The sequence below is a fragment of the Aotus nancymaae genome, unplaced genomic scaffold (assembly GCF_030222135.1).
Source record: "Aotus nancymaae isolate 86718 unplaced genomic scaffold, 86718_ANA_hifiasm-v0.15.2.pri h1tg000043l, whole genome shotgun sequence".
Taxonomy (NCBI): Eukaryota; Metazoa; Chordata; class Mammalia; order Primates; family Aotidae; genus Aotus; species Aotus nancymaae.
In genome coordinates this window covers 695626-1849058 of record NW_026988457.1, presented here as the reverse complement: position 1 = coordinate 1849058, position 1153433 = coordinate 695626, and the positions used below count along the sequence as shown (strand labels likewise).

Here is a 1153433-nt window from a genome sequence, read left to right as displayed (position 1 = left end):
TGCTCCGCCTGTCTTTGAACTGCACTTCACCCTTTTGTCTGCACACACCCTCAGCTCTTTTGTTCTGCTCCTGCTTTGCGTGTTGACAAAATCTGAAGCCTGATTAAATCCAACTCTTCACCTACTCTACATTTGCATCTGTGAAGCTAAGTAGGACTAAAGAAAAATACAAACTATACTGCATGGTCTAATTTGAAATACATGGGTAACAACCTCAAGAGAGCTTTTAGTGCTACCCAGCAATTATGCTATCTTCTCCTGGTCCATTCCCACTCACCTCACAGGATGACAGTTGCACCACTTCTCCCAAATGCCCAACACCTTCTCCCCCATCCTGCTTTCTAATTCAGAGTAAACAGAAGAAAACAGAAGAGAAACTTTCCAACTTCTTTCTTCCTCTGCCGTATGTACAACCTACCAGAATGTGTGAACATACGCTCTGCCTCCTCTCTGAGATGCTCCTGTCTGAGGCCAACCCTATTCCCTCTACCCCCTCAAAGACAGTTAGCAATTTTCTATCTCATATGTAGCTTCAAGTTTTTTCCATTCTACTCGATCATTTCCCTTAGCATATAAACAAATATATCATCTCTACAGATACATACGGACATAGGCACATACTACTCTCCACTTACATTTCTATTGCCACCTACATTCTCAAAATCAGTTTTATCGAGGTAAAATTTACATACAGTAAAACGCACCTGTTTTAAATATATGAGTCCATGCCTTTTGACAAATGTTTATGAGGGCCTTCTCTTCCCCGTCCACGAGGGGCGTGGTTTCAAAGGCAGGAGTTTCCCGGCTCCACGCCTCCATTTGGGAACCAGAGGGGTTTCAGATGTAAAGTTTTTTGTCTGATTTTCACCCATGCGGGCTAGGTAGGGAAAGCCAGGTGGGGCGCCTTTGTTCCAAAAATCCCGCCAAAAGCTCTGGGAGGAGGGGGCTCTGTAACTCAGGGCTGTGGACCAAGTAGCCAATCCGGTATCAGAGTCAAAGATCAATGACTCCAGAGGAAGTTTGAAAGAACTCCTCTCATTGGACGAGAACATGAATGGGGCGGGAATAACTCAAGTGTTAAAATTCAGCTGCTCCTTACCTGAACGGATTGCCTGCTCTGGGATCCCCTCCCACAACAGCATGGGAGCTATCTCTCTCTCTTTCTCTCTCTCTCTGTCTAATAAATCTCTCTCCTGCAAAACTCTTTGGGGCTACGATATTTATTTGAATGGTAAGCTCACTGCACCTCCAGGATCCCTTTCCCCATTCTTCCGGGTTAGCGAGGCTGAGAGCCTCTTCAGAACTGGGAGCTGGGGACGCTCCCTCGGTTACATTTACACTCTTGTAATCCCTATCACAAATCGCTATTCATATTTTCTATTTCGTCATGTTTTAATTTTAGTTATTAGTGTCTTTCGAGAAATGCGTGCATTTCATCCAAGTGTTAAACTAATTGACATAAAATTGTTAATAATCATTTACTTGTTAGACTTTTCATGCCATAGAATCTCTAACAATATCTTCTTTTTCATTCCTGATACAGGTAATTTTTGTCTTTTCTCCCTTTTTTTTTCAGTGTAGCTAGTGGCTTGTATATTTTATTGCTCTCAAAGAAACAGCATTTTATTTTCATTGTTTTTTGTTTTAGATTACTTGTTCATTTTCTATTGCATTGATCTCCACTGTTACTTTATTTTCTCTTTCTACTTTTTTTCTCTCTCTGCTTCTTAATGTGCTCTTACTTTTTCTGGATTCTTGAGATAGAAAGCTTAGATTAATTTTTTCCTTGGAAGTCCTACTTAAGCTGTATCCTACAAACCTTGCTATAGTGTGTTTTCATTTTCAATCCATTAAAAAAATTATAATTTCCCTTGTGATTTCTATTGATGGATTATTTATCAATATGTGTTTTCTTTCCAAGTAGGAATTTTAAAGATATTTTTTAATTATTGATTTTCAAATTAATTCCACTAGAGACTGAAAATATTCTCTCTATAATTTTAGTTAAGTGTACTGAAACTTGCTTCATGGCCCAGAACACAGGGTCTACTCTAGTAAAAATTCCGTGTGCCCTTTAATAGGATGTAAATTCTGGATAAAAGTGAATTCTGCTATTGTTGAATGTTATTTTCTATAAATCTCAATTAGGCCAAACTTTTTGATAGTATTGTTCAGGTCTTACTGATTTTCTGTCTGTTTGCTCTATCTATTACCAAGAGAACTGTTGAAATTTCCAACTATAAATCTGGATTTGTCTAATTATGCTTTCTATTTTATCAGTTTTTGCTTCATGCATTCGAAGCTGTGTAATTAGGTGCATACGCAATCAGAATTGCTATATCTCTTTGTTCCTTCTATCATTACATTTATCTTCATTTGTGATGATAATGCAGGGCAAGTGAGCCCCAAAATTGAGGCTTAATAGGGGAGGGTTTTGGTTTTGTCCAGGAAGAAACTTAACAGTGAGCCGGTGGTAACAGACAGCAACTTTTATTGAAGTAGCAGCAGAGGGGCTGCTCCTTCCAGAGCAGGGAGGGATATCCCATAGTCACTGTGTCCGGAGTAGTAGTTTAGAGGCAGTTTTGTAGACGCATTTACATTTATTTTTAATTATATGCAAATGATGGGGCGGATTATGCAGACTTTCAGTCGCTGAGTCATTGCCATGGAAAAGGGTGGCAAGTTCTAGGTGTTGCCATGGCAATGATAAACCAACAGGCATACTGGTGATCTTGATGGAAAGGTACTTCTGCCCTGTCCCTGTTTTAGCTGTCCTCTGTTTGGTCCAGTGTCTGAGCCCATCTCTTACTTCAATGTTACTTGTCCTAAATTCTATTTTTTCCTAATAGTAACATTGAAACTGCCTTTGCAAAATTATAACTAAGGAAATTATGACAGTGAAAGATATCAGACCTAACCAACTCTGTCTTGCTTCTAACCTCTAAACTGTCCTTGTCCATTCCTGGTTATAGGCCAAACTAGCCTTGGGGAGGAACTTAGTTTAGAGTTTAAATCGCCCTTCCGAAAAGCTAAACTGTTCTTGCAAAACAAATGAAATGCCATCAGCCACAAAGTAAGGATGAGAGGAACTGGAATTCTTAATATCACCAGCCGTTATTCTGGAGGTCATAAGATTTGCAACTTCTTCGGTTACTCCTGAAGATAACGTCTCCATTGTGAACCAAAGATTGATCTGTTGAGATGTCTTTTCAGGTTTCTGCATTTCTGACAATTGGGTGTCCCCAGCCTGGATCTGCCAACCAGTCCTGTGTACCCCATCCAGGAATGGACTCAGTGCAAGAGGACAGCTTTGACTCCCTATTTCATCCCCAAGCCAACCAATCAGCACTCCCAACCCACTGGCCCCTATCCACCAAATTATCCTTAAAAACTCTGATCCCTGAGTTTTCAGGGAGACCGATTTGAATAATAATAAAACTCCAGTCTCTCACACAGCCAGCTCTGCATAAATTACTCTTTCTCTGTTGCAATTCCTTGTCTTGATAAATCAGCTCTGTCTAGGCAGCAGGCAAGGTGAACCACTGGGCGGTTACAAAATCACCACTTTAGTTTTCTCATGACTAGAGCTTACATTGTTTATCTTGTTTCATTCTTTATTTTTAACCTATTTGTGTCTTTAAAGTGTATTTCTTACATACTGTGTATAGTAGGTTATTACATTTTTTTTTTACAAAAACTATTCAATCTCTACCTTTTAATTGGAGTGCTTTTACTATTTACTTTTTTTTTTTTTAAGGACAGTCTTGCTCTATCAGGCTGGAGGGCAGTGGCGCGGTCTTGGCTCACTGAAACCTCTGCCTCCTGGGTTCAAGTGGTTCTCCTGCTTCTGCCTCTCAAGTAGCTGATATTACAGACATGCGCCACCACACCCAGCTAATTTTTGTATTTTTAGTAGAGATGGGGTTTCACCAGGTTGTCTTGGCTGGTCTTGAACTCCTGGCCTCAAGCAATCCACCTGCCTTGGCCTCCCAAAGTGCTGGGATTGCAGGCGCCCAACCTTTTTACTACTTATATTTAATGTAATTATGGACATATCAGTTTAAAGTCTTGGCATTGTGAAAACCAGTTGTGACAAACTAAAGATTGTCTCATCTGTTCTTTGTTACATTACTTGTCTTTCCCTGACTTCTTCTAGATCAAGTATTTTTCTTTTTTTTTAATTTATAAATGGAAAGCTTATATCAAGGTATTTTTAATTCGAACTCTACAATTGGTTTAATAGCTGTACCATTTCCTTTCTTTTAGTGGCTGTTCTAGGGCTTACAATACACATTTTAAGTTTTCACAGTCTACCTTCAATAACATTATACTACTTCACATGTAATTCAAGACCCAAAAACAGATTACTTCCATTTCTCCACATCTGTCTTTTGTGCTATTGTGCCATACATTTTGCCTTTCTATGTTATAAATCTCAGAACATATAATGATTGTTTTAAATAGTCAGTTATCTTTTAAAGAAATAGAAAGATGGGTTTTAAAATGTTTTTATATTTGCTCACATATGTACCAGTTCTTAAACTCTACATTAGGTATGATTTTCCATCAGACACCATTTTCCTCCAATCTTTTGCCTTTTTAAAATATCCTTCCTTGGAACCCTTTTTTTTTCACACTGCTATGTCATTCTCAACATTTTTTAGTGTTGAAATAAAGTCCAAATAATCAGACAGCTCCTGGAATATATGATATGATCAGAAGACAGAGCAGTAATTTAAAACTGATTTTAGGCTCCGTGTGACCCAACATTGTTGAAGGGCTGCCAAAAAGCAAGTTCTATCTCAGACTTTATTAACAGAGCAGTGAGTCTCAGGATATGAGCAATGATGCTGTGCTCCAATTTCATCAATTACATAGAACGTTTGTGTTCAGTTCTAGGTTTCACATTTCAAGGTTATTGACACATCTGAAGTGTGTTCACAGATGACCAGGCAGGACCATGAAAGACCTAGAAATGGGCTGTCAGAGGAAGTGGAGATGTTTAACCCTAGCCAGAGAAAAGACACTTCAAATATTGGAAGGACTGCTATGTCAAAAGGCTTCATATCTATTGAGAGTTGCTGCAGTGGTAAGAACAGAGCTAATGGGCAGAATTTGCAAGTAGACAAAATTTGTTTCAGTTTGCCTCAGGACTCTGCAAAAAGGAAAGGAGCTATTTTTGATAGTGAGTTTCCATCGCAGGAGGTGTTCAAGCAGAAGCTGTCGGAAAGCAAAAATGCCTGGCCTTGTAGGAAGGATAGAGAAGAGATTCGTGTATTGGACGTAGGATGAATTAGTTTACATCCAAGCACCTTTTCAAATCTGATTCCATCCCTCCTTAATTTCTCCATTAGTTCCTGCCTTTCTTCCCTTTTTCAGTGTTATTTTCCCGCCTATACACACTGCTATTTTCATCTTTAGGCAGCCCATCCCTTCCCTGCCATCTCCCTTCTAGTATGTTTTTTCCTTGCCAAGTCAGGATGCTCTTGGGACTTGTACTTAATTACAAAAACTTCCTTACATCATCAGTTTCTCCAAAGAACCACTTTCATGTTTTAACTAAAATGTGACCATCCCTTAGTATATTCTCTAAACCAAGATTCCTACAGAATAGAGGCTTGGGCAATGCTTGGTGCTGCAAAGAAGCACTCGGGCAAAAGTTTTCTCAGCAAGGCAATTTACTTCTGCAGTAGTCTGCTGCCTGCATCAGTCATGATCACAAGAGCACAGCAGAAAAAGGAGAGAAGGGGTTTTTATCCCTAACGCAGTTCCTGTCCCTGTGTCCTTCCCCTGCTGGCTAGGGTTGGACAGCACAATCTAAGCTGATCCTGGTTGGCTAAGACTTAAACTCTTCTGAATATGGTAAGTGCTCGATTTGTAAGGGAAGGAGAGGGTAGGAGTGGTTTGTCTGTGATAGTACAAGGCATGTCTGGACATGTCCAGCCACAACTAGAGTGGGAGGGTGGTTTGCAGGCTGGAAACAAGAAAGTACAAGGAGGTTGGGCTTTTAAACAAAGGATAAGAACATTGCACAATTAAACTTTTTGGAGAGAACTTATTATTCCTAATACTTACATGCCAAGACTGGGGAAATATTGTGGAAAGAAATTGTATATGAACCAGGCTCCATACAGAAGGCTGGGCTCCTTGTATTCCACGGTCTTACTTTATTCTCATTTGTCTCCAGTTTTGCTTACTAACTTTAGAACATAGTCTTCTCAAAAAAAGATTTCAAAGTAGTAATCATGGCTTGGGGAACTTTGTTTCCTATTTTTATTTTTTTATTTTTTTTGAGACAGAGCCTTGCTCTGTCACCCAGGCTGGAGTACAATGGTGTGATCTTGGCTCACTGCAACCTCTGCCTCCTGGGTTCAAGTGATTCTCCTGCCTCAGCCTCCTGAGCAGCTGGGATTATAGCTGGGATTACAGGCACATGCCACCACGCCTGGTTAATTTTTGTATTTTTAGTAGAGACGGGGTTTCACCATGTTGGCCAGGCTGGTCTCAAACTCTTGACCTCAGGTGATTTGCCCACCTTAGCCTCCCAAAGTGCTGGGATTACTGGCATGCACTGCCCTACCTGGCCTGTTTCCTACTTTTAGATGTGTTTTCCTAGCCAGCTGTGCTCATTCATCCCCAGCCACTAAGTCTGATGATGGTGGCCTGTGTCCACAGCAATGAGTGTAGACTCCCTGGACCCATGCTTTCAAAGGCAGCTCCCTCCACCTCCTGGGACATAGGCTAGTTTCCCCTGTGAAAGGAAAATATCATGGGGCCCCCAAACCACTGAGCTAAAGAGAAGAATCAAGCTGAGAACTGCTTAGGGCAAATATGTTTCCCATTCTATTCAAAGTCACCCCTCTGCTCATGGAGATAAATACATATCTGATTGCCTCCTTTGGAGAGACTAATCAGAAACTCAAAAGAATGCAACTATTTGTCTCTTATCTACCTAGATCTGGAAGCCCCCTCCCTGCTTTCAGTTGTCCTTCTTTTCTAGATGGAATCAATGTTTATCTTACATATGTTGATTGATGTCTCAGGTCTCCCTAAAATGTAGAAAACCAAGCTGTGCCCCTTGGGCACATGTCGTCAGGACCTCCTGAGGCTGTCACAGGCATTAATCCTCAACCTTGGCAAAATAAACTTTCTAAATTAACTAAGACCTGTCTCAAATGTTTGGGGTTCCACACCCTCTTAATGTTATTTTCTGCCTCGTCCTCATGTTGGATCAGAAGAAGGCATGTGGATGACTTGAGAAGCTATGTGTGATGGTTAATTCTATGTTTGACTTGACTATGCTGCAGGATGCCCAGATGTTTGGTCAAACATTATGGCGGGTGCTTTTGTGAGGATGCTGTGGATGCAGTTAGTGTTGGAATCAGTGGACTAAGTAGAGCTGATTGTCCTTCCCATGCAGGTGCGCCTCATCCCATCAGTGGAAAGCTAGACTGGAACAAAAGGACTGATTCTCCATAGGATAAGAGAGGATTCTTCCTGCCTGACATCAGCGCTTTCCTGCCTTTGGACTTGAACTGACATGTTGGCTCTTTCTGGGTCTCAAGCCTGCCAGCATTTGGAACTGCACCGCTGGCTCTCTTGGGGCTCCAGCTGGCCAACTCCCCCTGCAGAGCTTGGGGCTTGCCAGCCTCCATAATTGTGCAAGCCAATGCTTTGTAATAAATCTCTTTCTCTCTATGTATGCGTCCCGTTGGTTTTGCTTCTCTGGAGAACCCTGACTAATGCACTGAGCAACTGAGAATTCTCAAGAAAGGTAAAACATTCAGCAACATGGGTGGGAGGCTCCTGCCATAATAGCTCCCAAGAATAGGACATCTTTGGAGATCTTGCCTCACTCTTCCTTGTTTATTTGGTTTTCTGGCTTTGTCTGAGGTATTCTTATTTTTCTTTTGAGACAGAATCTTGCTCTGTCACCCAGGCTGCAGTGCAGTGGTGTGATCACTGCTCACTGGAGTCCCAACCTCGCAGGCTCCAGCAATCCTCCCACCTCAGCCTCCCAAGTAGCTGGGATCACAGGCCTGCTCCACCACATCTGGCGAATTTTTAAAAAAAATTTTTGTAAGACGGGGTTTCTATGTTGCCCAGGCTGACCTTGAACTCTGTTTTAACCTCCCAAAGTACTGGGACTATAGGTATGAGCCACCATGTCTGTCTTGTGGGATTCTTGTGCTCTCTGACATCAGAGGCCCAGCTGTATTACTAGAACATGTTGCAAACCTGGACAGTAAAACCCTTTCTGCAATAGTATTGACTGTCGCCTGTGTTCTAAGCATTAGGTGAGCCAGTAAGAATTCTGAGTCAAATGAAGTAATCTCTACTCTCAAGAAGCCCATAGTCTAGTGGAGAAGAAGCAGAGCTTGCAAACCAGCAATTGTAGTATAACCTAACAAGACGGGGTATACACAAGACATCACAAGAACACAATGGGTAGGTACCCAACCTGAAACAAGGAAACCAGGAATGGCTTTCAGAAGAGGATATTCGACAGGAATCCTTACAAATGAGTAGGACGTGTGCATTCGTGTTTATAGCAGCATTGCTCACAACAGCCAAAGGGTGGAAATGACCCAAATGTTCATCAAGGGATATGCCAAATGTAGCATATACAAAATGCAAATGGATATACAAAATGTAGCATATACAATGGAATATTAGTCAGCCTTAACAAGGAAGGAAACTCTGATGTGCTATAAAATGTGTGAACCTAGAAAGCATTATGCTAAGTAAAATAAGCCAGTCATAGAGAGACAAATACTGTATGATCCCATTATGCTAAGTAAACCAGTCATAGAGAGAGAAATACTGTATGATCCCGCTTATGTGTGGTCCCAAAAATAGGTAAATTCATAGAGACAGAAAGTAGAATGGTGGTTATCAGGGGCTAAGAATAGGGCGTTGTTGTTTGCCAAGTAGAGAGTTACACTTTAGAGTGGTGAGAAGATTCTGGGAATTGAAAGTGGGGATGGATGCATAACGCTGTGAATGTACTTAATGCCTTTGAATTACACACTTAAAACTGGTTAAAATGGGGCTGGGTGAAATGGCTCATGCCTGTAATTCCAGCACTTTCGGAGGATTGTTTGAACCCAGCAGTTCACCACGTTGGCCAGGCTGGTCTCAAACTCCTGACCTTGTTTGAGCCCAGCAGCCTGGGCAACATAGTAAGATTCTGTCTCTACAAAAAAAACACAAAAATTAGCCAGGCATGGTGGTGCATGCCTGTAGTCCCAGATACTTAGGAGGCCGAGGCAGGAGGATCACTCGAGCCCAGGAGTTTGAGACTGTAGTGAGCCATGATCACACCACTGCACTCCAGCCTGGGTGACAGAGCAAGATCCCAGCTCTTAAAAAAGAAATGGTTGAAATGGTAAATTTTGTTATAAGCATTTTTCCACAATAAAAAATAAAATAAAATAAAATAAAATAAAAAGAGTAGGCATGAACCAGGAAAAGGAGCATGGTGTAGTGTCAGATGGAGGAGGCAAAAGGGTGGGGTAAGCAGATGGGCAGTGGCCTGGAGTCGGGGAGGGTGAAATGGCCAAAAAATTACAAGCAGCTCCACGTGGCTAGAGCATGGAAGGCATGATTTTGATGCGGAGGAATTAAGAAAGGGGAGGCTGGAAAAGTGAGCAAGAATATGACTGAGGAACCTTGGAAACCCTGCCAATGACTTTGAGGTTTGGGCTTTGTTCAAAGACGGTTGCACAAGTACCATCCACATTCACATCACGCGGAATGAACGCTGGTTGTCACCTTGGTGTATTTCCCTTCAGCTTTTATGTTGCAAGAAATTATACATTTTTGTTTAAAAAATCCTTACTATAAGGAATTTAAACAGTCTTAAACATGAAGAGATGAAAATGTTTCACATTACCCCAAGGCCCTCAGTCTTTTCTTTTTAAGGAGACAGGATCTCCCTATGTTGCCCAGGTTGGTCTCCAACTTCTGGCCTCAAGTGATTCTCCCATCTCGGCCTCCCATAGTGCTGGGATTATAGGCGTGAGCCACTGCACTTGGCCCATCACTCTTAAGTATGAATATTAACTGAATATTTTTCTTTCATATAGATAATTGAAATGATTAATAAACAAAATCACATTTATAAACTTGATATCATGTAATTAAAGCCATTTAAAAATTTTAGGTATTTAATTTTAGTTAAATTTAACAAAAGAAACTACAGTGAAACCAAAGTACTCACTGACTGTCACGTATAAATGTCTTCACTACCAGAGGATTATTTCCTTTTTTTTCTTTTCTTTTTTTTTTTTTGAGATGGAGTTTCACTCTTGTTACCCAGACTGGAGTGCAATGGTGCGATCTCAGCTCACAGCAACCTCCGCCTCCTGGGTTCAGGCAATTCTCCTGCCTCAGCCTCCTGAGTAGCTGGGATTACAGGCACGCGCCACCATGCCCAGCTAATTTTTTGTATTCTTAATAGAGACGGGGTTTCACCATGTTGATGAGGATGGTCTCGATCTCTTGACCTCGTGATCCACCCACCTGGGCCTCCCAAAGTGCTGGGATTACAGGCTTGAGCCACCGCACCCGGCTCCTTTTTTTTTTTTTTTTTTTTGAGACGAGTCTTGCTCTGTTGCCCAGGCTGGAGTGCAGTGGTGTGATCTCGGCTCACTGCAACCTATGCCTCCCAGCTTCAAGCAATTCTCCTGCCTTAGCCTCCCGAGTAGCCAGAATTATAGGTGTATGCCACCATGCCTGGCTATTTTAACTTTTTTAATAGAGATGGAATTTCACCACATTGACCAGGCTGGTCTCAAACTCCTGACCTTGTGATCTGACTGCCTTAGACTCCCAAAGTGCTGGGATTGCAGGCATGAGCCACCGTGCCCAACCCAAAGGATTATTTCTTAAAGATCTGTCCAGGATTAAGAAAAGAATAATTATGGGAGAAACAGAAGCGAAGAGGCTGGTGTTATTATTTGTATTATGCTTTACATATCAATGTCAGAAAGTACTGACTCCCTACTATGAAAGACGAAGATGTTGATACTTCTTCCACCTAACCCCCTTCATATTTTGTAGGTTACATGCTTATTTCAAAACGTTCCAGGTTTCCAACACTTGCACCATGCTCTATAATTATGTGTTCTCCTAATTGTTCAGTTTTAATTCAACATTTAAACGGATTCCACTTACTTGCCAGTCTTTTATCAGGGCTTCCCTACTGCTTGTAGTTTTTTTTTTTTTTTTTTTTTTTTTGAGACGGAGTTTCGCTCTTGTTACCCAGGCTGGAGTGCAATGGCGCAATCTCGGCTCACCGCAACCTCCGCCTCCTGGGTTCAGGCAATTCTCCTGCCTCAGCCTCCCGAGTAGCTGGGATTACAGGCAGGTGCAACCATGCCCAGCTAATTTTTTGTATTTTTAGTAGAGACAGGGTTTCACCATGTTGACCAGGATGGTCTCGATCTCTTGACCTTGTGATCCACCTGCCTCAGCCTCCCAAAGTGCTGGGATTACAGGCGTAAGCCATCACGCCCAGCTGTTTGTTTTAAAATAATGATTCACCTAAAGTTGGTAACTTTCTTGCTTGTTTTTTCTGTTTTTTGTTTTTGAGACAGAGTCTCACTCTGTCGCCCAGGCTGGAGGACAGTGCCGTGATCTTGCCTCCTATAACCTCCACCTCCTGGGTTCAAACAATTCTTGTGTCTCAGCCTCCTGAGTAGCTGGGATCACAGGCACGTGCCACCACGCCCAGCTAATTTTTGTCATTTTAGTAGAGATGGGGTTTTGCCATGTTGGCCCAACTGGTCTCAAACTCCTGACGTTTTATTGTAAACGTTTTTTCAAGAAGTTTCATGAGGTTGTGTGGAGATGTCTGCCTGTTGCTTTTCCATTTGGATGGCATTTTGACAAGGTTTGATAGCCTCAGGTCACATTTCCCTTCAGAACTCTGTCGACATTACTCCGTTGTTTTATGGCTTTGATTGCTGTGAAGAATTCGCAGGCTGGTCTAATTTGTGTCTGTTGTAGTTGATTTCTGTTGCAGTTGACTTGTGTTTTTCTGGATGCCTGGCAATTTTTTGGCACAGAACCTCCTGGAGTATCAAAATCTCCAAGAACATGGGGTGTACTTTTAATTTGCAGATTCATTCCTGCCTGGGAGAGCCCATGTAGATATCTTTGAGTAAACCTTCTCCACCCCTTGTCGATCCTCTGCTTCAGGAACACACGAGTGTTCTTATGTTGGTTTCTCCTCTGTACCATATCCACTCTCCTCTCTGTTTTAACATTTCTGTTGTCTTCATTTGTGTGCACTGAGATTACCGGAAACCTTTCTTCTATGTCAGTGTGCTTGCATTTTCAGCTATGTCTAGTCCTTTGATTTTTTTTTTTTTTTTTTTTTTTGAGACGGAGTCTTGCTCTGTCTCCAGGCTGGAATGCAGTGGCGCAGTCTCGGCTCACTGCAACCTCTGCCTGCTAGGTTCAAGTGATTCTTCCACCTCAGCCTCCCGAGTAGCTGGGACCACAGGTGCGCGCCACCACGCCCGGCTAATTTTTGTATTTTTAGCAGAGATGATTTCACCATGTTGTCCAGGATGGTCTCGATCTCTTGACCTCGTGATCCGCCCACCTCGGCCTCCCAAAGTGCTGGGATTACAGGCGTGAGCCACCGCGCCCGGCCTAGTCCTTTGATTTTTTAAAAAACTACACTTTTGTTGTCTAATTACAGTGTTGTGGAGTTTGAGGAAATGGGGTGGGGGAATAGGAGGAAAAGGCAGAAGGCTCCATTGTGGCCATGTGCAGCCTGTTGGAGAAGCTGCGAACCTCTCTCTGCTGCTGTGTCGTTGTGTGGAACCCGGGATCACTGCCTGGCTGCAGGGGAGGTGTGGGAATGGCAGGTGTCAACATGCCCACATGGGGCTTCACATTGTTCTCCCAGTTTAGGTGTAGTCCTGGAACTCTCCTTTCTGCTAGGGAGTCTGCTCTATGTTTCACTTTCACCCATTTCTTCCATTCCTCTGCCCCTCAGGATCCCGTCTCTCCCTTGACTCTTTGTAAAGTGCTCTATTTACTTCTCAGGCTGGTGGTCACAAAGAGGGGAAAATAGCAAAGTCTATTGACTCTCTCTGTGTTAAAAAATAGTTATTTTAAAACTTTCCTTTCGGTGATCACCCGCCATCTTTGACTTATCCTTCTCATTCATTTGCTAGGCATTCACTGGGCGTGTATCATATGTGATGCACTGGGAGAGATACTGGCAGTTAAAGGACAAGTGACATAGTCTCTGCTCGTGGGGTTTATGGTTCATTTTCCCATGTCATTAATCATGAGATCTTCTCAATTTGCTATTTGTCACTATCCTCTTCCTCTCTACTCTCGTCAGCCTGCTCCGAGCCTTCATTATCTCTCACCTATATTATGCAATCACCTCCTGTACATTCCTCTTTGACCGAGAATTCCTGGTGACAATTCTAGCCTGCGTAATATCTTTAGAGAAATCATTTCAAAATCACTTTCTTCATGACTCTCTTCTGGTCAAGAAATTATCAGGAACTCCTTGCTTCTGATCACACAAACCCAAGCTCTCCACTTGCAGTGAAAAGTGTGGAGTGATTTGTTCAGCATCCATTCCAAACCCTTCCAGCATTCCTTTCATAAGCCACTCGAATTGAGAGCTAAAAATTACATTTTTCTGACTCTACTGCAGCTAGAATCCCAGCCATGAGGAGATTCTGTCAGAGGCACTTGGTGAGATTTGATTTAAAACTGAGGTACGTGGAAGAGAGCTGGGGTTGAAGCATCCATTTTGCCGGCATGGGTTGCGGCAAGGGCAGGGGGTCTGGTTTGGAGGCAGTGGCCTCCTGGTCTGGAGACAGCTTCTTAATGTGGCAGCTGCCTGGTCAAGACAGAGCCCTCTGCTTTCTTGGTGACCACTTCTATTGTGTAGTTAAGAGTCATTCTTGGTTGGCCAGGCCTGGTGGCTCATGCCTGTAATCCCAGCACTTTGGGAGGCCAAGGTGAAGCACATTGCCGGAGGTCAGGAATTCGAGACCAGCCTGGCCAACATGATGAAACCCCATCTCTACTAAAAATACAAAAGTTAGCTGGGCTGCTGGTGCATGCCTGTAGTCCCAATTACTTGGGAGGCTGAGACAGGAGAATCACTTGAACCCAGGAGGTAGAGGTTTCAGTGAGCTGAGATTACACCATTGCACTCCAGCATGGGCAACAAGAGCGAAACTCCATCTCAAAAAATAAAATTTTTATTAAAAAAAGAGTTGTTCTTGGAAGCTTAACCTAGAGACTAGAGACTATTTGTTGCTTCTTATATTGTCCAATAACATATACTGCTAAATTCTTTCCGCTTTAACTATCTAGCCTGGCACCTGGTTCCTGTGATTATTGCCTCTGACCAATCGATTTATTCTGCTATCCAACTGTAATCCTCACTTTCCCAAAAAACTTATCAGGCTAGTCTCCTGTCTGGTTCCAGAAATATATGCTGTTCACTCCTGCCCCTGGGCCTTTGCTCCCTTTCTCATCTGTCCCCTCCCCTGTAGATCTCCACTGGGTCCTCTAATTCCAGATCTGGAGCCAGGTCTAGAGCCAGCTCTGCCTCCTGGAGCCTTCTTTGACCCCCGTGGTTCCCACTGACCATCTCTGAGGGACAGGAAGGCACAGTCTGAGAGTCGAGAGCAGGTTTATAGTCTCAGCTCTTCCATGGCCCAGTTGGGAAAACCTGGAAAAGCCAGGCCTCAGTTTCCTTTGCCATCCAACACGGAGGCTGGACCACATCATGAATACTGCATTCTCTTCCAATTCCAAAGTTGTTAAGACTCTTACAGTTCCAAGAAAAGCCACTTTCCAATTCAAGAGAGCCAGGCTGTTCTTACACACATTTTATTTCAAATTCTGTGACATCTTTATTTCCTGACACCTTTTTTCTGCAAGGTTGACTGTGCACATGTGGAATTGTTTATTTTAATTGCTGGAAAGAAAGCCCCCACAGCTGGCAGAGCCAGGCATTGAGTGATGAGGAACAGAATCATTTTTTTAACAAGGCAATTTCTCCTCTGAGTGTGGTCACTGCTTTATGGACAAAATAAACAACTTGCATATGTTCAATTACCCGGCTTGTCTACTGAGACCTCCTGGCTACAGCGAGGGCCTGATTGGTGAGGATCCAAAACAAGCTCTCAGTCCAGGTTCCAAGAAAGGCAGACGACCAGGCCCAGAGGACACGATGCTGGGCCGTGCTGGGCTTCATTAGAGGCTCCACGAAAGTCAGCACTGAGGAGCCAGTGCTTCGGAGCCTTGGGGGTGATTGACTTGGCAGAACAATTAGGTCTTGGTGTGAGATCATTTCCAGCCTTTTCCTTTGCAGTAAGAAAGAGAATGTGCTGATTTTCACACCACTGCAGAGGCTGTCACGGTCATCTGGTGGAAGGAGCACACCAGAAGTTTCTCTAGGCAGGTCTGCCACTCACCAGGTGTGGGAGACACTCAGCTAGTTTCTATGCCCATTTGTCCCAACTATTCTTAGCCTACTCTTTATCTAAGAGCTACATCCCTATATCACGACTTGAATCATATCAAGGAAGGCATTCATAGAACTTCACCACAGTGTTATATTTATTTATTTATTTATTTTGAGATACAGTTCTGTTCTCATTGCCCAGGTTGGAGGGCAGTGGTGCCCTCTTGGCTCACTGCAAACTCTGTCTCCCAGGTTCAAGCAATTCTCCTGCCTCAGCCTCTCAAGTAGCTAGTATTACAGGTGCCTGCCACCATGCCAGGCTAATTTTTTGTATTTTTAGTAGCAACAGGGTTTCACTATGTTGGCCAGGCTGGTCTCAAACTCCTGACCTCAGATGATCCACCCACCTCAGCCTCCCAAAGTGCTGGGATTACAGGCATGAGCCACTGTGCTCGGCCAGTGTTATCTTTTTTTTTTAATTATTATTTTGATTTTTCAGAAATCGGGCCTCTGTCACCCAGGCTGGAGTGCAGTGGTGCGATTGTGGCTCACTGCAGCCTCAAACCCCTGGGGTCAGGCAATTCTCTCACCTCAGCTTCCTGAGTAGCTGGGACATGTGTGCCACCATGCCCAGCTAACTTTTTTATTTTCAGTGGAGATGGAGTCTCACTATGTAGCCCAGGTTGTTCCCAAACTCCTAGGCTCAAGTCATCCTCCACTCTCTGCCTTCCAAAGTGCTAGAATTACCTTTGATCAAGGGACTATATAAAAAATAACCAGCTGGAAACTGCCGCCCCTGCTTCTTCATATGCACCTGACATATGCATCTCGGAAGCCATGGATGCTACTTTAACAAACAAACAAAGCACTTAAGTGGCCTCATTTGGGGTCAAGAATGACTCCAGACTTTTATCCTATTTCTATCTTCTTTGTTCTCTTCAGTGCATTGGGGCATTCACACACACACACACACACACAAAAAAAAAAAAAAAAAAAAAAAAAAAAAAAACTTGGTCCAGACTCATGTGTCTGGGAGGTCTGTGCTGGTTGTTTCTGACCCTGGCCTGGGATGGCCTTGGGTTTTTTTTTTTCTAGTAATTGCCACTCACCCCACATATTGCCCCTACTCCTGGACACCTCCTACAACCTGAACCTACATCATCTTGGCCCCACTTCCCAAGGGAGGGAGATTACATAGTTCCTGAATGGTAGAAAACATCAGACATAATTATACTCATCCCATAATTGCAAAAGATTTTTATAGAAATTTCTCAGAAAGTTTATTTATCTTCATGAACTGCTTTGACCTCTGACCCACCACAGCTATATGTTGCTTATGTGGTCATGAGTGCATTGCAGAGATGGGCAGGGTATCCACACCAAACAGGAAAATAAACATTAAAATTGGGGCTTTCTGTTGTCTGATCCACAGCTGCAAGAATGCCCAAATTTTAAGCAACAGGACAGGTAGAGCCTAGCCTTGCCGGATGGGGTGGGTGCACCAGCCACAGATGCAAATTTGATCCCTGGTCTCAGTTCCCCAAAACTGCTCTGGGGATTCCCAAGATGAACTCCCAAGTAAAAAGTAAGAACTGTAGCCGTAAATATTTAAGAATGGTTTCCAAGATCATAGACAAGAGTGAAAGCTAGAAACAAATGTTACTGCATAGCTTGTGCCTGACTCAGGAACAAATGCTGAGCCAGTTCAAAATACGCACCCACTTCCAGATAGGCTTATGCTGGTAAGCTTGAGTGTATCGATATAAAGCTTGCTGCTTCTGATCCAAACTCTTCTCACTGGTCTGCATTGCTTTAAGCAAATGACGATTTGTGTAGCACTCAAGAAGACATTTGATTCCTTGGAGGTAGAATGGGACATTCTGCAGTGCAAGAAACAGACTTTATTCCTGTCACCCAGATCCTACACATTCTTATCAGGAGGAGAGACAGCAAAAAAGGACAAGAAACTAAAGAGAATCAAATTCAGCAAATATTTGTAGGAAGGGGAGCCATATGTCCCAGTGATGTCTATGGCTTGAGTGTAGCTGTTAACGGTGCTCCTTTTCACTTATTTTTTATTTATTTAGAGGCAGAGTCTTGATCTGTCACCCAGGCTGGAGTGCAGTGGTGTGATCTCAGCTCACTGCAACCTCCGCTTTCCGGGTTCGAGCAATTCTGCTTTTAGCCTCTCCAGTAGCTGGGATTACAGGTGCCCACCACCATACTCAGCTAACCTTTGTATTTTTAGTAGGGACAGGGTTTCACCATGTTGGCCAGGCTGGTCTCGAACTCTTGACCTCAAGTGATCCACCTGCCTTGGCCTCCCAAAGCGCTGGGATTACAGGCATGAGCCACCACACCCAGTGTCTGGTGGCTGGCTGGCCATCTTGGCTTTCCTCGGCTTACAAACGTGTCACCCCAGTTTCTGATTTCATGTTCACATGGCATTCTCCCTGCCTGTGTCTCAGTCCAAATCTCCTCTCTTTTTTTTTAAATAAGAACACCATCATCTTGGATTAGGGCCCACCCTGTTCCAGCGTCACCTCGTTTTACCCAACGACTTCAGCAATGACCCTATTTCCAAATAAGGTCACATTCTGACGTCCTGGGGTTAGGACTTCTTCAGCATATGAAATTTGGTAGGACATGATTCAACCCATAATACCTACTATGTGGCAAACCCATGTGCATGTTGAGAGAAAGAGGAGGCACCCAGGACACGGTTGAGGCAGGGCAATGGAAATATGAATGAAGTTCCACGTGAGCACGGAGAGGCTTGGAGAAGTGGCACAACCTTCACATTGTATCCCAGTGACGCTGAGGGAGATTTCCATATCTAAGATTTAGCTTCTGAGAATACATTTTCAAAGTCAGGTGCCCACCTATAGTGCAAAACTGCACAGTTGTCATTAAAACCAATACACTGTGGAGCACAAACAGGTTAGAACTGAAAACAGAAACACTGTGTTAGGGGCCGAATTGTACTCCGGAGATTCCTATGCTGAGGTCTAGCCCCTAGTCCCTCAGAATGTAACCATGTTTGGAGACAAGGTCTTTTAAGTTAAAATACAGCGTGGGTCTTAATGGAATATGATTGTGTCTTTATAAGAAAAGGGGATGAGGACACACAGGGAAAAAGGAGACCCCAGGCTGCATATGTACAGAGGAAAGGCCATGTGAGGATGGAACTTACATGCAAACCAAATGTATTTCTGACTTTTTAGTGTTGAATTCCCTGAAATGTGGATAAAATGTGGCCTGCAAGGCTTGGTGGGACTCCGCATATTTTGTTTTATTTTTGAGACAGAGTCTTACTCTGTGGCCCAGGCTGGAGTACAGTGGTGCGATCTCGGCTCACTGCAACCTCCGCCTTCCAGGGTCAAGCAATTCTCCTGCCTCAGCCTCCCAAGTAGCTGGGATTATGAGCACATGCCACCACGCCTGGCTACTTTTTTTGCCTTTTTTTTTTTTTTAAGTAGACCAGCTGTGTTGGCCAGGCTGGTCTCAAACTCCTGACCTCAGGAGGTGATCTGCCAGCCTCAGCTTCCCAGAATGCTGGGATTACAGGCATGAGCCACCAGGCCTCGCCAACTCTGAGTTTTTAGTCTTTAGCTAGAATGCTTAGAATGTAGAAGGCCCAGTGGCTATTTGCATTTTATCGTAACCTAATATGGTTCCGAATTATTTTGAACAGAAATCAACCCTTGGGTTGAGAAAGGCTGATATAATTTATTTTGGGCTTTGAGTGACATACTAGATGTGACAACCCCTTGGATTTGCCTTTACCTTTGAGAGATCTGACTCTAAGTGTTTTACAATACTTTGGGTGCATACAATTGTTTTAATCTATTTCCAAAGCATTTTTACTTTATCTGTAAAGTCTTGGTCTCTTTATCTTGGTTTCCAAGATTATAGACAAGAGTGAAAGCCAGAAATAAATGTAACTGCACAACTTGTGCCTGACTCAGGAACAAATGCTGAGCCAGTTCAAAATATGTACCTACAGATGCGCTTGTGCTGGTAAGCTTGAGTGCGTCGTCATAAAGCACACTGCTATAGTCACGATTGCTTAGTCAATTAATACTTGGACATTTTACCCATCCAATTTAGCATGGAGCAGCTTTTATTTGAAGTCAAAAGCAAAGGCAAACAGCATAATCTGGTAGGATGTGTGCTAAATTAAAAAATCTAGGAATTTTATTTAAAAATCAATTTGAGACAAACAGCATACAAAATGTCCTAATGCAAGTTGATATTATTAATAAGTACCTAGATTGTAATTAGAATATACAACCTTCCTAAAAATAGTAATAATTGGCCAGGCTCACTGGCTCATGTCTGTAATTCCAGCACTTTGGGAGGGTGAGGCAGGGGGATCATTAGGTTAAGAGTTTGAGACCAGCCTGGCCAACATGGTGAAACCCTGTCTCTACTAAAAATACAAAATTAGCTGGGTATGGTGGTGCATGCCTGTAATCCCAGCTACTCAGGAGGCTGAGGCAGGAGAAACACTTGAACCCAAAAGGCGGAGGTTGTAGTGAGCCGAGATCATGCATAGCACTCCAGCCTTGGTGACAGAATGAGACTCCGTTTCAAAAAAAGAAGTAATAATTTAAAGATAATTCTTTCAAATATGTACAGCATCAATTAAAATGTGAACCTTGGGGTTCTGTGCACAAAAACAGTAAAAATTTATTTTCAATCCTCATTAACACTCCCCTCCCTCCCTCCAAAGCTTCATCAGGTTCTCCACAGATTATGAATTCTCTAAGAAGCGTCAGTTGAGGAGAGTCAAGTTAGGTATCTGAAAATGTTAACCAGTAGTAGTATTATTGATAGCAATAACAGGATAGTAATAACAGGAGTACTTATTATCTAATCTAATGAATGAGACAACTGCAATTAAAATTGTACAGAATTATTGGTGTTTACAGGGATTTGAACTTAGAGAAAGCCTCCATAGAAGTTCCCATCAAGAAAGTTCTCTTCTCTCCTCCTAGTGGGTCAAGTGCTCTTGGGGGCAAGAGCAAGGAAGAGACCACCCTTCTCCATTTTCTGTCCAGCCAGGAGCAAGCGACAGAAGGCAGGGCAGCTCTGCATGGTGCTCTCCTTGGTCCATTGTTGGGATCACTTTTTGCAACCCTGAACTTGGTTCTGAAATTCTATTCCAGGTCCAGTACAGCACAAAGCCGCCTGACCCCTCTCTCTTAGAGAGATTGGAGTTGGTTATTGCCAAAGTGCAGTTTCCAGTGGCTTCCGGCATCAGAAGGGAAGGCAGATTGGAAAGGCTTTGATGTCTGACTGGGCTCAACTCTTGGCTCCCACACTCACTAGCTGTGGGATCTGGGGAAATTATTTTACTTCTTTAAACCCTACGGTCCTCAATTGAAAAGAGTACCAATACTACCCACACGATAGGACGACTGTGGTGGTTAAAGTGATACACACCACGTGTCCCATGCAGGGTCCTCCTCTTTCCCTGGATGAGTAACCGCAGAACTTCAGCTTGGATCAGGCATATGTGGATCAGCCCAGTCCAGATTTGAGGAGATGAGCTGCAAACACCTTGATCCTCAAACCTTGATCAACAGGAAGCATCCTGTGATAGACAGGGTGCCCCATCCACTGTCGGCTGCAGGCGCCAGGCACGGGTGGCGATCGCAGCGCTGGAAAGTAACAATAAGGCTGTCATGTTGTCTGCTCTGTTTAGATTTGTAATAAAGTAGTAGCGCTGGCACTGACATTTTTATGCGTGTGCAATTTATTTTAATGATTAGTGAAAACAGCAGGGTGCAGTGGCTCACGCCTACAATCACAGCACTCTGAGAGGTTGAGGTGGGCAGATCGCTTAAGCCCAGGAGTTCAAAACCAGCCTGGGCAACATGGGGAAACCCCATCTCTAGAAAAAATACAAAAATCAGCTGGGCGTGGTGGAGCAGGCCTACTACAGTCCCAGCTACTCCAGAGGCTGAGCGGGGAGGATTGCTTGAGCCCAGTAGACAGAGGTTGCCACAAGCTGATACTATGCCAGTGCACTCCAGCCTGGGTGACAGCATGAGACCTTGTTTCAAAAAAAGAAAAGAAAAGAAAAGAAAATTCATGAAAGCAAATATTTAAGACTTTACACATCAGAGAAATTATAAACATGTTACAAACAGCAAGAACAACATTTATAATCGTTATATTTTGTCAAACACTAAATTATTAAAGACTAAAAATTAGATTAAAAATAAGCAAAAAACATAAAATTAAGAATATTTAATAAAAAATAATTGAAAATAATATAATTTGATCTTTTCTTAAAGTTCATCTGAAAAAAATTAATTTAGCTTAAAAAATAGAGTGTCTCAGTGGTATCATTGTTGAATAGTGAATATATTTTTGTTGAAAATGTTGCAACCATTGGAAAACTCTTTCTTCCCTTCCTCTAGAGACATTGAGAGGAAATAACTTGGAATATCCCCTTAGACTCCCGCTTCAAGGAATCGAATCTCCTGCTTGATAATTCTGAAGGATTCTTTTTAAATAACTCCTTGGGGTTTTTTTTGGCGGGGGAGGGTGGGATGGTCAGCAGGTCAGCAACAGAAACTTTTTGACAGTAAATTGTAGCTTTATTTCCAAAAAAGAATGTCAGTTTTATTTTCACTCTTTTCCTTTTTTCACATATAGGTACAGATTCCATGGCAGTTTCCTGTCCACCTCAATAATATTCTGCCTAGATCCTATTTGCTAGGAACTAAGAAATTTTCCTCCTCTAATACCTACCAAAGGAATGTAGCTTTGTTCTATTTGAATATTCATGCAGGCTGGGTGCCGTGGCTCATGCCTGGAATCCCAGCACTTTGGGAGGCCAAGACTGGCAGATCGCCTGAGGTCAGGAGTTCAAGACCAGCCTGGCCAACATGATGAAACCCTGTCTCTACTTAAAATACAAAAATTATTGGGGCATGGTGGCAGGTACCTGTAATCCCAGCTACTCAAGAGGCTGAGGCAGGAGATCACTTGAACTTGGAGGCAGAGATTGCACCATTGCACTCCAGTCTGGGCAACAGAGTGAGACGCTGTCTCAAAATAAATAAATAAATAAACAAATAAATGCAGCATGGAATTCTCCAAGTTCATCTTAAGACATAACATGATCTCAATTCTAGGTCATTTAAATATTTCAAAAAAAGTTTCACCCACAGAACATTTATAGTTCAGCGCTCAAAATTAGAGCCCTGACTGGCATACTATTAGTTATCTTGATGCTGTTTTTACTCATCATTCAAAAACCATTCCTTGAGCACATATTATCTGCCAGGTCTTGGGCTAGTCATTAATGAGAACTAGAGAACATGACAGATGTTTTGATTCCTGTCCTTGGAGTCTCTCTAATGTGAGACACAATAAACAATTAAACAAATAAATGCTTGCAAGTGATCATTTGTACTCGGAGAGAAATAGCTGAGTGCTAGAAAGCAATTGTGTTTCTGAGGAAGTGATATTTAGGCCGAATCATAAATGATCAGAAAAAATATAACAACAACTAAGCAATTAGAGAAAAGTGTTTCCAAGCAGGGGAAAGAGTGAGTGCAAAGGCCCCAGGGCAGGGAAGAGCTTTGTGTAGACCAGGAACACCGGGGCAGAGCAAAAGAGCAGGAGACGGTCATGGGATGAGGCTGTCAGGTTAAGATGAGCCAGAATAGACAGAGGCTTGCTGGCCTTTATCTTCAGGGCAATGGAACATCAGTGAAAGAGTTTCAGTAGGGAAGTGACATAATCTGCCTTTCAAAGAACACTTTGTGGAAAACGGTAGGAGGCGGCAAAAAAGGAAACAGGGAGACCAGTGAGGAGGCTGCTGCCATCGGCTGCATGAGACAGGACCATGACTTTGACCCAGATGGTTGCGGTGGAGGTTAAGAGAGATGGGCTTGTACCAAATAGATAATGTTTTAAAATGCAGCCAACAGAACTTGCCACTGGGAAGTTAGACAGAGGTTAGCTAGAGGAGAACAGACATGTGATGAGTCAGGGATGGTGTGAATTTGGAGCGTTAGTACCCAAGCGGATGGCAGTGCCTCTTACAGGGACAAGACGGTATGGGGAGGATCGGATTTGGACTGAGTGAAGGGCTTCAAAGGTCCTGTTTTCAAGTCTGAATTGGAGATGCCTATGAGACATCTAGATGGAAATTTGATAACTGAAACTACTTAAAGGGAGCAGAGACCAGAAGAGAACCCAGGACCAAGCCTTGATGATGCCCAACAGCTAGGGAGCAGGGGGAGAAGAAGTCCACAGAGGAGAATGAGAGCGGTCAGGTGGAAGGTGCAAACCAGGAGAGTGCAGGAGCTTAGAGGCCAAGAGAGAGGCCCAGATGCCCAAGAAAGAATCAGCTTTCAAGAGGAGTGGACGAGCACGTCCAATAGAGGAACTTAAGGACCGAAACGCCCCTTGGAGTTGGCGATATGGAGGCTCTTGGTGATCTAGTCCCACACAGCTTCAGTGGAGAGGTAGGCGTACCGGGTGGGTGAACGCTATACAGGAGCTCGCTGGTGACAGAGCACGCAACTTTTGCAGACAGCTCTTTGGAGAAGTTTTCCTTTTTGCCAGCAAGGGGGTGCAGAAGAGAGCTCCACACTACCAGGAAGAAAATACAATCACTTTTCCCAATTAACCACTTTCAACCCCTCAGCCTGGACACCTTTCCCCAATGGCAGAAGCCTCCCCTCCGCCTCCACCCCCGACTTTTCTCCTGATGGTCTGGATGTGGGTGGGAAGGGGAGGGAACTGCTTGCTTTTGGTCTCCACGTGGACACCTGTTCATCCTACTGCCCAGGATTCATCTCCTCTCCTTCTGCTAACGAGCCCCAACCCCTGCCCCGCCTCATTTATGACTCTGGCTAGCTCAAATTAAGTTTCTATCACTTAAAAGCAAGACACCCTAACAAATTCACCCCTTCCTCTCAAAAGGCTCGAGGCGGGCTTTTCTGGTCTTTCTCACTTAGCAAACAAGGAGGTAGGACATGACAAATTCAAGAAACGCTAAAGAGTAGAAAATTAAGGAGAACTTGTAAGAACACAGTCGTTCTCACAATGTTTAGTTTTCTCAAATTTTGTTTTGTTAAACTAACCGCATTATGGGAAATTGCCAATGGAAGAATATTGACTTTTCAAAGCACAGTAATGCTTTAGAAATAGATTATGTGGCTTTTATTGAAATTGCAGGATAGCTTTATTTTGTACATGCCCACTATAATGGCCTGGGGAGGGGGAGAATGTGTAATAAATGTGGGGAAAGAAAAGGAATTTTATTAAGGGTAGGATGCTAAGACAAGAGGATTCTAGCTGTTACATAACTGAAGAAGTGTAGAAATTGGATACAAGGAACAAAAAGAAATAAATAACATAAGATGACAAATTTAATGGATTTTAATATCACCAGCCAGTTAGACTCTCTTTTGCAAACCAACAGCTTTTCCCTATTTGCAGCAAAGCTTCAAAGCCTCAGGCTGGCACAGGCTGTCAGGATATTCAAACTTGAGTGAGGACATTCCTTGGAATCCAGCATCTAACTCACACCCCTCATCTCCCCGTGCCCTCTCACCAAAACTGAAACATGATGGGAAAAAGCGTATGCGTTTTCTTTTCACGCATACGCTTGCTATGCCTCCCAGCAATACACTATATTCCTCAACGTTTCCCAAGTCCCACATCCCATCATACTCGGGCTGTTCCGAGCCATCGGAGTCTGGGCAGGCACAGGAGAATGCATGCTTTTTTGTCTCAAAGCCTTCATGGGAAGTTCTACCGCATACAACTGTCTATCTTGTTCACTCTCTATTTCCAGAGGCTGCACAGTGCCTGGTACGTGGTAGACACTCAACAGCATTTCTAGAAGGAATAAGTGGATGAATCAATGAAGCTTTTCCAGAGGAGATATTCACATGCCAAACACCCTGTCTCCAGGTCCAGGTGCTTCCATTTACCTCTAAAGAAATTTATCCTGTTTGTTTTTGTATCTCTCTTCCTTGAAGTGGAAAAAAAAGTCAAGATGATGAAATGACATTTTTGTCAAATCATGAAGCGTTAAAGTAAAAGGACCAGAGTGTGGCAAATCTGCGAGAGTGACAGCCTCTGATGCCCGACTCCCCTGTCAGGGTCTCATCCGCAGTGCCTGCCTCCCCACCACCTCTCCATTTCTCTTTCTTCCCGCCTGACTCCTGCTTTCCCATCCCACTCCCCTGATCTCCAGGACTCAGCTGCCATTCAGCTGCCTAAAGTGTAGCCGATGAGGACTGAGCCCTCCTAGAATTATTCAAATTTAGTGGAAGATTCTTGAACAGCAGCCCACATTGGTAACATTTCCCACAGTGGTTATATTTCCAGAGGGGAGGAGCAGGTGACTTAGGAAGACTTTATTCTCCTACCTCAAATTATCCAGAGGTGGCTATATATTCCATCCATTCATAAGTCTGTGTCTGCCCACTGATCACGTTGATGAATAATAAAATTGGGTTCGGACCCAATGGACTCTCATATCACCAGCCAGTTAACCTCTGCTTTGCAGATCAAGATCTTTTCCCTATTTGTGGCAAAGCCTCAAAGACTTAGTCTGGCATCAAGCCACCAGAATATTGCAAACTTAAATATTGCAAGATTGTTTTCAGTGAGGAACTACAGTCCATTCACCCATTTAGTCCATTCATTCATTTGCAAAAGCCCAGTGGTGAGAAAGAGAAATACACGTCAGTTCTCCAGCAGCTTACGGAATCAGGGAGAGAGAGCCATAGTAACCAACCAACCCAAGAAGCGAAAGAAACACTTGAGACAAAGGGAGGCAGCATATGGGGGTTCACCTCGGAGGAACCACAGAAGCTGGGTGGGTTGAGAGGTGTCTTCCGGAGGAAGGAGAAGAGGGAGTTAGGGGTGGAGAAAGAGGAGAGGAGATTCCAGGGGGAGAGAGCATGGCTTACTTGAGGTAAAGAAAGCGGGCTGCAGTGGCTGCAGTGCAAATATCTACGTGGACAGAAAGGCAAAAACCGGAGCATTCGGGCTCTTTGGGGCCATATTGAGTATTTTTATCTTGAGCACAGTAGAAAGCCATGGACTATTTCAAGTGGGAGAGGTGCAGGGGTGCTGGCGTTCACCGAGATGTTTTAAAGCTATTCACGCATGACTGGGTTTTCTTCTGTTGCACTCTTAAGTCAGAGCATCTCTTGCTGGGGAGAGTTAAGATGGCACTTTCTTGAAAAGCAAAGACAGAGCCAGGTCAAGGTTTCACTGCTGACTTCCACTTCAGAGATCATAGAAATGGCCAAAGCTCTGATTTTTAAATGCAGAGCTTTTAGTGACTCAAAAGGCAAAGCCCTGACGAGAGCAGGGCAACAAAGTTCATTCAAAGGTGAACAGACAATGATCAGCTGGGGTAAATGCAGGAGGAGGGGAGTGGACTCGGAGGAGGAGAACAGAGGCCAGAGGGCCTTCTCGACCTGTATGAACAACATCGACGGCAGGGAAGAGCCTGCATGGAGAGACCGCTCACCCTCTGTCCCCAAAATCATCAGAGCGCCTGTGGGGACCCAGCCAGGGCTTTCCCCAACCCAGCCACAGACTGCCCACACTTGGGGGAAAGCACGCAGCCTGTCGGTGACCTGGGCTGAGGGTCCATCTTCCCAGGTGCCTGCATTCGCCCATCACTAACCCAGCAGAAGCAACAGCACTTTTTGCTCAGTCCATCCAAACTATTTGCAGTCAAACTTGACACCCAAGCTCTGGCGGGGCGTGGAGGGGCATAGTAAGACATAGAGATGCTCATGGTGGGCGCCAAGGGCCCCTACTCCCGGTCTCAGACATCCCCTTTCTCACAGCTGGAGACACGGCAAGGGTCAAGCCCCTCAGATCTGCTGTGCTGTGCTGGCCTTCCTGAACTTCCCAGTGGTGGCACAGATGCTGCCTCTCAGGTGGACCAGAAAGTGGCCACAACAGCACCACACAGGTATGTTAGGAGGTCAGTGACTCTGACCTGGACTCATTTCCGAAAGGTGTTGCCCTACTGCTGCTCTTGTGGATGACAAAGCGAGAGAAGGAGGTTAGGGTGAAAGAGCAAGGCTGTGAGTGCGGCTGCCAGGAGCTCAACTCCTCTGCTGGGGAAGCGAGGCCCACGCAGCGCACAGCAGGGATTTCTGCTGCCCTGAGGTTTCTGCCCTGAAGCCCAAGGCCTGGGGCCCACCTGAGCCCACTGTCTGCCTGGGCCCACAGTCCCCACCTTGTGCACTGAGCCTGCTCTGTGTGGAATCTGCTTCCATTCCTTCCAAGAGAGGCAGCACCTCAACCAGGCTGTGTCCACAGAGGGAAGTGCTCCGTGGCTGCTGGCCGAGGGACTGATTCTTGCAAGCAGGCATTTAGTGCTTAATGGAAATGGAGCCATGGTTAAGAAAGCGGACTTTAAGGTAAGCTAGCTGGCTGTGATCTTGGCTCTCCTATGTGCCAGCTACATGACCTTGGACAATCGCCCAACTCCCCAAACCTCAGTTTTGTCCTCTGCGAATTGGGGGTGCAGCTTGGTTGAAATGTTCCTGGCATACGGTGCTGTATTAAGGGAAATCATGGGAGCTGGATGCTTCCATGGGGCCTGGCCTGGAAGTGATTCTATGGGAAAAGACATCTTTCCCCCCTTCAGAGAAGTGCCACAGCTACCTCCTTACCCTCCTTGCTTTGGTCTGCTCCAGGATCCCGTGCATGGTAGGTATGTGGGACTCAGGCTCCTTCCCGATTGACTGGGTGCTAGACTGCCATGGGAGGCCACAGCAGAGTGAGCCAGCTCCGTGTGCGTGTCTTGCTGGAGGCTTATGGCTGTCACCCATGTCTCCTGGAGGGGGCAGCATTGGCCGGGGACTGAGCAGGACCTAGAGGCACCAGGTGGATCAGTGGGCGTTCAGGGGCAAGGACGGAAAGCTTGCAGCCTTCCTGGGGCATGTGGGCCTCTTCATGGCTTTGCACAGAGGGGCTTGGGAGAAGCCTGGGTTAAGGAGTAATACACTTAGCATTCTCCAACACACTTGATTTGGGGGCCACTGAATGGTGTGTATGTGTGTAACAGAAACATTGCTGATTCATCTGTTTCCAAAACACTTGTGACGTCCTTCCCAAACATTGTGACATTCTGAACCCCAGGTTAGGGGTTCAGAAATGATTCCCAGGCACTCTTGGCCTGGTAGTTAAACCACAGCATATTTATTCAAGTTCTTCAGCCTTTGAGATTTGGGTCTCCTCAACGCCTTTTCCTCCCTCCATCTGCAGAGACCATCTTGGGAAAGCGATATTTCTCTGGGTCTCAGCACACAGGGCTCTGCTTCTCTCTGGGACTTGAATAGTCGCAGAAATGAGGATACCTGTTCCCATCCTGCATCTGTCTGGGGCCCAGCAGAGCTGCTCGACACAGCACCGCACCCACACTGCTGCCCTTCACTGCGATCACATCTGTCCCCAGCTCCCCCGTGCTCAGGACATACAGGCACCATGCTCAGTCACCCAAAATACACCAAACACATCTCTTTGTCCCACCAGAGTGTGACAGTCATGATCTTTCTTTGTCATGTTTATTCAAATGTTTCACTTCCCACTCTACTGCAGGCAGTGGAAGGACAGCAGCCTATTCTCTGTGTCCCCAGAGCTCAGGTACCCTAGAGACATTTGTTGAATGAGCTTACATGAGGAAGCAGAGGGATATGGTAAAGGAGACAAGTGCATTCATTCAGATGATGTGAGTGCCAGCCCTGCTGCAGACCACCAATGCGACATTAGGAATCCCCTTTTCACAACTATCATATTCCCTGTCTCCCAAAAGCTATTGTATAGAAGAGTTGAGATCTATGTAAGAGTCCTTTCTAAACTGAATAAATACACACTCTAGCAATAGCCCCAAACTGGAAACAACCCTGACGTCCTTCAGTGGGCGAATGGTTAAACACAATGTGTTACATCCACACCACGGGATTCTACTCAGCAATGAAAGCTGCTGGTGCACACCAGAGTGCACGAACCTCATGCGAACTTCACTAAGTGAGGAAAGCCAATTCCAGAAGGTAATGACTGTATGATTCCACTGATTTAACATTACGGAAAGGACAAGATTACGGGAACGGAAAGCGGATTAGAGTTCCCCAGGGGTTAATGAGCGGGTAGGGGCTGTAAAAGCCAAACGTAAGAGATCCTTGTGGTGATGGAAATGTCCTGTCTTGACTGCATGGATGTCAGTATCCTGGTTGTGAGACTGTTCAATGGTTTTGCAAGATGATAGCTTGGAGGGGACTCAAGACTCCCTTTCTATTATTTCCTGCAACTTCATGTACAAATCTCAAAGTTAAAACTTTAAAAAGGTGTGTTCTAGTTATGTAATTGAATTACAAGTTTATAAGATAATAACTCTTTTTATTGATTGCTCCAATTATGCCAGCTACGTCATCCACTGTAGCTCACTTACTCTTATCCTGCACCTCTGTTGTCTTATTTTACAAATGATGATGTTGTAAAATATTACACTGGCAATGTTGAGGTCACAAAAATAGCAGAGCTGGGGTTCGGACTCCTAAACCACTGCATGGTCACCTCCTGTCAGGACAATGAGTCACAGTCGGGATTCGAGCCCAAGCAGCACTTAACACTCAAGCCACCTCTTAGTATATTTTATCAAGTTCAAAGATCACCAGCAATGACAAGACTAACTAAAAAGCCATTCCTCAGGGTTTCTTTTATAGACGATGAAAATCTGGAAACGGATAGTGGTGATGGTTGCATGTATCTCTGGATATACTGACAAACACTGAATTGCACACTTCAAAAAAGCAAATTTCACGATATGTGATTTATATCTTAATTTTTAAAATCTCTCCTTTCCACCAAAAAGTTATTACTGTGATCTGGAAGTCAGAGACTGACCTCAGAAGATAGTGGTAGTGTTAAGAAAACCACGAAGAAAGAACTAATTTATTAGATGAAAGTAGGGACAGTGGCAAAGACATTGACGATGCCTGAGATCTTGAGCCAAGTGACAAGAACAGGGAGGAAGGCGGCCCAGGAGAAGATTATAATGGATGTGCTGAATTTGAGATGACAGCAGGCTGTCCTAGGGACCTCAGTAGGTGATGTAGGGATCTGGCGTTTGGAAGAGAAGTCATGGCGGTTTGTGCTCCAGGAGCAGATGAACTATCCCAGCTAGACAGAATCAGACACAAGATCATTTATTACTAGGAGATAGGCTGGGAGGAATTAATCTCCACGAGGAAATAGAGCTCAGCGTGTGAAATCTGCCATCTCAACACACTGAATTCACAATTTTTCTTCTCTCCTTCAAAGGGGAAGCCAGGTTCAGTGAGAGAACACAACTCAGAGAAGCACTGTGAGAAAAACATTTTCCCCCAGGGACGTCTATTGCCTGGTTTCCTCTGGCTACCCTGGTTATTGTCGGGAGAGGAGACTTGGAATACAGAAAAGATGGCTTTGGTGTTAAGAATTATTATTCGGAGAGAGATCCAAGATGGCTGATCACTAGCAGCTCGGGATTGTAGCTTCCAGAGAAAGTGCACAGAATGAGAGGACGCCACACTTTCAGACGAATTTTTGTTACCCACGGACTGGAAGATTCCCAATGGAGGAGCCCCACGGGTCGCCAGGGCGACTCTTGTCACCGGCGTGGCGGTTTTGCCAGCACCCCGGCGCGGTGGTTCTTGGTGCAGAGTAAATGGGACTGGGTCCCCTTTTGGTCAATGTTTGGAGCTCCGGGAAGGCAGAGTCGCCCATTCACCTGATTGAAGAAGGGACTCAAGAGGGAAGCCAAACTGGAGATTTCTGGGCAGAAAAGTACCACGAATCTTAATGCTGCTGTTTTGGCCGGTGCAGTGGGTTGCTCAGATTTCGGCGCTGGGAATCAACAAGTTGGACGTCCACTCAGAGACCTAATTTGAAAGTAGGCAATTACAAAGACAACAGGTGGATGAACTTACAATGATGGGAAGAAACCAGCATAAAAAGGCTGAGAATACCCAAGATCAGAATGTCTCTCCTTCTACAGGGGATCACAGTTCCTCATCAACAAGAGAACAAGGCCTGATGGAGAATGAGTGCATTCCATTAACAGATTTAGGCTTCAGAAAGTGGATAATAAGGAACTTTAGTAAGCTAAAAGAACATGTTCTAGCCCAATGTAAAGAAATTAAGAACCTTGAAAAAAGGTTTGATGAAATGCTAACGAGAATAGACAACTTAGAGAGGAATATAAGTGAATTAATGGAACTGAAGAACACAATATGAGAACTTCGTGAAGTATGCACAGGTTTTAACAGTCAAATTGGTCAAGCAGAAGAAAGGATATCAGAGGTCGAAGACCAACTTAATGAAATGAAACGAGAAGACAAGACTAGAGAAGAAAGAGTAAAAAGGAATGAGCAAAGTCTCCAAGAAATATGGACTATGTGAAAAGACCTGATTTACAATTGATAGGTATACCTGAATGTCATGAAGAGAATGAATCCAAGTTGGAAAATATTCTTCAGGGTATTACTCAGGAAAACTTTCCTTATCTAGTAAGGCAGGACAATACTCAACTCCAGATAATCCACAGAACACCACAAAGATATTCCTCAAGTAGAGCAACTCCAAGACACATAATTGCTAGATTCACTAGGGTTGAAATAAAGGAGAAAATTCTAAGGGCAGCTAGAGAGAAAGGTCACGTTACCCATAAAGGGAAGCCTGTCAGACTCACAGCAGACCTCTCACCAGAAAACCTACAAACTAGAAGAGAGTGGGGGTCAATATTCAATATCCTCAAAGAAAAGAATTTTCAACCCAGAATCTCATATCCCGCCAAACTAAGCTTCATAAGCGAAGGAAAAATAAAATTTTTTGCGAACAAGCAAGCACTCAGAGATTTCATCACCACCAGGCCCGCTTTACAAGCGCTTCTGAAAGAAGCACTACAAACAGAAAGGAACAGCCAGTATCAGTCATCCCAAAAACTTACCAAAACGTAAAGAGTATCTCTATAATGAAGAATCTACATCAACTAATGGGTAAAATAGCCAGCTAGCATTAAATGACAATATTGAACTCACAAATATTAATATTAATTCTAAATTTAAATGGATTAAATGCCCCAATCAAAGACACAGACAGGTAAATTGAATAAAAAGTTAAAACCCATCGTATGCTGTATCCAGATCTATTTCACAAGCAATGACATACAAAGACTCAAAACAAAGGGATGGAGGAAGATTCACCAATTAAATGGAGAGCGGAAAAAAAAAAAAAACAGGAGTTGTAACTTTCGTCTCTCACAAAATAGACTTTAATAGTAACAAAGACTAAAAGAAACAAAGAAGGACATTACATAATGGTAAAAGGATCAATGCAACAACAGGAGTTAATGATTATAAATATATATGCACCCAATACAGGAACACCCAGATACATATGACAAGTTCTTAATGACTTATAAAGAGATCTGACTCCCGCACAATAATAGCGGGAGATTTTGACACCACATTGTTAATATTCGACGGAACAACGACATAGAAAATTAATAGAGACATCAATGATTTGAACTTAGACCTGGAATAGGTAAACTCAGTGAATATTTATAGAATTCTTCACCCCAGGTCCATAGAACATACATTTTTCTCAGTATCACATTACACCTATTTTGAAAGTGACCACATAATTGGAAGTAAATCACTCAGTATTTGCATAGCATTTCACAGACTTAAATGAAATATTGGTTAGCTGTTTGTTTGTTATTTTCTTCTCTTATTCCTTCCTGTCTCCGTTGTTAAGCACAATTATCGGCATAAAAGAGGTTTTTAATACCTATTTTTAGATTGCATTCCAGCCTGGGCAATAGAGCAAGAATCCTGTTCTCTCTCTTTTCTTTCTTTCTCTCAGAAAAAAAAAATAAAAAAAAGAATTATTATTCAATGTTTTAAAGCAACATATTCTAAAACCTAGGTTTTCTCAAGTTTTTAAGTTTTAAATAAAATTTGTTAAATCTTATTATTTTACTTATAAATCTATTAATTTTTTTTAGATGGAGATTCACTCTTGTTTCCCAAGCTGGAGTGCAGTGGCACAATCTCAGCTCACTGCAACCTCCACCTCCCGAGTTCAAGCGATTCTCCCGCCTCAGCCTCCAGAGTAGCTGGGATTACAAGTGCGGGCCACCACGCCCAGCTAATTTTTTGTATTTTTAGAAGAAACAGGATTTCACCATGTTGGCCAGGCTGGTCTCAAACTCCTGACCTCAGGTTATCTGCCCGCCTCAGCCTCCCAAAGTGCTGGGATTACAGGCATGAGCCACCACACCCAGCCTAAATCTATTAATTTTATATTGCTAGTTTACCAGAAGACTTCAGAACTTAATTAAATATCTTTGAACATTTTATAGTCCTTTTATAATCAAAATATACCTAATTTTCTTTGTAGGCACTTTGGTTGTCTAATAAATGACACTTTCCTAAATAAATAATGCTTGCAAGATGAATGGCAAGCCTTACACATATATCATGGGAATGAAATTATCTATCTTAAACAGTCACCACTAGCTCTGTCTGATAACCCCGCAGAGCCAAGCAGCCTTGGGAGTGGCTGGCCCTTTGGTACTCTGGGAGAGGATGGTCATGGGAAGACAGCTGTTCCCTATAAAAGCAGAAGAACCAAGGATGTAGTACTAACCTGACCATGAGAAAATTTCAAGTTGTCCACAGAGCTGGTCCTTCCTTAGACCATGTCTTCCAACAAGAAGACTAGCAGGGTGGCCTCCTATGTCTATCCATATGTTAAACTTGGGACATCTTCCCTCTTGCCCCCTCTGTCTATCCAGAGGTTGTCCACCACCCGAGATGGATTCAAGACCTCTGCTCTTGATTGCCCAGGTCTTCAGTAATGGCCCTATCTCTGAAGTTTGCTTTGCATACTCTCTCTCTCATTCTTCTGTTTCAGATGTATATATCTTTTCAACTAATTCATACATGACTTAAAGGCATATAATTCTTACTTTCCTTTTAAGTTCCATCATGCTTGTCATGGAGCTAGCCACAAAGTACAAATAGTCCTCAGTATTTCTATAGAATCCATCGTTCATCATGGGATCCTTCCTTTTGTTTTGGTATCTGTAATTAACATGAAAACACTCCAGAATAAACTCTATGAGATTATGCAGTTGCTAGTTAGTGAAAGCTTCAATTCTACAGAAGTCAGTTGCTAGTTTTGAGAATCCATACTCCAGAAATGACACTCTCCAGAAGCAGGTGCAACAAATGCTTCTGATATCCAATTCTTGAGCAATACTTGAGGCTTTATTAATAAATATGCAAATGTCTGAAAGAGTATTGATGAGTAAAATTAGTTGCCAATTGATTAATGTTATAAAAATTTAAAATGGGCCTCATGGATGAAAATAAAGGAATTCAGGAAGTGTGAGCTGTTGAAAATATTTTAAAGACACACCCTATCCTGCACAGAGAATAGAAATCTCGTGATATCTGTAGCCTGTACTGACACAGACGACATTCAGGCTTGATCCATAATCCGTCTAGCCATGGCTTTGGGAGCAGCTCTGTCAAAAGTCTCTGACACTGACTATGAAAGCAAGAGGCTTCCTCAGGGTAGTGGTGTGTGTGTCTTGGAGTCCTTCCACACAAGGCGGGGCCGCCTGAACTGCAGGGAGCTGAGACATCAGCAAACTTACAAAACAGATTCTATGAAGTCTTTTATGCCTCCTTTTAAATAAATGTTGGGTTTTTAAAAAACAAACATATGGCAGAATTTGATCTGAGATTTGCTAGTAGCAAAACCTGGTAGCAAGGCTGCGGGGAGTTCTAATCTGCTCCCAGCAACACCCACCAAAGAGACCCTAAGAGCTGTGCATGACCAATCGTTTGCCTTTTATCAGTTTACATGAGATTCAGACCTATTAAGGGGGTTCTGTGTTTAGAAAAAGCTTGGCAAGAAGGAATTTATATGGTTCCTTTTGAGTTTCCATGAGTGTCCTGCTGAATCTCTCCGAGGGAGGTCATGCTCTGCCTTACACAAGACTCTCCGGTAAAGACATCAGAACACACTCTCCTGTATAGGCATGAACACAATCACCCCTTGGGTCAAATGGCCTTCAAATGATATTGCCACGGAGCTCCAGGAAACCAGCCCTTGGGGACTGACCTCAAGATGGATCCTTCATTATCCATGTTCTACACAGTGATAAACAGCCAGATTCCAGATCCTACAAATATCTACCTAATGTGCATGAGGCAATGTCATTTATGTTTTCTCATTTATTCTTCACAAAAGCCCCGTGAGATGGTTACTATTGTCTTCCTGTTGTAGATGAAGAAGCGGAAGGCTGAGGACTTTGTCCAAGGATTCACACTAATAAAAGACGGAAGGCTGGGACTCAAGACCAGGCCTTCCAGGCTGACTTCCCACAACAGCAGGTTCTACACCTGACACTGATGGTTTTGTTGACGAGCCTCTTTCTTCCCTGTCACCTCCTGACAATGACCTACACTATTCCAAGAGTGCTCACAGTCAGAAGAAACCCAGACCCAGCAAGATTGTATTCAGACTGAAGGACATTCCTTAAAGCCACAGGAAGGTGTTTAAAATCCAGAGTCCAGAATAAGGAAGTTCACAAGTTTGTTCATTCTTTGGTAGGACACATGGGAAGGCCAGGAGGACAGCTGTGGACTGATGGTTGAGGCCTAACAGCTCCGGCTCTGAAGCTGATGTGAGGACTGCCCCATGTCACACTTCAACCAATCAATCACATTCAATGTGATTGTTCTTCAGGGAGACGGTAAAAACTCAGATATGCTTTCTTCTGGATGAAATATTGGGACACAAGTCTGGAAGACTGTCATCCTGTCACAGCTCAGCCGGTGGGTCCATCCTGGGCACTCACTCCCTAACAGCCTTGAGCAAGAGGTGCACAGACATGTAGAGCAGTGTACAGGGCTGGTTCTCCCCACAGAGGAGGCCCCCATCCATGATGTCAGTGAATACAGGCCTTACAGTTCTATGGCTGGGCATGCTGGTGGCTGCAGTTTAATAAGGGGATAGACTTGGCCATTTATAAAATGTGTTTCTAGCATTCTGTACATCATTGACTCCTGCCCCGAGTGACCAAGATGCGCCCTGCTCCGCATGGGCTTGCTACCAGAGGACAGAAGGCAGGAACGGTTGCTGCCTTCTCGCATTATCCCTGGTAAATCTGATAACTCTGGGTGCAAGGAGCTGAGGACAAAGAGCTTCAAGTACTCAGGAATAGGAGAGGCTGCTTCTGACTGGGCAGGTCAGGGAGGTGACCAGGAGGCCTTGGGGTTGGCATTGAAAATTATTCTGGGAACGAGCCCCTGAGGAGTCTCCTTGAGCTGCCTGAGCAGTCATCTTCACTTTAGCCAAGCCCAGGCAGTGGGGCCGAACCATTTTTCTTTTTTGTTTTTTTTTCTTTGAGATGGACTCTTACTCTGTCACCAGGCTGGAGTGCAGTAGTGGTGTGATCTCGGCTCACTGCAATCTCTGCCTCCTGTGTTCAAGCAATTCTCCTGCCTCAGCATCCCCAGTAGCTGGGACTACAGACATGCACCACCACTTTTGCTTTCTCACGTGGTCAAAGCCTGAAAATGCAGGTGTCATTCTCAAGTGGCTCTTGCTGTGGAGCTGAGGACCCTCAGTAGCAGAGGCTGATGGACCAGAGACATGCATATGCTCTCACAGATGGCAGGGACCAGAGAGAGCCAAATGCTTGTGCCCAAAGACTGCAGTAAGAAACATTGTGACTGTTCCTTCGGTCCAAAGTTAACACAGATCAGCAAGTAGCTGAGATCTTAAAGTCATTTTATTAACCCAAACACAGGTTAGAAATGAGGCATGAGAGGTATAAGAAGTGTGCTTATGATTTTTTTTTTAAGGAAGAAAGAAAGAAAGAAAAAAAAAGAATGAAGAAGAGGAAGAAGAAAGACGAGAAAGTGAGGGAGAGAATGGGAGTATTGCTTTCTTGCCCAGGCTAGAATGTAGTTTAGAAATGGGTATTGAAAACCTCTTTTATACCAATAATTATACTTAATGATGTAGACAGGAAGGAATAAGGGAAGAAAATAACAAACAAGCAGCCAACCAATATTTCATTTAAACCTATGAAATGCTATGCGATTATTGAGGAGTGATTTACTTCCAATTATGTAATCGCTTTTGGAATAGGTGTGAGGTGGTAATGTATGTTTTGTGTATTTGAAGTGGAGAGTTCTATAAATGTTTATTAAATTTACTTGTTCCGGGTCTGAGTTCAAGTCCTGGATGTCCTTGTTAATTTTCTGTCTCGTTGATGTATAGAATTGTTAGCTCTTCTTGTTACATTGATCCTTTTGCCATTATGTAATGTCCTTCTTTGCCTCTTTTGATCTTTGTTGCTTTAAAGTCTATTTTATCAGAGGCGAGAATTGCATCTCCTACTTTTTATTTATTTGTTTATTTTTACTCTCTGTTTGGTTGGTAAATCTTCCTCCATCCTTTTGTTGAGTCTTTATGTATCATTGCATGTGAGATGGGTCTGGATGCAGCATACCGATGGGTTTTGGCTTTTTATCCAATTTGAATATATATGAGTTTAATGCTGCCTTGATGCTAGCTGGCTGTTTTGCCCATTAGTTGGTGTAAATTTTTTATTGTGTTGATGCTCTTTGCTTTTTGATATATTTTTGGAAAGGCTGATATTGGTCGTTCCTTTATATGTATAGTGCTTCTTTCAGAAGCTCTTGTAAAGCAGGCCTGGTGGTGGTGAAGTCTCTAAGTACTTACTTGTTTGCAAAAGATTTAATTTTTCCTTCGCTTGTAAAGCTTAGTTTGGCTGGATAGGAAATTCTGGGTTGAAAATTCTTTTCTTTAAGGATGTTAAATATTGGTCCCCACTCTTTTCTGGCTTGTGGGGTTTCTGCTGAGAGATCTGCTGTAAGTCTGATAGGTTTCCCTTTGTGGGTAACCTGACCTTTCTCTCTGGCTGCCCTTATATTTTCTCCTTCATTTCAACCCTAATAAATCTGGCAATTATGTGCCTTGGGGTTGGTCTTCTTGAAGAATATCTTTGTGGTGTTCTCTGTATTACCTGGAGTTGAATATTACCCTGCTTTGCTAGGTTGGGAAAGTTTTCCTGAATGATATCCTGAAGAGTATTTTCCAACTTGGATTCATTCTCTTCGTCACATTCAGATACACCTATCAAATGTAAATTAGGTCTTTTCACATAGTCCCATATTTCCTGGAGACTTTGCTCATTCCTTTTTATGCTTTTTTCTCCAATCTTATCTTCTCATTTCATTTCACTAAGCTGTCCTCAACATCTGATATCCTTTCTTCTGCTTGATCAATTCAACTGTTTAAACTTTTGCATACTTCGCGAAGTTCTCGTGTTGTGTTTTTCAGCTCCATCAATTCACTTATATTCCTCTCTAAATTGTCCATTCTCATTAGCATTTCATCAAACCTTTTTTCAAGGTTCTTAGTTTCTTTGCATTGGGTTAGAACAAGTTCTTTTAATTCACAGAAGTTTCTTATCACCCACCTTTTGAAACCTGCTTCTGATAATGGAACACACTCATTCTCCATTAAGCCTTGTTCCGTTGCTGATGAGGAACTGCGATCCCCTGTAGAGGGAGAGGCATTCTGATTTTGAGTATTCTCTGCCTTTTTAGGCTGGTTTCTTCCCTTCATTATATATTTATCCCTCTGTCGTCTTTGTAATTACCGACTTTCTAACTAGGTCTCTGAGCGGACGTCCAACTTGTTGATTCCCAGCGCCGAAATCTGAGCAATCCACTGCGCCGGCCAGAACAGCGGTGTTAAGATTGATGGTGCTTTTCTGCCTGGGAATCTCTGGACTCTGCACCAAGAACTGCCGCGCTGAGGCACCAGCAAAACCGCCGCGCCGACCACAAGAGTCGCCCTGGCGACCCGTGGGGCTCCTCCGCTGGGAATCTCTTGGTCCGTGAGCAACAAAAATTCATCTGAAAGTGTGGCGTCCTCTCATTCTCTGCGCTTTCACTGGGAGCTATGATCCTGAGCTGTTAGTGATCAGCCATCTTGGATCGCTTATGATTTTTAAAGACTCCCTTGAGGAGTCCAGGAGCCTTGGCTAACAGGAGAATCCCTTCTGACTGGCATGGGTATCAGCATTTGCCTGCAATTCCAGCTCTTCCCCAACAGAGTGCAGCAGTGTACAGCCAGCTCTGGCTTTGGAAATCACTTTAATTTGGAATTCATTTATTAATAGAAATTTGTACTCTTGTCTTTACAAGTAAAAAAAGGCATGGGCTGAGGCACATGTATTATAAAGACAAAATCCAGAAGTATATTAGTTTAGGAAGCAAAGTTATGTAACCCTTTTGAGGGAACAAAGTTATGTAACCCTTTTGAAAGGAACAAAAGAGTGCCTTTCAATTTTTCATGCTTACATACAGTCATCTGGACATCTTGTTAAATGCAGATTCTGATTGGGGAGGTGAGGGCTGAGAATCTATATTTCTAACATGCTCTGGGTGATGCTGCTAGTCCATAGCCCCACAGACTTTGAGGAGCAAGTGATCAGAGCGCTGTCTTAATCAGGGTCTTCACACATGCAGTTGTCTCCCACAGGGAGGGTCCCACCATGCGGCACAGGGTAAAAGTTCATTAAGTAATATCAAATGCATATGATGTTCCTTGAGGTGTGGACGCACACTGTCAGAGGAAAGCCAAAGCAAAAGGCAAATCCAGGATTGGCAGAGCCAGACCAAAACCTTTCTATGTTTCCCTTGGGGAAAAAGAGGAGGAAATTGCACTTTTTATGAACGAGTTTAGCCTGGCTTCCTTTTGACTCTGCACTCATTATATACTACATGCAGTATGTAATATAGTTAATGTCATGTTGATCATCAGTAAAGCAGAGGGCGTTTTAGAAGGCTTCACGTTCAGGGTAAATTGTGGTGGGACAATTGTTGGTGACATCAGATCCCTCTCCTCCTCAGGTCTTCAAACCAATGGCTCCTCTGGGGTGACTTGGGTCAAGGTGAGACTGGGTTTGTCCTCTCTGCCTTCAGGTTGGACCAGGGGCTCTTCACGCTGCCCACAGGCTGCATGATGTTCCACCTAGTCCCGAGGTTTGATGGCTCCTCCCTCTGCTCTATCCCCTGGACTTTCACTGGACTCTTCATACCTGGGAACCAGGTGGAGCAGTCTGCATGCAACTGATGGGGCAGCATGAAGAGCACCTGTCTTTGGAGCCAAGAAGCCTGGCGATAAAGGGAGATCATGCCACCAGATGGCTAGCATTTTGCAGTTGGTGACTGACCTGGGTGCTTGTTTAAAATTGACTTTATGGGGCCCATTGAATTAAGACTCATGGTAGTGGATTAGAGAGTCTTTTTTGTTAATTTTTTTGTTTTGTTTTTGGTTTGTTTTGTTTAAGACAGAATCTCGCTCTGTTGCCCAGGCTGGAGTGCGATGGAGCGATATCAGCTCGCTGCAACCTCCCACCTCGCCGAGTTCAAGCAATTCTCCTGCCTCAGCCTCCCAAGTAGCTGGAATTACAGGCACCCACCACAACGCCTGGCTATTTTTTTGTATTTTTAGTAAAGACAGGGTTTCACCATGTTGACTAGGCTGGTCTCAAACTCCTGTCCTCAGGTGATCCACCTGCCTTGGCCTCCCAAAGTGCTAGGATTACAGGCATGAGCCACCATACCTTGCCTAGAGAGCCCTTTTGCACACTGAATTTTGAGACTTACTTCTCAGCAGAAAGCCAGGGATGCCTTTGGGGGAGCATGAATGGCAAAGAGGTGTCTGCCTGTGGCTCTGGAGGTGATGAGCAACTTTCCCATGAGCAAGGAAGCCTGGAGCACTTGCATTTCTGCCCCAGTGGCAAGAGCACCTGCTATGTAAGGACTCCACTAGAGTCCCAGCTAAGGTGCTGGTCTCCTTCCCTGGTGGGGTGAAGGGGGCAGCTTTTCCTCCTTAAAATGCCATACCTGTTTCATTGGTGCTGCTGTCTTTCCTAGACCTTTAAGATGAGACAGATAATGGCCTTAAACATGCTGCACATCTTGAAAATATGGAGGACTCTGAACAAATAGCACTCTGTAAACCAAAAATAAAATTCTAAGCTCCCCACCCTCACCCGCGGCAACTGACTCAATGGACCACTCCTCTCAGCCAATTGGATTCCAAAGTGAACCTGAAAATCTAGTTTGGGCCGCGATGGGAAGCGGGGCAGTGGTCAGATACGCTTCATTATACTCTTCTGCCTTTGGAATTCAGGAACAATGGACCAGCATTAAATTAAAACAGAGATCTTAAGATTAACAAAACAGACTCTTGGTAGCAATAAGGTACCAAATTCCAACCTTACTCTAGCATAACACACATGACAGACAGCAGGCCCTGAAAGAAATCAAAGTGTTTTACCTCTAAATGTATTTCTTTGACATATTTTGAAACAGCCCTGCAAAGCTGTCTTTTGGGGAAATGTACGTTCTTCCCTTCCCAGGTATTTTTCTGATCCTGAAGAGATTAGCGCCTTTGAAAAGTCTGAGTAGGAAACATTTGCCATCTACTGCCTCCAAAGGCAGTTACCTATGGACTTTATGAAATAAGAACTTTGGTCTCCACAACCCTTTATCTTAACCCAGATGCTCCTTTCTACTGATTTCAGGTCTTTAGATAATGACTTAATTCTCTTGATCAATTGCCAATCAGGAAAATCTTTGAATCTACCTATGACCTGTAAGCCCCTGCTCCAAGTTGTCCTGTCTTTCCAGACCGAACCAGTGTACGCCTTACATGTATTGATTGATGTTTGCCTGTAACTTCTCTCTCCCTGAAATGTATGAAATCAAGCTGGAGCCCAACCACCTCGGGCACATGTTCTTAGGACCTCCTGGAGCAGTGTCATGGGTCATGGTCCTCACACTTGACTCAGAGTAATCTCTTCATATTATTCTATAGAGTTTGGCTTTTTCATCATCAACTTGAACCAGCAAGAAAATGTGGAAAATAGTGCTGCTGAGAACAATTCCATTTTCCGGGCTAGAGGTGTGGGTCTGTCCAATTGCTGAGAGGCTTCTCCAACATGGCCCACCCTTCCTAGAAGTGGTACGTGGCCAAGCTTGTGCAGAATATCGTATCAGGACGCACCTGCACCAGTTAGTCTAGGTCAGATCTTCTGGCTGTGGGAGCGATTGTCTCCTCGGACCCACGTTTAAGTTGTTTTCCACACTGTTAGTAAACCAATGGCTTTTTTCCCCTGATGAATGAATTTGGGAATAGTGCCAGAATCAAAAAAGTTTCTGCGGATTTCTCCTGGAATTCCAAGTGTCTGTAAATCCTATGGCTGGCTGGGAGCCTACTTTGATGATCTTTAATGCAGAAGAGGATGTATTTGAGCATCTGGCCTGGAAATTGACTAAATCTGACTATGGCATAATTGGTTCAGAAAGAGCTGGGAGACAAATCGAGAATGGTGGGTGTAAACAGAAGAAAAGGTGGCAGAAGGGGAGCCAGATGGATGAGCTCAGACACAAAACACACACAAACAAAGGCTGCTTGGGGTACCAGCAGAGCACATTTGCATCTGGGGTCCGGAACAGGACTGTCACGAGGGAGCCTCCTTGGCTTGGAGATGTCTAGACCCAACATCCAGCTCCTAGGACACAGCCTGCCCCTAAACAGCAAGAACCCAACCACCTTCCACATGGAGCAATATAGCACATAGGCTAGCTGGTCCAAATTTGCTTTATTAGTGAATTCAGAGCACAAACAATTCATAGAAAAATCAGGGGATTTCTTAGAGAATTTAGGCTCAAGGCTGATGCAGGAGTCCAATCAGGGACAGACTAGGGGAAGACGATTTCTTGGTTACAATATATAAATATTCCCTTTGCACGGTCCCATTCCAAGGCAGCCTAAATATATTCTGTTTGCAGTTCTGACAGGATGTGGTAGAGTATCTTCCATGTGGTGGGCCCTCAATAGTATGTTTAGTGATAGAGAGATTTCCTTATTTGATCAAGCCTTACTGCAGCCAGGAGGGAATCAGTAGTTAAAAATGTCTGCTGCTGAATTGCGTCTCGTGCTCATTTGCTGGCAGTGAGTAACAGAGGGTGTTGCCAGGCAGCCTTCACTTCTATCTGCACCCAACAGATACCTATAATTAAAAAATAATCAATTTTGTATTTACTTGCAAACACTGAAGCAATTTTCAAAGAGTATCAAGAAGAGCCTGGGAGAGGCAGTCGCAGTGAGAGGTGACATTGAGCCAGGTGCATTTAACAGCACAACAATAAATAATTACGTTGCCCTTTTCAGAGCCACGATGCGTGACCCACCCAATTAAGCCTCCTGGAGTCTCATTCTGATGGCCCATAGTTCATGACATCCTTCCCACATTTGTCATAACAGCTTTGTTTTCTGCATCTGTTTTCTTTCACAGTTTGCACCCCATGCAGTCAAATTTCATGCTTCCAAAATGAAAAACTGACAGTTCTCATCTCTTTAGGGGAAATTAGTCTTATTTCTCCCGTAAATCATAAGCATCCTTCAGCTGTAAACAGAGCATTAGCCACTCTGGAAGTACATTAGCTTCCGTTATTAGCAAGACCTGAGGTTACTGAGAGTGATTTGGTGATTCTGACTTAGGGAGGGGAAGGCAGGTAGCCTCAGAGTGGGTGGGAGGTGTGGATGATTAATCATTTCAGTTGAAGGAAGGAAGTTACTGCCCATAAACTGGGCAGCCCCAGTTTAAGCTGGTTGTCATAGGACAAGTATTAAGAGCATCCCTGTCCCTCTAAAAGTGTCCCAGCTTGGATAATAAATTATATGGTCACTCTGATTAAAGTGCAAATAAAATAAGGAGCAAAAGCTTGTTTTGTGAACAAAGCCAGACACAAGAGGCCATGTGTCGTGTGATCTCATTTAGATGAAATGTCCAGAATAAGCAAATCCATGGAGGGAGAAAGTGGATTAGCGGTTGCCAGGTTCCTGAGGGAAATGGGAAATGATCGCTAATGGGTATGGGATTTCTTTTTGGGGTGAGGAAAATGTTCTAAAATTGATTGTGCTGGTGGCTTCTTGACTGTGAATATGCTAAAAACCATTGAGTTGTACATGTGAAGTGGGTAAACTGGATGTGGCATGTAGATTGTAGGTCAATAAAGCTGTTCTATTAAAACAAAAGTTAAAAAAAAATGTTAAGCTACATAAATCCCAGAAAGGGAAACAAACAAAGAGCCTGCATTCTGTCTTTCGGCTCAGGAGCACTCGGCCTTCTCAGGGCTGGTCCCTGTAAAAGAGCTGATTCATTTGAGGGGTGCGGAGGCACATGCCGAGGTCTGGAGGGCCGCCGCCTTGCACACAACTGTATTTTTATTACCTCGTTGGAGCAAGAAAAAAAAGTGTGAGTTTCCCAAAGTCATTGCTGAACATCAAGGTGTGTGCCTTAGCCTTTAAATGGCAGGGGAGCTGGTCTGGGGACCAGCAGGTGCATCAGGTACATAGAGAGCCCAGCAGTGATGGCATGGCTGGACGGAAGAAGACAGAGGATTCTGATAGGGACTCACCCTCGCCCAGTCATGCCCAATGCCAGCGTAAAGAGCCCAGCAGTGATGGCTTGGCTGGACGGAAGAAGGCAGAGGATTCTGATAGGGACTCACCCTCGCCCAGTCATGCCCAATGCCAGGGAGTTCCCATTTAGGGAGAAGAAGGGAGGAGTTATAGGATGAGGGTGAAGGTAGGCATGGGGGGAACAGGAGTTTCAGTCTCCCCAGAGGAATCGAGCCCCTGATTCCACAGGTAGCACAAGGCTGGGGCCAGATCTGCCCTCTGAGGTCAGGAACTCTCAGGAACAGAGGACAGACACTCAGGGGCCTCTTGATGCTTGGACCTCTCAGCCTAGTGCTTTGAAAGGGATTCTGGGACCTAGAATGAGCCCCGTTCCCGATCCATCTTCCAGCATTGGGATCCTCCTTCAAAAGAAGGGAGTTGAAACGTGTGAGGAGACTAAACATTTACCCCGCACGTTTGTGGATCCTCACCCCCTAGAACAGAGTCTGGCGCACAGCAGCATGTGCTTGGACAGACACACAACGCACAGGGTTCAGATGAGCTGATAAGGTTTCCTGGGGCAGCCTGTGTCCCAACCCAAGGCCCAGGGCATTTGGTCTGGGTCACCAACAGAGGGTGCTAGACACCTTCGGAACAAGGCTGGGCCTGGGGCCAGGGACTGTCTGGAGAAGGTGATGGAGTCTCTGCTCATTGCAGACAGAGGTGAAGCCGGGGCAGAAGTTGAGCCCCAGTATCCACACATTCAGGGAAGGGAAGAGACAAACCTGTTCCCTGCTTGGGCATTTCCCCAGCATTACAAAAGCAAAACCACCCCCTCGAGTGGATAGAGGATAGGATCCGTGTCGGGTTTGCTCACCGGTCTATCCCCAAAGCCCCCACACAGTGCCTGGACAGAGAGTGCAGGCAAGAGTAGGAGGGAATTTGGGAAAACCAGACTGGAGTGGGACCGCAGTGTTCTTAGGCTTTACCTCTGGCCTTTGCCTAGTGCGTCTTGGAAACCAGAGTTACGCATGAACTCCTGTGCACCACACGGTGAGCTCCGTGCCTGGGCTGGTCTTTCAGCTGGACAGAGCAAGGTACGGACAAGGCCCAAGCGGATCTTGGTAGCTTTGCAGAGAGGACAATTTCCAGGAGCTTGCACCTCTTCACACCACCCTCCCCACTCCCCAGACCAAGTCCGCAAACACAGGGGAGACAAAGCAAAGAAGGAACAGAGCAAAAATGAAATGAAAACCCTCCCACAGAGGACCAGCACTTTGGCCCACCATGTCTTCAGGTGAGGGTTTCCATTTGATATTTTGAGAGTTGGAGATGGGGCTGCTGGGCTCCCAGGTGAATCCAGGGATGGATGAGATGGAGCTGAATGCATCTGCTATTGGGCTGCTCATCATATTGTTTTCTGCGTTTCACATCCTTGTCTATTTTTCCCTTTATTGCAAGGAAATAGTCTTGTGTGCAAGGAAATCAGCAGGAAAAGGGGGTAGTCAGGAATCAGTGGAAGAGCCAGACAAATAAGGGGACACTCTTCTTCAGAGGATGAAGCCTGGCAAGTGTCACCCAGGGCTGGCGGTGAAACACTAACACGTCCGCAGCCATCCCCTTTGATGGGCAGCAGTCTTGCCGCCTGCAAGGTTGCTCAAGGACAAACGTAAGAACAAACCAGAAGAGCTTATGATGTTGTCCAGTGCGAGTTCCTCACAGCAGCACATTCTGCTGAGCGGGTCGGGTGTTATAACAGTGAATCGATGAGGAGAAGGAGTTGAAAGGTTTCCTCTTCCTGTGGGTTTAGAGTTCCCGCATATGCTTGAGCTGTTCAAAGTGCTTGTGAACTCCTTATTTTTTGTTTTAAATCCTCCCCGGGACATGTTCCATAGGATCTTAGGATTTTAGAACTAAGAGGAAAAAACAGTAAGACCTTCAAAGTCTCTTCCTTATGTTTTCACTTGGAGAAAGCCGAACACTGTGGTGGCCAGTGTCTGACCCACACCCCGATACACACTCACACCACACACACACACTCACACAGAGGAAAAAGAGTGAATCTTCCTGATATTAAATCCAACTAACGGCCATTCCTTTGCATCTTGTTTATGGCTTTGCAGCTCACGTTAGGGCCGCAGCAATCCCCGTGGCTGTGGACGTCCGTGAGCACCACCAGCCCCTTGCCAGTGAGTGTGAGTCTCGGCCATGGGTGCCTCCCCTGCTTCTCAAGGACTTGGAAAATGTTCTTCGAGTGAAACTAGAAAAATGTACCCATAAAGGATTAGCTGTCTGTGAGAATTAACTAAGAAGAATTATTGATAAACATGTCACCAAAGACGTTGGAAACGTCTCCAAAACACAAGCTAGCTTAAGGAAGAAATGTTGCCCATGGTGATAATAGAGTAAGTTTGGTCCTGGCCATGCCCTGTTTAGAGAAGGGCAGTGAGAATCCACAGAATGGCTCACTCTCTAGGCCAAAGGCGTGGAGAGAAGAAAGTCAGGGAATCCAGGCTCACCTCCCCTACTCCCCACACACAGGGAGCAGGGCTGCTGGTTAAACCTTCACCCAGCAAGGCCATCCCCAGGGTCAGGAAGGAGGTCCCTCCCAGCACCTGAGCCAGGAGAACATTCTGAATATCGACTAGCACTAGCATCTGATTTTCTGCCCTGTGACTGTCTGCAGAGGAAGACTGCCCTGAGCAGGTGGTGGCCTCCCCTTCTCAGTGAGTTTCTCACTGTAAGCGCATAACTTGTTACTCTGGGGTGGGGAAAGCATAAAGAATAAAATAGGCCCAAGACAAGAGCAATGTTCTCTTCATTAGTTTTCTGGGACTACTGTAATAAATGACCACAAATTGAGTGACTTAAAACAATAGAAATTTATTCTCTCACAGTTCTGGAAGTCAAGAGTTGGAAGTCAAGGTATCAGACAGGCCACGCTTCCTCTGAAGCTTCTAGGGAATAATCCCTGTTTGCCTCCTCCAGGTCCTGGTGGCTCCAGGCTCTCTGGTTTGTGGCTGCCTCACTCCAGTCTCTGCTTCCTTCTTCATGCAGCCTCCTCCCCTGTGCATCAGATCCCTCCCGCCTTCCTCTTAATAAGGACACCTGTCATTGGACTTAGGGCCCACCCTAAACCCAAGATGATTGCATCTCAAGATCCTTAACTTAATTACATCTGCAGAAGCACTTTTTCCAAATAAGGTCATGGTCACAGGTTCCAGAGGTTAGGACTTGGTCATATCTTTCTGGGGGCCATGATTAAACCCAGTACACTGACCCGCATCAGGGTCCCAGGCCTGCCATGCTGGGCCAGCCTCTGGGGGATGAACACTCACAGGGACAGCCAACCCGGGGAACTGTCTGGGGGCAAACTGCCTTCATCGAGGTTGCCCCTTGCTGTAGCATCATGCTCTTATTTTAAGCTGACCTCAGCTCTGTCATTGCATGTGAAAAGGCACCTGTGAAGGTGTCCCTAGCTGGTCCCCACCGCCTGCAAACCAAATGCTCAGCCTTGAGGAGCACGACTTTAAGAAAGTGTCTGGGAAATTTCCACCTCTGTAGTCAAGAAGCTTCTAGAGAAGATTGGGTATTCCTGGGTATGGAGTTAAAAAAGAGACTTGACTAAACTCATTTATTAACAAATGCAATTTCCTCATGTTTTTTTCCCAAGGGGAACATACAAAGGGTTTGTCCTGGCTCTGCCAATCCTGGATTTGCCTTCCCCTCTGGTTTTCCTTCTGACACTGCACGTTGGCCCCTCGAGGGACAGCAGCTGTGCACAGACAGGCTCAGCCTTAGAGCAGCTGCCAGGCCTGGAAGGAGCTCCAAGCGCTTCAGCCCATGCTGGGAGCGTCTGGCAACCAGGAACAAATAAGGAATGAGAACAGCCACTTTTAGGGAGGACACACAGGGGGTTAGGCCTTAGAATCTAGACTCAGACTGGGTTTGAACGCAGACCTGCACTGGCCAAGGATATGACAGTGGCCAGATTCTTTAATCTCTCTGAGCTTCATGTGAAAAGTGAGCAGTTATGAAGACTGAACAAGTTTCCCAGGTAAACTGCTAAACATTCTGTGCCTGGCTCTCAGTGTGTATTCAGTAAGTATTCATTGTTAAGACTATTCCAATTATTAAGAGGAAGGGAATTGGTCTATTCCACCCTTTTATCAGAGATATATATGGGACACACACACACCCCCAACAAATGATTTCAAAGTCATGAAATCATTTGGGCTAATGGATTGGAAACAGAACTGTGAAAGAATCGCCTCCACCCCAGGGACTCCTCTACTTCCTCACCTCTCTTGTCATTGCATATGCATTTTCAGTCACTCAGAGACACCGAGACTTTGTCTTGATCATCTAAGTCGTGTAAAATAATGCAAGGTTGGTTTTCTAGATCTAAGGAGCTGGGAGGAAAGAAGTTATGATGACGGGTTCTGCCATTGTCTCCTACCAGCAGTCCTGGAGGTCTGGAAGAGCTTCCGGCTACACGTTGCCTTCTCAATCTGCCACTGTCTTGTAGAGTGCTCTGAACAGGAACTATTAATAATTGCTTCCCGGCCGGGCGCAGTGGCTCACGCCTGTAATCCCAGCACTTTGGGAGGCCGAGGCGGGTGGATCACGAGGTCAAGAGATCGAGACCATCCTGGTCAACATGGTGAAACCCCGTCTCTACTAAAAATACAAAAAATTAGCTGGGTACGGTGGCGCATGCTTGTAATCCCAGCTACTCAGGAGGCTGAGGCAGGAGAATTGCCTGAACCCAGGAGGCGGAGGTTGCGGTGAGCCGAGATCGCGCCATTGCACTCCAGCCTGGGTAACAAGAGCGAAACTCCGTCTCAAAAAAAAAAAAAAATAATAATAATAATAATAATAATTGCTTCCCAATGAAAGAGCCCAGTGTGGCCCATGGAACATTTGACAGAAGGCCCAGCCAGTAGAGCTCAACCGAGGACTGGGGAAGAAAGGACCAAATGCTTCTCCCAAGTGACGTCCTGACTATTGCAGCCTAACAGGACCCAGCACAAGAGGCATTTGTCTAATCCTCACTCCACCAACAGGAAGCAATTGGGGTGGAACCTGCCTCTCATCAGCTCCCACTCAGTCCTGAATGAACCCTCTGGCCCTAACCCACTCACCCCTCAGGCACCTCCTCCCCCATCAGATGGCTTTTTTCCTCCTTTCCTCCAAAGTCAAGTTATTTCTACCCCAGGATCTTTGAACAACCTCTGCCTCCTGTCAGATACACTTTTCTTCAGACCTTTGCAAGGCTGGCTCCATCTCCTCACTCAGTCTCAACTCAATTCAAACGTCACCTCCTCCAAGGTTGTGTGGTCTAAATAAATACTCCTACTCCCACTGCAATGAGCCTTTTTTAAAATTTTCTTTCTTTCTTTCTTTTTTTTTTTTTTGAGATGGAGCCTCACTCTGTTGCCCAGGCTGGAGTGCAATGGCGTGATCTCAGCTCATTGCAACCTCCGCCTCCCAAGTTCAAGCAATTCTCCTGCCTCAGCTTCCTGAGTAGCTAGGACTACAGGCAACCGCCACCACGCCCAGCTATTTTTTTTTATTTTTTAGTAGAGATAGGGTTTCGCCATGTTGGTCAGGCTGGTCTTGGACTCCTGACCTCATGATCCGCCCTCCTCAGCCTCCCAAAACGCTGGGATTACAGGCATGAGCCACCATGCCTGGCTGTTTTGTTTTCTTCATAGCACGTCTCTGTATTTTATATGGCCTTATTCTATGTTTACAATTTGTTGTCTGTCTTCATTTCCCAGGAGGGAAAAGGGCTCATTTAAGCTACGCACCCTGTCAAGAAAAAGTCTGTAGGAGGTGGAAGAGGTGAGGGAGGATCCGGACGCAGAGGCTGGTGAATGACGTTCCTGGGGGAGCTGAGGAGGAGTGGGAAGAGATTCCAGGTGAGGGTTCCAGCAGAAAGCAGGCTCAGAGGCCGGCATGTTGGTGAGACTGTCAGTGCTGAGGAACTGCACCGGGCCTTGGCCAGGAGACTTGACTGCTACTGCTCTGGCAACTTCAAGTCCTGCCCAAGGGCAGATGGGAATGCAGATGAGGAATGAGCCCAGGAGGGTTTTGGTGGAGTCCTGGAAGCCTGTGGGAGGCCAGGAAACAACAATGGAGAAGGAGTGGAGACCCCGGGGTCATCGCTGCAAGCTACAGCACAAGCCCAGGAGCAGGAAATGAGTCACTGGAGGCTCCCACAGGCAGTCGGCAGGGCGAAACTTTTAAGCCAGAGCCCGCAGTAGAGCAAGCCCTGACTCTCCCTGAGAGGGAGGCATCATTTGGTAACTGTCCGCAGAGGGAGAGGCTGGGTGCATGCATCAGGAAGGGCGGAAGGACAGCTCTTACCTAATCGTAGTGCTGATGCGTTGCTCAACTGACAGATTGCATCTTGTGCATCCTCCTGGAGCTGAGAGTCGGGTTCTTGGCTCTGCCTCCAGCTGCAGCTCAGCGAAGGGCATTTTCTTGGTTTTCTCTTTTTACGGGGTTAGGCTGAACTGTTCACTCCCTCATCTGTCTCTTAAGAAAGCGGGGAAGATTATTTGATTAATATCTGTAAAGTTCTTTGGAGATCCGTTCAGAATGTACCAAAGATTGCTGGCAATTTGTGTATCTTCTTTTCAGGAATAGCGATTCTGTACTTTGAGTTTAGATGGCTGTTTTTTGAAAAACCTTAAAGAGCCTGGCTGATGATGGAGTGGATTTTCATATAGTATAGTTCAACCTTCATTATTTAGTCTCCAGAGACGTAAGTTGAACCTGAACCCAGGATCACAATGATGTTACTTATTCACTTACTGGGTTGTTGTTGTTTTTGAGATGGAGGTTCGCTCTTTTTGCCCAGGCTGGAATGCAATAGGGCAATCTTGGCTCACTGCAACCCCTGCCTCACCAGTTCAAGTGATTCTTCTGCCTCAGCCTCCCGAGTAGTTGGGATTACAGGCCCGCGCCACCATGCCCGGCTAATTTTGTATTTTTAGTACAGACAGGGTTTCTCCATGTTGGTCAGGCTGGTCTCGAACTCCCAACCTCAGGTGATCCGCCTGCTTCGGCCTCCCAAAATGCTGGGATTGCAGGTGTGAGCCACCATGCCTGGCCTGGCTTGTTAATAGTTTTAGTATTGAGTTGTAGAGTTCTTGATATGTTCCAAATATAAATCATTTGTCAGGGGTGTGTGTGTGTGTGTGTGTGTGTGTGTGTGTGTATGTGTGTGTGTGTGTCCCATATAAATCTCCAATTTATGGTTTATCTATTAATTTTCTTACCAGCACTTTTTGATGAGCAGAACTTTTAAATTTTTATATATGTATATATTTTTATTTCAATAGCTTTGGGATACAAATGGCTTTTGGTTACATGGATGAATTGCATAGTGGTGAAGTCTGATATTTTAGTGCACCTGTCACCCCAATAGTGTACATTGTACCTCATCCACTTCTGAGTCTCCAAAGTACATTATACTGCTCTGTATGCCTCTGTGTACCCACAGCTTAGATCCCACTTTTAAGTGAGAGCATAACATTTTTGGTTTCTCATTTCTGAGTTACTTCACTTAGAATAATGGCTTCCAGTTCTATTCAAGTTGCTGCAAAATACATTATTTTGTTCTTCTTATAGCTGAGTAATAATCCATGACATTGGCCAGTCACGATGGGTCATGCCTGTAATACCAGCACTTTGGGAGGTTGAGGTGGGCAGATCACCTGAGGTCAGGAGTTCAAGACCAGCTTGGACAACATGGTGAAACCATCTCTACTAAAAATACAAAATTAGCTGGGCATGGTGGTGTGCACCTGTGATCCCAGCTACTCAGAAGGCTGGGGCAGGAGAGTCACTTGAACTCAGAAGGCAGAGGTTGCTGTAAGCTGACAATCGTGCTATTGCCCAGCGTGGGCAAAAAGAGTGAAACTCCATCTCAAAAATAGAAAAATTAAAAATAGTCCATGGTATATATATGCCACATTTTCTTTATCAACTCATTGGTTGATGGGTACTTAGGTTGATTCCATATCATTGCTATTGTGAATTGTGCTGTGATAAATATCATGCAGATGTCTTTTTGATATAATGACTTCTTTTCCTTTGGATAGATATCCATTGTGGGGGTTGCTAGACTGAATGGTAGATCTACTTTTAGTTCTTTAAGAAATCTCCATCCTATTTTCCATAATGGTTGTGCTTATTTACATTCCCACCACCTGTATACAAGTTTTTCACCATATTCATATCAGCATCTATTGTTTTTTGATTTTTTAATAATGGCCATTCTGGCTGTGATAAGGTTGTATCTCACTGTGGTTTTAATTTGCATTTCCCTGATAATTAGTGATGTTGAGCATTTTTTCATATGTTTATTTGCAATTTGTATATCTTTTTTTCAGAAATGTCTATTCATGTCCTTTGCCCACTTCTTTATGGGATTATTTGTGTTTTTTTTCTTGTTGATTTGTTTGAATTCCTTGTAGATTCTAGGTATTAGTCCTTGGCAGATACTAAGTTTGCAAATATTTTCTCCCATTTAGTGGGTTGTCTGTTTACTCTGCTGATTAGTTCTTTTGCTGTGCAGAAGCTTTTTAGTTTAATTAGGTCTCATTTATTTATTTTTGTTTTTGTTGCATTTGCTTTTGGGGTTGTTGTCATAAATTGTTTGCCTAGGCCAATGTCCAGAAGAGTTTTTCTTAGGTTTTCTTCAAGAATTTTTAGGGGTTCAGGTCTTAAAGTCTCTGATCCATCTTGAGTTGATTTTTGTATAAAGCGATCTAGTTTTGTATATAGGGATCTAGTTTCATTCTTCTGCATGTGGCTATCCAGTTTTCCCAGCACCACTTATTGAATAGGATATCGTTTCTCTGATTTATGTCATTCTATGCTTTGTGGAAGATCAGTTCAACAAAGTATTTGCCTTCATTTCTGAGTTCTTTTTTCTGTTCCATTGGTGTATGTATCTATTCTTATACCAATACCATGCTGTTTGGGTAACTATAGCCTTGTAGTATAATCTGAAGTCAGGTAATGTGATGCTTCCAGATTTGTTCTTTTTTCTTAGGATCACTTTGGCTATTAGGATTGTTTTTTCTAATTCCATGAAAAAGAATATTGATATTTTGATAGGAATTGCATTGAATCTGTAGATTGCTTTGGGTAGTATGGTCATTTTCACAATATTGATTCTTCCAAGCCATGAGTGTGAGATATATTTCCATTTGTTTGCGTCATTTACTTTCAGCAGTGTTTTGTAGTTCTCTTTGTAGAGATATTTCACTTCCTTGATTAAGTATGCTCCAAGGTTTTGTTTTGTTTTTTTTTTTTTTTACAGCTATTGTAAAAGGGATTGAGTTCTTGATTTGATTCTCAACTTGACTATTGTTGGTGTACAGCAGCACTACTGCTACTGCTTTGCGTAGGTTGATTTTGGAATGTGAGACTTTACTGAATTCATTTATTAAATCCAGGAATTGTTTGGAGGAGTCCTTAGGGTTTTCTAGGTATAAGATCATATTATTAGGCAAACAGGGATAGTTTGATTTTCTCTTTTTCAACCTGGATGCCTTTCTTTCTTTCTTTCTTTTGCCTAATTGCTCTGGCTAGGACTTCCAGCACTATATCAAACTGAAGTGGTGAAAGTGGGCATCCTTGTCTTGTTTCAGTTCTTATGGGGAATGCTTTCGACTTTTCCCCATTTAGTATGATGTTGGCTGTGGGTTTGTCACATACAGCTTTCGTTATTTTGAGGTATGTTCCTTCTATGCCTAATTCGTTGAGAGTTTTTATCATAAACAGATGCTGGGTTTTATCAAATGTTTTTCTGCACTTACTGAAATGATTATATGGCTTTTGTTTTTAATTCTGCTTGTGTGATGTATCTCATTTATTGAGTCGTGTGTGTTAAATCATCCTGCATCCCTGGGCTGAAACCTGCTTGATGATTATGTATTGTCTTATTGGTTGCTCTTGGATGCATTTTGCTCGTATTTCGTTGAGGATTTTTGCATCTAAGTTCATTAGGGATGTTGGTCTGTAGTTTTCTTTTTTTGTTATGTCCTCTCCTTGTTTTGGTATTGGGTGATATTGGCTTCATAGAATGAGTTAGTGAGGAGTTCCTATTTCTCAATCTTTTGGAATCAGTAGGATTGTTACCAATTCTTTTTGAGGGTCTGGTAGAATTTGGCTGTGAATCCATCTGAACCTGAGCTTTTCTTTTGTTTGTTTGCAATTTTTAAAAAATTACTGATTCAGTCTCACTGCCTGACTGCTGGGATAAAATCACAGACTTTTCCCACTGAGCCCAGCACTGCGCCTGTGCCTCTACTAAAAGAAACTTTCGGCAAGTGGAAATTTCTGGGACTCAAGGCCTGCTGTCTGAATTATTTTGTCCCACAGGTAGCTCCTTTGATGTGGTACATTCCTTCTTCTTCCAGAAGTAGGAATCCCTGGGAGCCAGACTACTGTGAATGTTGCTACTCCTCTGGGTCTAGCTGCTCAGTGAGGCTGTCACACTCCTGGCTGGGGTTGGGGAATGCCTGCAAGGGATCCAGAGATGTGATCTGTCTTCAAGTCTCCCGACAGTGGGTACCAGCACCAGCTCTGATAGGGGTAGCAGGAGAGTGATGTAGACTCTGTGAGATTCCTTGGTTATAGTCTTAGTGTATTGGCTTTCTTGAATGCTGGTTGTGGTAGAAATGAACTGGTCACATGTACAGACTCAAGACTCCTGGTTAGTCAGGGTGACGCAGGCAATGGCGATAGTTGAGGTTACACACAAGTTTTGTCCTTCCTGGGTGCTGTGTTATTCTTCCTGCAGATGCTGGAATACACTGTGTCAGTTGGCCTGTAGCCAGGAGGTGGTGCTTGCAAAAGTGCTCCAGTTGTGGTGGTAGTGGTGGGATTTGTGCTTGCCTTAGGTTACCCAGGAGAGGTACTCTGGTGTCTCAGGCAGTGGGTGGAGCCATAAACCTCCTCAAGATTCATATCCTTTGTGTCAAGCTACCAGGGAAGGTGGAGGGACAAAGCCAGGTGAGAACTGGGTCAGGCAAGTGCATGGGTGAGCAAAACTTTTTAGCTTTATGAAGTCCAGTTTTTCAGTGCTTTCTTTTATGGCTAGTGTTCTCTGTATCTTTTTTTTCCCCTACTCTAAATTTACAAAGATATTCTCTTATGCATGCTTTTAGAAGCTTTATGGATTTAGCTTTTACTTGTAGGTTTATAATCTAGCCAGAATTGGGTGTATATGGTGTGAGGCAAGTATTAATATTTATTTAATTCTGTGTGGACATTCAGTTGTTCTAGCACTATTTGATGAAACATTTTTCCCCTATTAAATTGTCTTGGCAGCTGTATTAAATATAAATTAATTGTATAATTATGGGTCTGTTTCTAGGCTTTCTATTCCACTGCATTGATCTAAAGGGATATCTTTATACCAGTACCATTTTTGTTTATTAATGTACCTTTATAGTAACCCTTGACATTTTGTTAAAAATTGTTATTATTTTATAGTTTCAAGTTAACTTTAAATCTTGTTCCATTTGAGAGGCCAAGGTGGGTGGATCACAAGGTCAAGAGATCGAGACCATCCTGGTCAACAAGGTGAAATCCCATCTCTACTAAAAAATACAAAAATTAACTGGGCATGGTGGTGCACGCCTGTAGTCCCAGCTACTCGGGAGGCTGAGGCAGGAGAATTGTTTGAACCTGGGAGGCGGAGGTTGCAGTGAGCCGAGATCACACCATTGCACTCCAGCCTGGGTAACAAGCGCGAAACTCTGTCTCAAAAAAAAAAAAAAAAAAAAAAAAAAAAAAAAAAATCTTGTTCCAAAACGTTTGGCTTTTCTTTGCACTTCTTTATACATTTTAAAATGAACTTGCCAATTTTACAATAAAAGCCTTCTTGGACTGAATGGGATTACATTGAATCTATAGATGAAAATAAGGGGAAATGGCCTCTAGACTTTCAATCTGTGGGCATGGTATACCTTTTTATTTATTTGGATCTTTAATTTTTCTTAGAAATGTATGTACTTATACATACAATCTACATGTATGTAGAAGTCTTTTTTTTTTTAAGATGGAGTCTTGCTCTTGTTGCCCAGGCTGGAGTGCAATGGTGTGATTTTGGCTCACTGCAACCTCCACCTCCTGGGTTCAAGCGATTCTTCTGCCTCAGCCTCCCGAGTAGCTGGGATTACAGGCGTCTGCTACAACGCCCAGCTAATTTTTGTATTTTTAGTAGAGATGGAATTTCACCATGTTGGCCAGGCTGGTCTCGAACTCCTGACCTCAGGTGATCCACCCACCTTGGCCTCCCAAAGTGCTGGGATTACAGGTGTCAGCCACCTCACCCCACTGAAGTCTTGAACATATTTATCATATTTATCTCTCAATATTCTGGTTTTTGATGCAATTGCAAATTGTAGGGTTATTTTATTAAATTTTATTTTCCAACTGTTCCTTGTTGTTATATAAAAAGACATGTGATTGTTGTTTATTAGCTTTTTATTCTGCAACGTTACTACATTTGCTTGTTAGTTCCAGTAGACTTCTTTGGTCGATTTTTTGGGATTTTTTTCTGTGTGCAATCACATGCTAACTGAAGAAACACAGTGTTATTGCCTTCTTTCTACTCCTTATGTTGTCTCTTAGTGCACTGTCTAGGCCCTTTAGTACAATGTCAATAGAAGTAGTAGACTGGAATTTCTTGCCTAAGGCCCTCTATTGGGGAGAAGTATTCACTTTTACATCACTTAATATGATGATTACTGTAAGATTTCTGTTGATTCAACTTAAATCAACAAAATAGAAAAGAAATGCAAAATGTCTATTTATTTAGATCTTCTTTAATTTCTTTCAACAATGATTTGTAGTAGTTTTCAGTTTTGCATTTCTTTCTTTATTTTTATTTATTTATTTATTTATTTATAATTTTTTAGAGATGGGGTTTCACCATGTTGCCCAGGCTGGTCTTGAACTCCTGAGTTCAGGCAATCAGCCCCCTCTGCCTCCCAAAGTGCTAGGATTACAGGTGTGAGCCACCAAGCCCGGCCCCAAGTCTTGCATTTCTTCGGTTAAGATTTTTTTCCTAAGTATTCTATTGTTCTTTATGCTATTGTACATGCAATTATTTTTCTAATTTTACTTTTGCATTGTTCATTGCTAGCATATGGAAATACTAGCTGATTTTTGTATATTGGCTTCGTATTCTGCAACCTCAGTGAGCTCATTTATCAGCTCTGATAGTTTTATTGTAGATTCTTGAGGGTATTTTACATACGAGATTACGCCATCTGCAAATAGAGACAATTTTATTTCTTTCCTTCCAATCTGAGTGGTTTATATTTCTGTTTCTTGCCAAATGGCCCTGGCTAGCACCTCCACACAATGTTGACTAAAGGTGACAAGAACAGATATTCTTGTCTTATGCCTGATTTTATGGGAAAAGCATCTAGTATTTTATCACTAGGTATAATGTTAACTTTAGGTTTTATATATGCTCTTTATTAGATTGAAGAAGTTCCCTTCGATTCCCAGTTTGTTGAGTGCTTTGTTGGGAAAGGGTGATGGATTTTGTCAAATGCTTTTTTTTTTTTTTTTTTTTTTTTTCATTTATTAAGATGGTCCTATGGTTTTGTCATGTATTCTATTAACATGGTATATTACACTGACTGATTTTTTAAAAATGTTAAACTATAACATTGCAAGAATAAATTTTACAGGATCATGGCATATAATCCTTTTTATAGGTTGCCAGATTAGTTTGCTAGTACTTTGTTGAGTAATTTTTGCATTTACATTCAAAAGTGATCTTGGTCTGTCGTTTTCTTATAATGTATTTGTCTAGTTTTGATATCAGGATAATACTGGTCTCACAGAATAAGTTAGAAAATTTTCTCCCTCTTCTATTTTTTGAAAGAGTTTTTGAAAAATTGGCATTGATTCTTCTTGAAACGTTTGATAGAATTCATTTATAAAGCCATCTAGGCTTTTGTTATAGAATTTTTAATTATTAATTCAATCTCTCCAATTATTACAGATTTATTTGGATTTCTTATTTCTTCTTGAGTCCATTTCAGTAGTTTGTGCCTCTCTGTGAATTTGTTTGTTTCATCTAGGTTATCTAATTTGTTGGCATACAATTGTCCATAGTATTTCTTTTTTCTTTTTTTAAATGGAGATGGGTTTCACCATCTTAGCCAGGCTGGTCTTGAACTCCTGACCTTGTGATCCACCCATCTCGGTCTCTCAAAGTGCTGGGATTACAGGCATGAGCCACTGTGCCCGACCCAATTGTCCATAGTATTTCATTATATATTTTTAATTTCCAGAAGGTCAGTAGTAATATCACCTTTTTCATTTTTGATTTTAGTAATTTAACTCTTCCCTCTTTTTTTCTTGGTCATTCTATTGAAAGGTTTGTCAATTTTGCTGTCTTTTGAAGGAAGCAGCTTTTGGTTTTCTTGATATTCTCTATTGCTTTTTTATTGTCTAGTTTAGTAATTTCCACTGTAGTCTATTATTTCCTTTTTAAATTTTTTGCTTGTTTTGCATTTGTATCATTATTCTTTTTCCAGTTCTTAAGATGGGTGATCATTTTTAATATAGGTATTTATAGTTTCCTCTGAGTCCTGCTTTTGCTGCATCCTGTGAGTTTTGGTATGTTGCATATTTACTTTTTTCATCTCAAAGTATTTTTAAATTTTCCTTGTGATATCCCTTCTGACCCAGTGGTTGTTTAATAGTTATTTAGTATTATGTTGTTTGATTCCCACATATTTGTGAATTTCCCCAATTTCCTGTTATTGTTATTGATTTGTAATCTCATTTCCTTATGGTTAAAGAGCACACTCTGTATGACTTCAATACTCTTACATTTATTAAAATATGTTTTATGGACTAATATCGTTTATCCTGGAAAATTCTCCATACACACTTAAAAAGAATGCATATTTTGCATTTATTGTGTTTTGATCTGTCTAGTTGTTCTCTTTATCATTAAAAGTGGGCTATTTTAGTCTCCAGCTATTGTTGAACTGCCTATTTCTCCCTTCAATCCTGATATTTTCTATTCATGTATTTGAGGGCTCTGTTATGTACATAATATTTGTATAATTGTCATATCTTCTTGACGATTTGAGGAGGCTATAATTCTTCATATTTTCTTTTTTTATTTTTTTAAATTAATTTATTTACTTTAGGTGCATACTATATCTGGCATTTCTCCCCATGTTATCCCTCCCCACCCTCCCCTCCCTCCCCACCCCCCGCTGTCTCTCCCTACCCCCCTCAACTGCCCCCAGTGTGTGATGCTCCTCTCCCTGAGTCCACGTGTTCTCTATTCTTCTATCAGTTTTTGGTACTTAGCGTCTTTGAAGGAATTTGTCCATTTTGTCTGTCAAACTTATTGGAATAAAGTTCTTGATAAGATTGCCTTGTTATTCTTTCACTGTCTATAGGACCTGCAGTGTTACCTACTTTTCCTGACATTGGTAAATCTTGACTTTTCTTTTCCTTGTTAATCAGTGTAGCCAGGAACTTAACAATTTTATTAACATTTTCAAAGAACATGTCATTTTCGTTATTGTTCCCATTGACTTTTTTCTATTTAATTGATTTCTTCTTTTATATAAATTACTTCCATTCTTCTACTTTCTCTGAGGCTACTTTTTTCAGCCTTTTATCATATATACTTAGGTCACTGATTTTTCTACAATAAGCGTTTAAAGCTATATATTTCCTTCTGAGAATGAATATAGTCGCATCCCATAAATTTTGACATGTATATTATTTATGTTGCATATTCAGTTGAATATCGTTATTATTCAATTAAAATATTTTCTTAATTCCCATGATTTTTTCTTGATTCATGGTTTAAAAAAAATAAGGATGTCATTTAATTTCCAAATATTTGTGGAAATGTTTAGTTATTTTATTTGTAGTCCTTTAATTCTATTTTGATCAGGGAACAGACCCTATATGCCTCCTATGCATATTGACTCTATGGTGTCAATGCCTTTAAGTTTGTTGGAAGTTAGCTTTTGTTTGTTTGTTTGTTTTTCGAGATGGAGTCTAGCTCTTGTCGCCCAGGCTGGAGTGCAGTGGTGCAGTCTCGGCTCACTGCAACTTCTGCCTCCCAGGTTCAAGCAATTCTCCTGCCTCAGGCTCCCAAGTAGCTGGGATTATAGGTGCCCACCACCATGCCCCATGCCCAGCTAATGTTTTTGTATTTTTAGTAGAGCCGGGGTTTTGCCATGTTGGCTAGGCTGGTCTCCAACTCCTGACCTCAAATGATCCGCTCGCCTCGGCTTTCCAGCGTGTTACAGGCGTGAGCCCGGCTGGAGCTTCGTTTTTGTCTCAACGTACAGTGTGTCTTTGTGAACATTCCATGTACACTTGAAAATAATGCATCTTCTGAATGTTTTGAGGCAGAATGCCAAATAAATTTCAATTAGGTTGGTTGATGTTGATAGTGTTATTCAGATCCTTTCTATCTTTACTGATTTTCTGTATAAGACTTAAATCAGTTATGGAGAGAGGCATGTTAAAATCTCTGACTGTGTATTTGTCTGTTCTTCCTTTTGTCTATTTTTCTGTCTGATTTTTCCTCATACAATTTGCAATTCCAGGTTCAAATACATTTAGTATTATATAGCTACTTAATGAATTTTTCAATTTATTATTACTATGTATTTTTCTTTTCTTTTGTAAAATTATTTGTCTTGAAGTCTACTTTATCTGATAATATAGGCACTCCAGGTTTCCTATAATTGGTGTTTGTATGGTATATCTTTTCCTATAATTCTAGTTTAGCCTATTTGTGTTTTTATATTTAAAATATGTGTCTTCTAAATAGCATAAAGTTTGTGCTTGTTTCTTTCATTCAGGCTCACAGTTTCTATTAATTGAAACATTTAGTCCATTTAAATTTAATGTAATTATTGAAATCTTTTAGTTTCAGTCTAACATCTTCCTATTTTTTTATGTTAATCCCATTTAATTTCACTTTTTTTTTTTTTTTTTTTTTGCCTTGCTTGACTTCTTTGTATTCCCTGAGTGTTTCTTAGTGTTCAGTTTTGTTCTTTTATTGGCTTTTTAGCTATGCCTTTGTTTCACTTATTCATTTTATAATATGTTAATTGAATATTTGATTTATTCATTGGGAATCAGTTCCTCAGACCTCGTATCAGCCATGAGATGTCCTGAGGAGGTGGCATGTACAAAGTCAGTACAGGGAGAGTTGAGGACCTAACTCTAGGGAACTCTATTACAACATGGTGAGAAGCTTGGAGAAACCAGGGAAAGAATTTAGGAGGCATGCCCAGATGGGTGCAGGGAGAATCAGGGGAAATCAGGGTGTTGGGAGTAAAGGCAGATAAGAGTTTCAAGAAAATGGTAGTGATCAAGAGGTAACTTGAATAGACAATTCTCCCAGAAGTTACACAAATGGCCAATAAGCACATGAAATGATGCTCAACATCACTAATCATTAGAGAAATGCAAATCAAACCCCAGTAAGATACCACATTACATGAATTAGGATATTATAAAATTCTAATAATTTAGTTATTTAAAAATGAAAATAACAAGCCTTGGTGAGGATATGGAGAAATTGGGATCCTGTGCATTGCTGGTCAGAATGTGGAATGGTGCAACCAGTGTGGAAGACAGTATGATACCTCAAAAAATTAAATTAAACACACAAAATACCATATGATCCAATAATTCCACTTCTAAGTTTATACCCCAAAGAATTGAAAGCAGGGGCTTGAACAGGCATTTGTATATCAATGTTCATAGCATTATTCACAATAACCAAAAGGTGGGAACAATCCAGAGGTCCTATTGAATGCAAAATATATTTTATTTAACAGGCACAGAGTTTCAATTTGGGATGATGAAAGAGTTCTGATATGAATGGTGGTGATGGTTATACAACAATGAAAATGTACTTAATGCCGCTAAATTGTACACTAAAAAGGGTTAAAATGGTATGTAAATTTTACCACAAAAAATAATAAATGCCAGCAAGGGTACTGTATTCCTTATTTTATAGGAGAGGAAAACAAGGCACAGACACCAAGGAACTTGCTTGAAGCTGTAGAGCTAGGGAGGGCAGAATTAGAACACGCCTATACACAATGGGCTTCCAACCTATGCTCCCAACGTTTTGCTGTATTGTCTCTTTCAAAGGCATTTCTTGTGGTAATGTTTATAATAGCACAAATATGGAAACAATTTAAATGTCCAAAAATTTGGCTCAATTGTGGACCATCTATATAGTATATTATGGAGCCATTAAACTTATGTTTCTGAAGAATTTTCTAATGACATGGATGAATTATCTACAATTTATTTATACACTAAGTGGGGAAAAGTCAGTATATAAAAATGAACTTATATAATGATCCCAGTTTTATTTTTTTTAATTATGCGAAGGCATAGTTTAAGTACATTTAAGCATTAAAATAAGGGATTATATTCAAGTTATAATGAATTTATTTTGGAATTGTAAAATTTGAAGGCTTTTTTTGATACTTTACTGTTTCTGTATTCATCATCTAATTGCTGTGTAACAAATGATCCCCAAATTTAGTGACTTACATAACTAATATATATTTCTTTTCTGTCGCAGTTTCTGTCAGCCAGGACTTTGGAAACAGGTGGACTGATAGTTCTAGCTTGAGGTTTCTCATGAGGATCAGTCAGATGTGTCAGGGTTGCAGTCACTTGAAGGCTCAACTGGGGCTGGAAGATCTGCTTCCGGAAGTCTCATTCACGTGGCTGCAGGGAGGGTCCTCTCCACAGTTGTCTTGGAGTGTCTTCACAACACAGCAGCTGACTTCCCGAGAGCGAATGCTACCTGGGAAACCAAGGAGGAAGCTGCAATGCCTTCTAGGACCTGGCCTCATATGTCACACAATGTCAATTCCACAGTGTTCTGTGAGATCCACAGACTAATCCTAATTCCTGGGAGGGTACTGTACGTGGGATTGAGTTCCAAGAGGTGTGCATCATCTTAGAGTCTGCTTCAGCAGTGTCAAACTTTGTAAATGAACCAATGCAGGAAATGTAGCAACAGGATTACAGGTGTGAATTCTGGAGCCAGACTTCCTAATTCAAATCCTAGGTCATCCACTTACTACAGTTTTACCAAATATCAGGATTTACATAGTCCTGAATAACATGTTTAACTAATATATGTCTCATTCTCTTCATCTATAAAAGGAGGATGAAAATAGTAGCCACCTTGCAGAACTGGCAAGAGGAGTCAATGAATTAATATATGTGAAACCCTAAAATGTCACCTGGCCCACTAAAAACTGCTACTTAGGTACTAGCTACTATGATTTATTACTTCTAAAATCAGAGAACTCATTGGGTGCTGTGGCTCACACCTGTAATCCCAGCACTTTGGGAGGCCGAGGAGGATGGATCACCTGAGGTCAGGGGTTCAAACCCAGCCTGGCCAACATGGCAAAACCCCATCTCTACTAAGAGTACAAAATTGGTCAGGCTTGGTGGCATATGCCTGTAATCCCGACTACTTGGGAGGCTGAGGCAGGAGAGTCGCTTGAACCTGGGAGGCGGAGGTTGCAGTGAGCCAAGATTGAGCCATTCCACTCAAGCCTGGGCAACGAGAGTGAAACTCCATCTCAAAAAATAAATAAAAAAATAAAATCGGAGAACTGATTAATGGCACAACCATTTAAAAGTTAGTTATATGGTATGATTCCAGTTATGTAGAAAAATCTGAATATGCATACCAAAGAAGTTCATTATTATGTTAATGGTATTTATTTCTGAGTTGTGGTATTACAAGGCGTGACTTTTATTTTTTATTTATTTATTTATTTTGAGACAGAGTTTCACTCTTTCGCCCAGGCTAGAGTGAAGTGGCGTGATCTTGGCTCACTGCAGCCTCCACTCCCCGGACTCAAGCAATTCTCCTGCCTCAGCCTCCCAAGCTGGAATTATAGGTGACTGCCACCACTGCCTGGCTAATTTTGTATTTTTAGTAGAGATGGGGTTTTGCCGTGTTGACCAGGCTGGTCTCGAACTTCAAACATCAGGTAATCTAACCGCCTCAGCCTCCCAAAGTGCTGGGATTATAGGTGTGAACCACTACATCCAGCCTATTTTTATCTTTCTATTTTACAGTATAAATCTTTTCCACAGAGACCACTATTAATTTTATAATCACAAAAGTAACTTGCAAACACTCATTCTATAATATTTATATTCATTCAATTGTTTCATTTGTTTTCATCAATAAATATCAACAACTAGCTACACTGGATATGATCTAGTTAACAGGGAAATGTTAGTCTCCTCATTTCAGACTTAAAGACCCCAAAGTTAACATCAGCAAAAGCAGCTGAGCTTCATATCCACTTTGGTTGTGTATTTTTCCCATCAAGGGAAGCCTGGGCAGCTCTGTATGAAACGGGTTACAGTACCATGAAGTCCAGCAAACACTGATGGCACTCCAGTTACGTGCCAAGTACTGTGGTAGGCACTTGAACAAGAAAAGCCTTGATGTTTAATAAAAGAGAGGGTTTGATGCTGTGCTGTTGGCCATTCTCTATGCCGTTAGCTTTGCAGACTCAACCCTAAAGAGATAATTCCACTTTTCCAAAGCTGATTTCGCACTACAGCTAGCCATCCATTTGTTCAGCAAAGCCAGGTATCGTGATAGAAAGGCCAAGTTTTCACAGGCTCCTAGCAGAAAGCCTGGTAGGAACCAAGCAGTCCACATGGTCGGGGCAGGCCCAACCTGGACCTGAGCTTCCCAATGGCAGTGGTTCTCTTCTCTGCATGCCTCCTCTTTAAATTTTCTGCTTTCTTATCAAGAACAAGATTTCCCTTTACTTCTAAAATAAATCCAGTCGGTCAAATATTTGCTTTATTTTTAACTATATTTATTTTTTAAATAAACTTTTTACTTTGGAACAGTTTTAATTTTACAGAAAAGTTGCAAATATATTATACACAGTTCCCATAAACCTCCTATGCAGTTTCCCCTAATGTTAACACCTTCCATTACCGTGGTATATTTGTCAAAAACAAGAAATTAACATTGTTACAGTATCATCCACGAAACTCCAGGCATTATTTGTATTTCGCCAGTATTTCTACTAACGTCCTTTTTCTGTTCCAGTATTTCATCCAGAGTTCCACACTGCATTTAATCGTCACGCCTTCTTAGTCTCCTCAGCCTTCTCAGTCTTTCCTTATTTATCAGCACCTTGACAGTTTTCAGTGCTGGCCGGGTAGGTTGTAGAATATCTCTCAATTTGGATTTGCTTGATATTTTCTCATCATTAGACTATGATTATGGGTTTTGAGGAGGAATACCCAGAGACACAATTGAGAGGGATTTATTTCAAGGATTCCTCAATGCCTTTAAATGCGAATGTGATGATGTGCATTGTGAATTCTCAAAGGGAAAGCTATTTCTTACAGAATAAATTTCAATGAAAAGATATCAAAAGGAACTTTTCTCATGTATCCTTTGTTATCTTATATATTTTCAGCCTGATCGTTGATGGTTCTGATCAGATGTCTGAGTTTGTCCTCAACGTTTCAAAGCTTGGCTCAGCAATAAAGAGTCTTTGGCCTTCCATCTTTCAACGGTGCCCTGTTCTGTCAACAAGCACTTGCCAAGCACCTCCAGGGGGACCAGGGGCAGTGCCAGGGGCTAGTCACGACGGTGAGCAACACAGGCCCCTACTCTCCAGCTCACCTCTACTTAGATAAAAGAAACTGATCTAAACCAATTTGGTTCATGAGTGTCAGGTCTTTTTTGGTGGACGATGATGGCTTCCAGTGAACCCCAACTACGGGAACCCCACAGATGCCTCCGTCTGACCTCCTCCCTACAGAGTAATGCGTTAAAATGAGAGCAAATTATAGGCCCCATTCCAAAACATGAATCAACTTTCATTAACAAGCAGGTAAACAGCCAGCCACTCAACCTGCTCTGTAATTTTGGCGATGTCCTCAATCTCTGTTCTTTCAGTCCCTCCAACAAACACCCTGCAGGAAAGTTTCACTAGAGGCAAATGTGACTGTATCCTGATGATAGGTCAACTAAATCTAATCAGTGGCAGAAGCCTCTGGTAAGTGGAAGGCCCAAGGCCCAGGGATGAGCCAGGTTTAGACCTCAAGGGCTCTCTATTCTGCCCATGAAAGGGCATAGATGCCTGTATTAGTCTTTCTTGCCCACCATGTAAGTGGAAAACCCATTCTGTAAGTGGAAAATTACTTTCCGCATCCCTTACCCAAAGGACAGGTCCTCTGGTGCAGGTTCGGATAAGGATATCAAAGCTGCTGCAGCCCCTCTAGGCTGTGAACTCCTGCTAGGGCTTTTCCAACGTTCACTAACCACCCTTCATGTATGAGTTCCTGACTAAGAAACTTCAAATACTAACTAAAAGCTCCAGGTTGTGGATAAAAATTAATTTACACACACGTTATACTGTTGGAGAAGCATAACACAAACATTAAGATAATTCTAATATAATGATAGGAGCAAATGTCTGTAAAAAGCACTCTAAGAACCCAAATGTGGAGCTGGATGAGGAATTTGGTGAGGCTCACAGTAGTGGTGTGAGGGAAGTTTCTAGAGGAGCCAATCTTAAGCAAAACTACAAAGGATGGACAGATGTTTATCAGGGGCCAAGGGCAGAAAGGGATTCCAGGCACAGAGTGCCACTAAGGAAGGGCAGAGAGCAGGAGAGAGTTGGTTAGGCATGGCATGGGATCTGAGCGGGAGAGGTGGTGGGCATGGAGATTAGAATGGGAGCCAGGAGCCTGGAGTCCCAGCTATTTGGGAGGCTGAGGCAGGAGGATCGCTTAAGCCCAGGAGTTCCAGGCTGCAGTGAGCTGTGATTGCACTGCTGCACTCCAGCTTAGGTGACAGAATGAAACCCCATCTCTAAAAAAATTTTAAAGGGAGAGATTGAAAAGGGGAGGGAGTACAAGACTGAGAAGTGTGGATTTGATCCTGTGGGTAAGGGCCATTCAGAGATTTTGAGCAGCATTTAACGTACATAACTAGATTGATATTTTGTTTTATATTTTATTTTATTTTATTTTATTTTATTTTATTTATTTATTTTTTTAAAAAGGAAGAAAAAGAGAAAGAAAAAAGAAAAAAAAGAATGAAGAAGAGGAAGAAAAAGGAAGAGAAAGAGGGAGAGAGAACGGGAGTATTGCTTTATTGCCCAGGCTAGAATGCAGTCTAAAAATGGGAATTGAAAACCTCTTTTATGCCAATAATTGTGCTTAACAATGGAGACAGGAAGGAATAAGGGAAGAAAATAGCAAACAAGCAGCCAACCAATATTTCATTTAAACCTATGAAATGCTATGCAATTATTGAGGAGTGATTTACTTGCAATTATGTAGTCACTTTTGGAATAGGTGTGATATGGTACTGATAAGAATGTGTGTTTTGTGTATTTGAAGTGGAGAGTTCTATAAATGTTTATTAAGTTTACTTGTTCCGGGTCTGAATTCAAGTCCTGGATATCCTTGTTAATTTTCTATCTCGTTGATCAGTCTAATATTGACAATGTGATGTTACAGTCTCCCACTATTATTGTGTGGGAGGCTAAGTCTCTTTATAAGTCATTAAGAACTTGTCTTATGTATCTGTGTGCTCCTGTATTGGGTGCGTGTATATATAGGATCGTTAGCTCTTCTTGTTGCATTGATCCTTTTACTATTATGTAATGTCCTTCTTTGCCTCCTTTGATCTTTGTTGCTTTAAGGTCTATTTTATCAGAGGTGAGAATTGCAACTCCTGCTTTTTATTTATTTATTTATGTTTGCTCTCCTTTTGGTTGGTAAATCTTCCTCTGTCCCATTGAGTCTTTGTGTATCGTTGCATGTGAGATGGGTCTGGATACAGCGTACCGATGGGTTTTGGCTTTTTATCCAGTTAATAATATATATGAGTTTAATACTGCCATTTGATGCTAGCTGGATATATTTTTGGAAAGTTTGATACTGGTTGTTCGTTTATATTTGTAGTGCTTCTTTCAGAAGCTTCTGCAAAGCAGGCCTGGTGATGGTAAAATCTCTAAGTACTTGCTTGTTTGCAAAATATTTTATTTTTCCTTCGCTTTTGAAGCTCAGTTTGGCTGGATATGAAATTCTGGGTTGAAAGTTCTTTTCTTTAAGGATGTTGAATATTGGCCCCCACTCTCTTCTGGCTTGTAGGGTTTCTGCTGAGAGATCTGCTGTAAGTCTGATAGGCTTCCCTTTGTGGGTAACCTGACCTTTCTCTCTAGCTGCTTTTAGTATTTTCTCCTTCATTTCAACCCTAATGAATCTGACGATTATGTGCCTTGGGGTTGGTCTTCTTGAGGAATATCTTTGTGGTGTTCTCTGTATTACCTGGAGTTGAATATTGTCCTGTCTTACTAGGTTGGGAAAGTTTTCCTGAATAATCTCCTGAAGAATATTTTCCAACTTGGATTCATTCTCTTCATCACATTCAGGTACACCTATCAAACGTAGATTAGGTCTTTTCACATAGTCCCATATTTCTTGGAGACTTTGCTCATTCTTTTTTATCCTTTTTTCTCTAATCTCGACTTCTCGTTTTATTTCGTTAAGTTGGTCTTCGAACTCTGATATCCTTTTTTCTGCTTGATCAATTCGACTGTTAGAACTTGTGCATTCTTCACGAAGTTCTCGTGTTGTTTTTCAGCTCTATTAATTCACCTATATTCCTCTCCAAATTGTCTATTCTCGTTAGCATTTCATCAAACCTTTTTTCAAAGTTCTTAGTTTCTTTGCATTGGGTTAGAACAAGTTCTTTTAATTCACACAAGTTTCTTATCATCCACCTTCTGAAGCCTACTTCTGTTAATGGAACGCACTCGTTCTCCATCAGGGCTTGTTCCGTTGCTGATGAGGAACTGTGATCCCCTGTAGAGGGAGAGGCATTCTGATTTTGGGTATTCTCAGCCTTTTTACACTGGTTTCTTCCCATCATTATAAATTTATCTGCCTGTCATCTTTGTGATTTCCGATTTTCAAATTAGGTTTCTGAGTGGACGTCAAACTTGTTGATTCCCCGCACCGAAATCTGAGCAATCCACTGTGCCGGCCAAAACAGCGGCGTCAAGATTGATGGTGCTTTTCTACCCGGGAATCAGCCAAAAGGGGACCCAGTCCCGCTCACTCTGCACCAAGAACTGCTGCGCTGAGGTGCCAGCAATTTTTTTTTCTTTTTTGAGTCAGCGTTGTACTCTGTTGCCCAGGCTGGAGTGCAATGGTGTGATCTTGGCTCACTGCAACCTCCACCTCCCTGGTTCAAGCAATTCTTCTGCCTCAGCCTCCCTAATAGGATTACAGGTGCATGCCACCCCGCTCAGCCAATTCTTTGTAGTTTTGGTAGAGACAGGGTTTCACCATGTTGGTCAGGCTGGTCTTGAACTCCTGACCTCAGGTAATCCACCCTCCTTGGCCTCCGAACGTGCTGGGATTACTGGCATGAGCCACATCGCTCGGCCCAGATTGATCTTTTCAAATGTTGTCTCTGGCAGTCATGTGGAGAAGAAGTGAAAGGGAGGAGGAATTGCAACTAGGGTGAATAGTTAGAACTTGTAGTAACGATTCTGGCAACAGATGTCGACCGCAAGGTGAGGAAATGGTAGTAAAGTGACCTTTCTGAGCATGTTTTTGGTGCCATGCTCTATGTTGAGCACTTTACATCTGTAGAATCATTCCATCCTCACAACCTTAGGAGGTAGCTACTCTATCATGTCCATTTGAGACACGAAGAGAGTGAGGTCCAGATAAGCTTGCTAGATGAAATACAAGATATCTGGTTATATTTGAATTTCAGGCAAACCAGTAACACTTTTCTAGTATACATATGTTTCCTGCAATATTTCATTTTCTAAATCTGGCACCCGAAGGCCCAGAAAGGTGACGCAAGTTGCCCAAGATGTCATACCTGCCAAGTGGCGGCGCCAGGCTTGGACTCCAGGGCAGGTGAGAGCCTGTGCTTCGCTTCACCCTGCCTGGCTGTGCCGCCTCTCGCAGGTAGAGCTGGCTGGGCTCTCAGCCAACAGAGAGGGCTTGCAGGAGCAAAACCTCGGCCAGGCTGCTCGAATGCATCTTCAGGCAGCTTCACCTACCCTTTCTCTCTACCTGCTTTATTTATTTATTTATTTTTACTATTCTTACAGGTCTGCAAACCTCCTATAAGCCCCCTTAGTGCTGTCAGCAAAATCCTATCCTGTGACTAAGTCCCTACTAATACCCCCGGAACTCCAAAGGTTTCTCTGCCCTAGGGTTCAAAACATTTTTCCAGCTCTCCCCTCCCACTGAGCACTGTAATTAGGAACTTATTCAGACCTGATCTGCAGACAATATGCATTGACAGCTCTGCCTACCTGTTCCCACTGGCCTGGGATATAAAGCACAACTTAAGCAGAACTGTTTTAAGAGATTTAATAAGGTTTCACCCGAGGCGCAAAATACAATTGTACTTTCAACATCAGAATGTTTCAAACATTTGACAAATGAATATTGGGTGCTGGTAATACTGTGAGGTGCAGGGCAGGACTGCTACCCTTTGGAGTTACTGTCCTTACTAGTTTCATTAAAAAGACAGATATCGAAAACAGACCCAAAACAACACAATGAATGTTGCAAGGAGGGAATACAGAGCAGGGGGTGGGAGTCCAGAAAGAAGGTGAGGTCAGGAGAACCTGGCTGCTCACAGACCACCCCATCAGCTCTGCCAGAGAGCTCACTAGCAATGCAGAATCAGGGACCCCAACTAGGTCTACTGAATCAGACCCTGCATTTTTCTCTCTGTTTGTTTTTTGTTTTTCTGAGACAGGATCTCAATCTGTCACCCAGGCTGCTGTGCAGTGGTGCAATCATAGCTCACTGCAGCCTCAAACTCCTGGGCTTAAACAATCTTCCTGTTTGTAGCTGGGACTGCAGGCGCATGCCACCATGCTTGGCTAGTTTTATTTTTATTTTTGTAGAGACAGGCTCTTGCTATGTTGACAAAGCTGGTCTTGAACTTGTGGGTTCAAACAATCCTATCACCTTGACCTCCCAAAGTGCTGGGATTACAGGTGTAAGTCACCACAACCAGCCTTAATAAGATCTCCAGATGAGTCCTGTGCACATTCGAGACATGACATTGAAGAAAAAGCAGCTTTCACTTCAGAGATACATGAAATGAATCTAGAAGGAGGAAAAGGCTTCCAGGTGGGGTTTAGAGGGAGGAGAAGCAACAAGTAAGGGCATAAAGAAAAGGGGCACACTCAGGAAATGACCCAAAACTGTGGTATGTCCAGGCCCCAGTGGTACATGAGGAACAGTAGGCGGGAGTCTGCGAAGGTTGGCAAAGATGCCTTAGAGAGGGGAAGATAGTGAGTGGCTTTGTTGTCACATGGAAGGGTTAGAGTTTTTAAAATAAAATTGTTCAAGTGTACAAAAAAGTATCAGTACCAAGTACAAAATACAATAATGAATATCAAGTATAAACAAACCTCACACATCAGCCTCCTGTGTATTCCCACCCACCTTCAGTCCGTTCTCCTCCCTTCTTCCTGAACCTGACTTCTGTTCTGAGTTTGGTCTCACCATACTCACGGATGCGTTTTATAATCTTCACACGTGTTTGCACACATAAACAATATAGGATTGTTTTGAGTGCTATTTTACTAATATGTATTTCACTAAATAAACGATACATATTTTACTACAACTTTACTTTCTGATCAACTTTCTATGTTTTTTAAGACTTACTGTTAATTAAGGCTGGGCATGGTGGCTCACACCAGTAATCCTAGCACTTTGGGAGGCTGAGGTGGGTGGTTCGAGGTCAGGAGTTCGAGACCAGCCTGACCAACATGGTGAAATCCCTTCTCTACTAAAACTACAAAAATTAGCTGGGCATGGTGGTGTGCACCTGTAATCCCAGCTACTTGGGAGCTGAGGCAGGAGAATCGCTTGAGCCTGGGAGGTAGAGGTTGCAGTGAGCCTCTATCTCCCCTCTACCAACAAAAGACATGAGGCCTAGTTAATTCACTTTTGACTACCTTGTAGTACTTCTTTGGATGAATATATCACTGTTGATTCTCCTAATGATGCATAGTTTCTTGCTTCCCGTATAGATAATGCTGAAATGAGAGTAGGATGAGTCTCCTTGTACACATGCTTGAGTTTCTGTAGGGAACATTTCTAGGAGTGGAGTTGCTGAGTTGTAGAATACTCACCTCTTCAGCTTCTCTAGATACCATCATATTGTTTGCCAAAATGTTTGTACCAATTTACATTGCTACCAGGATAGTTTTGCTTTTCACATTTAGGTCTATTTTTATGCTTTTTCTTGTTGACAGTCAGTTTTCCCATTGCCATTTATTGACTAATTCACTCTTTACTTCTGAGCTATAATGGCACTTCTGTGCCATTGGCATAGATTAAGGTCACACAGGTGTGTAGTTTGTTGCTCTCTGTCCTGTGAGTCTATGTGTCTTTTCCTGCTTCTATGCCACACGGTCCTACTGACAGAGCCTTAGAATAAGGCAGACATCTGAAAGGACACTGCCTCCCATAGTGCTGGAAATTCTTCACCTTTCCTGGTCTGCATGGACTCTGGGATCATCTTGTTAAAGTACACACACACTCACACTCATTGAAGTAATGATTTCTACTGCACTGAACATATAGAATAATTTGGTGGGAGATTTGGCCTCTTCAAAATAATCATCCCATCCACAAACATGAACTTCCTTTTCATTTATTAGGTCTTGCCATGTCTTTCTGTAAAGCTTTCTTTATTTTAATTTTAGAGACAAGATTTCTCTGTCACCCAGACTGAAAGGCAGTGGCACAAACATGGCTCACTGCATCTGTACCTCCTGATCTCAAGCAATCCTCTCACCTTCACCTCCAGAGTACTTGGGACTACAGGTGTGTGCCACCAAGACTGGCTAACTTTCAGAAAGCTTTTCTGTAGAAAATGGGTCTCATCACGTTCCCCAGGCTGGTCTGAAACTCCTGGCCTCAAGCAACCATCCCACTTCAGCCTCCTGAAGTGCTGGGATTACAGATGTGAGCCACTGCACGTGGCCTCTATGAAATTTTATAATTTTCTAGGTAAAGGTCTTGGATATCTTTGGATTTGTTTCCTTAAGTACCTTATATTTTCTCTTGCTATTGTAAATTATTTCTTATTTTAAATTATATTTTCCGGTTTCGTTTTTCAGATGATTTGTGCTTTCAGAACAAGTGTACTTATAAATATGAATTGATCATTACACTTATAAATACGAGTGATCTTACAAGAAGCACATCATTACCAGATTGAGCTGCCTGTCCAGCGTTCAACAATAGATACGACTAGTTTTGTGCTAACTCATTTGCTCATCTGCCCCTTTTACTAATCACTCATCTCCTAGTTTCACTGCAGGTCTAATGACCCCTTCTACCTGGTAGCAGTTTCTTCTTTCACTTCTGTAAAAATTAGTAATGTTTGCTTTGTTTTGTGGGTTCTAGATGCAACCATCTGTGAGAGCTTTGCTGATTCAGTTCATTTCCTCAAGCAGCTAAAGCTAAGTAAAAAAAAAGAAACATGTAGGTGGTTCCTTTCATTTTCTAGATTACCTCACAGGTACTGCATATTCATCTAATTGCCCTGAGTCCAAACATTCATGTCACTAAAACAGTTTTAAAACAGACTTTTGTCCCCTTCTAAGTCTTCGATACTCATTTTAACTTCCCCAGGAATACAAAACTTGAAGGGAAGAAGCACCATGGTTTGTCTCGAGGCTGTGGTCCTTGACCTAAGAGAAGACTCGCACCCTACACCTCTCAAAAGAAGAAAGTCCTGCTGGAATATCAGGCCCCTTCTTCTCCATCCCTCCCACACTGACGCCACCTTCACCCGCTGTCTCCATCTCCCTCCATGTGTTAGTTTCATATTGCTACCATAACATATCACTGCAAACCTGAGTGCTTAAAGCAACACCTGTTTATCATCTCACAGCTCTGGAGGTCAGAAGTCTTGTGGATCTCACCGGGCTAAAACCAAGATGTTAGCAGGGCTGAGTTCCTTTTGGGGGCCTCCAGAGGAGAATCCGTTCCCTTACCTCTTCTGCCGTCTAGAGGTTGCTGGCCTTCCTCGGCTTCCGATCCCCTTCTGCTTCATCCAAGTCATCCTTTGCCCGCTGTGTCACTCGGACCCTGCTCGCTTCATCACATCTTCTCGTCTCTGACTCTCCTGGCTACCTCTGTCACCTATAAGAACCTTTGAGGTTACATTGGCCCTGCCTGGATAATCCAGGGTAACCTCCATGGCAAGGTCCCTAGCATCATCAGATCTGCTGAATCCCTTTGCCATATGAAGTAACATTTTCACTTATTAGGTCTTGCTATGTATATAAAACTCAATCATATACAGTTCAAATATTCCTAGGTTCCAAGAATTACGTCATGAACATCTTGTAGTAAGGGCATTATTCTGCTTATCGTACTACTTAGACCAGTGTTTCTTAAATCAAAAGCTCTGATTCACAGAATAATTCTGTGGTTTGGAACCAGCATTTTTTAAAGAAATCAGAACATTTTGCTTCTAATAAGGTTAAGTATTGTTTCACTGAGTAAGATTTATGTTGTTTCATAAACTTTGGGTTTCCTTGATATGTATGTATCTGTCACTGGTTACAGATACAAATATAAAACATATTTCTTACTGTGAGTTGTGATTTAAACAATAAATACTATAGAACATCATAATCGCCTCCTAACTGGTCTTTCTGCCTGCAGGCTCTCCAGTCCTTCCTCCACACTGCTGCCAAAAAGCTCTTTCAAAAAATAAATTGGACAGGTTATTCGCTTAAACATTTCTAATGGGCCTCTATGGTGGAGCTAGATCTCCCCAGCTTAGATGTGCTATTCACTCCCATCCGGCACCTAACCATCATAGACAGCGTCAATCAGGCTCCTCGATTCTAACTATTTCTCGGGGATGGGCAAAGGGAACCATTGGCAAAACTCAGAGGGCTGGAAGATAGAGTAGTGTAGGGTGTTTTTCCTCCAGCATCTTCCCTGGCAGGCAAGCCAGCTTCATGGGCGCTCAGTCTGTACCATTGCGTAGGTCCCCGTGCTCAGAAAGGCTCCACACTTGGTTTAACTACTGCTGTTGCCATCTTGGAATTCTGACTAAGTTTTGAACAAGGGACCTTCATTTTCATTTTGCACTGGGCCCTGCAAGTTATGTCACCAGTTCTGCTTTCAGGGCACATGTTGCAGTAACAATGTTGCTCTCCCAAAGGCACAGCTCTTATCTGAAGCCCATTTCCTACCACCACAGCTGCTGGGTTCCAGTAACTGCTTGCCCATGTGCCCCGAAAGTCCTGGCAGGGGTGGCAGCTTCCTGCTGTTGCTGGCCCTGGAGCACTTCACATCCTTTGCTCATTTTTCTCAATCCTGCCCACTTTTTAAATAGTCTCTTCATTAGACACATTTCACCCCTTTCAAGAGTGCCGTTTATTTCTCTCAAAACCTTGACTGATAAAAATAGTCCACAGGCACATATAAACCATGGAATACTATGCAACTGTAAGAAATGATGAGTTTGTGTCCTTTGTAGAGACATGGATGAACCTGGAAACCATCGTTCTCAGCAAATTGACACAAGAACACAAAATCAAACACCGCATGTTCTCACTCATAGGTGGGTGTTGAACAATGAGAACACATGGACACAGGGAGGGGAGCATCACACACTGGGGTCTGTTGGGGGGGAGCTAGGGGAGGGACAGCAGGGGCTGGGGAGTTGGGGAGGGATAACATGGGGAGAAATGCCAGATATAGGTGATGGGGAGGAAGGCAGCAAATCACACTGCCATGTGTGTACCTATGCAACAATCTTACATGTTCTTCACAGGTACCCCAAAACCTAAAACACAATAAAATACATATATGTATATATATATAAAAAGTAGTCCACTTAGGATAATATCCGAAGTCTAAGTTTTACTGTCTAAGATGCTCCAGTCTAGCCCCTCTCTCTCCTTTTGGTGAAGCTACCACGTTGCCTCCTTCCTGCTATGATCCCGCTCCATCACACTTCATGTTGTTTCCACAAGTGTGCTAAGTCTTTTCAGGGATTTAGTCTTCTCCATTTGCCAAGGATTTCCAGGAAATTGTTTCTCCTTCTTCTCATACAATTTAAGCAGGGCACATTGCTATCCAGACTAAGACAACACATTCCAGCTTCTCTCATAAGAAGTGTGGCCATGTGACTAAATTCTGGCTAATGATACCTAAGCTGAAGTGCTGTGCATGTGACAGAGTCCAGGAACCCTCCCTAACAGACTCCTGGAACATGACCTCTGCTGGTTCTTCATTCCTTCTTCCATCCTGTGGCTTCAGATATGGGCCATCTTACAGAATTATGTATACTCTAGGGATGGCAGAATAATAATTTAGAAGGAGCCTGTGTCTCTGAGGATTTATAGAACGAAACTCTGGACCAAATGCCTAGAGGCCAAAAGACTCTTATATAAGAAAGGGATAAATCACCTTTTTAAGCCACTGATATTTGGGTTTTCTTTCTTTCTTTTTTTTTTTTTTTAATCAGTTAACCTGATTCTAACTAATGCCATACCTATCACCATTAGTTAAGTAAATCTTTATTGTCCCAGCTATTCAGGAGGCTGAGGCAGGAGAATTGCTTGAACCCAAGGGGGCAGAGGTTGCAGTGAGCCTAGATTGTGCTACTGCACTCCAGTCTGGCGACAGAGCAAGACTCTGTCTCAAAAAAATAAAATAATGAAGTCGTTACTAAGACCCACCTGTGGGTTGGGCCCTGTTATAGGCTCTAAGATTAATTTAGAACAAGCTAGTAACAATGGGGTCATGTGCAGGTGGAGGTAATGGTAATTTGAGGTGGTCAGGGATAGAGAAGAAAAGACCACCAACTGAGAGTGCATGCTTGGAAGAACTAACACATCTGGAAAGACCATAGATGAGCCTTCAAGACAGAACTCAGACAATGACAGAGAAGCCAAAGTCCCAGAGAACACAAGAAGTTAAAACCTGCAAAAAATAAAATACAACCATATACTACCCAAAATGTACATGGTTAGACCAAGTGACTTGGGAAAGGTTTGAAGGAAAATGGCGGACAACATTTACTGTGCAAATATAAGCAACAACTGAGTAGGGGCTGAGTCCTTAATATCAAATGAAGACTACAAAGAGAAAGCATTGGAAAGACAAGACCCTCTACAAAAGCCATCCCCAGTCCTAGGTGACTTCTCTGATGAATACTACCAGATATGTAAGGAGGAAATAACACCAATTCTTCACAAGTCTTTATGAAAATAGAGGAAGAAGGAACTACTTCCCAATTCACATCATGAGGCCAATTCTCTGATACAAAAACATGACAAGGACATTACAAGAAAACTACAGATCAGCACCTCTCATGAACACTAAGACAAAATCCTTAACAAAATATTAGCAAATTAAATCCAGCAATAGAGAATATCTCACATTGCCAAAAGGCAGAAAGTGCTTAAAGACCGAAGGGAAAGTGTGGAAAGGACTCAAAAGCTGCCTTGAAGGAGCTCCCACTGGCCAAATTTGATGCAATTTGAGCATCAAAAAGAATAATGGATTAATAACAATGGATTATAGTAATGGGTTATAACTTTCTGAATAAAAGAGAACCCATGAGCTTTTACTTGTACTACAATAAGAAGTGCATGAGGAAATGCTCTTTTCAAAAGCACACTTAGCTGATTAATGTAGAAGGAATAATAGAAAAATCAGCAGTTTGCAATTCTCAATGTAATACTTAATTCAGACAGGGATCCTGCATAGCTGCTGAAATAATTGAATAAAATGTGAATGAATATACATAGTCTAGAAGTATCATCCTACATATTACTTATAAATTACAAAATGTAAAAAGAACTTTTCAAATGGAGAGATCTGGCAGATGACAAGAGGAAACAGTGACGCACCTAATGTATTTGCCATTGCCACAAAACTACTGCATCATGAACCTCCCCAAAGTTAATGACTTATAAATGGTGACCATTTATTTTTATAACTTACATATCTGTGAGTTGCCTGGAGTTTGGTGGATCAAGGTTGGGCTGGGCTGGGCTGTACTGGGCTGGGCTAGGTGGCTCTGCTGATCTTGACTGGCTTCACTCAATTATCTGCAGGTCAACTGAGGAGCTCTGCCCTGGCTTGGGCTGAGGAAGCTTTGCTGATAATACTGCTCATATGTCTCATTTATCCTCTCTGAAATCTATAGGCTAGCCCAGACACATTCTCCTCAGACTAGCGGAAGTACCAGAGAGCACTCCAATTGCATAAGCATTTCCCAAGATTCTCGTCACACGATATCTGTTAACATCCCATTGTCCAAAGCAGGTCATACAGCTGAACCCAGGAGCAGTAGACTGTGCCCTGCTTTACAGCAGGGGGATGCTGGAAAATGATGTGATTTGACTTTGGTTTAATTAAAAGTTGAGGGAAAGAGGGGAGATTGGATTCAGAGATGCTAAGAGCTCTTTGAGCTCTGACATTCTAGGATTTAGCCATATAACCCCTTCCCCGAGTATGGGACAAACAAGAAATGAGAAGGCAAAGAGTATGGGTATTTTGACTGTTGCAGGCCACTGGAGTGGTTAGAACTATCTGGATGTTAATGCATCTGAAATGCTCCTAACTTAGGCAGAGATTAGGCCTTAATTAATGCCATACCTTAGGCCTTAATCTCTGCCTATGTTATCAAAGAAAAATATAAATTACATTATTATAAATAAGTAATTCTTCCCAGCTTTCTCCATTCAATTTGTCATTTACAATTCAGAGTAATCATAGTAGCACATTTTAAATCAAGCAGAGGAATATGAATACATATATATGATAAATGCATATATTTCTGGAAGACTGCTTCAGTTTCAGGGGATAAAACAAACAGCCAAGGAAGGTGAGAAATTAGAAAAGCAGTAAAATTTATAGTCTGAGCCAGAAAACTTAATTCATTCTAATACGAATAAAAGAACAATGCAATGGTTGTGATTCATAGACTGAATCACTTCAGTGCGTTGCCAGTTACATAAAGGATCGATTCTGAGACAGTAAGGTGCTGCCATGTAAGATCAGAATGAACAGAATTCACCCCACAGGTTCGATTCTGAGGCTGCCAGCCTCTATGGAACTTTGTATGCAACCACGAAGGAGACATTTGGGGACAGGGAAGAGAGAGGCATCGTGCCTGGGATAGAGACTCACATGTCTGAAACAGAATATTATAGCCTCTAAAAATAGGTGCTCAGTTACCACTCTGCCAAGAAATAATATGCTGCAAAGTTATGCTTTCCGCTTAGGAAATGTGAAAGATCTTTTCTTTACTCTGCTGTGATGTATCGTAAGAGAGTAAAACAAACCAACCTTCAAAATCTGGAAATGCAAGGACTCAGAATTTGGACAGAGGGGAATTCTGTGCCTTCTCTGTCTCCATTTTTTTTAGTTCAAAAGAAACCTTGGCTAGTTCAAAAGAAATTTAACTGGCAAGAGTAATCAAATCCTTTAGGTAAGAGTTGAGTATCTTGGAGGGCTTGGGGGTCTAGCTTTCCACAAAGCCCAGGCCTTGAGCAAAATATACCCACCGTGTCCTCACCCTTACCTTCAATCAGAAGTCTTATGAAATAATTATCATAAAAGTATTCTTTTGAGTTAAAGATAATCATACATAAACTACTGCAGATGCCGATGGGAAAGGGACGGAGAATAGGAAAAGGGACAGGGTGAAGGAAAACGTTTTGGATGAAGTTGTGGCGCCCACAGTTCATAGGTTGAAGCTCTAACCCCCATGTGACTGTATTTGGAGACAGAGCCTTTAAGGAGAGGATTAACATTAAATGAGGTCCTAAGATGGGGCCCTAATACAATAAGACTGGTGCCCTTATAAGAAGAGGAAGAGACACAGGGCGTGGGCACAGAGAAAAGGCCTGTGAGGACACAGTGAGCAGGTGGCCATCTGCAAACCAAGGAGAGAGGTGTCAGGAGAAGCCAACCCTGCCAACTTCTTGATCCTGGACACCCAGCCTCCAGAGCTATGAGAAAATAAATTGTGTTTGTTTGAGGCACCTGTTCTGTAGTACTTTGTCACAGCAGTTAGTCCAAGCAGACTAATACAGGAGCTATGTTTATTAATCATCCACGAGGTGGCAAGCACTGAGATCAACACTTACTGCATCCATTAACTGAATCCTCACAATAGCCCTGCAACGTAGGTAATGTAGAGAAAACTAAAGCTCAGAGAGATGCAACTTGCTCAAGGTCACCCAAGGCAGGACGTAAATCTGAACTCACGACTACTTGATTTCAAATGTAAACGGTTTTCATTATATTCGAGGTTCTGAAATGCTGGTCTGTTGCAGAATCATCAGGGAGCTTGTGGAAATTTCAGAGGCTTCTATCCAACTCAAGACCTGCTGAATGAGCTTAGGATGGGACCCACCCTCTCTGCGTTTCCTAAGCTCCTGGAGGAAGGCGATTCACAGCACTGCTGTCCTTTACGAAGCTGTGTGAGCAAAGGTCTCCTGCCTGGTGGTTTTTCAGGGTTCCGTGGGTAGGCAAGCAGCTGTCTGAGACTAGTCGAGTTAATTTACCAACTTTCTTCACCTCTCAACTTTACTGGAATCCCAGGAGTCATAGTTTTCATTAGGTTTTATGGGGGGAGTCTCCAGCAACATCAATTTAAAATACAAATATCCACTCTGATCTGGCTAATAATCGTGGGTAATCACACAACCATATGGTCCTGAGTTTCTGAGGGTTCGTCCTACTCTACATTCTGAGGTATCCACAGTGCAGTGTAAAAATGATCAGCACGGAAATCTCTGCAGTCTCTGACCCCTTTGTTGTCAGCCACATCCAGTACAACAAAATTTCAGCAGCACAAAAATGCACCATTGATTTTGGAAAATGAATACTCCTTAATTCTTAATGTTTTGTGAGTTTAGAATTCTCTTTATTGTATTCTCATAAAGTTGTATGCATCCATAGTTATTTCTGGCCGTTGGATGATCATTTTGTGCAGTGAAATCAGACAAATATCAGATATGCCCTGGCTACGTCTCCTGAACTGTCTAGTCTCATGGAGAAAGATACTGACTTTTATGAGCCTGCCTATTATTTTCTTAACATCAGGGAATATCCTTTCTCAGTACATGTCGTATCCCTGAAGGTGTGGATTTGCCAGACTGCTTTACTATTGATAGAGACAGGAGATAGTCACGGTCTCCAGCGAAACTCTGCTTTCAAGCCTAAAACAGCCTGAAGGCTGTTTACTGTTTACTGTTGGTCCTGGATGAAGCCTGCCCTTTCCCAACTGATGCTCTCTGAGTAATGCCCACCTGCGCACTGGGGAAAGGAGGTGGAGTCAGGGAACGTTTGCCCTGTTTGCAGAGGGGGAGAAGGCTGGCCTCTTGGGTTCCTGGGTGGTGGCCTGGGTTCAATCTGTAAGGTGGGGGCCTGCTAGCAGGACTCTCACTTTGCTGAAAGTTCTTTTCTTTTTTCCTTTTCACCCAATAAACCCTGCCCTACTCATCCTACAAGGCATGCCTAAATTTTCCTGGTCGTGTAACAAGAACCCAGTTTCTTCTATAACACAATCAGACGGGAACATCGTTTGCTAGTATGTGGTTTTCTTGAGGCTCAGTTCTTGATTTTTTTTCCCCCACTATTTTAGGAATGCAATAAATTCAGAAACTCAGCTTGGCTTCAAGGACTGTTTGCTAGTTTTCCAACTGCATCTCTAGGGAAAAAGAGGGAGTAAGAGGAACTGAGAAGATGGCACAAATCAATGGAGTCTGTGTGAATTATTAGCACCCTCCCTCCATCAGATATCACGAGGCAGACTGGAGTGTGCTTTTAGCATATGGGGAGCCACTGGGCAGTCAGATGCCAATCAATGGCAGGACTGCAGGCAGGGGCATTCATGCCAACTCCAGGCGGGGACGGAGGTGGCCAGAGGGGAAAGCAGACCTCCTGCTTTATTCTAGTTCATCTCTGTCAGACGGAAACAAATGCAGGAAGAACACTGCACCCCAAAAGAGTCACAACAGAGAAGAGTCTGCTGCACTGAGAGGAAAAGTAGGCTCTGCTGAAGGAACGTGTCTACGCTAAGGTCACTGAAATATATACCTTTTCTCTTTTTTTGAGACAGAGTTTCATTCTTGTCGCCCAGGCTGGAGTGTAGTGGCGCGATCTCAGCTCACTGCAAGCTTCACCTCCCGGGTTCAAGCAATTCTCCTGCCTTAGCCTCCCAAGTAGCTAAAATTACAGGATCCTGCCACCATGCCCTGCTCATTTTACATTTTTAGTAGCAATGCAGTTTCACTATGTTGGTCAGGCTGGTCTCGAACTCCTGACCTCAGGTGATCCACCCACCTTGGCCTCCCAAAAGTACTGGGATTACAGGTATGAGCCAGCACACCCAGCCGAATTATTTACTTTAAACGGTGAATTTTATGGCATGCGAATTATTATCCCCAATTTTAAAAGAGTATAAGAGAAAAAAATCTACACAAAAGGATTTCATGTTAGATACACAAAGAAGGAAAAGAAAAGTGTGGAGGAAGAGTAAGGAGGCACCAAGTGATGGGAGATAATCACAGCCTGAGGAAGGCAGCCTGGCTCTCGGGGCGCTGTGTGCACACAGCAAGTGTCCATGCATGCAACGGGGCAGCTCATGAGTCCCACTTTATGTTGGAGATTCTCACTCCCAAGGAGTTGAAGGAAGAAGAGCTTTTGTCCCAAAACAGCCACAAAGTGGCAGGCTTGCCAAGATTTGATACTTATATCTTCCACCACTATCCAGGGGATAAAAAGGGACCCCTCTTTCGATCAGGGCCATAGGACTACAGCTCTGTTCCTCGTGTGTGATCCTGCTTCTGCTCAGCCGGGAATCACCCAACTCCTGAGGCTCTGAGATACATGGCCCTAAGAATAATCTACTTCATCTCAGTTATAAACAGACCACATGTGCAGCCTCTTTGCAGTCAGCTTAAATCATAAAACCAGCTCCCTTGCTTAGTTTTGACCCATTTGTGCCTGGCCCATTTAGGCTCCATGTCTCAGCAGTCAGCCCTCGAGCCCGAGAGTTGCTGGTTCTCCAGGCGAAACTAACAAAAATGTCCCAAAGGCCCAAGCTGGCCACTGTCGCGCTTCTGTTCTCGTACTTGGAATGTCTTGCACAAGTCTTTAGGCACATGATTCTAGGGCAAGTTTAACACGTCACAATTCCCATCAAAATTTTTCCATTAAGATCATAGTCGTCACTCTATTCATGGAAATTTTCCTTCCAAACATTCCTGTCCCTTCTAACCCAGGACATCAGTCCTTGCTTCTTGCCCACCTTAAGTGATCAATGGCCAGAAAAGATGAACAAGATGCATGAGTTAAAAACCGACATTGCATTGGAAAGTGCAATGTGGGGATGTATGTATGTATAGGTGTAGAAAATGGTCTGGAAGAAGATGCACTCAGCCAGAGAGATTGACTCTATTTGAGGGGAGGTTTGAAGCTGGAACAGGGACGTTCCCCCCACCCAACTCCCTGCAAATAGTGCTTTGCTCTACTATTTCTTTTTTGTGCATATCTTTATCATTTAAATAATAGCAAGAAATACTTCTGTGAGTGGAGAAAATTTTAATTGCATGAAATAATTCTTGTCTGGAGCAAAAAAGGGCATACGGACATAAATAATTTATGAGAATTGAATTAGTTCCCAAAGCCCTCATATTTGAGTCTACTTTTCTTAGAAATGATATGCTATGCTATATTTAAGATATGTAAGAAAAGGGCTAGGGAATGATGCTCATGTTCTCGTCACCCAGCTCAAGCTGTAAAACACCGCCACTACAGTGACAGTACCCTGCGCGCCCCTCCCTGGTGGAGGCTACTCCGTAATTCCGAGAGAAGTGAGAACTACTCCTCGTCATTCTGTCACCTGCCCAGTAACTAATGTAACACTTGTCCTGTGTGATGCAGATGGGAATTCCAGAAAATGCCTCTCAGGAAGTAGAGAGAAGGGATTTAAGGAAAGCCTCGGGCTGATTATTTACCATTTTGTGTTATCTGCGGCAACGCTTTCTTCCTTTGGCAAGAGGGTATTAGTTGAGAGGATGTCTGAAATAAAACCAGCCAAGTGCTCTGTGTGCAATAGACCTACACCAGCCATGCAATGATTGGCCCTACTTCCTGAGAACACGCTCACATGATCACCGGGTCTGCTGTGGCCGGGTGATGAGGAGTTGGCTGTCATCCACTCATTTACTGAATGTACGTCAGGGAAGGCCATCTAATCAGTGTTCCACCGGGAGGCAGCTCCGTGACCCTGTAGTTCAATGACACTGTTGCTTTCTGAAAACTGTAAATCAAAGGAAGCAGAGATTGCTGGTGAATGAAATCTTTTGTTTTCTTTTTATTAGCACTCGAAATTATGTTTTCTCTACTGCATTTTTATGTTTGGTACCTGACACAGCTCAAGAACGATGGCTGTGTCTTTGGACATTAATGATGTAATTAAAAAATCTGTCCCCACCAGATCTCTTGCTGGTGTTTCATCTTCTTTTTTCAGCAGAGTTGATGAAGCCCAAGCTGATTTTATGTAGATAAACTAAAGAATGCTCACAAAAAATGGATATACATGAGAAACACACTAAGATTTTTCCAAATGACAATGACCCATCATTCTAAAACACACCTCGCCACACACATGTACACACTTTTATTTTTGTTTTTGCTAATTGTTGTTTCAGGTTTTTGCTGTTATTGTTTTCTTGGAAAAATGCAATGTAAATAATGCACAATATGTTCATACAGCTGCACGTTGGTGCCAGGTGTGAAGGCACGTGAGTCCTTTCAGTTTATAGTCATACCTAGAATGGCATAGAAATTCTCTTTGCAAGGATGCAGCTCTCTGCTAACGGCTCCATCAGCTTTCTGCGTCCATTTGAAAAGGTTCACATGCAAAGGGATGGCTAACCCATGCCAGAATGATGCCTCTTATCTCCCCATGTACCTGCTCTTTGCCCCTGCTCCTCTCATTGAGGCACCGGGGTGGAGATTGGAAATGATTCATTAATCAAAAGATCAGAAGCAGACCCATTTATTTTGGGTTTTTCTCCTTAACACCATCCACAGAATTTCTCCAACTTGAAAATTTTTAAACGCAATAAAAGCATCAATTGAGAACAACTGAAACATATTCTTCATCCATCTAAAATCGTAACATATGGCATCTAGAATCATACATATCATAATATATTATGCTAGTTACTAAAAAGTCAACATAGATATAACCAAATATGCCATACATTTCAGCCACAGTTATGTCTTCAAAATGGCTCTACCACCAACCTCTGCTCCCTACCATGCTCCCCACCGGCTGGCTAGGAGAGCTGGGGGTGAGGTGTTTCTGCCCCAATTCCACTGATTCTCTTATTTCACCGTCCTGGTTAAGTGTTTCTGATGCACTTCTCAGTCTCAGTCTCAGCCACATTTCATGCCGATGTGATCATGACATTTGTCCTAAAAAATCAGATAATATAATATATGGGCCATAATTGTTTTGCCCCCATTTTATACACAGAAGAAATGAGGCCTGAGATGCTATGACTTGCCCAAGATTCTGTTAGTCAGCGCTGAAGTCAGAGCTAGAATTCTGAATTCCTTGCACCCGTGCACCTTCTCCTCGCTAGAGCACCCTTGTCTTCAAAGGAAGAATGCACGATGTTCTTTAAGGAAGGGCCAATTGACTAGCGCACGTAGGGGAACTCCCACCACTGCCTACAGACACAGAGTGTCAGGAGAAAACACCCACCTCATAGGCCTCAGCTTTGACATCGAACATTTCATTAAAGACAGTAAAACTATATTCTTGGAATGCTTTTACCAAGATTTGGGAATTGACACTTGCTTCAACAAATGTCTGTTTCACACAATCCCAGAAAACCTGGAGTCCTATGGATTTGCACCATGTTTCGATTTGTCATTGTTTCTCAGCCATTGTGTCAGCATTTCAGGCCAGCTGGGGATAGGCCAGAAAATGAAAACATTGGCCCAGAGAGCCTGATGCCCTTGATTTTAAACCTGCTTTCACAGAGTTAACATCAGGCGGTTTTTTTTTTTTTTTTTTTTGCCAGTGATGATTAATCTTTGTAATGATTCAGTTTTCTTTCTCCACAGCTTGTCTAAAATACTTTGCTTGCATAGTCCTCTGGTGAAAAAAAACAAAAAAACTAAGACAATAAATGAGTAGAAAAGGAATTTTTTTAGCCATTTCCATGGGATAAGGCTAAACTCAGGGCCCAGTTTCACCTTCCCCTTGAATTGGACTGGTGCCAACCAGACAAAACTCTACAAGCAAAACAGGGAGGTATTGCTGTACCAGATCGAAGCTGATTGTCCTTCTTCTGACAGAGGGCACTCTGGAAGTGGCTGCCACACGCTGTGCCTGCCATTGCTCCGGAGACAATGGGTTGGTTGCCCTTTCTAGCCTCACACATTGGTGAATTCTCTCAACACTGCATTTTGGAAGACAGTTCATGAGACAGAGCTACTACTCCTCTGCCTTAACATGAGAAGGTTTTTGATGGGAGAGAATGGGGTGTAGCCTCCTCTAGAACAGTCCTATTTCTCCTACGTCTGAAGCGTGTCCTGATGATCATACAGGGGAGTGGTCCACATACCAGGGAGTGTTTAGGGCAATGTTCTTTTTCTCTTGCAGGCTGACAGAGCTCTGGATAGCTTCTGAGAGGCTGAGTCCTGGGCAGTGCAGCTCCATCCCTGGAATGCCATGTGGACATATTATGGTGTTGGCAGTTTTATATCTACCTTCAAAAGACTGAAAGCTCCTGGAACGGAGGAGGCCTCCAGTTTACACGTCCGTCTTCCTACTCCAAGTCCATGGTCTTCGTGTAGATAAGAAGGTCCAAGTAGACAGCTTGCATAAGGCAGACCAGAGTGTCCTGTGGTATCAAAAAATAAGTTCAGCTTTTTTTTTTCTGAGACACTTTATCACCCAAGCTGGAGTGCAGGGGCATGATCTTGGCTCCCTGCAGCCTTGACCTCTCAGGTTCAAGAGCTGCCCCTGACTCAGCCTGCCAAATAGCTGGGACTACAGGTTCCCACCACCACACCTGGCTAATTTTTGTGGCTTTTTTTTTAGAGACAAGGTTTTGCCATATTTCCCAGGCTGATCTCAAACTCCGGAGCGCAAGGGATTCACCCAGTCAGCCTCCCAGTGTTCTGGGATTACAGGCGTGAGCCAACACACCCAGCCAGTCCAGCCATTTTCAACCAACAAACTCGATTTCTCATTCACGCTTCCTGTGCGTCAAAGTTCGGCTGCAGCTCTGTTGAATGCACCTGCCCTTTGGGCCCAGGCTGCCATCACAGCCTGTGTTGGGGGCATGCCTGGTTAACGCAGCAGAGAGGAAGGAGGACATGAAAATCATGGCCCGGCTTTTAAAACGTCTGCCTGGAATGGGCTCAAGGGACTCCTGGTCGTGGCTCCGTGGTCATTGCTCCAAAGCAACTCATATGGCCACTGTTAGGTGGGGGCTTTATAAGCCTCCCACAGGCAAGGATAGTGGATACTTGTAAATAACAAAACAAGTAGTAATGCTAATTAAATTCTTGGCCTTTAATATTCAACACTTCCAGTTCTCTGGCCATTCGGCAGACCACCAACCACCAAACCTGCCTGTTCTTAGCTGTCACCAAAATCACTATTTAGTTGGTACTTGGTCACCTTTGAACTACCTCTGTCTAGACTAATTTTTTTCCTTTACCCTTAATTACATAAATAATGCATGAATATATTTTTGTTTTAAAATATTCAAACAATAAAAATAAAATAAGAACAGTACGGTGGTTTCCATAAAATTAAAAATAGAACCGTCATATGATCCAGCAATCTCAGTACCGATTACACTGTAGTTTCCCCTTTTCTGCAGTTTCAGCTACCCGTGGTCAACCTTAGTCTGAACATGTTAAATGGGAAATTCCAGAAATAGACAATTTATAAATTTTAAATCGCTTGCCATTCTGAGTGGTGTGATGAGATCCCACTCAGTCAGTTGCATCCCACCCAGGACATAAATCCTCTCCTTGTCCAGTGTCTACACTCCCATTCATGAGTCACTTAGTAGCCATCTCAGTGGTGCTGTGTTTAAGTGATCCTTATTTTACTTAATAATGGCCCCAAAGTGCCGTGGTAGTAATACTAACATATTGGTTATAACTCTTCTGTTTTATTATAAGTTATAGTTGTTAACCACAAATTGTGCCTAATTTATAAATTAAACTTGATTATAAGTAGGTATGTATAGGGAAAAAAAACACAGTAGTGTTTGGTACTAGTTTCAGGCAGCCTCTGGGGATCTTGCAATTTGTCGTAAGGAATAAGCAAGCAGGGATTACTATAGATTCGAGAGAAGTGAAAGCAGGATCTCAAACTTACATTTGCACACCCATGTTCATAGCGGTATTACTCACAATAGCCAATGGGTGGTTATTGTATCCATTGACAGATGAATGAATAAATGAAATGTGGTGTATCCATATGATGAAATATTACTCAGCCTTCAAAAGGGAGGAAATCCTGACACATGCTACAACGTGGATGAATCTTGAAGACATTATGCTAAGTAAAATATGCCATTCAGAAAAACATAAATACTATGGGTTAGGAAGATTCAGGACGGGGTCTGGGTTTCACTATGTGATTCTATTTATATGAGATGTCTAAAACAGTCAAATGTATAGAATTCGAAAGTAGAATGGTGGTCACCAGGAGCTGGAGAAAGGGGGAAATTGGGGTTTGTTGTTTTTTATTTTTTATGATTTGTTTATTTAGAGACAGAGTTTTGCTCTGTGGCCTAGGCTGAAGTGCAGTGGCACGATCTTAGCTCACTGCAACCTTCACATCCAGGGTTCAAGCGATTCTCCTGCCTCAGCTTTCTGAGTAGCTGGGATTACAGGTGCCCACTACCATGCCTGGTTAATTTTTGTATTTTTAGTAGAGATGGGTTTTCACCATGCTGACCAGGCCTGTCTCAAACTCCTGACCTCAGGTGATCCCCCTGCTTCAGCCTCCCAAAGTGTTAGGATTACAGGGGTGAGCCACCGCAGTTGGCCTGGGTTTGTACGGGGGTGAGCTGCCGCGGCTGGCCTGGGTTTGTTGTCCAATGGGCACAGAGTTTCAGTTTTGCAAAATGAAAAATGTCTGGAGATCTGTTGTACAATAAAGTGAATACTCTAAAAACTACTGAACTGTACACTTGAAAATGATTAAGGTAGTAAATTTTATGTGTTTTTTACCATACTTTTTTTAAATTTAAAAATGAAAAATAAGGTAAGGGTTTCATGACCACCTTCCAATCGCCTTCACCTCCCCACAGGTAACGTCAGCTTACCACTTTGGAGTGTATTCCTTTTTTGTTTTGTTTTGTTTTTATACTTTAAATTTGATGCAATTTCTTCATAGTGTCAATGGTCTTAACATTCTGGTTTGTCTTTGCAGTGGCTGGTACTGGTTGTTCCTTTCCATATTTAGTGCTTCCTTCAGGAGCTCTTGTAAGGCAGACCTGGTAATGACAAAATCTCTCAGCATTTGCTTGTCTGCAAAGGATTTTATTTCTCCTTTTCTTATGAAGCTTAGTTTGGCTGGATATGAAATTCTGGATTGAAATTTGTTTTTTTTTTTTTTTTTTTTTTTAAGGATGTTGAATATCAGCCCCCACTCTCTTCTGGCTGGTAGGATTTTTGCAGAGAGATCCACTGTTATTCTGATGGGCTTCCCTTCATGGATAACCTGGCCTTTCTCTCTGGCTGCCTTTGACAGATTTTCCTTCATTTCAACCTTGGTGAACCTGACGATTATGTGTCTTGGGGTTGCTCTTTTCAAGGATTATCTTTGTAGTGTTCTCTGTATTTGCTGAATTTGAATGTTGATGTGTCTTGCTATGTTGGGGAAGTTCTCCTGGGTAATATCCTGAAGTATGCTTCCCAACTTGGTTCCATTCTTTCCATCACTTGCAGGTACACCTATCAAATGAAGGTTTGGTCTTTTCACATAGTCCCACGTTTCTTGGAAGCTTTGCTTATTCCTTTTCATTCTTTTTTCTCTAATCTTGTCTTCATGCTTTATTTCGTTAAGTTGATGTCTAATCTCTGATATCCTTTCTTCCACTTGATTGATTCAGCTACAGCTACTGACACTTGTGTATGCCTCACAAAGTTCTTGTGCTGTGTTTTTCATTTCCATCAGGTCATTTATGTTCTTCTCTAAACTGGTTATTCTAGTTAGCAATTCCTGTAATCTTTTATCAAGGTTCTTACTTCCTTGCATTGGGTTGAAACATGCTCCTTTAGCTTGGAGGAATTCGTCATTACCTTGCTTCTGAAGCCTACTTCTGTCAATTTGTCAGACTCATTCTCCATCCAGTTTTGTTCCCTTGCTGGCGAGGAGTTGTGATCCTTTGGAGGAGAAGAGGCGTTCTGATTTTTGGAATTTTCAGCCTTTTTGCACTGGTTTTTCCTCATCTTTGTGGATTTATCTACCTTTGGTCTTTGCTGTTGGCGACATTCAGATGGAGTTTTCACGTGTTCATTTTTTGTTGATGTTGATGCTATTGCTTTCTGTTTGCTGGTTTTTCTTCTAACAGTCAGGCCACCCTGCTGCAGGTCTGCTGGAGGTTGCTGAAGGTCCACTCCAGACCCTGTTTGCCTGGGCATTACGAGCAAAGTCTTCAGAATCACAAAGATTGCTGCTTGCACCTTCCTCTGGAAGCTTTGTCCCAGAGGGGCACCTGCCAGATGCCAGTGGGAGCACTCCTGTATAAAGTGTCTGTATACCCCTGTTGGGAGGTGACTCCCAGTCAGGAGGCACAGGAGGCAGGGACCTACTGGAGAAGGCAGTCTGTCCCTTAGCAGAGCTCAAGCTCTGTGCTGGGAGATCTGCTGCTCTATTCGGAGCCAGCAGGCAGGAACATTTAAGTCTGCTGAAGCTGCCCACAGCTGCCCCTTCCCCCAGGTGCTCTGTCTCAAGGAGATGGGAGTTTTATCTATAAGCCGCTGACCAGGACTGCTGCCTTTCTTTCAGAGATGCTCTGCCCAAAGAGGAAGAATCTAAAGAGGCAGTCTGGCTACAATGGCTTTGCCGAGCTGCCATGGGCTCCACCGGGTTTGAACTTCCCACCAGCTTTACACTGCAAGGGGAAAACTGCCTACTCAAGCCTCAGTAATGGCAGACACCCCTTCCCCCATCAAGCTCTAGCATCCCAGGTCGACTTCAGACTGCTGTGTGGGCAGCAAGAATTTCAAGCCAATGGATCTTAGCTTGCTGGGCTTTGTGGTGGTGGGATCTGCTGAGCTAGACCACTTGGCTCCCTGGCTACAGCCCCCTTGCCAGGGGAGTGAAGAGTTCTGTCTTGCTGATGTCCCAGGTGCCACTGTGGTACAAATAAAACCTGCAGTTAGCTTGGTGTCTGCCCAAACGGCCATCCAGATTTGTACTTGAAACCAAGGGCCCTTGTGGTTGGTGTAGGCACCCAAGGGAATCTCCTAGTCTGTGGCTTGTGAAGACTTGGGAAAGGCTTAGTATCTGGGCCAGATAGCACAGTCCCTCACAGCTTCCCCTGGCTTGGGGAGGGAGTTCCCCAACCCCATGTGCTTCCTGGGTGAGGCAATGCCCCACCCTCCTTCTGCTCAACCTCCGTGGGCTGCACGCACTGTCTAACCAGTCCCAATGAGATGAACCAGGTACCTCAGTTGGAAATGCAGAAATCACCTGCCTTCTGCATTAATCTCACTGGGAGCTGCAGACCAAAGCTGTTCCTATTCAGTCATCTTGCCCGGGAGTCTGGAGCATATTCTTACAGATATTTCAAAGTGTGTTTACATACACACCCACATAGGTAAAAATAGAAGTAAACAGTCTTGTGTAGATTTTTAAATTTAACATAGTATATTACATAACGTTGTATTTCCCAAAAATATGCTTTTTTATTTAACAGTATATATCCTAGATATATTTCAGTGCTCATATATACTGATCGAGCTTTTTAAAAATTGCCACAATGAGTCGTAGTATAAAAGCGTAACAGATTATTTGGCCATTCTTAATGGACATTTAAGTTGGTTTTCAATTCTTTTCACAGCTACAATTAGTATTTCGAGTTTATGTGCAAGTATTTCTCTATATTAGATAACTGGAAGTGGATTTTTGGACTATCTTGTATGTATATTTAACATTGTAATTTCTACTGCCATGTTGTACTCCAAAAGAACTGAACCACTTATAATGCAGGAAAATACCGCTTCCCCACTTCGGCATTAGCACCGCCTAAGATCAGTCTCTTCCATTTTTGCTAAACCAATGGTTGGAAATGATATCTCATTGCTGCTCTAATTTGCATTTCCCTGATTGCTGTTGAAATTGAGGATCCTTTCACTCAGTTGCTGGTCATTTGCATATTGTTCTCTAAATCGTCTTTTCACATTCTTTGTCCCCTTTTCTTTTGCATTTTCTTTTACTGATTTGTCGGAATTGCTTATATATTCTGTATCTTCACCCCTTGTCTCTTGTTATATATGTTGCAAATACTTTCTTTCAGCATTTATTTTCCAACACCATTTATTGAATTTTTTACTTACTGGTCCCAAGTGCAGCCTTTGTCATTTACAAAATTTCTATATATACATAGGTCTGTTTCTAGACTCTGAATTATGTTCCACTGACTTCTTTATTTCCTCCCTTATGTCACACACACATTTTAAATTGTTATAACTTATAGTGTACTTTGATAGCCTCCTTAGTCTCCTATTTCAAAATAGACTTTGCTGGTCTGGTACATATTCTCTTCCAAATAAAAATGTAAAAATATTTGGCATGTGGTGTAAGATTTGAGATGGGGAGGAGGTTTGGGGTGGTATTGCAAAGAATTTATATATTAATTTCAGGACAATTGACATTTTTAAAATATTAGTCACCAAACTAGAAATGTGGTGTAATTCTCTGTTTATTCAGACTATTTGTCTTCAATAAGTTTTTTTATGTTATATTTTGCTTACTATTCTTAGAAATTTTAGAGGTTTTACTGGTGGTGTAAATGCAATTATTTCTTCAATTTCTAATTGGTTTTGGTAAGCAAATTGAGAAGCTATTACTTTTCATGTGTTGAACTTACACAGTTTTGTGAAGATACACATTGATGAACTATGGTTAAATAGGGTTTCAATTAATTTTTTTGGACTGCATGGTGGATAATTATGTCATTCTAAATCAAAGACATTTTTGTTTTTTTCTCAATATTCATGTTTTATATTTTGTCTTATCACATTGGCTAAAGATGTCCAGCACAATGAATGATTCAGCAGCCTTTTCTTGTTATTTTAATACTAATGCTTCTAATTTTTCATCATTTATTATACTATTTGCAATAGGCTTCTGTCATATACCTATCAAATCAGACTCCCAATAAGAAATTGATAACATTTTGAAATAGCACAATCTGAGAAGAGTTTGTTTATGAGGAGTTGATCCTCATTTTTCATGACTCTATATTTGCACATTTATCTACTTGTTAAAATTTATTTGTAACCCTAAGACCAATAATTACCTTACTTTCTCAGTAATTCATGAGCAATCATACACAGAATGGTGAAAAAAGTATGTCACTAATGTGCATGTTTCCCGTTGATGTCAAACAAGGTGACGTCTGCCTTCTTGTTTGAGCTCTCGTAAGTAAGCGTGCATTTTTTTGTGGTTTATTTAGCGCCACATTTTTTGAATGTCTGTGCTTTTTCTTGTGATTTTTCTGTTTAAAATGGCACTGAAACAGATTGCTGGGATGCTGTCTATTTAGTGAAAGAAGGTGTTGATGAAAAGAGTTAAACCCTGTAAAATATTTTTAGAGGTTTATTCTGAGCCAAATATGAATGACCATGGCCTGTGACACAGCCCTCAAGAGTCCTGAGAACATGTGCTCAAAGGGGTCGGGGTACAGCTTGGTTTTATATATTTTAGGGAGGCAGGAGACATTAATCAAATACATTTAAGGAATACATTTGTTTGGTCCAGAAAGGTGGGACAACTCAAGGTGGGGGGCTTCCAGGCTATAGGTAAATTTAAACATTTTCTGACAATTGGTTGAGTTTATTTGAAGACCTGAAATCAATAGAAAAGAAATGTTTAGATTAAGATAAAGGAATGTGGAGACCAAGTTTTATTGTGCAGAGGAAGCTCTCAGATAGCAGACTTCAGAGAAAGCAGGTTGCAAAAGGTTTCTTATTGGACTAAAAAGGGTGTCTGGCCGTTGGTTGATTATCTCCTGGATTTGAAAAGGAAGGAAGGAAAACAAAGGGGAAAGGGAATTCTCTATAGAATGTGGATTTTCCCCACAAGAGACTTTGCAGGGCAATTTTAAGATATGGCAGAGAAACATGTTTTGGGGCAGAACATTTTGATTTTCTTCCTCGTTATGCCAGAGTTAGATTGGGAAGTAAGTCAGTCGCGATAAACAGGGTTAAAAAAACCCATCTGATGAGAACTTATGGTTTGTAGGGCATGATTTCCCAGACTCCTTAGATAGGAATTTGGACAAGATTAAAAAAAAAATCAGAGTTTAGTCTTCAAAGGCTATGATGTGCCTTACGGAGAAAATACGTGTGTTGGAGAAGCTTAATTCAGGCATGAGTTATAGTGTTGTTAGCTCTAAGTTCAATGTTAACAAGTCAACGAAATAGATTAGATATGTGTAAGAAACACACAGAAAACAAGGTTCTATATGGATTGGTTAATGAAAATATTTGACCAGAGGCTCGCAGGTACCTAACCTTATATTTCCTCTAGGAATGATGATTCATTATTTGTTAATTCAGTGTTTGTGGTGACTTTGTAGAACAGATCTACCTCCAGTAACAAGAATTTGCTGTATTGACAAAGGTTTGGGTAAAGCCTACCACAAGGAGTGGAGCAGCAACCCAGGGCTCAGGAGCAGCTGCACTTTCAGCACCTCTAAGGCAAAGGGATGAGGAGGGAGCAGGTGCCAGCACTCAGAGAGAAGAGTCCTGTGGAGTCTGCTGCCTTGAGAGCTCCAGCAACTACTTAGGTGACCTTGCAGGGAGGAGACCGAGAAACAAACACCCTGACCCACTCTCCTTTTTCCTCCAGCTTCTTGATGAGGTTCCTGTTAGTCAGTTTCAGGAGAAAAACCACAGGACACACCAGGAGAGTAGAAGTCTTTGCCAGAGTCTCTACAGATGAGTGAGAACTGGAACTTACGGACCCAGGGAATACAGCCAGCATGGTGCATCAGTTGAAGGAAAGGTCTCTATATTCCCAGATCACTAAAAGCCTTTATTTGTCTTTAAAAATAAAAAAGGAAGTATTGAATTTTATACAACTATTTTTCAGCATGTATAGTTTCTCTTTTAATCTGTTAAGCTTAGGATTATATTAATAGATTTTCTAATGTGAAGCTACCTTCTATTACTGGATAATTTAATTTGACCACCTCATCTTATCTTTTTAATAACCTGAGTCAATTTATTAATGTTTTATTCTGGATTTTTTGCAGGAACAGTCAATTGCAAGTGAAATAGGCCTCTAGTTTTCCTTTCTAGATTTAGTATCATGGTAAATCTAGCCTCCAAAAATTATGTTAGAAGATTTCCATTTTTTTCTACTCTGTAATAGTTTTTATAATGTTGAAATTATGTCTTCCTTGAAGATTTTTTTAGAACTCTTAATACTTTCTGGGCAATTTCTTCTTATAGTTTTATCAAATTTCATTTTCTTCCTTTACTTTTTTTATTATATTATTCTTTAGTTCCCCAAAATGCATGCAGTAATATGCATGACACTTTAAAATATACTAAAAAGAAAAGATGCTCTCTCCGTTCTTGCTGTGTTACCACCCACTAAGATGACCAGTATTGATATCTGGCGTGCATTCTTTCCCACCTCACCTTGCTCCATACTCACCCAAATGTACACAAGTAAGTAAAGTGTGTGTGTTTTTTAGTGGATCACATTATACACATCATTCTGCAATTTCTTTTATTCTCTGCAACTAGTATATAATTAATATCCCTCCATGTAATAGAGATAGTATAACTCACTGTGTATAACAGCTGCCTAATAACCATTGTATGAACATACCATCGGTTAATTGCACACCCACCATTCCTTTACAGATTCAGAGTTAGGTTTTCTTACTTTCTTTTCTTTTCTTTCTTTTTTTTTTTTTCCGAGAGGAAGTCTCACTGTCCCCCAGGATAGAGTGCAGTGGCTTGATCTTGGCTCACTACAATCTCTGCCTCCTGGGTTCAAGCAATTCTTCTGTCTCAGCCTCCCAAGTAGCTGGGACTACAGGTGCCCACCACCACACCTGGCTAATTTTGTGTTTTTAGTAAAGACAGGGTTCCACCATATTGGTCAGGCTGGTCTTGAACTCCTGACCTCAGTGATTTGCCTGCCTCAGCCTCCCGAACTGCTATTACAGGCATGAGCCACCACGCCCAGCCCTTTTGTTGTTGTTGTTACTACAAATATTGTCTCTGTAAATATCTTTGTATACAAGTACTTTTATTTCTATAAAATAAATTCTGAAAAAAGTGGGTTGGCTGAGTAAGGAGAATGTAAATTAACAAGATGCAAAATAAGTCTTAATTCTAGCCTGAGGTTCCAGGAGTCTGAGTAAAGAAGTTGTGTTTTTTTTCCCATTCCGCAGGATCCTGCAACAGAATATGCAACAGAACAGGCTTGCAAAGGAGGGGTCAAGGACTGGTTTGAAAAGCCAGAGGGCAACACCCACTTAAGAGTCCAAGGGTAGAAGAGGCTGGGGCTGAGGAAGGGTTTTTTCGAGAGTTCCTGGAGGGCTGTGGCAGTCTCCTTCTCATGGCCCCAAAGGGCAGGGAGGAGGGCCCTTTCCCCTCATCTCAAACTGGTAAGAGGAGCTTCAGACCACAGGGAGAACTACAGCTGTGTCCCCTGAAGTCAGGAGGTCACAATAAAGGGTTTCTAACTCTTGCCCCCAAAATAGTCCTCCAGGTGAGGGGCTGACTGCAGTCCCCTAAGGCAGCAAAGTGAAAAATTGCATTGACCTGCACTGTACTTCCACTGATGTAGGGGACGGGAGCTATGGGTGCTTCCTGTGGGCTAGAAGTGGTCTACGCAGGACAGAGGTAGTCTGGAGCAATTATGAATCTCACTCAAGAGGTTCCTCGTTTTTATACTGTTGGTGGGAGCGTAAATTAGTTCAACCATTGTGGAAGACAGTGTGGCAATTCCTCAAAGACCTAGAAGAAGCAATACCGTAAGACACAGTAATCCCATTACTAGTTATATACCCAAAGGAATAGAAATAATTCTATTATAAAGATACATGCAAGAGTATGTTCATTGCAGCACTATTCACAATAGCAAAGACATGGAATCAGCCCAAATGCCCATCAATGATAGACTGGACAAAGGAAATGTGGTACATATATACTATGGAATACTCTGCAGCCATAAAAAGGAGCGATATCACTTCCTTTGCAGGGACATGGTGGGAGCTGGAAGTCATTATCCTCAGCAAACTAACGCAGGAAGAGAAAACCAAACACCACATGTTCTCACTTATACGTGGGAGCTGAATGATGAGAACACATGTACACAAAGAAGGGAACAACACACACTGGGGCCTGGGAGGTGGGGGCTGGGGGAGGGAAAGCATCAGGAAGAATAGCTAATGGATACTGGGCTTAATACCCGGGTGATGAGTTGATCTGTGCAGTAAACCAGCATGGCACATGTTTACCTATGTAACAAACCTGCACATCCTGCACATGTACCTTTGAAACTTAAACTAAATGTTGGAAATTTAAAAAATATAAGTTCCTAGAGGGGGATGGATCCAAATACAGAGAGTGTTTCTGGAAAACACCACCTGTGCAGAAGAAATTAAAAGTGACCATGCAGGCAGCACTTGGCACATCCCAGAAATAGCAATTGGGGGTTCCTAGTGGTAAAATCCCAAGGAAAATGCATTTCTGGGGGTGGGGTGAAGCTGACTCTGAAGATACACAGAATCCAAAGTGTGCCTGCCCCCAGCTCATAACTGTCCCAGACAAGCAAATCCTTTCCTGTCTTCCTAATCCAGTGGCATCAGAAACCTGGGCCAGGCTGCAGGAGTGGAGAAGGCAGCCTACGCCCTCTCTCTTGGCAACACCAGCCTGGGCTGGGAGAGGCTGCAAGTAGAACCCAGAGTTTTGACATTTACACCAGGACTGGACTTTGCAAATGTCAACATGAGACTGTTTTGTGAAAAAAAGTGATGATTTTTAAAAACCTAAAAGTTATGGGAAAGGTTACATACACTGCCTAGGATTTTAGGTAGAGATGAAAAAGGAAACTATAAAAGAGCTTTGAAGTGCCCGTGGGAGGGGGCGCTTTCTGCTTGCACCTGCTGGTGTGCTGCTTCTTTGAGACATACGAGTTAATCAACGTAATAAATACTGTCAAACTGCTTTCCAAAAACACTTGTACAGTTCAAACATCTACCAGCAATACGTGAGAATGCTTCCAGAACTGAACTTTTGCTAGTATTACTTTTGATTGTCACAATTCTGTTGAATAAAATTGTGTTAATTTGCTATGCTCAGCTCACAAACAAGATAAAATTCATCCACAGCAGCTTCTTATGTAACTAACTTGTATCTTAAAGGCTTGCACCTTGGAGACCATTCTGTTCTCATGCTTATCTGTGAAATCTCAGAATTCACCACTACATAATTCATCCATGCAACCAAAAACCACTTGTATCCCAAAAGCTATTGAAATAAAAATTTTTAAAGCTGGAATGGACATTAGAAACGACTGAAGCCTAGAGATTCAGAGGACATGTCAAAGACTCAAAGTAAACTGTGATCATCTACTGGTAGAATAGTTTTCAGATTCCAGCCTTTCATAGAAGCAAAGTTCTACCTGAAAATCTACCTTCTAAAAGGAAAGATAGGCAAGGTGTGGTGGCTCATGCCTATAATCCCAGCACTTTGGGAGGCCAAAGAGTGCAGGTCGCTTGAATCCAGGAATTTGAGACCAAACTGGGCAACATGATAAAACCTCATCTTTACCAAAAATTACAAAAAACGTATCCTTGTGTGGCTGCCTGCACCTGTAGGTCCAGCTACTTGGGAGGATGAGGTGGGCTCAAGTCCCAGCTTGAGCCTGGGAGGCAGAGGTTGCCGTGAGCCAAGATCGTGCCACTGCACTGGGTTACAGAGTGAGACCCTGTCTCCACAAAAAAGGGGAAAAACAAGGAAGGATAATCTAGTATGACTCTAAAATTTTGGCCAATATAATGTATTCAATATCAAGGTGATATGATGTGGATTTATGTCACTGACCAAATCTCATGTCGAATTGGAGGAAAGGCCTGGTAGGAGGTGACTGGATCATGAGGGCGGATTTCCTCCTAGCTGTTTTCATGGTAGTGATTGAGTTCTCACGAGATCTTACAGTTTAAAAGTGTGTGGTACTTTCCTCCTTTATTCTCTCTCTCCTGCCGCCATGTGAAGTTCTTTGCTTCCTCTTTCACCTTTCGCCATGATTGTAAGTTTCCTGAGGCCTCTCAGTCATGCTTCCTATTAAGCCCACAGAACTGTGAGTCAATTAAACCTCTTTTCTTCATAAACTACCCAGTCTCAGGTAGTTCTTCATAGCAGTGTAAAAACAGATAATACACAAGATTATTAATTTTATGTGTTAGGTTTCTACAGGATACACTTCAAATATTTAGTGCTTCCATGTGCACTGACATCCAGATTTACTTAATGGAGACTCAGATTTCTTCTCATTGAAATTTGTTTAACTTTCCCATTTACTTTTGAGACAGAGATCTCATTTTGTTGTCTAGAGCAGTCTTAAACTCCTAAACTCAAGTGATCCTCCCACCTTGGTCTCCCAAGTAGCTAGGACTACAGGTGGATGCCACTTCGCCTGTATCTCCTTATTTTAGAACCTCAAATGTCCACTTTTTTAGAGAATCAAGTTAGGCCTATTTGTGGTTGAACAGATAAGCATGAGAACAGAATGGTCTCCAAGGTTATGGAGACCTGCAAGCCTTTAAGATACAAGTTAGTTACATAAGAAGCTGCTGTGACACACTTAACTTCCAAAAAATATATCTAGCTGAGTGGGTCTCATAACCTCATGGTGCATTCCTTCAAAAGCCCTTCACCTCTGCCCAGAGGCTGTAGGAGAGGAAGACTTCATCTCTGCTTCCTGTTCTTTCTATGGATCACAATATGCCAGCCAATGACACCAGAAAAATAATGAGAGAAGATTTTTGAAGATGAAAAAATGTGATCATTTTGTTCTTACTCAAAGGGAATAAGAAGCAAAACTCTGCGATGAACACCATGTGTGTCTCCTTCTGCAGGAGCCCAACTGTTCTTATGTTCCTTGGATAGTGTTTCACTTCTCAAATGCAAATTCATTCCAGTTTATTCTGGCTTAATTGGTTAAACTCGGCATGCAGTCTTAGGATTTCCTTATGCATCATGTCCAGGAAGACTATACAGATTTTGTGTGGAATTTAAGGATTTCTTACACGAATAGCATGCTTCCTCTGCAATTCTCTCAGGTCAATCTTCTCCAAATTGAAACTGTATGATTATCACTCTTACATTATCACTCTTAAGTTTCTCTTCTCTGTTATATTCTCCATTCTATGGCAAGGACTAACCCCAAGCCCTACTACAGAAAGATAAAATGATAAAGAGATTAAATTGCTTTGAAGGGTTATTCATTATGAAACACAGTAGCTGAGGTACAGGTGGCCTGTGTCTATAATTTAAAGCAGTGGTCCTAAACTTTTTGGCGCCAGGAACCTGTTTCGTGGAAGACAATTTTTCCATGGACAGGGCAGGGAGGATGGTTTCAGGATGATTCAAGTACATTACATTTATTGTGCACTTTAGTGCTATTATTATTACATTGTAATATATAATGAAATAACTATACAATTCACCATAATGTAGAATCAGTGGGAGCCCTGAGCTGGTTTTCCTGCAACTAGATAGTCTCATCTGGGGGTGACAGGAGACAGTGACAGATCATCAGGCATCAGAGTCTCATAAAGAGCAGGCAATCTAGATCCCTTGCATGCATAGTTCTCAACAGGGTTCATACTCCTTTGAGAATCTAATGCTGCTGCTGATGTGACAAGGGGTGGAGCTCAAAAGGTAATGTGAGCAATGGGGAGTGGCTATAGATACAGATGAAGCTTTACTCACTGGCCCGCCACTCATCTCCTGCTGTGTGGCCTGGTTCCTAACAGGCAAGGGACCCATACTGGTGGCTGGGGATTTAAAGAACATATTGCTAACTGAAAGAAGAAAAATTTGGTTTTCACAGAAATACCGTCACCAACAGAGATTAGGAGTACACATCTAAAATGAGAATGTCTTTAATTTCTTACGGTATTTAATCAATATCTTCTGCTCTTAGTAGCTGGTAACCAACTCTTGTCTGCTTTCTCATGGATAGCCTGTCTCAAAGTCATTATTTCTTCTCACTCTCAGTGCCCTACATCTCTCCTCCACTGTGCATTTGAGTCCATTCTCCTGCATCCGCTTGAAGGATGTGGCAGCATCGATTCCCTGCATTCTCCAGCACCATGAAGCCACTCCTTTTCTGTCTGCTCACACCACCCCAGCCAGCCTTGAAAACACCTCCTTTTCTCCCTTGTGAGTTTGAAAGCTACTGTGTTTCTCTCTCGTTCCCTTTATCGGCAAATGTCTATTCGTTTATTCATTTTATAAATTGCAAAATGTACTCCAAGCTTGTAACATCAAACAGAGCTGTAACCAATAAGTTAAAATCCCTCCATCTCCTCTCCTACCACTTCCAGGTGGTAGCCACTGTTCACAGTTCAGTGTGTATTTTTATTAGGCGTTTATAATATATAACAAATATGTAACTGTTTGTGTTGTAGACTTCTTTTACACAAATGAGACCATATTTCACAATTCTGCAGTCTGATTTTTTGTTGTTTTAAATGACTTGAAAAGTGACATAATATAGAAGTCTATGTTATAAAACATAAAAGTCCTTTTGTGGTATATTTACCCACAAAACCGAGCTGTTCTGTCATTGTGCTGGTGTCCTGTCACCAAAAAAGAAAGAAGAAAGGAAGAAAGGAAGAAAAGAAAGAAGAAAGAAAGGAAAAAAGAAAGAAGAAAGAAAGAGAAAGAAAGAAAAGAAAAGAGAGAAGGAGAAAGAGAAAGAGAAAGAAAAAAAGGTCACTGGCCAAATAATTGCAAAGCAATTTGAATCCAATTATTACAGTCTTCTCTTTTTCTCTCCGTCACTCTTTACACATACAATCTCTCTCTCTCTGTCTCTCTGTCTTTCTTTCTCTGTCTCTCTCTCTCTCTCCCCCTGCCCCCCACTCTTTCTATCTACTGATGGACATTCAGGTCCCTAGATTCTCATTCTCACAAGCAGTACCGCAATAAGCAGCATATACACTTTCGTGTGTGTACTTTTGTGTTCGTGAAAATATTCTGCAGCATGCATTTCTAGAAGTGAAAATGCTGCATTAGAATGGTGTGCATTTGAAATTGTGTTAGATCCTGATGGATTGCCTTCCAAACAGCCCTACCAATTTGTATTCTCATTAACAGTGAATGAGCGTGAGTATGTCTTCACAGCTACATTAATATTGTGTAGTATCAGGCCAGGCGTGGTGGCTCATGCCTGTAATCCAAGCACTTTGGGAAGCCAAGGCAGGTGGATCTCTGGAGGTTAGGAATTCTAGACCAGCCTGGCAAACATGATGAATCCCATTTCTACTAAAAATACAAAAATTAGCCTGGCGTGGTGGTGCACATCTGTGATCTCAGCTACTTGGAAGGCTGGGCAGGAGAATCACTTGAACCCAGGAGGCAGAGGTTGCAGTGAGCTGAGATCATGCAGCTGCACTCCAGTCTGGACAACAAAGTGAGACTCTGTCTGAAAAAAAAATGTGTAGTATCAACCTCTTAAAAGCTTTTACTTGCCAATCTAATCGGTTAAAAATAGAATACCATTATTTCATTGGAATTTTCTTATTCTGCCGCATATTTTATAAGAATTGCCTCTCAGCCTGTTGTTTGCCTTCAATTTCATTTGTGGTGATCTTCACTATGAGGAAGTTTTTAAGTTTAAAGATTTGCTTTGATGTTTTCTGGATTTCCTTTCATCTTGAAAAAGATTCCTCTCCTCTCCTCTCCTAAGCTTTTAAATATATTTATAATTTTGTTTTTTATGTATAGGTTTTAATTCAATTGAAATTTATTCTTGTGTAAGTAATGAGGTAAGGATCTATTTTTCTCCTAAATGGAGTGCCAGTCATTCCAATCTCTTTTTGGAAAAATTCATCCTTTCCACACTAATTTAAAATGTCACCTATATCATGTACAAAATGCATGTGTGTAACTAATTCTGCACTTTTTTCATCATGCTATATATTTCTGCAATCATGCCACCCTGTTATAGTTACTGTAGTTTTACGGTGTATTTTGATACCTGGCATAGAAAATTATGCTTTATTTTTCTTCTTGGCCAATTTCAGCTTGTCAAAGTCCATTTTTAAAGTCATAGAGATTTTTAATGAAGTCTCACTCAATAAGTAGATTATTTAGAAGGAAGTCCTTAGGGGGCACTGAAAAGCTCCTACATACTATGGAGACTTTGGAAGGCCACAAGCACACCCAGGTGTTCACCCATGTGAACACATGCCCAGGAAAGACCTGAGGGGACCGTGAGCTTTCACCCCCAGCTGACCTTGAGCTTCTGTGCCGTCAGGAAATGAAAGGTAAAGCAGAGTTGTGGACTGCTTCCGGAGCTTTGAAGTCTGGTGTCAACATGCACGCAGAGCCAGAGGATGAGAAATGCACCAGTTCAAGGCACACTTGCTTTTAAGGCATAAAGTTTTAAGCTTTCCCAGAAATCTAACCCAATGACTTCCACTTGCATCTCTGGGACCAAAACTAGTAATATGGCCACAAGTGTAAGGACATCTGGGAAAATGTGTTTTAGCTGGATGCATTCCCACTCTATAGGAAACCAGTGTTCTGTGCAGAAGAAAGGTGGCATAGGCAGAGCGCAGTGACTCATGCCTGTAATCCCAGCACTTGGTGAGGCTGAGGCAGGTGGATCGCCTGAGGTCAGGAGTTTGAGACCAACCTGGACAATATGGTGAAACCCTGTCTACTAAAAATACAAAAAAATTAGCCAGGCATGGTCGTGTGCACCTGTAATCCCAGCTACTAGGGAGACTGAGGCAGGAGAATCACTTGAACCCAGGAGGTGGAAGTTGCAGTGAGCTGAGATTGCACCACTGCACTCCAGCCTGGGTGACAGAGCAAGATGCTGTCTCAAAAAAAAAAAAAGAAAAGAAAAGACAGGTGGCGTAGACATTGGGAAAACAACAGCAGTGTTTGATTTTGATATCTGGGAATTATCTTGTGGACTAATAAACAGATTTTTGAAAAGCCTATATAGTTTTAGTTAATTTGATACAAAGATTTATATGACTCACTTAAAACAAGCTTGTTAATAATATTTTCATTTTGCCAGTCATCACTGTCAAAAGAGCTTTGTTAAAGTATCTTAACATGATTATATGTTTGTGTATTTTACCTTGCAATATAAGGACTTTAAAATGCTTTTATAAGAATCATAGCTAGCATTTTAAAGCAGTTTTTATGTTTAAGCACTGATCCAAGCCCTTGACACATATAAACCAATTTAATCATCACAATAACTTATGAGGTAAATGTTATAACTGTTCCCATATCAAGAGAAATAAAGACATAGAGAGATGGTAATTAACATCTTGCCCAAATTCACACAGATAATAAGGACCAGAGTCAAGATCAAGGCAATCAAGTTCTAGCATTCATTCTCTTAACCACTGAACACTTCAACTCTGATCACCTGACCAGCTTTTGTTCAGGAAATGGATTCTAGTCTATTACCTCCACCCATAAATTAGACATTACTTTCGTTATTTTATACCATGTGTATTGATTTATATTTACCAATATATTTGTTCACAATTTCCTCTTGTCTCTCAGACATTATATTTGAAGTGTATAGATATATAATTATTTTTGAGATGGAGTGTTGCTCTGTCACCCAGGCTGGAGTGTAGTGGTGCAATCTCGGCTCACTGCAACTTCCATTTCCCCGTTCAAGCAATTCTCCTGCCTTAGCCTCCTGAGTAACTGGAATTACAGACATGCACCCCTATGCCTGGCTAATGTTTGTATTTTTAGTAGAGACAAGGTTTCATCATATTGACCAGGCTGGTCTCGAACTCCTGACCTCAAGTGATCTGCCCGCTTCAGCCTCCCAAAGTACTGGGATTACAGGCGTGAGCCACCATGCCAGGCTTTTTTTTTTTTTTTAACTTCCTTAGTGAGCGTCTTTTGTGAGTGTCCTGTGTTTAAGTAAAACATGTTTTTACTTCATCCTTTCTTTTAAAGATGATCTCACTGGGTAGAGAATTGTAGTTACTTCTTTATGATTTCTTAGCACACTGAAAATAATTCGCTGACTCTATCAGGATTGCTGAAAAGTGAGATTTAACCCTCATTACCATTTCTTTGTGGAAAATCTGTCTTTTAAGACCTTCTTTTTGTCTTTCACGTCCTATAGTTTTCTATGTTACATCTAGTTGTAGATTTTTTTCCTATTTGAGGTTCATTTGCCTCCCTGTGATTGAGAATTGATATCTAGAAACATTTCTGGAAAACTCCCAGCCATATGTCTTTGAAAACAGTTTCTTCTCTATTTTCTCTATTACTCCTTTTTGTATATCCAATTAGATATATGCTAGACCTTCTTACTCTCACTTCCTTGTTACTCAGCATCTTTTATATTTTGCATCTCTGCCTTTTGGGTAGAATTTCAAATAATTCCTTCAGTTTATTAACTTTTTATTCAACTGTGTCTGACTTACTCTTTAATCTTACTGATTTGTGACAATTTTTGTCAGTCATATGTACTGCAAATACTTTCCACTCTTTGGCTTCTATTTTTATTCTTTTTACGGTGTCTTTGATAGATAGTAGTCCTTATTTTAGTCTAGTCATCAACCAAAAGACACTGCCAAAGCTTGGCAGAGATGATGCTCTCCCTTACCATGAATACAACTTCCAGAATGGTGGAATAAAGACCTCTAAAAATCTACTCCAGAAAAACAATGACAACACTCTTAAAAAATGTCAAAATCAACTTCTTCAGAACTTTGAAAATTAAACTCTTCAAAAATTTTATATGTGCAAACTCAAGAAAAACAGCTGAACCTAAGTTAGAGGAGTGAGCTTTGTGCATTTCAAGTTGTTCTAATGACATACACCTCTCCCTGGCTCGTCAGAATCTTAAAAGTCCAATAGAGTAGCTCTTAAAACCATCAGCCTAGCAGCCACTAGAGGAGGCAAAATGTGTGCAGAGCTCAGAAAAGGGCCAGCCCCAAAGAATTGACACTATTTTTGACCTGACTAACAACTTGCTGAAAAGTTCCATCCTTAAGCCTTTTCTTAACTGAACAGACTCAGGGCACCCTCTATGCAAATAGCACAACCCACATGGAATTTGCCAAAACAATCCACAGCAATTGTTTAACATACAGTTGCTAGAGGAAGCATTACCAGTTGGGGCTAAGAAAAGGCTGTCTAAAAACTTAAAAGTTAAATCTGGAAATATTAAGTCCATCAGGGACATTCAAATGTTCTTAGATATGCCTTGGAATCCAGAAGACTAAAAGTATGTGTAGGGTTGTTTGTATACCTAGTACTACATGTGTGCCCACAAAAGAACTGAGAATGCCCTAAACTTTCAACTCTAGCTGACCTTGAGGATCTGCTCAAGAAAGAAGTGAAGGGTAAGACAGTGTTGAAAGCTGCCTGCAGGAGTTTTGAAGGCATGCTCCTCATACACACACACACACACACACACACACACAAACACACACACAGCCCCAGATAAGGATAGAAGAATTATTGGTCCAAAACATAAAGAAAACTTTGTCTAGTCATTAGCTGACCACTAAGCTAACTAAAAGAGACACATGACAAAGAATACAGTCATTACAGAAGTAATCCAGGAAAGCCATTAAATACATAAGCAAACAGCAACAACAAAAACACTCTGTGAAGAGAATCTTACTTCCAGAATTGTCACATTGTATTATGTAAAATGTCCAGTTTTTAACAAAAAATTAGAAGACATTAAAAAGCAGGAAAAAAGTCTTATGTACAGGAAAAAGAACACTCAAAAGAAACTGTCCTTAATGAAAGCCACTGTTGGACTTATTAAACAAAAACTTCAAGTCAACAATATAGATAAAATTATGTGAAAAAAATTAAAGGAAAGTATGAAAATAATGACTTATAAAATATAAGATATATACTCCGGTTTCTCTTCAAATCATATAAATCTTTTGCTTTTTACTAAAGATTGTCATGGAGAGGAACAATAGTGAGTCTTAGTTCAATTTTTTGAGGCCCTGTTTCTGTGGGACTGATTAAATGATAAAATACAATAAAATAAATAATAATAACAAAATAAAATATAAGATATTAAAAAGACAGAAATTACTTTTGAAAATGAAAATTCTGAAGTCAGAAGTACAATTCCTATAATGAAAGATTCACCAAAGGAGCTCAAGAGAGAATTTCAACAGACAGAAGAAAGACTCAGAAGACTTGAAGACAGATTAATTGAGATTATGCAGTCTGAGAAATCAAATAAAATGTGAAGAAAAAGGAACAGAGCCTCAAAAACCTGTGGGACATCAACCAGCATACCAACATCCACAGAAGGCAAGTCCAGAAAAAGAAAAGAAAAGAAAGGAAGGGGAAGAAACAATAATTGGAGAAATAATGGACAAAACTTTTCAAGTTTGCTTAAAAAATATTCATTTACACATTCAGGAAGTGCAATGAATATCAGTTAGGATAAATTCAAAGAGATCCATACTTAAACACATCACTATCAAACTGTTGAAAGTCAAAGAAAAGGAGAGACTCATGAAAGCAGCAAAAGAAAAGCAATCCTCATGTATAAAGGATCTCAATAATTTGACTAACTTCTCAGCAGAAACTGTGGAAGCCAGCAGGCAGTGGGATGACATATTCAAATTGCTGAAGGAAAAACACGTTAACTTAGAATTTTATATCCAGAAAATTTGTCCTTCAAAAATGAAGGAGATAAAAAATGAGAAAATGCATCATTTGCAAATCTGACCTAGGAGAAATATGAGAGGGAGTTTCTCAGGATGAAATGATGGGACAGTAACTAATATCCAAATGAACAAATGAAGAACACCAGAGAGGGTCACTACATGGATAATGCAAAGACAGTATAAACATGTTTTGGTCTGAGGTTTTATCGCCTATCTGATTTAAAGATAAATGCACAAAGCCATAATTATAAAGCTATCTTGTTAGGCTTATAATTCACAAAGTTGTAATTTATATGACAACAAAAGTACAAAAGGTAGGAGGAAATGTAGCATAATGGGGCAAAATTTTTATAAACTACTAAAATTAGGTTGATATTAATCTAAATTAGATTCTTCTAAATTAAGATTTTTATTATAATCTTCAGGGCAAACACTAACAAAATAACTCAAAAACACTGGTGAAAAATAATAATTAAAATGGCATACTAGAAAATATATATTTAACACAAAAGAAGTTAGTGATAGAGAAATAGAAAAATTAAAAAGATGCAAAACACAAAGGAAATAATTTTAAAATGGCAGTCAAAAACTGTCTTACTAGTAATTACATTAAATATGAATGAACCAAATAGTCCAATCAAAAAGTAAAAATTAGAAGAATAGAGTTTTTTAAAAACCCAAATATGATTGTTTCTGTTGCTGTGCAGAAGCTCTGGAGTTTAATTAGATCCCATTTGTCTATTTTGGCTTTTGTTGCCATTGCTTTTGGTGTTTCAGTCATGAAGTCCTTGCCTATGCCTATGTTCTAAATGGTATTGCCACAACCAACAGAATGGGAAAAAATTTTTGAAGCTACCCATCTGAAAAAGGGCTAGTATCCAGAATCTACAAAGAACTAAAACAAATTTACAAGAAAAAAACAAACAACCCCATCAAAAAGTGGGTGAAGGATATTAACAGATACTTTTCAAAAGAAGACATTTATGCAGCCAACAAACATGAAAAAATGCTCATCATCACTGGTCATTAGAGAAATGCAAATCAAAACCACAGTGAAATACCATTCATGCCAGTTAGAATGGCGATCATTAAAAAGTCTGGAGACAACAGATGCTGGAGAGGATGTGGAGAAATAGAAACATTTTTACACTGTTGGTGAGAGTGTAAATTAGTTCAACCACTGTGGAAGACAGTGTGGCAATTCTCAAGGATCTACAAATAGAAATATCATTTGACTCAGCAATCCCAATCCTTGGTATATACCCAAAGAATTATAAATCGTTCTATTATAAAGACACATGCACATGTATGTTCATTGCAGCACAGTTTACAATAGGAAAGACTTGGAACCAACTCAAATGCCCATTGATAATAGACTGGACAAGGAAAATGTGGCATATATACACCATGGAATACTATGCAGCCATAAAAAGGATGAATTAATGTCCTTTGCAGGGACATGGATGAATCTGGAAACCATCATTCTCAGCAAACTGACATAAGAACAGAAAATCAAACACTGTATGTTCTCACTTATAAGTGGGTGTTGAACAATGAGAACACATGTACACAGGGAGGGGGACATCACACACTGAGGTCTGTTGTGGGGTGGGAGGCTAGGGGAGCAATAGCATGGGGTGGGGAGGTTGGGGAGGGATAACGTTAGGAGAAATGCCTAATGTAGGTGACGGGGGGATGGAGGCAGCAAACCACCATGGCATGTGTGTACCTATGTAACAAACCTGCAAGATCTGCACATTTACCCCAGAACTTAAAGTATATATTTAAAAAAGCACAAATATGATCCTAGTATATGCTGTTGATAAGAAACAAACTTCAGATTTAAAGACACAATAGGATGAAAGAAAAAGGATGGAAGAAAATATGCCGAGTTAATGATAACCAAAAGCGAGTGGGAGTGGCTGTATCAATATGAGGCAAAACAGACCTGTAAAACAAAATTTAGCACTAGAGATAACAAAAGACATTTTCTAATGTTAAAAGGGTCAATCCAACTGGATGTAGTGGTTCATGTCTGTAATCCCAACACCAGCATTTTGGGAAGCCAAGGCAGGAGGTTTGCTTGAGCCTAGGAGTTTGAGATCAGCCTAGGCAACACAGCAAGACCCCATCCCTACAAGACAAATTTTAAAACGGTGGTGGGCGTGCTGGTGTTTGCCTGTAGTCCTAGCTATTGGTATAGTCCTAGCTACTCAGGAGAATGAGGTGGAAGGATCACTTAAACCCAGGAGGTCAAGGCTGCAGTGAGCCATGATTGTGCCACTGAAGTCAAGCCTGGACAACAGAGCAAGACCCAAGACCCTGTCCCTCAACAAAAAGAGAGATCAATCCATCAAGAAGATACACCAATTAAAACATATGTATACCTGCTACAGTTTGAATGGTGGTGTCTCCTTCAAAATTCATGTTGAAACTTAATCTCCAATGTGACAGTATTAACAACTGTGACCTTTGGGAGGCGATTAAGTCACCTCCACCCTCGCAAGTGGGATTAGCACCATTATAAACGGGATCCAAGATAAAGAGAGTAATGTGAGCACACAGCATTCATTCCCTCCAGAGGATACAGCAATAAGGCGCTGTCATGGAAGCAGAAGCCGCTCTCGCCAGACATGCAGCCTTTCAGCACATTTATCTTAGATTTTTCCAGCTTCTGGGACTGTAAGAAATAAATTTCTATTGTTTGTAATTTATCTAATGTGTGGAACTTTGTTACAGCAGCGAAAACAAAGATAAAACCTGACAACAAAGCCTGAAAATGCATGAAGTAAAAACTGATTGATAGAATTGAATAGAGAAACAGACAATTCAACAATCACAGTTGGAGATTAGAATAACCCACTTTTCAATAATAGATAAAGCAACTAGGCTGAAGATCAACAAGAAAACGGAAGACTTGAACAACAGTAATGTAAGGTAAAAATGCAAACTGCATTTCCTCTGTTCCCATAAAACAATGTGTGAAGATTTTTCCCCACACACCAAGAAAGCAATCAGTCTACCGCAGACACCAGCTGGGTGTCCTTCAGTTCAATTCTCACACTATCTGCCTGGAGATAGCATCAGACCCCACAGGTTGAGGCCTCAGTTTTACAAGACACCCCTCCACTTCTAATGCCAATCACAGGTCCCAGGTTGTTTTTGACCTGTGCTTCTGGCCAACTAGCTATAAATCAGGGTTATCATAATTCCCTCCTTGGGTTTCATTAATTTGCTAAAGTGGTTCACAGAACTCAGGGAAACACTTATTTTCATTTACCAACTGATTATAAAGGATACAGATGAAGAGATGCATAGAGTGAGATATAGGAAGGGGTGTGGAGTTTCCATGCCCTCCCCCAGCATGCCACTCTCCAGGAACCTCCATGTGTTCAGCTATCTGGATGCTCCTCATACTCTGTCCCCTTTTATGGAGACTTCATTAGAAAGGCATAATTGAAGCACAGACAACCAGGTAGAAATGTGGTTGAACAAAAAGGTATGATCTAATACTAACAGACTGAGTGACGAAATCCAGCCAGGTCTGTCTGTTCAGATTCTTCTTGGCCGGTCTGTGCAGCATTCCTTCCCCCAGGGCATAGGGCAGGACCCTTTCTGAAATAAGGCTCTTATGACCCACAATCAGCCAAGGTAGATAAGCGAATTTCTTTGTGGTCAGCTACAAGACAGAAAGGTGGGGAATGATTACTCCCTTGAAGTAAAGTGAATAAAGGACAAATGAAAGGAAGGCAGGAGAAGGTTATAGAGAGATTCTGCTTTCTGAGGTCTTCCTCTGAGGCATAAAGCACCCTAACATTATAACAAAAGACTCTTTCACCTTTATTACTTGGAGGCACTTCAAAGTTGCTTAAGGAACGAAGGACAAGAGGCTGAATACCTTAACAAAAGGTATGGGTATTGTTTTAGTCACTTAGGAAGTAATAAGGGCTATGGGAATTATATACATAAATATATGCATAAAACTATTATATATTATATAAACTATGTGTGTGTGTGTGTGTGTGTGTGTATATATATATATATATATATATATTTTAGATGGAGTTTCACTCTTGTTGCCCAGGCTAGAGTGTAGTGGGGCCATCTCAGCTCACTACAACCTCTGCCTCTTGGGCTCAAGCAATTCTCCTGCCTCAGCCTCCTGAGTAGCTAGGATTACAGGAGCATGCCACCACATCCAACTAATTTTTGTATTTTGGTAGAGACGGGGTTTCGCCATGTTGGCCAGGCTCGTCTTGAACACCTGATCTCAAGTGTTCTGTGATCTGCCTACCTTGGCCTCCCAAAGTGCTGGGATTACAGGAGTGAGACAGTGCACCCAGCCATATATTTTATACACACACACATAGACCTAACTCACATGCAAAGACACATATAGGCTCAAAATAAAGGGATGGAGGAAGATTTACTAAGCACATGAAAAGCAAGAAAAGCAGGGGTTGCAACCTAGTCTCTGATAAAAACAGACTTTAAACCAACAAAGATCAAAAGAGACAAGGGCATTACATAATGGTAAAGGTGTCAATGCAACAAGAAGAGCTAACTATCCTAAATATATATGCACCCAATACAGAAACACTCAGATTCATAAAGGAGGTTCTTAGAGACCTACAAAAAGATTTAGACTCCTGCACAATATTGGTGGGCGGCTTTAACACCCCCTTCTCAATATTAGACAGATCAGTAAGACAGAAAAATTAAAATTAACCAGGATATTCAGGACTTGAACTCAGCTTTGGACCAAGCTGACCTAATAGACACCTACAGAACTCTCCACCCCAAATTAACAGAATATACATTGTTCTTAGCACCACATCGTACTTACTCTAAAATTGACCACATAATTGAAAGTAAAACATTCCTCAGCAAATGCAAAATAATGGAAATCATAAACAGTCTCAGACCACAGTGCAATCAAATTAGAGCTCAGGATTAAGAAACTCATTCAAAACTGCACACCTGCATGGAAACTGAACAATGCTCTTGAATGACTACTGGGTAAATAGCAAAATTAGGGCAGAAATACATAAGTTCTTTGAAACTAATGAGAACAAAGACACAAAGTACTAGAATCTCTGGGACACAGCTAAAACAGTGTTTACAGGGAAATATATAGGACTAAATGCACACAGGAGAATGCAGGAAAGATATAAAATCGACACCCTAACATCACAATTAAAAGAACTAGAGAAGCAAGAGCAAACAAATTCAAAAGCTAACAGAAGATAAGAAATAACTAAGATCAGAGCAGAACTGAAAGAAATAGAGACACAAAAACCCTTCAAAAAAAATCAGTGAATCCAGGAGCTGGTTTTTTGAAAAGATTAACAAAATAGATAGACCACTAGCCAGACTAATAAGGAAGAAAAGAGAGAAGAATCAAACAGACACAATACAAAAATGAAAAAAGGGGAGATAAAAAAAGGGGGGGAGATCACTACTGATCCCACAGAAATCAAAGTACCATCAGAGAATATTATAAGCACCTCTACACAATTAAACTAGAAAATCTAGAAGAAGTGGAGAAATTCTTGGATACATACACCCTCCCAAGACTAAACCAGGAAAAAGACAAATTCCTGAATAGACCAATAACAAGTTCTGAAATTGAGGCAGTAATTAATAGCCTACCAACCAACAAAAGCACAGGACCAGATGGATTCACAGCCAAATTCTACCAGAGGTACAAAGAGGAACTAGTACCATTTCTTCCGAAACTACTCCAAATAAGAGAAAAAGAGGGACTCCTCCCTAACTCATTTTATGAGACCACCATCATCCTGAGACCACCATCATCCTGATACCAAAACCTGGCAGAGACACAACAAAAAAGCAAAACTTCAGGCCAATATCCTTGATGAACATTGATGCAAAGATCCACAATAAAATACTGGCAAACCGAATTCAGCAGCACATCAAAAAGCTTATCGAGCACAATCAAGTCGACTTTATCCTTGGGATGCAAGGCTGGTTCAACATAGGCAAATCAATAAATGTAATCCATCACATAAACAGAACCAATGACAGAAAACACAGGATTATCTCAATAGAAGCAGAAAAGGCCCTTGATAAAATTCAACACCCCTTTATGTGAAAAACTCTCAATAAACTAGGTATTGATAGAATGTATCTCAAAATAATAAAAACTATTTATGACAAACCCCCAGCCAATATCATACTGAATGGGCAAAAGCTGGAAGTGTTCCCTTCGAAAATTGGCATAAGACAAGGATGCTCTCTCTCTCATCACTCCTATTCAGCATAGTATTGGAAGTTCTGGCCAGGGCAATCAGACAATAGAAAGAAATAAAGAGTATTCAAATAGGAAGAGAGGAAGTTAAATTGTCTCTGTTTGCAGATGATTGTATATTTAGAGAACCTCATTGTTTCAGCCCAAAATCTCCTTAAGATGATAAGCAACTTCAGCAAAGCCTTAGGATACAAAATCAATGTGCAAAAATCACAAGCATTCCTATACACCAATAATAGACAGAGAGCCAAATCATGAGCAAACTCCCATTCACAATGACTACAAAGAGAATAAAACACCTAAGAATACAACTTGCAAGGGATGTGAAGGACCTCTTCAAGGAGAACTGCAAACCACTACTCAAGGAAATAAGAGAGGACACAAACAAATGCAAAAACATTCCATGCTCATGGATAGGAAGAATCAATATTGTGAAAATAGCCATACCGCCCAAAGTAATTTATAGATTCTATCTTATTTCCATCAAGCTACCATTGTCTTTCTTCACAAAATTAGAAAAAAACTACGTTAAATTTCATATGGAACAAAAAAGAGCCTGTATAGCCAAGATAATCCTAAACAAAAAGAATAAAGCTGGAGGCATCACACTACCTGACTTCAAACTATACTGCAAGTCTGCATTAACCAAAACAGCATGGTACTGTTACAAAAACAGAGATACAGACCAATGGAACAGAACAGAGGTCTCAGAAATAATGCCACACATCTACAACCATCTGATCTTTGACAAACCTGATGAAAACAAGCAATGGGGAAAGGATTCCCTATTTCACAAATGGAAAACTGGCTAGCTATATGCAGAAAACTGAAACTAGACCACTTCCTGACACCTTATACAAAAATTAACTCAAGATGGATTAAATACTTAAATGTAAAACCTAAAACCATAAAAAACCTAGAAGAAAACCTAGGCAATATCATTCAGGACATAGGCCTGGGCAAAGACTTCATGACTGAAATACCAAGAGCAATGGCAACAAAAGCCAAAATTGACAAATGGGATCTAATTAAACTAAAACACGTCTGCACAGCAAAAGAAATTATCATCAGAGGGAACAGGCAACCTACAGAATGGGAGAAAATTTTTGCAATCTACCCATCTGACAAAGGGCTAATATCCAGAATCTACAAAGAACTTAAACAAATTTACAAGAACAATCAAATAACCCAATCAAAAAGTGGACAAAGGATATGAACAGACACTTCTCAAAAGAAGACATGTATGCAGGCTATAAATATATGAAAAAAAGCTCATCATCACTGATCATTAAAAAAATGCAAATCAAAACCACAATGAGACACCATCTCACATCAGTCAAAATGATGATCATTCCTTTCAGCCAGAACCACCATCTTCCAGTAATTCACCAAAATGACGAACACAAAGGGAAAGAGGAGAGGCACTCGATATATGTTCTAGGCCTTTTAGAAAACATGGAGTTGTTCCTTTGGTCATGTATATGTGAATCTATAAGAAAGGTGATATTGTAGACATCTAGGGAATGGGTACTGTTCAAAAAGGAATGCCCCACAAATGTTATCATGGCAAAACCGGAAATGTCTACAATGTTACCCAGTATGCAGTTGGCATTGTTGTAAACAAACAAGTTAAGGGCAAGATTCTTGCCAAGATAATTAATGTGTGTATTGAGCACATGAAGCACTCTAAGAGTCAAAACAGCTTCCTAAAACATGTGAAGGAAAATGATCAGAAATAGAAAGAAGCCAAAGAGAAAGCTACCTGGGTTCAACTGAAGCACCAGCCTGCTCCACCCAGAGAAACACACTTTGTGAGAACCAGTGGGAAGGAGACTGAGCTGCTGGAACCTATTCCCTATGAATTCATGGCATAATAGGTGTTAAAAAAATTAAAAACCTCTGGACTTAAAAAAAAAAAAAAAAGCATGTGATCATTAAAAAGCCAGGAAACAACAGATGCTGGAGAGGATATGGAAAATAGGAATGTGAATGGGAGTGTAAATTAGTTCAACCATTATGGAAGACAGTGTGGTGATTCCTCAAGGATCTAGAATCAGAAATACCATTTAATCCAGCAATCTCATTACTGGGTATATACTCAAAGAATTATAAATCATTCTACTAGAAAGACATATGCACACATATGTTTATTGCATCACTGTTCACAAGTAAAGACTTGGAATCAACCCAAGTGCCCATCAATGATAGACTGGATAAAGAAAATGTGGCACATATACACTATGGAATACTATGCAGCCATAAAAAAGGATGAGTTCATGTCCTTTGCAGGAAAATGGATTAAGCTGGAAACCATCATCCTCAGCAAATTAACACAGGATCAGGAAAGCAAACACTGCGTGTTCTCACTCATAAGTGGGAGTTGAACAATGAGAACACATGGACACAGGGAGGCGAACATCACACACCAGGGCTTGTTGGGGAGTGAGGGGCTACGGGAGGTATAGCATGAGGAGAAATAACTAATGTAGATGACAGGTTGTCGGGTGCAGCAAATCACCATGGCACTTGTATATCTATGTAACAAACCTGCACGTTCTGCACGTGTATCCCAGAACTTAAAGTATAATTTTTTTAAAAAAGTATCATAAATAAATTGTATTTCTCTCTTAAAAAAATCACCTCTCACTGGCAAGAGATGATATCTCATTGTAGTTTTGACTTGCATTTCTCTAACAATTCGTAATGTTGAGCTTTTTTTATATGTTTGTTGGCTGCATGAACGTCTTCTTTTTAGAAGTGTCTGTTCACGTTCTCTGCCCACTTTTCAATGGGGTTAGACCTTCGTCAGATGGATAGATGACAAAATTTTTCTCCCATTCTGTAGGTTGTCTGTTCACTCTGATGATAATTTCTTTAGTTGTGCAGAGCTCTTTATTTTAGTTACATCCCATTTGTCACTTTTTGCTTTATTTGCAATTGTTTTTTGGCATTTTTGGCATGAAATCTTTGCCTGTGTCTATGCCTTGAATGGTATTGCCTAGATTTTCTTCTAGAGTTTTTATAGTTTTGGGTTTTATATTTAAGTCTTTAATCCATCTTCAGTTAATGTTTGTATATGCTGTAAGGAGTTCAGTTTCTGCATAAGGCTAGCCAGCTCTTCCAGCACCATTTAATAAATAGTGAATCCTTTTCCCATTGCTTGTTTTTGTCAGGTTTCTCAAAGATCAGATGTGTGTGTGTGTGTGTGTGTGTGTGTGTGTGTGTGTGTGTGTTTTCTTATCTCTCAGTTCTCTATTCTGTTCCATTTGTCTACATGTCTGGTTTTGTACCAGTACCATTCTGTTTTGGTGACTATAGCTTTATAGTACAGTTTGAAGTCAGGTAATGTGATGCCTCCAGGTTTGTTCTCTTTGCTACTTGTCATGCTTTGGGTATGAGGGCTATTTTTTGTTTTCACGTGAATTTTAGGGTTGTTTTTTCCAGTTCTGTGAAGAATGATGGTGGTATTTTGATGCAAATTGCATTGAATTTGTAGATTGCTTTCGGCAGTATGGCCATTTTCACATTGATTCTACCCTTCCATGAGTAGGAGATGTGTTTCCATTTGTTTGTGTCATCTTATAATTTCTTTCAGCAGCATTTTGTAGTTTTCCTTGCAGGGGTCTTTCACCTCCTTGGTTAGAAATATTCCTAAGTATTTTATTTTATTTGCAGCTATTGTAAAAGAGGTTGAGTTTTTAAATTTGATTCTCAGTTTGATCACTGTTGGTGTATACCAGTGCTAGTGATTTGTGTACATTGATTTGTGTATCCTGAAACTTTACTGAATTCATTTATCAGATTTAGGAGCTTTTTGGATGAGTCTTTAGGGTTTTCTAGGTATATCGTCATATCACTGGCAAATAGCAACCCTTTAACTTCCTATTTACCAATTTGGATGCTCTTTATTTCTTTCTCTTATCTGATTGCTCTGGCTAGGATTTCCAGTACTATGTTTAATAGAAGTGGTAAAAGTGGGCATCCTTGACTTGTTCCAGTTCTCAGGGGGAATGCATTCAGCTCTCCCCCATTCAGTATAATGTTAGCTATAGGACTGTCATAGATGGTTTGTATTACCTTAAAGTATGTCCCTTCTATGCTAATTTTGCTGATGGTTTTAATCATGAAGTGATATTGGATTTTGTCAAATGCTTTTTCTGTGTCTATTGAGATGATCATGTAATTTTCTTTTAATTCTGTTTATATGTTGTATCACATGTATTAAGCTGCATATGTGAAGACATTCCTGCATCCCTTGTATGAAACCCACTTGATTATTCTGGATTATCTTTTTGATGTGCTGTTGAGTACAGTTAGCTAGTATTTTGTTAAGGATTTTTGCATCTATGTTCATCAGGGATATTGGTGTGTAATTTTCTTTTTTTGTTATGTCCTCTCCTGGTTTTTATATTATGGTGATACTGGTTTCATAGTATGATTTAAAGAAGATGCCCTCTTTCTCTATATTATAGAATAGTGCCAATGTTGCTACCAACTCTTCTTTGAATGTCTGATAGAATTCAGTTGTGAAGATTTCTTGTCCTAGAATTTTTTGTTGACAATTTTTTTATTACTATTTCGATTTTGCTGCTTGCTATTGGTCTGCTCAGAGTACTTATTTCTTTCTGGTTTAGTATAGGAGGGTTATATATTTCCAGGAATTTATCCATCTTCTCTAGGTTTTCTAGTTTGTCTGTGTAAAGGTGTTCATAGTAGCCTTGAAAGATCTTTTGTATTTCTGTGGTATCAGTTGTAATATCTCCTGTTTCATTTCTAATTGAGCTTATTTGGATCTTCTCTCTTCTTTTCTTGGTTAATTCTACTAAGGGTCTATCAATTTTGTTTATCTTTTCAAAGAACCAGCTTTTTGCTTAATTTATCTTTTGTATTGTTTTTTGTTGTTTCAATTTCATTTACTTCTGCTCTAATCTTTGTTGTTTCTTTTCTTCTGTTGGGTTTTGGTTTGGTTTGCTCCTGTTTCTCTAGTTCCTTGAGATGTAACCTAGATTGTCTATTTGGGCTGTTTCAGACTTTTTGATGTCAGCATTCAATGCTATGAACTTTCCTGTTAACATCACTTTTGCTGCATCATAGAGGTTCTGATAGGTTGTGTCACTATTGTCATTCAGTTCAAAGACATTTTTAAATTTCCATCTTGATTTTATTGTTGACCCAACAATCATTCAGGAGCAGGCTATTTAATTTTCACATATTTGCATGGTTTTGAGGGTTCCTTTTGGAGTTGATTTCCAATTTTATTCCACTGTAGTCTAAGAAATACTTGATATAATTTTGATCTTCTTAAATGTATTGAAACCTGTTTTGTGGTCTATCTAGGAAAATGTTCCATGTACTGATGAATAGACCATATATTCTGCAGTTGTTGAGCAGTAAGTTCTGTAAATATCTATTAAGTCAATTTGTTCTAGGGTATAGTTTAAGTCCATTGTTTCTTTGTTGACTTTCTGTCTTAATGGCCTGTCTAGTGCTATCAGTGGAGTATTGAAGTCAGCCACTATTATTGTGTTGCTGTCAATCTAATTTCTTAGGTCTAGTAGTAATTGTTTTATAAATTTGGTAGCTCCAGTGTTTGGTGCATATATATTTAGGATTGTGATACTTTCCTTTTGGACTAGTCCTTTTATTATTATATAACGTCCCTCTTTGTCTTTTTAAACTGTTGTTGCTTTAAAGTCAGTTTTGTCTGATATAAGAATAGCTACTCCTGATTGCCTTTGGTTTCCATTGGCATGGAATATCATTTTCCATCCCTCTACCTTAAGTTTATGTAAGTCCTTATGTGTTAGGTCAGTCTCCTGAAGACCACACAAACTTGGTTGGTCAATTCTTATCCATTCTGACATTCTGCCCCTAAGTGGAGCATTTAGGCCATTTACATTCAATGTTAGTATTGAGATGTGAGGTGCTAGTCTATTTATTGTGCTGTTTATTGCCTGAAGGTCTTGTTTTTTTCATCGTGTTAATGTTACAGAGGTCCTGTGATATTTAGGCTTTAAGGAGGTTCTATTTTGGTATATTTTGAAGATTTGTTTTAAGATTTAGAACTCCTTTTAGTTGTTCTTATAGCGTTGATTTGGCAGTGGGGAATTCTTTCAGCATTTGTTTGTCTGGAAAAGACTGTATCTCTCTTTCATTTATGATGCTTACTTTCTCTGTATACAAAATTCTTGGCTAATAATTGTTTTGTTTAAGGACGTCCTAAAGATAGGACCCCAATCTCTTCTGGCTTATAGGATTTCTGCTGAGAAATCTGCTGTTAATCTGATAGATTTTCCTTTATAGGTTACTTGATGCTTTTGCCTCACAACTCTTAAGATTCTGAGGATTGTGTGCCTAGGTGATGATATTTTCATGATGAATTTCCTAGGTGTTCTTTGAGCTTCTTGTGTTTGGATGTCTAGATCTCTAGCAAAACCAGGGATGTTTTCCTCAATTATTTCTTCAAAAATGTTTTCCAAACTTTTAGATTTCTCTTCTTTGAGAGCACCAATTTTTCTTAGGCTTGGTTATTTAACATAATCCCAAACTTCTTGGGGGCTTTGTTCATTTTTTAAAATTCTTTTTTATCTTTGTCAGATTGGGTTAATTAAAAAGTCTTGTCTTGGAGCTCTGAAATTCTTTCTTGTACTTAGTTGATTATATTTCTGTGATTTTCCAGTGTATTTTGCATTTGTCTAAGTATGTCTTTCATTTCCAAAAGTTGTAATTGTTCTTTATTTATGCTATCTATTTCTCTGTATATTTTTCTGTCCATATCATCTATCATTTTTTAAATTTATTTAAGTTGGTGTTCACTTTCTCTGGTGTCTCCTTTAGTAGCTTAATAATTGACCTTTTCAATTCTTTTTGTGGTAATTCAGAGATTTCTTGTTTGGATCCATTGCTAGTGAGCTGGTACGATCTCTTAGGGGTGTTAAAGAATCTTGTTTTCTTTTTTTTTTTTTTTTTTTTTTTTGAGACGGAGTTTCGCTCTTGATACCCAGGCTGGAGTGCAATGGCGCGATCTCGGCTCACCGCAACCTCCGCCTCCTGGGTTCAGGCAATTCTCCTGCCTCAGCCTCCTGAGTAGCTGGGATTACAGACACGCGCCACCGTGCCCAGCTAATTTTTTGTATTAGTAGAGACGGGGTTTCACCATGTTGACCAGGATGGTCTCGATCTCTTGACCTCGTGATCCACCCGCCTCGGCCTCCCAAAGTGCTGGGATTACAGGCTTGAGCCACCGCGCCCGGCCGAATCTTGTTTTCTTATATTACCAGAATTGTTTTACTGGCTCCTTCTGATTTGGGTAGACTATGACAGAGGGAAGATCTAAGGCTCAAGAACCGTTGTTCAGATTTTACTGTCTCATGGGGTATTTCCTTGACATAGTATTCTCTCCCTTTCTCCTAGGGATGGGGCTCCCACTTCAGGATAAATTCTGAACAATGTAATCAAAAGGGGGGAGCAAACACTCTCTCTGTCCTTATACCATATGATATTGCTTCATTACATCAAAATATTTTAGTTTATTCTTTTTAACCAAACTCTTTTATACAACCCTCAAAATGCTGCCTCCAAGTATCAGAAGCATGTCAGGTAACTGGACAAGCTTGAGGACATGATGCTTTTTTCTATTTCATGCAGATTCCAATTTTGATCTGTTACAATTTTCCTGTAGGCTACAGAACACCCTTTAGCATTTATCATAGTGCAAGACTGCTGGCAACAAATCTCTCAGTTCTCCTTTATTTGAAAATGACTTTATTTCTCTCTTAAGATATTTTTCTGGATATAGAATTCTGGGTTGATAATTTGCTTTTTTTTTTTTTAATGTCATCTCATTATGTTCTGGCCTTCACTGTTTCTGATGAAAATTCAGAAATCATTCTTAATGTTTTTTTCCCCCCAGTTATGACATGTGATGAAAATTCAGAAATCATTCTTAATGTTTTTCCCCCCAGTTATGACATGTCTTTTTTTCCCCTCTGCCTGCTTTCAAAAATATCTCTTTGGTGTTCTTCAGCTTGACTATGGCCCCTTAGATATGCTTCTCTTTCTATTTGTGCTGCTTCTTATTTGCTAAGCTTCTTGGATCTACAAGTAGATTTTTAAAGTCAAATTCAGAAAAATTTTGCTATTGTTTTTTCTTATTTGTTGTGTGTGATTTTCAGACAGAAATAAATTTATCCTTCTACAGCATAGTGTCCTGAAGTATCTGGGCTTTATAATGCCTCCCCTCTTATGGGCTAGAATGTTGTTTGATCAAATCATTTAATCATTCAGTACTTTCGTTTTCTCTTCTACAGGAGAGGAAATTAAAATCTTTAATAGGTCAATGCAATGGTGTTTATAAAAGACATAGAAGGTATAAGTAAATGGTGGGCATTCTTTTGTTTGAAGCATTTCTCCAAGAAACCTTGCTCAAAATGTACATATAATTAATTACCCTCTGTTTGTTAACAGATCGTAAGACTCATTTGCTGAATTACCTGACAAACAGCAAAGCCCCAAATAAATGTATATATTCTTTTGTTGGGTGTGAGGAATGAAGCACAGGAGAAGTTCCCAGTATGGGCCCCTGGGTTCTGGTAGAGTTGGCAAAGGCAAGTGGACACAGATATTCCAGCCAGTACTGATCAACAGCCTTCCTTTCTTGACCAGTGGGCATGAGAACCAGTTCATTAATCCTTATTATCAAATGTGTATTGCACACAAGAGAATGGGCAAAAATAGCAACTTCAATATTATAATATGTTCAGCTGCAGCAAAACAAAAAGGTAGAACAGATGTACTGTCATAATTAAAGTCTCCCAGTTCCCTCCACTCAATCGTCATTGGTTTAATCTGACAAATGTTTCCTCTAGGGCTCGGTCTTTGTCTATGCATAAATTCTAGCACCAAAACAACAGCAATGTCATAACTGCAAGGGATAAACAAGGTTTCTAAATTACCTGTTTCATTCCTTTATGTTGCTTGGAATGCTAATGTCAGTCTGATAAAGGCTGGCTCATTGTGAGGAAACAAGTGTCTCTGTTGGTGCAGATGGCTCCTGAGTTGTTCCCTGAGAGATTGTGTGTGATGGACAGATAGAAATCAATGTTGGAAATGAGTGGGACTGAATGAGGTGTACTGGGAGGAAAGATGTACAGATTAGGGGGTAGTGATGACATATACTAGAAGGCAGGAGACAAGGATGCATGCTAAGTGAGAGAATGAGAACCCATCCATAATATGAGTCTGCACGTTCATATGACTGAATGAGTCCAAGAAGATGTTGGAATGCTGCCCATGGTATCTGCCAACATCTATTGGCATATAGTGTTCCTTTTAATTGGCAATGTGTTTCATGAATGGGAAGAGATTTTTGGTATGAACAGAAGGTCAGGAACCACTACAAGCACACTTAGGTTACTATAGAGTCAATTAGGGTCTTTCTTCTTCAAGTTTTAAAATTCTACTCAGAATCAATCAGCAGGTCAGCAGTTACACTGACTATTACATCAATGCTTTATGTACAGACCTTTACAAATCTCAAGATTTCTCACATGAGAACAGGTAAGCAAATCAAAGCCTCCAAAGAAAGAATATACCAACCAGGAGGAGAAATTTGTATTTTTGGTCCTTACAATAGCCAATCAAAATTTTACTCAGCCAACCTGATGGATGGTTGATGGTGAAATGATATGCTGTTCAGGACAGCTGACAAACAGCTCTCTTTGGTCAAAACCTAAGCAGGACATCTAGTTAAGAGTAAAATAATCTCAGCTGGGCATGTCTGTAATCCCAGCACTTTGGGAGGCTGAGGCAGGCAGATCACTTAAGGTTAAGAGTTTGAGACCAGACTGGCCAACATGGTGAAACCCCATCTCTACTAAAAATACGAAAATTAGCCAGGTGTGGTGGCACTCACCTGTATAATCCCAGCTACTCGGGAGGCTGAGGCAGGAGAATCTCTGGAACCCAGGAGGTAGAGGTTGCAGTGAGCTGAGATCGCACCACTGCACTCCAGCCTGGGTGACAGAGTGAGACTCCGTTTCAAAAAAAAAAAAAAGAGTAAAATAATCTCCTAAAACAGGCATAGCAGTGATCCCAGCTCTGTGCCATGCTGAGTGATCGAGCCTGATCTAGTGAGCACATCTGCAGAGCATGGGGGTGGTCTGCCTGAAGCAGAAACTGAGGAACCTTTGGGAAGAAACTGCACCTTAGTGGAAAAAGTCCAAGTCCACAGTCGAGTTCAAGGCTAGCATCAAGGGGGAAGGGCATTTCTGATGATAGCCAGGTTGCTCATATTGTGTCCTTCAGCCTAGTTCCAAGGATTCATGGGGAGAGGAGACTAAAAAAATGAGAGAGAGTGAAGCATGACAAGTCTATGTAGGCAGTGAGGGCATAGGCAGCATGGATGTGTCGTGTTGTGTGGCTGTGCGACAGAACTGGCCACTCTGGACATCAAGCTTACCTTCCCTACCTGGAGTAACACCAGAGCACAGGACAGACATAGCTGGAGAGATGACTGGGGTTGAACTGTGGATGTGGTAAAGATCCCCTTGGGCCCTCCGGGAGTGCATTGGGAGATGTTTGAATGAATGAAGGTGTGGCATACCTAGTGGGTACCTGATAATTCCTTGTCTGCTCACATTTCTTCCTTTGGGAGTTGATTCTTCCTCTATCTCTGGTTGCTTATGGAGCTGCCAATCTCCCGCAGCCCCAGCAGCCCTCATATTCCACAGAGATAGGTATGTGACCAGGCTAACCAACAAGAGAATGCCATTCTTACCAGAATCATGACAGATGCATATACTTGGGCATAAGACCCTAGCAGAACCAATCGAAGGCCTTTTGCAGGGCTGAAATGATGGCTGCAAGGGGCCTCCATCTATGATGCAATCTGTAAAGACCATTCTTCCTACCAATGGAGAGATCTGACACAAAATCACTACAGTCACCAGGGAAACTGTGAGATGGAGAGAATGAGGCTGATTTTGAGGACCTGGCTCCGGCCATATATGCATGTGGTTCAAATCCTGAATATTTTAGTTACCTAACAGTGAAATTTCAAAATTTCTAAAATTCTTTTACATCTTGTTTAATCTTATGGATGAGTTACAATTGAGTAACTCCTGACTAACATAGAGGAAGGATCACTTGTTTCTGTTTTTCACTGTTTGAAATGATGGATAGCTGTGACCTGTGGAAACACATGTCTCAGAGGAAGAGGGCAGAACAAATCATCCCTTCCTCAGTCTCACACCTAATGTCTCCAATTGTTCTAGGGCAATTTTTCATATGTACATAAGTATTTGTCTGAAAATTCTTTTACAATGTGATGGTTTGATGGAATGATGACTGGTGAATCTCATGTGCCCAGGAGTTCTTTCTTCAAGTACTCGTACCTCTCTTCTCTGGAATGGAGCCTTGTAGTAGGGGATTCGGGACCCTGATGTCCAACAGCCTGAAAAGATCTCAGAGCATCCATTTACTTGAGAGATTAAGGGAATGGGACCAGGTGCAATGGCTAATGCCTTTTACTAGCACATTGGGAAGCTGATAACAGGCAGATCATCTGAGGTCAGGAGTTTGAGACCAGTCTGGCCAAGATGGTGAAACCCCATCTCTACTAAAAATACAAAAATTACCCAGGTGTGGTGGCGCATGCCTGTAGTCCCAGCTACATGAGAGGCTGAGGCAGGAGAATTGCTTGAACCCAGGAAGTGGAGGTTGCAGTAAGCTGAGACTGTGCCACTGGACTCCAGTCTGGGTGACAGAGAAAGACTCCAAAAGACAGAAAGAAAGAGAAAGAAGGAAAGAAAAAAGGAGAAAGGGAGGGAGGAAGGAAGGAAGGAAAGAGGAAGGAAGGAAGGAAGAAAGAAATGGGAGCTGTCTTTTGGGGATAATGAGATTTCCCATCTGTATCCAGTTGGGGAGGAGTTGGGGAGAAGACAGTAGGGCTTTATCCTTATATCACTGTTTCATGTAGAACCTATGATTTTCATTAGGCCATTCAACATCCACACATCCATGGAATGTACGAGTACCTGCCCCAGGCCGACATTCTGCATGGCACACTATGGTGGGCAGATAGAACACTGCCTTTATGGAATTTGTAGCCTAGATGGGGAAGATAGGCAAGCAATTAATGATGAAATGTGATATGTGTTATGAATGAGACAGTATAATGTATTAATCAACTCTTGGTAACAAGTGAGAGAATCTAAATTCAAACTAGCTTAAATAAAAAGAAGCTACTTACTGACTGCACAATATCCCTGGGTACAGATGTCTTCAGGTGTGGCTGGATCCAGCACACCAATGGTGTAATCCTGTCTCCCTCTGCCTCCATCTCTATGTCTCTCTGGCCCCTGCTTTCTTCTACATCTGCTTCATTCTCAGGCAGGCTTTCTTGCTGGCAAAGATAGCCCTTGGCAATCTGGAAATACATTATTCTAAGTATAATAAGATCCTGAGATCTCATAAAAAAAGAAATCCTCTCTCTCTCTCAGTCTCCATAACAATCCTTCAATTATTCAGTCGGTCCATGCCCACCACGGGATCAATAATTATGCCCAGAGATTAAAGGTTTTGTTTGCAGCTTGTCTGGTTTACAGGTGCAACCTGAGGCTGCACTGAGAATCTAGGAGGTGTATTCTTGAAGATGTGGGGGAATTCCCTAAAGATATTATGCATACCTTATACCATGTGCTATGGGAACACATAATAGCAAATGTCCTGCTGTAGGGCATCAGGAGAGGCTTATTTAGAGGAAGCTGATGTGAAGATTGAGTAATAATTCTTTTTTCTTTTTCTTTTTTCTTTTTTTTTTCACCTTTTAGAGACAGACTTTCATTTGCTGCCCAGGCTGGAATGCAGTGGTACAATCATAGTTCACTGCAGCCTCAAACTCCTGGGCTCAAGTGATCCTCCTGCCTCAGCCTCTGGAGTAGCTGGCACTACAGGTGCACTCTCCACCATGCCTGGCTTAATTCTGATAACAATAGCTAATATTTATTGAATGCTCGCTATGTGCCAGGCACTGTGCAAAGCACTTCACATATATTAACTCACTTAATCTTCACCACAACCTCTGAAGTAAGATCCAGTATTTTGTCCATTTTAGAGAAAACAAAATTGAGTCACAAAGAAGATAAAGAACATATTCAAAGCCCTACAGGTAGTAAATGAACAGGGTGTCGGGTAAAATAAGTGGGAAGAAAGAATGATCCAGGTGAGAACTAGCAAGTGGACAGACCCAGAGGAATCACTGAGGAGCTGACACAGCCTGGACTGTGGGAGGACAAGGAACTCTGCAAATTGGGGATGTCAGCAAGCCCATTTCCCCACTGCCTTGACAGTACATTCAGAGTATTGTTTTCAGAGACTTATATGCCCATGCAGTTTGCCAAGGATCCGGATGATTAGCAGCATTGAATTCCCAGCTCATTTCCAGAAACGTGACCCAATGCTCTGATCAAAAAGCATACCTTGATTAAAATTGATCTTTTGAAAAAGGCCTGCCCGGTGTGACCTATTAATCCCATGGCTTTAATGACATTGCAGTAATTGTGTTGTTGCTTGCTGCAGTTGGGTGACTCTGTTTGGCAAGTGGGCTAATTTTAGAGAGATCGCCCAACCTAATTTATCTGCCATCTTTCCCTTGGTCCTGAAATCACTGGTACTCCAGTCGCTTGAGTTTTTTTGTTTGTTTTGTTTGATCATTTTTTTCCTATTGGAGTGCTCTTCAGGGCATAGATCAAACCCAGTGGCTACACTTCTGGATGTCTTTCACTTTTATAACAGGTCACCACGGTCACTGTGAGTGCTCTGGGACCCAAAATCTGGAACCATGCTGTGGAGAAACACAGTATGCACGCACCACTCCAGAGCCTAAGGACACAGGATCAGCAGTGCTATATTTCTATTTGCAGAGACATTTGGAGGGAAAGCATCTCTTAAAACCTGCGCTGAGCTGGGCGCAGTGGCACACATCTGTGGTTCCAGTTCCTCAGGAGGCGGAACGGGGAAATGCTTGAGCTCAGGAGTTTGATCATCATTAGGGTCAAGCCATCTGAAATCTCATTCTGAAGTATGATTGGGAAAGATGGAGGAGGAGGTAACAATGGGTGAAAAGACCATATAGAGGCATTGTTGGACGCCGTCCGGGTATAGTAACAACCATCTGACTGCCTTCAGCCACCACGCGGCTCTTTGAGTGCACTTTGTCTTTGCTACATGAACAACTAAGATCTGCTTTAATCTTTACTTCCTTAAAGAGATGTCAACCGAAAGCTCATGACAATGCAGGATTTATATTAAGCATATTTAACCACCAATATGACACAGGCATCAACCAATCAAAACAGGTGCTGAGTTATAAGCAATGGTTCAGTTGAACTGGTGCTTACCAACTGACCAACTAACTCTCAGCCCTGCTGGTTGGGATCATGTATTCTCTTTTGACCCAAGACACAGCATCCAATATCTATTGCAAGATGACCAGATATTCCTCTGGGCCAGTGGCTCTCAGTGGAGGCTGATTTTGCCTTCCAGGGGACATTGGCGATGTCTGAAGACATTTTTGGTGATGGGGTCTGGTGGGTAGAGGCCAGGGATCCTGCAAATTATCCTACAAGTCTCGAGGCAACCACCTACAACAAAGAGTTATCTGGCCCAAATTTTCCTAGTAGTGAGGTTGAGAAGCTCTCCTCTTGGTGAAACCCTTAGCATAAGCAATAGCTTCCCGTGCTCTGAATCACAGAAAACCTTTGCAAGATGATCTTGATGGCAGGGTCCTATCAACTTGTCATCTTGGGGGTGTGCCATGAGTCCACAATAAAAAGCCATTTATAAATACCACTGCTCCTGTGGCTTCTTTCCACATTAAACTCTACTAGTCAAACAATAGAATAGCTAGGCACTGATCCCCCTCCCCCTCCCCTCCTCTCTTCCCCCTCCCCCTCCCCCTCCCTTCCTCTCTTCCCCTCTCCCCCTCCCCCTCCCCTCTTCCCCCTTCCCTCTCCTTCACTCCCCTCCCTTCCCTTCCCTTCCCTCCCCTCCCTCCCTTCCTTTTTTTGATGGAGTCTCACTCTATTGCCAGGTTGGAGTGCAGTGGTGTGATTTCAGCTCACTGCAACCTCCGCCTCCTGGGTTCAAGCGATTCTCCTGCCTCAGCCTCCTGAGTAGCTGGGACTATAGGCTCCTGCAACCACACCCGCTAATTTTTGTATTTTTAGTAAAGACAGGGTTGTACCTTGTTGGCCAGGATGGTCTCCCTCTCTTGACCTCGTCATCTACCTGCCTCAGCCTCCCAAAGTGCTGGGATTACAGGCATGGGCCACCGTACCTGGCCTTTATAATTCTGTATGAGCTACATGATGTGCAATTTCCCCCACAGCCTAGGGCTTGTTCCCCATTCTCCTAACAGTACATGTTATATTCTTAATTTTAACCAAGTTCAACTCATAATTTTTTTCTTTTATACACTCTGTTTTCAGTATTGTCTAAAAAATACTTTCATAACCCAAAGTCACAAAAATTTTTTCTTTCTTTTCTTCTTCTTCTAAAAGATATACATTTGTAGGTTTTACATTTAAGTCTATGATCCACTTGAGTTAATTTTTGTATATAATGTGAGATGTGGCTTGAATTTTTCTTTATTTTTTGCTTAAGGATATTCAACTGATTTCAATTTTTTTAAATAATAAAGACACTATTATTTAAAAGAAGAACAAATATTTACTATATAAACTGGGAAAATGGAGGATACGGCTGCCTCCTGTTCCAGGGAGAAGGCAGAAGTGGGTGGGCAGGGAAAGGGAAGGGTTTTGAGAGCAACAAGGTCTCTTCAGTGGGGGCTCCGCAGGCTAAGGAGAGGCGGGGCTGGGGCTGGCAGAGCAGTCAGCTGAAGCGGTGGGAAGTGCCCTGGTGGGCTCAGTGGCTCCTGTGGGGGTGAAACAGGGGTCAGTAGGGTGAAGGAGTCTGGAGGCTCAGGAGAAGGGCCCCTGACTCTGAGCCGGACTGCAGTCTGGGTGTGCTCAGAGGTGCATGGTCCCCACCCCGGGGCGGCTCCTTGCGGGGTAGGAAGGCCCAAGACACGGAGACATTGCTGCACCTGCTCCTAGAGCTCCCGCGGTGGCCGCTGCGACTGGGCTCTGGACGGCGTAGTTCCTGCGGTAGAGCGGGCGGCGGACTAAGGGAAGGCCGTATCTCCCCGAACACGCTGCTGCGGGAGAGCAGGGCCTTCTCAGCGGCCCAGGCCTGGGCACAAAGGGGCGGACCTCTCCATGTCTCCTGACAGGCTTGAAGGCAGAAGGCCTGGGTTCCGGGCTCTCCTTCCCCCGCTTGGCGTCCGGTTCCTCAAACCAGAGTGACTCGATGAATTTCCTTTTTCCGTTGTTGCACTGGCTGAGGGCCTTGAGCACGGTCTCCCTGGCACAGGGATCTGGGCGCTCCGGGGCAAGTGAGGCTTGTCGAGGCTCCTCTCTGTGCTCCGGCGGGGCGATTTTCACGGTCACCGGGCTGCGGACAAGCTGCGGGTGCCGGGCATGCCAAAGCCACCACTTCATGTAAGCCAGGCGAATGTCGGAAGAGCCCGGCTCAGTGAAGCTCTGGAGCGATGGCCTCTTGGAAAAGTACCTCCGGATGCGGGCACGGTCGCAGCCTGGAGGAGCCCTGGTGAGGGGCCGGGTGCGGACCCAGCGCGGCCTGTGGACCCAGCGCGGCCTGTGGGCATAGACGACTTCGCGGAGGACGGGTCTGGAGCGCAGGGCCCGGCGTTTCTGGGCTCGGGGCGGCAGCCTGGCCCGGGGCCAGCCCAGGAACCGGCTCAGATAGCTGCCCATGACAGCGGTGTAGCTGTCAGGACCTTTCCTTAGAAATTTGGCTTCCAGAAGTTCATGACGTCTGCGGCCGGTGCCAAGTGTGCAGAGCTTGGTGGCCGTGACCGTTGGTCTCAAGACGCCAGAAAGCGGACAAAGCATCACGCGCTGGGCACCCGCTGGCCATAGAGTCCGGCACGAGCCAGGTGGGCACCTGGGAACTCGGGGTCCTGCTTGGTCCCCTGTAGCTGTAAAACCAAAGGTTTGCTTGGGCCATTGTTAGCCCTGTCGCTTTCAGCTCTGACAATCTTCTGTTTAAATATGATTTCCACTATATTAGTCTGATCAGGCTTCCATAACGCAATACCACAGATTTGAAGGCTTTAAACGACAGTTACTATGTCATAATTGTGGAGAATAAAAGTCTAAGATTAACATGCCTGCAGGTTTGGTTTTTTGAGGCCTCTCTCTGACTTGCAGACAACTGTCTTCTTGTTGTGTTCTCACATGGTCTGTGAGTGAGCGTTCCTGGTGTCTGTCTTTGTATGTCCTAATCTCTTCTTCTCATAAGGAGTCAGATTGGATTAAGGCCCACCCTAATGACCTCATTTTAACTTTTTTTTTTTTATTTTTTAGATGGAGTCTCTTTCTGTTGCCCAGGCTGGAGTGCAGTGGCGCAATCTCGGCTCACTGCAACCTCCACCTCCTGGGTTCAAGTGATTCTCCGGCCTCAGCCTCCTGAGTAGCTGGGACTACAGGCACGTGCCACCACGCCCAGCTAATTTTTTGTATTTTTAGTAGAGACGAGTTTTCACCGTGTTAGCCAGGGTGGTCTGGATCTCCTGACCTCCTGATCTGGTGCTGGGATTACAGGCGTGAGCCACTGCGCCCGGCCAACTTGTCTGTCTCTTTAAATGTCCCATCCCCAAATACAATTACATTCAGAGACATTGGGGATTAGGACTTCAAGATACGATTTTGATGATGCAGTGCAGCCCACAACAGTATGTTCCAGAATGTTCTCATATGCTTTATAAATTTAAATGTCAATGGATATAACATTCATATGTTTAAAAACATTGCAAAGGTGTGGGAAATTAAATACTTGTTTCACAGCATACAAAAAAACTTTTGAACACTAAAGAAACTCCATGTCTTTGACCTTCAAATTGGAAAGACAGTTAAACTGGGAAGGTGAGTGAGGAAGCATCTTCTTGGTGATGATGGCGACCCAAGCTCAGGTTAGAGGTCACCATCAGGGCTCCAAGGCAAGCTGCCTGTGCCTAAATCTCCAGCTAAATAGGGGAACCTAAAGACATTGGTTGGAAAATGTGATGTGAAAGGAAAAAAGCACTGAAGGGAATCAGGGCCGCTTGGGGAGAAAAACAATTTGTTGGACTGTCTCACACTTATTTTAATATAGTTAACCCTGGAACAATGTGGGAGTTAGGGGTCCCACCTCCTCATACAGTCGAAGATTCATGTATGATCCCTTAAAACTTAACTGCTAAGATCATGCTGTTGACCAGAAGCCTTACTGACGACATAAACAGTTGGTTAACACATATTTTGTATGTTATCTGTATCTTAGGGTGTATTCTTACAATAGAGTAAGCTAAAGGAACAGAAAATACATTTACTAGTCTTTAAGTGAAAGTGGATCATCATCAAGGTCATCATCCTTGTCTTCACGTTGAGTAGGCTGAGAAGGAGGAAGAAGAGGAGGGGTTGGTCTTGCTCTCTCTGGGCTGGCAGAGGCTGAAGAAATGGAGGAGGTGGATGGGGAGGCAGGAGAGGCAGGCACCCTTGGTATAACTTTTATATTTAAAAATCCATGTACAAGTGGACATGCCCAGTTCAATCCTGTATTGTTCAAGGGTCAGCTGTATTTTTATTTTTAACTACTTATGGGGAGGACAGGCTATTATCCCCTTTTCAGAGCTTGTTACCCTGGTTACCTTGTTACCTAGTGCCAGTGACCTAAAAATCTTGTCAATAGTTGGATGCCAGGCCTGAGCCCTTTCCTAACAAACCACAAGGGACAGCAGGAGTTGAGAGGGGAGGGATGGCTATTCCTTGGCTTGTGTAGATTTGTTTGAGATGATAAGGCTGAAGAATTTTATTTTTTGGTAAAATTCTGATTTTTTAATAACATCTAATGAGCTTATTGTAAATTGTCAATGTAGAAAATTGAGATAAGTATACAAAAAAATTACAACTCCCTGTAGGGACAACATTTGTATGTTTCTGCCGTCATTATATATACTACATATATGTATAAATATAATGTAGGCTTATATTTGTGGATATGTACATATGAGTATGTATATATAAAAATTGGAAGTATATTACAGACAAAATATTTTACCCCATTCTCATAATATAGTCTGAGTACCTTCCACAATTTTAAATACTACTTGAAAACATATTAAATGGCTGTTTAATATTCCATTTTGTGAAGGTGGTAGGGAAACAGGAGCATAGGAGAGCCAGGGTGACAGCATTTTCAAATCAACTCTTAAAACTAGAAAGGCACATTCCTTGCCAGTCACAACCGATGGTCATAAGATGTTTACAACTAAGGAAGCAGCTTAATAATGCCCGCAAGGACAAACTCCTACGACAACGAAATGCCCAGATGTCCTAATATCACATAACAAAATATGCTATTAAAATAATTACAGTCATGCTTTGATGTACTTACGCACAAAAATACCAAAGATAACTTTTTAAAAATCAACAAATTACTAAAATGTGTCACACTGTCAGGCCATCTACAGGTAGACAGAACTCAGCTTTTACATAGATAAAACCTCTGTATAAGAAGAGTTTTAAAAAAAGACACTTTATGAGGATGCCCTATTCTGTAGCTGATTAGCCTTCAACAAGCTGCCTCTTCTCACTGCACTTTGTGACTTGTCTTCAATTCCTTCCTGTGCCAGATCCAATAACCCTCTCTTGGGGTTGGATCAGGACTCCTTTTCCAGCAACAAATGCATCTTGATGTATTTAACCAACCCTTTATTTGTGGGTATCTGAAATTTCCCCTTTTGCTATGACAAGTGACCCCATGACAGACAAACAGGTATCTAAATCTTTGTGAGCATCTCTCATCATTTTCCTATAGCTGTGTGTGATGGTTAATATTGTCAACTTGATTGGGTTAAAGGGTGCTTAGATAGCTGGTAAAGTATTGTTTCTAGGTGTGTCTGTGAGGGTGTTGCCAGGAGAGATTAACACCTGAGTCAGTGGAAAGGGAGAGGAAGACCCACTCTCAATCTGGGTGGGGGCACCATCCCATCGGCTGCCACTGCAGCTAGAACAAAAGCAGGCAGAAGGTGGGATAAGCTGGCTTGCTGAATCTTCTGGCCCTCATCTTCCTCCTGTGCTGGATGCTTCCTGCCCTCAAACATCAGACTCCATGTTCTTCAACCTTTGGACTCTTGGACTTACTCCAGTGGTTTGCCAGGGGCTCTTGGGCCTTCGGCCATGGCTTCCCCATTTTTAAGGCTTTGGGACTCAGACTGAGCCACTACTGGCTTCCTGGCTCCTCAGCTTGCAGATGGGTTATCAGCCTATCATAGGACTTCACCTTGTGATCGCGTGAGTCAATTCTCCTTAATAAACTCCCTTTCATATGTACATATATCCTATTAGTTCTCTCCCTCTGGAGAACCCTAAAAGATGTATATTGTGAGGCAGTCCCCTTCTCTTTTTTTTTTTTTTTGAGACAGAGTCTTGCTCTGTCACCCAGGCTGGAGTGCAGTGGTGCTATCTCGGCTCACCGCAACCTCTGCCTCCCAGATTCAAGCAATTCTCCTTCCTTAGTCTCCCGAGTAGCTGGCATTATAGGTGCCCACCACCGCGCTCGGCTAATTTTGGCATTTTTAGTAGAGATGGGATTTCACCAAGTTGACCAGGCTGGTCTCGATCTCCTGACCTTGTCATTCACCCGCCTTGGCCTCCCTAAGTGCTGGGATTACAGGCATGAGCCACCACAGAAGTCCCCTTCTCTTGAGAGTAGGCACATCATTTATGCTGGAGAGAAAGCACTTTCAACCATCCCACAGGCATGCATGCAGCTGGTTTCAAAGGTCTCCTGAGTTTTTGGCAGTATCAAATTTTATTCTGTACTAAATGACCAGTAGTCAAATCCTCTAAGTCCAATGGCTGCACTTTTTAAAATCCAAGTGTTTGTCAGGCATTGCTCTCTGCAATCTTTTGGGACACTCTTTTCTCAAGGTACTGCTAATTCGTCCTCTCTGAAACAGGGTAGAATGTTCCTAGCATGGAAAAGCTGTGTGAATCAGGACTCTTGGACATAAGTGACAGGAACCCAAGAAGAAGTGACTTCAGCAAAAAACAAATACCTAACTGGCTTGTATTTCTAGCAGGGGGTGCCCCAGTGAGCAGTGGAATAGGGATTGAGGGCTATTAATTCTCACTTTGTTGCTCTTCTTTGATTTCTCTGTCTGTGTCCACTTTATTCTCTCAGACTGGCTTATTCCATGAAGCCAGAACCGGAGACACTGACAGGACCTTGCCGACATCTGCCCAGCTCTGTCCACAGGAAGCAGAGACTTTAACCTTAGACTTCAACCTTAACCTTAGATGTTGCTTTCTAGTGCCTAAATTCTAGCATCTCCTCTTCTTAATGGTCACTGGACTCTTGGCCAGCTGCTTTTTGATTGTAATCAAGGCTGCCTGTCACTCATGGTTCCACTGAACCTGTAATATGAGTCCTGGCCTGCCTAAAAGTTGGCTTTGCTTAAAACATTCAGCCCATTTCATCAGCATCCTCTAATTTTTTTGCTGAAATCTTGTGCATTACTATTTTTTCCCTGTTTCACACTGAATCCTTTTTGCTGAGAAGTCACTTGCTCATGGGCCTTGTCTTACAGTCTTTTTGAAGACAGGACCTTGCTGAGTGGGACTGCTAAACTGAGCGCAGTGCTAAAAATCTCCTGGGTTAAATTTCACCCATACTCCCATCAGGGCCTGGAGCACTTGCTCTCAGAATTAGCAAACATTAACTTCATGTTGGCGCTCTGTGTTGCCCAAGGAAAACATCTCTACAATCTATGAAATTCTGTTTTACTTCCAGAAGTCAGCAAAGGGGAAAAGAAAGACAGATAGACAGAAAGAGAAAATTCCACAATCACATTTCAAATACCAAGGGCTAGTTTTTTTGGTAGGAATATAAGATTTAAAAGCTCCAAACAGAGGTGAAATAGTTTGCAGAAGCTCTCACAGCAAATAAACTGGTAGAGTTCAGATTCAAATCCTGACGTGGTGCCAAGGGCAAAGCAGGAGGTCTTTAAACCCACCAGGCTTCTCTCTGTGAGAAGGGGACATGCTTACTGTAGCCTCACAGGCAGAGTAGGCTTTGTGGGATCTGGGAGATCTCCTTCTGTGAGTGAAGGGCATCATTTCACCACTGCGCAACTGAACTAAGATTTGTTTTATTTATTTATTTATTTTTTGAGACAGAGTCACCAGGCTGGAGTGCAGTGGCACAATCTCAGCTCACTGCAAACTCCACCTCCTGTATTCAAGCGATTCTCCTGCCTCAGCCTCCCGAGTAGATGGGAATAAGGGTGCATGTCACTATGCCCAGCTAATTTTTGTATTTTTAATAGAGATGGGGTTTCACCATGTTGGCCAGGATGGTCTCGATCTCTTGATCTTGTGATCCACCTGCCTTGGCCTCCCAAAGTGCTAGGATTACAGGCATGAGCAACCGCGCCCAGCCAGACTTGTTGTTTTAAAACAAAGCATATATGGTGGCTTATTATGATGTCAAGCACTGTTCAAAGCACATTAGGAAGCTGGGCAGGGTGGTGCTCACCTATATTTCCAGCTACTGGAGAGGCTAAAGTGAGGGACGGGATCGCTTGAGCCTGGGAGTTCAAGGCTACAGTGAGCTATGATGTTACCACTGCCCTCCAACCTGGTGACAGATTGAGACCCAGTTGCTAAAGAAAACAAACAAACAAGCAAAAACAACTATGTATTTTACAACTGCTAAGCCATCTGAATGTGTTCATTAAAATTTTTTTGGGCTGGGCATAGTGGCTTATCCCTTTAGTCCCAGCTCCTAGGGGAGGTTGAGGCAAAGTGTTAGCTAGACAGCTGGTATTTGAGGCCAGCCTATGCAACATAGCAGTAACTACTGTCTGTCTGTCTGTCTGTCTGTCTGTCTGTCTGTCTGTCTGTCTCTCTCTCTCTCTATATATATATATATAAACTAGGTGTGATGACACAAGCCTGTAGTTCCATCTAGTTGAGAGGCTGAGGCGGAAGGCAGCTTCAGCCTGGGAATTTGAGGTTACAGTGAGCTATGATTGCGCCACTGCATTCCCGCCTGGGTGACGGAGTGAGACTCCTGTCTCTAAAAAACAAACACACGACAACAGCAACAACAACAAAACACTTTTTCTAATGCTAGCACCATGCAGTTACGTACTTTATAAATCGCTGGTCTAATTCCAAGGGAGTGTAACATCCAGCAGCTGACATTTGAGAAGGACCTGTAGAAAGGATTCGAAGGCCATGGACACTGTCCACTATTTTTCTGTTTTACTACAAGATGGAGGAAGGATGGCAGTATTAATTTATGCCCCGCTTACCTATCCCAAGTCCCAGATCACTAGATCTTTAAAGATTATGATTCTTGCTTGGTTTTCGGTGCAAAGGGAGACAAGGAGGGAGCTTAAGAGGTGAGCACGGTGTGATTCAGGACTGAAGTTTCTGCCACCTCCTGGAGGGTAACTGCAAAAGTAAGCCGCTTTGACTGGCCCTGTGTGCATTTGCCACTGCCAAGGGGCACAGGTAGATTCAAGCTTTGGGGCTCTTCTGACAACTGGCAAGGACAAGGTATTAGCAAGGGCAAGGGATTAGCAATAAAGTAATCCAATAACAAAGACATGAAGATTTACAATAATTTTTAGGCCGGTGCAGTGTTTCAGGCCTGTAATCCTGAAGGAGGCCCAGGCAGGAGGATCGCTTGAAGCCAGGATTTCCAGGTTGCGGTGAACTGCGCTCCAGTCTGGGCAACAGAGCAAGATCCTGCCTCTAAGAAGAAAAGGAAACAATTTAAACCCTTTAAGTGCATACTACGTCTTTTATTTTGGAGAAGTATAACTGGTCTCGAGCTCCGTGTGAGCTCGCTGGGGCCCGCAGGGACAGTTGGCACGGCGGGGCCTGCGGCACCAGTTCTGGCCTGGCGCTGTGAGAGCTGCAGGAGACCACAGGATGCTGTGGTGCGGTGGGCTCGGATTGGTGGAGAAACGGCCAAACGCCGGCGGGGCCACTGCGAAAGCGAGCGGAGGCGCAGCCCGCCAGCCAGTCCGGGGAATCCCAGGTTAGGGAGCCGAGCGCGCGAAGACTCAGACGTCCCGCCCCCCAAAGGCGCGTCGGTCCCGGCCGCCGCCTCTGGGCTGGCAGCTGCCGCCGCGCCGCGTTCCCATTGGTGCCCGGCTGTGACGCGGCCGAGCGGGGTCGTAGCTGCCTGGCCCAGGGGCGGGCGCGGAGCGCCAGGCGCGAGGGCGGGGGCCGGGCGCTTGGCTGATGAAACCTGGCGCCGGATCCCGCCCGCTCTCGGCGCCCATTCAGTCCGCGCGGGCAGGTGTGAGCGGCGAGTCAGCTGCCTGGCAGGCGCGCACGCGGCCGCCGGCTCCCGCTCACCGCAGCCTCCACTCCTCTCCCCGCGCGCGGCGCCCCCGCCCCGCCCCGTCTCTGTGGCCGAGCGTCCGTTGGTCCTTGAGCGCGTCCGACCGTCCGTCCGTCCTCCGCCCGCGGTCCTGCCCGAGTCCCGCCGCCGCCGACTCGGTGAGTGTCCGGCCCCCGCCAACGCTGGAGCAGCTCCTTGGGCCCGGGTCATCTCGGAGGGGGCCATGGCGCCGCATGGGGCCGCGGGAGGGCGGCGCGGGAGTGGCGAGGGCCCCTGCGCCGGGGAGGGCACGGCCAGGACCAGAGCCGGACAGGCCCCGGGGTGGGCGCGCGGCGCCGGTGCCCATGCAGCTGCCTCCTCCACGGAGTCCATTTTGGCTTCCTGAAGCTGCGGCGTGGTGCATGATGCAACACCAAGTGAGTAAGCGTGGACGACCTGGCGATGCCCGCCCCGCGCTCGTGTCCGGGGACCGGCGTTCCGCGACGCACGGGATGGTCAGGGTGGGTAGGCGGGCAGCTGGCGAGGGGGCCGGCCCGGGAGGCATCCGGAGCCCGCTAGCGGCGAGACCTTCCCTTACATGGCGCGGTGCATAGCACCCCGCCCCGCCACGAGGTCCGGGGATGTGTCATCAGCCGTGGGTGGGGACCCTGCCGGCTACCCGGAGTGTGGTCCGGCGGCAGGTGGCCAGCCCGGGGAGTGTGCTGCCACCCCTGTGCGGTGGTCGCCCTGACCTAGGGCGCCCAGCCCTCCGCTCTTCCACAGACCCCAGGACGTGCCGCCTGCACCTCTCGTCAGGGTCCCCAAGATTGCTTCTAGGAAGTTTCCCCTAGGTGGGTTTCCTTGTGACCCAGTGTGGCCTTTTCTGAAATGTCAGGGTTCCTCAAGCCCTCCACGTGGTCTGGAGTGAGAGGAATTTCTTCCACCTTTTTTAGAAAGGCACCCTATTCTCAGGGTGTTCCTTTCTGCGTAGTAGAAAACTTCCCGGGCACGGGCAGGTCAGTCATTGTAAAACCTGCGTGTTCACAGAGCGGCAGCTGCACTGTAGTACCGCAGCAGCCTGCTGGTTCATCTCCTGACTCTTTCTTTCTAGGGGATGCGGGAGCCAGAGAGCAGTTGTGTTTGACCTGTGTGACTAGGATAGTCAGACATGTGCCTTCAGGAAAAAAAAAAAATAACCTACATTTCCCAGTCCTCGCGTCATTGCCGCCATGCCCTCATGTGTTGGGTTTTAGTCTAGACATAGTTACCAGATGGTTGGGGTTTCAATCCCAGGTGTATCTCCCTAAAAAATGTTTATTTTAACTTACATTCGTCTAGTAGAATTGTGTCTGTTGGCCTCTGGCTGAATGCCTTAATTGTATTTAATTCGAATTATAATTTATTTGGTATTTATAACATTTCTTGTCCTTTATGTTTGGTGCAGATAATAGGAAACCATGATACATTTATTCCTCTGATATTTTTAGTTGGTCTCAGTGGAAATTATAATGATTTTTATATGAACACACCCTCCTGTTACTAAAATAAAAGATCTTATTTAAGTCACATGAACAGAATAGAAAGTTAGGGGAAAGGTCAACAATAGATTAAAATAGTTTTTAAAATAGGTTTAACATATTAAAATCATGTTTAATTATTATACAGGTAAAATTCAAAGGCTGTCAAAGGAGTTTTGCGTAAAGAGGACAGGGCTTAAAAAGTAGATCGGAAATGTACTCCCTTGTTTGGGTCTGGTTCTTAGAGCCACGTGCTCCTGTGCATATGATCATTTGCTTTAGGTGAAAAAAGACTTGAGATTGTTGACTTCAAGGAGTTTAAATTTTCTATTTGGTAGAAGAACTCACTCTTTGATGGAATTAAATACATGTTGATGGATTATTCTAGTCTGTAGTTTCTTTTAACCATAGTCCTTACAAATAGGTAATTATGTTGGAGGGCACAGAATTATGTCCAATTAAATTAATCCTTTCTCATTATCAACCATGTATTTGGAGTGATTGCTGTTAATCCTAGGGACAAATTTGAAAGGTGACTAAGTGCATCCTTGTTATGGAGAGAAATATTTCTTCCCTCTAACTGTGGAGATACTTGGGTCTCGGGGTTATCTCTCTCAGAGGCATCTCAGAGATGCCTGTCACTCCACATGGCTCTCCTCACTCCAAGCGAGACCTTCTGATGGGATGCTGGTGTTTTTCTGTATAGTTGCCCCCTGCAGACCCAGATAGATTTTAAAGGCAGATCCAATGGGGTTGGCGAGTGGATTCATGTGAGGGTAAGAAAGGGTCAAGCATGACTGCAAGTACTGAAGAGGTGCTGTATTAATGGGAGGGGAAGGGTGAGCAAAGAACATGTTGGATGAAAGAGGGACTTTTTGAAACTCACAACTGAGCGTTTTAGAACTCATCCCCAGGGTCAGGCTGGAAGACTTATCCTTTTGGGGCCCCTCTCAGGTGCCTGCCTGTGTGTTACAGCCAGCTTTATTGGCTCCTCCCACCAAACCTGGGGGTCTCTTCAGTCTCTGTCTCCTTGTTGCCCATGGCCTCGCTTTGCTCCCCTGCCACCCTCCAGTGGGCCACCTAGCGCTGACTTGTCCTGTGGGATGGGGACCCTTTAAACATGGAGTTCAAAGGTCCTGGGGTGTTCCTGGATCTTCAGGACATCTGCCTCTCCTAGGGTTTCCCAGGCCTCAGGCGAGGGGGCATCAGATCCCTGGCCAACCTGCTATCCACCCCAGGGTTTAGAGCTCTCCTCCAGTGAGGGAACGGAGTAGTAGCTTCATTTGTGGCAGATTATCTGCCTTGTGATAAACTTTAGTGGCCTCTCTGTTTCTCCATAATCTGCCTCCTCTCCCACCCCCGTACCCAACTACAATGCAGCCTTGAAAATAACCACGCCTGTGGTTCAGTGTGGGTCATGATCTGTCAAGCCAGGTTTGGTGGATTTGCCAAATGGAATTGCCGGAAGGATGGGCAGCAAATTGGGAAAATGATTTCGTGGCTTGCTAGCCTTGTTCATTTCTCTCCCAAAGCATTCGTTGAGATCTGCAGTGCTGGCAGACTCAGGGGATGCTGGCTGCTTGGCCCACTGGTCAGGATTTGGTCATCCCAGGAACACAGGGTGCGGAAAAGACATTTCTGGACTTTGGACTGGATTCTGACTGGTGTGCGGTTTGCCCCTCCTGCCACACCCAGCGGCTCTTTCCCTCTGACTATTGTCAGGAACAGTGGGGACTGGCAGGTATTCCATTTGATGAACACACTGGATAACTGGAGTCAGAGCCGTGTGACGGAGGGAAGAGGCCTTCACAGCTTCAGTGCGGAATGGGGTGATTATCTACCCCGAAAGGAAGGATGCTGCTTTGAGGAACCAAGGGGAGTTAGGACCAATACTGGGACAGCACTCCTCCTGGCTTCTGGAATCCTGGCTTTGCTTTTCTCTGAAGTAATTTAGACTTCCTGAACCTTACACACTGGCTCCATCCGTATATTGGGAGAGCCAGTCCCTCTCAGCCTTATAGTAGTAAAATTAGAAAGCATGGAGTCCATGTTGTTCTTTGAAAGAATAAAGGTACCAAGTCCATGCATTTAGTTTCTCTCTTGAGATCAGTCCTTTTGTTAGCAGCCTGCAATTCTGACCATGGCAACAAAAAAATCAAGTGCAAGGAAACCTAGGGGTTGATCTGGGGGTGGGAGAGAATGTCCCTTACCCGAGTAGGACTATGTCTGTCTACATTGTCTTTCCACTTTTTTTTCTGATTGTCCCCTTGTCCCTCCCTTTTCTGGGGGTACAAGGGCATAGCAGTTTTGTTTCCTAGATTTCCATGTTCCTACCACAGTTCTTTCTTCAGAATATTTGTTCAGATCAGGTTCTTGGCCATGAGGACAGCCAGCTGCTTTCCTGTTTCTTTAAAAGTGGATCCCACACTCCTGTGTCCTCCTGCACAGTGAGTTGTGCTTCCTAGAGACCATCTAGCATTGGTGACTCTGGGAGTGACCTCTGCTTGGTGTGGGGCCTCTGCAACTTGAGGTTGTGGGGCCTCTGCATTGTGGGGTCAAAGGAGACGTCGTGACCCCTACTGGCAGAAAGTGCAGAGCCCCAGAGTGGGTTCCACTTAAGGGACAAGTGGCTTTTCTGAGATATTTCTCCGAGCCACATTTAAATTGTTTTTCATATTGTTCGCATAGTAATTGGCTTCTAGTGCCTATCTTATAGGACTGAGAGGATTTAAATGAGATAATCGATGCTATGGATTTAACACAGCCTTTGGCACACACTAAATCTTGAATGTAAATGTTAGCTATTATACTGGAAAGAAGGCTCTGTTCCTTGATTTAGGTGCAGGAGAAAAATAGTTTTTTTTTTTCCTAGATAGGGTTGTGCTCTGTCACCCAGGCTGGAGTGCAGTGGTGCAGTCACAGCTTGTTGCAGCCTCCACCTCCTGGGATCAAGCAATCCTCCCACCTCAGCCTTCCGAGTAGCTGGAACCACAGGTGTGCACCCCCATGCCTGGCTCATTTTTATTTTTTATTTTTTGGTAGAGAAGGGATCTCATTATGTTGCCCAGGCTGGTCTCAAACTCCTGACTTCAAGTGATCCCCCCGTCTCGCCTCCCTAAAATGCTAGGTTTATGGTCGTGAGCCACTGAACCTGTCCCTGAGGAAAATAACTTTTATAACAATTTAATTTCACTCTCTTATTTTACCAAGGCATTAAAATGTTGTGCTCTTTCCTTGGGCTTGTGTCTAAATTAAAAGGGGCAGACATAGTCCCGGTGTGCTGGAGGAGGCCTGTGGGCCTCTGAGGCATCTGCTGACAGGTTCACCATCCCATCTGGTCCTAGGTCTGAGAGAGGAACAGTAGTCTCTGGGCTGTTTTGGCTCTGACTGCTTGGATGGACTTGAAGCCATCCCTCCTTGGGATCCTGGTGCCTCCCTGGGCGTGGGGTGCAGGTTTGCTTAGGTCTCAGACCCGCACACCTTGGGCTTGGTGACTCCTTGGACCCATGGGAAACAGAGCTCACAGCCCCTTTCTTAGTGTTTGCTCTGTGCGCGCGCGTGCGTGCGTGTGCGTGTGTGTGTGTGTGTGTGTGTGTGTGTTTGATAGGGGGCAGGATGGGAGTGACTGCCCTAGCTATAGTAATTCCTGTTTCCAAACATTTTGTTCAAATTACTCTGAAGTCCTTTGGTTTTTTGGAAAAAGCAAAGCTGAAACTCTGGGCCATGTGTTTCCCAGCTCACTTATCCCGTGCTTGGGTCAGTAGGATAGGATGCCGCCATACAGGGCGGGGTGGTGGGCGACACCCACCTGGGGGCAGCAGTGAGAAAGCAGGGGATCATCCTGCCCATAAAGTGGCTGGAGTTGGTCTGGTACGGTCTGCTTGGAAGTGTCCTTCTCTACATCGTCTGCCTACCGAGTGCCATTAGCCAAAGTCTGTTAGGCCAAGTAGGAAGGAAGGGAGGGGCTCCGGGGCTAGGTAAGATCAATCATTGCAAGCACTTACTTAGTGCTCACCATGTACTCTGTGCTTTATCTGTTTCCTTAGAATCCTCCCAACCACCCAATGAGGTCAGCCCTTCTGCTTTGACTGATGGGGAGAGGGAGGCAGGTAGCCCACGGGCTCACAGGTAGGCAGTCAGTGGCAGAGTGAAGATCGGACCCCAGATGTCTGCCTGCACCTGGGATCCAGCCTGTCTTGGGATGGGCCTGGCCTGGCCTTCCCTGTGCACCCTGAGTGGGAGGCAGACAGATCTGAAGCCTGTCTGCCTGTGCCCCTCTGTTTCTGGCTGAGTCCAAGTGGTTCTGGCTCCGGCCACCTGCCCCAATGCTGGTTGGCACCTGGCTTCCCCTCTTTGCCCTGATTTCCCTCTGCTGTCTCTGAATGCAGGTCTTTTCCCTCCAAGTCCCAGCCCCTGGCACAGCTGGAGCCCTGGGGTCCCTGGGGCAGCTGCGCTGGGACGTGGCCAGTGTGAGCAGCCGGTGTGTATGACAGAGGCTGGGCTGCATTTTTTCTGGGTCAGTAGTTTGGCATTTACATCACCAGCCTTTTGCTGGATGTAATGTCTCTTGCTCAGACCACAGGGGAGCCTTGTTTATCACCATCCAGCCATGCCCACACTCCACCACCATCTCCACCTGGGGAGACCCCTTCACAGGGGGTCTTGTGGGAAGCAGAAACTGTTCATAGGGGAAAGTCGGCTTCCTTTTCCGTATTCCATCCTTCTTAAGGCCAGTGGCTGCTGTTGTCCTGCCCTTGGCCTGGCTTTGCTGATTTTAACAGTATCTTGCGGAGGTGACCCCTTTCCTTAGAGGATGCTTCTTTAACACTCTCAGAAAGCCTGGGGCAGGAGCTGTCCACACGAGGGCCTGCAGCAAGGGCCCATCTCCCCCAGAGTGACTCCGGAGTGTCTTCTTGGCCTGCAGCTTTTCCACAGGGTCAGGGACACCTCCTGCTCTCCCTTGAGACGAGGCCTGGTCCAGGAGCTGGGGGCATTAGTGTGCACATCCTGAGACCCCATGAAGGCCCCCTGTCAAGTACTGCATAATAGAGTTAGGAAAACTCTTCCGTACTCCTTTTTGCCTTTCTCCTTTTCCCCTTTTCTTTTTCACCAGTTTTTGGATAACATTTCAAACTTAGAAGTTGCAGAGGCCAGGCGCTGTGGCTCATACCTGTAATCCCAGCACTTTGGGCGGCTGAGACAAACAGATCACTTTAGGCCAGAGTTTGAGACCAGCCTGGCCAATATGGTGAAACCTGTGTCTACTAAAAATACAAAAGTTAGCCAGGCGTTGGTGGCACACAGCTACTTAGGAGTAGGTAGTCACAGCTACTTGGGAGGCTGAGACACAAGAATCACTTGAACCCAGGAGGCAGAGGTTGGCCACTGCACTCCAGCCTGGGTGACAGAGTGAGACAGTGTCTCAAAAAAAAAAAAAAAAAAGAAAAACAAAAGTTGCAGGAGGGTAAGGAACTCCTGAGTACCCGCTTCTCAGATACACAAGTGGTTTATGTTTTGCCCCCTCCTATTCTCTCTCCACCCACACACAAACTCACACAGGCACACAGACACAGACATTTTTTCTGAACCATTTGAGAGTAAGCTGAAGACATCACACTGTTTTATTTGCTTTGTATACTTCAGTGTATATTTCCTAAGAACTAGGACCTTCTCTCACGTAACCACGGTACGATAGCAAAGTCAGGAAATTGAACATTGACACAACCGTGTGATTTAGCCCACAGTCCGTGTTCAACCTTCAGTCGTCCACATGATCTCCTTTATAGCTAAATGTTTTTTTGGGAAGGAGTTGTGCAGTGTGGGCTTCTTTCTAAAGGGCTGTAGTCTAATTTTCTACCTCATAAGCCTTTTTAAGAAAAAGTGTTTCTAAAAGTTAGAATGCTTATTGTGAAAATTTTGGAAACTACAGAAAATTAAAAGAAAGAAAAAATAAAAATCATTTGTAATTCCAGCTCAGACGCTGAGTGATTGACCAGGTAAACAGCTTGCAGAAAGGTGGTAGCAAGACTTTCTCAGCTCCTTCAGCTCTGGTGACCTGGCCACACAGACCTGTGGTCCCTCCACCACCCACACCAGGCAGGAGACCTGAAGCCGAGTCCTGGGGCTGTGGTAGGAGCCAGCCCCTGTCTGGAGCTGGCGGTCTTCCATGCTCCTGCCCACCCCTTGGGCAGGTGCCCACCAAGCAGGCAGACTTAACCAGCCTTGGTGGTGCCTTCGTGGTGCCTATCCTCCGGGTGGGGAAGGGTGGAGATCATTACTAAATATCCAGAACTTGTTGGAGACTTGAAATGTTGCAGGCCCACTCTTGTCTGGTTTATACCTCTTGCTTCCTGTACTTGGCAGAGGTTAAGGCTGGGGCCTGGAGCATGAGTGAGAGAAACAGCACTGGCCCCGAGTCAGTGACCTCTTGGCTGCTTCGGGCAGTTGTTAGACTTGCCTTTTAATGAGCCTCTTGGCTCCTACCAGTGGGCTACAGAAGAAATAAAATGTGAAATTCTACCATGTGAAGTTTGCTGTTTGCTAATGACTGTGCTTCTCAAAAGTTCCTAGGGAAAGGTTTTAGCACTGGTGCAGGTAGTGAAGTTTGGATCTCGCTTCTCGGCTTTGTCTGCTTAGATGGTCCTTTGGCCATAACAGCTGTAACTGAGAATGGGTCTCCCCTTTCCTGGCTCAGAATGGCTCTTTGCTAAGCCAATCTGGTTTCTGGAAGGATTTTGTTCTTAGAAGCTACTACGTTGTTGTCTTCAGCTCCCCATCATTTGTACCTCAGTTTCCCTGAGCTGTAAATCTACGTTATGTGTGAAAATGGGCCTCTGAAGGTCATGATCAAAAGCCTTGAGTATTTTTCCATTTTCCATGTGTTTGTTTTTTCTACTCCAGCCCCAGACCCTCTCCTTGAAGGAGCTGGCCTTGAGAGTGACTTCGGTGGGCAGCCGCCCAGACTCCACACACCCCGCTGAGTCCACGTAATGCCCAACCTGGACGGGCCAGGGCTGAAGGACTACTCTTCAAAGAAACCCTTTGAAGTGCAAACATTTCCTTTCCTGAAAAGAAGGGAAATTGAAATGAAAACGTATTGTTCTGTGTAGACAATGTTCTCTTCGATCAAAGAGGGAGTGGGGCTTATAAAGGGAGATGCACAAATTAGAGCTTGGTGTGGCCAGTGGTGTGGACGTGAATATTCATCCCTGTGGAGGAAAATAGTGGGGTCTCTGAGATTGGTAAGATTGTATTCTCCTTTTTTTTCTTCTTTTTCCTTAAGGTCCTGAATCTAGGTCTAATGTTCTATTTGATGATGTCTCTCCTTTGTGTTTTTATCTCCTGGTTAGCATTGGGAGTGTCTTTCAGTAAATCATGATCCTATTTCCATGTTAGAATATTATGTAGCCAGTAAGAACGATGTTGTCAAAGAACTTTGATTTTATGGCAGAAACTTCAATGTTAAAAGTGAAACCATCTGGGTGCAATTTTCCATATTTGGTCTTATCTTAATGAGATATATGTATTTGCACAGAAAGAAAAGACTGGTAAAATTGGACTTTGTTTTTCTCACTGCAGTGTTTGTGGCAACTAACATAGTGCTCAAGAAATATTTATTGAATGATTATTTTTATAATTAGTCAAACTACTTAAAGGAGGAATGTCTTTGAGCTAATGTTTTGGCAGGTGGACAGGACAATATATTACTTTAAGTTTCTGTTGTAATTTTGCCCTGGCAGCTCAGTTCTGGTTGATTTTGTTCTTTGTACACATATGTACCCCACTTTACACTTTGATACAAATTATACTGTGAATGGGTGACTTTAACATTTATATTTTTGGAAGAATCTGGTCTGATTGAAAAGAATGTTGCCTTTTTCCTAATGTTGGTGATTAGATAGCTTCCCAGATGGAGTAAAATTACAGCTTCCTCTTACCCTGTAGCTAAGGAACCTTTGGGCCAGCTTGTCCTGTCCTGTGGTTGAGAATTTTTGCCTGATTTACCCAAGATTTCTTATCCTTGAGCATCCAAGTCTACCAAGTTACACTATTTTCATATGTCATCCTGGTTTCTAATGTATAGTTGTCTAAAAACGCAGCTTTCCATTCTTACCTGTACTGTAGGTTAGCTTGGAAGATGTCCATCCCTGGTCTCAGTGGTCTTGTTTAGGGAGTCTGAACTCTCTGCAAGGACTGTCACAGCTGTCCTTCCCTCTCTGGTGAGATTGTTTCATTCCTCCTTCAGGCACTTGGGATTGAGAGCCCTGCTGGCTGCCTCTTCTGTACTGTCAGCCTAGCACAGGGTTTTGGAAGCCTGGTGTTGGGAAAGCCTTTCTCTGGGTTATTTGGGATAGGGCTCCTGGTTGCCCACACACACTGGTACTCACTGCGTGTTCATGAGGATGGCAGCTTTTAAACTTCTTTGACCACAATCTACAATAAGAACTAAATTTACATTGTGATCAAGCACATACACAGAGGTACACATATTGATAAATAGATTAAAATGAAAATTTTTATGAAACAGTACTCATTTTTACTATCTGTGGTACACTGAGATAATTTCTATTCTTTTCTATTTCATTACGAGAAAAATTCCTGGTAGCAACTTGGAGTTTGCAAAACACACTAGGTTTGGACATAACGAGCCACACCTCACCTGCAACTCCACCACAGTGTCCTGAGTTTCATGTTCACTGCTGACTCTATGGGATGGTGGTCAATTCTCCATCCAGACCAGTTTGGGCAAAGGAAGCTGGGGAGTCGAGGTTTCTTTTTGTGGTCATTTGAGAGTTTCTGACTGAAGGGGACATTATTTTCTGTGATAATGCCCAAGTAGGTGAGTAGGTTTTCAGGGCAGACCCGTGTGAATTCCCCAGTGTGGTTTGCCTATGCAAACTGGGGTATCTGTCCTTAGCTGACCTGACATGCTGGTGTCTCAAAGGTGGCCTGGTCAGATTGTATGTGAGTTTTTGGAATTGGCCATATATTTGTTAGTTTCAGTGCTCTGATTTTCTTTGAGTTTAATTTCTTCAGTGTGATGTGACAAAGAACCTATCTGAAAGAGTTAAGGATTTTGGGGAAGCAGAGTGAGAAGAGATACTCATAGAAATGTTATTATTATTATTTTTCACTACATCTGATGGGTTAAATTGAACAGTGTTGAAAATATGATATTAACAATAGCAGCCACACCATTAAATAGTTCTTCTTGAAAAGATTGGATGGATTTTTGCTTAAGAAATACTTGAATATTTTTCTTTTTTTTCTTAGAAAATAAATGTTCTTTAAGTAACAAGTCTGTGTATGTAATTCATAAAACAATTGTAAATCAAGGGAATTGACTCCGCCTAACAAGGGCATAGTGACATAACCGAACTAGAACAAGATAAATTGCCTCATTTAGTGAAACAATGTGCAAAGGTCTGTCTTTGTTCTTTTTAAGTTTCTTTTATTTATTATGGTTCTCAACAAAAATAAATTAGTTGTGAGAATTCAGAGTACTTAATTTACAATATGCTTAAAAATTCATATAGAAGTTACAAATATTGGCCAGATGCTGTGGCTCACCTGTAATCCCAGCACTTTGGGAGGCTGAGGTGGGCAGGTCACCTGAGGTCAGGAGTTCAAGACCAGCCTGGCCAACATGGTGAAACCCCATCTCTACCAAAAATACAAAAAAATAGCTGGGCATGGTGGCACATGCTGTAGTCCCAGCTACTCAGGAGGTTGAGGCAGGAGAATCGCTTGAGCCCAGGAGGTGGAGGTTGCAGTGAGACGAGATCGTGGCACTGCACTCCAGCCTGGGCAACATAGCAAGACTCCGTCTCAAAAAACAAACAAAAAAGAACTTACAAATACTACCATCACCATTGTTGGTATTTGAGAAGAAACCTCATGAACTTGATCCTACGCTATTATATATGTTAATGTTTGAAATAAGGGATGACTTTGTCTTTGCAAGTGTACTCCACTTCCCCCACAAATCTATAACCTCTCATATTTAGCAGTTAGTTTTTTTGTTTTTGTTTTTTTAACTTTTGTTGGAAGACATTTCTTTTTCAGATTGCTTTCTTTCCAGAGGGCAATCGTGGGAGAAATTAAGCAAGAGCATTTATTAGTTCCTTGAGTAATTTTATTGAACTGGAAAGAATGTCTGTCTTGCTGGTCTCAGAGTTTGATACAATTAGAATTTTAGAAAATTATCAGATCTAATTTGTGCTGGGATTCAGGCCTAATTACCCAAAGACTGTGTGGTCTGGTGAGTCAAGATGAGGGTACTGCCGTCTCATGTATCTTGGGAGATTTTGAGTAGGGCAGTGCTCAGGGCAGAAGAAAGCTCTCCACACAAATCCAAATCACTTTTCTGCAGCTCCTGGCTGTCTGTGAGCGGTCCTGTGTAGAGCATCTGCAAGGAAGGTCTTGCTGAGTCACCCTGCGTAGCCTTTGAGTTGCTGGAAGAGTTGAAGCCTACTAGGGGCTGCTGGCCTTGACCCACAGAGGTCCCAGCAAGGGTCTCTTTCCAGCAAATCGTCCTGCTATGTGAAGGAAGAAAGCACCACAGGGACAGAGGGAGAGCATGGGTTTCTCAACATGGATGCTTTGTGGGAGCAAGCAGTACTGCCCCGAATCCAAATGAACAGTGACTCAGACATCTGAGTTCTCTTCCCTTTTCCTGGAATTGCCCTTGTTGTTAGACTTCCTTGAAGGAACAGAACTGTATGGCACACTTTACTATGCATGCGGGCAGGGATATGGGCTCCTTCACAGTTCTGGGGTGGGGCCTGAGGGCCACATCCCTGCCGGGTCTAGACCTAACAAAGGGTCTGCACCTAACGATGCAAGCTGTGTAAAATAAAAAGTTAAACCTGGGGACAAGACTAATTAACTGCAGCATATTGTTTCTGGAAACGTAGCACACAAAGCAGGAAACATTTCCGTTGTAGTTGTGTACATTGGGTGCATTTTGTAGTATGCTTGCTCATTATGACTGTTACTCCTTCATTGCTGTCTAAATAGCATATAGGTAGGCAAGGCCACATGGGTTGGGCAGAAGTGGCAGTAGGGGCAGGCAGCAAGGATAGAGAGAAGGAATATGCATCTCAGCGAGCGTGCACGTTAAGAGTTCAGTACTTGGCATAATGTAATAGTGGGTTTCATATCCTAAAGTCACACTGTGGGTATCTTTAAACTGTCTAGACCAGCACGTGCATACAGATCCTCCCTTGGGGATCCCCTGAAATGCAGGTTCTGATTTGGTAGCTCAGGAAGGGGCTCTGAGAGATTTGCATTTTTAACCAGCTCTCAGGATCACTTGGAAGAGTAAGCACCTCCAAAACTGCTGGATCCTGGAATGACTGCAGGGAGACCCAGGCTGCCCAGGAGACCACATCTCACTGAGGGCCTGGGATGCTTGTATTTTTGTGCCTCCTGTACCCCGAGCAGTGCCTGGTATAAAGTAGATGCTCACAACGATCTTTTCAACTGAACTGAAGAAGTTGCTGCCCCAGAGCCCATTTACTTTAGTGACCTTGGAATGGCAGGAGTGTGATGGCCCAGTCATAGCCTGTGCACTCATTTCGGCCCAGCTTGGTTATCACTTTACAGCTGTCTGCAGATAGGAAGTGTGAATTTGGCGGCAGAGGTGGACTCCTGGCACTAGCAAGGAGTGATAGCCGAGGGCTTGGCGGTGAGGACAAGCACAGAACACCCACGTAAGAGAGGCAAGAACTCAGTAACCACCGCCATCTGGGATGATTTGCCAAGTGTCAAGCAGCCCTTCTCATTTCAGGAGGTCTGTGTTGTACACCCACATGCAACCCTGTGCCTCCGTTTTCTCATTTGAAAAATGGGGAAATTTACAGTCCCCCTCTTGTAGGTTATATTAAGGATTGAGGCTTTTAGAGCCTTGCCAGGCTCAGCATGAGAGTGCAATAAATGTGAGCTGTAATTAGGATTGTTGTGTAAAGGGTTAAGCCCCAGCCTTCAGGGAGGTTTCTCCCAGAAGAAAAATCCCACTCCTGAGGTTGCACAGAAATGTGTTGGTATTTTGCTGCTAAAGGAGTAGGTGTAAATTAACATGCAAAGTGATTCCTCCAGAAGGCTGGGGGTGGTGAAATGGGCAAAGGAGAGGTTGCTACTTGTTCCTCATCCTCAGGAAATTCTTAATGGAAGAGGTGGATGTCAGGAGCCTTCTAATTAATGGGCAGGCGAGGGGGAAGATGAACCCATCTCGGGGGTGCACTTCAGGGGCAGGCATGGCACTGCCAGAGCTGGTGCAGGGGTGAAGTTCCAGGGACCCTTGCCCGTAAGACCTTAAACCAGAGTGCCACTTAGAGGGGATGGCAAGCACTTGGAGATATGCTCTAGTGTTTAAGCCTCTTTACATCTTACTTATATTTGGTTCTTTAAAAGTCTTTAAAGTGGCTGGCTAAAGGTAATGGGGTGCTGGGGCATGGCTCCCACACATCTCTATCACCCCAAAGGTGCTGGGCACGAGTGTTCAGGGAAACCTTGGCTGGGTCTGACCTGTGTTTACTTCAGAGCTTTATGCCTAGCACATGGGTTTGCACGGGGACATTTAAAGTAAGAAAGAAGAGAGCAAAGCAGATCAGTCTCTGGGAAGGCTTTGAAGGGGGCCCAAGTTTCTGTATTTTACTGCAAATGCCTATGAAAACACCCAGAACATTCCTCGGTCTAATTGGTTTTCTTGTACCTTCTCACAGGGGGAGAAGCGGGGGTGGGGGGACGGGATGCCATGGAAATGGAGTGTTCTTGAGTTGAGTTGTATGTGATTTTTATTTTCCTCTGTTGCCTGGTTCATATAATTCATAAACTCCTTTAGAAGGCTAAAGAGTTCATTAGAAATATCCTATTTCTGTTAAATAGCATAGAAACATGTCATTTACATTTTTTAAAAACCTCAGAACTTGAGATCACTTGGATCACTTGTGTAAAATGTGAGCCAAGGCTGGCCCTTCTCTGGGAGGCTCTGGCGGTGGTGGGAATGGGGGCGGAGTCAGAGAATGGAGGGCACTTGCGGTTTGCCCTGTGACCTTTGGAAGCTTTTGAATTTTTGAGCCGTGTGTGTTGCCTTTTTGAAAATCCCATCATGGCATTGCTTCTTTAGGGAAATCTGATTTAGTTTTTATGGTACCTCTTGCAGGAATGTAGTGATTAGCTTTTAATCACCTTCTTAACACTATTCAGTCTCTAGAAACTTGCACATTATTCATTTGCCTCAGCAAGTGTTAAGATTGACAATATATTACATGGGTGAAACTTTGCAGTTGGGCCCGGGAATCATCTCTCTGCTTTTTAGTACTCATCACCTTGCTGGAGAGGGAATATCAATCAGCTAAGGAGACGTGTCTTGATTGTTTAGCAAAGCAGCTATGTGAGGAAATTAAGACTCGTTTCCAGGTGTGGAAAAGGCCTGCGAAGAATGCTCTGCCAGCCACTGAAGGTGTGTTCTCCGCATGTGTTTGGGTCTTGTCTGGGTATAAAAAGGGGTAACATGGGACAGATCTCAAAAAGGGGAGGCAGTTATGAAGGCATTGGGAATTAAAAGTAGAAAAGCAGAGAGGAAGCATGGTGTAGGAGTCCCAGACTTTTAACAGAGCTTGAAGTACCTTGGACCCTGAGAACACAGAGATGTCCCCTCTGCTGTCCCCTCCTGCCTGGCCTTGGAAGCCCTCTGGGGGGACTTATCACATTCTCCCTGCAAGGCAGTTCCAGGATGCACCACCCCCTCAGTACGCATGGCCTGGAGGTGGAGAGTCCTCCACAGGGTCCTCCTGGGGACTTATCACACTGTCCCTGCAAGGTGGTTCCCAGATGCACAGCCCCTCAGTTGCCATGGACTGGAGATAGAGAGCCCTCCACGAGGGTTCCCAGATGCACAGCCCCTCAGTACTCATGGCCTGGAGGTAGAGAGACTGCCGCACTACCGGCTCAGCCATGGACTTACCTGATCCCGGGTGAAAGGCAGGCACTTCAGGCCACGTTTTCTGCCTTGGGGTTCTGAAGAGCTTGTACTAGAATGCTACCCTCTGTGAAGTTTCTAGGCCTCAACAAAAAAGTCAGTGACATTCCATGATTATGGATCCACCAAAGAGCTCTGAGCAGTTTGGTGGCCATGCCTTGAATGTGGATGTTGAATGGGAACAGCAGGGAACAGATGTAGTAGGAACGAAGGGTCTGGTAGTAGGAGGACGACGACAAAGACCTCACTGAGAAGTGTCACTTTGCCTGTGTTAGCCCAGAAGCACTGAGCAGGGCACCGGTTCGACCAGAAGGAGCAGAATGAATGGCTCTTGTAAAAATAAAGAGCACTTGGTACCAGCATCCATGTGGTCCACCAGGTTTGTGCCCCGTCAGAGGAATACTCTGGAGGAACTTGGGCCCTGCCGTTCGAAATAGTGAATTTCCAGTGCCACTCTGGAAAGAGTGAGCAGTCGTGGACCAAACATTCATGGTCTGGTGAAAAGCTACTGGATGCTGGCCAGGTGCGGTGGCTCACGCCTGTAATCCCAACACTTGGGAGGCCGAGGCAGGTGGATCACCTGAGGCCAGGAGTTTGAGACCACCCTGGCCAACATGGCGAAATCCCGTCTCTGCTAAAAATACAAAAAAGTTAGCCACGCATGGTGGTGTGTACCTGTAGTCCCAGCTACTCAGGAGGCAGAGGAAAGAGAGTCACTTGAACCCGGGAGTCGGAGGTTGCAGTGAACCGAGATTGTGCCACTGCCCTCCAGCCTGGGGACAGAGCAAGACTCCATCTCAAAAAAAAAAAAAAAGAATTCTAGTGGATGCTTATCCATTCATGACAGGGGCAGTCATTTCCTGGTGTCAGATCCCGGTCGCGGTGTCCTGTTGTGCGGGGCGTCTCAGGTGGAGTTTGGAATGTCGGGATAGGCCATGAGAAGTTTCATTCCCACACTATCTCACCAGGGAGGAAGCCTGAGAGAAATTATTTTTCAAAAGGATTAGTGAGCCATACACATCAAAATATATACAGGCTTCATCAAAGGAAGGAGACCCAGCTTGAATTGAGGGTGAAGCATTTCAACAGCAGCAGCCTGGCCGAAGCTCTGTGTTGAGATATCTAGCCAGAGCTGTCTTCTGCCTGAAAGGTTTCTTTTAGAAAAACCCTTAACAGTGCCACCACTTGCATCTGTTTCTCTTCTGCCCTCCTGAGAAACATACTTTTCCCCAGCGGAATGAAGAAAAAGGCAATATTAAAAGATGTGTGAGAGCCAGAGTTCTTGCCTGCCTCCAGGTCCCACCTGCAGAGAGAGAAGGTCAGGGATGTGGAAAGAGGCCTCGAGTCTGAGAACAAGAGAACTCATTAAAGTCTGTGGCTTTTGACAGGTTATGACAGGGAGCCTGGGTATTGCCTTCAAGAAGGATCACTTCTCCAGCATTGGTGGATCCTTAGTGGGCTTGGAGCTCTCAGAGTACCCAGTGAAAAGGCACCGGGCAAGAGCTACGTGGGGTGCCCAGTTGACCTAGAAGCTCACTGTGTCCTCTCCAGGAAGAAATAGTTCAGAGTGGATTGTGCCAGCTTCGCGTTCCTCTCCGGCCCCGGCTGGACTCTGGGTAGACTCAGCTGGGGACGGACAGTGGACACCTGGCACCTTTCCTGGGCCTCACAACGTTTGCCCAAGGTCCTTTAGGTTTGCCTTAGCAGATGTGATCCTGCCGATGACGGGGTATTCTTATTTACACTTGCAGATGTGTGTGTATTAAAATAACACGCCCTTGGATTGAACAGAGCACTTTTAGCTGTGCCACTGAGTTCATGTAAGGTTCACAGTAGGACAAAGGATGGCAAAGAGTCCGATTTGCAAAAAAGACTTCAGTTGTGAAGCCCAAGTTCAGATGTCTTAAATATCTGTTCTCTGGACAGAAATCTGGTAAGGGTTGTGCTACAGAAGAGGGGACATCTCATTTGCCAGCCCCAAAGAAGCTTTGGCTTTTGTTTGGGGGTGGCAGGGACTTCCTAAGAGGGTTGGCTGAAAGATCCCGAAGATGAGGGTAAGAGACGCCATCAGTCTCAAATGGCCACAGGCCACGGCGAGGAGAACCACAGACTTTGTGACCAGCTCTGGAAGTCAGTGCGTGTTCCTTGTCAGAACTTGCAAATGTTTTAGAATAAATGAAAAACAAACAGGACTTTCCGCAGCTGGTGACACGCAGAGGGAGTGGAGGAGTGGAGGAAGAGAGGGTCGCGGGCTCTAGAAGAATGTGGTTCTTTGTGGTCACCCAGCATGTGGGCGCCAGTAGTGCATGGGGTGATCACAAATCTTTTGCAAATGCTATCATGGGACATGCTGGCCCACAAAGCCTGCTTTGCAAGCTCCTCCAAAGACAGAACCACTCTGCCGGAGATGACTAAGGTTGATCAAGATATTATTTCTTGTGATCTTGGCTCTCCAAATACAGGCTATGTGACATTTCAGTGAGGAGCAGGACAACTTGGTGGCCAAGAGGCCCATCAGAGCTGTCTGGTTTGCATTCTGCAGGTCATTGTAAAGCAAGTTGCAGCCCCAGGATGGACACAACCCTCTCGGAGCCAAATTTCAGATTTCTCTGCTCTCTCAAGTGTGTTTTCCACCTGTCCCCCTTTACTTGGGACTTCCCAGAGCCACACCCCAGGAGACACTGCCACCCTTCAGTTCGTGACACTTCTCCTGCACTGGGCACCCAACTTCCTCCACAGCCTCATTAACCCCCTGTCTCTCCAGCAACGAGGTGCTTGGAGCCGATTTGTGCATTTGGCTCCAACTGTGGGAGCCTGCTGAATCTGGCACCTGGCTCTGGCTAACCCTGACCCAGTTGGGTGGGAGTTCAGAGTCAGAACTGGGTGCCAGCCCAGCCACCAGCTTGAGGTATGGAGGAAAGCCCAAGACGTCCTTGGCAACAAAGTGGCTGGGATAGAAGGTGGCTGCCAAGGTGCAGGGAGAGGAAGCCTCTGCCCCATCCGACCATTGAGTTCATTGTACCTTTAGCCGATTCAGGCTACAGTAAAAGACAACTACCTTACGCCAAATTTCATTTGAATTTTAGAATTGATCTTGTGTTTTGCTCTGGGTAAAGCAGTTTGTAAAGTTCTGCATTGGCATTTAAATCTGGTCATTAAAAAAAGAAAGCCAGCGATGGAGGTGACAGGCTAGGGCCAGGGCCCCTCTGACCCAGAGCTACCTGAATGGGAGGTGAGAGGAGCAGAGGTGTTGGCGCTAGACAGACCTGGGTTCTAGCCTTGTCTCTGGTGCTGACTGGCTGTAGGAGCCAGCTCCAGGCCTTCCTGTGCCCACTCGTCAGGTGCCACCTTCCAGGGTGTCTGAGAACCGAGGCAGTGTCTGGCCAGTTCTCAGTATAGAGCAGTACATTTATCAGTTGGACAGCAGATATCAGTTTTCTTCTTTTTCCCTCCTCATTCTTTCATTTAGTTTTAAATGGTGCTAGAGATGGTGCATCTGCTGTCCTGGAAGCCCACAGGGCACTCATGGAACAGGGCTCCTCCTTAGCAAATGGACACACCAAGTGGACCATTGGGATGGCCCAGACATCCTGTCGCCTTCTTCTCTCACTTTCTGCAGCTCCACCAAGTATAGGTTTGATTTGAAGTTGGTACTATTGGTGTCAGCCTTTAGAATGTAGGGAGAGTGCATGACCCTAAGAAACAGTGATACAATGCAAGTAACTGATGCCCAATTTTAACACCATGTCAGTTGCATTACCTAGTTCTCTGCTGTTAGAAAATTGTTTAGTCTTATCTGCATATAGTTTGTGTGGTTCTTCCTATCTACAGGAAGCTTTAAATTTCTTTTGTTTTCTTAACTTTTTTTTTAGAGACAGGATCCCATACTGACGCCCAGGCTGAAGTGCAGTGGCGTGATCACAGCTCCCTGCAGCCTTGACATCCTGGGCTGAAGCAGTACTCCTGCCTCAGCCTCCTGAATAAGTGGGCCTGCAGGTGCATACCACCACACCTGGTTAATTTTTTAAAATAGTTTTTGTAGAGACCGTCTTGCTGTGTTTTCCAAGCTAGTCTCAAACTCCTGGCCTCAAGGCATCCTCCTATCTAAGCCTCTCAGAGTGCTGGGATTATAGGAATGAGCTACTGCACCTGCCCTAAATTTCTTGAGAATTCCACCAGTGCCGGGAGTTCATGTTCTTATTCATGTGAGCACTAGGCAACGTTAAACATTAATGATATTTGGTGGAAATTAATACAAAATGTATTTTCAGCTCTGAATGGAGAGCTCTGTATGCCTTTCCAGAAGTTGAAAGGCAGGGGCAAATGACCACAGTGGGCACTTATGTCCCTCAAGCAGGGACAGAAATCTGTTTCTTTGGGCCAATTTCGGAAAGATTTGTACCATATTGAAAACATAAGCCACATTTGGAATCTAAACTTTTTAGACATTGGTATGAAAAACCTTTGGTTTAATTTGTGCATAAACTTACTTTTAGGCTAACTCTTAATTGTGTCATAAAATACCTAGAAGTAGGTATTTTATGGGATTCAGGGGCAGAAGTATGACACATTTGTTTTATGACAAGTAATATTTAATAGCATATCCAAAAACTAAATACACCTTTTGTTCAGACTCTTATTTGTTTGTAAATTCTAAAGTTGGGTCCTTTAGCACAACAGAAAGTTTACAAAAGCAAAACAAGTAAAGGTTTCCTTTTAAAAATTCGGAATACACTGGGGATTTATCATAAGTTAGAAGCAGTATACAGTACTCAGCTTTCTTTTTTTTTTTTTTTTTTTGAGACGGAGTCTTACTCTGTTGCCCAGGCTGGAGGCAGTGGCATGATCTCGGCTCACTGCAACCTCTGCCTCCCGGGTTCTAGCGATTCTCCTGCCTCAGCCTCCTGAGTAGCTGAGAATACAGGCGCGCGCCACCATGCCCAGCTAATTTTTGTATTTTTAGTAGAGACGAAGTTTCACCCTGTTAGCCAGGATGGTTTCAATCTCCTGACCTCCTGATCCGCCTGCCTTGGCCTCCCAAAGTGCTGGGATTATAGGCGTGAGCCACTGCACCTGGCCCAGTACTCGGCTTTTTAAACTATATGTCTTCCTTTTTTTTGTTGTTTGAGTTTACTGTTTTGATAAGATCTCCCTGGGCATTTTTCCAGCACAGATCAAGAGAGACTGGCACTGGGTAGAATAATACTTTTATGTGTAAATAAGAAAAATCATGGTGTTTTCAGATGTTTGATTAAGTGCTCCTGTAACTAAAGAACATTTGCAATGGTTACCCAAAGGGGCACAGAAAAAGCGTATATTCTGAACAAGATTAGCTCGTGTTTAGACGGTGGCAGCTTTTCTTCTCTGCTTTAGTTGTGTGAATCTTAACATGTGCTTCATTAGGTGGAATGGCAGGTGTTTCTGTTCATTTGTTTGGTTTGTGCCCAGCACAGATACTTGTGATTTGTGCTGCAAATAATCCTCTGCTGACAGACTGGTTAAAGAGTAAAGAATATGGCCGGGTGCGGTGGCTCACGCCTGTAATCCCAGCACTTTGGGAGGCTGAGGTGGGCGGATCATGAGGTCAAGAGATCAAGACCATCCTGGCCAACATGATGAAACCCCGTCTCTACTAAAAAAAATACAAAAAAAAATTAGCTGGGCGTGGTGGCACGTACCTGTAGTCTCAGCTACTCTGGAGGCTGAGGCAGGAGAATTGCTTGAACCCGGGAGGCAGAGGTTGCAGTGAGCCGAGATTGCGCCACTGCACTCCAGCCTGGCGCCTGGTGACAGAGCAAGACTCTGTCTCAAAAAAAAAAAAAAGAGTATTAGCTGCCCCAGTGAATGCTATGAAATGTTAAGGTTTACCCTAGACCTTGGCTTTCTATTTTTATATGAGAGCTCAAATTTCAAAACAGGCTCTTTGAGAAGATTTCCTCCATTCATGTATTCATTTGTTTCATAGGTATCGGGTGAGCTCCTACAGGTGCTGGCATTGACTTTCCCAAGTTCTTGCCCTTATGGGTCATAACTCCCTGGCAACAGATAGAGTGATAACACAGGCTGTTGGCCAGGAACCCTGTTTTCTTATGATTAAGTGAGCTAGAGAGAATGTCACAGTCTTACTGTCTATCTTCATCCCTTTGTAAACTAAGCTCTTACTGTTCTACTTACAATTGCCTCTCTTGAAATAGACAATCTACTGATCTCTTCTCAGTCCTCACCCCCTGTGGTGTCTCTGAAACATTTAATACTGTTGGCCATTCCCTTCTTTTACAGATTCTCTCCTTTTGTTGGTCTGTGGAAGGAGGCCTTCTTCGTGTACAGCATATGAGAGAGCTTGTCAAAGAACGGAGTCATTGCTTGTTAGTAGCTGGGTGTGCAGCAAAGCCTGTGGGAGTCAGGGCTCATGGTCTGGGGCTAGAAAGGTGCTGGGCTTGGGGGAGGTGTTCAGGCCTGAGCTGTCAATACCAAACTAGGGTTACCAGGTTTAGCAATAAAAATATTGGGTGCCCAGTTAAATTTGAATTATAGATAAGCAATGGATACCTTTTTCAGTATAACCTTTTTATATTAAAAAATTGTTTGTTGGCAGTGTTTGGGACATCATTATGATATATTTGGGGCATCATTATTATATATTTGGGGCATACTTAAATTGATGAGTTTTTTGTTGTTCACTTGAAATTTAGACTTAACTGGGCAGTCTTGTATTGGATCTGACAGCTCTCTGCTAAGCCACCATCGAGTCACATTGTCTTTTGTGGCTCTGGAGCACTTTGAAAGGGGAGGATGTGAGCCTCAAAGCAGACACACGGAGTCAGACACTCCCTGGCTTTAGAGAAGTCCATCTGCCTTTGGACTCTAGAATTGCACCTCCCCTCATTTGTATGCCACTTCCTCCTTCGGCTCCCAGAGTGTGGTGTTCCCCACGATTCTGGTAATAGCTGCCTTCTTTTCTCCCAGGGATCTCACTCCTGGCAACACATGCCTTTGGGTGAGCCCCACATCCAAGGTCCTCATTTCAGATTCTCACATACCCAACAGCTTGCCAGATAGTTCTATCTGTTCTGCTGGACACAGGACATGTGACAAGACTGCTTTTTGATCCGAGGATATTTTGACTGTCATTTATAAATGAAAGTATTTTATCAGATATGTCATCACTGAAGAATTTTTGATGACAATATTGTCCTGAGTGAACTGCAGTTTAAATCACTGTGTTTTTAGAGCATAGATAAGCCATTTAAATTTTTCATGTTTCATGACATTATTCTCTCCAGGATAGGTTATTTGCTATCTGCATTTTCAAGAAAGGTTTCTTGTATTTACCAGCCACTCGTCTGTGGCAGATCAGATGGCTTTGAACTTCTGTCTCTGTTTCTTCTGGACCACTTATCCCTCCCAAGTGAAATTTTCCCCCACCAAATTGTGCAGCTTTAGATGTTAGTTACCATGTTGAGTCAGCTCTTGCGGTTCTGTGTTGGCTGCTTCTGGTGGTGTGGTTGGTGCGCTGAGAGCAGCCCCATGCAGGTTTCCCAGGGTCACCCTCCCTGCCCAGCGCCGGTCAACCGTAGTGCTCGGGCCCATGTTTTGTGAGCTTCCGATCACTATGTAGATTACAAACTGGGGCAGAGAGCGACTTGGGGAGTCGGAGGGGCAGGGCCACAGTGCCTTACTGAGGGCCACCCTCAGCTCAGATTTAGTGCTTTCAAATCCAAGTTTAGGATTTCAGAGTTGCCTTGGGCTCATTCCCCTCATATTGATGATAACTGGTGGCGTCTGGCCAGTCCTTCCTCCCCTACCACTCACATAGTCTTCTTTCTTTTTGTTCTAGTCCCTCACCCTGGTGCCGTGGGTCCTGAGTGTTTCTTCCCACTTCCCTACCTTTTGTCTTTCCAGCATCTTCCTGAGTGGCCTCTGTACCTTTTCTCCCCCATTAAATTACAGTGGCACCTGCCCCTTTGGGTGGCACCTGCCATTCCTAACAACATGTGCATGGAGTAGAAAACCCAGTGAGTGACTCTTGTGTGAAGCATCCTGGCGCTGCCCTGAGGGCTGGGGGAGCCCGCACTGGTCCAGTCCACTGGGCTTCTCTGGGCACAGGTGTAACTTGGCATGGGACCAGGAAGCCCAGACAGTGTGTCGCACTTGGAGGCATGCTTGGGACCCACAGGTGGCTGCTGCACCCTCACCACCTGTGTTTTGGGGCAATGTCATGCATGCCACAGGCAGCCTCAGACCTGGGCGTTGGTGCCTCCTTGGCCACTGGCCATCAGGCCTGCTTCCCTTGTGACATTTCACTTTGACCTTTCCTTTGAAGGTTTTTGAAGCAACGCTGTACACGCAAAGGTCAACAAAGAAGAGTGGATGATAGGTGGACAGAAATGTAAGTTAAAAGGCAGGAAGTGAGGCTGCTTAATACAAGCAGGTTGGAGGGGATGAGCAAAACAAAAAATGTCCTTGAAATGATTCTTTAATCATTTGTCTTTAGAGACGTAAAGCAGGACATGGAAAACAAACATTTCCATTCAATGTATACACAGTTTGCAAAACAAATAACTGGGCTTTGTGAGTGTCCAGACCTCCTGGAAGGAGGAAAGCGGTTCTGGACTGGGCAATCCTTTTCCGCCTGAGGTCAGAGTGGAAGAAACTGGAGAAGCAGCCCCTCTGGTGGAACAGGTAAAGCAAAAGCCTTTCATTTTCTTAATGAAACGTAATGCTTCCAAATTTGGCCCAAAAGCCAAACTGAGATGAAAAGGCCTCTGGGTGGAGCGGGACCATCCATGAGTGAGACCCCCAGCGGATGTGTGGTGGTCACTTCATTGTGATCTAGAAAGGCTACAGCCACGGCCTGCCTTCCACTACCCTGCATCCAGGCATCGCCAGGGGCTTTGCTTGTTGGTGCTGTAGAGACTGGGATCTATACATATTTGAATGTTTTAAAATTAAAATCAGCCATAAAATGTCATTATGTTATGCTTTTACAATTTTCCCATTTTGTTCATTTTTTTTTATATTCTTAAATATGGTTTAATACTCTTCTCCATTTCTGTACATCACAACACCAAGATTTTGCTGCTTAGGATCTCTCTGCAGAGGCTATAGAGAATGCAAAGGCTACGGTTTTCACCCCCTCTTATTTGTGTTTGTATGTGTAAGTGTAATACATATCAATATATATTGATACATCAATATATAATGCAATATATATCACCGAAGAGAACACATTGATTAAAGAAATACAAAAATTTGGCATCATTTCCAAACTTAAATAGTAAAATAAAAACTACAAAAGGAACTGCATACCCTAAATGTATCATGTGAAAGAACAAGCATATTCAAAAATGTAAATTTACGTCCAATTTCTCTGGTCTTGTCGTAGCACATCAGACCCATTTACAATGGCAAAACCCTAAGGTACTGCTGTGAAGAGAGCATGTTTGCTCGCCCTTGGGTGTTCTGCAAACAAATAGCAGAGCCCAAAGCAAAAAAGCCTGTTTCGGCGAAGTCTCCCACGTTGGTGAACACCAAAGAATCGACTCTTCTCACTGGGGGTTGAGACATCAGGTTACACATTCACAGACAGTATTTGGACCTCAGAGTATAGTGTGAGAACCAGAAACTTTACATTTAAGACATACTCCCTTCATTCAAGTGAAACAGGATTATTGGAACGATAGGCAGGTCTGTAACCTGGGAACAAGGAGCTGGTTCAGACCAATAAAGCTACAAGTGACTGAATCAAGTCAGTAAAGAACAGCAGTCAGGCACTAAAGTGTTAAAAGTACCCAATTTGAAAACCAAATGTACCCCACCACCCTAGTCAGTGTGGAGGTGATACCAATTGACTTTTAAAACCTTTGGTCCTTCAAAGTCCATTTGGTATACTTTTTTCCATTGCTACCACTGGGCACATACTATACACTTCGTTCACTGTCACCACCTCAGGCACGCCATGACCTTGCATATCAGCTGGGTTCAAGTCTGACTTACAGGCCAGCTGTGAAGCATAAGCTTCAGGGTTTCAGGCCAACTTTTGGATCCAACATGGTCTTAAAGTCCATGGTGCCAGAAGCTGTGTCCCATCCCTTCCCACCCGCCTCTAATTTCTCGTGTGAGAGGTGCTTGTAAGTCCCACATTTGAAACAGATGCTCCAACCCCACCAGGAGGTCAGGAGTTTATAATTACATGCAGTCATACACGTCTGTCCTTCCTGTGAAAAACCTTGTAGTTCATTTTAATAAATCAAAACATTCACATAATCTCATGCCATCCAACACAGGGAAAACAAGTCCACCTCCCTTTTAACAAGGATTGACCCAAGCAAAAGAAAATCCTCTTTAAATTTCTTCGCTTCCACTTAAATTGCATGTTTTATTTCTCCCAATCCCAGCAAGAGCACAGAAGCCCCATCATATCCATCCCAAACTGGTTTCGAGTAAGTTAAGGTTACAGGGACCCTTGTCAGAACATTGATACAAAGGGCTCCCAAACGCTGGGCACAAATGTGTCTGCAAACAGATGGAAGTAAACAGTGCACTGGCCCAAATGCTTCATGAGTCAGTTTGATTTTGCAATGCAATTTGCATCCTTGAAACTGCCAGTCTGGAGGGGGACGGGGTAGCGTGAGGGAGTGAAGTTGAAATTGCCTCCTATTAGCTCACCCTTTCAACATTAAACAGAGATCAAGAGAGAAATGGTTCCAACATTTCACCACATGTATTTCTTCTTATGCAGTCTAAGCTGAGAATGCCATGTAAATGGGTCACTGTGAAATGCAGCAATTTAATTTTTTCTCCAATCAAAATAAGAAACAAACCAGTATGATCTCACTTCTATTAACTTTTGAAGGTTTACAGCAGTTAAAGTATTTTTGCTTCTATGTATGAAGGTTAAAAAAAAATCTTTTTTTTTTTTTTTCATAAAATACAAAAGCAACCAATTTCACCATCAAGTAAAAGTAAAAACTGGGATTCTTTTTTAAATTAGTCCAAAGTGGCATTTAGGAACTTAGTCGTAGGCTGCTGTGCTGACATCATGACAAACCAAAGTGTAGGGTTGGGTCTGGTTTTGTTTCGGTTTCTTTTCAATATCCAATGCTCATGGATTAAGTTCTGGAAATGTTCCAATTGTAAGGCAGGGATCTGTTTGGATTCCACCATGGGTATGCTCCTTGGGTTGGATGCTGGAGGGTGAGGCACGTTTTGCCGGACCCATGTCAACTACCTAGTAGTCATCAAGGTCAAAAAATTCATCGTCTCCTCCTTGGTATTCCATTCCCTGGAATTCTATTCGGTACAGCAAGATACCTCCAATTCCACCAAAGCCTTTCACAAACTGAGACCCTTCTTGTGATTTATCTGTGACAATTTCCAACGTAGCTCCAAATTTTTTATAGTTGTTAGCAAACCATTCCAACAGGGGCATGCTCTCAATAAGCTTATGTTCCTGTCCGGTCTCTTTGTCTGTGAAATGAGATTTATCCTTTACTTGCTCTGGAATTAGATAGAGAATTTTCTCCTCTTCTGTGCCTTGGCAATGAAGTACATATCTCATTATATCCAGATTTTCATAGACTATTAGAATATCTACAGCTCCCATTTCCAAAGCCTTTAGTGTATCTTCAACGCCAAAACAGTACTTGCCCGTCTCCTGGCTCGTTTCATCAAAGTATCGTCCTATTAATTTCTTCTCTTGAATGAATTTCATGTTGGAGAGGACCTCAGTAGATAACTTAATAGCTTGGTTGAATCCATTTTCACCACCATAGGATATATCAACTAATTTTAAAACTTCCAATTGTAACCTCTGATCAAACTTATCCGATTGACTTAGTTCAGTTTCAGCAGATCCACCTAAAACTAGACCAGCCACATTCACTTTGTCCCCAGAAATAAACAGCTGCACAGCAGTTTCTGCTACTTTCCGAACATAGTTATGTCGCTTTTCCATTCTTAAATGGACAAAACGCAAGGCTGACTGACCTCCTCTACCGTGTTTGTTTGGGAGATCCACAGTGAATTTGTGCAGGACTTCTCTTGTGTTTCCTTGGAGTGTGCCAAAAAGTGCACCACTACCATCTATTACAATGAACCCAAACTTGCTATCATCTGAAAGTAGTGCTGTAGGAGCCTCTGTGTGGAATTTGTTGTCACACAAATACAGTGATGTATTAATTGATTTGAGAGGTTCAAAGTCAACGTTGACTTTCTTTTCCTTTCCTTCTTCTGTTATATTCCACAGTAAACAACCAGACCATTTGGAGGTACTTTGTTATAAAGTTTGAGTCTTTGTTGTACAGAGGTAATGGCTCCCAGGACTGAAAGGCGGTTTACTCGTGACTTAATGTTAGATGCAGATCCAAACTCATCTGCTAACATTTTTGCCACTCGTGAAATCTGGTCTTTGGGAGGAATGATCAAGGATATCATGCTGGTGCCATAGCCGCTGGCCGCCTCCAAGCTCTTAATGAGCTTCTTGATCTTCCAGATCTCCACGTTCCTGTCAGCAGCACTGGGGTCGTCCGCCATCTTCTCGCCTCCTCCTCCCTAAGGGCCCAGTCCTGGGCGGCAGCGGCTGCTCCTACCCGGCGGCGGCGATTCGGCGGCAGCTCTGACGTAGGACACCAGCTCCCTCTCTCCAGGCAGCTGCATGTGTTGCATTCCGCTCACATGGGGCCTGTGACCTTGTTCATGTTTTTAATAGTTTTAAGTCAACTTTAATATTTCTGGGCAACAGCCCTCAAGTCTTCCACTATCTGAATCAGGGCAGATGGAAATAAGTCAAACAATAACCTTATTTTATTTTTTAAACTGTATATTTGTATAGTATTCTGTTGATTACAAAATACAGTTTTTGCTGTTTTAATGGCAAAAACCACAATTATTTTTGCACCAACATAATACCTTCATTATGGTATGACAAAAACAATTATCATTTTGGGTACCTAATCTTCACAGCACTTTGTAAGTTGGCTACTAATGAGATATCTTACACATTAAGAAAGTAATAATAATAATATAGTTAAACATAGCACATACCATGCACCAGATGCTCTGCAATGCTTTACATACATAAATTCATTTAAACCTCTTCATCTTGCAAAGGAGAAAAGGGAAAGTCAAAGAAATTAAATAACTTATCCATCTTTATTTTTTTTTTTTTGAGACAAAGTCTCGCTTTGTTGCCCAGATCTGCCTGCAGTGGCATGGTCCTGGCCCACTGCTGCCTCAACCTCCCTAGGCTCCAGTGATCCTCTTCTCTCAGCCTCCTTGGTTGCTGGGGCTACAAGCACAAGCCGCCATGCCTGGTTAATTTTTTTTTCCTGTATTTTGTAGATACATGGTTTTGCTATGTTGCCCAGGCTGGTCTCCAACTCTGGGACTCAAGCCGTCCATCTGCCCGCCTTGGCCTCCCAAAGTGCTGGGATTGTAGACATGAGCCACCGTGCCTGGTCCCATCATTTTTTGAATCCAGTTTAACCTGAGAGTTTAACTTCTTTCTGTCTTGTCTCAGACTATCATTTGAGCCTTGCAGTAGGAACAAGGTGGAGATGGGGGGTGGGTATGGGTGACACTGTCATTATCCCAGTTTCAGATGCTAGAATGGAAATGGCGGCTCGGAGTACCTTGCTTAAGATCATACTGTAATCTCAGTACTTTGGGAGGCCGAGACAGGCGGATCGCCTGAGGTCAGGAGTTCAAGACCAGCCTGGCCAGCATGGTGAAACCCTGTCTTTAAAAAAAAAAAAAAAAAAAAAAAGATCACACTGTGAGGTCAGGCCTTCTGATTCCTCATCAGATTAGTGAGGAAATATAAAATGGGACATGGAAAGAATTTTCCTATTCAATGACAAGTCAATAACGTTGCTTGATGCAAGCTGCTAGGCCTTTGTATCCAGGCACATAGCAGGCCCTGGCCTCCTCCTCCATGCTGAGTTTGGGGTAGAGGAGGTTCAACAGAGGGACCAGTGCTCATAGCACAGCAGCCATTCATTTGATGCCAGAGGAACACGTGAATGAGCTTCCCCAGGATTCACAGGCAGGTGGGGAAGTGCTAGGTAATTTCACCTGGTGGCCCACCCAGGCAATGTGATTATGTGAATGTGGCCTTCAGGGAGCTTGTGTATTATGTTAGGAAACTTTTGTTTCTGGTTCTGTTTTTCTTTTAATTTGTATAATGTGACCAGGACATCTGTGGCCAGACTAGCTGTCAACCATGTGCTTTGTTTGCTGGTTGGAGCCTGGCCAGCCATGGAGGTGGATCTGAGGGGCCTCTGGGGCGACTCCCGCCTCAGCCATTTAGAGCTCTGATAAGCACTGCTGAAACTCTTTGAGGTTCAGTGTTCTCATTTATGAAATGAGGATTGATGGCTGCTTTTCTAGGCATGTGAAAGACCTAGCACAGTGTCTGCTGCATACCAACTGCTCAGATATTACTGCGTTACATTGCAGAATTTTTTAAAATATCTGTCTTGATAGTGCAATGTGTTGTTGTAACTGATCATTAGACTCACTGTGGGTACTTTTGAGAATGGGTTAGTGGTGATGTCTGGTGTCCTTAGGAGCTCGATTTAGAAGGAGGAGGGCTATCATGTGATTGTTGCAGCCCCTGCCTCATGAGGTCAAGCCCTCCCCCTTGCAGTGGGCCTGGCGGCTACAGAAATCCAGAGCTCACTGCCTCTAAGGCTGTTGCTATCAGGGGTCCTGCAGGGAACAGAGTGCATTCTCAGGTTGGGCAGTTTGAGGTGAGTTTAAATAAAGTGACTTTTTACAAAGCAAGGCAGAGTGTTCACAGCCTGGAGCAGTGAGGGGGCCCTGACCACTTCTAACACCCTCGGCCTGAGGGAAAGTGATGGTTTTGAGGCTACAGCTGGCTGTGTGAAGGGCTGATCTCCCATGAGACAACCCGCAGAGGGTCCTCCCTCACCTCACTCCTCCCTGCCGGTGCCCAGAGAGCTCGGGATGCACACAGGAGGGCCTTGTAGTGGGGATAGCAGAAGCAGGGAGTGGCTCTGGGGGCAAACAGGATGCAATTTCAGGTATGGGGCACAGAGCCAGGTCAGAGCAGGTGCCCTCAGCTGAGCTGAGGACAAAAACAAGTCAGGTGAGTTGTGCAGCCTACATTTTTGTTTGCTTTAGACAGGAGTCAATTCTTAAAATGGAATCAAAGTGACTGGACAGAGACCCGTTTTGATGCATTTAAGCTGGTGGCTTCTTGGGTAATCTTCCTTCACTTGCTCAGAAGCCTGGAGACCTGTGTTCAGGTGCCTCTGAGTCATTCGGTATATTAGGACTTGAGTTGCCCTGTGGTAAAATAAAGGGACGGCCTTATCAGGGCTTCTACAAGTGGGGCGTCTACAGGGCCAGGTGGTACATATTTTAGGCTTTGTGGCCACACGAGGTTTCAGTTGCATGATCATCATCTCCTTTTTCTTCTTCCTCTTTTTTCTCCCTCTACTTTTTTTTTTTGAGATGGAGTTTCACTCTTGTTACCCAGGCTGGAGTGCAATGGCGCGATCTCGGCTCACAGCAACCTCCGCCTCCTGGATTCAGGCAATTCTCCTGCCTCAGCCTCCTGAGTAGCTGGGATTACAGGCACGCGCCACGATGCCCAGCTAATTTTTTGTATTTTTAATAGAGACGGGGTTTCACCATGTTGACCAGGATGGTCTCGATCTCTTGACCTTGTGATGCACCCGCCTCGGCCTCCCAAAGTGCTGGGATTACAGGCTTGAGCCACCGCGCCCGGCCTCCCTCCACTTCTTTAAAAACACAATCTTTTACAAATAAAAATAATTCATAATTCATGGTTGATACAAAAATGGGCCAAACGCCATTGTGTGTCAGCTCCTGGACTAGATCATCACTCCCCGTGTGCTTTGTGCACTTCTGTATGCAAGGTGATTTTAAGGAAGGCACAAGCGTTTTTATTTTAATGGTATGTTAAGTCCTAATATACTTTAGGAAAAATAGGTGACTAGCACCTTAAGAGCTCACTCTCCATAGATGTAGCCACGTGGGGCTCTGCAGGAAACAGCTGGCTCTCGCAGGTTGGATGGTGGATGTGAGTTTTACGATCGGATTCCAGGCGATTTTGGTGGTGCTCCATTTATGAGAGTAATACAGCGTGTCTTTTTAAAAAATTGCCCAAATTAATAAAAGATGGATTCCTTTAAGGAGAAATATTCTAAAGGACAGTGTCCATGACACACAGACAGAGCAGAGCCTCTCAGAGGAGGTATGGGGGAGACCATGGTGTGGAGTGGATTAGATCAGCTCACTCCTCCCCAGCAGCACATTCCTTGATTATTCCATGTTTCAGATGTAGCCTGTTGGGACCATTTCACACTGATGAAAATGCTCTCAGCACTTTGAGAAGTACTGTGTAAGTTTAGAGGAGAAACAAGAGGGCAGAGCCATTTGCCGTTTTTTTTTGATGGAGTCCTGACTGACAGGTGCCAGGCATGTGGGGTGCCTGCCCACTCTGCCCCTCTGTGAAGAGCTGTCCCCTGGGTGGGAGCTCTTTGGACTCAACCCCTCCCTAAAGTTAGGGCCACTTCACCCTCAAGGACATGTACATTACCTGCCTCCAACTGTGTTCCTGTGCTGAATTCCAGCAACACAGCTACTGATTGAGGCCCAGGAGAACAAATTAAGTCCATTTAAAAAGCACAGAAATTCAGAGGCCAAGACTTGCGAGAGCTTGCTTAATTCCCTTTGGTAATTACTGGCTGTCAGTCTCCCTGTCCCTGAACCTGTGCTGCTCTCACGAGCTCCTGGCCACACCCGAGGCTGATTTGTCTGTGTGGGCTCCTTTAGAACCGCTGCACTCTCCGTGTTGCTTCCGTGGAGGAATGCCTGCCTGCAGGGAGCTGTACCTGCCAGCTTGTAAACGCCCAGGAGTGTGGCAGGAGTCTACCTGTCAGGTGTGCCTTGGCAGAGAAAAGGCTGCACCAAGCCCTGTCAGCATTCCGAACATTCAGTGTGGGAGGCATCCCAAAATTTGTCTCCCACTCCCTGAGCTGGGCATGTTTTTTCCCAGCCTCCTGGATGAGTTTTTTGGCCCAGTAGTGAGCCTTGACGACCTTAGGAATTACTGGGCTGGGCTGAGACTTTTTTTTCATTTTGAATGCCTGAGGAGCTTTTACTCTTCTGATTACCTCTTTAAGCCATCTCATTATTTTTGAGATCTTGTACCATATAGACTTGCAGAGTGAGAGGAGTTCCCTCCCGCCACACCCTGTTTTGACCTAAAAGCTTAAAAATCACCTATATGGCATTATTTAAATCAAAACATGCTGCAAACTTCCCCATTTTTATTATTCTGCTCCTGTCACCGTGAAATATTTAAGCTGTGTATTAAAACAGGAGCTTGTATTTGCAGTGTAACAGAACACCAGAAGATGAGGCGGCAGTTGTAGGGAGAGTTTATCAAATAGGAGCTAATTTCACCGTCGTGAAACTCTCAAAGCAGAATGACAGCTATGTATAATAAATAGCTTGTGCAAGTAGAGTGGAGAGCCTCTTACCACCGGCAACTGGAGCCATGATGATTGATTTTTCGGGGAGCAGGGTGGTAGGGTTTTGACTTGAAGCAGAATTAAAGTATGTGGGAGAAAGTGCTGCCTTAGCAACTGAACTTGAATAGAAGTTCAAGTTCAAATCTGCCTGTGATGGTTCATGAGAAAACTATACTTGGGGTTCCTTTGGATTGAACTCCTCTTGGCTTTTTTTTTTCTTTCAAAAAAATAGTTTTATCTAATTTACATACTATAAAGCTCACTCATTGCAAGTACAAATTCAGTGGATTTTAGCAAATTCACAGGGTTATGTAAACATCGCCATAATTTCAGAACATTTTCGTTACCCTAAAAGGAAACTCATGCCCATTAACGGTCATTCCCCACCCCTAGCCAAGCTCTACGCAGCCACTTATTTCCTTTTTATCTCCATTCTGGACATTTCATATAAATGAATGACACGGAATGTGACCTGTGACCCTTCATGTCTGGTTTCTTTCACTTAGCCTTGTGTTTTCAAGGTCCATCCGTGTTGCAGCATGTGTCAGAATCTCATTGCTTTTCATGGCTGAGTAATATCCCATTGTCTGGATGTACCACATTCTGTTTATCCATTCTGCAGTCGACGGACATTTGGGCTGTTTCTGCTTTTTGGCTTTTATGCATAATGCTGCTGTGAACATTGGTGTAAGTTTTCACGTAGACACTTGCACTCCTTTTTCTTGAGCATTGACCTAGATGGAATTGCTGTATTGTACCTCTGTGCACTTTTTGAGGAATCTTCTTAGTTGTTTTGTTTTTCCATTTTGAATTGTAAGCATTTTTTAATAGTGGGAAAATACACATAACAAAACTTGCCATCTTAGCCATTTTTAATTGTGCAGTTCAATCACATTAACTACATTTACACTGCTTTACAGCCTTCGCTGCTGCTGTCCTTTTCTTGGGTTTTGGTGAAACAGTCTGTACCATCTCTTAGACCCCAGAAAGGGTAAATAACTTGGGCTTTGACTCAGCAAAGAGGTGGGTTAATAATGATCAAACTCACTGCCTTTTGAGAAGTGTGAGACTCTAGATGGGGTGTTGGTTCCTTGACCTAGAACCACAGGATCCCTTCTCTGTATAGATGCCGCTGCCTTAGGAAGCTTTGGATAAGAGGAGTGGGGTGGGGATAACTTGAAGAGGCTGCCCAAGAATGATAGCAGGGAAATGGTAAGGTGGGCTACTGTCTGCATCCTGGGGGAGCCCACTGGGCATGTTTGAGGGACGCTGTCTTTCCAAGGCACAGTAGGTGTACAGAGACTTTTTTTTTTGTATGGTGGACTGAGATCCACCTGGGCCCTGGCAGATGGCAGAAAGGGATCCTGAGTATAAAGACTGTGGATCAGATTTACTAAGTCATGGGAGAGTGTCCAAGTGTGGGCCAAAGTGTATACGTGTGTTTAGGGAAGATGTCATAGACCTAGAAGAGGTCCTGGAGAAGGTGGGTTTAGCCTGCTCTGCACCGCCTCTCAGCAGGCCAATGCCTCCTGGAACCCTTTGTGCTCCTCCAGGGCCTGTCCTGGGAATGTCTGCCTCAGTCTCTCCTGACCACTCCAGGCAGGATCTGTTGGCCCTGCCCTGAAGTCCCCCCAGGCCTCCTTCCTCTCTATGCTGGCCATCTTGAGGTTACCCTTTGTTTGTATTGTACTCATGGGTCTTCATGAGCAGCTCTCTTACCTTCTCAGTAACATGTCATCTCCTCGTTGGCAAGGTCTGTATTTTATGCTCTTTTGGGTTAAGTCACTGGCAGACAGAAACATCAAATATCCTAATTCAGGATGGGTGCCACAGTCTACCCAGGCAGCTCATTAATGAGATGATTCTTTTAAAATATTGACAAACCATGTAATTAAGAGCTGATTATTCACACATCAAACAATTCTTAACTTGAACTAGAGGGTTTCTTTTAATAGCAGCTCCCCCTGGCTGCATTTATCTATTTCTGTAGTTTATTAGCTCTTTGGCAGAGAAATTTCAGAACGCCAGCTACAAGCTAGTGCAGTTGGCGAACAGAATGTATTGAAGAGAAAGTATTTCTGGAAGCATGTCATTTACTCAAAGAAATTATCTAAGAATGTATTTATTTTGAAAAGTGCTTAATATATTTATATACATAACCTCTATTTATTTTCTTAAATAATTCTGTGAGCTTAGCAGTAGTTTCCTCATTGGAGAAGGGAGGATATTGAGATTCAGAATAATTTGCCCCGGCTTATTCAGCTAGTCCGTAGTTGAGCAGGGATTGATACCAATGCCTTCCTTAAAACCTGTGCCTCCTCATCCCATTGAGTCTGAATGCATTTGCTAAGTGGGTGGATCGTCCTTGCATCTAATTAAACTTGTACTGTAATTTCATTACCGCTGTTGCCCTAGGGGAGCTGTTAGAAGTCTTGCATAGCATTTCAGTAGCATTGAAAATAATGGAGCACCAGAGTGGATTTAGAGTTAGACACACACACTGAGGTTTGAGCCGAGATTCCACTTCATAGAACCTACTTTATGCAGCTGGTTTTTTCGCATGTGAAGCAAGTGTAACAGCTGTATAACCTTCAAAGGCTTGGCTTGAGTATTAAATGAGATTTCACACTCATTTAAGAAGAAATGCCTTAGGAGAGGGCACTGGTGCATTGTAGGCAATTAATGGCAGTGTTAGCCTTTGTCCGTGGGCCTGTAACTGACGTCAGGGGTGCATTTATTGTTGACTGGGCGAGAGGTAGGCTGTGCAGGGTAGTTGGTGAGAGCCCATCAAGTGGAAGGCGGGAAATGACCGAGTGGAAAATCAGTGTATTCTTCCAGACCACCCCTTCCTCCAGCCCTTGTCCTCCCTTCCTCTTTCTCCCCACCATTTTCCCGTGTTAGTCATGGTTTTCCTTTTACCATCTTGAGAGGATTTCTGCATTATGCATTAGGTGACTAGGTGGGCCTTTCAGCTCTTTGAGCTTAGGACTTGGTGTTTTAAAATTCTCATTGGCCAGCAGAGCATCACTTGGAGAGAAGCTGCCATCCCCATGGTGCAAACTGCCTCTCACCAGCTAAAGATGGCCTTCCCCCAGGAGTACCAAAACCCTGTCTTTTTCATGACTGGAGGACTTTTTAATAAAATGGCAGTGGTGCCTTAGTTTCAGTGTTGAGCTACCTTTCCTGAGCATCAGCATCTCATCCATAAAGTGGGGACGGCGTGTCCCTGCCCATGCTGGGAGACCCATGACAGCACAGGGTAGGCACTGGCAGTCCCGACTCTTCAAGCTGCCCATCTTCTCCACGCTGCCTGCAGGGCGAAAGCCTCCCCAGCAGTTGTACAAGCTGTCAGATTCACTCTTAGAAACCAGAGCCTGGATTCATTCCAACAGGAAACTTGTCTTCATCCACACTACATCTTTTCATCCTTGACTGTTGTTCTTCCCCTGCTGCTGCTTATTCTCTATCTGGTTTGGGGACATCGAGGGTTCTCCAGGGATGTGATGACAAAGTTTTGCTTTCCTGTAAATATGTTTGTCCCTATTTTGCAGACAAATTTGTCATTTTTAATATTATAATTTAAATAGTGAAACACTAAAAAAAAAAGCACGTCAATTTGTAGAACACTTTGCCATCCACCGCTGCACATGGTGAGGGGGGCTTTCTCTGCCTTGGCACATCATGGATCCCTCTTTGCTGAGGAACTGCCCTGTGCGTGGTAGGATTTAGCAGTATCCTTAGCCTCTGCCTGCTAGTTGACCACCATCCTTCAACTGTGGCAACTAAAAATGTGTCCAGACATTGTCAGGTGTCCTCCAGGGAGCAGAGTCACCCCTGGTTGAGAGCCACTGCACTGCAGCCCCCAACTCTGTCCTCCCGGCCTCTCTCATTGCCCCTTTTGGAGCCATCATTAGATTTACACCAGTAGGTAAGAATGGTTTTCTCTGGTCTTTGGCAGCGCACAGCACAGAAGAATTTTGTAATCTTTTTCAGAGTATTTTTCATCTCAAAGGAAGGATGAATCATTCAATTTTGAGCCAAGTGGTCTTTTCCTGGGTGCAAAATGAGCTGGAGTAATTTTAATTATTGAAGGGCTGGAGGTAGGGTAAATATCTTACTGTTTGTTTCTTCCTTGACCACATTTCCTTTAGAGTTTGTAATCTCCCACCCCCTAGTAAGTATTATATAGAACCACAAATGTTATATAGATTGTGGGGTCTTTTCAACAGCTTTTACATTTAAATTTTATTGCTGCCTTAGGGAGTAGACAGGTACTAGTATAGGTTCCAAATGACAGCGGAACCACGATGGACATTAGAAATTTTAGGTGAATACCACAACAGTGATAACTATGTGAGATAACGCTAACGTTAGTTCGCCAGGTTCGGCCATTTCACGGTGTACAGGTTGAGGATGTCTTATCCAGGCTCGGAACCAGAAATGTTTTGGATTTGGGATTTCTTCAGATTGAACTGTTCGCATTATACTTACCAGTTGAGCATTCCTAATCCAAAATGTCTGAAATTGGAGATGCTCCAGTGAGCATTTCCTTTGAGCATCCTGGTGGTGCTCTAAGTTTTAGGTTTTGGAGTATTTCAGATTTTGGATTTTTGGATTAGAGACACCAGACCTGTTTATATACTTTAAGACATCATGTTGTACATAGTAAATACATACAATTTTGTCTGTCAATGTGAAATATAAACAAAGAAAGTAGGGGGAGCATTATTGACATTGTCAAGAGGAGGCGAACCTATTCTATGAGTTTGCCTGGGAACTATTGAGTAACAGCTGGAAAATTCACTGTCATCAGGTAAAGGACAGGGTGTGACCATTGAAATTGGCAGGCTGAGAATATGCTGTGCTGTGATGGAACTACAGAAGTCAGGACGTGCAGGTCCGTCAGGAATGCAGGGGAATGTGATAGGTGAAAGTTTTGGTTTCTAGTACCATTCATTTATGTCCCTTGCCAGTACTCTGTATTGCTGTGGTTGACAAGAGATTGGATGAATCTAAGATTGGGACTTTGAGGACTGGAAGGCTCAAGGACAGAGAGGATTGCCCCCATTTCTGTGGTCCAGAAAAGCCTTTGTGAATTGCAGCTCTTGGCCTGTCTGCAGAACAGCCTCTGGGATGGTCAGATGTTGACTCAGTCCATGCTGTGTGTGTGGCTCATCACAGAAGGGATGGAAAGGCCTCAGATCGTGAGAGCCTCAGAGGACAGTTCTGGATTCTTCGGTGATGCCTGGGGCCTGTCCTTGTGGGTTCGAGGGACGCTGAAGTCTTTATCGTGTACATTAGGTTTTGATTTCTGTCCTCCATCACTGTCCTTGACCAGGAAAGTTATTTCAGCCTCTTAGCCTAATGCTTTTAACAAAAAACTAATGGAAATTTCAAAACAATGTTTATGTCAAAGGAAAAATTAACCAATTGTAGTTTGCCTTTTCAAACTAAAAACACTCTCTTTTTCTAAGACTCTGATACCCCCGACCTATGCACCTCGGGAGCTGCCTGGGCTGTTCCGTAGGAATCTGGTCATCCCAAAGGGTTTGACTCTCACCGCAATTATTGGTTGGAGCTACTGGGTGACTTTACAGAGGTGTCCCTCCTGCCTTGAACTGTGGTTCCTTGTAGCTTCATTCCTGACACCCCTCAGCGTGTCACCAATAACCATGATATTGACCTCCTGCTGGGAAGGAGCACCCGAGTTTGTAGTTGGGGCTCATCCTGTTTCTCCTTGTTTCACGCAGTTACTTTAGGAGATGAGAAGTGCGCTGCCTTCAGTAGTGTTTGGTCCCTTCTTACTTTTTGAAGAGCCATTCCCGTTAATAGAACATTAACTCCACAGAGATAGGGATTTTGGTCTAGTTGGTTCACTGCTGCATCCCCAGTTTCTGGAACTACCTGGCACTCAGTGTGTAACTGTTGAGTGAAGAATAGGGGAAGAACAGGTGAAGCTGCTATGTAAGTTGCCAAAAAGTTGGGCATTATGTTTAAGAAAATAAATTTAAAGATTTTTTTAGTGGTTCTTATCCGTGTACTTAACAGAAACACCTGACTCCTTTTGATTTATAAATTGTTAAGTGGGATATGTTTTCTGATATTTCGGGGTTATTTTATGCATGGACTTTCTCACGGTGTGCCAGGTGTCCACTACAAATACACAGCCATGAGCCCCGTAATGATGTTTTGGTTGATGATAGACCTCATCTATGATAGTACTTCCATAAGATTGTAACAGAGCTGAAAAATTCCTGTTGTTTACTGACATCTTAGCTTTTGTGACATTGTCCTGCTACGTGTTACTCACGTGTTTGTGGTGGTCCTGGGGTTAACAAACGTACTACTGCATTGCCAGCTATCTAAAGGTATGGCACGTGCAATTAGGTAGAGTACATAATACTTGATAATAAAAGACTGTGCTACCGGCTTATGTATTTACTATACCATAATTTTTGTCATTATTTTAGAGTATAGTCCTACTTACAAGAAAAGTTAACTGTAAAATCGCCTCAGGCAGTATTTCAGAAGAAGGCATTGTTAGCACTGGAGATGACAGCTCCTTGTGTGTTCCTGTCCCCTGAAGACCTTCCAGTGGGACAGAACACAGAGGTGGGAGACGGTGACACTGATCATCTTGGCTCTGTGTAGGCCTAAGCTAACGTGCATGTTTGTCTGTGTCTTGGTTTTTAACAAAAAAGTTGAAAAAGCTTATAGAATAAGGCCGAAAAATATTTTTATGCTTTTGTGTAATGTTTGTGTTTTCAGCTGTGTTATTATGAAAAAGTAAAAGAGCTGTAAAAAAGTTCAAAAAGTAAAAACGTTACAGTAAGCTAAGCTTAATTTATTATTGGAGAAGGAAAAGTAGTTTTTACACCTTTAGTGTAGTGTCATGCACAGTGTTCCTGAAATCTACAGCAGTGTGCAGTCACGTCCTAGGCCTTCACATTCACTCCCCACTCGCTGACAGTCGCTTACCCCTCCCTCATGTTCTCTCCATCCCCATCCCCCACCACCACGCTCGCTCCCCACTCACATTGGCTCCCCGCTCACTCATAGAGTCTCAGGGTAATGTCCAGCCCCGCAGGCTTCATTCATGGGAAGTGCCCTCCCTATAAGGTTGTACCAGTTTTTATCTTTTGTATCTTATTCTCTCTGTCCCTTTTTTATGTTTTCAGTTACAGATACTTACCACTGTGTTACTGTTGCTGGCAGTATTGAGTACAGTAACATGCTGTACAGGTTTGTAGCCTAGAAGCCAAGGCTATACCATGCAGCCTAGGCATGCAGTAGGCTATCCCACCTAGGTTCCTGCCGGTACACTCTAAGTACACTCCAGGATGTTCACACAAGGATGAAATCGCCTGAAGACACATTTCTCAGAGCACATCCCTGTCGTTAAGTGACACATGACTGTAATATAGCCACATGGCATCACAATCACACTTCTACAGTCTCCACGTACTCCTGGAAGCCCATCAGGGGTAGTGTTGGAATGCTGCTTGCTATATTTATGAAGCAAATGGACTCTTTCCATCTGAGGTGTAGCACTGTATTACTCTGCTTTTAACAAAGGAATTTTCAAATCTCAAAATTACAATAAATTGGAACATTCTTGGATTAAAGAAAAGCAGTACTAATGAATTTATTTGCTGTGCATTCCAGCCCCATTAATCCTGATGAGTTCATCCTGGCTTAACATATGGCATGCCTTCCTTTAAACTTTCAAGTTTAGCATTAACTGCTTTTATACCATGACAGGAGCAAGTGTCACTGCAGCAGGCTGCTGAATTCATGCCTAAGAAGCAGGAAAGCAGCATTCTTCCTGTTGAGCATATATTTAGCTTGGCTGTGTTCGTTTCTCTGGCCAAACTTTCAAGCAGTGGTTCTCAAACTGTTTGATCTGGAACCCCTCTGACACCCTTAAAGAGTATTGAGGACTCCAAGGAGCTTTGCTTATGTGGGTTGTGTCTATCAATATTTGTGAATTGGAAATGAAAATTTAGGCTGTGGTACACATAATCCCAGCACTTTGGGAGGCTGAGGCAGGTAGATTGCTTGAGCTTAGGAATTTGAGTCCAACCTGGGCAATGTGGCAAAACCCCGTTTCTATGAAAAATACAAAAATTGGCCGGGCTTGGTGGTGCACACCTGTAGTCCCAGCTGTTAGGGAGGCTGATGTGGGAGGACCACCTGAGTCCAGGGACTTTGAGGCGGCAGTGAGCTGAGATCATGCCACTGCGTTCTGTTACCTGAGTGACAGAGTGAGACCCTGTCTTGAAAGAAGAAAAAGAAAGAAATTAAAATTTAGAACAACTTGAAATAAATGTCTTAATCTACCTAAAATAACAATAATGAACCCATTTTGTGTTAAGTAACATTTTTTTTTTATGAAAAATAACTTTTCCAGAACAAAAAAATTCAGTGAGAAGAGTGGCATTGTTTTACATATTTACAAACCTCTTGAATGTTTAGCTTAATTTAAGGCAGCTGGATGCATATATGTGCTTCTGCATTCAGTCAGTTTGGACGTTTTGTTTTAGTGGAAGTATACAAAGAAAATATGGCTTCACAGGACTGTACCTAGAAAAGGAAGAACACTTTAATGGCCTTTTCAGGTAATTGTGGGTATTCTTTCTTGATACTGCATTAAAACTCCACAGGCCATAGTGGTTCCACTGTGGAATCTGAAGCCAGTTCAGTAAGCTCTTTATACTCTAAAATACATGGGTCTTACACTTCAAATCAGTCTTTTATGCATTTATGATTCTGTTTTACTGAATTACTGTTTTACTGAGTTATGTAGGTCTTCCAAATGTTGGCAGATTTCATCATATATTTTTAAAATAGCACATTTTTAAACGTCATCCCCAGTATCATCAGAAAATTCAGATTTTAGGGAGCTGTCCACATCTTGGTGATGAATAAGTTTTCTGGAATTCCCATTTTTTTCTTGAAAGCTCAAATGTTATTGCTCGCAGCAAATGTTGTCAGTTGTTTCCCTTCTAGATTATGCCTCTTTTTTTCCTAGAGTTAACTTTCTTTTTTTTTTTAAATATATATATTTTATTACGTTTTAGGTTTTGGGGTATATGTGAAGAACATGCAAGATTGTTGCATAGGTACACACATGGCAATGTGGTTTGCTGCCTCCATCCTCCCGTCACCTATAGCTGACATTTCTCCCCATGTTATCCCTCCCCAACTCCCCACCCTCCACTGTCCCTCCCCTAGTTCCCCCCGACAGACCCCAGTGTGAGATGCTCCCCTCCCTGTGTCCATGTGTTCTCATTGTTCAATACCTGCCTATGAGTGAGAACATGTGGTATTTGATTTTCTGTTCCTTTGTCAGTTTGCTGAGAATGATGGTTTCCAGGAGTTAACTTTCTAAACTGTGAATCCAAATCATGGCTGCCCTCCCTCTCCTCAAAAATCAAGTGTAGTTTCCTTGTCTTAGCCACAAGGACTCAGATGACTTTGACCCCAGCCCCCAACACTTGCCATTTCCTTTCCATTCTTTTCTCAAACCTCTACACAGATTTTTTAGTGGGTTAAAACAACATAAATGTATTAACTTACAGTTCTACAGATTGTGAATTCCAGAGTGGGCTCAAATCAAGGTATGGGCTGCAGGGAGGCACTCCCATCTGGGGGCTGCAGGAGAGAGAAGGGAGGGGAGGACCCGTTTCTTGCCTCTCCCTGCTCCTTGCCTGCGTTCCCTGGCTGGTGGTCCCTTGTTGTATTCACAGCCAGCAGGGCTGATGGCACCACCTCACATGGTGTCCCCCATCACTGACTCTTGCTATACTTCCTTCCATCCGGAAGGACCCTTGTGATCACTCTGGGCCCACCCTTCATTCCTCTGTATCCAAATTCTGCTGGCCTTGTAACTTGACATGTTGCAGTTCCCTGGGATTAGGATGTGGACATCTTTGAGGGCCATTGTCACATCTGCATTTTTGCAGTCAATGCCCGCTTTCTGGAATGCTTCCTTTCTTCTCCGCTTCTCTGAGTGGTAAGCTCATCCTCCAAACATCACTTCATTGCCAAAGCTTTTCCTGATGTCCAACTACTTTCTTTCCTGCCCCGACAGAGGGTAGGGTGTATGGCACCCATCCTGCAGTGGGGCACCAGGATGCTGTGTCCCTGCTGGGCTGTGACCCTGACTTTATCCACCTTCATTGTTCTCAGTACTCTCATGGTACATGATAGAGCATCGAGAAATAGCAACAATTGACAATTAGGGACATTTAATTGTGGCCTGTGTTTTAAATACTATTGAATTAATGTTCAGTTCCTTTGGTGTGATCACGGCATTAGTTTGGTAAAACAATGTCATTCTTAGCAGTTACTTACCAACATATTTAGAGACCAGTTGTCAGGATGGCTATATCACAGCGGTCATGAGGAAAGCATGTATTGGGCTAAAGAGGGATAAAGCAAATATGGCAAAATGTTAAATATTGGGAAGTGTAGATAAAGAGTAATATTCATTCAACTTCTGTAGGTTTGACATTTTCAACATAGAAAGTGAAAAGGAATTAAATATCAATGTAGGATGAAATATCAAAGTATGAAAGACGACGTAGGTGGGAATAGAATAAGATTCCAATTGTGGGAAATGTGGTTATAAAACTCTAGCTGTTGATTAGCATCTTTATGTGCATTTTTGGTGTAATGATAATCTTGTCTGGGTTCACATTAGGTGCAAATCATATTTCAGACAGCTTAATTAAACCTCTTCAGCTCCTAGGTGAGTGCAAGAATCTGTGCAGAGTGTAAATGGTAAGATTTAGAAAACAAAGGACTTTATATGCCGTGCATCTGCGAGGTTCTTCCTAGCGTGTCCTCAAGCTGTGTTCACAGCAGGCACTCCCAGTCACTGGCCAGCACGATTCCACGCCAAGGTAACAAAAGGCCTGCATCCCAGATTTAGGATAACCTTCTGCCCATGCTGAGACTCTTGGTGTTGTCGGCAGGCGTCTGCTCTGTGCTACCATGGCATCTGTTAGTAGTACGCAAAGAACTCCATCACCAAATGACCGATTGTACAAATTCGAGTCCAGGTGTTTCCAGAAGACACCAGCTAAGGTTTTCTGCCCCTGCTGACCTTGCTGGTCACTACCGGTGTCAGGAGCAGACTCACTCCCCTTTGTGGCCCCTAACCGGGGCCTCAGAGCTTTTGCATGTCTACAGCCGTGCCCTTGATTTGTGGAAGGAAATTGCCCGTGTGATGCTTTTATATCTTCCTCTTTGAAATGTAAGAGTTAATTTCAGAGGTAAAGCAGTGGAATCTCTGGTGTGGAGGGCATCTAGCCTGGCTCCTCATCTTCTTGAATTCCCCCGATGATGTCCTGTGGTGGGCCCCTTTGCCGTCCACCCTGTCTTCAGTCGCTGTTAAGGTGGCATGTGCTCCCTGCCCCAGGGCTGAGCTGAATCCGTTTTCCCTGTACCAGCCAGAGACTTGGACATTCTGGGGTCGAAACTGAACATATCTGATGGCTCCTCCTTGCCTTTCAGGATCCCAAAACCTTCCTTGTATCTCTCCTGAGACATCTTTGCTGCAAGATCGAGGCTGTCCTCTGGTGAGAAGGTGTTGAGGCCTCGCGTCATATTCCAGGTATAGTCTGCCTGTCAGCATGACAGCAGCATGCTAGAATTTGTTATTCTGTTTTGTGCTGGACTGTTATTCATTTAGACTCCTAGTTGTCTGTTGACTTTTTAGGTTAACTGACAACTAAACCCCCCGCTTGTCTTCTGTTTTAGATTCCCAACTGCTGTGCTTTTCAGACTCATGTGGCTACCCGTTGACTCAGCAGAAAATGAGCCCATTTTTTCACTTTAGTATGTTCCTTAAATTCCTGTATTTCCTTCAGTCCTATCCTATGGCTTCTTATCCCACGGCTGGCCAGGCCTTCTGTCCCTGAGACCTGGTCACCAGGGCAGGCTCTGGGGAAGGCTTATCCTGGAGCTGTCCCACGTCATTCCTGGCGCGGACATTGGGTGCTTTGTCTCGTGCTCTGTGCCACCCGGTTCCTGGGCACTGGCGTGCAGCACAGTGGCTGTGATCCATCCGCCATGTTTCTGTCTGTGACTTCTGGAGGCTTTTCACTTCTCAAGGTCAAGGGCAGCTTCCAGTTTTCTTCCTGCCCCAGAACTTTTCATCTTGACCTCATTCTTCTCCTTACTTTAACTTCTCTCCCTTTTACTTAGGAATTCTACTGTAACTTGTTCTTGGTTTAGGTACTGTAACCATCTGCTGTAGGGCAGTGGCATTTCAGGGTGTTCCTTGCAGCTTGAGAGTTCATTCCAAGTGGGCATAAGAGCCAGGTGGGTCAGGGGGTCGGTCAAGGCTGGCCAGTGAGGCTCTCCATCCCCTATCTCTCTTTAATGAGTAGCTTCATTTTTATCTGATTTTTCTATTCGGGTTTGGCATAGGATGTAGTTTGGGAAAAAGAGTTCCACTATAAAATACTTCAAACTAACTGCTTGGTTATTTTTTTATTAAAATAAAAATGTTTACTGAGAATGGAAGCTTCATCATTATTGTTGCTATTTTATCACAAAAAAATAGAGGTAAAGCTTTTCAGTTGAGGGAAAGTGTGTGTATGTGTGTGTGCGCGTGTGTGCGTGCGTGCGTGTGCACGTGTGTGCGTGTGCGTGTGTGTAATGAACCTCACCTGACTTCTCTCCCACTCTCTCACATTCTTACAGTCAATTGAGGCCATTCATATAGTTAATTCCAAGACTTTGGCTATATTAGGAATGTACACGTACTCAGACTCAGCAGCCCACACTGAGTTAATCAGAAGGACTTCTGGGGAATATAGCCAGTCACCTTTGCCACATGTAATCAACTTTGAGCAGACTGCCTTGAAATGAGAATTAAGGAGGAAGGAGGGGCTGCCCATAAGCCTCAAGTTCCTGGGGAGGATTAGGCTATAAGTAAGCACCTTGTTTATGAGGCTGCTACAGCCTTGTAAATGTCAGAAACAAAAGTGCAGAATTATCAGGTGCACCTTCCCAAAGGCAGTAGGTAAAATTAGCTGCTGGCCAGCAGGGAAGTGGGAGGACATTCTGCACAGGCCAGAAGCCACTGTGTGCTGGGGTGTGTCAGTCTTGAGCACCCTTTTCTTTCCTGCTCAGTTTAGGTGCTTAATTAGTAAAATAACTGAAATTAGAGTGAGTTCATTCTGCATTCTTCCTCCCGTCGCCCCAGTCAGATGTGTTTCTGCTGCCTTCACGGACTATTTTAGAACATCTTCCGGTGTTACCTAACCCTGGGGCTGGGCGTTGACATCTCAGTGAATAGCTTAAGTCAGACTCTTTCACTTCTTGGGCTGCGCAGTGCAGTATCGAGGTGTGAGGGGAAGCCATTGGGTGGTCCTGGGGCACAAGTCCCGAACCCTGTCTGAATCAGGAGAGTTTATAGCTTACTGGGCATCGCCATGATGTCGCCTTTTCCTGTTGAAGAGAATCAAGCCACGTGCCACGTGGTAATGTAGGTGGCACATCTCCTGGATGCCTTTCAGTCTTGGCCACGCTTGTTGTTTATCACATTCTGTCTTCTCCCTTCTGTTCTGTTCCCTGCTGCTGCCTCAGTCTCTGCAAGGAGGGAGGACACATAATAGGTGTATCATAGGTAGTTGTTGCGTGGATGGATTGTTGCGAACGGTTACTTGCTTGCTTCTTTCCAGACTCTGCACTCTGAGGGCAGGGACAATGTATGGTCTCATCTTTATAGCTCCCATAACTCCCTATAACTATGGCCCAAGGCAGATCACCTAATTTTTAAAAAAGGAAATAACAGCTATTTAATATATGCCATTTTCCAGGAGGAGAAAATTACTTTCAAATCATTCAGGCTTCCAAAATAGCCTCAGGCAAAGTCATGGTTGTGCCCACCATTGAAACAATGTTTTAAAGAAAGGTTGCTGCTCTGGTCTTAGCTCCCCAAGGATTCAGTGAGCCAGTGAACACCAGTGCACCCATTATCACGCAAGAGTGTTTGGACCATGTATTAGTCATCTCTTTCTCCAGCTTAAAATAACACATAGCTTATTTTCTCAGCGTTTCTGTGGGCTAGGAATCAGAGCAGGAGTCAGGGCCTAGCTGGGGCCTGTGCTTGGGGTCTCACAGGGCTGCTATCTGGATGCTGGCCCGGGCTTGGTTTTTATCTGGAGGCTTGACTGGAGAAATGTCCTCCTCCATGTTCCCTCAGGTTGTTGGCTGGATTCATGTTCTCTAGTTGTAGGACTGAGTCCTGGCCTCTTTTTGGCTGACACGGAGGCTGCTCTCAGCTCACAGAGGCCACTCGCAGTTCCTGGCAGCTGCCTGCATCTCCCAGAAGTCACCTGCAGTTTGTGGTCACAGGGGCTTTCCCAGCATGGCTGCTTGCTTCATCGAGCCAGCCCAGCACAGGTCACCTTTCCTTACTCCTTGAAAGAGGGAGTTGGAAAGTGTTTTCCATCTGCTATTGTTATAAGAAATTATTTCACTCCTTGCTTTTTTTCTGCATTTGTCCCTGATTTTAAACCTTCTACAGGATCACAGCCCCACAGGACCCATTTTCCCTTGAAGCCAGCATGGACGCCCTGAGTCATCACTGGCCCTGTTGGCTGGTGGGTGGCTCCGGAGTGCCCGGTCCTACTTTAGGAGCGAGGTGGGCTAAATTGCTTTTTGTGAGCTGCCTTGGAGGAACTTAACTGCAGTTTTGTCATGTTATTTGTATAGGAAAATGTGGTCCTGGGTCTCAGATGACTGGCATGTCAGTGAACTTCCAGCTGGTAAGAGGTCCTTACCTCTTTTTCTGTTTTTTTTTTTTTCCCCTGTGGCATTGGGGACTGTAGAGAATATTATTTGGGGCATATGTTAAAATGTCTCTTTTCAGCCTTTAAGAATTCCTTAAAAAACAATCGAAGTGGCTGGGCACAGTGGCTCACACCCGGAATCCCAGGACTTTGCAAGGCCGAGGTGGGTGGATCACTTGAGGTCAGGAGTTCAAGACTAGCCTGGCCAACATGGTGAAACCCCGTCTCTACTAAAAATACAGCAGTCCCAGCTGCTCGGGAGGCTGAGGTGGAGGGATTGCTTGGACCCAGGAGGTGGAGGCTGCAGTGAGCTGAGATGGTGCCCCTGCACTCCAGCCTGGCCACAGAGCAAGACTATCTCAGAAAACAAACCAACAAACAGTAGATGTAATCTGTGCTCTCTCTTTCTCCTGATTCTCTGAAAATATGTGGAGTCTGACTGTCACAAAGCTGTAACCAAAAAATGAAGAATTTCGATTGTGCACGGTCTGGAACATTGAGTTGAATGTTGTCATACTGAGGGACTGGCTCTGGGGTCAAGTTCATGTGGCGCTCCAGAGTGACAATCTGTGGTCATGGTATTGCTCTGATGCCTTCCATGAAAGCAATGCAGGTGGCACTGCCTATGGCGGATGATAAAATATAGACCATGTGGTGTGCTGAAAGGGCCACTCCACCCTTCACCCCCTCTGGCACTCTCATATGGTGGGAAAGAATGGCACTGGTGCCCCATTACAAGCTGCCTTGTCCTTCGCTGGCTTCCTCCTGGTCCGTGGGTGCTGTTTTCTCCCTGCCTTTGATCGTTCAGATGAGCAATGTGGGCAATTGGCTATTTCTTTCCGGATGCCTGAAAGGAATTTCAGGCAAATTGAATTGCATTCTTTTCTCTGGTAGAGGCTCTTCTCTTAGCGCTCGCTAGCGTATCTGCTCCACATAAAGAGAAGTCGCCCTCATTAGAAAAGTACTTATTGAAGACTGAAGACAGTCAGGGTGGTCAGCCAGGCCAAGAGATTGTGACGTTCTTTTCAGATTAGAAGTGTGTTCCTTCTGGACTGAGTGTCTGAAATTCTGGTCACCAGTAAAAAAGTGTGATTGTGAGTAGGGCAGGAAGACCTACTGTAAAATGTGGCATTTCCTGGTGGGAATTACTTGTGCATGACATGTGCTGCGTAGATAATCCCCATGGTAACTACGGGCGTGTGTTTTATGTGTGTGTCAGGGCTCTTTGAGAATAAAACAGGGACTGAGGAACAAATAGCAGATAAACGTGAAAGGTCACAGCATTTGCTTACGCAAAGGTGTTGTATGAGTTGGATTAAAATATTATGCTCTAAGGCAAGCATATTGATTTGCTACCAAAAAGCAAGGGAAGGCTGGACCTCAAGAAATTGGAAGTCCTCGTGCTCAGTTTTTTCCTTCCAATGTTTCTTACACAGACCAGATTAGTCTGCCCAAGATCACGTTTTGTGGATGTTCTTCCTTTGCTTAAAACTTTTGCTTTTAAATAAAGGTGTAAATCCCTTAGCTGGCCACTCAAGACCCCTAAAGGGGCCACCCTGCCCTGCCCCTGCTCCAAGTCACAAATCACAGACCAGCGTGCCAGCCTTGCCCAGTTACTGACATGCCACCTGTTGTCCAGCGGGCATGGGATCCATCTCCCCAGTGAGGTTGTTTACCTGTAGAAAGGTAAGGAAGGGGTGAACCGCAAAATTCACTTGTGCTCCTTCCAATATATCACTCTGAAACGTGTGTGCTTAATGTTTTAGACAGCTGCCAGCTTTTGAGTAGCCTGTGAACTACTCCTAAGTCTGTTCTTTGGTATTCACATCAGCTTTTCTGATAGAGGCTATAGTGTGAGAGAGGGTTGCTTTTCAGTCTGATTTCCCATTGATTCAGACTTAGGCCCAGAGAAGTGTCTCACGACACCGCTAGGAGAGGTGAGGACGGGTCTGCCTGTTACACATCCTTGACTCTTGGCTGTTTTTCTGGGTCACATCTTGAATATTGACAGTTTCATAGGGCTCAGCCTAACCCCATATGAAAAGACCATTTAACTAGTTAACATGTGGCTGTGGCTTATAGCATTTTGGGGCTGTCCTGGCACTAGGGTTGGTGCAGGTCGTGGAGTTTCCTCAGTGTTTACTGGGTCAGCCCCAAACGAAGTTCTATTTACACTTAATTTTGGAAATTGTCAGACATGCACAAATGTGAAAAACATAGTGAAGCCCTGTGTTCCCGCTTATCAGCATCTCCTAGACAGACTCAAGGTGGGCTTGGCTTGTGGGACCCTCATGCCTTCCTTTGTTCTCCTGTTTGTTGATTTCATTAAAAGAGATTTTCTTTCCCTTAATTCAGAAGTGTACATTTTAAAATTGTCAAAATATGGAAGAAACCATTCATAATCTACTTCTGTCTAGAGACAACTACCTCACTTCTTCCTGCACTACAATTCTTTGTATACACTTACTTTTATGTTATGATTTTTAAGGATTGCTATAATGCTGTTTTGACACTTTTCCTCTGTTTCTTTCAGGGACATCATATCTCCAACATAATATGTAATCCATCTGCCTTATCTGCCACTTCCTTCCACATACCCCTTCCAGGCCTCTGCTATCTGTATCCTTTCCACAATTTTCCAATGGAGCCCCGGTTGGATCCTACAGCCAAAATTACCCACTTTTCCTCAGTCCCAGATACAGTTCCTGTTACCTCACAGCCAGTGGGTTTTGGCAACAGCTGGTTATACGGGAAGTGGATGGATTACATTGATTCACTCCACTGCATGTGTAATAATGGACTTCATTTTTACAGGGGGTATCACATTCAAGAAGAGGTTGTCACTTAACTCGTGACTTTTATATTTGTAGGATTTCAGACAGGGTAACAGAGTAAGAATTATCAGGCAGCAGGGAGAATGAGCTTGGTCAAAGTTGAGTCAGTTTGGCACCTGGCATGGAATAGGGTTTCAGGAATTAGGTGGCCTGGTTCAAATCCTGGCTTCACTACTTACAAGTTACGTGATGGCAGGCAGTATAACCTGCCTGCTACACTCTGCGTTTGTATTCTTACAAGAGGACTAGCAACTGTGACTTGATTGCTTCCTTAGGAGGATTTCACGCGGCAGTGCGTGTGTGTGGCGTGGAGCTTGTGGTGTGTGACGTTGGCTGTTTCTAGCAGGCCCCTCCCTGTGAGGCTGTCCTCCAGGTCATTTCCTGGGCTGTGCCCTGTTGTTCATCGTGTTGCTTTGTCTCCTCTTGAATCAGTGAATTTTCTAGGAGTTCCAAGTTTTTTCACAAAAATAAAGTTGCTTGTGATGATGAGGAGACTGGGGGAGAAGTGAAAATTTCCAGGAGTTTCGGGATTAAGGTGTTCCCAGGCCTATGTGTGAATTGGAGGACTGCCTGGGTTTATTAAAGGTTTGTTGAGTAAACAAATGAGTGAGTGGGAAAATATCAGTCTGCGAATGTCCAGTGAAAATTAAGTTAGGTTGGCATGGAACCCTCTGCCTTGCTCTCGTTTGCAGTGCTGATTCTCCTTGTGAGGAAATTTATAGAAGGAGTGAAAGAAAATGAATTTAACTCTCAGGATACCTTACCTTAGAGGCTCAGAAAATTAAAGTGCCAATGTTCTAATCTTAGGGGAACTTCATTTAAAACATTTCTTTTTTCCATCTTGAGATGTGAGAGCCAATTCCATAGCCATTTCCAAGGCTCAAGTGCAGCGCCCACAGGAGATGCAAAGACTGTTTCATGGAAGCTCCCACTGTGCAGGGCCAGCTCCCAGCTGCTTCTGGCTGACGCTGCACTTGGGAGGCCGCAGAGGTTCTCCCTGCGGACCTGCCCGCAGGGTTTGTAGACTGATGTTTCCTTTCTTTGCTGCCGAAGTGTGATGAAAAGGCACGTGTCCGAGGAGCCCCGGGCTCCAATAGGATAGGATACCTGTCTTTGTCGTAACGCATTTCTGCGCACAGGGTCTGGGCGTCTCTTCTGATGAAGCACTACCCTCCCGAGTGATGACGGAAACACCTCGAGAGACATAAACTCTGCACTCACCCTGCTGGCTTCAGGAGGAAACATTTTTCGGGTGTTTTCTGGTTTTTGTGAAGATGTAGCTTTTCCACTGGCTTCTCGTTTTTTATGTCAGTGTTTGATTTGGGTAAACAGCATTGGAAGACTTGAGCTGAGAGAAGCAGGTGGTACCAACAGTGCCTGTGGCAAAGCTTCGATGAAGGGAAACCCTGATGACGGGAACCTTGAGCTGATAGGGATTGTCTGCTCTCTGCTTCTGTGAGGCAGACACAGGTGACCAACAGATTGTTTTAGAGATTTAAAAGAAAAAATTATTATGAGGAATTAATAGCTACTAATGGTAGCTGTTAGTACTAGTACTAGTACTGTGGGGTGCTGATGATGGTTCTTTGCATTAGGAGAGTAGCGAGTTCTGTTTTCATGGTGTTTCCTAGTGCATTGTCTTGTCAATAGTATCTGGTGCCCGCTAGGTGCCAGCGGCATAGAAGGATGATTGGGATGCAGCCCTTGCCCTGGGGGAGCACCTTGAGGGGGTCGAGTCAGTGGGCAGGACCTTGCCCCCCACACACAAGGTAGGTGCGGTGTCACCTGTGCCCTCTCCACCAAACATGGTGCCATCTGTGCCTCTTCTTTATTTTACACCCTCTCCTCCCTGCCCCACTATGCCATTCCCCAGAATCTGTCGATCCAATTCAGAGGACAGTTAAAGGCTTTGGAGTCAGTGAGACTTGAGCCCCAGCTGCAACTTTCATTGGTCCTATGCCCTTGGGGACGTTACTTGGGAGAATATTATAGAAGTTGCTTCATTTGTGGTGGTGCCAGGCATTATTAGTTTAAAAATCTTCCCAGATGATTGAGATGTGTAACCAGCATTGAGAATAACTGAGCTGTAATCAAGCCTGCGTCTCCTTGTCTGTAGAATGCAAGGTATTGCCTATGTGGTAAGCGGGTGAAAAGATTAAGTAAACTACGTAAAGGACTCTCATTTGGCTGGGGCCCCAGGACGTTAGGTTTTTTTGGTCGTTACTATTGTTTTCTCACTGAAAACGTGAAATGTCATTCTAGACAGCACAGCAAATGATAGAAAAGAAGAAAACAACAAAAACATACCTATAATCTGAAAGATAATCTCAGTTAATATTTTAGGATTTTACACCCACATACTTACGCATTTGGATTATATTATGTTCTTTTGGACTTGGTGTTTTCTCACGACATTAGAAGTTGAAAATGGTTTACGGACTGCAAACCATTTCAGCAACAGATTCACACTGTAAGGATCTCACTGGGTTCCTTCATTGGGACAGCATTATCTGCTTTCGGCCTATAGATTATTTGTTTGTTTGGGCCTCTGCATTGTGTGAGTGGGTAAGATCCCAGGGCTCCTTAGTTACTTTTACCTGGCTGAGGCCAGATGCTGTGCGTGGTCTTTGCCTGCATTACGGCCTGTATGGGCAGCTGTCTCTTAGCTGGCTGACTTCCCCACTGTGCCTGGAAGCTGTTCTGCAGTTGGTGGGTGCTCAGCCCAGGGACCGGCACCTGCGGTAGAGCCTCAGGTCCTCCCCTCCCTGCATGCACCACCCACACCAACCCTCTCCCTCCTCCTGCAGAACCTCTGATCCCTGCCTCCTCCCATACCCTCTCCCTCCTCCTGCAGAATCTCTGATTCCTGCCTCCTCCCATACACTCTCCCTCCTCCTGCGGAACCTCTGATTTCTGCCTCCTCCCATACCCTCTCCCTCCTCCTGCAGAATCTCTGATTCCTGCCTCCTCCCATACCCTCTCCATCCTCCTGCGGAACCTCTGATTCCTGCCTCCTCCCACACCCTCTCCCTCCTCCTGCAGAACCTCTGATCCCTGCCTCCTCCCATACCCTCTCCATCCTCCTGCAGAACCTCTAATTCCTGCCTCCTCCCATACCCTCTCCATCCTCCTGCAGAACCTCTGATCCCTGCCTCCTCCCATACCCTCTCCCTCCTCCTGCAGAACCTCTGATCCCTGCCTCCTCCCATACCCTCTCCCTCCTCCTGCAGAACCTCTGATTCCTGCCTCCTCCCATACCCTCTCCCTCCTCCTGCAGAACCTCTGATTCCTGCCTCCTCCCATACTCTCTCCCTCCTCCTGCAGAACCTCTGATTCCTGCCTCCTCCCATACCCTCTACCTCCTCCTGCAGAACCTCTGATTCCTGCCTCCTCCCATACCCTCTCCCTCCTCCTGCAGAACCTCTGATTCCTGCCTCCTCCCATGCTCTCTCCCTCCTCCTGCAGAACCTCTGATTCCTGCCTCCTCCCATACCCTCTCCCTCCTCCTGCAGAACCTCTGATTCCTGCCTCCTCCCATACCCTCTCCATCCTCCTGCAGAACCTCTGATCCCAGCCTCCTCAAGCCCTCTCCATCCTCCTGTAGAACCTCTGATCCCTGCCTCCTCACTCCCTCTCCATCCTCCTGCAGAACCTCTGATTCCTGTCTCCTCCCATACCCTCTCCCTCCTCCTGCAGAACCTCTGATTCCTGCCTCCTCCCATACCCTCTCCCTCTTCCTGCAGAACCTCTGATCCCTGCCTCCTCACGCCCTCTCCATCCTCCTGGGGAACCTCTGATTTCTGCCTCCTCACGCCCTCTCCATCCTCCTGCAGAACCTCTGATTCCTGCCTCCTCCCATACCCTCTCCCTCTTCCTGCAGAACCTCTGATCCCTGCCTCCTCACGCCCTCTCCATCCTCCTGCGGAACCTCTGATTTCTGCCTCCTCATGCCCTCTCCATCCTCCTGCAGAACCTCTGATTCCTGCCTCCTCCCATACCCTCTCCCTCTTCCTGCAGAACCTCTGATCCCTGCCTCCTCCCATACCCTCTCCCTCCTCCTGCAGAACCTCTGATTCCTGCCTCCTCCCATATCCTCTCCCTCCTCCTGCAGAACCTCTGATTCCTGCCTCCTCCCATACCCTCTCCCACCTCCTGCAGAACCTGATTCCTGCCTCCTCCCATACCCTCTCCCTCCTCCTGCAGAACCTCTGATTCCTGCCTCCTCCCATACCCTCTCCCTCCTCCTGCAGAACCTGATTCCTGCCTCCTCCCATACCCTCTCCATCCTCCTGCAGAACCTCTGATCCCTGCCTCCTCACGCCCTCTCCATCCTCCTGCAGAACCTCTGATCCCTGCCTCCTCACTCCCTCTCCATCCTCCTGCAGAACCTCTGATTCCTGCCTCCTCCCATACCCTCTCCCTCTTCCTGCAGAACCTCTGATCCCTGCCTCCTCACGCCCTCTCCATCCTCCTGCGGAACCTCTGATTTCTGCCTCCTCCCATACCCTCTCCCTCCTCCTGCAGAACCTCTGATTCCTGCCTCCTCTCATACCCTCTCCCTCTTCCTGCAGAACCTCTGATTCCTGCCTCCTCCCATACCCTCTCCATCCTCCTGCAGAACCTCTGATTCCTGCCTCCTCCCATACCCTCTCCATCCTCCTGCAGAACCCCTGATCCTGCCTCCTCACACCCTTCTCTCTCCTCCTGTGGAACTTCTGATCCCTGGCTCCTCACGCCCTCTCCATCCTCCTGTGGAACCTCTGATCCTTGCCTCCTCATGCCCTCTCCATCCTCCTGTGGAACCTCTGATCCCTGCCTCCTCCCCACCCCTCTCCATGTAACGTTGCTTTTGCTGTAGGACTTAGAGTGGTGTGCTGTAAACCTTGCATATGGGACCTCAGAGGTCCCTGGGAACTCCTGTGATCAGCCCTGTTGAGTCAGTAGGCAGAAGCGTGTGGCAGGGACGTGGAGCTCTCAGGCTTTCTGATTGTGGCTGAGGCTGTGAAGTCACCACCGAGGCCTGAAGGACTGAAATTCCTGGTTCAGCTATCACATTGGCCCTGGGGTCCTGGTGTTCCAGACTGGAGCTGTCATGTTGCCTGCAGCTTGTGGATTTTAGAAGAGTGTAAAGTGTCTTTATAACCAAGGCTTCCAGCTCGATGTATGCAAGTGTGCAAATGGTTCTGTGCCTTGTACTTCTTGATGGAAGGCCACGCTCTTTTCCCCCATGAAAGTAGTGACCTTTTGAGACAGACTTGTTCCTGGTCCCACACTCCCCTTCAGGACCCTGCTGCTCTAGGAGCCACTGTGTATGTTCATACCCCTCAACCCCAACCCACCACGCTGCACTTTCCAAGAGTAAGGACTGGGGGTTTGCCCATTTCTCTTAAATCTTAGCTGTCACAGTGCTTTGCACATAACAGGCATGGGGTCAGTCACTTTGGGTGGAATTTAGTTATATCCTCAGCATGTCACTAGCTGCCTGGGGTCAGCCAGATGTAGACCCTGGGGCCTTTAAAAGAGCCCCAGCTCAGAAGTCGTATTTCACTGTAGGCAGAGCCCTGCCCAGTGAGACTGGGGCCATGCACCATGCACTGTGCCTTCTCTGCTGCTCACTGCACCAGTGGATGATTTTTTTTTCAAGCTACATAATTTTTGAACCATTCCTTTCATCCTCATCTTTTGATTCTTTGATTTACTCTCTCCAATTCAGTTTTCTTATAGTTAAGGAGCTTATTTAGTCTTTTTTGTTTTTCTTTTTTTGAGACCGGGCTTCCCTCTGTCACCAAGGCTGGAGCGCAGTGGTGTGATCATGGTTCACTGCAGTCTCCTTTAGTCTTTTTTTTTTTTTTTTGAGACAAGGTCTCCCTCTGTCACTGAGGCTGGAGTGCAATGTGTGATCACGGTTCACTGCAGTCTTGACCTCCTGAGTTCAAGCCATTCTCCCGCCTCAGCCTCCTGAGTCTCTAGAACCACAGATATATGCCACAGTGCCCAGCTAATTTTAAATTTTTTGTAGAGTTGCGATCTTGCCTTGTGGCCCAAGCTGGTTGCGAATGAGCTCATGTAGTCTTTTTTTTTTTTCTTTTTTTTTGAGACAGATTCACTCTTGTCACCCAGGCTGGAGTTCAATGGCACAATCTCAGCTCACTGCAACCTCCACCATCCAGGTTCAAGTGATTCTCCTGCCTCAGCCTCCTGGGTAGCTGGGATTACAAACGCCTGCCACCATGCCCAGCTAATTTTTGTATTTTTAGTAGAGATGGGGTTTCACCATATTGGCCAGGCTGGTCTCGAACTCCTGACCTCAGGTGACCCACCTTGGCCTCCCAAAGTGCTGGGATTACAGGCGTGAGCCACCATGCAGAGCTCATGTAGTCTTTAGTGACGCTTTGCACAGTGAAAGGTATTCTCTGCCTATACTCCCTGTAGGTGAACATGCCTTCTGCAATGCAGAATGGCTTTGGAAAGATTGTATGATTGTATGTATTTTTTTGATGATTAAAATAAAATAGAATTTTTAAAGAGAATTTTGAAAAGTATTATGATAGTGAATAATAAAGTTAGTGCTATTAATATTTTGATATACTTTTTATCTGGCATTAAAAGAATACATATGTGTTTTGTTTATCCAAAAATAACAAATACTTTTGTAGTATTTTTCTGTAAACCTATCATGAACATTTCTTCATTGTCCATACATAGTCTAAAAAGACGTTTTTAATGGCTACATTATTTAGTCATATTTTATTACAAGTTATTCATAATTTTTCCTACTCTTGGACAAGATGGGGTTCTCCCATTTTTTTCTGCTTCCCTTAATGACATCATGTTTACATCCAGAATAATTTTAAATTGTATTCAATGTTTGTGAGCAGGTTACTCATGATTCTCCCTGTAATGCTATTCTCTATTTGTCAGTCTTCTATACATTGTATGTGAATTAAATTTTTATGAATTAGGGTTTTCCCTCTGATATGTACTAAACTTGTTAAGATCGACGATCCTCCTATCTACTCCCTGCCCCTCATGCCTGAATTGGCAGTGGCTTCTGATGACAGGAGAAAGACTGATCTACCTTTGTGCCAGGCTCAGTTCACCCGGGAGCTTCATGAGTCCATGTTAGGTCAGTTATGACCTGTCCTTTGATGGCCTTAGGCACTGACCACTGTTACTTTCCTTTTCTGTTCGGAGTCTCTTTGCCTGTTAAGGGACCTCCATTGTTCCTTCTCAATGCCGTGTTCGGTTCTGTCACTTTCGTACCTCTTTTTTTATAATGTCATGCCTACCTCCTTCGGTCTCCATCCTTCGTGTCTGCCAGTCCCATCTGATCTGACTTGTTTTTTAAAATTTAAGTTCTTGCACCTGGGCCTCCGAACATCTGTGGGGAAGTGGACCCTGCTTTGAGATCACTTCCTTCAGCACAGGTTTTGCCCTTGTCATTGAGACTCTACGTCCTCTCCCACCCTGGCCAGCATCCCCTTCCCCCATCTGTGGCTGCAGCTCACTCAGCTGTGCGAGCCCTGCCCCCTCCATGCACACTCGGTCTGGAGCACTCTGGGACTGCTGGGCAGCTGCCCACATGCCAGCCGTGAAGTTGGCCAGCTGGTCTTGTTCAGGAAAACGGCAAAGATGCCATTGGACTATGCCCATCCATCTATGGTATCCTATAATAGTATAACCACCCTAGCAAAGACAGAGATTCCTTAGCCTGGTACAAATGTAGACCACAGTCTTTTTCCTGCAAGGGTGAAAGATTTTCCTATGGATGGCTCCCGCCAGGTGCCTGGTGAAAGGGGTCAACTTGGGCCCAGGCCATTCTCAAGGCCACTGAAAGGGCAAGCTAAAAGCATTGGCTTCTTACCAAGATGAAGATTTTCTTGAAAGAAGGGCATTTCTTTCAAGAAGGGCATGAGACATTTATGTTCTCCAGATTATTAGCACTGGACTTCTCAGAGCAGTTGGCTGCATTTTTGTTCCAGTGTCTTCCAAAGGAATTGAGTTTTCCCTCTTGCTTTTGACTCCTCGTGTCGCTCAAAGAAGCCATTAAGCTGGAATGTATCAATGGTGGAATGATCCATTAAATTCAAGGGTGAAAACGTCACACCATTCAACCCCGCTCACTTATATCAGAAATCTTTAAAATAGAGCATAAGAGAGTCTTTATCTCAAATTCTGACCCAATGGGTCATTTTACTCCTGGTGTTACATAGTGGTTACTAGAATAGAATGCAGATTTAGAATTCTTGTGGGAAACTTGCTTTTCTGAGGATACCCCTCAGGTAAATGTTCTTTGATAATAAATGACAGGGAATAAGACAGATCCAAGACTCTTGGGGTTGTTCCATCACACCCTCAAAAGGAGGCATTGACTGTTGTATAAATTCCTCCCCACCTAATTTCCAGATAATGCTCTCAAAGTATTCTGGCAACTTTCTGTGTAAACCCCAACAGCAGGAAGTCTCTACCAACCAGACTGCTTGCGGGGGTTGGAATGGTTAGACTCATTTTGTGCAGAGTAGCTTCATGCAGCCTCACTGTTGGTTGAACAACCAGCTTTGGAGTCCTGGCCTGAATGTAAGCGCTGGTATAATGTGCAGAAAATGCTGACAGATAAAACCACTTGGAGCACAGACTTTTGCTTTACTTCCAAGGAGACAGGATATTTCTTAAGATAAACCCAGGACATAGTAATGTCTCATTTTCTCCTACCCTGGGAAGGAGAAATGAACACCTAACCTGAGACATTTATGTTCTCCAGATTATCAGCGCTGGGCTTCTCAGCAGCAGTTGGCTGCATTTTTGTTCCAGCGTCTTCCAAAGGAGTTGAGTTTTCCCTCTCCCTAGATAGCAAGCAATACTTAAGAAGTAACCAAGGTAAAAAGTAATCTCCTGTAGGGGTCCAGCTGTGTCCACTCCACCCCACTGAGACATAAGAACTTCCCTCCAGCACTTCCCTGGGCTTGGTGTGGGGGAAACAGGCCAAGAAGAAGGCAGGCCACTGTCTGCCTGTTCAGGGGAAATGAGCTGCACCTCTGCACAGTTGTCTCACCAGAAAACCCCTTTTCACATTATGTTGGAAAAGTGTTATCTGTATCTAAGCTTACAATAATTTGATAAGCTGCCCCTTCATTTTGAAGGAGGTGCAAAGGTCCCCCCAGCATAAGTTGCTTGGTTGTTTGAGTGGGTTTTCACCTGGCAGCAGTTATCTGTGCCAGTGGTGACACAGGTGCAGGTGTGCACATGGGCTTTGCATCTGTGCACGTCCACGGGTGTCATTTGTCCTCTTATGTGATCAGCAGGCTCGCATTCACCTTCTGTTCCACAGAGGCCCAAAACTGTGTTACTGGAGTTTGTCTGGGCTCTGGTGTGCTCCTTGCCAAGAATCCGTGTGGCTTCTCTTGCGGCTTTGGTTCTGCCTAGGACAACAGCACGTTTTTGAGAAAGGAGTGCAAACCAGGAAACAGCCCTCCTGGAGAGCCCAGGACAGAAAAAGGCAGGGCAACCCGTCTCACCTTCTGGGCGTTTAGGTTATGTTACCCTGTGAAGCCTAGGAAAGAAAATACTGTGGAGTAGCATTGTCTTTGCCTTGCACTTGGCTTTTAGTGCTTTAAGGAGGGAATCTGCTTATTGTTGAGCAGAAACGACATCTGGGAGAGGATAGGGGCAGTCAGGCGCGGTCTGCGCATCCCCCAGCCGCATTTCCCAGCCAGATCCCAAACAGTGCAAGTCATAAGGAGCTTTCACACCCTTTCTCTTCAAGCCTGCGTCTACTTAAAATACTTTCCTCCCTGCCAAAAGGGATACTGAAAAGTGACTTTGCAGCAATTTTTGCACATCTTCCCGCATAGGCTTTTCAGCCGAGGGCTATCTTGAAATGTTGCATTTTCCCTTTCAACTTAACTATCCAAGCAATTGTCTACTAAATGCTTTGTTGTGATTTACAATTTGACTTGAATAAATCTGGTTAATACCCCAAAAGGAAGAAAAGAAAAAGGCGTTTCCAGGAGAAATCACCCCCTGAGAAGACAGAGTGTTGGAGCCTTCTGCAGACCTTGGGGTCCCAGCAGCGCCAGGTTCTTGGTTCCTGCTCCCCAGTGCCGCTTGGAGGCTCTCTCTTAACTGCCCAGGAAGCCCCAGGGATCCCTGGGGCTTTTACTTTTAAGGTAAAAAGAGATAGGTCTAAGCAGAAAACTGTTGAGTTATTACAAGTGAGGGCTTTTCATCACTGTTACTCATCAGGAAGCTCTTTTCCTCTGGGCTGGAATGTCAGCCCAATTCGCTCTATGGTACGTGATAGATATGCATGTCTGATATGCTCCTGAGCACTTATCACAAGAGAACACAGATTTATTCATCCCACCATCACATGGAGCATGCCACATGAGGGTCCATGAGACCTTATGCCTTGTGGGATGGCTCTGAGATTGCTTTCCTCCCACCTACAGGCCCACCTTGCCTGGCCAGACGCGACAGGTGAGCCCTTGGCAAGGACAGACCAGCAGCCACTCTCAAAAAGGGGGAGCTCTGCTCCCCACACCTGAAGGGAAGAGATTTCCTTCCACAGAGTCCAGGATAAAAGGGTGGGGGTGGGAGGATATATAAACCCTTCAGTGGGGAAACTGGAGAACCAACGCCTGCGGCAGGTGACTGCGGCCAACAGCAGTGACAGACATGTGGGCGTGTGATGTGACGGGCACTTCACCTCCATGGTCTTTCCCCGAAAACGCACGGCCTTGCTGAGACACCTCAGAACTGCTCTGGCACGAGAGCTTGCAGAAGCAGTCCCGTGCGTTGCTGAAAACAACCTGGGAAGCCGTCGGTCTCTCTGCTTGCTCTTCTCTTGTCAGCCCCAGAGGCCCTTTCCTGCTCTTCTCCAACTCTGGGATCTGATGTTCCTGCTCCACCACTGTTCCACAAGCAGCGCTCCCTCCTCATTTCCTCCCCACTTTGCCCCACCTGCTCCACCATGATATCATTTCCTTCCTACCTGTGATGCCACCGGAACCCCAGAGGAGGACTGCGCCTGCAGAGCCCGTGACCCTGTTTGACACTTAGCTCTCTGAGCTGTTTTCCCCATCTATGTAACAAACGGATAGGATCAGATGATTTTTATTCCCCATTCTAGCTCAAAATTTTGAGTCTTGAGATTATTCTCTTCCCTTGGCCTGTCAAATAAAACAGAGCAGGCACCACCCCCAGTTGCTGCACGACCTGAAGCTGGTCAGTGATGTGGCCATTGCCCAGGGGCTCTGAGCTGCAGCCTGGGGAGGCCCTGCTGCAGTGCACCCACCCAGCAGCTGAGGGTGCAAAGGTGTGGGCAGGCAGGGAAGCGTTCAGGTGGCTAGACTTGGATTTTTCTAGACTTGCCATCTCAGGTGACTTAATTGCAGCTAAGTTAGGTCAACAAATACCAACGGATGATCAACATGAATAGATGGTGACTTTGTGTGTGTACCTTAGTAGCCAAAAGTCAGGATGATAGCTTATCTGTGCACATGCTGCTGTTTTTAGATTTTTAAAATAAACTCTGTTTTAGGATAGTGTTAGATTTACAGAAGAATTGTGAAGAGTACAGAGCTTGCACGTGCCCCTCACCGTTTCCCGTTAGTAACGTGTATCTTACTTTGGTGGGTACACTGGTTACAATCAGTGTTGCTGTGCTATTACTAACTGATAGCCATATTTGATTCAGGATCCCGCATTACATTTACTCCTCACATCTCCTTAGCTCCTCTAGGATCTGACATTTCCCAGACTTTCCTAGTTTTTAAGGACTGTGACAGAACCAGTCAGGTATTTTGTAGAATGGGATGTGCCTGATGATTTTCCCATGGTTAGCCTGGGGCCATGCGTTTTCAGGGAAAGACCATGGAGGTGAAGTGCCCGTCACATCACATGCCCACATGTCTGTCACTGCTGTTGGCCGCAGTCACCTGCCGCAGGCGTTGGTTCTCCAGTTTCCCCACTGAAGGGTTTATATATCCTCCCACCCCCACCTTTTTATCCTGGACTCTGTGGAAGGAAATCTCTTCCCTTCAGGTGTGGGGAGCAGAGCTCCCCCTTTTTGAGAGTGGCTGCTGGTCTGTCCTTGCCAAGGGCTCACCTGTCGCGTCTGGCCAGGCAAGGTGGGCCTGTAGGTGGGAGGAAAGCAATCTCAGAGCCATCCCACAAGGCATAAGGTCTCATGGACCCTCATGTGGCATGCTCCATGTGATGGTGGGATGAATAAACCTGTGTTCTCTTGTGATAAGTGCTCAGGAGCATATCAGACATGCATATCTATCACGTACCATAGAGCGAATTGGGCTGACATTCCAGCCCAGAGGAAAAGAGCTTCCTGAGGAGTAACAGTGATGAAAAGCCCTCACTTGTAATAACTCAACAGTTTTCTGCTTAGACCTATCTCTTTGTTACCTTAAAAGTGGAGGCAACATGCTCCTTACCCTCAGGGGAATCCTAGAAAAATCTACCAAAAAGAAACAAGAAAAGCATTGTTATTGCTATTCAGGGCCTGTGAGTTTTAATAATTTAATAATGAAATTAAGATGTGGTTTGATTTGCCTTCTATTACAGCATACTTGAAATAACACCTTGTTTTTCCTGGTGTATCACCTGATGACTGAGTGTAGGAACAATGTCATTAATGCGTGTTTGCTCTACCCATCATTTTCACCCATGGAAGAGTCTCCATTAAGAGGAGCTGAAATAGATGCGGAAGCTCAGAGACCTCAAAGTGAAGTCAGCTGCATCTATTGGCCTGCTGAGATAATTCGAGATAATTCTGTATATGCCGGTGAGACCGGAGAAGTCTGCGTGCTTCTGACAATCGATGGTGGGATTCTGTGAATGAAATCATTTTAGCAGGAAATGATTATGAAGGACCTGATTGCTGTATGTGCTTCAATAATGTGATAAGATGAGAGTAATGGGTGAAATTAGGAACAGTCAGGAAACGTCTTTGTTCTTTTTCAACAGATCTAAACAGCAACATGGGGTGCAAAGTCCTGCTCAACATTGGCCAGCAGATGCTGCGGCGGAAGGTGGTGGACTGTAGCCGGGAGGAGACACGGCTGTCTCGCTGCTTGAACACTTTTGACCTGGTGGCCCTTGGGGTGGGCAGCACGCTGGGTGCTGGCGTCTATGTCCTGGCTGGAGCGGTGGCCCGTGAGAATGCGGGCCCTGCCATTGTCATCTCCTTCCTGATCGCTGCACTGGCCTCGGTGCTGGCTGGCCTGTGCTACGGGGAGTTTGGTGCTCGGGTCCCCAAGACAGGCTCAGCTTACCTCTACAGCTACGTCACCGTTGGGGAGCTCTGGGCCTTTATCACCGGCTGGAACTTAATCCTCTCCTACATCATCGGTAGGTCCCAGGGAGCCTGGAGCCTGTGCTCTCTGCCACTTTTCTGTTGGTTCCCAGCTCCAGAGTGTGGGCGGATGCCCCATGGGGAAGTCATTCTTGTTAACATGAGAGTCACAGAATTAATGGGATGTTTCTGAATCATTTAAAAGTATTTAGTTTCTTTTAGTATGGTTTTTGATTACTAGAGTAAATGCATCACTGATAGAGAAAAATCGGGGAAATAGAAGCACAAAGAGGAAAGTAGAAATGCCTGACAACCTGGAGAAACTAGTTCTCTTATTCCTTCCTTCCTTCTTTCTTTTAATAAATGTTTATTGAGTACCAGCTCTGTGCCGGGCATTGTGCTAGATACTAGGGAATCCCATGAAGGCATAAGACACTCTCTTATGTTCCCATGAAGGCGTAAGACAGTCTCTGTTCAGAAGTTTACCATCTACCGATATAACTATTATTAATGTTTTTTGTGAATTTAAATGTGTATTTTTGTACAGTATATCTCTTTATAAAACAATGTATAGGAAACATTTCTCATATCGTTAGCTGTTTTTCCATAGTAATACTTGTAATGCTTGCCTACCATCATACAGATTTATACACACAGCGTAATGTATAGGCTGTCTTTATGGGACGTTCAGATTGTTTCCATGACATTGTTGCTTTTGTTATACACAGTTAATTACTTTATGTCTTGAGGCTTAGCCATGATTCTTTTCCTTAAAACTGTCTAAGGAGCAGAATGGCTCCTGGTGAGTCTGCATGTTTTTAAGGCCTTTGTTGACTGTGATCCTCACGTAGCTAGGGCCCCTTTCCCTGCAGTGTGGGCACGAGGCTTCCGCCTGTAACACAACCACCCAGCAAATAAAGAAGCAGACATAGAAAATCTTTCCAGTTTGCCAGGTAAACATGCTTTGCTTCTCTTTATGCCTTTTTTTTTTTTTTGTATTTTGATTACAACTGAAATTGAACACATCCACTTAAAAGAAACAAACACCTAAGTCTCAGAAGCAGCAAAGGGTACCAATGACCACTCGACATGCCATTTATTTTTTTCCTCAAACTTTTTGGTAATAGCGAAAAACAGTAAGACTTGGTAAGTCGAGCCATGTAGGTCGTGCCTTGCTTCTGTATCAGCTCCCACTGGGCCCTACCTCACCCTCTCTGCCACGAATGCCACCTGCTGGGACCCGCACTGCCCTGGGCTCCCTGCAGCCCTATCTCTGCATGGGGGGGCACCATTGCCCCTTCATCAGGACAGCTGGCGGAGGGCACACACTCACGCTCTCTGAGCAGTACCTTCTCTTTCTTTCCAGCAGCTGCAGTATCTGCTGAAAGCCAACATAGCTTACTCTTCTGAATTCTAAAATAAAATTCATAATGTTTTCTTTCAGTGACACATCAAAACTTACAACCACACATGGTTCTCACAAGCTGAAGTCTCTCAGTGGGAATGTAGCTATTGCAAATGGACCGTCATGTTTCCAGAGGATTTACCTGAGCATAAAATACACATTGAGCATGAAGTGCTTGCAGCGTCTAGACCAGCAAATGAAAGGCTCTGCCAGAGTGCCATTGGCTTGTGTGAGGCTATTTGCATGCATTCTGAAAATTTCTTCGCAGCCTTAGCTGCTGGGAAGGGCAGTTTTTCCAGCAAACATTTTTTTTGTTAAAGGCATGATTTCGAAATTGGAAGGGGGTAGGCTGGGATGGGAAGAAAGGCTGGGTAGCCCCTCTCATCCAGCAGGACAGGGTTTGGGTGCCAGATTTGCCGTGAGCCAGCCGCTCTGGGGGTGACAGGGAGATGGTGAGACCATTTTTATAGGATTCATATTAGATTGGCTTCTCGGGAGAAAGAAATGTGGTTAAACTTCTGATTGTTGCAAAGATACTTAATCATAAGACCAAATAGTGAAATTGAATCTCTGCAGATCACTTTGGCAAAATGCTGTGGATAATTAGGACCATGGTCACCAACAGGGCCCTCTTTGAAAATAAAGGAAAGTGCTCTATGCATATACTGGAATTTTAGTGCCATTTTCTGAGAAACACCACTGGAAGCACATTCTGACTGTCTTCAGAATTAAATGAGAGAACGAGAGTGAAAGAGAGCAGCCAACTGCTGGGTGCTGCCCTGTTGGTGTTCTTCAGTGCTGGAGGGTATAGGCTGAGGGAGAATGAGGAGGGCTGGGCTCTGTCTCAGGTCCTGCACTCTGGGGACGCCGTGGCCTCCAAGCCAGGTTCATGCACAAAGTGGCAGAGATGGCTGATGCCTGTTCTGAGGTGAGCAACTGGCTTTGTTCCTGAGATGGGGTTCAGCCCCTTCAAGGACCTCCTAGGACCGTTCTTCTTGCTGGGAGAACAATGTTATGTTATTGGGGGTGCAGGTACCATCACCTCTGCTACCAAGGAGTTCCTAGAAAACAGGCTTCCTAAGCAGCATTTGCCCAGACTGCCAGTTGTACCCCAGGAGTGCATTATGAAATCAATTTTTCATGTGTTGTCATCAGTATTTACTTTTTTAGATGAAAATAGATAGCATTAAATACTATCAGAGTGCCTCTCAGATGGTAAGGGTAACACTCGTTTTGCAAACTTTTTATTCAGATATATATATTTGATAGACACCTGTGCATATTGGATACGATGTGAAATGCATTCCTCTGTAGGCCCTAGAAGCCTTCTCGCACTTAGCACTAGTTACCCATCACTTCTGGCTCAGCGTGCACTGTGGTCTGGCTGCTGCTGCCAGATTCCAGTGCGCTGCCTGTGACTCCTGCAAGGATGCTGTCAACCTGGAGCTCCACTACAAATACCTTGCTAACCGCTGTCCTCCCATCCCCTCTGTTGTGTGTGCTTTGTGGCAGGCACTTCAAGCGTAGCGAGGGCCTGGAGCGCCACCTTCGATGAGTTGATCGGCAGACCCATCGGGGAGTTCTCGCGGACGCACATGGCTCTCAAGGCCCCCGGCGTGCTGGCCGAAAACCCCGACATATTCGCCGTGATCATAATTCTCATCTTGACAGGTAAAGCCCATATTGAAAAAGAGATGAGGTCAGAGTGTTGGGCAAAGGTTCAGTGAGAGGCTCCCATTAAGCTCTTTTCTTTTCTCGTCTCTTTAACCATAACCCCCATCTCTTTTTGTTTTGTTTTTGTGCTTCATGCAGGCATCTTTATGTGTCCCTGTCTTCTTGGCTTCTTATAGATTCATACAGGGCTGGCCTGCTTCATAGCTGTTGAGTTGTGTGCTATCTCATCAAAAGAGAATCTTAGGTGTTTAGCCTAGCCGTTTGTGGAATAAGATTTTGTCAGCACTGCAAGCTTTTTATGTGAGTATCCTGGGAATAAAAATTCTTTTGACTCAGTGGATGACCATTTGGAAAGCAAAGCTGTCATTCATCTGCCAGGAAAATGTGGAGGAATGAGACCCGTCTGGAACACGAATGTGTGCCTAGGGTGTCTGAAGACGACTTGGATGGTTTTACACCTAACAACCATCAAAACACCCTTTCAATACATAAGTTTCACGACAGAGCTGTGGTTACAGAATTTGAAAAATCCCAGAGACTGCCCGAACACAGCCGATGGCAACTTCTTGCTAGTGACATTTGTGCGTGTCTTGGCCAGTAGGATGCGAGTTTTGCTCTGTGGGACTCCATAAACATGAAGCTGAGATGCAGATAAATTCTCATTTGGGGTTAGAAAATCTTGGATGAGTTTTAAAAATGACAGGCCGTATTTTACACACCACATAACTGAAATAACTTCATTCAGGCTGGTCTCAGCAGTATTTCGAGTCCAGCTGGCAGAATCATGCATCAGAAAGTAAGTCTGCACTAGTGAGATTTCATTTTAATAAACCTGAGAGGGAGGGACACTAAAGAAAAAAATACATTGGTGCGTGTCGAGGTGTTCTCCCTGTGATTAATTACACAATTCTCTTCTACATCTGTACTTTAGAATTCAATCTCACAGGTACAGCAGTTTTAATTTAATTTAATTTTATATTTTATTTTATTTTGAGACAGAGTCTTGTTCTGTCGCCCAGGCTGGAGTGCAGTGGCGTGATCTCGGCTCACTGCAACCTCTGCCTCCTGAGTTCAAGCAATTTTCACGCCTCAGCCTCCTGAGTAGCTGGGATTACAGGCAGATACCACTACACCCAGTTAATTTTTTATATTTTTAGTAGAGGTAAGGTTTCACCATGTTGGCCAGGCTGGTCTTGAACTCCTGGCCTCAAATGATCTGCCTGCCTCAGTCTCCCAAAGTGTTGGGATTAGAGGTATGATCCACTGTACCCAGCAAGTTTTTACTTTAAAACTATGAGAGGCGTCCATAGTAGAGCAGTGGTCTCAAATTCTGTGTTCGAGTGGTACTGGCCCCTTCTGTGCCACTTTTGCCCAGTGGAGAGTTCAGCTATCGAAGTACCTCTTTCAGCTATGAATGACCTCTTCACCCTAAGGTGGTGCTGGGGCATACACCTCAAAGGCAGCGCTGCCATAGGTTTCTGGGCATCTTTATTACTTAGTTTTCTTTAAAAAAAAAATGTGAATTTGCAAGCTAGAGCTAGTCTAGCTCAGATGTTATTTTATATGCACTGAGTCCAATGAAGAACCATGTATCTTAGTGGTTCCAGAACCTCAGTTACCTGTTATTGTCGCTATCACTAACATCCCAAAGTCAACCAGAACAATTTCCTCATCTGAAAAATGCCCATTCTCCCAGGAAATGGAGCAAAGTGTTTCCTCCTGGATTTGTTCCTGGAGATTGCTTCCCAGCAACACATCCTTTTAGTGAGAGGGAGCAGCTTGGTGTGTGGGTCTAGGCCTTCTTCTCCCTATGAGAGGGGCTCATGCTCCAGATCTCTGCAGTCTTCTTGTGCCTCTTGGGTGGGCGTCTCACTTCCCAAGGCCACCTAGGAAAGCCTGGGAAGCACCCCACAACCTCAGTGATTGAGACCCCTGCTCCTTGCCCCTAGAAAGATCATTACTCCACCCCATTCCCAGAAGCTCACAGAGGTCTGCAGAGGCTCGATGCACTTGGATTCCTTTTCAGTCGCCTTCTCATCCCTATCCAGGAAGGACCTCCTAGTTCGTGGTTAACACTCAGACAAGGTTTTCTGTCTATCCGTTTTTGCAGGACTTTTAACTCTTGGTGTGAAGGAGTCGGCCATGGTCAACAAAATATTCACTTGTGTCAACGTCCTGGTCCTGGGCTTCATAATGGTGTCGGGATTTGTGAAAGGATCAGTTAAAAACTGGCAGCTCACGGAGGAGGATTTTGGGAACACGTCAGGCCGTCTCTGTTTGAACAAGTGAGTTGCTCCTTCTGACCATTTTTCTTATTTGATATTTAGTGACACAGACATGTATTGGGGGATGTAACTGACCAGGAAGGCATGTGCCTTTAAAAAAACATTATTTGAGTATATTTTGTTAATTTTTTTTTCTTTTGCAGCAAAGTAGCTGAGTGTATTTTGTATGTTTCAAGTTTGTGTGAAGGTTTATTCCCCTGAAATGGAAAGACTATTTTATGACAAGAAAGATGGAGGAAAATAAGATCATTACCCTAATTCCAAATTGTGTATATTTCAGGATTCTTGTCAGACCTCATTAAATGATCCCTCTTTGCCCAGATTCTCTTTGATGGCCAAGTTCTGAATTTCGTAGTCAGAAAGGATTTTTCTCTGCAATGCCATGGTGACCTAACTTTACCTTTACATATCTTCCTGTTATATTAATAACGTAGACGGAAGAGAAATATGTGGAACTTTTTTGAAGGTTTTCAGAATAACTGAAGTGTCAGAATGTGAGCACAACCGTCTCTTTTCTGACATCTGACTTGTGCTGCTCCAGCCCTGACGACTGGCCCCTTCACCCTCGTGCCTCTGACGTGGACACCCGGAGCTGGAGGTGACAGCTCCTCCCCGTGCCATCTCAGGCCTCTCACCCAGCCCTCACTGACAAGCTCAGATTACCTAGGAAACAGAGCCAAACAATCATAATGTATCTTTTTTAATCTTTTGTCAGATCTTCAGGTAATACTTTAGGTCCCAGGATGGAGAATGGGGAGCTGAATTTTGTGTGAGATTCTTCATTAAGACTGAAGGTTGAAACTGCTATGATAAAGAGACCCTCCCCGTGGTGCCCCCCCCCGCCCGGTAGAATGGGGTGGCTTTATTTTATTTTATTTTTTTGAGTTGGAGTTTCATTCTTGTTGCCCAGGCTGGAGTGCAATGGCGTGATCTCAGCTCACCGCAATCTCCGCCTCCTGGCTTCCCTCAATTCTCCTGCCTCAGCCTCCCAAGTAGCTGAAATTATAGGCATGCACCACCACTGCTGGCTAATTTTGTATTTTTAGTAGAGACGGGGTTTCTCCATGTTGGTCATGCTGGTCTCAAACTCCCAAACTCAGGTGATCCACCTGCCTTGGCCTCCCAAAGTGCTGGGATTACAGGTGTGAACCACCGTGCCTGGCCAATAGAGTGGCTTTAAAAAGATGTTTCCAGTCCTGAAATGAGCAGTCCAAGTTGGCTGGCCAGCTCTGCCACAGGCCTCTGGGGACCCAGACATCTTCTGTCTTGCCCTTTCTTCCCCCAGGACGTTGTCCTCGTCTGCCTGGTCAGAGCTGGCCGTAAGCACATGCATGGCCCAACTCTCCCAGAAGGGAAGGGAGAGTGTGAAGGAGTGCTCAGGACTGTTCAGGGCAGACCCCGATGGCACATAGACGTTCCATTGGCAAGAGTCCACTGGAGGCCACACTGAGCTGCAAGGGAGGCTGAGCAGCGCTGCCTATCATTGGGAATCTTAGCAGTCACATATGCCCAGTTGGTCCCTGGTTCAGGGCCAGGTTCCCAGCCATGCCCTCCAGTGTTGTTACCAGTGGGCAGCCATTGATGTGTGACTAGTTTACTGCTTGAATGGAGACAGGAAACTATGGCATTCGGTGCACAAAACTTCACTAACACGAAGTTTTATGTGGTTAGCAGTTCTAATAAAAATACCCTTGCTGTCCTAAACTCTAAAACAGAGAAATGAGGACTTTTAATATATCATCCCAAGCTTTCCCAGAGTCATATTTATTCCAAATTTGTGGGTGCCCATTAATTCAGGGTGCAGTAAAGCCAATTGCAGCTGTGCTTTGAGGTAACATAGTAGCCTTTGAAAACTCTGAGAGCATATTTGACCGGTTGCTATTTTCAGGTCAGGCATGAACTAAAAAGGGCACCTCTTGTTAACTGGTTGCCAATTGAGATTTAATTTTGTTATTTTTATGAAGAGATTGTTTGTGCCAGCCCATGGTATTTACTTTCACGGGTCATCCTCACGCTGATGCCCTGGTAATGATGAGCTGTACTGGCCCCCAGACAAAGCAGTATTTGTTGTCCTAGCCCCTGGTCACAGGTGGGGCCCCCTCAGCTATATCTGGAGGCCTCACTGCCAGGGCCCAGCCCCCCACCCGCAGGGACGGCAGGGGATCTGCCGTGTTAGGAGGTGGGGTTCTACAGGACTGAAGCCTCACTGCCTGCTTTATTGTTCTGTTAAAATCTCTTACGCATCTTTCTTTCTTTTTTTTCCCAGCCATAGCTTTGTGTTTCTGACAACACAGCCATGTAGTCTTGCATGAAATTGCTTGTTCCTCTGAAATAGTCGGGCACTGCCCAGCCAATCCGTATAACATGCAGGAGCTTCAGCGTGCATGGGAGGCCATGTGACCATGTGGGCTTGTGATTTCAGGATGCTCTCTCCTAGCTAATGCAAGGCCATGTTGGTAGCTCTCAATGCCATAGGAGCTGAGTAAAGCAGTGAGACTTTTCACTGCCTGCCAATCACCCTGGCCGCCCACGTGGGGCCCCCAGAAGACATTTTGACTCTTGAGTTCCCCTCCTCCTGTGGTCTTATCCTCCCCCTCCTGAGCCATTTGGTTGTTGCCTGTTTCGTCTTAAGCATAGGCCGCTGTATAACAGAAGCCGTTGGTGAGGGTGGGAGCGGGCGGTCAGCAGGGCCTCTGGCCTGGGAGGCGAGCGGGTTTGGATGAGGCGGGCACAGCTCCACTCCAGCACATTGCTGTCCCGTGGCCCTGCTGACTGGTTTGTCCCGGGCTGCTTGGTTTTGAACTTGGGTTGCTAGTTTTAGTCATACTCTAACACAACAAACTAAAATTTTGTTTGGCCACAGTTTTTCCTACATCCATCACTTGTAAATTTCTGGGGGTTTCCTCTCATTACTGGTTATGGAACCACAGTGAACCCCACATCTAAATGAGCTTGCTCATGCATGTACTTCGAGTGACTTCATGGCAGTTTCCATAACTGAGAGATGTGATTATCCTCTAGGAATTAGTAAGGCTTAATCCCCATTAGAAAGGAACTGGGTCCTTCCCATCTGTCTGTCTGTCTATCAGCCAGTCAGTAAATGCTACTGAAAGCAAAGTTCACCAAATGGGCTGCCACCCAACCTGAGGAACATCAGTGTTTATAGGATTGGAAGCATCCTATAGGGTTCCTCTCTTCATGCTGACGAGGTTTAGGGCAGGTTGTCCTGTGCAGCTGGGCGGCTGTCGGTATGGTTGAGTGAGAGGGATAGACGTGGGTGGTGAGTGTCCTCTTGGACTCCAGGCCAGCCGCTGGGACCCTAGAACAGGACAGAAAGCCCGCAGCCCTGTGGCTGGCAAAGGTGTAGATGCAGGGGTGGGAGTAGGGGCTGCCCTTTGGAACTGCAAGGAGTGCAGTTGCTTTTTGGGTGGCAGCAGAGGGCTGGATGCAGAAGGCTTAGGTTGACTTGGTGACCAGCAGGGCCTGTGTGCCTCCTAACCAGGCGACGGTGGCCAGGGAAGCCACCTGCACTGACTGTACGGTTCACCCCAGAACACAGCATGTGGGGGAGTCAGGCAGACCAGGGCTTCGTACATCGGAACAGGGGCTTGAAGGACCCCAGACGGGGCCCTGGGAGGGGCCGTAGCGCCACACTGAACCTGGGCATCGGGTCTTGGCAGGGGTGTCAGACATATTTTCTGAATGTTTACGCAGCCTGCTTCCTCTGGGCTCCTGGGTTTGTCACCTGTGCTTGCCTTCGCGTCCGTCAGTTTAGTAAAGGTGCGCTGAGCCCCTCCCATGGGCCAGAGCCCTGCTGTGCCTGGGCCCCCCACACCTGGCAAAAGCCACGCGACCCCAGACTCCACCTTGTGCATACAGGCACTTAAGGAATGCCTTTGCTGACAAAGACAGTATGCTTTTATTTTAGCCTTAGTTTCTCTGGAATTGTTTGTTTTGAGATTGAGTTACTGGTAAATACGGGACCCGGGGCGGGACTGGCTGGCGGCTCTGCCTCCTTCCTCTGAGGGCCCTGGGGAGAAGGTGTGGGACTAGCCACGTGCTGGTTTCTCCCCCATTTCCTGTTGGACCCCTGCCTCACAGTGCCCACCTCTCTCCACCCTAGTTATTGTTTAGAAAATGCTCCTGGAAAGGGCAATACTCTGTACCCTTGTGGCCCTGGGCCATGAACAGCAGGGAGGCCTGTGCCCACGGAGTTGGCATGCTGTGACTGGACTCAGGGAGGGCTAACCACCCGGTTCTGCTCCTGTCAGGAGGTGAGCACAGCTCCTGATGCCAGACTGCGCAATGCGTGTCGTGACCTTTGTTTGTGTCCTTTTTTCTAGTGACACAAAAGAAGGGAAGCCCGGTGTTGGTGGATTCATGCCCTTCGGGTTCTCTGGTGTCCTGTCGGGGGCAGCGACTTGCTTCTATGCCTTCGTGGGCTTTGACTGCATCGCCACCACAGGTATGCCCACCAGCCCACTGCAGTCCCGGGTCCTCCCGCACCCCCGGCCAACAGGCCAGTGTTACCTACGGCTTGCCATTTCCCTCTTCGCTGGCGCGGTCTGGTCGCCACTCTTTCACCCATGGGCAATGTGTGGATTTGTAGCTTCCTGCCAACCCCTCCCACCCTCAAACCATTATCACATCCCCAAGTGTCAATGCCTGATGGAAGCTGCATCTCGAATGAAGCTAAAGGTTCTGCTGGTAGAATGGGATCATAGCCGTGTGACTGTGGCCTGATTTCGTCGTATCTGAGCATCTTCCGGGAGGAATGAGGCCATTCACAACATTGTCATCCTGGTGGTCTGAATGGGCCAGGCTTCAGTGAACCTCCCAGATTTTCTCTGCCAAAGGAAACAAATCTCTTCCTTTGCTGCCCCACCACATTCAGGCTCAGAACACTGTTGCAGGGCCATGGGCTGTCTGATGTGTCTTTCTGCGTACCACCCTTCCGCTCCCAGAAGCCCAGGAGGCCCCAGTGCCCACAGGGCCGAGCGCTGGGGGGGAGGTTTCTCACAGTGTCGCGTAGATTCCCTGGCACTGAGAGGCCTTAGGTGTCATGTGGGCAGATGTGCTGCCTCTTATTGTGTGCCCTCCTCCACTCACCCCTTGGTGCTTCTAGGTGAAGAGGTGAAGAACCCACAGAAGGCCATCCCCGTGGGGATCGTGGCATCCCTCCTGATCTGCTTTATTGCCTACTTTGGGGTGTCAGCCGCCCTCACACTCATGATGCCCTACTTCTGTCTGGACAATAACAGCCCCCTGCCCGACGCATTTAAGCATGTGGGCTGGGAAGGCGCCAAGTACGCGGTGGCTGTGGGCTCCCTCTGCGCTCTTTCCGCCAGGTGAGACACCTTTCTGTTGGTGGCTGCTCCTAGGGGTGGACCCACCAGCAGGGGTTAGGCTGTATCAGACCAGGTGAGACACACGTCGACTGCCAGCATTCTTTAAATAGAGCCGGCACCCAACCCGGCCCTGATCATGTAGATTTTCCCTTGTCAATATTCATCACCCCAAGACTTGTGTTACTGAGATTTTCATCCTGAAGAACCCGAGGCTGGCTTTTCAGCATCATCTGCTTAGACTGGCTCTCTGTCCCTGACTCTGGCCACTGGACCAGGCCGCCTGTTTGAACACCATATTTTGGCCCTCAGTTTGGCTGTAATGCAGAAGCTCATTTGAAGAAGGGAATAAATGCCTTTTAATGAGAAACATTTTTGCCGCTGGTATTTCCTTGTAGCCTATGTAAACAGAGCTATTTGGTAAATATTGATTTACCACAGGGAAATCCTCATGAATTCAGTGATGCTTGTATTTTCTGTTTGATTCAGCTGGAAATAACTGCAGGAATAAATACAGTTTTGCATCTGTAAAGACTGTACTGGATCTCATGCTAGTGTTTGTGAGATAGATGTTCCCTATTCTTTACGTTAGTCCATACTCACAGTGTGTGCTCTTTCTAGGGTTGATTTTTTAAATGCCAAGTCTTTTAGCCACAGGCCTCACCCAGCATGGAGGGATGGCACCTCTTGGTGAGCTCAGGCTCCTTCTCCTTCACGGTAAACCGAGCATGGCTGGATGTGGTGCCTTTATCCCTTATGAGCCAGGGTTGCTCACGCGGTTTGCCTCTCCCCATCTAGTCTTCTAGGTTCCATGTTTCCCATGCCTCGGGTTATCTATGCCATGGCTGAGGATGGACTGCTATTTAAATTTTTGGCCAAGGTCAATGAGAGGACCAAAACACCAATAATCGCCACGTTAGCCTCGGGTGCCATTGCTGGTGAGTACTAGAACTCATGTCACATGTAAATATTTTCACAATTGAGTTGTTGATCCCTAGGGAGACATCTTGCATTGCTCTGGTCTGTGAGTAATTTTAACTGGTCTTTTCAACTCTTGGTTTTTATACTTGGAGCCTGGTTCATTGAAGGTTGACTGACCTTTTGACAAAAGTCAGAGGCAGTTTGACAGAGGATGGGATAGAATTTTCTAAGAGTTTGCACTCTGGTTTTCATCTCATTGGGCAGAGCTTAGAACACACAGTATTCCCCCAAAACCTTTTTCCCCCATTTCTGGACATTTCCCTGTCAAGGCCAGGCTGACACCTTCCTGCATGACACAGGCCAAGGGAGACTTCACCGGTGCCTGGAAATTCAGCATCCATGTTATGAATTCTCTGGAAAACAAGTGTCCCTTACAATCAGTGTTTTATCAAATGTGCTGCCTCTTCCCGAGGGAGTATCAGGGGTGTTGCTGATGGTTACTGCCCTCAGCTGATACGTAATAGCAGACACAGTGGAGTAATGAACTCTCTGAGCTGTGTGGGTGTTCCAGGGCCTTAGATGAAGGGAAGGAGCACCCAGAAGGAAGCTCACGTGCACACTGTACCTGTGGTTTTGTTTCCTCCTTTCGCAATTGCATTTCATAGCCCCGAAAGGCAGACACCAGCCCATTGTGCAGATGTAGAGAGGCCCAGGGAGGGGAAGTGAGGATGTGCACCCAGGACGGTGGAGCCGCCTTGTGATTCCAGGATTGTTTTTATGTCAAAGTGGCCAAGCTCCTTCCAGGGTCTCAGTAGAGCAGTGGGTCTTTTTGGCAAATTAGGGCATGTGGTATCAGTCACAATTTCTACTGCAGCGACTTGTCCAGTAGCCATTGGTAAGGCACTTGACCTTCTTAAATGAATGAATTATTCGCTAAGTTTTATTACCACCTACTCCCTTAGCAAACTCTGCTTAGTTTTGTGGATTAATATTATATAATAAAACAAACCTATCTTTAAATTTTGAAACATCTTTTATGTGATTCTATGCTCTTGAGAGTGACCACAGTGGTCATATTGAAAGGCATTGTACATCAGAATGTGACCAGTATATTTACAGGATTAAGGATCTGGAAAAAAAACCAGTTTTTTCAGGCTTTGCCCGGAATTTGATCATATTAAAGACTGGTCTTGATTTCCTTCCCATGCTGATAGAGGGAGATCAAACCGTGCTCTTTGAAGTGACTGTAAAGTACATGCCATTCACAAAATCCAGGCTTACCCTTTTCATTTGACGGCAGTGGGAAGTAAGTATTTGGTTTCGTAAAATCACCTCACATGGAAGAAATTAGTGTCAAGTTCCCCATGAGTAGGAACATCGGCATTTGTGGCATGCACAGTTGGGTGCTGTTCTGATTATCAGAAGGTCCTCCCTCATTGCTCTTTAATTTTTTGTTTTATCCTCCATTTAAATTTGTTTTAGTTGCAGTGATCTAGAGGGGCTTGAAAGATATTTGTGGAGAAATAATGGTTTTGTGTTTATATTTTAGCTTGTGTTGATTCCATGTGTTTTGAAAACATCCCAAAGCAGATCTAGCCAAGTTGTTTTTTAATGAGTACTTGACATACACACCCACATGAATAGACAGGCATGCTCTCACAAAACTCACAAAAGATATTCAAATAAGGGTGCAGATTTTAATTACATTTTAAAGGCAAGGGACACGGTGAATGGGCTGAAACTATATTGTTTGAGGACAACTCTTCAGGTTTCTTCCACGTGAAGTGACTTCACATGTGAAGAACTCTGCTTTCCTGCTCATCTTCCTGGGTCAGGACCCGCCGTGAGTGCCCCCAGAGTGCCAGAACCTCCCCTTCTCTACTGCCCACTGTTGTACACTGATGCCTGTGTCTTGGGAGGGAGTACAGGAAGGCTGGGCACTGTGGCCTGCCCTGTTCAATGGTGAATACCTAGAATCCAATGACGGGCACACCTTGATTGGAGCTGGATGATGAAAGATGGGTAGAAAGGATAGATGCTGAATGGATGGATGGGTGGATGGGGTGGGATGGGATGGATGGATGGATGAATGGATAGATGGGTGGATGAGATGGATGGAAGATGGACAGATGGATGAGATGGATTGATGGATGGTGAGTGGATGAATGAAAGATGGGCAGATAGATGGTTTAATAGAGAATGGATGGATCAGTGGGATGGATGATGGATGGATGCACATGAGTCTGTGAGTCAGCATGGTCTAAAGAAAGATACATAGGACTCAGAGTCGTAAGAACCTAGTTCACATCCTTATACCTATGCTTATGAGCTGTGTGACCTTAGATCTAAGTCTCCTAACCTGTGTGAATGTTAGTTTCTCCATCTGTAGTGTAGGAATGGCTTACAGAGTTGCCATAAAAATCACAAGAACGAAAGTATTCTCTGTACAAATGTTAACGATTATTACTGTCTGTTGAGGACTGTGTCTGTGATTTAATCCTGAGCTTGACTTCCCTTTAAGCTGTGTCTTTCCATGGGAAGGCCGGGGAGGGGGTGGGAGTAAAAGCAGCCCCCTTCGCTGCCCTGGATGGTGGGTGGTGGTGGTCCTGCTTGTCATTGAAAGCAGACGGCCATCCACAGATCCTGGTATCTGTCTCTTCCCAGCTGTGATGGCCTTCCTCTTTGACCTGAAGGACTTGGTGGACCTCATGTCCATTGGCACCCTCCTGGCTTACTCGTTGGTGGCTGCTTGTGTGTTGGTCTTACGGTATGTATGGCTTTTTGGGGTGTCGTGACACAAATGCAGAATGGAGGCACCTGACAGTTCAGCTATGGTTTACGTGATGAAACTTTTAGGTTGGTGATAGCTCCACTGGGAGCTGCTGAGGAAAGGGTAGGACCTAAGCTGAAGTTAGGAAGACATCCTTGGCAAAAGTTGGGGCACCCCTCACCCTCCTCTATCATGTGCCCTCATTTTTCTGGCTAGATGTTGGGTGGATAGAGACAGGTTCTCAGCCCAAGTATTAGACCAGGATCCAGGGATCAGAATTTTTGAAGACTGATTGCAACTTGGTTCCAATTCTTGAGACAGACAGGATTGAGGGCTGCCTTGGTAGGAGTTAGGAGAACCCAAGGCCTGTGAAAAGGTCTGTGTGATGCTTCTACAGCTTCGTTGCACTGTGGCTGAAGGAATGAATCCCGCTGTGTGGCATGGGCACCCAGGTTGATGTTCAGGGTCACTTTCGAGGTCGGCTTGTTGTAGCCCGCTTGGGGCCAGGCAAGCCTCTTGCAGTTGCAGTAAAGCTGCTCTGGGCCTGGGCTTGGTGCCTTGGTGTTCCCACCTGCCCCAGCACACACTCCCAAAGCACAGCCCTGGCAGCATTCATCCTGAGAACCTGTGCTCACAGAGACACTCAGTACTGGTCTCCCCTCAAGAGCCTCCTTGTTTCTCTTCAGGGATCTCCACCTGCAAGGCCATTGATTGCATGTCCAACTTGCTCAGCAGCTGGTGTACATAAAACCCAGGCTGAGCCTTAGCGGCAGCTCTGTAGAATCAGCTAAGACTATTGGGGACCCCTTATTCCTCCCAAGGGGCCCGATGCTAGAATAGTCTCTGAGGTCCCCCACTTTCTTAATTGACCGAGTGGTGTTGCACAAGGAATCAGTACAAAAATGGTTAATATCTTTATACTCCCTCTTAGAATTGATCATATGCAAAATAATTCATACAGCACTCCGTTTTTCAAAGCTGGTGGAAAGGATTTGCACTCTGTTCGTTTTGGGTGGGAAGATAAGGAACCTCATTCAGAACGGATGCTTCACTGGCAGGTATCTCGTGTCTTGGAAATCATGCTGCAGGCTCGGCCCTCCACCCAGCCACATACAATGATTTACTCCAGGGTGCTTGGAGTTTTAAAAATAAATTGATCCAATTAAGTCACACAAACAGAATTTCTCAAATCCATCAGCCTGCAGCCACATTCCTCTGGCTATTGGTGCCAAATAGGATCCTGGTGTTTCTGCTTTCTATTTCTGTGTTTCCTTTTAGCTCCTTACAGCCGTAGTTTTGTGGGAAGTGGCCTAGTATCTTTAGCGTCTGAGGGCCACTGCCACTTCTCTCGGGGTATTCCTCGGGGCTGCTCATGGTGGAGTTCCTATTGCCTGGAAACAGACCATGGAGGATGTCCTCCAGAAGCAAGAGCAGGAGGTGACCTTCCCAGTCTCTCCTCTTCGTCTACAGTGCAGCCTCTGACTATCTCCTTCCCATTTCATACCTCATGCCCCAGGCAGCTAACTTTGTAGTTTTATAGAAACTAACTTTGTAGAATGTGGGTTGGTGCATTGCCCTTTTGCTTTAAGTAGATAATGGTTGGTCACACAATACATTTCTTCCCAGGTATCAGCCAGAGCAACCTAACCTGGTATACCAGATGGCCAGTACTTCCGATGAATTAGATCATGTGGACCAAAATGAGTTGACTAGCACCAGTGATTCCCAGCTGGGTTTTTTACCAGAGGCGGAGATGTTCTCCTTGAAAACCATACTCTCACCCAAAAATGTGGAGCCTTCCAAAGTCTCTGGGCTAATCGTGAACATTTCAACTAGCCTCATAGGTAAGAACTAGCCCTTCCCCGGGGCCTCGCTTGTTGGCATTGCGTGGTTTCTAGGCAGTGGAGCTGGAGTCGGGGGAAGGTGCCAGAGAAGATGAGCGTCTGCGTTGCTCCTGGACTGAGGCATAGTTACCCTGTGCTAACTGTAGTTGATGCCTTTGGAAATGGAGCCTCTCTCTCCGCAAGTTTTGGGGAGAGCAGCAGATGCTTGTGGGAAACTGAGAAATGGCTGAGCTGCAGCTCGCTCTGTCTCTTCTTCCCCCTTAGCTGTTCTCATCATCACCTTCTGCATTGTGGCCGTGCTTGGAAAGGAGGCTCTCACCAAAGGGGCACTGTGGGCAGTCTTCATGCTCGCAGGGTCTGCCCTCCTCTGTGCCTTGGTCACGGTTGTCATCTGGAGGCAGCCCGAGAGCAAGACCAAGCTCTCATTTAAGGTGAGCAGCTCGGCCTAGTGGGCCTGTTGCAGGGAAGGAACCCTGGTACACAGACCCCAGCCCTGCACAGGCTCAGCTGGGCCTGGGTACTCCCGACGAAGGTTTTTGCCAGCCAGTTCAGGCACTATGGGACAGGGGCCCTGAAGGCACCGAGAGGACTGGACCCTGGAAGGAGGCAGCCCTCCTCCCCTGGCTCTCCAGTGGTGGGACGCTTCTTGTAAATGTTGGCCCAGGTTGATCGCATGACTTTTCCAAGCCTTGGAGACGGGCAAGGCTTTTACATGTTTAGATTACACAAATAATAAAAAAGACCTTAGAGGTAAAATGGAGGTCCAACTTCTAATCCTTTCTTTAGCGGGAGAATCATGAGAGAAGAATCAGAATGGAGCTCACTTGGCCCCTCAGAGCTTAGAACCAAATCCCCTCCTACTAGGATTTACCTTCGGGTTTAAGTGTGGAGGGGGGGTGTTGGGGTGTGGGGGTGGGCACGCACTCTCTCTTCCCCATGCTCACCTGACAGTCCCCATCACTCTCAGGTATGCTGACTTTTGCTAGACAGTGTTACTGAACTGTTGGAACTGGCGCCACTGCCGAGGATTGATGCCACCTCCTGTCTCTGCAGGTTCCCTTCCTGCCAGTGCTCCCCATCCTGAGCATCTTCGTGAACGTCTATCTCATGATGCAGCTGGACCAGGGCACCTGGGTCCGGTTTGCCGTGTGGATGCTGATAGGTAAGTGATGCTGCTGCCAGCACGTCCATGATCCTGGTTTCTCTTGGGGGCCTCCCTTGTTTCAGGATTTATAACACAATGACACACATGCAGTCAGCAGCTTTCTCAAAGATAACGCTGAATCCCTGGTAGGTTGTGAGTCCTCTACTCCCTGTTAGATACTTTTTGTTTTCATTGACTCTTGCCCAAACTATTTATTCTGTTGGGCAAGACCTTGATATTAACAGGAACAAGGTGATGAGTCAGCTGCAGATAAGGTACCAGTTATTTTCACCCCAGACAGGAAAGTCTGGCCTGTGCCTTTTGGACCCCTGGCCTGCGCAGCACCAGATTGTTATGGGCATGAGGCCCAGGCAGGGATGGGTGTCATGGGCTCCTCTCCGATGCCGTCTTCTCTGTGAAGGACGGTGCTTTGGTGCTTATGGGACATGCCACTGGGGTAGGGGCTTCCACATGAGATAGATCACCAGGGCTGGGTGCAGCCTGTAGGGCCGGCCGAGTCCCACCCCTCTGGGCATCTCACCCCAGGGGCTGGAGGGGAGGGACTCATTTCCTTCTTCTCAGCATCTGAGTGGTAGTGCTGATAGCCAGGGATGTGGTCCTGCCGTTGCTCCTCAGGACCATGTCCCCACAGCCTCCCAGCCCTGAGTTTGCATGCTGTGGGCAGATGGCTGCTGCCTCATCTCCCAGGACCCTTGAGGGGTGCTTTTCCTCCAGGAAATACTTAGCGGCCCGTTTTCTGCCGGCACCAAGGTGGGCCCTCATTCTCTGCAAAGTGCAGCCCATGTCTAGTTAGACATCTCCTAGAGCGTTTCTGAGAAAAAGCTGCTCACGGCCCACTGTGGCCACTTCCTCAGGGCCTGGTGAAGGCAGAGGGTGCCTCTTCCCAACGTCCCTGTAAAGTCCCCGTGTTCAGGAGCCTGAGCTCCTTTCCTGGGTTCTGCATGGCTGAGTCCTTGCTTTGAGGCCTGCTTTCGTGTGTCAACCACACAAGGTGGCCCTGGGGCCATCTGACCACAGTCCCCAGGCAGGTGGTTAGAAGCATAGGTCCTGGACCCACCCGAGTCCTGGGTGCAGGAACAGGCTGTGGACTCCTGTGTGAAGTCCGTTCCCAGGGCTCAGTGTGTCTCTTACAGTCTGATGGTCAGTTGCATGGAGGAAACGGGGCAGTGGGATTGTCCAGGCTGAGAGCCTGGAGACCTCCAGCACCTGCGGGAAATCCCGTCTCCATAGTGCACATTCCTGATACTCTCGTGGCCTCAGGGGGCATCAGGGGGTTAAGGTGAAGGACCCGATGGCTTCTGGTGGCCCTGGCCCAGCTGCTCTGTCTGCTCAGGAAATGCCGCAGCATGAGGCCATCCAGAGGAATGTAGGGCTTTGCCAGATGTAGAGGCAGACAGTGGCCTTCATGTGGCAGCTGCTCCAGATGTGGAAAGGTCCCGAGGGCTGCTGGCTGTGGGCTCATGCCAGGCAGGAGCAGGCCGCCTGAGAGGGTTTGCTGTGGAGCTGCCCTGGGCTCCAAGCCCTGCCTGCGGTGGTGTAGCCGGCACTCTGTTCACGCACGTCTCTCCTGTCGGCCCGCAGGCTTCATCATCTACTTTGGCTATGGCCTGTGGCACAGCGAGGAGGCGTCCCTGGATGCTGACCAAGCAAGGACTCCTAACAGCAACTTGGACCAGTGCAAGTGATGCACAGCCCCACCCCCCAGAGGTGGCAGCAGCCCCGAGGGATGCCCCCAGAGGACTGGGAGGCACCCCACCCTCCCCTCCAGTGCAACAGGAATCACCCGCACCCACATCCCCACTGTAGCCGAAGGTGCAATTACTTGAACTGCAGCCCCAGCCCACTCTCGACTCTGCAGCTGGCTCTCCAGGCCCTGCTCACCTCCAGACAGCTGCCTGGTCAGGGCCACTGGGCTGCGGCTGACCACTGTGTCTCTTCACTTCTCTGAACAAAGAGAGCAGGTCCTCTCCTACCAGCTCAGCCCCAAGCTGCTGCAGCCTCAGGCAGAGTGGAGGTCACCTTCTCCCCTTATCTTGGGAACCAGGCCTTCCTCCTGGGGACTGTTCTGGGGTTGAAATTCTGCATACTCCAAATTTTAGCAGCCATCTTTCCTCTCAGCCCCAAACACCCAGCAGTCAAGCCAGATGAGTACCACAAAACAGTGTGTCCCCACCAGCCCCCCACCCGCAGAGCCAAACGATGGTAGTACACTTAAAAAGGAAAATCAGGCCTGTGGTTTTTCCTCGTTGTGTTCAGATGGGTCGTTAGGACTGGACCTGGCCCACCCCTCGGCTTCTGAGGGCTTTGCTGTGACACCACGGCAGCTGCCTGGGGCTGGGCAGCAGGGCTGAGGGCAGCTGTTTCCTCTTAAATGAGGAAGAAGGGATCGATCCCATTAGGGCCTGGCAGGGGGTGGCCGGCTCTGCTTGTCCGTGTGTGTGCACGTGTGTAAACCAGGGACCTCCTTCAGCCCACGCCCTCCAGGCCTGGGCCAGTTCTTGCTGCTCCTGCCGTCTCCCCCACCGGCTGTGTCCTGAGTAACTGGAACGTGAGACTGTACCTGTGCAGGACTGTCCTTGCACGGCAGAGTTGGGAACTTTGCTGTGAGTCGCCGCCGCTCGCTCAGTCTTTCCCTACCATGCTTGGAACCAGTCTGTTGGCTCTTGTGAGGTTCTCAAGGTAGGTGGCAGCTCAGCCCAGGGTCATGACACGGTGGGTCATGGTGTTTCTGGCCCTGACATGAGCTGCCCAGCCTCTTTGTTACGTATGATGAAATTGAAATCAAGCTACAGCCCATGAAATTGTGAATCACTCCACCATATTAAGTTAGAGCGTAACGTTAACTTGGAAATGGCCACATCATCACCCCCTGTGGTTCGCGTATTGCTGAGGTGCTTGGGCCGTCGGGGAGGTGATTTCCAGGCATATTGTTGTCCCTTCTGTGTGTCCGTCATCTGGATGCTGCAGACCCCACGCCTCCGCAAGTGGAAGGGTCCGGAGCATCCTCCCTGGCCTCTCTTGCCTGGGTCAGGGCCTGCAGCCAACACCATTTCACACACTCCTTGTAGATGGAAGCCAGAGGAAACCTGGATGCGGGTGGAGCCCTACTTCCATTGAGGGTATAATTCAAGAGACAGAAGGCTGATGGGGGAGGGAGAGGGAGTTGGGCATTTTGGATACCAGGGGAAATGGAAATCGTGCTTTCAAAACTCAGTTTTCTTTCCATTTCTTCCTAGTCTGCCCTTTGACACAAATCTGGTAGAAAGCAGCCTGATAAATTGAGGGCCCTTATGCCCTCCCTGTGCCAGAAGATTCTCGGAGAGAAGTGTGAGAATTTGTGACTCGCCGGTGGAGGGCGGGTGGGCAGCCGCGGGCTGGGCCTCCATATCAGGCCTGCTCACCTTGCTGGGAGCTTTGTTCTGATCTCATTTTGAAAGTTCCAGAGGGAGCATCATAAGAGCCCAAAGCTCCGATTTCCAAAGAGAGGTATTGACATTTGTGTAGATTGGTGCTGTAACATATTTTGATAAATACTAACTTATTTGTTGGGGCTTTGGTTGTCTCTTGTCCTAGGACCTGGTAGTTATATTTGCTTGATTTTTTTTTTCTGTTATTTTCTACATAGGTAAAGAGAACTTGAGGAAAGGAATTTCCAAGAAAAGTTAAAGTGGTGGGGGAGAGAGTTGCTTTTTTTTTTTTTTTTTTTTTTTTGTCTAGTTTTTCTTTCTGGCTGAAATTTCCATGCAAGACAGCACCCAATAGACTATTTAGAATTGACACTTGAGTGGGCGCCATGGATCATTCTGTAGATTGAGAGGGTGTGTCTCCCCTGCTCCGAGTCCCATCACGGGAGCTCGCTGACAGCTGGGAGTCTGGCCTTCCTCACCCAGAAGCCTTAAAGCTCGATGCAGAAGCACACCCAGCTCGGCAGGGATGGGATCTCCCCCGCACCCCCCACCTTAGAGGATGGGCTTCCTAGTTAGGAAAGGACACGTGGGGGTGCCTTGCATAAATAGTTCACTGGCCACCGTGCTTTTATGAGGAGTTCTTTTGTACAGTTGCCAGGGGTTTTCTGTGCTGCGTGCGAGGGCCGTGATTTAAGTCATGGTGTTTGAGTGCACCTCACAATTTTAATAGACTTTTTTCTTATCACATCCCTTGTTTCCTTCCCTGAAATAAAAATACACACAGCGAAAAAAATGATAGTTTCACATCTCTTAGTTCCCTTGCCTAAATAAGAATATTCTTAGTTCCACGGCTGGCCAGGATTTTCCTTCATAGTCAGAACTCCCACATTACTAGAGGCACACCGGCCAAGGGAGTATTGTGTCTACTTTTATCTGTGCACCAGCCACAAATGCCCACATTGGAAAGACCCATTTGTGATGGGTAAACATCCCTTCCTGTCTCCCACATCCCCCGTGACCACCCTGCATGTGCTCATGACCTCCAAAGGCCCACACTCATGAAACGGCAAACCCAGCAGATCCCTGGGCCCCCTGCCTCAGGACCTCTGCTGAAGAGGGGAATGAAGGGGGTCTCCAGAGAGTCATCAGGGGCCTTAGGGGCGGCTGGCTTGGGAGCCAACTTACAGGAGGGCAGCTGTTGTGGGGAGGGGCGCCGTCCGGAGACCAGGCCTCTGCACACCCCAACCCTCCTTAACCTGCTCACACCCCCTTGGCCAAGGCTTTGTGTACCAGATTTTTTTTTTTCCAAATGAAGAGGTGATCAGATCTCACCCCACTATTGGTTTTGTTTTTGCAGTAGCAAAAACTCTCCACTGCGGCTTTTATCTCTATCAGGCAGCCAGCCACCTGGTCCCGTGTGCTGACTCTATCACAGTGGCCAGGATCCGATGCGAGTCCAGGGGTGACCGCAGGACGGTGGAGGCGGCGGGCTTCTCCACCCATCCTAGCCGCCAGGGCCCTGATGCACTCCCTCCTGTCCCATCAGCACATCCGTGTGCACAGCCGGAGGTGCACCTGGCCCGCTCACCTTTGTCTAGACCCGTGGAAATGCTGGGGATGCCAGCTCCCCATCTTGCCCCTGCCATTGAGCAGGCATTAACCGGCTGGTGTTTGCAGTCCCACATGGTGTGGTCTCCAGAGCAGTGAGTTCCAGTGTGGGGGGCGTGTGGACACGCCCCATAGAGGCCCCACCCAGGCTTACAGGGCAAGGTCTTGGGCACTGTGTGACGCAGGACTCACTGCTAAAGCAAGCCAGCCTGGCTCTATGCCAGGGCCCCTCTCTCCTGTTTCACACATCCCATTTTTCCACAGACTCTTCCTTCTTAATAGGAGCTGACAGCTCTGTCGGCATCCAAGACCTCACACCATGAAGACGGAGTGAGGGGCCTTCGTGCCCAGGCCCAGCACAGCTGTGTTCTGGAGTGGATGCGAGGCGTGTTCATGTCCATACCTCTGCCGGTTCCCAGGACGGGAAAATTGCTGGGTGGAGGCGACGTGAGGCTTGTGTGTGGAATGGTTGCGGAGTGCGCCTGCAGACCGATCTGAATATATGTCATGTTTAATTGTTATGTGTAATTTAAGATATGTTTGCCTTCGTCATGGGAAGATATGTAAGGCTCTTAAGGGAGAGGGAGGTGTGCATGCTGTCAGGCTACTGTGGACTTTGTCCTAGTAATGAAATGCTCTATCGATCCAGTGGTGCAAGAAGCTACACTCCATGTGTCGTCACGCTTAGGAATGACGCCTAATGGAGTTTTAAGGAAAAGCTGTCAGCCGACGCCCATCGTCCCTCGCATCCAGTCTTTCCGTGCCAGCGCTTCAGAGCCACAGTGCTCTCTTGCCATCAGGACTGGCTGGGCCTGGCGTCTCAGGGCACAGTTACTATGGAGCCCTCCTGGATCACTCTACAAATGTGCTGAGCGCCAGCTGAAAACCCCACAGGAGATGGAGTACCTTGGTCAGACTTAAAGAGTATTTTCTCAGGGTATTTACCAGTGTGTCCAGCAGGTCAGGAAGCAGGGTTGGAAAGACGCATTCAGACTGCTAATTTATTAACAAGGCAAATGAGTTCATGTTTCTTGATGACAAACTATTAAGTTTGGGACTTATTTTCCCATTTGAGAAGTTATAATATATATTTAAGATAAGTTTCCTGCTTAAGTTGTGCCTTTCAGCTTCAACGAGTTTAAGGAGCACTAAGGGTAATGATACCAATGAGGGTTGGTTTATTATCAAACCTGAATAGCTGTGGTTTCTCCAGCAGATGTTTTCTTCTACTGAACATGGAGCCATTATTAAGAGTTGTGTGTTTTTTTTATTATGTACATTTGTATATTTTTTTGCTTGTTTGATGTTCTATTTTTCTAATAGTTTTCTTACAGTTTCTTAAAGTTGCGACACTAGACGTAGATTCCGATGCTAATTGCAAATCAGGCTGACCTCTGCTGGGTCTCTCCCGCTTTTATTTCACTGTAAGGACAGTGTAGTTGTCATCCACCACCTTTCAAAAAATGTGAAACTGCCCCGCCCGTGCCCCGCCCCCCCGCCTTTTTGCTGACATCACTGTGTACATTGACAACTTCCTACTATACTTTATGTTATAAAATCAAACTATTTTGTGGTACATTATCTCACGCTTCTGCAAATTCTAATAAATTCTGTCTATGCCTTCCATGTGCACGGTGTGATCTCAAGAATCCTAGCAGGTCTCTGCTGGGTCCCAGACCTGGCGGTGCCCCATAAAGAATTCCAATCCCGCCCTGCTTCCCCACAGCCCATGACTTTAGTCCCATCTTCTCACTTTCCTGCCATTTGGAAATGAAATCCTCATTCCAACAATTTGAGCCTCAACCAGGGAATCCCTTGAACCCCCATTTTGGATGCTTTGATATTGTCTCCAGATTTGTTTGGCTTTGGGGCCAGAGAGGTCTTCCTTCCAACCAAGCTGTTGGGGTAAAGCGACTCAGAGGCTGCCAGTTGTCAGGCATTTGCTGAAGGACTTGGTCTCCAGCAGCAAAACACTCTTACCCATTGCCACCCCAGTCTGTGCTGGCTGCACACACACCATCCCGTTGGAGGGAGCAGAGGGCAGAGGGGCTGGGGTGAGGAGTGTAGCCATTTTGGTACTTGTTGCTCTCTGACTCCCTCAACTAACTCCCTTGAGAAAGGATCCATTTTTTTGCACAGGAGGCGGATTCCGTCAAGTGGGCCTTGATTTCCAGACAGTATGATGCAGTGGTTCCCAGCAGCTATACCAGCAGATCTGCCGCCCACAAGAGAAGGTTTGACCTTTTTGAGGTTTGTCAGCCGGTGGATGGTGCTGAAGGCAGACACTCAGGGAGCGGTGTGGGGAGTAGGGCCGGCGAGCTGCTCTCTGGACCCCAGCTTGCCTATGATCTGGAATATGTGATGAGCACGTGCACCTGAGAGCACCATGCAGTTTGTGTTTGTTGGCCACAGAGAAAACCAGACCACAGAGCTTGAACGGTGTGGAAGCAAGACTGTGCAGCATGTCCCGGGGACACGGGGTGGGCGTGACCTCTGGCCGGGTGTGATTACTGCGGGAGGTTCTGCTGATGCAGAACCGGATCCACAAAAGGGGCCAGGGTCCCAAAGCAGCCCAGAGAGCCCGATGGGCTCCAGAATTGGGAAATAAGCATGGAGCATGCCTTGATCCTGGATTTTTGCAGGTGTCCTGTAGGACGGCGACCTCTGGTCCCTGAGGATGACTTTGAGCCAAGTGCAAGGTGAACCCCAGTTCCTGCAGCGCCACACTGCCACCTAGTGGCTCTGCTTGGTGCTGCGCAGGCAGCTTGAAAAGGCCATGCCAAGTCTTTGAGCCATCTCTTCGAAAGCCCTGACCAGTGGCTCCTCAAGGCCCTGTGGGACGATGCCGGGCTGGAGGCTTGAGAGGTACCACCTGGAGAAAGTTTTCCCTTGTACAGTTTGGTTACAAAGCACCTCTGGTCAATCAAAAGCTTCCCCCAAATGGCATTCACAGCAACAAGGAAGCCTGTGGAGCCCAACCTGGAATGCTGGCCCTGCCTTTCAAACCCAGCTTCCAGCCCACCCTTGCTCAGACACCACACGGATCTGGGCAGGGTCTGGGACTGCGGGGGCGGGGGATGGGCTGGAACCAACTACAGATAATTCCATCAGCCCCCGTTCAAAGGGAACAGTTCAGTTTTACGAAATGAAGCCTGTCCACCCAGCCATAAATATAGCCATTTAAAAAATGCAGTTTGAAGAAAAGGCTTTGGGAATGAAACAGGCAATATCTTTGCTAGTGAGGGGAACAGCTTTTTGGCTCTTGGTGTGGCAGAGCATCTAATTCCAGTGGATTTGGGACTGCATGTGGAAGAAAAAGCTGTGGCTGAGTGGGACCTTACGATGCTTTTAAATTCTCCTTAAAACAATGCACCTGATGGGTGTCGGCTGGTTCAGAAGCACTGTTCCCGCTGTGAGGGAGGCGGGACGAAAGTGCTTGCCACGTGAATTTGGTGGTGCAGTCATGCGAGAAGGCAGCATGAAGGGGCAGCGGCTGCGTGGCAGGGGCTTTCTGGTTGCCTGTGGTGTGGGTGCCACAGAGGGAGGAGGTATGGGCCCCCAGGAGGTCTGTACACATGCACACTGCAGGGCCGTCTGAGCTCAGAGCTGCAGGGCATCCCCATCCTGCCTGGTGCTGGCACTGGAAAAAGATTCCCGACTTAGCTAGGAAGATTGGCCTGCATCATCACGCTGCATTGAGAGTGACCTGAGCCTGGCCGTCAGAAACACCAGATGTCTGTCTTGGTTTTGGGGCAAGAGGTTTGAGAGACGCAGATTGGCTAACAAAAACATTTAGCAAATGTAAGTGAATTGTGAATTAACACACTCTGTGTTAACCACCAGAATGGCTTACCAGCCTTTGGGGGTGTGTGTGTGTGTGTGTGTGTGTAAGTGCTTGACAGGCTCTCACGTGGGCAGGAGCCTCACTACCTGTGGTCATGGATGAGGTGAGGGTACAATCCCGGAGTCATGGCTCGAAATGTACACACTGACGCAGCAATGGCTTTGAGAACAGCCTTTGACTCCAGTCGCAGGTGGAAAGCCGTCCAACCCTTTGGCTTCCCCCCATGCTTAACTCCGTTAACTCCCTTCTTGCTAGGGTGATACAAGCCTCCCACACAGGGAGAGCCAGGCTCTCCAAGGCTTCTTGGCACAGAGGAGGTCAGTGAGTGAGTTGATTTCCAGAGTCTCCTCTGCCTACTGCAAATTAGCCATGGAAGGGGATGCCGCTCTCCACGGACAGTGGAAAGCTGGCTCTAATCTCACCTACTGCTCGTGCCTTGTTCACTGCACACGGTGAGTTAAGGACAATGGGAGGAGGTCATTATGAAAGCGTAGGGTGCACAAGACACCCCAAAAGAAACAAATGGGTTAGGACACATTGCCAGGTAGATTTAAGAATTGGCATTGATACCCTGGGAGGCCTGGATGACCCAGAGGTGGCTCTGGGGTGTTCCCTGTGAGGTCCAGAAGTAAACTGCGTGTCATCTACAAAGGGTCTGTTCAGTAATTGTTTAGGAGGGACTTGCAGAACTCTCTAAAATAGCAGCCACTCCCACACACCCTGCAAACCACCTCAGGGAACCTGCGAACCCAGGCTTCTTCCTTGCCAGGCACCTGTGGGACATTCCAAGGGCCAGCTGGCTAAACCGGCTGCAGTCCAAACTGAAGGCCATCGGGATGGGGGGAGCAAGCACTTTTGGGTTGAAGTGAATGAATGACCTTTTGTGTCCTCTTTCCAGCTGACTCCAGCACACCCTGGCCTTGCAGAGCAGAGGCACTGAGCTCCCAAGTCCAGGGGAGGGGATGCTCAAGCCCCCGGGCTGGAAGGGCGGGTGCAGGGACCTGGGACCTGCTGAGTCTGGGAAAGGGGATCTCCAGACTTCTTTCATGGATAAGCACCCGACCCTGGCACACACAGAAAAGGAGTCCAGCCTGCAAACACCCCCGCTTACCTCCCTGCCTGGGATCCCCAGCCTGAGAGGGACAGGTCTCCGGTTATATCAAGTAGATATCACAGAAAGTCCCTCAAGTTTATTTTAATAGGCTTTAGAGTTAAACACAAATATGCAACACAAACTGTAGGGGCAGGAAAAAAGATGTTGTGACCCCATTCATTCAATTAATCACGGCTGGGGCTGCCCCCATCCCCACCCGTTCTGACGCTCAACCAGAACCTTGTCCCAGCAAGTGGTGGCCAGGGGCGGGGGTGGGGGCAGGCTGCCCACGAATCTCCCAACGCCACGAAGAGACCGGTGGTATCTGGTGGGTCTGTCTGAGGCAGGTGCGGAGGCTGCAGCATCCAAACGTGGAAACGTCACTCCAGCCTGGAAGGAGACAGAGGCGGACGCCATGTGGAGAGAAATCCGAATCCTGATGGCGTGGAGGGGTGGAAGAATCGATGAGGAGGCACAGCAGCTGCCACCCCATGGCTCAGATGAAGAGCCATACATGATGGGTGTCCGTGACAAAAAAAAAACACAAAAACAAACAAAAATGAAGCCAGGGCCATGTGGAAATTAGCCCAAGTACCCAAGGTCAGGGCGGATTAGGGCAAAGCTCTCACCAAAGTCCACCTAATGAGGAATTACTTAGTGCTAACAATGCTACAACTCTGACCAAGCAGCCTAACACACTGTACCACGTTCTAGCATCACACGGAAGTCAGTATTGCTGTGTAACTGCATTTAGCAGGTGCGGCTATGTAAGCAGTTCCTAATTCGGACAGCTAAGCTGTAACCGAATCTGTGTTTGCAGGTTGTGCCTGCTACAAGAATAAATAATTGTGTACTTAGTCAATGTGGCATGAGCTACTCTAATGGAATGCCCAACTCAGTATCACAGTATCATGCAGAGCCACTAAAGCAAAGAGAAATGGTGCTTCCATGTGGATTTACTGTGTACGTCCCCAGAAGAAGCAAGACCCTTGGAGGTTTGCTGGAGATGTACCTGAGGCCCGGGAGCCCAGCTTGGACTCATGCTAGGGCCAGGGACCGTGTCTGCCTTCGTGCTGGCCACACATGTGCTGAGTAGGCATGCCCTGGACAAGCCGACCTTGTCCTCGGGCTGTTTCTTCCCTGCTCCATGGCTCCGGCCCCTGCAGGACCCCCTCATGGTTCTTCTCATCTTGGGCAAGCTCAAAGACAGGCCTGTGCTCAGAATAATTTTGGGGGGCCTCAGAGAGATAGTGCAGGGTCTTTGTCACATACAAGGAAACAAGGGCATCATCATCATCACCACATGTGTTAAAACTACTTCTTCCTTTTGCGTATCATGCTCCTAATCTTCCACACCACTACATGAGTACTGTTTACATCCTAATTCTACCATTTGAGAGACAGGTGCCAGTCCATCTGGTGCCGCCTGGCTGGCTGTTTCACTGCGCTCCTCTGTCTGGGAGAACCTTCTGGGTCTAAGATGGTAGCACGGTCAGCGGTAGCATTGCCTGATCATCCAGCAGGAAGTGCAAGTGGGTGGTCGTGTGATGATCTAGCACAGCTCAGAACTGGTCCCCCGGGACAGAAAATGGTGCTTTTCCCAGACGCCCCTGGTAGAACCCCTGAGCCACCTCAATGTGCAGTGAAGGGGTTGAGCCGTAGAACCAAACTGAAGGGGGGACTGCTATGAATTGGGGGCCTGAGGGTCATATTTCAACGACTTGATCATTTACAGCATCGCATCAGAGCGAACCACATGGAAAGCTGGCGTGACGGTCCCACTCTGTGCCTGGTCAAAATACAGACCCTAGCAGCCATTTCCTTCACGAGGATGGAGCGCGAACGGGCGCAGTCATCTCCAAGGCCATCCTCACTCTCACTCAAAGGTCATGCTCTGCCATGTTTTCCCGAGGGCGCAACAGTAGCTTAATGACTGAGTCTGAGATGCCATTTAGGAAAAAAGCAAAACTTGTGTTTACAAGACTATTGGAGATGAGTCACTGTCATAAGTCACATCTGAAAAACTGCTAAACCCCCTTAGGGTTTCCCACTGCTCTCCCTTATCCACTCATGACAGGAGTATCAGTAATTAAAACTTGCGAATGGAAGAATAGTGACCTCACATCATGTTGACTAAGAAGCTGATTGTTCCAAAGGCAGTTACCATTCACAAATCGCTGGTGTTCGTGTAAAGAGAGTACCACTTGGTGGCGAGTTGAAAGGTGCTTCTTCTCTGTATCTTTTTTTTTTTTTTCTTTTTCTATTTTGGGTAGAAATATTCCTGGGAAGCTAGATAGAAATGCATTTTCATTTCCCAATAATTCTTAGGCACAAGTTAGAAAACTGCTGACCTTCATTAAAATATGTCAGCACTTCATGTTATAAAAAATGCAATTCAGAACCGCCGCATGTGTATATATGTGTATCTAAATATACACACATACTGGTGCAGTACACAAAGATTATTCAATGTATATTGAAAACTGAGCTTTTGGTAACTAACCTGAAATTCTGCAGTGAAAGTTCATTGCTCAAGAACAATTACAAGGGTCTTTCTTTTGGCTCTAACTATGGTAAAACGTTTGCACATCAGACTTTACCGTTTACATGTTCCTAAGTGCTCACACCAGGGCAGTCTTACACGGGGATCAGAGGAGGACGCGCCTTGGATGCATTTGCAGCTACTGAAGCATACGTGCAGGGCCAGCTCCGGCGGCACCGAGTCACTGCTCCCTCAGGGTGGGGACAGGAGGACGAGAAGCCGGAGCTCCCACAGGCCGCGTAGTGGCGTCATCTGGGAGTCGTGCTGACTCTGGCCGGAGAGGAGGGCCCCGAGGAGGAGCCGCGGTAAACGGGAGACGTGGGCGAGAGTTTAATCGGGCTGGTTGGGTCCCCAGTTTGGAGCTTCCAAAGCAGCTCTTCGTTGGTTCGGCTCAATCTCTTCTTCTCCTGGGTTTCCTTCTCAACATATTCCTGGAGGTTAGCATTTTCCTCCGACAGTTGTCTGCATGGGCACAATGACAATCAATCAAGTAGCAATCATGCTGATGGACACTGAACCTGAGGTCGGGACAATGAGTGCAGGGCAAAGAGAGGAGGCTGTGATGCCCACAAGGAGAACAGGGACCAGGGCGACCCCGTGACCAAGAACACTGGTTGAATCATGATTTCCACTTGGCCCAATGACACATGTGTTCCCAGAGCCTCTCTGGCCAACACCCATCATCTCACAGGCCCTCTGCCCGGTCAGGGGAGGCACTGCTCTGTCTATCCACTGGAAAGAGCAAAGGCCAGTGACTGAACAGAGGGAAGTGGAGAGCTGGAGTGGGTATGCTGCCAGGAGGCCGCGAGAGGAGAGTCAGCCGCAGAGTTGGCAATTGACAATGACAACAGCACAAGGGCAGAGACAAGCCGCCAGCCTTCCTGAGCCTGCCAGGAAACTGGGGATGCTTTCTCCTGGCCTCCCTGCCCCAGGCTTGTGCCTCCACGACAGCAGGCATTCCTCCCCTGCTGGAAATGCTGCTCTATGGGTCTGTCTGCCTGCTGGACTGCGAGCTCTGGAGGACAGAAGCCAAGGTTCTGCATGCTGAACCCCAGCATCCAGCAGGTGCCAGACACTAATAGATGCTCAGTTAATGTTTGCTGATAAAGGCTGGTGGATGAAAAAATGAATCTGAGTTGCTTCTTTGTTGCATTTTGAAGAAAGACAGCACCTTTGAGGAACTCACAGGAATAAATGCAGATGCATTTTAAAGCTGGACAAACAGGTACAGAAAAGTGACCTCCCCGGGATAAAGTCTGTGCTTGCTCTGCTGACAGGCACCTTTGCAGCTTCTGGAGCAAAGGAGCCTGCTGCCCCCAGCACAGCCCTTCCTATGTGCCTCTGAGGCGAGAACAAAATGCCTGCAATAGAGGCTTAGTTATGAGGGCAATGGCTGTGTGTCCATTCCTGCATGTGTACAACAGCATGTGTGCATGAGGATGTACATGTGAGGATAAGTGTGCAAATGTGAGTGCAAATATGAGGGCATGTGGATGGGTGTGAGGGATTGTATGAACACATGAGTGTGTGCATGAGTGGGAATATGCAAGCGTGTGTGTGAGCGAGCATGCAGTGCCTGTGTGAGTGCATGTGAGTGTATGCACGTCCATGACCTGTATGTGCAAGGCTAACATACCGTGCGTGAACGCTGAGGAGCCTAGTTGAGGTGAGTGGGCAAAGACCTCGAAGTGGGCCTGGGTCTCACTGAGATGGCTCAGCCCTCATGGAAGAGCAGCTGATGAAGCCAAGACCCTGCTCTATCCCCCAAAACCCTGCTGTATCCCCACACTGCGCTGTGGGAGGGAGGAGCCTGAACACGCTTCCTTGGAAGCTGGGGCACCTCAGAGCAGGGCCCGACAGAGACGGGCAAGACCTGGAAGGAAATGGTGAATTTCTGGAAGCCGGGGTGTCAGCCAGTGGTGGCTCTCTTTTTAGCCTGGGAACACCCAGCTGGCCCTCCTCTCCCAATCTCTTCCGAAAACCACCCCCTTCCCCTCCCAGTGCTACAGGAGGACCCTGCTGGACACTTCTGCTGATTTCACTCTTTTCTCCCCAAGGTGGAGGCCACTGATACGTGGCCAGGTGTAGGCAAGGCGGCCACAGGGGTCTGTTCTTGTTCTTCAGGTCATGGGGGAAACAGCAAGAGACTGTGGGAAAAGATTCGCAGCCCAGAGTGAGGGAAACTGGGTATTGTGACAAAAAGAAGCGCAAGAGGAAAGCCACTTCGTAGGTGACACCCAGCCCACCTACCTGGTGACAACTGTGTTTTGGTCGATCCTTGCTTTAAGGTCTTCATTCTGCTGTTGGAGAACCTGGATCTTTTCTTCTAGGATAATGTTCTTTTCTGCCTATAGAGGATACAATATTTAAGAGGTTCTAGCAAGGCCATAAAACAGGGAGTAAACTGGTGCCCTCAGCTCTGGGCATTGGAGGATTATCAAGAAAAGCATTTTTGCAAATATCAGTTTGTAATGCATTAGTGGGTTGTAAAATCAGGTTACAGGAATGTGACCAGCATTTCTTCTTTAAACGAAACAGAACAGAAAATGCCCATGTGTACCGTATGTAGCAAATTTCAGATATTTTTTGTTTTATATAGAGAGAGTGTGTGAGTGAGTGGGAGAAAGAAAGAGAGAGAGAGAGACAGAGAGAGAGAGAGAGAGTGTATGTGTGTGTGTGTGTTGGGTCCTGATATAAAATGCATTTCTTACAGTGACTGTCCCCAGGCCCTTGCCATTGTCAGAGATAAGCCATGAATACCACCAGGACCTCGTTTGACTAATGGTCCCATGGTTCTTCCCAAAGGGTCAACCACACTGCAGCAGTATCCCTGGCCAGCGTGCGTGCACGACATGACATTCTGAATCCATGGAGGGACGGAAATCTACATAATGTAAGCACGCTTTCTCCTGTGGAGGCTGTGGGCAGTCAGGAATGCAAAGCCCAAGCCCAGCTTGGTACATTACCCTAAATCCCGTCATCCATGGCTGCTACCCCCTGCAACTGATGCCGTTCCCTCGGTTAGCATGTCCTCAAGGGCCTGAGACCTAGCTGAGTACAGTTCCAGTCTAAGACAAATTTGGAAATATCTTTTGAAAAGAATGTGACAAGTTCACTGTTAATCTAGTTAATCTTTTTTTGTTTTTGAGACAGAGTCTTGCTCTTTCTCCAGGCTAGAGTGCAGTGGCACAATCTCAGCTCACTGCAACCTCTGCCTCCTGGGTTCAAGCGATTCCCCTGCCTCAGACTCCTGAGTAGTTGGGACTACAGGCGCGAGCCACCACGCGCAGCTAGTTTTTTGTATTTTAGTAGAGACGGGGTTTCACCAGATTGACCAGGCTGGTCTCGAACTTCTGACGTCATGATCCACCCGTGTTGGCCTCCCAAAGTGCTGGGATTACAGGTGTGAGCCACCACACCTGGCAATGTAGTTAATCTTTAAAGAATGTAGTTAATTTTTAAAGTTCCCTATTTGTGAAATGTTCCTTGCATCTGGTATAACCAAACCAGGGGTTCATCTAGGACCACACATTGCATTTGGTGGCCGCGTCACCTCTCTCTCTGGAAGCATCCCTTTTTGCAGACATCACTTGCAGTATGGGTGCTTCTCAGTGAATGGGGCAGACCAGGTGATGCTGGATTGTCAAGATTCTGGGCAATGCTGACAAAGAGCAGGGCCAGGGGCCAGTCCTGTAGCTAGGATTCCTAAGCCCTGTTCATGGACAAGGAACCATCCATGAACAGGGCTTAGGAATCCTAGCCACAGGACTGGCCCCTGGCCCTGCTCTTTAGCAAGGCACCTCACCCAGCCTTCATTTTTGCTCCCAGGAGTTGAAGTGATCAAGTAGGTTCTTTTTTGCCTGGAAAGGTTTCTGGGATGAGAAGTCATATGGGCAGGCAGAAAGCCTGGAGCATGGCTAAAATCAGCCAAGTAAACCCAGAGGTTTGCTGGTGACCCAATGCAAATGGCCCAGCCAGGAGCGGAAGGATAGGTGACTGCTCTCAGAGTGGCTGGTCCAGCACTGGCCAGGCTGCAAGGCAGGGTTCGGTTGGGGTAGGCGTGGTCCTGTAGCTCCCTACCAGCCCTAGGCCTGGCCTGAGCTGGGAAGTCCTGGGCTGCTAGAGGGTAGAGAGTGGTCAGCATTGCCCAGAATCTTGACAATCCAGCATCACCTGGTCTGCCCCATTCACTGAGAAGCACCCATACTGCAAGTGATGTCTGCAAAAAGGCATGCTTCCAGAGACAGGTGACACGGCCACCAAATGCAGTGTGTGGTCCTAGATGAGCCCCTGGTTTGGTTATACCAGATGCAAGGAACATTTCACAAATAGGGAACTTTAAAAGTTGGATGAGATGATCAGTTCCTGCCTGAGACAGCAAGTTAAAGATATAAAACACTTAGACGGTATAACACGTGGGCTGTGTGTGAGTGTGTGTGTGTGTGCATACAGACACTGCCTCACAGAGAAAAAGTTCTGGAAAGTATAAGCACTGGTAGGAATATGATGTTATAACCTGCTTATTTTTGGTTTATCCTATTTCATAGTTTCCCACAGTACATATATTATTTTTGATAGTATCAAAAGTTTATTTTTAAAGTAATAATAATAAAGGGGAAAAAATAAGCATCTGAGATCCTGGGGCCAGCTTCCAGATCAAGATGGGCTGCCCTTGGAAGGAGGCTTCTCTGCCACTCCCTTTGCACACCTTTCTGGGATTCTAGCCCTGCCCGGGGGGTGGGGGGGATGGGGAGGTGGGGGAGGTGCTTGTGCCCCAGGGTAGGGGGTGAAATCCTGCGTGTTCTGTGCTCCCTAGGGGGTGACTTTTGCCAGCTCTGCAGGAGCCAGGCTGGTGGGCTGAGGTGGGTGAGCGTCAGTGAGAGCAGGGACGCTGTTCTGGACTGAATGTTTGTGTCCCCTGAAATTCCTATGCTGAAACCTAACCCCCAAGGTGATGGTTTAGAAGGCGGAGCTTTGGGAACGGGATCAGATCCAGAAGGTGAGTCCCTGTGAATGGGATTAATACCCTTATAAAAAGGGCCCCAGGAAGATCCCTGGCCCCTTATGCCTTGTGAGGACTCGAAGCACTGGGCCGGGGCTCCTTAGCGCCATCTCTGGCATCTGTAAAGCGGCTCGTGGCAGCAGCTGCTCCACAGGCAGCTGTCGGAGTTAGGAGCAGGCTCACGCAGGGAAAGTGCTCCGTGCAGTGCCTCGGCACTGGAGATGCTGCATCCTGCTGGGTCACCACATGTCTCCAAAAGAGGGCGTGGAGACCGTGCGATTGCCAGAAAACCAGGGTGAGGCAGAAAGAGGCCTCCTGTCAGGAAGGTTTCAGAGTTGGACAAGGTGAGGCCACCTCCAAGATTCCTTATCAGAGCTCCTGGCTTCCCGGGAAAGCCAGCCATGGGATTTTTCTGCTTAGGTGTAAGCAATGGGCAGGTAAGGGACACACCTGGCCAAACACCATCAGCGATGACATCAGGACCGACAGCAGGAACGTCATGGAGGTTAGTCACTCCCAAGCAAACAGAGCAACTCACCAGCTTTTCCAGCTCAAGAATCTTCTTTTCCTGCTCATGTATTTGCTGATTCTTCATCTCTAATACCTGCTTCAGACTCTTCATGTCTTCTTCCAAGTGCTGATAAGGAGCCAGTGCAATCTACAGGGGCAGAGAGCCATGAGCTGTTGACCGGGGCTCCCGGCAAAACCCAGTATTAACCGATGTCACTAATCCAGCTAAATTCAGCCTCTGGACCAACGCCCCAATAGCAATTGCACAGCAAAGAGAGAGGATGCTCGCAGCCTTCCCTGATGAAGGGGTCCTGCTAGTTCCCCACTGGGAACCCGTTCTGTGGGGGAGCAGGTGACACATGGGCATCGTCCACTGGGAAGTCTGACTCTGGAAATGCTGGATGCTGCCAGCCCATGCCCAGCAGGGAACTCATGGCATAGAAAGAGTAAACCCAACACTGGCTTTTAACATTCACCCAGATGACTGGTAGCTGGGGCTCTTCTGCGTCCCACCTATGCCCATAAAGAGCCCATGCACAGGAAATGAGCAAAGTGGCTTAAGAAGCAGAAAAGCCATTTTAGAAATGTTACAGTAGTGCTGCTGGATATAACAAATTAAAACACGGTATGTCCCGTTACATTCAAATTTCAGATAAAGCACGTTTTAAAAAGTCAGTAGAAGTATTGCATGGGACATACTTATACTCAAAAATTTATTTATCTGTAATTCAAATTTAACTGCGTGTCTTGTATGTTATTTGGCAACCCTACGTTAGAGGGAAGGAGTTTTGCCAGATTTTCTGAAAAAAATGCCCGTCAACCTATTAACTCGTACTGCAGCCAAGGCTGCCCGTGTCAGCCTAAAAAGCTGGGGGAGAATGGGATGGAAGGGGTGGTCGGGCGAGGGTCGGGGGTTGCCGGACCATGCGGATCACAGGGGCCCCGGGACCTCGGCTGGGCAATGCTGTGGAATTTGGCACAAATAACACGTAGCTAGAGAAATCCACAGCTGCTGTCCGTCTCTGGGGAGAGGTGCTGACAGGAATTGTTTACAAATCCAGGGGAGGTCGTGACCAGCTGTCACTTCGGCATGGGATTCACAGAGAGGCCTTGTCTTGGGACGAGACTGCTGAGGGAGTCCCGTGGCCTGGCTAGGGCGGGGTCCCTGCGGGGCTGGAGGCCTGGAATCCAGAAACTACCTCCAGCTGCTCCTCCTTGTTTTTCCTCAAGGCCTCTTCAAAGCGGTGTGCTCTGTCCCGCAGAGACTGGCTCTGGAAGGTCAGCGTGTCCACCTGGTCCTGGAGTAATGATACGAGGAGTCCAGCTGGGGGCGCTACAGTCCGCCACCACCACAGCTGGGGCAGCTGCAGTCAGCGGGCCACCACTTTCTTCAGCATCCTCAGAGTGTCTCCCTTGGGGCTGAAGGAAGAGGTGCCCAAGGTACCCAAGGGGACCCCCAAAACCACATGATGGGCATGGTTTCCCCCAATGCCTGCCCCCGGCTCGCCCCTTCTTGGCGCTTTGTCAGGAAGAAACCACAAAAACTCTGTGAACCGGGGGGCATCTCACAACATCTGATCCTATAGAGGCAGACAATCCTGAGAGGCGTCTGGGCCAGGAGACACCTAGCCCCTGGCTTTGGGAAGGACCACAATTAATGTACTTCAAAGAATCATTCTCATTTATGAAGCTCAATCCAGAACCCTTCCAACCCCCCTTGACTTCTTTCTCTGCCTTGGGATCCCTCTCACATCACCAAACCTTCTAGTCACCGAGCCCTGCCATCCTGCCTCCTGAATGTCCCTAGAAGCCACAGACTCCCCTGAGCTCAGCCACTTGGCCAGCTCCATCCTGACACAATTCTTCTTTTTCCTGAAGTATCACTCCTTTACCCTCATGCTGCGGGCAAACCCTCTTTCTAATGTGCAAAGCGGAACCCGTCCTTCCCCGACCTCCTACCCTACTGCCCTCAAGGTGCTGTGCACACTCCCTAACGCAGCGTCCTCCCGCCTCGCTGCCTCCCTCTCCTCTCACACCAGCCCTCCTGCTGGCAGTGCCCTCCTCCAGCCAGTTGCCTCTCACTCCTGCTTCATTCTGGCTCCCATGCAACCTTCCTGGTCTGACGGCTGGGTTGCGTGTCCCTGATAGGAGCTGACATGGAAGCCTGTCAGTCTCCTCCTTCCTGCTGAGACCCGCTCCCTGGCCAGACTGGCACTCCCAGCCCTCTGCCTTTCCATGCCTGTCAGCTAGGGAGGCAGCTGGCCGCTCTCCACCCGCAGGTTGAAGGAAAGCAGGCATGTCTATGGGGACACTGAGCCCCTTCCCCAGCTCCCAGGGCAGATGCACCTGCGCTGACCCTGCCCCACTCAGCATGCCCATGACTCCCTGCACCACAGGCTGGCAAAGGACCACTGATGCCCAAGAAGCGCTTCACCCTTCATGTCTCACTCATGCAGACCAGTCCAAAGCTCTGTTACAGCACCATTTCTGTAATATCAAAACACAGAAACTAGGGTGTCCCGTGAATTCTTAAAAAAAAATATATATATATAAAATACACACACACACACACACACACACACACACACACACACACACACACACACATATATATGAGAGACAGAGACAGGGTCTCACTCTGTCGTCCAGGCTGGAGTGCAGTGGGTGCAATTTCGGCTCACTGCAACCTCCACCTCCAAGGTTCAAGTGATCCTCCCATCTCAGCCTCCTGAGTAGCTGGGACTACAGGCATACGCCACCACACCCAGCTAATTTTTGTATTTTTAGTAGAGATGGGGTTTCACCATGTTGGCCAGGCTGGTCTCGAACTCCTGACCTCAGGTGATCTGCTCCCCCCTCAGCCTCCCAAAGTGCTGGGATTACAGGCGTGAGCCACTGTGCCCAGCTTACTTCCATTTTATTTTTAAGAAATGAAAGTTCCCACAGTGCCATGAAATGCAGTGCGCTGCGCTGCAGGTGGGAGCTTGCGTGCCTGAGCTGAAATGTTCATCACGGCCCGGCAGCCCCTCCGAGCCCCCAGCACAGGCCACCTGCTACACTGACTATAAAAATGCCTTTCGCTCCTTGGCTCCTACACCAAACCTCCTCGGTGTTGCCAGAGAAAGCATTTCTTTTAAGCCTCTTCCCCTCCATTAAAAAACAGAACAACAGAAAACTCGTCAGGCAATTATAACATAGGATGGATCCAAAATACCAAACTGTGATTTTTCTGCCTTAGTCACCATCACTCAAAACATCTGCAGGGAGAGAATGTGCTGTTGCAATCAACTTGGGCTGACTTCTTTATGTCAAGCTAAGAGGCACAAAGACACAGCTGGTAGCCTGACCTAGCATGGATCACTGGGGAATCAAGCAATAAATAGCATGGCAATAATCATAATAAATGTAACAATGCTTATTGTTATTACAACAGTTACAATAGCTGACACTTATTAGTGCTGACCTCAGCCACCCCAGGGCTATCCACTTTCCACAAGTTATTTCCCTTCATCTGTTCACACCTTGAGAAAGGTACTGTCATCATCCTTAAAGAGTAAACTAAGGTTTATAGAGGGTATGTAACTCTCCAGGATGTGAAAGCTAGTAAGAGCTAGCACAGGGGGGATTTAAATGAAAAACTCAAGTCTCTAACCACCAAACCTGTTTCTCCAGGTGCCTGCAGCCCAGGGAGGGAGGCTGGCTTGAGCAGTTCCACCCTCCTTTCACCAAATTACTTCCAGTCCAAATGGATTCTGCTGCACAGAGAGTCACAATGAAAATTGCCCAGTTCAGGACCATTTGGTCAGTGGCAGGGCACAGACTCCCAGACGAGACAAAAACTCTCATTTCCTTGGGTTTGGGATTAGATGGGATTTTTGTGACATCGCTGTGTGGCTATCACTTTCCTGATCTGTGTTCCTTTAAGGAACTGCCGGTGCAGGATGCGTATACCAGGAAGGCAGTCTGGGGTTAACTAGCCAAGGGCAAACCACACGAGCACTGTGCCGGTATCACACATTTGAGTTTTAGAAGAGTACCCTGGAAAGTGTGACCTGGGGTCTCTTCACAATCCTGGACTCTTTTCTTGGCGGGGCAGACTCAGTGCCACGTATGTTGCCAGAGGAAAGTAAGTCATCAAAGAAGCAGAATTCCTGCCTACATATCACAGCTATGGCATTCACTCCCACCATTTCCAGATGGAAGTGCGCCTAATATTTAAAAGATAATTTTGTTGTGATTGGAATTGCTACACCTGGAAAGGGAAGCAGGGCCCTCAACGTCCCCCTGGCTTCCCAGACAGCTCCTCCCTAGGGCTGGGGGCTGTCAATGTCTTTTCACAGAAGCAGCTGCCTGGGTCTCTGTAAGGTGGGAGGGAGACCCTGCATTCTCTCCTTGGGGGCCTGCAGGACACCAGGAAGCCCCTCTGGCATCTGAGACCAGCATTTCCTAAGGGTGGAAGTGAGAGGCAGAGACGGTGTTTTCATATCAGCCACCTCCAGGTAACTGCAGCCCGTTTTATAATTCTCAGAGCATGTTCCGTGAATTCTGACCTGCACAACCCTCCTTGCACCATTCCCCCTGCCTGAAACACTCACTTCCCCAAGTCTGCCTCTTGCTTTGAACCTAGCTCAGTTACTGCTTGGATACTCCAGACCACAGCAAGTGCAGAGTGCTCTCTCTGAATGTCTGTAGCGCTCACTAACTGCATTATTCATTTGGTGATGGTATGTGTTACCTAAGGTTGTCTGTTACTATTTGCATCACAGCTCTCTGAGCAGACAGCACATTTCTTAAGGGCAGGGAGTATGACTTATTTACCTTATATTCCAGTGTTTAGTACAGGATTTAGTACACAGTAGGTGCTGAATGAATGTCTGTGGGTGGGAATGATGCCGCTGCCATTATCTTGATATCAGGTAAGAAAATTAAAGAAATACTAACCTGTAATGACAGCCGCAGTTTTTCAAAATTTTCTTCTAATTCTTTCTTTTCAAGCTCATGAGTGGACATCAATTCTGGAAAGAAGACATTAAATTGTTAAGTTGGTCTTTCTTTTGAAAAGGATAAAACAAGGCTCTTTGGCAGACTAAGACCAGAAGCTTCATATAAATGAATGACTCCTGTGTAGCAGATTCAAGCCTAAGGGGACTCCTCCACTGGTTTGAAATTGTGTGTGATGACTGGGTTTGTATTTAGGAGAGAGAAAGAAAGAAGGGACTAGGGGAAAGGGGGCGGGAAAGAGAAGATGGGGGCAGACAGAGCACACACAGAGTGTACACACTACACACACACACACATCCACACCACACACACATCACATATACACACCACACGCACACATCACATACACACACCACACACAAACATCACATACACACACACCACACACACACCTACCACACACATCACATACAGACATACAATACACACACCTACTACATATACACATCACATACAAATACATTTACCACACACACCCACACATCACACAACCTACCACACACATTACACACACACCACACACCATACACACACATATACCTACCATACAGACATCACATATACACACACCACATACCCTCCACACACACCTACCACACACATCACATACAACATATACCACACACATATATATCACATACACACACACACCACACACCACACACACACCTCCCACACACATCACATACAACATATACCACACACATATATATCACACACACACACACCACACACCACACACATACACACCTCCCACACACATCACATACACACACCACATACAACACACATACCTACCATACACATCACATACACACACCACATGCACACATACACATTACCACACATACCCCACATGCCACACACACATACCTACCACACACATACACACCTACCACACAATCACATACACACGTTACATGCCACACACTCATACACACCTGACACACACATACACAGCTAACATACACACTCAACCATGCACACACTCCCACACACACATATACATACACACATGTCCCCCACACCCCTACATACATACACACCACACATCCCACATACACATACATACCGCATACAAACCTACACTGCACAACCACTACACACACACCCCCACATACATATACTACACATAGCACATATATATACCCTACACATCTACCACACACATATATACACCATACACATGCATAACACACCCACACACACCACACACACATCACACTCTCTCTCATAACCCACAATGCCCACACCCCCCCAAATCCATACACATTCACACAAACACCCACTTACATGCCTCCCCACATCCTTAGAGCACCATCTTTGTACACAACACATACCCACACCCCTCACACCATACATCACATACACACCACACACACGACAAACACACCCCCATGCCATACACCACACAAACACACCACACACACACATGCATACTCACACACTGCAAACACCACAAACACCCACACACACCACACACACACACAACGTCCCCCTATACTTCTCACCACATACACACACACTTGCATCCCCCCATATGTCCTACCCTCCCACACACCTGCAGCCCCCCATACCTCCTATCACACACACATTTACAGACATCCATATCCCCTCATACCTCCCACACCACACACACACACACACACACACACACACACTCTCTCTCTCTCTCTCTCTCTCTCTCTTCTACATCGAGCTGTACCACCATCCTGCCCAAGTCAGATCCTTTGTTCACGTTATTCATTGATTCTCTAAACTGTCCTCATGGCAAAATAACTACTAGGTAATTAACATTAAATCCCATTTTCTTCCCCTCCCAGGATCATTCTTCCTTCCCACTTCGAAGCAGCCATCTGGGGCTGAGGAAAGCAGTGTTTCCAGATCAGCGGAGCTGCGAGCAGCCATCCTGCCAGCCAGGCTCGCCAGCTAGCCTCAGTGCTGTGTCTACACAGACACCTTGGTAGCCTCTTGGCTGCACTCTGAGAACCACAGGTCCCTGGGATTTGCCTCTGCAAAGATTTGGAGTTAAGACAACTCAGATGCAAGGAAGAACTAATTGGACTGGTTCCTCTTGGAGGGTTTCAAACAATTCTGTTCTGTGAAAAGTGTCATCCCAGCAATAATTTGCAAGTTAGGCAGAAAGAGATGTCATGTAAGAGTTATTAAGCAAATGGATTCTATTTTACCCCAGATGGGAAGAGTCTTATTAGCTGGGTGAAGCCCATCTCATTCTGGCTACACAAGCAATTTGTTTTCATGTTCTAACGAGAGGGAGGAGAGTCTCATTAATCAGCCTGGATCATATGCTCAGAATGGCAGCACACTGGAGAACGATGATTACCATTCTGGCTGGCTGCAATTAGGAAAAACTTTGTGGTTTTCATTGACCCAAATCTTTTAACTAATGTTGATAAGGGTCACTAAGAAATCCAGTTGTTATAGCTTACGTTTACATTTGGAAAAGTTTGTGTTGATTTCATTGATAGAACCAGCTGGCCTTTCCGGTCTGCCTGCCTCTGACTAAATGATTAGTTTCATAGTCATTGAGAGCAGCACCCTGACCATAATAATACATTTTTTAGCTACCATTACCTACACCTACCTGGCTTTATTTTTAATTCATTATTTATAATTTATATATTTTAAATATTTTAAAAAATATTTAATAATTTTTAAAATATTATAATTCAAAGACCTTGAATGTGGTGTCTGAGTGAGACTTTATTAGTCAGAAAAATCTACCAAATCTATTTAAGTGAAAATCCAGAAAAAAAAGGCAACATCATGGCTCGGTGCACTGTTTCCATTCACGTTCTCCCTTGTGAGACTAGCTTCCTCTAGTGACAGATTTAACCACATTTTCAAAGAACTCCAATGCCTCAAAGGAAAATAAGAGGCAGTATCCATTCTGAAGATGATAAAAGTCATTGCTAATATCTGTGTCTTCATCATGTATTTCTTTATTTCAAGTTCATGATGCTCTGTCTCATGCTTAATATGGTGTTTAACACAATGGTTCTCAAGTTTTCCTTCATACTAGAACCACCTAGGGAGTTTTAAAACCTTCTGGTGTCTGGGCTGCACCCCGGACAATTAAATTGGAATCTCAGAGGTAGGAGCCACACATCAGTATATTTTTAAAAACTTCCGGGTGGTTCCAATGTGTAGCCAAGGGTAGGGACCAGTACTCTGAGTGTGAGTACTGGTCTCACACTACCAGGAGCCAGGTGATCCATTTAACTAGCCCCCAGGAAAATACTGTCCCTTGCCTCCAGCTTGGTCACTTACTAATAGTTCCCAGAGGTAGCGGGGGTGGTGCTTGAGGGCGACAGTAACATGGACCTTGGTTATGGCACACTGGGTCTTGTTCACAGAGAACATTTTTACAATAACAAAAACTCTGGGCTGGGCATGGTGGCTCACGCCTGTAATCCCAGCACTTTGGGAGGCTGAGGCAGGCGGATCACCTCAGGTCGGGAGATCAAAACTATCCTGGCTAACACGGTGAAATCCCATCTCTACTGAAAATACAAAAAATTAGCTGAGTGTGGTGGCACACGCCTGTAGTACCAGCTACTCGGGAGGCTGAGGCAGGAGGATAGCTTGAACCTGGGAGGCGGAGGTTGCAGTGAGCCGAGATCATACCACTGCATTCCAGCCTGGGCAACAGATTGCAACTCCGTCTCAAAAAAAAGAAAAAAAACCCCACAAAGTGCACTATTTCCATGCCTAATTTAGACAGTGGCCCTCAAGCGTGACTATACGTTAGAATTAGAATCACCCAAGGAGTCTTAAGAAATCTTGATGCTTACACAGCACTACCGACCAAGGACATCAGAATCCCTGGGGTGGGACTGAGGCTGGCATTGGTCTTTTGTTACAGCTCCCCGGGGGACCAGGAATTCCAGTATTCAACAAGGTTGAGGATAACTGCACAGAGGAAAGAAGTAGCTACCTGGATCTTTGATTCCTAGCTCTTCTTTTCCCAGGAGCCAACAGAAAACAATGCACCAGGAGGGAAAGACAGGAAAGGAAGGACAAGAGAGGAAGGGAGGGCTCCACACACCTGCAGCAGGAAAGCTCGGCCTGCACCACCCACCCCCGCTTGCCGTACACAAGGCTGGGAGCTACCTTGGACTCTGTGGTCGTGGTCATCCTGCAGGATCGTGATGGCAACCGTGTGGTTATTTTCCATCTCTAAGAGGGCAGCCTCATGGCTGGCAGTGAGATCTTCTACCTGGAGGAGAGTCGTAGTTACTGGTTAGACAGAGTGCTGGGGAGTATCCTTGCTGCTTGGAGAGCAGAAGTGGAATTCCCTGAGTGGAAAAGGTCCGTGACCCAAAACATCAATGACAAGTCACAGCCTTGAGCTGAAGGAGGGAGAGTTGGACTTTGGTGGTGATGTGGCAGTCCCTGGAGTCACAGGGAGGTCACTGCCACAACCTAGATCTTTGCAGGAGGGTCTAACTCCAGGCAGGGGATCACTGCCTGAGGTACCTCTTTAGGGTCCTGAGTGTGGCTCCTGGACCATCCCTTTCCAACTCCTATTCCATCCCCTTGCACCACGATGATGGCAAAGGAAAAGAAAAGGGTCCTCCCTACGAGGTGGTCTGTTTCCCAGTGGCAGGGGGAGCTACAGTACACAAGGTAAGTGGGGGAGCTAATACTTACTACGCTGCCCAAGACAGGTTACTCTACGGAACCCTCAGAGCCACCATGTGAAGTAGATCTTTTTATGCCCGATTGACAGATATGGAAACGGAGGCTCGGAGAAATGGGAAATGTTTTGCCCAAGGGCTAATACACGGCAGAGCTAGCGGTGGGACCCAGGTCTGTCTGACCCCAAAGGTGAAGCTCTTCCTAATGCACGATTGCTTTGTGTTGACCTCCCCCAAGCAAGACCAGCAACGAACGCCTGAGGATTCTCTCATCAATACCAGGTCAGGCTGGCAGGTCTGTGAGTCTCTTTTTAAACGTAAGGTTGCCCACCAGATTACAGCTTGGACCACCTGCGCAGGCGACATGGTGCTCCTGGGAAGGGAGCTGCTTCCCAGCTGCAGGAACACTTCTAGGAGTTTAATGGCAAGTGATGCAGCCAGTCCAGGATTCTTCGTTTTCATGTTTCCTGATCCCCTTCCCTACCTCTCACCTGCCTGCCTACCAGGTTTACTGTTATTGTTATTGTGGCTATTGTTTTAACTTCAAATGTATGACTTGCAGGAGTAATTGCCTAAACCGACCTCTCCCCATGATTGCAAATCTCTCCTGGATACACTACACCAGTGGTTATCCAAATTCTCTGTCAGCGACCCACTGTAAAAATGACCATTGTACACAGTACCACAGCGCACACACCCACACACAACCACACCTGAACCAAAGTTTCACAAAAACAAAACCACCCCTTCCATTTGCAAAAATCTGGTTTAAAAATGTTTCCTCTATTTTGTTTCACAAAATGCTAGTTAGAGGCCACTACACTTATTTCACAAGCTCCTAATGTGTTAAAACTTGTCATTTGAAAACCACTGAACCAGACAAGGTGTGCTCGTCTTGAAGTTCCTTGGTGGCCCACATAAGAAGACATTGCTTCTGGCTGGTCATGTTCAGCCACCTCTGAGGCTCCTTCATTTCTCTGGGAAGAATTCACAGGCTGACCTTTCAATGGAGAAAGGTCTCTCCCCAAGAAAGGAAGCCTGCCTGTGAAGTTGACACATGGGGATATATTGTTTTTAAAAAAGGTGGATTCCCATTCTGGATACTATCATTTTATCAAGAAATTATCCCAACTTCTCTCTCTTATGGTAAACGAGAACTTCATCCACTAAAACAAATATCACTGGCAAAACCAACAACGGACACACGGCATTAGGAGAGCCGCACTGCAGCGTCAGAACGGGCATGGTGCACTCGCATTTAAAGGCCATTCTCGTGGTTCCCTTGCATTTAAAGGCCATTCTTGATCAAATGATATTTGCTTGAGGCTCAGAGCTATGAACCCACCAGCAGAAAGGCTGATTACAACAGTATTTAATTGTCCGACTCCTATTTACAGGAGGTTTTCATGGAATCTTTGTCCAAAACCTTTCAATCTGTTAGAAAAATAAATGGCTGCTTAAAAAAAGGAAATATATCTTTTCTTTCTGCTCCATTACAGATGTCACTTAGGCCATGGCACATTATGGAAGCAGATTCTCCTACACTGTTTGGAGGGTCGTTACAAAGTTTAGGAGAGGGAAGAACCTTTCATCAGTCCTTGGTGTGAGTCTAATTTATTGGGCGCTTACACAAATGATCGTGGGTGGTTTCAGAAAAGAGAGAAAGAGGGAAGAACTAAGTTTCGGAAGAGTCTCTTGCGTCCCAGGAGGTGGATGTGCCCTGACCGGCAATACTACATGTGTTTGTGGCTTCAATGTATGCCATTCTGGCTTGCTGGAAGGCATGCCTGTGATTCAGAAGTGATGGAATATTATGCCCATTGTATTAAGGGTAATGGAATGGACTGATATATTGTTACAACCTTTCAGAGGTGCTTTTATGAATGAAATACTGATCACCTAATTCTAAAAGTTCACATGGAATTAGAGAAACACCCAGTATGTTTGGAAGGAAACCAATGAGAGCCCATGAGTCAAAATCTGAACACAATAATCCCTGCTCTTTAGTAATTTTGGTTTCATGCAACTAATGGTTTTTAAAGTATGTTCTCTCAAAGAGGAAGGAGCTGTCTACTGCTGGCCATCCTCTTTCTTGTCATAGCAGGAATCCACATAACTTCTCCAGTGGTTCTTGGCTTCTTTCTAGAGCACAGGCTCACATTTATGAAGCAGCCAGTAAGAATTCCCAACCTTGAAACCAGAAGGTATTGGAGGGGATTGAAATAAGCCGACCCAAGAAAAGAACAAGATCTTTCTATGCACTGAAGGTCACCAAATTGAAGACAAAAGTGTTCGACCATTACGGCCTATGACAAACTTAGGCTGGCTGAAGCATCCTTCTCTTCTATTTAGAACCCTGGTGGGGCCCCTTAGACCACCACCGGACCATCCTCTTCCCTGCACAGAGACAGAGTTCTGGGCTGCGCCATGGAGGCGTCTGTCAACACGGCCGTCTGGTGGTCCTCGTTCTCTGGAAAAGCAGCTGCTCCCTGTGACATGACTCCATTCCTACAGCTGCCTGCTATTCAGCTGGGCTGACTGACAGTAGAGCACAGGCTTGGAAGGCCACTGTCTCAGACAGGTAAGAATACAGTTGTGGGTTGACTTCGTGTAGCCATTTACAAAATGTAGTGATCTGGGGCTTTGGCAAGTCACTTAGAGAAGACTTAGAGTTCAAATGAAGAAATGTATGCTTTATATGGTCTCAGCTTCACCCATTAAACCCAACCCAGATTAAACTCCCATTTGTGTCCATCCACATGGGATGAGACAGAGGGAGCCTGCCCAGGCCCTCTCTCTCCCATACTCTCTGAATGGCTTTCCTTTTCAGATAACTAGGAGGCCCTCCTTCACTTGGTCCCTGCTTACAGTGTCCTGGACACCAGCTCAGAGCCATGCCAGAGCTTCCAGTCTGCTGTCATCCCATGCCGGGCAGTGTCTTTGCCCCTCTGCAGCCCACCATGCAGGCAGGTGTTGACAGAGGCCCCATTTCCACTGCATGGCCTCCTCCCAGAGCATGGAACCTCTGGGCTGTGATGGGAGACTCTGGTGCTGGGAGACAGAGGGCCCCCTGGGATCTCTTTCTATTTGATTAGAGAGAATGTGGTTTCCGCTGCACGCTGCACAACTGTGAGCCTGCTCTGCAGGAGGGCTAAGGAGGCATAATGCAGATAATGGACAAAGTGGTCTCTACGTCTGGATTCATCCTGGTATGCTCCTCCTATCATTTAGTCTAAAATGATTTCCTTACAAAAGCATAGAAAGTGTGTCCTGGATATGAGACAAGGCAAATGTAAACTCCAAAGGCTGAGCTCTGCTGCTCCCTATGGAGGAGGAATCTCTGCTAAGACCTGATGGAGCAGAATCATCATGCGTCCAGACCGGCAGTCCCTGCAGTGAGTGGCTTTGGAGAAAGTCGTGGAGTCAAACAAACTTAGGGTCTTGGAGGAATGGGTCAAAGGTCACAAGCCTGATCCTTGCATGCCAGGCTCTGTGGCTGCCCGTGTGTGGGGACAGTCAAAGGCAGCCCAGAAACCAGGGCTGGAAGCTGGGCTGAACATGTTTGGGGCAAAAAAGAAAAATGCATGTGTGTTTCCAGTGAGTCTGTTTTGCAGGCTTGATAAAAGGAGCTGTGGCAATTTGGCATCTGTTACCATGCAGCTTGCTTTAGAAGGAGAGCTGACTTTCACACATTAAACACCTTTATCATTGTGCCTTTAAAATAAAAGTTATACCTTGTCTTTAAACTTACTTGAGAAAGCCAAGAAGCAACGCCACCTCCACCCCTCCCTCAGCACTCCAGCCAGCGGGGTCCTGCAGCTCCCACCATGCTGGCGGCTCTGGGCCCTGGCTGCACACAGACATTCCCTGGGAGAATCCAAGACAGCCAGCTGCCAGGCCTCGTCAGTGACGCTGATTCAACTAGCATGGGTGGAGGCCGAGGAGGGGTGTTTTGCTATTTCTCCAAGTGACCCACCTGTGTAGCCAGAGCACACGGCATGGCAGAAAGCCAGCCCCTGCCCCCTGAGATGGTAGGGGCCCAAGCAAGAAGCAGCTCTGGCTGGCTTTGTCATGAGGGAGGTGCTGCTGCAAAGACAGAGGTCAGCCTGCCTTGGCCGGCGAGTCCCAATTTAAGCAGAGTGATATTTGCAGCCTCAGAAAATCCTGCGTGTCAGAACCAAAGCAGCACCTGCCCCTGCTGTCAGCTGTTGGGGGCCACTAGGTCATGAGGAGATGCCAGACCAGTCAACCTGATTTTTTACTTTTATTGATTGATTGATTGATCGAGATGGAATCGCGCTCTGCTGCCCAGGCTGGAGTGCAGTGGTGTGATCTTGGCTCATTGCAACCTCCGCCTCCCAGGTTCAAGTGATTCTCCTGCCCTCAGCCTCCTGAGGAGCTGGGATTACAGCTGCATGCCACCACACCCAGCTAATTTTTGTATTTTTAGTAGAGATGGAGTTTCACCATGTTGGTCAGGCTGGTCTTGAACATCTGACCTCATGATCCACCTGCCTCAGCCTCCCAAAATGCTGGGATCACAGCCGTGAGCCACTGCGCCCAGCCGTGAACCTGATTTTTAAGGTTCCAGAAGGACACAGATGTCACTATCTGTGGGGTTAGCACTGCCCAGTGCAACTATCCCTGAGAAGGGGGCCCCCAGAGTGGAGAGTCCAGCATGGAGCCTGAAACCACAGATCATCCTCCTGTCCATGTCAGTCACCCCCTTGAGTCTCCTCTCCCACGAAACAGGAACACTGATTCTATCTGGTAGTTAGACTACTGGCCTGGGGTGCATTTCATCTTCCTCGCTTCCTGCATGTTCTCTGCTAGAGAAGCTGAAGCCTGGGGAAACAGCCAACTTTCTGCAGCAGGAGCAGAGTCAGGGGCCTGAATAATTCATAGGCTCGACTCTGGTTCCCCCAAACCAATGGGTTTCTGTAGGAAAGAGTCACTCACATGTAAAGCATTCAGATGTGATTTCTGACACTTCCAGCTGCGAGGATGAGATGTGAAATTCTCAGTTCCTCAACACGCCGTGTGCATTTCTCACCCGCATTACAGTTCCTTGGGCACTTATCTCGAAGCTTCCTCAGTGGATAGATAAGCAAGCCCACATTTTATAAATCTTACTATCTCTTGCAGTATCCTGTCATGGTGCTTTGCGTACGTACAATGCACATTCTATAAATATTCTTTGCACAGGTGAATGAGTACATAAATGAACGGCTTTTGCTATCATAAAGGATCATGAACAGAGTGCAGAGCTCTCATACGACTGAACATTTTTGAATGCTGCCCAGGTAGCTTATATAAGTCATTTTCATGTGGAAAAGTCAAGGGCTTCTTTCCTTTCATCACTCCAGTTTGAAATCTCTAAAAGGCTGCCATGTCCCAGTTTTAAAAAGAGATGAGGCCGGGCGCGGTGGCTCACGCCTGTAATCCCAGCACTTTGGGAGGCCGAGGCGGGTGGATCACGAGGTCAAGAGATCGAGACCATCCCGGTCAACATGGTGAAACCCCATCTCTACTAAAAATACAAAAAATTAGCTGGGTATGGTAGTGCGTGCCTGTAATCCCAGCTACTCAGGAGGCTGAGGCAGGAGAATTGCCAGAACCCAGGAGGCGGAGGTTGCGGTGAGCCGAGACCACGCCATTGCACTCCAGCCTGGGTAACAACAGCGAAACTCTGTCTCAAAAAAAAAAAAAAAAAAAAAAAGAGATGAAGCACATGTCTTGGCACATGCTTCTGTGCAGGTGAGCCCTTAGCAAGGCATCCTGGCCCCCGGGTGGACATGCTCCCATCAGCAGTGCCTCTGCTCCAGGTACCATCATGAGAGTCTTCGTTCAGGGTCTCCTGCCTGCGGACCACCTCTTGCCCCTTCTCCTCACCTTCTGGCACCTTCTCAACCAACCCAGACCTTCGGATCAGCAGCCTTTGGTAAACATGGGTATAAATGTGTTCTGTGTAAAATTGGGAACAAATAGTCCATGGATACAGAGGCGTAGGACAAGTTGGTATTCATACCAGGTTTGAGATGTATAAAGAAGCTGTAAAATAAGCAAGCCTGTAGACAGCAGCCCATGCAAATGTCAGCCTACAGGAGTGACATGCAGACACTGGGAGGCATGACGCCGGGGGCTCAGTTCCTCATCTTAACACCAACAGGTAACTTTAGCTGTAACCTATTCTGTTTCCTAGTCTCTATGGCCTAACCTGCCTCAAACAGGGAGATGTGTCTGGTTTTTATAGGCCTCTAGGAAAGAAAAATGACTGACCTGAGATACTGTATAGAATAAAATGCCGTAAAGTAAGAGTTTTTTATTACAATGATAGTAATTAGTATTACTCTTAAATTCCTCCTAGGTCCCCTAAGAGTCACAAGCCTCTTTTGGGGCAGTGGGAGGGCTGGGTGGGTATTGCTGTAAGGGACGTCCACTTAGAAGCAGCCGAGGAGGGTGGCCCAAGGGTTTCTGACAATGAAGGCCACTCAACACTAACCTGAATGTCAGGTGACATTTAAAGGGTGCTCTTTAAATGTCAACTTACCTTAAGCACATCATAAGACCACTATATAAAGCAACACACCAATTAGAAGGTGGGGATGAAGGCATTGGAGCTGGAGAACTTAGAAGCAAGAGAAAAGAAAGGAGCAGTGCTCATGGAAGCAGAGTGGGTGCATGGAATCATCCACCCATCTCTCATCAGCGCTAACGGCAGTCATGGACAGGGTGGCTGCCGTGGGGGTGGGAGCATCTGCCTCCTTCCGGCTTTCATAGTGACAAGCTCCCTGGGAATGGTCCTCCAGCTAGTCCCTGGATGCATTTTCCTCTCCAATAAGATTTCTGGGCGAAAGTTAACTGTTGGTGTTCATTGAGCACATGGATATTGTGTGGTACTCTGCCAGGCATGGTTCCAGGTGCCAGGATCTCGCAGGAGACCTGGCAGGCAATTCTAACTTAGTGGTTGACAGCAGGGAGTACTGAGTGTTAACCCTGGCTTCTCCGTGACCAGCTCTGTGAATTCTGGCAATTACTGAACCACGGGGGCTTGGCTTTCTCCCTGTAAAATGGGAATAAGAATACCTTCCCGTTAGGGTGACCACGAGGACTGTGAGTCAGTTCATGCAAAGAGCTTAGAGCAGTGTCTGGTGCAGGACAAGTGCTAGATACATGTTTGCTTGTTATTCTTTCTGCCTTCATGGAATAGAAAGATGATAAATAAGGTAGAAAAGCAAAATGTATGTGTGAGTGATAAGTGCTGAAGAACAATAATAGTTGGGTGGGAACAGAAAGAGTGTGTATACGGTGAAGGGAGGAATGATAATTTTGGATAAAGATCTCACTGAGAGGGTGACATTGGAGAAAAGTCTGGAAGGGAAGGTGAGAGGGAGCCATACACTGTCTAGAGGGAGAGCATTCCAGGCAGAGGGCACATCAAGTGTGGAAACTCTGAGGAAGAGTGAAGGAGGCCAGAGGGGCTGGAGGAGAAGATAAGAGCGGGTAGCAAGGAGTAAAGCAGCTCAGAAATGAACTGTTCGCAAAGCTCACCTACTGACCGGGACTTCTTGCTAATGTGGCACTGGCTCCCCTCCGCCTGCTGCCTGCATCACCTAACAGCAGAGCTCGAGCTGCACTGCAGACTGACCTGCTCTTGGTGCTGACACCCGATGCTGAGCAGCTGGCCGCGGTGCTCCTCCTGCAGGCGTGCCATCTCCGCCTCAAATTGCAGCTGCAGCCGCTCCTCCAGCTCCTGGAGCTCGGCCTGCTGCTGCCAGCCCAGCTTCTTCACCTCGTCCTCAAACCGCCTCTCCAGCTCCTCCTTCTCCTTTTGTAGCTTCCCGCACTTTGCTGTATGGAAGGCTGGGTGCAAAATACAAGATCTTTCTTAAAAAAGTGGATAGGAAGCATGGGAAGGACTCAGCCTCCATGGTCAGATCATCGAGGCTGGTGTAATAAACCGGGCGAGGTTCTCTGACTTCTGCAGGGCTGCGCCGTTTGTAAAGTGCTGTCCTTTCTACCCATTAGATCACCACCACAGACCCTGGATGTTGAACAGCTGCAGCCTCACGGAGCTCTGGAGACTTGCCCAAGGTCATCCAGTGGGTGGAAAAGGAGCTGGGAAGGCAAATTTGGGCTTTCTGATTGCAAGGCCACGAGGGCAGGTTTTCAGAAGGTCTGTGGACCACAGACATAAAACATATGGAGCGTCTGGTAAAAATGTAGATGCTGAAATGTGCCTTGGGTGAATCAGAGCCCATGAGGCAGGAATTCAGGATCTCAACTTCTAGCAAAGCCCCTCGGTGACTCTTACGGCCATCAAGGCTTGAGAGCTGCCACTGTGGAAGCTGGGGACAGGAATAGGGCCTGGCACCTAAGGCTTTTCTCTTCTGGCTAAAATGCCAAACAGGACAATCTCCAAGAAGGTGTGGGGGTTTCCTTTCAGGTACCCTGAAGTTTTCTGCTCGATATCTCTTTGGCATAGGCACTCCATCCCTAACCACAAGGTTGTGGTTTGCTTCAAGTGTGACAGCTGACAACAGGGCATGGAGCAATGACAGCAGCCACCATGGCCCCTGCCTGAGCTCCCCCTCTCAGCCTGTTCTGTCTTAGTGTCTGTGCCTCCCCTGTGCTGTGGGCAAAAGCCGAGTGCTTCCATTCTAAAGACCTCTTCCTGAACTGCACACCTGCTTCCAAGACCTTGACAATCTACTACGTCTAGGTCAAATGGGGCTGATTACATACACACCCAAATGCAAATGCCACAGACATCATTTACATTCTGCAAAGGTCTGCCATGCTCACTGCTCTGCGTTACAAACTGGGAGACATTGGCATTTACGTTAAAATAGAGTGAGCAGGTATAGGTGCTGATTAACTGTAATCCACACCCTAGTGGCGGTTAGCGATGACAGAAATATACATCCAAGGTTGCTAGATAGCATTTGAAACACTCTAATCAGAAGTCCCACGCTAGAGAGGCAGCTAATTAAAGGGCTTCTTTGCCACATTTGGCTCGGAAAAGTTTAATTAGCATAAGGGTTGTTAACGTTTTCTTCCTCTGGTGAGATAAGTGGTAGATTGGGTAGATACTGTACAGGCACCGTGCCCTTGCGTGAAGGGTGTGTAAGAACCTGGCCAGCCCAGCAGCCTAACACTGTCCCCGGTGGTCTTCCTAGCCCACCCGAGGGCTTCCATTGGGCCAGTGTTCCACATCCCATCATTGAATGGAGGACTCTGGTCTGCCAGTGCCATCAGGGCGCACCGAGGGCAGGGTGGTGGGAGCTGCTCATTCCATGTGCAGGCAGTCAGGAGAGGCGCTGTAGGCAGAGAATGTATAGGCGCAAACCAAACTGACTTTAAAAGACCTCTGGCTTTTGATTAGCGCCTTGCACCAACAATTCTCAACAATATTAATGGAAAAATATTCCTCCTCAAAAAAGCTTTTGTTGCTCTAAGTTCTGAACAATTTCTACAGTGACTTACCTTTCAGGTTTTTGAACTGTTGAGGGCTTTTTAATTTTCAATCACACACAGAAAGAAAACGTAGAAGTACAGTATAAGGATATTATTATATAATAAAAATAATTTTTAAAGGACCTTTTTTTTTTTCCCTGGAACCATTTGAGAGTAAGATGCTGCCCTGCTGAATGTGAGCCCATCTCCCAGTGCACATTCCCTACAAATAAGAGCTTTTGGACTCAACCACAGCACTGCCATCAAATTCAGGAAAGAAACTCTGCTACAATAGTGCCACCCAATGCTCAGACCCTCTTAAATGTCACACGTTGTTCTGATGACGTCCTTTCTAGAAGAGGAATTCAGCCCTGAATCACAAGCTGCACCAAAGGAGGCTCCTGTCTCCTTAGTCTGCTTCAGGCTGGGAGAGTTCCTCAGTCTTTCCTTGACTTTTAGAACCTGAATTTTAAAGACAACTGGCCAGGAATGTTGTAGAATGTCTCTGAATTTAGTGCATCGGATGTTTTCTTCCTATTCCGTTGAGCTCACACCTGTTTGGCAGGAATGTTACAGAAGTGGCACTGAATTCTTCTCAATTAATACATCTAAATAATATCTTGAAAATGGAAATTTCTTCTTTTTAAATTCTTTATGTAGTAAGTCAGGAAAATAATGCGTATTACCGATTATTACATGGTGATGCTGAAAATGATTTTGTGGTATAGACAGGGTGTTAAAAATGGTCCATTTGGGGTATCAAATTAGGTGTGCCCCTGAATATATATGTTAGTGTCACATCTGCTGCAAGGAGATCTTTTACCCGAGGTATTTCTAAGGAACAAAGTGCTGGAAGGCACCAAGCTTCAGAGCACAGGTAGGAAGCTGACATTTTCCTTGCCTCCTAGTAATTATTAGTATGAAAGTCAAACTAGGTCAGATACTTTGTGGTACCTGGTACTGAGGTCGTGGCAGGGGGACCCCCAGAGTCCTCCCCTTCCTCTGGTCACTGGAGGCTACCGTCCCCACACAAGGAACTTAATGAACAATGACTGTTAGGCTATGTGGCTGTGGTGGTGGTGAGGACACGCCTATTCCCAGGAGTTCTGAGACCCCAGCTTACTCGAGCTCCAGCTCTCCCTAAAGACCCTCCAACCAAAAAAAAGCAGTCAGGATTCCACCAGGGAACTGAACTAGCGAACAAAGCTCTCATGATTCACAGAAGAGGTAAGAGGTACATATGTAAAGATAGGTTTATCCTGGGATGAATGGGTGTTAAGAGAACAGAACAAAGACCATAGAATGTCAATTAAGAAACAGTGATTGACAGATTGACACAATGCCAAATTAAGTCAAGTAGAGAAGCAAGAATTTTATCTACCTTGGGAGAAAGCACAGAGTCACCCTACAGACAAAAACTTGAGCCCCTGGTGCCCACTAGGGCAGCCCAGGGAATGAGCCCCATGTGGACTCCCCAGTGCACGGGGCGGGTCCACAAGGCGCTCTTGCCTCTACAGTTCAGTGTGAACTAGCTTCATAGTGTCCTCTGCCTCACGCATCACATACCTATGGATGGGATAAGCAAAGCAGTGACCTTGATGTGTTTGCTTGTATTCAGGTCTACCAAGAAGCTCACTGAGAGGTGACACACATGGCCAAGGAACATGAAAAAAAGGTCAGTGCCCTTCTTGCAAACTGAGGCAGGAAATCACTTTTCATCTACAAGGCTGATAAAGATGAGATGTTCTGCTAATACCGGAAGAGTATGAGGACACTGTCACTCAATGGACTGTAGGTGAAATGTAATTGATACAGCTACTTTGGAGGGCAAAGATATCTTTCAAAATTTAAATGACAGGGACAGCAGCATTAGAGGTGGGAGATAAAGAATCTGGGTTTCTTTTAGGGGTGACGAAAATGTTCTAAAACGGATTGTGGTGACAGTTTCCCATGACTCTGAATACACTGAAAACCACCAAACTGTACACTTGGGTGGATTGTATAGCAGATGAATTATATCTCAATAAAATTTTTACCAAAAGAGAGGAAGAACATTTTTTAAAAACTAACGAGACATGGAATATATCTCAGAGGATAAATTTAGATGTTTTTATAGAAGAAAAGTTTATACTCTGATTTTAAAACTATATATAATAATGGTGAAGATAAATGCTGGCAAAATAAAACAATGAAAACGCTACCACAACACTGTTGTCTACGCACACACACACGCACGCGCACGCGTGCACACACACACACACACACACACACACACACACACCCCTACGGATATACAGCCATGCACTGCTTAATGATGGGGATATGTTCGGAGAGATGCCTTATTAGGAAATCTCATCATTGTGCAAACATCTTGGAGTGTACTCACACACACCTAGATGGCGCAGCCTCCTACACACCTACACTATATGGTGTAGCCTATTATTCCTAGGCTACAAACCTGTAGAGCATGTTGCTGTACTGAATACTGTAGGAAGTTAAAACATAATGATAAGTATTTGTGAATCTAAACATATCTACACATTAACAAGGTACAGTGAAAATACGGAATAAAAGATAAAAACCGGAACACCTGCACAGGGTACTTACCCTGAACGAAGCTTGCAGGACTGGAAGCTGCTCTGGTGAGTGAGTGAGTGGTGAGTGAATGCTGGGTGAAGGCCTGTGACACGACTGGGCGCTACTGGAGACTTTACAAACCCTGTGCACTGAGGCCACAGTAGATTTATTACAAAACTTTTTTCTGTCCTCAAAATAAGTTAACCTTAGCTTACCTTAACCTTTTCACCTTACAAACGTTTTAGTTTTTTCAAACTTTTTGACTCTTTTAAATAACACTTAGCTAAATGCAAGTATACTGTAAAGCTGTTCAAACATGCTTTTTCTTTATATCATTATTCTAAAGGCTTTTTTCTATTTTTAAAATTTTTATTTTCTTTTTAAGCATTTTTGTGAAAAACTAAGACACAAATGCACATATTAGCCTAAGCCTGCACAGGCTCAGGACCATCAACAGCTCTATCTTTCTCCATCTTCCGAACTCCACATCCTGTCTCCCCGGAAGGTCCTCAGGGGCAGTAACACCCACGGAGCTGCCATCTCCTCGGGAAACAATGCCTTCTTTGGCAGGACCGCCTGAAGGATCAGCCTGAGGCTGTTTTACAGTAAACTTTTGTTTAATAATAAACAGAAGGAGTAGCCTCTAAAATAATTATAAAAATATAGCATTGTAAATATATAGACCAGTAATAAAGTCATACGTATGATCCAGTATTAGGTACTGAATGTAATTGTATGTGCTAGACTCTTAAACAATTGGCAGCTCGTTAGGTTTGTTGATGGCAGCATCACCACAAAGCTATGAGTAATGCATCGGGCAATGAGGCTCTGACGTCACTAGGTGATAGAAACTTTTCAGCTTCATTATAATCTTGTGGGATCACCTTGAGGTCTGTTGTTGACTGCAATGTTGTTACATGGTGCATGGCTATACATGGAACCTAGGAATCATTCTTACCGCTTCTTAGCTAGAGATACATTCAGCACATAAACCTCAAATGAAAATAATAACAGCATTGCAAATCATTTGTCTTTAGAAAGTAGTTTTGCCTGAAAAAAATCATTTATCCCATGCCGATATCAGTAGCTTTAACTCCAGAAGATCAAGGCAATAAGCAATAAGTTGACTTGTGTAGATGGAATAAAACAGAAAGTATATAAAGGAATAAAAACAAGTTATTGGCATTGGTGAAAAAATTAAATGACACATATCTTTTAACACAATAAGTTCACAAGTGCATAAAAAATTGGGCCAAGGACAACCACTATAGCATAATTTGCCTTAGGGAACTAGTAGGGGGCTAGTTAAATTATGATGACAAATCCAGTACACATAGAGGTTGAATCCTATGCCAATGGGATATGGGTAAACAGTAAAAAAATAAGGCAGATCTTTCTGTAGTATCATGAAATGACCTCTGTGATCTATCGTTAACCAAGAAAAGGCAAGATGCGAAACAGTGTAATTGCAAAATTACATTTGTGATAAAAATGTGTCTGCAGCTCTACTCTTTCTCCTTTGGTAGGCTGGGTGCCAAGATTCAGGACTCACTGTATACTGAAGTCCTGTAATGACATACATTTCATTACATCCCTATTTATTGTTTGCATGACTTAGAAGTAAAAAGATTTTTAAAAATTATTGTCATAATTAAGAGAAGTCTGGGTTTTCAAAAGTTCTGGTATCCAGTGGTCAGATTTTAAAATTTTACTTATAGTTTTAGCCATGTCAGTGGTAGGATGATTCATGGACCAGGCACTCTACTAGGGGCTAAGAAATGATTGGTTTTCATTCTAGGGCTGTCCTGGAACTGCACTGTTGCCTTAAATAAATCACAGACTGGGTAGACCTCAGTTTTGCTGTCTATAAAGTGGCAAAGTAATCACTTTTTGCACATACAGCTCCAATCCTCGAATCCCCAGTTGCTATTATCCACGAGAGGTGATGCTTACATTCTTCCAATGGCTCTCTGTTGTGGGCCCCAGGCCTCTAGAAAACATTGGATAATAAGAGCAGCTGGTACCAGGGGAACAGCTCCAATAATAGAGTCCCTAAAAAGATAAATATCCTGTTGCCTCTAGTAAGCCTTCAGAAATCTATTTGGGCACTTTTCAAACCAAGACTAATGTAAGCTAATTTAACAGCATTAGACAACACGTGGAGTCTCACTTTCACAATTTCTATTCATGTGAAAACATTTAGTCCTTCAGAGTGAAAGGCAGACACCTCTATCATAAATATCCGGAATCTAGGGAGCTGAGAAAATAAATTTTCAAGTAATGAGATTATGATTGGCCAAGAGAATGTAACATATCTAATTCGTAAGCATAAATTTGAAAAGCAAAAGTAGGATTACAATCTGTTGTACAGTTTTAATAACTGATTTTATTGACAATGAATAATGCACACACATCTGATATGAAAATACCTAAAATATTGTTAAAATTGCATTTGGAACATCCTCAGACATATATAATATAAAGATATCAATCTACCAACTTATGAGTGTAAACTAGTAAGATGTAGTGTGATCCTTGAGACAACAGCAGAGTAAAATTGCTGTTGGAAGCATTTATAAGACAAGCTTAATTTCAGCCACAGTTCACAAATTAAGTGAGTAGGAGAACACTCAGAGAGTAAGATCAATTTGCTCTCAATGACTGTCCCAAGTGTCTTTTGAATAATTGTAACTTTTCATTTTTTCCAAAGAGGCAGCAAAAATTGGTGGTTACAGCCCTAGATTGAAACAAAAGAGAACTATCTGGCTCTATAGCTCATAATAAAACCATAAATAAGAATATTATGTGGCCTTTTATGTCATAGGGAATGCCTTATATATGATAGCTATAAAATAAATGATGAAGCAATACTTTGTGAGTATATAATATATATACAGGTTACCATTACATATACACACACAGTATATATTACTTACATATTTACATGCACATTATATATAATAGATATAGGTCAGTATAATCGTTACTATAGTTACATACTGATGAAAGTCAATACCAGTTAGATGAAAGATTATGCTGTTTCTTCAAGAGATTGGGATTAATTGAAAAGACTGTCAAGGACAAAATTAAATTAAAAATATTATCCATAATGTCACTACACAAAGAAAATAAAAATTTAAATTGTGTAATCCCCTCATAGCGGTTCAGTGGTGTGAATTCTTAACATCCTGTTAGGAATTTCCCATGTCTTCCTACCAACATTTTACAGTTACTTTATATTCTCCTGTGGATGTAACACAATTTATAACTCTCTCATTATTGCACAATTAGTTTGTTTCCAAGATTCGCCATTATAGACAATGCAACAAACATGTTTGCTCATATATCATTTTGTTTTGTTCATTTGGGATACATTCCCGGGGTAAAATTACATGAGATTAAATGTTATGAATATCTTTAGGCAGCGCATAATTTTTCTTTTTTGGTGGCAGGGATCCTTGCTAACAAACCTGTGATCACCAGACGGCGCTACACTGCCTGACACATACCCTCTGGTAGCAAATGTCTTTGTCCAAACCTTAGATCACAGGAACATCTGCAAGGTGGTCAGGGTGGGTTGCATGAAACACAACTGCCTGGGATCCAGGACACACCGCCCTGCAGAGCCCTACTCTATCTAATTACTGATTTTTTAAATGACAATGTTAACAAGAGAGAAAGGAATGGATGAAAATGAAGAATCAAAGTTCTGGGCCATGGCCAGTCACAGTGGCTCACGCCTGTAATCCCAGCACTTTGGGAGGCCAAGGCAAGTGGATCACCTGAAGTCAGGAGTTGGAGACCAGCCTGGCCAACATGGCAAAAGCCCATCCATACTAAAAATACAAACATTAGCCGGGCGTGGTGGCATGTGCCTGTAATCCCAGCTACTCGGGAGGCTGAGGCAGCAGAGGCTGCAGTGAGCCAAGATCACACCACTGCACTCCAGCCTGGGCCACAGAGCAAGACCCCATCTCAAAAACAACAACAGCAACAACACAGAAAGAGCAGGAGTCACCGGGTCTCTTGTCACCTCTACAGGTCCCTGCAGCATCTCCAGGGCCTGGTGACTAAAAGGGAGCTGGCACTGTGAAAATCACAGCTGGTATCTTTGAGTGCTTCCTGGGTGCCAAGCACCTGCCTCGTCTAAATAGGTACTGTTACCCAAAGGAAGCCTACTAGGGGTCCCGTAAGCAGCCTGATCTGTTTGCAAAGAGCAGGCAGGGGCTCAGAAGGAGGGTCTAAGTGACCTAAGATCAATGTGTGGGAGGGCTGGGCCTGCAGAGCAGAGGCTGGAGCACAGGCCTCGGCCTCTCCTCCCCTCCATCCCTCCGGTGGGGGCTTCCACGATGCACCTGTGTGGGATTATTAGGAGGGAGGACAATGCCTCGCCACAGCTTCCTAAAAACACCCATTGTTGTGAACTGTACCACATCTCTTTACCTGTCTGTCTCCCTCAGCAGTGGGCAAGGACAGCACTATCCTCATTTTTGTAGCTGTGTTCAGATAGGCAGGCCAACAGTCAATACACTGGCACTGACTTTGTCACCTCCCATGTGACAAGCATAGTTCTCGGCATGGTAGAGAACAGATGCTGTCATGGCGGGCAAACAAATGAGCAAAAATTGTAGAAAGCAAAATTTCATTTTATTTTATTGTTATATATTTTTTTGAGATGGGGTCTAACTCTTGCCCAGGCAGGAGTACAGTGGCGTGATCTCAGCTCACAGTAACCTCCGCCTCCCGGGTTCAAGCAATTCTCCTGCTTCAGCCTCCCAAGTAGCTGGGATTACAGGTGTGTGCCACCAGGCCTGGCTATTTTTTGTATTTTTAGTAGAGACGGAGTTTCACCATGTTGGCCAGGCTGGTCTCAAACTCCTGACCTCAGGTGATCTGCCTGCCTCGGCCTCCCAAAGTGCTGGGATCACAGGCATGAGCCACTGTGTCTGACCAGAAAGCAAAATATCAGATAATGAAAACTTTAGATAAGCGCAGTAAAGAAATTGAAATAGGGGCAAGGCTAGGCAAAGACCAGGGAAAGAGGAAGGCAAGTGCAGCTGGAGTGGATGACGAAAGCTGTTCAGAGAAGACGCCATTCAAACAGACTTGAATGACAGAGAAGGATGTAGAGAGATAGGGAAGGGAGTCCCAGGTAGAAGGAACTACAGGTGCCAAGGTCTTGAGATGGGAACGACTCGGGCATACTGATGACAGAAAGACAACCAGTGGGGCCTGAGTGTCCGTAGAGGAGAACGGAGGGAGGTGAAGTTCCAGAGGAAGGTAGGGACCTATCATGCAGGGCCTGTGGTCCCTGAAAGGAGCCAGGGTTATGCTCAGGTGACAATGGAAAGTCCCCGGAGAGTATCAAACAGGGGATAACAGGAACTAACTAATGAAGCTTTTAAATTCCTCTGGTAGTTGCATGAAGAATAGACTGTAGGAGGCAAGGATGGAGGCGAGTCAATCAGCGAGGAGAATGTTTTTGGAGCCCAGGTGGTGAGAGGTAATGGTGACCTGGACTCAGGCTGTTGCAAGGGGAGGAATGGATTGATGCGGGATGCATTTGGGAGGCAAAGATAAATTGTCCTGCTCATGGATCAGATAAGTGAGACAAGGGACAGACAGGAATCTTACAGGGGAATTCCCCTCTGGGTCACAATACTCAGGAGGGGCCTTTCTGGATGTTGAAGCTTGTCAATTAGTATGAAAAATATAAAATTCAGGACTGCTAAATTTTGATAAGCCTTTCATGATGAATGATGGTATCACCCGGTCCACAGGCTGCGCTGTGTTTTATACAGTATTGAGTTATTAAAAGCACGGAGCCTCACAATGGACTCTAGCTATTAAATTCCCCCAGTGAGGTGGGGCAGGTGAATAGTTGTGTTTTTTCTCTCTAAGAGTCTGTAAACAGTTTGTGAAGGGATATTTGAGATTTGGCTGTAGTAAGAAGGGCATTTTGTAGCTGTTAGGAGTTTGGAATGTGATGTAACAAATACAGAAAGATTTCTTATCCAGGTGGTGTTTTAAAGCACACTGATGTTTCCTTCCCTATGAGCCAAACTTTGAGAGCGCAGTCCCTAAACTGGATGATGACAGAGGCCTCCAGATCCGCAAATCCATGTCAGAAGTGCTGTACTGAAGTCTCACCCCCTACTTCTTTCTTTTTTTAAAAAATTTAAATTTTATTTATCTTTATTATTATTTTTTAGAGACAGGGTGTTGCTCTGTCACCCAGGCTGGAGTGCAGTGGCACAATCATGGCTCACTGCAGCCTGGAACTCTTGGGCTCAAATGATCCTCCCTTTTTGGCCTCCCAAATTGCTGGGATTATGGGTGTGAGCCACTGCACCTAGCTTTCTTTCTTAAATAACTTACTGTACACTGAATCCTGCAGGTCAGCGTTTCCAGATAAAGAGAGATTAGAAGGGGCGGGTGGAAAAAGTGAAAGTTCAGGAAGGGAAGTGGTCAGAGAAGGAAGGGGAAGGCGGGGCAGGAGCCTCTGGCCCTGGCTCTGTGTACACCAGCTGTGGGAGCTTCAGCAAGGCACTGGCTTCTCAGGGGCCTGACATTCTCATCTGTCAAACGAGGAAGTCGGGCACTGTCAGTATTCAGTCCAGCCCCGTTCTGTCCTAGCATCCTAAAATTCTATGGGTATTGTGATGATGCATGGGTATAAATTGCATCCACTGTCTTCTGTTAAAGCAAACAGGGAAAGGTGTCCCAGTGCTTATTATAATTTCCTTCCAAAATGGGCGCCTGAAGAGATAAGCTTCAGGCCAGGTGCACTGGCTCATGCCTGTAATCCCAGCACTTTGGGAGACCAAGGTGGGCGGATCACCTGAGGTTAGGAGTTCGAGACCAGCCTGGCCAACATGGTGAAACCCTGTCTCTACTAAAAATACAAAAATTAGCCAGGCGTGGTGGTAGGCACCTGTAATTCCAGCTACTTGGGAGGCTGAGGCAGGAGAATCACTTGAACTCAGGAGGTGGAGGCTGTGGTGAGCCAAGATTGTGTCACTGCACTCCTGCCTGGGTGACAGAGTGTGACTCTGTCTCAAAAAAAAAAAAAAAAAAAAAGAGATAAGCTTAAATTACAGGAAAAACTTGCTTTTGCAGAATTACTTCATGTCCCAATGACACAAGAGATTCATAGCAGTATCAAGGCTTGGCATCTGTATGAGTTCATAGGTTATAAAGGTCTTTAACACACAATGTTAATTTGTTTAACCTTCACTGCATATTGCAAAGCTGGGTGAAGCAGGCATTTATCCTCTGATTTAATAGAAGAAATGGAGGCTTGGAGGGGTTTCAGTGACTCATCTAAGCTAACACAGCTAAAAAGAGACCAGCCAGGACTCAGTCCAGGTGCTCAAATCTCAGTAATGTGTGTGCATGTGTCTGTTTTGGTTTGGTTTTTTTTGAGATGGGGTCTCACCCTGTCACCGGGGCTGCAGTGCAGTGATACAATCTCCACTCTCTGCAACCTCTGCGCAGCCCAGGTTCAAACCTGGGCTCCTGCCTCAGCCTCCCGAGTAGCTGGGATTACAGATGCCCCCCACCACACCTGGCTAATTTTTGGATTTTTAGTAAAGACAGGGTTTCACTATGTTGGCCAGGCTGGTCTAGAACTCCTGACCTCAAGTGATCTACCGCCTCAGCCTCCCACAGTGCTAGGATTACAGGCATGAGCCACCGTGCCCAGCTTCAGTAATGCTCTTTTGAAGAATAATAATATTGTTATTCTGCCATATGCTTTGGAAGAAGGGAAACAACAAAACTCCTGATTAGTTAAGCTGTTTTTTAGTAATAAATACTTGACCATTTTATGTATTCTTTTGGGATCTTTTTGTGTTTTTTGAGGCAGGGTCTCCCTCTATCACCCAGGCTGGAGTGCAGTGGTGCAATCACGGCTCACTGCAGCCTCCACCTCCCAGGCTCACATGATCCTCCCACCTGAGCCTCACCATCAATGCTGGGACTATAGGTGCACACCACCACACCTGGCTAATTTTCGTATATTCTTGTAGAGACAGGGTTTCTCAATGTTGCCCCAGCTGGTCTTGAACTCCCTGGCTCAAGCTATCTACCTGCCTCACCCTCCCAAAGTGCTGGGATTACAGGTGTGAGTCACTGCACCCGGCCTCATTTTGTGTATTCTTTTTTTTTGGCGGTGGCGGGGGGGAACGAGTCTTGCTCTGTTGCCAGGCTGGAGTGCAGTGGCATGATCCCGGCTCACTGCAACCTCTGTCTCCTGGGTTCAAGCTATTCCCCTGCCCTAGCCTCCTGAGTAGCTGAGACTACAGGCACGTGCCACCACGCCTGGCTAATTTTTTTGTATTTTTAATAGAGATGAGGTTTCACCATGGCCAGGATGGTCTTGATCTCCTGACCTCATGATTCACCTGTCTCGGCCTCGCAAAGTGCTGGGATTACAGGCGTGAGCCACCATGCCTGGCCTCATTTTGTGTATTCTTAAACTAGATGTTAAGCATTTCAATAAATGGATAATCACTGATCCTGTGTGTGAATATAATTGCAAGATTATAACTCACCTTTTTGGTCTGAGAGGAGAAAAATACAAGAATGATTTATGGAGGCAAAGGAAGAAAGGGGAAATGGATTTAAGAGGATGGTTATAATTAGGAGTTTTTGTAAAGAAAAAAGAATGCTGTCCAAGTGAGAACTAATAACACTACTGCCCATAAAGAGGAAATGGCTTTAATAGGAAATGGTTTTGCAGAGAGCCCACTTCTCCCTCTCCTCCAGGTTAATTTGGGCTTGCAGAGTTTTAAAGATCTCCACGACACGGGTTCATATGATACACGACAAGGAGGGCCATCCAGAAAGCCTGGGCATAGGAAAGGGCAGATAATGGCTCCCTGTGATTGCAGTGGTTGAGCATTTACTAGTTTTAATTTTTTTTCCCTGTGAAAACTGGCATTGAAAAATGACTCTTAATCTCATCTCAAATGAATATTTGTTACATAAATTATAAGGTAACATCACCTCCATGTTGAATATCCCTTTTAGAAAGAGCTTTCAACCAATTACTGAAAAATGTTTAAACAGAGGCAAAAGTTTAATTCAGGACTACTCTTCGCCGTGTAGAATTGCCCTATAGGGTTCTAAAAAATGGATTCCCATGACCCAATCATTTAATAAGCTTCACAGTTTGGAGGGGCCTCTTTCCACAGCCTGTTGCTAACTTCATTCCTCTATCCCACAGTTTGGGTGGCCTTATTTGCTCCTGGGTGAGTAGGAGACTAAGTGGCTGCTAGATAATAAATCTGAATGCATTTGATACTAAGAGGCTCAAATTTTTTATTCTTTTTTTTTAGGTTGTCAAATGCAAAGTGTATTTTCCACAGGATGTGGGAGGCACCTTTCTTTCTTTTTGTTTTTGTTTTTTTTTTTTTTCACAAATGAAGACTTCTTTTATTTCATTTCCACACCCCACTCTTTTTGTTTTTCGAGGTGGGGTCTCACTTTGTCACCGAGGCTGGAGTGCAGTGGCGCAATCTTGACTCACTGCAAACTCCACCTTCCAGGCTCAAGCAATCTTCTGACCCCCACCTCCCTAGTAGCTGGTACTACACACATGCACCACCACACCTGGCTAATTTTTTGCAGTTTGGTAGAGATGGGGTTTCACCATGTTGCCTATGCTGGTCTCAAACTCCTGAGCTCAAGCGATCCACTTGCCTCGGCCTCCCAAACTGCTGAATTATAGGCGTTAGCCACCGCGCCTGGCTGTATGATTGTCTTTATTATTCATGAGTTTACTGCCTTTAATTTTGCACAGGAATGGATTTATGTTTTAAATTTACAGAATCTAACTTTAAACATGAAAGGCACGATTTTCCTCATCAACTCATCCCAGCTTCTCCTGATTACAATCAAATACTTCAAATGGATTCCTAGGAACAAAAGAGATCACCTTGAATTGTTTCTGCCCAGGAACTTGAAGGCATAGACACAGAAGCAGCAAGGTTTTCAGGCAGTTATCAATAGCCCAAGAGTGTGTTGATGGCAATGGCTGATAAAAATGTCTGTCCAGAGCCCTGGCTAGACCTCAGCTGGGCTGCCTTCATCTACAGATTCCCATCACTTGGTGCAATGCCAGGCACATGGCACATTTCCATAAATATATGCTGACTGGAAACAAAGCAAGGAGATACCTTCCTGCAGAGTCCTCAAAAGGTGGGAGGTGGCCTGTTCCCAAGGGGCAGGACTGTCTGAGACAGAGGCATTGGAGAGCCACGTCCCCTTCCAGGACAATGTCCCACCTTCAGATGCTGGATGTCCTGGCCAATGGGTGTGTGTCCCCACTGCAGACATGAATCCCATTTCATTGGTAATTGTCTCCTCCTGCAATGCGTCTAGAACAGAACAGCTTTCATGGGAACTGCTACGCCCATGGTCGCGGTTTCTCCCTGGAGCCCTGGTTTCCTGCCAGCAGGCACACTGTTCTAACTTAGACAGTCACAAAGACAGAGTGGACATTTAGAGAAGTGACCTTCAACTAGAAAATGAAGGCAATGCAACCTCGTGGAGCAGGGATTAAATTTATTTACGTTCATGAAGCCCCACCACAGCGGCTGGCTGGCTCCGGCCCTCGCCAAGGTCACTGATGGTCAAGTGGAAGGAGGGCCTGAGGAGTTTCAGGACATGAAGCTAGAAAGAACAGTGAGTTAGAGGAAAAACAAAAACAAATTGGGACCAGATGATGCATCACCCAGACCCCAGGGCACAAAACAGGGCTGGACATGCAAATCCTCAATGGGGCAGAAGTACTCGTGTGCAAAGATTATAATTTTAAGGGTAGCCTACGCAGCTACCAGGTGTGAAAGGCATTACAGGGAGTGCCTCCAGCCATGGCATGTCTCCCAGTGCTGCGTAAGGAAAGCACAAGTGTCTAAGAGCATGGGCTTTTGTGTCCAATGCACCGGAGCTTTAGGCCTGCTCACTGCTTACCAGCTGATGCTCCTGTGCAGGGAGTTAAGCCCTCTAAGCCTCAGTGTCCTCATCTGTAAAATGGGGATTGCACCAGGACTCCTCTCCTAGGGCTAGTGTGAGGTTTAAATGGGATAACTCATAGTAAGTGCTCAGCACCATGCCTGGCTGCTATTAGTCATTCGATAAATATTAGCTGAGGCACTCACTGTTGATGGCTTCACAGCTAATGGGTACTGAGCCCTCATTACGCGCTGGCTGCTCTACTGCGTCCTCTGTGTAGAGAAGGTTATTGAGCATCACAAAAGCTCTGTGAAGTAGGTGTGATTCCTGCTTAATTTTCCCAAATTACAAAAGAGGAATCTGAGCGGCAGAACCACGTCCATCCAAATCTGTGGAATCTCAAACCCATTCTCCTGACGACAGGAAGCCACATCATCCTGTCCTAAGCCAGTGATCCTCAAACTCGAGCATGCATTAGAATTAGCATGGCTGCTTAAAACAGATTTCTAGGCCTTATACCCAGAATTTCTGATTCCGCAGGGCCTGAGAATCTGCATTTCTAACACATTCGCAGGTGATGCTGATGCTGCTGGTCCAGAGACCACACTTTGAGAAGCACTGCTCTAAGCAAAGACAGTGCCTCTTAAACTGCAATACCAATGATCGGAGGATCCTGTTAAAATGCAGATGCTATTTCCTACATAGTCCTACATAGAGAGTCTGCATTTCAAACAAGTCCCCAGGTGACAGTGTCCCTGCTGCTCTAGGGACCACTCTTGTGATCACAAGGCTCTATGTCTCTGTACTCAGGGCTCGGGACCACAGAGCTCTGCCTGCTCTGGCATGTGTAAGACCAACAGCCTTTATCACTTGTGCCAGGAAGGCTGCTTAGAAACAGAGCAGAGAGCAGACGGTGCCCTATCACTGATTACAGAGACCTGCCCGGGTTGCCACTCTGACCCTGTCTGAATTCTAGACCTTCCTGTTCTCTCTCCCTGGCTTGAGCCCCCTCTCCTGGCCCTGGGACTGTCTGTTCACACTTGCATCTGAGGCTGTGTCCTCCTGGCTAGTGGAGTCTCACGTTACTGAATTTCCTTTGAGGCTCCCGCCTTCAGCTTCCCATCCTCCACACCTCTTAGCGTCACAGAGTGACCCCTTTTCTGCTCTCAGGCACCTGTTCACACATGTCCTCTCCACGCCTGTTTCCAGCCTCCTGGCAGGCACCTTCCACATCTGCAAGCATGGCCTGCTCAACACCACAACCTTCAGATCCTGTCCAGAGCCGGCAGCCAAGACCCCCACTGGCCTTCAGAGTCTGCAGGAATGGCTCTACCATGTTGCCTCCACCAGCCAACATCTATCATTTCTTTCTTTCTTTTTTTTTTGAGACATAGTCTTACTTTGTTGCTCATGTAGGAGTTCAGTGGTGTGATCTCGGCTCACTGCAACCTCTGCCTCCCAGGTTTAAGCGATTGCCTCAGCCTCCTGAGTAGCTGGGATTACAGGTACGTGCCATCACACCGGGCAGATTTTTATATTTTTAGTAGAGACAGGGTTTCACCATGTTGGCCAGGCTGGTCTGGAACTCCTGACCAAAAGTGATCCACCTGCCTTAGCCTCCCAAAGTGTTGGGATTACAGGCATGAGCCACCATATCTGTCATTTTGAAGGCTCCTCTCTTTGCTCTGAAGAGGCACTGTGCTCAAGTGGTCAAGAGTGTGGGCTCAGGAGTCAGAGGACCTGGGATTGAATCTGCCTCTAGTCTTCAGTCGCCATGTGACCCAGGCCAAGTGACCTAGCTCCGGGCCTCAGCTTTGTCAGCTGTAAAATGCCCCAATAGGGCGTGTACCCTTGGAGCCTACTTAGCTGGGAAAACTAAAGTCAACAGGCACAAAGCTCTCTGGTTCCTCATTCTGAAACTAAAAATAATCTTCCTTTTAGAAGAAGTGTCTTATTCAAGGTGATATTCCTTGATGACCATTTCTCACAGTCTTGGATCTGGGACCTCTCTAGGAGTCTCCTGTGGCCGCTCTAACAAATTCTCGCCAACTCAGGGGCTTAAAACAACTCCACTTTATGACCCCACAGTCCTGGACGTCAGAAGCCTGAACTGGTCTCACTAGGCTCAAATCAAGGCGTCAGCAGGCTGCGCTCCCTTTGGAGGCTCCCGGGAGAATACATCTCCTCCCCTTTACCAGCCCCTCGAGGCCATCTGTGTTCCTTGGCTCATGGCCCCTTCCTCCATCAGATGCACCAACAGTACAGAATCTGCAAATTAGCAAATCTCTCTCTCTGACCTCTGTTTCCATCCTCACATCTTTCTCCATCTCTGAGCCTATAACTTCCCTCTTATAAGAACACTTATGGTTCCACTGGGCCCCAAAAGATACTCTTCCCATCTCAAGATCCCTAACTTAATCATACCTGCAAAGCCCATTAACCACAGGAGGTAACACATGCTCAGGCTCTGGGGACTGGAACAAGGACATAATTGGGAACGTTGGTCAGTCTGGTGCCCCTTCGCAATTTCTCCTAAGCCTCATTCCCTGCGATTCCCTCTGGCACTAGAGGTTTCACTTGGGCTCCACGCACACAGCCTCTACAAATGGTGCTGTCTCTCTTCTCTTTCCCAAGCAGAACAAGACCACACAAAAGAACAGCCTTCCCTCCTGCGATGTCCTCTAGCTATGTGGCCACCCTCCGTTCCTCTCCCTCTGCACAGCCTTCCCTCCTATGATGGCCTCTAGCTATGTGGCCACCCTCCGTTCCTCTCCCTCTGCACAGCCTTCCCTCCTATGATGGCCTCTAGCTATGTGGCCACCCTCCGTTCCTCTCCCTCTGCACAGCCTTCCCTCCTGTGATGTCCTCTAGCTATGTGGCCACCCTCCGTTCCTCTCCCTCTGCACAGCCTTCCCTCCTGTGATGTCCTCTAGCTATGTGGCCACCCTCCGTTCCTCTCCCTCTGCACAGCCTTCCCTCCTGTGATGTCCTCTAGCTATGTGGCCACCCTCCGTTCCTCTCCCTCTGCACAGCGTTCCCTCCTGTGATGTCCTCTAGCTATGTGGCCACCCTCTGTTCCTCTCCCTCTGCACAGCCTTCCCTCCTGTGATGTCCTCTAGCTATGTGGCCACTCTCCGTTCCTCTCCCTCTGCACAGCCTTCCCTCCTATGATGTCCTCTAGCTATGTGGCCACCCTCCGTTCCTCTCCCTCTGCACAGCCTTCCCTCCTGTGATGTCCTCTAGCTATGTGGCCACCCTCCGTTCCTCTCCCTCTGCACAGCGTTCCCTCCTATGATGTCCTCTAGCTATGTGGCCACCCTCCATTCCTCTCCCTCTGCACAGACTTCCCTCCTATGATGGCCTCTAGCTATGTGGCCACCCTCCGTTCCTCTCCCTCTGCACAGCGTTCGCTCCTGTGATGTCCTCTAGCTATGTGGCCACCCTCCGTTCCTCTCCCTCTTCATAGTCTTCCTTACAAAACAAACACAGGTCTCCTGTCCCTGCCTCCAATGCCCTATCTCCCACTGGCTTCTAGATGACTGCGATCAGGCCACGTTAGCTCCGCCTTCTCAATACGTCTGCAATTTGGCCACATCTCCCCTCCTCACTGCCACCACCCTGGCTGCAGCCACCTCTCTCTCTCACCCACATAACTGCAATGGCCCCAACTGTTCTCTCTCTGCTGTCCGAGTCCTTGCCTGCTGTACCATTTAGTCTCAGCACAGGAGCCAGAGAGTCTGAAGACTATAGATAGAGCATGTTGCTGCTTTGCTTAAAGCCCTCACCTCCCTCAGGGTCAACGCCAGGTCCTGCACCATCCAGACTCTGCGGCCTCCTGACTTCATTTCTCAGTTGGTCCTCTCCTCTACATTCTGCTCCAGACACACTTGCCTCTTTGCCATTTCTTGAACACTTTTAAGCCTATGGTTCTCAAAAGAGGATCCCCAGACCAACAACACTAGCAGCACTTGAAAGCATGTTGAAATGCAAATTCTTGGGCTCCATACTCTTCCTCTAAATCAGAAACACTGGAGGTGGGACCCTGTAATCTGCATTTTCACAAACCCTCCAAGTGGTTTTTGATGCTTAAGAGCCTCAGGGCCTCTGCACTTGTGATTTTCTTGGCTTAGAAATCCCTTCTCACAGCTCCCTCAGCAGACACCCGACTCCTTCTCTTTGGGTCTGGATCTCAGCCCCAGGAATCCCTCCCCCAGACTCAGAGACATGAGCATCAGAAGACCAGTGCCCCCTTGTCAGTCTGAGATTCAGTCCATGGCACCTTAGCCAAGCTTCTAAGTTTTAATATTAAATAATTCCAACCTCTTCCTGAGTACCCCAGCTGCTTCTTACAGTTGCTACATTCATGATAACTTAGAATTCTCCTTCAGATTTTCAAATGCCTAATTAACAGTGCTTTAAATTCTCACTGGTAGAGTATCTGGTGTGCTTTCTGCCTACTGATAGTACTCTGCCTGACACTCTGGTGAACTCTGCGGTCTACACACAACTCCTTGCAAATGTGGCCACATGCAAATTGTCCGGTTTCCACCAGTGAGAACAGTGAGTGGAATGGAAGAAGATTTCTTGTCATTCTAACTGCTTTCTGTTGAACGTACTTTGATATGCACTTTGCCTGTATATGTGTGGGGCATTTGTGTGTATCTTTGTATACTGTGGGGTTGCTTCCTGGGATGCAGTGATTTGTTATCTAAAATAAAACCCTTTAAATGACCCCCTGCTATGGCTTGAATGTATCACCCCAAAAAGCATGTATTAGAAGCTTAATCTCCAATGCAACAGTGTTGAGAGGTGGGACCTTTAAGGGGTGATTGAGTCATGAGGGCTATGTCTTCATGAATAGATTAATGTCATTATCATGGGAGTGGGTTACTATCATGGAAGTGAGTTTCTGATAAAGAAATGAGTTCACTCCCCTTCCCTTCTCTCTCTCTTTCCTGTTCTCACGCTCTCTCTTGCACTCTTGTCCTGCCTTCTGCCATGGCATGACACAGCAAGGTGGCCCTTACCAGAAGCAGCCCCTCAACCTTGGACTTCCCAGCCTCCAGAACTGTAAGAATCACATCTCTGTCCTTTATAAATTACCCTGTCTCAGACATTGTTATAACAGCACAAAGTGGACTGAGACACCCCTAAGAAGCTATTGGTTTAGAAAATCACTAAAGAGAAGAGAAAAATCCCACAGAAAAATACAAAATGCTTCTGCCAACTCTTTTTTTAGATTGTTGACTTTCCTTCAAGGAGTGGAACTATATATTAAGTCTATGAATGTGTCTGTGAATATTTGTTAGTAAGAAAAAAATCAGTCTATCCCCTGATCTTACTAAAAAAAGTTGAGTAAATGTAAAGAAGGACCACACTTTCAGCCTTTCCTGGGCACTGTGTGTCTGCATCTGGCCCCATCTAGTCAAGTCCTTAATGACTTCACATCATCTGGGAACAGAGGATACATTTCTCAGTGTGACAGAGGAAGCCCTTCATAAACTCATTGCTGCTGGCCATGATTTAAGAAGGAAAAACAGTGTTTGGGGATAGAAAAGGGAGAGAAAATGGCTGGCAGAGCCAAAATGGAGTCTTTTGCATTGAAGCTTTGATGTGAAGAATAAAGTGAAGGGAAGTAAACTTGGACCTAAGCATTGCATGCCCAGCCTGGCAGGAGGAGAGAGCTGAAAAGCAAGAACAAGTTGTTGATGCCTGCACTTTAGGACAGTGTCTCTGGGAGTAATGGGTGGAGTGGGGGGAGAACCAACAAATTCAGTCTTAATATTGGAAGCCATTATGATTTGAGTGGAGAAACAGAGGTTAAAACAAAACGAGAACTCTGAGGATGCATGAGAGGCAGAGCACTTACGGGGAAAACAGGCATGGTTTTGGAGCCTGATAACCTTCAATTCAACCCCGCTCTGTATGACTTCTAGCCTTGGGCAAGCCAATTGATTATTTCTCTGAGCCTCAATATTCTCATCTGTAAAACAGAGATAACATGACCTAACTTGCAGGGTTATTGTGAAAATTAGAAACCATGCATTTATGCTCCTTGATATTTCATTGGCATTCAATAAATGGCAGCTTTGATTAGGAATGATACGCATTTGGTCTGTAAGCATTTGCTGAAAATTAAAGGAAAAAAGAACCTGAAGCACCTCTCATGAGCAATGGATGGGAATATGAATTAATTTAAATGTACAAAATGCCACAGACATTATTTTCATTTAGTCTGCTGTATTATTTTATTGTAGTTGTCTGAGTCCATTTTCTGTTGCTATAACAGAATACCTGAGACTGGATAAAATTTATTTTAAAGAGACATTTATTTGGCTTAGGGTTCTGGAGACTGAGAAGTCTGAAACATGGCAGTAGCTTCTGGCAAGGGCTTTTGTACCATATCATAACATGATGGAGGGCATCACATGGCAAGAGGGCAGGAGCATGTATGTCAGCTCAGGTCTCTTCCTCTTCTTAAAAAGCCACCAGTCTTATCATGGGAGCCTCACTATGATGACCTTATCTAATCCTAATTATTTCCCAAAGGTCCCATTTTCAATCAACATATTAACTTGGGGATTAAACTTCCAACATATGAAACTTGAGGGACACATTTAAACTATGGCATAATGAACACAAATACATATGTGTGTGTGTGTGTAAATATATATGTATGTGTGTGTGTATATATGTAAAAGTATATATATACGTATATATATGTAAATATATGTGTGTGTGTGTGTGTGTGTGTGTGTGTATAAATGTAAAATTTTGAAGGACAATTTTAAATAACTTTCCTTGCAAGGTCTATCTCCTCAAATGATTTTCCCCATGTGCTCTTCAATTCTTCAGATAAAAAATCTTTTGCACAAAGTATTAGGAAATTAACCTTGACCACTAAACATAGTTCCTCCCCTTTAAATGAACCAAGACAGCAATGTGACAAGTGCTGCAATTATGCTGTGGAAGCAGAGAAGCAGAGAAGTGCTATGGAGCAGTGATTCCTCCAAAGCGGAATGGCCCAGGTAAGGTGTGACAGAAGGGATGGTGGAGTTGAGCTTTCCAGGAAGCCTGGGGAGGCTGGCAGAGTGAAGAGAAGGACAGAACAGTTTAGGAAGAGGCAGGAGAAGTTGGCAGAACTTCCATGGACATGTGGCTATCTTATGGGAGTAGCAGGAGTTGTGCCTGGATGGACAGACAGCAGTCTGAGGATGCTGCGCTAAAATGCCTGAATCCTAGCTAACCTGTGAATGACAGAAAGTCACAGAAGGATCTCTCTTTATCATAGCAGTTTGATTTTTATTTTTTCATGCTAAAACATATTCAAGCATTATAAAAGTGAATGCAATAAAAAGTAAATTTCCCTCTCACCCCAGACCCTCCAGCTAGAGAACTGCTGTTCCTGCTGGAGGAAAAACATGTTTTTGGTTACTAATAGATTTTAATCAGTGAGGGGAAGTCAGATTTGCATTTCAAATGTATCCCCAGTGGTAGCAGTCAGGAGGGTAGACTTAGGGGCAAGGAAGGGGTAAAGACTAGTGCAGAGGCTTTTGCAATAGGAAAGACTAAGTCACTATAATAATGAGGAGGAAGAAGCAGAATTAGAACACACTTCTGAATTATACTCAACAAACTGATGAACTATTGGATATAAAATATGAAGGAGAGGAGGGAGAGAGTTATGATGACTCCCTGATCAGGTATCAGGTTATTCTGTGAATTGTGGCATGTCAATAACTGAGCCACAAAGTTGTGGTTGAACTTTTAAATTCCCCCTAACCCGCCATCCCCATCTCCCTTTCTTTATATTGTGAATAATCTGCTTTCCCACTGGAGGCTTTCCCACCAGAGGCTCCATTTTCCAATCTCTTTGGAAGCTTCACGCAGGCATGTGACTCTGCTTGGGTCTAAGCGATGTGAAGAAGTGATGTGTGCAGCTTCTAGATCATACAGGGAAACTTCTGGCTCTTTCTCCTTCACTTAGGCTGAAATATGCCCTCTGTGGGCAACACTCTCAGCCATCCAGATAGGACAGCAGCCTAGGGATGGTGGCGATGAGTCCCTCATGCCCTTGTGGAGTCCCTGATGCCCTTGTGGAGCAGAGATGCCCGGTCACCCCTAGGCCTCTCAACTTTGGACTATTACCTGAGAATAAAATATCCCTCTATCTCATTGTGTTTGGGGGTCTCTGTTACAGAAGCTTAATTTGCACTTGAACTAACAGGCATATAGGAGGAGAAGCAGATATTTGTTTTATTCTGTTTTCTTTTGAGGTAGGGAGTGTGCCGTGGGTGGAAATAAAACTGTTTTGACCATGGAGGTTTGTACTACCTGGGGTTCACCAAGAGGTGAGCACATGAGGGAGAGATTAGGGCTAGAGATGTAGGACAGAGCGGTTTATAGGCGGTAGTTAAAGTTGTAGGGGTAGATGAGATCATCAGAGAGATCACAGAAAGTGAGGCCTAGGGCAGCATCTAGGACAAATATTTTAAGGAAAAAGCACTTACCTCATTTTATGTTATAATCTTTTGCTGGTATGTATGTTTTCCCACCTGATTATAAATTCTTTGGGTTTATGAATTATAGCTTACTAATCCCTGAATAAAACACCTAGAATATTTTTATGCAGAACAGACATTCAGAATTATCTTAAGAACAGCACTTTTAAAATACTTTATATCTTAGCAATCGATTTGCTTTCTATTTTTCCATTTCTTGACTGTAGACTTAGGCCATTCGGAGTCAGTCTTTAAGTGCCGAGATTTAGAAGACAGGTCACAAACACGAAGGACTAAAGGGGCCAGGTTTAGACCTGGCCACTTGGGACGTGTGGCAAGGTTGAGACAGTCCAAGGGCTGGGGTGAGGGCAGCAGGTGCCATTCAATAAGACACACAGCTCAATAGAAACTGGGCCACAGACGCTTCACAAAAGAAGACACACAGATAGCCAGATGCCACATAAAAAGTGCTCAACATCATCAGTGATCAGAGAAATGCAAGTCAAAACCATCATGAGATACTTTTTCACACTTACTAGAATGGCTAAAACAACAACAACAAAATTACTGACAAATGTTGGCAAGAATGTAGAGGGACTGGAGCCCTCAAAGATTGTTGGGGAGGGTGCAAAATGGTACAACCATTTTTGAGAACTGTTTGGTATTTTCCCCTAACGTTAAACTTGCATCCAACCTATAACCAGCAATTCTATACGTAGGGACTGACCTGAGAGAAATGAGAATGTGTAGGTCCACTAAAGGCTTGTATAAGGATATTCATAACAGCCTTATTTATAATGCCAAGACAGTGGAAACCATCCAAAAATCTACCAGCTGAAGAATGGATAAACGCATTGTGGTATATAGTTATTCATCCAAATGGAATGCTAGTCAACAATAAAAAGGAGCAAACCACAGATAGACTCAGCACCGAAAATTAATCTCTTATGTTGAATAAAAGCAGCCAGGCACAGAAGAATGTATACTGTTCATTCTATTCATATGAAATCCAAGAACAGGTAAAACTAATCTACGATGATAGAAATAAGGAAGTGGTTGCTTTAGAGGAAGGGGGGACTCGGCTGGAAAGAGGCATGAGGGAACTTTCTGGAGCGATGTAAGTGTCTATTATAAACATATTTATAATAGCGTTTACATTTTTTATAAGCTATTTCCAACATCCTGTTTTGGGTGGTGATTACATAGATGTATTCATAGCCCAAACTTATCAAACTGAACATTTAAAAACAAATTCAAAACAACAAAAGAATAGTCTTTTATATTTATCCACATATTTACCATTTTGGCCATCTTAATTCTTTCCTGTAGATCTAAGTTTCCATCATTTTTAAAGGATATTTTCTCTAGATATAGAATTCTGGTTGACAGGTTTTTTTTTTTTCTTTCAGTACTTAATAGAAATGTCATTCCACTGCCTTCTGGGCTCTGTTCATTTCTGACAAGGCTAGCTGTCATTTACATCCTTGCTCCCCTAAATGTAATGTGTGTCTTCACTAGACGCTTTTTAGTATTTCCTCTTTATATCTGATTTTCAGCAGTTTGGCCCTGATGTGCTTAGGTGTGGCATTCTTTGCATTTATCCCGCTTGGGTTTTGCTTAGCTTCTTGGGTCTTCAGGTTGCTCTTTTAAAATCAAACTCAGTATATTTCTGCCCATTACTTAAGTATTTCTTCCCTTCAATCTCCTCTCTCTTGTCCTGAAAACTCAATTACACATCTGTTAGACCTGCTTGCTATAGTCCCACAGATCACTGGGACTGTCCATTTTTTTAAAAAAATTTTCTCTCTGTTCTTCTGATTGGCTAATATCTGTTGCTCTATCTTCAATTCACTGACTCTTTTTTCTGCAGTCTTCTATCTGCTTAATAGCCCATCCGGTGAATGATTCATTTCAGAGATTCTGGTTTTGGTTCTAACATTTCCACTTGGTTCTTTTATAATAGTTTTTATTTCTCTGTTGTGCTCTCTACCTATTTACTCATTACATTCCCCTTTTTCTAGAAGTGCTAGAATGTGATTATAATAGCTTTAACATTTTTTATCTGCTAATTCCAACATCTGGGTCATTTCAATACTCATTTTTCCTTTCTCTCTCTTTTTTTTTTAACACAATTTTATTTTTATTTTTATTTTTATTTTGAGACAGGGTCTTGCTCTGTTGCCCAGACTGGAGTACAGTGGCATGATTGTGGCTCACTGAAACCTCAACCTTATGGGCTCCAGCAGTCCTCCCACCTCAGCCTCCCAAGCAGCTGGGACTACTAGTGTGCACCACCATGGCCCACTAATTTTTTTTTTTTTTTGTATTTTTTTGTAGAGATGAAGTTTTGCCATGTTGCCAAGGCTGGTCTCGAACTCCTGAGCTCAATCAATTTACCTGCCTTGGCCCCTCAAAGTGCCGGGATTACAGGCGTAAGCCCACATACCTGGTCCTCAATACCCATTTCTATTGGCTATTTTTTTCATTGATTATAGACCTTGCTTCCTTGTATGCCTATTTTTTTTTAATGCATGCTCAACATTGTGGATGGCAGGGAGTTTGTATGTCATTGTCTTCCAATAATGGGCACTGAGTGCGTTGTTCTGGCAGGCAGTTAACTTACTGGATTCCTTTGATTCTGTCACACATGGTTTCATTCTTTGTTAGGGTAGGTCTATTTCAGTTTGCCTTTAGCACTAGAGAGACACTTGTTCTAGATAACGGTCATTCTAGAAACTGGTCTTTCTCAGGTGGCAACTGATTGCTTACAGTACTTGGCGAGAATCTTCCCACCCTGACTGGGCTGGATTTCTCCTATTTCCCAGCACTGCACAACCCGTGGAACCTCCACTTAGCACTCAGACCTGCCACAGCTGCCCTCTGCGGGCCCTCTGAATATGTGCAGCCTACCCTTCACCTACGATCACGTGGGAACCCCCTCCATGTAATCCCTGGGGCCCTCCTCTGCTCAGCTTACTCCTGTCCAGCACTCACTCCACCAGTAGCTAGTGGAATTCCTAGTCACTTCAATTGCCCTGTACTCTGGTGTTTACCTCTTTGGCCCAGCAAGATGGCGGCCACTACCTGGACACCTCCTGCACCCAGGCAGTAAGCTGGAGCTAACAGGGGACTAATTTCATGTGCTTCCCTTTTCCCATGGATTATAGGCTATGGTATTAACTGTGCAGTGCTTGGAAACAATTGCTTCATGTTTTGTCTGTTTTATAGCTGTGTACTGGTGGTCATCACAGCCAGTACCAGTTATGGTATTATGGTTAGAAGCAGAAGACAGGGCACGAATAGTTGGTAAAAGCTTCCAGGTGATTCTAATAGGAGTCCATCTCCTCCCATGGGGATGTCTAAAGACTGGGGACCTAGAAAAAAAATACTTATGCAGATAGCTCTTCAGGGATATTTCGGCAAGATGCCATTAGGATTTATACAGCACATGACTGACTTTGGTTCACCAAGCAGCCACTGATTACAATTTGGCTTTCTAAAATTGATCAGGTACACGGAAGAATCATTTGTTCACTGACTCTTGTGTTTCTTTAAAGCTCAGCTTCTTCCCCCCTATGGCCTTTTCTGGACCCCTAAATGGGTTATGAACCCTCCTCTAAACTCCCAGATGGTTGCATCACGTTGTTCCCAGGTAGACCTGCCTATAAAGAGACATATTTCTCATTGTAAATTAATAAATTGGCAATTTGGTTTTCTACAGCATGCTCCAGTAAACTTAGTTAAACGTATTTCCCTGAAAGAACCATTCCTGATGTACTAACAAGGCAAATTTTAAAAGCTGGACCACAGGGAATCCACTAAATAAGTGTCTGCACTTAGCTGCCAGCCTGGTCTCTCTGGATGACACCTCACCTGGAACCGTCTTTCTGACTGGCTAAACTCTGACCGTGTTCTTCATTAGGACCTCGTAAAAAGAAAACAGCTGTGTTGAAGAGCCCTGACTCTTCATCAGATTCATACTGAAACTTTGGTTTCAGTAATAGTGACCTAGTTAGGTCTTTACATGATTGCCTGTAATGCAGAATTGGTCAAGTTATCATCTCCTTCAACAGAATTAACTTCTGTTGGCTGAAAATGTGCAATTCTTATCAAAAGCATGATCTATTATATAAACATACACTGTAATTTATATATTTGTTCAAATCATCTGCCAAATTAAGCAAATAGACTGATAGTACTTTTGAATACCTAATCATGGCCCTGGTAGTATCAGTGGTTCTTTGAGCGAATGAGGCTAATTCGTAATGGCTTAGACATGACAAAAAGAATCAAATGATAAAAAATCTGCCAAGAATCATTTGAGCCTCATATCCCAGACACTGGCCCTGCTTTTTATGGAAGCAACAGTAAGAGTTTCATAAACATGAACTCATTTGCTCTACTCCTCCTGCTTAGGGATAGCCATATGGAAACAGAACTATCTTCACTGTTCTGTTTCCCAGTAGAGAGATTAAGTCAGTGGTGTCATTAATGCTGTCTCTGAAACTGATCAAGTGTATAGAATAATCATTTGTTCACCGACTCCTACATTTCCTTTAAGCTTAGCTGTTTGCCCCCTACATCCTTTTCTGTACCCCTGACTGGGTTACAAACCCTCCTCTAATCTCCCAGACCAGCAGCACCATGCTCCCTACACTGTATTTGAATGACCTGCTATGTGTCTGTCTCTCCAATACACAGGCATTTCAGGAGCTCAGAGACCTGGTCATATCTTTCTTTTCCTCCTGGCACAGTAAAGGGTACATCTGTGTTCAATCAAGTTTAAAAATGAAGCAGTTGAATTCTCCACATTCATTGTGCTAAGCCCTGGGCCAGAGGCTGAAGATACTGTGAAAAATAAGAGGAAGTCCCTGTTCATGAGAAACTCAAGTGAGAGTCAATTATGTTTGCATAATTTGCATGTGATTGTCTGTAATGTACAATTTCTATTTTGCAAAATGCTCTTCAGCCATTTCCAGGTTAAATCTAACACACGTTATATCTTTTTCCTGCTATTTATTATCTTCTCTCAGACACCAATTTAGATCTTACAAAGTGAAGGCACCTGATATGGTTATGATGGGAAGAGATGAGGATGCAGCTCTGTTCTTCTTAATAGGTTTGTGATTTGGGGTTTGCTTCTATTCTCTATAGCCATGATGTATTTACTGTGAAATTGATGGTGGTATTATCTCCCTTGCCTATCTCCTCCTGCTGTTGTCAGGAACAAATGCAATAACGTGTGAAAGAGCTTTGTAAACTATACACCATTTATAAATATTAGATTATGGAGTCTCAAATCTGTGGAGGCAGCTGACTCTGTTTCCAGAAGCTGCTTGTCCCCAGGGTGATTTAGGGGCCACCTTTGGCATTGGAGCTATTCTAGCCAGTCAGTTCAAGTTAGTTAATGATTAAACTCAAAGATTTTAAACTATTAACATTAGCAGGCACAGTGGCTCACATCTGTAATCCCAGGGCTTTGGGAGGCTGAGGCAGAAGGATCATTTGAGTCCAGGAGTTTGAGACCAGCTTGGGCCACACAGTAAGACCCTGTCTCTACCAAAAAAAAAAAAAAAAAATATATATATATATATATATATATATATGGCTGGGTGTGGTAGCATACACCTGTAGTCCCAGCTATTCTGGAGGCTGAGGCAGGAGGATCACTTGAGCCCAGTAGTTACAATTGCACCACTGCACTCCAGCCTAGGTGACAGAGCAAGGCTCTGTCTCAAAGAAAAAAAAAATAACTTATATCAGAAAAAAGTTATCTTTATCTTTATTCATAAAAGAGTAAACATTTTAAAGGGTTACAAAACAAACACCTCCACATAAAATAACCAGAAAGTGTTATGCATATAGATGTAACAGAATTTTATAAATATAAAAAAATATGTTGCTGCCAACTGGAATAAATTGTTTTCTCAAAGTGTAGCAGTTTTGTGAAATTGTAGCTGATAATGTATTTTCCATGGCAACCAAACCTAGTCCCTGGGACGTTTAAGGGAGTTTGCAGTATTGATATTACTGTGCATGGGTAAGCATTTGTTTGGGACAGAAACTAAAATGATTTTAGAAAATTACATTTACTGGAATAAAATCTAATCGTGGCAGTTGACATCACTGGTTTGAAATTTTTCCAGCTTAGATCCAATATTATTTTCCTATAAAAGGGGCAGGTAATTCCCAGACCTAGTCATGCTGAGTGGTCCATCTTGCAAGGAAATTAGCACATTCATTTGAAGCTATATTGTCACTCTCAGATTTCTGACAGTAGGCTCATGACTGTAATCCCAGCACTTTGGGAGGCTGAGGTGGGCAGATCACTAGAGCTCAGGAGTTTGAGACCAGCCTGGCCAACGTGGTGAAACCCTGTCTGTACTATAAATACAAAAAAATTAGCTGGGCGTGGTGGCACAGGCCTGTATTCAAAGCTACTCGGAAGGGTAAGGCAGGAGAATTGCTTGAACCTGGGAGGCAGAGGTTGCAGTGAGCTGAGATCGCGCCATTGCACTCCGGCCTGGGCAACAAGAGAGAAACTCCATTAAAAAAAAAAAAATTCAGACAGTACACTAAACCTACTAAATCTAAACCTTCTTTCAAATAATACTCCTCACCTCACCATCAGCTTACCTAGGAAAGAGCTTGGTAGATATTTTGGGTGCCCCCTAAATTTTTTTGGGCAAATTGAGTCAGAAGTTCCAACTCTGCTAATCAGAGAGAATTTTGCATTTCACAGATTTCAATATGTTGTGTTTTTATTTAATTCAACATATTTTCCTAATTTACCTGCGGTTTCCTCTTTGACCTATGTGTTACTTGGATGTTGTTTAATTTCCGAATGTTTGGAGGGTTTTTTTCAGATATTTTTGTGTTACTGATTTATGGTCTATATTATAGTCCAAAATATTTTGTATACTTTCAATTCTTTTATATTTGTTAAAGTTTGTTTTATGGCTCAGAATATGGTTTGTGTTGCCAAATGTTTTGTATACATTTGAAAAAGATGTGTATTCTGTTGCTGTTGGACAGAGTATTCTAGGATGTCAGTAAGGTCAAGTTGGTAGATGGTTTTGTTCAGGTCTTATACAGCTGACTGAGTTTCTGCCTGCTTGTTCTACTGTTACTCAGAGGGGATTGCTGGAGTCGCCATCCATAATTGTAGATTTGTCTATTTCTTCTTTCAGTTCTGTCAATTTTTGCTTCATGAGTTTTGAAGCTCTATTTTTCACCACATAGATATCTGGTATTGCTATGTCTTTTTGGTAAATCAACCTCTTTTTCATTAGGTAATGACCATCTTCATTCCTAGCAATATTCCTGTGTCTGAAGTCTACTTTGTGTGATATGAATAAAGACACTCCAATTTTCCTTTGATTGATGTTAGCGTATATATATATATATATATATTTTAATCTTTTCTCTTTTAACTTATTTATGTCTTTATATTTGAAGTGGGTTTCTTTTAGGTAGCACGTAGCTGAGTCTTGCTTTTCTTTTTTTATCTAATCTGACAAACTCGTCTTTTAGTTGGTGTGCTTAGAACAGATATTTTTATTAATCAGGAAACATACATTCTTTTTGTAATCCCAAGGCTGGTTATTTTTTCTGCTGGTTTCTTGGTTTCTTAATTTTGACTCAGCTTCTTTAAAGCTGAAAGAGAGAGAAAACAGCAGAATCTAATCTGAAATTTAAGGGAATTATATACTGAGCACCCACTATTCTTCCAAACACTCTGCTAGATACTTTGCTCTCACCTACCTCATATGATAGGACTATTATCTCCATCTAACCGTTGAGGCAATTGAGGACCTATGACATAGGCTGCTAGTCACATTCTCCACTTCTTCCATAGTAATAAAATAATATCTGGGCAAGGTTGCCAAGAGGAAGAAAAGCACATTTCCCCAGCTCCACTGTGGCTACATTTGCCTTGTGACTTAGTTCTGGCCAATGAGATGTATAGTCAAGTGCAGTTCCTGGATACTTCCCCCCAGAGAGAGCAGACCCACTTTCTCTGCTTCTTTGTTTATTCCTTCTTCCAGCCTGCCACCTGGAATATAGATGTGATGACTATCACACCAACTGTCACACTGAACCATGACCGGGGGGGGCATCATGGTCCTCCTCCTTGGGGTCATAGGACAGTGGCTGTAAGGAGCCTGGGTCCCCAGGGACAGGGAAGCAGAACCACAGCTGCTTCTCAGTGCTCACCTTCTGACTCTCATGTAAGAGAGAAACGAACAGCTGCCTTGATTAACCTATAATTGTTTTGGGATTTTGCTATTCATGCCTGAACCCAATCCTAATGGATATAGTCTAGGACCAATTAAATCACACTGTGTTATAATCCATGTTTGGGAAGATTTATACTAGCATCTATCCTGGTTTTGTGTGAAAGTCATATGAAGTTAGGGGTGACAACTATTTTATTTTGTTTATCTTATTTTTTAATTTACCAAATTAAAAACTGGGATAAAAAAACCACTTGGTGGTCAGGGTGGGAATGCTGTGGTGAACTTAGATATTATATGTGGGAAGAATTTAAGACTTTTCTCCCACACCAGCTGTATGCTGTTAGGAAATCACTTACTCTTTCTGACCCTCAGTTTTCTTATCTATACAATGAGGATACCAATACCTACTTTACTGTTTGAATAAATAAAACATATCACATGGAAGAGCTTGGAGGTACTAAGCACTGTGTAACTATAAGGGATTATAATCATTAAGACCAGAAGATAATTTTTTTGGTTAACCGTGAATGGTGAATCATCTCACAAATACCTTCCACTGTATGTTTGTGTATGTGTGGGTTGCTAGTTATAAATGAAAACATTGAAAAATGCATGCTAGTCAATAACTTAAGAACATAACAATTCAGTGCTCACTGCCACAAACTTAGATTCCTACCTTACCTTTATATCAAGTTCTCAGCATTCTTTCCTATATCTTTATTTTACATTATAGAAAACATGCAGGTATTGTTCTGCTATATTTCAATAAACTGACCTTAATCAAAACATGGAATTAACTATTTGGATTTCTGTACAATACCTGTGAAACTCTGCTAGAAATAGAGTGCTTTAGGCCAGGCGCGGTGGCTCACACCTGCAATCCCAGCACTTTGGGAGGTTGAGGCAGGTAGATCACTTAAGGTCAGGAGATTGAGACCAGCCTGGCAAACATGGCAAAACTCTGTCTCTACTAAAAATACAAAAACTAGCCAGGTGTGGTGGCTCACACCTGTAATCCTAGCTACTATGGAGCCTGAGGTAGGAGAATGGCTTGAACCCAGGAGGCAGAGGTTGCAGTGAACCGAGATTGCGTCACTGCACTCCAGCTTGGGCAACAGAGCGAGACTCCATCTCAAAAAAAAAAAAAAAAAAGAAAAGAAAAGAAAAGAAAAGAAGTGCTTTATTACATACAGCATTTTGTTTTTCAACTATAATTCATTTTTAGTATTTTTAAAGTGTTTGGTAAAGATAAAAAAGCAATGTCCATCTTAAATCTGAAGCAAGCAGGAAGATGAAAACCTGTGGCCTGGCTTGGGAGGGGGAACTGAGAACAGAGGCTGTCACAAGCTCAGGAGGGCACAGAGGCTCTGTAAGGGGCACAGGAGCAGGAGGCAGCTTTTTCCAGCAGTACCGGGACTGGGGGCAGCTGCAGGTGAATGGGGCAATATCTAGGCAAGGTCACCAAGGGGAAGAAAAGCACATTTCTCCATCTCCACTGTGGTTAGATTTGCCTTGTGACTTAGTTCTGGCCAATGAAGCCAGTAGCTGGGGTGATTGAGAAATTCAAAGTTAAAAGCCAATTCCACACCACATTCAGATAGTCACAGCTTTGAGCAGCCCCAGGAAAGAGCATGACGGGAGGTTTGCTGGGGAGGCAGCACTGGTCCATGTACATTTCAACAGGCCTTCCGGTCTGGCTGGTGGAGCAGCAGGGTCAGCGAGGGCTGCCAGCCAGAAGGCTCCATTGTATCGCCACTGCACTGCATGTTTTCTGTCTGGTGGAGTTTGTCTAATTCACAGTGATTTTTAAGACTCAGGTTTTCTAATAAGGCAGTTACAATATGACTGTGATGTCATTTTCTCTCTCAGCTTGGTGAGGGAGAGAACCTTAAACATCCACCTGATGGCAGTAAACAAAATTTAAGGCATTCGGTCTTGAAAGGAGATGATCCTTTCTGGGGAAGAGCCTCTTATAAACCAATTTCAATGCTTAGAAATATATCAGTGCCCTTCAATGATTCAATATTTGACTCTGGAATTCAGAATGTGGTGTTCCATCAGAAAAATCAAGGGTCATATTTTATTTTCTGGAAAATTTTAAAATGTGATGAAAAATCAAATATTAAATCTATTTCTAGCATCTTTGTTTCTCCTCCCTGGGTGTGGTGCTGGATTTTGGTTTCCTGGGGATCCAAAATGCCCTTTCATCCCCACAACCACCACCACCTGAGGAAGCCTTTTCCAAGGACATACCCAATTCCCGACAACCCCACAGACAAGAGCCATCACCCATGGAGGGTGAGTTGAGGATGAGATCCTTTATGATCAGCATTTAAAAAAAATAAAAATGGAGGCCGCAGTTTAGATACCCCAAGACAAACCACCTAGAGCCAGATAACCGGAACTTAAGTCACCCTCATTTCCCCAAACAGGTAATTATCCTAACCCTAAACAAAACACACAGGAAAGCTTTTGTTCTTTATAAGCATGATTCAATGAAATCAAACCAATCAGCTACAGATGAATCAGCTCACACAGCTCTATTTGCCTTAAAAAAGAATATATGACAGCCAATCATGAAAACAGTCAAAATACTTCCCCTTAATGCTCTAGAAACGGTGCTACAACTGCTGTAAAATTGAGGCTTAGTGCCATTTTTTGGTTTCAGGTCTCCCAGTTCATGATGTATTCTTTTGTATGCATCATATACTCTTAAAATTCTAATTTGATCTGATTTCATTTTTGACACCAGAGTGCCCTGTCTCCAAGGAAACACACGTTGAGCAGCCTTATCTGAAATTCTTGGTAGCAAAAGCATTTCACATTTCTGATTTTTTTAAATTTTGGAATATTTGCATTATACTTACTAGTTGAGCACCCCTAATCAAAACATCTGAAATCCAAAAGGACCCAATCAGCATTTCTTCTGAGCATCAGGTCACTGCTCAAAAACTTTTGAATTTTGGAGCATTTCAGATTTTGGATTTTTGCACTGTGAATAATCAACCTGTACAATGTAACACAAATATGAGCAAATTCAGTACTCCACAGGGACTCTGCTCTTGAACCATGAAAGGCTCTATCCTAAACTACACCTTGATACATTCTTGGATGTTATGTGTCTCTTCTCGTGTGTGTGTGTGTGTGTGTGTGTGTATGTGTGTGTCTGTCTGTATGAGAAGGAGAGAGAAAAGATTTAATTTCCTCTTTATAAGGCAACCCTGGCAACACTAAGATGAAATCCACCATAATCTTTTATCTTGATTTACAGGATAAATATCCAACCCATTTTGCATTACAGATACATTTGGAACAAATGTAAAATCCTCCCGAAATTATCAGTCTGTGCTTTTCAGAATATATTCCCAAGAAAACAAAAGAGGTAAAGAGTAATCTGCAAACACTATACTTGTTGCATAACAGCAAAAAATGATAAAAATTCAAATGTTCAAACAAAAGGAGCTTATTGTAATTTATCAGCATGACAGAACATTTTATGGTTATGAAATGACAAGTATGAAGACTCTAATACATAGAAAAAGAAAGAGGGAAACACTTTTCCTGTTGTTAGGTGTGCAGAATGGGCAGTGCCTGGAAGTGCTCATGGCAACCACTGGTCCAGGGCAGATTTGCTGGGGGCAGCAGGTGTTAGTAGGTGCTCAATGATTGTGCTCTCCTCCCCTGCCCATAGGCATCTATCTATACCTTAGCATATGAGGTCCACAGCAGATAGCACTTCCTACACAGAGCCTTTGACTGTAAACTCTTTAAGAAGATGAGCTGAGTCTTATGTACCACAGAATCTTCAGTACTAAGCATCGGGTCAATCTAGCCCACACAGAGCCTTTGTGCAATTTAGGGAAAAAGCGTCCCTTCTTCTGAGTGGCAGCAGCCTCATGCCAGGGCACAGGGCTTGGTGGTAGCTGTAATATGGATGCATTTCAGCCCTGACCCAGAGGGGTGCCCCTTTAAAGGGCATAACCTACTTCACCACCCATGGTGACCAGCCTGTGCCTGCCAAAAACAGGTGCTCAAGAAATAGCTGTTGGATGCATGAAGGGCCTGAGATGAAAGAGAACGAAGCTTTTCCTTTGGTGCTTTTTGCACATGTCCCAGCTTTAGCCAAGATCTTTGAAACACGTCTGTAGACTGATCTCTAAAACACAATGGATAGGCCACTGTCACTCTGGTCTGGACCAGCCCTAAAATCCTATGACTTCCCTGCCTGCTCCACACAAGGTGCTCAGAACCTCGATAAATGAATCATTCTCCATGACTGTAGGACCTGGTCTAGGTGTGGTAGAAAATATATTCCGTCTTTCTCCCCAGTTTCTGGCACAAGCCTCTAAAATGCTTAGAGTTTTTCGAGTGGTTGGTTTACCTTTTGTGACTCAAAATGAGCCCCTTTCAATCACACCTGAGTTTATGCTAATGGTGACTTAGGGTAGGGTCCCTATTTGACTTTAGGATGGGGCTGGTCACCAGAAGAAACAAGTCATTAGAGGATTGGAACTTTCAGTCTCACCCACCAACTTCCAGGGAGAGGAAGGGAGGCTGGGGATAGAATTATATAAACTTTTCCAGCCCTGTTTCCCAGGCTGGAGTGCAGTGGCACAATCTCGGCTCACTGCAACCTCTGCCTCCCAGGTTCAAGCAATTTTCCTGCGTCAGCCTCCCAAATAGCCGGGATTAAAGGATGTGCCACCATGCCTGGCTATTTTTTTTTTTTTTTTTTTTTTTAGTAGAGATGGCGTTTCGCCATGGCCAGGCTGGTCTCGAACTTCCGACCTCAAGTGATTTACCTGCCTCGGCCTTCCAAAGTGCTGGGACTATAGGTGTGAGCCACCGTGCCATGCCAGAATTATATAAACTCCTGAACATGATTCAGAGGGCTTCAGGTTTGGTGAATATACCAAGGTGCAGGGAAGATGGTGCACCCAGAGGGCATGGACACTCCCCTCTTCACCCCCCACCGCACCCCCGGCCATATAGCTTGCTCTATGCATCATTCTAGTGAATTATCAAACCTGAGAAGGGAGTTGTGGGAACCGCCGAGTTTACAGCAGATTGGACAAAACCTTGGGTGGCTGCTGAGACTTAGGACTGGTTTCTGAGGTGGAGGAGGCAGCCTTATGGGACTGAACCCTCAACCTGTGGGTCTATACTAACCCTAGGCTCTTAGTGTCAGAACTGAATGGAATCACTGGACAACCCGCTGTTGAGGAAAAATTGGCCATCAGTATGGAGAAACCCTTCAGACCGCTGGCATCAGAAAACAGCACTCACTAGGGCATGTTCTCAAGGTTTACTTGTAAATCAATTGCCAGGAAATTCTTACTGAAAACCTATTGGAGATTCTCTTCCAGTGTGTGAGGACACAGGTCAAGTCTCTGGTAGAGGGCACTGTTCAAACTACAGACCTAGAAGATTCAGGCATGATACCACCAGCGATGTCACAAACGGGAAGGTATCAATGGGCAGTGTCTGCAGATGCACCAGGGATTACTTTCCATGCTTAGCTCCCCAAAGCCCATCTAACCAGGAGGGTGGCTGACTTGAGAAGACGGAATCCCCCAGGCAGACAGGCAAAGGTGAAGGAAGGAGACAGGAGTGAAGAAGAGGATATCCTCTGCCATTTCTCAGGAGCCAGACCAGCTTCTGTGTAATTTCCAAACAAGTGCGATTTGTCTTTCGCATTTTCCTTTTCTGCACCTCTCCCCACCCACCTATGCTGCTCTCCCTTGGCCGTGACTTGCTGCCCAGGGCCTATCCCAAATGATGTACTCCCTGCCTCAACCTTGTCCCTGGCCCAAATCAAACTCCTTGTTCCTCCGGTGTAGTTCACTGAATCTCCAGCTTCACTGTTCTTAATAAAGGGGCTTTAAAACAAAATGGCCTAGGCCTCACTGGCATATATTTTCATTGTGTTGCCTAGGGCAGCACTGCAGGTGATTCTAATATGCATCATGCCTGCAAACACAGACAAAGCTGACTCTGACCAGATGCTAAAGCTTTTTTTTTTTTTTGAGATGGAGTTTTACTCTTGTCGCCCAGGTTGGAGTGCAATGGCACAACCTCAGCTCACTGCCACCTCTGCCTTCCGGGTTCAAGTGAGTCTCCTGCCTCAGCCTCCTCAGTAGCTGGGATTACAGGCACCCACTACCACACCAGACTAATTTTTTGTATTCTTTTAGTAGAGACGGAGTTTCACCATGTTTGCCAGGCTGGTCTTGAACTCCTGACCTCAGGTGATGCACCCACTTCGACCTCCCAAAGTGCTGGGATTATAGGCATGAGCCAATGCACCCAGCCCAGATACCAAAGCTTTTGATTGCATTTATTGACCTCAAAAGTTTGGACAATAGATGGGTACTTATTAATAGATATTGGTGGAATTTAGGGCAGCAATTTAATGGGTATGAAATAGTTTAAGCAGCAATTTTTAGATCTGGGAGACAGGAAAGCCCTGTTCTGGAATCTGCAATAAATACACCTAACTATTCTGACTTTAATCTTCCCTTCCTCCTTGTCTGAATTTAGAGTTCTTATGAATTCCATCTCTCCGACGTCCCACCACATCCCTCCACCTCCAGCTCCCATTAGACTCAGCTGACACGAGCCTTAACTTAGGACAGGGCTGGTGCTAAGGGGAAGGGAATGGCCACACCTCTCTCTGGGTCACCTGTAAGCCAGGTGTGCATGCTCAACGCTCTTCTCCCGGCAAGGAAGAGAAGACAGTGCATGTCAAGATGCCAGAGCTAATGCGCTTTACAGTTGACTGTTGATCCCCCCATTCCCCTTGGTCTTTCTTTTTCACCAAGGCAATCTCTGCTGTGGATTGGGTGCTTGCCACTGAACTGTCTGCAGGGATAAGAGCTGGGCTGAAGGGACCAGGCAGTGCTTCTGCCAAGGCCTTCCACCCTCCCTCCGGATGCTTTTTCATCTGGCAGATAATTCTGGTTCTATTCTTAGCCCTTATGCAGAAATCAAATAAGACTTAAACCCAAAACCCAATGTAATCCTTGGGTAGTGCCTGCTGCATTTAGAAGCTTCGGGAAAGCACAGAGAGAAGCAGCCTCATACTTGGCACACCCAGCACCCAACACAACTGCATCAGGGGGTACAGGGCCCCCAGAGCCAGAGCTTGCCCATGGGGAGTGCACATGTCTCTCTGGGGAGAAATTCACCCTGGAGTAGAAATTTCCATCTTTTACCTTTGGGTTCAAGGTGCTACACACTGGATAGTTATGAGAGTCACCTTTATGGAATGCTTCATCAGCATTATCTTCTTTAATTGACTTTCTGTTTTATGAGGGGGAACTTGAGGGACAGAGAGGTCTACCAGCTCGCCCCTCCTGAACCTAAAGCCCATGCTCAGAACTGCCAAGCCTTGGAAACCCCTAGAAACTCATCTGTTTCACAGAAAAGCATACTCGGGGATTGGCTTACAGCATTTCAGGGCTACAGACTTGATAGCTCTCACATAATTCAATGCTTTTCTATCACTCCCTTAACTAAGACCAACATAACTTGCTAAAAGAGGTGGAAAGTTGGCAGGAGCTAGAAATTACAGGGGGTAACACTGCACACTTTTTTAGCTGAACCATAACTCATAAGCATCTTTTAGTTCCTGAGTCTCTTAAGACCCAACCTTCCTCACACTCAAGTCTCCTGGCCACTGAGGGCAGGGAAGTGTCCCTAAGCCTGTGGTTCACAAACTGTGTGCTGAGGCATCCTGGGCCACTGCAGCAAACTCACAGGGCACTGCAGGGTTCCTTCTATTAATACTTCCAGGGGAAACACACCAGTGCTGTCTCCCTGCTGGACACCATGCGAACTGCTGGGTTGGGGGGTTCAGAGTTTTGACGTTAGCGTAACATTAGCTCACACTTCATTCCCTCTGATGATATCATGTCTTTGCGAAGCTGAGGTTTTGGCTGCTGCTGTGATAAAAAGTATGCCGTGAAAATCAGTGTGAAACAAGACACGAGGATGGCCTCATCCAATCAGATGCCAAGGTTCGAGAAGCTGTGTGGCACCCAATCACAAGCAAGCCATTGTGGTTCCTTAAGAATGAAACAAAAATATATTTTTTTCTTTCAATGTATGTTCAGTTTTTCAAATGGCCACCAAGTTGTTAGGACATACACACTTGTGGCTTAGACCTACCTCCTTAATAAGTAGAGCTATGAGGTATTTATTTGGCCTTGAGACTGTGAAAAAAAATTACTGAGACATTGTGATCACTGTGAGTTGAGGATTTTGGAACCTCTAGCCTAGGCCTCTGAGCTGCCCCAACAGTGCCATCTCAAAGGGTCTCTACCTCTACAAGGTGGCGGGGTGGATTCCAGAAGGGGGCGAGGCAAGGTCTCCCAGCTGTCTCCACCTCCACATCCCCTGGGAACTGACCTGAAGGTCAGCAGAGGTGAAACCTGTTCTTTGGCAGCTTTGCTGAGGAGAAGAGGCCTCAGAGTCACCTCCAACTGAGAGCAGGCCCTAAAGCAGATGAGTGGAGAGGGTGAGTCTTTGCAGTTCATCAGATGAGGAAGGAGGAACTCCTTTTTGATATGGTGGTTTCCATCAGTGGGGAAGGAGGAGGAAGGACCTTTTAAAGAGACCATAGGAGTCACTAAGAAGGATAGCCCTCAGTGTGCGTGTGTGTGTGTGTGTGTGTGTGTGCTCGCGCGCGCGCATGCACCTGTGCATGCACGAGAGGGCAGCCAATCACATGGGACCTGTGACTCCATAGGTGAAGGGTGATGAGTCTTTCCTTAGAAAAGAATCGAAACAGTCCCGGGTCTGCTGCTCCAGATCACACACAAGCAAGGCTGGGAAGGGGCCTGTTATTTGCTGCTTTCCCACAAGCACCTGCTGTCCTTAGAGAGGAGAAGAGACCATTGCGGTCCTGATTTAACTTCAAAGAAGTCACATAACTTACAGAGAAGAAAAAAAGTACATTTTTAAAAAGGGAGAGAGGAATAAAAAAGGACTGGAGAAAGCTAAGCTTGGATCTCACTATTCTGTCAACTGCACACCTGAGGGCCTGCGGTCCATGGGGAAGTCCAGCCTTCTGCATATCTGCATGGCTGCCAAGGACACCTGGGATTGCTCCCATCCCTTCACTCATGGAGGAAGCCACACCCTGCACACGGTGGGCTGCTCCCAGGACCACACTAGGTGAAGGAGGAGAAGTGCTCACTGGTAAGGAGAGGAATAGCGGGCAATGGGAACAGGTCATGTGTATTTCAGCTTTGATGACTGATTCCTGGGGAAAGAGAATAACAGATGGTCAAGAGGGAAAATGGGATCAAGCAATGAGAACATGGCAAATACCTGGTCCTGTCCTTGACCTACAGTGAAAGCCACATCCCCAGTGTTTGGGGATCATTTTATTTGTAAGGTCTCTGTGGTTCAGACTGAACCAAACCATCTCATCAGTCAAAGATTAGAAATTTCAGCGTGAACTCTCATATTTTTAATCCAACCAGATTTGTGTTTTTGACCTTGTTCTAGATCACGGAGTATTTCGCAACAGGGTAGACAGTGGCAGGAAGCCATGGAACATCTGCACCTTGCAGACAGCACCTCATTTTTATCAGAGGGGACCCAGATGGATCAATGCAGACTGATGTATGTGCTGCTGTCTGCAAATAGCAGAGTCAAGGACTGATGAGTTCCACTGTGAACTGTTAGGAAGCTGTCTTTATAACAACAGAGACGTGAAAATTATGGTTCCCCGCTAAGGCTACAGCAGCCCACCACTGTGCTGGGTGAAATACTTCATTCATCTAGGCAGGTCTGCACTGGCTTATTACAGGAGGCATAACTGCTTTTGTTACACATTCACAGGAATCAGGAAAAGACATTCTTTATGCTCCTCATTTTCAATGCCCTACTTACCAACTTCATCCCTGATGTTCGCAAGTTCGATTGACAGCTCTTTTTCTTTCACAAGGGCACTTTCATTCTGAAAAAACAAAACGGATACTGGGAGTCCCCTAGTTTTATGCTAGATAAGCACTTTCACATGTTTAATTAATGAATCATATTAAGCCATTATACACAAGTCCAGTCCTTAAGGAGATAATTTTCATGTTACATAAGCATATAAAAACTTACAAAGTCAAGTCTGACTCATTCATTTATATCCCATTCAAATGACAAAGCTTGCATCATAATATTAATAATACCCGTGGTTGTGCTTTCATCTAGATTACAATCTTGTATATCATCCTGCAATAATTTTTTGCATATTTATGTCACATGCGTTAATCTACTGCCATATATTATTATATAATGTTTATTATTATCATTACAATGAGATTTTTGACCATTAAAAAAGTCTGTCCCATATTTCCCTGAGGGCCAAATGCTTGTTTTACCAACTGTTTTTTAAGCTTACCCTTTTGTCCATACATGATTAGTTACCTAATCAATAATACAGATCAGGGCAGAAGGCTTAGCATGAAACCTTTCTCTTTGTAATGTGACCAATAACAATATTTAAGGTTTCCAAGTTTTTTGTTCCACTGTCAGCATCAATAGATGAAAAAGAGAAAATCTCACACTTGAAATACCATTTAGTGCAAAAAATGCCACATATAACTAAATGACTGCTAAGCTGTTTTAAATCAAATACATTCTCTGACATAAAGTAGGGAAGTAGTGCAAGATATGCTGAATTTGTAATCTGCGTTACTGAGTCACTATAAACAGTGTATTATGATTTTATTACTAATAATAACCAGAAAAGATGTGCTACATATATTCTCTTCAAGTTAGAGAAACCAAAAATACAGGCCTTCAAAGAAAGTCTGCAATTCTGCAGAATGAACTCTCAAAGCAAACTGATTTCCAGAGAGCGAATTTTGACTAAAATGTGGACCAAATACCTAGCATGAATATCATCGGGGCCTTGAGAATGTTCTTTCTCCCTTAACCACTGTTGCCTTTGGTTTCAGCACCTCTGAAGGACGTGTGCTGAATGTGACCAGACCGTTCTTAGAATATTGTTTCTGGTGTGCTGTTTTTAGACGCGGGTAACAAGTGTGCTGCTTTGGGTTGGTGGGAGGGTCTCGGGTTATCCAAAGGGCATTTGCTAAGCCGTGTCATAATATTCATCATGCCAAAAATAAAACTCTGTTTTCATAATATGCTGAGAGCTATTTTCATCACGGGAGTAAAAAATTATGAGCTAATGGTTTCCTTAAGAAAATGTACCACTAGATCTGTCCTCTGAGGGGGACAATGGACCATGCTATAGTCTGAAGGTACGTATCCCCCTATGTCCCCCTAAAATTCATATGTTGAAATCTTCACCTCCAAGCCGATGATATTAGAAGGTGGAGCTTCTGGGAAGTGATCAGGTCTTGAGGGTGGAGCCCTTATGAATAAAATTAGAGGGATCCTTGCCCCTTCCTCCATGTGAGGATACAGCCAGAAGGCACTGTTTACAGGAAAGTGTCCCACGCCAGACATTGAATCTGCTGGAGCCTAGATGTTAGGCTTCCCAGCCTCCAGAATTGTGAGAAATAAATTTCTGTTGTTTATAAACCACCCAGTTTATATTTTGTTACTGCATCCCAAAGAGACTAAGACTGTCAAGAATAAAATGGACACCTCCCATCTCATTAATGAAGTTTTCTCCTTCCATCCCAGCCCATAGCAAATTTCAAAGCTAGCAATTACACCTGAGAGCATGTATTTTCTTGCATAATCCTACTCTATCTCAATAATCCTACTCTAATGCCACACCCACTGTGCGGGGCTGTCATGAGGATTAAATAATGTATGTGATGTAGTTAGTTTCCAGCACTTAGCAAGCTCATACAAGAGTCAGTTGTGATTATATTTCTGTTGTTTCCTTTTATTTCATTTGCAACCATCTAAATGGTGCTTTTCCATATTAATTATCTAAATACATTTAGCATTTGCATATCAGTCTCATGCTCTGTTTTTGTCTATGTTTTTGTTGTTTTTGAGACAAGATCTCACTCTTGTCACCTAGGCTGGAATGCAGTGGCCTGATCATGGCTCACGGCGACCTCCACCTCCCAGGCTCAAGGTATCCTCACACCTCAGCCTCCCAAGTAGCCACCATGCTTGGCTAATTTTTTTTATTTTCAGTAGAGACAAGGTTTTACCATGTTGCTCAGGCTGGTCTAAAACTCCTGGGCTTAAGCAATCTGCCCAATCTGTGGCTGCCATGGTACTGTGATTACAGGTGTGAGCCACGGTGCCTCGCCTATGCTCTGTTTCTCTAAGCACCTTCCTGGTCTGCCCTGATTTTGCTTAATTTTTGATGTGGTTCAGAGATTGGAGAAGCCAGAACAGGGAACATGTTCTAATTAGACAGTTTGCAGGGATTATATGCTCGTTCTAACAGCAGCATAATATGGCCAGATGACAATCGTGTTCCTGTAGGTTAAGCAAATTTGGTATTTTGGAGAGTGCTAATTTCAGTATTGACCCTGAAATAATCTTAACCTAGTGGAAAAACTAACTTGCTTTCACTGTCAAGAATAATTTTGAATACTCATATTCTCTAATTCCTAAATACATCCAGAGAATTGAAATACTATGCTTATCAGTACAGAAATAGTATTATACAGCGTTCATTCTCAGAGCAATAAGAGTTGCAAAGACTTAGACTGGGCCAGGCAGTGAGCAATCAGAACATAACAAAAACAACAAATGAATTCTAATTTCTAACTCAGAGCCAACGTTTCCCTCGCCTCCCTGTCACGGCCCCTGCTGCATGTTAACAGAGTCATGCCCTAAGGATCTCCCACATCACAACAAATCAGTCCACACTCCTAGTCACAGAAGAATCAGGCATGTGGGGAAGGAGTGGCCAGAAGGCCCTATGAGAGGGACAGGCCTCTGCGGAATGGTGCTGACTATGAGGGAGATTGCTGATGAAGATCTTCAGACTTGAATCACTTTTGTGAAAAGCTAATGCTGATGCTCTGGGGCCAGGCCTTCCCCATCCATCTGTTGCTTTAGGAGAAACACAAATAAGATTGATGGAAACCAAGTGAGAACCAAACCAAACCAAACAAAACAAACAAACAAAAAAAAAGCAAGAAAAGAAAGGAAGGGAATGGGAAGAGAGAGAGAAAGATAGGCAAGGCAGTGGAAAGGAAATAGAAGTGAGATTAGAGACCTTGTACCATTTCCCTTTGGGGAAGCAGAGGCTATTAAAACAGATCACGAAGACCCAATGAAAATGATCCCATCCACCCTCATCCCCATCCTTTTGCAAGTTCAGTCTCTAAAGCAGCCAGTTCCAAACTATAGTCATCACATGGCTTACCAAGGAAGGGTTGGTAAGGTTTGCTGCTGCCAAAGATAAGTAACAAACCTGATGACGAAAGTGTCAAGGAAAAGAACAGAACTCTGGCAAGTCCTGGCTAAGTATTATTTATCAATTACTACAGGTGATTCAAGCTGTCCAGCATCAAACACTCTCTGTAGTCCAGGCAGAATACGAGGTAAGCCCTTTATGTCATTTACTCCTCCAGACACTGTCCAGAGGATCCTGGGTCTTATTTCCCTTTATGGAGGAGAAAATTGGGGCTCTATGGTGAAGTGGCTGTCCTCTGCTCAACCCACCAGGAAATGGCAAAGGTAGGACTTTCTACACATTGTCCACACTCTTCATCAAACACAAGCACATCAATATTTCCCCTCCTAGTCATGCTTAGACAGATGCAACAACAAGATCCAAATTGCACTGAGCCTCAGCTTGGATCTGAGCACTTATTACCAAGAAGCCTTTCATGTCTGACTGGGAGAGAGGCAGGGTCCACTCCTGACTACTCTGTCCAATGAAACAACACCCTGGCTGCATTCACAGCCCACTCCACAGCCTGAACTGCCTGTCTTTGTCCTGGGTGTTGACTCGTGAGTTGCACGTTAGCCTGTTTCCAGTGTCTGGACCTATTTCAGTATAGCCTACTTGGGCTATAGCTTCTGAGAGAGTAGCTGTTTAGTTTTCCCCACCAGCCTCTAGAATGATGCTGTCTGATGACCTCTGAATATGTTCCTGCTGAAGATGCTGGCACAGCTCAGCTCTGGCTCGCTAAGGCCAGCCTGTGCAGTCTGGCGACAGCCCTTCTTCCGCAAGTGCTTGTTTTTGAAATGATAGCAACTCTTCTAATTTATGAATTCTCTGCATCAAGTAAGTTACTTTTTGCTTCCTGCAAGCCAAACCAGAATGATGTAGTGCTGCCCTGCAATGAAATGAGTCAATAGCTATGACTGCAGGAACAATGTTCCTTAGGCAAGAGTGAACTTAAGGGAATCTTCCATTCACTGCTCCTTGCCTCAAAAGTTATTCCTCCAACTTTCATGATTCAACAGAATCCAGTGTGGTCTTGCAAGGCCCTTAGGTTCTGTTGAACACCCAGGACTCCCTTGGAAAGGCTCTCAAGTCACTATTCCCCTCCGTTCTCCAAACTATGCCTGGTCTGGGTGATGACACCGTGGGTTGACTGAAATATGAGCAAGGCCTCCTCCGAGGGCCCAGGGTTAGATCAGTGCCTCTCTAAATGGGAGATGAGTGGAAAATTCCCAGCGGGTGCCAAGTACATGAGCTCCTATTTGCACTCAAGAGGGCTAAAAATAGAACTCTGTGTTAACCATCCAAACTATCCTGGTGATATACTCCAGAAATTGCAAAGCCTAACAAGGCCATTCCTCTAAAATTTCTGTTTATTCTATGACAGGCTTAACTGGAAACTGACACTTTGAGAACATTTATCTAAGCCCCAAACCAGCAGCTGTGTCTTCTTAGCCACCTCTTTTATTTGGTCATGCACTGCTCTCCTTTGCACGCCAAGTTCTCCATTCATTCTGGCATGGTATATCTCTTATTCACAGATGGAATGCAAGACAAGCTACTCCCATGAAACATCCAACTCACCCTCTGTGCCTCTCACCCTAAACATACCCCTGCAAGTCTGCTACAGTGAAGCCTCTGCTTCCTTTTAGACATGGCTCCAATCTAAGACTTTTCACATACTCGCAGGGGATGCTACCTTCACCTTTCCTTGCTAGAGCAGCCTGGCAAGGCGGACAACCCACTAATCACGCCATTAACCTCAAGCAATGTGGCCAACGCTCAGGCAAGCCTGCCATACTCTGTTATTTTAACATGTGTGGTCACTGGGCGTTATCTCTTCAGATGGTGGATGGTACCCTGTGAACCTGATGGTAATGGGAAGTGAAAACGCCTGTCCCTGTTAGCATCATCCATGTGATTCTATGCTTGGGCACCAGCCACCTGTGCCACTCCTCAAATTAGAAACCAATAGAACAGCTATTTACTACTAAAACTGAAGTCTGGGTAAGTCTGAGGTGCTTTCACCCCAACTCATCCAGAAATAGGAAATGTATGCCAAATAACACATACTCACTGGGTGCCTATTATGTGCCTGGAAGACATTTCTGCTCTCAAGGAGCCTGACATCCAGAGAGTCAGTAAATTGATGAACAATTACAGAACAATGTGCTCTAACTCAACAGGGCAAAGCTATCTTAGAGATTTAAACTGAGAGCAGCAGGATATGGAGAGAGCATCCCAGGCAAAACAGCACCTGGGGCCTTTTGGCAACCTCTGTCAGCCCATCAGATGGGCCCCTTTTCCCACCAACTTTCTGCCTCTGGTCTATGAAACTCCCTGCAGGAATTCTTAGTTGGCTATAGGGGTACTGAGGACAATTTCAGAAAATTCACTGCAGATTTGAGCATGTTTCATCAGCTCCTTGTTGTCCACCTGATTTTTTTTTAAAAAGAAAATACATATATATGTAAATTTAAATATATATATATGTAAGGCCAAAGACTCCCAACTAATCTTTCCTATATTTTTAGCCTGCTCTGAAATCCATGCAGATCCGGAAAATTCAACCCTGTGAGCTGGGCCATTTTTTCCCAAGCTAAATAATCGAACCACAACAGGAAATTAAATAAGAGATCTATAGAATTCTGGTATTTGAGGAAACGTCCAGATCTTTTAAAATTGTGAATTTAAGAAATTCAAACGTGACGTACATGCACACTAAATTGCAAAAAGGTTAAAGGTGTTTTTGCTCCTCTCAGAAACATTATTGCTTTTCACCTGGAGCTCCATGAGCTTACATTAGGGTTTAAAATCAACATGGTAGAACTTCATCTTCATAAGAAAACATTCTCTTTTGTATTTCAAAATGAACCAGCTGCAAAGTCACAGCAACAAAATACAAGTATCTGAGTTGTTTTCATGCCACTTTTTGTGGGTATCGCACTCATTTTCAATATTAATGTTATGAAGATTGGCTAGAGTCATAACCTATAATAGCTCTGTGGAAAAATCCCATGGGAGGTGGGCTGACCTTTTGTTTTTCATTTCAGTTATTATAGCTTTAAGGAAGCACTGATACTATGCCTTGAGTTAATCAATAAGTATCATTTCTTTCACATATAATTAACACTAGGGCCTCTTCTTTTTTGTATAATGATCTGCTTTTCTGCCGTGAAATGAAACTTCATATAGGCTTCTCGGAAACAAAATATCCTTCTTATTTAAGACTCTTCAATACATTTCAGTATCTACTTGTATGAAAAATGAGCAAAGTCATACCATGTATTAGAGGAAATCAAAATTACTGTAAATGGATAATTTCAGCCTTTGCCTTTGTGCAGGTGGGGAAGAGTCACTGGGTAAAAACACATCCAGCTTGCCCAAGAGGCTGTAGTTAATAAGGGAATATCACACCATACCTGGATTACTAATGAACAATGGGAAAGGACAGAGATTAATGGAGCCAAGAAGAAGAAATGCTGATCCAAAGAAGTAACGCTGGGAAATTCACGATCTCAGAGTAAGTGCAGGAGAAAGGAGAATTAGCCAGTTCCCTGCGTTTTAATCCATTTGTGTATCACTTAAGAAGCTTCTTGACCTTTCTGGATTCTAAGAAGTTTCTTGACCTTTCTGGATTCTGTCTTCTCTAATAACCCTCCCAAATTTACTACTGTCAGAGCACCTACGCATGCCTGGGAGGAACAGTGAGGTGCCTCTCCTAACTCCCACCCGGCCAATAATTTAGAGACCAGGTAAATAAGACTAGCCTCTGAGATTAGAATCAACATACAAAAGGCTAGGGTAGAGATATACAAATTAACCCCTAAAGGGACAGGACAGCACCTAAACCAGCAAGTCTTGCTGTTGGTCTGAATGTATAACGCGGTGTGAAGGATAACAAGTCCATTACAAGGGGCGATGGACAGTGAAGGGAGCTTAGAAAAGGCAGTCACCAGGGCCAGGAACGTTTTAGGTGAGCAGAGATATGGGAGATGAACCCCAGTAAGCTCTGAGGCCACTGGGTTCTTAAAGAACAACTCACTGGCTCAGATTCCATTAGCATCAAGGCTTCTTATGAGGTAGACTTTTGACTCTCAAAAGAAATAACATATTTATCAGGCTTGTTATCGTTTGCTTGTCAGTTATATTTTACATGGTTAAAAGGAAGCTGATATACCAGGTTATACATATAGTTTATTCCTCTTAATAACTCAAGAATTCCAAGAACTATCAGCTCAGGAAGGTTAAGGATAAGGAGTTTCTGTGCAGAGCTCCTGGCTTCATCTTGGACCACGTTGAGTCCATAGGTGAATGGACCCTTTGGGATCCAGCTGGGTCAAAGCATTCCTTTCAAATACCTGTAGACAAGTCTTTCTGCTCCAAAGCCCAAGATAGATCCCTACTTTTTATTTAGCTCAAGTTTAAAAACCTGGGTCCTTGGCCAGGCATGGTGGCTCACACCTATTATCCCAACATTTTGGGTGGTTTGAGACAAGTCTGGGGAATATAGTGAGACCCCAGCTCTCCCAAAAAAAAAAAAAAAAAAAAAAAAAAAATAGCTGAGCATGGTGGTGTATGCCTGTGGTCCCAGCTACTTGGAAAGCTGAGGTGGGAAGATTGAGTCTGGGAGTTGAAGTTTGTAGTAAGCCATGAGCACACCACTGCACTCCAGACTGGTGACAGAGGAAGACCCTGTCTCAAACAATACAAAGCAAAAAACAAAGCAGCCAACAAAAAACCTGGGTCTGGCTTTCAGACTGGAAATTTCCCCATAGTCCCTATGCACCATATCGCCCACTGTGTTTACCATGAGATTGTCCCTCTCATATTTCATAAAATGAGGCTAACAGACCTTTCCTCACATGCTCCTTGCTTGGAATTACATTTCTTCTCTTTAGTTTAATAAAATTCCACCCCATTCTTCAAAGTGTACTTCATGTTCCACTTTTTCCAGGAAACCTTGCCTATGGTTCTAGCCTGACTTCTCCGTTCACTAAATTCCAGAAACAGGTATGGTCAGTACCACATAACTTTCACTCAATTATACTCCAGTCTTGTGCTAATGTTTAATTGTTCTGTGTGTGCTATGGTTGCCTACCCACTTGTAAGTTCTCTGGAAAAAAATGGAAGTACAACCAAACCAGTTATTGGCAAACTACATAAGGGCCAGCCATGCCTTTTAATAATTATTTGATGGTCTCAATAGTAACTAGGCACAGAGTAAACCAATAATAAATATTGCCAATGGATAGGTCTTTATAAGTTGGAAATACATAAGCACAAACAGTTTTTAAACAATTTGTTCATTAAACAATTTTTTTTATTATATACTCTAGGCAAGATTCTAGTCTTCCCTAATAAATTAATGCTAAAGAAGCATCCTCATATGCAGAGTTTTTGTCGCTCAATATTCATAGTTTTTAGTCGGATCTCTGAAACTGATTACTTTAAAAGCATCTTTAATTGTCCCACCATGTTTTTCAGAACATCTTTAGCTGCACTATGATCAAATTGTTAGATTGTTTTGATTTCTCAAAATGAAGTTTGCTGTTTTGATCTATATGAAGTTCTGAGGAAATGTTTATTTTTTTTAAGGTTTATTAAACTAGGTTAAGGTAATCAGAAACAATGCTATCAACAATTTTACCAGGCCTCTTTTAAACTGCATATCAGCATCTTTGGGGTTATTAGAGCTGATTAACAGACTGAAGAACTTCGTGGTGGGATTTGGGAGTACTGATTTCTAGAGTCTGAAGTTGGAATGGAATCCTGTTATGCTCCTAGTATAGAATACCTTGCCCAATAGGTAACTATCAATGAAATAAATGATTTTGGCATACTGCCTGTGAAGTTATTCTGCAAAGTAGGCAACTACATAAAATAATGTGTTTTTTAATTAAAAAAGAAAAGTCCTCAATTCATTAAAAGAGCACCTATGAAAATACATGTATAAAACTTCAAATGGGAATACTATTTTGAAATATAGCAAAGAAAAGTCAAGAAATGTAGATGTGAACATAATGAAAAAGCTGACAAAAGCAGTGTAAGTTTTAAAGTTTTCATCAGTAAAGAATAATTTGTATTGAACTAGAAGTCAAAGATAAAACACTGGAAAGTTACTTAAACATCAACTGCTAAAGAGATGAAATAATATTGAATTATCTTCCAAAATCTCTGAATTCAAGAATGACACAGGGATAATCATTTTCAAGAACTTGGTTTAAAACAAAATAGGGAAACAGATTCCCTTTAAAACATATTTTCTCAAACCAAAAGGCCTCCATATTACAGCCTCTATTTCTAAAACTTTTGTATTAGGGTTTAGAAATATGAAATTTATAATACTGTTTTACATGTAGCAAATCTTTCCCTTCTATTATAACTATTGTTGTAAGGCTTCAATACTGTTCTCTGACCACTTCTCAAAAGGCTTAATCACTTCAATGTTAGATGTGCAATTGAGTGCAAATGCTTTATATTTCATTTTGTTCAAAGCACATAAATGTGTATATAAATATTTTAGTTCATACTCATGGTAGCAAAAGCCAAATCCACTGAAGTGGTTATTTCTATTGAAGCGAAACTAGTAAGTGGCTTTTAAGGTACAGGTTAATTTTCCTAGGTGGTATGTAACCCTACTTTAGGTCAAAGTTCATAAGCAGAACTGGTAACTAAGATGTTCCCAAGTGACTGCTTTTTGATGAGCTTGTATATTAAGCCACATATTTTCCTTCTCCTGGTCACATACTACATACCTCAAGCTATCTAGATAGCTGATGCCCACATGGGTAGAAAGAAGGGAATTTCAACCCCTTGTGAAATCTCATTTCATGCATCTTGGAGAAATCCAAATATGCATGACAATCAAATGTCTTACAGAGACAAGAGTTCTTGTAAACAGATTTCTAGTAATGAAATTAAAGGCATATCTGAATCCCTCTGCTAGCTCACAAGAGCAGGCAAATGTTAAAAGCAAAGAAAAGCTTTGTGTTGGAATTGCTATATAATTCTCACGCATACTCTATTTTAAATTCCCTGGCTGTGAATTTTTCTTCCAGTGAAGACTTGAACACACCCTCAGACTCTCTCTGGCTTTTTAAGTTTTCACCTCTATGTTTATTCATCTCTCTAAGATGCAAAGAAGTACAGAGAGAACAACTATACCGTGTGCTTTCTTCTCCCATGTGAAGAATATAAATTACAAGGATGAGTGCTGCTTTGAAAAAAGAGTGGTAAACTTTCAAAGTTAGCACTTGGCGAAGAAAAACATGCCTAACTAATCTAAAATCCCCACTGGAACGTCTTAAGTTTCACAGGTACATTAAAATGCATTAAGAATATTCTAAAGATCTCTTGGCAGTTTTGATTTCAAGATGTTGGAGCAGAATCCTACTATTTGAGGAAAATGCAACAGTTACATTTGAGACTGCAGGAATACAGAATTATGTAAGGCACTGCAGAGTATGTGAGACCAAATGTTTCTGTGAACACCAGTCACAATTCAGCACATTGGAACAAGTAAAGGGAGCCTCCTGTTCACCAACAAAGCGCACACGCATGCTAGGGGGACAGGCACAGAGGTGGCTGGCTCACGGCTTTCTCTCTGCCCTTGCAAAGGAGGAGGGGGAAGAAGAGAGAGGGAAGGCAAAGTACCGTCTTGTCCAGGCACTGAAGGCAGTTATAAGGCTTGCAGCAGCAATGGCCCATCCCGGCAGGCTGGCTGGCAAGGGGACCTCCTTCATTCAACGTGTCAGCGGGCAACTCCTAAGCCGAGGTACTGGCACACACGAAAGGGGCGCGCCGCTGGGAGCTGTCACAACTTCCATGTGGTCGACTCGGCTACCTTATTTCTCCTAAACTTCAGGAATCCAGGAAGCAGAGGAATGAGAGGACTAGGGGAGCAGGGCAGCAGCGATCGGATCTTGCTGCTGCGGGAGGGAGGGCGGGCGGGAGCGACGAAGGGAGGGGACGGGCGGGAGGGAGGGTCACTTTGCCACTGGAATCCTTGGAGTGAGGCAAATCAATAGTCGCATAACAACAGAGCATTTGCCAATGCTGGCTCCTTAAGAGGACAGCCAGCCTGCTCTCTGCCTCTGCCGCGTGCGCGGCCGCTCCCAGCCCTCCCCTTGCGGGGATGCGCCTCCGCACAGCGCAGACACGCCTGGAGCGGATGCAGGAAACACAAAAGGCGAGCCTGGGCTTCGGGGCACTGCCTGGGGACGCCCGAAAGGGCTGCCAGGGCTTGGCTCTGCTGCAATCCTAGCTCCTATTTTTCTGGGAAGTAAAAATATTTATAAACGTGATTGTATATGGCTTCTTCTCCCACGAAACTCTTCTCAGAATATTTGTTGCTAATGGGAACCACCAATTGCTCATTTTCTAATTTGCATGCCATGAACAATTTTTTTTGCCTTATTTGATGAAATCTTCATATTTAAAATATCACTGTGAAATTGCTTGCCTAGGCCGACATACACACACCACTCAATTGGCTTGAGTAATTAAAATTGGGGTTTGGGCAGGTGTTTCTCCTAGGCAAATTGGCATAAAAGACTTTAAAAGACTTGCTCTTTCTAGTTTTTCACACAGTTAAAAATCAGAAAGGGAAAGAATCAGGGAGCAAAAGTTTGTTTTTGTTTTCTCAAAAAAGACTTGGTATTTACAAATATATTTATGTAATCCTGCAAGTAAAAGAAGCAAATATTTACACGATGGATTGCATATGCCCTGATACCTCAGAGGAGAAATCCTGAAATTTCTCATGTTTATAAATATACAATTATATTTTTGCCCACTACATTGCCTAAGGCTGTAAACAGACAATAGTTGTTAAAACTAGATGATTTTACTAACTTAACAGATTTCCCAAGCAGATTTTAATTAAGTACTATAGGCTTGGAGAAAGGAAGGTATTTAGTGATCAAATAGGAACAGACTGGAATGTTTGCCTTAAACTTGAAGGAATAAACTGAAGCCTTTCTTTAAAGCTAACAGGTAAATTAGTATAATCCTTCAGGAAGCCGATTTGGCTGTACCTGTCAAAATATTAAATGTACGCACACCTTGACCCAACATTTCCACATCTATGCTATAATAATACTCACATAAATAGACAAGTGGGTATGCATAAGGGTCTTCAATTCGGTATCGTTGGTAACAGCACAAAAATGGGGAATAGTTTAGATTTTCAATGCCTTTCTATTATATGGAAAGATAATACATTGTTGACTGAGAAAGTAAACTTTTATATATAAAAAAAACAAAGCAAACATACACATTTGCATATGTTTGAAGTAAAGCTTTGGAAAGATACACACATTCTTGTAACCTCAGCGGACCCTTGAGGAATGGAAAACAGGAGGGCATGAATTTCCACTTTCTACCCTCTCATGAGCATATTTTATTTTTACTGTTTTAAAACAAAGTGTGTCAGGGAAAAGGCAGGGACCCCCATCTGGACTCTGTGATGTTGTGAGGTCTAGAGCTGCCTCTCGCTCACTCAGGCTAATGCTCCTTGGCAGTGAGCTTGGGCAGACCTCTCAGAGGGAGAGAAGCTTGAGTTCAAACCTGGGCTGAAAGCTGTTCCTAGGGCTTTGAAATCTGTGATAAAAACTTTATGTTGCAAAATGTGGTGGTTTAGTATAGCCCCCAACGCTCACAGCAGCATTATTCGCATTAGCCAAAAGATGGAAGCAACCAGAATGTCCACCAACAGATGAATGGATAAACCAAATGTGGTGTGTGCATGCAGTGGAAGATTAGCCTTAAAAAGGAAGGAAATGCTGACAGGTGCTACAACATGGATGAAACTTGAGGATATCATGTTAAGTGAAATAAGCCAGTCACAAAAGGACAAATAGTGTATGATTCCACTTATATGAAGTACCTAGAGTGGCCAACAGAAAGTGGAATGGTGGTTGCCAGGGGCTGGGGGCAGGGAGAGGTAGGGAATTGTTCAATGAATACAGAATTTTCATTTTAGAAGATGAAGAGTTCTGGAGACAACGCAAATATACAGACTGTCCCCCACTTATGATGGTTCCATTTATGACTTTTACACTTTACAATGGTGACACATTCAGAATACTCCTCGGTTTACAATGGGGCTATAGCAGAATAAATCCCTCATAAATTGAAAATACCATTCAGTTGAAAGTGCATTTTCATAACCCTGTTGTAAGTTGAGGATCATCTGTACTTAATACTAAACTGTACACTCAAAAATAGTTAAGAAGGGGAATTTTTTGTTATATGTTATCACAGTTTTTCTAAAAGAGAAGTGGTAACTTGCATCTACCTGGAGGCAAACAGCTCCTGAGCTGCAGGTATGGACTGAATCAAGACAGAGCAAAGCCCTATTACGGACGGAGCCAGGCAGGGTGGGAAGGCCCGCAAAGTGAAGCTCCCTCCGTTGATTTAAAAAATGCTTTCTTCCAGCGCAGTTATCTTCCTGCAGATAGTTCCCCTTAGGAAACAGTTTTTTTTTCTAAATTAGGGTTTAGAGTGCACCATACTAGAAAATTGCTTCTTATTCTTAGGAGATGTATGAGAGGCCTTGCTGACCAGTTGCTCATAGGAGGTAAGTGTGAGGCTGGAGGAGCTGCACAAAAAGAGGCGATTTTCAGCTTCTCTTCTGGGGCACAGAAGGCACTGAAGGGCACGGCACTTCCGTAGTGCAGTCCTTCCTGCACTGTTGAAATCGCACATGTACTATGATCGCAGTGCACACGACCCAGATTTTGAGAAATGTGTTTGTGTTCCAGAATTGGGCCTTGTTTGTTTCCTCTACATGCTGTGAAAATTACAAACATACTGAAAAATACAGATAAGTATCAAAGGTCTTCATATTCCTGTTTCCAGGTTCAACAGTCATCAAGGTGTTGGCACATTTGTTTCATCTTTCCTTTTTTACTTTTATTTTTTGACTTTTTCTTCACATACCCCTCACCCCAATTCAGCAATGACCAAGACTGTTACCTTATTTTCATCTGTCCCTTGTCTTTCTTTTTTAAAGTATTTTTTCCTTTTCTTTCTTTTTTGTTGTTGTTGAGACGAAGTTGCACTCTGTCACCCAGGCTGGAGTGTAGTGCTGCCATCTCAGCTCAATGCAAACTCCGCCTCTTAGGTTCACGTGATTCTCCTGTCTCAGCCTCCTGAGTAACTGGGATTACAGGAGCTCACCACCACACCCCGCTAATTTTTATATTTTTAGTAGAGATAGGGGTTCACCATGTTGGCCAGGCTGGTCTCGAACTCCTGACCTCAAGTAAACTGCCCACCTTGGCCTCCCCAAGTGCTGGGATTACAGGTATGAGCCACCACACCTGGTCTGTTAAAGTATTTCTATGTTAAAGTATTTCTAAGCAAAGCCCTATATACTTTAGTATGCATTGCTAAAAATTATGAACATTTTCTTACATAACCACACTGCCATTAAAACAATAAAACTGACAATTATTCCTTGGTATCCAATACCTAGCTCATAAAAAAAATTTGGCTGGTTTCTAAAAAAAAAAGCTTTTTTTCTGGTTTCTTTGTTTGAATCGGGACCCAAACGAGGCCCACATATTACATCAGGTTTTCAGTTTCTCGGGTCTTCTAGGAACGGCAATCCCCACCCCTCCTCTCCTTTCACTGCCATACCATTGACTTGTTCAGAAACTGGGTCAGCCACCCTGTAGAATGTCCTACATGCTGGATTTGCCTCTTTGTTTCTTTGTAATGTCACTTCACCTGTCCCTGCATCCCTTTAAGTGAAATTTAGCTCTCAAATCTGGGTTAGATTCAAGCTGAATTTTGGGGATAATATCTCAAAACTGATGTTAAGTGATGCCATGAGCATCATGTTGCCTTCCGTGGGGAAGCACCTGTCTGGGTGTTCCAACTTTAGTGAGCTGGAGTGGATCTGGATGTGACAGCCTCATCTCCATTGCAAAATTCCCCATCACCCTTTCATATAATGGCTTCATTTGTTAATAATTATTACCTGAATCAATTATTTCACTGGGGACTGCAACATAATGTTCTGATTATTTTTGTCTTTTTGCATTTATTAGACGGAATTTTTCCTCATCAACTGGGATGACTTTCTTTGATATACATTTTTAAATTGATACATATTTATGAAGTACATGTTATATTTTAATACATGCATATAAGATGTAATAATCAAATCAGAGTAATTAGGATATCCAACACTGTAAAATATTTATCCTTTCTTTATGTTGGGAACATTCCAAAACTTCTCTTCTAGCTATTTTGAAATATACAATAAATTATTGTTGGCTGGGCATGGTGGCTCACACCTATAATCCCAGCACTTTGGGAGACCAAGGTGGGCAGATCACTTTGAGGTCAGGAGTTTGAGACCAGCCTGGCCAACATGGTGAAACCACGTCTTTACTGAAAAAAAAAAAAAAAATTAGCCGGGCATGGTTGTGGGTACTTATAATCCCAGCTATTCAGGAGATTGAGGCAGGAGAGAATCCCTTGAACCCGGGAGGCAGAGGTTGCAATGAGCTGAGATCATGCCATTGCATCCTAGCCAGGTGACAAGAGTGAGACTCTATCTCAAAAAAAAAAAAAAAAATTACTGTTAACTCTAGTCACCCCACTGTGCTATGGAACACTAGAACTTACTCTATCTAACTATATGTTTGTACAACTAGGGCAATTTTAATTTCCCACAATACAGTTTGTACAGGAAGGACAGGGTCAATGCCTAATCGTTACCTTTTTTTTTTTGAAATGGAGTTTCGCTCTTGTTACCCAGGCTGGAGTGCAATGGCGCGATCTCGGCTCACCGCAACCTCCGCCTCCTGGGTTCAAGCAATTCTCCTGCCTCAGCCTCCCGACTAGCTGGGACTACAGGCTCGCGCCACCATGCCCAGCTAATTTTTGTATTTTTAATAGAGACAGGGTTTCACCATGTTGACCAGGATGGTCTCGATCTCTTGATCTCGTGATCCACCCGCCTCGGCCTCCCAAAGTGCTGGCATTACAGGCGTGTAAAAACGGTATGTCCCCTCCTTGGCCTGCAGCCCTTCTTGTTGGCCCCTCTGTCCATTGGACACAACTCATTTGTCTCCCTTCCTTGCTTCCTGATACAAGATATCCTAGGCTCATCTTGTGTATTTCCTCCTCCAGATGTGGAGTCATCCATCCTTGATAGTAGTCCTGGTTCCTTCTAGCTGGGAATGATAATTAGGTACCACAAGAAATGGATGCTGTTTGTTGTCTTTTGACAGCCACGTGAAGGAAGTGAGATTTCCTTTGAAGGAAGTGAGCCTTCCCACGGACAAAATGGCCTTTGAAGAATCGGCATGAGGCCTTGGGCTGGGGTGAGAAGGAAGCAATGCTTTCTCTCGGAGCTTTCAGAGGCTAGGGCCTAAATTCCAGGTAGATGAAAAATGCTCAGCAAAATTCATTTTGAGAGAGATGAAACTGGTCCTGATAATATGGTGGCAAGCTAAGGGCCTGATAGGGAGGTCTGTTCTGAATAAAACTTCTCCAAGGACTTGCCCGAATGCTTGGATAGCTGAAAAAAAAGACTAAGTTCAAAGGCAAATACAATGAAGGTTTAGACTGTTATAATCTGGCAAAAAAAGAAACCATACAATTAAAAACTAGTGGCTGGGCGTGGTGGCTCACACCTGTAATCCCAGCACTTTGGGTGGCCGAGGCGGGTGGATCACCTGAGGTCAGGAGTTCAAGACCAGCCTGGCCAACATGGTGAAATCCCATCTCTACTAAAAATACAAAAATTAGCCAGGCATGGTGGTGCACACCTGTGATCCCATTACTGGGGAAGCTGAGGCAGGAGAATCACTTGAACCCAGGAGGTGGAGGTTGCAGTGAGCTGAGATTGTGCCACTGCATTCAGCCTGGGCAACAGAGCGAGACTTTGTCTAAAAAAAAAAAAAAGAAAAATAAACCATGACCTCACAGGCTCATGAAATTTGGGATATTTTGTCTCCCAATATTTAAAAAAGTTTGAGGTGATTTTTATTCCTGGCATATTTTCTTGCATTAAAGTAGCAACAAACATTTAGAAAAGTCACAGGAAAGCCTAATGGTGGATCTCCTTGGAGAAAAATTTATGAACACTGTGTTTTGGAGCAATAACTAATTATAAGTATTACCTGATGGACAACAGATGCCCAGCCCTGTGCTTCTGGCTTGCACACAGTATCCCACGTAACTCTCACAAAACTCTGTGAGATGAGCACTATTATCATCTCCATTTTACAGATGAGCAAATGAGGCTCTGAGGTTGCACAACCTGTCAGGTGTGCATAAAGCCAGGAAGTGACCATGTGGGGCTGTGAACTTGGGTCTAACTCTAAAGTTTATGTCCTAAGCCACTGTGCTTTACTAACTGCATTGTAATTTTGAAAACCTTCCACCTCCATGGCCTATAGAACTGCAGGCTTGTGTGATAACCTGGACAAGGAATCTGGACACAGGCAAATGTAAAAGGAACACATAAATGGAATTGCCCCACATTTTTCTACCTTGGAGCAAGAGCCTCTATTTCAATGCTTTATAAAAAGTACATTTACAAACAAATATACAAACCACTTTAAAAACTGACATAGTAGCGAGGTGCGGTGGCTTACGCCTGTAATCCCAGCACTTTGGAAGGCCAAGGTGGGCAGATCATGAGGTCAGGAGTTTGAGACCAGCCTGGCCAACATAGTGAAACCCTGTCTCTTCTAAAAATACAAAACTTAGCTGGGCGTGGTGGCGGGCGCCTGTAATCTCAGCTTCTCAGGAGGCTGAGGCAGGAGAATCACTGGAACTCTGGAGGCAGGGGTTGCAGTGAGCCAAGATCACGCCATTGCACTCCAGCCTGGGCAGCAGGGCAAGACTCCTTCTCAAACAAACAAGCAAACAAACAAACACCTGACATAGTAGAAACATGCATGTCAATGTTAAAATATTCAATTTTATTAGTTCTGTTTCTTTGTCTTCCTTAAATTTGGAATTCCTTTCCCTTCCCTGCCCTCCATCATCCCCGTCAGGCTCAAGTTTCCTTGGCTTAAATTCTGCTCCCTAGTATTCCCTAGCACCACCTTACCTCCCCCAGGGCCTCTGCCCAATCCTCCAGTTTGGAGTGAATTCCCTCTTTCTCTGTGATTTCATGCATTCCATATGCTCTTGCCTCAGGATTTCCTGACTGACATCATAGTAACTGTTTGCCTTTGTCTTCCGCAAAGTATCACAGCTTCTTTGCTATGCCACACTCACGCTTACACCAGGACACCTGTGACCTGCCTTGAAGACAGGTCTCCATGAACATTCCCTGAGGCAATGCAGGATGGGAACTTGAAGGAGTCAAAGCCAAAGGTGGCTTTGTGGCAGAGGCATTTTGGTGTTCTGTGCAGTTTGTGAGCCGTGGTACCATTGACAGGAGGTCAAAGAGATGAAAACTATCACAGTCTCACTATTTATTTCAAGAGAAAACCACGGAAAATGATCATGACAGAGTCTCCTACAGATTGTCAAGGAAACCATCTCTTTATTTGGGTTCCTCCACCTAGGCCCCTCCTTTTCCCATGCATCTAAAATATGAGCAGGAGCTATAGGGCTGGATCTTAGCAAAGGGGACTGCCAGGGCCAGGAAAATATGCATGGCTTTTACCAAACACAATCCATCTAGATTTTAATGAGGTGAGAATGGGCTGCAACGGGAAAATAGAAAACAGAAATCTTCCAGCTGGGAATGATGGGTGGTTACGATCATCTACACACAGACAATAGATGCTCTGAAGCAACTTTGATGTAATAACCAGGATTTAGAAAATTAAGAGAGAAAAAAGAAGAGAGAAGTGGCATATGTGTTTTTGTGTTCTATGTTCTCAGATACCTGCCAAAAGAGAACTAAATAAATTTCACTTTTCTATAACACCCAGATAGGAAGGTTGCTACTGATGTAAGATAATCTCTTTTTTTTCTCATCTGTTAGTCTTTGACAGTATCCTTTTTTCCCCTTTTAAGTCAGTGACTAGGATGATTGCAGGAGAGGCAGCATCCTTAAGTTTCTGCATTATATGCTGAGGAGCTGAGTAGTCTCAAAAGAGAAGTGAAATTCAAAATCATATTTACTAGCTGGATAAGTAGGTTGGACAAGATTGGACAATTGATAGGTAGACTCGGATAAAGGGATGGGAAGCAGCTGGTAGAGCCCCCAAGTGCCTCTGTCTATTTGACATATATTAGATAGAAAGGATGAACCATAAGCTGAGTATCAACCAACAATGTGACTGTTGCTATAAAGAAAGAATGCAGGCCAGGTGTGGTGGCTCATGCCTGTAAGCCCAGCACTTTGGTAGGCTGAGGCAGACAATCACTTGAGGTCAGGAGCTTGAGACCAGCCTGGCCAATGTGGTGAAACCCTCCATCTACTAAAAATACAAAAATTATCTGGGCGTGGTGCCAGGTGCTTCTAATCCTAGCTACTGGGGAGACTGAGGCAGGAGAATCGCTTGAACCCGGGAGGCAGAGGTTGCAGTGAGCTGAGATTGAACCACTGCACTTCAGACTGGGGGACAGAGTGAGACTCTGTCTCAAAAAAAAAAAAAAAAAAAGAGAGAAAGAAAGAAAGGAAGAAAAAGAGACAGTTTCAACATAGGGATTGATTTCAGTTTGATTTTCAGTTGGGTCATTTTGGGTAGGTCACTTACTCTCTCAGAGCCTCAGTTTTCTTCTCTATAAGATGGAGATAAAACTATCTACTATATAAGGTTTCTGGAATTGGTTCTATAATTTGATTAAATTTGAAGATGCTAATGACTCTATTTCCAGTAGAAGAGAGCATTGATAGTCCACAGCTGAACTGTTTATGGAAAGATGCAAAATTTCAGCATTGGATATTTCTTACCAGCCACTTACAAGAAGCAAGGCTGCCACTGTATATGACACTTCCAAAAATTTTTTTTTAAATGAATGAACATAATGATGTTGGCTGGTTGCTCCTAATGTCACTAGACACAGTAGTGCAAGAAAAGGATGAGCTCAGGGATTCGTATTTCCAGCTCAAGTGTTGCCTAAATAACCTAAGAGCTTCTACATATGCCCTGAAGAAGACCCTTATCCTTTTAACTGCAGAGCTGACATTGCTGAAACCCAAACAAAAAATTTCATCCTGTGATGGCTGCATGACAACACAAGTTGAATCCCATCTACAGTAGCTACTGTCTACTGTTAAAGTGAAAGCACTGCTTTGGAAAGAATGGGAGTCTGTGAACTGGGATGGAGACATGTGGGAAGGCCCTGATGAAACTGAGGACATGGAGTCCCTACATTCTGATGAGTGTTCTTTGCCAGTGGAAGAGGTCTCCTCAGCCCTGGCAGAACTGGTCCCCCACCTCCAATGAAATTGGCCTCCCTAACCCCAGAGGAAGTGGCCTTCCCACCTTTAGTGGTATCGGCCTCTCCACCTTCAGCCTTTCTGCCTCTGTTCTGAGGGTATTAACCCTGCACTACTTGAGGAAACTGTAATGGCCTCTCTTGAGGCAGTGCTGTGCAACATAACGGTGACTTTCCCCAGGATCTGCCCCCACCCCTCCTCTTTGCTTCTAGACCTATAACAAGACTCGAGTCCCAGCAGGTGCATAAAGATGAGGTACAATGTATGACTCATGAGGAAGGGCATGGCATTCCAAAGGAACTACTGGATTTTTCTGATTTATACAGACAGAATTCCAAGGGACATGTATAAAGATGGACGAATAATGGTGGAAGAAACATAAAGTTGGATGAGGCTGAATTTATTGATATGGGCTCACTAAGCAGAGATTCTGCATTATATGCTGCAGCTTGAGGAGCCCAAAAGGGCTCTAACAGTTTGGCTGGCTGAAACACGAACCAAAAGGTAGCCCTTAGTGAGTGAACTCAACATGTTGGCCATGCCTTGGTTTAATGTAGAGAAAGGGATTCAAAAGCTGAGAGACACTGACATGTCAGAGGGGATTTGTCACTTGAGACCTATCCACACACACTGGGAGGGTCTAGAAGGCAGATGTTTCACCACAACTGTGAGAAATAAATCTGTGAAGGGAGCTCCAGCATCCTAGAAGAGCTCTGTGATCCTTCTTCCTCATAGGTCAGACCTCACAGTCACTGGGCTGGGAACCCTGAATGCAGCGGGGTAAGTGAACCAGAGGGAAGCAGGGGCCAGGTGGTGGCACTCAACTGCTAAAGGCAAGATAGGTATGGTTATGAGGGACTGTGTTAACTTCTCTTCCCGGGTCCACAAGAGGCATGGTTTCAAAGGCAGAAATTTCCCAGCAGCATGCCCAACCTGCCTTCATTCACGTCCCCATCTGGGGACTAGAGTTCTTTGTCTGACTTTTTCAAGGCAGGCTAGGTACACTGCCCAGGTGAGTTTCCTTTGTTTAAAAAGCCCACCAAAAGCCTTGGAAGGAGGGGCTCTATTGCAAGCCAGGCAGCCAATCCAGCATCAAAGTCAAAGATCAGTCATTCCAGAGGAAGTTTGGAAAAGCTCCTCTCACTGGATGAGAACTTAAATGGGGCAGGAGTAACTCCAGGGTTAAATTCCCCCTACTCCCATACCTATACGGATTTCCCTCTCTGGGATCCCCTTCCACGACAGTGTGGGAGCGCTCTCTCTCTCTCTCCCACTCTCTCTCTCTCTCTCCCTTTCTTTCTCTCTCTCTCTCTTTGCCTAATAAATCACTTTTCTGCAAAGCTCTTTGGATCCGATATCTACTTGAACAATATCACTGCGCCGCCTGGGTCTCCTGCCCATTCTTGGATGAGTGAGAGCCCAGGGATCTGGAAAAAAACATATAGGATCAGGGAACAGTGAGTGTCACTGGAATGCCCCTGCAGCCCTGCTCCTGACCCTCGGTTACAGTTACTGTCATAGACAGCAGAGTCCAAACAGCAATCAGAATAGTCTAACTCATGCAGAACTATGGAAGTTGGCTAGCTGATCATGATATTCCTAGAAGTGAAACAGATAGGAAGTAGATTAAATTCTTACTTGATGATCTGTATGAGTAGAAAAGTTCTAGGTCACGTGAACAAAGTCTAACCTTAATCATAAAAACAAGAGGGTCATGGCCGCTCAATCAATTCCCAGACTTGGGCCAGTTTACAGACTCAGCACCCTTTAAATGAGGGGAAAGCTGGAGATCCTTGAGGAAATCCCTTCCTCAAGGTCCCCAATATACTACTGAAAATTTCTACTGAAAAATATAATCTTTTTTCCAGCCTCTGCCAAAGGGACCTACTGCCTTTTACCGAGGTAATTATTCATCCGGAGAAAAGAAATAATTATATTTTTCAGGGACTATTGAACACTGGCTCTGAACTGATTCCAGGAGACCCCAAATATTACTGTGGCCTACCAGTTAGAGCAGGGGCTTATGGAGGTCAGGTGAGCAATGGAGTTTTAGCTCAGGTCAGGAAATGCAGGCAGGACAAAAGAGTATCAAAAAATCAAGACACAAATCCCTTGTTCCAGCCACCTCTCAACTCCACTAAGAAGTCTGAACTTTGTTCCGTGACAAAAGGCACCAAATTAGGAATCTTAAAAAGCAACTCAATACTACAGAAATAAATAGAAAAAATTTGGACAAACAGATACAGAGTTATTATAAAGAATTAGAAAATAAGATCCAACACACCTCGACTGCTGAAAATTTCTTCCAAGAAAACAGCCATGAAGCAAGAACATTCAAAATGAGCTAAATGTACTAAACTAGCATTTGGGATATAAAAAAAAGAATAAAATAAAAACAAAAAATAAAAAACAAAGAATAGAAATGGACAGAGAACAAACAAAGATAAAGAATTGATTAATTTAGGAAAGCAATGAAGGTAAAAGACCAAGTTATCTCAAAAATGAAGATTAAATTACAGGGTACCCAAAGTAAGGTAAACTAAAATGAAAATTTACTAAGGGGCATTTTAAAAGGTAGAAAAACAACTAAGAACATAAAAATGAGAAAAAGAAAAGAATATCAAGGGTCACAGGGTAAACAGAGAAAATGGAAAACAGATAAAGAAGGATTAATACTCTCATAATTCAACTATCTGAAGAGAAAAGAAAACAAAAACATGACATGGTTTGGATTTTGTCCTCTCTAAATCTCCTGTTGAAATATGGTCCCCAGTGTTGAAGGTGGGGCCTGGTGGGAGGTGTGTGGGGCCTGGTGGGAAATATGGTCCCCAGTGTTGAAGGTGGGGCCTGGTGGGAGGTGTGTGGGTCATGGAGGCGATTCTCTCATCAATGGCTTGGAGCCCTCCCATGGTAAGGAGTTCCCATGAGAGCTGGTTGTTTAAGGAGCCTGCACCTCACCCTTCTCTCTCTCGTCCCCTTCCTCTTCATGTGATGCACTGGCTCCCCTTCACCTTCTACCCTGATTGTAAGCTTCCTGAGGTCCTGACCTGAAGCCAAACAGATGCAGGTGCCATGCCTGTATAAACTGCAGAACTGTGAGCCATAAACCTCTAAATTATAAATTATCCAGCCTCAACTATTCCTTTACAGCAATGCAAAATAGACCAATACAAATGTTTAAAACTATAATGTAAGAAAACTTTTCTTACATTTTTTCAATTACTTTTCAGGTAATTGAAACTTACTATTGAAAAGGCCCATGGGATACTTGGAAAAGTTAACCCAGAGTTAGCATCTTTAAGACCTATTAAACCTGTTAGAATTCAGAGACTGAAAAAAAGAAAAATAAATAAATAAATAAAGACCGCTAGGCAAAAAGATCACTTAATTACAAGGGCAAAAGTATTAGATATTCAGAGCAAGACAATAGAGCAGTATTTTAAAACAAACCGACAAATGAAAAACAGCTCAATGAAAGAAAATGTGGATCTTCATTTTATATAAAGTTAAGTTGTCCAAGTATCAGGGCTATTGAAAACCTGCAAAACACACAAAACCCTAGGGTATCTTGAACCTGTGAGTTTTTCCCTGAAGAATTGGATAGAGTATGAACTTCATTCACCTGATAGGTGATGGGAAATTTTTCAGCAAAGGGACTGATAATAGTATATATATAAAATTTTATATATAATTTTATATATATATATATATTTATATATATATAAAATTGTAGATCTAAGACAAAAACAAAGTCAGAATGAAGGTTGAAGACTAATGTACAAATGCTGTATGTCTTGACAAACAGAAATAATGCAACCTAAAACTGGTTAAGGGATGGAAGAGAGAATAAAGAGAGTAAAATAAACTCATTGGTTGTTGTAGAGGCAACAGGTGGGAGTTGAAGATACAATTAAAAACTGGCCTCTGGGCGTGGTGGCTCATGCCTGTAATCCCAGTACTTTGGGAGGCCAAGGAAGGTGGATCACCTAAGGTCAAGAGTTCAAGACCAGCCTGGCCAACTTGGTGACACCCCATCTCTACTAAAAATACAAAAAAAAATTAGACAGGTATTGTGGCGAGTGCCTGTAAGCCCACCTATTCGGGAGGCTGAGGCAGGAGAATCACTCGAACCTGGGAGGCAGAAGTTGCAGTGAGCCAAGATCGTGCTACTGTACTCCAGCCTGAGTGACAAGAGCAAAACTCCGTCTCAATCAAATCAACTCAAATCTGGCAAGCTAGGTGGTCAGAGGTTAAATAAGAAAATGGGACAATGGATATTCAAATATAAAGATAACCATCAGAACAATAACAACAAACTTCTTAAATTTATTTTTCCATAATTGAAGAGTAAAGTATATGTCTTTAGAAAAAGAAACACAAGAATTATGACATAATATATATAATTATAAAACATTATGATAGACTCAGACCAAACATATCATCCGTCTCAATAAATCCAATGGACTAAAATCACCAATGGAAAGAAACACATTTGCAGTTCAGCTCACAATGTACAAGACTCAACTATGTACAATATCCAAGATACATGAAACAAAGTGATGAAGAAGGCAAATTACAAAAGGAGAGATAAAGAAATTCCAGGAAAATGGAAACAACAAGAAGGCAGAGGTAGTAATCTGATACCCAACAAATAAGGATTCAAGACTAAAATTGTTAAACAAGAATTAGCACCTTTTAATGCTAAAAGCCAAAATCATAATGAAGATATAACACTTATAAATATTTGTGCTCCAAAAAACATGGTAGCCAACTTTATGAAGGAGTTTTCCTACCCTCGGTCCAAAATGGATCAAGTGGATTAAAAAATCCTCAACATAATCCATTATGTAAATCTTATAGCTATATATTGAACCTCATACTTTGATGATAGTGAAAATACCTGTTTATCAAGTGCCTTGAAACCATTTATCAAAATTGATCACAAAGAAAATACTAGTAAGTTCCATGAGTTAGAAATATCACAAACAACACACTGAGCACAATGCAAAAGGAAAAAAAGAAATTAATAACCAAAGCTAAAAACAAAAAGTTCTTCCACCTAATAAATTTAGGAAGCCTATTAAACAACTCTTGAATGAAAGGGAAAATACAAACTGAAATTAAATAATTTGTAATAAAAAATAAAAAATAAACCCCAAACCCAAACATATGGGACACATTCAAAGCATATATCAAAGGAAAATTTATAGGATGAAATACTTTCATAAGTAAAAAATTTAAAAATATGAAACAAATGACTTAAATACCTAGTTTAAAAACTAGAATACAACAAAATAAACCAAAAGGAAGCAATTAAAAGGAAATAATAAAGATAAAAGCAGAAATTAATAAAGTAGAGAATAGAAAACCAGTAGACTTATTTGAAAAACATTAACAAAATAGCAACTGCTAACCAACCCGAACAGGGAAAAAGAGAGAACACAAATAACAAAATAATAAACGACAAGGGAAAATTGAAAATAATTAACAATTATAAGATATTATATTTGAAATTCTATATTAAATAGATAAAGATATAGGTTCCCAAAATTCAGCCCATCAGAGAAAGTTGAAATAGTGCAAATTTTCCATAATATACCAAAACAATTATTAAACAATGATTGCATACAAAAAACATCAGGCCCAAATATTTTCACCACAGTCTTCTACCAAACCTTCAAAGATGAGATAGTTCTAGTGTTCTATAAACTGCCCTTCAGCATTAAAAATGCAGAAGGCAAAATAATATTCCCTTTCCTCTAAAAGATACCCACATCTGAATCCCCAGAACCTATGTTATGTTGTACAGCGAAGAGGAATTTAGATTGCAGATAAAATTAAGGTTCTTAATCAGCTGAATTTACCTAGGGAGATTATTCTGGATTAACGAAGTGGGCCCCATGTAATTGTAATAGTCCTTAAATATGGAAGAGGGAAGGAAAGAATCAGTGTCAGACACATGTAACATGAGAAAAACTCAACCATTGCTGGCTTTGAAGATGGAAGAGGGCCATGAGTCGAGGAATATGGGTAGCCTGAAGAAGCTGGTAAAGACAAGAAAGTAAATATTCCCCCAGAGCCTCCAGAAAAGAATGCAACCTGCCAATATCCAGGTTTTAAGCTCAGTGAGACCCACTTTGTACTGCTGACCACCAGTGTTCTGGTTTGTGATGATTTGTTATAGCAACGAACAGAAACTAGTACAAAATAACAATTAAAAAATGAAGAAAAACTTCCTTGTTCTTTTATTTCATCTTTTTTTTTTTTTTTAATAGAAACAGTTACTCACTCTGTGGCCCAGGCTGGAGTACAGTGACATGATCATAGCTCAGCATAACCTTGAACTCCTGGGCTTAAGCAATCCTCCTGCCTCAGTCTCCTGAGTAGCTAGAACTATAGTCACATGCCACCATGCCCACCTAATTAAAAAAATTTTTTTTGAAGAGACAGGGTCTCGTTGTGTTACCCAGGATGGTCTCAAACTCCTGTGCCTAAGCAATCCTCCTGTCTCAGCCTCCCAAAGCTCTGGGAATTACAGGTATGAGTCACTGCACTTGGCCTTCCTTATTCTTTTAGTAAATTAAGTATGATCCAATTTTGATACTTAAACCTGATGAAACTCCACAAAAAGAGTAGAAAAAAGGAAAACTGGAGATCAGTGTCACTCATGAATACAGATGCAAAGGACTATGTAATAGCAAACATAATCTAACACCACAGAATGGAAATAATATGCTGTGACCAATTGGGACTCATGCCAGTAATTTAAGGTTGGTTCCATATTAGAAAACCAATACTGATAAATCTAAGGGGAAAAATATTATTTTCATAGATGCTGACAAAGCCTTTAACAAAAATTTGATATCCATTCCAGTAAACAGCATTCAAGAAAATAGGAATGGAGCTAGGCACGGTGGCTCATATCTATAATCCCAGCACTTTGGGAAGCCTGGGTGGGCAGATCACCTGAGGTCCGGAGTTTGAGACCAGCCTGATCAACATGGAGAAACCCCGTCTCTACTAAAAATACAAAATTAGCCAGACGTGGTGGTGCATGTCTGTAATCCCAGCTACTCGGGGGGCTGAGGCAGGAGAATCGCTTGAACCTGGGATGCGGAGGTTGTGGTGAGCTAAGATCGTGCCATTGCACTCCAGCCTGGGCAACAAGAGGGCAACTCCAGCTCCAAAAAAAAAAAAAAGAAAAGAAAATAGGAATTGAAGGATGTTTTCTTAACTTGATAAAACACCTTAATATGATGAAAATCCTTAGTTGTAAAGCCACTATTTTACTGAATGTGTAAACAATAGAAGAATTTTCATTCAAATCATAAACAGAAGGATTCCTACTGTCTCCACCACTATTCATGTTATACTAGTGGTATTAGCCAATGTAATTAGAAAAGAGAAATTAATTAGAGGCATAAGATTTGGTTAAAAAAAAAAAAAGTAAAACAGTCTCTATTTTTACATACTATGATAATGTAACTAGAAAGTCCAACAGTCAATGATGAAAATGACTCAAATAGCACAATAATTCAATAAGGTAGCAAAATATAAAAGTAGCAAACATCAATAGCCTTCATATGCACAAACATGAACTATTTAGAGAACACAACAGAAGACAAAGTCCAATTTACAAAAGCAGCAAAGAATATTAAATACACAGAAAGAAGCTCATGAAAAATATGCAAAACATCTCTGAGGAAAACTTTAAATGAGTCTGAAAAGACACAAAAGTAGACTTAGACAAATGAATGGAAATCATTTCCCGTTCTTGGAAGGATGACTCAGCATCACAAATAAAGATGTCAGTTCTCACTAAGCTAAATAAGTTTAATGTAATCTCTGCGAAAACACCACCAAATCTGTGTTTTGTGGAGTTAGACACATTGATACTAAAGTTTATTTGGCAAAAGCAACACACGTGCAAGAATATTCAGAAAAATAAAGGAAAATTTATGCAAGGGGTCCACACCTATCAGACATTAAAACATACCACAAAGCCTCTATAATTAAAACACTGTGGTACTGGCTTCTGTGTATACCATAGACCGGCGGAATAGAACAGAAAGCTCAGAAATAGACCTAAGGACATATGGAAATTTATTATAAGATAAAGCTTGCATCTTAAATCACTGAGACAAAGATAAAAATTTTAATAAGTAGTGCCAGAGAGCCATTTGAATAAAGATAAAATTAGGTCTCCATCTCACCCTGTGTCCTGGAACAAACTCCAAATGGATAAGGGATCTAAATCTCAAAACTATAAAAGTACCAAAAACAAAACAAACCCCCCCCAAACCATGAGAGAATTTCTCTTTTTTTTTTTGAGACGGAGTTTCGCTCATTACCCAGGCTGGAGTGCAATGGCGTGATCTCAGCTCATCGCAACCTCTGCCTCCTGGTTCAAACAATTCTCCTGCCTCAGCCTCCCGAGTAGCTGGGACTATGGGCACGCACCACCATGCCCAGCTAATTTTTGTATTTTTAGTAGAGACAGGGTTTCACCATGTTGACCAGGATGGTCTCATCGCTTTTAACAATAGTGTGGGGTCGGGCGCAGTAGCTCACGCCTGTAATCCCAGCACTTTGGGAGGCCAAAGCAGGTGGATCACCTGAGATCAGGAGTTCAACACCAGCCTGGCCAACATAGCAAAACCCCATCTCTACTAAATATACAAAAATTAGCTGGGTGTAGTGGTATGTGTCTGTAACCCCAGGTACTCCAGAGGCTGAGGCACGAGGATTACTTGAACCTGGGAGGTGGACACTGCAGTGAGCCGAGATGGCACCACTGCACTCCAGTCCGGGCAACAGAATGAGACTGTCTCAAAAAAACAAACAAACAAAAAACAATAGTGTGGGAAAGACTTTCTAACTATGACTACAAAAACTAATAATATGCAATAAAAAAACTAATAAATGTGACTATATGATTTTTTATAAGTTTGGATGATGAAAATTACCCTCGACATAGTCAAAAAATAACTGACAAACTAGGAGAAAATGTTTGCACCATGTGTCATAAAGAGGTAATATCTGTAATATATAAAAATCTCTTCAAAATGACAAAATCAAGAATCAAATATCCAATCAAAAACTTACAATAAATATAAAATGGCCCTTAAACATATAAAAATTGTTCTAAATTTCATTTTTATTATTATTATTATTTTTATTTGGAGACAGAGTCTCTGTGTCACCCAGGCTGGAGTGCAGTGGTGCAATCTCGGTTCACTGCAACCTCTGCCTCCTGGGTTCAGGGATTCTTCTGCCTCAGCCTCCCCAGTAGCTGGAACTACAGGTGCACACTGCCATGCCCAGCTAATTTTTTGTATTTTCGTAGAGACGGGGTTTCACTGTGTTGCCCAGGCTGGTCTTGAACTCCTGAGCTCAGGTAATCCACCCACCTCAGCTTCCCAAAGAGTTGGGACTACAGGCGTGAGCCAGCATGCCCTAAGTTTCATATAATTAGAAAGATGCCAACTTGGCTACATTAAAAAGTACAACAGCATATTCGATGGGCAAGGCTTTGAGGAAACAGTGGCTCTTCTACATTGCTGGTGTGAATGCAAACTGGTCCAAGTTTTTTGTAGGCAAATTTGCAAAATCTAATAAAACTATACATGTACTTCCTTTTTAATCTAGAAATTGTACATCTAGGATTTTACCATGAAGATATATCTCTAACAATGCACAAGGTCATTCATTATAGCATTATTTCTAATTGCAAAATATTAAAAACCAACCTAAATGCCCTTTCTTAGGAGAATGGTTCAACAAATTATGGTGTAGTCACTTGATGGAGTACTATGGCTGTTAAAAAAAAAAAAAAAAAAAGGAATGAAGAAAACATCCATGAACTTATTTGGCATGATTTCCAGAGTATATTGTTAAGTGAAGAAGGCAGGATGCAAATAATATTTACACTGTAGTGTCCTATTGTTCATGTAAGAAACAGAGTAAGGAAACAAATATGAATCTGTTCCTTTGGATAGGAGGGATGGACCAGCTAGTCCCACCACTATAAGGGGGTTGGTGAGAATGAAATAGAAAGAATAGGGAAACCAATGTATCACATCTCATCAAAGTAATCATTAAAATCAACCCAGATGTTTGGGGAACCCAAAAGGGAATACAATGAATCTAACTTTTGAGTTTTTTTTTAAATAAATGAATTATATTAATGACACTGAAGCAAATGGGGAAGAAAAAAATTAACCTAAGTAACTTTGGAAAATAATGTCTTAACTATATAGCATATAAGGCTAAAGATAATAAGAAATATACACAAATGGGTGAACAATTTGGTTTGTTGTTTTGTTTTGTTTTGAGACAGTCTCCCTCTGTCCGCCAGGCTGGAGTGCAGTGGTGTGATCTCAGCTCACCACAACCTCCACCTCCCAGGTTCAAGTGATTCTCCTGCCTCGGCCTCCCAAGTAGCTGAGATTACAGGCACCACCACTCCTGGCTAATTTTTGTATTTTTTGTAGAGACAGGGTTCCACCATGTTGGCCAGGCTGGTATTGAACTTCTGACCTCAAGTGATCCACCTGCCTCGACCTCCCAAAGTGCTGGGATTACAGATGTGAGCCACTATGCCCAGCCACAAGTGGATGAACAATTGAAACTACTTTGTGCTTACTTTAGGACAGAGCAAAAAAGTAAGTATGTTGTGTGTAATAACAGCCATGCTTTTCATTGTTGGAGAAATAAGTGTTTCTCATTGCTGAGGAACTGATTTACAAATAAGCAGAGGGGACACTCTAGATAAACCCTGTGATGCTGAATTAGAATTCAAGGTCTCAGTATGAATTCATGTTTTTAGTATATATACAAGTAGACAAATACACATGTGTAGAAACTTACTAAATGACACAGATTGCTTTGCACACAAATGAGAAAAGGATGGACTATTCAATAAATGAGGCTAGGACAATGGTTATCTATATGAAAACAAAAGTAATGATCCATCTCATACCATAACAGAAACTATTTCCAGTTGTATTAAAAACTTAAATATGGCCTGGGTGTGGTGGCTCACACATGTAATTCCAGCATTTTGGATGGTCAAGGAGGGAGGATCACCTGAGCTCAGTAGTTCAAGACCAGACTGGGCAACATAGCAAGACCTCATCTCTACCACAAATGGAAAAAAATTTAGCTGAGCATGGTGGCATGCACCTGTAGTCCCAGCTACTCAGGAGGCTGAGGTGAGAGGATTGCTCGAGCCCAGGAGATGGAGGCCGCAGAGAGCTGACTGCGCCACAGCACTCCAGCTTGGGCAACTCAGCAAGACCCTGACTCAAAAAAAAATATGTGGAGAGAGATCCAAGATGGCTGATTACTAGCAGCTCAGGATTGTAGCTCCCAGTGAAAGCTCAGAGAATGAGAGAACGCCACACTTTCAGACAAATATTTGTTGCTCACGGACCAGGAGATTCCCCGCAGAGGAGCCCCACAGGTTGCCAGCGTGACTCTTGTGGCCGGCGCAGCAGTTTTGCCAGTGCACTGGCGCAGTGGTTCTTGGTGCAGAGTAAACGGGACTGGGTTCCCTTTTGCTCGACGTTTGGAGCTCTGGGAAGGCAGAGTCGCCTATTCAGCTGATTGAAAAAGGGACTCAAGAAGGAAACCAGACTGAAGATTCCCGGGCAGAAAAGCACCATCAATCTTAAAGCCGCTGTTTTAGCCAGTGCAGTGGGTTGCTCAGATTCCGGTGCTGGGAATCAACAAGGTGGACGTCCACTCAGAGACCTAATTTGAAAGTCAGTAATTACAAAGACAACAGGTGGATAAATTCACAATGATGGGAAGAAACCAGCGTGAGAATACCCAAAATCAGAATGCCTCTCCTTCTACAGGGGATCACAGTTCCTCATCAACAAGGGATCAAGGCCTGATGGAGAATGAGTGCGTTCCAATAACAGAATTAGGCTTCAGAAAGTGGATAATAAGAAACTTCTGTGAATTAAAAGAACATGTCCTAGCCCAATGTAAAGAAACTAAGAACCTTGAAACAAGGTTTGACGAAATCCTAACGAGAATAGACAATTTAGAGAGGAATCTAAGTGAATTAATGGAACTGAAGAATACAATATGAGAACGCCGCCAAGTATGCACAGGTTTTAACAGTCGAATTGATCAAGCAGAAGAAAGGACATCAGAGGTTGAAGACCGACTTAATGAAATGAAATGAGAAGACAAGATTAGAGAAGAAAGAGTAAAAAGGAATGAGGAAAGTCTCCAAGAAATATGGGACTATGTGAAAGACCTAATTTACGTTTGATAGGTGTACCTGAATGTCATGTGGAGAATGAATCCAAGCTGGAAAATATTCTTCAGGATATTATTCAGGAAAACTTTCCTAACCTAGTAAGGCAGGACAATACTCAACTCCAGATAATCCACAGAACACCACAAAGATATTCCTTAAGTAGAGCAACCCCCAGGACACATAATCATTAGATTCACCAGGGTTGAAATAAAGGAGAAAATTCTAAGGGCAGCTAGAGAGAAAGGTCAGGTTACCCATAAAGGGAAGCCTATCAGACTCACAGCAGATCTCTCAGCAGAAACCCTTCAAACTAGAAGAGAGTGGGGGTCAATATTCAATATCCTCAAAGAAAAGAATTTTCAACCCAGAATCTCATATCCAGCCAAACTAAGCTTTATAAATGAAGGAAAAATAAAATTTTTCACAAACAAGCAAGCACTCAGAGATTTCATCACCACCAGGCCTACTTTACAAGAGCTTCTGAAAGAAGCACTATACACAGAAAGGAACAACCAGTATCAGTCATCCCAAAAACTTACCAAAAGGTAAAGAGTATCTCCATAATGAAGAATCTACATCAACTAATGGGCAAAATAGCCAGCTAGCATTAAACGACAATATTAAACTCACAAATATCAAGATTAATCCTAAATTTAAATGGATTAAATGCCCCAATCAAAGACACAGACAGGCAAATTGAATAAAAAGTCAAAACCCATCGGTACGCTGTATCCAGATCCATCTCATAAGCAAGGACACACAAAGACTCAAAACAAAGGGTCGGTGGAAGACTCACCAATCAAATGGAGAGAAAAAGAAAAGAAAAGAAAACAAAAAAAACAGGAGTTGTAACTTTCGTCTCTGACAAAATAGAGTTTAACAGTAACAAAGACTAAAAGAAACAAAGAAGGACATTACATAATGGTAAAAGGATCAATGCAACAACAGGAGTCAATAATCATAAATATATATGCACCCAATTCAGGAACACCCAGATACATAAGACAAGTTCTTAATGACTTATAAAGAGACCTGGACTCCCGCACAATAATAGTGGGAGACTTTGACACCATATTGTTAATATTCTATAGATCAAGGAGATAGAAAATTAACAGGGACATCTATGATTTGAACTCAGACCTGGAACAAGTAGACTCAGTGAATATTTATAGAATTCTTCACCCCAGGTCCACAGAACATACATTTTTCTCAGTAGCACATTACACCTATTTTGAAAGTGACCACATAATTGGAAGTAAATCACTCTTCAGCATTTGCATAGCATTTCACAGACTTAAATGAAATATTGGTTGGCTGTTTGTTTGTTATTTTCTTCTCTTATTCCTTCCTGTCTCCACTGTTAAGCACAATTATCAGCAAAAAAGAGGTTTTTAATACCTATTTTTAGATTGCATTCCAGCCCGGGCAATAGAGCAAGAATCCTGTTCTCTCTCCCCTTTCTCTTTCTAAAAAAATATATATTTTAAAATATGAAATTAAACATGTTAAAACATTAAAAGAGATTATAACAAAAAAATCATATGCCCTTTTAGGGAAGGTGGGTTTGTTTTTTTTTTTTTCCTTAATCAAGACACAAAAAAGCACAAGCAATAAAGAAAAATAATGATACATTAGATACCCATTAAAATTAGAAATCTGGTTCAGCAAAAGACACTAAAAATGAAGTAATAAGTCTCAAACTGGAAGAAAATGATTGTAATATATATAATCTACAAATGAACTAGTATCTAGAATATGTAAAAACTAATTGGTAAGATAAAGATTACACAATAGAAAAAAGAACAAAGATATGAAAAAGCAATTCTCAGCAAGAAATGCAAATGATCCATAAACATACAAAAAGGTACTCCATTCTTAAATAATAATTAGTGAAATGCAAATAAAAGCCACAATATGACACCAAATCACACCAATAGACAGGCCAGAATTAGGGTCTGATGATCTCTCAGTTGTCCAGGATGTGGAGTAAAGGGTATATTCATACATAGCTAGTAGAAGTATAAATCAGTACAATCAGGCCTGGGCATGGTGTCTCCTGCCTGTAACCTCAGCAGTTCGGGAGGCCAAGGCAGGTGAATCACTTGGGGTCAGGAATTTGAGACCAGCCTGGCCAACATGGTAAAACCTCATCTCTACTGGAAAAACAAGTTAGCTGGGCGTGGTGGTGGGCACCTGTAATCTCAGCTACGAGGGAAGCTGAGGCAGGAGAATCGCTTGAACCTGGAAGGCAGAGGTTGCAGTGAGCTGAGGTCCTGCCACTGCACTCCAGCCTGGGCAACAGAGCGAGACTCCGTATCTAAATACGTACATACATACATACATCCTGGAGAATAAAGTGGTAATATAAGAAAATTGAAGCTATATATGCACACTTTGAATCAGTAATTCCATGTCTAAATATATACCTTAGAGAGAAACTTTTGCACAGGTACACAACTTGACATGTTTAAAAATGTTCAGCTTATTTTTAAAAGTGAAAACCCAAACAATCTAAATGTCTTTTATTTATTTATTTTTGAGATGCAGTCTCACTCTGTTGCCCAGGCTGGAGTGCCATGGCACAATCTCAGCTCACTGCAACCCCTGCCTCCCATGTTCAAGAGATTCTTCTGCCTTTGCCTCTAGAGTAGCTGGGATTACAGGCTCCCACCATCACGCCCAGCTAATTTTTGTATTTTCAGCAGAGACAGGGTTTCACCATGTTTGCCAGGCTGGTCTGAAATGCCTAACCTCAAGTGATTGCCTGCCTCGGCCTCCCAAAGTGCTGGGATTATAGGCGTGAGTCACTGCACCCGGCCTTAATGTCTTTTAATTAAATACTGGATACCTAAATTATGACATAGTTATACAGTGGAACACACAGCACAGAAAACAGATGAATCAGATCTAAATGTATAAACCTGGAAACATTTCAAAGATATGTTTGTATGTAGGATGATACTTACAGCATGATATTTATATAGATTTAAAATATGCAAAAACCTATACTTTTATGTTATCAATATTTACTCAGTAAAAATACAAAAACATTCTTGGGAATGCAGCAGCCAGCCTTCAAGACGGCCCCAATGATTCCCACCTTCTGATAACACACCTGGTGTGGTACTGTCCCACACCATTTGAGGGTTGGTCTGTGTCACCAATAGCATATAGCAGAAGTGATGTTTTGCCAATTCCAAGTTAGGTTAAAAGACTTGTGGCTTCCATTCTGAGCATCTCATTCTCATTCTCCCTCTGATCTGTTGCTGGGGGTGCAGTGGGGGTGGGGGAAGCCCTAAGGAAAGGCCCATGTAGTGAGGAATTGAAGCCTCCAGTCAACAGCCAGCAAGGATCTGAGGTCTGCCAACAGGTGAGTGAACTTGGAGGAGAATTCTCCAGCCCCAGGCCAGCTCTGATGTGACTGCAGCTTCAGACAACAGCCTGACCTTGTGAGCAATCCTGAGCCAGAACTGCCAGCTTCTACCCGCTTAATGTCTCCCAGATACCTGACCTTCAGTGGGGTAATAAATGTTTGTTGTTCTCAGCCGCTAAGTTTTAGGGGTAATTTGTTATGCAACAATAGATAGCTAACAGAGGGTAGGTTTCTTCTTGTAAGGGATGATCACAGGATCATGGAGAGGTGCACAGCCAACTTTACCTCTATCTGAAGTATGTTATTTTTAAAACAAAGTATCTAAAGCAAATATGGCAAGATGTTAAGGCTTATTAAATGTAGTTAAGGCCGGGCGCAGTGGCTCACACCTGTAATCCCAGCACTTTGGGAGGCCAAGGCAGGCGGATCACGTGAGGTCAGGAGTTTGAGACCAGCCTGGCCAACATGGTGAAAGCCTGTCTCTACTAAAAACACAAAAATTAGCCAGGCGTAATGGCAGGTGCCCATAACTCCAGCTACTCTAGAGGGAGAGGCAGGAGAATCGCTTAAACCCGGGAGGTGAAGGTTGCAGTGAGCTGAGATCATGCCACTGCACTGTAGCCTGGGCGATAGATGCCTTTTTGGAATATCTCACACAGAGAAGATCAGAGCTTTGCAAATGTTACAGGCAAACGTGCAGTGGGCGACTCTGCTCTCTCACTACCAAATATGCCAAGTCTTTTCGGAAAGGTTTCTTACGTCATTTACACTAAATTAAAATATAGAACTTCAGAAGCTGACTTTTATTGAGTGGACTATGCTAATTTGGATTTCCGTTACAATAAATGAGAAACTGTACTGAACTTCATCTTCTTCTTTAAAAATTGTGATGCTTGTAAACGTTCTAAAAACCCTCATATTTGGAAAGTAAAGAAGTCAAGAGCAGGTTGTCAATATGATTGAAAGTTGAAAAATGTTTAGTTTCTGGTAAAATGATTTAATTAAGAAGTAAATCAAAATGCTTAAGCCATAGCTACTTAACATGATTATAAGTGCTGATTATTCAAATGAAATTTATTAGTTGCAAATTCTCCAAGGACATGAAGTTACTCCACAGTGGCAGAAGAACAGGTGATTTTACTCTTTCATTGAATTGCTGGATTATTTTCTTTTCCAGGACATAGGAAAGCAGCAGATTTATTGGTCAGTATTCAAAAAAAGGATCAGGAATACTTTTAGCTCTACAGTCAACACAGGAAAGGTGAGCAATAAGAAAGACTTCTTGAGGCTTTTTACTTTTTTAAAGTGATTTATTTATTTATATATATTTTTGAGACGGAATCTCGCTCTTTCGCCCAGGCTGGAGTGCAATGGCACAATCTCAGCTCACTGCAACCTCCGCCTTCTCTCCCTCCCAGGTTCAAGCTATTCTCCTGCCTCAGCCTCCTGAGTATTGGGGATTACAGGCATGTGCCACCACGACTGGCTAATTTTTGTATTTTTAGTAGAGACAGGGTTTCTCCATGTTGGTCAGGCTGGTCTTACTAACTATCCCTAAATTAAAAAAATAAAAGAAGATGTCATCGCTGCACATCTCCATTGTCCTTTCTTTTACAGTGACGTGAGGATCCCAGGAGAATGATTTTCAGTCAGAGAAGAAGGAAACCCGGCTTTCCTGTTTTTAGTTTATAGGTTTAACGCAGAATACTTCTTAGAGCCTATCTTCTTTCTGGCAACTGAACAACACGTTTGTCTCATTTATTTTATCATGAGGCCAAGCTCTCTAGGCTAAGGAATAAGGCACATCTTTACCCTTTATGCCTCTTCATGTTGTTTATACTCTGTGTTTTAGCTCTCGAGGCGATTCAGGAAGGCTGATGCTGCAAGGGGCTGACTCGGGTGTGAGTACAGGACTGAAGTGACCAGTTAGGTGACCTCGGTTTGAGGAAAACAAGCCATAAATCCACCTGTGGCTCTAGGAGCAATGTTAAAATTGTATCTGTGGAGAGGGATGAGGTTAGGGAGAAGACTTGAATCTCAAGTCAAGGAGCTTGCCCTTTATTTTGTTGACCTTGTGACGCTGGTGAGCTGCATCAAGTGATTCTCCTGCCTCAGCCTCCCAAGTAGCTGGGATTACAGGCGCCCGCCACCACACCCAACTAACTTTTTTTTTTTTTTTTTGAGACAGGGTCTCACTCTGTTGCTCACACCGGAGTGCAGTGGCACAACCACAGATCACTGCAGCTCGACCTCTCCAGGCTCAGGTGATCCTCCCACCTCAGCCTCCCAAGTAGCTCAGACTAGAGGCACACACCACCACGCCCGGTTAATTTTTGTACTTTTTTGTAGACATGGGGTTTCACCATGCTGGCCAGGCTGATTACTGGAAGACTTTTAATAGGGAAGGGAGATGGTCAGATCGATGTTTTAGGCAGTTCCTTCTCTGAAGCAACCAAGACTTGAAACCAATGATGTAGAAAACAGAGTATAGATGGAATGTCCTGGAAGGATAAATATATATGTAACTATACAAAGATGGGAAAAATATGAGGAAGAGTAAGGAAGGCAGGAGAACCCAAATAGCTAGATAGGTAGGGAGACAGATGACAGATAAATAGATAGATAGATGATAGATAGATAATAGATGGCATAAGGAATTGGCTTACATAATGATACAGGCTGAGAAGTTCCAAGATTTGAAGTCGGTAAGCTGAAGACCCAAGGGCACTGAGGTAAAGTTCCAGGCTGAAACTTGCATACTGAAGACTCAGCAAGAACTCACGTTTCAATATGAGCCAGGCGGCAGGAAAAAAAAAATCAATGTCCCAGCTCACAGGCAGTCAGTCAGAAGCAGTTCTCTCTTTCTCAGCCTTTTTGCTCTCTTAGGGCCTTCAACTAATTGGATGAGGGCCACTCACATTCAGGAGGGCACTCAGCTTTACTCACCAAATCACATGTTCATCTCATCTGGATACACCCTCATAGACACAACCAGAATAATGTTTGACCAAAGGTCTGGGCACCCATGGCCTAATCAAAATACACAAAATCGGCCATCACAGAGCATTCCCAGTTTCCTAGTATAGGTGACTGTTGGATTTCTGTTACAATAAAGGAGAAACCGTACTGAACTTTATCTTCTTATTTGGAAATTGTGAACTTTCTAAAAACGCTTATAATTGAATAGTAAAGAGGTCAAGAACAGGTTGTTAATATGATTGACAAATCATAAGAGAAATGATTGGAAATCTCTCCAGTGCCAAAAAGAAGACTGAAAAATCTCTCCAGTGCCAAAATACAGATTAGCTCAGATGCAGGGTGGAGAGGGGCCTGGAGAGGGAAGGGAGACAAGGATGGAGCAGGTTTATAGGGTGAGAAGGAATCAGGAGGGAAAATGCTGCTGAAGAATCACATGAGAGGAGTGGTAATGGAACAGGGACCCAAAAGTAGTGGCCAGGGATTCTTACCAAGGCACAGGTCTGCGTGTACAGGGCTGGGGCGAGGGGAAGATATTATACTTAATTTGAATTGGAGGAAGGCTATTTGTCCTTTAAGACAAGTGAGGAGCAAGTGAGATGGGCTCAGGATATGCATCTAACTCCCCTCCTTCCCTCCTGAAGTTCAGTCTTAAGATTATAAGTATTCATTGGAAGGAAATACAGAGACGTGAAAAAACAGTACTGCAGACCAACCTCGTGGAGCACTGGAATATTATAAGGAGACAAAATATCTCTGGCAGCTTAATAATATGAATGATTCAAGTGGGGGCCCTGGTGAGTTCATCCGCCTCCAGCAACAGGTGTTCCTTGCTTCCCACCCCTGCAACTCCGCCATCGGCATGATTCAGCTTCTTCCTGTATCTTCTGTTTGTTTATCCGTGGCTGCTGCCCGCTATTATCTCTGTAGTCTTTTATCTCTTGTGCTTTATGCTTACCACGAATTTTACTGCCTCTTGGCTTTTGCTTACTGTTTTCTCTTTCTCAGCTTCCGGCTCTACTACCATCTGCTGACACTCTACATCTGAAAAACAAAGTTCCTAAGAGAGAGGCTGTGCTTGGTTCAAGTGGGCCCTCTCCAGTACAGAGCATGCTATTTGATAGAGTTCTTGTCTCAGCTGCTGGTCAATTTTGTAGGCCCTAGGGTGGTGGGGTCTGGGGACCAAGCACAGTGACATAATCAAAGGGCACTCGAGGATCACAGGTGACTCTCCTATATAGGTAGTTGTGGGCAGAAAGTGAAAGGAGTAACAAATCTATACATAGACTTCATATTCAGAAATGTGCAGAACTAATATGAAAAAAGTATGAATATGTATATATACACCCAAATATATTATGTATATAAGTATGTGTACACACACACACGTATTGAGTAAATAAGGTAATACCATTTCTTGTTCTTGATTCAATAACCCTATATTCCAAAGCTGCCAATTACCTCCAAATTAATACACACATCCAGTGCAATTAAAATTTAAATCCCAATAAGCTTTTCTTTCAAATTTGACAGTTTGTTTTCACAATTCAACTAGAGGAGAAAATGTATGAGACTATTTCTGAAAATGTTTCGAAAACAACAATGGCAAGGAGAAAATACTTGACATAGATAACTTTGTTATAAGCCATAATGAATAAAATGATGTGGCTCTGGCACAGATACAAACAAGCTGATCCATAGAACAAAAAAGAGCCAGAAACAGAACCTTTCATATTATGGAACTTAATACTATAATAAGGGGGCACTTCAAATCCATGGGAGATGCTGGAGTATTCAATCAGTTGTGTTGAGACAGCAACCTACTTATGTGGAATAAAAAAGGTAAACCCTCTATCTCAAATCATGCACCAAAATACATTTCATACAGAGCTAAACTGTAAACATAAAAATGAAAACTTTCACGGTATCAGGGGCAAACATCTAAGACTATCATAATCTTTGGGAGGATCTTTCTAAGTATGAATCAAGCCTATGAGACATAAAGAGAACAGTATAGATTTCACTACATAAAAAGTAAAATCTTATATATGTTAAAAGACAGCATAATCAAACTAAAACAATCTATAAAGAAAATATCTGTGGCTGGGCGTGGTGGCTCATGCCTGTAATCCCAGCACTGTGGAAGGCTGAGGCAAGTGAATCACCTGAGGCCAGGAGTTCGAGACCAGCCTGGCCAACATAACAAGACCTTGTCTCTACTAAAAATGTAAAAATTAGCCAAGCACAGCAGCACATGCCTGTGGTCCCAGGTATTTGGGAGGCTGAGGCAGAATTGCTTGAACCTGGGAGGTGGAGGTTGTAGTGAGCCAAGATCATAACACTGCACTCCAGCCTGGGTGGCAGAGCAAGACTCTATCTCAAAAAAAAAAAAAGAAAAGAAAAAGTAAAGAAAATATTTGCAACACATATGATAGACACAACACTAGGCTCTCAGAAATCAATATGCAAAAGATGAACAATCTAAGGAAGAAAGAATGAGCAGGGGATGGGGAAGTACCCTGTCACTTTGAAGAATAGCATAGTGCTTAAGATTTGACATTCTCAAAAAGTATAACTTTCACAGGTTCTAATGATTCCAGGAAGATGTATACCTGTATATACTCTGCCAAATTACCATGTGTATCCTTGAACTCCTAAGCATATTTCCTGGAGAGAGGGTTTGCTGAACGCATAGCAATGAATAGCTAATGACACTTTAGTTATTAACCCTGGCTATTGTTGACATAGGGCCATCCAGTGACCCTCTATTCAGTCTATGAAGGGAGCAAAGGCCAGATGTCAGAGATTCCAGAATATTTCTTCTTTGATTAGATATTAGGTGTTTTCAATTTGTTGAGCAAATGTCATTGTAAGTATATATGACATATACTTACTATATGTCACAGTAAGTATATACACCATCTCACCTTTTCTAGAACTTCAGGTCTTTATCAGTTCACAATGTCTGTGCTGCTTAGAGATGCTCTTAAGATCTCAACTGATTTATAAATTCTGCAAGGGCAAAGTCACACCTTCATTTCTTCTTTATTGCCTCCCGCCATGTCACTGGAGTTCTTCATGCAAACTGTATACATGCTGACCACTTATACAGATACATGTGTAACTAAACATGGAGCTATATATCCATTTCCAGATGCAACACTCCTTTCATCTCAGACCTTATTTCTAAGATTATTTTCCTCATTTTCAAGTTCCTTTAGGGAGAGTATGTGGGTGGGTAAATCTTTAAATCTTTGTCTAAAAGTCTCTTGAGTTTTGAAAGCTGGTTCCACTGGAAGTGCTATTACAGTCTGGCTTCATTTTTTTCCCCATAATTCTCTGGCTTCCATTGTTGTTGGTAAGGCATTCATTCTCAGCCTATCTGTTTCACCTTCTGTAGATACTCCTTTTTCTGTGATTGCTATACAAGCCTTCTGTTTGTCTTTCATGTTCTGCAATTTCACCACACAGTAGTTGGTATGAACATCTCTTTATTCACCTTGTTTCATTATTCTTTTTAAGTCTGAGGATTCATGCTACTTATTAATTTCCTGTTTATTTGTTTTTGCCTTTCATTTTCATTCATTTACCATTTATTCTCCTTTGGGTTTTACTTATTAATTCTGACAAATTCTTGGTCACTATTGTTTCTAATAATGCCTCTTCCAATTCCCTCTGTTCTTTTTTTCTGGAACTTTCCCATGTTGGCCCACTTCATTCTATCCTTGGAGTTTCTTAACATCTTTGATATTTTTCCTTTCTTTGTCTTTCTGGGTTACACTTTGTGTAATTTCTTCAATTTTTCAATTCATGAATTATCTCTTCTGTAACTGACTTCTAAGTTTTGATTTCAGTTCTATTTCCAAGTTCTTGAATTTTTGATTCTTTGATAACTTTTTAATAATCTTTGAACCATAATTTAGATTCCTCTGTCAGAGGTGTTTGAACCGGAGCAACTGCTTCTTGAAAAGGAGTTGGGAAAATGAGGCTGAGACCTACTGGGCTGCATTCCCAGACGGTTAAGGCATTCTGAGTCGTAGGACAAGTAGGAGGTCAGTACAAGATACAGGTCATAACGATCTTGCGGATAAAACAGGTTGCAGAAAAGAAGCTGGCTAAGACCCACCAAAAACAAGATGGCGACGAGAGTGTCCTCTGGTTGTCCTCACTGCTACACGCTCACTAGTGCCATGATAGTTCACAAATACCATAGCAATGTCAGGAAGTTACCCTACATGATCTAAAAAGGGGAGGCATGAATAATCCACTCCTTGTTTAGCATATCATCAAGAATAACCATAAAAATGAGCAACCAGCAGCCCCCAGGGCTACTCTGTCTATGGAATAGCCGTTCTTTTATTCCTCTGCTTTCTTAATAAACTTGCTTTCACTTTACTCTATGGACTCACCCTGAATTCTTTCTTGAGCAATATCCGAGAACCCTCTCTTGGGGTCTGGATCCAGAACCCTTTCCTGTAACACTTCTCTTTGTCAAACCCATATTATAGATCCTTATTTTGAGTACCGTTTATGATAATTCTAATCTCAGAAGTCTTCTGCATGTGGTTCTGTTGTCGCCTCTACTGACTCTAATGTTGCACTGTTTGTGTGTGTGTGTTGTGTGTGTGTTTTGTGATTTAAAAAAAAATGTGTGCTTCTCTTTTCAGCACTTTATATGTGGAAACCCTCTGAGGTCTGGTTTGAGAATGCATTCCTCTGAGGCTTTTCATTTTATTCCTTCTGCAGTAGTACTTCAGGTTCAAGTTCATTTCCAATTTAAATTCTTTGCTTTTAGTTTTTCAGACCAGGAAATAGTAGAATGAGAGACATCTGGGCTGGGCAGTGGACACAGATTATCAGGGAAAACTTCTTAATTTTTCTTTTTCTTCTCTTTTTTTTTAGACAGACTCTCACTCTGTTGCCCAGGCTGCAGGACAGTGGCATGATCTCTGCTCACTGCAACCTCTGTCTCCTGGGTTCAAGCAATTCTCCCTGCCTCAGCCTCCCAAGTAGCTGGAATTACAGGTGCCCACCACCATGCCCGGCTAATTTTTGTATTTTTAGTAGAGATGGGGTTTTGACACATTGGCCAGGCTGGTCTTGAACTCCTGACCTCAGGTGGTCTGCCCACCTTGGCCTCCCAAAGTGCTGGGATTATAGGTGTGAGCCATCAGGCCTGGCCCTTTTTCTTTGCTTCAGCATGACCTTTTAAATTTTATTTTGAAATTATAAGTCATACCAAACACACAGAGAGGTACAGTAAATAATATAACAGATATGTGTATTTACGATAAGAAGATAAAACAGACGGTTTTTGCTTTGTTTACAATTCTCTTTCTACTAATTTCTAATTATATGATGATTCTCCGTTTTTTGGAAAAACATACATGTCAATTCATATTAACAAAACACAACAATTATGTTTAAAGGTTGAAATGTGAAGGAATATAATGATTTTACTTTAATATCTATTAAACAAACCTGGTTTAATATATAAAGAGGATTACTGGTTTGAGTCAGAATGTATAGGAGAAGTAAGCATTTGGAATGGTTTTGGAGAGACATTGGAAGGAAATGACAAAAATAAATAAAAGGGCTGATAAAGAGCTCTGAGAGCTCAACTGCGGTTGGAAGCACAGGCTGGGGATGGTTGGTAATCGTGGCTACCCACACTGCAGTGTCCACCTATGACGGGTTCTGCTTTGTGGGTCCAGCAGAAGGACAAAACATTAGAAAACCTACCAGTAGAGTAATTCACAGCAGTGCTTCTCGGATTTAGTGTGCATATAAATCACCTGGGGCTCTTGCTAAAACGCAGATTCTGATTGATTGGGCCTAGGATGGGGCCTGAGAGCAAGCATTTCCAAAATGTTCCCAAGCACTGCCAATGCTGCTGGTCTGCAGACTCCCCCTGGAGTAGCCAAGTGATACTGGTTATCGGGGGAGTGAGACAGGAAGGGTCTTGGCACACTAGAATAAAATAGAGGCACCAAAGAACGGATGTTCGTCTGTACACATTGAAAGGGGACTGCAGGAGGAAGGGATGAGAGCTGGGAAAAAAAAGTGGTAGAGAGCAAGGCATGATGGCTCAGAGTGTCTGTTGTAGGGCAGGTCTGGATTAAGAAAATCTAGCCCACAACTTCAGGAGTGGCTGGTCAAGTGGAGCTGTAAAGGGATCTGGAGTTATGAAGGTCCAGGATTGGAGGGTCAGTTGTGAGCTATCGGTTGGGTTGTCAACTTAGTGAAACCTACAGTCATTTTGATATGGTCCAAGCAGCCCTGCCGTCTCCCTGCCCTGCTTCCCTTACTCTTTTATAGGTTTTTCAGAGCACAACTCCCCAGTAATTCATGTGCTTCAAGATCCCTGTCTCAGACTCTGCTTCTAGGCAAGTTCATAAGAGGGATGTGGTACTCATAGGCAAGCGAGGAAGGCTGTCTTTTATTTGATGGCCAAGGATTGCAGGGATGAAGATCATGGCTCAGTGTCATTGGCCTCAAATATCCTAACTGGATGTGGGTCTTAACACAGTGACTGTGTGATCTTAAAAGCAACAGTGAGGTTGCCCCACGGTCCTGGCTCACAGTGGGCTGAACACAAAGATGAAAAACACAAAGATGGAACCTTGTTCCACTCCCTTGCTACTGGCTTATCAGCCCCCAGAAGTGTTTGATTTAGGGAACTGAAGACATGCAGTTACATAATCGGAGTAAATATTTTTGACAGGAGGTGCTGCAAGTCCCCTAAGCCACACTATGTGCTAAGAATGAGATGGATTTGGATTCCTTCTCATATTCCACGCAGGCAGAATGGTAGCTACACAATAAATCCTAATGAATTTAGTTTCATTAAAAATGTAAGTCTCTACCAAGCACTGTGATAGTTACAATCTTAATTCCTAATGCTGCATTTTTGAATGTACATTACAAATCACTCTTTTCAAGGCATGAATTTATTCAACACATATGCCCACTATATGCAAGGCACTAGTCTAGGCTCAGCTGATATGACTCTGGGATTTTTTTTCAACATATCAGTTACCTTTACAGATTTAAATGCCAGAAAACTGAAAAAATATATACAAGGAGTTATTACATATTGATTATATGTTCAGTATGTTGCTGCTTTTGAATGTTTTCATGTCTTGGGAAGTGGCACTCTTTCCCTCTTTGGATTATAAGATGATTATAAAGATGATGCAGATCATATGACAATTATAATTCTTTTATAAAGTCTTTTTTTTTTCATCATGTATGGCCATATTCTGACCCCAGTGGGTGTCCAACAAATGCCGGTGACTTGGTGACATCCTAAACACAGCTGAGCGCATACAAGTAAAAATACAAGTTTTTAAGTCCACAAATAACTGTGATTTGTTTCTTGAAGCTTGTAAAGCAAGATCCCAAAATTGTTTCTATAGAAGAGTACCTGTTGAATGTTATTTCATTTCAAACCTGCCAGCATGAGACTGTAAAAAGGATTTTTTTCCTTCCTTTTCTCAGTGTACTGATAATAAATTTTGTAAAGTACCAGTTTTGTAAAAAAGACTAGAAAGACATCATATTCAGAAAGCTTAACAGGGCAGTGTGCCCCCAGCATCATGAATATATTGATGAATTCTGACAGAAAGAGTTACATTCTTGTCTTCTCATACCAGCCATTTAAGCAAAACAAGTCGGATCCCCGGAAGGGTTTGTTGAGTTGCAGTCCAGCAACGCCTAGTGGACTGATTAGAAATACGGATTTCAGGCATTCCAATTCATAATCCTGGCCTTGCCATGCAGAAGTGTGGCAGATTTGCTTAATATAGCAAATGCTGACTGTGACTTTCCAGATACCCTTTCAGCAAGGAGACCCTACCTTCTCAACTGGCATCTCCCTCGTTTTACATCTCAGAACGGCACCACAATTCACTCACTGTGCAGCCTGACAATCAAGGTGACATCTCCAATTTCTGTTTCCCTTTACTGCCTCCCTACAATCTAATCCACCAACACTGAGTGCTCCATCTTCAAAATACATCCCAACTTTATCTTTCACAGCATCCTCTGACAACACATTGGTCCAAAGCAGCAGGCCTCCCACTTGGGTTACACCAACAGCCCGCAGACTGATGTAGGTGGCCCTTATAATGGCAGTTCCATTAGGAAATGCTGCTGGTGGCAAGACAACAGCCTGGGCAAGCTATATACACTACAATCAGACATAAAACATAAATATGCCTTTTTCAGTTCGAATGGACACAAGAGTCAAGAATGGGCCCATCAAAAATCATGTACCAAGGGAGCCAAACTCAAATTCTACTGAGAGGTGATCATCTGATATAAGTCATTGATAGAACATGAGCCCTAAGACAGTTCCCGAATTTTTAACCCAACTTACAATACCTGCTTTGTAAGTTGGCATAATTATTTTGATTTTTAAAAAATGGCTTATATTTTTTATTTTTATTTTTAACATAAAATGATTCCCAGCAGGAAAGTCTAAATTGACTTTGACGATTATAAACAATGTTAACTTTCAGCTGTTTTGATAAGTTGGGAACCAAAAGAAAACAAGAAATGAATCCCAGTTCTTTGTGTATAGATGGAGGCCAGACTTGGGCCCCAAGAGAAGGAAGTTTAGTCTCAGTAATCTTTCTGCCTAGTTCGATTACAAAGGAAGGCAACTAGATGATACTTTGCTGGATTCCTATGTTTAGAACACTCAAGGTGCTACACTCGATCAAGTGATGACTCATTTTACCTGCAAAATAAATGGGGTAAATGAAAAAAGTGATCTGACATTTTTTAGAATAGAATAAAGCCAACCTCCCTGACTCCATCTTTATTTTCCCACTGGTGATATTAGCAACTTCACGGTACCTGTCACGGTGCTAAACTGAATGTCAACTCTGGCAAATACACGGGGTTTGAGTCAAAGAGACCTGAAATGGTTACAACCTCCCCAACCTGGTCGTCTGCCCAACCACCTGGATTAATTCCATGGAGGCTGGAGTTGGGGGACTGTCCTTGGGCTCTGGGGGTAGGGGCCATGCTGGGTCCTCAGAGCCACAGGTGTGCAATCTCATGGGGCAGTGAACAGGCATTTACTGCAGCACAAAGTCCTGTGCCCTGGCAAACACATGTCCAGAGTGAAGCAGTGACCCAATTGTGTATATGTGCTGGATTTCTAGTTGTGAAAGGCTAACAGAGTGTCCAGTCTTCCTTTGAGTAACTGTAAACAGCCCTAACATAACTGTAACATGCTGACTGCCTTTCATGGAACCTCAGATCACCAGATGGTAGACTAGAGCCTGCCAGTCTCAGTAATTGGCTTCGCCATGCACCCATTAAGCAATCCGAAGCCAAGGTCTCCCTAGACACCTTCCCCAAACACCCCCCATAACTAATCCTTCACCAAGGCCTGCTGGTTTTTACCACACGTGTGTCTCCTAACGTCACCTGCCTCATTCCTGCTCATTTTTGTCTAGGATGCCATCATCTCTCACCTCGTTTCGTGGGTCTCCCTCACTACACTTTGGCCCCTCTCCCCTCCTTTGTTCATTCTGTGCAAGAGTGATCTTCATGGGCACATGACCCAGATCATTACATGTTCCCATCATACGTTCTCCCCACAGCTTAACCGGCTTTCTCTTGTTCTTAGGGGAAAAGCCTTCAGTCATCTGCCCCACCTTTTATGCCCCTGCCCAGTCCGGCCTGGTAGTCTCTTCTCCATCCCTTCTGCTTAGGCTCTTAGAGGCCTTCTCCCATCATGGGGCTTGGTGCTGAAGCTCCCTCTGCTTGCAATCTGCATCATTCTACCTCTGCACCGGCCCAACGGATCATTCGGCTCTTGGCTCAATAGTCGCTTCTTCAAAACTGTTTCCTTCACCTCCTCTCAAAGGCCAGCTCTGCCTTCCATGAGCAGTTACTGTGCAGTGGGCCTCTCCCCAAGCCACTTAGGACACGTGTCTGCAAAGTTCTGAAGGTACACATATCTTTCAGGTTATATGCAAACCCGGTCAGGGCAGGGGCTGCTACCCTGCCCCTCAACTCAATCCCCAGTGCCTAGCATCCTGCCTAGCACACAGTAGGCACTCAGTAAAGATTTGTGGAATGAACAAATGAAAACTCTGAGATTCTGGGCCTTTATGTCTTTAAACCCTTGGAGTGGTAAATCTAGCCAGACACAATAGCGAGGCTGGAGGAATCGCCTCCCTTCTGTGAGGGGGAAGAGCAGGCCCTATCAGGATCTGTAATGTGCTCCCAACTCAGCTCTGACCTTTCAAACCCAGCAGGGAAGAGCCGTCAGGCATTTCCATCTCTAAGATCTCTACTATTTAGAATGTAGGCTTATTAGAGTTACTCTTAAGGGGAGTAACTGGGCAGTTGGACTCACTGCTCTAGAACGATGCACATAATGTACGTGAATAAATACAGAAGAAAATTAACTCATTAAAAAATCTGTTGACAAATACAAAGTGACAAAGACTCTCTCCTTGACCAAACTCTCAAGTCACTGTGCAGTAACTGCACACAATTCATCTAAGCTAATGGCAGTGCCTACACAAGGCTGTCCTGAGAATTAAATATGGAAATATGCGGTTAGTACTTACTCCAGTGCTTGCCACATAGTAAATATATATAAATGTTAGCAAATAATGAATAAACATTATTAGGCTCCTCTGAGCCCTCTTTTCAACCAGGCCTCCTCCTTGAGGTACATCTTCCACCTGCCCAGTCCAACTGGAGCAAGAATACGGCTAATTCAGTTTAGCGAGAATCCCCCCCCACCCCCGGCCTTTGATATCTGATCACTCTCTTTTGCTGATCAAAGTCCTTAGCCCGCACCTAGATCTCTGATCACCCTGCCCTGCCTTTAGCGAGAAAGCTGTCAGGTCTGATTAGTGCAAATCCCTTACCCTTGATGTCTCCTGTTAGAAATGTTCCATCCCCTGACCTTTCACCCTGCCCATGGCTACCTTTGTAGTATTCTGAATTGACTCCCATCTCTCTCTTCTATTGCAAAAGTCTTGACACTGATCACAACAGTCCTGAATAAAGTCTTCCTTACTATTTTAACAAGTGTCAGGATAACTTTTTTCTCTAACAAAAGGAAAGATTTTTCCTGATGAGGGTCTTATACCTTGACATTTTGCATGGATTGAGTAATGCATTCTCTCCATGCATCATTCAAAATGAATTTTAAATTTCTTTATTCAATTATTCATTTATTCAGAGCATTCTGTGTAGGTAATTCCTTTATCTCTCCCACATTTACTGAGGGCCCAAGAATCTGAGGGTCCCTGTGCTATTACAGGCTTCATTATAAAATGTGCTATATGAACTGAAATGGGATTCCCTGTTTGAGACAGAGAGACAGTTCACTTCGTCCCATGTGGGACAGTGTTAGGAAAGGTTTGATCAGAAAAATGAGTCATATCTTTCTCCCAGTGGGTGGGAGTCCTTCCATTTTGCTAAACAAGAAAATGTCTCACTTTGGCTTGTGCCTGGAAGAGATGATGTTCTGGGTGAGGGTGGTTCCACCCCTAACTGACTTGGAACAAGCAGTTCTACCCAGCCATTCATTTGTCCCTAAGCTGGGGAAAAAGGACAGACAACAACCAGGGAGGGGCCAGCAGCAGCAGAAACAGGCACACCTGCATTAGAGACTTCAGTGCTGGGGCATATGGGGCAACTGCTAAGCATGGATGGGATGGGGTGGGGAGGCTAAAGGAATTCCCTGTCCCCATTTCCATCCTTTCTGAAGAGTAGAGGAAGACACCTAAGAAAAGGTCTATGGAGCTTCCAATTGCTTCCTTCCATGGACCTTTTCTTGTGGGTCCAACATTTCGACTTTTTGGCCTCCTCTGTGCCTGGGCATTTGGGTCACAAGGACATCTTGGGAATCTGCAAGTATAGAACACCTAGCACCCGGTGCTGCTCTGAGCATTGCTCTTCAGAGAGCAGAGACAGGCCACAGAGCTACCCTAGGGACCACAGGGACAATGAAATCAGACATGATCTTCTGATTGAACCGTAAAAGAACATGTTGGGCTAGTATTTTGGTAGCATGGCCTAATATTTCTCACAGATGTTGGCACATTTTCAGCCAGCCTTATGATGCTTCTGAGACTTTATCTTGTACCAACAGCTAGAGCCTGGAATCCTGTGTTAGTCTTGCTCCCTGCTGAACTCTGGAGCCCAGCAGAGTGGCTGGCCCACCCTGGACCCTCAAGACAAATGTAATGAAAGGACAAATGTGAATGGGATTGGGATTAAAATTGCATTCCAACACTAGCATTACAAACTGATACAGCCGTCCTCACAATTGTACTTTCCAAAGCATAGCTAGGTGTTTTTAGGCCGCCAGCATGGCTTATAGGAGCTGTGGTCTGTGTTCAGCTAGAAATAACTGTTAAAGGTAAGCGGTTTAAAATAAGACAGGCTACAAGCAATGTTGGCCAGAGTCCCAGGCTGGGGGCTGCCATGTCTGAATGATATCCAGGCTGGCAGGCAAGCCTGTGTCTTGTTGAAGCATTTGATGTCTGCAGTGTGTACCCTGAGGAGATGTCAGCAGCTGCGCAGACAAGTATCATGTACCAAAGCTGTTGTCAGGATTGCAGATAAGAGGAACAAACCACACAGAACGCGGTCCTGGGTAATCATGAGTAGCAGAGGCCTTTATCTTAATCCTTTAGCTCTTGAGAGACCCAGACTTTGCTAACGTACACAGGAATTCAGAATGCAGCTTGGACTGAGCTCCTTTCATGGCCTGTTTGGGTTTCCTTTCCAAATGCCAAAACAGCGTCCAGATCATGAATGCGTGCACAGGTAAAGTCCTGCATCCAAGGCTAGTTTCCTCTGAACGGAATGTAACACGTCAGACCTTGGATTCAAAAAAGCTGGTATTTTTAATTGAGTAAGGGTCATAAATAATGATGATTCTAACAGAAAGTTCAGATGATATCAGAAATATAATGGACAAAGGATTTCCCCTGGGCGTGGATAAGCAAATGAACTCATCATTACTTTGCTGCATGATGAAAAGTTTCTTCCCATACAAGGCTATTCTTTTGGCTGTAATATTTCCCCTTATTGTCTACCTTTCTCCAGATATATTCACAGAAAGAGAATATTTTATAAATACCTACAGAGTTTTTTTTTCTCCCTTCGGGGATTTTGCTGGGTGCACTGAAAAAGCATTAATTAGCTTAAAAGCATTTTTCAAAACGCAACCCTGCTCCAGGTTTAATTATATACTATATGGGTCAACTTATTTTAAATGGGCCCCAAAGTGGCTGTCCCTGAATTACTTTATATGTTTTACATGAGAAAATTTTCTTATTACTGAGAAAAAGTGGACAGTTAGAAGCTGAAGACAAATGCTTCCTCCATGTAAATGGCCTGTGGATGGTTATCCAGGACAGTAATAAGCAGATGGACCTGGAAGATGCTGCGTCTCCAGGTGCCTCATCTCCTTTTCCAGCAGATCTCAAAAGCTTGCTCCTCCCTCGGCACAGTCCGTGCCCTTGGCAGAGAGAGATTCCTTCTCGCCCAGCTTCTGCATGTACCTGCTGACGGGATCTAACATGCTAAGGGCTGGTTCTGCCCCCGAAAAGGGAGGGAAGAAGGCAGGGCTGGTGTGGCAGGAATGCGAAGCTGAAAGCCCCAGGTTGAGAAATCTTCCCTACACAGACACGCTTTTTACTCAAATCAGAAGACGTTTTCCCACGTGAACCAAAATTTGGAAAAAGCCACTTCGTCATCCTTTCCTTAGAAACACCTCCCCGCCTTGGCTAGGCATGGTGCCTATTCTCTCTTGCTGCAGGATCTCCAGAGGAGCTCACTGGGTCACCCTGCTACCTCCCATACTTGAGATGACCACAGACTTAAAATCGACTGCATATTTTTCCTTTACCTTTAGTCTTCACATCTATTTTAAAATACCATTTTTACTAAGATGGCTGTTAGGCATTACACTCCCTAAAGATCTGCAAGAGAAAAATACATATATACATATATACTCAATGTTCATGTCATTTAAACTTGTGTTTGCCATTTTTGCCATGACTGGTCTGTCATTTAACAAGACTAGAAGAAGCCAAGGAAACAGCCAAAAATACAAAGAATATATATCCGTCATTAAAACATGTCTGTGTTAAGTGGCTAGACTCTGTGACCCAGTATTATCGAGCAGGTGCACTGCAATCTACACTCAGTCTACAACCTCTCTGCCTCCCCTCACGGCTTACTGCCTATTCCAACTCTGTTCTCTTGCTTGTGCTGCTCTATCGTTCCCTCCCCTCTCCTCTGTCCCTTAGTCAGCCAGGTTTCTCTCATCTGAGTCTATGTTTTTTTTCCAGGATGCCTCTCCACTCATTTCCAGAGCACTGTGATCTTTGGTAATTAATCACACACTGACTTACATTTTCCCATTGTGTCATGTGTTCATTTAATCTCACGAATGAGGCCAACTCTGTAAGGGAAAGTGCTGTGTCTTATAGGAAGGCAGCATCTCTTTGGAACCAGCGTACGAAGGCTCACAGCAGGTGCTCAGTGACTTCTTAAAGCAAATGTCAGACACGAAGTGCTGGCCAATGGTTTTCAGAGCACCAGTTTTATCTGGCCTACTTAACATCTTCACTTGATTTTCAAAGGCACCTCAAAGTGTACAGTCTAAGAGCCCAGTTCATGAACTTCTGCAGATTCCACTCTTCTGGGCCAAAGACCTAGACCTCATCCTTTGTAGCTACCTTTTCTCTACTCCCTACTCCAACACATCACCACTCCTAAGCAACTTACCTCCCAATTATCTCTCCCACCAGCCATCGACTTCGCCCCATCTCCCTCTCCCATGTGGACTGCTGCATAGCCTGCTTTTCAGCCTTCCTGTCTATCTGTTCCCCAAATGTGAGTCTTCTCAGATCACCCTCAACTCAGAGGCTCCTTCTTTGTTCTTAGATAAGGGCCAGGGTCCCCACCACTGCTTAGGAGGCGCTGCAAGGCCTGACCTGTCAATGACCTCCCCAGAATAGTCCCTCCCATTCCCTTCACCCAACCTGCTGGCAATATTGTTTCCTGACCTTCTGGACTGGGTCACAGTCCCCGATACTGCCTTTAATATTTATGTTCATGGTGACTTGATAAGATTCTTGTAACACACCCCCAGTGTTGTGAGGGCACAGAGCATGCGTGTTCTTCTCTCTGCTGTATTCCCATCCTGAGCAGATATTCCAGCCCAGGGGACACTCAATGATTATTTCTTGAATGATGGTTATCAGCACAAGGTGATAAAGTGTTTCAAACTTTCATGTATATTATCTCAAGTCATCCTCATTATATTTTTACTTTACTCATGAGGAAATCAAAATAGGGAGAGGTTCTGTACATTTTTCCAGGCTCCATGAAACAGAGAAAGGGTCTGTGCACATGAGGGTCAGAGTTGAGGCAGGTTTCCATGCTTCCTCTACATTGCTTTTTCTCACTTGATTATGCCATTCCAAGCCTAACTGACTAGGAGGCAGCAGCACATCAGGATGAACGCATGGGCTCTGATGTTGGAGCGACCTTGCTTCAGATCCCAGTCCTATTCCAATTTACTCCTGAGACTTTAGGCAAAGTAATTCATCTCTTTAAGCTAATGGCAGTGCCTACACAAGGCTGTCATGAAAATTAAATATAGAAATGTGCAGTTAGTGCTATTCCAGTGCTTCCACACAGTAAACATATGTAAATATCAGCAAATAAAAATAATGAATAAACAGAATATGAGTTCCTCTTAGTTCCAATACCCATAAGTAATTCTTATATTTTGACAGGTTATTTTCTATACTATAACTATGCTATCTGCTATAAGCACTGTAGCTTCTTTGCTCACTTTTTGATGGGGTTGTTTGTTTTTTTCTTGTAAATTTGTTTAAGTTCTCCATAGATTCTGGATATTAGCCCTTTGTCAGATGGGTAGATTGCAAAAATTTTTTTCCCATTCTGTTGGTTGCTGGGTCACTCTATTGATACTGTCTTTTGCTGTGCAGAAGCTCTTAAGTTTAATTAGATCCCATTTGTCTATTTTGACTTTTGTTGCCATTGCTTTTGGTGTTTTAGTCATGGAGTCCTTGCCTACGCCTTTGTCCTGAATGGTAGTGCCTAGGTTTTCTTCTAGAGGTTTTTATGGTGTTAGGCCTCATGTTTAAATCTTCAATCCATCTAGAGTTAATTTTTGTATAAGGTATAAGGAAGGGATCCAGTTTCAGCTTTCTGCATAGGGCTAGCCAGGTTTCCCAACACCATTTGTTAAATAGGGAATCCTTTCCCCATTGCTTATTTCTGTTAGGTTTGTCAAAGATCAGACAGTTGTAGTTGTGTGGCGTTCCTTCTGAGGTCCCCTTTTCAAAAGAAGACATTTATGCAGCCAAGAAACATATGAAAAAAAGCTCATCATCACTGGTCATTAGAGAAATGCAAATCAAATCACAGTGGGATACCACCTCACGCCAGTTAGAATGGCAATCATTAAAAAATCAGGAGACAATAGATGCTGGAGAGGATGTGGAGAAATAGGAACACTTTTATACTATTGGTGGGAGTGTAAATTAATTCAACCATTGTGGAAGACAGTGTGGTGATTCCTCAAAGTCTAGAAATAGAAATGCCATTTGACCCAGCAATCCCATTACTGGGTATATACCCAAGGGATTATAAATCATTCTATTATAAAGACACATGCACACATTATGTTTATTGCAGCACTGTTCATAATAGCAGAGACATGGAACCAACTCAAATGCCCATCAATGATAGACTGGATGAAGATAAAGAAAATGTGGCACATATACACCATGGAATACTATGCAGCCATAAAACAGGATGAGTTCATGTCCTCTGCAGGGACATGGATGAAACTAGAAACCATCATTCTCAGCAAACTGACACAAGAACAGAAAACCAAACACCACATGTTCTCACTCATAAGTGGGTGTTGAACAATGAGAACACACAGACACAGGGAGGGGAATATCACACACTGGGGCCTGGGGAGTAGGGGGCTAGGGAAGGAATAGCAGGGGGTGGGGGAATTGGGAAGGGATAGCATTAGGAGAAATACCTAATGTAGATGACGGGGCGATGGATGCAGCAAACCACTACCATGGCACATGTATACCTATTTAACAAACCTGCACGATCTGCATATGTACCCCAGAACTTAAAGTATAATAAATAAATAAATAAATAAAAGCACTGTAGCTTCTGATTTTACAATATCACTTCTTGCTTTACTGGGTTGAGAACTTTAGGCATTTTCCTCCTTTGCTTGCCACAGCTGCAAAATTCCTTCTCACTCTGTCTAGTCTACTTATCCGTCCTACATTTTTTCCTGGCACACAGTTTCCTCTCTCTTCCTCAAGAACAGCACCTGTGTCTGGGCAGAAGCCTAGATATCTGCCCCTAAGAGCCCAGCTATAGGTTCTACCTGCAGAAAGGGCCCTAGGCAGCTGTGAGTCTCATTCGGGTTGTTCCACCTCTTTCTTCTCTCACTACAGCATCATCCTCCTAAAATCAGTGTAGATTCTCCTAGAGGGGTATGCACAAGCCAACAGTTGCAGCTGCCCTCCAGCCTGGGAGTCAGCAGCCAGAGCTGATGTCTTTTATCTTCACTGATAAAGGCTCAGACCCATGAACCCATCTCCTCTCGTGTGTTCCTTCTAGCTTAACAATTCAATCTATTAGAAGTAGAAGTTATGAGGCAATCAACACGTCACAACTCACTGGATACGCCAAGTCAAACCCCCAGAGAAATGAGCAGGGCAGAGGAATCCTCTTCTGGGGAACTCCTCCGCACTTCAAACTATTTGTCTTTAAAGAAGAAGCAAGTGTTTACCTATGTTGCTTCAAATAACAAAACTCACAGTAGCACAAGGGAGTTCACGGTCTGAAACTGCTCTCTAATGTCACTGAGATTCATGACTGTCTAGCGTCAGAGTCAGTGTTGGCTGTTCTGGGCCAGCGTTCCCCAAGTGGAAGGTGTCTCTACCTGCCTGCCTTGGAACAGGGGTGCCCCAAGAACTGAGTGACTGGACCACCCTCATTGTTCCTTCTTGGTGTGAGAAGCAGCGTGGAACAGAGGGAGAAGGAGCACAGGGTGAGTCAGCCGCCTTCCAGTCCTGGTGCTGCCACTCAGCTGTGCAATGAGCTCCAATTTCCATCTGCAAGACTGTCTCACACACAGAGTTACTGTTACAGCCTGGGGCCTCATCTGGAGGTTAGAATGCATTACCAGGTCATACATCTAAGTTTATTCTATTTTCAGTTACAACATCTTTTTTAAAGGCATGTTGACATGCATGAACTTCGTAACTTCAAAAGTCTAATTTTCCTCTTCTTTGACTACCCTTAATCTCTATCCTTATGTCTGTTTCTCCACAGTACTGGGAAACATAATCTTTCTGCTTTTAGGTAAAGAGTAAAATGCCATAATTTCTCAGTTCGGGCTTATGTAAGCCAGCCACTATTTCTTCAAATGTTTTCTTGCACCATATTTTTTCTTCTCTCTGGAACTCCTATTACAAAAATATTAGACCTTTTTCAAATTGTCTGTTAGGTTCCTAAGGCTCTGTCTTTTAAAAATCATTTTCTTTCTGTTGTTCAGATTGGACAATTTCTACTGATCTGTCTTCAAGTTCACTGGCTTTTTTCTTTGTCATTTCCATCCAATAAATGTCTTATTTTGGTAAGTTTGTGAGTTTGTTTATTGTATTTTTTAGCTCTAAAATTTCCATTTGTTTCTTCTGTGTATCTTTCTTTCCTTGATAAATCTTTCTTTAATAAATTTCAAGGGTGCCTGCATGTACTTCCTGAAGCATTTTGCAATAGCTAATTTTTAACATTTTTGTTAAATAAATGCAACATCTGTGTCGTCCTGGTTTTATTATTTGTTGATTAGCTTTTACCATATGAACTGAGGTTTTCCTGATTCTTTGTATGCTAAATAGTTTTAAATTGTGTTCTAAGCATTTAAATATTATATTATAAAACTCCTCTGGGCCTCACTTAAATCTAATGAATAATCAGCAGCAGGCAGTCAGTGAGGTAGAGTTCAGGTTATCAGAGTTCCATCTAGCCTTCTGTAAGTTGTGCCTCCAAAGCTAGCTTTGTTTCCAAAGCTTTTGAAATGCTATTAGGATCCATACCACATGTGCCTCCCACAATGGCCAGTCTGGCACTCTGGTGATGGTTTGCTCTGTAGTCCAGTTCTCAATGTCTGTGTATGCTGTACAGATGAGATTCACATAAATGTAGCTCAAGGATGAGCCCAGGGGTTCATAAACAATTTAAGGGGTCACTTTCCCAAGTTCCTCCTTTGCCTCAATATCCACTATCCTTTCGAGTTCCCTGGGTGCTCCCCTTGTTAGTCCTTGAGCCAAAAAGCTGGGCTTTTAGTTACCCTGCTCTGCCATGCACTTTTCACAACTGTGTTCCTATTTGTGGATAGATGGAATGTGTACACAGAGAGAATAAAAACAGGAACCACAGCTCCTGCAAGTAGATGAGAGTTCCCTTTTTTTACGGTTTCCCTGGGCAGGTTCATGCTAGCACCACTGCAAGGCTACACATAGATTAGGGTATGGGAAAATGAACAAGAAAAATGAGACTTCATTAGCTCTCTCTGAGTTCTAAAAGCTCCCTTTCCCACTTCTTGAGTCAGACCTAAAGAGCTTCTCCTGGAGTTCTCTCTGTCCAAGTCCAGGTGCCCACTTCCAGGTTTCAAGCTGAACTGACTTCAGGAGAGAGAATATTGGAGAGAAAAACTTGTACATTCACACTAAATTTATAATACTTCCAATTCAACTCTTCTTTCTAATCTGCCTGCTGCATATCCTTTTAAGTTCTCAAATAGCTGCCTGAGGTATTCAGTCCAGCTGTTGTAGCTGCATTTACTGGTAGAACCAGGGTTGAGTGTGCTTCCTCCATCTTATCCTGAACTGGAACTCAACTGAGGTCTTTTGGATCTCTTGCTTAGTTTGTGTATTGGGTCTTCACATAAGTAATGGTCATTCTGAGGCACTTCCCATTGCCGATAATATACATATGGGCCTGAAGAAGTAAAAAATCCAGACTATATAAGGCAGAAAAATAATTCTGGTCATCTCAGGTGTGAAAACTAGCTTTGGCCTTCACTTTTTAGGGAAACATGACAGTCTGTGACTCTCACTTATTAGCCATCTGCTCTAACACCTGAATCTCTTTCATGGCTTTACCTGGGCATGGTGTATGGCTTTCTGTGGGTGGGTGTTTGTCCCCAGGTGTAGGGCAGAGTGCTGAGCTTCTAGCTAACCTTACAATTAATCTTAACATATAATAATTGCTACCTAGGATATGGTAATTTAGGGCAAAAAGAAACCAACAAGGTACTAGCGCTCCTTCACTCATTAATGTCAAATTGTTGGATGGAGCTGGCTTATCATTGCAGACACTGAATGCTGTTCTTCATTGTCAGAAGTGACACATCTCAGCATGAAGTCAAGATGCTATTTTGCATTGATATTTTTGTCTGTTGGTGCTGCTAGATATGATAAATCAATTTCATGTCTGTCAACAGAATACCAAAGTTAGAAGAGTGGAAGGTACACACTAGATTTGGAAGCAGGAGATCCTCGTGAAGTGTCCCCTGCCACCCGTTTTATTGAGGTAGAGTTGATGAATAAAAACTTTATAAATTTAAGGTGTACAATGTGCTATTTTGATATGCATATACATTGTGAAATGATTACCACAATCAAGCTAATTAATACATCCATCACCTCAGAGTTACCTTCTGCGCTTGGGTATATGTGTGTCTCTGTGTGTGTGTGACAGTGGTGAGGACACTTAAGATCTACTCTCTTTGCAAATTTCATGGGTATAATACAGAAGTATTAACTATAATCACCATGCTGAACATTAGGCCTCCAGAACTTATCTGTACAAAGTCTCGATTCTACAGCTTATTGATCATTGAGACCTCTGGCAAGGAACAACTTCTTCTCTTCCTCCGTTTCTTTGTCTAGAAAACAGAAATACTCAGAATTCTCCTGTCTGTCTTTTGGCAATGCTGAGAAGATTAAATGAGGTGTTCTGAAACAATTAGGTGGGATATTTTATTGGAATTTTCTTAAAGGGAGGTCCTAATCATATCCATTCTATTATTCAGAGACCTACCAGGTTTTTGAGAAACATTTTATGAATAAAAAAATAAACAAAATATTATTTGATCAAGGCAACCTGAGTTATCTATAACATGGGCATCAAAATACGTACATCAAAAGGTTAATGTGAAGAGGCCAGGCACAGTGGCTCATGCCTGTAATCCCAGCCCTTTGGGAGGCTGAGGCAGGCAGATCACCTAAGGTAAGGAGTTTCAGACCAGCCTGGCTAACATGGTGAAACCCTATCTCTACTAAAATTTCAAAAATTAGTTGGGCATAGTGGTGGGCACTTGTAATCCCAGCTACTGTGGAGGCTGAGGCAGGAGAATTGCTTGAACCCAGTAGGCAGAGGTTGCAGTGAGCCGAGATCACACCATTGCACTCTAGGCTGGGCAAAAGAGCGAGACTCCATCTCAAAAAAAAAAAAAAAAAAAGTTAAAGTGAAGATATTAAATGAAATAATATGCATTAAAAAATAAAAAGGATATCAGTGCCCAGAATACATCACGTGTTTACAATTATTTTTTCCCCTAAATCTTGGAAGCTTTTCAGCAGATTTTTGAGGTTGAAGAAACAGGACTCTTGGAACTGCAATAATTGAACATCACCTGAGCACACAAGTCACTGGAACCCAATAGAATCAGCCTAAAATATCAATAGTTACCTTCATGTTTCCTATGTTTTCTTGAAGAAAAGACCCCTTTATCATTATGTGTCCCTCTTTGTCTGTGGTAATCTTGTTTTCGGTCTGCCTTGTCTGAAATTAATGGAGCTATTCCAGTTTTCTTTTGATTAGTGTTAGTAAGGTATATATTTCTCCATCCCTTTACTTCTAATTTGAGCTACATATTCAAATTGGTTTTTTTTTTTTTTGGTGGACAACATATAGTTGGGTTTTATCTTAGTCCAGTTTCTGATTCTAAAACAGAACACCACAGACTGGGTAACCTATAAAGGAAAGCAGTTTCTTTTGTTCACAGTCTGGAGGCTGGGAAGTCCAAGGGCACGGCACTGGCATCTAGTGTAGCCCATTCCATGGCAGAAGGGAGGATGAAAGGCAAAGGTGAGTGCATGACACAGAAGGACAAGATAGGAGCCAAACACATCCTCTATTAAGAGTCTACCCCAGGACAATGCCATTAATCCCTTAATGAGGGTATAGCCTAAAAACCTCTTTCTTTTGTTCTTCAAAAGACAAGGTCTCCAGCTATGTTGTCCAGGCTAGAGGGCAGAGGCTATGCATAGGTACAATCAGAGAGCACTACATCCTTGATTCCTGAGCTCAAGTAATCCTCCTGCCTCAGCCTCCTGGGTAGCTGTGACTACAGGTGCACACCACCACACCCAGCCTAATCACCTCTTAAAGGCCCTACCTCCTAATACTGTTACAGTGGCAATTAAGTTTCTAATACATGAACTTTTGGGGGACACATTCAAACCATAGCACTTTTAAAAAAATTTATTTATTTAATATACTTTTAAGTTCTGGGGTACATGTGCTGATCACATAGCACATTATTATTAAAAACCATATTTTCTCTCTCTCTTTTAGAGATGTGCTTTTGCCATGTTGCCCAGGCTGGTATCAAACTCCTGGGCTCAAGCAATCCACCCACCACGGCCTCTGAAAGTGCTGGGATTATAGGCATGAGCCACTGTGCCTAGTCAATCTCTATGTTTTAAGTGGGACTGTTTAGACCATTCACACTGAGAGTGATTACGGATATCTTTGAATTAATATTGACCATCTTTGTAATTATTTTCTATTTATTGCACTTGTTTCTTTTTTGCTTTCTTTTTCTTCCTCCTTTGTGCTTTTAAAATAAATACAGAATTCTGACCATGAATTTCTTTCAACCTGAAACAAAAATTGGGGAAACATTACTGAAGAAGAATTTGTGAAATAACATCACTTCATATCTATTTTGTCAAGACAATACTTATGATAAATCTTTGTTGTCGAGAGAATACAGTCATGTAATCGAGCTTCACTATTTTGGGATTTTAAATGTTTTTCTTTCTTTTCTTGGGAGGGTAGAAGTGATGAGTTTTTACTCTCTCCAGGGACTGGATCGCTTTCACTGTTAGGTTTGTGCCATATTTAATTGCTTTTATGAATGATCTCATAGGCAAACTGCTTGCAGTGTACCACATAAATCTTATTCTTGCTGTTTTAGTAATTTGATTGTCAGGCACAAAATGAAAAATGAAAGGAGCTGAGCTGTGTGTTTTTAATTTCAAACCTAGTTTCAATCAGGTTTGTGGAATAGGCAGGACTGTAGTTCACACATTAGGGAACAAAAGGGAGGAGAGCAGCATTTGCTTTTTGTAAAACTCCCTGGAATTTAAGGTAATATGTGGCATGAGTTCTTTTCTCTGGGCACAGATTTTCATTTCTAGACAATGTCCTGTAGATGGTGCCACTGCCACTCCTCACAGGATAGAAGAGTCGGCTTCTCTACAGGCTGAAACAAGGCAGAACTTTGCTAAATAAACCCTTACTCAGCAAAGAGGAGCCAGGGAAAGCTAGTTATCCTTACCTCTTTACAGTTTCTCTTCTCAAACTGCCAAACTCTAGGGTACTCCCTCATTCTGTAACCTTTTCTTCCGCTGCCTGGTACCTGGTATTGTAAATCACTCTCGCTTGTCAGAGATGCCCTCTCCGTTTGGCTTCTGTGAGGTGGGGGATTCTTCCCTTTCCAGCAACCCTCTCACCAGCCACCAGCTCCTCTCTCTCCTTGACTGGCCTCCTGCTACTTGCCTGGACCCATGAAGGCGCACAGGCATTTCCCAAGATGCTTCCCAGGTGAGCTTCTCTCCTCTGCATACGTCCTCCTGTGAATCTCATCCTGTTCATGTTGCTGTACGTAAACCACCCGAGCTTGCTTCTCTAGAGCCCCCCTTTTCTCTCCTGACATCCACACTTCTGCTTAATTCCCTCATGGAGATCTCAGCATTACCAAGCAGAAAGAATTCTGGAAATCAATAAAGGGGGCTGCACCCGCTCTGGAGGGATGCAGGATGGTAGGAACCATAAAGTGCGTTAATCTTTTTGAATTTCTTAAATGGCTACATATTTGTACCTATTTGTAGGGTGTATTTGATATTTTGATACATGCATTGAATGTTCAATGATCAAATCAGGGAACCGAGGATATTCATCACCTCAAACATTTATCATTTCGTTGTGTTGGAAACATTTCAAATATTCTCTTCTGGCTATTTTGAAATATAACAATATATTGTTAACTACAGCCACCCTACTATGCTATCAAACATTAGAACTTATTCTACCTAACTGTATGCATTAACTAAATTTATTTAAGGGAAGCAGCAATTCAGAGCCACCTCAAGATTCCTGCAGAGGATGGGTGGGACACAGGGTACTCCCAGGAGGTGGGACAGGTGATACATGGGTCAGAAGCAGATTCTGGGAGGAAAACTACAGGTTCCTTGGCGTTGCTTTATCTTTTCCTGGACTTGAGGGCTCACTGATGCATAAAATGAACAGTTCCAGAGCAGATTTCTTCAAGGGAACCCATGACCCCTTTAAACACTTCTGAGCTATATACGCACATAATTCCTAAGTTCTCAGCAGTCTGTGATTTCTGCGTGGGTGTTGTTGGGGCTAGGGTGGGGTGGGTCTGTTATTTATCATCTGGGGCATCTTGAACCCACTTAGTTGTCAGGTTCACAGCCTGATCCCCAGGCTCTGTATCTGTCCTCTCCTTTCTATTGGGACCCCGGTTCCCCGACCCTTCTCGCCTCTTGCCTGGATTTTAATTCCCCTGGCAGAGCCTCCGACATGTTTTCTCGCTGCCGTCCATCTCACACATGCCACTGCATTAATCTTCCTAAAACAGCCTGAGACACAGCACTGCAGCTGCTGTCCAAAACTCAGGGCCTCCTGCCTGCCTCCGCAAGTCCCTCCCCTTTTATTTGCTATTCAAGGCCCCGAACTCTTCATCCTCATTCCCCACCATCATCAGTCCTGCACCCAAAGCTTTAGGAAAATTCGACTCTTCACCTTCCACAAAGTGGTCCTGCCCTGTCCCCACGCTGCACCGCTCTCTGCTCAAGTTCTTCCTGCTGCCCGGAAGGCCTGATTCCTCCACCTTTGCCTGCAGAGATCATATGTGTTTCTTGGCCCTCTTCACAAGCCACACTCCTCCCTCGAGGCGCCTCTGCCCTGGGTAACCTGGCTGCCTGACAGGCTTCACAGTCCACTCTGCCCTCCCGTGATTTCAGGGAGCATCTCTTCCCCAGAATTGGAACTCAGGAGCCGAGACGTAGTTTTCAAGTCGTCCATTTACCAAGTGGATGGACCATAGACAGAATGACTAGGATGGACTATTACCTATATTTGGAATTGGAGATGTTTCAGAGTGTGTGTGTACTGAGCAGCAGGTAGAGGAATGCAGACACAGGGAGGGAGGCTCGCATCAGAACCTGCTACAGGCAATGAGGTGCCAGTTTTAGTCCCACATAGAAAGGCATTGCAAATGCCACCAGGTCTCTTAACTCCTGCTAGAAACCAGACACCAAAGGAACCAAGGAGAGGGCTCAGCTTTGACAGCCAACTATTGGAGGACTACCTCTCTCCCCGTCTCTCTTTGCACTGGTGGCATCCCCAAGAAATTATAGGAAATAATATGCTAGAGACAGACTTATGATTCACATGCTCCACAGGAGTTTGTTATTTAAATGATTTTTCCTGAAAAGAATAATCTAACTTGTATTTTCAAAATGGTGATGGTCCCATACCAGCTATGCTTAGAGCAGGCCACATGGATCAACAGACACACGCTACCCCCAAGGAAGGCCACAGCACCTTCTGGTGCTTAAGTCTTATGCTCTACCAACTGAGTTTGTGGGCGATGATTTTCTGGTATTTAAATGATAACGCCTGATATGTTTGGCTGTGTCCCTACCCAAATCTCATCTTGAATTGTAGCTCCCACAATTCCTGTGTGTTGTGGGAGGGACCTGGTGAAAGGTAATTGAATCATAGGGGTGGGTCTTTCGCATGCCATTCTTGTGATAGTAAATCTCACGATATCTGATGGTTTTATAAAGGGAAGTTTCCCTGCACAAGTTATCTCTTGTTTGCTGCCATGTGAGATGTACCTTTCACCTCTGCCATGATTGTGAGGCCTCCCCAGTCACATGGAACTGGGAACCCATTAAACCTCTTTCTTTTGTAAATTGCCCAGTCTCAAGTACATCTTTATCAGCAGTATGAAAAGAGACTAATAGAACACCCCACAGAGTCAGAGACACTGAATGAAATCACAGACCCTCACCCTGAGAGCCCCTTCATTCTAGTCTTTTCCTTGAAATTGGACCCTTTGTAACTCCATTTTCTAGAAAAACTCAGGTCTAGGAAAGTTAATAAACTCATCTCTCACAGGAAAGAGGTTCTGGGGCTGAGACACCACATCTCCTCTTGTTAGGGAGTAATTATTTTGGGAATATTGTCATTGCTTTTACTTGTGTTTAGTTGGAGGGGAGTTTACAGCACTTATTTTCAAATTAGGTTGCCAGTGACATTTCAGTGAAGACTCTGGTATCTGCCAGAGGTCATGGGTCCAGAAAAGTTGGGTGGTATGCTCGGAGTGTATGTCCCATTTGCTCCATGGCCTCTCTGGCCTGCAGGAAGGCTATGGTGAATTCCGCATCCCAGAATATCTTAAAGGCATGCACTTTTACTACAGACCAGTTTTAACCAACTATTCATCAGGTTTGGGGAAAGCCTCAGGCCTCTTCTGCAAAGGAGGGGCTGAAATTCATCTTTCTTCTCCCATGACACCTATCTGCCTTCAAAAGAGTGTCATTTAATTACAAAAAAAAAAAAAAAACTCAAAACAAAAAAAAAAATACATTGATGACAAAGCACGAGTGAGATAAACTGAATGGGGGAATTAGTTTTTACCTTGGTTGGGGATCTATTCTCATCTTATTGCACTTTATTGTGAAATTTATATTATCATCAATAGAGTTGGGTTTTATCAGGCTTCAGTACCAAGGACTTCCCATGAATATTGAGACAACTTTGCAATTTTGAGTTCTATTTTCCACTGACCATGATGTTTTGTATGATTGACACCACAGGCCAAGGGTTCTTATTACTTCTAAGGGCTGCATGGCATAGCTGGGGGATTCTATCCCTTGATATTGGGAATATTTTGATGTTTAGGGATTGTGCTAAAAATAAAAAATTCCTTTAGCTGAAGTGCTACAAGTAAAAGCAGACAGACATTCATGGTTCTTTTAGCAAAGCACTGTGGGAGCACTTATTTTTGTGACACATAACATTCTTTCAGAACAACAACGATAGGAACCATGAATTTACCTTGAATTTACCACTTCACTAATACTCTCTACTGTGTTACATGCTGAATAACTGTCAGAAATGCCACCTAAGTGCTCACATTTTCTTTAAGCCTTTGGTTATTCAAGATAAAATTAAGGGAAGAGAAGATAATCGCAGAGTATCGTTTATAAGTGGGAGAGGCACAAAACACTATGTTTAAATGACCATGCTTTGGATTCAGGAAGCAACAAAGAGCTTACTGTTTTCCATTCTGATCAGGTATAATTACTGCTCTGAGAGCTCTGCTCGGTGGAAAAATCTCTGAAATGTGAAGTCCTTTGGCTGGTGGATGTAATAGCTTCTCTACTGCTTTTGGAGCTCAAGGGCCACATTCATTCTGATGAATCCCTGAATTTAAAATCTAAATGCATTAAATAGATAAAGCTAGCAATCTACCTCCATCTCTTCTCTCCTCCCCTTTAACATACATCCTGCCCTGCCCCACAAACCCATACAGGTGTTGGTTACAGAGCACTCAAGATGAGCTGGGGCCAGCTTCACTATGAGGAGCTTGCAATCCATGCTCGAGGAATCATTGCATTTTAAAAAAGAGTTCCCCAGTGCCTAGATCTGCATTCAGAAGCCATTAACTACTTTACCAAGGCCTTAAAGATACGCAGGCAGGGGGGCCACTCTGCAGACCGCAGGTGTTGGGTGTTCTCCTCTCAATACGCTCTGTCGTCCTCTTTGCTCACCCCACACTCTGCTCTTCTCTTGATCTTGCTCTTCCAAGTCTCCTTCCCATTTACAATGATGAGGCTTCCACTTGAGCACATAGCATTTTTTTTTATGGCAACATCTTAATCCATGAGGCCATTTTCTGTGTGTTTAACTTTTAGATTATTGCTTCCCCTGTTTTGCAATTGTGCTTTCCTCCCACGACAACAACAAAAGCACCTTGATGATTGTGAGGAGAGGGAGAAGTATCCCAATAACGGAAAAACATGGGTTTGGGTGTGGCCTGGCCTGTATTTGCATCTTGGCTCTGTCACTTTCAAATTATGTTGTCTTCAGAGGACTATGCAATCTCCCCAAGCCTCAGTTTCCCCAAGTGTCATAGGAGGTTAGCATTTGCAATAGCTATGGTTGTTGTGAGGGTTAAAATAATGTCTATTAAGTGCCCAGAACATGGTAGATGGTCAATAAATAAGAGTTCTATTGTTATTTAGAAGTTCTACTCTTACTCTTTGGAACCCTCCCTACCTACCCACCCATATGGTAGAGGCAGAGTTGCTAAAGATCGTCTATTAATATATGTGAACTGAAGGTGAAAGGTTGACATTCAAATATATAAAATATATAAAAAAATACATACTTCTAACTAACAACAAGACATAGATAAAGCAAATATGACAAAATGTTAATAAATGTTAAATATGGATTATGGGTATTTAGGTTGTATTCTTCCACTACTGTATATTAAAAAAATTTTTAGATAAAAGGTCAAATAATAAAAGCCATTATACACACACACACACACACACACACATACACACTTTGGAAAGAAGAAGGTTGGTCCATTATTAATTTTTTAGTAAGCTTAGAAAGTCCAAAAATGCTTGACATATTCATTTGCATGTCTTTTATGCCTAAACTATTTAATAGCATGTAAAAAAAATTCAAAACCATCATCTACTGTCACATTCACAAAGTTAACAAGAAAAGAAAAGGATATGAAAAATAGTGAATAAGTTTAACAAATCTTATTAAAAGTAACATGAAAATACATGTACCCTCAAAGGTAATGTATATACAATTCCATGCTGCAGGGTGAGGACCATCGTGTGGACTGTTTCTCCGATGAGCCACCAGGGGATGCTAAAGAGTAGCATTCTGGGGAACCACACAGCAAGAGCACTGTCACACCATTCAACCTGACCCTGAGAAGCGTGAGTCCCTGAGAGTCACACTCATTACTACACCACTTGGGGGTCTGGGAGCATGGATTTAGGAGATCTGTTTGGCCTGTGGTGAAGAACATGCCTTGCTGCAGGGGCAGAGCTGCCTGCAAGCGGCACAAGCATGAAGCTGGTGTTGGTACCGAAGTGTGGCATCTCAGAATCCCTCAACGCTGGGCTGAGGCTGTGTCAGAGCTGACAACTTTCACAGCCACTCTGCCAGGAGCTGTAAAGCACAGGGAAGAGAAGGGAGATTCTTATCTGGGCTTTGAATTTTTTTTTTTTCTAGTGGTGAAACTTACTTCCAACACATACTTAAATTAATGGCATCAGCACATTCAGGAAAAAATATATAGCAGCAACTGAAGAGTTATACTAGAAAATTATTTTCACTTTAATTTAAAAAATTGTTTTTTGAGATGGAGTCTCCCTCTGTCACCAAGGCTGGAGTACAGTGGTGCAATCTGGGCTCACTGCAACCTCTGCCTCTTGGGTTCAAGCAATTTTCCTGCCTCAGCTTCCCAAGTAGCTGGGATTACAAGCACATGCCACCACACTAGGCTGTATTTTTTTTTTTTTTTTAGTATTTTTTTAAAATTTTTGATAGAGATGGGGTTTCAACATGTTGGCCAGGCTCAAGCAGCCTGGCCACTGAAAATTATTTCTAAAATTATTTTTAAAGTACATTCCAGGCTAAGCCCTTTATGGACATATAGAATGAAATACCAGTGGCTTTGACTGTGTTTTCACTTTATCTCACTTGAGAGTAAAATCCTTGAGGTAGATCTTGGCAGATTTCGTTGTATTCAGAAAAGAATGCTTGATTGAATATCTGTCTAAAAAGGGCCTTTGCCATCTGGGCATAGTGGCTCACGCCTGTAATCCCAGTGCTTTAGGAGGCTGAGGCAGGAAGATCGCTTGAGGCCAGGAGTTGAGACCATCCCAGGAAACATAGCGAGACCCATTTCTACAAACCGCCTTTGCACGTTAATTCACTACATTCTCACAATGACTTTGTGAAGAGTTATAATGAATTCTATGAATCTCATTTTAAATGTAGAAAACTGAGACTCAAAGCTAATTGATCAGTGGTGACTCAGCTGGGGGGAAGTAGAGCAAGGACAGGGATGTTATTCCTACTGGTGATGATGACGAAGTGCACAGAGGGGCAGGAACTTACTCAAGGTCTCACCACTGGATGGAGGCAGAGATGGAACTGACTCTGGGTTAGCACTGTGCCCTCTCTCCACCAGAGCATGCTTTGCAGATGAATATGCTTCAGTGTGCAAAAGACACATGTGCATTCCTTACAGGATGTAATTCTGGCAGGGCCTTCTAACCAGTAGAGTAAAGAGACTGTGCATTTTCAGGCTACATGGGTCATGCTTCCTCAAAGCTGCCATGCTCGGCTTGGACCAAATCTCATTCACAATATTAGTGCATGGGTTTCCCACAAGTGTGACACGGGGCACCTTGGGTTCTCCTGCCTGGGTAACTTCAGAGGGCTCCATTGTTGAAGGTTCCAAGGCTGCTTTGCCTCTATTCTCCCAGGTTTTCCACCCCATGCCACACCTCCTGGTCTAATTCGGTATTACTAGCAAATTCTCAAATCCATCACCTTAAACTACATGGCACACATGAAGGCCTGCATAAAAGCCACTGATTATGCTCAATTAAGACTTTTTATTTTTTTAAAAAACATTTTATCTTCTATTTTTTCTTCTGGCATTTATCTGGAGGGAGAGAGAAAGACAGCGTAGAGATCAGAAAGACAGAGAAAAAAACACATTGTGTGGGAGGTGAAATGCCACAGTCATTTTTGAAGCTTACGTGGAGTTTACTGGTTATGATTTACTGGAAAGAAAATGAAATTCATGTCCACCATCCATCTTGCTGAAATGTCATGCCAAGTGCAGCTGTAGTAGCAGGGAGGTCCGATGGAGACGCCTGCAAATCACCTGCCAGACACTACTGGTCTTTGATTTGACAGCCACGTGCATGCTACAGAGAAGTAAAACACATGGTCTGCAGGCCAACAAGGAATTCTCCTGGAGCATGGAGGTGCATAACTACAGGGAGTTGCCCCCTAATTTTGGCACAGTTACCCTCTCCCCTGCCATGATCCCAAAAGTGGAGCCTAAAAGCTCCAACTTCTGGCCAGGCATGGTGGCTCATGCCTGTAATCCCAGCACCTTGGGAGGCCAAGGTGGGCAGATCACGAGGTCAAGAGATGGAAGCCATCCTGGCCAACATGGTGAAACCCCCTCTCTACTAAAAAATACAAAAATTAACTGGGCGTGGTGGCATGTGCCTATAGTCCCAGCTACTCGGGAGGCTGAGGCAGGAGAATTGCTTGAACTTGGGAGGCGGAGGTTGTGGTGAGCCGAGATCATGCCACTGCACTCTAGCCTGGTGCCTGGTGACAGAGCAAGACTCTGTCTCAAAAAAAAAAAAAAAAGCTCCAACTTCTGCAACAAACATATTATCAATATGTTATATCAATATCTATTGTTTTGTCCATCATATGAAACCTTTATAAAGGGCTTGTGCTGACTCTGTGGATGATGTACGGAAGGCAGATTCCCAGAGCAGGCAGCGTGACTATATAAACAAGATCACTGAACTTCAAGAAGTTTGAAGCCCTGTTTTCATCTTTGTGTACAACTTGACAGTCATGGGAAATATGACAAATCATTTTCCCTTACTACGAAATTGCTCATCTTGACCATGGCCAGTCAGTCCTCTTGGGCTTCTTGAAGATGTATTTGTAACTTTAATTTACAGAGGTGGGTGTTCGGGCACTTTATGCAAGTTTATGAGGTCACTTCATGCATCATTACTAAACCAGAAAGGAAGGTATGAAATTCACATTGGCCATTTCCAGCTGGGTTAAAGTTCTAGCTGAGAAGGAGGCTATTGGTAAAATGGAAATTTCATGGCCATCCCTTCATCTTATCATTTATTTCCACAACAGATTGATAAATGGCTCTTTCTGTTGAAAGCTTTACACAAACAAACAAAAATAACAACAACAACAACAAAAAGCAGCTCAAGCTTCTATACTGGAGTAGAGGGGAAGGTGCAGGATGGCACAAAAGGCAAAAAAAAAAAAAAAAAAAAAGCTGCCAGGGACGTGGAGCCACTTCACATTCTTCTGCTTTTCTTTTCAAATTGGCCAGCTATTTTGTTAGCTCACTTTCTTATACGGAGAGTATATATTCAGCAGTTTTACTTCCTCCCATGTATAGCTATCAGAAGGTCCACATATGAATCTCAGAAATGTGCATTTATAATGTTTGTGCTCTTTCTCCCCCAAGCATGCCTTGGCGACTTCAAGGTGGAGCACAAATGCAGTGGGACACTAGGCTCCCACTTCTGTTCCCTGGGGAGAGGCTGGGAAGCTTAACTGCTCCATGGTTAATAACAGATTCAGTGCGCACACAGCCCTAAGAGATACAGACATTTGCTGAGAAGAAACCACCCCCCTGCATTTTCAGAGCAATTGAGGGTGCAGGGAGAATCTGAACCTCAGTCCATGCTGCTCTGGGAACTATGAGCATGGCCCTGAGAAGAGTCCCAGGCCACACACGTTCCATTGCCCACCAACAGCCGAGGTGCACGGTACTGTGGCCCCGTCTCCCTTTGATGTGCTGTGAGCAGAAATGGCAGAAAGTGACCATCTCCCCTCGAAAATGCAAAGAACCACATGCTCCATTGCTTCAAAGATCTCACATTCAAAAATGGTCCTGTATATCCTTTCATTTCTTTTTAAATAATTTCCTCTTTTGGAATGAAGATTATTAATGATTCTTCCCAGAGTCATTTCTTTCACACCTAAGGATAAACGTGGCTCCGAAAACATGATGGGTTGCCTCAGGAGATTCTGCCTGAACTCCTGAAAATCCGAACTCCACTCTGATCAAAACTCAAACCCAAAACAGCAACACACACAAAGAACCGTTGTGATAACCTGCTTTTTGCCAGCTAAAACTAACTCTCCCTTTCTCAGACTAAAAGCTATTCAGGCTTTATGTTAGCTCCTTGAGCCAGGCAGACTCCATCTTAGCTTCTTCATGTTAGTTATCTTCCCAGCATTAAGTATGTAACTATAGTATGTAGCTGGGGCGGGCTGGCACTGGGCACCTCCAGGAACGCATTTGCTGATAAGAGGCCGAGTTAAGTGGTACCAGCAGAGCCTGGGAATGCAGGTGCTGTCGAGCGCCCAGAGCCCCCATTATCTATAAGTTGTATGTCTTTCATGACAGCTTTACCCTCGCACCTGGCACTGTTTTACTTCTCATGTACTAGTTTACCTTTTCACTTTTTGCTTACTCTGCTTCTGTGAAAAGTTTGCTTCAGCTAAGTTCCCCCTCCCTTTTAAAACTAGGGTATAAAAGACCACCTAACTTTTTCTTAGGGGCCGAGAGAATTTTGGGCGTTAGCCACTTCTCGGTCGCTGGCATAATAAAGGACTCATAATTCATTCTCAGAGTGCGGTGCATTCCTTGACTCGCTCGGGTCCAACACCGTCACCATCACCACCCTCTCCCCCAACCAAAATGCCCTTGGATCTTCACCAAACGGCGCCTCACCTTTCTAAAGAAGTGCTGCGTGGCCACGGCGAGGGCATCGAAGCCGCAGACAGCCCGCTTCAGCTCCCGCTGCGCGACGCCCAGCTGCCCGGCCTGCCGCTCGCACCGCTCCTTCAGCCGCTGCACCAGCTGCCGCTCGGCCTCACGGGCCTGCGGGTCCGGCTTGGGTGGAAACCCATTTCGAGCCGCCGCGGTCCTCTGCTTTGGGTATCCTGTGAAAAAGAAAACCGAACCTCAGTCACTTGTGAAAAAACACTCAGCACACGTGTGACAACGGCTTCTTATTACACAAGGAGTTCTTCAAGAGCAAGTGGTAGAGAAGAAATTGCCCAAGGTTTGTCGTTTCTAAGGACTGAAAAGAAAAAACGGACAGGAACTAAAACTACTGTTCCATTAATGTGGTTGTAAGCGGAAGGTTTCATGCTTGGAAAAAGGATAATAGACAAAATTGCCAAATTCCTTCCAGCTTCTGACACTTCCTCTAGGCTTGCTTGGAGAGACGGAAGCATTTTTTTTTTCTTAAAGGAGATTGCTCTTTGAAAATGTCTAATGGGAAATCAATCAATCCAGATAGAAGTCAGACTTATAATCATCTAGCAACCTTTTAATTGGGCACCAGAGAATACCACCTCGATGCCCCTTTCTTTGCTTTAGAGGCTGCTCTAGTGACCCTTTTCTTCAATGTCAAATCCAAGTCACAGCCCTGATCACCTCGGCTCTAGCGACTCCTGACTTTAAATTCCTACAGCACCAAGGTCTTGTGAGGTCTCCTGCTACATATCCCTCCAGTGTGACTGGAGGCCTCCTCCACGGCTAAAGGTGTAGTCTGAGCCACCATCATCTGCTACTCTCTGATGGAAGCTCTGCTTCCTCTCCTCCTTCACTACGCCACAGCCAGGATGACTTTTGCACACGTGAGGCAAGTGATGACCTGTGTGGACTCCTCTGCTCACTTTCTCTCACAGTAAAAAGAAAGTCCACACACTTTACCATGGCCTGCAAAGCCCTCTGCGACTCAGCTCCTTCCAGGTGAATGTGAGGGCCTGTGGAGCCACAGGAGAGGGGCAAGGAGCTCTGCCTGGGGTTGAGGATGGAGCTAGGGGGGCTAAGGAGAGGTGATTTTTAGGTTGAAGCCCAGAAAATGAAAAGTCAAGGTCCCCAAAAACAGCACAGAGGAAAGCAATCCCCCACGGTCCAAAGCACTCCAACACAGTCCAAGACCTGCGGGTGGGCAGGCATCTTCCTCGGGTCTCTCTGTGGGAGGTGCAGACAGACCCAGCACCCACAGGCAGTATAGAAGCCCTGCCACTGACAATGGGCTTACATCGAAAAGGCACATTCTTTCCTTCACTCTAGTAGGTCACACTCCAGAGGACATGACATGGACACTGATCAACACAATCATAAATCCACTAATGTTTCAAATGTTTTCTTCCTCTTGTCCTTTATTCCTCTCCAAGATACCAGGAAGCAACATATAAAACAAACCAGAAAATGGTAGCCCCTTCAGTACCTGGTATACTGAGACAAGGTAGAGCCATGGGCTTGTGAATATGCAAGCAGCCTCATCTTTTTTTTTTTTTTTTTTTTTTTTGAGACGGAGTTTCGCTCTTGTTACCCAGGCTGGAGTGCAATGGCGCGATCTCAGCTCACTGCAACCTCCGCCTCCTGGGTTCAAGCAATTCTCCTGCCTCAGCCTCCCAAGTAGCTGGGACTACAGGCATGTGCCACCATACCCAGCTAATTTTTGTATTTTTAGTGGAGACGGGGTTTCACCTTGTTGACCAGGATGGTCTCGATCTCTTGACCTCGTGATCCACCTGCCTCGGCCTCCCAAAGTGCTGGGATTATAGGCGTGAGCCACCGCACCTGGTCTGCAGCCTCATCTTTTAAGGGGAAAAGTGGTTAATTGATCTAAATGCTTCAGGTGGTTAATGTAAGGGTAGCCATTCTAATTTTAATTAATTCCTCCTCCTCTTAAAAAATCATCAGAGATTGCCATGTAATCTCACATATGGCATATCTTAAATTATTCTGACTTAATGGAATAGCAGAATGTGAAATCACTGCTTCGTAGAAACTGTTTTTATGATAGCACAGTACATAATATTCCAGAAAACTCGCTTTTTGCAGGCAAATCAACCTGCCTATGTACTTTCTCTCAACATTCTCAGTGCTGAAAACAAAACAAAGACGACTACCAACTAAACATCAGCAACGAAAGGTGAGAGATTTGATAGCCTGCATTAAACTCTAAGACACAGCCGAAGACCAAAGACAGATATTTTTTTCCCCCACAATTACTGTTTGCCATTTTACTGCTGTAGCTGGTGATTTTAAAAAACACTTCAGTGCTTTAATTAATTTGTTGAAGGTACCAGGTGCCTGACACTGTTACAATAGAAGGCACTTCTTTCAGAAACCTAAAGGAAATAATGAAACATATTTCCAGCTCAGTGAATTAGAGCTAATTGTAACCTCTGGTACAGAGAGTCACCTCTGAGCTCAGGGACGTTAGCAGGTGCTCATACAGTCATGTATTTTTGGCTGTTAGATTTATTTCTGGGTGGGACAGCTCCTAAGAACTACCACCTTTAATAATAATAATAATATCATCATCATCATCATCATCATTATCATGTTAGAAATTATACTCAATGGTAAATGAACAATATAAAATGATTCAGTGAAATTCTATTCTTGGCACTTACTTTGATGCTGGTGTCATTATTATTATATTGCTTTTACTCACCTATTCAAAACTCTGGTGTTCTACTGAACAGCAGTGCAAAAAGCTCACCTATTCTGGGGCCAGCAGACAACCGGCGTTCTGAGCTAAGACAGGCTCCCCTGACAACGCCAACTTTTGGGATCAACATACCAAGTGGAAGTTTAGTCGCTTTGTGACACCAAACTACCTTATGAAACCAATCCTGGTTCAGGACCAGTGGCACTCAATCACTGTCAGAGCGCAGATCAAGGCTCCAGCACCATACGTTAGGAAGGAAAAGCTGAGAAACAAGGTTGGTTGTAGAATTCTCTATTGCTTTTAGTTGAAAAGGGTCCAGCCATTCTCTAAATATACGCCATGTGACTTTGCCTAGGACAAATAATCATAGTACTCTCAGTGGCAGTCTTTTGTTTTCGCTAGAAACAGTATTCTTTCTCGTGCTGTTGATCTTTGTTACGACTTCTATAGCTGATTCCCCGATGTACTGTCTGTCACCTCCTTTCCTGTCCACCCATATGTCAGACCGTCCCCAGGGTGGTGCATAAAGATTGCAGCTCAGGGTCACCACCTCCTTGGGGACAGAGAAGTTATGTTGAATGAAGATCACTGACACAGCCAGCTTCATCTGTTTCAGAACAGGTGTTTGCTTCTCATTTTTCTCTCAAGAGCCAGTACATAGTGAAGCTAAAATGCACATCTCCTTAGGAATTACCAGGCTCATGGGATAATTAGATGGCAAACTTCTGGAGGGTGGTGGTCACAGGCAGCTCACAGGGAACATGGTGGGCCAAGGATAGGAAGTAGTGTTGGCGCAGTAGTGACCCACTCCTGACCTCTTCCCCATCGTGTTTCTCAGGAAGAGCTGCCGTGCAGGCTTCAAAGGAGGGACATGTCATGTTCCCCCATGATACTCTGAGATGCTGGAGTGTTTTATTATCACCCCCTTCCTTGCTCCTTGCAGTATTTCTATTGATGCTGGAGTACTCTAAGGTTGAAAGCAGCGAAGCAGGCAGGCATGCCACTGACCTCACTGTGCAGGCAGCCAGAATCTACTTAGACTCTTTCCAAAGAAGCAAAGCTCTGGTCTCCTACAATGTCTTTCTGATTTCCACACTTGTGAACTAGGAAATGGATATTAGTGAATAGAGGCCTTCAACACAGGGCTTATCAATGGTTTCAGAATCTTTAAATGAAGGGAAAACAGAGTAGAATCACCAGTTTTTCACTGACTGGCTCTACTTTTCTGTATGAAATATACAAGCAGAAATACCTAGATTAGTGTTTTCTCATGACCTCCACACAAAGCTGACTTCACATGCATATTTCATCTCATGTGGTTTTTGGTGACCAAAACATTTGACACCTTTTATTGAGCACTTACTCTGTGAATAAGACTGTGCAAAGCACAGTGGGAAATGAAAAGAAATAAAGCCCAGCCCTTGTCCTCAGGCAATCCATTGTGCCCGTAGGGGCCAGGTCAAGCCGGGCTCTTGGTCTTCTGGCTGACTTGCCCAGGGCTCTTATCACTTAAGCACATTGCTGAGGTACTCTACAACATCTCTGACAGATCTCTCTGGTTTAGGGGCATACTCTAAATCTAGAACACTGTCCTGCCATCTAAATCTTACCCCAATCATAATTTCTTTGTAGCCGTCCTACTGGCTACATAACTGTTAGGGTAGGATAGAATCCATGCTGAATCTCAGTGGCTGCTGGCAACTGTGAGGCCTCTAGGGAGAAGCTGGTGACCTTACACAGCACAAAGGTGAATGCAAACAGTTTGCGTGCTAAGGCTAAGCATTGCGTGCAAAGGCTGAGCACTGGAGAGGACACGGCCCTGGAAAATGGAAAGAAAATATTAAAAATTCATCAGCAGCCATCCAGTCCCTATCCAGAGGATTGTAATGGATGGAGAAGCTTGGTTTAATTTTAAAGCTGGAAAGCTTAACTGACATAGTAACAGATAGTGCAGCATGGGAACCTGCATATTTATAACATCAGAGATGGCCCATGACCTTCACACCATAAACAAGAAGGCAAATAATTATAGGACAAAACTTTGATAGCTTCCCACTTGAAGACAAAGCACTTCATGGGTTTGGTCAGCTGCGTTACGGAGAGCAGGACACCCTAGGGAGTACATGTGCTGAGTTCTTCGTGGACTTGGACAGGCTTTATTTATTTATTTCAGACATTTTCCTACTTAGTACTGGCAATGGCTTGCCTGGGGTGGGCTGGTGGTGGGGAGAGGCTGGGCTGGTGGTGGGGAGAGGCTGAGCTGATGGTGTGGGGGTGGAGATTTCCTTTTAGCCAGTCCTAAGTACAGATGGGGGCAGGAATTACAAATTTGGGCAACACCAGGCCATCCCATGAGTATGCCCCGTAGAAAGAAGGGGTTTATATTTTCCATCCCAAGGCAGGAGCAGATTCTTTTGTATTTTGATGTAAAGAAGAACAGAAAAAACAGGAAGCTACAATCAGAGTTTCCAGATCCAATAATAAACACTTTGTTCATGTAACCCACTCGCTAGACAAGATAAAACATGGCATACAGTATTTTCATCTTTAGGAAACTTACTGTTATTTACAAGAAGTACAGGTGCTATTTATCAAGGTAAATCGGAATCCCTTTTTTCTCCAAGGGTGAAAAACAATGGCTTAATAGTGTTACAGCAGTTGCCACATTTTTACATTCAAATATAGCTACTTCCGGCCAAGATGAAGTAAGTGAGATCACACTTACCCTTTCACCTGAAATTAGAAAAAAAAAAAAATACCCCAAATATACAAGAAAATGATTTTCAAGACATTAAACTTTAGGCAATGAAGCACAGTGAGCCCTGAGAGTCAGAAAACAAAGTGAGCCTATAGTTGCTTAATCTCATTGACCACATGACTTTTCAAGCTGTGGTGCAGGGAATCAGGGGACTCAGGTGGAGCCTGGAGGTTTCTCTGAGTTGAGAAAGTGGATCTGGAGACTGAGGGAGGTCAGGAGTTAGAGCTTACAAGGTAGGGTACCAGAGAGGGTTGAGCTCCAGGGAGAGAAATCTGAAGATCTGAGGAGTGACCTTGAATTTTTAGCCAGGTTCTGATCAGTACATGCCTGCCTGTGGAGAGAATCTCAGGCTGGGGACAGAACCCTGTGAAGGACTAGTGGGATAATACTTAGAGTTCACTAAAGGCCACAAATAGTTCCTATTCCCAGCAGCCAGCATGAAACACCTCATAATTCATGGGGCATCAGGTAGAGCACTCAGAAGGGTTTTGCTCAGTAGTGCTGAAAAACTAGCCTGGAAGAACTGCTGATCTGTACATGCCTAATAAGGCTAAAAAGCAAAATCCAGAATGATCAGACTCTTTCTGACTACATAACTTTACTCCAGCAAAAAGCTCAAGAATACTATGGGGGCTAGGCATGGTGGCTCATGCCTGTAATCCCAGCACTTTGGGAGGCTGAGATGGGTAGATTACTTGAGCCCAGGAGTTAGAGATCTGTCTGGGCAACACAGCAAGACCCCACCTCTATAAAAAAATACAAAAAGTAGCTGTGTGTGGTGGTGTGCACCTGTAATCTAAGCACTTTGGGAGGCTGAGGCAGGATGATTGCTTGAGTCCATGGGTTTGAGATCAGCCTGGACAATATCGTAAGACCCTGTCTCTTTAAAAAAACTAGCCAAGTGTGGTAGTGTGTACCTGTAGTCCTACTTACTTGGGATACTGTGGTGGGAGGATCATTTGAGCCAGGGAAGTTGAGGCTGCAGTGAGCCATCATCTTGCCACTGCAGTGATAAGCAACAGAGTGAGACCATGTCTCAAAAAAATAATATGGCAATAAAAATATATCCAATACTCAAAAAAAATTCACAATGCCTGCCATCTAAAAAAAAAATTCTCTGGCATGCAAACAAGCAGGGTTGTACAACCCATAATAAGAAGATGCAGTCAACTGAAATTGACCAATAAATGACACAGATGATAGAATTACTAGACAGGGACAGTTAAACAGTTACAATAACTATATTTCACATGTTCAAGAAGCTAGAGGAAAAACTTAACATGTCAAGTAAGACAAGGAAGATAAAAAAGACCTAAATCAGAACTATAGAGAAAAAAATTCCAATGTCAGATGAAAAATACACTGAAAGGGATTAAGAGTAGATTAGATACTGAATAAGAAAAGATCAGTGACACAAATTTTCATAGCAGCATTAATGATAGTAGGCAAAAAGTGGAAATGATCAAAATGTCCAGCAATTCATGCATCGATAAACAAATTGTTTTACATCTGTACAACAGAATATTATTCCGCCATCAAAAGAAATAAAATACTGATGTATGGATGAATGTTACAAACATTTTACTAAGTGAAAGAAACAGACACAGAAAGCCTCAAAGCATATGAATCCATTTATATGAAACTTTCAGAGTAGATTAAATCCATAAAACAAAAAAGTAGACTAGTGGTTTCCAGGTATCACTGAAATGTACATTTTAAAAGTGCAAATTTTATGGTATATGAATTATAGCTCAACTAATTTTTAAAAACTCAATAAGGATATTTTGATAGGCCCATTTGAACATGGGGATATTTGGCTGCCATTTTATCAAAATGCTGGTGTCAAAACCGATGCATCAGAATATCCTATCTTTAAGATACAGTCTCTGCTATCAGGAAGGCTGGAGCTATGGAAGACTGAGCACTCTGATGTGTTGGTGCTTTACATGCATCATCACTCACCTTCACCATAACCCTGTAGCATGGGTATAATCTCCATTTCACAGAAGAAGAAACTGAGGCTCAGAGAGGTTGTATAATTTCCCAAAGGTCATACAGCATTCACCAAATCAGGATTTAACTCAGTTCAGTCTATTTTCTGCCAATACCATTTAGCAAGATTTATAAAATGCAGGGGAAGGGTTTCTAGTGAAGGCAACTAAGAACCAACATTTGCAGATGCATGCAAGAAGAGACAGGTGGGTGGGGTTGTTCAAAGAAGCAAAGGAAGGAACAAGTTTCAGAAAGAAAGGAGTAATCAATAATGTCAAATGCCAGTGCTAAGATAAGGAACAGGACATATCTATTAAGACTTACTAAGGTCAGGCATAGTGGCTCACTCATGCCTGTAATCCCAGCACTTTGAGAGAACAAGTTGGGACAATGGCTTGAGCTCAGAAGTTCAAGACCAGCCTGGGCAACATAGAGAGACCTCATCTCTAAAAAAAAATAAACAAAATTATCCAGGTGTGGTGGTGCATGACTATAGTCCCAGCTGCTTGGAAGGCTGAGGTGGGAGGATTGCTTGAGTCTGGGAGGTCAAGGCTGAAGTGAGCTAACACCATGCCACTGCACTCTAGCCTGGGTAACAGAAAGAGACCCTGTCTCAAACAAACAAACAAACAAACAAACAAAAACTTACTAATCAAGATGTCAGTAGTGGCCTTTGTAGTAGAATAGTGGGGTGTCTAGATGGCAGCAGGTAGTCATTTGTAAGCAAAGCAAGAAGAACGAGATGGGGAATATAAACAATTGTTTTTCAAGCCTGGCTGTCCAGATGGGGAGAAAGATATGTCAGAAATATGAGGGTCAGCAGATGTTTGTTGCTCTGGCATGTTTTGTTTTGGGGATGGGAGAGATGACAGAAAATACAGTTCCTGCCATAGTTCAATTTACAGCCCAGCAGGGGAGAGAAACTCTCTTAAATGTGCCACCTAGAAAGCTTCTCCTAGGCCAGAAGTCATTTGAAAGTCCAAAGGCTTGAAGGAGGCACTAACCATTTCAGCTGATTTTATTTGGTATTCAGTAATCTGTAAAAAGAAGCATCACCATCAAAAAGAAATGAAGAGCTTGGAAAAAGAAAAACTGTCCCTCCCAGATGTAGCATTACCAGGTTGCCATTCTTCAGGGCTTGAAATCCACCTGTGGTGACAAGACCCTACACTTGCCCTCAATATTTGCCCCTTCATGTACATACCCTGCTGCTAGAAACTGAATGTTTGTGTTCTCTCAAGATTTATATTTGGAAGCGATAATTCCCAATGTGATGACATCTGTAAGTGGAGACTTTGGGAGGTGATTAGGTCCTGAGAGTGGTGCCCTCATGAATGGGATTAGTGCTTTTATAAGAAGAAATATGAGAGAAATAATCTATCTCTCCCCTATGTCAGGTGACAGCAAAAATGCATCCATCTGCAAACAAAGAAGAGGACCCTCACCAGAAACTGAACCAGCCAGCACCCTGATCTTGGATTTCTCGGCCTCCAGAATCATGAGGGAAAAAAATTCTGTTATCTAAGTCACCCAATCTATGGTATTTGTTATGGCAGCCCAAGTGGACTAAAACAACTGCATAACAACCCAGGAACATGATGAGATACCACTCTCATGACTATCTTATATTATGCATTAAGAGGAAGATTATCTTGGGTAAGCCTGGCCTGATCAAGTAAGTCTACTAAAAGCAGAGGTTTCTCCAGCTGGTCATAGAGTAGCATGTCAGAGATTTGAAGTTTGAGAAGGATTCAACACACGATTACTGCTTTGAAGATAAAGGTGGGGCACATAGCAAGGAATGTGTGTGGCCCTATGAGCTGAAGGTGGTCCCTGACTGATAGCCAGCAAGAAAACAAGGACTCTAGTACTACGAGCACATGAGCTAGGTTCTACCAACAATGTAAATCACTTTAAAGGCAAATATTTCTCCAAAGCCTCCGGTCAAGAACTCAGCCTGGCTAACATCTTCATATCAGCCTTGTGATAATTGGAGCAGAGAATACAAGTTAAGCCACATCTGGATGTCTCACTTACAGAATTGGGAGTTGGTAAATAAATGTTATTTTAAGAAAAAGAAAGGGAAAGGAAAAGTAGTAAGGATAAAGCAGGAGAAACTAACCACAATGAAAGAGAGAGAAGAAATACCCGAAGAAATGAACAGAATATCACTTTGAACAGGAGCTGTGGAGCAACTTCAGGAGGCCTGCTATATGTATAATTGGAGTCTCTGATGAGGAACAATCAGGACTGAAAATATTTGAAGAAACAATGGGCAAAAACACCCCAAATTTGATGAAAATCATATAAAAACAGATCTAAGAATCTCAACGAAGTTCAAGCACAAAAACATGAAGAAAACAATATCAAGGCATATCGTAATCAAACTGCTCAAAACCAATGATAAAGAGAACATCTTTAAAGCAGCGAGAGAAAAAAAAAATACATTGTGTACAAAGACCCAAAGATAAGAATAACAGTAGATTTTCCACTAGAAATTATTCAAGCTAGAAATCATTGGAACAGCATCTTTAAGTATTTAAAGAAAAAAAATGCCAACTTGGAATCTGAAGAAAGTAAAAATATTTATCAAAAGTACAGGTGAACAAAAACCAAAAGAATTCAACACCAGCAAACCTCCACTACAATAAATGTTAAAGGAAGTCCTTCAGGCAGAAGAAAAATGATACCAGCTAGAAATGCAGATCTACACAAAGAAATGAAGAGTACTAACAACGGCAATTAAATGAGTAACTCAAAAGACTTTTTCTTATTTAAATTTCTTTTTAGAAAAACTGAGTGTTGACAATCAATAATAGCAACAATGTAGTATAGGTTCATAATGTATGTAGAAGTAAAATATCTCATCACAACAGCACAAATTCCAGGAGAGAGATGGAAATGCACTGTTGTAAGATTCTTGCACCATACACAGAGTGATGTAGTATCACTCGAAGCTAGAATGCTAAAAGCTAAAGACCTATATCAATATTAGGAAACCTAAAACAACCACCAAGGACACAAAAATAAGAGACACATAGCTAATACACGAACAAAGGAGATAAATGGAATGATAAAATACTATTTAATGCCAAAAGAAGGCAGTAAAAGAGGGAAAAGAAAGAACACATGTGTTGAATAGAAAATAAGGCAAGATGGTAGATTTAATCTCAAATCAGTAATAACATCAAATGTATATGAAAGGCAGAGATTTCAGATTGGATAAAAATGTAAGGTCTAATTATATGTGGGCTACAAGAAACCTTCTTAAAAATAAATAGACAAATAGATGAAGAGGTTAGTGTGGAAAGATTATACCTTGCTGAAAGTAAGAGAAAGCTACAGTGGCTCTATTAACAATGAAAAAAGTAGATTTCAAGGAAAGGAATATTACCAGGGATAAAGACGTTCATTTCATAATGATAAAGTGGCTGACTCATCGAAATGATAAACTAAAACTTTATATGCCTTATAGAGCTTCAGAATAAATGGAGGAAATGCTGAGAAATTTGACAAAGGAAACAGACAAGTCTACAGTTATACTCTGAGATTTGAGGCCCTCTCTCAGCTACTGATAGAACATGCAGACAGAAAATCAGTAAGGGTGTCGAATACTTGACAGTGCTATCAACCAACCTGACCTATGACATTTGTAGAACACTCCACATAGAAACAGCAGAGTAGACACCGTTTTTATGCGTGCATGAAACGTTTACCAAGATAGACCTTGTTGTGCGTCATAAACCAAGTCTCGATAAATTTAAAAGGATTCAAGTCATCTGTGACATAATAAGAAATATATATCTGATCTCTGCCCCCAATTTCTGACACAGAGCTCCTAAAACCCTTCTAATTTCCTGAATGATATGGGTGCTAGAACAATCTTTTGTTCTAATATTTGGTTTTGATCCCAGTTTCTGACATGGAACTCCTAAATCCCTTGGAATTTCCTGGGTGACAGAAGCATCATTTGCCCTGATGAGAGACTCTCTTGGTGGCTCCTGGATAGTTTCGGGATAGGGGTTGGTCACTAGAAAGACCAAGCAACGATTAGAAGCTTGGAACTTTCAGCTCTCTCTCTCCCCTTCCTCCGGGAGAAAGAAGAGGGGCTGGAGACTGAGTTAATAATCAGCCATGCCTGTGTGATGAAGCCTTATAAAAATTCCTCAAGCATACAATTTGGAGGGCTTCTGGGTTGGTGAATGCATCTAGTTGTCAAGAGGGCACCCCCTGTCTGTTGTGAACAGCAGCCCCTCTCCGTGGGGACACAAGCTCCTGCACTTGGGATACCTCTGGGCCTGACTCTATGTACCTCTTCATCTAACTGTTTATCTGTATCCTTTATCATATCTTTTATAATAAACTGGTAAATGGAAGTAGTATGTTCCACTGAGTTCTGTGAGCTGTTATAACAAATTATTCAACTTAAGGAGAAGATTGTGAGAACCTCTAATTTGTAGCCAAGTCAGACAGAAGTGTGGGTAACATACACACTGCTACTTGTAGTTGGCATCTAAAGTGAGGGGCAGTCTTGCGAGACTGAGTTCTTAACCTGTGTGGTCTGTGTTAACTCTGAGTAATTAGCATTATACTTGAATCAAATTGTAGGACACTCAGTTGGTGTCCACAGAGAAGTGGAGAAGTGCTTGGGGTGGAAATCCCACACATGTGGTGTCAGAGGTATTGTGAGGAGAGGAATAAGTTTTCTTTTTTAATCATTCAAAGTGTGTTCTAAAACCACATCAGAATTACAAATTAGAGATCAGTAATAGAAAGATCCCTGGGAGGTCCCCAAATATGTGTAAACTAAACAATACACTTCCAAATAATCATGGATAAAAGAAGAAATTGTTCGGGCACGGTGGCTCACGTCTGTCATCTCAGCACTTTGGGAGGCCAAGGCAGTCAGATCACGAGGTCAGGAGTTCGAGACCAGCCTGGCCAGTATGGTGAAACCCTGTCTCTACTAAAAATACAAAAATTAGCTGGCATGGTGGCACGCACCTGTAGTCCCAGCTTCTTGGGAGGCTGAGGCAGAAAAATCGCTTGAACCCAGGAGATGGAGTTTGCAGTGAGCCGAGACCACACCACTGTACTGCAATTGGGGCAACAGAGCAAGACTCCATCTCAAAAAAAAAAAAAAAAAAAAAAAAAACAAGGAAAAAAAAAGAAAAAGAAAATCAAAAGGGGACATTTGAAAATATTTTGAACCCCATGAAGATGAAAACCCAATGTGGACTATAACTAAAGCAACACATACAGAGAAATTTATTATACTAAATGCACAAATAATTAAAGAAAGACCTCCAACTAATGACATCAGCTAATTAAACCCAGTATAAACAGAAGAAAAATAATAATCAGGATAGAAATCAGAAAGTGAGGGAAAATGGCAGACAGGAGGCAGAACTAACTTGCAGCTCCTGCTCAGATGGACAGAGCAGCTTATGGAGACACACTGTGAACGTTTGCTCCAAGAACTACTGAGGAACACACCAGGAAAGCGGAGAGAATCCACAGACCCTTTGAAAGAGTTGGCTTGTTGTTGCAGGCTCCATGACACAGCTGAGAAACTACAAGTGTCCAAAGTGTGAAAGGGGAGATGTCTGCTCTGATACACACATCCTCACTGGCGAACCTGAAGAACCAGATCACGGGAGAAGGATTTGACCTTCTTGGGAGCTAAGACAAATTTAGAGAGCTGAGCAAAATATAGGGGTAGAGGAAGGGGTAGAGGAAGCAGTGGGAAGAGTCCTGTGGGCCCTCTCGGACCCCAGGGAAGCCATGTCTGACTTTGTCTCTCAGGGGTTCTTGGGGAGCGCTGCCAGCAGAATTGGGGAATAATCACAGGGAGAAAGAAACTTCCAGCTGAACTTTGAAATAAAGCCAAATACCTACAGCCAACTGATCTTCAACGATGCAAGCAAAAACATAAAGTGGAGAAAGGACACACTATTAAACAAATGGTGCTAGGGTAATTGGCAAGCCACATGCAGAAGAATGAAACTGGATCCTCATCTCTCACCTTATATAAAAATCAACTCAAGATGAATCAAAGACTTAAATCTAAGACCTGAAATCTCAAAAATTCTAGAAGATAACATCAGAAAAACCCTTCTAGACACTGAAGTAGACAAGGATCTTATGACCACAAACCCAAAAGCAAATGCAATAAAAACAGAAATTGCTGGGACTTAATTAAACTAAAAAGCTTCTGCACAGTAAAAGCAATGATCAGCAGAGTAAACAGCCCACAGGGTGGGAGAAAATCTTCACAAACTGTGCATCTGACAAAGGACTAATATCCAGAATCTATGAGGAACTCAAATCAGCAAGAAAAAACCCCAAATAATCCCATGAAAAAGTGGGCTAAAGACATGAATAGACAGTTCTCAGTTCTCAAATATACAAATAGCCAACAAACATATGAAAAAATGCTCGTCATCACGAATTATCAGGGAGATGCAAATCAAAACCACAATGCAATACCGCCTTACTCCTGCAAGAATGGCCATAATCAAACAATAAAAAAATAATAGATCTTGGTGTGGATGTGTTGAAAAGGGAACATTTGTATACTGCTGGTAGGAGTGTAAACTAGTGTAAACCACTATGGAAAACAGTGTGACAACTCTCTAAAGAACTAAAAGTAGAACTACCATTTGATCCAGCAATTGCACTACCGGGTATCTACCCAGAGGAAAAGAAGCCATCATACAAAAAAGATAATTGCACATGCACCTTTACAGCAGCACAATTCACAATGGCAAAAATATGGAATCAGCCCAAATACCCATCAATTAACAAGTGGATAAAGAAAATGTGGTACAAACATACTATGGAATACTAATCAGCCTTAAAAAGGAATGAAATAATGGCATTTGCAGCAACGTGGATGAAGCTGGAGACCATTATTCTAAGTGAAGTAACTTGGGAATGGAAAACTGATCATCGTATACCGTCGCTCATAATTGGGAGCTAAGCTATGAGGATACAAAGGCATAGAATGATACAGTGGACTTTGGGGACTTGGGGGAATAGGTGGGAGGTGAGTGAGGGAGGAAAGACTACACATTGGGGCAGTGTAGTGGGTGCGCCAAAACGTCAGGAATCACCCACTAAAGAACTTATACCTGTAACCAAACATCATCTTTTCCTCAAAAACTACTGAATAATTTTTTTTTTAAATAAATAAAAGTGAAATGAGAGAAATTACTTTAGTGTTGAGAGGCAATTTATTCATGGATGTAGGAAGGCTGGAAATTACGGGAAATCCACATAAAATCAACATTACCAGTACTACAACAAAACCTGATGACTCTCTATTTTCTTAAGAGCAAAATTGCAAAAAGTGACATTCATGTCCATCCGAGAAGAATGAAATACACATCGCTTTTACTGATACGAGTAAATGATTTGTTTTTCCTTGAAAGAGTATCCAAGTGTATTGTGTTCATTTTCACACTGATCACAGAGAGCACCCTTCTGGCAACAGGTAGCTGCAGTTTTCAGGACCTGGCAGAAATTGTATCTTCTACCTTTAAAAGTCAGGCACAAATTACGGGCAGCTGCTAGGCCCCTCTGCCCAGAGCCAAGTGACTGGGACCATCAGTGGGAGGGACGGAGGCTTGAGCTTCCCTGGTCCCCCAGATCGTCTGGCTGCTGCCTTCCCCCGTTGCAGCTGCACCCCTTGACCTCACAGAGTCCGCGAGGCGCCAGCCTGACGCGTGCAGGATTCTATGGCCAGCAGGGCAGGTGCCAGCGCATGATGCTTTGTGACCTTTCTGACGTTCTGAGGCCAACGGTCACGGCCACCAAGCTCTGCACACTTGGCACCGGCCGCAGACTTCAGAAACTTGTGGAAGCTGAATTTCTAAGGAAAGGTCCCGACCGCTACACTGCTGCCATGGGCAGCTATCTGAGCCGGTTCCTGGGCTGGCCCCGGGCCAGGCTGCTGCCCCGAGCCCAGAAACCCTGGACCCTGCGCTCCAGACCGCCGCCCCGAGCCCAGAAACCCTGGACCCTGCGCTCCAGACGCTTCCGACGCTCCGGGGTCCAGGACTGCTACAAAGTCGCCTTTGCCCACAGGCCGCGCTGGGTCCGCACCAGGCCCCTCCCCAGGGTTCCTCCAGGCTACGACTCTGCCCTCATCCGGTTGTCCTTTTCCAAGAGGCCATCGCTCCAGAGCTTCATTGAGCCGGGCTCTTCCGACATTCGCCTGGCTTACATGAAGTGGTGGCTTTGGCATGCCCGGCACCCGCGGCCCGCCCGCAGCCTGGTGACCCTGAAAATCGCCGCGCTGGAGCACAGAGGGGAGCCTCGACAGGCCTCACCTGCCCCGGAGCGCCCAGATCCCTGTGCCAGGGAGACCGTGCTCAAGGCCCTCAGCCAGTGCAACAACGGAAAAAGGAAATTCATCGAGTCACTCTGCTTTGAGGCCCCGGACGCCAAGCGGGGGAAGGAGAGCCCGGAACCCAGGCCTTCTGCCTTCAAGCCCGTCAGGAGACATGGAGAGGTCCGCCCCTTTGTGCCCAGGCCTGGGCCGCTGAGGCCCCGCTCTCCCGCAGCAGCGTGTTCGGGGAGATACGGCCTTCCCTTAGTCCGCCGCCCGCCCTACCGCAGGAACTACGCCGTCCAGAGCCCAGTCGCAGCGGCCACCGTGGGAGCTCTAGGAGCAGGTGCAGCAATGTCTCCGTGTCTTGGGCCTTCCTACCCCTCAAGGAGCCGCCCCGGGGTGGGGACCATGCAGCTCTGAGCACACCCAGACTGCAGCCCGGCTCAGAGTCAGGGGCCCTTCTGCTGAGCCTCCAGACTCCTTCACCCTACTGACCCCTGTTTCACCCCCACAGGAGCCACTGAGCCCACCAGGGCACTTCCCACCGCTTCAGCTGACTGCTCCGCCAGCCCCAGCCCCGCCTCTCCTTAGCCTGCGGAGCCCCCACTGAAGAGACCTTGTTGCTCTCAAAACCCTTCCCTTTCCCTGCCCACCCACTTCTGCCTTCTCCCTGGAACAGGAGGCAGCCGTATCCTCCATTTTCCCAGTTTATATAGTAAATATTTGTTCTTCTTTTAAATAATAGTGTCTTTATTATTCAAAAATCATAGAAATCAGCTGAATATCCTTAAGCAAGAAATAAAAATTCAAGCCACACCTCACACTATATACAAAAGTTAACTCAAGTGGATCATAGACTTAAATGTAAAGCCTACAAATGTATATCTTTTAGAAGAAAAAGTAAAAATGTTTATGACTTTGGGTTATGAAAATATTTTTTAGATAATTCCAATGACAGTCTATAAAAGGAAAAAATTATGAATTAGACTTTGTTAAAATTAAGAACATAACCTCTTCAAAATGCACTGTTAGGAGAATGTGAAACAAGCCCTAGGCTGTGGGGGGAAACTGCATATCGGGTAGCTCATAACAGAATTATAGAGGCCAGGTACGGTGGCCCATGACTGTAATGCCAGCACTTTGGTAGGCTGAGGTGGGCAGATCACGAGGTCAAGAGATCCAGACTATCCCAGCCAACAAGGTAAAACCACGTCTTTACTAAAAATACAAAAATTAGATGGGTGCGGTGGTGGGTGCCTGTAGTCCCAGCTACTCAGGAGTCTGAGGCAGGCGAATTGCTTGAAGCCAGCAGGTGGAGGCTGCACTCCAGCCTGGTAACAGAGCAAGACTCTGTCTCAAAAAATAATAATAATAATAATAAAAAGAATTATTGGAAGAAAAGGTAGGATAGCTCACAAGATGGCCAAATAACAGCTCTGGTCTGCAGTTCCCAGTGTGATGAAAGCAGAAGGCAGGTGATTTCTGCATTTCCAACTGAGGTACCTGGCTCATCTCACTGGGACTGGTTAGACATTGGGTTCTGCCCACAGAGGGCAAGCCAAAGCAGGATGGGGTGTTGTCTCACCTGGGAAGCCCAAGACGTTGAGGAACTTCCTCCCCTAGCCAAGGGAAGCCTGGAGGGACCTTGCATGATGAACGGTGCATTTCAGCCCAGATACTAAGCTTTCCCATGGTCTTTGCAACTCACAGACAAGGAGATTCCCTCAGGTGCCTATACCACCAGGGCCCCGGGTTTCAGGCATAAAACTGCTTGGCCGTTTGGGCAGACACTGAGCTAGCTGCAGGAGTTTTTTTTTTGTTGTTGTTTTGTTTTTTCATACCCCTATGGCACCTGGAATGCCAGCAAGACAGAACCGTTAATTCCCCTAGAAAGGGGGCTGAAGCCAGGGAGCCAAGTGGTCTAGCTCAGTGGCTCCCACCCCATGAAGCCCTGAAAACTAAGATCCACTGGCTTGAAATTCTCGCTGCCACCACAGCAGTTTGAAGTTGACCTGGGATGCTCAAGCTTTGTGCGGGGAGGGGCGTCCACCATTACCGAGGCTTGAGTAGGTGGTTTTCCCCCACAGTGTAAACAAAGCCGCTGGGAAGTTCATCTGCGTGGAGCCTACTGCAGCAACACAAAGCTGCTGTAGCCAAACTGCTTCTCTAGATTGCTCCTCTCTGGGCAGGGGATGTCTGAAAGAAAGGCAGCAGCCCCAGTCAGGGGCTCATAGATAAAATTCCCATCTTCCTGGGACAAAGCACCTGGGAAAAGGGGCGCTGTGGGCACAGCTTCAGCAGACTTGAAGGTTCCTGCCTGCCAGCTCTGAAAAGAACACCCAGATCTCCCAGCACATTGCTCAAGCTATGCTAAGGGACAGACTGCCTCCTCAAGTGGGTCCCTGGGCCTCATGCCTCCTGGGAGACACCTCCCAGCAGGGGTTGACAGACACCTTATACAGGGGAGCTCCGGCTGGCATCTGGCTGGTGCCCCTCTGCGACAAAGCTTCCAAAGGAAGAAACAGGCAGCAATCCTTGCTGTTTTGCAGCCTCCGCTGCTGGTACCCAGGCAAACAGGGTCTGGAGTGGACTTCCAGCACACTCCAGCACACCTGCAGCAGAGAAGCCTGACTGTTAGAAGGAAAACTAACAAACAGAAATGAATAGCATCAACATCAACAACAACAAAAATCCACACAAAAACCCCATCTGAAGGTCACCAACATCAAAGACCAAAGGTAGATAAATCCACAAAGATGAGGAAAAACCAGCGCAAAAGGCTAAAATTTCCAAAAACCAGAACGCCTCTTCTCCTCCAAAGGATCATAACTCCTTGCCAGCAAGGGAGCAAAACTGGACCGAGAAAGAGTTTGACAAATCGACAGAAGTCGGCTTCAGAAGGTGGGTAATAACAAACTCCTCTGAGCGAAAGGAGCATGTTCTAACCCAATGCAATCAAGCTAAGAACCTTGAGAAAAGCTTACAGAAACTGCTAACTAGAATAACCATTTTAAAGAAGAACATAAATGACCTGATGGAGCTGAAAAACACAGCATGAGAACTTCGTGAAGCATATACAAGTATCAACAGTTAAATCAATCAAGTAGAAGAAAGGATATGAGAGACTGAAAATCAACTTAATGTAATAAAGTGTGAAGACAAGATTAGAGAAAAAAGAATAAAAAGGAACAAACAAAGCCTCCAAGAAATATGGGACTATGTGAAAAGACCATGTTTGATTGGTGTATCTGAAAATGACAGGGAGAATGGAGCCAAATTGGAAAACACTCTTCAAGATATTATCCAAGAGAACTTCCCCAACCTAGCAAGACAGGCAAACATGCAAATTTAGGAAATACAGAGAACACCACAAAGATACTCCTTGAGAAGAGCAACCCCAAGACACATAATCATCAGATTTACCAAGGTTGAGATGAAGGAAAAAATGTTAAGGGCAGCCAAAGAGAAAAGTCAAGTTACCTACAAAGGGAAGCCCATCAGACTAACAGTAGATTACTCTGCAGAAGCCCTACAAGCTAGAAGAGAGTGGGGGCCAATATTCAACATTCTTTAAAAAAAGAATTTTCAACCCAGAATTTCATATCCCGCCAAACTAAACTTCATAAGCAAAGAAGAAATAAAATCCTTTACAGATGAGCAAATGCTGAGGGATTTTGTCACCACCAGGCCTGCTTTACAAGAGCTCCTGAATCAAGCACTAAATATGGAAAGGATAAACTGGTACCAGCCACTGCAAAAACACACCAAATTGTCAAGACCATTGACACCATCAAGAAGCTGCATCAACTAATGGGCAAAATAATCAGCACGCATCATGATGAAAGGATCAAAATCACATATAACAATATTAATCCTAAATGTAAATGGGGCAAATGCCCCAATTGAAAGACACAGACTGGCAAACTGGATAAAGAGTTATGACCCATCGGTGTGCTGTACTCAGGAGACCCATCTCACGTGCAAAGATGCACCAAAATAAAAGGATGGAGGAATATTTACCAAGAAAATGGAAAGCAAAAAAAGCTAGGGTTGCAATCCTAGTCTCTGATAAAACAGACTTGAAACCAGCAAAGATAAAAAAAGACAAAGAAGGGCATTACATAACGGTAAAGGGATCACTGCAATGAGAACAGCTAACTATCCTAAATATATATGCACCCAATACAGGAGCACCCAGATTCATAAAGCAAGTTCTTAGAGACCTACAAAGAGATTTAGATTCCCATACAATAACAGTGGGAGACTTTAACACCCCACTGTTAATATTAGACAGATGAACAAGACAGAAAATTAACAAGAATATTCAGGACTTGAACTCAGCTTTGGACCAAGCAGACCTAATAGACATCTACAGAACTCTCCACCCCAAATCAACAGAATATACATTCTTCTCAGCATCACATCACACTTATTCTAAAATTAACCACATAATTGGAATTAAAATACTCCTCAGCAAATGCAAAATAATGGAAATGATAACAAACAGTCTCTCAGACCACAGTGCAATCAAATTAGAACTCAGGATTAAGAAACTCACTCGAGGCCAGGCATGGTGGCTCATGCTTGTAATCCCAGCGCTTTGGGAGGCTGAGGCAGGTGGATCACCCGAAGTCAGGAGTTCGAGACCAGCTTTACCAACATGGAGAACCCTGACTCTACTAAAAATACCAAAAATTAGCCAGGTGTGGTGGCACATGCCTGTAATCCCAGCTACTTGGGAGGCTGAGGAAGGAGAATTGCTTGAACCCAGGAGGTGGAGGTTGCAATGAGCCAAGATCACGCCATTGCACTCCAGCCTAGGAGACAAGAGAAAAACTCTGTCTCAAAAAGAAAAAAGAAAGACATGAAACTCACTCAAAACCACACAACTACATGGAAGCTGAACAATCTGCTTCTGAACGAATACTGGGTTAATAATGAAATTAAGGCAGAAATAAATAAGTTCTTTGAAACCAATTAGAACAAAGACGCAGCACACCAGAATCGCTGGGACACAGCTATAGCAGTGTTTAGAGGAAAATTTATAGCATTAAATGCCCTCAGGAGAAAGTGGGGATGATCTAAAATCGACATGCTAACATCACAGTTAAAAAAACTGAGAAGCAAGAGCAACAAATTCAAAAGCTAGCAAAAGACAAGCGAATACTAAGACCAGAGCAGAACTGAAGGAGACAGAAACAGGAAAAACACTTCAAAAGAAAATTAATGAATCCAGGAGCTGGTTTTTTAAAAAGATTAACAAATAGATAGACTGCTACCCAGACTAATTAAAAAAAAAAAAAAAACAAAAAGGGAAACCAGAGTCAAATAGACACAATAAAATGATAAAGGAGATATCACCACTGACACTATGGAAATACAAACTACCATCAGAGAATACTATAAACATCTCTATGCAAATCAACTAGAAAATCTAGAAAAAACAGATAAATTCCTGGACATATACAGCCTCCCAAGACTAAACCAGGAAGAAATCAATTCCCTGAAAAGATCAATAACAAGTTCTGAAATTGAGGTAGTAATTAACAGCCTACCAACCAAAAAAAGACCAGGACTGAGCGGATTCACAGCCAAATACTACCAGAGGTACAAAGAGGAGCTGGTACCATTCCTTCTGAAACTATTCCAAACAATACAAAAAGAGGGACTCCTCCGTAACCCATTTTATGATGCCAGCATCATCCTGATACCCAAACCTGGAAGAGACACATCAAAAAAATAAAGTTTCAGGCTGATAACCATAATGAACATCAATGCAAAAATCCTCAATAAAATACTGGCTAACCGAATTCAGCAGCACATCAAAAAGCTTATCCACCACGATCAAGTTGGCTTCATCCCTGGGATGCAAGGCTGGTGCAACATATGCAAATCAATCAATGTGATTCATCACATAAACAGAACCAATGACAAAACCCACATGATTATCTCAATAGATGCAGAAAAGGCCTTTGATAAAATTCAACACCCCTTCATGCTAAAAACTCTCAATAAACTAGGTATTGATTGAACATATCTTAAAATAGTAAGAGCTATTTATGACAAACCCACAGCCAATATCATACTGAATGGGCAAAAGCTGGAAGCATTCCCTTTGAAAACTGGCAAAAGGCAAGCATGTCCTCTCTTACCACTCCTATTCAACATAGTATTGGAAATTCTGGCCAGGGCAACCAGGCAAGAGAAAGAAATCAAGGGTTTTCGAATAGGAAGAGAGGAAGTCAAATTGTCTCTGTTTGCAGATGACATGATTGTCTATTTAGAAAACCCCATCATCTCAGCCCAAAATCTCCTTAAGCTGATAAGCATCTTCAGCAAAGTCTCAGGATACAAAATAAATGTGCAAAAATCACAAGCATTCCTTTACACCAATCATAGACAAACAGAGAGCCAAATCATGAGTGAACTCCCATTCACAACTGCCACAAAGAGAATAAAATACCTAGGAATAAAACTTACAAGGGATGTGAATGACCTCTTCAAGGACAACTACAAATCACCGCTCAAGGAAATAAGAGAGGACACAAACAAATGGAAAAACATTCCATGCTCATGGTTAGGAAGAATCAATATCGTGAAAATGGCCATACTGCCCAAAGTAATTTACAGATTCAATGCTATTCTCATCAACCTACCATTGACTTTCTTCACAGAATCAGAAAAAAGTACTTTAAATTTCACATGGAACCAAAAGAGAGCCCATAGAGCCAAGACAATTCTAAGCAAAAAGAACAAAGCTGGAGGCATCATGATGTCTGACTTCAAATTATGGCACAAGGCTACAGTAACCAAAACCGTGTGGTACTGGTACCAAAACAGATATATAGACCAATGGAACAGAACAGAGGCCTCAGAAATAACACCACACATCTACAACCATCTGCTTTTTGACAAACCTGACAAAAACAACCAATCGGGAAACGATTCCCTATTTAATAAATAGTGTTGGGAAAACCGGCTAGCCATATGCAGAAAACTGAAACTGGACCCCTTCCTTAGACCCTGTGCAAAAATTAACTCAAGACGGACTAAAGACTTAAATGCAAAACCCCAAACCATAAAAACTCTGGAAGAAATCCTACGCAATACCATTCAGAATATAGGCATGGGCAAAGACTTCACAACGAAAACACCAAAAACAATGGCAGCAAAAACCAAAATTGACAAATGGGATCTAATGAAACCAAAGAGCTTCTGCACAGCAAAAGAAACTATCATCAGAGTCAACAGGCAGCCTTCAGAATGGGAGACAATGTTTGCAATCTATCCATCTGACAAGGGGCTAATATCTAGAATCTACAAGAACTTCAACAAATTTACAAGAAAAAAACGAACAGCCCAATCAAAAAGTAGGCAAAGGATATGAACAGACACTTCCCAAAAGAAGACATTTATGCAGCCAGCAAACATGAAAGAAAGCTCATCATTACCGGTCATTAGAGAAATGCAAATCAAAGCCACAATGAGAGACCATCTCACACCAGTTAGAATGGCGATCATTAAAAAGTCAGGAAACAACAGATGCTGGAGAGGATGTGGAGAAATAGGAACATTTTTACACTGTTGGTGGGAGCGTAAATTAGTTCAGCCATTGTGGAAGACAGTGTAGCGATTCCTCAAGGATCTAGAACCAGAAATACCATTTGGCCCAGCAACCCCATTTCTGGGTATATACCTGAAGGATTATAAATCTGTCTACTATAAAGACACATGGGCACAAGTGTTCACTGCAGCACTATTCACAATAGTAAAAACTTGGAACCAACCCAAATGCCTATCAATGTTAGACTGCATAAAGAAAATGTGGCTTTATTCCATATGTGCAAAGTATTCCATATACACCATGGAATACTATGCAGCCATAAAAGGGATGAGTTCACGTCCCTTGCAGGGACACGGATAAAGCTGGAAACGAACATTCTCAGCAAACTTACACAGGAACAGAAAACCAAACACCGCATGTTCTCAGTCATAAGTGGGAGTTTAACAATGAGACCACATGGACACACGGAGGGGAATGTCACACACTGAGTCCTATCAGGGAGTGGGGGGCTATGGGAGGGATACTATTAGAAGAAATACCTAATGTGGGTGATGGGTTCATGGGCGCAGCAAATCATCATGGCACGTGTATACCTATGTAACAAATCTGCACATTCTGCATATGTATCCCAGAACTTAAAGTATACTAAAAATAACAGGTATATTAAAATATAACAACAGTCAGAAATCTATAATTATCTACCACTTAGCAATATAATAAGCCATGTGAAACATAAAATAATAGTTCTTAATTGTGAGGACTATGACCTTCTTTTTCTCTTGCCCAAATTCCTACCTAAGGGACCTGGTGGGGGGTGTCATGCCCTACAAACCATAAAATCTCATCAGACAGGTTTTATGAGCCCTATATAATGTAGCTTACTTTCCAACCTGACTCTGGTGTACTGCATAACATGAAAGATAGCAGATGCTCAAGGAAGTAAAAAAGATTTTATCCCAGAATATACTTATTTAACGTATTTTGAAATGGCTGCCACGGGGTCATCAGACTACAATGACCTTGCAAAGCTGTCTTTTGTGGAGGAAAATTGCATCAGATTAATGTTCCACTAACGTAGCCAGACCTCTCCCTTTCTAGGCTTTCTCAGATCTGAAGAGGTTAACTGGGAGCCTGATATCTTTGAAGTCTGGAAAGAGACATTTTCCATCTATTCTCTCTGAGGGCTGCCACCTAGGAGGCTAATTTACATACTAAGAACCTTGGTCTCCACAACCCCCTTAACTTAACTCAAACATTCCTTTCTACTGATTTCAAGTTTTAGACATTAGCTTAACTCTCCCAACCAACTGTCAACTAAAGAAACCCTGAAACCCAGCAAGGATCTCCCCTGCCCTCTGCTTTGAGATGTCTGGCCTTTTCAAGGCCAAACCAATGTACACCTTCCTCATATTAATTTATGATTTTCCCTGCAATTCCTGTCTCCCTGAAATGTATAAAATCAAGCTGAAATTTGGCTGCCCTAGGCACACTTTATCAGGACTTCTTGAGACTGTGTGACCTGGGCCGTGGTTACTCATATTGGCCAAAATGCACCTCTTTAAACATATTTTGGCAGAATCTGGAATTTTCTATTATCAAATGTATTGTCATGTGTAGAAAATAAACACTATTTTTGTAAATTACTAAGATTTATAGTAGTTAAAAACATAAAAATGAATCACATCTAGAATATAAAACTCTCAAAATTCAATAAGAAGAAAATAACCCAATTTAAAAAATGGAAAAATCTTTGGATAGATATTTTACCAAGGAACACATACAGCTGTCAAACACATAGGAAAATACTCAACGTTATAACATTAGTTATTAGGAAAAGGCAAACTAAAACCACAATGAGGTATCATAACACACTTATTAGAATGTCTATTAAAAAAAGATTGATTATGTCAAGGGTTGGCAAGAATGTGGAGAAACTGGAACTGTCATGTACTACTGTTGAAAATGTAAAATGGTACAACCACTTTGGAAAACAGTTTGGCACATTTTTAAGAAGTTACACATATAGCTACCGTAGGACCCAGCTACTTCCTTCCTAGATATTCGCCCAAGAGAAATGGAAGCAGATGTTCATACCAAGATTTGTACAAATACTGCATATTTGTACAAAGATTTGGCTTTACGTATTATACCCAAATTCTGGAGCAGGGGAAGCCCCAATTTCCATCGACAAATAAATAAATAGTGATACTTATGTAGTAGAATTCTATGCACCAGTAAAATGGAATTGGTTATTGCCACATGGATGAATCTAACTTACGTTGATAGAAGCCAGTAAAGCTAGTATACACATTAAATGATTCCGTCTACATAAAACTTTAGAAAATACAAACCAATCTCTAATGGCGGAACAGATCAGTGGTGGTCTGGGGATTGGGGTGGGGGTATAGAATGGTAGACAGGTGGGATGACAAAGGAGTCCCAGGAAACTTTGAAGGTTGGTGGACATGTGTGTTATCTTGCATGAAGTGATGGTTCCACAGCTGCGTACACACAGCCAAACTTATTAAGTTCTATACTTTAAACATAGGGTAGTTTAATATTTGTTCATTGTTCCACAATAGAGATGTTTCCCAATTACAGTGCCACAAACTTTCTTCTGTTTAGTTCTTTTGGTATAAATATTACTATTTCCATCCTTATACATTTTTAATATTTTTATATTTTAGGAGTATACTTTGGAAACAATCTAAAGCTACATTTTACAGCATATAAAATGCACTTAAAACACACTTTTTGACTGTTTAATAAGTGAATGCTGTCTTGTAATCTATTTCTTAAAAAACTATTTTATTTTATTTATTTATTTATTTTTTTTTTTTAGATGGAGTCTCACTCTGTCACCCAGGCTGGAGTGTAGTGACACCATCTTGGCTCACTGCAACCTCTGCCTCCCAGTTTCAAGTGATTCACCTGCATCAGCCTCCCAAGTAGCTGGGGTTATAGGCACGCAACACCACACCCAGCTAATTTTTGTATTTTTAGTAGAGACAGGGTTTCACCATTTTGGCCAGGCTGATCTCAAACGCCTGACCTTAGGTGATCCACCCACCTCAGCCTCTCGAAGTGCTGGGATTACAGGTGTGAGGCAGCACGCCTGGCTCTGGTAATCTAAATCTTTGATTTAGTTTAGAGAACTTAGTTCACATAGAGTCATTATGACACATTTGAGTTCATTTCTAATATCTTACTGTAAGCTTTCAATTTCTCCCATCTCCCTCCTGGCCTTCCTTCTTTGCCTCTTTTTCCTTCCTTTGTATTGATTGAATTTTTTTAATCACTCATTCCAACATTCTCCCCTCTACTGGTTCAGAACAACCTATGTATTTTATTGGCTATCTTAGAAATTTTAACAAATATTTTAACATTGTTAATTCTAAAATTACGTATTATTTTTACCCCTTCTCTAGAATATAACGACCTTATTTATGGTGGCTTCTTTCCTTTTGTGTATAATGATTTCACATTTAATTCGACTAAGTAGCTATAAGCACTACGGCATTTTAAATTGGATTTTCAGAGCAGTGGCAGCACAGACTCCAGTTCTTCAACTGCAGTGGGGCTTGTGGTCAAAGGTTCCTGGGGGAGGACTCCCCATCCGTGGCTTCCCTCGGAGCCAGAGCTGCAATCGGCCAGTCTCCTGCAGGGTGATTTCCTTCCTTGTTCATCTGGCCAAGGTATTATCCTTTAGAAATTCCAGATTTATGCAGGGTCCTCAGATCTGATCTCTCACTCAATTATAAGACTTTGTCTCCTGCACTTGACACTTGCAGGTTTGACCTATTTTCCATAAATTTTTAATTAATCAGAAATTTTAATAAGTCCTCTATTCTCCGTGCTTTTGGCTTAGCAGTGTAGCAACTAAGAATGCAAGTTGGGGATACAGATTGCTTAGGTTCAAACCAAGACTCTTTTATTTATTATCTGTGACTTTGGGTAAATTAATGAAATGTTCCATGCCTCAGTTTCCTCACATGTAAAGAGAGGGGAGATAATACAACCTGTCTCACAGAGTTATTGTGGACATCGAATCAATTAAGGCATTAAAAGAGCATAGGACAGTACCTGGCATACATAAGAGCTCAAAGATTAGCTGCTATTATGGCCACTATTTTGGGGCTTAAAGAAAATGTTTTGGCTGGGCACAGTGGCTCGTGCCTGTAATCCCAGCACTTTTGAAAGCCGAGGTGGGCAGATCACAAAGTCAGGAGTTCAAGACCAGCATGGCTAAACCCTGTCTTTACTAAAAATATAAAAATTAGTTGGGCATGGTGGTGCATGCCTGTAATCCCAGCTACTCAGGAGGCTGAGGCAGGAGAATTGCTTGAACCTGGGAGGCAGAGGTTGCAGTGAGCTGAGATCATGCCAATGCACTCCAGCCTGGTGACAGAGCAAGACTCCACCTCAAAAAAAAATGTTTTCAGATTTTGTTACATACTGTTCTACAATGGCATGAATATCTTACGACAGGAATATTCTTTTTGTTTTTTTGAGATGAAGTCTCGCTTTGTTGTCCAGTCTGAAATGCAGTGGCCTGATCTTGGCTTGCTGCAATCTCCGCCTTTTGGGTTCAACTGATTCTCCTGCCTCAGCCTCCCAAGTAGCTGGGACTACAGGTGAGAGTCACCACAGCCAACCAATTTTTGTATTTTTAGTAGAGAGAGGGTTTCGCCATATTGGCTAGGGTGGTCTCGAACTCCTGACCTCAAGTGATCTGCCCGTCTTGGCCTCCCAAAATGCTGGGATTACAGGCATAAGCCACCATGCCTGGCCAGGAATATTCATAATAAACAACTTTGACTTTCAAGCAACCTTATGTAGTTTATTCATATCTGAATGCAAATAAACCATTTCCTCACTGACAAACAAATCATTTGATACACATTATCTCTGTTCTTCTTCCTTTTAGACAATATTACTACTTCTTGAGGATAGACCTTTACAGTCTGTTTTTCAATAATTGTAAATTATTTCTACATGCTATTGGAATAGCAGATACCCCTACACAGAGAAGATTCTCCCACTTAAACGTAGCATAACATCTTGCTTTTTCAAGATAAAATGATGCCAACAGCTGGTTCATTTCATCTAGAGTCAGAAAACATCAGCATATGTATGTCAAACTCTGGAACAATCATGTAAATCACATGGGCTGGCATTGCTACATTAATGACATCTGAATAAGATAAATACCAAGTCCAAGTCATCTCTCCAAGTAACACATCATATTTCTTAAATACCTGGTGAATGAAGCTTGGTGGTTGAAGCTGCTACTCTCTTAGGAGATGAAACGGTGGGCTTATTAGTGTCTTGATCTTTCTGAGCTTCTTTCTTTGTTCCTATGTATAGTTTGAAAAGAGAAATAGAAAGAAAGCAAGCTAGTTAAATTTGAAATGGCAACATAAATTGTGGAAAGGGCAGCTTAACAAAAGTCAAACAGATCAACAAAAGAAATATTTGGGTGATTTGTTGCTATGGTCACGACCCCCTGTGCTTGAGGAATGACACACTTGTTTATAGGAAAGCAAATTTAGTTTTGAGTGGTCAGGGGAGGAGTAAGGACACTGCTGTCTCTGATTTAATGAAAAACGCCCCCTTCTCTGGAAGTCACTGCCACCCCAATGACCCCAACCAAACTATCCGAAATTAAAATCTCAGTCACCAACTTAGTCTGCCTGCCTGTCTCTGCCGAAACAAATTTTCAGAAGATGGGGAAGGAAGTTGTAGCTGCACATGGCTGGTAATGACTTTGGCATCACCTGGAGCCAAGCCACAGGGGACACGGTCTGACTCTAATTAATTTCCATGCAGCAAGTCCACAGAGGTGACCTAGAGAGCCTTTTAGGTCTCTTGGATGCAGCTGAGCCTTTGTGGAACTTGCTGCCAGAGCTGGTCCAGCAGAAGCTCCTCACATTGTGTCCAGCGATACCCAGGGCACAGTGCAGCTTCTCCTTTGTGTGCTGGGCACAGCGCTCACCTCCATATCACCTTTGTCAGAAAGTCAAAGAGCAATGGATGGGAGCTTAGAGAAATCACACAGACCTAGATTAACCCAAACCTGCCTTGGCTTCAGCACACTGTTAGGTAATTTCAAAAACAAAGCTTGCTGGTGTTCCTTAGATGCAGACCATGAATGTCACCCCCATGTTCACCCCCAAACCCTGAGACCTCTCTCCTCTTTTCAGAGGTAATTGCTGCTAGCAATTTAGTGTTTATTCTCCCAGATCTTTTTCTAGGTACTTATAAATATACACACATATACAAATGCAGCTATTCGTTAAATATATGAAACAAACATTGCAATTTTTTTTACTTACCCACATTTTTTGAGATCTTTTTCTTATCAGTGTATTTATAGGTTTTTAAAAAAAGAGCCACATCATACAAATGGGCAAAAACATACTATAATCAGTTCATCATCGTCTTATGAATGAGCATGTAGATTGTTACAAGTTTAGCTGCTGAAATAGCTACATGTGCTACAATAAACACTCTTCTGTTTTCTTTGTACACACATGCCAGGATCTTCAGAGGACAAATGCACAGAATCGCTTTTGCTGGACTGAGTCTGCTCTTTTGCAATATTGCTATGCACGGTGCAATTGTCCAACAAAAGGATCCACTAATTCATATTCCAACAAACAGTGTCTGAGAACAGCTCTTCCAACATGCCCCATGCCCTGACATTGAAATTTCAACCATTTAATCGATTCATTTAATTAAGCAATCTTTTAATTAATTGATATGTGCCATCATATCAGATGATGCAGCCTCAGATGACCTCACAGACATACTGCTGTGTCACTGTCCCTGCCCACATGTGCCAACCACAATGCCAGCCATGCTGGTCCTCAAACATGCCATGCTTCCTCCTGTGGCTTGAGTTCCTCTGCACAGAATATTCTTCCTCTAGTCCTTAAACGTGGTTCATCCATTCATTCAGGAGGTCTCAGCACAGCGAGGTCTCCACGATGCCTGGAACTCCAGCTAACATGGCCCTCTCACCATCTGCCAGTTTCCTTGTCCCTGCTTCATTCTTTCTCACAACATTTGTCACTGCCCGACAATCTATGCTGTACTCACCTGTTTGATTATTGCCTGCCTTCACCACCAGAACACACACTTTGACCTAGACGGGGTGGCCCCTCAGTGTGTGCCCCTCTGACCCTTGCCCTCCCTCGGGCTTCTTTCCAAGGTCTGCCCAGGGATTTCAGGGATCACAGAAGGCTGGACCTTCGAGGTCTGGAAAGCCCAGACACTGCACTCTGCTGAAGTCATGGGTACCCCCTCAGGATACCCACTATATAGCTAAGCTCCCCCTTCTGTTCCTTCACTCTGCTTTGATTTTAGGTATCAACACATATGGAAAGACAGAGACTCCTGAAAGCTGAGAAGGGAAATGTTAAAATCCCCAAATCTGCACTAAACCTAATGTTTTGTGTTTAAAGGAGAACTAAATACAATTATTTATTTAGCCTTTCAGTGTTTCCATTCAGCTTTCATGGAGTACAATTTGAATTTTATCAGAAATGCAAATATTAACAGTTCTGACCCTGCAATTCTACTTTTATAAATCTCTCTTTGAAACACTTCTACAAGTTTGCAAAAACATAAATTATAACATATATAACATAAGTTACATGAACTGTGGTATATTCAAACTATGGAGTACTATGCAGCCATTAAAAAGGATATTATAGCTCTATATTGTACTGGCATGGAAAACAGTCCATGATAAATGAAAAGGCTAGTTGAACAGCATGCATGGTATCATCCCATTTTTTTTTTTTGAGACGGAGTTTTGCTCTTGTTACGCAGGCTGGAGTGCAATGGCGCGATCTCGGCTCACCGCAACCTCCACCTCCTGGGTTCAGGCAATTCTCCTGCCTCAGCCTCCTGAGTAGCTGGGATTACAGGCACGCGCCACTGTGCCCAGCTAATTTTTTGTATTTTTAGTAGAGACGGGGTTTCACCATGTTGACCGGGATGGTCTCGATCTCTTGACCTCGTGATCCACCCGCCTCGGCCTCCCAAAGTGCTGGGATTACATCATCCCATTTTTATAACACAAAATGTCACATGTATTATGTTTACAAATAAGTAAAAATATCTGAAAGGCACGAAACTTTTAATACTGGTTACTTCTAAGCAGTAGGATTTAGGAGCTTTGATTTTTTATTTTAATATGCTTCTGCATTAGTTCCATATTTTATAATCATCACACTTACTTGTATAATAACTAATAAGCAAAAAGAAAAGGAGAGAAACCAAACCACTAATGAAAATAATTTGTCTGATCCATAAAAGGATAAGGAGAGATAAGTCTAGTCCAAGCAATCCTATAGGAATAACTCAAATAGAAAGTTTCATCCTCCCTTTGTTGGCAAACTTTACCATGGCCGCCTGGGGAACTCTTGCATGGTCTGGGAATTCTTCATGGCACAGTGGATTACAGTGATGAATCAAGACATTCTGTTCTTCTTGCCATTTTCTTACATTCTGGACTCAGCCTAAATGTCTTCTAAGTACACGGTAAGCTTTCGTTTCACTGAATGGGATCTCTGAGTGTCTAGAAATGCCTGTGTGGTCTTTGAGCTCAGGTTTTCCTACTGCCCCTGGTGGCTGTCTCAGCCTTCTTGGCCACTCTGTCTCCTTTCCTTAGACCTGGACCAACGTATCCCCAGTGCGGCTTCAGCCTTCTCCTGTCCAGTCTTCTGATGAGCTTATCCACTCAACAGGCTCACATCACCAACTCACATACACCGATAACCAAAACATCTGTGATTTCCAATCCAGCTGGGCCCGGACATCTCTCCTGGGATCCAAACCTGTTCTCAGCTGCCAACTAGACATTACTGCTTAGCTACTGGATGACAAAAACTATTGTGCCCCAAATGGAACTGGTTAGCTTCTTCTCAAATCCATTCTCCTTCCTGTATTTTCTTTCCTCGTCAATTGTCCTCCCAGTCACTGAAACCAGAAACCAGTCAGTCCTCTTCTTCATCCTGCCATATCTAGCAGTCACAAGGTCTTTCTGACCTTCAGTATCTCCTGAATCTGGCCCCTGATTCATTCTCACTTTGTACCTCAGCTCAGTCCTCATCATTTCTTGCTGGGACCACTACAAAATTCTCTTCAGTAATTTCTGTCTTGTGCCTTAACTTCTACATCTTTACCTAGCTCACCCTCCTCAGCACTGCCAGGAAGACCTTAAACCATTAACAAGATCCCATGATTTTCCTGTTAAAACCTTTCCAAAGCTTACCCTGGGCTTCAGTAGAAAGTCCCATCTCCGTGGTGGGGTAAGCACCCTCCAGGATCTCCTGTCCTCTGCCAGGTGCCCCTGCTGTTTCCATGTGACCCTGGGTGTCTCAGCCTGTGCTGTTCACGGAGGATGAGTGCTCAGCCTCTCCCTTGTCTGCCTGGCCTACCCCAGGTTATCTTCAACTTCAGCTCATTCTGTGTTAGTTTCCCATTACTACTGTAACAAATTACTACTTAGCCGTTTAAGACAACACAAGTTTATTCTCTTCCATTTCTGGAGGTCAGAAGTCTGAAATCAGTCTCACTGGGCTGAGGCCAAGGTGTCAACCAGGCTGGTGCCTTCTAGACTCTCCAGGGTAGAATCCGTTTCCTTGCTTTGTTCGCCTCTCGTGGCTTCCTTCATTCCTTGGCTGCTGGCCCCTTCTTCCACCTTGAAAACAATCACTCCGATCCCTGCTTCCTGCATCACGTCTTCCCCACTAACTCCTCCTGCCTCTCTCTTACAAGGATGCTTGCGATGACACCGTCTCTATCTGGGTAATCTAGGATAATCGCCCCATCTCAACATCCCAAACTTCATGCAAAGTCCCTTTTGTCCTATAAGGTAACATGGATAGGCTCTAATGATTCATACATGGACATATTTGGGGGCCAGTATTCAGCGTACTATAGCTTCCCTGTCTAACTGAATGGTTCAATGAGAAAATCCTTTTTTACTCACCAAAACATCACTAACTGCTTGGTCTCTCTATTAGTTCCTGGAGTCCCTGACACTTATTTATGAAGTTTTTGACCCTTCTTGAAGAGCAGTATTTCCTTAGACCCTATTCAGCTTGCCCTGATCTCCTTCCCCCAGTGCAGACTCTGTGCTGCTAGGCTAGCGGGCATCTCGTGCTGGGCCTGAGCAGCTCCTTGGAACCGCACTCCTGCTGACCTTTAGGGAACAAACCTTTCCCTGCTCTTGTTTCATGTGGTCAGGGTAGGGGGCTGATGCACCAGGGCCTGGAGGGGGTGTACAATGTAGCCCTGCCAGATCAGAGCTCTGCACCGCTCTGGTGTTACACAGTCTCCTGGCTTGAGAATGAAACAACATGTGAGCTGGGATGATGACAGCCCTACCTTGGGCATTGTGCTGGAATTACTAGAGAAAAATTCTCTTTCTGATAGACGGCCAAGCTGGCAGGATGTAGGCCTGGAGCAGCTGCTGATCATCTTTGTTCCCATGTGGGGAGAGTCTTTCTGAGGATGAGGCCAAGAGAGGAGAACGAGGGGCCAGGAGATGGAAATGCATTTCTGCCGCTGCAGCTGAAGTCCCCGCTGGGGGACAGTCATGCCTCACGTCACATGACCCCTGGAACTTCTCAGCTCTGTGAGCCCCAAATCCCTCTGCCCTTTGCTTTCTTGTTGCCTAAGGCAGTTTGAATTAAGTTTCTCTAACACGAAACCAAACAAGACCTGAATAATACAATGCCAGCCAAAGAAAACAGCTCCTTAATAAATAAATGCACATGCTCTCCTCTCATGGGGCCATATGTTGGTCAAGACTGCTCCTCATGTACTTTATCTATATTGAGATTCAGAGCGACATGAAACGATGTTTGTACGCAAACCCCAGAGCACTGGGGCTTTTGCTGGGGAGGAAGAAGGCAGCAGGAGGGAAAGAAATGCCAGCCTCAGTCTCGTCTCAGAAAAGAAATCCGTAAGTTTAATTTGAAATACTGGCATTGATCACATTCACCCAATGCCAGACAATCACTACAAACCCAGATGGCCCTAGAGTGTTTCACCATAGTGTAGCAAGAGCACCTCAAAAGACTACAGGGGTGGGTGCTGCCTAGCAATCCAGAGAGAGTTTCTGAGAAAAGAGAAGAAGGGTGTAAAAGCTCAGTTTCTCACATCGACAAGGGCCTTTCACAATGGTATCAGTGGTTTCAACAACAGCTGGCAGAAGCACCATTGTGTATTTTATTTCTGAACTGGACATCATAAAAGTGACTTACAATTTGTTTATTATAAATGCTTAAAACAAAGACCATTTGCACAGGAGACATGAAAACATGACTTGGCCCTAAAACTGCCCCAGCAAGAATGATGGCTCAATGTGTCAATTATAGAGTTAAAAAATGAGGAAACTCTTTTTACTCACCAGAAAGTCACTAACTACTTGGTCTCTATTAGTCCCCTGAGTCCCTGAACATAAAAAGGAATAATGGCTCACTCTGAGGATGAGGCTGTCATCTCAAAAAAAAAAAAAAAATGAAATAACAAATGACGATAGCTAATTCAGGATCTTCGCTGAGCACATCTAAATGGGAAAAAAAGAGATTTAAGATAATGGTTAGAAGAATGCTATATACTTTTTTAATAAAAAGAAATCACATTTAAAAAAACCTAAAACATTTTTATAGGCGCTCAATCTCACATACGATAGGCTGTAAATTCCTGCAAGTAAATCTCAATGTAAGTAAGAAAAGATAAGAAACAGAAAGGATAAAGAAATATACACAGCAAGGAACTTTATCCCACAAGTATCTAAGGTTCTCCCTCCACAAGCCTATGAAAGCGGATGTCATGGGGCTGACCCTGCCCTGGCCCTGCAGATCAGCTGCCACACAGGGAACATGAGGATTGCAGACACAGATGGAGCGAAGCAAGAAGAGGGCAAAGTAAAGGCGGCCGCATGCGAGTGATGGTTATCGCTCCAGTGTAACTGGAAAGAGGTGAATAGAAAACAGGAATGATGTAATCAGAAAATATAGATTCTGATGCCCCTTGTAAGATGAATTGAATGGGAACATTTCAAGGTAGGATTTATAGGGATTGAATAGAATGAAGAAAGGAAATATTATCTAGATAAGAATATACCAAATAAAAGAGAAACCTGGATGAGTTATAAACTAAAGAGAGAGAGAGAGAGAGACAGAGAGAGAGAATGAATACTCAGTTAGATGCAAGGACTAGAAGAAAGGAAATCAGTTTTCAGCTGCCAAGAGTAATTTTTTAAATATTAAGAGGAATATGTGATATTGAGGCAGTAAACAGGAGAAACAATCGGAATATTGGGCTATATTGGGAAGGTGGATTTTAACCTGTTTAAGGTTTGCTCCATTTCAACTCCTGTGTACTGCATGCATGAAGGCAGAAGTTGTAGCTCGGAATTTAAGGGAAAATATGGAGGTCTCTGTACTCAAATAGAGGTCTAGAAAAGTCAGGTCTACATTAGAAGCATAATTATTACCTGGATAAGACTAAGTGATAATGAATTCTGAAGATTACTATGAAAAGGTAAGGATAGAAGAGTGAAGAAGTGGTTTTTGAAATATACATATGTGTAAAAGCTTTGTAAACTCCAGCCAACCCCTAGTCCAATAAATTCACTGATCAATTCATTATTTAGCACCAAGAACCCAAAAGACACTGTCCTAGTGAAAGACAGAGGTATGAGCTGTAACTGAAGTTACACATTGGGGGGAGATATTTATCATAAGCATTTTTTTTTTTTTTTTTGAGACAGAGTTTCGCTCTTGATACCCAGGCTGGAGCGCAATGGCGCGATCTCGGCTCACCGCAATCTCCGCCTCCTGGGTTCAGGCAATTCTCCTGCCTCAGCCTCCAGAGTAGCTGGGATTACAGGCACGCGCCACCGTGCCCAGCTAATTTTTTGTATTAGTAGAGACGGGGTTTCACCATGTTGACCAGGATGGTCTCGATCTCTTGACCTCGTGATCCACCCGCCTCAGCCTCCCAAAGTGCTGGGATTACAGGCTTGAGCCACCGCGCCCGGCCTTGACAGCTGTGTAATATTCCATGGTGTATATGTGCCACATTTTCCCTGTCCAGTCTATCATCGATGGGCATTTGGGTTGGTTCCAGGTCTTTGCTATTGTAAACTGTGCTGCAATGAACATTCGTGTGCATGTGTCCTTATAGTAGAACGATTTATAATCCTTTGGATATATACCCAGTAATGGGATTGCTGGGTCAAATGGAATTTCTATTTCTAGGTCCTTGAGGAATCACCACACTGTCTTCCACAATGGTTGAACTAATTTACACTCCCACAACAGTGTAAAAGTGTTCCTATTTTTCCACATCCTCTCCAGCATTTTGATTCTTCTCTTTTTCCTTCTTTATTAGTCTAGCCAGCAGTCTATCTTTACATAACTTTTTTCACAAAATCAGCTCATGGATTTGTTGATTTTTTAAAGGGTTTTTTATGTCTTTATCTCCTTGAGTTCTGTTCTGATGTTGGTTATTTCTCGTTTTCTAGGTTTGTTTGCTTTTGGTTCTCTAGTTCGTTCATTTGAGTGGTTAGGTTGTTAACTTAAGATCTTTCTAGCTTTTTGACATGGATATTTAGTGCTATAAATTTCCCATTTAATACTGCTTTAGCTGCACCCCAGAGATTCTGGTACATTGTCTCTTTGTTTTCATTAGTTTCAAATAACTTCTTGATTTCTTCCTTAATTTCATTTTTACCCAAGAGTCATTCAGAAGAAGGGTGTTCAATTTCCATGTAGTTTTGTGGTTTTAAGTGAGTTTCTTAATCTTGTATTCTAGTTTGATTGTGCTGTAATCTGAAAGACTGTTATGATATCAGTTTTTTTTGTTGTTGTTGTTGTTTTTGCTGATGAGTGTTTTACTTCTGATTATGTGATCAATTTTAGAGTAAGTGCCATGTGGTGATGAGAAGAATGTATATTCTGTTGTTTTTGGGTGGACAGTTCTGTAGATATCAGGTCCACTTGATCCAGAGATGAGTTCAGATCTTGAATATCTTTGTTAATTTTCTGTCTCAATAATCTAATATTGTCAGTGGGGTGCTAAGTCTTCCACTATTATTGTGTGTGAGTCTAAGTCCCTTAGCAGGTCTCTAAGAACTTGCTTTATGAATCTGGGTGCTCATGTATTGGGTGCATATATATTTAGAACAGTTAACTCTTCTTATTGAATTAACCCCTTTACCATTATGTAATGCCCTTTGTCTTTTTTGATCCTTGTTGGTTTACAGTCTGTTTTGTCAGAAACTAAAATGACTACTTCTGCTTTTTTTCTGTTTTTTATTAGTTTGGTAAAGCTTCCTCCATCCCTTTATTTTGAGCCTATGTGTGTCTTTGCATGTGAGATTGGTCTCTTGAAGACAGCATACTGATGGGTGTTGGCTCTTTAACCAGCTTGCCATTCTGTGCCTTTTAATCAGGGCATTTAGCACATTTACATTTTAGGTTAGTACTGTTATATAGAAATTTGATCCTCTCATCATAATGCTAGTTAGTTACTTTTCAAACTTGCTTATGGGGTTGCTTCATAGTGTCACTGGTCTGTGTACTTCAGTGTTTTTTTTTAGTGGCTAGTATTGGTTTTTCCTTTCCATATTTAGTGCTTCCTTCAGGAGCTCTTGCAAGGCAGGCCTGGTGGTGATGAATTCCCTAAGCATTTGCTTATCTGTAAAGGATTTTAGTTTTCCTTTGCTTATGAAACTTAGTTTGGCCAGATCTGAAATTCTGTGTTGGAAATTCTTTTCTTTAAGAACACTGAATATTGGCTTCAATCTCTTCTGGCTTGTAGGTTTTCTACTGATAAATCTACTGTTAGTCTAATTGGTTTCCCTTTGTAGGTAACCTGGCCTTTCTTTCTGGCTGCCCTTAACATTTTTTCTTTTATTTTTTTCTTGGAGAACCTGATGATTATATGTCTTGGGGTTGATCTTCTCATGGTGTGTTTTTCTGGGATTCTCTGTATTTCTTGAATCTGAATGTTGGCCTGTCTTGCTAGGCTGAGGAAGTTCTCCTGGATGATATCCTGCAGTATGTTTTCCAACTGGGTTCCATTCTCCCCATCTCTGTCAGGTACTTCAATCAGTCACAGGTTTGGTCTCTTTACATAATCCCATATTCTTCAGAGGTTTTGTTCATCACTTTTCTTTTTTCTCTATTCTTGTCTGCCTGTCTTATTTCAGAGAGGTAGTCTTCAAGCTCTGAGATTCTTTCCTCTTCTTTGTCTATTCTGCTATTGATACTTGTGACTGCATTGTTAATTTCTAGGTTGTATTTTTTCAGCTCCATCAGGCCGGTTACGTTCCTCTCTAAACTGGCTATTCTGGTTACCAGCTCCAGTATTAATCATGATTCTTAGCTTTTTTGCATTGGGTTACAACTTGCTCCTTTAGTTCAGCTAAGTTTGTTGTTACTCGCCTTCTGAAGCCTACTTCTGTCAATTCAGCCATCTTAGCCTCAGCCCAGTTCTGTGCTCTCACTGGAGAGGTGCTGCAGTTATTTGGAGGAGAAGAGGCACTCTGGCTTTTTGAGTTTTCAGCATTTTTGTGTTGACCCTTTCTCATCTTTGTGGGCTTATCTACCTTTGATCTTTGAGGTTGTTGACCTTTGATTGAGGTTTTTATGGGGTTTTTGATGTTGCTGTTTTCTGTTTGTTTTTATTTTAACAGGCCACTCTACTATAGGGCTGCTAGAGTTTTCTGAGGGTCTGCTCCAGATCTTAGTTGCCTCAGTTTCTCCCGTACCTGGTTATCATCAGTGAAGGGCACAGAATAGCAAAGAAGACAGCCAGCTCCATCCTCTGGAAGCTCCATCCCAGGGAAGTACTAATCTATTGCCAGCCTGCATGTACCTGTAGGAGGTGGCTGGAGACCCCAGTTGGGAGGTCTCACTCAGTCAGGAGGACTGGGATCAAGGATCTGCCCAAAGAAGCAGTTTGGCTGCTGTTTGGTAGAGCAAGCGTGCTGCATTGTGGGGACCCTTCCTCATCTGGACCACCTGTATTCTCCAAAGCTGGCAGGCTGGCATAGCTGAGTCAATTCAACCACAGAGATGGTAGCTGTCTCTTGCCCTGGAACTTGGATCTGCCTCACGCAGACTCCAACCCAGTGCTGGATTGACTGGGATTCCAAGCTAGTGATTCTTAACTTGTGAGGTACTGTGGAAGGGGGGCCCACAGAATGACATTGCTTGGCACCCTGGATTCAGCCCCTTCCTAGGGATAAGCATAGGTGGATTTTTCATCTTCCCAGGGATCCTGGGGCCAGAGTGTCTGTGTGTGCTTGAGTGGCTGCTCTGCCAAAACTCCACACAGCTCTGTGTATGGACCCAAGGCCCTGAAGGCATGGGCTCACAAGGGGGTCTCCTGATCTGTGGGTTGCAAAGACCCACGGGAGAAGCATGGTTTTCCAGGCGGGGTTGCACAGTCACTCACTGGTACCCTTGGCTCGGGATGGGGGTTCCTTTGGCTCTGTGCCACTCCTGGGTGGGCCGTCACTACCACCAGCTTTTCTTCATTCTCTATGGGTTGTGTTGTTTGCCAAGTCAGCCCCATTGCAAGAACCTGTATATTTCAATTGAGGACGTTGAATTTACTTGCCCCTTTTCATTCCTGAGTGCTAGAGACCGTGGCTGCTTCTAATTGGCCATCTTGGATCCAGCTCCAAAATCTAATTTCTAATATGATAGTATGGAAGGTGTGTCCTTTGAGAGATGATTAAGTCATGAGAGTTAAGCCCTCATGAATGGGACTAGTGGTTTTATAAAATAGGCCCCCAAAAGCTCATTTACACCTTCTACCAGGTGAAGACACAGCAAGAAGGCACTATCTATGAGGAATGGTCTCTTACCAGATATTGAATCTTCCAGTGCCTCGATCTTGGATTTCCCAGCCATAATTATTAGACATAAATGTTTGTTGCTTATAAGCCACCCAGTTTATGGTATTTTATTAAAGCAGCCTGAACAGACAAAGATAAAACCTATGGATTATAAGCACTGTGCTAGTGTATCCAGCCATTAATGAATGACGTTGGTGTTATTTTTCTTTTTCCAGTGAGGAATTCAAGAGTCAGAGAAGTTAAATAACTGAATCAAGGTCACACAGCTATTAGTGGTAATCCAGGTCTAACTTCAAAGCTCATTCCTTGTTTCCCATGCCATCCAAATTCTATGTGATAGAAACTAATAATTCACACTGTGGTTTATTAATAAAGTTGTTTCATTCCTTTGAATGCAAATCTTGTAGAGACAGAAATATGTCCAAGGTGGTTTTTTTTTTTTTTTTTTTTAACTCAAAAATGTGTAGACACTTCTTAAAAAAAAGAGTCTATAATTTGCCATGTTTTTCCCAGTTGTAGGCATAGAGCAGTTCATGCTGGCAGCTGCAGCAGGCTGGGCCTCTGCTGGGTGACTCTGGGCCACAGCAGCTGTGTAAAGAGGGCCATCCCCATCAGAATCACTCCATTCCAGGCCTACAGCAAAGGGCAATGAGAGCTGCTGCAGGGTCCTAAGCAGGGGAATAACAGGGCCAGGCTGGCATTTGAAAGGTGAAAGGCTACCACCAACAGTTGGCGATGAGGGCAAGCTGGAGGCCTTTCCCCTCATCCCTCATATCAGCTAGGCTGGTTGGGTGTTTATTGATTAGCAAAGTGCGGACCCAAAGTGGTTCTCAACACAAATTTGCTGACTGGTGAGTTAAAGATGAAAGACGCGAAGGCTTTGCAATGCCAAATAAATATATTAACTCTTCTCCGTTTATCTTGTAGAATGGATTACTGGCATTTGTGTCCTTCTTCCAGTGTCTTGATCTTGGATGTTCCAGCCTCCAGAACTGTGAGAAATAAATGTTCGTTGTTTATAAGGCACTCAGTATATGCTATTTTTTTTATAGTGGCTTGAACAGAGGAAGATAAAACCTATGGATGATAAACTCTGTGCTAGTGTATCCAGCCATGAATGAATGAGGTTGGATATTTCCTTCTTATTCTTGTATCTTTTACTACACCCCATGAAGAACTACTGTCTTCAAATGAAGACTTCACTTCAAACACTTCAAATAGTGTTTGGTACTTCTTTAGTGTAATATAGCTAGTTGAATATATAAATCTGAAAAGGAATGGAAAGTTTTAAAACAGTGACATGTAATTAAAAGTTTCATGCTCCTCATACTAAGAAGTTGGGCCATATGATGGTAGCAATTTGCATAAGAATGCATTTATAGTACAGTAGGCAGATTTCTAAAACATACAAATGTTGAAAATCACAATGGAAAACTCAGCTCCAAAAGACCATTTGCATTAATTACTGTAGGACAAGCTCCCATAACTCCTCAAGGCTGACAAGAAGAGTGGGCAAAATACCAGGTGCGTAACCTTTTAAATACAATATGAGTATATACTCTTAAGTGAAAATTAGGATTTTAGTGTCCTACTTTTGAAGAGCCTGCACAAAAGATCTCAGATCAGCCTACAGGCAGTTTAATATTAAGGTGGGTCATAGAGTATTATAAATTCTCTTCTGGCACTATGGGTATGTCCTGTAATGCCTTCCAAATTATCTAAAATTACCTACAATATTATTCTTGCTATTGTTTTGATGAAAGCATTTTAAAAGCATAACAGAAAAAGATAAATGGATCTTTTCCCTTACTCAGATTCTTCTGTGACATTTCAATGATAATAGCTAAATAGCACCCTAAGCCACTAAATTTGTAATAGAGGATAAGGTTCTTAGGGTTTTAAAATCAAGTGCCTGAAAAAAATTCAGATTATTCCAATGAATTTTACTGGACTCACCAGTAAAATTAAAGACTAATTAAACTGCTGTGAATTTTCTGTGAAATTTTTTTTTCATGCTGTCTTGACCATTTCACAGCTTGCAAGTTTCTCCATAAAGGGGTTGGAAAAGGAATGGAGGAGCGTCTATTTTCAAATTAACAAGATATCTAATTGTTAGCAGCCCTAGTTCAAGATTTCAAGGGGAGGAAGGCTTGAGAAACCTCTAGCTTTACAAAGAAATAACTTATGTCATTAACCTGAATGGAATTCAGTCCCCATCATCAATGGACACTTCTTTTGTTCTTTTTGAGATGGAGTTTCTCTCTGTTACCCAAGCTGGAGTGCAACAGCAGAATCTGAGCTCACTGCAACCTCTGCCTCCCAAGTTCAAGTGATTCTCCTGCCTCAGCCTCCTGAGTAGGTGGGATTACAGGCACGTACCACTATACCTGGCTAATTTTGTATTTTTTTTTTTTAAATGGAGATGGAGTTTCTCCATGTTGGTCAGGCTGGTCTTGAACTCCTGACCTCAGGTGATCCGCTCACCTCAGCCTCCCAAAGTGTTGGGATTACAGGCATGAGCCACCACAACCAGCCAATCACTGGCCACTTCTTTGGAAGCTTTAGGTCTCTGCCAGCATGTTTTCTGTGCCCTATATTATGTTTCTGCACCACATGGCCTTGTTGGACACTCATTTCCCTTTCACAGCACTTAGTATAAATGTACTTCAATAATTAAATGTGTAAGTACAAGTTTCATGTTGCTGTCCTGTGACTCTATCACCTCCACAGGGACAAGGACTGTGTCTATCTTATTCGCCATGATTTCCCCAAGTATCTAACAAAGCATTCAACTTGAAGAGGGTATGCAATCAATATTTGTTGAACAAATGGAGGCCCATCCAAATGTTCACTGATCCTTATTCCCTGGATGTCTGAGAATTGACTTTGGTGTCGCAGCCTGTGATTCCCAGTGCTTCCTGGCCTTCCTTCTTCTGGCCAGAAAGCACAGCAGACAGGCCATCTAAGACATGCACTCATGTGGCTCTCCAAATAACGAAGTGGGCAGCTCCTCTAACCAAAAATTGCATACATCATCTTCATTATATTTTCCTGTCTCTGTGGCCTCACGCAAAGAAATGGAATTCATATTTATTATCTTTATTTTTATCCCATAAAGATTCTTTTTAAACACTTCTATTCTCCTACAACCTCTTCTATCCCTAATCTGACTGCTGGTTTCCTGTTGGCTTCACAGTGACAAACAAGTTGACACGGTGACAGCAATCTAGATTCAGCCTTGGGGAGACCACAGTCAGCACAGGGCAATAAAAGCATCTTCAATGAAGATACCACTACAGTCTAATTGTTTTTACCTTGCCTCTTCTGGTTTCAAATCTGGGAGATTTCTGAATACTCCCAAGTTAACAGGAGCATATGAGGTGACATGATTCTTTCATTAGCAGAAAATAACATATTCTTAGAGGTGTTTACATTAAAAGAATTCATATCATACACTACAGTAAGAATAAGCTCACAAATTACCTAGAACCACAATTCCAGTAGCAATCAAGTGAACCTTTTTCTTACTTTGTTTTTTCCTAAAGCTGAATATTTTATTTTAGCAAAGTCTTCCCCATTTTTTTCATTCAAGCTGTACACAGAAAGAGAAAATGATGCTTGAGAGGACTAGAGGAAAGCAGGGAGAACTTGGTAGAGCAGCTCTGTCTGACACATGGGCACATCAAAGTGCTCAACAAACACATTTTAAGGATGTTGACAAGGTACTTATATTATTATAGTATAACCAGAAATTCCTAAACTTGTGAAATCAATAACTATTTGCATTTAAAGAAGCAAAATTAATTTTTATGATACAAGTAGAGTTTCTTTAGTCTACTGAATAGCAGCCTCTCTATTCCCAGGGAATGCTTTTCCTTAAGTAAAGAGGAACCCAAATAATAACATACCAGTTATTCATTTTTTATACAACTACTAGAAATCCTTCCATACCTTAGTCTGAATAAAGAAATTTTATTTTCTATAATGCATCATATCAATATGACAGAATCTGAAGGCATACTGACAAGAAGTAATTCATCTTCAGATCAATATTTGCAGCTGGAAGTATTTTCCTATTTGCTACAACAGTGCAAGCCAGTTAGAAGAGTCAACAGGTAAAACTCCACTATTAGTGTCAAGTTATATGAATCAATGCAGTGAAGAGATTTTGTATTTGACATATGAACAGCAGAAAAGCTTTTCATAAAAATTTTGAGAAGAAGAACTGCTATATGACTAAAGGTAAGTTTCAGGAATACTTGGGAACCTTTCTTTTGCACAGCACTGAATAGCATGTTTTGTGTGTGTGTATATAAATGTGTGTGTGTATATATATACTCACATATATATATATACACACATATATAAACACACACGCATATATATAAAATCATTAGCACTAAATCCACAACACTTTCCACTGTCATAACACTGATCTCAATGATCATTATTAACTTACAGGAAGTCAGTATTATAGGAGTGGATCATATATCTCCAAATATGTTTAGGACAGCGCATTAGCTCTCGGCCTGCATCTGAAACCCCTAAGAAGGAGGAGAGTAAACAGACCTCAGAATTACTGTAGGGGAGCTAGGAAACTATATGTAAGGTAACGAGCAAGAAGAACTAAGTCTCTAAGTTGTGTTTTTTAATCAAGGTAATTTCAATAAAATGCAATTAATTGGCTTCCATTAAAGTAAGAATATTTAAATAGCAGAAGGTAGGTCTACAGGTTTTAAAGGTCAATAGGCTTAGGTTGATTCCTGCTACAAAGAAGTTGTGTGACTGGGGGTGTGGGGGTTACTTAATTTCTCTAAACTCCAGCTTCCTTGAGCATAAAATGAAATTGAGTATATAAACCCCTAAGAATATTGCATGATACATACAGAATTCTTAACAAAAATATCTTTTTTTTTTTTTTAATATGGAGTCTCGCTCTGTTGCCCAGACTGGAGTACAGTGGCACAATCTCGGCTCACTGCAACCTCTACCTTCATGGTTCAAGCAATTCCCCTGCCTCAGCCTCCCATGTAGCTGGGATTACAGGTGCATGCCATCATGCCCCGCTGAATTTTTTTGTACTTTTAGTAGAGATGGGGTTTCACTGTGCTGGTTAGGCTTGTCTCGAACTCCTGACCTCAGGCAATCCGCCTGCCTCAGCCTCCCAAAGTGCTGGGATTATAGGCATGAGCCACTGTGCCCAGTCCAAACATATCTTTTTTAAAAAGGAAAAGAAATAATAAATGACTTTCATAAAATATTTTTGTTATTTATATGCCTTGTATCTAAAACACTTATGCATCTTTTCAATTGTCAACGTGACATGTAAGACAAAGATGCTGAGGACATTCATTAGGTAAAATACAAGTCTCTCAAATAAATGATATTGGGAAACTGTATATCCATATGCAGAAAAATGAAACTAGACCCCGGCACCACATACAAATATCAACTCAAAATATACTAAAGACCTAAATGTAAAACTTGAAACTGAAAATTCTAGAAGAAAAAATAGGAGAAACACTTCAGGGCATTGGTCTGGGCTAAGATTTTATGGAGAATACCTCGAAAGCATAGGCATCAAAAGCAAAAAGATACAAATAGAATTATATAAAACTAAAAAACTGCTGCACAGTAAACGAAACAATCGACAGGCTGAAGAGACACCCTACGGAATGGGAGAAGAAAATTGCAAATTATTCATCCAACAAGAGATTAATATTCAGGATACAGAAAGAACTTAAACAACTCAACAGTAAAAATCAAAATAATTCAATTAAGAAATGGACAAATGAGCTGAATGGATAACCCTCAAAAAAGATATACAAATGGCCAACAGGTATATAAAAAAATGTCCAAGATCATTACTCATCAGGGAAATGCAAATCAAAACCACATTGAGGTCACCTTACCCCAGTTAAAATGGCCATCATTAAAAAGACAAAAAGTAAAAAATGTTCGTGAGAATGCAGAGAATGAGGAACTTTTACAAACTGTTGGTGGGCATGGAAATTAGTATAGCCATTATGGAAAACAGTATAGAAGGTTCTCAAAAAACTAAAAATAGGCTGGATGTTGTGGCTAATGCCACTTTGGGAGGCCAAGGTGGGAGGACTGCTTGAGCCTAGGAGTTCAAGACCAGCCTGGACAACATAGCAAGACCCCATATCTACAATTTTTTTTTTTTTTAATTAGCCAGGCATGGTGGTATGTGAATGTAATCCCAACTACTTAGGCAGTTGAGGGGGAGGATCACCAGAGCTTAGGAAGGTCCAGGCTGCAGTGAGCCATAATTGCACCACTGCATTCCAGCCTAGGTGACAGAGTGAGACCCTCAAAAAAAAAAAAAAAAAACCTAAAACTAGAACTACCATAAGATCCAGCAATCCTATTATTGGGTATATATCCAAAGGAAAGAAATCTGTATGTTCAAGAGATATCTGCACTCCCAAGTTTATGGCAGCAGCAATAGTCACAACAGCCAAGATATAAAATCATCCTAAGTGTTCATTTAGCAGATAAGGAAAATGTGGCAATGATATGGTTTGGCTGTGTCCTCACCCAAATCTCATCTTGAATTGTAGCTCCCATAATCCCCCCATGTTATGGGAGGGACCCAGTGGAAGGTAACTGAATCACAGGGGCAAATTTTTCCCATGCTGTTCTCGTGACAGTGAGTAAGTCTCATTAGATTGATGGTTTTATAAAAGGCAGTTTCCCTGCACACCCTCTCTTGCTTGTTGCCATATAAGACATGGCTTTGCTCCTCTTTCACCTTCCTCCATGATTGTGAGGCCTCCCCAACCATGTGGAACTGTGAGTCCATTAAACAAACCTCTTTTTCTTTATAAATTACCCAATCTTAGGTATTTCTTCATAGCAGTGTGAAAATGGACTAATACAGGTATATATACAAAATGGAATACTATGTAGCCATAAAAAAGACAAGCATTCTGTTACTGGCAGTAACATGGATGAGCTTGTATGATATTATTTTATGTGAAATAAGCTAGGCACACAACGATAAATACCAAATGTTCTTATTAATATGTGGAAGCTAAAAAAGTTGATCTCATAGAAGGAGAGAGTAAAATAGTGGTCACTAGAGGTGGGGAAGGGTAAGGGGTAGGGGAGTACAGGAAGAAGTTGGTTAATGGATACAAAAGTACATCCAGATAGGAGTAAGTTCTAGTGCTCTATGGCACTATAAGATGACTATAATTAACAACAATTTCTGAATATTCTCAAAGAGCTGGAAGATTGGATTTTGAATATTTCCAACATATAGAAATGACACATATTTGAGATGACTAATACGCTACTCTGATTTGATTATTACAGTGTATAATGTATCAAAATATCACTGTGCCCTATAAATACATAAAATTATGTGTGAATTAAAAATAATACAAGTAAAAAAAGGTCAAAATGCTTCTGCTATTTTCAAAGACATATTTCATATAATTCAGCATTTTCACTTTCAGGAATGTATCCTAAGAACATATGTGAAATTTGTGCCTCATATGTGAAACTTAGTTACTCATTTAGAGTAACTAAGCAGGCTTGAATTGCTTAAACCCTGCACATTTCCAAGAACGGCCTGTTTCATGACTGGCCACTGACCACCTCCTGAGAGCCGGGCTCTTACATGCTCTAACTGACAAGAGCATTTTGCATGCCCAAGGTCTTCAGCCACACTGCATCAATTTGCTTAGTTAACACATAGAAAAGGTGCTGTGTGTATGTGTGACTGATCCATAACAAAAATCCTGTACAACCAGGTTCAGATGTTTTTCTCTCAATAGGAAAATCTGTTCATGTTTTCACACATCGTTGCTGGAAAGATGAAGTATATTTGGTGTGATTCCACTGAGAGAGGACTTTTGGAAACTTGTGCCTGGTGTCTTTTGAACTTTGCCCCATGAGCTTTTTCCCTTTGATGATTTTACTCTGTATTCTTTCAATGTCATAAATTATAATCATAAATATAGCAACTTCTGAGTCCTATGAGCCCTTCTAGGGAAATCATCAAGCCTGAGAATAGTCTTGAGAACCCCCAGCAAAACATGATTTTGCAAAATAAATTTATTAAATGTATTGTACTTCATTGTTTCATGATAGTGAAATGCTGAAAGCAACCTAAAAGAACAGGAGACAAGTAGTTCTACAAAATATGGTTAATTAATATGAAGCTATTACAATATCATTAAAAAGAACATTTTCACATATGTATCATGATATTGGAAAATTATTAGGATATAACATAATCTGTAAAAGTAGGATACAGAGCTATACATAAAGCATAACTGAGGCATGAAAAAAATCATACCCATATAAAGAAAAGACTTGAAGGAAATATGCCAACAACATATGCTATAGTGTCTAATGATAAACTGTGAGGCTTTGAGGTATTTTTATTGTTTCATTTTTTTTCTGTATCCTTCATACTTTTTTCTTAGAATAAATTATTATCCTTTTTATTCAATTATCTTTATATATTTTACAGCAAATATTGAAACACGTCTGGAAAAATTCTGACAACACAGAAATAACAAAATTTAAAAATGAAAGTTATTTTTCCCCATTACAACTTTTCCTCCAATTGAACATCACACTGATAATAGCTCTTGACAATTTAAATGATATTTTCTAACTTTTTCTATAAATTTACAAAAAGGAATATATAAAATGATTTATTTCAGTTTTATGAAAAATGAGATCATGTTCTATAGTTTTCTCCCTTTAATGATATGTTATGCACATCTTTCCATATAAGTCAAATAGATCTATCTCATTTAAAAAAAATAACTACATAAGCATTTATTAAATGGCTGTATCATAAATTGTTTACATATTTCCATATTGACAGATATTTAGATTGTTTCCAACTTTTTTAGCATCATAACCAATGCTGCATAAAAAGTTCCTGCATGTGTATCTTTGTTGCTTGAGCAAGGATTTTTTGAGAGGATGCTAGAAGTAGAAATACTGGATTACCTGTCACATACATTTAAATTTTCATACATATTCCCAAACTGCTCCCAAAAAAGCGTACCAATTTATATTCTCACTAACACTACCAGAGTGTGTTTGTGTGCCACATCCTTACCAACCTTGGAAGTCATAAATCTTTTTAAAGGTTTATAATCCAGTATGAAAAAGATTGTATCTCATTTTAAAAGCAGAATGTGTCTACTTATTAGTAAATTTGAGTATCTTTTCATATGTTTATAGCCATTGACCACTTTGTACTTCTAGTGCATAAAATATTCATTCATACCTTTATCTATTTTTCAAATTTTTTTCTTGTAAATTTCAGGGGCTGTTAAAACTGCATGTATATTAACACTCTGTTGCAGCACTTTCTATCAGTTTATCGTCTTTCTGAACTCTATGATGTCTCTTATTGTAGAAATTTTAAAATTTTTATGTAATTGTATGTAATTCTGTCATTTAAAAATGTTTCCAGGTTTTATGTCATGCTAAAAAGTCTTTCCTTATCCCCAAATTTTAAACTAATTATTTCATCATCAGAAAAAAAATTAAAACACACAATTAAAGTAATTGCCAATTATGTTGTTCAATATAACTTTTTAAAATTTACAGACTCAGTCTTTAACATTTGTTCCAGGAAATAAGTTTCTCTCTCCTGATGAAATAGCAGGATCTTTTTATCTTTGTGTGTTTCTTCTTTTACCCTTAGCCAAGAAGCTCCAAGCCTCATTTTGTCACGTTTTTCTCTCTTCTATTACTCAGATTTTTATCTCTGATTTGTGTTATCCTGTGCCCTTTATGGCAAACTACCCTGGATCTTTTCTGACATAAGAAAATGATTAAGTGACAAATAAATTAGAAAATGATTAAGCAAATAATAAATAGAAAGTGATTAAATAAATCATCAATAAAACTTAACTATATTTAATTTAAACTTTTTTCAGGTCATTCTTTTCTTAATCCATTGTACTGTGAACTCTTGACCTGCTAAAATTAACTGGAGTCCAGATAATAAGATTATAGGCCTCTCACTCTCATCTAATTACTAGGTTACAAATCCATTTACTGACTTACAAGTCCCCCAAGGGTTAAGGCTGGTCTATCTTTGAATCCAAGTCAGCTGTGCCTTAAAGCAAGCACTCAGATGTTTGTTCAATGAGTGAACCAGAAAATAATCAGTCACCAAAAACCCAGATCAGAAATCTAGGTTAAAGGAAACAGCCCAAGTACTTCCAGGTTACGTTCTATTGTGAGTGCATATTGACTGGGCAACTGGGATAACGGTAATTGAGCAGGTGATGCTGACATGCAAGAGCTCACCCATCAGCAGCTTAGAACCACCAAGGGAAGGAGGCAAAGTATCACAGCTGAGAAATGTTTCCAACAAGGGTTAAAACAACAAGAGTTTGCGTTATCTCAGTAATTAAAATAACGCAAACACGGTAGTCTCAAGAAATCCAATTATTTGGGATTTAATGACGGTCTGCATGCCTACCCTCTACTTTTTAATCAGCTTGATAACAGAACAAGGTAATGTGAAACTAGATTTCATTTTAGAAATTGGACTTTATTTAAAACCAATGGGATACATGCAAAGCTAAAATTCTGTAACAAAATTTACCTTTTAGCAACGATTTTGAAATGTAAGAGGGCCTTAGATGTTAGAGTTGGATGAAACTGAGAAGAGAAAGTCCTGGTCACATTTAAAATGAGGTTTCTACTTTGTTGTCCCAGCTATGTCTTGCCTTGACAACTCAATTCCTTTTTCTCTGGGTTTTTAGGCAATGTGCGTGGCCTCCTATCTGAGCTGGGAAACAAAATGAAGGTCTCTCCCTCGGGGATCAGTCGCCTGATAATGAAGAAAGCAGGACAAAACATTCCAGATGAGCAAGCCCTATGACCTCAACCACCTCATGAGGTCGGCAGGACCCAGGCTGATGCAGTTGATCACCTGTGAACTCAGCTCAAAGGCTGGAAAAGGCGGGGTCGCCAGGGGTTGTTGGACGACTGCCGTGTTCACAGGGAGCCACAGCTGAGGGTCTGCACAGTGGCTGGCATGGGGTCCTCTGCTGTGTAAAGAAACCTTTGTTCTAAAACACCCTAGTACCTCCACACTAAGTCAATGATGCAAAAATGTATAATAAAAAAACAGAGGCTTAAGGCACCGTTGAAATTAGTTTCTCGGCAGATTTGAGCCAAGACTCAGGAACTGTCCATGGCATGCCTCACTGGCTCTCCAGTGGCTGGGGCTGCCCCTCACTATGGCCCCTGGGGGAGGAGGCCGCAGGGTTAATAACTGGAGAGAGGAAACTAGGAGAGAGAGGTGTGCTGGGGGTGGCTGAGAGCTGCCTCTACTGGACGGGCTCTGTGATTTGCTATCAGTGCTTAAGAAGCCAACCTTCTCTGAGCAGTTCCACAAGAGACTTGGAACAGGTGGGTTCTCGGGGTACCTGCTGGAGCCCATACTAACAGAAGGGCAAAGGGCGTGTCTCTCACTTATCTTAAAAATCTGGTTTGTCTTATTGCTTCATTTTGTGACCACCTGCCACAAGACATAGCTACTTTCTGAGCACTCATTGTGGCAAGTGCTCCCAAATCACTAGGGGAACTCTAAATTTCATTCATTCGGCAGGTATTTGTTGAAAGCTGGCTTTGTGCCAGGCACATTGTTGGTACTAAGAATTTGGGGATGAGCACAACAGGCACAGCTGCACATGTTGGGGCAGACAGACATTAGCCAAGCGCAGACATCATTAAACAACTACACTTGTGAGCTGAGCTACAAGGGGAAGAGCCCTGAACAGGCAATATTTAGGTCAAGACCTGAAGGAAAGACAGGTGTTCATCAGAGCAAGGAGAGGAGGAGGGAACAGGTCGTGTGGGAGGGAATGCGGTGTAAGAGATGTTCCTAGCAGAGGCACTTACGGGAAAGGGCCACCAAGATGCAGCCTGCTTTTAGGCAACTTCCAACTTAAAGGGAACATGACATAGGAAAGATAGCTATCTTTGAACAGGTAAGCAAATATTATGGGTTTATGGACAAAAGCAGTAAAAATAATCACTTAGGCAAAGGCACAGAAAGTATTACAGGAGCTTCTCACTTTTCCTCTTCTAACTTTGGAATTATACAGGCATCTTATTGAAGATATGTGGAACCACAGATAATTTTTTTATTGCAACATGGTTTTCCTCTGCACTAGTGAATACAGGTTTTTGAGGGGGAAATCCAGGGGAAAAAGAAATTTCGATCATGGGCAGAGCAGAATCCAAGGTGTGGTGAGGTAAAGGAAAAACAATAAATGCCAAATTTGGAGAGTACATGGTAAGTTTTATTAAAACCCCTCTTCTGCCTATGAGAGACTGGAAGGGGTCTGTACCCTCTAAAATTTCTTCACCTTCCAGTTAACCCTCTAAAACTCAAACAGCCTTTATGAAATGCCTACTTTGTTCTATGTCCTTTCATTGATGTTAATTCTCAGAGCAATCCCATGGAGTAGGGACGATTATCCCCACACATTTTTTAACTAACTGAGAAATATGAAAAGATTCCTTAATGTTGCTTTGTCCTGAGTCAAATGGTAAGACAGGTGGAGCTGGACTGGTGCCCAGCCAGCCTCTTTGCAGGAGTGAGGCATTTTACCATCCCATCCTTTAGTCCACACTTGAGCTTTGCCGCTTTTACAGATACGAGGCTTTTTAGTCACGTATCTGAAAAGCTAAAGCAGTTTATATCACATGCTTCAATTACTGCTTAGTCCTGGAGCTCTGATGAGCATCAGTGCCATTGAACCAAAATCTTCTACAGTTACATGATAGGAAAAAAGTCTATTTCAATTTGCTATACAAAAACAGGAGAACACATTTATTTTTTATAAAGGGTTTTTTTTTTTTTTGCAATATGCAAAGTCAATCCAGAAAAAGTAGTGGTGCAAAACAACCCCTGGGACAGAGCTGATTTGGCTGTTCTGCAGCCTCTGAGTCTGCTTAAAATGCAGCAGGTGAAATGCTGAGACCAGGAGTAGGTGTTAATCTGTGATAGTGGATAGGCATCTGGGGAGTGTCCTGCTGTTCTGACATTCTCATTAGTGAACCAGTAGGTACTGGAGGGGCAGAATGGGAGTTAACCATATTGTCAAAACTCCCTCAGAATCCATTTCCCAAGTCAAGTGGAGCCTCCAGCCTTAGAAAAATAACAAGGTGGTGCAGCTCCTTTGCAACATCAGCCCCTCATCCCATGCTGCAGGGCCTAGCTTCCTGCCCGAGTGACCCCTGCCACCACCTAATAGGCCTGGCTCCAGTATTTCTTTACTTTTGCCACCTTCACTCCCTCCTTTTCTTGACGTTTCTATGCACAGAGGCAAGTGTCACTCATTCTAAAAACCAAGAACTTCCTTTGCCCACTTCTCCTTTAAGCTACCACCCTTTTCCCCTTCCCTTCCCCTTTACATTCCTCAAAGAACGGTCTAAGCTCATGGCTTCCATTTCCTCAGCTGCTGCCCCTCCCTGTGCTCCGAAAGCTCTTCTTTCTCCAGATGAGTCTTCTTTGTCTGCTGCTTCCATTTTGGTGTTAATGAGGCGGCAACTGCAGTTACCTATGCACTTTCCAAGTCCTCCCAAGCAAACTCACATCCCCATTGCCTCCATTCCTGGAGCCATGACGATAAGCCCATCAATTCCACATGGAAATCTCCAACTCAAAACTCTGCTTAGAGCTCTTGGCTTATCCCACCTGCCTACTGAACATTGCTAGATGGAGGTTTCCCAGGCACCTCAAACTCATCTCATCTGAAGCTAAATTTACTGTCTTTCTTCTACACTTGCCCTCCTTTTGCCTTCAGTCTAGTTACTAAGGGCAGTATTAGCCATTCAGCTGCATAAGTGAGGGAGCCTGCAGCCTCCTGCCTAGGCCTGACATGTGTCGGGCTGTACGATAGCTCATTAAAACATCAGTCAACGTTTTAATGATTGTTTCCTCGTGCTTCACCATCAGCCTGTGAACCCTGTGGGGACAGGAATCGTGTCTCACTCATCTTTACAGCTCCAGAACATCCTATCCCGCAGCACGGTACCCCATAACTTCGTCACTGAATTGGTAATTATGGAGCAACTATTCAATGTGCTTTGGTCTGGAATAGGGAGAAAAGCAATGATCACACTCATAAAATTTATACCTAGGAGAGCAAGTCTAGTAAATATCAGATGCCTGTAGGACAGCTCGAAAGAATGTCTGAGTTTTCAACAAAGAAAGGGATAGCTCATCATAAGGAACAAGCAAGTTTATGGACCTAAAATTTTGCCTCTGGAGAAAATAACACAGATGTGTTCAGTTAGCGAGGGCTGGGTGAATGTTTACACAGTGATTTCAAGCTTTTAGGGAAAGGAGCATACTTCTCCTAAAAAATGCATTACTTTATGGAAAATGCAAATATGTAGGGTGTGCTCCACCACAGCGTGAGTAGGAAGGACAATGCAGAGGTCAAGGCATCCCCACTTGAACTCCTTCAGGGTAATCTCAAAGACAGCCTGGCCTGAGGCACAAAGCCCCAGGCACCACCCTGCTTAACACCATTCCCCATTCACACACATGCGATCTATTGGTAATGGACAAACTGCAGCCCGCAGATGGAATTCTGATAGTCCTTAGCTGGATATTTATACTATTATTATAGGAAAAGGACTGGGACCATATACAACATCCATTTATTTCTGGTTGCCACTGTGTAACCTTGGACAACTCGTTTCACTTCTCTGAGTCTCACTTTCTGCATTTGCAATAACTTTCCTGCCTACATCTTAGGGTCTTTGTGAGAACCAAATTAGATTCTGTATATTAGTGTTTTAGTAATACAAAATGGAAGAAAATTGTTATCAAGAGAGCATGATTTGGTGGCTCACGCCTATAATCCCAGCACTTTGGGAGGCCAAGGCGAGTGGCTCAACTGAGGTCAGGAGTTCAAGACCAGCCTGGATAACATGATGAAATCCCATCTCTACTAAAAATATAAAAATTAGCCAGGTATGGTGGTGGGCATCTATAATCCCAGCCACTCAGGAGGCTGAGACAGGAGAATCACTTGAACCTGGGAGGTGGAGGTTGCAGTGAGCTGAGATCATGCCAGTGCACTCCAGCCTGGGCAACAAAGCCAGACTCTGTAAATAAATAAGTAAATACATACATACATACATAAAATAGTGCATGGCCTTCAGAAATCCCCTATGTAGCAGAAACCACTCGGAAAAGTAATGACACTTTTACAGTCACACTGCCTGCCTTTCTTTTTCTCAACATTTGAAATATCTCATTTCCATTTAACTTCGCTTCCATGAAAACAGCCATCCTGTCTACACATTTTACCATGCTATCATATAACTCTTTAAACAGACAATAACATAGATAGACTAGTCGAGTTAACTTACTGTATTCCATTACCCAGCTTCAACAACGAGCAATGTGTGGCCAGCGTTGTTTCATCTTTTATATCATAGACTCTGCTCACCACCATCCTAGGTTATTTTGAAGGAAACACCAGATAGCATTTCATATACATGAATTTCTAAAACATGATTCTTTTAAAAAACATAGCCAAAAGTACTATCATGAAACTCAAAATATTAACAATAATTCCTGGTGCCAAGCATGGTGGCTCACACCTATAATCCCAGCACTTTGGGAGGCCAAGACAGGCAGATCACCCAAGGTCAGGAGTTTGAGACCAGCCTGGCCAACATGGTGAAACCCCACCTCTACTAAAAATACAAAAATCAGCTGGATGTGATAGAACATGCTTGTAATCCCAGCTATTTGGGAGACTAAGGCAAGAGAATTGCTTGAACCCAGAAGGTAGAGATTGCAGTGAGCTGAGATTGCACCACTGCACTCCAGCCTGAGCGACACAGCGAGGCTCTGTCTAAAAAAAAAATTAACAATTCCTTTATATCATCATATAGCCAGTGTTCAAATTTTTGCTCAAATGTTTGTTTGAATTAGGATCTAAAATTAGCTCCATACTACTATTGACTGATATGTTTACGTTTTTTGTAATCTACAGGTTCCCACGTCCTCTTTGTTTTCCCTCTTTGGTTTTTATTTGTCACACTTTCTGTTGTTGCTGCTCTTGCTGAGTACATCAGTGGACGTTCCTAGAGTCTAGGTTTGCTGACTCAGTCCCCACAGTGGTTTTAACATGCATGCCTTTGTATTTCTAGTAAATCAGTAGTTAAATCCAGAGGCTGCACCAAATCCATTTTTTCCCCCAAGACTCATTCCCAGGTAATCTGTATACATTTCCATCAGGTCAGTAAATAATGTGAGGTGATCCCTCATACTGATGATCATTGCCTTTATCTACGGGACTCATTCATTAGGAGCTGCAGAAAGGGATGTTTTGTCATGTCTTTTGTATTAGCTGGAATACTTTTATAAAGAGAAACTTCCCTCTCACCAGCTATTTGGTTATTTTGAGATACAGACTGAGTAGGAGAAGTTACTAAAAGGCTTTTCTTTTCCTTTATTTACCATATTTTAAAATAATGAGGTCGTTTCCTAGCATCCTCCAATGTGACTACTTCTGGAGATTTTTGGTTTTGTTTTGTATCATATGTCCTCATTGATGGGTATTAATCCATTGTAAATACTAATCTTATTGATATTCAAACTTTTTTTCAGTTTTTCTTCTTTTTTGTCTTTTTTACCAGTAGGAGCTTATTCCAGTTGATCCTTAAGTCCTTTCAAGAGAATCCTCATCGTTTTTATATTCTTCTTAGCCAGCTGGTATGGCAAGATGTTCTAGGATCTACATTTCCTGTCTTAGACCTGAAATGGCTGCTTCTTCAAGGATCCCTCTCTCCCTTTACTGGGAAGTCCACTCAGACATCACAACCTGGGCTCTAGGAGTGCCCATTACGATTGGTTTAGTCACCACTTACAACTTTCCAATAGATAGATCTGGGACTTTTTTTTAAGGATAAATATCAGATGAGTTCTGACTTTATCCTATAATACTCCTATCACATTTATCCCACACATTCAGAATAACAGCAGATGCAGAATCACAATACTAACACTACCACCAAAAATCTCAGGTTTTCATTGCAATTCTTTCTGAATCTGGGGTATATACCGTTGGGAATGTGCTTCTCTGTGTGGTTATGCCATCAATGGGCTATGCAAGTGCTTCCATTTGTTTAATTTCATTTTTGAGTTTTAGATATTATCTGTTAACATTTAATGTATGATTGTGTAAAATATCTATGTGACTTCAAATCTATAAAACAAGGTGCATTCAAAATATACCATTAGCCTGTATCTCTATTCTCTTTTATTCCTTCTTTCATCCTAAAGGCCATAATTAAAAAAAAATTTCTTAGCTTATTCTTCTATTGCTTTTTTAAAATATAAGTTCATATAGAACATTTTCCTATTGTTTAGGTAAAACAGTCTACTACATATTTTTTTCTCCATCTTTTATTGCTCAATGACCTCCTGGAAATCGCTTGCTAGTAATGTTAATACATAGAGCTATTTCCCCATTCATATGACAGTTACAGTACTGCATCCTGTGGATATACCACAGTGTGTCCAGTAAGTCCCCTATTAATGGACCTTTGAGTTGTTTTCTGTCTTTTTCTACTTTAGACAGTGCTGCAATGAATCACTTCATGCACTGTATTCTTGTCAGTCTACCTTTGGGAAAGACTCCTCGGGGTGAGACTATTATGTCAAAGAATAAATGTATATATGATTTTGTTAGATATTGCCAAACTCTTCTTTCTAGTTGTACCATTTTATATTCCCACCAAAAATGTATGAGAATGCCTGTTTCCTGGCAGCCTCACAAATAGAATATGTTGCCAAACTTCTGGATTTTTGCCAGTATAATTGGTAGGGTATTTATTTATTTACTACACCTTAAGTTCTGGGGCACATGTGCAGATCGTGCAGGTCTGTTACATAGGTATACACATGCCATGGTAGTGGTAGGGTATTGTAATCCATTGTAGTTTCACTTGTTTTTCTTATCAGTGAGGCTGACTGTTATCCTTTCATATGGCTAACAGCCCTTTGCCTTTCTTTTTCTAAGAACTGTCTTTTCAAATTCCTAACCCATTTTTCTACAAGTGGCTCACAAAGTGTAATCCCTAGTCTAGAGACACCACCTGGGAATTTGTTAGAAATGTGAATTCTTAATCCCCAAACCAAACCTACTGAACCAATAACTCTGGGGATGGGGCCCAGTAATCTGTGTTTTTACAAACCCTGCAGGTGGCACTGATACACTAAAGAAACACTGAGAAACACTGGGCTATAGGCTTGATTCAACAACTGTGTTTTAACTTACCATAGGGTTGTCTTATTATTTTCTAATTAAACCAAGGCCAAACTGTTAATAAACTGTAGCTGAAAGATTCAAATGCCATGTGATATCCATCCATTCATTTGTTGAATCAATAATTAACAAATAGATGTTAAATACCTACTGTGAGTCAGTCACTGTGACTGGCGATGAGGATGCTGTGTTAAAATAGACACAGTCACCACCCCTAGAAGCTTGCTTCCCCTGGGGAAGAACAAAACTAAAGGAACCAAGTCAAGTCTTAGCAAAGGGAACTGGAAGGTGCTGCTAGGGCAAGTTCCTCTAGCTACTCTAGTGGTCAGGGAGATGCAAAGTAAAATATCTGGGATAATACTTTACTCCCATCAAGTGGACCAAAATTCTAGAAAGGGATAACATCTATTCCTAGCAGGGTTAGGGGTGGAGCCTCTCTGAAAGGCAATCTATCGATATCTATGAATGCATCAAACAAAGCAACACCACTCCAGGGAACTGATCCCATAGAAACAATGCCACCCACTCAAGGCTGTTTATTGCAGAATTGTTTGTTGTGGCAAATACTGGTTGCAAAGTGAATACCCACCAGTGACAGAATGATTGAATAAATCACGGTATATCCACACCATGCAGCCATCGAAAAGAAAGAGCCCTACCATTGCCAAGGGTATTTCTATGACCTACATTGAGTAAGGAAAGCAACATGTAGAAAAATGGATATAATGCAATCTCATTCAAAAATACCTATAAAACCCATTTGTTTACATATGTATATACATTGATTACGATGATACACTGATGCAAGCATAGAAAACATTTGAAGGAATAAACACTGATATGGATGAGCCATTATGGTGAATTAGGGCCCAATATTCATTCAACGCCTTCAGTAGTGCAGGAAAAGAAAAGCTAGGAACAAGATGCACAGACAGCCCTGCAGGGCAACAGATGCACTTGTGGGAGGGATGGGAGCAGAAGTGTAGCAGGGGCCACATGGGTGCGGCCTCGGCACTTTCTGCTGACAAGCATCTGTGCTAGTTACACCTTGGAATCAGCTGAATTCTGCATGTCCAGTTACTAGCTTTGTGGGTATGTACAGGCGGGGCATGGGGATCAGTTTTGCTGGCCTGAACCTTGCAGGTACAGCGTGGCTCTAGAGCCAACCCTGCCATGAAGCAGTGGATCCATCCCTAGATCCTAACTTTGGAGATGGTGCCTAGAACCAGCAGGGCATGGAGCTCCTGGACTGTTGCAGAGATAGTGTGCTTCTCTCTGGGGTTCTGGGGCTCATTCCTGGAGGCACAGCCTGGAGCTTGGTCCTATAGTCCTTGCAATGATATTGTGAGCACCCGCTTCCGTGAGCCAAATGCCAATTTGCTTAAAATAGCTTGGTTCTTGCTTTCTGAAAAGGAAACTGTGTGATTCAAAGGGTTACCAGTCATGGGAAGAGTGAGAGGCAGTTATGAGAATTTAAACCTGAATATATGAAAGTGCCTTAAAAGCAGCGGTATTATTATTAACTATCATTTAATCAATCATCCCTTCTAAATAACTGATGTACACAGGGACTTTCAAAAGACTTTTTATCAATGCAGAAAGGGCACTCCACCATGGAGCCTCTCCAAGGCACAAAGTCTTACCAGCGGGAGTGGAAGTGGGTTTTGGCGCTGGAAGTAAACTCCTGCGGGGTGCTGTCACACTGGAGGATGCCGGAGGGGCCACCCGGCCGGCCCCCTTGGGTGTGTCCTTAGAAGGCAGAGATGCCTTTAGAACTGGCTGTTCTTCATTCCCAAAGGTTGAACCTGTAGGAGGCAGACAGCATGTTAATTATACCTTCATGAAAAATGGATGGATCCCTCACCATTTGTACTTGCCAACCAATCCTACTGCTGTCATCTGCTTTAGAACTTGACCTGATTCTTAGTGAGTGACCTTGAAAAGTATTTTTCTGGAACCCTATTTGAAAAAGAATCCCCTTTAGTCACTGCATAAATATCTGTCACACAAATCCTGTGGACTAAAAGGGGCTCCACAAAAGCCAGGAGCAGCCTACATGCATGCACAAACACACACACACACACACACACACACACACAGTTTGCTTATGTGTATGTGCAAATGTATGTGTATATAATAAACACTTTTGATAACTCAGAGAATAAACAGTCTATTTTTTTGAAATACAGTGTAAATGACCCAGGAGAAGTGAAAATAGGAATATACACATGTACCATGAACCCAAGAATTTTATTCAGAGCTCCCTGAAAAACCCTGCTCATTTGACCTGCAGAAGAGGAGGCTTGGGATAAAGGTAGAGGGGTAGGGAGAATGGGGACAGAGAATCCGTCTGAAACTCAAGAAAGGTTTCTGTCTGAAAAGCTGAGGCCTCACCAAACTGGGAGGACCCTGAATTAGAGCCTAGTACTTCCAAGGTAGAAAACATTTACTGATAATTGCAGTTTACTAGTCAATTTAGAAATAGCCTCTTTGTTTCTAATCCACTGCTCTGCCACTCTGAAGATATGGCATATTGGGATTGTGTTTGGGTAAAATTTAAATATGCAAAGTTGTTTGGCCTAAACTTTTCTTCTATATCTTTCTAAACCTTGTGGTTAATACATTTTCAATCTCTTAAAGACAATGACATCACTATCTATTCTCTGTTAAAGGGTAAGTCTTCTAAATATACTTCTGAGTATAGCTGTGAGGCTAATCTATTAATTTAGAGAGCCTGAATGTACAGAGATTACCACTTGTTTGGAATCAAACAGTCCAGTGGTAGGAACATGACCATCTACCATGAAAAATAAGCCATGACAGCTGGAAGAAGTACACAGCATTTTAGTAAAGGATTATATTTTTTGTTTTTATCCTTTTCAAAGGTTAGTCTGAACATTCTATTTAGATAAGGCCTGCATAAAAATGAAAACATTATTAAAATGGCTTTAGTGTTCATAACATCCAGGCATTTTGGTTAACCATTTAGAGTGAGAGATTGTTGCTTTTCTTCCTCTTAACACCTGAAATTCTGTTTAAAATTGTGGAGATTTCTGTTGTTTCCAAAGAAAAGCATATTTATGAAGAAATCAAAGAATGTACTATTTCTTAAAACAGCATCTATGCCCTATAGTTATTTTAAGGTGTTGTGCAAGGTTTTTAAAATAGTTCTACATAGAACTAAGAGAATGTATTTGACCTATGCAAAGAGAACAAATGCACTGAAACTCCATTGAAAGGATCTACACTGTATCCTGGGTGTCAGATAAAAAATAATGCAGATAAAAAGCATGTTTGATGCAAACCTAGCCAGGAAAAGCAACACCATGAACTTGCAAAACAGTGAGCCTCAGCTTCTGAATTATCCAGTGGATGCACCAGTCCAGTGCTAGAACTCAGAGAATCTCTCAGGGGCTGAATGATATTTCACATGGGGCATGGCTCAACCACTAGAAATATTTCACAAGTAATTATCTAATGTCTAGCCTCCTGCTGACACATTGCCAGAATAATCTATTCACTGAAACGTGTAGCAGAAGCTGAATTGAGCACAAAACCTCACACACAGTCTTTTATTTAACAATTTATTAAAATTTCTTAAGAAGAGAAATATTTTGTATCATCTGTAGAGTTCAAATGCCCTTTTATCAAATCCTCTTGCATCTGGCATCATTCTCTTACATGAAATTTATTATTCTGTGAACACGTCAATTTAGAGATTTGGCTGCTCTCCAGGCCGGGAAGTAATTCATCTGTTTGAAGTACAAGTATCAGGGAACTATGTACTTCCCTCTGAGGGAGGGCTTGAATTACCAAGAAACAAAATAATATAAAACACTATTCTTATCTATTATCGTTGGAGACAGCTGGCAATAAACAGTTCCACTCTTTGAAAACTGGCTTAAGTTGGCTGGTAATTAAAGACGCATTATTCAGTAAATGAAAAGTACTCTGAATTTGGAAATAGCTGTTGAATTCTATAAATGTTCCAAGTGCTTCACAATAATGCTGACAACATTAAACCATTGCTTGGTGAGAGGAAGAAAACAACTGGAAATAAACTGCTTGTGTGAGCCAGAAAAATGTTCTGGAGAATTCAGCAAGTGAAGTGGTTCACATGGCTAATTCAGTCTTTTCATTCCCAACCAATCTGAACCGATTCCAGCCTAAACAACCCAGGAAATTTACCTACCCTTCCACTTGACCACAGTGCAGCAGAAGCATCAGCAAGGTGGTTAAAGGTACAGATCTGGGAGCAAGATGGCCAGGGTATGAATACCACATCCTCTACCTCCCGCCTCTCTGCATCACAGTTTCTTCATTCATAAGCGGGGATAATGATAATCTACCTCACAGAGCTGTTGTGGGAATTAAAGGAGCGAATGCCAGGAAATGTTTTATAAAGTTAAAGTAAGAAATTGATATGAAAAAACCCTCAGTGTCTGATATATAGTATGCTCTATGGGTTACTTATTAAGTTCTGTGGCTAAGCCATTACAACAAATCAGTTTTTTTGTGGAAAAACCACTTGGAAAGTATTCAAGGATTAATATCAGATGGGCTGATTGAAGTGAGAAGAAAGAAGAGGACTGAGGTAAGTCTGATAACACCTGTAGGATGAAAGACTAAAGAGAAGAATGAGAGTTTGATTGTTTTAAAAATATATAGTAAACTATTCCAGTCATAGAAAAAGGTGAGGATAATAACACAATTGACCATCAAGCTTAAGAAGTATAAAATGATGTGGGAAAAGAGGCGGTTATGAGTTCTGCTACAGCAGACTTAAATGTACCTGCCAGCAGCTCTGAATGGAACAATGGAGCTCCCAGCATAGCACCTGAGCTCTGATAACAGACAGACTGTTCTCCTCAAGCACCTCCCTGACCCCTGTATATACAAAGGGGCACCTCATAAAGGAGAGCTCTAGCTGACATCTAGTGGGTACCCTTCTAGGACGAAGATAACAGAAGAAGAAAGTAGCTGCAACCCTTGCTATTCTGCAGCCCCTGTGGGTGATTCCCAGGCAAGCAAGGTCTGGAGTTGACCTCTAGCAGTCCTGCAGCAAAGGGGCCTGACAGATAGAAGGAAAACTAAAAAATGAAAGGAACAGCTTCAACATCAACAAAAAGTACATCCACTCAGAGACCCCATCAGAGAGTCGCCAACTACAAAGACCACAGGTGATAAAGCCACAAAGATGGGAAGAAAACAGTGCTATAAATTTCCCTCTAGACACTGCTTTAAATGTGTCCCAGAGATTCTGGTACATCAGTTGACATTCAGGAGTCAGTTGTTCAGTTTCCATGAAGTTGTGCAGTTCTGAGTTAGTTTCTTAGTCCTGAGTTCTAATTTGATTGCATTGTGGTCTGAGACACTATTTGTTATGATTTTCATTCTTTTGCACTTGCTGAGGAGTGATTTACTTCCAATTATGTGGTCAATTTTATTATTTTATTTTTTATTTTTATTTTATTTTATTTATTTATTTTATTGCATTTTAGGTTTTGGGGTACATGTGAAGAACATGCAAGATTGTTGCATAGGTGCATACGTGGCAGTGTGATTTGCTGCCTTCCTCCCCTTCACCTATATCTGGCATTTCTCCCCATGCTATCTCTCCCCAACTCCCCACCCCCCGCTGTCCCTCCCCTATTTCCCCTCTGGATCTCTTGAGAACTTAACATTCAGCTGGTAGACAGAGGAAAATGAACTGTTCACAGGAAGATTTCATGGACCATGCCTGGGAGTGGTGTGTATCACTTCTGCCTTCAGTTTACTGGCTGGAACTCAGCCACAAGAGCTGGCAAGGGAGGCTGGGAAATGTAGTTTAGTTTATGTCCAGGGGAAAAGGGAGTGGTTTGATGAGCAAATTTCCACTGTCTGCCACTTGAGGCTCCATTTCTGAGTTCTCTATTCCATTTCATTGGTCTATCTGTCTGTCACTGTGCCAATGCCATACTGCATTTATTCACTGCAATGTAAGATCAGTACTGGTAAAATAAACCTGTATAAGACAAATATCCCAACCTTGATCTTTTACTTTAAAAATTGTCTTAACTATCTTTGGCCCTTTACTTTTGCACATAAGTTCTAGAATCAGCTTGTTAAGTTCCATGAAAATGTCAACATTTTCAATGGACACAATTAAGTCTTCTTTTTCCAATTGCAACATAATTGAAAGAAGAGCAAGCACAGATGTAGAATCAGCAAACATGCTGAGTAATAATTATACCCCAGGACCATGTTACATGATAGAGATACAAAGAAGGCTTAGTATCATGAAAAAATAAACATCAAAACAAGTGGCTCCAAAGAAGGGCAGCACTACTCCACAGGGGATCAACATTTATGAAAATATTTTACACTAGGCAATGTTGGCATTTAGTGGGTGGGGCAGTCAATAACTCTGTTTAGAAGACATGCAGAAATGTAAGACCATGGAGAACAGAGGTTAATAACTGTCAGCTGAAGGGTATGATGTAGGGAGAAAAGGCATTTCCAACAAACAATTATATGTCATTGAGATAATTTCCCTATACTATTCTTTTCATTTTTTTTTTGAGACAGAGTCTCCCTCTGTCACCCAGGCTGGAGTGCAGCAGCGTGATCTCGGCTCACTACAACCTCTGCCTCCTGGGTTCCAGTGATTCTCCTGTCTCAACTTCCCAAGTAGCTGGGAGTAGAGGCGCCCACCACCACACCCAGCTGATTTTTGTATTTTTAGTAGAGACAGGGTTTCACCATATTGGCCAGGCTAGTCTTGAACTCCTGACCTCAGGTGATCTGCCTGCCTCAGACTCTCAAAGTGCTAGGATTATAGGCGTGAACCACCGTGCCTGGCCTCCTATACTATTCTTGAATATTGAGCTTGTTGGTGGCCAGCTCATCCTCCTTAATTCCCTTCCTGTGCCCATGGCAGTGGGACCCTCTGCTTCCATCATACAGTTTTCCCCAAAGGATGAAGGTATTCTACTGCTCATGGGAACTAAAGGACTACAGCCTCTTGCTTCTCTCAATATTAGTCATCTTCTATAGATATCTGAATCATAACATCACCAACTTACCATTTGGAAGGTAAGATTTCCTTCATTAGAGTAAAATAAAAGGTATGTAATAACTGAAAAATTACAAGGTTATATATTCTGCATGATTATGGAATCCATCTGGGTCCAGTTCAATACATAAACCAAATCTCTCCACAATTTTCTCATTAAACTGTTAGGACAAACATGCTCTTTCAGCATCAAATCCCTGGGGAAGGCGATCTTATTCTTCCTCCAGGGACAGTTCCTACAGCTCATTCCTCACAGTGTGTGGACACCCTAAGCTATCAATTGCGTCTATCAAAATCTCATGGAGTTGAACTCCTACCTCACATCATAATTTGTTTTAAATTGCAAAAACAAATTAAAAATAGATCTTAGACCTAAATGTAAGAGCTAAAATCATAAAACTCTTAGAAGAAAACATAGGTGTAAATCTGAACGGTCTTGGATTAGGCAATGGTTTCTCATATGCAACACCTAAAGCTCAAACAAGTTGAGAAGGAGACATATATCCCACTCCTAAGTACATACGCAAAAGAAAAGATATCAGTGAGGAGAACTCTGCATTCCCATGTTTGTTGCAGCATTATTCACAACAGCCAAAATCTGGAAGCAACCTAAGTGTCCATCAATAGGTAACGGATAAAGAAAATGTGGTACATCTATACAATGAAGAACTATTCAGTCATAAAAAAAGAATGGGGCCCTGTCATTTGCAACAACAGGGATGGAACTGGAGGTCATTATATTAAGTGAAGTAAGCCAGGCACAGAAAGACAAACTTCCCGTGTTCTCAGTTGTCTATGGGAGCTAAAAATCAAAACAACTGAACACTATAGAGAAGGATGGTTACTAGAGGCTGGAAGGGTAGTTGGGGGTAGGAGCAGAGGGAGTAGGGATGGTTAATGGGTATAAAAAAATAGAATAAATAAGATCTACTATTTACTAGGATAACAGCATGACTATAATTAAAATAATTTAATTATACATTTAAAAATAACTAAAAGAGTATAACTGGATTGTTTATAACAATTTACCTGATTTGATTATAATGCATTGCATGCCTGTATCAAAAGATCTCATATAACCCATAAACATATATACCTACTAAGTATCCACAAAAATGAAAAATAAAAATATTCAGGCCGGGCGCGGTGGCTCACGCCTGTAATCCCAGCACTTTGGGAGGCCGAGGCGGGTGGATCGTGAGGTCAAGAGATCGAGACCATCCTGGTCAACATGGTGAAACTCCGTCTCTACTAAAAATACAAAAATTAGCTGGGCATGGTGGCGCATGCCTGTAATCCCAGCTACTCAGGAGGCTGAGGCAGGAGAATTGCCTGAACCCAGGAGGCGGAGGTTGCAGTGAGCCGAGATTGCGCCATTGCACTCCAGCCTGGGTAACAAGAGCGAAACTCCGTCTCAAAATAAAATAAAATAAAATAAAAAAATAAAAATATTCAAAAAGAGTTTCTAAATCTCAAAAACTTAAGAAGAAGTGAATGGACTTCAATGAACTAACAAATTTGTGCTTCAGAGGACAATATTTAAAAAGTCAAAAGATCCCACAGAATTGGGGAAAATATATAAAGAATTTTTATAGGCTAGGCATGATGGCTCACACCTGTAATCCCAGCACTTTGGGAGGCCAAGGCAGGAGGATTGCTGGAGGCCAGAGCTCAAGACTAGCCTGGGCAACATGGTGAGACCCTGTCTCTACAAAAAAGAAAAAGAAAAATAGGTGGGGCATGGTGATACACACCTGTAGTCCCAGCTACTTGGGAGGCTGGGGTGGGCGGATCTCTGGAGCCCAGGAGGTCAAGGTTGCAGTGAGTTGTAATCACACCACTGCACTCCAGCCTGGGTGACAAAGTGAGACCCTGTCTCCAAAACAAAAATAATTTTTATAAACTCAATAAAAATCCAAATAATCCAATTAAAATGAGAAAGGGATTTGAATAGATGTTTCTCCAAAGAAGATATATAAATGGGAAATAAGTACATGAAAAGGTGTCCACTTGTTATTAGGGAAATACAGATCAAAACCAGAATGAGATACCACTTCAAACCCAGTAAAATAAACCCATTTATTTTAACACAATAAAACATATTCATAGGGATGTGAAGAAACTGGAATCTTCATACATTGCTGTGGGTGTGTAAAATGGCACAGCCACTTTGGAAAAAAAATTGGTAGCTCATCAATATGTTAAATATAGAGTTACCATGTGATTTAGCAGTTCTGCTCCTAAGTATATGCCCAAGAAAACTGAAAACATATGTTCACATAAAAGCTTGTATGTGAATGTTCATAGCAACATTATTCATAATAGTCAAAAAGTGAAAACAACCCAATGCCCCCCCATCAACCGATGAATGAATATACAAAATATATATCCATACCATGGAACATTATTCACCCATAAGAAGAAATTAGGTAAAGATACATGTTATATAACATGCATGAATCCTGAAAACATTCACAAAAGGACAAACATTATATAATTACATTTATATGAAATGTCCAGAATAGACAGAGAGAAAGTCAATCAGTGGCTTCCAGGGGCTTGAGGGAAGCAGAGTGACTGCTAATTGGTACAGGGTTTCTTTCTTTCTGGGGCAATTAAATATGTTCTGGAGTTAGATGCGGTGACAGTACATAACCTTGTAAATATACTGAAAACCACTATCATACACTTTTAAGAGGTGAATTTTATTGTACTTGAATTATGTATCAAAAAAATTATCAAAAGATTTTTTTTTCTCTAGATCCCCTGGCTGGAACAAGTTCCTTAAATTGTGATTCAGATCTTCACCTCTCCTCTGAGAGACTCTTAGTGCTCTTTTCTGGTGAAGTTTTTATTCCTATTCTCTGTTCCCCATCCCTGCACTGCGACTACAATGGATTCCAACCAATCTGTCCCAGGGTTGTTCTATTTTCTGATAATATATTCTTACATAACACTAAAAAAGCATTCTGAAAACTTACTATTGCATCCTATTCATTAAAGCAAAATGTCCAAGCTGCTGTTTAAGGAGGGTGATAACTCAGTTCCTCCCTAACTCCTGTCACTTTTCTCATCTACTCCTGCAGAATTGTGTGTAGGTCTGAGTTGTTCTGGTCCTACATTGCTGTTATGGTTTGAATGTGTCTCCTCCAACATTCAGATGTTGCCAGTGTGATAGGATTAAGAGATGGGGCCTTTAAGGTGATTGGGCCATGAGGGCTTTTCGCTCATGAATGGGATTAAGGCCCTTATCAATGGGGCTTCACATAGCATTTGGCATCTGGCCCTTCCCCCCTACTTCCACATTCCTTCTGCCATATGAAGACACAAAGTTCCTCCCCTTGGAGGGTGAGGCCCTCACTAGACAACCAAACTTGCCAGCCTCTTGATCTTGGACTTCACAGCTTCCAGAACTGTGAGAAAGTAAGTTTCTGTTCTTTATTAATTACCCAGTCTATGTCTATGGTATTTGATTATAGCAGCACAAAGAAGACTAAGACAACTGCTGAAAAAGGAAGACACATGCAATTTCAGGCCAGAGAAGCCTGTGCTAAGGGAAGAAAAGTACCTTGTAAAATTTTAGGCACTGGGAGGAGAAAGGTAGATTTATAGGTCACTTGACATGCCCCTACAAAGTAATGAGTGATTCCTATCTGACCTCTTCAAAAGGATAATTGACTATGGCTGAAGTTGAGTGAGAACCCAGGGTTCTTGATCCATATTCGGTACTCTTTTCACTACTTCATTTATTCTCAAAAGAAATAATGGCAATGGGGTATGTAAACACTAACCAGGCCAAAATGAGGTTCTTAAGGAAGAGGAAGGCTGCAGAAGAAATGTAAAACAGTCATTAATGAGAAGATGGCATCATAGCCAAACTCCAAGAAACAAGTTTCACTGACTTCAAATATCAATATTATAATCATTAAACTGCTCTCTTCACTGATTTTTTTTTACAGTCCTAGACAATCAAATTGTATAATGTTCTTGCTGCATGATTAGCGAATTGATGCATATTTCATTGATTTAGCAGTATTTATCACTTGGTGATAATATTTAGTTTAATTATTAAAGTATCAGCTGAATGTTTTATTTCCCCCTTCTGCATATTTTAACCGAAGTATGTATTTTCTTTCTCACATTAAAGCCCTAAAGTAAACCTGAGATCTTGCCATGGCAGCAGAGCTATTTATTTCTTTTTCAAAATGAAATATTTGACTAAGAAAAGTTGAGATTCCACAGAGGAAAGGTTAGCTATGAAAGTTTTCAAATTCTGGATCTCTTTCAAAGAGGAAGCGTTAAGACGAAGAGTAAGGGGAAAGTTTTAAAAGATGGCTTAAGCACAATAAACCCTCACAGCAAGCTTTAATGCTTATGTAAATCCTTACATCATCCATCCATGAAACATTGATTGGTCACCCTTGATGTCTCAGGCATTGTGCTAAACCTCAGGGATAAGGAGATGAGGGGCCTGGTCTATAATCCCCACAAGTTCCTATTTCATGTGGGTGTGTCCATTTGCAGAAATTCAGGGAAGATACAGTAAGCACTGAGCAAATCCTGGCTGATGTTATTGTTCTAAACCCACACTTGGCAAATCACTGATGAACACATGAGCTGCTTGGTCCAGTAAAGGAACAAGACAGAAACACAAACTCCAATAAACAGGAAGAAAGTGAGCATATCTTAACAGTACCAAGAAAGAACGAGAAGAGCTCAGTCCAAGGGGATATGGGAAGGCAGCAGCAGAGACAGTCAAGGTGGGTTTTGGATCTGAAAAGACAGGGAAACACTGTGACGGAGAAGGGAAGGCATGAGTAAAGCCCCAGCATTAGGGAAGTGCATGATTGGAAAGGAATCTGGCTTGGTTGAAGAGTAAAATTTGGGAGGAAAAATGGAAAATTCAGAAAGATAGACAGATGGAGTAAGATAGTAACAGACTTCTCTCATAACCTCTCACTCACCCACCTTCACTCAGAAGCTGTTTCAGGGACAGAAAGTACAAGTTAGGCACTAATTAGAAGATGCTGCCAATGGTGGATGCTGGAAGAAACCGAGAAAAGAGGGATCATTTACTAGGATATCAGGAAGCCAGAATGCATTTTGAATATTTATTTACAGTCCTATTTTTTTTTTTTTTTTTTTTTTTTGAGATAGAGTCTCTCTCTGTCACCCAGGCTGGAGTGCAGTGGTTTGACCTTGGCTCACTGCAACCTCCACTTACCTGGTTCAAGCAATTCCCCTCTCTCAGCCTTCTGAGTAGATGGGACTACAGGCACATGCCACCATGACCAGCTAATTTTTTTGTATTTTTAGTAGACACAGGGTTCCACCATGTTGGCCAGACTGGTCACCAATTCCTGACCTCAGGCATTCTGACCACCTCAGCCTCCCAAAGTGCTGGGATTACAGGCATAAGCCACCACACCCAACGTCCAGTCCTATTTTTAAAGGCACAGACTACAAGGACGCTTAAGGTTACAGGCCCCAGAAAAATTTGAAAAAAGAAGAGGATATCTTTAAATTTCTAACTTTACTTTCAATAGCAGAATGCCTCTGAAACTCTTCAGTTTACAAACTTGGTTGGATAAAGTCAATAACATTTACAAGGAACAGAGAAGATGCTCGCTGACAGTGACAGGTAACAAGGGAGATCCCTGGGCTTGCCCTGAGAGCATGCCACAGTTCCCTGACAGGGTTTGCATGCCTGCCATCTGCTCAGGTGGCTCTGTGCCTGTCAGAGGGCCATGCCAGCTTCAACAGCAATCAGATGCCACCAGACGCAGGATAAGGAGCAGCAGCTGCTCGACAGAAAGGGCCTTGTGATGCTGAGATCTCACAGAGCCAGCCCATGAGCTTCCTTACACAGGGAGCCTATGCTCATGCTCGGGGGCATGGTACCAGCCCCACGTGCCTGTCCACATTGTTCCTCTCCATAGGGAGAGATGAAACATCAAAGAACTAGAAACTCAGAGAATGCCAGGGGCAGACCCCAAAGAGAGAGAGAGTTCCAATTTAGTGCCTCTCCACCTCCATCCCTTTTCCCGGAGACTTTCTCTCTGCTGAACTGCTAGCCCTCAGGGATTTGCTGTCACTAAACTGTGCTTGGCTCTGACTCGCTCAGCTCTAAGAAGTAGTGCTAGAAACTCGCTCATGTTTTGTGACAGGCATGCAGCGGAGGGTTCTGTCCACTGCACCTGAGAGCTCCCTTTGGGGCGAGACTCCTCAGGAGTAGGGTGCTTTACCTCAGGGGCACCATGAATCTTTCAACACATGGTTTTTTACTCTTTGATTTGGCTGCTTCTAGAGGTCCCTGTGGTATGCATTTTTAAAATGGTGGTAAAAGCACTTAATAACAAATCTGCCCTCTTAAATGGTAAGTGTGCAAACTTGCTTTGTTAAGTCTAGGCACAATGCTATACAGCAGCTCTCTAGAATGTATTCATCCTGCATACATGAAACTTTCTACCCACTGAATAGCAGCCCCCCACCTGCCTTTCCTACAGCCCCTTGCAACCACCATTCCACTCTCTGCTTCTGTGAGTTTGGCCTTTTTAGATACCTCATGAAGGTGAGATCATGCAGTATCTGTGCTTCTGTGACTGACTTATTTCACTCAGCATAATGTCCTCAAAATTCATCTATATTGTCAAAAATGGCAGAATTTTCTTCTTTTAAAAAGGCCATATGGTATTCTGTTTTATGTAGAGACCACATTTGAAAAAATCCATTCATCTGTTGATAGACATTCATTTCCACATCTTGGCTATTGTGAATAATCCCACAATGAATGTGAGAGTGCAAAAATCACTTCGAGACCCCGATTTCAATGCTTTTGAGTCTATACCCAGAAGTGGGATTGCTGGATCATATGGTAGTTCTAGTGTTAATTTTTCAAAGAAACAGCAAACTGTTCTATAATGGCTACACTACTTTACATTCTGACAGTATACAAAGGTTCCCATTTCTCTACATCTTCACCAACATGTGTTATCTTTTGTCTTTTTGATAAGAGCCATCCTAACAAGTGTTGTTAAATGTTATCTCTTTGTGGTGTGGTGTTCATTTTTGATGTGCTGATGTTACCTCTGGCTTCATATCATTTTCATACCTTTGTTATTTCTTCCCATGATTTCCTTATCTATGTTTTTGAAACTTGAGGAATGTAAAACCAATAAAACTGTCCCTGATTTACATTCTAAGTCCCTCAGATCACAGTTGCCTTTTAGGAAAGAGCAATGATGGCTTAAGACAAATTAGCAGACTTTTATCTACACTCCAGTAGGGAAAGGCAGATTCTTGTCCAGGAAGAGATTGAGCTATGAATCTGACCTAAGGACAAATGGGCACTGGGGAACGACTGTTAGTTGTGAAGCTAATGTTTTGTCAAGTTTAATTCTGACCTGATTATACACATTAATTGTATTAAATTACAGTAGTTTCTGAGCATGTTCCTGAGACACTGTTCTGTCCCTTTCCAATTCTGGAGCTCATGTTCTCTAGCTAGAGATAGACAATAAAATAAAACAGCATAAAGAGAGGACAAGGCAGGAGGACTGCTTGAAGCCAGGAGTTTGAGATCAGCCTGTGCAACATAGGGAGACCCTGTCTCTACCAAAAATAAAAAATGTAAAAAGCTGGGCATTGTCATGCACCTGTAGCCCCAGCTACTCAGGAGGCTGAGGTAAGAGGATCACTGTGGCCCAGGAGTTTGAGGCTGTAGTGAGCTATGATCACACAACTGGACTGCAGCCTGGGATCCTGGACAACAGAGAGAGACCCTGCCTCCAAGAAAGAAATAGAATAATTATGGAATAAAATTCCATAGTATGCTACACGGTGCAAAATGCCATGAAGAAAACAGAACAGAGTGTGGGGTGTGGGTTGTGACCTGTGGAAGGCCTCACCATGGTGGGATGTGGAAAGATAAGACTGGAAAGAGGTGAGGGAGAAGACAAGAGACAATTGTGGGCTAGGGATCAGGTCAGCAAAGGGGTGAGCATGGCTGCCACAGACAGGAGGAGGAGCAGAGGATCTGATCTGAATGGTGATGGGGAGGACTTGGAGGGACTCAGGGAGCACTGTAAACGCTCGGCTTTCACACAGAGTAAAATGGGAGTCATTGGAGAGACAAGACTTGACACTCAGTCTCTCCTTGTCCCTTGACTCCTTTCTAAAACTGAGCTGAGCATCCTTTATCTACTTCTCAAAAGGCCTCTTCCTCAAGTCTGCTATCCATCTCAAAAAACATTCTCTTTTTTATGTCACAAAACCTTTCAAAGAGCTTATTGTCCCTTCCTCATTCTTGCTACTCACTCATTCTTTAAATATAATGTCTACCTTTGGATTACCTTCCTTGGGATTCTAAATGATCTCTTAGTTACCAAATACAAGTCTTTTACCTGTGTTTTGGAGGTTCAGTCAGGATGGTGGGAGAGATTATAATATAATAGTTACAAACATTCTTGGAAGGCCAGAAGGTTTTTGCAAAAGCCTTGGGAAGAAGGTTATGACTAAAGGCAGCCTAAGCCCCTTTCCTTGTGCAAAAAACATATAGCAGATACAAAGGAATGTAAGGGAGTTTATCTAAATAAATAGTTTACTCACGTGGCCCTAAAGCCAACCTTTAATCATTCACGGGCTGGATGGCTTTCTCAGGGGGAGGGCAACCATTTATTACCCACAAATGGTGTTTGCATTAGACCTCAGAACCTGGCCTTTAGTCTTTACCCTCTAACGGTGTTGACTCAAAGCCTTTGTCATTTAATATGTGCTGAATAAAGGCCTGGAAGGTCAGCAAGTCGGGGCTGGTAGCTGTTAACTCCTTTGGATGAATGGCCTGGACACCCCAGCCTGCTCTTTCCCTGAAAATCAGTGTCTGAGTGAATTTATTCATCTGTCGTTGGGTCAATGCCTGCCTGTCAGAACACAACAGTTGGTGCCCTGTGTGAGGAGACTCGTCATGTTTTCATTTTCCCTTCTGGTTTGCAGCACCAGAAGCTTCCAAGCACCCCCACTTCCTTTGACTCAGTGGTCCCTTCCTGCCTCCCACCGCTCTTTCTTTCTAATTCATTGGATGTCCTCTCTCCCCACAGCCCTTGGATGTAGGCCTTCCTGCTGGTCCACAGACTTTTCTTTTCTTACACCCTTTCCTTTGGGGGCTTTATCCCTTGGATCTCATGATATCAGCCATGAACCCAAGTGAGTCCCACGTGGTCATATAGAATCCCAGCCCATCTTCAAGGAATCAGTCCCACATTGCAATGTGCCCGCTGGAACAAACTGGTGAACTTTCAAACTCTACATGTTTACTTATTCAATTCATTCATGTATTCAATAAACAAAACTGCTGATAGCTCTGGGCCAGGCCCTGCCCTAGACAGGGGACACAGGGAAAACATAGGCCTGTCTTCACATAACTTACATTGCAGCAGGGGTGACAGACCACAAACAAGTCCAGACAAAATCACCACATGCTGATATGTTATGAAAGAAACACAAGGGACAGAACTAGAGAAGGCACTCAAGGGCAGACAAGGGAAAACCCACTTTGGATGGCATGGTTGAGAGGACCTCTTGGAGGAGTTGGCATTTAAAACACATTCTTCTCAGCTGTGCTCATCTCTTTTATTTATTAATGTCATCACTGTTACAGAAACTTAGAAATAAAATATCAGCATCATCCTTCAATATATCTTTCCCTTGTATATACCAGTGCAAGTCAGTATGCTTGTTTCCCTTATGGACCTCACATATAAATCCCCATCTGCCCCTGTGATGGGCACCTGGTTAACCCTTAGTGCATCTTGCTGAGACAATGGCACCAGCTCCTCTTCTTCCCTGTCTCCTTCATTCAGTTCATCCTCCTCCCTGTGCCTGTCATTCTGTCTGAAGCACAGATGACTCAATGTAGTCTTCTAAATAAAGCCTGAACTGTTCTTTCTGGCATCTGAATCTTTCCCATCCGATTTCCTGCTACCACATCAGGCGCAGTGAAACTCCAGGCAGGTAGGATTCCATCCCGTGGCTTCCTGTCCTACTTACTTCATTACAAGGCTGTGCTTGAGATGTCAGCTATCCAAGCAAATAAATTACTGGCTGCAAATCTGTCCCATAGGGCCACTGCTTCCTATCATAGCCACTACTTTTTCTAAATTCTTGAACCCACAGACTCTCTAAAAGTTTCACACTTTCTACAACTGCTCCTGGGAATGTAGTCAAAGTGGGCATGACCGAGGTGGGCCATGTGTAGTTTAAAAGTTAGGAGTCATCTATAATATACTGTGATCATTTTCCAAATTTTTTTGAAAACATTATGCAGAAAAATAAAAATCAGGGATTATCAAAATTTAATGGTTTTATTTGAGGGTGAGAGTAATTTCTGCCAAAGCACCACTACCCTTTTCCCCAAGAGAGGGTGCCATTTACCTAATCATTTTCTTCTGTCATCATTCAGTTTTTACCTTCATCTTAAGCATTAATCTCTGGGTTTGATAAACTTTGAAAGGCTAATATTTAAGTGGTTAGGACTGCTTGGGTTCAGATCTCAGCTCTGTCCTTTGTATCTGACTTTGGAAAAGTTGCTTAATCCTTCTGTGCTTTATTTCTTCATCCTTAAAATGGGGGTAAGAGTGGTGCCTAATTATTGGAATTGCTGTCTGAAGAGAGTTATTAGAATGAAGTGCTTAGAATATTATTCTGGAACATATCAGCACTCAGTAGTACTGCCACAGATATCACCTCACTAACACAACATGGAGCCTTAGTCAAAGCCCATCAGTCTTTTGACTTCCCTTTTCTTCTTGGTCCTCCTATGGTTTCATAACTTTCCAAGGCAATAACTATGATCACTCTCAGTGGTCTGGCTCTGAAGAGGCAACCCTAGAGAACGGTGGTGCTTTTTCCATTTGTCTTTACTCAGCAGCCTAAGTCCTAATTGTAAGGCCGGCTGCCTCGCCAGGAGCTCGGACGCACACTCCCCCCTGCCTTTTTTCCCCGAAAGCTCGGACAAGCTTGGGCATGTTACCTTCTTCCCTTCTCGCACAGCCTGGCCTTCCCTTAAAGAACCCAGTATGCAAGCAGGGTCTTGTGATTTTAGCCAATAGCAGCCGAGTCTTTCTAGCCAATAGCAGCTGAGTAATTCTAACCAATTGCAGCCAAGTCCTGTATGCAAACAAAGGCTTGTAACCTTACCTAGTAGTAGTCCTGCTCTCCCACAACCAATCAAGTTCCTTCACTCCCTATAAAACCCCACGTCTAAGAGGAGTCTGTGCAACTTCTCCAGCCCCTCCTGTCAGACCGCAGAACCTCGCGCGGGAGCCTAAATAAATTCCTTTATATTGAATCTTCTTGTGTTGGCCTTAGTTTCTTCTTTTTAAACTCGGCAAGAACCCAAGAACAAACCTTACACTAATGAAAAAGGTAGAAACATACGGGATGCTGATTTGGTTTTGATGTGTGTCCTCACCAAATCTCATGTTGAAATGTAATCCCCAGTGCTGAAGGTGGGCCTGGTGGGAGGTATTTGAATCCGAGCAGAGAATTCTTCATGAATGACTTGGCCCACCCTCTTGATGATAACTTCTCATGAGATCTGGTTTTGTAAAAGTGGGTGGCAGTCCCCATCCTTGCTCCTGCTTTCATCATGTAAAGTTCCTGCTTCCACTTCGCCTTCTGCCATGAGTGAAAGCTCCTCGAAGCCTCTCCAGAAGCTGAGCTGATACCAGTGCCATGCTTCCTGTAAAGCCTGCAGAACCATAAGCCTATTCAATCTCTTTTTCTAAATTTATAAATTACCCAGTCTCCAGTATTTCTTTATGGTGATGCAAAAATAACCAAATATAGAAAATTGGTATTGAGGATTGTGGCATTGCTATAGATAGCTGAAAATGTGGAAGCAGCTTTGAAATTAGTTGACAGGCAGAGGTCAAAAGACTTTGAAAGGCTCAGAAGACAGGAAGATGACGGAAAGTTTGCAATTTCTTAGAGACCCTTTAAATAGCTGTGCCCAAAATGCTGATAGTGATATGGACAGCGAAATCTAGGCTGACAAGGTCCCAGATGGAAATGTATTGGAATCTGGAGCAAAGGTCATTCATGTTACAACTTTGCAAAGAACTTGGCTGCATTCTATTCATGCCCTAGGGATATGTGGAAGTTTGAACTAAAGAGTGATGATTTATAGTATCTGGTGGAAGAAATTTCTCAATAGCAAAGTGTCCAAGGTGTAGCCTGGCTGCTTCTAACAACCCATGCTCAGATGTGGGTGTAACTAAATGACTTTAAGTTGAGACAGGGCAAGACTCATATTTAAAAGGGAGGCAGAGCATAAAAGTTTGAAAAATTTGCAGCCTGGCTATGTTGCAGAGAAAAAGTGGAGAATTCAATCAGACCATGGAGCAACCACTTGCTGGAGATATTTGTATAAGTAAAAGGTCGCTGAGTGCTAATATCCAAGGCAATGGGAAAAAGACCTCAAAGCCATTTCAGAGACCTTCATGGTAGCCCTCCCATCACAGGCCTAGAGGCCTAGGAGGGAAGAGTGGTTTTGTGGGCCAGGCCCAGGATTCTGCTGCCCTGAGCAACCTTGGGATACTGCTCCCTGAATGCCAATCACTGTGGCTCCAATCTTGGCTTGAAGGGCCCCAGGTATAGCTCAGGTTGTTGCATCAGAGGGTGCAAGGTGTAAGCCTTGGCAGCTTTCATGTGGTGTTAAGCTTTCAGGTGCACAGAACAGTGCAAGAGTTGAGGCTTGGGAGCCTCTGCCTAGATTTCAAAGGATGCATGGAAAAGCCTAGATATCCAGGCATGAGCCTGCTGCAGTGGCAGAGCCCTCACAGAGAACCTCTACTAGGGGAGAGCCAATGGGAATGTGGGGTTGGAGCCCCCCACACAGGGTCCCCAGTGGGGAACTGCCTAGTGGAGCTATGGGAAGGGGACCACCATCCTCCAGACCCCAGAATGGTAGATCCACTGGCAGCTTGCACCCCTCAGCATGGAAAAGCCACAGGCACTCAACTCCAGCCCATGAGAGCAGCCTTGGAAACTGAACCCTGCAAAGCCACAGGAGTGGAGCTGCCTAAGGCCTTGGGAGTTCACCCCTGGCACTAGTGTGCCCTGGATGTGGGACATAGAGTCAAAAGAGATTATTTTGGAGCTTTAAGATTTAGTGACTGCCTTGTTAGGTTACGGACTTGTGTAGGGCCTATTGCCCCTTTCTTTAGGTCAATTTCTGCCTTTTGGAATGGGAATGCTTACTCAGTGCCTATAATTACCATTGTATCTTGGAAGTAGATAGCTTTTTATTTTATAGGCTCATCAATGGAAGGGACTTGCCTTGTCTCAGATGAGACTTTGGACATTTTTAGTGATGCTAAAATGAGTTAAGACTTTTGGCGGCCTACTGGAAGGGGATAATTATATTTTGCCGTGTGAGAAGGATGTGAGATTTGGAGGACAGGGGTGGCATGATACGGTTTGGATCTGTCCCCACCAAATCTCATGTTGAAATGTAATCCCCAGTGTTGGAGGTAGGGCCTGGTGGGAGGTGTTTAGATCATGGGGGCAGATCCCTCATGAATGGCTTGGGCCATCCCCTTGGTGATAAGTGAGTTCTCATGAGATCTGGTTTTGTAAATATGTGTGGCACCTGCCCCCACCCCTCAATTCTCTCTCTTGCTTTTGTTTCTGCCATGTGATGTGCCTCCTCCTATTTTGTCTTCCACCATGAGTAAAGTCTCCCTGAGGCCTCCTGAGAAGATGAGCTGATACTAGTATCATGCTTCCTGTAAAGTCTGCAGAACTGTGAGTCAATTAAACCCCCTTTCTTTATTCATTCCTCAGTCTTAGGTATTTATTTATGGCAATGCAAGAACAGCCTAACACAGATGCATTTCACTACTCCCCATTCATCCAGAGAAAATATTAACTTCTCATTAAGCCAGAAGGCGGCCTTGGGTCTTTCTCAACACAAAATTCTAGGAGTCCAATATAGAATTCCAGCCCTAGTCCAGAGACCACACCCTTGTCTATACGTAATGTCCTGATCAAGAAGAAGACATACTTCTATAAGGCTGGCACTAGGAAGAAGATAACTCTAGGTCCACAGGAACTTACTGGATTCCTGCTATAGGGTCTAGTCTCCTGAGCTCTTCAGAACAGGCTTTGAAAGCAAAGTATTTAACAGTAATAATAAGAAGAGTGCCATATTGTACAAACACCAGAGGCTCTGCCCAAGTCCCATTCCAGCTTTCAAATCATACTAGTAACATTCTTTTAAGAAAACAAATTAATCCTCTTTTGTTAAGTGGCTTTTTGTTTATCTTCTGTCATTAGACTTATCTGACAATTAAATGAGAAAGTGCATATAAACCACTTTTCAAAGTGCCTGGAACAAAATACATGACAGCTTACATCAGTACCAGCACCAGCAGAAGCAGGTCTCTTTCATCAGCTGTCATTTCTTAAGATTCTCATCTGTCCTACAAGACCCCAGATGGCACCACATTTTAGAAGACCCTGTCTCATGCAAGCCCCTATGGCAAGCCCTATGGAAATATCTTCAAGTCATCCCTAAGTTCACCAGATGAATAACTAAAGTGAATGATTTGTGCAAGTGGCAGGTATTGACACTGACAGTCCACCCCACATTTATAAGCTTCTGCTGCTCCAGGAGGTAGTGTTCCCAGGGCCTGACTGACTGAGGACTTCAGCATCTCAGTGTCCCAGAGCTAGGCATAATTCCTTCAAACTTACTTTTTTTTTTTTTGACACTGATCACAATTGAATCATTGGGGCGGGGGGGTTGTTCTCCTGCTCTTTATCCATCCCCTCAACCACCCAGGCGCTCCAGAGAAGCTTCTGTGTCTCCTCTGGAGTCCATTTTAATATACAACAAAAAGAGTCATCTTTCTTATTTCTGTTCAGAAAATAGGGGAAATGTGAGTACAAATGAACTGGTTAAATAAGACTCATAGTGCCGGGACACACATAAAAGAGAAAGGAGGCCCAAATGTGAGAGAGTTGTGGCATTCTGCAAACATGGGCAAGTCTAGCAGTTCTTCAGAGCCCAATTAAATGCCATCTTCTCTATGATTCTGTTTCCCTGTGGGTAACAGAATTACTTTAAGAAAGACAGAGCTGGTTAACAAAGAAAGTAAAGGCCAGGAGTGCTAACGCTGACTCTCTCAAAGTTACAGAAGTAATCACAGATCAAAGCCAGCATCACCCAGCCCAGGACTTCTGAACTTTTGGCACAGAAATGGCTTAAAGCTTTCTTTTGATTTGGGAAATTTTCTATAATATTTGCCCAGTCACATACACCAAGGAGAGAATTTAGTCAAGTATTGACGGAGGTTAGTTACTTAAAAGACCAAAGGCTAATATGTCAAGAGACCTTTGAGTAATTAAAAGCAATTTTTTACCATTCCTCTTTTATATCAATTAGACGCGTTGTAATAAATCCCTTTCCCTGTCTGAAGTGCTTAAAAGCTTGAGCCATCATCCGTGAACACTCTAACTTTAGTTCATCATTGTCTGAATCTTTTAGTAGTTAATACCTTGGGGAAAATATTTAAACTGGAGCATTTTAATTATACGCTTAGTATGGAAGTTGTTAAGAGATAAGAGCATCTGATCTGAACTCAATTTAAATTCTGCTGAAGTTATTAATATGGTATAAAATTATAGAAATGATCAAGGGCTTATATAGTAACTTTTATTAATAGAGCAAAAAGAAGGTTTAGGTGCTCTATTTCTGTAGCTTGGATTTTTTTTGCTCTAAAATAGTCTACTTTTGTGTCAGAGATCTGATTAGTTATTTCGAGGCAACTGAGGGACTTGTGGATTATGACATGTCAAACACTGCTTTCGTCAGCCACATTTGAAAGCAAACCAAGTTCAAACCCTGAGAAACCAAGTCAAATGTTGAAAAGGGGATCAGCACACCAGAGCCCTAAACCCCTTTCCTGTATATGTATGAACACTTCAGGGACTGTGAGAAGGAGTTAGAGTGTACCATCCGCTTGAGATTCCTTGCATTCTTAAAAAGAATCTTTTCTACTTAGCATCTGGGGAATATGAAATCTTTAAAGGAGAAGAAACTGAACAGCCTCCTAGGAAACAGACAGCATATTGGCCTTAAGGAGGTATTCAACTTGTAAGTCAAATTATATTTATTCTTTGAACTTGAAGCTAGTTTCTCTCCCCTCCTGGGAGCTAGAGAACTCACTCTCTTCTTTCAGGGTCCAGGTGGATGATAATCTTCCTCTTTTCTCTTTCAGCACACTGGTTTTATTGCCTGACACAGCTGCAGGACTCTTTCTCTTTAGCCTGGAATTTTTCAACAGCAGTACTACCCACATCTTGGACCAGATAATTCTTTACTGGGGGCAGTGGTGCTACCCTATGTATTGTAAGAGGTTTAGCAGCAACCCCGGCCTCTACCCACTAGATGCCAGTAGTAATTTCCCTTTCTCTCCATACCCAAGTTGTAACCATTAAAAAATGTCTCTAGACTTTGTCGAATGTCTTCCAAGGGGAACACTGTCCCAATTAAGAACCACTGCTCTAGCTGAATAAAGGACTCAAAGATTTATCCAAAGTACAGTCCTTATTTGTCTCAGTGTAAAATGAGACTAGTAGCATAAAAAATCCTGCTGAGTTAGCTTTCTAGCTAAAAGCACTCACTCATTTTGTTGGTGAGTAGTAATTCTTTAGCTACATGGGGACTATATAGATAAGCGTTTTCAATATTCAACCATGTTTTAACCCATTTATGCCAGAGGCTGTCAATTTTTGTGTGTGAAAAATCAGACATTGGTGATGACCTTGAGCGGCAGGATATAAATAACTACCACAAGCTTAGTGTTCCAATAACGGAAAACTAGGCGTAAACAGGTTCATGACTGTTCAGTGGCGGCGCCTCTGCTTTCCATATTTATTTTCTGCTCAGTCTCAATCAGAAGCTGGGGAACTGGACTGAAATTGTCTTATTTGACAGACTCAGTCCAAAACCTTAATCTTCAGGAGCTGTACTAAAGACCAAAGAAAAAATATCTTGAAAACATAAATAGCAATTGATTTCAAGTGAAATTGTGTTGTGTTCTATTGGGAAGCCCAATGGAAAACAGATGGTGTTGCCCTTCAAGCAACTTAAATAATCACGGTTTAGTGGTGAGACTTCATTCACTGAAAGCATCCTATGGGTACACAGCAATTCTGGGAGAGTCACTGACTTGCCTCAACCTGTGTTCTCATTTGTAACATCAGAAAAGCAAGCACATTTGGGACTGAAAAATTATGTATCTAGTATGTGATATGGTGGTAAGCACTAAAGAAAGGTTAGGCTCCCGTCTCCTGGCCTCTGAAAGTCTATGAAGATCTTTTCCTTGAAAGCCTTCTCTAACTGAAAATGTCAAACATCAAAAGACCTATTTTTATTCATTTTTATTGGTAAAGCTTTGATGGGTGTCTGCTGTCCCAGCTATCATCCATGCAAAATAAAATTGCAGACATCCTAAACTCTATCATAAAAATCATTTGATCAAATAGCATTCAAACTGTTTTTGCAAATTATCATAAACAGGCTAATAAAGAAACTTTATCATCTTTTTAAAGTCTCCAAATGTTTGGGTGATATAAACAAAGGCTTAAGTTTATCACTTTCCTTAGGGCAGTTTTCCCAAGGAAGACGCCGGCAGCTTCAACACAAAGTCTTAAGCAGGGAAGAGAGAGGCGTGTCTCTTGGCCTCTGAATTTTATGACTCTTTGACATTGCTTGGTCTTTTGTGAATTTGAATTCTTCTGCACACTCTTTTCCCTCTGCAGGCTTTCTTCTTGAGGTCATCCAACAAAGGCCTATTTCCTGCTGGTTGATCATGAGGGGGCCACCCCGGCACAAGCAAACACCTCAGTCACCCTGTCTTTCTGTAGGGCAGGGTGACCGACCAGCTGTGTGGGGGCAGAACTATCACACACATTCTGCCTTCTCTCCACTCTCCACCCCGACCCTGAGCAGTGGTGAGCTAATAGTTTCTCCTTCACTTTTTGTTTTTTTTTTTTTTTAAATCCATGCAATTGAAGAATGTTTGCAAGTGGAAAAAAAGTAAAAGTATCTATTATTCATAGAACTTAGAACTCATAAATTAAGGTTGATATGCTGAAGCATTTTAATCAATAGCAGGACTTCTATTCGTTTGGACTCTTTATTCATCTGAACACATAGCTGAAAGGCACAGAATTCTGAGAAAGCCTCTCCTTGACTAAGTGGTGGTAGCTCTGAGCCCCAGGTAGGTCAGAGGGGTGATAACCAGAACCTTCCTTCCCCCCCAAACAGTGAGGTTCAGGGTGTCTCACTAAGGCTGTATACACAGAAAGGAAAGAGTGGGTCAGTCTGCAGCCTTCAGACTTAAGCAGAAGAGAAATAAATTGTCTCCTAAAATATTTATGAAATGCAACATCTGCTAAGATCTTCTTCTCTAAGAAAACTTCTGATAAAAGTTAGGGAGCAGATAGAACAAAATCCTGGACTACCCCCAAAAAGAAAATGTTTATTTTAAATAATGGCAAATTCTGAATATACATGTAATCAAGGCATGTGTTGTAGGTCCTATGCTAGGATGTCTCCTAGCAGCCATGGCCCCTGGTGGACACACCCTGCATAATCCAGGACTGTGATGAATTTGACTCCTGGGATTAGGTTATGTTCTGTGGCACAGTTGACTTTAAGAATGGGAGATGACCTAACCACATGAACCCTTTAAAAGCATAGCATTTTTTTTCCTGTTGGAGGCAGAAGTCAAAGTTGGAGATTCAAAGCACAGGAAGAATTCAACACACTGTTGCTGGCTTGAAGGTGGGGGACCACATAGCAAGGACTGCAGGCAGCCTCTAGTTTCTAGGCAGTCCCCAGTAGCTGGCAAGCAAAGAGTACCTCAGCTCTACAACCACAAGGATGTGAATCCTCCCAGTGATCTGAATGATCTGGGAAGTGGATTCTTCCCCAGAGTCTAAACATGAGAACTCATTCCACTCAATGCCTTGATTCCAGCCTTTGAGACTCTGAGCAGAGAACTCCGATTTTCTGTATGTGAGCTATTCAATAGGTGTTGTTAGTGGCTAATTGTGTGTTAATTAGTTAGGCAGCAATAGAAAACTCCTAAAAATTCCTGGTACATCCACCAGATAAATCTTTCCAGTGCTGGTCCTACACAGTGCTGAGTAGAGGTGGCTTCAGGGAAAGAGCACCTGCAGGAGAAGGAATAGACCATGAGCCCTCAACCTGCAGTGCCCAGTGGCCCATGGACTCTTGAGGCCACCCTGGCCCCTGAAGCCATCTGCCTGGTAGAAAGCACATGGATCCACTATTATATGCTAGGTGGGGTCAGAGAAACTTCAGAATCTGTTTGAATGTAAGTTTTCTCCTCATCTGCAAAATGAGCTCTGGTAAAAATGAAAACAAACAACCTAAAATATCCAGCAGAGTCCCTGACATGTCAGTAGGTACTCAGTGAATGTTACCTTCCTTCCTTCAGTCTCTTTGCCAACCTCCTCTGTCTAAAATACAAATTATTCCCAGTTGACAACTTTTATTTTTTTTATTTTTTATTTTTATTTTATTATTATTTTTTTTTGTTGCATTTTAGGTTTTGGGGTACATGTGAAAAACATGCAAAGTTGTTGCATAGGTGCATTCCTGGCAGTGTGATTTGCTGCCTCCCTCCCCCTCACCCATATCTGGCATTTCTCCCCATGCTATCCCTCCCCAACTCCCCCCCCCCGCTGTCCCCCCCACTCCCCCGCAACAGACCCCCGTGTATAGTGCTCCCCTCCCTGTGTCCATGTGTTTTCCTTGTTCAACACCCTCCTATGAGTGAGAACATGTGGTGTTTGGTTTTGTGTTCTTGTGTCAGTTTGCTGAGAATGATGGTTTCCAGGTTCATCCATGTCCCTAAGGATTCCCTGTTCAATAAGTGGTGTTGGGAAAACTGGCTAACCATATGCAGAAAGCAGAAACTCGACCCCTTCCTGACACCTTACACTAAAATTGACTCCAGATGGATTAAAGACTTAAACATAAGGCCTAACACCATAAAAACACTAGAAGGAAACCTAGGCAAAACCATTCAGGACATAGGCGTAGGCAAGGACTTTATGACCAAAACACCAAAAGCATTGGCAACAAAAGCCAAAATAGACAAATGGGACCTAATCAAACTCCACAGCTTCTGCACGGCAAAAGAAACAGTCAATAGAGTGAATCGGCAACCAACAGAATGGGAAAAAATTTTTGCAGCCTACCCATCTGACAAAGGGCTGATATCCAGAATTTACAACGAGCTAAAAAAGATTTACAAGAAAAAAACAAGCCCATTCAAAAATGGGCGAAGGATATGAACAGATACTTTACAAAAGAAGACATACAAGAGGCCAACAAACATATGAAAAAATGCTCATCATCATTGGTCATTAGAGAAATGCAAATCAAAACTACATTGAGATACCATCTCACGCCAGTTAGAATGGCGATCATTAAAAAATCTGGAGAAAACAGATGCTGGAGAGGATGTGGAGAAATAGGAACACTTTTGCACTGTTGGTGGGAGTGTAAATTAGTTCAACCACTGTGGAAAACAGTGTGGCGATTCCTCAAGGACCTAGAAATAGAAATTCCATTTGACCCAGCAATCCCATTACTGGGCATATATCCAAAGGATTATAAATCGTTCTACTATAAGGACAACTTTTCAATGATTCCGCATCTCTTATAAAATAAAATCCAAGTTCCTTTTAAGATCAAAGAAGGCCACTCCCTCCTTCACATTAAGTTCCAACAACACTGCATGGTTGATCATGCTGTGAATGTACCATGCTTTTTTACTTGCTCTATCTGGGGTGCCTTTCTCATTCCATGCCTGCCAGGTGAACTCTGTTCCATTCACTAAAACCCAGTTCAGGCATCACAACCACAGGAAACTATTCTGGGAAGGCTGTAGATGATGGTGACGACATCTTGCTCTGAGGTTCCAAAGTCCTCTGCATATACAGCATATGGTATTTGCATGACCCATATGGTGGCATTAGGGAGTTTAGATTCCATTATGAAGGCAACACAAAGCCACAACAGAGTTTCATTCTTTATTTATTTATTTTTTTTGAGATGAAGTCTCACTCTGTTGCCCAGACTGGAGTGCAGTGGCACAATCTCGGCTCACTGCAACGTCTGCCTCCCAGATTCAAGCAATTCTTCTGCCTCAGTCTCCCAAGTAGCTGGAACTACAGGAGCACACCACCACACCCTGCTAATTTTTATATCTTTAGTAGAGACAGGGTTTCACCATGTTGGCCAGGCTGGTCTTGAACTCCTGACCTCATTATCTGCCAGCCTCGGCCTCCCAAAGTGCTGGGATTATAGGCATGAGCCACCACACTCAGCCTGAAGGGTTTCAATAAAGGACTGACATGGTCATGTGTACATTTTGGAAAAATGACCAGGGCTATAGAGTGGAAAAATGGATTTGAATAGGGCAAGACCAAGGGCAAGGAAACAATGAGAACCCAGTCCAGTAGGTTGACGAGACAAAGGAAGGGTCCCAGCTAACCAGCATCCCAGGGCAGGTAAATACACCTGGGAGATGGCAACAGTAAATATATGTATATAGTGATGAGTACTGGGGTCCATCTTCTATTTTGCAACAATGGAGGTCAATCCAGAAGAAGGCAACTTCCAGGAGGAAGTAGCTGGAAGCAGGTGAGAGGAGCTGATTCTACTATTGACCAGTCATTGTTGGTTTGAGAATACCTGCTTGGGTAAGCTTTTAGTGGCTGAGATACATTAATGAGCCCTGATTTGGAGGAGGAACTCCAAGTGTGGAGGGTATGAATGAGGTATGAAGAAAGTTCATTTAAAGCAGAGGAAGCTGGTGTAGGATCAATGAAGAGCAAACCACAGCAATTATAAACGACTTAATTGTTAGAGATGCTGTTTGTCTTTGCAAAGTGGCAAACACTCTCAAACGCTAGAACTAAGTCTTCCATTTCTTTTCTCCTCTGTTTTTAGCCAATGAAATACGAGTCTATCCTGTTCACAATGACCTCAGACCCAACTACATGTGCAGACCCTAAAGAGATTTAGGACATTAAAGGAGGCCCTGTCCTTGTCCCTCCATGGGGCTTTGCCCTCCTCACCCACTCTGGGCTCAGTCCACGCCTCTCTCTCTGGCCCCTCTGGCTCTGAGCTTCATCTCACAGACCTCATCTTACAGGGTGTGGCACTGGGCCCACTTCAGTGTCTCAGTCCTGACCACTGTGCTTCCCTGATAAGCCATCCCAGGGTGAGATGTCCCACCATGGCCACCAGATTCCTCTCTCTAAGTCACTACATGCAGACACAGCCCACACTGTGCACGAGCTCCCCTTGGTTCACAGCCCTGACCACCATTTGGATAAGCTCTGTATCACAGCAGCACAGCTGGGATCCCTAACAAGTTATTTTCATTTCTGATTTATCCTCTTGGTATTGTGCTAATATTCCAGTGCCCTTCTAAGATAAGGCTACTGTCATACTGCCCTGCTGCCCAGGCCTGGGACAAACAGGAACTAACATTGACCAGAGTATGGATGCCTGTCAAACTTTTTTATTAAGCACCTCCATAGATGAACTCATTTAATCTATGTAATCTTCTCATTTTATAAAAGCAGACACCAAGGCTGAGTCATTAAACCAGGTCAGATAATAAAGGCAGTAAATACAGGGTCAGGCTTCAAATTCAGGTCCGTCTGACTCCAAAGCTGGAGTGCTTTCAATAATTCAATGCGGCATGCCCAGAAACTGAAGGCTATTCCTGAATGCTGACTCTCCAGTGGCTGGGCCCATTAGCTCTGGGTTCACCTCCTAAGTATCACTGTCCCTGCTCCTGGAGTTTCCATGACCTTTCAGCCACTCCTCCCCCACCCCTCAGGCTGTGATCAACAGCTCAGCCTCATAGATAGAAGTTATGAGTTGAGTCAGCAAACCACAGAACTGTGCTCTCCTATCTCCTTCCACTCAAAATGCAAGATGAAAGTGCACTCAAATCCCAAAGGGTAAATCCTAGGATCTTAAAGTTGGTCCTCAAGTATGTTTCTTACAGTGTCATTTAGCCTTTGATTTTATTTTCCAGACAAATTTAAAACTACCATAGACCAATGCCACTAAGTGAGCCAAAGGAAATTTAGAACCAATATTTAATACGGTGAGTTCTTTAGTTTTGTGTGTAAATAGTCAAAATGTCAATTTTGGAATGACAGAATGACAGATGGGTCAGAGGGGACTCTAAGAAATCCCAGTGGAAACTCATCTAACAGAGGAGGAATTCCTCAATCTTGTCTCAAATGGAAAAGCCCCATGACTAATCTCATAAACAAGGCCAAGGTTTATCAAGTCCCCTTCCTCACCATGTCCCTATCTGAACCCTTCCGTCTCTGTCCTGCTCAGAACACAAGAGCTGCAGCCCCCTTGGCCACTTCTGCTTACATTTGCCTCCAGCTAAGTGGGGTGCAATTACAGAAAATGAAATGCTTTCAGAAAATGTTCACCGGAAGCTACTTACTGCTGACGCACGTGTGCACTGTTGGGAAAAATCATTTACTTAAAAGCTAGGGGATATTCACAACTTGGCATCTTTCAAGAAAAAATCACGAGGTGCATTTAATTCAAGTAAGCCACTCAGAGAAACAAGTTTTTAAAAAATGATGGTGTGGGAATTAGAACTTTAAAACTGCCGGATGAGAGTCGAATGAGAAAGCAAAAAAAGGGAGAGGTCCATAGCTGTGTAGTTGGATTACTAGCATGGCGGCAGTTGTATATTTTGGATCAAGAGGACCAAAAGTTGAAATACTGCAGGATGAGGTAAGGTGGATGTAATCGGAGCTGCCAGTGTTTTCATATTTCTCTGAAGTGCTCCTCTATTTCTTGTCACAAGTAAAGAATCATTGGTGCAAACTGAAAGCTAAATGAATTGGAGGTTTAGGAGATGGGAGAGGAGATGACTTTTAAACCAAGATGGGACTGGAAAAATTCTTTGTTGATGGTATGTTTTCAGAATGGAAATCCCACTGCCTATGCAAATGAAACACAGAGAAGGCTAAGAGCTTCTGGTATCTAGCTTTCCCAGAACAGCAAGACGGCCACGTGGCACACATCTTCCGAGTCAGAAACCTCAGTGTTGGTACAACTTAGTGCTGTACTGTACTGAGTTCCATCAAGTCAACTTGACTGCCAAATGCCTCTGCCTGTTGCTGCAGAAAATGTTTCTGAAACCCGGCTGGGTGTGGTTGCTCATGCCTGTAATCCCAGCACTTTGGGATGCCAAAGTGGGTGGATTGCCTGAGCTCAGGAGTTTGACACCAGCCTGGGCAACATGGTGAAACTCCGTTTCTACTAAAATACAAAGGAATTTAGCTGGGCGTGTTGGTGCATGCCTGTATTCCCAGCTACTCAGGAGGCTGAGGCAGGGGAACTGCTTGAACCTGGGAGGCGGGTTCAGTGAGACAAGATTGCACCACTGTACTCCAGCCTGGGCGACAGAGCAAGACAACATCTCTACAAAAAAAAAAAAAAGGAAAATACTTCTGAAATCTATTTACCCACTCCATCCCACAGCCCAGGTACAGGTCCAGGCCATTCTGCCTCTGTCTTCCTGTGTGCTTGTCTGTTCATTGCCTCCTTTACACAATCATACATCTCATTAAAAAGAACATCCTCTGTGCCTAAGGACAAAACGTAAGCCCCAGTGGAGCTAAGCATCTAAGAAGAAAGATATTACACATAGAATGACATTTAAAATTATTCACAATTAGCCATAATTGCAACCCAACCCTCTCATCTTCACCATGGTTCAGCTTCCCTATCTTGCGTTACTTCTTTTCCAGAGCCCGTCTCACCTTCTAATACACTATGTCATCTTCAGACTTATTATGTTTACTTATTTACTTAGTCTCTGATATGGTTTGGCTGTGTGCCCACCTAAATCTCATCTTGAATTCCCACATGTTGTGTGAGGTACCTGGTGGGAGGTAAGTGAATCATGGGGGCAGGTCTTTCCTGTGCTGTTCTCATGACAGTGAGTAAGTCTCACGAGATCTGATGGTTTTAAAAAGAGGAGTTTCCCTGTACAATCCCCCTCTCTTTTTGCCTGCTGCCATCCACGTAAGATGTGACTTGGGCCTCCTTGCCCTCCATCATGATTGTGAGGCCTCTCCAGCCATGTGGAACTGTGAGTCCATTAAACCTCTTTTTCTTTATAAATTACCCAGTCTTAGGTATTTCTTCATAGCAGTATGAAAATGGACTAATACAGTCTACTCCTGTTACAATATAAGCCCTTCAGGAATTCTATTTTATTCACTGACATATCCCATAGAAATAACTCAATAAAAATTGTCAAATAAATATAGAAATAAATAAAAGAGCTCAGGACAGACACTGAGTTGGAGGTGGGAAATTGAGAGTGGCAGCAAATAGAGATGGTATGTAAAGCAAGGGGGGGGGATGTGATATTTATTGATTGATTGATGGATGGATTGAAATGGAGTCTCACTCTGTCACCCAGGCTGGAGTGCAGTGGCATGATCTCAGCTCACTGCAAACTCTGCTGGGTTCAAGCAATTCTCCTGTCTCAGCCTTCTGAGTAGTTGGGACTACAGGTGCGTGCCACCACAACTAGCTAATTTTTGTATTTTTAGTAGAGATGGAGTTTCACCATGTGGGCCAGGCTGGTTTCGAATTCCTGACCTCAAGTGATCTGCCCACCTTGGCCTCCCAAAGTGCTAAGATTACAGGCATGAGCCACTAAGCCTAGCCAGGGATGTGATTTTTAGAGGGAGAAGAGAAAAGAACCCAGGATGAAGCCCTGAGAAGAAAAAAAAAAAAAAGGACCAAAAATGTAAAATGATAGGAAAGTCCCAAAGAGACACCTTTAATATAAACATCCCATTCTCTTTTTAGGTTACCCACCCCTGGAAGAATGTTCTCCCTGCTTGTATTAGTCCATTTTCTCTCTGCTGATAAAAACATACCAGAGACCAGGTAATACATAAAGAAAAAGAGGTTTAATGTACTCACAGTTCCATGTGGCTGGGGAGGCCTCACAATCACAGGAGAAGGCGAAAGGCATGTCTTACCATGGTGGTAGGCAAGAAAGAATGATGGCCAAGTGAAAGGGGAAACCCCTTATAAAACCATCAGATCTCATTAGACTTATTCACTATGATGAGGACAGTATAGGGGAAACCACCTCCATGGTTCAATTATTTCCCACTGAGTTCCTCCCACAACACGTGTGGAAGGCCACAATTCAAGATGAGATTTGGGTGGGGACACAGCCAAACCATATCATTGCTTTAGGGCTAGAAATACTAGATGTTGAAAGAAATTTTCTGGCAGCACCTAAAACCATGTGTCTTCTACTGCCTCGCACCTTTTCTGCAGCAACCCCACACTCACTGTGGCCAGGACACATTTAGTCCTACTCTAGAAAAGGTAAACTATCAGGATGAGGCAAAAGGGGTTATGGGTACATCTTATTATCATTTGGTTACATTATTTGTGGATGAGGCCTAGTTTAATGACTCAGTCAGAAAATATAATGAGTCCATGGAAACAAGTACTTCATGGTCTAACTAGGAGCCATGACTTGTAAGTACCTCTCCACTAATTTGTAGAAAGGGGATTACTCTTACCTGTAAAGTTAGTTTGGACAGGAGAAGAGGCTCTGGCATCTAGAGGGCAAATCAGTTTTATTACTATGCCAAGCTTGAGTGCAAAGTTCAGAAAGATTCCAAATGTTTTGTTCTAATTTCTCACTATGAACTCAAAACAGCATGGCGGTTCCTCCAAATATTAAACAGAATGACTGTATGATCCAGCAATTCCAGTCCTAGGTATATACTCAAAGAACTGAAAGCAGGGTCTCAAATAGATATTTGTAGACTCATATTCATAGCAACCTTATTAACAATAGCCAAAAGGTGGAAGCGACCCAAATGTCCATTGACAGATAAATGGATAAACAAAATGTGGTATATGCATGTAGTAAAATATCATTCAGCCTCAAAAAGAAAGGAAATTCTGACATATGCTACAACATGGATGAATCTTGAAGCTACCCTGCTAAGTGAAATAAGCAACTCAGAAAAGAACAAATACGGTATCATTCCACTCACCGGAGGTACCTAGAGTAGGCAAATGCATAGAGATGAGAAAGTAGAATGGCAGTTGCCAGAAGCTGGGAAGAGGGATAAATGGGGAGTCAGTGTTTAATGTATTTTTTTTGAAAAATTACAATTACTTTTTCACCAATCTAACAAAAATGGTCAAAATGGTAAGTTTAAAAAAATGGTTAAAAATGGCTAAAAAACCTCACGCCCATCCAGATAGTAGGCATGATTACCACCCCAATTTCACAGGTGAGAAAGCCAAGGCTGAGTGATATTAAGGGGGTTGCCTATATAAGTACAGAGTTTGGATTTGAACTCAAAGTTTTTAAACCCAAAGCTTGTGCTGTTAATTTTATGCTAAATGATCTTGTTCATACTAACTTGGCCAGAAAATCTTGTATTCACTCAGCAATCTTCACTACAGCCACATTCACAACTTTGTATTATAAATTACCATCCAGTCAGTTTCTTCTCTTTATATACTTTGAATTCTCAATGAAAAGCGGGAGCATGCAAGAGAATCCATGACTGAATGTCTGATAATCACAAACCCCCTGGGTGATACCTGTTCCTGACAGCAGTATCAGTGCTGCTCTGGTATTTAAAACTTTGGTCAATATAGACAGTTTGCTTTGATCTATGGGGACTGCACATCTTCTGAGCACTGAAGATTACTTTTTTCAGGTTAAATTGAAATTTATAGGTTAAAAAAATAGGAATTCTTGGTATTTAAGAAAATTTCCAAACGACCATGTTAAATTTGTAAAGCAGTTTATCCTAAGAGACTAGACGTGACAGTACTAATCAATATTTTTCAAAATGAGAAGTCATATTTAAGCAAAAATTTCTGAAAACATAAAATCAAAATCATTCCCTCTCCCCTGTGAAACCTGGAGAGTGGAGAAAAAAGTGAGGCTTCTGCTTTTGCTGTGTGATACTCAGGTCTGCCTTCTCTGCCTCTATGTGTAGTACTTCCCTCTGAAGTCTACGTAGCTCCTGTGAGATGCTCCAAGATGATCTCGGATGCAAACTGAACTACACAAGGGAGATATACTGCCTGCATCATTTCCAAAGACGAATTAAGACAATGAGGCAGCTCTTCATTTGTCAAGTAAGCAAGAATTATATTTTTCTGAATGGTCATAATCAATAGCACTGTCCTGAGGCCACTTAGACGGCATGCTGATACTGAAACTCATGTTCCTGTTCCAAATCACACAGCCGAGCTCCTTGGGATTTTGGTGACCAAATGAAACATGCCCTGGTCACAGGAGAATGACAAGAGCCAGTGACACCACAACATAATCAAAATGTTTCAACTTGAACATTTTATTTCTTCTTTTTCACTGTTTGAGTATCATATGCCACCTGTTTCTCCTTATCCATTACATCTTTTTTTTAACAAATGATTTAGACTTTATTTAAACTTGTTTTAACTACTTTGAAAATTATAGGGTATCTTTCCCTGTGCAGAAGTTCTTTAGTTTACTTAGATCCCAACTGTCAATTTTAGCTTTTGTTGCAATTGCTTTTGGTGATTTCATCATAAAATCTTTGCTCATGCCTATGTCCTGAATGGTATTGTCTAGGTTTTCTTCTAAGGTTTTTAAGGTTTGGAGTTTTATATTTAAATCTTTCATTCATCGTGAGTTAATTTTTGTATAAGGTGTAAGGAAGGGGTTCAGTTTCAGCTTTCTGCATATGGCTAGTCAGTTTTCCCAGCACCATTTATTAAATAGGAAATCCTGTCATTAGAGTCAATAGGCAACCTACCAAATGGGGGAAAATTTTTAGAATCTACTCATCTGACAAAGGTCTAATATTCAGAATTTACAAAGAACTTAAACAAATTTACAAGAAAAAAACAACCCCAACAAAAAGTGGGCAAAGAACATGATCAGACATTTCTCAAAAAGACATTTATGCAGTCAACAAGCATATAAAAAAAGCTCAACATCGATCATTAGAGAAATGCAAACCCAAGTAACAGTGAGATACCATCTGATGCCAACCAGAATGGCAATCATTAAAACATCAAGAAACAATAGATGCTGGTGAGGCTGTGGAGAAACAGGAACAATTTCACACTATTGGTAGAAATGCAAATTAGTTCAACCATTGCAGAAGACAGTATGGTAATTCCCCAAGGATCTAGAACCAGAAATACCATTTGACCCAGGAATCCCATTACTGGTATACCCAAAGGAATAGAAATCATTTTGTTACATATGTTTATTGCAGCACTATTCACAATAACAGATATGGAAACAACTCAAATGTCCATCAATGCTAAACTGGATAAAGAAAATGTGGTACATATACACCATGGAACACTATGTAGCCGTAACATGTAATGAGATCATGTCCTTTGAAGGAACATGGATGAAGCTGGAAGCCATCATCCTCAGCAAACTAAACAGGAACAGGAAACCAAACACCGCATGTTCTCACTCATAAGTGGGAGCTGAACGAAGAAAACACATGGACACAGGGAGGGGAACAGCACACACCGGGGCCTGATGCAGGGGAAGGGAAAAAAGAGAATCAGGACAAATAGCTTATGCATGTGGGGCTTAAAACCCAGGTGATGGGTTGATAGGTGCAGCAAACCACCATGGCATATGTATACCTATGGAACAAACCTGTACATTCTGCACATGCATCCTGGAACTTAAAGTAAAATAAAATATATATTTTAAAAAATTTTTTAAAAGAAAATTATAGGGTATTGTGTACTTTGGATACATGAATTTTTAAAAAATATTTCAGTATGTTTATGGGAACAGGTGGTGGTTGGTTACATGGATAAGTTCTTGTAATTTTCAAGATTTTGGTGAGCCCATTAGCTAAGGAACGTACACTGTATGCAATGTAGTTTTTTATCCATGACCCCCTCCCACACTTCCCCATGAGTCCTCAAAGTCCACTATATTATTCTTATGCCTTTGCATCCTCATAGTTAGCTCCCACTTATGAGTAAGAACATATGATGATTGGTTTTCCATTCTTGTGCTACTTCACCTAGAATAATAATCTCCAGTTCCATCCAGGTTGTTGCGAATGTCCTTATTTCATTTCTTTTTATAGATGAGTAGTATTACATGGCATATAAATATATCACATTTTTTTAATCGACTTATTAATGATGGGCATTTGGGCTGGTTCTATATTCTTGCAATTGTGAATTGTGCTGCTATAAACATGCATGTGTAAGTGTCTGTTCATACAGTGACTTCTTTTTCTCTGGGCAGATATCCAGTAATGGGATTGCTGGATCAAATAGATCTACTTTGAGTTATTTAAGGAATCTCCACACTGTTTTCCATAATGGGTATACTAGTTTACACGCCCACCAGCAGTATACAAGTTTTCCCTTTTCACACATTCACGTTAACATCTATTATATTTTGATTATGGCCATTCTTGCAAGAGTAAGGTGGTTATCACCTTATGGTTTTGATTTGCATTTCCCTGATAATTAGTGATAAGCATTTTTTCATATGTTTGTTGGCCATTTGCATATCTTCTTTTGATAACTGTCTTTTTACATTCTTTGCACACTTTTGATGGAATTATTTTTTCTTGCTGATTTGTTTGAGTTCTTTGTAGATTCTGGTTATTATTCCTTTGTCAGATGCATAGATTGTGAAAATGTTCTCCCACTCTGTGGGCTGTTTACTTTGTTGATTATTTCTTTTGCTAGGCAGAAGCTTTTTAGTTTAATTAAGTCCCATCTATTCATCCTTGTTGCATTTGCTTTTGGGTTCTTGGTCATAAAGCATTTGCCTAAGCCAGTGTCTAAGAGGGCTTTTCAGATGTTATCTTCTATAATTTTTATGGTTTCAGGTCTTAGATTTAAGTCTTTGATTCGCCTTGATTTTTGTGTAAGGTGAGAGATGAAAATCCACTTTCACTCTACTGCATGCCACTTGCCGATTATCCCAGCCCCATTTGTTGGCTAGGGTGTCCTTTCCCTACTTTATGTTTTTGTTTGCTTTGTCAAAGATCAGTTGGCTGTAGGTACTTGTACTTATTTCTGGGTTTTCTATTCTGTCCCACTGGTCTATGGGCATATTTTCTTTTATTTTTTATTGTTTTTTATTTTATGTCTTTTATTTTTTTTAACTGTACTTTAGGTTCTGGGGTACACATGCAGATCATGCAGGATTGTTGCATAGATACATACATGGCAAGGTGATTTGCTGCCTCCATCGACCCATCACCTATATCTGGCATTTCTTTCCATGTTATCCCTTCCCAACCTCCCTACCCCCAGCTGTCCCTCCCCTGGCCCCCCATCAACAGACTCCAGTGTGTGATGCTCCCTTGTGTCCATGTGTTCTCATTGTTCAACACCCACCTATGAGTGAGAACATGTGGTGTTTGATTTTCTGTTCTTGTGTAAGTTTGCTGAGAATGATGGTTTCCAGATTCATCCATGTCCCTACAAAGGATACAAACTCCTCATTTTTTATGGCTTCATAGTATTCCATGGTGTATATGTGCCACATTTTCCTTGTCCAGTCTATCATTGATGGACATTTGGGTTGGTTCCAGGTCTTTGCTATTGTAAACAGTGTATGGGCATATATTCACACCAGTACCATGTTGTACCATGCATCTGAGCTGGAATGCACGGTTCCTCACGGCACAGTCCCTCAAGACTTCCCTTGGCTATGGGAGGGAGTTCCCCAACCCCTTGTGCTTCCCGGGTGAGGTGACACCCCACCCTCCTTCAGCTTGCCTTCTGTGGGCTGCACCCACTCTCTAACCAGTCCCAATGTGGTGAGCCGGGTACCTCAGTTGAAAATGCAGAAATCACCTGTCTTCTGCGCTGATCTCGCTGGGAGCTGCAGACTGGAGATATAGCTATTTGGCCATCTTGCCAGCCACCCTACCATTTCTTTCTATAATTCTTTCATGAGCTACATGGTATGCAATATACCCCACAGCCAAGGGCTTCATTCACATTCTCCTAACAGTACATTTTGAAGAGGTTATTATTTTTCACAAAGTCGATTTCATAAGTTTTTTCTTTTACAGACTCTGTTTTTACTATTATCTAAAAAATATCTGCATAACTCAAAGTCACAAAAATTTTTCCTTTCTTTTCTTCTAAAATATATACATTTGTAGGTTTTACATTTAAGTCTATGGTACACTTGAGTTAATTTTTGTATATAGTGTGAAGTGTGGCTTGAATTTTTCTTTCTTTTTCTGCTTAAGGATATGCAACTGATTTCCATTATTTTTTAAATAATAAAGACACTATTATTTGAAAGAAGAACAAATATTTACTATATAAACTGGGAAAATGGAGGATACCGCTGCCTCCTGTTCCAGGGAGAAGGCAGAAGTGGGTGGGCAGGGCAAGGGAAGGGTTTTGAGAGCAACAAGGTCTCTTCAGTGGGGGCTCCGCAGGCTAAGGAGAGGCGGGGCTGGGGCTGGCGGAGCAGTCAGCTGAAGCGGTGGGAAGTGCCCTGGTGGGCTCAGTGGCTCCTGTGGGGGTGAAACAGGGGTCAGTAGGGTGAAGGAGTCTGGAGGCTCAGGAGAAGGGCCCCTGACTCTGAGCCGGGCTTCAGTCTGGGTGTGCTCAGAGCTGCATGGTCCCCACCCCGGGGCGGCCCCTTGAGGGTAGGAAGGCCCAAGACACGGAGACATTGCTTCACCTGCTCCTAGAGCTCTCGCGGTGGCCGCTGCGACTGGGCTCTGGACGGCGTAGTTCCTGCGGTAGAGCGGGCGGCGGACTAAGGGACGGCCGTATCTCCCGCAGCGGGGGCATCTCCGCGGCCCACGCCTGGGCACAAAGCGGCGGACCTCTCCATGTCTCCTGACGGGCTTGAAGGCAGAAGGCCTGGGTTCCGGGCTCTTCTTCCTCCGCTTGGCGTCCGGTTCCTCAAACCAGAGTGGCTCGGTCGCTTTCCTTTTTCTCTTGTTGCACTGGGTGAGGGCCTTGAGCACGGTCTCCCTGGCACAGGGATCTGGGCGCTCCGGGGCAGGTGAGGCTTGTCGAGGCTCCTCTCTGTGCTCCGGCGGGGCGATATTCACGGTCACCGGGCTGCGGACGGGCTGCGGGTCCTGGGCATACCAAAGCCACCACTTTACGTAAGCCAGGCGAGTGTCGAAACAGTCCGGCTCGAAGCTCCGGAAGGAAGGCCTGTTGGGAAAGTACCTCGGCATGCTGGCATAGTCGCAGCCTGGAGGAACCCTGGGGAGGGGCCTGGTGTGGACCCAGCGCGGCCTGTCGGCATAGACGACTTTGCAGCGGTCCTGGATCTGGGAGCGGAGGACGGGTCTGGAGCGCAGGGCCTGGGGTTTCTGGGCTCGGGGCGGCAGCCGGGCTCGGGGCGGCAGCCTGGCCTGGGGCCAGCCCAGGAGCCGGCTCAGATAGCTGCCCATGGCAGCAGTGTAGCGGTCGGGACCTTTCCTTAGAAATTCAGCTTCCACAAGTTTCTGAAGTCTGCGGCCGGTGCCAAGTGTGCAGAGCTTGGTGGCCGTGACCGTTGGCCTCAGAACGTCAGAAAGGTCACAAAGCATCATGCGCTGGCACCTGCTGGCCATAGAATCCTGCACACGTCAGGCTGGCGCCTCGCGGACTCTATGAGGTCAAGGGGTGCAGCTGCAATAGGGGAAGGCAGCAGCCAGACGATCTGGGGGACCAGGGAAGCTCAAGCCTCCGTCCCTCCCACTGATGGTCCCAGTCACTTGGCTCTGGGCAGAGGGGCCTAGCAGCTGCCCGTAATTTGTGCCTGACTTTTAAAGGTAGAAGATACAATTTCTGCCAGGTCCTGAAAACTGCAGCTACCTGTTGCCAGAAGGGTGCTCTCTGTGATCAGTGTGAAAATGAACACAATACACTTGGATACTCTTTCAAGGAAAAACAAATCATTTACTCGTATCAGTAAAAGCGATGTGTATTTCATTCTTCTCGGATGGACATGAATGTCACTTTTTGCAATTTTGCTCTTAAGAAAATAGAGAGTCATCAGGTTTTGTTTTAGCACTGGTAATGTTGATTTTATGTGGATTTCCCGTAATTTCCAGCCTTCCTACATCCATGAATAAATTGCCTCTCAACACTAAAGTAATTTCTCTCATTTCACTTTTTTTTATTTTTAAAAAATTATTCAGTAGTTTTTGAGGAAAAGATGATGTTTGGTTACAGGTATAAGTTCTTTAGTGGGTGATTTCTGAGGTTTTGGCGCACCCACTACACTGCCCCAATGTGTAGTCTTTCCTCCCTCACTCACCTCCCACCCATTCCCCCAAGTCCCCAAAGTCCACTGTATCATTCTTATGCCTTTGTATCCTCATAGCTTAGCTCCCAATTATGAGTGACGGTATACGATGATCAGTTTTCCATTCCCAAGTTACTTCACTTAGAATAATGGTCTCCAGCTTCATCCAGGTTGCTGCAAATGCCATTATTTCATTCCTTTTTAAGGCTGATTAGTATTCCATAGTATGTTTGTACCACATTTTCTTTATCCACTTGTTAACTGATGGCCATTTGGGCTGATTCCACGTTTTTGCAGTTGCAAATTCTGCTGCTATAAACATTCATGTGCAAGTATCTTTTTCATAAAATGACTTGTTTTCCTCTGGGTAGATACCTAGTAGTGGGATTGCTGGATCAAATGGTAGTTCTACTTTTAGTTCTTTAAGGAATTGCCATACTGCTTTCCATAGTGGTTTGTAGTAGTTTACATTCCCACCAGCAGTATAGAAGTGTTCCCTTTTCACCACCTCCACACCAACATCTACTATTTTTTAAAAGTTTGATTATGGCCATTCTTGCAGGAGTAAGGTGGTATCGCATTGCGGTTTTGATTTGCATCTCCCTGTAATTCATGATGATGAGCATTTTTGCATGTTTGTTGGCTATTTGTATATTTGAGAATTGAGAGTTGTCTATTTATGTCTTTTTGATGGGATTATTTGTTTTTCTCTTACTGATTTGAGTTCCTTGTAGATTTTGGATATTAGTCCATTGTCAGATGCACAGTTTGTGAAGATTTTCTCCCACTCTGTGGCTTTTCTGTTTAATCTGCTGAATATTGCTTTTACTGTGCAGAAGCTTTTTAGTTTAATCAATCCCAGCTATTTATGTCTTTTTTTATTGTATTTGCTTTTGGGTCATGGTCATAAAATCCTTGCCTAAGCCAATGTCCAGAAGAATTTTTCAGATGTTATCTTCTACAATGTTCATGGTTTCAGGTCTTAGATTTAAATCTTTGCTCCATCTTGAGTCGATTTTTGTATAAGGTGAGAGATGAGGGTCCAGTTTCATTCTTCTGCATGTGGCTTGCCACGTAACGCAGCACCATTTGTTGAATACGGTGTCCTTTCTCCACTTTATATTTTTGTTTGCATTCATTGGCTGTATTTGAGTTTATTTCTGGGTTCTCTATTCTGTTCCATTGGTTTATGAGCCGATTTTCATACCAGTACCATGCTGTTTTGGTGACTATAGCCTTATAGTATAGTTTGAAGTCAGGTAATGTCATCCCTCCAGGTTTGTTCTTTTTGCTTAGCCTTGCTTTGCCTATGCAGACTCTTTCTTGGTTCAACATGAATTTTAGAATTTTTTTTAACTCTGTGAAGAATGATGGTGGTATTTTGATGAGAATTGCATCGGATCTGTAGACTGCTTTTGGCAGTATGGTCATTTTCACAATATTGATTCTGCCCATCCATGAGTATAGGATGTGTTTCCATTTGTTTTGTCATGATTTCTCTTGACAGTGTCTTGTAGTTTTCCTTATGGAGGTCTAAGAACCTCTCACTATTGCCTTTGCTTGACTCCATCACTTTTAAACCCAAGTACCCTTAGCTGCACACACTCAGAAACTTGTTCTTAATGAACTACATCTTGGGAGGAAATAAGCCATAGCAAGGTTCTGTTTGGGTTCACCTTGGTAGGTCTGTGGTTCTCTCTCTGACTCCTTTGAGAACCTTCATTAATGAGCACAAAGAATTCTCACTAACTGCTGGGAGCACAGCCTTGCAAAGGCTGTCCTGGCTCAGCTGGATCTCTTGTCTCTGAGTTCTGTGTTGAGCAGTGGCATGAGATCTGGGCAGAGGAGCTCCAGGAGCCTCTTCTGCTTCTGGAGACTATCCTGGGGAATCTCAGAAGATCCAAATGGTCTAGGGCTCACTCTAATGGCGGACCCTTTATATTCTCAGTTTCCTTTCCTTCCCTAGTGTTCTTGCCTGCCCTCCCTTCTAAATCCTTCCCCTCCATCTTGTCCTTCATTAATCATCCTCTAATTTGGGTCAGAACTTCCAAAACTCCAGTCATTCCCATACCACCTTTGCTATTTTTGCCACTTCTGCTATTATATACTGAATATTTAAAAATGAATTTAAATACATATTTTACAAAGGATTTTATATGACATAAATACACCAGGATCATTTTCCATGAATACAAGGTAATATTAAAATAGATGAAATACTAACAAGACCCTATTAAAATCCAGCTGTATGCCTGAGGCCTACTCTGTCTTTGCTGAAAAGTAAGATTAGCAAGTGATAGAGGCATCCTTAAAGAATGGCAGCTTAAATGAAGACTTTCTCTTTGATGAGTCATAAGGATGGAAGGAGACTTGAAGCAGCAATCAGTGCTCAGGCTGAAGGTCCCTGTTATCCAGTGTAGTTGCTGTTTATTCAATGCCAGACTTTGGGAAACACCTCCCTTCCACACCAGCCTCTGCTTAGAACATACCTTGTACTTTCTTGCCTATCCCAAACTAATCTCTTCCCAGGATTCCTGTTTCCCTGCATATTTCTGTGGTGGAAAATGCTAACTGTTCCACGGCCTAAATACGATGCAGTTGAGGTGGAAGAAAGTTTCACCATCTCTGCTTTCCTCATTTCAACCAAAACCATGAATTACTCACCACCTTCTGGTAAAATTCTTCCCTGCTTCGAGTCTCATGGCTGAACATTTACCTCTCCTTATCTCACTAACCCTGATGCATGCCTATGATTATCCCCTCTTATTCATCAAAAACATGGGCATCAGGCTCATCTTTTAACAGCTCAAACTGAACCCTTTATAGGATGTTTTCAGTCTCCAGATGAATGATACAACCAACACCCTAGCCTAATATTTTCTTTACATCTTCCTGTTAACCGACTTTTACTTTCAATCTTACCTCATTCAACTGTACCCACAGCCAAGCACCGAGCCTTGGAGCTGATCCATATTAGCCTAACTTCCAATAGCATAAGTCAACCATGAGCTCCCGTCCTGCCAGTGTGTTCATGCCACTCACCTTACCAGTCTTTCACCTGGATCTCAGTGGACCATTTAGTCTTCATGCCCTTCATTTCCTCCTAATCAGCCCCCTCTGCCCTCACTTCCTTCTCTCCTTTTCCTTGGATCCATGGTTGAAAACTTGCACTTCCATCAGTGGGATCTTCACAATCTACCACCCTGTCCTTACTGAGACCCATTCTTGGCAAAACCCCATCATTAGATCATGACTATAAGTCTCTCTGGAGGAAATGGCTGTTTTAGGTTTTATTTTCACATTGGAACTGCATTAGGACTGTGTGTCCCTAACTACTGGTGGACCATCTGCACAAACTGACCACTGTTCAACTCCTCACCCAACTCCCTCCAGCACATATTTCAAAGTTTCACCTACTTTCTCAAGCCATGGAGCTCCAACTCCCTTCACCTATTGGCCTCACCCTTCAACTGAGAATGCTAAATTGGCATGTGCTAGTTTAACTTCCTACCTTTACATCTGTAAACTTACCTACAAATATACTCATGCTCACCTCTAGTCTCACGGACTGAGATACTTGTTCTCCTGGTCAAGGCCAATGCCTCTGTGCTGGTATTAATCCCATCTGCTCCCACCTCCTCTGAAATACCACTCTACCAATCATTTGAGTGTTTTTCAACCATGGCTATAAATTACGATCATCTAGGGAGCTATACAAATGCTATGGACGCCTGAGCCCTGCTACAAGACCAGCTGAATGAGAGTTTCTGTTCTGAAGCAGCATCTGCTACAGCTTTCCCCAGCCCAGGTGGTTCTCATATATAGCCAGGGTTGAGAACTACCAAACTGTTTCCTTACTCTCTTATATTAATATTTTCATCTCTTTTCCTTTCTGGGCTCACTGCCCCAAGCATATAAGTGTTCTCAAGTCTGTCATATTGAAAAGAAAATCTTCCTTTAATGCTCTAAGGCTTCAAGGCTTTAGTTCTTGAATCTCTCAAAAGAGTAGCCCTGGCCGGCATGGTGGCTCTCATCTGTAATCCCAGCACTTTGGAAGGCCGGGGTGGGTGGATCATGACGTTAGGAGTTCGAGATCAGCCTGGCCAACTTGGTGAAACTCTGTCTCTACTAAAAATACCAAAAAAAAAAATGCCTGTCATGGTGGTGTGCATCTGTAATCCCAGCTACTCAGGAGGCTGAGGCAGGAGAATCACTTGAACCCAGGAGGCAGAGGTTACAGTGAGCCGAGAGCGCACCACTATACTACAGCCTGGGCAACAAAGGGAGACTCCATCTCAAAAAACAAAAACAAAACAAAACAAAAAGAGTAGCTCTAACTTGAAATTATGGCCCATTAATTTCTAAATCCACTACCAACTGTCTTCAGACCTTGCCAGTCTTTGAAAGCAAATGTCATCAATAGCCTCCACATTCCCACAGTGAGGAGACACTTTGGTGCCATCTTCCTGGGTCTTTGTGCTGCATTTGTTGCTTTACTCACCTTGCCTGTCTGTCTGTTGGCTCCTGTAGCTCTGCTGTCTTTTGATTCTCCTCCCATATCCCCAATGTTCCTTCTGGGTGTGCAGTTGCTAGCTTCCCTGTCCACACTGGAGCTCCCCAAGGATCAACTTCAGCTTTTCTCATTCTACACACTCTCCCTGAGGGGTATCCTTTCTTGTGACTTTACTCCTCTTACATGCTGATGACAATTTATATTTCTAGCTTTGATGTCATGCCCCAGCTTTAAGTGAATAGATACAAATACCCATTGAACATTTCTCCCTGAGTGTTCTGTGGTATATCAAATTCAATCTGTCTCAAACTCTCCTCATATCTTTTCCATTCCTGCCTTTAATAACTGTTATTTTTTTTATCTAAATTCCCTATCTCAGTTACCGGCAATACCATCTACCATCCATCCAGCCTCCTAAACCAATGGAAGTTACTTGGTCAAGTTACTTAACCTCTCTGAAACAGTTTAACCTGTAAAAGATGACAATGGTACTATCTTCCTCATATGTTATGGTAAGGATTTAAAATGAGATAATACATGTAATGTATTTAGAACCAATACCTGGCAATAGTAGGTATTCAACAATGTTAGCTGTTATTACTAGACTATAAGTTCCTCAAGGGAGGGATGACATCTTATTTATTTTTTCATCTATAGGACCCAGCACAAAGGTGCTCAAGAAATGTTGATATGAACAAAAACCAAACCAGCCTGGCTTTCTAAGGGTTCTCTACGCTGGAAATCACCTGTAGATATGCTATGCTGTAGCCAGAGTGCTGATACCATCCAAACAGATTAATTCGGAGGAGACGGGGACACTTAAATAATGAAAGTATACAGTGTTTTTGAAATATTTATTACCAAATAATTGGTTTTAAATTATAACATAGTTCTATTATCTCAATAGATAAAATGTAGCATATCCATAAATTGGAATTCTACTTAGCAATAAAAAGGAACGAACTAATGATACATGCTACAAGACAGATGAGCCTCAGAAGCATTAGTGAAAGATGCCAGACAAAAGAGACCACATACTGCATGATTCCATTTAGATGAAATTCCTAGAAAAGGCAAATTGATAGAGACAGACAGTAGACTAATAGCTGGGGACAGAAATGGGGATTAACTGTAAATGGGTATAAGGGCTTTTACTGAGATGATAAAAATATTCTGAAACTAGATATGGTTATGGTTGAACCACTCAGTAAATTGACAAAAACTCACTGAATTATACTTCTGAAACTGGTGAATTTTATGAAATGTAAAATAGACCTCATTATATACATAAAGAAAATGATAATACAGTCCTATTAGATTACTTTTAAAACTATCTAAACATTTTCTAAATATCAAAATAACATATATCTGGGATGAATACTAAGCCGAATGAGATACCAGGGTGAGTGGGCAGGAAATGGGACTGTGGCAGGCAAGGCGGCACACACCGTAACCCAAACTACATCACACCTCTCAGAACCACAGCTCCCCCGCCCACCTGGAAATGGGCAAGGCTCTAAGGTGAACTGGACAGAGTGTCAGAGCGTAAGTTAATTCACCTAGCATGTGAGCCCAACCTCCACAATCATGTTTTTCATTCAGTTAGAAATCAAGCATCTACTGTAGACAGAGCACCATCCTAGCTGCTTGGTATACGGAGATAACTAAGACAGGGTTCTTGTCCAAGAAAGGCTTGCAAGAACAAAAAAGACTTAAACAGAACAAATGCAGTGAAATGCAGCATGTGATTTTTATTTTGTACTGGGTAGGTGGGGGTTTGAAAAGAGACTGAAATGTCAATTCCATCTAGGGGGAGGGAGGCAGCTCCGAAAAAGCTTCCCAGGGGACGTGACTTGGGAAGGATGAGAGAGTCAGTATAGCCTGCTGGCATTGTGCTAGACGCTGAGAATGTGAGTCCCTGTCCCAACAAAGTGAAAAGGTATTACACAAGTAAACAAAAGATGAATACCTCCTCATAAAGAATATAATTACTGAGAAAGGGAAAGACTAAGATGTTTGAGGGGTGCTATACTGTGATAGGCATTTGATTTTCACTTAAAGTCTCCATTAAATTGTTCTGTCAATTTTACAGACAAGAAAAGAGAAATGTAACTGAGGGCTAGGCTCTTTCAACTCTGTTGAAGGGCCTTCCCCTTTTCATAATTTCATATTAGAGCAGCCTGTATTTGATACATATTAAATGTAAAATATGTTTTTACTTTTTCTTCTCTTCTTTGTCAGTAATTAATAACATAAAAACAAATATGGATGTCATTAAAGAAGCTGCTAAGGGCAGACAAAGGAGAAATGAGGCATCTTTTGCCATTTAAAAGAATCATAATTTTTCTTTTTTATATGGTTGGATTTTACATATAAAGTTTTCATAAAACTGTTACACCTATTTGACTTTTAACAAAAAGAAAAACAAATAGAAAGTAAAGGGATAGCTTTGAGATAAAAAATCAAGTGCAGTTCATTAAAAAATGCTCTTCATAAATAACATTGTAAGAAACATAAAAACTCCATTTGTTTGCTCAGAATATGCATCCCACAATCAGAGTTCCACTGTTTAGAAATTTCAATCATAGGAGATTATTCAGAACCAAATTACCTACAGATGATAACACACTGAAATTTTTATAGTGCATTGAGAATCCAATTAAAGATTTTATTTTTTATCTTACACTGACAAAAGTAATGTGTTAGTATTACAACTGTAATTCACACAGATTGAAGGCAATTGAAATAACAAAAGTGGGAGTCAACATACTTTACTTCTGTAAACAAGGATCAGATATGTGATTTCACACTGAGTCTTTCCATCATCATTACAATGCCACTTAACTTGCAGATGGCTTCTACAGCATCACATCTGTTGGCTGGGGTTTTATATGTTCAAATTCTTACAGTTGGGAGAGACGGCTGATTAGACCACAGTTGTTGCCATACTCTTGCCCATGTGGGGACTGAGTTCATAATATCTTCATAGTTTGTTAGTATTAATGCTGGTAACCACATTTAGACAGTGCTAGGAAGGGTAAAATATATCCTGATGAGACAGTGGTCATGTTAACTGATTCTCCTGGCATCTGTGTGTCTGTTTATTGATTGTGTGGTTGAAACAAAATGATTTCTCTTTCCAGAAGAACTTGCAATCAAAGCCTAAACAGGTTTTCTTTTACAATGACTTCAGCAATTCCTCACTCAGGTCTACAGAAGGGCTTCAGGAAACCAGAAACCACATGCACAAAGAAGTATTTTTCTGAGAATGGGACTTATCAGTTTCTGGGTGGTGGTTGTTTTTTCAGGTTTTCAAAGGATTCTGTGAGACCTCCTAAACTTGAGAACCTCTTAGACTCATCTGTCCACTGTAATTTCTACCCCCAGAAGCTAACAAGTAGTCTCACTCTGGATTACCTCCAGTACAAGAGAAAGTGCATATTCTGTCTGTTCTACTGAGCCAGGGGAGCAGGGAAAAGAACAGGAGACAGTAAGGACAAAATAAAAGCAACATAAATGGACAGCATAAAATAGAAAAAGCAGCGATTGCATCTCCCTTATTTCTGATATTTATCATATTTATCAGAAATGCTCTTCCCCACACATGCATATACATGTTCCTTTACGTCACAGTTCTGTCCGTCTGCCCTCTCAAATAGATCATGAATCCTTGGCAATCAAGACCACAACTCTCATAGCATCCAACGCAATAACTGCCCTGTAAGACATTCCCAACAAGTATTTGCTGAACTTAATTGAAGTGAATTAATAGAAGAAGACATATTATGAATAGGTCATATAATGGTATACAAACTGAGGCCCAGAACTGAATCATTAGCTGTGGCTGTCATTCCAGACTTCCAGGCACCAGTGCAGACGGAATTGGAACACAGGGACCCTCCTCCTCACCTCTGCCCCTTTGTTTCCCAAACATGCAAATTCTGAGTAAAATAGGACAAAATAAATTTTGTTTGGCTTTAGAGAGTTTGCATTCCTTTTCCCCAGCTTTACTGAGGCATCATTGATAAATAAAAATTGTATATATTTATGGTGTGTGATGTGATGTTTTAATATATGTATACATTATGAAATAATTACTATAATCACAGTAATTAATACATTCATCACCTCACATAGCTACCATTTTTGTGTGTCTGTGGTAAGAACACTTAGGAAAGATTCTCAGCAAGTTTCAAGTGTGCAATACGGCATTGTTAACTACAGTCACTACGCTGTACCTTATATCTCTAGAACTTATTCATCCTGCATAACTGAAGCCTAGTATCCTTTGACCAACATCTCACCATTTTCCCCACTCCCCAGCCCCTGACAATCACTATTCCACTCTCTGCTTCTATGAGTTTGACTTTTATGGATTTCACATACAAGTGAAATCATACATCATTTGTCATGTGGTCCGGCGTATTTTACCCAGCATATCATCCAGGTTCATTTGCTGTGATGGTTAATACTGAGTGTCAACTTGATTGGATTGAAGGATGCAAAGTATTGCTCCTAGGTGTGTCTGTGAGGGTGTTGCCAAGGGAGATTAACATTTGAGTCAGTGGCCTAGGAGAAGTAGACCCACCCTTAATCTGGGTGGGCACTAACCCCTTGGCTGCCAGCAGGGCTAGAAAAAAGCAGGCAAAAGAAGGTGGAATTAGCAGACTTGCTGAGTCTTCCAGCCTCCATCTTTCTCCTATGGTTGGAATATGAATTAGTTTAGTCATTATGGAGGAAAACAGTATGGAGGTTCCTAAAAAAATCAGAATTACCGTATGATTCAGCAATCTCATGACTTGGTATATATCCAAAGGAACTAAACTTTGTATGTTGAAGGGATAGCTGCATTCCCACACATTAGAATTACCGTATCATCCAGCAATCTCAAGACTGGGTATATAGCCAAAGGAATTGAACTTTAATCATCATGTACCCATTAAATATTTGTTATTTTCTGCAGTTTTGGTTTTGACACTTCCTGCCCTCGAACATCACACTCCAAGTTCTTCAGCCTTTGGACTGTTGGGCTTACATCAGTGGTTTGCCAGGAGCTCTTGGGCCTTTGGCCACAGACTGAAGACTGTACCGGCTTCCCTAATTTTGAGGTTTTAGGAGTTGGACTGGCTTCCTTGCTCCTCAGCCTGCAGACAGCCTACTGTGAGACTTCACCTTGTGACCGTGAGTCAATACTCCTTAGTAAACTCCCTTTCATATATACATCTGTCCCATTAGTTCTGTCCCTCTAGAGAACCCTAATACATGTTAACACAAATGACAGGTTCTCCTTTTTTTTTTTTTCTTTTTTGGGACAGAGTCTTGCTCCGTCACCAAGTGCCAGGCTGGAGTGCACTGGTGTGATCTTGGCTCACTGCAACCTCCGCTTCCCAGGTTCAAGCAATTCTCCTGCCTCAGCCTCCTGAGTAGCTGGGACTACAGGCACATGCCACCACGCCCAGCTAATTTTTATATTTTAGTAGAGATGGGGTTTCACCATGTTGGCCAGGATGGTCCTGATCTCTTGACCTTGTGACCCGCTCGCCTTGGCCTCCCAAAGTGCTGGGATTACAGGCGTGAGCCACTGCACCCGGCCAGGTTCTCCTTCCTTTTAAAGGCTGAATAATATCCATTGCATGCTACATTCTTAAATTCATGTATCTATCAATGGACATTAGGTTGTTTTCATATCTTCGCTGTTGTGAACAATGCTGTGATGAACATGGGAATGCAGATATCCCTTCAACATACTAAGTTCAATTCCTTTGGATATATGCCCAGTCATGAGATCACTGGATCACATGGCAATTCTAATTTTTTGTGGAACCTCCATACTGTTTTCCATAATGGCCGAACTAATTCATATCCCAACCAACGGTATATATGTTTCTTTTCATTTTTTTTTTTTTTTTTTTTTTTTACATTTTCACAAAAACTTATCTTTGTTTCTTTGATAATAGCCATCCTGATGGGTGTGAGGTGCTATCTCACTCTGGTTTTTATTTGCATTTTCATGATGATTAATGAAGTTGAGCACATTTTCATATACTTGTTAGCCATCTGTATGTCTTCCTTTGATAAATGTCTACTCAGGTCATTTGCTTATTTTTTAGCTAAGTAATTTTCAATTATATAGTTGTGCTGAAACCAAGAAAGGGAAATCTCCAGGTATGCAAAGTCAAGAGAAAATTGAAGTCACAGAAGTAATATCAGGGTAGATGCTGAAGCCAAAATGACATCAGACATACCCTTAGTATCTACAGTCTTGATAATCCTGTGGGCACTGGGTCCAGATCACAGACCACAGGAAGCTGGAGAGAGTTACACACCAAAAATCAGGACATGCAAGTCCTCAAGAATTCTACCCTCAACCTGGAGAAGCAGCAGAGAAGCTTGGCATCAGCTTGGGGGCTGCATGGTAGAATCAGCTGAAGAAACCAGAGTCCTCAAAGCTTGAGACAAGGAGGATGTTGGGACTCAGGAAATCTAGGAAAAGAAATGACCCTAAAAAACCAGACCCAGAACTAGGGAAAGCTCCTCGGAGCTCTGGCAGGAAAATAAAATCATCTGTAAAGAATACTTCTCTAGCCCAGAGCACACAGGAGTGTCCTGGAAAGCCACCACATGAACATGAGGCCACAGTCAAAAGATTCTAAAATGTTAAAGAACCCTTTTAAATCACCTCCAGTGACCACATTTCTATGTAACTAGACATAAATACCTAAAATAGAAGTGAGCCATATCTGCTGGAAATTTTTTAAATGGTCTTCTAAACAACTCTTGGATCAAGGAAAGCATCAAAACCACAGCTGCAGAAAATAAATATTTAATGGGTACAGATGAAAACAGTTGGCCACTAGGAATAAGTTGATTTTTTCCCTGTGTTTATTTTCCAATCTTTCTCCTGCCCTTTCCAACAGAGAATGGGAATTGATACAGTTGCTCACATTCCAGGACTCAGATTGGGATATATGTTAGAGATCAATATTAAAAACAGACCCATAGGCCTGAATGTTCTGCACTTCCCTTCCAGAAACCTGGGATGACAACAACAGCACCTGTTCCTGGATGGGAGAAGGCAGGAGCATCTCACCTTTCTCTCTCTCTTCCTCCACTGGAGACCCTTCCATGGCCTAGACCAGCTTGGCGCCAGACATTCTGCAGTAATGCACTTTTCCTCGCTCAGCAATACCTTTCTGTTTCCATTTCTCATGGTGCTGGTGGTCGTGTACCATAACTATCCTAATACTGAATGGGATTTGGGCTTTCCCATTAAAAGAAATAAAATAGAAGAGTCTGCACAGCTGCCTTTAATCACAAGCTATTTCAGCCTCTTCTGTCTAGGAAAATTTAGTGTTCCACACAGTTCATTCCAGCTTTCTAGATTCTTGCGTAGCTTGCACTGGGGCTTGAGTTTTCAGGGAGTTTGTGGGAAAGGTGACTGACTGGTCAGAATTATGTGTCCTGATACTCCCAGAAATAATTTGATTAAAAAAATGCCAATCTCACCCTAATTATGTAATACAACCTATAGAATACAAAGATAATATTGAGTAAAACATACCTTCAGTGCTAAGAGAGAATAAAATAAATGAAGTAAGTGCTCAACAGAAGAGGCTATAAAGAATCCAAAGAATTGCCCCTGGCAATTGAATGACCCTGATAAGCCAAAAGATAGATTTAAAGATAAAATATAATAATAAATTAAAGGAAAAAGAGTAGATTAATAGGTTAGAGTTTTCTTTGAGAAAAAAAACCTCAATAACCATATGAACATTTAGCTAATCAAGAAAAAATGAAAAAAATATAATATTGGTTATAAGAGGGGAAGACAGAAATTCAGATAAAACTAAGAACAATATGTTAATAGAAAACTTGAGTGAAATGGATAATTTTGTAGAAAAATGTTGTACAAATTAATTGGAACATCTAAATAGGCTAAAAAGCAGAAAAATCATTGAGAAAGTTGCTAGTTATTGATTTATAATAAGCTCCAGGCCAAAACACTCATAAGTGAATCATAAAGAATTAGTATGTAAATAACTAAGTTCAATAGTACGGAGAAAAATAATCCTAGAAAATCTATTTAAATAATTCACTGTAGCAACGAGTCAAGGAGAAAAATCATATAAATATCTATTATTGGTTTAAACAAACCCTTAAAAAATTCAACATTTATTCCTGATTGAAAAAATGTATTGAATAAAATCTGAATTAGGGTAATTCCTTAAAATAAACAAAGCATGCATTTCAGACCATGTGTTTAATAGTTTCAACTGAACCATTAAGATTAACAAATACTAAAAGCATTCCCAATAAAGCCTAAGGTGAGAAAAACATTTAACATCACTATTATTGAATATTATTTAAGAAGTACAGTTAAAATGATACATTTTTTAAGGTTTAAATATGAAAAATGGTAAAAATTACCATTATTGGCTGGGCATGGTGGCTCACACCTGTAATCCCAGCACTTTGGGAGGCCAAGGAGACCCAATTACCTAAGGTTGGGTAATTCCCACATGTTGATCAGCAGCCTGATCAACATGGAGAAACCCTATCTCTACTAAAAATACAAAATTAGCTGGGTGTGGTGGCACATGCCTGTAATCCCAGCTACTTGAGAGGCTGAGGCAGGAGAATCGCTTTAACCCGGGAGGCGGAGGTTGTGGTAAGCCGAGATCACCCCATTGCACTCCAGCCTGGGCAACAAGAGCAAAACTCCGTCTCAAAAATAAATAAGTAAATAAAATAAAAAATAATAAAAATTGCTATTATATTACAGATATTAATATACTAAGTCCAAAAACAGTCCACTGAAAATATAAACAATATGCATTAAATGACCAGTTAACAACAGCTTACGAAAGAACATTAAAAATTTTATTTAAATTATTTACAAATAAATAAAAACTTGTATATAAATTTAACTGAAAATACAAGGGACTAATAAAAAAAAGTGGTAAGTCCTACTTTGTGGGGAAGTCACCTTCAAAAACTGATATCCAAAAGCCATCTTGAAGAATAAATCTGTGAGAATAGCAGGGGATGTGGGGAGTAGAAGAGGAAGTGTTAAGTGTCACGTGGGTGTACCACCAGAGGGTAAATGCTATAGTATTACACGGTGGGAAACAGACAAATCCATGAAACGAAGGGTACAGAAGGAGATCTCAGCAGCTGACAGAAGCGGCGTTATAAATCAGAGAAAAAAGTTTTTCCTATGTGTTTGTACTATTGGTTGGCCATTTGGCTACACAAAAGCTTCATCTCATTTTCAGGCTTTCCACCAAAATAATTTTTTAAATAGAAGATAGTTTTACCTGAATAATGGTGGAAACATGCAAGTGAATACCATGTAATCGTTAGAGTGTGATGCATGGTTACAGTTATCAGTAAAGAATGACCTGTTGGATAGGTCATATTATGCTGCAGAACTGCTCATGTAAGATAATCTCTTACAAAATTATCCACAAGTCTATGTGCATTTACCAATATAATGGGTGGAGGAGCGTTCGGTGGAATCCTCAGGCCTTGTGAGAGAGGGCCCCGAGCGTGCCTGTCTGTATGCTGCTGAAGCCCCAACACCTGGCCAGCACAGAACATAGTAGGTGCTTAATAGATACCTTTGAAATGAAAAATCAAAATCAAATTATGTGTAGTTATTTATATTTTTTAACTTTTTTATATTATAAAACCATATTATCATTATAATGGAAGAGGGACTGGAAGCTATTTTCACTCCAGCCAATTTATGTACAGCAAGGCAAAAATCATGACTGACTCTTGACACTGAAATTCATGAAGTATCTGCTAAATTTCCCATTTTTTTCTTACAAATGTAGGCCTAGTTCTACGTAGCTTCTCTTTTGAGAAGAATCTATAAAAATAACTGCCTATTACTTCCCTTTGCCATGTGAGGTATGGCAGTGGCGATATTCCATTTCAACCTTTTAAATGTCTTTTTCAGATGAGAATAACCTTCTGAAATGGGAATGACAAAAATGGCTCAGAGTTTTTTCTTCCAAAAGCATTCAAAAGAGTTGTTTTCCTTCTTTTCCTGTCAATCTCCAGGTGATATGGTAGATTTACCTCTCCCTTTTCGAAATTACGGCAGAAATGTCTCCTTGGAAATAGCAACTTCTTAGACAGAATTAAAAAGCTGAGATTGGATCACCGCAAATACAAAACGTCTGTGGGTGAGTGAAAATACAAAATCACATTTCTCTCAGCATGAGGTTCTGAATTACAGCTTGTCATTGGCATCTCCAGCAGGTAGCTCTTAACCATCAGTGTAATAAAACTATTCAGCTTTGTGCTTCAGATTACCAAACCTATACAAAGCGAAATATAAACTGACATCCACCATGAATGTTGACTATACTTTTACTGTTTTACTTCTGGGTAGATTTCGCAGTGGGTACATTTCCCTACTTTGTCCCAAGATGCCTGTGGGGTCAACGTGATCATCGCCACTGGTGGCATCGCAAGTCTGTTCTCACAAATTGCCTAAGCAGAGTCCACTTTTTGGTCACTTATCCCCAACTATGCTAGGCTCAGGGTGTTTTTACATTACCCTAAACTTCTGTTTTTCTTAAAAATGCAAAAACCAAAATCTTCAATAAATGGCACTAAGCAATCATCCAACTACATCACAGTTGGAAGAATGAAGTAGAAAGAAAGGTTAAAGCTTGTTAACCTAATTTTTAAAAAGGCAACAGGAAGGCCAACACGTGATTGAATAATTTCACATGGTATTTATTAACTCTGCTCTGACACAACCTCAGAGTAATTTTGGTGTTCTTTTTGTTAATATCCAGGCCCAATGTTTTCATTTTCTTTTTGAACAGAATTTTTAGGAACATTCACTGTGAAATCCCTCCTAATTCAGTTGAAAAAGAACAGCCGAATTTTAAATTCAAACACTTTAAATCTTGTGAGGAATGCTTTCACTCCCACAACATTTAATACAGACATGGAGAATAGCTAATGCTCCATGTTGTGAAAACAGAATTTTCTACCTACCCGAACGAAAGCAGGAAGCAAACGGTAATTAATTCTGAATCACAGGTAATGTCAGAAAACCCAGACAGTACTAACTCCCCATTCCCTCCACATAATCAAATCTATTAAGCTAAAAATGAGCAAAAGGTAGACAGAAATGCCTCGTTAATTCAGTTAAATAAGCCACTTAAAGCCAACTAACCATCATTCCTTGAATTCTTTCTGCTTTGATTGTCAACCGTGCAGATCAAAAATATTTTCTGTAAAACAGATCAGAAACCTGTAGTGTCCTGAACTGGGAGTCAGGAGTCCGGTATCTGGTCTCAGTCTTTCCCCTCACTGGCTATTTATTTTTCCTACACTCTAAAGTTCCTTCCAGCTCTCACACTCTTGAAGTTTCTGATTACATAAAACTGATTTTTTAAACTGATAATTGCAAGCCCAATCAGCCCAATATGTGCGTGTGTATGTGCGTGTGTGTGTGTGTGTGTGTATGTATATTCTGTTCGGCCTACACATTGTTTTTGGAAATCATGGTATTAATTAACAACATTCAAAGTTGAGGAATTTCCCACAAAAGTCTGAATTTCTAACTTTTATTAATTTAAAAAAATAGAAGATCCGGAAATACTAAATGATACCTAGCAGTGAGGTAGTGACTTGAACCTTTAGACAGGGCATGTACTCCTTTGTCACAGTCTCCACTGCTCTCTAATGTCTCTATGACTCTTAGGTCAAATGTGAATTACCATTAGTTGTCAAACTGTACTTTTATTTTTCTTACATTTGAATAAAAGTAAAAAAAATTCTTATATCCTATTAAAGCAACAAAATAAAGATCCAGAATACTGAATGTGCCATACAAATGTAAGAAAATAATTTTCTTCACTTCCACATAAAAATGTGTTAGGTGTTTAATATGCAAATAAGCATATCTGCACTGAAGTCATACAACATAAGATGGCATTTTGAAATAAACCACAGTAAATACTGGCATAGGGAAAAATTATGATGAAAATTTAATGACATGAGAATAAAACCCTACAACTTCAGTAAGATTTGTTTCTGAATGTGAACAAATAGCTGTTGCAACCATGAAATAATGAGTTAATGAACCGCTGAAGATTAAGCATTTTAGGGGTGATCAGTTCATAAAAGTGCTTATTGAATGTAGCTTTAATCATGTATTCTGAACACACAGAAATCATCTTTTGTAAATATAAGTGTGTCCTGAAACACTGTTGTTCAGGGTATTGAAGAATTACTATAAAAAATGCAGGATAAGTTGCATGAAAATATAAATCATTTGTGACATTTTCTATTGCAGCTGATGAGAGCATTGTAAGCTATATCTATCTGTGATGTGATGAGAAATTTGATGTGACTGAAGAAATGGTGGACATGGTGCTGATGAAACAGACGGTAGCAGGAAAATATTTAGTTTTGTGTGTTAGAAAAAGTTTTAAAAAACTCTTTAAAAGCAGCTTAATGTAAATATCTAAAATTGTCCTCCTGAAGATGGTAACTTCATACATGCTATAAAATAGAACATGTTTATGTTATATAACACTGAATAACAACATTTCACAGAAATAATTTATGTCAGTTCATTGAATCATTCACTAGGAAATTCCTTGTACTAAAACCTTAAAAACAGGCATAACAAAATGATGAGTGAGCTGGCCTGAACCACCTGTGGCTTGAACCACAGCAATTCAAGCTTGGCTGGATGGATCAGATGTACAATGTGGTATTTAGCTATGCTATATAAAATCAGATTATGGTATTAAAGATATTTTCTAAAGTACTGAAAGAAATCACTTTTTTAAATAATGCAGGCAAAAATCCTGATGGTGAAAAAAGGATCAGACTTGTCATTCTTGTGTGATGCTGCAACCTACCTAAATACTCTTCTGCATAGATATTCACAAATGGAACACAAATATAGGAACTCACTGGTAAGATTATCTGGCATGAATAATGCATCTCACTTTCCTATACTGAAATCAGTCTCCAGAAATGAAAATAAAGACCTGTACTCTAGTCCTGAAATTGTAAAGTTGAAGCCTTAATTATTCCAAACAGTTACCTGATTTCAAAGTTTATAAAAATAAATTAATAATGCTTAATTGACATTTCTCATTATCACATGTTCAGCCTGCTTCTGACCATGAGGTGGTTTCTTGTATCAGACCAACCCTCTCACTGAAAATAGCAAAAATTACAAAGCTATTTGAAAGTATTAGAGAGCAATAACAGCAGCCAGGATTCATGTATGTTAATACCAGCATGAAGCAAAACACATAAAGATGTAAGCCAGGCTTTCCCTGCTGATTTTTCTCCTTGGGTCCTTTGCTGACTTGCAGCACAGAACACTGAGGTAGTGAAGAAAAAAGCAACCTAGAGCTCCCAGCAGTCTCATAAGGTGATTTTATCAGTTTCTTCTCTTTTGGTTTTTGGTTATTTGGTCCTTGCTCTTGGAATACCTGGTAATTTTTTAAAGTCTAGCGCCATACATCGTGTTTAAAACATTTTAGAGGCTCTTGATGATGTGATCTTCATTCAGAAAAAATATAATTTTTATCTGGCTGCCAGTAAAAGTATGAGCAAATAACTGGCCAGATATAAGTTTAATGTAAATAAGGAAAAAAATGTGCACAGATCAACATGGTTCACTTCTGAGGAGAGTGAGCTTCCTATAGTAACAGGAAAATGTTTAGAAATTTTGGCAAACCACTTTGTGGAAGTGTTTTAGAAAAGATTCCTGTATCTGAGGTATAGTTGGATTTTATACCTTTAAGATTTCTTCCTGAAACTGAGATTTTGAGTTTATTTTTAAGACATAGAAATTAAAATGGTAAATTGAGACAGAGTCCAACCCAAACATCCAAATTTAACTACAGGATTCATACTTCTAAGCAACATGAAACACATTAGAGGTCCATGTGAATCTCTGGACTGATAATATAATAACAGTTATCAATAATATAGCTGTTTTGGAATGCTCCATGAAAAAGAAGTCAATGGGAAAGGAATCTGCATTTAATAGAGTACATATTAAAAGTGCCCTTGACCCTGAATCATAATAAAGTGGATCAAGAAGACAGGCTGTTCCAAGTAAAGGCCAAGAAAATGAGTGAAAATGTTGAGAACAAAGTACTTTACAATAAAACTTAATAGTTCAGATGCAGAAATGACATAAAAGCTAGAAGTCAAGACAAAATTAAAGTCAGTTACCAAAGGCAGAACACGGAAACAACCAAGAAAATTACTGCCGAAAACTAGAGGTCAAATTAGGTGATGCTTAAGAGACAGGGGAGCCAGCAGAAATCAACCTTAGAACCAAGGTACCAAAGTCTAGGGGACTTTTAAAAGAATCACAGTCTGCCTCAGTGAAGAAGCCCTTCTGCGTTAACTTCATGGCAGAATCAACAGGACCTTCCAGGAGGCAGGCATGCTAGCAGCCGGAGGCAATGCAGTGGCTTATCCTGGGTGGCTCTTTGTCCTAAAGATGTTGTCCTGTCCACGTTTCTCAAGCCAATGTATAGCTGTTCCCAGAGCTGTGTTGTTATGGTACAAGAAGAATGCAAAGCAAAAACCTGCATTTTTCAATGTTACAAGAAGGGAGAAAATTTGTTGATCTAAAATTTGTATTACATATATCACACATATCTAATTTTACATAATTATATGAGATGTTTTCTTCCCCCCTTCTCCTTTCTCTTCATTTTTACTTCCTTCAACCTCTACTCTCCCTGCACCCCTTCCACCTCAGACAACCTGGTGAGTTACTTAGTTCCTCATGCTAATATTAGTTACAAAGCATATATGTATTCATACAGGGCCAGGCCTAGTGGCTCACACCTGTAATCCCAACAATTTGGGAGGCTGAGGCAGGAGGATTGCCTGAGCCCAGGAGTTGGAGACCAGTCTGGGCAACATAGTGAGGCTCTACTAAAAATTAAACAAAAAAAAATTAGCCAGGTGTGGTGGTACACTCCTGAAGTTCCAGCTACTTAGGAGGCTGAGATGGGAGGACTGCTTAAGCCCAGGAGGTTGAGGCTACAGTGAGCTATGATCACATCACTGTACTCCAGCCTGGGCAACAGAGAGAGATCCCATCTCTAAAAAAAGGAATGGGCTCCTAAATACACTTTCTTGCATTTTACTTTATTCACAGGAATCCCTTCAAGTCATCTGGCAGATGTTCAATTCATTCTCTGTAATCTCTATACAATATTCTATGACATGGAGACTCCACAATTTATAATGTATTCAACCACTCTCCTACTGAATGCCATTTATTTCATTCCAATTTTTTCCATGACATGTGGTCATAAATATTATGCATATATCTTCATGTATTGATGCTTTTATTTCTACGAGACAGATTCTTAGGAGTAAGATTGCTGGGTGAAAGCATACGTATGTAACAGATACTGCCAAATTGCTTTCCAAAAAGGCCACAATTCACAAATGTAAGAAAAAACACTATAATTCCATTAATATTAAACTGGATACATTTTGAAATAGAATGCAAAAGTTACATAATTGTTTGGAAGACATATAAGACTTTAACAAAACATGGGACTTCCTTAATATTCTCCAGGGCATGTGTTTTCTTTTCACTGCCAAGTTTGAGAGGCCCTAGATTGCATGATAGAAATAGTATGTAACTTCTAGGAGTAGCACATGACTCTTGTTTGGTGCAGTGTGCAACAGCAAAGCCTGACACAGTTCCATTCCAAGGATAAAGTCACTTCTCTCTCAGAGGTTAGAGAGATGGCATTCTTGCCTATAATTTTATCTTCCTTTGTTTTCCACAAGAGGAAAGCATGCCAACCCATGTAGCACCAGAGAACCCTCAGATTCTCCTCGGTATGAAGGTATGAAAGCTGTCTTAGAAGGAACTTCAAGAGATTGCCTCGATTTAATTCTTAGCTTCTTCCCTGGCAGAAAAGGAGGCCAAAGGGCTCAGGTCACTTGGTGCAGCTTCAGACAGCGAGTCCCTCAGGTCACTTGCCCTGGTGCTATAGACACATCCATAGGAGACATTTAGTCAATAGCTGAAACCCCCAATCAAGGGCAAATCTCGCTCAATTGGTCATGACATAACACCATGGATTTTCCTTTTTAGGATGAAGCTGTCTCTATGTGGATTCCCCTCCACCTTTTTTTTTTGAGATGGAGTTTCACTCTGTTGTCCCGGTTGGAGTGCAGTCGCCCAATCTTGGCTCATTGCAGCCTCCACCTCCCAGGTTCAAGAGATTCTCCTGCCTCAGCCTCCCGAGTAGCTCAGATTACAGACCTACACTACCACGCCCAGATAAATTTTTGCATTTTTAGTAGAGACAGGGTTTTGCCATGTTGGCCAGGCTGGTCTTGGATTCCTGACCTCAGGTGATCCACCTGATGCCTCCGCCTCCCAAAGTGCTAGGATTACAGGTGTGAGCCATCGCGCCCAGTCCCTATGCAGATTTGAGTCCAGGACACATGTAAGAAGGAAAGAGAAGACTTGATAATCCTGCTATCATTCTGAAACCTGTAATCACTCTTCTCGAAAGGATTCTGAGATCAAACATCATCTTCACAATGGCTTAATTCTGGCTTTTAAGTAAAGCTTTAAAAATACTGAAGTGCTGGCTGGTTGGGAGGCCGAGGTGGGTGGATCAAGAGGTCATGAGTTCAAGACCAGCCTGGCCAAGATGGTGAAACCCCATCTCTACCAAAAATACAAAAATTAGCCAGGCATAGTGGCAGGTGCCTGTAATCCCAGATACTCAAAAGGCTGAGACAGAGAATTGCTTGAACCTGGGAGGCAGAGGTTGCAGTGAGCAGAGATCATGCCATGTCACTGCACTCCAGCCTGGGCAACAGAGCGAGACCTTGACTCAAAAAAAAAAAAAAGTAACAAAACTTATCTGTATGGTTATTGATTATTTCTATTTATTCAAAAAATTTTTTCTTTGGCAATTCCAAGGCATAGAGAGATCCATTTTCCTCAGTAAAAATTTCAATATTAAGGCGACTTCAAGTATAAAAAAGAGTAATTCAAGTTTTAAAGAATTTATTTCCACATTTTAGAATTCTGATGAACCCTAATGAATTTTATAGTCTTGAAAGCTTTGGAGAAAAAAATTAATATTTATCTAATATTTAAACTTTAAAAATATCAAAACAATAACTGTAGGTCCTGTTTTGGGAGTGCAAATGAAGTTTCCTTGAAGTATCAAGTAATGGTGGCCTCTGACAGAGGGAAAATGTCTAGCTCGCTGAATTCTTCTTCTGAAAAGCTTTGATATTTTAATATTTTAAGTCAATTGCTGTTATCGTTTTCTCTTGATAGTATAAATGAGAATATGAAAAGCCACTTAAGTTTAGCAATTAAATTTGACTATACATGTCAAATATTATTGGTGAAACCTACAATAAAATATTTCCAAATATCTTTATTCCATTTTCATCTTTTAAACATGTATCTTTTAACCTAAAATGAATGTAAATCTGAATGAAGAATTTACATGTAAATTACATTTACATGAAGACTCTATAATGCTATCATTTTCATCTGGGGGAGGCTGTTTCCCTGGCATCGTTTAAGGTTGGATGGAATGCTGATGATGAGATACTGGCTAATATTAACTCAGCAGAACACTGGAAAGTATGGCCACTAACTAAAATTTAATATGGCATTTTTGGAGACATAACCCTAATTCTAAAGGGCATATCAATTCCAGGTTGATTACCATTGTTTTTCTATAAGCTTGAAGTAATGAACATAGTTTACTAAACAGAAGGTAAAATTTCTTATTTACTTAGACTGCTGACAAATTGTTGGAAAAAATTACAGAGTTTGGTATATCCCAGAACAATACTAATACCACATTATCATTCTTGTTCCAAAACACACACTTGGTATTCTATTAACAGAAAATATTATTTTGGTCAGCACATGAACACGGTGATAATTTACGACCAGCAAAACAGTCAGATTTTCTGACACTACCTTACCTAAACTGGTAAAAAACATTTTGATGCTAATTTGTTAAGACAAGGAAAAAAAGAGAATTCATTTCAGCTATTTAAATCCTGTCACTGATGTCCATGCCTTATGGCTCAGATAAACTATTCAGATGTCTCTTTCTAATCATCTTTCTTGAATTAATCTTTCCGCTGGTGTATCATATGATTTACTGAAAGAATGTCACCCTTAATTCTATGATCCTGTAAAGAGAGACGAGAGCAGGGGGTTGAAATGAACACAATTGCCCTGCTGTATAAGAAAATGTTAGGATAACACTGCATAACTTTGAAAATTATTTTTTTTATCAAATTTGAGGATGAGTTGAGATGGCAAAATATGATCACACTGTAACATATATCCTCTGCTCTGACATATGCAAGTGAAAGATTAAAAATATAAATAGAAGAAACCATGGTCCTCTGGCAAATGAAGAAAGAGTTGTGAATCAGAATTGGAATAGAACACAAAAACAGGGGAGGGCTTGAGCCTTGAGCCCACCAGGCTCTCAGGTTGCAGGCAGGCTCCTACAGGAGGCAGGAACTGGGTGTGCTCTGCTGTCCAGGGCAGGCAGAGAAGGAGCCAGTCTTGTGAAGGAAGCTGAGCAAAGCCTGCTGCTCACTGCTGCCTGGGCCCCAGCTGCTGAGAGGCTGCGGCTCTCAGAAAGGTAGAGGAGATAGACACAGCCTGATGACAAGGAATCACCACAGCCCCTCAACTCCCACTAAACCCTGGTGTAATGATTGGATCAGTGATAATATCATCATGGGACAGGAGCTCAAGTTGCCTGTGAAGACCTTATTCTGGATCAGAGGCTCCAGAACTTGGTGGACTGGAGGCCCCAGAACTCGGAGGACATAACCACTAAGCAGGGAGGGCAAACATTATGGGAGAAAGAGAAACAGCAGCTGCAACAAAATGAGCCTGTGAACAAAAGCTAGAAAACTAATTAATGCACACAATGCTAAGAAAGACAGCAAAAAGCACTACATGAATTTATTATGAAAGAATCAATTTTATTGACTAGACTGACAAATATTTTAAAATAAGAATATTTAGGATACTCAGAAAAATAAATTAAGGCACACTCATTTAAAAATACCCTGAAATTATGAAGCAAAACAGCTATAAAACAACACACAGATATAGGACAGATATAATTAGAATTTTTGGAAATAAAATATTTGGCCATTTAAATAAATAAAAACAGTCCAGATGGGATTAACTCTAGACTGGATGTGCAATGAAGAACAGTTAAAAAAAATGTTAAAAAAAAAAAAGAACATCTAAGCAACATGGAAAATAAATGAAGAGTAATGGAAATCTTTGAAGGGATAATAGCTGGAAAAATGTTAAGCACCCAAAACTGCATCTTACAGAAGACATGAAGGGCCTTTTTGAAGTAAATTACAATATATTGCCAAGATACTACAATAACACTTGATTATATGCAAATGTCACAGGATCCTTGGGGTGTCACTTTTCTGGCCTAAAACCTTTGCGACAAGTGGCACCTTTGCCTGAATTTTGTTTGGGCCTACTGGGCTCGTTCCACTCACTCAACCAGGCAGGCTGCACTCAGCTTGCACTACCAGCCTAGATCCCATGCCTACCAAGGGCAAGCCAAGTGCGGAACAGCAAGGAACATGTGAGTGAGTGAGTGTGGGGTCCATCCACTGTGCACAGCCAAGCACGGTAGCTACAGCAGGGCAGGCAGCTCCAGGCACCAGCACAGGCACTGACTCTCTGCAAGGCTATGGCTGGACTAGATGTACCACAAGCTTCCAAGGCTGGCATGGGGAATGTGGTGGCTCCAGGAAGCTTGGAGACATCAGGAACTCAGACCTCCAAAGAGGGTGTCACAAACCTGGCTCAGGGTTCTCCTAGGTCTGAATTCCCAGGAGGGCCACAGCTCCTCTCCCCTTTCTTCTTTCCTTTCATCACCTGCAACATGGTGCGCAAGGGGCATGTTTCAGCCCTGTTTGTGTTACAGTTCTTTCAGTCCCATCATTTAGTGGATCCCAAGTTTTTGTCCCATGTCCACGAAGAATGAGGTACATGGACAAGTGGAGAGTAAGCAAGCCAAGAGGTGCTCTACTGAGTGACAGAACATCTCAGAGGAGACTCGTGGAGGGTAGCTACTCTGCAGGCCAGTTGTCCCAGCTGTCTGTTCAGCTCTCAGCAGAAGGGAGACCTACAGTGAGTAGCTCCTCTCTGTGGGCAGGTTGTCCTGAAGTCTATTGAGCTTTCAGTAGAGGGGAGACCCACAGTGGGTAGCTTCTCTCCACAGGCAGGGCATCCATTATCTGTTCAGTTCTCAGCAAAGAGGAGACCCACAGTGGGTAGTTCCACTCTGCAGGCAGGTTATCCTGTCATTTGTCCCAGTCTAGTTGAGTCCAGGGTTTTTATGGACTTCAGAAGGGACAAATTGCATGCTGATTGGTCCATGGGTAGCCACAGGCAGTCCCAAAAGAAGCACCATAAGTTTTTACTCCAGTCCACAGACCTAGCAGCCTGGGCCCCCAGGCCTCAGGCTGTCTTTGACCTGAAGGTGGGGTTTCACTGGGGACCCACCCTGTTCTGCCCAGGAGCCTGTCTGCCTCCTGCCACCATTAACCTGCTGTCCATGGTGCCCACAGTGTCCAGGCTGTTTTTGTTGAGGGGTGTCTGTAGGCCCATGCTGAGTCATCCTTAGCCACCACTCGGCCTCCGTCCAGTGCTTGTTGGCGCCCAAAGTCCAGAGGGGGCCAAGGCAGCATGGGGCTGGCATGTTGGTGCTGTCCTGATTGTGCACACACCTGGCTGGGTTGGGACAGCACTAGGACTTGGCCACAACTTTGCTCTGAAATTGGAGCAGGTACCAGGAGAGGTGAGAGGCCAGGCAGTGACAGCCTGCAGGGGAGGGGGGCTGCAGGGGAGGGTGGCTTCCTGGGGCCTGAGAGTCCAGAGATGCCTGGGTCCACAGCTGCGACTGGGAAGCTGCAGCTGCACCCAGGAGGGTGGGGCTCCCCCCCTCCAACTTGGAAGGGGAGGGGTTCTCACCCGTTCCTGGCTCCTGCTGGCTCTGTGAAGCAAGCAGCCCCAGCGGCACCTCCCCCACTGCAGCTGGCCATCATGGCAGTATCTGCTCCAGATGGGCCACCACTGCCATCACAAAGATTGACATGAAAAAGAAAATAGTATAAATATCAGTTCTCCCCAAATTATTCTATTAACTCAAAGAATAATTTTAATGTAAGTCCTACTAACTGCACAAATTAATCCTAAAATTCATACATAAGAACACAAGTCTAAGAACAGACAAGGTAATCATAAAGAAAAAAGAATGGAAGAAATCTCTGTGCCAGATCTCAAAATTTATGCGAAAACTATTAAAATTAAAATGGTGCAGTACTGGTACAGGGATAAACAGATAGACTATAAGAGTAGAGAGCTCAGAAACAAGCCTATATACAAGTAAAAACAATGATGCAACAGTTAACCATGGACATGTACAAAAACAAATAGTTCTTAGACCACCAGTTATTTCTGTAAGAAATAAAATAAAATGAAGTTGAGCATGGTGCCATCTGCCAGTAGTCCCAGCTACTCAGGAGGCTGAGGCAGGAGGATGATTTGAGCCAGGAGTTCAAGGCTATAGTGTGCTATGATGGGGCCTATGAATAGCCACTGCACTCCAGTCTGGGCAACATAGTGAGACTCTATCTATAAAAATAAAATGAGACATCTATCTCGTGCTATCCATAAAAAGCAGTTGATCAGTTGCAGGAGAAATAAGAACTAGAGTATATGAAAAGTGAAACTTGAAACCTTACAGAAAGTATATTGGGAAAAAACATAGGTAAGGAAGAATTTCTAAAGAAACAAAAAGGGTACAAATCATAATGAAAATGAATGGTAAATTTGATTAAAAATTTAGGAATTTCTAAAGAAACAAAAAGAGCACAAATCATAATAAAAATAATAAATTTGATGAAAAATAAAATTAAAAACTTCTATCTAAAAAAGACACAAGTAAATTTAAAATATATTTGTTATTCATAACAAATGATTAGTAACTAGAATATATAAAGAAGGTTAAAATAAGAAAAAGACAAAACCCAAATAGAAATGTGGGAATTGTATAAACCAGCAATTTGTAAAAGAAATCCCAATCACCAAAAATATATATTGAAAAGGTACTCAGACTAATAATCAGAAAATGAAAATTAAAACAATAAGATACCATCTACACTGCTCAGTTGGCACAAAAAAGTCTGGAAGTAACAACTATCACCAAGGATGGAGAATAAACTACTTATACAGTGCTAGAGAATGTGAATGGAAAAATCACTTTGAATGACATTTGGCCATTGCCTTAAAACATAAGGCAAGAACCACATACAAATCCTATGACCCAGTAATTCTATTCAGAGACTTCCTCAATCTGTGATTCTCCTCCGAGCCATACAACTCAAAACATGGTTTGAAGGATTCTTTTCTCAAATCTCCCAAGAATGGTTCATAGCTGTTCCAGATGCATAGGCAGGTGAGAAGCTAATTCCTAAAGAAAGTGGGTGACATGGGGCATTAGGGCTTAATTTTCTAGAGAACCCTGGAGGAGGAAGGCTGTGAGAGAACCATGTAGAGGGATATTCACACCTTTATTGATAGAAATAGTCTAAAGTAGAATAACTATGGAACCATCAATAGGATAATGGATATATACTTTGTAATATATACTTCACCAGAACACTACACAGGCTTTTCCTCATTTTATAATGCTTTGCTTTCTTGTGTTTTGTAGATACCACATTGTTTACAAGTTGAAGGTTTGTGGAAACCCTGTGGTGTAATCTACTTCTCAGTGCCATTTTTCCAACAACACGTGTTCATTCTGTGCTTCTGTGTCACATTTTGGAAATTTTCACGATCTTTCAAACCTTTTCATTATTATTATATCTGTTATGGTGATATGTGATCAGTGACATTTGAGATTACTATAGCAATTATTTTGAGGCAACACAAACCACACCCATATAAGACGGCAAATTTAATTGATAAACATTGTTATGTGTTCTGACTGCTCCATTGACAGGTTCTTCCCTGTCTTTCTCCCTCTCCTTGGGCTTCCCTATTCTCTGAGGCACAACAATATTGAAATTAAGCCAATTAACAATCTATGATGGGCTCTAAGTGTTCAATCTAAAGGAAGAGTCACATATCTCCTACTGGAACTTGAAAGCCAGAAATGATTCAGCTTAATGAGGAAGGCATATCAAAAGCCAAGATAAGCTGAAAGCTAGACCTTTTGCACCAAATAGCCAAGCTATGAGTGCAAAGGAAAAGTTCTTGAAGGCAATTAAAAGTGCCACTCCAGTGAACACATGAATGCTAAGAAAGGAAAATAGCTTTATTGCTGATATGACAAATGTGAGTGATCTGCATGAAAGATCAAACCAACCACAACATTCCCTTAAGCCAAAGCATAATCCAGAGCACGACCCCAGCTCTCTTCAATTTTATGAAGGCTGAGGGAGGTAAAGAAGTTTCAGAAGGAAAGTTCCAAGTTGGCAGAGATGGGTTCATGATGTTTAAGGAAAGACACCATCTCCACAACGTTAAAGTAAAAGGTGAAGCAGCAAGCACTGATGGAAAAGCTGCAGCAAGTTATCCAGATGATTAGCTAAGATAATTGATTAAGGTGGTTACACTAAACAATAGATTTTAAATGTAGATGAAATACAATCTTCCATTAGAAGAAGATGCCATCTAGGACCTTCCTAACTAGAGAGGAGAAGTCAATGCCTGGCTTCAAAGTTTCAAAGGACAGGCTAACTCTCTTCTTAAAAACAAATGCATTTAGTGACTTTAAGTTAAAGCCAATGCTCATTTACCTTTTTGAAAATTCTAGGGTCCTAAACAATTATGCTAAATCGTCTATGCCTGTGCTCTAGAAAGGGAAAAACAAAGCCCTGATGATAGCACATCTGTTTACAGCATGATTCACTCTATATTTTAAGTCCCCTGTTGAGACCTACTGCTTGGAAGAAAAGATTCCTCTCAAAATATTACTGCTCATTGACAATGCACTTGGTCACTCACTCAAGAACTCTGATGGAGATGAACAAGGACATTTATGTTGTTTTCATGTAGGCTAACACAATATCCATTCTGTAGCCCCTAAATCAAGCAAGTAATTGTGACTTTCAAGCCTTATTTAAGAAATACATTTTGTAGAGCTACAGCCACCATAGATAATGATTCCTTTAATGGATCTAGGCAAAGTAAATTGAAAATCTATTGGAAAGGATTTACCACTCTAGATGCCATTAAGAACATTTGTACTTCATGGGAAGAAGTCAAAATATCCACATTAACAGGAGTTTGAAAGAAACTGATTCCAACCCTCATAGAGGACTTTGAGGGGTTCGTGACTTCTGTGGAAGAAGTTACCACGTGTGGTAGAAATAGGAAAAGAACAAGAATTAGAAGATGCATCTGAAAATGTGACTGAATTTCTGCACTCTTATGATAAAACTTAAATAGATGAGGAGTTGCTTCCTTTGGATGAGCAAAGAAAGCAGTTTCATGAGATGGAATCTATTCCTGGTGAAGACACTGTAAACACAGAGGGGTTTTTTAGTTGTTTTTTTTTTTTTTCTTTGAGACAAGGTCTCACTCTGTTGCCCAGGCTGGAGTATGATGGCACAATCATAACACTGCAGCTTTGACCTCCTGGACTCAAGCAATACTCCTGCCTTGGCCTGAGTAGCTGGGACTACAGGCATGCATTGCCAAGTCCAGCTAATTTTTAAAATTTCTTTGTAGAGACCAGGTCTTTCTATGTTGCCCAGGCTGGTCTCCAACTCCTAATCTCAAGTACTCTTCCTGACTTAGCCTCCCAAAGTGCTGGGATTACAGGGATGAACCATGGCACCTGGCTCATGCACATTGTTGAAATGACAACAAAGAATTTGAAATCTTAAAAGTTGGTTGATACAGCAGCAGCAGTGGTTTAAGAAGATTGACTCCATTAAAAAAAAAGTTCTGTTGGTAAAATGCTATTAAACAGCATCATATGTTATAGAGAAATCTTTTGTGAAAAGAAGAGTCAGTCAACGTGGGAAACTTCATTGTTGTCTTAAATTTAGAAATTGCCACAGCCACTCCAGCCTTCAGCAACCACCATCAAAGCAAGAACCACCACTACAAAAAAATTATGACTGGCTGAAGGCTCGGGTGATCATTAGCATTTTTAGCAATAAAGTATTATTATTATTTTTTTTTTTTAGAAAGAAAGAAAAAAAGAATGAAGAAGAGGAAGAAAAAGGAAGAGAAAGAGAGAGAGCGAATGGGAGTATTGCTTTCTTGCCCAGGCTAGAATGCAATTTAGTAATGGGTATTCAAAAACACTTTTATACCAATAATTATACTTAATGATGTAGACAGGAAGGAATAAGGGAAGAAAATAACAAACAAGCAGCTAACCAATATTTCATTTAAACCTATGAAATGCTATGCAATTACTGAGGAGTGGTTTACTTCCAATTATGTAGTCACTTTTAGAATAGGTGTGAGGTGGTAATGTATGTTTTGTGTATTTGAAGTGGAGAGTTCTATAAATGTTTATTAAGTTTACTTGTTCCGGGTCTGAGTTCAAGTCCTGGATGTCCTTGTTAATTTTCTGTCTGGTTGATCTATAGAATCGTTAGCTCTTCTTGTTACATTGATCCTTTTGCCATTATGTAATGTCCTTCTTTGCCTCTTTTGATCTTTGTTGCTTTAAAGTCTACTTTATCAGAGATGAGAATTGCATCTCCTGCTTTTTGTTTATTTGTTTATTTTTACTCTCTGTTTGGATGGTAAATCTTCCTCCTTCTCTTTGTTTTGAGTCTTTGTGTATCGTTGCATGTGAGATGGGTCTGGATGCAGCATACCGATGGGTTTTGGCTTTTTATCCAATTAGAATATATATAAGTTTAATACTGCCATTTGATGCTAGCTGGCTGTTTTGCCCATTAGTTGGTGTACATTTTTCATTGTGTTGATGCTCTTTGCTTTTTGATATATTTTTGGAAAGGCTGATATTGGTTGTTCCTTTATATGTATAGTGCTTCTTTCAGAAGCTCTTGTAAAGCAGGTCTGGTGGTGGTGAAGTCTCTAAGTACTTGTTTGTTCGCAAAAGATTTAATTTTTCCTTCGCTCGTAAAGTTTAGTTTGGCTGGATAGGAAATTCTGGGTTGCAAGTTCTTTTCTTTAAGGATATTAAATATTAGTCCCCACTCTTTTCTGGCTTGTAGGGTTTCTGCTGAGAGATCTGCTGTAAGTCTGATAGGTTTCCCTTTATGGGTAACCTGACCTTTCTCTCTGGCTGCCCTTAGTATTTTCTCCTTCATTTCAACCCTAATAAATCTGGCAATTATGTGCCTTGGGGTTGGTCTTCTTGAAGAATATCTTTGTGGTGTTCTCTGTATTACCTGGAGTTGAATATTACCCTGCCTTGCCAGGTTGGGAAAGTTTTCCTGAATGATATCCTGAAGAGTATTTTCCAACTTGGATTCATTCTCTTCATCACATTCAGGTACACCTATCAAATGTAAATTAGCTCTTTTCACATAGTCCCATATTTCCTGGAGACTTTGCTCATTCCTTTTTATCCTTTTTTCCCCAATCTTGTCTTCTCATTTCATTTCACTGAACTGGTCCTCGACTTCTGATATCCTTTCTTCTGGTTGATCAATTCGACTGTTTAAACTTGTGCATACTTTGCGAAGTTCTCGTGTTGTTTTTCAGCTCCATGAATTCACTTATATTCCTCTCTAAATTGTCCATTCTCGTTAGCATTTCGTCAAACCTTTTTTCAAAGTTCTTAGTTTCTTTGCATTGGGTTAGAACAAGTTCTTTTAATTCACGGAAGTTTCTTATCACCCACATTTTGAAGCCTGCTTCTGTTATTGGAACACACTCGTTCTCCATTAAGCCTTGTTCCGTTACTGATGAGGAATTGCGATCCCCTGTAGAGGGAGAGGCATTCTGATTTTGAGTATTCTCTGCCTTTTTAGGCTGGTTTCTTCTCTTCATTATATATTTATCCCTCTGTCGTCTTTGTAATTACCGACTTTCTAACTAGGTCTCTGAGCAGACGTCCAACTTTTGATTCCCAGCGCCGAAATCTGAGCAATCCACTGCGCCAGCCAAAACAGCGGTGTTAAGATTGATGGTGTTTTTCTGCCCGGGAATCTCCGGACTCTGCACCTAGATCTGCTGCGCTAAGGCGCCAGCAAAACCGCCGCGCCGGCCACAAGAGTCGCCCTGGCGACCCGTGGGGCTCCTCCACTGGGAATCTCCTGGTCCGTGAGCAACAAACATTCGTCTGAAAGTGTGGCGTCCTCTCGTTCTCTGCACTTTCACTGGGAGCTACGTGCCCGAGCTGCTAGTGATCAGCCATCTTGGATCTCTCTCTCTAAAGTATTTTTAAATTAAGGTATGTATATTTTTTAGACATAATGCTATAGCATAATCAGTAGGCTACAGTATAGTATAACTGTAACTTTTATATGCACTGGGAAACAAAAATGTCCCATGACTCACATTATAGGAGTGGTTTGAAACAGAATCTGCAGTATCTCCAAGGTATGCCTACATAATAGTTACTAGAAAAAACTCAAGCTAAATAATGGATCAATATGAATATATTTCAAAAATAATGGATCATGAAGAAAGCAAGTTGCACATTACACATAATACCGTTGCTGTAAAAATTTAAAATACATAAAAAACAATACTAAAAGTATAAGTACAAATATGTACAGGAAAATTTTAAAACACAGGCACAAGACTGATAAGCAGCAAATTCAGAATGAAAGAGGACATTGGTGCTGAGTAGAGGTCCACAGGAAAATTCACCTAAAGGGTAATTAATGTTTATTTCCTTAAGAATCAAATTATGGAAGATATTATGTTAAAACTTCATGGTTCAAATATGGATGTTTGTATTATTTCTGTTTAAAATAGCTCATACTGATGCCACCTCACACCCATTAGGATGGGCACTATCAAAAATGCAAAAATTAAGTATTAGAAGGGGTGTGGGGAAATTGAAACTCTTGTGTACTGTTGATGGGAATTTGTAAAATTGGTGAGCTATAAAATTGTACAGCCACAAGGTGTTTCCAAGATGGCCAAATAGGAACAGTTCTGGTCTGCTGCCCCCAGTGAGACCAACACAGAAGGCAGGTGATTTCTGCATTTCCAACTGAAGTACCCAGTTCATCACATTGGGACTGGTTAGACAATGAGTGCAGCCCACAGAGGGCAGGCAGAAGCAGGGTGGGGTGTCATCTCACCTGAGAAGTGCAAGGGGCTGGGGAGCTCCCTCCCATAGCCAAGGAGTCATGAGGGACTGTGCTATCCAGCTCAGATACTACGCTTTTCCCACAGTTTTTAAAACCTACAGACCAGGAGATTCCCTCAGGTGCCTACACCACCAGGGCCCTGAGTTTCAAGCACAAAACTGGGCGGCCATTTGGGCTGACAGCAAGCTAGGGGCAGGAGTTTTTTTCATACCCTAGTGGTGCCTGGAATGCCAGTGAGACAGAACAATTCACTCCCCTGAAAAGGAGGCTGAAGCCATGGAGCCAAGTGATCTTGCTCAGCGGGTCCCACCTCCACAGAGCCCAGAAAGCTAAGATCCACTGGCTTGAAATTCTTGCTGCCAGCACAGCAGTCTGAGCTCGACCTGGGGCACTCGAGATTGGTAGGGGAAGGGGTATCCATCATTACCAAGGCTTGAGTAGGTGGTTTTCTCCTCATGGTGTAAACAAAGCCACTGGGAAGTTCAAACTGGGCAGAACCCACCTCAGCATGGCAAAGTAACTATGACTGCCTCTCTAGATTCCTCCTCACTGGGCCTGGCATCTCTGAAAGGCAGCAGCCCCAGTCAGGTGCTTATAGATAAAACTCCCATCTCCCTGGGGCAGGGCACCCAGGGGAAGGGGGTAGCTTTGGGTGCAACTTCAGCAGACTTAAACGTTCCTGCCTGCCAGCTCTGAAGAGAGTATCAGATCTCCCAGCACAGCGCTCGAGCTCTGCTAAGGGACAGACTGCCTCCTCAAGTGGGTCCTTAACTCACGTGCCTCCTGACTGGGAGACATCTCCCAACAGGGGTCAACGGACACCTCATCTAGGAGAGCTCTGGCATCTAGAGGGTGCCCCTCTGGGACAAAGCTTCCAGATGAAGGAAAAAGCAGCTATCTTTACTGTTCTGCAGCCTCTGCTGGTGATACCCAGGCAAACAAGGCCTGGAGTGGACTCCAGTGAACTTCAGCAGACCTGCAGAAGATGGGCCTGACTGTTAGAAGGAAAACTAACAAACAGAAAGCAATAGCATCAACATCAACAAAAAGGACGCCTATGCAAAAACTCCATCTAAAAGCCATCACCATCAAAGATCAAAGGTAGATAAATCCACAAAGATGAGGAAAAGCCAGTACAAAAATGCTGAAAATTTCAAAAACCAGAATGCCTCTTCTCCTCCAAAGGATCACGATTCCTCACCACCAATACAAAACTGGACAGAGAATGAAAATGATGAACTGACAGAAGTAGGCTTCAGAAGGTGGGTAATAACAATCTCCTCCAAGCTAAAAGAGCATGTTCTAACCCAATGCAAGGAAGCTAAGAACCTTGATAAAAGCTTACAGGAACTGCTAACTAGAATAACCAGTTTAGAGAAGAACATAAATGACCTGATGGAGCTGAAAAACACACAAGAGAACTTCATGAAGTATACACAAGTATCAATAGCCAAATTGATCAAGTGGAAGAAAGGCTATCAGACACTGAAGATCAACTTAATGAAATAAAGTGTGAAGACAAGATTAGAGGAAAAAGAATGAAAAGGAATGAACAAAGCCCTCCAAGAAATATGGGGCTATGTGAAAAGACCAAACCTACAACTGATGTCCCTGAAAGTGATGGGGAGAATGGAACCAAGATGGAAAATACACTTCAGGATACTATCCAGGAGAACTTCCCCAAACTAGCAACATAGGCCACAGTCAAATTCAGGAAATACAGAGAACACCACTAAGATACTCCTCAAGAAGAGCAACCTCAAGACACATAATCATCAGATTCACTAAGGTTGAAATGAAGGAAAAAATGTTCAGGGCAGCCAGAGAGAAAAGTCAGGTTACCCACAAAGGGAAGCCCAACAGACTAAGCCCAGCAGATCTCTCTGCAGAAATCCTACAAGCCAGAAGAGAGTGGGGCCAATATTCAACATTCTTGAAAAAAAAATAGTTTTTAACCCAGAATTTCATATCCAACCAAACTAAGCTTCATAAGCAAAGGAGAAATAAAATCCTTTACAGAGAAGCAAAGGCTGAGGGATGTTGTCACCACCAGGCCTGCCTTATAAGAGCTTCTGAACAAAGCACTAAATATGGAAAGGAACAACCAGTACCAGCCACTCCAAAAACATACCAAAATATAAAGACCAATGACACTATGAAGAAACTGCATCAATTAATGTGCAAAATAACCAGCTACCATCATGATGACAGGATCCAATTCTCACATAATAACCTTAAATGTAAACAGGCTAAATGTCCCAATTAAAAGACACAGACTGGCAAACTGCATAAGGTGTCAAGACCCATCAGTGTGCTATATTCAGGAGACCCATCTCACATGCAAAGACAAACATAGGCTCAAAATAAAGGGATGGAGGAATATTTACCAAGCAAATAGAAAGCAAGAAGCAGCAGGGGTTACAATCCTAGTCTCTGATAAAACAGACTTTAAACCAACTAAGATAAAAAAAGACAAAGAAGGGCATTACATAACAGTAAAGGGATCAACGCAACAAGAAGAACTAACTATCCTAAATATATATGCACTCGATACAGGAGTGCCCAGATTCATAAAGCAAGTTCTTAGACTTCACACAGTAATAGCGGGAGACTTTAACACTCCACTGTTAATACTAGACAGATCAATGAGACAGAAAATTAACAAGGCTATTAAGGACCAAACTCAGATCTGGACCAAGCAGACCTAACAGACATCTACAGAACCTTTCACCTCAAATCAGCAGAATATACAATCTTCTCAGCACCACATCACACTTATTCTAAAATCGACTACACAGTTGGAAGTAAAACACTCGTCAGCAAATTCAAAAGAACAGAAATCATAACAGTTTCTCAACCACAGTGCAATCAAATTAGAAGTTGGGACTGACACAGCAATCCCACTACTGGGTATATACCCAAAGAACTATAAATCGTTCTACTATAAAGATACACACACACGTATGTTCATTGCAGCCCTGTGTACAATAGCAAAGACCTGGAACCAACCCAAATGCCCACCAATGATAGACTGGACAAAGAAAATATGGTATCTATACACCATGGAATATTATGCAGCCATAAAAAACGATGAGTTCGTGTCCTTTGTAGGGACTTGGAAGAATCTGGAAACCATCATTCTCAGCAAACTAACACAAGAACAGAAAGCCAAACACCATATGTTCTCGCTCATAGTTGGGTGTTGAACTAGGAGAACACGTGGACTCAGGGAGAGGAGCATCACACACTGGGGGCAGTTGGGGGAGGGATAGTAGGGAAGAGACAGCGGGGTGTGGGGAGGGTGGGGAGGGATAACATGGGGAGAAATGCCAGATATAGTATGCACCTAAAGTAAAATAAATAAATCAAAAAAAAAAAAAAAAGAAACTCACTCAAAATGGCACAACTACATGGAAACTGAACAACCTGTTCCTGAATGACTACTGGGTAAATAACAAAATCAAGGCAGAAATAAATAAGTTGTTTGAAACCAATGAGAACAAAGACACAATGTACTAGAATCTCTAGGACACAGCTAAAGAGTGTTTAGAAGGAAATTTATAGCACTAAGTGCCCACACCATAAAGCAGGAAAGATCTAAAATCAACACCCTAACATCACAATTAAAAGAAGTAGAGAAGCAAGAGCAAACAAATTCAAAAGCTAACAGAAGACAAGAAATAACTAAGATCAGAGCAGAAATGAAGGAAACAGAGACAGGAAAAACCCTTTAAAAAAAGCAATGAGGCCAGGCACAGTGTTTCATGCTTGTAATCCCAGCATTTTGGGAGGCCAAGGTGGGCAGATCATAAGGTGGGGAGTTAAAGACCAGTCTGGCCAACACAGTGAAACCCTGTATCTACTAAAAATACAAAAATTATCTGGGCATGGCAGCTGGTGCCTGTAGTCCCAGCTACTTGGGAGGCTAAGGCAGGAGAATCACTTGAACCCGGGAGGCAGAGGTTGCAGTGAGCTGAGATAATGCCACTGAACTGGGTAACAGAGGTAGACTCCGTCTCAATCAATCAATCAATCAATCCAGGAGCTGGTTTTTTGAAAAGATTAACAAAATAGATAGACCACTAGCTAGACTAATAAAAAAGAAAAGAGTAAGAATTAAACAGACACAATGAAAATGATAAAGGGAATATCATCACTGACCCCATGGAAATACAAACTACCATCAGAAAATACTATAAACACCTCTATGCAAATATGCTAGAAAATCTAGAAGAAATGGATAAATTCCTGGACACACACACCCTCCTAAGACTAAACCAGGAAGAAGTCAATTCCCTGAATAGAGCAGTAGCAAGTTCTGAAATTGAGGCAGTAATTAATAGCCTACCAACCAATAAAGCCTAGGACCAGACAGATTCACAGCCAAATTCTACCAGAGCTACAGAGGAGCTGGTACCATTCCTTCTCAAACTATTCCAAACAACAGAAAAAGAAGGACTCCTCCTCAACTCATTTTATGAGGCAAGCATCATCCTGATACCAAAACCTGGAAGAGACACAACAAAATAAGAAAATTTCAGGCCAATATTCCAGATGAACATCGATGAGAAAAATCCTTAATAAAATACTGCCAAACTGAATCCAGCAGCACATCAAAAAGCTTATCCACCATGATCAAATCAGCTTCATCCCTGGGATACAAGGCTGGTCCAACATATGCAAATCAATAAATGTAATCCATCATATAAACAGAACCAATGACAAAAACCACATAATTATCTCAATAGATGCAGAAAAGTCCTTCGATAAAATTCAACATCACTTCATGCTAAAAACTCTCAATAAACTAGATATTGATGGATTGTATCTCAAAATAATAAGAGCTATTTATGACAAACCCACAGCCAATATCATACTAAATGCGCAAAAGTTGGAAGCATTCCCTTCAAAAACTGGCACAAGACAAGGATGCCTTCTCTCACCACTCCTATTCAACATAGTATTGGAAGTTCTGGCCAGGGCAATTAGGCAAGGGAAAGAAATTAGTTGTATTCAAATAGGAATAGGGGAGTCAAACTGTCTCTGTTTGCAGATGACATGATTGTATATTTAGAAAACCCCATCATATCAGCCCTAATTATCAGCCCTAATTATCAGCCCCAAATCTCCTTAAGCTGATAAGTAACTTCAACAAAGTCTCAGCATACAAAATCAATGTTCAAAAATCACAAACATTCCATTCAGGACATAGGCATGGGCAAAGACTTCATGATTAAAACACCAAAAGCATTTGCAACAAAAGCCAAAATTGACAAACTGATCTAATTAAACTAAAGAGCTTTTGTACAGCTAAAGAAACTAGTATCAGAGCAAAGAGGCAGCCTACAGAATGGGAGAAAATTTTTGCAATCTCTCCATCTGACAAAAGTCTAATATCCAGAATCTACAAGAAACTTAAACAAATTTACAAGAAGAAATCAAACAATGCCATCAAAAAGTATCTGAAACTTCTCAAAAGAAGACATTTATGCAGCCAACAAACATACGAAAAAAAGCTCATCATCACTGGTCATTAAAGAAATGCAAATCAAACCACAATGAGATACAATCTCATGCCAGCTAGAATGGCAATCATTAAAGTCAGGAAACAACAGATGCTGGAGAGGATGTGGAGAAATAGGAATGCTTTCACACTGTTGGTGGAAGTGTAAATTAGTTCAATCATTGTGGAAGACAGTGTGGTAATTCCTCAAGCATCTAGAACCAGAAATACCATTTGACCCAGCAAGTCCCTTACTGGGTGTATACCCAAAAGATTATAAATCATTCTACTATAAAGACATATGCACATGGATGTTTATTCAGCACTGTTTACAACAGCAAATTTTGGAACCAACCCAAATACCCATCAATGATAGACTGGATAAAGAAAATATGGCACATATACGCTATGGAATACTATGCAGCCATAAAAAGGACGAGTTCATGTCCTTTGCAGGGACATGGATAAAGCTGGAAACCATCATTCTCAGCAAATTAACATAGGAACAGAAAACAAAAACCACATATTCTCACTCATAAGTGGGAGTTGAATAACAAGAACACATGACACAGAGAGGGGAACACCACACACTGGGGCCTGTTAGGGGATGGGGGGGCCAGGGAAGGGATAGCGTTAGGACAAATACCTAATGCACACAGGTCTCAAAACCTAGATGATGGGTTGATGGGCCATGGCACATGTATACCCATGTAACAAACTTGCACATTCTATACTAAAAATTTTTTTAGTATACTTTAAGTATACTAAAAAATTGTACAGCCACTGTAGAAAATTGTATGTTGATTGCTCAAAAAATTAAAAACAGAACTATCATATAATCTAGTAATTCTACTTCTGGGTATATACCCCAAAGAACTATTAATACAAGCAGGCACTGGAGCAGACATTTGTAGATTCATGTTCATTGCAGCCTTATGTGAAATAGCCAAGAGGTGGAAGCAACTCAAGTGTCCACTGATGAATGCATAAGCAAAATGTGGTATACACATACATTTGAATATTATTCAATCTTAAAATGGACAGAAATTCTGGTGTATGTTGTAGTATGGATAAACCCTAGAGATATCATGCTAAATGAAATAAGCCAGACATACAAGAAGCAAATTCTGTATGTTCAACTCTATGAGTAGTCAAAATCATGAAGACAAAGTAGCATAGTGGTTGCCAGGGAGTGGAGAAGGGGACAGTGGAGTGCCAGTGTTTAATGGGTAAAAGGTTTCAGTTCTGCAAGATGAAAAGAGTTCTGGAGGTGGATGATAGTGATGGTTGTACAACATTATGAATACATTTAAAGCTACTGAACACTTAAAAATGGTTAAGATAGTAAATTTGATATTATGTGTATTTTACCACAGTAAAAAAAATTGAGGAAAAATGGTTCATATTTTTAAAAATCTGAGATTAAAGAAACTAATAAAATGTAAGTCTGCACATCTTTATAGACCTGTAGGATCTGCAGTAGTTTAGTCCTGCATCATCATGATTTGGTTTTTCTGACAGCCTCTGTGATTCTGGGCTTGCACCTCTCAAATCCATTCTCCCCACTGTTGCCAGAGTGATCTCTTTAAAACATAAACCTGCTTGCATCAGTCATCCTTCAAAGCCCCTGCTTCAGGCTCCACAGCAGGCACACAGGCTTTCTGTGATGAAGCCCAGAAATTCATGAGGCTGGATATAGCTTCATTTTCCAGTTTCCCCCATCATTTACTGCTCCCAAAAATACCAATTTCTTTTTGTTTCTTGCACACATCACACTGGTTTTGCTTCTGTGTTTCTGCTGAGATTGTTTCCCCTCATGAAACACTCTTCTAACAACAACCCTGGCCTCACCTTCACTAGGATGACTCCCTGACTGGCCCAGGCTGGGTGGGGTGCCCTTCCTTTGGCCCTCACAGGGCCTCTGCCTTTCCTTTCTTTTGATGTTTGACACTGTGCATCTTTCAACATGAGCCGGAAGGACTGTGATGTACTGGCTCTTGTAGCTCTTAAGACTCATTGTAATGCCTGGCCCACAGGCACTTCACAGAGCTGAACAGTGTGTTCTATATTTACTACTACTTTCCCACTTTCGAGTCCTCTTTAACTGGTTCAGCACTCCAATCTCACTGTATTAAGAAAACAAGAAGTACAGTCAGAAAATGAGAGGTCACTCTCCCACCAGCTCCTGCACTGTGTAGTGACCAAAAAGAGAACATCAGCGTATGCATTAACAGGATTTCTGCAGTTAAAGGCTAGAAGTGATCCCTTTTCAACATTCTGTTCATTGACCTAAAATGTAAATGTATGATATTGACTAAGTCTCCTCAGAGTTTAATTTGGATGAAAATACAAAATACATTGTTTGGAATCCTCCCTCTCAATCCCCCACTAACCCCCTAGGCATCCAACTGTCATTCTCTTATAAATTACCATCCCTGCTTTTCATCCATTCTGGACCTAAATTAACAAACTTAAACCATAAAGTGCTGTTCCCAGGTATAGCGCAGGCAACCTGACCATGGCTTAGAAGAGATAATGCACCAGTTTGGGTTTAAAAATAAACTACTGAAATTTCAAGTGGATTATGAGAAAAGTAGCCCAGATAGCATTTTTAACACAGAGATTTCTTGTTTTTTAGGCAAATCATTAGGTTTTTTTTTAACTTTAAACAATATTTTTTAATTGACACATAATAATGACATATTTGTGGGGGTAAATGTTGGTGTTTCAATACATATATAGCAATCACATTAGTGTAATTAGCATATATATAATCCCAAACATTTATCATTTCTTTGTGTTGGGAAATTTACTATCCTCCTTCTAGCTATTTGAAACTGTATATTATTGTTAATTATACTAATTGTTTAGTGCTATAGAACACTAGAACTTATTCCTCATCTCTAGCTGTAATTTTGTATCCTTTAATAAATCTCTCCATATACTTCTCTTTCCCCAACCCTCCTCAGCCTCTAGTACCTTCTGTTCTACTTTTTACTTCTATGAGATCAACTTATTTTAGCTTCCACATATGATTAAGAATATCTGGTGAACAAAGAAGTTTCATGCTTTGGACAGAGTCATGCACCTAGTATTCTGTATAATTAGTAACTCACACCTTTTCCAAAACATGTTCTCTCTAAATTCTAAGCAAAAATGTCTCAGAAAAACCTAACCAAAATATTTAAGCTAGATGAAGTTGAACAGCAGACGCACAAACTGAAATTACTTAATTTTAATGATTTACTACTCAATAATTTTTGCTCATGTACCATCAATGCTGTAATAAAATACTTCAGCACAAAGTAAATTTTGAGATTTATGACATCCTTACGGACTTCTATACTGTTCATCTCTTCCAAGGTTTATTTACCACTTGGGAAATAACTCACTGCATTGTAGTCACCACATCACTGACAAATATCCATTTACAGGTGCTGTACAAAGTCTGATTTTACACAGCAAATGGAGACTTTACTGTGGTAAAGAAGAAGGTACAGAAATTGATGATTGTGTAATTTCATAGTCATTACCAACTACTACATAATCTTAGCCATCCAGAATAGTGGGAGAGACACTTGGGGAGAATATGCTCTGAGTTATTTGTTTCTTCTCGGGTCTGATCATGAAAGCTGTCATGAGCCAGGGAACAGTGGGCTGACAGGTTGTTTCACACCCAAGATCTCCAGGGGTCAGCATCTGGCAGGAGGCCGGGGGGAATTCAGTGTGGGTTTGATACGGCCCCAGATGGTCTCTTGAACACAGTCCCCCATGTTCCCCAAACCATCTTTGCATTTTGGTGTCTCTCCTTCACAAACATGGCAAAAGAACTCCAAGAGCACAGAGCACACAGGCACACACCCAGCTGCCAGGACGTCAGCATCCCAGTTATGTGGAGCCAAGGGAGACAAGCTCTGAGGTCTGCTTTCATTATTACATGTCTAACTGCACAACTGATTGTCATCATTGTTTTTATAGCTGTAATACTCCTCCTGTATCAGTTTCCCCGTGAACCAATTATGTAAAAAAATGGTATCTTAGGAATTCTAGTGCCAGTGATGGGATGTTGAAGCCACCAAGAGACTGAGATTCTGACATTTTCCCATTTCCATTCCTTGCAATTGTCTAAAAAGACAAATTGTCTCAAAACTCAAACTGGATTTCTGAATCTCCAAGGACAGCATGACTGAAAAAGAATACAACTTGGGCAAGATGAAGTGATATGAGACTCTGGAGAATGGGACCTGAGAGGTATATCTGATAATGCCATGGCCAAAACCTCCTGGGCTTCCCCCATACAGCTGTGCGGCAGCTGCAAGGTAATGATGCTCTCTTCTCTGCACAGGGTTCCAGAAAAAGCTCTCTTAAAATGAGTATGCCTATGTTGGCAAGCCAAGTGTATGGCGTCTTCTCAGGGTAAATCACTTGCTTGGGTTGAAAGGAAAAAACACATAGTTGTCCAAGTTCACTACTATGGTAATGTACGTCACAGTGATTGTCCCAGGGCCAATTGGTGACCGAGGTTCACAATCTAGTAGACCTGGAAGCAGCCCTCTGTTGACAGAGGATCAGAATACCACCATCCTGCCTGGAAAGTACTGAAAGAGACTAAGTTATATAGATGCAATAGTCCAGCTTGAGAATTACAATGCAATAATTAAGAAAAATGCTGAGTAATTATTCTCTCTATGCAGTTCAGTCAGTGCACCACACCCAACACAGTGTTGCTCCCTGCGCTCACCTGTGCCTACCACCACAGGCCCCTGAGCTCCCCTGGGCATCACTGCCAAGGCCGCATGAGGCCAAACCAATCTGGAGGCAGGAAAGGTTTCCAACTATCTCCATTGCTCAGCTGTGAGATGGAGCTTCCTAGTTTAATTCAATGGGAAATAAATTATATTTTAAGTAAATAAAGTAAAACAAACAAAAAGAGGTGGCTAAGCACATGGGCCACCAGTTCCAGAGCCAGGCGACCTGGGTGTGCATCCCAGCTCCACCACTTGCCAGCCTTATAAATATGGGCAGATTGTAAGGCTGGCTGCCTCGCCGGGAGCTCGAATGCACATCTCCCCCCCTTTTTGTCTGAAAGCTCGGACATCCTCGGGTTGTTCCTTTTTCTCCTTCTCGCACAGCCTGGCTTTTCCTTAAAGAACCCAGTATGCAAGCAGGGTCTTGTGATTCTAGCCAATAAGCAGCCAAGTCTTTCTAGCCAATAGCAGCCGAGTTTTTCTAGCCAATAGCAGCCGAGTAATTCTAACCAATAGCAGCCAAGTCCTGTATGCAAACAAAGGCTTGTAACCTTACCCAATAGTAGTCCTGCTCTCCCACAACCAATCGAGCTCCTTCACTCCCTATAAAACCCCACGTCTGAGAGGAGTCCATGCGACTTCTCCGGCCCCTCCTGTCGGACCGCAGAACCTCACCCAGGAACCTGAATAAATTCCTTCATATTGGATCTTCTTGTGTTGGCCTCAGTTTCTTCCCTTTTAAACTCAGCAAGAACAAACCTTACACAGATGTCTTAAGCTTTCTTAACCTAAGTTTCCCATCTGAATCATAGGGTTAAAACAGTACTTAACTCAAGGATTGAGTTAATACATGAAAAGCTGTTAGTATTCCAAGTGCCATGTAAGTATTAGGTATTAGTTATGTTATTTTTATTGTTACTACAGTACATGCATATCTCGGTCTGCTTAGGCTGCCATAACAAAATACCACAGACTGGTGGTTTAAACAATAGACATTCCTTTCTCACAGTTCTGAAGGCTGGGAAGTCCAAGATCAAGGTGCTGGCAGATTCGGGTTCTGGTGAGGGCCCTCTTGCTGGAGACAGCCTAGCCACCTTCTCACTATGTCGTCATATGGCTGAAGGGAAGAGCGCTCTATTATCACTTCTTCTCCCAAGGACACTAATCCCATTGTGGGAGCTCTACCCTCATGACCTCCTAATTTAAACCTAATTATTTCCCAAAGGCCCTAACTCCAAATAATATCCTATGGGAGTTAGTGCTTCAATGTGTACATTTGGGGGTGGAAGGACACATATTCAGTCTATAACAGTGAGGAAAAACAAAACAGGTGGACCTTACAAAGGTTTATCATGGAAGAAACTTTCAGGCCATAAGAGTAACTTCTTAAAGCCCCCCTCAGCTGTGAGACTGGAGCTTCCTAGTTTAATTCAATGGGCAATAAATTATATTTTAAGTAAATAAAATAAAACAAACAAAAAATGGTGGAACAGTATAAAAGAGCAAGAGGTTAGTCAAGTACATGGGCAAGTTGCATAATTAGAAGTGAAAGTGTCTTTTTTACTGGTTAATTTCTTTTTTTTTTTTTTTAACTATCCCTTTGCCTGAGCTAGAGAACATTATTTTTATACTAGGCAGATATTACCAGTTTTAACAGCTTAACTAAAATAAAGATAGCTTTACAGCCCTAATACTGCGAGGATAACACAAAGAGCTGTTATGAGACTTTGACACATAGGAGCATATCACTCCGTGGCATAAGATAAATATTAAACATTATAACTGTCTCTTCCTTAGGAACAAAAAAGATGTCTACAACAAAAATTAATTTTGGTTTTCTAACCCCTGTAGATACTTCCCAAAAGTTCCTAAGTATGAATTCCTGAGCCTAATATTTGTAAAAGTCCTGAATATTCTCTTTCCTCTCCTCCTGTGTGCCACACCTTCTAGGTATGAGATCAACATATATTTTACAAAACAGATTAGCAGCCTGGGCTTCTGTGAGGGTCTCTGGTGATTCTAGGAACTCTGCCCCACCCCAATTCCTGAGCTCTGCCCTGCTGAGCACAGAGGTGCTTCCCCAGGGTCATGGCTGATCTACTTCTTATCCCAGCTGCTGGTGCTTCCCGTTCTCATTGTTTCTGACTTTCAGACTCTACATGTTGTTCATCTATCCCTAAGGTACTATGTAGGAGATCTGAAGAATTTAGGGATTGATCAAGGAAAAAATATATGACCATGAAATGGCAGCAACACACACAAAGCTGTACTAGATAAGGCTTTCTGACTGGTTTGCATGCAGGGGGAGTCCCTCACTGCATGTGACTGACCAGAGGCTACTGCAGAGGGGTGGCTGCTTAGAAGGGGAGGGGAGGTAGGCAAGAGAACTCATGGGAAAGAAGGGCCGGGAGAGGAAGCTTATATGTGTATGTTTCTATGTGGTGTCAGTGATACCAGCAAAGGAGGGAGTCACTGGTCAGAGATCCCTGAAGCACATCAGTGGCCTGAGGGTCTTTTAAGCCTGGGGTTTACCTTATGTATGATTATAGATGTCAGATAGAGTTTTGGGGGCATGCAAAGCAGGTAGGTTCAAAATGGCTAAAACTCTGCTTATTTGAACTATGTTTAAAATGATTTGGATGTGCAAACATTTGAGTATAGTGCTGGCAGGCTTTTAAGCTAATGGATTTCAGTCTGCTATGTAACAAATAAACAATTTAGGGATTGATATACAGAGACCATTTCTGGCTCATTCATATAACATGCCTACCAGGCCAAATAAGCTCCAAGATATGTATCTTCTCAAGTAATATAATTTAAATTTAAATCATTTCACCCATGGACCTGCTTGTAATTTCCTATTCTTTTGCCACGGAATCACTTCATTTCTTTAAACCTCAGTTTCCATGTCTGAAGAGCTGACCACCTCTTAGTGTTTATTCCATTCCTCCTTGTTGCCTCAACATTAATTCAGTCCTGCAGAAGCTACACTTGGATTATCAAGATGTTTGATAAAATTACAGATTCTGGTCCCTAACAGCCCTACCAGATCTGTATTCCTGGGAGGTAAAAATCAATAATATATAACTTTTGAAAATTCTAAAGATGATGAGCAGTCAGGCTAGCAGCCAAGGTCCTGGTGGCTTCCATGGGGAAATGTGGAAGTTATCTCTACCTTCAAGAACTTTCCATGTTGTTTCATTGTTGAAACAAAGCAAATGTACTTTGGGAACAGAGGGAGAGGTTTGGGTAAGGGAAACATAATGAATGAAGACATAGGACCAGAAATCAACACGGAATGTTCATGGGGCAGTGAGGAAGCTGTCTGGACCTCTGTACTGGGTGTGTGTTCTGAGGCAATGAGGACATCAGGTTGGATAAGCAGGCGTAGCTGAAGTCACCCTGCAGAGTCTCTGTTAATCAGAAAGAATTTTGAACTCATGTGGCAGGAAGTAAGGACAAATCCAGTGATAAGAGAATGACAAAAATAAAGTGTCATTCTGGAATGCAAAGTCTTTTGCCATGTTCCATACATGTATAGAAATGAAATAAAAGACAAACTATGGATCAGTACCTACAATAATAGCTTTACAAACATCTCATTTAATGCTCAAAACAGTTTTCTTTCTAGTAATTTGTCCATTTATCTAATTTCTTTGTATACAATTGATCAAAGTATTCCTTTATAATCCTTCTTATATATCTAAGGTCAGTAGTAATGCCCCTCTTTCATACCTGATTTTAGTCATTTGAGTCTTCTCTTTAACTTCCCTTGGTCTGTCAGTTAATAGTTTGTTAATTTTGTTGATCTTTGCTAAGAACTAATTTTTGGTTTTGTTTATTTTCTATAATGTTTTTCTATTCTCTATTTCATTTACTTTCTCTCTAATCTTGTTTCCTTCCTACAACTTGCTTTGAATTTTGTTTGCACTTTTTTTCTGATTTCTAAGTGTGAAAAGTTATTATTGATTTGAAATCTTTTTTTACATTTTAATATTTGCATTCACAGGTATATCTCTCTAAGTACTGCTTTAGCTGTATCACATAAGTTTTAGTATGTTGTGTTTTCATTTGTCTCAAAATATTTTCTAATTTTTCCCTTGTGATTTCTTCTTTGACCCAATGGTTATTTAGAAATGTGTTACATTTCTGTTCATATCCTTTGCCCACTTTTGAATGTGTTTTTTTTTCTTGTAAATCTGTTTTAGTTCTTTGTAGATTTTGGACATAAGTCCTTTGTCAGATGGGTAGATTGCAAAATTTTTTTCTCATTCTGTTGGTTGCCAGTTCACTCTAATGATTGTTTCTTTTGCTGTGTAGAAGCTTTTCAAAGGAAGACATATATGAGGCCAACAAACATATGAAAAAATGCTCATCATCACTGGTCATTAGAGAATGTAAATCAAAGCTACATTGAGATACCATCTCACGCCAGTTAGAATGCGATCATTAAAAAATCTGGAGAAAACAGATGCTGGAGACAATGTGTAGAAATAGGAACACTTTTATACTATTGGTGGGAGTGTAAATTAGTTTAACCATTGTGGAAGACAGTGTGGCAATTCCTCAAGGACCTAAAAATAGAAATTCCATTTGACCCAGCAATCCCATTACTGGGTATATATCTAAAGGATTATAAATCGTTCTACTATAAGGACACATGCACACGAATGTTCATTGCAGCACAGTTTACAATAGCAAAGACCTGGAACCAACCCAAATGCCCATCGACGATAGACTGGACAAGGAAAATGTGGCACATATACACCATGGAATACTATGCAGCCATAAAAAATGATGAGTTCGTGTCCTTTGTAGGGACATGGATGAACCTGGAAACCATCATTCTCAGCAAACTGACACAAGAACAGAAAATCAAACACCGTATGTTCTCACTCATAGGTGGGTGTTGAACAATGAGAACATATGGACACAGGGAGGGGATCATCACATACTGAGGTCTGTTGGCGGGGACTAGGGGAGGGACAGTTGGGGGGTAGGGAGTTGGGAGGGACAACATGGGGAGAAATGCCAGATATAGGTGATGGGGATGGAGGCAGAAAACCACATTGCCATGTATGTACCTATGCAACAATCCTGCATGTTCTTTACATGTAACCGAGAACCTAAAAATGCAATAAAAAAAAATATATAAATAAATTTAAAAAAAGAAATGTGTTAAATTTCTATATCTTTGTAAATTTCCCAAATTTATTTCACTTATTGATTCCTAATTTTATTCCACTGTCATTGACTAATATACTTTGCCAAATTTTAATCTTCTTAAATTAATTGAGGCTGGAAGATATAGGGTGCAGTAAGCTATTATCACACCACTGCACTTCAGACTGGGCAACTGAGCAAGACCTTGTTTCCAAGAGAAATTTTAAAAAATTTTTTGAATTTTAAATGCTTTATGATCTAACATTTTAGTCTGTCCTAAAGAATATTCCACATGCACTTGAGAATAATGTGTGTTCTGTTGCTGTTGAGTGTAATGTTCTGTAGATGTCTATTAAGTCTAGCTCATTTATAGTGTTATTAAAGTTTCCTACCTCATTCTTGGTCTTCATTCTAGGTACTTTATTATTGAAAGTGGAGTACTGAAGTCTTCAACTACTATTGTTGGATTATCTATTTCCTCCTTCAATTATGTCAACTTTTACTTCATGTATTTTTGGGCTCAGTTGTTAGGTGTATTAATGTTCATAATTGTTGTATATTCTTGAAAGAGTGACCTTATTTTATCCTTCTTTGTATCTAACAACAATTGTTGTTTTAAAGTCTATTTTATCTGACATTAATATGATCCCTTTAATTATTTTTTGGATACTGTTTGCATTTTTCCCGTGTTTTTTTGCATTGTTTTTCCCATTTTTTACTTTTACCTATTTGTGTCCAAATTGGATCTAAAGTGTCCTTTTTTTTTTTTTTTTTGAGATGGAGTCTCACTCTGCTGCCCAGGCTGGAGTGCAGTGGCACAATCTCAGCTCACTGCAACCTCCGCCTCTCAGGTTCAAGTGATTCTCCTGCCTCAACCTCCCAAGTAGGTGGGACTACAGGCGCCTGCCATCATACCTAGCTAATTTTTGTATTTTTAGAAGAGATGGGGTTTCACCATTTTGGCCAGGCTGGTCTCGAACTCCTGAACTTGTGATCTGCCTCTCTTGGCCTCCCAAAGTGCTGGGATTACAGTTGTGAGCCACCATGCCCAGCCTAATTATTTTTTAAATGGACTTTTTAATTCATTTACATTTAATATAATTATTGATAAGATTATTTATGTTTGCCATTTGTTGTTCTATCTTTAATATTAAAAAAAATTTTCTTTTAGAAACAGGGGTCTCACTCAGTTGCCCAGACTAGAGTGCAGGGGTGTGCTAATAGCTTACTGCAACCTTTATCTCCCTGGCTCAAGCAATCTTTCCACCTCAGCCTCCTAAGTAGCTGGGACTACATGCATGTGCCACCATGCCGGGCTAAATTTTTTTTAACTTTTAGTAGAGATGAGGTCTTTTTATGTTTCCCTGGCTGGTCTCAAATTCCTGTGCTCAAGTGATCCTCTTGCCTCAGCCTCCCAAAGTGCTGGGATTACAGGTATGAGCCACCAGGCCCAGCCTTCTATAATATCCTTTTTATTCAACACAATCTGCTTTGTGTTAGATACCTTCTAGTTTAATATATTAATACACTGTCATTTTTAAAAGGATTCTTTTTAATATTTCTTGTAAGAAATATCTGATGGTGACAGATTTACTTTCTGTTAATGTGAAAATACTTAATTTTCTCCTTCATTATTAAAGGATAGCTTTGCTGGATATAGAATTCTTGATTGATAGGTTTTTCTTTGAGCACTTTGAATATGAATATGTCATCCCACTGCCTTCTGCCCTTCATGATTTTTTTGGGAGGGCGGAAATCAGCTGTTAATATTACTGAGGATCCCTTGCACTTGTGATGAATTGCTTCTTTTCAATATTCTCTACTTGTATTTGGATCTTCATGGTTTAATTACAATGTGTCTAAGACGGTTCTCTTTGAGGTTTAATCCTATGTGGAATTTGCTGAGCTTCTTCAATGTGTGGATTAATGCTTTTTACCAAAATTGGGAAGTTTTTCACCCTTATTTCTTCAACCATTCTTTTTGTTTCTTTTTCTCCTTTCCTTGTGGGATTCCCATTATGCATATGTTGGTATGCTTGATGGTGTCTCACAGACCTCTGAGGCTCTGTTCATCTTTTTTCATTCTTCTTTGTGTTCCTTCAACTGAATAATCTCAATTGATCTCTTCAATTTAGGTGATTTTTCTGCTTGCTCAAATCTGCTGTTGAGCTCCTCTATTAAATTTATTCCAGTCACTGTACTTTTCAACTCCAGAATTTCTATTCCTTTTTTTAGAAAAAACAAAAACAAAAAAACAAAAAAAAAACCTTCTAAATCTTTTTTGATGTATTTGGTGAGACATTGTTCTGATACTTTTTCTTTCTTATACAGGATTTCTTTTAGTAATTTGAACATATTTAAAACATCTGCTTTAAAGCCATTGTTTTGTTTGTCCAACTAGTATGGACTTCCTCAAGAAGTTTTTATTGACTGTCTCCCTACTACCACCATGTTTCTTTGGCCACACTTCCTTTATTTTTTATATATCTCATCAATTATTTGTTAAAATACTGGACATTTTAAATGATATGATTTGGCATTTTGAAAATCATATTTTTCTCATTCCCCAAGGTTTGTTGTTGCATTTGTTGTGTGTTTGTTCAGTGACTTTTCTAAACTAACTCTGTAAAGTCTGTATTTTTTTGTCATGTGTGCCACTAACATCTATGCCCAATTAGCTTAGAGGACAGCTAATGATTGGACAGAGACTGCCTTAAATACCTGGAACTAATACACCTCCCAGTCTGCTGAGTGGCTGTGTGTGTGGTTAGTGCATGCCTTCAACACTCAGCCAAGAAGCTTACAACTCCACATTAGCCTTCGCATCCTGCTTTCCCAATGCTTAAAGTTTGGGCAGAATGAGAGCTTGGAGCTTTCTCAGGTCTTCCATAAACATGAACATAGCCCTGGGAATGCACACGGCTCTAGGAATGAGCATGGCCTTTTAAATTTCCAGGAGCATGATGTTTAAGAACAAGCTATACTAATTTCTGGTAAAAAAAAAAAAAAACCATCAGAACAGTGGAACAGTGATTGGCTTTGGAAAGTGGGGGAATAAGAGAGGCATCTGGGGGAGGGTAAGGAACAATAATGTTTTATTTATTAATGGAGCTGGGTTATATGTTACATGCATTTGTCAAAGGTAGCTGAATGGCATACTTGAGATTTTTACCTTTAGCCACCAGTAAATTTTACCTAAAAAAAAAAAAACAGTGAACAAATATTGAATTGTAGATAATGGTATGCATGACACATACTGAAGTTTTTAGGGGTAAAGCCTGCAACTTACTTTGAAATGTGCAAAAAATAACATGGCTTGATGGCTTATAAAACAAATAAGGAACGATGTTAATTGTTGAACCCCAGATGGTAAGTAAATAGGTAAAAACTGTACAGTTGTTTTAACTTTTTATGTTTAAACATTTTTATAACAAACTATTGTGGAAGAAAGAGTAGTAAAAGACACTATCTTCTACTACACAGACCTGGAAAATTCTTTTTGTAGTAAAATTAGAAGATAATATGAAAAAAGTAAGGATGCAGAATACTTAAATAACATTATTTTTAAGGCCAGTCTATCAACCTTATTTGATCCAATGGATCATTTTTTAAATTACTTTTTTCATTTAGCTTCCAGGACGCTACACTCTTCTAGTTTCCCTCCAACTTCACTGTGTGTTCCTTCTTGGTGTCCTTTGCTGGTTCTTCCTCTTTCTCCTCACCTCTTCACATTAGAGTGTCCCCAGAACTCATCCCTTGAACATCCTCTCTTCCTATCCTCATTCTCTTGGTGATCTTTCCAGTCTCATGGTGTTAAATTTCATCTATTTGCTCACAGCTCTCAATTTTATATCTCTAGACCCAACTTTCTCCTCTGAACTCCATATTCCTTACTTGATATTTCCATTTGGAAATCTAATAGATAATTCCAATTAGCCAGGTCCAAAACAGAACTTCTGATTTCTGACCCTACCCCTAACTGCGTCTCCTGTTTCCCCTGCTGTTTTCCTCATCTCCGTTGATGACAACTCCATCCTTCCAGGTGTTCAGATCAAGATCCTGGTAATCATCCTTGACTTCCTTGACTCTCTCTCTCACACACGCCCCAACATCCAATCAGGATGCCCTGTTGGCACTGACTTCAAACTGTAGCCAGAACTCGGATGTTCCTTAGCACCTGCTCTGCACCTTCCCTTGTACAACTCATCCTCACATCTTGCCTGTATTATTGCAATAAACCTACAGAAGACAACACCCAGATGGATGTGATTAACACATAACGCTGCTTCTATCATACTCTGCTCAAAACTTTCCACTGGCTTCTCATCTCGCACAGAGTAAGGCTAAAGTGCTTTCTGTGGCTCTCAGATCCTAAATTGTTCCCCTTTGTCATCTGCCAGCTCATCTCCTGCTACTCTCTCCCCTGCTCCCTCCCCTTCAGCTGTACTGGCCTTGATGCTACTCTTGGAACTCACTAAGTCTGTTCCTACCTTAGGGTCCCCCACAGTGGTTGTTCTCAGATGTCTGTTAGTTAATTCCTTTACCTTTTCCAAATCTTCACTTAATTCAACCTTCTCACCCAATTTAAATTTCCAGCTTATTCTGGTATTCCTGAACTCATACTCTCAGGTTTTTCCTTCATACTTATCACCCACTAGCATGTACTTATTTATTATATTTATTACTATTTGCCATCTTCTGCTAAAAAGTAAACTTGACAAAGGCAAACTTTTTTCCTCTTTTCTCTTTGATGTATCCTAAGAATCTAGCTAAGAACCTAGCACACAGTGGGTTCTCAGAAAATGTTTGCTGAATGAATAACAGGGATGTATTGTACAAAGTATGAAGGTGATGCAGAGGAGGAAATGACTGATTTTGCCAGAGATGGTCTTGAGGACTTAAGGATGAGTAATGCAACATAGTTTTACTAAACTACATACACGTTACACATGCAGTTATGAATGCCTTAGACATTAAGCATATTTTACAGAGTCCCTTGCAAGCACTAGTCATCAGTGGAGACTGTAGAGATGAAAATAAAAAGGACTAAGCAGAACTGGTGCTGAACAGCCACATTTTGGCTGTATTCTGAAGTTAGTGTCAACATGTCCTCATGGATTGGACACTGGGTGTGAGAAAGAGAGAGAAGGATGACTCCAAGATTTTTGTCTTAGAACTTAAGTCTCAGGCTCAGTCCACTCCAAGCTGTAGACGTTTAAACCTTCTTTTTCAGAGATCTTGGACTAGGAAGAATATCTCTAACAGTAGCCACCAGGGAGGGGCACCCAAGGGAGGAAGAGGTACACATATTTAACTAACTTAAGCAGGGGCCAAGGGAAGCTGAGAAAAATGGAGTCAACCCTATAATCCTTCTTAACTCATTACAGTATAATAAAAGCATGTACAACATGAGAGCACTTTCTTAGGAATATTCAACCATACCACAAGAATATCTGTTAGTTATTTTCTATTATCAGCAAGAAAAAAACCTTTATCAAAAATGTCCCTATCCAATGCTTCAGTAAACACACACACACACACAGTAGTAAGTTATAATGATTTATGTAAAAGCTCCACATATAACAGAAATTTCAAAATGCCTTTTAAAATCATTTATTAGAAAACCTATTAAAATCACTCATATGAATTTATTATTACAGTAATCAGCCTTGGTAACTGAGTAAGAGTTTGTTTTGATCCATTAATCATACATATTAAACAAATCTCCTCAAAACCACTAAATCCTAACCCTGAGGCAAGCAAAGTGAGGCGCTCTTGCCCCAGAACCATTTCTCTGGTGATTAAAAATGGCAATGCTTTGCCTACTAGTGCTTCAAAGCACTGGCATCAGGAAACCAGCTTTCTGTAATTGCAATCTATTTGCACCCAGGCTGGTATCCAGTGTGACAATGGGCAGGCTCAGGGTCCCCAGGAACCTTGGTGGGTGGTGACACAAGCAGCAGCTGCCCCCACCCAGCCCTCATGCCACTGTGGCCAGGCTGTCAGTTCTGTGGGTCCCTGAGGAGGATTATTTGCTCTTGTCACCTGTGGAGATAACAGACACATTGGCAGGGCACCTGCCGTGACCCATGGCTGATGGGGGTACACAGTCAGTACTAGGTAACAGATGTTCCAGTGCAGCACTGTGAGCCCCAGGCCCATCAAGAGAATATGGCTGTGGTTTCACAGCATCACTCATTATCAGCTCTCTCCCTGACACTCGGTCTACAAGCCTTTTGAAATGGCAAAAAAGGGGAAGAATTGCCATATTTTTTCATCTGGAAGATTGTAAATTAGTTCAACACCTTCCAACTCTATGCTATAGAAACAGTTCAACCACAGGCAAAATACATTTTTTTTCAGGATATTCTGAAATAACTTTAAATCAAATGAACATATAGTTGTTTTTCACTTAGGCTTTAAAAACCTGTTATGGATATTTCTATGTTGAAGAGAATACAACTGTGGAAAGTGATGCTTCAGAAGACGGGTGCATGAGAGTGCTGATGAGGCCAGAGGCTCCCCTAGACATCCCTCTCAAGGGCTCTGTCCCACTTGCGAGAGCCAAATTCCATATCATGTAACCAACTCTGACTCCCTGTTCATAACTGACTGGGCCAGAGGTGGCCACCAGACTCAAGGGAAGCCTGTAAGCCAGTGACCTGTGACCTGGAGCAAAACAATGAGTTTGGATAAACCTTAACTTCAAGAAAATAGAAAATCAACAAAGCACTGTGTCACATGTTACAGATTCATTTGACGGTATAGACAGATGTCCACATATGCCCATAAATGTCCAATTCTCCCAGGAAAAAGTTCATGCACTTTTCCAAACTGAATGACCTTAACATCTTAAGATTTGCCTATGTAAGATCTGCAACTTATTAATTTGCTTTTAGTGAAGTATAACTTCTGTCTTTGCCCCACATTCTACTTTTCTTTATCTTAGGGTTGCTTGTTTATTTATGATACTTGTGCTTGGCAATTAAAATTAACATTGTGTATATGTCAGTGTTCATGACCCATTTGTGTGCTCTAGAGGTCTTGGGGTTATGTGACCCACTGAATTGCATGCTTCATGGAGGCCTCTGGTTCTGAGTGGAGAGATCAATCAACCATGACAAAGTGCTTATGAAAAGCTGGCCTTCGAGGAATAACTTGCCTCTCCAATATTAAAGATGCATAAATTATTCAACCTCTTTGAAGAGGGTTTTACAGAGAAATATTCAAAGTCGTTAAAAATCACTTTTCTTTTCTTAAAGAACATCTTCATTTGGAAACCAGCCAAAGATAAAGTGGTTAACCAATTTTAGCAGTGAGAAAGCTTTCTCTTCATTTAACACAGTTTATATTCTGATTTTTGGGTAAGTTTTGTCCACCTGAAATGCCTATACAGAATTGGTGCCTAAGAACACAACGACTGTTACTAGTTCTTTAAGAGTTTATTTATTGACTGTTTCTTTTGCTGTGCAAAAGCTGTGGAGTTTGATTAGGTCCCATTTGTCTATTTTGGCTTTTGTTGCCAATGCTTTTGGTGTTTTGGTCATAAAGTCCTTGCCTACGCCTATGTCCTGAATGGTTTTGCCTAGGTTTCCTTCTAGTGTTTTTATGGTGTTACGTCTTATGTTTAAGTCTTTAATCCAATAGAGTGAATCGGCAACCAACAGAATGGGAAAAAATTTTTGCAGCCTACCCGTCTGACAAAGGGCTGATATCCAGAATTTACAATGAACTAAAAAAGATTTACAAGAAAAAAACAAACAAGCCCATTCAAAAATGGGCGAAGGATATGAACAGATACTTTACAAAAGAAGACATACATGAGGCCAACAAACATATGAAAAAATGCTCATCATCACTGGTCATTAGAGAAATGCAAATCAAAACTACATTGAGATACCATCTCACGCCAGTTAGAATGGCGATCATTAAAAAATCTGGAGAAAACAGATGCTGGAGAGGATGTGGAGAAATAGGAACACTTTTACACTGTTGGTGGGAGTGTAAATTAGTTCAACCACTGTAGAAAACAGTGTGGCGATTCCTCAAGGACCTAGAAATAGAAATTCCATTTGACCCAGCAATCCCATTACTGGGCATATATCCAAAGGATTATAAATCGTTCTACTATAAGGACACATGCACACGAATGTTCATTGCAGCACAGTTTACAATAGCAAAGACCTGGAACCAGCCCAAATGCCCATCGATGATAGACTGGACAGGAAAAATGTGGCACATATACACCATGGAATATTATGCAGCCATTAAAAAGGAGGAGTTCACATCCTTCGTAGGGACATGGATGAAGCTGGAAAACATCATTCTCAGCAAACTGACACAAGAACACAAAATCAAACACCACATGTTCTCACTCATAGGCGGGTGTTGAACAAGGAGAACACATGGACACAGGGAGGGGAGCACTATACACGGGGGTCTGTTGGGGGGGAGGGGGGATAGCGGGGGGGGGTGGGGAGTTGGGGAGGGATAGCATGGGGAGAAATGCCAGATATAGGTGAAGGGGAGGGAGGCAGCAAATCATACTTCCACGTATGCACCTATGCAACAACCTTGCATGTTTTTCACATGTACCCCAAAACCTAAAATGCAATATTAAAAAAAAAAAAAAAAGAGTTTATTTATAACTCATCCCTAAAATTTCCCCTCCAACTAAGGAAAAAAAAAAATCCTTCAGATTGTTTAAAATTAAAGAGCTTAGCTGTTTTTAAAGACCAAGTGAGATAAACCAGAAAATCTGAAAACATATATGAGCTGGTACAAAGCATAGGTACAGTTTTAAGCAACAGCATACCTAATGGAATAATGTTGCACATCAAATGTATTTTCAGATTTTCAAGTAAGAACAAAATCACCAAATTTTCAAAGTTTGTTTTTAATTGTTTAAGAAATATATTTACTTCCCATGCTTTTACCCTAGAAAATTCCATTTGTGGAGAACATACAGCAATACTGTCTGATATTTAGTTTGCTGAGAACAGGAGGTATAAACGCCTCCTCAGTCATCCATCCCTTTCTTTCCTTTAGGGAGGAATCTCTCCATAGTTATTACCACTGTTGTTGTTATGCATTTCCAATGGCATTGCCCCTGAAACCTCTTTTGAAAAAAAAAAATGTAGGCAAGAAACTGGTCTACTAAAATCTTACCTCCCTTTATATTTGTGTTCATTTCTTTCCATTTCCATACATTTACTTTGGATCATATTATATTAACTCAGGTTAAACTGTCCTCTGATATGGTTAACACAGAGATATTTTTTGGATGATAATCAGAGATGTGTCTTCTTTTCTTTCTAACCTTTTGGGTTTTAACCTTTCCTTCCAGTGGAATAACACTAACTTGACTGTCTCTTCATGAATCGGCCATCAATATCCATCTATTATTTTATATTTTGAGCTTTGGCTTATTAAAATAATGAACACAAAGTACTCTACAGAAATTTCTGAATGCCTGGTAAAGATTCTTAATCAATAGCACAGTTTTCTGTAATGAAACAGTGATAGGTAGGAAGTCAAGGCAGCTTCTACTCGGAGAGCTCACGTATCGCTGCACTACATCTCTCCAAAAATCCACTTCTGTGGCTGAGCCCTAATTTATTTAAATTCTGGTGCTCCACTTTAATTTACGTAGTCTTACTAAATCTTCTAAAACGCCACCAGATTTACTCCATGTTTCACATCCAGTGTGATTTGGTCGATTAAACCCTCAAGTCCATAACACTCCCACAAAAGACAGGAAAAATGATAAGGTTTTGGAGAGACTTAAAATCTACACATAGAAATTAGAATGTCTTACATATGTTTCAATCGAGAAAAAACTTAAAAAAAAAATTCTGTCCTTTTGGCTATGATTCTCAACTGGGAGTGATTTTGCTTCCCCAAGCAACATCTGGCAGTATCTGGAGTTATTTTTGACTGTCACAACTGGGCTGAAGTGCTACTGAGGGTACTGGCCAGGGATGTTGCTAAACATCCTACAGTTCACAGGACAGCTCCAGATAGCAAAGAATTATCTGGCCCCAAACTCCAGTAGGGCCAAGGTTTAAAAAACTGCTTTAGACCATAATTCCTAACTCTGGTTTTGCAATTCATAGAATATCTCCTAGGATTTTCAAAGGTTATTCCAAAATTCTTTTAAAAAATTCATTACAATTCACTTTAAATCTGGGGAGAAAGAAAAAAGCAATGTGGCCGTTTGGGAAAGTAGGGTATCACCAAACAAAAACTGGCAAAGTAACAAATTCCAACAAATTTGAGTTTCATGAATACAAATGCTTTAAACAAATTAAACAATTTTAAACTAAATTTTATCACATTTATGTTGTTTGGCATTCAACGTGATCAGACCTATAAGCCAAATGCCCGGTAGTTCACTGTAAATTCCACAAATATGAGGCCATCTAAACAAATCAAGGAAGTAGAAAGAACTCTCATGAAGAACCACAGCCAAGCACCTGGGTGCTGCAGACAACAATGAAGCTCTAGGACTTGACCTTTTAAGTGCTGCCAAGCCCGTTGGGTCCCAAAATACCCATGGTCATCACATTCGAAATTTTGTATCTTCTTTCTTCCTGGAAAAGCAAGCAAGCAAGAGTGCACAGGGGAATCTGAGGGATCCTGGGAGATAATAATAGTGGGTTTCCTTGACTCTAGATTCCTTCACAGAAATACACGTGTAGCTCAGGGTTCTCACCTGACCACATACTGGAGCTTCTCCATGATGCGACAGGCAGTCCTGTATCAAGGGTTAAACTTATCCAATCTTTGACTGAAGGAGACCTATTCCAGTCTGTGGATCACAGCTGAGTGTTTTAAAGACATTCCCAGGAAGTAAGTAGGATTACCTGTTTATTTGAACCAATTGCCACTTTGCTCATCGTAAAATCTGTGTCTGTTTGGAATATAAGTTTCGTTACATGTTCCAGTTTCAACCTACTGAGAAAGTGTTGTGTAGACTAGTGAAGGATTCCAGGACCTGGTGAAAAGGGGGCTTCTGAGATCAACTAAGGAAGGCTGAGGATAAGTAGATCCTTTTGGATCTATTCCCTACAACTTTTACAAATTAGTAAAACTTGAATATCCCACCCAGCCTTAGGGCCTATAATAATTTTCTTTAAATTATTATTATGTCCAGTAACTTCTCAGTTTTTTTCTATGAACTCATTTTATCTCCTTAGTTTTCATCTATATGCACTTCCTTTGCAATCTTATCTAGTCTCATAGCTTTAAGTATGATTTAAAGGCTACTGACTTCCAAATTATTATCTCCAACTCAGAACTCTTCCCTAAATTCTAGAATTATATCTGCAACTGTCTACTCCACTGTATGCTTATTAGATATCCCAAATGTAAGATCTTTGGCAAAAGTGAACTTCTTATTTCCTCCTCCAACCTGTTCTCTGCACTGACATGGGTGGCCATCAGGAGAGTGAAAATGATGACTGAGCAAGTCTAGAAAGAGAGATGAATGAGATGACCTACCTCTCCCCATCCATGTGTGCTGGCATGGAAGAAACCTGAAACTTCCCACAATCTCTCTAAGGCAACAGAAGATAGTTGACAGTAAAGAGCCACCATTCCTGCTGGGGACTCCGTAGCAGAAACTTAGGAGTGAATGTCCACAGTGAGGAGGAGGAGGATTGCAGGGAGGCTGCAGTGCCAATGTAGGCAGAGATGTGGAGATGGCCAAGCCCTCTTGAAGAGCTGCTGTCATGGTCTGAATGTTGGTGTGCCCCCAGATTCATATGTTGAAACCTAATCCCCAATGTGATAGTATTAAGAGGTGTGGCCTGTAGGGAAGTGATTAAGTCATGAGGGTGGAGCCCTCGTGAATGGGATCAGTGATCTTATAAAAGAGGCCTGAGGGAGCTTGTTTTCCCCTTCCACCATCTGAAGACATGGCTAGAGGTGCATGAAGCAGAGTGAGCCTTTGATCTTGGGCTTCCTAGTCTTTAGAACTGTGAGAAATAAATTTCTGTTGTTTACAAATTACCCAGTCTAAGGTTAGAGCAGCCCAAGTGGATGAAGACCCTGGCCAGGCTCTGTGGGCAGCACCAGGTACCAGCTGCTCCAAGAGAACAGATGATAGACACCACAGTAGGGAGTGCTGGGACAATAAAGGCTGATACCAAACACTACACTGGATGAGACCTCTCAGTGCAGTAAGGCCTGGAGGACAGAACATGAACCAGATCCTCTTGCCCTCCATCATGATGCCACATAAGTCTATCTTCTAACCAAGAGCCAATGGGGAGCAAGGAAGAGAAAACTTGACAGAAAAGAACAGTACAGTTAGGGAGTTTGAAATCTGCATAGAAATAAAATGAAAAAAAAAAAAGCAAGAAATCATTGAATATCTACTCAAAAGACAACATTTTCAACCCTGCAGAAACTGAGCTACCTTGAAGTAGCAAAATCATATTCTCTCTTACCCACAGAAATGGTGACTGATGACCAAGTTGAATTTATCTATAGAAAAAAAATGAAAATTCTCTTTATGACCAAGTTGGAACTGTAAGTTTCAAACCCACAAAATACATAAAGAGAACATATAAATACATATGGCCATTGAGCTCACTCCAAGGCCAACCTGTCTCTATTACAGTTGTATTTTAATGTTTAACTAAATTATAAATTTAAACTGTATGTTATTTAAATAAATGCTCAGCAGCCACAACAGGATATAAGCAAACCTCTGCTGTGAGTTTCTAGGAAAAAAAAAAGGAAACCTATTGTTGAGACCCTAAATAACAGTTTATATTTCCAGGCATTTGTTGGTCATGTGCACGTAAGGCCAAAGGTCTGTTTCTGTTAGCAACACCGTATTGTCGTGCTCAAAAGCAATCATTAGTGAGATCAATATGTCCAGCAATCTAACAAAACACTAGAAATACAAAAGCCCTCCAATGCCACAATGCTTCCCAAAGTCACTGATGGTCAGCACAAAGCAATAATGACAAATATCTACACAGGCTGCTTTCTTTGTTACCACCCTAAAGCAATTTTTTTAGCCCACGTATAAGTGGAGAACACATGTTGTCTAATGGCTACTGCCATGGAGTATCGTTATTTTTTTCTCTGTTACTGCCTATGAATGTTTCAGATGGAAATGACTGTGATTATGAAGGGACGGATGGCAAATCTCCTTCCCCTGGGAGTAAAGAGAATGAAACCTCATTCCTTTATAATCACTCATAAATATTTATGCTTTATTGTCCATTAGTCTTTGCATTACAAAAGAGGCATATTTTTTTTTTATTTTTCATTATTTAAAGAATAAATTTAGACTTTATGATGTACAAATAATATTGGATTTCAGGGTCAGTTTTTCTGTTTTAAATTACTTTCAGCTTGTAACAAAAAATGCAAATTTTCTAAAATCAGAATTAAACAGTATGTTAAGAGCCTCAAAAATAAGATTCTGAGATTCTGGTTATGAATAAGACCTAAATATTCCCCTTAGATTCAAACTATCCATTTGATCTATGAATGTGTTATTGGCTGAAAATATAATCGAGGCATGAACAGGCTGAATGGTCGTCAGTGAAGGAAGAGTGAACTGTTTCCATTTCTAGACTGGAAAGATGTTGGCCAGGCACAAGCATTTTACATTTACTCTGCAAATAGTTAATCCTTATAAAATGTAAATCTCAAGGAATTTAATTTTTCATGAAATACTGGCCATAAATAATCACCATTTGCCCTGCTGAGATAAAGGGACAAATCCTTCCATTTATCCCACCCAAGTGCTACAATACTATGCAGAAGCGAAATTCTTGTCCACATGGCACGGACTATGTTGGTGTTATGAGAAAACTGTAACCCCTACCATAAGCTAAATTAAACATAAAGCCCCTAATCAATGGAGAACACATCTTTATCAGGCAAATTGAGGGTAATTTTAGAATGCAAAACAGAATGTAATTTGACTAATCTTTTATTTGTATATCACTTGTTCTCAGTCCAAACCCAACCCTGTTCCTGTGGCATAAAATACTTTCAAATTCCATAATTTCACTATGGACAACCATGACAGACACTAATGAACAGAGCATGCATGCTCCTTTTCTGGTTCTGATGGCTGACTGGCTTTTTAAATGCTGAGGCTTGAACAGTGTGAAGGAGTTCTCAAGGGTAAAACAGTAAATAGAAACGTGCAAACTACCAGGGGACCTTCTTCTTTTGTGGTCAGGAAATTGGTTTCTTGATCATCTCAGAGGTAAACAGAATACATTAACAGTGCAGCCAAACATGCAATATGTCGCATTATGCAAAATAAATGGTGTAGGTATATCACTGTGTTTCTAGGTAGCATGGAACGATCTGGGATAAATGAAGCAGATTTTCTTCATTAAATCAGAAAGGCTGATTTAAGGAGTAACTAGGAAGGAACAACTGTTAACTTGCAGGCTTTTTTTTTTCTTCTAATTAATATAAAATCAAATGAAATTAGACTGCCTTGCAAGTACAATGTCACAGTTTACAGTTTGTCTTCTACAGGGTGTAGAAGTCCGCATTCCTTGAATAGAATAGAACAGGAAAATGCCACCTAAACATTGAAATAGTCATATAGGGAGGAGAGATTTTAAAATCTCAATTAAAATTTGAATTTAAGTCTAGGTTAAGTCTAAGTTTAAGCCTAGAAGGTTAATTCTTATCAAAGATATGCTTTTGCAATTTTAATTTCAGGAAATAGACAAGGGAAGGTTTTTTTTTTTAAATACACGGTTATTTAAGGTACAAAATAAAAGAAGAGCAATATAATTTCTTTGTAGTACTGACTCACTGATAATCTTCTCAGAAGGGTTCAAATAATTCATCATCTTAACCTTCTCCAGGAGAGAATCAATATCCTATTTCCACCCTAATCATTCATCCTGAGCTATAATTTTTTCCTAAGGAAATGAAAGATGTTTAACATAGTACTAAGGGTCCCAATATCTTGGATTAGTAAACCCTTCCACTGACATATGAAAATTACAGATGGGCAAGAGATCAAATGAGTGGAACTTTATAAGCAAATGTATACATTAAAATGTGAAGGTAAACCAATTCTAAAATATTTAGTGTCATACAAACTTCTGAATTTTAGTTTATTTCCTTCAAATCATTAACATTTAACCTAAAGAGAAAACAAAATGAACTTCAAAATAGAAACAAGTGATTGGAGAATTCAGGCAGACAAGCACTTTTGGCTTCATTACTTACATATCCTGGGACTTGAAATTGCCAAATAACAGCATCTTTTCTCAATTTCTCTTTGCAAACATAAACAAATCCTTAGAGTAGAACAGATGACTCAAAAAAGGAAATAATTGAGGCCATAGAGATATTGATTTTAACATACCAAATATCAACAAAGAAAAATAAGTTATTAAAGTCTACAATAAAAAAAGATGCAGTTATTTTACAACCAGCACAAACAAGTCCCAGATATAAGAATTAAGTGCCTATATAAAGGTGCCTGGCACATCCTAGGTACATGAGATATATGTTGGCTAGAAGAATGAATGAAAGAATGAAGAGGAAAAACTATGTTTAAAAAGTGATTTGATGATTAATTTTATTTTACCTAGGATTACTACATACTTTGCAGGGCCAATATAAAGTAAAAGTGCAAGAGTCCTTGTTCAAAAGTCTTAAAATGTCCTTCTTTACTTTGTACACGTTTTAATCATTGCGTGATCACACCTTCGTGTGGTTTCGTGTACTTGTCTGTAATTCCACAGTAGCTTGGTAAAGTCTCTTTGTCTCTTCTGTAGTTCCTGACCTTTGGTAGATCACTCAAATTTTAATTGAGATAAACAATCCTCACATCTGGGTCTCTCTTTGTAATTTTATCTTCTTGAAGGGTTTCAAGCTTGAGTGTGGAATTGAATCTTATCATAATAAATTATAATGCTAATTTCAGCCAGAGTCAAAGTCCTAAATTGAAGAAGACATTGAACTGGATATCACTAACATTTAATTCTCCATGAAATATCAGGTCTGACTAATCCTTTAATTCATTACACCATTTTATTCAGTTTATTAAATGCTTCAATTTGCTGGGTAAGTTTTCTCCTCACAGGTCAAACTGCACTCACTTGAACAAGAGTTAGTCCTTGATGTACCTAAACCCCAAATAACCAAAATCACGAATCACTTTAGTCTTGTTTTGATAACTCATTTTTAGGAGGATAGAAGCCAGCATGTTTGAGAGGGGAGTGATCTTAAACATTGTTAAGTTCTGCATCCATGCTTTAAAAATGGTGGGACTGAGGCAATCCTACAAATAGTTGTTGTTTCCATGACACCACAAACATCTTTTCTCTCCAAGCTTCGTGGCCAAGACTGCTGGATGTTTCCCTGTGTGTACTCTCTCCTTTTATCTTAATATAACCCAATTACTTTAGTGGAGCACATGGCCCCTGGAAGAAATATGACCTTTCCCAGCCTTCCTTGCAGCTAGGTGGGACTCTGTGGCTAAGTTCTGACTCGGGAGATATAAGCAGAACTATGGTGTGCATCCTTTGGAAACTACTATTTGAAAAGCGACTACCTCTTCTTTGGCTACTTTTCTTTCCTACTGACTGGAACACTGACGTAATAATCGGATTTCAAGCAGCCATTCTGGACCATGAGGTAGAGGCATTGAACTACAGATGGCAGAGAAATATAATAGAAGGAGCTTGGGTCCCTAACACCATGCCATATAAGCCTGGACTACCTATTTCCAGATTTATTTTACAGAAGAGAAAAAGAAATTCTATCTTGTTCAACCCAAAATTGTTTTGAATCTTGTGTCATATGCAGATAAACCTGACCTAACTGATATAACTTACATGCCTTATCTTTTCCTTTATTTGACTTCATCTACTTGGAGAGCTCACCTCCACCACCATTAATATTAGGTCCACTTTATCTTTCTAATAAATCAGAACAAAATCCCTGTCTGTCCCACCCCATCTGTGAGGTCTTATTACTATTGACTCAGAAAAGTAAGTTCCAGTACAGATCCTATTTTGGCCTGATCACCTGTGCTTTCTGTTTAACAGCCTACAAAGTCCACTAGTATTCAGGTCCTGCTAGATTCTTATTCACTAATTGAGATTCAATTGTGCTCAATGTTCTATATTTATAAGGCAATGGAGCACCATGAAATATTGAAGAATGGATTTTCACTAGAACCTGAAAAAAAATGGTTCTTGTTAACCCTACATAAATCAGAAAATGTAATTCACTACAATCACCCCCGACACACACACACAAACACACACACACACACACACACACTCACCAAGACTTCCTGCTAAATGAGATCCTGTGTTTCCAGGTTATCTTTGTGAGAATATGCACAATGATCGCATTTAACACAGAGAAAACAAAGTTGGAAAAGGTACAGCAAATTTCTGTAAGTCGAGCCACCAGTCAGTGAGCACCTTACTTCCTGATGCAAGGACTCGTAACATAGTAAACCATACTCCCTCGCCATCAAGCCTGAGATGGCTGCCACATTTCAGAAAGACGTTTTTATCAATGATGTCTAAATATAGAAAGTTGTTTCAAAGAACAACATTACTTAATAACAACCACAACAAGAGGTACACACTTAATGGAAAGCAGAATATCTGTCACTGTCCAAGTTTGGGAGACTTAGCTGGGTGAGGCAACAGGAAAGGCATATGCAAAATGTCAAGTCCTTGTCCTTGGGCCCATCTGCAACTCACTTGGCATCACCTGCACAGCCCTCGTGAGGTAAGAGAGCAACCCTGAAGCTTAACACATGAGAACTGGCTGGAAATATCCTTTAGTGCTCATCAAAGTTCAGCAGGATAAGAAAAAATTAAATACTTGCACAGCAAAGTCATAGGTAAGAGGAGGAATATCTCTAAATTGAGAATGAAGTACAGCATTATATTTAAATGTATAAAATATACACACATATTGTATCTATATCTATCTGTCTGAAATGTTATAATGCAAATACCCTTGATTAATGTCTCTGACACAGATGTAAATTAAAAGCCAGACTTATTTTTCTGCTAAGAATTCACTGCTACAAGCACCTCTTAAATTCCAACACAAAAAAGAATGAATCACATACTTAGAACCATTTTCTCTTCCAAAAACCTACTTTTATTTTACTTTTAAATTCTAAGAAACTGTCTTACCTACACATAAATCACACTACCAATGTGCTTCTTTTTATTCTATAAAATAGAAGCATATTTTACTAGAGAACCTATAGACAGCTCTATCCTTCAGCTAATATTCTGCTTTAGTATTAAATCTCACTTTTATAAAATGACAAGCATCACATTTCAGTCTCTTCAACATCTATGCAGTTTATGAAAATTAGCAAGGCCTAATTTCAATTCCTGCTTTTATACCCCAACAAGCCTGGGGCACAGAAATCAAGACTGAGGCAGCCGTCCTATCAGAAGTTTTTGGGCAGGTCACAACCTAAAACGGAAAGTCATCTCATTGGTGGTCACTCCAAACATCTGATTCAGCTGTGACTATCAGGGCAGGGTTGACATGTACATGACCAAGAAATGATACTGGCATTATAACATATTCTTTTCACACGCACACAAAGATTCATAAAGTGAAAGGAGACAAATATGTGTGGTAGTGCCTGTAAAACAGCAGCATTCTCCCCATCAGGCCAGGCTTAAATTGCAGGCTTAAAATCTTCCTCCTTTGAACTTATATAGCAATCCTGGAATATTGGTACTAAGGACTTAGGGTGGAATAAACAAGGGGCAAATTTGTTCACAAGGCTAGAAATAAAATATTCCAGTCATCAGTAGTGTCACATTTGAACGCCTAGCCCATCGTCCTGCCCAAAAATGAGGGTCTCCTTGTTTGTTCTGGAAATTAGCAGACATGTGGTAAAATTAAGTAAGCAAAGCCACGGAGAGAGAGTTCTGAATTGTGAATGCCGACCTTTGCTCTGACACTGCCTATGTAGTTGTTAAGTTATTTATTCTATTCAACTGTAAGATGAAGCTAATGGCAGTTCTCTTCCTTGTGAGAGCATGAAGAGATAATTCACAAAAGAACACTGACTGCTAGATTGTCAAATCCAAAGCTTTTTGTAAGTACAGAGCCATTGTCTAAAATTATTTATTGAGGGGCTATGGAACAAGGTGCTTTTATAAGCAGGTGGCGCTCAGCTGAAATATGAAACATCATCAACGTGCATAATAAGCACAAATCACACTCAAGGGCTAACGTGTTAGGAAAGTCAGCAGTTTCTTGTTTAATAACCTAGTATCAAGGGAAGGCATCTGAGTAACATAAAAACATTCAGATAATGTTCAGAATATATCCTCCTCTATATTTTCTGAGATTTAGTAAGTTATTTTGGCTTGTTTCAAAATTAATATAAACATTAAATAAATGTGTCGTAACAGATACATGAAATATCAGCTGATATAATTTAAAATGATGTCAGTTCAACAAAATTATACATATCACCTCGGTCCTTTTGTACTTTAGTTACAAGGACACAAAAACATTAGTTTTGCTTTCCTCTTGTCTCTGTCATGTACTCCTATTTATTTCAGTATTATACATACAGGAATAATATATACAATACAATACAGGCTGAGTATCCCTTATCTGAAGTGCTTGGGAACAGAAGTGTTTCAGATTTCAGATTTTGGAGGATTTGAGAATATTAGCATTATACTTACTGATAGAGCATCCCAAATCTGAAAAACCTCAAATGTTTCAATGAGTATTTGCTTTCAGTATCATGTCAATGCTCCTTAGTTTTGGATTTTAGAGCATTTTGGATTTCAGATTTTCAAACTTGAAATGCTCAATTTGTATTAGTTTATGAAGTCCTTTACTGTGACTTTTTTCATAAAATATATTTTGATTTTAGCTTTTCTGGTTAATAATACAATATAAAAATATAATTATCTTCTAATGGTCAAATTTAGAAGCCATCAAGATGTTCTTAGTTTTCAACGTTGGAAGTGATTACATTACCATTCAACTTATATAAAGCACTAAGAATGACTTAGAAAGTAATTTCTTTAAAAAAGAATGAAAAAAGTGGTTACATTATTAGAAATCCTTCATTTTTCTAAAGCCTAATAATCAGTTCTAGAGAATACTCAAGAATTATATCTTAAGAACACAAGAGCATTTGTGACACTAAGTAAAACGCATGGCTTAACAGATACGTCTGTTCTTCCTATCATAAAGCCACAGGTACTACAGTATTGGAAAAACTGAACTAGTAGGAACATACTGAAAAGCACCTGAAATTCATTTACTTTAAAAGAATGATAAACTAAGCTGGATTTTATTTGAAACTAAATTAATTTTTTTCAAGACAATAAATCTTTACTTCAAGAACAGATTAAATTTTATGATTAACAATGGTAGGCTACTGACCTGGCAAGTATTTAAATACAAAATTCTCAACTTTTTAACGAAGCTAAAGTCTAAAAAGATGTCTATATACAATCGTTTAAATTTTGAAAGTCTAAATGTAAATACAAACTATCAATGCAAACGGCTACTAGTCTGACTTCCCAGGGCAAATAAAAATCTATCAATTTAAGTATGTTCTAAACCTAGAAACAAAACTGTATGCAGTTAAACCCTGAACATCTATTGTTGAGAATTACTAAAGAATTCAAAAGGCATACATAGATAATAGGACTGAGGCTGACGCCCATCCACAGAAGTGGGAAGCCTCATGGCTCATTCTGTCTAGAGCTGCTGGAAAAAGAGCACCCATGTTCTAGTGACTAAGAGCTGACCCATTCAAGAAGGTGTGTTGAAGGGTTCTTTTTGTCAGAGGGTTCACAGCTGGAATTCTACTCCAACCTTCTTTCAGTTCTCCATGTTAACCTGTTTTTCCTCTTGAAGTCTACAGATCAATAAAATTGTGTTTCAAAGCTCCTGTAATGTATGTTTTTAATCCAGACCTAAATATTATACACATAAAATCTGAGTCCTAGAGAAATAGATGTTGCAAGGAACTTAATGTCCTGTGTCCTCATTCTAATTAGAATGAGTGGTAAAACCATCTTTTCCAAACTGGAAGGATAGTTTTGTTTTCACCAGTAGCTGCACCCTAACATGAGTCACCACCACAATCAAGTTACAAAACAATTCCCTTTCCACAAGGATCTCTCACACTTCCCTTTTAAAACCACACTCACTCACCTTCCTCCAGCCATCCCACCCCCAGCCTCATCCATAACCCCTTGAACTGCTCATCTATTCTCCATTTCTATAATTTTGTCATTTTGAGTGATTTGGTGAAAGACATGTTTCTTGACTGCATCAATTTTGTGGAAATTCAATTTTCATGGCATTTAATTATTCACCACCATTCACAGTAGCAAAAGAAAAAAAAAATGCTTCAGAGCAACAAGAACTGCATCCCAAACATTTCTCTTCCACTCAGAACACAGTGAACATGTTATTGTTGCTTAATAGCAGAAACTGTAATGCTAGCCAAATAACTACAGAAGAAAATTTCTTGATGACATTGTCTACTGCATCAAAACATAAAACTCTTATTTGAACACAGCAAGTGTTTTAGAAGAAATTTCTTCCATTGGTTTGTACCTCTGTTTTGGTACCAGTACCATGCCGTTTTGATTATTGTAGCCTTGTAGTATAGTTTGAAGTCAGGTAGCGTGATGCCTCCAGCTTTGGTCTTTTTGCTTAGGATTATCTTGGCTATGTGGGCTCTCTTTTGGTTCCATATGAAGTTTAAAGTGGTTTTTTACAGTTCTGTGAAGAAGGTCAATAGTAGCTTGATGGGGATAGCACTGAATCTACAAATTACTTTGGGCAGTATGGCCATTTTCACGATACTGATTCTTCCTAACCATGAGCATGGAATGTTTCTCCATCTGTTTGTGTCCTCTCTTATTTCCTTGAACAGTGGTTTGTAATTCTCCTTGATGAAGTCCTTCACATTCCTTGTTAGTTGTACTCCTAGGTATTTTATTCTCTTCATAGCAATTGTGAATGGGAGTTTGCTCATGATTTGGCTCTCTGTTTGTTATTGGTGTATAGGAATGCTTGCGATTTCTGCACATTGATTTTGTATCCTGAGACTCTGCTGAAGTTGCATGTCAGCTTAAGGAGATTTGGGGCTGAAATGATGGGGTCTTCTAAGTATACAATCATGGCGTCTGCAAACAGAGACAATTTGACTTCCTCTTTTCCTAATTGAATACCTTTATTTCTTTTTCTTGCCTGATTGCTCTGGCTAGAACTTCCAATACTATATTGAATAGGAGTGGTGAGAAACGGCATCCTTATCTAGTGCCAGATTTCAAAGGGAATGTTTCCATTTCTTTGCCCATTCAGTATGATATTGGCTGTGCGTTTGTTGTAAATAGCTTTTATTATTTTGAGATATGTTCCATCAAAACCTAGCTTATTGAGAGTTTTTAGCATAAAGGGCTGTTGAATTTTATTGAAGGTCTTCTCTGCATCTATTGAGATAATCATGTGGTTTTTGTCTTTGGTTTTATTTATGTGATGGATTACATTTATAGATTTGCCTATGTTGAACCAGCCTTGCATCCCCGGGATGAAGCCTACTTGATCATGATGGATAAGCTTTTTGATGTGCTGTTGCATTCAGTTTGTCAGTATTTTATTCAAGATTTTTGCATCAATGTTCATCATGGATATTGGCCTGAAGTTTTCTTTTTTAGTTGTGTCTCTGCCAGGTTTTGGTATCAGGATGATGTTGGTCTCATAAAATGAATTATGGAGGATTCCCTCTTTTTGTATTGTTTGGAATAGTTTCAGAAGGAAAGGTCCCAGCTCCTCTTTGTACCTCTGGTAGAATTCGGCTGTCAACCTGTCTGGACCTGGATTTTTTTTGGTTGGTAGGCTATTAACAAACATATGAAAAAATGCTCATCATCACTGGTCATTAGAGAACTGCAAATCAAAACCACCTTGAGATACCATCTCACACCAGTTAGAATGGCGATCATTAAAAAATCTAGAGACAGCAGATGCTGGAGAGGATGTGGAGAAATAGGAACACTTTTACACTGTTGGTGGGAGTGTAAATTAGTTCAATCATTATGGAAGACAGTGTGGTGATTCCTCAATGATCTAGAAATAGAAATTCCATTCGACTCAGCAATCTCATTACGGGGTATATACCCAAAGGATTATAAATGGTTCTATTATAAAGACACAGGCATATGTATGTTCATTTTGGCACTGTTCACAATAGCAAAGACCTGGAACCAACCCAAATGCCCATCAATGATAGACTGGATAAAGAAAACGTGGCACACATACACCATGGAATACTATGCAGCCATAAAAAATGACAAGATTGTGTCCTTTGTAGGGACATGAATGAACCTGGAAACCATCATTCTTAGCAAACTGACACAAGAACAGAAAACCAAACACCACATGTTCTCACTTATAGGTGGGTGTTGAACAATGAGGATACATGGGCACAGGGAGGGGAACAAGACATACACTAGGGTATGTTGGGGGTTGGAAGGCTAGGAGAGGAACAGTGGGGAGTGGAGAGGTTGGGGAGGGATAACACTGGGAGAAACGCCTGATGTAGGTAATGGGAAGATGGAGACAGCAAACCACCATGGCATTTGTGTACCGATGCAACAATCCTGCAAGATCTGCACATGTACCCCAGAACCTAAAGTACAATTTTAAAAAAAGCAATTTCTTTACCTTATATCTAAATTAGCCATTAAAGAAGGTCTGGCTTCACATTAATTGTCTTCACTTTCTCCCAAAATTTATGTTAAGGTGTCAGGAAAGACAAGAGATATCATAATAGGCAAAACTAGGCTTAAGTTCCAGCTCTCAAGAAGCTATCGGCTACATAGAGGTCAAGAGTTATAATCAAATGATGTCAAATGTAACTACAAAAATGCAGCTCTGATAAGAGCTCATGGACAGGGACATGATGAAGGTGTTATGCGTGTGGTTGAGATGGAGGTTAAGGTTAATCTAGTTAAGGTCACGAGAAGCTTCCCTGAAGATCGGTTGCTTTAGCTGACGTGTGAAGAATGGAGGGAAGGTTGGCCCTGGGGTGAGAATAGAATATGCAAAGCCCCAGTGGCAGGACAGAACGTTCAGACACAAGCACCTAAAAACTGGTCAGGGCCATTTCAGTGAGGGAGAGCTGGTGTGTGATGACACCAGAGAGCAGGAGGGAGCCAGCACCCACAGTGCCACAGCTCCTTCGGAATAGTGTGGTTTCCATTTCAAGGGCCACAGCAAGCCATTGAGATTCCAGCTTTCCAACATTTTATGGGTCTAGAGAAATATTCAGCCCTATTCTTGAAGTGGAATTTCTAAGAATTTTAAAAAATATTTCAGAATAATACATCTCTACCTTAAATAAGCCCTTTCCCATAATTTCAGTGCTTACGCAGGAAAAAAAAAAAACAAACTGTGTAATCATTTTTTTCATTTACTACTAATAGTAGAGCATTTGATTTTAAAATGGTTTTACTTAAAGTGGACAGCAATTATTTCCCACTTGAAATTACTTTATATGGCTAACACATAATTATTTGTGGTGTCAGAATTTACCCATAATTTTTTCCTTGAAAAGACGCTATTTTTAATATTCTGTAAGAAGGATCTTCTCTGCAGTCATTTTCTCTTTGTGAACTCACACTCTGGTGCAAAAGTGCTGTGAATTTAATTCACATATACATCATTCCTAGATGAAGGATCAGAATACCTCAAATCATATCACATGATAGACTCACACTAGAAAAGCTTTTCCCCAAGAACCCTGTCAATAATCAATCTTTAAAGTCATCTTTGAGTGTCACAGACATTGATAATCGTTGAAATCATTAAGATTTACGTACAGTGCCTACATGTCTTCCCATTGTAGTGCACATTTGCCGAAATCGCTGTCAAAAATCTAAGCCCAATCCCCAGTGCTCCTGACTTCAGGACAGAAATAATGATGCAAACAACCTGAGCAGAGCGCAAAATGGTACCAGGAAAGCAAATAGTGCTGACTGGAGCCTGGAAAGGCAGAGGGAGAAGGGAGCTCTGCAGCCTGTTGCAGGCACAGGGCCGCTCTTGGTGGGGGGTTACAGAGCACTGTCTGCACAGTTTTATTTTCTAGTCATCTAGCCTAACTGTCCATAAGCAGGTTTGGGTAGGTTTTATGGTGTGGAAAAGGGGAAATACTGCACAATGATTCTTTCTGGATCTTCTATTCTCAATAGGAACAGGAAGGACTTGCTCCTACTCTTCTGAGCCACTTTCTAGCCAGTTAAGAAAGGGTGTGTACCAGAGTTTTTAGCAAAAGTAGTGAAAGGGCGCTTGAGTTGTGGCCATGCAAGGTCAAGCAAAAGGGTCCTCACCATGTTAAGGCTGCAGGGCTCTGGATATCTGGAGTGTAGGGAGAGGTCATGGAGGTTAGTTTGAAAGGCATTTTCTAACATGTATGACCGCATGCACTGTGAACTTCAAAAACTGTCTCACGCATAGGTTGCAATGTCACTAATGATGAATGAGAGAGCTCTGGCTGCACACCTCTACATGGGCTCACTCAGGAGGGCCCTGGACCACCTTGGAGTCAGCCAGAATAGCTCTGCCCTGCTAGTGGGAATGAAATGAAGTCAAACTGTAGGGGATCCTCTTAACTGAATGTGACCAACAACCACCTAACCATTCAGAGATGTTCCAGAGCCAGCCCCTAGAATGGACAAGTGAATACCCAACAGATACATGCACATGCGTGAACACATATGTACTCTGGTGTGCCTACGCATGATGGAACATGAGGCAAAGGGAAAAAATGTGTGTTCCCAAAGGCACTTGTCAGAATATCCTCCCATATTTTGAACCCAGTGGAAAAAGTAAATAAAAGCTATACAACAAAAACATATGACTACATATAATACCCACATGGCTCAATCTGCTCATATACCACTGTCAGCCCTCAGAAACCCCCTGAAAGAGGGATGGGAGCCCAACCAGGTAGACCAGGACCCACTGGCTGTTCCTGAAGACTATAATACAGTGTCATAAAATAAACAGCAGCCATTTTTATTTAAAAATTTGATAATTTGTTTAACAAATTTTAATATTTTTAACTCTTAAAAATATAATATTAAAATATTATTTGATTTCTGAGATTTTTGGTGGCCCAGCTGTGAGAAATCTCACTTACCCACCATATTTCTCCACCCTGTGATACACACTCCTTATACACAGCACACACATATATATGCACACACATCACACACATATGCATGCCCATACGTATTTTAGAACTGAACGAGATCTAAATTTTAGAGAAAAGACACAGAGTTAATTTTCTCCTGACCTTCAGGGTGCATTTGGGGCCATTGCTCATTTGCAGCCCCCAGCAGAAAAGGCTCAAACTCAGCTGCACCAATGAGCAGCAGCAAGCCTCGGGCACAACCAAGTCTTAGATTCTCAGAGGACGACCTGGCTCCAGTGACTTAGCAGTCCATCAGAAAGCAAGAAATGAAGCAGCAGTCACTAAAGGTGTGTTGTTAACAAGTACATGGATATTCTGAATTAGACTCATGCAGTTGTTTATCTCTGGAAATATGATCAAACAACAACATTTTCACTTAAATATAGCAAGAATATAAATTAGAGGACATGATGTTTATTCTGAATGGCTAAATAAGCTCTGTTTTAACTGATCAATTGATATTTTGTATTTGTCTATTTGTTCAAAAACATGGTCAAAGAAGTTGACACGTCCACACGTACTACCCCCAAAAGGGCATCATTATATTGTAATTCATTATATATGTAAACACACTCTTTAACTTATTGAGATTCTGCTATTTGCTAGACAAAGCACCAGGACCTTGGGATATACTCAGGACTAAAAAAAGAGTTCTGTCTCTAAGAAAATCACATTCTAGAACCAGGAGCCACACAATAACAAAACAAATCACTTATATAATTAATAATAGAGTGTATATATTGAGTTAATAGTGTTCCCCTAAAATTCATGTTCACCCTGACCCTGTGAATATGACCGTATTTGAATATAGGGTCTCTGCAGATGTTATCAAGTTAAGATGAGGTCATACTGGATTAGTGTGGGCCCTAAAGCCAATATGGCTGCTGTTCTTATAATAAAAGGGAAATCCGTACACAGAGATACACACAGAAAGAAGGGACCTGTGTGAATACAGTGGCAGCGGCTGGAGGCATGCTAAATTTCGAAGTGTCTAGCAGAATCTATATGGAGATGTAGATGTCAAGTGTACAGCTACATAAATGAATCCACAGTTCATTTTGAGTGCTGAGTACTGGATTATTTGGAAAGCTTGGGAATAACTTTAAAAGATATCGATATAGATACCTTTTCATATAAACTGAGTAATAACTCTTCCCATTCCAAAAGTGCTTTGGAGTTTATGAGAATCTCCACCTACACCATATCCTCCAAGTAACTCCAAAGTAGGCAGGAGATACATTGCCACAATTTGAAGGAAAAAGCTCAGCGAGTCTTGTGACTTGCTGAAGATCACACAGCAAGTAAGAGGCGAAGCTGGGATTCATACCCAAACTCCAGATTTGACATTGTTTCCTCCCATCATCCAACATCTTTCCAGACATCTTTGCTTGTAACATTTCTGGGCTTTTTATTGCATGACCCTGAGAGCCTTTTGTCAACAATGGGCATGATATTCACTTGGCAGAATAGAAAACCAATATAGATAAAGCTATTTTTATAGGTGACACATTCAAGTTCACACAGCAAAGCAGTGTTTGAATCTATACTGACACCCATGAACTTTTGACTCATTTGTGACTTACTCTTTCGAATTGCTGTCAACTTTCCAGTTTTTAGAACTAAGGATCAGATTTATAATCACTTACAATTCAATTCTTACAAACATCTTAACATGTCATAATTTGTTCATTGCTTATTTATAACACTAGGAAATGGGAGCACCCTAAATGATTAGCAGTAGGGCAAGAGATAGGTAATTGTGTTTAATGAAGTCATTAACGTTTTATTCATAGACTCTGCAACAATAGGTGAGAATACTTACAGTCAAGGTCAATATTTAGCCAGTGTGCCTGGGTCTGGGCACACGGTTCTTTATGGTTAGTGTCTGTTCAGATCAGTTACCTACTGCCTATGCCTCCTGTGTCAATATTTGTGCTATACTAGTTGTTAAATATTTTTAAGATTACCCCGGTAATGATAGGACAGTAAGTAGGAACAAGTAAAGTTAAATTATATTAACTTGACTATAATCATAGTGTAATATCATTTAATTTCTGTATAATAAAAATATATGTACACACATATAATTTAGTTAGGAATATAGAATTTCTGGTGTTTTCCTCTCTAGATCAGGCATTTTCCACAATCTCATATGGATTTTATAATTTACGGACTGAATACTGGGATATTAGAGCACATCTTAGAGCATATCCATCCTGAGCCTGCCTCCTCATGATCCTTTCCTGCACTTTCCCTCCACTCCGCTCTTCCCATGAGGGTATGGCTTCTGTGCTGAGGCAGTGAAGTGTGATGTATTGTTGAATGAGGAGACACAATAGCTCTACTTTGTCTTCAGTGATATGATCAAATGCACTGGACTTAGTTTCTATTTTCTAAGTACAGCAAATTTTATAGTGATATGGAAAGATCAAGTGCTATCAGCCTCTTTTAATGAAATTCTGATCCTCTGAAATCCCCCAGTTCATTCACATCTTATTTTCCCCATTTGGAATGTTACAAAACCGACACATCTCTTCAAGGCTGAGAAAGTATGCTTAGTGCTTTCGGACAGAGTCCAGTTTCATCAAATATAGGTAAACCTTTCCAATCGTATAAACCCTTGTGATGGTACTATATTTTATCTTTATCAACCTTCCTAACCATGAGAATTCATCCTTACAATTCAGAGGAATGAAACTCAAACGTTAAAAACTAGGTCTCGGTTTCTTGGTATAGATGCCTATGTGCTCAGGATGCTGTAATGGTATTCTGCTTCAGCAGCAGAGGTGGCATCAGTTAAACTTACCTTCCTTTCCACTACCCTGTTAAAAGGCACTATGCTACTGTGACTTATGTCTGTGTGGCAATAGCTATTTTACTCTCTTTTCTTGAAGTAACTTGTTTCTTAAAAAATTGTAAACTCAAAATGTAAGCGAAACTAATGAGGTTATAAGTTGTGAAGCAAAATCACCAGGACAACTGAACATTTCCCTGTGTCATAGCTAACACATGAACTCCAATCTAGCTCAGCCATATGAAATAATTGCAAGTGGTATGAATCTGCCAAACAATTATACAAACAAAAGGTGTAGCCTGTTGTACAGTGATAGGAAATTTCGATTCTTTTCCTGCATTGCTTCTCCTGGCAGAAGGATCAAGTAATGTCTCAACACTTTGGCCTTCTGTCTGGCATTCCAGTGTCAGCTGTGCAGAAATCCCATTTTGCACTATCATTGCAAAAGTCTATGCTTTATGAAATTGATTCCTGACACATGTGTTGTGAGGTTAATGGTTCATTGATTTAGCCAGTAACAGGATTTGTTATGTTTAATAATGTATGAGATGATGGCCTTTTAATCCCTTTGCATTTCCAGTAAGACTATAAACTTCTGCAATAATACAGGAAAGGTATGTAAAGTGATTCCTTCATGTTGCTTTTAAACACTTGAAAACCATTTTCAAATTCAAGAGTAAACAAATGCATGAGTTCAGCTATTTCACAATGACATAGTTCGTGATGAAAATCCAGAGTTTAAAACTTAATTTTTCCTATAAATCTTATACATTCTCAACTAAAAATTTATCTTCTGTGAAGTTAACCTACGAAATGTCGTAACATTTTGCTTTCTCTAATTTTGCTAGTTGGCAACCAGTGAGCAATGTGACAGCGAGGCCAGGGCTGGAACAACACAGTAACAATGAACTGAACTCCAACAGCCAAGTGTGCCTCTATGTGCAACTCTCCAAAACCTTCTGAACAGGGACAAGTCGATTCTTTTGGGCACCTCTGACTGTTTTTTCTCTGAGCCACCTCAATACCCTTTTGACTCTTAAAACTTCCTGACTGAGCAACAGGGAGTACAGAGGTAGATATAACAGCTGCATACTTGCATTATCCTTCCCACCAAATTAAACTTGAAGACTTTAAAATGTTAAAAAATACAGTGTCACCTGATGCTTTTTCAGCTTAAGTGAAACATTGTCAAATAAAACTAAATAGGAAGAATAAAAGAGGAAAATATAGAAGGGTGGAAAGAAAAGGAGGAAGCAGGAGGAGGAGAATTGAGGAGGACTGGGGATACTGAAGCTTACTTAGCAAGATCCAGGGGGAGAATTGGAGATCGGCAGTGTGTAATTGAGCCCACAGCATGCAGCGGACAGACAAGCCCAGTAGGGTTATCTTAGAGCTGGAGGCAGTGCCAGCCATCCTTCCCCTCCTGGAGATGGAAGCACACAATGGGAAAGAATCATGAACTGGGAGGTTTCTGTCCTCTCACTGCTTAAAGCATTTGGAGCTCTAATATTGTAGGAGAAGAGGTTCAGGTAAGGATGCTGAGAAACAGGCAGAGGAGGGGTTGTGCCAGGCAGCCAGCAGAAGGAGAGAGTAGAATTCGCTAATTCACTTTGAAGTGAAATATATCATTGTGGATTTGTAGGTAGTCAAAAATTCTGTTATGTCTATCACTGTGAGGAGTGTGAGGTTCTTTTTTTAACTTCTGAGGTCTCTCCAGGCTAATGGTAGGTTAACAGGAATTGTACTGTCTTGTCTTGCCAGGACGCTGGGCTTCACTTTGGACTAAAGTGTCAAGAGCCATCAGAAACCATTGTTTTGCCAAAATCAGCAGGCTTGCAGACAGAATTCAAGACTACTTAACTTGAATACATAATAGAGTTCATCTGGCACAACTCATATTTTGTGCATGTAAACCTGAAGTTCAGAGGGGGTAGGGTCACAGGATCGTCTCAGTCCATCAAGTACTTTCCTTTCACACATTAAGTATCCCAGAAGAGAAAAAGGAAAAAATCTTTATCACACTTTTAGGAAACTTCTCCCTGTCGGTGGTAGGCAGCCCCTGAGATTGCCCCCAAGTATCTGCATCTCCTGACAGTCATATCCTTGTGTAATCCACTTTCCTTGAGTGAGGGCTGGACTCATTGCAGTTTCTGACAAATAAGGCAGAAAACAACAGAACATATGGGATGCCACTTCTGAGGTGAGGTTATAAGAGCTTGTGGTTTCCATCTTTGGGGCCCTCTCTCTCTGATTTCTCTCTCTAGGGAAAGCCATGTCTTAAGGCATCTCTACAGAAGAGTCCATGCAGCTAGAAACCGAGGGAGGTCTCTGTCCAGCAACTCCCAGGAACCAAATCCTTCCAATATCCATATGAGCGAGCTTGAAAGTGGGTCCCCACTTCAGAGGAGCCTTCAGAGGAGACCACTGCCCTGTCTGACAGCTTCCAATCACATAGAGATCCTGAGCCAGAGGATGCCAGCAAAGCTGCCCCAGAATTCAAGACCCTAGAAACTGTGTGAAGTAACATGTATTTGCTGTTTTATACCTCTAAGTTTTGGGATAACTTGTTACTAAGCAGTAGATACTAAAAGATTTTTCTAAGTCACACACCAATTAGTCTCCTAAATCTAACAGGTACTTTCCCTCCATATATTAAATATATTAAATATTCCAGATTATTTTTAAATGAAAGAACCCTTTAGCATATATCTAGGGAACTCCTATCTTAATTCCTCAGAAGACATTTATTATGGTGATTATTTAGCACTATTTTAAAAGGAAAATTGATTGGAAACAAATCATTGCTACTAATTTGGGTATAGTGTGAATTCTACCAGGCATGCAAAGAAGAGCTGATACCAATCCTACTAAAATGATTCCAAAAAATATATACATCAAGGAAGAAGGACTCTTCCCTAACTCATTCTATGAAGCCACCATCATCCTGATGCCAAAATCTATCAAAGACACATCAAAAAAAGAAAACTACAGGCCAATATCCAATTAACATAGATGCAGAAGTCCTCAACAAAATACTAGCAAATCTAACCCAGCAGCACATCTAAAAGGTAATTAACCACTATGAAATAGTCTGTACTCCTGGAATGCAAGGTTGGCTCAACACATGCAAATGAATAAATGTGATTCATCACATAAACAGAATTAAAAACAAAAACCATATGATCATCTCAATATATGGATTACAGCTTTCAATAAAATCCAAAATTCCTTTATGATAAAAACCCTTAGCAAACTAGGCACTGAAGGAACATATCTCAAAATAATAAGAGCCATCTATGGCAAGGCCACTGCCAACATCATACTGTATGGACAAAAGCTGGAAGTATTCCCCTTAAGAACTGGAACAAGATAAGAATGTCTAGTCTCATCATTCTTATTCAACATGTACTGGAAGTCCTAGCCAGAGTATAATCAGGCAAGAGAAAGAAATAAAGGCATCCAAATAGGAAGAGAGGAAGTCAAATTATCCCTTTTTGCTGATACGATTCTATACCTTGAAAACCCTATACACTCCTTCAGAAAGCTCCTAGAACTGATGCACATCTTCAGTAAAGTTTCAGAATATAAAATTAATGTAAAAAACCAGTGGCATTTCTATACATCAACAACATTTGAGCTGAGACCAAATCAAGAATATAATCTCATTTACATTAGCCAAAAAAAAATTAAAATATCTACAAATATATTTAACCAAGGAGATAAAAGATCTCTAAAAGGAGACTACAAAACACTGCTGAAAGAAATCATAGATGACAACAAAGGCAATATCATTTCATGTTCATGGATTGGAAGAATTAATATCATTAAAATTGTTATACTGCCCAAAGCAATCTGTAGATTCAATGCTATTCCCATCAAACTGCCAACAAAATTTTTCACAGAATTAGAAAAAAGGAGCCCAAATAACCAAAGCATTCTTAAGCAAAAAGAACAAAGCCACAGATATTACAATATCTGACTTCAAACCATACAAGGCTAAAGAAACCAAAACAGCGTGATTCTGGTACAAAAACAGACACATAGACCAATGGAACACAATAGAGAAACCATAAATAAAGCTGCACACCTATTAATACAACCAAATGATCTTTGACAAAGTCAACAAAATTAAGCAATAGAGAAAGGACTCCCTATTCAATAAATGGTGTTGGAATAGCTGGCCAGCCATATGCACATAAATGAAATTGGACCACTACCTATCACTAGATATAAACATTAACTTAAGATGGATTAAAGACTCAAATGTAAGATGTAAACTATAAAAATCCTAAAAGAAAACCTAGAAAATATCCTTCTGGACACCAGCATTGGCAAAGGATTTATGACTAAGTCCTCAAAAGCAATTCCAACCAAAACAGAAATTGACAAGTGGGACCTAACTAAACTAAAGAGTCTTGCACAGCAAAAGAAACCATCAATAGTGTGAAGAGAAACCTACAGAATGAGAGAAAATATTTGCAAGCTATGTATGTGACAAAGGTCTAATGTCCAGAATCTATAAAAAACTTAAGCAAAAGACAAATAACTTCATTAAAAGGTAGTACATGAACACACACTTCTTAAAAGAAGACATATAAAAAAATGCTCAACCAAATCATGAATAAATCCCTTCTCACAATTGCTACAAAAAGAATAAAATACCTAGGAACACTGTTAACAAGGGAAGTGAAGGTCCTTTTCAAGGAGAACTACAAACCATTGCTCAAAGAAATCATAAAGGATCCAAACAAATGGAAAAACATTCCATGCTCATGTATAGGAAGACTCTATATAGTGAAAATGGCCGTACTGCCCAAAGCAATTTACAGATTCAATGATTTTCTCCTTAAACTACTATTGACATTCTTCATAGAGTTAGGAAAAACTATTTTATAATTTATATGAACCCAAAACAGAGCCCAAGTAGCCAAGGCAATCCTTGACTATTGCTTTCCAAGGCAAAAAGAACAAAGTTGAAGGCATCATGCTACCCAACTTCAAACTATACTACAAGGCTACAGTAACCAAGACAGTATGGTATTGGTACAAAAACAGACACACACATGGGTGGAACAGAATAAAGAACCCAGAAATAAGACCCCACACCTAGAACCATCTGATCTCTGAAAAACCTGACAAAAACAAGCAATGGGGAAAGGAGTCCCTTTTTAATAAATGGTGCTGGGAGGACTAGCTAGCCAGAAAATTGAAACTGGACCTCTTCCTTATACTATATACAAAAACAAATTCAAGTTGGATTAAAGACTTAAATGTAAAACCCAAAACTATAAAAACCCTAGAAGAAAATCTAGGGAATACCATTCAGGACATAGGCACAAGCAAAGATTTCATGATGAAGATGCCAAAAGCAATAGCAAGAAAAGCTAAAATTGACAAATGGGATCTAATTAAACTAAAGAGCTTCTGCACAGCAAAAGCAACTATCATCAGAGTGGACAGCCAACCTATAGTATGGGAGAAAAATTTTGTAATCTATCCATCTGACAAAGGCCTAATATGCAGCATCTACAAGGAATTTAAACAAATTCACAAGAAACAAAAAACAACTCCATCAAAAAGTGGGCAAAGGACATGAACAGACACTTCTCAAAGAGGACACACATATGGCCAACAAATATAAGAAAAAAAGTTCAATATCACTGATCATTAGAGAAATGCAAATCAAAAAGCCACAATGAGATACCATTTCATGCCAGTCAGAATGGTGATTATTAAAAAGTCAAGAAACAACAGATGCTGGTGAAGCTGTGGAGAAATGGGAATGCTTTTACACTGTTGGTTGGAATGTAAATTAGTTCAACTATTTGTGGAAGATGGTGTCACGATTGAGACCTAGAACTAAAAATACCACCTGACCCAGCAATCCCATTACTGGGTATATACCCAAAGGAATAGAAGTCATTGTTATAAAGATACATGTGCACATATGTTTATTGCAGCATTATTCAAAATAGCAAAGACCATGGAATCAACCTAAATGCTCATCAATGATAGACTAGTTAACGAAAATGTGGTACACAGACACCATGGAATACTATGCAGCTATAAAAAGGAACACAATCATGTCCTTTGCAGGGACATGGGTGGAACTAGAAGCCATTATCCTCAGAAAACTAAGGCAAGAACAGAAAACCAAACACAGTATTTTCTCACTTATTAGTAGGAGCTGAATGATGAAAACAAATGGACACATGGAGGGCAACAACACACACCGAGGCCTGTCAGAGGGTGAGGGTGGAAAGAGGGAGAGCATCAGGAAGAATAGCTAATGGATGCTTGGTTAATACCTAGGTGATGGGATGATCTGTGCAGCAAACCAGCATCGCACACATTTACTTATTTAACAAACCTACACATCCTGCACATGTACCCCTGCACTTAACATAAAAGTTGGACATGAAAAAGAAGCTCAACATCACTAATCATCAGAGAAAAACAAACGAAAACTACAATAAGATACCATCTCACAACACTCAGAATGGCTACTAAAAAGTAACAAAACAACAGATGCTGGTGAGCCTGTGGAGAAAAGGGAACAGCTTATACACTGTTGGTGGGAACGTAAATTAATTCAGCCACTGCGAAAAGTAGTTTCAAAATTTCTCAAAGAACTGAAAACAGAACTACCATTCAACCCAGCAATCCCATTACTGGAATATACCCAAAGGAAAATAAATCATTCATTCTGCCAAAAAGATAAGTGCATGCATATGTTCATCACAGCACTATTCACAAAAGCAAAGACAGGGAACCAACCTAGGTGCCCATCAGTGGTGAATTGAAAAACGAAAATGTGGTACATATGCTCCATGGAATACTATGCAGCCCATGACAAAAAACAGAATCATGTCCTTTGCAGCAACATGGAGGCAGCTAGAGGCCATTATCCTAAATGAATTAATGAAAGAACAGAAAACCAAATACTGTATATTCCCACTTGTAAGTGGGAACTAAACACTGGGTAAATATGGAAATATACATGGGAACAATAGACTACTAAGGACTAGTAGAGGGGAAAGAGAGAGAGAAGAAAAATGGTTGAAAAACTACCTATTGGGTACTACACTTAGTACCTGGGTGACAGGATCAGTCAAACCCCAATCCTCAGCATCACATAATAGGCCCATGTAACAAACCTGCACATGTACCCCCTCAATCTAAAAGAAAAGCTAAAATTTGTTTAAATGGGCATAGTGAATTTTAGCATTGCACCTACAAAATCCTTCTTTTAAATACTCTATGACCATGAATACAGGAAGTTTCTGATTGCAAATTCTGGGTCTAACGATACTTATGACTGCTAAAATCAAATACGAACAACTAGCTGGTGGCTTCCATTTTATCAATTGTAGAAGTTTTCCAAGGAAAGGAGTTGATATGTGGATGTTGGGAGGTTCCAATCATGAATTTAACCTCATTTATATCATCGCCTTGGGAGATGAACATTATCTCCTTTCCTCATTGATGGTTAAAAATATGTGGCTTAGAATCAACTGAGTAATTGATTTGGCTTCGATATGACATACAGGCTTGATTTGAATTTCTTTTACGTACAATGAGTATTAGAGCTACCTTGCTAAAGTTCACAAGAGTATGTGCAATTACTGTTGTTACCTGCTAGTCCTTAGTGAGATTCTCATTATTTTTTTCACCCTGATTGAAAATTGACACCACAAAATAATTACCATGAGTTCCCTTATTCATTCACGCAACAAAAATGTGCTGCATATTTAATAAATCCTATACCATCCTAGGTACTCTAAATAAATTATCTTTCATCTTCAAAACAATCCTGCAACATATTGTGCTCCCATGTCACAGGTAGACCAATTAACTCAGGTCTGTCTAGGATTAATATACTCTAGTCAACTTCACCAAGAAAAGGTGAAGATTACGGGCAATTATCACAAAACTTTGTATTGGCATTTTGTCATGTTTGCATAGGTATTAGGTAGCCTTTCTTGTTGGAAAATTTATTTAAGTGCGAAGTAAATAGTTTTCTTTTTGCATGTTTACCAAATATTAATAAGGAGGTCTGATTTGGGGTTTAAAAATGGCAAATTATCAATTATAAAATAATGATGGCAGCTGCTAAAATTGGATGCCTAATAATCTGCAGTATGATTGCTCAGACATTGTTCTAAACATCTGTATAAAGAGCTGAAATCTTTTGATTAAGAAATGGGAGTGTAAGTCTGCTTTAAATTATAGTTGCTGCTTCTCAAATATTTAATTATCAAATTTGTTCTTAAAGTTGTATCATTTTTAATCAAACAACAAGCTGGCCATGTATAGATATCAGTACTAGAAATCAGACACCTAAATTCTCAATTTTTAAAATATAGACAGGTCCAGAATATTTGTATCTTATGTCTTCCCTACACACTAGTCCAGCCAGGGTGAAGGAGAGATGCTCAGAAGTTATGATATATTCTTTATGACAAAGGTGTTGGTATTCTTTGGGATAGGGTAAAGCTTTATCTGATACTTTATTTTAAACATAAGTTTTGATAAAGAGCTTTATGTTACGAACCAAAATATATAAAGAATCACCACCATGAGCAGCAAAAAAAGTTTTACAACAAATACAGAAGCAAAAAGTCATATGACAATAGTAGACACGTGGGCAAGAGTGTTGGCTGAGTCAGGTGCACTCATGTTGTCCCTCAAAGAAATCACTTTGTAACCATTTGAAGGTGTGTTTTATGTGCTTACAAGAATTGGCTGTGCTTGCATCCAAGAATTGGCTGTACTTACACTCGTCGTACTTGCTGTTGCACTTACGCAATTCTACTAAAATACGCCATAAGCTGAAATACAAGTGTGCAAAGAGAAATATTTCTATGAAGAGGTGGAAGGCTTTGAAAACACATGATAATGGAAAGCTGCAGAAAAAAATTCTGGGAATCTTAGAAGATTTTGGGGTGCCAGGGGTGGGTGGGGTGACACTCCAGGAGTATTTTTCACTTGGGCTACCTCACACATGTCTTTAAGAGCTTGATCAGCTAAAAAGAAACCTAAATTGAACATTGGAAATGGCCTTGCTCTTATAATGTTGACATAGACATATTTATGAATTTTAGGTTAAACTGAAATATTTAAGATATATGCAAATTTTGTCCTTTTTTGTCTTACTTTTTTGACCAATAATTACAATAGTAATTTGCTATTGCTATTATATGTGAACTTTCACAAAAGTGAATAGCACAACAATAAAGGGCAATTTAGTAAAGGTAGTCCTGGCAGGTCCAATTATAAAGTCATCCGGCAACCTTAAATGATTCAAGAATGTAGCCAAAAGTACCCAGAGAAATGGACCAATAACATGTCTGATAATTTCCTGAATTTGTTTCAGATGTGTTCTTCATGAGGCAGCCTCTAGTATATGACTGTGGCAGACATACTGTAAGGTGTGACCCCACTGCCATATTACCTACCTCTTATTGTTTATGACCTGTGTAACCTCTTTGTCTTGAGTGCAGGTGGGACCTGTGACTTATTTATAATTAATAGAATATGGCAAAGACGATGGGCTATCACTCCCATGTTTAGGTTATTTGATTTAAGTCTTCATCTTAGACTGGAGTGAGAGATTCTTCTTACTAACTTGAGGAAGTAAGGGGTTATGTTGAGCAGGCCCATGTGGCAGGGAATTGCGGGTAGCCTCTAGGAACTGAGGGTGACCTCCAGATGACAGCAAGCAAAAAACTGCGATCCTCAGTTATACAGCACAAGGAAATCACTTCTGCCAACAAATTAAGTGAGCATATAAAATGGATTCTTGAGGTGGCCTCGGTGGCTCATTCCTGTAATCCCAGCAAACTGGAAGGCTGAGGTGGGAGAACTGCTTGGGCTGAGGACTTCGAGGATGTGGTGAGCCACGATTGCACCACTGCACACTAGCCTAAGAGACAGAGCAACATCCCCAACTCAAAAAAAAAATACATTATTCCTGAGTCAAGCCTTCAAAGGAGCATGCAGCCAGCTAACACCTTGACTGAGACCCTGAACAGAGAACTCTTCTAAGTCACGCTCAGATTCCTGACCCACAGAAACAGAGAATATGGGTTGTTTTAAGCTACTGAGTTTAATTTGTATAATTTGCTACACAGCAAGGGAAAACCAATACAGTTATTTATTTGGCAGTTTCACAGCCATATCTGTTTACCTTTATGTCCCTCTTTCTGGATTGTCAGCTAGTTTAAAGGCAGGGACTATGTCTTCATTTATTTTTGTTCCCTTCTCTCCCTGCTGTTTAGCACAACTGTCTGACACGTAGATGGTAAGTGTGTGCTAAATAAAGAGTCCAGCAAATGAATGAATGAATGAATGAATGGAGACACTTCTGCATTCCAATAAATGTGTTAAGCACCATGACGCACTGCTTTTCCCTCTAATATCTCTTGGTTAGTCAACATGCTGAGAAAATAAAAACGATTTCCTTTCCTAAGTAAGTCATTTATCTTCATTAAAATGGAACTGCTGTCCTATTTTCTGGTCATACCGTTTGATTAGCTCCTTCTGGAATATTTCATAGAATTCTCTATGGTTTTTACTAGCCTACATAATTCTGTGTCATCAGTTACTTCAATGAGCTAGCTACTTTTCTCCAACTAATTATTTCATATGCTAGGCACCAATTCCTGCGGCACCCCATTAACCCTATTCTATGAGGAAATGTGCACAAATATCCTTTCTCTGAACCAATTTAAACCCATATGAGAACTTGATTTCTCATTCTGTCATTAGCAATAATAATCATATTCATACTTGTGGATGATCAAAGTATTTTATACCAATTATTTGTTTATCTGTAGAGGCAGACATGTTATATAACCCCCATTTTTTGGATAAGAAAATTGAGGCAGAAAAATGCTTTTGGAGCAATGTATTTATTTGTTCTGTGAACAATGTATTAAGCACTGAAAATATATGGAGCACTATATTTAGAAAAAAAAAATTGAAAGGAAAATAGATTTGCCTTGTCTGTCTTATCAAATTGAAAGTTTCCTACAATTTTGTCTGTGTTTTTTTCCATTTTATTTTTTTCTACTAGTATTTCCACATACAAAAGCTAGGATTAAGCCTTTACTACCTGACACCTAGGAAAATACAATAGGTTTCTGTTTGTCTTAGTGCTTGGGCTCATCCAGCCTTGTTTACCCAGCACAGGACTTAGAGAATGCCTTGCTAAGCTCGATTTTATTGCTGCTGAGCATCCTACAGTGAATTCCCTGTGCCCATTGTTCAAGATACAAACATGCCGGCTTTGTCAAAACCCTGGTAGATACTTCATTCACCTTCCTTCCCGATCCAATATTCTCTGGTTTTTGTTTATTTCATAGCCAGAAATTCTCTATACAAGTTAAGGTAACTAGTTTATTACCCACTTAAGCAAAACTTCGCTTTTTTTTTTTTTTTTTTTTTTGAGACGGAGTTTCACTCTTGTTACCCAGGCTGGAGTGCAATGGCGCGATCTCGGCTCACCGCAACCTCCGCCTCCTGGGTTCAGGCAATTCTCCTGCCTCAGCCTCCTGAGTAGCTGGGATTACAGGCACGCGGCAAAACTTCGCTTTTGTACGTGCTACCTTGCTTTTTGTTCATGTTGCCCCTTTAAGTCGACATGCTCTCTTTACTTATGTTTGACAGTTCAGCAGCTCTACCCTCCTTTAAAAACAAGAACAACATTCACTCATGATTAACTCTCTCCTGCTCTGCCTGGGTCTTCATGCTTTGGCTCCCATACGCCTGAACTTTTTTTCTTTTTTTCTTTTTTTGAGACAGAGTCTTGCTCTGTCACCCAGGCTGGAGTGCAGTGGCATGATCTTGGCTCACTGCAACCTCTGCCTTCTAGGTTCAAGTGATTCTCCTGCCTCAGTCTCCCAAGTAGGTGGGATTACAGGCGCCTGCTACCACAGTCAGCTAATTTTTGTATTTTTTTGGTAGAGACAAGATTTCACCATGTTGGCCAGGCTGGTCTCAAACTCCTGACCTCAGGTGGTCCACTCGCCTCAGCCTCCCAAAGTGCTGGGATTATAGGCATGAGCCACTGCACCCAGCAGCATGAACTTCTTTAATTTGCTTGCATTCATATCAATGGTTCTGAACCAGCAGCATCAGCATCACCCAGGAACTTATTAGAAACACAAATTCTTGGGCTTCGACCCCAAATATACTGAATCAGGCATATTGAAGGTGGGCCCCTCAAATTGTTTTAACAAAGTCATCAAGTAATTCTAATGTACTTTAACATGTGAGAACCCCTGATTTATCAGTGTATGTGAATATATAAGTTTATATATATATATACACACACACATATAATTTCTTAAATCACTTTAAAAATCAGATCCCCATGTAGACTGCAAGCTGTTTTGGATAACAGGAAATGTGATGAAATTTAACTAGTATTATTATTGTTTTTCTAAACCCCCTTAGCACATAGAACAGTGTTTTTCACAAATTTTATGCTCATTACACATACTTGGCTGAATGCCATATGTTTCTTTATCTCATCTTGACTCATTAACATTAATTTAAGCACCTTTGACCAAAGGGGCACAAAGAAAATAAAGTAAGCATAGCACACCATTCTTACTCTTATTAAGGATGTATTTGCAGCTCTGATTAAGGCTAGGAAGACTAAATTCCTTCCGCACACAAAGCTCGTTGTCATGGGGCTCCGTGGGGTTAGACTTCTATGACCCACATCCTGGGGCTTCTATGCGCTTCTGTAACCACAAGGCTGCAATCAGACTCAATTATCTGCAACTCTCCAACAGCATCTCTAGGCTGTAATTTCTGCCTGAAAATGTCCTTCTCTACTTGCTATCTGCCTGGGTATCTCCAATGTATCCTTCAAGGCTTATCTTCAGGAAGCTTCTTGATCCCCAACATAGTAAGACACTCCTCTCTTGTGCTCCAGGGCTACCCTCTATTTACCCTGATCCTGGCACTTACAACATAGTATTCTGAAATAATTTCCACCTGTCTGTCTGCTCCACTGCATTGAAAGGTTAGGGTTCTCACTGCTGTATTTCAGTGCTTATCACACAATTGGTGCTCAACATTTGTGGACTGGGAAAAATACAAGCAGGTAAAGTTCGGTATTAGATATAATTAAATTTTCCATGCTTCAATTTCCTCAAACAACCAAATATGAATATATTTTATGCTAATGACAAATTTAGTTTAGAATAAGAACATAAATTTTTCTCTGCTGGTTGAAGGGGTCAGGAGATCCTTGAAGCTATTTCTGTACCCCTCCTAATACACTGACACCAATTTTTGTCAGCAGGTATGCCAGTGATCTAGAAATAGAATGCCAGGCACGGGATAAGCATGAGCATATACTTTGCTGTGTTTTCAAGTATCACCTGCAGACACAGGGTAGGTTTGCATATGCCTGCTTCCCATGAGGGAAGCCTTCTTGAATGTCTACCAGATGAGGTCCCTTGAAAATATGGCTAATGACTAGTCACCATGCTCAACAGAGGAAGAGGTGATTTTCCAGTGATCGGTGCTGCCTAATCGCCTACCAGAGAATTGGGGCAGGCAGAGGTGAAACAAACAAACGAATGAACAAATACCCTTGGGTGATCATCTTCCAGGCCAGTAAGCCCTCATACCATCACTTAGGATGAGGAACAATTTGTTCAGAACACCACCAAACACTAGCCACTTGGTTTCCTACAAAAGGAAGACATTCCAGAAATAACTGCAGCATTTAGGACTGATTTCTGTTCTCCTTCACTACTCTGGCATGCTGTCTGACAGGACGTGGGACTGCAGAGACGCCAACCTCACAGGAAAGTCATGCTTGCATTGGCCACAACAGTTTGCAAGCAGTGCCAGAAAATACTGTGTTGCTTAGCCCCGAGATTGTTCAGGAGCAGGTCACCCATTGAGAAGATCACCTATCCATCCTGTGGGCATCTACCTCTTCATGGCTTATTCCTAAAAGTCTGAAGATTCTAAATTTAACATTTTTCTTCATTTATTCCTAAATGAAGATATTCTCCTCATTTAAGAAACTGCTTATTTTGACAAAATCAGGAGAGATTTTATGCATATATTCATAAATTAAATCAAATCTTTCTATGTTGGAAGAAAAGTTAAAATAAATATTTAAGATGACATCTGGGTAGCAGCCCTCAGTGCAGTTTCTCATCCATCAAAACTCAGAGGAAAAAGAAAACTTTCAACACAGACAACCATGACTAAAGACAACCTTGTGTTTCAATCAAAGGTTTGGAAAAACAGTTGCTAATTACAGGGCAGGTGATGCTTTACAGAGGAAAACCAGTTCTGGAAACACTGGCTGATTGAGAGAGCGCCAAAGGAAGAGGGGGAGGATAGTTATTCCTCTGCCCATCTGCCCGCTTTCTCAGAGACCCAGGATATGCACCAACCAGAAGCCTAAGAGCACAAGAATGAGGAATCATGGCACAAAAGGATGAGTGGTAAGTGTTAAAACCAGTTAAAACAAATATGACTCTAAATACTCACTGTATATTTTTGCAAAAGAGTGCCATTTCTCTTTATAATGTAAGAAAATGCAATGATTATCTAGATCTGAAATCACAAAGACCCAACAGTAGAGTGAGATAATGAGATAGTAAAAGGGTACAAAATTCTTTGTCTGAAATTGGACTCACTCAATAAAATGAACAAAGTCCATAGATATTAAATTTAGTATTATATTAGATATTAGAATTTAGCATCATAATAAACATCTAAAATGGGGGAAATGAATAGTTTTACATACTGTTTTAGAAACACTACCCAACCATTTATTATAAATTAAAATGAAAGTCCTGCCTAACTGTGCCCCTAAAGTAATTTTAGATAGCTTAAAGATTTAAATATAAAGATGTAAAGCACTAGAGAAAAACAGAAATGCATGATTTTCTGAAAGTGTAAAGAAGAGCTTTCTGAGCATTATCCCAATGCAAAATCCAAGAAAGAAAAAATGCCAATATGTAATCATGAGCTTGAGTTAACCAATTTGTGCTTATGCTTTCTCACTGTAAGGTGGGGTTTAATAAAAGAACCTCTCATTAGGATTGTCTGTGTGTCAGCACATATGTGAATGCAGCTTACATGCATGAGTGCATGAGATAATACATGCAAAGTACCTAGCATAAGGCTGGGAATGTGGGAAACCCTCAATACATATTAGTAAAGAAAAAAAAAAAGACAGGAGGAAATTAAACTTAATATATTAACATAAACAGATACTTACTCCGTATCACTGAGGGCAGTGGCTGGGGAGAAACCAGCTTCCAAAGCAGTTGGGAGATCTTTTTTTGTCTTAAAAAATTAAAATGACTCAGAAATTAACTATAATAATACCTTATTAAATAACTGATACTTTTTCACTCAACTGATTCTAAAATTATTATTCAAATTGTATTGGCTCATTTTCAGCAAAACTGCCTATGTGGTGGCATTTTAAAATGGCTTTATGTTGACTTTGGATGAATTTTTTTTAAAAAAACAGCTTTATTAAGAAATAATTTAGATACCATAAATTTTACCCATATAAAGACTACAATTCAATGCTTTTTTTTAGTATGTGTACAGAGTTGTGCAACCATCACCACAGTTTGGAACATTTTGTCAGCTCCAAAAGAAACTCTGCACTCATTAGTTTCTCAACTCTAGTCATCCATCTATTTTTAATATAGTCCTTCCAGTAACATACTTGAGTTATAAAATTTATATTTATATAACTCATAAATATTAAAATATATTTATAAATATAATTTATATACATATCTTTTATTTATATAAATAATATATAATATTTATATATTTCCTATTATAAAAGCATATGAGGATTCTGAGCAGATGGCAAAGTAGGAAGTACAGGAAATCTGCCTCCACACCCAGACAACAATTACCCTGGCAGAATCTATCTGATGTAACTATTTTGGAATTCTGGGGTCTCTTGAAGGCCTGCAACTTTCAGGGGAAGGTGAGGATAGTAAACTGTAGTTAATTTTGGTCAATTTCACCTCTAAACACAATAGCAGCTACCCATCCCCCACTCCTCAGCCCCACAGCAGGAAGCTGTGCTCATTCCTAGAGCAATCTGAACACAACTTGCAGGAGGCAGAGTGAGTAAAAGGACCCTATCTTCAAAATGTCAAGGATCTGTGCTCCACTCCTATTACTATTTCTGATCACAGAGGTACAGAAGAGGTAGTGACCACTGATGTTCCACCTCCTCCCAATTTTGTTCCCCCACTCCTACTCATGCTGAAGTAACTTTCAAAGGATTTAAAGGCCAATGCCTTTCTCTTTTAACCTCTTTCATTTTTTTCTCTTTTGGAAGGTAGACAATGAAGATAAGGACATTCAACTGCAACCACATATATGAGGTAGATTAGAAATTCAGAGCACATGTTCCAGAGAAGGTGCAGCCTCAGAAAAGACCTGAGAAGACCTTAAGTGTATACCTCAGAGTGACCCTTGGCATTAAGACAGCCAGCAACAGTCAAAAACCCAAAACCGAAACCAACCAAACAAAAAATAGCAAAACCTAGGGAAGGGAGAGAATCTGACTTGCAGAATTATCATATTACTAAATGAAAATGTCCAACTTTCTACAAAAAGGCACACAAGAAAACAGAAAAGTATGGCCCATTCAAATGAAAAATTAAACCAACAGAAACTGCCTCTAAAAAAGACCTGATGGCAGATTTTCTAGACAAAGACCTTTAAGAGATCTGTCTTAAAGATGCTCAAAAAACTAAAGGACAACATGGAAAAATTGTTTCTTGACAACAAGAAACAATTTATGAACAAAATGAAAACATCAGAAATAGAAAACCTAAAAAGAAATCAAAAAAATATTCTGGAGCTGAAAAGTACAATAACTAAAATTTTAAAAATCTTAAATTCACTAGAGGGATTCAGAGGCAGATTTAAGCAGGCAGAAAAAAGAATCAGTGAACTCAAAGCCAGGACAATAGAAATTATTAACTCTAAGGAATAGAAAGAAAAAAGACTGGCTGGGAGCGGTGGTTCACACCTGTAATCCCAGCACTTTGGAAGGCTGAGATGGGCAGATCATGAGGTCAGGAGTTCAAGACCAGCTTGGCCAGCAAGGTGAAAGCCCATCTCTACTAAAGATACAAAAAGAAAAATTAGTTGGGCATGGTGGAATGCACCTGTAATCTCAGCTTCTCAGGAGGCTGAGGCAGGAGAATCATTTGAACCCAGGAGTCGGAGGTTGCAGTGAGCCGAGATCACACTATTGCACTCCAGCCTGGGACACAGGGTGAGACTCATCTCAAAAAAAAAGAAAAAGAAAAAAAAAAGACTGAAGAAAAGTAACAGAGCTCTAAGGGACTTGTGGGACACCATCAAGCCAACCAACAATACACTGTGGTAGCCCCAGGAGAAGATGGAAAAAGGTAGAGAGAATATATGAAGAAATAATGGCCCCAAATACCCCAAATTTGATAAAAATCCTGAATATAAACAACCAAGAAGCATGGAGACAGGATGAGCATGGAAGTAGGATGAACTCAAAGAGACTCACACCAGGAAACAGTTTAATCAAACTGTTAAAAGACAGAGATAATTTTGAAAGCAATAAGACATAAATGGTTACATAGGAAGGATCCTCAATAAGATTATCAGCAGATTTCACATCAGAAACACTGGAGGCCAGAAGGCAGTGGGCTGATATAGTCAATATGATAAAAGAAAAAAAACTCAACAAAGAGTTCTTATAAGGATACAGGAGGGCAAAACAAGATGTTTTTCCTCTATATTTAATCACTCACAATCAACACAACACAGACTACTTCATCTCTGATTACCAAATTGTGTGGAGATTTCTTTCCACCAGCAACCAATCAGACATTAAATGGGCATCCTTCAATTCCATTCTGATACTGCCCACCTGGAAATAGCATCACATCCCACTGTTTGAGGCTTAGTTCCATAAGACTGGCTCCCACATCAGATGCCAGCTGCCAAGTACTAGGTTGTCACATGTACTTCTGACTGACTAAGGGTTCACAATATCCTCCTTGGGTTTTGATTAATTTTCCTAACTTACATTTACTCATATATTATAAAGGATAGTACAAAAGATATATATAAATAGCCAGATGGAAGAGATATATAGGGTGAGGTATGGGAGAAGGGGTGCAGAACTTCCATATCCTTTTTGGGCCAGCCAACCTCCAGGCATCGCCATGTGTTCAGCTATCTAGGAACTCCGCGTCCATTCCTTTTGGACTTTTATGGATATTTCATTATGTAAATAAGGCTGATTTAATCATTAGTCATTGGTGATCAACTCAATCTTCAGCCCTTCTTCCCTGCCCAGAGGCTAGAGGGTAGGAATGAAAGTCCCAACCTCCTGATGAAGGCTTGGTCTTTCAGGTGACCAGTCAACATCCTGAAGCTATCTAAGGAGCCACATACTGCTTGTCATCTCATAAGAGTATAGGAAACACTCTTATCCCTCAGAAGATTCCAAAAATTTTAGGAGCTATATGCCAGGAAATGGGGACAATGACCAAATATATATTTCACAATATCACAATTCTATATCTGGCAAAACTGTCCTTTAAAAGTGAGGAAGAAATTAAGATATTCCCAAATAAACAAAAGTTGAGGAAATTTGTTACTAATCAACAGACCTGCCCTGCAAGAAATGCTAAAAGGAGGGCAGATTGAAATGAAAGGACACTAGACAGTAACTTGAAACCATATGAAGAAATAAAGATCTCAGTAAAGGTAGTAACATGGTCAATTATAAAAGCTAGTATTAATGTAACAATGATGCGTAACTCAACTTTTTGTTTCTATAGGACTTAAGAGTCTAATACAATTTTTTAAAAGCAATTATTAGTCTAAAAGCTAATCTTATTATAACTTTAGTTGGTAACTCATTTTTTCCTACATAACTTAAGAAACTAATACATTGCAAAATTATTAGTTTATGTTTTTGGACACACAACATAGAAAGATGTAATTTTGTGATATTAACAACAGAAAGTGGTAGGAACAGAGCTGTTAAGGGAGCAGAGATTTTGTATGTTATTGAAGTTTAACTAGTATAAATTTAAATTAGAGAGTTATAACTTTAGGATGTTAAACATAATCCCAATGGTAATCTCAAAGAAAATTGCTATAGAAAATACACAAAAGGAAATGAGAAGGGAATTAAAATATTTTACTACAAAAAAAATCACCTAAACACAAAGATAGTAATGCAAGAAATGAAGGACAGAAATCTTATAAGGCATAGAAAAAACAAATAACAAAATGGCAGAAGTCAGTCCTTCCTTATCAGTAATTACTTTAAATTTCAATGGATTAAACTCTCCAATCAAAATAAATTGATAGAATGGATAAAAAACAAAAACATGATCTAACTATCTGCTGTCTACAAGAGACTCACTTTAAATCCAAGGACAAAAATAGGTTGAAAGTGAAAGGATAGAAATACATATTCTATGCAAACAGTAACCAAAAGTGAGTAGGGGGGACTATAATACTGTCATAAAATAAACTTTAGGTCAAAAAGTTGTAAGAGACAAAGAAGGACATTATAGTAGTACCCCCTTATTTGTGGGGGATACATTCCAACATTCCTAGTGAATGCCTGAAACCATTGTTTTTGCAACGTGATAACTGAGATGGCTACTAAGGAAAATCAATAAAACCAAAAGCTGTTTCTTTGCAAAGATCAACAAATTAAGAAACATTTAGCTGGAAGACACACACTTCCCAATTTCAAAACTTACTGGAAATTCCCAGTAATCAAATCAGTGTGGTATTACAAAAAGACAGACATGTAGACCCATGAAGTAGAATACATAATCCAAAATAAACCCTCACATTTATGGTCAAATTATTATTTCATTTTTTCTTTTATTGTACTTCAGATTCTGGGGTACTTGTGCAGATCATGCAAGATTGTTGCACAGGTACGTTGATGGCAAGGTGTTTTGTTGCCACCATCCCGCTATCACCTATACCTGACATATCTCCCCACGTTATCCCTCCCCAACACTCCCTCCCAGTATCCCTCCCATAGCCCCCTACAACGGACCCCAGTGTGTGATGCTCCCCTCTTTGTGTCCAAGTGTTCTCATTGTTCAACACCTATGAGTGAGAACATGTGATGTTTGATTTTCTGTTCTTGTGTCAGTTTCCAGAGAATGATGGTTTCCAGATTCATCCATGTCCCTACAAAGGATACAAACTCATCATTTTTTATGGTTGCATAGTATTCCATGGTGTATATATGCCACATTTTCTTTGTCTAGTCTATCATTGATGGGCATCTAGGTTGGTTCCAGGTCTTTGCTATTGTAAACAGTGCCACAATGAACATATGTGTGCATGTGTCTTTATAACACAACAATTTATAATCCTTTGGGTATATACCCAGTAATGGGATTGCTGAGTTGAATGGAATTTCTATTTCTAGATCCTTGAGGAATCGCCACACTGTCTTCCACAATGGCTGAACTAATTTACACTCCCACCAACAGTGTAAAACTGATCCTATTTCTCCACATCCTCTCCAGCACCTGTTGTCTCCAGATTTTTTAATGATCGCCATTCTAACTGGCGTGAGATGGTATCTCAATGTGGTTTTGATTTACATTTCTCTAATGACCAGTGATGATGAGCATTTTTTCATATGTTCGTTGGCTTCATTTATGTCTTCTTTTAAAAACTGTCTGTTCATATCCTCCACCCACTTTTGGATGGTTTGTTTTTTTTCTTGTAAATCTGTTTCAGTTCTTTGTAGATTCTGGATATTAGCCCTTTGTCAGATGGGTAGATTACAAAAATTTTTTTCCCATTCTGTTGGCTGCCAGTTCACTCTAAGAATTGTTTCTTTTGCTGTACAGAAGCTCTGGAGTTTAATTAGATCCCATTTGTCTATTTTGGCTTTTGTTGCCACTGCTTTCGGTGTTTTAGTCATGAAGTCCTTGCCTATGCCTATGCCTATGTCCTGAATAGTTTTGCCTAGGTTTTCTTCTAGGGTTTTTACGGTGTTAGGTCTTATGTTTAAGTCCTTAATCTATCTGGAGTTAATTTTAGTGTAAGATGTCAGGAAGGGGTCCAGTTTCTGCTTTCTGCACATGGCTAGCCAATTTTCCCAACACCATTTATTAAACAGGGGATCCTTTCCCCATTGCTTGTTTTTGTCAGGTTTGTCAAAGATCAGATGGTTGTAGATGTGTGGTGTTGCTCCGGAGGCCTCTGTTCTGTTCTATTGGTTTATGTCTCTGTTTTGGTACCAGTACTATGCTGTTTTGATTACTGTTACCTTGTAGTATAGCTTGAAGTCCGGCAGCATGATGCCGCCAACTTTATTCTTTTTGCTTAGGATTGTCTTGGCTATGCAGGTTTTTTTTTGGTTCCATATGAAGTTTAAGGTGTTTTCTCCAGTTCTATGAAGAAGGTCATTGGTAGTTTGATGGGGATAGTGTTAAATCTATAAATTACTTGGGGCAATATGGCCATTTTCACAATATTAATTCTTCCTAACCATGAACATGGAAAGTTTTTCCATCTGTTTGTATCTTCTCTTATTTCCTTGAGCAGTGGTTTGTAGTTCTCCTTGAAGAGGTCCTTTACATTCCTTGTTAGTTGTATTCCTAGGTATTTTATTCTCTTTGTAGCAATTGTGAATGGGAGTTTGCTCTTGATTTGGCTCTCTTTAAGTCTGTTATTGGCGTTTAGGAATGCTTGTGATTTCTGCACATTTATTTTGTATCCTGAGACTCTGCTGAAGTTGCTTATCAGTTTAAGGAGAGTTTGGGCTGGGGCTATGGGATCTTCTAAATACACAATCATGTTGTCTGCAAATAGAGACAATTTGACTTCTTCCTTTCCTAATTGAACACCCTTTATTTCTTTTTCTTGCCTGATTGCTCTGGCTAAAACTTCCAATAATATATTGAATAAGAGTGGAGTAAGAGGACATCCTTGTCTAGTGCCAGATTTCAAAGGGAATGCTTCCAGTTTCTGCCCATTCAGTATGATATTGGCAGTGAGTTTGTCATAAATAGCTTTTAATATTTTGTGACAGATTCCATCAATACCTAGTTTATTGAGAGTTTTTAGCATAAAGGGCTGTTGAATTTTGTCAAAGGCCTTCTCTGCATCTATCAAGATAATCATGTGGTTTTTTATTTGGTTCTATTTATGTGGTGGATTACATTTATCTACTTGCATATGTTGAACCAGCCTTGCATCCCCGGGATGAAGCCTACTTGATTGTGATGGATAAGCTTTTTGATGTGCTGTTGCAATCGGTTTGCCAGTATTTTGTTGAAGATTTTTGCATCTATGTTCATCATGGATATTGACCTGAAGTTTTCTTTTTTTGTTGAGTCTCTCTGGGTTTTGGCATCAGGATGATGTTGGTCTCATAAAATTAGCTGGGGAGAATTCCCTCTTTTTGCATTGTTTGAAATAGTTTTAGGATGATTGGTACCTGCTCTTCTTTGTACATCTGGTAGAATTAAGCTGTGAACCTGTCTGGATCTGGACTTTTTTTGGTTGGTAGGCTGTTACTTGCTGCCTCAACTTCAGCCCTTGTTATTGGTCTATTCAGGGTTTCAACTTCTTCCTGGTTTAGTTTTGGTAAGTTGCAAGTGTTCATGAATTTATCCATTTCTTCCAGGTTTACTGGTTTATGTGCATAGAGTTGTTTGTAGTAATCCCTGATGGTAGTTTGTATTTCTGTGGGATCAGTGGTGATATCCCCTTTATTGTTTTTCATTGCATCTATTTGATTCTTCTCTCTTTCCTTTTTAATTATCTGGCTAGTGGTCTATTTTGTTGATCTTTTCAAAAAACCAGCTCCTGGATTTATTGATTTTTTTGAAGGTTTTTTTTGTGTCTCTATCTCCTTCATTTCTGCTGATCTTAGTAATTTCTTGTCTTCTGCTAGCTTTTGAGGGTTTTTTTTTGATCGTGCTCCTCTAGCTCTTTCAATTTTGATGATAGGGTGTTGATTTTAGATCTTTCCTCATTTCTCATGTGGACATTTATTGCTATATATTTCCCTCTAGATACTGCTTTAAATGTGTCCCAGAGATTCTGGTACATTGTGTCCTTGTTCTCATTGGTTTTGGAGAACATCTTTATTTCTGCCTTCATTTCATTGTTTATACAGTCAACATTCAGGAGCCAGTTGTTCATTTTCCATGAAGTTGCACAGCTTTGAGTTAGTTTCTTGATCCTGAGATCTAATTTGATTGCACTGTGGTCTGAGAGACTGTTATGATTTCCGTTTTTTTGCATTTGCTGAGGAGTGATTTACTTCCAATTATGTGGTCAATTTTAGAGTAAGTGCGATGTGGTGCTGAGAAGAATGTATATTTTGTGGCTGTGGGGTGGAGAGTTCTGCAGATGTCTATATGGTCTGCTTGTTCCAGTTCTGCGTTCAAGTCCTGTATATTCTTGTTGATTTTCTGTCTCGTTGATCTGTTTAATGTTGACAGTGGAGTGTTAAAGTCTCCCACTATTATTGTGTGGGAGTCTAAGTCTCTTTGTAGGTCATTAAGAACTTGCATTATGCATCTGGGTGCTCCTGTATTGGGTGCGTATACATTTAGGATCATTAGCTCTTCTTGTTGCATTGATCCCTTTATCATTATGTAATGCCCTTCTTTTTCTCTTCTGATCTTTGTTGGTTTAAAGTTGATTTTATCAGAGGCTAAAATTGCAACCCCTGATTTTTTTTGCTCTCCATTTGCTTGGTAGATCTTCTTCCATCCATTTATTTTGAGTCTATGTGTGTCTCTGCATGTGAAATGGGTCTCCTGAATACAGCACACCAATGGGTTTTGACTTTTTACCCAGTTTGCCGGTCTGTGTCTTTTGATTGGGGCATTTAGGCCATTTACACTTAATGCTAATATTATGTGTGAATTTGATCCTGCCATTTTGTTACTGGTTGTTTGTTTTGCCCGTTGGTTGACAGTTTCCTCATTGCATCCTTGGTCTTTACCATTTGGTTCGTTTTTGCAGTGGCTGGCACTGGATGTTTCTTTCTGTGTTTAGTGCTTCCTTCAGGAGCTCTTGTAGGGCAGGTCTGGTGGCGACAAAATCTCTCAGTAATTGCTTGTCCATAAAGGATTTTATTTCTCCTTCACTTATGAAGCTTAGTTTGGCTGGATATGAGATTCTGGGTTGAAAGTTCTTTTCTTTAAGGATGCTGAATATTGGTCCCCACTCTTTTCTGGCTTGTAGGGTTTCTGCCAAGAGATCCGCTGTGAGTCTGATGGGTTTCCCTTTGTGGGTAACCCAATCTTTCTCTCTGGCTGCCCTTGGCATTTTTTCTTCATTTCAACCCTGGTGAATCTGACGATTATGTGCCTTGGGGTTGCTCTTCTTGAGGAGTATCTCTGTGGTGTTCTTTGTATTTCCTGTATTTGAATGTTGGCCTGCTTTGCTAGGTTGGGGAAGTTCTCCTGGATAATAATTTGAAGAGTGTTTCCAGCTTAGATTCATTTTCCCCATCCTCTTCAGGTACACCGATCAAGCATAGATTAGGTCTTTTCACATAATCCCATATTTCTTGGAGGCTTTGTTCATTTCTTTTCACTCTTTTTTCTCTTTTCTTGCCTTCTCTCTTTATTTTGTTAAGTTGGTCTTTGATCTCTGATATCCTTTCTTCTGCTTGATCCATTCAGCTACTGAAACTTGTGTATGCTTCACGAAGTTCTCATGCTGTGTTTTTCAGCTCCATCGAGTCATTTATGTTCTTCTCTAAGCTGGTTATTCTAGTTAGCATTTCATCTAATCCTTTTTTCAGGTTCTTAGTTTCTTTGCATTGGGTTAAAACATGTTCTTTTAGCTCAGAGAAGTTTGTTATTACCCATCTCCTGAAGCCTGCTTCTGTCAGCTCGTCAGAATCGTTTTCTGACCTGCTCTGTTGCCATGCTGGTGAGTCATTGTGATCTCTCTGGGGAGGAGAGGCATTCTGGACTTTGATGTTTTCATCCTTTTTGCTCTGGTTTCTTCCCATCTTCTCTGAGTGGACATCCTTTCTGTTAAAGTTGGGGTTATTTCTCCTGTATGAGGCTATTTTTTTTTTTTTTTTTAAATGCAGGTGACAGTGTGCCACTTGAGACAGTTTATCCATTGTCTATCCGTGGAGGCGCTGCTGGGCTACCTCCATCTCAGCTAAACTGCTGTTTACTCTTCACCTGGTTTCCATACTGGTGGGGTTAGCCCCGCCTTCCCAATGGTGGGCTCTTTCCCTCTGCCAAGCCCTCTGTTCCCAGGTGGAGGATGTGTTAACTGCAAAACTCTCCCAGGAGAGGGGCTCCGGTTACTGGATCTTGTTGTGGAGGGGCCTGTCTGGTCGTATCCCCCTCCCCACTTTCAACTCTCCCTTCTGTGGGACGGGCACTTCCTTTTTGCAAGCTTTTTCGGTATTAGTCCAAATCTCCGCCCTGGTCTGTGCTAACAAGGCAGCAGTCTGGCCGGGGCTGCTGGCCTGGGCTATTGCCCAGGTCTGCGACTCTGGGTGGTTCTTAGGAAGGCAGCATTTTTTGGTCTGTGTGCTGCCAAAGTCTTTGAGTGAATTGCTGTATCTGATTCAGAGAACTGAGGAGGTGATGCCCTCCGATCCTCTGTGCCTGATACACTTTCCAGGTGGGGCAGTGCCCCACCTTGCCTCAGCTGGACACCTCTGGGCTGCTTTCACTGCCTTTTTTGGGGGTTAATCCCGCTATTCAACCAGTCCCTTTAAAATAAAACCAGTACCTCGCCTGGAGACACGGGTATCGCTCTGGTTCTGTCTCACTCAGTGGTAGCTGCACTCTGGAGATGCTTCCTTTTGGCCATCTTCCCCACTTCCATGGTCAAATTATTTTAACAAGGGTGCCATGACTAGTCAATGGGGGGGAAATCATTTCAACAAACAACGTTTGGAAAACTGGATATCTCCATGCAAACAAGGAAGTTGGGCCTTTACCTAACATCATATACAAAAATTAATTAAAAATAAATCAAACACCTAAATGTAAAACCTAAAACTATAAAGCTCTTAGAAGAAAACAAGACAAAAGCTTCACCACATTGGATATGGCAATGATTTCTTGGATATGACACAGAAAACACAGACAATAAAAAAAATGAAACAGCCCAAAGACTTCTGAAAATTTTAAAAATTTGTACATCAAAAACCATTACCAACAGAGTAAAAAGGCAACCCACAATGTGAGAGAAAATATTTGCAAATTGAGTATCTGATAAGGGATTAATATCCAGAATACACAGAAAACTCCTGAAACTTAGTAACAAAAAAAGCAATCGAATTCAAAAACAGACAAAGAATTGGAGGAGACAATTCTTCAAAGAAGATATACAAATGGTCAATAATCATATGAAAAGATGCTCAGCCTCACTAATCATTATGGAAATTAAATCAAAACTATAATGAGATAGCACCTTACAACCATTTGTATGGTTACCATTAAAATAAAAAATAAAAAATAAAAAAAAACAGAAAATAACAAGTGTTGGCAAGAATATGGAGAACTTAGAACCCTTGTGCACTTGTGGGAATGTAAAATGGTACAGCTGCTATGGAAAACAGTATGGCAGTTCCTCAAAAGATTAAAAATATAATTACCATATGATCCAGCAATTCTACTTCTGGATATATACTCAAAAGAAACGAAAGCAGGGTGCTAAAAAGATATTTGTATTCCCATGTTCACAGAAGTATTAATCACAGTAGCTAAAATGTGGAAGCAATCAAAATGTCCGTTCACAAATGAATGGATAAACAAACTATAGTCTATGCATAGAATGGAATATTATTCAGGCTTAAAAAGAAAGGAAATTCTAACAGATACCACAACATGGATGAACACTGAAGACATCATAATAAGTGAAATAAATCAGTCATATAAAAACAAATACTGTATGATTCCAATTATATGAGGTACCTAGTGTAGTCAAATTCTTTGAGACTGAAAGCAGAATTGTGGTTTCCAGGAGCTAAAGGATTACAGGAAATGGGAAGTTGTTGTTCAATGGGTGCAGAGTTTCAGTTCTGCAAAATGAAGAGTTCTGTGGATGGGTGGTGGTGATGGTTACACAACAATGTGAATGTACTTAATGCCACTGAACTGTACACATAATCATTAAGATGGCAAATTTTGTGGTATTTTACCACAATTAAAAAATGGGGAAAAATAGCTATAGAAAGCTTAATTAGGATTTTGAATGCAATGACAGTAATTTATAGAAGAATCTGAAAAAAAAAAAAAATCTTTATAATGTTGAATCTCTTCACCCAGGATCAGCCTATATCTCTCCAGGTTAACTTCTATTCCTTCAATAAAGTTTTTACTTTTCCCCATATAAAAGTATATGTATGTGTATATACACCATGCACATGCACACACACAGAGACACACACATACACAAGTACACGAAACATACTAATTCCAGAGTTCTGGAGTCAGTATTTGGGTTGAAACCTGGCTGCTCTACTTACCAGCAGTGTCATCTTGGGAGGTCATTTAACTGCTCTGTTTCTCATCAGTAAAATGGAAAAAATAATACCTACCTCACAGACTTGTCATTAAGATTTTAAAAATGGTAAATCAACACTAAATGCTAGTGCAGCACCCACAACACGTAAGGATTTAATCAATATCACCTATAATCATGTCATCATCAATGTTTCTGGATGGTAGAATTAGGGATGACTTTTCATTTGATACTGGGCACAAGCTGGTGCTTTCCATACACTCCACAGTGAACATGTGTTGCTTTTGTGATGAAATAAGAAAACTAAATATTGTTTAAAGCCACCTAGAGGGATGGCTAAGCCAGGTGGAGGTGAGCAGGGAGCCCAGACTTCTTTAACTAAAGAGTGCAGCCTCTCATGTTTCAGAGCATTATTCCCCGTAGCCCCAAGCAAGCTTAGACCAGCCCTTGATGCTGTACTACAGATGTCTCAAGCTTCCCTGTTTCCTTGTGGAAAAAGACAATGCCTCTGCCCCACCATTGCCATGGTGATATGAAGGCAGTTGTCCAACCATGCCAAGTCCTCCTAAGCTGGGTCTCAGTAGCCCCCACCTGTTGTCTGGGCTCTGTTGGCAGCACTGGTTGCTGTCTCAGGGGTAATATCATTCCGGCCAGGAGGTAAGCAGGGCATCTCTAAATCTGCTATCTCACATCCAGTATGCTATAGTGGTCAAGACTATGAGCTTTTGAGTCAGCAAGACTGGGGTTCAAAACCAGGTTCTATTAATCACAAAAACCTCTAGGGCTCAGCTTCCCTTAATTACAAACTAAGGATGACAGCTATCTCTATGACCATAAAGAGACTATATCAAGGCCTGACATGTCATAAGAAGCTAAGAGGACTTTAAAACATCATCATGCGGTCAGGCACAGTGGGCCATGCCTGTAATCCTAGCACTTTGGGAGACTAAGGCAGGTGGATCATGAGGTCAAGAGATTGAGACCATCCTGGCCAACATGGTGAAACCCTATCTCTATTAAAAATACAAAAATTAGCCAGGTGTGGTGGCATGTTACTGTAGTCCCAGCTACTCAGGAGGCTGAGGCAGGAGAATCATCTGAACCCAGGAGGCGGAGGTTGCAGTGAGCTGAGATCATGCCACTGCACTCCAGCCTGGCAACTGAGCAAGAGACTCTGTCTCAAAAAAAAAAAAAAAAAAAAAAACCATCATGCTTCCCTTTTCAAGGCATTTCCATGATAGACACAAGGAATATCATTTTAGACAAGTGGAAAAACTGACCCACTGAATCATCTGTCAATTCCCTTCAACACCTATGTGAGGATTTCCTAAGTTCCAGGCCCAGCTGAAGGTACTTTTATTCACACTGGTGAATAAAAGAGATGAAGATATATCCCTTCCTGGAGAAGAGGGAGATGAATAATAATCAATACATGTAAAAATAAATAAAGTATGTATAGAAATTGAATACATATAATGAATAACTGTGCTAGAGGTGAAAAGTGCAAGACAAAAAAAAAAAAGAGAAGAGGCTAAGTGTGCAGGGGCAGAAGGCAAAGTCATTAATGTGGGTGGTCGAGTAGGCCTCACTGGGAAGGTGAGATTGGGCAAAGGCTAGAAGGAGGAATTATCTGGGACAAGCACTGAGGCCTCAATCAAGGGTGAGCCTGGTGTGTGGGCAGAAGGAAGAGCAAGGAGGCTGGAGTGGCTCGAGCAGAGCGAGGAGGGGAAGCAGAAGGGTCAGGGAAGAATATGGCCAGATAACATGGGGCTGTGGTGGTCAGTGTAATAAGGACTTGGGCTTTATTCTGAGTCAAAGAAAGAGCTGGAGATTTTGGAGTCGAGAGGAACTTGATCTGAGTTAAATGTGTTCATTAACAACATACTCAAAATCTACACGTTCTGGCTCCCTTCAGTAAAGGCATCCAAGGCATGACCAAATCGTCTCTCTTCTTGGACTCACTCCATTCTGTCCTCCATATAACTGAGACAAGACCCTAACCTGGCTCTTTCAACCTGTGGCTAAGCAAAGCTCATGGCTATAAAGCACTCTTAAAAAAAACACAAAGGGTGAAGGCTCCATGATTGCAACGACTGACAAACAGCAGTAAGACCTCCCCAGTATCAAGAAAGGTCTTGGGGTTTCACCTAAATGTAAAATTAAAACTAATCCTTAATGTTCTGACCTTAATGGACCAAGAACCCTTACCTCACCCCACCCCCACCATTCTTTTCTGAAGAGAGACTATTTTCTGCTTCACAGAGACAACCCAAGTCCAACACAGCACACCATACTGAAGTATCGAACCCGCCCCTGAGAGCCAGCATTCTGGGCACGGGCGGTTCCTTACCAGCCATGGCTCATTTTGTTGTCCTTTCACTCACAATCACATATCATCACCTAACAAAAAGTCATCTTTAGAACTTATTCCTCCTTCCATTACACATTCCATGCATGTAACAAAATATCACATGTACCCCATGAATATGAATACGATGTATCAATAAAAAAATACAAAGCAAAAATGAGTTTAAAATTGGAAAGAAAACAGTCATCTTTACTAAATAGGCTGAACCTCTTTGTTTAAACAATGATGACATGAAGAAGACAAGGTAGATTTTGCTTGGGAAATATATTCTAAGTGGAAAGATCACCCTCCAGTCTTTTGCATAGGGAAGCCGGGCTTCAGGAGAGGTTGCCATCATGAACCCAAATGTTCTGTTTTATAACTCCAATTATAAAAAAAAAGACCTGCATCAGTCAGCCCTCTCCAGAGACAGAACCAGGAAAATATGAAACATAGACATGCACAGAGATGTCAAAGAATGAGCTTACCCAACCGGGCGTGGTGGCTCATGCCTATGATCCCAGCACTTTGGGAGGCTGAGGTGGGTGGATCACTTGAGGTCAGGAGTTCAAGACCAGCCTGAGCAACCTGAAGAAACCCCATCTCTACTACTAAAAAATACAAAATTAGCTGGGTGTAGTGGTGCATGCCTGTAATCCCAGCTACTCAGGAGGCTGAGGGAGAAGAATCACTTGAACTTGGGAAGCAGAGGTTGCGGTGAGCTGAGATTGTGCCATTGCACTCCAGCCAGGGCAACAAGAGCAAAACTCTGTCTCAAAAAAAAAAATGAACTTACCCAATTATGGGGGTTGGCAAGGCCAAACCCACAGCACAAGCCTGCAGCGTGGAAACTTGGGGGCAGGAGCTGATGTTGCAGTCTTGAGGCACACTTTCTTTCTCTTCAGGGAAGCCTCATTTTTGTTCTCTAAGGCCTTTGAAATGATTGGATGAGGCTCACCCAGGCTAAAGAGAATAACTTCCTTTTCTTAAAGTCAGCAAATTACAGATGTTAATGACATCTACAACATACCTCCATGGTAACATCTAGATTCACGTTCAAGTGAATAACTGTGTAATCTAGCCTAAATTAGAGTCCAGTAGTAACTGGGTACTGAGGGCCATGTTGACACAGAAAACTGACCATCCCAGAGGGGAAATGAAGGAACTATGGGAGGAGAGGACAGAGACCTCTCAATCACACTTGGGCAGGGGGAGGGGGTATGCTAACAAGGAAGGCTCTCTGGAGGAAGTGCTACTAAAGCCAAAGTTTTAAAGCTGAAGAACAAGTTAAGTGGTGTGGGAGCAGCTTGATGGCTGGGCCAGGAGTGGGTGAGCAAGAAGCATGTGGGTGCAGAAGAGAAGCCCAGGATCCAGACGGAGGAGGCACCCAAGACAGCACCAGGGACAGAGGCTGGTGATCAGAGCACTGAACACTGACTAAGCACTGAGCACATGCCCGCCACTGGCCAGTGTGCTGTACGGGCATTTTCTCTTTAATCCTCACAATCACCCTGAGACATGGGTACCATTAACCACATGTGTTGATAAGAAACTGGTGTACAAAGTGGCCAATGAACTTCCCAAGGTCTCCCAGTTCCTAAGTAGAGAGGCAGGACCCCAACATAGGCATTCTAACTAAAGGGTCTTCAGGTTGTAAGACGAAGAAGAGCAAGGGTATCCAATATTTTGGCTTTCCTGGGCCACACTGAAAGAAGAATTGTCTTGGGCCACACATAAAATACACTAACAACAGCTGATTAGCCAAAAAAAAAATTTTAAATCACAGAAAAAAACTCATAAGGTTTTTAAAAAGTTTACAAATTTGTGTTGTGTTACATTCAAACCCATCCTGGGCTGCATGCAGTTGGTGGGTTGCAGCTTGGACAAATTCAAAGTAAAGGGCACAGATGAAGAAATTACTTTAGCTTTGGATAGAAACAGTAAAGCAGAGCTAAAGACAGGTAGAGAGAGAGGGGTGGCTGGCAGTTAAATGAGAATTCTAGAGTGTGGTAGAAGAGACCTCCTCCCCATGAGTTCTCAGTAGAAGGCAGGAATTAAGGCAAAGAGGAAGTCCAGGTATGACAGGATAGCCCACCAACCTCATGCTGGAGAAAGAAAATGGTGTCAAAGTACTTCACGTATTAGCTATATTCCTCTCCTCACTGGTCTACTCCAGATAGAGTCTGTTAAAGACAATGGACACAGTAGTCTGAGTAGAAATACAGCTCTTACTTCAGAAGAAAAGAGAATCCCCAATTTTGGCTATCCTTCGGCCAGTCCAGTGGAATCATTTCAATTTTGTGCATTTGCTACTGACTTTTATTTCTGAGGATCACAGAATTCAGTAATGGGATGCCTCAAACAGAAAGCTCTCTCATTTAAGTTCCTTCTGTGGCTCTGTGCAGGAAGTAAACTGAGTAATCTATTGTCTTTGTTTGCTAAGCTTAACCAAAAAGAAGTCCTCCGGATTTAAAAAATCATCGTGAAATAAAGTTTGCCATTTAACAACTTCATTTTACTGACTTATTTTTAGAACTTCCCAGGTAAAGCTATTAGTCTTCAGAGTGTAAATCCTGTGCCAGGTATCTGTATGTTGCCTCTGTGCTCTTGTGAAAGATCTAAGGTGCTTTGGCTAAGAAAACAAAACACAGGAGTGGCTGCATGAAACACTGTTCCTGTAGAAACAGCACCGCACGTTCTTGACAAAGTGTTTATATTATTCAGTAAAGTAGCTAGAAATGAAAACATTTAGATTCAATGTTTCTTCTATCATTTTAGGAGATATAAAATTAATATTAGATTTGCTTCTGTTGACAGCAATCATAGGTTGCTTGGCAACCTTAAGTGTTTCTTGGGTTGAATTGCAAACGACTCAAATAGCTATTCATTTTAAACCAATGAAGATGTTCAAGATCAACGTGATGCCTATCACATACCCTAATCACTCACATTGATGCAACAGATTTATTTCTAAGATGCTACCACTATTGGATGTAACATCTACACCCCATTGGCCCTATAAGATTTCCCATAGTTATCAAAGTGACATTTTGGCCCACTTGATTTACTTTTCTATTTCCTTATTAACTAAATAATGGGGTGATATTGGACTTCCAAAATTTATTTTCTAACTGTGGTAAAATACACATAATTTTACTATTTTTAGTGTAAAGTTCAATGGTATCAAGTACATTTACATTGTTTTGCAACAATTACAACCATCCATCTCCAGAATCTTTGCATCTTCCCAAAGTGACACACTATACCTATTAAACAGTATCTTCCCATTCCTCCTTCCTGTTAGCCCCTGACAATCACCATTCTACTTTGTCTCTTTGAATCTGACTACTCTAGGTACCTCACATTAGTGGAATCATGCAGTATTTGTCCTTTGTATCTGGTTTATTTCACTCAGCACAATGTACTCAAGGTTTATCCATGTTGTAGCATGTGTCAGAATTTATTTTCCTTTTAAGGCTGAATTATCTTCCGCTGTATGAATAAATCACATTTTGTTTATCCATTCATCCACCAATGGATACTTGGTCTGCTTCTGCCCCTTGACTGTTATGAATAATACAGCTAGGAACACAGATACGTAAATAACTCTTCACAAGCCTGCTTTCACATTTTGGGGGCATATACCCAGTAATTGAATTGCCAGATAACACAGTAGTTCTAGTTTCAATGTTCTGAGGACTTGCCATCTTGTTTTCTATAGTGGGTACAGCATTCTAGTCCCATCAGCAATGTATGAGGGTTCCAATTTCTCCACATCCTCACGAACACTTGTTATTTTCTGGGCTTTAAAAAAAAAATAGTAGCTAACTTAATGGCAACCAGATTTTATGGGCTTTGTTTTTTCATATCTCTACTTCTTTAGGTATTATACTATATTATAATAATTTACATTAAATTAAACTACACTATACTGTAATGGTTTACATTACATTAGAAAATCAGTATCTTCCTCCACTCATTTATGACCTGCAATGGCAAGAACCAAGTCTTCTTCCTCTTAAATACCTTCTAATTCAAACAGACATCCAACAAATGCCTAGTCCTAAAATATATGTTTCCTGAATATCTGTCCCATTCCTCATTACCAATGGAATAATGAGGCTTTGGGTAAGAGGTTCAGGGTGGACTAAGGAAGACCCTGAATGCCAAGATAATGTTTGCCCTATTGACCATGGAGAGAAGCATTTGTTTTATCTGTAAAAGGATGACATCATCAAATATCTGACAATGGTGCAATGACCTAAGCACCTATAGTCACAGAGTCCACTTATCTGGCTGCATGGTATCCCCTAGAATGAGGGCAGTGGGCATCTGGAGGGGGATGCCAACCTAGGGAATGAGGCAGGAGGCCCAGGTACACTACAACTATGTTCTGAGAACACTTGGGTTTTATCCTCTCAGGAAACTTCCATTTATCCACGGTCTCAATACATCATTCAGAAAAATGTATTTTTCAAGTAAGAGAGAAAGGGGGGAAGAGAGAGAGAGAGAGAGAGAGAGAGAGAGAGAGAGAGTGTGTGTGTGTGTGTGTGTGTGTGTGTGTGTGTGTGTTTGAGATGAGTCTCACTCTGTTACCCAGGATGGAGTGTAATGGCATGATCTTGGCTCCTCCACTCCTGGGTTCAAGTGATTCTCCTGTCTCAGCCTTCTCAGTAGCTGGGATTATAGGCAATGCACCACAAAACCCAGATAATTTTTGTAGTTTTAGTAGAGACGAGGTTTCACCACGTTGACCAGGCTGGTCTCGAACTCCCGACCTCAAGTGATCTGCTTGCCTCAGTCTTCCAAAGTGCTGGGATTACAGGAGTGAACCACCACACATGGCCAAATGTTTGTCTTTTAAATTTTAAAACAGATATATCAATGTGGTAAGTTAACAAATAAAGATGAAATGTAAATGAAAATTATATTCTCAGAGTGAGAAGAAAAAATTTAAATGAAAATTATAAACACAATGAATCACAGAGTATTTAAACTACCCATGAAAATGAAAAAAATGAAATCAGTAGCTACTATAAACAGGAATCCAGAATTTTTTTAAAAAAGAACAGTAAGAAGAAGCAAAAGAGGTAATTTTTAGAGAAACTAAAACAAGTCCTGATTGTAAATGAATAAAAATTTCAAGTATTAATAGAATATTAATGCAAAACAGGAGGCTTTATAAAGATCTGAAGCATCGAAAGGTCAAGGATAGAGAAAAATAAACATGCTATAAATTTTAATTTTGCTCTTTACCATAGTTTTTAAAATTATTTGCAATTTTTAAACACTTTGTAGCACCTAGTATAGAGTAGGCCTGGAACCAGGCACTGGGGACAACAGAGATAGTGGCTGACCATTAGAAATTGTCCACAAAAGCTACATTTTAAAAATTCCCTCCTCATATGATAAATTTTTCTGACAGAGTTTAAAGGGATTGAAGGAGAGAGCCAGTGATACAGACGAGAATGTGAATTTATTTAAATTAAGTAGCATCGTTTAGTCTTTTTACTGTTTCTGATTATTAAGGAGGTAGAAATTTCAATTCCTGTAAGAACCTCTAAAAGGTAATCAAATAGTCATAGGTGGCAACAGAATCCACAGAGTAAGGGCTGATTTAGATGGGTCTCCGCATTAGTGACTTGGTCCCAGTGGAATGCTCTCCCCATCTGATATGATTTGGCTGTATCCCCACCCAAATCTCATCTTGAATTGTGGTTCTCATAATCCCCGCATGTCATGGGAAGGACCCAGTGGGAGGTAACTGAATCATGGGGATGGTTACCCTTATGCTGCTCTCATGATAGTGAGTTCTAAAAAGATTTGATGGTTTTATAAGGGGTTTCCCCTCCTTGCTTGGCACTTCTTGCTGCCGCCATGTGAAGAAGGATGTGCATCATGATTATAAGTTCCCTGAGGCCTCCCCAGCCATGCAGAACTGTCAATCAATTATATCTCTTTCCTTTATAAATTATCCAGTCTTGAGTATTTCTTCATAGCAGCATGAGAACAAACTAACACAGCGTCATTTCCACCAACCCAAAGCCTCTTGTCTTTTAAGGCCTAAATGTAACCTAGCCCCTTCTCCCTCCGCAAAGTCTCAATGGCTTACCTAGGATATCAGACCCCTACTCAGGGGACTCAATCCAGGGGCTGTTTTTGCATAAATAAGGAGTATGACTTTCTGCTCAGGATTTAGTCATAAAACAAGTAAAACTACTTGTACTACACTTGATATGCTTTAGCCTACAAGGAACCTCAATTACATGTTTTTATTCTTACAGTACAGTGAGAAGTAAGGTTTTTAAAAGTAAAAAAGTGAGAGTGCGAGTGGATAGCAGAGTAGGGACTTGAACTCAGGCCTTCTCCCTGGAAGTTCTGTGGTCTTTTTGCAGCCTGGCATTAGCCAGAAAGTCTTGCATGGAACTTAATTTCATTACTATACATCTTTTTAAAATTCCCCATATCTATCTACATGACATTGCCCGTGCTCACTCACTCTATCACACACATACACACACACACACACACATATAAGGAAATACATATATATACATATACAAGGAAATATATATATGAAAATACATTAAAATATAAAATTAATTTGATATAGGGAAGTAGGCAAGTCTTTTTTCTTAAGCAACATAAAGATAAGCTATTTAACACCCAGACCTTCATCATCCACATTTATTGCTGCCTTCTTACTCAAGTATCCAGCACAGAATAAAAGCAATAAAGTAATGGGCTCTTAATCAATATTTCTAGTTATTTTTAGGATGAGAGCAATCAAAGACATTTTTAGGGATCCACGCTTAATGACATCTGTAGAGCTTATCCTAAGGTAGTTTCCTTAGGGATAAGTGAGAGGTATTTCTTATAGCTGTCCCATAAAATGTCTATACTGTTACCTCTAAAAAAGTAATAAGGACTTATGGGGAATTTTATGACCACCGAAATAACCCACTCCCTTGAGAAATTCAGGAAGACAGCAAAATTGCAAATGCTCTTATACTTTGTGAGGGGAGTGCTGTGGCATTTTGTTCCATGTATTGTCAATTTCAGAACATGACATGACTTCTAAAAGTGGCTTTTATCAAAATCTTTTCTGAACATGAACAGGTTCTGCTTTTCCTTGCTGTATCAATGATTTTATACAGCCTTCTTTCATCTTTTAATTTTTTCAGAATGTTGTAGAGATTGTTTCAGCCTGACTTTGATCTCCACTGCAAAAATGAACTGAATTCAATAATAGAGGGAATTGCAATGCATATCAGACCCCAGGGGGATCAGTCCATCCTTCAGTGGAGGGTTCCTGCCTTGCTTCATACCAAAATTTAAACTCCTTCTGCAGCCCCTGGCAACCATGGTTCAGTTAGCCTTTTTTAGTTTCTTTCTATTTGCCTCTTATTTTAAAGTGGTGATACATTTCCAAAATATTCTCTTTTCTTTTCTTACTTCATGCTCCATGTTTAGGAAATATAAGCAAATAACCATTTTTTTTAAGTCTCCAATAATCCCAACTATTAACATGAAAGTAGAAAGTAATCTAGGAATTTATCTTTTATTATATATTTCAATATATAAGTATAAAAACAGTCTCATGCATAATACTGTTTTGATTTTTTCCTTTTAAATAATCACAGATATTTGTGAAAATATATTTTACTATTATAACAAGAATGAGGAACTTTGTTTTAAATACATCTGTTTGGTTTTCTCAAGGTAATTCCTTCTGTGGAATTACTTGAAAGAAAAGGTATTCATGATATAAATACCTTTAAGGTTTTCTTTTTTAAATATTAGTATCTTCCTTAAATATAACATAAATTTGTGATTTTGACCTCAGTGTATGACACTGCTCAGTTTGCCACATATTCACCAACACCCTATGTATTACTATCCTTTTCAATCTTCGTCAGTCAAATAACAAGAAAACATAATATTGTAGTTAATTTGTTTTATGGTATCAACAGTAATGGCAAAATGTTTATCAAAAGTTTGTTGGATATTGGCTTTGCTTTCCTTATTAACGTGCATTTATGTCCTATGCCCATTTTGCAACTGAACATGACATATTTTTATGTATTCTTTTTACTGATTTGTAAAGGTTCTCTACATATTCTTGTGATCATTAATTTTGTGTGAAACTCACTGGTCCACAGAATGCCCAGATAGCTGATTAAACATGATTTCTAGGTGGGTCTGTGAGGGTGTTTCAGGATTTAAATTGGGGGACTGAATAAAGCAGATGACCTCTCCCAATGTGGGTGGGCACTATCCATTCTTTTAAGGGCCTGAAAGGGATAAAAAGTCTACAAGAAGTTGAATTTGCTCTCTGCCTGACTACTTGAGCTAGAACAGGGATCTTTTCCTGCCCTCATTACTCCTGGTGCTCAGGCCTTCAGAATCAGACTGGAATCTTTCCCTGAAAATTTTAGTTGACTTTTTACCTTAAGAACATAATCAGATAATTTATATATACTAAACTTATGATGCTTAATGAGCTAAAGTTTTAAAGTTACTAAATTTCATAAAAGATGTATTTTCAAAATATCACATAATCTATGAAAACTTTTGCCATACATGCTTTTCAAATTTAAAACTTCATAACAGTAGATCTCTGATTGCTTTCCACTATTTACTAAGCCATTTATCACTTTTTTGTTCTTGTTATGCAGTGCCTACAAGGTCCAGCACCAAAAGAAACTATATGGAAGTAATATAACCTTACCACTATTTTGATTGTTAAAATTAGTTGTTGAGAATTTATTCCTCAGTTAATCTGGTCTGATGTATATCTATGTACTGCCTGTTAGCACTACTATAAGAGTTTAGATTTCCTTAAATAGGAAAATGCAATATATGTATGTTTTAGGTATATAGCTCTGCAATTATGAATTTCTATTGACAATACCATACTTAGATAACATATCTTGTATGTCCTCCAATTGTGACCAGAGAAAAACATACAAGAAATATTAGGAGCCTTTTCCTTAAAGTTTCTCAATAAAAACACGAGAAGAAGCAAACTTGTATTCTAGGGGTGCTGAAACATCCTGCAAGTCTTCAGCTCTGGAGTCACAGGACCAGATAACTGGGACCCATGAAGGCGTCTCAAGACTCATCATCCACTCCCTCACTTCACAGGGAGGACACTGGTCAGCCACAGGGCTTATGTGATTTGTCCAAGGTGACAGCACAAGTCACTGTCTAAACGCCCATTCTCCTACAGTCCTAATCACTCTCCTGTCCAGAGTGCTGCCTCTCTTGAGTCTTTGAGAAGGAACCCAGGGCCATGCCAATTTCCATGCTCAGCACACAAACACTCACACTCCACCTGCATTGCTCTCCGGGGATTGCTCACGTGGAACCTCAGCCAGTACCTACATGCTGCTAACGGACTCCTATGTATGCGGGGCAGCTGAACTCAGCTTCCCATGATCACTTAGCAGAGGGAAGATCACAGAAAACTGTAAGAGTCTAGTTGGCTGCCAATTTATTAGTATGTTGTAGGACCCCGACAATGGAATCTCATCCTCAGACTCAAGCTACACATGGATGCCTCCCTCCAATAAGCCATGGTGCTATATTCAGTGCCTCTTCCCCTGGTGTGCATCAGGGGATGAGGACATCAGAGAGCCAGGTTCCAGCCCAGTGTCCATCACTATCCTCACCCTGGGAGTGATAAGAGTCATCTCACCTCTCCTGGCATCCATTTCTTCCTCTGCAGAACGACTTTCTATTCCTATTTGCCCCAGGAATTGCTCCATCTACTATCCTCACTTGCTTTCATCATCACCTGGATAATACCTAGGGTGCCAGCCTTGCTATTCTAGGCTTCTGTCATGTTAAACAAGGGCTTGAGAAGAAGGAAGCTAGCGATGACTATGAAGAGAGCCCGAGAGATATACAGGACTATCTCAAGACAACTTACATTTCCTGAATGAGCAACCAGGCTCCAGCCAGAGAACATATCTTGTCCTTAATTGAATAAAAACCACGGAGACACGGTCTATTTTTCATGTACCTTCAGAGCCACTGTTGCACACAAAACCTGCTTGAAACGGCAGCAGCTCCTTGACCTTCAGCCTAATTAGCACGTTTCTCCAGCAAAACCAACTTGACAGGGTCTGCCCTGGCTCATTTCCTTCATTAACAAACCTTCCAAGTGACACCAGAAGTCTCCCGTGTTGGTGCCAACCTTAGAGGCACACCTCGCAGCTGACAAGGCCCGAGGTTTGGTGGCATTTTTCATTTTCTAATCAAAGGGGTCAGAATAAATGGGTGTTGGCAGTTGACAGCTGCAGCTATCTGATGTGTCAACTCCTTGCCACACACAGTTCCTAATAAATAGTGCTAGGAAAAAATTCACCCCTCAGCTTTCTGTCACAGTGGCTGTGGTGGGAGATCCTTGGGTGGCCAGTTTCCCGTCACACTACTTGTGCGAGAGGTGGGGAGTGTGTGCATGTAGACACACTGACATACATGCATAAACACACATGCATAGGAATAAAATGGAGGAGCCCTGCATTACTGTGGTCATGTTTTCAGTACTCAACCTTAAAAACCAAGGAGAGTGAGTGGGGAGAGGAGCCAGCATCTGCTAATACTTAATGCGAGCATGGTAGCCACTAAAAGATGTGGAGGAGGGCAGCTCTTGGAGCTGCTGGTGGCCCTCTGTCCTCATGCATAGGTGATAAGAATGACAGGAGTCCAGTGCCTGGTCAGGCCAGGGTAGGGAGTGCTTAACTGGAAGTCCGTGTGGGTTGCAGTGAAATACCCTACCTTGGTTGTGGTGAATACATTTTCAACAATCCTGCCAACTCCATTTTACCCACTCTGAGCTATGTAGGGCATTCTATTCCGAGAGCTTTGTAGTCTGAGGCACCTGGCATCTTCGTAACCAATTTTCTAAGAAATAGGTCCCACTAGCCCATACATCCTGTCCCTGCAGCTGTGTAACTGACTACCCCACATCCTGAGTGAAAAACAACTTCGAATAGAATTTTGTTGTTAGGCATCCCCCGCTTTCCCTAACCTGTTCCTTCTGCTTCTGTAATAATCAGCTTACCGCCCCTGACCCTAAACTGATATAAAAATGTTGACCGCCCTTTGTTCTCAGTCGAGAGATTTGAGCTCTAGCTGACTCTCAGATGCCGGCATTAAAGTGGACTCTCAACAAACTCTGAGCATGGCGCTTCTGTCTAAACTCGCTCGGGAATAACATTTGGAGGCCACAGCAAGATTTTTATATCACCACCGGGCACAGACTGGGCTCAGTCCGGACCTCCCCAGACGAACGGCAAACTATAGGGGAGGCGCCCCCTGAGATGTTCCAGGGTCCCGCAGGTCACTGTCTCGGGAGAGGAATGGACCGACTGCCGCCATGCCCACAGAATTTGGCCCCAAGTCCATTGTCTCAGGTCCCAGAAAGATAAGTCAGATCTGACTCTGCTCTCTCTGGTTTCTGGAAGGGACAAGCTCTGATGAGGGCACCCCTTCAATGATCCTGTCCAAAATCCAGGACACTGGAGGACAGGACCATGGGTCACCGAATTTGTCTAGTTAATGACAACTGTATCAGCCTCTGAATGAGTGTATGTGTGCATGTATAGATTGAATGAGGAAGCCAAGAGCCTGCCCTTGGATGTCCAATTTGTGGCTCCACGGTGAACAACTACAGAGTCCAAGTGGGCCCCAACCTGCAGTTCTGTGGTGACCTCATATGACTTACGGCAGCATCGGGCTCCACTCGGACCCGATCCTTGTTGTGTGTTTATACCGACCTGCCGATGCTAAGAGGCACCTAAATTCCCATAAGGGAAGCAGCCAGGAGGGCATATGAGTGGTCCCTCACAGGGTACCCCTTTCCCCATTTCTGTGTGTCCCCTGTCTTGGTGTCATATGTCTGGCCACCGATATCATCCCAGGCAGCTGGGGAAAAGCTTTTTCTCTACTATCGGTAGAGACCTCCTGCCCCCTGGGATGGCAGCTCTTGTCTGGTGTCTAGGATGGTCCCCCAAAAATGTACTGTTTCAAAACCATTAAGTGCTGCTATAGATTAGACTGTGAACCTCACCCCCTTACTGACTGGAAGTTCTGGCACCATAGAGACTGCTGGCAAGTGGACTGTCACCATCCCCGGCCAAACGTCTGGCTGTCCCCTACCATGAATAGGTGGTGGATCCAAAACAGCCACCCAGCTGACTTGCTGGCACACCTGTTGTGTCACCCAAACACTTTCCCCAGCCAACTCAGGCCTTCTGAGTCATACGTAAGGCAAGTTTTGCTCTTCTAAACTCCTTCCAAGCCCTTCCCAGTGAACTCTGGTTCCTGGTAGACCCGGAATCTAATACCGTAGACCCGGAATCTAATACCAAATCCCCGCTCAGACCCTGTCCCCTGCCCCTACCACTGAAATCCCTCATTCTCGCCAGGTACAGAGACTCCATGACCTTATTGTTCTCCTCTCTCCTCTTATTGAGAGGCCAAATTTGAACTTGAGGCTTTCGACAAGTGGAGGCACCAGAGGTACCTTGGTTACAGACGCAGAGAAAGACAGGCATCGACCCGGTATTTCATCTGATTCTTCCATGTGGCAAGCAGCTTTAGCCCTGACCCTTTTTGTTCTCTTTTTGGTTGTAATCCTTCTGGCTGTAGGTTCTCTCAACCATCCCCTCCGGCCGAGAATATTTCTGCCCGTGCTGGGTATAATTTTCTCTTGTAAGCCAAGACGGGAAACGCACCCCCCCATTCCCATCCTCAGCCACCTACTCCTTTACAATGTATGCTTAAAATCTTTTCCCTGGGTTTCCCAGGTGATTATGGATTTCGCCTATCCAAGGGCTGACTCCACACCCTGTGTAAACTGGAATGGCCAACTTTTAATGTGGAGTGGCCGGACACAGGGTTACTGGACCCTAACGTCATCTGGGCTGTTTGGAGGGTAGTTATAGGAAATCCAGCCCACTCCGACCAGTTCCCATATATTGATCAGTGGCTAAACTTGGTTCTTAACCCACCGCTGTGGCTCCGATCCTGTGCGGCTCAAGATCCTGCTTCTAAAATACTCCTTAACTGCACCACTTGCTCGCCGCCCTCTTCAGCTTCAGCCCCTCCAGTTCTGCTTCCGTCTGAGGAGGACAAAGCTTTTCCCCTCCTTCCCCCGCCTACAACCCACCGGTCCTGACAGGGTCGCCTGCTATTACTTCTTCTGTTTCCTCTGCCACGTCACTGCCTGTGGCTTCCAGACTCCTACCACGACAGGGAGAGGAGGCTACTCCCTTCCTCCACCTAAGGGAATCACTGCCTCCAGCTAGTGGTGAGCGATCTACCCCACTTTTTATGTCCCATTTTCCACCTCTGACTTGCATAATTAGAAAGTTCAGAATCCGCCATTTTCTGAAAAACCCCGGACTCTGACTTCTGTGGTGGAATCCATACTTCAGACTCATCATCCTACCAGGGATGACTGTCAGGAAATCCTCCTCATCCTTTTTACCACAGAGGAGAGGGACCGTATCCACAGAGAAGTGTGAAAGCATTTCCTCTCCTCCACTGGTCAGCCTGAAGAGGAGGCCAGAGACCAGCTGGAGGAAGTCTTCCTTACCAGCAGATCAAACTGGGAACCCAATTCCTCGGGGTGGGGGAGGCAGGCTGTGGAAAACTTTCACCAGCAAATACTCAGGGGTATTAAGGGAGCTGCATGGAAACCCATGAATTTATCCAAAACCACGGAAGTGGTCCAGGGGGCTGATGAGTCTCCTGGGGCATTCTTGGAACGTCTCCAGGAGACCTATCGTATTTACACCCCATTTGATCCAGCTGCTCCCGAAAATAGCCGTGCTTTCAATTTGGCTTTTGTGGCTCAGGCAGCCCCAGACATCTGGAAAAAATTACAAAAATTAAAAGGATTTAGTGGCATGAACATCACACAACTTTTAGAAATACCCCAGAAGGTGTTTGATAATAAGAGAAAATTCCACTGACAAAGCTTCCAAGAGACAGACAAAAATTTTGGTGGCTGCCCTCCAGGAGACATGAGGGAGATCCCCTTCCCAACAAATCAACAAGAAAGACAAGGGCCATGGTTAGTTGGGGGCCCAAACCCCACTACCCTAACCCTAACCCTAACCCTAACCCTAACCCTAACCCTACAGTGAGATCAGTGTGCCTACTGTAAACAAACAGGGCACTGGAAAAATGAATGTCCCCAAAGACGAGAAACTGAGAATAAAAAGAAACTCAGGCTGTGGAGCAGCTAGAAGATTGACGGGGCTGGGGCTCATTTTCACTTAACCCCTGGGAGCCCATGGTCACTGCCACAGTACGGGGTCACCCTGTAAAATTTTAAATTGATGCTGGAGCAGAACGCTCAGTATTAAAAACACCTTTGGGCCAGGTCACCAATACAAAAGCGGCAGTTCAAGGAGACACAGGAACTATTTGCAAATACTCAAACCCGAGAAGTAAACTTAGGCCACAAAAAGGTAACTCATTCCTTTTTGGTAGTCCTGGAGTGCCCGTATCCCCTGATGGGAAGAGACCTACTCCATAAACTGCAAGCCTCTATCTATTTCTCAACTCAAGGAACACACCTAACCTCAGAGAACCAGGACTCATCAACCACCCACCTCTTACTAACAACCCCCTTGTTGGAGGAATATCTCCTTGTTCTAAGTTCCCCAGCCATGGTCTTGGAAAAACAACTCCCTTATGTTGGAATTGCAGGCCCAGTTTCCCCATGTTTGGGCAGAATCAAACCCCCCAGGACTGGCAAAACACCATCCCCCCATAACTGTAGAACTATTGGCCACGGCTCTACCAGTACAAGTAAAACAGTACCTATGAGTCAAAAGGCCAGGGAAGGCATAAGTCCCCATATACAGTGACTACTGCAGGCAGATATTTTAAGACCATGCAAATCGGTCTAGAATACTCCATTCCTGCCAATAAAAAAGCCCGGCACAATGACTATTGGCCAGTCCAGGATTTACAGGAGGTCAACAAGCAGACAGTCACTGTCCATCCAACTGTCCCAAACCCATACACCCTCCTCAGCCTACTCCTGCCAAACCATACAGTATACACTGTCTTCGACTTGAAGGATGCTTTCTTTGCCATCCCTCTGGCCCCTAACAGCCAGCCAATCTTTGCTTTTGAATGGACAGATCCAAACTTGGGAGACACTACTCAGCTTACTTTGACCCTATTACCCCAGGGGTTCAAAAATTCTGTTTAAACTTGCTCAGATATAACAGCAGCAGACAGGGAGACACAAAATGTTGTGGCTGCAGCATCCAGAGAAATCCATCCATCTCAACCTCAGATCCAAGCTGAGGGGCTCTCTAAGAAAGCAAAGGATTATAAAATATCTCATTCTTTGCTCACAGAACCTCAGCACAAAAAAAGAGAACTATGCCCTCAAACTAGAGAAAGTATCATGGACATAGGAAAGAAATACTCTCAGAAAAGGAGAAGGATCTGCGGTAATCTTTCAGAACTTCTTGGAAGAAGTAACCCCTCAAGCTGAGGCTTTTGTGCTGGCTCTCATTGCATCCCTGCCTGGGCAGGACAGGGCAGGTGAGCAGCTGGACAGAAGGTCTTAAAGAAAACCAGGAGGAAGACTATAGAGCATCCATGGCTCCTTGTTCCCTTCACAGTTATCTCCCACCACAGCTATCTTACCATCTGTACTCCAACCTTTCACTTCCCTTCCTTACCTCCTCCATCATTCCTTTGACTTAAGATATTTCTCTCCCCCTCCCATTTTTTCCTTTTAGTTTTGATGTAATGTCCAACTTTACCTACATAGAGTGAGAGTATTATATTTATATACTATGAAGTTATCTTGGACAAAATGTCAAATTATGTCTGCTCTGCTGTTCTTAGATATGAGGATATGGCTCTGATCACAGTGGATGATTTATTCCATCTTCTATGATCTTATGATTAATGGTATGAACTTATAAAATAAGCAATTGGGGATAAAGACAACATCTATGGTCTTAGAAAAGTATCCCCCGTCCCAACTCCTACACAAAGCTTTAAAGTAAAAATGTGAGATCTTCATTAGCTCTATGTCACCAACTGTATTAGTCTGTTCTCACATTGCTATAAGTAGTACCTGGGACTGGGTAATTTATTTAAAAAAACAAGGAGGTTTAATCAGCTCATGGTTCTACAAACTGTATAGGAAGTATAGTAGCTTCTGCTTCTAGGGAGGCCTCAGGAAGCTTCTAATCATGGCAGAAGGTGAATGGGGAAGCAGGTATCTCACATAGTGGGAGCAGAAGCAAGAGAGAGAGTGGGGAGGTGCCACACACTTTGAAATGACCAGACCTCGGAGGAACTCACTTGCTGTCACAAGGGGGCTCTATCACCACCCCCGTAATCTAATCATCTCACACCAGGCCCCACCTCCAACACTGGGGATTACACTTCAATATCAGATTTGGTTAGGGACACACAACCAAACCATATCACCAACCCAGGACCCTAACGCTCCAGTCTTTAGGAATTCATGTGGTGCAGCCACACATGAAGGAAGATAATTACTGCCATTATGAATCTTAAAGATGCTACTGTCTGAAGTATTATTATATCTTAAAAAAAATTCAAACCTATAATCCAGTCGAGAACTATACTATCCAATAAGGGAGCTACTAGCCACACATGGCAACATAAAGTCATTAACACTAAATAAGATTTAGAATTCAGCTCCTCAGTTATACCAGCCCCATTTCAATGGCTCATTAGCCCCATGTGACTAGTGGCTACCATATCAAGAGCAAAGACGTACGCTGCAGAAATTTCTAAAGACACATGAGGGCCCTACTATCAACCAGCAAGTCAGAAAATGCCTTTCTTGGCAATTTGACTGTAGTAGTGAATTCTGTCTCTAATTCTTGAGGCAAGTGGGCATACCTGCCCTAAAGTCAGCAATTTTCAACTGTGCTCCATGGAGTCCCTTAGTGGCTGGTGCAGGAAGCAAGGACACAGAAGGGAAAGGCAGACAGAGAAGGCCCTGGGTTCCACACACCCCTCTTCAACCAGCACCTCTGCCTCCACAGAGTTGTAGGTAAGTATCACTTGACTCCAAGCTCCTGAGAAACATTATATATTCACTTTGGAGTTTTAATTGCTATAAATTATCATACATGGGACAAAAATTGGAGAGACGTGGGATCTACTATCACATCACTGGAGACGGCCCTAAAATCTATTAGTTTGTTTCTAGTATAAAATCATGTTTTCCAACCTCACATGGGCCTTCTGTGTAACTCTGCGATTCCCCCATGCACCTCTTACTGACTCAGGGTACCCCTCAAAGAACCATTACCTGCCTCTTCACTTTATGCAATCCCATGTTCAATTCCATCAAGGTTTCTCTCTGAAAAAACTCCACTTCCTAGTTACCTGGGACAAATGAGGCAACCTGACATGACCTCCTTGAAGCCTTTTCTTGTCTGTCCAAAATTTCTCAGCACTCATCCTTCATGCCTTTGTTTCTGTCTTCATGGCTGTACCTCCACTTGTATATTTAATAGAATTCCCTCCTATTTGCCCCAGGAATTGCTCCATCTACTATCCTCACTTGCTTTCGTCTTCAGTCTCTCTCTGGCTACTGGATCTTTCTTCTCAGAGCATAAGCATTCTTCTGTGCTTAAAAAAAAAAAAAAAAGCAAACACAAAACTAAAAACTAACAAACCAACTTCCCCTGCTATGGTTCTTTCCCTTTTCCTCACCAAACTTTTCAACAGTAACATACACTCTCCACTCTTACCTTCCCTACCCGCTTGGAACCTGATTTCTGCCTTCATACATTTTGTTAAACTCACATCAAAGCTACTAGTGACATCTTAATCACAAAGTCTGCCTACCCATTCTCCTCAATATCAAAACATCTCGTGGCCGGGTGCGGTGGCTCATGCCTGTAATCCCAACACTTTGGGAGGCCGAGGCGGGTGGATCACTAGGTGAGACACCATCCCGGTCAACATGGTGAAACCCCGTCTCTACTAAAAATACAAAAAAATACAAAAAATTAGCTGGGCACGGTGGTGCGTGCCTGTAATCCCAGCTACTCAGGAGGTTGATGCAGGAGAATTGCCTAAACCCAGGAGGTGGAGGTTGCAGTGAGCCGAGATCGCGCCATTGCACTCCAGCCTGGGTAACAAGAGCGAAACTCCGTCTCAAAAAAAAAAAAAAACAAAAAACACCACACATCTCAGCCCCACAGCACAGATGGCTTGACCAGCCATCCTTTCTGGGAACCTCTCTCCCACACTTTTGGTGATGCTGACTGTGTCTGACACTCCTCCTCCTCACTGACCAAGCCTTCTCCGGCTGTCTCCCGTCTCCTGCCCCCGCAATCTAGACATTCCCCGAACAATGTGTCAGCATCCCTTTTGCCATTTCATTCTGCATGCACTCCCTCAATGATGTCAGTCACAATTCCAAACATCACTTATTTTCTATGGCTGCTCTCCTTATTTTCAGTCCAAATCAGCTGGTAGTTATAGGAATGCTTCTGAGAAAGCATTCCGTGACCAAACCCAAACTCATCAAAGCCCCGCAAATAAGCTTCTCCTCCTCTATACAGTATGGAATGGTACTTTCTGACTCTATCTGGCCCTTCCTTTCCATTCCTGAACTAGAGAGTTCCTAGTTCAGGCTCCCATTAACTCTCTCCTGTTAATTGCTGCCTGTTACAGGAGCCCAAAGAATCCTCTGACATATCTATAGAAATTATTTTCTTTCTCCTTGCAAAAAAAGGATAAATGATCAATCTGTTCACTCTGTCTACTGCCTTCAGAAAAATACCACAAGGGTATTTATGAACCTTCCCAGAAGGCAGCCTACACATGTTTCAACAATGCAAGAAAGCACAAACTGTTGGCAAAGTTCCCATGAGAAGCAAGATTCATCTAGAAGCTATGTTTGCTTGCTTTTCAATATTCTCCCTCTGTCACAGTCCTGAGCAAAATTAGAGTATCATAGAATGTGAGCTGTGACCTAGAGTTTCTGCTAAGATAAAAGCAACAACATGTATGAAAATGTTTCCTCCTCCTCCTTGCTGCCTCCTTGCATCTCCTCATCTTTGTTCTGGTACTGGACTAATAATCCAAGATGCTCAGCATTAGAGAGAGGGTAAGAGCCAGAAAACAACTTCCAAGCATCTTGTAGCTCTGTATTTTACAGAAAAAAACAAGGCAGTAAAAACCTTTGCACTGTTCTCTGTTATTGTTATAAAATTCTTATCTTATTAAGGCAGAGAAAAAAATAACAAAAGTCTGGCTCAGAGGGAAAGCATCATTAATTTTGGCAGAACCAAGATGTCTCATGCCCAGTTTCCCTTCTCCAAACCACTTTACTCACCATTATCATATTAATTTTTCTTGAATACAATTCTATTATTCCTTACTTAAGACCATAAGTGGTTCCATCTTTTTTTAACAGAAAAAAGTCACAGAATACCAGCTCTTGAGAGCTCAAATTGGTCAATTCATTTAGTCCAATCCCTCTGACCTTTGTAATAAAATTCTTTTTTTTTTTTTTTTTTTTAAAGGTGAGGGGGGTGGCGAAGGAAGACGTGAAGAAGATGAAGATGGCAGTGGCCAGGGCCGGGGGCCTGGGAGTCTGGTGGCTCCAAAGGTCATTCCAGAACGTGGTGCCGCTGGTTGACCAGGCTGGTTTGAACCCCTGACCTCAGGCGATCCGCCCACCTCAGCCTCCCAAAGTGCTGGGATTATAGGCGTGAGCCACAGCACCTGGCCTTGTAATAAAATTCTTAGTCCAGTGAGGTTAACTGACTTTCCCAAAGATTATTCCATTATTGTAAATGTTGGGTTTTATGCATATTATACATGCTAATATGTCATATTTCTTATCAAAAATACTATTTCCATAGCTCTAGGTATCTTTTCTTCATTAAACATCTTGAATGAGCTAGAACATTCTAGAATATAGCACTTAGAAACTTGATAAACTTCTGGAGAAATGATATGATTTCTAAGTTAAATCTAGATATTTGAGGTAAGGTGTATAAACTAGGAGTTACTGAACCAATAACAAAAATATTTTCACTTAAAGGTAATGCTCAAAAATACTCAGAAAAACTGTTCTCCTTTGTAAATGTGTGGGAAGGAAGCAAAGAATAGAGGAAAGAGAAAGAACTGAGTGTGTGGGAATAATTGGGAAAATTAACAGCAAGATTCAGTGAAAATTATTCTATTTTTTTCTTTTAAAGAGCACTTTAAATTTCTTAATTACAGATTCCAGGGAACTAGATACTTAAATCCATCAGTGACATTTGTTAGACTTCCACATTTCCAGAGGAAATCAGAAGCTTATTTTGGTTTTTGTTCTCACTCTTCTCTTTTTCACCCACCCAAACTGGGTTGAGATGTGTCACAAAGTAAGCCCGAGTACAATGGAAATTAGGCTTTAGCAAAATGAGAGGCTGTGCGAAGCCCTTTAAGTACTGTGAAATCAAATGTTCCCATTCTTCCAACAGACATTGAAAGGCACAGAAATAAAATCAGATCCAATTCTCACTTTCTATTTTTGAGCAGAGGTTTTAAATGCCATCAGCTTAGATTAATGTATTAGTCACCCTGCATAAGCATATTTCATTTACAGGGAACCCAAGTGAATATATTAACGAAAATGATAATGTGCTAAAGGCATGGCATAGCCCTTGTAAATAAAGAAATCAAACATGATTGCCCTTGTCTATATTTTGTAAATATCCAAACAACCACAAGTTTACAACTCAAAAGAGATTACCATGAAAATCAAATGATCAACTTCCACTTTCGTGTCTCAAAATGATGTTTTTAACTTAACACTCAGAAAGCTATTTGCCATATATGTGCGAGGTGATTATAAAAATTCTGAACTGGAATAGATGTCGCCTGCCTGACTCAGATGTCAGCAGAAGCACTTTCTTTACAGCATGACAGATACGTTAATCCATCATGGTCATCTTCCAACTGAGCTTCTGCACCCTTATGCACACAGCCAATGGATGGAAATCCCCACAGAAACATTATTATTATTGGGCAAAGCCCCTTTCTAAGTACTATGCAGATATTAATTCCATCTGATGCTCCACAGACCCTACTGATGGTTTTTTAAACGTATTTTAGTTATTATTAATATTATTATTATTTTACAATAAGGAAACAGAGGCACAGAAAAATTAAGTCACAAAGCCAGCAAACAGCAACGGTGGGATGTGAGCCCAAGCAGTGTATCTCCAGAGTCTGTACTCTTCACTACTACTGTATCATCTCTTCAGTATGGGGAGGTATTGGTCAAAGGGTTCAAAGTTTCAGGTGTTCAGGAGAAGTAAGCTCTGGAGATCTAATATGCAGCACGGGATTGATTGTTAGTAACACTATATTGTGTACTTGAAATCTGCAAAGGAAGTAGATCTTAAATGTTCTCACTACACACACACACACACACACACACACACACACACAGACAGACACAGAAGAGGTAACTATGTGAGGTGATGGATATGTTAATTAACTTGATTTTGGTAATCATTTCACATTGCATATGCATATCAAAACATCACACTGTAAATATACGCATTCTTTATTTGTCTATTATACTTCAAAAAGGTTAGAAGAAAAAAAACTAAGTGCTTTCTAGGGACCACTAAATGTAAAAATAAAATGAAACAAAAAAGAAATAAAAACTAATAAAGGGAGAAGGTAGGATGTTAACCTTCTATGGGGATGTTCAAACATACACAAGCGAAGTAAGCAGTAAAATGAACCTTCATGGTTCCATCATCCGGCTTCAAATATTTTAGAATATTTGTCAGTCTTTTTTCATCTATCTTCCCCGACCTCTAGTTTATTTTTTTTTCTTCGATGGAGTATTTAGAGCAAATTCAGAAGGTTGTCAACTACCTAAAACCAGTGTGGAAGAATTCCATCTGAAGACATAACGCAGTAGCGCTGAGCCGGCCTGGAGAGGACCTATTGTGCTGGGCATGACGTCTTTCTTCACCTCACTCAGGATGAATGGATGCCTCCCCCTTCCTGTGCCTCCTCCCTCACCTGCTGTGCGGTCTTCAATCATAGTCATGCTAACATTGCCCTGCATGGCTTTATGAGCACAATCCTGCCTCTCCACTCCCTGCAAGGGTGAGTGAGGATTCAACCTTGTCTGGGTCATAGCAGCCCCATCACTGAGATCGTGCTTACCATATAGAAGATGCTGAAAGAATGCGGAATCAGGAAAGAGAAAGCAGATCAGCTAATCTTCATAAAATAAGCCAGTCAAAAAAACTGAGGCAGTTCAACTAGACATTTTTACTGTAAATAAAAATATGTTCCCTAAACCTTCAGTTTATCTTATAATCAGAGATGGCCAACATCCTTAAAAATAAAACAAAACATGCTTACAATCTAATCCTATCTCTGGGTGGAACTCATCATTGTCTGAGTGTTTCTGAAAGGGAATGAACAAAGACATCATTAAGAATCATACGAAATAGGCAATAGCTTCTCTGAAGTCTGACCTCACAAGCCACCCTCGGCTCCTTTTTCCATGAATAAAAAATGACTCTCTCTTTGCCGATAAACATGAGATGTGTTCATGGCTATTTCTATAAGAGTTATTAATAACATTTCTTGTCAACCCTGATCTTATTTAAAATGTATGTCAGATGTAGAAAATCAAATGTGTTATGTATATAAATGTATTTTATAGTACTCATCAGTGTAAACCCTAAAGTTAACATTGCAAAAAGCTTTCATATTAACCCTCACTTTCATTGATTAACCTTACAAAAGGCTAGCAATTTTCCACTTCAGATTATCCCCAGAACCCAAATCCTATTCAATAACTAAAAGAACATGTACTTATTTTAAATATTAAAACAAGAAACGAAATTCTAGAATTTAATGAGAATATCTATGCTTGATCTAAGCCAAAATTTTGTCCAAGAAGCAATTAATGAGAATATCTAACCTTGTCAAATCAAGACATCTAAGTTTGGAAACTTTGAAATTCTCTCATGAATAGCCTCAAAAGCAGCGTTTTAGCCCAATTCTTTAAAAATGATTAAGTATATGCAAGGAGATATGTAGGTTACTGGACACTTTTGAGACTACTAAGTTAGTCTTCATGATGTTTATCTCTGAATATATTTAGAGTTTAAATGTTTATCTCTGAATATATGTAGAGTTCAAAGAGTTTTCTACTTTTTGACTTATGTAAATTATCTCTAGGTACACCACAGTCAATAAAAACAACATTTTAGAGGTCCTAGAAAACTGTGAGAACCATAATTATGAGCTTCATTAACGATCAAACTTCATGCATAAGGTAAAAATAATGTTCCCAATACAAAATACTTTCAAAGATACCTAAGTTACTCTCAAAAATCTTTTTCCATACCCTTACATAAGAGAAAAAGTTTCTGTTGGGAGATAATCTCCCTTAAAATTGTAAAGGACAGTGTCCTTTAGTGTGAGATACTAAAATTATTAAGAGGCATAGCCCCTATCCCCAAAGAGCTTATAGTCTATAGGGGATAAAGGCCATAAAAACAAATAACTACAAGAGCCAGTAGGTAATAAAAGTGATACAAGCCAAGAGCCCTAGGGATTTCCAGGAAAAAGATCACATTGAGGGATTTTTAAAGGAAGCAAAATTGAAATGTACTTAAAAGTGATAGACTCTGCAGAGAGATGGGAGGTGGTAGGGGTAGTGATAGAAAGCTGTGGGAAGTGTATCACAGAGATGAATGGTTTAAATCAAAACCAAAAGGTAGAAAAGCACAAAGCCCTCCGAGAAAAATGTGAGCAATACATTTTTGTTGCTCACATTTGGCTAGTTGGGAGTATATGTCAGAATGGTATATAGTAAAGGTGGAAAGGAAGCTGGGGCCAGGTCATGGAGGACCTAGAAAGTCTGACAGCTGAAGCAGGCATAGGGGCACCGTGCAGCAATCAAAATGGGGTCAAAGGGGAAATTACCAAGGACCATGTGCTTTGTAGATCAGGAAGCCAAGGTGTGCTAAGAATAGCTCAGATAGGCGCTACCACAGATTTAAACAGAGATGAGGAGACAGAAGAATGAGAATGGGGTAAGTACCAGAGAGAAAGAATTCACCAGAAATGATGAGTAAACAGAAAAGAAGGCAAAAAGCAGGCATGACATAATGCTAATTTTGAAATTCCCAGTCTGGGTTGCCAGGAGATCATAAATATCACTAAAAGATGGAGCAACTTCCAGAGAAGGTTTTGGTTTGCACTAGAAAATGAAGAATCTGTTTTCTGAAAAAGTGTTCAGTTTGCGGTGAGGTGGGTCACCCAGTTAGAGATATTTGACGGCTCATTTGAAATGCAGATGAGTGGTTGTAGAGGGACATTGGAGCTAGAGATGTAGATGTGAGCATTGTGTATAGACTGCTAAGGGCTGAAACTGTGGATAAGATGACCAGGTGAAGATTGGGGGGGCCTGAAGAGAGACATTCTGAGAACAAATCTTGGGGAACTCAAACGTGTGGGCTCAGCACCTAGGAGACAAACAGCACCATGATGACGTGGCAGGCTGCTCCAGGAAGGGCAACTCCTCAGACTCAGGAAGTTTTCTGAATCCACCAACAGCATAGCTCCCCTATCAAGGATCTCCTAGAGTTCATCTCCACCTTCCAAAAGGCTGCCTGGCTTACAATCCCTTCTGAGAAACGACCTGATCACCCCCATCAGAAATTAACCCTCTGCCACTAAGAAGCCACACCCTGGGTCAGACCTATGATGTTAAGTTTATGCTTAAGTTCTAAGTTAGAAAATTATGTTCCCTCCTTCAATTTAAATATTATTCTGAAAAATCTATGGGTCACTAATGTAATCTGTAGTTTTATTCGAGGCTCTAAATGGGCCAACCTCATAATCTTCATGTGATGAACTGGTAAGGGAGTAAAGGGAGGTGCCTGAGGCTATCCTGGAGGCACGATACACATGCAGGTGCTGTGTGAACCTGCAGGAACTGTGGCTACTCCTTGCAGATTACAAGGAGGCAGCCTGAACTCATATACAGCACTGCCTAATGAGAGCGGCCCAGCCTCAGAGGTGGCTTCTGGGTGAAGTAGAACCCTCTCTAGGACTCAGAGTGTTACCGCAGGCGCTGAATGGCAACCTGGGAAGCCTTAGGGGCCTCTCAAGTCAGCTCTGACTCTATGATTTGCTTTCCTAATAGAAAGAAAACATATTCAAATCATGTGTATGTCTTCCTTCTTTCTACATGGCAGCTTTAAGAAGGAAATAGAGAAGAAAGAACACCAGCCCAGGACCCAGGGAAAGTCAACCTGATCTCAGTTTGCTCAGCTATAAAACAGATGGTAAAATGGATGGTAAGATACCTTCAAGTTATAAGGACTTATGAACAGAATTCATTTCCCTGTGCCTGTCTCATTTGCCAGAATCTTGTAGACATAGAAGGGCACCTGACTTAGAAAGCCTCCGCTCAATGGGGTTGGGCTAATGGCCTGGAGCCTGAGTCCAGGGTGGATGGGGAGTCCAAATGGAACAGCTGAGCCCCCAGATGGTCCTGTCATCTCATGTCCAGGGGGATGCAAGGGGCGCCCATTTCCACACTCATCATCACCTGCCCCTCAGGATCCAGGAAAACAGCAAGGAAGAGTCCCAGTAGAGCCAGGCTAGCCTAGGAAACACTCATAAATTCATAATGAGTCACTTAAAAGTATCCCAGTATAGCATGCCACAGTCAGTGTGGACATTGTTTAGACTGTTAATATGCACAAGCACCTAAAAATATGAATTACACATTTGCAAATACCATTATGCACCACATAACGATGCTTCAGCCAACAACAGAACACATGTACAACAGTGATCCTGTAAGATTATAAATAGGCTGAAAAGTTCCTATTGCCTAGTGATGTCTTGGCCATCATAATGTCGTAGCACAATACATTACTCACGTTTGTGGTGTTGCTCGTGTAAATAAACCCACGTACTGCCATCATACAAAGGTGTACAATAATGTCCTAGACCTTCGTATTCACTCACCACTCATTCTCTGACTCACCCAGAGCACCTTCCACTCCTGCAAGCTTCATTCATGCTTAAGTGCTCTATACAGGAACAGCATTTATAGTTTTTAAATCACAGTTTTACTTTACCTTTTCTATGTTTAGGTATTGTTACATACTATACTATTGTGTTATAATTGCCTACAGTACTTAGTACAGTAAATGCTCTACAGGTTTGTAGCCTAGCAGCCAAGGTTATACCATATCACCTAGGTATGTAGCAGGCTATCTCAACCAGGTTTGTGCAAGTTACTCTATGATGTGTACACATCGACAACATTGCCTAACAACATGTTTCTCAGAACATATCCTCGTCATTAAGCACTGTGTGACTGTGACTGTAGATCCTTACCATGCTCATGTTTCAGATTTTGAAACATCTACTGTGCCATGACATAATCCCTAATTACAGAATTCCTTAAATGAAGCCTATGTGAAAATAGTGTCTGCAAAAAGACCAGCTCTCCACGAAGAAAAAAGGAACCAGTTCGGATACCACATTGGCTGTTTCCATGAGCTGAACCAGCAAAGCTTTGCTCCTAGGATATGATCTAAGGACTTTTAGCTCTCTCAAGAGCTTCATGTTTTATTTATTCCCCGTAATCAAAGCATCATCTCTTCACTAAAGAAAAGAAACAAAATGTTTCTTGACATTACATCTAATAACAAGTATAGGTATAATGATTAGTAGTACTTAGACATCAAATCAAATGCATGGGAAGTTTTTCTGTGATTTATCGGTGAAGTAAAAATTGTATACATAGTAGGTAGCAGATAATTAAAATCAATTCTAACAGACGTTTTTAAAAATAGAAAACAATTCTGGATAGACATTCATTAAAAAAATGTCACTTTTAATATGAAGTCTTTAAACTGGGAGTTATTTTCTCTGGCACATACAGCTCTTATTCCCTGGGTTCTCAGGGATCCTTCTCTAGCATCCTTTGAAGCAGAGGTGAGAAGAAATCCCCTAAGCACACCTGCAATTATTCTGTCCACACCTGTCAGGTCTCTGTCAGCAAAAGCTGCTGTCATGGGGCCATGGCTCATATCGCCGTGAGGTTAATTTTTTTTAAGACACCAAAATCTTAACTCTTTTTTTGGAAAGATATATACTATATGAGAAGTTTTTCCTCCATATTTTCTCTAAAAGAGAAACATGTCATCGGGAATTTTATTAATAAAAATGATGATAAATAGCTTCTTTTGTATTTTAAAGTCACCAGACTGCTAATATGCACATGCATATATAAAAACATGAATTATAGGGCCAGGCGCGGCGGCTCAAGCCTGTAATCCCAGCACTTTGGGAGGCTGAGGCGGGTGGATCACGAGGTCAAGAGATCGAGACCATCCTGGTCAACATGGTGAAACCCCGTCTCTACTAATACAAAAAATTAGCTGGGCATGGTGGCGCGTGCCTGTAATCCCAGCTACTCAGGAGGATTGCCTGAACCCAGGAGGCGGAGGTTGCGGTGAGCCGAGATCAAGCCATTGCACTCCAGCCTGGGTAAGGAGCGAAACTCTGTCTCAAAAAAAAAAAAAAAAAAAAAAACATGAATTATACATTTGCGAACAGTTCTTTATTACATTTATGTTTCAGATTTCGAGACTACTACTGTGTAATGATGTAATCCCTAATTACAGTGATATTCCTCAAAGGTATCCTGTGTGAAAGCAGGCCTGAGCTATGGCACCCTCAGGAAACCAGCAGGGCAAAGAAAACACCCTTAAGAACTGCTTACAGACACATCAAGACAAAGGTAAATATAATGTATTACTTAACTAGGTAGACCAAAATTTAGAACTACGTAAATGTTCCAACATCATCTCTGTAAACACAAGAAAGAACAGAGAATGAAGAAGGTTGGAGAAGAAATTCAAAATAATGAATCAATCAATTGATCTCTCTCATTCTCTCTCTCTCTCCCTCCCCCTCCCTCCCTCTCCCTCCCCCTCCCTCCCTTCCTTCTTCCCTCACTCCCTTCCCTCCCTCCCCCTCTGTCTTTCTCTCTCTATTTCTTATTATTCCAACTTGATTCAACTTCTATAACCCCTTCAGAACAGCCCTCTAAATGGAAACCTTTAAGACTTTCCTGGACCTCTGGCAAGGTCTTGGAAACCAACATCTGAGATGCCATGGTTTCCCATCCAATAACATTGGCTTTGAAGTGGAGACTGAGATGGGGTTTGGTCATCAAAGGCACAGCTGAATGGGCAGCCTGCAGATCTTCCTCAGGGACAGTGGCTGTTGTAATGTGCTCTGCTGGTTATTAATTCATACTTTAAAATACAGTCTACACCACCAGTCTCAGGAAATGAGCCTGGAACAGCATCATCTCAGCTAATGGGGAGGGACTTGAAGAAGCCTGGCAGCTTCGCTACTTTTAATATCATTTAGTTAACTTTCAGATAGCTGGTCAAGTGCTCTGGCAGTGTGAAGGCATTACTGGTAATCACAGGTGACTGATTCTTTGAGCTAATATTAAATATCTAGTATGTTTCATGACAGCACAATGTAGTAACACCTTTCTTGTATCTTTCTTTGACTTCTTACCTAGAATCTGCAAAGCAAACGTATGTTGGACTCTGTCCCTGGATAAGTCATTTTCTACATCCTAAGAGGAGTTTTACAATCTTTTTTCCTGGCACACTAACTCGCCATAACTGACAGTGTCAAATAGGCTGTTTTTCTTCAGTCGATGAATAGAACAACAAGAAGCTAAAGGAGGTGATCCGAATTCTTAACTAATCATGCAAAGAAAATGACACGCAGTTACACAGGCGCGCTGGTTTCAATTCAGTGCAGGTGCCCCACCCTGCCCCACCCTACTTACGGGTGGCCGGCCGGCTCTGCTCTGGCTGTGCACTGTCCGTGGACTGGGTGCTGGAGACTGAGGAGACGCTGGAGCTCCGGACAAAGCCAAACGCCGCCAGCTTGGCTGCTGGGAGACGCGAGTATCCGGGAGGACGGAGACCAGATTTCGGGAGATTGGATTTTGCAGCATTTGAACTGGAAGCTTTCTTTAAATCTGCTAAAATAAACCCAAAATTAAAAAAAAAATTATTCTCAGTTCACAATGAGATAAAGAATGCCACAGATTGTGAATTCTAACCCAGTTCTATCATAAACAGACTAAAATTAATCTTGCAGGGTTTGATTCAACATATTTAAAACAGACTTTGGAAGAGATAGGCCCCTTATATTGTAAGTCAGGTGCCTCAGAGAACTCAAAGAGAAGGAGGTGCAGCCCCAGCCTGAACAAGTTTACTGTCTATTTAGCCAGACAAGAGGAGGAAGACAAATAACTTTATTTTAAGGCCCTAAGAAAAGGTATCAAGTGCTTAGGACAATGAATAAAAGTGAATACTTACTGTTGCAAGTTACTCTAGATTTGTTAAAATTGAGATACACCTTAAATTTTGACATACAATGGGCAAAGAACCATTGTGGCGAATATTTACTAGTAACTTTAAGCAGTTTGTAATAAGTCTTATAAGGAACATGTACAAAAAGTTATCTAACTTTCTGTTGACTGCAGGAATGAGGAGGAGACAGTGTGGACTACAGAACTAGCCAGGCTGGAATAAGAGGTCTCCCAATGACGAGCTGTGTAACTTCAAGCCCTTGTCCTAACACTTACAGCCACAGTTTCCTTTCACGTAAAGACTGGGAATAACACTGATTTTGCAAATCTAATATAAATATTACTTCTTGTACCACAAGAACTTGATATGTGTTCAAACTGATGTTAGATTTCTTTTCTCCTTTTTCCACTCTCTGTTATGTTAGTCCAAACTTCAAAATTAGTTCCCAGATATGTGCAAAGTCAGCTGGTTTTGAAATAATAAACCATCAAGTTATAAATCTAGCATCTCAGCATCACCATGCTCTAAGTCTGAGCCAGGCTCCAGCAATAGCAACTGTGATGATTATCGCAACACTATGAGAAGGCTCCCAGCACCAGGGAGAATCAGAATATTGTCACCATACAAATGCTCTTTGATAGGAAATATAAAAGGCCCAAGCTTCCCAATATGCTGTATAACTGTCCTGATTGATTCCTTTAACAACTTTCACCTGCAGGCGTATTTACCATGAGTGCTCATATAGTGACCGTTCAGTGGCTTTCTTATGCTAGTCAACTCTTTATTATCCAGTAAAATATTATTCAGGTTTCAGATTAAACCAGGTTTTGGATTAAATGACCCATTTGTTAAAAAAAAAATCCATGAAGAAACCACATATTATAAAGCATCTACGTGTGAAAATACAGACAGCAGCAATAGATGATATGCTGGGTCTAAATGGCACATAGAAAATTACCTCTTCCTCTGCCAGCTGCTCCCCTAAAAGTGAGGCTATGGAGAGCTGTGAGTCCAGATGAAGGCAGAAGCTGCACAGCTGTGGGTTCCTGATGCCTTAGGATTACGATGGGGAGGAATCCAGTGATTGCAAAAGGAAAAAGAAGCAAGGAGCTAGGGCTGCAAATATTCCCAACTCAAGCCTGTTCTCGTGCTTCGGAAAACACACACATACCAAAAAAAAAAAACCTCAACTATGAAAAAGTAGAAACAATACTGTCTAACAACTGGGAATGGCCCATTTGCATCAGCAATTTATGCCACGTTTAATGACTTCACATTGTTGTTCTCACATTATTTTGAATACTTTTAGTTGACGTCCCCAGAACAGTGAAAATATCCCTATATATATGATATCATTTTCACAGTGAATTTACACCAAATTGATTTTGAATGATGTCTGTAGAACAGGAAGAGAGTTGCTAAACATCAGATTTAATTTCAATAATATACTCAAATTCCATTATATTTTGATACTCTTTTAAGTTATCTATAACCTCCTTTCTAACCCAGTTAATCAATAATTAACTTTATGCAAAAGCAAGTGAGGAGAATATGAACAAAATAATTTTTCTGAAAAACAAACTGTATTTTGGGAAAAAAAAGTTAAAGTCAGAATTTCTAACAGAGTACCTAGGCATGCAGTAAGCATTTAATATTCAGTGAAGAATGAAAACCTAGTTTGTTAAATTATTACATAAGAGAAGCCACTGAACATGTTCAAAAAGAAATTTATCTTATCTACACTTAACTTATATTCCATTGTTGTTGATTTCCTCAGTAGAAAAGTAGCAGTGGAACGTGCAGAGAGGAGGAGGACAAGCGGCACAGGATCCCAGATACACAGGAAGCCAGTCTCTAAACTGTTTTCTAGGGTTCCCTTTCCCATAGTCTAGATCTTTATTTTAATAAAGACACATATGGGCTGTGTTTGTGTGCATGTGCATGTGCGTGTGTGTGCGTGTGTTTAGATGACTTGCAGAAGTATACTTGCCCTCAACTCTCTTTGCATACAATTTTTGCAAATTTAATGGTACCTATATCATACATTAAGTTACTACATAATGGTCTTTCCTTCTAGCAGATTAATCTCATGAGTAGTATACATGCCTTCAGGGTTTGCAGAGCCAAGTCTTATTCTTTTTATATCAACAGCTCCTAGCACAATGATTTCCACAACGTATTATTCGATAAATATTTAGTTGAAGTTTACATTAGCCAGGCTTTTACCACACTAATTTAGCCCACAGTATAAGTCAGATATCTTCTACTAGTCTCTGCATGAGATCTAGTCTGGAGTAGAGCTCAAAAGTCTGATTTTTTAAAAATCACCTCAGTGATTCTGATTCAGGTGGTCCCTGGATCTTTGAAAACTTCAACAGAATATGCCAACTCACCCTGTGAAATAACTGCATTCAGCTGTTCTGGCTGAATGTATCTTAATTTAATCTTAGTTTATCCTAAGAGGGATATATTTATAAAATTATATAGTCCCTACTATTTCTCAAACAAGTCCAGTGTTATGAACTGAAGGTCCATCCCTGCCATCCCCCTCCAAATCACAGGTTTAAATCGTAACTTCCAATGTGGTGGTATTTAGAGGTGGGGCCTTTAGAGGTAATTAGGTTACAAGAATGAAGCCCTTGTGAATGGGATTAGAGCCCAAGTGCCCATATGAAAAGAAGCTGTAGAGCTAGCTCCCTCTGTTTCCACCATGTGAAGATATAATGAGAAGATGGTGGTCTGCAACCCTGATCTCAGACTTCCAGCCACAAGGACTGTGGGGTCCCTCCCACAACACGTGGAAATTATGGAAGCTACAATTCAAGATGAGATTTAGGTGAGGACACGGCCAAACCATATCAGACTTAATGGGGAAAGGGTGAATGCTTTCCCTTGAGATTGGTAACAAGGCAATGATGTCTCATCTCCCCACTCTTATTCAATGTAGTGCTGGAAGTTCTAGCCATGCAATAAGGCAAGAAAAGGATATAGATCAGGAAGAAAAAAGCAAAGCTGTCTCTGTTTGCAGATGACATAATCGTCTACATAGAAAAATCTGAAGAAATCTACTGTGTAGAATTGGTCCTAAATCTTTAAATGTCTAGTAAAATTCTTCAGTGAAAACAAAAACAAAAACAAAAAAAAACTACCCTTGAGAAGGAGCTTGAATTTAACTGGATCAGACTGTGGAATAATGGATGCCCCAGGACACTGTAGAAAATTATAGAGCAATCAGTCAGTAATTAGTAGAACCTGACAGTTGAATGTGATACCAAAGGAAGGAAGACTAACACAGATCAGAGAAAGACAGCCCTCCAAAAACATTGCCAATGTACACGCCCAAGGCTGTGCCTTCTGTGGAGTGATATCAGTGAATTCACAATGCAAGGGAAATAGGTTTCATTAAAGTAGATCAACCAAGTTGCTAAACAAATAAATAAGCAAATAACAAGCCCCAGAGAGGAAGAGAGGTAATTAGTAGCCAAGGATGTTACAATAATTATCTAAAAGTTGCATTACAACAGAAATAAAATGAGACACACCAAAAAAAATACAGAAAAGGGTGATTTATATATTAGAAAAAAGCAGGAAACAGAAACTGCCTATAAAAAGACCCAGCATTCAAAAACTTCAAAAGAGCTATTATAATAAAATAACTAAGGAAACTATTCTTAAAGAAGTAAAGAGGCTATGATGACAATGTTTCATCAAATAGAAAATAACAATAAAGAGAGAGAAATCACAAAAACCAAATGGAAAGTTTGGTGTTAAAAAACAAAATAGGCTGGGCACAGTGGCTCACACCTATAATCCCAGCACTTTGGGAGGCCAAGGCTGGCAGATCACAAGATCAAGAGATCAAGACCATCCTGGACAACATGGTGAAATCCCATCTCTACCCAAAATACAAAAATTAGCTGGGTGTGGTGGTGCGTGTGCCTGTAGCCCCAGCTACTCGGGAGGCTGAGGCAGGAGAATCGCTTGAACCCAGGAGGCAGAAATTGCACTAAGCCGAGATTATGCCACTGCACTCCAGCCTGGTGGCAACACAGCAAAAGACTCCATCTCAAAAAAAAAAAAAAAAAAAGCAAAATAACAAAAGGGTCTATACAATAGATTTTAAGTGGCAGGAAAAAAAAATCAGTGAACTTGAAGATTAATACATATTATAAAATCCAAGGAACACAGTGGAAAGAAATGAAGAAAAATAAGCAGAGTCTCAGAGAAAAATGAAACATCATTAAGTGCAACAACGTACAAAGAATGAATGTTTCAGAAGGAAAAAACAGAAACAGAAAAAATATTCAAATAATCCAAATCTTCCAAAATTTATTGAAATGATTAATGTACATATCAGAAGATATAGGAAACCCAAATAAGGTAAATGTAAAGAGATCCACACCTAGACACACCATAGTAAGAAGTGTATAAAGAGAAAATCTTGAAAGCAGAAAGAAAAGAATGACTTATCATGTACAAGTAAATCAATAGCTTAACAGCTGATGTCTTATCAGAAACAATGGAGGCTACAAGTTAGTGAGATGATATACTCTAACTGCTGGAGGAGAAAAACAATTGTCAACCCAGAATCTCATTTCCAGCAAAACTATCTTTCAAAAAATTAAGCCAGAATAAAGACATTGTCATCAAATAAACAAAAACTTGAAGATTTGTTGCTTATAGACCCACCTGATGAGAAATATTAAAGGAAGTCCTTCAGGCTGAAACTAAGTGATATCAGATGATAAATCCACACAAAAAAACAAAGGGCATTGGTAAAAATAATTATGTATATTTCCTCTCATAACGAACTTAAAATGCAACTGTATAAAACAATAGGTATATAACCATATTGTTAGGCCTATAATATATTGAAACACAATATTTAACAGTAACAGCACAAAGGAGGTGGTGGGGGCAAAGCTGTATTATAGTATGGAAATGACACCACATTAGGTAACTCAAATTCTCAGGAAGAAATGAAGAAAATCCAAAATAGTAAATGAGAAGGTTAATATGACAAATTTTTTAAAAAATATAAATTTGCTCTCCTTTATCCTCTGCTTCTTTAAAAGACATAAAATTATATGAATAACCAAAAAATGTCTCATTGGGTTTGCAACATACACAGATGTAATACATATGAAAATAATAGCACAAAAGAGGGAGAAGAGGGAACAGAGTTACACAGGAGTAACATTTCTGTATCTTACTAAAGTTAGTATAAATCTTAAGTAGACTCTGGTAAGGTGAGATGGTACATGGTGAGCCCCACAACAAACAATAAGAAAATAACACAAAAAAATATAGTGGAAAAAATTACCAAAGGAATTAACATGCTATACTAGAAAATATCCACAATGTAAAATAAAGCACCAATAAGGAGCAGATAATCAAAATAAGACATAAGACATACAGAAAACAAAAAGTCAAATGTCACATGTAACTATACTAATAGCAACATTCAATGAGGATGTATTAAACAATCCAATCATAAAGAATAGATCATCAGACTGAATTGTTTTTTTCCTGCCACCCCTTTGCCCTGTGCTCCAAATAAAAGATAAAATCGTTCAAGTGAGTGTGCTGTGGGAACATGGGATGCAAGTATCTTCCAAATTCATTCACAAGGACAAAATTGTAGCAAGTCAGCGACAGCTTAATGGATTGCACACTAGGAATCTGGTTTTTTCCATCTTCCCCAACCTTACTGGAAGTTTGAGCATACAAGGGACCACTACAGAGCTCCCTCAGGAAATAAGATGGATGGAGATCTCAGAAATCTCATTAGCAAGTGCCGCGACAGGAGAGACTCTGCTCTACCAGCTGGAAGAGGAATGAGTGGAGTCTCAGCCATGGCCGTGAAAGCCAGCACTTCCACATTTAACATCAAAGAACCCAGAGGACTGGTATCCCTTTCTCTTTTTTTTTTTTTTTTTTTGTTGTTGTTGTTGTTGAGACAGAGTTTTGCTCTGTCATGCAGGCTGGAGTACAGTGGGGTAATCTCAGCTCACTGCAACCTCTGCCTCCCAGGTCAAGCAATTCTCTTGCTTTAGCCTCCCGAGTAGCTGGGATTACAGGCAAGTGCCACCACATCTGGCTAATTTTTTATATTTTTGTTAGAGACAAGGTTTCACCATGTTGGCCAGGTTAGTCTCAAACTCCTGAACTCAAGTGATCGCCTACCTCGGCCTCCCAAAGTGCTGGGATTACAGGCATGAGCCAGCACACCAGGCCTCATTCTATTTATTTATTTATTTATTTATATTTATATTTTGTTTTTTTAAAAAAAAGGAAGAAAGAAAGAAAGAAAAAAAAGAATGAAGAAGAGGAAGAAAAAGGAAGAGAAAGAGAGAGAGAGAATGGGAGTATTGCTTTCTTGCCCAGGCTAGAATGCAGTTTAGTAATGGGTATTGAAAACCTCTTTTATACCAATAATTATACTTAATGATGTAGACAGGAAGGAATAAGGGAAGAAAATAACAAACAGGCAGCCAACCAATATTTCATTTAAACCTATGAAATGCTATGCAATTACTGAGGAGTGGTTTACTTCCAATTATGTAGTCACTTTTGGAATAGGTGTGAGGTGGTAATGTATGTTTTGTGTATTTGAAGTGGAGAGTTCTATAAATGTTTATTAAGTTTACTTGTTCCAGGTCTGAGTTCAAGTCCTGGATGTCCTTGTTAATTTTCTGTCTCATTGATCTATAGAATCGTTAGCTCTTCTTGTTACATTGATCCTTTTGCCATTATGTAATGTCCTTCTTTGCTTCTTTTGATCTTTGTTGCTTTAAAGTCTATTTTATCAGAGGCGAGAATTGCATCTCCTGCTTTTTGTTTATTTGTTTATTTTTACTCTCTGTTTGGTTGGTAAATCTTCCTCCTTCTCTTTGTTTTGAGTCTTTGTGTATTGTTGCATGTGAGATGGGTCTGGATGCAGCATACCGATGGGTTTTGGCTTTTTATCCAATTAGAATATATATAAGTTTAATACTGGCATTTGATGCTAGCTGGCTGTTTTGCCCATTAGTTGGTGTACATTTTTCATTGTGTTGATGCTCTTTGCTTTTTGATATATTTTTGGAAAGGCTGATATTGGTTGTTCCTTTATATGTATAGTGCTTCTTTCAGAAGCTCTTATAAAGCAGGCCTGGTGGTGGTGAAGTCTCTAAGTACTTGTTTGTTCGCAAAAGATTTAATTTTTCCTTCGCTCGTAAAGCTTAGTTTGGCTGGATATGAAATTCTGGGTTGAAAGTTCTTTTCTTTAAGGATGTTAAATATTGGTCCCCACTCTTTTCTGGCTTGTAGGGTTTCTGCTGAGAGATCTGCTGTAAGTCTGATAGGTTTCCCTTTGTGGGTAACCTGACCTTTCTCTCTGGCTGCCCTTAGTATTTTCTCCTTCATTTCAACCCTAATAAATCTGGCAATTATGTGCCTTGGGGTTGGTCTTCTTGAAGAATATCTTTGTGGTGTTCTCTGTATTACCTGGAGTTGAATATTACCCTGCCTTGCTAGGTTGGGAAAGTTTTCCTGAATGATATCCTGAAGGGTATTTTCCAACTTGGATTCATTCTCTTCGTCACATTCAGGTACACCTATCAAACGTAAATTAGGTCTTTTCACATAGTCCCATATTTCCTGGAGACTTTGCTCATTCCTTTTTATCCATTTTTCTTCAATCTTGTCTTCTCGTTTCATTTCACTAAGCTGGTCCTCGACATCTGATATCCTTTCTTCTGCTTGATCAATTCGACTGTTTAAACTTGTGCATACTTCGCGAAGTTCTCGTGTTGTGTTTTTCAGCTCCATCAATTCACTTATATTCCTCTCTACATTGTCCATTTTCGTTAGCATTTTGTCAAACCTTTTTTCAAGGTTCTTAGTTTCTTTGTGTTGGGTTAGAACAAGTTCTTTTAATTCACAGAAGTTTCTTATCACCCACCTTTTGAAAACTGCTTCTGATAATGGAACACACTCGTTCTCCATTAAGCCTTTTCCGTTGCTGATGAGGAACTGTGATCCCCTGCAGAGGGAGAGGTATTCTGATTTTGAGTATTCTCTGCCTTTTTAGGCTGGTTTCTTCCCTTCATTATATATTTATCCCTCTGTCGTCTTTGTAATTACTGACTTTCTAACTAAGTCTCTGAGCAGACGTCCAACTTGTTGATTCCCAGCGCCGAAATCTGAGCAATCCACTGTGCCGGCCAAAATGGCGGTGTTAAGATTGATGGTGCTTTTCTGCCCGGGAATCTCCGGACTCTGCACCAACAATTGCCGCGCTAAGGCGCCAGCAAAACTGCTGCGCTGGCCACAAGAGTCGCCCTGGCGACCCGTGGGTCTCCTCCGCTGGGAATCTCTTGGTCCGTGAGCAACAAAAATTCGTCTGAAAGCGTGGCGTCCTCTCGTTCTCTGTGCTTTCACTGGGAGCTACGAGCCTGAGCTGCTAGTGATCAGCTATCTTGGATCTCTCCCAGACTGAATTTTTTTTAATGATTCATGCTGTCTACAGGAGACAACTTAGGTGCAAATACATAAATAGGTTAAAAGTAGGAGGATGTAAAAAGATATGCCATGCAAAGAGCAACCATCAGAAAGCTTGGGTGGCCATTCTTGTATCAGATAAAGTAGGTTTTAAAAGAAGAGATGAAGGATAGTTCATAATGATGAAAAGGTCAATGCATTAGGAAATACAATTATTACAAGCGTATATGCACCTAGCAACAGATACCCAAATTATATTAAGCATAAATGAATAGAATTAGCAGGAGAAATAATTCAAAATAATAGTTGGAGACTTCAATACCTTACTTTTAATAATAGAACAATGAGGCAGAAGATCAATAAAAAAATAGATCTGAACACTATAAAGCAACTAAACCTAATAGACCTCTATAAAACATTTCACCCAAGAGCAGCAGAATACACATTTTTCTCAAGTGCACATAGAATATTCTCCAGGATAAACTATACTTTAGGCCATAACACAAGCATTAATAAATTAAAAAGGATTGAAATGATAAAAAGTATGTTCTATGGTCATAATAGAATGAAATTAAAAATCAGCAACAAGGAAATTTGGGGAATTCTTAAATATATGAACATACTTAAGCAACCACTGGGTCAAGGATGAAATTGCAAGGGGGATTAGAAAATACTAAGATGAATAAAACTGAATGACATACCAAGGCTTATGGGAAGCAACTAAAGCAATGCTTAGAAGGAAAACTATAACTGTGAATGCCTACATTAAAAAAGAAAAAAGATGTCTATTCAGTAAAGTAATTTTTCACTTTAAAACTGAAGAGCAAAAGAAGCTTAAACCAAAAAGAAGAAAATAAATAATAAAGATTACAGTGAAAATAAATGAAACAGAGAATAGAAAAACAAGAGAGAAATCCAATGAAAACAAAAGCTTAGTTCTTTGAATTATCAATAAATTTGACAGACCTTCAGCTGGACTGGCCAAGAAAAACAGAAGCCTTAAATTACTAACAGGAATAAAAGAGGGAATATTACCACTTACTTTGCAGGATCATATGGGAATACTGTACTATGAAGAACTGCATTTCAACAAATTAGACGACCTAGTGAAATGGACAAATTCCACAGAAACACAAACTATAAAAGATGAATCAAGAAGAAACTGAAAATCTAAATGTACTTAAAAGAGAGACTGAATTAGAATAAAATGATCTCACAAAGAAAAACCCAGGCACAGATGTCATTAGCAAATTCTATTAAACATTTAAAGATCAGAAAGAATTAAGAAAGCTCAGGCTGGGCACAGTGACTCACATCTGTAATCCCAGTACTTTGAGAGGCTGAGGGGTCAGATCACCCGAGGTCAGGAGTTCAAGGCCAGCCTGGTCAACATGGTAAAACCCTATCTCTACTAAAAATACAAAAATTAGCTGGGTGTGGTGGCACATGTCTGTAATCCCAGCTACTAGGGAGGCTGAGACAGGAGAATTGCTTGAACCCAGGAGGGGTTCAAGCACTCCCGCCTGGGTGACAGAGTAAGGCTCTGTCTCATGAATAAATGAATAACCATTGCATGGGAGAGGCCCCTAACCCTGACAATACTGATTTGAACCTCTCTGGAGGAAGGAATTTATAAATCTAAGCAAAGTAGAGAGAATGCTCAGTAACAATAACAATTTTCTTTAAAGAGGGTGGAAGGAAAGAGAAAGAGATGGAGAAAGAAAGCAGATATGGCACGGGAAACAAAAAACTGAAACAGAGGCCATAGTTGAACCCAAAATTTACTTGAAATCCAAAATTTACTAGTAGAATTTATACAACATAAGATTTAAAAGGGCACTGATTCACTTTTTCACTTCTTCAACATACATTCTGAATTAACTTTAATACATTCTGAATGTACCAACTGGCATACCTTCATGACCTTAATATTGAGGCTCAAACTGCATTTATTCCTGGAATCTCATTAAATTTAAACAAACCACCCCTATAATTACAATCTATAATATAAATTTAATTTATAAATCTCTCCTTTACAGATTAACATGCTATAATCTTAGGGGAGCTACTGAACAAAAAATAGAGGGCACATTAAGTATGTTTCACCTTAACTGAAGGAATTAATGTCTTGTCTAAAATTTCCAGTGTCACAGCATTCATTGCCCTAAAATATCCCACTGCGAGCACAGACACTCTGACCTAATGATCAATACATTTAAGTATAATTAAGACTTTGACATATACAAAATTGACTTGGCAAAATGAGACCCTCATGGACTATATCCCCAGTAAAACTAGCTAGTATGGCTCAATGTAAATTTAAACAGAGCTTACAAGGACTGAAATCCATCACACACCTTTATTGTTCCTTCATTTAACAACCAATTTGGTCTGTTCTTAAATTTGGAATGAATGACACCTCACAGTGGATTATGTAACCTTAATGCCATGGTGCTATCCATTAAGGCCCCCAGACACTATGTTATTGAATTGACTGACTCCATCTAAACAGCAACTGCAATATATTTTGCTATTATAGATTTAACTAATATGTTCCATTCAGCTCCTATTTCAAAAGTTTCTAAGTCACAACTTTCCTTTACCTCCCAAGGAATACAACAGGTAGCCACCCACAGGGTACCCCAACAGCTTTGCCATCATAAACCTTTGCAGGGAAGGTCTTAACTGCACCCAACTTTCTCCAAGAAGAGAACACAGGTATGGCATTATATTGATGACATTCTCCTCTGAAGGCATTAATTTGATACACTCATTCAGGACATACAAATAAAAACTCACCAAAGAGTTCACAAAAAAGAAATGGGTCATTGCCTTGTGCGTAGTGCAACATCTTGCCACCAGGCTCAATTCCTGAAAATTACTTGGTAAACTGCAGGGCACTCCACCCCCTGACTCTCTCAAGAATCAGCTAATGATCGTATCAGCACCAAAAATATTAAAGTAAGCCCAGGGACTTTTAGGCTCTTTTAGGTTCAGGAAGCAAAATATCCTTCATCTGTAAATTTTACTGAAGCCCATCTTCAATGGGCCTCCCTCCAACAAATGGCCCTAGAATCTGTCCAAATTGCAATCGACATGCATTTACTTTAGTTCTCTCAGAAATTCCTCACTATAAAAGCTTTAGTAATCACCTCTCATGCTTCCTGGAGTCTCTAGACCACCTATAATGACTATAAGTTTCCCCTGGACTTCTGATATAAGAAACTGAATGCCCTTAGTCCTGCAATATACAATATAACAATACCAGATGTTGGCCATATGCTGATCTCTCTGGAGAAGAGAAACTTCTGTTCCCTGAACCTGTGACCCTCCATATCCAGATCTTCATTATGTCTTGAGTCATAGAAGTGGCAACCTGCAAACCTGGCATAGCTGTTGAGGCCTCCTTGCTACAGGACAGGGCCAAACTTGTGCCTTCCAGCATATTATATCTGCCAAGTTGTGGGGGGATGGAAGGAGGGCCTCCCCTTTCCTTAGGCCTTCACCTGGTGCCACAGTGCTGAAGGAGGTCTCCACTTTAAGACTTGGCTATCTATGGAGCCACTTGCAATCAACTGATCAATAGCAGTTGGAGCTCATACACTTTATAGATGAAAATGTCACCATCAGACATGATGGAGCTCACTGGAGAGCTGCTGCTTTTCATCTCCTAATCAATATGTTGCTGATAAAAGATGGGACCTATCTTAGTCAGCTCGGGCTGTCATAACAAAATGCCACAGCCTGGGTGGCTTAAACAACAGACATTTATTTCTCACAGAAGTCCAATATCAGGGTGCCAGCATGGTCAGATTCCAGTAAGGGCCCGCTTTCGCAGCTTTCTTGCTGTGTCCTCACACAGCAGAGACAAAGCTCAAATGTTTCTTCCTATACTCCCACCATGGGGGTTTCATCCTCATGACTTCATCTAAAATGAATTACTTCCCAGGGGCTCAACTCTTAATACTATTACATTGGGGATTAGAACCTCAACATAGGAATTTTATGGAGATGCAGTCAGTCTATAACAGAACCCAACGATCACCACAATTGGACAAACTTCAGGCAGGAGTGTAACACTGGATATTCTGGCCAAAAGTTGATTCTATCTGCATAAGTTTATGTTCTCGGGCCATTGCCAGTAGTCTGATTGTCTGGTCTAGTCAAAGGCCGCAACAATTCCTTGTTCAAGTTGCCACCCTTGGGGTAAAGAAAACAAAAACAAAAACAACCGAACCTCTTGTAATCTCTTGCCCTGTAGATACCCAAAATATAAATCAAAGCCACATATGTCTCTCCACATACCCAAGCCACAACATAAAGTCTCACCAAGACACTCCTTATCTATTAGACTGGTACAAAAGTAAACTGCAGTTTTTTCCATTACTTTGAATGGTAAAAACTGCAATTACTTTTACATCAACCTAATACTTTGGAGTTCCAGACACTATTGATAGTACGAGGAACTCTTTGCTTCCCAGAACACACAATGCTGGGCTCTTGAACAAGACATTCAATGGAATGTTTGCCTTCCTTACTGGCCTCAGGCTGTAAGCCTCGTAAGGTACTATAAGGGCTTACTAAACAAGCTCAAATTCAATTAAATAATATATAGTATCTTTTAGTCATCAGTCAGACATCAGGGTGAATTCTACTCGTCTGACTCCCACGTTTGATGTTTGAAGCTGTCATCTTTTTCAGCCTCAGTGCTCTCGCTTCCCCTTATGGCCTACATCTGGACTGATCAGAAAGCCTAGATGCCCCCTCCTCTGGTGCTTGTGGGAGAGTCAAACCAGGCAAGTTCCTGTCTATGTATAGAAACCGTTGGCGTACCCTAACCCCATCCTCAATAAAAACTCCAAGTCAATCTCCTTTCAGTGTTCTCTCAAGCCATTTTCAATCTGCTTGAGAGGCCTTCCCTGCTTTATTTATGTCAGTAATAAAGCATTTTTTGAAGTATGTGTGTGACATCATCAACCTCCACCAGGAGAGTAAGCAAATAAGGGCTTTCCATTTTGTCATCTAAGATAGCCATGTGTGATAGTTAATATTGAGTGCCAACTTGATTAGATTTAAAAATGCAAAGTATTGTTTCTGGGTGTGTCTGTGAGGGTGTCGCCAAAGGAAATTAACATTTGCGGTCGGGCGCAGTGGCTCATGCCTGTAATCCGGCACTTTGGGAGGCTGAGGCGGGTGGATCACCTGAGGTCAGAAGTTCCAGATTAGCCTGGCCAACATGGAGAAACCTCATCTCTACTAAATATACAAAAAGTAGCTGGTCATGGTGGTGGGCACCTGTAATCCCAGCTACCTAGTAGGCTGAGGCAGGAGAATCACTTGAACCCGGGACGCAGAGGTTGCAGTGAGCTGGGACTGCAACATTGCACTCCAGCCTGGGTGACAAGTGTGAAACTCTGTCTCAACAAAAAAGAGAGAGAGATTAACGTTCGGGTCAGTGCACTGGAAAAGGCAGACTCACCCTCAGTTTGGGTGGGCATAATAATCAGCTACCAGTTCAGCCAGATTAAAAGCAAGCAGAAGGAAAGACGAGACTGGCTTATCCTCCAAACCTACATCTTTCTCCTGTGCTGGATGCTTCCTGCTGTCGAAATCAGACTCCAAGTTCTTCAGCTTTCAGGCATGGACTGGCTTCCTTGCTCCTCAACTTGCAGCTGGCCTATTGTGGGACTTCACCTTGTGATAGTGTGAGTCAATACTCCTTAATAAACTCCCCTTTATGTATACATCTATCCTATTAGTTCTGTCCCTCTAGATAACCCTGACTAATACCATGCAATCGCTTCATTGCTAAAGTTCCAATTAATGTAAAAACCAAAGTAGAGTAGTTTGGGTTTCTTTTTCTTTGTATTAGTTTTACTTATACCAAAGTCTACTTTATAAAAAGGCCACTCTATAATATTTCACTTTGTTTTACTATAAATTCAAATTGCCTAAATATTTTCCTAATACTAAGTGAGAATCCAAACCAAATTGAGGTACGAATCCATCTATATCTTCAGAGTGGCTACAACAGGTATAAATTTAACAAAAGAAGTGTAAAACTTTCATTCTGAAAGCTATATTATATTGTTGAAAAAAATTAAAGAATACATAAATAACTAGAAAGCAACCCATGTTCATGTAGTGGAAGTCTTAATATTGTTAAGATGGCAATAATCCCCAAATTGATCTACAGATTCAATGCAATTCCTACGTAAAATACCACATGGCTTATCTGCAGAAATTAACAAGCTAATCCTAAAATTTATATAGAAATTAAAAGACAAAGAATAGCCAAAATAATCTTGAAAAACAAGAACAAAGTTGGAGGGTTTATACTCCGCATTTCAAAGCTTAGTATAAAGCTACAATAATCAAGACAGTGTGGTACTAGCATAAGGATAGACATATAGCTAAGTAAACAGAACTGACATTCCAGAAATACACTCAATTTCATCAAGGTTGCCAACACCATTCATTGGATAAAGAAGAGGTTTTTCAACACATGGTGCTAAATAGACTTAGGCAAAAGAAAGCTAGACCCCTATTCATACCATATTTAAATAAGTTCAGGCTGGGATCATGCTGGTAATCCCAGCACTTTGGGAGGCCAAGGTGGGTGGATCACCTGAGGTCAAGAGTTCAAGACTACCCTGGCCAACATGGTAAAACCCCATCTCTACTAAAAAGACAAAAAGTAGCCGGGTGTGTGTGCCACTGCACTCCAGCCTGGGTGACAGTGAGACTCCATCTCAAAAAAAAAAAAAAAAAAAAAAAAAAATGATTAAATTAAAAGCTTCAAGGTATGTGGAAAAAAACTACAAAACCCTAGAGGAAAAATAGGTATAAATCTTGATGACATCAGATTAGCCAATGCTTTCTTAGCTATGACATGAAAAGCACAAGCAACAAAAGAAAAAAATAGGTAAGTTGAATTTCATCAAAACTGAAAGTTTTATGCTTCAAAGGACACTATCAAAAAAGAAAAACCCTAAGAATGGGATAAAACATTTGCAAATCACGTGTCTAAGATGTATGAAGAACTTCCAACACAACAATGAAAAGAAAAATAACCAAATTTTGAAATTAGTGAAGAAACTGAATAGATATCTCTCCAAATAACATGTACAAATGGCCAACACATGACAAGATGCACAGCATCTTTAGCCATCAGAAAAAATGCAAATCAATGCCACAATCAGATGCCATGACACACTCAACACACTCACTAAAACAGCTATAATTAAAAAGACAGTAACAAGTGTTGGTGAGGATATGGAGAAATTGGAGCCCTCACACCTTGCTGGTGGGAATGTAAAGTGGTGCAGCCACTTTGGAAAACAGTCTGGCAGTTTCTCAGAGGTTAAATACAGAGATGCCATGTGACCAAGCAATTCTCCTTCTAGGTATATTCCAAGGAAAATATATGTCTATGTAAAACTTGCACATAAATGTGATGTTATTCATAAGAGACAAAAGGTGGGAAAAAATGCAGATATACTTCAACTGATGAATGAATAAACAAAGTGGATTACCCATACACTGGAATATTTTTCAGCTATAAAAAGGAGTGAAATACTGATGTATGCTGCAATGTGGATGAAGTTTGAAAGGCCACATATTGTGTGATTCCATTATATGAAATGCCCAGAATAGGGCTGGGCATGATGGCTCACACCTGTAATCCCAGCACTTTGGGAGGCTCATTCGGGCAGATCATGAGGTCAAGAGATCGAGACTATCCTGGCCACTATGGTGAAATTCCGTCTCTACTAAAAATACAAAAATTAGCTGGGCGTGGTGGTGCATGCCTGTAATCCCAGCTACTCAAGAGGCTGAGGCAGGAGAAGTGCTTGAACCCAGGAGGCAGAGGTTGCAGTGACCTGAGATTGTGCCACTGCACTTAAGCCTAGCAACAGGGCAAGACTCCATCTCAAAAAAAAGAGACAAAATGGATTAATAGTTTCTCAGCCCCATGCAGAGGTCCTCATGGGGAGAAACTGAGGCCTGCCAACAGAGAACATCAACTCATCAGCCATGTGCATAATCACTTCATCTCAGAAAAGGGTTCTCCATCCTCCATCAAGCCTTCAGATGACTGTGGAATAAACCAAATCCGACTGCAAAGTCATGAGAGGCTCTAAGACAGGATCACTCAGCCAAGCTGTTCTCAAATTTCTGACCCAAAGAAACCACTAGATCATAAATGATTGTTGTAGTTTTAAGCATCGAAGTTTTAGAATGATTTGTTATTCAGCAACATATAACTAATGTAGATTTTGGTACTTGGAAGAGGGGTGCTATTAATACCCTCATAAAGAACTTATCCTGTAAGAATGGCTTTGAAGCCAGGCAGTGGGTGGAAGCTGTAAGGAACTTGAGGAAAGTATTACTGAAAGTCTAAGGACTTCCAGAAGAAGCTTTATGCGTTTTGAAGGTGTCAGTGAAGACTTAAAGGAAGTCGAGGAAACTAATGGGAAGTGAATTCTTGTTAATGAATAGCAGAAAACTGATCAACAATGTTACCTGCTATAAAATGAAATGTACAGATTGTAACTAATGAACTGAGAAATCTAGCAAAGATTTCCAGATTTCCAGGTACAGTTTTGAAGATGCTACCTATCTTCTCCTCACTCTTCTGGTAAAGTGTAAGAGTAGAAGGATAAGCTAAAGACTTCAATATAAAGAAGTTTTAAATGTAAAGGAGGTAGGACTTGTTAGAGGTTCCAAAATTCGAAGCTTCTCCACATGGTAAATAATACCAAAATTAGGGAATGACTTCTAGGTAATGATCCTACTCAGGTACTGACAGGAGAATATAGTCTAATGATGAAGCTAAAGGTGTATCTAAAATCCTGTGGTAAGACCAGAAAAATCTAAAGCAGTATCTTAAATGACTGGTAATCAATAGGATTCTAGGAAACATAGGTTGTTGCCCCTCAGTAACCTCAGCAGAAGTCCAAGGTAGAGAAAGGCTTTATTTTGAAGTGATGTTTGGATGTGGCTTTTGTCTAATGGAGTGAATCCATAATATGCATAGCAGACTCACAAACTTTTTAAGATAATTATATTAGCAGAAACAGTCAGTTTAGACTAAAATAGTCAGAGATAATACTGATTGAAAGGAGGTCTTTAGACAACCAAACTTCTACATGCAGAAAACAGCCTGAGAACACCCTTAAGATTCAAAACTTTTATAAAAAAAGGAAAGAAGACAAAGAGGGAAGAATCAGGAGTCTATATGGTAGAGGTCAGAGCCATGAAAAAGCACTTAGACAGTGGAACAACTCAGCCCTACGAACATGTGTCCTGATGCATTTCAGAACTGCTGTGGGCTAGAGTTCTGCGTGCCTCCAATTATGCTTCTTTTACAAATGGGAGGCAGGGCGGTCTATTGAAGCTATCCTATGCCTGTCCAACCGCTCTCTATTGGGTGGCAATGAGATAATTTCTCTCTTTAGATAACTGGCTTTTGATTCAAGAGTAACTTACTGAAGGAGCTACACTCAACTATATCTAAGTAGCTTTCTTCACACCTGGACCTGATTCAGATGACAACATTCTGGACACTGAGTTGATGCTGGGACTTCTGGAGGTGGTAAAAGAGGGCGTTTTTTTGCAGGTGGGAGGGGCATAAATCATTGGAAGCCATAGCCTCCAAGATGCTCCTGAACCCTCCCCTCAACAATGATTTTCACTTCCTAGTATTCACACCCTTGTGTCATTCCCGCCCACAGTGAGTCAGAGCTGACTTGTGTGACTAATAGAATAACTGAGGGTGTAAGACTTCTGAGGTTATGTCATAAAAGATAGTGTAGCTCCTCCTTGAACGTTTTGTCTCACCAGAAACCAACCATGCTGGCAGCTTGGTCTTGGACTTCTAGCCTCCAGAACCATGAGGAAATAAATTTCTCAGCCACTTAGCCTGTGTTTCTGGCAGCCTGAGTAGAATAATATGGGAATGAAATATTGATGTGTGATATAAAGTGGATGAACCTTGAAAACCTTAAGGCAAGTGAAAGAAGCCAGACACAAAAGCTCATATATTTTGTATAATTCCATCATATAAGACGTCTAGAATAGGCAAATCTACAGAGACAGAAAGTAGTTGCCGGGGACTGGGGCTTCAGAAATCTGGAGTGACAGTATATTGATGAGTTTCTTTTTAGAGTGAAGAGATGTTCTAAAATTACTGTAGTAATGGTTGCACAACTCTGAGAATATAATTAAAATATTTGAATTTATGCTTTACATGGTGAAAATACATGGTGAAACGTGGATTCTATCTCAATAAAACTGTGGTTTAAGAGAGAAAGAAAGTCAGAGACAGAGCCTGAGAGAGTCCTAGAGCTAGCTAGCTAGTTAACTAGCTCCAGGAAAGGAAAATTAAGAAGCAAGACAGAAGATACAGAAAATTGGGACTAGATCAACCCCTCTCAACCCAGAAGATAGAGGATTAAAACAGAGGCACTTGTAGTGTCAGCATCACAGTCACTTGAGAGGAGCACAAAGGGTTAGATAATGAAAATGACCTCAGGGAGAGTAAAACTGAAGAAGTAGGAGAAGGAAGAGGAGAACAGTAAAGACATATCCCTTGCCTTCACTCAGTTGAGCTGAGTTTTGGAAAAAATCATTGAACAAACACCTTGTGCCATGACAGCACTTACAAAATAATTTTTTTAAATGAGGCATAGTTCTGCTATCAGACACACGTGCAGAAAATGACAAAGTGTGCTAAGTGGTATAACGGAGGCATGGACCAGAACTGTGGGAGCACACAGGAGAGGGGATCCCTAGCACCACCCAGACTAAGCAATGAATGGGTTACTGGAGGAGGTAAACTTGACCTGAGTCATAAGGGATAAAAAGGAGTCAGTCAAGTTAGGACTAGGGAAGAAAGAGGGCATTTTGTGGGAGAAGAAGCTGCAGAGGTTGGCTGGAAGAGTCTTGCTTGACATTAAGGTGTCTGGTGTTTCTTCTGACAGCAATGTGGAGCCAACAGAGAATTTTAAAGAAGGAAGAGCTGGACGTGATTTGCTATGTGGTGGATGGGTTGGAGAGGGGCAAGACTGAAGGCAGGGAAATCCGCTGGGAGGCAGCCAGTAAAGAGAGAAGTCCTGATGCTCTGAGAGCAGGAATGGGGCTGAGTGCATGGATTAAGTTACAGAATTAGCAGGTCTTGCTGAATGATTAGTTGAGAGGGTTGGAGGTGAAGAAAGAGTAATCCTCTTTGTTATAGGAGTGAGAAAAGGTCTACATACCTGAAAGATCTCCAAGGGAATGACTGTAGTTAAACCATGTCCCACTGAGAGCATGCACATCTGACAATACATTTATAGGGACTTTAGGAAACTTTGGTTTGAAAAGCTCTATAGGAGGCTCTGTATGGTCAGATAGCCTATAGGGTTATGCCCTGTGATCAGCAAAGTGACCCCCAGAAAGATGCATAATGAAGAAGGCAGGATGTACACATGGTGCCTGCACAGGCAAGGCTATAAACAGATGGAGGAAGGCTTAGACCTCATGCTTTTGATTTTAAAAATCTATCTAGCAAAAGGTAAAGGGCAAACCCCCCCCCCCCCCACACACACACACAGTTTTCACTAACCTCATTACACATGTGTACATAACCTGGGAATGATCAGCGACAGAAAGACTTATCAGATAGTTGTGGCTCCCTGGCATTATTTAATATCCAGGCTAGAAGGAAAAACTAGTCAAAGTTGTTTGTTTTGTTCTATTTTGTTAATGTTTTTAGAGTTGTGAAGAGGTTGGTCTAAGGTGAAAACAAAACACTAGGCTAACTGAGCAAGAATCCACAAAACCAAATAAACATATTCATGCAATGTGTTTTTAATAGAGGTCCAAATCTTGAGTTGACCTTTTTTTTAACAACCTAAGAAAGTGAGGGTAAGTATTTTTGGGTTATTAGAATAACCAGGATCTGAGTGTCTGTATTCACATTTCTGTATGGGTTGTGTTATGTCATTGAAAGCAACTGCATTTAACCCAGTCATTCACAAATATCTAGTGACATATTTTCCATCTGGTGACATATGATCACCTGAAAGAGTTAACCCAGAAGGGAACTGGAAAGTGGAGGATTGGGAATGAGCATGACAAAGTGCTACTAACAAAAGGAAATTAGCAGAAGGTAAGGTACAAGTCATATAAATACTGAAAATGTTAGGCTTTGTTGCTGGACAGATCTGCTTATAAATAGACATTGTTTGAAAAGGTGTGTCAAATACAGAGCGACCTTGTACTAGTGTATCTTTCAGAATTAGAAGTGTTGGTCAATGATTTTTAACTGATTCTAAATCTACTGATGCTTCTAAATTGTTATTTTATAAATATGGATTGCTAAAGCTCCTGGATCCTTTGTAATAGCGATTTTCAGGCAAAACATCAGAAGCCCAAAAGCTAATTATAAGAAACAATATTTTTGTGAGCAAATTCAGTTGACCCATCTGTTTTCTGATCAATGGCTTTAGCATTTCAAAATGGAAGTAAAATTAAAGCAGGTATTCTATTTGCTAAGGAAACAACTCAGAAAATTATAATATGATGACATAAGAAGTCTTTTCCATGGAGTGCCCTTAAAATGCATTTTCATCATGCTTTTATAATATAGATGAAATGGACTCATTTTACAAGAATGAAAAGCACCCTGAGATGCTGGTCATCGACAATGACTAGATTTAAGAGAACAGGAGACTGCCAGCTCAAGGTGAGACAGAACACAGGTATTTTTATCCTCTTTAATCAACGATGCTTGAAAATGAGAGTAATTCAATTGTAAGAGGTAGAATTAAAAATAACCACCAACATTTATTGAGTGCTTTCTATCAAGCACTCTACATATTTAAATCTAGATCAAAAAAAGAAAACAGGAAAGTACTTACTGAGCTAGAGATGTCAACAATTTCTGGAATACAGGACACAGGTGGAGGCCCTAGACTGATGAACGGAGGAAGAGACACACAGCCTGCAGCAATGAGACAGCAATGCTGCAGTAGAGGAAGAACCTGCTGAACTCCCAGCTTCAAGGCCCAAAAACTCCAAGACGCAGATCCAAGGGAAGATGGAGCAAGAAGTAGGCTGAGAAATGAGGCAGGAACTGTTCCCTCACCCCATCATCTCCTCTTCTGGGCATGGGGTGAGCGCCCAGCACCCACACATTTTCCTCTTACCCCCACCTCCTGCCACCCCTTGGAGTTGGAGGAAACAGACTTCTAAAGAATTTGAACAAACTAACTCCAAGTTCATCCCACTCAATAATAAAAGATCACAAAGAATTTGGGAAAATCTTCCAGCCTAAAATAAATAAACAAAAAGCGAAGAAAAACCACCCTGAAGAGCATAAAGAGAATCCAAGCAATGATAGAGATCTTTTAAAAAATCTAATTAGTATCCTCAGAGAAATTTGAGAAGATATTGCAACAATAAAATAAAGAACAATGTACTATAAAAACAAGCAATCAGAGGCCGAGCATGGTGGCTCACGCCTGTAATCCCAGCACTTTGGGAAGCTGAGGCGGGCAGATCACAAGGTCGGGAGATCGAGACCAGCCTGACCAACATGGTGAAACCCCGTCTCTACTAAAAACACAAAAATTAGCTGGGCATGGTGGTAGGCACCTGTAATCCCAGCTACTCAGGAGGCTGAGGCAGGAGAATCACTTGAATCTGGAAGGCAGAGGTTGCAGTGAGCAGAGATCACGCTGCTGCACTACAGCTTGGGTGACAGAGCAAGACTCCATCTCAAAGAAAAAAAAAATTAAAAATAGCAAAATAAAAATTCAACTAAAGGATTAGAAAATTAAGTCAAGATTGTCTAAGATGCAGAAGGAAAACATAAGGTAAGAGAAATTATGCCACAAAAAGGTAATGATACAGGTAATCACTTTAAGAAGTCCAAAAGCAAATAACAGAAATTCCAGAAAGAAAGAGAAAACAGAGAGGTAGAAACTAATGAGAAAGAACACAAACTGATTGCCCAAAACTGAAGGTAGAGACAAGTTTCAAACAATTTAACAAGTCCTTAGCAACACAAAACTCTTTCTCTTTCTAACACACATTCTCACACATACACACACAAATGCCACTAGAAAGTTTTAAAACACCAGGAATGAGAGAAGATTCTAAAGCTTTCAAGGAGAAAAGAAAAATCAGATCACCTACAAAAGGATATTTACCCAACTGGTGTCATTGTTTCTCTTGAATAACACTGGAAGTCTCTATATTTGAAAACTCTTTTCAACCTAGCAAATGATTTTTAATCTAGTAAATGCCCAGACTACAAACAATTTCAAAAATGTAACAATTCTGCAGGTCTGCTTTCTTTGAACTCTTTCTTAGGAATTATCAAGCATGTACTCCAGCAAAATAAATAAGTAAACCAGAGAGGAGAAACGCATGGCTCAACCCCAAGAGAAAGGTGAGTAGAGGTTCCAGAGGAATATCTGAGAAGGCAAACAAACTGCAGAATTGACAATTGCAGAGGCAGGCACCAGGAGAAACAGGAAAAGCCATCCAGAGAATGGAAAGCCCAGAACACAGCTGGTGTCCAGTAAATATTTATCACGATTCCATCCCCTCTCTCCAGACTCTACCTACCCAAATCACTCAGTTCTCTCCACCTTCTGAGTCTATGCTTTGAAGTTGTTATTTTCATATAGTTTTGGAATAATGAAGGGAAATAGTGTAGAAAGATAGGATACATTCCCTTTTTGTTATAAATCCAGAAGAAAAGTTTTGTGCTAGGAACGCATATACAATGATAAACAGGACAGATACCTTGAGATTTTACATCAACCAAAGGTCAAAGTAGCAAGACAAAAAAAACTCTAAATTATTCATCCTCATATTTACTATCCATTTTAAAAAAACAAACACAATTACAGATGAATCAGCTCACTGCAAGGCCATACGCTTCAGCTAAATCTCTTCCAATTAGTAATGGATTTTTGCCAGTAGAGTTGAGCTAGAGCTGGCATTTCTCCTCCTTGATTTTTCTTCCTTAATTCTTTTCCCTTCCAAACTATTCTTATGTGAATGTGGCTCACAGGGTCAGGAAGTGTCATAATTTTATGTATCACCTTGAGTGGGACATGGGATACTCAGATATTTGGTTAAACATTATTTCTGGGTGTGTCTGTGAGGATGTTTTTAGAAGATACTAGCATTTGAATTGGTTGACTGAGGAAAGCAGATGCCCAATGTGGGTAGGTGCCATCCAGTTTGTTGACAATCTGAAAAGGACAAAAAGGTAGAAGAAGGTTGCGTTCACACCTTGCCTGACCTGACCAATTGAACTAGGACATCAATCTTTTCCTGGCTTTGATGCTCCTGGTTCTCAGGCTGCAGACTCAGACTGGAATCTATACCACTGGCTCTTAAGTCTCCCAGGCCTTCAAACTGAACGATTAGCTTTCCTGGGTCTTCACCTTGCAGACAGCAAATTATGGGATTTCTCAGCCTCCATAACCACATGGACCAATATTTTACATTAAATCTCTTGTTTCCTATTGATTCTGCTTCTCTGAAAAACCCTGACTAATAAAGGAACTTAATTAAATCCACCTCCTTAAACCCATCTACTTCTCTCCATCCCCTACTCTCCCACGACCTAGGCTGGGCTGTTCTTTCTGATATATTCCAACAGCCTCCTCCTAAGGGGTCTCTTTATGTCCAATCCCTCCTACCCCACCCCACTCCACTCTCCAACAGCCTCCTCCTAAGGGGTCTCTTTATGTTCAATCCCTCCTACCCCACCCCACTCCACTCTTATCCTCCAAACTTCAGTCCAACTAATAATTCTAAAAAAGAAAGATGATCATATCAATCCCTTGCTTAAACCCTTCAATGGCACCATCTTGCTCTTAGGATAAAAGGCAAACTCCTCAGCAGCTCACAGTGGTGTCTCCAGTCCCTTTTCTCATCTTTCCCCTGACACTCCACAATCTAGCTGTGCCAATCTTTACACATACCATTCCCTCTGTCTGAGGTGCCCTTTCTTCCTTTCCTGCCATTTCCTCACCCTCACACCTCAAATCCTTTGCCCTTCATACCACACTACACCTGATAAACTTCCTGGACTTCAACTTGGGGTTGCATTCATCTCTGATGTTCTGATCTCAGACACTTTGCCACCATAGCAGTCAATTACATGGTATCATAATTGACTGTGGAACCTCTTCTATCTGGTTTATGGTTCTATCTTCAGTGCCTGAGGAAATCTGATGCATAGTAGGTGCTCAGTAAATACTGATACAGTGTTTCTCCAAATAAATTGAGAAATATTTATTATGCCTGTACTCCACTCCAGAGCCACTGAAGCTGATTCTCTGGGTGTAGACTAAGGAAACTTGGGTTTTTAATATGTTTCTTCAGGACATTATTCCCATGCTGAGTTGCAATGAAAGTAAGCCAAAGATAGGACAATTTTGTTTGCTGAATGCACAATGAAAATACAGGCATTGCCAATGTCCATTTCAACAATATACAGAAATGGGTAATGTTGTGATATATACTAGATAAACACCAGAACAAATTGAATGGTTCCTTTGCAGTCTCCAAAATTAGTTCCAAGGTCATTGGTATCATTAAGACTGCAAAGGAACTAAAATAAGACCATCTTCTCTTTTTCATCATCTTAGTAATTCACTAGTTTGTCTTATGGGAATATTTTCCCATTTGATTTAAACATCCTTGGTAGATAATATAGCTATAAAATTAAGTAAAACAGCAGTTAAAAAAGAGAAGTGGTACTGAGGTGGCACCAGTCATTTTATTCTTCTCACAGGAATCTTTGCTCACTCTGTTCTTCACCTATTCTTTCCCTATTTGGTCTTCAAAGAATCAGCATTCCATTTATATTCCAGGAACCACCCTTCTGCATGTGATCTCAATCCTCATTTCCTGCCCTCCAGAGGGCCTTGCCTAACAGTTATCACCCCCACACCCTTCACCAGTTTCTCTCCACAGGCCACAGTAGCACTTCTACTTCAGATTCCTTCCCATCTCTCCCACCATGCTCTGAAACATAAAACGAAACTCAACCCCTCTTCCCCCTCCAGCCAGCACCCGTGGCTCTTTTCTCCATCAGCACATTTTTAGGAACAGCCGTCTATTCTCATTGCTTCCACTTCCCCACTTTCCATTCACTTCTCAACCGACTAATTAATATGTGACTTCCACCCCCATGTTTCACTAAAATTACTCATTCAAAACTAGGTCACCAACTGCTTCCTAATTTCCAATCCCAACAGCCTCTTTGCATTTTTACCAGTCCTCTCATCTATGAGACAGTCTTGACCACTCTCTACTTTGGAAACTCCCTCTTCCTTAGACTCATACACTACATTTTCCTGGTGTCTCCCCCGCTCCCCATCCTACAGTGTTCTGTCGCTTGCTGGCTTCTCTCCTCAAGTACACCTTCAATATGGATGGAAAGTTCCTTTCTTGATCATCTCCTTACTCTATCCTCTCACCTCTCTCTGAAACTGCTCACCCATTCCCATGTCTTCAACTCACATCCATGGGGTAATGACACCACATTGGGTCTTTGGCTCAGACTTCTCTTTAGCCCCAATTTCGGCATTTTGGAAATTTCTACATTTCTAAATATCCCTTAGGAACCTCAAACTCTGCATGTGTCCACTAACTCTCTTCCACCAGCCCTAATTCTATAAAACATGCCCCAGTGTTCCTTACTGAGTAACTGGATCCTAATAACCCCGATTGACAGCCTCTCCCCTTGACAGATCTATATTCTATCTTTGCCCATGCTCAGCCTGGCAAACTTCTATTTATCCTTCAAAATCCAGCACAACTTGGCTTAGCAAACTTTCCAGAGCCAATCTCTGCCCAAGGCAAGTGGGTTCCTCTCCTCCTGTGTATTCTGCACGTCTCTATCAAGTATTCATCTCTTCATACTGTAATTACTGATTTATCTCTTTATATCCTCATTAAGTTATGGACTATGCATTTAATCTGTGCATTCTAAATACACAGACTAGCATCTGGCCCATAATAGATCCTCAGAAAATCTCTGACTAAATAAAGGAATGAATCTGATCATCTCGAAGGTTGGTGATTCTCTAAAACAGTGGTCATTCAGTAAACCACAGTCCATGGACTAGCCACCTGCTTTTGTAAAAAGAGTTTTAGTGAAACACAGCCATGTCATTCATGTACATATTGTCTGTGGCTGCCTTTGCACTACAACATCAGAGGTGAGCAGTTACAACAGAGACCACAAAGCATTACAGGCCAGATAAAAATATCTGGCCTATAATTTTCCTACCCCTTGTCCAAAACATCTCAGGACCTTATCGCTTCTTGATAATGATGGGAAAAACAACAATACTACTACTGCATTGCTGTTATTAACATTTATTCAAGAGATCTTGATGTTTTAATCCCTCCATTATCACAGACTATGTGCTGCAGTGGGGTGAGAGACAATAAATGTGTAAAAGCAAAGTAAGAACATTATAGATCACAATAAAGAAAGTGAAGAAAACACAGGATGTGTCAGACAGCATCTGGTGAGAAGAGGTCATTGCAGAGAGGGTGATCAGGGCAGCCTGCCCCTCTGAGGCAGAGACATTTATGTTGAAACCTAAAGGAGGAGACAGAGCCAGCCTGGGAGAGTGTTGAAGTACGTTCCAGAAGATGTGGTGAATAAAAGGCCCTTGGGTGAGAAAGAAGGTGGCAGGCCTGAAGAACTGAGTGGAGGCCACTGTGGGTTATGCGTAGTGAGAAGACAGAAAGAGATGTGAACAGGCTCAAGGGAGGAGGCAGGAGGAAACCTGGCCCAGGGGGCTTTGCAGGTCAGGTGGGGGATTTGAATTTGTTGATTACATTCTGAATGCCAGGCACTGTTCTAAGAGCTCTCATTCAATACTTTTAACAATCAAATGTTTTATGTTCTGTTACTATTCTCATTTTTAGAGATAAAGAAAGTGAGGCTAAGAGAGGCACAGATTAAGTAACTAGTAAATGGAGAATCTGGGGTGAGACTCAGAGCACCAGAACTGACTAGGAGACTGCACAGCCTCTCCATCTGTTCCTCCTGACTTCTACACTGTGAACGCTCAACTTAAAAATTACTGCAATCCCGCAAAACAAACTATCAACAGAGTAAACAGACAACAGGCTATGTCTCTTTATTTTCTCCCACGTAAACAGACAAATTTACAGAAGAAAATATTTGAAAACTATGCATCTGACAAAGGTCTAATATCCAGCATCTATAAGGAACTGAAACAAATTTACAAGAACAAAAGAACCCCATTAAAAAGTAGGCAAAGGATATGAACAAACACTTCGCAAAAGAAGATATACATGAGGCCAATAAGCATATGAAAAAAAGCTCAATATCACTCATAATTAGAGAAATGCAAATCAAAACTATAATGAGATACCATCTTACACCAGTCAGAATGGCTATTACTAAAAAGCCAAAAAATAACAGATGCTGGCAAGGTTGTGGAGAAAAAGGAATACTTATACACTCTGTTGGTGGGAATATAAATTAGCTCAACCACTGTGGAAAGCAGTGTGGCGATTCCTCAAAATCAGAAATACCATTCAACTCAGCAATCTCATTACTGGGTATATACTCAAAGGAATATAAATTATTCTATCATAAAGACACATGCATGCATATGTTCTATTCACAACAGCAAAGACATGGAATGAATCTAAATGCCCATCAATGGAAGACAGGATAAAGAAAATGTGGTACATATATACATACTGTGGAATACTATGCAGTCATAAAAATGAATGAGATCATGCCCTTTGCAGAAACACAGAAGGAGCTAGAGGTCACTGTCCTTAGCAAACTAACACAGGAACAGAAGACAAATACTGCATGTTCTTACTTAAAAGTGACAGCTAAGTGAGGAGAGTTCATGGACATGAAGAGAGGAACAGACACTGGAGCCTACCTGAGGGTGAGGGATAGGCGGAGAGGAACAGAAAAAATATCTATTGGGTAGGGTATTAGGCTTAGTACCTGGGTGACAAAATAATCTGTACAACAAACACCTGTGACACAAGTTAACCTATATAACAAACCTGCACGTGTATCCCTGAACCTGAAATAAAAGTAAAAAAAAAATATTGTGATCACAAAAGTAATGTATAGCATTATGAAAATGTGTAAAAACATTATCTTGTGCTTACACTACAACAGTAGCTTCCTCACTGGCCTCCCTGTATTACCACTCAGAACTGTCGCTTCAAAATATAAAATTATGTCAATTCTCTACTTTAAAACCTAAAGATATCGAATTCTGTAAAAAACAAAACAAAACAAAACAAAAATCAAACAACAACAACAAAAAAACACCTCCAAACTTAGACTGGCACTAAAATCCCTTCACAATCTGGCCCCAACCTACCCATCTGGCTTTATTTTCAGTGACAACCAACCCACACACTCTGTATCTACCCATAATGCTGGTCCCTGTTTCCTAAAGAAACCGTAAACCTCCATGCCTCTGCCATGTTCCTTCCGCATGGACGTTGCTGTTTCACTTAGTCCATCTAATGAATTATCCAGGCCCAGCTCCCATGCTACCACTCTGTGAAGCCTTCGCTGACACAGGATAAGCTGCCCGCCCCTCAAAACGTTCTTCCCGCTTTAATAACACCTTTCCACAACACAACCCAGTGCTCTGTGCAGAGCCAGCACGAGGAGCAGGTTAACAGAATGAATTGATGTGTCCCCAGGCCTCATACTTTCTATCACTGACCTCTGCTAGAATGTGAAGAGGTGGAGAAGCCCCTCCTGCTGTCTGGAAGGCACCCATAGGATCTGATGTGAACATCCGTGCACTCACTTAAAACATTAAATAAGATCTGATGTTAACATCCGTTGCACCCACTATTTAAAAATTAAAACTAGTCATCTAATATAAATAAGAAGATTCAGAACTATTACATGCCTTGCTACCAAAAAGGCAAAAGTCATGGGAGGAAACTATCATATTTTCAGAATTCTTATACCAGAAATACTGAGCAGATGTGTACACTTTGATAAATTTCTAACTTTATCATGGCTACTCAGACTGTGCTTGTTTAGATTGTTCCAATCAAGTTTACCTGCTCTTTAAGATTTGTTAATAATTTGACAATCTGCATGTTACAACTTGGTAAGATTCATCCTATTTTTAAAAATGACCAAAGAGGAAACTTTACACAGTATGTGAGGCTGTAAAGTAAAATTTTTTTTAATAAGCAGAATTCATAACAAAACTGGATGTATGTTGAGGAAAACTGTCCCAACTTTTCTTACATGATTGAATTTCTCTGGTTTATGCAGTACCCTCATCTGTACCTTTAAAAACTTTTATTCTGACACTTCAAATGCCCCTTTCAAAAAATACTTCAGTTCTTTCAGGTTGCATTGTCTGACACAAAAACATTACTTTTGGCTACAACAGGGTATATTTATTTTATGTGCATTTACCATATGCACAAATTACATTTGTAGAGGTTAAGGTTTTTTACATAATGTGTTAGGCTATTAGGAATGTTTTTCCGAAGAAAGAACATGAAACACATATAAATCTACTAAAAAAAAAAAAAAAAACAGGCAGTGTAGATAACTACTGCCTTTTTACTTCTTAGAAATGAGGACTCTAACAACAATTTTTTAAAATACATGATCTTAGGTTTCACTAATTCAAATTTTATGCTCACCTACAGGGAGGTAACAGTCCTGCTGTCTTTCGAGCACTCAAACAACATCTTGTGTTTCATACCCAGGCGGATGACAGTCCAACCTCAACGTTTTAAGCATGATTATGAAGTCAAAGAGCACTGGATTCAAAAACATGAAAATGATGTAAGATGTAATGAAGTGCTTCGATTCCTTCATTCTCCAGAAGATATAGTCACATCAAGATCCATAAGAAGTAAGGGTCTTAGGAAATATCATCCATTTATGACACAGAAACTCTAGGAGACTAGCATGTATTTCTTGCATGCCCAGTTCTTTCAGGCTACTTTAGGGCCACAATAAACCTAGTGATACTTGCAGAGTTAACACAGGAGGGAAACACCAGAAATTATTCCAAATATCTAAGTCACAGCATACTGGCCTATTATTAACCTAAGAGGTTTCCTATCTGAGAACTGAAAAAAAAAAAAAAAAACGCAAAAATGCAATGAGTGTAATTTACATATCAAACCCAGTCTTAGAATTCAGAATAAAGAAAATCACTTGAGGTTGGAAATATGTAAATGTTAAACTTCAGGGCACAGCATTATGGGCTGTTTGTGTCTCCAGCTCTTATTTGGCAGTGTGATAGTACTTAGAGCCTTGAGTACTAAGTACCATGTAAAATAAAGACCTACAGAGAATCCTAAACTATTGAGTATGTGACACCTGTTAAACATACAAATACAACCACATACTGACATGTTTTTAAAGCATTCTTAAGGCTGGGCATGGTGGCTCACGCCTGTAACCACAGTACTTTGGGAGGCTGAAGCAGGTGAATCACTTGAATTCAGAAGTTCAAGTCCAGTCTGGCCAACATGGTGAAACCCTGTCTCTACCGAAAAATACAAAAATTAGCCAAGCATGGTGATGTGCACCTGAGGTCCCAGCTACTCGGGAGACTGAGGCACAAGAATTGCTTGAACTCTGGAGGCAGAGGTTGCAGTGAGCCAAGATCGCACCACTGTACTCCAGTCTGAGCAACAGAGGGAAACCCTATCTTAAAAAAATTAAAAAATAAAGCAATCTTCAAACAATAACAACAAAGCAAAACCATAATAAAAATAGCCTGGAACTAAAAATATAAACACAAAAGTTAAAGTTCCTTTCAGATACAACAAAAACTATCTGATGTTAATAATTTTTGATGAATATGTAAGAGAAAGTTCACACATGAAGAATTAACTTATATAGAAATAGCCATAAACAGTTAGAAAACAAACAAAATATATGAAACTAATGTTTTCAGAAATTATACAACAGCCAGCACAGGCTATGATCCTCAGAGAAGGAAAACAAACAAGATGTGCCGAATCACTGCCCTATCTCTCTGCCTAGAGGAAGTTTCCTAGCAGAGCACAGGAAGGAGAAACTCAAACAGAAGCTGTCCATCAATGGTAGGCTGAAGATACAGAGATCAAAGTTTGGAGAGGTCAAGGCAGCTAGAATGTATGGGACAGAGAGGAGGGAGACATGTAGACAAAATATCCAAAAACCTGCATTACAGTCATATTAAGCCTTTGGATAAATTTCAATCTGCATGCATGATAATAATAATAAAAACCCCTTAAGACCATGTAAGAACAACTTTTGAGGAAAGAACAGCTATGAGACAGCTGCAAGATAAACAATTCCCAGAACTCACACAGGCTGGTGACTCTTCCACTTCACTACAGCCAAAATGGAGACATCTTGTTGAATACATAGGTACTCAACAGAGACTCCAGAAATCAGCTCTAGAAGAAAGGTTACTTTATAGATATTCTAAAAGAACTTTAAATAAGCCTTAAAAGAATCAAACTAATTGACAAGTAACTACCTACCAGAATTAGTTCAATAATCTTTAAGGAAATAAAACAATGTACAGTATCAAACAAGGTAAAATTCACAATGTCCAGTATCCAATCAAAATTACTAGAAATTAGAAGAAACATGGCCAAGCATGGTGGCTCATGCCTGTAATCCCAGCACTTTGGAAGGCCGAGGCAGGTGGATCATGAGGTCAGGAGTTCAAGACCAGCCTGGCCAACATGGTGAAACCTCTTCTCCACTAAAAATAGAAAAATTAGCAGGGTGCGGTACAGATGCCTATAATCCCAGCTACTTGGGAGGCTGAGGCAGAGAACTGCTTGAACCTGGGAGGCGGAGGGTGCAGTAAACTGAGATCACGCCATTGCACTCCAGCCTAGTCAACAGAGTGAGACCTCATCTCAAAACACAAAACACAAAAAACAAAAAAAAATGAGAATGTGACCTATAAGCAAGAGAAAAACCTATCAATAGAAACAGATTTTAAAAGACAGAGATGATGAGATAACAGAAAAGGATACTAAAAGTTACTACAATTAGGCTCCATATAATCAAAGAGGTAGACCTAAACCTGAACATGATGAGCAGAGAAATGAAATATATTTAAAAGATCTAAATATAATGTCTAGAGACAAAATAGATTGGATGAAATTAGGGGTGGCTTAGACACTGCAGAAGAAAAAAATCAGTGAACTTAAAGATGCAGGAATGAAAGCTATAAAAAATGAAGCACAGAGTTTTAAAAAACTGAATATAAATTAACAGAATTTAGTGACCTATCAAGGTAACATACATACACTGGCAATAAAGACAAAAAATGTATTTTAATAAATACTAGCAAAAATTCCCACATTTGATGGTAACTATAAATCCACATATCAAAGAAACACAATAAACACCAAACAGAATAAACAATAAAAATACCAACCCAAAGCACATGATAATCAAATTGCTAAAAACAAGTGATAAAGAGAAAATCTTAACAACAGTTTGGGACAAAGAAATAACAGCAGACATCTAGTCAGAACCATGCAACCCAAGGGACAATGTATAGAACCTTTAAAACGTTGAAAGAAAAGATGTCAGGTCAGATCTCTGTACTCAGTAAAAGTATGTTGAAAAAATGAATGTGAAAAAAAGCTTTATTAGGCTTACAGATAATAAAAGAAGTCAATACCAGGAACCTGTATAAGAAATGTCAAAGGAAGCTCTTCTAGCAGATGAAAAATGATAGTAGTTAAAAACATGGATCAAACAATAGAATGAAGAACAACACAAATAGTAAAGTATGTAGGTAAAAGTAAAAAGTATTTTCCCACATTTCAAAATCCTTTAAAATTATGTCATTTGTTTAAAGAAAAATTAACAACAATTGTAGGGTTTGTAGTAGAAATAAAATATATAAAAAATACCACAGGCTAGGCACAGTGGCTCACATCTGTAATCCCAGCACTTTGGGAGGCCAAGGCGAGCAGATGATGAGGTCAGAAGATCGAGACCATCCTGGCCAACATGGTGAAACCCTGTCTCTTCTAAAATACAAAAAAAAATTAGCCAGGTATGGTGGTGCACACCTATAGTCCCAGCTACTCAGGAGGCTGAGGCAGGGGAATCTCTTGAACCTGGGAGGTGGAGGTTGCAGCGAGCCAAGATTGTGCCACTGCACTCAAGCCTGGCAACAGAGCAACAGTCAGTCTCAAAAAAAAAAAAAAAAAAAAACAGGAGAAGGGAAATGAAAGCATACTGTATTGAGGTTCTTACACCATACCTTAAGTGATATAATATTATTTAAGGGTAGACTATGATAAGTTAAAGATGTATATCAAACTCCTAGAGCACAGATTGACAAACTTTATCTGTAAAGAGCAAGATAGTGCATAGCATAGGTTTTGTGAGCCATAACACCTACATTACAACTATTCAAAGCTGTCATTGTAGTATAAAAGCAGTCATACATGAAAACGTATGATTGTGTTCCAACAAAACTTTATTTACAGAGACAAGCAGTAGGCCTGATTTAGCCCACTGGATAGAGTATGCCAATCAACAGTCTAGGGAAATTACTGTAAGAAAATAAAAGGAAGTACTAGATCTAATAAGCCAACAAGTAGAGGTGGAATCTTCAACTAGGCCACGTGTGGTGGCTCATGCCTGTAATCCCAGCACTTTGGGAGGCCGAGGCAGGTAGATCATGAGAGATCAGGGGTTTGAGAACAGCGTAGCCAATATGGCAAAACCCGCATCTCTACTAAAAATTCAAAATTAGTTGGACATGGTGGCTCATGCCTGCAATCCCAGCTACTCAGGAGGCTGAGGCAGCAGAATTGGCTGAACCCAGGAGGCAGAGGTTGCAGTGAGCCAAGATCATGCCATTGCACTCCAACCTGGACAACAGTGCAAGACTCTTCTCAAAAAAAAAAGTCAACTATTCAAAATGAAAAGAGTGAAAGGGGATAAAAAGAATGAAGAAATGGGTCAAATAGAAAACAAATAATGAGAAGAAATTGATTAAGCGAGGATCCAAGATGGCCGAATAGGAAGAGCTCTGGAGTGCAGTTCCCAGCAAGAACAATGCAGAGGGTGAGTGCTCACCGCATTTCCAAACAAGTTTTCACTGCCCACAGACCAGGAGATTCTCAGGCCAAAAAGCACCACAAGTTTTCAGCACAGGTGGTGCCGTGGGTTGGTGCACAGAAACTCACACAAATCTGGGCAGCTGTTTCAACTGTCGCCTAGAACACCTGGGAGACAGAGCTGCCCATTCAACTGAAAGGGAGGGGGCTGAGACAGGGAGCCAGGTGATCTGGCTTAGTGGGTACCACCCCACAAAACAAGCAATCTGAAACGCTCTGGATTGAAAGTGTCGCAGCAAGTGCAGCTGGACCCGGGAAGGTCCAGCTCAATGGAGGGAAGGGTGTCCCCCACTACTGAGGCAGTCCACCAATAACCAAGGCAGTTCACACAGCAGTTGGGTAGAGGCTGCAGCAGCTCAGCAACACCTCTCCTAGCAGACTGTGACTAGACTACTCCGTGCAGGGCAGAGCATCTCTGAAAAAAGGCAGCAGCACATCAGGAACTTATAAATAAAGCTGACATTCCTAGGTTAGAGCACCTGGGAAAGAGGAGGTTATGAATTCCACTGCAGCAGACTTAAAGGTGCCTGCCCAGCAGCTCTGCACAAAACAATGGCACTTCAAGCACAGCACTTGAGCTCCTATAAGGGACACACTGTCTCCTCAAGCAGCTTCCCGACCCCCACATACCCAAAGAGACACCTCACAAAGGATAGCTCAGGCCAACATCTGGCGAGTACCCTTCTGGGACAAAGATAACAGAAGAAGAAACTGACAGCAACCCTTACTGTTCTGCAGCCCCCACTGGTGATCCCCAGGCAAGCAGGGTCTGGAGTGGACCTCCAGCAGTCCTGCAGCACAGGGGCCTGACTGTTAGAAGGAAAACTAAGGAACAGAAAGAAATAGCTTCAACATCAACAAAAAGGACATCCACTCAGAGATCCCAACTGAAAGTCACCAACTACAAAGACCACAGGCAGATAAAGCCACTAAGATGGGAAGAAACCAGCACAAAAAAGATGAAAACACCAAAAACCAAGAAGCCTCTTCTCCTCCAAGGGATCACAACTCCTCATCAGCTAGGAATCAAAGATGGATGGAGAATGAATCTGATGAATTGGCAGAAACAGGCTTCAGAAGGTGGGCAATGACAAACTTCTCAGAGCTAAAAGAACATGTGCTAACCTAATGCGAAGAAACTAAGAACCTAGAAAAAAGGTTAGATAAGATGCTAACTAGAATAAGCAACATAGAGAAGAATATAAACGACTTGTTGGAGATAAAAAACACAGCATGAGAACTTCATGAAGCATACACAAGTTTCAATAGCCAAATTGACCAAGCAGAATAAAGGATATCAGAGATTGAAGATCGACTCAATGAAATAAAAAGAGAAGGCAAGATTAGAGAAAAAAGAGTGAAAACAAATGAACAAAGCCTCTAAGAAATATGGGACTATGTGAAAAGACCTAATCTACATTTGATAGGTGTACCTGAATGTGACAGAGAGGATGAATTCAAGCTGGAAAACACTCTTAAGGATATTATCCAGGAGAACTTCCCCAACCTAGCAAGGCAGGCCAACATTCAAGTCCAGGAAATCCAGAGAACACCACAAAGATATTCCTCAAGAAGAGCAATCCCAAGGCACATAATTGTCAGATTCACCAGCGTTGAAATGAAGGAAAAAATGCTAAGGGCAGCCAGAAAGGTCGGGTTACCCACAAAGGGAAGCCCATCAGGCTCACAGAAGATCTCTCTGCAGAAACCCTACAAGCCAGAATAGAGTGGGGGCTGATATTCAACATCCTTAAAGAAAAGAACTTTCAACCTAGGATTTCATATCCAGCCAAACTAAGCTTCATAAGTGAAGGAGAAATAAAATCTTTTATGGACAAGCAATTGCTGAGAGATTTTGTCACCACCAGGCCTGCTTTACAAGAGCTCCTGAAAGAACTTCAAAAGGAAAGGAACAACCAGTACCAGCCACTACAAAAATGTACCAAATGGTAAACACCATTGACACAATGAAGAAAATGCATCAACTAACAGGCAAAATATCCAGCTAGCATCAAAATGGCAGGATCAAATTCACACATTACAATATTAACCTTAAATGTAAATGGGCTAAATGCCTCAATCAAAGACACAGACTGGCAACTTGGATAAATGTCAAGACCCATCAGTGTGCTGTATTCAGGAAACCCACCTCACATGCAAGGACATACATAGGCCCAAAATAAAGGGATGAAGGAAGATTTACTAAGCAAATGGAGAGCAAAAAAAAAAGCAGGAGTTGCAATCCTAGTCTCTGATAAAATGGACTTTAAACCAACAAAGATCAAAAGAGACAAAGAAGGGCATTATATAACAGTAAAAGGATCAATGCATCAAGAAGGCCTGATGATCCTAAATATATATGTGTCCAATACAGAAGCACCCATATACATAAGCAAGTTCTTAACAACCTACAAAGAGACTTAACTCCCACAAAATAATACTGGGAGACTTTAACACTCCACTGTCAGTATTAGACAGATCAAGACAGAAAATTAATGAGGATATCCAGGACTTGAATTCAGATCTAGACCAAGTGGACCTAATAGACATCGCCCAATCCACAGAATATACATTCTTCTGAGCACCGCATTGCACCTACTCTAAAATTGATCACATAATTGGAAGTAAATCGCTCCTCAGCAAATGCAAAAGAATGGAAATCATAACAGTCTCTCAGACCACAAGGCCATCAAATCAGAACTCAGAATTAAGAAACTAAATCAGAACCACACGACTTCATGAAAACTGAACAGGCTGCTCCTGAATGTTGACTGGATAAACAATGAAATGAAGGCAGAAATAAAAGATGCTCTTGGAAACCAATTAGAACGAAGACACAATGTACAAGAATCTCTGGGACACATTTAAAGCAGTGTCCAGAGGGAAATTTATAGCAATAAATACCCACATGAAAAGTGAGGAAAGATCTAAAATCAACACTCTATCATGAGAATTGAAAAAGGTAAGGAACAAGATCAAAAAAACTCAAAAGCTAGCAAAAGACAAGAAATAACTAAGATCAGAGCAGAACTGAAGGAGATAGAGACACGAAAAACCCTTCAAAAAATCAATAAATCCAGCAGCTGTTATCTTGAAAAGATTAAAAAAATAGACTGCTAGCCAGATTACTAAAAAAGGGAGAAGAATCAAATAGATGCAACAAAAAATGAAAAAGGGGATATCACCACCGATTCAACAGAAATACAAACCATCATCAGAGATTATTACAAACAACTTGATGCACATAAACCAGTAAACCTGGAAGAAATGGATAAATTCCTGGACACTTGCACCCTCCCAAACCTAAACCAGGAAGAAGTTGGAACCTTGAACAGACCCATAACAAGGGCTGAAGTTGAGGCAGCAATTAATACCCTACCAACCAAAAAAAGTCCAGCTCCAGATGTTTTCACAGCCAAATTCTACCAGACCTATGAAAAAGAGCTGGTACCATTCCTTCCGAAATTATTCCAAACAATACAAAAAGATGGAATCCTCCCCATATCATTTTATAAGACCAACATCATCCTGATACCAAAATCCGGAAGAGACTCAACAACAACAACAAAAAACTTCGGGTCAATAACCATGATGAACATCAATGCAAAAATCTTCAATAAAATACTGGCAAAACGATTGCAACAGCACATCAAAAAGCTTATCCATCATGATAAAGTAGACTTCATCCCGGGGATACAAGGCTGGTTCAACATACAAAAGTCTATAAACATAGTTCACCACATAAACAGAACCAAAGACAAAAACTACGTGATTATCTCAATAGATGCAGAGAAGGCCTTTGACAAAATTCCACAGCCCTTTATGCTAAAAATTCTCAATAAACTAGGTTTCAAAGGAACATATCTCAAAATAATAAAAACTATTTACGACAGACTGATGGCCAATATCATACTGAATGGGCAAAAACTGGAAGCATTCCCTTTGAAATCTGGCACTAGACAAGGATGCCCTCTCGCACCACTCCTATTCAATATAGTATTGGAAGTTCTAGTCAGAACAATCAGGCAAGAAAAAAAAAATAAAAGAAATTCAATTAGGAAAGGAGGAAGTCAAATTGTCTCTATTCGCAGGTGACATGATTGTATATTTAGAAGACGCTATCATCTCAGCCCAAAATCTCCTGAAACTGATAAGCAACTTCAGCAAAGTCTCAGGATACAAAATCAAGGTGAAGAAATCACAAACATTTCTATAAACTAATAACGGACTAACAGAGAGCCAAATCATGAGCCAACTCCCATTCACAACGGCTACAAAGAGAATAAAACACCAAGGAATATGACTAACAAAGGATGTAAAGGACCTCTTCAAGGAGAACTACAAACCACTGCTCAACAAAATAAGCGAGGACACAAACAAATGGAGAAACATTCCATGCTCATGGTTAGGAAGAATCAATATCATGAAAATGGCCATACTGCCCAAAGTAATTTATGGATTCAATGCTATCCCCATCAAGCTACCAATGACCTTCTTCACAGAACTGGAAAAAAACACCTTAAACTTCATATGAAACCAAAAAAGAGCCTTCATAGCCAAGACAATCCTAAGCAAAAAGAACAAAGCCAGAGGCATTACCCTACTGGATTTCAAACTATACTACAAGGCTACAGTAATCAAAACAGCATGGTACTGGTACCAAAACAGAAATATAGACCAATGGAACAGAACAGAGGCCTTGGAGGCAATGCCACACATCTACAACCATCTGATCTTTGACAAACCTGACAAAAACAAGCAATGGGGAAAGGATTCCCTGTTTAATAAATGGTGTTGGGAAACTGGCTAGCCACATGCAGAAAGCAGAAACTGGACCCCTTCCTGACATCTTACACTAAAATTAACTCCAGATGGGTTAATGACTTAAACAAAAGACCTAACACCATAAAAACCCTAGAAGAAAACCTATGCAAAACCATTCAGGACATAGGCATAGGCAAGGACTTCATGACTAAAACACCAAAAGCATTGACAACAAAAGCCAAAATAGACAAATGGGACCTAATTAAACTCCAGAGCTTCTGTGTAGCAAAAGAAACAATCATTAGAGTGAACCAGCAACCAACAGAATGGGAAAAAATGTTTGCAATCTACCCATCTGACAAAGGGCTAATATCCAAAATCTACAAAGAACTAAAACAGATTTACAAGAAAAAAACAAACAAACCCATCCAAAAGTGGGTGAAGGATATGAACAGACACTTTTCAAAAGAAGACATATATGAGGCCAACAAACATATGAATACATGCTCATCATCACTGATTATTAGAGAAACGCAAATCAAAACCACACTGAGATACCACCTCATGCCAGTTGGAATGGTGATCATTAAAAAATCTGGAGACAACAGATGCTGGAGAGGATATGGAGAAATAGGGACACTTTTACACTGTTGATGGGAGTGTAAATTAGTTCAGCCATTGTGGAACACAGTGTGGTGATTCCTCAAGGACCTAGAAATAGAAATTCCATTTGACCCAGCAATCCCATTACTGGGTATATACCCAAAGGATTATAAATCATTCTATTATAAAGACACTTGCACACGTATGTTCATAGCGGCACTGTTTACAATAGCGAAGACCTGGAACTAACCCAAATGCCCATCGACTATAGACTGGACAAGGAAAATGTGGCACATATACACCATGGAATACTATGCAGCCATAAAAAATGATGAGTTCATGTCCTTTGTAGGGACATGGATGATCTGGAAACCATCATTCTCAGCAAACTGATACAAGAACAGAAAATCAAACACCGCATGTTCTCACTGATAGACAGGTGTTGAATAATGAGAACACATGGACACAGGGAGGGAAGCATCACACACTGGGGTCTGTTGTGGGGGGCAAGGAAGGGACAGCGGGGTGTGGGGAGGTTTGGGAGGGATAATATGGGGAGAAATGCCAGATGTAAGCGATGGGGAGATGGAGGCAGCAAACCACATTGCCATGTATGTACCTATGCAACAATCCTGTATGATCTGCACATTTACCCCAGAACCTAAAGTACAATTAAAAAAAGAAAAAAGAAAAAAATAATGAGATGGCATATTTAAACCATATAATTTTATGGTTTACTATACTGATAATTTCATTATATGTAAATAGTCTAATTAAAATTAAAAGGCAGAAATTAGAAGATTAGATTTTTAAAGCCTATTTTAAATAGAAAAATACAAACAGATTAAAAGTAAAAGAATGGAAAATTATTTACCAAGTAAATAGTAAAATAAAAAAATACTAAGAGAAACCACATTGGGTTCCACCAAGGCAGCAGGTGGACACAGAGAGCAGAGAGGGGTGAAGCTGGGTACCAGCTTGTCTGGGCTCAACGTGGAACCGAGAGCCTCTCCAACTTGCTAAAATACAGCGACTTAGGAAGCAGTGAGTGAGTGAGAGTGCCCTGTGGATTGACACTCTCCACAGGGAACTGTAGAAAACTGGGAACAGAAGAAACCCATGACACCCATGCTCCACCCCCATGCTTCTAAACTGAGGCAGAGAGCCACCTGGGCATTTTGTATGGGCAACTCTCAAGTCCAAGGGGACCTCCACAAGCCTTGGGCCCCAGAGCCTACTAGCACCAGCACCATAGCCCCAATAGAGGCCACAGTCATGGTGCTTGGGAGCAGTAAGACTGCTTTACCCCCTTGTCAGACAAAGCTCGACACCAGCTTCCAGTCCAGCAGTCCTGCTTTGGTCTGAACTTGGCTGGCAGCTGCGGCCTCATGTTGTTCCAGGAAGCATCCGAATGGCAGGGCAGGTGACCCAACCCACCCCTGCCACTGTGAGTCACACAGGCAATACCTGCTCGAGCTTCTGGCCCGGGAGTACTGCTTCTGTGGGAACTCAGTTGAAGGCACAGCCCTCCTGTTGTTCTGGGAAGCACTCAGATGGCAAAGGAAGCAACCCCACCCACCCTAGCCGGTGGTAGCCAGGTGGGCAATACCTGCTAGAGCTTACAGACAAGCAGTCCCACTTCTATCTGAACTTAGCCAGCAGACAAGGCTTCCTTTGTCCCAGGAAATGCTAGGACAGCAGAGTTGATGACTCCACCCAACCCCAACTCTCATAGCCAGGCAAGCCATGACTGCTAGAGCTTTCAGTCCAACAGTCCTACTTCTACCTGAATTTGTCACATGGCACAGTCTTTTATTGCCTTGGAAACACCTGTATGGCATGGCAGGCAACTTGACCCACCCTCGCCTTTCATACCCAGATGGGCCACACCTGCTAGAGCTTCCAGCCCAGCAGTAAGATACTATACAAGATGCCCATTCCCTAAGACACATAGTCATCAAATTCTCCAAGGTCAAAATGAAAAAAAAAATGTTAAAGGCAGTTGGAGGAAAAAAAAGTCACCCCATTAGGCTAACAGTGGACCTTTCAGCAGAAACCCTATAAACCAGAAGAGATTGGGGGGCCTATATTCAAAATTCTTAAAGAAAATAAATTCCAACCAAGAATTTCAAATCCAGTCAACCTAAGTTTCATAAGTTAAGCATAAATAAAATTGTTTTCAGGTGAGCAAATGCAAAGGGAATTTGTTACCAGTAGATAAGAAGTCCTTAAGCGTGTGCCACATATGGAAAGAAAACACCACTGCTGGCCACCACAAAAACACACTAAAGTACATAGACCATTGACACTATAAAACAACCACACAATCAATGCTGTATAATAATAATCAACTAACACCACAAATACAAGATCAAACCTGCACATAACAATGTTAACCTTGAAGGTAAATGGGCTAAAAGCCCCAAATAAAAGACACAGAATGGCAAGCTGGATAAAGGAGCAAAACCTGACTTTGTATACTGTCTATAAGAGACCTATCTCAAATGTAATGACATCCACAGGCTCAAAGTAAAGGGATGAAGAAAAATCTAACAAGCAAACAAAACAAAGGAAAAAGCAGAGGTTGCTATTCTAATTTCAGGCAAAACAGACTTTATACCAACAATGATCAAAAAAGACAAAGGCATTACGTAACAGTAGAGGGTTCAATTCAAGAGAAGACCTAACTATCCTAAATACATATGCACCAAACACAGGAACACCCAGATTCATAAAGCAAGTTTTTAGACACCTATGAAGAGACTTAGGTAACCACAGGATAACAGTGGGAGACTTAAATACCCCACCAACAGTATTAGACATATCACTGAGGCAGAAAACAAAGATTTTCAGAATCTGAACTCAATATCTGACCAAATGGGCCTAACATAAATCTACCAAACTCTAAAACAAGACAATACACAATCTTCTTTTCTGCACATGGGACATACTCTAAAACTGACCACACAGTCAGACATAAAACAATCTTCAGTAAATTTTTAAAAACCAAAATCAAACCAAACACACTCTTGGACCACAGCACAATAAAAATAGAAATCAATACTAAGGAAATAGCTCAAAACCATACAATTATATGGAAATTAAACCACCTACTCCTGAATGACTTTTAGGTAAACAATGAAATTAAGGCAGAAATCAAGAAATTCTTTGAAACAAATGAGAACAAAAATACAACCTACCAGAATCTCTGGGACATAACTAAAGCAGTGTTAGGAGGGAAATTTACAGGGTTAAACACCCACATAAAAGTTGAAAAGATCTCAAATTACAACCTAACATCACATCTAGAGGAACTAAAGAAACAAGAGCAAACCAACTCCAAAGCTAGCAGAAGAGAAGAAATAATCAAAATCAGAGCTGAAATGAAGAGAACTGAGATGTGAAAAACATTAAACAAAATATTAATTAATCCAGGAGTTTGTTTTTTGAAAGAATAAATAACATGGATGGACCACTAGCTAGACTAATTAAAAAAAAGGGAGAAAATGCAAATAAACACAACAAAAAATGACAAAGGGTACATTACCACTGGCCCCACAGAAATACCATAAACCTTACAAACTGGAAAACTTAGATTAAATGGATAAATTTCTAGAAATACACAACCTCCTGAGATTGAACCAGGAAGAAATTCAATCCCTGAACATATGAATAACAGGTTCTAAAATAGAATCCGTAATAAAAAGCCTACCAACCAGAAAAGACCCAGGGCCAAATGGATTCATAGTCAAATTCTAACCAATGTATAAAGAAAAATTCGTACCATTCCTACTTCAAACTATTCCAAAAACCTGAGGAGGAGAAACAAAGTCAACAAAAACAAGCAATGGGAAAAAGAGTATTTACTCGATAAATGATGCTGGGATAATTAGCTAACCACATAAAAAAGATGGAAAATGGATCCTTTCTTTACACCATAAACAAAAATCAACTCAAGATGGATTAAAGACTTAATACTTAAAACTATAAAAACCCTTGAAGATAACTTAGGAAATGCCATTCTGGACACAGAACCTGGCAAATACTTCATTTCAAAAACACCAAAAGCAATTGCAACAAAAACAAAAATTGATGAATGGGACTTAATTAAACTAAAGAACTTCTGTACAGCCAAAGAAACTATCAACAGATTAAACAAACAATACCAAATAAGAGAAAATATTTGCAAACCATGCATCTGACAAAAGTCAGAATCTATAAGGAGCTCAAACAAATTAAAAAGCAGAAAACTAGCAACCCCATTTAAAAGTGGGCAAAGGATATTAACAGATACTTTTCAAAAGAAGATATATACACAGCCAACAAATCTATGAAAAAATGCTCAACATTATTAATCATTAAAGAAATGAAAATGGAAACCACAATCAGATACCATCTCACACCAGTCAGAATGGCTATTACTAAAAAGTCAAAAAGTAAGAGATTCTGGCTAGGTTGCAGAGAAAATGGAACACATATACACTACTGGTGGTAATGCAAATTAGTTCAGCCATTGTGGAAAGCAGTCTGATGGTTTCTCAAAGAACTTAAAACAGAATTACTATTTACCCTAGCCATCCCATTATTGGGTATATACCAAAATGAATATAAGTCATTCTACCCCAAAGACACATGCACACATATGTCCACTGCAGCCCTATTCACAATAGCAAAGACATGGAATCAATCTAAATGTCCCTCAACAGTAGACTGGAGAAGGAAAATGTGGTATATATACATCATGGAATACTACACAGCCTTAAAAAGAACGACATCATTTCCTTTGCAGCAATATGGATGGAGGTGGAGGCCATTATGCTAAGTGAACTAACATAGGAATAGAAAACCAAATACTGCATGTTCTCATTTATAAGGGAAAGCTAGATATTGAGTACATACTGAAACAAAGAAGAGAACAAAACAAACACCAGGGCCTACTTGAGGGTAGAAGGTAGGAAGAGGGTGATGATCAAAATACTACCTATAGGCTACTATGTTTATCACCTGGGTGATAAAGTCATCTGTACACCAAACTCCCCCAACACACAATTTACCTATATAACAAAGCTTCACATGTACTCCCGAAACTAAAATAAAGGTTTGAAAATTAAAATTAAAGGCGAAAAGCTAGAGTACTATATAAATATCATAGGAAATTGGGTCTCTGAATAAGGAATATTGCCAAGGATAAAGATGCATATTTCACAATGAAAGGGGATAAATTCAGTAGGAAGACACCAAAATCCCAAATGAGTCTGTGCACCTAATAACAGAGCTTTAAAATGTGAAGCAAAAAATGGTATTACTGAAATAGTGTTTTAAATCCAAATATCCATTTAGAAATTTTACCATTCTTCTGTAACTGACAGAACAAATATTTTAAAAAATAATAAAAACATGAAGGACTGCAATAACACTATCAATCAACTAAACCTAATTGACATTTATGAATCAATATACCAAACATAAGCACAGACCATATTTGGGAATATAAAATAGAAACCACAATAAGCTTATAAAGATTCATACGAAACAAAGCAAGTTTCCTGAACACATGGAATGTAACAAAAAATCAACAGAAAGGTATCTTAAAAATCCTCAAATTTGGAGGAATTAAGCAACACAATACTAAATAGACTCTGGGTCAAAAAGGCATGAGAGAAATTAGAAAATTTTCCCAATTGAAAGATAACAAAAATATATATCCTCAATCCATAAAGTATACCTAGAAATTAAAATATTTTAAACACTGGCATTAGCAAAGGAAAACATAAAATACCTTGGAATTTTTTTGATTGTGAGAAAAATTCAGGTGTCATAAAATTTACCACCTTATTCATTTCTAATTACACAGTTCATAGTGTTAAGTATATTTACACCGTTGTGAAATTAATTTCTATAACCTTTTCATCTTGCAAAACTGACATTCTGTACCTATACCACAACTCCCCTTCTCCCCAGCCATGGCAAATTCTATTCTAATTTCTAACTCTAAATTTGAATTTGGGCCCAGTGAGGTGGCTCACATCTGTAATCTCTTGGGAAAGCTGAGGCAGGCGGATGACAAGGTCAAGATATCCAGACCATCCTGGCCAACATGGTGAAACACCATCTCTACTAAAAATACGAAAATTAGCTGGGCATGGTGGCATGTGCCTATAGTCCCAGCTACTCGGGAGGCTGAGGCAGGAGAATCACTTGAACCTGGGAGGCGGAGGTTGCAGTGAACCAAGATTGAACCACTGCACTCCAGCCTGGCGATAAAGCAAGACTCCATCTCAAAAAATACATATATATCAAATTTGACTAGTCGAGGTACCTTATATAAGTAAGGTACATGAAAACTAGAATTTATCAAAATTGAAAGTCTACTCTTTGAAAGACACTGTTAAATAATGAAAAATCAAGACAAATACTGGATGGAACTAGTTTCAAAAGATATATCTAAACAAAAACTTGTATTTAGAATATATAAACATCACAGCTAAATAATACTTGGAAAAATCACCCGAGTTTTTAAATGATCAAAGGATTTGAACACGCACTTCACCAAAGAAGATATATGAATATAAATAAACACATAAAAAGCTGTTGAACATCATTATTTATCAGAGAAATGCAAATTAAAACTAAAATGAGATATCACTACATGCCCACTGGAATGGCCAATATTAAAAAGACTAACAATTTCATATACTGGTGAGCCTGTGAAGCCACTGTAACTCTCATAGATTGTTCATGGGAATGTAAGATAGGAAAACTGCTTTGAAAAATATTTTGGCAGTTTTATATAAAATTAATCATACACTTACTGTATACCCCAGCAATTCCACTCCTGGATATTTATCCACAAGAAGTGAAACCATATGCCCACAAAATAGACTTGTACATGAACATTCATAGTGCCTTTGTTAGAGCCAAAAACTGAAAATAACCCAAATGTCTATTAACAGGTGAATGGATGTTCAAATTGTGGTATATACATCCATAGGATACTTGGCAAAAAAGGAGTAAACTACAGATGCATGTAATAATATGAATGGATCTCAAAAACGTTATGATGAGTGACAGACACCAGATACAAATATAGTACATACTGTATGATCCCATTTATATGAAAGTCTAGAAAATATGATATAATTTAGAGCAACAGAAAGCAGATGAGTATTCACGTGGAGTAAGGTAGTATGATTGGGGATTGTCTAGTTAAGAAGCAAAAGGGAAATTTATAGGATTATGAAAAGGTCTTATTAATTCAGCTAGGTTTGACCTTGACTTACAAACCTCCCCAAACTGAAACCTACCTATTTTCCCATGGGGACGCTATGAACTAGGTCCTCAAGTTGCACCTGAATGGCACTGCTCTGTCATCTTGCTCATTAACAACATGAATTAGTGCTCACATGGATCTCCACTTGGGTACTACAACTCTGAATTACCAGACTTGTGATTTGTCATTGTTAGTCACCCTGAGCCTCATCTGTAAAACAATGTCCCTATCAGTGAAGAAAACAAAAGAACAATCTCACAGGCTTGTTGATAGATTATATATAATATTGTTTACATAATAATCACTATGAATAGTTACATTAGTGATCATCTTCATCATTGTATCAGTCCATTCTCAGGCTGCTATGAAGAATAAATTACTTGAGACTGGGTAATTAATTTATAAAGAAAAAGGTTTAATTGACTCACAGTTCTGTATGGCGGGGGAGCCATGGCGGAAGGTACCTCTTCACAGGAGAGAGAATGAGTGCCCAGGGAAGGGGGAAGCCCCTTATAAAACCATCAAATCTTGTGTGAACTCACTCACTATCACAACAATAGGATGAGAAAACTGACCCCATGATTCATTTATCTCTACCTGCTCCCTCCCCACAACACATGGGGATCATGAGAACAATTCAAGGTAAGATTTGGGTGTGGACACAGCCAAACTGTATCAATCATCATTATAATACTTAGGTTGTCAAAATAATTCTGTATACAAGTTCAGCCTTAAAAAAGGTCATTACTGTCCCTGAGGCATGTCAGAATAATTATCTTCTGAAATTTCATGCCGTAAGCCATTCAGAAGCTTTGTCCATTTGGGTGGTGAAACTGGGTGTAGGGAGGGGGTAAGAAGATGCTGATGGTCATGACTGAGCTGGATGGCAAGTGAGTGTGACAGTATCCCTGGGGGATATTTGAGAATCAGGGAGAAAGAGACAGGCTCCAGAGAATGTATAAGATAGGAGAGGTGAGAAGAGAAAGGAAAGTGAGAGTCTGGAGTGGTAAGGAAAGTGGTGGGCCACTTGCTTTGTATGAACCAGGTGTAGACTGGAATATCTTATTTTTCTCTTGGTGGCTGGAATGAGCTTCCTTAAATGTCTCTGTTGAGACCAGTTCATGTGGACCCCATAATTTGCATAATGGGGAGGTCCAGTCTCTGCACTTCACTTTGACCACCATAGGTAAAATTGGTTGGGTACCTAGTTCCATAACAGTTTATGGTAATAAAAGTATATAAGAGAAAGGGAGAGAAACAGAAAAAGAAAACATTGTTTGGGTTTACTAGGGACCCAAGCTCCTGAATCTGGGACATAGCAGGTGTGTGTAGGTGAGGAGAGGAAAGGGCATAGGGAGGTGGAGACTCTGACCCTTACTCATCTTCTGAGATGGCAGTACTTCCTGTCCAGCTGTTTGCATGAGGTTCATGCAGGAAGGGCTAGAACCTTGGGTTCTACGTTGGCGGGAAATCTCCCTACTCATAGGGAAGCTCCTTAGGACCTGAGGTATGTGTGAGGCACAGGCTCTTTTTCATCCTGGGCTTCTTTCCAGACAAATGAAGTTGGCAGCTGCAGAGCCGCTTATATTTTAGAGTCTCCTGACACCAAACTTACTGGTTGATTATTGTAAAGATGCGGGTTTCCTCATTCTGCTGCGTCCCTGCTGCTCTGTGATGGAAAACAAGAGCTGTGGACACTTCTGCCTCCTGTGCATCTACTGGGCCCCATTGCATTAACATGGGATTCCCAGTCCTGCCCTGCGAGCGTCCTGTTCTGTGGGCTCCACTGACCTGTTCTGAGACCCACAGCTGAAGGCATCTTCTTTAGGTGTTACCTGCATTTGACAGACTTCTTACTTCCACTCTCTTAAAATCACCTCAGGGGAAAACCTGAAGGGGTTTTGGAACGAGAGAGGAGAATAGTCTTGGAGACTCCTTTCATGGTCAGTCTCTACCTTCATGCTAAGCATCTCAGACAAAGGGCTCACTTTGTCCAGATGATGTTTGGTGTATGACTGACAGCTCCACAGCTGTGATCCTGCCAGCCTTTCAGAGATGGGTAAACTTCAGCCTGCCCAAGCTCTACAGCCCCCTGCTATTCAAAGGCCTCATCAGAGCCTCTCTGGCACTAGTACTCCAGCATGGCCCCCAATGCCATATGTTGATACAACTCACATCTCCAGAAAAATGACAAACAAAAGGATGTGCTTGTGAATACATTTCAGTAAAATCCATAAATAAAATTTAAATTCACCTTGTCTTCCATACTTAGACTCTCACTGGCCAAAGAGTTGCAAAATCTGCCATATGCTTTTTCAGTCTAAATGGCACCATTCTGAATGGTAACCTGACAATATCCAAAGACAAGGTCAACACACTTTTTCTTAACAGGCCAGAAAGTACATATTTTTGGAAGAATTTCTGATCAGTACATGCCTAAGAAGGCTGAAAGGTAAAACCCAGAATCATAAGACTTCTTCTGAGTGACATAACTTTACTCCAGAAAAAAGCTCAAGAATACTACGGGGGCTAGGCATGGTGGCTCATGCCTGTAATCCCAGCATTTTGGGAGGCTGAGGTGAGTGGTCTGCTTGCATTCAGGAGTTAGAGACCAGTCTGGGCAACATAGCAAGACCCTGCCTCAATAAAAAATACAAAATTAGCCATGTGCAGTGGTGTGCACCTGTAATCTCAGCACTTTGGGAGGCTGAAGCAGGAGGACTGCTTGAGTCCAGGGGTTTGAGATCTGCCTGGACAATATAGTAAGACTTTGTCTCTACAAAAATGTTAAAAAATTAGTCAAGTGTGGTGGTGCATGCCTATAGTTCTAGTTACTTGGGAGACTGATGTGGGAGGATTGTTCGAGCCAGGGAAGTTGAGGATGCAGTGAGCCATTATCTTGCCACTGCAGCGATGGGCAACAGAATGGGACCCGGTCTCAAAAAAAAAATACAATAACAATAAAAATATATCCAATACTCATTTAAAAAATTCACAATGCCTGCCATCTAAAAAAAAAAACGTATCTGGCATGCCAAAAAGCAGGGTTAAACAATCCACAATGAGAAGACGCAATCAATTGATACTGACCAAGAAATGACACAGATGATAGAATTACTAGACAGGAACAGTTAAACAGTTATAATAACTATATTTCACATGATTAATAAGCTAGAGGAATAACTTAACATGTCAAGTAAGACAAGGAAGATAAAAAAAACCTAAACATGAACTGTAGAGAAAAAATTCCAATGTCTGAGATGAAAAATACACTGAAAGGGATTAAGAGTAGATTAGATACTGCATAAGAAAAGATCAGTGACACAAATTTTCATAGCAGCATTAATGATAGTAGGCAAAAAGTGGAAATGACCAAAATGTCCAGCAATTAATGCATCGATAAACAAATCGTTTTACATCTGTAAAACAGAATATTATTCAGCCATCAAAAGAAATAAAATACTGATGCATGGATGAACATTAAAAACATTATACTAAGTGAAAGAAACAGACACAAAAAGTCTCAAAGCATATGATTCCATTTATATGAAACTTCCAAAGAAAATTAAATCCATAAAAAAAGAACACTAGTGGTTGCCAGGGATCACTGAAATGTACGCTTTTTAAAAGTGCAAATTTTATGCAATGTGAATTACAGTTCAACTAACAGAAAAGACTCAACAAGGATATTTTGACATGGAGATATTTGACTGCCATTTTATCAAAATGCTGGTGTCAAAACAGATGCATCAGAATATCCTATCTTTAAGATAGGGTCTCTGCTATCAGGAAGGCTGGAGCCATGGAAGACTGAGAGCTCTGATGTGTTGGTGTTTTACATGCATCATCACTCACCTTCACCATAACCCTGCAGCATGAGTATGATCTCCATTTCACAGAAGTAGAAATGGAGGCTCAGAGAGGTTATAATTTCCCCAAGGTCACGCATCATTCACCAAATTAGGATTTAACTCAGTTCAGTCTATTTTCTGCCAATACCACCTAGCAAGATTTAGAAAATGCAGGGGAAGGGTTTCTAGTGAAGGTAACTAAGAACCAACATTTGCAGATGCATGCAAGAAGAGAACAGGCAGATGGGGTTGTTTAAAACAGCGAAGGGTGGAACAAATTTCAGAAAGAAAGGAGTAATCAATAACGTCAAATGTCAGTGTTAAGATGAGTAACAGGACACATCTATTAAGTCTTACTAAGGCCAGGCACAGTGGCTCACTCATGCCTGTAATCCCAGCATTTTGAGAGGTCAAGGCAGGACAATGGCTTGAGCTCAGGAGTTTGAGACCAGCCTGGGCAACATAGAGAGATCTCATGTTTACAAAAAATAAACAAAATTATCCAGGTGTGGTGGTGCATGACTATAGTCCCAGCTGCTTGGAAGGCTGAGGTGGGAGGACTGCTTGAGCCTAGAAGGTCAAGGCTGAAATGAGCTGACATCACACCACTGCACTCCAGCCTGGGTGACAGAGTGAGACCCTGTCTCAAAAATCAACAACAATAAAAAAGACTTACTATCCAAGAGATCAGTAGTGGCCTTTGTAGTAGATTAGTGGGGTGTCTAGATGGCAGGAGGTAGAGCCATTTGTAAGCAAGGGGACCAAGGTGGGGAATATAAACAATTATTTCTCAAGCCTGGCTGTCCAGATGGGGAGAAAGATGTGTCAGAAATGTGAGGGTCAGCAGATATTTGTTGTTCTGGCATGTTTTGTTTTGGGGATGGGAGAGATGACAGAAAATACAGTTCCTGCCATGATTCAATTTACAGCCCAGCAAGGGAGACAAACCCTCCTTAAATGTGCCACCCAGAAAGCTTCTCCTAGGCCAGAAGTCATTTGAAGGCCCAAAGGCCTGACAGAGACAGTAACCATTCCAATTGATTTTCTTTGATATTCAGTAATCTGAAAAAGGAAGCATCACTATCAAGGAGAAATGAAGAGCTTGGGAAAAAACAAAAACAAAAAAACTGTCCCTCCCAGACCTTCCCACAATGGTTCTGTAGCATTCCCAGGTTGCCATTCTTTAGGGCTTGAAATCCACCTATGATGGCAAGACCCTATACTTGCCTCAATATTTGCCCCTTCATGTACATACACTTCTGCTACAAACTGAATGTTTGTGTCCTCTCAAGATTTATATATGGAAGCCCTAATTTCCAATGTGATGACATCTGTAAGAGGGGACTTTGGGAGGTATTAGGTCCTGAGAGTGGTGCCTTCATGAATGGGATTAGTGTTCTTATAAGAAGAAATATGAGAGGAATAATCTTTCTCTCCCCCATGTAAGACTATGGCAAAAATGCATCCATCGGCAAGCAAAAAAGAGGACCCTCATCAGAAACCAAATCAGCCAGCACCTTGATCTTGAATTTCTCAGCCTCCAGAATCATGGGGAAAAATTCTGGTGTTTAAGTCACTCAATCTATGGTATTTGTTACAGCAGCCCAAGTGGACTAAAACAACTGCATAACAACCCAGGAACATGATGAGATACCACTCTCATGACTATTTTATATTATGTATTAAGAGGAGGATTATCTTGGGTGAGCCTGGCCTGATCAAGTAAGTCTACTAAAAGCAGAGGTTTCTCCAGCTGGTCAGAGAGTAGCATGTCAGAGATTTGAAGTTTGAGAAGGATTCAACAAACTATTACTGCTTTGAAGAAAAAGGGAGGGCACATAGCAAGGAATGTGTGTGGCCCTATGAGCTGAAGGTGGTCCCTGACTGATAGCCAGCAAGAAAACAAGGACTCTAGTACTACAAGCACATGAGCTAGGTTCTACCAACAACCTAAATCACTTTAAAGGCAAATATTTCTCCAAAGCCTCCGGTCAAGAACTCAGCCTGGCTAACATCTTCATATCAGTCTTGTGATAACTGGAGCAGAGAATACAAGTTAAGTCACATCTGGATGTCTCACCTACAGAATTGTGAGTTCGTAAATAAATTTATTTTATGAAAAAGAAAGATGAAAAAAAGGTAGTGAAAATATAGCAAGAGAAACTATCCAGAATGAAACACAGAAAGAACTAATACTCAAAGAAATGAACAGAATATCACTTTGAACAAGAGCTGTGGGGCAACTTCGAGAGGCCTAATATATGTGTAATTAAAGTCCCTGAAGAGAAAGAATTAGGACTGAAAATATTTGAAGAAACAATGAGCAAAACACTCCAAATTTGATGAAAACTGTATAAAAAGAGATGCAAGAATATCAACAAACTTCAAGCACAAAAACATGAAGAAAACAACATCAAGCCATAATGTAATCAAACTGCTCAAAACCAATGATAAAGAGAACATCTTTAAAGCAGCCAGAGAAAAAAGATACATTATGTACAAAGATCGAAAGTTAAGAATAACAGCAGATTTTCCACTAGAAATCATTCAAGCTAGAAAACTGGAACAGCATCTTTAAGTATTTAAAGAAAAAAATGCCAACTTGGATTCTGAACAATGCAAAAATATTTATCAAAAGTATAAGTGAACAAAAATCTAAAGAATTCGACACCAGCAAACCTCCACTATAATAAATGTTAAAGGAAGTCCTTCAGGCAGAAGAAAAATGATACCAGCTAGAAATGCAGATCTACACAAAGTTAAAGAGTACTAACAACGGCAATTAAATGAGTAACTCAAAAGACTTTTTCTCGTTTACACTTCTTTAACAGAAAACTGAGTGTTGGTAATCAATAATAGTAAAAATGTACTATAGGTTCATAATATATGTAGCAGTAAAATATCTGATAACAATAGCTCAAATGCCAGGAGAGAGATGGAAATGCGCTGTTGTAAGATTCTTGCACCATAAACAAAGTGATATAATATCTCTTGAAGCTGGAATGTTAAAAGCTAAAGACCTATATTAATGTTATGAACCCTAAAACAACCACTGAGAGCACAAAAATAAGAGACAGATAGCTAATGCATGAACAAAGAAGATCAATGGAATCATAAAAAAAAACTATTCAATGCCAAAAGAAGGCAGTAAAAGAGAGAAAAGAAAAGAAAGAACGTATGGGTTGAATAGAAAATAAGGCAAGATGGTAGATTTAATCTCAAATCAGTAATAACATCAAATGTATATGAAAGGCAGAGATTTCAGATTGGATACAAATGTAAGATCTAATTATACGTGGCCTATGAAAAATTTACTTAAAAATAAATAGACAAATAGATAAAAAGGTTAGTATGGAAAAATTTTACCATGCTGAAACCAAGAGAAAGCTGGAGTGGCTCCATTAACAATGAAAAAAGTAGATCTCAAGGAAAAGAATATTACCAGGGATAAAGAAGTTCATTTCATAATGATAAAGTGGCCAATTCTTAGAAATGATAAACTAAAACCGTATATACCTTAAAGAACTTCAGAATAAACGGAGGAAATGCTGAGAAATTTGACAAAGGAAACAGACAAGTCTACAGTTATACTCTGAGATTTGAGGCCCTCTCTCGGCTACTGATAGAACATGCAGACAGAAAATCAGTAAGGGTGTCGAATACTTGACAGTGCTATCAACCAACCTGACCTATGACATTTGTAGAACACTCCACATAGAAACAGCAGAGTAGACACCGTTTTTATGCGTGCATGAAATGTTTACCAAGATAGACCTTGTTGTGCGTCATAAACCGTCTTGATAAATTTAAAAGGATTCAAGTCATCTGTGACATAATAAGAAATACATATCTGATCTCTGCCCCCAATTTCTGACACAGAGCTCCTAAAACCCTTCTAATTTCCTGAATGATATGGGTGCTAGAACAATCTTTTGTTCTAATATTTGGTTTTGATCCCAGTTTCTGACATGGAACTCCTAAATCCCTTGGAATTTCCTGGGTGACAGAAGCATCATTTGCCCTGATGAGAGACTCCCTTGGTGGCTCCTGGATAGTTTCGGGATAGGGGCTGGTCACTAGAAAGACAAAGCAACGATTAGAAGCTTGGAACTTTCAGCTCCCTCTCTCCCCTTCCTCCGGGAGAAAGAAGAGGGGCTGGAGACTGAGTTAATAATCAGCCATGCCTGTGTGATGAAGCCTTATAAAAATTCCTCAAGCATACAATTTGGAGGGCTTCTGGGTTGGTGAATGCATCTAGTTGTCAAGAGGGCACCCCCTGTCTATTGTGAACAGCAGCCCCTCTCTGTGGGGACACAAGCTCCTGCACTTGGGATACCTCTGGGCCTGACTCTATGTACCTCTTCATCTAACTGTTTATCTGTATCCTTTATCATATCTTTTATAATAAACTGGTAAATGTAAGTAGTATGTTCCCCTGAGTTCTGTGAGCTGTTATAACAAATTATTCAACTGAAGGAGAAGATCGTGAGAACCTCCACTTTGTAGCCAAGTCAGACAGAAGTGTGGGTAACATACACACCTACTACTTGTAGTTGGCATCTAAAGTGAGGGGTAGTCTTGCAAGACTGAGTTCTTAACCTGTGTGTTCTGTGTTAATTCTGGGTAATTAGCATTATACTTGAATCAAATTGTAGGACACTCAGTTGGTGTCCACAGAGAAGTGGAGAAGTGCTTGAGGTGGAAATCCCACACATGTGGTGTCAGAGGTATTGTGAGGAGAGGAATAAGTTTTCTTTTTTAATCATTCAAAGTGTGTTCTAAAACCACATCAGAATTACAAATTAGAGATCAGTAACAGAAAGATCCCTGGGAGGTCCCCAAATATGTGTAAACTAAACAATACACTTCCAAATAATCATGGATAAAAGAAGAAATTGTTCGGGCACGGTGGCTCACGTCTGTCATCTCAGCACTTTGGGAGGCCAAGGCAGTCAGATCACGAGGTCAGGAGTTCGAGACCAGCCTGGCCAGTATGGTGAAACCCTGTCTCTACTAAAAATACAAAAATTAGCTGGCATGGTGGCACGCACCTGTAGTCCCAGCTTCTTGAGAGGCTGAGGCAGAAAAATCACTTGAACCCAGGAGATGGAGTTTGCAGTGAGCCGAGACCACACCACTGTACTGCAATTGGGGCAACAGAGCAAGACTCCATCTCAAAAAAAAAAAAAAGAAAAGAAAAAGAAAATCAAAAGGGGACATTTGAAAATATTTGAACCCCATGAAGATGAAAACCCAATGTGGACTATAACTAAAGCAACACATACAGAGAAATTTATTATACTAAATGCACAAATAATTAAAGAAAGACCTCCAACTAATGACATCAGCTAATTAAACCAAGTATAAACAGAAGAAAAATAATAATCAGGATAGAAATCAGAAAGTGAGGGAAAATGGCAGACAGGAGGCAGAACTAACTTGCAACTCCTGCTCAGATGGACAGAGCAGCTTATGGAGACACACTGTGAACGTTTGTTCCAAGAACTACTGAGGAACACACCAGGAAAGCTGAGAGAATCCACAGACCCTTTGAAAGAGGTAGCTTGTTGTTGCAGGCTCCATGACACAGCTGAGAAACTACAAGTGTCCAAAGTGTGAAAGGGGGGATGTCTGCTCTGATACACACATCCTCACTGGAGAACCTGAAGAACCAGATCACAGGAGAAGGATTTGACCTTCTTGGGAGCTAAGACAAATTTAGAGAGCTGAGCAAAATATAGGGGTAGAGGAAGCGGCGGGAAGAGTCCTGTGGGCCCTCTCGGACCCCAGGGAAGCCATGTCTGACTTTGTCTCTCAGGGGTTCTTGGGGAGCGCTGCCAGCAGAATTGGGGAATAATCACAGGGAGAAAGAAACTTCCAGCTGAACTTTGAAATAAAGCCAAATACCTACAGCCAACTGATCTTCAACGATGCAAACAAAAACATAAAGTGGAGAAAGGACACACTATTAAACAAACGGTGCTAGGGTAATTGGCAAGCCACATGCAGAAGAATGAAACTGGATCCTCATCTCTCACCGTATATAAAAATCAACTCAAGATGAATCAAAGACTTCAATCTAAGACCTGAAATCTCAAAAATTCTAGAAGATAACATCAGAAAAACCCTTCTAGACACTGAAGTAGACAAGGATCTTATGACCACAAACCCAAAAGCAAATGCAATAAAAACAGAAATTGCTGGGACTTAATACGGCTTCTGCACAGTAAAAGCAATGATCAGCAGAGTAAACAGCCCACAGGGTGGGAGAAAATCTTCACAAACTGTGCATCTGACAAAGGACTAATATCCAGAATCTATGAGGAACTCAAATCAGCAAGAAAAAACCCCAAATAATCCCATGAAAAAGTGGGCTAAAGACATGAATAGACAGTTCTCAGTTCTCAAATATACAAATAGCCAACAAACATATGAAAAAATGCTCGTCATCACGAATTATCAGGGAGATGCAAATCAAAACCACAATGCAATACCGCCTTACTCCTGCAAGAATGGCCATAATCAAACAATAAAAAAATAATAGATCTTGGTGTGGATGTGTTGAAAAGGGAACATTTGTATACTGCTGGTAGGCGTGTAAACTAGTGTAAACCACTATGGGAAACAGTGTGACAACTCTCTAAAGAACTAAAAGTAGAACTACGATTTGATCCAGCAATTGCACTACCGGGTATCTACCCAGAGGAAAACAAGCCATCATACAAAAAAGATAATTGCACATGCACCTTTATAGCAGCACAATTCACAATGGCAAAAATATGGAATCAGCCCAAATACCCATCAATTAACAAGTGGATAAAGAAAATGTGGTACAAACATACTATGGAATACTAATCAGCCTTAAAAAGGAATGAAATAATGGCATTTGCAGCAACGTGGATGAAGCTGGAGACCATTATTCTAAGTGAAGTAACTTGGGAATGGAAAACTGATCATCATATACCGTAACTCATAATTGGGAGCTAAGCTATGAGGATACAAAGGCATAAGAATGATACAGTGGACTTTGGGGACTTGGGGGAATGGGTGGGAGGTGAGTGAGGGAGGAAAGACTACACATTGGGGCAGTGTAGTGAGTGCGCCAAAACCTCAGAAATCACCCATTAAAGAACTTACACCTGTAACCAAACATCATCTTTTCCTCAAAAACTACTGAATAATTTTTTTTTTAATAAATAAAAGTGAAATGAGAGAAATTACTTTAGTGTTGAGAGGCAATTTATTCATGGATGTAGGAAGGCTGGAAATTATAGGAAATCCACATAAAATCAACATTACCAGTGCTAAAACAAAACCTGATGACTCTATCTTCTTAAGAGCAAAATTGCAAAAAGTGACATTCATGTCCATCCGAGAAGAATGAAATACACATCGCTTTTACTGATACGAGTAAATGATTTGTTTTTCCTTGAAAGAGTATCCAAGTGTATGGGGTTCATTTTCACACTGATCACAGAGAGCACCCTTCTGGCAACAGGTAGCTGCAGTTTTCAGAACCTGGCAGAAATTGTATCTTCTACCTTTAAAAGTCAGGCACAAATTACGGGCAGCTGCTAGGCCCCTCTGCCCAGAGCCAAGTGACTGGGACCATCAGTGGGAGGGACGGAGGCTTGAGCTTCCCTGGTCCCCCAGATCCTCTGGCTGCTGCCTTTCCCCGTTGCAGCTGCACCCCTTGACCTCACAGAGTCCGCGAGGCGCCAGCCTGACGTGTGCAGGATTCTATGGCCAGCAGGTGCCAGCGCATGATGCTTTGTGACCTTTCTGACGTTCTGAGGCCAACGGTCACGGCCACCAAGCTCTGCACACTTGGCACCGGCCGCAGACTTCAGAAACTTGTGGAAGCTGAATTTCTAAGGAAAGGTCCCGACCGCTACACTGCTGCCATGGGCAGCTATCTGAGCCGGCTCCTGGGCTGGCCCCGGGCCAGGCTGCCGCCCCGAGCCCAGAAACCCCGGGCCCTGCGCTCCAGACCCTTCCGACGCTCCCGGGTCCAGGACTGCTACAAACTCCTCTATGCCTACAGGCAGCGCCGGGTCCGCACCAGGCCCCTCCCCAGGGTTCCTCCAGGCTGCGACTATGCCACCATGCTGAGGTACTTTTCCAAGAGGCCATCGCTCCAGAGCTTCATTGAGCCGGGCTCTTCCGACATTCGCCTGGCTTACATGAAGTGGTGGCTTTGGCATGCCCGGCACCCGCAGCTTGTCCGCAGCCCGGTGACCGTGAAAATCGCCCCGCCGGAGCACAGAGAGGAGCCTCGACAAGCCTCACCTGCCCCGGAGCGCCCAGATCCCTGTGCCAGGGAGACCGTGCTCAAGGCCCTCAGCCAGTGCAACAAGGGAAAAAGGAAATTCACCGAGCCACTCTGGTTTGAGGAACCGGACGCCAAGCGGGGGAAGGAGAGCCCGGAACCCAGGCCTTCTGCCTTCAAGCCCGTCAGGAGACATGGAGAGGTCCGCCCCTTTGTGCCCAGGCCTGGGCCGCTGAGAAGCCCCCGCTCTCCCGCAGCAGCGTGTTCGGGGAGATACGGCCTTCCCTTAGTCCGCCGCCCGCTCTACCGCAGGAAGTACGCCGTCCAGAGCCCAGTCGCAGCGGCCACCGTGGGAGCTCTAGGAGCAGGTGAAGCAATGTCTCCGTGTCTTGGGCCTTCCTACCCTCAAGGAGCCGCCCCGGGGAAGGGACCATGCACCTCTGAGCACACCCAGATTGTAGCCCAGATCAGATTCAGGGGTTCTCCAGACATTCTCCTGACCTTCCAGATTCCTTCATGGCGGGCACTTCCCACCGCTTCAGCTGACTGCTCCGCCAGCCCCAGCCCCGCCTCTCCTTAGCCTGCGGAGCCCCCACTGAAGAGACCTTGTTGCTTTCAAAACCCTTCCCTTGCCCTGCCCACCCACTTCTGCCTTCTCCCTGGAACTGGAGGCAGCCGTATCCTCCATTTTCCCAGTTTATATAGTAAATATTTGTTCTTCTTTTAAATAATAGTGTCTTTATTATTCAAAAATCATAGAAATCAGCTGAATATCCTTAAGCAAGAAATAAAAATTCAAGCCACACCTCACACTATATACAAAAGTTAACTCAAGTGGATCATAGACTTAAATGTAAAGCCTACAAATGTATATCTTTTAGAAGAAAAAGTAAAAATGTTTATGACTTTGGGTTATGAAAATGTTTTTTAGATAATTCCAATGACAGTCTATAAAAGGAAAAAATTATGAATTAGACTTTGTTAAAATTAAGAACATAACCTCTTCAAAATGTACTGTTAGGAGAATGTGAAACAAGTCCTAGGCTGTGGGGGGGAAACTGCATATCGGGTAGCTCATAACAGAATTATAGAGGCCAGGTACGGTGGCCCATGCCTGTAATGCCAGCACTTTGGTAGGCTGAGGTGGGCAGATCACGAGGTCAAGAGATCCAGACCATCCCAGCCAACAAGGTAAAACCACGTCTTTACTAAAAATACAAAAATTAGATGGGTGCGGTGGTGGGTGCCTGTAGTCCCAGCTACTCAGGAGTCTGAGGCAGGCGAATTGCTTGAAGCCAGCAGGTGGAGGCTGCAGCGAGCCGAGATTGTGCCACTGCACTCCAGCCTGGTAACAGAGCAAGACTCTGTCTCAAAAAATAATAATAATAATAATAAAAAGAATTATTGGAAGAAAAGGTAGGATAGCTCACAAGATGGCCAAATAACAGCTCTGGTCTGCAGTTCCCAGTGTGATGAAAGCAGAAGGCAGGTGATTTCTGCATTTCCAACTGAGGTACCTGGCTCATCTCACTGGGACTGGTTAGACATTGGGTTCTGCCCACAGAGGGCAAGCCAAAGCAGGATGGGGTGTTGTCTCACCTGGGAAGCCCAAGACGTTGAGGAACTCCCTCCCCTAGCCAAGGGAAGCCTGGAGGGACCTTGCATGATGAACGGTGCATTTCAGCCCAGATACTAAGCTTTCCCATGGTCTTTGCAACTCACAGACAAGGAGATTCCCTCAGGTGCCTATACCACCAGGGCCCTGGGTTTCGGGCATAAAACTGCTTGGCCGTTTGGGCAGACACTGAGATAGCTGCAGGAGTTGTTCTTTGTTTGTTTTTTTTTTTTTCTTTAATACCCCTGTGGCACCTGGAACGCCAGCAAGACAGAACCGCTAATTCCCCTAGAAAGGGGGCTGAAGCCAGGGAGCCAAGTGGTCTAGCTCAGTGGCTCCCACCCCTATGAAGCCCTGAAAACTAAGATCCACTGGCTTGAAATTCTCGCTGCCACCACAGCAGTTTGAAGTTGACCTGGGATGCTCAAGCTTTGTGCGGGGAGGGGCGTCCACCATTACCGAGGCTTGAGTAGGTGGTTTTCCCCCACAGTGTAAACAAAGCCGCTGGGAAGTTCATCTGCGTGGAGCCTACTGCAGCAACACAAAGCTGCTGTAGCCAAACTGCTTCTCTAGATTGCTCCTCTCTGGGCAGGGGATGTCTGAAAGAAAGGCAGCAGCCCCAGTCAGGGGCTCATAGATAAAATTCCCATCTTCCTGGGACAAAGCACCTGGGAAAAGGGGCGCTGTGGGCACAGCTTCAGCAGACTTGAAGGTTCCTGCCTGCCAGCTCTGAAAAGAACACCCAGATCTCCCAGCACATTGCTCAAGCTATGCTAAGGGACAGACTGCCTCCTCAAGTGGGTCCCTGGGCCTCATGCCTCCTGGGAGACACCTCCCAGCAGGGGTTGACAGACACCTTATACAGGGGAGCTCCGGCTGGCATCTGGCTGGTGCCCCTCTGCGACAAAGCTTCCAAAGGAAGAAACAGGCAGCAATCCTTGCTGTTTTGCAGCCTCCGCTGCTGGTACCCAGGCAAACAGGGTCTGGAGTGGACTTCCAGCAAACTCCAGCACACCTGCAGCAGAGAAGCCTGACTGTTAGAAGGAAAACTAACAAACAGAAATGAATAGCATCAACATCAACAACAACAAAAATCCACACAAAAACCCCATCTGAAGGTCACCAACATCAAAGACCAAAGGTAGATAAATCCACAAAGATGAGGAAAAACCAGCGCAAAAGGCTAAAATTTCCAAAAACCAGAACGCCTCTTCTCCTCCAAAGGATCATAACTCCTTGCCAGCAAGGGAGCAAAACTGGACCGAGAAAGAGTTTGACAAATCGACAGAAGTCGGCTTCAGAAGGTGGGTAATAACAAACTCCTCTGAGCGAAAGGAGCATGTTCTAACCCAATGCAATCAAGCTAAGAACCTTGAGAAAAGCTTACAGAAACTGCTAACTAGAATAACCATTTTAAAGAAGAACATAAATGACCTGATGGAGCTGAAAAACACAGCATGAGAACTTCGTGAAGCATATACAAGTATCAATAGTTAAATCAATCAAGTAGAAGAAAGGATATGAGAGACTGAAAATCAACTTAATGTAATAAAGTGTGAAGACAAGATTAGAGAAAAAAGAGTAAAAAGGAACAAACAAAGCCTCCAAGAAATATGGGACTATGTGAAAAGACCATGTTTGATTGGTGTATCTGAAAATGACAGGGAGAATGGAGCCAAATTGGAAAACACTCTTCAAGATATTATCCAAGAGAACTTCCCCAACCTAGCAAGACAGGCAAACATGCAAATTTAGGAAATACAGAGGACACCACAAAGATACTCCTTGAGAAGAGCAACCCCAAGACACATAATCATCAGATTTACCAAGGTTGAGATGAAGGAAAAAATGTTAAGGGCAGCCAAAGAGAAAAGTCAAGTTACCTACAAAGGGAAGCCCATCAGACTAACAGTAGATTACTCTGCAGAAGCCCTACAAGCTAGAAGAGAGTGGGGGCCAATATTCAACATTCTTTAAAAAAAGAATTTTCAACCCAGAATTTCATATCCCGCCAAACTAAACTTCATAAGCAAAGAAGAAATAAAATCCTTTACAGATGAGCAAATGCTGAGGGATTTTGTCACCACCAGGCCTGCTTTACAAGAGCTCCTGAAACAAGCACTAAATATGGAAAGGATAAACTGGTACCAGCCACTGCAAAAACACACCAAATTGTCAAGACCATCGACACCATCAAGAAACTGCATCAACTAATGGGTAAAATAATCAGCACGCATCATGATGAAAGGATCAAAATCACATATAACAATACTAATCCTAAATGTAAATGGGGCAAATGCCCCAATTAAAAGACACAGACTGGCAAACTGGATAAAGAGTTATGACCCATCGGTGTGCTGTACTCAGGAGACCCGTCTCACGTGCAAAGATGCACCAAAATAAAAGGATGGAGGAATATTTACCAAGAAAATGGAAAGCAAAAAAAGCTAGGGTTGCAATCCTAGTCTCTGATAAAACAGACTTGAAACCAGCAAAGATAAAAAAAGACAAAGAAGGGCATTACATAACGGTAAAGGGATCACTGCAATGAGAACAGCTAACTATCCTAAATATATATGCACCCAATACAGGAGCACCCAGATTCATAAAGCAAGTTCTTAGAGACCTACAAAGAGATTTAGATTCCCATACAATAACAGTGGGAGACTTTAACACCCCACTGTTAATATTAGACAGATGAACAAGACAGAAAATTAACAAGAATATTCAGGACTTGAACTCAGCTTTGGACCAAGCAGACCTAATAGACATCTACAGAACTCTCCACCCCAAATCAACAGAATATACATTCTTCTCAGCATCACATCACACTTATTCTAAAATTAACCACATAATTGGAATTAAAATACTCCTCAGCAAATGCAAAATAATGGAAATGATAACAAACAGTCTCTCAGACCACAGTGCAATCAAATTAGAACTCAGGATTAAGAAACTCACTCGAGGCCAGGCATGGTGGCTCATGCTTGTAATCCCAGCGCTTTGGGAGGCTGAGGCAGGTGGATCACCCGAAGTCAGGAGTTCGAGACCAGCTTTACCAACATGGAGAACCCTGACTCTACTAAAAATACCAAAAATTAGCCAGGTGTGGTGGCACATGCCTGTAATCCCAGCTACTTGGGAGGCTGAGGAAGGAGAATTGCTTGAACCCAGGAGGTGGAGGTTGCAATGAGCCAAGATCACGCCATTGCACTCCAGCCTAGGAGACAAGAGAAAAACTCTGTCTCAAAAAGAAAAAAGAAAGACATGAAACTCACTCAAAACCACACAACTACATGGAAGCTGAACAATCTGCTTCTGAACGAATACTGGGTTAATAATGAAATTAAGGCAGAAATAAATAAGTTCTTTGAAACCAATTAGAACAAAGACGCAGCACACCAGAATCTCTGGGACACAGCTATAGCAGTGTTTAGAGGAAAATTTATAGCATTAAATGCCCTCAGGAGAAAGTGGGGATGATCTAAAATCGACATGCTAACATCACAGTTAAAAAAACTGAGAAGCAAGAGCAACAAATTCAAAAGCTAGCAAAAGACAAGCGAATACTAAGACCAGAGCAGAACTGAAGGAGACAGAAACATGAAAAACACTTCAAAAGAAAATTAATGAATCCAGGAGCTGGTTTTTTAAAAAGATTAACAAATAGATAGACTGCTACCCAGACTAATTAAAAAAAAAAAACAAAACAAAAAGGGAAACCAGAGTCAAATAGACACAATAAAATGATAAAGGAGATATCACCACTGACACTATGGAAATACAAACTACCATCAGAGAATACTATAAACATCTCTATGCAAATCAACTAGAAAATCTAGAAAAAACAGATAAATTCCTGGACATATACACCCTCCCAAGACTAAACCAGGAAGAAATCAATTCCCTGAAAAGATCAGTAACAAGTTCTGAAATTGAGGTAGTAATTAACAGCCTACCAACCAAAAAAAGACCAGGACTGAGCGGATTCACAGCCAAATACTACCAGAGGTACAAAGAGGAGCTGGTACCGTTCCTTCTGAAACTATTCCAAACAATACAAAAAGAGGGACTCCTCCGTAACCCATTTTATGACGCCAGCATCATCCTGATACCCAAACCTGGAAGAGACACATCAAAAAAATAAAGTTTCAGGCTGATAACCATAATGAACATCAATGCAAAAATCCTCAATAAAATACTGGCTAACCGAATTCAGCAGCACATCAAAAAGCTTATCCACCACGATCAAGTTGGCTTCATCCCTGGGATGCAAGGCTGGTGCAACATATGCAAATCAATCAATGTGATTCATCACATAAACAGAACCAATGACAAAACCCACATGATTATCTCAATAGATGCAGAAAAGGCCTTTGATAAAATTCAACACCCCTTCATGCTAAAAACTCTCAATAAACTAGGTATTGATTGAACATATCTTAAAATAGTAAGAGCTATTTATGACAAACCCACAGCCAATATCATACTGAATGGGCAAAAGCTGGAAGCATTCCCTTTGAAAACTGGCAAAAGGCAAGCATGTCCTCTCTTACCACTCCTATTCAACATAGTATTGGAAATTCTGGCCAGGGCAACCAGGCAAGAGAAAGAAATCAAGGGTTTTCGAATAGGAAGAGAGGAAGTCAAATTGTCTCTGTTTGCAGATGACATGATTGTCTATTTAGAAAACCCCATCATCTCAGCCCAAAATCTCCTTAAGCTGATAAGCATCTTCAGCAAAGTCTCAGGATACAAAATAAATGTGCAAAAATCACAAGCATTCCTTTACACCAATCATAGACAAACAGAGAGCCAAATCATGAGTGAACTCCCATTCACAACTGCCACAAAGAGAATAAAATACCTAGGAATAAAACTTACAAGGGATGTGAATGACCTCTTCAAGGACAACTACAAATCACCGCTCAAGGAAATAAGAGAGGACACAAACAAATGGAAAAACATTCCATGCTCATGGTTAGGAAGAATCAATATCGTGAAAATGGCCATACTGCCCAAAGTAATTTACAGATTCAATGCTATTCTCATCAACCTACCATTGACTTTCTTCACAGAATCAGAAAAAAGTACTTTAAATTTCACATGGAACCAAAAGAGAGCCCATAGAGCCAAGACAATTCTAAGCAAAAAGAACAAAGCTGGAGGCATCATGATGTCTGACTTCAAATTATGGCACAAGGCTACAGTAACCAAAACCGTGTGGTACTGGTACCAAAACAGATATATAGACCAATGGAACAGAACAGAGGCCTCAGAAATAACACCACACATCTACAACCATCTGCTTTTTGACAAACCTGACAAAAACAACCAATCGGGAAACGATTCCCTATTTAATAAATAGTGTTGGGAAAACTGGCTAGCCATATGCAGAAAACTGAAACTGGTCCCCTTCCTTAGACCCTGTGCAAAAATTAACTCAAGACGGATTAAAGACTTAAATGCAAAACCCCAAACCATAAAAACTCTGGAAGAAATCCTACGCAATACCATTCAGAATATAGGCATGGGCAAAGACTTCACAACGAAAACACCAAAAACAATGGCAGCAAAAACCAAAATTGACAAATGGGATCTAATGAAACCAAAGAGCTTCTGCACAGCAAAAGAAACTATCATCAGAGTCAACAGGCAGCCTTCAGAATGGGAGACAATGTTTGCAATCTATCCATCTGACAAGGGGCTAATATCTAGAATCTACAAGAACTTCAACAAATTTACAAGAAAAAAACGAACAGCCCAATCAAAAAGTAGGCAAAGGATATGAACAGACACTTCCCAAAAGAAGACATTTATGCAGCCAGCAAACATGAAAGAAAGCTCATCATTACCGGTCATTAGAGAAATGCAAATCAAAGCCACAATGAGAGACCATCTCACACCAGTTAGAATGGCGATCATTAAAAAGTCAGGAAACAACAGATGCTGGAGAGGATGTGGAGAAATAGGAACATTTTTACACTGTTGGTGGGAGCGTAAATTAGTTCAGCCATTGTGGAAGACAGTGTAGCGATTCCTCAAGGATCTAGAACCAGAAATACCATTTGGCCCAGCAACCCCATTTCTGGGTATATACCTGAAGGATTATAAATCTGTCTACTATAAAGACACATGGGCACAAGTGTTCACTGCAGCACTATTCACAATAGTAAAAACTTGGAACCAACCCAAATGCCTATCGATGTTAGACTGCATAAAGAAAATGTGGCTTTATTCCATATGTGCAAAGTATTCCATATACACCATGGAATACTATGCAGCCATAAAAGGGATGAGTTCACGTCCCTTGCAGGGACACGGATAAAGCTGGAAACGAACATTCTCAGCAAACTTACACAGGAACAGAAAACCAAACACCGCATGTTCTCAGTCATAAGTGGGAGTTTAACAATGAGACCACATGGACACACGGAGGGGAATGTCACACACTGAGTCCTATCAGGGAGTGGGGGGCTATGGGAGGGATACTATTAGAAGAAATACCTAATGTGGGTGATGGGTTCATGGGCGCAGCAAATCATCATGGCACGTGTATACCTATGTAACAAATCTGCACATTCTGCATATGTATCCCAGAACTTAAAGTATACTAAAAATAACAGGTATATTAAAATATAACAACAGTCAGAAATCTATAATTATCTACCACTTAGCAATATAATAAGCCATGTGAAACATAAAATAATAGTTCTTAATTGTGAGGACTATGACCTTCTTTTTCTCTTGCCCAAATTCCTACCTAAGGGACCTGGTGGGGGGTGTCATGCCCTACAAACCATAAAATCTCATCAGACAGGTTTTATGAGCCCTATATAATGTAGCTTACTTTCCAAGCTGACTCTGGTGTACTGCATAACATGAAAGATAGCAGATGCTCAAGGAAGTAAAAAAGATTTTATCCCAGAATATACTTATTTAACGTATTTTGAAATGGCTGCCACGGGGTCATCAGACTACAATGACCTTGCAAAGCTGTCTTTTGTGGAGGAAAATTGCATCAGATTAATGTTCCACTAACGTAGCCAGACCTCTCCCTTTCTAGGCTTTCTCAGATCTGAAGAGGTTAACTGGGAGCCTGATATCTTTGAAGTCTGGAAAGAGACATTTTCCATCTATTCTCTCTGAGGGCTGCCACCTAGGAGGCTAATTTACATACTAAGAACCTTGGTCTCCACAACCCCCTTAACTTAACTCAAACATTCCTTTCTACTGATTTCAAGTTTTAGACATTAGCTTAACTCTCCCAACCAACTGTCAACTAAAGAAACCCTGAAACCCAGCAAGGATCTCCCCTGCCCTCTGCTTTGAGATGTCTGGCCTTTTCAAGGCCAAACCAATGTACACCTTCCTCATATTAATTTATGATTTTCCCTGCAATTCCTGTCTCCCTGAAATGTATAAAATCAAGCTGAAATTTGGCTGCCCTAGGCACACTTTATCAGGACTTCTTGAGACTGTGTGACCTGGGCCGTGGTTACTCATATTGGCCAAAATGCACCTCTTTAAACATATTTTGGCAGAATCTGGAATTTTCTATTATCAAATGTATTTTCATGTGTAGAAAATAAACACTATTTTTGTAAATTACTAAAATTTATAGTAGTTAAAAACATAAAAATGAATCACATCTAGAATATAAAACTCTCAAAATTCAATAAGAAGAAAATAACCCAATTTAAAAAATGGAAAAATCTTTGGATAGATATTTTACCAAGGAACACATACAGCTGTCAAACACATAGGAAAATACTCAACGTTATAACATTAGTTATTAGGAAAAGGCAAACTAAAACCACAATGAGGTATCATAACACACTTATTAGAATGTCTATTAAAAAAAGATTGATTATGTCAAGGGTTGGCAAGAATGTGGAGAAACTGGAACTGTCATGTACTACTGTTGAAAATGTAAAATGGTACAACCACTTTGGAAAACAGTTTGGCACATTTTTAAGAAGTTACACATATAGCTACCGTAGGACCCAGCTACTTCCTTCCTAGATATTCGCCCAAGAGAAATGGAAGCAGATGTTCATACCAAGATTTGTACAAATACTGCATATTTGTACAAAGATTTGGCTTTACGTATTATACCCAAATTCTGGAGCAGGGGAAGCCCCAATTTCCATCGACAAATAAATAAATAGTGATACTTATGTAGTAGAATTCTATGCACCAGTAAAATGGAATTGGTTATTGCCACATGGATGAATCTAACTTACGTTGATAGAAGCCAGTAAAGCTAGTATACACATTAAATGATTCCGTCTACATAAAACTTTAGAAAATACAAACCAATCTCTAATGGCGGAACAGATCAGTGGTGGTCTGGGGATTGGGGTGGGGGTATAGAATGGTAGACAGGTGGGATGACAAAGGAGTCCCAGGAAACTTTGAAGGTTGGTGGACATGTGTGTTATCTTGCATGAAGTGATGGTTCCACAGCTGCGTACACACAGCCAAACTTATTAAGTTCTATACTTTAAACATAGGGTAGTTTAATATTTGTTCATTGTGCCACAATAGAGATGTTTCCCAATTACAGTGCCACAAACTTTCTTCTGTTTAGTTTTTTTGGTATACATATTACTATTTCCATCCTTATACATTTTTAATATTTTTATATTTTAGGAGTATACTTTGGAAACAATCTAAAGCTACATTTTACAGCATATAAAATGCACTTAAAACACACTTTTTGACTGTTTAATAAGTGAATGCTGTCTTGTAATCTATAGGTGAACAAAAATCTAAAGAATTCAACACCAGCAAACCTCCACTACAATAAATGTTAAAGGAAGTCCTTCAGGCAGAAGAAAAATGATACCAGCTAGAAATGCAGATCTACACAAAGAAATGAAGAGTACTAACAATGGCAATTAAATGAGTAACTCAAAAGACTTTTTCTTATTTAAATTTCTTTTTAAAAAAACTGAGTGTTGACAATCAATAATAGCAACAATGTAGTATAGGTTCATAATGTATGTAGAAGTAAAATATCTCATCACAACAGCACAAATTCCAGGAGAGAGATGGAAATGCACTGTTGTAAGATTCTTGCACCATACACAGAGTGATGTAATATCACTTGAAGCCAGAATGCTAAAAGCTAAAGACCTATATCAATATTAGGAAACCTAAAACAACCACCAAGAACACAAAAATAAGAGACAGATAGCTAATACATGAACAAAGGAGATAAATGGAATCATAAAATACTATTTAATGCCAAAAGAAGGCAGTAAAAGAGGGAAAAGAAAGAACATAAGGGTTGAATAGAAAATAAGGCAAGATGGTAGATTTAATCTCAAATCAGTAATAACATCAAATGTATATGAAAGGCAGAGATTTCAGATTGGATAAAAATGTAAGGTCTAATTATATGTGGGCTACAAGAAACCTTCTTAAAAATAAATAGACAAATAGATGAAGAGGTTAGTGTGGAAAGATTATACCTTGCTGAAAGTAAGAGAAAGCTACAGTGGCTCTATTAACAATGAAAAAAGTAGATTTCAAGGAAAGGAATATTACCAGGGATAAAGACGTTCATTTCATAATGATAAAGTGGCTGACTCATCGAAATGATAAACTAAAACTTTATATGCCTTATAGAGCTTCAGAATAAATGGAGGAAATGCTGAGAAATTTGACAAAGGAAACAGACAAGTCTACAGTTATACTCTGAGATTTGAGGCCCTCTCTCGGCTACTGATAGAACATGCAGACAGAAAATCAGTAAGGGTGTCGAATACTTGACAGTGCTATCAACCAACCTGACCTATGACATTTGTAGAACACTCCACATAGAAACAGCAGAGTAGACACCGTTTTTATGCGTGCATGAACTGTTTACCAAGATAGACCTTGTGCGTCATAAACCAAGGCTCAATAAATTTAAAAGGATTCAAGTCATCTGTGACATAATAAGAAATATATATTTGATCTCTGCCCCCAATTTCTGACACAGAGCTCCTAAAACCCTTCTAATTTCCTGAATGATATGGGTGCTAGAACAATCTTTTGTTCTAATATTTGGTTTTGATCCCAGTTCCTGACAGAAAGCTCCTAAATCCCTTGGAATTTCCTGGGTGACAGAAGCATCATTTGCTGTAGTGAGAGACTCTCTTGGTGGCTCCTGGATAGTTTCGGGATAGGGGACGGTCACCAGAAAGATCAAGCTACGATTAGAAGCTTAGACCTTTCAGTTCTGTCTCTCCCCTTCCTCTGGGAGAAAGAAGAGGAACTGGAGACTGAGTTAATAATCAGCCATGCCTATGTGATGAAGCCTTATAAATATTCCTCAAGTATATGATTCGGAGGGCTTCTGGGTTGGTGAATGCCTCCAGGTGTCAAGGAGCAGCCCCTCTCTGTTGTGAGGAGCAGCCCCTCTCTGTGGGGACACAAGCTCCTGCACTCAGGACCCCTCTGGGCCTGACTCTATGTACTTCTTCATCTAACTGTTCATCTGTATCCTTTATGATATCCTTTATAATAAACTGGTAACTGTAAGTAAAATGTTCCCCTGAGTTCTGTTAGCTGTTGTAATAAATTGTCCAACTTAAGGAGAAGATTGTGAGAACCTCCAATTTGTAGCCAAGTCAGACAGAAGTGTGGGTAACATACACACCTACTACTTGTGGTTGGTATCTAAAGTGAAGGTCAGTCTTGCGAGACTGAGCCCTTAACCTGTGTGGTCTGTGCTAACTCTGGGTAATTAGCATTACACTTGGATTGAATTGTAGGACACTCAGTTGGTGTCCACAGAGAAGTGGCAAAGTGCTTGGGGTGGAAATCCCACACATGTGGTGTCAGAGGTGTTGTGAGGAGAGATACAGGTTTTTGGGGTTTTTTAAAATCATCCAAAGTATGTTCTCCAACCACATCAGAATTACTAATTAGAGCTCGATAACAGAAAGATCCCTGAGAGGTCCCCAAATATGTGCAAACTAAATAACACACTTCCAAATAATCATGGATAAAAGAAGAAATCAAAAAGAGAAATTTGAAAATATTTTGAACTCAACAAAGATGACAACACAATGTGTCAAAATTCGTGGGTTATAACTAAAGCAGCACTGACAGAGAAATTTATTGTACTAAACACACACACAATTAAAGAAAGACCTCCAACTAATGACATCAGCTAATTAAACCCAGTATAAGCACAAGAAAAGTAATAATAAGAATAGAAATCAGAAAGTGAGGGAATATGGCAGACAGGAGGCAGAACTAACTTGCAGCTCCTGCTCAGATGGACAGAGCAGCTTGTGGAGACACACTGCGAACGTTTGCTCCAAGAACTACTGAGGAACACACCAGGAAAGCGGAGAGAATCCACAGACCCTTTGAAAGAGCTGGCTTGTTGTTGCAGGCTCCATGACACAGCTGAGAAACTACAAGTGTCCAAAGTGTGAAAGGGGAGATGTCTGCTCTGATACACACATCTTCACTGGAGAACCTGAAGAACCAGATCACGGGAGAAGGATTTGACCTTCTTAGGAGCTAAGACAAATTTAGAGAGCTGAGCAAAATATAGGGGTAGAGGAAGCGGTGGGAAGAGTCCTGTGGGCCCTCTCGGACCCCAGGGAAGCCATGTCTGACTTTGTCTCTCAAGAGTTCTTGGGGATGGCTGCCAGTGGAACTGGAGAATGATCACAGGGAGAAGGAAACTTCCAGCTGAACTTTGAAACAATTTGCGAAGTTTCCTGGACAGAGTCTGGGGAGGAGGTGATCTGGGAGTACAGATAGGAGCACAGAAGCTGCTGCAGGTGGGGAGGCATGAAACCTGGGTGTCCTGCTTACTCTCTCAGCAGGGAGGCTTGTAGCCTGGGGCATGTCCCTCTCGTGCTGTTGGGGGCACCTGGTGGGAGTGAGACTGGCCTTGCTGGCTATGTGGGAATGGGTAAGGCCTGTCACTCCCAGTTTTCCTTCAATCCCCTGGCAACCTGTGTGACTCAGCATATGCAGCCACAATCCCCCTGGGAACATAACTCCATTGGCCAGAGAACTACACCCTCATCCTTCACAGCAGCCACAGCAAGTCCCACACAAGGAGAGTCTGAGCTCAGACATGCCTAAACCTGCCCCCACCTGATTGTCTTTGTCTACCTGCCCTGGTAGCTGAAGAAAAAGAACATAATCTCTTTGGAGCCCTATGGCCTTGCCCACCACCTAAGAAACCAAATACTTATCCAGGTGATGTTACAGCAAGCTTGTCCTCACTACACTACTACAGCTGAGGCTCTCTTAAAAGCGCCACCTCCTGGCTGGAGGCCAACCAACACTAAGCCAGTGCACTAAACAAAACTACAACCAAGGACACTCTCAGAGTCCATTTCACTCCGCTGCTACCTCCACTGGAGCAGCTGCTGGTATCCACGGCTAAGAGACCTGAAGACACATCATATCACAGGACACTTTGCAGACACTCCCCAGTACCAGCCTGAAGCCTGGCAGCTCAGCTGGGTGGCTAGACCCAGAAAAAATATAACAATCACTACAGTGCAGCTCTCAGGAAGCCCCATTTCTAGGAGAAGGGAGGAGAACACTACATCAAGGGAGTATGCCAAGGGACAAAATAATCTCAACAACAGCCTTTGAGCTGTAGATTTTCCTTCTGACATAGGCTACCCAAATAAGAAGGAACCAGAAAAACAACTCTGGTAATATCACAAAACAAGATTCTTCAGCACCCCCAAAAGATCACACTAGCTCACTAGCAATGGAGCCAACCGAGAAGAAATCTGTGAATAGCCAGAAAAATAATTCAGAAGTTTGAGTATTAAGCTACACACAGAGACACCAGAGAAAGGTGAATACCAACTTACAAAAATAAAAATAAAAAGGTTACAGAACATGGACAGAAAGCTCTTCAGAGAAATAGCATAAATAAATAAAAAACAATCACCACTTCTGAAAATGAAGGACACACATAGAGAAACTCAAAATACGAGGCAAAGTGTCAACAACAGAATCAAACAAGCAGAAGAAAGAACTTCAGAGCTCAAAGACCAGGCTTTTGAATTAACCCAGTCCAACAAAGACAAAGAAAAAAGAATTTTAAAAAATGAACAAAGCCTCCAAGAAGTTTGGAATTGAGGAAGAAAAGAAATCTGAAAGTTGGGAAAACATATTTGAGGAAATAATCATATTTGAGGAAAACTTTCCTGGCCTTGCTAGAGATCTAGATATCCAAATACAAGAAGCTCAAAGAACATCCACGAAATTTATTTCAAAAACATCATTGCCTAGACACCTAGTCATCAAGTCATCTAAAGTGAAGACAAAGGAAAGAATCTTAAAATCTGTGAGGCAAAAGTATCAAGCAACTTATAAAGGAAAACCTATCAGATTAACAGCAGACTTCTCAGCAGAAACCCTACAAGCCAGAAGGGACTGAGGTCGTACTTTAGCCTCCTTAAACAAAACCATTGTCAGCCAAGAGTTTTGTATCCAGTGAAACTAAGCTTCATAAATGAAAGAAATATACAGTCTTTTTTAGACAAACAAAATGTTGAGAGAATTTACCACTATCAAGCCAGCACTACAACAGCTGCAAAAAAGTTGTAAATCTTGAAACAAATACTCAAAATATACCAAAATAGAACCCCCTTAAAGCAAAATTTCACAGGACCTATAAAACAATAACACAATGCAAAAAAAAGATATTCAGGCAACAACCAGCATGATGAGTAAAACAGTACCTCACATCTCAATATTGACATTGAATGTAAATGGCCTAAATGTTCCACTTAAAAGAAAGAGAATGCCAGAATGGATAAGAATTCACCAACGACATATCTGCTCTCTTCAAGAGACTCACCTATAAGACATAAGGATTCACATAAACTTAAGGTAGAGGGGTGGAAAAAGATATTCCATGCAAATGGACACCCAAGGTAAGCAGGAGTAGCTATTGTCATATCAGACAAAACAGACTTTAAAGCAAAAAAGTTGAAAAAGAGAAAGAGGAACATTACATAATGATAAAAGGACTAGTCCAATAGGAAAATATCACAGTCCTAAATATATATACACCTAACACTGGGGCTCCCAAATTCATAAAACAATTACTACTAGACCTAAAAAACAAGAGAGATGGTAACACAATAATAGTGGGAGACTTCAGTACCCAACTGACAGCTCTAGACAGGTCATCAGGACAGAAAGTCAACAAAGTAATAATGGACTTAAACTATACCTTAGAGCAAATGGACTTAACAGATATTTACAGAACATTCTACCCAATAACTGCAGAATATATATTCATTAGCACATGGAACATTCTCCAAGATATACCATATGATAGACCACAAAAGAAGTCTCAACAAACTTCAGAAAATTGAAATTTTATCAGGTACTCTCTCAGACCACAGTGGAATAAAACTGGAAATAAACTCCAAAAGGCCTCGGAACCATGCAAATACATAGAAATTAAATAACCTGCTCTTGAATGATTATTGGGTCAACAATGAAATCAAGATGGAAACTAAAAAGTTCCTTGAACTGAATGATAATAGTGACATATCCTATCAAAACCTTCAAGATACAGCAAAAGCAGACCTAAGAGGAAAGAAAGATCAGAGCATTAAATGACTGCATCAAAAAGTTGGAAAGAGGACAAACAGACAATCTAAGGTCACACCTCGAGAAACAAGAACAAACCAAACCCAAACCAAGTGGAAGCAAAGAAAGATCAGAGCAGAACTAAACAAAATTGAGAGACAAAAATAATACAAAACATAAATAAAACAAAAAGCTGGTTCTTTGAAAAGATAAACAAAATTATTAGGCCATTAGCGAGACTGAGAAAAGAAGAGGGAAGATCCAAATAAACTCCATTAGGAACAAAACAGGAGATAATATGACTGATACCACAGAAATACAAAAGATCATTCCAGGCTACTATGAACACCTTTACATGCACAGAGTAGAAAACCTAGAGGAGGCTGATAAATTCCTGAAAATACACAACCTTCCCAGATTAAACCAGGAAGAAATTAAAAGTCCAAACAGACCAGTAATAAGCAGCAAGACTGAAATGGTAATTTAAAAATTGCCAGCAACAAAAGTTCAGGACCAGATGAGTTCGCAGTTGAATTCTATGAGACATTCAAAGAAGAATTGGTACCAATCCTATTGACATTTCAAAAGACAGAGAAAGAGGGAATCCTCCCGAAATCATTCCATGAAGCCAGTATTACCCTAATACTAAAGCCAGGAAAGAACATAACAAAAAAAAGAAAATTACAGACCAATATCCCTGATGAACATAGATGCAAAAATCCTTAACAAAATACTAACTAATGGAATCCAACAGCATACATAAAACACAATACACCATGATCAAGTGGGTTTCATACCAGGGATGAAGGGATGGTTTAGCATGTGCAAGTCAATAAATGTGATATATGACACAAACAGAATTAAAAACAAAAAGAACATGATCATCTCAATAGACATAGAAAAATAATTTGACAAAATCCAGCATCCTTTTATGATTGACACCCTCAGCAAAATCAGCATAGAAAGGACCTTTTAAGATAATAAAAGCCATCTATGACAAACAATCCCACAGCCAACATTATACTGAATGGGGGAAAGCTGAAAGCATTCCCTCTGAGAACTGGAACAAGCCAAGTATGCCCACTTTCACCACTTCTATTCAACATAGTATTGGAAGTCCTACCCAGAGCAATCAGACAAGAGAAAGAAATAAAGGGCATCCAAATCAGTAAAGAGGAAATCAAACTGTCGCTGTTCACCAATGATACAAGGGTACACCTAGATAACCCTAAAGCCTAATGCTAAAAGTTCCTAGAACTGAAAAACAAATTCAGCAAAGTTTCGGGATACAAAATCAATGTACACAAATCAGTAGCACTGGTATACACCAACAGCAACCAAGCTGAGAATCAAATCAAGAACTCAACCCCTTTCATAATAGCTACAAAACAAACAAACAAACAAAACACACTTAGTATATTACACCTAACTGAGGAGGTGAAAGACCTCTACAAAGAAAACTACAAAACATTGCCGAAAAACATCACAGATGACACAAACAAATGGAAACACGTGCCACTTATGGACAGGTAGAATCAATATTGTGAAAATGACCACACTACCAAAAGCAGTCTAGAATTCAATGCAATTGCCATCAAAATACCACTATCATTCTTCACATAACCAGAAAAAAACAATTCTAAAATTCATATCAAACCAAAAGAAAAAAGAGGCTGCAAAACCAAAGTGAGGCTAAGCAAAAAGAACAAATCTGAAGGCATCACATTACCTGACTTCAAACTATACTATAAGGCTATAGTCACCAAAACAGCATCATACTGGTATGAAAATAGGCTCATAGATCAGTGGAACAGAATAGAGAACTCAAAAATAAAGTCAAATACCTAGAGCCAATGGATCTTCAACAATGCAAACAGAAATATAAAGTGAAGAAAGGGCGCCCTATTAAACAAATGGTGGTGGGATAATTGGCAAGTCATATGTAGAAGAATGAAACTGGATCCTCATCTATCACATTATATAAAAATCAACTCAAGATGGATCAAAGACTTAAATCTAAGACCTGAAACCATAAAAATTATAGAAAATAACATCAAAAAAGCCCTTCCAGACATTGGCTTAGGCAAGGATTTTAGGACCACAAACCCAAAAGCAAATGCAATAAAAACAGAGATAAATAGCTGGGACTTAATTAAACTAAAAAGCTTCTGCGCAGTACAAGCAATAATCAGCAGAGTAAACAGACAACCCACAAAGCAGGAGAAACCCTTCACAAACTATGCATCTGACAAAGGACTAATTCTGGAATCTACAAGGAACTCAAATCAGCATGAAAAGAACAAATAATCCAATCCAAAAATGGGCTAAAGACATGAATAGACAATTCTCAATTCTCAAATATACAAATAGCCAACAAGCATATGCAAAAATGCTCATCACCCCTAACTAGCAGGGAGATGCAAATCAAAAATACAAAAATATGACACCACCTTACTCCTGCATAAGTGGTCATAATCAAATAATTAAATAAAAAATAAACGTTGGTGTGGATGTGGTGAAAAGGGAACACTTGCATACCGCTGGTGGGAATGTAAACTAATACAAACCACTATCAAAAACAGTGTGGTGACTCCTTAAAGAACTAAAAGGAGGGCCAGTTGAGGTGGCATAAACCTGTAATCCCAGCACTTTGAAAGGCAGAGGCAGGTGGATCATGAGATCAGGAGTTCAAGACCAGCCTTGGTCTTGAAACCCCATCTCTACTAAAACCACAAAAAATTAGCTGGGTGTGGTGGCATGCATCGGTAATCCCAGCTACTCAGGAGACTGAGGCAGGAGATTCCCTTGAACCCGGGAGGCGGAGGTTGCAGTGAGTCAAGATCGCGCCACGGCACTTCAGCCTCAGTGACAAAGCAAGACTCCATCTCAAAAACAAAAACAAAACTAAACTAAACTAAACTAAAAGTAGAACTACCATTTGATCCAGCAATCCCATCACTGGGTAGCTACCCAGAGGAAAAGAAGTCATTATACAAATTGCACAGGTATGTTTATAGCAGCAGAATTCACAATTGCAAAAATATGGAATCAGCCCAAATACTCATCAATTAACGAGTGGATTAAAAAAGGGTGGTACAAATGTACTACAAAATACCAAGTAGCATTAAGAAAGAATGAAATAATGGCATTCGGAGCAACCTGGATGAAGCTGGAGACCATTATTCTAAGTGAAGTAACTCAGGAATGGAAAACTAATCATCGTATAGTCCCACTCGTAAGTGGGAGCTAAGCTATGAGGATGCAAAGGGATAAGAATGATACAGTGGACTTTGGGGACTTTGGGAATGGGTGGGAGGTGAGTGAGGGAGGAAAGACTACACATTGGGGTCAGTGTACATTGCTTGGGTAATGAGTGCACTAAAGCCTCAGAAATCACCCACTAAAGAACTTATACATGTAACCAAATATCCCGTTTTCCCAAAAACCTTCCTCAATAATTTTAAATAAACAAAAGTGAAAAGAGAGAAATGACATCAGTGTTGAGAGACAGATATCTATTCATGAATGTACAAAGGCTGAAAATTATAGGAAATCCACATAAAATAAACATTCCATGTACTAAAACAAAATCTAACAGGAGAGAGATCCACGATGGCTGATCACTAGCAGCTCGGGATTGTAGCTCCCAGTGAAAGCGCAGAGAATGAGAGGACGCCACACTTTCAGACAAATTTTTGTTGCTCACAGACCAGGAGATTCCCAGCGGAGCAGCCCCACGAGTCACCAGCATGACTCTTGTGGCCGGCGCGGTGGTTTTGCCGGTGCTTCAGCGTGGCAGTTCTTGGTGCAGAGTAAGCAGGACTGGATCCCCTTTTGGCCTACGTTTGGAGCTCCGGGAAGGCAGAGTCGCCTATTCAGCTGATTGAAGGACAGACTCAAGAAGGGAGCCAGACTGGAGATTCCCGGGCAGAAAAGCACCATCAATCTTAACACCGCTGTTTTGGCCAGCGCAGTGGATTGCTCAGATTTCGGCGCTGGGAATCAACAAGTTGGACGTCCACTCAGAGACCTAATTAGAAAGTCGGTAACTACAAAGATGACAGATGGATAAATTTATAACGAAGGGAAGAAACCAGCCTAAAAAGGCTGAGAATACACAAAATCAGAATGCCTCTCCCTCTACAGGGGATCACAGTTCCTCATGAGCAACGGAACAAGGTCTGATGGAGAATGAGTGTGTTCCATTAACAGAAGTAGGCTTCAGAAGGTGGATGATAAGAAACTTCTGTGAATTAAAAGAACTTGTTCTAACTCAATGCAAAGAAATTAAGAACTTTGAAAAAAGGTTTGATGAAATGCTAACGAGAACAGACAATTTAGAGAGGAATATAAGTGAATTAATGGAGCTGAAAAACACAACACGAGAACTTCGCGAAGCATGTACAAGTTTTAACAGTCGAATGGATCAACCAGAAGAAAGGATATCAGAGGTCGAAGACCAACTAAATGAAATAAAACGAGAAGACAAGATTAGGAAAAAAGGATAAAAAGGAATGAGCAAAGTCTCCAAGAAATATGGGACTATGTGAAAAGACCTAATTTACGTTTGATAGGTGTACCTGAATGTGATGAAGAGATGAATCCAAGTTGGAAAATACTCTTCAGGATATTATTCAGGAAAACTTTCCCAACCTAGTAAGGCAGGACAATATTCAACTCCAGGTAATACAGAGAACACCACAAAGATATTCCTCAAGAAGAGCAACTCCAAGGCACATAATCGTCAGATTCATTAGGGTTGAAATGAAGGAGAAAATACTAAGGGCAGCCAGAGAGAAAGGTCAGGTTACCCACAAAGGGAAGTCTATCAGACTTATAGCAGATCTCTCAGCAGAAACCCTACAAGCCAGAAAAGAGTGGGGGCCAATATTCAACATTCTTAAAGAAAACAACTTGCAACCCAGAATTTCATATCCAGCCAAATTAAGCTTCACAAGCGGAGGAAAAATAAAATCTTCTGCGAACGAGCAAGTACTTAGAGATTTCACCACCACCAGGCCTGCTTTACAAGAGCTTCTGAAAGAAGCACTACACATATAAAGGAACAATCAGTATCAGCCTTTGCAAAAATATATCAAAAAGTAAAGAGCATTAACACAATGAAGAATTTACATCAACAGGCAAAACAGCCAGCTAGCATCAAATGGCAGTATTAAACTCACATATATTATTATTAATCCTAATTTTAGATCGACTACATCCCCCAATCAAAAGATACAGACAGGCAAACTGGATAAAAAGCCAAAACCCATCAGTATGCTGCATCCAGACCCATCTTACATGCAACGATACACAAAGACTCAAAACAAAGAGATGGAGGAAGATTTACCAATCAAACAGAGAGCATAAATAAATAAATAAATAAAAAGCAGGAGTTATAATTCTCGCCTCTGATAAAACAGCCTTTAAAGCAACAAAGATCAAAAAAGGCAAAGAAGGACATTACATAATGGTAAAAGGATCAATGCAACAAGAAGAGCTAACGATCCTAAATATATACGCACCCAATACAGGAGCACCCAGATACATAAGACAAGTTCTTAATGACTTATAAAGAGACTTAGCCTCCCACACAATAATAGTGGGAGACTGTAACATCACATTGTCAATATTAGACTGATCAACGAGACAGAAAATTAACAAGGATATCCAGGACTTGAACTCAGACCCGGAACAAGTAAACTTAATAAACATTTATAAAACTCTCCACTTCAAATACACAAAACATACATTCTTATCAGTACCATATCACACCTATTCCAAAAGTGACTACATAATTGGAAGTAAATCACTCCTCAGTAATTGCATAGCATTTCATAGGTTTAAATGAAATATTGGTTGGCTGCTTGTTTGTTATATTCTTCCCTTATTCCTTCCTGTCTCCATTGTTAAGCACAATTATTGGCATAAAAGAGGTTTTCAATTCCCATTTTTAGACTGCATTCTAGCCTGGGCAATAAAGCAATACTCCCGTTCTCTCTCCTTCTTTCTCTTCCTTTTTCTTCCTCTCCTTCACTCTTTTTTTTTCTCTCTCTTTCTCTCTTCCTTTTTTTTTTCTTTTTTCCTTTCAAAAAAAAAAAAAAAAAAAAAGAATCCACTGGGTGTCTTCTAGGTCTGGTATTCTTCTAGGTCCTGGGTATGGAGTGAACAAAATGAATGGGACTTAACCAGGTGTGTGGGGAAGCCAGACAATAAATCATATATCTCCCATCATTTTAAGCATTCAGAAGAAAAAAAAAGAAATGTAGTGAATAGAAATATCTGAAACCTCATTCACTCAGTTGTCACACATGTGAATTGAGATGTTTAGAAGAATAGTACTCCAACCAGAAAACCTCCACCTGATCTATTCCCATGATTTTGCTTCTTCACATCATGGTACTTCAGAGTAGTCAGACTTCAAAAAATAAATAAATAAATAAATAAATAAAATAAAATAAAATAAAATAAAAAAGTAGGCCTCTTTCTTCTAAATCTAGTAGATTCTCTCTCACCCACCTTCTCTCCAACCAGGTGTTTGAAGAAAGGATCCTTTATCCAGAAAGGAATTTTAAACCTCAGAGTTAAGTTTTTCCGCTTGACCTCAGTGCTTCCCTCACTGAATGTCATCCTTAGCCAGAACGTATTTCATAGAGGGTTCCTCCTTTTTATTCCTTCCGTCCTTTGATGCTTTAGGACTCATGAAAATAATGAAAAGTATTTGTTTTGGCCCCTAGTATTACTAGGTTTAGGTACTATTGCTATCCTGCATCTTTTTCATTCTTATCTCTGCACTATAATTCTATTTCCTTCTTGACTATTTCACTACTGGAGACAAGTGAGTTATCTTCCCAAGAACTCGTAACTTGCTCTAAGTATAAGGCTGTGCATAGACACTCAAGGGCTTTTGGAATGTTGACTCATGGGAGCAGTTCCATTTTGTTACTGGAATATAAAGACCTCATCTTTTAAGGTTTCTTTCTTAACAGTTTTAGATTCTTGGATGCTGAATGTTCACCAGCTCTTCCAACTAGATCTGTGCAGTCAGAATTCCATGCTCTTTGGGAAGTCTGAGAAAGTTAAGGTGCCATTCCTGTCTCCTTATTTCGGGGTTCAGATTGTGAGACAAAATGCCTGTTGAGACTTCCTGAGAGCATAGGAAGCACTGGAGCAGTGGACTCTGGAGTGGCTTCAACAGGCACCTCAGAGCACAGTGGCAGCCTGAGAATGTCTGTGTGATCCCACACAAAAAGACTGTCTGGGCCTTGGAAACCACTCCTGCTTGTGTGTTACCTCCTGCTGCTGGACGTGTGTGTGGTGTTTGGTGTTGCCACAGCATGGAGGGAAATGGAGAACAAATGGTGTCTGCTCCTTGGATATTAGTTAACCTCATTCAGATGATTCTTAGGTGTCCTATTAGGAAGTAAACCGATTTCCCTGGTTTCGCTGTAGAACCGGATTGCTCACATATGGCAGAGAACCAACACATAGCATAAGGCACCAATTGCCAGCCTGACCAGGGCAGTAGGGAACTGGGTCCCACTTCCGTAGCACTCCCAACACTGTCTTCTAGAGTTAGACTGCACATTGCTAACTAGGCTTCCTTTTTTTTTTTCTTTTGGATCTCTTTAGATTAGAAAAAGTCTGTATTTGACTTTCCTATATTTGTTCTGATTTCATTCAGTCCTTCACTCTGAAGCAGCTCCCTCACTCTCCCCACTTAGCTCCTATCTTACTTAAAAACAAACAAACAAAAAACCTAACGACTCCACTTTCTTAAGAGCAAAATTGCAAGACGTGACATTAATGTCCATCCTGGAAGAATGAAACACACAACACGTTTGCTGATATGAGTAAATTATTTATTTTTCCTTGAAAGAGTATCCAATCAGTGTTCATCTTCACACTGATCAAAGAGAGCACCCTTCTGTCAACGGGGATCTGTAGTTTTCAAGACCTGGCAGAAATTCTTCTACTATTTTTTTTTTTTTTTTTTGATATGGAGTCTCGCTTTGTTGCCCAGTCTGGAGTTCAGTGGAGTCTCGCTTTGTTGCCCAGTCTGGAGTTCAGTGGAGCGATCTTGGCTCACTATAACCTCCGCCTCCCGGGTTCAAGTGATTCTCCTGCCTTAGGCTCCCTAGTAGCTGAAACTACAGGCACGTGCCACCATGTCTGGCTAATCGTTTACATTTTTAGTAGAGATGAGGTTTCACTGCATAAGACAAGATGGTCTCTATCTCCTGACCTCGTGATCCCCGCGTCTCAGCCTCCCAAACTGCTGGGATTACAGCTGTGAGCCACCGGTCCAGCCTCTACCCTCTACCTTTAAAACTCAGGCACAAAAGTAGAGGCAGCTGCTAGGTTCCTCTGCCTAGAGCCAAGTGACTGACACCATCAGTGGGAAGGATGAAAGCTTGAGCTTTCCTGGTCCCCCAGATCATCTGGGTGCTGCCCCACCCCCTGCAGCTGCGCCCCGTGACATCCCCGAGTCCTCGAGGCGCCTGCCTAGCCTGTGCAGGACCCTATGGCCAGCAGGTGCCAGCGCGTGATGCTTTGTGCGCTTTCTGACGTTCTGAGGCCAACGGTCACGGTCACCAAGCTCTGCACACTTGGCACTGGCCGCAGACTTCAGAAACTTCTGGAAGCTGAATTTCTAAGGAAAGGTCCCGACCGCTACACTGCTGCCATGGGCAGCTATCTGAGCTGGTTCCTGGGTTGGCCCTGGGCCAGGCTGCCGTCCCGAGACCAGAAGCCCTGGATCCTGAGCTCCAGACCCGCCCTCCGCTCCGAGGTCCAGGACCACTGCAAAGTCAAAATGTGGTACAAACATACTATGGAATACTAATCAGCCTTAAAAAGGAATGAAATAATTACATTTACAGCAACCTAGATGAAGTTAAAGACCATTATTCTAAGTGAAGTAACTCAAGAATGGAAAACTAAAACATCGTTATGTTCTCACTCATAAATGGGAGCTAAGCTATGAGGATGCAAAGGCATAAGAACAATACAATAGACTTTGGGGACTTGGGGGAATGAGTGGGAGGTGAGTGAGGGAAGAAAGACTACACATTGGGGGCAGTGTACACTGCTTGGGTAATGGGTGCACCAAAACCTCAGAAATCACCCATTAAAGAACTTATACCTGTAACCAAACATCATCTTTTCCTCAAAAACTACTGAATAATTTTTTTTTTAATAAATAAAAGTGAAATGAGAGAAATTACTTTAGTGTTGAGAGGCAATTTATTCATCGATGTAGGAAGGCTGGAAATTACAGGAAATCCACATAAAATCAACATTACCAGTGCTAAAACAAAACCTGATGACTCTATTTTCTTAAGAGCAAAATTGCAAAAAGTGACATTCATGTCCATCCGAGAAGAATGAAATACACATCGCTTTTACTGATACGAGTAAATGATTTGTTTTTCCTTGAAAGAGTATCCAAGTGTATGGGGTTCATTTTCACACTGATCACAGAGAGCACCCTTCTGGCAACAGGTAGCTGCAGTTTTCAGAACCTGGCAGAAATTGTATCTTCTACCTTTAAAAGTCAGGCACAAATTACGGGCAGCTGCTAGGCCCCTCTGCCCAGAGCCAAGTGACTGGGACCATCAGTGGGAGGGACGGAGGCTTGAGCTTCCCTGGTCCCCCAGATCCTCTGGCTGCTGCCTTTCCCCGTTGCAGCTGCACCCCTTGACCTCACAGAGTCCGCGAGGCGCCAGCCTGACGCGTGCAGGATTCTATGGCCAGCAGGTGCCAGCGCATGATGCTTTGTGACCTTTCTGACGTTCTGAGGCCAACGGTCACGGCCACCAAGCTCTGCACACTTGGCACCGGCCGCAGACTTCAGAAACTTGTGGAAGCTGAATTTCTAAGGAAAGGTCCCGACCGCTACACTGCTGCCATGGGCAGCTATCTGAGCCGGCTCCTGGGCTGGCCCCGGGCCAGGCTGCCGCCCCGAGCCCAGAAACCCCGGGCCCTGCGCTCCAGACCCTTCCGACGCTCCCGGGTCCAGGACTGCTACAAACTCCTCTATGCCTACAGGCAGCGCCGGGTCCGCACCAGGCCCCTCCCCAGGGTTCCTCCAGGCTGCGACTATGCCACCATGCTGAGGTACTTTTCCAAGAGGCCATCGCTCCAGAGCTTCATTGAGCCGGGCTCTTCCGACATTCGCCTGGCTTACATGAAGTGGTGGCTTTGGCATGCCCGGCACCCGCAGCTTGTCCGCAGCCCGGTGACCGTGAAAATCGCCCCGCCGGAGCACAGAGAGGAGCCTCGACAAGCCTCACCTGCCCCGGAGCGCCCAGATCCCTGTGCCAGGGAGACCGTGCTCAAGGCCCTCAGCCAGTGCAACAAGGGAAAAAGGAAATTCACCGAGCCACTCTGGTTTGAGGAACCGGACGCCAAGCGGGGGAAGGAGAGCCCGGAACCCAGGCCTTCTGCCTTCAAGCCCGTCAGGAGACATGGAGAGGTCCGCCCCTTTGTGCCCAGGCCTGGGCCGCTGAGAAGCCCCCGCTCTCCCGCAGCAGCGTGTTCGGGGAGATACGGCCTTCCCTTAGTCCGCCGCCCGCTCTACCGCAGGAAGTACGCCGTCCAGAGCCCAGTCGCAGCGGCCACCGTGGGAGCTCTAGGAGCAGGTGAAGCAATGTCTCCGTGTCTTGGGCCTTCCTACCCTCAAGGAGCCGCCCCGGGGAAGGGACCATGCACCTCTGAGCACACCCAGATTGTAGCCCAGATCAGATTCAGGGGTTCTCCAGACATTCTCCTGACCTTCCAGATTCCTTCATGGCGGGCACTTCCCACCGCTTCAGCTGACTGCTCCGCCAGCCCCAGCCCCGCCTCTCCTTAGCCTGCGGAGCCCCCACTGAAGAGACCTTGTTGCTTTCAAAACCCTTCCCTTGCCCTGCCCACCCACTTCTGCCTTCTCCCTGGAACTGGAGGCAGCCGTATCCTCCATTTTCCCAGTTTATATAGTAAATATTTGTTCTTCTTTTAAATAATAGTGTCTTTATTATTCAAAAATCATAGAAATCAGCTGAATATCCTTAAGCAAGAAATAAAAATTCAAGCCACACCTCACACTATATACAAAAGTTAACTCAAGTGGATCATAGACTTAAATGTAAAGCCTACAAATGTATATCTTTTAGAAGAAAAAGTAAAAATGTTTATGACTTTGGGTTATGAAAATGTTTTTTAGATAATTCCAATGACAGTCTATAAAAGGAAAAAATTATGAATTAGACTTTGTTAAAATTAAGAACATAACCTCTTCAAAATGTACTGTTAGGAGAATGTGAAACAAGTCCTAGGCTGTGGGGGGGAAACTGCATATCGGGTAGCTCATAACAGAATTATAGAGGCCAGGTACGGTGGCCCATGCCTGTAATGCCAGCACTTTGGTAGGCTGAGGTGGGCAGATCACGAGGTCAAGAGATCCAGACCATCCCAGCCAACAAGGTAAAACCACGTCTTTACTAAAAATACAAAAATTAGATGGGTGCGGTGGTGGGTGCCTGTAGTCCCAGCTACTCAGGAGTCTGAGGCAGGCGAATTGCTTGAAGCCAGCAGGTGGAGGCTGCAGCGAGCCGAGATTGTGCCACTGCACTCCAGCCTGGTAACAGAGCAAGACTCTGTCTCAAAAAATAATAATAATAATAATAAAAAGAATTATTGGAAGAAAAGGTAGGATAGCTCACAAGATGGCCAAATAACAGCTCTGGTCTGCAGTTCCCAGTGTGATGAAAGCAGAAGGCAGGTGATTTCTGCATTTCCAACTGAGGTACCTGGCTCATCTCACTGGGACTGGTTAGACATTGGGTTCTGCCCACAGAGGGCAAGCCAAAGCAGGATGGGGTGTTGTCTCACCTGGGAAGCCCAAGACGTTGAGGAACTCCCTCCCCTAGCCAAGGGAAGCCTGGAGGGACCTTGCATGATGAACGGTGCATTTCAGCCCAGATACTAAGCTTTCCCATGGTCTTTGCAACTCACAGACAAGGAGATTCCCTCAGGTGCCTATACCACCAGGGCCCTGGGTTTCGGGCATAAAACTGCTTGGCCGTTTGGGCAGACACTGAGATAGCTGCAGGAGTTGTTCTTTGTTTTTTTTTTTTTTTTTCTTTAATACCCCTGTGGCACCTGGAACGCCAGCAAGACAGAACCGCTAATTCCCCTAGAAAGGGGGCTGAAGCCAGGGAGCCAAGTGGTCTAGCTCAGTGGCTCCCACCCCTATGAAGCCCTGAAAACTAAGATCCACTGGCTTGAAATTCTCGCTGCCACCACAGCAGTTTGAAGTTGACCTGGGATGCTCAAGCTTTGTGCGGGGAGGGGCGTCCACCATTACCGAGGCTTGAGTAGGTGGTTTTCCCCCACAGTGTAAACAAAGCCGCTGGGAAGTTCATCTGCGTGGAGCCTACTGCAGCAACACAAAGCTGCTGTAGCCAAACTGCTTCTCTAGATTGCTCCTCTCTGGGCAGGGGATGTCTGAAAGAAAGGCAGCAGCCCCAGTCAGGGGCTCATAGATAAAATTCCCATCTTCCTGGGACAAAGCACCTGGGAAAAGGGGCGCTGTGGGCACAGCTTCAGCAGACTTGAAGGTTCCTGCCTGCCAGCTCTGAAAAGAACACCCAGATCTCCCAGCACATTGCTCAAGCTATGCTAAGGGACAGACTGCCTCCTCAAGTGGGTCCCTGGGCCTCATGCCTCCTGGGAGACACCTCCCAGCAGGGGTTGACAGACACCTTATACAGGGGAGCTCCGGCTGGCATCTGGCTGGTGCCCCTCTGCGACAAAGCTTCCAAAGGAAGAAACAGGCAGCAATCCTTGCTGTTTTGCAGCCTCCGCTGCTGGTACCCAGGCAAACAGGGTCTGGAGTGGACTTCCAGCAAACTCCAGCACACCTGCAGCAGGGAAGCCTGACTGTTAGAAGGAAAACTAACAAACAGAAATGAATAGCATCAACATCAACAACAACAAAAATCCACACAAAAACCCCATCTGAAGGTCACCAACATCAAAGACCAAAGGTAGATAAATCCACAAAGATGAGGAAAAACCAGCGCAAAAGGCTAAAATTTCCAAAAACCAGAACGCCTCTTCTCCTCCAAAGGATCATAACTCCTTGCCAGCAAGGGAGCAAAACTGGACCGAGAAAGAGTTTGACAAATCGACAGAAGTCGGCTTCAGAAGGTGGGTAATAACAAACTCCTCTGAGCGAAAGGAGCATGTTCTAACCCAATGCAATCAAGCTAAGAACCTTGAGAAAAGCTTACAGAAACTGCTAACTAGAATAACCATTTTAAAGAAGAACATAAATGACCTGATGGAGCTGAAAAACACAGCATGAGAACTTCGTGAAGCATATACAAGTATCAACAGTTAAATCAATCAAGTAGAAGAAAGGATATGAGAGACTGAAAATCAACTTAATGTAATAAAGTGTGAAGACAAGATTAGAGAAAAAAGAATAAAAAGGAACAAACAAAGCCTCCAAGAAATATGGGACTATGTGAAAAGACCATGTTTGATTGGTGTATCTGAAAATGACAGGGAGAATGGAGCCAAATTGGAAAACACTCTTCAAGATATTATCCAAGAGAACTTCCCCAACCTAGCAAGACAGGCAAACATGCAAATTTAGGAAATACAGAGGACACCACAAAGATACTCCTTGAGAAGAGCAACCCCAAGACACATAATCATCAGATTTACCAAGGTTGAGATGAAGGAAAAAATGTTAAGGGCAGCCAAAGAGAAAAGTCAAGTTACCTACAAAGGGAAGCCCATCAGACTAACAGTAGATTACTCTGCAGAAGCCCTACAAGCTAGAAGAGAGTGGGGGCCAATATTCAACATTCTTTAAAAAAAGAATTTTCAACCCAGAATTTCATATCCCGCCAAACTAAACTTCATAAGCAAAGAAGAAATAAAATCCTTTACAGATGAGCAAATGCTGAGGGATTTTGTCACCACCAGGCCTGCTTTACAAGAGCTCCTGAAACAAGCACTAAATATGGAAAGGATAAACTGGTACCAGCCACTGCAAAAACACACCAAATTGTCAAGACCATCGACACCATCAAGAAACTGCATCAACTAATGGGTAAAATAATCAGCACGCATCATGATGAAAGGATCAAAATCACATATAACAATACTAATCCTAAATGTAAATGGGGCAAATGCCCCAATTAAAAGACACAGACTGGCAAACTGGATAAAGAGTTATGACCCATCGGTGTGCTGTACTCAGGAGACCCGTCTCACGTGCAAAGATGCACCAAAATAAAAGGATGGAGGAATATTTACCAAGAAAATGGAAAGCAAAAAAAGCTAGGGTTGCAATCCTAGTCTCTGATAAAACAGACTTGAAACCAGCAAAGATAAAAAAAGACAAAGAAGGGCATTACATAACGGTAAAGGGATCACTGCAATGAGAACAGCTAACTATCCTAAATATATATGCACCCAATACAGGAGCACCCAGATTCATAAAGCAAGTTCTTAGAGACCTACAAAGAGATTTAGATTCCCATACAATAACAGTGGGAGACTTTAACACCCCACTGTTAATATTAGACAGATGAACAAGACAGAAAATTAACAAGAATATTCAGGACTTGAACTCAGCTTTGGACCAAGCAGACCTAATAGACATCTACAGAACTCTCCACCCCAAATCAACAGAATATACATTCTTCTCAGCATCACATCACACTTATTCTAAAATTAACCACATAATTGGAATTAAAATACTCCTCAGCAAATGCAAAATAATGGAAATGATAACAAACAGTCTCTCAGACCACAGTGCAATCAAATTAGAACTCAGGATTAAGAAACTCACTCGAGGCCAGGCATGGTGGCTCATGCTTGTAATCCCAGCGCTTTGGGAGGCTGAGGCAGGTGGATCACCCGAAGTCAGGAGTTCGAGACCAGCTTTACCAACATGGAGAACCCTGACTCTACTAAAAATACCAAAAATTAGCCAGGTGTGGTGGCACATGCCTGTAATCCCAGCTACTTGGGAGGCTGAGGAAGGAGAATTGCTTGAACCCAGGAGGTGGAGGTTGCAATGAGCCAAGATCACGCCATTGCACTCCAGCCTAGGAGACAAGAGAAAAACTCTGTCTCAAAAAGAAAAAAGAAAGACATGAAACTCACTCAAAACCACACAACTACATGGAAGCTGAACAATCTGCTTCTGAACGAATACTGGGTTAATAATGAAATTGAGGCAGAAATAAATAAGTTCTTTGAAACCAATTAGAACAAAGACGCAGCACACCAGAATCTCTGGGACACAGCTATAGCAGTGTTTAGAGGAAAATTTATAGCATTAAATGCCCTCAGGAGAAAGTGGGGATGATCTAAAATCGACATGCTAACATCACAGTTAAAAAAACTGAGAAGCAAGAGCAACAAATTCAAAAGCTAGCAAAAGACAAGCGAATACTAAGACCAGAGCAGAACTGAAGGAGACAGAAACATGAAAAACACTTCAAAAGAAAATTAATGAATCCAGGAGCTGGTTTTTTAAAAAGATTAACAAATAGATAGACTGCTACCCAGACTAATTAAAAAAAAAAAACAAAACAAAAAGGGAAACCAGAGTCAAATAGACACAATAAAATGATAAAGGAGATATCACCACTGACACTATGGAAATACAAACTACCATCAGAGAATACTATAAACATCTCTATGCAAATCAACTAGAAAATCTAGAAAAAACAGATAAATTCCTGGACATATACACCCTCCCAAGACTAAACCAGGAAGAAATCAATTCCCTGAAAAGATCAGTAACAAGTTCTGAAATTGAGGTAGTAATTAACAGCCTACCAACCAAAAAAAGACCAGGACTGAGCGGATTCACAGCCAAATACTACCAGAGGTACAAAGAGGAGCTGGTACCGTTCCTTCTGAAACTATTCCAAACAATACAAAAAGAGGGACTCCTCCGTAACCCATTTTATGACGCCAGCATCATCCTGATACCCAAACCTGGAAGAGACACATCAAAAAAATAAAGTTTCAGGCTGATAACCATAATGAACATCAATGCAAAAATCCTCAATAAAATACTGGCTAACCGAATTCAGCAGCACATCAAAAAGCTTATCCACCACGATCAAGTTGGCTTCATCCCTGGGATGCAAGGCTGGTGCAACATATGCAAATCAATCAATGTGATTCATCACATAAACAGAACCAATGACAAAACCCACATGATTATCTCAATAGATGCAGAAAAGGCCTTTGATAAAATTCAACACCCCTTCATGCTAAAAACTCTCAATAAACTAGGTATTGATTGAACATATCTTAAAATAGTAAGAGCTATTTATGACAAACCCACAGCCAATATCATACTGAATGGGCAAAAGCTGGAAGCATTCCCTTTGAAAACTGGCAAAAGGCAAGCATGTCCTCTCTTACCACTCCTATTCAACATAGTATTGGAAATTCTGGCCAGGGCAACCAGGCAAGAGAAAGAAATCAAGGGTTTTCGAATAGGAAGAGAGGAAGTCAAATTGTCTCTGTTTGCAGATGACATGATTGTCTATTTAGAAAACCCCATCATCTCAGCCCAAAATCTCCTTAAGCTGATAAGCATCTTCAGCAAAGTCTCAGGATACAAAATAAATGTGCAAAAATCACAAGCATTCCTTTACACCAATCATAGACAAACAGAGAGCCAAATCATGAGTGAACTCCCATTCACAACTGCCACAAAGAGAATAAAATACCTAGGAATAAAACTTACAAGGGATGTGAATGACCTCTTCAAGGACAACTACAAATCACCGCTCAAGGAAATAAGAGAGGACACAAACAAATGGAAAAACATTCCATGCTCATGGTTAGGAAGAATCAATATCGTGAAAATGGCCATACTGCCCAAAGTAATTTACAGATTCAATGCTATTCTCATCAACCTACCATTGACTTTCTTCACAGAATCAGAAAAAAGTACTTTAAATTTCACATGGAACCAAAAGAGAGCCCATAGAGCCAAGACAATTCTAAGCAAAAAGAACAAAGCTGGAGGCATCATGATGTCTGACTTCAAATTATGGCACAAGGCTACAGTAACCAAAACCGTGTGGTACTGGTACCAAAACAGATATATAGACCAATGGAACAGAACAGAGGCCTCAGAAATAACACCACACATCTACAACCATCTGCTTTTTGACAAACCTGACAAAAACAACCAATCGGGAAACGATTCCCTATTTAATAAATAGTGTTGGGAAAACTGGCTAGCCATATGCAGAAAACTGAAACTGGTCCCCTTCCTTAGACCCTGTGCAAAAATTAACTCAAGACGGATTAAAGACTTAAATGCAAAACCCCAAACCATAAAAACTCTGGAAGAAATCCTACGCAATACCATTCAGAATATAGGCATGGGCAAAGACTTCACAACGAAAACACCAAAAACAATGGCAGCAAAAACCAAAATTGACAAATGGGATCTAATGAAACCAAAGAGCTTCTGCACAGCAAAAGAAACTATCATCAGAGTCAACAGGCAGCCTTCAGAATGGGAGACAATGTTTGCAATCTATCCATCTGACAAGGGGCTAATATCTAGAATCTACAAGAACTTCAACAAATTTACAAGAAAAAAACGAACAGCCCAATCAAAAAGTAGGCAAAGGATATGAACAGACACTTCCCAAAAGAAGACATTTATGCAGCCAGCAAACATGAAAGAAAGCTCATCATTACCGGTCATTAGAGAAATGCAAATCAAAGCCACAATGAGAGACCATCTCACACCAGTTAGAATGGCGATCATTAAAAAGTCAGGAAACAACAGATGCTGGAGAGGATGTGGAGAAATAGGAACATTTTTACACTGTTGGTGGGAGCGTAAATTAGTTCAGCCATTGTGGAAGACAGTGTAGCGATTCCTCAAGGATCTAGAACCAGAAATACCATTTGGCCCAGCAACCCCATTTCTGGGTATATACCTGAAGGATTATAAATCTGTCTACTATAAAGACACATGGGCACAAGTGTTCACTGCAGCACTATTCACAATAGTAAAAACTTGGAACCAACCCAAATGCCTATCGATGTTAGACTGCATAAAGAAAATGTGGCTTTATTCCATATGTGCAAAGTATTCCATATACACCATGGAATACTATGCAGCCATAAAAGGGATGAGTTCACGTCCCTTGCAGGGACACGGATAAAGCTGGAAACGAACATTCTCAGCAAACTTACACAGGAACAGAAAACCAAACACCGCATGTTCTCAGTCATAAGTGGGAGTTTAACAATGAGACCACATGGACACACGGAGGGGAATGTCACACACTGAGTCCTATCAGGGAGTGGGGGGCTATGGGAGGGATACTATTAGAAGAAATACCTAATGTGGGTGATGGGTTCATGGGCGCAGCAAATCATCATGGCACGTGTATACCTATGTAACAAATCTGCACATTCTGCATATGTATCCCAGAACTTAAAGTATACTAAAAATAACAGGTATATTAAAATATAACAACAGTCAGAAATCTATAATTATCTACCACTTAGCAATATAATAAGCCATGTGAAACATAAAATAATAGTTCTTAATTGTGAGGACTATGACCTTCTTTTTCTCTTGCCCAAATTCCTACCTAAGGGACCTGGTGGGGGGTGTCATGCCCTACAAACCATAAAATCTCATCAGACAGGTTTTATGAGCCCTATATAATGTAGCTTACTTTCCAAGCTGACTCTGGTGTACTGCATAACATGAAAGATAGCAGATGCTCAAGGAAGTAAAAAAGATTTTATCCCAGAATATACTTATTTAACGTATTTTGAAATGGCTGCCACGGGGTCATCAGACTACAATGACCTTGCAAAGCTGTCTTTTGTGGAGGAAAATTGCATCAGATTAATGTTCCACTAACGTAGCCAGACCTCTCCCTTTCTAGGCTTTCTCAGATCTGAAGAGGTTAACTGGGAGCCTGATATCTTTGAAGTCTGGAAAGAGACATTTTCCATCTATTCTCTCTGAGGGCTGCCACCTAGGAGGCTAATTTACATACTAAGAACCTTGGTCTCCACAACCCCCTTAACTTAACTCAAACATTCCTTTCTACTGATTTCAAGTTTTAGACATTAGCTTAACTCTCCCAACCAACTGTCAACTAAAGAAACCCTGAAACCCAGCAAGGATCTCCCCTGCCCTCTGCTTTGAGATGTCTGGCCTTTTCAAGGCCAAACCAATGTACACCTTCCTCATATTAATTTATGATTTTCCCTGCAATTCCTGTCTCCCTGAAATGTATAAAATCAAGCTGAAATTTGGCTGCCCTAGGCACACTTTATCAGGACTTCTTGAGACTGTGTGACCTGGGCCGTGGTTACTCATATTGGCCAAAATGCACCTCTTTAAACATATTTTGGCAGAATCTGGAATTTTCTATTATCAAATGTATTTTCATGTGTAGAAAATAAACACTATTTTTGTAAATTACTAAAATTTATAGTAGTTAAAAACATAAAAATGAATCACATCTAGAATATAAAACTCTCAAAATTCAATAAGAAGAAAATAACCCAATTTAAAAAATGGAAAAATCTTTGGATAGATATTTTACCAAGGAACACATACAGCTGTCAAACACATAGGAAAATACTCAACGTTATAACATTAGTTATTAGGAAAAGGCAAACTAAAACCACAATGAGGTATCATAACACACTTATTAGAATGTCTATTAAAAAAAGATTGATTATGTCAAGGGTTGGCAAGAATGTGGAGAAACTGGAACTGTCATGTACTACTGTTGAAAATGTAAAATGGTACAACCACTTTGGAAAACAGTTTGGCACATTTTTAAGAAGTTACACATATAGCTACCGTAGGACCCAGCTACTTCCTTCCTAGATATTCGCCCAAGAGAAATGGAAGCAGATGTTCATACCAAGATTTGTACAAATACTGCATATTTGTACAAAGATTTGGCTTTACGTATTATACCCAAATTCTGGAGCAGGGGAAGCCCCAATTTCCATCGACAAATAAATAAATAGTGATACTTATGTAGTAGAATTCTATGCACCAGTAAAATGGAATTGGTTATTGCCACATGGATGAATCTAACTTACGTTGATAGAAGCCAGTAAAGCTAGTATACACATTAAATGATTCCGTCTACATAAAACTTTAGAAAATACAAACCAATCTCTAATGGCGGAACAGATCAGTGGTGGTCTGGGGATTGGGGTGGGGGTATAGAATGGTAGACAGGTGGGATGACAAAGGAGTCCCAGGAAACTTTGAAGGTTGGTGGACATGTGTGTTATCTTGCATGAAGTGATGGTTCCACAGCTGCGTACACACAGCCAAACTTATTAAGTTCTATACTTTAAACATAGGGTAGTTTAATATTTGTTCATTGTGCCACAATAGAGATGTTTCCCAATTACAGTGCCACAAACTTTCTTCTGTTTAGTTTTTTTGGTATACATATTACTATTTCCATCCTTATACATTTTTAATATTTTTATATTTTAGGAGTATACTTTGGAAACAATCTAAAGCTACATTTTACAGCATATAAAATGCACTTAAAACACACTTTTTGACTGTTTAATAAGTGAATGCTGTCTTGTAATCTATAGGTGAACAAAAATCTAAAGAATTCAACACCAGCAAACCTCCACTACAATAAATGTTAAAGGAAGTCCTTCAGGCAGAAGAAAAATGATACCAGCTAGAAATGCAGATCTACACAAAGAAATGAAGAGTACTAACAATGGCAATTAAATGAGTAACTCAAAAGACTTTTTCTTATTTAAATTTCTTTTTAAAAAAACTGAGTGTTGACAATCAATAATAGCAACAATGTAGTATAGGTTCATAATGTATGTAGAAGTAAAATATCTCATCACAACAGCACAAATTCCAGGAGAGAGATGGAAATGCACTGTTGTAAGATTCTTGCACCATACACAGAGTGATGTAATATCACTTGAAGCCAGAATGCTAAAAGCTAAAGACCTATATCAATATTAGGAAACCTAAAACAACCACCAAGAACACAAAAATAAGAGACAGATAGCTAATACATGAACAAAGGAGATAAATGGAATCATAAAATACTATTTAATGCCAAAAGAAGGCAGTAAAAGAGGGAAAAGAAAGAACATAAGGGTTGAATAGAAAATAAGGCAAGATGGTAGATTTAATCTCAAATCAGTAATAACATCAAATGTATATGAAAGGCAGAGATTTCAGATTGGATAAAAATGTAAGGTCTAATTATATGTGGGCTACAAGAAACCTTCTTAAAAATAAATAGACAAATAGATGAAGAGGTTAGTGTGGAAAGATTATACCTTGCTGAAAGTAAGAGAAAGCTACAGTGGCTCTATTAACAATGAAAAAAGTAGATTTCAAGGAAAGGAATATTACCAGGGATAAAGACGTTCATTTCATAATGATAAAGTGGCTGACTCATCGAAATGATAAACTAAAACTTTATATGCCTTATAGAGCTTCAGAATAAATGGAGGAAATGCTGAGAAATTTGACAAAGGAAACAGACAAGTCTACAGTTATACTCTGAGATTTGAGGCCCTCTCTCGGCTACTGATAGAACATGCAGACAGAAAATCAGTAAGGGTGTCGAATACTTGACAGTGCTATCAACCAACCTGACCTATGACATTTGTAGAACACTCCACATAGAAACAGCAGAGTAGACACCGTTTTTATGCGTGCATGAACTGTTTACCAAGATAGACCTTGTGCGTCATAAACCAAGGCTCAATAAATTTAAAAGGATTCAAGTCATCTGTGACATAATAAGAAATATATATTTGATCTCTGCCCCCAATTTCTGACACAGAGCTCCTAAAACCCTTCTAATTTCCTGAATGATATGGGTGCTAGAACAATCTTTTGTTCTAATATTTGGTTTTGATCCCAGTTCCTGACAGAAAGCTCCTAAATCCCTTGGAATTTCCTGGGTGACAGAAGCATCATTTGCTGTAGTGAGAGACTCTCTTGGTGGCTCCTGGATAGTTTCGGGATAGGGGACGGTCACCAGAAAGATCAAGCTACGATTAGAAGCTTAGACCTTTCAGTTCTGTCTCTCCCCTTCCTCTGGGAGAAAGAAGAGGAACTGGAGACTGAGTTAATAATCAGCCATGCCTATGTGATGAAGCCTTATAAATATTCCTCAAGTATATGATTCGGAGGGCTTCTGGGTTGGTGAATGCCTCCAGGTGTCAAGGAGCAGCCCCTCTCTGTTGTGAGGAGCAGCCCCTCTCTGTGGGGACACAAGCTCCTGCACTCAGGACCCCTCTGGGCCTGACTCTATGTACTTCTTCATCTAACTGTTCATCTGTATCCTTTATGATATCCTTTATAATAAACTGGTAACTGTAAGTAAAATGTTCCCCTGAGTTCTGTTAGCTGTTGTAATAAATTGTCCAACTTAAGGAGAAGATTGTGAGAACCTCCAATTTGTAGCCAAGTCAGACAGAAGTGTGGGTAACATACACACCTACTACTTGTGGTTGGTATCTAAAGTGAAGGTCAGTCTTGCGAGACTGAGCCCTTAACCTGTGTGGTCTGTGCTAACTCTGGGTAATTAGCATTACACTTGGATTGAATTGTAGGACACTCAGTTGGTGTCCACAGAGAAGTGGCAAAGTGCTTGGGGTGGAAATCCCACACATGTGGTGTCAGAGGTGTTGTGAGGAGAGATACAGGTTTTTGGGGTTTTTTAAAATCATCCAAAGTATGTTCTCCAACCACATCAGAATTACTAATTAGAGCTCGATAACAGAAAGATCCCTGAGAGGTCCCCAAATATGTGCAAACTAAATAACACACTTCCAAATAATCATGGATAAAAGAAGAAATCAAAAAGAGAAATTTGAAAATATTTTGAACTCAACAAAGATGACAACACAATGTGTCAAAATTCGTGGGTTATAACTAAAGCAGCACTGACAGAGAAATTTATTGTACTAAACACACACACAATTAAAGAAAGACCTCCAACTAATGACATCAGCTAATTAAACCCAGTATAAGCACAAGAAAAGTAATAATAAGAATAGAAATCAGAAAGTGAGGGAATATGGCAGACAGGAGGCAGAACTAACTTGCAGCTCCTGCTCAGATGGACAGAGCAGCTTGTGGAGACACACTGCGAACGTTTGCTCCAAGAACTACTGAGGAACACACCAGGAAAGCGGAGAGAATCCACAGACCCTTTGAAAGAGCTGGCTTGTTGTTGCAGGCTCCATGACACAGCTGAGAAACTACAAGTGTCCAAAGTGTGAAAGGGGAGATGTCTGCTCTGATACACACATCTTCACTGGAGAACCTGAAGAACCAGATCACGGGAGAAGGATTTGACCTTCTTAGGAGCTAAGACAAATTTAGAGAGCTGAGCAAAATATAGGGGTAGAGGAAGCGGTGGGAAGAGTCCTGTGGGCCCTCTCGGACCCCAGGGAAGCCATGTCTGACTTTGTCTCTCAAGAGTTCTTGGGGATGGCTGCCAGTGGAACTGGAGAATGATCACAGGGAGAAGGAAACTTCCAGCTGAACTTTGAAACAATTTGCGAAGTTTCCTGGACAGAGTCTGGGGAGGAGGTGATCTGGGAGTACAGATAGGAGCACAGAAGCTGCTGCAGGTGGGGAGGCATGAAACCTGGGTGTCCTGCTTACTCTCTCAGCAGGGAGGCTTGTAGCCTGGGGCATGTCCCTCTCGTGCTGTTGGGGGCACCTGGTGGGAGTGAGACTGGCCTTGCTGGCTATGTGGGAATGGGTAAGGCCTGTCACTCCCAGTTTTCCTTCAATCCCCTGGCAACCTGTGTGACTCAGCATATGCAGCCACAATCCCCCTGGGAACATAACTCCATTGGCCAGAGAACTACACCCTCATCCTTCACAGCAGCCACAGCAAGTCCCACACAAGGAGAGTCTGAGCTCAGACATGCCTAAACCTGCCCCCACCTGATTGTCTTTGTCTACCTGCCCTGGTAGCTGAAGAAAAAGAACATAATCTCTTTGGAGCCCTATGGCCTTGCCCACCACCTAAGAAACCAAATACTTATCCAGGTGATGTTACAGCAAGCTTGTCCTCACTACACTACTACAGCTGAGGCTCTCTTAAAAGCGCCACCTCCTGGCTGGAGGCCAACCAACACTAAGCCAGTGCACTAAACAAAACTACAACCAAGGACACTCTCAGAGTCCATTTCACTCCGCTGCTACCTCCACTGGAGCAGCTGCTGGTATCCACGGCTAAGAGACCTGAAGACACATCATATCACAGGACACTTTGCAGACACTCCCCAGTACCAGCCTGAAGCCTGGCAGCTCAGCTGGGTGGCTAGACCCAGAAAAAATATAACAATCACTACAGTGCAGCTCTCAGGAAGCCCCATTTCTAGGAGAAGGGAGGAGAACACTACATCAAGGGAGTATGCCAAGGGACAAAATAATCTCAACAACAGCCTTTGAGCTGTAGATTTTCCTTCTGACATAGGCTACCCAAATAAGAAGGAACCAGAAAAACAACTCTGGTAATATCACAAAACAAGATTCTTCAGCACCCCCAAAAGATCACACTAGCTCACTAGCAATGGAGCCAACCGAGAAGAAATCTGTGAATAGCCAGAAAAATAATTCAGAAGTTTGAGTATTAAGCTACACACAGAGACACCAGAGAAAGGTGAATACCAACTTACAAAAATAAAAATAAAAAGGTTACAGAACATGGACAGAAAGCTCTTCAGAGAAATAGCATAAATAAATAAAAAACAATCACCACTTCTGAAAATGAAGGACACACATAGAGAAACTCAAAATACGAGGCAAAGTGTCAACAACAGAATCAAACAAGCAGAAGAAAGAACTTCAGAGCTCAAAGACCAGGCTTTTGAATTAACCCAGTCCAACAAAGACAAAGAAAAAAGAATTTTAAAAAATGAACAAAGCCTCCAAGAAGTTTGGAATTGAGGAAGAAAAGAAATCTGAAAGTTGGGAAAACATATTTGAGGAAATAATCATATTTGAGGAAAACTTTCCTGGCCTTGCTAGAGATCTAGATATCCAAATACAAGAAGCTCAAAGAACATCCACGAAATTTATTTCAAAAACATCATTGCCTAGACACCTAGTCATCAAGTCATCTAAAGTGAAGACAAAGGAAAGAATCTTAAAATCTGTGAGGCAAAAGTATCAAGCAACTTATAAAGGAAAACCTATCAGATTAACAGCAGACTTCTCAGCAGAAACCCTACAAGCCAGAAGGGACTGAGGTCGTACTTTAGCCTCCTTAAACAAAACCATTGTCAGCCAAGAGTTTTGTATCCAGTGAAACTAAGCTTCATAAATGAAAGAAATATACAGTCTTTTTTAGACAAACAAAATGTTGAGAGAATTTACCACTATCAAGCCAGCACTACAACAGCTGCAAAAAAGTTGTAAATCTTGAAACAAATACTCAAAATATACCAAAATAGAACCCCCTTAAAGCAAAATTTCACAGGACCTATAAAACAATAACACAATGCAAAAAAAAGATATTCAGGCAACAACCAGCATGATGAGTAAAACAGTACCTCACATCTCAATATTGACATTGAATGTAAATGGCCTAAATGTTCCACTTAAAAGAAAGAGAATGCCAGAATGGATAAGAATTCACCAACGACATATCTGCTCTCTTCAAGAGACTCACCTATAAGACATAAGGATTCACATAAACTTAAGGTAGAGGGGTGGAAAAAGATATTCCATGCAAATGGACACCCAAGGTAAGCAGGAGTAGCTATTGTCATATCAGACAAAACAGACTTTAAAGCAAAAAAGTTGAAAAAGAGAAAGAGGAACATTACATAATGATAAAAGGACTAGTCCAATAGGAAAATATCACAGTCCTAAATATATATACACCTAACACTGGGGCTCCCAAATTCATAAAACAATTACTACTAGACCTAAAAAACAAGAGAGATGGTAACACAATAATAGTGGGAGACTTCAGTACCCAACTGACAGCTCTAGACAGGTCATCAGGACAGAAAGTCAACAAAGTAATAATGGACTTAAACTATACCTTAGAGCAAATGGACTTAACAGATATTTACAGAACATTCTACCCAATAACTGCAGAATATATATTCATTAGCACATGGAACATTCTCCAAGATATACCATATGATAGACCACAAAAGAAGTCTCAACAAACTTCAGAAAATTGAAATTTTATCAGGTACTCTCTCAGACCACAGTGGAATAAAACTGGAAATAAACTCCAAAAGGCCTCGGAACCATGCAAATACATAGAAATTAAATAACCTGCTCTTGAATGATTATTGGGTCAACAATGAAATCAAGATGGAAACTAAAAAGTTCCTTGAACTGAATGATAATAGTGACATATCCTATCAAAACCTTCAAGATACAGCAAAAGCAGACCTAAGAGGAAAGAAAGATCAGAGCATTAAATGACTGCATCAAAAAGTTGGAAAGAGGACAAACAGACAATCTAAGGTCACACCTCGAGAAACAAGAACAAACCAAACCCAAACCAAGTGGAAGCAAAGAAAGATCAGAGCAGAACTAAACAAAATTGAGAGACAAAAATAATACAAAACATAAATAAAACAAAAAGCTGGTTCTTTGAAAAGATAAACAAAATTATTAGGCCATTAGCGAGACTGAGAAAAGAAGAGGGAAGATCCAAATAAACTCCATTAGGAACAAAACAGGAGATAATATGACTGATACCACAGAAATACAAAAGATCATTCCAGGCTACTATGAACACCTTTACATGCACAGAGTAGAAAACCTAGAGGAGGCTGATAAATTCCTGAAAATACACAACCTTCCCAGATTAAACCAGGAAGAAATTAAAAGTCCAAACAGACCAGTAATAAGCAGCAAGACTGAAATGGTAATTTAAAAATTGCCAGCAACAAAAGTTCAGGACCAGATGAGTTCGCAGTTGAATTCTATGAGACATTCAAAGAAGAATTGGTACCAATCCTATTGACATTTCAAAAGACAGAGAAAGAGGGAATCCTCCCGAAATCATTCCATGAAGCCAGTATTACCCTAATACTAAAGCCAGGAAAGAACATAACAAAAAAAAGAAAATTACAGACCAATATCCCTGATGAACATAGATGCAAAAATCCTTAACAAAATACTAACTAATGGAATCCAACAGCATACATAAAACACAATACACCATGATCAAGTGGGTTTCATACCAGGGATGAAGGGATGGTTTAGCATGTGCAAGTCAATAAATGTGATATATGACACAAACAGAATTAAAAACAAAAAGAACATGATCATCTCAATAGACATAGAAAAATAATTTGACAAAATCCAGCATCCTTTTATGATTGACACCCTCAGCAAAATCAGCATAGAAAGGACCTTTTAAGATAATAAAAGCCATCTATGACAAACAATCCCACAGCCAACATTATACTGAATGGGGGAAAGCTGAAAGCATTCCCTCTGAGAACTGGAACAAGCCAAGTATGCCCACTTTCACCACTTCTATTCAACATAGTATTGGAAGTCCTACCCAGAGCAATCAGACAAGAGAAAGAAATAAAGGGCATCCAAATCAGTAAAGAGGAAATCAAACTGTCGCTGTTCACCAATGATACAAGGGTACACCTAGATAACCCTAAAGCCTAATGCTAAAAGTTCCTAGAACTGAAAAACAAATTCAGCAAAGTTTCGGGATACAAAATCAATGTACACAAATCAGTAGCACTGGTATACACCAACAGCAACCAAGCTGAGAATCAAATCAAGAACTCAACCCCTTTCATAATAGCTACAAAACAAACAAACAAACAAAACACACTTAGTATATTACACCTAACTGAGGAGGTGAAAGACCTCTACAAAGAAAACTACAAAACATTGCCGAAAAACATCACAGATGACACAAACAAATGGAAACACGTGCCACTTATGGACAGGTAGAATCAATATTGTGAAAATGACCACACTACCAAAAGCAGTCTAGAATTCAATGCAATTGCCATCAAAATACCACTATCATTCTTCACATAACCAGAAAAAAACAATTCTAAAATTCATATCAAACCAAAAGAAAAAAGAGGCTGCAAAACCAAAGTGAGGCTAAGCAAAAAGAACAAATCTGAAGGCATCACATTACCTGACTTCAAACTATACTATAAGGCTATAGTCACCAAAACAGCATCATACTGGTATGAAAATAGGCTCATAGATCAGTGGAACAGAATAGAGAACTCAAAAATAAAGTCAAATACCTAGAGCCAATGGATCTTCAACAATGCAAACAGAAATATAAAGTGAAGAAAGGGCGCCCTATTAAACAAATGGTGGTGGGATAATTGGCAAGTCATATGTAGAAGAATGAAACTGGATCCTCATCTATCACATTATATAAAAATCAACTCAAGATGGATCAAAGACTTAAATCTAAGACCTGAAACCATAAAAATTATAGAAAATAACATCAAAAAAGCCCTTCCAGACATTGGCTTAGGCAAGGATTTTAGGACCACAAACCCAAAAGCAAATGCAATAAAAACAGAGATAAATAGCTGGGACTTAATTAAACTAAAAAGCTTCTGCGCAGTAAAAGCAATAATCAGCAGAGTAAACAGACAACCCACAAAGCAGGAGAAACCCTTCACAAACTATGCATCTGACAAAGGACTAATTCTGGAATCTACAAGGAACTCAAATCAGCATGAAAAGAACAAATAATCCAATCCAAAAATGGGCTAAAGACATGAATAGACAATTCTCAATTCTCAAATATACAAATAGCCAACAAGCATATGCAAAAATGCTCATCACCCCTAACTAGCAGGGAGATGCAAATCAAAAATACAAAAATATGACACCACCTTACTCCTGCATAAGTGGTCATAATCAAATAATTAAATAAAAAATAAACGTTGGTGTGGATGTGGTGAAAAGGGAACACTTGCATACCGCTGGTGGGAATGTAAACTAATACAAACCACTATCAAAAACAGTGTGGTGACTCCTTAAAGAACTAAAAGGAGGGCCAGTTGAGGTGGCATAAACCTGTAATCCCAGCACTTTGAAAGGCAGAGGCAGGTGGATCATGAGATCAGGAGTTCAAGACCAGCCTTGGTCTTGAAACCCCATCTCTACTAAAACCACAAAAAATTAGCTGGGTGTGGTGGCATGCATCGGTAATCCCAGCTACTCAGGAGACTGAGGCAGGAGATTCCCTTGAACCCGGGAGGCGGAGGTTGCAGTGAGTCAAGATCGCGCCACGGCACTTCAGCCTCAGTGACAAAGCAAGACTCCATCTCAAAAACAAAAACAAAACTAAACTAAACTAAACTAAAAGTAGAACTACCATTTGATCCAGCAATCCCATCACTGGGTAGCTACCCAGAGGAAAAGAAGTCATTATACAAATTGCACAGGTATGTTTATAGCAGCAGAATTCACAATTGCAAAAATATGGAATCAGCCCAAATACTCATCAATTAACGAGTGGATTAAAAAAGGGTGGTACAAATGTACTACAAAATACCAAGTAGCATTAAGAAAGAATGAAATAATGGCATTCGGAGCAACCTGGATGAAGCTGGAGACCATTATTCTAAGTGAAGTAACTCAGGAATGGAAAACTAATCATCGTATAGTCCCACTCGTAAGTGGGAGCTAAGCTATGAGGATGCAAAGGGATAAGAATGATACAGTGGACTTTGGGGACTTTGGGAATGGGTGGGAGGTGAGTGAGGGAGGAAAGACTACACATTGGGGTCAGTGTACATTGCTTGGGTAATGAGTGCACTAAAGCCTCAGAAATCACCCACTAAAGAACTTATACATGTAACCAAATATCCCGTTTTCCCAAAAACCTTCCTCAATAATTTTAAATAAACAAAAGTGAAAAGAGAGAAATGACATCAGTGTTGAGAGACAGATATCTATTCATGAATGTACAAAGGCTGAAAATTATAGGAAATCCACATAAAATAAACATTCCATGTACTAAAACAAAATCTAACAGGAGAGAGATCCACGATGGCTGATCACTAGCAGCTCGGGATTGTAGCTCCCAGTGAAAGCGCAGAGAATGAGAGGACGCCACACTTTCAGACAAATTTTTGTTGCTCACAGACCAGGAGATTCCCAGCGGAGCAGCCCCACGAGTCACCAGCATGACTCTTGTGGCCGGCGCGGTGGTTTTGCCGGTGCTTCAGCGTGGCAGTTCTTGGTGCAGAGTAAGCAGGACTGGATCCCCTTTTGGCCTACGTTTGGAGCTCCGGGAAGGCAGAGTCGCCTATTCAGCTGATTGAAGGACAGACTCAAGAAGGGAGCCAGACTGGAGATTCCCGGGCAGAAAAGCACCATCAATCTTAACACCGCTGTTTTGGCCAGCGCAGTGGATTGCTCAGATTTCGGCGCTGGGAATCAACAAGTTGGACGTCCACTCAGAGACCTAATTAGAAAGTCGGTAACTACAAAGATGACAGATGGATAAATTTATAACGAAGGGAAGAAACCAGCCTAAAAAGGCTGGGAATACACAAAATCAGAATGCCTCTCCCTCTACAGGGGATCACAGTTCCTCATGAGCAACGGAACAAGGTCTGATGGAGAATGAGTGTGTTCCATTAACAGAAGTAGGCTTCAGAAGGTGGATGATAAGAAACTTCTGTGAATTAAAAGAACTTGTTCTAACTCAATGCAAAGAAATTAAGAACTTTGAAAAAAGGTTTGATGAAATGCTAACGAGAACAGACAATTTAGAGAGGAATATAAGTGAATTAATGGAGCTGAAAAACACAACACGAGAACTTCGCGAAGCATGTACAAGTTTTAACAGTCGAATGGATCAACCAGAAGAAAGGATATCAGAGGTCGAAGACCAACTAAATGAAATAAAACGAGAAGACAAGATTAGGAAAAAAGGATAAAAAGGAATGAGCAAAGTCTCCAAGAAATATGGGACTATGTGAAAAGACCTAATTTACGTTTGATAGGTGTACCTGAATGTGATGAAGAGATGAATCCAAGTTGGAAAATACTCTTCAGGATATTATTCAGGAAAACTTTCCCAACCTAGTAAGGCAGGACAATATTCAACTCCAGGTAATACAGAGAACACCACAAAGATATTCCTCAAGAAGAGCAACTCCAAGGCACATAATCGTCAGATTCATTAGGGTTGAAATGAAGGAGAAAATACTAAGGGCAGCCAGAGAGAAAGGTCAGGTTACCCACAAAGGGAAGTCTATCAGACTTATAGCAGATCTCTCAGCAGAAACCCTACAAGCCAGAAAAGAGTGGGGGCCAATATTCAACATTCTTAAAGAAAACAACTTGCAACCCAGAATTTCATATCCAGCCAAATTAAGCTTCACAAGCGGAGGAAAAATAAAATCTTCTGCGAACGAGCAAGTACTTAGAGATTTCACCACCACCAGGCCTGCTTTACAAGAGCTTCTGAAAGAAGCACTACACATATAAAGGAACAATCAGTATCAGCCTTTGCAAAAATATATCAAAAAGTAAAGAGCATTAACACAATGAAGAATTTACATCAACAGGCAAAACAGCCAGCTAGCATCAAATGGCAGTATTAAACTCACATATATTATTATTAATCCTAATTTTAGATCGACTACATCCCCCAATCAAAAGATACAGACAGGCAAACTGGATAAAAAGCCAAAACCCATCAGTATGCTGCATCCAGACCCATCTTACATGCAACGATACACAAAGACTCAAAACAAAGAGATGGAGGAAGATTTACCAATCAAACAGAGAGCATAAATAAATAAATAAATAAAAAGCAGGAGTTATAATTCTCGCCTCTGATAAAACAGCCTTTAAAGCAACAAAGATCAAAAAAGGCAAAGAAGGACATTACATAATGGTAAAAGGATCAATGCAACAAGAAGAGCTAACGATCCTAAATATATACGCACCCAATACAGGAGCACCCAGATACATAAGACAAGTTCTTAATGACTTATAAAGAGACTTAGCCTCCCACACAATAATAGTGGGAGACTGTAACATCACATTGTCAATATTAGACTGATCAACGAGACAGAAAATTAACAAGGATATCCAGGACTTGAACTCAGACCCGGAACAAGTAAACTTAATAAACATTTATAAAACTCTCCACTTCAAATACACAAAACATACATTCTTATCAGTACCATATCACACCTATTCCAAAAGTGACTACATAATTGGAAGTAAATCACTCCTCAGTAATTGCATAGCATTTCATAGGTTTAAATGAAATATTGGTTGGCTGCTTGTTTGTTATATTCTTCCCTTATTCCTTCCTGTCTCCATTGTTAAGCACAATTATTGGCATAAAAGAGGTTTTCAATTCCCATTTTTAGACTGCATTCTAGCCTGGGCAATAAAGCAATACTCCCGTTCTCTCTCCTTCTTTCTCTTCCTTTTTCTTCCTCTCCTTCACTCTTTTTTTTTCTCTCTCTTTCTCTCTTCCTTTTTTTTTTCTTTTTTCCTTTCAAAAAAAAAAAAAAAAAAAAAGAATCCACTGGGTGTCTTCTAGGTCTGGTATTCTTCTAGGTCCTGGGTATGGAGTGAACAAAATGAATGGGACTTAACCAGGTGTGTGGGGAAGCCAGACAATAAATCATATATCTCCCATCATTTTAAGCATTCAGAAGAAAAAAAAAGAAATGTAGTGAATAGAAATATCTGAAACCTCATTCACTCAGTTGTCACACATGTGAATTGAGATGTTTAGAAGAATAGTACTCCAACCAGAAAACCTCCACCTGATCTATTCCCATGATTTTGCTTCTTCACATCATGGTACTTCAGAGTAGTCAGACTTCAAAAAATAAATAAATAAATAAATAAATAAAATAAAATAAAATAAAATAAAAAAGTAGGCCTCTTTCTTCTAAATCTAGTAGATTCTCTCTCACCCACCTTCTCTCCAACCAGGTGTTTGAAGAAAGGATCCTTTATCCAGAAAGGAATTTTAAACCTCAGAGTTAAGTTTTTCCGCTTGACCTCAGTGCTTCCCTCACTGAATGTCATCCTTAGCCAGAACGTATTTCATAGAGGGTTCCTCCTTTTTATTCCTTCCGTCCTTTGATGCTTTAGGACTCATGAAAATAATGAAAAGTATTTGTTTTGGCCCCTAGTATTACTAGGTTTAGGTACTATTGCTATCCTGCATCTTTTTCATTCTTATCTCTGCACTATAATTCTATTTCCTTCTTGACTATTTCACTACTGGAGACAAGTGAGTTATCTTCCCAAGAACTCGTAACTTGCTCTAAGTATAAGGCTGTGCATAGACACTCAAGGGCTTTTGGAATGTTGACTCATGGGAGCAGTTCCATTTTGTTACTGGAATATAAAGACCTCATCTTTTAAGGTTTCTTTCTTAACAGTTTTAGATTCTTGGATGCTGAATGTTCACCAGCTCTTCCAACTAGATCTGTGCAGTCAGAATTCCATGCTCTTTGGGAAGTCTGAGAAAGTTAAGGTGCCATTCCTGTCTCCTTATTTCGGGGTTCAGATTGTGAGACAAAATGCCTGTTGAGACTTCCTGAGAGCATAGGAAGCACTGGAGCAGTGGACTCTGGAGTGGCTTCAACAGGCACCTCAGAGCACAGTGGCAGCCTGAGAATGTCTGTGTGATCCCACACAAAAAGACTGTCTGGGCCTTGGAAACCACTCCTGCTTGTGTGTTACCTCCTGCTGCTGGACGTGTGTGTGGTGTTTGGTGTTGCCACAGCATGGAGGGAAATGGAGAACAAATGGTGTCTGCTCCTTGGATATTAGTTAACCTCATTCAGATGATTCTTAGGTGTCCTATTAGGAAGTAAACCGATTTCCCTGGTTTCGCTGTAGAACCGGATTGCTCACATATGGCAGAGAACCAACACATAGCATAAGGCACCAATTGCCAGCCTGACCAGGGCAGTAGGGAACTGGGTCCCACTTCCGTAGCACTCCCAACACTGTCTTCTAGAGTTAGACTGCACATTGCTAACTAGGCTTCCTTTTTTTTTTTCTTTTGGATCTCTTTAGATTAGAAAAAGTCTGTATTTGACTTTCCTATATTTGTTCTGATTTCATTCAGTCCTTCACTCTGAAGCAGCTCCCTCACTCTCCCCACTTAGCTCCTATCTTACTTAAAAACAAACAAACAAAAAACCTAACGACTCCACTTTCTTAAGAGCAAAATTGCAAGACGTGACATTAATGTCCATCCTGGAAGAATGAAACACACAACACGTTTGCTGATATGAGTAAATTATTTATTTTTCCTTGAAAGAGTATCCAATCAGTGTTCATCTTCACACTGATCAAAGAGAGCACCCTTCTGTCAACGGGGATCTGTAGTTTTCAAGACCTGGCAGAAATTCTTCTACTATTTTTTTTTTTTTTTTTTGATATGGAGTCTCGCTTTGTTGCCCAGTCTGGAGTTCAGTGGAGTCTCGCTTTGTTGCCCAGTCTGGAGTTCAGTGGAGCGATCTTGGCTCACTATAACCTCCGCCTCCCGGGTTCAAGTGATTCTCCTGCCTTAGGCTCCCTAGTAGCTGAAACTACAGGCACGTGCCACCATGTCTGGCTAATCGTTTACATTTTTAGTAGAGATGAGGTTTCACTGCATAAGACAAGATGGTCTCTATCTCCTGACCTCGTGATCCCCGCGTCTCAGCCTCCCAAACTGCTGGGATTACAGCTGTGAGCCACCGGTCCAGCCTCTACCCTCTACCTTTAAAACTCAGGCACAAAAGTAGAGGCAGCTGCTAGGTTCCTCTGCCTAGAGCCAAGTGACTGACACCATCAGTGGGAAGGATGAAAGCTTGAGCTTTCCTGGTCCCCCAGATCATCTGGGTGCTGCCCCACCCCCTGCAGCTGCGCCCCGTGACATCCCCGAGTCCTCGAGGCGCCTGCCTAGCCTGTGCAGGACCCTATGGCCAGCAGGTGCCAGCGCGTGATGCTTTGTGCGCTTTCTGACGTTCTGAGGCCAACGGTCACGGTCACCAAGCTCTGCACACTTGGCACTGGCCGCAGACTTCAGAAACTTCTGGAAGCTGAATTTCTAAGGAAAGGTCCCGACCGCTACACTGCTGCCATGGGCAGCTATCTGAGCTGGTTCCTGGGTTGGCCCTGGGCCAGGCTGCCGTCCCGAGACCAGAAGCCCTGGATCCTGAGCTCCAGACCCGCCCTCCGCTCCGAGGTCCAGGACCACTGCAAAGTCAAAATGTGGTACAAACATACTATGGAATACTAATCAGCCTTAAAAAGGAATGAAATAATTACATTTACAGCAACCTAGATGAAGTTAAAGACCATTATTCTAAGTGAAGTAACTCAAGAATGGAAAACTAAAACATCGTTATGTTCTCACTCATAAATGGGAGCTAAGCTATGAGGATGCAAAGGCATAAGAACAATACAATAGACTTTGGGGACTTGGGGGAATGAGTGGGAGGTGAGTGAGGGAAGAAAGACTACACATTGGGGGCAGTGTACACTGCTTGGGTAATGGGTGCACCAAAACCTCAGAAATCACCCATTAAAGAACTTACACCTGTAACCAAACATCATCTTTTCCTCAAAAACTACTGAATAATTTTTTTTTTAATAAATAAAAGTGAAATGAGAGAAATTACTTTAGTGTTGAGAGGCAATTTATTCATCGATGTAGGAAGGCTGGAAATTACAGGAAATCCACATAAAATCAACATTACCAGTGCTAAAACAAAACCTGATGACTCTATTTTCTTAAGAGCAAAATTGCAAAAAGTGACATTCATGTCCATCCGAGAAGAATGAAATACACATCGCTTTTACTGATACGAGTAAATGATTTGTTTTTCCTTGAAAGAGTATCCAAGTGTATGGGGTTCATTTTCACACTGATCACAGAGAGCACCCTTCTGGCAACAGGTAGCTGCAGTTTTCAGAACCTGGCAGAAATTGTATCTTCTACCTTTAAAAGTCAGGCACAAATTACGGGCAGCTGCTAGGCCCCTCTGCCCAGAGCCAAGTGACTGGGACCATCAGTGGGAGGGACGGAGGCTTGAGCTTCCCTGGTCCCCCAGATCCTCTGGCTGCTGCCTTTCCCCGTTGCAGCTGCACCCCTTGACCTCACAGAGTCCGCGAGGCGCCAGCCTGACGCGTGCAGGATTCTATGGCCAGCAGGTGCCAGCGCATGATGCTTTGTGACCTTTCTGACGTTCTGAGGCCAACGGTCACGGCCACCAAGCTCTGCACACTTGGCACCGGCCGCAGACTTCAGAAACTTGTGGAAGCTGAATTTCTAAGGAAAGGTCCCGACCGCTACACTGCTGCCATGGGCAGCTATCTGAGCCGGCTCCTGGGCTGGCCCCGGGCCAGGCTGCCGCCCCGAGCCCAGAAACCCCGGGCCCTGCGCTCCAGACCCTTCCGACGCTCCCGGGTCCAGGACTGCTACAAACTCCTCTATGCCTACAGGCAGCGCCGGGTCCGCACCAGGCCCCTCCCCAGGGTTCCTCCAGGCTGCGACTATGCCACCATGCTGAGGTACTTTTCCAAGAGGCCATCGCTCCAGAGCTTCATTGAGCCGGGCTCTTCCGACATTCGCCTGGCTTACATGAAGTGGTGGCTTTGGCATGCCCGGCACCCGCAGCTTGTCCGCAGCCCGGTGACCGTGAAAATCGCCCCGCCGGAGCACAGAGAGGAGCCTCGACAAGCCTCACCTGCCCCGGAGCGCCCAGATCCCTGTGCCAGGGAGACCGTGCTCAAGGCCCTCAGCCAGTGCAACAAGGGAAAAAGGAAATTCACCGAGCCACTCTGGTTTGAGGAACCGGACGCCAAGCGGGGGAAGGAGAGCCCGGAACCCAGGCCTTCTGCCTTCAAGCCCGTCAGGAGACATGGAGAGGTCCGCCCCTTTGTGCCCAGGCCTGGGCCGCTGAGAAGCCCCCGCTCTCCCGCAGCAACGTGTTCGGGGAGATACGGCCTTCCCTTAGTCCGCCGCCCGCTCTACCGCAGGAAGTACGCCGTCCAGAGCCCAGTCGCAGCGGCCACCGTGGGAGCTCTAGGAGCAGGTGAAGCAATGTCTCCGTGTCTTGGGCCTTCCTACCCTCAAGGAGCCGCCCCGGGGAAGGGACCATGCACCTCTGAGCACACCCAGATTGTAGCCCAGATCAGATTCAGGGGTTCTCCAGACATTCTCCTGACCTTCCAGATTCCTTCATGGCGGGCACTTCCCACCGCTTCAGCTGACTGCTCCGCCAGCCCCAGCCCCGCCTCTCCTTAGCCTGCGGAGCCCCCACTGAAGAGACCTTGTTGCTTTCAAAACCCTTCCCTTGCCCTGCCCACCCACTTCTGCCTTCTCCCTGGAACTGGAGGCAGCCGTATCCTCCATTTTCCCAGTTTATATAGTAAATATTTGTTCTTCTTTTAAATAATAGTGTCTTTATTATTCAAAAATCATAGAAATCAGCTGAATATCCTTAAGCAAGAAATAAAAATTCAAGCCACACCTCACACTATATACAAAAGTTAACTCAAGTGGATCATAGACTTAAATGTAAAGCCTACAAATGTATATCTTTTAGAAGAAAAAGTAAAAATGTTTATGACTTTGGGTTATGAAAATGTTTTTTAGATAATTCCAATGACAGTCTATAAAAGGAAAAAATTATGAATTAGACTTTGTTAAAATTAAGAACATAACCTCTTCAAAATGTACTGTTAGGAGAATGTGAAACAAGTCCTAGGCTGTGGGGGGGAAACTGCATATCGGGTAGCTCATAACAGAATTATAGAGGCCAGGTACGGTGGCCCATGCCTGTAATGCCAGCACTTTGGTAGGCTGAGGTGGGCAGATCACGAGGTCAAGAGATCCAGACCATCCCAGCCAACAAGGTAAAACCACGTCTTTACTAAAAATACAAAAATTAGATGGGTGCGGTGGTGGGTGCCTGTAGTCCCAGCTACTCAGGAGTCTGAGGCAGGCGAATTGCTTGAAGCCAGCAGGTGGAGGCTGCAGCGAGCCGAGATTGTGCCACTGCACTCCAGCCTGGTAACAGAGCAAGACTCTGTCTCAAAAAATAATAATAATAATAATAAAAAGAATTATTGGAAGAAAAGGTAGGATAGCTCACAAGATGGCCAAATAACAGCTCTGGTCTGCAGTTCCCAGTGTGATGAAAGCAGAAGGCAGGTGATTTCTGCATTTCCAACTGAGGTACCTGGCTCATCTCACTGGGACTGGTTAGACATTGGGTTCTGCCCACAGAGGGCAAGCCAAAGCAGGATGGGGTGTTGTCTCACCTGGGAAGCCCAAGACGTTGAGGAACTCCCTCCCCTAGCCAAGGGAAGCCTGGAGGGACCTTGCATGATGAACGGTGCATTTCAGCCCAGATACTAAGCTTTCCCATGGTCTTTGCAACTCACAGACAAGGAGATTCCCTCAGGTGCCTATACCACCAGGGCCCTGGGTTTCGGGCATAAAACTGCTTGGCCGTTTGGGCAGACACTGAGATAGCTGCAGGAGTTGTTCTTTGTTTTTTTTTTTTTTTTTCTTTAATACCCCTGTGGCACCTGGAACGCCAGCAAGACAGAACCGCTAATTCCCCTAGAAAGGGGGCTGAAGCCAGGGAGCCAAGTGGTCTAGCTCAGTGGCTCCCACCCCTATGAAGCCCTGAAAACTAAGATCCACTGGCTTGAAATTCTCGCTGCCACCACAGCAGTTTGAAGTTGACCTGGGATGCTCAAGCTTTGTGCGGGGAGGGGCGTCCACCATTACCGAGGCTTGAGTAGGTGGTTTTCCCCCACAGTGTAAACAAAGCCGCTGGGAAGTTCATCTGCGTGGAGCCTACTGCAGCAACACAAAGCTGCTGTAGCCAAACTGCTTCTCTAGATTGCTCCTCTCTGGGCAGGGGATGTCTGAAAGAAAGGCAGCAGCCCCAGTCAGGGGCTCATAGATAAAATTCCCATCTTCCTGGGACAAAGCACCTGGGAAAAGGGGCGCTGTGGGCACAGCTTCAGCAGACTTGAAGGTTCCTGCCTGCCAGCTCTGAAAAGAACACCCAGATCTCCCAGCACATTGCTCAAGCTATGCTAAGGGACAGACTGCCTCCTCAAGTGGGTCCCTGGGCCTCATGCCTCCTGGGAGACACCTCCCAGCAGGGGTTGACAGACACCTTATACAGGGGAGCTCCGGCTGGCATCTGGCTGGTGCCCCTCTGCGACAAAGCTTCCAAAGGAAGAAACAGGCAGCAATCCTTGCTGTTTTGCAGCCTCCGCTGCTGGTACCCAGGCAAACAGGGTCTGGAGTGGACTTCCAGCAAACTCCAGCACACCTGCAGCAGAGAAGCCTGACTGTTAGAAGGAAAACTAACAAACAGAAATGAATAGCATCAACATCAACAACAACAAAAATCCACACAAAAACCCCATCTGAAGGTCACCAACATCAAAGACCAAAGGTAGATAAATCCACAAAGATGAGGAAAAACCAGCGCAAAAGGCTAAAATTTCCAAAAACCAGAACGCCTCTTCTCCTCCAAAGGATCATAACTCCTTGCCAGCAAGGGAGCAAAACTGGACCGAGAAAGAGTTTGACAAATCGACAGAAGTCGGCTTCAGAAGGTGGGTAATAACAAACTCCTCTGAGCGAAAGGAGCATGTTCTAACCCAATGCAATCAAGCTAAGAACCTTGAGAAAAGCTTACAGAAACTGCTAACTAGAATAACCATTTTAAAGAAGAACATAAATGACCTGATGGAGCTGAAAAACACAGCATGAGAACTTCGTGAAGCATATACAAGTATCAATAGTTAAATCAATCAAGTAGAAGAAAGGATATGAGAGACTGAAAATCAACTTAATGTAATAAAGTGTGAAGACAAGATTAGAGAAAAAAGAGTAAAAAGGAACAAACAAAGCCTCCAAGAAATATGGGACTATGTGAAAAGACCATGTTTGATTGGTGTATCTGAAAATGACAGGGAGAATGGAGCCAAATTGGAAAACACTCTTCAAGATATTATCCAAGAGAACTTCCCCAACCTAGCAAGACAGGCAAACATGCAAATTTAGGAAATACAGAGGACACCACAAAGATACTCCTTGAGAAGAGCAACCCCAAGACACATAATCATCAGATTTACCAAGGTTGAGATGAAGGAAAAAATGTTAAGGGCAGCCAAAGAGAAAAGTCAAGTTACCTACAAAGGGAAGCCCATCAGACTAACAGTAGATTACTCTGCAGAAGCCCTACAAGCTAGAAGAGAGTGGGGGCCAATATTCAACATTCTTTAAAAAAAGAATTTTCAACCCAGAATTTCATATCCCGCCAAACTAAACTTCATAAGCAAAGAAGAAATAAAATCCTTTACAGATGAGCAAATGCTGAGGGATTTTGTCACCACCAGGCCTGCTTTACAAGAGCTCCTGAAACAAGCACTAAATATGGAAAGGATAAACTGGTACCAGCCACTGCAAAAACACACCAAATTGTCAAGACCATCGACACCATCAAGAAACTGCATCAACTAATGGGTAAAATAATCAGCACGCATCATGATGAAAGGATCAAAATCACATATAACAATACTAATCCTAAATGTAAATGGGGCAAATGCCCCAATTAAAAGACACAGACTGGCAAACTGGATAAAGAGTTATGACCCATCGGTGTGCTGTACTCAGGAGACCCGTCTCACGTGCAAAGATGCACCAAAATAAAAGGATGGAGGAATATTTACCAAGAAAATGGAAAGCAAAAAAAGCTAGGGTTGCAATCCTAGTCTCTGATAAAACAGACTTGAAACCAGCAAAGATAAAAAAAGACAAAGAAGGGCATTACATAACGGTAAAGGGATCACTGCAATGAGAACAGCTAACTATCCTAAATATATATGCACCCAATACAGGAGCACCCAGATTCATAAAGCAAGTTCTTAGAGACCTACAAAGAGATTTAGATTCCCATACAATAACAGTGGGAGACTTTAACACCCCACTGTTAATATTAGACAGATGAACAAGACAGAAAATTAACAAGAATATTCAGGACTTGAACTCAGCTTTGGACCAAGCAGACCTAATAGACATCTACAGAACTCTCCACCCCAAATCAACAGAATATACATTCTTCTCAGCATCACATCACACTTATTCTAAAATTAACCACATAATTGGAATTAAAATACTCCTCAGCAAATGCAAAATAATGGAAATGATAACAAACAGTCTCTCAGACCACAGTGCAATCAAATTAGAACTCAGGATTAAGAAACTCACTCGAGGCCAGGCATGGTGGCTCATGCTTGTAATCCCAGCGCTTTGGGAGGCTGAGGCAGGTGGATCACCCGAAGTCAGGAGTTCGAGACCAGCTTTACCAACATGGAGAACCCTGACTCTACTAAAAATACCAAAAATTAGCCAGGTGTGGTGGCACATGCCTGTAATCCCAGCTACTTGGGAGGCTGAGGAAGGAGAATTGCTTGAACCCAGGAGGTGGAGGTTGCAATGAGCCAAGATCACGCCATTGCACTCCAGCCTAGGAGACAAGAGAAAAACTCTGTCTCAAAAAGAAAAAAGAAAGACATGAAACTCACTCAAAACCACACAACTACATGGAAGCTGAACAATCTGCTTCTGAACGAATACTGGGTTAATAATGAAATTGAGGCAGAAATAAATAAGTTCTTTGAAACCAATTAGAACAAAGACGCAGCACACCAGAATCTCTGGGACACAGCTATAGCAGTGTTTAGAGGAAAATTTATAGCATTAAATGCCCTCAGGAGAAAGTGGGGATGATCTAAAATCGACATGCTAACATCACAGTTAAAAAAACTGAGAAGCAAGAGCAACAAATTCAAAAGCTAGCAAAAGACAAGCGAATACTAAGACCAGAGCAGAACTGAAGGAGACAGAAACATGAAAAACACTTCAAAAGAAAATTAATGAATCCAGGAGCTGGTTTTTTAAAAAGATTAACAAATAGATAGACTGCTACCCAGACTAATTAAAAAAAAAAAACAAAACAAAAAGGGAAACCAGAGTCAAATAGACACAATAAAATGATAAAGGAGATATCACCACTGACACTATGGAAATACAAACTACCATCAGAGAATACTATAAACATCTCTATGCAAATCAACTAGAAAATCTAGAAAAAACAGATAAATTCCTGGACATATACACCCTCCCAAGACTAAACCAGGAAGAAATCAATTCCCTGAAAAGATCAGTAACAAGTTCTGAAATTGAGGTAGTAATTAACAGCCTACCAACCAAAAAAAGACCAGGACTGAGCGGATTCACAGCCAAATACTACCAGAGGTACAAAGAGGAGCTGGTACCGTTCCTTCTGAAACTATTCCAAACAATACAAAAAGAGGGACTCCTCCGTAACCCATTTTATGACGCCAGCATCATCCTGATACCCAAACCTGGAAGAGACACATCAAAAAAATAAAGTTTCAGGCTGATAACCATAATGAACATCAATGCAAAAATCCTCAATAAAATACTGGCTAACCGAATTCAGCAGCACATCAAAAAGCTTATCCACCACGATCAAGTTGGCTTCATCCCTGGGATGCAAGGCTGGTGCAACATATGCAAATCAATCAATGTGATTCATCACATAAACAGAACCAATGACAAAACCCACATGATTATCTCAATAGATGCAGAAAAGGCCTTTGATAAAATTCAACACCCCTTCATGCTAAAAACTCTCAATAAACTAGGTATTGATTGAACATATCTTAAAATAGTAAGAGCTATTTATGACAAACCCACAGCCAATATCATACTGAATGGGCAAAAGCTGGAAGCATTCCCTTTGAAAACTGGCAAAAGGCAAGCATGTCCTCTCTTACCACTCCTATTCAACATAGTATTGGAAATTCTGGCCAGGGCAACCAGGCAAGAGAAAGAAATCAAGGGTTTTCGAATAGGAAGAGAGGAAGTCAAATTGTCTCTGTTTGCAGATGACATGATTGTCTATTTAGAAAACCCCATCATCTCAGCCCAAAATCTCCTTAAGCTGATAAGCATCTTCAGCAAAGTCTCAGGATACAAAATAAATGTGCAAAAATCACAAGCATTCCTTTACACCAATCATAGACAAACAGAGAGCCAAATCATGAGTGAACTCCCATTCACAACTGCCACAAAGAGAATAAAATACCTAGGAATAAAACTTACAAGGGATGTGAATGACCTCTTCAAGGACAACTACAAATCACCGCTCAAGGAAATAAGAGAGGACACAAACAAATGGAAAAACATTCCATGCTCATGGTTAGGAAGAATCAATATCATGAAAATGGCCATACTGCCCAAAGTAATTTACAGATTCAATGCTATTCTCATCAACCTACCATTGACTTTCTTCACAGAATCAGAAAAAAGTACTTTAAATTTCACATGGAACCAAAAGAGAGCCCATAGAGCCAAGACAATTCTAAGCAAAAAGAACAAAGCTGGAGGCATCATGATGTCTGACTTCAAATTATGGCACAAGGCTACAGTAACCAAAACCGTGTGGTACTGGTACCAAAACAGATATATAGACCAATGGAACAGAACAGAGGCCTCAGAAATAACACCACACATCTACAACCATCTGCTTTTTGACAAACCTGACAAAAACAACCAATCGGGAAACGATTCCCTATTTAATAAATAGTGTTGGGAAAACTGGCTAGCCATATGCAGAAAACTGAAACTGGTCCCCTTCCTTAGACCCTGTGCAAAAATTAACTCAAGACGGATTAAAGACTTAAATGCAAAACCCCAAACCATAAAAACTCTGGAAGAAATCCTACGCAATACCATTCAGAATATAGGCATGGGCAAAGACTTCACAACGAAAACACCAAAAACAATGGCAGCAAAAACCAAAATTGACAAATGGGATCTAATGAAACCAAAGAGCTTCTGCACAGCAAAAGAAACTATCATCAGAGTCAACAGGCAGCCTTCAGAATGGGAGACAATGTTTGCAATCTATCCATCTGACAAGGGGCTAATATCTAGAATCTACAAGAACTTCAACAAATTTACAAGAAAAAAACGAACAGCCCAATCAAAAAGTAGGCAAAGGATATGAACAGACACTTCCCAAAAGAAGACATTTATGCAGCCAGCAAACATGAAAGAAAGCTCATCATTACCGGTCATTAGAGAAATGCAAATCAAAGCCACAATGAGAGACCATCTCACACCAGTTAGAATGGCGATCATTAAAAAGTCAGGAAACAACAGATGCTGGAGAGGATGTGGAGAAATAGGAACATTTTTACACTGTTGGTGGGAGCGTAAATTAGTTCAGCCATTGTGGAAGACAGTGTAGCGATTCCTCAAGGATCTAGAACCAGAAATACCATTTGGCCCAGCAACCCCATTTCTGGGTATATACCTGAAGGATTATAAATCTGTCTACTATAAAGACACATGGGCACAAGTGTTCACTGCAGCACTATTCACAATAGTAAAAACTTGGAACCAACCCAAATGCCTATCGATGTTAGACTGCATAAAGAAAATGTGGCTTTATTCCATATGTGCAAAGTATTCCATATACACCATGGAATACTATGCAGCCATAAAAGGGATGAGTTCACGTCCCTTGCAGGGACACGGATAAAGCTGGAAACGAACATTCTCAGCAAACTTACACAGGAACAGAAAACCAAACACCGCATGTTCTCAGTCATAAGTGGGAGTTTAACAATGAGACCACATGGACACACGGAGGGGAATGTCACACACTGAGTCCTATCAGGGAGTGGGGGGCTATGGGAGGGATACTATTAGAAGAAATACCTAATGTGGGTGATGGGTTCATGGGCGCAGCAAATCATCATGGCACGTGTATACCTATGTAACAAATCTGCACATTCTGCATATGTATCCCAGAACTTAAAGTATACTAAAAATAACAGGTATATTAAAATATAACAACAGTCAGAAATCTATAATTATCTACCACTTAGCAATATAATAAGCCATGTGAAACATAAAATAATAGTTCTTAATTGTGAGGACTATGACCTTCTTTTTCTCTTGCCCAAATTCCTACCTAAGGGACCTGGTGGGGGGTGTCATGCCCTACAAACCATAAAATCTCATCAGACAGGTTTTATGAGCCCTATATAATGTAGCTTACTTTCCAACCTGACTCTGGTGTACTGCATAACATGAAAGATAGCAGATGCTCAAGGAAGTAAAAAAGATTTTATCCCAGAATATACTTATTTAACGTATTTTGAAATGGCTGCCACGGGGTCATCAGACTACAATGACCTTGCAAAGCTGTCTTTTGTGGAGGAAAATTGCATCAGATTAATGTTCCACTAACGTAGCCAGACCTCTCCCTTTCTAGGCTTTCTCAGATCTGAAGAGGTTAACTGGGAGCCTGATATCTTTGAAGTCTGGAAAGAGACATTTTCCATCTATTCTCTCTGAGGGCTGCCACCTAGGAGGCTAATTTACATACTAAGAACCTTGGTCTCCACAACCCCCTTAACTTAACTCAAACATTCCTTTCTACTGATTTCAAGTTTTAGACATTAGCTTAACTCTCCCAACCAACTGTCAACTAAAGAAACCCTGAAACCCAGCAAGGATCTCCCCTGCCCTCTGCTTTGAGATGTCTGGCCTTTTCAAGGCCAAACCAATGTACACCTTCCTCATATTAATTTATGATTTTCCCTGCAATTCCTGTCTCCCTGAAATGTATAAAATCAAGCTGAAATTTGGCTGCCCTAGGCACACTTTATCAGGACTTCTTGAGACTGTGTGACCTGGGCCGTGGTTACTCATATTGGCCAAAATGCACCTCTTTAAACATATTTTGGCAGAATCTGGAATTTTCTATTATCAAATGTATTTTCATGTGTAGAAAATAAACACTATTTTTGTAAATTACTAAAATTTATAGTAGTTAAAAACATAAAAATGAATCACATCTAGAATATAAAACTCTCAAAATTCAATAAGAAGAAAATAACCCAATTTAAAAAATGGAAAAATCTTTGGATAGATATTTTACCAAGGAACACATACAGCTGTCAAACACATAGGAAAATACTCAACGTTATAACATTAGTTATTAGGAAAAGGCAAACTAAAACCACAATGAGGTATCATAACACACTTATTAGAATGTCTATTAAAAAAAGATTGATTATGTCAAGGGTTGGCAAGAATGTGGAGAAACTGGAACTGTCATGTACTACTGTTGAAAATGTAAAATGGTACAACCACTTTGGAAAACAGTTTGGCACATTTTTAAGAAGTTACACATATAGCTACCGTAGGACCCAGCTACTTCCTTCCTAGATATTCGCCCAAGAGAAATGGAAGCAGATGTTCATACCAAGATTTGTACAAATACTGCATATTTGTACAAAGATTTGGCTTTACGTATTATACCCAAATTCTGGAGCAGGGGAAGCCCCAATTTCCATCGACAAATAAATAAATAGTGATACTTATGTAGTAGAATTCTATGCACCAGTAAAATGGAATTGGTTATTGCCACATGGATGAATCTAACTTACGTTGATAGAAGCCAGTAAAGCTAGTATACACATTAAATGATTCCGTCTACATAAAACTTTAGAAAATACAAACCAATCTCTAATGGCGGAACAGATCAGTGGTGGTCTGGGGATTGGGGTGGGGGTATAGAATGGTAGACAGGTGGGATGACAAAGGAGTCCCAGGAAACTTTGAAGGTTGGTGGACATGTGTGTTATCTTGCATGAAGTGATGGTTCCACAGCTGCGTATACACAGCCAAACTTATTAAGTTCTATACTTTAAACATAGGGTAGTTTAATATTTGTTCATTGTTCCACAATAGAGATGTTTCCCAATTACAGTGCCACAAACTTTCTTCTGTTTAGTTTTTTTGGTATACATATTACTATTTCCATCCTTATACATTTTTAATATTTTTATATTTTAGGAGTATACTTTGGAAACAATCTAAAGCTACATTTTACAGCATATAAAATGCACTTAAAACACACTTTTTGACTGTTTAATAAGTGAATGCTGTCTTGTAATCTATAGGTGAACAAAAATCTAAAGAATTCAACACCAGCAAACCTCCACTACAATAAATGTTAAAGGAAGTCCTTCAGGCAGAAGAAAAATGATACCAGCTAGAAATGCAGATCTACACAAAGAAATGAAGAGTACTAACAATGGCAATTAAATGAGTAACTCAAAAGACTTTTTCTTATTTAAATTTCTTTTTAAAAAAACTGAGTGTTGACAATCAATAATAGCAACAATGTAGTATAGGTTCATAATGTATGTAGAAGTAAAATATCTCATCACAACAGCACAAATTCCAGGAGAGAGATGGAAATGCACTGTTGTAAGATTCTTGCACCATACACAGAGTGATGTAATATCACTTGAAGCCAGAATGCTAAAAGCTAAAGACCTATATCAATATTAGGAAACCTAAAACAACCACCAAGAACACAAAAATAAGAGACAGATAGCTAATACATGAACAAAGGAGATAAATGGAATCATAAAATACTATTTAATGCCAAAAGAAGGCAGTAAAAGAGGGAAAAGAAAGAACATAAGGGTTGAATAGAAAATAAGGCAAGATGGTAGATTTAATCTCAAATCAGTAATAACATCAAATGTATATGAAAGGCAGAGATTTCAGATTGGATAAAAATGTAAGGTCTAATTATATGTGGGCTACAAGAAACCTTCTTAAAAATAAATAGACAAATAGATGAAGAGGTTAGTGTGGAAAGATTATACCTTGCTGAAAGTAAGAGAAAGCTACAGTGGCTCTATTAACAATGAAAAAAGTAGATTTCAAGGAAAGGAATATTACCAGGGATAAAGACGTTCATTTCATAATGATAAAGTGGCTGACTCATCGAAATGATAAACTAAAACTTTATATGCCTTATAGAGCTTCAGAATAAATGGAGGAAATGCTGAGAAATTTGACAAAGGAAACAGACAAGTCTACAGTTATACTCTGAGATTTGAGGCCCTCTCTCGGCTACTGATAGAACATGCAGACAGAAAATCAGTAAGGGTGTCGAATACTTGACAGTGCTATCAACCAACCTGACCTATGACATTTGTAGAACACTCCACATAGAAACAGCAGAGTAGACACCGTTTTTATGCGTGCATGAACTGTTTACCAAGATAGACCTTGTGCGTCATAAACCAAGGCTCAATAAATTTAAAAGGATTCAAGTCATCTGTGACATAATAAGAAATATATATTTGATCTCTGCCCCCAATTTCTGACACAGAGCTCCTAAAACCCTTCTAATTTCCTGAATGATATGGGTGCTAGAACAATCTTTTGTTCTAATATTTGGTTTTGATCCCAGTTCCTGACAGAAAGCTCCTAAATCCCTTGGAATTTCCTGGGTGACAGAAGCATCATTTGCTGTAGTGAGAGACTCTCTTGGTGGCTCCTGGATAGTTTCGGGATAGGGGACGGTCACCAGAAAGATCAAGCTACGATTAGAAGCTTAGACCTTTCAGTTCTGTCTCTCCCCTTCCTCTGGGAGAAAGAAGAGGAACTGGAGACTGAGTTAATAATCAGCCATGCCTATGTGATGAAGCCTTATAAATATTCCTCAAGTATATGATTCGGAGGGCTTCTGGGTTGGTGAATGCCTCCAGGTGTCAAGGAGCAGCCCCTCTCTGTTGTGAGGAGCAGCCCCTCTCTGTGGGGACACAAGCTCCTGCACTCAGGACCCCTCTGGGCCTGACTCTATGTACTTCTTCATCTAACTGTTCATCTGTATCCTTTATGATATCCTTTATAATAAACTGGTAACTGTAAGTAAAATGTTCCCCTGAGTTCTGTTAGCTGTTGTAATAAATTGTCCAACTTAAGGAGAAGATTGTGAGAACCTCCAATTTGTAGCCAAGTCAGACAGAAGTGTGGGTAACATACACACCTACTACTTGTGGTTGGTATCTAAAGTGAAGGTCAGTCTTGCGAGACTGAGCCCTTAACCTGTGTGGTCTGTGCTAACTCTGGGTAATTAGCATTACACTTGGATTGAATTGTAGGACACTCAGTTGGTGTCCACAGAGAAGTGGCAAAGTGCTTGGGGTGGAAATCCCACACATGTGGTGTCAGAGGTGTTGTGAGGAGAGATACAGGTTTTTGGGGTTTTTTAAAATCATCCAAAGTATGTTCTCCAACCACATCAGAATTACTAATTAGAGCTCGATAACAGAAAGATCCCTGAGAGGTCCCCAAATATGTGCAAACTAAATAACACACTTCCAAATAATCATGGATAAAAGAAGAAATCAAAAAGAGAAATTTGAAAATATTTTGAACTCAACAAAGATGACAACACAATGTGTCAAAATTCGTGGGTTATAACTAAAGCAGCACTGACAGAGAAATTTATTGTACTAAACACACACACAATTAAAGAAAGACCTCCAACTAATGACATCAGCTAATTAAACCCAGTATAAGCACAAGAAAAGTAATAATAAGAATAGAAATCAGAAAGTGAGGGAATATGGCAGACAGGAGGCAGAACTAACTTGCAGCTCCTGCTCAGATGGACAGAGCAGCTTGTGGAGACACACTGCGAACGTTTGCTCCAAGAACTACTGAGGAACACACCAGGAAAGCGGAGAGAATCCACAGACCCTTTGAAAGAGCTGGCTTGTTGTTGCAGGCTCCATGACACAGCTGAGAAACTACAAGTGTCCAAAGTGTGAAAGGGGAGATGTCTGCTCTGATACACACATCTTCACTGGAGAACCTGAAGAACCAGATCACGGGAGAAGGATTTGACCTTCTTAGGAGCTAAGACAAATTTAGAGAGCTGAGCAAAATATAGGGGTAGAGGAAGCGGTGGGAAGAGTCCTGTGGGCCCTCTCGGACCCCAGGGAAGCCATGTCTGACTTTGTCTCTCAAGAGTTCTTGGGGATGGCTGCCAGTGGAACTGGAGAATGATCACAGGGAGAAGGAAACTTCCAGCTGAACTTTGAAACAATTTGCGAAGTTTCCTGGACAGAGTCTGGGGAGGAGGTGATCTGGGAGTACAGATAGGAGCACAGAAGCTGCTGCAGGTGGGGAGGCATGAAACCTGGGTGTCCTGCTTACTCTCTCAGCAGGGAGGCTTGTAGCCTGGGGCATGTCCCTCTCGTGCTGTTGGGGGCACCTGGTGGGAGTGAGACTGGCCTTGCTGGCTATGTGGGAATGGGTAAGGCCTGTCACTCCCAGTTTTCCTTCAATCCCCTGGCAACCTGTGTGACTCAGCATATGCAGCCACAATCCCCCTGGGAACATAACTCCATTGGCCAGAGAACTACACCCTCATCCTTCACAGCAGCCACAGCAAGTCCCACACAAGGAGAGTCTGAGCTCAGACATGCCTAAACCTGCCCCCACCTGATTGTCTTTGTCTACCTGCCCTGGTAGCTGAAGAAAAAGAACATAATCTCTTTGGAGCCCTATGGCCTTGCCCACCACCTAAGAAACCAAATACTTATCCAGGTGATGTTACAGCAAGCTTGTCCTCACTACACTACTACAGCTGAGGCTCTCTTAAAAGCGCCACCTCCTGGCTGGAGGCCAACCAACACTAAGCCAGTGCACTAAACAAAACTACAACCAAGGACACTCTCAGAGTCCATTTCACTCCGCTGCTACCTCCACTGGAGCAGCTGCTGGTATCCACGGCTAAGAGACCTGAAGACACATCATATCACAGGACACTTTGCAGACACTCCCCAGTACCAGCCTGAAGCCTGGCAGCTCAGCTGGGTGGCTAGACCCAGAAAAAATATAACAATCACTACAGTGCAGCTCTCAGGAAGCCCCATTTCTAGGAGAAGGGAGGAGAACACTACATCAAGGGAGTATGCCAAGGGACAAAATAATCTCAACAACAGCCTTTGAGCTGTAGATTTTCCTTCTGACATAGGCTACCCAAATAAGAAGGAACCAGAAAAACAACTCTGGTAATATCACAAAACAAGATTCTTCAGCACCCCCAAAAGATCACACTAGCTCACTAGCAATGGAGCCAACCGAGAAGAAATCTGTGAATAGCCAGAAAAATAATTCAGAAGTTTGAGTATTAAGCTACACACAGAGACACCAGAGAAAGGTGAATACCAACTTACAAAAATAAAAATAAAAAGGTTACAGAACATGGACAGAAAGCTCTTCAGAGAAATAGCATAAATAAATAAAAAACAATCACCACTTCTGAAAATGAAGGACACACATAGAGAAACTCAAAATACGAGGCAAAGTGTCAACAACAGAATCAAACAAGCAGAAGAAAGAACTTCAGAGCTCAAAGACCAGGCTTTTGAATTAACCCAGTCCAACAAAGACAAAGAAAAAAGAATTTTAAAAAATGAACAAAGCCTCCAAGAAGTTTGGAATTGAGGAAGAAAAGAAATCTGAAAGTTGGGAAAACATATTTGAGGAAATAATCATATTTGAGGAAAACTTTCCTGGCCTTGCTAGAGATCTAGATATCCAAATACAAGAAGCTCAAAGAACATCCACGAAATTTATTTCAAAAACATCATTGCCTAGACACCTAGTCATCAAGTCATCTAAAGTGAAGACAAAGGAAAGAATCTTAAAATCTGTGAGGCAAAAGTATCAAGCAACTTATAAAGGAAAACCTATCAGATTAACAGCAGACTTCTCAGCAGAAACCCTACAAGCCAGAAGGGACTGAGGTCGTACTTTAGCCTCCTTAAACAAAACCATTGTCAGCCAAGAGTTTTGTATCCAGTGAAACTAAGCTTCATAAATGAAAGAAATATACAGTCTTTTTTAGACAAACAAAATGTTGAGAGAATTTACCACTATCAAGCCAGCACTACAACAGCTGCAAAAAAGTTGTAAATCTTGAAACAAATACTCAAAATATACCAAAATAGAACCCCCTTAAAGCAAAATTTCACAGGACCTATAAAACAATAACACAATGCAAAAAAAAGATATTCAGGCAACAACCAGCATGATGAGTAAAACAGTACCTCACATCTCAATATTGACATTGAATGTAAATGGCCTAAATGTTCCACTTAAAAGAAAGAGAATGCCAGAATGGATAAGAATTCACCAACGACATATCTGCTCTCTTCAAGAGACTCACCTATAAGACATAAGGATTCACATAAACTTAAGGTAGAGGGGTGGAAAAAGATATTCCATGCAAATGGACACCCAAGGTAAGCAGGAGTAGCTATTGTCATATCAGACAAAACAGACTTTAAAGCAAAAAAGTTGAAAAAGAGAAAGAGGAACATTACATAATGATAAAAGGACTAGTCCAATAGGAAAATATCACAGTCCTAAATATATATACACCTAACACTGGGGCTCCCAAATTCATAAAACAATTACTACTAGACCTAAAAAACAAGAGAGATGGTAACACAATAATAGTGGGAGACTTCAGTACCCAACTGACAGCTCTAGACAGGTCATCAGGACAGAAAGTCAACAAAGTAATAATGGACTTAAACTATACCTTAGAGCAAATGGACTTAACAGATATTTACAGAACATTCTACCCAATAACTGCAGAATATATATTCATTAGCACATGGAACATTCTCCAAGATATACCATATGATAGACCACAAAAGAAGTCTCAACAAACTTCAGAAAATTGAAATTTTATCAGGTACTCTCTCAGACCACAGTGGAATAAAACTGGAAATAAACTCCAAAAGGCCTCGGAACCATGCAAATACATAGAAATTAAATAACCTGCTCTTGAATGATTATTGGGTCAACAATGAAATCAAGATGGAAACTAAAAAGTTCCTTGAACTGAATGATAATAGTGACATATCCTATCAAAACCTTCAAGATACAGCAAAAGCAGACCTAAGAGGAAAGAAAGATCAGAGCATTAAATGACTGCATCAAAAAGTTGGAAAGAGGACAAACAGACAATCTAAGGTCACACCTCGAGAAACAAGAACAAACCAAACCCAAACCAAGTGGAAGCAAAGAAAGATCAGAGCAGAACTAAACAAAATTGAGAGACAAAAATAATACAAAATATAAATAAAACAAAAAGCTGGTTCTTTGAAAAGATAAACAAAATTATTAGGCCATTAGCGAGACTGAGAAAAGAAGAGGGAAGATCCAAATAAACTCCATTAGGAACAAAACAGGAGATAATATGACTGCTACCACAGAAATACAAAAGATCATTCCAGGCTACTATGAACACCTTTACATGCACAGAGTAGAAAACCTAGAGGAGGCTGATAAATTCCTGAAAATACACAACCTTCCCAGATTAAACCAGGAAGAAATTAAAAGTCCAAACAGACCAGTAATAAGCAGCAAGACTGAAATGGTAATTTAAAAATTGCCAGCAACAAAAGTTCAGGACCAGATGAGTTCGCAGTTGAATTCTATGAGACATTCAAAGAAGAACTGGTACCAATCCTATTGACAACATTTCAAAAGACAGAGAAAGAGGGAATCCTCCCGAAATCATTCCATGAAGCCAGTATTACCCTAATACTAAAGCCAGGAAAGAACATAACAAAAAAAAGAAAATTACAGACCAATATCCCTGATGAACATAGATGCAAAAATCCTTAACAAAATACTAACTAATGGAATCCAACAGCATACATAAAACACAATACACCATGATCAAGTGGGTTTCATACCAGGGATGAAGGGATGGTTTAGCATGTGCAAGTCAATAAATGTGATATATGACACAAACAGAATTAAAAACAAAAAGAACATGATCATCTCAATAGACATAGAAAAATAATTTGACAAAATCCAGCATCCTTTTATGATTGACACCCTCAGCAAAATCAGCATAGAAAGGACCTTTTAAGATAATAAAAGCCATCTATGACAAACAATCCCACAGCCAACATTATACTGAATGGGGGAAAGCTGAAAGCATTCCCTCTGAGAACTGGAACAAGCCAAGTATGCCCACTTTCACCACTTCTATTCAACATAGTATTGGAAGTCCTACCCAGAGCAATCAGACAAGAGAAAGAAATAAAGGGCATCCAAATCAGTAAAGAGGAAATCAAACTGTCGCTGTTCACCAATGATACAAGGGTACACCTAGATAACCCTAAAGCCTAATGCTAAAAGTTCCTAGAACTGAAAAACAAATTCAGCAAAGTTTCGGGATACAAAATCAATGTACACAAATCAGTAGCACTGGTATACACCAACAGCAACCAAGCTGAGAATCAAATCAAGAACTCAACCCCTTTCATAATAGCTACAAAACAAACAAACAAACAAAACACACTTAGTATATTACACCTAACTGAGGAGGTGAAAGACCTCTACAAAGAAAACTACAAAACATTGCCGAAAAACATCACAGATGACACAAACAAATGGAAACACGTGCCACTTATGGACAGGTAGAATCAATATTGTGAAAATGACCACACTACCAAAAGCAGTCTAGAATTCAATGCAATTGCCATCAAAATACCACTATCATTCTTCACATAACCAGAAAAAAACAATTCTAAAATTCATATCAAACCAAAAGAAAAAAGAGGCTGCAAAACCAAAGTGAGGCTAAGCAAAAAGAACAAATCTGAAGGCATCACATTACCTGACTTCAAACTATACTATAAGGCTATAGTCACCAAAACAGCATCATACTGGTATGAAAATAGGCTCATAGATCAGTGGAACAGAATAGAGAACTCAAAAATAAAGTCAAATACCTAGAGCCAATGGATCTTCAACAATGCAAACAGAAATATAAAGTGAAGAAAGGGCGCCCTATTAAACAAATGGTGGTGGGATAATTGGCAAGTCATATGTAGAAGAATGAAACTGGATCCTCATCTATCACATTATATAAAAATCAACTCAAGATGGATCAAAGACTTAAATCTAAGACCTGAAACCATAAAAATTATAGAAAATAACATCAAAAAAGCCCTTCCAGACATTGGCTTAGGCAAGGATTTTAGGACCACAAACCCAAAAGCAAATGCAATAAAAACAGAGATAAATAGCTGGGACTTAATTAAACTAAAAAGCTTCTGCGCAGTAAAAGCAATAATCAGCAGAGTAAACAGACAACCCACAAAGCAGGAGAAACCCTTCACAAACTATGCATCTGACAAAGGACTAATTCTGGAATCTACAAGGAACTCAAATCAGCATGAAAAGAACAAATAATCCAATCCAAAAATGGGCTAAAGACATGAATAGACAATTCTCAATTCTCAAATATACAAATAGCCAACAAGCATATGCAAAAATGCTCATCACCCCTAACTAGCAGGGAGATGCAAATCAAAAATACAAAAATATGACACCACCTTACTCCTGCATAAGTGGTCATAATCAAATAATTAAATAAAAAATAAACGTTGGTGTGGATGTGGTGAAAAGGGAACACTTGCATACCGCTGGTGGGAATGTAAACTAATACAAACCACTATCAAAAACAGTGTGGTGACTCCTTAAAGAACTAAAAGGAGGGCCAGTTGAGGTGGCATAAACCTGTAATCCCAGCACTTTGAAAGGCAGAGGCAGGTGGATCATGAGATCAGGAGTTCAAGACCAGCCTTGGTCTTGAAACCCCATCTCTACTAAAACCACAAAAAATTAGCTGGGTGTGGTGGCATGCATCGGTAATCCCAGCTACTCAGGAGACTGAGGCAGGAGATTCCCTTGAACCCGGGAGGCGGAGGTTGCAGTGAGTCAAGATCGCGCCACGGCACTTCAGCCTCAGTGACAAAGCAAGACTCCATCTCAAAAACAAAAACAAAACTAAACTAAACTAAACTAAAAGTAGAACTACCATTTGATCCAGCAATCCCATCACTGGGTAGCTACCCAGAGGAAAAGAAGTCATTATACAAATTGCACAGGTATGTTTATAGCAGCAGAATTCACAATTGCAAAAATATGGAATCAGCCCAAATACTCATCAATTAACGAGTGGATTAAAAAAGGGTGGTACAAATGTACTACAAAATACCAAGTAGCATTAAGAAAGAATGAAATAATGGCATTCGGAGCAACCTGGATGAAGCTGGAGACCATTATTCTAAGTGAAGTAACTCAGGAATGGAAAACTAATCATCGTATAGTCCCACTCGTAAGTGGGAGCTAAGCTATGAGGATGCAAAGGGATAAGAATGATACAGTGGACTTTGGGGACTTTGGGAATGGGTGGGAGGTGAGTGAGGGAGGAAAGACTACACATTGGGGTCAGTGTACATTGCTTGGGTAATGAGTGCACTAAAGCCTCAGAAATCACCCACTAAAGAACTTATACATGTAACCAAATATCCCGTTTTCCCAAAAACCTTCCTCAATAATTTTAAATAAACAAAAGTGAAAAGAGAGAAATGACATCAGTGTTGAGAGACAGATATCTATTCATGAATGTACAAAGGCTGAAAATTATAGGAAATCCACATAAAATAAACATTCCATGTACTAAAACAAAATCTAACAGGAGAGAGATCCACGATGGCTGATCACTAGCAGCTCGGGATTGTAGCTCCCAGTGAAAGCGCAGAGAATGAGAGGACGCCACACTTTCAGACAAATTTTTGTTGCTCACAGACCAGGAGATTCCCAGCGGAGCAGCCCCACGAGTCACCAGCATGACTCTTGTGGCCGGCGCGGTGGTTTTGCCGGTGCTTCAGCGTGGCAGTTCTTGGTGCAGAGTAAGCAGGACTGGATCCCCTTTTGGCCTACGTTTGGAGCTCCGGGAAGGCAGAGTCGCCTATTCAGCTGATTGAAGGACAGACTCAAGAAGGGAGCCAGACTGGAGATTCCCGGGCAGAAAAGCACCATCAATCTTAACACCGCTGTTTTGGCCAGCGCAGTGGATTGCTCAGATTTCGGCGCTGGGAATCAACAAGTTGGACGTCCACTCAGAGACCTAATTAGAAAGTCGGTAACTACAAAGATGACAGATGGATAAATTTATAACGAAGGGAAGAAACCAGCCTAAAAAGGCTGAGAATACACAAAATCAGAATGCCTCTCCCTCTACAGGGGATCACAGTTCCTCATGAGCAACGGAACAAGGTCTGATGGAGAATGAGTGTGTTCCATTAACAGAAGTAGGCTTCAGAAGGTGGATGATAAGAAACTTCTGTGAATTAAAAGAACTTGTTCTAACTCAATGCAAAGAAATTAAGAACTTTGAAAAAAGGTCTGATGAAATGCTAACGAGAACAGACAATTTAGAGAGGAATATAAGTGAATTAATGGAGCTGAAAAACACAACACGAGAACTTCGCGAAGCATGTACAAGTTTTAACAGTCGAATGGATCAACCAGAAGAAAGGATATCAGAGGTCGAAGACCAACTAAATGAAATAAAACGAGAAGACAAGATTAGGAAAAAAGGATAAAAAGGAATGAGCAAAGTCTCCAAGAAATATGGGACTATGTGAAAAGACCTAATTTACGTTTGATAGGTGTACCTGAATGTGATGAAGAGATGAATCCAAGTTGGAAAATACTCTTCAGGATATTATTCAGGAAAACTTTCCCAACCTAGTAAGGCAGGACAATATTCAACTCCAGGTAATACAGAGAACACCACAAAGATATTCCTCAAGAAGAGCAACTCCAAGGCACATAATCGTCAGATTCATTAGGGTTGAAATGAAGGAGAAAATACTAAGGGCAGCCAGAGAGAAAGGTCAGGTTACCCACAAAGGGAAGTCTATCAGACTTATAGCAGATCTCTCAGCAGAAACCCTACAAGCCAGAAAAGAGTGGGGGCCAATATTCAACATTCTTAAAGAAAACAACTTGCAACCCAGAATTTCATATCCAGCCAAATTAAGCTTCACAAGCGAAGGAAAAATAAAATCTTCTGCGAACGAGCAAGTACTTAGAGATTTCACCACCACCAGGCCTGCTTTACAAGAGCTTCTGAAAGAAGCACTACACATATAAAGGAACAATCAGTATCAGCCTTTGCAAAAATATATCAAAAAGTAAAGAGCATTAACACAATGAAGAATTTACATCAACAGGCAAAACAGCCAGCTAGCATCAAATGGCAGTATTAAACTCACATATATTATTATTAATCCTAATTTTAGATCGACTACATCCCCCAATCAAAAGATACAGACAGGCAAACTGGATAAAAAGCCAAAACCCATCAGTATGCTGCATCCAGACCCATCTTACATGCAACGATACACAAAGACTCAAAACAAAGAGATGGAGGAAGATTTACCAATCAAACAGAGAGCATAAATAAATAAATAAATAAAAAGCAGGAGTTATAATTCTCGCCTCTGATAAAACAGCCTTTAAAGCAACAAAGATCAAAAAAGGCAAAGAAGGACATTACATAATGGTAAAAGGATCAATGCAACAAGAAGAGCTAACGATCCTAAATATATACGCACCCAATACAGGAGCACCCAGATACATAAGACAAGTTCTTAATGACTTATAAAGAGACTTAGCCTCCCACACAATAATAGTGGGAGACTGTAACATCACATTGTCAATATTAGACTGATCAACGAGACAGAAAATTAACAAGGATATCCAGGACTTGAACTCAGACCCGGAACAAGTAAACTTAATAAACATTTATAAAACTCTCCACTTCAAATACACAAAACATACATTCTTATCAGTACCATATCACACCTATTCCAAAAGTGACTACATAATTGGAAGTAAATCACTCCTCAGTAATTGCATAGCATTTCATAGGTTTAAATGAAATATTGGTTGGCTGCTTGTTTGTTATTTTCTTCCCTTATTCCTTCCTGTCTCCATTGTTAAGCACAATTATTGGCATAAAAGAGGTTTTCAATTCCCATTTTTAGACTGCATTCTAGCCTGGGCAATAAAGCAATACTCCCGTTCTCTCTCCTTCTTTCTCTTCCTTTTTCTTCCTCTCCTTCACTCTTTTTTTTTCTCTCTCTTTCTCTCTTCCTTTTTTTTTTCTTTTTTCCTTTCAAAAAAAAAAAAAAAAAAAAGAATCCACTGGGTGTCTTCTAGGTCTGGTATTCTTCTAGGTCCTGGGTATGGAGTGAACAAAATGAATGGGACTTAACCAGGTGTGTGGGGAAGCCAGACAATAAATCATATATCTCCCATCATTTTAAGCATTCAGAAGAAAAAAAAAGAAATGTAGTGAATAGAAATATCTGAAACCTCATTCACTCAGTTGTCACACATGTGAATTGAGATGTTTAGAAGAATAGTACTCCAACCAGAAAACCTCCACCTGATCTATTCCCATGATTTTGCTTCTTCACATCATGGTACTTCAGAGTAGTCAGACTTCAAAAAATAAATAAATAAATAAATAAATAAATAAATAAAATAAAATAAAATAAAATAAAAAAGTAGGCCTCTTTCTTCTAAATCTAGTAGATTCTCTCTCACCCACCTTCTCTCCAACCAGGTGTTTGAAGAAAGGATCCTTTATCCAGAAAGGAATTTTAAACCTCAGAGTTAAGTTTTTCCGCTTGACCTCAGTGCTTCCCTCACTGAATGTCATCCTTAGCCAGAACGTATTTCATAGAGGGTTCCTCCTTTTTATTCCTTCCGTCCTTTGATGCTTTAGGACTCATGAAAATAATGAAAAGTATTTGTTTTGGCCCCTAGTATTACTAGGTTTAGGTACTATTGCTATCCTGCATCTTTTTCATTCTTATCTCTGCACTATAATTCTATTTCCTTCTTGACTATTTCACTACTGGAGACAAGTGAGTTATCTTCCCAAGAACTCGTAACTTGCTCTAAGTATAAGGCTGTGCATAGACACTCAAGGGCTTTTGGAATGTTGACTCATGGGAGCAGTTCCATTTTGTTACTGGAATATAAAGACCTCATCTTTTAAGGTTTCTTTCTTAACAGTTTTAGATTCTTGGATGCTGAATGTTCACCAGCTCTTCCAACTAGATCTGTGCAGTCAGAATTCCATGCTCTTTGGGAAGTCTGAGAAAGTTAAGGTGCCATTCCTGTCTCCTTATTTCGGGGTTCAGATTGTGAGACAAAATGCCTGTTGAGACTTCCTGAGAGCATAGGAAGCACTGGAGCAGTGGACTCTGGAGTGGCTTCAACAGGCACCTCAGAGCACAGTGGCAGCCTGAGAATGTCTGTGTGATCCCACACAAAAAGACTGTCTGGGCCTTGGAAACCACTCCTGCTTGTGTGTTACCTCCTGCTGCTGGACGTGTGTGTGGTGTTTGGTGTTGCCACAGCATGGAGGGAAATGGAGAACAAATGGTGTCTGCTCCTTGGATATTAGTTAACCTCATTCAGATGATTCTTAGGTGTCCTATTAGGAAGTAAACCGATTTCCCTGGTTTCGCTGTAGAACCGGATTGCTCACATATGGCAGAGAACCAACACATAGCATAAGGCACCAATTGCCAGCCTGACCAGGGCAGTAGGGAACTGGGTCCCACTTCCGTAGCACTCCCAACACTGTCTTCTAGAGTTAGACTGCACATTGCTAACTAGGCTTCCTTTTTTTTTTTCTTTTGGATCTCTTTAGATTAGAAAAAGTCTGTATTTGACTTTCCTATATTTGTTCTGATTTCATTCAGTCCTTCACTCTGAAGCAGCTCCCTCACTCTCCCCACTTAGCTCCTATCTTACTTAAAAACAAACAAACAAAAAACCTAACGACTCCACTTTCTTAAGAGCAAAATTGCAAGACGTGACATTAATGTCCATCCTGGAAGAATGAAACACACAACACGTTTACTGATATGAGTAAATTATTTATTTTTCCTTGAAAGAGTATCCAATCAGTGTTCATCTTCACACTGATCAAAGAGAGCACCCTTCTGTCAACGGGGATCTGTAGTTTTCAAGACCTGGCAGAAATTCTTCTACTATTTTTTTTTTTTTTTTGATATGGAGTCTCGCTTTGTTGCCCAGTCTGGAGTTCAGTGGAGTCTCGCTTTGTTGCCCAGTCTGGAGTTCAGTGGAGCGATCTTGGCTCACTATAACCTCCGCCTCCCGGGTTCAAGTGATTCTCCTGCCTTAGGCTCCCTAGTAGCTGAAACTACAGGCACGTGCCACCATGTCTGGCTAATCGTTTACATTTTTAGTAGAGATGAGGTTTCACTGCATAAGACAAGATGGTCTCTATCTCCTGACCTCGTGATCCCCGCGTCTCAGCCTCCCAAACTGCTGGGATTACAGCTGTGAGCCACCGGTCCAGCCTCTACCCTCTACCTTTAAAACTCAGGCACAAAAGTAGAGGCAGCTGCTAGGTTCCTCTGCCTAGAGCCAAGTGACTGACACCATCAGTGGGAAGGATGAAAGCTTGAGCTTTCCTGGTCCCCCAGATCATCTGGGTGCTGCCCCATCCCCTGCAGCTGCGCCCCGTGACATCCCCGAGTCCTCGAGGCGCCTGCCTAGCCTGTGCAGGACCCTATGGCCAGCAGGTGCCAGCGCGTGATGCTTTGTGCGCTTTCTGACGTTCTGAGGCCAACGGTCACGGTCACCAAGCTCTGCACACTTGGCACTGGCCGCAGACTTCAGAAACTTCTGGAAGCTGAATTTCTAAGGAAAGGTCCCGACCGCTACACTGCTGCCATGGGCAGCTATCTGAGCTGGTTCCTGGGTTGGCCCTGGGCCAGGCTGCCGTCCCGAGACCAGAAGCCCTGGATCCTGAGCTCCAGACCCGCCCTCCGCTCCGAGGTCCAGGACCACTGCAAAGTCAAAATGTGGTACAAACATACTATGGAATACTAATCAGCCTTAAAAAGGAATGAAATAATTACATTTACAGCAACCTAGATGAAGTTAAAGACCATTATTCTAAGTGAAGTAACTCAAGAATGGAAAACTAAAACATCGTTATGTTCTCACTCATAAATGGGAGCTAAGCTATGAGGATGCAAAGGCATAAGAACAATACAATAGACTTTGGGGACTTGGGGGAATGAGTGGGAGGTGAGTGAGGGAAGAAAGACTACACATTGGGGGCAGTGTACACTGCTTGGGTAATGGGTGCACCAAAACCTCAGAAATCACCCATTAAAGGACTTATACCTGTAACCAAACATCATCTTTTCCTCAAAAACTACTGAAGTAATTTAAATAATAAAAGTGAAAAGAGATAAATGACATTAGTGTTAAGAAATAAATGACATTAGTGTTGAAAGACAATCTATTCATGGATGTAGAAAGGCTGGAAATTACAGGAAATCCACATAAAATCAACATTACTAGTGCTAAAACAAAACCTGATGACTCTATTTTCTTAAGAGCAAAATTGCAAAAAGTGACATTCATGTCCATCCGAGAAGAATGAAATACACATCGCTTTTACTGATACGAGTAAATGATTTGTTTTTCCTTGAAAGAGGAAAAACATGATGCTTTGTGACCTTTCTGACGTTCTGAGGCCAACGGTCACGGCCACCAAGCTCTGCACACTTGGCACCAGCCGCAGACTTCAGAAACTTGTGGAAGCTGAATTTCTAAGGAAAGGTCCCGACCGCTACACTGCTGCCATGGGCAGCTATCTGAGCCGGTTCCTGGGCTGTCCCCGGGCCAGGCTGCCGCCCCGAGCCCAGAAACGCCGGGCCCTGCGCTCCAGACCCTTCAGACGCTCCGGGGTCCAGGACTGCTACAAAGTCGTCGTTGTCCACAGGCCGCGCTGGGTCCGCACCAGGCCCCTCCCCAGGGTTCCTCCAGGCTGCGACTCTGCCCTCATCCGGTTGTACTTTTCCAAGAGGCCATCGCTCCAGTGCTTCATTGAGCCGGGCTCTTCCGACATTCGCCTGGCTTACATGAAGTGGTGGCTTTGGCATGCCCGGCACCCGCGGCCCGTCCGCAGCCCGGTGACCGTGAAAATCGCCCCGCCGGAGCACAGAGGGGAGCCTCAACAGGCCTCACCTGCCCCGGAGCGCCCAGATCCCTGTGCCAGGGAGACCGTGCTCAAGGCCCTCAGCCAGTGCAACAACGGAAAAAGGAAATTCATCGAGTCACTCTGCTTTGAGGCCCCAGACGCCAAGAGGGGGAAGGAGAGCCCGGAACCCAGGCCTTCTGCCTTCAAGCCCGTCAGGAGACACGGAGAGGTTCGCGCTCTTGTGCCCAGGCCTGCTCCGCTGAGAAGGCCCCGCTCTTCCGCAGCAGCGTGTTCGGGGAGATACGGCCTTCCCTTAGTCCGCCGCCCGCCCTACCGCAGGAACTACGCCGTCCAGAGCCCAGTCGCAGCGGCCACCGTGGGAGCTCTAGGAGCAGGTGCAGCAATGTCTCCGTGTCTTGGGCCTTCCTACCCCTCAAGGAGCCGCCCGGGGGTGGGGACCATGCAGCTCTGAGCACACCCAGACTGCAGCCCGGCTCAGAGTCAGGGGCCCTTCTGCTGAGCCTCCAGACTCCTTCACCCTACTGACCCCTGTTTCACCCCCACAGGAGCCACTGAGCCCACCAGGGCACTTCCCACCGCTTCAGCTGACTGCTCCGCCAGCCCCAGCCCCGCCTCTCCTTAGCCTGAGGAGCCCCCACTGAAGAGACCTTGTTGCTCTCAAAACCCTTCCCTTTCCCTGCCCACCCACTTCTGCCTTCTCCCTGGAACAGGAGGCAGCCATATCCTCCATTTTCCCAGTTTGTATAGTAAATATTTATTCTTCTTTTAAATAATAGTGTATTATTTAAAAAAATAATAGAAATCAGTTGCATATCCTTAAGCAAGAAAAGAAGGAAAAATTCAAGCCACACCTCACACTATATACAAAAATTAACTCAAACCTACAAATGTATGTCTTTAAGAAGAAAATGGAACAATTTTTGTGACTTTGGTTTATGCAAAAATATATATGGAGAGAGCGAGAGAGAGAGAAAGAGAGAGACGGAGTCTTGCACTGTCGCCCAGACTGGAGTGCAGTGGCGGGATCTTGGCTCACCGCAACCTCCACCTCCTGGGTTCAAGCAATTCTGTCACCTCAGCCACCCGAGTAGCTGAGATTACAGGTGTCTGCCACCACACCTGGATAGTTTTTTGTTTTTGTTTTTTTTTTTAGTAAAGCCAGGGTTTCACACTGTTGGCCAGGCTGGTCTCAAACTCCTGACCTCAGGATCCGCCCGCCTCAGCCTCCGAAAGTGCTGGGATTACAGGCGTGAGCCACCATGCCCGGCTCTTAACCTGTCTTTCTAAACACACTTCTCCCCACATCTCTATGTGGTAACTCCATTCTTCTAGGTACTCACGCCAAAAACCCTGGAATCCTCTTCCAAGGCTTTTTCTCTTGCGGCCCATGACTAGTGAGTCGGGAACTTCTCTTGGCTCTACCTTCTCTCTGTCTCATCATCAGATAGTCCAGGGCCCTAAACGGTATGACATTGACCCCTTAGGACCCATATCCTCCAAAATATTTACTCTCTGACCCTTGACAGAAAACAACTTCTGAGCCTTGTTTTACAGGCAGTATTAGAGAAGGAAGAAACTATGAGAAGCTTGATGGTAGTAACAAGGGCCATCAGTTTAAAGGTGACATGAAGGATGACAGCTGCACACAGATGAGTTTCACAAATGTCTGTATCTACAGACAGATGGAAGAATAGAAAAAAGCTCTCCTTAAAGGGTAAAAGGCATTCATATTTTAAACAATTATCACCATCTTACATGATGACTATCTAAATGTACAGCAGGAAAAGGCAGAAGATGTTGGATCGGTTACCTGAAGGATCGGAATTATAGAGACTGGCGGCTGTTGTTATGGGTCCTGGTGGGTGGATGGCGCTTGCTGAAGGCCTCTGACTTGCAATCAGAATCCTGCTCTTTGCAGATGGTAAACGGGACATTGCACCCAATCCTAGCTGGGGCTTAAGGAGCATGGCTGACCGATAGAAAGTCGGAGGGACTTCATAATGAGCATAGGTTGGAGAGCAAAACTCTTCTTTTCCAGGGTGGTCTGTAACCTGTGATAAATGAACAGAAACTCAGTCAGAGACCTTCACATCATAGTGTGAGTTCTAAACAGTGGTCCCACTGAGCGGCTTGATCGCAGGTCCTCTACCTTCCCTGGGCCACAGTGTCTTCATCTCCTGATTGACAACACACCTGGATGATCTCTCAGGTCTCTTCCAGTTCTACTACACTATGAATCTACAGTTCACTGGGGTTAAAGAGAACTCACTGGATAAGATTTTTTTTTATTGCATTGTTATAAAATCACTGGAATCTGCGTGAGTAGCCAAGCTATAAATGCCAATAAAGCAAAGACAGCATTTAGCAAACATTCATAAAATTACGAAAGTTTTATTATACCTGTAGGAAAAAAAGCCATAATTTGTATGATAACCTAGTCTTAGACTGACTAGATAAACTGTGTCAATTTATATTAGGTCTTTACTGGGCTACTCAGGAAGTAAAAATTACATTGTTAGTAAGGGAGGAAACGTTATTCAGAAAAATAGAGAAGTTAATGAAAAACGTGTTTTCAGACCTGTACTGTGCATTTACATTGTCTGCCCTAGTGAGGCAATGCTCCCAGGAAGTTTTTGAGCAAGTTTCATCAGAATGGAAGTTCTAAGGCACAATCTTGTCAACTGCTGACTTCATAGCATCAAAAACAATGTCGCGCACATAGCTAAAGTCAATACATATTATTAAAGAATCATGTTTCCATTCTTTCCTAAGTTTAATAATAACATCACATTACTATACTTTCTCCTGTAGCTAGCAGTTTGGCCTAGATTACAACCTGTGAGTAGTACCTCTTATATATGCAATTCTGCACTCACTAAGTCTGTTCATATTATCAGTGTTTTTTCATACTAAACATGAAAAAAGAGAGAGAGAATTAAATAATCTATTTCCTTTAAGTTACAATAAAAAAAATAGTGCTAAGGGTTACGTATGAAAAGATATATCTGTTAATTAACTCTGTTCTAAATCACAGCACATTTTATGTGTCAAACTTCTATCCAGGAATCATAAGCATTTAACGATATTCTTTAATAGTGGCTATAAAAGCTTTGATCCAAGGTGTTGAAGAGATAAACCCTTAAATTGATACTCATTTAATTTGAACTAGATACAAAGTTCTCCTTCAAACTGACATTATAGAAACAAAAGATTAAGCCTTTAAAGTTTTATCATAATCACACTGTAAAATATGCATGATTGTGATAGTAGATAGATGGTACTCGGCTACAGCAAATTATACTCCCATGAAAGAACATTCTACATCTGCACTCTGATAAATTTTTTACCATTCTCTACTTATACTCACTATCAATCTCTGGTTTTTCTCATATATATCCTTTTTTTATTTTAGTTTCTAAATTTTGGGTGCCATTGCACATTGCTTTGAGCCGGTGCTCTTATGAAGAAATTAGCAGGTTTTAGGATTGCAATATTCTGATCTTAGTAGTTACTCCGTGCTTTGAAAATGAACAGTTTTAGGGCTTAAAATTCTCCACACTCTCGCTCAGCAATGATCTTAAGGATTTCAGTAACTTCAATGCCTATCATTTGTTGGGTAATTTGTGTCTGGTGAGATCATAAATTCTTGTAAAGTGGGAGAATTATGCCTTTGATGCCTAGTGTGTGCATTTTTAATTAAACAAGGAAATCTAGTAAAAGGTTCATACTCTTTTCCTTCATCTTTACTGACAGAATACAGCAGGTGATGCTGCACTGTCATAAACACATAGAGATCAACCCCAAACACTGACATTTCCCTCCCTCCTTCCCAATGGAGGGTTTTTAGAAAACTCACTTTGAAAGCAAACAAAAGAATCCTATGGTTTCAAACAAACTCGTCAAGTCAAGGCATATAAACAAATACATTCTTACCAGACTGTCCCTCTCCCTATTTACCCTGCCCTGTTCTCACTGGGATAGTGTGCCATGGAGACAGAGGGTATAGGTGGAGGCTTTGCTAAAAAGCCACTGGGATGGTAGTAGGGGAAGGGTGTCTGGGATGGTTAATTTTATGTTTCAACGTGGCTGGGTTGCAATACCCAAATATTTGGTCAAGCATTCTAGATGCTGCCATGAAAGTAATTCTTATATTAGATTAACATTTAAATCAGTAGACCTTGAATAAAGCAGCAGACCCTTGAGCATGCAGGTGGGCCTCATCTAATCAGTTACAGGCTTTAATAAAACAGACTAAACTCCTCCTAAAGAAGAGGGGATTCTGCCAGTAGATCGCCTTCAGACCCAAGCTGCAGCACCAACTCTACCCTAAGTCTCTAGGCTGCCGTCCTGCCCTGCAGATTTTGACTTGCCAGCCTCTACAATCAATGAGCCAGTTTCTTAAAATCAATCTATCTATATACATAGATATATATCTATATAATTATGTGATGTAACCTCTCTATATATACATCTATATTTACATCTGTCAATATATATTATATATTTCAATATATATGTTTTATATACACAATAGAGAGATATAAGTATAGACGTATATAGACTCGTGTGCACGTGACACACCACACACACACACCTATTAGTTCTATTTGTCTGGGGAACCCTGATTGATGCAGCGCCTCTCAGAGACAAGTGGCAGCAGACATGAGGAGGGAGAGCAGCCCTGGATCACACATCTGCATACTGCATGCACGCCACCTCACTCCATCCTCTCTGCCCTGCTCCTTTCTGCCCACCTCCCTTTACCAAAAATAAAAAAGGATCCCAAGTTGTTGGAGGGACAGCCAGTGCAGAGGGCACCTATTTAGGTGAACATATTTAATACCTGGACATAACTAGATCCCAGGTGATCTTAGAAGTCACTTTTGTAAGTTTTAAATGCCTGTGCTGTTCCTGCCAACTGGGAAAAGAGTTTCTCCCTCAGAAGAGTGCTTACTCTTGATTTCTCCACTTCCACCCATGCTATCTAGCCAGCAAGGATCTGTTGATAATGACGGAAGGGTCTGAAGCTGGTTTGGGTTTTGATTTTTAAGAGGTTCTCATTTTATTTTTAAAAAATCAGGCTTCTATAACTGAAAGATACTTCTATTGCAACACATTATCAAAAATGTGTTCTTTTCCAAGAGACCAGACTGAAGCCACACCATGATGAGCTTGGGGCACACTGGCAGAAGAAGGCAGCTTTTTTATCTCTCTGCACTGAGCTCAAACACAAGAGGGGACTTGGTGGGTTATATCATGTCATAGCTATAGCAGGTGGCCAAGGACCAGCCTGTTCCCTACTTTTGAGTAAAGAAGGTTACCATAGAAATGAACCCAGCACAACACCTGGGTATCATTCCTGCAGCCTGAGAACAGGCTTGGGTCTCTCAGATGCTCTGATTATGGCAGAAAATGGTCCCCAGATAACAAGAGGGAAACTGAAATTTCAAACAAACTTGTAAAGTGGAGGCACAACAACAAATAAATTCTTTGAAGACGACTTCAGGATGTTCAAGGCGTGAGGCTACGATGCTCTCTACACACCAGTGGGGTCTCTGTGAACCCCTCAGAACCGTCAAAGCCACACAATGTCCATACAATCCCATTTCCTTGAACCTTGAGGTGGTGTCTAGATAATGAAGTAGAGAAAACAGTTTGGAGAAAAATATGCGTATAATATAGAAACTATTCCTGGAGGAAACAGAAACAACACAGAAAAGAAATATACAGAAAAATATAGAAGGCCACAAAGAAAGAAATACAATGTGGGGTTTTGGCCTATATATCCAAATCAAGTTTCTCTCATGAGTATGTTTTTATAGGGAAGAAATCTAGGGTCTGGCTATGGTTTGGATACGGTTCGCTTGTGTCTGCGAACTCTTCTGTTGAAATGTGATCTCCAGTGTTGGGGGGAGGTGTGTAGGCCATGAGAGCAGACCCCTCATGAATGGCTTGGTGCCCTCCTTTTGATAATGAGCAAGTTCTTGCTTTATTAGTTCCCATGAGAGCTGGTCGTAAAAGAGAGGCCTGGCACCTCCCCCACTCCCCTCTTATCACGTGATCAAAGGACTCGTGGTTCCCTCTTCCCTTCCCCCACGAGTGGAAGCAGCCTGTGGCCTCACCATAGGCAGATGGTGGTACCATGCCTCACGTCCAGTCTACAGAACCGTGAGCCAAATAAACCTTTTTTCCTTATAATTTACCCAGTCTCATGTATTCTTTTATAGCAACACAAATAGAATAAGGCAGGTCTCTTTATGGGACCTCTCCAGTGATTCTATGCCTTATAGAAGAGCACAGCTTCAGAGCCTGACCCTGCGCCTCAGAGGCCCAAGTGGATGAGTGTTTAGAAATTTGAGAATGACTCACTGTAACCAAACTTAGAGACTGATGTATAAAACCAGAAGGGCAATTTGTTCACTTTTAATGGGAGACCACTGCCTAAAGCTAGACTAAAGTGTCCTCTGGACAAAACATGCTCTCATTGCAGGGCCCAGGGTAAGAAGCCACTTCTCAACAAGAGGCCATGCAGCCCCATACAGCAAGACAAACCCCTGCCAAGCTGACTGGACCCCTGAACTCTCCAGTCAGAATCCTCTCTCTAGAGACGTGAGGTAGGAAGCCAGTTATAGTCAGAGGCCTGGTGGCAGGCGCAGGTCAGAACACAGGGAGCAAGCTATGTGATTTGGTTGCTACGGACCTGCTGCAAGGCAGCACAGCTGGTTGGCTTGTTCGGGCACCTAGTCAGTGATTGCCCAGGTCAATGTCTGCTGTCGAGAATGGATTCAGTGCTAGATCTGACAACTTCTGCTGTGATTGATACATTCTTAAATATTGCCAGTACATCTAACCAAGCTAGAGTCCAACTTTGCACTCAATCATGCTATCTCTAGAAACCCTTGGTACACTTCTGTTTGGTTCCAACACGTATAGAGTTCATGATTCACTTATCATTCAACATTTTTTGAGCACACACTTATAACAAGCAGCATTCTAAACTCTGGGAACACAACAGGGAACAAAATATTGAAAACAATCCCTTCCCTCGTGGAGTTTACATTCTAGTCAATGCAGAAAAACTAAAAAAGTGTTTATGGCAGGTGGAGGTAGGTGCTGGGAAGAAATAAACCAAAGAAAGGGGATTCAGAGGGAAGATGGGTGGCCTTCCCAAGGAGATATCACTGGAGTACAGACCTAAAACAAGCGAGGGAGAGGGCCGGGTGTGGTGGCTCATGCCTGTAATCCCAGCACTTTGGGAGGCTGAGGTGGGCAGATCACGAGGTCAAGAGATTGAGACCATCCTGGCCAACATGGTGAAACCCCATCTCTACTAAAAATACAAAAATTAGCGGGGCATGGTGGCAGGCACCTGTAACCCCAGCTACTCAGGAGGCTGAGCAAGAGAATCGCTTGAACTACGGAGGTGGAGGTTGTAGTGAGCCGAGATTGAGCCACCGCACTCCAGCCTGGCAACAGAGTGAGACTCAGAGAAAAAAAAAAAAAAAAACCTGAGGGAGAAAGCCATCTGCAAAACTGGGAGAACATTCCAAACAGAGGGAGGTGCAAAGGTCCTGAAGCAGCAGAGTGAGAAAGGGAGAGTGGAAGTGGGGTGGGGGTAGCTGACAGAGCCCCAGTGAGCACATCCTAAAGGCTGAGCCATCCTACTCCAGCTTGTGTTCCAAGCAACCTGGGCAGCCCTGGAGGATGTTACAGACAGGATGATCTCATCCTGCCTTACCTCTTTTTTTTTCTTTGAGATGGAGTCTCGCTCTGTCACCAGGCTGGAGTGCAGCTGCACTATCTTGACTCACTGCAACCCCCGCCTCCCAGGTTCAAGTGATTCTCCTGCCTCAGCCTCCTGAGTAGCTGGTACTCCAGGCACACACCACCACGCCCAGATAATTTTTGTGATTTTAGTAGAGATGGGGTTTCACCATGTTGGCCAGGGTGGTCTCGATCTCTTGACCTCATGATCCACCCACCTCAGCTTCCCAAAGTGCTGGGATTATAGGCGTGAACTACTGGGCCCGGCTCCTGCCTTACTTTTAACTGATCACTGACTGCCATGAAGAGATTGCTTCAGGAGACAAATCTTAGTTATGAGGTCTCAAAGGATGACTCACCAGAGCTCCTCGGTACTCAAAAGGACAGCACGGTGCAGTCTGAAATTGCAAGGCCTGAGTGAGACTCTCAGAGCTCTCCTTCCTTCGTGGTGTGTGACTTAAAGCTCTCTATTTCTGTTTCTGCATCTATACGGTGATAAAAACTGCAATATCAACCCTCAGGGAATTACTGCAAGGATTAGTGAAGATTAACAGAGATCAAATGCCGTATTATATGAGCCCAACGCAGAGCTGGCCCTCAATTAAATGTTAGTTGCAATTATTATTTTTACTTTAAAGAAAGAATCCATGTCTAACTTATAACTATTTTCTGCTCATTCACTGTTCTTCACATGTACGAATAAGAGATACTCCCAGGTAGAAAATACTCCCCATGAAAAATGAGTCTGATCTATTTGAAGAATATACTAATTTTGCATTCTTTCTTCCTTTCACCCGGCTTATATTATACTCCCTTATTTAAACATGGAAAACTATTTAATGCATATTCATCTAATTTCATATGAATTATTACACGTGAAATTTAAAGGGATCGCCTTCAATATTGGGTATATCTTATTAAGATAATCAGACTCTTCTAGTTAAAATGGCCATTTCTCGAGACAATCTCCTCTAGTCAAAAGCTCCATTTCTCCACCAGTGTATCCATGAAAATCTGCAATTTGCTTAAAGAGGACGTTTTACTTTCACAACTCATTGAAAATACATCACACGTTTTAGAACAGTGAACTTATAGGCCATTATCACAACGACATTCTCTTACCTCCTGCAAAAACTTTTCACTCATTTGGCTGAAAGGATGTCCTGGGGGCTTGATCCCAGACACCATCAATCCGGAACTGAAGACCCTTGCCTTCTGCAGGTCTGGCTTGAATTTCTCATAGAGGTTGGTAGATGGCTTCAGGTCACCACTTGCCACCTTCTCCTCGTGGGGAAGAGGCATGGTACATGCGGGTGGGGCATATGGAAGCCCCATGGGAACCAGTGAGGCGTCCACCTGGCCCAGGGCCTGGGGATTCCTCCTGATGTAGGTGATGATCTTGGGCCTCACATGCTTGGGCTTGGGCATAATGATGGGCTTGGTTTCTGTCCTCTCCTCTGTTTTTTCAACCTGATGGTTCTCCATTCCCTCCTGCGAGGAAAGTGTGTCCTTGGAATGCGTGAAGACAGGCTTGGGGATCCCACTGGGGCAGGTGTGCTTGTCAGGCACTTTGGGGGATGTGTTCAACAAGCGTGCACTGTCAGTAGGGGGTGGGAGCACCAAGGGGGACCCCGCGTCCATACCAAACACACGAACATCCTGAAAACTGCTACTGGATGTTGTAGGCTGGTGGGTCATGTTCACAGTTGTCTCTGGGTGGAGAGGTGCTGCAATATTGAGAACTGAATCTGCTCTTGCTGAGGTGCTTTCAGACTTAGCTGCGTTCTCTGGAAGATTCCTGTTTTCAGCACCAGATGTGGTGATCTCTTTGCTTTCCCATGCATCTGAGCTGCCACTTGGAGGATCCAGGGGCTCAGGCACCTCCGTCTTGCTCTCTCCAACAGAAGGACTGAACGCCAAAACCGTAACACTGTCCTCGTTCCCACTGCCCAGCAGCCTTTCCTCCTCGCTGACATCCGAGGGCTTGCTGCCAGTCTGATTAGGAATAAAAGCCACATGACTGTCACCTGGTGAAAAGTTGCTAGATGGCCTTTCACCCAACTTCCCACCTGCACATGGTGAAATTTTGCCAGTGGGCTGATTATCAGCCCCACCTAAGGAAGCAGGGCCCTGTTTAGGGGTGCTGTGGAGAGAATCCGACTCCCCTGGGTTGACTCCTCTCTTCTCTTCACAGTTGCCTCTCCCCACCCCAAGGTGGTGAAGGTCACTGTTGGGCAGATGGCCAAGTGCATCGGTGGCTTCTGGGTGTGCTTCCCCACATGGCTCCTTTCCCTCCAAGACTGACAGATTCTCTTCCTTGTGACATCCCAGATACCCTTCCTGGGCTGCCATTCCCTCCTGTTCAATCCTCCTGGGTGGAACATATTTCAGCTCCAGCTTAGCCTCTCCCTTTCCCTGACCCAGTTGTGCTTCTGGCTTACTTGAGATTTCCTTCGATGCCAAAGTCAAGTTCAGGGCAGGCTCTGAATGGGCGGAACGTGATGTGTGCTCGCTGCACACATGCAGTACATGTACCCCCACTGTCTGGGTCTCTGAGGGGGCGCTCTGCTTGGTTTCTGAGGTAGATGGTTTAAGATGACGCACACTCTTTCCCTCTGAGGTACTGTCAGTTGGAGGGAAAGCTGCCGGGCGAGCATGGTCTGGCAATGTCTTCTGTGGTCCCTCCCCACCCCCAGGCACCTGACCCCGTGCTTCCAGGGAGTCCAGAGGTGCAGGCTGCAGATGCTGCAGAGTCAGGCTCCCGACTGCAGCTGCATAGCTGCTTGCTCTTTCCAAAGAATGCCTCCTCAGTTCCTCATTGTCGAGGGTTTTTGCCAATTTATCCTTGGGAACATGCCGGGGAATGTCAGCATCCCGTTTAGCCAAAACGTCTAGACTGGCCTCACCCATCACATTCCTCCAACTCAACAGACTTGGTCCCTGAATACTCCGCGGGGTCTGCAGGCTATCTGTGCCTCTCTCCATTGTGTTCTCTTCATTGAGTTCCCTCTGAATAGCTGAAGAAAGTCTAAAATCTTTCAGGCTGGTGGAGCCAGTCTGAGATCCCTTCCCAAAGCCCTCAAGTTGGTGACATTCCTTATGGAAATGGGTACGGTTTTCTGGCTCACTGGAATTTGTATTTCCAATTTCATCTTCCAGGCCACATGTCTTGGACTCATCATGAGAGGATCTGACCTCCAACATGATTTGATTGGCATTCGTATCTCCCAGACCTAGGATACTCTCATTATTATTTCCTGCTGCATTTCTGTTGTCCTGCAGCTGAGTGTAACATGATTTCTTAGGTGCCACTGGGACGCTCATTGTCAACCCTTTGGTGGGGCTGCTTGCCATGCAGTCCTGCTTAATGGAAATGGGCTGCCTTCAAGCTGCAATCGGATTAATAGGAAATTCTCAAGCTGCTGGTCCTCCCCTGACAATGTCACATTGAGACACTGCTTTGATCATTCTCAGAACAGCTTGAAAACCAAGCATTGCCTTGATATACAGCAGGAAGACTTATCTGCTAGGTTCCTGCTGAATGAGAGCCAATTAGTCCGTGAGACCTGGAGAGAAATAAAAATATAGTCACATTAGATTGACAAATAGAACGTCTCAGGAGAAAAAAGTGGTAAACAGATTTATTCATCACTTCTATGCTATCATTTCATTCATTCAATCGTTTTCTCAAAAACCTTTCTGATTGGGGCTCCTGCTGGCTAAATATGGACAAAAATTAAACATTAAAATGTTTAATGTTAGAAATGGATTATAAATGCATGTGAAATCTTAAATCTAGATTTTAAACATCAACAAGTCTAGAGTGATACTGATTGAAAAGGGTATGGGAGAAGTAAAGGCTCTTCTTTACAGAAGAGTATCAACGAATGTAGAAAAAGTTACGGAATTCGAAAAATCACTATTTTGTAATCACTAGATTAATAATTATCTTGCACAAGGGATGCCAAAGGTACAAACATTGGGTAAAAGATTGTTGGGGAGCAAGATATTTATAGATGCTTAAAGTATCTTCTCCCAGGCTACTTTATTTCTTACAAAAAGAAAATTTTATCTTTACAATGGAGAGATCTGGTAGACACATTAACCACATGATCAAATTTAACATCACTAGTAATGAAACTGACATTGCAGACTCCTGATATTAGTTCTCAGGGCCACACATCACCTACACAGCAGTTAATGTTCAACCAAAATTTACTCCTGAGAAAATAATCAGACAAATTTAAATTGAGGTATGTATTACAAAATAACTGGCCTCACTGGTCCCTAAAAATGTCAGTGGAGCCTGGCTGGATTTTCAAAATATGTTAGCAAAGAATATTATTAGGACAATTAGAGATTTAAATATGAACTGTATATAAAATATAGGTATTTCATAATTTTCTTGGGTAATTGTGCTATAATTATGTCAGAGATTATTTTTGTTCTTGAAATATACATGCTTTAGAATTCAGGGGTAGTATGTCATGATTTCTGTAATCATTCTCAAATGATTCAACCAAGAAAAACACATGTATGTATGTGTGTGTGCATGTGAAAAAGAGAAAGAATAAAAGAGAGAGAAACTGGCAAAAGTCAACCACTTGAAAATCTAGGTAATAAATTCTATTATATCTGCAACTTTTCTATAGGTTTGAAATTTTCTAAAATAAAAACTTGGGGGAAACACTTTACTCTGGCCTTTGAGGCCTGCATGATCAGGCCCTGAACACCTTTCTGGCCTTGTCCCCACCTCACCCTCTGCTCTGCAGTCTACAGCCACACTGACCTCATTCCTCACAGTACTATGTTCATTACTCCCTGACTCAGGGCCTTTGCACGTACTCTTCCATCTGCATGGAATGTGGAATCCTCCCCCAACCCCATCTTACAAGTCTTTTTCATCCTTTAACATGCAGCATAACTACCACTTCCTCCAGGAAGCCTTCCTGACCCACTAGGTCATCCTATGATGATGAATTTGCAATATCCTATATTTTCATTTTGCAAAATTAAAAAAAAAGACTTTCAGATTTGCTAGACACTGAAAATAAATATTGTCTAATACCTGGCATACATATTAGGTACTTAGTATGTATTTGTAGCATGAATGAATGAATAAATGACCAAATGAATGATGAGGAAGATCAGTGTTATTTCTGTCCCCAATGAGTTTAAAATCTATATGGAATATGCTTTTCTGTTAAAGTAGACTCACAGATCAACACTAAACCATTACATTCTAGGTTGACACTGTTTCATACAGTACTATGGATTAGACACTGGGAACAGGGGAGTTTAACAGTAACGAGGTTCTGCCCCATCACCAATTGCCCCAATGGAGACTCAAAGCCTTCCACACTTTCCTCCTCATTCATCAAGAATGTGCAAGCACATGTGCGCACCACACAGGAGGCTGCTGTTAGGTTTCTCCTGAAACAGGTTACGTGGCAACGTGGCCACCCACCTGTTTTCCCTTCATCATTGTTAACATGCTGTTTCATGTATTAAAAACAACATGAGGACTTGGCACAGTGGCTCACACCTGTAATCCCAACACTTTGGGAGCCTGAAGTGGGAGGATCACTTGAGGCCAGGAGTCCAAGGCCAGCCAGATTTGGCAACATAGCAAGACCTTATCTCTATTTAAGAAAATGTATACGTTATAAAGCTAAATAACGTAACACCTAACAGCCCATCACCCAATCCAAAAACATCTTGCAGCCACCCTTGTGCTCCTCCTTACTGGAGCCCTCTATGTTTCCAACTAAACTTTTTACCTAACAACCTACCATAGCATTCCTGAACACTTAGCTGATAGAGCTCTCTTTTCTTCTACATCTATACATAAACAGGTAAACTTTTTTACATACCTAAGATCATTTCCTGTAAGCTGGTTTTTGTTCAGTTTTTTTAAATTTGCCTCTTCTATCCCACACCCCAAGATACATCAACATCTAAATCTTTCCATTTCTTTCCCCATGTTTGTATGATCATGGGAAAATACACAGTCATACATGTGCATGTGCCCTTTCATTTCCCTACCACACTGCTCTTCTGTTCTTTCCACGACTTGCTCACTGTCCTCATCCTCCCCGCTCTCATGCTCTTTTTCTTCTTCTCCACCTTCTCCTCCCAGCCTTACCTTCAGTAAGCCAGTAGCACCCGCGGTACAGCCTGACCTCAATATAGCCCTCTACCAAGCTGTTGATACCCTGATCCCAGTCTTCCTTTCCCGACACAGAGGGGAGTCTCAACAAACCCTTGTTTGTTTATTCCATTTTAAAAGTGTTTCCCTTGAAGATACACATGTTCTCTAAGCACAACTACAAAAAGCATGTAGGCAAATCAATAAGACTGTGGTTTAAAAGAATGCTGTGCTCTCTGGGTTGAGAAACAAGTATCCTGAAAAGTTAAGAAGGGCAAGAAAGTTCATAAATACAGGCCATCCACAGAAGAGAAGTGCCTCTAATTCTCTGTGGGCAGAAGTATAAATATGCAGCTAAGAGCCCTGATTGGTTTGAATTGTCGAGGCAGGGAGAAAGAAGGAAATTTCGCTTGGCAGAGACAAACAAAAGCAAAGCATCAAAGTCTACAACCCGTAACACGATTATAAGAAAGTGACAAAGAAGTGTAAAACCAATGTCATGCTAGAAAGTTATATTTTAATTTTTGAAGAATAACATCATAAATGTTCTTCATGTTTGTCAGTAAACAATAACTGGTACTCACTGGTAAGGGGACAGAAAGAAAGCTGCAACCTCCTAGGGGCCCAGTCTTTTCTCAGCAGTTATACAAATCTGTTTAAAAAAAATTTTAAATAGGATCTCGTTCTGTTACTCAGGCTGGAGTGCAGCAGGACATTCATAGCTCACTACAATGGTGAACTCCTGGGCTCAAGAGATCCTCTTGGGTCAGCCTCCCAAGTAGCTGGTACTACAGGTGCACATTATCACACCTGGCTATTTTTTAAGTTTTTTATAGAGATAGGGTCTCACTATATTGACCAGACTGGTCTCAAGCTCCTGGCCTCAAGTGATCCTCCCACACTGGCCTTCCAAAGTACCAGGATTACAGACATGAGCCACAGCACCTGGCCTAAAATTTAATTTTAAATTAAAATTATACAATTATAAGTCTTTAATATTCGATTTTAATTTAAGTTAGACTGCCTAATATTTATAGCAAGCCTCCAGAGACAGATCTTCACATCCCCTTGCTTTTTATTTTTCCACCTCCTGGTAAGAAAATGAAAGCATAGAGAAGGTAACATTCCCAAGGTCACACAGCTCACGAGTGGCAGAGCTGGGACAGATGGAAAGCAGATGCTGTCAAGAAGAAAAGCTGCCATGAATGGAATCAAGAACACACAGGAAGAACAAAAGGAAAACACACTATTGTAAGAACAAGAATAGAAAAAAAAAAAAAAACAGAAACAAACACGTGGAAGTTCACACAAGAAACTAAAGGAGTTGCTAAAGGAGAAGCAACTTTAAAAACTTTCTTCAATTATATGAGGCAAAATTATGCACAGGAAGCCATGTTTCCTGCTTCTCTCCTCCTCATGAGGCTTCACAGCCACAAAGTAAACACAAACACGCATTTCTTTCTGAATCTAAATTTCAATCCAACGTCCTCTACTAAGATAAATGTTTTCACAGAACATATAACATGATCATAAAAGTTCAAACTCATGATACAGGACTGTATGTGATTAAATAAAATATGCAAATAGGTCAACCAACAGTACAAACTCCCAGTTGAGGTGCATTTTCCCATGGTGAGGGATGTAACTTTCATATGCTCCAGTTCTATTATTATAAAATTAAGAATGATGTCCTTAGAGGTAAGTGATATTTTATCCTGAAAAAAAAAAAAATCCATTAGTTAAGTACTACGTTTAAAGGGAAGGTAAAGATCTAGGCTTATAACCTACCTGATGCTTAATAGTCTTCTAAGTGGCTTCCCCTGGTACCAGGACCAGAAAATTCACCACTCTTCTGGCCAGGGTCTCTGGTGGCCAAGTCCTGCCTCTCTAGAGCAGAATGAGGCAATTCTTCCACCAGATGACCTTTCAAGTATTTATAGAGAGCTATATGCTCCCTTCCTCTCAAAACCTATTCTACTCCTTGTCAACGAACTCAGATTGTCCCAACTGTGGGATGACCTTTGGAAAACTCTCACCAACCAAACAGCTTTCCTCTAAGTACACACACCAGGGAACCTCAAGTCCCTCCTAAACGAGGTACCCAGAGCTATGCACAATACTTTAGTTCTAACTGCATCATCTAGAGTCACAAGAAAGCAAGCCTTCCATTCTCTTAGTTATACTTCTACCCACACATTCTAAGAATGACCTCTTCATGGACATATAAATCACCCTCTAGTTCCATATCATTAATTAAAACAACAACGTACCATATAAGTTACCCTAAACTCCACTGACTCAATCCGAGCCATTTGTAACTGGCTTTAGCACCCATGGGTGGGATCATAAAAATATACTTCTCAAACTTCATCTTGCTGGTCTCGATGCACTGTTCTATCCTGTTTTAAAACTTGTGGAGCGCATCCTTAATTTTTCATCCAAAATACTTGCAATTCATTCCTGTTTTTAGATCATCAGTGAAGAGGTAAGAGTTTCTTCTACATTATCATTCACTGATAAATCACTCATTGGTGTCATTCACTGACATCAACATTAGCAGAACACAGCAGGGGACAAAACAGCAGCCCTGGTGCCACAGGGATGTGACCCGACAATGCTTCCACAATGCTTCTCATCTCATCAGCACTCTTCAAGCACCCCTCTGCCTGACAGTCCCTGCAGCCACTGTGTGTGCCCCCATCTTGTCCACAAGAGCATAAGAAACTTTGTCAATCATGATGCTGAAATGTTAGTAATTATAATGTTGCTGCTCATGAAAAAGAAAGAAAATGGAAGTGAAGAAAGAAGAAAATAAGGCTGAAGTACCATGACAGGTCCTACACAGTAACCTACAATTGTATAAGGAACACTGCTTATTTTTCTTAGTACTCATAACTCACCAATTAACAATGCTTTAAAAAACCTAACATGGGCTCAACATCAGGGTTGCTAGCATCAAGCCAGAGTACCACATGCTCTCTTTGCTCAAAAACAAAATTGTCTCCGCCCATCTTTCATAATCAAGCACATTTTCAGCTCTCTTGCGCTCACAATCTCTGATAATGGTTTGACCACCTCATCTAGAACTTTTTCAATTGAATGCATACTCATCTTTTTTAATTTTTTTTGGAGACAGAGTCTCACTCTGTCACCCAGGCTGAATTGCAGTGGCACGATCTTAGCGCACTGAAACCTCCACTTTCTGGGCTCAAGCAATTCTCCTACCTCAGCCTCCGGAGTAGCTGGGATTACAGGCACATGCCACCATGCCCAGCTAATTTTTGTATTTTAGTAGAGCTGGGGCTTCACTATGTTGGCCAGGCTAGTCTCAAACTCCTGATCAGGTGATCTGCCTGCCTCAGCCTCCCAAAGTGCTGGGATTACAGGTGTGAGCCACCATGCCCGGTCAAATGCACATATATTTCTAAATCATGAAATGAAATGATAGCATCTAGACACTCATGTAGAATTTCTCATCCATTTTAGGCTGTGATTTCTGGTGTCCTGTGTTTGTTTTGTCCAATACAGCGTAGAAGGTATTCTTGAATGAAGGGAAACTCTGGATATCCACCAAGGTGCCCTCCAAGAATATCACCCTGAGTGGCCCAGCCAAATGACAGAGTAAAGCAACACTTCTCAGCTTGACATTCAAGGTCCAGTGAGCCCTGGGCCTACATATGTTTCCAGATTTAATCCTCTTTACTCTTCTACTTAAAGTACATTTGCCCCGTAAAATCATCCTCCTGTCCAAGAGCTCCATGCTCTAAGCATCAAAGTCCAGCTCAAAAACTACCTCCTTCATGAAACCTGTCCTAAATTCTCTCCTCTCCTCCCTTCCACCACTGAAAAAGTGGAGGTGGAACAAGATATTGTCTCTCTGTGTCCTGAATCCACAGATCTTTCCTTTAGGAACTGTCATACCATGCTTTTTTATTTCTTTTATTATTATACTTTAAGTTCTGGAGTACATGTGTAAATCTTGCAGGATTGTTGCATAGGTACACACATGCCATGGTGGTTTGCTGCCTCCATCCCCTCCGTCACCTACATCAGGCATTTCTTCCTATGCTATCCCTCTGCAACATCCCCACCCCCAACTATCCCTCCCCTAGCCCCCCGCCCCCCAACAGACCCCAGTGAGTGATGCTCCCCTCCCTGTGTCCATATGTTCTCACTGTTCAAAACCCACCTATGAGTGAGAACATGCAGTGTTTGGTTTTCTGCTCTTGTGTCAGTTTGCTGAGAATGATGGTTTCCAGATTCATCCATGTCCCTACAAAGGACATAACTCATCTTTTTTATGGCTGCATAGTATTTCATGACATATATGTGCCACATTTTCTTTATTCAGTCTATCATTAATGAGCATTTGGGTTGGTTCCAGGTCTTTGCTATTGTAAACAGTGCCACAATGAACATATGCGTGCAGGTGTCTTTATAACAGAACAATTTATAAACCTTTGGGTATATATCCAGTAATGGGATTGCTGGGTCAAATGGTATTTCTATTTCTAGATTCTTGATGTACATCTAAAATTGTTAAGTGTGTCTTTTTATTACAGTTATTTCTGACTCGTTATTATTGTTACATGTGTGTCTTACTCCCTTTATGAAACTATAAGCTCACTTGGCTGAAGGTTACACAGACACTTCTGTTTCCCATGTAATTTCTGGGACAGCACTCTGCACATAGTAGGCATTCCAGATGAGGTACTCTCATTCCAACTTGAGCTCAAAAAGGTGAAATATTCACTACCACATAAGTCCTCTTTTTTCAATCTTTCAAGATGAATATTGTAAAGCCACCCTTCTCAACTGAGCAACTGATCAGACGTCCTCCCGAGAGGGCTATATGAGAATATCCAAGTGAGAATAGATAGAGAACTATATTCTGATCATTCATTGGTTTGACTTATATCTGTCATAATACTTTACTTTGAAAATAAACTAAAGAAAGTTCGGGGGATTTTTAAGTTATTAAAAGGAAGTACGGGTTTTGAAAGATTGAAAAGTATGGTTGTACAGCTCTCCTTAGCTGCCAGGTCTGCTGTGTAATGCTTTATCGGTTGTGAATTTTTATATATACATTCAACGACCATGCCTCTGAATGTAAATGCAATTTCATCTGACTTCATAAAATTTATTTGCCAAAGGAGCTCCAACTACTGCTCCTGTCATGCAATAACTTATCTTGTAGAACTTTAGGATACAGAAAGAAATGACAATATAAACCCAAAATTCAAGGGTAAATGTAATAATGCAAGAAAATACAAAATCCTAGCTTTGAAATTTTAGTTGACATCTCTACTGAGTATATATTCAGTGCCTATAGTGTTGTGCCACATTTAACAGGATAACTGTATATGTAGTTACATATTTATGTACAAGTCAGTATGTTCACATGAAAGTCTCCTGGTAATAATACCTCCATGTTTCCTGCAGTTGCAATTATTTAAGAATATTCAGGTTCTTGGTCTTATTTCATAATGTTGGGCATGTTTACTCTCAATAGGCACAATTCTAGATAGTCCTAACACTTGATGCTCGGCAGAATAAATGAACCTTACAAGTACAGTGTCCTTACAATATGGTTAAAAATTGAATTATTGGTTGGGAGTTGTTAAATATATATATTCAGGGACTCTGCAGCTATCTATGGGGTCACATAACATAATATACAATAGCTCTCTGGAGCCTGCTTTGCTCTCTTTATCTTATGTACATAACATTGATACCACATCACATTTTATTCTAATATATAAACAGGACTGTGTTCAGAATATCTTTTTTATTGAGGTAGCAGAGGATATTTTATTTTTATTTTATCATGAGTAGAAAGAGTAAAGAAGAATATATACATAAATGAAATGCCGCTATTTCCCCTCTACAGAGGACCAGGAAAGGAGCTAATGGTTTTTCATAGTTTAGTCCAAGGTGATATTGAAACAAAATATTATGTTCATTGATATTTAAAATCTCCCCCAATAAAAATGCTGCATGTTTCTCCAAAAGAAGTTTCACTCATATTTGCCAACAAAAAGCATTTCAGGCATGCCCTTAAAAAAAAAAAAAGTCCTTTCCAGGGGATAATTTCACCCAGAAAATATAGGGCATTCATTCCTTGCCTATTGTGCTTAATGTTTATTTTGTTTTGTTTTTGTCTTGGATGATTTTTTTCCAAAGTGGAACCATTTACATTGCCAATTATGAAAGAAATTAATCTTCATTATATATTTTTTAAAAAGTAAAAATATTCAAAAATTCTCTAACCTCACCCCAATAAATACAATTTAATGTGTAGTATTTTTAATTTTTTATTTTTGCACACATGGAATGAGTTCTGTAACCCCAATTTTTCACTTTGCATGCCATGTGCTGCTTCCCAAATACATGTAGTAAATATTTTATCATGTTTAATTATCAATTGTACTATAATCTATTCACCAATTCTCCTTATTGTCAGAGTTTAGGTTGTCGTCAGTTTTTGTATTGTTAAATAACTTTTCACAGAAAATCAGTGAACAAACAACTTTATGGCACCCTTTACTTTCTTCAGATAAATTCCTAAAGGCAGAGTCCCTATGTTAAAGGGTATGCACATTTGCGTCTTCATAAAGAACTCTAAGCTCCCACATGGGTTTTTGTTTCATTTGCAGGTGCTTCTCCAGTGCCTAGCAGGGCCTGGCACTGACTGAGTGCTCTGTAATTATTTGTTGAATAAATACCTACTACCCTGAAAAGAAAAACATGCCACTCTTCATTCCTCCATTTCCCCACTGCCTGCTCCATCCCTTTCCTTGAAAACTTCTTCCATAGGATACAATCCAAGATGGCCAAATAGGAACAGCTCTGGAGTGCAGTTCCCAGTGAGAACGCAGAGGGTGAGAGATCACCGCATTTCCAAACCCACATTTCCAAACAAGTTTTTACTGCCCAGTTTCTACTGATCAGGAGATTCCCGGGCAGAAAAGCACCACAAGTCTCCAGCACGGCTGTTTCAGCTGGTGCAGTGGGTCTCCACACAAAAACTCACAGAAATCTGGGTGACCGTTTCAACTGGTACCTGGAACACCTGGGAGGCAGAGTCGCCCATTCAACTGAAAAAATGGGGGCTGAAACAGGGAGCCAGGTGATCTGCCTTGGTGGGTCCTAGCCCCACAAAGACTAGCAATCTGAAACGCTCTGGATTGAGAGTTTCACAGAAAGCACAGCTGCATGCCCGGGATGGTCCAGCTCTGTGGGGGAAGGGCATCTGCCATTACCGAGGCAGTCTGCCATTACTAAGGCAGTCCACCATTACTGAGGCAGACTGCCATTACCTCAGCAGTTCTAACTATACCTCTATAAACAAACCCACAGGGGAGTTCACACAGCAGCTGGGCAGAGCCCACGGCAGCTCAGTAACATCTCTGCTGGCAGACTGTGACTAGGCTACCTCCTTGCTGGGCAGCGCAGCTCTGAAAAAAGGTAGCAGCACATCAGGAACTTATAAATAAAGCACCACCATCCCAGGACAGAGCACCTGGGAAAAAAGGTGGTTACGGGTTCCACTGCAGCAGACTTAAATGTACTTGCCCAGCAGCTCTGAATGGAACAATAGAGCTCACAGCTCAGCACTTGGGCTCCTATAACGGACAGACTGTCTCCTCAAGCAGCTCCCCAACCCCCATATATCCAAAGAGATAACTCATAAAGGAGAGCTCAGGCTGACATCTGGTGGGTATCCTTCTGGAACAAAGATACCAGAAGAAGAAACTGGCAGCAACCCTTACTGTTCTGCAGCTGCTGCAGGTGATCCCCAGGAAAGCAGGGTCTAGAGTGGACCTCCAGTAGTACTACAGCTGAGTGGCCTGACTGTTAGGAGGAAAACTAAAAAGCAGAAAGAAATAACTTCATCATCAACAAAAAGGACATCCACTCAGAGACTCCATTTGAAAGTCACCAACTACAAAGACCACAGGTAGATAAATCCACAAACATGGGAAGAAACCAGTGAAAAAAGGATGAAAACACCCAAAACCAGAAGGCCTCTCCTCCTCCAAGGAATCACAACTCATCGCCAGCAAGGGAACAAATCTGGATGTAGAATGAGTGTGATGAACTGACAGAAACAGGCTTCAGAAAGTGGGTAAAAACAAACTTCTCTGAACTAAAAGAATATGTTCTAACCCAATGCAAAGAAACTAAGAACCTTGAAAAAAGGTTTGATGAAATGCTAACGAGAATAAACAGCTTAGAGAGGAATATAAATGAATTGATGGAGCTGAAAAACACAACACGAGAATTTCGTGAAGCATACATGTTTCAATTAGCCAAATTGACCAAGCAGAAGAAAGGATAGCAGAGATTGAAGATCAATTCAATGAAATAAAATGAGAAGGCAAGATTAGTGAAAAAAGAATGAAAAGAAATGAACAAAACCTCCAAGAAATATGGGATTATGTGAAAAGACCTAATCTGCGTTTGATAGGTTTACCTGAATGTAACGGAGAGAATGAATCCAAGCTGGAAAACACTCTTCAGGATATCATCCAGGAAAACTTCCCCAGACTAGCAAAGCAGGCCACCATTAAAGTCCAGGAAATAGAGAGAACACCACAGAGATAGTCCTCAAGAAGACTAACCCCAAGGCACATAATCGTAAGATTCACCAGGGTTGAAATGAAGGAAAAAATACTAAAGGCAGCCAGAGAAAAAGGTCAGGTTACCCAAAAAGGGAAGCCCATCAGACTCACAGCAGATCTCTCGGCAGAAACCCTACAAGCCAGAAGACAGTGGGGGCCGATATTCAACATCCTTAAAGAAAAGAACTTTCAACCTAGAATTTCATATCCAGCCAAACTAAGATTAATAAGTGAAGGAGAAATAAAATCCTTTACGGACAAGCAATTGCTCAGAGATTTCGTCACCACCAGGCCTGCCTTTCAGACCTCACCTGAAAGAAGCACTAAACATAGGAACAACCAATACCAGCCACTCCAAAAACATACCAAATGGTAAAGAGCATTGACACAACGAAGAAACTGCATCAACTAATGGGCAAAACAACCAGTTAGCATCAAAATGGCAGGATCAAATTCACACATAACAATATTAACCTTAAATGTAAATGGACTAAACGCCCCAATCAAAAGATACACACTGGCAAATGGGATAAAAAGCCAAAACCCATTGGTGTGCTGTATCCAGGAAGCCCGTCTGACATGCAAGATACACATAGACTCAAAATAAAGGGATGGAGGAAGACTTACCAAGCAAATGGAGTGATAAAAAAAAAGCACAAGTTGCAATCCTAGTCTCCAATAAAAGACTTTAAACCAAAAAAGATCAAAAGAGACAAAGAAGGCCATTACATAATGGCAAAAGATCAATGCAACAAGAAGAGCTAATGATCCTAAATATATACGCACCAATACAGGAGCACCTAGACACATAAGTCAAGTCCTTAACGACCTACAAAGAGACTTAGATTCCCACACAATAATAGTAGGAGACTTTAACACTCCACAGTCAATATTAGACAGATCAACGAGACAGAAAATTAACAAGGAAATCCAAGACTTTAATGCAGATCTGGACCAAGCAAACCAGACATTTACAGAATTCTCCATCCCAAATCCACAGAATATACATTCTTCTCAGCACCACATCACACCTACTCTAAAATCGACAACATAATTGGAAGTAAATCATTCCTCAGCAAATGCAAAAGAACAGAAATCATAACAAACAGTCTCTCAGACCACAGTGAAATCAAATTAGAACTCAGGACTAAGAAACTAACTCAGAACTGCACAACTTCATGGAAACTGAACAACTGACTCCTGAATGTCACTGGATAAACAACAAAATGAAGGCAGAAATAAAGATGTTCTCCGAAACCAACAAAAATGAAGACACAACGTACCAGAATCTCTGGGACACATTTAAAGCAATGTCTAGAGGGAAATTTATAGCAATAAATGCCCACATGAGAAGCGAGGAAAGACCTAAAATTGATACCCTATCATCAAAATTGAAAGAGTTAGAGGAGCAAGATCAAAAAACTCAAAAGCTAGCAGAAGACAAGAAATAACTAAGATCAGAGCAGAAGTGAAGGAGATAGAGACACAAAAAAACCCTTCCAAAAATCAATAAATCCAGGAGCTGGCTTTTTGGAAACATCAACAAAATTGACAGAACACTAGCCAGATTAATAAAAAAGAAAAGAGAGAAGAATCAATTAAATGCAATAAAAAACGATAAAGGGGATATCATCACTGATTCCATAGAAATACAAACTACCATCAGAGATTACTACAAACAACTATATGCACATAAAACCAGTAAGCCTGAAAGAAATCCGTAAATTCCTGGACACTTGCACACTCCGAAGCCTAAACCAGGAAGAAGTTGAAACCCTGAATAGACCAACAACAAGGGCTGAAGTTGAGGCAGCAATTAATAGCCTAACAACCACAATAATCCCAGGTCAAGATGGGTTCACAGTCAAATTATACCAGACATACAAAGAGAAGCTGATACCACTCCTTCTGAAACTATTCCAACCAATCCAAAAAGAGGTAATCCTTCCCAAATCATTTTATGAGACCAACATCATCCTGATACTAAAACCTGGCAGAGACTCAACAAGAAAAGAAAACTTCTGGCCAATATCCATGATGAACATTGATGCAAAAATCTTCAATAAAATACTGGTAAACTGAATGCAACAGCACATCAAAAAGTTTATGAAACACAATCAAGCAGGCTTCATCCCGGGGATGCAATGCTGGTTCAACATACGCAAGTCTAGAAACATAATTCACCACATAAATACAATCAAAAACAAAAACCACATGATTATCTCAATAGATGCAGAGAAAGCCTTCGACAAAATTTAACAGCACTTTATGCTAAAAACTCAATAAACTAGGTATCAATGGAACGTATCTCAAAATAATTAAAGCTATTTATGACAAACCCACACCCAATGTCATACTGAATGGGCAAAAACTGGAAGCATTCCCTTTGAAATCTGGCACTAGACAAGGATGCCCTCTCTCACCACTTCTATTCAATATAGTACCGGAAGTTCTAGCCCAAGAAATCAGGCAAGAAAAAGAAATAACGGGTATTCAATTAGGAAAGGAGGAAGTCACACTGTCTCTATTTGCAGATGACATGATTGTATATTTAGAAGATCCTACCATCTCAGCCCAAAATCTCCTGAAACTGATAAGCAACTTCAGCAGTCTCAGGATACAAAATCAATGTGCAGAAATCACAAGCATTCCTATACACCAATAACAGACTTCAAGAGAGCCAAATCAATAAGGAACTCCCATTCACAATTGCTACAAAAAGAATAAAATAACTAGGAGTAAAACTAACAGAGGATGTAAAGGACTTCTTCAAGGAGAACTACAAACCACTGCTCAAGGAAATAAGAGAGGACACAAACAGATGGAAAAGCATTCCATGCTCATGGTTAGGAAGAATCAATATCGCGAAAATGGCCATAGTACCCAAAGTAATCTATAGATTCAATGCTATCCCCATCAAGCTACGTATGACCCTCCTCACAGAACTGGAAAAAAACTACCTTAAGCTTCATATGGAACCAAAAGAGAGCCCGCATAGCCAAGTCAATCCTAAGCAAAAAGAACAAAGCTGGAGGCATCACGCTACCTGACTTCAAACTATACTACAAGGCTACGGTAATCAAAACAGCATGGTACTGGTACCAAAACAGAGATATAGACCAACGGAACAGAACAGAGGCCTTGGAGGCAATGCCACACATCTACAACCATCTCATCTTTAACAAACCTGACAAAAACAAGCAATGGGGAAAGGATTCCCTGTTTAATAAATGATGTTGGGAAAACTGGCTAGCGATGTGCAGGAAGCTGAAACTGGACCCCTTCCTGACACCTTACACTAAAATTAACACCAGATGGATTAAAGATCTAAACATATGACCTAACACCATAAAAACTCTAGAAGAAAACCTAAGCAAAACCATTCAGGACATAGGCATAGGCAAGGACTTCATGGCTAAAACACCAAAAGCAATGACAACAAAAGCCAAATAGACAAATGGGATCTAATTAAACTTAAGAGCTTCTTTACAGCAAAGGAAACAATCATTAGAGTGAATGGGCAACCAACAGAATGGGAAAAAATTTTTGCAATCTACCCATCTGACAAAGGACTAATACCCAGAATTTACAAAACCATTCAGGACATAGGTTAGGCAAGGACTTCATGACCAAAACACCAAAAGCATTGGCAACAAAAGCCAAAATAGACAAATGGGACCTAATCAAACTCCACAGCTTCTGCACGGCGAAAGAAACAGTCAATAGAGTGAATCGGCAACCAACAGAATGGGAAAAAATTTTTGCAGCTTACCCATCTGACAAAGGGCTGATATCCAAAATTTACAACGAACTAAAACAGATTTACAAGAAAAAAACAAACAAGCCCATTCAAAAATGGGCGAAGGATATGAACAGATACTTTACAAAAGAAGACATACATGAGACCAACAAACATGAAAAAATGCTCATCATCACTGGTCATTACAGAAATGTAAATCAAAACCACATTGAGATACCATCTCACGCCAGTTAGAATGGTGATCATTAAAAAATCTGGAGACAACAGATGCTGGAGAGGATGTGGAGAAATAGGACAACTTTTACACTGTTGGTGGGAGTATAAATTAGTTCAACCATTGTGGATGATAGTGTGGCGATTCCTCAAGGACCTAGAAATAGAAATTCCATTTCACCCAGCAATTCCATTACTGGGTATATACCCGAAGGATTATAAATTGTTCTATTATAAAGACACATGCACACATATGTTCATTGCAGCACAGTTTACAATAGCAAAGACCTGGAACCAACCCAAATGTCCATCATCGACAGACTGGATAAAGAAGATGTGGCACATATACACCATGGGATACTATGCAGCCATAAAAAACGATGAGTTCGTGTCCTTCATAGGGACATGGATGAATCTGGAAACCATCATTCTCAGCAAACTGACACAAGAATAGAAAACTAAACACTGTATGTTATCACTCATAGGCAGGTATTGAACAATTAGAACACATGGACACAGGGAGGGGAGCATCACACACTGAGGTCTGTAGTGGGGGACTAGGGGAGGGACAGCAGAAGTGGGGAGAGCTGGAAGGGATAATGAGAAGAGAAATACCAGATATAGGTGATGGGGGGATGAAGACAGCAAACCACCTTGCCACGTATGTACCTATGCAACAATCCTGCATGATCTGCACATGTACCCCAGAACCTAAATTACAATAAAAAAAAATAATGAGTACCTCCAAAAAAAAAAACCGGAATTCAAATGTGTGTTTTCTTTTTTTTATTCATAACTCACTGTTTATTAAAGGATTTTCATTTTTTCCAAAAATTGCACCAACGTAAAGCAGAGCTTCAGCTGATGTGAGTGTGCTGTTTAGGGTTAGCGGTACTGCCCTCACTATGCGCTCACTGGACAGTAGCGCAACCCCAAGAAAATGTGTGTTTTCAAGGCACATGCTTTCCCCTTCTGCAGTGGCTACTTGGCCTAGTAACCTGGTTGCTTCATAGCCTCTGCTACATGCCTGGCTCCTGAAGGCAACCAAGGTTGGACCCACTCTTTTAGCCTATCTCTCAGTAGTCACCTGCCTATTAATATAGCACTGTAATAATTCACTAATTTATTCCCTTTCTCATTTCTAATCACAAATGCCTTATATGAATATTCCCAACAAACCCTCTCCCCTTTCTACCCCAAATCCTATGGCCTTATTCTCCTCTGCAACGTGGACAGGCTGGACTAAGTAGCTGCCGGAGTATCCCATAATCCACCTGAGCATGTTGGGAGAAAAGCTAATTCCAGGTCAGGCAGCTGATTCCTGGGAGGTGGGGTGGGTCGGGCTGGTGCACACTGAAAGGACAGAATGGACATTTACTTGAGCTCCTCTGCTAGGCCACTCTCCACTGAGCTTCTCCATGTGGGTTTACTTCAGAGCAGGAGGCACACTTTAGTTGCTTGCTCTTGACTCTCTTTCAAACGCCATACACTCGCAGAATGGATGGAGGCGGTGCATGACCCTCCCTTATCTATAGGACAGTAGGCTATAAACCTCAGGGATTGTTTGCTATCTGAAAGGAAGAAATAAATCATTCTAACATCATCAGGAGGGAAGGGAGGTTCACCTACAGCTCAAAAGCCTACACCAGGTCACTTCACACAGGGCTCCTTCAAATTCCTTTTTATCCTGAAGGTGAATTTCTTTTATCTTTCATTAGAAGCTCATATCCATTCTTCTGTCAAATAAACTAGATCCCTAGAAGGATGAAGCTAAATATGTAACACCATGATGCAGCCCAAGCCAAAAAAAAAAGTTTCAACAATCAGAAAGCAATTAAATAAACTGCACAGATGAGTGCAAAACCCTCCAACTAATGGAAAGGTATACACTTTCATGTCCCAGGGCCCATCATAAGACTCTATATTTTCATTAGACTTTGTAATGAACAAAGCGTTTTGGATCGTCACACTTGGAATATCTTTTAAAAAGAGATAAGCAAATGAAAATAAATTAAAAAGGAAAAACCGTATTATTTAGTTAGGAACCAACTCAGCCCAGAAACATGAAGGAAAAATAAATGATACATGCTGGGGAGAATGACTAGTTTTTCTGTTCAGCTGAGATAAATGAATAACATTGCTTTGGATAACTTGTAGTAATCCTCCATCATTTCACCAAAGATCGAAGAAAAATAGTAAAAGATATTTATATTCCCAACAAAATTTAAGAGTGCTTTTTAAAAGAGCAGCATGTTGATGTGTGTTTGAATAGCACCCAATCTATAATGCAAGGGTGAAAAACTGTCTTGCCAGCATTTTCAAGATGGAGTTCAGGCTTCATACATCTTCATTATCAGAATTAGACAATTTCTCAAAGCAACAAAAATCAAACATTCCCAAAATCACAAACCTGAATAAGCATGAATTTTAATGGGCATGTTTCAAATATTTAAAAATCAGTTAAGAAATTCACTGTTAAATAACACGAGACACCCAAATACATCCATTTTAATCAAAGACTCTCAATGATACTCCACAGGTTGCATGCTTCTTGTCTTTTAAATAACACAGTTAAAAGGTTAGTCAATTCTGTTTAGTGATTCACAGTCACATCCTCTTACATGTGACATGTATGTGTAAGTGTGAAGCACGAGAAGGGAGCACAATGCTAACACGTCCTCCTGACAGCTTCCAGGGAGGCTCCTGACCCCAGGGACGGTTCCTCTCCCAGGGGCAGCTCTCCAGGACTGCAGCAACAGCCCAGACAGTCCTCCACCATCTGAATGCTGAGACTAGCACAGCTATACGCTGACTAACCTTCTCCTGACCACAGAAATCTGTTTCAGGTCTACTGTTACGGGGTCTTTCTAACTAAAGTGTGAGGACAGCTCTAATGGAGGAGGAGAAACCAGGAATTCTAATCAACACATTAAAAAAAATATGTACAGATCCATTGCTATGTACCTGGTTGACTGGGCCACAGAAAGGAGCACTCAGCTCTCAATGGGAGCATTCTCTGATGTTGAAAGGGATCATGATAGAGCAAGTAAATCTGAAGAAAACCTCCCCACAGCAGTGGGACAGAGCTTCCCAAGCAGATGGACAGGCTCAGAGTGTGGTCTGCAGGTGGTGGCCTTCTCAACCCCAAGAGGAAGGAAGGAATGGGGTCCTAGCCTAGAAAAGGCCAAAGCCCTATAGGCCAAGGATGTGTTAGGAAAGTGGAGGAAAAGGGAACCCTTGAGATGGCAGGTCCTCTGATTAATGTGAAAAGAATAAAATAATGCTGGACAAATGATGCCGAGACTCCATTCCCCACCAAAAGCCAGATTTTGGTTCTAAGGAGGCTGGAGGAAAAGAGAGATGAAAAAGGAGAGGAAAACCTGAGAGGTATTAAAGCAGAAAAAGATAATTTAGGGAAGAGGAAGCATTCCGTGTATGACTGTGAATGTGCCTGTGCGTTTGCAAGCATTTTATAGCTTTTTATACCCCACTCTCTCAGCATCTACTAGAGCAAAACCATATGACATATAATATGTGGCCCTAGATTCCAGTCAGCTTTTTAATGCCTGATTCTTAAATATGAATGAATAGCAAAAAACAACAAAATATGTAAAAAGGCTTCAAATGAAAAAAGCTTAAAAAATACAGAAAACATAAAAAAAGTTTTTAAAAAGATTTTTATTCACATACAATATATTCACTCTTTTTGGTTTATAGTTCTATAAGTTTTGACAAATTCACAGAGAAACCATTAACACAGTTAAGGTACAGAACAATTGATAACCTCAAAAACTTCTCTCACATTACCGCTTTGTAATCAGCTATTCTCCCCGAGCTACTAGCAAATACAACCTATTCTCCATCCCTATAGTTTTGTCTTTTCCAGAACGCCACATAAATATAACCAAACAACATGTAGCCTTTCAAGTCCAGCTTCTTTCATTTTTAATATAGATAAACCTAGATATTATTATACTATATTATTATTGATATATTATTAATAAAAGTAGTTGGATATATTTATTATAGTTAATAGTAATAGTACACAGTACGTATTGCATTCAAGGTTCATCCATATTATAAAAAGCATCAATAGTTTGTTCCTCTTTATTGCTGAGTAATATTCCATTATATGGCTGTACCATAGATTGTATATTCCCCAGTTGAAAGACAGAAGAAAACATTTTAAAATTCTAATTAATTTTTTCAGAGAGATAAGAGTGTCCATAAAACAACTATAGGGTGCTATAGGAAGGGATGGTCACAGAATAAATAGGGGCTTATAGAAATTTTTAAAATGACAATTAAAATGTAAAAATCAAAGAAGGCATTAAAGTCAAGGAAATCTCTCAGAAATCAGAACCCTCTCCAAAAAAAGAAACTAACAGAGAAAAGATAAAATAATTAGAGGATCAATCTAGGAGCTCTAAATTCAATAAGATATGCAGAAAAAAAGAAGAATGGAGAAAAGAAAAGCAGAAAATTACCAAGGAAACAAAACAAGAAAATTTTCAACACTGAAAAACACAAGTCTTCCAATTAAAAGGGCCCGCCACAAGTCTAGAAAACAAAAATTGCAATATGCAAAGCACAGCATCGAGTAATTTCAGTGTCCTAGGAATAAATGAAAAGCCCTAAATCCTCAAAAGACTTAAAATAAATCACAAATAAAAAAAATCACACTGGCTGAACACCAAAAGCGAGTATTTGGTAACACCACAAGAAAAAATAATTTCCACCTAGAACTCTATATCTTACTAAACTATCAAATCAAGGGTGAATACAGAATAAATACATTTTCTGACATGCAAACATTCAAATACATGTATATTCCCCAAACCTCTAAAGAATATGCTTCTGTAAAATGACTATGTAAGTGATGAAGACAGGGGAGCCAGGACAGATGAACCAGAAGGAAATGGGTGGTGGCCAGGCCCAGAGATGAACCAGTTCAGATTGGAATGGAAAGACAGAAAGCAGTGGAAGCAAATCCAGTGAGAAAAACGCAACTGATGGTCCTGCTGCGCTTGGATGTTTGCATTTAGTAAGTGTTCTACGGGGTTTTGGAACGCTTCTCTAAGTGATAGGGAGGATGTTTCTTCCTTGCTTGTCTCTCTAAGATAAAGAAACCTTCCAGAGGCAATCCCTGCAGGCTTTCTCCACCAGGGCAGGAGATGGGGTCCTAGTGACTGGCTTGGCACAATCAGGAGTTATTGAATCAAGTGGCAAAGGAGTGAACATCAGAACAAAATCAGAATTCAGCTAGCAATGAGGAAGAGGAAATGGCTATTGGACAGCAATTAGCAATACCAGCATAATATGGCATTTACTAACTTCAGTGGGGAGGAGTGTTTCATGAGAAAAGAAACCAATCATCATAGTACACTGATAAGACTATCAATAAATTACAAATAATAATCATATATGGTTGAACAACATGGGAGTTAGGGGCACCAACCCCTGTGCTGTTGAAAATCCACAAATAACTTGATTCTCCCCCAAATTTAACTATTAATAGCCTGCTGCTGACCAGAAGCCTTATGGATAACATAAACAGTTGATTACCATATATTTCATATGTGCATTATATACTGTATTATTACAATAAAGTAAAGCTACAGGAAAAGAAAATGTTATTAAGAAAATCCCAAGGAAGAAAAAATATGTTTACTATTCATTAAATGGAAATGGACCATCACAAAGGTCTTCATCCTCATCACCTTCATGTTTTAAGTAGGCTGAGGAGGAGGAGGAAGAGGAGGGGTTGATCTTCTTGTCTCAGGAGTGGCAGAGGCAGAAGAAAATGCAAATGTGAGGTTAAATAGTTACTCTAATTTACGAAGTTAAATAGTTACTGCTAATTTACCCAAATGTTGGAAGTCTTAAGAAAGGGACATATTTAGTAAGAATATGCAGTAAAAGCTGAATTCTCCACCACTGTAATGATAAATATCCAAAATTGATGAAAACAAAAGATAAATAGAGCACCTTCTAAGAATGGTGGACCTGGGTATCAGGAGAAGTTATTTGAAATCTGTTCCCTCTGGGGAGTACAAGTTGAAATGGGAGGGGCGGGCAAACAGTGGACTGCAATTTCTTTAATAAGCCTTTTATCACTATAATAGAAATTTAAAATTTTTAAACCACTGTTTTCTTATGACATAAAGAAAAGTATAGCAAAGTGTGAAGGTTTAGATAATTTTAATGAAGGATTACGGCTACAATGTCATTAAAAAATATCTACTTTGTGATTTTCTAGTTTAAATTGAAATTTTACATTTAAGGAATGTAAGAGGATCACTGTACTGGATGTCTAGGAACACAACAGATTGGATGTTCCTGCTGAAATAACAGGACATATGAACTTGAAACTGAATCAGTGGGAGGAAAGACACGTATTTGTGTGTTGAGAGACCAGCAGACCCCAGATTCACCAGGGGTTGAGCAGGCAGATGAGAATGTATCCCTTCCTGTCCCTGAATTCAACAGATGAAAGATTTCAAAAAAAGCTGAGCTAGTTTAATAAAAAGGAAGTTGCAATATCAGAAGAGAGGCACAGATTTTGATACACACACAACAGATTTAAAGATTTTCCAGTTGCCTGTGGAATGGCAAGTCAGGATGTCTCTGAATTGCATGTTCTATCAGGTAGCACACTCCCTAGAAGACACAGCCCTCCTGATAAAGGCATACAAAAAAAAAAAAAAAAAAAAAAAAAAACCCAACAACAACAAAACCTGCCTATTGTTAGGCCTCTCAGATGGCTTCACAATGACCACCATCCATACAAAGCAGAGGCAAAGGAGGTATAAGAATGCGGCACCCTCTGCTTTGAAGCATGGTTCTGTCATCCTGTGGCTCTGTGGTAACTCACTAATCTCATCCTGTGTCCTTATCAGCATTCTAATGGACCTAAAAATAGGGGTTTGTAGCTTTGTTGGGAGGACTAGAAAAAAATGTATATGACATACTTATTCCATGGTGGGGGGGGCTATTAAATAAATGGAGTACATATCATGTCACTGCATTAAAAAAATACATGTACAGATTCAGTGCTATGTACCTGGTTGATTGGGCCACAGAAAGGAATAATGCCTAGCTTTTTTTTTTTTTTTTTTTTTTTGAGATGGAGTTTCACTCTTGTTGCCTAGGCTGGAGTGCAATGGTGCAATCTCGGCTCTGGCTTTGGGGTTCAAGAGATTCTTCTGCCTTAGCCTCCCAAGTAGCTGGGATTATAGGCATGCACCACCACGCCTGGCTAATTTTTGTATTTTTAGTAGAGATGGAGTCTCTCCATGTTGGTCAGGCTAGTCTCGAACTCCTGATCTCAGGTGATCCACCCGCCTTGGCCTCCCAAAGTGCTGGGATTACAGGCATAAGCCACTGTGCCCGGCCTGCTGTTTGCTTTTATGTGTTTCTAACAGCCTCTGGTGCAGAGTGCAATGTGCTTGCAACTAAACTTCTGCAGCACCTGGGAAGATCCTCCGCTGGTATCTCATCCTTCACCTGCCCACTCTCAACCTCAGCTTACTGCTGCCCCACTCCACCTACCCTCTGGTTTTGCCCTACTCCCCTCTCCAGGAACTTGCATGGTCCCTCTATACAAGAGAAATATTTAGTCTCTGTTGTAGAAACCAAGTCCCTACATAGTAAGTAACTGGGGAAAGTGTCCCTGAGTCAGAACTGCATCTTTAAAAGAGCTAGCTACAATTAGATAAGAAAAGAATTGTTTCAATGGGCCATCTGCCAGAACATGGAAATAGTTTCATCTTCAAAACTCAAATGGCAATACTATTCCTTTACAACATTACATCCATGGAGCATATTCCTAGAGAACAGATTCTGTGTTCAGCAGAGTCTTACAAGACACAGAAGTGCAGACTATGTCCTAGGTTAACAACACCAGGTTAATTTTGGTTAGAAAGAAGCAGGTTTGCAAGATACTGATATCCTTACTAGAGAAGAATAACAGAACAAAACGTGCCCGGTTCACATGTGCTAAAGTCAGTACGGAGTTCCCTACTTCCTTGCATCCAAGACCACAGCTGCACTTCCTCTGCAGATGCCTCGGTGACAGCACTTACCCCTTTCCATCCTTACTGCCCATGGTTACTTCTGTATACACTTCCTCCTGACTCCTCTTCACCCTACTTTGTTCCCAGGACTTGGCTGCTCTAGAGGGCAGGGTCCTTGTCATTTAGCATCTGCAGATCCCTTTCTGCCCCAGAACTTTCACATAACAGACACTCAACAGAACTTTGCCCAGTTCATAGATAAAAGTCATCATTTCTGATTTGGAGATGGGCAAGCACTGTGATCAAAGCCCTGTTTGTGAGTCCTTGCCCCTCTCCAGCTGCTGGGCCAAGCCCCTCTCTGGCCCACAGAGACCTGCCTGGGGCCCTCAGCCATAATGCTGGCGGCCGAGCACTCATTACTGTCCATGGTAGCTCTGCTGCCACAACTAGGTCCATTCACTCACTCTATACACATTAAGCATTGACTCGGTGGCAACTGGGGTGGTAGGAACAAAGACATGCTAACACAAGAATCCTACTGCAGAAAGGGGTCTGTGAGCCCATGCTGATGCCCATGGCCTCATTGGTTGCACCATGGCAAGCATGAGGTGTTGGGGAAGTCCCTCTAGAGAGCCGCTCCAAAGTCCTCCTTTGCTCTACTGAACTTGCTCATCAAGAACTGCACACCTGCACTCCTCTGAATTCCTGTGCATTTGATTTATTCTCTTCCCATGACCCTGATCACTTTTTACCTTGTATAACTATTTTCTGCAGGCTGGTCTTTTCTTTTGTACTAGGCTTCCAGCTCCTTGAGACCAGGATCCCAGCCCAGTTTGCCTCTATGTCCTTCATAACATCCAGCAAAGGGCCTCGCCCAGGGCAGGTTCTCAGTTTGTATTTGCTAAAAGAAACATGCTTGTTTAGTAGGCATGAGAAATTAAAACCCATCACATTCTAGCAAACTATTATTTAAATTTTTCTGCCAAGCTAAACTAACATGCTGAAATATTATAGTGGGTAACTTCTGATGATGCAGATAGTCTGTTTGGAAACTACAAAGCATTGCTTTTCATTATATGTAAGATCTATATTTCCTTCTCATTTTTGCCTGCTTTGTTGTCAAAGTAATAAATCCCATACTTCAAGGATCTAGGTTATAAACACTCATTTAAAGACCGGAATTGTAAAAATGTTTGTCTATTATATAAATAAGCATTTCATGAATACAGCTACTCATTGAAAACATAATACTATATAGAGAATGCTGTAGGGCAAGATTTTTAAATTCAAATCAATTTAATGAGTCATGGCCAGTATTTTTTTTAAAAATGAGAATACATATAATCTATTAGTTTATTACATTTTCAGGGATGAGAATTGTTTGCTGAAATCTTTTTCAGTTAAATGCTGCCACTGTGCGTGTGCATGTTTGTGTGCACACATACATGTGCATGCCCATATATCCTTTCTGAGTTGCAGACAGAAATGTTACAGCCACATTGTAGGGTTATTTGTCATTGTTTTTGGCTGGCAGGAACCAAACCAACTTCCTACTTTTGGGTAATTCTATGGTCAGTCCTGGTGGAGGAAGGAAACCTACAATCCATTAAAGTAGCAAAACGAGGGAGCTCCTCACCCTTTCTTCCCCCTTAGAAAGGCGGCCAGTGTTGGCTAAATGGATGCTCTCACTGGGGTCTTTGAATCTGAAGCACATGACCTGAAACTATGATGATGGTGAGACTAGATGAGAGACAGCACACCTGTGGGCAGCAGCTGCAATGACGAGTGTCAGCAGAGCCATCCATGGAGGCTGTGCCAGGGCCACAGGAGCACTCTGCCTAGTTTGTTCCCACTGCCCATGCCCAGTGCTCCCTTGCTCTTGTCCACCACCCAGGTATCATCCATGGCCTTCCTTTCCTGCACAAAGTGACCAGAGAAGACTTCTCTTGCTCACAGCCAAAAATATCATGCTAAGGAGTCTGGCCCCTATTCTGTAGGAAATGGGAAAACGTTGCATATTTTTAAACAAGAAGAATGACATCTGGTGAGGCAGTCCTAGATATGTTGAATTAGAGATCAGAAACAGTTGGGGCAGAATAAATAGCTGGCCCAGACCAGGCAAAAGAAAAGGACTTGAATTAGGACAAAAAGTGTTCTAGAGGAATCCATCTAACATGCGTAAACTACATTTAAAAGGGGCAGAAATGTATAGGAGAGCGAATTCAAGAGTATAAGCTGAAAAGACCCAGTGAGATTAGCACAGAGTACAGCTAAGGGTATGGACTCCCTGGACTTGAATCCAGACTTAGCAGTTGGATGCACCTGAGCTGGTTACTTGGTCTATCTGTCCCTCAGTTCTGCCATCTGTAAAATGGGAACACTGATAGTACTTTACTCACAGACTTGCTTCATCATCAGTTAATTTATGCAAAAGGCTTAGAAGTGTTAGGTACACAGTAAGCAACATGTAACTGTTTCTTAAATTAAAACATTTAAAAAAAACAAAAAACAAAAAGTCCTGTCCATTTGAATCTCTATAACAAAGCTGTTGCTTCAGGTCTAACTTGAGGAGTGAACTCCCAGTGTGTGGCTCTTCTTGAACTATTTTAACTGTACTTTTAGTTGTTTATAGTTCTATAAGGACAGGCTTTCACAATAGGATTGGTGCACAATTGGGTTGGTGCACAATTGGAGTCTCATCTTTGAATATCTTACGTTGCTATTTGTGAATTTATCCACTTCTAAAGTTCAATGGTGCTCTATTATCTAGCAGCATCGGGGGACTAAGTGCAGCAGATAAACTGATTTTCTAGCAACTGAAGCATATTTAAGAGCCAATGCACTTTAAAGTTTGATGTAGGTGAAGAGAAAGCTTTTAAAATGTACTGCAGAATGTTCTACTTTCTGAAAGAGTGCATCAAAAGTAATCTAATATTTTCATGGTGACTTAAGGTGATCATTTTGAATACTGGTCACTGAATTCGCTATAATAGACTGACAATCTAACGGAGGGATTCACTACTACGATTTAAAGATCTGTTTGCCCCTAAACTATTTGCTCAAATATGACTGTATCGAAGTCCTTGCATCTCACTTTTGACTTTAATTTTCCCTGTATCTTTCCCTGCTATTAATTATTACATCCTGCAACTATCACTATTTCTGCTTCAGAATAGGACTTTTCCTATTTTCTTATAATCTAAAATCACTTTGTAATAAATACTCAAATTCTGTATAAAGCAAAAAGTATACAGTATATAGTATATATGGGTATACAGTGTATCAACTGTGGTGTAAGCAGAAAACACCAGCCATGAGTAGAAAACTTACACTGTACATTTTGGGAAATCCCCTTAGCCTACCTTCTAAAAACTGTTCCCAGATGTGTACTGTTAAAACAGCTGAGGCTGCCAAAAGAACAATGTCATTTTGCTGAGTGATGAGTGACAGCTGAAGTGAAGGAAGGTAGGTTCTCCCTAAGCCCCAGACACATGTATAATACAGCCCACTCAGAATCTTCACTAAATTCATTTCCTATAACTGCTGTAACAAATTACCACAACTTACTGGCTCAAGACAACACACATTTATTATCTTGTAGTTCTGGGAGTCAGAAGTTCAAAATGGGTCATAAAAAACAAAAATCACAGCATTGGCAGGGCCACATTCTTTCTGCACACTCCAGGAAAATCTACTTCCATGCCTCTTCCAGCTAGAAGCTAGAGATACGTATCTCACAAAGTGTACAGAGGTCACCTGCATGCTTAGCTGTGGCCCCTTCCTTCAACTACAAAGCATGTCATTCCAGCTTCTGTTTTGGTCATCACACCTCCTCCTCTGGCTTTGACACTCCTGCCTCCCTCTTACAAGGACACTTGTGATTTCATTGGACCTACTCAGATAATCCTGGATAATCTCTCCAAATCAATATCTTTACCTTAATCACATGTACCAAGTCCTTTTTGCCACATGAGGGAACATAATCACGGGTTCCAGGTACCAGGACATGGACATTTTGGGGGGCCATTATTCTGCCTGACACATCTGCATAGATGTTGAACAGATCTCAAGCTAAGCTGCTGCTATTTCCACTCACTCCCACCAACTCTGTCCAAACCTGCTCTACCCATGTCTGCCTGCATTTCAGTTGATGGCAAGCTCATCCTTCCATTTGCTCAGGGCAAATAACCTGGAGTCACCCTTGACTCCTCTTTTTCTCTCCCATTCCACATGCAACCTGTCATCAAGTTCTATCAGGTATCCTTTTAAAAACAGATCCAGCATCTGACTACTTCTCCCGACCTTCATAGCCACCACCATCAAAGCCACCATCTTTCCTCAGTGGGATCCCTGGAACAATGCCCCAAATCCCATCCTGTGCTCTATTATGAACCCTATAGCCAGAAGGATCTTTTCAATCATGGAAATTAGATCATATCACTCCTCTCTTCAAGCCCCTCCCATGGCTCTTCATCTCACTGAGAATAAAAGCCAAAGTACTTGTGAGAAGCATTCCATCAAAAAAGGCAAGAAAGAGCAGTTTTCTAGGAACTGAATGCTGCTCAGTGTGGCCTGAATAATGACGGTGAGAGGGAATGAGAGATAAGCATGTGCATATGGCAAGGGCTGGCACCCTCCCTACGTTACATAGCCTGATCCTATCCTAAGGACCATAGAAAGCTGCTGACAAGTATTCAGCAGAACTAGGGAACAATCATCTCTGCACTTTGGGAACAGAGCTCTGGCTGCCATCTGAGGACAGGTTAGAGTGGGCCAGGTAGGAGGAAGGAAAAGGACTGGGAGGTGTGCAGAAAAAAGAAGACAATGGTAGCAGAGGGAAAGGAGAGTGAAAATATTTGTGGCTATTTAGGAGGGAGAAGTGGCAAAACTTGGTGATGGCTCAGGTGTGAGGTCAAGGGTGACATCCAGGTCCTGACTTAGGTAAATGGACTTGATATATTTAAAGAATTAAAAGAAAAACACTGTCAGCTGGGCATGGTGGCTCATGCCTGTAATCCTAACACTGGGAGGCCAAGGCAGATGATCACCTGAGGTCAGGAGTTTGAGACCAGCATGGTCACATGGAGAAACCCCATCTCTACTAAAAATACAAGAACAACAACGACAACAACAAAAAGCCAGGTGTGGTGGCGTGCACCTATAATCCCAGCTAGCTACTTAGTAGGCTGAGGCAGGAGAATCATTTGAATCCTGGGGATGGAGGTTGCAGTGAGCTGAGATTATGCCACTGCACTCCAGCCTAAGCAACAAGAGTGAAACTCCATCTCAAAACGAAAGAAAAAGAAAAGGAAAAACCCTGTCAACCAAGAATCCTATAGCCAGCAAAACTGTCCTTCAAAAGTGAGAAGAAAACTGAGACATTCCCGGATAAACAAAAGTCAACGAATTTCATTACCACTATATCTACCATGAAAAAAATGCTAAAACGTAGTAAAACTGCTATGGAAACCAGTATGGAGATTTCTCAAAAAACTAAAAATAGAACTACCACATGATCCTCTAATCCTACTACTGGGTATACACCCAAAGGATGAAAGCAATAGGTCAAAAAGATATCTACACTCCCACATTTACTGCAGCACTATTCACATAACCAAGGCATGAAATCAACCTAAGTATCCATCAACAGATAAATGGATATAGAAAATGTGGTAGATATACACAATGGAATACTATTCAGCTATTAAAAAAATGAAATACTGTCATTTGCAACAACATAAATGAACCTGAAGGACATTATGTTAAGTGAAGTAAGCCAAACACATAAAGACAAATACCACATTATGTCACTTATATATGGAATCTAAAAAAGTTGGTCTCATAGCAATAGAGAGTAAAATAGTGGTTACCAGAGGCTGGGGCAATGGGGGCAGAAGAGGATGAGAAGTTAGTCAGTGGGTACAAAGTTACAGTTAGGAGAAGTAAGTTCTGGTGTTCTATTGCACAGCAGGGTGACTACAGTTAACAATAACATAGTGTATATTACAAAATAACTAGAAGAAAAAATTGTGAATGTTCTCACTACAAAAAAATGATCAATGTTTGTGGTGGATTGACTAATTGTCCTGATTTTATCATTACACAATTATGTACATATTGAAATATCACACGGTACCCCATAAATATGTATATTATTTATAAAACTTTCAAGAATTAAATAAATAAATGTAAGCCATATCAAAACCAAAAAGAAACTAACTATATGATATACATAATGAAAATGAGAAGAAGTGAAACTAAAATATTTCACTACAAAAAAAAAAATCAGCCAAGCACAAAAGAAGATAGTAACGCATGGAACAAAAACAGAAACATAAACCAATGGAACAGAACAGAGAATAAAGCCATACATGTACAGCCATCTGATCTTCAATGAAGTCGACGAAGATGAGCAATGGGGAGAGGAGTCTCTATTCAATAAATGGTGCTGGGATAGCTGGCTAGACATACACAAAAGAATGAAACTGGACCCCTACCTTTCTCCAGATAAGAAAAATAATTAACTCAAGATGGATTAAAGATTTAAAAATAAGACCTTAAACTCTAAGAATCCTAAAAGAAAATCTAGGAAACATCCGACTTCATTAAACTAAAGAGCTTCTGCAGAGCAAAAGAAACTATCACTAGAGTAAACAGACAATGAACAGAATAGGAGAATAATAAAATAACAGGTATTGGCAAAGATGTAAAGAAACTGAAACACTTGTGCATTGTTGGCAGGATTATAAAATGGTACAACTGCTATAGAAAACAGTATGGCAATTCCTCAAAAAATAAAATAAAATTAGAATTACCATATGATCCAGCAATCCCACGTCTAGGTATATACAAAAAGAACTGAAATCAGAGTCTCAAAAAGATACTGGTATACTTATCTATATAGCAGTATTAGTCACAATAGCTAAAATGTGAAATGAACCCAAATGTCCCCCTATGGATTAATGGATAAACAAATATGATATATACATACAATGAAGTATTATTCAGCCTTAAAAAAGAAGGAAATTCTGACACATCCTGAAATATGGAACTTTGAGGACATGACATTAAGAGAAAAAGCCAACGAAAAAACAAATATTGTATGATTCCACTCACATAAGGTACCCAGAGTCATCAAATTCACTGAAAGTAAAACGGTGGTTGCCAGGGGCTGTGGAGAGAGATGGGAAGTTGTTTAATGGGAACAGCTTCAGTCTTGCAAGATGAAAGACTTCTGGAAGTGGATGGTGGTGACAGCTGCACAACAATATGAATGTACTTAATGCCACTAAACTGTGCACTTAAAAATGGGTAAGACAGAAAATTTTATGTATATTTTACCACAATAAAAAAAATTTAAATATGAGCAACTAGGACTGGATTATCCAAAGGCCCAGGGGAGCATGGGAAGGATGGTCAAACTGAGTCTTAGAAATGGTCAGGCATAACCCAAGCTGTTGGAAGCAGCCATGAACCACTGAAAATACAATTATTAAGGAAGCAGTCATTAGTGCCTTCCTGGAAGTATGCAGGTGTGGGACGTGTTCACAGTACGCAATGCTGTGAACATCTCCCTGTTTCTAGTCCATGTGCAGCCATCAAAAACCATCTCTCCTTACCCACCCCCTTTCCCAGCAGCTGGAAAAGGCTGCTCAGACTAGGCAAGTCCTAGTTCCCTCATTCACCTCCTCCTCCCTCTGGCAGTCCTCGTATCTTCTCCCTTTTGGCTCTGAAACCAAACAGTAATATCAACTTGCCACCATGGAAAAATATTTGTTGAAATAGCAATTTCTTTCTTTCTTCTATATTCCCTTTCTTCATCTACCTCACCCAAGCAGGCTCCGTGATTACCAGTCCCTGGGGAGCTTCATGACTGCAGAAGAGGAGTTGCTGGTAAGACATTTCCCTTCCTGATTTTGGTTTCCAAATGCTTAAGTGCATGGAGGAAAAAAAAAAGTTTCAAGCAAGAAGAGGTGTCACTGTGGGAACTATAGATAAGAGAAGGGAGATTGAGAAAGTTCCCCAAAGTAAATCTCCCAGGCCCACAAAAGAGAGGACTGTGGTTTCTAGAGGTAGGCAGGCTCTGTGCTGGCTGCTCTCAAAGCCAGCTGAGCTTAGGAAGGGAGGAACACCTTCAGCCAAGCCTAGGCTGGGCTCCAGCATGCACAAGTTTCCAGGTACAGGGACAGAATCACACTGGCCGATCCTAACAAACCCTTGACATCTCAGAGGTAACTGCTGTGGACCTGAGACACAGGACTACAGGGATGCCCCTGCTGCCTGGGTGCTCCCTCCAACCCAGGACCTTCACACAAAGGGGAAGGAAGGGAAAAGTAATAAAAAGTAGCCAAGTTTAAAGCTCCTGCTGGCCCAGAGCAGTAAAAAGGCTCACAGTCTAAATTTAATTAAATTAATTTAAAAAAAATGAAGAGGCAAAGCTGCGTTTCATAATTAGTACACTACCTCAATGGAAATAAAACAAACAGCTGGACAGGAAAGTCAAGTGTAACTTACACACACGTGACCCTGTGATGTTTGTTCACATTCTATCCCCATGATCAAGAGCAGCACAAACCCTCACTGCATACCTTAACACAGCAGTAGTCTTAAATGAGCAAAAATTCTTAAAAGTCTAATCCTCAAGCACACATCGGGTCACCTGCCTCATCTTGCTCCTCTGCCCAGCAGCAGCAGTTTGTAAATATGCAAATGTGATCATGGCAGTTCTCTGCTAAGTGGCTCCCTCTTGCTCTTAGAGCAAAACTCACACTCTTGAGCAACCATAAAGCTCTTCATTCTCCAACCAGGATTGAACTTGCCAATACCACCCCTCACCATCCTCTCACATGGACTCTGTCGCTAACCACGTAGAAAAAAGTGTCTCCATGAACGTATCAGCTCCTTCCAAAGTCCCAGGCCTCCAACATCTCCCTGGCCTGGAATGCCCCACGCCTCCAACTCATCTTGCGCCTGGCACAGAGCAGTTGGTAGATACATGTTGAATGAGTGACTCACTCAGTGAAGCCCCAATACACAAGACAACCTCCTGCCAGTTCGCAACACTTCCCAGGGAGCAGAAGATTCCAGTACCTCCTTCCATACAAGCCCCTGGTTAGAAAAAGTAGGGTAGGGGAGAGAGAGGCCAGGCCATAGGCCAAATCTGACCCCCACAGGTATTTTATTTGACTCTCACAATGTTATGATTTGAACTCATTATCAACATGCACTAATCAGGGAATTCTATCAAAAAAAACAGCCCGATGCTTGACTTAAGTTAGAGAATGAGACAACTTGGCAAGCGTGGCCCTGCAAGCCCACGCAGCAGCTGGCTCTCTTTAGGAGTCGCATGTGCTTCCCTGTTCACCCCATCCTCACCCCTCATACTGTCTCCCCAGCAGAAGGCATGAGGTGGCTGCCATCCACCCTCGTCCTCCCTGCCAGTCACCTGTGGGTCCTGTGGACACTCGTAGAGAGGAGAGCTGGAGCAGAAGACCCAATGCTCATCAAACTGTGACCCAGATTCATAAACGCCTCCATTCCCATCCCCAACAAGCCAAATCTAAGCCTCTTCATATCTGCGCCCTCCTCCTTCTTAGAGTTTGCTGAGGGATATTTTTCTGGGCTTGGGAAGCTGGCAAGGGACTTTGTTAATGAGGCCAATTTTTTATTCAGTGTCTTAGCTATATGTCTGAACTATATATGCTTCCCTAAAATTTCCTCATACATGTATCCCTTATCTAAAAAGGTGTCACTATCTTGGCCTCATTTTCATAAGCTCCTTTCACTGGTTGGCTCTTGCACAAGATGACAATTCATCTGCAAATGCCCAAATTACTAAGCAGCCATTTTCCCAAGGCTACCTGGACTCTGTGGCTCTTTCACATACCAACAGCTGACCTGGTGTGCAGAGAGTCTCAGTTCCCAGCACTCCACCAGCTTCACAGATTGTATAAAGCATGCCCAACAGAGCATCTTAAGTTACCAGGGATCAAGATAAAACTCCCTCAGCAGACAGGTCTAAGCCAATGAAACTGTTGACAAGAAAGCATTTGCATCTCTTGATTAGAAGCTAGTCCAAAACCAATTGACTCAAAGTGCAGCCAAGCTGGTTTACAAACAATTGCTTTTGATTACAAGGAAAGGTAAATGAGCAACATCTTCCTGCTGGAAAGAGGCTTGTTCTCATATTAAACTAATATTTTAGACATGAGCTTACATCACTTCAAGCTACATTAAATTCAGGGGGGAAATAGAACTTTATTTCCCCCTTGAATTATTCAAAACCTTCCCTAATTTTTAGTATACATAAATATACTCCCCTTTAATGAAAATGCTCCCGCTGAAGAATGCCTCAGGGCTTTGTCTACTCCAAAGGCAACTCTTTGAATATTTGGTAATTAATGGACTTTTAACATTTTTGTGTTAAAAGGGATAATTACATTTTTTGAAGTAACTGTCTATATTCAGTGAACACTTTGTACATTCAGTTTACTAAAAGCTTTGTTACTGGCTCTATATATTTAGATTTCAATGTTTTTCCTCATCTGTTTGCTCACAAATGCATTTCTCTAATTTTCTGTTTTCTCTAAAATGAATTAATAAGTTCTCTAGTATTACAGTAGGGATAGAAATTGAAAAGTAAAGTGATTCCTAAAAGATGATCACTACGACATTTTTGCCTTACAATACATCTGTATAAAATGAATTCTCAGGGAACAGATTTTCAGAAACACAAAGACATGATGACATAGACAGGCAGGTGCATATATCATTCCCATTTTGCAACTGGAAAAGTTAAAGAACAGTTGAGCCCAAGCCCTAGACATCATGCAATTCTCATTATTCTTGCTGTGGTATCCTCACATCCCTAATCTAACATAATCCATATACATCCTCGCTTCTGTCCCTCCAGTCCCAGAAACATAAGTTCCCTACATCTGGATTCTAATGCTGCTTCTTCCCGTCTCTATCCTAATTGCTAATTGTTTCACCTTCTCAACACTGGCTGTAAAATGGAATCACTTTCTCACTTTAAACAATTCTGGTACCTGGGTCCCTCCTCCAGACATTCTGACTTCATTGTTCCAGGGTATGGCCTGGGGTTGAGGATGCTATTGGACAGCCAAGGTAGAAAGTCATGCAGGTTCTATCCCCCTAGCCCAGAAGTCACAAACTCACAGCTTGTATGCTAAAATGGTCCAGTGATACGTGCTTTTTGTCTTTTTGGTAAAAAAAAAAGAAGAAGAAGAATTTTACCATTTTAACCGTGTTTAAGTGCACAGTTCTGCAGCATTAAAGACATTCACATTGTTCTGCAATGAGATGTGTGCTTTTTATGGAAGCACATGTCATTTTAAACGTGTTTATAATTTGGCACATTTCACATAAAAATCCAGATGCATGGACTCTGGAAACAGCAGTCTCCCAGCAGCAGTCTGCTGGGATAGGATGGTGGCAGCCCCCTCCAGGAAGGGCATGTGTCTCAGGTTGGCCCCCACCCCAAAGTTACTTCCAGCCTGGTTCCACAGACAGTCTTTACCTTAGTCTGTTAGCAGGGCCAAGCTTTCTCAAGCCTGAAAGTGTCCTGTCTTTTCATCTCGTGTCTCTTTCTAGTTGCCCATCCCCCATCTCCTTCTCTCTCATCTTCCATTTACTCCTCGAAGCCCTGATATCCAGCTTTCTCCCCCTCTACGAGGCTGAAACAGCCCTTGCAAAGACCAATGGCCTCATTCTGCCACTGTGCAACGCAACTCAAACTCTCTGGATGTGCTGCATCCTTCTGGAGCCTCTTCCCACACCCTCTGTGTCTCTCCACTCTTCTCCATCTTTCCACCCAGGGTTGCCTCTTGCCACAGGGAGGGAAGATTTCCTGCACACTCAAGGCTCACTACCACCTGTAGGCTGACAAGTCCAGATCCAGTAGACTAGTCCAGGGCTCCAGGAACTTTGCGTTCCCAGCTCTGTCACTTAAAACTGTAATTTGGGGCCAGTTATTCAGCCTACACCCCAATATCCTCATCTACAAACTGGGCATAATAACTCTCACTCCAGAACACCATGGGAGTATATGACAATGTACACAAAACTCTAGACTAGAGCATGGCTGTCCAGACAACTTTCTGTGAGGATGGAAATGTCCCACATCTGTGCTGTCCAATACAGAAGCCACCAGGTATATGCAGCTACTGAGCACTTGCAATGTGGCTAGTGTGACTGAAGACTTAAATTTTTAATTTTATTATTTTAATTGTAATTTAAATAGTTACATGAGACCAGTGGCTCCCTATTGAAAAGTACAGCTCTGGAGTGACAAACACTGAACACACATCAGCAGACACAGCTGTTCATATCATCACTATTCACAAAGGGAATAGTAATAGTAAGCTGTTCCAGCTCAAGCCTCCATCTAAGACTTGGACTCTATAGGAACAGATCTCAGGCAAACTTGACGTCTGGTCCTGTTAGAGGATTCTATGCCTGGGAGAGTAACCAAAATTCATCAGGGGCCACGGTGAACATTCAGGAGTTGTTTTGTCTTACTTCTTTGCCTCTAGTGAGAAAGCAGGCATGCAGCCACAGTCTCCTGGAGGTAGCATCTTTAACACAACCAAGTGGAACCCCAGCTGCTGAGTTTCCCTCTGAGCTCTGAAGCCAGGAGGCCAGTGCCCACCTAGTGTATGCACCAGGGACTCAGCTCTACACAGCAGGCAAGTTCTTACATCCTGTGTCTGTTAACACCTCTCTGTGAATTGCCATCACCCTCAAGATCAACTCTCATCCAGGTGTGTACTGGACATCTCCATGTGGATCCCCCATAGGCTGCAATAGCTCCCAACTAAGCCTGCCATCTATACCCACTCCCAAGGCGCACTCTCCTTCCTGCCCTCGTCCTTCCAGTCAGCCAAGATTGAGACATCCTAGACGATGCTTTAGACCCAAATAACTTCTCACACTCTTAAAGGAAACCTTGGAAGACGTATCTCATATGTTCTGTTTCTATAAATGAAGAAACCAAGTAAGGTTAACGGAGGTCCATTAATCAGGGTTCAAGAGAAAGAGAGAGAAAGAGAGAGAGAGAGAGAGAGATTGAGTTTTTTTTTTTTTTTTTTTTTTTTTGGAGACAGTTTCGCTCTTGTTGCCCAGTCTGGAGTGCAATGGCGCAACCTTCGCTCTTGTTGCCCAGGCTGGAGTGCAATGGCGCAACCTCAACTCACTGCAACCTCTGCCTCCCAGGTTCAAGTGATTCTCCTGCCTCAGCTTCCCAAGTAGCTGGGACTACAGGCACGCACCACTACACCCAGCTAATTTTGTATTTTTAGTAAAGATGGGGTTTCACCATGTTGACCCAGGTTCAAGCAATTCTCCTGCCTCAGCCTCTCAAGTAGCTGGGACTACAGACATGAACCATCATGCCCAGCTAATTTTTTGTATTTAGTAGAGACAGGTTTCACCATGTTGGTCGGGCTGGTCTTGAACTCCTGACCTCAGGTGATCCATCTGCCTGGGTCTCACAAAGCGCTGGGATTACAGATTGTGAGTCACTGCACCTGGCTGAGAGATTGAGATTTATTTTAAAGAATTAGCTCACACAATTACGGAAGCTAGCAAGTCCAAAAGCTGCAGGGTGGGCCATCAGGCTGGAAACCAGAGCTCATGCTACAGTTGGAGCCCGAAGGCCGTCTGCAGGTAGAATTCCCTCTTGTTCAGGAGAGGGCTATCCAGACCTCCAACTGATTGGATGAGGCCCACCTATGTCATGGAGGATCAATCTGCTTTACCCAAAATTCTACTGGTACCAAAACAGAGATATAGACCAATGGAACAGAACAGAGGCCTCGGAGGCAACGGCACACATCTACAACCATCTGGTCTTGACAAACCTCACAAAAACAAGCAATGGGAAAAGGATTCCCTGTTTAATAACAAGGTGTTGGGAAAACTGGCTAGCCATGTGCAGAAAGCAGAAACTGGATCCCTTCCTGACACCTTACACTAAAATTAACTCCAGATGGATTAAAGACTTAAACATAAGACCTAATACCATAAAAATCCTAGAAGAAAATCTAGGCAAAACCATTCAGGACATAGGCATAGTCAAGGACTTCATGACCAAAACACCAAAAGCATTGGCAACAAAAGCCAAAATAGACAAATGGGACCTAATCAAACTCCACAGCTTCTGCACGGCAAAAGAAACAGTCATTAGAGTGAATCAGCAACCAACAGAATGGGAAAAAATTTTTGCAATCTACCCATCTGACAAAGGGCTGATATCCAGAATCTACAAAGATCTAAAACAGATTTACAAGAAAAAAACAAAAAAGCCCATTCAAAAGTGGGAGAAGGATATGAACAGACATTTTACAAAAGAAGACATACATGAGGCCAACAAACATATGAAAAAATGCTCATCATCACTGGTCATTAGAGAAATGCAAATCAAAACTACACTGAGATACCATCTCACGCCAGTTAGAATGGCGATCATTAAAAAACCTGGAGACAACAGATGCTGGAGAGGATGTGGAGAAATAGGAACACTTTTACACTGTTAGTGGCAGTGTAAATTAGTTCAACTATTGTGGAAGACAGTGTGGCAATTCCTCAAGGACATAGAAATAGAAATTCCATTTGACCCAGCAATCTCATTACTGGGTGTAGACTCAAAGGATTATAAATCGTTCTACTATAAGGACACATGCACACGAATGTTCATTGCAGCACAGTTTACAATAACAAAGACCTGGAACCAACCCATATACCCATCGATGATAGACTGGACAGGGAAAATGTGGCACGTATACACCATGGAATACTATGTAGCCATCAAAAACAATGAGTTCGTGTCCTTTGTAGGGGCATGGATGAACCTGGAAACCATCATTCTCAGCAAACTGACACAAGAACACAAAATCAAACACCGCATGTTCTCACTCACAGGTGGGTGCTGAACAATGAGAACATATGGACACAGGCGGGGAAGCATCTCACACTGGGGTCTGTCGGGGGGAAATAGGGGAGAGACAGTGGAGGGTAGGGAGTTGGGGAGAGAGAGCGTGGGGAGAAATGCCAGATATAGGTGATGGGGATGAAGGCAGCAAACCACACTGCCATGTGTGCACATATGCAACAATCTTGCATGTTCTTCACATGGACCCCAAAACCTAAAATGCAATAAAAAAATTAAATTAAAAAAGACACAATTGAAAAAAATAAAAAATAAAACTAATAAAATAAATGTTAATCTCATCCAAAAATACTCTAACAGAAATATCCAGAATAACGTCTGGCCACATATCTGGGCACCACAGCCCGGCCAAGTTAACCAAATTAACCATCATAGAGTTGAAGTGACTTAAACAAGGGCAGTGAATTAAAGTCAGGGAAAAAACAAAGATAAAGGTTTTTTTTGTTTAAAAATATATATATCATTTCTTCCATTGCTTAAAGTATTTTAAAATATAAGGAACCAATTTTGATAAAACCTATTTCTATCTGGAATGAGAATAGACAATGCTAATTACTAACATCTGCAGTTATAATAATATACCAAATTATCATTTATTGAATTTTTAAAGACCACAGTCAGTGCTAACTGCTTTCAGCACAGTATCACATTTAGTTATCACAATGAACCTATGACAGTGTGGTGGATTTTCACAACTACTTTGTGTTCTGCTTCCAAAGAAATAAAATTTTGCATAGCCTGCATATATAGTCAGATTCAAAGATGTGTCTGAATTGGGATAATCTTTTTCTGTCTAAAAATCAAAACCATAACATTAAGTTCCAATATCTGAGAATGTCCATATATATTTCTGGACACTAAAATATAGTTCTCTCAGGTTGCTGGCAACCATACCAACTCCAAAAGGTTGACACATGAATCAGCTCTTTGGAATCTTCTCCTAATCTGGGGCATTCCTCAGCTATTCCAAAATAAACGAAAGTCACACATTTGCTAATCTGGGTTTCTTCTGTTATTTCAGACAACATAGGCACTACCAAAGTCCACAATCCCTTATCCACTATCCTGAATGCCAGAAGATCTAAAAGCTGAGAGGTTGTTTTTATAACTCATTTGACAGAAAAACATAACCCAAATGCATGAAGCTATTTATAGTCTTTTTGAGAAATCCCATTTAGCGTCAATGCCCATGTTTCACTTCAGGAGTAACATATTTGATGCAGGGTACTGCCCTATCCTTCCTTAGGAATGTCATGTTATATACAACCCAGGCACAATCTAAAAACCTGAAGTGCAAATTCATGCACATATTTGGCCCAGAGGGTCTTATAAAAAGTATTGAGGACCTTCCTTTATGCCCATGTGACAAATCAAGTCAAAGGGGTTCAAAAAGAGCCCAAATACACAGTTCCGTCAGATGTCAGGGCCAGAACGAGGCTTCTGAACAACTCTATGGTGTCCACACTGATCTTCTTCATGCAATTACAGAAGGGGCTTCAAGCTGTGATACAGCACTGGAAGCCATTAATTCTATCTTGAGAACCAGGAGTTAGAAGCACTGAGAAGGTGAATGATTTGTTCAAACACATCTGCTTTCATCAAAACCAGATGCAGAAGTCTCATAAAGACCCCTTTTATTGATACTAGGAAGAAACCAAAATTTCCCCCATAAGGAATAAAGGGAGGGAGGGGTAGAGGGAGAGAGGAACAAATTTAGTCTCATTTTTCCCAAGAGATTCTCAACTACATGAGATTTCTAAAACCAATGATAATTTAGCACCCTTCCCTTAATTCTTCACATCTTCCCCTCCCTTCCTGCCTGTGAAGAATGAAGACACCACGCAGAATTCAGCAAAGTTCACATGAGTACTCAGCAATCGTCCTTAACTCAAGTGCATCAAATAGCAGAAACTGGCAAGAGGGGAGCACAAGCCTTTGTCCCAGGGAGCAAGGAGAAAGGAGAGCGGAATCTGTTGTCAAGTCCACTGAACACAGAGCTGGAAACAGGTAAAGAAACAAAGTGGGTGAAAAGCCACATAAGCAGAGAGCAGACAAACAAGGAGAGGATCCAGAGCAAAGCAAGAGAGCACCCATGCAACTGCGAGTGCCCATGCTAATTTGCACCTGCAGTCAGTCCTTCCTGCCATAAGCTGTGATTAAAGGTCAAGGTGCCTGGCAGCAGTAATAAAGCAGCCCGTTAGTCTCAGTAGTTGTTAAACTGATTGAGACAGACTGCTCTAGAGCCCTGGCTCTCAAACTTGAGCAGATGCTAAAACACAGATTGCTGGCTCCATCCCCAGAGTTTCTGGTTCCAGGGGCCGGGGGTGGGACCCAAGAATCTGCATTTCTAACACATTCTCAGGTGGTGCTGCTGCTCCAGAAAAATGCTAGTCAACAGAAATACAATGAAAGCCACAAATGAAATTTTAGATTTTCTAGTAGCCACAACAAAAAAGTCAAGTCAAACAAGTGAGATTAATTTTAATAATACGTTTCACTGACCCCAATAAATGTTATTTCAACATACTATCAATATAAAACTATTAATGAGGTATTTTACATTTCTTTTTCAGATTAAGGCTTCAGAATCCAGTGTGAATCTTACATTTACAGTACATCTCAATTTGAATGAGTCACACTGGAAGTGCACAACAGCCACACATGGCTTCTGGCCACTGTCCTGGACAGAAGTTACAGAAGATGGCCAATGTATATGAATGACAATGCATGTAGCAGGCAGGTTAGCCTGATGGTCACCCAAGTCATGGCATGTGAGAGAACTCAGGCGTCTCTGGAGCGATGGAGAGGTGGACCTAGCAGGGACTCTGTGTGAGCAATCACCCACTGCATGAAGGTACTGACAGCCACCCTGCTCTGGCTTTGCAGGTAAAAATTTGCTGGCTTTAGCTCACTCCCCTTGAATTTTTCTTAAGATTATGTTTTATGGTAAGATATCCATAACATAAAACTTGCCATTTTAACCATTTTTAAATGTATTCACTAGTTCAGTGGCAGTAAGTACACTGTTAGGCAACCATTACAGCCATCCATCTCCAGAATGCTTTTCATCTTGCAAAACTAAAACTCTAAACTTATTAAACAATCCTCCCACGTTGTTCTCTCCAGCCCCTGGCAATCACCCTTCTATTTTCTGTCTATGAATTTCACCACCCTAGGTGCCTCATATGAATGGAATCACATAGCACTTGTCTTTTTATGACTGGCATATTTCCTTTAACATAATATGCTCAAGGTTCATCCATACTGTAGCATGTGTCAGAATTTCCTTCCCAAGGTTGAATAATATTCCACTGTATGTATAGACCCTACTTTGTTTATCCATTCATCCAAGTGTCAGTGGGCAGTCAGGCTGCCTCTATCTCTTGGCTATTGTGAATAAGGCTGCTGTGAACAGAGGTCTAGAAATATCTGTCTGGGTCCCTGCTTTCAGATATAAACCCAGAAGTGAGATTGCAGGATCAGATGGTAATTATATGTTTAATTTTTTGAGGAACTGCCATACTGTTTTCCATAGCAGCAGCAGCAGCAGCATTTTACATTACTACCAAAGGTATACAACTGTTTCAATTTCTCTACATCCTCACCAACGCTTGCTATTTTCTAGTTTTTTATTTTTTGTAAATAATAACCATCCTCATGGGTGAGAAGCAGTAGCTCACTGTGCTTTGATTTTCATTTCCCTAATAACTAGCGATGTTGAGCATTCTTCTGATTTTGACTCTTGACCTCTGCTGACTTTTGCATCCACCTCCCATCCTGGACCCAGAGAATGTGCCTTTTTCCATTTGTCTTCACTGTCTTCCTGACCCTGCACCCTATTTACCTATGGAACCTTCTGCTCTTGCCCATCTAAACATTCTTTTTACTTGGTCCAGATACAGCAGACATTTACACTGGCCATTAACTGGCATCCTCTGTCACAGCCAAGACTGATTCACCATGTAAGAATCCTTTCCCTATGCCACAAAGAAACAAGGGAGAAGCCCTAGGGCATGCAAGAAAGGCTGGGGCACTGGGAAGCAATTCTCTGACTTCCCCATTCTCTTTAGGTAAAACAGAACCAGATCTGCTCATACCCACTTGAGTCTTGGCGTGACACAATGGTGGGCAACCCTCATCCTGAATCACCCTGACCTTGGTATCTGCAAGATCCCTAAAACAGGCCAGACAAAGCCTAACAGTGCCACAGTTTCCTGAAGCGGCAGGGCAACCAATGACAGCAGAAAAGTGCAAGTGATGTAGGGGTCACCAAGCAGGAGGCCCATTGGCAAGCGCCACTCAGGTCATGCAGCCCTTGCCCAGAAGAGAATCCAGACCAGGCACGACACCTTTCCCAGAACTCAAGGGAAACAATACTGAAAATTCTGCTTTTTTCCATCTCTTTGTTCATTTCTCTTTTATTACGGTATAATTTACATACAGCGAAATGTACTCCTTTAGTGTATAGTTCTATGAGTTCTGAAAAATACATAAAATCCTGTAACCACACCACCATAATCAAAATATAGAACAGTCCCATCACCTCCCAAAATTTCCTCCAGCTCCTTTGTAGTCAACCCTCCCTATGCCCTCAGCCCCTGGAAACTACCTATACATTTGTTGTTTCTATAGTTTTACCTTTTCCAGAATATCTTTATGAATAGAATCATACAATATGTAGCATTTGAGACTGTCTTTTTTCTTTTTTCATTTTATCTAATTTGGCTGAGATTAATCCATGTGGGTTCATGTATTAGTATGTTTCTTTAAGTTTTATGCCTTATATTGTGTTCAAATACACATAATGAAATTTACCATTTTTATCATATTTAAGTGTACAGTTCAATGGCACTACATACATTCATACTATTGTGCAACCATCATCAGTGGCTTTACTTTTAAAGGTTGGCCTCATCAAAGGATTGATTTTGAATTTTAATTCCATTCAAGGTCTCCTGAGAAAAATCGGAAAGTCTTACAGCATATTCTGTCAGCAAAGCTAACAGTAAGTCAAGACATGTCCCAGATTACCTGGCAAAGTCTCCGCTTGTGCCTGTTGCCCTAGTGTGGTTAGTGTGGTTATTAATAGAGCCACTTTTCACTCTTAGAAGTGTCCTGGTTCAGACAATAAATTACATGGCTGTGCTTGCCACAGGAAAATAGTTTCCTTCAAACATTCCTGGTGAGAAAGCAAAATTCTAAAAAACAAACAACAACAAAAAACACTCAGGAATACTCTGATAACATCTATCAAAATTACAAATATATTTATTCTTTAATCCAACAATCTCATTTCTGAGATTTTATCCTACAGATATTCCTACACATGCTTATACAGTATCACAGCAGTGTTTGTACAAGAAAAACACTGGAAACAATCTAAGTAGCCATCACCATGAGCTAAAAGAAGTAGCTCCCTATTTTCTGATAATGGAAACAGCTCTAGGATGTACCCTTAAGTGAGGAAAACGAAGAACAACATACATAGTATGCTATTTTTGTGTAAAAAAGGGGAATGGGGAAGCACAATACATATTTGCATAAAGAACCACCTCCGAAGAGCCCGAGAAAATACATAGAAACTAGCATGTTGGCCTATGGGGCAGAAGGTTGGGATGGAGCAAATGAAAATGGGGTTGGAAGTAAAACTTCTTAAGGCATACCTTCTAATGTCTCTCTTAACTTTTTCAATAATGTAAACAAATGTATTACCTATTCAAAAACAATTAATTAAAAAGAAAAACTAGCTGGGCGCGGTGGCTCACGCCTGTAATCCCAGACCTTTGGGAGGCCGAGGCGGGTGGATCACGAGGTCAAGAGATCGAGACCATCCCAGTCAACATGGTGAAACCCCGTCTCTATTAAAAATACAAAAAAAAAAAAAAATTAGCTGGGCATGGTGGTGCACACCTGTAATCCCAGCTACTCAGGAGGCTGAGGCAGGAGAATTGCCTGAACCCAGGAGGCAGAAGTTGCAGTGAGCTGAGATCGCGCCATTGCACTCCAGCCTGGGTAACAAGAGCGAAACTCCGTCTCAAAAAAAAGAAAAGAAAAACTAGGGGGAAACGTTCTTGGGGAATGAACTGCCAAGTTTAATGGCATGGACTATTGTAATCAATTTATTTTCAATATTCACAAAATCAATACATTTACCTTTTAAACAATGAACATATTCAAAAGCCTGAAATATCAGGAAGGTGACTTCCTTTTCAAAATTCATCATCTAATTCTTCCTTTTCAAAATGCATCATGCAGTTGGCCAAAGCATGAGAAAGTTCCTTCTGATGATTTGTTTTAAATTTAAACCTGTCATCCCAAAAGCAAGAGAGTACCTCCCTAATTCTCTTCTGGGTGCTATGTTCACTTTCTTTAAGGGAACACTGGTTCTTGATAAGCTGAATCATTGTAAAGTCTCTTTCCCCCCAAAAAAGGTTGATGCAAATTTTAAAACATTATCATAATATCATTTCCATGTGTACATTAAATGTTAGCATTTAACATTTAATGCTAACATTAAGACATGCTGCAGTGTATTTTGGGAAACTGGGCATCTTCTCAGGCACTAAATTCAGAGTCTTATCAGAGCCTCTTACTCTCCCAGATTCCCCTTCCATTTTGATCCTGGGAACCACTTCAGATCTCATGGAACTGACTCTGAGATAGTAACAAAAACTTCAACTAATGGTGACTGCATGTTTTACCATTAAACTCTTCTATTAATTTCAAACTTGTTATTTCTAAATCTTTTCCTCAAGATAACAGAATTAAATCTTTTTAGAAAAAAAAAAGGATTGTTTTTGGATGAAAAAAGGAAGAAAAAGTATATACTGGATTTCTATACCTTAAAGAAATCCAGTATATTCTTTAATTTTCATAATTTTATTCTTTAAAATGGAAAGGGCCTGACAATGGTTTTTAGGATGAAAAGGCACTTAATTTTCAATGATAATTCTTCTTTATAGCAATGATTTTTGAAAAATGATAGAGCGGCTCTAATTAGGCAGCATTCTGGTAGAATTTACAAGCATAAATAGAAATCATTAACAACTTGGCCATGGAAGTCAGACCTCTCAATGCTGAGTACCTAACAAAGGGTTTTGTTTAAGTCCCCACCTGTGGCTGTTCATGCTACCTACTTCAAATGAGTCTCTCCCAATTAAGCTTTCTTCCAAACTTCAGCTCCTGAAGGAAACCACTCAGAATCTGGTAGTTATCCTAAAATGCTCACTGGTAGTCTTTGCAGTGTCTGAGTGCAGAGGTTACAGATGCCTCTGTGGAGTATAGAAGGGGACTTGCCTCTCTTCTGAATGATCCAGGGGGCTGCTTTCCACAATCCAATGCACAGGCAGTCATTTGGGGAAGGGCATATTGAATGAAATAAGATGGCTGACACCAGGAAAGAGCCTCTCTGGCTGGTTGTCCTCCACCAATCTCGGCTGTCAGAGCATAACAGCCTTTGATAGCACCACTGGCAAGACCTAGGCAGATGGTATAGAGTCCACTGACCCGTTGTCACAAGGCCAGAGCCATTAATACAGCCTGTTAGGTCACTGGGACCCAGAAATGTACTGCTATCTTACAACAAGGATGTCATCATGAGGAATTATATTCTACAGACACATATACCTGCAATAAATTTAAATCTGTATTTTAAAACAAACTATAATCATGACCATCACATCACAGTAATTTCCAATGAATTAGAGATCACTATCTTGTTTGAGTTCAAATATGAAAAAGATGGCCTGCTAAGCAGATAAGAACACTTTAAGAATTTACATAAGGTATATTATTTCTACATCTTAAAATGGAAATCAATGTATAAATAATATCATCCTCCTCATTCTTCCTGCAAATGATGTTGTTTATGCCCTTTGTTTTATGTTGCTTAATCCAATAGTTAAGGTTTGCATTCTTGACTGCTTCTCTGGATATGCTATTCTATTTGCTCATCAAAACTGTCTCTACAAAGTGAGGGGTCAGGGCTTGGTCCATTGCACTGAATTGTTTTGTAGAACTAGAAAAATCCTTTTGATGTAAGAAGATCTTAAAACTAGGGGGAAAGTTTTCACCACTGGGTAGCTGAGACATTTGTCTTTTTCACTTAACTGTCTATGTTCTTAATATATTCTAATGAATGTCAAGTGCAATAAAAGTGGCTAAAGAAAGAACACCTGTGGCAAGGTAAACGTAGCAGAAAAAAATAGTTCTTTAATTTGGCAGATAAATTCTCTCTCTCAAAGAGCAATGTCACCTACTTTGTGCAATACTATAATTTAGAAGTCATTTTTCTATCTTCGTGACCACAGCACAGCTACAAATCTCTTACAGGGTGCTGTGGCAGTCTGGAAAAGGGACAGTAAATGTATTACAGCTGGCAAAAAAGTGTGATGCTGAGAGAAGTTAGGTTTGTAAATTAGTATTTTAAAACTGAAAACATTAAACAGGCAAAGATGATGATTTTCTAAGTGAGTAAGACCTGAATTTCCCATTAAAAATAAATGGATAAATCCTGGACTCCACCAGCTCAAAACCGAATTATTAGAGTGTTGGCTTTTTAATAATATTTTTTTTCTGTCTTCACCTCGGTGAAGAGAAATTTCTTAAATTTATTATTTTTATTATAATAAAGGCTTTCATCTCCACTTGATAATATAGCAAAGTAACATTATGATGATTGATGTACAAGTGAAGCTACTAACAGCCTATAAATGTGTGTTACAAAACTATTCTGTTGTATAATTGCTTAATAAGAAGCACATTAAAAAACCAATTACCTCATAGGTTATATTACAGAAAGTTTAGGAGTAAGTTGTTGGAAATTGAGAAAATATTCTCACATAAAAAATATAAAAGGTAGTAAGTTTCCCAGTTTATTTCCCAAAGTCATTTGAAGCAGCTGATTATAACTGCTGAGTTCTGGTCATTGAGAAGATTTTCTTTTCCTTCTCGTAAGCTAAAATTCCTACTGTCTTAGTATTGGTCTAAATAAAGGCCAATTGGGTTGAAATACCATAAAATAATGCTTTTAATAATTTTAAATGAAAAAGAGACGCCAGGATGAGATTTATCAATCATACTTACTTAAATCCACTGTGAAAAAGTATCTACAGCTGACTCATCATCCCCTCTTCCCCGCAACAACCCCACAGATAAACCTAATCCCTCACCTGCATTTGTGAATCCAGGGTATGTACAACTAATTCTTCTTTCTCAGTCCCCATACCCAGTTCACAGACAGAGATTTGATAAAAATAGGTCATATATTCCCATGGCATCAGGCACAAAGCGGGGAAGGGTACATCATAAAACCTAAGCCCTTCGTCTCTATCCCTTCCCCAACCACCTAATTGTCCTCTGCAGAGATAACTCACACATCCTTCCAGAGTTCGTCTATGCATATTTGTTTTGTACAATCATGATTAGCATAGCACACAGATTATTTTGTATCTTATTCCTCCCACTCACTTCCAATGTTTCAAATTCATCCATGCCATTTACATAAAGTTGCCTTATGCTTAACAGCTGATCCTGCACCCTAGCATATATGTATACATATAATATAGTTTAGTCATTCCCTCACCAATAGCCCATTTAGATATTGCCAATCTCTGTTACAAAAAACATCCTGTTTATCTTAACTTCTAAATGTTTGTCCTATCCACTCTCTCATCTCCTCCTACTGTACTTCCAACTGGCTTTATTCTGGAGCTCATGACCCCTCCCTGGACTATCACAACAGCCACATAATTGATCTCCCTTGATTCTTATCTTCCCTCCCATTCATCCTCCCAAATGCACTGCAATCTACTGAATTATATTCCAGTCCACACCTGTCCCAAGCTTAAAATGAAACAGCCACTACTACTTACTCGATGAAAGCCAGGCTCCTTAGCACATTATACATGCCTCCTACAATGTTCCACCCATTGCCGTCACAGTAATTTAGTAATATCAAACTGTTTGCCGTTCTTGTACATTAGGCTGCTTCAGCTCATGCTGTGCCTTCTTCCTGGAACACCCTCCCATCTTATTTGATCTAATTTTTTTTTTTTTTTGAGACAGGGTCTCATTCTGTCACCTAAGCTGGATGGAATGCACTGGTGCAATCACAGTTCACTGCTGCCTTGACCTCCCAACCTCAATCAATCCTCCCACCTCAGCTTGCTGAGTAGCTGGGACTACAAATGTATAGCACTGCACCTATTTTTTCTATTTTCGCTTCCAAGACAGCTCTGCCACCACCTCCCCCAGGAAGTGGTGTCTACCCCTCAGAATGGACAATGAGCTTCCATTGCTGCCTGTGCCCACCTCAGTCTTCCCTTGCTTGTCACAGTGGAATTTCTCGTCTCCTCCACTGTAAGCTCTGGGAGGAAAGGAATCCTGCCCTCCTCATCTTTATAACAGAACTATAGTAGAGGTCATAAATGTTCACTGAAATGAGTTGGTATGGAAAGCAAAAAAGAAGCTGAGTTTCAAAAAGGCAAAGATAATCAACATGTTACTGTGTCTCAGGTTCCTCATCACAAAAATTAGGGTTAATGATATTGTCCTTGTGGTTTGTGGCACAGATTAAATGGGATAAAATGCATCAAACATTTGCAACAGTGTCTGGCAAACGGAATGCACTCAACAGATGTTATCATAATGTCCAGAAGGAGAGTAAGGATTGAGAAAAGACGTTAGGCTGATTAACCACGCTGTCAAGGTGGTCTTCTGACGGGTTTCCCTACGGTGCTGAAGGCAGGGAGGGGGCTGCAGAGGAGAGCGATGCTGTCACAGGTGAGATTGGAGACTCCCAATGAGAAAACTGCCTGAAGAAGCCATTTCGGAGTGTCAGAGTGGGGACCAGGGGAACTCTAACAGGACTTCAGGGCAGGGCAAAGATCCCACTGACCAGGCCGCGCTTCTGTGGCCCCAGGCCAGGTGGAAGCAAGTCGGGAAGCTGGGAGAACTAAGGACAGCTCTGAAGTCATTTTTAGAATCAAGATACTTAAAATAAGACTTTGATGACTAGGGATGGGAAGGATCATGATCCAATTCCTACCCACTCCACACTAACATTTTCAATAACATCCTGCTGCCATGGATCCAATCGGACTGCCTACTGGGTTAAGTGCGGAAGAGTGCTAATTGTTCTAGAATTTCTTCAGCACTGCAATTTCCTGGGCTTGATCAAATGCCCATATGGAACTTCGTTTTCTTCTTTTATAACTGAAGGATTATCACTGGGTCCTCACATTTCCCCTAGGGAAGCAAAGACTCCAGATGGACCAACCCTCGTTATATGATTTCCAAGAGCTATGCATATTTTCTTTGTATACATAGCTTTGCCATTTATTATTCATTTTACCGACTATCTAATCTATTAATGTGCTGAGCTTTCTTTATAAATCATGAATTAGTTATGTGGCATTTTGGAGAACAGTAAAATTGTCAGGGTTTGACATGTGGAAGAGCCTTGCGCAGCAGAAATTTCCTGTATTAGCCCCGAGAAAATAATAAAAAAACTGGTAAACAGCAAGTATGTTTTTTAACTCTAAGATTTTCAGTTCTAAAGGAACAGGAGCTGTATGTTTTCATGGTTCATTTATTCATTGATTGGACAAACATTTATTATGAACCTGTTATATAACAAGCCCTGTGTTAGGTGCTGAGGAGCAAAGACAAATGAATATTATTCAAAATTTCACAGCTCCTTCAACACTCATTTACACACCCAGGAGGAACAAAGCAAAATGACAAATTAGGTCACAAGGAATCAACACTGGTGTTCATGATTTCTAAAACCTTAGCCATTTCACAGTTCTGTTCCCTTAACACAGAAATTTCAAATCAGTGGCTCACAGTCTAAATTCAGATACAGTTTGTTTGGCCCAAACTGTCTTTTTAAAAAAGTGGCTCAGTATTTTAAAAACCAAATCAAGAGACTTCACAAGATTAAATTAATTTTTAAAAATATTTCCACTTTCTCTTAGAAAACACATAAAAATATCTAGCAACATTGGATTCTAATTCCCAAAAAACAAAACTCCCCTAGAGAAGAGCTGCAGCTGCCCCTGCAGAGCCCAACATGGAAACTTACCATAAGAAACTACTCACCATCCAGTTAGCTCTCTGTATCTGCACAAGCATCAAAGACAGAAAATAAAATACAGACTAAGAGGGCAGTAGAACAAGAAAACTGGGAGGGAGGGAGAGAGAGAGAGTATACATTTCCGAAGGAGTCAAGAACCGTTCCATGCATTAAATGTGCAAACATGTTACACCCAGCACGCTTTACTCACTTACATAAAAACACAGGCTGCTGAAGGCACCTCCATTTTCACCCTCTTCCCTAAGTGCAACACATCACATACCCGACAGCAGAGAGCATCATCAATTTTAGTCTTTTGCTAAGGCAGAGGTCTGTAACATCAGATATCAAAATATTAGCTATTTCTCACCTGCCTTCTTCCTATCAATCTAGAAAGATCACAGCCTCTCCTTTCCACCTGCTTTATTTTTCTTCTGACTATCTAATATTGCGCTAAAATTAAAAAACGTAAACCTTCAAATAAATGGATTTCTAACACTTAGAACTGACTTGTTTTTAGCCTCACCAGCAATAGGGAAAAGCAAAGTAAAATACAATTAGAAACCTTTGTCACAAAAACCTAGTGCTAAAATGTGGTGAAATAGGAAGGAGCCCTGCAAATAAGATGTAGTCACTTGCAAAAGCAACTTGGCGGCCAGGTGCAATTGCTCACGCCTGTAATCCCAGCAGTTTGGGAGGTCAAAGCAGGTGGATCACAAGGTCAGGCATTCGAGACCAGCCTGGCCAACATAATGAAACCCTGTCTCTACTAAACATCCAAAAAATTAGCTGGGTGTGGTGCAGGGTGCTTGTAATCCCAGCTACTCAGGAGGCTGAGGGAGGAGAATCGCTTGAACCTGGGAGGTAGAGGTTGCAGTGAACCAAGATCACACCACTGTACTCCAGCCTGGGTGACAGTGCAAGATTCTGTCTCAAAAAAAAGAAAAAAAAAAGCAATTTGGCAACATTCAGTAAAGCTGAAGATGCATATATCCTACAATCCAGGAGTAGGTCTTAGGTACGTGCCCTAGTGTGGCAGCTTCTAGCTTTTCACTATGACTCTCAGTATGAAATACATTTTATATCACAACCCAGTACACCTGCATATATACACATCTAATGGAAAAAAGTTTAACTAAACAAAACTTACTCTTATAATGTGCAATAACGAGAGTTTTCAAAACGCTAGTCTAGAGGATACCTCTCGTGTTCATGGAGTTACCTATCAGAAGTGTTGCTGCATTACTCTTGCTAAGAGTGAAAATTTGTAAATAATTTCACTGTCTACCAACAGGAAAAATTAAATTTTACAACCACTTTCTATTCATATCATAGAGCAGGTTAATACATTTAGAGCAGTTAATAAATAAAATCTATTTCAATCTAAAAAAATAATGCTAGGGATTCTTTTCTTAAAAAAGTTACATTCAAAGCGTATGTGAACTTTAAACATACAAAATAGAACTATATATATATTTTTTGATATATACATATATAATAAAAGGATAAAATCACGCAAGGAATGTTCACATCTGCTTGGCATAGCAGTTTTCTTGGGGGAGGGGCATAGGGAAAGGATTAAGATACGGGCCTAACTATCTGTGTCTGAAATATTTCTAAGTCTGTAGCAAATGCAAAAAAAAAAAAATCAGCATCTCTTAAATGTGGATGTACATAAAGGTGAATTATCTTCTGTTTTTACATTTAAATAATTCACAAAACAAAAATTTTAAGTAAATTTTAAAGAATTTACCTTTTCAAGCTACACTTTGTCCCAGAAGACAGGAACTGAGCTTTGAAGAATGGGAAAGTCATTCTCTAACACCCTGCAGCTCTCAGAACTTGGGGCTGCGACGTTAGTATTTAGGTTTTACTGTACCTTGGGCCAGAGAGTAAAACTAATCTAAGTGGCTGTGCTTTCAGTATTATTTACAATTTGACCCTTTGAGACACTATGACTGTTTTGGATTTCTGAACATTAAAAAGGTCTATGCCCAAATGCATAATGTTTATTCTGAAGCTTTGGTGGTTGAAAACGCTGCCCGGTGCTGATCAGGCATGATTTTAGCTGACTCCTCACAGGGCCACCTGCTAACACAGTGCAGAAGGACATTGTGGGGACCAATTATTTCATTGATTAATAATGCTGACTATTTTCTGCAGTCAAGTGTCCCGGAAGAATTGGAGGGTCACTGATCAGAGGAGCCATTCATTATTGTACCTGTGACTGCTGTGATCTCAAGAGCTGCATCTTCCCTCACCCAGCGTGTGGACCCTGCCGCCTTCCTCACCTTCCAAATGCAGCTTTATTTGTGCAGATCGAAGATGCTAAGAAGTATTCAAATCGCTTTCATCTAGGCAAATATTTCTTTTTCCTCAATAGTTGTTCTGCCTGTAGAGTTTTAACACCCCCAGACTCAATACCATCTACATCTTGTGAAATTTAAAAGTTCTCATTAATACTAAAGCCATAAATCATATGCTTGTTTTCATCCTTGGCTATTAGCACTTGAAATCAGTGTTACCATGAATTGTCCAGCATGGCTGTTTGCATGCAGCACACAAATTTCATCCATTACTTTATTTACGAGGCAAGTTTTGGGATGGCAAAAAGAACACGATAAATGAGATACGAACATCTCACAATTTGTGTCCCATTTTGGCCACATGGAAGCTTTCTGACCTTGGGTTAAGTGCCATCATCATTTAGAAACTCAGTTTTTCATATATATATATATATGTATATATATATGAAGTATATATATATTTTATTGCACTTTAGGTTCTGGGGTACATGTGCAGATCATGCAGGATTGTTGCATAGGTACATACATGGCAATGCGGTTTGCTGTCTCCATCCCCCCGTCACCTACATCTGGCATTTCTCCCCATGTTATCCCTCCTTAACCTTCCTACCCCTGCTGTCCCTCCCCTATTCCCCCCAAACAGACCCCAATGTGTGATGCTCCCCTCCCTGTGTCCATGTGTTCTCATTCATTCAACTATGAATGAAAACATGCGGTGTTTGGTTTTTTGTTCTTTTATCAGTTTGCTGAGAATGATGGTTTCCAGATTCATCCAAGTCCTTACAAAGGACATGAACTCATCTTTTTTATGGCTGCATAGTATTCCATGGTGTAAATGTGCCACATTTTCCTTGTCCAGTCTATCACTGATGGGCATCTGGGTTGGTTCCAAGTCTTTGCTATTGTAAACAGTGCCACAGTGAATATACATGTGCATGTGTGTTTATAAGAGAACTATTTATAATCCTTTGGATATATACCCAGTAATGGGATTGCTGGGTCAAATGGAATTTCTATTTCTAGGTCCTTGAGGAATTGCCACACTGTCTTCCACAATGGTTGAACTAATTTACACTCCCACCAACAGTGTAAAAGTGTTCCTATTTCTCCACATCCTCTCCAGCATCTGTTGTCTCCAGATTTTTTAATTATCACCATTCTAACTGGCATGAGATGGTATCTCAATGTGGCTTTGATTTGCATTTCTCTAATGACCAGTGACGATGAGCATTTTTTCAAAAGAAGACATATATGAGGCCGACAAACTCAGTTTGTCTATCCTTTCTTACATGTCTATATGAGAAGTAAATGAGCTCAAGTGTGTGGGAAGCCTGTATAAAATAGAAAGCATTAGGAAAACGTACGGTAGTGCTGTTATTGGTGGTAACAGCAATGAATGGAATGTCTGCACCCCATTATATAATGCAAATAAAAGCCATAAATGAAATTGCTATTTCCATATTTGTTCATCGTGGCCCATTCCATTTTTATATAGCTCTTATTGTTAAAGTCCTAATGGGGCTAATATTTCTCTCACCTATTAACTTGAATTCTTCATTACAATTTCTTTTTCAGCTTGAGAGAACACATACTCAGATTATTTCTCAAAATGAGAGCCTGAGGATTCCTTCAGACATATCCTAGGTACTTGGTTCACCAGACCATGGAGTTCCACATTAAAATCCTGCCATTTGTTTTCCTTGTGAAACAGCTCATTTTGCTGTGTTTCAGTGGCCCCCATATATCTGGCTTTAAGTCACCAATATCAAGGGAACAACACTACCAGTAATGAGTCAGGATACTATGATTATTTTTTAAAATATTCTAAATCAAGATATTTTAAAACATCTGTGACTGAAATGAAGAAGTTTTACCATACTATTTTGAAAAATCCCAAATCCAACACCAAGCTCTACTTTCTGGCACTACTTTTCCATGTGTGTCCCAGGGACAAAGAGTATACAATACTGATTTGTGAATAACGTTTAGATTAAAACGCAGGTGTTTTAATACATAAATACTGAGTTCTGCTTTTATGCCCATATGCATTAGTTGCTCTTGCAAATCACAAATCCAAAGGATAAAATGCCACGTGGATGCCTCTGTCACACTGGATCCTGCCCTCAGCATGAGCACAGTGGGCCCCTAACCCTCAGCGCCTTCTCTCCTCCAGTCACTGACAATGTGCAGGCCCTGGGGAAACACGTTTCTACAGCTCTTGCCCCATGGTCCTGATATGAAAGGAACACTGTGCAGGTCTGCAGACTGTGCTGCTGCCACTATGGAGGGGCATGGAGGGGAATATGGCATCTGAGGGTGGGGAAAAAAGTTTTCAAATTCCTTCTCAGAGATCACAAATGTAAGCATTTCTTGCATAAAAGGTATTATTTCACAGTAAGGTCAAGCCTTCATTTTCTTACTTTTCTTCCTGTTCTAATCCATGGTTCCAGAGCAGAAGGAGGCAACTTTTTTTTACAAACAGCCATAGAATATTTCAGGCTTTGCAGGCCACACAGTCCCTGTTGTAATTAAACTGCTGTTGCAGTGTGAAGACAGAGACAACGCATGAATGAGTGATGGTGGTTGTGTTCCAGTGAGATTTTCTTCACAAATACAGTGGCAGGACAGACGTGGTCTATGGGCCATAGGTTGCCAATCCCTATTCTAGAGATGCTTACATTATTCACAAGTTTCAGTGGCATCTGAGGAACATTTTACAATATTAGCAATTTATATTATTCTATATTTGTATATATAAAGATCTAGATGAAGCATGTGTGAAGCATAATACTGACTTTTTACATTGACAAACAGACAATGGTATTACTGGAATTATTTAAAAAATCATTTTCATAAAAATGAAACTAAATTTTCTGTTAAACTTCTAGTGTTCTACATAATTGTAAGATGGCTATAGTTAATAATAATACAGGCCAGGTGTGGTGGCTCACACCTCTAATCCCAGCACTTTGGGAGGCTGAGGCAGGTGGATCACAAGATCAGGAGTTGGAGACCAGCCTGGCCAACATGGTGAAACCTCATCTCTACTAAAAATACAGAAGTTAGCTGCGTGTGGAGGTGGATGTCTGTAATCCCAGCTACTTGGGAGGCAGAGGCAGGAGAATCGCTTACCCAGGAGGCAGAGGTTACAGCGAGCCGAGACTGAGGCACTGCACTCCTGCCTGGATGACAGAGTGGACTGTCTCAAAAGTAATAATAATAATAATGTTACATGGTTTCGGCTGGGCACAGTGGCTCATGCCTGTAATCCTAGCACTTTGGGAGGCTGAGGCAGATGAATCACCTGAGGTCAGGAGTTCAAGCCAGCCTGGCAACATGGTGAAACCCTGTCTCTACTAAAATTACAAAAATTAGTCAGGCAGGGTTGCAGTTGCCTATAATCACAGCTACTCAGGAGGCTGAGGCAGGAGAATTGCTTGAACCCAGGAGGCGGAGGTTGCAGTGAGCCAAGACTGCCCTTGCACTCCAGCCTGGGCAAAAAGAGAAAACTTCATCTCAACAATAATAATAATAATAATAATAATAATAATAATAAATTACAAATAACTAGAATGAAGACACTGAACGTTTCCAACACAAAAATGATAAATGTTTGAGATGATGGATATGCCGATTACCCTGATCTGATCACTATACACTGTATATGTTGAGATACTGCTTTATATCCCATGAATATATATAATTATTATTGGTCAGTTAAAAAAATAGTTTGCAACCAGCTTGGACAACATAGTGTGACCCTGTCTCTACAAAAAATACAAAAAATACCCAGGCATGGTAGCTTGCACCTGTGGTCCCAGCTATTTGGGAGGCTAAGGTAGAAGGATCACCTGAGCCCAGAAGTGTGCCATGATCATCCACTGTACTCTAGCCTGGGCAACAGAGCAAGATCCCAACTCTAAAAAAAAAATTAATAAACTTATACCAAAAAATTGCATCTTTATAAAAATAACTTTACTTAAAATTTTGATATCATCAGTTAAAATCTGTATTTTGGCTTTTAATTTTACTGTATAATGCTTTAATATTTTTGAAGGAAAAAAATTTAATTATTTTAAATTTCAAATTTACTTTTATTTAAATTTTTGGTGAAAATATATTTATATTTGGTATACTTTGAATAAAATTTCACTACTTTTTAATCCTTCACATGATAATGAGTATAACTGAAGAATGTTTTAGAAAGAGATATTATGAAAGTAGAATTCAGAAAAGAGAAAGTTTACAAAGTTAAAAAATACTCAAATAAGCAATTTGCTTGAAAATTTTCATATTAAAACTAAAAGTGAGCAGGCTCTGTAGGGCACAAATCATATAAAATTCATAAATAGGACATGAAAAATTATTTAATGAAGACAATTACTGAACAAAGCACTAAAAATGAACAAGAAAAGAATCTCATCCAGTCTGAGTACTGAACTGTTAAGATGAAATCCCAGGAATTTTAGATTCCTTATTAAATCAAGATTTAATTACAAAACTGGCCCATTTTTCTGCATATAACAGTGCAAAATAAATTCAATCACCTGACTTTTTTTTTGACATTCACTCATAAAAATCATAACTACACTTTTTAAAACTTTTGCCATTGCAATGACATATTTTCAAGGTAGGGAAATAGAACACACTTTATTTAACACTTTGTTAATTCAATTTATACCTTTAAATACTTAAGCATGATGTGTGGGCCTTTATTTTGTACTTTGCCCCAGTCTCACAGTATAAAATATATTTTGATTCATCCAAATAACTTAAAAAATTCAAACATTAAAAATTAATTATTGAAAACTGACTTTTATAGAAAAAATGAGATGCAATGTTACCTCAAAAAATCAGAATCACTACTTCAGATACTTTCTATACAGTCATGCACCAAAAGGCAAACTGGAATGACCTGAAGGTATTATAGTCTAATGTTAGCAGATATATCTTTAAATGGTGACCTCATGAGTAATTTTTATCTACTTTCCAATGTTTCAATTGTGTAAACAATAAATCATTATATAAAGAATTATAAAAATAATTGCTACTGAAATAATAACAGAGTGAGGTATACTTCTATGTCTCCAACATTTTCACATTCATACATGTTTTTGTACGATAACATACAGGAACTATAGCCATATACTGCCTATGAAACAAACTGCTCTCTCCACATATACAGACTCATGGCTCCCAGAACATATACTAGCCTACTTTTTCCAGGGATGATGAGTTTTTGCACAGATCATGCCATCTGGGTGGCAAGGGCATGTGTGTGTGAGGTGGCTGACTTGAGAAGGGGGAAATTAGAAGGGCCACAGAGCTCTAAATCAAGATACTGCCTCCAGTGACACCAATGTCTAATGCCATGACCCAACCAGACAGTACTTTTGGTCAATAACATTCAGCATGGCCTCCAACAACTTAATAGAGGCTTTTCCATGACAATGATGATGACAGTAACGACACAGATGCTTTAGTCCCTCCAGCACGTCCTCTGTTGGGTAAATCAAGAGTTTCTTAAATAGACCAGAGCCTTTTTATTTCTTCTTACCAGTAAAACTACAGGGATATAAGTGGGGTAGAAGATACACTGTTAGTCCAATATGCAGTAAATTGTCATTACACTTTGTTAATTGTAACCTTCCTAGAAAGTTCCTGATGAGTAGATCATTTCAAAAATACCTCTCCTCCCTGCAATATAAATAGGTAAATGGTGCACATGGGATATTAATATAGTGGTCAGGCTCAGGGTATGCTACATGTTCAAAGCAAAAGAAGTTAAATTTAGTTTGTATAATACTCATCTTCAACAATGCTACTGACCATTCCATCATGACTCCTCCCCCTGCTGGAATTAAGGAGGTAAGAACTTATTTGAACTTATTCACACACTGCAAGTACGGTTTCATAAGACAGTTAATGATGTCTAGCGTATGAAATTGCTATTGCAGTACTATTACTGCCAGATCGTGGTAACAATTTCCTCTGAGGAAGACTGTACAAATTTCCTCTGAGGAAGATTATTCCTCAAATAAAGAAACATTGTACAATTTGTAAACTTCCTTAATATTTCAAATTGGGTATTATTTTCATGGGATATAGGCCCAGGTTTGCAATGCTAAACCTTCCGAGTTTGAGAAATGTTCAAAAAATAATCTTTTTTTTTTGAAACAGGGTCTTACTTTGTTTCCCAGGCTCAAGTACCATCACAGCTCACTGCAGCATCTACCTCCTGGGCACAAGCCATCCTCCTGCCTCAGTCTCCTAAGTAGCTGGGACTGCAGGCATGTGCCACTATGCCCAGCTAATTGTTTTTTCACTTTTTTGTAGAGAAAGTTCTCACTATGTTGCCTGGGTTGGTCTTGTACTCCTGGGCTCAAGCCACCCTCCCACCTCAGCCCCGACAACGTGTTTGGATTACAGGTATGAGCCACCACACCTAGCCAATAGCCAATTCTTGAATTAGACATAAACATGAATAGAAAATTATCTAAGAACTTAAGTAAAGTCTAAGTATTTCCAAAGCAAAGAATGTGCAAATAAACTGAGTATCTTTAAACAAGTCTCTAAAATAAAAGGCTGTAATAATTAGAATCCATTATTGCAAGCAGCTATAGAATTTCCTAGGAATTAATCATTCTTTCTGCAATGTTGGTGCTAATGCAAAAGGTGGGGGAGGTCATATCTTTAATTTGCTAAGTATTGTTTGGAGGGTATCATAAAATAACCCCATGATTAAAGGCTCTAGCTTTTCACTATTGCTTTACTTCACTATTATTATTTGGTTAACAATGGTAGGGAAAACATAAACATTTCATTTTTACCAGATAGTCCAGAAATCTCTTTGTAAAGATGCCACTTGGAGCATTGTTTGGTTAGCCAGTGTGATGGTTAATTTTTACACTCAACTTGGCTAGGCCATGGTGTTCAGCTGTTTAGACAAATCCATCTAAATGTTGCTGTAAAGGTATTTTTTAGATGTGATTAACATTCAGATTAGTAGAGTTTGAGAAAAGCCGATTATGCCATAACATGGGTGAGCCACATCTAATCAGTTAACTGCCTCCAGAGAAAAAGACTGAGGTCTGAGAGGAAGGAGGAATTCTGCCTGACTTGGGACTTGAGTTGCAGTATCAGCCCTTCCCTGGTCTCTGGCCTGCTCGCCTACCCTGCAGGTTTTGAACTTGCCAGTTCCTACAGTTGATGAGCCAATTCCTTAAAATAAATCTCTCTCTCTCTCTCTCTCTCAACACACACACACTTGGAGCATTGTTTGGTTAGCCAGTGTGATGGTTAATTTTTACACTCAACTTGGCTAGGCCATGGTGTTCAGCTGTTTAGACAAATCCATCTAAATGTTGCTGTAAAGGTATTTTTTAGATGTGATTAACATTCAGATTAGTAGAGTTTGAGAAAAGCCGATTATGCCATAACATGGGTGAGCCACATCTAATCAGTTAACTGCCTCCAGAGAAAAAGACTGAGGTCTGAGAGGAAGGAGGAATTCTGCCTGACTTGGGACTTGAGTTGCAGTATCAGCCCTTCCCTGGTCTCTGGCCTACTCGCCTACCCTGCAGGTTTTGAACTTGCCAGTTCCTACAGTTGATGAGCCAATTCCTTAAAATAAATCTCTCTCTCTCTCTCTCTCAACACACACACACACACACACACACACACACACACACACACACAGACGTATATGTATATGTGATGCATATATATACATGTATAACATATATATTCTATTTGTTCCATGATTCTTTCTCTGAAGAGCTCTAATACAACCAATCACTCAGGCACACATTTCTGAATTGTTAACATTCAATACAAAGAGGTTTCCAGGTAGTTCTCTCTCATAACCAGTGTTACAACCCATTACATACTTCAGACAGGAATCACTGCACAACTAAGGCAGACAGGAATGAGAAACACCAGAAAGGCCCCTTTAGAATCCAAACACTAAGATTCAAGATCTAGGCCCACTGATTATAAATGGTAGAACCTGAACAAGTGGCTTAGAGGCCACTTGTTTCCACGCAGTTTCTCTATGCGTTTGAGGCACCTGCTACCGCTCCCTGCCTACTTCAGGAGGCTCTAAATATGATGAGGCTATTGAAAGAACCTTGTAAATGATAAAGAAATGTACCACTGGCAGGAAGAGCTAGAAGACAGTAGATCACAAATCACAACTGCCCGTGTAAACTTCATTATGACAACACGGGTTAAAACAAGAGACTCTTCCCACTATGTTACCAAAATGGAAAGTGACACACATATGCCATAGGGTGATTGCAATTACTGTGCTGCTCATCAGCTAAAGGGAGCAATCGCACACAAACCGCGCGTTTCTAAAACGGGAGCCCCATCAAAACAAGGAGCATATGGGACTCTCAGATATACATGCACAGCAGGAGACCCTGCCAAGATGAGCGGGGTTGAGCTCGGGAATACAGACATGCTGCTCAGCAATGTGCAACTGAGAAGGGCCAACCATCACCACAAGGTATGGGACTTTGGGCATTAGGGTTCTTCTAACCCAAGACCCATGCATTAAAAACACAGAAAAGCTTCCTGTACATGACGAAAGCTCAGACAGACTGAAACACTGACCCAGTTCACTTGAGGTCCCCAAAGCAATGCCCGAAAAGCAGCAACAGATTTGTTCATCCCCAATGTCACTTGTAACTCTGCAGACACACTTGCAATCACCATCCTTCATAATTCAGAGTACCTCTCAAGTGCCAAGCAGTATTTAGGTACAGTGGCTGTGCCAGTGAACAAGACAACACTGGCCGGTTTGAGGAACAGAGAGAGGCACTGCTGCTGGTGGTGGTGTGAAGGATTTGGGATTTTATTCTCAGCAGTACAAGGAATGACATAATTCAATTTACATTTTCAAATTTCTCTTAACCACAGAATAAAGACCAGATTAGAGGATCAGGTAGAAGCAACAGTGACTTGGACTAGTGTAAGAGCAGTGAGGAAAGACAGCGAGGGCATTCTGAAAGAAGAGGTCACAGGACTTGCTAACAATCTTAGCAGCAAGTCAGTAGTATCGCAATTTATTAGAATGCAGATGACCAGGGAGGAACAGATTAGGTAGGAAAGAATTAGGAAAACTATTTTGGCATGTTAATTTTGAGACCTCTATTAGATATCCAAGTGCAGGTATCAATTAATCAATTAGCTAAATAAGTTTGGAGCTCAGTGGGATGGTTAGGGCTACAGGTTAGAATTTTGGAAATAGCACTTTCATAGCAAGGGCCTGGGGAAGACTTATGAGGAAAGTGGAAACGAATGATGAAGAGTCCACAGCTGAGCTGCAGGACACTCTAAGATTCAAAGGCCAGGCTGCAGGGAGCCTGGGAAGCAGTGAAGCCAGAGGAGTGGCAAGCGATGGGAAAGAGCGTTTTCAAGGAGGAGAGACAGTGCCATTGTGCCAAGATCCTGAAAGGATAAGATGACTACTGACGTGACCACGGCAGTTGCCAAGTGCAAGTTCTGGTAAAGTTGGCAAGAGCAGTCCCATGGGGTGATGGGATGAAAGCCTGACTGGAGTTGAAGGAGGAGAAGGTAAGAACATGTCCACAGGCAACTCTTTCCTGTGGACAAGAAGTGGAGCCAAGGAAGAAGTGGTGGAGCCAAGGAAGGGGTTTGGGTTTTGTTTTTTAAGAAAGGATATATTCGCACACACACACACACACACACACACACACACACACACACACAAATACATATACACAGAGATACACACTAAATATAGGCATGCATGTGCATATACACACACGTTTATGCTGTGTTTAAACAGATCATTTCTTTGCCTTCACAGAAAGGAACTGGTATCTGGTGTGAAAGGGATATTTACTTTTTATTATAAAATTTTTGCATTATTTACACATATACAGATACTCTATTTCTATTAAAAGACTGAGTTTTGAAATATAAACTTTCACACAAACGGAAGGAATGCTCAATTACAGTATGTTTATGAGTTGTTTGGATAGAGTGATAGAGTGGAAAGAGGGACATTGATGGTGCAGGAAAGAGGACCCATTGGAATTCTCATGGCATTTGTCCTGCAAGCTTGGCCCACCAGTCCCAAAAGTGACACTGATCAAGGCTGGTCTGATTGTACCACACAGAGACCCAGCGACCACAAAGCTCTGGAATTTCTGACGCTGCTCTAAATCCAGCACCTCTGAGACACCCAGAACAAGTCCTGGGTAGAGAGGACTCTGTAACTTTCTCAAATCTTGGTTTACTAAGCCCACACAATAATAATGAATCTAAGACTAAGGCATAGGAGACCAAAAAATGCCAGCAAAAAATCTTTTTTTTTTTTTTCAGGAGTTTCAGGAGCTAGGACAACCAATGGCATACACCAGCTGCAAACAGGAAATTGGTTTTTCTGTTTTCTTTTAAAGAAGCTTCATTTCCACTAATTCCTCAGAGCGACCTGCCATCTACAAAGCTATGTTAATGATATACCAGGAGGATATATAAAACAAAAAATGGTTGCAAAAGGTTGAAGTCTGCAATGCAAGAGAGAATAGAGCCAATATACCAGTAAACTTACACGTGTCTAGAGAATTTTATTATTTAAAAAAAGTAAAAACTTTCTAAAACCCATATTTCAGAAAATTATAATATGGGAAATATCAAGGAGTTGGGGCCAGGAACGGTGTGGGACAGGGGAGAGAAGAAAGATGAAAACACATCAAGACCCTTGGCTTGACTGGTGGAAGAGTACAATTGATATTTTTGTAAGAATTATATATATGCACATAGACACTTTTCCTACTATGTAAGTTAGTACAATTTTTCTGGACAACAATTTGTTAAAAATATATGAAAAATGTATAGTCTTCATATATTTTAAAATTATCTTTATTTTATATGTATATATAGAGAGAATATTTTAAAATATCTTTACATATGTATAAATATGTACATAAAATATACATGTACATAAAGAGATTTTTTTAAATATTTATTCTCTTGTAATTCAATAATTCTACTCCCAAAACCCTATCCTAAGAAATAATCAGAGGTACAGCCAAAGATTGATATCCAATGAATGACATGGGAGTGTTATTTAAAATAAGAACTTGCAAACCACCAAAATAACCAAACATAAATCATTTTACCCTCAGAGTATGGAATGTTATGCAACCATGAAAAATCATGTCCTTGAAGACTACTGAACAAAGTAGAAAAACACACATGATCCAAAGTCGAATGGAAAGGTATGCTGCAAAACTACTTAACTTAGATGATCCCAGTTTTGTAAAGTGTACAAAAAGACTGGATATAAAACACACGAAAAAGTTAACAACAAAATTTCCAGGTGGTAGGATTATGAGTGATTTGCATTTTCTCTATGTTAATCCCAATTTATCAATAATGCAATTTTATTTTCATAATCAAGGGTTTTATAACTTAAAATTTTAAGTTGTAGCTGAATGGTGGAAAGGAAGAGCGATGGAAGTGATTACAATGGAGTAAAATAGTATGTCTAGGTGTCACTTTGTTCTGACCTCCACACTTTCTGATGAGAAATCCAATGTCATTCTAATTGTTTTTCCTCTATAGATAAGGTGCCATTTCTCTCATGCTACTTTCAACATTTTTTCTTTGTCTGTTTTCAGAAGTTTGATTACAATATGTTCTGGTGTGGATTTCTTTGGATTTATCCTGTTCCAGATTCTCTCGGCTTCCTGAATTTTAAAGTTCTTGAAAATTTTTATCTTGAACAAATTTAAGAAGTTTTCAACCATTATTTGAGTACTTTTTATGTCCCTCCTATTTCTCCTCTCTTTCCAGGATTATGATGACACGAATGACACCAAAAATCTTTTGTTAGTGTCCCACAGGTTCCTGATGCTTTGTTATTTTATATTCTTTCGATTGTTTAGATATTTCCTATTATTCTATGTTCCAACTCACTGATTCTTTCTCTATCCTCACCATTCCTCTGCTGAGCCCATCCATTGAGTTATTTATTATATTTTTCCATTCTACAATATCCATTTGGTTCTTCTTTATATCATCGATTTCTTTGTTGAGACTTTCCTTTGTTTCAAGTGTGCCTGTAATTTCCTTTTGAAACACTGTATTTATTGAGATATAATTAATATACCATAAAATTCACCCTTTTGAAGTACATGATTCAGTGGTTTTCAGTATATTCACAAAGTTGTGCAACCACTACCACTACTTAATGCCAGAATATTTGTATCACAATATAAAACCCCATACTCATCACCAATCACTCCTCGTCTCCCTTTCTCCCCGGTCCCTGGAACCCATTAATCTATTTTCCATCTTTATAGATTTGCCTATTCTACACATTTCATATATGAGTGGAATTATACAACACGTGACCTTCTGTGTCTGGTTTCTTTTACTCAGCGTAATGTTTTCAGAGTTCATCCATGTTATAGTATGAATCAGTACCAGCTGCCCTTCTCCTTTACCATGAGTGGAAGTTTCCTGAGGCCCTCACCAGAAGCAGATGTTGGCACTATACTTTGTGTACAGCCTGCAGACCATGAGCCAGACAAACCTCCTTCTTTATAAATTACCCAATTTATAGCCATGCAAACAGACTAACACAGGGTTAGAAGTCCAGGCTCTCCATATGGCCTCCACTGAACCACAGAAGGGGTGTGCAGCCTCACTGCTACTGGGGTGATGAAGTCCTGCCTCTCCACTGGGCCTCCTCTGACACCACTGCAATGGGGAAGGCGAGGTGCCCTTGGTGCTGCCAGGCGGGGGTAGAAATCCAAGCTCCTTACTTAGCCTTCTCTACCACCATCCTGGTGGGGGCAGTTGAAGCCACTCATTACAATCTCAGAAGGTGGGGAACCTAGGCTCTCCATGTGACATTCACTGGCACAGGTGGAAGTGGGGGCACACTTTTTCCATGGTGATCAGCTGGAGTCGAGGGGTAATCAGAGAGGTTTCCTGTCTTGTTGAACTGCTCCTTTCCTGGCCTTCTGGCTAGAGAAAGCAGGCTGTTGTTAGGGATTTTTCCTGTGTACCCATGGGCTGTTCTGTGTTACCACCTGCTTCTGCTCCAAGTCTGAGACAGAGGAGGCAAAAAGTCAGCCCAGGGACCCCCACCACTGTGTTCCTCCTCAGGTCCTGAGGTCTCTAGCTGGTCTGCCTAGAAGGAGAATTTACTTGCATTCTCAGAGGCCTACCATCTTCCCAGAAGCAGAAGTCCAGCTCGTTTTTTTAAAACACAAATTTTTTAAACTTTGTTGTTAAACATTAAACATAGATCTGGCTTTAAAGTGAACTATACATTGTCTTATCCTTCTGAAACGCAGGCCACCGAAATGAATTTAACCTTGCTGACAAGCTCAAGAATGGAAACATCCACAGCTATAGGTTTGTTTATTCCACAAGATTCACTTGGAGTTTGCTAAGTGAGGCACACTCTTCCATTTGCTGTCATGTTAAATGGGACCTGTTGACCCAATTTTGGAAGCTCCTGTAATTGTCTGTTCCATTTTCTACTTCGAGCTCTTGTCAATGTGGCCATCCCCAGAGAATTTCCACACCTTTTAATCTGCTACTTCTACCAGTACGCAGCCTGAGAAACCAGACAGTCAAATCTTTTGGAGATATTTTTAAACAATAGTAAACATACTAAGAATAACAGACTCTTCACTTCATATACAAATCTCCCAACATTGATTTAGGCTGCTCCAACATCCTTCAGGCTTATTTACAGGTTCCTCACCAACTTCTATTGCTATGGTTCCTAAGCAAGAGTGTGGGTCCTAAGAGTGTGAGTTTAGAATCAGAGAGTTCTAAATCCACCTCTGTGGCCCCACAGATACAAAAATCTGTGGATGCTCAAGTGCCTGACATAAAATGGCATGGTTAGCTGAAGTTAGATATAAATGATCTTAAATAGCACGCAATGCCACTGTACTTATAGATTCATTTTACGTTAATAACGATAAATCAAGTAAGCAGTAGGCTTGTGGGAAAACAGTCAGCCCATGCCAAGTATAGACAGCTGGGAAAATGCCCTCCGCCTCTACGAATCCACTATCCAGGGAAAGCCTGAGATCACACATAGGCTGGGAGCTAAGGATTCCGAATTACTGTGCTAATTAAGCAGGAGGCACAAGTTAAATTCAGATGCCTAATAAGCACTTGGACGTTTTTTCTTACTTTATTGCTGTTAGAGCACAGCCAAAGCTGACAATTCCAGCACAATGGGTTGCAGCACCTGTTCATTTCAGAAAAATGAGCTGTGCTCAGAGACCATACCCCAGGCACATGGTTTTTCAAGGTACCTAGGCTAGTAATTCATTAAAGGCCCACCTTACAATTCTGTCACATGTCTCCTATCCCATGCATATCACAAAATACAGAATACTACATTCCTGAATTCTACAGCAAATAGAACCAATTCCTGACATCATACTGCAGGGTTCATGTACGTCTATGCTTCTGAGAGAAAAGACATGGTTCCTAAGAAAGAGTGTGAGATTAGAGTCAGAGAGTTCTAAATTCACCTCTGTGGCCTTGGCAAGTTACCTGAACACAGTCGTCCCCCAGTATCCAAAGGGCACTGTTTCCAGGACTCTCCCACAGATACAAAAATCTGTGGATGCTCAAGTGTCTGATATAAAATGGCATAGTATTTGCATCTAACCTGAACACACCTTCCTGTATACTTTAAATTCTCTTTAGATTACTAGTAATACCTAATATAATGTAAACGCTATGTAAACAGTTGTTATTCTGTATTATTTAAGAAAGAGTGACAAGAAAAAAAAGTCAGTGCACGTTGAATATAGATGCAACCCTCCTTTTTTCTGAATTTTTTCAATCCACAGTTGGATGAATCTATTAATGTGGAACCCAGGAACACAGAGGACCAAGTGTATTTTCCTAATCTAATAGAATAAGGAAAGTATCCCCCCTTTACTGAATTATGATAAACTTTGGAGAGAAGAACCATGGTGCAAAGGAAACATGGGTATTCAATGAATGGCAAATGTCATCACTGGTATTAATTTTTTTTATGAGTAAGGAAAAGACCACCTCTTCACAAAGAGAAAGGATACCAGATACTACCACAAGTCATTAGCATCTATAGGCCAAAGTACCAAGTTGTTTTCTATTCTAGTGAGAAACCACCCATTATCTCCATGTCCAGTGTTCTTTATACACTGTGATATATGTTTTAGCACATGTGGTAAGGCAGGTGCAAGTCCCAGACTATGAAAGCACTGCTCTTTCTCTAGGGCAGCCTTCTTTCCTCTGTCCCCCTACACTTCCTTCCCAGCAGCTCATCCATCTCTAGGGCAGCCTTCTTCCCTCTGACCACACCACACTTCCTTCCCACCAGCTCAGCCATCTCTAGGGCAGCTTTCTTTCCTCTGTCCCCACCACACTTCCTTCCCATAAGCTCATTCATCGCTAGGGCAGCCTTCTTCCCTCTGACCACACCACACTTCTTTCCCACCAGCTCAGCCATCGCTAGGGCAGCCTTCTTCCCTCTGTCCCCCTACACTTCCTTCCCACTAGCTCATCCATCTCTAGGGCAGCCTTCTTCCCTCTGTCCCCACCACACTTCCTTCCGACCAGCTCATCCATCTCTAGGGCAGCCTTCTTCCCTCTGTCCCCCCACACTTCCTTCCCACCAGCTCAGCCATCTCTAGGGCAGCCTTCTTCCCTCTGACTCTGCCACACTTCCTTCCCACCAGCTCAGCCATCTCTAGGGCAGCTTTCTTCTCTCTGTCCCCCCATCCCTCCTCATCCATCTCTAGGGCAGCTTTCTTCCCTCTGACTCTGCCACACTTCCTTCCCACAAGCTCACCCATCTCTAGGGCAGCCTTCTTCCCTCTGTCCCCCCGACACTTCCTTCCCATCAGCTCATCCATCTCTAGGGCAGCCTTCTTCTCTCTGTCCCCCCACCCTTCCTACAGCTCATCCATCTCTAGGGCAGCTTTCTTCTCTGTCCCCCCACCCTTCCTACAGTTCATCCATCTCTAGGGCAGCTTTCTTCTCTCTGTCCCCCCACCCTTCCTACAGCTGATCCATCTCTAGGGCAGCCTTCTTCCCTCTGACCACACCACACTTCCTTCCCACCAGGTCATCCATCGCTAGGGCAGCCTTCTTCCCTCTGACTCCACCACACTTCCTTCCCACCAGCTCATCCATCTCTAGGGCAGCCTTCTTTCCTCTGTCCTCCCAGACTTCCTTCCCACCAGCTCATCCATCTCTAGGGGCAGGCTTCTTCTCTCTGTCCCCCAACACTTCCTTCCCATCAGCTCATCCATCTCTAGGGGCAGTCCTCTTCCCTCTGACCCCGCCACACTTCCTTCCCACCAGCTCATCCATTCAGCCTCCCCATGACTGCCTCCCACATTCCCTCACTCCCTTTCTTTCCCTTTAATCCTCCAAGCTACAGTGTTTTTTTATTGGTGTTTTTGTTTCTTCCAGGTACACACACTCCCCTGAAGTCTGGGTCTTTATTTTATATGTTTTTTACCCACTAGCCCCCTCTGCTTTCAATGCAACCATCCTGACCTCTCATTTCTCCAATTCTACTAGATTCTACTCTTTTTGAAAATAGAGGCTTTGGTGAAGAAACCAACCAAGTATAGATGGGATGTTTCACACAAAGGTGGGAAGCCAACTGAAGGTGGGGCCACCAGAAGGAGCACTGGGTTGCTACCACTATACTGAACTGATGAGGAACCATCTACAACCTGTGGCAGGCAAGAACCTTAAGGGAGATTCCTACCTGTTGCTGGGGACAGGAGTGAGGACGGTGGGGACTGACAAAGGCTAGTGACAACCATGGCAGAAATGATCTTGTGACTGAATCAAGAAAATTCATCCACGTCTATGAGATCGAAGACTATTATTCTAAGTGAAGTAACTCAGGAATGAAAAACCAAACATCGTATGTTCTCACTGATATGTGGGAGCCAAGCTATGAGGGCACAAAGGCATAAGAATGATACAATGGACTTTGGGGGAAAGATGAGAGGGGGGCGAGAGATAAAAGACTATACATATGGTGCCGTGTATACTGCTCAGGTGATGGATGCACCAAAATCTCACAAATCACCAGTAAAGAACTTACTCAGGCAACAAAATATTACCTGTGTCCCAAAACCTCATGGAAATGTTTTAAAAAAGAAAATTCATCCTTATCTGCAGCAGAGCAAGGTGGCTAAAGTGCCCATGATGGTCCAAGCAGAAAGGGGCATGCCATGAAGGCGTGCAGTGGCCCTCTAGATCAGGACTGGTTCAGGCAGGCACTTCTCCCTGCCGCCAGGTCAAGTGGGTGCTGGAATTCTCTCTGGCAGGTGAGAGTGATAAAGTGTCAACCTCGACCTCCCCACAGATGACGGCAGAAAGGAATGAGGGAGACAACGGCATCTGAAGGAAGGGGGAGTAAGAAAGGATTGGCTTAGAAATGAAGCTTTCATTTCAGCAGTGAAAACCAACTCAGACACAGCCATCCAATTTCCCAGACATGGACACCTAGAAAAACATCACATATATGGGTCACACTGAGCCCCTCATTTATATCAGAGGCTTTTTATGGCGGCATCATTAAGCTATTTATAGTGAGCAATTAAAGAGGACCTAAGTGGGCCACCACATTCCCATCTGGCTGGCTCTGGCTAATGTGACAATATGCTGACAACAAGATAAAGGCTTTCCTTAAATGCTGTGCCACACAAAAGCTGCCTCTAGATACTTATAAATTTGCTTTGAGTTTGTATTTATATTTTATTTTTTAAAGTCAGTTCAATTATGCATGGGTTGTATTAACCATAATGCAAGCTGCATTATGCAAAACTTCACAGAAACCGTGCAATGCCAGGCTGGTGTGACTGTGGGCAGGTGGCATGAGCACAAATGTAACATGTGGGTAAAAGATGGCATCATAGGGTATAATGGGCAAAGTCTTTAGATCCTATCAAACCAGACTCTGACTAGCAGCTCTGCCAATTAACATAACCCTGGGAAAATTGGTCTCGTAACTCAGTTTTCTTACCTATAAGACCAGGATCTATTGCTGACTTCACAAGTTTCTTCCATGGGAAGTGCCTTATGAACCTTGTCACGTGGAATTGCTCAGTAAATGGTAACTGTCTGGGGACAGTCAACAGAGCAGAGGCCAAATGAGGTCATGGTTATGAACAGACTTCTGAATGGACTCTACTCCAACCACCCCTCGAAGTGACCTTTCCAAAACAAACTCAGCCCTATACGTAAGCCGCCCCTGCCGGAAGCCCCACCTCTGATCATGTAGGGCAGATCACTCCTAACCTGATCATTCCTCCCTCTCCTTACACATCCACTTCACCAAATGATTGCACATGTTTGTGTGTGCTTATGTCACACACATTCTTGGAAGGCCACCTTTTCCAATCCACCTGTTAAAATCCTACCTCTGCTTCACAGCTCCACTTCAACGATGTTCCTACAACACCACCTTCCTCCTCAGAACCTCTTAGCACTGCCCACACCCACTACCCATATGGGCCACTGTGAGTACATTCCTGAATACAGGAACACACCCTCCCTCCTAATTCTGCCCAGCTGCATTCAGTCAGGAAATGCCCCAGGTGCGTGGACTAATGACAGAAGAAACTAATGGAAGGTCACAATTTTGTTTTTAGGTAATTAATCTTGCACCATCTGTGTCATCTCTGGTGCCTTGAAATTAAGAAGTGACCCACTGGGATAGTACCTCAAACTTGTCAGCACTTATGGTGTGAGGCCAGGAAATGACTGTCATCATCACAGTCACTGAAATACACCCAACATGAGCCACTGAGAAATTCTTCAGCAAAGATTCTGCATTTTTCTGTGGAATTTATTCTCAAATGCCACGAATATTTATCTGCATTGTTAGTAAAAATGAACATACTCTGCAAATTCTTTTTTCCCCTGAAATTTTTAAAAAGTAGATATATCTTAAATATACCACTCTTTTACCAACAGAATTTAAATACCGCATTATCATATTTTAAAATTTTACTTATACTGAGATCTATTTCTGGAGTCTCCATTCTGTTTCATTGATATATTTGTCTATCACACTGATTTTACTATAGTAGCCCTTATAGTATGTTTTAATGTCTGATAAGGGAAGCCGCAACTCCCCCTTCACTATTTTTTTTGGAATTCAAATAAATGGTGCTGACACCCTCGGCTGTCTAGTTGGAACAAAATTAATTTGGTCCTCTTACTTGCCCCATATGCAAAATTTACATAAAGTAACTTTAATAAAATATATAAAAGGAAAAGCTAGATGTCAAAATTAAACCAATAGGCTCTTAAAAAGAAAATCTAGGGAGGGGACTATGTGTACAACAAAGGAATGCGTGGAGATTTTATCCCACAAAACATATAAACATAATACAAAAGATATATATTTGGCTATACGGAAATTTAAAAATTTTACAAGAACAAAAGCCATCACAAGCCAAGTTTAAAGACAAATAACAGGCTTAAAAATATTTGCAATAAACATTTTTAAATAAAATACATTTTTTTTTTTGAGATGGAGTATCACTCTTGTTGCCCAGCCTGGAGTAAAATGGTCCTTTCTTGGCTCACAGCAACCTCCACCTCTTGGCTTCAAGAAATTCTCCTGTCTCAGCCACCCATGTAGGTGGGATTACAGGCGCCCACCACCATGCCCAGCTCATTTTTGTATTTTTAGTAGAGATGGGGTTTCACCATGTTGGCCAGGCTGGTCTCAAACTCCTGACCTTAGGCGATCCGCTTGCCTTGGCCTCCCAAAGTGCTGGGATTACAGGTGTGAGCCACCGCACCTGGCCTAGAGCTCCAAACTGATAAAAAAGCAACTCAGTAGAAAAATGTGCAAAAAATAAATAAATAGGAAATTCCCAGCCAAGTCAAGAACAAAAAGACCAAATGTATTAGAAAGCTGCTCAAACTCAACATTTCTATCCAGATGCAAAAATCATAAAGATTAGCACTTACCACTAACAGAGACGTCAAGAAAGGGGCACTCTCACAAACTGCTAGTGGCAACTGTTAACAAAAATTTTAGAAGCAATCTGTCAATAGCGATTACTAAAGGTACATTTTAACGAGATCCCAAACACTGTAACACTTTTTTAAAGTAAAAATACCAATACAAAAGAATGTACAAATATGTTTATTAGACCACTGTTCCTAATGCCAAAAAAGAAAAAAAAAAAGGTGACAGTTTCATAATGAGAGGTCCATATCATGGAACAGTATGTAGCCATAAAAGAACAAATGCAGGCTACACCAGTTGAGTTGGAGATGCTTCTATCAAGTTTTGTTAAATGAGGCAACTAAGATACAGAAAAGCGTGTTTAATATACCATTTAATAAAAGTTAGTAAATGTTCTCAACCCCTTATATGTTTATATGTTCACATATAGTTATCTGGGCATAGAGGAAAACATAGAAGGTTACACACCAAGTAATTCACATGGGTTACCAAGCATGATAAGAGATAAGATGACAAGATAGAAAGTAAAAGAAAACAGAAAAAGAACCTCAAAGAACACCCAACCTGTATATTATTTCCATGCATGTGATACTTGAAAAAAAGAGATGTGGTTAGATCTATATCTACTAATTTGCAGGAATGTACATGACCTATTAAACTGAAAAGGCAAATTACAAAATAATGAGTAAAAATATTATTCTGTTCGTGTGTGTACAATGAACTCATGTATTTGATGGAGTAAGAATGTTTTGGAAAGATGTGTACCAGGCTGTTAACATTGACTGTCTCAGGGACTTGTGCTGGAAAGAGCTTTAGATCACTAATTTTACCTACATCTGATCTTTGTTTCAAGTTGCTTCACTTAGTAAAGCAAATATATATTACTTCCATAACTAAAAGTATCAAATAAAAAAATTTCTTTTTTAGAAAAGGAAAAATGGAAATAATGATGACAGGAAATATGAAAAGCATCACAAGGGACTTCCACCAAGATGGCCAAATAGGAACAGCTATTGTCCACAGTTCCCATCGAGAGTGATCCAGAAGGCGAGTGATCTCCGAATTTCCAACGTAGGTACCAGGTTCATCTCAATGGGACTGGTTAGACAGTGGGTGTAGCCCAAGGAGGGCAAACCGAAGCAGGGTGGGGCGTCACCTCACCCAGGAAGTGCAAGGGACCAGATAACTCCCTCTCCTAGCCAAGGGACACCATTTGGGATGTTTCTGACACTCTGGCACTCGGGCTCAGATACTGTGCTATTCCCACAGCCTTCACAACCTGCAGACCAGGAGATTCCCTCTGGTGCCTACCATACCAGTGCCCTGAGTTTCCAGCACAAAACTAGGCGGCCGTTTTAGCCGCAGCAATTTTTTTTTCATATCCCAGTGATATCCAGAACACCTCGAGATAGAACCACTCATTCCCCTGAGAAAGGGGGCTGAAGCCAGGGAGCCAAGTGATCTGGCTCGGTGGATCCTACCCACAAGAAGACTAGAAAGCTAAGATCCACTAGCGTGAAATTCATGCAGCCAGCACAGCAGTCTGAGCTCAACTTGGGACATTACAGCTTGGTTGGGGGAGGGGCGTCCACCATTGCTGAGGTTTGGGTAGGTGGTTTTAACCTTGCCTGTGTAAACAAAGTCACAAGGAAGTTTACACAGCAACTGGGCAGAGCCCAGGGTAGCTCAGCAACACCTCTGCAGGCAGACTGTCAACTAGACTCCCTTCTTGCTGGGCAGAAAGGAAACAAGGCAGCAGCCCATCAGGGACTTATAAATAAAGCCCCACCTTCCTGGAACAGAACACCTGGGAAAAGGGGTGGTTGTCGGTTCTGCTTCAGCAAACTTTGCATGTCTTACATGCGAAGGCACACATAGGCTCAAAATAATGGGATGAAGGAATGTTTACCAAGCAAATGGAGAGAAAAAAAGCAGGGGTTGCAATCCTAGTTTCTGATAAAACAGACTTTAAGCCCACAAAGATCAAGAGACAAAGAAGGGCATTACATAATGGTAAAGGGATCGATGCAACAAGAAGAGCTAACTATCCTAAATTTATGTGCACCCAATACAGGAGCACCCAGATATGTAAAGCAAGTTCTTAATGACTTAAAAAGAGACCTAGACTCCCACACAATAATAGTGGAAAAATTTAACATGCCACTGTCAATATTAGGTCAACAAGACAGAAGATTAACAAGAATATCCAGGACTTGAACTCAGATCTGGACCAAGTGGACCTAACAGACATCTACAGAACTCTCCACCCAAATCCACAGAATATACAGTCTTCTCAGCACCACCTCATCCTTATTCTAAAATTGACCACATAATTAGAAGTAAAACACTCCACAGCAAATGCAAAAGAACAGAAATCATAACATTATCTTAGACCACAGTGCAATCAAATTAGAACTTAGAATTAAGAAATTCACTCAAAACTGTGCAACTACAGGGAAACTGAACAATCTCCTCCTGAATGACCTCTGAATAAAAATTGAAATGAAGGCAGAAATAAAGACGTTCTTCAAAACCAATGAGAATGAACACACAACGTACCAGAATCTCTGGGACACATTTAAAGCAGTGTCTAGAGGGAAATTTATAGCACTAAACATCCATAAAAGAAGCGAGGAGAGATCTAACATTGATACCCTAATGTCAAGATTAAAAGAACTAGAGGAGCAAGATCAAACAAATTCAAAAGTCAGCAGAAGACAAAAAATAACCAAGACCAGAGCAGAATTGAAAGAGATAGAAACACAAAAAACCCTTCAAAAAAGTCAATAAATCCAGGAGCTGGTTTTTTGAAAAGACAGATAGACCACTAGCCAAACTAATTAAAAAGAAAAGAGAGAAGAATCAAATAGATGCAATAAAAAAATGATAAAGGGGATATCACCACTGATTCCACAGAAATAAAAACTACCATCGGAGATTACTACAAACAACTCTATGCAAATAAACCAGTAAATCTACAAGAAATGGATAAATTTCTGGACACTTACACCCTCCCAAGACTAAACAAAGAGGAAGTTAAATCCCTAAACAGACCAATAACAAGGTCTGAAATTGAGGCAGCAATTAATACCCTACCAACCAAAAAACTCCATGACCAGATGGGTTCACAGCCAAATTCCACCAAAGGTACAAGGAGGAGCTGGTACCATTCCTTCAGAAACTATTCCAAACGATAAAAAAAGAGGGAATCCTCCTTAACTCATTTTATGAGACCAACATCATCCTAATCCAAAAACTGGCAAAGACACAACTAAAAAAGAAAATTTCAAGCCAGTATCCATAATGAACACTGATGCAAAAATCCTCAATAAAATACTGGCAAATCAATTGCAATAGCACATCAAAAAGTTCATCATAACCAAGTCAGCTTCATCCCTAGGATGCAAGGCTGGTTTAACATCTGCAAATCTGTAAATGTGATCCATCATATAAACAGAACCAAAGACAAAAACCACATGATTATCTCAGCAAAGAAGGCCTTTGACAAAATTCAACAGCCCCTTATACTAAAAACTCTCAATAAACTAGGTATCAAAGGAATCTATTTCAAAATAATAAGAGTTATTTATGACAAATTCACAGCCAATATCATACTGAATGGTCAAAAACTGGAAGCATTCCTTTTGAAAACTGGCACAAGACAAGGATGCCTTCTCTCACCACTCCTATTCAACATGGTATGAGAGGAGAAAAAAATAAAGGGTATTCAATTAGGAAAAGAGGAAGTCAAATTGTCTCTATTTGCAGACAATATGATTGTATTTTTAGAAGACCCCATCGTCTCAGCCCAAAATCTCCTTAAGCTGACAAGCAACTTCAGCAAAGTCTCAGGATACAAAATCAATGTGCAAAAATCACAAGCATTCCTATACATTAATAATAGACAAACAGAGAGCCAAATCATGAGTGAACTCCCATTCACAACTGCTACAAAAAGAATAAAATACCTAGGAATACAACTAACAAGGGATGTGAAGGAAAAAACTACAAACCACTGCTCAAGGAAGTAAGAGAGGACACAAACAGATGGAAAAACATTCCATACTCATGGTTAGAATCAATATCATGAAAACGGTCATATTGCCCAAAGTAATTGATAGATTCAAAGCTATCTCCATCAAGCTACCATTGACCTTCTTCATAGAACTGGAAAAAACCACCTTAAATTTCATATGGAACCAAAAAAGAGCCTACATAACCAAGACAATCCTAAGCAAAAAGAACAAAGCTGGAGGCATCATGCTACCTGACTTCAAACTATACTACAAGGCTACAGTAATCAAAACAGCATGGTACTGGTACCAAAACAGACACATAGACCAATGGAACAGAACAGAGGCTTCAGAAGTAACACCACACATCTACAACCATCTGATCTTTGACAAACCTAACAAAAGTAAACAATGAGGAAAGGATTCCCTTTTTAATAAGTGATGTTGGGAAAACTGGCTAGCCATGTGTAGAAAGCTGAAACTGGACCCCTTCCTTACACCTTACACAAAAATTAACTCTAGATGGATTAAAGATTCAAACATAAGACCTAACACCATAAAAACTCTAGAAGAAAACCTAGGTAATACCATTCAGGACATAAGCATGGGCAATGACTTCATGATGAAAACACCAAAAGCAATGGCAACAAAAGCCAAAATTGACAAATGGGATCTAATTAAATGTAAGAGCTGCTGCACAGCAAAAGAAACGATCATTAGAAGGAACCAGCAACCACCAGAATGGGAAAATATTTTTGCAAGCTACCTATCTGATAAAGGGCTGATTTCTAGAATCTACAAAGAACTAAAGCATATTTACAAGAAAAAAACAACCCCATCCAAAAGTGGGCAAAGAATATGAACAGACGCTTTTCAAAAGAAGACATTTATGCAGCCAACAAACATATGAAAGAATGCTCATCATCACTGGTCATTAGAGAAATGCAAATCAAAACCACAATGAGATACCATCTCACGCCAGTTAGAATGGTGATTATTAAAAAATTGGGGGACAATAGATGCTGGAGAGGATGTGGAGAAATAGGAATGCTTTTACACTGTTGGTGTGACTGTAAATTAATTCAACCATTGTGGAACACAGTGTGACAATTCCTCCAGGACCTAGAAACAGAAATTCCATTTGACCCAGCAATCCCATTACTGGGTATATACCCAAAGGATTATAAAACATTCTATTATAAAGACACCTGCACACATGTTCATTGCGGCACTGTTTACAATAGCAAAGACTTGGAACCAATCCTAATGCCCATCAATGACAGAATGGGTAAAGAAAATGTGACACATATACACCATGGAATACTATGCAGCCATAAAAAGAAGAAGTTCATGTCCTCTGTGGGGACATGGATGAATGTGGAGACCATCATTCTCAGCAAACTGACACAAGAACAGAAAACCAAACATTGCATGTTCTCACTCATAGGTGGGTATTGCAAAATGAGAACACATGGGCACAAGGAGGTGAACATCACATACTGGGGTCTGTTGTGGGCTGGGGAGCTAGGGGAGGGATAGCTAGTCTGTTGGGAGTGACAGGCAGGGAGATTGGGGAGGAATAACATTGGAAGAAATGCCTGACGTAGGTGATGGGGGCATCAAGGCAGCAAACCACCATGGCATGTGTATACCTATGCAATAATCCTGCAAGATCTGCACATGTACCCCAGAACTTAAAGTATAATTTAAAAAGAAAGAAAGAAAGAAAAATTTGCATAACCCAAAGTCACAAAATTGTTTCCCATTCTTCTGAAAGATTTAAATTTGTAGGTTTTACATTTAAGTCTATGATCCACTTGAGTTAATTTTTGTATATAGTGTGACGTGTGGCTTGAATTTTTATTTCTTTTCCTGCTTAAGGATACGCAACTGATTTCTACTTTTTTTTAAATAATAAAGACACTTACTGTTTTTAAAAAGAACAAATATTTACTATACAAACTTAGAAAATGGAGGATACGGCTGCCTCCTGTTCCAGGGAGAAGGCAGAAGTGGGTGGGCAGGGGAAAGGGAAGGGTTTTGAGAGCAACAAGGTCTCTTCAGTGGGGGCTCCGCAGGCTAAGGAGAGGCGGGGCTGGGGCTGGCAGAGCAGTCAGCTGAAGCGGTGGGAAGTGCCCTGGTGGGCTCAGTGGCTCCTGTGGGGGTGAAACGGGGGTCAGTAGGGTGAAGGAGTCTGGAGGCTCAGCAGAAGGGCCCCTGACTCTGAGCCGGGCTGCAGTCTGGGTGTGCTCAGAGCTGCATGGTCCCCACCCCGGGGCGGCTCCTTGCGGGGTAGGAAGGCCCAAGACACGGAGACATTGCTGCACCTGCTCCTAGAGCTCCCACGGTGGCCGCTGCGACTGGGCTCTGGACGGCGTAGTTCCTGCGGTAGGGCAGGCGGCGGACTAAGGGAAGGCCGTATCTCCCCGAACACACTGCTGCGGGAGAGCGGGGCCTCAGTGGCCCAGGCCTGGGCACAAAGGGGCGGACCTCTCCATGTCTCCTGACAGGCTTGAAGGCAGAAGGCCTGGGTTCGGGGCTCTGCTTCCTCCTCTTGGCGTCCGGGACCTCAAACCAGAGTGGCTCAGTGAATTTCCTTTTTCCGTTGTTGCGCTGGCTGAGGGCCTTGATCACGGTCTCCCCGGCACAGGGATCTGGGCGCTCTGGGGCAGGTGAGGCTTGTCGAGGCTCCTCTCTGTGCTCTGGCGGGGCGATTTTCAGGGTCACCGGGCTGCGGACGAGCTGCGGGTGCCGGGCATGCCAAAGCCACCACTTCACGTAAGCCAGGGGAATGTCGGAAGAGCCCGGCCCAATGAAGCTCAGGAGCGGTGGCCTGTTGGGAAAGCGCCTCCAGATGTAGGCATAGTCCCAGCCAGGAGGAGCCGTGGGGAGGGGCCGGGTGCGGACCCAGCGCGGCCTGTGGACAAAGGCGACTTTGTAGCAGTCCTGGACCCCGGAGCGTCGGAAGCGTCTGGAGCGCAGGGCCCAGGGCTTCTGGTCTCGGGGCCAGCCCAGGAACCAGCTCAGATAGCTGCCCATGACAGCAGTGCAGTGGTCGGGACCTTTCCTTAGAAATTCAGCTTCCAGAAGTTTCCAAAGTCTGCGGCCAATGCCAAGTGTGTAGAGCTCGGTGACCGTGACCGTTGGCCTCAGGACGCCAGAAAGCACACAAAGCATCATGCGCTGGCACCCGCTGGCCATAGAATCCTGCACGAATCAGGCCAGTGTCTCGCAGACTCAGGGATGTTACGGGGCGCAGCTGCAGCGGGGGAGGGTAGCACCCAGAAGATCTCCGGGACCAGAGAAGCTCAAGCCTTATTCCTGCCTACTGATGGTGACAGTCACTTGGCTCTGGGCAGAGGGGCCTAGCAGCTGCCTCTACTTTTGTGCTTGACTGTTAAAGGTAGAGGATAAAGGCCAGGCGCGGTGGCTCACACCTGTAATCCCAGCACTTTGGAAGGTCGAGGCACGCGGATCACCAGGTCAGGAGATCGAGACCATCTTGCCTTACACGGTGAAACCTCATCTCTACTAAAAATACAAACAATTAGTGGGGCAAGGTGGCACATGCCTCTTGGGAGGCTGAGGCAGGACAATCACTTGAACCTGGGAGGCGGAGGTTACAGTGAGCCAAGATTGCACCACTGCACTTCAGCCTGGGCAACAAAGCTAGACTCTGTCTCAAAAAAAAAAAGAAAAAAGGAAAAGATAGAATTTCTGCTAGGTCCTGAAAACTGCAGATCCCTGTTGACAGAAGGGTGCTCTCTTTGATCAGTGTGAAAATGAACACAATAGCTTGGATACTCTTTCAAGGAAAAACAAGTAATTTACTCATATCAGTAAAGGTGATGTGTATTTTATTCTTCTAGGATGGGCATTAATGTCACCTTTTGCAATTTTGCTCTTAAGAAAACTGAGTCATTAGGTTTTGTTTTAGCACTTGGAATGTTTATTTTATGTGGATTTCCCACAATTTTCAGCCTTTGTATATCCATCAATAGATTGTCTCTCAACACTAATGTCATTTGTTTCACTTCATTTATTATTTATTTAAAATTATTGTGGCAGTTTTTGGGGAAAAGGTGATGTTTGGTTACATATGTAAGTTCTTTAGTAGGTGATTTCTGAGGCTTTAGTGCACTCATTACCCAAGCAGTGTACGCTGACCCCAATGTGTAGTCTTTCCTCCCTGACTCACCTCCCACCCATTTCTGAAGTCCCTAAAGTCCACTGTATCATTCTTATCCCTTTGTGTCCTCATAGCTTAGCTCCAACTTATGAGTGAGAATATATGATGATTAGTTTTCCATTCCTGAGTTACTTCACTTAGAAAAATGGTCTCCAGGTTCATCCAGGTTGCTCCAAATGCCATTATTTCATTCCTTAAGGCTGATTAGTATTCCACAGTACATTTGTGCTACATTTTTTTAATCCACTCATTAATTGATGGGTTTCTGGGCTGATTCTATATTTTTGCAATTGTGAATTCTGCTGCAATAAACATGCATGTGCAAGTATCTTTTCCATATAATGACTTCTTTTCCTCTGGGTAGCTACCCAGTAGCGGGATTGCTGGATCAAATGGTAGTTCTACTTTTAGTTTAGTTTTCTTTTCTTTTGTTTTTGTGATGGAGTCTTGCTTTGTCACCTACACTGAAGTGCACTGACCTTCGTCACAGAACTGGAGAAAACCACCTTAAACTTCATATGGAACCAAAAAAGAGCCTGCATAGTCAAGACAATACTAAGCAAAAAGAACAAAGCTGGAGGCATCACGCTACCTGACTTCAAACTATACTACAAGGCTATAGTAATCAAAACAGCATGGTGCTGGTAACAAAACAGAGATATAGACCAATGGAACAGAACAGAGACCTCAGAAGTAACACCACACATCTACAACCATCTGATCTTTGACAAACCTGACCAAAACAAGCACTGAGGAAAGGATTCCCTATTTAATAAATGGTTTTCGGAAAACTGGCTAGCCATGTGCAGAAAGCTAAAACACCAAAAGCAATGGCAACAAAAGCCAAAATAAATAAATGGAATCTAATTAAATTTCTGCACAGCAAAAGAAACAATCATTAGAGTGAACGGGCAACCAACAGAATGGGAAAATATTTTTGCAAGCTACCCATCTGACAAAAGGGCCAATTTCCAGAATCTACAAAGAACTAAAACAAATTTACAAGAAAAAAACAATCCCATCAAAAAGTGAGCAAAGGATATGAACAGACATTTTTCAAAAGAAGACATTTATGCAGCCAACAAACATATGAAAAAATGCTCATCATCACTGGTCATTAGAGAAATGCAAATCAAAACCACACTGAGATACCAACTCATGCCAGTTAGAATGGCAATCATTAAAAAATCTGGAAACAGGGATGTGGCTGGAGCTGCAGGCACGCAGGGTCAAAGACGCTGCAGACCCACGACGCGGAGCAGCTCGGAGGTGGTGAATAATAGCTCTTCAAGTCTGCAATAAAAAATGGCCTCCAATAAAATTACATGGCAAAAAATGGGAAATAAACAGAATGGAAAGAGTAAAAAAGTTGAAGAGGCAGAGTCTGAAGAATTTGTGGTGGAAAAAGTACTAGATCGACGTGTAGTAAATGGGACAGTGGAATATTTCCTGAAGTGGAACGGATTTACAGATGCTGACAATACTTGGGAACCTGAAGAAAATTTAGATTGTCCAGAGTTGATTGAAGCATTTCTTAATTCTCAAAAAGCTGGCAAAGAAAAAGATGGTACAAAAAAAAAATCTTTATCTGACAGTGAATCTGATGACAGCAAATCAAAGAAGAAAAGAGATGCTGCTGACAAACCAAGAGGATTTGGCAGAGGTCTTGATCCTGAAAGAATAATTGGTGCCACAGACAGCAGTGAAGAATTGATGTTTCTCATGAAATGGAAAGATTCAGATGAGGCAGACTTGGTGCTGGCGAAAGAGGCAAATATGAAGTGTCCTCAAATTGTAATTGCTTTTTATAAAGAAAGACTAACTTGGCATTCTTGTCCAGAAGATGAAGCTCAATAATTGTTCACTTTTTTATATATATTTATATATATATATAAAATTTGGGTCTTGTTTTTGGTTTATTAGTGTGACAAAATAACTACATCCAATGAAAATCAAGTTTGATATGTTCGTTTTGAAAGTAGTGTTGGAAGAGTTGTTGGGGGGTTTTTTGCATCCATAGCACTGGTTACTTTGAACAAATCAATAAAAGCTTTCTGTAGTTGCTTCCTTGATCAGAAAAGAACATTTGATACCATGGTATATTATTTCCTCTGCATTAAAGAACAGCTTTTCTAAATGTTAGGGAAAACGTCCATAGTCATTACTCAATCAAAACTTGTGTTCTCATAAGCCTAAGGACCATTCTGGGTTTTATATGTGTTTTTTTTGTGTGTGTATACATAAAATGCATATGTAAATTTTTTTATTTTTGTTTTTAAAGATTCACCAAAAAGTCACAAGTAAACCCATGTTTCTGAGATGCTATTATTCTGAGCAAAATAAGAGCTAATCACTTCAAGTTAAATTGAAATTTTTCCTGAAGCCATACATTTCAAGTATGTGAAGAAATAAGTGATTATAATTAATAGGGCAATTTAAATTGGATAATTTTAAAGCATCTATATCTATAAATGCAGATTTTTGTTGGCAAAATTCCTAAAAGGAACACTTATCACTACCATTACAGGAGGTTTCCCCATCCGTATGAGGAAACTAGACAAGTGCTAGTGTGTTTTAATTAGCTAAACAAAACTAAGTTAAATGAACATTTAAAAATCTGCTAGCAGGCCACTCCTTAACACACTGTTGAAATCCCTGTTGCTACATTAACTAAAAGGTCATGATTCACAGAACATCTAAGACTTGGTTCATAGAAACCTAATCAGATAGAGATGTTGGCTGTTTATGACCTGCTGACATAAATGTATGAACAACCTTTTGTAATCTAACCTATTGACCTGAATGTTTTTTCTTTACTCCCACTCATTCCTTACATGTAGGCTCAGTCTTTCAGTTACTTGCTTTACTGGTTCAACAAAAGCCAGGAAAACAACTTTGTAGTAATCAGAATGTTATCCAACTGTATATTGTTTACTTCATTGTAAATACTGGTGAACAGTGGTTAATAAATAGTTTTATATTCCTTTAAAAAAAAATCTGGAAACAACAGACGCTGGAGAGGATGTGGAGAAATAGGAACACTTTTACACTGTTGGTGGGAGTGTAAATTAGTTCAACCACTGTGGAAGACAGCATGGCGATTCCTCCAGGATCTAGAAATAGAAATACCATTTGACCCAGCAATCTCATTACTGGGTATATACCCAAAGGATTATAAAGCATTATATTATAAAGACACATACACATGTATGTTCATTGCTAAACAAAATGTGGTACATATACACCGTGGAATACTATGCAGCCATAAAACATGACTAGTTCATGTCCTTTGCAGGGACATGGATGAATCTGGAAACCATCATTCTCAGCAAACTGACACAAGAACAGAAAACCAAACATTGCATATTTTCACTCCTAAGTGGGTATAGAACAATGAGAACACATGGACACAGTGAGGGGAACATCACACATCGGGGTCTGTTAGGGGGTGGGGGATTAGGGGAGGGATAGCAGAAGGTGGGTTGATTGGGGAGGTGGGTACATTGGGGAGGGATAACATTAGAAGAAACCACCATGGCATGTGTATACCTATGTGACAATCCTGCAAGATCTGCACATGTACCCCAGAATTTAAAGTAAATTTAAAAAAGAAAAAACACCTCTGCAAGGACATCTTCCAGCAATTGCCTGTCCAAGCATATAGTGGTGTCAACCTTGTTATTGACCCTTGTGGCCGAGGACAGTTACCTCAAAACAATTATGTAATCCTTCTTACTTTTCCTCTAAAAACCACTGTCTTCCTTTACCTCCCTGAATATACAGATAGTTTGTTATGGCATACATATGCCCATTGCAATGTCTTCTTCCTGAAAAAATGTAATTTTCCTTTAGAGAGCCTCTCTCTTTTTGTTATTTAGATTGACACTCTCCTTGTTCCCTAAAAATAAACTGCTTGCTTTTTGTTGTCTAAAAAAACAGAAAAAGTCCAGGACCAGATGGGTTCACAGCCAAATTCTAACAGAGGTACAAAGAGGAGCTGGTACTATTCCTTCTGAAACTATTCCAAACAATACAAAAAGAGGAATCCTCCCTATCTCACTTTATGAGACCAACATCATCCTCATACCAAAACCTGGCAGAGACACAACTAAAAAAGGAAATTTCAGGCCAATATCCATGATGAACACTGATACAAAAATCCTCAATAAAATACTGGCAAACCAAATTCAATGGCACATCAAAAAGCTTATCCAACACGATCAAGTCGGCTTCATCCGGGGATGCAAGGCTGGTTCAACATCTGCAAATCTATAAACATAATCCATCATATAAACAGAATCAAAGACAAAAACCACATGATTATCTCAATAGAGGCAAAGAAGGCCTTCGATAAAATTCAGCCCTTTGTGCTAAAAATTCTCAGTAAACTAGGTATCAATGGATCATATTTCAAAATAACAAGAGCTATTTATGACAAACCCACAGCTAATATCATACTGAATGGGCAAAAACTGGAAGCATTCCCTTTGAAATCCGGCACTAGACAAGGATGCCCTCTCTCACCACTGCTATTCAACATAGTATTGGAAGTCCTGGCTAGGGCCAACAGGCAAGAGAAAGAAATAAAGTGTATTCAAATAGGAAGAGTTCAAATTGTTCCTGTTTGCCAATGACATGATTGTATATTTAGAAGACCCCATCGTCTCAGCCCAAAATCTCCTTGCTGATAAGTAACTTCAGCAAAGTCTCAGGATACAAAATCAATGTGCAAAGATCACAAGCATTTCTATACACCAATAATAGACAAACGGAGAGCCAAACCATGAGTGAACTCCCATTCACAATTGCTACAAAGAGAATAAAATACCTAGGAATACAACTAACAAGGGATATGAATGACTTCTTCAAGGAGAACTACAAACCACTGCTCAACGAAATAGGAGAGGACACAAACAGATGGAAAAACATTCCAAGCTCATGGTTAGGAATAATCAATATTGTGAAAATAGCCATACTGCCCAAAGTAATTTATAGATTCAGTGTTATCCCCATCAAGCTACCAATGACTTTCTTCACAGAATTGGAAAAAAAACACCTTAAACTTCATATGGAACCAAAAAAAGAGCACACATAGCCAAGATAATTCTAAGCAAAAAACAAACAAACCTGGATGCATCATGCTACCTGACTTCAAACTATATTACAAGGCTACAGTAATCAAAACAGCACAGTACTGGCACTAAAACAGAGATATAGACCAATGAAACAGAACATAAGCCTCAGAAAGAACCACAAAACTACAACCATCTGATCTTTGACAAACTTGACAAAAACAAGCAAAGGGGAAAGGATTCCCTATTTAATAAATAGCACTGGGTAAACTGGCTAGCCACATGCAGAAAGCTGAAAGTGGATTCCTTCCTTACATCTTATATAAAAATTAACTCTAGATGGATTAAAGATTTAAACATGAGGCCTAACACCATAAAAACTCTAGAAGAAAACCTAGGCACTACCATTCAGGACATAGGCATAGGCAAGGACTTCATGACTAAAACACCAAAAGCAATGGCAACAAAAGCCAAAATAGACAAATGAGATCCAATTAAACTTAAGAGCTTCTACACAGCAGAAGAAACTATCAATAGAGTGAACCAGCAACCAACAGAATGGGAAAAAAATTTTTGCAATCTACCCATCTGACAAAGGACTAATATCCAGATTCTGTGTAGAACTTAAACAAACTTAGAAGGAAAAAACAACCCCACCAAAAAGTGGGCAAAGCATATGAACAGACACTTTTCAAAAGAAGACATATGAGTCCAACAAACATATGAAAAAATGCTCATCATCACTGGCCATTAGAGAAATGCAAATCAAAACTACATTGAAATACTACCTTATGCCAGTTAGAATGGCAATCATTAAAAAATCTGGGGACAACAAATGCTGGAGAGGATATGGAGAAATAGGAATGCTTTTACACTGTTGGTGGGAGTATAAATTAATTCAACCATTGTGGAAGACAGTGTGGTGATTCCTCAAGGATCTAGAACTAGAAACACCATTTGACCCAGCAATCTCATCACTGGGTCTACACCCAAAGGATTATAAATCGTTCTGTTATAAAGACACATGCACACGTATGTTTATCGTGACACCATTCACAACAGCAAAGACTTGAAACCAACCCTAATGCCCATCAGTGATAGACTCGATAAAGACAATGTGGTGTATATACACCACGCAATACTGTGCAGCCATAAAAAAAGGATGAGTTCCTGTCCCTTGCAGTTACATGGATAAATCTGGAAACCATCATTCTCAGCAAACTGACATAAGAACAGAAAACCAAACACCACATGTTCTCACTCATAAGTGGGTGTTGAACAATGAGAATACATGGACACATGAACATCACACACCAGGGCCTGGGAGTTTGGGGGCTAGGGGAGGAAAAACAGGGGATGGGGGGATTGGGGAGGGATAGCATTAGGAGAAATACCTAATGTAGATGACAGGGCAATGGATCCAGCAAACCACCACCACAGCTCGTGTATACCTATGTAACAAACCTACACGATATGCACATGTACCCCAGAAGTTAAAGTATAATAAATAAATTTTTAAAAAGAAAAAAAAAATTAGGAGACAACAGATGCTGGAGAGGATATGGAGAAATAGGAATGCTTTTACACTGTTGGTGGGAGTATAAATTAGTTCAACCATTGTGGAAGATAGTGTGGCGATTCCTCAAAGATCTAGAAATAGAAATACCATTTGATCCAATCCCATTACTGGGTATATATCTAAAGGATTATAAATCGTTCTATTATAAAGACACATGCACACGTATGTTTACTGCAGCACTCACTGTTCACAATAGCAAAGGCTTGGAACCAACCCAAATGCCCATCAATGATAAACTGGATAAAGAAAAGGTGGCACATATACACCATGGAATATTATGCAGCCATAAAACAGGATGAGTTCATGTCCTTTGCAGGGACATGGATGAAGCTGGAGACCATTATTCTCAGCAAACTGACACAAGAACAGAAAACCAAATACTTCATGTTCTCACTCATAAGTAGAAGTTGAACAATGAGACCACATGGACACAGTGAGAGGAACATCACACACCGGGTCCTTTCAGGGGATGGAGGGCTAGGAGAGGGACAGCAGCGGGTGGGAGGATTGGGGAGGGATAGCATTAGGTGAAATATCTAATGTAGATGACAGAGTGATGGATTCAGCAAACCACCATGGCATGTGAACACGTGTGTAACAAACTTACATGTTCTGCACATGTACCCCAAAACTTAAAGTATAATAAATAAATTTTTAAAAATAAAAATGAAAAAAAATAGGAGACAACAGATGCTGGAGAGGATATGGAGAAATAGGAATGCTTTTACACTGTTGGTGGGAGTATAAATTAGTTCAACCATTGTGGAAGATAGTGTGGTGATTCCTCAAAGATCTAGAAATAGAAATACCATTTGACCTAATCCCATTACTGGGTATATATCTAAAGGATTATAAATCATTCTATTATAAAGACACATGCACGCATATGTTTACTGAGGCACTCACTGTTCACAATAGCAAAGGCTTGGAACCAACCCAAATGCCCATCAATGATAAACTGGATAAAGAAAATGTGGCACATATACTCCATGGAATATTATGCAGCCATAAAATAGGATGAGTTCATGTCCTTTGCAGAGACATGGATGAAGCTGGAGACCATCATTCTCAGCAAACTGACACAAGAACAGAAAGCCAAAAACCACACGTTCTCACTCATAAGTAGAAGTTGAACAATGAGACCACATGGACACAGTGAGGGGAACATCACACACCGGGTCCTTTCAGGGGGTGGAGAGTTAGGGGAGGGACAGCAGTGGGTGGGGGGATTGGGGAGGGATAGCATTAGGTAAAATACCTAATGTAGATGATGGGGTGATGGATTCAGCAAACCACCATGGCACGTGAACACCTATGTAACAAACTTAAACGTTCTGCACATGTACCCCAGAACTTAAAGTATAATAAATAAATAAATAAATAAATAAATAATACATCATGAAAATTTTTTTCAGAGGTCATCCAGGAATTTGCCACTGGTGCACTTCTACACATAAGATGGGTTATAGGGGGATGCTGCACAAAGGCACTCTATCAACAGTCCTGCCCTTCAACAAATGCCACTCCCCCCGACCAGTACCAGACGCTCTGTCACCTGGCATTACCTACTAACAGATATTGTATCAAGTCAGAAGCTTCATCTTGGTTTCCTAATGCAAGACTTTCTTGATTGATTGACTGATTGAGACAGGGTCTTACTCTGTCATCCAGGCTAGAGTGCAAAGGTGTGATCTTGACTCACTGCAACCTCCACTTCGATTTTGGCAATTCTCATGTCTCAGCCTCTCAGGTGGCTAGGACTATAATCATACACCACCACACCTGGCTAATTTTTGTATTTTTTAGCAGAGATGGGGTTTCACCATGTTGCCCAGGCTGGTTCAAACTCCTGGCCTCAAGCGACCCACCCACTGCAGCCTCCCAAAGTGCTGGGATTACAGGTGTGAGCCACTGCGCCCAGCCACAAGAGTTTAATTTTATTTTTTAATTAAGAGAATGCACTCACAAAACTAGGAGGAGAAGGAAATTGCCTTAGTATAATAAAGATCATATATGAAAATCCCACAGCAAACACTATACTCAGTGGTGAAAGACTGAGTTGCTGAAAGAAATTTTAAAACACATAAATAAATGAAAAGACATTCCATGTTCATGGATTGGAAAACTTAATATTATTAAGATGTCAATACTACCCAAAGTAATCCACAGCTTTAATGCAATCTCTATCAAAATAGTTTTCAGTGTGCAAGTCTTCTGCCTCCTTGGTTAATTTTTTTTTTTTTTTTATGTTATCGTAACTGGAATTTCCTTAGTTTTTTTTTTTTAATGTTCATTATTAGTGTATAGAAATGCAACTGACTTTTGTAATTATTTTGCATCCTAGTACTTTGCTAAATTTATTAGTTCTAACAATTTTTAAGTGGAGTTTTTAGGGTTTTCTAGATATAAGATCAACACATTAGCAAATAGATGATTTTACTTCCTTCTTCTCAATTTAGATGTCTTTTACAAGTACACCTTGTTTTATTGAGTTTCACTTTATTGCATTTCACAGATTTTGTGTTTTTTACAAAGTGAAGGTTTGTGGCAAACTGCATCAGGCATGTCTATCGATGCCATTTTTCTAATGGCCATGTGCTCACTTCATGTCTCCATGTCACATTGCAATAATTCTCACAATATTTCAAACTTTTTCATTATTATTATATCTGTTATGGTAATCTGTGATCAGAGATCTTTGATGTTACTGTAATTGTTTTGGGGGCACCATGAACCATGTCCCTATAAGATGGTAAACTTAATTGATAAATATGTGTGTTCCAACTGCTCCACTGACTGGTCATTCCTCATATTTCTCTCTCTTTGGGCCTCCCTATTCCCTGAGACATAACAATATTGAAATTAGATTTAAACGTAAGAGCTAAAGTCTTAAAAGAAAATGTAACAGAAAAGTTTCATGACACTAGATTTGGAATAATTTATTGGACAGATGCCAAAATTACATGCAACAAAAGTAAAAGTAAACTGGATTACACTAAAAGAATTCTGTGTATCAAAAATTATCATGAACATAGTGAAATGGTGACCTATCTAATGGGAAAAAACATTTGCCAGTCACATATCTGACAAAGTGTTAACATCCAGAATGCTCTTTAGAGCTCCTACAGCTCAACAACAAAAACAAATAACCTGATTAAAAATGAGCAAAGGACTTGAATACAAATTTCTCCAAAGAAGATATACAAATGGCCAACAAGAATATGAAGATACTCAGCAGCACTAATCATTAGGAAATTGCAAATCAGAATCATAAAATGTTACCTGATACCCATAAGGATGGCTAGTATCAAAAAAAAAGCAGACAATAACAAATGTAGGCAAAGATGTGGAAAAATCAGAACCCTTGTGCACTGTTGTGAATGCAAAGTAGAGCGGCCATTTTGGAAAACAGTATAGCAGTTCCTCAAGAAATTTAAAATAGAATTACTGCATGACCCAGAAATCCCACTTCTGGGTTGTATATATATTCAAAAGAATTGAAAGCAAAGTCTTAAAGAAATATTTGTATATGCACGTTCACAGCAGCATTAGTCACAATAGCCAAAATGCAGAGGCAGTGCAAGTGTCCACCAACAGATAAATAAAATGTGGTATATCTATTTAGTGGAATATCATTCAGCCTTAAAAAGGAAAGCTGGCATCCTGGCACATGCTACAACATGGATGAACCTGGAGGGCATTATGCTAAGTGAAATAAGCCAGACACAAAAGGATCAATATTGTATGATTCTACTTACATGCGGTACCTAGAGAAGTCAAATTCATAGAGACAGAGAGTAGAATGGTGCTGGCCAGGGACTGGGGGTAAAATAGGGCATTGTTGTTTATCGATATGGAGTTTCAGGTTTTCAAGATAAAAAAAAGAGTTCTAGATATTGGTTACACAATACTGTGAATTTAATTAACACTACTGAACTGTACAGTTAAAAATGGTTAAGATGGTAAGTTATGTTAGGTGTATTTTACAATTAAAACTTTTTCAAAACATTAAGAGAACTGGATATTGTAATTAAAAGACAGCAAGATAAATGAAGTAATGGTAAGAAATTGTGCTGGAAACATAGAGAAGCTGAAAACAAGTAAGCAAACCCAAAAGCATTCTAAAAGCTAGAGCCCCAAGGAAGGCCACCGGCTCCCATTTGAGGTAAACTAGCTGCCCATTAATCTGGTCCCCAAACCATACACAACATAAAAACCAATTCTTGTTGCTTAAAGTGAAAGCCTGGCTCAATGAATGGGAGAAGGGATGTTTATACTCCATCCTATGGAGGGTCAGCCCTCCACAAAATGAGCAAAATAATCCCTTTCCATACAACAAAGATTGAAAAACAAGTTTCTTCTTAATTTGGAAAAAATTTTAAACATTTATGTTCCCCTATATACACATGTTCCCTTTTATATCCTACATATACAATATACAGGATATGGCAAAGAAAAACTGAAACTCAGAGATGTAAAGCAACTTCCAAGATTTACAAATTGTTAGTCCTTCAAGGACAACCTTAAATCCAAAGGGGAACCCACTGGACACCCAACAGAGGAGTAGGGAGGAGCCACCAACCTGTACTTGAAATCTGAACTGAGCTTGTAATACCAGGGGGAGTGGATGCCTGTTATAGTATATATAGCCATATGGGGACCCAAGACATGCTGTTTCCTTTCCCCACACCCGGTCCCTTGCTGCCATACACATACCTGTGAAACAAGCAATTTGAATATTACCATAATGAAATCTATGCATTATAACTCTACCACAGTGCTCTGTAATATATTGCCAACACGGTTATTAAGCCTCCTCTAATATTTCAACAGATTGCAAGCAGCTATTTTATGAGAGGGTAGAAATAAATATATTGGAATAAGGAGGAAAAATCTTAGAAATCAACAAGACTAATTTTCTAATTAATAGAGGAATCTCACCCAAAGAATTTCAGACAGGTAGGTGCCTGTCATCTGCTTGAATACTTCTAATTGCAGAGAATGTCAATGCCTAGCAAGATAGCCCATTCTATTTTTGAGCAGCCTTAAAGAGTTACAAAGTCCCTTCTTATATAGAACCAATAAACGCCTCCCTGTAACTTCTACTTTTGGGCCTGAGCCTTATTTTCTTAAAACTGAGAGATTATTTAAAATTATGTAGGTTTAAAATGATCCTGGATCATTTGAAAACACTTCTATCGATGACCTGAGGTAACATTATTTGTTTGGAGGAAAATGGAAGTCCCACAAGTGAGTAAATAGCTGGTTAGTGAGCACTTGGGCACAAAGTTCCTACCCTGAATGAATTAGATTTTGGAGGTCAGATTAACAGCAAAATTATTTTGCTAGTGAAAAATAGCTACATCGTGTTCAATAAATTTTGATTGCATAAATATGCTAGCTCTGAAAAAAATCTGTCATCTTTGAACAAGAAAAAGATGACCTGTGAATTCTGGTATGAATTTTTAAAGAAAATTTCCTTCAAAGCATAAACAACATACTTAAAACCAATTATAGTCTCAACCAAGCCACTGAAACTGACAACTATAAAAAATAACCGTGTGACCAAACATCCTATGTATTAAAAAGTTTTGGCCAGGCACAGTGGCTCACACCTGTAATCCCAGCACTTTGAAGGCTGAGGCAGGTGGATCACCTGAGGTTGGGAGTTCGAAACCAGCCTGACCAACATGGAGAAACCCTCTCTAGTAACAATACAAAATTAGTTGGGTGTGGTAGTGCATGCCTGTAATCCCAGCTACTTGGGAGACTGAGGCAGGAGAATAACTTGAACCCAGGAGGTAGAGGTTGCAGTGAGCCGAGATTGTGTCATTGCACTCCAGCCTGGGTAACAAGAGCAAATCTCTGTCTCAAAAAAAAAAGTTTTCATGGGCTCTATTTCTAAAAGCATCCTCAAATCTTTATTAAAGAAAAAGTAGCATACACACAACTATTTATCTTCCCTTCTTTGAGGACAGGCATGAAAATTAAAATTAGATGAAAACATGACTCATTATTTCCTTAAGTGTAACATTTCAAATGTGAATTAACTAGCACTGGGTAAGCCCTGAGAGGTGTTGGAGATGCAAGTGCTACAGAGTTAGATTCTCTACATACTGAGTGTGCTAAAGTCAACACCTATAATTAGGAGGCTTCTTTGGGTCCAAAAGAGGAACTCACTTATAATTTGTTTCTATTAATAGCAATAAGCATTTTTTTGGTAAAAACAAAATATTTCACTTGGCTTTGGTAGATACTTTGAAGAACCCCCTGTCTAACTGAATAAGTCATTCACAAACATATTGAGGTATTAATACAAAAAAGTTAACATCTATCAAGAGCATAAAATTCAATTTAAATGTTTTCTTAAGCATTATTCTTTTCTAAAATAAACACTTGCTCATGCATTCCAAAGTAATGGTCTAGCCCCTAATCTTTAATTCAGTTCCAGGTTGTACAGCCTTCACAAAGCACCTACTAAAATACCAGACCTTTGAAAGTATCCCCTGCTTTCAGGAAGCAGACACTCTTTTCAGCTTCAGTTCTTAACAGCCAAAACATAAAAGCCCAGTAAAACTGTAATTAGCAAATTCAAGGCTCAAATTGAGGCAGTCAGATAAATATAAAATCTTATGTAAGCCACAGTAAGGAGAATGACCTCAATCACAAGAACATAGTTAAGTAAAAATATTCCTTAATTATTATTTATTTAGAGACGTATATAGGCAGCATCAAAGGCAATTCAATATCTCCATAAGCTGAGAATTAACTGCAAAGACCCCAGGTATATTTCTTACCATCCTAGAGTCTTCAATTAATTTTGTTTCCCCAAATAGTTGCTCACAATCTAGTCACATAGTTTTTTTTCTATCTCAAAAGAAGTCCATTCTTTTGGCTGTATCAATATCTCACACACAAAAAGTCAAGCTAGCCATACTTACTCAAGTGCATCCCAGGTGCACACTTGATCCATGGCTTCAGCCCGTAGCCTGTTAAACATGCAGACTTCTCAGGCTACAACCCAGACCTGATGAATCAGAATCTGCATTTTAATCTCAAGCTCTCCACTTGGGTCCCAAGCATCTTAAAGTTTGGGCAGCACTGTGTTCAACCAGTAGGTCTCAAAGGGTGGTCCTAGGACCAGCAGCATCAGCAGCACCTGGGAATCTGCTAGAATTGCACATTCTTGAATGCCACACTACTGAATTTCAAACTTAGGGTGGAGCCCAGCAAGCTGCACTTTAATAAGACCTCCAGGTGATTCTAATGTAGTCTGCAATTTAACAAGACCTACAGGTGATTCTGATGTACTCTGAAGCTTTGGAGATCCAGTGCTTCAGATAAGGGGTTGACAAACTTTTTCTGTGAAGGACCAGATAGTAAATTTAGGCTTTTGGAGCCCTGGGTCTGTGCTGTAACTTGCCACTGTATTACAAAAGCAGCATGGATATATGTAAACAAAGGAGCTTGGCTATGTTCCCATAAAACTTTACTATGGACACTGAAATTTGAATTGTATATTCTTTTTATATGTTATCAAATATTATTCTTTTGATTCAACTATTTAAAAATGTAAAACCATTCTCAGCTAATGGCCCACATAAAAACAAGTGAGAAGCCAAATTGGCCCACTGGTTGTAGTTTGCCAACCACTGCTTTAGCCCAGAATATTTGTTTTCCCAGTTCCTACTGATCTCCTTTTTTGGAAAGCCAGAGTCTTAAATATCACTACACAGGATCCATGTAAGTCAGAGGGCTAGGCAACCTTGTGTCTCAGCAAGGAAGTAACGTTTTAAACACATCTACAATATCGTGAAAACAATCCTACAGAGGAGGGCATACCAATCCTTCATACTAATAATACCTAAGAAATCAAGTGAGAGTCTGTCGAGAATATAAAATAATACTTACAAGTTTTCCAGAACCTTAATTATTAACTGTCTGGGGTCAGGGGGAGCAAATGAAAGAATCCAAAGGATTCTGTGATCTGGGTCCAGTCCATCTTTCTAATCTTATTGGTCTGTACTCACTATGTTTTCCTGTGTTCCAGTAGAATGCAAACTCTCTTTCTCTGCCCAGATCACAGTCTGAGCATTTCCACAGACCCCTCCTCCTTTTCTCCATGAAGAACACCTGTTCCTTCAGCCCCTAAGTCCAAATCCTACTCATTCCTTAATGTACAACTGCAGGTCTTCCATGAAGCATTCCCATCCCCTAGGTAAATACTTGTATTTCAATTTCAGTCGACCTCAAAGAAGAAGGAATGGTATGGGTGTTTGAGGGAGATGGCTTGATCAGCATCATACGTGTTCATCAGATATGGCCAATAGCAGCAACTACCGTGTAACATCCTCCTTGAGGTTCCTATGATCTTCCTTTAGGCAGATCATCATTGATGGAACCAAAAATTATTTCAGTTTTTCAGAGGATGCTTTACAGAATAATCAGTAATTTTCTCAAACAATGTGAAATTCAGGTATCATTACTTAGATGGAGTGGCATATACAAAAATTAGACAACAGGTTTGTTTTTTTTTTTTTTCTTTTTGTGGAGATGGAGTTTCACTATGTTGCCCAGGCTGGTCTTGAACTCTTGGCCTTAAGCAATCCTCCTGCCTCAGCCTTTCAAAGTGCCAAGACAGATGTGATTATCATATTCTATGCTTTATTTGTATAGATATTTTTGTAGCTCTTACTAGACTCTAAGCTCCTTGAGGGCAAGAATAACTTCCTCATATACTTTAGTACATTTAGTCCTCTAGCAGTAGGACATCAGAGTTACTCATGCATTTTTCGAAATAATTTAAACTTAGTTTAAAATAATGTAAAAATAATTACAGAAATAGAAGCAGCAGCTACCCATGATTGAGTCCTTAGTGTCTCATATAGTATATATAGTAATCTCCCACCTCAGAGAAAAACTTCCTTTAAGGTAGGAATTCTAGTGCTTATTTCCAGAGGATGACACTGAGAGTATGAGGTGGCCCAGGCCAGTGGTTCTGACGGTTCAGTCCCCATCTAGTGCTTATTTCCAGAGGATGACACTGAGAGTATGAGGTGGCCCAGGCCAGTGGTTCTGACGGTTCAGTCCCCAGATAAGTGAGATCAGCAGCATCTGGAAACTTGTTGGAAATGTGAATTCACAGGCCCTCATATATTCAGGTATTTCTTTTTACTCAGGAAGGGATATTGAACTTGGTAGGCTACAATATTTAAGTAAAAATGCAGATGGGCAATTCTTTAATACAGTTTCTTTCTAGAGACTATCTTGTTCCACAAAAACGTACTAAAAGTTTCTGCATTAATGAAATGCTTACTAATCAGCCACTCAACCCAACCATTGGGAGCATGATGAATAGAGAGATGCTGACAGTGGTTGGGAAATCCAGCTACTTTCATCAGTCCAAATGAGCATGGACCTTATGAAGACTTTTTATGATCTCAGATTGCAGTGATAAAATGAAATTCAATAGGGAAGAGCTAAGATGACCAGTTAGGAGCAGCTCAGGATTGCAGCTCCCAGGGAAAGCGCAGAGGGTGAGTGGACACCACATTTCCAGACAGATTTTTATTGCCCACAGACCAGGAGATTCCCAGGCAGAGGAGCCCCACAGGTCGCCACTGCGGCTGTTTTGGCCGGTGCGGCTGTTTTGCCGGTGCCCCGGCGCGGCGGTTCCCAGTGCAGAATAAACGGGACTGGGTTCCCTGTTAGCCAGCAAGGGGAGCTCTGGGAAGCTCCGAGAAGGCAGAGTCACTCATTCATCTGATTTAAAAAAAAAAAAAAAAAGGGGGGGGGGCACTGAAACAGGGAGCTAGGCCAGGAGATTCTGGAGATTCCCAGGCAAAAAAGCACCACGAATCTGTACCGCTGTTTCAGCCAGCGCAGTGGGTAGCCGCACAGGAAATCACACAGATGCCGGCGCCTTTTCAATAGGCGACCAGAACACCTGGGAGAGAGTCGATGGTTCAACTAAAAAAAAAAAAAAGGCTCTGAGGCAGGGAGCCAGGTGATCAGGCTCAGCTGGTCCCACTCCCACCAAAAAACAAACAAACAAACAAACAAAAAAACAAAAAAACAGCAATTGGAAACACTCTGGGTTGAGAGTTTCACAGCAAGCACAGCTGAACCCGGGATGGTCAAGCTCTGTGGGGGAGGGGTGTCCGCCACTACTGAGGCACTCCACAACTACAGAGGCAGTCCGCCATTGCTGAGGCAGCCTGCCATTGCCGAGGCAACCCGCCATTACAGAGAGAGTCCATCACTACAGAGGCAGGCCACCATTGCTGAGGCAGTTCTAACTACGCCCATGTAAACAGGACTGCAGGGAAGTTCACACGGCAGCTGAGTGGAGCCCACAGCAGCTCAGCAAAGGCTCGGCAGGCAGACAGTGACTAGGCTGCCTCCTTGCTGGGCAGGGCAGCCCTGAAAATAAAAGGTGGCAGCACAGTGGAAACTCATAAATAAAGCCCGAAATCCCCGGGACAGAACACCTGGGAAAAAAAGGGGGCTTATGAGTTCTGCTGCAGCAGACTTAAACATACCTGACCAGCAGTTCTGAATGAACAACAGAGCTCACAGCTCAGCACTTGAGCTCCCATAAAGGACAGACTGTCTCCTCAAGTAGCTCCCTGACCCCTGTATATCCAAAGAGTCAGCTCATAAAAGAGAGCTCAGACTGAGATTTGGTGGGTATCTTTCTGGGACAAAGCAGAAGAGGAAACTGGTAGCAACCTTTACTGTTCTGCAGCTGAGGCAGGTGATCCCCAGGCAAGCAGGGCCTGGAGTGGACCTCAGCAGTCCTACAGCAGAGGGGCCAGACTGTTAGAAGGAAAACTAAGAAACAGAAATAACTTCATCATCAACAAACAGGACGTCCACTCAGAGATCCAATCAGAAAGTCAGCAACTACAAAGATGACAGGTGGATAAATCCACAAAGATGGGAAGAAACCAGCGCAAGAAGGATGAAAACACCCGAAACCAGAACACCTCTCCTCCTACAAGGGATCACAAATCCTTACCAGCAAAGGAACAAGACTGGATGGAGAATGAGTGTGATGAAATGACAGAATCAGCCTTCAGAAGGTGGGTAATAAGAAACTTCCGTGAGCTAAAAGAACATGTTCTAACCCAATGTAAAGAAACTAAGAACCTTGAAAAAAGATTTGATGAAATGCTAACGAGAATGGACAACTTAGAGAGGAATATAAGTGAATTGATGGAGCTGAAAAATACAACGCGAGAACTTTGTGAAGCATGCACAAGTTTCAACAGCCGAATTGACCAAGCAGAAGAAAGGATATCAGAGGTCGAAGATCAACTCAATGGAATAAAACGAGAAGGCAAGATTAGAGAAAACAGGGTAAAAGAAATGAACAAAGTCAACAAGAAATATAGGACTATGTGAAAAGACCTAATCTACGTTTGATAGGTGTAACTGAATGTGACGAAGGGAATGAATACAAGCTGGAAAGTACTCTTCAGAATATTATCCAGGAAAACCTCCCCAACCTAGCAAGGCAGGCCAATATTCAAGTCCAGGAAATACAGAGAACACCACAAAGATATTCCTCAAAGAGCAACCCCAAGGCACATAATCGTCAGATTCACCAGGGTTGAAATGAAGGAGAAAATGCTAAGGGCAGCCAGAGAGAAAGGTCGGGTTACCCACAAAGGGAAGCCCATCAGACTCACAGTAGATCACTCAGCAGAAACCCTACAGGCCAGAAGAGAGTGGGGGCCAATATTCAACATCCTTAAAAAAAAGAACTTTCAACCCAGAATTTCATATCCAGCCAAACTAAGCTTCATAAGTGAAGGAAAAATAAAATCCTTTGCGAACAGGCAAATCCTCAGAGATTTCATCACCATCAGGCCTGCTTTACAAGAGCTCCCGAAAGAGGCACTACACATAGAAAAGAACAACCAGTACCAGCCACTCCAAAAATATACCAAATGGTAAAGAGCATCAACATAATGAAGAATCTGCATCAACTAACAGGCAAAACAGCCAGCTAACATCAAAATGGCAGTATCAAATTCACACATAACAATATTAACCCTAAAGGTAAATGGGCTAAATGACACAATCAAAAGACACAGACTTGCAAATTGGATAAAAAGCCAAAACCCATCGGTGTGCTGTATCTAGGAAACCCATCTCACATGCAAGGATACACAAAGGCTCAAAATGAAGAGATGGAGGAAGATTTACCAAGCAAAAGGAGAGCAAAAAAAAAGCAAGAGCTGCAATTCTCATCTCTGATAAAATAGACTTTAAAGCTACAAAGATCAAAAGAGACAAAGAAGGACATTACATAATGGTAAAAGGATCAATGCAACAAGAAGAGCTAACAATCCTAAATATGTATGCACCTAATATAGAGAACCCAGATATATAAGGCAAGTTCTTAATGACTTACAAAGAGACTTAGACTCCCACACAATAATAGTGGTAGACTTTAACACACCATTGTCAATATTAGACAGATCAACGAGACAGAAAATTAACAAGGATATCCAAAACTTGAACTCAGACCTGGACCAAGCAAACCTAATAGACATTTACAGAACTCTCCACCCCAAATCCACAGAATATACATTCTTCTCAGCACCACATCACACCTACTCTAAAATTGACCACATAATTGGAAGTAAATCACTCCTCAGCAAATGCAAAAGAACAGAAATCATAACAAACAGTCTCTCAGAACACAGTGTGATCAAGTTAGAACTCAGAATTCAGAAACCAACCCAGAACCCACAGCTTCATGGAAACTGAACAACTGGCTCTTGAATATTGACGGGATAAACGATGAAATGAAGGCAGAAATAAGGATGTTTTTCAAAACCAATGAGAACAAAGACATAACATACCAGAATCTCTGGGACACATTTAAAGCAGTCTCTAGAGGAAAATATATAGCAATAAGTGCCCACATGAGAAGAAAGGAGAGATCTAAAATTGACACCCTATCGTCAAAATTGAAAGAGCTAGAGGAGCAAGATCAAGAAAACGCAAAACCTAGCAGAAGACAATAACTAAGATCAGAGCAGAACTGAAGGAGATAGAGACACGAAAAACCCTTTAAAAAATCAATAAATCCAGGAGCTGGTTTTTTGAAAAGATCAACATAATAGACAGACTACTAGCCAGATTAATAAAAAAGAAAAGAGAGAATAACCAAATAGATGCAATAAAAAATGATAAAGGGGATATCACCACAGATTCCACAGAAATTCAAACCATCATCAGAGATTATTACAAACGACTCTATGCACATGAACTAGGAAACCTGGAAGAAATGGATAAATTCCTGGACACTTGCCTCCTCCCAAGCCTAAACCAGGAAGAAGTCGAAACCCTGAATAGACCAATAACAAGGTCTGAAGTCGAGGCAGCAATTAAGAGCCTACCACCCAAAATAAGCCCAGGTCCAGATGGGCTCACAGCCAAATTCTACCAGATGTACAAAGAGGAGCTGGTACCATTCCTTCTGAAACTATTCCAAATAATCCAAAAAGAGGGAATCCTTCCCAAATCATTTTATGAGACCAACATCATCCTGATACCAAAACCCGGCAGAGATGCAACAAGAAAAGAAAACTACAGGCCAATATCCATGATGAACATAGATGCAAAAATCTTCAATAAAATACTGGCAAGCCGATTGCAACAGCACATCAAAAAGCTTATCCACCATGATCAAGTAGGATTCATCCCGGGGATGCAAGGCTGGTTCAACGTACGCAAGTCTATAAACATAATTCACCACATAAACAGAACCAAAGACAAAAACCACATGATTATCTCAATAGATGCAGAGAAGGCCTCTGACAAAATTCAACAGCCCTTTATGCTAAAAACCCTCAATAAACTAGGTATTGATGGAACATATCTCAAAATAATAAACGCTATTTATGACAAACCAACAGCCAATATCATACAGAATGGGCAAAAACTGGAAGCATTCCCGTTGAAATCTGGCACTAGACAAGGAAGCCCTCTCTCACCGCTCCTATTCAATATAGTATTGGAAGTTCTAGCCAGAGCAATCAGGCAAGAAAAAGAAATAAAGGGTATTCAAATAGAAAAGGAGGAAGTCAAATTGTCTCTATTTGCAGACGACATGATCGTATATCTAGAAGACCCCATCGTCTCAGCCCAAAATCTCCTGAAACTGATAAGCAACTTCAGCAAAGTCTCAGGATACAAAATCAATGTGCAAAATTCACAAGCATTCCTATACACCAATAACAGACTTAAAGAGAGCCAAATCAAGAATGAACTGCCAATCACAATTGCTACAAAGAGAATAAAATACCTAGGAATACAACTAACAAGGAACGTCAAGGACCTCTTCAAGGAGAACTACAAACCACTGCTCAACGAAATAAGAGAGGACACAAACAGATGGAGAAACATTCCATGTTCATGGTTAGGAAGAATCAATATCGTGAAAATGGCCATACTGCCCAAAGTAATTTACAATTCAACGCTATCCCCATCGAGCTACCAAAGACCTTCTTCACAGACCTGGAAAAAAACACCTTAAACTTCATATGGAACCAAAAGAGAGCCCACATAGCCAAGTCAATTCTAAGCAAAAAAGAACAAAGCGGGAGGCATCACACTACTGGACTTCAAACTATACTACAAGGCTACAGTAATCAAAACAGCATGGTACTGGTACCAAAACAGAGATATAGACCAATGGAACAGAACAGAGGCCTCGGAGGCAATTCAACATATCTACAACCATCCGATCTTTGACAAACCTGACAAAAACAAGCAATGGGGAAAGGATTCTCTGTTTAATAAATTGTGTTGGGAAAACTGGCTAGCCATATGCAGAAAGCAGAAACTGGACCCCTTCCTGACACCTTACACTAAAATTAACTCCAGATGGATTAAAGACTTAAGCATAAGACCTAACACCATAAAAACCATAGAAGAAAATATAGGCAAAACCATTCAGGACATATGCATAGGCAAGGACTTCATAACCAAAACACCAAAAGCATTGGCAACAAAAGCCAAAATAGACAAATGGGACCTAATTAAACTCCACAGCTTCTGCACAGCAAAAGAAACAGTCATTAGCGTGAATCATCAACGAACAGAATGGAAAAAATTTTTGCAGCTTACCCATCTGACAAAGGGCTGATATCCAGAATTTACAAAGAACTAAAACAGATTCACAAGAAAAAGACAAACAAGCCCATTCAAAAGTAGGTGAAGGATATGAACAGATACTTTACAAAAGAAGACATACATGGGGCCAACAAACATATGAAAAAATGCTCATCATCACTAGTCATTAGAGAAATGCATATAAAAACTACATTGTGATACCATTTCACGCCAGTTAGAATGGCGATCATTAAAAAATCTGGAGACAACAGATGCTGGAGAGGATGTGGAGAAATAGGAACACTTTTACACTGTTGGTGGGAGTGTAAATTAGTTCAACCATTGTGGAAGACAGTGTGGCGATTCCTCAAGGACCTAGAAATAGAAATTCCATTTGACCCAGCAATCCCATTACTGGGTATATATCCAAAGGATTATAAATCGTTCTACTATAAGGACACATGCACACGAATGTTCATTGCAGCACAGTTTACAATAGCAAAGACCTGCAACCAATCCAAATGCCCATCGATGATAGACTGGACAGGGAAAATGTGGCACATATACACCATGGAATATTATGCAGCCATCAAAAACGAGTTCACGTCCTTTGTAGGGACATGGATCAACCTGGAAACCATCATTCTTAGCAAACTGACAAAAGAACACAAAATCAAACACCGCATGTTCTCACTCATAGGCGGATGTTGAACAATGAGAACACGTGGACACAGGGAGGGAGCACTACACACTGGAGTCTGTTGGGGGGAAATAGGGGAGGGACAGTGGGGGGTGGGGAGTTGGGGAGTGATAGCATGGGGAGAAATGCCAGATATAGGTGAAGGGGAGGAAGGCAGCAAATCACACTGCCACGTATGCACCTATTCGACAATCTTGCATGTTCTTCACATGTACCCCAAAACCTAAAATGCAATAAAAAATAAATAAAAATAAAAAATAAAAAAAGCAAAATTCAATAATACATAGAAATCAAAACGTTAAGACATCAAGATCAATTATTTATTCCAGCTTGTGCCAACTGAAAAGACTTTACTTAGTAGAGCAGAAGTATTTTCTAGGTCCTACTTAGAAAAAAATAAAGAATCTAAGGCTATCCTAGCATCACGGAACTATACACACACACATAAAACATGTAAAGCTAAGGGTAAAATTATCAGATTGAATATCAAGAAGTATTTCCCCCAAGCACAACTGCCTTCGTATAGTCACACATGCAGCAATTTTACTAGAAGGTACTTAGTGCGTATTCACCAGATCTATTTTGTTTACCATTAACACAATGAGACTCAACTGTCTTATGTAGACCAAAAGATGCTGATACAAAAAAAAAAGAATGTATTTCTAAAAGAGACCTTACTGTGTTTTATTATTCTCTCCTTCCTTGCCATGCATTTTCTTTCACAGTTGTTGCATGTATGTTTTTTTAATTTATATATATATATATTTTTTTAAGTGCACTTTAGGTTCATGCAGGATTGCTGCATAGGTACATACATGGTGCTGCCTCCATCCCCCCGTCTCCTATATCTGGCATTTCTCCCCATGTTATCCCTCCCCAACCTCCCTACCCCTGCTGTCCCTCCCCTATTCCTCCCAAACTGACCTCAGTGTGTGATGCTCCCCTCCCTGTGTCCATGTGTTCTCACTGTTCAACACTTCCCTATAAGTGAGAACATGTGGTGTTTATCCCTCTGTTCTTGTGTCAGTCTGCTGAGAATGATGGTTTCCAGATACATCCATGTCCCTACAAAGGACACGAACTCATCATTTTTTATGGCTGCATAGTATTCCATGGTGTATGTGTGCCACATTTTCCTTGTCCAGTCTATCATCGATGGGCATTTGGGTTTGGTCCAGGTCTTTGCTATTGTAAACTGTGCTGCAATGAACATATGTGTGCATGTGTCTTTATAACAGAATGATTTATAACCCTTTGGGTATATACCCAGTAATGGGATTGCTGGATCAAATGGAATTTCTATTTCAAGGTCCTTGAGGAATCACCACACTGTCAACCACAATGGTTGAACTAATTTACACTCCCACCAACAGTGTAAAAGTGTTCCTATTTCTCCACATCCTCTCCAGCATCTGTTGTCTCCAGATTTTTTAAAGATCACAATTCTAACTGGTGTGAGATGGTATCTCAATGTGGTTTTGATTTGCGTTTCTCTAATGACCAGTGATGATGAGCATTTTTTCATGTTTGTTGGCCTCATAAATGTTCTTTTGTAAAGTGTCTGTTCATATCCTTCGCCCACTTTTGAATGGACTTGTTTGTTTTTTACTTCTATACTTCTAAATCTGTTCTAGTTCTTTGTAGATTCTGGATATTAGCCCTTTGTCAGATGGGTGGATTGCAAAAAAATTTTTCCCATTCTGTTGGTTGCTGGTTCACTCTAACATTGCTTCTTTTGCTGTACTGAAGCTCTGGAGTTTGATTAGATCCCATTTGTCTATTTTGGCTTTTGTTGTCAATGCTTTTGGTGTTTTAGTCATGAAGTCCTTGCCTATGCCTATGTCCTGAATGGTTTTGTCTAGGTTTTCTTCTAGGGTTTTTATGGTATTAGGCCTATGTTTAGTTTTTAATCCATCTGGAGTTAATTTTAGTGTAAGGTGTCAGGAAGGGGTCCAGTTTCTGCTTTCTGCATATGGCTAGCCAGTTTTCCCAACACCATTTATTAAACAGGGAATCCTTTCCCCATTGCTTGTTTTTGTCAGGTTTGTCAAAGACGAGATGGTTGTAGATGTGTGGCATTTCCTCCAAGGCTTCTGTTCTGTTCCATTGGTTTATATCTCTGTTTTGGTACCAGTACCATGCTGTTTTCATTACTGTAGCCTTGTAGCATAATTTGAAGTCAGGTAGCTTGATGTATCCAGCTTTGTTCTTTTTGCTTAGAATTGTCTTGGCTATGTGGGCTCTCTTTTGGTTCCATATGAAGTTTAAGATGGTTTTCTCCAGGTCTGTGAAGAGGGTCACAGGTAGCTCGATGGGGATAGCATTGAATCTATAAATTTCTTTGGGCAGTATGGCCATTTTCACAATATTGGTTCTTCCTAACTGTGAGCATGGAATGTTTTTCCATCTGTTTGTGTCCTCTTATTTCCTTGAGCAGTGGTTTGTAGTTCTCCTTGAAGAGGTCCTTTACGTTCCTTGTTAGTTGCATTCCTAGGTATTTTATTCTCTTTGTAGCAATTGTGATTGGCAGTTTGTCCTTGATTTGGCTCTCTTTAAGTCTGTTATTGGTGTATAGGAATGCTTGTGATTTCTGCACATTGATTTTGTATCCTGAGACTTTGCTGAAGTTGCTTATCAGGTTCAGGAGATTTTGGGCAGAAATGATGGGGTCTTCTAAATATACAATCATGTCATCTGTAAATAGAGACAATTGGACTTCCTCCTTTCCTAATTGAATACCCTTTATTTCTTTTTCTTGCCTGATTGCTCTGGCTAGAACTTCCAATACTATATTGAATAGCAGTGGTGAGAGAGGGCATCCTTGTCTAGTGCCAGATTTCAAAGGGAATGCTTCCAGTTTTTGCTCATTCAGTATGATATTGGCTGTTGGTTTGTCATAAATAGCTTTTATTATTTTGAGATACGTTCCATTGATACCTACTTTATTGAGAGCTTTTAGCATAAAGGGCTGTTGAATCTTGTCAAAGGCCTTCTCTGCATCTATTGAGATAATCATGTGGTTTTTGTCTTTGGTTCTTGTAAGGTTTGTTCTCGCCGAGTTTAAAAGGAAAGAAACTGAGGCCAACACAAGAAGATCTGATGCGAAGGGATTTATTCAGGCTCCCGGACGAGGTTCTGCTGTCTGACAGGAGGGGCTGGAGAAGTCGCATGGACTCCTCTGAGACGTGGGGTTTTATAGGGAGTGGAGGCGTTTGATTGGTTGTGCCCAAGGTGAGTGGGACAAAATGGCAGGTAGTGGCCCGGATAGGTCAAAATGGTAGGCAGAAAGACAAAATGGCAGGCAGGGAGTGGGGCCTGGATTGGACAAAATGGTATCATGTAGGTCCTGGTGGGGCTTTTTTTCCCGGGCTCCCAGGAGGAGAGGAGTGTGTCCGAGCTCCCAGCAAAGGAAGGAGGTGTGTCCGAGCTCCCAGCAAGGGAAGGAGGTGTGTCCGAGCTCCCAGGAAGGGAAGGAGGTGTGTCCGAGCTCCCAGCAAGGGGAGGGGGTGTGTCCGAGCTCCCCGTGAGGGAGGGGGGTGTGTCTGAGCTCCTAGAGAGGGAAGGGGGTGTGTCTGAGCTCCCCACGAGGGAGGGGGATGTGTCCCAGCTCCCCACGAGGGAAGGGTGGAGTGTCCGAGCTCCCGGCGAGGGAAGAAGCGGGGTGTGCGTGAGCTCCCAGCGACACAACCAGTCTTACAGTTCTGTTTATGTGGTGAATTACATTTATAGACTTACGTATGTTGAACCAGCCTTGCATCCCCAGGATGAAGCCTACTTGATCATGATGGATAAGCTTTTTGATGTGCTGTTATCAGTTTGCCAGTATTTTATTGAAGATTTTTGCATTTATGTTCATCATGGGTATTGGCCTGAAGTTTTCTTTTCTTGTTGAGTCTCTGCCAGATTTTGGTATCAGGATGATGTTGGTCTCATAAAATGATTTGGTAAGGATTCCCTTTTTTTGTATTGTTTGGAATAGTTTCAGAAAGAGTGGTACCAGCTCCTCTTTGTAATGTCTGGTAGACTTTGGCTGTGAACCCATCTGGACTTGGGCTTATTTTGTTTGGCATGTATGTTTTAAGTTAGCATTAAGCATTACCTTAAAGCCAATGTTCACCAGAAATGCAAAAAACAAAACATGTCCATCTTCATGGGCTCTTTAATATCTTAATTCATCTTGAGACTCACTTCACAAAGTCCATAAGCAAACTCCCTAATTTCTCAGCAAAGTCATGTCAGTGAATATTTAGGCTGCATGAGAAACAGTCATGAAGCCCCACTGAAAACTAGAAATTCAGTAAGAGGGGGTAAATGTTATAGAAGTTACAGTAGCCTGAAATTTTCTAAAGGCAGGAGGGAACTTGAGCAGCCTTATCTATGAAATCACGTGTGCTTTTTGGTAGGGCTGAGTCAAATGGGCATGGGACCCTTTTCAGTTGCTTTCTATAATAAATCACCTAACCCACAGGCAGACAGCAATAGGAAAACTATATAATGGTTAAACTCATGAGCTGGTTTCCTGGATAGAACTTAAAGGGAAAAAAAATTCTCTATATGAATAAAATGAATGGCTCAAGCATTCTTCATTAGTTATATATTTAAAATGCATGTATAATAACTGATAATTAATTAAAATAAATAAAAACATTCCTCAATGGGGCATATTTCAAACTTAGTCATATTACCAATCTTTATAAACATGAATAATCATGGGCAGATGGAATGCCATTATAATTACAGTGATTCTGTTTGCTTTAATTTTATAGAAAGCCCTGAGGAATACATCTGGGAGAACTCTGACAAATCTGATTGAAAAGGGAACTTATTCTTTTCTTGGGGCACTTCTTATTCTCTACAACTAGGCTGTACTGTTTGTAAACTGTAGCTCATGTGAATACCTGCCTCACAGGTATGTTGTAAGCATCATATACAAGATGTGAAAGGTGCTTTGGGAATGCTAAAGCTCTCTACAAAGAAGAGTGGTTTCTACATGGGAATAGTTCACATCAAATGAATGGCAAGAGTTAAAAACTGGTGATTAGCCAGGTGTGGTGGCTCCATCTAGAATCCAAGCAATTTAGGAGGCCAAGGCAGGAGATCATTGGAGGCCAAGAATTGAAGACCAGCATAGTGAGACCCTGTCTCCAAAATGAAAAAGAAAAAAAAAACACCTGTTGCCTAATTTTTGTGAATGCCAGCCCATCTAAGTTAAGTGATAATATCTGAATTTCAAATTGTTTGAGAAAATTGCTAATTATTCTTTAAAGCAACCTCTGAAAAACAACTTTTGGTTCTATCAATGACGATCTGCCTAAAGGTAGATCATAGGAACCCCTAGGATTATGTTACATAATAGTTATTGTTATTGGCCATATCTGATGAGCATTTATGATGCTGATCAAGCCATCACCCTCCAACACCCATGCCATGACTTCTTCCTTATATCTACTGAAAAATTACATTTGTGAATTACCTCAGCTTGCCAAAGCCCTATTCCCTTGCACCCCCCAATCCCACTCCTTAGCAGGTACTCACGTGTGTGTGCATGCATGCTTGCATGCAGCCACATGCATGCACAATTAACAATTGCTAATTTTTCCAATTAACAAAATGTCAGTAACAGAACTTTTTCCTATAGCTAATACTTAGATTACCATTGTTACATTAAACTATATAACCGTGAAGTTTGAAAGATTACAACAATGCAACACAAGCTCCCTTTTCCACATCTATAGCTGTGAGCTAAATGCACTACTGAATACATCGTCATCCATGAGGTAAAGCTGTCTTTCAGAGTACTAAAAGACGAGTACATACATTTTTAAACGAGTACCTATCAGAAAACTCTTCTGGACATTGCCTTAAACAAAGAAATCATGATTAAAACCTCAAATGCAAATACAACAAAAACAAAATAGAAAAATGGGACAAACGATAAAGCTTCTTACAGCAAAAAGAAAGAGACAACCTATGGAATAAGAAAAAATATTTACAAACTATGCATTCAAATCCAGAATCAATAAGGAACTCAACTCAACGACAACAACAAAACCTAAATAACTCCTTTCAAAAGTGGGCAAAGGATATGAACAGACATTTTTCAAAAGAAGACATACAAATGGCCCACAAGCACATGAAAAATGTTTGACATCACTAATCATCAGAAATGCAAATTAAAATGACATTGAGATATCATCTTACACCAGTCAGATGTTATTAAAACGTCAAAAAATAACAGATGTTGGCAAGGATGTGGAGAAATGGGAACACTTACACACTGCCAGTGGGAATGTAAGTCAGTACAACCTCTATGGAAACCAGTATGGGAGATTTCTCAAAGAACTGAAAATAGAACTGCCATTTGGTCCAGTAGTTCCACTACTGGTATCTATCCAAATACCCTTCACACTACTGGGTAGAAACCCAAAGGGAAAAAACATCATTATATCCAAAAGATACCTTCCCTCGTATGTTTATTACAGCACTATTCACAATAGTAAAGATATGGAATCAACCTAAGTTTCCATCAGCAGATGACTGGATAAAGAAAATGTGGTATATATACACAATGGAACACTACTCAGCCATAAAAAACAACAAATCATGTCTTTTACAACTCAGATAGAACTGGAGGCCATTTTCTTAAGTGAGATAACTCAAACAGAAAGTTAAATACTGTATTTCTCTCTAATAAGTCAGAGCTAAATAATGTGTATGCATGGACACAGAGTGTGAAATGATAGACACTGGAGACTCAGAAGGCTTTTTTTTTTTTTCGGTGTTTTTTTGTTGTTGTTGTTTTTTTTCCCTCTCAACCCAGCTTTTCCCGACTCTGGGAAGAACCGGGAAGAGAAGGCAACAACTTTAGAAGGGTTTTAAGGGTGAGAGAGGATGAGGAATAAGAAGTTACTTCATGGATTCAATGTACATTATTCAGGTGACAGTTGCACTAAAAGCCCAGACTTCACCAGTATGCAATATGTCCATGTAACAAAACTGCACTTGTGCCCCTTAACTTTAATACAAATTTAAAGGGGAAAAAAACAGTAAAAGAGAGAAAAGATGTACCTATCATGAATAGTGTTTGTAGTAAATACAGTGCTAGTCTCAACTTCAATGACAAGCTGTCTGACTTAGCCTGTTCAGACCACTCCCATAGTCCAAGATGAGTTCCAATTTTCAAATTTGTGGTGCATAAAAAGAGAACATAAAAAAAGAAACTAAGTAATCACAAGTTTTAATTTACAAAACACAGATACTTAATATGTGTTGTGGTGTAAATAAGCAATGTTACAATAAGAGCAATAGATTAGAACTAATAACTCAGAAGTAAATGTCATTATATACAAGAACATAATATATGACAAGGGATTCATCACAAGGAATGGGAAACATTTAACAAATGGTTGGGACTTACTAGCTAGCAATCTGTTACATCTATATCTGAAATTTAGACAACCCATTTGAAGCACACAGAAGTTAGCTTGACATCATTTTATATTTAAATATATAAAAATAAAAGCATAGAAAAAAATAAAACAGAATTGAAATTTTCTCTATACACTTAGAAGAAATAAGACCCAATGTTCTACAGATCAGTCGGGTGACTATAGTTTACATTAATCTGTCATACTTTCAGAATAGCTAGAAGACAATAATTCAAATGTTCCTAGCACAAGAAAAGATAAATATTTAAGGTGATGGCTATCCCAATTACCTTGATTTGATTATATGAATGTATCAAATTGTATCAAAGTATCACATGTACCCCCAAAATACGTATGTTATATATTAAAAATATATTAAAATATTTGTTATATTAAAATATGTTATATATTAAAAATAAAATGTGTCAGTCTCTAGAAGTAATATCTTCTATGCTTTGAAATTCTAAAATAAAAGAAGCATAGACTTGCCTACAAAAGAAAAATCGAACACAAATACACTGACAAAAAGCAAACAAAAGACTAGAAAAATATTTTTAGCAAAGATGATTATTTTATTTTTGTTAAGTAAATTGATTTTTTTAAAAAAGAAGCATTAAGTCTTAAAAGGCAAGTAAGTAATAGATAAAAATACTCCTGAGCATCCTCTAGAATAGCTCCTCAACATGGCATTCCCAGTCCTCCAGAGCCCAGAACCACTGTACCTTCCAGCCTTGCCTCCAGCTTCCTCCCTATGCATCCAATGCTCTTGCCATACTGAACTGCTTACAATCTCCAGGTGACTCAAAGCTCAAAGCTCTGGCTCATTGTGTTTTCACTCTAGTGGAATGGCCAACTCCTCATTCTTCCACCTGAAAATTCACCTTTCAGAGCAACTCAAATCTCACCTGTACCAGGACCCTGCAATGCCCACCTCTGTCATTCCATCACTTGCCCTGCCCAACACTGTCCGGAAGCACTTGCTGCAATGATGGAAACATTCTGTAAATGTGCTGTCTAACATGTCCCTCCTAGCCATGTGTGGCTATGGAGCACTTGAAATCTAGTTAGTGTGACTAAGAATTTAATTTTAAATTTCATTTATGTAATTTTCATTTAATTACCATTAAGCTAAGGACTGTCAGGTTAGACAGCACAGTAATCCTGATGGAGTTCACTAACTTTTTCTTATTTTTCCCGGTGTCACCATCACTCACCCAATGCCAGATACATGAGAAGAAACTCAGTAAATGTTTATCCAATGAATAATTTAAGGTGTTAATTATGAACCAAACAGTATGCTGGGCACACTACATGTATTACCTAACTAGCTCTAAAAATAGCAATATGAAGTAAGCACTATTACGATCCCTAGCTTTCTAGTAAGGAACTTAAGGAACTAAGCAACTTGCCTCAGATCACATTCTTAGGAAATGTGTGGGAAGGGATACTAAGCACAATGTCAGAGGAATGTCAGCTTGAAGGATTATGTTCTTTTAACTATGTTTTCAAGATTTTTGTGATCAGGATAAGATAACTTTCTAATTCACATTTTTTCTTAGTATTAATATATCATTAAATTTTTATTAAAATACACATAAAGTGATTAAATGATAAAATTAATCAACACAAAGTACACATCTCAATGAAACTACCACTTGAATCAGGAAATAGCACACTACCAGCACCCTGGAAGCCTCCTGGTATGCTCTCCCACCTTCCCTCCTCCCCGCCGTCCTCCCTACAGATAACCACTATCCTCACCTTCAACACACCAGAGTTGTTTTTCCCATTTCTGACCTTGATAAAAAGTGAAATCATATACTACATACTCTTTTGTGTCTGGCTTCATTCATACAACTCTGTGATATGTATCCATGTCACCGTGTGTAACAACAGCTCTACTGATTGCTGTATAGGATTCCACTATAAGAATACACCACAGACTGCTGATCTATTCTATTACTGAAGGACATCTGGGTTGTTTCCAGTTTGGAGCTGTTAGGAATAATGGTGCCACAAACATTCTTATACATGTCTTTTGATGCAAGTATGTGTCATATTTGTTAGTTACATTCCTAAAAATGTAATTACACATCTATAAGGCATGCAAATAATCAGCTTTTAACTAACAGTTTTACAAACTGGTGTACAAATATACATTCCATCAACAGAGTATGAGAGTTATAATATTCTCCAATATTGTCAATATTGCTATTTTCATCTTTTTAATTCTAGTAATTCTTGAGGAGGAGTAGGATGTTGGTATCTCATTGTAGTTTTGTTGTATTTCCCTGATAACTAATGAGGTTGAGCGTCTTTGTATTTATTTATTGGCCATTTGGATACCTTCTTTTGTGAAGGGCATGTCAAGCCTTTTGCTGATATTTCTATTGAGTTGTTATTGTTTTAAATGACTTATTTAAATATTATGGATGTAAGATCCTTGTTACTTGCCTATATTACAAATATCTTCTCTCAGTATCTTGCCATTTCATATTCAGGGATGTTTTCCTGATAAACAGAACTCTTCACTTCAATGTAATCCAATATTTTCTGATAAGACTGATGTTCATGAGTTTTTATATCATAAAATGAAATGTATCAATATTTCATAACTCAGTGAATTAACATTTTCCAAATAACCAATGTATAGTTAGAAAACCATACATTAATAAAATATAATGGACAAGATAGCCCAATGAATTTCATGTACTATAGCATTAAAAACTCATCGATATGATTCCAGATTCTACTTTGCAAGTAAGCTTAAGAAACTACCACTTGCTAAGTTTGATGTACCAAAGAATATTCACAATTATTGAGGAAGCTATTAAAACATTCCTCCTTTTCTAGCTATATACCTTTGTGAAGCTAATTTTCTTCATATACGTCAACCAAAATAACATAGCAAAACAGATACGTTATCTTCTACTGCTATTATCTTCTGTTAAGCTAAGCATTAAAATTTTCAAAAATATTTAAAAATATAAAATATTAAAATTTTGACAAATTTTGCAACATTGCAAAAATAGAAAAAAAATTTTCATTAAGTTTTTGTTTAGAAAATAGGTATTAACATGAGCATATCATAATTTGTTATTGTTTTAAATATGTATGCATTATTCATAAATGTTTTTAAATTCCTAACTGAATTTCTGTAGTGTATTATCCATATACATTACAGCATATATGAAAACATATATAAATACAGTAAATATATGTAGAATATATGTAAATAGAGTAAATATACAGTCAATATATACAGAATATATCCACATTTATGAATACAGTAAATATAAATATAACTCACATATACAAAAGATCTTTGTAGCCCTCAAAAATGTTTAAGAGTGTATAGAGGACCCAAGACCAAAAAGTTGGAGAATTATTCGTATAGTTGTTCTAACAACGACTGAAAAGGAGGTGTTAAGATCTACAACTATGATTATGAATTTATTTCTTCTTTTAGTTCTCTTATTTTTTGCTTTGTAGTTATCTATTAGTTACCTATATATTTAGTATAGCCATCAATCCCTCTTTATCTCTAGTAATGATCCTTGCCTCAAAGTCTAACTTAGATAACAGTATAGTTATGCTAGCTTTCTTTGGATTAATGTTTTTATAGTACATGTTTTCAGACATTGTCCAAACATTATTTCTCTCTCTCCATCCAGCCTTCATCCCCACCCCCACCCCCATCATTTTCTGTAACTCCAGATACACTTTCCCTAGATCTTCTTACCATGTCCCATGTGTTTCTCATGCCTTCTGTTTGGCATAGTTTTCTAATTCCTTTTTACGTCCATGCTTTATATGGACATTTTCTAGTTCACTATTTCCTTCTTCAGCTATATCTAATCTGTACTTAAACCCATTATTGAGCTCTCAATTTCTGTTAATTTTTTAGATTCATATTTTTTTATACTTTCTTATAGTTTCTGGTTCTACTCTCTTGTGGTTCTATTTCTAGTCCAATTCTCCATCTTAATTGCTTGAATATAATAGTCCAAGTTATTTTAAAGTCTGGGTTTGATAACTCCAATAACAGGGTAACCTCCAACCCACTAAGTAGTTCTAAGTAGTTACTTCCCATGTCCCTCCTCCCCCAATCCCTGATAACCACCAATTTGTTGTCTGTATGGATTTACCTATTTTGTATATTTCATATAAATGGAATCATACATGTGACCTTTTATTTCTGGCTTCTTTCACTTAGCATCTTCTTCAGGTTAAGCCACACTGTAGCACTATCAGCACTTCATTCCTTTTTATGGCTAATAATATTCCATCATATGTACATATCACAGTTCACTTACCCATTTTTCTGTTGATGGACATTTGGATTGTTACCACCTTTTCATTGTGATTAATAGCACTGCTGTGAGCATGAGTGCACAAGCATAGGTTTTTGTGTAATTTTGGCTTGTTGACATGGTTTGGCTGTGTCCTCATCAAAATCTCATCTTAAATTATAGCTCCCTTAATTCCCATGTGTTGTAGGAGGGTCCCAGTGGGAGGTAATCAAATCATGGGGGCAGGTCTTTCTTATGTTCTCATGATAGTGAGTCTCGTGAGATCTGATGGTTTTATAAAGGAGAGTTCCCTTGCACATGCTCTCTCTTGACTGCTGCTTCACCTTCTACCATGATTGTGAGGCCTCCCTAGCCATGTGGAGTCCATTAAACCTCTTTCCTTTATATATTACCCAGTCTTGGGTATGTCTTTGTTAGCGGCATGAAAACAGGTTAATACACTTATGTTCTCTTTTAGTTTTGTTTTATTTTTTAACCTTTACTAGTTTTCTTCAGCAGGTGAGTTGGTTTGCAACAAACCAGTCCACCATCTCCAGAAGTAAAACTCAAATTTAAATTTTATTTTGGTAAAACTAAAATTTAAAAAACTGCAATATCAAAACATCGATCCTCAACTAATAACTAATGAAAGACAATTTTGAAGCATAAAACAAATGCTCAATTTTAAGCAGTACAGTAAACATTTGGAAACTGTTTTGTTTTTGATGCTTCTTAAATATTACCCAAACTTTCTTTAGGCCTAAATACAGAAACAATTAGTATTGTCAAAAGCAATTCAGCCCCAGAGACATATGCTACACAAATTAATATATGAAAATTCCATTTTACAAACAAAATATACACAAACAGTCTTGAGTATTTAGCTTTTTATTTCTCCAGTTAAAAATGCTAAGTTTTTAGCTATCTGTTGCTCCCACACTAAAAAAGTTCTGCAATGGCTACAAAGACACTGGCTTTTAAAAGTTAGCATCCAACAGAAAAAAAAAATAATGTTTCAATATAAGGAAGAGCAGTTGGGCAGAAGCAACCCAAATTTCCAGCCCAAAAGAGAAAACTGAGCTTAAGAACTATGAAATCTCAATGTAAAAAGTGAGACATTGTAAAGTTCGAGAGAAAGATGAAATGGAAATACAAAAATAGACCTGCTCAACAAAGAAGAGAAGAAAGGTGGTTACAGGGCTATGTAAGATTACTTTGGTTAATTCCTGAAAATTCTAGAAATGCAAAGCAGAATGAAGGAATTACAAATGTAGAGATCTGATTGCACAGTCCACCTATTATCACATACCTATGCTATTGAAATAAGGGCAGAGAGTTCATTTGAAAAGCACAGTATTAAACTATGTTCTCTTTTATGGATTCTCATTTTAAAATAAAAACTATCTCATATGCCTTTCAATATCTTAAACTGAAAGTCTTAGTAGGCCTGAAGCACTTAACTCACTGGCTTATTTACTCTTTAATGACAAAGGTGACTGATAGAGTTAAAGTAAAACATTTGGCCTTTTTGTGCCTGTGTGAATCTCAATTTCTCCAATAGGAAGTTCCTTTCCATTTCTGAAACTACAGACCCCATAAAGAGCATTTGGGGGAATCTCATAGTTGGGTACCACATATGTTAGTAAGCAAAAAAAAATTACGAAAAATTATTTTTAATATAAAATGTTTTTGCTTCCTGCAGACTATAACCCCTAAAAACTCTAATATTCTTTGCAATATATATCCACTACTAGCTTTAAAGAGGGCAAGAAAACATTCTTATCATTCTGATTAACACAACAATAATCAGAAAACCAGATATATTCTTTTTTAGAAAATCCTTTAGGAAATCAAAAAGGCTTTTTCTTTTTTGAGACACAGTCTCACTCTGTCACCAGGCTTAAGTTCAGGGGCACAATCTCGGCTCACTGCATTCTCTGCCTCCCTGGGTCAAGCGATTCTCCTGCCTCAGCCTCCTGAGTAGCTGGGACTACAGAGGTGGACCATTGCACCCAGCTAATTTTTGTATTTTTAGTAGAGACGGGTTTCACTATGTTGGCCAGGACAGTCTTGATCTCTTGACCTTGAGTTTTGCCCACCTCAGCCTCCCAAAGTGCTGGGATTACATGCGTGAGCCACGGCGTCCCTCCAAGACATTTTTAATGAAATCAGCGATGTTGAACAATAAACTACATTTTGTTATATTCTCAGGGGCATGCATGCACGGGGAATTGGATTAGGAAAGTGTCCTCATTCTGGGGCAGGCAGGACCTCTGGATAAATGGTAAAGTGTGGGTCAGTGGTTAGGAATCTCTGTAAGTTGCTCTTCTTTTAAAGGATTGAGGTGACCAAAGCCCCTGGCCTATTAGGTTCGGTGTCTTCCTTCTAGAGGTCAGCTGACCCAAATACTGGCCCCATCAGCCACAGGAGCCAGTCACTGTCCCCTTATAAGAAACCATGGCACCAAGACGACCACTGCAGCCAACCCAGAAACACTCTGACACTCTAGGCTGTGCTTTGAGAACACATGGGACCCACCTGCACTGCCCCAAAATGCCCAAAAACCTGGGCTTTGTGCCAGGATGACAGTCGTGATAGAGAGCTAGGAAATCCAACAGGTGATGTGACATCACCCCTCTCCTTCTGGGCACCACTGTTATTTCAGTCTAAAGCCACAAGAGTTGACTCCCCTAATACTCTTTCAAATCAAACTCTGCCCGTATTTCCTACTCCACAGTTCTCTTTAAAGGGTAAAAAGTGCATACCCTATTCAAAGTTACATCATATTGTTAGAACACAGCAGAACAAACCAGAATTTCCAAGTAGCAGAAGCCACACACCATTTTGCATATTAACAGACAGGCTTCCCTTGCCCACTGCACGCTTCCCTCCAGCACAACTGAGCAACTTCAGGCAACTGAGCACTCAGCACCATCTCTTCAGGATCAACATCTCAGAAGAAAGCAGAAGACAACCCAGTCAATTCTTGGCCTTTGGGTTTCAAAGCCTCAGGGGACACTGGAGACACCTGATGAGGAAGAGGCTAACTTGTCACACCCCACACACCCTCCTCAAACACTGTGAGACAGGACAGATTCTTGGGACTGAGGTGGAAGGGGAAGCCAGGAGGGAGTAGCTGCAGATTCCAGAGGAAGGCGCTCCATGCTCTTCCCCCAAGCCACACCAGACACTCTCAGACCCACCCAACAAGCTCGCCAAAAGGCACAGGCACAGCAGGAAAGCAAAGAGGCTGGTGCCACCACTGCCTTAGCTGCAAGCCACAGGCATCCCTAGAGACTCCTAGAGATAACAAGCTATAAAAGACCCTGTAAAACTAGGTCAGGATTAAAGTCAGATAAAGCATTTTTATCTCCAAGTAAAACATGCAGCCAAAAGAAATCCATATCACAATTGTAAAAGGAAGAAAATTTATAAGCTAAGTTGACTTTCAAAGGCTTAGAGTGCAGGGGTCAGCGGTGCTAGTTTGAGGTGACAAAGGTACCAGCATGTTGGCCTGACACCTGCTTTCCAGCTAACATCACATAACCATGCAAACATCATGGCAACTAACCAAGTCCCTTCCCCTCGGGGGCTGTAAAGGAATATGGTGAGGAGTGATTTCAATTCAGAGCACCTCTTTATTTCCTTAATACAAAATCCTGCCTCAAAAAAGTGAGTCTGAGCCATGCATGGTGGCTCACACCTGTAATCCTAGCACTTTGAGCAGACAAGATAGAAGGATCACTTGAGGCCAGGAGTTCAAGACCACTCTAGGCAACACAGTGAAATCCCATCTCTACAAAAATTTAAAATTAGCCGGATATGGTGGCACAGGTCTGTGGTCCCAAATACTCAGGAAGCTGAGGTGAGAGGGTCATTTGAGCCCAGGAGGTCCAGGCTGTAGTGAGCTATGATCACATCACTGCACTCTAGCTGGGGCAACCCAGAGAGACCCTGTCTCAAAAAAAAAAAAGAAAGAAAAGACAGGAAAAAAAATGAGCCTAGTCTTTGCAATGTTTGTACCCTGAGGCTGAGTTAAAATGCTTATAATTGCAATTTCCTTCTTTCTGGGTAGTGCCCTAAGACCAGGCACATCAGAGAATCATCCATGGGGAATGGAGGATAAGGCTTCCCAGGAGCAGCATATAATCCAAGAATGTAACCACAAGAGGACAGCATGTAATGATTATGCTGTCAGTAGAGTCACTTATATAACCTCATAAATGTGTTCCAGAGGACTTGTCTACAGTATTTCAAAATCAAAGGGGAAAAAAGGCTTTGGTGAAGATGTAGAATAATCAGAAGCACAAACACTCTTCACAGCATAAATTGGTACAACTACTTTAAAATATGGTTTGGCGAGGAAGATCCAAGATGGCCGGTTAGGAGCACCTCAGGATCGCAGCTCCCAGTGAAAGCACAGAGGGTGAGTGGAAACCGCATTTCTAGACGGATTTTTATTGCCCACAGACCAGGAGATTCCCAGGCAGAGGAGCCCCACGGGTCGCCAGCGTGGCTGTTTTGGCCAACGTGGCTGTTTTGCCAGCGCCCCAGCGTGGCAGTTCCCAATGCAGAGTAAACGGGACTGGGTCCCCGGTTAGCCACCAAGGGGAGCTCTGGGAAGGCAGCGTCGCTCATTCATCTGATTTTAAAAAAAGGAGACTGAAACAGAGAGCCAGGCCAGGAGATTCCAGGGCTAAAAAGAGCCACAAGTCACAGCGCTACTGTTTCAGCAGATGCAGTGGGTCGCCGCACGGGAAATCACACAGATCCCGGCGCCTTTTCAACAGGCGACTGGAACACTTGGGAGAGAGTCTACCTTTCAACTAAAAAAAAAAAAAAGGCTCTGAGGCAGGGAGCCAGGTGATCAGGCTCAGCTGGTTCCACCCCGACAAAACAAAAAACAAAAAACAAAAAAAAAACAGCAATTGGAAATGCTCTGGGTTGAAAGTTTCACAGCAAGCACAGCTGAACCCGGGATGGTCAAGCTCTGTGGGGGAGGGGCGTCCACCACTACTGAGGCACTCCACCACTACGGAGACAGTCCGCCATTGCTGAGGCAGCCTGCCATTCCGAGGCAACCCATCATTACAAAGAGAGTCCATCACCACAGAGGCAGGCCACCATTGCCGAGGCAGTTCTAACTACACCCATATAAACAGGACTGCAGGGAAGTTCACACGGCAGCTGAGTGGAGCCCACAGCAGCTCAGCAAAGGCTCTGCAGGCAGACAGTGACTAGGCTGCCTCCTTGCTGGGCAGGGCAGCCCTGAAAAAAAAAAGGTGGCAGCACAGCGGAAACTCAAATAAAGCCCGAAATCCCCGGGACAGACACCTGGGGAAAAAAAGGGGTTTATGAGTTCTGCTGCAGCAGACTTAAACATACCTGACCAGCAGCTCTGAATGAACAACAGAGCTCACGGGTCAGCACTTGAGCTCCTATAAAGGACAGACCGTCTCCTCAACCAGCTCCCTGACCCCTGTATATCCAAACAGTCACCTCATAGAGGAAAGCACAACTGACATTTGGCAGGTATCCTTCTGGGACAAAGCAAAAGAAGAAACTGGTAGCAACCCTTACTGTTCTGCAGCTGAGGCAGGTGATCCCCAGGCAAGCAGAGCCTGAAGTGGACTTCAGCAGTCCTACAGCAGAGGGGCCAGACTGTTAGAAGGAAAACTAAGAAACAGAAATAACTTCATCATCAACAAACAGGATGTCCACTCAGACACCCAATCAGAAAGTCAGCAACTACAAAGATGACAGGTGGATAAATCCACAAAGATGGGAAGAAACCAGTGCAAAAAGGATGAAAACACCCGAAACCAGAACACCTCTCCTCCTACAGGGGATCACAAATCCTCACCAGCAAGGGAACAAGACTGGATGGAGAATGAGTGTGATGAAATGATAGAAATAGGCTTCAGAAGGTGGGTAATAAGAAACTTCCGTGAGCTAAAAGAACATGTTCTAACCCAATGAAAAGAAACTAAGAACCCTGAAAAAAGATTTGACGAAATGCTAACAAGAATGGACAACTAAGAGAGGAACATGAGTGAATTGATGGAGCTGAAAAACACGACACGAGAACTTCGCGAAGCATGCACAAGTTTCAACAGCCGAATTGACCAAGCAGAAGAAAGGATATCAGAGGTCGAAGATCAACTCAATGAAATAAAACGAGAAGGCAAGATTAGAGAAAACAGGGTAAAAGGAATGAACAAAGTCAACAAGAAATATGGGACTATGTGAAAAGACCTAATCTATGTTTGATAGGTGTACCTGAATGTGACGAAGAGAATGAATCCAAGCTGGAAAATACTCTTCAGGATATTATCCAGGAAAACTTCCACAACCTAGGAAAGTAGGCCAATATTCAAGTCCAGGAAATACAGAGAACACCACAAAGATATTGCCAAGAAGAGCAACCCCAAGGCACATAATCGTCAGATTCACCAGGGTTGAAATGAAGGAGAAAATGCTAAGGGCAGCCAGAGAGAAAGGTCGGGTTACCCACAAAGGGAAGCCCATCAGACTCACAGGAGATCTCTCAGCAGAAATCCTACAAGCCAGAACAGAGTGGGGGCCAATATTCAACATCCTTAAAAAAAAGAACTTTCAACCCAGAATTTCATATCCAGCCAAACTAAGCTTCATAAGTGAAGGAAAAATAAAATCCTTTGCGAACAGGCAAGTACTCAGAGATTTCATCACCATCAGGCCTGCTTTACAAGAGCTCCCGAAAGAGGCACTGCAAATAGAAAAGAACAACCAGTACCAGCCACTCCAAAAACATACCAAATCATAAAGAGCATCAACACAATGAAGACTCTGCATCAACTAATAGGCAAGACAGCCAGCTAGCATCAAAATAACAGTATCAAATTCACACATAACGATATTAACCCTAAAGGTAAATGGGCTAAATGACCCAATCAAAAGACACAGACTGGCAAATTGGATAAAAAGCCAAAACCCATCGGTGTCCAGTATCCAGGAAACCCATCTCAGATGCAAGGATACACAAAGGCTCAAAATAAAGGGATAGAGGAAGATTTACCAAGCAAATGGAGAGCAAAAAAAAGCAAGAGCTGCAATTCTCATCTCTGATAAAATAGACTTTAAAGCTACAAAGATCAAAAGAGACAAAGAAGGACATTACATAATGGTAAAAGGATCAATGCAACAAGAAGAGCTAACGATCCCAAATATACATGCACCTAATACAGGAGCACCCAGATACATAAGGCAAGTTCTTAATGGCTTACAAAGAGACTTAGACTCCCACACAATAATAGTGGGAGACTTTAACACCCCATTGTCAATATTAGACAGATCAACAAGACAGAAAATTAAAAAGGATATCCAGAACTTGAACACAAACCTGGACCAAGCAAACTTAATAGACCTTTACAGAACTCTCCACCCCAAATCCACAGAATATACATTCTTCTCAGCACCACATCACACCCGCTCTAAAATTGACCACATAATTGGAAGTAAATCACTCCTCAGCAAATGCAAAAGAACAGAAATCATAACAAACAGTCTCTCAGACCACAGTGCAATCAAGTTAGAACTCAGAATTCAGAAACCAACCCAGAACCACACAGCTTCATGGAAACTGGCTCTTGAATGTTGACTGGATAAACAATGAAATGAAGGCAGAAATAAAGATATTCTTCAAAACCAACAAGAACGAAGACACAACATACCAGAATCTCTGGGACACATTTAAAGCAGTCTCTAGAGGAAAATATATAGCAATAAGTGCCCACATGAGAAGAAAGGAGAGATCTAAAATTGATACCCTGTCGTCAAAATTGAAAGAGCTAGAGGAGCAAGATCAAGAAAACTCAAAAGCTAGCAGAGACAAGAAATAACTAAGATAAGAGCAGAACTGAAGGAGATAGAGACACAAAATGCCCTTCAAAAAATCAATAAATCCAGGAGCTGGTTTTCTGAAAAGATCAACATAATAGACAGACCACTAGCCAGATTAATAAAAAAGAAAAGAGAGAATAACCAAATAGATGCAATAAAAAATGATAAAGGGGATATCACCACAGATTCCACAGAAATTCAAACCATCATCAGAGATTATTACAAACGACTCTATGCACATAAACTAGGAATCCTGGAAGAAATGGATAAATTCCTGGACAGTTGCCTCCTCCCAAGCCTAAACCAGGAAGAAGTCGAAACCCTGAATAGACCAATAACAAGGTCTGAAGTCGAGGCAGCAATTAATAGCCTACCACCCTAAAAAAGCCCAGGTCCAGATGGGTTCACAGCCGAATTCTTCCAGACATACAAAGAGGAGCTGGTACCATTCCTTCTGAAACTATTCCAAATAATCCAAAAAGAGGGAATTCTTCCCAAATCATTTTATGAGATCAACATCATCCTGATACCAAAACGCAGCAGACATGCAACAAGAAAAGAAAACTACAGGTCAATATCCATGATGAACATAGATGCAAAAATCTTCAATAAAATACTGGCAAGCCAATTGCAACAGTACATCAAAAAGCTTATCCACCATGATCAAGTAGGATTCATCCCGGGGATGCAAGGCTGGTTCAACGTACACAAGTCTATAAACGTAATTCACCACATAAACAGAACCAAAGACAAAAACCACATGATTATCTCAATTGATGCAGAGAAGGCCTTTGACAGAATTCAACAGCCCTTTATGCTAAAAACCCTCAATAAACTAGGTATTGATGGAACATATCTCAAAATAATAAAAGCTATTTACGACAAACCAACAGCCAATATCATACAGAATGGGCAAAAACTGGAAGCATTGCCTCTGAAATCTGGCACTAGACAAGGATGCCCTCTCTCACCACTCCTATTCAATATAGTACTGGAAGTTCTAGCCAGAGCAATCAGGCAAGAAAAAGAAATAAAGGGTATTCAAATAGAAAAGGAGGAAGTCAAATTGTCTCTATTTGCAGATGACATGATTGTATATCTAGAAGACCCCATCGTCTCAGCCCAAAATCTCCTGAACCTGATAAGCAACTTCAACAAAGTCTCAGGATACAAAATCAATGTGCAAAAATCACAAGCATTCCTAGACACCAATAACAGACTTCAAGAGAGCCAAATCAAGAACGAACTGCCAATCACAATTGCTACAAAGAGAATAAAATACCTAGGAATACAACTAACAAGGAACGTCAAGGACCTCTTCAAGGAGAACTACAAACCACTGCTCAACGAAATAAGAGAGGACACAAACAGATGGAGAAACATTCCATGTTCATGGTTAGGAAGAATCAATATCGTGAAAATGGCCATACTGCCCAAAGTAATTTACAATTCAACACTATCCCCATCAAGCTACCAAAGACCTTCTTCACAGACCTGGAAAAAAACACCTTAAACTTCATATGGAACCAAAAGAGAGCCCACATAGCCAAGTCAATTCTAAGCAAAAAAGAACAAAGTGGGAGGCATCACACTACCGGACTTCAAACTATACTACAAGGCTACAGTAATCAAAACAGCATGGTACTGGTACCAAAACAGAGATATAGACCAATGGAACAGAACAGAGGCCTCGGAGGCAATATAACATATCTACAACCATCCAATCTTTGACAAACCTGACAAAAACAAGCAATGGGGAAAGGATTCCCTGTTTAATAAATTGTGTTGGGAAACTGGCTAGCTATATGCAGAAAGCAGAAACTGGACCCCTCCCTGACACCTTACACTAAAAGTAACTCCAGATGGGTTAAAGACAAACATAAGACCTAACACCATATAAACCCTAGAAGAAAACCGAGGGAAAACCATTCAGGACATAGGTGTAGGCAAGGACTTCATGACCAAAACACCAAAAGCATTGGCAACAAAAGCCAAAATAGACAAATGGGACCTAATCAAACTCCACAGCTTCTGCACGACAAAACAAACAGTCATTAGAATGAATGGGCAAGCAACAGAATGGAAAAAAATTTTTGCAGCTTACCCATCTGACACAGGGCTGATATCCAGATTTTACAAAGAACTAAAACAGAGTCACAAGAAAAAAACAAACAAGCCCATTCAAAAGTGGGCGAAGGATATGAACAGACACTTTACAAAAGAAGACATACATGAGGCCAACAAACATATGAAAAAATGCTCATCATCACTGGTCATTAGAGAAATGCAAATCAAAACTACATTGAGATACCATCTCACGCCAATTAGAATGGCGATCATTAAAAAATCTGGAGACAACAGATGCTGGAGAGGATGTGGAGAAATAGGAACACTTTTACACTGTTGGTGGGAGTGTAAATTAGTTCAACCATTGTGGAAGACAGTGTGGCGATTCCTCAAGGACTAGAAATAGAAATTTAACTTGACCCAGCAATCCCATTACTGGGTATATATCCAAAGGATTATAAATCGTTCTATTATAAGGACACATGCACACGAATGTTCATTGTAGCACAGTTTACAATAGCAAAGACCTGGAACCAACCCAAATGCCCATCAATGATAGACTGGACAGGGAAAATGTGGCACATATACACCATGGAATATTATGCAGCCATTAAAAACGAGGAGTTCGCGTCCTTTGTAGGGATATGGATGAACCTGGAAACCATCATTCTTAGCAAACTGACACAAGAACACAAAATCAAACACCACATGTTCTCACTCATAGGCGGGTGTTGAACAGTGAGAACACATGGACACAGGGAGGGGAGCACTACACAGTGGGGTCTGTTGGGGGGAAATAGGGGAGGGACAGCAGGGTGTGGGGAATTGGGGAGAGATAGCATGGGGAGAGATGCCAGATATAGGTAAACAGGAAGAAAGCAGCAAATCACACTGCCACGTATGCACCTATGCAACAATCTTGCATGTTCTTCACATGTACCCCAAAACCTAAAATGCAATACAAAAAAATATATATATGTATATATGATTTTGCAATCTCTCCTAAAACTCAACATATGGACACCCTATGACTCAGCAATTTTACTCCTGTTTATAACAAAAGAAATGGACAAAAATCATCACAACAATATTATGCAGAACAGCTGAAAAACCTGGAAACAACTCAAATGCCCCTAAACAGTAAAATGGATGCAGTGTGGGCTATTCATACAATACAACACTTCAAAGCCAATGAAAAAAAGAACTAAAAAATGCCATGTGCTAAAGACACAGTGTACAGCAAAAGAAGTCAGACACACAAGTGCACCTGATCAGTAATTACTTCTGCACAAACTTCAAGCACAGGCAAAAAATAGAAAATGCTATGGAGATGGAAAAATGGTTACCTACAGGTGGAGTGGGGCTGGAGGGATAGCAGGGAGCTGCTGGGGTGCTAGAAATATTATATATCTTGATGTGAATGGTGACTACACAGGATTATATGTGTGTAAATTTCATTGGGTTACACACTTAAGATGTATATGCTTATTTTATGTAAGTTATAACTCAATACAAAAGTAAACTTCAAAATAAGCAAAATCATTTTGGAAACTTCTCAGAGATAAAAATTAAAAATAAAGCAAATGGCACAGCATATTCACCACAGAGATGGCCTGCAGTAAACAGTATCTAAGTCCTTATACACTTATTTAACAGTGAGTGAATCTAGAAAAGTGAACTTTTCTCTAGAAGTATGAACTGGGGCCAGGCACACTGGCTCACACCTGTAATCACAGCACTTTGGGAGGCCAAGGCGGGCAGATCACCTAGGTCAAGAGTTTAAAATACAAAAAAATTAGCCGGGTGTGGTGGCATGCACCTCTAATCTCAGCTACTCAGGAGGCTGGGGCAGGAGAATCATTTAAACCCAGGAGGTGGAGGTTGCAGTGAGCCAAGATCGCACTAATGCACTCCAGCCTGGGCAACAGAGCGAGACTCTTATCTGATTAAAAAAAAAGAAGAAGAAGTATGAACTGGAAAACGGACATAAGAACACTGACATAGAAAACAAATTAGTAAACACACGAGAAGAAAGAAACATATGAAAACCCAATGCAATAGTAGGGATACATGAAATAAACTTTAACAATCAATATCTCCACTATGTACAAACATTAGGCTGACTTTTTGTTACCTTATGCAATTATTCTATTGTTTACAAGCATATACCATAGATTTGTTTTATTTTCTGGTAAGAGCCTTTACTTAATTGTGGCAGTTGGTAGGAGAGTGAGAATTCTGCTAACTCCACTCCTGGGAAGTGTGATCTGATAATATAAAGTGTGCACACATAAAATCCTTCAGAATTTGTTGCAATTAAAATTTATATCCATACATTCCCATTTCATTAGTCCAAATTGACTAATAGCCATCTAAGCATGAAGTCAAGGAGTCATAAATCATTTTCTGCCAGAGAATCCCATATAAGCTGTATCTCACTGACCAATGGCCGTTCTCATCTAGGAAATGGTCTCCCTTGAGAAGCAGCACAGAGAATAGAAATAGTAAGGTCTCTGGAACTGACAACTGTCTGACCTTAGTTAAATACCTTAGGCCCCTGAGCCTTTGTTTCCTTGCTTGCTGAATGGCGGGAAAAAGGGCACATTTTTATAGGGCTTCTGTAAAGATAAAACAAAACAACAGTCACTGGAAGCTAAGCCCCACGAGGGCAAACTCTGTATCATTTCATCACCGTGGGCCTGCCCAATCATACAGCAGGCAATCCCATTAATGTATGTTGTGATGGTTAATTTTAAGTGTCAACTTGGTTAGGCTATGGTGCCCAAACACCAGTCAAGACATTGCTGTGAAGGTATGTTTTAATGGGACAAACTACATGATCAAATGACTTCAAGTAAAGCTAATAACTCTTCATAATGTTGGTTGGCCTTATCCAATCAGTGAAAGGCCTCAAGAGCAAAGACTGAAGTTTACCAATTTGGAAGGAATTCTGCCTCACAACTGAAACAGAGAAACCCTGACTGAGTTTCCAGCCTTCCTGGCCTGCGGATTGTGGACTGAAGATTATAACATCAACTCTACCTGAGTTTCTAATCCTGCCAGCCTGCCCTACAAATCTCAGACTTGCCAGCCCTCACAATCACGTGAGCCAATGCTGATAAATAGATAAGTTGACAGATAAATCAGTCTGTGTGTCTGTGTGTGTGTGTCGATTTTCCAGAGAACCTAGACTAAAAAACATACATTGAATAAGTAAACAGAAAGCACTCAGAAAAATAAACAAGACACCCAACACAATGTGAGAGCCTCTTTTTTCCTCTTTACTCAGCTAATTCTCTTCTGTGCAGGAACAAAGATTTTTGGATGTATATCTCATATTTTAATTAATAAAGTAGCTTCGATTTATTTATTTCATTATCATCTTCTGTAAGTCAAGCATGCACTAACAGGATTGCTTTATTTTAAGCCTTAGAACAGAACCCCCTGTGAAAGGAAGATCAGATTCCTGTTTTACAGAAGGGAGGACAAACACAGGGTTAGTTCTCTATTGCCACAATGCTACATAACAAACGCAAAATCTCAGTGGCTTATAACTACATATATTTTTGTCATATATGAGTATGCACATGGGTTGAAGCTCAGCTGGTCCAAGCTGCACTCACCTGCAGGGCTCCAGGTTGAGGTGGGTTCAGGTCTGTCCCGTTTCTTACCCTGTGTGGCCCTGTATAAAGGGACAGCATCTCCAAGGCACATTTTTATTCAGCCTGAATCATCTGAGGACAAGTCCAGGAACACAAGCAGAATCAAGCCTCCTCTTGCATCACATTTGTTAATAGAGTCGTCCCTTAGGACTGTGGGGTATTGGTTCCAGGACCCCCTCAGATACCAAAATCTACAATCTACAGATGCGCAAGTCCCTGATATGAAATGGTGTAGTATTTGCATGTAACCTACATACATCCTCCTGTATATTTTAAATCATCTCTACATTATTTATAATACCTAATATGATGTAAACAGTCATTATTATGCTGTATTAGTCCATTTTCACACTGCTATAAAGAACTTCTGGAGACTAAGAAATTTATAAAGGAAAGAGGTTTCATTGACTCACAGTTCCACGTAACTAGAGAGGCCTCAGGAAACTTACAGTCATGGTGGAAGGGGAAGCAGGCACATCTTACAGGGTGGCAGACAAGAGAGAGAGCAAGCGAAGGAGGAACTTGCCAAGTACTTATAAAACCATCAGATCTCATGATAACTCACTCACTAACATAAGAACGACATGGGGGAAACTGCTCTCATGAGCCAGTCACCTCCCAGCAGGCTCATCCTTCAACACCTGGGGATTACAATTCAAGTTGAGACACAAAGCCTAACCATACCATCTGTTTTGTGTTTTATTTGTATTATGTTTTATCATTATACTGTTATTTTTAATTTTTTCCCCCAAAATATTTTCAATTGGTGGTTGGTTGAATCCAGGAATGCAGAACCTGAGGATACAGAGAGCCCGCTATAATTCATCAGCCAAAGCAAGTCATGCAGCCATGCCCAAAGTCAAACAAGTGTGCTCCAACAAGCATCAGGCCAGGGCCAGGGAGTATAATTCCATAACAAAGGGTGAAAAACTAGGCTCAATAATTCAATCTACAACAAGGAACCTGTCCAAAGTCATGGAGTGGCTAGTTAAAACCAGGACTCAGGTCCACCTGACTATTCTAATCCTTCTAAAACAAAGAGCTATAAAAGGACAATGACTCTCAACTCCACTAGTAGGAGTTACTGCAATTACCTGTACTTTCCTCAACCCATCCCAACTCCCCTGCGAATCCTAAAGGTAACAGCTCTAGGGTTACTAATAGGAATGTCCTCTCTCAGGGGCTGGGGCTAACACTAACCACCATTAAGTGTATCAGACCAAGAAAAAAATGTTCCAGATTCCACTCTGCTATAAATGTTTCAGGTAGAATTCCACCAGGGAAACAAGGAAAGTACTCAAAAATCACTAAACTAAAAATCATTGATCTTATTAAAACCTCCTATCAGTGCCTGAAGAGCTAAGCAAATCTTAGATATGTGAGATGTTTTTCTTGTTGAAATGCCAACCATTTCCCTATACACTGAGTTCTACACACTTTCACTCTACCTTCTATTCACACTGAAACAGAGGGATCTACAAGTTTAAATCTACCCAGTAAGGAAAGAGAAGTTCTATGGAGGACCAGTGCCTGGCTCCCATCTCCAGTCCAAAGGAACAGAGGAAGACAGGCAGGGTTCCACTCAACCACACACAAGCCAACTCAGAGATAAGCATGCAGGGGTCCCACCACCCAGTTTCTGGGGAAGGTGCTCATTTCACCTTTAAGATAAATGCTAGGAACGTTGCCTTGAGACTGCCAGTGACCAATTACTCCTGAACAATTATATTTTAGTGGTGAAAACATAACACCATTTTTCTAATAGAGAATCTTCTATTTAAATGATAATTTCAATTATGAGCACATATAATTATGCTACATGAGGCCAAGGAAGTTATTCTGAAGAAGGGAAATGTAAGACTGTGGCCAACACTTTTTTCTTGAGAAGGTTATCACATAAAAAAGAGATGTCTCATGACTGAGCCAGACCTTTGGAATAAATCTCAGTCTCATCTGGGATTCTGCCCTCTCCTCCTGCACACCCTCATCTCCTCCTCAAGCCTTCCTTTCCCTCCTTGCGGCCTCTGGCCCCACCTCCTCTATGCACCCTCCCCTCCACAGATCACCACAGAGTTTTCTTCTTAAAACACTGCCAGATCCTATAACTCTCATCCTCAAAAATGCTGACAAACTACACAGTAGGATCCTCTCCAGACACTCAGCTCCTGCTGAGAGCAGGGGCTGTGACTGCCTGGACGACCAAGGTAGACCAAGCAGGCAGTACACACCTGACACTTAGCAGGTGCTAAGAAGTGTTTGCTGTTGTGTAAATAAACCTAGGTTTCCAGACTCATTCCCTGCTAAATAAAGTCCTCCCTCAATCACCCTGGATTTTGCCAAAGTTCTCCAGTCATTCCCTGAATGCAATGTGGACTCTCTCCTCTATACCTTTGCTCAAGCTGCCTCTCTGCCTGGAAAGATGGTTCCAGCCACTTCCTACCCATCAAATTCCGTATTTCAGGCCAAGTTCAAATGTCAAGTTTTAGGCCTTCTCAGATTATTCAACTGAAATATTTTTCTCTTCTTTATTGATACATAATAGATGTACATATTTTTAGGGCGCATGTGATAATTCAACACACATAATTTGTAAAGATCAAATCAGTGTGTCACTGGGGTATCTAACACCTTAAATACTTGTCTTTTCTTTATGCTAGAAATATTCAAATTATTCTCTTCTAGCTATCTTGAAATTTACAATAGATTATAGTAAACTATAGTCACCCTACTGGTCTATCAAACACTAGGTCTTATTTCTTTCATTTAACTGTATATTTGTACCTATTAATGAACCTCTCTTCAATCCACCCCTTCCCTACCCCTTCTCAGCTTCTGGTAACCACCAATCTACTGTATACCTTCATGAGATCTGCATAGGCAGTTCTGACATATGAGTGAGAACATGCTATATTGTCTGTCTGTGATTGGTTTATTTCACTTAGCAGACCTCCAGTTCCAACCATGTTGCCACAAATAACAGGATTTCATTCTTTTTTGCAAATGAATTATATACAATTGTGTGTACATATATGAATGTGTATGTGTACATGTGTGTTTTAGACACACATAGACACACACACACACACACACCTGTGGGGCTCCAGGTGATATACATATATATCACATTTTCTTTATCCATTCATACATTAATAGGTAATTAGGTTAATTCTATACTTTGGTTACTGTGACTAGTGCTACAACAAACATGGGAATGCAGATATCTCTTCAATATACTGATTTACTTTCTTTTGGATATATACCCAGGAGTGGAATTGCTGGATCATACAGTAGTTCTATTTTTAGTTTTTTGAGGAACTGCCACACTGTTTTCCACAGTAGCTGTACTAACTTACATTCCCACCAAGGGAATACAAGAGTTTCCCCTTCTCCACAGCATTCATTATTTTTCTTTTTCATAAAAGCCATTTTAACTGAAGTGAGATATCTCATTGTGGTTTTGATTTGCATTTCTCAGATGATTAGTGATGTTGACCATATTTTCATATATCCATTTGGATGTCTTCTTTTGAGAAATGTCTAATTATATTTTTTGCCCAATTTTTAATTGGATTTTGGTTTTCACTATTAAATTGTCTGAGTTCCTTATATATTCTGGTTATTTATCCCTTGTGAGGTAGGTAATTTGAAAATGTTTTCTCCCATTCTGTAGGTTGTCTATTCACTGTGTTGCTTGTTTCCCTTGCTATGCAGAAGCTTTTTGGCTTGGTGTAATCCCATTTGTCTACTTTTGCTTTGGTTGTCTCTGCTTTTGATGTCTTACACACAACACAAAAAAAAAACTATTTACCCATATCAATGTCCTGGTGTATTTCTCCAACATTTTCATCTAGTAGTTTCACAGTTTCGGGTATTAGATTTAAGTCTTTATACCATTTTCTATTTTCTGTATATGGTGAGAAACAGGGGTCCTAGTTTCATTCTTCTGCATATGGATATCCAGTTTCCCCAGAGCCATTTATTGAAGAGGCTATCCTTTCCCTATTGTATGCTCTTGGCACCTTTGTCAAAAATGTGTTGGCTATAAAGGTATGGTTTTATTTCTGGCTTTTCTACTCTGTTCCACTGGTCTATGTGTCTGTTTTTATGCCAGTACCATGCTGATTTGGTTACTGAAACTTTGTAGTATATATTCAAGTCAGGTAATATGATGCCTCCGGCTTTGTTCTTTTTGCTCAGGATTGCTTTGGTTATTGAGAGAGTCTTTTTTGGTTCCACATAAATTTTTAATTGTATTTTCTATCTGTGAAGAATGTCACTGGTATTTTGATAGGGATTTCACTGAATCTGTAAACTGCTTTGTGTAATATCAATTGAAATAATTTTATCTCTGCTTAGAACTGATTTCCTAGGGTTATTGCTTATCTGTCTGTCTCTTCCATTGCGGAGAAATTAAAAGCAGGCCTTTTGTTTGTAATTAATTTTTTTTAATTTTTTTAAGAGACAGGTATCATTCTGTCACCCATGCTGGAATGCAGTAATGCAATTACAACTCACTGCAGCCTCCAACTCCTAGACTCAAGACGTCCTCCCACCTCAGCCTCCTGAGTAGCTGGAACTGCAGGTGCATGCCACTATGCCTGGCTAATTTTTTCTTTTATTTTCTTTTAGAGACAGGGTACTGCTATGTTGTCCAGGGTGATCTCAAACTCCTGACCTCAAATGATCCTTCCACCTCAAATAATCCTTCCACCTCAAACCCCCAAAGCACTGGAAATACAAACTATTTTGGTTGTGTATCTTTCTTGTGCTGAGCACAGTATTTTGAAAACAGCAATGAATAAAAAATGTTTATTGATTCAAATCTCATAGGCTGCTGCAAAATTCATAAATTATGCTTCTATTTACATCAGCCAAAAAGTCATTTTAGGTTATACACACTGTACACTTAAGTAAAAGAAAATCTGATTACTATAAATGCTATAGCACCTGGATATATCCCACAAGTGTAACAAAATCTGGATGATGTGCTACCTTTCTGCACCCAGCTCCCTAGGGAAGCAAGAATCTAACAAACTAACCAAGATTAGATGCCCATTTATGCATTTATGCCCACGTTTACAAAAAAAAATCCAAGAACAAACACACACCAAAATTAAAAGGCTTTAATGGTCTTCAAAATTCATATTTTTAACTATTATTATTTCAGCAACCAAACAACTTCAATGACATAAGTTCCTTGCATGAAATTATATACTGCATAGCAAACTGTATTATATAATTTTAAATATATTTTTATAAAAATTATTTGTGGGGATTTATGGGAAAATTTTCAAATAATGAAAAGATGACTGATAAACTACTCTCAATAAAGAGATGAATTCAGAATACACAATCAGCTACCAAGTTAAGCCTGTATGTTTATTTTTAATAAATATGTTTAAAAAAGAAATCAGAGTTAGACAATAAAATGGCTGGCCTCTTACTCCTGCAGTACCCATGACTGAGTTTATGTGATTAAAATGTGATGGGGAATTTACTTAATTAAAATTAAGTACAAGTTGTCTTATTTGATTAGCTCTCTCCTTCACACTCATGGGTCCTGGAACTAAATGCCCTTGTGCAGACTCTTAGACACAGCTGTCATTTTAATGGGAATATACTTCAGTAAATTCAGCAAATTTCTGTCCACACCAATTGTTAATCCATGTCAATCTCATTTAACAACCAGAAAAGCTATTATGAATTTGTCAGTATTTTAATTTCCCTAAAGGATTTTAATTGATTTTTTTATTACTCATTTGGTATTAACATCATCTTCTCTTAATAACAAAGTACAACAAAATTAACCATCACAAATGCACACTATTTTTAAGTCCATACCTTTTAGAAACAGATTAGCTTGGGATTTGTGCCTTCAATAGCTTGTCTCCAATTTGACTGCTATGAAGAACATAATAATGAGACGCTGAGGAAAATTCCCATCCTTGGGATTAAAGAAGAAAGAGGGGGTGATCAGAAGTGGCAGAAGCAAAGTACTATTCATTCAAACAGTATAAGGTTGCCTCAAGCTAAATATGAGCGCACAGCATTTTTATTACTTGGATAGAGTATTCAAGACCCCGGTTATGGATACCAATGCCAAGGTAGTTTTATTTTTAAGTGTGTATTCTAATTCGCATAGTGATATCTACTTTCTTTTGGTCACAATAACAGTAACCATCCACCACAAGAAAAGCTAACAGCTATTACGTGTTTGCTATAAGCAACGTATTTCTAAATGCTTTGCATATATTGTTCCACTGAGTACTCACAATACCTCATACACTAGTACTGTATTTCCCCAGTGAGCATACAAGGAATTTGAGATGACAGAGGTGAGTTAACTTGCCCAAGGCCCAAAGTTTGTAAATGGTACGGCCAGGATACTCCATGCTGAGTTCCTTCGTGAAGTCAGACCCAGGTCCTTCACAAGGAGGTAGAATTTCTCTTGCCAATGTCCTCAGCATGGGAAGAACATGACCAACCCACAGAAATATGTGAGCCCCAGTGAATCAATCAAATGGCACTTAAGATTTTCAAAAGATAGTACCAGGTATTTAGTAAATGTTTAAATAGCTTTAAAGTAACTAATGATTAGTATTTCTTCATAAAGGGCAATCAAATATTAATTTAAAACACTTTAAATTGACTCTGTTCACACATCTATTAGCATCAAATTTGTTTTCATGTACTCAATGAAATATCAGTCCTACATAAAACAGAAAATATAGGAACTTAACCAGGAATTCATTAATTGTTCAATCATTATATGAGGAGAGCCAGAATCAATGTTTCAAATTCTTTCTTTAAGTAAACTTAAATTCCATTGACTCCTGCAAAGTAGAAATGATCAACAGCTTCTTGTGTCCGATAATTAAGTGCAACATTCCAATTCTAGGTAAAATGCAAAACTGAATTGATCCAAAACTGCCTTGCTTGACCCAAACCATGCTCCGGCCTAAAGGCAAACATGGCATCTCTCATCTCACTATCCTCTTAGCATTAGAGAAAGGTTCTAAGACAGGGAACAGGAATTAAATTATTTCTTTTGCAATTGAGTATATAATGGAATCAGTCTTACTAACGGAACACATCTTGCCTGACAAGATGAATTTGATACCGGTTTATCTTTCCAAGCAGAAGGCAATGTGTGTACCCTTTTTCAAAGGAAAAACAGCCATCCAGTACAGATCTCATCTGCTTCTCTACTATAGTCACCAATCTTAAAGTGATTTCCACACTTTTTCCATTCTTTTTCAGTGCCTAAAGTACAGGAATTACCTCTAGACAATCCTTGACTAAGGGTACTGGGCACTGCTTCAAGTGATTGAGACTGGGAGGCCAGATGGCTAGAGCCCTCCCCATCAGCCGGGACAAGCACTGACCACAGACACATGGCCAGAAAGGAAAGGGCAGTGCCAGCTCAGTGCATCATACACACAGAGGGGCAGCAGCAGCTCCCTCTCTTTATTCCCTGTGCATGTGGACTTAAACTTTTGTTTTATATTAATGGAATGACAAGACTCCACACCAGCAAAGTTAATTCAGCCTATTGGGACTCTGACCTTGGCCAGACACAGCAGAGCACTGTACATCCTTACTCAAGAGCAGGGGATATTGCTTGACTGCAGGATTACTCTCAAAGATTTTCAAAACAAGGGAGATGAAAACAAATCCAGAAAGGTAATGAAAGCTAAATAATAAATGCATACTTCTGAATAAAAAGGCATAGACTCACTTTTCCCTGCTCCTCCATGCTAAGTACAACTATAAACCCTGGAAATAAAGCAAAAGTTAGCCAAAGGAGGATTCTGAAAGATGTAAAGAGAAAGGTGGAATGGGCAGGGACCTAGCTAGGACTATATGAGCAGTAGGGTGCTTTAGGACCCTCCCAAAAGCAGAAAGCAACCCGGACCTGGCATTTCCTGATCCTCAACCAAGCAACAGAAGGTGGCTCATTCCCCCTGGAAACAAACTGGAATCCCAGTGACAATATGCATGAGTCACATAAGAGGGACTGATGGGGATTCTGGCAGACAATAAGTGGCTAAGGGAAGCACTCTGCTCCCAGTTGGGAAGAAGTATAACCTCCACTGAGAATCACCGTGGGGAGGGTGGAGAGGGGAAGCTCTGACAAGGGGAATTCTACCACAGAAAGTACCCAGGGTCTGACCCGAAGGACCTAAGACTCCCCTCCCCACTTAGAGGCAACAGGGAGACCTGCAGCACAGGCAAGAGGATTCTCCCACAATAAGTAACTAGGCTGGAAGGTGTTCTAGGTCCCCATAGGCAAGGGGAGCTCATCACAAGTGACCTAGCGTGGGAAGCTGCTATGTTCCTAGGTGCCGAAGACTCCCCATCCCATCAGGAGGCACTGAGCAGCACCATTAAGGGAGATCCCAACACAACAAGCAGCTGGACATAGAAAGCTTCATTGACTCTTTTTTGGTTGTTTTTTTGTTTGTTTGATTGTTTGTTTTGAGACAGAGTCTCACCTCTCGCCAGGCTGGAATGCAGGGGCATGATCTCAGCTCACTGCAACCTCCGCTTTCTGGGTCCAAGCAATTCTCCTGCCTCAGCCTCCTGAGTAGCTGGGACTACAGGCATGCGCCACTTCACCCAGCTAATTTTTTGTATTTTTAGTAGAGATAGGGTTTCACCATGTTGGCCAGAATGATCTCAATCTCTTGACCTCGTGATCCACCTGCCTCAGCCTCCCAAAGTGCCGGGATTACAGGCAGCCTCACTGACTCTTCTATAGGCAGGAGACAGTCTTCCCCATCTAGAGGGGCAAGGTGACCTAGCCTGCGTGAAGCTACTTCCACCCCGTTGGGCAGCACCAGCACCAGCACCAGCACCAGTGGGAGCCTCAATGGCATGAGATACACCAAGCACTCTTAAAGATTAAACTGTCTTTGGAATCACAACCCACAAACGTAGGCCAGGACCAGCATACTAAACTGTTTGTTTGTTGATGGAGTCTAGCTCTGTCGCCCAGGCTGGGGTGCAGTGGCGTGATCTCGGCTCACTGCAACCTCAGCCTTCTGGGGTTAAAGTAATTCTCCTGCCTCTGCCTCTGCCTCTACCTCCGGAGTAGCTGGGATTACAGGCACATAACACCACACACCTGGCTAATTTTCTTTCTTTTTTTTTTTTTTGGATTTCAGTAGAGACAGGGTTTCACCTTGTTGCCCAGGCTGGTCTCAAACTCCTGAGCTCAGGCAATTCGCCTGCCTCAGCCTCCCAAAGTGCTAGCATTACAGGCATGAGCTACCGCGCCCGGCCCTGCATACTAAAACAGAGTGACTCACTGGGGTATGTTGGAGGGTGGGGATCTAGGGGAGGGACAGCGGCGGGGCAGGGAGGTTGGGGAGGGATAACACTGGAAGAAATGCCTGATGTAGGTGATGGGGGGATGGAGACAGCAAACCACCATGGCATGTGTGTACCTATGCAACAATCCCGCAAGATCTGCACATGTACCCCAGAACTTAAAGTACAATTTAAAAAAAAAAAAGTGTGACTGCCTTCTAAAATGAAAGATCTAAATAAGACTCAGAAGCTCTCAACAGGATAGCCAAAATGTCCAGAACACAATCAGAACTCACTCATCATACCAAGAAACAGGAAAATCACATCTTGAATGAGAAAAGACAACTGACACTAATACTGGGATGAGTCAGACATTAGAATTCTCTGACAAGGATTTTAAAGCAGCCATGATAAAAATGCTTTAACGAATAATTATAAATTCTAATAAAACAAAGAAAATGGAAAAACACAACAGCAGAATTTGTTTTAATTAGGGGCTCAATAATGAAGCAGAGATGACAAAGGAGAAAGAATCCATAAACTTTAGGACAAATGAATAAAACTTACCCAATTTTAACAACAGAGAAAAGATAAATGGGGGGGCGGGAAACAAACAGAGCGCCTGTGGGACAACAAAAAAAGGCCCAACATTTGTATCTCGTGAGTTTCAGAAAGAAAAGAGAAAGAAAGTGGCCTAAAAGAATATTTTAAGAAATGTTGGTGGGGCAGAGCAAAATGGCTGAAGAGAAACCTACATGATTTGTTCCCCCCACAGAAACACCATATTTTAACTAACTAAACACAAAGGCACTATCATAACAACCAAAAATCAGCACTCACAGTACCTGGTTTTAACTGCTTATCATTGAAAGAGGCACTGAAAGGGGGTAGGAAAGACAGTCTTGATGTGTCAATGCCACTCCTCCCCCATCTCTTGACAGTGGCCGCCTGGTATGAAGAACCTATACACCTGGGAGACAAAGAGCGCAATGACTGAGGGACACTGAATTGAACTCAGTGCTCCCTTGTCATAGCAGAAAGCATAGCAGGACTGTATCCCGTGGATACCCACCCAGGGAGGGAGCATTTGGACGGGCCCTAGACAGATGGGAATCACCCATCCCAGCAGATGGAGCCAGAGTTCCAGCAAGTCTCGCCAGTACAGACTAAAGTGGCTCTCTCTTGGACCCTAAGTAAATGTAAAGGGCAGTCTAGGTCACAAGGACTGCAATTCCTAGGCAAGTCTTAGTGCTGAGCTGGGTTCAGAGCCAGTGGACTTGGCAGGGGCACATGATGCATTAGTCCATTCTTACACTGCTATAAAGAACTACCTGAGACTGGATAACTTTTAAAGAAAAAAGGCTTAATTAACTTACAGTTCCACAGGCTATACAGGAGGCATGGGGAGGGAGGCCTCAAGAAACACAACCACGGCGGAGGGATGAAGGGGAAGCAAGCATGTCTTCACATGGCAGCAGGAGAGAGAGCAAAGGGGGAAGTGTGACACACTTTTAAACAACCAAATCTCATGAGAACCCACTCATTATCATGAAAGCAGCAAAGGGGAAATCTGCTCTCATGATCCAATCCCCTCCCACCAGGTCCCACTCCAACACATGGAAATTACAATCTGAGATGAGATTTGGGTGGGGACAGAAAGCTAAACCACATCACACAACCTACTGAGACACCAACCAGGCAACTGACGAAGTGCTTTCCACCTCTCCCCCATTCCATGGCACTGGTGTGAAGATTTGGGTGGGGACACAAAGCTAAACCACATCACACAACCTACCGAGACACCAACCAGGCAACTAACGAAGTGCTTTCCACCTCTCCCCCATTATATGGCACTGGCTGCATGGTGTGAAGAAATCTGTGCTCTTGCGAGAGGGAGAGCACAGTGATCATGAAACTTTACTTTAATCTCAGTGCTGTCCTGTTACAGTGGAGAGCAAAGCCATGCTGGGCTCAGGTAGCACTCACACACAGAGGAAGCATTTGGACCAGACTTAGCCAGAGGGGAAATCACCCATCCCAGCAGGTGGAACTTGAGTTTCTCAACAAGCCTCACTAGCACAGGCCAAAATGCTCTCAGGTCCAACGTAAACTTGAAAGACAGTCTAGGACAAAAGTACTGCAATTCATAGGAAATGCCTAGTGCTGGGCTGGGCTTAGAGACAGTAGACTAGGATGGCACATGACCTAAGGAGACACTAGACAGATTAGCTAAGGGAGTGCTTGCACCACCCCTCCCTTAACCCCAGGCAGTGTAGCTCACAGCAGCAGCAGAGACCCCTTCCTTCTGTTTGAAAAGAGGAAAGTAAAGAGCAGAGGACTTTCCCTTATATCTTGTATACCAGCTCAGCCACAGTAAGATAGGGCAGTCATGAGGCTCTAGCTCATGCGTGACATTTCTAGACACAGGATAGGCCAAAAGAAAACCCCCTGCCTTGAAGGCAAGGACCCATTCCTGGCAGGTTTATCACCTGCTGATTAAAGAGCCCTTGGGCCCTACATACCTAGCAGCAATACTCAGGTAATAGGTCATGGTACTTGGGCTCTGAGATGTGCTGCTTTCATGTGGAACCCAGCAAATTCTCAGCTGTGGGAGCTACAGTGAAAAACTCCTTCTGAGAAAAACAGGGGAAAATGTAAAGGGGACTCTGTCTTGTACTTGAGGTACCAGTTGTCACAGTGGGGTATGGCATGAAGCAGGACCTTGGGGTCTTTGAGTCCAGTAGCCTAGACCCCTGGTCAGCATTTCTGGACCTGCCTTGGGCCAGAGGGGAGCCCACTGCCCTGAAGGGTGAGTTCCAAGCCTGGAAGCATTCACCACAAGCTGACTGGAGAGTCCTCGGGCCTTAAGAGAACATTGGTGGTGGCCTGGCAGAAACTCCCTTGTGTTTTTATCAGTGGTAGCCACAAGAGGAGGCTCCTCTGCTTATGGAAAGGGAAGGGAACAGCGGGAAGGATTTTGTCTTGTGGTTTGAGTGCTACCTTAGCTGCGAGAATAGAACTAAATATCTAGGATTTTTTTACTCTAATCCCTGGCTCCCAGACAGCATCTCTGGACATACTCAGGGCATTAGGAAACTCACCACTCTGAAGAGAGGGACACAAACTCAGCTGGTTTTATCATTTGCTGATCACAGAGCCAAAGGGCCTTGAGTGAACATAGGTGGTAGCCAGGCAGTGGTTACAGTAGGCCCTGGGAAACAGCCAGTGCTGTGCCAGCTTCAGGTCTATATTAACACAATTCTGGTGGTGGTGGCCAAAGGGGCACATGTGTCCCCTCACCCCTAGTTCCAGGTAACTCGACATAGAGACTCTGATTGTTTGGGAGAAAGCAGGAGATAAAAACAAGACTCTGCCTGGTAATCCAGATAATTCTTCTGATCTTATCTAAAACCACCAAGGCAGTACCTCTATGAGTCTGCAAGAACCACAGTGTTATTAGGTATGAGGCCCAAGTCCTTTCCAATACCTAGAATGCTTTCCCAAGAAAAACTGGCACAAACAAGCCCAGACTGTGAAAACTACAATAAATGCCTAACTCTTCAATGCCCAGACATTGATGAACATCTATAAGCATCAACACCATCCAGGAAAACATGACCTCATCAAGCAAACTGAATAAGGCACCAGGGACCAATCCTACAGAAATGGTGACCTTTCAGACAGAGAATTAAAATTAGTTCTTTGAGGAAACTCAAAGAAATAAAGATAACACAGAGAAGGAATTCAGAATTCTATCAGATAAATTTGACCAAGAGATTGAAATTATTAAAAAGAACCAAGCAGGAATTCTAGAGCTGAAAATGCAACTGACATACTGAAGAGTGCATCAGAGTCTATTAAGAGCAAAACTAATCATGCAGAAGAAAGAAATAGTGAGCTTGAGGACAGGCTACTTGAAAATACAGTCAGAGAAAATGAGAAAAGAATAAAAAACAGTGAAGCATGCCTACAATATCTAGAAAACAGCCTTAAAAGGGCAAATCTAAGAGTTATTGGCCTTAAAGAGGAGGTAGAGACAGAGATAGGGGTAGAAAGTTTATTCAAAGGGATAATATGAGAGATTCCCAAACTTAGAGAAGTATGTCAATATTCAAGTACAAAAAGGTTATAGAACACAAGCAGATTTAACTCAAAGAATGCTACCTCAAGGCATTTAATAACCAAATTCCCAAAGGTAAAAAATAAAGAAAAAGTCTGAAAAGCAGCAGGAAAAATAAATAATATACAATGGAGCTCCAATATGTCTACCAGCAGACTTTTCAGTGGAAATCTTGCAGGTCAGAAGACAGTGGCATAACATATTTAAAGTACTGAAGAAACAAAAACTTTTACCCTAGAATATTATATCTGGCAAAAATATCCATCAATAAAGCAGAAGAAATAAAGACCTTCCCAGACAAACAAGAGCTATGCAATTTCAGCAACACCACCCTTGTCCTATAAGAAATGCTAAAGAGGGTTATTCAATCTGAAAGAAAAAGATATTAGTGGCCAATAATAAATCATCTGACTGGTAATAGCACACAGAAAATCATAGGATATTATAACACTTTAAGTGTGGTGTGTAAACTACTCTTACCTTAAGTAGAAAGACTAAACAATGGACCAATCAAAAATAATAACTACAAAAACTTTTCAAGATGTAGTAGAGTAAGACATAAGAGAAACAACAAAAAGTGTGAGGGATTAAGTTAAAACAAAGTTTTTTATTAGTTTTTTTTTTTTTTCTTTTTTGCTTGTTTATGCAATCAGTGTTGTCAGCAGCTTAAAATACTGGCTTTAAGATATTATTTGCAAGCCTATGGTAGCTTCAAATCAAAAAACATATAACAAATACACACAAATTAAAAAGCAAGAAATTATATCATACTACCAGAGAACATCACCTTCACTAAAAGACAGGAAGGAAGGAAAGAAGGAAAACCACAAAACAAAAAACCAAATAACAAAATAGCAAAAGTCCTTACTTTATCAATAATAACATTAAATATTAACAAATGAAACTCTCCAATTAAAAGAGTGACTGAATGGATGTAAAATAAATAAGACCCAATGATCTCCTGCCCACAAAACAAACACACACACACACACTCACTCTCTCTCTCTCTCTCTCTCACTCTTCACCTATGAAGATACATACAGACTGAAAATAAAGGGATGGAAAAAGATATTCCATATTCATGGAAACCAGAAAGAAATAGGAGTTGCTATATCAGACAAAATAGATTTCAAGATAAAAACTGAAAGAAGAGAAAAAGGTTATTATATAATGATAAAACAGTAAATTCTGCAAGAGTATATAACATTTACAAATATATATATATATCTTCAATGATGAAGCACCCAGATATATTAAGCTAATATTATTAGAGCTAAAGACTGAGATCTATCTCAATACAATAATAGTTGAAGACTTCAACAACCCATTTTCAGCACTGGACAGATCTTCCAGACAGAAAATCAACAAAGAACCATTGGACTAAGTTGGCTGGCAAGATGGCCAAATAGGAACAACTCCGGTCTGCAGGCTCCCAGAGAGACTGACACAGAAGGTGGGTGATTTCTGCATTTCCAACTGAGGTAACCAGTTCATCTCATTGGGTCTGGTTGGATAGTGGGTGCAGCTCACGGAGGGCAAGCCGAAGCAGGGTGAGGTCTTGCCTCACCAGGGAAGTGCAAGGGGTCAGGAAACTCCCTCTCCTGGTCAAGGAAAGCCATTAGGGAACTGTAGCATGAGGAACAGTGCACTCCAGCCCAGATACTGCACTTTTCCAAGAGTCTTTGCAACCCGCAGACCAGGAGATTCCCTCTGGTGCCTATGCCACCAGGGCCCTAACTGTTTCAAGCACAAAACGGGGCAGCCATTTGGGCAGATATCAAGCTACCTGCAGGAGTTTTTCTGTTTGTTTGGTTTTGGTTTTCTCATACCGCAGTGGTGCCTGGAATGCCAGAGAGACAGAACCATTCACTTCCCTGGAAAGAGGGCTGAAGCGAGGGAGCCATGTTGTCTGGCTTGGCAGGTCCCACCCCCACAGAGTGAGCAAGCTAAGATCCACTGGCTTGAAACTCTTGCTGCAAGCACAGCTGTCTGAGGTCAACCTGAGATGCTTGAGCTCAGATGGGGAGGGTGTCCACCATTACTGAGGCTTGAGTAGGTGGTTTTCTTCTAACAGTGTAAACAAAATCACCAGGAAGTTCGAATTGGGTGGAGCCACCACAGCGCAGCAAGGCCACTGTGGCCAGACTGCTTAACTAGATTCCTCCTCTGGGCAGGGCAACTCTGAAAAAAAAAAAAAAAAAAAAGCAGCAGTCCCAGTCAGGACCTTAGAGATAAAACCCCCATCTCCTGGGACAGAGCACCTGGGGGAAGGGGTGGCTGTGGGCACAGCTTCGGCAGACTTAAATGTCCCTGTCTGAAAGTTTTGAAGAAAGTAGTGGATCTCCCAGCACAGCATTTGAGCTCTGATTAGGAACAGATTGCCTCTTCAAGTGGGTCCCTGACCCCTGTGTATCCTGACTGGGAGACACTTCCCAGCAGGGGCCGACAGACATCTCATACAGCAGAGCTCTGGCTGGCACCTGGCAGGTGCCCCTCTAGAACAAAGCTTCCAGAGAAAGGAACAGACAACAATCTTTGCTGTTCTGGAGCCTCCACTGGGTGATACCAATGAAAACAGAGTCTGGAGTGGACCTCCAGTAAACTCCAGCAGACCTGCAGCAGAGGGGCCTGTTAGAAGGAAAACTAACAAACAGAAAGGAATAGTATCAACATCAATAAAAAGTATGTCCACTCAGAGACCCCATCCAAAGGTCACCAACATCAAAAACCGAAGGTAGATAAATACACAAAGATGGAAAGAAACAAGTGCAAAAAAGCTGAAATTTTGAAAACCAGAACATGCCTCTTCTCTTCCAAAGGATCACAACTCCTCACCAGCAAGAAAACAAAAACAGAATGAGTTTGATGAATTGACAGAAGGAGGCTTCATAAGGTAGGTAATAACAAACTCCTCTGAGCTAAAACAGCATGTTCTAACCCAATGCAAAGAAGCTAAGAACCTAGGAAAAATATTAGGTGAATTGCTAAATAGAATAACCAGTTTAGAGAAGAACATAAATGACCTGATGAAGCTAAAAAACACAGCATGAGAACTTCGTTATGCATAAACAATTGTCAATAGCCAAATCGATCAAGCAGAAGAAATGATATCAGACACTGAAGTTCAACTTAATGAAATAAAATGAGAAGACAAGATTAGAGAAAAAAAAGAGTGAAAAGAAACAAACAGAGCATCCCAGAAATATGGAACTATGTGAAAAGACCAAATCTACGTTTGATAGGCATACCTGAAAGTGACGGGGAGAATGGAACCAAGTTGGAAAACACTCTTCAGGATATTGTTCCAGGAGAACTTCCCCAACCTAGCAAGACAGGCCAACATTCAAATTCAGGAAATACACAGAGCACCACAAAGATACTCCTTGAGAAGAGTAACACCAAAACACATAATCATCAGATTCACCAAGGTGGAAATGAAGGAAAAAATGTTAAGGACAGCCAAACAGAAAGGTTGGGTTAGCCACAAAGGGAAATCCATCAGACTAACAGTGGATGTCTCTGCAGAAACCCTACAAGCCAGAAGAGAGTGGGGGCCAATATTCAACATCCTAAAAGAAAAGAATTTTCAACCCAGAATTTCATATCCAGCCAAACTAAGCTTCTAAGTGAAGAAGAAATAAAATCCTTTACAGAAAAGCAAATGCTGAGAGATTCTGTCACCACCAGGCCTGTCTTATAATAGCTCCTGAATGAAACACTAGACATGGAAAGGAACAACCTGTACCAGCCACAAATAACATACCAAATTGTAAAGACCATCGACACTACAAAAAAACTGTATCAATGGCCAAAATAACTAGCTGGCATCATGACAGAATCAAATTCACACAAAATATTAACCTTAAATGTAAACGGGATAAGTGCCCTGAAAGACACAGACTGGCAAATTGGATTCAGAGTCAAGACCCTTCGATGTGATGTATTCAGGAGACTCATCTCACGTGCAAAGACAAAAAATAAAAGGATGGAGAAATATTTACCAAGCAAATGGAAAGAAAAAAGAAGCAAGGGTTGTTACAATCCTAGTCTCTGATAAAACCAATTTTAAACCAACAAAGATCAAGATACAAAGAGGAGCATTCCATAATGGTAAAGGAATCTATGCAACAAGAAGAGCTAACTCTCCTAAGTTTATGTGCACTCAATATGGCAGCACTGAAATTCATAAAGCAAGTTCTTAGAGACCTACAAAGAAACTTAGACACCCACACAATAATAATGGGAAATCTTAACACCTCACTGTCCATATTAGACAGATCAACGATACAGAAAATTCACAAGGACATTCAGGACTTGAACTCAGTTCTGGACCAAGTGGACCTACTAGACATCTGCAGAACTCTACACCCCAAACCAACAGAATATGCTTTCTACTCAGCACCACATGGCACTTACTCCAAAACTGACCACATAATTGGAAGTAAAACACTCCTCAGCAAATGCAAAAGAACAGAAATCATAACAAACAGTCTCTCACACCATGGTGCAATCAAATTAGAACTCAGGATTGAGAAATCCACTCAAAACCACACAACAACATGGAAACTGAACAACCTGCTCCTGAATGACTACTGGGTAAATAACAAAATTAAAGCAGAAATAAAGATGTTCTTTGAAACCAATGAGAACAAAGACACAGCATACCAAAATCTCTGGGACACATTCAAAGCAGTGTGTAGAGGACAATTTATAGCACTAAATGCCCACAAGAGAAAACAAAGATGTAAAATAGACATCCTAAAATCATAGTTAAAAGAATTAGAGAAGAGCAAACATATTAAAAAGCTAACAGAAGACAAAAAATAACTAAGATCAGAACTGAAAGAGACAGAGATGCAAAAAACCCTTCAAGAAAAATTAATGAATCCAGGAGCTGTTTATTTTTTTTAAAAGATCAACAAAATAGACCACTAGCCAGACTAATATAGAAGAAAAAAGAGAAAAAGAGAAGACTCAAATAGATATAATAAAAAATGATAAAGGGGATACCACCACCAATCCCACAGAAATACAAATTACCAACAGAGAATACTACAAACACCTCTCCACAAATAAACTAGAAAATCTCGAAGAAATTTTAAAAATCCTGGACACATACACCCTACCAAGACTAAACCAGGAAGAAGTTGAATCCCTGAATAGAACAATAACAAGTTCTGAAATTGAGGCAGTAATTAATAGCCTACCGACGAATAAAAGTCCAGAACCAGAGGGAGTCACAGCCCAATCCTACCAAACATACAAAGAGGAGCTAGTACCATTCCTTCTGGAACTATTCCAAACAACAGAAAAAGAGGGACTCCTCCCTAACTCATTTTATGAGGCCAACATCATCATTCTGATACCAAAACCTGGCAGAGACACAACAAAAAAAGAAAATTTCAGGCCAATATCCCTGATGAACAACCATGCGAAAATCCTCAATAAAATACTGGCAAACTGAATCCAGCAGCACATGAAAAAGCTCATCCACCACAATCAAGTTAGCTTCATCCCTGGGATGAAGGCTGCAAGGCTGGTTCAACATGCAAATCAGTAAATGTAATCCATCCATAACAGAACCAACGGCAAAAACCACATGATTATTTCAACAGATGCAGGAAAGGCCTTCAACAAAATTCAACAGTCCCTCATGCTAAAAACTCTCAATAAACTAGGTATTGATGGAACATATCTTAAAATAAGTGATATTTATGATAAACCCACAGCCAACATCATACTGAATAGGCAAAAACTGGAAGCATTCCCTTTGAAAACCGGCACAAGATAAGGATGTCCTCTCTCACCACTCCTATTGAACCCAGTATTGAAATTTCTGGCCAGGGCAATTAGGCAAGAGAAAGAAATAAAGGGTATTCGATTAGGAAAATAAGAAGTCAAATTGTCTCTGTTTCCAGATGACATGATTGTGTATTTAGAAAACCCCATTATCTCAGCACAAAATTTCCTTGAGCTGATAAGCAACTTCAGCAACATCTCAGGAACAAAATAAATGTGAAAAAATCACAAGCATTCCTATATACCAATAACAAACAGAGATCCAAATCATGAGTAAACTCCTGTTCACAGCTGCTATAAAGAGAATAAAATACCTAGGAATACAACTTACAATGGATGTGAAGGACCTCTTCGAGAACTACAAACCACTGCTCAAGGAAATAAGAGAGGACACAAACAAACGGAAAAACATTCCATGCTCATGAATAGGAACAATCAATATCATGAAAATGGCCATACTGCCCAAAGTAATTTATAGATTCAGTGCTATCCCCATCAAGCTACCATTGACTTTCTTCATAGAATTGGGAAAAAAACTACTTTAAATTTCATATGCAACCAAAAAAGAGCCCGCATAGCCAAGACAATCCCAAGCAAAAAGAAGAAAGCTGGAGGCATCACACTACCTGACTTCAAACTATATACACTACAAGCCTACAGTAACAAAAACAGCATGGTAATGGTACCAAAGCAGATATATAAACCAATGGAACAGAAGAAAGGCCTCAAAAATAACATCACATATCTATAACTAACTGATTTTTGAGAAACTTGACAAAAACTAGCAATAGGGAAAGAATTCCCTGTTTAATAAATAGTGTTAGGAAAACTGGCTAGCCATATGCAGAAAGCTGAAACTAGATCCCTTCCTTACACCTTATACAAAAATTAACTCAAGATAGATTAAAGACTTAAACATAAGACTGATAAAAACCCTAGAAGAAAACCTAGGCAAAACCATTCAGGACATAAGCGTAGGCAAGGACTTCATGACTAAAACACTGAAGCAATGGCAACAAAAGCCAAAATGGACATATGGGATCTAATTAAACTAAAGAGCTTCTGCATGCCAAAAGAAATTATCATCAGAGTGAACAGACAACCTACAGAATGGGAGAAAACTTTTGTAATCTATGCATCTAACAAAGGGCTAATATCCAGTATCTACAAAGAAATTAATTTACAAGAAAAAAACAAACAAATCTATTCAAAAGTGGGTGAAAGATATGAACAGACACTTCTCAAAAGAAGACATTTATGCAGCTAACAAACATATGAAAAAATGCTCATCATCACTGGTCATTAGAGAAATGTCAATCAAAACCACAATGAGACACCATCTCATGCCAGGTAGAACGGCGATCATTAAAAGTCAGGGAACAACAGATGCTGGAGAAGATGTGGAGAAATAGGAACATTTTTACACTGTTGGGTGGGAGCATAAATTAGTTCAAACACTATGGAACACAATGTGGCAATTCCTCAAGGATCTAGAACTAGAAATACCACTTGACCCAGCAATCCCATTACTGGGTATATACTCAAGGGACTGTAAGTCATTCTACTATAAAGACACATGCACATGTATGTTTATTGCGGCACTGTTCACAATAGCAGAGACCTGGAACCAACCCAAATGCCCATCAAAGATAGACTGGATAAAGAATTTGTGGCACATATACACCATGGAATACTATGCAGCCATAAAATTGGATGAGTTCATGTCCTTGCAGGGACATGGATGAAGCTAGAAACCATCATTATCAGCAAACTAACACAAGAACAGAAAACTAAACACCACATGTTCTCACTCATAAGTGGGTGTTGAACAATCAGAACACATAGACACAGGGAGGGGAATATCAGCGGGATCTGTTAGTATTTGAACAATATGAAAAAGAAATTTTAAAAGCAATCTGATTTAAAAGCAATAGCCAAAAATAAAATTAAATATCTAAAAACTAAACCAAAGAAGTAAAAGATCTCTACAATAAAAACTATAAAACACTGATGAAAGAAATTTAAAAGAACATGCAAAAATGGAAAGATATTCCAAGTTCATGGATTAGAAGAATAAACGTTGTTAAAATGTCCATACTACACAAAGCAATTGATAGATTCAACACAATCACTATCAAAATACCAATGACATTTTTCACAGAAATGGAAAAAACAATACTAAAACGTGCATGTAATCACAAAAGATCCAAAATAACCAAAGCTATCCTGAGGGAAAAAAAATAAATCTAAAGGAGTCACTTTACCTAACTTAAAATTATACCACACAGCTATCATAACAAAAACAGTATGGTACTGGCATAAAAATAGATATGTAGAATAATGGAACAGAATAGAGAACCCAGAACCAACCCAAACACCTAGAGTGAACCCATTTTCACAAAGGTGTCAAGAACATACAATAGGAAAACAGCAGTTTTTACAATAAATGGTGCTGGGAAAACTGGATATCCATATGCAGGTGAATGAAACTAGACTCCTATCTCCTATCATATACAAAAATCATATGAAAATGGATTCAAAGACTTAGAAATCTAAGACCTCAAACTATAAAACCACTACAAGAAAACATTTGGGAAACTCTTCAGGACATCGGCCTGGGCAAAATTTCTTGAATAACTGTCCATCAACAGATGAATAAATAAAGAAAATGTGGTACCTATACAAAACGGAGTACTGTTCTGCCATTAAAAAAGAATGTGATTCTCAATTCACATATAACAATATTAACCTTAAATGCAAATTGACTAAATGCTCCATTTAAAGGACAAAGAATGGCAAGCTGAATAGAGTCAAGCCCCATTGGTATGCTATCTTCAAGAGACCCATCTCTTATGCATAGATAGTTACACATAGGCTCAAAATAAAGGAATGGAGGAAATTTACTTAGCAAACGGAAAGCAGAAAAGCAGGGTCATGATACTAGTTTCCGACAAAGCAGGCTTTAAACAAAGATCAAAAAAAGACAAATAACGGCATTATATAATGGTAAAGGGTTCAATTCAACAAGAAAAACCAACTATCCTAAATATGCTTGCAACCAATACAGAAGCATCCAGATTTATAAAGCATGTTCTTAGAGACCTACAAACAGATGTAGACTCCCATGCAACAATAGTGGGAGACTTTAATACCCAACTGAAAATATTAAACAGATCATCAAGACCGAAAATTAACAAAGATATTCAGGACCTGAACTCAGCTATGGATCAAGTGGACCTGATAAATATCTACAGAACTCTCCACCGAAAAACAACAGAATATGTATTGTTCTCATTCCCACATGGAACTTGCTCTAAAATTGATCACATAATTAGAAGCAAAACATTCCTGCAAATGTAAAACAACTGAAACCATAACAGTTTATCAGACCACAGCACAATCAAACTAGAACTCAAGATTAAGAAACTCACACACACAACTACAAAACTACAGGGAAATTAAATAACGTGCCTCTGAATGAATCCTGGGTAAATAATGAAATTAAAGCAGAAATCAAGAAGTTCTGTGAAACTAATGAGAACAAAGAGACAATGTACCAGAATCTCTGAGATGTAGCTAAAGCAGTGTTAAGAGGGAAATGTATACCACTGAATGCCCACATTGAAAAGCTGAAACATCTCAAACTAACAACCTAACGTCACAACTAAAAGAAATAGAGAACCAAGAGCAAATCTCCAAGTTAGGAGAAGACAAGATATAACCAAGGTCAGAGTGGAACTGAAGGAGATACAGACATGGAAAAAACAAAACAAAACAAAACACCTTCAGAAAACAACAAAAAATCCAGGAGCTGGTTATTTGAAAAAATTAATAAAATAGATAGACTGTTAGCTAAACTAATTAAGAAAAAAAGAGAGAACAGTCAAATAGACACAATCAGAAATGATAAAGGGGATATCGCCACTGACCCCACAGAAATACAACCACCAGAGAATACTATAAACTCCTCTATGCAGAGAAACTGGAAAATCCAGAAGGAATGGATAAATTCCTAGACAAAAATACCCTTCCAAGACTGAACCAAGAAGAAACAGAATCCCTGAATAGACCAATAATGAGTTCTGAAATTGAGGCAGTAATAAATATCAACCAAAAAAAGCCCAGGACCAGATGAATTTATAATTGAATTCTACCTCAGATACAAAGAAGAGCTGATACCATTTCTACTGAAACTATTAAAAACAGTTGAAAAGGAGTAACTCCTCCCTAACTCATTCTATGAGGCCAGCATCATCCTGATACCCAACTTAATACCAGACACACAACAGAAAAAGTAAACTTCAGGCCAATATACCTGATAAATATCCATGCAAAAATCCTCAATAAAACATTGGCAAACCAAATCCAGCAGCACATCAAAAAACTTAGCCACCACAACCAAGTTAGCTTCATACGCATGATCCACGTTTGGTTCAACATATGCAAATCAATAAATGTTATTAATCATATAAAAGACAAAAAACACATTATTATCTCAATAGACACTGAAAAGGCCTTCAACAAAATTCAACATTCCCTCATGTTAAAAACTCAATAAACTAGGCATTGAAGGAACATACCTCAAAATAACAATAGCCACATATGACAAACCCACAGGCAATATCATATTGAATGGGCAAAAGCTGGAAGCATTCCCCTTGAAAATTGGCACAAGACAAGGATGCCTTCTCTCATCACTCCTATTCAACATAGTATTGGAAGTGCTGGCCAGGGCAATCAGTCAAGAGAAAGAAATAAAGGTTATTAAATAGGAAGAGAGGAAGTTAAATTACCTTTATTTGAAGATGGCATCATCCTATATCTAGAAAACCCCATTATCTCAGCCCAAAAGCTTCTTAAGCTGATAAGCAACTTTAGCAAAGTCTCAGGATACAAAATCAATGTGCAATAATCACTAGCATTCCAATACACCAACAACAGGTAAGCAGAGAACCAAATCATGAATGAAATCCCATTCACGATTGCTACAAAAAGAATAAAAATACCTAGGAATACAGCTAACAAAGGAAGTAAAGGCCCTCTTTAAGGAGAACTACAAACCACTACTCAAGGAAATCAGAGAGCACAAACAAATGGAAAAACATTACATGCTCATGGATAGGAAGACTCAATATCATGAAAATGGCCATACTACCCAAAGTAATTTCAAGATTCAATGCAATTCCCATTAAATTACCATGGACATTCTTCACAGAATTAGAAAAAACTGTTTTTAAATTTATATGGAACTAAAAAAGACCCCATATAACCATGACAATCCTAAGCAAAAAGAACAAAGCTGGAGGCATCATGCTACCTGACTTCAAACTATACTACAAGGCTACAGTAACCAAAACAGCATGATACTAGTACAAGAATAGACACAGATCAACAGAACAGAATAGAGAACTCAGAAATAAGACAACATACCTACAGCCATCTGATCTTTGACAAACCTGGCAAAAACAAGCAATGGGGAAAGGATTCCCTAATTCGTAAATGGTGCTGGGAGAACTGGCTAGCCCTATGAAGAAAACAAACTGGAACCCTCCCTTAGAGCATATACAAAAATTAACTGACGATAGATTAAAATCTTATATGTAAAACCCAAAAGTACATTTTTTAAAAAAAAAACTGGAAGAAAATCTAGGCAATACCATTCAGGACATAGGTGTGGGCAAAGATTTCATGACAAAAACTCTAAAAGCAATTGCAAAAAAAGCAAAAATTGACAAATGGAATCTACTTAAACTAAAGGGCTTCTGCACAGCAATAGAAACTATCATCAGAGTGAACAGACAACCTAGAGAATGGAAGACACTTTTTGTAGTCTATCTGGCAAAGGTCTACTATCCAGAGACTACAAAAAATGTAAACAAATTTACAAAAAAAAATTTTTTAAATGGGCAAAGAATATGAACAGACACTTCTCAAAAGGCATTCATGTGGTGAATAAATACATGAAATAAAGCTCAACATCACTGATCACAGAGAAATACAAATCAAAACCACAATGAGATACCATCTCACACCAGTCAGAATGATAATTATTAAAAAGTGAGGAAACAACAGATGCTGGTGAGGTTGCAAAGAAAAAGGAAACCTTTTCCTCTGTTGATGGGAATGTAAATTAGTTCAACCATTGTGGAAGACATTGTAGCAATTCCTCAAAAACCTAGAGGCAGAAATGCCATTTTACTCAGCAATTCCATTAGTGAATATATATCTAATGAAAAATAAATTATTCTATTATAAAAATGCATGTATGTGTATGTTCACTGCAGTACTATTCACAATAGCAAAGATATGGAATCAACCTAAATGTCCATCAGTGACAGACTGGATAAAGAAAATGTGATACATATACACTATGGAATACTATGCAGCCATAAAAAGAAAATACTTTGCAGGGACATGGATGGAGCTGGAAGCCATTATCCTCAGCAAACACACAAAGGAACAGAAAGCCAAATGCTGCATGTTTTCACTTATAAGAGCTTAACCATGAAACACAAGGACACATGGAAGAGAACAACTTATACCAGGGCCTGCTGGGGAACTGGGGGAAGGAAGAGCATCAGGAAGAGAAAGAATAATTAATTAATGCTGGCCTTAATACCTAGGTGATAGGTTGATCTACCCAGCAAATCACCATGGCACACATTTACCTATGTAACAAACCTGCACATCCTGCATATCTTTCCTGGAACTTAAAATAAATTTGGGGGACAAAAAGAACAAAAAAAGAATGAGATCCTATTATTTGCAACAATATGGATGGAAGGATAGAACTGGAGGTCATTATGTTAAGTGAAATAAGTTAGGCACAGAAAAAGAAACTTCATATGTTCTCACTTATTTGTGGGAGATAAAAATCAAAACAATTAAACCTGTGGAAATGGAGAGTAGAAGATGGTTACCAGAGGCTGGGAACGGTAATGGTTGGGATAGACAGAAGTAGGAGTGGTAAATAGGTACAAAATAAAAATAGAAAGAATAAGACCTAGTATTTGATAGCACAACAGAGGGACTACAGTCAATAATAGTTTAATTGTACATTTAAAAATAAGGGTATAATTGGATTGTTTGTAACACAAAGGATAAATGCTTGAAGAGATATTGATACCCAATTTTCTGTTATGTGATTATGATGCATTGCATGCTTGCATCAAAATATCTAATGTAACCCATAAATATATACACCTACTATGTACCCACAAAAATTAACAATAAAAAATAAAGAAACAGTTGCGGAAAATATGCCAAATTTGGTGAAAGACAGAAATCTAGAGAATCAAGAAACTGGGTGAATTCCAAATAGGATAAACTCCCCAAAATTCACACCAAGACACAACATGATTAAATGTCTTAAAACTAAATACAAAGAAAAATCTTGAAAGCAGCTGAAGATAAATAACAGATGGCCTATAGGAAAACACCAATTCAGATTACTCATCTGAAACCATGGAGACCAGAAGGAAGTGGCACAATGGTTTTTTAAGTGCTGAAAGAAAAAAAAACGTCAACTGCAAATTATTTATCCAGCAAAACTACCATTCAGGAATACAGAGGGAAATAAAGACATTCTCACATGAGGAAAAACTAAAATAATATATTTCTAAAAGATCTATCTTTACAGATTAGCTAAAAGAAGTTCTTCAAATAGAAGGAATCTTAGATGAAAAGGTCCAATTTCTCAAAAAACACAAATTACCACAACTCAATCCATATGAAATAAATGATCTGAATAGCCCTATAAACTATTGAAGAGTTTAATTTATCATGTAAAACCCTCTCAAAAAGGAATCTCCAAGCCCAGCCGGTTTCACTGGAGAATTCCACCAATGTTTAAAGTAGAATTAGCACTAATTTTACACAATATCTTCTAGAAAATGGAAAATAAAAAAACACTTCCCAACTCATTTTATTTAATAAGGAGCCACTATTACCCTGACCAAACCAGACAAAGGCAATACAAAAGAGAGTCCACAGATCAGTATTTCTCATGAATTTTGTCACAAAAAATTCTAAACATAATATTAGCAAATTGAGTTAAACAGTGTATAAAAAGAATTATACATACTATGACACACAGGATTATTCCAGGTATGCAAGGCTGGTTCCACATTTGAAAATTAATCAATATACTCCACTATATATATTAGCTACAGAAGCAAGATTTTATCAATCAATGTTAAAAAAAAAAAATTTTAACACAGTCCAACACCCATTCATGACAAATACTCTAAGCAGGTTCAGAATAGAGGGGAACTTCACAACTTGTTCAAAAGTGAGTACCTACAAAAAACCTAGAGGAGACATTATACTTAAGTGAAATGCATTTCTTAATGCCTAAATGTTTCCCCCTGAGATCAGGACCAAGTTAAGGTGATCCACTCTCACCACTCTTATTCAACATAGAACTAGAAATTCTAGCCAGCACAATATGGCAAGAAAAAGAAACACAATAGGATTAAAAACCAAAAAGTTAAACTATTCTGGTTTGCATATAATTTTCTACAAAGAATTTCCCAAGAAAACCATTTTTTAAAATCTCCTGGAAATAATAAGTTCAGCAAAGTCACAGGACACAAGATCAACACATAAATATCAATCATGTCTCTATATGCTTACAAGAACATGTATTAACCAAAATTAAAAACGTAAGATTTAAAATCTCTCCAGAAAAAAATGAAATACTTAGGTGTGCATTGAACAAAACACATACAGAAACTTCAAGCTGAAAATTTTAAAATTCTGATAAAAGAAATCAAAGATCTAAATAGAAAGATAAATCACTTTCATAGATTAGAACATTCAACTTAGTAAAGATGTCAATTATTCTCAAACTAATCTAATGCAATTGCCATCAGAATCCCAGCAAGGTTTTTGTTTGTTTGCAGATAAATAGCTTATTCTAAAATATATATGAAGAGGCAAAAACCCTACTATAGCTTAAATAATCTTGGAAATAAATACAATAGGAAGAATTACCCTACCTATTATTGAGACTTACTTTATTGCTACAGTAATCAAAATTACATGGTATCAGTGGAGGTTTAGAGACACAGATCAATGGAACAGAGCAGAGAACTCAGAGACAGATTTACAAAAATATGTCTAACTAATATTTGATAACAAAGCAAAAGTAATTCAATGGAAGATGGAGAGTCTTTCCAACATACAGTGCTGGAGCCATTGGATATCCATAGGCATAAGAAAGAACTTCAACCTAAGCCTTACATCATATTGCAAAAATTAAATTTAAAAAAATCATGGACTTACACGTAAGACCTAAAAAATTTATTTAAAAAATAATAGGAGAAAATCTTTGGGATCTAAGCCTAGACAAAGAGTTCCTAGGCTTAATGCCAAAAGCAAATCCATAGAAGAAAACATTAAATTTGCACTTTTTCGAAATTAAAAAGTTCTGTTCAGTGAATTACTCTGTCAAGAGGATAAAGAGAGAAGCTATATATTGGGAGAAAATATTTGCAAACCACATATTTGAAAATGAATTAGTAGGCCAGACATAGTGGCTCACGCCTGTAATCCCAGCATTTTGGGAGGCCAAGGCGGGCAGATCATGACGTCAAGAGATCGAGACCATCCTGTCCAACATGGTGAAATCCTATCTCTACTAAAAATACAAAAATTAGCTAGGTGTGGTGGTACACGCCTTTAGTCCCAGCTACTCAGGAGGCTGAGGCAGGAGAATCACTTGAACCCAGGAGGCAGAGGTTGCAGTGAGCTGAGATCACGCCACTGCACTCCAGCCTGGGCAACAGAGCGAGACTCTGTCTCAAAAAAGAAGAAAGAAAAAAGAGAAAAGAAAATGAATTAGTATCCAGAATATATTTTAAAAACTCCCAAAAGTCAAGAGTTTAAAAAAAAAAAAAAATTTAAAAATGAGAAAAAGACATGAATAGACTCTTCTCCAAAGAGGATATTCAGATGCAATAAGCACAAGAAAAGATGCTCAACATCATCTGTCATTTAGGAAATGCAAATAAAAAATCACAATAAGAAAGGGAGATCCAACATGCCCCAAAACGAACAGCTCTGGAGTGTGACTCCCAGCAAGAGCAACACAGAGGATGAGTTACCACCACATTTCCAAACTAGGTACCAGGTGAATCTCAATGGAACTGTTTGCACAGCGGGTGTAGCCCAAGAAGGACAAGCCAAGGCAGGGTAGGGCACTGCCTCACCTAGGAAATGCAATCCCTGGAGGACCTCCCTCCCTACCCAATGGAGGCCATCGGGGGCTTTTCCATCCATTCCAGCACTCTGGTTCAGATACTGTGTTTCTCATGCAGTTTTTACCACCCACAGACCAGGAGATTCCCAGGCCAAAAAGACCCACAAGTTTCCAGCACGGCTGTTTCAGCCAGTGCCACAGGTTTCCGCACAAAAACTCACACAAATCTAGGCGGCTGTTTCAACTGGTGCCTTGAACACCTGGGAGACAGAGTTGCCCATTCAACTGAAAAAGAGGGGGCTGAAAGCAGCTGGCTCCACAGGTCCCACCTCCACAAAGACAAGCAATCTGAAATGCTCTGAATTCAGAGTTTCACAGCAAGCACAGCTGGACCCAAGACAGTCTAGCTCTGCGGGGGAAAGGGTGTCCGCCATTACAGAGGCAGTCCACCACTACTGAGGCAGTCTGCCATTACTGAGGCAGTCTGCCATTACTGAGGCAAACCACCATTACCAAGGCAGTTCTAACTGTACCTCTGTAAACAAAACTGTAAGGAAGGTTATACAGCAGCTGGGCAGAGCCTGCAGCAGCTCAGCAACGCCTCTGCTGACGGACTGTGACTAGACTACCTCCTTGCTCGACAGGGCATCTCTGAAAAAAGACAGCAGCATGTCAGGAACTTATAAATAAAGCCGGCCGGGCGCGGTGGCTCAAGCCTGTAATCCCAGCACTTTGGGAGGCCGAGGCGGGTGGATCACGAGGTCAAGAGATCGAGACCATCCTGGTCAACATGGTGAAACCCCGTCTCTACTAATACAAAAAATTAGCTGGGCACGGTGGCGCGTGCCTGTAATCCCAGCTACTCAGGAGGCTGAGGCAGGAGAATTGCCTGAACCCAGGAGGCGGAGATTGCGGTGAGCCGAGATCGCGCCATTGCGCTCCAACCTGGGTATCAAGAAGCGAAACTCCGTCTCAAAAAAAAAAATAAAATAAAAATAAAAAATAAAGCCCCACCTTCCAAGGAAAGAGCACCTGGGAAAAGAGGCAGTTTTGAGTTCCAGTGCAGCAGACTTAAACGTACCTGCCCAGCAGCTCTGAACGGAACAATGCAGTTCCTAGCACAACACTTGAGCTCTGATAAGGGACAGACTATCTCCTCAAATGGCTCCCCAACCCCGTAGATCCAAGAGGCACCTCATAAAGGAGAGCTCTGGCTGACATCTGCTGGGTACTCTTCTAAAACAAAGATAACAGAAGAAGAAACTGGCAACAACCCTTACTGTTCTGCAGCCCCTGCAGGTGATTCCCAGGCAAGCAGGGTCTGCCCTACAGCAGAGGGACCTGATGGTTAAAAGGAAAACTAAAAAACAGAAACAAATAGCTTCAACATCAACAAAAAGGACATTCATTCAGAGACCCCATCTGAGTCACCAACTACAAAGACCACAGGTGATAAATCCATGAAGATGGGGAGAAACCAGTGCAAAAAGGATGAAAACACCAAAAACTAGAATGCCTCTCCTCCTCCAAGGGATCACAGCTCCTCACCAGCAAGTAAACAAAGCTGGATGGAGAATGAGTCTGATGAATTGACAGAAGCAGGCTTCAGAAGGTGGGTAATAACAAACTTCTCAGAGCTAAAAGAACATGTTCTAACCCAATGCAAAGAAACTAAGAACCTTGAAAAAAGTTAGACAAAATGCTAATGAGAATAACCAGCTTAGAGAAGAACATAAAAGATTTAATGGAGCTGAAAAACACAGCACGAGAACTTCGTGAAGCATACACAAGTTTCAATAGCCAAATCGACCGAGCAGAAGAATGGATATCAGAGATTGAAGATCAACTCAATGAAATAAAACAAGAAGGCAAGATTAGAGAAAAGAGAGTGAAAAGAAATGAACAAAGCCTCCAAGAAATATCGGATTATGTGAAAAGACCCAATCTGCGTTTGATAGGTGTACCTGAATGTGATAGGGAGAATGAATCGAAGCTGGAAAATACTCTTCAGGATATTATCCAGGAGAACTTCCCCAACCTAGCAAGGCAGGCCAACATTCAAGTCCAGGAAATACAGAGAACACCACAAAGATATTCCTCAAGAAGAGCAACCCCAACACACATAATTGTCAGATTCACAATGGTTGAAATGAATGAAAAAATGCTATGGACAGTCAGAGAGAAACGTTGGGTTACCCACAAAGGGAAGCCCATCAGACTCACAGCGGATCTCTCAGCAGAAACCCTACAAGCCAGAAGAGAGTGGGGGCCAATATTCAACATCCTTAAAGAAAAGAACTTTCAACCTAGATTTTCATATCCAGTCAAACTAAGCTTCATAAGCAAAGGAGAAATAAAATCCTTTATGGACAAGCAATTGCTGAAAGATTTCGTCACTACCAGGTCTGCCTTACAAGAGCTCCTGAAAGAAGCACTAAACATGGAAAGGAACAACCAGTACCAACCACTCCAAAAACATACCAAATGGTAAAGAGCATCAACACAATGAAGAAACTGCATCAGCTAACGGGCAAAACAACGAGCTAGCATCAAAATGGCAGGATCAAATGCACACGTAACAATATTAATCTTAAACGTAAATGGACTAAATGGCCCAATCAAAAGACACAGACTGGCAAACTGGATAAAAAATCAAGACCCATCAGTGTGCTGTATTCACGAAACCAATCTCATGTGCAGGGACACACATGGCTCAAACTAAAAGGATGGAGGAAGATTTCCCAAGCAAAGAGAGAGAAAAAAAAAAAAAAAAAAGCAGGAGTTGCAATCCTACTCTCTGGTAAAATGGACTTTAAACCAACAAACATCAAAAGAGACAAAGAAGGACATTATATAATATAAAACGATCCAATGCAACAAGAAGAACTAATGATACTAAATATATACACACCCAATACAGGAACACCCAGATACATAAAGCAAGTTCTTAACGACCTATAAAGAGACTTAGACTTCCACACAATAATAGTGGGAGACTTTAACACTCCGCTGTCAATATTAGACAGATCAACGAGACAGAAAATTAACTAGGATATCCAGGACTTGAACTCAGAACTGGACCAAGCAGACCTAATAGACATGTACGGAACTCTCCACCCCAAATCCACAGAATATACATGCTTCTCAGCACCACATGCACCTACTCTAAAATTAACCACATAATTGGAAGTAAATCACTCCTCAGCAAACTCAAAAGAACAGAGATAATAATGAACAGTTTCTCAGACTACAGTGCAATCAAATTAGAACTCAGGATTAAGAAACTAACTCAAAACCACACAACTTGATGGAAACCAAACAACTGGCTCCTGAATGTCGACTGGATAAACAATCAAATGCAGGCAGAAATAAAGATGTTCTTCAAAACCAACAAGAACAAAGACACAATGTACCAGAATCTCTGGGACACATTTAAAGTAGTGTCTACAGGGAAATTTATAGCAATAGATGCCCATATGAGAAGAGAGGAAAGATCTAAAACTGACAACACTGAAAGAGCTAGAGGAGCAAGATCAAAAAACTCAAAAGCCAGCAGAAGACAAGAAATAACTAAGATCAGAGAAGACAGAAGGAGATAGAGATACAAAAAAACCCTTCAAAAAAATCAATAAATCCAGGAGCTGATTTTCTGAAAACATCAACAAAATAGACCACTAGCCAGATTAATAAAAAAAAATGAAAAGAGAGAAGAATCAAATAGATGCAACACAAAATGATAAAGAGGATATCACCACTGATTCCATAGAAATACAAACTACTATCAGAGATTACTACAAACAACTCTATGCATATAAAACAGTAAACCTGGAAGAAATGGATAAATTCCTGGACACTTGCACCCTCCCAAGCCCAAACCAGGAAGAAGTTAAAACCATGAATAGACCAATAACAAGGGCTGAAGTTGAGGCAGCAATTAATAGCCTACCAACCAAAAATGTCCAGGTCCAGACGAGTTCACAGCCAAATTCTACCAGACATACAAAGAGGAGCTGGTACCACTCCTTCTGAAACTATTCCAAACAATACAAAAACAGGGAATCCTTCCCAAATCATTTTATGAGATCAACATCATCCTGATACCAAAATCTAGCAGAGACTCAACAAAAAAAAAGAAAACTTCAGGACAATATCCATGATGAAAAATGATGCAAAAATCTTCAATAAAATACTGGCAAACCAAATGCAACAGTGCATCAAAAAGCTTATCCATCATGATCAAGTAGGCTTCATCCCGAGGATGCAAGGCTGGTTCAACATACCAAGTCTATAAATGTAATCCACCACATAAACAGAACAAAAGACAAAAATTACATGATTGTCTCCATAGATGCAGAGTAGGCCTTTGATAAAATTCAACAGCCCTTTATGCTAAAAACTCTCAATAAACTAGGTATTGATGGAACATATCTCAAAATAAAATAAAACCTATTTATGACAAACCCATAGCTAATATCACACTGAATGGAGAAAAACTGGAAGCACTCCCTTTGAAATTGGCACTAGACAAGGATGCCCTCTCTCACCACTCCTATTCAAGATAGTATTGGAAGTTTTAGCCGGAGAAATCAGGCAAGAAAAAGAAATAAAGGGTATTCAATTAGGAAAGGAAGAAGTCAAATTGTTTCTATTTGCAGATGACATGATTGTATATTTAGAGGACCCCATCGTCTCAGCCCAAAATCTCCTGAAACTGATAAGCAACTTCAGCAAATTCTCAGGATACAAAATCAACGTGCAGAAATCACCATCATAAGGCAAACTGACACAAGAACAGAAACACCACATGTTCTCACTCATAGGCAGGTGTTGAACAATTAGAACATGTGGACACTCGGAGGGGAGCATCACACACTGCAGTCAGTTGCGGGGGGACTAGGAGAGGGACAGTGAGGGGTGGGGAGGGATAACGTGGGGAGAAATACCAGATATAGGTGAGGGGGATGAAAGCAGCCAATCACCTTGCCACCTATGTACCCATACAACAATCCTGCATGATCTGCACATGTACCCCAGAACCTAAAGTACAATTAAAAAAAGAAATCACAAGCATTCCTATACACCAATAATAGACTACAAAAGAGCCACAACAAGAGAAACTCCCATTCACAATTGCTACAAAGAAAATAAAATACCTAGGAATACAACTAACAAAGGATATGAGGGACCTCTTCAAGGAGAACTACAAACCACTGCTCAACGAAATAAGAGATAACAAAGATGGAAAAACATTCCATGCTCGTGGTTAGGAAGAATCAATATCGTGAAAATGGCCATACTGCCCAAAGTAATTTATAGATTCAGTGTTATCCCCATCAAGCTATCAATGACCTTCTTCACAGAACTGGAAAAAACCACCTTAAACTTCATATGGAACCTAAAGAGAGCCCGCATAGCCAAGACAATTCTAAGCAAAAAGAACAAAGCGGGAGGCATCATACTACCAGACTTCAGACTATACTACAAGGCTACAGTTATCAAAATAGCATGGTACTGGTACCAAAACAGAGATATAGACCAATGGAACAAAACAGAGGCTGCAGAGGCAACATCATACATCTACAACCATCTGATCTTTAACAAACCTGACAAACACAAGCAATTGGAAAAAGATTCCCTGTTTAATAAATGGTGTTGGGAAAACTGGCTAGCCATGTGCAGAAGGCAGAAACTCAACCCCTCCTTGACACCTTACACTAAAATTAACTCCAGATGGATTAAAGACTTAAACGTAAGACCTAGCACCATAAAAACCCTAGAAGAAAACCCAGGGAAAACCATTCAGGACATAGGCATGGGCAAGGACTCCATGACTAAAACACCAAAAGCATTGGCAACAAAAGCGAAAATAGACAAATGGGATCTAATTAAACTTAAGAGCTTCCGTACAGCATAAGAAACAATCATTAGAGTGAATTGGCAACCAACAGAATGGGAAAAAATTTTTTGCAATCTATCCATCTGACAAAGGGCTAATATCGACAATCTACAAAGAACTAAAGCAGATTTACAAAAAAAAAAAAAATCCATTCAAAAGTGGGCAAAGGATATGAACAGACAGTTTTCAAAAGAAGACATATATGAGGTCAAAAAACATATGGAAAAATGCTCATCATCACTGGTCATTAGAGAAATGCAAATCAAAACCACATTGAGATACCATCTCATGCCAGTTAGAATGGCGATCATTAAAAAATCTGGAGACAACAGATGCTGGAGAGGATGTGGAGAAATAGGAACACTTTCACACTGTTGGTGGGAGTGTATATTAGTTCAACCATTGTGGAAGACAATGTGGCAACTCCTCAATGACCTACAAATAGAAATTCCATTTGACCCAGCAATCCCATTACTGGGTATATACCCAAAGGATTATAAATCATTCTATTATAAAGACACATGCACACATATGTTCATTGCAGCACTGTTTACAATAGCAAAGACCTGCAACCAACCCAAATGCCCATCGATGATAGACTAGACAAGGAAAATGAGGCACATATACACCATGGAATACTATGCAGCCATAAAAAATGATGAGTTTGTGTCCTTTGTAGGGACATGGATGAATCTAGAAACCATCATTCTCAGTAAACTGACACAAGAACAGAAAATCAAACACCGCATGTTCTCACTCATAGGTGGGCACTGAACAATGAGAACACATGGACACAAGGAAGGGAGCATCACACATTGGGGTCTGTTGGGTGGAGGGGGCTAGGCGATGTACAGCAGGGGGTGGGGAGGTTGGGAAGAGATAACATGGGGAGAAATGCCAAATACAAGTGACAGGGGATGGAGGCAGCAAACCACCTTGCCATGTATGTACCTATGCAACAATCCTGCATTATCTGCACATGTACCGCAGAACCTAAAGTACAAAAAATAATAAAAAATGAAATCACAATAAGATACCATTTATCAAAATGGCAAAAATAGGAAGTAGCGACATCACCAAATGCTGCTGAGGATGTGGAGAAACAGGTTCACTTGTACACTGTGGGAATGTAAACTGATACAGCCTCTCTAGCACAGCTTGGCACTTTTTTAAAAGCCTAGACATGCAATCATCACTACTGAGAAATTGCAGTCTTAGGCGTTTACTCCAGAAAAACGAAAAGCAATATTCACAAGAAAACCTGCACGTGAATGTTAAGTGTTGAATTGAGTCTCACACTCCAAATTCATATGCTGAACTCCTAAATGTCTGTTGTCTAACCCAGTTTGTGGTGCTCTGTGATGCCAGCCTAGCCAGCTAATACAATGAATGTTCATAGCAGCTTTATTGCAACAGCCTGGAACTAGAAACCACCTAGATGTCCTTTAGACAGACGCTCGTATCTCTATACTGTAAATACTAGTCAACAGTGAAAGAGAACAAACTACTGATACAACAACCTGGATTAATGTTCAGAAATTATTCTGAGTGGAAAAAGTCAGTCTTAATGGTAACATACTGTATTATTACATTTATTTTGTCTTGAAATGAAAACGTTAGAAAAAATGGAGAACAGATCAGCAGTTGTTAGGGATTAAGGGTGATGGGAGAGAGCAGGTCAGGGAACAGTGTCTGTGGTTATAAATGGGCAACATGAGGGATCCTGGTGATGAAAGAATTCAGAATCTCACCTGTGGTAGTGATACATGAACCTACACTCTGATTAGATTGCATGGAACACACACACACATATACACACACACAACTAAAGGTAAAACTTGGGGAGAATCTGAACAAGATAAATAGATTGTATCAATGTGAATACTCTTAATTGTTGCTAAAAGATAAACTTTACTCAAAAGAGTATATATAACTGGGGCTGCGCACTGTGGCTCACCCCTATAACCCCAGCACTTTGGGAGGACGAGGTGAGCAAATCACTTGAGGTTAGGAGTTTAAGACCAGCTTGGCCAACATGGTGAAACCCTGCCTCTACTAAAAATATAAAAATTAGACAGGCATAGTGCTTTATGCCTGTAATCCCAGCTACTTGGGAGGCTGAGACAAAAGAATGGCTTGAACCCTAGAGACAAAGGTTGCAGTGAGTCAAGATTGTGCCACTGCACTCCAGCCTGGGTGATGGAGCGAGACTCCATCTCAAGAAAAAGTAAAATAAAATAAAACTTTAAAGAGTTTAATTGAGGAAAGAACAATTCACGAACCAGGCAGCCTCCGAAACATGAGCAGGCTCAGAGACTCCAGCACAGCCACATGGTGGAAGAGGATTTATGAAGAGAAAACAGAAAGTGACATACAGAAAATGGACTGAGGTACAAAACCAGCTGGATTGCTTACAGCTCAGTGTTTGCCTTATCTGAACACAGTTTGAACAGTTGGCCACGTTTGGCCAAAATCTGGTGATTGGCACAAGAGTCATCTACAGTCGCAAGTCCATTTAGGTTATAGTTCATGATATACAGAGAAATCTTTAGGTTGACCTTAAAATATGAAGGAGGCAACTTCAGGCTGAACATGATTTAACATTGTGATATTTTACTATTGCTTTACAAGATATTATTATTCAGGAAAACTGGATAAAGGGTACATGAGATCTCTATTATTTCTTGCAACTGCATGTGAATCTATAATTATCTCAAAACAGAAAACTAAATAATGTCAAGGGTAAATCTGTTTATTGCCCAAAGAAGAAAAACTAAAACATTATCCTTGCCAAGCCAGTGTGGCTTGTGGGAGGGACTGAAAAAAAAGTGGAAGAAAAGGGAATTTGAATTATTTGCCAAATAAAAGGTATTCATCTTTATTGAGTCTGTATTATTTTATTCTCCTTAAGCACCCATATGGCAGGCAAATACTCTATGCACAGATCAATCACACATTTAGCTAAAGATGCACATCATAGCTCATGTGAAATCAGGATTTAAGTGCCAAAAATTCCCTGCCCGTTACATAATATTATTTGTTAAGTATGTCTGAAATAAAAATTTAATGCCTCCACAATGATTTCTATTTTGTTTTTTTATTTGCAGTAATGATTCCCATTGAGGCATTCTAAATGAAAGAGAAAGTTCTAGTGTAACTGTCAGCTAACAAACTAATGAATGCCAAGCCTCCAGCTAGTGTGGACTCAGATGGTACTTTCTAAACCATGTCATTTATTTTCTTTGAAGAGATAATGTTTGCTATCAGCAGGGATGAGGTAGTTCACTATGCACTGTTGCTTTACAGTGGATTCAGGAAAACAATGCTATCTTCGGTGTGATGTTCAGAAAGATAAACCACTGGGTAAAGAGCAGGTCTCTGGTCCCCAACAAAAACCCATGAGAAACACACCATGCTGTGATATGGTGAAGCTAAGACAAGAAGGGTTTTTAAGTTGTGATGGTGTTTGTGGCCATATATCCTTACTACTCACCTTTAGAAGTCATTAGAATCTAGCCAATATGGGTCACTCATCAACCTTTAAACCATGCCATGCAACCCGTGATTTAAAAAGGTTCTGTGCTTGCCATAAAGCTCTTCTGTCATAGACTAGAAATACCTAAGAATTTTTTTAACAGGAAATCCCGTATTTTTATTTTGTACTGGGTCTTCCAAATTACACAGCTGTCCCTGCATCAAACAAATCTTATACTGCCCACTCCCCTAACAACACTTCAACCGGTTCTTATAGAATACCTCCCACTTCATCACTGCTGTTGGAATCCCACTGGATAATTTAAAATCCAGTAAAAATTACAACTCTTCCCTAACTATCTCAGTCTAACATCTTGTATTATTTATTATCTATAAAATCACTCCAATAATCAATCACCTGCTACCCAGAGGCACTGCTGATAAAAATGTTATGCTTTCTTTTATCCTCTCCTTCTACACATCTTTCTATCCCAGATTTAAAATAGATTTAAAACTAATCAGGGGCATAAAAAATGTTCCCACACCACATTATCCAATAGAACTTCCTACAATGGTGGAAATATCCTACATCTGCACCATTTCACATAATTACCACTAGCTGTTTTGGCTAATGAGTATGTGAAATGTGGCTGTGCAACTAAGAAACTGAATTTTGCATTGTCTTTAATTCATTTACATTGAAATCCCCACTTGTGCCAGTGGCTACCATATCCAACAGTGGAGGTCTACTGCTTCTCTGCAGTGTCCATGGCACTGGTGCAGATGTGTGCACAATGAACAACTCAGTTGTTTTGACTTCCCAAGAACTTAATACTCACTTCATGGACCTATAGACAGTCAACTACGTTTTAAGGGTACAAGTTTTCAAAACATTATATACTAAATCTCCCCACTGCTTGAACTATCCCTGGTAGATACACACTATCTAATAATACTATTTAATCTAAAACAATGAATATAACTCTCTAATTGCCTGAATTAAAACTGGAGAGTTATGTGGTTCCAAATTCACAATACTCAACTATAATTTTCTTTGAATTATAGAATTCCTCAAAATTATCTTTCTGTATCCTAAAAGTCCATCACAAGCACAGTTCATTATTATACAAATTAGCATGAGAAATAAGTCAAGTAAAACCCATGAAATGTTGCCACTATGTTAGCCTCGTACAATAAAAGGCTTAGAGGACATGCTCTCTTCCAAGACAGATGCTGCCTCAGAGGCCCATGAATCTGCATTCTAAGGGATTCCACTGTATTTTGAATCTGAGAGGTATAAAAACATAGCTGGGACAACTTCCACAAATGGATATGAGCTTCCCCTTCCTCCTTTATTTTTCTAAATATAACTTGGCATATATGAGGCTGGCCTTCAGTCACTGGGAATGAACGATTTTTAGGAGAGCTGAAACAGATAAATTTCAAGATCTTTGAAACACAATTCCTTAATCCTTTTTCTATTTTAAACTGCTTCATCTTAGGTACTTTCTTTTACTGCTATTGTGGTCCCCAAAATTGAATTTAATCATAAATTAGCCAATTCATTAATCTGACTATACATACAAGAACTTCTCTATTTCTACATGAAGAAATACACAAATGGCTCCAAGAGTCCATACTTAGAGCCTACAGTGTCCCTGGCTGCAAGGATTTTATGGATTCTTAAACAAAGTGTGCCCTACCCGTTACCAAAATTTGTCACACAAACCCACCCCAGTTTTTCACCTTGGCCTGTCTCTACCAGACATTTATATGCCAAAATGCATTACATAACACAGTCTAAGGAATGGCATAGCATTTCTACATAATAAACACATGACCGTGAACCCTTGGTTGTCCTAAGTTTTGCACATGGTAGCACTGTATTGGTCCGCTTGGGTTGCCATAGAAAAACACCATAGACTGGCTGGCTCAAACAAGAGAAATGTATTTTCTCAGTTCTGGAGGCTGGAAGTCCAAGATCAAGGTGCTGGTAGATTTTGTTTTTGGTGAGGATACCCCCTTCCTGGCTTGCAGATGGCCACTCTCATGCTGTGTCCCCACATAGCAGAGACAGTGAGCTCTGTTCGTTCTCTCTCTCTCTCTCTCTCTCTCTCTCTCTCCTTAAAAGGACATTAATTCCATCACAGGGGCCCCACCTATATGTGACCTCTTCTAAACCTAATTGCTTCCCAAAGGCCTCATCTCCATTACCATCATGTTAGGAGTTAGAACTTAAAAATATGAATTGTGGGGTGAGGGGTAGAGTGGGTCGACAATTAAATCCATAGCAGAAAAAGAGATGAAGAGGAAAGTTAAACAGTGAGGAATAGACTGGCAGACCCTGAAGAGCCAAATGATACAACTCTCTAAGTTCTCAACAACAGACTCACTCTATGTGCCTTTTGCCCATCACTATAAAACAAAGTGTGACTTACTTGCTGTACATGCAAAATCTCAAATCTTTAGCAAAACCAAAACAATGTCGACACGGTGCCTAGCTTCACAACATATTTGAGTCATAAAAATTTGCAAATCTGCACTTGACAGAAACTAAGCCTCACAACTCAAGGATAAGAATCATTATAATCATGTTCTATTCATATGGAATGTCTGTTTAACCTGTCTTCTCATTTAGTCAGTTGTAGCTTTAAAAATCATTTAGAGGGTATCTCAATACTCAGTCTGCTTCTGTTCCTATATTTCAGAAAGTTTCAGAATTACTCATGATCAAAACCTTAGGACAATTACCAGACATTCCAAGCCTAACAGAAATGTACATAATGAACCAGTAATACAGCCGATACCTGGCAGCTCCAAGATTCTTCTAAACACAAATCACATCAGTTAACCAATGTCTTTACCTTTGGCACTTAGGGAAAGATCACATCATTCTTATTGTTTCCTTGGTCATTTCCAATCTATGTTTGCCCTGTGCCACTTTCTGTATTAAACTGGAGAGAGAATGAATCCTTAAAGATCTCCTCAAAGCACCACATGCCAGAACTACTTTCCTTCCTGATTTTGTTGGTTCTCTTCCTTCCATGAATACCTCTTCCCAGCTGGTTTAATAGACAGCTTTTCTAGCGGGTTGTTCTATCTGGCTAGGAGACCTGACTCTGACTACAGCTCTGATATGTCAACTGCATGCTCAAAAGTCCCACTGGCTCCCGAATACCTAGAAAAGAAAGTCTAAACTTCTCCCCTCGCAGTAAAAACCTCAATATCCACCTGAAAATGAACCCTCCAAGGTTATGTCTTATTTTGAAAGCATCTGTTCACATATGTCACCCACTTTTTGATAGGGTTGTTTTTTTTCTTGTAAATTTGTTTAAGTTCTTTGTAGATTCTGGATATTAGCCCTTTGTCAGATGGATAGATTGAAAAAGTCTTCTCCCATTATGTAGGTTGACTGTTCACTCTGATGATAGTTTCTTTTGCTGTGCAGTAGCTCTTTAGTTTAATTAGATCCCGTATGTCAATTTCAGCTTTTGTTGCCATTGCTTTTGGTGTTTCAGTCATGAAGTGTTTGCCCATGTTTATGTCCCAAATGGTATCCCCTAGGTTTTCTTCTAAGGTCTTTATGCTTTTCGATCTAATGTTTAAGTCTTTAATCCATCTTGAGTTAATTTTTGTAAGTTGTGAGGAAAGGGTCCAGTTTCAGGTTTCAGCATACGGCTAGCCAGTTTTCCCAACACCATTTATGAAATAGGGAATCCTTTCCTCATTGCTTGTTTTTGTCAGGTCTGTCGAAGATTAGACGGCTGTAGATGTGTGGTGGTATTTCTGAGGCCTTTGGTCTATATATCTGTTTTGGCACCAGTACTATGTTGTTTTGGTAACTATATCCTTGTAGTATAGTTTGAAGTCAGGCAGTGTGATGCCTCCAGTTTTGTTCTTTTTGCTTAGGATTGTCTTGGCTATACGGGCTCTTTTTGGGTTCCATATGAAATTTAAAGTAGTTTTTCCTAATTCTGTGAAGAAAGTCAGTGGTAGCCTGATGGGGACAGCACTGAATCTGTAAATTACAGTAAGGCCATTTTCACAATATTGATTGTTCCTATTCATGAGCATGGGATGCTTTTTCATTTGTTTGTGTCCTTTCTTATTTCCTTGAGCAGTGGTTTGTAGTTCTCCTCAAAGAGGACTTTCACATCCATTGTAAGTTGTATTCCTAGGTATTTTATTCTCTTTGTAGCAGCCATGAATGGGAATTCACTCATGATTTGGCTCTGTATTTGTACACTGTTGGAGTATACAAATGCTTGTGATTTTTGCGCATTGATTTTGTATCCTGAAACTTTGTTGACGTTGCTGAACAGCTTAAGAAGATTTTGGGCTGCGATGATGAGGTATTCTAAATATACAATCATGTCATCTGCAAACAGAGACAATTTGACTTCCTATCTTCCTATTTGAATATCCTTTATTTCTTTCTCTTGCTTGATTGCCCTGGCCAGAACTTCCAATACTATGTTGAATGGGAGTGACGAGAGAGGGGATCCTTGTCTTGTGCCAGTTTTCAAAAGAATGCTTCCAGCTTTTACTCATTCTGTATATTGGCTGTGGGTTTGTCGTAAGTAGCTCTTATTATTTTGAGATACGTTCCACTAATACCTAGTTTATTCAGATTTTTTAGCATGAAGGGGTGTTGAATTTTATCGAAGGCCTTTTCTGCATCTATTGAGATAATCATGTGGTTTTTGTCATTGGTTCTGTTTATATGATAGAGTATGTTTATTGATTTGTGTATGTTGAACCAGCCTTTCATCCCAGGGATAAAGCCGACTTGATTGTGGTGCATAGGCTTTTTGATGTGCTGCTGGACTCACTTTGCAGTATTTTACTGAGGATTTTCACAAGGATATTCATCAGGGATATTGGCCTGATATTTTATTTTTTTGTTGTGCCTCTGCTAGGTTTTGGTATCAGGATGATGCTGGCCTCATCAAGTGAGTCAGGGAGGAGTCCCTCTTTTTCTACTGTTTGCAAGAGTTTAAGAAGAAATGGTACCCCCTCCTATTTGTACCTCTGGTAGAATATGGCTGTGACTCTGTCTGGCCCTGGGCTTTTTTTGGTTGGTAGACTATTAATTACTGCCCATATTCACAACTTGTTATGGGCCTATTCAGGGATTCGACTTCTTCCTGGTCTAGTCTTGGGAGGGTGTATGTGTTCAGAAATTCTTTTATTTCTTCTAGATTTTCTAGTTTATTTGTGGAGAAGTGTTTATAGTATTCTCTGATGGCAGTTTGTATTTCTGTGGGATCAATGGTGATATCCCCTTTATCATTTTTTAGTGTGTCTATTTGATTCTCCTCTCTTTTCTTATTTATTAGTCTGGCTAGTGGTCTATTTTGTTAATCTATTTTTAAAAAACCAGCTCCTGGATTTATTGATTTTTTGTAAGGGTTTTTGTGTCTCTATCTCTTTCAGTTCTGCCCTGATCTTAGTTATTTCTTGTCTTCTGCTAGCTTTTGAATGTTTCCTCTTGCTTCTCTAGTTCTTTTCATTGTGATTTTAGGGTATCAATTTTAGATCTTTCCTGCTTTGTCTTGTGGGCACTTAGTGCTATAAATTTCTCTCTAACCACTGCTTTAGCTGTGTACTGAGAGATTCTAGTACGTTGTGTCTTTGTTCTCATTGGTTTCAAAGAACTTTATTTCTGCCTTAATTTTGTTATTTACCCAGTAGTCATTCAAGAGAGCAGGTTGTACAGTTTCCATGTAGTTGTGTGGTTTTGAGTGAGTTTCTTAATCCTGAGTTCTAATTTGATTGCTCTGTGGTCTGAGAGACTGTTATGATTTCCATTCTTTTGCATTTGCTGAGGAATGTTTTACTTCCAATTACATGGTCAATTTTAGAGTAAGTGCCATGTTTTGCTGAGATGAATGTGTATTCCATTGATTCAGGGTGGAGATTTCTGTAGATGTCTATTAGGTCCACTTGGTCCAGAGCTGAGTTCAAGTCCTCAATACCCTTGTTAATTTTCTGTCTCATTGATCTGTCTAATATTGATATTGGGGTGTTAAAGCCTCCTATCATTATTGTGTGGGAGTCTAAGTCTCTTTGTAGCTCTCTAAGAACTTGCTTTATGAATCTGGGTGCTCCTGTATTAGGTGCATATATATTTAGGATAGTTAGCTCTTCTTGTTGCATTGATCCCTTTATTAATATGTAACATCCTTCTTTGTCTTTTTTTATCTTTGTTGTTTTAAAGTCTCTTTTATCAGAGACTAGGACTGCAACCCCTGATTTTATTTTCTTTCCATTTGCTTGGTAAATATTCCTCCATCCCTTTATTTTGAGCCTATATGTGTCTTTGCATGTGAGATGGGTCTCCTAATACAGCACACCAGTGGATCTTGACTCTTTATCCAATTTGCCAGTCTGAGTCTGTAGCCCACTTACATTTAAGGTTAATATTGTTATGTGTGAATTTGATTATTTCATTATGATGCTTGCTGGTTATTTTGACCATTGGTTGACACAGCTTCTTCATAGGGTCAATGGTCTTTACAATTTGGTTTGTTTTTAAAGTAGCTGGTACTGGTTTTTCCTTTCCATATTTAGTGCTTCTTTCAGGAGCTCTTGTAAGGCAGGCCTGGTGGTGACAAAATCTCTCAGGATTTGCATGTCTGTAAAGGATTTTATTTCTCCTTCACTTATGAAGCTTATTTTGGCTGGATATGAAATTCTGGGTTGAAAGTCCTTTAAGAGAGAGCATGGGGAGAAATGCCACATAGAGGTGAAGGGGAGGAAGGCAGCAAATCACAGTGCCACGTATGCATCTATGCAACAATTTTGCATGTTTTTCACATGTACCCCAAAACCTAAAATGCAATAAAAAAACAGAATGTTGAATATTGGACCCCATCTCTTCCAGCTGGTAGGGTTTCTACAGAGAGATCTGTTGTTAGTCTGATGGGCTTTCCTTTGTAGGTAACCTGACCTTTCTCTCTGGATGCGCTTAACTTTTTTTTTTTAATTTCAACCTTGGTGAATCTGATGATTATGTGTCTTGGGGTTGCTCTTCCTGAGGAGTATCTTTGTGGTGTTCTCTGTATTTCCTGAAGTTGAATGTTGGCCCGTCTTGCTAGGTTTGTGAGAAACTCCTGGATAATATCCTGAAGAGTGTTTTCCAACTTGGTTACATTCTCCCTGTCACTTTCAGGTACACCAATCAAACGCAGGTTTGGTCTTTTCACATAGTCCCATATCTCTTGGAGGTTTTGTTCATTCCTTTTCATTCTTTTATCTCTAATATTGTCTTTATGCTTTATTTCATTAAGTTGATCTTCAATCTCTGATATCCTTTATTCTGCCTGATCAATTCAGCTATTGATACTTGTGTATGCTTCATGAAGTGCTTGTGCTGTGTTTTTCAGCTCCATCAGGTCATTTATGTTCTTCTCTAAACTGGTTATTCTAGCTAGAAATTCCTCTAACCTTTTTTTCTTAGCTTCCTTGCATTGGGTTAGAACATGATCCTTTTGTTCAGAAGATTTTATTACCCTCCTTCTGAAGCCTACTTCTGTTAACATCAAATGCATTCTCCGCCCAGATTTTCTCCCTTGCTGGCAAGGAGTTGTGATCCTTTGGAGGAGAAGAGGCATTCTGGTTTTTTTAATTTTCAGGCTTTCAGGCTGGTTTTTCCTCATCTTCGTGGATTTATCTACCTTTGGCCTTTGATGCTGGTGACCTTTGGATGGGGTTTTTGTGTGGACATCCTTTTTGTTGATCTTGATGCCATTCCTTTCCATTAGTTTTCCTTCTAACAGGCCCCTCTGCTGCAGGTCTGCTAGAGTATGCTGGAGGTCCACTCCAGACCCTGTTTGCCTGGGTATCACCAGCAGAGGCTAAAAAACAGCAAAGATTGTTGCCCATTCCTTCCTCTGGAAGCTTTGTCTCAGGTGAACACCTGCCAGATGCCAGCCAAAGCTCTCTTGTATGAGATGTCTATAGACCCCTGCTGGGAGGTGTCTCCTAGTCATTCAGGAGGCATGTGGGTCAGGGACCCACTGGAGGAGGCAGTCCTGTCCCTTAGTAGAGCTCAATGCTGTGCTATGAGATCCACTGCTCTCTTCAGAGCCAGCAGGTAGGAACATTTAAGTCTGCTGAAGCTATGCACACAGCCACCCCTTTCCCCAGGTCCTGTTACAGGGAGATGGGAGTTTGATCTATAAGCCCCTGACTGGGGCCGCTGCCTTTTCTTTCAAAGATGGCCTGCCCAGAGAGGAGGAATCTAGAGAGGCAGTCTGGTTACAGCGGCTTTGCTGACCTCAGTGGGCTCCACCCAGTTTGAATTCCCAGCAGCTTGTTTGCACTGTGAGAGGAAAATCACCTACTCAAGCCTCAGTAATGGTGGACGCCCCCTCCCCACACCAAGCTTGAGCATCCCAGGTCTACTTCAGACTGCTGTGCTGACAGCAAGAATTTCAAGCCAGTGGATCTTAGCCTGCTGGGCTCCATGGGGTGGGATCCACTGAGCTAGACCACTTGGCTCACTGGCTTCAGACCCCTTTCCAGCAGAGTGAATGGTTCTGTCTTGTTGGCATTCCAGGCACCACTGGGATATGAAAAAAAAAAACCTTCTGCAACTAGCTCAGTGTCTGCCCAAGCAGCTGCCCAGTTTTGTGCTTTAAACCAGACCCCGGTGGTGTAGGCACCTGAGGGAATCTCCTGGTCTGGAGGTAGCAAAGACCATGAGAAAAGCATGGTATCTGGGCCAGAATGCACCATTTCTTATGGCACAGTCCCTCACAGTTTCCCTTGGTGAGGGGATGGATTTCCTTCACCTCTTATGCTTCCTGGGTGAGTCAACACCCCACCCTGCTTCTGTTCACCCTCCATGGGCTGCACCCACTGTCTAACCAGTCCCAATAAGATGAGCTAGGTACCTCAGTTGGAAATGCAGCAATCACCTGCCTACTGCATTGGTCTTGCTGGGAGCTGCAGACCGCAGCTGTTCCTATTCAGCCATCTTGCCAGCCACAAGCACAAACTTTCTTTAATGATGTGGGTAAACATTAGGTATGCCTTGCTATAAAATGTCAGGCGTGTTTTGGGTTAAAGTATCCTTTTAGAATGTGTTCTTCTAAAAGGATAACGTCAGTCATGCCTCTTTGCCCTCGAACTTGCTGTTCACCTTGACCAAAGGGTTGTCTCTTTCTTCTCAGCCTGGCAAATGCTTACCCAGACCTCAGGATGGCTCCAGCACTGGCTGCCCCAGGAAGCCTTCCCATACCTCACCCATAGCCCTAAGCCCCAGCTGCACACCTGTACTTATTCAGTACAGATAAATCCCAAGCATTCACTATGCTAGGCATCTCACTGACATGACACAAGGCATATAAATACTAATGAGACAGTCTATCCCTCCAGAAGTCAGGGAGTATAGAGTGAAAAAGGCTGAGAAGTAAATGGATAACGATATCTGTACTAAGTAGACTCTTACAAGCCTAGAAGGCTGCACAAGATGCTGAGAAAACAGGAAGGGAAACCCTGGAGCCAGGCTGGTGAAAGGGTTAGAGGGTTAAGGAGAGCTTCCCAGGGGAAAACAGCAGCTGAGCTGGATCTTAAGTGAGAAGTAGGAATTAGCCAGACCAAATTGGGGAAGGGAAAAGCCTAGATTTAAGATCTTGTCATTTGTTGTTATTCTTATTTATTTCATCTTCTCTTTTCAGCACACTGCCCCTATTATCTTTTTGTTCCCTTAGGAACTTACCATTTACAAAGCTCTTCCCTCATATTTTTTAATGCCTTTCAGTTCAATAGCCCATGATTCTGCGTGTGTGTGTGTGTGTGTGTGTGTGTGTGAATTTCTGAATAGGCAATACACTGTAGATGTAAAATGTGGAAGACAAAAGAGTAGATGGTGAAAAGTAAGTTCACCTGCCACCCAGTTCCCTTTCACAGAGGCGACCACAAGCACTAGTTTTCCAAGCCTTCTTTAAATAACCGTTTCTGGCTCTTTACAGGGATACTGGCTGGATCCATTTTCAACCTGCAACTTTTGCATCTGATAAGATATTGGCTGCTTCCAGGTGCTCATAGCATTTATGAGCACTAATTAGTACAAGCAAATGTATCCCACACGTCCTCAGAGAAATCTCCTCTCCCATAGCTTCATTCCCCACAAAGGGCTGACTTAAGCAAGGCAGGCAGGGGCTCGTCCAAAGGGGAAAACTGACACTTTGTAGGGCTGATGAAGAGGAGACTCTGGGAAACATGACAGCTTTCTTCAATTATTCAAAGGGCTGTAATGGAGAAGAGAGATTAGAGTTGGTCTCTCTGATGTCAAAAGCAAAATGCAACGGATGGAAGGAAGCCATGAGCTTGCCCCATGAAGGCAGCTGCTCTAACAGACACAGCTGCCTCAAATGAAGTGGAATCCCTGGTGGCCTCAGTCTAGGGCAATGTAGGAAACAAACACCAAAAAGCCATGAGACTATATGACAGGATTGGTGCTTCTCACAGAAAGATACATACACCATTAACAAAATGTAATCTAATTTTAGGTAGCATAAAAATATCCCACTAATAAAATCTAATTGTAGGTAGCATAAAAGTAACTTTTTATTTCAATGGTTAGTTTTATGCATATTTCTATATATAAAAATATATAACAAATAAGAATAGCTAGCATTTTGTGCACACTTACATGTGCTAGGCACTACTGTAAATACCTTACTTTTTTCATTTAATTCTCATAAAAACACTATGAGACAGAGATTATTATCATCTCCATTTTGCACCTAGGGAAAGAGAGACACAAAGAAACGTAGTGACTTGCTCACAGTCACCACACCAGGAAGATGTAGAGCCAGGGTTTGAACCCAGGTAGTCTGACTCGAGAGTCCTAGCTGCAACATTATCAAATCCAAACAGTATGCTTCAGATGAGGCTAAGCTAAACATAGGATAGAATCCAGAGAAACATAATGATAGTTGTTGAATATAGCAAAAAGCACGGCTATAGCACTCAAATCACCGATGTTTGAAACATACTTGTCTAGATGTTTCAGTCAGGTCCCTTCTGCTCCATCTTATAGAATTATAATGCAACCACTGAGAGCTCCTGTAACTTATGCCATTCTATGAGCATGGAGTACAAATCATCAGAAGTGAAGCTACACTGCCAAAATAAGGATGTTCCTGGGACAACACTGTGCCTTACAGTCTAATAAAAGGTTGCTGTGTTGCATAGAAACTTTCTTGCTATGTCCTCCAAAACACTGGAATGCAGGTGTGGACAAATGTAGCCAAGACCTTAACCGAGTATCACTGGGGCACCCCATATGCTGCATCCCCTCACCTCAGCCTCACACATCTGCCCTATAGTGGAATACATCTGCCTTCTCATGCCCAAACGTCGCTTAACAGCAGAAAACACACACATACACTTAGTGGGAGCTTATGGGGGTCATGCCTGGGTCTCTAATTGCTACTCTTAGGGGCGCTTATCCTTATTGCTATTAATTATTATGGAATCACTTAGAATCACAAAGTTAGGGCATCTCAGAGTTTAGTGTTTTGTCCATGTTTCCCCAGGCATGGCTACCCCTCTATCTAAGAGGGAAAAAAAATCCCTCATCTTTTCTTTTGAAATGTAAATTTCAGCATGCATCATAAAGCACCACTCCATACTTAACAAGTGTTTTCAAGAAATATCTAAATCAAGGAACATGTAGAATCCTAGAAAAAAAGACACACCCATGCTCAGTGCACACTTGCCTTCATCACAACTTCAGATGCAAGCCCAACAACACAGAGAGTTAATACCTAATAACAAGGTAGCTCACCAAAATCGTGATGACTGCTATAATTAGAAAGTCAGAAATAATGAACATGTACCTGCAAGCCTGACACAAGCACAGAAGAGAAAATGCTACTGTGGAAATGAGCTTAATTACTCTGTGGTAGGCAATGCTTATCTTAATTCAATCATCTTTGCAAGTAAGTGAACCCCTAAATTCCTCTTGCTTTTTTTCCCCTTCAGTAGAACCAACATGATATCCTTTCTTTTTTTTCCTGAAGCCTGCCACACAGAACCAGAAGCAGGTGAAGAGCTACACCTTTAGGGAACAGTTGAGAACAAATGAACAATGAGCTTGTCACCACCATCATCACAAGGAATTCAAAAGAAATTAAAACAAATGGATTCTATGAATCACCCTCAGTAAATGCTAATTACTTCCAAGTACATACTTGGTTGTTGGGACTTCAATATCAATTATACTTTTCCTGGGAGGATGGTGGAGGGGATGGTTCAAGTTAGCATACAATTTTATTTCTTATTCTTTAATCTTTCCAAATGATATGGTTGTCCCTTACCCTTTGCCCTTGACATCGACAATGTAATTCTAAATGTAAAGGATGCAACCAAAGGTTGCTTGCAATATCTCAAAGGACCAATTCTCTCTCAAAATATCTCTTGTTTTTCAGATTTTACAAGATCAATATGGGGTCTGCAGGCAGAATAATAATCAACAGCATCCCCTGATTAAGATGCCAAGAGGAAAACCAGATAGATGGGTCTTCTCAATCTGACATATGCACATTCTGTATTAGGCATGACTCTTTCTGTTCTCTCTACTTTCACTGTCCTATTTAAAACCTTTTTTTGCCAGTGTTTCAACAGTTATTTTCATTATGTTCATAAAATGCTATATTCCGAGACCCAAATACTATTTAAGACAACAGCAATATAAGGTTCAGAAGGATTTAATCCATTAAGAACTCAGACAATATACAATAGTCAGCAGTTCAAACCAAGAGTGGACAGAGAGAAATGAGCAGTGTTGTTTTTTGTTTGTTTGTTTGTTTGTTTAGATGGAGTCTTACTCTGTCACCAGGCTGGAGTGCAGTGGCACAATCTCGGCTCACTGCAGCCTTCACCTTCCTGGGTTCAACCAATTCTCCTGCCTCACCCTCCCAGGTAGCTGGGACTATGGGTGCATGCAACCACATCCAACTAATATTTTATTTTATTTATTTATTTATTTTGTTTTTATTTTTATTTTAAGACAGAGTTTCACTCTTGTTACCCAGGCTGGAGTGCAATGGCATGATCTCGGCTCACTGCAACCTCCGCCTCCTGGGTTCAGGCAATTCTCCTGCCTCAGCCTCCTGAGTAGCTGGGATTACAGGCACGCACCACCGTGCCCAGCTAATTTTTTTTATATTTTTAGTAGAGACGGGGTTTCACCATGTTGACCAGGATGGTCTCAATCTCTTGACCTCATGATCCACCCGCCTCAGCCTCCCAAAGTGCTGGGATTACAGGAATATTTTATTTTTATTAGAGACAGGGTTTCACCATGTTGGCCAGCACTGAGAGCCTTCCTCAACCAGGATGGTCTAGATCTCTTGACCTCATGATCCACCTGCCTCAGCCTCTCAAATTGCTAGGATTATAAGCGTAAGCCACTGTACCTGGCCTTAGCAGTGTTTTATAGGGTCCCAGGATTAATCTGTTCTGCCAGGGAGACAGGCAGGAATAAACAGATAGGGAAGGTTTCACAGAAGAGTGGCACTAGAGCTATGCTACTGGACAAGCAACAGCAGGTAGAAAAGGTGCCTGGGACAAAGAGAAAAGCTTGAAAGAAAGTAGAAATGGCCAAGTGAGAAGATACTTCTTAGAGTTTAGGACACAGGAAGTTAATCATGCCTTTGGGACTTCCAAGGAGAGAGAACAGTGAGGCAGTCTAGATGTCATGAGGGAGGTAAGAAGAGAAACTAACTGCCCAGAGGATAGCTGAGACCAAGGAAAGAGATGACAGCCCCAGGGACTGGCACGGGAGAAGAAAGTAGCCCTAGAGCAGACCTCCAACCTGCCAAGCCCTGCAAGCACTTCAAAGCCAAGGAAAATCACCAGCTGCTCGTCACAGTCCACCTAATCCTAAACTGCTGTACCCGCAGCCATCATTCTGCATCTGAAGTGCTGAAGCAGCTTTGGTCTCAGTGGTAAGAATGAATGGTTTATCATTCATAAATGTCGTATACTTTGTAAGTCTGTGAGTACTTTATCTCCCATTACTTATCAGTGAGTTTCTGGATAGCACATTCCTAGAGAGCATTTTTACACTTCTGTCTGCTCAGAAGTGCTACCATGATGACTTGCACATAGGCAACAGGCATTTCCCCTTAGAACTTTCACACTTAATCCATAACTGAGGCCCTGATCTGCCCTCCCACACTATTTCCCATCTCAACACACGGCATTCACAACTTCATTTTTTTCCCTACTTAGACCAAAAAACTTGCAGTCCTTCTTAATGCCTCTATTCCCCTCATACCTCATAGCTAATCCATCAGCAAGTCCTGTGGGCCCCGCCTGGAAAGTAAAATCAGATTTCGATCACTTCTCCCCACCTCCACCACTACCCCCTGACTCAGGTCTCTATAATCTGCTGCCTGCATTACTACTATGGCTTTTAACCTGCCTCCCTGCTCCCCTGCTGAACCCCTTTTCATTCCTTCTCAGCAAAGCCCTTGAGTGATCCTTTCATAATTAAGTCAGATGACAGCGATTCTCTGCTCAAAACCCTCCAGCCGCTTCTCATCTCACAAAGTAAAAGCAAAGTCCTAATAATGGCCTACAAGGCCCTTTCTGGTATGGCCCCTACATCCCTCCGACCTCACTCCTGAACACCCCTCTCTCCACCAGTGACTCTGCCCAGACGCACAGGCGTCTGCTGGTCCGTGCCATACCAGGCACATTCCCGTCTGGGGTTTGGAGACTCACTATTCTCTCTGTCAGGAATGCCCTTCCCCAGCTGCCCCACAAGCCTCTCTTCCTCACTGCCTCCAGGAGGCCCAGTGTCACCTACCCTGTGAGGCTCTCCCTGATAACTTACCAAAATATCAACCCACTGCAATACATCCTCAGCCTTCCCTTCTAAAGGTTTTCCCACAGTCCTTATCACTAGCTTACATATATTTTACTTGTTTTCCTTTATTTTGATCTGTTTTGTCCACTACTATATCCTCATTCCCTAAAACATTGCCTGGGATAATTAAGAACTAAGAACTCAATAAATATTTGTTGAATATATATCAAATCAACAGCTATATGCTCTGAGAAATACAGTGTTTAATATTCATCTTTAAGATTGATCCATACAAACGCGTTGTAACCACTTCCTACTTATAATCCAGGGCCATCCAGAGCTAAAGATCAACAAAGGTGGTAAAACTGGTGTCTTCCTAAACTTGACCCCAGAAACTCATGGTTCCACACTTAGCTGTCTCTCCAAAATAAGTCTGGAACCCAGCTTGGGCATTCACCAGCTGTCTAACCTTGGGAAAGGCACTCAGTGTCTCCAGGCTTCAATTTTCCCTTGTAAAGAATACTTACTCCCCCTAAATAAGAGATGTATAAAAGTATAACAGGAGTTGCAGAACAGGCTTCCATAAATGTTGACAATCAATGTCAGCTTCTTTTCCTTCCCTTTACCCACAGAGGTAACCCTACCCAGCCACTCCTCCCTGCTGACCTCTTGGTATCATTCAGTTACCAATAACATTTTTTAATCTAGTTGAACACATACATCTATATTCTCGCCAAATTTTCTCACTAATGTTTACCAGATGATGTATAAAACAAAACAGAATCACTGCAGAGCAAGATAAAAAGCAAAATACGAATGATGCTTTTCCTAAAACGCCCAAATCAAATATGTTAAGATAAAGCTACCGTTCAGAAATGTATTTATTTACTTGGGGGGTTAATGACTGGAAGTCAAAATGATTGATGATAAATTTCAAAAAGTAGACCCTTTCCTTAAAAAAATTAACAGGTCGCAATTAATTTTTATATACACACACACACACACACGCACGTGAAGATTCTAACAAAATGATAAACTCTTCCAATAATTAGGAAACTCTCCCAATAATTGCAGTTAGTTTTTTTCTATTTCCTGTATGCCAGAAAAATTTGTGGCTTGTCTCAAAAAAATAAAGAAAAAACATGTTTAATTTTGTAATAACTATATATTCATTCACAGGAAGTAACCAAAAAATGCAGCAAGGTTCTACGTACATTTTACCTAGCTTCTCCCAGTGAGAACACACCCTGCTTAACTACTGTAAAATATCAAACCAGAAAATTGCAGTGGTACATCTACAAACTTGATTCAGATTTCACTAGTTTCAAATAGACTCATTCCCATTCCCCGCCCCCAAGTGAGTATAAGTGTGTGTGCCTATGTGTTTGTGTGTGTAGATCTATGCAATTTTTATTGTGGTAAAGCACTCATAAAATTAAGCCGTTGAACTATTTTAGGTGTACAGTTCAGTGGCATTAAGTACATTCACACTGTTGTACAAACATCACCACCATCCATCGCCAGAACTCAGTTCATCTTGCCAAACTGAAAGTCTATACCCATTCCTCTCTCCGCCCAGCCCCTAGCAACCACCATTCTACTTTCCGTCTCTATGAATTTGCCTAATGCAGGTACCCCCATTCCTCTCTCTGCCCAGCCCCTAGCAACCCCATTCTACTTTCCATCTCTATGAATTTGCCTAAGGTAGGTACCTCATGTAAGTAGTATCATACAACATTCGTCCATTTGTTACTGGCTAATTTCACTTTGCATAAGGTCCTTGAGGTTCATTCACACGTTAGTATGGGTCAGAATTTCCTTCCATCATATGTATATACCACATTTTGTTTATCCATCCATCCACCAATGGACATTTGGGCTGTTTCCACCTTTGCCTATAGTGAATAATACTGCTATGAACATGAGTGTACAAATATTTATTTGAATCCCTGCTTTCCATTCAGATTATATATCCAGAAGTGGAGTATATATACAGAAATGGAATTGCTAAATCGTATAGCAGCCATTTCTAATTTTTGAGGAAACATCATACCATTTTCTATAGCAATTACACCATTTCACATTCCCACCAGCAATGCACAAGAGTTCCAGTGTCCCCACATCCTCACTAACACTTGTTATTTCCCTAACTTTTTAGATAATTGCTATCCTAATGGATGTGAAGAAGTATCTCACTACAATTTTGATTTACATTTTCCGAATGATTAGTGATGTTAAGCATCTCTTCAGTGCAATCTGATAACGTTTAGAATCACGTAACCATGGCCACAATCAAGACACTGAACTGCTCCATCACCACAAAGCTCCTGCCTCGTCCTCCTACCCCTTACAGCCACACCCTCCCCCATTCCAAACCCCTGGCAACCACTAACTGTTCTCTGTCCCTATAATTTTGTTACTTCAAAAACATCATGTTAATAGAATCATATAGTATTTAGCCTTTTATATGGCATTTTTCAATCCACATAATTCCCTAGAGATTCATCCAAGTTGCTGCATGTATCAACAGCTCATTCCTTTTCATTGTTACATAATATTCCATGGTATGGATGTATCACAGTTGTTTATCCACTCATTAAAGGATATTTTGGCAGTTTCCATTATTTTTCTATTCTGAATAAAACTGCTATGAACGCTGTTGTGCAGGTTCATGTGTGAACATGAGTCTTTATTTCTCTGGAATGAATACTGAATAGTGCAAGTGCTGAGTTGTGTAGTTTGTACATTTTTAGCTTTACAGGAAAGTTGCCAAACTGGATTCCAAGGTGGCTGTACTATTTTATATCACCCCAGAAATATATCAGTGATCCAGAATTAATTTCTGATTTCTCAGCAGCATGTGGTGTTCTATTTTTATTTTAGCCATTCTGATAGGTGTGCAGTGATATTTCACTGTGGTTTTAATGTGTATCTCCCTAATGGCTAAGGATATGAACAACTTTTCATGTCTTATTTGCCATCTGTATATCCTGTTCACTGAAATGTCTGTAAAGTCTGCTCATGTCTTTGCCCATTTTCAAACTGGATTGTTTTATTACTGAGTTTTGAGAGTTCTTTATATATTCTAGACACTGTCTAATTTTGGACATGTGAATTACAAACATTTTCTTCTAGTCTGTAGCTTGTCTTTTCATCCTCTGAACAGGATCTTTTTTGAAGCAAAAGTTTCTAACTGCGGCTTGCCTTTTCATTTTCTTATGATGTCTTTTGAAAAGCAATTTTTAGTTTTGATTGCCTATTTTACAACATTTTTAGCAATAGTATCTGCAGCCTCAAACTCCTAGGCTCAAGCGAGCCTCCCGCCTCAGCCTCTCAAGTAGTTGGGACTATAGCAATGTGTCACCACACCCAGGTAATGTTTTGTTTTGTTTGTAGAGACAGAGTCTCACTATGTTACCTCGGCTGGTCTCAAACTCCTGTCCTCAAGCAATCCTCCCAGCTCAGCCGCCTTAGTTGTTGGGCTCATAGGTATGAGCCATTGCATCCAGCTCCAAAAGTCTAATTTATCAATGTTTTCTTTTATGGGCCATGGTTTTGATGTTATATCTAAGACATTATCTTACATTTAGGTCCGTGACCAATTTTGAAATAACTTTTGGCAGCGCACGGTAGCTCCCACCTGTAATCCTAGCACTTTGGGAGGCTGAGGCAGGCAAATCACTTAAGGTCAGAAGTTTGAGACCAGTATGGCCAACACTGTGAAACCCCAGCTCTACTAAAAATATAAAAATTAGCTGGGTGTGATGGCATGCACCTGTAATCCCAGTTACTTAGGAGGCTGAGGCACGAGTATCCCTTGAACCTGGGAGGCGGAGGCTGCAATGAGCCAAGAACATGCTGCTGTACTCCAGCCTGGGAGACAGAGGAAGACTTCGTCTCACAAAAAACAACAAATTGAAGTAATTTTTGTGCATATGGTAGGGCTGTCTTTATAAGTTCCTGACGTGCTGCTGCCTTTTTCAGAGATGCCCTGACTAACGAGGAGGTAGCCTAGTCACAGTCTGCCAGCAGATGTGTGGCCGAGCTGCTGTGGGTTCTGCCCAGCTGCTGTGTGAACTTCCTTGAGGTTTTGTTTATAGAAGTATAGTTAGAACTGCCTCGGTAATGGTGGTCTGCCTCAGTAATGGCAGATTGTCTCTGTAATGGCAGACTGCCTCAGTAATGGCGGACTGCCTCAGTAGTGGTGGACTGCCTCGATAATGGCCGACTGCCTCGGTAATTGTGGACGGCCTCAGTAATGGCAGACTGTCTTGGTAGTGGTGGACTGCCTCGATAATGGCAGACGCCCTTCTCCCCACAAAGGTGGACCATTCCAGGTCCAGCTGTACTTGCTGTGAAACTCTCAGTCCAGAGCATTTCAGATTGCTGGTCTTTGTGGGGGTGGGACCCGCCAAGCCAGATCACCTCTTTCCCTGTTTCAGCCCCCTCTTTTTCAGTTGAATGGGTGACTCTGTCTCCCAGGCATTCCAGGAACCAGTTGAAACAGCACCCAGATTTGTGTGAGTTTTTGTGCGGAGACCCACTGCACTGGCTGAAACAGCTGTGCTAGAGACTCATGGCACTTTTCCGCCAGGGAATCTCCTGGTCTGTGGGCAGTAAAATTTCCTTTGGAAATGCAGTGATCACTCATCCTCTGCATTCTTGCTGGGAACTGCACTCCAGAGCTGTTCCTATTTGGCCATCTTGGATCATCCTTGGCTATTTCTTAAAAGAAGATATACAAGTGGCAGACAAACAAATGAAAAAATGCTCAACATTACTAATCACCAGAGAAATGCAAATTAAACCACAATGATACATAATCTTTAAACAGAATGGCTATTATTAAAAAGTCAAAAAACAACAGATGTTGAAGGATGGAGAGAAAAGGGAATGCTCATACACTGTTGTTAGGAAGGTAAATTAGTACAACCCCTTTGGAAAACAGTATAGAAATTTCTCAAATAGCTAAAAATAGAACTGCCATATGATCCAGCAATCCTACTACTTGGCATCTACCCAAAGGAAAATAAATCATTTTATCAAAAAGATACCTGCATTCATAGTTTATCACAGAACTATTCACAACAGCAAAATCATGTAATCAACCTAAGTGTCCATCAATGGATGACTAGATTAAAAAAAAATGTGGTACATACATCATGGAATACTATGCAGCCATAAAAAAGGAATGGACTAATTTCCTTTGCTGCAACATGAATACAACTGGAGGCCATTATCCTAAGTGAAATAACTTATAAACAGAAAATCAAATACCACATGTCCTCCCAACTGGGACTAAACAATAGGTACACACAGACACAAAGATAGCAAAAATAGACACTCTAGTCTCCAAGTTGGCGGCGGGTAGTGAGGGCTTAAAAAATTACCTATTGGGTACAATGTTCACTATGTGGATGCTGGTACACTAGAAGCCCAAACCTCACCACTACACAGTATATCCATGTAACAAACCTGCAGAGGTACCATCCAAGTCTAAAAACTAAAAATAAAGAAATAAAAAAAAAGTAACTTGGTGATTCTAGGTCTTCTGTGTTTCCATAACCACTTCCTGTTTACATACATAGTTCTATTAAAAATACTCATAAAGAAGAGAGATCCAAGATGGCTGACCACTAGCAGCTCGGGATTGTAGCTCCCAGTGAAAGTGCAGAGAACGAGAGGATGCCACACTTTCAGACGAATTTTTGTTGCTCACAGACCAGGAGATTCCCAGCGGAGGAGCCCCACGGGTCACCAGTGTGACTCTAGTGACCGGCGCGGCAGTTTTGCTGACACCTCAGCGCGGCAGTTCTTGGTGCAGAGTGAGCGGGACTGGGTCCCCTTTGGCCGATTCCTGGGCAGAAAAGCACCATCAACCTTAACACCGCTGTTTTGGCCGGCGCAGTGGATTGCTCAGATTTCGGTGCTGGGAATCAAAAGTTGGACATCCACTCAGAAACCTAATTTGAAAGTTGGAAATCACAAAGACGACAGGTGGATAAATTTACAATGATGGGAAGAAACCAGCGTACAAAGGCTGAGAATACCCAAAATCAGAATGCCTCTCCCTTTACAAGGGATCACAGTTCCTCATCAGCAACAGAACAAGCCCTGATGGAGAACGAGTGCATTCCATTAACAGAAGTAGGCTTCAGAAGGTGGATGATAAGAAACTTCTGTGAATTAAAAGAACTTGTTCTAACCCAATGCAAAGAAACTAAGAACTTTGAAAAAAGGTTTGACGAAATGCTAATGAGAATAGACAATTTAGAGAGCAATACAGGTGAATTAATGGAGCTGAAAAACACAACACAAGAACTTCACGAAGTATGCACAAGTTTTAACAGTCGAATTGATCAAGCAGAAGAAAGGATATCAGAGTTTGAAGACCAACCTAAGGAAATAAAACGAGAAGTCAAGATTAGAGAAAAAAAGGATAAAAAAGAATGAGCAAAGTCTCCAAGAAATATGGGACTATGTGAAAAGACCTAATCTACGTTTGATAGGTGTACCTGAATGTGACGAAGAGAATGAATCCAAGTTGGAAAACACTCTTCAGGATATCATTCAGGAAAACTTTCCCAACCTAGTAAGGCAGGACAATATTCAACTCCAGGTAATACAGAGAACTCGACAAAGATATTCCTCAAGAAGAGCAACCCCAAGGCACATAATCATCAGATTCGTTAGGGTTGAAATGAAGGAGAAAATACTAAGAGCAGCCAGAGAGAAAGGTCGGGTTGCCCACAAAGGGAAGCCCATCAGACTCACAGCAGATCTCTCAGCAGAAACCCTACAAGCCAGAAAAGACTGGGGGCCAATATTCAACATTCTTAAAGAAAAGAACTTTCAACTCAGAATTTCATATCCAGCCAAACTGAGCTTCAAAAGTGAAGGAAAAATAAAATCTTTTGCAAACAAGCAAGTAGTTAGAGATTTCACCATCACCAGGCCTGCTGTGCAGAAGCTTCTGAAAGAAGCACTACAAATATAAACGAACAACCAGTATCAAACTTTCCAAAAATATATCCAGCTAGCATCAAATGGCAGTATTAAACTCATATATATTATTAACTGGATAAAAAGCCAAAACCCATCGGTATGCTGTATCCAGACCCATCTTACATGCAATGATACATAAAGACTCAAAACAAAGGGTCAGAGGAAGATTTACCAACCAAACAGAGAGCAAACATAAATAAATAAATAAAAAGCAGGAGTTGCAATTCTCACCTCTGATAAAATAGACTTTAAAGCAACAAAGATCAAAAGAGGCAAAGAAGGACATTACATAATGGTAAAAGGATCAATGCAACAAGAAGAGCTAACGATCCTATATATACATGTACCCAATACAGGAGCACCCGGATACATAAGGCAAGTTCTTTTTTTTTTTTTAATTGCATTTTAGGTTTTGGGGTACATGTGAATAACATGCAAGATTCTTGCATAGGTGCATACATGGCAGTGTGATTTGTTGCCTTCCTCCCCTTCACCTATATGTGGCATTTCTCCCCATACTATCTCTCCCCAACTCCTCACACCCCGCCGTCCCTCCCCTATTTCCCCCCAACATACCCCAGTGTATAGTGCTCCCCTCCTCGTGTCCATGTGTTCTCACTGTTCAACACCCACCTATGAGTGAGAACATGCAGTGATTGATTTTGTGTTCTTGTGTCAGTTTGCTGAGAATGATGGTTTCCAGGTTCATCCATGTCCCTACAAAGGACGCGAACTCATCATTTTTGATGGCTGCATAACATTCCATGGTGTATATGTACCACATTTTCCCTGTCCAGTCTATCATCGATGGGCATTTGCATTGGTTCCAGGTCTTTGCTATTGTAAACTGTGCTGCAATGAACATTCGTGTGCATGTGTCCTTATAGTAGAACGATTTATAATCCTTTGGATATATACCTAGTAATGAGATTGCTGGATCAAATGGAATTTCTATTTCTCGGTCCTTGAGGAATCACCACACCGTCTTCCACAATGGTTGAACTAATTTACACTCCCACCAACAGTGTAAAAGTGCTATTTCTCCACATCCTCTCCAGCATCTGTTGACTCCAGATATTTTAATGATCACCATTCTAACTGGCGTGAGATGGTATCTCAATGTAGTTTTGATTTGCATTTCTCTAATGACCAGTGATGATGAGCATTTTTTCATATGCTTGTTGGCCTCATGTATGTCTTCTTTTGTAAAGTATCTGTTCATATCCATCGCCAACTTTTGAATAGGCTTGTTTTTTTCTTGTAAATCTGTTTTAGTTCGTTGTAAATTCTGGATATCAGCCCTTTGTCAGATGGGTAAGCTGCAAAAATTTTTTCCCATTCTGTTGGTTGCCCATTCACTCTAATGACTGTTTCTTTTGTCATGCAGAAGCTGTGGAGTTTGATTAGGTCCCATTTGTCTATTTTGGCTTTTGTTGCCAATGCTTTTGGTGTTTTGGTCATGAAGTCCTTGCCTACGCCTATGTCCTGAATGGTTTTCCCTTGGTTTTCTTCTAGGGTTTTTATACTGTTAGATCTTATGTTTAAGTCTTTAATCCATCTGGAGTTAATTTTAGTGTAAGGTGTCAGGAAGGGGTCCAGTTTCTGCTTTCTGCATATGACTAGCCAGTTTTCCCAACACCACTTATTAAACAGGGAATCCTTTCCCCATTGCTTGTTTCTGTCAGGTTTGTCAAAGATCGGATGGTTGTAGATATGTTGTGTTGCCTCCGAGGCCTCTGTTCTGTTCCATTGGTCTATATCTCTGTTTTGGTACCAGTATCATGCTGTTTTGATTACTGTAGCCTTGTAGTATAGTTTGATGTCCAGTAGTGTGATGCCTCCCGCTTTGTTCTTTTTGCTTAGAATTGACTTGGCTATGTGGGCTCTCTTTTGGTTCCATATGAAGTTTAAAGTGTTTTTTTCCAGTTCTGTGAAGAAGGTCATTGGTAGTTTGATGGGGATAGCATTGAATCTGTAAATACTTTGGGCAGTATGGCCATTTTCACCATATTGATTCTTCCTAACCATGAACATGGAATGTTTCTCCATCTGTTTGTGTCCTCTATTATTTCGTTGAGCAGTGGTTTGTAATTCTCCTTGAAGAGGTCCTTTACGTTCCTTGTTAGTTGTATTCCTAGGTATGTTATTCTCTTTGTGGCAATTGTGAATGGCAGTTCTTCTTGATTTGGCTCTCTTTAAGTCTGTTATTGGTGTATAGGAATGCTTGTGATTTTTGCACATTGATTTTGTATCCTGAGACTTTGCTGAAGTTGCTTATCAGTTTCAGATTTTGGGCGGAGATGATGGGGTCTTCTAGATATACAATCATGTCGTCTGCAAATAGAGACAATTTGACTTCCTCTTTTCCTAATTGAATACCCTTGATTTCTTTTTCTTGCCTGATTGCTCTGGCTAGAACTTCCAGGACTATATTGAATAGGAGTGGTGAGAGAGGGCATCCTTGTCTAGTGCCAGATTGCAAAGGGAATGCTTCCAGTTTTTGCCCATTCAGTATGATATTGGCTGTTGGTCTGTGGTAAATAGCTAATATTTTGAGATACGTTCCATCAATACCTACTTTAATGAGGGTTTTTAGCATAAAGGGCTGTTGAATTTTGTCGAAGGCCTTCTCTGCATCAATTGACATAATCATGTGGTTTTTGTCTTTGGTTCTGCTTATGTGATGAATTATGTTTATAGACTTGCGTATGTTGAACCAGCCTTGCATCCCTGGGATGAATCCTACTTGATCATGGTGGATAAGCTTTTTGATAGGCTGTTACAATCGGCTTGCCAGTATTTTATTGAAGATTTTTGCATCTATGTTCATCATGGATATTGGCCTGTAGTTTTCTTTTCTTGTTGAGTCTCTGCTGGGTTTTGGTATCGGGATGATGTTGGTCTCATAAAATGATTTGGGAAGGATTCCCTCTTTTTGGATTATTTGGAATAGTTTCAGAAGGAATGGTAGCAGTTCCTTTTTGTATGTCTGGTAGAATTCGGCTGTGAACCCATCTGGACCTGGGCTTTTATTCGGCGGTAGGCTCTTAATTGCTGCCTCGACTTCAGACCTTGTTATTGGTCTATTCGGGGTTTTGATTTCTTCCTGGTTTAGGCTTGGGAGGAGGCAACTGTCCAGGAATTTATCCATTTCTTCCAGGTTTTCTAGTTTATGTGCATAGAGTTGTTTGTAATAATCTCTGATGATGGTTTGAATTTCTGTGGCATCTGTGGTGATATCCCCTTTATCATTTTTTATTGCATCTATTTGGTTATTCTCTCTTTTCTTTTTTATTAATCTGGCTAGTGATCTGTCTATTTTGTTGATCTTTTCAAAAAACAAGCTCCTGGATTTACTGATTTTTTGAAGGGTTTCTCGTGTCTCTATCTCCTTCAGTTCTGCTCTGATCTTAGTTATTTCTTGTCTTCTGCTAGGTTTTGAGGTTTTTTTATCTTGCTCCTCTAGCTCTTTCAATTTTGACGACAGGGTGTCAATTTTAGATCTCTCCTTTCTTCTCATGTGGGCACTTATTGCTATATATTTTCCTCTTGAGACTGTTTTAAATATGTCCCAGAGATTCTGGTATGTGGTGTCTTCGTTCTCGTTGGTTTCAAAGAACATCTTTATTTCTGCCTTCATTTCATTGTTTATCCAGTCAACATTCAAGAGAAAGTTGTTCAGTTTCCATGAAGCTGTGCGGTTCTGGGTTGGTTTCTGAATTCTGAGTTCTAACTTAATTGCACTGTGGTCTTAGAGACTGTTTGCTATGGTTTCCGTTCTTTTGCGTTTGCTGAGGAGTGATTTACTTCCAATTATGTGGTCAATTTTAGAGTAGGTGTGATGTGGTACTGAGAAGAATGTATATTCTGTGGATTTGGGGTGGAGAGTTCTGTAAATGTCTATTAGGTTTGCTTGGTCCAGGTCTGAGTTCAAGTTCTGGATATCCTTATTAATTTTCTGTCTCGTTGATCTGTCTAATGTTGACAATGGGATGTTAAAGTCTCCCACTATTATTGTGTGGGAGTCTAAGTCTCTTTGTAAGTTATTAAGAACTTGCCTTATGTATCTGGGTGCTCCTGTATTAGGTGCATATATATTTAGGATTGTTAGCTCTTCTTGTTGCATTGATCCTTTTACCATTATGTAATGTCCTTCTTTGTCTCTTTTGATCTTTGTTGCTTTAAAGTCTATTTTATCAGAGATGAGAATTGCAACTCCTGCTTTTTTTTGCTCTCCATTTGCTTGGTCAATCTTCCTCCATCCCCTTATTTTGAGCCTTTGTGTATCCTTGCATGTGAGATGGGTTTCCTGGATACAGCACACCGATGGGTTTTGGCTTTTTATCCAATTTGCCAGTCTGTGTCTTTTGATTGGGGCATTAAGTCCATTTATGTTTAGGGTTAATATTGTTATGTGTCAATTTGATCCTGCCATTTTGATGCTGGCCAGCTGTTTTGCCCGTTGGTTGATGCAGATTCTTCTTTGTGTTGATGTTCTTTACCATTTGGTATGTTTTTGGAGTGGCTGGTACTGGTTGTTCTTTTCTATGTGTAGTGCCTCTTTCAGGAGCTCTTGTAAAGCAGGTCTGGTGGTGATGAAATCTCTGAGTACTTGCTTGTTCACAAAGGATTTTATTTTTCCTTCACTTATGAAGCTTAGTTTGGCTGGATATGAAATTCTGGGTTGAAAGTTCTTTTCTTTAAGGATGTTGAATATCGGCCTCCACTCTCTTCTGGCTTGTATGGTTTCTGCTGAGAGATCTGCTGTGAGTCTGATGGGCTTCCCTTTGTGGGTAACCCGACCTTTCTCTCTGGCTACGCTTAGCATTTTCTCCTTCATTTCAACCCTGGTGAATCTGACGATTATGTGCCTTGGGGTTGCTCTTCTTGAGGAATATCTTTGTGGTGTTCTCTGTATTTCCTGGACTTGAATATTGGCCTGCCTTGCTAGGTTGCGGAAGTTTTCCTGGATAATATTCTGAAGAGTATTTTCCAGCTTGGATTCATTCTCTTCATCACATTCAGGTACACCTATCAAACGTAGATTAGGTCTTTTCACATAGTCCCATATTTCTTGTTGGCTTTGTTCATTCCTTTTTACCCTGTTTTCTCTAATCTTGCCTTCTCGTTTTATTTCATTGAGTTGATCTTCGACCTCTGATATCCTTTCTTCTGCTTGGTCAATTCGGCTGTTGAAACTTGTGCATGCTTCGCGAAGTTCTAGTGTTGTGTTTTTCAGCTCCATCAATTCACTTATATTCCTCTCTAAGTTGTCCATTCTCGTTAGCATTTCGTCAAATTTTTCAAGGTTCTTAGTAGCTCATGGAAGTTTCTTATTACCCACTTTCTGAAGGCTGATTCTGTCATTTCATCACACTCATTCTCCATCCAGTCTTGTTCCCTTGCTGGTGAGGAGTTGTGATCCCTTGTAGGACGAGAGGTGTTCTGGTTTTGGGTGTTTTCATCCTTTTTGCGCTGGTTTCTTCCCATCTTTGTGGATTTATCCACCTGTCGACTTTGTAGTTGTTGACTTTCTGATTGGGTCTCTGAGTGGATGTCCTGTTTGTTGATGATGAAGTTATTTCTGTTTCTTAGTTTTCCTTTTAACTGTCTGGCCTCTCTGCTGTAGGACTGCTGAGGTCCACTTCAGGCCCTGCTTGCCTGGGGATCACTTGCAGCAGCTGCTGAACAGTAAAGGTTGCTACCAGTTTCTTCTTCTGCTTTGTCCCAGAAGGATACCTGCCAAATGTCAGTCTGAGCTCTCCTTTATGAGGTGACTCTTTGGATATACGGGGGTCAGGGCACTGCTTGAGGAAACAGTCTGCCCATTATAGTAGCTCAAGTGCTGAGCTGTGAGCTCTGTTGTTCATTCAGAGCTGCTGGTCAGGTAAGTTTAAGTCTGCAACAGCAGAACTCATAAACCCCTTTTTTTTCCCAGGTGTTCTGTCCCAGGGAGTTAGGGTTTTATGAGTTTCCGCTGTGCTGCTGCCATTTTTTTTTTTCTTCAGGGCTGCCCTGCCCACAAGGAGGCAGCCTAATCACTCTGAGCCCACAGAAGCTTTGCTGAGCTGCTGTGGGCTCCGCCCAGCTGCCATGTGAACTTCCCTGCAGTCCTGTTTATATGGGTGTAGTTAGAACTGCCTTGGCAATGGTGGCCCGCCTCTGTAATGACGGACTCTCTCTGTAAGGGTGGGTTGCCTCGGCAACGGCAGGCTGCCTTAGCAATGGCAGGCTGCCTTAGCAATGGCAGACTGACTCTGTAGGGGTGGAGTGCCTTGGTAATGGCAGATGCCCCTCCCCCACAGAGCTGGACCATCCCAGGTTCAGCTGTGCTTGCTGTGAAACTCTCAACACAGAGCATTTCCAATTGCTGTTTTTTTGTTTTTGTTTTTGTTTTTGTGGAGGTGGGACCAGCCAGGCCTGATCACCTGGCTCCCTGCCTCAGAGCCTTTTGTTTTATAGTTGAACGGTCGGCTCTCTCCCAGGTGTCCTGGTCGCCTGTTGAATAGGCGCTGGGATCTGTGTGATTTCCTGTGCAGCCACCCACTGCGCCAGCTGAAACCGCGGCTTTGAGATTCGTGGCGCTTTTTTGCCCAGGAATCTCCTGGTCTGGCTCCCTGTTTCAGCTCCCCTTGCTGGCTAAGTGGAGATACAATCCTGTTTACTCTGCTCTGGGAACCGCTGTGCTGGGGCGCAGGCAAAACAGCCACGCCGGCCAAAGCAGCCACGCTGGCGACCCATGGGACTCCTCCGCCTGGGAATCTCCTGGTCTGTGGGCAGTAAAAATCCGTCTGGAAATGCGGCATCCACTCACCCTCTGCGCTTTCACTGGGAGCTGTAATCCTGAGCTGCTCCTAACTGGCCATATTGGATCTTCCCCCCGACAACTTCTTAATGACTTATAAAGAGACTTAGCTTCCCACCCAATAATAGTGGGAGACTGTAACATCACATTGTCAATATTAGACTGATCAACGAGATAGAAAATTAACAAGGATATCCAGGACTTGAACTCAGACCCAGAACAAGTAAACTTAATAAACATTTATAGAACTCTCCACTTCAAATACACAAAACATACACTCTTATCAGTACCATATCACACTTATTCCAAAAGTGACTACATAATTGGAAGTAAATCACTCCTCAATAATTGCATAGCATTTCATAGGTTTAAATGAAATATTGGTTGGCTGCTTGTTATTTTCTTCCCTTATTCCTTCCTGTCTCCATTGTTAAGCACAATTATTGGCATAAAAGAGGTTTTCAATTCGCCATTTTTAGACTGCATTCTAGCCCGGGCAATAAAGCAATACTCCCGTTCTCGCTCCCTCTTTCTCTTCCTTTTTCTTCCTCTTTCTTCATTCTTTTTTTTTTCTTTCTCTCTTTCTTTCTTCCTTTTTCTTCAAAAGAAAAAAAATAAAAAATAAAAACTGGAAAAAAAAATCCTTACAATGAAAGCCTATATATGCCTTAAAAAAATAAAAATAAAAAATACTCATAAAAACTAATTGTTAACTATAATTTATTCTAGAACTTCACCTTTTATAAGATTTCTCTCAAAAAGAGACCATGCTGTACTGTTAACCATGGGTAAAATCATGTCTGACTAATCTTTTCAGGTAACAGGAATAGCAGAAACTTACTAAAAATAATCCCTAATACTTACTAAAAGGAAAATAATTTGAACATGCAAAAACAAAATCTGGTATACTCAAAATATTGTCCATGGTTACAGCTGAGTAGTGTGACTAGTGATGACCAGGTTTGCTTTTCCTTTTTATAGTCTCCCAAATTTTCCAGAGTATGCCTATATTACATTATGACTTATTTTTTCTTATTATAAGTACATAGATCTCCAATGTTCAATTTTCCTTTTATTCTAACCTTTGCTTTTTGATGGATAAACACTGTGTTACAGTTGAAGTTTTTAGCATGAATATACCAGTGTTTACCACAAGTTCTGGATTTTCCTTTTCCACTTCACAAAATCCAAGATAGAACAACAAACTTGATTCATGCTTTGCTTTATTCATTTACTGCTGTGTTTCATAAATATTCAAGAATCAACCTTGCTTGATTTATTCTGATCTTAATAAAATGTATTTTATTTTTTTCCTCATTAGCCTGGAGTGATATGCAAATAGGAAACAATAACCATTAGACAGGAAGGAAATGAGATTTCAACTGCACCAACAGTAAATGCCTTTTTCATGTTTTTCAGAGAGTTGATATGAGTCAAGCACAATGAATACAGATTTCTTCTTTAAATCACATTATTAACCAAAATGCATTGAATAGAACAGTGAGACCACATATTGGTGAAATGAAGTATTAACAAACATTGGCAAGATTTGCCGGGTGCAGTGACTCATGCCTGTAATCCCAGCACTTTGGGAGGTGGTGGTGGGAAGACCACAAGGTCAGGAGTTTCAGATCAGCCTGACTAATGGTGAAATCCCGTCTCTACTAAAAACACAAAAATTAGCCAGGCCTGGTGGCATGTGCCTGTAATCCCAGCTACTCAAGGGGCTGAGGCAGGAGAATCACTTGAACCAGGGATGCGGAGGTTGCAGTGAGCTGACCACGCCATTGCACTCCAGCCTGGGCAACAGAGCGAGACTCCATTTCAAAAACAAAAACAAAAAAATTGGCAAGATATGTAATGAAATGGTGAATGAAGTCTTTCAGTAGCTGAATCTCTGTCTTCTTTCAATATATCAGGTCCTTCCTAACTTTATTTCTTTGCCTCAACCTCATGACTTCAGATACTATTAGCACAAAAACCCTCAATTTCTTGCTTCCTAAGCAATCTACCCACCTCTACCTGGGCCATTGAACACTGATCTTGAAATCCATGTAACTGTGCCAATCACACTTAGATACATCTCTAATATCAGTATCAGTTGGACACTCAACCCTAAAAGGAAATTCTTTCACCTCATTTTAGAGAGTTTTCCCTCCCATCAATTTGCAACCTCTGCTAGATCATCAAGGGGCTTTATTATTTGATGAAAATCATTTAAAACTCCCTCTTAAAGCAGATAGAGCAAAATATCCTATTCAGGAGAAATTCATTCTCTCAAATTTACAGCAATTATGTTTCAAGAATGTTTTCAAACAAGAAGAGGCCCCAGGTCAAGATTTCAACATCAACAGTTCATATTACTAGCTCACGAATAATGGGTCAGGAGAAGTCTTGGCAACCAACAAAATACACATTCTAAAAAGTAAAATGGAGCTTCCCCCAGGCCCTGCCCTACCATTGATACTATGACCTTACATTCAGATTCTAAAATGTGAACGTGCTAGTTGGGATTAACAACACAAAGGAACATGAACATAAGGAAAAAGTTAAAAAGAGGGTAGTAATTAAAATGCTTCCTACCGATTTCATAAATGATTGAGGAAAAGGTCATTCCCACTTGAGTTTTCCTGTCCACCAGCAGGCACTTCAGGAAAATATATTCTTTTTTGAAACTATCAACAGAGTGAACAGACAACCTATAAAATGGAAGAAATTTTTTGCAACCTATCCATCTGACAAAGGTCTGATATCCAGAGTCTACAAGGAACTTAAATAATTTTAAAAGAAAAAAAAACCATTTAAAGTGAGCAAAGGACACAAACAGACACTTCTCAAAAGAAGACATTCATGCAGCCAACAAACATATGAAAATAAGTTCTGCATCACTGATCACTAGAGAAATGCAAATCTAAACCAAATGAGATACCATCTCATGCCAGTCAGAATGGCAATTATTAAAAAGTCAAGAAACAACAGATGCTGATGAGGTTGCAAAGAAAAAGAAATGCTTTTACACTGTTAGTGAGAGTGTAAGTAGTTCAACTATTATGGAAGAAAGTGTGGTGATTCTTCAAAGATCTAGAACCAGAAATACCATTTGACCCTGCAATCTCATTTCTGGGAATAGCAATCATTCTATTACAAAGACACATGCACATATATGTTTACTTCAGCACTATTCACAATAGCAAAGACCTGTAATCAACCCAAATGCTCATCAATGATAGATTGGATAAAGAAAATATGGTACATATACACCATGGAATACTATGCAGCCATAAAAAGGAATGAGATCACGTCTTTTGGAGGGACATAGATAGAGCTGGAAACTGTTATCCGCAAATTAATGCAGAAACAGAAAACCAAACACATGTTCTCACTTAAGTGGAAGCTGAACAATGAGAACACATAGACACAGGGAAGGAAACAACAAACACTAGGGCCTGTCGGTGTGGTGGTAGGAGGGAGAGCATCGGTAAGAATAGTTCATGCACGCTGGGCTTAATTCCTAGGTGATGGCTTGATTTGTGCAGCAAACCATCACGGCACGCATTTACCAATGTAACAAACCTGCACATACAGCACATGTACCCCAGGACTTAAAAGTTGAAGAAGAAAAACAAACAAACAACAACAACAAATATATATATTCTTTTGTAGGCCACAAAGCTCAATGTTTGAAAGTATTTTGGGCCATTAGAGTAAATGTCACCAAATTAGACTAAATGTCACCAAAGTTTTATCTTCATACACATCAACTAAAGCTACAGATCTACAAAGCATGTACCCTAATCCACCAGCCACTACTCAATCAATCAACCTGGCATCATAACAAAAGAAAATACCTCAGCCCATGCCCTGTACTCAGGAGGTCAGTAGTTTCATTTCCAAATGCAAAGAACACATTTTTCAGATATAAAACAGAGAAGCCAGCACCTCTGAGGTCTGAATTACCCACAAAACAATAAGCACTAGAGCAGACAATCAGCTAAGGAATCCAGATGCTAAAATTATTTTAAGTAAACCAACAATGGCACCAGCAATAGAAGAATTTAATTACAGATTATGGCACACCAAGAGATAAAATATACATATCCCATATTACTATGGATCAACAGGAAAGTTTCTGAGTGTCTTCTTATGAATTCACTTACTAAAGTATCATCATTACTACATTAGTCACAGGATTTATACTATCTCACACCAAATTCACTTCTTTTAACTGAACAAGTTTCAACGAGTAATGTGAGATTTTATGGCTCCCACCATATGCCATGACTATAATATGATATTCTCGGTTATACTTCTACTGTCTTACAAGTTATAAATAATGAATCAGATTTGCTTTCTTAGTTTTCCTAAGGATAAACCCTTGGACCGCCATATGCAAGTAAAGCTACCTAAATATATACCTGCCAAGTTGTTTTAATTATGAATTATTTTTAATAATTCCATTAATTGTGAAATAACAACAGGCTACTTAAATAACTATTTTTTAAAGTTCACTTAAAAGACAATAAGCAACGTATAAATGTTTCTCTCTCAGGAAACAAGAGCAATTATGTAAGTTGAGAAATTAAACCAGAAAATAAAAGAGTAATTTAATACATATTTATTGACAACCTATTATGTGCCAGGGATTGTTATAGGTATGAGGGACATAACAAAGAGTATAAAGAACATTGTTTGGTCATTTATGCAGCATGTGTTCCCTCCTTCTTAATGGAACCCTGATTCACCCCTCACCAGGGCTTCCCCTCACTCCATGGTGGGTCTGACTGATCCAAAGGTAATTCCATTCCCATCACTAGTGACGGGTTCAGGAATGTGGCCCAACTTAGGCCAAAGATCCACAGCGAGTGTGATGACTTTCATGGACACTTGGAAAAGATCTTCCTCGATCTTCTGTGGCTTTCAAGAAACAACTCTCTCTTCTTCTAGATAGTGTGTTGAGAAGAGAGCTTTGGAACTGATGCAGCCATCTTTAGGATGGCTTAGAGATCTGGAGAGGAGAGCCAGGACAGTCACATGGAAATGAATCTGGACCCACCAGATGATATCATGTGGGAACCTGGCCCTACTTCTCAGTGTCCATATTTATGTGTGCCAATTAATCTCATTATTTAATCAATCTTAACTGGATATGCTGTGTAACCATCTGAAAGCAACCTCCGAAGGTCATATATGGCCTCTTTGCTTCAGAATCTCTAACCTAGGGAGGAACACAGACCCCAGCCAGATATTCAGTATTAGACTCTCTGTGATGTCATGACCACAACTCGCCAGGGTATTCCCTCATCTCCAACTGGGAATCCATAAGGAACGTGTACACTGACTAATACTCAGAAAACAACTTCCAAGAAGAGGAAAAAAAGAAAGGCAGAGACCAAGGCAGAAAATTAGAGGGGCTACCACCCTCCTCAGTCATGTTTCAGCTATTAGCTAAGCCATTTAAATAGCAGCATTTCAGAATAATGGTGTGCAGGCAGCTGCAGGAATTTGGTCCTTTCTGGCATTCCACTACCCAGCCAAGTCTCATCAATGTTTAAATTAAAAGAACATTTTAGATGGGTTTTAGTAGACAAAACAAGTCATGAATAAAACAATTCTAGAACATTGCAAATAGCAAACCTACAAAATGATCACTTAAGTAATTGTTCTAAGTCTTTTTAATAAGAATAATTCTTACCCATATATCCTTAATATCAATAAATAGAAACCATTTTTTCTTTAAAGATATAACTTTATCTTCCTTACTCACCCCAAGCTGCTGAAAATGGTCATCAATATTCTTGAGAAACATCAAATAATCCATTACAAAATTCAGCTGAATAATTTTCTCCCTGAGAAGAAGCTAAATCCATACAATTCAACAGTGCAGATTTACTTATGTGGGCTGTTTTTCCTTCCACAACAGCACACACTAACAGTTCTTTTAAAAATAAACATTAACATAAATACAGAACACTGAGGACACAGACTGACTACAACAGCAATGTAAGGGCATAGCCAGGATAATAAACAAAATGAAACAAAAAAATCTACTTTATCTAAGTTTGGAGCTTCTGTAATCAAGAACAAACAGTATCTACTACTAGATTCATTTATTCATTCATTTAACACATTTTTACTGACCATCCATTATGTATCAAGTACTGTGCTATTACTGCCTTGGACCCAACCTTCATAAAACACTGTTCTGAAGGGGAGACAACAAAATACCCCCACACAGATGTAAATTACAACTGTGGTAAGAATATGAACAAATGACTGGTGTGGGAGATCCTACTTCTCTGATGACAACTGATACCAAGTCAAGAGCTCTTAAAGGGAATCTACTTCAAACAAAACAAAATTTTAATAATACATTATGAAAAATAAAGGATAATTTATGTGGTAGCCAACCCTCAAGATTACCCACAATGATCTATGACTCCTGTCCTTATGTGGCTTCATCCCACAGTGAACTAGGGTTGCTCCCTGTGTCAACTGAAGTTGGTGAAAGTGACAGTATATGACTTCTGATGTTAGGTCATGAAAGCCATTGCAGTTTCTACTTTGGCCTCTTGGATAGTTTGCTCTCGGGGGAGCCAGCAACCATGCCTTGAGAACCCTCAAGCAGCCCCACAGAAAGATCCACATGGGGAGCAACTGAGGCCCCAGGCCAACCAACAGCCATATGAGTGAGCCATTCCAGCCTAATCACACCTATAGATGATTGCTGTTTACAACTGTCTGAGAGATCCTAAAAGAGAGCCACCTACCCAAGTCCTTCCTGAATTCCTGGCTAACAGAAACCATAACAGACAATAAGTAACTCCCACAGTTTTAATCCATTAAGTTTTTGTATGACTTATCATGTAATATTAAACACACTGAATGGCTTATCTTGAAAAAATGGTTTAAAATGAAATTAAGTTCATCTCATCTAATACTTAAGAACATTTAATAAAATCATTCTTAAAATGAAAATATTAATCAAGTTTTCATTAGAGGCTGGATAACATTACCAAATGACAGTATAACACAAAATCCTTATTGGCACTTGGAACTTTCACAGGACTATAAAAGAGTAATTTTTGTAAAAATAATCAATTTTCTCAAAATCCTCTGTAATTCTTTAATTTCCAAATTATTGTCTATTAAACATCCATTCCGTCTTCTTCAGTTATGAATAACTCTGCCAGATCTTTACTAGTCATTACCAATGAATGTGATTCCAGTAGTTCAATATCACTGTTATCAAAATTCAAGAAATTTTTACAGTTGGCAATATATGTGATTTTACTTTTAAACCAATTTGTATTGCATTATTGTAAACATCCAACTATCCACTAAAGATTAATGGATACAAGATACTGACAGGATGAACACAAGCATTAAGGCAAAAAGTCTGAGTGGGAACTAACTTTATACTGTCAGTTCACAAATATTCACGTTACCATAACTGCCCTATTCAATGTTGTAACACTCTAGTAATTAATATTTGGATATTTATGAAACCCTTTACAAGAAGACTTTAGTTCTAAACTAGACAGGGTTCAGAGAAGGCTTCAGGAAAGTGGCATTTGTGCTTCTATCTAAATGATAAGGGTGGGTTAACATCTCAAAGAGATGCGAGAAAAAACATCAGACAGAGTAAACAGAATGTGCCTCAAACACTCTTGGCAGGAAGAAAATTTTCCCCCATGGTATGTTCAGGGAACTCAAACATGTGTCACGGAACTGTATTATTCAATCCCACATCTCTGTACTTCCATTTGGGTCTGTGGGAAACAGTTTTTCAGTTTTCATTTGTCTGAAAATACACTTATTTTGCCTTTATCCTTGGATGATATTTTCAGTGGCTATAGAACTTTAGTTTGGCAGTACTTTCCTTTAGTTTTAAAAACATCATTTCATTGTCTTCTAACTTTCATTGTTTCTCCTGAGAAGTCAGCTGTCAGATTTACTGTTAGTCTGTTGAAGGAATTGTGTATTGGGGTTTGTAATTTTCCTGAATCTATGATATCTTTCATTAGATTTGGAAAATTCTCAGCCATTATTTCATCAAACATTGCTTGCGACCCAGAGCTCTCTCCTTGGATGGCTATAGTTTGAATATCTGTCCTCTTCAAACCTCATGTTGAAATATGATCCCTAATGTTGGAGGTATGGCCTAATGGGAGATGTTAGGCAAATCCCTCATGAATAGATGAATGTCCTCCCTGGGGAGAAGAGGACAGCGTGTGAGCGGGTTCTCACTCTACTCATTTCCACAAGAGCTGATTGTTAAATCAGCTCCCCAACCCCACTCTCTTACTTCCTCTCTTGCCATGCAATCTCTGTACACGCCAGTTCCCCTTCACCTTCCACCATGAGTAGAAGCTGCCTGAGACCCTCACCAGGTATCCAGTCTTCCATCCAGCAGAATAATGAGCCAAATAAATATGTTTTCCTTTACAAGTTACCTAGCTTTAGGTATTCCTTTAGCAACCCAAAATGAATCAAGACACCTAATATGGATCTCAATCTATCCAAAACAAAACTGTTTTTTCCCCAAAAACCTATTATTCTCCAAGTATTCCCCCAATGAAGTAAAAGCCATCATATTTACTCAAATGCCTAGGAGTAAAACCTAGGAGTACTGTTCAGTCCCTCTCGTTCCCTCACACTCCCCATGAATTCATCAACATATCTTTCAAAACATAGTCTAAGTTCATCCACTCCTCCTCCACTGAGCCACCAGCACCAAGGTCCATACCACTGTCTCATACCCAGACTCCTTCTCCAGGAGCCTTCCAACTGGGCTCCTTACACATATAACCATGGTCATCTTTCTAAAACATGAATCAGCTCACATGCTTCCCTCTCTTCCTACAAAGCTTCTATGTACTGTCACATGTGGAATAAACTCCTTTCTTTAGATGAGGTCACAAGATGATGTGATTTGCCTCCTGCCTCCCTCTCAGCATCATCTTTCCTGGTCTGGCCAGACTCACCTGTCTGTAGATCCTTAATCCCTCCACAGGGCCTTTGCACTTGCTTTTCTCTCTACCTAGGCCACTCCTCCCCTGAGATATTGAAATGGTGGGTTTTTTTGCATGACACAGGTCTCTGATCAAATGTCAACTCTATAGAGAGGCTTCCTTAACCATTCTAAAGTAATCTCCCCACTTCAGCAATCCTATCTTCTTATCCTGCTGTACTTTCTTAGTAGTAGTTATTACTATACAAAATATTTTCATATTTTCGTGTGACTATTTGTTAATGACTGACTCCTACCACTAAAATATAAGCTCTACAAGGACAGAGATTTTGTCTTTTTTGCCTACTACTACCTCCTGAGTGATTAATAGAGTGGTTGGCATATAGTAAGCACTCAACATTTATGGGATAAATAAATGAATGTAAATCTCATTGAAATAGATACCTACTGTAATTTCTCTCAGTCTTCTATTTCTCTCCTATCCATTATCATCTTATAAAATAAGTGCTAATTACTATAAGCCCCTATTCAAAACCTTCACTGAGCCACTATAACCCCAGAATATAGCCCAGATGAAGACCTTCTTATAACTAGGACACAGTAAAACCATTCAGCTTTTTCTTTTCCCTTCCACTTACATAAAAATTTCACTCCAGCTCAAATAATATGAGGAGACAGAGGGCTTTTGGGTCAGTGCTATCAACAGTGTCCTTTCTTCCAGAGGTTAAGAAATATTTTAAAATTTTTAAAAATAAAAATAAATAAATATTATGTCCTATTAATTTTATTTAACTTATCTGGCATGAATTTATAAGGATTACACAAGATAAAGCAAATGACAGTAGTTGTACCTCTGAGAGTACTTAATAAATGTGCTACATCATTAATGTAGGTGTGGCACGTCTCTCATACCCTTGTATTCCCAACACTTAGCCTGATGCCTTGGACTTATTAAAAGCTCAGTTGAAATTTGATAATGATGCATCAAAATTCCCTCCTTTGCTATCAAAAGCAACTAGAACATGATGGAAATTATGACATAAATTTATAAATAAGGGCGGAATTCTTTCCATGTGCAAGCTGTGCCAAGATCTAAAACTGAACAACTGGGTGTCATTCGTGAGGAGGAGAAAGAGGGGGATTTCAAAGCAATCCACTTTTCCCTCTCAGAAAATCAACAAGTCCAGTGACTCTACCAGCCTCCTGTACTTAAAAGAATTACAGCTCTGCAGTTCTTCCACTGTCAGCCAGACTATCCCAGTCTCTAGCTTCAAACCACCCTCCTATCTCTCTCAGGACCTGCTCCTACAAACTCCTTTCAAAATAACCACCCTGACCAACTACAAATTTAATCAAACACAATAAATCTCAACTAATCAACAAGCTTAACCACCAGAAGCACAGATACTCACAACCTGGGCAATCAATGTGAGGAGACGGGGAATGGGCCAACCAGAGAACTTCACTGAAGAAACGATGGGAGAGGCTGTGACGTGGAGTCCCACTCCAATGGGTCTCCTTCCCCCTTCCCATACTCTATCATCTGTCTGCCTTACCAAGTGAGGCCGTTTGTCCAGCCAGGTGGATAATGAAAATAATATCAAGATTGTTGTTGTTTTACTACTGAAACAGTAAGAGATATTTCATTTTAATTCCTTCCTAAGATCTAAGACATTTTAAAGTAAAAATTTCATTAATTTTCCATCTCATATTTCTTTTACTAATATGGATAAAGAAATCAGAGTCTGGTGGTTAACAACAATATACTATATAGTTTCAAATACCTAGGAGGATATAGAATGTTCCCAATACAAAGAAACAATAAATGTTTGAGGAGAAGGATATGCTAATTACCATGATCTAATCACTATACATGATATGTATTGAAACATGACTGTGTGACCCATCAATATGTGCAATTATTATTGTCAATTTTAAAAAATACAGAAAATGCATATAAAATAATTTAATAGAACATAAAAACTGTTAAAATATAAAGTAATATTATTGCTACATAACATCAAAAAAAGGAAAGAAATTAGAGTCTGTTTCCACCTAGAAGATAACATTTTAAGCAATTTAAATGCCTGAAGGTAACAAAAATTTATGTATTGAGTAAACTGGCAACCAACAGAATAGGAAAAAATCTTTGCAAGCTACCCATCTGACAAAGGGCTAATTTCCAGAATCTGCAAAGAACTAAAGCAGATTTACAAGGAAAAAAAACAACCCCATCAAAAAGTGGGCAAAAGATACGAACAGACACTTTTCAAAAGAAAACATTTATGTGGCCAACAAACATGGAAAAATGCTCATCATCACTGGTCATTAGAGAACTGCAAATCAAAACCACATTGAGATACCATCTCATGCCAGTTAGAATGGCAATCATTAAAAAATCAAGAGACAACAGATGCTGGAGAGGATGTGGAGAAACAGGAACACTCTTACACTGTTGGTGGGAGTATAAATTAATTCAACCATTGTGGAAGCCAGTGTGGCAATTCCTCAAGGATCTAGAAATAGAAATACCATTTGACCCAGCAATCCCATTATTGGGTATATACCCAGAGGATTATAAATCATTCTATTATAAAGACACATGCATACATACGTTCACTGTGGCACTGTTTACAATAGCAAAGACCTGGAACCAACCCAAATATCCATCAAAGATAGACTGGATAAAGAAAATGTGGCACATATATACCTTGAATACTATGCAGCCATAAAAAAAGGATGAGTTCATGTCCTTTGCAAGGACATGGATGAATCTGGAAACCATCATTCTCATCAAACTGACACAAGAACAGAAAACCAAACACCGCATGTTCTCACTCATAAGTGGGTGTTGAATAATGAGAACATATGGACACAGGGAGGGGAACATCACACACTGGGGTCTGTTGGGGATGGGGAGCTAGGGGAGGGATAGCAGGGGGTGGGAAGATTGGGAAGGGATAACATTAGGAGAAATCCCTAATTAGGTGATGGGGGGATGGAGGCAGCAAACCACCACAGCATGTGTGTACCTATGTAACAAACCTGCAAAATCTGCACATGTACCCCAGAACTTAAAGTAAAATTTTTTTAAAAAGATGGCACATAGGGACCTTTATTGAAGCTGAATTTATTTCATTCCTAAAAGACTAATCATCTAAAATTATAGTTCTCTTGCTTTTCTGGAGTTAAAATGTCTTTTCTTTTATGAACTCTCTATGAGCAACAAAATATGGAGAGAATGACACTGATGGTGGCAAGTGATACTGAGGATATTTTAAAAGCACTGGGTTGTCAAAATAAATTTGGGGTGCTTTTCTCAGGACTATCTGGTTCCTGTACAAAAATCTAAGGATGCATTAATCTATTCCAATCCTTCCCTTTATAAGCCCTGAATTCTCCTGCTGATGAAAATCCATCAAGAGGAACACCATAAACAGACATAAACTGAACAAAAGAAACACCCTGGGCAGATGTGACCAGAACCTGCAACATATCACGGAGGCGGCAGCACCAACCCAGCAGGATGAGAGAGAGCTTACTACAAAGAAGAAACACCAGTGTTGCCACTGACTATGGTACTTCTGATAACTCAGGGTGAGAGCTAAACCACCACAGAAATAAAGGTTCCAAGGCAAGAAACAGATGGATAAATCTACCAGGAAGAATAACACTATTATAAAGTAAAAAATTATACACTATTATACCATGATGTGAATTTTCACCTGAATAGGATAAAATGCACATCTAAAATCCTCTAGGTTCTGAATTTGTGAGAAAATGCTGCTTTCTGACATCTGTTTCCTCCACTTTCTTCTTTAAAGTAGCCCTGTAAAACCTTTATCTTTGTTACAAGCAGATAAAGATGAATGATATGAACAGAAAGTGTTCTGAGTTCCTTAGAAGCAGGCAAGGAATTATGCAATTGTCTAATCATTTGTGATGGTCTTTTCAGAATTCCCAAAGAATCACAGCTATCTCAGGACATCAAACCACCAGGGCCCTACAGTCTGAGCAGGAAACACATATTTGGGGTTGATGGCTGTGCAGAAAAGGCTCAGGAATACAATCGCTGTCCTGGATCCTTGTACAGTATTTCAGGAAAAAGAACAGGAGCTCCAACAGCCAGTCACTAGGCAAACAGTAGGCACGGTATGCAGGTGTGAAAGCTCCCGACATCCTCTTGATGGCTGAGCCAAGTTACACTGCCTGGACTCACAACCTACAAGAAAATGCTGCACCTCTGATGGATATAGTTACTTCCAATATTCTTATTATTACTGAAGAAAATCCATATTCACTGATTAAGAGTTGTAATAGAATTTAAATATCTAAGTCTTCTAATATGAAAAGCTTTAATCTTTCCCTCCCTTGGATATGTTTTAAGCAATACAAAGTGATATTTGGCAGAAAAGAAAACCAGTGGTGAAACTTAGCTCGAGAGATTTTCTGAAGTTCTAAATTACATTATCCTTCTCCAGAAACCCCTAACACATTCAGTGCGTCTAGAAATTTCACTTTGTATGGCTGGTTAATGCAATGCCTTCTCCTCCGTATTTTTTCTTATAATTTTTTTTCTTAAATTTAAAAATCTAAGTTAAATCAGGTATGAGGGGAAACAGAGATGAAAAAAAGAGCTTTGGTTACGTATCCCAAAGGGCTAGAGCCGTTAGCAAGTTTTGCTTAGTAATAAGATTGACAGAAGTATTTGCTTAATATTAAAGAGCAAGGGTCCTTCAAAAGCTAAAAATGCTGCCATTCATGGCAACTCTCTTGCACAAGATTAGACCAGCTTACATTCTCTCACTATCATTCCGCCCTTCCGTGTCTACCAACTGCCAGTGAAATAGGGAAGGTATGATTTAAAACTTCCCTATGTTTTTATGGTTCTGCAGGGATTTAGGAATTATTTATATAACTTAAACATTTACTTGAGGTAGCAAGTGTAAGACATTGTATTGTGATTTATTCATGATCCTACTACTGTCCTTAAAAACTTCATCTGAATTTTTAAATTCATTTTATAATTTTAGTCAATCCTCAAAATAAATTATTAGATATATAGAGATATATTAAGGAGGATGCAGTGACTTTAAAATACAGGCATGGAGGACATACACAGAAGGGTATCCTTTAATCAAATAATACAAGACAGAGGAACCTGTCTAGTACTCAACCAATAATAAAGGCTAAATTCAAACTACTACAAGTTAACGTGAAAATTACATATATTTTATCTAAAACCCATTTTTGGCAACCATGCTCTAAGTCTTATATAAAGGTATCTTTAAAATAAGATAACTACATGGAAAGAGTTTATAATAAATGTAAGTATTTATCTCAAACCATTTCAGAATAACTTCTGAAACCTGGCTTAAAACTAAGAATCAGTCATTTTAGAATTTAGGTACAGAATATTTCTAACCCATAGTTTCCAGCACCCAAAAAGCACAGATCCCATAAGGACCTATAATAAAAACCATAAAGGCCACACGCCAAGAAGCTCAAGGCTGCCCACAGCTTTATTGTTACTATTATAGTCTCCGTGCACACCTGTATAAGCATTTACACTTACCAACTACTTGAAGCTCAGGAAAAGGATGCTCTGATCATCTGAATTTCATAAGAGAGAAGAAAAAGCCACACAGCTTATGGTGAGCCACAGTTCAACTGACATTTAGGCTTACAGGGTCAAAACAATGAGAGAGTGCAGTAATCAGCACCAGAAATGTGCCACCATGTCGTAACAGACACAAGCTTCGTGCACACATGTGCTCCCATGCAAAAAGCAAACATCCTCTCGTTAATTAGCATCAGAACCGCCTACCTGGGGAGGCACTAAAATCCTCTCCTCATGAAAATTTAAACACACCATCAGTGAACAGCCCTCCCCATTGTTCATACTTGGCCTTTTACAGACAAGTGAGAAACCCAAAAAACATTCTATTCACTTTTGAAATGAAGAAAAGTAGAAATCCAAACTCTAGGCAGAGTTCTCCAACTGCCTCAGGTGGTTTGATTCTAGTTTTGTTTTACAGAGAACAGTCTGTCTCATTCATCAAGGAAATCACAAGAGAAAAACAATTACAAAGACCTGCAGCAGCTGAACCTGCAAGAGACCATCACTCTAGGGTAGCCAGTCAACCTAGAATTTCACCACAGGGAAAACTCAATAGCTCCCAATAATACTGCTCTTTCTTTGCCGGCTCAGTCAATGGGCTAATTTTAAGAGAAATACCCCAGACAAGCCATGATCCATCCATGGTGCAGGAGATTCCACCATCAGCCAAAGCCCTGAATGTTACACAGCACAAGTTGTATTTTCTCCCTGATTAAAATGTGCAGCCAACGATGGATACTTGACACTAAAACAATTTGCATAACTAAGCTCGGCCTCTCATTATCAAGCACTTACAGAGGAACCATAAAGTCACACTTGGAAGCGCAAATGGCTGAGAAAAGCATGGCAGTTTGCCAACTTAATATGACAATTTCATATTTTCTGGGTGTTTTATAACTTTAATTTGACTCTGAGACATGAATGAAGGCCTGACCCAAAGAACTGCGGAAAGAGCTAGAACCACCATGAAAATAAAAAGGACTCCATTATTACTATGCTCATAACTCTGAAGCAATGTTTCTTTAAATCACGGACTTCTGTACCACCTGCAGCCCAATCTTTAACTGTGCTTGTTAGAGACACAGAGTCCTGAACCCCAGCCCAGAGCTACTCACCCAGAGTCTCAAGGGTCATAGGAGCTACAGATGTCATCTACTTCACAGACAGGGTGATTGGCTGAATAGACACACACACACATGCACGTGTGCATACACACCTACAATATACACATACATACAGACACATATACAAAGACACAGACACACACAGGCACACACACACATTTGCAGTTGTATTTACTTGAAAGAATTTTAGATGTTATTTCAAACTTTACATCAAAAGTACAAATATGGTTTCATATTCTTCAAGAGTTGCTATGTCTATACTAAACAAAAACATCAACTACTAAAAGCTGTCAACTATGTACATGTGAGCAAAATAAAAAAAAAAAAGGACAATACCCATGAAAATAAGTTATTAATCAGAGACTTGGAACCAAGGTTTACATTTACCAGTCACCAATATATGAGTCTCCCTCTCCGGGAAATCACACAATTTTTCGCCATGGGAGGACTGAAGTGAAAATGCCCAACAGCACTAAGTAACTACCTAGCATTGTAGGTGAGAAGAATCTAAGTGGGGTATTTTTGTTTAGTAAACTTAAAACCCTATAACTTCTTGATCAAGCACAGTCTCAGGCCCACACCTTTTTAATCTTCTTAATTTAGCTTGGCCATTGTTAAGCTGTCATCATAGGATTTCTAAATTCATGGGTCTTTAGCTATTAATTTAATGTATCTTAACTTATGTTTCACTAATTATGACTTGTTTGAAATTTGTTAATTAAAAAAAAAACAAACAGAAAAAGCCTTTAAAAGTTTTTTTTTTGTCCCCCAGCTTACTAATACTCTCTTCAAATAAGACTGAGAACCAAGGTCCCCTAATTCTTTGCAGGTAACCAAAAACTGGATTGTAAATTACAGAACAATCTAAGCTTTACCCTAAGAAACTGGATTCAGGATCCCTCACTGTAGATCCTGAAACCTCATTTGAGCTTCCACAAAATATTCTCGCCCCCTGCTCCAATCTAGGATTCCACAGGACATGGTACATTGATTTTGACACATCTACATCCTTGAATTGTAATGATAAACAATTGTTGTTTTTGCAAAAAAGCAGCTGAGGCATCTTACCTCAGGTCATCATAAATATTGTCACCTCAAATAGACAATAAGCTCATGAAATGTCCAGAATGCTCAGATTTGTTTTAGCTCAAAATATTTTCCTGAACCCCGAGAATATTCCATTTCCTCCAATTCCTGACCTCCTACACAGGGCATTGCAGGGGATAGGGTTTTATTTTTAGAAGCTCTTTTAAAGACACGAACACCTTTCCATGTCCCTTCCCATACTGACGACTTCTGCCAGGCTGATGATTGGTGCTCTCAGGTGGCCTTGTTAAGCTCTGAGGACACAGCAGAGCTTATCCCTTTCAGTGTTTGCATGGAATACTTCATCAGGCAGCTGGCTTTTAATCACTGAGAGGATACATTCTTATAGAAATGAGCCCAACAGGCTGGGCGCAGTGGCTCACACCTGTAATCCCAGCATTTCGGGAGGCCAAGGCAGGTGGATCACCTGAGGTCGGGAGTTCGAGACCAACCTGACCATCACAGAGAAACCGCGTCTCTACTAAAAATACAAAATTAGCAGGACATGGTGTATCATGCCTATAATCCCAACTACTCGGGAGGCTGAGGCAGGAGAATTGCTTGAACCCAGGAGGCAGAGGTTACAGTGAGCTGAGATCACACCATTGAACTCCAGCCTGGGTGACAAGAGCAAAATGCTGTCTCAAAAAAAAAAAAAAAAAAAAAAAATGAACCCAACAGAATGTTATGCCCTTATTTTATCATATTCTGATACAGAATATTAAATCATGTTGCTGCCCTTCCTTGACAAAAAAGCAACAGAAACTTCAAATGTGCATTCCAGAAATGGTGATTAACTGAACCAAGCCTCCCCTCCAGTCAAATGTGGGTCTCTTGGTGACCAACAGAGGCATTGGCAAAATAGCCTGCTGGAGCTGAAGTCGGGCTTCCCTGTGAGCAGAGAGCAGAATCTTTAAACTGGCCTGCATGAGGATTGAGTATAGTTCAAAAGTTAACCAGTGCCCTCTCTAGATGATTGGGTTGACAGCTGGGTTCAAGATAATGGGAAAGAAACACAACATCAGCAATGACAAATAATAGGAACTCAACAAATATATGCTGAATAACTAAATGAAGTCAGGGTCTCAGACACCTGTGTATCCTTCAAGTACCTCCCATATCTCCACCAGTGAAATGTGCCCACATCCACCTGTGCTCAGCCTTTCAGTTCCGCTAAACAAACCAGGTACCCAGTAGGACCCAGGTAGAAACTACAACAGCAGCAGAAATCTAGTAAATTTGAGCAGCCGCTCCTCCCCCACCAACATCATGAGCCAAAAGGCCTAAGAATTTCAAGAGCTGCAGGTGTCAGTCTCCTGCCACAACACATTCCCACACTGTGGGCTAACATGACATCTGAAATCAGGTCAACCTTGCCTATCCCATAAAATAGTGTAGAGAACAATCCCACTTTCCTTTTACTCTTCATGGATCCTTATAACATACCTGTTATGATTAGCATGTAGTTAACAATTGTTATAGTGTGAACCACATTTGGTATGTTTCTAAGGGAGCATCCTGTGTTTGTGAATGTGTAGCAGAGGAGGTACAGATGGTTAGAAATTCACCTGAATGAAATCTGCATAGATTTTCAAGTAGGCAAAGTGGTAGAAGAGGAAAACCCAAGTTGCGGGGATGTAATTAGTGATTCCTAACCCATAGCTTCTGAAACCCAGAAAAGGAACTGCATGGAGGCTGGGGGCTGAAAATCAACTTATATTAAAACAGATCTGGGGCTGAGTGCAGTGGCTCATGCCTGTAATGCCAGCATTTCTGGAGGCTGAGGCAGGAGGATCATTTGAGCCCAGGAGCTCAAGACTAACCTGGGCAACATGATGAGAACCCAACTCTATAAAAAGTAAAACTTAGCCAAGTGTAGTGGTCCATGCCTCTAGTCCCAGCTACTCAGGAGGCTAAGGCAGGAGGATCACTTGGGCTCAGGTTTGAAGCTGCAGTGAGAAAAGGTGACACCACTTCACTCCAGTCTGGGTGGCAGAGTGAGACCCTATCTCTAAAAATGTTTTTAAATACAAAAATATAAATTAATTTTAAAAAATAATTTTAAAAACATCTATTATCAGAAGAATGTAGAAGCACTTTGCAGCACCTGTGAGACATTCTTCTGCTAAAATGTGTTTTTTCCTTACTGGAAAGCCTACTCCAGGCCAACCTAGGAAGACAGGTGTACAAAGCTCACAATACACTCGCAGCCAAGGAGCAGAAACAAACAGTGTCTGCTAATACCCTCTTATGGCTAAAGCCAGAATTCCTCAGCCTCAGGCTATATAAGAATGTTTACAAGGCCTAACACACCTTTAATGACACTGCGGGTTTGTATATAAAGTCTCAAGGTGGGAACCAACAAATTGTAACTGAGTGGGAGGGTTGTAGAGGACCTGAAAGGGTTGAAACAGAAAAGGGACTGGATTTTAATCAGGAACAATCTATTTGTCGGAGGACAAAGCCTGTAGAACAGCTCCTAAGAGCCCTGGAATCCAACTGGTGAGGAAACATGAGGAAAGCTGGAAGTAGGAAAGAATGCAGAAAAAAGCTCTTTACTGATGAGCTTGTGGCTCTGTTTTATCTTTCTCTGGATAAAGATGAAGCTTAATCACCAAAGCTCTCCTGAACATTAGTGGAATGTTTAGAACAGAAGACAAGACAGCATGTGAGTTACTTTTACATGTTTGTATTTTCTATAATTTCTTCTTTCTGATCTCACTCAGCAGACTAAAGGTAATCACTTAAATATATAACATTTGAAAATATAAAACAACAAAATTTTTGCACATTTGGGAAACAGAAAAAAGGAAGAATCATTCACAAAACCATGACTCTACTAGGAAATATCTATTATGATGTATTTCTTCTTTTTCATACATGTTTAATTGAAGTCATTTTCTATATAAAATTTTTATTCTTATTTTTCCATTACTATCATGTTCAATTTTTTATGTTACAATAATCTTCAAAATCATCACTTTTAATGACTGAAGAATTCACCAAGCGGATGTATCCCAATCTCTGAGCACATAAGATGTTTCCAATTTTCCACTATTATAAATAAAGCTACAATCAACAACTTGTGTGTAGAGGGTTTGGTTTTGTTTTATTATTGAGACAGAGTCTTGCTCTGCCACACCAAGGCTGGAGTGCAGTGGCGTGATCTCCACTAATTGCAATCTCCACCTCCGGGATTCAAGTGATGCTCCCACTTCAATCTCCCAAGTAGCTGCGACTACAGGTGTGCACCACCACGCCCAGCTAATTTTTTGTATTTTTAGTAGAGACAGGGTTTCACCATATTGGCCAGGCTGGTCTTGAACTCCCAACCTCAGGTAATCTGCCCTCCTTGGCCTCCCAAAGTGCTGAGGATTACAGGCATGAGCCGCCGCACCTGCTGAGAGTTTTCTTTCTTGTGCTAGTGCCTTAGGATAAATTTCTAATGGGACACTGAATCATTAGATATCCCACATTTACTGATCTTTGGATTACCTGCCAAATTGCTTTTCCAAAGTTTTAAACTAACTTACTATACAACCAAAAATACAATACAAATCAAAAAAATAGAAGAGTATATCTTTGCCAGTCCACATATTGTTCTCATTGATTTCTTTTCAAACTGTAACTTCTTTCCCTTTTTTTTTTTTTTCTCTGAGATGGAGTCTAGCTCTGCCACCCAGGCTGGAGTATAGTGGCGTGATCTCGGCTCACTGCCTCCCAGGTTCAAGCAATTCTCCTGCCTCAGCCTCCAAAGTAGCTAGGACCAAGGCACATGCCACCACATCTGGCTAATTTTTTGTATTTTTAGCAGAAATGGGGTTTCACCTTTTTAGCCAGGATGGTCTCAATCTCCTGACCTTGTCATTCATCCACCTCAGCCTCCCAAAGGGATTACAGGCATGAGCCACTGCATCCAGCCCCATTTTTTTTCAATTCGATTGAGACTGGTCTATTTCCATATGTTTATTAGGTACATTTATTCCACATTGTCTATTAATGTTCTTTGCCCATTTATGTACCATTTCTCATGAATGTACCATTCTCATCTGAATAAGCTCTTTGTATAACCAATATATTATACTTGATAATATTTGCAGCAAATTTATTTCTCACTCTGGCTACATTTTGTTTACACACATTTACTTTTATGTAGCCAAATTCCTTGATCACTTCTAGTGCTTAAAAGTCATCTGTCATACAGGAGCTTCATAAACATTAAATTCTATTTTTTTTCTGGCTTTTCTAATGTTTTATTGTGTTACTGCTGTTATTTTACTATGTAATCATGCAGAATTTGGGTATATCCTATCAGGTATCATCCTACATAAATATTTCCCATATTTCAAACCAGCCATGTGACAATATTGCTTAATAAGCCCATTCAGATTGATCTGTGCTATTTCCTTTGTCCTACACATACTTTCTATTCATGTTTGAGGCCAAGGGGGTATCTACAGACCAGGAGGTATACACATGCATGTCTTAGGGTCAGCTTCTGAGTTCCTTTATAAATGTTAGCTTCTCTCTCTCTCCTATGTTAAGGATGAAAACTAAAAAGGGTTTTCTGTCCCACACATTTTTGGGAGTTGGTATATATGGGGTAGAAGATTGAAAAATTGAAGGGAAGGAGCGCATGGGGGTTCCCCAGGAATCTTTACAGACATGTCCAGGAAAGCAGGCCCAGGAGGACATTTCCCACCCAAACACCCCATGGAGTCACCACTTCCACTCACACCTCCAGAGCAGTTCCCTTTCACACAGGTACTCCTCAGGCTGCTGGGCATGGGGAATATCTGCCTCCTCACTTTCCCAATTCCTCCACACATCCAGTAAGTACCAACTGAGTGCCTACCACGTGCCAGACACTGTCGTAGGCTCAGCAAAACACCACTGAACAAAGACCCTAGATTCCCGATCGGTGACAAATATTCCCAAAGATTACGTTGTGGCCTTAATATAACTGCAGCTACTGCCTACTGATTGCTTGCCAAATGCCAGGCAGTTTGTTTCTTTATTCACATACACGCAAAATCATCTCATTTAATCTTCAAGGCAACCCTTGGGTTGTGTTAACACCATTAAGAGTTAAAAAAAAAAAAAAACAAAAAAAAACCAGAAGCTCAGAAGGGCTACGTGCCTACACAGATCCATTAAGTGACAGAATCGTACCCACAGCAGGCCTGTCGGGCCCCACAGCCTTCAACTACATGTAAAGCAATAATTTTGCAGAGGTTAACATGGATGTGCTGACTACCTGTGATTCATTCTCTAACTCCAGCAATCATTGTTAAATGGACAATTAATCTACATACTCTCACACGAACAATTTATGTGGTAGGAGGTAGGAACAAGTCCTACCTCCTACCACATACGACTTCCTATTGTATGTACCATCCTAACTCCAGAGGGCTACTTTCTCTACTTATGCCACAGCACTACGAAACTTCCCCTGTAAGGGCCCCACAGAGACACTGTCCAGCAAGGAGCCCCGCCCTCCACCAGCCTGCTCCCTGCCCTGCAGACGTTTAACCATCTCTACCTGCTGGCTCTCCCCAGCAGGCTAAGATTCCCTAACAAACTGGCTACCATCATAGTAAGAACAGCATTTGTTACTGAAGGAACTAGCAAGGGACTGTCTGCCTGACACCGGTGAGGTTCTGTTCTCAGGCCAAGCCATGGCTGTCCAGCACAGCCCTACAACAGGTACAACACAAAATGAGGGATGCACACATTGAACCGCTGTCACATTGTACCCAACATGTAACCACAAATGTTTGCAAAAACTGAGTGTGTGACAGGAGGAGAGTTGACATATATATGAACTTTCTCTGAAAGCAGTAAAAGAATGTCTCATCCTAGTTCCTCCAATATCCAGCACACACAGGGAAACCTCTGAGGGGGATGGGAGTGAGGAGGGTGTGGTCAGTCAGACTCCAAACATCCAGCGACATGCCTCGTGCACATTCACCTCTAGGCTGACATGCAGCAAATGGCAATGTTTTGCTAAGGTGGGCTCTACTGCCAGCACTGCCTTGACTGAAGGCCATCTAGCCCCTCCCCAGTCACATTTTCCACACAACACTGGGCTTCTCTACCGGTTTCACATGAGGAATCTAAAACAGTCAAGACCTAGGTCTCCTTTCCAAACCCCACGTTCCAGCCTGGTGATGGTGTCTGATGTCTCAGGGGTTCTCTGCTCACATCATTCAGACACTATCCTTTTGGGAGGAAGAAAGTCAAACAACCTGATTCCTGCAAAAAGTTGGAAAGGAGTGACTATTAGAAATGCTGCCTCATTTATCCTCTAGCAATTGAGTCATTTGCATGTTTTCACAGAAAATGAAAACAGTTATCAGGAAAAAAGAAACAACAGTATTTGTTTAAGGGAGGAGGACCCTCAGTAACATCTAGAAATTGTATTTTGATCTTATCTCCAAATGGAAGCTCTCCCTACAGATGGCAGAACATCACAGCACATGGCAATTAAGCAAATTCTAAATCCATCCTGCCAAAGATTATCTACCACTTTGTCTAACTGATCACAACTAAATGTAATTTAAATCAATCCCTCCCTCCAACACTGCCTCAACCCAAGCACAAGGTTCTGCAATAAAAGTAGGCAGGATGGAGTGTATTGATCAGCAAGATTAATTCTGAAATAAAACCCAACAGTCCGCCTCTCTCTTGTTGGGCCTCAGGGGAATATGCTACAGGAAGGGCTTCCACCCCCTCCCATCTCTGGATCCTGGTCATCCCTCACAAACTTTCTTCCTGAACAACATACACATTTCCATGTTCTAGCCTTCCTCCACGTATGTTTTTCTGTGCAGCTCCTTAAACACAGCATTTCTTAAATCAGTCACAGGATGATCTACCCCAACATCCTGCATAAGTTCAATATGTTTTGCAAAAATACAATTTTACCTTTGTCATTAAGTCTAATAATGATATTTCTATTCCATATGACACTGAGTTCTGCAAACTCATGAGAGCTTTTATTACCGCAGCTTAGAAAGCTGGCAGATACACACACAGGGCCTAAGCAGCCAATACATATCTAATTCCCCAGTCCTAGAAAGTAAAGGAGCATTCAGATAGGGCCAGCTTACAAATGGGGCTGTAAACACATTTTTCCATAGAAGTGACTGGACTGCAAGGATGAGGTCCCTGCGTTAGTCCCCAAAGCTCTTTTGTTAATTATGTGTCTGAAGAACCCAGCCAGGCCTGCCCACTGTGGGACTACCTTAGACATCCAACCTGGGACAATGCCACCAGCAGCCCACAGTTCCCACTGGGCCCGAGCCACCCCTACGGTACCAACCACTGAACAGGGCAACACAGGGTCAAGTCCAACCTGGTTCCAGCCCCAGTGGGCCTCAGCTTCTCATTCTGTAAAATGCAGACTGCGACACCTAATCCAGGATGTTATGGAGAGAGCAAATGTGATGACTGCACAGGGCCTCCCATGTAATTACCTCCTTCCCCTTTTCCAAAAGGCAGCCTGTCCTGAGTACTTGCCGCCTCCTGCTACCAAAGTACTCCTGCTTCCCTTCCTGGGTTACCCTACTTGTTGGCCATCTTTACCTTCTCCCATCTCCTCTCTCCACCTGAGTGGCAGCTCAGTTCTGGGAGCGTGCCTGAACTAAGAAGGAACCGACAGATCTTGGCCTCAACTCTAGCTGCCCTGCCTCCTCATCTGGCAAAGCTCACCCTCTATCTGAACATCATTCCCCACCCACCCTGTCGCTTATCCAGCTACGTTTTCTCTGTTCTTCCAGATTTTGCAGGAAGGTCTCCTACAAACGTACACCCTTACTCCCCTGCCCCCTCTACATACAACAGTCTGAATTAGGGGTTCTGCCTCTGGAGAAATTAATGCATTCTATTTTAAAGTATATGCCCCCTCTCTAGATGCTAAGTTTGAGGGTGGTGGATAGATGGAGGGCACATATTATAATTTTATTGCCAGCTTCCAATGCAGCAAATATTCAAAACACATTTGATGTTGCTGGAAATAATGACAACAACATTGTGCCTGTCCTACCTGCCTGGGAGGTAGCGGATGAAGAATGGAGGAAGGAGCCAGGGATACAGTAGAGATACAAGTTTAAACAACTATATGAAAGAATTCAGCCAACTATTAATTGCTATGCAAATGTTAGTCTTAATATAGCTTTGTCCAGCAGGTCAGTGAAAAAGACAAATTTGCAATTCAATGCTTTTATCTTTAGCCATGGGTTTAATTCCTGAGCCATAACCCCAGTACATTTATATAAACTAAAAATATGAGGCAAGCTGTAGAAAAGTCTCTCAATCCTAGATACCTCCACTCAAGAATCGTTCCTATAAAATAATGTCAACTTCAGGGAAGATCTACAAATCCTGAAACTCCCAAGCAAATGCAGACCCAGCCTCTCAGGGAAAGGCACACTCCCACTCACAGGCTTTTTCGCTCTCATTTTTTAATTAGGTCAGATCCCTCTATTCTATATCCAGAGCACCACACAGCTCTTCTGTATGGTACCTAGTGCTGCTGCAATCATACACTTGTGTTTTTAATGAGATTTAAAACAGCAGGAGCCACACATGGCTTTATACACCACCGTGTTCTTAATGCCCAGTCTAGGGCTCAGGGCATATAGCAGAGGCTCAAAAGGATTTCTGGAAGGAACAGAAAGGTGGATGGATGAATGGATGGATAGATGATAACGAATAATGCTGGAAATACTGAAATGAACCTGTAAGGTAAGATTCTGTGCAGAACACTGGAGCAAACTTGAACATAAACTTGACCTTGATTTGTTTATATTCTCATTCCCTAAGCACTTTCTTACATAGTGATCATCAAAGCTCCATTAACGTGTCCTTCACTGCTTCCATATTACTATGTCAAATATATTTTCATTCCCTTCCATATTTATTAAAACACTTGAAAAGGGAAGTTCTGTACTTTGACTTTCAAAACCATTAATTATCTATTTCTGCCTTTTCCCCAAAGGCAGCCTGTTCTCTGGTGCTTGCTGCCTCTCGATATGAAAATCCTCTTTCTTCTTGGATACCTCACTCCATATGTGTAGTATCTTTGCCTTTTCTTTCAAGAGCCAATTTGTTCTTATCTGAGTCTCTATTCCATTTCCCACATGGTATCTTCCTAAAAATTGATCTCTGATCTTCCATCTCTCCAGGAAGTTCATGGACTCTATGACTTTAACCTTTCAGATTTTTAAAAAGAAAAATGACTAGCTGGAACGTCAAGTTTCTACATCTAAGAAGGCTTGCCTTTGTCTTCCAGAACCATCATCTTCACAAATATTCTCAGTTGGTACAATGTTCCCTGTAAGAAGCCACCAATTCTATACCCAAGATGGCTCTTTGAAATAGTATTAATTGCTACTGTAAATTAAATTTAACCTGTCTTAATACACTCAATGTCAAGGTCTTCCCCTGCCAGGTAAACCAGGCAAATGGGCAATCAGCCACTTCAGGAAAAACCAGCTCCCCACCTTCTTAGAGTCTAGGGTGAATGTGCTCAATTGCTGAGATGTTTGGATTTATTGGCTATGAAGTTGTGCTAGCATGCTATAAATGACAGGAGTCTCCCTCTCTCCACACAAATGCCTTGCTTTTTTGATTTGGAGTTTGTTGTGGGAGAGGATGTTTAGATATACTGTAACTTAACAGAGTCATAGCAAAAAGCAAACAATGATGCAAAATAGGACTCTTTTTTTGGCAGAGGGTGCTTCTGTTCTACGACCAATGAAAAGTAGTCATTTTTAAAATCCTCCTTACGCCATTTTCAGTTGAGTTGGCTAGCCATAAATGCACAACTTGATATTCTGTAAACAAATTTGTCAGAGAGATTTCCCCAGATAAGCGGCTGAGTTCTGCAAATCTGCAGATGCACACAACTGCAAACATCAGCACCACTGCTGTTGTTTCTGGCAAAGTGAGAACAGAAGCCCTGTTTCCAGCTGATGGCCCATTATTGCTTGGCTTCCAAGATCCTGCCTGCTTTCAAAGTGGCTCTATCTGTTCAGCCAAGTGCCAGGCCCTTCAAGATACCCTGTCTGACCAGGTATGACCTGCAGCCTCAGGATGTGTCAGACTGAACATGCATCCCACTTTGTTGGCTGCATTTGGGCCTCACCACTGCTAAAAAAGATTTTTTAGCAGTCTGGGACTTCCCTACATATGCAGCCGTCCATTTACTCAAACGATATTTAGTGTGCCTAAATGTGCAGTGTGTCTGGCTTTGTAAGGCAGCAGTCTTCAAACTGGAGCACGCAGACACATTTCAAGGGTGCTCATTTTAAGGGAATCAGTTTACAGATCCTTATATTCTATTTGTACTTTTTCCTAAAATTGCTCTACCTGGGAACATCTTTCTTTCACAACTACCCTTCTTCTGTTTGTTTTTTTTTTCTTGTTCTTTTTCTTTTTTTTTTTTGAGATGGAGTCTCACTCTGTCTCCCAGGTGATCTTGGTTCACTGCAACCTCCCCCTCCCAGGTTCAAGTGATTCTCCTGCCTTAGCCTCCCAAGCAGCGAGGACTACAGCGCATGCCACCACGCCCAGCTAATTTTGAAATTTTTAGTAGAGACAGGGTTTCACCACGTTGGCCAGGATGGTCTCGATCTCTCAACCTTGTGATCTGCCCGCCTCAGCCTCCCAAAGTGCTGGGATTACAGGCATGAGCCACTGTGTCCGGCCCCTTCTTCTGTTTTTTAAAGAGAAGAACACCCCTTACACAACCTGAATCTTCCCAGAGTACATAGATGTGGGGTACAAAACCTTCTAGTACAATCGTTAGAGAAACACAAATCAAAACCACAATGAGATACCATCTCATGCCAGTCAGAATGGCGATTATTAAAAAGTCAAGAAACAGCAGATGCTTGCAGGACTGTGGAAAGACAGGAACACTTTTACAATGTTGGTGGGAATGTAAATTAGTTCAACCATTGTGGAAGACAGGATGGTGATTCATCAAAGACCTAGAACCAAAAATACCATTTGACCCAGCATTCTCATTACTAGGTATATACCCAAAGGAATAGAAATGATTCTGTTATAAAGATATATGCATGTGCATGTTCAATATAACACTATTCACAGTAGCAAAGAAATGGAATCAACCCAAATACCCATCAGTGATAGACTGGATAAAGAAAATGTGGTACATATACACCATGGAATACTATGCAGCCATAAAAAGGAATGAGATCATGTCCTTTGCAGGGACATGGATGGAGCTGGAAGCCATTATCCTCAAAAACCTAATGCAGGAACAGAAAATCAAACACCACATGTTCTCACTTATAAGTGGAAGCTGAACAACGAGAACACATGGACACAGGGAGGGGAACAACACACACTGGTGGTGGGGCAGGCTGGTGGGGGGAGCATCAGGATTAAATAGCTAATGCATGGTGGGCTTAATACCCAGGTGATGGGCTGACAGGTGCAGCAAGCCACCGTGGCACACATTTACTTATGGAACAAACCTGCACATCCTGCACATGTATCCTGGAACTTAAAATTTAATTTAATTAAAAAAAAAATACTAGTGCCTGTGGGATGATAGAATTGTTACTAAAGAATAATCCATTAAAATTAAAAACCTCCTAGTGACAAAAGCACAATTCCTATTGGTATATCAAAAAAAGATTGGTATACTTATCTGCTGGGATCTAACCAGGAAAGACAGAATCTACTTTATTTGGCACAGAGGGAATTACTGCAGGGCACTGATTAAACCAATGAAGGAAGAGTTGGTAAACCAGCTGGGAACCTCAGAGATACACAAAGATGAGTAATGGCTGAAAGCCAGAACCACCCCTGAGCTAAAGGAACAAAAGGAGGGTATGTGTCATCAGAGCATCCCCAGGAAGGAGGTGGAAGCACCATGAGCCCATCCAGTGGGAGCTAGCTCTGCCAGGAGACTCAGCTGCTACTGGAGTGTCGCTGAAGTCAGGGAGAGGGAGGTGAAGACATCCTCTGGCTCCTCCCACTGAGAGCCTCTCAAATCACCCAGTGACCAGATTCCACTGGCTAGACTGAAAAGAGGAATGTAACTAGTTTTATTTCTTAAATGTCAATATTTACAATAACCTAGGGATTACTGCAACCTCTGCCTCCGGGGTTCAAGTGATTCTCCTGCCTCAGCCTTCTGAGTAGCTGGAACTACAGGCGTGTGCCACCACACCCAGCTAATTTTTTTTTCTTCTTTATTCTTTTTTTTTTTTTTTTTTTTTTGGTATTTTTAGTGGAGACGGGGTTTCACCATGTTGGCCAGGATGGTCTCGATCTCCTGACTCCATGATCCTCCCTCCTTGGCCTCCCAAAGTGCTGGGATTACAGGTGTGAGCCACCGTGCCTGGCCGAACCAGTGTAAACTTTTAAAAATGGGTAGGTATATAAGATTTTCAAGGCTTTTTAGGAGGTACGTGAGCAAAAGTTTAAAGATATCTGTGCTGGGAAATACAAAGATAAAGAAGAGCTATCCCTCCCTCAATGTGTTCACAGACTAACAAGGCATAGGCGAAAAGGAGAGACTGAACTGCAGTTCCTGAGACGGCGTCACATTCAGACGACCCTCACAAATCTTTTGGGAGGCAAGGATTGTTCTCTGTTTTACAGGTGTGGAAACAGAATCTCAGCAGGTTATTAAGCTGCTCAAGGCCAAGACTGTAAGCAACGTAACCAGAACTAAAAATCAGACATCTTTAGTTCCAGAATTTCTTGTGGAGAGAAATGACTCGCTGGTTTCAAATGCACAGAAGCAGCATGTTATAAAATATTCCCTAAAGGAGTGTTTCCCAGACTATAATGTGCATACAAATGACCTGGGATTCTTGTTGAGATGCAGATTCTGACTCCAGAGGTCTAGGGTGAGTCTTGAGATTCTGCATTTCTGAAAGGTTCCCCAGCTGATGCCTCATTTGCAGACCATGCTTTGAATAACAAGCGTCTCAAGCAGTGGACATTAGGCTTTCTTGAGTGGATACCCCTAACTATAAGAAGCTTTGAGCATGCATCCCCCAATACAAGTACATTTGTTTATTCATGCATTGTAGATTACATGTATTCTGACCAGTAATGAATGTAACAAGCCATCCTATCCAGATAGCACAGGATACACTGTTATAATAATAGCTATGAATCCATATTTCAAATAATCTTCTTAATGACCTTGAATTCTTTGGCCAACTTTTTATCCAGTAGGATTAAGTTATCATTTGTTTTTATTTGGCTAAGGCAATTCTCACACAAACAGTAGTAGAAGGACTATCAATTCTGCCATCTCTTTGATGCTCATTTGCACTTTCACTTTTTAACATGATGGTCAATCTCTGGTTTTTAAGCCACTTCTCTATTTTGTGAAGGTCAATTTGGTTATAAATAGATAATGTAATTTGAAAATCTACTCAATCCCATACAAAAAAAGGACAAGGGTATGAAGGTGTCACTGTTTCCCCTCCATGCAATGGACCCTCCACCAGCTGCCTCAAGACACCTCGGTACAGAACCTTACAGATTGACCAAGTGAAGCCATCTGTGTCAGTCCTTAGAGCAAAATATAATAAAAGCTCAGTTTCTGTCTCATCAGCCACCCCCTGCAGAATCTGAGGAGCCTCCAAGGCATCTACTCTGGCCACTGCCATCCTAGAGAAGAGGAATGTGTAACCAGTAGGAACATGGAGAACCAGAGATCACCTTCACTATTCAACATGCTGCTGCTTTCAGAACCAAATACCTTTTCAAAAAGTTAACAAATGCATAATCAGTGGAGAAAACATTTTAGATGGGACTTTTTATCTCTTGAAAATTAAAGTCCCCTCCTACCACCCACTCATACACTGAACTGTCTCCTACTTTTCCGACTTCTCAAGATTTAAATCTCTTCCAACCAGATCTAAAATGAAGGCACTTGAAACAACAGAACATTTAAGTAGGTATTAATTAGAATACAATATCAGACCTATTTCAGATCATCAGATGCCATCCATCCATAGGAATCTGGCACAAAAGTTTTTTCCAAGGAATCAATCTATCTATTTATCTATCTATTTATTTATTAAAGTCTCGCTCTGTCACCCAGGCTGGAGTGCAGTGGCACGATCCACCTCCCAGGTTCAAGCAATTTCCCCTCCCGCCTCCCGGGTTCAAGGGATTCTCCCTCCTCGGCCTCCAGAGTAGCTGGAACTACAGGCATGTACAACCATGCCTGGCTGATTTTTGTATTTTTAGTGAAGATAGGGTTTCACTATGTTACTCAGGCTGATCTCAAACTCCTGACCTCAAGTGACCCACCCGCTTTGGTCTTCCAAAGTGCTGGGATTACAGGCATGAGCCACTGGGCCTAGCCTTTTTCCAAGGAATTTAGAAATTTTGTAAATAAGTGTTGCTCAGAAACAAATACATTTTTAGCCTCTCAAAATAGAGTCCTGGAAGATCATTAGCTTCCCTTTTCACAAACTGTTGAAGACAGACACCCCAGCTACTGTCCCCACACCATGTCTCCATTACTTACACTCACTTTTTCTTCTAACAGATATTTACTGCGTGCCTCCTGTATACGAGACCCCACCCGAGCTGTGGGGAAACAGCGGAGAATAAGAGCCATACAGTAATCTTCCCAGAGCTTCCATTTCAGTGAAAGAGATGGATGAACAAAGAAGTATGTAATGTAGAGAGAATGTTCTGAAGAAAATAAATCAGAATAAAGAGGGCAGGGAATGCAGAGAGGCACCAGACAGTGTGATCAGGTGAGGCCCCTCTGAGGACGGACATTTGAGCAGGTTGAGAGGAGCCAGCCCCATCCTAAATAGGAGGGAGGAATCTTGCAAGCAGAGGGCATGGCAAGTGCAACCCCTGAAACAGAAGGTGACTGAAGGCTCTAAGACCAGCAAGGAGCCAACAGGAGCGAGGAGGAGGAGGAGAGTCCCAGTGTGATGGAAAGCAAGTGTGAACAGGAGAGTGCTGTCATCTCCTTTAGGTTTCACAGACCCACGCTGGCTACTGTGTGGAGAGTAGACTTCAGGATGGAAGAGTGGAAACAGCACACACCTACAGTGCCGCCTCCTCCAGAAAGCGTTGCCCCAGGCCCAGAGCTGGGCACTAAGTCCTGCTCAGGTGTTCTATCCACTCAGATACATCCCACAGCGCCAGGGGCAGAAACTGAAACTTTGAGGCTCCTCACTTGCACAAGCCCCTTCAACATACACATTCATCTCTCTACCAGGTGCTCCTTTAGTAATTATGCATGGTTTTGGTTTTGGTTTGTTTTTTATTGTTGTTTTTTTTTTGGGTTTTGTTTCTTTGTTGTTTTTGTTTTTGTTTTGAGATGGAGTCTTGCTCTGTCGTCCCAGCTGGAGTGCAGTGGTGTGATCTCAGCTCACTGCAACTTCCACCTCCTGGGTTCAAGTCATTCTCCTGCCTCAGCCTCTCGAGTAGCTGGGACTACAGGTGCGCACCACCACACCCAGATAATTTTTGTATTTTTTCTTACTAGAGACGGGGTTTCACTATGTTGGCCAGGATGGTCTCAATCTCTTGAACTTGCGACCCCCGACCTTCAGCCTCCCAAAGGGCTGGGATTACAGGTGTGAGCCACTGCGCCTGGCCAATTTTTGCGTATTTTTTAAGGAGGGCCTCTGGAACTGTATGCGCTTCAGGACCCTGGTGAGAGTCCTTTCCAGCAGGTACCAGAAGTACCGGATCTATGTTTCCTCTTAAACTCTAAGTGCCTGGAGGGCAAGGACCACATCATATATACCTTCATATCCATGACATTTGCATAGTGCCCAGTACGTTATAGTCACTTAATACACATTTTCTGAATTATTCAGCATATACATGTGATGATTTGTTTTTGAAACAGGTGCTCTGATTTCTTTGCTTTGTTGATCAGCAATGCCAAGGCTTTGGGAACTCCTGGTCACTTACGATGAATTTCATCAAGGTCAGTGGCCAAATGTATGTGCTTACATAATGACACTTAAAAACACAATTTAGAATGTTTCAGAATCACCAGGCCTGCATTTGAATTATGCAAATATTACAGATTTCTTGTTTCTCTTAGGTCCACTCCAGATATTTTTATCACTTTTCTCTACTTTCTATAACAACATAAGTAAAGGCCTTACTGCTAAGAAACAAGATAAAATACAGCATAGAAACAGCCCTCAGAGACACCTCAAAGCTTCACAGAACAAACAAGCTCCAGAACAAGCTTCCATCCTTTTCAGAATATGTTTTAACTTGCAAATGAATGATCATCCTCATTAAACAGAGATATCCCCCTCCTTTCTGGCAACTGAGAGATACACTCAGCTGCACACAAAAAAGGGAAATTTTCATCTAAAAATAAATGAAACCATGGTAAACAGGCAACTGAATTCTGAATGCAAAAATCAAGGTAAATTTTCTCTACTCCATGATCTCATATGAATAGAAAACAAGTGATTGTAATAAGCACAGGTATGATAATGAAATTTTATACCCAGCATGAGATTTTAATTTTAATGTAACCATCTGAGTTTTGCTATCAAATGAATCAACTGTCTAAAGACCAGTCTCTAGGATGGTGGTTTAGAGACACCCTTAAAACATTCTGCGCAAAGAATGAAAGTTCTCTGTAACAAAATTAAACTTCATTTTTACAAGTCCCTTCTCCCTCTACTGTTTAACACATTAATGTTAAGCATACCCTCTGGGCAATTTATGTTTTTAATATTGCTCTTGTAAATAGAGTTGATCAGAACCCACTGCTACTGAGAATTCTACACAACGTTGCAAAGTTCTGAGTTGAATTTAGAGAGAGGGTTCCTGGTGAGACTGACAGAATGCCTAGCCCAGCAGGGTTGTTGCTGGCCAATTAGCCAAGGTTGGCCCCTCTCCCTGAACTTGCCATGAGCCAAGATGAGAACACAGCAAGAGACAAACACACGCCTTCCATGTTGTACCTGAACCCTAAGAAAACAGGGCTGGCTTTATTCCACCCGTGTCCAAAAACTGGGATGGGGCCCTATACAGAGGGGAAAATATCTCTGTAATGTCAGGATGGCATTTACATTTTTGTCTACTTCTTGAGTTCAGAAAATACAAAAGTATTCCTTTAGGTCCCTTTCTTTCTTAGGTAGGTAATGTCAGAACCTTCCAACAGGCAGACTGCTATGTACAGCCTCTGGCAGGCATCCATCCAATCAGCCCTGAGGAACCAAAGGGATATGCTCTCCCATCCTTACTGCCTGTTCCAACAACTATGAAAAAATGAATTTGTCCCATTCATCATTTTGAAACACCTGAGGTTTCTATAGAATGGAATCTGATAAGCCATGACTACACCTCGTTCCCTGGATTTGGAGGGGGCAAGAGAGGGGAAATTAGGTTGTTAAAGACTTTTTATGCAGGAAAATCTTGGGAAGGGTTTCGTACAGGCTGACAAACTTGAGCTGAGTCTCAGAAAACTCAGAGGTAGAGAGGGAGAGACAACAGCATTCTAGACAAAAGAACATCATGGGCAATGAAAGAGAGGCAGCACAAGGCATGTTTAGAGATGCAGGAAAGTCTGGCTGGAGCAAAGGGTTCAAGCAGGAAAATGGTGAGAGGGAAACTGGGAAGTCAAGCACTTGGCTTTCCCAGCAGAGCCAGCACAGATGGCATCCACGGGGCAGTGCAAGGTAATTTCTGAGCTGGCTGTCATTATACCTGTCTGTGCCCCTAGCCGCAGGTAGTGCTGCTGTGAAGCTCAGTTTCTAGTTCCTCTAAGGACTCTGTATGATGCCCACTTATTTTCCTATTACAGGTTTGTGTTGAGTTTGCTTTTTTGGTGCAGCTGTTTGCTTATAGCATATTCCTCTGTGGCTCTAGACCAACTGGGCTTTCATGAACTTCTGCCATGTTTTTGCCTATTCAGCTTTGCAAACAAGCTGATACTAGAGTTGATGACTTTCTATATTCTCCCTTTTAGAGATCCAGGTGTCTCATTTTTACTGACCTAACACTTGCTTTGAATCTTTGAAATGACTTTCATAACTCTGGCACATATTTTCCATTTATCTAACTCTGAAAGTGCAAGAGGAGTGTTTGGAAAACAAATAAAATACTATCATCTCCAGGAATACGTGCACTTATGCATTCGACCAACAAATACATATGAATTGTGGACTGGGTTACAGGGTCTGTGCTAGACACTGGGGATACATTAGCAAAGTTCTCCAAAACATACGAAGCAATAATCAAAACTATTCATCTGATGGATTAAATCATCACAAGGCTGTTACAAGAAGACCATGCAGCAATACAGGCTATTCCAAACTGCGGTTTCTCCACCCTGGCATGACTGGTATTTGGGGTCATAAAATCTTTTGTGGGGGACTATCCTGTGCATTACAGATTGATGAGCAGCATCCTTAGCTTTTACCTGTTAGATGCTAGTGGCACAGTGTCCCCAGCTGTGACTGACAAAAATGTCTCCAGACATTGCCACATGTCCATTGGGAAAGTTGGCAAATCCTTGTAGGTTGAGATCTAGACCATTCGGGCCAAAAATATCTCTTCGTCAACAGTAGAAGGATTGGCAGGGAAAAGGGTGGGGCTAGAAATGTCAATTATTATTATAAAGTGATAATTAACAGGAATGTTTACTGAAAGATTCTCCTAAGTTAATTTTCTTTGAAACTCAATAATCACACCCCTTGTTATTGAAAATATCTCCGAAATATTTATCTCTTTTCCCACCACACTAGGTACCACTCACACACTAGGTACCACTAACATTACAACAAGCTTGTTTTTATTATTTAATTCATAAGATAAATAATATAATTTAATTCTTTTGACTATTATCATTCTTATGGTATCTAATACTATTTTTCAGAACAGCAATTATTGTCATACAGTACTACAGATACAAAACATGACAATCAAACCAATATTGACTGACTCCCATACACATGAACCATGAGTGGCTTAGGAATGATGGAGAAAAGGGACTTGTGAGTCCCACCTCTATGTTTCACCATTGACATTCTTTCAAACTATTTTTTTGAAGTTGTTTATATATTGGGCTATCCCAACAGACAGTAAATTCTTGGAAAGCAGAAACCAAAGTTTATTCCTTTTTATGTTCTCACCATCTGGCACAGTGACTATCACAAAGCAGGCATTCAATAAATGTATATACCTGAACTAGACAAGGAATGTGTGACAGGAAATGTGGATAAAACACGGAGCGTGGGAAGGTCCTATATTCCTGCTAAGAAATCGGGGCATTATCCTGTAGATAAATGTATAGGGAGGTCAGATGACAGGAGGGCTGAGCCTTACCAAGGCAGAAAGCCCTGGAAAAAGTCACTTGTGACAGAGTACAGGCCTAGCTACTCCCCTCCCTCCTGCTCTCCTTCCAAGCCTGAACCTTGCTTAAGATGGGCACCCAGAGGCTACATCTATGTGAGGTCCATCCAGCATCAGAAAGCATAACTCTGAGACGGCATTGGTGTTCAGGACTGCTGCATGGTTTCCTTGGACAGGGCCCTAGCAGGACACTGAGGCCAGCCAGAAGATGGGCCTGGCAGGTGTTGAAAAAGCCAAGAATGAAAGAAAGTCTGGGAAGATGCTACCAAGAGTCACAGATGGAAGAACTAGGCCACAGAGGAAAGGAAATGAGGTCTTCCCTGCCAAACCACCCTGCTAACTCCTTATCAATTTGCCAGAGCCACAAGAAGACAGCGGACACAGTGGAAGTTCACAGGCAAGGGGGAGAGGTATAAAATCACAGTAAGTCTTGAAAGTCTCGAAAGTTATCCTGTGGGTCCTCTAGACAAATCCAGGCCTGACATTACACTGAACCCCACTTCTAGAGATCCTCTTGCCCTTTCCTTTGGACCACTCCCCTCCCTCTTCCCTTGCACTGAGGAACCTAAAATCAGAGCTCCTATGCCCTGTATCCCTCAATCTGGGAGGCAAAAACTTAAGACTCCACCCTCATCCCAACCTTCTCATTTGCACTAGAGCCAACAAGAAGAATCAAAGGGGCCAAAGAAAAACTTCAAGTGATGATGACTTTACTGGCAGACACTCTACATTATTCACGCTTATTTGAATATCTTCCTACTTTGTCAAAAAAAAATTACCTTAGGTGGTTTTCTGGCAGGCTTCTCTTGTCATCCTAAATACAATGCAGGGCAATGACTCAACCAGAATCTAACAAGGACATGAACTCTACCACACCATCCCCAATTAAAACTATGAGAACCACAAACAATTAATCCACTTGTTCAACACCCTATGTCTACATGTTCTAATTGTTTAACACCCGCCTATGAGTGATATAACATGCGGTGTTTGGTTTTCTGTTCTTGTGTCAGTCTGCTGAGAGCATCACACACTGCGGTCAGTTGTGGGGGGCGGGGCTAGGGGAGGGTCGGCGGGGGATGGGGAGGGTGGGGAGGGATAACAAGGGGAGAAATACCAGATAGAGGAGATGCAGGGATGAAGACAGCAAACCACCTTGCCATGTATGTACCTATGCCACAATCCTGCATGATTTGCACATGTACCCCTGAACCTAAAGTACTATTAAAAAAGAAAATGTTTATAATTTAAAATGTTATGTAGTAGCCATTTCTTTTGCATAAAATAATAAAACTCTGTCACTTAAAAAAAAAAAAAAAAAAAAAAAAAAAAACAATGAATCCAGCCCTCTGTACTTTGCTCAGAAAACCCTCATTGATCCACCAAATACTTGTGGATCCCCATTATGTGTAAGACACTTTGCCAAATAATACTGGGAATGAATTAGACATGGATTACACCACTGAAGAAGCATAGAGCCCAATAAGGAAATAATGTCTATTCACAAATAACTACAGCACAAGGTACAGGGATGTATGAGGTATGAAAAATCACTATGGAGCTAGAAAAAATTAGTGAGTTTCACAGACTATCAATTTTGTTATGTTTGCTTTCAAGAAGGAAGATAAGTCCTGATACCTTCTTACTATTAAGATTCATTGTTTTGTTAAGTGTGCATTTTCTTACTAAATGAAAGACTACTTTGTTTTCTGAATGCATAAACAAGAACTGCTTTTACATGAAGCGGAAGAAAACATGAGTTCTTCTGACAAGCAGTCTATTAAAAATGCACCGTAAGTAGCATATTATTTGCATATCTATAATAGTCTATGGAGATTAACCTGCTCTGATAATTTAATTTCTCCTAAAGAGGAAAGAAGAAAACTACAACTAAAACATTTAAAAGACACATACAGCTTTTGACTTGATGGACTGTGAAGTATATCTGTATGTCCTGGTGGATGTTAAAATGCTTGAGTGAACTGGAATGCCTCTTAGAACTTATAATGAGCCAAGTGTTTTCAATATAATTCTTTCATGTTCTTTACTTATTACAGAGAATGATGATTCCTTTAAATTAAACTCGGAAGAGAAGAGCTGACCTGGATTGGGAGACCTCAAAAACTTAGTTTAGATTCCCCTTGTGGTCTCTCCCATGGGTTCCATATTTAAGAAATGTTCATTCATTAACAAACTAGTTCAGATCAGCGCAGTTACATAAATGCTTAAACACACCCCACAGTGCCAAACCAATCAGAGACATCTACCACAAAGCCAGCCCTTGTATTAAATAAGTTTTACACCATAAAGTAGAGCAGCTCTACTTTCTTACAGGACTCTGTTTAATATGCCCTATTCTGATGGAGGAATCAATATATATTTTTTAAGAAAAAAACCTGCATATATGTTTTTAAGAAAAGCAGTTAAAGTATCAGGTCTAGTAATGTCAAATTCTTAAAGGAGATGTCAATGAGGCTTCATTTGAAAGTAAGAAGCAACATTCACTTTGTGGCAGGTATTGTTATATTATTGGGTGCTCTCCCTTCTCATTTCATTGAATCCTTAGAGAGCTGCAAACCAGGTATCATCCCTGTACCTGTAACATAAGTAAGTCCTTACACTAAAAAATGCAAGAGCCGGAGGGATCCAAGATGGCCAATTAAGAGCAGTTCAGGATTGCAGCTCCCAGTGAAAGCGCAGAGGGTGAGTGGATGCCGCATTTCCCGACGGATTTTTATTGCCCACAGACCACAGACCACCTCCCAGGCGGAGGAGCCCCACGGGACACCAGCGCAGCTGTTTTGGCCAGCGCAGCTGTTTTGGCCAGTGCAGCTGTTTTGGCCGGTGGGGCTGTTTTGCCGGTGCCCCAGCATGGTGGTTCTCCGTACAAACTACACAGGTCTGTGTGCCATTTTAGCTGGCGATTGGAGCTCTGAGAAGGCAGTCACCCATTCATCTGATTAAAAAGGGGACTGTAACAGGGAGCCAGGCCAGGAGATTCCCGGGCAAAAAAGCGCCATGAATCTCAGCACAGCTGTTGCAGCTGGCGCAGTGGGTCATGGCACAGGAAATCACACAGATCCTGGTGCTTTTTCAACAGGTGACTGGAACACCTGGGAGAGAGTTGACTGTTCAACTAAAAAAAAAGGCTCTGAGGCAGGGAGCCAGGTGATCAGGCTCGGCTGGTCCCACCCCCACCAAAAAGCAGCAATTGGAAACGCTCTGGGTTGAGAGTTTCACAGCAAGCACATCTGAACCTGGGAAGGTCCAGCTCTGTGAAGGAGGGGCGTCCGCCAATACCGAGGCACTCCACCACTACGGAAGTAGTCTGCCATTGCTGAGGCAGCCCACCATTGCTGAGGCAGCCCACCATTGCCAAGGCAACCCACTGTTACAGAGAGAGGCCGCCATTGCAAAGCTGGGCCACCATTGCTGAGGCAGTTCTAACTACACTCGTATAAACAGGACTGCAGGGAAGTTCACACCGCAGCTGGGCAGAGCCCACAGCACCTCAACAAAGCCTCTGTAGTGTTGAGAGACAGCGACTAGGCTCCCTCCTTGCTGGGCAGGGCAGCCCTGAAAAAAAGGCAGCGGAACAACGGAAACTCATAAATAAAGCCCAAACTCCCCAGGACACAGTACCTGGGGAAAAAAGAGGGGGGGTTATGAGTTCTGCTGCAGCAGACTTAACGTACCTGCCCAGCAGCTCTGAATGAACAACGGAGCTCACAGCTCAGCACTTGAGCTCCGATAAAGGACAGACTGTCTGCCCAAGCAGCTCCCTGACCCCTGTATATCCAAAGAGTCATCTCATAAAGGAGAGCTCAGACTGACATTTGGCGGGTATCATTCTGGGACAAAGATAGCAGAAGAAACTGGCAGCAACCCTTACTGTTCTGCAGCTGCTGCAGGTGATCCCCGGGCAAGCAGGGCCTGGAGTGGACCTCAGCAGTCCTACAGCAGAGGGGCCACACTGTTAGAAGGAAAACTAAGAAACAGAAGGAAATAACTTCATCATCAACAAATGGGATGTCCACTCAGAGACCCAATGTGAAAGTCAACAACCACAAAAACGACAGGTAGATAAATCCACAAAGATGGGAAGAAACCAGCGCAAAAAGGATGAAAACACCCGAAACCAGAACACCTCTCATCCTACAAGGGATCACAACTCCTCACCAGCAAGGGAACAAGGCTGGATGGAGAATGAGTATGATGAATTGACAGAATCAGTCTTCAGAAGGTGGGTAATAAGAAACTTCCGTGAGCTAAAAGAACATGATCTAACCCAATGCAAAGAAACTAAGAATCTTGAAAAAAGATTTGATGAAATGCTAATGAGAATAGACAACTTAGAGAGGAATATAAGTGAATTGATGGAGCTGAAAAACACAATACGAGAACTTCGCGAAGCATGCACAAGTTTAAACAGCCGAATTGATCAAGCAGAAGAAAGGATATCAGAGGTTGAAGATCAACTCAATGAAATAAAACGAGAGGCAAGATTAGAGAAAAAAGGGTAAAAAGGAATGAACAAAGTCTCCAAGAAATATGGACTACGTGAAAAGACCTAATCTATGTTTGACAGGTGTGCCTGAATGTGACGGAGAGAATGAATCCAAGTTGGAAAATACTCTTCAGGATATTATCCAGGAAAACTTCCCCAACCTAGCAAGGCAGGCCAATATTCAAGTCCAGGAAATACAGAGAACACCACAAAGATATTCCTCAAGAAGAGCAACCCCAAGGCACATAATCGTCAGATTCACCAGGGTTGAAATGAAGGAGAAAATGCTAAGGGCAGCCAGAGAGAAAGGTCAGGTTACCCACAAAGAGAAGCCCATCAGACTCACAGCAGATCTCTCAGCAGAAACCCTACAAGCCAGAAGAGAGTGGGGGCCAATATTCAACATCCTTAAAGAAAAGAACTTTCAACCCAGAATTTCATATCCAGCCAAACTAAGCTTCATAAATGAAGGAAAAATAAAATCCTTTATGAACAAGCAAGTACTCAGAGATTTCATCACCATCAGGCTTGCTTTACAAGAGCTCCTGAAAGAGGCACTAAACATAGAAAGGAACAACCTCAGTACCAGCCACTCCAAAAACATACCAAAGGGTAAAGAGCATCAACACAATGAAGAAACTGAATCAACTAATGGGCAAAACAGCCAGCTAGCATCAAAATGGCAGGATCAAACTCACACACAACAATATAAACCCTAAATGTAAATGGGCTAAATGCCCCAATCAAAAGACACAGACTGGCAAATTGGATAAAAAGCCAAAACCCATCGGTGTCCGGTATCCAGGAAACCCATCTCACATGCAAGGATACACAAAGGCTCAAAATAAAGGGATGGAGGAAGATTTACCAAGCAAATGGAGAGCAAAAAAAAGCAGGAGTTGCAATTCTCATCTCTGATAAAATAGACTTTAAAGCAACAAAGATCAAAAGAGACAAAGAAGGACATTACATAATGGTAAAAGGATCAATGCAACAAGAAGAGCTAACGATCCTAAATACATATGCACCTAATACAGGAGCACCCAGAAACATAAGGCAAGTTCTTAATGACTTACAAACAGACTTAGACTCCCACACAATAATAGTGGGAGACTTTAACACCCCATTGTCAATATTAGACAGATCAACGAGACAGAAAATTAACAAGGATATCCAGAAATTGAACTCAGACCTGGACCAAGCAAACCTAATAGACATTTACAGAACTCTCCACCCCAAATCCACAGAATATACATTCTTCTCAGCACCACATCACACCTACTCTAAAATTGACCACATAATTGGAAGTAAATCACTCCTCAGCAAATGCAAAAGAATGGAAATCATAACAGTCTCTCAGAACACAGTGCAATCAAGTTAGCACTCAGAATTCAGAAACTAACTCAGAACCGCACAGCTTCATAGAAACTGAACAACTTTCTCTTGAATGTTGACTGGATAAACAATGAAATGAAGGCAGAAATAAAGATGTTTTTCGAAACCAACAAGAATGAAGACACCACATACCAGAATCTCTGGGACACATTTAAAGCAGTCTCAAAAGGAAAATATATAGCAATAAGTGCCCACATGAGAAGAAAGGAGAGATCTAAAATTGACACCCTATGGTCAAAATTGAAAGAGCTAGAGGAGCAAGATCAAGAAAACTCAAAAGCTAGCAGAGACAAGAAATAACTAAGATAAGAGCAGAACTGAAGGAGATAGAGACACAAAATGCCCTTCAAAAAATCAATAAATCCAGGAGCTGGTTTTTTGAAAAGATCAACAAAATAGACCACTAGCCAGATCAATAAAAAAAAAAGAATAACCAAATAGATGCAATAAAAAATGATAAAGGGGATATCACCACAGATTCCACAGAAATTAAAACCATCATCAGAGATTATTACAAACAACTCTATGCACATAAACTAGAAAACCTGGAAGAAATGGATAAATTCCTGGACACTTGCCTCCTCCCAAGCCTAAACCAGGAAGAAATCAAAACCCTGAATAGCCAATAACAAGGTCTGAAGTCGAGGCAGCAATTAAAAGCCTACCACCCTAAAAAAGCCCAGGCCCAGATGGGTTCACAGCAGAATTCTACCAGACATACAAAGAGGAACTGGTACCATTCCTTCTGAAACTATTCCAAATAATCCAAAAAGAGGGAATCCTTCCCAAATCATTTTATGAGACCAACATCATCCCAATACCAAAACCCAGCAGAGACTCAGCAAGAAAAGAAAACTTCAGGCCAATATCCATGATGAACATAGTCAATAAAATACTGGCAAGCCGATTGCAACAGCACATCAAAAAGCTTAACCACCATGATCAAGTAGGATTCATCCCGGGGATGCAAGGCTGATTCAACATACGCAAGTCTATAAACATAATTCACCACATAAACAGAACCAAAGATTAAAACCACATGATTATCACAATTGATGCAGAGAAGGCCTTTGACAAAATTCAACAGCCCTTTATGCTAAAAACCCTCAATAAACTAGGTATTGATAGAACGTATGTCAAAATAATAAAAGCTATTTATGACAAACCAACAGCCAGTATCATATTGAATGGGCAAAAACTGGAAGCATTGCCTCTGAAATCTGGCACTAGATAAGGATGCCCTCTCGCACCACTCCTATTCAATATAGTACTGGAAGTTCTAGCCAGAGCAATCAGGCAAGAAAAAGAAATAAAGGGTATTCAAATAGGAAAGGAGGAAGTCAAATTGTCTCTATTTGCAGATGACATGATTGTATACCTAGAAGACCCCATTGTCTCAGCCTAAAATCTCCTGAAACTGATAAGCAACTTCAGCAAAGTCTCAGGATACAAAATCAGTGTGCAAAAATCACAAGCATTCCTATACATCAATACTTAAAGAGAGCCAATCAATACATCAATACATCAGACTTAAAGAGAGCCAAATCAAGAACGAACTGCCATTCACAATTGCTACAAAGAGAATAAAATACCTAGGAATATAACTAACAAAGAATGTCAAGGACCTCTTCAAGGAGAACTACAAACCACTGCTCAACAAAATAAGAGAGGACACAAACAGATGGAGAAACATTCCATGTTCATGGTTAGGAAGAATCAATATGGTGAAAATGGCCATACTGCCCAAAGTAATTTACAGATTCAATGCTATCCCCATCAAGCTACCAATGACCTTCTTCACAGACCTGGAAAAATCCACCTTAAAATTCATGTGGAACCAAACGAGAGCCCTCATAGCCAAGTCAATTCTAAGCAAAAAGAACAAAGCAGGAGGCATCACATTACCAGGCTTCAAACTGTACTACAAGGCTACAGTAATCAAAACAGCATGGTACTGGTACCAAAACAGAGATATAGACCAATGGAACAGAACAGAGGCCTCGGAGGCAACACAACATATTTACAACCATCCAATCTTTGACAAACCTGACAAAAACAAGCGATTGGGAAAGGATTCCCTGGGAAAACTGGCTAGCCATGTGCAGAAAGCAGTAACTGGACCCCTTCCTGACACCTTACACTAAAGTTAACTCCAGATGGATTAAAGACTTAAACATAAGACCTAACACCATAAAAACCATAGAAGAAAATCTAGGCAAAACCATTCAGGACATAGGTGTAGGCAAGGACTTCATGACCAAAACACCAAAAGTATTGGCAACAAAAGCCAAAATAGACAAATGGGACCTAATCAAACTCCACAGCTTCTGCATGGCAAAAGAAACAGTCATTAGAGGCCGGGCGCGGTGGCTCATGCCTGTAATCTCAGCACTTTGGGAGGCCGAGGCCGGTGGATCACGAGGTCAGGAGATCGAGACCATCCTGGTCAACATGGTGAAACCCTGTCTCTACCAATAATACAAAAAATTAGCTGGGCATGGTAGCACGTGCCTGTAATCCCAGCTACTCAGGAGGCTGAGGCAGGAGAATTGCCTGAACCCAGGAGGTGGAGGTTGCGGTGAGCCGAGATCGCACCATTGCACTCCAGCCTGGGTACCAAGAGTGAAACTCCACCTCAAAAAAAAAAAAAGAAACAGTCATTAGAGTGAATTTGCAACCAACAGAATGGGAAAAAATTTTTGCAGTCTACCCATCTGACAAAGGGCTGATATCCAGAATCTACAAAGAACTAAAACAGATTTACAAGAAAAAAACAAACAAGTCCATTCAAAAGTGGGTGAAGGATATGAACAGACACTTTAAAAAAGAAGACATGTTGGGTGCGGTGGCTCAAGCCTGTAATCCCAGCACTTTGGGAGGCCAAGGCGGGTGGATCATGAGGTCAAGAGATCGAGACCATCCTGGTCAACATGGTGAAACCCCATCTCTACTAAAAATACAAAACATTAGCTGGGCATAGTGCTGCATGCCTGTAATTCCAGCTACTCAGGAGGCTGAGGCAGGAGAATTGCCTGAACCCAGAAGGCAGAGGTTGCGGTGAGCCGAGATCGAGCCATTGCACCTCCAGCCTGGGTAACAAGAGTGAAACTCTGTCTCAAAAAAAAAAAAACAAATAAACAAACAAACAAAAAAAGAAGACATACATGAGGCCAACAAACATATGAAAAATGCTCATCATCACTGGTCATTAGAGAAATGCAAATCAAAACTACATTGAGATACCATCTCACACCAGTTAGAATGGTGATCATTAAAAAATCTGGAGACAACAGATGCTGGAGAGGATGTGGAGAAATAGGAACACTTTTACACTGTTGGTAGGAATGTAAATTAGTTCAACCATTGTGGAAGACTGTGGTGATTCCTCAAGGACCTAGAAATAGAAATTTCATTTGACCCAGCAATCCCATTACTGGGTATACATCCAAAGGATTATAAATCGTTTTACTATAAGGACACATGCACACGAATGTTCACTGCAGCACAGTTTACAACAGCAAAGACCTGGAACCAACCTAAATGCTCATCAATGATAGACTGGACAGGGAAAATGTACATATACACCATGGAATATTATGCAGCCATCAAAAACGATTAGTTCATGTCCTTTGTAGGGACATGGATGAACCTGGAAACCATCATTCTCAGCAAACTGACACAAGAACAGAAAATCAAACACCGCATGTTCTCACTCTTAAGCAAGTGTTGAACAGTGAGAACATATGGACACAGGAAGGGGAGCATCACACACTGGGGTCTGTTGGAGGGAAATAGGGGAGGGACAGCGGTGGGTGGGGAGTTGGGGAGAGATAGCATGGGGAGAAATGCCAGATATAGGTGAAGGGGAGGAAGGCAGCAAATCACACTACCATGTGTGTACGTATGCAACAATCTTGTGTGTTCTTCACATGTACCTCAAAACCTAAAATGCAATTTAAAAAAAAAATGCAAGAGCCGAGATATGACCCAGGGTGTCACCAAATTCCACATAGTCCTTCTTTGTGGCTATCTGATGACTCATGGACCCTCTTATTCTGAGCAACATGTGTAGCAAGTTGTCTAGTTTAAAAAACAAAACAAAACAGAGAGGAAATATATCAGGGACCTCTACCACAAAGCCAGTCCTTCTACTAAATAAGTGTTACACCATAAATAAGGGATTTTTTCCCTTCCAATTTCTTAAAGTGTTGCCCTGATCTCTCAATATGTCTCTGTGCTGCTGAAAGAATAAGCAAAAGACTAGGTAAATCTTGTTTTCCTTTGAGATGAAAGAAAAAGGATTCTACTTCCTGGAGACACAGCTTCAAAGTTGCTTCATTCATTCTAGAAACATTTCCTGAGTGCCCAATGCACCTTAGACATTTATTGGTCAAAGTGTCAGGAAAATGGTAGTGAATAACAGTGAACAAAAGACAAGAGAGTGGGGGAAGATGGCCAAATAGGAACAGCTCTGGGGCACAGTTGCCAGCGAGAATGCAGAGGGTGAGTGATCACTGCATTTCCAAATGAGTTTTTACTGCCCACAGACCAGGAGATTCCGGGGCTGAAAAGCACCACAAGTTTCCAGCACAGCGCCACAGGTCTCCGCACAAAAAAAATCACACAAATCTGGGTGGCCATTTCAACTGGCACCTGGAACGCCTGGGAGACAGAGCTGCCCGTTCAACTGAAAATAAGCGGGCTGAAACAGGGAGCCAGGTGATCTGGCTCAGCAGGTCCCACCCCTACAAAGACAAACAACCTGAAACCCTCTGGATTGAGAGTTTTGCAGCAAGTGCAGCTGGACCCAGGGCAGTCTAGCTCACTGTGGGGAAGCACATCAGCCATTACAGAGGCAATCCACCACTACCAAAGCAGTCTGCCTTTTCCGCCTTTACTGAGGCTTTCTGCCTTTACCGAGGCAGTCCACCATTACCAAGGCAGTCCACCTTTTCCACCTTTACCGAGGCAGTCCACCACTACCTAGGCAGTCCACCATTACCGAGGCAGTCTGCCATTACCGAGGCAATCCACCTTTACTGAGGCAGTCTGCCATTACCGAGGTAGTTCTAACTGTACCTTTATAAACAAAACCACATGGAAATTCACACAGCAGATGGGCAGAGCCCACAGCAACTCAGCAATGCCTCTGCTGGCAGACTGTGACTAGACTACCTCCTTCCTGGGCAGAGCATCTCTGAAAAAAGGCAGCATCACGTCAGGAACTTATAAATATAGCCCAACCTTCCCAAGACAGAGCACCTGGGAAAAAAGGCGGTTATGAGTTCCACTGCAGTAGACATAAACGTACCTGCCCAGCAGCTCTGAATGGAACAACGGAGCTGCCAGCTCAGCACCTGAGCTCCTATAAGGGATAGACTGTCTCCTCAATCAGCTCCCCGACCCCCATAAATCCAAAGAAACACCTCATAAAGGAGAGCTCAGGCTGACATCTGGCAGGTATCCTTCTGGGACAAAGATAACAGAAGAAGAAACCAGCAGCAACCCTTACTGTTCTGCAGCCGCTGCAGGTGATCCCTAGGCAAGCAAGACCTGGAGTGGACTTCCAGCAGTCCTACAGCAGAGGTGCCTGTTAGAAGAAAAACTAAAAATCTAAAAGAAATAACTTCGTCAGCAACAAAAAGGACATCCACTCAGAAACCCCATCCAAAAATCACCATCTACAAAGACCACAGGTAAATAAATCCATGAAGATGGGAAGAAACCAGTGCAAAAAGAATGAAAACAACAAAAACTAGAATGCCTCTCCTCCTCCAGGGGATCACAGCTCCTCACTAGCAAGTGAACAAAGCTGGATGGAGAATGAGTCTGATAAATTGACAGAAGCAGGCTTCAGAAGGTGGGTAATAACAAACTTCTCAGAACTAAAAGAACATGTTCTAACTCAATGCAAAGAAACTAAGAACCTTGAAAAAAGGTTAGATGAAATGCTAACTAGAATAACCACCTTAGAGAAGAACATAAGACTTAATGGAGATGAAAAACACACACGAGAACTTCGTGACGCATACACAAGTTTCAATAGCTGAATTGACCAAGCAGAAGAAAGGATATCAGAGATTGAAGATCAACTCAATGAAATAAAACGAGAAGGCAAGATTAGAGAAAAAAGAGAGAAAAGAAATGAACAAAGCCTCCAAGAAATATGGGATTATGTGAAAAGACTCAATCTGCATTTGATAGGTGTACCTGAATGTGATGGGGAGAATGAATCCAAGCTGGAAAACATTCTTCAGGATATTATCCAGGAGAACTTCCCCAACCTAGCAAGGCAGGCTAACATTCAAGTCCAGGAAATACAGAGACCACCACAAAGATAGTCCTCAAGAAGAGCAACCCTCACGCACATAATCGTCAGATTCACCAGGGTTGAAATGAAGGGAAAAATGCTAAGGGCAGCCAGAGAGAAACGTCGGGTTACCCACAAAGGGAAACTCATCAGACTCACAGCAGATCTCTCTGCAGAAACCCTACAAGCTTAAACACTATCCCCATCAAGCTACCTATGACCCTTTTCACCCAACTAGAAAAAACCACCTTAAACTTCATATGGAACCAAAAAAAGGGAGCCTGCATAGCCAAGACAATCCTAAGCAAAAAGAACAAAACTGGATGCATCACACTACCTAACTTCAAACTATACTACAAGGCTACAGTAATCAAAACAGCATGGTACTCGTACTAAAACAGAGATATAAACCAATGGAACAGAACAGAGGCCTCAGAGGTAACGCCACACATCTACAACTATCTGATCTTTGACAAACCTGACAAAAACAAGCAATGGGGAAAGGATTCCCTGTTTAACAAATGGTGTTGGGAAAATTGGCTAGGCATGTGCAGAAAACAGTAACTGGACCGCTTCCTGACACCTTACACTAAAATTAAGTCCAGATGGATTAAAGACTTAAACATAAACCCTAACACCAGTTAGAATTGCGATCATTAAAAAATCTGGAGACAATAGAAGCTGGAGAGGATGTGGAGAAATAGGAACACTTTTACATTGTTGGTGGGAGTGTAAATTAGTTCAACCACTGTGGAAGACGGTGTGGCAATTCTTCAAGGACCTAGAAATAAAAATTCCATTTGACCCAGCAATCCCATTACTGGGTATACACCCAAAGGATTACAAATCAATCTATTATAAAGACACATGCACACGTATCTTCATTATGGCACTGTTTACGTTTGTTATCCCAGTGCTTTGGGAGTTGGAGGCAGGAGGATGGTTGTTGGAGATCAGCTTGAACAACACAGCAAGACCTCATCTCTACAAAAATGTTAAAAAATTAAATTTAATTTAAAAAAATGGCCAGGGCTGGTGAGGCATGCCTATAGTCTTACCTTCAAAAGGCTAAGGTAGGAGGATTGCTTGAGCTCAGGAGTTCAAGATTACAATAAGCTATGATCACACCATCACACTCCAGCCTGGGTGACAAGGTGAGATCTTGTCTCTAAAAAATTAATTAATAACTGAATTAAATTAAAATTTTAAAAAAGCAAATTCTGGCCAGGCACAGTGGCTTATGCCTATAATCTTAGCATTTTGGGAGGCAGAGGCAGGCGGATCGCCTGAGCTCAGGAGTTCAAGACCACCCTGGGCAACATGGTGAAACCCCATCTCTACTAAAATATAAAAAATTAGCCATGTGTGGTGGCATGTGCCTGTAGTCCAGCTACTCGGGAGGCTGAGGCACATGAATTGCTTGATCCCAGGAGGCGGAGGTTGCAGTGAGCCGAGATAGTGCCACTGCACTCCAGCTTGGGCTACAGAGACTCTGTCACACACAAACACATACACGCACATACACACACAATGCTGCAGAGCCCTTCCTCCCTCCCTATATGCCAAAGTTGCTCCCCAAGCCATGCGGGGTAGACAAGTACTCTGAAAAGGCCACTCTCCTATCCTGGCATCTAAGAGAAATATCCCTGATTAGCAACTGAACATTAAATACACACCCACAAACACACACACAGACAGCATTTTACAAATCAGGACGCTAAGTACAATGAATAACTACTACATAAATATGACAAAGAATTAAATACAAAATCCCTTTCAGGCAAAAGCAGTTGTTAAAAAGCCATTTTTAAAATGTCATTTAATTCATTCTCCTATCTCCTAGACAGAACCAAACTCAACCTTCAAGAAAACTATAAATGATCTCCCTACTCAAAGTCCCCAGCTTCTGCCCCAGGAAATCATGACCAAATGGCTGATGTCGGCTCAGGTTCTCAGTGCTTCTACAAGGAGCGGGCAGAAATTCACATTGTATTAAGAATGTGCAAGTCGAAGCAATAACTCATACAACATTTGAATAATTACCCATTCATTTTGAATTATTCTATAATTTCTGTGATAACTTCAAATATGATGAACTCCTTTGACATCATATGAGCATCGCAGGAACTTTTCCAGGATTCCCATTGTAATTCATCATTAACTAGATGCATGTTCAAATATTACACAGCTCCCTGCTATCTGCTTCTAATAGCAGGAGCAAAGCCATTTCGTTTGCTTACTGGCATGCTTACCCATTTAATCTCCAAAGATGACACAGTGCCAGCGTGACCCAGCCCCCTCTGTGTGCCCTGATGACCTACTTTAATAAAATCTGGCCTCATGTCAAACAGACCACAGGTTTAATTCCTGGCTACAGCAGCTACATAACAGTACATACGAGACAGGGGTTGCATGGAAAATTGCAGTCTTATGCACCATTTAAAAATGGACAACAAAGAGGCTTAGATGGTTTCTATCATCTTTAAGAGAATTGCCCATGTGACATTTACTGAATCCTCCACCATCCCTTTTATCCCAATAACTAATATACTAAAATTCTGAGCTCTACATCTATGAATTTAAATATTAAAATGTGTTTGGCCTTTTTTTTCTCCTGATCTATGAATTTAAATATTAAAATGTGTTTAGTCTTTTTTTTTTTCTCCTGTGTTTTCTGCCTAAGGAAAAAGATGAATTAGAGGAAAAATAAACCTTACCCTGCCTGAAAAAACAGACTCTGAGACCCCAGTTCTTGTAATCTATTCTTGAGGATAATTTTAAAGCAGAAAATAAGATGTACACACTGCTGGGTTTCTTCACATTCTCCAAAGCTGAGGATATTTCAGTGATTTAGATACTTATGAATCACAGGGCCTTCCCTGGTAGAAAAATAAAAAACATAACCTTCAGAAATCTCTAAGGTCTCTGGGAAACCAATTGCAGCCAACAATCCCCTCACATCTTATTATGTGGCACGAATTTAGTTCTAGGATTCCCCTGGCCTTGTTCAGCTGGTGTCCTCTAATGATAAAATTATCTGCTAGATTTTCAGTCAGCTCCGAGGGATGAAACGGGCTAGTCTGAAATGCATAACATTTGAGAAATGAAAAAGACATTAAAGAGTGGAGCCAGTCCGGGTCCAAGGAGGCAGGAAAGCCTAGTGGCGACAGGCATGTCTTCCTACAACCTCAGCTCCACTCTTCACCTCTCAGAGCTGTAAAATGAGAGCCATGGCAGCACCTGCCCCAGAGGGGGTTCTAAGGAGCCAATGAGACAGTGTTAGGTTCAGCACAGTACTGAACTAGCAGCCCCCACTGTATGTGGCTGTTAGCATCTGCACAGGGTAAGGTCATTCCGTCCCATTAAGCGTGCATCAAGCACATGGTGCTCTATACCTAATCTGACAGCCTCCATTGCAGAATAACCCACCAACTCCCTTCTTTCAAAAGCTGTCCTATCCTAAATCTCTCTTGCTGCAGAATATGTACATCTTTACAGAATCACCATGAAGGATCTCTTCTTTAAAATAATGAGGTCAACTATTTGGACCATACAGTGCTAAAATATTTCAATCCAAAAATAATAAAGATTCAGGACAGTGAGAATACCAGATTGTCATCAAACCTATAACTCTGTTTTATTTTAATAGTCATTAAGCCAGTGTTTTCACAAATATTCCCTCTTTGTTCTCTAAGAAGGAATATCATTCTCTCTGTTGAAAGATAAGGAAACATGAAACACAAAATTATTAGCTCAGTATCACAGGTGCCAAACATCAGATCCAAAGTGTCTTCATATTCTCACTCCCCTTGGTGTTCCACAGGCAAAGATATTATCCACAAAGTAAAACAGACAGCTAAACAACCATGGGGTAGGAGGAATTAACTGATCTAATCCTTCCTTGACTGGTTTCCCTTTTTCCTTCTGCCTCCTCCACTCATTAAAAAAAAAAAAAATCTACATTTGTTGCTTCAACACATAGATTGTTTGTGTTTTGGGGGAACAGAAGGGAGGTCATTTTAGATGCAAGTAACACTGGGGCCTTTCGCCCTAAATCTCATGAATGGTTTTCACAAACGATCATGTGTCTGTGCTTCTGTATTTAGAGTATCAAATCCTCCACCATAGGCATGGAGGGGAATGGGGAAGAAGGGGATAAATGACACAATAAGAAAACAAACTTTGCATCCCACAAAGAGGAGGCCCCTTGAACATCCCTCTGGTCAATTTGTCCCCAGCACCCAAGAAAACGAAAGCTTTTACTTAGGCCAAATACTTTGTGTCCACGGCCGGCATCTTTTCAACCTGCCACCTCTTCCTTCTTATGTGTCTTCAGTGCCACAGTGGCAGCTGCCAGCCCTCCACTACCAACTATCCAGCCACTCCAGCAGCCACCACCAATCTCACCACCCCACAACCTCCACCACCTCCACCCATGACTCCAACTACCATGACTACCACCATCCACCTCCCTGCACTGCACAGGACTTTTTCCCATGTCTGTTCTAATTTCCTCAGTAACTTTTTTTTTTGAAACAGAGTCTCACTCTGTTACCCAGGCTGGAGTGCAATGGTGCAATCTCTGCTCACTGCAACCTCCACTTCCCAGGTTCAAGTGATTCTCCTACCTCAGCCTCCTGTGTAGCTGGGATTACAGGCACCCGCCATGACATCCAGCTAATTTTTGTATTTTTGTGAAGACGGGATTTCACATGTTGGCCAGGTTGGTCTCGAACTCCTGACCTGCCTGACTTGGCCTCCCAAAGTTCTGGGATTACAGGTGTGAGCCACTGTGCCTGGCCTCTCAATTACTTTTCAATCACCAGTCACATACTCCACCTGTCGCCCCTAAATCTGGCCCCAAAGTATTGCCACATCCCACTTAGCCTGTATTTGTCAACCAATATCTATCAGATATACATTAACAGCAACATAATAGCTTTTTGTTTCATCAGAAGATCAATTACAAAAATTTGTAAGTAATGAAGAACCATCCATTATGAATGCACTCAACATTCTGAAAGCAAATCTCTTTTACTGGGAAAAACAATCCAAGTTTAAATTGTCTTTGAGAACAAGAACTTTACACAGGTGGTGATCTATAGAATGAAGCTTTCGTTATTTAAGTAGGGCAAATCTGAAAGCACATACTATAAATCACCACATGGCAGAAACTCAGTCATAAATTTAGTTAAAGCACATTTTGGGTGTTTCTTTCCTAGTTTTTGCCCTAGAAATCCCAGGCTACCCCTTTGGGATGCCAAACCTATAGCTACTGTGCTTCTGATAAGTTTCTTTCAATCCACCCAAGTTTCTAATCAAAGCCATACCTCAAACTCTTGTTTCTAGCCTCTGTCCCCTATGACTAGACCTTAATAAAAAGTGTCCCTCCTTAGAGTCTATCATAAGTTGAATCTCAACAAAGCAGAGTCAGCCTGCCAGTTGCTCAGGTTGTGCACTGTGGAAGAGCACCACGTTTAAGGAGGCATCAGTCTCATCATGTGCATCTCTCTACTCATTTAAAAGCTGTTTGTATTTTTATTAAAACTTGGATGATTTAAAGATGGGTAATTTGATTATTTATATTACAATTTCCCAGCACATGGCAATAAAGTGTCTTGTTCTAAAAATCAGTATAGCTCACTAATTTCCCATCAGATAGAAATGTCTTACAGAGGGGTGCCTTTGTCTAATTTGCACAAAGCGCCATATGGGCTAGCAGCAGCCCTCAGAAAAGCTTCTCTCAAACGTTTTAAGCTTTCAGTGGTCTTGGCTGTTCACTAAAGCTTCTGCTCTTAGTTTAATGGACTGTTTGCACTGCATTCACTTTTTTCCTCCCAGTCTGGTCTTTTTCTCCAGTAACTTCAGCTATCAAGTACGTTCCCTACTTAAAGCTCATGTCCCATGTCTATCCATTAATATTAATAAACACCGGTGGCTCTGTAATCCCAGTACTTTGGGAGGCCAAGGCAGGAGGATCACGAGGTCAGGATATCAAGACCATCCTAGCTAACATGGTGAAATCCCATCTCTACTAAAAATACAAAAAATCAGCCAGGCGTGGTGGCACGTGCCTGTAGTCCCAGGTACTCGGGAGGCTGAGGCAGGAGAACTGCTTGAACCCAGGAGGCAGAGGTTGCAGTGAGCCGAGATCGCACCACTGCACTCCAGCCTGAGCAACAGAAAGACTCTCAAAAAAAAAAAAAAAAGAAAGAAAAAGAAGTTACTAAACAAATGTTAACAATAACATGACCTTTGCTACAGAAGATTAATTACTACTAAGAGGTGTCCATTCTAAACAACCTCTACAAATTTAAAATCACTAACACGTTACTTGAACTCAGTCAATATCTAACTAGATTCCTCATCGCTTTAAAAAAAAAATTAAGCTTTCAAATGACAATTTATTTTCATTGACTTGTTTCATTAATAATATCATTTATTTTTAAAAAAAACTGCCATCAGCTATTTACCTTGAGTATCAGGAAGTAAACAACATTTGAGAGACAATTACAGACATAAATCAAATGGAATAATAAATCAAGTAGAAATCTTCATGAACTCACCCTGCTCCCCAGAAAATGAGTTTTACTGCCATTGGTGACAATTGGCCCTAGTAAAAAATCCAGCTGTGGAAACCTTAAAAAGAAAAAGATATAGGAAAATTCAGGAGAAAGATTCAGGAAAGCATAAAAAGTAATTTCATTATAATAGGTCTTCTTACCAAAACATAAAGTTAGTTCAGAAGTCCTTGAATCTATGCAATAATTATACAACAGATAAACTTCATAATTGGAGGTGCTTCATCAACTCACCATTTTTTCCACTGGCTGAGTCTAGGATTTTAGAAATACTTAATCTTGTTCTCAGATTAATCCTCATGGATTACATTACTTCAATTTTCTTTCTATATTAATCCCTCAAGTAGTTAATGATCTGAAAACTGATTCTTAAATACACCATATAAATGAAGTATCTTAAGGACTTAAGACAGAGCTTTTGTCAGGGGAAGAATACCTCTGATATATGAATAATCATGTCTATTTTATAAATCTTAATTTTGTCATTATGTGCCAAATTTATACTGTCATGCTTATTTTCTTCTAATTCTGAAGCAATAAAAAAAAGCAGAGGAACTATGAATTCTACAATATTAACAATATTAATATCAATTAAATCCTTAAGAAAACTTTAATTCAAAAAATCAGCAACTTGCTCTCTTCTCTAAATTGTCCAACAGGAAGATTGGTTGTCAGTGGTAGAAAAGAGAAAAATTTTCCTCCCAAATGTTACTGGCATAGACACCACAGAACACCTGCTATTCGGAGGTTAACTTATACAAAATTGCTGACATTCAACCTTTTTTTTTTTTTTTTACCTACACTTATGGCAATTTCATAATTTCTCCAAACAAAAAAATAAACAGGATTGAAAACCCCAGTGATTATGAAACAATTAAATTTTCTAAACTACCTACTGCTCAACATACATCATGTTTCTAAGCAACATCAATGGTTTGGGTATTATCAACTGATTCCATTCCGACTTATCAGCAATGGTACATAAAAGATAAGAAAGGAATTACCTCCGGCATTTGGAAGGGCTTATGTGTATCTTTTCAATTCTTTATTCCCACCCAGTCCCCATTTACTTCCAACCCCCTCAGCGTCCCCCTTGCAACATAAGACTCTTTTCCAAGAGCACAGATGTGACAGAAAGAAAAGCTGAGGGCTGCAAGACAAAAAAATGTGAGGGACCATGCTGATCTCTAACAGGGGCAGGTGAAAGGGAAAGCAGGCCAGAGCAAGCAAGGGACAAGATGCAGGGGGCAGATGGATGCAGGAATAAGATGCAGAAGGAAGCGTGCAGAAGACCTGCCCACTGGTTCAGGACAGGCATGGCCAGGAATGCACCCCACACAGGTCCAAGTCCAAGTCTATAGGGCAATGAAGGGAACATTTACTTCTGTCTCGCAATAAATGTAGTAACGCATCTATTTTAGAACCTACCACAACTACCACCAGCAGCACAACAGCATCACGACCACCCTACCACAATGTTAATTTGAAGCATGCATAACACTAATGGAAGTAAAAACCAGGGGAATCGAGGCCACGTAGGTACCCCAGGTATAGAAAATTCACAAGTTCCCAAAGTGTGTTTTCTTCTGAGAAGGAGTAGAAAGGGTTTAAATAATTTTCCCTCCCACCAGGAGACCCATTAAATCAGCAGCCTACTATAAATTGTTTTGTTTTTGCATGAAAAAGTAGCCAGCTGGAAAATAAATTTTTATTTTTTAGATTAATTATGTGAGGATAAAATGTAGGATCAAAATCAGCATTCTGTGACATGGTCACAGAATGGTGGCCACAAAGTCACAGTTGACATGCTAGATGAAACCTGTCATTTTGTTCACATCCAATCAGAATCTTAAAAACAAAGAAGACCATGAAATTAAATGCAAGCAGAGTAAATCTGACATTCAGAGGCACCCTGTGTTGTTCCAATAGTGACTTTCCCCTTAAAACAGAGCTATATGGATCTACTGTGGACCGCTACAGGGTTGATGGTAAATGTATCATGATGGCATTGATAGTACTAATCGTAACAAAAAAAAAAAAGAAAACTGTCATTATTATTATTTTGGGTATGGTCACAGATAAAGAACTGCAAATAGAACAGCTCTGAATTAATAGACCAATTGGAATTATACTTCATGTTGTGGAAGAGTTAGAAAGTGACTTTATGCTAATACACATATTAAATAAGAGTGCGAACAAAATTAAAGAGTGCTGGCTAAGGTCTGTGAAGTAGACATATTCATGTTTAGAAGCTGTCAGGTACCATTTCAATGAGGCCAATCTATGAAGAGCTACCTAAGAACCAACTGGTCAACCTCAAACAGAGGAGCCCTAGACCACTGGTAAATTACCACTGTGATCGGAATAGGGTCTGCAGACCATCAGCCAGGAAACAGTACATGGAAGCTGGTGTAAGAGGCAGGAAGAGCTGATGTTACTGAATGGCCCAGAGTCCTAGATAAGAGTTGAGGAAGTGAACTCTGCACGTTGGTATGCAAACCCATAACAGGTGGCTGCATAATAATCACAGAGGGAATTTGTTAAACATAGATTTGTTACATAAATTCCTAGACACCACCCTGAGGCTGATTGTTGTGCTCCAACAATTTATATTCTTGAAAGCTTTCCCAGGGTACTGCTGGAGCACAACCACATTGAAAAACAGGGGCTAGGGCAACAGGACACTACCAGAGAAGCAGTCTCTTGATACACCAGAAGTCTGAACTGGACCATCAGGCATCCTTCATATACTAGTTCACTTAATCTTCATAGCAACAGCCTGAGTAGATTTCAATCACCCAGTGTTGCAGAATAGGAGACTAAGGGGGTAGATCTGAAAGGTCAGTAACTTGCCCAAGGTAACAACTCAAGAAAGATCAAATCTTACCTCATCACTTACTTCTTGAAGCTCTTCTGTGGGTGTTCACTGCCTAATATGAAAGGCATTCTGAAGCCCCTTGCAGGTCTCCTCAAATAACATGGCCCTCAACTCCAGCTCAGCCACACCACCCTTTCAGCCACACATCCCTGCTCCAAGCTATAAGCAATTTCCTGGGCAGGTCTGTTAGAAGCCTCCTTGCCCTTGCTCCTGCCTCCTACTAGAATGCCTCTGCCCTCATCTACCTCTTCTTCCAAGATGGAGCTCAGGCCTCTCCTCTTCCCAAAGCCCTTCCTGACCACCACCAACTCTTTCACAGATAGAACTGACCACTTCCTTCCTTGGGTCCTGAAATAATTAGAACAATAAAACATGATACTTCTCTCCGGTATTCGTATGTCTGACCCTATATAGAAACAGACTATGATTTTTGAGAACAGATGTCAGTAAATATTTTAACAATAAATAAATGCAGTGCTAGAGCCAAAGCCAGAATTTGAATCTGGATCCAACTCAAAACCAGTATACCATGCTGCGTGTCTGAAAGCCTTGCATCTACTTTCAAGAAAATCACTCTTATTGTCAAGATAGTAGCCACTCAGCCAGGGTGGCCAATGAGCACTTGAAATGTGTCTAAACTGAGATGTGTTCTAAGTATGAAATACATTATTTTGAGGATTCAACATGAAAAAATGTAAAATGGTATTTTAGGTTATATAAAATATATTAAAATTAACTCCATGTTTCTTTTTGATTTTTAGATGCAGTTACTAGAAAACAGAAAATTACATATATAGCTCACATTATATTTCTATTGAACAGAACTATACCCTATAAAGTATACCTTTTCTCTTCCTTATTAATAAATCCATTGACATGATGCTAAGCATAATTTAACCTTTCCTAATGCCATAGAGCCAGAGCATCAAAGACTGCACTGCAGTGCTGAAGAGCATGGCCCTGCTCAACACACAGAGTTTGTCCCTCCACTTCAAGCTCACAGAATATTGTTTTCAGAGTTCTATCAAGTCACTAAGCTCCTACTCTACTACAGCTTCTGGCACTTCACATGTAACTCCTCAGGTTTCTAATCGTCCAATGGAGATACTTTACTGAAATCTGAGGCAGCACGTTGGTAGGGAAAAGCAGGGCAGGACCAAGGCAAGGCAGAGCACCTGCCTTAGAGGGAACTAAAAAACTCAGAAATTGAAGATAATTTCTTAAATAACAGCTTTACTGATATGTAACCCAGATACCATAAAATTCATCATCTTAAAAGGTACAATTCAATGCTTTTTATCATATTCACAAGGTCATGCAATCATCGCCACTATCAAATTCCAGAACATTTTCATCACCCCCAAAAGAAACCCATACTATTAGCAGATATTCCACAGTCCTTCTTAGCCCACTCTTTGACAATCAATAATCTACTCTGTCACTTGAATTTGCCTATTCTGAATACTTCATATGAATAGAATCATATAACGTGGTCTTTTGTGTCTGGCTTCTTTCAATTAACAAAATGCTTTCAAAGTTCAGCTATGTTGTACCAGGAATCAGTACTTCACTGCTTTTGATGGCTGAATAATATTCTATTGTATGAATATGCCACATCTTATTTAACTATTAATCAGATGATGGACATTTGGATTGTTTCCAGTTTGAAGCTACTATGTACACATTCATGTGCAAGTTTTTACGTGGACTAAGTTTTCAATTATCTTGAGTATACACTTAGGAATAGAGTTTCTGGGTCATGCTGTTACTCCATGCCTATAATTTGAGTAACTATCAACTGTTTCCCAAAATGACTGTACCATTTCACAGTCCCTCCTGCAAGTACCAGGGTCCCTACATTTCCATGTCTTCACACTTAACTTTGTCTTTTTAATTTTAGCTATCTTAATAGATGTGTAGTGATATCTTATTGTGATTTTAATTTGCATTTCCCTAATGACTAATGTGGACTCCCTTTCCATATGCTTATTGGCCGCTTGTATATCTTCTTTGGAAACATGTCAACTCAAATCCTTTGTCCAATTTTTAATTGGGTTATTTGTCCTTATCATCCCAAAAAAACTTATATATTCTGGATACAAGTTCCTTATTAGATATATAATTAGCAAAAATTTAATCTCATTCTTTGGGTTGCCTTTTTTCTTGATGATATCCTCTGAAGGAAACAATTTATACTTTTTATGAAGACTAATCTATATACTCGTCACTCCTGCTTTTGGTGTCACATAAAGAAAATATTGTCTAATCCAAGATCATGAAGATTTACTCTTTTTTTCGAGACTGTTTTATATTTTAAAGTCAATAATCCATTTTGAGTTACTTTTGTATATGATATGAAATAGGATACAACTTCACTCTTTTACATAAAGGCATCCATTTATTTAAAAGATCATTCTTTCTTCCTTGTATTATCTCGTCATCCTTTTGAAAACCAATTAATCATAAATGCAAGGGTGTGCTTCTGGGCCTTATGGATCAATCTTATACCACTGATCTATAATGATATAATTTGCCTACACCACACTGTCTTTATTACCTTAACTTTGTGTTAAGTTTTGAACTTGGGACATGTGATTCCCTCAACTTTGTTCTGCTTTTTCAGGATTGCACTGACTATTCTGGGTCCCTTGCATTTCCATATCAATTTTAGGATCAGCTTTTCAATTTATTAGAGAGAAAAGGCCTCTGTGTTTTTGATAGAGATTACATTCAATCTGCAGATCAATTTAGCAAGTGTTGTCACCTTAATAATATTAAGTCTTCCAGTCCATGAACACAGGATGTCTTTCCATTTATGTACGTTATCTTTAATTCCTTTTAACAATGTTTTGCAGTTTTTAGTGTACAAGTCCTGAACATCTTTCGTTAACTTTATTCCTAAATATCTAATTGTTTTTTATCCATTTACTATTATAAATGGAAAATTTCATATTGTTAATTTTAAGTGCATAGAAATACAATTGATTTCTATTAATCTTATATATGGCCACCTTACTGAACTTGTTTTTTAGTTCTCACAGTCTGTGTATAGAATCCTTAGAATTTTCTACATAAAAGATCATGTCATCAGCAGAGAGATCATTTTACTTCTTCCTGTCCAATCTGGATGACTTTTCTTTTTCTTGCCTCATTGTCTTGGCTAGAACATTCAGTATTATGTTGAATAAATGTGAAAAGAGTAGACATCCTTGCCTGCTCCTTATTTTAGAAGAAAATGAGTCTTTCACAAGTATGATGTTAGCTGTGAGTTTTTCATAGATTCCCTTCATTAGGTCAAGGAAATTTCCTTCAATTCCTAGGTTTCTTTTTCATGAAGTGCTGTTGGAAATTGTTAAGTGGTTTTTTTTTTCTGTTTCTACTAAAATGATTATGGGGTGTTTCTGTATTTTATTCTATTAATATGGTATAACAAATTGATTCATTCTCAGATGTTAAACCAACCTTGCCTTCCTCAGATAAATCCCACTTACTCATGGTATACAATCCTTTTTATACATTGCAGATTTTTGTAACTATATTCATAAAGAATAACAGCCTATGTTTTTCTTGTGATGTCTTTGGCTTTTGTATCAAAGTACTACTGGCCTCAAAGAATAAGCCAAGAATGTTCCCTCCTTGTCTACCTTCTTGAAAAAAATTAGGCAAAACTGCTATTATTTCTTTAAACATTTGGTAGAATTTACCAGTGAAGCCATTCCAGCCTGGGCTTTTCTTCGTGAAAAAATGTATGATTACTAATTCAATCTCCTTTCTCACTATAGGTCACTTCAGATCTGCTCTTTCTTCTTGAGTCAGTTTGGCAGTATGTGCTTTCCTGGAAATTTACTCATTTCATTTAGGTTATATAATTTATTGAAATAAATTTACTCATAATGTTCTTATTTTATTTATCTAAAGTGGTAGTGATTTTCCTTCTTTATTCTGATTTTAATCACTGAGTCTTCTCTCTTTTTCTATTAGTTAGGTAAAGGTTTCTCAATTTTGTTGATATTTTCAAAACACAATTTTTTGTTTTTATTAATTTTTTCTATTGTTTTTCTATTCTCTAATTTACTTCTGTTCTCGTTCTCACTATATTTAGTTTATATTCAGTTTACTTATTTTGTTATTTATATTTATATGTTATATATTATATATTTATGTTATCTATAATATATAATTTATATTATATATATTTATATTTATATATTTACTTACTTAGTTTGCTCTTCTTTCTTTACATTATTAAGGTGAAAAGTTAGGTTGTTGGTTTGAGATCTTTTTTTTGTTAATATAGTCATTAACAACTAAAAAAAAAAATCCCTGTAAATACTGATTTAGTTGCCTCTCAGAAGTTTTAGTATGTTCTGTTTTTGTTTTCATTCATCTCAAACTATTTTCTAACGTGCTCTGTGATTTCTTCTTTAACCCACTAGAGTGTTTAAATTTCCACATTTTCTGTGTTTCTGAAATTTTCTTCTACTCTTGATTTCTAACATCATTCCACTGCAGTCAGAGAACATATTCTGTATTATTTCACTCTTTTAAATTCATTGAAACTTGTTCTGTGACCTATTACATAGTCTATTTTAAAGAATTTTCTATGGGCATTTAAGAACAATGTATATTCTGCTACCATTGGGTGGTCTTTAGGTGTCTGTTAATCCCAGTTGGTTCATACAGTCCTTTTATTTCCTTGCTGATCTTCAACAAGAAAATAAGATCTTCTCAGTTTCAACCCATTATTGAAAATGAGGTATTGAGGCCAGACACAGTGGCTCACACCTGTAATCCCAGCACTTTAGGAGGCTGAGGCAGGCAGATCACCTGAGTTCAGGAGTTTAAGACGAGCCTGGCCAACACAGTAAAACCTTGTCTCTACCTATATATATATATAAATTAGCCAGGCATGGTAGCATGCACCTGTAGTCTCAGCTACTTGGGAGGCTGAGGCAGGAGAATCGCTTGAACACAGGAGGCAGAGATTACAGTGAACCAAGATGGCACCACTGCACTCCGGCTTGAGCAACAGAGCAAGATTCTGTCTCCAAAATAAAAAGAAAATATATTGAAATCTCCAAATATTATTGTTGAATTTTCTATTTCTTTTTTCAATTCTATTAGTTTCTGCTTCACATATTTAGGGGATCTACTCTTAAATACACATATGTTCATATTTGACTTCCTGATGAATTGATCCCTTTAACATGTAATGAACTTCTCTGTCTTCTGTAATAACTTTTGACTAACAATCTATTTCACGTCATATCAGTATACCCATTCCAGCTCTCCTTTTATTGCTATTTTTGTGTTATATCTTATTTTATTATTTTACTTTCAAAGTATTTGAGTCTTCATATATAAAGTGAGTCTGGTGAATGGCATATAGCTGAGTCATGTTTATTTCATATTTATTTAATTCATTCTACCAATCTATGCCTTTTGACCAGTGTTTATATTTAATGTAGTAACTCAAAATGGCAGGATTTACATCTGCCATTTTGCTATTTTCAATTGTCTGTTATGTCTTATGTCTTTTTATTCTTCTATTACTGCCCTCTTTTGTGTTAAATGGATATTTTTCAGCATATTCTCATTCCCTGTTTCTTTTATTATAAATTTTTTAGTTATTTTATTAGTGGTTTGTACTCTTTTATATTTACCTATATAATTACCTTTACTGCTACTCTTTATTTTTCCTGTGGATTTGTGTTACTGACTTGTGTTCTTCAGTTACCAATTGAAAGACTCTCTTTAATATTTCTTGTAGGGGCAGTCTGCTGGTAGCAAATTCTCTGTTTTTGTTTTTCTGAGACATCTTAATTTTTCATTCTTTTTTTGAATAACAGTTTTGCTGGATATAGAATTTTTGACTGGCAGACAAATTTTTGCCTTTCAGCATTTTGAATACATCATTCCACTATCTTCTAGCCTCCAGTTTCTGATAAGTCAACTGTTAATCTTATTGAAGATCCCTCTACATGATTATTTACTTCTCTCTTGCTACTTGAGTTTTTGTTCATTATTTCCTTAAGTAGTCTTTCTGTCCCCATCCCTCATTCTTCTTTTGAGACTTCAATCATACATATGTTGGTATTCATAATGGTACCCTATATCTGATATTCTGTTCATTTTTCTTCATTCTTTTGACTTTCTGTTCCTCACAGTATATAATTTCAATTGATTTATTTTAAAGTTTGCTGATTCTTTCTTCTGCTAATTCAAATCTGTGGATGAGCCTCTCTAGTAAATTTTTTTCAATTCAATCATACTTTTCAATTCCATAATTTCTATTTTGTTCCTTTTTTAATAATTTCCCATTTTTAAATTGATATTCTCTATTTGATGAGACATCATTTTCACAGTTTAATTCTTCAGACAAGGTTTCCTTTAGCTCTTTGAACATATTTATAATAGCTAATTTTAAATGTTTGTCTAATAAGTCCAGTATCTGGACTTTCTCAGGGATATGTTTTATTGTTTTTCCTGTTATGGCCCATATGTTACTGTCTGTGTGTGGAAATTTTATGTTGAAAACTGGATTTTTTAAAATGTGGCAACTCTAGAAATAAGATTTCACCCTGCATAAAGGTTTGTTGTTTTATTTGTTGCTATTATTGGTTCTATTGCTGTTTGTCTAGTTCCCAGACTAATTATGTAAAGTCTACTTTCTTTATCATATGCAGCTGAAGTCTAGCTTCAGCGATCAGCTGATGATGAAACATTTATTTAAATGTCTTGAACCAATATACATCACAGCCTTTACTGAGGGGTTTTGTGTGTTGCAGGGTGGGGCACATGCTTTCATCACTCCAGCAGATAGTTTACAACTCTTAGACTTCTCTTCCTACTTTACTTATGGAAAGCCTCATTGTTAGCCTGAGATGACATATTAGGGCCTTCTTAAGTATTTCCTGGACATATGTACGTGGGCCTTCTAGATTCCAAAGACTATGTCAAAGCTTTTTAAAGCCCCCATAGATATCTCCTTTTCCGATTTTTCCTTTTAAGTTTTTTGGTTAACCCCAACTGGTATCACTGCCTCAGGCAGCTGAGATATTAAATAATTACTGCTGATCATTTTCCACAAATGCCCATGGCTCTGCAAAACTAGCTTTGAGAATGGAGTTTTTTTAGGAAGCTTCTAGACCAATCATATAGTAACAATTTTCTGAGACTGGGGATCTTGGAGGGCTTCAAACCTGTTTTGTCCCTTTCAGTGGCTTCTAGGCTATTCGTTTTGAAGGATACCATGGAGGTAGGTAGGAAGGAATGGGAATGAGGTAAGTTTAAATGTCACAACGTTGACTGCTCTTACTGAGATTCAGTCTTTTTTCTTGAATAAATAGTCCTCAGATTATAGTAAACCCTTGGTTAATTTCCACCACTCTAAAATGGTTTATTTTGATATTTTTGCCAGTGCTTTCATTGTTGTTGTACAGGAGAGACTTTTCAGAATGTCCTTACTCCAATAATTCAGATGTGCTTCCAAGATAAATAATACATTAATGCAATATTTTTTAAAAATCAAAATTAATGTAAAAAATCCATGATGAACAAAATTTTAAAATTTTAAATACAGATAGGATCTGTAACAGTGCTGTTCCAAACCAAACTGGAGCCTGACACAAAAGGAAAAATCGGTAATACTGATCCCGTTTTCCTTTAAAATTTTGATATTTTGTTCATTATGGATTTTTTGCATTAATTTTGATATTTTAAACTGCATAAAATTTTTATTTGTATTACTGAGTGTTTTGGTGTCCCTTAAATTTTGTGCCTGAGGCAAGTGCTCAACTTGCCTCTCTCTAGTGCTGACCCTAGAGAAACGTGGTGGCAGTCTACGTTTCTGCTTTCATTGTTATTCTCTAAACTGATATTAATGCTAACTCACATTTATATTTTATCCAGTATCTTGGATTATTATCAAAATTAAAATCCTAAAATCTAGCATAAAAAATTCAGTATAGAGTTTGGGGGTAGAGGACAATGTAGTTACACTAAAATAACTTCATAAATCTGCCAGTAGTGGCAAATTAGCTCAGTCAATGTAAAACTAATTACTAGCTGCCAGTTAAACTAATACAATGTGGATCTTTTTTTTAAAAAAAAAAGAATACTTGCTAGAGTCTTCAGAAAATTAAATGTAATGTCTGGTATGTTCACTGTACAAACTTCCAAAGATATCATGTAACACTAAAAGAAAATGCATCAGGTTTAGAAACATCCATTTCAACCAAAATTATTCTGCTACATGATTTCAGTTCTCAAATTAACTTCCCCTGAAGTAAACCAATAGTAATACAAGAATTAGAAGCAAAAAATGTGTTTGGCTTAATATATGGCAACATTTGCAACCTGAGAACACAATTATTTGTGTGTAGAAAAATACTGCCTGTCTTGAGAAGCTATTTGGAATGAGTAGTGTCAAACAGCTTAGGACAAAGATAATTAAATTCTGGATGATTTGAGATTACTTCTCCCATATTTACAGAAATAGTGTTCATATTAAGTTTTTAGATTAGTACTTTACAGCAGCAACCTGACGAAGTGTGGAAAATAAACTTCTCTATTAAGTGTTTATTATTTGCTTCTGCTGTTTTATTATCATTTATTATCCATGGCTCTATATTCCATGCTTTTTCAATTGTACTTTTGGGAAAAAGCACTTAAAATCACTCTATCTATATTAGCCTTTTTCTGGACAAATGTATTTGCCTTATTACTGTCTTTATAGATGCCAATGCACTATGTTGGCTTTTCATTTCTCCAAGCTGAGTCAAACTTTCTAAAGTCAGTATCAGTCAGTCATCAATACTGGTTTGGCCCTAATCACATATACTGCTGACTTACCTAGAATGACTGTGTGTACACACTGTTTTGTTTTTCTATGGGAACGGAACCTACTGGTTCAATGCATCTAAGGTAAACAGAGTAAAAAGACAAATAAGGAGAGGACCTCAGAGATCATACAGCCCATCCTCTCTGGGACAAGGGAAGTACATTTGCCTGAAAGACAATAATCTTATTTTTTAAATCTCTTAACAGACAAAATGTCTCCTCTTCTTCTATCTAGTCTAACTGATAATAAAATATAAAATAGAAATAAGAGACCAGGCCAGGCACCGTGGCTCACGCCTGTAATCCCAGCCTTTGGGAGGCCAAGGCGGGTGGATCACCTGAGATCAGGAGTTCAAGACCAGCCCAACCAACATGGAGAAAACCCATCTCTACTAAAAATACAGAATTAGCCGGGCATGGTGGTGCATGCCTATAGTCCCAGCTACTTGGGAGGCTGGGGCAGGAGAATCGCTTGAACCCAGGAGGCGGAGGTTGTGGTGAGCTGAGATCATGCCATTGCACTCCAGCCTGGGCAATAAAAGGGAAATTCCATTTCAAAAAATAAGAGACCAAAGTAATCATTTTTATTTTATCTATTCATTCATCTAATCATTTATTTAAATTAAATTAAAACCATTTATTTTTAATTTATTGATTTACTTATTTAGCAGATGAAATGACCACCTAGCTAGATTTATTGATTTATTTACTTATTTAGCAGATGATATGACCATCTATCTAGAAAATCCAAGAAAAATAACTACAAGGTTATAATCACTAAGAGTTTGAAAAGTGCCTGGTTACATTACATTTTAGAATAGCTTCCTATGTATCAATTTTTAGTTACATATAATACAATCAACATGTAGAATATATACAACCAACTGGAAGATGGCCCATTTACAAAAGCTAAAGAAGAGTATCAAATACCCAGGAATGACCTTAGGTCCCTCATTTTCCAAACATAATAGGGCACGTGAGAGAAGCTTGCAAAGTCAGAGACCACAGGAAGTCATGACAGGCACAGAGAAGAGTCTGAAACATCAGACTCCTATAAATGCCACTTCCCTGATGCCAGCTGTATATGCTCACTCAAGCTGCTGTGATGCTCTCTACCCACTAGCAAACAATCCAAGGAACCTCTATATGAGAGATTTCTGCTTTGGTTGTTGAGGGTTTAAAATGGTTATAAGCTAACAGCTTAAAAAAGGAAACAGCTATCCCATCCTGGTTCCATATCTCTGTCCCCATGAGTACAGGAAGGCTGTAACTAAAAACCAGCAGTCAGCCCCTGGCTGCTGCTCCCCAGTGGCTTCTTCACCTTCTCCACTGAGAAATCTATGACAGCCTATTGACAGGTCCGTGGTGTGTGTGTTTGGCGAGGGGGGAGGTGGCAGTTCTGGTTAGCAGACATAGGGCAGCCATCTGGGCATGCAGGAGCTGAGCAATTTCCCCTCCTCAAACCCTAACCAACTCCAGTGGCCTTTAAGTCAGGGGTTCTCTCTGGCTCAGTTGCACTCAGAAAGTTGCTCTAGGTTCTCAACATTAAGACATTCATCAAGCAAGAGCATTCCTCAAGCATACCACTGTCCACATCTTTTATATATCATACTTCTGTTTGTTTCTAGAGTGACTGCAGGGATTCCAGGCTGGAGTGAGCTTGTCCCCAGCCCCTTTTCTATGACAAGCCAGTGGGAGTCATCACTGAAGACACATAATCTCCCTTCCTACTCCTGTTCAGGTATGGTCTAGGCTGGATTCCGATGCCCTGGGAGGCCCTCAGTTCCAAGCCACCACACCACTAAGGCCGTAAGAATACCACCAGTGCTCATGGGCAGCCTCAGGTGGCTGGAGTCGGGGATGGGGCCGCTATTGTGAGAAAAAGCTGGCCATGAGCATGAGATTCCCCCACTGCAGCCTGCAGCTGCCTCCCTGTGCTCCCCATAAATGCCAGCTGCACTCTGGTCAGGTGGCTCACTCTTCCATCTCCTTTAGGGTTCTGCTCAACATCTCCTCTCAGTGAGGCATTCCCTGACCACTCTACTTGAAATAGCAATTCCCTACCTCCCACTCCTTCTCCTCCATCACTGATTTATTTTCTCCATAGCACTATCCATACCTGATATATTAAGTACTGTACTTAACCTCATCTGATTCACTCCATTACACCCTACGTTCCTCAAGGGTACAGTTTTTATCTGCTGCTCCATATGTAATAAGTAGAACACTGCCTGACCTGTGGAGACGCTCAAACTTTTTTGTTGGATGGTGTCTTAAAAAAAAAAAAAAAAAAAGCTGGACACTGGTTAAAGGCAGTAAAGACAGATTTTACCCAATACTACTGCAGTGAGAGAAAGAGACTTCAGTGTAGAACTGAGATCAACTCCGATTCAGGTAGAGGTGACTGGGTATTTTAAAGGGAGAATGAGGAAGTAGGGAAGGGAAATGAGAATGTGTGTGAGCTCAAGCAGGGTCAAGGACATAGAACATTCCAGCAAGCAGGCAAGGGGGCCTGCCAATAGGATTAGGCCATCTGTGACTGCAAAATGCACTTGTCAAAGTTAGGCTCCTACCCCCCTACAGAGACTAGGGGACAGAGCCCTATCCTTCCTGATAGTTTCATTTCAAAGGAATGGCTCATAGACACTGAGGAAGACACTTCAGGTGGTAGGAGATACACATTACATCTCAAAGGCACAGAGAAAGAATTACAAGTTTTTAATAAATAATCTAACAAAAGGAAAGTCAGGGGCCTATTATCATTTGTGCAGGTTACAACAAAAGATAAATTCTTTGGGGCAGCCTTGAGATTTTCTAGGTAGGAATGCAAGTGAGGTTGGGTCATCCCAGGAACATGGCCTTAGGCTGCTAGACACCACATTATATGGTTTGGCTGTCCCCCACACAAATGTCACCATGAATTGTAGTTCCGATAATCCCCATGTGTCATGAGAGGGACTAGGTAGGAGGTAATTTAATCATGGAGGCAATTACCCTCATGCTGTTCTTGTGATACTAATTTCTCATGAAATCTGATGGTTTTATAAGGTGTTTTTCCCCCTTTTGCTCATTCTTCTCTCTCCTGCTGCCATGGGAAGAAGGACATGTTTGCTTCTCCTTCCTCCCCAGCCATGCTGAACTATAAGTCAATTAAACCTCTTTCCTTTATAAATTACCCAGGCTTGGGTATGTCTTTCTTAGCAGGGTGAGAACAGGCTAATACACGATGCTAGGGTGTTTTCAAATCCCTTGGAGGGTGGAAGCACAGACAAAATTGTTTTTGTTGAAAGCTGCAGTTCTTACAGGCCAAGGCTGAGGCCTAGTTGAGAAGAGGGCTCAGGGGAGCCTGACTAAAGTTTGGTCAAAAAGAGAGTCTCTGTGGATGGGTGGGTAGATGGTAGATAGATGACGGATGGATGGATAGATGAGGGCTGGTGGGAAGGGTCAAAAATATAAGATCTAAAGGCATCCAAATTCACATAGGAAATAGAAATCATATCAGAGCAAAAGGGAAACTCCTTGACTCTTTTCAACAACTCATTTCAAACGTGTGTGGTAGATATTATAAGCCTCCCACTTGCTCATAAAAACTGCTAATGGGAACAAGCTGATATTCATCTAGTCCTTCCAAACCTGCATTTGTTTACTGTAGGATATTTTCCAGGACTGAGTTTGTTTGCTCACTGTTGAAAATTCATATTAGAGACCAATCCTAAGGAGTTTACAGAAGGATCTCCTGTGGAGCTGATGCGATCTGTTCCAATTAACATTTTATTAATGAAGCATCTTTCAGTAGGTTTTTTCTTCCTTTCCCCTTGGCATCTTGCCTCTGAGAAGAGGAAGAGCTTTAACCCACTTTCCTCCCTTCCCCATCCCGTTTCCATTCTTCTCCATCTCCAGTTCACACACTGAACCAAAACAGTCCCACGCATGCAAGATCACAAGGCAAAGAGCTGGTTCTCCAGGTAAGTGCCTGATTTCAGTGGCTCCACACAGCCCTAGGTTATAGCAGTTGGCAGTCTCTCAGCAAGTCAACTATGATATCGTCTAGACTTTTTTTTAAATCTTTTCGGACCACAAAAATTAAACTAAGAATAGGCAACTTTATAATTTAATATTTGAACATAAGTTGGAGACAGGGATAAATTCAGGGTTTGTGGAACCTTGGGTTTACATAATCGGGTGAGTGGGAGGGTAGAAAGAGTACTCTCCCAGACGTGGAGAAATAGGAACACTTTTACACTGTTGGTGGGAGTGTAAATTAGTTCAACTATTGCAGAAAGCAGTGTGGCGATTCCTCAAGGATCTTGAACTAGAAATACCATTTGACCCAGCAATCCCATTACTGGGTATATACCCAAAGGATTATAAATCATTCTATATAAATCATGTTTATTGTGGCACTGTTTACAATAGCAAAGACTTGGAACCAACCCAAATGCCCATCAAAGATAAACTGGATAAAGAAAATGTGGCACACATACACCACGGAATACTATGCAGCCATAAAAAAGATGAGTACATGTCCTTTGCAGGGACAGGGATGAATCTGGAAACCATCATTCTCAGCAAACTGACACAAGAACAGAAAACCAAACACCACATGTTCTCACTCAAAAGTGGCTGTTGAACAATGAGAACCCATGGACACAGGGAAAGGAATATCACACACTGGGGTCTGTTGTGAGGTGGGGGGCTAGGAGAGGGATAGCAGGGGGTGGGGAGGTTGGGGAGGGGTAACATCAGGACAAATACCTAATATAGGTGACGGGGGGTATGGAGGCAGCAAACCACCATGGTATGTGTATACCTATGTAACAATCCTGCAAGATCTGCACATGTACCCCAGAATTTAAAGTAAAAGAAATAAAAAAAGAGTACTCTCCCTATTTAAAAAAAAAGAATCCAAAAGTACAAATACAAACTCAGGGATGACCACATGAACACACTGCCAGCGCCCCTCCCAGAGGGCACCAAAGAAGCCTGTGTGAGGGACCTGAGGCTTAGGTTCATTAGCTCCCCAGTTGATCTGCTTCTGCTAGAAGACAGAAAGGACTAGAGAGGTTTCTGCCACAGCATTCAAGCCTCTAGAAAATCGCTAAGCCTAACAGTCTTCTATTACATCAATCCCGGAGACACTATTCTTACCTCTCTTTCACAAACCACCATCCCTGCTGTTTCCTCTAATTTGGCAACAGCAATTCATTACAAAAGTGCGTATGCCAGCGTGGGTTTGGGCATCCTCCCGGATTTTGGCTTTAACAGTCTAGTTCCGTGTCAATTATATAATAGCCAAAACAGGGAGTTTAATGGAGTACCAAAAGCACAGTCATAGTTCTTACATAAGCCTTCATAAACCATCCATAAGATCTGCCCTGAGATTTGGGTATTTGGGATTACATAAGGTAGACAGGAAACATTGACTCAGAGGCCAGGTTTCTTTCTGGCTTTAAAAATAATAAAAGCCTTTTTGCATTTAATGTACTAGTTTATAGTGCTATAATAAGCTTCTAATTTGATAGGGAAAATAATCTTTCCTATGACTTACTTTATCATGTAAACATAAAGGAATATCCTGACACTACTATTCAACTTTCATTGGTACTTCTGCAAATGAAATGTATCACTTAGGATTCCCATAAGTATTCTACACGGAATTATGGGTCCCTGATAAACGCCAACTATTCTTTGCAGGAAAAACAGGAAGGAGCTTTTAGACAAAACAGAAAAGTCTACATGCTGTAATTCTTCGATGTGTCTCCTTTCCAATACAATTTTTTTCTTCCCATGTTCCTGACAACATATTTTTGACTTGCCTTAAACCCCTGTCGCAACATCTAGGCTACAAAGCGACAAAACAATGCTCTACAATGGTTCTCAGCCCTGGCTACGTGTTAGAATCACCAGGAAAGCTTTTTAACATTATAGATGTCAAGGCATCACCCCAAATCAATTAGGACAGAATAATGGGTGGAGGGGGGAAAAGGGGTGTTCCCAGCTATCAGTATAGCTGATGGTTTTTACTTTTGCTTATTTTAGTGGGGAAAAAAATAGCCATAAATGTTGAGTACTTGTTTTAGGGAGTGGGGAAAGGGAAAGGAAAAAGGGACAGATACTTTAATAACTGGCAACTCATAACTACTAAGTTTCTATCAGAGACTAAAAATAAAATCATTCAATAGTTTGAAAACTAAAAAGGATATATGCGGGATATTTTTATCAATAAGAATTCTCACCAATTCATAATACACTTCATAAAACCAACTTTTAATGCTTTATAATTCTATCTAATGACTTTTTTTGAAAGGGTCCTGTATTATCTTAAAAGGGTATCTCAAGCTAAGACCACTGCTTATCTCCAAGTAAAGTTAAAGCATGACACTCTTCTTGGATGCTCTGGTAATCACGCATAACTTTGCCAATGAGCAAATTTTTTTAAGCACTTATATAACAGAGAGTACAGGCGCCTTTGGTATCCCGCCAAGAGTACTTCTTTCCGTGTTTGTATTTAAAATAGAATGGTAGTAACATCACTTGTGTGCCTGTTAATTCCTTCTGTGCACAGGCTCAGAATGAAAAAAAAAAATGGATGTAGCAAGCCGCTTCGCTGCTTTATCATTATAAAGCTTGAAGAAACTAACACACTCATACTAAATTAAGATCGAAGACACAGACCAAATTATCCCAAGCTGGGGGTGGGTAAGGGAGAACTCGCTTTAACTAACCTACCACCGCGTCTAAAGCAGGGGATGTTGAACCTTGCAGCAAGCGAAGGTGTCAAAAGAGCTGCAATCCCTCAGCCAGAGCAGGTGATGTGCGCAGGAAACGTCGGCGCTCTGGAGACAAGAAGCCGAACCAGCTGCGCGCCGCCCAACTCCGCGCACCTGTCTCCGGCGGCTCCAGAAGGCGGGCAGCAGAGCCAGCCGACCCCGCCGGACCGCGCAGCCGAGGATTCGCTCACCTGGATCGCAAAGAGCCAAGAAATGTAACGTCCAAGAGGCCACCACTGCCCTCACGGAGACGCTCATCCAGGTTCCGCCACGCTTCCTCCTCCTCTCCAGCGCCAGTTTTCTATTGACCGACAGGTCTGGACTCCGCTAAACGGTCAAGGGTTTCTGCAGAAAGGGGCAGACAAACTTGCCCGGAGAGCCGGCGGCGGCGGCGCAGGTGGAGCGCGAGGGGCGCCCCCGCACCTGGGGCCGCCAACGGTCGCTGTCACCTCCGCCCGCCCACGCCCGCGCCGCGGCTGCGCCCCGCTCCGCGCCCCCGCACTCACCTCGGCGCAGGCACCGCCCAGGCCGCCGCCCCCGCTCGAGCGCCGGGGGGCAGCGGGGGACCGGAGCCGCCCGCACGACGCCCGGGCGCTCCCGGCCCCGCCGCGGCCGCAGCTGCTCCTCCGGCCGCCTCGCCCGGACAAAGGAGAAGCCGCGGGGCCGGCGGCTGCCCAGCCCGAGCTTCGCCCCGCGAGGTGCCGTCCGCGGTGACAGCGGCCGGGCGGCTAAAAGGCCTGAGCGGGAGGCGGCGCCGGGCGGCTGATGCGCGCACCCCCTCCCGGCCGCGGGGAGACGCACACGCCGAGACCCGGGCGCCTCCTCCCGGCCCGCGCTCCGCGCCCCGCGTCGCAGCCCCGCGCCGGGAGCCGCAGCGCCCTCTGCCGACCGCCCCTGAGCCGGCTCCTGCGTGCGCGCCTGTCCGTCCCAGCCCCAGCCCCCAGCCCCCAGCCCCAGTCTCCGCAGGTGCCCGAGCGTCGGGAAACCCCAGGAGAAGGAAGGAGTAAGACTGAGCTGACGGCTCCAGGGCAGGCCTCCAGGAATGGGTTCGGCTGTTTTCCGCTTAGAACAGAAGGAGGTGCTTCGAATTAGGGGCTGCAGGAGGCATTGGGGTTCAGCATCGGGAAGAACTTTGGTGGACGCTAGGGTGCCTGATTCACAGGAGCCCAAAGCCAGTCTCTGAAAAGATTTGCGCAAAAGGCAGGCGTTTCTTTCTAAAATCAGGCTTATTTCTGTTTAATGAGCTCCAAATGTGCCTTCCCACTGTCCGAGGGGTTCCACCGAGCCTCGACCGCTCATAAGGTAAATAGATCAATTAATGATTTTTCAAAGGCCTTTTTCCAGTCCTACTTGAAATGCTCAGGCTCCCCTACACCGTGCACCTGGAAGATTTGAAAAGGCAAGCGAAACCAGAGGACTTCTGCAGACTCTGATTCAAACAGCAATGGAATAAAGATTTACCATTATAAAGATGAAACGATGTTGCTGGTCTTTGCACTATTTAGGTTGGCTTTTTTGTTTTTAGGGGATGTCTTTTTCCAAACCACTGTGTTAAGCAATACTCTACGCCAGATAATTTTTTTTTAACCAACTGGACTACTTGGTGAAGGAAAATCATGAAATGGCACTTTTTTTTCACACCACTGTCTTTCAAAATTATTCCATCAGATCTCCCTTCTCCCTTGGAAGAATCTAGAGCAAATTTCATAGCTTTTCCTGTCACTTTCAGGTGTTCATAAACAATCGGATTTGCTGATATTAAAAAGTCCAGTCCAAAACCATCATTCTCAGCAAACTAACACAAGAACAGAAAACCAAACACCACATGTTCTCACTCATAGGTAGGAGTTGAACAATGAGAACACATGGACACACGAAGGGGAATATCACAAACCCGAGCTGGGCGGGGGGAGAGCATGGGGAGGGGGGAGGAATAGCATTAAGAGAAATACCTAATGTAAATGACAGGTTGATGGGTGCAGCAATCCACCATGGCACATGTATACCTGTGTAACAAACCTGCACGTTCTGCACTTGTATCCCAGAACTTAAAGTATAATTATTTTTTTAAAGTCCACTCTAATCCAAAGCACAGCTTTAATCGCAATCCATTCAACCCTTCCCCACTCGCCTCCGACCACCCACCAGATCCCAACTTGACCCAAACTCAGAAGCCTGCATGGAAGAGGGAAACGACCTTTGCAGCCTGCTTCTGTGTCCTCCCCAGCTAGCTCTGTAAAGACTGGTTCCACCGCCAGGCGTGGTGGCTCATGCCTGTAATCCTAGCACTTTGGGAGGCTGAGGTGGGTGGCTTACCTGATGTCAGGAGTTTGAGAACAGCCTGGCCAACACGGTGAAACCCTGTCTCTACTAAAAATACAAAAATTAGCTGGGTGTGGTGGCGTGCACCTGTAATTCCAGCTACTCGGGAGAATCTCGAACCCGGAAGGCAGAAATTGTAATGAGCCGAGATCAGGCCACTGCACTCCAACCTGGGTCACCGAGCAAGTCTAGCCTGGGTGACAGAGCAAGCCTCTGTCAAAAAAAAAAAAAAGACTGGTTCCTGAAGTTGGGCAGGGTGGGGTTCTGACCCTGCAGCTTCAGCCTCAGCTTCAGTGGTGGTCTACTTCATGCAGGCCCTGCAGATCAGTCCCAGCTACTTTCCACCGTGTGTGTGCTGGCCCGTGGACACCAACTGGCATTTGGCCCATCACACTGTAGAAGTGCAGGCTGCCGTCGCTGCAGCACTGTCTTCTTATTCTCTGGTCACAGGCAGCTCTGACCAGCCTCTTCTCTTCCCTTGAAGCTTCTCAGGCAGCCATCGCTGGATTCATGCATTCCCCACACTCCAGGTGACACATGCAGGCTCTCCGAGTACCCTGGAAGCATGCCTTTTTTTCATGAAGTAGGTGGGTCTTCCTTCTTCTCCCTGTCAGAACCATGTCATTCTCACCACCAACCTTCTCCCTTGATTTCTCTCTCCTTTCCTTCAATTTGGTCTGAAGGTGGCAGAACCCTAACTTAGCAAATCCTACAAAGATGGTCCAAAAAACTCTATGTGTGGGAACACCTGTCTGTGTGGTGGCATAGAGGTGAGCCCCTGAGCTCTTGGGAGCATGAGCAACTGACAGCCTGCAGCTGTAACACATTTGGATTCTCCACAGAGCTCACACCAAGGTCTCACATTCCCCAGCTGTTTCCAGCTCACAACTGAGCATGGTGAGAACACCAGAGCTATACCCTTTCTGCCTCTAATTGGCGGCCTTTGCCCAGGAATTTCTATCAATCACCCTACCAGGCTTTCTCAGAATGTGCTGCAGTCTGGAGCTCCTCCTACCCCATCTTCTTCCTTTCCCTCTCTCCATTCACAAGTGTCAGACCTGCATTGCAGTCAGAAGGCACCTGCATCCCAGACTCCTTCTCCCTCCTGCACTATCCTGCACAGGTGTTTTCTTTCAAATATTTTGGCACATCTAATCCTATCTTGGCATCTGCTTCTCAGAGGTCCCAAACTGACATAGTCATCTATTGGCCCACCCAGCAGCTATCCCAAGATATGTCTTATTTTAACATTTGGTTATGCCGTATTTAGAAACTGTGAAAAGAACAATGGCAAAATCATGGCACCAACCCGAGTGTCAATCAGCAGTTGACTGGATCAAGAAGATGCGGTCCATATATTAATACATCATTATGCAGCCATAAAAAAGAATGAAATCATGTCCTTTGCAGTCACATGGGATGGAGCTGGAGGCCCTTGTCCTAAGTGAAGTAATTCAGAAACAGAAAACCAAATAACACGCATTCTCACTTGTAAGTGTGAGCTAAACGATGAGTACACATGGACATAAAGATGGAAATAACAGACACTGGGGACTCCAAAAGAGGGAAGGGTGGGCAGGGGGCAAAAGGTGAAAAATTACAACTTTTTCACCTTTTTCACTGGGGATCAGTGTTCACTATTTGGGTAATGGGTACACTAGAAGCCCAATCTCCAGTATGCTTATGTAACAAACAAGCACATGTACCCACTGAATCTAAAATAATTTTTTTTTTTTGGTGCCTAGTCTGGAGTGCAGTGGCGTGATCTCGGCTCACCACAAACTCTGCCTCCTAGGTTCAAGTGATTCTCCTGCCTCAGCCTCCCGGGTAGCTGGGATTATAGATGCACGCCATTATGCCAAGCTAATTTTTGAATTTTTAGTAGAGATGGGGTTTCCCATCATGTTGGCAAGGCTGGTCTCAAACTCCTGCCCTCAAGTGATCCACCCACCTCGGCTTTCCAAAGTACTGGGATTACAGGCATGAGCCACTGTGCCCAGCCAAATTAAATCTAAAAAAAAAAAAAAAAAAAAAGCTGTGAAAGGAAGACAAGAATGTTCTTTTGAATTTAAAAAAATATATGATCAACAAGAATCTTAATGTATGTTCCCTCCTACAGCAGAGACTGATAGAATGACTTGGATACATATTTTTATTTATTTATTTATTTGTTTTAAGATGGAGTCTTGCTCTGTCTCCAGGCTGGAGTGCAATGGCACGATCTCGGCTCACTGCTACCTCCACCTCCTGGGTTCAAGTGATTCTCCTGCCTCAGCCTCGCAGGTAGCTGTGATTACAGGTGCCCACCACTATGCCTGGTTAATTTTTGTATTTTTAGTAGAGATGGGGTTTCACCATGTTGGCCAGACTGGTCTCAAACTCCTGACCTCATGATCCGCCCACCTCAGCCTCCCAAAGTGCTGGGAATACAGGAGTGAGACACCATGCCCAGCCATATCGTTTATTTTTTAAGGTAATCTCAGGAACTAGGAGTGATGAGACTGAGATGTTAAGACGGAGAAGTATGAAAGGCAACATAAAAGTATATTCTCAAGGCCACTGTTGTGTATAACAGGCACACAAGGGCACAGTGAATACCACTTGGACTCTGAGGAGCTTATAATGGTCATTTCAAAGACACAGGGCTGAGCACTTACCTTCTGGCTCCTATTCTTCATTGATTGAAATCGCCTTTGGAGGTTTAACTCCCAAAGGCACCTAGTGCTTTAGGAAAGACCCTAGGCAGAGAATCAGAGTGACCCATAGCTGCATCCTTGAGATAGGACCTTGTCAACTCACAGAAAACACCCATCAGAACTATGGCTGAGAGGGAGCCAAAGAGATGTGCAGGGAAGCTTAAGTGTCTGCTGGAGCCTTTTCCCTTTTTCCTTACCAGACTGAGGAGCATGTGGGTAGAACAGAGGCATCTGCCTTGTGAAATTCCAAAGTGCCAAAATGCCAGTGGGAAAAGCCTGAGGAAGAAAGAATAGAGTGACGTTTGAGAGTCACGAATGACACTTGGGCAGCAGATTGGCTTACCAAAGAGCAAACTAGGTATTAGGGGTCAGGGCCTGAGGGAAGGGATGGGAGCCAGGATTGGACAGAGAGAGAGACTGAACCACAATTCAAGTCCAACAAAGCTGCAGTCCTAACCACAAGGAGCCCTGGAGCACATACAGAGTGGTATGCTGAGCCTGCTCCTACCAGCTCCTAAACATCATTTGTTAAATTTTTGTGAATCAGTTGTTAAACAGCCATTATTAAGGATTAAATTATATTAACCTACAATTATGTATATTTATTGAAAACAAAGTTAATACTCAAAACTCATTCTTCCCTAATTACTACATGAGCAGTAAAGTACACTGCTGAGGTTTTTTTGTTTTTGTTTTTTTTAATGGAGACTGGGTCTTGCTATGTTGCCCAGGCTGCTCTCAAACTCCTGGCGTCAAGCAATCCTCTCACCTGCGCCTCCCAAAAGTGCTGGGTTTACAGGTGTAAGCCGCCACCCCCAGCCACTGTTGAGTTTATTTACCACTGTTACAGCTGTGTGATGGAAATATTATGGATAGTGTACCATTTTGCATCTATTCCCAACTCTGCATTCAGTGATATTGCTTTGGTAGCTTGAAATCATCCATGGAGGGTGTATTTTCACTACAGAAATTAGCAAATACTACACATCAGGATATTTTCCTTAAAGGAGCCAGTTTTAAACATTTACATGCACACTGCTGCATGTAGGACCCATTCAGAGTTGTCCCAGAGTGGGCTAATGGTTAAGGTCTCTAAGTCCCTACCAGATCCACCATTGGCTATGGACTCTGCAGGGAAGATGTATTCTTGGGTGAGGGGGCTCTCTGCAGGTGAGGCAAACACAAGGATTAGATGGCCCAAGACAATCTGCTCACAGCATTGCCAAGATCTGAGGCGAGTCCTTCCTTGAAGGGACAGTTCTGTATCCTCCACAACTAGCATGAAGTTGTTGATATATATCGTCACTGCAGTGCTCTCTTTATAGTATTTTCTTACTCGTTTTAAATACTGGCTACTTCTGTAGTTACAGCCATTTTTTTCTAATATTGTTTATATGTGACTTTTTTCTTACTATTTGTTTTCTTAATTCATGAAACCGAAAGTTTGTCTCTTTTGTCTTTTTAAAGAACCAGCTTTTGACTTTGTTGACCCTATTGTATTTTATTTGCAAGTTTACTAATTTCTATTCTGATTTTTATTATTTCCTTTATTCTGTGTTCTTTGGGCTTATTCTATTCTTTTTCTCACTTTCAAGTTGAAAGTTTAGCTCATTAATTTTCAGTCTTTTTTGCACATACATATTTCCTACACAGTTGTAGCTGCAATACTTTATAATTAAATTATAAAGCTCTTAATTTCCATTATGATTTCTTCTTTGACCCATGAATTATTTCAGAAGTGTGTTTTTAATTTCTAAATGCATGAGGCTCTTTTAGATATCTTTTTGCTATTGATTTTTAATTTAATTTAATTGTGGCCAGAAAACATGGTCTGTTTGATACAGATTCTTCAAAATAGATATAGACTTGCTTTGTGGCCTACTCATAAATACTCCATGTTCTTGAGAAGAATGTGTATCTTCTAATTTAGGTGCAGGGGTCTACATTGGACTTTTCAGATTGAGCTTTTTAATATTTTCATCCAAATATGCTACCTTTTCTAAGAGTTTGTCTCCATGAGCTATCAATTCCTGAGAGTATTACAATCCCCCATTGTGATGCTGAATTTGTTAATTTCTCTTTGCAATCCTGTGAGCTGCTGCTTTGTACATGTATTGAAGCTATGTTACTAGAGGCAAATAAGTTTTGAAATGTTACATATTCTTGGTAAAATATATTTTATCATTATGTAGTGACTCCTTAAAACTGTTTACCTTACAATATAGTTTATTCTGCTATAGGTGTTGCTACAGAAGCTTCCTTTTGGTTAACAAGAGACACATATTTTTTTCCATCATTGTACCTTTTCCATCATTGTACCTTTCTGTGCTTTCTTAGTTCCTTGTAACCTTGCAATATCTGGTTGTTTTTATGCAATATAACAACATTTATCTTTTAATTTGTAAATCTACCCCATTTAAAACATTTCAACTACTTATATAATAGAAACTATTTCTGCCATACAATTACGTACTTTCTATTGGTCCTGCTTTTCTATGCTTCTTCTTTTCTCTCTTCCTTGAATTGATTGAGGGAAGCTTCCGTTGTTTTATATTTTCTGTTGTAAAAATTATACACTATATTTTTTCTTCCCGTAGTAATATTTAAACTTGTAACATATAGTAACTGGAAATTCTAATTTTTTACAGCTCTTGCATCTCCCAAAAAAAATAAATAAAAATAAAACTTTTGAGCACTTATGCACCAATTATTCCCTGCCTATTCTACACTATATCAGGAAATATTTTAGTGAGATTCTTTTACCTTGAAAATTAGGTACTGTTATTATTTTATGGTCAGTGTTTTCTCGTTATTCCTTCTTAAATCGTAGATCTTCCTTCTGGGATCAGTTTCCCATTTTTTGGAAGTGTATCATCAAAAATTTCTTCGTGAATGTTTATTGATTATAAATGCTTTCCAGTTTGTATTTCTAAAAACGTCTTTATTTTATTTTCATTTTTGCATTATAGTGTTCTACATTTACAATTCTAGGTTAACAATTACTTTTCTTTCAGCTCTTAGAAAATGTTTTCCCAGGCCGAGCGCAGTGGCTCGCGCCTGTAATCTCAGGACTTTGGGAGGCCAGGGCAGGTGGATCACGAGGTCAAGAGATCAAGATCATCCTGGCCAACATGGTGAAACCCCATCTCTACTAAAAATCCAAAAATGAGCTGGATGTGGTGGCATGCACACCACCACACCCAGCCAATTTTTGGATTTTTAGTAGAGATGGGATTTTGCTATGTTAGTCAGGCTGGTCTCAAACTCCTGACCTCAAGGGATCCACCCACCTCAGCCTCCCAAAGTGCTGAGATTACAGGTATGAGCCACTGCAATCAGCCTATTTCACTATTTTTTAAATCTGTAATGTCTAATCATCAGTTTACCCCATTTTAAACTTTTCTCGACATTATCTTTAGTTCTTTTTCATTTCTTATAGTCTGTTTGCATTTCAGTCAGTTCTTTTTCAAATACGCTTGTCCATTTTATAGTCTCTTTTTTCTCATATTTTGAAATTGCTGTTTAATTTCAGCAAACCTGTTAGAATTTTTTTTTAATTTTTACATTTGATTAGTTTAATACCTGAAGTCCTTGAGGGTCTAATATTATTTGCTTTTTGTTTTAATCTGCTAAGGCTGACATAATAAAATATCATAAACTCAATGGCTTATAAACAACAGAAATACATTTCTCACAGTTCTGGAAGCTATAAACCTGAGATCAGGGTGCCAGCATGGTCAGGTTCTGGTGAGGGTTCTCTTCAGCTTGCAGGTGGTTGAAGTCTTTTCTTATATCCTCACATGGTGGAAAGAGAGTGAGGTAGCTCTCATGTCTCTTCCTATAAGGACATAAATCTCATTTATGAAAAGTCCACTTTCATGACCTTATTATCTTCCAAAGGCCTCATTTCCCAATGCCATCACATTGGTTGTTATATGTCAACATATAAATTCTGAAAGAGTACATTCAATCTATGTATTAGTCTGTTCTCGCGTTGCTATAAGGAAACACCAGAGACTGGGTAATTTATGAGAAAAGAGGTTTAACTGGTTCAAGGTTCTGCAGGCTATACAGGAAACGTAGTGGCTTCTGCTTCTGGGGAGGCCTCAGGAAGCTTCCAATCATGGTGGAAAGCAAAGGGGAGCATTCCGCATCTCACATGATGGGAGCAGGAGCAAGAGAGGTATGGAGGGAGGTGCTACTCACTTTCAAACAACCAGATCTTGTGAGAACTCACTCACTATTGTGAAAACAGCACCAAGAGGATGGTGCTGAGCCATACATGAAAAATCTACTCCCATGATCCAACCACCTCCCACCAGGCCCCACTACAACACTGGGGATTACAATTTTACTTGAGATTTGGGTGGGGACACAGATCCAAACCCAGTCTCCCCAAATCTCATGTCCTTCTCACATTGCAAAATACAATCATCCCTTCTCAACACTCCTTCAAAGTCTTATCTCATTCCAGCATTAACTCAAAAATCCAAAGTCTCATTTGATACAAGTCCCTTCTGCCTATGAGCCTGTAAAATCAAAAACAAGTTAGTTATTTCCAAGATGCAATGGCAGTACAAGCATTGAGTAAATGTTCCCATTCTAAAAGGGAGAACTCTGACAAAAGAAAGGGGCTACAGACCCCAGGCAACTCTGAAACCCGGCAGGACAATCATTAAATCTTAAAAGTCCAAAATCTCCTTGACTCCATATTTCACACCCATTGCACACTGGTATGAGAGGTGGGCTTCCAAGGCCTTGAGTAGCTCTGCCCCTGTATCTTTGCAGGGTTCAGGTCCCATGGCTGTTCTCACGGGCTAGTGTTGAACACCTGTGGCTTTTCCAGGTGCAGGGTGGAAGCTCTTGACAGATCAACTATTCCAGGGTCTAGTAAGTGGTAGCCATCTTCTCACAGCTCCACTAGGCAGTGTCCCAATGGAGACTCTCTGTAGGGCTCCTACCCCACATTTCCCCTTCACACTGCCCTAATAGAGGTTCTCTGTGAGGGCTCCACCCCTGCATTGGGCTTCTCTCTGAACATCCAGGCTTTTCCATGCATTCTCTTAAATCTAGGCAGAAGCTCCAAACTTCAGCTCTTGCATTCTGTGCACCCACAGCTTAATACCACATGAAAGTCACCAAGGCTTATGGCTTGCACCCTCTGAAGCAGTGATCTAAACTGCACCTGGGCCCCTCTGAGCCACAACTAACGTTACAGCTGGAGTGTCTAGGTATAGAGAGAAATGTCCTGAGGCTGCACATAGTAGCAGGCTACACAGGGTAGCAGATCCCTGGGCCTGGCACACTAAACCATTCTCTTGTCCCAGGTGTCTGGGCCTGTGATGGGAGAGGCTGCCACATAGGTCTCTGAAATGCTTTCAAAGCCTTTCTCCCTTTGTCTTGGCTATTGGCACTTGCCATTTTAGTCTTGCAAATTTCTCTAGCAAATGGTTGCTCCACAGCCTGCTTGGATTCATCCCCTGAAAATGGGCTTTTCTTTTCTCTACATGGTCAGGCTGCAAACTTTCCAAACTTTTATGCTCTGCTTCCTTTTTAAATATAAGTTCCAACTTTAGATCACTTATTTGCTCATGCATATGAGCATAGGCTGTTAGAAACAGCCAGGTAAAATTTTGAATACTTTGCTACTTAGAAATTTCTTCTGCCAGAAGGCTAAATCATCACTCTCCAGGTCAAGGTTTTACAGATCCCTTGGGCAGGGTCCCAGTGCAGCCAAGTTCATGGCTAAGACATAACAAAACTGACCTTTGCTCTGGTTCCCAATACGTTCCTTGTTTTTATGTGACACCTCCTCAGCTTGGCCTTCCGTGTCCATATTTATATCAGCATGTTGGTCACTACCATTTAGCCAGTGTCTAGGAAGTTCCAAAGTTTCCCTCATCTTCCTGTTTTCTTCTGAGCCCTCCAAACTCTTCCCACCTCTGCCTGTTACCCAATTCCAAAGTCACTTCCACATTTTCAGGTATCTTTATAGCAATGCCCTACTCCTTGGTACCAATTTTCTGTGTTAGTTCATTCTTGCATTGCTATAAAGAAATACTTGAGACTGGGTAATTTATGAGAAAAGAGGTTTCATTGGCTCATGGTTCTCTAGGTTGTACAGGAAGCATAGCAGCTTCTGCTTCTGGGGAAACCTCAGGAAGCTTCTAAACAGGGCATAAGTCAGAGGGGAAGTAAAGCATCTCACATGGTCAGAGAAATAGCAAGAGAGTGATGGGGAGGTGCTATGCACTTTTAAATAGCCAGGTCTTCTGAGAACTCACTCACTATCATGAGAACGGCATGAAAGAGGTGGTGCTGAACCATTCATGAAGGATCTACCCCCATGATCCAATCACCTCCCACCCAACCCCACTTCCAGCATTAGGGATCACAATTCGACATGAGATTAATGGGACACAGATCTAAACCATATCAGTTTGTAACACTTTTTCTGCTGACTCTCACACTGTGGGCTATTTCCTAATCTATTTGCAATTATTTATTTAGAGATTATATTTGTGTTTTTTCTGCACTCTTCTTACTGATTGATGGATCTTTTTATAATCCACACTTTTGCTGGTGATGCAGCCCTTAAAGCCTTTATGCAGAGATTTTAGCTCCAACATCTCCCCTTGTAGAAACCAAAGATCTAAACTTCTACCCCCAAAACATCAAAACCCTAGTTTACAGGTCATCTATTTATTGAGTACTGTACCCATTTACTTACCACTCTGGCATCATCTTTCTCTTTTTCTTAGTGCCTGGCTTACTTTCTTGTGAAGTTAGCTATGCATTTAAATGTGTCATTATGGCCTGAGTTCTCCTTAATGCAGACCGTGAGACAAAATCTTATGTGCAGGTAATTTATTTGGGAAATGATCCCAGGGAATGGCAAAAAGAGACCAGTGAAGGAAGGAAAACCAATATTAAAATTCATTATCAAGTTAGCCACTGCTCCAGATGACTCATGCTTGATCTTGCTGGGCTCTTATAAAATGCATCACGGATACATCTCCTTGCATCACTCGTATCTCTTGTACTTCTACTGAACTCAATCCATAAAATAGTTCCATTCATAGTGGCAGCCAGCAGTAATCTCTAAAAAGACCTAATACCAGTGGGTTAGAGAAAGAAGCTACAGCCTCTTCTGTTGTACCTGGTGCCTAGAAGGTAACTGATAATGAACATTTTCCTCCTCTAGTCTCCATTCCAGATTTTCTTTATCTCTGCCACAACTTTGGCCAGGCTAGGTTGCTTGTCAGGTGGGGCTTGATCCCTTAGTGGCCTTGTCGCTAGCCATGACCTCTTCAATTCGTTTATTGCTGTTGCTGGGCATGGAAGCACCAAGAGATGACCAGTGGCTCCCGTGCGTTCTGGCATACTCCTTTTACTCCCCCACGTTCTGGCATACTCCTTTTGCTCCCCTGCGTTATGGCATGCTCCTTTTACTCCCCTCCATTATAGCATACTCCTGCCCAACTTGTGCAGCAGCAATTGTACCTCCTCAAGATAACCAGGGTCAATATCTCCTGCCAGAATATTAACTACTTTCTTTGCCTGCTGGTCTATTGGCATGGGAAGCTCCAAGTGATCAGATGGTAGTTACACCTTCAAGTTCTTGGGAACTATTCCTGTGATCAGAGCCTCTAATCAGCAAAGTCCAAGGTTTCAGAGGAAGCGCAAATTATGAGTGGGTTGCAGGGAGTACTGATGAGAGGACCTACTCCTTCTTCTGTTCTGTGGTTCTTGGACCAATGTGTTTTAGCTATTGACCACACAGCACCACATTAGCCAATAGCTTAGCACACATACCTGAGAAGGTTCTGCTACTAAATATATGTATATATGTGTGTGGGCATACAGATTTGTGACTGCATGTACAAGCTTCTTATTCCTGGAAGAGGGCCTGTATTTTTCTGCCCAGGCTGAGCTGAAAACCAACATTGGGTACCAGCCTGGAGGCAATGATGGGACCCTGTGGGCAGATCTTGAAGAGCACAACACCACATCATGGGGCATAGGCTTTAGGTGATATTTTCACAGGAAATTAAGCAAGTGGAATTTTCTCTTCCCTAGTAAGAGAGAATGGTCTGCTTCTACAAGCCCAGATGTTCAAGGAAATCTAGCGATTCAAAATACTCAGGCTTGCCAGCCCTAACATCCCTATCCAAGACCTCAGGACCCTCTTGTCTTGTATCAGGGCCCTGATTCTGACACAGGAGACCAGTTGAGGCTGTGCCGTCAGATTCCTGGGAAGCTCTGCCACAATCCTTATAATTATTTTCCCCAAACTGTTACATTGTAAACATACTTCAAATCTCAATGCTTTCACTTCCACTTGTGCCTCACGCTGATCTAGCACATGAGAGAATCTTAGTAATTTTGGTGCTACTGCATACCAGGATTATCACCCTCGATGTCTGCTAGCAATGGAGTCCTTATTGCTATCTGACTGGAAAGTGATCCAGCCAAAATCCCACCCTGAGGGTCTGTTTTCCAGAGCTACTTCTAGAACTGTCTTAGCACAGGTTGCCCTAAGAGCAGAGAACAAGGAGACATAAGAGGAAGTTCATATTCAGGTAGATAACTGGGCAAATGATCCCAAAAAGCAGCTATAGACAAGGCAGTTATAGAACACGAAAGGAGGTCGTGTAGAATATTAGATGTTTTATTGAGTTGGCCACTCAGAAGGGTGAATGGCATTGGATCTTCCAGATCCTCTGGAAGAACGTGTTATAAAATGCATCTTAGAAATATCCTCTTGGGAGATGAAAGGAAGATACTCTTTTAGTACGGCTTCCATTTTCTGTTGGTCAAGAGCAGTGCAGGAGTTTTAACTCACCCACTCCCCTAGGGTGTGCACGTGTGAGAGATGAGAAATGTCTGCAGGTACTCCATGCCGTGATGCCAGAGATTCTTCAGGGAGGAAAGCAAGAGATGAACAGGGCAGAATCAAGGTAAGGGTGCCGTCTGGTTATACTGGCATGAGGCTGGTCTAAGCTTCTTGAAATTGGTTGCTGCAGCAGCAGCTGAAACAAACAGTGGGACCAAGGGAATTTGCAGAGATCCCACAAGCAGCATTCATCATGGCTATTAATTGGATATCTTATAGTATTTTAAAGTATTTGAGTCAAGAGTTTTTTTTTTCCTACAATATGCAGTTTCTCCAAATATCTGGAAGGAGAATAACCACACTTGTCTCTGTGCATGTGTCTACAGAGCTGGCTGGAGAAGTCTCACAGTGGGATGGGAAAAGCACCAGATATGTCAAAGCCAGAAGGTATTTTTTCTGGTCTGCAACTGGCTGTATAACCTGAGCAGTTTACTGAGCTTCTGTGAGCCACAGTTTCTCCATCAAAAAGGAAGGGGAATAAGAAAAAGTGTGTTACCTACCTTGTAGGACAGGAATCAAAGATGTAATAAATACAAATGTGTTTTATAAACTGCAAAATGCCATGCATATATAATTTATGATCATTATAAACATTAAGGCATATTCTGGGTGACCTGGCTGCCCTCTGCACTCCCAAAACAAACCCACATTGAGTCTTGGGCTTTTCATAACAAAAATAATGACATGAGATGGATGTTTTTAAGGCGAGAAAAAAGAGTAAACCAGATGTGATGGTATTCTTTAAAGTGAAGCAGACATGTTCCAGTCACAGAAAATGTAACCAGAAGCAAGATAAATGGAACTGTTGTGCACTGTGGTGGAAATATGAGATAGTACCACTGAAGAAAGCAGTGTGGAGGTTCCCCAAAAAACTAAAGACAAGGCCAGGCAAGGTGGCTCACGCCTGTAATCCCAGCACTTTGGGAGGCCGAGGTGGGCGGATCACCTGAGGTGAGAGTTCAAGACCAGCCTGACCAACACGGAGAAACGTTGTGCAGACATCTCCATCCAGTGACAGGTGAGCCATACCGTCCCATTTCAAACACACTCTCCAGCTCCTGGGTACCTGTGCCTTGGAAGTCCTGGTCCACATATGGAGTCTCAGGATCTCCCAGCTTCTCCTCATCCTTTTAATGCTGCTCTGCCGCCATCAACCTGGTCCCGGGGAGAATGGAAATCCTTTCACCCTGTGCAGGAAAAACGGAACCGAATAACCAAAGGTCCAAGGGCAGACTACTCCATCTTCCGGCCGTGTTGTCTAAAGCCAGCCTTAACTGTCTTTCCTCCCTTAGCAGGGTTCATGGCGCATTGGCTGCAGTTATTAAACACCATCAACACCGCCTCCTCCAATGCAGATTACACAGTTGTTTACTAGTCTTGAAAATGACCTGTGATTTACACTTGGCTTTAATATTCAAGAGCTGCAGCACTTGAATATTCTTCTAAAATTTGGTTGCAATTTAGAGTATGGTAGCTAACATCCTAAAAAAAAAAAAAGGCACAAAGTGGGTTGACTGTTTTTGTCTCAATAATGCACATTCTTTTTGTATGTTTGCCTTGAAAGTCTGTTTTTACTCAGATTTAAGATAGCTCTGCTCTTTGGCTTCTTGTGGCAAAAATTATGGGAAATGAAACAAAATCATAAATTCTGTCCCTAGTCCTGTGGTAAATTCTCCCAGGCAGTTACGTTTGCCATGGCAAAAATATTAGTGAAGTAAAATGCCCGCAATCCTCTTTGTGCTATTTGAATTTCAAATGCATTATGAGTCCCTGGGGAATATGACATTAATTTGGGGCTATAACTAAAATTTATATATTAAAAGGCATGTTATTTTCTTCCCTTTGCTTGTTTTATATACTTATAGTGGATTAAACCTCAGTTAATATGGCAAAGCCTATTGGAAAGTGTACACATGGATTTTACCACAAAATCTGCTGTAGAGCACACAAAGAATCCTTTTCAGGAAACCTGATCTATTCAAACCAGTTTTTCTAATGTTTCCCTACCTGTTATTTAGGTTAAAGTATCTAAAAACCTCATCACAGAAGACCTTTCAAGAGGCTTTCTTAGCAGAATGACAATTCCCTAGGATTTTACCTATGATTTCAAAAAGCATTTCTCTGGCAAGCAGTAAATATTGACCTCCCAAAATCTGAACATGATTACAAAGTTGCAGAATGCTGGTACACACATTACTTATATTCCTTTGGGCCTTCCATATTTTGACCAGTGTGATCCAATAAAGTATTTTTTTTCTTTAGGCATTTATTTCTCAACGGAAATGAATGTTCAGTGTTCACTGATCATCTACTTGTGTCAGCACAGTGCAACAGCAGTAAATATATCACCCGTGGTCTCTGTACTTAGGAAATTCACATCCTAGGCAATTTCAGATTGTGCAAGGACCATGGAAAAAATAAATAGGATTCTATGATAAAAACTTGGAGGGGTTGAGTGTGTACTTTGGATGTGAGTCACCTGCACTGTCGCTTTGTACCCTCTGTCTTCCAGGCAGAGGGAAGGAAACTGACACATCCCTGACGTGAAAAAGAACTCACTAACTGTATCCTTTTTTAACTACAGGGCTTTTTTTAGCCTTTAGTTCCTTAAAATTGAATTACTGGGATAGAAAAGTTAACATGCTTACGGCTACATATAATAGATTATATATACATACATATACACATACACACACACACCCGGGTCCACAAACAGACGCTCAGGACCTCCCAGCTTCTCCTCATCCCTGTGCTGCTGCTCTGCCACCACCAACCTAGTTGTGTGTGTGTGTGTGTGTGTGTGTGTGTAAACAGAGAGCTTTATCTAAAAAGACTGCACCAATTTGTACTCCTAACATCAATGTACAAGAAAGTCTATTTGCTTCACCTTTATTTTAATCTCCTTTTAAAATTTTTGTAAATTTGATAAATAAAAATCATATCAAATTTATTTTCTTATATTTTTAATATAACTTTGAAAAATACAGAAAAATTTATGTAACATATATGTAAATTATAAAACAAAATAACACATGAACTCATGACCCAAGCCAAGGCCTGCATCTCTTAATGGGCTTCTCCTCTCTCCCTTGGCCTCCTCCTCCTCATGCCACTCCCCAACACAACCTTCATCCTGAATTTTAGGTAGATTCTTTCTGTCTTCTGAAATAATTTTATCACATATGTATGTATAACTGAGTCATATCTTATGAGGTTTCTTTTTCGCTTTATGAAAATGGTATCATCCTTAATAAGGTTCTGCAACTTGCAATTTTCACTCAGTATAATGTTTCTAAGAGTCATCTATGTTGCAGCACACAATTGACGTGACTCATTCCCTCTGCTCCGCAATATTCCATCATTTCCCTGATGGGTTGTTTCTAGCTTTTGTTAATATGCATCCATATGAACATCTCATAAAAGTTGCTTTGTGTGTCAAAAAGTATTCAAAGTAATGCCAAATGTTTTTCTAATATGGCTGTACAACGTACTGTCTCCCCAGCACTACAGATTTCCCATTTGCTCTCATCCTCTCTAAAACTTTATACGGTAAAAGTTGTTAATTTTTGGCAATCTAGTGGGTATAAAACATCTAACTATAGCCCGGCACAGTGGCTCACGCCTGCAATCCCAGCACTTTGGGAGGCCGAGGCATGTAGATCACAGGGTCAGGAGTCTGAGACCAGCCTGACCAACATGGTAAAGCCCCATCTCTCCTAAAAATACAAAAAAAATTAGCCAGGCATGGTGGCATGTGCCTGTAATCCCAGCTTCTCAAGAAGCTGAGGCAGGAGAATCACTTGAACCCGGGAGGCAGAAGTTGCAGTGAGCTGAGATCACACCACTGCACTCCAGCCTGGGCAACAGAGTGAAACTCTTATCTCAAAAAAAAAAAAATTTAACTATGGTTCTAGTTGGTATTTCCCTGATTATTAGTGAGACACCGCATCTCTTCTTATGGTTTTATGCCATACATATTGTTTTTGTGAAATACTAGTTCATTCTTTTGCCTATTTTTCAATTGTGTGGTCATATATATTACAGATTTATAGATCACTGCATATGCACTATACTAATCCTTTGTTGGTGATATGTATTAAAATACGTCCTGCTGAATGTGGCTTGACTTTTATTTTCTTTATGTCATTTTTTAGGAAGTCTTCCAAATGTAATACATATGAAAGTCTTAAAATTAATCCTATTTCTAATTGGATAAATGTTTAAATTGAAAACTCTTTAGGATTATATAAGTAGTTACCCTTCTAATTGACATGTTTGTTTTCACCCCTTTTGTTGTTTTGAGACAGGGTCTTACTCTGTCACCCAGGCTGCAGTGCAGTGGCACAATCACAGCTCACTGTAGCCTTGAACTCCTGAGCTCAAGTGATCTTCCCACTTCAGCCTCCAGTGTAACCAGTAGGCTTCATGCCCAGCTAATTTATTACTACTACTACTATTATTATTATTATTATTATTTGTAGAGACAGGGTCTCACTTTGTTGCCCAGGCTGGTCTTAAACTCCGAGGCTTAAGTGATCCTCCTGCCTCAGCTTCCCAAAGTGCTGGGATTACAGGCATGAGTCGTTGCACCTGGCTTAAGTTTTTAATTAAATTAGCATGCCAATTTAACTATTCCAATTACATTGTGTTTAACCAAGTTGAAATTAAGCTTTCATTTACTGCCCAATTTCTCTAGAGAATCTAAATTTACTAGAACCTTATACTAATTAACATTTCTGTTACTTATTAGCCAAAATAACGAAGTTGCTTTCAAAAAATTTTACTATTTCTGGTTTATAGATTATCTTATAAAATATCTTGTCTGTACAACCTGGAATGGAAGAATGTACACTTCATTATTAAAAGAACTAGAAACATGTCATGCAAATGGCAACTCCATATTGAAGGTATGCTGGCATGGGCGAGTGTCCTTCAGGGGAGCCTTCCCCCATTCTCCAGCTGGAGTCTATTGCTCTTCCTTCTGTAGTCCTGTAGCTGTGGGTGTGTAGACCTTGCATTGCAATGTACTTTTGTTTACATGTTTGTTCATCCCATTTGGCTGACCTCATGCCTTATGTATTTCTAGTTGTCTAGTACCTATCTTGGTGCTTATTACATAGAATGTTCTCAATAAATATTGGTTGATTGATCAACTCATTGGATGGTGACACTGGGTGATGTTGAAGTGGGCAGCCTATTTGCTTAGCTTCTGTTTTCCAGATCAGTTAGACCAAGATCACATATAATCCATTTCAACTATTGTTGAAATGGTCATTCTTTTTTTGTTTTTTGGTTTTGTTTTGTTTATTTTGAGATGGAGTCTTGCTCTGTCGCCCAAGCTGGAGTGCAGTGGCTTGATCTTGGCTCACTGCAACCTCGGCCTCCTAGGTTCAAATGATTGTCCTGCCTCAGCCTCCCGAGTAGCTGGGATTGCAGGCACCTGCCACCACACTCAGCTGACTTTTGTGTTTTTAGTAGAGACAGGGTTTCACCCTGTTGACAAGGCTGGTCTCAAACTCCTGACTCAAGCGATCCGCCCACCTTAGCCTCCCAAAGTGGTGGGATTACAGGTATAAGTCACCACTCCCAGCCAAAATGGTCATTCTTTTATATCTCTCAATCTAGATAATTTTTGGAGGACCCAAACACCACATAGGAGACAAGAAAGGGGGAATTTTAAAGGATCATGCTCAGTTGCTAAAGCCAAGTTACTCTAGCAATATAATAAATTGAATTAGGGTAGAAAACATGGAGTCCAAGTCCAGCTCTTCCCCTTAACACCTGCTTAGGGCTTTAGTTCTCTACAAAACTAACCAGGGTTAGAATCATCCATGAGGCAACCACAATGCACAGTGGGAAAACAGAGGTTTTGGGAGTCAGGTGGATCTGGCATTGAGGGCAAAATATCAGTTTCTAGTTTAACAACATAGGGCACATTATTTAAATTCACTGTTCCTCAGTTTTCTATGGGAAATATAAAACCTACCTTGCAATGGTGCTGTGCTAAATGAGACCAAATATATGAAGCGCATGCCACTGTGCCTAGCACACAGTAGATTCTAGACAGGAACTTCAGTTGTGTAAATCACACTCCTGTGCTTATACACAGAGGAAGCTCATCTTTCATCCATTCTTTTTTTTAGGCAGGGTCTCCCTCTGTTGCCCAGACTGCAGTACAGTGGCATGATCATCACTCACTGCAGCCTTAATCTTCCTGGGTCAGATGATCCTCCCACTCAGCCTCCTTCGTAGTTGGGACTACAGGCACACACTACCATGCCCAGCTAATTTTTTGTAGAGATGGAGTTTCACCGTGTTGCCCAGGCTGGCCTCAAACTTCAGAGGCTCAAGCGATCCACCTGCCTCAGCCTCCAAAAATACAGGGATTACAGGCATGAGCCACTGCCTGGCCATCTTTCACCTTTTACTTATACTTTACAATTCTCTCTCTCTCTCTCTCTCTCTCTCTCTCTCTCACACACACACACACACACACACACACACACAGTGAAAAAACAGGGAAAGACAGCAAAAGTCCACCAGCTTTAACAGAGTATTTTCCTATGGTTTTGGTACCATAACTGCCAAAAAGAAAGGCTATCATAGAGGCGGTGATTTAATGGTTAAATATAAAATTCTTTATGCCTTAAAACCGTTAAAGTACTATTTCCCAGGTAATTCTCCCTATGTCCAATAAAACTAAAAGTCACCAGATGTTGAGAGCTTAGAAATGGGAGTGCTTATGTTATTTAAGCCCTGAACAAACGTACCATTAAGGTGCAGGCCCATTCTAGTAACTTTTAAAGATTATAAAGAATACTTCATACACAGTAAGCAAGGTTATGTGATGGCACAATTAAACAGTGGAATCAACTGCTCGACATGTGTTTCTGCTGTACCTTACATAGTAGGTCTGGATACTAAAGTTTGTGATTTCTTGGTTTTCAACGAAAATCACCTACCTATAAGGCAATTCACTTTGGAATTGGCTATTCAAATCTGCAGCAGCCTTCAAAAGTGCAGAGGGAGAAAATTGATGATCAAACTATTGTCTCAAATTGGGTTTTGAAACTGGAATTGGGAGCATTTTCTTCGATTTTTAGGTAGAGCTAATGCCTGCTTTGCCCAGCAGAGGGCAACAGGCCCCGCCGGAAAGTGCAAGAGTATTCACCTGCTTTAAAAGCCGGCTTCACCGGAAGTCCACGCAGAGAAAGCAGCGGCCAAGGGGTGGGTGACACCATTCCTGGTCAAGAAGATCACTCAGGGGCCATCATAAAATGAAAATGCGGGTCCCTTGTTAAAAAAGGAGGAAAAAAGCGTTTCTTCTGCAGTCTCTCTTGACCTGTCCAGGCGTTTTGTTTGCTATTTAATGTCACACTCCCTCAGGCACAGAGATGCTGGCAGGCTGGGCACGGACCCTCAGGGAACCAGGGGCCCGCCCTGTGGCTCGGCCTGCAGAGGGTCATGCCCGGCCCCGCCCCACCCCACCCTGCCTTGCCCGTCTGGTGGAGGGCGGCAGGGGCACCGAGCCTGGACCCGTTGGGTGGAAAGCGACAGAGACCCCGTGTCAGGCCTGTCAGGATGAAGGGCAGCTGCAGTTCTGAGCAGGAGCAGGAACAGGTGACCCAGACCCAACTCCAGGAGGCAGGAGGCAGGAGCTCACACGAGCCGAGCCCCTAGGCTCTGGGGAACAAGTTCCGTTGTCCCGGACTTCACTTAGAGAACAAAAGCAAAGGAAAATATGTGGAGAATTTCAAGATGGTGGCCACGCAGCCTTAAAGCCCAAGTGTTGGGGCGGGGAGCGCTGCGCAGGAGCATGGGGCCCTCCCTGCCAGCGCGCATCGCCACACACCTGTCCAGAGTGTTGTTACTTTCTGAGCCCAACCAATGCCAACCAGCTGGTACACCTAAGCCTGGACTGTGCTGTCACTTGGCTGCTTTCCACTGCCTGGAGGAAAAGGGGTTGTTACACCCCAGGATTCTCCCTACCATCGGGAACAGAATCTCCTCTCTGCCTGTTGGCTCTGACCACATTGATCGTCACGGCGTTCCTGGAACACCGGAGCTTGCTCTCTGGTGGGGCCCTTAACTGTGAGCTTTCCTGGACTGCTCTTCCCCAGAGACTCTGAGGGTCCCTCCCTCCCTTCATTCAGATCAGGGAGGCTTTCTCCAGCTAAAATAGCAACCCCCTCCAGGCACATCTCACCCTTTAACCAGCTTTATTTTTCCTCATAGCGCGTATCACCAGTTCCTGATGTCTTAGGTATTTATTTGATTGTTTTTGGTCTATGTGCTCTGACTGGTCTGTCTGGCCAGGCACCTTGGCTCATGCCTGTAATCCCAGCATTTTGGGAGGCCAAGGCAAGAGGATCACTCGAGGTCAGGAGTTCCAGATCAGCCTGGTCAACATAGCAAGATCTCGTATCTACAAAATACTGCTAGTACTACTAGTAATAATAATAAACAGAATGTCCATTGGAGCAGGATTTGTGGGGGGAGTTTTTTTGTTCATGACTATCTGCAGCTCCTACAACAATTGCTAGCCTGTGTAAACACTCAGATGTTGAAATGAGAATAAATGTCTTGACAACCTACTGGCTGATGGTAGGGTGCCTACTCATGAGACCAAGAATGAACCAGGGCAGGGCCTGTTTCCAAGCAGGACTTACTTAAGTAAGTCAGTCACTGAGTGGCTGGGATAGGAAAAAGCTCTTTATGTGTTTGCAGATTTGCCCTCAAAAAGAATGCCAGCTTCACGTAGTATCTGTATAGTTTCCCATCTCCTAATCTGTGATATCTTTATAACACCCTTAGAGAGGGACTTCATCATGCCCTTTACAGGTAAAATACACAAAGCCCAGAGAAGTAAAGAATCTTGGCTGGGTGTGATGGCTCACACCTGTAATCCCAGCATTTTGGGAGGCCGAAGTGGGTGGATCACCTGAGGTCAAGAGTTTGAGACCAGCCTGGCCAACATGGTGACTCCCCATCTCTATATTAAAAAAAAAAAAAAAAAAAATATATATATATATATATATATATATATATATATATATAATCTTACAGAAAGTCATGCAGCTCATAGTGGCAGGGCCAAAACTAAAAGACCCAAAACTCTTTTGAGTTTTATCCTGTGCTGTTTTCAGAGATCATTCTTTTCTGAACATGTGGTCTGCAACCTGAGCTTGTAGTTTTATATTCAAGGTCAGGAGTCGGCAGAGGAGTCCTACTGTCCCTAGCAACTCTACTTACTGGCCCAGCACCTTGGGAGTTTACTCAGCTTGTTTCCAGAGATCAGTCAGCTTTGCTTTGGTTTCAGTTCAGGGTTAGCATAGCAATAATTCTTCATTAATAAGGCCAAACATACGATGTTTCTTAGCAATTGCATATCAAATGTGAAGAGAAAACACAGGGAATGCACTATGTATTGTGAAACACTGCAACAGACAAGCATATTCTAAGCTATGTGATTCGAAGCATTTGCTTCCTAAATGATCATTGATCTCTGGCCCCTGAGGAGTTCATTGTCTAGCCCTGAACAAGGCACTTTTTCCAGCCCATATACTGCAGCTAATTAGCCACAACTACATTTCACGTAAGGGTTTCCTTTGTGTTGAGTTTTAATATCCACCAGGAGAATAGACACCGCATCCCTTTAATTGTGTTTTCCTAATTAAATTGCAAATTCTAATTGTTTCTTCCTCTTGAAATGAAGATCTTAGATTTTATAATCAAGTTCCTAGGCTCATTTTTTATCTTAACCATTTTTAAAACCTTGCCACAACTAAGTAACCAAGTAGACTTTACACCATAGATAACTTTTGGATACATGATTACCTAATAGTAGATGTATAATTATTACAAAAGGGACAAGAATAATACACTTCTGGGTCACTAGACAAAATGAAATGTGTCCTCTCCTTGTCACAGCCACAGTGTTTCTCATTTGCATTAAATCTCTAAAATGGAAGAAATTCCATCTGACTTCTACTGACTTAACAGGAGATTATGAAGATTAATCTAACACTCTTAGACAAAACAAAAATATTATAGCATACATTTTGGCAAGCAAAAGTACCACGTGAATAATATTGTTATTTACAGCATAGTTGTTTTCTAACAGATTGGTAAAAGTGATAGGATTTGTAGAACCTGGAATTTTGAAAATAGGAGAGACTCCAAAGGTTATCTGGTTCAAATTCATTCTACAGAAGAATAAACAAAAATGCAGAAATAGCAAATTTTCAGAGTTTGAAATATCTATTTTAAAGTTATTTCTACAATGAAGTCTTTGACATAATAAGATTCTATGATAAATTATATTAAAAGAGGGAATGAAACTTATTATTTAACTTATTAGAATACCTGACAATAGTGAGACAGCTAATATTTCTTTTAGGGGCTCCAAAGTATTTAAAGCAGTTTCTTTACTCTCATAGATGAAGTTTTCCAGATCCTTCACCAGCCTGATTACTCTTGATATATTTTAACTTACCAATGTGCTTCTCAAAATGACTAAACTTAAATTCTCAATCCTATTCTTGCCACTATAGGGAACTACAGGTTTATCACCTTTTATGGAAACCCAGGTGAATTTAATTAATGCAAACCAAATCACACCCATTTTTGGAACACCTGCAAAAGCTAAAACCCCAAGGCCTCTTCCATGTAAACTACCTTAAAATCAGGGGACGTCTGTCCTTGTTGACTGCTCAGTATCCATTTCTTCTACTTCTGCAACTGTGAAACAATCGGCTTTGGAGAATTACCACTCTCTCCACTGGAGATGGAGATAGAGAAACTGTTCATGCACATGGTATGTCCTACCCTGGCCAAGAGTTGGATGAATGACTGAAGCCAGACCAACCAACTGTTCACTCTTTCTCTCTCTGTCATCCTGACCCAGGAGGAAGTACTAGTAGGAGCTCACTGATTCCACTGTGGTGCTAAAATAGTCAGTCACTTCTAGTTTCCTAGATCTTCAAAGTTATTCTGGTTTTTGGAACTTTCAAATCTTGGTTCTTCCACATTTTCTTTGATTCTGTGAACAACTCTTACCTTCCCAGTAAAATCCTTCTTTTGCCTTTTGTTAAAGTCGGTTTCTGTTGCTATTAAGCAAAATCTATACCTAGTACACCTGGCCTGATATTTTCTGGTTTATTTATTTTCTTGTCTGTTTTCTGCTTCTTACCCTTTTCTATCAGGAAAGGAATCTTGTCTGCCCTGTTTGCTGCTGGAACTCCAGAATCAAGAATTGTGTCTGTAACATGGGCAGTTCTCAAGAAATATATGTTGAATAAGTGACTGATACCCAATTCTCTTAATAATACAGTTGTCATCTGGGCACAGTGGCTAATGCCTACAATCCCAACACTTTCAGAGGCTAAGAAGGGAGATTGCTTGAGGCCAGGAGTTCAAGACCAGCCTGGGCAACACATCAAGACCCTGACTCTACCCCCAAAAAATTAAATAATAGTAATAATAATCCAGTTGTCAAAGCCAAGTACCTAGGGATGATAAATAAAGAAGATTTCCTAGTCTACTCCTTTAAAAACACAAACTTAGAAAAGGGGGAAAAGTCTTACGAAGGTATTTAAAATCTGATCCTCATTAACTAAGTGCAACTCCTATTTTCTGCCAAATTAGCCTCAAAGTTGAGCAGCTGGACCATGGGTGGAGAGGCCCTGTGACAGAGTGGATGGTTCAACTCATTCTTCCTCAGAGCAAGTGAATCTCCGGGGAGGGGATATAGCTGCTGTGGTCACAGTAATGCCTCCCACAACACTCATCTCCAAGTCCCACAAGCTAGGGACTAAAATAGCCGAGTGGAAATGATCCATATAGACGTGACTTTGCGTTTCTGTACCCGCTATCAAATCCAAGGTGGATTTAATGTAGACCTAAAACTAATCTCCATTAAAAGAGGTGAAGATAAATAGGAAGAAGGAGACAAACTGTGCTGATAGGATGCTGGTGACCAGTGTTTACTGACAGAAGATAACTGGGTGAGTCAGATGCTCACAGACTCCTTCCCCACCACCTTATATGAGATAAACAAAATGTTCATTATTAGTACTATGAACACCTCAGTAAACAGCAGAGATGATCTTGAGTAAAGACCTTGAGTATTATTACAGAAGTGCCAGTTGGCTCTTACATCGCAAAGCCCCCAACAGAGAAGCTCATTAATAATAGCTGATGTGAAGTGACCACCTACTGTGTATCAGGCATGGGCTCTACTAAGTGATTTGCACACATTTTCTTATGTGATTGCAACAGTTCTCTGGGGTAGGTATTTGGTCTTCCATTTAACCAATCAGGAGAGTGAGGCTTAGAGGGTTAAGCAACTTGCCAAAGGCCATACAGTGGGCAAGATTTCCACTGGATAACAAGAGATGCTCATCTGCAGAGAGGGAAATAGGATAAGATATATGATAAGGCTGGGCATGGTGGTTCATGCCTGTAATCCCAGCACTTTGGGAGGCCAAGGCAGGAGGACCACTTGAGTCCAGGAGTTCAAGACCAGCCTGGGCAACATGGCAAAACCTTGTCTCTACTAAAAATATAAAATTTAGCCGGGTATGGTGGTGTGTGCCTGTAGTCCCAGTTACTTAGGAGGCTAAGATTGGAGGATCATTTGAGCCCAAGAGATAGAGGCTGGAGTGAGCTGAGATTGTGCCACTGCACTCCAGCCAGGCTGTCACAGTGAGACCCCGTCTCTTAAAAAAAAATTTAAGATAAGATACAGGATAAGATAAAGGCTATGAGATCCATGTATCACCCACATCATGGTGTGAAGGAGAAATTCAGAAAAACATTAGATAAAGCAAAAACCAGAGTGGAGTCTAACAAGATTCAAACTGTCCAGCTTTAATGGGAACCTGGATGCATCCTGAGCCCTCCCAAGGAGCTGCTGCTCATTTCACATCCCTTCTCCTTCTTTATGTTGCTTCCAAACCATTTCCCATCCACCGTCCCCAAACAACACCTTCTATCCCCTTGTAGAAGACTAACCTGACTCAGAATTTTGCCAGCAAAACCTTAGCCCTGGGCTATACTTACTGGCCTTCTCAATGCTGCTAAGCACTGTGGAAGAAAACCACACCACCTCACAGACTACATCACTATAAATATATTAGACTAGCTTTCTCCTTGTCACTTGTCTCTATTTCTTCTCCTCCTATACACTCTTCAATAAATCATAATCTCACTGAAAGACAGCAGATGTATGTATCTGTTAGATGACTTTGTTTTCTAGCAATTGAAACCTACTCTGACTGCCTCAAGCAGAAAAGGAAGTAATAAGAAAGAAACAGAGCAGGGATCATCAGGAAACCTGGAGAACGAGGATCAGATGAAAGACAAAAACCAGGGCAGCCATAGGGGTCTAGGTAGCAACAACTACTCAACAACCGTTTCAGGACCCTGTTTTTAGAATGAATGAGCATCAGGTCTGTTTCCCTTCTTGTACCTCTGCTTAAGATCCTTAGTTCCGGTAGACTACCAACAATGCACACAGTGGGGAAGAAAGCTCTCTAAAGGAAATGAGGGTGCTGTAATAAAAATAAGGTGAAAGGGGCTGGGCGCGGTGGCTCACGCCTGTAATCCCAGCACTTCGGGAGGCCAAGGCGGGTGGATCACAAGGTCAAGAGATCGAGACCATCCTGGTCAACATGGTGAAACTCCGTCTCTACTAAAAATACAAAAAATTAGCTGGGTGTGGTGGCTCCTGCCTGTAAATCCCAGCTACTCAGGAGGCTGAGGCAGGAGAATAGCCTGAACCCAGGAGGCGGAGGTTGCAGTGAGCCGAGATCGTGCCATTGCACTCCAGCCTGGGTAACAAGAGTGAAACTCCATCTCCAAAAAATAAATAAATAAATAAATAAATAAGGTGAAAGAACACTGGGTGGCAAAAACACATTTCCATTACAACTCTTTTCACTCTTATTTTATCTCCTTGCAGCATTGAATATTGCTTGCTCATTATCTGTTTCCTTTCCTCTAAAATGTAAGCCCTCTGCTCTGCCTATGGAGTAGCCATTCTTTAATTCCTTTACTTTCTTAATAAACTTGCTTTCATTTTACTGTATGGATTCACCTCGAATTCTTTCTTGCACAAGATCCGAGAACCCTCTCTTGGGATCTGGATTGGGACCCTTCTCCAGTAATGTCTTCCCGGCGACCATGAAGGGACGATACTGAGGAGAGCCTTGTCCCAAAGGAAATAGACTTGGGTACCGATTGGCCAACTTTGGGTAAGTGGTGGGGTACCTGGGTAGAGGTTGGGATTGGGTTACAGGCCCAACTTAGCAAAGTTAGAATCTCTCCTGAGACAGAGTGGGTTAAAGGCCCCTCTTAATAAAAGGCAAGGATGCTTGACCAAACTTGGGTTCAAGGCCCAACTTAGGAAGGTTCCAGTCCTTCCTAAGATTTAGGGGATTAGAAACCCCTCTCGGTAAAGTCCCTCTTGGTTAAAAATGGATTTGGCATTATGGGGTGTTAACCATTATTCCCTTTGGGTTAATTTCCCTTGCAATCTGCTGACAGCTATAGGTGACAGGATTAGGCATGTACCAGATCATGGGACACAGGGAGCTTCTTTCTCTTCAAAAGGGGAAACTTGAAAGCTAATGGGCTGAGATCCAAGATGGCCGCTTAGGAGGAACTCGGGAATGCAGCTCCGAGAGAAAGCACAGAGGGTGAGTGGACGCCGTATTTCCAGACTGATTTTTACTGCCCACAGACCAGGAGATTCACACGCAGAGAAGCCACACGGGTCGCCAGCGCCGCTGGCGCCGCTGGCTTGAACGGCGCAGCCGCTGGGCCGGCACCCTGAGGCAACGGTTCACTGTATAAAGTGAGAGAGTCTGAGTCCCCTATAAGCCAGCAAGGGGAGCTGAAACAGGGAGCCAGGCCAGCGCCACGAATCTCAGAGCCGCGGCTATAGCCAACGCAGCGGCTCCGGAGGCAGATCAGATGAGACGGTGTCCCCTCTTACCCAGCAAGAAGACCTGAAACACAACTGAAACCGGGACGGTCCAGCTCTGTGGAGGAGGGGCGTTCTCCATAGGCACCCTGCTGCTCTCTACCAAGGCAATCCGCCACTACAGAGACTCCGTCACTACAGGGGCGGGCCAACATAGCGGAAGCAGTTCTAACTACACCCAGAAGTTCACACGGAAGCTGGGTGGAGCCCACAGCAGCTTAGCGAAGCCTCTGCAACCTGAGTGTGACTAGGCTGCCACCTTGTGGGCAGGGAAAACAACAACCGCACAGGGGAACATCATAAAACCGTAACTCCCTGGGACAGAACACCTCGGGGGAAGAGCAGGGGGTTTATGAGTTCTGCCACAGCAGACTTAAAATTACCAAAATCAGAAAGACAACAACTACAAAGTCAACAGGTGGATAAATCCACAAAGATGGGAAGAAACCAGCGCAAAAAGGATGAAAACACCCAAAACCAGAACACTTCTCCTCCTACAAGGGATCACAACTCCTCACCAGCAAGGGAACAAGACAGGACGGAGAATGAGTGTGATGAAATGACAGAATCAGCTTTCAGAAAGTGGATAATAAGAAACTTCCGTGAGCTAAAAGAACATGTTCTAACCCAATGCAAAGAAACTAAGAACCTTGAAAAAAGACTTGACGAAATGCTAACAAGAATGGAAAACTTAGAGAGGAATATGAGCGAATTGATGGAGCTGAAAAACACAACACGAGAACTTCGTGAAGCATGCACAAGTTTCAACAGCCGAATTGACCAAGCAGAAGAAAGGATATCAGAGGTCGAAGATCAACTCAATGAAATAAAACGAGAAGGCAAGATTAGAGAAAACAGGGTAAAAAGGAATGAACAAAGTCAACAAGAAATATGGGACTATGTGAAAAGACCTAATCTACGTTTGATAGGTGTACCTGAATGTGACGAAGAGAATGCATCCAAGCTGGAAAATACTCTTCAGGATATTATCCAGGAAAACTTCCCCAACCTAACAAGGCAGGCCGAGATTCAAGTCCAGGAAATACAGAGAACACCACAAAGATACTCCTCTAGAAGAGCAACCCCAAGACACATAATCATCAGATTCACCAGGGTTGAAATGAAGGAGAAAATACTAAGGGCAGCCAGAGAGAAAGGTAGGGTTACCCACAAAGGGAAGCCCATCAGACTCACTGCAGATCTCTCAGCAGAAACCCTACAGGCCAGAAGAGAGTGGGGGCCGATATTCAACATCCTTAAGGAAAAGAACTTTCAACCCAGAATTTCGTATCCAGCCAAACTAAGCTTCATAAGTGAAGGAAAAATAAAATCCTTTGTGAACAAGCAAGAACTCAGAGAGTTCATCACCACCAGACCAGCTCTACAAGAGCTCCTGAAGGAGGCACTACACATAGAAAAGAACAACCAGTACCAGCCACTCCAAAAACACACGAAAAGGTAAAGAGCATCAACACAATGAAGAATCTGCATCAACCAAAGGGCAAAACAGCCACCTAGCACCAAAATGACAGGATTGAATTCACACATAACAATATTAACCCTAAATGTAAACGGACTAAATGCCCCAATCAAAAGACACAGACTGGCAAATTGGATAAAAAGCCAAAACCCATCAGTGTGCTGTATCCAGGAAACCCATCTCGCATGCAAGGATACACAAAGGCTCAAAATAAAGGGATGGAGGAAGATTTACCAAGCAAATGGAGAGCAAAAAAAAGCAGGAGTTGCAATTCTCATCTCTGATAAAATAGACTTTAAAGCAACAAAGATCAAAAGAGACAAAGAAGGACATTACATAATGGTAAAAGGATCAATGCAGCAAGAAGAGCTAACGATCCTAAATATATATGCACCTAATACAGGAGCACCCAGATACATAAGGCAAGTTCTTAAAGACTTACAAAGAGACTTAGACTCCCACACAATAATAGTGGGAGACTTCAACACACCACTGTCAATATTAGACAGATCAACGAGACAGAAAATTAACAAGGATATCCAGGACTTGAACTCAGACCTGGAACAAGCAAACCTAATAGATATTTACAGAACTCTCCACCCCAAATCCACAGAATATACATTCTTCTCAGCACCACATCACACCTACTCTAAAATTGACCACATAATTGGAAGTAAATCACTCCTCAGCAAATGCAAAAGAACGGAAACCATAACAAACAGTCTCTCAGACCACAGTGCAATCAAGTTAGAACTCAGAATTCAGAAACCAACCCAGAACCGCACAGCCTCATGGAAAATGAACAACTTTCTCCTGAATGTTGACTGGATAAACAATGAAATGAAGGCAGAAATAAAGACGTTCTTCGAAACCAACGAGAATGAAGACACCACATACCAGAATCTCTGGGACACATTTAAAGCAGTCTCTAGAGGAAAATATATAGCAATAAGCGCCCACATGAGAAGAAAGGAGAGATCTAAAATTGACACCCTATCGTCAAAATTGAAAGAGCTAGAGGAGCAAGATCAAAAAAACTCAAAACCTAGCAGAAGACAAGAAATAACTAAGATCAAAGCAGAATTGAAGGAGATAGAGACATGAAAAACCCTTCAAAAAATCAATAAATCCAGGAGCTGGTTTTTTGAAAAGATCAACAAAATAGACAGACCACTAGCTAGACTAATAAAAAAGAAAAGAGAGAATAATCAAATAGATGCAATAAAAAATGACAAAGGGGATATCACCACAGATTCCACAGAAATTCAAACCATTATCAGAGATTATTACAAACAACTCTATGCACATAAATTAGAAAACCTGGAGGAAATGGATAAATTCCTGGACAGCTGCCTCCTGCCAAGCCTAAACCAGGAAGAAGTCGAAACCCTGAATAGACCAATAACAAGGTCTGAAGTCGAGGCAGCAATTAAGAGCCTACCACCCAAAAAAAGCCCAGGTCCAGATGGGTTCACAGCCGAATTCTACCAGACATACAAAGAGGAACTGATACCATTCCTACTGAAACTATTCCAAATAATCCAAAAAGAGGGAATCCTTCCCAAATCATTTTATGAGACCAACATCATCCTAATACCAAAACCTGGCAGAGACTCAACAAGAAAAGAAAACTACAGGCCAATATCCATGATGAACATAGATGCAAAAATCTTCAATAAAATAATGGCAAGCCGATTACAACAGCACATCAAAAAGCTTATCCACCATGATCAAGTAGGATTCATCCCGGGGATGCAAGGCTGGTTCAATATACGCAAGTCTATAAATGTAATTCACCACATAAACAGAACCAAAGACAAAAACCACATGATTATCTCAATTGATGCAGAGAAGGCCTTCGACAAAATTCAACAGCCCTTTATGCTAAAAACCCTCAATAAACTAGGTATCGATGGAACGTATCTCAAAATAATAAAAGCTATTTACGACAAACCGACAGCCAATATCATACTGAACGGGCAAAAACTGGAAGCATTCCCTTTGAAATCTGGCACTAGACAAGGATGCCCTCTCTCACCACTCCTATTCAATATAGTACTGGAAGTTCTAGCCAGAGCAATCAGGCAAGAAAAAGAAATAAAGGGTATTCAATTAGGAAAGGAGGAAGTCAAATTGTCTCTATTTGCAGACGACATGATTGTATATCTAGAAGACCCTATCACCTCAGCCAGAAATCTCCTGAAACTGATAAGCAACTTCAGCAAAGTCTCAGGATACAAAATCAATGTGCAAAAATCACAAGCATTCCTATACACCAATAATAGACTTAAAGAGAGCCAAATCAAGAACGAACTGCCATTCACAATCGCTACAAAGAGAATAAAATACCTAGGAATACAACTAACAAGGAATGTAAAGGACCTCTTCAAGGAGAACTACAAATCACTGCTCAACGAAATAAGAGAGGACACAAACAGATGGAGAAACATTCCATGTTCATGGTTAGGAAGAATTAATATCGTGAAAATGGCCATACTGCCCAAAGTAATATACAGATTCAATGCTATCCCCATCAAGCTACCAATGACCTTCTTCACAGAACTGGAAAAAACCACCTTAAACTTCATATGGAACCAAAAGAGAGCCCGCATAGCCAAGTCAATTCTAAGCAAAAAGAACAAAGCAGGAGGCATCACACTACCAGACTTCAAACTCTACTACAAGGCTACAGTAATCAAAACAGCATGGTACTGGTACCAAAACAGAGATATAGACCAATGGAACAGAACAGAGGCATCGGAGGCAACACAACATATCTACAACCACCTGATCTTTGACAAACCTGATAAAAACAAGCAATGGGGAAAGGATTCCCTGTTCAATAAGTGGTGTTGGGAAAACTGGCTAGCCATATGCAGAAAGCAGAAAATGGACCCCTTCCTGACACCTTACACTAAAATTGACTCCAGATGGATTAAAGACTTAAACATAAGACCTAACACCATAAAAACACTAGAAGGAAACCTAGGCAAAACCATTCAGGACATAGGCGTAGGCAAGGGCTTCATGACCAAAACACCAAAAGCATTGGCAACAAAAGCCAAAATAGACAAATGGGACCTAATCAAACTCCACAGCTTCTGCACAGCAAAAGAAACAGTCAATAGAGTGAATTGGCAACCAACAGAATGGGAAAAAATTTTTGCAGCCTACCCATCTGACAAAGGGCTGATATCCAGAATTTACAACGAGCTAAAAAAGATTTACAAGAAAAAAACAAACAAGCCCATTCAAAAGTGGGCGAAGGACATGAACAGATACTTTACAAAAGAAGACATACATGAGGCCAACAAGCATATGAAAAAATGCTCATCATCACTGGCCATTAGAGAAATGCAAATCAAAACTACATTGAGATACCATCTCACACCAGTTAGAATGGCAATCATTAAAAAATCTGGAGACAACAGATGCTGGAGAGGATGTGGAGAAATAGGAACACTTTTACACTGTTGGTGGGAGTGTAAATTAGTTCAACCATTGTGGAAAACAGTGTGGCGATTCCTCAAGGACCTAGAAATAGAAATTCCATTTGACCCAGCAATCCCATTACTGGGCATATATCCAAAGGATTATAAATCGTTCTACTATAAGGACACATGCACACGAATGTTCATTGCAGCACAGTTTACAATAGCAAAGACCTGGAACCAGCCCAAATGCCCATCGATGATAGACTGGACAGGAAAAATGTGGCACATATACACCATGGAATATTATGCAGCCATTAAAAACGAGGAGTTCGCGTCCTTTGTAGGGACATGGATGAACCTGGAAACCATCATTCTCAGCAAACTGACACAAGAACACAAAATCAAACACCACATGTTCTCACTCATAGGTGGGTGTTGAACAAGGAGAACACATGGACACAGGGAGGGGAGCACTATACATGGGGGTCTGTTGTGGGGGAGTGGGGGGGACAGCGGGGGGGGTGGGGAATTGGGGAGGGATAGCATGGGGAGAAATGCCAGATATGGGTGAAGGGGAGGAAGGCAGCAAATCACACTGCCACGTATGCACCTAAGCAACAAACTTGCATGTTTTTCCCATGTACCCCAAAACCTAAAATGCAATAAAAAATAAATAAATAAATAAATAAATAAATAAATAAATAAATAAATAAATTCCTGAGTAAGCAAGAAAAAAAAAAAAAAAAAAAAAAAAGAAAGCTAATGGAACTGCTGGAAAAGATCCCTTCATGACTAACAAGCAGCTACCTGAACTTTTCGATGTTGCTGCAATGGGTGGGTCTTTCTCGGACCTCCCTGAGCTACTTGCCTTCCCCACCTCATCACAGGTAATGCTTTTCTCTCTCTCTCCTTTCTCTTTTATCTTTTCTGTTACTCAGGGTGACCGTTTTGCCCAGAGACCACATGTTGAAACTCCTAGTCAGAGGTCCCTGAAACAAATGGAAAGAACTGGATGAAGCTTCCCTCTCGTCTTGTTTTATGTCCTTGGGAGCTTGACTTTGTACACGCGTGGTTGTCATAATCTTAGTTCAGACTTACTGGTTTCACCTGGTAGGTAACCTTTGGTAAAGTTTAAAAATCAGAAATACTGGCAGTTTGGCATGGCTAAAGTCTATGGACAATAAGAGATCTGAAAGGATTTATTTTTCTTTAAAGAGCGCTATGGTTAAGAGTCAGCTTAATTAAAAATGGATAGAGCCCTCTCAAAATCTAAGGCTCTGTTCTCTTCTGCATTCCATTATCTGATGGTTTTGCCTTTTGGGGGTATCAAATTACTTAACATTATGAGAGAGCTATGGTGTCTGATAACTAGGTATAAAATACATATACTTTGGGGGATAGCTATTGGCAGTTATGGGGGGATGCTCGGCTCTTTACATGTTTGGATCAGAGAAGCATGCTGTTGGCCACCTGGAAGGTATGGAGATGTCTCCATCCCCCACCCCCCACTGAGAGATAAGACTTCCATGGAGGATGGACTAATCATAGAATGGGCTTATTGGTTCTGGGTTGCTTTGCAATGAAACGCACGGTAAAATCATTACACTGTAGTTCTGTAGCATTTCTCTTTGGGGGATCCAGAATCCAGTATAAGAATGGGACCCTTAATTTTGGGTATCTGCTTTTGCATTCCAGTTGTGCCTGCTAATTAGACCATAGAAGCTGCATGCTTTTCTGGCTCTGTTCCTTCAAGGGTTTCACCCTGAAGCCAGTAATCCAATTAAGAAACTGGCAAATAACACAGGCGAGGTGGCTCATGCCTGTAATCCCAGCACTTTGGGAGGCTGAGGCGAGTGAATCAAGAGATCAGGAGTTTAAGACCAGCCTGGCTAACATGGTGAACCCCATCTCTACTAAAAATACAAAAAATAGCTGGCTATGGTGGTGGGCACCTGTAATCCCAGCTACTCAGGAGGCTGAGGCAGGAGAATCACTTTAACCCAGGAGGCAGAGGTTTCAGGTAGTTGAGATCGTGTCAATGCCCTCCAGCCCAAGCGACAGTGCGAGACTCTGTGTCAAAAAAATAAAAATAAAAATAAACTGGCAAATGAAAAATCTTAAAGCACTGGATCTTCTGTCTGTGTATTTATATGTGTTGTGTGTGTAATATGAAAGAGCTTTGGTTAATTGGTTTAAAAATGATAAGTTCTTAAGTCAAATATTTTGTCAGAAAAGTAAAAAATGTAATGCCTTTTAGTTTGTGTGACTTAAGTAGTCTTTGGGAAATAAGAACAATTTTACATGCAAAGTGTATAAGGGAAGGGAAATGTGTTTTTGGTAAAAGATTGTAAGACGGCATGGGAATATGGAGTTTTTTTGCCTAGATCAAAGGGTTAAAGAATTGGTTTAAGTTAGATAAGATAAAGCTGAAAATTTTGAGCAAGTTGTGGAAGGTTTGTGAAAAATTAAACTTGTAAAAGAAATTCTGTGTGTGAACCTATTGACTTAAGTTAAAGGGGTATTATTCAGTTTTTCCATAAATTGAACAAAAGCACAATTGGAATAAAAGCTCAACAGGTTTTTCTTAAAGCACAGATTTGCTCTTTAACAAAAATTTGTAAAGGGTTACAAAAGGTTTATGGTATCTTATCTTATGGTCAAATGGATTAAGATTGGGTAGGTTTTGAAATCAATAGTACACTAATGCAAGGAAGAGATTTGGCTATCTCTCTTAAAGAAGATTTTCATGTAATATTAAAAAAAGAAAGATTTTTCTTTGCATTTTGAATAAACTGCAAAAAAAAAAAAGAAAGAAAAAAAGAGACAGAAAACTTGGAAAGCTAAGTCTTCCCTTTATTAATGAGTAAAATTTTTTGCCATTCAAAAATTTTTAAGTTATCATTTTGGCTAAATGAATGACTTATGGTGACCTGAAATTCTATTTTAAAATATCAGGCACTTAAACATTTGATATTTGACAAACTTTCCAGAGTCAAATTATAAATTATTTCTTTGGGGGATCTGGCAAGATGGCTGAATAGGAACAGCCCCGGTCTGCTGCTCCCAGCAAGACCAATGCAGAAGGTGGGTGACTTATGCATTTCCAACTGAGGCACACTGTTCATCTCATTGGGACTGGTTAGACAGTGGGTGTACCCAAGGAGGGTGAGCAGAAGCAGGGTGGGGCATCGCTTCACCCAGGAAGTGCAAGGACCTGAGGGCCTCCTGTTCCCAGCCAAGGGAAGCGGTGAGGGACTGTGCTAGCTGGCCCAGATACTATGCTTCTCCCATGGTTTTTGCAATCTGCAGACCAGAAGATTCCCTAGGCACCTACACCACCAGGGCACTGGGTTTCAAGCACAAAACCAGGTAGCTGTTTGGGCAGACACCAAGCTAGCGGTAGGAGTTTTCTTTTTCGTACCCCAGTGGCACCTGGAACCCCAGCAAGACAGAACCGTTCACTGCCCTGGAAAGGGGTGTGAGGCCAGAGAGCCAAGTGGTCTCACTCAGTGTGTCCCACTCCCACCAAGCCCAACAAGTTAAGAAGTAATGCCTTGAAATTCTCACTGCCAGCACAGCAGTCTGAAGTTGACCTGAGACTATCGAGCTTGATTTGGGGAGGGGCATCCAAAATTACTGAGGCTTGAGTAGGAGGTTTTCCCCTCACAGTGTTAAGGACTGGGTGGAACTCAACGCAGCACAGAAAAGCGGCTGTGGCCAGACTGCCTCTCTAGATTCCTCCTCACTGGTCAGGACATCTCTGAAAGAAAGGCAGCAGCTTTAGTCAGGGTCTTATAGATAAAACTCCCATCTCCCTGGGACAGAGCACCTGGAGGAAGGGGAAGCTGTAGGCTCACCTTCAGAAGACCTGCCTGCTAGTTCTGAAGAGAGCAGTGGATCCTGACGAGGAGGGTTTTCCCAGCACAGCACTCAAGCTCTGTCTGCTAAGGGACAGATTGCCTCTTCAAGTGAGTCTCTGACCCCCATGCCTCCTGACTGGAAGAGATCTCCCAACAGGGATCGTCAGACACTTCATACAGGAGAGCTCTGGCTGGCATATGGTGGGTGCCTCTCTGGGACAAAGCTGCCAGAAGAAGGAGCAGACAGAAACCTTTGCTATTCTGCAGCCTCTGCTGGTTATATTCAGGCAAATAGGGTCTGGAGTGGACCGCCAGCAAATGGCAGCAGACCTGCAGAAGAGGGACCTGACTGTTAGAAAAAAACTAACAAGGAGAAAGCAACAATAACAACAACATCAACAAAAACAACCCCTCCCCCACAAACCCCATCCAAAGGTCATCAGCCTCAAAGACCAAAGATAGGTAAATCCATGAAGATAAGGAAAAACCAGTGCAAAAATGCTGAAAATTCCAAAAACCAGAATGCCTCTTCTCCTCTAAATGATTGCAACTCCTCTCCAGCAAAGGGCATAAAACTGGACAGAGAATGAGTTTGATGAATTGACAGAAGCAGGCTTCAGAAAGTGAGTAATAACACACTCTTCTGACTAAAGGAGCATGTTCTGACCCAATGCAAGGAAGCTTAGAACCTTGAACTTAGGTTACAGGAACTGCTAACTAGAATAATCAGTTTAGAGAAGAACAGAAATGACCTGATGGAGCTGAAAAACACAGGACGGGAACTTCATGAAGCATCCACAAGTATCAATAGCTGGATTGATCAAGTGGAAGAAAGGATATCAGAGACTGAAGATCAACTTAATGAAATAAGGTGTTAAGACAAGATTAGAGAAAAAAAGAATGAAAAGGAATAACAAAGCCTCCAAGAAATATGGGATTATGTGAAAAGACCAAACCTGTGATTGATTGGGGTCCCTGAAAGTGATGGGGAGAATGGAACCAAGTCTGAAAACACACTTCAGGATGTTATCCCAATCTAGCAAGACAGGCCAACATTCAAATTCAGGAAATACATAGAACACCACTAAGTTTCTCCTCAAGAAGAACAACCCAAGACACATAATTGTGTTCTCCAAGGTTGAAACGAAGGAAAATATGTTAAGGGCAACCAGAGAGATGGGTCAAGTTACCTACAAAGAGAAGCCCATCAGACTAACAGTGGATCTCTCTGCAGAAATCCTACAAGTCAGAAGAGAGTGGGGCCCACTAGTCAACATTCTTAACAAAAAGAATTTTCAACCCAGAATTTCATATCCAGCCAAACTAAGTTTCATAAGTGAAGGAGAAATAAAATCCTTTACAGACAAGCAAATACTGAGGGATTCTGCACCATCAGGCCTGCCTTACAAGAGCTCCTGAAGGAAGCATTAAATATGGAAAGGAAAAACCAGTACCAGCCACTGCAAAAACACACTTAGATATAAAGACCAGCAACACTATGAATAAACTGCATTAACTAATGTGCAAAATGAACAGCTAGCATCATGATTATGACAGGATCAAATTCACACATAACAATATTGACCTTAAACATAAGTGGGCTAAATGCCCCAATTAAAAGACACATACTGACAAGTTGGATAAAGAGTCAAGACCCATTGGTGTGCTGTATTCAGGAGATGCATCTCATGTGAAAAGAAACACATAGGCTCAAAAAAAAAAAAAAAAAAAAAAATGGAGGAATATTTACCAAGCAAATGGAAAGCAAAAAAAAAAAGAGAGAGAGAGGACTAGGGGTTGCAATCCTAGTCTCTGATAAAACAGACTTTAAACCAGCAAAGATAAAAAAAGACAAAGAAGGGCATTCCATAATGGAAAGGGATCAATGCAACAATTAGAGCTAACTATCCTAAATATATATGCACCCAATATAGGAGCACCCAGATTCATAAAACAAGTTCTCAAAGGCCTACAAAGAGACTTAGACTCCCACACAATAATAGAAGGAGAATTTAACACCCCACCGTCAATATTAGACAGATCAATGCGACAGAAAATTAACAGGATATTCAGCACTTGAACTCAGCTCTGGACCAAGCAGACCTAATAGATATCTACAGAACTCTCCACCCCAAATCAACAGAATACATATTCTTCTCAGCACCATCTCACTTATTCCAAAATCGACTGCATAATTGGAAGTAGAACACTCCTCAGCAAATGCAAAAGAACAGAAATCATAACAAACAGCCTCTGAGACCACAGTGCAGTCAAATTAGAACTCAGGATTAAGAAACTCACTCAAAACCGCATGACTACATGGAAACTGAACAACTTGCTCCTGAACGATTACTGGGTAAATAATGAAATTAAGGCAGAAATAATGAAGTTATTTGAAACAATGAGACAATGTACCAGAATCTCTGGGACACAGCTAAAGCAGTGTTTAGAGGGAAATTTATAGCACTAAATGCCCACATTAGAAAGGAAGAAAGATCTAAATTTGATACCCTAACATCACAATTCAAACTAGAGAAGCAAGAGCAAACAAATTCAAAAGCTGGCAGAAGACGAAAAATAACTAAGATCAGGGCAGAACTGAAGGAGATAGAGACTTGAAATCCCTTCAAAAAAATCAATGAATCCAGGAGTTGTTTTTTTTTTTTTTTTTTTTGAAAAGATTAACAAAATAGAGAGACCACTAGCAAGACTAATGAAGGAGAAAAGAGAAAAGAATCAGATAGACACAATAAAAAATGATAAAGGGGAGATCACCACTGATCCCACAGAAATACAAACTACCATCAGAGAATACTAGAAACACCTCTACACAAATAAACTAGAAAATCTACATGAAATGGATAAATTCCTGGTCACATACACCCTCCCAAAACTAATCAGGAAGAAGTCAAATCCCTAAATAGACTAATAACAAGTTCTGAAATTGAGGCAGTAATTAATAACCTATCAAAAAAAAAAAAAAGCCCAAAACCAGATGGATTCACAGCCAAATTCTCCCAGAGGTACAAAGAGGAGATGGTACCATTCCTTCTGAAACTATTACAAACACAGAAAAAGAGGAACTCCTCCCTAACTCATTTTATGAGGCCATCATCATCCTGATTCCAAAACCTGGCAGATTCACAATGAAAAAAGAAAATTTCAGGCCAATATCCCCGATGAACATCAATGCAAATATCCTTAATAAAATACTAGAAAACCAAATCTAGCAGCACATCAAAAAGCTTATCCATCACAATCAAGTCAACTTCATCCCTGGGATGCAAGGCTGGTTCAACATACACAAATCAATAAACATAATCCATCACATAAACAGAACCAATGACAAAAACCACGATGCAGAAAAGGCCTTCGATAAAATTCAATACCCCTTCATGCTAAAAACTCTCAATAAACTAGGTATTGATGGAACATATTTCAAAATAATAAAAGCTATTTATGACAAACCCATAGCCAAATCATACTGAATGGGCAAAAGCTGGAAGCATTCCCTTTGAAAACCAGGACAAGACAAGGGTGCCCTCTCTCACCACTCCTATTCAACATAGTTTTGGAAGTTCTGGCCAGAGCAATCAGGCAAGAGAAAACAATAAAAGGTATTCAAATATGAATAGAGGGAGTCAAATTGTCTCTGTTTGTAGATGACATGAATTGTATATTTAGAAAACCCCATTGTCTCAGCCCAAAAACTCCTTAAGCTGATACACAATTTCAGCAAAGTCTCAGGATACAAAATCAATTTGCAAAAATCACAAGCATTTCTATACACCAATAATAGACAAGCAGAGGGTCAAACCATGAGTGAACTTCCATTTACCATTGCTACAAAGAAAATAAAATACTTAGAAATACAACTTACAAGAGACATGAAGGACCTCTTCAAGAAAAACTACAAACTACTGCTCAAGGAAATAAGAGAGGACACAAACAAATGGAAAAACATTCCATGCTCATGGACAGGAAGATTCAATATCGTGAAAATGGCCATACTGTCCAAAGTAATTTATAGATTCAGTGCTATTCCCATCAGGCCAAGTATAATAAAGCAAATTGATCTTACCATGATTTGTCTTTAGTAAAAACAGGAGACTGAAGAGAGAAAAAAATATGTTTCAAGAACTATGGCACACCTGTTGTTAGATTATAGTTGAATTAGTTGACTTTGAGGGTTTTTTTCTGTAATTTAGACTGACCCTGCTTATTCCTGTGAACCAGTGATCTCTGACTGCAGCTCAGAATAAGTCAGAAGGATTGGTAATGTAACAATTTGGATCAGTATTCTAATTCTGGACACGTATTGGAATCAGTTGGAACCCCATATCGGCTTGGTTCCAACAGTTGCCCAGTTCGTGGAAAGCCTTCTTATTTATTTTATTGTGGGATAGTTTTATTTGTTTTACTTTACTCTTGTAAAATCTATTGCTGTTGTACTCTGTGCAGGAATGCAGGATAAGCTTACTCAATGTTCTCTTAAATTGAACACTTACTAAACTTCCAGGTATCACCTTTTGTCAGAACTCAAGAGTTTTGAGCAGCCCTTGACATAGCCATGCTTTCTGACTGAGCTTCTCTCTACCCTGAATACAAGAGACCCTAATATTAGGCAGGAATATCATCACCCCTATTCAGACTTAAGAAGTTACAGAAGATGTATCTTCATCCCCCCACAACCCTTAGAATTAAGTGTTTCCTTGAAAAAAAAAAAAAAAGGAGGAAATATGTCAAAGGCATTTGAACCAGAGTGATGCCATATTGAACAGGGGCTCAGTAAAATGAGGCTGAGACCTCCTGGGCTGCATTTCCAGGGGATTAGGCATTTTAAGTCACAGGATGAGATAGGTTGGCACAAGATTAGGTCACAAAGGCCTTGCTGGTACAACAGATTGTGGTAAAGGAGCAGGCCAAAACCCACCCAAGCCAAGATGATGATAAAAGTGACCACTGGTCGTCCTCACTGCTCATTGTATGCCAATTATAATGCATTAGCATGCTAAAAGACACTCCTACCAGTGCCATGAAAGCTTACAAATGCCATGGCAACATCAGAAAGTTACCCTATATGGTCTAAAAATGGGAGGACCCCTTAGTTCCAGGAACTGCCCACCCCTTTCCCAGAACACTCCTTATTCAGCATATAATCAATAAGTAACCATAAAAATAGCCAACCAGCAGCCCCCGAGGCTGTTCTGCCTGTGGAGTAGCCATTCTTTTATTCCTTTGCTTTCTTAATAAATTTGTTTTCACTTTATTATAATAATAATAAATGTAAGCTTCGTGAGGACAGAGCCTTCAGCACCTTGGACAGGGTCTGCCACATTGACTATTCCCAAAACTGTATGTTAAATGAATTTACCACTCGTCCTCTTAAATTTCTCTCTTCCTTGTCTTCCATAAAATTACACTGTCCTGATTTCCATATGCATTCGTTTCCCAGGGCCACTGTAACAAATTGCTACAAACTAAGTGGCTTAGAACAACAGAGGTTTATTCTCTTACAGCTCTGGAGGTCAAAAGTTTGAAATCAAGGTGTCAACAGAACCATGTTCCCTCTGAAGCTCTAGGGACAACCTGTTCATTGATTCTTCCTGCTTCAGGTAGCTCCAGGGATTTTTTGACTTGTGGCTACTTTATCCCTATCTTCACATCACCTTCTTGTCTCTGTGTATCTAATCTCCCTCTTGCCTCTCTTTTATATGGACATTTGTAATAGCATTTAGGGTCTATCCATACAATCCAGGATAGTCTCATCATCTTAAAATTCTCACCTTAATCATATCTACAAAGACCCCTTTTCAAATAAGATAACATTCTAGGAATGTGGACCAATCTTTGGAAGCCATTATCAACCCATCACATTCTTCTACCTCTTTGACCACTCATCAGCCGCCTTTACAGACTCCTTTTCCTGGACTTTAAGCATTGGTGCTCCCCAGAATTCTGTTTAGCCCCATTTCTTTTCTCATTCTACATTATCTCCCTGGTAAATCTAATTTTCTCCCAACATCTCAATTATCAACTCTATATTAATGATTTTCAAATCAATATCTCTAGATCAGAAATTTTTTCCGAATACTAAACCCATATAATCATTAGGAAACTCTTCTTGGATGTCTCACAGACACTCAAAAATTAAATGTTCACAGTTGAGCCCACTGTCTTCCCCCAAATCTACCCTACTCCTACGTGTCTGTGTTGGTTAAAGGCACCAGTTAGCAACTGCTTAATACTGAACTTTGACTCCTCTCTCACCCTCAAACCTCTCATTTACTCAGTCCTAAGCCCTGGTGATTCCACCTCCAAAATCTCTCCAGGCTGTCCAAATGAGACACGTTGTATCTTTACTGAGGCCAACCTCCTACCACATCTCCCCATCTACAGTCTTGGTCCTTTCCAACTAGTTCTCAAACTGCAGCCAGAATGAATTTTCTAAAAGCACAATCTGAACTTACTCCCCTTGCCTAAAACCTTTCAGTCACCCCCAAGGGCAGACGGGATTTTCGAAAGATGGCTACAACATCTCCCATCCACTTGCTCCTCTACAATGTCATCTTGCCTCTTCCCTATCAAGAAGTAGAGGCTAATTAGCCTTCTCTTGGATCTGGGCTGCTCTGAGTGGCTTCCACATAACCAAGAGGATGCATCAGAACCAAAAGGTTGCTCTGTGGCTTCCAAGGCTAGGGTGGCAGGAGCCTTGCAGCTTCAGCCTGAGTCTCTTAATACGCCCAGTCTCTAGACACTTGCTCTCAGAACCCAGCAGCACACTGTAAGGAGCCCAAACCATCTCATGGAGAGGCTACTTGGTGGCCTCCAGTCTACAACCCAGTTGAGCTCAACCTTCAAGCCATCCCAGCCCAGGCACCAGACAGGTGAGTAAAGAAGTGTTTAATGACCCTGTCCCTAGCCACTTGAGCTATGTCCAGGGATTCAGCATTTGAGCTAAGGCTCCACATACCATATAACAGGGACAAGCCATCCCAGCTGTGCCTGTCAGAATTCCTGACTCACAGAATCTGTGCACATAACAAATAAGTTTGGGGTAGTTGTTACATGGCAGTAGGTAACTGGGACATCCACTGACATCTTCAAGGTAAAAATCCAAACTTGTTAATCTCTCCTTTATGACCCTATCCCTGCATTTGCCACTTCTCCCACTCGAGTCCATCCTCTGACTCTACTAACCAGTGTCAGTTCTCTAAACAAGGCTTTTTCCTTCACAGTCAGTTTTTTCAATTCTTATGGCCACCCCGTTGAACTGATACATTCACTCTCAGCTTCCATCTCCCTTCCACTTCCACAACAGTGGCTGGGATGGCAAAACACTCCTTCTCTCATCCTTCTTTGAGGCTAAGGGAGCCATTTGTGACACTGTCTAAACTATGGAAGTTGAGCCATGGTCTACTGGTAGCTTCTAGGACAGGTTTTGCTTTCCTGATTAAAAGGATAGACATTGCTAATAACCTTTCCTCATTTTTGTGACTTGAACACAGAATAATAATAGGGCAGGAATAGCTATCTTGTGGCTCTAAGGGAGATGTCAAGAGAATCACAGGGGTGCCACCTGACATCAGTCTGCTGAGCCAAAGCTAGTAGTTGCCTACGCCACCTCCTTAGGATGTGATGAAAATAGACTCCAACTGCTTCAAGTCACTTTTAATCAATGCAATATACTCTTACTTGAATCCAAAATCATTCCTAACTGACAGGATGTTATTCATTCTGCCTGGACACTTGGCCCCTTCTCTCTTCATCCTGTTAGCTGTTTCTGAAGCTTCATGTCCAAGGTTAGATTTCAGCTCCTCCAGGAAGGCTGTTCTGGCCTGAGTCTGGATCTGGCCACCTTTGCAGGAACTTCCCCAAGGCATCTTCTATTTTCCCTACTATAGCATTTACCACATTTTTTCTTTTCTCATATATCCCACATCTCACTGTTTTATGGCATGAATTGGGTCCCCCACAAAATTCATATGTTGAAGTCCTAACCCTCAGTACCTCAAAGTGAGGCTATATTTGGAGATAGGACCTTTAGAGAGGTGATTTAGGTTGAATGAAGCCATATGGGTTTGCTGTAATCCAATGTGACTTGTGTGCTTATAAGAGAAAGGAATTGGCTGGGCGTGGTGACTCATGCCTGTAATCCCGGCACTTTGGGAGGCTGAGGAGGGTGGATCACTTGAGGTCAGAAGTTCCAGATCAGCCTGGTCAACATGGTGAAACTCCGTCTCTACTAAAAATACAAAAATTAGCCAGGCTTAGTGGCAAGCACCTATAATCCTAGTTACTCGAGAGGCTGAAGCAGGAGAAGCTTGAACCCATGGGGCAGAGGTTGTAGTGGCCGAGATCTTGCCAACTGCACTCCAGCCTGGGTGACAGAGTGAGACTGCATCTCTAAAAAATAAAAATAAAAGGAGATTCAGACACAGACACACACAGAGGGTGACTGTGTAATGACACAGGTGGCCTGCTGCAAGCCACAGAGAGAACCTCAGGAGAAACCAACTCCGCCAACACCTTGATCTCAGATTCTAACCTCCGGAAGTGTCCGAAAATAAATGTCCATTGTGTAAGCTCCCCAGTCTGTGTTACTTTGTCATGGCAGCCCTAAGCAACTAATACATAGCCAATATAGCCCAGCTGATGGGCCATCACTCCTGTCTTAGCTGTCTGTATAGTGAAATTCTCCTGCTGGTCTCAAAGATGCAAACAACCATGGTGTGGACTGTGTATGGAGAGGACCATGTGGCTGGGAACTGCAGGCACCTCTAGGACCTATGGGTGGCCTCCAGCCAAAAGCAAGTAAGAAGCTGAGACCCTCCATTCTATAACCACAAAGAAGTGGGTTCTACCCACAGTCGTGAAAGCTTGGAAGAGGTCTTTGAGCTCCGGATGAGAACACAGCCTGGCTAATACCTTGATTGCAGCCTGCAGTGCAGAGCCCCAGCTAAGTCATGCCTGGACTCCTGAGCCATGAAAACGGTGAGATGAAAAATGGGTGGGTGCACTAAGCTGCTACGTTTGTGGTAATTTGCTACACAGTGTAGAAAACTAAAACATGCTTGATGATGAGGGTTCCATTTTCTGGTGGGAGATGAGGGAGGTGAGGCAGGTGGTATCCATGACTCCAAGCTAGGAATTCTCATTGAAAATTACGGAATTGCACTGAATCCGAGAAGGGAAAGGGAAATGAGAAATGTTATGCAACTCTACCTCAGATATATTTTTCTCTCAAGGTTGATGGAATAAACAATAAATCTAGTGTAACTTGAGGAACACTGAAAAGCTAGATCAAAAAACTCTGCCCCACCTTCCTGTCTTGACAGCTGAGATATCTATCTGCAGGAGGAGTCTTTATGCAAAAAGAAGCATTTGGAGTTCATGTGTAAAGTGTGCATGCTTGAGCCCCACCTGACGCCCTCAAAATCAATGTAGACATTTTAATTGGAGTTATCCATGTGCTTCTGATGCTTGCATCTGGGGCCTGTCTGTTGAAGAACACCACCTTAAGCACCTTCTGGGGGCATGTACATTGCAACTGGAATGATGCAATCCAGTATTTGGAAACTTCATTTATTTGAGTTATCTTGAATAGAAGAAGCCCTCTTGGCTGGGCACAGTGGCTCACGCCTGTAATCCCAGCACTTTGGGAGGCTGAGGTGGGCAGATTATGAGATCAGAAGATTGAGACCATCCTGACCATGGTGAAACCCCATCTCTACTAAAATACAAAAAATTAGCCGGTGTGTGGTGGCGCACGCCTGTTGTCCCAGCTACTCAGGAAGCTGAGGCAGTGGAATCGCTTGAATCCAGGAGACGGAGGTTGCAGTGAGCCGAGATCGTGCCACTGCACTCCAGCCTGGTGACAGAGCAAGACTCTGACTCAAAAAAAAAAAAAAAAAGGAAAGAAAAGAAAGAAAGAGGCCCTCTCCCATCTCCCGTCTCAGCCTGGCCCACATCTCAGGGCCTGTCCTGGAGCTGCATCTGGACTTGTTCCCCATCAGGACTTGTTGCCAGGCTCTCAGGCTGCTGGCCAGCCTATTACAAACCTCTGCCCACCCCGGGCAGACTGGGCATGCTGTTCCCGCTCTGGAGCTTCTCTCAGCCAATGCCTAATCTCCTAACTGGATTCCTGCTCCTGTGAGCACCAGGCCCATACATGTGCGCGCGCGTGCGTGCACACACACACACACACACACACAAGGTTTGAGCTCAAAGCTGCCACAGTCCTGGTTCTAGAACCTTTACTCCATGGAGCAAAGGGCCAGCATGGACAGGAGAGTGGGCATGGGGACAAGCTCCTGACTTCTCAGTTTGCCTTTGACAGCACCCTCCCCTTCCAGTTCCTCCTCAGAGACCTGTGGCATTATTTATAACACTGAGGGGCTGGGAGACGCCTGGCAGCTATTGCTGCCCTCACCGGGATATCCCGGGTTGCTAAGGAGGTCAGAGTGAGTGAATCACTAGCGTGATCCATCCCTCCAAAACCACCTCATCCTGCCTTCATCTTTCCTGTTGTACCTGCATTCCAGGTGTCAGCCTCTGTTCCCTGGGCAAGGAGTTCCTAATGAAAACTGTCTTCACAGCATCAAACACACCAGAAGTGCCATCAGCAGCCTCTAGCGAACCACACCAGATGGGGCTGAGGACCATATCTGGCACTTGCTAATGAGTTTGTTCTACTTTCCACCCAGAAAAGTTGGAACCAGTCCCTCCAAGTGGCAAGACTCAGGATTAATCAGAATTTGGGGTAGAGCCCAAAATGCTTACTGAAAGTTCTGTGCTTGATTTGAGCTATTTTATGTAATAGCATGCATGGAGTCTTAGGAAAAACGGCACTGGAAAGATGACCGTTGCTTTTATCATTGCTACAGAATGCTGTATAGACTCTGCTACTGCAATGGTCATCCTACACTTTGGTTCTATTTTACGATTCACAGTCCCACATTATGTATTCTCACAATATTCCGATAAGGAAGATAATATTTGACAACAGGGAATCGCGCAAGCGGCTCCCCCAGGCCACACAGCTGGTTAATAGAGAAGAGCTTAAAACCCAGACCTCTCTGCTTGTTCTGTGTGCTTCCATGCTCATGTATCTATTTTTAGGCTCCCAAAGATGAACTTCAGATCGTTTCATTGGCCCTACCTTCTTTTTTTGTAGTTGCAGGAAGGAACAACAATTTTGAGAGACAAATCATCACATTTCCCTTCAGAAATAGAATTATTTTCATTCATCTTCCTCCAAAGAGTCACGCAGTTTGTTACGAAGCTGCCCTGTTTGTGTCATTGCTGTTTCGGTTTGCGCTGGTATCTTTTCCCCCTTCCGAGCCTCCTCAAACCTTCCATCTGAGGTGATCTGGAGTGGAGTGAGTCACTGAGACACAGACGTGGGACCGTCTGTGAGCAGCTTGAGTCAATTATTCCAAAAATTATGAAACTTATTCATCAGTGGGGGTTTTCAGTATGTCTTGTCTTCACATATCTAAAAATATCAGTGCCTGCCCATTTCATGGCTCATAGAGATTGCCTGATATCTGGTTATGTTCATCCAGATTGAGAGCTGCTTATGGGCAGGGCCCATGTCTTAGCCAACCTTTGGTTCCAAGGCCTAGTACAGTAACTGGTACACAGTAGGCACTCAATAAATGTGTGATCAATCTGGTTGGGTTGGACTGCAAACCCCTAGGCCCTTCCAATCCAAGAATAAGCAGGGAGACCAGATGAGGTCTGATGCACTCCCAAGTCAACCAAGCATCTCTGGCTGGTGCCCCAACTTCTGCTGATCCTCTTCATGGACCCCAGTCAGTGCCTTTGCCTGTCGACCCCCACAACTGCGCCGCCCTCCTACTCCCCCTGACCAGACTGTAAGGAAATGGGAGGGGAAAGAGGAGATCGAGCAGCCTCCACTAACACTAAATTGGTTTACCTGGCCTGTCTGTGTGCCCTTCTGGCATCCAGAATTTATTATTCTTGAACTGGTTGTCTGTCATTTATAAATGTTAATGTGCACATAACTACTTTGCAGAAAAAAAATCTACTTACCTAAAATATTTCTCATTCTGGTCTATTTTCAAACATGAGTATTTATAGAGTTAGAATCAATGATTATGCTATAAACTATTGTGTATGCTTATTTTTAAAATATCATCTGTATACCTCCATATTAATGGTTACATGGTGTTTTATTACACTGATGTACTCTCGTCTCCTTGACATTTGCTATTCATTGGTTACTGGGGTTGCTTCAATTTTTCGCTATTGTGAATTGTGCTATGATAAACACATTGTTTGAATTTCCTTTTCGTCTTTTAGTATTCCTTAGAATTTGTTTCTTAGACTATATGCCTAGTAATAAGACAACCAGGGCAAAAGAAAGAATGGACACACACACACACACACAGCCATGTGGCATTACAGAAAGATGAGAACAAATTGTTAGTTTCTATTTGACAACACCTTTTAGGCAAGGGTTTTTAAAATCTTACTTTTATTTATTTATAGGTTTTTTGAGACAGAGTTTCACTTTTGTTGCCCAGGCTGGAATGCAATGTCACAGTCTCGGCTCACTGCAACCTCCACCTCTTGGGTTCAAGTGATTCTCCTATCTCAGCCTCCCAAGTAGCTGGGATTACAGGCACACGCCACTATGCCCAGCTAATTTTGTTTTTTAGTACAGAAGGAATTTCATAATGTTGGCCAGGCTGGTCTTGAACTCCTGACCTCAGGTTATCTACCCGCCTTGGCCTCCCAAAGTGCTGGGATTATAGGTGTCAGCCACCGCACCAGCCTTAAATCTTACTTTTAAAAAGTCAAGGTCTTGGAATTCGAGGATTGAAATGGAATTTTTTTAGAGTTAATTTGCACCAATCCCCTTAATGGTTACCTTCTTCAACATTACAATTCCTTGTTTTCACAGTCAGTTGTAATTTGTTGTTCAGGTTAAAGCACGTGAAGAAAATCGAGCCTCGTACAGACAGGTGGTTGTGAAAGAATAAGTTTGTAATAGTCTTTTTAGATAAATCTGTGTATTCTTTTTTAATACTAAACTATATATTAAAGCAAGCAAGGTAGAAGCTAAAAAAGAAAAAAATATATATGAGTGAACTTTTTATATTCTGTTACATTAAAATTCATTGGTCTATCTTGCACTTTGAATGACTCTTTTGCCCATGCATGATTTTTTAACATAATTCATTGGTCAGTTGGAAAATTTAGTTCAATAGTATAGAGAAACCTTTTAAATGTAGACACATTGTATTATACAGTATCAAAAAATTACATTGGTCCAGGACTAGATGGCTTCACTGGAGAAGTATCCAGGTCCTAGGACAGGACATCTTATCAGAGAAGATGGAATCTCAAAGCAGCCAAGTGGGGGAAGCGGAGCCCCAACTTGAAGTGGTGCCTCAGGAGTTGGGACTTGAGAATTCATCCTCGGGACCTGGGGAGCTTCTGAGCCACATTGTGAAAGAGGAATTTGACGTAGAAGCAGAATTAGCCCTGGCTGCCTCCCAGCCTGCCGGATTGGCGGAAAGGCTGATCGGAGACCAGGACCTCGGAACCTCACTGCTCCCAGCAGCACCTCAGGAACAGTGGAGATACCTGGATTCTACTCAAAAGGAGCAATACTGGGATCTCATGCTGGAGACCTATGGGAAAATGGTCTCAGGGGCAGGCACTTCCCATTCCAAACCTGACCTGACTAATTCAACAGAATATGGGGAAGAGCTGGCAGGACTGTACCTTCATGTCGATGAGAAGATCCCAAGACCCAGCTGCATAGGAGATAGACAAGAGAATGACAAGGAGAACCTAAACTTGGAAAATCACAGAGACCAGGAGCTTCTGCATGCTTCCTGTCAAGCCTCAGGACAGGTACCTTCTCAGGTTTCCTTGAGGGGCTTCTTTAGTGAGGATGAGCCAGGATGCTTTGAAGAAGGAGAGAATCTCCCTGAGGCTCTGCAAAATATTCAGGATGAGGGAACAGGGGAACAGCTCTCTCAAGAAAGAATTTTTGAGAAACCACTCGGTCAGCATTTGCCTAATCCTCATTCAGGAGAAGTGTCCACCGTGTGGCTTGAGGAGAAGAGAGAGACCTCCCAGAGGGGGAGCCAAGAGCCCCCATGGCCCAGAAGCTCCCCACCTGTAGGGAGTGTGGGAAGACCTTTTTTAGGAATTCTTAGCTTGTTTTTCACCAAAGAACTCACACCGGAGAGACATACTTTCAGTGCACCATCTGCAAAAAATCCTTTCTGCGGAGTTCAGACTTTGTGAAGCATCAGAGAACTCACACAGGAGAGAAGCCCTGTAAATGTGATTACTGTGGGAAAGGCTTTAGTGACTTCTCAGGATTGAGCCACCAAGAGAAAATCCACACGGGAGAGAAACCCTATAAATATCCCATCTGTGAGAAAAGTTTCATTCAAAGATCAAACTTTAATAGACATCAGAGGGTTCACACAGGAGAGAAACCTTGTAAGTGTTCCCATTGTGGGAAAAGTTTCAGCTGGAGCTCGAGTCTTCACAAACATCAAAGATCCCACCTAGGAAAGAAGCCCTTTCAATAGCCAGTCACCACACTCTGTCTGCCCATTCCCATCTCCCAGCCCATTAAAAAAAAAAACACTCAGCTCCATCAAGAAGAATTATGTCTCTAAGAGGATACCCCTGATAGCTCCTTTTTTCATGGATTGAAGAGGAAAGAATCTGAACATGGCTTTGGACTTGGAGGATATCTTGGATTGGATTTCACAATGGCTTAAATTCTTGATTCTGCCTCAGGAGAGAGAATACTCTTCATGTTTCCACTCATCCTTCCTTTGGACTTATTGGGGGAAAAGTCTAAATTGGAGATCCAGGTTTAGAAGTGCTTTCTGGGAGGCATTTAATGGGATCAGCTGTAGTCACTGTTTATGGGAAGAACCTGAGATCAGCCCCTTAAAGTGGATTCTAGAGCAAGTCTTCTGTTCCAGAAGGAGAGAAGGGGAGACACAAAGAGGAGCAGTGAGCTCACATGTGTTCTTTGTGATGGGGTGAAAAACTAACTTCAAGTGTTCCTTGTTTGAAACAAACTTAGCAGAGTCTCTTCCTAAAAAACAAAACAAAACAAAACAAAAATCTACAAAATATTTCAGAAAGAATTAACACTAGTTCTTCTTAAACTTTTCTTTTAAAAAATGAAGAGGAAATAATACTTCCAAACTCATTTTTTGAGGACTCCACTACCCTGATGACAAAATCAGACAACGATACTATAAGAAAATAAAACTGGTCAGCTGTGATGGCTCATGACTATTATCTCAACACTGTGGGAGGCTGAGGCTCGTGGATCACCTGAGGTCAGGAGCTTCTGACCAGGCTTCGCCAACATAGCGAAACCCCATCTTTACTAAAAATACAAAATTAGCAGGGCGTACTGGTGCATGCCTGTAATCTCAGCTACTTGGGAGGCTGAGGCAAGAGAATCCCTTGAACCCAGGAGGCGGAGGTTGCAGTGAGCTAAGATTGTACCATTGCACTCCAGCCTGGGCAACAAGAGCAAAACTCTGTCTGAAAAAAAGAAAAGAAAAGAAAACTACAGACCAATAACCTTGATGAATATTGATGCAAAAATTCTCAATGAAAGACTATGAAACTAAATTCAACAACATATAAACAAAGAGTATACATCATAACCAAGTGAGATTTATTTGTAGAATGCCAGGATGGTTCAAAATATGATAATCAATCAATGAAATATACCATATTAACATAATGAAGGACAAAAACCACATGATCATCTCAACTGATACAGAAAAAAAGCATTTTACAAAATTCAATACCCTTCATGATAAAGCACTCAACAAACTAGAAAAAGAAGGAAATTATCTAAACATAGTAAAGGTCATATATAAATAGCCCAAAACGAACACCATAGAAATTGTGAAATACACCTCTAAGATCAGGAACAAGGCAAGGATTTCCACTCTTATCCCATTATTCAACATAGTACTGGAATTCCTAGCCAGAGCAATTTGGCAAGAAAAATAAATAAAATGTATCCAAATTGGAAAGAAGGAAGTAAAAATATATCTGTTTGCAGGTGACATAATTTAATAAATGTAAAATCCTAAAGATTCCACCAAAAAACTATTAGAAGTAATTTTAAAATACAGCAAAGCTGCAAGATTCGAAAATCAATTGTGTTTCTATATACTAAACAATAATAAATTTTAAAAAGTGAGAAACAATCCTATTTACAATAGCATCAAAAAGAAAAACATATGAATAAACTTAAGCAAAACTACAAAGGACTGTACACTGAAAACTACAAAAGAGTGCTTAAAGAAATTAAAGAAGATACAAATAAATAAAAAGATATCCTGTGTTCATGGATTGGAAAAATTAATATTATTAAAATGTTCATACTACCCAAACTGATCCACAGATTCAATGGAATCCCTATCAAAATCCCAATGGCCTTTTTGGCAAAAATGGGGGGAAAAAGTCCTCAAATTTATATGGAATATCAAATCACCCTGAATAGCCAAAACAATCTTGAAAAAGAAAAACAAAGCTGGAGGCCTCACACGTCCTGATTTCAAAACATATTATAAAGCTACAATAATCAAAACAGTATGGTTTAGGCATAAAGACATGCATATAGTCAAAGAAACAGAAAAAATGCAGAAATAAACCTTCACATATATGGCCAAATGATCTTTGACAAGGATGCCAAAGTCACTCAATGGAGAAAAGATCGTCTTTTCAACAAATGGTCCTGGAAAAACTGGATATCCATATGTAAAAGAATGAAGTTGAACCCTTACTTTAAAACATAAACAAAAATTAACCTAAGATGTATTAGAAATCTAAATATAACACGTGAAACTATAAAACTTCTACAAAAAAAAATAAAATAAAAGCTTTATGACATTAGATTTTACAAGGATCTTAGACATGACACCAAAGCACAGGTAACAACAGCAAAAATAGACAAATGGGACTACATCAAACTTAAATACTTCTGCACAGCAAGGGAAATAATTGACAGCATGAAAAGGCAACTTACAGAATAGAAAAAAATATTTTCAAACCATGTATCTGATGAAGGATTAATATCCAGAATATACAAAGAATTCCTACAACTCAATAATAACAACAAAAAGCAGATAACCTTTTGTAAAATGGGCGAGAGACTTGAATAGACATTTCTCCAAACAAGAACTACAAATGGCCCACAAGCACATGAAAATATGCTTAACATCCTAATTATTAGGGAAATTCAAATCAAAATTACATTAAGTTATTACCTGATGCCTATTAGAATGGCCACTATCAGGAAAACAGAAAGTAACAGGTGTTGGTGAGGACTCGGAGAAAATGGAGCCCTTGTGGACTGTTGGTTGGCATGTAAAATGGTGTAGTCACTATGAAAAACAATATCAAGTTTTCCTAAAAAGTTAAAAACAGAATTACCATATGATTCAACAATTCCACTACTGGATATATCTCCAAAAGAATTGAAAACAGGATCTCAAAGAAATAGTTTCACACTCATAGTCATTGCGGCATTATTAATAATAGCCAAGATATGGAAGTAAACTAAATGTCTATAAATGAACAAATAGATAAGGAAAATGTGGTATATACATACAAGGGAGTATTATTGAGCCTCAGAAAAGGAAATCATGTTATATGCTACAACATGGATGAAACTTGTTGGGATGTTAAGGTAAGAGAAATAAGCCAGTCATGAAAAGACAAATGCTGTATGATTCTCCTTTTATGTGTATCTAAAGTAGTCAAACTATTAGAAATTAAAACTAGAATGGTGGTTGCCAGGTGCTGGGGTGACGGGAAAAAGCATTGTTGTTTAGTGGATATAGAGTTTTAGTTTTGCAAGATACAAACATTCCAGAAGTCTGTTGCACAACAGGGTGCATGCAGTTAACACTGCTCTACTGTACACTTAAATGGTTGGGATGGTATCTTGCATTTTATTTAAAACAGTAGGTTTTAATACAAACGGTAGGTTACTGTGTTTTTTAAAACAGTAACCAGAACATCAGTAAGAGTAGAGGAGAGAAGGAAGGGAGGAATGAATAGGTAGGACACAGATGTAGGGGAAAAAAATATCTTTTTCTCTACCCATCCTAGGTTCATGGCTGAGGTCCCTGTAACAAAAGATAGATTAACAAGAGAAAAGCATATAAATGTATTTAAGTTTTATATGACATAGGAGGCTTCATAAGGAAAAGAAGACCCACAGAAATTGTTAAACTTGTTTATTTTTTATTCATTTATTATTATTTTTTTTTGAGGCAGAGTCTTGCTCTATCACTCAGGCTAGAGTGCAATGACGTGATTATGGTTCACTGCAGCCTCAATCTCCTGGGCTCAAGCAATCCTCCCACCTCAGCCTCTTAAGTAGCTGGAAAGCTGGAAGCACAGGTGTTCACTGCCATGCCCAGCTAATTTTTTGATTTTTTGTAGAGACAAGGTTTCTATGTTATGTTGCTCAGGCTGGTCTGGAACTCCTGGGCTCATTCCCCTCTCTGCAGCCTCCTCTTTCCTCTGCTGCTTTTAAAATCCTAATAACCTTGACCTTTGGTCAGTGCATCCAAGTTTGATGAAGCACTTTCCCATTCATCATCTCCTTCGGATTTCGATCTTCAGCCTTTGTGAGACATACATCCTTTCCAATTTTCCACAGGAAAAGGAGGCGCTGTGAGGCAGGAATCTGCCCAGGTGCATAAAGGTCACCTTTCTCAAGATCTTTCCAATCTCCAATAGACTAATTCATAATGAGGTTTACCTGATGGCTAGTTCCTTCACATGTTCCCTCCAAGAAAGATTCACTTTATAAAATGGAATTAAAAGAAAAAAAAAACAATATTTGTATCTAAGAAGTGACTCCCTAATCTTGAGACTTTTACATGCCATTATGGTTTGTGCCTCTCAAGGAGAATAAAGTTACTTTAAGGAGAAATAGAAAATAGCACAATTTTGCAAGTAAAGTGTAACGGGTATGCATTTTGCAAATTTTAATAAATGTAAATATTTACAATTGACCCCAGCATCCACTGTGTGCTTTCTGCCCCAGTGACATCTGGACACAACACGCGTCACCCGTTCTTCGCTGCATGACATAATGTATGGCGTCAAGGCTGCATACGCACAGAGTTTTAGCGGAATTGACGAGGATTTCATAACCGTGCTCCTTTCATAGCCACAAACCATTTAGTAGGACAACTAAAAACCCAATTAGAGTAAACCACAAACAGTTAAAAGGAAAAAGCCTGGAGCCCACACCTGGCCCGCTGAGCCTTTGAAGTGCTTTTACCAGGCTCTGGCCAGATGGGGGAGTGCTTTAAACGGAGGAAACAGGAAGTAACTAGAAGTTTCTTTTGTTTCTTAGGGAGGGGTTGGCCTTTCTAGAAGTGCGCTTCCAGGAAACCTGCCCTTTCCCACCTAGATGTTGAGGTTTCCTGAGAAAAAATAAATAGCTTTTCCTTAGCATAGTGTAGAGTATCAGGCAGTAAAAAGCCCAGAAATGGAGCCGGCTCTGCTCCCTGTTACCCCTCTGCTCCCCAGGAAGGGGAGGAGGACTTTGAAGCAAGGGCCAGGGGAGGGGAGGCGGCAGGAGGAAGAGGCGGAGTGCGGGGGACCGTCCGAAGACCTCGGGCCAACGCAGCAGCTGCAGCAGCAGCGGCCAGAAAGGGCACGCAGGAGCCAGGGCGTTTGTTCCTGCGGCTGTGCCGCCGGGCCGGGCTCCGTTCCCCCGGGAACAGCATCACGGCAGAAGATGCCGGCTGGACCGGGATGCGGGGGCATCCAGTTAACACACTTGAGCACTGCAGAACTGAGACGCTGAAATGCAACCGTCCCGTTTTGCTCGGGACTCCACAGGAAGTACCTGCGTTGGCTAGAATGGCCTGATCCTCGTGGACCGCACTGCCCCCTGGTGGAGGTGTAGTCGAAGCACCCACCCAGTGGGGGCAGTTCCGGGCTCTGGGCCTGAGCAACCGGGGAGTATACCTGGAATGGACGTTCAGAGTTGTGGCTTCCTGGACAGGTACACTCTATCTTCCCAAATATCAGAGTGCTTATCAAAATATGCTAGCTGCAGCTGTTTCTCAGTGCATCCTTCTTAAAGTTACTTTCTCCCACGCCATCACATCCAAATTCCCATGGCCTTTAGCCAGCTCGGCTTCTTCCCTGGCATGTCTTTCTTTCATGTTTTACCCAGAGACTCCTTAGTTACATACTCAGCTTCATCTTTGCCCTTAGATGCCCAGGGCGCTGCTTCTATTCCTAATCCCAGTGAACCCAGCTGCCCTGGTACTTCCTCTTTCTCCTGAGCTCCCTTAAGGAGTCCCGCTAGTGTCAGAGGCCATGTGATGTAGTCAGTGTTACAGAGAAAAATGACCCAATGATGCTTGTTAAAGCATGGTATGGGCAACTTTATTCAGGACCATCGCCGTAGGTATATGGACCACCACGCAATGAGATTTTGCAGTGGGAGACGAGAGAGTGGGCTCAACTCTGAATACAGCATGAGCAAGTAAGAATCTATAGCCAAGGAGGAGGGTGGGGGTCGGTGGAGGGAAAATCACTAAGAGGAAACTTCAGGACTGATGGAGATGCTGGCTAAACTAACAACAGGATTCTTGCTGAAGACAGGCCAGGAGACCAGCCATCCCACGGGGCTGGTGGAGGGAGAAGAGCCCAATCAGACATGAAGGTGATCAGATATTGAAGGTGGGGGATTCTTGCTTAACTGACTTAGCAGGGTTCTTTGCTAAAACTGGATTTTACAAGGAAGTGCACAGATGGCCCTAGGAGAAGATTCCAGAGTCTGACTAAAGTTTACCCAAGCAAACAATTTTTGCCACAACCTGCCAAGCTTTCTTAAGAATCTCTATATTTGTCAAAAGCTTTAAGCGAGCCATTGCTAGTAACTGCTAAGGAGCTCTCCCCTGTCACAAGCAAGGCTGGTGGGTGGCAAGAGGTCTACATGACCCACTGGGTCCACGCCAACTCTGCCAGCATGTGACTGGCTTATAAACTGCAGGCATGTGAGTATGCCAGGTAGTGACTCAGCACTTCCCTGACTGTAAAAGCCCAGAGAGAATATGCATCCCAATGTAGGCGTGTCTGTGTCAATATCTGTAACATTCAGCATTACTTTCTGTCTTCTTTCTCCTCCCTCCCTCCCTTCCTTCCTTCCTTTTTTCCCTTTCTTCTTTCTTTTTTTAGACAGGGTCTCTCTCTGCGTGGCCCAGGGGCTGGAGTGCAGTGGCACTATCATAGCTCACTGTAGCCTCAAACTTCTGGACTCAAGCAGTCCTCTGGCCTGAGCCTTCCAAGTAGCTGGAAACTGCAGGTGTGCACCACCGCACCCAGCTAACTTAAAAAAAAATTTTTAAAGATGGGGTCGTGCACTGTTGTCCGGGCTTAGTGTTATCTCTGAAGAAATATAGTGCTAATATTTTGAGAGAAGTACAGTTAGTACTTGCCTTGAACCAAGAAATTTGATTAAATGTTATAATAGTTAAGAGATAAAAAGAAATACTGATTTCCTCATAATAAGTATATGTCCATACCTGTAATATTTTCAGAGACTTTTTCAATACAGGGAACTGAGATAAATGTGGAGTTTCTTGGAGGGTGAAAGAACAGTTAATAAAGTCTGTTGAATTCTGAAACATTTGGTGATTTCACCAAAGAAACTTTGTAGGGCCCTTGTGAGAATTGTAAAATAAAGTAGGAAACAAACCTGAATAAATACATAGAATAGAAAAACAAGTTACGGTAGACACAAGGTAATTCCTTTAAACTTCCAGTACAAAACATACCTCAGAACAAACAGAATGTATGGAGTACACCCAAACAATTCTCATTTTAGATGTCAGAGCCAAGGCACCAGGTCAGAATGTGCAGGAAAGTGTTAGCATGTGAGAGATGGGTTATAAAGTGTTTGCAAGAACTAATGGAAGTCTCGAATTTATTTTGTCCCCAAAGAAGTTTGTTCTTTGGAGAATTTCTGGAAAAGGACATTAGATCATTCAAAAAAATAATAATTCCTGGACGTTGCCCTGTTGACAGCCAACATAAACGCGGCATCTCCCTGGATCAAAGAAACTAGCCCATCAAAGAAAGACTGGACAACATCAAGAATTGAATCTTTCAAACTATGGGAGAAATACAGCCAAAAGAAGGGGAGAGTATCTGGTGTTTGGAAAGGAGGTGGCAGATTTATTTAAATGCGGAGTTTTAAAATCATAATAATAAAATAACTAGTATCAACGGAGCATTTTGTATGTGCCAACACTGTTTGCTGGAGCTTTACACATGCAATTTCGTTTTCGCCTCACAAAACTCCTCTGAAGGAAATGGGGACTGGTATTGTCCCCATTGCCAGATGAGGAAACAGATGCATAGAGAGGACATTTCCTTGCCTGAGACCACACCACGGCCTGTACCATCGGCTCTGGTGCCTTCCTTCTGGCCTATAGAGGGTACAGTGTTTTTTCTTTTTTGAGGCTCATCCATGATTCAATTTATTGAATAAACATTTGCCAAAAAGTACCATGCGGTCTTTTTTTTTATTGCCCTTTAGGTTTTGGGGTACATGTGAAGAACATGTAAGATTGTTGCATAGGTACACACATGGCAGTGTGATTTGCTGCCTTCCTCCCCATCACCTACATCTGGCATTTCTCCCCATGTTATCCCTCCCCAACTCCCCACCCCCTGCCGTCCCTCCCCTATTTCCCCCCAACAGACCCCAGTGTGTGATACTCCCCTCCCTGTGTCCATGTGTTCTCATTGTTCAACACCCACCTATGAGTGAGAACATGCAGTGTTTGATTTTCTGTTCTTATGTCAGTTTGCTGAGAATGATGGTTTCCAGATTCATCCACGTCCCTACAAAGGACACGAACTCATCATTTTTTATGGCTGCATAGTATTCCATGGTGTATATGTGCCACATTTTCCGTGTCCAGTCTATCAGTACAATGTTTTTAACATTTGCAATGTCCCAAGCACCTTTCAAAGGACTTTAAATGCTGTATGCATTTAACTCATTTAATGCACACAGCAGTAGCCAATGAAAGATACACGATCAGAACCCCATTTGACAGATAAGAAAACTAAGACCCAGAGAGGCTGAGTAAGCTGTCCGAGATCACCCAGCTATGTGCCAGAGTGGGATTTGGAACGAGGCAACCTGAGCTCGGAGGCCAAAATCTGAATCGTTTCACAATACCATATCTCATGCAGCAAAAATCTTTTCAGTCTTACATATATCATTATGTCAATGTCATTTCCTTTCTTCCTTCCTTCTTTTTTTCTTTTCTTTTTCTTTCTTTTTTTTTTTTTTGGAGGCAGGGTATCACTATGTCACGCAGGCTGGAATGCAGTGGCATGATCGATCTTGGCTCACTGCAGCCTCGTTCTCCCTGGTGCATGCCACCATGCCCAGGTAATTTTTCTATTGGTTGTAGAGACAGGTTTTGCCATGTTGCCCAGGCCGGTCCCGAGCTGCACCCAGCCACATGTCATTTCTGAATTGCACTCTATGCAAATAAGTCAACAATTTTAAACAATAGGGAAAATTAGTAAATGAATATTTTCTTTCTTCACATTCATTTCAAATTCAGGAAGGACTGAAGAAAGACATGGCAGAGAGTGCCCATGAGATGCCCAGATTTGTTGTTACCAGCTCCTGGTAATGGTAGTAAAAGTGAGATGTGAGTAGAAAATGTGGGGGAGGATTCTGGGTCAGAAAGTCAAGAACCAGAAGAACTGGCAGGGCCATGACAAGAAAAAGGCCAGACGGTGCCTGAGCTTCTACGCCAGCCTGGGTTCCAAATGAATGACCGAGTGGAACAGAAACAATAAAACACCACACTGTTGAGTACCGGATTCTTCCCACAAAACCAGCCAACAAACAAAACTCTACCCCTGTGGCTTGAGTTGATCCTCCCTTTAGAGAAGGGTGTTACCTGACTCTGTGGTTAACTGTACTTGTTAGTCTTTTGCCAGCTGTCATTGCAGACTGGCTAGGTCTCCACCCAATATCTATGTGCCCTTGAGGGAGGTGTCGGACGAATGAGCAGTAATGCATTGTGGACAGTTAATTTTTTTAATAAACAAATATTTATGGAGTCCTTACCATGCACAAGAATTCATTCCAGCTCTGGACTGAACTGCCAGCTGTTTGGGAAGATGAGGAAATGATTCCTCATGGTGGTTATGATCGTTGTTTCCTTAACCTGGAAAAACTCACCCCTCCTAAACACTTCCCACACTACAATAGAAAATAAAGACTATGCCAATGGGTAGTTTCCTGGCAGTTCTGTACTCACAGATGGTTGATTATACCACCAGCTGGATGCCAGTGGATCTGCTGGAATGAAATAGGTTAGGCTGCTGTAACATCCCCCAACCCCACACACACACATCTCAGTGACTTAACCCAACAAGGGCTTATTCGAGGCTCACAGACCACGTGCAGTGTGAATTACAGGTTTCGTGGGTGATGGGAGTGCTCCTTTCATTGCAACCATCCAAGGACTCTGATGGGCTGACGGAGGGTCCCCTTAGGTAAATGCTTCCACGATGCTGAAAGGATGAGAATTGTGCACAGGCTCTTCACGTTGCCTCCTGGAAGTCTCATATAACTCCTACCCACATTTCACTGGCCAAAGCAAGTGGTATGATATGCTTATTTTTTAAAAAGACAACAAAATACAAACTTAGCTTGTGTCTTAGGCCATGGGGCTGGGCAATTTATTCAAAAAAAAGGAAGTTTTTTTGGCTCACAGTTCTGGCGACTGGGAGGTTCAAGATTGTGCAGCTGCATCTGGTGAGGCCCTCAGGCTGCTTCCGCTCAGGCAGAAAGTGGAAGGGGGCAGGCATGCACAAAGACGTCACGTGGCGAGAGAAGAAGCAAGAGAGAGAAACCGAGGAAGTCAGACTTTTTTTAACAATCCACTTGCAGGCTGTACACCTGTAGTACCAGCTACTCAGAAGGCTGAGGTGGGAGGATCACTTGAGTTCAGAAATTAAAGACCAGGCTGGGCAACACAGTGAGACCGTATCACTAAAAAACAAACAAACAGACACCACTCTGATGGGAACTAATCCACTCCCTGGAGAGAGAACACTCACACACTCCTTTGGTAGGGCATTAATCTATTCAACAGAGATCCTACTAGGTCCCACCTCCAATACAACCAGGTGGGGTATCAAATTTCAACTTGAGTTTTGGTGGGGAGAGACCACATCCAAACCAGAGCAGTCCGTGCCCAGGAAGAAGGAAGACTGGGCTATTCACATAAGTGCAGCCCTAACGGCCATGACATTAAGTAAATGGCATTGAGTGAAGGAAACTGGATGTTAGAATACAGGAGCATTGGCCAGGCACGGTGGCTCACGCCTGTAATACCAGCACTGTGGGAGGCCGAGGTGGGCAGATCATGAGGTCAGGAGTTCGAGACCAGCCTGGCCAACATGCTGAAACCCCATCTTTACTAAAAATATAAAAATTAGCTGGGCGTGGTGGTACACGCCTGTAGTCTCAGCTACTCAGGAGGCTGAGGCAGGAAAATCGCTTGAACCCAGGAGGTGGAGGTTGCAGTGAGCTGAGATCATGCCACTGCACTCCAGCCTGGACAACAGAGTGAGACTCCATCTCAAAAAAAAATAATAATAATAATATGGAGGAAGCATGGGGGTCACCAAAAACGGCCCTTTTTAACTTTGTGCATCTCAGACTAAAGACCCACATAAAGTGGACTCAAGAATGATCACAGGTGTTAAAAATAATTTATTAGGGGAAGGCATATTGGCTTATACCTATAATCCTAGCACTTCGGGAGACCGAGTCAGGTGGATCCTTGAGGTCAGGAGTTCGAGATCAGCCTGGCCAATAAGGTGAAACCCTGTCTCTACTAAAAATACAAAATTAGTGGGGCATGGTGGCGCATGCCTGTAATGTCAGCTACTCGAGAGGCTGAGGCAAAAGAATCACTTGAACTTGGGAGGCGGAGGTTGCAGTGAATGGAGATCACACCATTGCACTCCAGCCTGGGCAGCAAGAGTGAAACTCCATCTCAAAAACAATAATAATAATAATAATAATGATAAGTAATTAGGAGGCCATTAGGCTGGGGGTGCTTCCATGCCCTGGGTTGCTAGGTGAGCAATCCAGAACCCAACTCAACGTCAGTGGTTGCCTTAACCAATCAGAAACCACCAACCAACCTCTAACAAGGGACTTTTCACTGGAATAATCCAAGCGAGGCTATTACTGTACTTTAACAAATCAAGTATTTTTTTTTGTCTTGCTTCTGAGTGAGCTGGTCTCATAAAAGACTTCTCCCCTACCCCCGACCCCCACCCCTTTGCTGGAGCCCCAGACTGCCCGAGGTCTGGAGCTCCCTGTTCATGAATAAGACAGATAAACTCTTTAAGATTTTAAAGTGCCTCAATTTATCTTTTCACATTAGTAATGTTTTAGTAGGTATAGGTGCACGTGGGGAAAGGGCTGGATGGAGCTGGCAGTGAGTGGCCAAGGACTACAGCGTCGAGGACAGCAGAAACCTACCGTGCTGTTGTGATACCCTGCTTTTTGCCAGCTAAAACTAACTCTCCTTTTCCTGACTAAAAGCTGTGCAGGCTTTATGTTAGCCTTTTTGAGCTGAACAGACTCCATCTTGGCTTCTGCATTTAAGTAACCTTCTCCCCATTAAGTATGTAACTTTAGTATAAAGCAAGGTCAGACTGACTCTGGGCACCCAGAAATGCCTTTGTTGATAAGAGGCCGAGTAAAGTGGTATCAGCAGAGCCTGAAAATGCAGCTGCAGTGAGCGCCCAGAGCCCGCCTTATCTGTAAGTTGTACGTCTTTCATGACAGCTGTACTCCTCACACTGGCACTGTTTTATTTCTTATGTATCAGTTTTTCTTTTTAACTTTTTGCTTACTCTGCCTTTGTGAAAACTATGTTTCAGCTAGGTTCCCCCCTTCCTCTTAAAACCAGTGGATAAAAGACCACCTAACTTTTTCTTCGGGGCCGAGAGAATTTTGGGCGTTAGCCACTCTCGGTCACCGACTTAATAAAGGACTCATAATTCATCCTCAGAGCGTGGCGCATTCCTTGACTCGCGCAGGAACAACACTGTTACCAGTTTAAGAACTTGCAACTGAATCCTGAAGTTGCCAGATACCTGTGGGTCCTGAGGTCACAGAGAGGGTGGTATATTTGAATTTTAGGAAGAGAAAATATTCGAGACTATTTTGCTCACAGTCCTGTGACTCTTTATGAACATCCAGTAATAAAGAAAATACTCTTATGCAAAGATGAATGCTCAGTCCTGGCAGATCTTGAGATTTGGTTGCAACCTCTCTACATGGGACCTCATGGTTTTGGCCTTGATCTCTGACTCATTGAGTACCGACAGTCCCTGGTGTTCTCCATGCCAAGCCACTGACACAAAATGACCTTTCATTCATGACAAAATTTAACTAATGCTTCTTGTGAAATAAAGCAGCAGACAGGACCAGAAATATGGGAGGAAAAATGAGAGGGAAATGTTTATGGCGTTGACGCATCCCCGGGCTTTTCCCAAAAAGTGGATGCTGTCTGTAAGGACTGGGTTTCTCTATAAAATGGGAACACTGGCGGGGTGCCGTAGCTCATGCCCATAGTCCCAGCATTTTGGGAGGCCGAGGCAGGTGGATCACCTGAGGTCATGAGTTCGAGACCAGCCTGACCAATATGGTGAAACCCCATCTCTTATAAAATTACAAAAATTAGCCGGGCATGGTGGCACCGCCTGTAATCTCAGCTACTTGGGAAGCTCAGACAGGAGAATTGCTTGAACCTGGGATGCGGAGGTTGCAGTGAGCCGAGATCATGCCACTGCACTCCAGCCTGGGCAATAGAGTGAGACTCCATTTAAAAAAAAAATGTGTCTGAAAAGCTGTTGAATCATCATCCACACCAAGCCTCATTTGCACTCTGCAACCCCACTGGAAAGTATAAAGTACACTTTAAATCTCAAAACAAACAAGGACTCCAAATGATTGATAAGAGAGCCAAGCAGTTTAACAGCTCTAAGAGGATGCAAAGCACCTGTTTGCTTCTTAGCCCAAGTGTCATTTTAATGAGGCGCAAATTCAACTTGTTCAGCAATGCTACACCGAGACAGCACAGCACAAAGTGTGGTCCTTCCACCAAGCAATAGCAGCGATGCCTGTGAGCTTGTTTGCAATGAAGAATCTCAGGCGCCACCCTGACCTGCTAAATGAGAACCTGCAAGTGACAATGTCCCCAGGTGATATGCAGCCACATTAAAATCTGAGAGACCTTGTTCTCCAGAGTTTTAGGCCTCTGTGAAAGAAGTCATTGCTACTGCCCTCTATTGAACAGAACAAAGGACAATCCAGCCTCCTCCCAGCCTGCCTTCTCTCTTTAACAGTCAAATTAGCACCAACAGCCCAAGTATTAATTCATCTTCCTCCAAGCCTTTATAAAACAATGTGTGTATATGAATGAAACTGTACTTAAAAAGGATAAGTTCATTTCAGTATGTCCCTGTAGCTCCTAAAAGTACATTTTTTAAAAAAAATCAGTTTTAAATGCTTACTTCCATAAACAGTATACTTATTTCTCCCAGACTATCAATTTTGCCTTGAACTTTGACTCACTGGATGCCCGCAGTCCCTGATATGCTCCATGCTAGGCCACCGGCACAAAATGACCTTTCATTCGTGACAAAATTTAACTAATGGATTCTTGTGAAATAAAGCAGCAGGCAGGACCAGAAATATGGGAAGAAAAGTGAGAGGGAAATGTTTATGGCATTGACGCACCCCTGCCCCCAGGCTTTTCCCAAAAAGAGGATGCTGTCTGTAGGGACTGGGCTTCTCCATAAATTGATCATTTTATTTCTAACTCTCTTTTCTTTCCCCATCACCATTCTGTCAGAGGCGTGTGAACCAGAGCAACTCCATCCTGAATAGGAGCTGGCTAAGACGGCTGAAACCTACTGGGCTGCATTCCCAGATGGTGAAGGCATTCTAAGTCACAGGATGAGACAGTAGGTCAGCACACAGTATAGATCATAAAGACCTTGCTGATAAAACAGGTTGCAATAAAGAGGCCAGCTAAAACCCACCAAAACCAAGATAGCCACGAGAGTGACCTCTGGCCGTCCTCACTGCTACACTCCCACCAGCGCTATGACAGTCTAAAATGCCATGGCTACATCAGGAAGTTGCCCTATATGGTCTAGAAAAGAAAGGCATGAATAATCCACCCCTTTATTAGCATATCATTAAGAAATAACCATAAAAATGGGCAACCAGCAGCCCTTGGGGCTGCTCTGTCTATGGAGTAGCCATTCTTTCATTCCTTTACTTTCCCAATAAACTTGCTTTACTTTACTCTGTGGACTCACATGCAAGAACCCTTTCTTGCATGAGATGCAAGAACCCTCTCTTTGGGTCTGGATCAGGATCCCTTTCCTGTAACAATTGGCCAAGTACCACATAGGTAGATGGCCATTTACATAACATTATGTCTGTTGACAGGAGTTCCATGGGATGTTGTGGTTTTTGTTCTGCTCTGTTTTGTTTGAGACTAGCTGGGAAGTCTGGAGCATGTCCTGCTTGAGTACATTCATCTGGGCTGGTCTAGTGCCTGTGTCTGAGGGAGTCAGTAGAATGCTGAGATGGCACCGGGGGAGAAAGCTGATGTGACCCACTCTCTATTTTTTAAAAGGTATGAACCATCATGCTTTACCTTAAAATGCTAACGTTCAATAGTGGATTGGTTTACTTTGAAGGTTAAGTTTTATTGTGCTATGGAAAATGTCATCATGATATATGTATCAATTCTATCTCATCTGCTTTGGGAATTTAAATGAAGCAAGTACATAGATGTTGTACTCAAACTCATGGAGGCTGCATTTAAATAAATCCTTTGGGGCTGGGCGTGGTGGCTTAGCCTGTAATCCCAGCACTTTGGGAGACTGAGGCTGGGGGGATTGCTTGAGCCCAGGAGTTAGAGACCAGTCTGGGCAACATAGAAAGACCTCATCTCTACAAAAAAAAAAAAAAAAATTTAAAAATTAGCTGAGCATAGTGGCACGTGCCTGTATTCCCAGATACTTGGGAGGCTGAGATGGGAGGATCACCTGAGCCTGGGAGACTGAGGCTGTAGTGAGCTGGGATCATACCACTGCACTCCAGCTTGGGCCACAGAGCGAGAACCTGCCAAATAAAAAGATACTTTGCCTTTCATTAGCACTTACTTCTTAATCTCAAGAATCTCCTCTCAGCCCTCAAAAGATAAAATTGGCAGTAATGGGGTTCAAGACACACTACCCCAAAACACAGCACCTTGGCATTGGAGACGGCAGCAACAGGAAGGTCCTTCTCATCTTCCTCTCGCTCTTCTACCCCGAAGCAGCCTGTAGCACGAGGGAGAGTCTCCGAACCTTCCCCTGAAGACAGACCTCAGACTGTTATTCAAGAGGCGCCCTCCCTCTACCCAGGCAAAGGAACATCCTTATCTCTGAAGACACAGGACCACAGAGAGGAGTGTAAACAGGCCCTGCCGAGTTCCCCACACTGCGTTACCACCAGACCACACTTTTTTTCTATTCAGTTGTACCTCTCCACCACTATCTACTTCTTCATCAAAATGAACAAGAAAAATACACAGGTCCACTGGTTTCTTTGGGTGTTTCCTTATAAAGTCTCCTGCATCATGTAAAACTTATATCAAAGACACTCGCATGATTTTCTCTTATTAATCCGCCTTTTTTTTCTCATAAAGGCCTCAGCCATGATGGGAAGGAAAAATATGCCTTTTTCTCTACAGTACAGTTGATGCGAATGTATGTTCCAGTATTACCGGTGGCATCCCAGAAACTGTGTTCTCTGGAGAGTTCTCAACAGCCTTTAAATAATCCCTAGTAAAACAGCAGAAAGAGCATTTCCAGGTGGCAATGGGGCTGGAAGTGATATGACGTTTGTACGTGATGAAATTCTCATTTTCTGAAATAAAGAATCTGTGAAGAGAGGAATTATGACTAGTATTTACATCAACTTTTCATAAACATCCCCAAATTCCAGGCACAAGACAAAAGGCATGACTCATCTCACAGTAGGCGCTGTGGCCGGGGAAGTGGCCCTTGTGGAGATTGCTTCCCTAATGCCTGAGAATGGCTCTGCTGAGATCTGTCGGAAGCTGATAATAGGGTATTTCACTTGAGTATCACCAGTCAAAATCTGGTTTTTGATCAAGAGCATTTCCTCAGCTAAAAATGTCATGCTTCCAGACCTCAATTTGATTTTTTTGGTAGATCATGACTGAAAAGATTGAAGGCTTGAAAAAACAATATGGACATTCGCAATCTTTAATTTCTGTGGTCTTTTGACTACATGAGATTATCCCAATGGCTAGGGCCTGAGTTCTTCTATGTGCTGGAGCTTCAGCGGGGCAGGAAGTTCCTCTCTCCTTCCTATCCCTCTTCCCCTCAGCTATTCATGTCCAGAACCCCACCTGCAGGAGGCCTGCCTGTGGGTGGAGGAGGCAGTGCCTATAGGAGCTTGTTTAAAAGCCACACTTCAGGCCGGTCACAGTGGCTCACGCCTGTAATCCCAGCACTTTGGGAAGCCAAGGCGGGAGGATCACTTGAAGCCAGGATTCGAGATCAGCCTGGGCAACATAGTGAGACCCAATCTCTACAAAAAAATTAAAAATTAGCTGGGCATGGTGGCACACACCTATAGTCCCAGCTACTCAGGAGGCTGAGGCAGGAGAATCGTTTGCACCCAGGAGTTGGAGGCTACAGTGAGCCATCATGGCACCACTGCACTTCAGCCTGGGCAACAGAATGAGACCCTGTATCTCACACACACACAGCCACACTTTGTGACCCCAGTCTCAGAGGTTCTACTTGGTGTGAGGTGGGGTTAGGAGTCTGCATTTTTATAAGCACCCACCAAATGATTCTGAGGAGTGATCTTCAGAATACGTTTAGAGAAGCACTGACTAAACGTAGTTAATTTCTCATATTTTAAAAAATGTTATTTTAAAAAACAGAAGTGTAAGATGAGGAGGAAGTAGAACCCTTGTACATTTAGTGTGAATGTAAAATATGCAGCCCCTACAGAAATCAGTATGGCAGTTCCTCAAAAAGATAAATATAAAATTACCATATGATCCAGAAATTCTACTTCTGGGTATACATCCAAAAGACTTGAAAGCAGGGACTGGAAGAGATATTTGCACACTCATGTTCCTAGCAGCATTACTCACAATAGCCAAGAGGTGGAAGCAACCCAAGTGCCTGACAGGATGAGTGGAGAAGCCAGACGTGGTCTATCCGTACAACGGAACATGATTCAGCCTTAAAAAGGAAGGAAATTTTGGCCGGGTGTGGTGGCTCATGCCTGTAATCGCAGCACCTCGGGAGGCCGAGGCGGGCGGATCACCTGAGTTCAGGAGTTCGAGACCAGCCTGACCAACAGGGTGAAACCCCATCCCAACTAAAAATACAAAAAATTAGTGGGATATGGTGGTGGGTGCCTATAATCCCAGCTACTCAGGAGGCTGAGGCAGGAGAATCGCTTGAATCCAGGAGGCAGGGGTGGCAGTAAGCCGAGATCGCGCCATTGCACTCCAGCCTGGGCGACAAGAGCGAAACTCCATCTTTAAAAAAGAAAAAAAGGAATTCTGACATGCTACAACATGGATGAACCTTGGAGACATTATGCTAAGTGTAATAAGCCAGTCACAAAAGGACAATAGTGTATAGTTCCCCTTATATGAGGTACCTAGAGTGGTCAACTTCACATATACGGAAAGTAGAATGGTGGTTGCCAGGGGCTTTGGGGAGGAGAGAATAGGGAGCTGCTTCATGGGGAGAGTTTCTGTATGGGAAAATACAAAGTTCTGGAGACAAGTGGTGATGGTTACCCAAGAATGTGAGTGTATTCAATGGCACTAAAGTGTCCACTTAAAAAAAGTTTGAGACGATAAACTTTGTTATGTGTGTTCTACCACGATTTTAAAAAATAATTGAAAAAAATATTCAATACCCCTTAAAGGAAAAGGACTTAACACGAAAAATAAATTATTATCTCTGTGACTGTTTTTCAGCTAGGAGATGGAAAAATACTAGTTAAAACTCACTTTTAAGGCTGGGTGCAGTGGATCACGCCTATAATTTCAGCACTTTGGTAGGCTGAGGCTGGAGGATTGCTTGAGCACAGGAGTTCAAGACCAGCCAGGACAACATGGTAAAATTCCTTCTCTACAAAAAAATACAAAAATTAGCTGGGCATGGTGGTGTGCACCAGTAGTCCCAGCTACTCAGGAGGCTGAGGCGGGAGGATCACTTGAGCCTGGGAGGCCAAGGCTGCGGTGAGCCAAGATCGCACCCCAGCACTCCAGTCTGGGCCTAGGTGACAGAGTGAGACCCTGCCTGTTTAAATAAACAAACAAACAAACAAAAAATCTAGGATTCAGACATTAAAACACTTTCTCAAGGCCAGACGTGGTATAGCCAAGAGCTGACTCTGGTCAGCTGACCCCACGGTCCCTCCACAGCTGTCCCCTCTGCCCACTCTGGTGCATTTCTGTTTGAGTGTAAAGACTAATAAAAAGAGAGGGTGGTGCAGACTCTGAAGTTTCGGGTTTGGGTTCCTGAAATGCTGCTATGAAGTGAGGGAAAGAGACAGAAGTTTCCATTTTTGAATGTGTTCATCTGACTGACAGAAGACAGCAGTCTGTCGGAAATGCTGGCCGGCATTCAAGGGAGGGGTGGATTTGGGAGCTGTTGTTGGGCTAATTAGTAAAAGCAGAAAGTGGGTAAGCTCAGCAGAGAGAGAAAGGAGGAAAAGGGACAGAAAAGAGGGAAGTGAGAGGAGCCCAAAGCCAATGCGAGAAGCTGGGGAAATGCCCACACTGTGTTCAGTAAGCGGACAGAGGAGCCAGCCAGGAGACAGGTGACAAAAGCAGCAGGTGCACCCTGGACGCCCAAGATGAGCCTGAGAGGCTCTTACTGTGGCAAACTGCAATGTCGTGGGCTCCGAGAACAGATTAGCCTATGTAGATCGTGTTTCTGGCCCACAGTTCTGGAATCTCCGTAACAGCTATGTGAGGTCAGCAGAGAAGTGTCATCGTTTTCACTTTACTAACAAGTCAGCAACCACAACATTGGTCAATTTCTCAAGGTCACACCCCAACACTACTTCATATCTTCCAAGTCCAGATTCCCACTCCCTGATGAAGAGAGTGAGGAGTGGGAGAGCGAGCCACGCTAGGCAACAGGGGATGCATCACAAGTAGAGACAAAAAAAGAAAATCCTAAAACCAATGATACTAGCGATTCTACACAAAATGCAAACGCACCTTCCTGAGAAATATTTTTGTGGTGTACGTTCTAAGCAAATGCTGCAGTTATTGGTGAGTTTTACTAGCATATATGTAAGTTTCCAATTAATACACTTGAATTATTTATTCTCTCATAATCATCATCTCATGCATACAGAAGTTACTCTGGAGAATTCTCAGTGATTCTGGCTTACCAGGACTCATCCGCAAGAAGGTGTTTTGAGAATAAATCGGTAACATTTTGGAATCACTCAAGTTTGCTTCTGACCCATTACCTGGCTCCAACCCTGTGGTACCACCCTCTGCAACTGTGTTTAAAAGGCTGGGCTCAGTGACCTATGCCTATAATCCCAGCAATTTAAGAAGCTGAGGCAGATGAATCACTTGAGATCAGGAGTTCGAAACCAGCCTGGCCAACATGGTGAAACCCTGTCTCTACTAAAAATACAAAAATTAGCTAGGCATGGTAGCAGGTGCCCGCAATCCCAGCTACTCAAGAGGCTGAGACATGAGAATCGCTTGAACCCGGGAGGCAGAGGTTGCAGCGGGCCAAGATGGTGCCTCTGCACTCAAGCCTGGACCACAGAGTGAGACTAAGGCAGATTTGAAATAACTGAGGAGAGCACGGTGATTGTAAAGATGAAGCAGAACTTGCAATACTTGGATTTTGTCTTTACGTGATGACTTCTGTGATGGTGAATACTGAATGTCAACTTGATTGGATTGAAGGATGCAAAGTATTGATCCTGGGAGTGTCTGTGAGGGTGTTGCCAAAGGAGATTAACATTTGAGTCAGTGGCTGAGAAAGGCAGACCCACCCTTAATCTGGGTGGGCACCATCTAATCAGCTGCCAGTGTGCCAGAATAAAAGCAGGCAGAAGAACATGGAAGGACTAGCCTGGCTTAGCCTTCCAGCCTACATCTTTCTCCCATGCTGGCTGCTTCCTACTCTCAGACATCAGACTCCAAGTTCTTCAGCTTTGGGACCTGGACTGGCTTCCGTGCTTCTCCTCAGCTTGCAGATGCCCTATTGTGGGACCTCACCTTCACCTTGTGATTGTGAGTCAATACTTCTTAATAAACTCTAATATATATATATCTCCTATTAGTTCTGTCCCTCTAGAGAACCCTAATACAGTTGGAAATTTTTCTTTTTTTTGAACAGAGTTTCACTCTGTCACCCCGGCTGGAGTGCAGTGACATGATCATAACTCACTGCAGCCTTGACCTCCTGAGCTGAAGTGATTCTCCCACCTCAGCCTCCTAAGTATCTGGGATGCCTGGCTTTAGAAAAAAAAAATGTAGAGATAGGATCTCACTATGCAGTCAAGTCTGGCCTTGAACTCCTGGCCTCAAGCAATCCTCCCACCTCGACCTCCCAAAGTGCTGGCATTACAGGCATGAGCCACCTTGCCTAGCTGGAATTTTTTTGTGTGCTTAAAATGTAAAAGAGTGAAACTGAGTGCCACCTGTGAAGTCTGATTTTTTTTTGGTTTGGTAATTGCAATTTTAGTTTATAACTGTAATATTTTATAAAACTTAAATAATATCTCTAAAATTAAAACATATCCTTTTTAATTGAAAGAATAATGATTATTACTGATTATTACATGAGTAGTGGAAATAATTTTGTGTATAGAAGACACGTGGTGTTAGATACTCTAGGTACACCACTGTACACCCAAGCTGTAGCCCAGCCCCCCAGCGAATGCTGGCCCCGGTGAAAGGTGGCTGCTGTTCACAGGAAAGGAAAAGCTCCATCCCTTTCCCCTTTTACTTTCCACTCAGTTTGCAGATTCCCAGCTATGAGGTGGCGTACCTGTCAGAGATCTCAAGCACCTCAAGATTTTCTCTATCACCTCTCTGCTTTTACTTTGAGAGTGCACAAGGCTTTAGAAAGTGAAAGGTAGCTTCTCCTCTCAAACAGGATAGAGATCCCTATTCTGGGATGGTTAAGAAAATCCCAAGGTCTAAGGGCAGAAGTGGATTTTGGAGAAGTGATTGTCCCAAGGAGCTCACACAAATAGTTATCCAGTTTTTCTAATGTAGCTTAAAATTAGCAATTAAAGAAACTGATCATTTCAAATTCAACATTAAAAGATGTCTGGCCAGGTGCAATGGTTCACGCTTGTAATCCCAGCACTTTGAGAAGGCCAGATGGGAGGATCACTTGAGGCCAGGAATTCAAGACAAGCCTGGGTAATGGAGAGAGACCCCCTCTCTACAAATTAAAAAAAAAAAGTATTCCCAATCATCATTGGATTTTATAAATATAAATAGACATTATATAAATACACACGTGGAACCAGATAAATATGCATATATAAAAGATGTAATTATTTAATATGTGTATATGTATATATACTAAAGATGTATGTTAATATTGTGTATGTGGAGACATGTAAACTGATGAGCATGTGTGTATGTTACATGAAATTGTAAATTTCAAAGAAAACTATAGTATAGGGACATCAATGTTAATTGATGAGCTCCTTCACCCAAGGTGGAGTGCAGTGGCACAATCACAGCTCACTACAACCTTGAGCTTTTGGGCTCAAGCAGTCCTCCCGCCTAAGCCTTCCAAGCCACTGGGATTACAGGTGCATGCCACCATGCCAGGCTAATTTTTAAAAAAATGTTTTGTAGAGACAAGAGCTTGTTATGTGTCCAGCTGGTCTCAGAACTCCTGGCTTCAAGCAATCCTCCAGCCTTGGCCTCCCAAAGTGCTGGGATTACAGGTGTGAGCCACTGTGCCTGGTCTCTGTTTTCACTAGGCATCATTGACTGAATGGTTTGCACTCATCTCTTCTCACAGAATTTACTACAAAGTGCAGAAAAGCCTACCTTCCTTTAGATGTTAAAAAGTGCCCACCTTCCAAAAGAATTAATATAACTTCTTCAATGACTTTCAAATAAATAAACTTTTTTTAAAAGAAAGAAAATAGGCCAGGTGCAGTGGCTCATGCCTGTAATCCCAGCACTTTGGGAGGCTGAGGCAGGTGGATCACCTGAGGTCAGGAGTTCGAGATCAGCCTGGCCAACATGGTGAAACCCTGTCTCTACTGAAAATACAAAAAATTAGCCATGTATGGTGGCAGGCGTCTGTAATCCCAGCTACTCAGGAGGCTGAGGCAGGAGAATCTCTTGAATCCAGGAGTCGGAGGCTATAGTGGCTGAGATCTTGCCATTGCGCTCCAGCTTGGGCAACAAGAGTGAAATGCCATCTCAAAAAAAAAAAAAAGGAAAAGAAAAAAAGAAAATTTTTAATAACAGAGGACATACAGACAAATGTAAGTCATGAAAAAGAATGTATTTTGTCATTATTTTCAACAGAGTATAAAATCGCCAAAGGTCTATGTTGAGTACATTACAAAGATCCAGATGCTACCTAGGGAATACGAGGGAAGGCCTGTATTGACTTCTAAAGCAGTGCAAGTGGATTAAAGGCATCTAAGTCAATGTAGCATGCCCAAGGAGGGTTCTGAACCTGCTAATACATAACCAATCAGCCAGTCTTGAGTTTGCAGAAAAATCTGGTTCATACTTTAAATCCCATGCCAAAATTGTAGTTACTTTAGGGAATCCTAATGAGAAAGGATAATTTATAGTCTCTGTTGTAGTCTCTGTGGGATCTCCTTAAGTTTTAAGTTGATTCAGAGCATGTAGCCCAACTCAGCCCAAATCACCCCTAGTGCCAGTAAGAAGCCCCAGTGGACTTCTAGAACATCCCCATACTCTAAAGCCTTAACCCTTGACAAAAAACAGAGAAAGTGATGGTAGGTTCGTGCAAACTGGCATTGCCCAGTGACAGCCTCCAGAGTTTTGGCTTCTGAACCATCTCAAAATCCATACCAAGTACAAGATATGGCCTTGCATTAGACTTCATATCAATCTCTACCTGATGCTTAATTCTCCCTTGACGTTCCACTGTAGAAGATACTCCCAGAGAAGAGAAGAGAAACAATGTATGCTGCCGAGCTGTGGTTCCCCTAGGAGCTGATAGAAGGCAGGAGATGGATTTTGCAGCTAAATCTTGGTGTTTTTCCTCTATGTGGTTTTGAATAGGTTTTCTTCTAAATCTTTGAGAACTTCCTGTACTCATTACCTAAGTTACACACTCGGCTCAATGTGATTTTTTGTAAAGACATAGGACTCCTACAGGAAACAAGACAGACATAAATATACTAACATTTTGTTGAGGTTATAGGTGCTGTAAATAACAGCACTTGCTGGTACAAACAAAACAACTGGGAACTGTGTTCTTCTTCTTTTTTTTTGTTTTTTTTTTGTCTTTTTGAGACTGAGTCTCGCCCTGTCACCCAGGCTGGGTGCAGTGGTGCGATCTTGGCCACTGCAACCTCTGCCTCCCAGGTTCAAACAATTCTCCTGCTTCAGCCTCCCAAGTAGCTGGGATTACAGGTGCCCGCCACCACGCGCAGCTTATTTTTGTGTTTTTAGTAGAGATGGGGTTTCACCATGTTGGCCAGGCTGATCTCGAACTCCTGACCTCGTAATCCTCCCGCCTCAGCCTCCCAAAGTGATGGGACTCATGCCCAAAGTGCTGGGATTACAGGCGTGAGCCACCGTGCCAGCCTGCCTTCCTCCTCTTATAAGGACACCCAGTCCTCTTGAATTAGGACCCACTCTAAAGACCTCATTTAATCTTAGTCACCTCTTTAAAGGCTCTTCGCTACATATTTCTGTCACATTTGAGGTAAGCTCTAAAACCAGTGCATTTTGGGGAACAATTCAGTCATAACTGTATGTATATTACCTAGTGTCATTTTCAAGACTTACCATAATGTTTTGGAGTTGAACAAGTTATTGGAAGTGTTCAAATTTACTTTTTCCTCAAAACCAAAATTCCTGGCAAACAGCAGTTAATTCACTGGAAAACTGTGCTTTCCCACTTGGCAAGTCTGGTATATGGGATTGATAATTTACACCAGGTAAAAGTAGAAGGAGAGGTGAGTAGGGGGCAGGGTTAAGCAAGAATACTGAATTCCAAAGCAGAATTGATCTGTAGTAAGAAAAGGAGGCTACAGGCTGGGTGAGGTTGCTTACACCTGTAATCCCAGCACCTTCGGAGGCCAAGGTGGGGGTATTGGTTGAGTCCAGGAGTTCAATGCCAGCCTGGGCAAGATGGTGAGACCCCTGTGTTACAAAAAATACACAAATTGGGCATGCTGGCGCCATGTGCCTATAGTCCCAGCCACTGGGGAAGCTGAGGTGGGAGAATTGTTTGAGCCTGGGAGGTCAAGGCAGCAGTAAGTCATGTTCATACCGTGACACAGTGAGACCTTGCCTCAAAAAAATTTTTTTTTTTTAATTAAAGGAAGCTACAGAAAAGGCAATGACAATGAGAGTAGAAACTGAAGCATATTAAATGCAGGGCCCAGAATGGTCAGCATAGCCCTGAGTTGGGGCAGGGAACTCGAGGGCATCTTAACTCCACACCCATCAACAGCTTTCCCCAGGGTATACCCTCCACTCCCAGGAAATGTGTGGAATAATTAAACAGTTAAGGATAACGAACAGGCTGTGCAAGAAATTACAGGATATAGATGAGGAGGAAGGTGACCTCTCTTCTTTTTTTTTTTTTTTTTGAGGCACGATCTCACTCTGACACCCAGGCTGAAGTCCAGTGGTGCAATCTCGACTCACTGCAGCCTTGACCTCCCTGGGCTCAGGTGATCCTCCCATCTCAGCCCTGCGAGTAACTGGGACTACAGGCACCTGCCACCATGCCTGGCTAATTTTTTCTTTCTTTTTTGAAGAGGTCCAGTTCCGCTGTGTTACTCCAGGCTGGTCTCAAATTCCTAGGCTCAAACAATCTGCCTGCCTTGGCCTCCCAAAGTGCTGGGATTACAGACATGAGCCACTGCACCCAGCTTCACTCTTAAATATAATTTCTTTTCCAAACGGGGACACTCCTTTAATTCTCTATCCAAATGGAATGACTCCTATAAATCCAACTCTGTAGGAGATGCTGGGAGTGGTGCCCTGAGACTTTTCAGGGCTGAAGCCTCATTTCCCAGCTGCTGCGAGTGTGGGCCTTGAAGGCTCACAGTTGAGTTGGCCTACAGGCACTCCCCCATGGAACAGAGCTGCCTCATCCAAGCTTATGCCCTCTTCCTAGGCAGCTTCTCCCCTCTCCTTCCTGCTCGCGTTAGTTTCCTTGCCTTTCCTCCGGCATGCCAGGTACACATCCACACAAGCCATGCCTTCACTGGTCTGTTTCCTGGAATGCTTTCCCAGCTATCTGCATGGCAAACTGCCTGGCTTCCTGCAAGTCTTCCTCAAGTCTCCCTCCTCAGTGAGAGCTGCTTTAGTCAACTGCATAATCCTACAACCTGCCCCCTCCGTCCCACCCCAGCATGCCCATCCTTCAGTCCTTCTTTGACTTTTTTTTCCCTAACCTTTTTTTTTTCTTAAGAGATGGGATCTCACTATCTTGCCCAGGCTGGTGTCAAACTCCTGGCCTCAAGCAGTCCTCCCACTTCAGCCTCCCAAGTCCCTGGGATTACAGGTGTGAGCCACCTGCCCAGCTACTTCCAACCTTTTGGTTTGCTGTCCCCCTCCCTAGAAGGTACGCTCACAAGGCAGAAGTTTGTTTTGTCCATAGATGCGTCCTGAGCACATAGTTGGTACTCAAGAAATCTTTGGTGAATTTTTCATCAGCTAAAAGAGGGATATAATTTCAGTCTTTAGATGATCTAACTCTCTGACATCAGAAACAGACATGATGAAGAAAATGTGGTGGTCTTCTTTAGATACTAGAAATCGTACACTATCTCAGAGAATTCTGAGTCTCAAGTTTCAGTACTGTAAAAGCAGTGGCATAATGCATCCACACCAAATCATTTTCTCACACCCCCTTGGCTGTAAACAACAAGACTATTTTCAGTAATTGCTAAAAACATTTTTATTGTTATACTTCACTTTATGCTTGTTTGCTTGATTCCTTCTTTAGTTTAAAACAATTAACAAAAATAATAAATTTTCACTTAAAGATAGAATTCAAATTTTTTAATATATTAAGTATGAGCTAACATTTTGCTTACCAAAGAAAAATGTTAAGTCCATCCCACATTCAAGACAGGGGAATTGGAAGGGAAGAATATGGAAAAATTTGTAGACATATTTTTAAACTGCCACACACAGCAATTATTTAGAACCAACAAACAAATTTGATGGGGGTGCTTATTTTATTCACAGGTATTGTTTAGAACTGCTGGCCCAAATAGATAATGAAAAGCAGAGGATCCTTTAGTCATTTTTATTACATTTATACATTCTTTACAGACAATCGTCTCTTGTTGTCAGTACCTGGGCAGAATACTCCTGCTTCCCCACCCTTGGTAAACCATCAAATAGAAAGAAAGTAGATATAGAAGATGTAGGATATTATGGCTGAATCATGGTCCTCAAAAAAGCATGATGAAGTCCTAACTCCCAGTATCTTAGAATGTGACCTCATTTGAAAAATTTGCAAAATAGGGTCATTATGGGATATAACTAGTGACGATGAGGTCATACTGGATTAGAGTGGGCCCCAATCCAATATGACTGGTGTCTTTATAAGAGGGGCCCAGAGACCCAGACACATGGAGAGAATACCCGTGATGATGGAGGCAGAGATTGGAGCTATGGTACAAGCCAGAGGATGTCAGGGGTCACCAGCAGCCACCAGAAGCTAAGAGAAGCCCATGGAACAGATTCTCCCTTAGACTCTCCGGGAGGAACCAACCCTGGAGACCCTTGATTTCCATCTTCTTGCCTCCAGAACTGGAGGGAATACATTTCTGCCTGTCCTGTCACTCAGCTTGTGGTCTTTTGTCACTGCAGCCCTAGAAACTGATTCTCGAGTCTTCAGGAAAATCCGACAAAGCCGCAGCCTGTGAACACTAGACAGGGAGTACTGTGGGACAGCAGGTTATTTGGGGAAGGAAATTTTTTTTAAAGGAAAAGCCAGCCAGCTGTGGTGGTTCACACCTGTAATCCTAGCACTTTGAGAGGCCCTGGCAGGAGAATCACTTGAGCTCAGGAGTTCAAAACCAGCCTGGGCAACATAGTGAGATCTCATCTCTATTTTAAAAATAATGAAATAAAAAAATAAAATGGATACTTTTGCTTAGTTGTGTTCTGAATAGTTGCAGATCCTTTTTTTCCTTTTCTTTTTTCCCTTTTTCTTTTCTTACAAGTTCCATGACAGAAATACTTATAGATTCCACTCTGATTACCTACGGGCTTCCTGCATATTACAAACGTATCTATCTTCAGGGCTGCAGGGAGATAGAAACAAAGTGAACCAAAATTGATCAGGATTGGAATGAATGCTGAGCAGACAAATGCCATCTCCCTTCATTTGAAGATACCCAAGGGCATGGCTTTCCCTCCCTGAGCTGGTGACTGTCCTGTTTTCATAACCCCGGGCAGTGCAGTGACCTCGAGGACACCAATAGTTAAAACTGAGTAAGGATGGGAGCAGCTGCAGGAGTGGAAAGATTAGAGAGACATTTTATCCTCCTGCGGCATGAGCAGGAATCTAAGCTCTTCTGTCTCAAAATGTCTTGTTTCTTAACTGCCTCCTTAAACTCCTGCTTAAAAACTCCACTTTCTGTTAGGAAAACGAAGGTGGACAGACGGTAGCAGGGCCTGGGTTCCAGGGAGGACCCCGTTCACAGTCCCTGGGCACAGGCCTAGGGCAGGGCAATGTGTTCCATGGAGGATCGCACAGTCATTTCACCTGCGGCTTTCTTTTTTTTGGGGGGTAGGATGAGAGGGCTGGACTAGCAGATTTCCACATGCTGTGAGTCTCACTGATTTCTGAGTCTGGCTTTAAATAGATTGATCCAGGCAGTACATACGTTCCCCCCAGTTCCTCCCTTCACTTCAGAACAGTTATTTCTCCATTCTTGACTTTACTTTTCTAGATAAAGGACTCAATTGCTGGTGAGTAGTTAACATCCATCATCCTCTTATCTTGGGCTACCTATGACCGTCCCAGAAGGTCACTTTGCCATGTGGTTGCCAATTCAACATTAAAGCTTGTAGAAGCACTTGGAAAATAGCAACCTTTGAGAAGGTCTGGGTTTTGGTTTTCTCCTAAAGCTTTTTAACAAACAGAAATGACCTTACATGTAATTGTTCTATTGCTTCCCTCTCTCATTTCTTTTTAGCTAAACTTTTTCTGGTTATCAATTAATACATATTCATTGCTGAAAATGTGGACAATATAGAAAGCCATTCTACGTTATTTAATATGCAAACAAATATTGTTAATAATCCTATCCTTCAGAGACAATTGTTAGTAACATTTGATATATTACTTAATAGGCTTTTTTCTGTGCATTTATATGTATATTTATTTATTTTTAAATTGGGATGCGCTACACCAAATACTTTTTGATGCCTTTTTTCAGCCAATATCATGGCTTGAAAACTTTTCCTTGTAATTAAATATTCTATGAAAATAATATAATGGCCTTTCTCAACATACAATTATATGTATGCACTGTTCCTCTATTATTTTATATCTGTATATATATATTTTTTATATTTCTTCTTTTTTTCTATGTCACAGAACATGTGGTTTTATATATATAGTTATAGTTATATCTTGGTATATATTTGGGTCTTTTCAAATTACAGGCAACCTGATAAAAATCTAAATAGCTAAATTGTTGTGACCATGTTTTTTATTTCATCAGTAAGACTTGCTGAGCAGACAATGTGTAATGATTTTAGTGCATGTTGTTAAATTATACTTCTGAAAGAAGTTATACCAATTCACTTTTTACTAGGAATATATGACACTTTGTTCATTTTACCTCAGGCTGGCCAAATGAATATATTTGTTCACATATCTACATGTATATATATATACACACACACACACACACACACACACACACACACACACGGTTTTGTTTCGTTTTAGAGATGGGGCCTCTTTATGTTTCTCAGACTAGTCTGGAACTCCCAGCCTCAAGCGATCCTCTTGCCTCAGCCTCCCAAGTAATTGGGATTATAGGCACAGGCCACTGTGCCCAGCTAATTTTATCTTAAAACCAAACTATTTGCTCATTTTGAACGTGAAAGATGATACCCTAATTGTTCTCCTGGTGTGTGCTTATTTGATTAGTACTAAGGTTGGACATTTTTGTCCCTCTTTCTAGTTGAGAATGAAATTTCAGCTAGAATTACAATGAGTTTGGGAGTAACACATTTTAGAATGGTTTCACAAATAAAATCTTTTCCATTTCTGTTATTATTATCTATCATATTTGAATATTGTTTGTCATGATAGTTTGCTGAATGTTCTGGTACACATGTATTTTAAATGATTCAGCTAGACAGAGCTTTTGTCATAAACTCAGCTTCTTAGAAAAATAAATACATCAGACAATTATTCTCTGTGGCTCCCAAGGGTAGATTAGGTGTATAATTCCATAATTTGGGAGTACTGAACAAAACCACCTCATTTCATCCATTTGACTAAGATTTCTCCATGCCAGCCCCAATTCTAGACATGACACAGTCATGCAAGAGTCAGCCATGGTCCCTGCATGCATGGAGCTTCATTGTAGTACACGGCACAGATGACCAAAAAAGGCAAACATACAAATATATAAAACAATATAGAGTGTGAACTGTTTAAAAAAAATCAAACAAGAAGTTATTGAGCTAGAGAATAACATTTTCCTACTTTGGGTGTGATAGAGAATTCTTTAAGGTGACATTTCAGCTGACACCTAAAGGAAGAGAAGGAGCAGTGTGGCAATCCTGACTTGGGAGGGAGTTTGGCCGGCAGAGGGTGCAGAATAGATGCGGCCCGATTCTTTGGGGTCTTTCAGGTCAGGCGAGGCGGTTGAGTGTTATTCTGAATTCAATGGGGAAGACATTGATGGTTTCCGAAGAAGATTGTGTTGTATTGCCCAGGTAGGAAACAGTGCAGCAATGCAGGTGAAAAACAATGGTGGCCTGGGGTAAAGGTAAGGAGGTGGAGGTGGAAACAGGTGGGCTAACCTTCTAAACAAGGGCTATAGTGTGAAGTCACATGCATGGGAATTTAATTTACTCGCTGACTTTAAAGCCTCTCTTCCTGCTATTCGCAAGCCTGTTAAGATTGGACTGACTCTAAAAACAAAAAAAAATAAACAGAAACAAACAAACAAAAAAGATTAGACTGACTCTTCTGCAGGGGAAATGTCAATTCAGAGTGGTGGCTGGGTTGTCCTTTATAATTTCTCAAAGATAGTATGAGGTGTGTCTGATTAAGCAAGAGTTAGATTCAAATCCACACATTATTGAATACCCACCAATTGCCATCCCCTGTTCCAGGAGCTTTTACCTGCTGCTATAGGAAATAAGCCAAATTTAAGTCACTACACAGATAAATCAAATCTGAGCTTCCATCCTACTGCTTGTAAGAAGCGCATTCTCATTCTCTGAGTTCTTCCTTCCTTGAAAAGTAAAACCCTCCAGGTGCTTATTTAGTCCAAACGAGGTAGTCCTGTTAACTATCATTGTGTAGAAAAGAAACTGAGAAGTCCAGTCACTCTGCCTCATGTTCCAACCACTGCTCTGGTGAGGCTGGTACCGGAAATAAGACATTCAGCTCTCAGGCATAAAGGTTGTAGCAATGGGTACTCCACACCATGGGACACTGGGTTACTGGTTACAGCTCTAGTGACAGACAGTTGCATTTACAGTTAATCAGCCATTTCTCTTGACAACCCCCAGGGTCTAAGGTGGTGGATCAGAATGTAATGCAATCACATGACTCTGTTCCTCACCGACCCTCCCCTAGGATAAGACACCATCACCAACGTCACCACCAACACAGTGGATTTCTCCTTTAGGGCTGTTATTGTACATTTCTGACCACTGAGCCTTCTTAGGACCATCCCAGGCCATCAGAAGTGTTGTCATAACTTGAGACCTTAGAGGGAAAGGGTCAGGAGTTCTGATTTACCAGGGAACTCCTTGATCGCTTTGCATTTTGCTCACCTCTTCAACGACTTTCAAATGCCACTCAGCAATAGACCAATAGCAAGCCCCTCTCCTTAGCCAAGCCAAAAAAGAGCTGTTCAGTCTGAATGCTACTAAACCAGGGACCTACCTACCTTCCTCACAGCCACACACCTAAAAGGTGTATAGATAATACTGGTTCTATTTATGATGTAAAATGTTTGCAATGCATTTAATGATCAAAGAGTCAGAGATGAGTCCTAAGTCTCCATCTCTGTTAACTGGACAGGTGATGCCACCAACTGAAACAAAGATTATCAGAGGGTATTAGATGTGTGAGGAAGATGGTAACTGATTTGTACATTTTAAGTATACAGTTTTGTGCCGTTTGGGTTATTATTATTATTGCTTTTGTTTTTAATATAAACAAAAGGAAGTCCTGGGTGTCAAGTTCAAGAGGACAGGGTGGAAATGGTCAAGAGAAGAGATTTGGAAATGCTCAGCATATTTGTGGTATGACATTGACTGGAAGAGGTAGGAGCTGAGGAGGGCCTGAGGCACAGCATTGTCTGAGAAGCAAGCTCACAGAGGAAACCAAGTCGGAGCTCTCAGGGTAGCAGGAAGACAGTCTGGTCATGGAATCCAAAGGGAGGAAACATTTCCAGAAAGTGGAATCTGTTTCACAGTGTCCAAAGCAACAGAGGTCAAGAAAGACAAGGCTGACATCAGGTTATGAATATCTCAAGTAGATAACACCAACTGAGGCCTATTTTGGAAACTTATTGACAAAAGTCATATGATTAGATTACATTTCCCTTCAACAATTTCTGCTTGGAGTTGTTTCACATTACTCTTATCAGAACCATTTCGACAATCATCTACTAAGCGGTAATTGGTATAACTGAGGTCTTTTCGTCACATCTTACTTTGCCGACTTCATCAGAAGTAAACAAGCCTCTTCTTGAAACCAACAAAATCTCCTAACTACTCTATTCCATTTTGGCTTTTGCCACTTGAACATGGCACTGCCCAGCACAGTATGTGTTCTTCTGAGTTCAGTATGTCTATTTGTGTACGAGACAATGACTTAAGTCTCCCATCCATACCTATTATCGGAATACTATGGAAACTTCTCTTGAACAGCATATGACATTGTTTGATCTTCACTTAGTTTGAGCATATCATTTATCTATTTAGTCCACTTCTTTTCTCATTAGTCTGACATCATTTAGTTATGGCTGCTTAGAGCCAATGTAACCATAAGCAGAAATACAGATATAGACACTGCAATAAAATGTCAGTGCTTGGTTACAAGACAATTCATAATATACTAACATTAAAATTTCCAGGTCATTTAAGTGAAAACATAAAATCTCAAAATCCTGCAGACCCCCTTCCCTGAAGAATACACCTCTTGATCTACATTTCAGAAACACGGCCGGAGAGATTATGTCTGGTGAATGCTCACTGCTCTTTGCACGCTAGCTTTTATTTTTGATTTCGTCTCTCAGAGTCTTTGAAGGAAGAAGACTGGAGTGGGTACCCGGGAGGAGCAACAGTAGCTGTGGGGAAATGGGAGTGACAGGTCTTGGTGGTTTCCATATACTTGATTTTGGAATTGTTTTAACTCTTTACATATATTTCCATCTTTTCTTACCAAATAAAGGGAAATTTATTTGATGATTAACTATGGTGTTTTGATTTCTTTTGTGTCATCCACAGTGCCTAATACAGTGACAATTAACAGTCAGTTAAGTCTTCCTTAATATATACTCAAGCACTTAATACTACTTGAAAAAAAAAGACTTGCATAATGACTGTTGTCACCATAGAGATCAGCAGGAGAACTCATTAAGAAAACCTGGCTTCTTCTTTATGTGGAAGAGTAGGAATGCAAAGCATGGAAGTATATTGGACACTAATTATTTTCGCCCCATAAGAAAGGACATCTTCAGCCAGGTGTGGTGGCACATGCCTATAATCCCAGCACTTTGGGAGACTGAAGCGGGCAGATCATCTGAGTTCAGGAGTTCAAGATCATCCTGGCTAACATGGTGAAACCCCATCTCTACTAAAAATACAAAAATTAGCTGGGTGTGGTGGCGGGCACCTGTAATCCCAGCTACTCAGGAGGCTGAGGCATGATAATTGCTTGAACCTGGGAGGCAGAGGGTTCAGTGAGCCAAGATGCCACCACTGCACTCCAGTCTGGGCGACAGAGCAAGACTCCATCTCAAAAAAAAAAAAAAAAAAAAAAAAAAGACATCTTCTGATGACATTTAGAATTATCTAGTACTTAGCACAAAGTACTACAATTTAAAATATTATGTCTTCCTTGCAAACCGCATCTTATTCATTTATTCATGTTTGTATACCTTCTTTCCAATATCTATGCTCCATTGTTTGAAACTCTTAACACGTGCTTCATAAATGCTGATTTGAAGAAGCTGAGAAGTAAGATTAAGTGGGAAGTCCAAGGTTACCAGCTACTAAGTAGCAATTAGGACTCAAACCTAAGACGTTTAACTCTACCTTCAGTGACATAACTGTCATTTAAGGAGTGCTGAGGAAGAGAAAGCAGCTCTGACATCCAGGTGCTGACCGGGAGCTATCTGCTGGGCCTTGGTGTTGCTAAGAACTTTTCCGGACCATGGTGTTCCGTCCAGTGAAAACAATTTCACAGAATACCAAAGTCAGACAAGGGCATTCTGTAACCACGATCAAGACGAAAACGAGACCACATCATAATTTTGTCTGAACACAGACAACATTTAGGCATTAACCACAAAAATGACAAATACGTGTGACTGCTGGTTCTTTATTATTCATGGCTTAAGCCTCTGTCTAGACTTGACTCCTTCTAAATAAGACTTATTAAGATATCCAATCATGGAATTACCGCCACTTCCTGACAGCAACCAATCCAGAGTAAGGCCTTGCTTTCTTGAACTCTTCCCAAAATCATATAACACAAGCCCATAATAAATTCTAACACCTTCTTACTGAGATGCCCCCGCGGTTCCTCACGCACGCATTCCTCCTGGCTTCTAGAAGTAATAGCTCAATTCAGTTGCTACAAGCGTGTTCCTGGTGAGTGTGCTGAAGAGCACTGACCGCTCCCCCTATGCCCAGGGGCTATGCCGTTTATACACATTGAGGGTTTAATTAGATAACCTTGTAAGACTGTTAATATCCCCACTTGGCAGATAAAGATATGGAGGTTCATGAAAATTTAACTAGTTGCTTAATCCAACCCTCCGCTAACTCTGCATTGAGTACCCTCTTTCCTATACCCTCTGCCGGCGCCCACTCCCCTCTTCTGCGGGCACCGGCCCGGCGGACCGGGATCCTGCTAGGAGCTACAGCCCAAACATGTTACTTTTGCAACACATCTTTCATGTGTTTGTATGAGAAACGATATTCGGGTTCAGAAACGCTTTGCAACTCCAGAGCTGTTGAGCTTGCGGCGCGGCCCAGCACGCAGCAGCGGTGCAGCGTGACTGCTCGCTCACGCAGGATCCACTCCGGGCCTCCGAGGGCGGGTGCACGATCCACTGCCACTCTCCTGGGGGGAGTGACGTCGGGGCAGACCAATCGCCGCAGGGCCACCGGCCGCAGGGCCCAATCGCAGGAGAGCCGGGTAGGACAGCGACCGCGCAGGCGGCAGCCGACCCCGCCTCCTCGGCGGACAGCGATGCTCAGCTGGCGGCTGCAGAGTCACCGCCGAGCGCTGACCGGGCCGCGGACCGACCGACAGAGGAACCGATCGGCCGACTGCCCACCGTGCGGGAGCAGCAGCTGCCCCGCGCCCCACCGCCCCGCGCTGAGGCGAGTCCGCAGGGCCGCGGGGGAGCCGAGGGCTGCGCCGGGAACCGTGCAGGTGTCACGCGGGACGCGGAAGTGTGCTTGTCGTGGTCTGCTCTAAAATACGCTTGAGACTCCCGGACAAGCGTAATTTGGTCGAATTCGACGGGAAAGTCCCCTCCCCACCCCAGCGCCGGCCGCGTAGCCCGGGTTCCCCGTCCCTGCCGAGGTCACTGTCCCCGGCGCGTCCTCTGCTGCTCCAGCCCAGAGGCTGCTCTTGAACCCGGGCGCGCGTGAGTGCAGGGCATCCGAGGCGACGGCCCCGGGCACGGCCCGACCTGCGCCCAGCCTGGCAGGAAGACTGTAATCGTGGGGTGAGTTAAAAATAAGGCCCTTCCGATTGGGAGCTGCTTTTTAAAAGGCCCCCTCCCTGTCCGTTGTTAACACGCAGCAAAATAACAATAACAGTTGTGCAACTGTCGCTTCCCAAAAGGAACCTCGTTGTTGAACTTATGAAAAACCCTCTGGCAATGTACAGTGTGGGAACTGTACTGTGATCATTGGCTAACCAAGATGGGTGAGAATTTATTATTTCAGACTCAAAGGCGGCTTGAGTCCCACAATGTCCTAATCATAAAAATGGAAAGCATGGCAGCCTAAGGTGTTACAGGGCACTCAACTCCAAAGTAAAAGTTATTCTCTGAGAGAGTGCGCACTGCCTTTTCCGTTCTCTAGTTTGCTTGTTGAAACATTTACTCCACAAATTGCTCAAATTTCCCCTTGAATAGCCTCTGGGATGAGACTGATGACCTTTCTCCATTTTCTCCTTCTGTAGAATACAGCTACCTCCGCAGGCAATATGAAGATTTTATTTGTAGAACCTGCCATTTTCCTTAGCGCATTTGCTATGACTTTGACCAGTCCACTGACAACGCAGTATGTTTATCGGAGAATATGGGAAGAAACTGGTAACTACACTTTTTCATCTGATAGCAATATTTCTGAGTGTGAAAAAAACAAAAGCAGTCCAATTTTTGTATTCCAAGAGGTAAGAAATGACAATATCCATAGAATTTAATAAAAAGGGAATGTGTACCGAGCTTTTGAGTCAGAGGACCCTGCACTCATCATCCATTGCTCTCTCTATGGCAGCCATCAAAGTCCTAAATCCCAAACGTAATGGCCTTTACTCGGATCTCATCCCATTTGAAGTTTCCTGATAACTTTCAAATCTGCCTCTTCTTCTTAAAACACTCTCCTCTGTGACACTAGCTTTTCTCCTTTCTCTCGGAAAATTTCACCACCATGTCATCTCCTCTGTGGCTGTCTTCTTCCTTTGTCTTAAAAAAAAAAAGTCTGAAAATTGGAGCAGGGTGGGCTGCAATGAGCAATTTGGTGGACAGGAGTGGCTGAAACATGGTGCTTCTGTCTCTCCCTTGCTCTCTTTCTCCCCAATCTTTTTACTGTTTCTGCATGTCCCAGCTTTCAGGAACTCTAGAAGGTGGCCCATCACTGAAGACTGTGGGCCAGTGTCTGTCACAGGTGGGGTGTATTATTTGGTGTTGTCAAGTCAACCTTGGCTCTCATGTGATGAGGAGCAGCTCTGTGGGGACATCTGGAGTGGGAAGTACTCACCGTTGCCCTCACCAGAAATGTTTAGCCAGATATTAAGGAGCCTTTCTTCCTCTCTCTCCAGCATCCTCCCCCAATTTTTGTGTGTAAAACAGGAGGCATTCACCATTCTCCTGGTCCCTTGGGCAGTTTTTGATAAAAGTCTACCGTTTCAAAATTATCCAGATTTGGAAATGTTTTTTTCCTACTGTGCCTCAAAAACAAATCACACCTGTAAACTCTGAACTCTTCCTCTTGGGGACATTTTGTGATGGTAAAGGAGTGGTGCTGCTTCCCAGTGACAGATGAAATGAGTTAAAGGGAATTGAGTCACCTCCTGCTGGCTCTGCGAGTCTCTGTGACTGGGAAAAGAGCCTGAGAAGGAGGAAACTCAAACCACCCCAGAGCCAGGGTTCTAGCACTTCATGAGGTATCCGTCCACGTGTCAGGTGGGACCTTGCTGGGGTGAAGCCAGGCAATTCGGCACAACCTCTGATCTTATTCATTTCCTCATTCCCATGGGAAACATTTTCTCGGAAGTGATTATTTCTGAGCAGCCTGGAAGACATCAAGGTTCTGGCCTAGGGTAAAGTCATAAAAAAGAAGGGCCCTGGGTCTCACCTAACGGTCTTATCTCCCTTTAAGAATGGCTCCTATGTTATTCTGGGGAGTCAGAAGCTTCGCTAGGCTCAGAATTTCTTTTTATTGTGTGTTTATTCATGCATTAAACAAGTTTATCCCACATTATCCTGTGGTGGCAAGGATAAGCAAAATGGTCCTGAACCAGAGAAGCCCAGAGTCTCTCTAGGTTGAGAAAAACACACATAAAAAGAATAGAGTTTAACAAATCCTCTTTTTCTTTTACTTTCTTTCTTTTTTTTTGAGATAGGATCTTGCTCTGTTGCCCAGGCTGGATTGCAGTGGCGCAATCTCAGCTCACTACAACTTCCGCCTCCTGGGTTCAAGCGATTCTCCTGACTCAGCCTTCTGAGTAGCTGGGATTACAGGCATGTGCCACCATGCCTGGCTAATTTTTGTATTTTTAGTAGAGATGGGGTTTCACCATGTTGGTCAGCTGCTCTTGAACTCCCGACCTCGTGATCTGCCTGCCTTGGCCTCCCAGGTGTAAGCCACCGTCCCTGGCCAATAAATCCTCTTAGTTTCAAAGTTGGGGTCCTAGAGCAGGGGTGCTCTTCATATTTCGGCCCTGGAGATATTTGTTAATAAACATAATTTCATCCTGGAACCTCTAACACAGTGTTTTTTAACCTTGATTGCACATTGGAATCACCTGAAGAGTTTATTTTATTTTATTTATTGTTTATTTATGTATGTATGGTATTTTTTGAGACAGGGTCTCATTCTACTGCCCAGGCTGGAGTGCAGTGGCATGGTCATAGCTCACTGCAACCTTGAACTCCTAGGCTCAAGGGATCCTCTCACCTCAGCCTCCTGAGTAGCTGGGACTACAGGCGTGTGTCACTACACTCAGCTAATTTTTAAAATTTTTTTGTAGAGACAGGGTCTTGCTATGTTTCCCAGGCTGTCTTAAGTTAGCCTCCTGCCTGGGCCTCTCAAAGTGTTGCGATTGCAGGCGTGAGCCACCGAGCCCTGCCTTATTTTATTTATTTAATTGACAAATAATCATTGTACATATTCATGGCATATGCAGTGATGTTTTGATACCTACAATGTACAGTGATCAGATCAGGCTAATTAGCATATCCGTCATCTCAAACATCTCTCATTTCTTTGTGCTGGGAACATTCAATATCCTCCTTCTTGCCATTTGAAACTATGTAATGTATTACCTTTAACTGTAGTCACCCTATGATGCTATGGGACACTAGAACTTATTCTTCCTGTCTAGCTGTAGTTTTGTAGGTTTTAACAAATCTCTCCTTATAAGCTCATCAATTTCTGTATTTGATTCTGTGCTGTCCTTCAGCCGACCGCTAGGAGCAGGCCCTCTGGTTGCAGTGGGAGGGACCTGGGAGGAGAAGACTAGAATATCTGGGGAAGTCTGCTGCTCTTGCCCTTTTGGAGTGAGGGGAGACAGGCCTTGGTCCAGCCAGCTTGGTGACTTCTGCAATGGTACAGGTGGCAGGTGTTGGCCCACCTCCAGCCTGGCCCAGCTACTGAGAAACCCCTACTGCCCAGAGCAGTGGTCTCATGTCAAAGATTTTTGCCAAATTTTCAAATTGATTTTTTTCATTTGTTGTTTCTTAATTGGATTAATATGCAAGAGAACCTACTACTCTAGGTCCCTTCCCTTAAAGTTGGTGCTCTTAGACCTCCAGGAACCAGAAACCACCCCTACCCTCACCCTGCCACCCACACTGGAGTCGTGGCCCACTCTCTGTTTGCTCCTTTGGATAAAGGAACATTTTTGCTTCCCAGGAGGTACCACCATCACCTTCAGTGATTCATTCAATGACTAAAAAAGGCTTAAATCTGTTTTTTAAATCAGCTTAGTATTTCCCAGTGTACAAATGGCACATATCGGTTTTTATTTTTATTTTTGTTTTTTTTTGAGATGGAGTCTCAGTCTGTCACTGGAGTGCAGTGACTCAATCTCAGCTCACTGCAACATCTGCCTCCCCGGTTCAAGCAATTCTCCTGCCTCAACCTCCCAAGTAGCTGGGATTACAGACGCCTGCCACCACACCCAGCTAATTTTTGTAATTTTAGTAGACACGGGGTTTCACCATGTTGGCCAGGATGGTCTCGATCTCCTGACCTTGTGATCTACCTGCCTCGGCCTCCTAAAGTGCTGGGATTACAGGCATGAGCCACCGCGCCCGGCCAGCACATACTCTTTATATTAACTTTGGAAAATACAGAGAAATGGCAAGCAAAAAATGTTTTAAGATCATGCAAAACTCCTTCCATCAAATAACTAGTGTAACGATTGGCACCTCTTCCAATCTGTGTGTGTATGTCGTCTGTCATTGTCATTTTGGCCCTTGGAAGTTGAGTTTCTCTTACTCCTCAGGTCATGACACACCACCACCTTTATTTACTTTATATTTTTATTTATTTGAGATGGAGTCTCACTCTGTCACTCAGGCTGGAGTGCAATGGCGCAATCTTAGCTCACTGCAACCTCTACTTTCTGGATTCAAGTAATTCTCCTGCCTCAGCCTCCGGAGTAGCTGGGACTACAGGCATGCATCACCTTGCTGGGCTAATTTTTGTATTTTTAGTAGAGACAGGGTTTTGCCATGTTGCCCAGGCTGGTGAAACTCCTAACCTCAAGTGATCCATCCACCTCGGCCTCCCAAAGTGCTGGGAGTATAGGTGTGAGCCACCGCACCCAGCCTATTTTTTTTTTAAATTTATTTTAGAGAGAGGGTCTCACTATATTGCCCAGGCTGGTCTCAAAATTCCTGGGCTCCAGCGATGCTCCTCAGCCTCCCACAGAGCTGGGATTACAAGCGTGAGCCACCACACTCAGCCATGGCACCTACCATCTGCAGATAGTGTAAGGCTCCTCTTTCAATTTTATCTTATTTTTAATTCTTTTATTTAGTAAATAAAGGAATATGTTTCTCACTAATCTATTTGTGGAGACAGAGGTTAAAAAAAGGCAACAGCCAAGTGCTTCCTAAATAAAGGTTAATTTTTTTTGTATTTTTTGGTAGAGACAGAGTTTCACCATGTTGGCACCAAGCTGGTCTCAAACTCCTGACCTCAAGTGATCCTCCTGCCTTGGCCTCCCAAAGTGCGAGGATTACAGGCATGAGCCACCATGCGTGGCCAAAATCTGGAACTTTTTGATCACTGTTTTGAAGCCACAAGTGTAAAATTCCACACATAAGTTCTCAATGGAAACCGTTCTATGCACAAAATTATTTAAAATACTGTATAAAATTCCCTTCGGGCTATATGTATGAGGTATATATGAAACATAAATGAATTTTGTATTTAAATGTGAGTCCCATCCACAAGGTATCTCATTATATACATGCCAATATCCTCAAATCTGAAAAAATCCAAAATCCAAAACACTTCTGGTCTCAAGCATTTCAGATAAGGGTTATTCAGTCTATACTTGCTTTATGTACTGGAAGAAAATGTAAGCTCCATTAGTCCTGCCCATGCACCAGATTCCCCACCCATAACCTACTGGCCACAGGGAAAAAAGCATGCACCATGATATTTTTACACACATTGGGTAAACTACATTGTCTTCTTTTTGTTTCTTTGCAGGAAGTTCAGAAAAAAGTGTCACGTTTTAATCTGCAGATGGACATAAGTGGATTGATTCCTGGTCTAGTGTCTACATTCATACTTTTGTCTGTTAGTGATCACCACGGACGAAAATTCCCTATGATTTTGTCTTCCATTGGTGCTCTTGCAACCAGCGTTTGGCTCTGTTTGCTTTGCTATTTTGCCTTCCCATTCCAGCTTTTGATTGCATCTACCTTCATTGGTGCATTTTGTGGCAATTATACCACATTTTGGGGAGCTTGCTTTGCCTATATAGTTGATCAGTGTAAAGAACACAAACAGAAAACAATTCGAATAGCTATCATTGACTTTCTGCTTGGACTTGTTACTGGTCTAACAGGACTGTCATCTGGCTATTTTATTAGAGAACTAGGTTTTGTGTGGTCGTTTCTAATTATTGCTGTGTCTCTTGCTGTTAATTTGGTCTATATTTTATTTTTTCTCGGTGATCCCGTGAGAGAGTCTTCATCTCAGAATGTTACTATGTCATGTAGTGAAGGCTTCAAAGACCTATTTTACCGAACTTACATGCTTTTTAAAAATCCTTCTGGTAAGAGACGAGTTTTGCTCTGTTTGTTACTTTTTACAATAATCACTTATTATTTTATGGTAATTGGCATTGCCCCAGTTTTTATCCTTTATGAATTGAATTCACCACTCTGCTGGAATGAAGTTTTTATAGGCTATGGATCAGCTTTGGGTAGTGCCTCTTTTTTCACTAGTTTCCTAGGAATATGGCTTTTTTCTTATTGTATGGAGGATATTCATATGGCCTTCATTGGGATTCTTACCACTATGACAGGAATGGCTATGACTGCGTTTGCCAGGACAACACTGATGATGCTTTTAGGTGAGTTCCAAGTGTAGCTTTAGAACTATGTATTTGATATTCATATGAAATTAATTTGTCTGTTGGGACAAAACTTTAATATAAAGCCCTCTATTTAAGCCATTCTAGTTCAATTAAAGGGAAATAGCTAGTTTGCCAGGAGTCAATAAGCCAAAAGCTAAATTTGCTTTAAAAATTTAATTCACTAGGCCGTGGACGGTGGCTCATGCCTGTAATCCCAGCACTTTGGGAGGCTGAGGTGAGTGAATCACCTGAGGTCAGGAGTTCGAGACCAGCCTGACCAACATGGCAAAACCCCATCTCTACTAAAAAAAAATACAAAATTAGCTGGGCGTGGTGGTGCATGCCTGTAATCCCAGCTACTGGGGTGGCTGAGGCAGGAGAATCGCTTGAACCTGGGAGGTGGAGGTTGCGGTGAGCCGAGATCACACATTGCACTCCAGCCTGGGAAACAAGAGCGAAACTCTGTCTCAGAATAAATAAATAAATAAATTTAATTCACTGAATAACCACAATTTCCTAGATTTGCATATTTGCCACAAAATTGTTTTGAAGAACATTCTTCTTATGAATGAGTTCTTCAGTATAGCTTCATTAAAGTGAACATTTCTTAAAATGCTGCTAAGAAGACAACTTTCCATAAAAATATTTAGGACAATGGTATAAAGTATACTGAAAGTATTTATAAGGAAAAAACTATATCAATTTAATATATTCAAGAAGGAATTTTTTAAAGACAGATTTTGCAAATTGATCTTTCAGCAAATCGACCATTTCATGAACTGATTTTTGATGAATTGCTGGTTGGCAAATTAGACTGCTTCCTTAACAATCTACCTCATAACTGTTTTTGCAGGGTTCGAATGAGATACTGCATTGGAAAAGGCTATGGAACTATAAAATGAGACTCTGGGAAAGGTCCAATTTACTCTTTTCTCTAATAAAAGTGTTAACCCCTTGCTATCTTGCAGGGAAGCAGTGTGACCAAACAGAATTGGGCCTGACTTCCCTCTAGAGTACTAGATGATCTTGGGCACGTTACTGAACTACTCTCAGCCCTCATTTTCTCATCTGTAAAATGGGCGTGGTACTACCTAATTTAGAGGGTTACAATGAATACTAGGTAGGTGTCAAGCACTCACTTAGCACAATGCCTACCATTCAATAATGGCCAGTTTTTCTCCCTGTCTCCCTGAGAGCTGCCAAGGCTAAGTAAGTTAATCTATGTGAAAACACTTTGATAACTGTAATCTGCTGATGCCATATATAGCTGTTTTATGATGTAATTAAAAGCACTACTGACTATTAAGAGTCCTAATTGAAGACCAGGGGTAATTTATGCTTATAAACTTATTCCACCATAAAGATGAACAGGCAAGATGATAACCAGTTTACCAATAAATGAATCAATATAACAAAGGCATGCTAACACTAAGAGTGCCAAGTCTGAAAAAGCACAAACAAAAACGAATTAGGTTAATACATAGTTAAGGAAAATAAGCAGGTCAGTCTTAATCGGCAGATTATATAAATAGATCTAGACCTAAAAATTACACGGACTCTCATTCTTTGTACTGGAATAAGAATTCTAGAGTAAAGTAACCTTAAACTGACCTGTCCATAGTCTACTTTAATTCATCAAACAGAATTCTACAATTCATTAGTTCAATTTTTAGGTGCAGTGAGTTCGGATGCTTGTAGAAAAGGAAATATTTAGACAGAGTGAAAGTCTTTCCCGTTTTAAACTGGCCGTTAGCTTTCAGAATGAGCCAGTGATTTTGAATCCTTTCTCCCACAGCCAGGGTGCCGTTCCTCTTCACTATCGTGCCGTTCTCTGTTCTGCGGTCCATGTTATCAAAAGTGGTTCATTCTACTGAACAAGGTAAGTTTAATTTGTTTAAGAAATATCATGAATCTACCATCTGCACCAACTCAAATCTGTGTACAATCAATGTTTAATGCTTCAGAATAATCTACAGCCCTTTTCATGCATGGATCTCCTTTTGAGTAAAGTGGTAAGCTTTAGGAAAAGGCTTACACTCTTGCAAGGGAGCCCCTGCCTAGGGCCTGGTACTTTAGACAGCTCGCTTGTCTCTGGCTGTGCCCCACCCCAGGAAGAAAGGAGACCTCAGGGCCAAGTGGGAGATGCCTGCTGGGAGCTTACCATGTCTCCTTCCTTCTAGACTGCACTCTGCCCACCTGGGTCCCTGCAATTCCCAGCCCAGACAGCTCTGGGCTCATGTCCCGTGAGGGCCTGGATGATCCTCTTCCTCAGCCACCTTCTCCTGAGGGTGGACTGTGCCCAGAGTGCTCACCTGTAGACCAAGGAAGGAGCCAAGGGGCGACTCCTTAGAGAGGGTCTGGCTGGACCGTGGAATCGCAGGGTGGGGGTCCTCTACACCCACATGTAAATGACCCTTTCTGAGAGGGTGGTGCAAGGGATAGAGCAGAATGGGGGTGGGCTCCAGCTGGGCAGCAAGGCTGAGGGTCAGCTCACCCTGGGCCACCCTGTCCTACATGGAACTCTGAAAACATCTGAGAATCCTAAGCGTGTGCTAGCTTCTAGATCATTCATTACGAAGAGATATTTTTCACAGTAGGAAGGCAGAATATATTTTAGTTAACAGTTTGTTAGCCAAATTTCAAATAACTGACAACTTTTAAATGCTTAAATCCTTAGATTATAATATATAGGCCTCTAATGATGTTCTTACACTGGCCACTACAAATGTCACAGCTGGGCCTGACCCAGAGTCCTGGCAGAAAGGCAGGTCCCACTCAGCTGGTTCCATCAAGAGACTTTCATGAAGGCCATTATAGAGAGTGGGCATCGTCGAGGCAGCCAGAGAGATGCCCCGGATAGGAAGCAGAGAAGAAACACTAAAGCCTCTCTCCTCCTTCATCCTTTTAACCAAGTGCAGCAGGGACTCGGGCAAGCAAGAAAGTCCAAGTCATACAATCTGTGGGGTCAGCCTCTCATGCACAGAGCAGGGCACACAAAGTCAAACAGTTGAAGGGGCGGGCAGGGTGGGCAGAGAATAACCAGGATGCATCAAAGACAAAAATTAGATTTCTAGTGAGAACTAGTTACTCGTTAGATATGAGGTATATGGAATTGTCCTCCTTCCCTTTCGTATCATCTGAATCTTATTAGACGTTGGCATCTCCTTTAATGTCAGTTCTTAGCCCGGTGCTGTGAATGTACTTATTTGATTACTTATGAATAATTCATAATTATGCTATTGTATTTATATCAGTTTAGTCAACGCTGGAGAAAACTACATATTTCAGTAAATTTAAAAATATATTTCTTATCCTTTTCTTTTTCTTTTTTTTTGAGACAGAGTTTTGCTCTTGTTGCCCAGGCTGGGGTGCAGTGGTATGATCTTGGCTCACTGCAACCTCTGCCTCCTGGGTCCAAGCAATTCTCCTGCCTCAGCCTCCTGAGTAGCTGGGATTACAGGTGCCCACCACCACACTCGGCTAATTTTTGTATTTTTAGTAGAGATGGGATTTCACCATGTTGGCCAGGCTGGTCTTGAACTCCTGACCTCAGGTGATCTCCCCCGCCTCGGCCTCCCAAAGTGCAGGGATTACAGGCGTGAGGCACTGCACCCAGCCTCTTATTTTTCACTTATAAGATATAGTTATGTATTCACACAGCTGTTTATAAATGATGTGATGATGATTACCTTGAAAACTACTACAGAATGGAAAAATGTATGTGAACTATGTAAAAATCTATCTGCTTCTTTGGATTATGCAGTAGTTTCTTAGATATGACACCAAAAGCACAACAACAAAGGAAAAATTGATAGATTAGACTTCATCCAAAAACTTCATTCAAAGTTTGTCCTTTGAAAAATTTTTGTGTTTCAAAGGATAACACCAAGAAAGTGAGGCCAGGCGCGGTGGCTCACACCTGTAATCCCAGCACTTTGGGAGGCGAGGTGGGGGAGATCACCTGAGGTCAGGAGTTCAAGACCAGCCTGGCCAACACGGTGAAACCCCATCTCTACTAAAAATTCAAAAAAAAAAAAAGGAAGAAAGAAAGAAAGTGAAACGACAACAGACAACCCACAGAACGGGAGAAGATATTTGCAAATTATATTTGTCTAATCAGGAACTCATATCCAGCATATTTAAGAACTCTTAAAATTCAACAACAAAAAGGCAACTCAGTTTAAAAATAGGCAAAGGATTTGAACAGAAGTTATACAAATGACCAATAAGCACATGAAAATCCTCAATATCATTAGCCATCAGCGAAATACAAAGCAAAACCGCAAAACCACTGAGTGAGACCCATTGGCCAAAATAAAATAGGCCATAGCAAGATGTGGAGAAATTGGAGCCCTCATACACTGCTAGTGGGAACGTAAAATGGTGCAGCCTCCATGCAAAGCAGTTTGGCAGTTCCTCAGAAAGTCAGTTATGATTCAGCAATCTCTCCCCTACTTAGACACCATGAGAAGTGAAAGCATATGTCCACACAAAATCTTGTTCATGGCAGCATGATTCACAGCAGCAAAAAAGTGAAGCCTACGCAAATGTTCATGAACCGACAAATGGATAAACAAAATGTGGTTTATCCATCCAGTGAACTGTTCTTCCGCAATAAAAAGAAATATCTTGTTACATGCCATAACATGGATGAACTATGAAATGATTATGCCAAATTTAAGAAGCTAGTCGCAAAAGGTCATATATTGTCATATAAATACGATTCTGTTTATGTGAAATATCCAGAATAGGCAAATCCATAGAGACAGAAATTAAATTAGGCCTTGACTGGGGCTGGGGAAGGGGAATGAGTACTTAATGGGTATAGAGTTTCTTTTTGGGATGATGAAAATGTTCCACAGATAGTGGAGATGGTTGCAAAACTCTGTAATATACTAAGAACCACTGAATTATAGACTTTAAAAGGGTGAGGTTTGTGGGATGTTAATTATAGCTCAATAAAGCTGTTGGGAAAAAATTTTCCTGCTTTGACTTAGACCTAAAATAGAGTTGTCAAGATGTATAGTTTATTTTTGTTTACATTCGATTTAGTTTATAAAGGCATTTAAAAAGTCAGTTCGGCCAGGTGTGGTGGCTCACACCTATAATCCCAGCACTTTGGGAGGCCATGGTGGGAGGATCACTGAGGCCAGGAGTTCAAGAGCAGCTTCGGCAACAGAGGGAGACTCTATCTCTACAAAAAATAAACATAAAAAGGTCATATCATACTGTTAAATATAGTAATATTTTTAAATGTTTAGTGTACATTTTGGCAGTTCTTTATTGGAATTACAGTAACTGTGAATTGTGACTTCATTATTCCAGGATAGTTAAATTACTTTGTCGTTAAATGCAAGCTAAATAATCTTTTGGATGGTGTCAACATTTCTGTAACTAAATGTATTCCCATCCTTCACCATTATTTAAATCGGCAATTTTTGTGAAAATATTATACACTTTAAATAATCAGAGGAGTGGGGAAATACTGCCAAAGTTTTCAGACGCCTGTCATTATTTCTATTACCTTAAATAAGAAAGGTGAGAAAATGAAATTCTGGTAATTATTTTGAAATCTCTGTGCTCTGCACCAAGTGAACGCAGAGCTGAAGCTGCCTTCGACTATTTTACTTGGGCATCACTCATATACTCCTTGTGATTATAAATTGGGATACAGTAAAACAGACTTGATTTTTGAGGTCTATTGGATTAAAAAAAAACAAACAGGATTTAAAAGATAAATTCAGTTGTTCTTATCCTTCAATCCTGTTTTATCTCTGGCAACTATTAAACCAGTTGAAATGCTCAGAGAAGCTGAGCAACGAGCTAAAGCTACTTCATAATAGTATGGTTCCATCAGAACAAACGGTGCACTGTCTGACCTATTTCCCATCAAGAACAGATGAAAACCCTTACATAATAGAACCGGCACTGTGCAGTCTGTTTTCCATAGCACTATTCCTGGCTGCCGCAAGAGATCAGAAATAAAAGAAAATAATGTAGTCAGACAAGTAGAAGAATGTCCTTCCAATTAAACTGACTTAATGTATTATCATAAATCATGGAGGCAGTAAGTCTGCATGCTACTTGGTGACTGGTAAATGGGATCCTGAGTTAAGCTTTTATTCATTCATTTGACAAATATTTATTAAATGTCTGCCATACACAAGGACAGCTGAGCCCTGGAGATATAGCTGTGAGCAAGGCAGATGTGCAAGGCAGAGCGACAAAGCTTTCATTTTAGTCAAAGAAGACACATAAGTGAGCACACAGTATTTTGCAGAGATAGATGTATATTTTTGAATGCATGCCCTATCATTCAATGAATAATTTGAAGCAATATATGAGAATTGTACAACAAAATGAAAAAGTTTAAATATAAAAATCAACACACAAGTCTAAAAGATCAAGACCATGGGGAAAATTAGAATATAAACAAAATCATGTCTAATTTTGAGAGGTAATCCTCAAGCTTGGCCTTTCCTTCCTATCAGTCCAGGCAAACACAATTATTTACACGATTTGTATTGTCAATAAGAAAAATACGTTACAGTTTATCATGGAAAAATAAACTTGGCAAAGTAGGGAACAAGCACAGTGGCTTGTCGACGAACTCTGCAGAAAGCAGAAGCTTTCTGAGACCAAGAAAGCCAGGTCAACCTGACTGAAAATGGTCATGAAATTTTATTCAATCTGGTGATGCAAAATTTGACGAAGAGGAAGAAAAGCACATGAAGATGGCCAGCCTGTCTTTTGGAGGTTTAACTCTTCAGTTGACATCGTCTTGGATTCCAGACACAACTAAACATCAGTAGCATAGTGTCTGTTTCTCTCTGATTGTGAGCTTTTACTGACCGTGCAGTCATTTTAGACTTTATGAACGATGCTGAGTGGCCTACCCTTGACCAAATTTGGTGTGTAGCAAGTGACCGTAGCAGAATCCCCACTCTTCATCTTGTAAGGCACCTTAGGGCAGAGGCAGTTGCAAGCAGTAAGGTGGAAATGTATGTTTTAAAGAGTCGCTTAATATTAAACTGTGGCATAAACCTTCACTAGTGCACAGGATGGTTGATTCGATGCGTCAAACATGCAAAATCTAGTGGTGATGGAATTTTTTGGTCACTTTGAAGAGAGGGATAAAATTCCAACTGCAGAATGTATGGTAAGAATCCCCTCTCTGCCTGCAGCCGTCACTCTTGCCAGACTGAGGAGCATGTAAGGTTTTCTTTACCTTTCAAAAGGCTCTTGCAGGAAGCATTGCTTGTTCAGAGCCATCCTGCGCTTTCAGGCGTCACACACAGATTAGCACAGGGATGGAGGTGGGAGACAGCATCCTGAAGAGCAGGGGTAGCTGTGGCTTTGCCTGGGGCTGTGGCAGAGAGGAGACACATGCAGTTTTCAAATGAGTCAGCTGCAGTGTCTTTTTAGCTTCGCCCTGTGGACACTGGAACTTGGCTATTTGGAGTTTTCAACCTCTCTCACATCGGGTCCAAGGAGAACCTTTCCCTTCGTTTCCTCAGCTGTAGAATGGGCTGCTGACGTCTCAGGGATTTTGGGGGAATAACTGTCATTTCATTCACCGATGTTTACTGTTTTCCATGAATAACAAGTGTCTCCATTAGTTTGTGTTTGTTGTTGTGTAATTCTGCCTTTTCTTTTTCTCCCTCTATATCCCTACCCCAAACAGGCACCCTGTTTGCTTGTATTGCTTTCTTAGAAACACTTGGAGGAGTCACTGCAGTTTCTGCTTTCAATGGAATTTACTCAGCCACTGTTGCTTGGTACCCTGGCTTCCCTTTCCTGCTGTCTGCTGGTCTGTTACTACTTCCAGCAATCAGTCTATGGTATGTCATGATTTGTAATCATTTTATCAAAGGGCATAGAGATTCAGTGAATCCATTAACCGCACCAGTAAAATCACATAGATCTGTTGAAATTTTGCCTCAGAATGTGCTTTTCTCAAGAACTTGCAGACATGAAGTGCTCACTTTGGCAGCACATATACAGAATTGGAACAATACAGTGAAGATTAGCATGCTCCCTGTGCAAGGATGACATGAAAATTCATGAAGCATTTCATATTTTAATGAAATAAATTTTTTAATTAAAAAAAAAAGAGAGCCAGTCATGGTGGTGTATGCCTGAAGTCCCAGCTACTCAGGAGACTGAGGTGGGAAGCTCATTTTGAGCCCAGGTGTCTAAGACCAGCCTGGACAACATAGCAAGACTCCCATCTCATTAAAATAAACAAATAAAATAAATAGACGTGAAAGCATATGTCAATAATTTTGGGAGACTTAGGAAGAAAAAGAGTGACATGACTGAAGAATTAAAAGAAAGATTGTGTTCGTTATAACTCCCTGCCTTTAAACCACTGATTAAATTAGTATCTAAGATTAGAGATGTATACCTTCAAACTATGATTTCCCAGAGTACAATATCCCCTGATGGTCAAAGTGAGATTGATTTTCACATGGATTCTTGTATAAATGACAAAAGCAGATAGGATATGCTGACTATAGGGTTCTCTTTCCAGAGTGGGCTTGTTTAATGGCTTTGTCTTGTTTTAATGACTTGTTTAAACTTTAATGTTTAAATGTTTTAATATTTAAATATTCAAATTAAAGAAGCACAAAATTCCATTTATGAATAGTACATATAATGAAGGGATAGAAGCATAAAGATAAAGGCAATATGTATGCCTTTTTTGCTTTCTATTTAACAAAAATTGTGAGCCAACTAGATGAGTGATTGCTGAAATGTCCAAGCAAATTTATTTGATGCATTAATCTGTTTCCACTGAGCTCTATTTCATGTGGCTGATAGCATAGCATGGTGGCTGCCAGAGTAACACAGTGATGAGAATCAAGGCAAAGGGGGCACAAGAAGCCAGGCTTTCTTTGCTTTCTCCTAAGCACTTTGGGCTGAGGCTCTGAGTTAGGGAGGAAAGTACCTATAAACACAGGTGTTAAGCATCCTGCCAAGATGACAAACTCCTTAAAGGGCTGGCTCATGTCTTATAGTAGGAGCTTGGTACATAATGTCTAGTGAATTCTGATACCTACATCTGTGTCAGAGAACAACAGTGTTTGTGGTTCCTCTAATTTTGATGAAAAGTTATTTATACTAGTTACCTTTTTAAAAAGAGACTATTTAGCTGTTGAATTAACTACATTACAAATACATGCTGTGCTGGTGAGCACATGATGAGACAATTGATCTTATACATTGTTGATAATGTGCTTATTCGGCTATATCATAAAGCAATTCATGAATGTATCAAAAGCTTTTTCTTTAAAGTTCATAGTGATCGATCCACCAATTCCTTTTAGAAACATACTCTGAAGAAATAATCAGTAATGTTGTCAAAAATTGATATATAAAAACGTTAATTACAACAAAAAATTTTAAATGACCAAACTGTCCAACAGTAGGAGAATGTTTAAGTAAATGACGGTACAGCATAAAAAATGACTTAACTAATAAGAACTGTAGCCAGGCACGGTGGCTCATGCCTGTAATCCCAACACTTTGGGAGGCTGAGGAAGGAGGATTGCTTGAAGCCAGGAGTTCAAGACTAATCTGGGCAACATAGCGAGACCCCCATATTTACGAAAAAAAGGTTTTTTTTTTTCAACAGAGTCTCACTCTATTGCCCAGGCTGGAGTGCAGTGGTGTGATCTTGGCTCACTGCAACCTCCACCTCCCAGGTTCAATCCATTCTTCTGCCTCAGCCTCCCGAGTAGCTGGGACTACAGGCGTGCACCACCACCTGGCTAATTTTTTATTTTTAGTAGAGATGGGGTTTCACCATGTTGACCAGGCTGGTCTGGAACTCCTGACCTCAGGTGATCTGCCTGCCTCAGCCTCCCAATGTGCTGGGACGACAGGCGTGAGCCAACATGCCTGGCCAAAGAAAAAAAAATATTTTTTAAAAATTAGCAAAATAAAATTTAAATTAAAGAAAATAATTGCATACATGGTGGGTGGAATAATGGGTAATTCTAATTTTATTCTTCATATATTTATAAATTCTATAACAGATAGATAAAAGGCAATTGTCCTTTCAATAATGAGGTAAATGTAGATGGGCTCCTGAGATTCCTTTTATCCCCATACTGCTTAATATTTTAAAAATCGGAATTACATGCTGTATTACCTCCAAATGTCCATGCTTCCGAGCTTCAGTTATAGCTATTCAACAGGAACTTCAGTAATGACTTTGGTTATAACTATTTTATGTGAACTACACAGAGTTAACAATGGGACAGATGGGATATCTTAAGGGTCTAGAAGAGAAAAAAATCATGTAGTTTTAAAATTATTTTCATAGCACCATGCATGAGTCAGCTGGATTTAAAATGCCAGGATACTCCTCCTGATAATTTGCCCTAATTCATTAAAAGCTATGTAACTGGGAAAAAGGTTGGAAAACAGATTACTCATTTAGATATTGTCTTAATCTCAATTTTAAAATCTCTGGTTTGCTTTTACAGTGTTGTCAAGTGCACCAGCTGGAATGAGGGAAGCTATGAACTTCTTATACAAGAAGAATCCAGTGAAGATGCTTCAGACAGATGACTGTGATTTAAACGACAACAAAAAATCTATTAATGCACGTATTATATACTAGACTTCTGAAGACTATAAATGAATCCCACAATCAGTGCTTCATTGATAACCAATTTCACATATCCTTTCTTCTAAACTGAACAGTCAGAGAGACAGCTCCTGGCTTTAGCTTCTTACCGTACCATGCACTTTGAACACTTTGTACATATCATGCAATATACTTGCAATACACAAAACAAATCTCAAGTATTCCTCACTTTTGAACTTAGAAGAGAAACATTAAAACTTAAGGGTGTAAGGAGGGATCAAGAAACTTGATAAGTCAAAAGCAATAATCTCTCTGACATATTCCAGGCTCTCACACTAAGGCCAAAGAGAAAACTCTTTACATCAGTTTCTTCATCAGCACAATGGGTTTCTGGCCTCTCTCAGGGATTTTGAAGGCATAATGAAAATTATGATGAATCACTCATTGGTAGGAAAATAATGATGTAAGTTTCAAATATGTATAATATAATTTTACCTATACTTGATAATGCTTTGTTTTCTAGAGCCTATTAAGCTGCTATTGATAGTCAGAGCTTATATACTATAACTTCTGAAGACTATACATGAAATCCACAATCAGTGCTTCATTGATACAAAATCCTTAAAAGGGAGGCACTTTAAAGAATATATATTTTTTACTTTTCTTAATATGTTTCATCAGAGACAGGAGTGATAATATTTCTATATGTAATGGGTAATTGGGAAAAAATAGATTATAAATAAAATTGCTCTAAAGAAGTTAAAAAACTGAATGATGATATTTTCGGGGGGAGAGATCCAAGATGGCTGATCACTAGCAGCTCCGGCTCGTACCTCCCAGTGAAAGCACAGAGAACGAGAGGACGCCACACTTTCAGACGACTATTTGTTGCTCACGGACCAAGAGATTCCCAGCAGAGGAGCTCCACAGGTCACCAGGGTGACTCTTGTGGCCAGCGTGGCAGTTTTGCTGGTGCCTCAGTGCGGCAGTTCCTGGTGCAGAGTCCGGAGATTCCCAGGCAGAAAAGCATCATCAATCTTAACACCGCTGTTTTGGCCGGCGCAGTGGATTGCTCAGATATTGGCGCTGGGAATCAACAAGTTGGATGTCTGCTCAGAGACCTAGTTAGAAAGTCAGTAATTACAAAGACGACAGAGAGATAAATATATAATGAAGGGAAGAAACCAGCCTAAAAAGGCAGAGGAATACTCAAAATCAGAATGCCTCTCCCTCTACAGGGGATCGCAATTCCTCATCAGTAACGGAACAAGGCTTAATGGAGAACGAGTGTGTTCCATTATCAGAAGCAGGTTTCAAAAGGTGGGTGATAAGAAACTTCTGTGAATTAAAAGAACTTATTCTAACCCAATGCAAAGAAACTAAGAACCTTGAAAAAAGGTTTGATGAAATGTTAATGAGAATGGACAATTTAGAGAGGAATATAAGTGAATTGATGGAGCTGAAAAACAACACAAGAACTTCGCGAAGTATGCACAAGTTTAAACAGTCGAATTGATCAAGCAGAAGAAAGGATATCAGAAGTCGAGGACCAGCTTAGTGAAATGAAACGAGAAGACAAGATTGGAGAAAAAAGGATAAAAAGGAATGAGCAAAGTCTCCAGGAAATATGGGACTATGTGAAAAGAGCTAATTTACGTTTGATAGGTGTACCTGAATGTGATGAAGAGAATGAATCCAAGTTGGAAAATACGCTTCAGGATATCATTCAGGAAAACTTTCCCAACCTAGCAAGGCAGGGTAATATTCAACTCCAGGTAATACAGAGAACACCACAAAGATATTCTTCAAGAAGACCAACCCCAAGGCACATAATTGCCAGATTTATTAGGGTTGAAATGAAGGAGAAAATACTAAGGGCAGCCAGAGAGAAAGGTCAGGTTACCCATAAAGGGAAACCTATCAGACTTACAGCAGATCTCTCAGCAGAAACCCTACAAGCCAGAAAAGAGTGGGGACCAATATTTAACATCCTTAAAGAAAAGAACTTTCAACCCAGAATTTCATATCCAGCCAAACTAAGCTTTACGAGCGAAGGAAAAATTAAATCTTTTGCGAACAAACAAGTACTTAGAGAGTTCACCACCACCAGGCCTGCTTTACAAGAGCTTCTGAAAGAAGCACTATACATATAAAGGAACAACCAATATCAGCCTTTCCAAAAATATATCAAAAAGCAAAGAACATTAACACAATGAAAAATCTACACCAACTAATGGGCAAAACAGCCAGCTAGCATCAAATGCCAGTATTAAAGTTATATATATTCTAATTGGATAAAAAGCCAAAACCCATCTATATGTTGCATCCAGACCCATCTCACATGCAACGATACACAAAGACTCAAAACAAAGAGAAGGAGGAAGAATTACCAACCAGAGAGTAAAAATAAACAAATAAACAAAAAGCAGGAGATGCAATTCTCGCCTCTGATAAAGTAGACTTTAAAGCAACAAAGATCAAAAGAGGCAAAGAAGGACATTACATAATGGCAAAAGGATCAATGTAACAAGAAGAGCTAACGATTCTATAGATCAACGAGACAAAATTAACAAGGACATCCAGGACTTGAACTCAGACCCGGAACAAATAAACTAATAAACATTTATAGAACTCTCCACTTCAAATACACAAAACATACATTACCACCTCACACCTATTCCAAAAGTGACTACATAATTGGAAGTAAATCACTCCTCAGTAATCACATAGCATTTCATAGGTTTAAATGAAACATTTGTTGGCTGCTTTTTTGTTATTTTCTTCCTTTATTCCTTCCTGTCTACATTATTAAGTATAATTATTGGTATAAAAGAGGTTTTCAATACCCATTACTAGCCTGGGCAAGAAAGCAATACTCCCATTCTCTCTCTCTCTTTCTCTTCCTTTTTCTTCCTCTTCTTCATTTTTTTCTTTCTTTCTTTCTTCAAAAAAAAAAACTGAATGAACAGCTAATAGTGGTATAAAGTAATTAATGTTTGGGGCCAACACTTGTTCCTTGTGTCAGTAAAAGGATATTTGCATTCCATGATCCCCAGCTGAGAATTCTACCGCTAGTCTTTCTTACCCAGCTGTTGTCCATCCTTGTTCAATTAGAAATACTGATGAGGGCATTTTTAAAACACCGATCTTGTACTCTTTAAATGTGAATCCTTCAGTGTCTGTCACTGCTAGGAAAAGGATCAAACAAGCAAGCCAGCCATGATTTGACCCCTTCCCATCTCATTTCTTACTGCCATACACTCATCCTGAGGTCCACCTTGGTCTCTAAAAACACCATGTGGTCTCATGCTTCCGTGTCTTTTCACACACTGTTCCATTTGCTCTTTCTCCCACATTACATTAAAATTTTCAGGTCTCAGCCAGAACATTGCGTCTTCCGCATAGCAGCCTTCTTCACATCCCTCCTTACTCCCCAGTCCCTGCAGGGCTTCTGTGGCTCTTTGTGTGCACTTCAGTCCCTGCATTTTCCATCCACTTGCAATCGTTTGTTTCTGCCACCTGGCAAGCATCGCCTTGAGTACTGGGACAACCTTTGATTACTCTTTATATCCTCAATAAATGTTCGTTGAACTAAACGAAATGGCTACAAAATTTTATTTTTACTTGTAAAAATCATTTAAAGCTATATATGTAATGCCTTATGAGAGTAACCACTGTTATGCCAATCATTAAGCCAGCCTTGCAAACAAATTGAAAAATACGCCAGCTTATACACTATAAAATTGATTTAGAGTCTTTTCATATGTCCTTTAATACTTCCCATTTCCTAAGATACCATAAATAATAACACAAATACCCTAAAGTGCAACTAAATGATTAACTTCATTGTAATCTCTTGAAAGCAGATACAGTCTTCTGTTTTATAGCATTGCTTAGGGCTTTAAGGAAATCAATGATTGCTTGGCCAGTGAATAGCACTCATAATTTAATAACTAGAAATTCTTATTTGAATTTCTTATTTCCAAGATCATTCCTTTCAAGTTTAGCTAATATCTTCTGGGCTTGGGGCCCATGTAATAACTAAGTGATTCTCAGATTGATTAATACATTTTTGTTTTCCTTCCTGTCCAAGGTTCTTCCCGAACCAAAAGAAAAAGCATCTTACAGTTTATAAAGTAGATCTTCATTCTCCTCATTTTACAGAAGAGAAAGGTAAGTCTCACAGAGATTTGGCTTGACCATGGTTACTCAGTGCCTGTCAGCATGACACATGAATGGACTTGACCCTACTGAGATTCTTCATAGCTAGGGTTTGCAGTAACAGATTATAAGCCCCAAAGCAAGAATTGTACACGTGCAGCATCATGTACCCATCAAAAACACATTAGCAAAAAACTGTACCCAACTAAACTGCCTATAGTTATTATCTTTTTTGAGCTTAGACAAGATGGTCTATAAAGTCTCTTCCAGCTCAACATTCCACGGTTTTACACATCTCACCTGAACTGAAGAGCTACTATGTAATACAGTTGAAGGGTTAACAGATGGTTCCTCAGTTGAGCAAAAACTCTATTTGAGATGTAGCAAGTATAGCAGGAGATTAGATTGAGGTGACCCAGGGCAAAAATGTAGCACAAATGAACTTGCCGTCTCCAAAGCGTCTAGCCTAAGAGACAATTAGTAAATGTTGTGTTGAAGAGACTAGAGAAGCATACAAGCTGATGGGATGGGGAAATATGGACTCAAGACAGAAATGAAAAAAAAAAAGATCTACTCTCCCATTGTGTAACCTGATTATCTGAAGAAAGAATGTTAATGGAAGAACTGGTCTTTATGGAGCCCAGATAAAGTGAAGTCAAACAGGAAGAAGCATGTTCCATGTTATCCAGCAGTGTACAAAGGGGGTTAGATTACCTCATCTACTAGAAATGAAGGTTCTCATCGTTAGAGAGGACTAGTCAATGGGATTGTCCGCAGCCTGCACTGCACAGCCTCAAAACCATCTAAATCTGTTTTCTCCACTTCCATACTCACTAAATAATCTAATTACTCATTCAATGCCCAAAAATCTTCACAATAAGAATAGGGTGCCCTGGGTTCAGGATTCTTTTAAAGAAATCCCTCCATGTGGGAACTATCTGGGGAATTAAAAAATAAAAATATATTAATTGATAAAAATCTCTGGCCTCATGTACTAGAGATTCTGCTTCAGTCAGTCTGCAGTGGGGTCTTAGAATCTATTTCTAAAACCTCCCCAGGTGACTGATATACATCCAGACCTGGAAACTACTGCCTTAGATGAGTGATTTTCAACCCTAAATGCTCATTAGAATAATCAGTGTTGGGGTGGGAAGTAAAATGAATACGAACACCAAGTCATATTTTCATCCAGTGGTTCTCAACCTGCCAAGTCAAATCACCTGGGGAACTTTTAAAACTTCCCATGGCCTTGTCTCAGCCCAAACACATTAAATGAGCATTTCTGGGTATGAGATCCAGACAGTACTTTTTTTCAAACATTCTCCAGGTGATTCCAGTATGCGGCCGGGGTTGAGAATCACTACTCTAGGTCAGGGTTTAGAAAATGTTTTCTGTAAAGGGCCTGAGAGTAAACAGTTTGGGCTTTGTGGATTATACAGTCTGTCACACTACGTAACCTTGCCATTGTAGCACAAAGCAACCAAAGACCATACATAAAGAAATGGGCACAGCTGTGTGTGATCAAGATGCGGCCTGGCCCAAATGGTTTCATCGCTAAACATTTATGGAATAAACATATCAATACAGCTTTTCTAGAAAATAGAAACAAGGAACACTTGCAACTCATTTTATGAGGTCAGCATTACCTTCATTTAAAACCAGACAAAGAAGTTACAAGAAAAGTAGATTATGAATTTATATCCCTCATGAACATAAAAATTCAAAACAAAATATTAACAAATCAAGCAATATATAAAAAAGATTATACATACTGGCCAAGTGAGGTTTATCCTGTGACTGCAAGCCTGGCTCAACATTTTAAAATCACTTAATCACTATATTAATAGACTAAAGGGGAAAATTCCCCACACGATCATCTCAGTGGATGCAGAATAAACATTTATCAAAATTTAGCATCCATTTATGATAAAAATTCTCAAGAAACTAGGAATCAAGCTGATAAAGAATATCTATTTTATTTTTGTAAAAGCTTACAGCTAATAATACTATATGGTAAAAGGCCTGGCTGCTTTCCTACTAAGACTGGGAATAAGGCAAGTGTATCCAGTCTCACAACTCGTATTCAACACCAAACTAGAAGACCTAGACATAAAGCAAGAGAAGGTGATAAAAGGGATATAGATTGGGAAGGAAAAAGTAAAACTGTTTATCTGCATATAATATGACATAGAAAATTCTAAAGAACCTTCGTTAAGCTGGGCTCGGTGACTCACGCCTGTAATCCCAGCACTTTGAGAGGCTGAGGCGCATGGATCACGAGGTCAAGAGATCGAGACCATCCTGGCCAACATGGTGAAACCCCATCTCTACTAAAAACACAAAAATTAGCTGGGCATGGTGGCGTGCACCTGTAGTCCCAGCTACTCAGGAGGCTGAGGCAGGAGAATTGCTTGAACCCGGGAGGCAGAGGTTGCAGTGGGCCGAGATTGTGCCAGTGCACTCCAGCCTGGCGCCTGGCAACAGAGTGAGACTCTGTCTCAAAAAAAAAGAAGTTTCATTAAGAAAAACTACTAGAACTAATAAATGAATTTAGCAAGGTTGTGAAATATAAAGTCGATATGTAAGAACCATTGTACTTCTGTATATTAGCAACAAACAACTGAAAAAATTAAAGTTAAAACAAACCACTTAACAAAAGCATCAAAAAACATAAAATACCCAGGAATAAATTTAACAAAATACGTGCAAGACCTATACACTGAAAACTACAAAACACTGCTGAAATTAAAGAAGACCTAAATAAATGGAAAGAAATACACGTTCATGAATTAAGACTCAACATTAAGATATGAAAGTTAATACAAAACTCCTAGAAGAAAATAACAAGAAAATCTTCATAATTTTGGGTTAGGCAAAGATTTTAGATAGAACCCCAAAGGTGTAAAACACATACACATAGTTTAATTGAATTTCATCTAAATTAAAATTTTCTGCTTTTGAAATACATTGTTAAGAAAATAAAAAGGAGTGGGTGCAGTGGCTCACACCTGTAATCCCAGCGTTCTGGCATGATGCAGGACGTGCACGTGTACCCCAGAGCCCAAATACAATAAAAAAAATAAATAAAAGAAATGTAGTAGACTGGCCAGGCATGGTGGAAAACAAAAACGAAGTGTGGTCCTTAGCTTAGTAGCGTTACCATCACCGACAAACTTGTTAGAAATGCAAATTCTCAGGCTTCAATGCAACCCTTCTGAATCACAGACTCTAGGAGTGGGGTTCAGCAATCTGTGTTTTTAAAAGCCCTCCCATGATTCTGCTGCACACAAAAGATTGAAAACCGATGCTGTACTCTGGCCAAAGACTTCTAGCGTCTCCATTTCACTTAGTGTATGCCTATGTTGAATCCAGTTTTAGAAAGTATTAAACCACATCCAGCTCCTTGAGATATTTGAGTGTAGAATTATCTTATGTAAGGATGTCATACAATATTCTAAAGCACACTCAAAAACCTATTCCTTCATTGAGTGGTGTTGAGTCAAAAAATATATATTCTGTCACACATTCCTGAATTTCTCTTTTGTAATTTCTACATCCAACAAAACTAAGCTTCAGAAATGAAGGAGAAATAGACTTTTCCTGCCAAGCAAATTCTGAGGGAATTTGCCACTACCAAACCAGCACTACAAGGAATGCTAAAAGGAGTTCTAAATCTTGAAACAAAAGCTTGATATGGACCAAAATGGAACCTCCTGAAAGCATAAAACTCACAGGGTCTATAAAGCAGTAGCACAATGAAGAAAACAAAGCATCTTGGTAACAACTAATATGATAAATAGAATAGTTTCTCACATCTCAATATTAATGTTGAATATAATGGCCTAAATGTTCCACTTAAAAGATACCGAATGGGAGAATAGATTAAATAAAAACAAAACAAAACAAATATCTGCTGTCTTCAACAGCCTCACCTAACACATAAAGACTCATAAACTTAAGGTAAAGGGGTGAAAAAAGATATTCCACACAAATGGAAACCAAAAGTGAGCAGGAGTAGCTACTCTTATATCAGACAAAACAGACTTTAAAGCAATAACACTAAAAAAGGACAAATAAGGACTTATGTATAGTGATAGAAGGATCAGTCCAACAAGAAGATATTGCAATCCTAGATTTATATGCAACTAAAACTGGAACTCCCAGATTTATCAAACAATTGCTACTAGACCTAAAAAATGAGATAGACAGTGACATAATAACAGTGGGGGACTTCAATACTCCACTGAAAGTGCTGGACAGATCATCAAGACAAAGTCAACAAAGAATGGATTTAAACTATACCCTAGAACAAATGGACTTAACAGATATTTACAGAACGTTCCTCTGAACAACTATAGAATATACATTCTTCTCATAAGCACATGAAACATTCTCCAAGATAGACCATATGATAGGCCACAAAACAAGTCTCGATAAATTTAAGAAAATTGAAATTGTATCAAGTATCTTCTCAGATCAGAGTGGAATAAAACTGGAAATCAACTCCAAAAGGAACCCCAAAAACTATATAGATACATGGAAATTAAATAATCTGCTCTTGAATAATTTTTTTGGTTAACAATGAAATCAAGATGAAAATTTTAAAATTCTTTGAAATAAATGATAATACTGACACAAGTTATCAAAACCTCTGGGATACAGCAAAAGCAGTGCTAAGAGGAAAATTCATAGCATTAAATACCTACATCAAAAAGTCTGAAAGAACACAAACTGGCATTCTAATGTCACACCTCAAGGAACTAGGGAAACAAGAACAAACTAAACCCAAAGCCAAAGGGCAGGGCAAAACTACATGAAATTGAAACAAAAAAAATACAAAACATAGATGAAACAAAAAGCTGATTCTTTGAAAAGTTACACAAAATTGATAGACCATTAGTGAGACTAAGAAGAGAGAGGTCCAAATAAGCTCAATTAGAAAAGAAACTGGAAATATTACAACTGATACCACTAAAATACAAATGATCATTCAAGGCTATTATGAACACCTTTACATATACAAACTAGAAAATATAGAGGAAATGAATAAATTCCTGGAAACATACAACTGTCTTAGCTTAAATCAGAAAGAAACAGAAACCCTGAACAGACCAATAACAATCAGCAAGATGGAATCATTTATTTAAAAATTGCCAACAAAAAAAAGTACAGGACCAGATGGATTCATAGCTGATTTCTACTGAACATTCAAATTGGTACCAATCCTACTGAAACTGTTTTAAAAGATGAAAAAGGGAATTCTCCCTAGATCATTCTATGAAGCCAATACCACCATAATATCAATAGCAGGGAAGGACATAACAAAAAAAAAAAAAAGAAAGAAAACTACAAACCAATATCCTTGATGAACATAGATGTAAAAATCCTCAAGAAAATACTAGCTAACTGAATCCAACAGCACATCAAAAAGATAATACACCATGATCAAGTGAGTTTCATCCCAGGGATGTAAGGATGGTTTAACTTACACAAGTCAATAAATGTGATACATCACATAAACAGAATTAAAAATAAAAATCACATGATCATCTCAATAGATGAAGAAAAAACATTTGATAAAATCCAGCATCCCTTTAGGATTAAAAACCCTTAACAAAATAGGCATAGAAGGGACTTATCTCTAAGTAATAAAAGTCATATATCACAATCCCATAGCCAACTAGCCAACATCATTCTGAATGGGGAAAAGTTGAAAACATTCTCCCTGAGAACTGGAACAAGACAAGGATGCCCACTTTCACCATTTCTCCTCAGCATAGTTCTAGAAGTTCCAGACAGAGCAATCAGGCAAGAGAAAGAAAGAAAGGGCATCCAAATCGGGAAAGAGGAAGACAAACTCACTATTCACTGATGATGTGACTGTATACCTAGAAAACCCTAAAGACTCATTCAAAAGGCTCCTGCATCTGATAAACGAACTCAGTAAAGTCTCAGTTTACAAAATCAACATACACAAATCTGTAGCACTGCTCTTCACCAACAATGACCACACTGAGGATCAAATCAAGAACTCAGTCCCTTTTATAAAAGCTGCAAAAAAACAAACAAACAAACAAACAAACAAAAAAAAACCTAGGACTATACTTAACTAAGTATAATCTCCAAGGAAAACCACAAAACACTGCTGAAAGAAATCACAAATGACACAAACAAATGGAAACACGACCCATGCTCATGGAAGGGAAGAATCAATATTGTGAAAATGACCATACTGCCCAAAGCAATCTACAGATTAAATGCAATTCTAATTGAAATACTATCATCATTTTTCACAGAACTAGAAAAAACAATCCTAATTCATACAGAACCAACCAAGAGCCCACATGGCCAAAACAATATGAAGCGAAAAGAACAAATCTGGAAGCATAAAGTTACCGGACTTCAAATCATACTGTCAGAGGATCCTTAGGGTGTCTCTTTTCCAGCTGGAAGCCTTTGTGGTTGTGGTGCCTTTGCCTGAGTTTTGTTTGGACCCACAGGCTCATTCTGCCCACTCGGCCTGGCAGGCTGTGCTTGGCTTGTGCTACCAGCCTGGATCCCACTCCTGCAAAGGATGAGCCAGGCACAGAGTGGTGAGGGGTGCCTGAGTGAGCAAGCACGGGGTGTGGCCACTGTGCACAGGCAGGCATGCTAGCTGCTGTGGTGGGGCAGACAGCTCCAGGCATCCACACAGGCACTGACTCTGTAAGGCTGTGGCTGAACCAGGTGTATCGCAAGTGGCTTTCACCACAGGATCAAAGAAATGTGGTGGCATCTGGACGCTCAGAGATGCCAGGAACCACATAGTCCCAGAGAGTGTGTCACAGCCCTGGCCTGGCGACCTCTTGGGTCTGGGCTCCCCAAAGGGCCACAACTCTTCTCTCTCCTTCTCACAACATGGCAAGTAGGTTAGGGGGTGTGTTTCAGCCCTGTTTGTGTTACAGATCTTTCTGTTCCGCCATTTGGCAGGTCCCAAGTTTTTGTCCCATGTCCAGAAAGAATGAGGTACATGGACAACTGGCAGGTGAGTAAGGCAAAGATGTGCTTTGTTGAGTGACAGTACAGCTCTCAGGAGACCTGAAGTGGCTAGCTCCTTTCCACAGGCAGGTCGGCTGGATGAGTGCAGCGCTCAATGGAAAGGAGACCCAAGTGAGTAGCTACTATCTGCAGGCAGGTTGTCCCAATGTCTGTGCAGCTCTCAGCAGAGAGGAGATCCAGAGTGGGTAGCTCCTATCTGCACGCAAGTGGTCCCTACATCTCTGCAAGTCTGGCTGAACCCAGGGCTTTTCTGGGCTTCAGAAGGGAGGAAGTGTGTGCTGATTGGCCCATGGGGAGCACCAAAAGCACCATTAAGTTCTTACTCCATCCAGGCTGCAGACTCCACTCAGAACTGACAGCCCAGCCCCCATGCTTCAGGCCATCCCTGGCTTGAAGGTGGGGCTTCACTGCGGACACGCCTCTTTCTGCCCAGGAGGCTGCCTGCCTCCTGCTACCATAAATCATGTCATCCATGGTGCCCAGGCTGTTCATGCAGAGGACCACCTTCAGGCCCATGCCAAGCCACCCTCAACACCACCTTGGCTTCCCTCCCATGTTCGTTGGCACCCAAAGTCTTGAGGGGGGCTAGGTGGCACGGGGCCGCCGTGTCAGTGCCACTCTGAGCATGCACACCTGGCTGAGTTGTGACAGTGCCCAGGCTCAGCTTCAACTTTGCTCAGAAATTGGAGTAGGTGCTGGGAGCAGGGAGGGAGAGGCAAGACAGCAGGAGGAGGCACTTCCAAGCCTCTGGGGGAAAGGGGCTTCCTGAGTCTCCAAGAGCTCAGGGGTGCTCTAGTCCACAGTCTAGGTGGGCAGCTGCTCCAGATGGGCCACTGCTGCTATCAATACTACAAGGCTATCCTTATCTAAACATCATGGTACTGGTATAAAAATAGGCACTTTGACCAATGCAATAGAATAGAGAACCAAGAAATAAAGCCAAATGCCTATAGCCAACTGATCTTCAACAAAGCATACAAAAATATAAATTGGGGAAGTGACTCCTTATTCAATAGTTGGTGCTGGGATAACCGGCAAACCACAGGTAGAAGAATGAAACCAGATCCCTATCTCTCACCTTATACAAAAATCAACTCAAGATGGATCAAAGACCTAAAGATAAGACCTGAAACCATAAAAATTCTAAACGATAATGTTGGAAAATCTCTTCCGGACATTGCCTTAGGCAAAGAATTCATGACTAAGACCCCAAAAGCAAATGCAACAAAAGCAAACATAAATAAATGGAACCTAATTAAGCTAAAAAGCTTCTGCACAGCAAAAGAAATAATCAGCAGAGTTCACAGACAACCCACAGAGTGGGAGAAAATATTCACAAACTATGTATCCAACAAAGGACTAATAGGACTAATATTCAGAATCTACAAGGAACTCAAATCAGCAAGAAAACAAAAAAAGAAATAATCCCATCAAAAAGTGGGCAAAAGACATGAACACACATTTCTCAAAAGAAGATGTACAAACAGCCAACAAACATGAAAAAATGCTCAACATCACTAATCATCAGGGAAATGCAAATTAAAACCACAATGAGATACCACCTGCAAGAATGGCCATAAATAAAAAGTCAAGAAACAGTAGATGTTGGCATAAATGAGGTGAAAAGGGAACACTTTCACACTTCTGGTGGGAATGTAAATTAGTACAACCCCTATGGAAAACAGTATGGAGATTCTTTAAAGAACTAAAAGCAGAACTACCATTCGATTCAGCAATCCCACTACTGGGTATCTACCCAAAGGAAAAGAAGTCAGTATATGAAAAAGGCACATGCACGTTCATGTTTCTAAAAGCCCAACTCACAATTGCCAGCATATGCAATCAACCTAAGTACCCATCAATCAATGAGTAGATAAAGAAAATATGGTACATATGCACCATGAAATGCTACTCAGCCATATAAAGGAACAAAACAATGTCTTTTGCAGCAATTTAGATGGAACCAGATGCCCATTCTAAGTGAAGTAACTGAGGAATGAAAAACAAATGCTGTATATTCTCATTTATAAATGGAAGCTAAGCTATGAGGGTGCAAAATCATATGGTAATAAAATGGACTATGGGGACTTGGGGGGAGGTTGTGAGGGGGATGAGGGATAAAAGACAACATATTTGGTACAGTGTATACTGCTTGGGTGCTGGGTACAGTAAAATCTCAGAATACAGCACTGAAGAACTCATCTATGAAACCAAAAACCACCTGTACCCCCCAAATTAAAAGTTTAAAAAATAAAAATAAAAATTTTTTGTAGAGATAGGGTCTCAACATGTTGCCCAGGCTAGTCTCAAACTCCTGGCCTCAAGTGATCCTCCAGCCTTGGCCTCTCAAAGTGTTAAGATTACAGGTGCGCCTGGCCCTGAATTTCTTATAGATAGAATTTGGCAAAGTCCACAGATTCTATCATGTTAGCTTTCTTTGGATTTGGCCTCCAGGGGGTATGCTGGACTCTTAACACTAGCTATGGTTTTGGAAACAGAGGGATTTAGCAAGAGGGGAACGGGTTTTCTCTGGTAAACTGACTCCCCTGAGGTGAAGAACCTGCTTCCTCAGTCATATTCCCACTTAATTCCATTCTTAGGTTACGACTGGTCCTAACGAATGCTCCAGTTTTCACACAATAGATCTGGTGGGGAAGTGGCTTCAACAGCTGTGCTTATTCTGGAGACTGCGATCTTGATTTTTGCTGAGTATTATACCTGCAAGAAATGGGATGGTTTAGGCTGCTATAGGTTGGTATGGGGGTTTGAGCCTGCCATTTACTTGCTTTAAACTTCTCAATGTTAGAAGCAGCCATTCCAGAATCCTGACTTTTTGATATTCTGATTGTTCAGAACCTTGCTATAAAATGGGTCTGTGATTTTATGTGACCAGATGGAATAGCTATTTTACAGTTGCCTGCCAGAGGCAGCTAGATTTCCTACCTAGATTCACTACCTAACCCCTCAGTCAGGTAACTAGTTTCCAATTCCCACATTTCTCTGGGGACTTGTTCCCTGTAACAAGTCCCGGGCTGCAGACTGCTACTGGTCTGTGGCCTGTTAGGAACTGGGTGGCATGGCAGGAGGTGAGTAGCGGGTGAGCATTATGCTTGAACTCTGCCTCCAGTTAGGCCAATGGCAGCATGAGATTCTCAAAGGAGTGTGAACCCTACTGTGAACGCACACGCAAGGGGTCTAGGTTGCACGCTCCTTATGAGGATCTAATGTCTGATGATCTGAGGAGGAACAGTTTCATCACAAACCCACTCCCCTCACCCCCAGGTCAATGGAAAAATTGTCTTCCATGAAACTGGTCCCGGGTGCCAAAAATGTTGGGGGCTGCTGCCCTATAACACAAACTGTCTGATGTCAATTACTCATTCAGAGACTCTGATTGCAGGCAACAAAATGTACTTTTATCTTAAGCACAAGGGGCTTGACCGGAATGATAACAGAGGCTCACGGATTCAATAGAAAGCTGAGAAGCAGGCTAAGAAAGCAACCAGGAAGCAAAACAGCATCCACAGAGAAGCAGCAGCAGCTACAGCAATGATGACACAGCATGAGGGCATGCAGCTGTTCCTGGTGACGTAGCACCTCACTGTCCTCCCCATGCCCTTGCTCAGGGGTCCCAGTACCAGGAGAGAAGTTTAACGGGCTGGCCTTGGTCCCATGCCTGTCCTCTGGAGGCCCCTGAAGCAGAGAGGGAAGACATCATGCCCTCTTAGAATTCGAGAAGGGGCATGCGCTCTCCCCCCACAACCACACACAAGGAAGAAAGGTGATTCCTCTAAAGGATTAGGTGTTAATCTTGCTATTGGGAAGTAAGGGTGAATGCCAGATAGCCAAAAGAAGACAAATGCGTTCTACAAAGGAGGAGGTGAAATAGAGGGTAATGGAATCTGGTTGCTGACCTTGGCTATCTTTTCCCCAAAACTAAACCCTGGAGGTATGCGGTTTTTGTTGTATTAAGGCAAGAGAGGGTGTCTTAAGCCAGTCCCTAAAACAATAATTTGGTTGTGCCTTTTATATATTGGCGAAAAACAAGCATACAAAACAAAATCATTGATTAAACAATATGCACCTTCATGATACTGACACCAAACAAACTAATTGGTTACTGTTACAGGATGACCCATGTGTTATCACTGCATAATTTTTATTGAATAAGTATTATTGCATAATTATCATTTTTGTTATTTTTTAAATTGCTAGAAATAACAGAATAAAGTTTATTCCCCCTGCCTTTCCTATATTAACTCTACTCCTGGATAACCAAATAGTAGGTAATAGGAAAGTTCTCTATAAGACAGTATTTTGGCTAAAAAAAAAAAAGACAAAATGACAGGTAGAATCATCAGTTTGCAAGCCTAATAAATAAATGAATCTATGTATTGTGTATCAATGGCCACCACTATCACAAAATGGGAGATGGTTAGGCCTTAGGTGTCTTTTTATGGAAGAACACGCCACCTATGAAGTGACTATTTCAAAAATAATGAACCTGAACCTTATCAAGCTTGTAGATTCAACTAGCAGTTTATAGGCAATGCTAAGGAAAGACAACAACATGCTAAACTATATCACAAACAGGCAGACAGTAAAATCTAGACTGTGGGAAACTATAGCGCAGTTAACTTGGTTTTTTCAACAACTAGCAAGAAAAAGAAAAATGAGACGGAGGTGGAACCCATATATTTACACAACTGGCACAATTTATATATGACACTTATTGGACCATTAGAAATTTGAACAGAGGGTATTTGTCAGGAATTATTGTTAATTTAGATATAATAGCTTTATGGTTATGCTAGTGTTATACACTGAAATATTTACACATAGAGATAGATATCTAGAATTTCTTTTAAGGCAATATTGAGTGGAACAATGGGTAGAAAATACAGATGAAACAAGATTATTATTGAAGACAGATGAGGAGGATTTGGGGTTATGTTGTACTTTTCTATCTACTTCTGGATATTTAAATTTTCCCTAGTAAAAAGTTTAAGAACAAATGTATACCACCTCTTGTGCCTTATCAGTTTCCTCCATCTTCTCTTAAATTTTCATGCCCTAGTGCCTACTTCAAAGCTACTGCACAGAATGGAGCATGAACCACCCCGATCTCACTCTCAGCTTGCTCGTGCAGTGATCTGGCAGAACACTGGTAGTGTTAAGGTCAGCAGTTGTTCCCCTTATGGCCAACATGGTATTTCTTTGGCCATAATGTTTGTGATGATGACAAAATATCTCAAATCATATTCAATACTCTGAAATAACAGTAATGAAAAATGCTAAAATTACATTTAACATTTTGACATCAGTCATTTTCAAATTGAAGTTTTGTTCAATAAAATGGTTAGGTTTAGGCCATCGAAAGGGTACTGTGTAGAAACAGACTCTAAAGCATTAAATAAGAACCCATCAGTATATAAGGACACTTGAGGAGAAGAAGAGAAATGTGAGGAATCTCTGCTTTACAACTTGTCAGCCAAAACAAGTAGAAAAAGAATGTCACAATTTTGTACCCTCTTTTGACCCCCCACGACCATGTTATAAATGATTCAGTGAAGATTTTCCATGGATACTAAAACCTCAGTGAAAAGTTCTTGGGGAACAGGATATACACAGGGTCTCAAATTATTGCTTCACAGACTACTTATTGATTACAAATAGGAAACTGTACTTTACAATAAAGATCTCTGATAGCCATCACACATTAACCAGGTGATCAAACTTGGCATCACAGCAAGTGGAACACCCTGACACTGTGTGAGTCCTGATGAGCTGTGGTAAGAAGCACACATCGCCACCACTGTGGATATCTTGCCAAAAATGTTTCTCCTGAATTTACTAATTAGGAAATAAGACGTTACGTTAGAGACATGAAGGTTATATGGGTGCTCTCGGTATTGTTCTTCCAGATTTTCTCTAAGTTTGAAATTTTAAAAATACAAAACAGAAAACATTTAAAAACTGGTGAAAGTCTTGAGTTAAAATCAATTCATCTCTCCAAAAGTGTGGCCAAAGTCAAAGCAGAATTCTATGTGATCCTCCACTGACGCAGCAACTCACGCCCGTAATCCCAGCACTTTGTAAGGCCAAGGTGGGCGGATCACGAGTTCAGGAGTTCGAGACCAGCCTGACCAACGTGGTGAAACCCTGCTTCTACTAAAAATACAAAAATTAGCCGGGCATGATGGCAGGCGCCTGTAAGCCCAGCTACTCAGGAGGCTCAGGCAGGAAAATCACTTGAACCTAGGAGGTGGAGGTTGTAGTGAGCCTCCACTACAGCCTGGGCAACAGAGTGAGACTCTGTCTCAGAAAAAAAAAAAAAAAAAAAAAAAATTTGAAAGTCCATTACACTTTTTCAACCTGGGAAAAAAAAAAACAAAAAACCCAACTACTTGGGAGGCTGAGGCAGGAGAACCGCTTGAATCTGTGAGGCGGAGGTTGCAGTGAGCTGAGATCGCGCCACTGCACTCCAGCCTGGTGACAGAGAGACTCCATCTCAAAACAAAACAAAACAAACAAAAACCTAATGGTATATTCTCATTCTTTAGGAATATTTAAGGATCTGTAACACATTAAGTATAGGTTCTTAATGAAGTATTTCTTGTATATGAAAGAACTTGAATTTCAATTTTGAAGTCATGAGGTACATAAGCTCAATGAAGTGTCACAGCATTTTTTATTTTTATTGGAATAACAAATCAAAATTTGGTTAACTTTGACTTTGGCCACACTTTTGAAGAGATGAATTGATTTTAACTTATATTTCATGTTTGAATAAACACATTTATCCAATTGTAGAATCCAGTGGAAGATTGTATTTCACATAATTGTTCCATCTTTCAAAAGCACTTGTTCAGATCGTTTTTCTCATTCTTGAATGTCTGCATTCAAAGAAATAAAAAGCTGGGGGCATGGTGATGTATGCCTATAGTCCCAGCTACTCAGGAAGGTAGGGCAAGAGGATCACTTAAGCCCAGGAGTTCAGGGCTTTGGTAAGCTCTAGATACCCACTGCACTCCAGCCTGGGAAACATAGCAAGACCTCATCTCAAAAAAATAAAATAAACAAAGGATTAACAAAATGTAGAAAAACACTATGCTGTATTCCCTGTCCCCCAGAAAAAGGGATAACATCTAAAGGACAACACTACGAAAAAGTAGTAAGTTATTTGCATTTTGTAGAGTGAAAAGTTGTGTTTAATGAAAGAGCCATCCTGTGGTGTGCCAAACAGTGTTCAATTATACTCCAAATCCAGCACTTCCAGATGGTAATACCCACCAACTCCCTTGTTCTCATATATATTAAAAGGCTTAATATAAAATTAGGTTGCACCCCCATTAGGTATGCTTTTATTATCATTTTACTATTAATAAATTTTAATCAAGGACTCTGATATCATGACTAGAAACAGAATCTGCAGCCTCACTCACCCACCCTTATCCTCTAGGAAGGGGAGAGGGATTGGAGAAGTTCATAAGTGATCATACCTACAAGATGAGGCTTTCATCAAAACCCCTGAACTCTCAGGTTGGTGAACACGTGGAGGTGTCCGGAGGGTTGTGTGCTAGGAGAGGGCATGGAAGCTTCTAGCCCCTTCCCCCTTACTTTGCCCTATGCATCACTTCCATCTGGCTGTTCATCTGTGGCCCTTGCACTATCTTTTATAATAAATGGGTAAATGTAAGTGAAGTATTCCCCTGAGTTCTATGAGCTGCCTTAGCAAATTATGGAACCCAAGGAGAGGGACAGTGGGAACACCAATTTACAACCAGTTGGTCAGAAGCACAGGTCACAACCTGGGAACTGCAATTGGCAATTCCCATGCTAATGAGTGTCACCAACACAAAGGCAAAGCAAGCAAAGAAAGGAAATAAAGCATATAAAAGGTTCTCAACCATGGACAACTTTAAAAATACACACTTCCTGGGATCCACCTCAGACTAGTCCTACTGGAATTTATGATTAAGATCCTGACACTACAGTTTCTTCAAAAGATTCCCAGCTGATTCCTACATGCATCCAGGGCTGAGGGCCACTGCTGTAAACACAAAGAAGGTTAAAAGAGGAGAGAGGAGGCAAAAAGACCACCAGAAAGTGTTACTCATGATTACCAAGTTCCGTATTAAAGCATCAGATTTTCCATCTGAACTACATTCATTTATTTCATAGTACCCTCTACTGGCCAGGAAGGGTATCTATTATTCCTAGCTTTAAGGTACAGAAATCTCCAACTTCCTTAATTAAAGAGAATATATCTAGAAGCAACCAATTAGTAAATCTTTATTATTTCTACATTTTCTTATATTTAAGTGTAAAGTGGGCTGGAGAACACTGTGTTGGCAAAGACGATTCTAAACTTAATCTCAATAGTCAAGAGCAAGAGATCTATTTTAAAAATGTGTAACTGGCCGGGTGCAGTGGCTCATGTAGTCCCAGCACTTTGGGGAGGCCAAGGCAGAAGGATCGCTTGAAGCGAGGAGTTCAAGACCAGCCTGGGCAATATATAGCAAGACTTTGTCTGTACAAAAAAATAAAAAATTAGCCAGGCGTGGAGGTGCACACCTGTACTTCCAGCTACTTGGGAGGCTGAAGTGGGAAAATTGCTTGAGCCTGGGAGGTCTCAGCTGCAGTGAACCATGATCTCGCTACTGTACTCCAGCCTGGGAGAC

At 41.6% G+C, this 1153433-nt stretch overlaps 5 protein-coding genes, 2 long non-coding RNA genes, 3 other non-coding genes and 2 pseudogenes across 25 annotated transcripts; 9 read left to right on the top strand and 3 right to left on the bottom strand.

Moving 5' to 3' along the window:
- The first annotated feature begins 108602 nt into the window (after nt 1-108602).
- On the top strand, nt 108603-108718 carry LOC135268813 (U5 spliceosomal RNA). Its single transcript, XR_010337150.1, has one exon. It is a non-coding gene; the product is annotated as a U5 spliceosomal RNA (small nuclear RNA).
- A 31513-nt stretch (nt 108719-140231) lies between these two features.
- Nucleotides 140232-223191, top strand: SLC7A1 (solute carrier family 7 member 1). Of its 4 annotated transcripts, none has more exons than XM_012474134.3 (13): nt 140232-140292; nt 184660-184759; nt 203762-204145; nt 207007-207165; nt 209279-209453; nt 213797-213918; nt 214579-214801; nt 215597-215736; nt 218384-218486; nt 220116-220333; nt 220598-220764; nt 221387-221495; nt 223080-223191. In XM_012474134.3, exons 3-13 carry the CDS (start codon nt 203776-203778, stop codon nt 223181-223183), a joined length of 1890 nt encoding a protein of 629 aa, XP_012329557.1. In that variant the 5' UTR covers nt 140232-140292; nt 184660-184759; nt 203762-203775; the 3' UTR covers nt 223184-223191. The 4 variants fall into 4 exon arrangements, with proteins under 4 accessions (XP_012329557.1, XP_064217797.1, XP_012329556.1 ...); XM_012474133.3 differs by lacking the exon at nt 140232-140292 and adding an exon at nt 148308-148871; XM_064361727.1 differs by lacking the exon at nt 184660-184759 and having other exon boundaries at nt 140271-140292.
- LOC105732120 (eukaryotic peptide chain release factor subunit 1-like) lies at nt 166579-168180 on the bottom strand. The gene is given in 2 exon segments (XM_064361788.1): nt 166579-167854; nt 167857-168180. Coding segments are annotated over 2 exon segments (1302 nt in total). The 5' UTR covers nt 168149-168180; the 3' UTR covers nt 166579-166844.
- Nucleotides 223192-225959: 2768 nt separating the features above from the next.
- Nucleotides 225960-228219, top strand: LOC105732122 (uncharacterized; annotated as a pseudogene).
- Nucleotides 228220-231123: 2904 nt separating this feature from the next.
- MTUS2 (microtubule associated scaffold protein 2) lies at nt 231124-1028836 on the bottom strand. Of its 6 annotated transcripts, XM_064361724.1 has the most exons (18): nt 1028576-1028725; nt 1009881-1009953; nt 893336-893438; nt 831480-831530; nt 756479-758922; nt 749403-749643; nt 608498-608695; nt 432524-432685; nt 400922-401020; nt 372266-372477; nt 298800-298866; nt 256815-257029; nt 248640-248745; nt 244446-244519; nt 240704-240802; nt 239533-239652; nt 236243-236340; nt 231125-234454 (listed from the first exon to the last, which is right to left on the bottom strand). In XM_064361724.1, exons 5-18 carry the CDS (start codon nt 758708-758710, stop codon nt 234241-234243), a joined length of 4137 nt encoding a protein of 1378 aa, XP_064217794.1. In that variant the 5' UTR covers nt 758711-758922; nt 831480-831530; nt 893336-893438; nt 1009881-1009953; nt 1028576-1028725; the 3' UTR covers nt 231125-234240. The 6 variants fall into 6 exon arrangements, with proteins under 6 accessions (XP_064217796.1, XP_064217794.1, XP_064217793.1 ...); XM_064361723.1 differs by lacking the exon at nt 831480-831530; XM_064361725.1 differs by lacking the exons at nt 831480-831530; nt 1028576-1028725 and adding an exon at nt 1017697-1019477.
- LOC105732123 (uncharacterized) lies at nt 248912-260665 on the top strand. The gene is made up of 3 exons (XR_001110901.2): nt 248912-249155; nt 251315-251747; nt 260241-260665. It is a non-coding gene; the product is annotated as an uncharacterized LOC105732123 (long non-coding RNA).
- LOC105726219 (uncharacterized) lies at nt 466125-491696 on the top strand. Of its 2 annotated transcripts, XR_001109470.3 has the most exons (6): nt 466125-466240; nt 477260-477392; nt 481844-482061; nt 483911-484040; nt 486949-487073; nt 489717-491696. It is a non-coding gene; the product is annotated as an uncharacterized LOC105726219 (long non-coding RNA). The 2 variants fall into 2 exon arrangements; XR_001109471.3 differs by lacking the exon at nt 477260-477392.
- Nucleotides 774925-775049, bottom strand: LOC135268833 (U4atac minor spliceosomal RNA). The gene has a single exon (XR_010337168.1). It is a non-coding gene; the product is annotated as a U4atac minor spliceosomal RNA (small nuclear RNA).
- Nucleotides 840951-841765, top strand: LOC135268793 (chromobox protein homolog 3-like). The gene has a single exon (XM_064361787.1). It carries the CDS (start codon nt 840988-840990, stop codon nt 841537-841539), a length of 552 nt encoding a protein of 183 aa, XP_064217857.1. The 5' UTR covers nt 840951-840987; the 3' UTR covers nt 841540-841765.
- Nucleotides 1028837-1077803: 48967 nt separating the features above from the next.
- LOC105706665 (zinc finger protein 18-like) lies at nt 1077804-1080640 on the top strand (annotated as a pseudogene).
- Nucleotides 1080641-1116261: 35621 nt separating this feature from the next.
- On the top strand, nt 1116262-1136491 carry SLC46A3 (solute carrier family 46 member 3). Of its 7 annotated transcripts, none has more exons than XM_064361717.1 (6): nt 1116262-1116280; nt 1117092-1117304; nt 1122080-1122950; nt 1124749-1124832; nt 1130638-1130794; nt 1133447-1136491. In XM_064361717.1, the coding sequence occupies exons 2-6, from the start codon at nt 1117116-1117118 to the stop codon at nt 1133529-1133531; spliced, it is 1386 nt and encodes a 461-aa protein (XP_064217787.1). In that variant the 5' UTR covers nt 1116262-1116280; nt 1117092-1117115; the 3' UTR covers nt 1133532-1136491. The 7 variants fall into 7 exon arrangements, with proteins under 7 accessions (XP_064217787.1, XP_012292622.2, XP_064217788.1 ...); XM_012437199.3 differs by lacking the exon at nt 1116262-1116280 and adding an exon at nt 1116323-1116630; XM_064361719.1 differs by lacking the exons at nt 1116262-1116280; nt 1133447-1136491 and adding exons at nt 1123139-1123188; nt 1123807-1123868 and having other exon boundaries at nt 1116663-1117304; nt 1130638-1130726.
- On the top strand, nt 1130931-1131036 carry LOC135268821 (U6 spliceosomal RNA). The gene has a single exon (XR_010337157.1). It is a non-coding gene; the product is annotated as a U6 spliceosomal RNA (small nuclear RNA).
- Nucleotides 1136492-1153433: the final 16942 nt, after the last annotated feature.

Coding starts and splice junctions, on each gene's coding strand:
- SLC7A1 (XM_012474134.3), top strand. CDS start 203,776: ATGGGGTGCAAAGTCCTGCTCAACATTGGCCAGCAGATGCTGCGGCGG. Junction 207,166..209,278: donor CATAATTCTCATCTTGACAG/GTAAAGCCCATA, acceptor CCGTTTTTGCAG/GACTTTTAACTCTTGGTGTG. Junction 221,496..223,079: donor TGCCGTGTGGATGCTGATAG/GTAAGTGATGCT, acceptor GTCGGCCCGCAG/GCTTCATCATCTACTTTGGC.
- MTUS2 (XM_064361722.1), bottom strand. CDS start 758,710: ATGGCAAGCAGCCCCACCAAAGGGTTGACAATGAGCGTCCCAGTGGCA. Junction 432,686..608,497: donor GCAGAGCCGGCCGGCCACCC/GTAAGTAGGGTG, acceptor TGCCTCCTACAG/GTTCAACCTTTGGGAATGAA. Junction 240,803..244,445: donor AACTGCGGCTGTCATTACAG/GTTAGTATTTCT, acceptor TCATTACTCCAG/GACCAGGTGGACACGCTGAC.
- LOC135268793 (XM_064361787.1), top strand. CDS start 840,988: ATGGCCTCCAATAAAATTACATGGCAAAAAATGGGAAATAAACAGAAT.
- SLC46A3 (XM_064361717.1), top strand. CDS start 1,117,116: ATGAAGATTTTATTTGTAGAACCTGCCATTTTCCTTAGCGCATTTGCT. Junction 1,117,305..1,122,079: donor CAATTTTTGTATTCCAAGAG/GTAAGAAATGAC, acceptor GTTTCTTTGCAG/GAAGTTCAGAAAAAAGTGTC. Junction 1,124,833..1,130,637: donor GGTTCATTCTACTGAACAAG/GTAAGTTTAATT, acceptor TACCCCAAACAG/GCACCCTGTTTGCTTGTATT.